At 24.8% G+C, this 1,153,433-nt stretch overlaps 27 protein-coding genes across 51 annotated transcripts; 18 read left to right on the top strand and 9 right to left on the bottom strand.

The window, feature by feature from the left end:
• The first annotated feature begins 66,713 nt into the window (after nucleotides 1–66,713).
• LOC122503799 (homeobox protein engrailed-2a-like) lies at nucleotides 66,714–72,055 on the top strand. Its single transcript, XM_043614497.1, has 2 exons — nucleotides 66,714–67,896; nucleotides 70,962–72,055. The coding sequence occupies exons 1-2, from the start codon at nucleotides 67,185–67,187 to the stop codon at nucleotides 71,330–71,332; spliced, it is 1,083 nt and encodes a 360-aa protein (XP_043470432.1). The 5' UTR covers nucleotides 66,714–67,184; the 3' UTR covers nucleotides 71,333–72,055.
• A 104,742-nt stretch (nucleotides 72,056–176,797) lies between these two features.
• On the bottom strand, nucleotides 176,798–323,621 carry LOC122503785 (muscle segmentation homeobox-like). The gene is made up of 3 exons (XM_043614474.1): nucleotides 321,444–323,621; nucleotides 197,598–197,603; nucleotides 176,798–178,718 (listed from the first exon to the last, which is right to left on the bottom strand). Exons 1-3 carry the CDS (start codon nucleotides 322,792–322,794, stop codon nucleotides 178,363–178,365), a joined length of 1,713 nt encoding a protein of 570 aa, XP_043470409.1. The 5' UTR covers nucleotides 322,795–323,621; the 3' UTR covers nucleotides 176,798–178,362.
• A 24,653-nt stretch (nucleotides 323,622–348,274) lies between these two features.
• On the bottom strand, nucleotides 348,275–686,501 carry LOC122503789. 4 transcript variants are annotated; one of them, XM_043614481.1, is made up of 13 exons: nucleotides 686,379–686,501; nucleotides 679,987–680,079; nucleotides 679,421–679,580; nucleotides 420,635–420,680; nucleotides 419,016–419,183; nucleotides 389,150–389,375; nucleotides 373,257–373,340; nucleotides 363,501–363,634; nucleotides 363,237–363,373; nucleotides 355,265–355,419; nucleotides 351,816–352,060; nucleotides 349,406–349,595; nucleotides 348,275–348,499 (listed from the first exon to the last, which is right to left on the bottom strand). In XM_043614481.1, exons 4-13 carry the CDS (start codon nucleotides 420,662–420,664, stop codon nucleotides 348,321–348,323), a joined length of 1,548 nt encoding a protein of 515 aa, XP_043470416.1. In that variant the 5' UTR covers nucleotides 420,665–420,680; nucleotides 679,421–679,580; nucleotides 679,987–680,079; nucleotides 686,379–686,501; the 3' UTR covers nucleotides 348,275–348,320. The 4 variants fall into 4 exon arrangements, with proteins under 4 accessions (XP_043470416.1, XP_043470417.1, XP_043470414.1 ...); XM_043614482.1 differs by lacking the exon at nucleotides 686,379–686,501 and adding an exon at nucleotides 680,536–680,622; XM_043614479.1 differs by lacking the exons at nucleotides 679,421–679,580; nucleotides 679,987–680,079; nucleotides 686,379–686,501 and adding an exon at nucleotides 563,093–563,557.
• On the top strand, nucleotides 502,865–506,264 carry LOC122503796. Of its 2 annotated transcripts, XM_043614492.1 has the most exons (11): nucleotides 502,865–503,028; nucleotides 503,097–503,253; nucleotides 503,498–503,518; nucleotides 503,644–503,664; nucleotides 503,890–503,913; nucleotides 504,110–504,130; nucleotides 504,264–504,284; nucleotides 504,565–504,585; nucleotides 505,706–505,726; nucleotides 505,809–505,829; nucleotides 506,108–506,264. In XM_043614492.1, the coding sequence occupies exons 2-11, from the start codon at nucleotides 503,170–503,172 to the stop codon at nucleotides 506,171–506,173; spliced, it is 321 nt and encodes a 106-aa protein (XP_043470427.1). In that variant the 5' UTR covers nucleotides 502,865–503,028; nucleotides 503,097–503,169; the 3' UTR covers nucleotides 506,174–506,264. The 2 variants fall into 2 exon arrangements, with proteins under 2 accessions (XP_043470427.1, XP_043470428.1); XM_043614493.1 differs by lacking the exon at nucleotides 504,565–504,585 and having other exon boundaries at nucleotides 502,877–503,028.
• Nucleotides 566,899–570,868, bottom strand: LOC122503784. Of its 3 annotated transcripts, XM_043614473.1 has the most exons (5): nucleotides 570,691–570,866; nucleotides 570,397–570,561; nucleotides 569,257–569,631; nucleotides 567,917–569,161; nucleotides 567,607–567,768 (listed from the first exon to the last, which is right to left on the bottom strand). In XM_043614473.1, the coding sequence occupies exons 2-5, from the start codon at nucleotides 570,556–570,558 to the stop codon at nucleotides 567,742–567,744; spliced, it is 1,809 nt and encodes a 602-aa protein (XP_043470408.1). In that variant the 5' UTR covers nucleotides 570,559–570,561; nucleotides 570,691–570,866; the 3' UTR covers nucleotides 567,607–567,741. The 3 variants fall into 3 exon arrangements, with proteins under 3 accessions (XP_043470407.1, XP_043470406.1, XP_043470408.1); XM_043614472.1 differs by having other exon boundaries at nucleotides 566,899–569,161; nucleotides 570,397–570,585; nucleotides 570,691–570,868; XM_043614471.1 differs by having other exon boundaries at nucleotides 566,902–569,161; nucleotides 570,691–570,868.
• LOC122503790 lies at nucleotides 570,876–573,829 on the top strand. Its single transcript, XM_043614483.1, has 8 exons — nucleotides 570,876–571,259; nucleotides 571,703–571,845; nucleotides 571,916–572,017; nucleotides 572,323–572,592; nucleotides 572,710–572,805; nucleotides 572,891–573,043; nucleotides 573,296–573,518; nucleotides 573,639–573,829. The coding sequence occupies exons 1-8, from the start codon at nucleotides 571,019–571,021 to the stop codon at nucleotides 573,740–573,742; spliced, it is 1,332 nt and encodes a 443-aa protein (XP_043470418.1). The 5' UTR covers nucleotides 570,876–571,018; the 3' UTR covers nucleotides 573,743–573,829.
• Nucleotides 596,675–621,999, top strand: LOC122503794. Of its 4 annotated transcripts, none has more exons than XM_043614489.1 (7): nucleotides 596,675–596,794; nucleotides 598,591–598,639; nucleotides 613,996–614,147; nucleotides 617,476–617,549; nucleotides 617,663–617,797; nucleotides 618,573–618,720; nucleotides 621,518–621,999. In XM_043614489.1, exons 2-7 carry the CDS (start codon nucleotides 598,592–598,594, stop codon nucleotides 621,624–621,626), a joined length of 666 nt encoding a protein of 221 aa, XP_043470424.1. In that variant the 5' UTR covers nucleotides 596,675–596,794; nucleotide 598,591; the 3' UTR covers nucleotides 621,627–621,999. The 4 variants fall into 4 exon arrangements, with proteins under 4 accessions (XP_043470424.1, XP_043470425.1, XP_043470422.1 ...); XM_043614490.1 differs by having other exon boundaries at nucleotides 596,680–596,808; XM_043614487.1 differs by having other exon boundaries at nucleotides 596,686–596,786.
• LOC122503787 (synaptic vesicle glycoprotein 2B-like) lies at nucleotides 656,138–668,331 on the bottom strand. 2 transcript variants are annotated; one of them, XM_043614476.1, is made up of 11 exons: nucleotides 668,046–668,331; nucleotides 667,729–667,932; nucleotides 667,376–667,538; nucleotides 665,015–665,136; nucleotides 664,126–664,370; nucleotides 663,760–663,989; nucleotides 662,688–662,829; nucleotides 662,274–662,388; nucleotides 661,677–661,836; nucleotides 657,700–657,827; nucleotides 656,138–657,586 (listed from the first exon to the last, which is right to left on the bottom strand). In XM_043614476.1, exons 1-11 carry the CDS (start codon nucleotides 668,095–668,097, stop codon nucleotides 657,534–657,536), a joined length of 1,614 nt encoding a protein of 537 aa, XP_043470411.1. In that variant the 5' UTR covers nucleotides 668,098–668,331; the 3' UTR covers nucleotides 656,138–657,533. The 2 variants fall into 2 exon arrangements, with proteins under 2 accessions (XP_043470411.1, XP_043470410.1); XM_043614475.1 differs by having other exon boundaries at nucleotides 662,655–662,829; nucleotides 668,046–668,329.
• LOC122503795 (translocon-associated protein subunit delta) lies at nucleotides 681,387–682,451 on the top strand. The gene is made up of 2 exons (XM_043614491.1): nucleotides 681,387–681,823; nucleotides 682,103–682,451. Exons 1-2 carry the CDS (start codon nucleotides 681,575–681,577, stop codon nucleotides 682,361–682,363), a joined length of 510 nt encoding a protein of 169 aa, XP_043470426.1. The 5' UTR covers nucleotides 681,387–681,574; the 3' UTR covers nucleotides 682,364–682,451.
• LOC122503793 (proteasome assembly chaperone 2) lies at nucleotides 683,981–685,389 on the bottom strand. The gene is made up of 2 exons (XM_043614486.1): nucleotides 684,921–685,389; nucleotides 683,981–684,457 (listed from the first exon to the last, which is right to left on the bottom strand). The coding sequence occupies exons 1-2, from the start codon at nucleotides 685,251–685,253 to the stop codon at nucleotides 684,032–684,034; spliced, it is 759 nt and encodes a 252-aa protein (XP_043470421.1). The 5' UTR covers nucleotides 685,254–685,389; the 3' UTR covers nucleotides 683,981–684,031.
• Nucleotides 685,544–686,604, top strand: LOC122503792 (anamorsin homolog). Its single transcript, XM_043614485.1, has one exon. It carries the CDS (start codon nucleotides 685,671–685,673, stop codon nucleotides 686,481–686,483), a length of 813 nt encoding a protein of 270 aa, XP_043470420.1. The 5' UTR covers nucleotides 685,544–685,670; the 3' UTR covers nucleotides 686,484–686,604.
• Nucleotides 686,605–687,040: 436 nt separating this feature from the next.
• LOC122503788 (mitochondrial ribonuclease P catalytic subunit) lies at nucleotides 687,041–690,043 on the top strand. Its single transcript, XM_043614477.1, has 5 exons — nucleotides 687,041–687,299; nucleotides 687,365–688,281; nucleotides 688,380–688,629; nucleotides 689,439–689,569; nucleotides 689,695–690,043. The coding sequence occupies exons 2-5, from the start codon at nucleotides 687,374–687,376 to the stop codon at nucleotides 690,011–690,013; spliced, it is 1,608 nt and encodes a 535-aa protein (XP_043470412.1). The 5' UTR covers nucleotides 687,041–687,299; nucleotides 687,365–687,373; the 3' UTR covers nucleotides 690,014–690,043.
• Nucleotides 690,044–690,329: 286 nt separating this feature from the next.
• Nucleotides 690,330–693,700, top strand: LOC122503791 (beta-lactamase-like protein 2 homolog). The gene is made up of 3 exons (XM_043614484.1): nucleotides 690,330–690,543; nucleotides 690,842–691,466; nucleotides 693,474–693,700. Exons 1-3 carry the CDS (start codon nucleotides 690,416–690,418, stop codon nucleotides 693,591–693,593), a joined length of 873 nt encoding a protein of 290 aa, XP_043470419.1. The 5' UTR covers nucleotides 690,330–690,415; the 3' UTR covers nucleotides 693,594–693,700.
• A 1,089-nt stretch (nucleotides 693,701–694,789) lies between these two features.
• On the bottom strand, nucleotides 694,790–753,479 carry LOC122503783 (nuclear factor of activated T-cells 5-like). 4 transcript variants are annotated; one of them, XM_043614467.1, is made up of 9 exons: nucleotides 729,665–730,613; nucleotides 717,898–718,187; nucleotides 714,859–715,162; nucleotides 710,973–711,491; nucleotides 707,265–707,714; nucleotides 705,842–706,416; nucleotides 702,123–702,872; nucleotides 698,293–699,288; nucleotides 694,790–695,769 (listed from the first exon to the last, which is right to left on the bottom strand). In XM_043614467.1, exons 1-8 carry the CDS (start codon nucleotides 729,801–729,803, stop codon nucleotides 698,326–698,328), a joined length of 3,990 nt encoding a protein of 1,329 aa, XP_043470402.1. In that variant the 5' UTR covers nucleotides 729,804–730,613; the 3' UTR covers nucleotides 694,790–695,769; nucleotides 698,293–698,325. The 4 variants fall into 4 exon arrangements, with proteins under 4 accessions (XP_043470402.1, XP_043470404.1, XP_043470403.1 ...); XM_043614469.1 differs by lacking the exon at nucleotides 694,790–695,769 and having other exon boundaries at nucleotides 697,897–699,288; nucleotides 714,886–715,162; nucleotides 729,665–730,611; XM_043614468.1 differs by lacking the exon at nucleotides 694,790–695,769 and having other exon boundaries at nucleotides 697,899–699,288; nucleotides 714,859–715,159; nucleotides 729,665–730,610.
• Nucleotides 753,480–753,784: 305 nt separating this feature from the next.
• On the top strand, nucleotides 753,785–1,036,444 carry LOC122503812. 3 transcript variants are annotated; one of them, XM_043614528.1, is made up of 5 exons: nucleotides 753,785–754,637; nucleotides 798,349–798,379; nucleotides 822,622–822,652; nucleotides 908,231–908,305; nucleotides 1,033,097–1,033,175. In XM_043614528.1, the coding sequence occupies exons 1-4, from the start codon at nucleotides 754,528–754,530 to the stop codon at nucleotides 908,260–908,262; spliced, it is 204 nt and encodes a 67-aa protein (XP_043470463.1). In that variant the 5' UTR covers nucleotides 753,785–754,527; the 3' UTR covers nucleotides 908,263–908,305; nucleotides 1,033,097–1,033,175. The 3 variants fall into 3 exon arrangements, with proteins under 3 accessions (XP_043470463.1, XP_043470462.1, XP_043470461.1); XM_043614527.1 differs by lacking the exon at nucleotides 1,033,097–1,033,175 and adding an exon at nucleotides 908,396–908,588; XM_043614526.1 differs by lacking the exons at nucleotides 753,785–754,637; nucleotides 798,349–798,379; nucleotides 822,622–822,652; nucleotides 908,231–908,305 and adding exons at nucleotides 1,032,832–1,032,966; nucleotides 1,033,518–1,033,606; nucleotides 1,036,004–1,036,106; nucleotides 1,036,258–1,036,444.
• Nucleotides 758,764–1,083,611, bottom strand: LOC122503810 (protein sprint). Of its 8 annotated transcripts, none has more exons than XM_043614518.1 (18): nucleotides 1,083,419–1,083,611; nucleotides 1,008,464–1,008,675; nucleotides 962,849–962,922; nucleotides 800,697–800,817; nucleotides 792,432–792,623; nucleotides 786,307–786,491; nucleotides 785,701–785,879; nucleotides 784,823–784,903; nucleotides 781,613–782,223; nucleotides 778,786–779,512; nucleotides 775,676–776,146; nucleotides 774,857–775,001; nucleotides 774,103–774,332; nucleotides 764,749–765,209; nucleotides 763,078–763,209; nucleotides 762,093–762,335; nucleotides 761,520–761,712; nucleotides 758,764–761,068 (listed from the first exon to the last, which is right to left on the bottom strand). In XM_043614518.1, exons 2-18 carry the CDS (start codon nucleotides 1,008,542–1,008,544, stop codon nucleotides 760,965–760,967), a joined length of 4,230 nt encoding a protein of 1,409 aa, XP_043470453.1. In that variant the 5' UTR covers nucleotides 1,008,545–1,008,675; nucleotides 1,083,419–1,083,611; the 3' UTR covers nucleotides 758,764–760,964. The 8 variants fall into 8 exon arrangements, with proteins under 8 accessions (XP_043470453.1, XP_043470455.1, XP_043470454.1 ...); XM_043614520.1 differs by having other exon boundaries at nucleotides 785,701–785,876; nucleotides 1,083,419–1,083,610; XM_043614519.1 differs by lacking the exon at nucleotides 1,083,419–1,083,611 and adding an exon at nucleotides 1,024,247–1,024,396.
• On the top strand, nucleotides 1,037,777–1,041,124 carry LOC122503814. The gene is made up of 6 exons (XM_043614531.1): nucleotides 1,037,777–1,037,934; nucleotides 1,038,257–1,038,335; nucleotides 1,038,733–1,038,824; nucleotides 1,040,258–1,040,369; nucleotides 1,040,487–1,040,554; nucleotides 1,041,023–1,041,124. Exons 1-6 carry the CDS (start codon nucleotides 1,037,866–1,037,868, stop codon nucleotides 1,041,038–1,041,040), a joined length of 438 nt encoding a protein of 145 aa, XP_043470466.1. The 5' UTR covers nucleotides 1,037,777–1,037,865; the 3' UTR covers nucleotides 1,041,041–1,041,124.
• Nucleotides 1,042,070–1,044,132, top strand: LOC122503816 (general odorant-binding protein 83a-like). The gene is made up of 6 exons (XM_043614534.1): nucleotides 1,042,070–1,042,297; nucleotides 1,042,614–1,042,692; nucleotides 1,043,330–1,043,418; nucleotides 1,043,555–1,043,669; nucleotides 1,043,856–1,043,920; nucleotides 1,044,001–1,044,132. The coding sequence occupies exons 1-6, from the start codon at nucleotides 1,042,235–1,042,237 to the stop codon at nucleotides 1,044,016–1,044,018; spliced, it is 429 nt and encodes a 142-aa protein (XP_043470469.1). The 5' UTR covers nucleotides 1,042,070–1,042,234; the 3' UTR covers nucleotides 1,044,019–1,044,132.
• Nucleotides 1,045,109–1,049,392, top strand: LOC122503815 (B2 protein-like). Of its 2 annotated transcripts, none has more exons than XM_043614532.1 (7): nucleotides 1,045,109–1,045,235; nucleotides 1,045,618–1,045,696; nucleotides 1,045,856–1,045,947; nucleotides 1,046,452–1,046,566; nucleotides 1,047,020–1,047,084; nucleotides 1,047,166–1,047,213; nucleotides 1,049,226–1,049,392. In XM_043614532.1, exons 1-6 carry the CDS (start codon nucleotides 1,045,173–1,045,175, stop codon nucleotides 1,047,181–1,047,183), a joined length of 432 nt encoding a protein of 143 aa, XP_043470467.1. In that variant the 5' UTR covers nucleotides 1,045,109–1,045,172; the 3' UTR covers nucleotides 1,047,184–1,047,213; nucleotides 1,049,226–1,049,392. The 2 variants fall into 2 exon arrangements, with proteins under 2 accessions (XP_043470467.1, XP_043470468.1); XM_043614533.1 differs by having other exon boundaries at nucleotides 1,045,145–1,045,235; nucleotides 1,045,622–1,045,696.
• Nucleotides 1,051,447–1,076,042, top strand: LOC122503727. Its single transcript, XM_043614387.1, has 20 exons — nucleotides 1,051,447–1,051,550; nucleotides 1,051,955–1,052,033; nucleotides 1,052,222–1,052,310; nucleotides 1,052,638–1,052,752; nucleotides 1,053,269–1,053,333; nucleotides 1,054,434–1,054,512; nucleotides 1,054,633–1,054,682; nucleotides 1,059,408–1,059,495; nucleotides 1,059,584–1,059,675; nucleotides 1,062,846–1,062,957; nucleotides 1,066,562–1,066,650; nucleotides 1,067,010–1,067,096; nucleotides 1,068,538–1,068,628; nucleotides 1,069,008–1,069,096; nucleotides 1,071,604–1,071,662; nucleotides 1,074,408–1,074,552; nucleotides 1,074,718–1,074,796; nucleotides 1,075,173–1,075,261; nucleotides 1,075,416–1,075,518; nucleotides 1,075,861–1,076,042. Exons 1-20 carry the CDS (start codon nucleotides 1,051,479–1,051,481, stop codon nucleotides 1,075,944–1,075,946), a joined length of 1,758 nt encoding a protein of 585 aa, XP_043470322.1. The 5' UTR covers nucleotides 1,051,447–1,051,478; the 3' UTR covers nucleotides 1,075,947–1,076,042.
• Nucleotides 1,056,553–1,057,919, top strand: LOC122503821. The gene is made up of 5 exons (XM_043614538.1): nucleotides 1,056,553–1,056,602; nucleotides 1,057,071–1,057,149; nucleotides 1,057,244–1,057,314; nucleotides 1,057,401–1,057,506; nucleotides 1,057,648–1,057,919. Exons 1-5 carry the CDS (start codon nucleotides 1,056,558–1,056,560, stop codon nucleotides 1,057,710–1,057,712), a joined length of 366 nt encoding a protein of 121 aa, XP_043470473.1. The 5' UTR covers nucleotides 1,056,553–1,056,557; the 3' UTR covers nucleotides 1,057,713–1,057,919.
• On the top strand, nucleotides 1,058,464–1,063,400 carry LOC122503818. Its single transcript, XM_043614535.1, has 5 exons — nucleotides 1,058,464–1,058,583; nucleotides 1,059,408–1,059,495; nucleotides 1,059,584–1,059,675; nucleotides 1,062,846–1,062,957; nucleotides 1,063,158–1,063,400. Exons 1-5 carry the CDS (start codon nucleotides 1,058,539–1,058,541, stop codon nucleotides 1,063,232–1,063,234), a joined length of 414 nt encoding a protein of 137 aa, XP_043470470.1. The 5' UTR covers nucleotides 1,058,464–1,058,538; the 3' UTR covers nucleotides 1,063,235–1,063,400.
• LOC122503820 lies at nucleotides 1,063,676–1,064,918 on the top strand. Its single transcript, XM_043614537.1, has 5 exons — nucleotides 1,063,676–1,063,742; nucleotides 1,063,952–1,064,024; nucleotides 1,064,098–1,064,174; nucleotides 1,064,280–1,064,397; nucleotides 1,064,715–1,064,918. Exons 1-5 carry the CDS (start codon nucleotides 1,063,698–1,063,700, stop codon nucleotides 1,064,810–1,064,812), a joined length of 411 nt encoding a protein of 136 aa, XP_043470472.1. The 5' UTR covers nucleotides 1,063,676–1,063,697; the 3' UTR covers nucleotides 1,064,813–1,064,918.
• Nucleotides 1,065,383–1,067,569, top strand: LOC122503819 (general odorant-binding protein 19d-like). Its single transcript, XM_043614536.1, has 5 exons — nucleotides 1,065,383–1,065,491; nucleotides 1,065,606–1,065,699; nucleotides 1,066,562–1,066,650; nucleotides 1,067,010–1,067,121; nucleotides 1,067,423–1,067,569. Exons 1-5 carry the CDS (start codon nucleotides 1,065,444–1,065,446, stop codon nucleotides 1,067,488–1,067,490), a joined length of 411 nt encoding a protein of 136 aa, XP_043470471.1. The 5' UTR covers nucleotides 1,065,383–1,065,443; the 3' UTR covers nucleotides 1,067,491–1,067,569.
• Nucleotides 1,068,131–1,071,890, top strand: LOC122503813 (general odorant-binding protein 19d-like). Its single transcript, XM_043614529.1, has 5 exons — nucleotides 1,068,131–1,068,265; nucleotides 1,068,538–1,068,628; nucleotides 1,069,008–1,069,096; nucleotides 1,070,992–1,071,100; nucleotides 1,071,604–1,071,890. Exons 1-5 carry the CDS (start codon nucleotides 1,068,221–1,068,223, stop codon nucleotides 1,071,708–1,071,710), a joined length of 441 nt encoding a protein of 146 aa, XP_043470464.1. The 5' UTR covers nucleotides 1,068,131–1,068,220; the 3' UTR covers nucleotides 1,071,711–1,071,890.
• A 3,399-nt stretch (nucleotides 1,083,612–1,087,010) lies between the features above and the next one.
• Nucleotides 1,087,011–1,112,442, bottom strand: LOC122503780 (breast cancer anti-estrogen resistance protein 3 homolog). 2 transcript variants are annotated; one of them, XM_043614462.1, is made up of 6 exons: nucleotides 1,112,181–1,112,442; nucleotides 1,107,911–1,108,124; nucleotides 1,094,895–1,095,036; nucleotides 1,091,506–1,091,745; nucleotides 1,089,702–1,091,313; nucleotides 1,087,011–1,088,122 (listed from the first exon to the last, which is right to left on the bottom strand). In XM_043614462.1, the coding sequence occupies exons 1-6, from the start codon at nucleotides 1,112,221–1,112,223 to the stop codon at nucleotides 1,087,791–1,087,793; spliced, it is 2,583 nt and encodes an 860-aa protein (XP_043470397.1). In that variant the 5' UTR covers nucleotides 1,112,224–1,112,442; the 3' UTR covers nucleotides 1,087,011–1,087,790. The 2 variants fall into 2 exon arrangements, with proteins under 2 accessions (XP_043470397.1, XP_043470398.1); XM_043614463.1 differs by lacking the exons at nucleotides 1,107,911–1,108,124; nucleotides 1,112,181–1,112,442 and adding an exon at nucleotides 1,095,660–1,095,903.
• A 6,527-nt stretch (nucleotides 1,112,443–1,118,969) lies between these two features.
• LOC122503822 lies at nucleotides 1,118,970–1,137,666 on the bottom strand (the record flags this gene model as incomplete). Its single annotated transcript, XM_043614539.1, has 13 exons — nucleotides 1,118,970–1,119,439; nucleotides 1,119,795–1,120,046; nucleotides 1,121,335–1,121,568; nucleotides 1,121,776–1,122,125; nucleotides 1,122,826–1,123,195; nucleotides 1,123,668–1,123,853; nucleotides 1,126,142–1,126,169; nucleotides 1,128,711–1,128,868; nucleotides 1,129,091–1,129,342; nucleotides 1,129,693–1,129,923; nucleotides 1,131,068–1,131,414; nucleotides 1,131,608–1,131,974; nucleotides 1,137,579–1,137,666. Coding segments are annotated over 13 exons (3,027 nt in total), but the record flags the coding sequence as incomplete, so codon positions are not given.
• Between the last annotated feature and the right edge of the window lie 15,767 nt (nucleotides 1,137,667–1,153,433).

Below are 1,153,433 nucleotides of genomic sequence, written 5' to 3'. Positions count from 1 at the left end.
AAATAAAAATTCCTTTTTAATTATGCGAATTTGAAAACTGTTTTTACTGAATATTTTGGGTATTATGAAAACTTTGAGATCAATAATTCGTAATAGTAATTGATTTTCGTTCTGTATTTTTGCTTCAAAAATAATACACATAACCTAAATTTTTTGGTTGCTTCTTTTTTGGGGGGCGTCAGATTTAATTATAAAAAATAACTTTTATCTAAATCAAGTAAATATTATTTGTTTTCAATACAAAAATTATTAGTTCGGATAAAGTTGATTTGATTTAAATAAAAATTATTTGTTCGAATTGATTATTTATTTGATAATTAGCAAGTAATATAATATATTGGATGCAAATAATTTGTTTAGTAGGTACTATAATTGAAACGTCGTAAAGAATAGAACTACTCTAAAATTAAATATAATAAAATATTTTTGTAATGAATCATATAATTAATAGACACTTCAAATGCAAAACATTTTTTATTAAGTAAAACTGATGGAAAGGTATTAAAATATTTTCTACTTTACTACTATATGAATAATTTCTCATTTTAAAATCAAATTTGAAAAATATTAGAAATCGTCATTCCTTTGGTTATCATTTCTCTCTAGCTTTCTATTCGAATTTCTATTTCGATGAATGTAAGAAACTTTATTTTGACATTAGCGAAGAAAAAATATTATTTCATTAGTTATTTAATAAATTTATTTGTTATCCTTAGGAAATAAATTATTTATATTTAAATTGAATTTAAATAAATTGGTTAAATTTTAATAAATTTGTTAAATTTAAATATGTTAGTTAAATTTAAATAAATCAATTGAATTCAAATAAATTAATTAAATTTAATCAAACTTATTAAGTTTAAATAAATTTATCGTTCATTTAAATTGAATTAAACATATTAATTATTTTTTCGCTTCAGTAAATCATTTCATGCTGAGTTTATAGTGCTACTGATTATTTTTTTGTAATTTTAAAGTAGAAGCAATTTGTTGGCCGTAAAATGATGATATAGAGAAAGAAAGTTTCTACATGTAGAACGTGTTAGATGCGCGCAGGATGGATGTAAAAGGTGTCGGGCCAATTAGTTGATGGAACGCGCTAACGATGCTATATATGGTATATATGTATATATAGGAAGTATTTGAAATCTTGCTGAATTAACTAGCTATATACATGTGCGCGAGTTCCTGATGAAATAGGAAGTGATTCTAGATTTAGATGAATATGTAGGTAACAAGTTCGTGAGCGGGGCATCTCCATGGGAACCAATATCGATTCACGAGAGGGTAAACTCCGTTTCAAAGTTCCGGAAAGCTTCGTCCAGCTTTATCCGTGCATAATAATTAGAGTGTGGTCCAATGAATGGAGAAATAAAACAATTATAACGTTTGGTTCATTTTTCCACGCTTTTGAAAAAAATGTGTTAGGATTATTTTGGATATTTTTTTGTATTTGGATTTAGTTTTTTCAGTAGTGTATTTTTTTCGAGTACTTTAATATTTTTTATCTTCATTTTTTCGTTAGTTTTTATTTTTCTTTCTTAATTAGCAGCTTTTTGTTATTAAAAGTTTTAGCTTTCTTGTCTAAAATTATTGAGTAGCTTTTCCTTTTTCTTCTTCATCTCTGGTTTTTCTGCATATTAATTATTTTATATTAGCTTCTTCTGTAACTTTTTTATTCTATATCAGCTTTTTTTGTTTTCTTCTTCCAGGCTTCGCACTCATCTAGTAAAACCTACTATTTACTACTTTTTTAAGTTATGCTTCTATTCGGGTACTATTTTTAGATTTCAGCTATATACTAAAAGCTAATATTTTTTTTCGTGAATTTCCACTACTTTAAATTCGCTAATACTGGAAATCAAAAAACTATTTTCAAAAATTATAATCAAATTCTTTAAAACGATTCAATTATTATCAAGAAATAATCGAAATTCAATTATTTGCATAAATAATAAAATTTATACTGGAATTCAATTAATTTACATTAGCATTTACAAAAAAATTTCAAAAAAATCAATTATTTAACAAAATTTTATTAAAATTCTTCACAATAATTCAATTAGTTTCTCTAATAATAACATTTTTCATAAAAATTCACTTATTTAAAAAAAGTTTTGATAAAATTCTAAGCAAGAATTCAATTATTTTTAATAAGTACTATTTTAAATTAATTAATCCCATCAATTAATTTAAAATAGTATTAAAAATAATTGAAATTCTTTGATGAGTTTTATTATTTATGAAAATAATTGAAATCTTGTTTAGAATTTCATCAAGTAATTGAATTTTTCGATTAAATCGAAAAATTCAATTATTTCCAAAAATAAAGTTTTCCACTATAGAATTCAATTATTTAAAATCAAATTTCCATAATATTTATTATATTTCGAAAAAATTAATTATTTATAAAATAATGTTTATAAAATTCTTATGAAGAATTCAATTATTTTCAAAGATAAAAAAATTTTCAGAGAAATTCAATTCTTTTTAAACATTTTAATAAAAATTTTGGCAATAATTCAATTATTTTCATAAATAATAAAATACATGTTAGGAATTCAATTATTTTCGAAAATATTTAATAAATTGCCACACATACATTCAATTATTGTCCAAAATTTTAATAGAATTCTTTGTATATTTAAATTATTTTTCGAAAACTTTTTGCAATTCAATGAAAAAGGCAGGTAAATAAAATAAGGAATGAAATTTTTGTCAGTTTTGTGAAGTATCTAAAACGAGTTTTTTTGGGCATCAATTTTAATTTTTCGATTGTTACTTTTTTCAGTTTGAAAACTACTTTTTACTACTTTTTTAAAAATAATTATCGAATGCGAAGTCTGTTCTTCTAATATTAGTTGATATTATTTATTATTATTTGTTATCGTCATTTGCTGTTTCTTCTTTGTATCTTCTCTTTACTTGCGATTCTAAATTCGTAGCTTAATCTTCCTTCTCATCATCATTTTCTTTTTGCCTTTTTTCGTTCTATTGTTCCTTCTTCTTCATTATTATCGCCACCTAAATTCTTCATTCTATGATCCTTTTCGTATCTTTAACGTTTGAATTTCAATACCTACCCTCGGAATGAAAATCGTATACGTGATATATATAATTAATCAACATAATGAAAAGAAAATAGAAGTGTTATACTTGAAACGAAATTTACGATGAGTCCAATATATAAATGAGGATAATTTTTTTTTTTGCGTGAAAGTATAATTATGTACTCGCAGAGTTTTTATTACTGTATTTCGTGGAAAAAAATGTTCTTCGTAAACAAAAAGAGCAAAGAAAAAAAAAGAAAAAGAAAAAAAAAGAGGGGGATTGGCTTTCGGGAAAGAGTGCAAACGCTGATTGTAGTAGAAGCTCTTAAAAACAAAAGTCCATCCCTGGATAAAGATGGAGGTATAACGAAAAGGGATAGGAGCGCACATTGAACGAGGTAGCAAAAGCAGAAAAAGCAAAGCGGAGCCGCGCAATGTGAGGTTAAGAGGGGGTAAAAGGGTTCAAGAGGGGGCAAAGAAGAAATCGAAGTGGAGGATGAGAGAGAGAACGAGAGGGCAAAGGCTTATTGATCTCGCGAGGTAGTACTGACTGTGAAAAAGGTGTGTGTTGGAGCGTATTCGTTCTTCGTTTCCAAATGAAGGTGTGGTAATAATACACACATTGAGAGAAGGAGAGAGAGAGAGAGAGACACACATGAACAAAAGGGAACGTGTGTCAGAGGTTACGCAAACAGAATGATTGATACATTAGCCTCGAGCCTGCCCTCTGCCTTATCTTTTATTCCAAGCGTTGAATTGATTTCTTTTAGGGAAGGGTGGCTTAAATTCTGTGACTATGGAGCGAGAACCGTCTGAATTCGGAAATACTCACTTTCTTCTCTTATTCTTCTTTCTCCACCTTTATCTCCTCTTCTTCTTCTTCTTTTTCATCTTCTTCTCCTTTTTCTTCTTTTTCCCCCTTTTTTAACTTAACACCCTTTTTCGATCCTCGGGATTTTTCGGACTGAAGAAAAATCGCTGGTGTGACTTGTATTGAATGAGCTTGGAATATATTTAAATAAGTCCGAATGTTTCTGTCACTGGATACATTTTTCATTAGAAGGGAATACGTATTTTGAAAGGATTGTGGAATTGAGAAAAAGTTTTTTTTTCAAGATATCATCTCTCTTCAATTGTTTTTTGTTTCAATAAGTAGCTTCATTTTAAATGAGGAGCAAGCGGCCAAAAGTTGATAAGTCCATTTTTTTTAATTTCAGTTTGTATTTTCTGCGTGAATGGTAATTAAATAAATTTCCAAAAAATCACTATTATTAAAAAAAATTGTTAATAAAGAATTTATGTTAATTTGAAAATATTTGGACTCTATTAACAAGATTTAAAATTTCAGTTTTTTTGACTAAACAAATGCCCAAAACTATAAAATTCATTATTTATATGATCCACTTTAATTAATAGTAAGACTTCTAAGCACAAAAAAGTATTCTGATATAAATAATATTCAGTCAAATTTATTTGACTATTGAATTAGTTGTTTCCTACTAATAATTAGTAATTTTTACTAATTGGAATAGGCCCTATTTGTTCACGGTTTTTCTATTAGTATAGTTTTTTCCTAATTCAGATTTAGAGAGAATGAAATGGTATTTGCTTCAAATACTAAAATTATAAATAAATAAATGTTTAAATATTTTATTTAAATAAAAATTATTTGATTCAAGTAAATATTTATAAATTTGCCAAAGACAAGGAATCGGTTCCTTGAGTCAAATAAATTTTTTTCAGAGCGTATTATTAATGCGGGGGATATTTACCATACCGTAAATGGTACTCACTAAAGGATGGAACTTTTTCACATAATTTTGATTTTGATCTCTTTTTTCATAATATGATGACTTTGAATTAAACGATCGTAAATACTTTTAATTATGACTACTGTAATTAAAATAAATTATGCAGAGGTGAAGTTTAAAATTGTTGGAATTTGCAATTGAAATGATAGACCACTATGTTGTAATTAGTAAATTATAATATAATTGTATGATGGTGAATTCGTCTTTGTTAGTTTACAAAACTGCGTGAGGTGAAGACTTGATGGTTTATAGAAATAATTAGAAGGTATGCTATTCGATGAATGAAGCGAGATTTTTATCGCTTCGAACGTGAGAATTATAAATGAAAAGAGTAGAATCTACGTTTGATAGAACATTTCATTACGTTTGTTTATATGCACATTTAATAATTATAATTCACATTCGTTTGCGATTATGTATAGCGATATCAAAGAGGGGTTTTTTGATTTTTAGAATGTGAAGTTTACGTATGAAGATTTATTTCTTTTTTGCTTATCGAGTAGTATAAAGTATTTTATTTATTTTTCTTTCCTTTCAATTTATTTCTACTCCTTTTTTTCATTTTACTTCTGCTTTTTTATAATTATATTTCTATTTCTTTTTTTATTCCATACTAAAAAGTAATTAAATTCTTTTACAGTTGCTAAAAGAATCCGTATTCTTTAATTAGTGAAAATTATTAATTTTGATTTAAATTTTAGACTCTTTCTTCGTTGATATTTTTTTCTAAATTTGAATTAATAAAATCGTTCACTAATTAGATTAGATTTATTTTTATACTTATTTTCAAATTCCTTTTTAAATACTTTTTAAAAAAAATTGTTTTACTAACTTACTAGTAAATTTTAGTAATAAATTTCACTAATAAATAATAAAAAAAATCATTTTACTAATTTATTGGTAAATTTTAACAATCAGGGCTCGAACCAGTGACAGTATTTAAAAATACCGACTTTACGGACCAAAAATGAAAAATTACGGACCATTTACGGACCAAATTAATGATAAAAATATAACCAGTCCAAGTCAAATAAGAGAACATTTTACTTAAATCTATAAATTAAATTTCTCATAACTATAAAACATGACCGAGTGATAAAATCATTTAGAATCCAATTATTACCTATTATTTACAAGAAATAAAAAAAAAATTTGAACTGAAATTAATTTTTAAATCAATTTTTATTAGAAAATTCTACTAGAATTCAATTATTTGAATACAAATGTAAATAATTTATTGAATAATTAAATGTTTCTTAAAATTTAATTCCCATAAAGAATTTTATCAGCAAATTTTTAAATAAATGAATTCTTTTGACGAATTTTAATAAAATTTTTAAGAATAATTACATTTTTGGAGAAATTTGATTAAAATTGTATTAAAAAGTATTGAAATTTTGCGATGAGTTTTATTATTTTTGAAAAAAATTGAATCCCTAAGAAGAATTTCATTACTTTTGAACGATATTTAATTTTTGCAAAGAATATTATTACTCTTGAAAATAATTGAATTTTTGCAATCATGTGTAATTTCTCTAAAGTTCTCCAAATCATATCGTACAATTTACGAACTTTTCGTTTTTTCTCAATCAAATTACGGACTTTACAGACCTTTTTTTAAAAAAAAACAGACTTTTACGGGATTTACGGACCTAGTTCAAGCCCTAAACTATTCAAGAGCGAAAAGTAAGTCACTAATAATAAAATTTTTTTTAATTTTGACTTAAAGAGAATATTTTACTGCAAAAAAGAATATTTTTCGTTAATGAAAATAAATTTTTAAGATTTCGGAGAAATTTCTAACTTTAACTATAAAAATTATAAAAATCTTTTCAAAAAAAAGTACAAATAATTTCTATTTTATACTTTTTATTACAATGTTTTAAAAGTTTGAAAACATTCGCAACACGTCGATTGAATCAAATTGAATAAAATATATATTTGTGACGACAATAGAAACGAATTCGCATTTGAAGTGAAATTTTTGCAATGATCATGAGTTCAACATCTCACACACACACAGAGAGAGAGAGAGAGAGAACAAAAGAATTGTCTTTTGTATACTATATCGTGATTTATTTTTTTTTGGTCTTTTTTTTATCAGCCTTTGCGATATCCGCGTTCGATCGAGTTCCAGTCGAGCGGCAAAGATCGGTGGGACGCGATGAATCTCGTTGCGCGGGTTCGCGATCCAATCTTCAGTATATATATTTTTTTTCCTAAAGCCCAAGTGAGCTCCATTCATTAACGGGTTAGCTTCCAGGTCTTATCGGATCTTTATCGGCAGTAAACCGCCATAGTATTGAGAGAGGAGGGGGGGACTTGCGCAGCTTAGAGGTGTTACGGTTCACGTTTAATTAGCGGTGGAATGAATAAGTTAATCAAATGTAAGTCGTTATATACGTTAGGAATAAAAAAAAGGAAGGGAAAAGAAACACGCGGCGGGGATATTAAGTAGATATATACCTTTATATATATAAATGAACCTGCGCGCGTGAGGGAAATGAGCAAATGTTCTGCATTGGCTTTTATTTTCCATGACGATCTCAACTTCTACTAATGGTAATTCCGGTAGGAGGCGTGCTTCCCGTCGTGAAAACGAATCGTTTCATGCCCTCTTCATTATCAACGTAAAGTCGACGAGAATCTTCAATTCCATCGACGTTCCAACGATTGCTGGTGTACTAAATTCATTTAATGCTCCTTTTCCCTTCTTTTCTTTCCTTTGGCTCTTTTTAATTCTCCGTTTCTTTTGTACTCAGCGAAAAGTTTTTACATCTTTTTTTCTTATTTCCATTTTCTGTTTCTTTTTTTTATTTTCTTTTTTCTATTCCCAGTAAATCGTGAGGTATTAAAAAGTGTTGCAGATTAAATTAACACCAAAAAAAGATTAAAATAATCAATTTTGGTGTTATTTTTTACAATGAATGAAATTTTAGTTCATTAAATTTTTGTATAACTATAAAATACGAAGATATCGATAACTCCGTGTCTTTGACTCGGAATCATCGATTTCTTCATATTTTATAATAATTAAAGATGACCAAGTAATAAAACCATTATTTTATATTATAAGAATATTATACTTCTTCAAAATTATTTTCATTATTTCAATTCAATTATTCTTTTCAAAAAATTTAATTATTTCAATACCAAAGTAAATTATTTATTGAATAATTGAATATTTCTCAAAATTCAATTCTCATAAAGAATTTTAGTAACAAATTTCTAAATAACTTGTATCAACATAATTACTTTTTACAATGAATTCAATTTTAATTGTATGAAAAATAATTTAAACGCTGCGAAGAGTTTTATGAAAATTTTCAAATTCATTCGTTTACAATTCAATTTTAAAAAATTTTAATTATTCGGAAATTCTGTAATTAAATATATATTGAAAAATAAAAACTTGAAATAATTTCAATAAAAATGCTATTAAACTTTTAAAGAGAATTAATTCTACAGAATTTTTTGTGAAAAATATGAAAATTTAAGAATTTTAATGATTTTAGTTTGAAAATTTTTCAAAATTTAATTATTTTTAAAAATCCACGTTATAATGCTTTTCATATTTAATTATAGTCTAAACTTTTAACTGAAATTCATTTTTAAAACCATTTGTATCAGTAAATTTTACGAGAATTCAATTATTTAAATACAAAAATAAATAATTTAATAATTTCATTTTTCTTGAAATTAAATTCTCATAAAAAATTTTATCCACAAATTTTTTAAATCATTAAATTCTTTGGACGAATTTTAATAAAATTTTTAATACCTAATAATTACATTTTTGAGGAATTCGATTAAAATTGCATTAAAAATAATTGAAATTCTGCAATGAGTTTTATTATTTATGAAAATAATTGAATTCCTAAAAGAATTTTATTATTTATAAAAATAATTAAATCCCTGTAAAAATGTTATTATTTGTGAAAATAATTGAATTATTGTGAAGAAATTTATAAAAAAAATTTGTAAATAATTGAATTCCTGTAAAAATTTTTATTATTTATGAAAATAATTGAATGTTTGCGTAGAATGTTATTCAAATTTTTTTTAATAATGTAATTCTTTTGGAAAATTTTATTGATATAGTAGATATTGAAAATTATTGAATTTTAGAAAACTTTTGAATATAATTAAAATTTTGCCAAGAATTTGATTAAAATTTTGTAAAATAATTGAATATCAAAGAAGAATTTTATTATTTATAAAGAGAATTGAAATTTTGTCAAGAATTTTTTTTAATTTTTGAACTCAATTGAATTTAGTAACTATGTTACTAAGTTAGTAAGTTAGTAACTAACTTACTATTCTCCCTAGAAAAGCTAAATTCGTTGAATTTTTACAAATCGTTGACTTTGGTGTTTTATTTAAAGTAAAATTTTATTCATAGTTAAAAATAACACCAATAAATAGATTATTTTAATCCTTTCTGGTGTTAATTTAATTCTTGAGGGATTAAACTGTTGCAGATTATTTTAATCCATTCTGGTGTTATTTTAACACTTCACGTTATACTGTGTTTTCTATTTTTATTTTTTCGGTTTAGTTTCTTCTCGTTTTTATTTTTTATATTTTTATTCTTCGTTTAAATTTGTTTATGTTACAAATTCATTGTTTTGTTTTTCGTTTGGAGAAAAAAATTTTATCTTTGTTTTCCTTATTTCTTTAGTTCATTTTTTTGGCTTTATTTCTTCTTCTTTTTCTACTTTGAACTTCCCCCTGCGGTTTTTAAAATTTAGTAAAAAATAAGAGAAAAATTCCTGTCAATTGGACTATGAAGTTGTGAAAAGTTATTCGGAATATTGTCGAGAGTTTCATTCAGTCGAGAAATAATCATTAAAGCACTCTAAAGTTTCAAGACCCTCTCGACATTTCAGAATTCAATTTTCAGCTTGATTTGTCAGTCATAGAGCCAAAGAAGTGTAAAGATCTCATTTCGCGCTTTTCAACCTGCTTGACAAACAGATTTTTTAAATTTATTTTTTATACTGTGAAAAAAATTGCAAAAAAATGTTCTATTATTTTCGTTAATTTCATTTTTATTTGATTTTATAAATTTTGTTTTCTAAAAATACAAACAAATATACGTAGCATGAGTGAATGTTTTGGAGTTATTCCTCTTTTTTTGTAAACTTTTTCAGCTTTGAAAATCGTGTCACGTTAGAGTGAGATTAATTCTAAAGCATTATGTTGCATAATGGAGCCTGAAATGTAGATCTAGGAACAATCATGTCAGTTGGGAGTTTTTGATGTGGAAACATTATACGTTCTTGCCGACAGAGGCCATGAAAACCATAATCGAGTCGACGACATGGCTTATCTCGCCAAACCTTCGCTCATGGTGTCGCACGCGACCCATAACGAATTTCCGCACGTGTTCGCAAATACTCGTACAATATCTCGTTGGTTTATAAATCGAGTATGAAAGGCATTTTTATAACGGTATATAAAATATCTCATTTTTAAATCGTTCAGAAAAAAAGAACAGGAAAGAAGGAAATTTACACGAATTTTTGTAAACGAATCTATTATTTAGAGTAATCTGAATATAAATTGTAAATAAATACAACCATTTCTAGTGGAAAATGTAGGTTTCATTCAGACTAAATAATTTTTGAGTCTTTTTTTTTTGCTATCAGTAGATAAAGTCAGTTTTAGTCAGACTTTGAAGTTTTCTTTTGTTAGAAGTAGGAAAAATACGTTTTAGTCAGAATTTCCAATTATTCTGATTTTCTGCAGTGATAGTAGACATTTACGGTCAGACAACGTTATTTTGAAAAGGGAAATTTAGGTTTCATTTAGACTAAATAATTTTTGAGTCTTTAATTTTTGCCATCAGTAGAGAAAGTCAAGTTTAGTCAGACTTTGAAGTTTTCCTTCGGTATAGAAGTAGAGAAATTCCGTTTTAGTCAGACTTACCACTTTTTTTAATTTTCTTCAGTAGGTACTAATAGACAGTTTCAGTCAGACAAAAATTTTGACATCAGTAGTAAAAGTAAATTTACACCAGACAGCTGAGTAGTTTTGATTTTAGTAATTTTTCTATGAGTAGTGAAAATATAATTTAGTCAGACTTTATTATTATAAAAATTTTTACGACAGTAGAAGAAGTAAATTTTAATCAGACAGCAGGATTTAAATTCTCGTATTTTATTAAGTATCAGTAACTAAATATTATTTACCACGGTGGTCTTAAAACAATTTAAAAATTTTTGACACATTCCGTTTCCAATTTTTGCATAAAACCTTTCCACACCACCTGCAGAATTGATTTTAACTTAAATCAAAATCGCGTATTGGGCCGATTTTTTTTAAACTTCCTTTAGGAGTTATGGAGGGGATGAAAAACTCATTTTTTTCGGAAAGTTCTTAACCGATTTAAATGAAATTTAAATATGTTATAAATATAGATAACACAATTTAAAAAAAAATTTTTTAAACTTTTTTCCAAAAAAAATGTCAAAGAAATTAATTTTGAAACTTAAAAAAATTTTTTTTGAATTTTTTTAATGATACACCTTTAATTTTATTTTTAAAAAATACCTTAGAGTTTCCTCTTTAATATACATTTTTTTAAGATGTAGTTTTTTCAAATGTAGTTTTTTCCAAAAACGATTTTTTTTGAAAAAAAAACCTCAAAAATTCATTTTTTTCGGAAACTACTTAACCGATTTAAACTGAATTTATATATGTTGTAAACATAAGTATGACAATAAATAATGTAATTTAACGATCACTCTGAGTAATAGATTCATCTCTAGTCCTATAAATAAGAAAATTTTGAAAAAATATTTCAAAATTTAAAAAAAATTCAAAAAAAATTAATTTGAAAATATTCAGAAAAATTTTTTTTTACCTTGCATTAAAGTTACACCTCCAATTTTTATTTTTAAAAATTCCTTAGAGTTTCCTCTTTAATATATATTTTTTGCAGGTTTCTGAAAAATGTAGTTCTTTCAAGAAACTACTTTTTTGAAAAAAAACCTAAAAAACTCATTTTTTTGGATACTACTTAACTGACAGTTTAAAAAAATATTTAAAAATTTTAAAAAATAATTCTAAATTAATTGATTTAAAATTTTCAAAAAAAAATTTTTCATTAATCATCATTAAAAAAACCAGACATTTTTTTGAAAATTTCAAAATTATTTTCTTTGAAATTTTTTTGGAAAAAAATTTTGAAAATTTTTTTTAAAATTGTCCTATCTATATTTATAACATATTTAAATTTCATTCAAATCGGCTAAGTACTTTCCGAAAAAAATGAGTTTCTTTATTATTTATATTCCCCTCTCCAAACCTCCTCCATAACTTTTTATTTTATTAAAATTTAAAATTTTTATAGAAGTGAATTCTAATTTATTATACTCATCAGAATTTAATTTCTCGTAATTTCTTTGTATTAATAATCAAAATGTAATTCAAAATTTTTATTTTCTTAAAAATTTTGACATGAGTAGTAGAAGTAAATTTACACCAGACAGCAAATTAGTTTTGATTTTAGTAATTTTTTTATGAGTAGTAAAAACATGATTTAGTCAGACTTCTTATTTTTTGAAAACTTTTATTTTTACAGTTGAAATAAATTTAAATCGTGCAGTAGGTTTTAAATTCTCTTTGTTTTTATGTTAGTAGTAAAAACATAATTAGTCAGATTTCTTATTTTCTGAAAATTTTATTTACTTTAGCAGTAGTGAATTTTAATTGTCCATCAAAGTTTAATTTCATGTAATTTCTTTGGATTAGTAGTAAAAATATAAATTAAACTATTTATTTTTTCGAAAATTTTGACATTAGTAGAAGATGTAGATTATTTTTTTATATTAGTAGTAAAAACATGATTCAGACAGACTTTTCATTTTTTTTTAAATTTTATTTTTTAGAAGAGAATTTTTATATAAATCAGGTTTTTAATTCTTGTAAAATTTTGATATTAGCAGTAAAAGTATAATTCAGTCAGACTTGTTATTTTCTTGAAAATTATCATACCAGTAGAGAAAGTTATTCTTAGTCAGTCAACGAATCAATGAATATTTCCAAGAATAAAATGCACTCGTGAAGGGAAAATTGAAGCATTATACATATATATGGGAAAAGATGATTAGGGAATTTGAGTCGCGTGCAAACTGTGAGACTCCACAAGGGAGATACACTTCTCTACTTTTTTTTTGCAATGAAAAATTAGTTGCTATACTATATAGAAAGAGAGAGAGAGAGAGAGAGAGAGAGAGAGAGAGAGAGAGAGAGAGAGAGAGAGAGAGAGAGAGAGAGAGAGAGAGAGAGAGAGAGAGAGAGAGAGAGAGAGAGAGAGAGAGAGACAGAGAGACAGAGAGAGAAGATGAGGCATACTTTTTTTTGCAAGTATTAATCCACAGTGAGTATGAGCAATTACTCCGTCGTGAGTAAATTACATATTGTTTTAAATAGCGTGGTATTGCGAGTTGCTTCTGGCATTGCCTTCTGATCCACCGGCAAAAACTGACTTCCTATTCTAATAGCGGCTCATTAGCTTCTTTTAATCACGGACATTACCGCAATCCGGATAATTACAAGGTTTACCGATCTCAAACTGCGACTATATACAGGCGCGTTTATTACAAATATAATGAGCCATGTAAGAGCTCCGGCTATTTCAAGCGCCGTTTGCGAATGATATATACTGGGAGAGGAGAAAATGAGTTGTTTGGAAAACCATATAGATATATATTCTAGCAGGATATTCACTTAATCAAAAACCTCTTTCGATTATCTGTAATTTATTTCTACAATTGCCTTTTTTTCGTTACGCTAAATTACTTGAGTTATTTTATCTGATTAATCGGGTTGTTGTTCCGCGGCCGGTAATAATAGTAATATAGGTATTAATCATTTTTTCGTGAGCTAAAATTCGTGATGGAGAATTTAAGCAAATTTTCGTTTCATGTTGAAAAATGTAGTAATATTTTTCAAGAGTAATTATTGTTTATATTCTTTCATTACATCTTCTATTACTTCCTCATAGAGGAAGTATTGTAATACCAAAATTTTTTGAGTTCGATTTTTTGACATATCTTTATGTTATTTGACCTCAGGAGTTCAAAAATGACATTTTTAAAAAATGTCATTCCGTATGTGTGTGTGTGTGTGTGTGTGTAAACATCACATTTTCATAAATATCTCGAAATCATGAAGATCTTTTGGGCTGAATTTTTTTTTAAATTGTAGATCTCACCTGCGGACAATAAAGTTTAACTAAATTTTTTTTTTATTTTTCATTTTGTAAAAAGACGTTTTTTGGCCATAACTTAAAAAAATGTTAGGACACCTATAAATGTTTTTCTTTAGTTTTGTAGAGTTTTTTCAGACGCATCTTTTGAGCCTTCATTGAACATGTTTCGTTTATATTAGCCAGAGATATTAAAGTTTTAAAAATCTAAATTTTTCGAAAATAACACTTTTTTGAAAATTTTGTTGAAAAATATAAAAGAAACTTTAAAAGTTTCATTACCAACTTGTAGAGCATTAAAAAACGCTTCGATTGACCTATTTTTGAACCTAATTCGATAATAAATTTCGTAATTATTGGTATTTTAAAAACCAAAAATTGTGAAAAATGACATTTTCTCAACTTTTTTGTTTGCAAATTTTTATTTAACTATTAAATTATTGTAACTATCTTGTAGTAGGGTATATTTAAAAATACATTGATTGACCCAAAATTCAATCACTTTTACCATATTTATAGAAAGTTATTCATATATTTCTATTATTTTTATCTCTATGAGGAAGTAAAGTGTTCATGAAATGAGCACCAAGATTATAAAAAAAATATACAACTTGGCAGCGGTTTTTTACTTTCTATTACTTTTTCTCTTTTCTGCTCTTATTACTTTTGTCTACTTCTCCTTCTCTTATTTCTTCATCTACTGAATCATTTACTATTATTTATTATTCTTCTTTTTTTGAATCAGAATATTTTTTGTGATTAAAATAAATTCTCTCTGAAAGTCAGGGATAGAAAATCAATGGAAAAAGAAAATGAAATTCTCGTGCGGTAATTCTGATTTTAATTCTCTTACTTCAACAAATGATTTACTCAATGCACATCGAAATAATTAGTCCTTTGGAAGTCTCGTTTCAAGTACATTTTTCACCTGAATTACCTCAGGTTAAGAACCCTATCGCGTGACTATGATATCAACTCTAACCGGCTCACTCTATTTATAAATATATTACAGAATCACGTTTTAATTTTATGAAGTCTCTCTTTCACTCACTCTCTCTCTGTAAATCGCTCACTATTATATATAAATTACCGAACAAATAAATCACCACAGAATCCCTATAGATAAATTATGCTAATAATAAAAATAATTATCAGAATCTTGCAGGGAAGTCATTATGTAAATCGCTGATATATATATAAATAATAGAACAAAATTAAAATCCTCTGTGGAAATTTATTTGTTTCTTTAGGAATGTAAATGTATACACATTGAGTGAAAATTTACTTTTTTTTAAAAAATTTGTATTTACTAGTTGATAATTTCAATTTTAAGTAGTAAATTAATATTTACAATTAAAAATTAAATCTATATGTTACATTCAGAGAAAAATTTTGTTTTGAAACAAACATAATTTATTTGAATTAAATATCGAATTATAATAACTTTTTATTTGTTTCGAATAAATTTCTTCGGTTTAAATAAATTTTATGGGGTTCAAGAAAATTTTTACTGTTACAATAAATTTTTTCGGTTTAAATAAACAGTTTCTTAGTACCGAATAAAATTTTAATTTCAAATAAATAAATAATTTAATTTGAATAATTCATTTTATTATTTTATTTTTAAGATAGTTAAATTTTAAAATATTAATTAAAAAATGTTGGAATATTTCAATTTTTTGTAAAATTTAATTGAAACTAATGGATTTTTCTAATGTATTTTATTACAATTTTTGAAAATCAAGTTTTAAAGAATTTTTAATATAAATTTGGAAAATATAATTGAATTTTCAAAAATTTTAATGAAATATCTTTTAGTGTAAATTCAAAAATGAAAATGAATCAAAATTAGCTTCTAAAAATTATATTAAAATATTTTTGAAAAAAGAAATTCTTAGAATTTTTTCATTTTAATTTTTTAAAACTCAATTCTTTACAATATTTTCAATTCCAATATTTCTGAAAATTCAAATACATACAAAAAATAATATTAAAATTTTTTAGAATTATTTTTAACGTTTTTAACAATCGTGTTTAAAAGTTTTAATTAAACTTCATCAGAAAATTAATTAGTTTTTTTAAATTATACAAAAATTCTTCAATATTATTTTCGAAAAATTGCATTAAAATATTTTTAAAAAACTAATTCTTAGATTTGTTTTATCATAACTTTTTAAGATTCAATCATCTTCGAACAAAGTAAATTAAATTTTTTTTAAATTTCCTTTTTTTATATTCTACAAAAATTCAATTATTTTTAAAGATTTTACCAAAATTCAATGTTAGGAAATTTTTCAATATTCAAAAACTATTATTTTTTAAAAATTATTTTAAAAATACTTAAAAAACATAAATTTTAAGAATTTTTTTATTACTTATAATTTTTTGAAAATATTATATCTTAAACTTTAAAAAAACATAGAAAGTTACAATTATTATAAAAAATTGAATTTTTGCATTTAAATAATTCAATTTTCGAAAAATAATTGATTTAGAGATGAACTTTAGTTGAAAATGGAAAGAATATTCAGGAAGGATTATAATTGTAATTTATCAAAATTATTAAATTTCGGCAGTTTTTAAATAGAAATTTTTTAAATTTTATTTCTCGTGGAAAAACAAATAAGAAGTATTTAAATATTTATTTAACAAAATTATTCAAATTTTGAATAATTGTATTCAGAAAGCAGTGAAAGGTCAGGGAAATACAACATAAAATTTTTGGAACAATACTGAATTAAATAAACGCCTTTTTCGACTCTTTTGTATTTTTAATCGACTATAAAGCTACTTTTTTTGACGTTTAAAGTCGATTAAAGTTTTTGTTTTGAAAGGCTTATTTTAATATCTCTGAGCCTACTAAATTATTTATTCGTTTTAAATAAAAATTTAATTCGGCACTAATAAAATTTTTATTTGAACCGGATAAAATTTCCTTTCTACGGAATAAAATTTATTTGAACCAATACAAATTTATTTGAATCAAATAAAAAATGTTATTTGTCAATAAAAATTAATTATACACTTTTTTTAGCATAAGTATAAAATTAATATTTACAATTGAAATTTGGTTGAAAAATTTGAGTCTATTCTTCCAGAAGGTGCGGAAATAAATTTAGTGCAGGGGATGTTTCTTTGTAGTGACAGGGCAGATATATTTTGCTTTGAGAAAAAGTTTATATAACGCATCCTGAAGGATGATAGGGGCATATACGTGAAACTAAAGAACACGTGAAGTGAATTTGTCCCAAGGGTCCTGGGGCAAATATTTTCCTCGTGTCGACACTACACATAGGCTTATAAGGCAAATGGGAGTTACTTAAGCATTTTACATAAGGGTGTGACCGACGAAGGGTCCTGGTATGTTAGGCACGCGTCGTGATTTGTTTTCCCTTTTCACTTTTCAACCCGTATATAAAACGCTCGGAAAATATTAACTCAACCCACACACAAACACTTAAACACACCCTTAAATAGCCTTCCAAATCTGTGACTTCGAGATATGTATACATTTCCCGAACCTTAACGTATCACTATATACAAATAATTTAATCTCCATTCATCACCATATCTATTCCTTTAATTTCATAACATAAATAAAATTTTGACAATTAACTCTTTCGATTTTATTTTTGTAAAACAAAAGGATATTTCGTTTGTATTTTCTCTTGATTAAGAATTTTCTAAAAGAAAGGTGTATTTTGTTAGATTTTTTGAAAACAAAGGAATATTTCGTTTGTGCTTTTGTTCTAAATTATTATGGAATGTTTGAAAAGAAAGGGATATTTGATTTGTATTTTTTATTAATTATAGAAAATGGTATGTAACAATGGGGTGTGGGTATATTTTTTAATATGTTTAATAAATTATAATCGGAAAAGTGGGAGCGCACGAAAATCAACTATTATTGATGGATATCTTTTGCGAATATCGGTAAATGCTTGTTCTTTTAGGTACAATATATATTTGACTCCCTGAAATTATATGAGAAAATGGGATATAATAGAACACATTGTTAGATAAATTGTAATGTTTGCGGACTAGGATTACGATGATGTTTTCCCAACACGGAATCATTATTTCTAACATTATAGAGAAGAGAGTATAATGGTAAAGGATCAATGTATTATGGGGTTGTTATGGGTTTATAACATATGGCGTAACATTCTATATCGAGATAACTTTTGTAATGAAACGTTACAGATTGCGTAAAGCCATATTGATTTTTTTCCTTTTTTAAACAGTACTCTTTCCTTACTTTTACAGAATATTGAGAAGAGATATAATAAGATACTTAAAATTATAATTTATTTTTGTGGTATTTCATTGATTAAGATGTAGAGAGTGCTAAATACAAATATGATTAACTTTTTTCTTTAATTGTAAATCACTAACTTACTTTTAATTATTTAATTAAATCTGCCATGGTAGATGCTAATTAATTAGCATTAAATCAGGGTTGCCACAGGTCAGGAAAATCAGGGGATTCAGGAAATTTTTTTAAAAAATTAAGGGAATTTTATTAAAAGTATTGGGAAAAAAATACATTTTTTAGAATTCATTACAAAGTTCTGAATTTTTGTGTATTTTTTGTTTGTTTTAAAACTTAGAAAATACCAAGAATTTTGATACAAAACCTTAAATTTTTTTCAAAAAATTATTAGTTACAAATTATTTAGTGAATAATTTTACTTAAAAATTTCAAAAATAATTGAATTTTGTGAGGAATGCGGTTACAATTTTTATAAATAATTGAATTTTTAAAGATATAAATTTGACATTTAAGAAAATTTGAATTTTTAATGAATTTAATTCGAGCACTTAATTAAAAACTTTAAAAAAAAATAATTGAATTTTGGAGAAGTTATAAATATACTTGCAATCTTTAGAAACCTAATTGAATTTTTAAGCGGTTTCAAATTAAAATCATTGAAAATTTAATTTTTAAATACTTTTAATTAACAATTCTGTTCTGATTCAGAGAAGAATTTTAGTTAAAAATTTTAAGAAATAATTTAATATTTTCGTCAAAATTTCAATTATTTTTAAAAATAATAAAATTCTTCTCAGAAATTCAATTATTTTCAAAATTTTTAATAAAATTCTTGGCAAAATTAGAAAATTGCAAATTCTAATATTTAATTTAAAAATTTAAAAATGTTTTCAATTTGAAAATTGAATTTTGTGAGAATTGCGTTTACAATTATTATAAATAATTAAATTTTTAAATATTTCAAATTGGCAATTTATAAAATTTGAATTTTCAAATTGTGTTCTAATTAGAAACTCAATTTTTTAAAATATTTTAATTAAAATTCTTTTGAAATTACTTGAATTTTCTAATATATATTTAATTATTAAAAATAATTGATTTAGAAAAAAACTTATATATAAAAATTCCAAAAAATAATTGAATTTTGTGAAAGTTACAAATACTTGAAATTTTTTTTGGAAATTTCTTCTCAATAATTCAATTACTTTCAAAAATAATAAACTTTTTTTTAGGAATTCAATTATTTTCATAAATAATAAAACTTATTGCAGAATTTCAATTATATTTTCAATAACATTTTAGTTTTTTAGTCGAATTTCTTGAAAATGTAATTATTCTTAAAAATTTTATTAAAATTTGTCGAACGAATTCAATATTTAAAAATTTTTTGATAAAATTCTTTATGAAAATTCAATTTTAAGAAACATTTAATTATTTAATAAATTATTTATTTTTGTATTTAAATAATTGAATTCTTGTAGAATTTTCTAATTAAAATTGGTTTTAAAATGAATTTCAGTTAAAAGTTTTGATAATAATTGAATATTAAAAGCATTGTAATGTGAATTTTTAGAAATAATTGAATTTTGGAAAATTTCAAGTTAAAATCTTTGAAAATCTGAATTATTCATAAGTAATAATTTTGTAGAATTAATTTCTTTGAAAAAGTTTAATTGAATTTTTTTTTAATTATTTGAAGTTTATATTTTCTAATATAAATTGAAAACTTTCCGAATAGTCGACATTTCGTGAAACTGAATTGTAAAATAATGGAGTCGAGAATTCTCAAAGAAATAATGAAAAATGAAATGATGAAAATAATTTTGAAGAAGTTATAGTCACAATATTTTTATAATATAAAAAAATGATTTTGTCACTCGTTCATCTTTAATTATAATAAAATATGAAAAAATTGAATACTTCGAGTCTAAGACTTTGAATAATATATTCTTATTAGTTGTTAAATTTCAAAAAGCTTTGAATTTGAAATTTTTGAAAATCTCAATTCTTATAGTAAATTGATAAGAATAAAATATTTACACTCTAAATATGAATCAGTGAAAATTACACTGATTTCAATTCGATGGACGAGTTTTCTTTTATGAATCAGTGAAATTTCACTGACAATCAGTTGTTTTTACTGATTCTCATTGAAATTCCACTGATGAATTACAAAAAACTCGTCCACTGAATTGAAATCAGTGAAATTTTCAATGATTCAGATTTAGAGTGTATTTTAAATAAAACTATTGATGTTTTCGAATAATTTTACGATTAAAGAAATTCGCAAACCTTTTTTAGAGTAAATCAAAATATCTTTTAGGGACAGGGAAAAAAAATAAAAATTCTGTCTGTAAATCAGGGAAAAGTCAGGAAAAGTAAAAACTAAATTTTTGTGGCAACTCTGTAAAATAAAATGAATTTACTTTCCTTTCTTTTCACTTTGAACTAAAATAAATTAATCACCTTGGGAATATCTAATAAGACCTCCCAAGTATTTTGACTTAGTTTTCTGTAATGATATTAACCTCTTTGACCGTATATATTTAAAATGATATTAAAAACAGCATTGTTGAAGGTTAAAAGGGGTGCTTGGCAATAATTTTTAGAAGATTGACGATAGCTTTATCGCACGAGCCCATTTTTGTTATACGATAATACGTGCTATTCTTGGGTCAATGGTTCGAGCTTATTATCCATCATAACCGAGAGGCGCGCACTCTATAGAGATAGAGGTTTGGCGGTAATAAATGACGCGTAGGTTGTCTATATAGCAAACTTTGTTCCATGGTTATTGGTACAATTATATATACACCATAGTATGTATACTATGGACGTTGATAGTACTCCGCGCGCGCCATTGAGTCACGCGAATTAACTGCAGATCCTTAATTTTGAATGAGCGATTCAGCCAAACGATCATTGTCATGATTATCGGGCAATAAATTCCAAACGATCTTTGAATATAATACTTTTTACAGGCCACGAAAGGTCACATACTTTCGATTAATTACACTTTATATATATATTTTATATACTTTTCGTTTATAAGGATATATTTAGTTGATTGTAATTCATATTTATTTTTTGCGGTAATAATCCTTTAAGCGCTGTCACCTTATAAAATTGTTTGAATCATTATTTTCGTTTGACGAAAATTAGTAAACATTTTTTACTAATTCATATTTAGAGCGTAATTCAGATTGAGAGAAAATTGAATTTATTACACAAAAGAACCTAATATTGAAATTTTGCAAACAATGGGAAATATTTCGAGGTCATCATTGTATAAGTTTAGTTTAATTGTGTGTCACATTTGAGAGTTTACATCTTGAATGTAAATGATATAGTTTTAGAGAGGGCATTTAAAACCCGGTGAGAATAACAAGAAGAGCATATCACACTCTCCTTAGCACTAATGAGGCTGCGACTTGTGCATTCCTCTTGGGCTGTTTTATAAAGCACATGCGCAACTCGCGACTCCTCGATTTCGTCGGCCCGCGAATCTATGCAAATGAGAGGCCAATTATGTTGCGAACCTGTAAAAACTGCACCTTGTTAGAGCGACGGAGAGCAGTATATAGCGTGACGCAATCCTTGCGGGATGAGCCCAGGAAAGGAGCACAAAGAGAACCTTTAGAGAGAATAAAAAAGAGGAAACCGAAAAATAACGAGGAGCAAGAAAAAAATATATAAATCGATTCGATTTTTATTGCTTCAAAAGAGGAGGAAAAAAAGAGAAAGAAATTTCAGATGAATGAGGAAGATAGTGAATATTTAGAGAAAATTATGGGGAAAAAATGATTTGATGTGTAATGTTGAAAAGAGAAAGGGTCAAAATAAGTGAAACCGGCCACTTGAAAAATTTTTGTCCCCGAATTTAAAGTTATCTATGGTTTTTGATAGATATATGAGTAAACTTTTACCCGCTAAAATATTTTTCAAAAATTTTATTTATTTTGAAAGTTATCAGGTGTTAAACTTTTAGGTTACTTTTTATTCTTTTCATTATTACTCCGAAACGAATGAAGATAATTTCAATTTTTTTTTGGAAATTAAAGCTAAAAGTCTGTAGCTTAAAGTGCAACTGAAAAAATTGCTGTATAATAAAAATTTCTAATTGTTATTAACAATTATTTTAAACAATTGCGATTTAAAGTATGTTCTCAATGTCGGAAAAAAATCAAACTATACTCATGTGATGCGCAAAACTCTAACGAGTAAATTAAAAAAAAAAAGTGAGTAACCTCTAAAATTACAGAAGTTATGCATATTTTTCTGACGACGCGCGGGAATTAACTGATTCGCAAACTCTCGAGCGCGCGGGAATACGCCCGCGCCCGCTCCCGCCGCACTGCTCACACTTGTGTTTTCAAACAATTTATGTTTACAGAGAAGGAGAAGTAATTAAAATATTATTTTCTTACTGAATAGTTTATTAATATTTTTACTTTTGGAGTAATTATATACATAAAAACCATTTTGTATGTACTCATAAACTGCTTTGCAGTTTTTATGCTTTGATAAAAAAGTTTTTTCGTGGGTCTGATTTTCTTGAATCGTACAAAAATCGAAATCGATATTGTTTGTGTAGAATTTCATCAAAAAATTTTTTAAATAATTGGATTTCTAAATAAAATAATTGAATCATTTGGCACTTCTCCAAAATTCAATTTTTATTAGTGTTTTAACTGAAATTTCTTCTATAAATTCGCTATTTTTAATAATTTATTATTTCTTAAAATTGTATTCCCATAAAGAATTTTATTAACAAATTTTTAAATAATTGAATTCTTTGAACGAGTTTTAATAAAATGTTTAAGAATAATTATTATTCTTAAACATTTTATTTATTTATTATTATTATTATTATTATTATTATTATTATTATTATTTATTATTATTATTTTTTATTTATTATTTTATTTATTTTTTATTTTTATTTTTTATTTTATTTTTTATTTTATTTTTTTTTAATAATTATTATTCTTAAACATTTTATTAAAACTCGTTCAAAGAATTCAATTATTTAAAAATTTGTTAATAAAATTCTTTATGGGAATACAATTTTAAGAAATAATAAATTATTAAAAATAGCGAATTTATAGAAGAAATTTCAGTTAAAACACTAATAAAAATTGAATTTTGGAGAAGTGCCAAATGATTCAATTATTTTATTTAGAAATCCAATTATTTAAAAAATTTTTTGATGAAATTCTACACAAACAATATCGATTTCGATTTTTGTACGATTCAAGAAAATCAGACCCACGAAAAAACTTTTTTATCAAAGCATAAAAACTGCAAAGCAGTTTATGAGTACATACAAAATGGTTTTTATGTATATAATTACTCCAAAAGTAAAAATATTAATAAACTATTCAGTAAGAAAATAATATTTTAATTACTTCTCCTTCTCTGTAAACATAAATTGTTTGAAAACACAAGTGTGAGCAGTGCGGCGGGAGCGGGCGCGGGCGTATTCCCGCGCGCTCGAGAGTTTGCGAATCAGTTAATTCCCGCGCGTCGTCAGAAAAATATGCATAACTTCTGTAATTTTAGAGGTTACTCACTTTTTTTTTTAATTTACTCGTTAGAGTTTTGCGCATCACATGAGTATAGTTTGATTTTTTTCCGACATTGAGAACATACTTTAAATCGCAATTGTTTAAAATAATTGTTAATAACAATTAGAAATTTTTATTATACAGCAATTTTTTCAGTTGCACTTTAAGCTACAGACTTTTAGCTTTAATTTCCAAAAAAAAATTGAAATTATCTTCATTCGTTTCGGAGTAATAATGAAAAGAATAAAAAGTAACCTAAAAGTTTAACACCTGATAACTTTCAAAATAAATAAAATTTTTGAAAAATATTTTAGCGGGTAAAAGTTTACTCATATATCTATCAAAAACCATAGATAACTTTAAATTCGGGGACAAAAATTTTTCAAGTGGCCGGTTTCACTTATTTTGACCCGAAAAGAAATATAATAATAAATAAATTTGAGATGAATGGGGAAAATAAGGGAAATTAGGAAAGAAATAATGAAATAAAAGGAGGAAATATGATTTTTTTTAGGAAAAAAGATAATGGAATAAAGAAATTATAAATGAAATAAGAAAAATGTCGGATGGATCCATTTTACTTCCTCATAGAGGAAGTACTGTAATACCAAAATTTTTCGAGTTCGATTTTTTGACATATCTTTATGTTATTTGACCTCAGGAGTTCAAAAATTACATTTTTAAAAAATGTCATTCCGTATATATGTGTGTGTGTGTGTGTAAACATCACATTTTCATAAATATCTCGAAATCATGAAGAGCTTTTGGGTTGAATTTTTTTTAAATTGTAGATGTCACCTGCGGACAATAAAGTTTAACTAAATTTTTTTTTTATTTTTAATTTTGCAAAAAAACGTTTTTTGCCCATAACTTTAAAAAAATGTTAGGACACCTATAAATGTTTAAAAATCAAAAATTTTGGAAAATAAGGCTTTTTTGAAAATATTGTTGAAAAACGTAGAAGTAACTTTAAAATTATCGTTATCAACTTGTAGAGCATTAAAAAACGCTTCGATTGACCTATTTTTTAACCTAATTCGATAATAAATTTCGAAATTATTGGTATTTTAAAAACCAAAAATTGTGAAAAATGACATTTTCTCAACTTTTTTGTTTGAAAATTTTTATTTAACTATTAAATTATTGTAACTATCTTGTAGGGTATTTAAAAATACATTGATTGACTCAAAATTCAACCACTTTTACCATATTTATAAAAAGTTATTCATATATTTTCCTATTACTATTATTATCTCTATGTGGAAGTAAAGTGTTCATAAAATGAGCACCAAAATTATAAAAAAAATATACAACTTGGCAGCGGTTTTTCTTCTTTTGTTCCTTTATTTTTTATCTTCATTTACCTTTACCATTTTTCTTCAACTTCACGGAGAAAAATTTATTCATAATGATTACAATAGTCTATATTACTATTCGGATATGTGACACTTTTTGTGATGATTACTATAATCGTTCCTACTCAATTCTTAACACATTACATAGTTTTCGTAATCATTCCAAAAAGTGGTCACATATCCGAGCTGTAATGTAGACTATTGTAATCATTAAAAAAGAATTTTTCCCCGTGTTCTTCTCTTTTCCTATTCATTTTCTTTAATTTTAGACTTTTAATTTACCTTCAATATTTTTCTTCATCTTCTTCACTTTTTCCACCACTTTTTCTTCTTTTCGACCTTTATGTATCTTCAATTTCTTCTCTTTTGTTTTCTTTCATTTTTGACCCATATTTTCTTTTAATTACTTTTTCCAGTTTCCTCTCCTTTCCCTCTTCTTTCTCTTTTTTTGATCCTTTAATTACCTTCAATATTTTTTTCTTCACTTTCACCTTTTTTTCTTTATCTTCTCTTCTAGTGAATCCTTAATTTAGACTTTTATTAATTTTCAATATTTTTTTTGCTTCTCTTTTCTTCCCCTTCATTTTTTGACCTTTATCTGCCTTCAATATTTTTCTTTAGCTTCTTCTATTCTTCCCTGTATTTTCTCTTCTTTTGAACACAAACCAAAAATGGAATATGGAAGAAAATGAGAAAATATATACAATGAAAAGGAAATATGTAATAAAAAAGAAATATGGAACAAGAAAGAAATTTGGAACAAGAAAGGAATATGAAACAAGAAATGAATATGGATCAAAAAGGGAATATATGGAACAAAAAACGGATATCGAACAAGATAGGAATATGGAACAAAAAAGGAATATGAAGCAAGAAAGGAATATGGAACAAAAAGGGCAATAAAGAGAAACATGAGGAATATGGTGAAGAAAGAAACTGCAAATAACGAAATGGGAAAATAAAATCGAAAAAGAAGATAATGAAGCAACGAGTAAAATATGTATAACAAGGAGAATGAAAGGAATATAAAAGAATTTAAAATGCGAGGAAAATAGAGAGAGAGAAATATGCTTGGAAATATATGTGGATCAATTGAATCGTTTTCTTCTTGCTGAGAAAAGTAATATACCATAAAAGTGTCTATACTTACTTCTCGTATTCTTTACGATTTTTCGCCTTTTTAACGTAACATGTTTTTTAAATGTGTGTACTCCCAAGTTGAAGCGGACCATCACAGCACCTGCAGGGGTACATACCTATATATATACGCTCATATCTGGTGTATATTTTCTATATGTATATATAACTGCATGTGTGTGTATATATTACTGTGCATATATGTATTTATGAAGAGTGGAGTGAGATAATCAATGGGTTGAAGCTGAAAACAGTGGCGATGGTTAACCGACTTCGATAAGAGGATTCGTGCGAACACCTTATTTTCATAAATGGTCTTATTAAGAAAATGTAAATTGTGCTAGCAGCGCGGTTATTTCAAATTTGACCCTTTACTTCATTCTTTGAATGACATTATCCGCGTTTATATATATATATAGTCGGCCGCAAGGAATCTTTTCTGAGAAAAGGGATGTTCTTGAAATTATTACAAAATTTACTTCGTTTCTTTGTATATTATATATTTTATTGGGATCTTTGAAAAATGAGGATAATTTTGTCTTGAAAGCTTTTTTTCGCAAACGAAAGACACGTAATTTGGGGAGATTATGTATTTATGTATTTCTTCAATGTCCGCGCGCTCAAATGTTCTTCAATGTTTTTCAGGATGATTTGGTGAAGAAAGGGTGAAAATTATTAAGGTTTTTTTCGATTTTGTTTTTTCTTGTTATCCTTACAAACTGATTTAATATTTGTTCTTTAAAATTTTGGTTTTTCTATTTCTTTTTTACTTCTCCAAATTTTAGATTTGGGTGTTGTATAACTTCTGTAACTTTTTGCTTTTGTACTACTGATATTGATACAAAACTTCTTTGAAAGCTTCTTCTTTTTCTAGACCTTGAACTTTAGGATCTTTAACATTTTTCAGTTATGAAACATCAGGATTTTTAATTGTCTAAATACCTTTAAACTTTAAACTTTTTTCCAGTTCTTGAACTTGAGGATCTATAAGTTCTTCTTCTAGTTTTTGAATTTCATAATTTATAATTCTTTCTCTTCTTTGAGTTCTTATTACGACTGAATCGAAGAACTTAAGGATCAATAATTTCCCGAGTCGAACTTTTAGACCTGCTTACCTCCTGGTAAGTATAATTTAACCCTAACCTGCACCTAACAAACCCTTGGTGTTTTTTTCCTCCTGCGTAAGTTCTATTTAACTCTGACAACTCCTTTTTAAGTCCTAATTGAACCTTAAACCCTGTATTGCTTCTACCACATTCTTACGCAATAGGAAATGTTACGCGCGGTACAAGATATTCAACTTATTATTCTTTTGCAAATTACAAAATTTTTTATTTTGAAAATTTCACGAAAGAATTCAATTATTTTCTAAAATTTTAATAAATCCTTCGAAAAAATTCAATTATTTTTATAAATAGTAAAATACTTCGCAAGAATTCAATTAATTTTATAAATAGTAAAATTCTTTGCAGGAATTCAATTATTTTCAAAACAATTTTAATTGAATTCCTTAGATGAATTCAAATATTTTAAAATATTTTCATAAATTGCAATTATTTTCTTAAACTTTAATAAATTCTTCGAAATAATTCAACTATTTTTATAAATACTAAAACTCTTTGCAAGAATTAAATAATTATTAACCCAATTAAAATAAAATTAAACGAAAGAATTTAATTATTTTCAAAAATTCCCATAAAATTTAGTTTCAACAAGAATTTAAAATTTTTGAAAAACAATTTAATTATTCTCAAAATATTTAAAAAAAATTCTATATAAGAATTAAATTACTAGCTCAATACAATTTTTGAATATATTCGTCAAAAGAATTGAAATAATTCTATTATTTTCGAAAAGTAATTAAAATTCTTATGATGAATTCAATTATTTTGAATATACTTAATTTTAATAAAATTCTTTAAAGAAATTCAATTATTTTCGAAACAACTTTAATTGAATTTTTCGAAAAAATTTCATGATTTTTAAATATTTCTATAAAATTCTTCATAAACAATTTAATTATTTCTTAAAATTTTAATAAATTCTTCGCAAGAAATCACTTATTTTCAATACAATTTTAATAAAATTCTTCTTCATAAAATTCAATTGCTTTCGAAATTTTCAATTAAAATTATTAAAGAAACTCCATTAGTTTAAAAAAAAATTTTAAAAGAAATTTTTCAAAAAAATTTAATTAGGATTTTTAAAAATATTAATAAAATTTTTTGCGAGAATTTAGTTATTTTTCTAAATAAAGAAATTCTTTGAAGGAATATTCTATTATTATCAAATTTTTTGATAAAATTCTTTGCAACAATTTGAAGATTTTCAATACATTAATTTTAAAATTGAAAATATTTGAAAAGAAAAATTAAAAAAAGATTAAGAAACCAAAATGTAAACAACAATTAACTTCAAACTGCGAATAGGTTACCGAAACATGTACTTTTTTATTATTAATTTATAAATATTATTTTTAACTGAAATGTTTTGACATTTTTTTTAAATAATAAAAATATTAATTTATGAATGTTTAATGGTTATTATTATTAAACAATTTATTTATTTGCTGTAGTGTATTAGGGGCCGTACACATAATACGTCACGCGATTTTTGACCATTTTTGACCCCTCCCTCCCCCTATGTCACACTTCGTCACAAACCTTGAACCCCTCCCTCCCCCTACGTCACGTCACACACGTAAATTTCACTGTAAATTTTATACATTGGACATTATATATTATATACAACACTCTAAATTATTGAATCAGTTAGAAATAACTTATTTAGAAGCAAGAAATCAGTCACTAATTCAAATAATTATATTTTTTTCTGACAATTAGTTAAAAATAACTGATGTTTCAATAAAATTTTTTTGGATTGATTCAATTATTAGTCACGTTTAACTACCTACATAGCACCGAAACTTTCCTAACAATTTATTGAAGGCAAGCTTCGAAATATTTAAATGCAATGTTTAGTGAAAATTGTATAAAGATTTAAATATCCCACTTCAATAATTGTTTAGCGCGAAACTTTCCTGAAAATTTAACTTAAATTTTCAGCAAAATTTTTACGAAAGTATAGTCAAAAGTGTAATTAAATGTTCAGGAAAGTTTCAAGCTATATTTTTAAGAAAATTTGACGATAAACATTTATTGGAGTGAGAAATTTAAATCTTTACACAATTTTAAATAAACTAATTGCTAGTAAACTTTTCGAAGTATGCAAGCAAATCTTTAATATACATATATTTAGAAAAGTTTCGGTGTTTTGTGGATAATTTTTCAGTTATTTTTAACTGATTCAGATACAAAAAGACAGTAACTGCTGATTGCCAGTTTAAACAATGATTTTTAACTGATTCAAATTAAGAGAATATATTACTTATCATATTATAAATAATATACCAATAGATGTTAAACAGGTACATATAATAGATATTAAATAGTTTAGAGCATTTTTAACTTGTTTTATTTAGAAAAAGTGCCATTGTCACATATAATTTCTTATAATCTTTGAATTTAAAAGATTGTGACGTAACACATGAGTTCACCCCCCCACCCCCATGTCACACTTAGTCACAATTCTCAGACCCCCTCCCTCCCCCTAGCCGCGTGACGTATTATGTGTACGGCCCCTTAGTGTCAATTAATGCTTTATTGAATCACTCAACAAGTCACTGAAAATAGAGCGTCTGTGTTCAGTTAGGTTCCGTAGCATAGTGGTTAGGGCGTTAGTTTCGTAGTCCGTAGGTCGTAGGTTCAAGTCTCGCGTGCGTTAGATTTTATTTATTTCGTAGGTTTGCGTTTATTCCGATTTTTCTGTATTGTATAGGTATAAGTATGCAATTTAATGATTATATACACCGTTAAATAATTTAATTAACAAATATTAAATTAAAAATTTTTTTTATATATAAATGGATATGTATTAATCCCCACATATATACTAACATTATTTATGAATTCGCTATTGGTCACGATTAAATTAAAAAAAAAAAGTAAAAATCATTAAATAATAATGCCATTTATTAATAATTAAAGTTATTATAAAAATTAGTTAAAAATGATCTCAAATATGCTATGAGCAGTTTTTCCAGGGTTTTTGGGGAGGAAAGAATTCTGTAAGTAAGGGTCAAGCAGTATTTAATAAGGTTCTAGGAACACCTGCTTTCCCCCTTTTACCATCTAAATTTGTCGCTAACCAGGGGTTTGCAGGAGGTAATCAGAGTTAACTTGCAATGCAAATAAACTCTGCTTTCATCCTATTACATCCTTACAAACCCTCAGTTTTAAGGAGGTAAGCAGGTCTAAAAGTTCGACTCGGGTTTTTTAATATCCTAAACCAGATGGTTTTTAACTTCTTTTTTTTTCAGTTCATGAGCAATAAGAGGGTCTATATAACTTCTTCTTTTAGTTTTTGAACAATGATCTACAATTTCTTCTTCTTCTTATGGAACTTGAGGATCTATAATTTCTTATAGTCATTGAACTTCAGTATCTGCATCTTCTATTATTATGGAACTTTATGATCTATAACTTCTTTTATAGTTCTTGAACTTAAGTATCTCCAACTTGATCAGCTTCTTCTTCTTGTGGAACTTGAGGATCTATAATTTCTTCTTTTAGTTCTTGAACTTGCATATTCTGTTACAACTTCAATGTTAAATTAAAAGTATCAAATTGCAACGAATTAATATCAAAAATCTGTAGCTGTGAATTCTCTTTGTGATTTATTTATATTTAAGGAAATATATATATATTTTTCCTTTTCATTTTACGATCTTTAGAATTTGGTAACTTTCTAACTGCCTTATTTTACACTTCTTTAACTTTAGAGGATTATGAAATAGAATTTATTTTACTTTTTCAACTTGAGGATCTATAAACATTCCTTTACTGATTAAACTTGAGAAACTGACTTTTTCTTCTTCTTCAAAATCTAATAATAAATTTATTTGCGGTTAACTGAAAAAATTCCATCATCATTATCAGCATTCTTTCTGTTCTTCATTGAAGAACTCCTTTTCTTTCTGTATCCTTAAAAGAAGAAGGAGGAGAAAGAGAAGAAGGAAAAGAAGAAGAAGAAGCTTTTGCATTGTCTAAAAGATTTCTTCTTTGTCTATAAAGGAAAAATGAAAAATAAAAGTAATTGTTCATAAATCGTTGAAAAAAATTCAATCATCATCATCATCATCAAACCTTTTTATAAAATGCAAATATCCAAGAAGTAGTGACATATTAAACTGAAAGGAGATTTGTCAAACAAAATGTGAAGCACATAAGAATGTTGATTATATAGTAGACTGCTTTTTTTGAAGTATCTCTCGTGATTGTCCGAAACTTTGTTTCTCTGTTTTTTTTTTATTCTTCATTTCTTGTACCCTTTTTATAACAGTCTTTTTCTCTTTCTCTCTCTGATTGTGTGCGCGCGGTAAAATGCCAGGGTGTTTTCGTTGGGCGCAAGAGTACACGCGTCGAGGTATACATATAAGAGAGCCGGGGACCTCGAATAATCGTGAAGAGGAACTTTATAACAGAGGGAGATCCGACTTGTTGTAAGTAAGCACCTGAGCGTACAAACGAAGCGAGGCTAACGAGCGAAAGAAGGATAGTATTAGTCGCTATATGGGTAATAAGCCGAAAAAACCAATGAGAGGACCAAAGAAGGCAATATATCGTGTTCAACTCGTGCGAAAAGGATGCTGATCATCATACAGTAAAAGAGAGAAAGAGAGAGAGGGGACTACTCCTAAAGTAGATTCGTGCCGAGCGCCGGAATATAATGACGTGCGAGGAGATGAAGCGAGAGGGAGCACAAAGTAAAGGAAGAAAGTCGATTCACGATTTTACATGAGAGAGAGAAGGAGACAAACAATGAAAGGCATGGCGAAATAAAACAAGAAGAAAATGCAACGAGGAAGAAAGAAGAAGAAGAAGAAGAAGGTGGAGGGCTAAAAGGGTGGAGTGGGGGGGAGAATCTTCGAGTGTCGGCACCTCGCCGCCAGAGCGGACCACACACGTCGACCGAGGGGTTCTCAACCCGCGGCTTTCTGCATCATAAGAGCAGTAATTTATCGCATTATCTCCCAATGATCTTTTGCTTCTTTTTAACCTTCGTCTTCGCTTTTTGGATTCAACGTCAATTCGCATTATCTTCTCTTCTTGATGCTAAAGCTCTGGGGCTAGAAACTCGAAAATACATACAACTATAACGAGAAGTGGTGTTTGTTTTAATGGGATATATATAAGGGGTTGCGGATCTATATGAGAGAAAGAAAGATAGTATTTAAAACCTTGGCTTTTTTTCTTCTTTCTCTCTCTCTTTCTCGAGAGCTTAATTATTTTCCAAGAATGGAGACTCGAATATCATCCTCCGCAGGCCATTTACAATGCATAAAGAAATTTGGATTGCGTCCGCAAACGAGGTGTCCGACAAGGTGTAATTTTCATTTTTATTACTCATTTAAATGATCCTGTATGTGCTTTATTGCGTGCGAGGAGGTGCAAAATTTCACACATACTTCGTATCGAATACGTGCGGTGTATATATGAGAGTAGAATTATTATTTATAAACGAATTTATCATATTTTAATTGTAAACTGAAAAAGAATTATTTCGCTCATAATGAATTATTTGATAATTATCCTAAGCATTTTTATTTTACTGAATTGAATATTTATTTGAACCAGACAAATATTTTTGGATCTGCAAATAAATATTGTATTAAAAATAATTTGTTTTGATTTATAGACACATTTTTCATGAGAAAAATTAATCGAAAAATTGATTAATTCAATCGTTTTTTAAGTTAATTTAAGCTGCAACGCTTTTTAATAACTTCTAGAGGGTTCGAATCAGTGAAAGTATTTAAAAATACGGACTTACGGACCAAAAATGAAAAATTACAGACCAATTGCTGACAAAAATATAACCAGTCCGAGTCGAATAAGAGAATATTTTACTTAAAACTATAAATTAAATTTTCCATAATTCTATAAAACATGAAGATATCAATAACTCCGAGTCTTCGACTTGGAGTGATCGATTTCTTCATGTTTTATAATAATTAAAGATAATCGAGTGATAAAATCATTATCAATTCAATTATTATTTTCAAGAATTTTTAACTAAAATTCTTCTTAAAATCGATTATTTTCAATAAGTTTCGAAAAAGTTCTTTAATAATTTTCAAATCCATTTGTTTACAATATTAAAATTGAAGGGCTTCATAAAATAAGGGGACGAACGCGAGGCTTGGAAGGGATACTACCAGTCGGGTAGCAGTGACAAGCCTTTGAGCCGCTCGCTGCTATACCTGACTGATATTATCCCTTTCAACCACGCGTTCGTCCCCTTATTTTATGTAGCCCTTCAATTTACGAAATTTCAATTAGTCGTAAAATCTTCAATTAAACATATATATTAGAAAATAAAAACTTCAAATAATATTAAAAAATCCGCAATTAAACTTTCTCAAAAAAAAATTAATTCCGCACTGTTATATGGGTGATTCTCCTGAAAGTGGGTAATTTCATGTCTTTCAATTATATCTTCTAAACATCTTAACATTTAAATATTAACATTGGCCAAAAATATTATTTAAACATCATTTATTATACCCTTTATGCAAAACGATAATTTTTTAACACAAATTGAGTGGAAAACAACATTTAACAGTTGGAAAACAGCAATTCAATATGTCCTTACCTCTGAGTACCAAACTTTAAAGTACTATTACTTATAAAAAAAGAACTATCTTCAATTATTCAATAAATATTGTGAAAGATTAACTCAAAAGGTTCAATTTTTATCGATGAAATTTTTTAATACATCAATATAGTTATTGATAATTATTAAAATATAAGTGTCTTTAAAAATCTCCATGCTGGCACGACAAAGGATAAACGTGTATAAATAAACTATAAGACGTGCACTTTTTATATCAAAATTAATTGGAAATTAAAGAAAAAACATGTCACTTTTCAAATCTCCAAGAGAAATTGGAAAATAAATTATATTTTTCATATTTTTAAGAAAAAACACTAGAAAAACACTGCGTATTTTTATTCATTCCTTTGTCGTGCGCTGTCATAACTTTAATATTTCAATATAAATATCAATAAAAAATGGATGAAAACTTACAGATTGGTATAGGACAAAAGTGTATACCTAGCCATTTTTTTATTTTATTTTGTTTAAAATATGTACGAATGGATTTTGTACGAATTTCCTTTGTCGTGGAGTCCTTTGTCGTGTCAAACCATTTGCACGTGGCAGGTGCGAAACAAGTAAAAAGTGTGCCCGTGCCTAAAAGTTTTTTTAAAATAGGTAATAAAGTTGAAATTTTTCTAATCTTTTTATATATTTTTAAATATAATTTTAAAAATGATAAAAATAAATCAGTTAATTCAATTAATAATATCTATATAGAAAAAATATGAGTTTCAGTGCCCCTTGATGATACGTCTCTGATGAGGTTAGTTTTCCTGTTTACTTATTTGACATCTCATTTCAATTACGCGAAAAGTGCTAATTACACGAAAACTAATGTTTATTAATAAATGTAATTTAAAATAAATATAGTTGATATGGATTGTCTAAAATAAAAGAATAATTAAACAAACAGAAAAAAGTAAATGTCGAAAAAGAGCGACGTGAAAAAAATTCGAAATGAGCCTGTAGAAATTTAAATAATTTTAATATTTTTAGTGTTTAAATAGTTTTGTAGCATAACTACTTTAAATATAGTTTATTTAAATGCCAATGAATAGTAATTAATAAAAGAAAATACAATTTTTAAAAATTTAAAAAAAAATTTCTATCAACTTAAAAGTGACCGCTTTTTGGAGAATCACCCATATAGTTAAAAATGTGAAAAAATCAAATTTTCAAAGATTTTAATCTAAAACCTTTTCAAAATTCAATTATTTTTATAAATTTACGCTCTAATGCTTTTAATATTCAATTATAATCTAAAATTTTAACTGAAATCCATTTTTAAATCAATTTTTATGAGAAAATTCTACTAGAATTCAATATTATTTAAATACAAAAAAACAATTTATTGAATAATTGCATGTTTCTTAAAATTCAATTCTTATAAAGAACTGCATCAATAAATTTTTAAATAATTGAATTCTTTTGACGAATTTTAATAAAATTTTTAAGAATATAATTAAATTTTTTCGAGGAATTAGATTAAAATTGTATTAAAAATAATTGGAATTCTGCAATGAACTTTATAATTTATCAAAATAATTGAATTACTAATAAGAATTTTATTATTTACCAAAATAATTGAATCCCTGTAAAAATTTTATTATTTATGAAAATAATTGAATGATTGCGAAGAAATTTATAAAAAAAAATTGTAAATAATGAAATTCCTGTGAAATTTTTATTATTTTTTGAAAATAATTAAAGGTTTGTGTAGAATTTTATTAAATTTTGTTTTAAATTTAAATAATTTATATCTTTTGGAAAATTTTATTAGAATAGTATAGATATTACCTATTAAATATTATTGAATTGAGGAAAATTTTGGAAAATAATTGAAATTTTGCCAAGAATTTTATTAAAATTTTTATATTTACGGATTTAGTTCGAACCCTGAACTTCTATGATCAGCTATTGAATCTAGAAAGTTTAACAATTAATATAAATTACGAACATAATATTGAGATTCCATATGGAGATGCTACTCTCCACCTGCGAACGCCAAGGTCACCACTAGATGGCAGTTCAGTTGATGAAATGAGATTCCTCGCCACCTAGTGACGATCTTGGCGTTCTCAAGTGGAGAAACTACATTACCATATTTTATCCCTAAAAAATTTTTTGTAATTAAAAAAATGTTTATTTTTTTTTATTTCTACATTCAGTTCGAGGACTTAATTTGTTCTTTAAATCCAAGAAATTTGTTATATTCGTATAGAGTCAAACAAATAACTCTTTAATTAAAACAGGAAAATGTCTTTGAATAAAAAAAAATTACTTTTCAATTGAAAACACAAGTCAAAGCAAATAATTTCTTTAAATAGTAATAAATTAATGTCTTCTGGACAAAAGTTGTAGTTCAAAATTTGAAAAACAGAAGAAGATAATTTTTTGACAAAAAGTCCCTTAGATAAATATCAATTTGAAACTTTTGGAATTGACACTTTTGTTTTGGAACTTTTGTCTCCCTATAAAATAAATATTTATACTCGATAATAGTCAAGTGAATTCAACTGTAACCCATTTATTCAATTTAATTCAATTGATCCAATTGAATTAAATAAACTGTCTGTGTATTTTCAACAACAAAATTTCTTCTCTCTTTTTTGTAAAGAAGTTATTTTTCATTGATATTTTGGTCACTAAGAGAAAACACCTATACATATATATTGTGAATGGAGAAGGAAAAAAAAAATGCAGTGTTTGGTATTTTGGTACTCTGTGGAATTATTTTTCTCTTGACCCAAAAATAAACTATTGTATATAAAATAGCGATTCACACAAGCGGCAAATGATGCGGAAAAATCGGGAAAACTTTTACAATAAAAAGACTAGGCGATGGGATTATTTTTCCGAAAAACAGAATTTAGTTTCACCTATTATTGAAAAATGTGATCTTTTTTTTTCTTCTTTGGAAAGGCAAAATATTGAAAAACTAGAGTCAAAGTTGATTTTCTACGCCATGTGTGATTTAAATTTTTCAATAAAAAGAAAAGTGAAAAGATGACCCTGACCTAATCGCTTGGTGTGCAGCAGCAGAAAATGGGTGAAATTCTTTCCTTGTTAAAATTGCTAAATCTCGTTTCCATGGCCTCGGGTTTCAGATCAAAATCTTTCGTCACGGTTACACTTGTTATATGTATATGTAGGTATAAGAGAGAGAGAGAGAGAAAGGGGCTCTTTGGAGAGTTTGTTTGTATTTTCCACGTCATGCCTCGACGCCCTTCTGACATCCGGCGTCAAAACAGATCACAAGTTTTGTTCCACTCACGGTTAGCAATCTTTTCGCACTTGGTTTATTCTTCCAACTATTGCTCGCGCCTGTGTGTGAGCCTATTAGGCATTTCCTTTTTCAATTCTTTTTGATGATATAAACAAGCGAACACGCTTTTTGCAATATACAGTGTACACAGTTCTCGACAATGTTGAAACGGAATTTCTTTACTCAACTTCATTTACATCGTAATTTAGTTAATTAATTAAGGGAGTAATTGACTTGACTTGGTGCAATTTAGATCGGAGTTTTATTTTTCTAATTCCATAGGTATATCAATTATATAAATCTTGCAATGTTTGTTAACACTGGAAAATTATGTGAGACATTAAAATAAGAATGTTTTTGTTTTAATAACAAATTTAATTATGCTTTGCATCTTATTTTAATTAATTCATAATTTTCATGTGAAATAAATGAAAATTTTAATTCGCAAATTGGATCATAACAGAAAAAAGATTTTTGACATAAATTAATATAGATTTTGAATTAGCGTTTTAATTATTTATTTGTTTTAAATAAATTTTATTTATGGCATAAATAAAACACTTCTCTGGATGTACGTTGCTAAAAAATTGTATTAAACATGCGAAAAATTTTCGGCAAATATTTTCTAGAGAAGAATAAATTTTTTTAAAAATATTTTTTCGAAAGTGTAAACATTTTTTGAAAGCGGACAATAAAGAGATATTTATTTATAAATATAAAAATATTCTATATTAGCTAATTTTATTAAAATTATAATAATGCAGGGAGGGAAAAATAAATAAACATTTAATTTAATATTTAATTAATTTTTTATTAAATTGTAATATTGATTTTATTATTTATAATTGACTATTTAGTTATAATGTGTTAATTAATAAAATTTTACTAAGTATATTGAAATAATTTAATTAAAAAAAAAATATTTATCAAATCATATTTAATTATTTTGTTGTTATATATATAATTCAATATTTACATTTTATTAAATAAATATTTATTTAAGTTTATATAAAAATGATATTTGTATGTATATTTCCTTCGGTGTATTATATTGGAATCAAGCACGCACCGGGGTTTTCCTAAAATGTGCGAAAAGCCGTAAGTCAAAATTTTAAGCCGATTTTGGAAAATTTTAAGACACCCGTATAACTCTCTGGTCCGTCAAGAAGTCACTGCGTTCTGTAAATAGAAATTTTTGACTTTTTGAGTAAGATTATCTTTTAGGTTGAGTATAAATTTTTAAAGCGTTGGAAAACTTTAACACCAACTCTCGATGCGATTATCGGCTAAAGTTGTCAAAAACCTGTAGATTTAAAAGATTATCGCCATAAGGATTCCCTATAATCTTCTGCGCGTGAAAAATACTTTTCCAAAATTTCTGAAAAGTCAAGTCTTGTATCCACATGTTTCTGATTCTGAATTATTTTCTTCTTCTTATTTTTAATTTTTCTTTCTCGTTATTATTTATACTAGTATTATTTATTATTATTTTTGGTTTTATTTTTATTTTTGATATTTTGTTTAGTTTTGTTACTATTTGTCATATTATTTCGAGTATTATTTATGAGGGATTTATTTGTTATTACTATTGTTTATTAATAAAATAAATATATTTCCTGACTCGGAATGATCGTTAAATTCAATGTTTTATTAAATAATATGTTTATTATTATTTATTATATTGTATAAAATTAATTTTTTTAATAATGTTATTAATTGTATTGCACTATTCATTTTTGTAATTCTTTGAATTAGTAAATTCTCTATATGTTTCAATAATTATAAAAAGTTAATGACTAATTTCAAACAATTTATTTTTTTTACTCTTATTTGTTTTATTTCTCTCTAAAATTGAATCAGTTTATAAAATAACTAATTTGATAGTAGAAATTAAGTCACTAATTTAAATAGTAATAGTTCTGCTAATTAAATAATTTAATAATGACTAATTGGCAAATTTGACTATTTCCGTAGTTATTTTCTACTAATGATTAGTCAATTTCTACTAATACTTAGTTATTTTCTATAAAAATTAATTATTTTTTACTAATAATAAGATATTTTTTAGTAATAATTAGTTATTTTTTACTAATAAGTTATATCTTCTAGAAATAATTAGTTATTTTCTACTGATAATTACTCATTTTCATAATAAATTGTTTTTTTTATAAATTTTTGAAAGAAAAAATCAACCAAAATTTTACTAACAATTAGTTATTTTCAACAAATTTAGATTTAGAAATCACTAAAACTTTATGTATACTAAAAATAATTATAGAACAGAACTGAATAATATAGATTTAGAGATAAAGTTTGATTCATCAAATGAAGTGTTGAGCGTTTTGATTAATTTTTAGCAAAAATTGAATTGTGTACAAAATTATTAAGGGGAGGCACCACCCCCAACTTTAACCCCTTTAAATTTTAATTATCAAAGAAGGTTATATTTTTTTCTTGCACTATTTTTAATCCAAAAATATAGGATGATAAAAAATTTGAAAATTTAATTTTTGAAGAGGTTAGAATTTTTATCTTTTAACTAGTTGCATATTTTTGCAAATCCATGCGAGAGGTTGTTTAAAATTATAAAATAAGTTTAGAAAAAAATTTTCGTTAAAAAATATTGAAAATTGTAAGAGAAGATTAATTTTGAATGTTTATATTTTTAAATTTTTGACATTTTTTCACTCATTTACAAGGTTAAAATTTTAATCTAGAAAATAAAATTAATATTAACAGCTTTTAAATTGTAACCTAGTAAATGAGTTATTCGACATGATTTTTGCATTCAGCGAATAAACTTTTATGAACAGTTATATTCTCAAAAAGATTATTGGTGTAGGACTTTGAAAAAATGTAAAAAATTTTTAAATATAAATATTCAAAATTAATCTTCTCTTACAATTTTCAATATTTTTTAACGAAAATTTTTTTCTAAGCTTATTTTATAAAAAAATTAAATTTTCAAATTTTTCACCATATTCTATATATTTTTGGGTTAAAAATGGTGCAAGAAAAAAATATAACTATTTTTAATAATTAAAATTTAAAGAGGTCAAAGTTGGGGGTGGTGCCTCGCCTTAATACTTACAATAATAAATGTTCTATTTTATTCTTATAAATTTATGACAAATTATTCTATAATTACTAAACTGTATTGAGTGAATTCACAGTTTTCATAGACGATTTTTCCTCTTTTTGATTAGTAGAATATTACTAATTTTTGGTGAAATTTTATTAATTTTTTAGTTAGTTTTAGTTTAATTTTACTTATTGTTAGTTATCTAATACACTTAATAAATTAGTGCAAATGTTTTATCGACTATTAACATATAATATTATTTCTACTAATTGTTAGTAATAATTATACTAAAAATTAGCAAAATTTCATGAATTGCTAGTAAAATTATTACTATAATTATTTGGGTGGATGACTTTTCATTATTTCATCCTAGTAATAACTTTTTACTTTCTAAATTTGAATCAGTTATTTTTAACTGATTCATAAGTACACTTTAGTACCAAATTATAGTTATGTTTAATTGTTTCGAATTTAGAGAAAGTAATGCTCAACTTTATTGTTCACTTCCAAAAGAAAAAGGGTTAAGAAAAGATTGGCATTGTATAGTAAAAAATTCATCGTTTTTGTCAGAAATAGTAAAATATTATACTATAACTTCCGCTTTTTTATTCTTCTATTATTATCTGTATTCTTCTTTTATTTTTTTCTATTTAAAAAGGGAAAAATATTTTCATCCTGTACATGTAAATGGATTGTAATCTTCTTTTTAGAAAAATGCAAAAGCGATTTCGATAGTCGCGCATGAAATTCCAGAACTAATGCTGAATGTATACTATATATATATATATATATATATATATATATATATATATATATATATATATATGTGCATAGTACTATATACAGGAAAAGTCAATTTTTTCTCCAACTTTTCACAGCATGGTAAATTTGTTGTTGGATATATCGTCTTTGGAGGCAGTAACAAGACAAACTGTCAAAGACAACTGGGTGAAGGAAGTTTTGACGTCTCAACTCAGTCACGGGAAATCAGATTATCTCCGCAGGATAAAGTCCCCGAGGTCTCGTCTTCTCGTAGTGCTTTCACAGTAAAATGAGACCATACTCACTGTCTACCTGTTTACCTGTTTACACATACACATAGTTTAGCTACCTGTCTCGCAGCATCCCTCTCTTTCTCGCTGCTGTTGCTGCTGCTGCTGTGTATTTACATTCCTAAGAGAAAAGTCACTCTCTTGCAGTATCGTTATTCTGCGATGAAAAAGAATAAGACTAGTTTATCTATGTATGTGTATAAAGCAGTAGTTCCATCTCAGTGGGCCTCTGGAGGCGTGCAATTGGTCACAGGACTGCGATTACAATGAGATCCCCCGTCAAGTTTCAGTATAAACAAACCCTTCTTCCTTGACCAGGATCCCGACTGATTTCAAATGGTGAGCAATGGTAACTGCTCACCGCAATGCACAATGAGACAGAGAGAATTGTCCCTTTGTGTCCTCGACCTTCAATTCCCTGCGCTGAAAGATTGACTGCTCTACTATACCTTGTAAAGGAAGCTGCAAACTTGTAATTGAAACCATGTTTGCTGATTTATTGCTTTTATTTTCCTATACTGTATATGTGTGCATCCTTTTTCGTTTTACCCCATTAGCTTTTGCTTTTTGAAGGCTGTTTTCTTTTTACATGAAAGTGTCAGGTGGCTCTTGTTTCGATAATTGCTAAAAAAGAGAGATAAATTCTTGTCTACGCTTTATTTATATTCACTCAATACTTGAAGGTCTTCATTTTCTCGAAACTTGTCCATTTTGTTTCAAGGATCTTTTACTAAATATTTCACGTACCTTTTTAGCTTTTTAATTCCATGTCCCATTTTGCTCTGCATGTATTTAGGGAAAAATTTTAATGATTTTAAATACAAAATTTATATTAGAGACATTTTTACACTGTAAAAAATTAAAGGAGCATATAGTAAAAAAAGAAGTTAAAATTTAACTCCCTGTTGGGAGTTAAATTTTAACTTCTTTTTTTTCTATAAAAGTCGCATGGTTTTGGAATAAAAAGGAAAAGAGTAAAATACTAGGAATTAAAATTTAACTCCACTGAGAGTTAATTTGAACAGTAAAATATGTCAGCCCGTTCATATTGGATTAATGTAAGTCGAAGGGGATTAAATTAACTCCCATTTTGGAGTAGATTTTTAACTCAACAATATTTACTCTTTACTCCAATTATTGTTTACTCTCTAAATTTTTTATAATGTAAATATCAACTGGATTAAGGAGTAAAAATTTTGGAGTTAAAAATCACTGAATTCGTGAACTTCTTAATTTTCTTGGTCGCCATTTTAGAGCCGCCATTTTGGATTTTTAAATTTCGACCAAAAATTCAGACTGACTTTTAACTATCAAATTAGTTATTTTTAATAACTAATTGAAATTTAGAAAGTGAAACATGCGGATAAGTTTAAGGTTATAGGGAATTTTCTTTTTCTTCGTAAATAATTCTCATATAATTGAGAGAAAGAGTGAGTGAGTGAATGGGGTGGGTGGGGGAGGCATTAGTACACTTTGCGTTGGAACAAGTAATAAAAAAATAAAGATCGAAAGAAACGATCTTGTTGTTTCGCGCGATCAGCATTGTTATAAAACCTTCACGCAAAGAGTGGAGTGGCAGCCATTATTAATTATCAGAGGAAACTTTTGCCGTCGGCGTATGAAATTCATGTTCCCTCCCTGATCTCATTAATCTCTCGAAGGTGGTACTGTGATATACGGATCTAATTCCCATGTAAAGATTTTTGCCCACAAGCAGCATACCGTGTATGTCTTGTCTTCAATTATGGAAGAAATAATCTCAACAATATGTATAGACAAATTTTGAACATCGAAAAAATTATGCGTATATATTATTGTATTGCGTATATATATATATATATTAGTGTTGATCGAATTTTATTCGTTTACTAGCAACAATTCTAACTTTTTAGGATATAATTTGCAATTTTTAAAAATAATAGAATTTAAAAATTTGTAATTCAAATTTTTGTTGAAAACACTAAAAAAATTTTTCAAAATTTAAAAAAAAATTCTCGTCAAAATCCCAATTATCTTTATAAATAACAAAATTTTTCCCCAAAGTTCAATTATTTACAAATTTTTTATAAAATCGAATTTTACACTGATTCCAAAGACCTTGACTTTGTCATTCATTTCTAATCTAAACTACTCTTTGACTTTGACTTTCTTTTTATAAAGTCAAAATCAAAGCCTACGTCAAAGTTGGAGTCAAAGTGAAAGTCAAAGTATAAAGTATTTTATGTTAAACTCAAAGACAAAGAGTAAGTTAGAGTGAAAATGAAAAAGTAAATCAAAGTGAATGTGAAAGTTAAAATCAAAATGAAAATCAAAGTCAATTAACAAAGTCGCATCCCAGTTCAGGTTTATTTACTTTGTAAATATAGTAAAAATGTTTTTTCTGTGCAAAAATTACCCGACAGTTTTTCTAAGGATATATCAAATTGAGACAAAAAACGTATGAAAAGTGTTGCGAAGCAACATTTTTACCTATACTTGAATTGTAGTACCAATTAGGATCTGGACCGCAATTAGGAAAACTGGTTCGGTCCTTGCCAGACCCTGTTTTAAAAAAATTTGAAAAAATATAACAAATTTTATAGAAGCTCATAAAAAAAATCCCGTTGGGAATTACTTGCTTGTTTATTTGTCCGCAATAATTCTTCTTCATCGAGAAGATGATTAAAGAACAAGAAGAATGAATTGAAATCCTCATCCCGAGACTTTGGGATTTAAAATAAGTGTCTCGTCTACATTTATTTATATTTATATATTTTCTCTGTCCCCAAATATTTTTCAACATATATCCAAATATTTTTTTTAACATTCTATTTATTTTTGGAGAAAACATTTGTGTCATCTGCGCGAACGGTACCTGCTCGCGCAGAGGGAAGTCGTCACTCTCTCTCGTTATGTGTTATAGAAAAAGAATCGGTTTTTCTTCAAGGGGTAAAAGTGTATATAACCGTAACGAAACATCGGCGCTTTTCAAAGTGCCCACCTTTCCGGTGATAACAATCCAAATGGAACGAATTGTGTTTTCGAAACTAACGCTTTTCCCAAATTGTGCGGGAATGCCTCTGTATATATATATGTTTATGTATATATGTGTATACTGTTCCTTCCAAATAAGAGACGCACCTGCGCCATCGAGCGAGGCGAATCGGTCGACTTCAAAAATGGGCCTTATATACGCACCCATTATATGGGTGTGTATGTGTACGAAACTGAGACTTTGAAAAAAAATGTATGTGTTACTATCTTGTTACGACGGCGCCGAACTGAACAAAAGATTTCCGAAGGTTATAAAGGCGCAGGATTATTGAGGAGGAGATTGTTTTTTCCACGTATATGGAACAATCTCGCAATTGATTCTTTAAAAATCGGGTTTATAACCTTTTTGTAATCTTTATTCAGTTGTAAATCGTAATTATTCTTTTTTCTTACTTTACGCTGGAACCTTGTTAATAGGAACATCAGTTTTTGTTCAGTTTTATTGCTTTCCATTCGAACCTCGTTAATAGGATCGTCAATTTTTACTATTCTATTTTAATAATAAAAATTTTATTTCTCTATATTTATATCGTCGATGTTCTATATTAGTTACAGTCTAATATCCGCAGTTTTCATATAGTTTTTTTTATTGATGATAATTAATTTAATAATTAAAAAAAAATTATTTATATACTTAGAAAACAATATGTTTGAATAAAGCATAATTATCTTTGATAGACAGTCAGCAAAAAATTATGTTGTGTTAAAATTTCAACTCCGAATGTCGTGATTCTATAAAAACTATTTTTTTACAGTAGATTTGTAACTCGAAAATGTTTACTCCCAATTTCATATTTTACTCCCTGAATTTTGTTCAGTGCAAGTTCAATTTAAGAAGTACCTACACCCAGAAAAAAGCTTCGTTGTTTTAAAGAAATTTTCATTGAATGAAAGAAATTTCTGCATTTGTTATCTAGGGTCAAAGAGAAATTTCTTTGCTTTAAAGAAATATTTTTTTGATTCAAAATAAAAACAAAAAATATTATAAAACAAATGATTTCTGAATTAGTAAAAAAAAAACAACTGCCAGTGAAACGGGAACCAAGTTGTAGCCCCTATTTCAATTAGTCGAAAATAACTAATTATTAGAAGGAAAAGGCTGACGTTTTGCTTTAGTAATAAGTAAAAAAATATTAATTACTAGAAAAAAGTAATTAGTTATTAGTTATTAGTAAATGAACTGCAAAAGTAGTTAAATAGTTGTCAAAAATTTTAGCTATTTTGACATAACCTAAAAGTGAATTTAACTAATAATTAGTCATTATTATTTAATGATTTAATTAATTAATAAAATATTACTATTTGAAAGTAACTATTTATTAACAGAAAGTAACTAATTATTAATAAATAAATAACTGCGGAAATAGTCAAATTTGACTAGAATTGGATTAGTTCCAAAAAAATTTTACCGTCGAACCTGTCGGAATGCAACTCTATTTTTAAAATATTTTTGTATTAAAAAATAAACAATTAAATTAAATTAAAAAAAAAATTAATAAAAAAAAAAAAAAAAAAATAATTACCAAGAAAACGAATAATTATTTTTTCAAAATGGCACAGAAAATTCAAAAATAAAAATTTGGTTTTATCAAACTATCAGATTTTAGTCCTTTGTATATGAAATCATGAGAAAAAAAGTTTGATGAAAATGGTACCTAAAAATAGGCATATTTCAGTGAGATTTTACAACTGCTCTTTCCCCCTCAAAAATAACTGATAATTCACTACATTTTTTTTAACTGATTCAATTAGTAAATTTTAACTAATTTTTCATTTATTTTTTTACTGATAATCATAATTTTTTAAATGATAATTATTGTTTGCTGATTGCAGAAGCAAAAAGTCAGTCACTGATTTTCAATTAAACAGTGATTTTTAACTGATTCAGATTTAGTAGGGAGTAGAGAGTAATTTTAATTTAAACATAATAAACATAAAATAACAAAATAGTGTAAATTTATTCTTTATATGAAAGAATTCATATATAGCGATATTGGCGACGAATCGAATTGCGTATGTAGAAATTTTGTGCGGAACAAATTGAGCAATTTAACATGAAATCAATAGAGACGAAGAATTTCGTAATTTAATAACTGAAATCCGTATATATAAATCCATGAGTATGTATAAATGTGTGATTAAAAGCGACAAATGAAGCACTATTTCAAATTTAGAATTTCCCTATATTCTCATATGATATATGTTGGTTGGATATTTTTTATTTAATTTAAAAAAAAAGAAAAGAGAATTATATCTAGATACAGTAAATCACGAGTATTACCCAGTTAATCATAATAATTCCGAGGAGCATTAAGACCTGACATTAACGATAGGTTTGCGGGTCTTATTCAGTGATAATCTATTCCTGCGCCTCGAAAATGAAGGTGATTTATATTACACGATTCGATATCAGGACTTGAGGAATTTCGAATCTGCTTTTATATGTATGTATATATATACTGTTTCTTAATCATAATTAGAGGCTGTTGGGAGAGAAATAACGAAACATATTCAAGGGTACAACCCGGCGGTTAGAGAAACGTTCTTTTTTTTCTCATTGAAAATTTTTAATATATGTTGAAGTATATTTAGTATTAGAAAGACTATGCGGAAATAAAAAAAATGACATGAAGCAGAAAAAGAAAAGAAAAGGATTGTGGAAAAAATGTAGGTTCTTGAATAATTCATTAGGATATGATAAACCATTTATGAATAACTCTCTTAGGAGGTATATATAGTTGATAATATAAAAATAACATTTTCCGAACTGCGTAACAAGACCATTAATTAGCGGCGGGCATACAAGTAAAACGTGTAGAATAACGAATAAGGGAACGCGCGACGACAGTTTATTCTTGCCGAGTTGTGATGCAGCATACACATGCAAATATAAAGTGTACGCTATATATATATATATGTTTGTACGGGGAGAAGTAGTACCCCGAAAGAGATGAACTCGCCTCGTTTATCACCTCCCCACCGATAAATCAGTACGGAATGCTTTGCGGTTCCCCATCGTGTTAGAACGGTTTATAAGCAGCAGCGGGTTCCCTGGGGTGCGGTTATCTTCGCGTGTACCGGGTGTACGTTATCTCAGTGCAGCTTGTAGACTAATAAATACGCGTATAAACCACGAACACGAGTCGACAGTGTATATGCCTTGGATACGAGATACACATTTGGGGGGTGAACAACCATCATCCTCTCTCTCTCTCTCTCACTCTCCTCTGTGACCGTCGTCGTTAGAGGTGGGTGTGGTCGTTGAGTGTTTATAAACTCGATTAGGGGAATCATCGCGGCTTATAAGAGAATAACATTGCTCTGGGGTGTGTCCCTTGTCCATTTTATTTCATTTCGTTAAGTTGCCATATAGTTAATCGAAAAGTTTTTCTTTAATTTGGTGAATGATATGTTGTTCAAGCAAACTATGAATTCTAATTTATAGTTTATGTTTATGCTTTTGGCCTATAATTTATTTAGTGTTTCTTGTGAGATTAATTTATTGACCGAATTGAAATTGAGGTATAGATGTATTTTTCATGTTCTTAAGAATTTGGTGGGGAAATAACATGACTTTATTTCTGTCTATTAGAATGGTTATTGTATTAAGGTCATGTAATACATGCTAATTTTTCCACTGGAGCTTTATTTCTGCTGTACGAGTTATTTTAACTATTATACTGACTTATAATTATTGTCAGTGGAACCCTCAACTATAGGAGTAAATTTTTTGACTATGCGTTTAAAAATTAGCACTTTTCCGAGATCTCGACGAAAGCTTAGGCAAAAGCGAACTAACTACCCAATTTGAGAAAATAGGGCCTGATTCTTTTCCCGAAGTACCGATACCAGAAAAAGGGGGGAGAAAAGCAATGTTTTTTTTTAAGATTTCATTTTCATGCTTTTAGAAAAGTCTTTTTAGTCAAAAATGATGAGATTCGCTAGCCAGGGTTGAGCGCAGGGAATGTCATAAAAAAGGGTGGACTCGACTCTGGCTAGCACATGCTAGCACATGTTTTGCAGTTTTCAATTGCTTTTGTGAGTAAGTTTATAAAAAAAAGTGAAAGTTGGAAAGAATTGAGAAAACCGTGAGAAAATAAGTTTTTACTTAAATTTTGAACTCATCTTTAAACTAATTCTTTTAAAGAATTTCATCTAAGTTTTTCAAAAATAATCAAGGGAAGTTGGTCACCGTAATTATAATTAAAATTTTTAAAAATTTCTTCGCAATATATTTAATTATTTTCATAAATAGTAAAACTCATTGTGGAATTTCAATTATTTTTAATACAATTTTAATCGAATTTCTCGAAAAATGTCATTATTCTTAAAAGTTTTATTTAAATTCGTCGAAAGAATTCAATTATTTCTAGAAACTGTAAAAAAATAAACAAGAATTCAATTATCTTTATAAATTTCCATAAAACTCTAAAAATCAATTTAATTCGTTTCAAAAGTAATAAAATTTTTAGCAGAAAATTTAATTATATGTTTAAAATTTTTTTCAAATTTCCTGAAAATTTCAATTATCTTTATAAATAATTAAATATTGTTCTTCACAATTCAATTATTTTCAAACATTTAATTATTTTCATAAATAATAACATTCTTTGGAAGGATTCCATTACTTTTATAAATATAGTAAAATTCTTTGCAGAAATTTAATTAGTTTCAATATATTTTAATAAAATTGAATTAATCAAATTTTCAATTATGATTATAAAAAGACATGATTATTTTAAAAAATTGAAGAAATTCTTTGTTTAATTCAATTATTTTCCAAATTTTTAATTAAAATTATTAAATAAACATTATTTTCAAAAAGTTTGTAGATTTATTTATGTTCGAAGTCAAATAAAAAATTTTGTGAGAAAAAAAACCGGAAAAAATTAGGACAAAGTCGGAAATTTTTTTGAACGAAAATAGTAGACACTCTGCTACAACAAACACTAAAATTCACAAACACAATGCACCAAGCGCTGACTGATCTAACAACGCGACATCCTAGACCAAATTTAGCCTTATTTGACTTAGAATTTTTCTAATAAGCCCATCTGTTAAGTCACTGATTCGGGAATTGATGGATCATCTTGATTAGACGGACTTGATGATTGCTAATCGGGAAATCATTGGACTCTAGACTGCCACAACATTTTTTCACACGGGGGCAACTGTGCAAGAGGTGATAATAATTATAGGATTATGCATAAGGTTTGCACCACTTGCGAAAAGTAGAATTTTTCGATGAGTTCGTAAGTTGCTGTTTGAGCGAAGCGAGAGCAGTAACTTACAAACTCATCAGAAAATTCTACTTTTTGCTATTAAAGCAAATTATCCAATAAATTATTTAGTGGGTGACGAAATCGAAAACTGTTGCAAATTAAAAAATATATTCGACTCAAAATTTTGAAATATTTGCGGAAAAATTGTTAGCTCCTTAGAGAAAGTTTCTAAAAGCATTTAGAAACATTTTTTTTGTATTAGGTTTATAGAAAACTAAGGACGCGTGTAGCTTTTCATAGCGCAGTTCAGAAAAGACATTATTGAAACAACATCCAAGCGTTGTGCAATTTAGAAAAGACGTCTCGGGCAATTATTCGGCTAATGAAGTTATTTATTTGTAAGTACCGTGCAGCTTGATTTGCAAGGACTCCATCACACAGGGCAATTTAGTCTTCAACTCTCTCTCTCTCTCTTTCGCTCTCTCACTCCCTTTCTCTCCGTCTCTCGAAAATGAAGAATGCCACAAATTTTCATGAGGCTACCTAGAGAGACAGAGTATATTAAGGACTTAAGGAGACATAGTCGCGTGAGGAAGCTGAAATAAAAAAAATTCCTTATTCTTTTTTTTTTTTTGCCTTTTGCTTTGAGAGAGTGTCCACTGCAGATTCAACTTATATGTCAGAAAGGAATAAGTCGCTCGCGCGACGAGAGAATCGTGGGCGGCTCAGGTTCCCCAGGACCGCCTTCGTTTCCCCTCGTCGGTGAATTTCAGTGGGGATAGAGTGATTTTCATTGGTATAGAAGGAGCGTGAGAGGGCTGTACTTCGCATTAATTATTCTAAATAAGTCGTCGCCCTGCGGCGGCTGATTATAAAGTTTGCAGAGTCCCATAAATAGAACCCGTTTACAAATCGCACGCTAGAATAATGATCGTGCTTCCTCTCCTGCTTCGATGTGTATATACAGGGCAAAATAAGACGGGGGGACGTACGGGAGAGGTGGTCTCCCCTGCTGACTTGATCTACTCATTTGGTCTCGATCCACGTTAAAAACGAAACGAATCAAAAGAAAATAGACAATTTAAATTCCATATTTTTTGAAAATTATTTTGAATTTATTTGAAATTCGTAGGGACCCCCCATTGTTTAAAAATAGTGGTTCTTGGTTTGGAAAAAGAAATATTTCTTTTGATATTGAATAAAAGATACGATACCTACTGTTTGTTTTATTTTTTATAATAAATATTTTTGAATAATTAATATTAAAATATTCATTCCAATATTAAAATTTATAGTATTTTTAATACCGACATAAATGGGGCAATTAGTAATAGTGGGGTAATAAGTAACACTAATTATTAAAATTATCTAAATTTAAAGATAACATTTTTACATCATCTGCATAAAGAAGGTTATGTTTAAAGATGCGAGTTCAAAAATTTAAGTTAAAACGTATTTTCTCACGGTTTTCTCAAATCGTTCAAACTTTCACTTTTTTTATAAACTTACTCACAAAAGCAATTGAAAACTGCAAAACATGTGCTGGCCAGAGTCGAGTCCACCCTTTTTCATGACATTCCCTGCGCTCAACCCTGGCTAGCGAATCTCATTATTTTTTGACTAAAAAGACTTTTCCAAAAACATGAAAAGTGAAATCTTAAAGAAAAACATTGCTTTTCTCCCCTCGTTTTCTAGTATCGGTACATCGGGTAAAGGATAAGTTACTCTCTCAAAAAAGGTGGATAACATTCTGGATAAGTCCTTATGTGAAAGTCTAGTATCAATGTTAATTCTCTCTCTTGCGGGGCCTTATAAGTTGAGTTATCCCTGCAAGCACAGAAAAAAATATGTGTTAAATTTGTTGCGTGTACTTTTCAAATGGTATTGTTTTAACACAATTTTTGTGTTATTTTAACCGCATTTAAAATGTATATTAACTTAACACCCTCTAGTGTTAATTTAACACACTCTAGTGCTATTTTAACACCAATGAAGTGTTAAAATCACAGTGTCGGTTAAAAATGTTGCGTGTTGTTTTAACACTACACTTTTAGTGTTAAAATAACACTTCTTTTTTCCTGCGAGGGACCCATTATCGACCTTCCAGGGTGTTATCATTCTCATAAAAGGTTAGCAATCTCTTAAAGTTATCATTTTCTTAAACTCGTGTCAAGTCTCTGAAAATTTATCACTCTCTTAAAAGTTATCAATATCTTAAAGTTATCATTCTCATATAAGTTTATTTTCCTTAAGATTATCACTCTATTAAAAAGTAAAGATCCATGATTGCATCCCTGATGGGGATCAGCAGACGATAAGGGAAAAAAAGTTTAGATTCAAATCCGCATTATATTTTGAATAAAATTAGGTCGATTAGATAAATAAGATTAATACTTTTATTTATTTCTTTTTCATTCTATTGACGTAATTTTGAAATATTGGGTAAATATAATATTTCTTTTGAATATAATTACTATATGTAAAGAATATTATTCAGAAGAAAAGGGAAATTTATTGACTCACCCGGTAGTGTATAGAATATGATGGTTTAAGTGCGCGTCTGTTGTGTTATCTTTGTGTATTCAAAAGTAATTTATCATAGTGATTACCATCTTTCAACACCTACGTCAATTATCGATCAAATCATATTTTGTGAGTCAATATGTTTATTTTTCCAAGAAGTATCCACCCACCTTGATAAGTAATAATTATTATGCGCCTTAAAGAAAGTTTACCATTTTTCCTGCCCGATATATATATATATTTATAATGCGCGCTGTTCATTATTATCGCAAAGATATAATATAAAATGTTCTCGATAAATCAAAATTAGTTTGACAACCTTGAAATTTCCAGATTTTCCCTCAATTCAATTGAAATGCATATAGCCCTATACTTGTCACCCTACTTGATTTTAATCTGCGTGATTGAAATTGGTCTGGTGGGAGATTTTTTTTCAATTTTTGTAAACTTATGTATGTTCCTTTTAATGTATATATTAAGTTAATGATCCTTTATTAATAATTAATAATTGCTAATTATATATTTAGGTATTAATTAAAAATTAATCACTAATAATATTAATTATTAATTATTAAATGCATAACAATTATAATAATATATTAATAATTAATGATTAATTAGTAATTAATAATGAATAATTAAGCATTAATAATTTAATTTAAAATATAAATTATTGTCTCATTATCTTTTTTGACACTCGCGCTAGTATTCCGAAAACAATATTAGCATTTTCTTATCTCACATTCGAAGTTATAATTTGACATAACTCCCGCGTTATCTGTATATATTTATTAGAGAAACGTTTTATATATAAATATAAATGTACATTAGACGTTTCTATTTGACGCTTAAAAAATCGAAAATTAATTATTCCGCGGTAAATCAATTATATATATGTATATATAGTTATGTGGACGTATCTACAGATAACATAAGTAATTAATATTCCTATAAAATCAAACGTTGAAAGTAAGTTTCATGTGCGTCTCTTAGATCGTTATGAGTGAATTTTATCACTTTTATACTATACGGATTTAATATTATTATGTATTATAACTAAATTTAATTTATAGGTTTTATAAACAAAATATTATTTTTTAATAAAACTTCAGAATTTTTACCCCAAAAATTATATTTATATAATGTAAAAAAGTAAAAATAAATATTTTTAATTTTTTAATGCAATGATTTAATTTAATGTTTATTTTCGGTTTTCAAGCAATATATTTTTTGTCTATTTTACACCTGAAAAAGAAATATATGGGCAATTCCACGTGAGATTTCAGTCGACCTCTTAAAATCGGCCAAAAATATTTTTTTTCTATTCTGTATTGAAAAAAAACAGATACGTATTTTTTTATTATTTTTTTGGAGGCCAAATTTTTGAGTTATGAATTTTCAAAATTTTCGCTTTTTAAATGTAGGTATATTTTTAATGTCAGATAACTCAAAAAATATTGCTTCTTTTCATTTTTTGACAAGAAAAAAAAAGTTTTGTTTTTCTCTCTACTTTTGAATAATCATAACAAAAATTTTTTTTTTCATTTTTTATTAAAAAAATAAAAAAATTTTATAAACAAATTAATTTTTTTTAACTTTGGGTATGATAAATTTTTAATTTTCTTTTTTTAAAACATACCTGGAAATGATAAGAAGGTTTTGCAAAAAGTTTCAGAGTGGGCCTGACAAGTTTGATGGGTCCAAAAAAATAATTAAGCTGTCCGTGCAGGTCGCACGCACGTGGCACAATGGGATTTTTTTACAATTTATTATTAAAAATTGTCTAGAGCCTACAAATTTTATCGGATTTTGATTATTATTGAATTTTTAGGCTCTAAACAATTTTTAATAATAAATTGTAAAAAAATCCCATTGTGCCACGTGCGTGAGACCTGCACGGAGAGCTTAATTATTTTTTTGGACCCATCAAACTTGTCAGGCCCACTCTGAAACTTTTTGCAAAACCTTCTTATCATTTCCAGGTATGTTTTAAAAAAAGAAAATTAAAAATTTATCATACCCAAAGTTAAAAAAAATTAATTTGTTTATAAAATTTTTTTATTTTTTTAATAAAAAATGAAAAAAAAATTTTTTTGTTATGATTATTCAAAAGTAGAGAGAAAAACAAAACTTTTTTTCTCTTGTCAAAAAATGAAAAGAAGCAATATTTTTTTAGTTATCTGACATTAAAAATATACCTACATTTAAAAAGCGAAAATTTTGAAAATTCATAACTCAAAAATTTGGCCTCCAAAAAAATAATAAAAAAATACGTATCTGTTTTTTTTCAATACAGAATAGAAAAAAAATATTTTTGGCCGATTTTAAGAGGTCGACTGAAATCTCACGTAGAATTGCCCATATATAGTTTACTCATGAGCCGACTAATCTTTTGTCTGTTAAATTAAATAAATAAAAAAGGAAATAAATTTTATTTGTGTCAAATGAGATTTTTATTTGTTTCAAATGAATAATTTAGTCGGCTTTGGGATAAATATATATTTTTATTTAACTCAAATTAAATTTGATTCAAATAAAATTTTTCTCCTCGAGTGTAAAATATAAAAAATAAAATTTTCAGTTTATATATATTTAAAAATATATAAATTTAAGTATATTTAATTTTATAGTATTTTTTCAGTAACTAAGATTTGTTGAAAAATCACTTCTCTTCTATAGGGATATTTAATTTATAATTTGCATACATTTCCCATAAAGAAGCTTCAATTAAACTCATTCGTACCGATCTGAGGATCACGATAAAGAAATATATATGTATATCCTTCTGCAGTTATATAGCTTTTGGTATATACCTTTATAATCTTCTTTTTTTAAAATGCTAAACCCGGCAATAAAATTCCCTATCACTAATTTATCAGAATCATTAAAGTCTGTAAATTTGTATGACAATCACTATTCCAAAAATGGTATTTACGATTCCTCATTTATATTTTTATAATGATCGCGCGTACAGTGTTGGAGCGATTTGTATATGTATATATATATATATCTGATGTTCAAGAACCGAAATTCTTTTTTCATGTAGCACTCTCGGACATGTGCGCGCATGAATGTGCTTTATTGCGCGGGATTTTATTACTTGTTCAACGGCAAGTATAGTTAAGTGCATACTCAAGTTTTAACGATCGTTAACAATGAGTTCTACATGAGATATAATAATGAGAGACGGGTTTTTATATATACATATATATGTTACATACAAAATAAGGAGGTGCTTTGAAGAAGCCATTCTGGTCCCTTATTAGATATTCTGTGTTTAAGCTGTCTAATAGAAGCTAACGAAACTATGATTATAATTAATATATCTATTATTCCTTTTAAGAACAAAGTATATTAAAAAACACGTAAAAATTAAAATACACTTAAAGATTGAAACACGCTTATAGAAATTGAAACAGATATATATATATATGATTTAAAAATTAAAACATAATACTTAAGAAATTTTAAAACGCTCGAAAATTAAAGTAACATCTTAATAAAGTACACCCAAAGAAAAATTTTATTTAAATTAAATAAAAATTTTTTGAAACAAGTAAAATGTCTAGTCGGTTCTGAGTCAAATATTATCTTTTCTCTATACTGGATGTAGAATTAAACCCTGTATAGTATTAAACCCCAATATATAATTTTATATACCATATGTGAATTCTTTTTATTATTCTGATCAATTTATTTGGTTTCGTTATATGTATATTTAAATCATTATAATTGTTTCGTTATTGTACAACATTTACGGTAAATTATTGCGTTTCTCATTTTGTGTTTAAATTAATATAATTAATCAAGTAACTATACAAAATAATCCAGGCGGTGTATTAGATGATAAAAAAGATAAGAAATTAGTTCGATCAAAATAGACGAGATATAAAGGTATAGAAGTTTCGATCCTATATATATGTATATATACGTTAAGTTGCATTCCAATGGGGAAATTTATTGTTATACTGTGAGAAAGGGTCTTTTTGCCCTCCAGGCGCAGTTCACTCTATATCGACGCGGATAGATACGTTATATTTATAGCGTCTATCTCTATTATTGTTTCATGTTGTATTCTTATACATGTACAAGACTCGACCCTTTCGTAACGTTTTCGCTTCGCTATTGTGTACGCCCCTTGCGGAAAATTTGAAATTTCGTCTCTCTTCCTGTGTTGATTTAGGCTGAAGTCCCATGGTAGCGTTTTGCGTTGCGTTTTGTAACTAGGCCATTAGTGCAAATATAGCAAACATATATCTCCATCTCTCTTACACTCATGGCCTAGTTACAAAACGCAACGCAAAACGCTGCCATGGGACTTCAGCCTTAGAACTTAGTCCGTATAAGCTCAATAGAAAAAATATACTATAGAGAGACGAAAAGTTACTATGAGGTGATAAAAAATTACTAGAGTGACACAAAGTTACCATGTGGTAGTAAAAATTGGTAGGTATGGTCACTTTTTCTAGAAAATATTTTCTAATACTTTTTGGCTTAAAAAAAGTTTTTCTATGACAAGTTTTGATTTCTAAAAAAAGTTTTTCTATGACAAGTTTTGATTTCTGAAAAAAGTTTTTCTAAAAAGTTATGATTTCTAATATTTAATTCCCTGCAATATTTGTGAAATTCTATAATTTTGATAAAAGTTATAAAATTGCTAAAAAATTAAGATTTGGAAATGGAAACTATATTTTGCATATTTTCTGTTTCTCAATCAGAATTCGGTTCACAAAATTATGAGTTTCTTTTAGAAAAAGAAAATAAAAATTTGCAAAATTTCTATTTCTAATCACAATTTTTTTAACAAAATTTTGTTCTTCTTTGAAAATAAATAGTAATTTTCATCATTTTTATATCAAAATTTTCAAAATTATTATATTTATAAAACATTTTTTTTAGAACATTTTAAACATATTTAGGTAAATTTCTATTTGTTAATTACGATTTTTAACTTGTTGATTTTAAAATTTTCTTTTAAATTTGAATAATTTCTATTTTTAATTATAGTTTTTTAATGAAATCTCCAGTATTTTTTTAAAGAATTAAAAAATTTTCATAAATTTTATTATTTAATCCTATACCTCTTTGATCGTCCTTACAAAAATTGAATATTATTGGAAACATATTTTTTTTAAATTACCTTTACTATAGAAAAAGAAATTTTTAGAAAATGACCTTTATTAGAAAAAAGAAAATTAGAAAATCACCTTCATTAGATAAAAGTTTTCTAGAAATTCACCTATATTAGAAAAAAAAGTTTTAGAAAATACGTCTTAATAGAAAAACTGTACCCCAACCGTAAAAATTATTAGAATTATGAAAAGTTGTACTATACACGGGAAAAAAAAGTCTGACTATAAATTAAAATTCAATTACATTTAGGCATCTTTTTATTAGTGTTTTGAACAATGTTTATAAATTCTTTTGATTTATTTTAACCAGAAATAAGGCAGATATGCTGTCGTAAACTGATGCTTTTCTCGACTTGCGTGACGTGTAGCAATTTTTATTTTTAACTAAAATTAAAAAAAAAAAATTTCTTACATTCTTAACTTATTTTCTAAGAATATGAACCTCAATTTAGGTAAAAATAATAAAAATTTTAAATTTTGAAGGTGTTTGAAATTTTTTCTTGAATTTTCACAATTTTTTTTACACTAATTACAAAAAAAAACACCCTTAAAATCGTGATATCACCATATAATAATATAATAACAGAAAAAATAATAAAAAATTTCTAAATATATATACTTTAAGAAAATGAAAAAAATAAATTTTTTGAAAGTTACAATTATAGGTTTCCCCCCTTAAATTCAGCCCATGTATTTCACATAAGTCTGTCCTTCTTTAACGGGGCTGACTCCGTTTACACATTAAATTCAGCCTCAAAAATAGGCTGAATGTAAGACTTTTTTTTTAGTGTGTACCTATAAGAAAAATTACTAGAGTGACAAAAACTTACTGTGACGTAATAAAAAATTGTTAGTGTGAAAAAATTTACTATGAGGTAGAAAAAAATTAATATAGTTACGAAATGCTGTACTATCTACAGTAGAATCTTCCACAAGTTATAAAATTACTAGAGTGAAGAAATATTATTACATAGTAATAAAATATAATATAGAGTGTCCAAAAAGTTACTATAACTAGTAAAATAAAATTACTAGAGTGTTGAAAAATTACTACTTAGTAATAAAATATTAATAGTGACATAAAAATTACTAATTAGAAAATTAAAATGATTATAGAGTGACAATAATTACTACATAGTAACTTTTTTGTCACTCTAGTAATATTTTAACACAATGTATATAGTAATTTTTCGTGATGAACACTGTTTGGTCATTAGTATAATTTTAGTTTACTAGTTTGTGACTTTTTTGTCAATCTCTACTATAGTAATGATTTATTAGTAAGAAGTAAATTAAAAGTACCAGAGTAACAATAAATTACTACATTAGTAATAAAATATTATTAGAGTGATAAAGAAGTTACTGACTAGTAAACCAAAATTACTAGAGTGACCAAAAAATTACTAACTAGTAAAATAAAATTACTAGAGTGACGAAATATTACTACAGTAATAAAAATATTACTAGTGTCCAAAAATTACTACACACGCAGTGATAAAATTACTATGTAGGTTGAGAAAACGTCCAAGTGTAAAGCTCTAATTTTCTCAAAATAATCATTCACATTATATATAATTTCAGGAGTGTGAAAAATTATACTACTATAAAGAAAAGTTACAAAAATACGTATAGAGTATAATAGATAATCTATCATCACCCGAAAAGATAAAATTCAATAAGTATGTTTTACTCCGTGTGATCACAAGGGGTAAAATCATTCAAGAAACATTATAGATCATTGAAAAGATACGCTTCAAAAAAAGAAAAGTTTATCTTTTATTGTAATCAGACATTAAAAGGAAATATTCATAAATATTTATATAAATACGACCAGAAAAAAAATCAATATGGAAAAAATAAAAATTTATATTATAGAAACGTCATTAGGATGACTATTTGATTAGATGATGTTCCGAAATGTTTATGTCGGTAAAATATATACATATAATAGTTGGGGAAGAGTGAAATGTTGTATAGAGGACCCCATGATACTGAACCAGTTGGTATACCTGGAGACCGATATTCTTGGTTGGAAGCGCCACGCCTCCTTTGTAATCCTGCTTTTTAGTCCCTCCTTCCCATCGAAGCCGGTTGGTGATCAGCTGATCAGCCTCTGGGCCCTAAATGCCAAGATCTTTGGAGTGAATCTCGATCAGCAGCTGCTGGAACAATTCTCCACGACGAATTCCTTGTTGAAATTGGCTCAATTTTATGGATTCTTGGCTAGCGCCTGGATAGTTCTCCTAGTTTGGATGTGAAATTTGTTTTCTTGATTTTCTTCATTTAAAATAGGGGTTTATCAGGGGCTAAACAAGTTTTCCTATTTTGCTATCGAATGCTATTTGAAATTGGGAAAAGTGGGTCAATTTAAGCACTAGGAAATGTAATCTATAGAAAAAAGTGACAAGGTCGGAAAATTGGTGTTTCGTTAAGCGTTACAAACTTTCCGGACACTAAACAGTTTCTATAGAGCCACACAAGTGGAGATAACTTTCATCAAAATCTTTTCTAAAGCGTAAAATTTAATTCACATTTTATTTTTTATACGTATATAAAATTATAAAAATACTACTTAACATTTTGAATGCTGAATCATAAATATTTTTCAAAATAGTTAACATCATCGTTTATTTGTGCGAATTACAAAAGTATGTAACACTTAAAATAACAAGATTTATTACACGATAATAACGTTTCATATTTATCATAAATACGACACTTAGATACTTCAATGTCAGATTGTATTAATTACATATTTTTTCGCAGGTCAAATACTTTCGTTACGAAAAAATGTTTGCATACATAAAACTGCTACGCGCGGAGTTTAGTGGGTTTCTTTGGAGGGGTTTTTTTTAAATATATACGTATACATAGTAGAAAAAAAACAGTTGGCGTGACGAAAGAATATTGAAAATGACGTTCTCATGGTAATGTATATCCCTTCTCGCAAGACAAAGCGGTCACGAATCGTCATAGCCAAGTGCAAATTTTAATTATGTCAATTTCGAGACGGTCTTTTTATACCGCAACTGCGAGCAGCGCGGTTGCATGTCTACAGAAGATCTTTCGTGCCAAAAACATATGAATTTCGTGAAAAACATTATTTCGAATGTAAGGAGGTGATTTTAATCGTTTGGACTACATCAGAGACAGTTTTATTTCAATACGACATTCATTCATAATTTTTGCAAAATCCTTGAGGAATTTTTACTGTTGAAGATATTTAGTAAAATTACTATATTCTTTTTTGTTCAAAATTTGTTATTTAAATCTAGATTGTACCTATATTTGGTATATTTTATCCTACAGTGGAACCTAACTAACTGGGACAGTTCAGAATAATGTTTATTCGTATCGAGAAATTCCAGTGAATCTACCAAACTATTTTAGTTTTATTTCACTTATATATTTTATTTTACCAAACTATTTTTATTACTAAACGTAACTTTTTTATTAGTTGTTTTAACTAATAAAAAAGTTTGTTGGTCTACCTTTCAGTTGATTAGTAAACTATCTCTGTTAGTAATTAGTAAGTTTTTAGTAATTTTATTAGTAACATTAGTAAACCTAACTATTTTATTATTAGTTGCATTACTAACTAAATAGATAGATAACTAAATAGTAATAGTAACTAATAAACTTTAGCAACTACCTTTTAACTAATATATAACATAAATAGCAGTCACAAACAATAATTTTTTTCTCAGTGAGTCATTTAAAAATTAATGACTGTAGATTTAATTAAATAAAAATAAATAAAAACTAAAAAAATATTGTACATATTTGAATATGATATAATTATACACTTAATTTCATTGCACTTGAACACATATTAGAAACTATTCCAAAAGTCCATAAAAATTACATTCAAGTTCCAACCGCAAGGAATAGAACAATAAATTTAAACTGAATTGAATACAACGCGTACTTTTTTTTAAATATCTATATATATAAATTATTTGCATTGGGATTGGAAGGAAAATTATGATGGGGGTATATATTTTATATAATATAAACTTATGGATACAGTTATGGACTTAGCATAAAGTTTCATTAACAAACTTTGTATCGTAATATATTATAGAGAGAGTTTTTTTTGCATGTGTGATTTATACCATATGGTGTTCTTATAATAATAAACAGAAAATATACGATAGGCCCTATGCGCTCGCATATATATATATGCGGCGTACACCACAGACTTACGTTAAATAAAACATATTCTTAATGTAGGTAACTTCTTCAGAATAAGCATAAATCAATAAATTTGTACGGACAAGCGTATAACAATACCATTAGTCTCTGTTGATGGAAATAAGAACACAAGGAGCGATAAATTATCGCAGGCAGACATTAAATCGTAGGCTACAATTAAATCAACATACCTACACTATGCGAAGGTAATTGTTTGATGCAGAAAATGGGCTTTCACTTACCAAATGAAATACACGATTCATATGTATATACATACCTATATATTTATTGTTTCAAACACAGGAAATTACAACTAAACTAAGTTAGTGACTTACAACAATCTTACAATCTTACACGCGCGGAGAATTTAAAAAAAACACATTTTATTTCTCTATTATTATTCAGTAATTGTTGATTACACTTTTATTTTTTCGATAAACAAATAATAATGAATAACATTTGCTTCTTGATAAAAAATTATTACTATTACAAAATAAGTAAATGAATAATAATTACAAATAATAAAATAATAAACAATTATAAATTATAATAATACAATCATTAAATTGCTTATAATAATAATAATAATGTGATATTAATTTTTTTATCAAAAAATTAGCATTAGATGCATTTTAAAATTATTGATGTTACTAAATTGTGAGTATTATAATTCTTTTTAAATTTAAGAGCTATAAATTGCATATAATATCCCATGTATATATATACAATATTACTTGAACAAAAAAGTTTTCCTGGCCGCAGAGATAGGGAAAAAAATTTAAATCGATTTGATGTATATATATATATATATATAAAAGAGAGAGAATTGAAAGTTTACCAAAGTGAATGCTTGTGGCTTATAAAGAACAGCACAAATTGACTTCAATTGCATTATATACACACAGTTTTATCAGTTAAACTACAAACGTCGAAACCGCGAGACTCGAATAAATGACTATATATGAAATCACAAAAAATTTTAGAGTTATATATAGGAGTCAAGGAAAAATCTTAATCAATTTCTTTTGGGTTATAAACATTGAAGTTTGAATTACATTTATGCACGCTGTAATATCAATGGCTTATAATGATATTATACTATTAATAATGTAAATAAAAAATAAAAAGTGTTATTTTAATACCGATTTTGGTGTTAAAGTAACAGGAACAAATTTTACCTTGTAGATGGCGCCACGTTCTATGTCGTTTAAAGCTATGTAGTGAAAGAACATTAAAACAGAAATAGAAGCAAAAAGGGAGAAAATGGAGGAGAAGAAGGATCAAAAGAAGGGGAAGAAAGAGAATATAAAGAAACGCAGTTGGAGAAAGAGATGCAAAATAAGAAGAAGAAGAAGAAAAATAAGGTCGAGGAGAATAAAAACGAGGTAAAGCAGAAAGAGAAGAAAATTAAGAGATAGATAAATTAATGATCTTAAAGAGATCAGAATGAACAGAAGAGAGTCGAAAAGGAAGAAATAAAACAAAGATTATAAAAAATAAGAGAAGAAAAATATTAAAATAAAGATAATAAAAATAAGAGATGACAAAAATTTGAAAAGAACATTTAACTCGCATATAGAATCAGATCTAAAACAAAAGACATATTTGATATTATATTATTATATGCTGTGCATAAAAGCGCAATATAAATTATATTATCTGGCGCAATTAATATCTGCTTCTTGCTTCTATTAATAATTGATAAATTCCGAAATACCGTGAAACTTTGATAGTTTTTTTAATATCGTGCTGGAAAATATATATGAAATGAGCGCGGTTTTACGTAATAGCATCCTCTACATTACAAACATATTCATATTATATGCATACACATAAATCTCCAAGTTAGATCGACTTTCTAACTGATCTCCAACTGAGTCATAAATTGTAACTTATATACCCCCAGTAGTAGTATGTATGTAGTTTGTAATTGCAAATTTTGCAGAAAAACTTTTGCGCCGACGAAATCTCAAGTGTGCGGTGACCAACGAAGTTATAATCTAATATTGCTAATAGCACATTTTTAAAGGTGCTGAACTGCATATTACGGGGGGTAATATTATTTCAATATTACAGAGTAGCATTAGTTTAATATTAGAGAGGGGTATAGCATTAGTTCATTATTACAGGGTAACATTATATAGTTTAATATTAGCTAAATATTTCAGGATTAGATTTTTTTAATATTATCTCAATATTATACAAAGGATGATATTATATTAGGGGCATTCCACGCCAAGCCGGAAATAATTTTGCTTTTGCATCTCAAATTTTTTTTAAACATTTTTTTCTTTTAGTACTCTTTGAAATGAGGTACCTTGATTTTTTTCAAATTTTTTCATAAACCGGTTCAGGAGATACAGGTTTTTGAAAAATTACGTTTTTTACTCTCTAAATTTGAATTAGTAAAAATGTTCACTAATTTGAATTAGTGACTGACTTTTTGCTTTTGAAATAGTAAACTTCACTAATAAAGAGTAACTTTTACTAATTTATTAGTAAAATTTACTAATTCAAAAGCAAAAAGTCAGTCACTAATCCAAATTAGTAAACATTTTTACTAATTCACATTTATAGAGAGTACGTAAATTTTTTTTTAAATGCTTATAACTCGGTCAAAAATTGATAAAATTGGACGTTTTTATAATAAAAAGTTTTGTTTTCACGCATAGTTTTTAATAAAAATATTTTTTAAAAATTTTTAAATAATTTACGATAAGATTTTAAAATTTTTAAAATAAAATTTCATTTTTAACAATGTATGTATCGATCAATTTTTTTCAAAATTTTTTGTAAAAAACTAACACTAAATAAACAATTTTTAAGCCTTGTTCGATCGTGGGCAAACGATGGGATCTATATTTATTTTGAAAATTTTAATTTTTATATACGCAGTGGTGGCCAAATGACTAACTTGCCATTTGACAAAATCACCCAAATTTTTCACAGCAAATGTGTTTTCAGACTGAGTCTCTCCAAACTTAACCTTCTTTCTGTGTAAAATTGTGATTTGGTCAATTGTCAAGTTAGGCCTACCGCTTTTCACATATAAAAATTAAAAATTTCAAAATAAATAGATCCCATCGTTTGCCCACGATTGGATAAGGCTTAAAAATTGTTAATTTAGTGTTAGTTTCTTACAAAAAATTTTGAAAAAAATTTACCGATACATACATTGTTAAAAATGAAATTTTATTTAAAAAATTTTTAAATCTTATCGTAAATTATTTTAAAATTTAATATTTTCTTTAAACATTATAATTATATTTTGTTTTAAAAATGTTTATATATTGCCTGAAACCAAGACTGGCCCTCCAAGGGCTAATGTTATATCTAAATATTACTTTAACATTTCAAAAAAAAATTATTAATGAAATTTTATTGTCTGAAGTCTTATTTTAAAATATACTTTGGCAGTCATTTTTAAGTTGTTTTCCGAAAAGTTATCAAAAGCATCTTAAATTACTGTTAACTTTAAATATTAATAATTACAGCGAATTGATACCAAAAATATGTATCAAATCAGAAGTTGATACAAATTTTTTGTTGGTATATCAATTTGATTTAATTATTCATTGTTAGCTTGAAATTATCAAATTCAACCAATTGATATACCAAAAATGTGAGTCAAAAGTCATAATTCGATCAAAATTTTTGGCATTAATTTGATCCAATTTGGTATTAATTTTATATTTTCAAATATTACGTCAACTTTTCCGCGCATATATTATTTATCTTATTATAAGCTGAAGATTTTAATTTTACCAAACATTATTTGAATCACAAATAAAATATTGAAATATTCAGGTAAAAATATACCTGCGCTGCTCAGATGATATACATTTTTTCGACTATTAATAATAAATAACAAGTTTTTGTGATATACGAAGAAAATACGAAAAGTTTTTGTTTAGCATCTATAATAGATACGGAACCGCAAAAAAAGTATCGAAATTATTCCGTAACTCTCGAATTAATCTATTTTCTTGCTCGCCATAACAAAGTCTATGCGTGACGCATTTCAGAAAAGATGTATGGCAATAATTTTCTTTTCAATGCGCGTCACTCATCCGCAACATCTCAGTTTTTCCTCATGAATCCTCCCCACCCTATGTTATATAAAATCTCGAAAAAATTGAGATGATTTAGCAATTTACAATAGCGTGTGATGGTCAAAAAATCCTTCACGCTTTTAAAATATTTATTTTTACGAATCCTTAATATGCGGAGCCAAAATCACTTCTTTTGCGATGCGACGGACGCGCACAGCTGCCCTCTCTTGTATATAATACGCATCACGAAAATCCTAATGCGGAGCCAAAATCACTTTATACTTGTGTAGAAAAAATATAAATTTCCCAAAGTAAGTGATCGTAGAATAAATTACGTTATTATGTATATGTATATACACATCTGCCATGGGCGGATAACACATTCGTTTATTTTGTTCCATGCCGTAAAAGTCGACACAAAAAAGGCAAAGTGAGAGAGAGAGAGAGAGGAATGGGGGGGCTTATATCAAAAAATGGAATGGGGGAGTGGACGTGTAAATTTGTGTATGAAGAGATTCTGCATGCTTGAACGATAAAATCCATATAGACGAGCGCCGAAGTGAATGTTTGTCGATCAGAAGAAACGAATTAGCCCTAAAAGTTGACTCGCCGCAGCGTTAAGGTGGTTTTTGAATATAAAAGGGGGGAAAGGGACACTGGTGAGGAGAGAGGGGGCAGAGAGAAATGGAAGGAGGCGGAGGAGCTTTTAGCGTCTGTCACTGGGGGCGTGAACAAGCGAAATAGGAGGGGCAAGATGGCGGGCGGGGTACCCCCACCACTTTATTCCCACTGGAAGGGGTATTCCTCTTCTTTTTTCTCTAAATCAAAAAAGAGACTTTCAAAATATCGAAAATTTTCAATTTTCTATTTAACAATACTGCTGCTAACGATTAGTTAATACTAGTGATGATTTTTCGTATATCGGAGACACCTATTGAGTGTATCGAGAGAGCGATAGTTCTCCAGAGCGAGCTCTAGAGTGTGAGAGGGGAATTGGAAAGCGGAGGGGGGATTGAGTGAAAGAGTGGGGAGGAGAAAGAAGTTGAAAGAGAAGGGATTTGAGAAATTCCTCACCGTGGAGACGTTCGACGATAGGCGGAGCATTCGGCCGGAGAGTTAATAGAGATACAATCGAGGGTGTCTAGTGCACTGCACTCAGCCTCGCGTAGGAGGAGTGAAGAGGGAAAGGGGGGAGCGGTAAGTAGGGACCTCAGGACCATAGTTTAGACATCACTGAGCGACGGATGGACAGCCAGTCAGACCCGTCACGGCAGTCGCTCGAGTACTCGGAAACCACGGGAAAAATCTTCCCAAACAGTTTGCGTTCTACTCGCACAGCATCCCTGGACCAGTGTACCAGTAAACTTTATTCTCTTTAAAGACTTGAACATTTTTTTATTTTCCGAAGTGTTTCGAAAATACATTAAAGTGATCTTGTTTAATACATGAAGTGCAACTGAAACGTGTATCGAATTTTGTACAATTTCGAACGATTTTAAAATGAGTGTTGCGTTAGTAAGCATGGAGTCGGCGTACGGTTTACGTTTGGGTGGTATCCCATCTCATCATCATCTTCACCATCCTCTTCTACATCATCATAGGCGTATGTGCTCGCCACCAATAGCCGAAAGTCATCATCATCATCAACTTTCGAGACGTGATGAACATTCCGACTCGGAATCAAATGCCTTGAGATTCAGTGTTGTTAATATATTACGACCCGAATTTGGAAGAGAGGCTATATTGACAACAAAGACGAGTACATCGCCAAAATCATCAGCAACAATTGTGAAGCCAATTGCGCACAGTCCAATTCCATTGCCGCGCGATTTGAGTCTCTCGTCGTCGAGATTGTCACCTCCTGAATCGCCGCCAGTATCGGTGTCGAGTCAAAGGGACCGCGACTCATCCTTCTCGTCCCATTGCGGCTTAACGTCACCACTCCAAAGGCATTCCGGACTCAGTAGGAGTGGAAGTCTTGAAAGTCTCGCGAGCAATAGGAGTTCTGTGACTGGCAGCTCAGTGACCGGCGCGCCGTCCTTGTGCTCGACCTCGTCGACCATCAGCGGGGAATCGTCCATTAGCTGTGAAAGTAACAGCGGAAATGCAGCATCCACCACTGGAAGTGGCTCAACGGCCAATGGAACGAATGGACAAAGCGTTTGGCCCGCTTGGATTTACTGCACGAGATATTCGGACAGACCCTCTTCCGGTAAGTTGAAAGTTCTTGTTTTCTTAGAAACTTTTCTTTATTTGTATTTAAAGTCATTTAATATCAGAGTTAATTAATTACTACTGTTAACTTAAGTTTCAAACTACTACGAATTGATACAAAAAATTTGATAAAATAAATTAGAAAAATCAAGAATCAAAAATCGAAGATTTTTGATTCTTGATTTTTCTAATTTATTTTACGATTTTGTTACTTTCTGAAATTAAAATTATAATTTTGGGAATATTTTCTACTCGAAATTTTTAATTCTCTTACTTATTTTTGCTTGGAAGAAATTTTTGAAATTCGCTTTCTTGAGAATTGTTGAATTTTGATTTGTCTTAGGATGAAAGTTTAGTTGTTGCTTATTTAGGATGATGACAATTTAATTGCTCCACTGTTAATTTAGTAGTAACAAATTTCAACGAATTGATACCAAAAATGTGGATTAAATAAAAAATTGATCCATTTTAGTATCAATTTGATAATTTAAAAAAACTGTGATCCTTGTTTAAGATGAACAACTTCTGAAAATTAATACAGTTTTAAAAATCGAAATTCCATAAATTTTTATCACGATGATAAAGAAAGTTGTTTAATTAGTTCGAATGGGAGGAATTCCAAATTTTTCAAATTTATGAGATGTTCCTAAAGTTCGTAAATATAAACGACGATATTTTTCTGTTTCTATCAATTTGTAATTTTCTTTTATTTAAAAAATTATTTTTTCTATTAAAGAGACAAATTCGGAAGTGAATATTAATTTACCTACATTATTTTTCATTTCATTTTAGTAATTTTGGAAAAGTTTGAAAGTTACTAAAATTTAAAAATATTCTAATTGAACATTTAGTTAAAATATTGTTTTGATGATATGATGAGATAATATAATAAAAATAATATAATAATGATATATAGTGTAAAATAATAAAAAAAGACACAAATATTTTTTAATTGTTAGAAAACAATACTTTGTAATAAAATTAAAAGAAATAATAAAAATATCGTCATTAATTTGAACGTGTGCAACTTTAAGGGGAAGGTACAGCCATATTTTTAACTGTATTAAAGAAGTAATTTAAATATTCAACAAAATTATTTTTAAATTAATTTTTTGTGAGGAATTTAATGGTCATAAAATATTTTGAATTTTTACTTTTTTTAAAAATTGGTAGATTTTAAAATCCATACGCAATTTTGTAGACAATATGTTTTTGAATCCAAAAAAAAAATTTCAAATAAATAAATTGATTTTCATAATTTTTATAGCATTTTTTTTAGAAAAAAATCTCTGTTTTTAGGCTGAAAATGCTAAAAAGTACAATTATTCTTCATTTTTTTAAATGAAAATTCATTTGTTTACTTTTGTAACTAATTTCAGATCATAATTTTTATATATAAAAAATAAAAATTCTAAAAAAAAATTAGGATAAAATTGTGATCTGAAATTGATAAGAAAAATAAACAAATGAATTTTCTTTAAAAAAAAAAATGAAAAATAATGGTATTTTATAGCATTTTTAGCCTAAAAACCGAGATTTAAAAAAAAAATGCTATAAAAATTATGAAAATCAATTTTTTGTGTACCTATTTAAAAACATATTTTCTACAAAATTACGTATGGATTTCAAAATTCACCAATTTTTAAGAAAAATAAAAATTCAAAAAAGGTAAAAATATTTTCTGATATTGTACGAAAATTGATTAAAAATTTTATCGTCTCGTCTCGTTTTAAATTCACAATGATTGTTATAAATTATAACCATACCGTCACGAACGTTGAGAAACATAATAATTGCCCACGCTATACATTTGTAGGGAAAATATAAAATATATGATGTAATTAACAACTATTTATCGCATCTTATAGACCTGACTTATTCTGTTGGGAAAAACTTATACTTAGTGCGGGAATAAATAAAGTTTTGTCCAGATATAGAATTTAATTGAATTTAGTTGCGCGAGGATGTATAATGACACATTTGGAGTATATATAAAAAATAGAATTTATTATTATATATATATGCACTTAGAGATAGAGAGAGAAAGAGCGAGAGAGGGAGAGAGATGTATATAGATATGGATATAATATGTTTAGCCACGTGTTGTGTACAATCGACTCTTGGAGGTTAATGGACGCTGAAATAAAGCAGCTGCTAACTTTCGCAGGGTTTAATTGTTTCACAGTTAGAAACCATGACCTACCCCTAACAATTAAATGCTTCTTCTTTTGTTGAAATCCCCAACGATAAGTCGAAACCATGGACGCTCGGTGCGGTTATAACAAGACATTGTACCCGGGTCTTTATGTACCTGGAAAACTACATATAGAGTTGTATGCATTTTTTATTAGGTGCACTTACACTGGAGCCGTGAATTATTAGCAAGAGAGATAGTTTCTTCTTTCATTGTAGAGTGTTTTATTTTTAAAATTGTAATAATTGAAATTAAATTGAGATTAGGTTTTTGATAACTTTGGAGAGATATTGTTTCAAATTCTCTTTTCTTTATTCTTTGCTATTTCATTTTTTTGGTATTTTATTCTTTGCTATTTTGTTTCTTTGGTAGTTTATTCGTTGACATTTCATTTCATTTGTACTTTATTCTCTGCTATTTTATTTCTTTGCTGTTTTTCGAAATTAGACTGAATTCTGGTACTGCTGAGAAACATTCCCACCGCTGTCACCATTTCTTTCTTTTGGGGACCTTCTCCTTTAGATTGAAACAGTTTGAATTCTCTTTGAAGCAAAATAACGTTCCGCTTTGGAGCAAAAACCGAAATTTAAATTGGAAATTTATTTCAAAGTAGTTTTCTAAAAAAAATCATTCTCTTGATTGTTATTCTACCTTTTGGTCAATTTTGTTTCTGAAATTCCCTTCCTTTTTTTTTAAGGAAAAAAACATTGCAACTAAAATCAGAAAGTAACAATAATCACTCGTTTGTTAGAAATTTTATGAATATTTTTCTTATTTGAAAATAAATTTTGCTAGAAGCTTTAATAGAAATTGTAAATTGTTTGTAATTGTTCGTATGCTGACCAGGTTGTTTATTAATTTTTTTGCAGGACCACGAACAAGAAGAGTGAAACGTCCGAGCGGTGACAAGATCAGCAACAGTAGTAGCACATTACCCGACGAGAAACGACCTAGAACGGCCTTCAGTGCAGAGCAGCTGGCGCGACTCAAGAGGGAATTCACCGAGAACAGATACTTGACTGAGAAACGAAGACAGCAACTCTCAAGAGACTTGGGCTTGAACGAGGCCCAAATCAAGATCTGGTTCCAGAACAAGAGGGCGAAGATCAAGAAATCCAACGGTCAAAAGAATCCACTCGCTCTTCAGTTGATGGCTCAGGGTCTCTACAATCACTCGACCGTTCCAGTCGATGAGGATGGCGAGGAGATCGACGACAGAGTTGAAAATCAACAGTCGTAAATCCCATGGGGAGTACATGAGAAAATCACGTGAAATCTTCGTTTTGCGATTTCTCTTTCGCGAAAGATAAAGACAGACAGAGAGAGAGAGAGAGAGAAAAGATGAACGATAACTCAACGGATGACGCGATTCAAGAAGATTCCCGCAGATGCTCGTGTACAAAAATGGAAGCAGAATTACCGAGGATTGGAATTACAAAGATTCACTCGTAAAGTATCGAAAAAAAATTGATTCACTGTCGCAGGACATTCGCAATTTTCTTCTTCTTTTTTCTTCTATTTTGAGAAAGAAATTGTGATTGACGCTCGATAGTGACTGTTTCTAATGGACTGATGCTTGTGGGGAAAAATGTCTGTAATTTTCCAGGCGGAAAAAAAGAAGAGAGAAGGAATGAAAGAGAGAATCTACTAGTGTGGATTTTCATCAAGCTTTATCATCATCTAGTACTGTAGAATCACTCCAGGGCGTTAATTTTATTCATCTTCGTAAAATTTTTTTCAAATTAAAAATTCAATAACGAGAGTTGAAAAGTCCTCAATAATTAATTATTAGCCTGATTAATTTTTTATTCTCTACGTAAAATTTTAATATTTTCGTGCAAGAGAACGTTTTTCCTAAAAACAGAGAAAAACAAAAAATTAAAAAAAATCAATTTCAATTTTTTTTTTTTTTTGAAAATTGCTAATTTGAAATAATTGCATCATGTAATTAATTTATAAATGACGTTTTTTCTATAAGCGAATTTTTGAAGAAGTTTCAAATAATTTTTAAAGAACTTTCAAAGAAATTTCAAGAAAAAATCAAATAATTTTCAAAGGATTTTCAAAGATCTTTAAAACAATTTCAAAGAACTTTAAAACAAGTTCAAAGATATTTCAATTTTTAAAAAAATAGAAATATGTTTCATTTGATAAATGAAAAAAATGGAAACAAAAATTAAAGATACTTTGAAATATTAAATTTTTTGGAAAATTAAAATTATGAATTTTTTGTTTATGGAAACAATTAGCCCTGTAAAAACAATTAGTCTGTAAAACTGAGATGTCGACTGTATTTATTGGCTGTATTTGTAGGTAGAGAGTTTTATATAAATAATAATGTGTAAGGGTCGATTGAGACGATGTCTTTAAAATATTTATTTAATTTTTTTGTAAATAGAATTTTGTAAATAGAAAAGATTGTAAGATAATGTGTTATATAAACAATTTTATCAAGAGAGATATATATTATATCTATAAATTTCCCCCCACCCCTCAATAAAATGTGTAAATAAATAATTCAGGATTTATATAAATATATTATAAAACGATCTCAATGACATTCGTCTGCGTTAAAGATATATTATAATGTACGTTAAATGTAGAATTTATATAAATGTATAGTAAAAGAAAACAGCGTCCCAGTGTCTCGTAATATGTACGCTTAATTATTAACTTGTAGCGACACATTTTTTTGTGTAATCAACGTACACGTAATCACATTGACCATGATTAAAAAATGAGAAGTACAATGAAAAATGATATTTTTATTTTTTAGACCTCTCCCCTTTTTTTAAATATTTCAACTGAAATATAAATATTAGTGATTATATTTTAAATAACGAAACAATAATGATTATGTTTATTTATTTGATATAAAAAAAATATTCTTTGAGGAAATATTTCTGAAAAAGGAATAAATATTAAAATACTTTTTTGAAAATTGTTTTATTCTTTATTGATGAAGTTTGAAAAAATTTAATTTCTCCCGTTGGCTGAAAATTTTTAAACAATTATAATAATAATTTAATTGAAAAAAATAAGAATATTCTTTGCTAGAATGTTTTAATATTGCGCCAATTTTTCTGAAAATCAAATATTAAAATATTTTCAAAACTTTCCCCCCTGGAATAATTTTTAATTATCACTGAAGATTATTCGCTGAATAATAAAAAAATATTTTAATTAATTTGTTTAATTGAAGAAATAAGAATTTTCTTTGTAGGAATATTTTAATATTGCGGGAATGTTTCTGAAAAATGTTCGAAATTCAAATTTTTGAATTTTTTTTTTTTTAAGAAAATGATGATTAATTTTTTTATCAATACAAAAATTAATTAATTATTCCACGCTATTTGAGTAATTATCGCGTTTTTTTTACTTGCAAGATATTATAATTACAAGAGTTTTCTAATTTTCCTTTCACGCACGTTCGATAATTAGAAAAGATTAAATTAACACCTGAAGAGAAATAACTGTGATTAAATGAGTGTAAGATAAAATTCTCGCTGACAATATAAAAGAATAAAAGAAAATGACACTATACGGATATAATAAGTGTGAACAAATGATTAATTAATGACGCATATTGCTTTTGAGAGGAAATATAAACATTTTTTTTTTCATTTGTTTTTTTACTTCATTTTGCTTTGCCTTAAAATAGTCGATTATTACGACATTGCACATAAGTTATTGCAAGTTATTAAAAGGTTATTACGTTATAAATCAATTCTGAGACAAGACATAGGACAAGAGAGACAAGTTGCCTTCGGGCACAATGTGTGTTAAGGGTGTGCAAGCAAAATAAATGCAGATCCTCCTCTCTTCCTGTATATGTGTACGACGCTTTTTGTGAATTATGTATTCGATTTACTGTATTATGGTGTATTCGCTTTGGTATCATTTTCAATTTAAATAACAGTTATTAATTCGTGTGGGGTTTAAAATTTTTTTTTATTTTTCTTATGTATTTACAGTATTCTCGAATTTCGTTAGGTATTTAACTTTTAATCAGTATGGGATTTAAAATTTTTTTTTTATATTCATAAGTATTTAAAATATTGGAAAGTATTTTGGAATATAGTTAGGGACTTAGAACTGTATTTTGAAGTATTTTTACTTAAGTATTCGAAGTATTTGAAGAATTTGAAGTATTTAGTATATTTAATCAGGACAATAATTATTTTTAAATAACTTAATTTTTGAAAGACTATCATAAAATTATTACTTATAAATTAATTAAAGAATAATTATACTTAAATATTTCAAAATTAATTGGATTTTAAAAGAGTTGCATTTAAAATTTTCATAAATAGATGAACTTCAAAAGGTTTTCATTTGAAATATTATAAGCTTTCAATTTTGAATTAATTTAATTAGAAATTCTAAAGAACTTAAATTTTTGCAAAAATTTTCAAAATTTAAATAATTCTGAAATTAGTTAAATTTTTTAATATATAATTTAATGAATTATTAAAAATAATGAATTTATAGAAGAATTTTAGTTTAAAACATAAAAAAAATTAATTTTTGGAAAAGTTACAAATGATTACAGAAATTAAATTATTTTCAAAAGTAATAAAATTCTTTACAGAAATTCAATTATCTTCAAAAATTTTTTAAAATTCTCGTCAAAATTTCAATTATTTTCAAAAGTAATAAAATTATTCTCCAAAACTCAATTATTTTCAAAAATTTTAATAAAATTCTTGGCAAAATTTCAATTATTTTCAAAAAATTTCCTGATTTTAATGATTTTCAATACATCTACTATTTAAATATAATTTCCAAAAGAATTCAATTATTAAAAAAAAAATGTTGATTAAATTCTACGCAAACATATAATTATTTTCATATATAATAAAAATTTCACAGGAATTTAATTATTTACAAATTTTTTTTATAAATTTCTTTGCAATAATTCCATTATTTTCAAAAAATTATAAAATTTTTTACAGAGATTCAATTATTTTCATAAATAATGAAATTCTTTTCAGAAATTCAATTATTTTCATAAATAAATAGAACTTATCGCAGAATTTCAATTATTTTATCAAATTTCGTCGAAAAAATTCCATTATTTATTTTTGTATTTAAATAATTGAATGCTCGTAGAATTTTCTAATGAAAATTGATTTCAAAATTACTTTTAGTTAATATTTTAGATAATAATTGAATATTAAAAGCATTATAAGATTATTAAAAAGGTTTCAAACTAAAATCTTTGAAAATATGAATTATTCATACTTTTAACTAACAATTCTGTAGAATTAACTTTTTTTTTAATAAGTTTAATTGTATTTTTTTATAAAATTATTTGGAGTTTATTTTCTTATATATTAATTGAAAATTTCCAAATAATCTAAATTTCGTAAAATTCAATTGTAAACCAATAGATTTGAAAATTTATTCTCAAAGCATTTTTTCGAAAACTATGTGAAAATAATTGATATGAAGAAGAATTTTGGTTTAAAATTCTAGAAAATAATAATTGAATTGAAATAATAATGAAAATAATTTTGAAGAAGGTACAGAGTAACAATATAAAATAATGATTTTATTACTCGGTAATCTTTAATTTTTATAAAACATGAAAAAATCGACCGTTTCGAGTCTTCGACTCGGAGTGATCGATATCTTCATGTTTTATAAAAAATATGCTTAGAAGTTATTGAATTTCAAAAGGTTTGAATTTGAAATTTTTGAAAATCTGATTTCTTATGGAAAAATAATAATGGTTAAATATTTATTTAAAAATGAAGTTATTGATGTTTTGATTTAAGAAATATATTCTATTAAATCAATCATTTTAGCATATGCTCCTTATATGATAATTCTATAGATTCTCTAACAGATTATTATCATTTTATTATTATTATTTTTATTGTTATTATTTTTATTACTACACTGAGAAAACATTATACTTAAATTGAAATAGAAAAATAATTTGAATTGATTTTGTTTAGTTGAAATTAGTTTGTAAGTTTAATCCCAATATTTAGAAAATATCTACTGCTTTGATTCACAAATATTATTTGTTTGAATAATTATGTTTAATTCAAACATATTTTCTGTTTTGATTTAAAGAAAAATTGTGTTTAAAAATTTTATGTTTGAATTAAATATAATATTTCTTTAAATAAACAAAAGAATATGTTTCAATTAAACTTAAATATGTTTGACTGTATAGCAAAAATATTTTAAGTTTGATTTAAACAAAATTTCTTCGAATCAAATAAATCGTTTTCTCAGCGTATTATTATTATTATTATTATTATTATTATTATTATTATTATTATTATTATTATCCTATTAGGTATATTAATTATCCTAATTATCTATTAGGATAATATTTTATTATCCTAATTAAATAATAGGATAATAATAATATTTTGCTAATTTTAAAAAACAAAACAAATAAATTAACATTCATATAAATACTGTCATCAGTGTAAGAGGAATGTTATCAGGAAATGCATATGTACATATGAAGGACCATTAAAAACGAAATGCTCGCAATTAATGGAAAGTGTGCTTATAGTTTATTCTCTTTTTTTCATCAGACAGCAAAACATTTATCTTAAATTAATTCCAGTAATGTGCTCGAGTATTTTAATTAGGGAGATGGAAATAAACACAGATCGGATCGTATATATGTATATGTATATAATATTAATGTTAAAACGTGAAAGTTTCCCGGAGATTGACGATAACCCTTCCATGAAAATCATCACCCGCATCTGTCAATGTTTGCCACGCAACTCGGTTCCCACATTTGAAGACGTATCATTATTGTCGGAGATAAAACAGACTCTTCACTTGTCATACTCACCTTGTTCATTATATGCACATACATAAAAATACTGTCAACGAAACACGAAAGAATATACATATACCTGATGGCTCGTTAATTTTAGATCAATTATTCTGTCGCCTCGTGAGACACAAAGCCAAAACTTTGCGAAAATGCGTAATTAACTAATTATACAATGAGACAAAGACACGCCTTCGCGCATGTTTATGTAATTCAATTTATTTGTAATTTTTAAAAATTAATTTTTAAAAGTTCCAAAAAGTGTTGTCTGATTATAAATGGTTCTTACTACTTATTTTTGAAATCACTCTGAATAAATAAAGTTTAGCCTGACACTAACTGCCTTCAACTACTAAATCTAATTTTTAAAAGTTTAAAAACGTGTTGTCCGACTAAAATTGACTCTTACTACTTATATAATATCTTACTACTTATTTATGAATTCTTGATAAGTAAATAATCTTTAATTTGACACTAGCTGCATTTTATTACTAAAATCTAATATTTATAATTTCCAGAAAGTGTTGTCTGACTATAATTGATTTGTATCACTTGTTTCTGATTTTTAAATAATAGGCGAAATTTTGTCTGACACAAACTATTGTTTACTATACTAAATTCTAATTTTCTAAACTCTTTTGCTAGCACAGTTTTTCTGAGGATATGAAATTGAAACAAATAACGTATCAAAAAAGTTGCATCACAGAGAAAATTAAAGACACTATTTTAACTTTTTTTCGTAACTAAATCTAAAATTAAAACTACCATAAAATTACCTATAAAACTGAAATTAAATTTCAAATTAGAAATGAAAAATTAACCAAAAAAATAATATACTTTTTTTGACTATAAAATATAAAGAGACTGAAAAAAATTTATTTGATTGAAATAACTAATTACTTGACCGTTATCGATTAAATATATTTACTTGAATCAAATAAATTTCTTTTCACAGTGCACTCAGAAGAAACAAAAAATCACGATAATAATGTGCGCCATTCCATATCAGAAAATTAACAGAGTGATTAAATGTGTAACATGATTTGAGAGCATTGTTGGAAGATAATTATTTCGGTTGGCCTGATGTTAAGGGTTGTATTTTCCTCATCTAGCTCGTGTTCGCGTTAACTATATAGCTATATATATTCCTGGTGACCAAACGGGGGATAAATTACAGAGTCGTTGTCCTCGCCATTGTATTTAACTACGGCAATGCGTAATTGCTAGAATGCAGCATCCTGCAAACGAGATCAAGTAGAGAGAAGACGAGAGAGAGAGAAAGAGAGAGAAACAACGAAAATGGGGTTGCCTCTGTGGTTGAACCAACAGCCATTGCGATGGCCATTAGGGGTCTCTAGTCTTCCGCCAGTGGCTCACTAAATTTCGCCTTCTTGCGCCACTATACACTTTGTAATGCCGCAAATTAATGGGCACAGGACATTGTTTATAGCAAAAACAACAATGCTCTTGCGTTACGCTTAAAACATTACACACACTTTCATTAATTTTACCTGCTAGAATTTTAACTTCAAAAAAAAAAAAAAAAAAGACGGAAAAAAATGTTTATTTCCATACTTATTACAGACGTGGAAAATAATATTCGAATAAATGAATTGTTAATAATTAAATTCTATTAAACTCTATCTTTTCTAAATTTTAAACTTAAATTTTTTTTTCTTCAGAATTTATTTTCTTTGGAATTTTTTTCTTTGAATTTTTCTCCCTAACTTGGAAATAAGGCACCAAAAAAAGGATATTTGTCTCTTACAGCAAAATAGAAGTTTATTTGTTACAAATAAATTTTATTTGGTTCAAACAAAAATTTATTTCCGCCACAAAAAAATGTATTTGATACAAAATAAAATTTATTTGGTATACGAAGAATTTCTTTCTGAATCAGGATGGTCACAAGTTTCATTTTATCAATTTCCCTGACATTTTTCTAACAATTTAGTGACATCAAAATTAGTTTCCCTGACAAAATTTTTTTACTGGAAAATAAATGAAAGTTTACGGAAAATGAGTAAAATTTATGAAATTTAAATACGAAAATTTAATTTTTTATAATAATTGAACTGTCCATGTTTTTTTCTTCAATTTATCAAGGTGTTGTTAAACAACACTTTTTACGAGTATAAAAAATTAGATTTTAGTGGTAAAATGCAGTAAGTGTCAGGCGACAGTTATTTATCTCATTAGTGGAAATTCCAAAATAATAAGAGTCAAATATTAAAAAGGTCATTTATTTTTAGTTAACAATTTCCACGTAGAGGAAAAATTATATTTTAGCAGTAAAATTCAGTTTAAGATAGATTGAGTTTTAATTACTTTCATGAAATCTGAAATAAGTATAGTAAGAGTCAATTACAGACAGACAACACTTTTTCAAAGTACACAAATTAAATTTTAGTTGAAAGGAGTGATTTTGTCATTAGACTTTGACTCTGACTTTGATTTTGACTTTGACTTTTATTTTCACTCTGACATTGACTTCTATTATGATTTTTATTTCCACTTTGACTTTCAATGTAATTGTTTAAATCAAAGTCAAAGTCAAAATTGAATCTAAAGTCAAAGTCAAGTTACAAAGAGTCACTCCAGGATAGTATTTGTTAAGCAATTTATTTCTGGTTCCCAAAGTATTAAAAAATTAAGAAGAAAGGAAAAAAAATGAAAAAAATTTCAGTCAGTAGTAAAATTCGTTTTCAGTCAGACGAAAATTTGTCTAATTTTTCTGTCAGTAGTAAAGAACTATGCAGTTAGACAAAGTTTTTTCGAAATAATTCTTCTGTTGGTATAGTAAAAAGACGTAAATTTGTAGTATTAGTGAAAAATCAGACAATTGTGAATTTTTATAGTTGAAAAATAGAAGTAAGCTACACGGAGAGACCCACATTTGTAAAAATTACTAAAAATGGTTGCAATGACCGGAAATAAGGGGACTTTTAGCATAATGTACTACAGAATTAGATAAATTTACAAAAGAAATAGATAAATTTGCTACATTAAAATAGCAAGTTTTAATATTTTGTGTAAGAGTTGTAAATGTAGCAAAAATTGATTATAGTTTTCTCTAATTTCACTAGACAAAATCTGACAAATGAAAACAATTTCCACTAAAACCTACTATCCACTGTAGTAATTTTTGGTGAGCAAGTGTGGCTAGCGAGTGCAGTCATATGGCGCCTGCATTTCTATTGGTTGCTAACTTCGTCAATCTCCGTAAATGAGCCGATGCCATCCGATCATTGACAGTGACTATGTTTCGCGTATGTAAAATAAATTTGGATATTATCTACAATAATTAAATATAAAGTGAATCGTAGGTCGTTCGTTATCTCAGAAATTGACCATTATAAATTAATAAACTTTGCATTTATTCCTGTCCCAAGAACTATGTCTTATAATAAGTTGTTAAAAGTAAACTGCTTTCTCGTAAGTGCTGTAAATTTTCATCATTCAATATATAAGGAAACAAAGATGTATACTTTCAGTGAAATTCGTTGTCGTGCGTGCAGTTGTGTGTTAGTGTACTAATTAATCGCGTCTATACATATAAGTGAAATAAACATGTGTGTGTCTTCAAATATTTATCCAACAAATATATAAGTGTGTGTGTGTCTGTGTATGTAAAAATCCTTCCAGTTTGTCTCCATTAGTCAAGAATTCACGGGAAACCGACGATAAAAATCCCTATTTTTTCTTTCACTCTTTCTTTCTGCATTTACAAACGACTATAGTAATTTTACTGACACAATATTTCTGAGTTTACTACAGTTGTTTGTAACTATTGGGCGAAATAGTAAGAAACTTTGCTAATTTGGTGAACATTTGTCGGATTAGTGACTTAGTGTAGAAAATAGTAAAAAATACAAAAAGTCCCCTTATTTCCGGTGGTTGCAATGTGAAAATAGTAAATTCTAGTGTGATTTTATACAAAAATTAGTAACCTCGGTCGCCTCGGTCTCTCCGTGTAGAGACATAGTCAGACCTGTTGAATACTATAGTAACTTTTTTTAGTAGTAGAACAAGTTTTAGTCAGACAAACTTTTTCGAATACTTCTAGATTATTCTCAGTAGTAACGTTCAGTTACAGTCAGACCAAAATATCAGTTAAACATATTTTGTTCGTAGCAAAACTTAGTTATAGTCAGATGAACATTTTCGAATTAAATTAATTTTTAATTAAGTAGTAAAAGAGAGATTCAGTCAGACAATCTGTTTCAAATGTCGATAACTTTTTTATCAGTAGAAAAGGATAGTTGTGAGTATACAACATTTGCTGAAATTAAAATAATTTTCACGTTAGTAGTAAAAGATGGTTTTAGTCAGACAAGTCTCTTTTGAATGTTCATGAATTTGTCATCAGTAAAACCAAATAGTTATGGCCAGACAATGTCAAATTAAATTTATTTTTCCGTTAGTAGTAGAAGACAGTTTTGGTCAGACAAATATATTTTGAATGTTCATGAATTTATCATCAGCAGTACAAAATAGTTGTGTCCACACAATCCCAAATTAAATTAATTTTTATGTTAATAGTAAAAGATAGTTTTGATCAGACAAATATCTCCTGAGTTTGGAAATAAATAAAATATTTGTTTACTACTTACGTCCAGCATTTGCTATACCGATGAAAGTCAAATAAGTAACTTTATGTTTTTCATAAAAAACCGAAATTAACAGGAAATTTCGCACATTTCTGATAACTTTTACTATTTTCAAAGTAAATTTCGCTAAGTTTGAAGAAAATTTTAGTAAAAATTAGTTTAAATAATTTGAAATAATTATTCAGTTAGTTTTACTTAATTTCAGTAAAATACAGTTCGATCGTATAGTAAAATTTACTCTAAAAACCATAAAAATTTCCAGAGTTGAGTATAAATTCCTCAAGACAGTTTAGTTTTAACTATACTTGTAAATAAAAAAAGTTACTCAACATTTTTTTTTTCACCTATAAAATGTACCTATAATCAGAGCAAAAGGGAAAAAAATCTCTCGAATAACACGTTAATTCCTTTAATTTACTATTTAGAATGAAATTCATCGCGCTTGTAACTATATATTTCAATATACAATGCTAGTAAATTTTTTTCCATTCCAAATCTGTCACTTTTAATTAAATCCCTCTGCGCTTAGTCAAGTGTGTGCTTTCCAATAAAACTCGAAAAGTACGTTCACTGAATTAATTCCAAGTGTGCGCGCGAATCGCGTGCTATGTTGTCTGTGCGTGTAATAAAAAAAAGGAAATAAAAAAAGCAACAACAACAAGTCTCTCGTTTTTCTGAAATCACTTTGAAAAGAAAAGTAAACCTCGAGACATTACAAGTCAGCGATTCGTTCAATTAACGGAGCAATTGCAGTTTATTCATTCGCCAATGGGTGCTCTTTTGTTGGTGGAATGTGTGTTTGGATAAATATATGTGTTTGCAATCCCCTTTTTTTGTCTCTTTGAATAAATAAAGTCACAGTTAAAATTTTACATAAAAATTTGAAAAAATTTACTCCAAACACGAAGAAAACTGGATATTCAAAAGTAGATATTGAAAAAATATATTAACCCTTAACATCAAAAATATTAAACTTTAATATCTAGATATTTACCTTAAATATCTAGATATTTACCTTAAATATCCATTTTTCTCCGTGAACGCAGTAAATTTTGTTATTAAACATCACAGAGAAAAGCGAGTGTTGTTTTTGATGCGGGTAAATTTTGGTAGGGTAATTTTAGTGAGGATAAATTTTCTATAATAGAAAATTTACCTTATTTTCAGTGTTAAAGTAACACTTCCGAGCTAAAGTTTGATGCAGACACTTTTAACACCGAATTCAGTGTTAAAATAACACTCACTTTTTTCTGTGATAATAATTTTATTATTATTACTTGTAAGATAAATTTTTCTAATATTAATAAAGAAATTTTCTTCGAAAATATTAATTATTATTTTGGAAGATAAATTGTAATAGTATAAATTTTACTATTTTTAGAGAAAATTTTACTAAGTCCGAGGTAAATGTTACTACTTTTACTGAAAGGGACTTCGGATTTCATACAATTTAAAACAATTTATACAGAATTTAATTTTATACAATTATATATCTAATCTATAAAATTGAATTAGTAAAAATGTTTATTTGAATTAGTCACTGACTTTTTGCTTTTGAATTAGTAAATTTTATCAGTAAATTAGTATAAATTACTATTTATTAGTTTAGTTTACTAACTCTAAAGCAAAAAATCAGTTACTAATTTAATTTGCTAAACATTTCTACTAATTCAAATTTAGAGAGTAATAGATATTATTATTTATCTTCATTTTCATTTACTTTTTATTAATAATAATTCTAATATAAAATATTTTCTTGTCTTTTTGTTTCAGGTGAGTTAAACAACATACTTCCTGTCGAGATTAGTTTGTAAGTAAATATAAATTGAAATATATATTTATATATTATAAGTAAATTATAATTATCAACTAAACTTGAATTCGTTAATATGTTTACTAATTTTAATTAATGACTGATTTTTTGCTTTTAAATCAGTAAACTTCACTAAAAAATATTAATTTCTACTAATTTATAAAATTGACTGATTTTTTGCTATTGAATAAGTAAATTTTACTAATAAATAGTAATAGATTGCGTCTATCTATTTAAAAATTAGATTTTAGTAGTAAAATCCAGATTAAGTCAGACTGAACTTTTTCTGATTTTCCAGGATTTAAAAATGAGTGGTAAGAGTCAAAGATACTCAACAGTCAGACAACACTTTCCAGGAGTGACTTTGATTTTTGTATTAATTTTGACGTAGACTTTCATTTTCATTGTTATTTTCAAAGTCAGTTACTGTTTGACTAAACTTTATTTACTTATCAAGAATTCATAAATAAATAGTAAGAGTCAACTATAGTCAGACAATACTTTTCTGATTTAAAGAAATTATATTTAGTAGTTGAAAGCAGTTAGTGTCAGACTAGATGTTACCTACTCAGCAAGAATTCAAAAATAAGTGGTAAGAGTCACTTATAGCCAGACAACACTTTTCTGATCTTTAAAAAATTAGATTTAGTAGTAGGAGTTAGTTAGTGCCAGACTAAACTTTACCTACTGAGAGAGATGTCAAAAATTAGTAGTAAGAGTCATTTATAGTCAGACAACACTTTTTGGAATTTTTAAAAATAAGATTTTAGTAGCAAAATGCAGTGAGTATTAGACTCTAAATTTGAATTAGTAAAAATGTTTACTTACTTGAATTAGTGACTGAATTTTTATTTATTTTTTATTTACTTAATTAGTAAATTTTACTAATGAATTAGTAGAAATTATTATTTATTAGTAAAATTTAATAATTTAAAAGCAAAAAGCCAGTCACTAATTCAATTTTCTAAACATTTTTACTAATTCAAATTAGTTAAATTTTCAAAAGCAGAAAATCCGTCACTATTTCAAATAAGTAAACACTTTTACTAGTTTAAATTTAGAGATAATAATTAAAAAATTGTTATTAGTTAATTTAACGAAAAATATCAGTTTCGCATTATTTTTATCAGGATGGACACTTGTCAGGGAAATGACTGTAAATTTTATCAAAATTGCTGGAAAAATAACAAATTCATATAATTTTTACAAAAATTCTGATTTTTGGTCTAACAAAATTTTTGAAATACTTAAAAACTTTGAATTGAAATCATTTAAATTATTCACACAGTAAGCTTACAATGAGTGGGGCATTTTAATCTTGCAGCAAGTTTGCAAAATTTTGAAGGTAATTTTGCTGCAAAATTGCTGATAGATTATGTATTATCTGGGTGTATTTGAAAAAAGTTCTAAAAATAATCGTTAAAGAAAATTTGTTCACCTGACACTTGAGTCTAAAAATTTTTATCCTTATGAAAATATTCTTTTTGACCTTCAAAATAGTCCTTATTGTTAATAAATTTCCTAATATTTAAAATAGAGGAAAGTAGGGCAATTACTTCACTAATTAAGCGCTTAATTGAGCCTCCCAATTCACGTATGGCCTATTTGCCCTCCTAATTAGAAACAAACCATTTATATATAAACACTACTCGAACATTATTTCCTTCGCCACCTAAAATTGCTCCCATTTTCATTCCTCTCATCACACAACCTCGAAACTAAAACAATCCAAGCGTATAACAAAATTCCAGCAATCGTCGCGACAAAATCCAATAAATATTTCACAAAACTCCATTTAATCAATCTAAAACGAAATAAATGTGTAATGATTCACAAACAATTTTCCATCCGTGTCTGCGAAATTTTTCACTCTCTTTGAAGTCTCTAAAGTTTACTCGACTTGAGAACCTACTTTTTAACCCTTTTTTCTGACTTTTTAACATTTTCGATTTTTTTTAACTGTTTTTAATTATAAATCTTTTCCTTTTCCTCCCATGTGTGAATAAAGGGTGGCACTTGAAAGAAAAGCACTACACTTTACAAGTGGTTCCCTTAACGAAGACTATAAGGCAAATTAAACGCGTGGGCGCAAAGCGACTGGGAAATTTATCGCTCACGATTTTTGGAAAAGAGAAAGTAGCAAAGGAAGTGTATGTTGGTGAAATATACGCGATAGGGAAATAGGAAGAAAAGGGAACGTGAGGAAAGAGAAATTGTGGTAAAAGGGCACGATGCTCGTACAATTAGCTGCCCGTAAATGTGTCGCTTATGATCTGGTGCAGATGTTCTAACCATAGATCACGCGAGTTGCAGTTGATGCACCTTGAATACGTAAGAGGTTTCGGTTGAATCTTAAAGAGGGCTTCTCTCTCTCACTCGCTCTCTTTTGCGATTGGCGAGAAGTGCGCTCCTTCTTTTCCCGTGTCTTGTTCTTATTCGCGTCGACGGCGGATCTTGCCGAAAGACGCGGTTCGCGATGGCCGTAACGCGTAATTGGCCAGGCTGTGAACGCGATATTAGATCCTCGTTATCCTAACGAGCTGAAATACCCAAGTTAAAAGCGGTACACGCTCGCGAAGCCGCTCTTCTCTCCTTCTCTCTCTCTCTCTCTCTTTCATCGGCGTGATGAAAATCTACCGACGGGGTAAACCATCGGCCGTGCGCGACCGTCACTCTCATGACTCTCTCTCTCTCTCACTCCTCTCTTTTATTTCTATTAAACTCGCCACCGAGAGTATTTACTAATGCCTACTCGTGTACACGTATACATATATATTTGTACAAATACGTATTTGCGCAAACACATATAGTTCAACAAACACGTATTTTAGAGATGACAGTATTCTCTAAATCTAAATTGGTAGTTTTCTACTAATGATATAGTGCGGATTCGTTTACCAATTGAATTAGTAACTGTTTCGACTAATTTTTAGTTAAAATACTACTACCCAATGGGAAATTTACAACTGGCGTAGTACTGCGCCAGCACTGGCGGCAAGGCTGAGAGCCAGCACTGCCATGGCACTGGGATGATAACGCTGTCTAACGCTGTCGAAGTACTGCCTGCCAGTGCTGTCAGACAGCGCTGGCGCAGCACTGGACCAGTGCTGGCTGAGAATATTGCCGCAATAAATGCCGTATTGTTATTAATTAGTCGTAAATTTATAATTATAAATAATTTAACAACAAAATGGTAAATAATATTAATAAATAGTTATTATTCATAAAATATTTCTCTTCTTAAAGAAATTGTATTAAAGATGGAGACTAACAATGGATATAGTAAATGAAGTGGAAAAAAATTGTTTATAACATTTAAAAATTAAATAATAAACAATTACAGTAAGTGTGCATTAGATTTTCATATTTTAGTACCTAACGATTGGAATCTAGAAATATCGCAAACCTATGAAAATAAACAAAATTGCTGACGAGGGGAATCGAACCTACGACCTACGGACTAACAGACTAACGCTCTAACCACTATGCTAACGACACATGTGTACAGTAAAGTATTAATATCTCAGTATCATTCAGACATACAATTATTGAGTCAAAGATGAGAAAAAACTAGGGATACGTTAGAAATAATAAATTGAAATAAAATAAATTGAACTAAATTTTTAATAATTAAATTACTTTACTTATTGCATTTAACATTTTACGTAATTCTTAAATTACGTGGTAATTTTTTAATAATTTTTTATTCATAGTAAGAAGTATAATAATATTTTAATAGGAACCAAATTATTATTGAGATTAAAGTTTAAATTTTGTTTATAATTTTAATTTGTTTAAATAATTTATTATTTACAAAATTAGACAATTGTGTTAAATTTGTATTATTAAATTTAATAAGAATCAAAAATGAACAACTGAAAAGTAAAATATTAATTTTTTTCAATAAATTTATATTTATAAACATTCATAAACTTTTATTTTTTATAATTTTTTTCAAGTTTATGTCAAAAAAGCAATGTTGGCAAAGAGCGTTGTGAACAATTTTTCTATACTCAGCCAGCACTTGCCGCCGTAGCTTGTCCAAGCTTTGGCGAAGCAAAAATTCTGTACTGCGCCAGCACTAATTGTCAAGGCTCGGCTAGACTACGCCGAACAATCGTCTGAGTACTAAGCCAGTGGTGAACATCGGCACTACACTGGCATTTCCCATTGGGTATTTGTTAGGAAACTCCTTATTCATTTTTTAAATAGGTTTACAGATTTGAAATAGTAAAAAATACGACTTACTAATGAATTAGTAGTTTTCTACTAGTAATTAGTAGACAAAACTGCTAAAAATTAGTCCAAACTGTTACTACAATTCAAATTAAAAAGCGAATCCGCACTATTTTATTAGTAGAAAACTACTAATTTACAGGGTTGCCACGCAATCTGAAAACCTGGAAATGTCAGCCCAGGCGCGAAAGACCAATGCTGACGATGGATTGAAGATTTATTGAGCCTTGAACGCCCAGCCTGGGTAACCCAGTGTTGAAGCAGTCTTTATACCACTGTCACTCAATGTTGATTCAGCATTGGACACCAATGTTCGTTCCATGCTCGATTCAAGACTCGGTCAATCTTCGTGAGTGAAGCTCGAACATCTGATCTTAATTCAAGCCTGAATCAATCTTGACAGTTTATTTATTGACGTGTGCACTTAAAAATATTAAATATAAATATTTATAATTTATAAATTAATTAATATTAAAATATTTTTTATGATAATTTTGTATACTATTTAAAAATTATTATTAATTATTATTATCAAGATATCAATTGGTAAATAAATATTAATATTTATTTAGTGTATAATATTTATATTAATTATTAATTTATTAATAATAATGATTATTATTATTATTATAAAAAAATATTAAATTAAAAATAAATATTAAATATTATTATTATTATTATAATAATTATTATTATTAATTATATAAGATTTATATAAATAAAGTTAAATTATACATTATTATTTTTTTCTTGCACAGTGTCAAATAATTGTATTCAAAGTTCAAGAGTTTCGTTTGTCTGAAAAATTTTTAGTGAAAAAAATGTTTATTAGGGTGTAATAAATATTTATGCCTAGTAGTTTTACACTAGGATTAACTGTTTAGTAAATATGTATTATCAAAAAACTATTTTTTGTCAAACGCGTGCGATTAAACACAAATAACCTTGAGACTTTAGCATTGCCAACTCAAGAGTTTAACGTATGTGTTGAGTTGGTAATGCTGGAGTTTCAAGGTTATTTGTGTTTAGTCGCGCGCGTTTGACAAAAAATAGTTTTTTGATAATATTTACTAAACAGTTAATCCTAGTGTAAAACTACTAAGCATAAATATTTATTACTACCTAATGAACATTTTTTTCACTAATAATTTTTCAGATAAACGAAACTCTTAAACTTTGAAAATAATAATTTGACACTGTACAAGAAAAAAAATAATATATATAATTTAACTTATAAAATTATCATAAAAAATATTTTAATAATAAATAATTTATAAATATTGATATTTAATATTGTTCAGTGCACACGGTAATAAAGAAAGTGAATATTGTATCAAGATTGACCGAGTCTTGAATCGAACATGGGACGAACATTGGTGTCCCATGCTGAACAAATATTGAGTGACGCGCCGTATATACAGAATATACGGCGCTGGCATTGAAATAGTAGATTAGGCGAGGTGCCTTCCAGCCTTCTGTGGCCGAGCGGTTTAAATGCGTGCGTTTAGGACTTCCGGTATGCGTTAGGGGCGGGGTGCGTGAGTTCGATCCCACATGCGAGCGAATATTTTTCATTCTTTGTTTTAAGCGTTATATCTAATAATAAAATTGTGTGTTGTGTTGTGAATAAAAAATGTGAATATGTTTGTAAATAATATTAAAAAGTCTGCTGAAAAATCGAGAAAAAAATGTACCGATTAACAGAAAAATTGTTTTCTCTTACTAAAATTATTTTTTTAATATTACTATTTCAAATGACATTTATTGTTAGTAATATAAATTATTTATATGATAATAATATAATTATTATAATAGTAACTTAATGCCATTAAATTAACAAACGCATATAATATGAATAAAAATAATAACAATAATATTCATTACTATTATAATTATAATTATTACTATTATTATTATTATATACAATTCATATATCCATATTATATTAAATGAGCGCGAGAGACGCGTAAATTTGGGAACAGTGGAAGCAGCCTTGTTTCAGTCCTGCATTATAGGGTTCCGCAGCATTGATTGAACATTGAACGCCAATCTACAACAAAGACTGGAGCGTCAGTCTTAAATAAGTGTTACATTATAGCTAGAAGCAACCTTCGTTCCGCCGTCCCACCAAGGCTTGATCAATGTTGACCAAGCCTCAACGAAGGTTCCGTAAAGCCTGAATCCAGCGTCAGTTCTCGCCTGGGAGGGAATTTTTAAAGACCTGGAAAAGTCAGGGAATTTTGATTGGAATCCTGGAAAATTATTGTTTTCTAAAGTTATTGTGTTTATTCTTGAAATCAAATTTTACTTAAATATTTCAAAATTAATTCAATTTTTAAAGAGTTGCCTTTACAATTTTTCTGTGCAATAATTCAATTATTTTCATAAATAATAAAAAAATTTATAGATTTACTAATCAATCTTTTACGTCCGAGAAATAGTAATTATAGTAAAGGAGAATGAAACGAAAACATTCGGACAAATAGTTTTTAAAAATTAGTTTACTCCAACGTTTCGAAATCTAAATGATTTCCTTAATTAATTAGTTAATTTCATTAACTTGATGTTAATGTTTATTTATTTATTTATTACAAGGTTTCAAATTTGAATTTTTCATATTTTTAACTTAAAATTGTGTAGATTTAATTTTTTTGTAAAAGTTCAGTTGAATTTTTTTTAAGTTATTTGAAGTTTTTATTTTCTAATGTATATTTGATTGAAGAATTTCCGAATAATCGATGAAATTTCGTAAAAATGAATTGTAAACAAAAGGATTTGAAAATGTTGAAAGAAATTTTTCAGAAATTATTAATAATAATTAATTTACACTTTATAAAGAAGAATTTAAGTTTAAAATTGTGGAAAACAATAATTGAATTAAAATAATGAAAGTAAATTTGAATAAGTTACAGTAACCACATTCTTATAATATAAAATGATGATTTTATCAGTCCAACATTTTTAATTATTATAAAACATGAAGATATCGATTGCTCCGAGTCGAAGACTCGGAGTGATCGATATTTTCATGTTTTATAACAATTTTTTATAAGATGTTTAATTTCAAAAAGGTTAGAATTAAAAATTTTGTAAAATATAAATGTAGTTTTAAAAACCTGGAAAAATTCCGTTTTTTAACCTGGAAAACCTGGAAAAGTCAGGAAATTTGAAATGAGCAAAAGCGTGGAAACCCTGCAAATTCAGATTTAAATAGTACATTTCTTCTTTAAAATATGTGAAAAGGTGAATTATATCAGGGTTGACACAAAATTTTAATTTTGTTTTTCCCTGATTTCCAGACAAAATCTTGGCTTCTTCCCAGACCCTAAAGAATATTCTAATTCACTCTAAAAATTATTAAATACTCAAAAAAATTTTCATTACATTTATTTACGAATTTCTTTTATTGTAAAATTATTCGAAAACATCAATAACTTTATTTTTAAATAAATATTTAATCATTATTATTATTTTTCTATAGGAATTAAGATTTTCAAAATATCAAATTCAAAACCTTTTTTATATTGAACAACCAATAAGAATACTATTATAAAGCATGAAGATATTGAACATGAAAAAAAATTACTGTCATCAATTCAATTCAATTACTATTTTTTGAAATTTTTAACTAAAGGGGTCGTTCACAAACTACGCCACACTCCTAGGGGTGGGGGGGGGATTAAATCTGCCCGTGCAGAAATCGCCACTTTTGTTCCCGATTACCGCCCTGGCCCCGGTCGGGATTTCATGATCTGGCCCCGACTTCGTGGCCCCGACCAGGACCAGACCGGGTTTGCCCAAGGATCTACAAACAGCGCACAATGGGATTTTTTTTACAATTTACTGTTCAAAACTGTCTACAGCCTACAATTCTTAACCGGTTTCAGTATTCTTTATTTTAAATTAAAGGCGAATAAATTCTTAAGACATCCCTTAAGGTCAATTTTTTAGTTCTTAATTGTTTATAATTTTTATTTTCAATCAAAGTTAACAAATTAATACAATTTTTCAAAAAAGGAGGCTTATTTTCTTATTCCGTTGCTGCATATGATCTGAATCAGTTCAAATTAATACAATATGACCACCATATAATTAATAAAACAGAAAGTAATTTATATCAATTGTTATAAACAATATTAATTAACAAATAGTTAACTTTGATTTCTTTCCACTAAAAAATGTTTTTTTTACCTTTTCTTTTTAATTTAAGTTCATTTAAAGAATATTTGCCCTTTTTGATTATAAAATAACTTATTTAAATTGTTATAAACAATATTAATTAACAAATAGTTAACATTGATTCCTATTCCACTAAAAATTTTTTTTTCACATTTTCTTTTTAATTTAAGTCTATTTAAAGAATATTTGTCCTTTTTGATTAAAAAATAACTTATTTAAATTGTTATAAACAATATATTAAATAACAAATAGTTATGTAACTTATGCTCCTGTCCACCAAAAAAATTTTTTTTCACGTCTACTTTTTAATTTAAGTTCATTTTAAAAATATGTGTCCTTTTTGTTTAAAAAATAACTTATTTAAATGGTTACAAATAATATTAATTAACAAATAGTTAATTTTTGTTCCTTTCCACCAAAAATTTTTTTTTCACGTTTACTTTTTTATTTAGATAATGTTAAAAGACCACGGATATATAATATTAAATATTTAAATAAGTTATATTATAAGCAAAAAAGACATATATTCTTTAAAAGAACCTAAGTAAAAAAGAAAATTTGCAACAAAAATTTTCTGTTGGACAGGATCATAAGTTAACTATTTGTTAATTAATGTTGTTTATGACAATTGAAATATATTACTTTATGGGTTTTTAATTGTCTGCTGGTAATATTGGATTAATTTGAACTGATTTAGAGCATGTGCAGTAACGGAATAAGAAAATAAACGTCCGTTTTTAAAAAATTGTGTTAATTTGTTAACTTTGATTGAAATTTGAAAATAAAAATTATAAACAATTAAAAACTCAAAAATTGTCCTCGAGGGATGTCTTAAGAATTTATTCTCCTTTAATTTAAAACAATAGGACAAACGCACCAATTGTCGAAGGTGAACCATTTGTCGATGTTATCATGGTGATAACCAAAAATATTGCCTAAAATGTTAAATTTTTTTGTGGTTATAATATTAACATATTATTTTTGACATTTATAACTCTTAAAAACTCTTAATTGTTTTTCACACTTAAATTGAAATTCCATGTTTAAGGCAAAAAAATAAATTATTATTAATTAATAATTTTTAGTATTATTGTGAATTATTAATAATGAAAAAATTTTTATTATTTTAAAAAATAGTTAAATTATAAATAATATAGAATAAATAATTAAATTAACAATTTTTACCATATTATTATGATAAACATATTAATTTATATATATATATATATATATATATATATATATATATATATATATATATATATATAACATACATTTTTAATAATTTTTCTATAAATAAATATGATACAGTCAATTTATTATGATAACACTGTATATAACGGTCCCATGATTCAAAAGGAAGTTTAAGCGAGGTCGCTTCCAAGCTTGCGTGGCTATGCGGTATGTGTATTCGACTTGCGTCCTCGAGGTCTAGGGTTCGGTCCCCCGTGCGTGCGATATTTTTCCGTCTTAGTTTTAAGTGTTTTGTGTATAATTCTTAATAATGTTACATAAAGTATAGGTTTAAATAATTATTAACAATAATAATAATTATAAATAATTATTAATTTAAATAAGATAGTCTGTCTAAATTAATGAAAGAAAATAAGAAAAATATTTTTTTAAAAACTTAGTCCAATAAAAGCAATTCTAATAACTATTTACATTTTTAATGACACTCATAAAAGTTTATTTACTACAAAAATATTAATAATAATCATTAATATTGAAGTAAATACTCCCCATTCTTTAATAATCAAATAACAAGCTTTAATATAATAAAATGCAGTCAGTATTGGAATTCTACCTGGGTAGCGAAAAGATCGGGGGAAATCCCATGGCCCCGACCGGGTCCCGACAGGGCGGCCAGATCGGGCAAAGTGCCATGGCCCCGGTCGGTTTTAGTGTTTCAACCAGGCCGGGGCCAGGTCGGGTTGCCAGATCGGGGCCCGGTTTGTCCCGATCTGGCCCCGACCTGGCCCCGGTCAAAATTTCTGCACGGGTGTGTGTGACGAAATGTGAAAAAAAATTTATTTTGTATGTAAAAAATGTGACGAAGGGAGGGGAGGAGGTAAAAATTAATCCGAAAAAGCGTAACGTAGTTTGTGAATGATCCCAAAATTCTTCTTTAATTCAATTATTTTTAATGTAATTTACAAAAAAGTTTTTTTGAGAATTTTCAAATCCATTTGGTTCGTTAACAATTCAATTTTACGAAATTCCGATTATCCGATAATTCTTCAATTAAATATATATATATTAGATAATAAAAACTTCAAACAATTTAAAAAAAAAATTCAATTTAACTTTTTCAAAAAAATTAATTTGAATTGTTAGTTAAATTGTTAATCTAAAATTTTAACTGAAATTCATTTTTAAAACACTTTCTATTAAACAGTTCTACGAGAATTGAATCATTTAAATACAAAAATTAATAATTTTGTGAATTATTCAATGTTTCGTTAAAATTGAATTTTGATAAAGAATTCTATCAACAAATTTTTAAACAATTGAATTCTTTAAAGAATTAAAAATTAAAAAAAAATTAAATTAAAATTTTAATTAAAATTAAATTATTAATTTAAAGAATTCGTCTAATTAGACGAATTTTAATAAAAAATTTAAAATTAATCACATTTTTCGAGGAGTTCGATTAAAATTGTATTAAAAATAATTGAAATTCTGCGAGGAGTTTTATTATTTTTGAAAATATTTGAATGTTTACGAAGGATTTTATCAACAATTTTTTTTTAACTAATTGAATTCTTTTGGAAAATTTTATTAAAATAGTAGATATTGACAATCATTGAATTGAAGGAAATTTTTGAAAATAATCCAAAAATTTTATTAAAATTTGTGAAAATAATTGAATTTTGGAGAAGAATTTTATTATTTATAAAGATAACTGAAATTTTGACAAGAATTTTTAAAAAAATTTTGTACGTACCCAATGGGAAATGCCAGTGTAGTGCCGATGTTCACCACTGGCTTAATACTCAGACGATTTTTCGGCGTATAGTCTAGCCGAGCCTCGACAATTAGTGCTGGCGCAGTACAGAATTTTTGTTTCGCCAAAGCTTGGACAAGCCACGGCGGCAAGTGCTGGCTGAGTATAGAAAAATTGTTCACAACGCTCTTTGCCAACACTGCTTTTTTGACATAAACTTGAAAAAAATTATAAAAAAAGTTTATGAATGTTTATAAATATAAATGTATTGAAAAAAATTAATATTTTACTTTTCAGTTGTTCATTTTTTATTCTTATTAAATTTAATAATAACAATTTAACAAAATTGTCTAATTTTGCAAATAATAAATTATTTAAACAAATTAAAATTATAAACAAAATTTAAACTTTAATCTCAATAATAATTTGGTTCCTATTAAAATACTATTATACTTCTTACTATGAATAAAAAATTATTAAAAAATTACCACGTAATTTAAGAATTACGTAAAATATTGTTAAATGCAATAAGTAAAGTAATTTAATTTAATTATTAAAAATTTAGTTTAATTTATTTTATTTCAATTTATTATTTCTAACGTATCCCTATTTTTTTCTCATCTTTGACTCAATAATTATATACTGAATGATACTGAGATATTAATACTTTACTGTACACATGTGTCGTTAGCATAGTGGTTAGAGCGTTAGTCTGTTAGTCCGTAGGTCGTAGGTTCGATTCCCCTCGTCAGCAATTTTGTTTATTTTCATAGGTTTGCGATATTTCTAGATTCCAATCGTTAGGTACTAAAATATGAAAATCTAATGCACACTTACTGTAATTGTTTATTATTTAATTTTTAAATGTTATAAACAATTTTTTTCTACTTCATTTACTATATCTATTGTTAGTCTCCATCTTTAATACAATTTCTTTAAGAAGAGAAATATTTTATGAATAATAACTATTTATTAATATTATTTACCATTTTGTTGTTAAATTATTTATAATTATGAATTTACGACTAATTAATAACAATACGGCATTTATTGCGGCAATATTCTCAGCCAGCACTGGTCCAGTGCTGCGCCAGCGCTGTCTGGCAGCACTGACAGACAGTACTTCGGCAGCGCCAGACGGCGTTATCATCCCAGTGCCATGCCAGTGCTGGCTCTCAGCCTTGCCGCCAGTGCTGGCGCAGTACTACGCCAGTTGTAAATTTCCCATTGGGTAATTGAATTTTTGCGAAAAATTTTATTACTTTTGAAAATAATTGAATTTCTGCAATCATTTGTAATTTCTCCAAAATTCAATTTTTTTAGTGTTTTTAACTAAAATTCTTGTATAAATCTATAATTTTTAATAATTAATTAAATATACAGGTACTAAAAAATTTTACTAATTGCAGAAGAATTTGAATTATTAAAATTTTTCAGTTCTTTAAAATTTCTAATTAAATTCGTTAAAAATTTTTTAAGAATATTTATATTTTTCGAGAAATTTGATTAAAATTTTATTTAAAATATTTTAAATTCTGCAATGAGTTTTGTTATTTATGAAAATAGTAGAATTCTTAAAAAGATAAATTCAACTAATATTACGTATGTATAGTTGAGTGTAAAGTAGTGAAATTTTTTACTTTCTTATTTATGCTAACAATTATTCTATAGTTGATTTTACAATCAAATATATTACAAAAAACAAATACAAAATATAATTGCTCCAACGATATTCTTAGTTCTTTTAAATACTTTTTGGTAGTCAATACAACTTTTTAAATACAGTTGAGGATTTATTGAATTATTAAGTGTAGTTGAAAAGTAATCAAATCTATTAGAAATTTTTTTGAGTGTATTAATTCTACTTAATTCAAATTTGAAGACTTTCTAAAAAACTTAGGCTTAAAGTAATTTAATAATGTTCTATTTATTTTTACAAAACTTGTCATACAAATTTTTTTTATTATGTTGTTTAAGTTTTTTTTAGATAGTAATATAAATTTATGAGTCTTAAAGTAAAATTTTAGATTCGCTGTAAGGAGACTTTGACTTTCATTTTCACTCTTACTTTGACTTTAACCTTTTACTTTCATTTTCATTGTTACTTTTAAAATTAAAGTCACATTCAAATTCAGAAAGTAAACGTCAAAGTCAGTGTGTAAATGAAAGTCAAAGTCAAAATTGAATTAAAAATAGAAATCAAATTACAAAACTCGCACTCAGACACAACTTTTTGCAAGAATTTTACCTACTCTTCAAAACTGAATCAGTAAAAAATGACTGATATTTCAGTAATTTTCAACTGATTTTCAGTGAAATTCCACTGATTTAAATCGCGAGAATGGAGTCACTGATTCTCAGTCAAATTTCACTGACTCAGATTTAGAGAGTACATAAAAAACAAAAAATTTGTATCCTCTTTTATATAAGATAAAGATTTCTTCTGAACTTTTACAATTAGTTTAAAAACCTGATTAATAATTTATCAAACCAAACAGGGTATTATAGCATTGTTATCTGCGCGCACTCAAGTTCTAAATATAACATTACGCAAGAAGATAAATGCGGAAATAGAGGCATATTGGAATTTGTAATTCTTGAAACATATTCCATCGTTGTTTACTTAGGGAAAGAGAGAAAGATAGAGAGAGAGAGAGAGAGAGAGAGAGAGAGAGAGAGAGAGAGAGAGAGAGAGAGAGAGAGAGAGAGAGAGAGGAGAGAGAGAGAGAGAGAGAGAGAGAGAGAGAGAGAGAGAGAGAGAGAGAGAGAGAGAGAGAGAGAGAGAGAGAGAGAGAGAGAGAGAGAGAGAGAGAGAGAGAGAGAGAGAGAGAGAGAGAGAGAGAGAGAGAGAGAGAGAGAGAGAGAGAGAGAGAGAGAGAGAGAGAGAGAGAGAGAGAGAGAGAGAGAGAGAGAGAGAGAGAGAGAGAGAGAGAGAGAGAGAGAGAGAGAGAGAGAGAGAGAGAGAGAGAGAGAGAGAGAGAGAGAGAGAGAGAGAGAGAGAGAGAGAGAGAGAGAGAGAGAGAGAGAGATTGTTAAAGGAGTCTGTGAACCTTTATCTCTCGAAGTATCCATCGAGGTATCGCAAACGTTACGATTGGACACGGTTTGGGTCTCGTCGATACAAGAACATTTACAAGCGGCCGTTTTCGCGAACAAGAGGCACATCGACCTTCCGCGGTGCAAAGCCAATCTCGCCAAGAAGCACTCTCTAATGAAACGATTGGATTCGGTAGCAAAGGTTCGTTCTTTGTATATATATATATATAGTATATACATACATTCCTTCCTTGAGGACGCCAAGAGGGTACGAAGGTTACGTGCCTAACTCCGTATAATATAAATATGAGTACATATATGAGTCATATATGAGAGATGTTCTGCAAGAAACCCCCCATCGCGGACTTGTGGTAGCGAGATGAGCGAAAGAATGAGAGACGTCTCTTTACTCTTACTATATATACCTCTAGCTTGTTCTCATCTTGTACAAATATTAATAAATCATTATCAAAAACAAAAAGAACAGGAAGGGAAAAAAGTTCCACGAACAGATTATCTTTCGAAACAAGTACAAATAATTCGCTTATGTATACATCATAAGAGATAGACGTAGACAACTCTGAGAATCAGGATGAAGACGAAAAGAGGAGACTTTTTTTGTTTTCATCGCAATAGCACGAAATTTCCTTTTTACATTCTTGTAACATTTGGTTGGAACATTGCAAATATTACATTGATAAATATATAAAAATATTTCATTCATACTTTTTTAACATTAAAATCTTCGAATAATATATGAATATTCCACTAAATTATTCTGGAAATATTATATTAGGAAATATTATATTAGGTAATCTGAATTAGTATAGAATTTTATTAATAAATAGTAAAATTTTACTAATTGTTGGTAGATTTTATGGCCGACTTTTCCCCTTTTCAATTAGTACAAAATGACTAATTGTTAGTAGAATTTTAATATTTTTTAAGTAGAATTTCATTAGGGGAGACCGGGGCGTAATGGCTAAGGGGCGTAATGAATAATTGTAATTTGTTTAAAAACCGTAAATTGTAATAATTTCGCACAATAGACAAGTTATTGTACTTGGTATACTGCAAGTTTGTCGGAAGTTTCATTAATATTTATTCATTATTGTAAGAAATATAGTAGAAAAACTATTTTTGACATACGAAAGTAACTTTTCAAAATTTTCGTTTTTTCGTTCTATTTTTTTCAATAATAGCTTTAAAAAAAAACTGAAATGAGGTTTCGATCTTAACACGTTTGTTTTTAAGGGACAATTCGAGATTTTTGATTCACACTTCCGGTATTGTTAAAAAAAAGCCAAATATTTGCCGAGTACCCCCGGGGCGTAATGGCTAGTTTTTCCCGGGGCGTGTTGGCTAATACAATACGCTATGTATAAAAAGCAACCTACCATATCGGCGAAGTGTAGGTTTGTTTTCGCGATTGCTTGTCACTTAGTTTAAGTATGTTTAGGTATTTTTAACAAAATTTTAAAGCTTTGGTCTAAAATTTACAAATAGTAGATTTCAAGCTACGATTTTAATGAGAAATTACAAAAAAAATTGAGAGAGTGCCAATATCACAGAATATTATTGAAAAAGCGATAGGAGAAGTATTGATGAATAAAAATAGCATTCACGGAATACCCAGGAACCTTAATTTACAATATGCAATAAGATTGGAAACTGTAGATAATAATTAGCAATCATTATTCATTACGCCCCGGGAGTTATCCATTACGCCCCGGCTCGGGCCGTATTTTGGAGCTCTGCATTGCTCCAGAAAAACTGTTGTAGAATAAAAAGTAAGAGTCATATCGGGACGTTTGTAGTCTTAAAAGAAAGCTGAGATACCAGAGTAACTTTTCTGGAAGATAAACATTCAATTAGAACAAAACTGTCCGAGTAAAACAACAAAGAGTGAAAAGTTAGCCATTACGCCCCGGTCTCCCCTAATTGCAAGTCACTTATTTCACAAATAAATTAATAAAACTGTTATATCGACTATTAATAAAACAGTCCTAATAATTGTTAGTAGAATTCTACTAAGCAATTAGTAAAATTCTACTAACAATTAGTAAAAATTCACTAATTCAGGGTTGGCACAGGTCAGGGAATTCAGGGAAAAGTCTATCTATTTTTGAAGAACTATCATTTATTATTTATAAATTATTTAATACTTAAGTTTTTTAAATTTTGCGAAATTAATTGAATTTTAAAAGAGGTTTACAATTTTCATAAATAGATGATCTTCAAAAAGTTTCAATTAGAAATTTTATAAAATTTAAATTTTCAATGAATTTAATTAGAAATTTTAAAGATCTTAGATTTTTCAAAAATTTTAATAATTTATATTCTTTTGAAATTTGTTAAATTTGTTAATATATGTTTAATTAATTATTAAAAATAATAGATTTATAGAAGAATTTTAGGTCAAATCACTAAAATAAATTAAATTTTGAAGAAGTTACAAATAATTGCAGTTTAATTATTTTCAAAAGTAGTAAAATTCTCCGCAGAAATTCAATTATGTTTAAAAATTTAAAACAAATTCTCGTAAAAATTTCAATTCTCTTTTATATTTTTTTAAAATAACTTTTATATAAAAAAATTTTTTTTTCTGTCCTTTAGTAGACTTATTACTAATTGTAAGACAAAATAGAAATGTTTTTTCAACATTTCGATTAAAAAAAGTACCTTTTATTTTTCGTTAAAATTTCTCGAATTCTGACCCTTAAATAACATTTTTCTCTGGGCGTAAGTCTTCAAGAACCATAATAAAATTATTACAAATGATTGCAGAAATTCAATTATTTTGAAAAGTATAATAAAATTCGTCGCAAAAATTCAATTATACAGTCAACTCTCGATAAGACAAACTCGTAGGAAGACCGTAAAAACTTTGAGTTATCGAAAAGTTTGAGTTATCAAATGTCAATAATGCTTATAAGGAATGAACGGGGCCCAAGAATTACTTCGACTTACCAAAAAATTTGAGTTATTGCGCTTTGTCTTATCGAGAGTTGACTGTATATTCAAAAATTTAAAAAAAATTTTCTTCAAAATTTCAATTATCTTTATAAATAAAAAAAAGCTTCTTCAAAATTCAATTACAGTCAACTCTCGATAAGACAAAGCGCGATAACTCAAATTTTTTGGTAAGTCGAAGTATAATTCTTGGGCCCCGTTTATTCCTTATAAGCATTATTGACATTTGATAACTCAAACTTTTCGATTACAAAGTCTTTTCGGTCTCCCTACGAGTTTGTCTTATCGAGAGTTGACTGTATTTTCAAAAATTTTAATACAATTCGTGGAAAAATTTTAATTATTTTCAAAAATTTTCCTCAATTCAATGATTTTTAGTATCTTGAAAAATCAAATTTAGTATCAAATTTAGTATCTATTTTGATCTACTATATCTGTCTATTTTAATCAAATTTTCCAAAAGAATTCAATTAAAAAATTTTGATAAAATTCTACGCAAATATTGAAATACTTTCATAAATATATAATAAAAATTTCACAGGAATACAATTATTATTTACCTACATATTTTTTAGAAATTTCTTCGTAGTAATTCAATTATTTTCATAAATCATAACTTTTTTAAAGGTATTCAATTATTTTTTTTAAATAATAAAATTCTTTTAAGAAAAGAAAAATGTAATTATTTTTAAACATTTTTTATTGAAATTCGTCAAAAGAATTCAATTTTTTAATTATTTAATTTTTAATTATTATTCATGATAATTATATTTTAAGAAACATTGAATTATTCAATAAATTATTTATTTTTGTATTTATTTTTGTAATTTAAATAATATTGAATTCCCGTAGAATTTTCTAATAAAAATTGATTTAAAAATGAATTTCAGTTTAAATATTAGATAACAATTGAATATTAAAATCATTATATAACGTGATTTTTTATAAATAACTGAATTTTTAAAAGGTTTAATCTTGGACAATTTGAATTTTTCATATTTTTAACTAACAATTTTGTAGAATTAATAATATTCTTCGAGTTTCAATGTAATTGAAATATTCCAGGAATGTGAGTAGAATATTAAAGTAAGAATGAAATACATAGTTTTGTTGAATAAAATTCAACTTTAAGTAGAAACAGCAGTTTTTGTCAGACAAATTTATTCCTAAGCAGAAAAAGTTTCACTCTAAATCTAAATCAGTGAAAATTTCACTGATTTCAATTCAGTGGCTCAGTTTTCTTTGATAAATCAGTGGGATTTCACTGATAATCAGTGATTTTTACTGATTCTCAGTGACATTCCACTGATGAATTAAAGAAAACTGGTCCACTGAATTGAAATCAGTGAAATATTCACTGATTCCGATTTAGAGTGTGCTCTCTAAATTCACTAGAAGGAATAAAGAAGAATTTTATTAATTAAAAAAAAAATTGCAAAGAAATTAAAAAGAAAAAATTGAAAATATAAAACGATCACTGACTGTTCTTGAAAAGAGAGAAAAAGCACATCGAAAATTGAGTTATTCGAACTGCCAACAGCGTAAATACCGCATGTAGTTATAATAAATTTTTCGTTCTCTCACATTGTGAGAATAATATCTAATTTTCTAATTCATACTTTCTGCATTACTCATTTCCCAATTATGTAATTAGTCTCCGGCAATAAAACCTGCGGCAAAAAAGGAGAAAATAAAAATCTTGGAAGTATATGTTCCAGGATGTCTGACAGGTGCGCGTTGATTATTCGAGAAATAAGAATCTTCATTCTTTATATATAGCTAACATGCAATTGAGAATCTATATAGAGAAATCCATTTTCTGCGATTGGAGTGTTGTGCGTGTATATATGTATATATATATATCGTGCGTAACTCGCGGTTTAAGGTATAAAAGCATAAAGATTGAGAATGTGTATATGGAGAAGAGAAGAGAAAAGTACAAGCGAACGAGTATATGGGACCAAGTCGAAGAGTGGTGAGACCACCCAACGCGATCGCGCGGGACTTCGGTATACAGAGAGTGAGAGGGAAAGAGAAGGAAAAAAGAGTTGTATGGCTGAATTAAAGGAAGAAAGGAGCGAGAAACAGTGATGGGGTGATTCTTCATTGGGGGAGAAGGGAACGACAAGGAAAGAGAGAAAGTGTGTGCAAGAGGCAAGGGTATAAACCGGGCATCTGGACAAGAATGCCTGTCGGGTCATTAATGCTCCACGCTATGCATATATACTCCTTATGGATCTTGACCAAATCAGTGACCGATTGCTCCCCTCCTTCTCTCTATCTCTCTCTCTCTCTCTTTCACCAAGAATTATCGATTCATCTTATTCGTAAAACACGTTTTTTCATTCCATCCACTCCTTCTCTCTAACCCTATCATTATTCGGTTTTTTCCAAATTGGATGTGCCTCTTTTTTGCTACCGCATTTTCCAAGCATAGAAATTTCTTTTTCTTTAGACAAATTTGTAATGTTTTTTTTTTAATTTTCGTTTTGTCTACAAATGAATAAAAATAAATAATAAAAAGAAAAATTAGGGTCAAGGGCATTTGAACCATTATGACGTCACATTTTTAAAACACATGCTCTGCACAAACCCACGTGAAACGATTCTACGGAAATTCCTTATGGAAATCTGTAAAAATTTCCGTACGGAAATTTTGCAAATATTCCACATTGTATATTTTTGCAGCGTTTTCGATAACTTTTAAAAACTGTTAAAATTGGATTTGGTAACAGTTTAACATTTGTTTATCAGCTAAGGATTTTTTTTCGTGTAAAATTAATAAAAAATAAATTAAAAATAAAAAAAAATGTAATAAGGAAATATTAAAAAGTATAAAAAAAACTGTTACCAACTCCAATTGGAGTTGGTACCACACCCAGAAGAAAATATTATTTAAAACAAATATATTTTATTTGACTTAAATAAAATTTTTATTCAATATAAATAAAACATATATTTGAGACAAATAAAATTCTATTTTAACCAAATAAAATTTATTTGAAACAAATAAAAAGTCTAGTTGATTCTGAGACAAATATACCATTTCTCTGGGTGCAGTTTAACAGTTTTTTAAAAGTTATCGAAAACTCTATAAAAATATACAATGTGGATTATTTGGAGAAATTCCATACGGGAATTTTTTGCGTAATTCTTTGCGGAATATCCGTAGAGCGGTTTCCGTTAAATCGTTAATTCTATTTTAAATCAAATATTATTAATAATTTCTGAAAAAGTTCTTTGAGAATTTCCGAATGCATTTGTTTACAATTCAATTTTACAAACTTCATGTAATTTAAAAAAAAAAAAAAATTCAATTCAACTTTTTTAAAAAAATTAATTCTACAGAATTTGTAAATAAAAGTATGAAAAATGATTTCAATTAGAAATCTTCTCAAAAATTCAAATATTATTTCTAAAAATTCAGGCTATAATGCTTTTAATATTCAATTATTATCTAAAATTTAACTACAATTCATTTTTAAATCAATTTTTATTCGAAAATTCTATTAGATAATTCAATTATTCAAATATACAAATAAATAATTTATTTATTAATTCAATGTTTCTGAATAAAGAATTTTATCAATTTTTTAAATAATTGACAAGTTTTGATATTTGACTAATTTTAATAAAAATTTTTTAAAATAATTAGGAATTATATTTTTTGAGGAATTCAATTAAAATTGTATTAAAAATAATTAAAATTGTGCGATGAGTTTTATTATTTATGAAAGTAATTAAATTCCTAAAAAGAATTTTAATATATTTATGAAAATAATTGAATTATTGAGAAGAAATTTATAAAAAAAAATTGTAAATAATTCAATTTTTGTGAAATTTTCATTATTTATGAAAAGAATTAAATATTTGCGTAGAAATTTATCGAAATTTTTTTTAAATAGTTGAATTCGTTTGGAAAATTTTATAAAAATAATAGATATTGAAAATCATTAAATTGGGGAAAATTTTTTAAAGTAATTAAAATTTTGACACAAATTTTATTAAAATTTTTGAAAATAATTGAATTTTGGAGAAGAATTTTTCTATTTATAAAGATAATTGAAGTTTTGAAGAAATTTTTTTTTAATTTTTGAATATAATTGAATTTTTGCGATGAATTTTATTACTTTTGAAAATAATTGAAATTGAAATAATTGAAATAATGGAAAACTTACGCCCAGAGAAAAATGTTATTTAAACCAAATATATTTTATTTGAGGTAAATTTAAACGTACATTTGTCTCAGAACCAACTAGTCTTTTTATTTGTTTCAAATAAAAATTTTATTTGACATAAATAAAACATATATTTGAGCCAAATAAAATTTTATTCAAAGAAAATAAAATTTACTTGAAAAAAATAAAATGTCTAGTTGATTCTGAGCCAAATAATATACCTTTTCTCTGCACTCTAAATCTGAATCAGTGAAAATTTCACTGATTTCAATTCAGTGGCCCAGTTTTCTTTAATTCATCAGTCGGATTTCACTGAGAATCAGTAAAAACCACTGATTGTCAGTAAAATTCCACTGATTCATCAAAGAAAACTGGGCCACTGAATTGAAATCAGTGAAATTTTCACTGATTCAGATTTAGAGTGTGGGAGTAATTTATTTAAAAATAAATTATTCTCAGAAATGGAAAAAATTAAAGGTTTTGTACTATAGAATTCGTGGTAATTTCCTAGTTTACGAGGTAAACAGAAAAGACACTAAAATTCAGAATTATGAATAAAATTTTGAATAAAAAAATTTAAAAAGAAAAAGATTCCTCCACCAAATCGCGAAGAAACTAAAAGTACCTAGAAATATTCCCTTTTCTTTTTTTGAAATACAGAATGAAAAAAATGAGATCCCTTGGGGTGTTGCATTGTCACGAAACAACACTTTATAGAGCTTAGCTTAAACTCGAGCCAAAGAGTAGGATGTTTATTTAACTCGAAGTAATTTGATCAAAAAATTTAATCAAGTCGGATTTTTGAACGGCGTTGGAAAGCGTATCGAATCGGTCACGCCACTGAGAGACAGGGACAGGGGGGTAATAAAACTCGAAAGAATTTTCTCTCACTCCGATTTTATATAAACGTGTCACACACACACCCCTCTCTTCATTGCATTACATTGTCGTTCTGCCCTAATATCATTCGACGGGATGAACGCGTCTCTCGCGTATCGAATCTTGAAAGGCGAGTGATAATTTAGATTTGTGAAATTCGCGACGTTTTTAAAATTGACTGAATCAATTTATTTCAAGGGTAAGAGGGAGAGAGGCAGAGAGGGGGGAATTATCTCAATGTGATGTTGATAATCAACAGTTTAGAGATAAAGGTTTCAGTACCTACAAAAAAGAGAAAAAAACTAACTTTTACCATCTCTGTAAATTTTAATGAGTAAAATTCCTTATTGAAATTATTGGCACTCATCTAATAAAACCTACTATTTACTACTTTTTTCAGTTATGCTACTATTTGGCTACTTTTTTTTAGATTTCAGCTACTACAAGCTACTATTTCTGTTTTTTTTCGTGAATTTCCACTACTTTAAAATCAAAAAACTATTTTCAAAAATTATAATCAAATTCTTTAAAACGATTCAATTATTATCAAAAAATAATCGAAATTTAACTATTTTCATGAATAATAAAATTTACACTGGAATCCAATTAATTTAGAACAGCATTTAAAAAAAATTTTTTTTAAAATCAATTATTTAACAAAATTTGTATACAATTCTTCACAATAATTCAATTACTTTCACTAATAATAACATTTTTCATGGAAATTCAATTATTTAAAAAAAATTTTGATAAAATTCTAAGCAAGAATCTAATTATTTTCATAAGCAATAAAACTCATCGAAGAATTTCAATTATTTTTAATACTATTTTAAATTAATTAATTGAAAAATATATTACTTTCACAAGTACAATTTTACACAAGGATTCAATTATTTAAAAAACAAGTTGTTCATTTCATGATCATTAAGCTTCCTCAATATAATATATACCAATTGTTTAATTTTTTATTTTAGAATAATTATTTTAAAGTGTTAAGATAAAATGTCAAAAAATACAAAATTTCAATTTTTTGTGAAAATTTAAAATATTTATTAATTCTATAAATTTTGATAAAATATATACTTTATATACATGCATCGATTCGTTTTTATGTCAGGAATGCAATTTTGACAAGAATTAATAAAAATTTTAATATAGAAAAAAGTTACTTCAAAAAATCCAAAAATTATTTTTTCAAAAATTAAAAAATTGTTGAAAAAATTTTTTTTTTAGATATTTTCGAAAATCCTTTTGTCTGATTTTTGGTATTCGTGACCGTAATACACCTACAAAAGGGTATAGCCGGATAAGTATGCAAAAAGTGCCCCCGCATGTATTTTATTCATAATTTATCCATACATTCCTACCCACTTAAAGATAACATTCTGAAAGTATGAACTCAAAATTCGCTTTTTTGGGGGAGTTATGGAGGGGGAAAGAAAAATCAAAAAATGCGTTTTTCTCGAAAACTACTAAACCGATTTTAATGAAATTTAAATATGTTATAAATGTCAACAAAACAGTTTTAAAAAAAATTTTTCAAATTTTTTTTTAAAAAAAATCCAAAAAAAATTTTTTTTTAAAAAAAATCCAAAAAAAATTTTTTTTTGAAATTTTCAAAAAAAATTTTTTTTCTTTTTTTAAGAGCGACACCTGCCATTTTTGTACTATTTACTCGTTAAAGTGTCTATTTTCAGAAAAAAATTTTCCTCAATTTTTTTTTGAGGTGCGTGATAGTGAAAAAATATAAAAACCACAAGTGGGTTATGGAGTTATAGAGGGGGAACGAAAAATCAAAAAACTTATTTTTCTCGAAAACTACTGAATCGATTTTAATGAAATTTTAAGAGGTTGTAAATATAGATAAGACGATTTTAGTAAAAAAAATCAAAATTTTTTTTTCAAAAAAAGTCAAAAAAATTTTCTTTTTGATATTTTCAAAATTTTTTTTCAGGGTTATTTTTTGAAGTAAACACTTTTTCTTTTATTGTAAAAAGTACCTTATAATGTCCCCTATAACATATTTTTATCAAATTTTTAAGAAATTTAGTTTTTGAGTAAAATGTCAAAAACCATGGTCATGCTATTTGTCACGTACGGTAATGCACATATATGCATATGGGCAATTTCATGTGATAGGGTATAGCCGGATAAGTATGGAAAAAGTGTCCCAAATATATTTTTCCTATTCATTCTACCCACAAAATAACTTTTTGAAATTTTTAACTCAAAATTTTGAGTTTTTTGAACTTATGGAGGGAAAAAATCAAAAAACGCATTTTTCTCTAAAACTATTGTATGCATTTTTATCAGCTTTGGATTTGTTGAAAAGACAATTAAAGAGATCAAAAAAAAAAAATTTCAAAATTTTTTTCAAAAAATTCTAAAAAACTGTTTTTTAAAAAATTAAAAAAAAATTTTTTTGGTTCTATTAAAGTGACATTTTTATGTATTTTCTCATTTCAGTCTCTTATGTGATCTACTTAATAAAAAAATTTTGCCTGACATGATTTCAGTGTGTGTCATGGTGAAAAACCACATAAAAATGTACCGGGTAGGGTTTTTGAGTTATTTACTGTGACACACACTGAAATCATGTCAGGCAAAATTTTTTCATTAAGTAGATCACATAAGAGACTGAAATGAGAAAATACATAAAAATGTCACTTTAATAGAACCAAAAAATTTTTTTTTAATTTTTTAAAAAACAGTTTTTTGGAATTTTTTGAAAAAAATTTTGAAATTTTTTTTTTGATCTCTTTAATTGTCTTTTCAACAAAGCCAAAGCTGATAATAATGCATACAATAGTTTTAGAGAAAAATGCGTTTTTTGATTTTTTCCCTTTATAAGTTCAAAAAACTCGAAATTTTGAGTTAAAAATTTCAAAAAGTTATTTTGTGGGTAGGAATGAATAGGAAAAATATATTTGGGTCACTTTTTCCATACTTATCTGGCTATACCCTATCACATGAAATTGCCCATATGCATATATGTGCATTACCGTACGTGACAAATAGCATGACCATGGTTTTTGCCATTTAATCAAAATCTGTATTTATTAAAAATTTGGAAAGAATATATGTTAAAGGGGACATTATAAGGTACTTTTTACAATAAAGGAGAAAGTGGTCACTTAAAAAAATAACCCTAAAAAAATTTTTTGAAAATTTCAAAAAATTTTTTAACCCTTTAACGCCCAGTGGTACATACGCTGTACCACAAATGCATTAAAGTCATCATAACTTTGAAACTAATACATATTACTAAAAATTTTAAATTCTTAGCTCTAGTAAAACTCTTCCAGCAGATAATTAAAAAAAACAAAAGTAAAAAAATAATAATAAATAAATAAAATAATAATAAATAAAAAAAGTGTCCAGATACATTTTCTCCTATGACGGACGAAAAAATTAAAAAAAAATTAATCAGATTCGCTTAAAACTTGTTACTCGGGGGTTTTTGGGGTCGCTGATTACGAATATGAAGTCAAAATTGCAAAATTCAAAATGGCGGATCCAATATGGCGGACGAAAAAATAAAAAATAATTGGATTTATATGAAACTAGTCACTCGGGGGTTCTTGGGGTCGCTGATTACGAATATGAAGTTTAAATTGCAAAATTCAAAATGGCGGATCCAATATGGCGGACGAAAAAATAAAAAATAATGGGATTTATATGAAACTTGTCACTCGGGGGTTCTTGGGGTCGCTGATTACGAATATGAAGTTAAAATTGTAAAATTCAAAATGGCGGATCCAATATGGCGGACGAAAAAATAAAAATTGATGGGATTTATAGAAACTTGTCACTCGGGGGTTCTTGGGGTCGCTGATTACGAATATGAAGTTTAAATTGCAAAATTCAAAATAGCGGATCCAATCTGGCGGACGAAAAAATAAAAAATAATGGGATTTATATGAAACTTGTCACTCGGGGGTTTTTGGGGTCGCTGATTACGATTATGAAGTCAAAATTGCAAAATTTAAAATGGCGGATCCAATATGGAGGATAAAAAAATAATAAATAATGGAATTTATATGAAACTTGTGACTTAGGTGTTTTTGGGGTCGCTGATTACGAATATGAAGTCAAAATTGCAAAATTCAAAATGGCGGATCCAATATGGAGAACAAAAAAATAAAAAATAATGGGAGATATATGAAACTTGTCACTCGGGGGTTTTTGGGGTCGCTGATTACGAATGTGAAGTCAAAATTGCAAAATTCAAAATGGCGGATACAATATGAAAGACAAAAAAATAACAAATTAATGGGATTGACATTAAATTTTATGCTTTGGGTTTTTGGGGTTTCTGAGGTTAAAATGTTAAGAATCATAATGGTAGATCTAATAGGGCGAATTATGTTTAATAAAAGTAAGAAATTTAATCCATTTGTGAAAGGAAACCTGTAACGCTTGACTCGAACGAAAAAGAACAAATGAAAATCAGCTGGCCAATCAATAAAAACAATTGACAACCCTGGAGCGCATGACTTGAATAAAAAAGAACAAATGATAGTCAGCTGGTAACAATATTCAAGTAAATCCTATTTAATTTTTAATTCTCGTCCGCCATATTGTATCCGTCATTTTGAATTTTGCAATTTTGACTTCATATTCGCAATCAGCGACCCCAAAAACCCTCGAGTAACAAGTTTCATATAAATCCCATTATTTTTTGTTTTTTTTATCCGCTGTATTGGATCCGCCATTTTAAATTTTGCAATTTTGACTTCATATTCGTAATCAGTGACCCCAAAAACCCCCGAGTGACAAGTTTCATATAAATCCCATTATTTTTTATTTTTTCGTCCGCCATATTGGATCCGCCATTTTGAATTTTGCAATTTTGACTTCAGATTCGTAATCAGCGACCCCAAAAACCATTATATACCAAGTGTGGCTGAAATCGAATCGGTGGAAATAATTCGGGCTTTAAAGGGTTAAGCTGTACATTGTACCCACTTGCGGTTTTTATTTTTTTTCACTATCACGCACCTCAAAAAAAAATTGGGAAAAATTTTTTTTAAAACTGTTTTGTTGTCATTTATAACATATTTAAATTTCATTAAAATCGGTTCAGTAGTTTTCGAGAAAAACGCATTTTTTGATTTTTCTTTCCCCCTCCATAACTCCCCCAAAAAAGCGAATTTTGAGTTCAAAATTTCAGAATGTTATCTTTAAGTGGGTAGGAATGTATGGATAAATTATGAATAAAATACATGCGGGGGCACTTTTTGCATACTTATCCGGGTATACCCTTTTATCAAAATCCGTCAAGACGTGTAAGAGAAAATTTGTCCACAAGAATCGGTGACATACACACACACACACACACACACACACATACATACACACATACATCCGGACATTTGTTCCTCTCGACGAATTATGTATACTACACTTTAAAATTTGTAAAAATAATTGGTTCTAAAAAATTCGGAAATCGACATCACTATAAGGCTTCCTTTATGAGGAAGCAAAATTGATAAAATTCATCCAAAATTAAATTATTTTCATAAATAATAAAATTTCCACAGGAATTCAATTAATTTACAATAATATTTTCAGAAAAATTTCGAAAAAATCAATTATTTAACCAAATTTTTTTACAATTCTTCATAATAATTCAATTACTCTCACTAATAAATAATAATAACATTTTTCATAAAAATTCACTTATTTAAAAAAAGTTTTGAAAAAACTTTAAGAAAGAATTCAATTATTTTCATAAATAATAAAACTCATCGAAGAATTTCAATTATTTTGAATACTATTTTAAATTAATTAATCCGATTATGTAATTTAAAATAGTATTAAATATAATTGAATTCTTGCTTAGAATTTTATTAAATAATTGAATTTTTCGATTAAATAGAAAAATTCAATTATTTTCAAAAATAAAGTTTTCCAGTAGAATTCAATTATTTAAAATAAAAATTTTCATAATATTTATTGTATTTCGAAAAAATTAATTACCTATTTAAAACAATGTTTATAAAATTCTTATGAAGAATTCAATTATTTTCAAAAATAAAATATTTTTTTACAGTAATTCAATTCTTTTTAAACATTTTGTTTAATAAAAATTTTCGCAATAATTCAATTATTTTCATAAATAATAAAATTGTTCCAGAAGAAACAATTATTTTAAATACAATTTCAATTAAATTTTTTGAAATAATTCAATTATTTTTTAAAATTTTAATAAAATTCTTCCCAAGAATTCAATTATTTCCATAAATAATTCTTCGGAAGAATACAGTTGTTTTGAGTCATTTCAATAAAATTCTTTGCGAAATTCAATTATTTTTAAAAGGAATAAATTTTTTTATGGAAATTCAATTATTTAAAATAATTCTAATAAAATCGTTTGCAAGATTTCAATAAATTTTATAAAGAATAAAATGCATTTTAGGAATTCAATTATTTTCGAAAATATTTAATAAATGGTCACACAGACATTCAAATCAATTATTGTCAAAAATTTTAATAGAATTCTTTGTATATTTAAATTGTTTTTGAAAACTTTTTGCAATTCAACGAAAAAGACAGAAAAATAAAATATAGAATGGGATTTTTGTCTGTTTTTTGTAGTATCTAAAACGAGTTTTTTTTATCATCAAGTTTAATTTTTTGATTGCTACTTTTTTTACTATTTTTTTCAGTTTAAAAGTTACTTTTTACTACTTTTTTAAAATTAATTATCGAGTGCGATGTCTGTAATTAGCAAATTTTACTAATAAATTAGTAGAAATTACTATATTTATTAGTAAAATTTACAAAGTCAAAAACAAATTTTATTTGTACTAAATATTTATTTTATATTTAGGAAAAGGGCCAATTTTTGAATATGGAACCTAAAAAGATGTTTCAATTTTCTTTTCTTAAAATAGGGTTTTAGAAAGGGCAAAAATAGTTTTCCCAGTTTCCGTTAAAGCCTCTATTAGAGTCCCATTTGAAATCGAAACATAGCGATGTATTTTCGCGAAGGTTAAAAAACTTTTTTAAAAATCGTTGATAATTCCAAAGAAAATTTTTGTTTTCCTTCTTCAAATAAGAATAAATCTACCGTTATATTCGAAAAGAGAAAAAAAATTGTCAAAATCCACTTATTTTTCACACACCATTGATATCAAAGCGTGCGAGAAGATGATAACAGGGAGGCGAGTCAACTCTCGAGGAGCTTTTCAATATAGAGAATGGTGGTGCGGGTTTCGAATGATAATTGTTCTCCAAACTATTTCAATCGTATTTTTCAAGAGAGGTGGGGGGGGGGCTAGGGGGAAGAGAAAGAAGACAAACCCAAGAGAACCTTCTGGGTTTGTAAAAACGACACGCTTTTAAACTCAACTCTCAAGAATGGAATGGCGAAAAAATTAGCATGCAATTCGAGCTCCAAAGAGAGAAAGAGAGAGAGAGAGAGAGAAACCCTCGAGAGATGGGTATACCTATCTATCTTCGCTGAAGAAATAAAGAAAGAGGTCCCAACGCAACGGTGAGATGGGATGAAGAGAGAGGAGGGGTGGGCGGGAGAAAAAGAGGGTGCTCGATTACGGACCATATTCTTTTAATTACCAGAGTCCTTTAGGCCTCGAAACGAAACGTTTCCCTTTTAATTGCAAGCCTCGTCCTCTGACATTCCGGAATTGTTCTCGCAAAGAATTTAATTACTGGTCGCTGTGTGTAGCTCTCAGTACAGCTTTACTGTCGTCCATTCTCTATGACACTGTACAATTGCCGTTCAACTTCTAAATACATGTCTGCTGCGTAAGGGTTTATTTGACACAATTAAAATTTTCTCTTTGGAGGAGAAAAAAATATTGTTTACAATTGGAGAGGAAATAAACGGGTTTTGTTGGTGCAAACTTTTTATTGGAAATTAGTTTTCTATATGAGAAATTGTGGGGGAAATTCAAATGTTTGGGAAATCCAAGGTGGATTAAATTTTGATCTGTTTGAGTCACGTTTTTAGTACGTGGTGTAGTTTTGTAAATGATTTTTACGTCAATTTTAACCCCTTTGAAGTGTCAACTTTTTTGGGTCACAAACAGGCCAAAAAGAGTTTCTAACAAATTTGATTTAGTCATATTTAAGATTCTTTAGGTCACTAAATCCGAATTTAATGTCAGATTGTTAAAATTCAAAATGTCGGATCCAATATGGCGACCAAAGATTAAAAAATTAACAGTATTTGTCTGAAAATTTTTACTTCGTGGTTTTTGGGGTCATTGAATCCCTGATTTCCTGAAAAAATTTTGACTTTTTTCCTGACCCTAAAGAATATTCTGATTCAATCTAAAAATTATTAAATAGTCAAAACAAAATGTTCTATAATGTTCTAACATAGTTCCTTTTTTCATCTAGTAACCACAAAAAAAATTTTCAGAAAAATTAAAAATTATGTTTTTGAGAAAATTGAGTTTTTTGATTTTTCGAAAAATATCCGCCAGTTTGTATATTTCAAAATTTTTCAAGTTTGCAACAAAAAAAGTATTAAAAACACTACTAAAATTAAGAAAAAAAATTGAAAAATATTTATTTTTGTAAAAACTAGATAGATTTGAAAATATAATTTGTCAGCTGTTTAGCTTTAAAATCGCGATATGTCCTAAAATTTTCAAAAACTCGTAACTCAGCGAAAAGAATTTTTTCGCCAAATAAAAAAATGCTTAAAAAACAAAGAAAATCACATTAAACTTGATTTAGAATTTTCAACCTATTCGCCCTGAATGAATTGAAATAGAAACAGCCTTATACATTTATTTACGAATTTCTTTAATTATTTTCAGTAAAAAATAATTGAAAAATTGTACAATTACAAATTACAATTACTTTCAACAATTTTGACATAATTCTTTACAAAAATTCAATTATTTTTTTTATTATAATTCCAATTGAATGAGTCGATTAATTTAATTATTTTCAGAAATTTAAAATGTTAAGTTTACCTACTTTCGATTCACAGTCATCGAAATGAGCAACTCAAAAATAAGGACAATTTCATTCAAGGCAACCATTTAAATTTCTATATCTCAATTTTTTTCATTCGATTTTTAATTTCTTTGGACTTTTTGACCAGGACAAATAATCCAAAAAATAAGTCCAAAGTGAAACTGTTCTTTTTTTTAACTTTTTTGCATTTCATTTACTTTGGTTTTTTTTGTTTGGACTTTTTGTTTTGGACTTCATGTCCGGATACCGTTAAAAAAAACTTTACTGAAACATTAGTTATTTTTAACTGACGATCAGTTATTTTTAACTAAATGTCAATAGAAATATTACTATTTGAATTAGTGACTGACTTTCTGCTTCTAAATCGGTTATTTTTGAAAATTGAATTGTCATAAAGTATTTTGTTAAGAAATTTTTAATTAATCAAATTCTTTCGACAAATTGGATTGAAATTGTATTAAAAATAATTGGAATTATGCAATAAGTTTTATTATTTATGAAAATAATCGAATTATCGTGAAAAAATTTATAAACAATTTGTAAGTAATTGAATTCCTGTGAAATTTTTATTACATATTTATGAAAGTATTTAAATGTTTGCGTAGAATTTTATTAAAATTTTTTAATTAAATTCTTTTGCAAAATTTGATTAAAATAGATATTAAAAATTAATGAATTGAGGAAAATTTTTGAAAATAATATAATTTCGGAGAAGAGTTTTATTAGTTATAAAGATAATTAAAATTGTGACGTGAATTTTTTAAAATGTTTAAACTTATAATTGAATGTCTGCATTTACACACAAAAAAAATATGGTAAATTTGACTACTTTTTTACTATTTCCTGTACACTGAGAAAAAAAACACGCCGTTTCAGCGGTAAAGTTCTGCAGTTTCTGCATGAGTGACACTGCAAACAGAAAACTGTTGTTTCTACGTTGGAACACTGCAGTTTTTGCATTGTGACACAGTGTTTGTGACAGTGTGTCGCAGAAACACAACGCGCACGGGAATTCACGGAACTTATATATATGACACGGTAGTAATAGCAGAAAACTCATGCAGAAACTGCAGTGTTCCCCACAGTCGTTACAGCGGTGTTAAGCAAAGCTGAATTTACATAAGTGGATGGCGCTATTTTGGCATCGTTTTTTTCTCAGTGTAGTTCCTATAGGCGCCCGTAACATTATTTAGTAAAATGAACTATGACAGAATAGTTAGTCTAACTGTAAAATGTGGTAATAAATACCATTTTTACAGTAAATTTAACTACTAAAACAGTTATCTTAACTATTTGTTGTTAGTCATACTAACTGCTTCATTTAGTTGTAGTAACTAAATTTTCATAGTTCCTATAGGCGTCCGTAACAAATTGTAGTTGTAACAACTGTAAAAAATAGTTAAATTAACTATTTAAAGTAGTAAAATGAAATTATTCATTTGTTTTTTATTATTATTGAGGTCCATTTTTTTATATTCTCTCTTACCTATTTTTGTTCATATATAATTTATATATTAAATTCTTATACACCTAACAGAGAAAAATCCCCAAACGCCGGGGATTGAACGCACGACCCTAACATTCGCAAACCGATAACCTAACCACCTAACCACGCTCGCACGCTACGATGACTGGCATTGTACTTGAGGACATTCTTCTTAGATTCAGTCATAATAACTACTCCGTTTAGTTGCAGTAACTAATTTTTTAAGCTCAAGGACTTAGTTGAAATGTAGCCAGCATATGATTTTAAATGACTCAACGATAGTGCAGTAGTTAAAAGTACTGTTGAAAATAGTTATTTTCAGAATTTCTGTAGTAAAATTATCCACTTTTTACTAGTTATAAAAAAATTAAACTTACTATTTTCATATAGTAAAAATAACATAAAAATTGTTACTTTTATGACTTTTGTAATTATAAAAATAAATTTTTCTTACCACCATAGAGATAAATTATTAAAAGCTAGTAAGAATTGGTTCTTTTAACTACATTAAACACAAAAATAACAAACTCCAGCGGTTGTTTTTACTCTTTGGAACAGTAAATTTTAATTTATTTTGCAAATAGCAAGAAATGGATATTTCTACTGCAGAAATTCCGAAAATAACTATTTTTAACAGTACTTTTAACTACTGCACTATTGTTGAGTTATTTACAATCATAACGTGTAGTAGTAATTTTAACTACATAAAACCTACTATTCAATTTTAGTTCCACTAACTATGGAAGTTTAGTTGAAATGCTGCTGAATATGGTAGTTTTAACTATTTTTTTTTAACTGCACATATGTGGATGCTTTTACCACTCACGTTTTTTCTCTGTAGAAAAAAATGATCTTTTCAACTGCATAAATAGTAAAAATAACTATTTTCAACAATTGATTTTACTATATGAAAACAGTAAATTTCTTTCTTTCTCTGCAACTAGTAAGAAATTGTTGTTTTAACTACATAAATCATAAAAGTAACAACTTTCAGAGGTTGTATATTTACTATATAAAAACAGTAAGTCTCTTTTTGTTTGCAACTAATACAAAATAGTTATTTTTGCTATCACAATAGTAAAATTAACTATTTTTAACAATAGTTTTTACTACTACACTATAGTTGAGCCATTTACAAGCATCTGTTAGTTATTTCAACTACGTAAAGTAGTTATTTTAACTACATAAAACCAACTACTTCATTTTGGTTCCACTAACTGAGGAAGTGTAGTTAAAATGCTGCTGAATATGGTAGTTTTAACTACTTTTTTTCTAACTACACAAATGTGGTTGTTTTTACCATTCGCATTTTTTTCTGTGTATAATTACTTTAAAATTCAATATTTTTAGTGTTTTAAACTAAAATTTTTCTATAAATCTATTATATTTAAAAATTAATTAAATATTTATTAAAAAATTTACCTTTTAAAAGGTTCAGAAGAATTTGAATTATTAAAATTTTCCCAAGAATCTAAGATCTTTAAAATTTCTAATTACATTAATTTAAAATTTCAATTTAAAACCTTTTAAAGTTCATCTATTTTTGAAAATTATAATAGCAATTCTTTTAAAATTGAATTAATTTAGAAATATTTAATTAAAATTATTCATTAAATAATTTTAAGTAAGAAGTTTATGATACTTCTTCAAGAATTAGGTTATTTAAAAAGAATTTATTGTCATAAATAGAAAAAAATTAAAGATTTTGTATTAGAATTCGTGGTAATTTCATAGTTTATGAAACAAACAAAAAAGACCAAAATTTAGAACTTTATTATGAATTCTAAAATTTTATTTTATTCCAGTACTTTTAATAAAAATCCCTGACTTTTCTTTGATTTTCCTGACCAATTCTACTTTCTTTGACTTATCACTGAATTCTATGACCTGTGGAAACCCTGTTTTAAAAATGTTAGTCGCCTTATTAATTCCGACATTTTTAATTTTAAAAATAAGACACTAAAAATTTATACACTGAAAACAATTTAGTCTAAAGATTCAACTAAAAATTATGTAATTAAAGGAAATGAATTTATCATTCGGTAATTAAATATTAAAGGTGAAAGAAGTTAACAATAAAAAAAAATTTTTAACTTCTTTCACCTTTAAAAATTATGTAGTTGAGTATAGAGTAGTTAAATTTATTAATTTTTTAATTATGCTAACAATGTTTGTGTAGTTGATTTTACTACATTTTTGATGTAGTTAAAAAGAATAGTTTAGTTGACTAAAAAAAGTAGTTGCGGACCTTATTAAGTTATTGAAAGTACTTAAAAAAAAAGTAAAAATCTACTAGAAAATTTTTTGATGTAAGAATTCTTTTAAAAAAATAAACTTCTCAATTTATACAGTAATGACTTACAATATCGTGTCTCCTTCCCCGGTTTTAAGAAAAATGGAGGGGTTCGAAAAAAAAACAAGTGGCATATTGTTTCTCACCCTGATGTTAGAGGAAATGTAATTCTTGTGAACGACAAATGGACGGAAAAGTAAGTGTTGTACAGTGATCTGACAATATCGCACTGGATTGTAGGGCTTTTATAGGCTTTTCCTCCTTCTCGACATAAACTACTGTTTGGTTCGAGAAGACAAGTGTCGACAAAATCATGAAGGGTGAAATAGGGATGGTGGAAGGGGGGGGGGGTTTGGAATTTTGTGGCTATGAGAGGAAGGGCTCGTATCCCCCCATAGAGAGAACAGTATCACACCAGCTGGAAGATGTTTGATTAAATAACCGCACCGATGAATTGAAAGTGGCGATAAAGTAGATGAGTTGTGTTTTCGCGGAAATTTTAGGGTGCATCTTAAATGAACTGTCTCCGTTTGATAAGTAAAGTGGCAAACAGTTACAAATCCCTCCTCCCTCACTCTTGTCATTAAGATCAATTCATTTCTTCCAATACATTATACAATCATTGGTTTTTTTTTCATTTCTGTGAAAAAAAAATCCAGTGTATAGTAATTTGTAAGAGTTTTTCTAAGGATATCAAATTGAGACAAAAAAAGAATTAAAAGTGTTGCGAAGCAACATTTTGATTCGTTTTTTGTCTCAATTTGATATCCTTAGAAAAACAATGAGGGTTAATTAATTTATTAATTTCATTTAATATTAAATAACTAAATAGATTTTTTTAGTTAAAAATTTAATTTTTTTAATATTTAATTAATTTTATCTTGAAAAATTAAAATAAATCCGATATATTTAATATCCATAAGAGATACGGCCCAGTTAAAATTTTATTATAATGAACCAGCATCTCTCATAGAAGTATTAGAAATTTTTAGTTCTATTTCTTCACATTGCTCGTAAACCTGAATTCAAAAAAAAGAAGATAATAACAAAACGTTTTTGGTGCATATGAAATGATTTTTGCTTACACGTATGCATATATATTTTTTATCTCTCTGTGTGTTCTCATTTGTAAATGATGCTGCGCAAACGAGGCAGACTTCCTCGTTAAGTGTGGTCCTCCACGTTGCTTTAGTAATAGCCAAATGTTGTCATCGCCGTCATTTGAGTTCAAAGAGTGTACTGACATCACTTTAAACTATCACTTTAGCGAAACGCAACTTGTGTCTGAAACCCATAATCCCGGCTGTTCTTTTGCGCACGTCAACAGTTCGTACATATTGCCCGTCAAAGAGAAAGCGTCAATGTGTTATATACGTACCATTTCGTGAACAAACATTTATTCATATATATATATGTATAAATATATTTAAGAGACGGATAATATAACTTCAATTTCATATGTTTCTGGGACATAAACATAATTCGCGTGAGCGCGAACGCGAACGCAAAAAAAATTTAAAAAAATGTTTTTAAAGACGTTGTAAAACTAACGGCAAAATGTTTGTATATATGTATACTAGTATCGATGTTATTGATGAAGTGGAAAAGTATATTTTTACTGTAAGATGTAATAATGCTTAAAACTTTGGACGCAAATATTATCATTAAACGACTGACAGCCACTTAAAAGTTCCTTTAACACCCGCCGACTTTTAAGAGAAATTATTCGTATTTCTTCTTTATTCTTCTTTTCTGCTTCGACAAAAGATTTTGCGAATGTGAAATAAAAGAAAAAAGAAGGTTTTTAATGTATTACTTTTACGAATAATAAAAATATGTATATTTTAAATATTTATAAGAAAAAAAAATGAAAGTGTAAACTAAGTATTCTAAGAAGAAATTTCTCAAAAAACAAAAGTTTTTGAGTTAAAATTTACAAATAGTATTTCTTTTTAGTTTTTTATTAATAGAAATCCCTTTTTGAATGTTTTTTGATAAGATTTAGCGAATTTAGTAGAAAATGTTGCGCGCGCATTGGGTGAAAAGTGGGGATCTCGAGTCGTTTCTCCCCTCTACTTTCAAAGTGCGTGCGCAACACTCTTATCATGAAACAATTCTTGTCTGGCAATAAATTTAAATTGTAATTTAATTTATAGTAATTATAATAAAAAGGCATTTTCATTAAAAGTACTGGAAAAAATTATATTTCTAGAATTCATAAGAAAATTCTCAATTTTGGTGCCTTTTTTGTTTGCCTCATAAAATATAAAATGCCATGAATTCTAATAAAAAAAACCTTCAATTTTTTCTACTTTTGACAATAATTTCTTTTTAAATAAATTCATTCTCGAAGAAATAATAATAATAATAATAATAATAATAATAATAATAATAATAATAATAATAATAATAAAAATAATAATAATAATAATAATAATAATAATAATAATAATAATAATAATAATAATAATAATAATAATAATAATAATAATAATAATAATAATAATAATCATAACATTATTACTTATACATTATTTCATATTTCAATATTCAAAAATTAATTGTATTTTAAAAGAGTTGCATTTACAATTTTCATAAATAGATGAACTTCAAAATGATTCGATTCAAAATTTTATAAAATTTCAATTTTTAATTAATTCAATGAGAAATTTTAAAGAACTTAGATTTTTGAAAAATTTTAAGAATTCTAATTCTTCTAAAATTAGTTAAATCTTTTATTATATTTAATTAATTATTAAAAATGATGGATTCACAGAACAATTTTAGTAAAAAAAAAGGATAATAAAATTCATTTCCGAAGTTCAATTATTTTCAAAAATTTTAATAAAATTCTTGTCAAAATTTTATTTATTTTCAAAAGTTTCTCTCAGTTTAATGATTTTCAATATCATCTACAATTTTAATAAAATTTTCCAAAAATTCACAAAAATTCAATTATCAACAAATCTTTATAAATTTCTTCGCAATAATTCAATTATGTTTATAAATAATAAAATTTATGACAGGGATTCAATTATTTTCATAAAATAATAAAATTCTTTGCAAAATTTCAATTATTTTCAAAAATTTTCCATAATTCAATGATTTTAAACATTTACTATTTTAATGAAATTTTCCAAAAAAATTCAATTATTTAAAAAATTTTTTTAATAAAATTTTATGTAATCTATTAATTATTTTCATAAATAAAAATAAATTTGACAGAAATTTAATATTTAATTATTTCAAAAATAATAAAATTTTCTACAGTTATTCAATTATTTTAATAAATAAATTCTTTTTAGAAATACAATTATTTTTATAAATAATAAAACTCATTGCAGAATGTCAACTATTTTTAATATAATTTCAATCAAATTCATCGAAAAATGTAATTATTCTTAAAAATTTTATTAACATTCGTTATGAGAATTCAATTTTAAGAAACATTCAATTATTCAATAAATTATTTATTTTGGTATTTAAGTAATTGAATTCTCGTAAAATTTTATAATAAAAATTGATTTAAAAATTAATTTCAGTTAAAATTTTACATAAGAATTGAATATTAAAAGCATTATAAAATGAATTTTTAGAAATGATACTTTCAACTAACAATTCTGTAGAATGAATGTTTTTTGAAAAAAGTGGAATTGAATTTTTAAAAAATATTATTTATCACCTGTTTATAATAAAATAAATAATGAATAAAATAAATAATAAATAAATAAAAATAATAATAATAAATGAAATGAAATGAAATCACTAGGTCATCTTAATTATTATAAGTTGTTGAATTTCAAAAGTTTTGAATTTAAAATATTTGAAAATCTTAATTCCTATGGAAAAATTGTAATGATGAAATATTTATTAAAAAAAAAGTTATTGATATTTTCGAATAATTTTACAAAAATTAAAGAAATTCGTAAATAAATGTAATGTGACATTTTTTTGAGTATCTAGTAATTTTTAGAATGAATCAGAATATTCTTTAGGATCAGGGAAAAAGTCAAAATTTTGTTTGGAATTCTGGAAAAAGTCAGGGAAATCAAAATTAAATTTTTGTGTAAACCCTGTAATGTTATTAAATTAATTCTGATATTATTAGATAATGTGGAATACGTATTATTAATAAAATAAGATTTTAGGCCATTTTTTAAGGCAAAAATGGCCTAAAATCTTATTTTGTTATTATATTAAATTTATTAATTTAATTAATTTATAATTACCCTGTAATTATTAAGTTAAATTATAATTTAAATGTATTGCAGAACTAGAATTGTTTCATGATCAAAGTGTTACGCGCGCACCTTAAAAGTAGAGGGGAGAAATGACTCCTGATTGGTATAATTTAATTTATTATAAATGTATAATACAATTGTAATAAAATTTACTATAATAAAATTATAATTCAATATATTATTAAAAAATTACATTTTAATTTTTTAGAATTACAAGTAAATAAATTAAATATTAATTAATAATTTATAATTACAATATTAAACATACATTAAGTTACAGATATAATTAATGTCTATAATTTCATTTTTATTCTAATTATCACAAAATTATATTGGAATTAAATTAAAAAGAAAATTTCCCTTGATAAAAAAACTCAAGGACATGAATTTCTGAGGGAGAATTTCTAGGACATTATTACACATACACAGAGAAGCGGGAAAGTAGCGCAGTAAAGTTTAGGAACTCAGAGAGGACTTTTTACGAGCGGTACGTGTCTATTAGCCTCATTACAGGTTTCGTGAGGGAGTGCGGGGTGGGGGGTGAAGAACGTCACCCGTTATATTATCCAGGGAAAACCTACCCTCTTTCTATCTGGATGAGAGTAAAGGACTCGAGCGTGCGCATCTCGACAAAATATTCTCTTGACTCCGTGGGACTTTATTCTCGGTCGCCATTAGTTTTACGATTAATTAAAGAATTCGTAGGATAGATCGCCCCACCCGCACGCCCGGGAAGACAGACGTAAAACCAGAAGTGAGAAAAAAAAATTACTTTAAGACGTATATTTAATTAATTAGTTGAATTTATTTATTTTTTAATTAATTAATTTACTAAATTATTGAATTTTCAATTTATAGAGTAAATTTTTCTATTTTAAATTAATTAATAATTGTTAAATAATTAATTATCTAATAGTTTATATTTTTAATTAATGAAATAGATATTTTTATTTCTTAATAATTAATTAACTTAAAATTGTTAATTTTAATTATTCAACTAAATTTTTTTTATTTTTATCTAACTAACGAGATATAAAATACTAATAATTTTTTAATAACTATAAAATAGTTGGTTATCTTAATTATTGATAAATAATAATTAAATAATATCCATAATTTTATTATGGATTAATAATTGATTAATAAAACTGCTTAATTATTTAATTAGATAAATTCATTTATTTCTAAATAAATAATAAACTAGAGAAATATTTGATTAGTTAAGTAATATTAACGAACACTTAAGATTGTAGAAAATCTTTTCGACATTATTTGTTATTATTATCATAAATTATGTGATATTATATAATTTATAAATTAACATATTCCAGTATATTATGTTGAGACATTCAACTATTTTACCGTATGTAGTAAAATAATTTAAAATTTCATTCCTTTGACATAATCTATTAATTATTTATCAGTAAAATGTCGAGGAAATGATTTTATCCCGCAGTAGATAAAGATGGTTTTCGTCAGACTGAACATGTAAGTAGAAAGTAGTACATGAAATCACACTTCCTGCTTCCCATGTGTATTATTAATAATTAATGTAAATATTTTTCCAAATGTCCAAGTGAAATGAAATTATTATTTTTGTTATTGGGTAGGTATATTAGTTACGCATTATCAGAGATAAGAATTTTTTTTCACTTTTCTTTTTCGCATTAAATAATAGTAAATATTTATTTGCAAATTCTCCATAAATGTACACGAGACTATTTTTCAATGATGATAAAATAATCTAATTAATTAAGGAATCAAATATTAGATTTTTGCTTTTAATGTTTATTCGCAACTAGATAATTTTCCATATCTCAGCATATTAAATTGTCTGACTAAAGTCTTTCATATCTACTGCACCTCGTAAAGAGAAGATCCTCTCACACGCGCTTGGCAATTACTTCAGGCGTATATTAAAAAGAAAAAAAAAATTCCTTTAATACTTGGAAAATATCTTTGCTTGCCGTATCTGTTATCTGGAAAAAAGATATACATACAGCTGAGCGTTAAATGCTTTAATTACAAAGTAGAAATATGATCTTAATTGTGCAATTTTTGTTTCTACATTAGAAGACAAAGTATAGAGCGATTATATTGTTAGTTGTTATATAATTATTATTGTTGTGCATTATTATAATCAATTATTATTGTTTATAATTTTTTCTTACTCCGGCAAATGTACTAAATGATGAACAAAAAAATTGTAAACGTTTTCTACACAACAACAATTTTTTTTAATTTTAAATATTTACTTTTTTCCTGACCCTACAGAATATTTTGATTCACTATAAGAATTATTAGATACTCAAAAAAATTTTCTATTACATTTATTTACAAATTTCTTTAATTGTAAAATTATTCGAAAACATCAAGTTTAATTCAAAATTTAAAATTCAAACCTTTTTGAAATTCAACAACTTATAATAATTAAAGGTGATTAATTAATTTTAATAATTTTTGCAAAAGTTCTTTGAGAATTTACAAATCCATTTGATTACAATTTAATTTTATGAAATTTCGATTATTCGGAAATTTTTCAATTTCTATTTTAATTTAAATTAATTTTTAAATCAACTTTTATTAGAAAATTTTACGAGAATTCAATTATTTACATATAAAAATAAACAATTTATTGAATAATTGAATGATTCTTGAATTTGAATTCTCATAAAGAATTTTATCAAGAAATTTTTTAATAATTGAAATCTTTCGACGAATTTTAATGACATTTTTAAGAATAATTATTAATTACATTTTTCGAGGAATTTGGTTGAAATTATGTTAAAAATAGTTGACATTCTGCGATGAGATTTATTATTTATGAAAATAATTGTATTCCTAAAAAGAATTTATTTATTTATTAAAATAATTGAATCACTGTAGAAAATTTTATTATTTTTGAAATAATTGAATTCCTGTGAAATTTTTATTGTTTATGAAAATAATTAAAACTTCACATAGAATTTTATTAAACATTTTTGTAAATATTTGAATTTCGGAGAATAATTTTATTACTTTTAAAAATAATTGAAATTTTTACAAGAATTTTTAAAATTTTTTTAACATTTTCGAATTTTTGCAAAGATTTTTATTACTTTTGAGAATAATTCAATTTCTGTAATCATTTCTAACTTGTCCAAAATTTTATTTTTTATTGTTTTTAACTTTTATTCTTCTATAAATCTATTTTATAAATAACTAATTAAATATATATATTTAAAAAATTAACTAATTTCCGAAGAGTTTAAATTATTGTTTTTCAAAAATCTATTTAAATTTTCTAATTAAATTCATTCAAAATTCAATCATTTTAAATTTTAATTATTTTTGAAAATGGTAAATGCAACTCTGTAAAATTCAATTATTTTTGAAATTTTTCTGCAAAATTATTTTATCAAATAATTTATTAATAATAATTTTAGAATAGTCTCTCACGAATTGTATTGTTTTAAATAAATTCAATTTCATATTCTGTAAAGTTTCAATATTGTCAGAAATAAAAAATTTAAGTTTTTTTGTCATTTTAAAGTTTTTAAGGCAAATTAAAAAAATTTGAGAAAAATTAATTCTTTTTAGTATTTTTATTAACCTTTGCGCTACTAAAGATTTTTGTATACGCGGACTACCGGACGGCCACTCGGGGTGGCTAAATGCTATTTTACTTTTATGTTCCCAAAACGATTAAAATTCATCAAACATTTTGTATATAATTATGTGTTAATACAAATACTGTATTTTAATAATGTTTTATGACATTTATGACATAAAACATTTATGTTTTATTATTAAAAAATTATTTAAACAAATTATTGTTATTATTTACCAACTTTTTCCAGAATACACCTAGAAAGTTGCAGTTTTTTCCTAATTTTGCAATTTACTAAATCTTATATGACTACAGATAAAGAATAAAAATTTGATTATTATTTAAACAATTTTTAAACAATTTTTTGTTGTTATTTACCAACTTTTCCCAGAACGCACCTAGAAAGTTGTAGTTTTTTTCCTAATTTTGCAATTTACTAAATCTTATATGATTACAGGTAAAGAATAAAAATTGAACTATTGTTTAAACAATTTTTAAACAAATTATTGATGTTATTTTCCAACTTTTCGCAGAATGCACCTAGAAAGTTGCAGTTTTTTCTTAATTTTGCAATTTACTAAATCTTATATGACTACAAATAAAGAATAAAAATGTGTAAATGTGTAAATTAGAAAAAAAATTCAACCTTGTAGGTTCATTCTGTAAAAAGTTGGTAAGTAACAACAATAATTTGTTTAAAAATTGTTTAAACAATAGTTAAATTTTCATTCTTTATCAGTAATTATATAAGATTTAGTTAATTGCAAAATTAGGAAAAAACTGCAACTTTCTAGGTGCATTCTGCGAAAAGTTGTTAAACAATAATTTGTTTAAAAATTGTTTAAACAATAGTTCAATTTTTATTCTTTATTTGTAGTCATATAAGATTTAGTAAATTGCAAAATTAGGAAAAAACTGCAACTTTCTAGGTGCATTCTGCGAAAAGTTGTTAAATAACATCAATAATTTGTTTAAAAATTGTTTAAACAATAGTTCAATTTTTATTAAACTTTTATTCTTTATCTGTAATCATATAAGATTTAGTAAATTGCAAAGTTAGGAAGAAACTGCAACTTTCTAGGTGCATTCTGGAAAAAGTTGGTAAATAACAACAATAATTTGTTTAAACAAATAAAAAATGTATTAATTTATAACATCATAATATATTTTATTTATTAATATAAAACAATTTTACTGTATAAGTTTAATGATTTTGTTTTTATTTTTTTGCCATATAAAAAAAACACCCGGTCAATTTTCAGTATTCTTGTACATACTTTTTTAATTGTTATAAATAAACAAGAAGAAATGTAAAAAAAAATTTATTTTTGTTTTTTTTGAAAGTAGATAAAATTTGGTTCAGTGAGTTAAAATGTCGATTCGATTGATACGAAATTCGAGCAGATAGACAACATTATGTATTAGTTGGCCACCCTGGGTGGACGTCCGGTAGCGCGAAGGTTAAAGCTTTCTACCCCCTTAAATTTTTTAAAATTTGATTTTGCTATTAAGGTCCCATCACTCAGATAATAATTTTTACTGTTGTACATTATCGTAAACAATTAGTATTGTTTATAATTCTTTCTTACTCAGGAACAATTAGTGAATGAGCAAAAAAATTATGGACTTTTCCTACAAAAAGTTTGTTGTTGTGATTTGTATTGTAAAAGAGAGAACAATCACTTTTTTGTCAATTCTTTAAAAAGTAAAAAAACGCAAAGAACAACCATTGATTGAAATTATCCACTCTAAATACTCCCCTCCTCGACCCTTTTATGTTTGTTACCTCACTATTGTCGGTATTTAAATTAAACTTTCTCTAATTGATCGATTTTCATTGCTCTCAGGGGTAACTTGAGAAGTTGAAACTAACACATAAACAGAAATACACAGAGTTCTAAGACATTCTTCAATGAAAAATATCTTTTCATGGAGTTTATCGTTTAATCGCGCGAACCAATGGGAAACGTACAGCTTTAAAAATTTATTTGTACAGGTATATATATGTTAAAGACTCTCAAAGTGTGTTGTATTTTAACGCACACGTGCGTGCGCTTAAAGAATGGCGAAACGAATCTGTCGGTGTATTAAATACACACGCATATTCAGCTACTAATTATAACCGCGACAGTGTAATCAGAAACAAAGAGCTTCTTGCGAGAGCTTATTCTCGTTGAGTGGTTCACAATTTCTTCTCTCTTTCTCTCTTGTGCACTGCGTGACTTACGTTTTACGAACTGCCTCGCGCCAATCCTAGTCTGTAATTTCCGAAACTGGTAATAAATCTGATTCATCGCGTATTTTTTTTCATTTTTTTTTCTCTGTTGAAAAAATCTCCCCTCTAGAGAATGTTATATAATAATTGCTGTAAATTATTATCAAACGGAATCGTGAAGCTTATCGCACAAATGGAAATTTCGTATCTTAAGAATAGGTGTGTATAAGTCTTTGGAGTTTTTCCGCACTGTACATTGAGAATATTTTCCTCTTTTCTGGTGTAAATTCGTGCAAAATTATAAGCTGTCAATTGTTAAATAATTGCACTTGTAAATGAATTATGTTTTTTACTCGGAATTTTATTTTTATTTTCCTATATTGATTATAGAAGCTAGAGTTCTTTCTCTGTGAAATTAAAATTGTTTAATGCATCATGAATCAACTTTTTATAAAATAAAAAATCACGTGTAAAATACGTGAAAGATATAAACAATCCCTCTTGAAATTAATTAAAATAAATTTTTGGATAAAATCAAAAAATTCGTTCCCTTCCACTTCCCCCCTCTTTATTTTTTTTTGTTTACAAATTTAGACCTAAAGTGTTGAAATTTTGTAGCAATTTTTATTTTAATCAGTAGTCGCCATATTGGATCCGTCATTTTGAATTTTTCAAATCTGCCATAAGATTCGGAATCAGCGACCCCAAAAACCCAAGAACACTTGCAGTGATATTTAAATCGAAGTACATTTAGTATTGTGTACGTCCATGCTCTTTAGAGTCAGTGAAAAATGTTTTTCTATTGTTAGCATATTTTTCTTTTTAAAATGTTTTTTTTTTCATTTTTCATTGCACACTTGTCTCAACACTTAATTATCGTGTTTACAAGATAAGTATTGCAAAAGAAGAAATTTTTTTCAAAGTACAAACCATTCAACAGTTTTAAAATAATGAAGGATCAAAATTAGCGAGTAACAAATGCCAGAACACGCGCTCAGTAAATATACCTATTTGAGAGTTAAGTGACTATTTCTTATCAGAGAAAGAACAGTCGGTACCAAGGGGACATAAAGCAAAGTCATTAATCATCAGCAGACATTTTCTCAGCTGGATATATAAATATTGAAATCGAAAAATTTACTTTGAAAACAATTCAATGCGGAGGAGTAAATAGATATTATAATTTTTTCTCTATTTGCCTGTTGATTCTTTAAAAATATTTTCTAGCAAAATAATTTATTGATTAAAATAGAAAAAGATAAAGATAAAGTAAAGATAAATATAATAAATTATATGCTTGATAAAAATGAAAATATGGAAAATTATTTTAAAAAAAAAGTGGAGCATTTTAATTGCAGATTATAATTACAATGTACGCGAGACTTGAGAGTATAATTAGTTGCAATTAAAAATATAACATTTTAAATTGGAAGTGAAGTCTCTATTTTACCATATTTAAAGGAACGAACGAATATAAATATTCAATTTCTCAACGAGGCATGATTTTTCTTTCGAAACAAATTGGCTATCAACGCCTTTGAGATGGAAATTTCCTTATTGTTCAAGATTGCTGATAAGAAAATGTTATCGTCTATATGGTACTTGACACTAGCTCAGGCCCTATGGGTGAAGAGTAAATGCCGCGTCACTTCAGGAAGACGAAGAAGAAGACGAAGAAGAAGAAGAAGAACTTGTTTGTCGGTGGAGCATGAAAATAGCTTCGAGGAAACAAGTGCGGAGAATAAGAGAATACGCCACAACGAGCAAAGGCAAAAAGAAGAAAAAAAGAGAGAGAGAGAGAAAAGAAAAAAAGAAGCTTGAAGCCTTCGATAAAAAGCTCACTTGACAATATCGTACACTGCATGTAACGAACGCAACCTCGTAATCGCACAACAACTTTTTCTTGTCATTCAGAACAAAAGTATCATTCGTTCTTTGGATGACACCAAAACGCTTTTATTACTCGTAATCGGCTTAATGCGGTGTCTTAAAAGAAATTCCATCCACCACTTTTCGAACAATTGTCAATTTTCCTCATTGCTGATAAGAAATTAATGCTCTGTTACTTTGTATCAAGTTTCTTTAAGGAAACGATTATACCTAAAGTTTGCCACAAAATTAATCACTTTTTGTTGTGAAGCAAAAATGTCTTTTTGTTCTAGAACAAATATTTTGTTTTTTACTTTGTTTATTGATCAATCTATAGTGATAAGTCATTATTTTGGTGCGGTTTGTTGTTGTAAAATAAGTATTTTTTGTTCTAAAACAAACGTATTTGCTGTAAAACAAAAATAATGGTTCTAAAATAACAATATTTGTTCTGAAATAAAATGTTTTTGGTCTAGAGCAAAATAATTTTTCTTGAATGAATTACTCTTTTTATCCGAAACAAAAAAATTTACCCTGAAATAAAATTATTGTTTTTTTCTTAAACAATTTTATTTGTGTAACAAAAAAAATTTTTTTTTGTTCCAAAACAAAATCAATAAAAAATATGTTTGTATAACTAAAATGAAGTATTTTTTTCAAAAAATAAAAATATTTTTTTATAGCAAAGTACTTTTTTCTTATACGCATTTTTTTGTTCTCAGACAAAATATTAAAAGAAAAAATAAAAAAATGTTCTTTTAAAAGAAAAATATTAGTTTTAAAACAAAGTATTTTCTTCTTAGACACATTTTTTTGTTTTCAAACACAAATATATTTTTTGTTCTAAGACAAAAATATTAGTTTTATAACAAAAGTATTCTTTCTAAAATTAAATATTTTTTGTTCTAAAACAAAACAATTTTTTTTTGAAAACAAAAGACTTTTTGGTTTCTAAACAAAAATAGTTATCCTGCAACAAAAGTACAGTTTTTTTAAACACATTATTTTTATAACGAAATATTTTTTTGTTCTTAAACAAAAATAATTGTTCTAAAATAAATCAAAAATATTTTTTATTATTCTTTTTGTTTTAAAACTACCTTTTTGAATCTAAAACAAAAAATATTTTCTACGAAAACGAAAATAGTTGTTCTAAAACAATATTTTTTTGTCAAATTAATAATTTTTTCTTTCATGAAAACATATTTTTTAAAACAAATATTATTGTTCTAAAACAAGTATAATTGTTCAAAAACGAATATATTTGTTCTTAAGCAAAAATATTTTCTCTGAAACGAATATATTTTTTTCTGTAACAAAAATATTTGTTTTGAAATGAAATAGTTTTTTGTTCTATAATACAAAAAAATTTTAATAAATTTAAATTTTAATTTGATGAAAATATTTGCTCTGAAACAAAATTATTATTTTTTAATTTTAATAACAATTTTTTTTTTTTTTTGAGAAAGAGAAGAAATAATTGAAAATAATTAATAATTAAAATTAAGTAATAAATAAATTAAATTGTTATTTAATTAATTAATTAATAATAGAACTAATTTCTGTTAAATAAAAATTTTTTTTTGTTAAAAGCGAAATATTTTTCTCTAAAGCAATAAGTTTTTTTTATCTAAAAGAAAATATTTTTTCTCAATCACACATTTGTTTAATCTAAAATAAAACTATTTGTTCTAAAACAAAAATATTTGTTTTAAAATGAAATATTTTTTTTATTCTAATATAAAATAATTTTTTGTTCCAAAACAAAAGTATTTGTCCTAAATTAAAAGTATTTTTTTCTAAACACACATTTTTTTATTCTACGACGAAATATTTTTTTTTATTATAAAACAAATATTTTTTTTGTTACAATATATATATGTAACAAAACAATTTTTTGGTTTGCTTTGAAACATTTTTTTTCAAAACAAGTATATTTTTTTATATCAAACGAAATAGTTATTTATGATACAAGTGCGTAAAATCGTTGATTATACGAGTGTGACGTTTGCAGCTCGAGCCGAAGGCGAGTGCTGCAAGTCACACAAGTATAATCTGATTTACGCACGAGTGTCATACAAAATTTTTTGCAACACTAAAACAACTAAACTTGCAGCAATATTGCCAATATTACTGAAAGTTTAGGTGTAGTGGGGGAACTGTTAAATGAAGTTTTCTAGAAGCTAAAATAAAAATGTGATTGTAAATTGTTGTTTAAAAGCTTTAATTCATGGTTTCTCATCAAACAGTCACAAGAATGCGTAAAGTAACCTTTTTACGCACTGAAAATCACTTTACACACTGGAATTCATTTTACACACTGCTAGCGGTGTGTAAAGTAACACTTTACACACCGCTATAAAATGGAGTACTTTACACACAGTTTTCTGTGTGTAAAATTCAATTTTACAGGTTAGTGTTGCAAAAAATATTTGTTCTAAAATAAAATAGCAAATTTTTTTTATTTAAATTTTTGTTTGCAACCATAAAATTTTGTTTTTATAATATTCGAAATTTTAAGTAATAAAACAAAAAAATTTTGATATATTAATTGAGTTTGTTAGGGTAGCTAAGAATTTTTTCTCCTCTTGAAAATAATTGGCAGATTAGAATCAGAAAATTTTCATAAATCCAGGGGTGTGATTTTGTAATTTGACTTTGACAATGACTTTGTCGTTGACTTTAAAAATCAAAGTCAAAGTCAAAATCGAAAGTCTAAGTCAAATTTCAGAATCACACGCTAGGGGTGCGATTTTTTAATTCGACTTTGTCTTTGACTTTAAAGACCTCGACTCTGGCTTTTATTTTCACTTCGACTTTTAATTTGAGTTTGAAAGTCAAAGTCAAAATCAAAGTCAGAGTGTAAATCGGAGTGAAAATGAAAGTCAAAGTCAAATTACAAAATCGCACCCTATAGAGCTGATTTTATAATTGTATACCCAAAATTTCAGTTTTAAAAATGAAAAAAAAAGTTATTTTACAAAATAACCCCTTGATTTAACTTAATATTTTTTTATACCTATAGTTTAAAAAGAATAAAAATTAGAAAATAAAATAGTAAAATATTGTTAATAAAAAATATTGTTAAAAAGAGATATTTGATTCTGGAGAAATATTCTCCTCTAGACATAGATTTTTGTAATATGAAAAAAATAACTAAATATTGCCCCCTACGTTCAGCAAATATGAAAAATATGCGTTAGAAAATTACAGATAAAATATTCCTCCCGTGGGAATAAGATCTCGTGGATTTTTCTTTTTTTTAAATAAATGGAACGCATGTTAAGAGTTGAATAAATGTATTTGTATATATATATATATATATATATATATATATAGATTTGAAAATAGGATGGCGTTTCGAGATAACGTCTACTCAATCGCGGATTTTACACTTTTGCCAATGGGCATTTGAGTCGAAGTCGTAATGGAATGACATTCCGCATGTAACAATATTTAATATGATCTTTTAAGCAAAGGGAGCCGAGAGGCTGAACATCATGAGATGGGTGTAGTGAACGCGTCAGCGGAATGGGACCACCCAACCAGACCCCGTGCCATAGTACATATAGACATATATATACACACAAAACACACATCAAGATATTTACACGGGGACTAACTCGCAGGAATCTTTGGGTATGAAACCAAAACATTTCTTTTTTTCCCCAATACAATGTCACTGTTGTCATTTTCGCAAGGTCGACATAACTGGATCACTGGGAATTTCTTTCTTTCGCCTCTTTTTCTCAGAAAAGAAAGTTTCTATAACTCATCAATACTGGAAAATAATAATTTATTATAATGTAATTAAATTAAAATTATAATATAATTTATTAAATTATACAAAAAAATTATTTATTTGATTCAAATATTATCGGTTGCTTGTCTATTATCAAATAAATATTTACCTACTTGAATCATATGTTGTAAATAAATAAATTTTTATTTAAATCAATTAAATAGTTCAATTATTATTCATATATTTTCTTCAAATACTGAAATTATTTATTCAAATACAATTTATGGGATTTGAATAATATTTCTTTGATTCAAGTAAATATTTATTTGATAGTAGACAAATATAACTATAATAATATTATTCTTTTTAGAAATAAAAAATTAATTGAAATATAGACATTTTATTTAGTTTTTGATTTAGTATTTAATTTAATTATATTTTTTTAAATTTATGTAAAAATTTTTTATAATTATTATTTTATTTATTGAGATCTAATCCAACAGTTATAAGACCAATAATTACAGGATAATAGTAGGAAGAACATAGTTTCAAATATTAATTATAATAGAAATAAAGTGATTATACAATGGAATCAATTAAAAAATACAAACTTAATTAAATTTAATTTTGAATTCTTAATTTGAATTTGTTACAAATTATTGCAGAAATTTAATTATTTTCAAAAGTAATAAAATTCTTCACAGAAACTCAATTATATTCAAAATTTTTTTTAAATTCTCGTAAAAAATTCAATTATTTTTATAAATAATAAAATTCTTCTGTGAAATTCAATTATTATTTTCAAAAATTTTAATAAAATTCTTGGCAAAATTTCAATTATTTTCAAAAATTTTCCTCAGTTGAATGATTTTTAATTTTTCAATATCTAGGTACTATTTTAATAAAGTTTTACAAAAGAATTCAATTATTTAAAAAAATTTTTAATTAAATTCTATGTTAAATTTTAATTATTTTCATAAATAGTTAAAATTTTACAGGAAATCAATTATTTACAATTTTTTTTTTTATAAATTTCTTCACAATAATTCAATTATTTTCAAAATAATAAAATTTTTTACAGGGACTCAATTATTTTCATAAATAATAAAACTCATCGCAGAATTTAAATTATTTTTAATACAATTTTAATCAAATTTATCGAAAAATGTAATTATGTTTAAAAATTTTATTAAAATTCGCCAAAAGAATTCAATTATTTAAAACTTTGTTGGTGAAATTATTTATGAGAATTCAATTTTATGAAACATTCAATTATTTAATAAATCATTTATTTTTGTATTTAGATAATTAAATTCTCGTAGAAGTTTCTTTAATAAAAATTTATTTAAAAATGAATTTTAGTTAAAATTTTAGAATCCAATTGAATTATAAAAGCATTATAGCGTGAATTTTGCGAAACAATTGAATTTTGAAAAGATTTCAAAGTTAAATGTTTGAAAATTGGAATTTTTCATACATTTAACTAAGAATTCTGTAGACTATAGTCTACAAAAAAAAACAAAAGAAATGTAGATTGAAAAAATGTGAAAAGGCAGAGAAAATAATGGAAAAATTAAAAATGATTATGAAAATTATACTTATGATAATGGTGTAGATGAAGAGATGATAATGATAAAGTGGATATAATAATGATAATGATGATCGGTACCCTCATCTTATTTTTTATCGCCTCTAACTTTATATTTTTTTATCATCATTAATGCCATCCCTTTTTTCCACTAATACTTTTTTTAATAAAATTCAATTATTTTTCATTGAAAGAATATTACTAAAAAATTATAGAGTCATTAATTTTTCGTAAATTGAAAGAAATTTGAAAACTTGTGAAAAAATTAACTTTCTTGACTAGAAAATAAATATTCTTTTGGTGAAAAAGTATTTTACTAACAAATTAAAATTATTCATAATTTTTTTAATCTGTAAAAAATTGTTAAATGTATTAAAAATTGTTTTTTTGGGTAATGAAACTAATTGTTCTTTTGGTGAAAGAAATAAATATATTTGTAAATTGAAAAAAATTGTAAATATATGTTAAATAGGTAAATAAAAAAATAAATAAAATAGAACTGTTGTCAAAAAAAAGTAATTTTTTTAAACTAAAAACCAATTATTTTTTTGTTGAAAAAGTATCAGGTTAATAAAAAATATTTCGAAGTTTAAAAATAGACTCTAAAATTAAAATAAATGAAAAGTTCTTCCTGGTTATTTAAAGATTCATTTAAATAAATTAATATTATAGTAGCATAATAGTTGCTGTAATGAAATAATAGTTGTCAAAGCATGCAATTGAATATTTTTGAATCGTCTCTTCATCGCTTAATTATTATGAGAACGTACATAGTATAATAGTAATGAGATATATATACTGTACCCGCATTTTGTTCTGACTCTTAAATTTATCACCACAATAATTGCCAATCGTTTACCTGCACGAGAACCAGTTCTTCGTGTGCGATATAAATATACTCACATAGGCGAATTGTGCGTATATATACGATTATCGATATATGTGAAAATTCCCCATCAATCGCCGTCATTAATTTTTGCCTCATTTACATTTTCAATTACGCCCTTGGTCCCTTTAAATTGCAAGATTATCTACTCTTTAAAAAAAACATCAATACTTTAATTTACCATTTGTTTGTGAATTTCTTTGCTAAATTGAAGAGTTCTCTCTCTCTCTCTCTCTCTCTCTCTCTCTCTCTCTCTCCGTATCGATACAGAAATAATCATCTCATATATGTATGAGGATAAGAAAATTGCTTAAACGTGTGTATGTACATGTCAAGTTTATTAATTGAGATCAAATTGAAACGATCGTTAATGGGGCAGATGTGCGGAAATATATTAAATCGGTCTTAATTAGTGTCCTATTGGTCGGAGTTCTCAAAGTGCTTTTCAAAACATGCCTGAAGGTAAATTTTTCTATTTTTAGCCGGTATAATATTTTTTTCACTATTTTTATTTTATTTTATTTCTATATTTTACTGTACGTTGAAAAAAATTTATTTGATTCAAATAACCCATTATTTGTCTATTATCAAATAAATATCGAATAATTTTTATTTACTTTAATTAAATTTGCTTCAAATACTCAAATTATGGGTTCAAGTTTTGTTTGATTTCAAATAAAAATAATTTGATTCAAGTAAATATTTATTTGACAGGAGACGAATTAAAATAAATAAAAAATAATTCGAATATTTTAATAGAATAAATTTTTTCTTAGCGTATTTTATTTTTAATTACCAAAATTCTTCTTTGAATGTAGGAGATTTTATTAAATTTCAACTAGTTTTCAATATTGTAAATATTCACAAACTAATTAATTAAATTAACTAATTTTGAAATATAGGTACAACCAAAGAAAGGAAAACAAATTTTTAATTTTATAAATTATAAAATAGTTTTTGAACGTTAGTTTTATAATATTTATACAGAGAAATATTTTACTTTAACTAAATATAATAATAGATTTGAATTAAATAAAAATATATTTATCGCAGAGCCTACTAAATTATTTATTTGTTAAAAAAAAAGTAAGTAGCACAAATAAAATTTTTAGTGAAACTAATAAATAATTTAGTAGGCTCTTAGTCAAAAGTATTTTTTTTTCTGCGTGTATAATAAATAATAATACATATAATAATTATAAAAATAAATTAAATTAAGCTATAATATTTAATGCGAATTATTTTTGTCGAGAAAATAAAAAATATTCATAAAGGATATGATAATAATAAATAAAAAAACAACTGAAAAACAAAGCGTAAAAGGAAACTGAAAATATGATAATAATGATGATCAAGAGTGACATGCAGATGACTTTTAATAAGGGGAAACATGTAATGGAAATGAAGGAAAGGAAATGGAAAAAAGAAAAAAAACTAAATAAATTGTTGAAGAATAAAAAATAATTTTTAATTAATAATTTACGTTTTTTGTTAAAAAAAAAAATATAATAAATATAAATAAATAGATAAGAATTATATAGAATTACTATTTTTTATTAAAAAAAAACTAAAAAAAAATATAAACAAATCGAAGAAGAATTAAAAGTAATAATTATGTAATAAATAAATAAATAACAAAAAGGTAAGAATTGAATTAGCAAATAAATAGGAGGAGAATTTAATTTATCATTACGATAAAGTTACAGATAGAAAAAGGAGAAAAAATATTGACGAAGAAATAAAATTGTATATAATAAAGCGAAGAAGAAAATTGTGAAGATTATAGAATTTACAATTGCAAAAAATATCGAAGAAACAAAGAAATTTGATCATAATCATTATACGATCGAGATGAAGGAGAAGAAGGAAGTGAAAGACGAGATAATAGTGATGATGTAAAATTTAGATAAATCTATTGCAATTCTATACTATTATATTTTTTTCTATCACCCAGATGGAAGATAATAAAGTGAAGTAAAAGACTTTTAAACAAATGGATTCAATGTGCTGGTAACAAAGGGTTACACCAAAGCTGATTGAATTGAAGCTGCAATTGCAACTTCACTTGATGATCAGCTTCGGCTGTAATAAAATGAGAAAAATAAATAAAATAATTAAATGTATAACTGTTATATTATAATAAATAATATATATATTTTTATTTATTTTATTTTTAATTTTTAGTAGTTTTCTTACTTATTTTGTACCCATTTGTTTTAATGTACAGTTATTTTTAAAAAAAATAAAAAAGTAACTTTTTTGAAACTAGGAAAACTATTTAGGCCCTAGTTAGCAATCAGTAATAATAGAAATTAATTAAAACGGAAAATAATTTTAATACAAAAATTGATGGTTGATATTATGAACCATAAGAAACAGTGTTCTAAGTAAGAGTTCTCCTGAATTTAGGAAAACTGCTTAGGCCTACATTAGGAACTTTGGTAAAGAAAAATGAATTTTTTTCTAAAACTAGGAAAGCTGTCCAGGAGTGAAATTTTGTAATTTGTCGCATTTTCATTTTCATTTTAATAAATTTTTATTTATACTTTTACTTTAACAACTTTTATATTTTTAATTTTTTTTTTGCAAAGTGGAAGTGAAGATAAAAATTTATCAAACTGAAAGTGAACATAAAAGGGGAACTGAAAACAAAAATCTTTCAAACTGCCAGTAAAAATAAAAATCTATCAAAGTGAAAATGTAAATGAAAGTGAAAGTTTAAAATTAAATTACAAAATCGATCCCTTGATCGAAATTTTTATAGTTAATTTAATAATAATTATACTGATAACAATTTTAGGATTAATACAAAAATTTAATTTTTTCCCTGACTTTTCTCTGATTTCCAGACAAAATTTGTACTTTTTTCATGATCCTAAAGAGTATTCTGATTCACTTAAAAATTATTAGATACACAAAAAAGTGATCTATTACATTTACTTTATTTTACTTTATTTACTTTCTTTAATTGTAAAATCATTTGAAAATATCACCCAGGCGCGAGCTGACAGTGAGTTCAGGCTTTACGAAGCTTGATTGAGACTTGGTCAGTATTGGTTGAAGATTGGTGGGACAGCGAAAGCAAGGCTACTTGAGTCCGGAATAGTAACATCGATGTAAACCTGACGCTCAGTCTTTGTTGAAGACTGGCGTTCAATCTTCAATCAATGCTGCGGAAGCCGAAAGCAGGACTGAACAAGACTGCTTCCACTGTTCCCAAATTTACACGCTTCTCACGCGTTCATTCAATATAACGTGAATATATTAATTATTATTATTAATAATAAACAGTATTGTTATTAATATATATGTATTTACATATTTAATGACAATAAGTTATTATTATAATAATTATATTATTTTCATATAAATATTATATGACTAACAATAAATGTCATTTAACATAATAATATTGAAAAATAATTTTAGCAAAAAAAACACAATTTGTGATAATTTGTACATTTTTTAACTTCATTTTTGACAGACTTTTAATATTATTCACAAACAAGTTCACAAGTTTTTATTCACAACACTTATTAATTATACAGATTAAATAGTAATTTTATTATTTTATGTAACCGCTTATAATGAAAAAATCCGCTCGCATGTGGGATCGAACTCACGTCCCCCCGCCCCAGACGCATTCCGGAAGTCCTAGACGCAACCACTTAATCCGCACGGCCACTGAGTCTCGATGAGACCTCGGGCTAATGTAATATATTAATGCCAGTGCCGTATACTTTGTTACTTATAAGGGCAAAGTGAAAACTATGACTAAAACATTTTACAATTAAAAATATTTAATGGATAATTTAATAAACATCGATAAATAATTGATATTTTTTATTATTCAGTAACAAAATTATTAACATTTATTATTAGATATATTAATAATATATTATGTAAATAAATATAATTTGGAATAATAATGGATAATAATGTTAAATATTATAATTATTATTAATTATAATAATATTTATTAATTGAATAATAATTATTAAAATTATAATAATTAATAAATAAATAAATAATAATTAATTAAATTAATATTAAAAGTTAACATAATTAATAAAATGATTAAATATGATGCAGTGTCAGGAATATTTATTGCACATTTTAATTATTATTTATTAATTATCTATAATAATTTTGAAAACATTTATAAAAAAAAATTTTCCATTTAACTTTCTTTAAATATGAATGTTACAATTAATAATATATTTATTTATCAATTGATAACTTAATGTTAATTATTATTATTATTATTTGAAACAATTATTATAATTATAATTATTATAATATTATTTAATTAAGTGAACACGGTAATAAATAAAGATAAACTGAATATTGAGTAAAGATTGATTCAAGCTTGAATCAAGATTAGATGTTCGAGCTTCACTCATAAAGACTGACCGAGTCTTGAATCGAGCATGGGACGAGCATTGGGTCCAATGTTGAACCAATATTGAACTAATATTGATTGACAGTGATGTAAAGACTGCTTCTACTGTGAGTTACCCACACTGAGCGTTCAAGACTCAATCAACCTTTAATCTATCGTCAGCATTGGTCTTTCGCGCCTGGGCAATAACTTTTTCTTTGAATAAATATTTAATCATTATTATTTTTCCATAAATTAACATTTTCAAAAATTTCAAATTCAAACTTTTTGAAATTCAATAACATATAATTATAAGAATATTATAAAACATGAAGATACCGATCACTCCGAGTATTCGACTCGGAGTGATCGATTTCTTCATGTTTTATAATGGAGCGATCATTATAAATTGCAGTAAAAATTCAATTCAACTTTTTGAAAAAAATTAATTCAACAGAATTGTTAGTTAAGAATTATTAAATGTTCAAATTTTCAAAGATTTCAATTTGAAGCATTTTAAAATTCAGTTATTTATAAAAATTCACACTATAATGATTTTAATATTCATCTAAAATTTTTACTGAAATTCATCTTTAAATAAATATTTATTCGAAAATTCTACGAGCATTCAATTATTTAAATAGAAAAAGTAAATAATTTATTGAATAATTGAATGTTTCTTAAAATTGAATTCTCATAATGAATTCTATCAACAAATTTTTAAATTACTACATTTTTTCGACGAATTTTATTGATACATTTTTTAAGATTAATTACATTTTTCGAGGAATTCAATTAAAATTTTATTAAAAATAATTTAAATTCTGCGATGAGTTTTATTATTTTATGAAAATAATTGAATTCCTAAAAAGAATTTTATTATTTTATGAAAATAATTGAATCCCTGTTAAAAATTTTATTATTTATGAAAATAATTGAATTATTGAGAAGAAATTTATAAAAAAAATTTATAAATAATTGAATTTCTGTGAAATTTTTATTACATATTTATGAAAATATTTGAATGTTTGCATAGAATTTTATCAAAATTTTGTTTTAACTAATTGAATTCTTTTGAAAAATTATATTAAAACATAGTAGATATTGAAAATTTAAAAATTTTTCTCAATTCAATAATTGAGGAAAATTTTTGAAAATAATTGAAATTTTGCCATTAATTTTAAAAAAATGTTTGAAAATAATTAAATTTCGGAGAAGAAATTTATTATTTATAAAGATAATTGAAATTTTGATTAGAATGTAAAAAGAATTGTGAATATAAATGAATTACTGCGAAGAATTTTATTACTTTTGAAAATAATTAAATTTCTGAAATTATTTGTAATTTCTCCAAAATTCAATTTTTTTAGTGTTTTTAACTAAAATTCTTCTATAAATCTATTATTTTTAATAATTAATTAAATATTGTTTAAAAATTTAACTAATTTCTGAAGAATTAAGTTATTTAAAAAGAAATTATTATTAGAAATAGAAAGAATTGAAGGTTTTGTATTATAATTCGTGATTATTTTATAGTTTATGAGGCAAACAAAAAAGATACCCAAATTCAGAATTTTCTTATGAATTCTAAAAATTATTATTTTTCCAAGTGCTTTTAATAAAAATTCCTGACTTTTCCTGACCAATTCTACTTTCCCTGAATTCCCTGACCTGTAGAAACTCTGAATTTAGTTAAAAGTTTTTCTTTATATTTTGATAATTTTAAATTAACTTTATAAGTGGAAAATTATTTCCAATTTAAAGTCGTTGAGAAGTTGTTTTAAGAAAGACAATGTTTACTCATCAAATTACCCAAAAGACTTTTTATCCATTTTAATTGTTTCTGGGAGTATTGGAAGTTCACTTTTACTTTGATTTTCATTTTCACTTTCATTTTCACTTTGACATGTTTTTTATTTTCGCTTTCCACTTGATAAATTGTTTTTCACTTTCAATTCGATAGAAACGTAAAAACAAAAATTCGTTAAAGTGAATGTTTCACTTCTATAAATTTTTTTTTTCACTTTGACCAATTTCTATTCTCTCTTTTATTTTGTTCTAGTCTTAATTTTACTTTCATTTTCACTTTGATAGATTTTTAATTGTTAATATTAATTTTCATTTTAATGGATTACAATTAAAAATCTATCAAAGTAGTTAAATGAAAGTGAAAATAAAAGTCTTTCAAAGTGAAAGTGAAAATGAAAGTCAAAGTTGAAATGAAATTACGTAATCGATCCCTGAATTTGAAATTTTTGTATCAATACTTTTTGCTAGCAATTTTATACTCTGAAGTTAGCTCTACACGCGGAAAAGAGTTTCTCACTTAAAACCACTACAAAACCAAATAAATCGTCGACGATTGGAAAAAGAAAAAAAAACCTCTTTCTCCTCCGATAAAAAATACTCATATCAAGTTCGCAAATTCGGGAAGCCGGTGGTTCTTAAGATAAAATAGTTAAATCTGGTTGTAGAATGCTTTTAACGCGGAAGCTCTTTTGGAGATTGACTTTTAGTACAGGTTGGAAAAAAAGAAGAGGAAAAAAGAAGAAAAGAGAAGAAGAGGAAGAAGAAGAAGATGAAGAAGACTTGATCCGCCCAATCGTGACACCTCCCGAAGATACTAATTCATCGAGTCTGATATCGGTTTTTGGCGAATGTCTTTGGGGTGGCTAGTACATTACGTGACGGGACAGGCCACCCATGTCGTCGTGGTTTGCTCGCATCTATCACGGAGCCACCTTTCCTCTGCTTAAGCCCCAATAAAAGCCCAAGGGTTAGGTCTGTGTCTCCGGATCGGGCAAAAAATTGGCCATTTCTGCACGAGGACCACTGTCAGTAAACTTTAGTAACATGCCTCGGATAAATGTGTGTAGAGTGTATATACGGAGATACACAAGAATCTCGCGGCAAATGTAGGCGTCGAAATAAACGTATGGGCAACGAAAGCGCATTTCAATTGCTAATTACTCAAGAAGCAATTACCTACCAGAATATCCAATGCCGCGATATTATACCAAATGACCGATAGCGTTTACAAAAATGGATAACGAACCTGAAACGAAAATACACATGAATAATTTCATTTTCTTTTAACTTTGCTTTAACCGCTTTTATACGTTATAACGTTACATTCTTTGGTCATTTTTCTTTTTTGCTTTTGATAGTTGTAGATCAATAATTACTATTATAGTAATTATGAATATAGCCACCCCTATCATTATAGGGTGCCTTACTTCAATTCTTACTAACCTAACAAGAATTAAAAGAATAATAAGAATTAAGATTAAATAAAAATTATACATCATTTAAAAAATAGTTTAAATAAAAACTTTAATTTCGGAGATTAAAAATATAATTTTTATTTTTTTGAAATAGCTAAAAAATTCTTAATTTAATTTTAATTTACAAAATTAAAGATTTACATAAACTACTTAACCCTAATGTCTTTAGAAATTATAATAATTTCCTCAATCTTAACTATATTTTATATTTTACTATTAATTAATTTTGAATACTTTATCATAATTATTATCCCTATTATTATTTGTGAAGGAATTTTAGGGTTAACAATTTTAATTATAATTATTCAATTTAAAGGAAAAGGAACTTTAAATTCAATAAATATAATAATTTAAATTACATGAAATTAATTTTTATCTTAACCTTTTGCCCTATCATTTTTTTCACTCCTTTAATATTTTTGTCATTATTAAATTGAACCCTTCTTTTATCTTTTTTATTTTTAGTAAATTTCACCCCTCTATATTCCTCAATAAAAATTATATGAATAATTTTTATTGACAAAAATTCATTTTATTTAACTTTATTAACTATTTGAATTTTTAGATTAATAATTTTAATTTGATCTAATGTAAATTTTAAAAAAATTTATTTAACTTTATTAATTACTTTAATAATTTCCTTAACCCTATCATTCTTATCTATAAGTTACTTTACTTTTTATATTTTCTTTGAAGCAAGAATAATCCTAACATTATTTTTAATTTTGGGGTGAGGAGCTCAATTTGAACGAATAACTAATTTTGAACTAATTTTATGAACATCATTTTATTAATAAATTTAAATTTTTTTAAAAATATTTATTTCTACCTATATATTATATTACTCCCATTTTTAGTTAAACTCACAATTTTTTTTACACCTTTGATTACCTAAAGCTCATGTAGAAGCCCCGGTAACAGGATCCATAATTTTAGCTGCCATTATATTAAAATTAGGAGGATACGGTATTTTACGAATAATATTTATTTCAGAATATTTAAATTCGATTTATAACTTCTTTGTTTCTACCCTAAGACTTTTAGGAGCATTATTAACCTCTTTAATTTGTATAAAACAAATTGATATAAAAAAATTAGTAGCCTATTCATCTGTAGTCCATATAAGCCTAATAGTTACTGGTTTAATTTCTATAAGATTAACAGGAATTCTAGGTAGTTCAATTATAATAATTAGTCATGGTTTATGTTCATCTGCTTTATTTTTTTTAGTAAATATCTCTTACAGACGTCTAAAATCACGAAGAATACTTCTAAATAAAGGTTTAATAAATATCACCCCTTCCTTAACTTTATTCTGATTTATCTTAAATATTTTTAATATAGGGGCCCACCCTTCTCTTAATTTAATTAGTGAAATTTTATTAATTAATAGGATCTTAAATTTAAGACTAAATTTAATTCCTTTAATTATAATTTTAAGATTCACAAGTGTTTTATACTCAATATATTTTTTTATAACAACACAACATGGAATTTTAAATAAAAACATTAACATATTTATTTCAGTCTCAATACAAAAATTCTTAGCTTTATTACTTCACCTAATTCCTTTATTTATTATAACAGTAGGGTAACACATACCCTAAAAATGCTGCACCCATAATTAACATCATGAATAATATGAATAATATATATTATTATAAATAATATAAAATTGACGAAATTTTAACGATTTATTAATTTTGATCATTTTTAAATTGGCGAAATTTTGATGACATAGATTTATGCCAGTTTTTAATCTTTTTTAAAATTGACTCAATTTTTACGATTTTACAATTTAATTTTATAGTAAAATTGTATTAATTCTTTTAATTTCAATTTATATTCAACTCATGGGTTGTGATAAATAAAAATCGTTCCAAAATATTATATCCATTGTAATAACATAAAAATTTCAACTTCGCCTTTGTTTTATTTTTGTTTATTATATTTTTTATTATTACTATTTAACCAGAATATTAATTTTTATTTTCTTATTTTCAAAGTACACATCTTGATATCAATGTTAATTTAACATCATTTTGACGTTATTTTGCCTTTTGTATATATGATTTTTAACTTCGTTTACAAAAATTTGTAAATATTTAGTGAAGGAGAATAAAACGAAAACATTGGGACAAATAGTTTTTAAAAATTAGTTTACTCCAACGTTTCAAAATCTAACTAATTTCCTCTTCAGGGAGTCTATAAAAATATAAAATAATATATAAAAAAATTTTAAATAATATACAAAACAAATATAAATAATATACAACAAAATATTAGTATTTAGTAAATATTTAGCTAATATTAGCAGTAAACAGTAATATTACACTGTAAAAAATTTAGGGAGTTAACGGACTCGGGAGTTGGGAGTGAAATTTTTCGAGTTAAAAATTAACTCCAAAAGAGAGTTAATTTACTAACTCCCTCTAACTCTCTTTATCAACACCCGCGCGAGTTATTTTTTTCATGGGGAGTTAGCATTTGGGTGTGAAATTTTAACTCTCTTTATTTAACTCCCCTGGCATTAACTCCCCAATGGGTGCGACTTTTATAGACCCCCCGGGGGAGTTAAAATTTAACTCCCTTTTTTTACAGTGTAGTTAGCAGATATATAGTTTTTACTAAAATTTCTAATCGTCAAAATTTCGTTAAAATTTTTTAAAATTTGATCATTGACAGAAATTGACGTCAAATTGACCTCATTTTGATTGACGATTTCTCACTGGGAACCTTCAAATTTTTCTATTTTCGACAATAATTTATTCTCAAGTAACTTAATTCTTGAAGAACTATCATAAAATTATTACTTAGAAATTATTTAATGAATAATTTTACTTGGATATTCCAAAATTAATTAGATTTTAAAACAGTTGCTTTTAAATTTTCGTAAATAGATGAACTTCAAAAGGTTTTAATTTAAAATTTAAAAAATTTTAATTTTGAATGAATTTAATTATAGGTAGATATTTTAAAGAAATTTAAAAAAAATTTTAATAATTCAAATTCTTTTGAGATTAGTTAAACTTTTAATAAATATTTAATTAATTATTAAAAATATAAGATTTATAGAAGAATTTTTGTTAAAAACATTAAAAAAAATTTTTAAACGAACTCAATTATTTAGATAAAATTTTAATAAAATCCTAAGCAAATATTACATTATTTCCATAAATAATAAAAATTTCACAGAAATTCAACTATTTACAAATTTTTTTATACATTTCTTCGCAATAATTCAATTACTTTTATAAATAATAAATTTTTTTAAAGAGATTTAATTATTTTCATGAATAATAAAACTCATCGCAGAATTTCAATTATTTTTAATACAATTTTAATCGAATTCCTCAAAAAATGTAACCTATTCTTGAAAATTTTATTAAAATTCGTTAAAAAAATTCAATTCTTCAATAAATTATTTATTATTTATTTTTTTATTTAAATAATTGAATTCTCGTAGAATTTTTTAATAGAAAATTAATTTAAAAATAAATTTTAGTTAAAATTTTGAATAATAAACAATAATAGAAAATTAAATGCATTGTAGCATGAATTTCTAGAAATAATTGAATTTTGAAATTGGTTTCAAATTAAAATCTTTCAAAATTTGAATTTTTCATACTTTTAACTAACATTTCTGTAGAATTAATTTTTTTGAAACAGAATAATTAAATTTTTTTAAAAATTATTTAAAATTTCTTTTTTTTAATAATATATTTAATTGAAGAATTTTCTAATAATCGAAATTTCATAAAATTGAATTCTAAACAAATGGATTTCAAAATTCTAAAGAAACTTTTACAATAATTATTAAAAATAATTGATAATTTATAATAATTCATTTCTTTTGAAGAATTTGAATAAATTTTTTTTAAATAATTACATTTTTCGAAGAATTTACTTAAAATTGTATTGAAAATAATTGAAATCCCATGAAAATTTTTATTATTTATAAAATTTATGAAAAGAATTTAAATCTAATACACAACAAATTTTATTACACTTTTTTTTAATAAATGAATTATTGCCAAGAAGTTTATTAGAATTTTTGTAAATTTTGTTTTTCTGAAAAATTTTATGGAAATTTAAATTATTATAAAATCTGAAGATACTGATTGCTCCGAGTCGAAGACTCGGAGTGATCGATATCTTCAGGTAGTTGTATATCTTCTTAGTAGTTGTTGAATTTCAAAAGGTTTGAATTTGAAATTTTTGAAAATCTTAATTCCTGTGGAAAAATAATAGATTAAATATTTATTTAAAAATTAAGTTATTGATGTTTTGGAATAACTTTACAATTAAAGAAATTCGTAAATAAATGTAATAGAACATATTTTTGAGTATCTAATCATTTTTAGAGTGAACCAGAATATTCTTTATGGTCAGGGAAAAAGTCCAGATTTTGTCTGGAAATTAGGAAAAACAAAATTAATTTTTTGTCGCACCCCTGAAAATATTTTAATTCTAATTTTTTTGTCATATTCACGCGCCACTATCAAAAGTATAGGATTAATTTTTTCTTCTTTTTTTGATTTTTGGAGTTTAACGTTGAAGATTATATATTGAAACACAAAACTTTTCCTGGGCGAGTGTAATCAAAAAACAGAAGGAGCGTTATCTTGTAAAAATGTCATTGAAAAGAATTAAGGGTCTCAGGGAAGCACTCAAGAGGACCTTGTTGTCGGACCTCACCTTAAGAAAAGAGCGATGTGGTCCGGTTACTTTATAGCTTCCGGGAATCGATCCCAAATGTGGTCCAGACCGTTCGACGCCAACTAAAGATACCCTTTAGAAATTGTTTCACTTTGTTTTGTAATAAATAATTAAATATCTCATTCCCAATCAAAATATTTGTGTCTAAAAGGTTGAAAATTCAAAACTAGAAGCTTATTATTGCCTTCAATTAGAATTTTAATGTGAATTTTTATTTAAATTTCTTGAATTTTAATTTTTTTAAACTCAATTTTAACTGAAAATGTTAAATTGATTTAAAATGTGTCAATTAAAAATTTTTTAGCACACATTTTATATATTTGGAATAATTTTGGTACTTTTGGTATACCACTAATTTGATACTCTTTGGTACTAGTTTAATACTTTTTGGTATTCATTAAATAGTTTTTGTCAGCAATCTGATACGATTTGGTACTAAATTGATAATCGTAGAATTTGGTTCTTTTTGGTACCAAGTTGATACTCTTTGGTACCAGTTTAAAACTTTTTGATATATTTCATACATTTTTTTTCATACATTTTTGATACCTACTTCATCCGTTTTGTGATTAAATTGATAATCATAGAATTTGGTTTCCTATGATTATTATTCTGATAATCATTGTTCCTATGATTATTCCTATGATATTAATACCAATACATTTTGGTATGATTTTGAATTTTTTATATTTTTGGTACAAAATTTTTACTCTTGTAATTTGACACTTAGGTAAAAATTTGATACATTTTGGTACCAATTTGATGTTTTGGAATAATTTTGATATTTTTTGGTATACCAAATTGATGCTCTTCAACTTTTTCCATTTCTGAACTTAGATTTTTTAGAAATTTTATTAATACAAAATTCTTCTGAAATTAGTTAAACTTTTTAATATATATTTAATTAATTATTAAAAATAATGGATTTATGGTTGCATTTTATTTAAAAACACTTAAAAAATACAATTTTTGAGAAGTTACAAATGATTGTATAAATTCAATTATTTAAAAAAAATTTTAATAAAATTCTACGTAAACATTTAATTATTTACAAATTTTTTTATAAATTTTTTCGCAATAATTCCATTATTATAATAAATAATAAATTTTTTTTACACAGATTCAATTATTTTTATAAATATAATAAAATTCTTCTTAGAAATACAATTATTTTCATAAATAATAATACTTATCGCAGAATTTCAATTATTTTTAATACAATAATTTTAATCGAATTCCTTGAAAAATGTATTATTCTTAAAAATTTTATTACAAATCGGTGAAAGAATTTAATTATTTAAAAATTTGTTTATAAAATTCTTTATGAGAATTCAATTTTAAGAAACATGCAATTCGTCAATAAATTATTAATTTTTGTATTTAAATATTTGAAATTTTTTAGAAAATTTTCTAATAAATAGTGATTTAAAAATTAACTTTAAGTTAAAATTTTACATAATAATTTAATATTAAAAGCAATGAAGCATGAATTTTTAGAAATAATTGAATTTTGAAAAGGTTTTAAATTAAAATCTTTGAAAAAGGTTTGAATTTGAAATTTTTGAAAAACTTAATTCCTATGGAAAAATAATAATGATTAAATATTTATTTTAAATAAAGATATTGATTTCTTCGAATAATTTCATAATTAAAGAAATTCTTACATAAATGTAATAGAATATTTTTTTCAGTATTTAATAATTTTTAGAGTGAATCAGAATATTCTTTAGGTCAAAAGTTTGTCTAGAAATCAGGGAAAGACAAAATTATATTTCTTATAAAAGAATAAGCTTTTGGATTTATTATATAATTTAGAAGATATTTTTGGCCAAATAATCCAAATGATATAAATTTTTTTTATATTATTATTTATTAAATAATTATTAATATTAATTATTTTTTAATAAATATAATTTATTAAAAATTATATTTTGTGGTAACCCTGAAAATGATCTTTAAAAGTTAAGCAAGTAATTAAAGATTAAAAAGAAAATCTAAAATCAATCAAAATTTTTGTACTGGTTTAAAAATTTTTGTATAATTTTAATATTTTTGGTTACTTTTTTATACTTTTTGGTATAATTTTCATATTTTTTGCCACCAAATTGATACTCTTGTTTGACACTTTGGTACCAATTTGAAATTATGAAATTAATTTTGGCAAATGGTAAAAAATTTACAATTTCATTTTGTTGAAAAATGGTCTTTAAAGACCAAATAAATTGTTGAATATTAGAAAAAAAATTTCAAATTAGTCGGAATTTTTGTACTGGTTTAAAACTTTTGGTATTTCTTTAGTGCTTTTTTGTACCAATTTGATATTTTTTTGGTAACAATCTGATACGTTTTAGTATAATTTTTAAACTTTTCGTACTCATTTTCTACACTTTTTGGTACCAATTTGATGTTTAAATATCTATTCGATACTTTAAAATTCAATTGCAACTCTGTAAAATTCAATTATTTTGGAAATTATGTAAATTAATTTACATAAAATTATTCTTTAAATAATTTATAAGAAATAATTTTACAATAGTTTTTCAAAAATTCAATTGTTTTAAATTTTATTGTTATTGTTCAAATGGAAATCAAACTTTCCGTTTCAAAAAATCAAATAAATAATCGAAAATAAATGAATAGTCGAAGTAACTGTTGAAGTGAAACTTAAAATCAAAGTTGAATTGAAAGTCAGAGTCAAATTACAAAATCGCACCCCAACTAAAGTCGGATTCAAAAGTGTTGGCCCGTCACTTTCAATGCTTATAGCTTGTCAAAAAAAAATCTTAGAATAAAGCAATAAAAAATTTCTGACAAATAAAGTATTCCTCATTTGAGTAATGTAAAATCTATTTTGCAAAAAAATTTTTTACAGACTCAGCAATCGAAAATGTTGCGAAAAACACGTATTTTCAAGGCATTTTTCACAAGGTCAACTTTGGTGGGCTACCAAATGAAATGTAACTTTTTGAAAAATGTGAAAAAATTCCAAAAAATACATTGAATTTTTTAGAATGTAATGGGTTTTACCGAGTACAGTAGCACATGTAGTCAATGAAAAGTGTTAAAAAAAAGACCCAAATTTTCAGTTACAACTATGTTACATATATTTATTCAAAAATTACATATAATTGAGCAATTTATAAATTGGCGAGTACAATATATAATTTTCGGTTTTTAAATCCTTGACATGTGCAGAGACGAAGGAACACCCAGAACATCCTTGGAAGGGAAAAAAAGAAAGAAAAAAAGAGGGAGGGAGATTCTAATTTTGTCACATCATTACCAAAACGCATCGCTCGCGGCTCTTGTCCATTTCAATAATACTCGACGAGGACTGATCCTAATGATCTCAAAGTGACTGCGAATCTTTCGTGCGATCCGAGATCAAGTATCATCCCATCCGTGAGATATACATCCGAGAGTGAAACGTGTACCCCGATGACATCTATCTTTAAAACACGATTTCTTATATATATAGAGAACGTGTATTATAAAGTCCTCTATATATACCTATACACACCGCACCGCACCGCTTCTTTGATCGATCGAAAATTTACGCTGCGCCTATAGACAAACATAAATTTCTATATGTGTATCGTTATGCAATGTCTCGAGAAAGATTATCGAGGGAACATTCTAATCGAACAGGTACATCGATATAAAGGTGCCGATTGAAATGCTTATATATCTGTTAATACAAGCGGGGTAATATCGATTCGATGCTCAACTATAATTCACGTTCGGATTCAATTTTTTATCGAAATCTTGCCTTAAGCGCAGATATATTGTAGAGGCGCACTCTCAACGTGTTATTTAATTAATTGCCAATAAATTCATATTAAAATCGAATTAAAGTGGTACAAAGGAAAGGAGTATGGAGAGATACAGAGAGAAAGAGGCGAGAATTGTTGTTAATGCTAGAAAGCATATCTTCTGTACAGACATTATCTTCGACCCACGTAATGTTTTGTTTATGAAGCGAACATGTACTTTTAATGCTGGTCGATGAAGAGCTTCATTAAGAAACATGCTAATTAGATTGTTCCCTTCGGTCTTGTCTCTTTTGTCATTAGAACATTGATGAGGGATTTTGATTCTTTTATTTCATTTCTTTTTCGTGTTTCACTCGAAACTATGTTTGTATAGGTATGGATGATTCTTCACTCAGTGGACAATTTTTTTTTCGCCACTGTTCCCTATTTAATAACTCTCAAAATTATTTTCAAATCTGGATCAAACTTTTACACAATTAATTATTCACTATGTTTTTTAGTATTATCATAAACGACGAAAATTTCTTCTTTTAAACAAAAGTTATGATTTAATTAGAAATGGCTCAAAATGCACTTTTCTCGATTCTCTACACAGAAATCATCAAGCTCAATACGGTTTATTTTACACAAAGATTATTTTAATCGTGTTTTTATTTATCCCATTCGAAAGTTTATACACAAAACTAAATTTTTTATGTTGTTTACCAATTTTCATTGCTAAATTTGTGTAACAGGGTTGCTACAAGTCAAGGAATTCAGGAAAACCCAGGGAACGTAGAATTGGTCAGGAAAAGTCAGGGATTTTTATTAAAAGCACTGGGAAAAAAATTAATTTTTAGAATTCATGAGAAAATTCTGAATTTTGGTGTCTTTTTTGTTTCCCTCATAAACTATTAAATTACCATAAATTCTAATGCAAAACCTTCAATTTTTTCTATTTCTAATAATAATTTATTTTTCAATAACTTAATTCTTGAAGAACTATTTGAAGAATTATTACTTATAAATTATTTAATTGTTGAAAATAATGGATTTATATAGAAGAATTTTAGTTAAAAACACTTAAAAAATTAAATTTTGGAGTAGTTGCAAATAATTCCAGAAATTCAATTATTTTCAAAAGTAATAAAATTTTTGTCAATAATTCAATTATGTTTAAAATTTTCCTAAATATTTCAATTATTTTCAAAAGTAATAATATTCTTCTCCGAAATTCAACTTATTTCAAAAATTTTAATAAAATTCTTGGCAAAATTTCAATTATTTTCAAAAATTTTCTTCAATTTAATGATTTTAATCATCTACTATATTAATAAAATTTTCTAAAAGAATTCAATTATTTAAAGAAAATTTTAATTAAATTCTACGCAAACATTTAAATATTTTCATAAAAATAAAAATTTTTTACACACATTCAATTTTTTTATACATAATGCAACTCATCGCATAATTTCAATTATTTTTAATAAAATTTTAATCGAATTCCTCGAAATATGTAATTATTCTTAATAAAAATTTATTAAAATTCGTCGAAAAAATTTAGTTATTTAAAAATTTGTTGATAGAATTCATTATGAAAATTCACTTTTAAGAAATATTCAATTATTCAATAAATTATTTATTTTTTTATTTAGGTAATTAATTGAATTCTCGTAGAATTTTCTAATAAAAATTGATTCAAAAATGAATTTCAGTTAAAATGTTAGATAATAATCGAATATTAAAAGCATTAAGCATGGATTTTTAGAAATAATTGAATTTGAAAAAAGTTTCAAATTAAAATCTTTAAAAATTTTTAAAAATTTTAATGACAATTTTGTGGAATTAATTTTTTTTAAAAGGAAATAATTGAAAAAGAAATAAAAAAAATAATTATGTTCCTTTCCTCACGACTGGTCACATATTTTATTAAGAATTATATTTTTATAGTTTATAGACAAATGAAAAATGAAAAACAAAGGTTATTAAAAATGAAAAAATATGAGACAAAAAAAAATAAATAGTGTTGTTTTAAAATATAAAAAATATAAAAAGTAAAACAAAATAAAAAAATTGACAAGAAGAAGAACCTACTGATAAATTACCAATACAATATCTGAAGGTTATGAAGAAACAAGCAGAAAATGAAGAAGTAAACAGTAAAGAAGAAACGCTATAAAAATAAAAATGTATGCAACTAAGACGAATGATAAAAAGTAAAAGAAGAAATGAAGAATAAGACAAGAAGAATAAGAAGCTGCTGAAAAATTACCAAAATAAGATATAAAGGTTATCAGAAAATATTCAAAAAAGAAGAAACAAGATTACTTTTCATTTCCATAAATAAAAAATATATGAAAATAAGAGGAATGAAGTAAAAAAAGAAGACAAAAAGAAGCTAAAATAAGGCAAAACGAAGCAGTAAAAAGTAAAGAAGAAATGTTATAAAAAACGAAAAAGTTTGAAAGTAAGAAAAGTGAAGAAAAGTAAAAGAAAACGAGAGAAAAAGAAAATAATAATAATTTTTAATATTTTAATCTCGTTTGAACCCGTGTAAGATCAAAAAAAGAAGAAATAAATTCACAAATTATTCCATCAAAACCGAACACAGTAAAAATCGAGCATCTGAATATAAGTACATATTATTAAAAAAAAAAAAAAACAAAAAGCGGAGACACAAAACAAAATAATAGAGAAGAAAAAGAGAAGACAAACATATTATGGCATATGTCGAAGAAGAGGTTATAAGAAAGAGGGCTACAGACGTAATGAAACGATTTGCATAAGAGTAAAAGAGAAGGAGAGCGAAAAAAAGGGGAAATCTCTGGCTTTAATTAGTTGAAACCGCCACATTCAACGATAGAAATCAAATGGAATTAATTATGTCGCAGATAAGGGAACCCCCCTCCCCCTTTGCGCACCCTTCCGCACGCCGCCTCACAAAAGTTAACATTATATACCTTTTGCTGGTCGTGGATGCCGAAAAATATACACCACATATATATAAAATATATGTATATCTGAAAAGTTCACAGGAGCTGCGGGAATATAGCGCAAAAGCAAATGTGCTTGCAGGATTCTTTGATCGTTAAACGTAGGTCGGCATCTTTGATATACGAATTGTTTCATTTCTTCGTTCAAAAAAAAAAAAAAAAGATGAAGAAGAAATGGGATAACGATCCCCGACGATTTCACATTATCCGTATCGATAAACTCATTTAGAGGACAGAATGGCTTAATAAGAGAATTCTGAAAGGCTCTACGCATACTAATGTGTGCCTTCTTTCATATACGCGCAATTAACCAATTATTTTACATATATAATTATAAATATGTGCTCCTTTCTTTTGTTTTCTTTTTCATGTAGAAAGTCTCTTTCTATTATATTGCAGATAAAAGCGTATATGTATGAGTAATGCTGTATTATTTCAGATTATATAAAAAATAAATTTAGTATTCATTGTAACGAGAAGAAGTAATAACTGTGTATAACAATGAAATAGAAATTTTTGAAAATTATACTGCGAATGGAACCAAAAAATAATAATTTTTTGATTTCACGCCATTACAAATTCATAAATTTCCGCCTATACGTGGCATAAAAACTAGCTATCGTAAATGAAATGAAATAATTGGAGTATAAATCGGTGATCTAGTCAGTTTTCTTCATTACTGACAAGACTTTATTTAATATTGTGTTTTTGAGTTTTAAAAAAGTAGAACAATTTTTGCACGACTATAGTTATAAAAGGATGTAAAAAATCCAAAGAAGGAGAAACAGAAAAAAATGCCAAGAAAATTAAAAAATGAATTAAAAATAGCAAAGGAAACAAAAGAAAATAACAAGAAAAAGAAAGATGAAATAATGAGAACCAAAGAACAAGTTGTTCATTTTATGACCATTAAGCTTCCTCAATATATAAAAATTGCGGTATTGCAAACTTTTGAAAAATTATGTACAAAAGGGTTCGTCCAGAAGATTGGTTAAAAATAAAATTATATAAATCATTTATAAGTTGTTGTATAAATATTTGGTGAAATTTACACTTTCATTTGCCAATTGCTTCTATTTTATGATAGAATAATCATTTCAAAATATTAATATTAATATTAAATTAATTATGAAAAAAATACCAAATTTGAATTTTTTGTGAAAAAGAAAAATATTTATTAATTTTATAAATTTTGATAAAATATATACTTTGTATACATCAATCGATTCGTTTTCTTGCCAGGAATGTAATTTTGAGAATAATTAATAAAAATATTAACAAATAAAAAAATTATTTCAGAAAATACAAAAAAAAAAATTTTCTGAATTTTAAAAAAATTGTATAAAAAAAAATTTTGGACATATTTTTGAAAATCCTTGTGTCAGATTTCAGGTATTAATGACTGCAATAAACCTGCAAAATTTCAGGACAATCCATCAAAATTTGTCTGAGATAATTTGTACACAATTTTTGTGACATACACACACACACACATACACACATACACACACACATACACACATACATACACACATACATCTGGACATTTGCTCATAATTGAATATACATATGTTCTAGATGAAAATGAGTCCATATAACCTTGTTTTGAAAAATTGAAAATCGTCACCAATGCAAAGCTTCCTCATGAGGAAGCAAAAAGAAGAAAAAAACTAAAAAAGTAAAAGAAGAAATAAAGAGAACTTAGAAAGAAGAAGAAAAATTAAAAAAGAACTAAAGTTGAAGAAGAAAAATAAAAACGAAAACAAATAAAGAAAAAATAAAAATGTACTAATTATGGGAAAAAAGGAAATGAATAAGAAAGAAAATTAAAAAAACTAAAAAGAAGAAATAAAAGAAGATATCAAGAAAAAGAACGAATAGAAAGAAGAAGAAAAATTGAAAAAGAACTAAAGTTGAAGAAGAAAAATAAAAGCGAAAATAAATAAAGAAAAAATAAAAATGTACTAATTATGGGAAAAAAGGAAATGAATAAGAAAGAAAATTAAAAAACTAAAAAGAAGAAATAAAAGAAGATATCAAGAAAAAGAACGAATAGAAAGAAGAAGAAAAATTGAAAAAGAACTAAAGTTGAAGAAGAAAAATAAAAGCGAAAATAAATAAGGAAGAAAATAAAAAATGTACCAATTATGAGAAAAAAGGAGAAGAAAGAAAATTAAAAAAATATAAAAGAAAATATCAAGAAAAAGAGCGAAAAAAGAAGAGTGAGAAAGAAATTTAAAAAAAGAGTTAAAGAAGAGGAAGAAGAAAAAAACTTAAAAAAGAACTAAAGAAGAAGTGACAAAATATATCAAGAGAAAGAACGAAAGTTGCAAAAGAAATAGAAAAGAAAATTGAGAAAATTAAAAAAGAATTAAAAATAATAAAAAAGAAAAACAAGAAAAAAGAAAAGAGAGTTTATAGCAAGGAAAAAACGAAACAAGAAGTTTATAAAAGAAAATAAAAAAATTAAAAATTACAAGGAAAATTTAAGAAAAAACTTAAGTATTAAAAAGGAAATTTTAAAAGAATTAAAATTTAATAATGACAATTAAGAAAAGACCTAAAAATCGAAAAGAAGAAGAAAAATTAAAACATAAATTTGAAATAAATTTAAAAAATCTTGAATTTTTATTTTTTAATTTCTTTTTAAATTTGGAAAATAAATAAAGAAAAAATAAAAGAATTTACCTAGTACAGAAGAAAAGAAGAAGAATATGAAAGAAAATTTTGAAAAACTATAAAGAAGAAACAAAAGAAAATATCAAGAAAAAGAACGAGAATAGAAGAGTAAGAAAGAAATTTAAAAAAAGAATTAAAAAAGAGGAAGAAGAAGATAACTTGAAAGAAGAACTAAAGAAGAGACGACAAAAAATAACAAGAAAAAGAACGAAAGATGAAAAATATAATAAAGAAAATTAAGAAAAGTAAAGAAAAAAAGTAGATAGCAAGGAAAAAATAAAAGAAGAAGTTTACAATAGAAAAAAAAATTATAAATTATAAAGAACATTTTAAAAAAACTAAAGAATTTAAAAGAAAATTTTTAAAAAATTAAATTTTAAGAATGACAATTAAAAAAAGACCTAAAAAATTGAAAAGAAGAAGAGAAATTAATAAAAGAACTGAAGTTGAAGAAGAAAAATAAAAGCGAAAACAAAAAAGAAAAAATAAAAGAATGACCAAGTATATACAAAAAAAGGAGAAGAATAAGAAGATAAATAAAAAAAAAGAAGAAACAAAAGAAAATATTAAGAAAAAGAACGAAGAAAGAAACTTAAAGAAAGATATAAAACAGAGGAAGAAGAAGAAGAAAACTTAAAATGATAACTAAAAAAGAAGTGACAAAAAAAATATCAAGAAAAAGAACGAAAGATGAAAAATAATAAAGAAATTGAAGAAACTAAAGAAGAAAAAAGAAAAGAATGTAGGTAGTAAGAAAAAAACGAAAGAAGAAGTTTATAAAGAAAATTTTTGTTAATAAAAATCACTGGATGTACGAATGTTTAAATTTAAAATAAAGAATTATAAGGGAAATTCAAGAAAACTGAAGGATTGAAAAGAAAATTTTAAAAGAATAAAATTTTAATAATGACAATTAAGAAAAGACCTAAAAATTGAAAAGAAGAAGAAAAATTAAAAAAAAACTAAATTTGAAAAATAAAAATGAAAACAGATAAAGAAATAATATAAAAATGTACCAAGTAGGTAAAAAAAAAAGGAAGAAAAGAAAGAAAATTAAAAAAACTAAAAAGAAGAAACAAAATAAAATATTAAGGGAAAGAGCTAAAGAAAAGAGTAAGAAAGGAATTTTAAAACAAAATTAAAGAAGAGAAAGAAAAATAAAATGACGAAAATAGCGAAAAGAATAATAAAAAATAGAATTTAAGAAGAAGAAGAAAGGTGCATACAACAAAAGGGGATAACAATAAAAGTAGAAAAAAATCAAATCTAGAAACTAAAGAAGAAAAGAAGAATTATACAGAAGTGCGGAAAATAAGGAAAGATAAATATACCGAAGCAGAAGATTGCAAAAAAATGCCGACCTAATTTTTTTGTTTTTTGTTAATGATGATTCGATTTCAATAATTGGTACGTGGCACAATTTTCTTTCTCCTTTTTGTGAAATTAATTCGCCTCGAATTGGTCATGGGATATTAAATTTTTGCAAAATAAGAAGCCCACGGTTGAGAGCCCCTGGGCCGTTTACAATTAAGCAATGTAACCGAGTCGCAGACGCGTGGAGCGTCGTGTGTGGTCCTGACTTCGAATCCCACCTCCTTTCCTCCCGAGTTCCATCGTTCAAGCGCATCGTCCCACCACTTAGAAAACCATCCCCACTACATTCAATTTTCAAAGACTGGCACTGCACTTTACTTTTCTCTCCTTCCTTCTTCTTCTTTATGCATTCTCTCAACCCGTTCTGTCTCAGTCTCCTTCTCTCTCTCTCTCTTTCTGCTCCATCTTTCTCCTCTTCTGGACCGGTGACTCATCGGATGCTGCATCCAGAGAGGCTCATCCGGGAATTCCTTGTCGCATCGTTCCTTTACTATATACACACAGTTCCTATTAGCAATATTGCAGTCTAATCAGCATGATTCTGATGATTTTTGGTACTGATGATAAAGACAATAGTGATGATGATAATAATAATGATTATGATGATAACGATGAAGTTTGATAATCTTGACGAGGATGATAAAAATTATGTTGAAAACTTTAAATAATGATAATGATTATGATGATAATAATATTCATGGTGATCAGCTTCATGATTTTTTAGTACTGATGATAAAGATGATAATGATGATGATAGTACTTACACAGCACCGAAAGTTTTCTATAAATTGAAATTAATTTGACTGGAACCTTCAGAATCTTTAGTTGCGAAGTTCATGAAATTTTGAAGTAAACGAAGTTAGCATTTATGGAATTGTCTTTAAATGTTAACTGTTTTTCAGTACTTGACGCAAAAGTTGACTGGACATTAAATGAAAGTTTGAAATTTCTTAATGTATCATTATTCAGTTCACTTTTACGTCAAACATGGAGAAAAAGCAGACATTCAAAGAACTACTTCAAGTTTCATGAGCTTTACAACTAATGATTCCGAAGGTTGCAGTCAAGTTAATCTTAGCTTTTAGGAAATTTCCAGTGGTGTGTGGGTAGAAATTTTAGTACACACTGTACTACTGTGTAGTGACTACAATAGTACCATAAAATAAACTGAGTTCTTTTTTCAATGTTGGTTAGCAGCTTCATGATTTTTGCTACTGATGATAAAGATGATCAGAGTTGCCACAGGTCAGGGAATTCGGGGAAAAATCAGGAATTTTTATCAAGGAGGCATATACAGTCATAATTTTGAAAAAAATTGATTTTCCAAATATATTTTTTTTTTTATTAATGTACGCCATTTCACAAATGTTCTTCCTAAGTTTTGAATTGATTTGACGAAAATTCTAAGAGATAGAACATTTTAAAGCGCCGCCTTTTTAATTTAGTGAAGTGTAAAAAGTTCAACGGTAGTGTTCCTTCGAAGGCAGCAGCAAAGTGAGATATTGGACTTTAGAGAGACTTTGGAGGATTTATATTATGGCCCTGGAATCGAAAATTTTGAGCAAGTTAAAAATAAGAAAATTATAAAAATTCTTATCCTTTTTGAAAACTTAAAACGCGTTTATTTCGAAACAGTATTTTTAAAGTCGGTGGTCATGATATATCAAAAAAATTGTGAACCGATCATTATAAAATTTTACAAACTTTTTTTAGACACGATTTACTCGAGAGTGGACAAATGGATTTTTTTTCAATGATTAGAACACATTTAACAACAAAAAAATGATCAATTTTTTTAACAAAAATTATTCATTTAACTTTAAACTTCTATAGAAAATCAAAATTTCAAGTTTTTTCAAAATCCTTCGTCCACTCCCGAAAGAAAGTATACTTTAATAACAAAATCTTTTTCGTTTTTTGATTTTGTAATAAAAAAATAAATGATTATTTTTAATAACATTACAAATAATGTGCAAAAATTTTGGAACAAAAATATTGAACCATTTCAAAGAAAATAAATAAAGAAAAAGCCCCTTTTTTAGCCTCATAACTGTATATGCCCCCTTAAAAGTACAAGGAAAAATTAAATTTTTTAAATTCATAAGAAAATTCTGAATTTTTTTTTTTTTTTGTTTGCATCATATATGAAATTACCACGAATTCTAATAAATAAATAATTTATATATTTATTATAAATAAATTTAATTAGAACTTTCAAAGAACTTAGATTTTTGAAAAATTTTAATTAATTAATTATTGAAAATAATGGATTTATAGAAGAATTTAATTAAAAATTATTTTCATAAATAATGAAACTCTATGCAGAATTTCAATTATTATTATTAAAATTATTAGTTGAAAAAATTCTTAAAACTTCTATTAAAGTCGTCAAAAGAATACAATTATTTAAAAATTTGTTAATAAATTGTAGCGTGAATCTTTAAAAATAATTGAATTTTGAAAAGATTTCAAATTAAAATCTTTGAAAATCTAAATTTTCATACTTTTAACTAAAAATTCTGAATAGAATTAATTTTTTTAAAAAGCTTAATAGAATTTTTTCAAAATTATTTGCTGTTTTTATTTTCTAATATATATATTTATTTGAAAATATATTTTCGTAAAATTCAATTGTAAACAAATGGCTTTGAAAATTCTCAAAGAACTTCTTCAAAAGTGATTAAAATCAATTGATTTAAAGGATAGTTTTAGTTGAAAATTCTAGAGGATTAAAATGATGAAAATAATATTGAAAAAGTTACAGTGACATTATTTTTATAATATAAAATAATGATTTTATCACTTGTCCATCTTGCATAATTACAAAACATGAAGAAATAGATTGCTCCGAGGCTTGGACTCGGAGTGATCGATATCTTCATGTTTTATATTAATATTCTTAAAAATTGAGTTTCAAAAGGTTTAAATTTGAAATTTTTGAAAATCTTTAATTTCTATGAATAAATAGTTCTTTAGGATCAGGAAAAAAGTCAAAATTTTGTCTGAAAATCAGGGAAAAACAAAATTAAATTTTTGTGTCAACCTTGATGCAAGCTTACATCATCCTTGCAGGAAGATTGTAGTAAGCAATATTGCAACAAAATTACCGTGGAATATTGCAGAAATTTTGGGGCAAACTTGCAAAACTTGGACAACTTCATAAATTTTGGTACAGATAATAAAGATGATAATATAGAGATGATGATAAAGATGAAGTTGATGATGTTGATAAGAATAACAATAATAATAATCATGAGGATGATAATAACAATAATAATAATCATGAGGATGATAATAATAATAACAATAATAATAATCATGAGGATGATGATGATGATAATAATAATAATAATAATAATAATGGTGATAGTGATCAGCTTCCATCTATATGGTTCGAAGCAATATTTTCTTTTTGTTTCATCCTTTATACTAAAAATGGTGATGTGTTGTTGGCACATTATTCACCAATCAACGTTCAAGGTTAGCAGTTTAATTGAATTGCTCGACCTAAAGGCGAAAAAAAAGTCTTATGAGTTGCTGTTCCTCCAAGACTGATCAGCGGGTATATCATTGCGGACATGTGCGGTTTACAAGCACTCTGCGATTTTTGATTATAACAATTTTACTGTCAAAATGATGATTGGAAGTGGATTGAAAGTATTATATATATACACAGAGGAAGGGGAATATAATTGGATATTTTGTATTTTTATCATGTTTCGAATTATCTCATTCTTGCTCGTTAGTTTTCAATTTTTCATGACAAAAAATCAATTACACTATTGGAAAATAATCAATTTTTATTCCTGAAAATAATTAGAGGGGGACATTTTTTCAAAATATAATTTTCAGTTTTCGTGAAAATTGAAAAAATAAAATTGTGGTTAAGGTGGAAAATATATTTGTTAGTCAGCAAGATTGGGAAAAGGGGGTAATTTTTTTCGAAAAATAGTGCTATGAATTTTTCATCACCTCTTATTAATTCTTTTGACATTTATGCTGAACAGTGTTTTGATTCTTTGGACAGAATTGAATGACAAATTCGCCTATTTTTTGCGGTTTAGTAAAAAATGGATTTGACACATCTGCGTATCGAATAACTTGATTATTGGAAGGTTTTTTTTTCTTTGTGAGCTGGTTATACATATATAGGAGGAGAAAAAAAATGATCGTCTTGTTGGTCCGTCAGATAGAGCTGTGAGTTGCAGGGAGGGAACTAACTAAGACGTGTTTAGAGTTCTGGACTTGTTAGGAGGCGCGGACGCGTAAGAATAGACATGACACTGAGAAACTAAATACCTGCGAGAGATGATCGCTCCAGAGAGCGATCATTCATCTGAAAACTGTCACAAATGGTCCAGTGAACCAGTCCTATCTTAATTCCCGCATTTCTCCTTCAAAACCAACAAAGAGGAATTTTGTGTTTAAATAAAATTTGTATGATTGAGAAGAAGAAAAATACCCCAAAAAAAGAGTCAATTTCTCCTTTTCATGGACGAAGTCAAGTTTGGAATTCAAGTCGACTTTGTTGAATTCCAGATAGTGAGGCTAAAATGAATATCAAAATATTCGGTTGAGGAATCATTGTCCCGACTGGTAATGCCTTGTTTGAAGATATATTTGGTTAATGAAGAGTTTGGTGAATAGCAGCTGACGTTGCATTCATGCATGAGAGTGTGGCCTGATCCTGATCATTTGTAGCTCAAGGCGTACTAAAAACTAAAGAGAGTTTTGTGCCATTGGTGCTCGGTAAGGCGCCTATACGTGTACCCTCTCTGAAATGCTGAGAATATATCTTTTGGGTCCAGTTCGTAGCCCACACATCGAGTTGTCGGAACTTGAGGATTGAGCCATTAAGTTTAAGAGCTCGTGATTCGAGGAAGGAATCAAGACGACAGTTCGCGACAATCCCCGAAAACTTCTCTTTAGATGTAAACAAGATTTACAGTCTTGCGAGTGAGAAAAATATAAGAGTTCCGGGGGTTGAGGAACAAGTGATGGAGGGAGAATAAGAATTGAAACAGACGATCAAGCAGAATTAGGATAAGAATAAAAATAAAAATAAAAATAAGAGCAAGAATAAGATAAAGATCAACAAGAAATTGTCTTAAAATGTACTTCAGCGAATACTTTTTTCTAGCATTCTCTTCTGTAAAATTAAAAAGAAAGAAAGCATACTTTCTTCGACTAATTTAACAAACTAAAAAGTGCCATCAATCAATTTTAGTCACAAAAATATCAGAATCCCGTTCTATCCACTAAAAAGATCCTTATCTCCCGTCTTCAGAAACACGCAACGATTGATTTTTCCCATTTAAAAATAGTAGTCCCCAGATAGACGATTAGAGACAAGAGGATGTCAAGTTGCGACCAATAATTTTTCCTCATGGAAAATTGAGCCTAATGTGAAGAATTTCCAAGGATGATGATCGTTATGTATATAAACGCGTGCATTATAGTTATACGGTAGCCGATGTCGATGAATGTGGTCGTCAGTGTATTGGACGTTGAGAGGAGCATCACCATAGGAAAGATCTGATGCTGACGGGTATTAAAATTAATGGTCAGCTGCGTACGCTGACGTGTCACCTTATACCTCCATGCGTCATTTTGATTGACCAATAAATTATCTATCTCTCTCTCTCTTTCTCTCTTTGGAAAGGAGACTCTCACTAAGCGTTTTCCCTCCTCCTGATTCATTAGCCAGCAAAAATTCTACCTCTAATAACACTAACCTTATAACGATGATGATGATCGTAAAACATGAGAAAATTGTCCCTATATTTCTTGTTGCTTTGAAAAGAATGAAAAACTCACAATCTTTGGAATGAATTTTAGATCTGTGATTAATAAAAATGTTCTTTAATTAGGAAAATATTTTTATTAATTGTAGATTAATGAGTAATTAAGTTGTATTTTTCTTCGTTAAGGTTCTTAGGTTTTGACAATCTGGATATTTTTAATTATTTTTCTTTTATTACTATCATTTGTAGTAATTTAGTTGAATTTTGATTAATATTATCATCTGCAGCAACTTTTATTGATCTTGGATCATTAGAAGCATTTTTTTTCTTGTTACTTAAGGAATATTATCATCAACAGCAATAACTTTAATTTTCGATCCTTTATCATTAGCAGCAAGTAGATAAAATTCTTGATCATTATTATCATCTGCGACGGCTTTTGTTGATCCTCGACAATTATTATCATTTACTGTAATTTTTATTGTTTCTTGATTAATATTATCATCAACAGCAACTTTTATGATTTTGGATCCTTTATCATCAGCAGCAAATTTAGTTGATTCTTCATTGCTATTATCATCTGTAGCAGCTTCTATTGATTCTTGATTTCTATTGTCATCTGCATCATCAGCTTTTGTTAATTCTTGATTGCTATTATTATCAGTAGCAAATTTAGGGTTAAATGAGTTGTACAAAGAAAATATATTTTGCAAATTAAAAAACCGTACCAATTTTCAAACTTGTTTTTCAATACTGAATACGACATTTCTAGACCTTCATTCAAATTCCAGAAAAAAGAAATCGAAATTCCAAACTTAGGAGCAAAATTAAAGAAATTTATTACACTTTGTTCGCCTAAACATGTAAAAAACGAGATGCGATCAAGCAAAAAGAACAAGAGAGGAAGCAGAAGAAGAAGAAAACGATTTCCAGTGAAGAAATGTAAAAAGAGATGGGAGTTACATCGAAATATATGGAAATCGCCAGTGGTCAGTGACTAATAATCGTTCATGGTGGCATGTCTGATTACCGAGAGGTTCCAGCACGACCGTCCAATACGTCGCTGTCAGATTAGGATCGCGGACTTGACAGACTCGCGCTTCTGTCTGTCAGTGAAGCCTCACGGGGTCAACCGCGAGATCCATACCTCCGATTGTTGCTCTTTGTCCTGGAATCTTTACAAATGATTCCACTGTTGAGAAATGCATGTGTATAGGTGAATGTGTGTGTAGAGTGCGAGAGAGAGAGAGAAAGAGAGGGAATAGATGTTAGACAAAAAGAAAAGAGGCAAACACGTTCGACATTCCTGAGCTCTCCGGTATATACAAGCGGGGTCAAGGCTCAAATTATGCATCCATCCAACCACCCTTCCTTGTGATTCATCCCGAGGGACTCTCCTTAGTCAACAGCACACCCTCCAACCAGAATACATCACCCCAAACAAATAAATAAAATTCAACTACACGATTCTAAGTAATGTTCGCTCTCCAAAACACATTATTGTCTAGAGGAATTCTTCAAAAAGACTCCACGGGGTTGTTGTTGTTGTTGTTTCTGTTGTTATTATTATTGATAAGCTTTCATTTTGAATACTGATGAGATGATTTTTTTTATACCCAGCATCGGCTAATAAGTCTTACTTCTTCTTTAGGGATGCCACAAGTCAGGAAACGTAGGGAAATGTCAGAGATTTTTATTAAAAGTATACTGGAAAAAATTAAATGTTTAGAATTAATTAGAAAATTCTCAATTTTTGCATCTTTTTGTTTGCCTCATAAACTATGAAATTACCACGAATTTTATTAATTTTTCAATTTTCAAAAATTTTGATGAAATTCATTGCAAAATCCAATTATTTTCATAAATAGCAGTATTCATCACAAAAATTCAATTATTTTCATAAATAACAATATTCATCACAAGAATTCCATTATTTTCAACATTAATAACATTATTTGCAAATATTCAATTATTTTCAAAAAATCTAAAAAAAATTATCAACATTTCAATTATCTTTATATTTAAATGAATAGCAAATGTCTTCGACAAAATAGAATTATTTTCAGGCATTTTAATAACATTCATTGCAAAATTCAATTATTTTCATAAATAACAAATTCATCACAAGAATTCAATTATTTTCATTAATAACAATATTCATCACATGAATTCAATTATTTTTAAAATTAATAACAGAATTCGAAGAAATTCAATTATTTTTAAAAATTCTAAAAAAAATTGTCAACATTTCAATTATCTTTATAAATGAATAGCAAAATTCTTTGACAAAATTCAATTATTTTCAGGAATTTTAATAAAATCCATGTCAAAACTTAATAATTTTCAAAAAATTTTTTTATTTCAATGATTTTTAATATTCTACTAGATTTTAATAAAATTTCTCAAAAGAATTCAATTATTAAACAAAAATTTTTATAAAATTCTACACAAACATTTAATTATTTTCAAAAATTTTTAAATTCCACAGAAATTCAATTATTTAAAATAGAATTTGCATAAATTTTTTCGAAAAAAATCAAATGTTTTAAAATTTGGCATTAAATTCTTCGCAATATTTCAATTATTTTTACAAATTTTAAAATTCCTTTCAGAGATTTAATTATTTTCATAAATAATTAAATCATTCGAAGGAAGTCAATTATTTTCATAAATAACAATATTCATCACAAGAATTCAATTATTTTCAAAAGTAATAAAATTCAATTATTGTCAAAAGTTTTAATGAAATTCATTGCAAAATTTCAATTGTTTTTAATTTTTTTTTAATTCAGTAATTTGTATATCAATTATTATAATAAAATTTCCCAAAAGAATTCAATTACTTAAAAACAATTTTGACAAAATTCAACACGAATATTCAATTATTAAAAATAAAATTTGCATACATTTTTTTTTTTTAAAGTCAATTATTTGAAACTTTTTTATAAAATTCTTTCCAATAATTCAATTATTTTCATAAATAATAAAATCATTCAAAGAAAGTCAATTATTTTCATAAATAATAATATTCATCACAAGAATTCAATTATTTTCAAAAGTAATAAAATTCAATTATTATCAAAAATTTTAATAAAATTCATTGCAAAATTTCAATTGCTTTCAAAAATTTTTTTAATTCAGTAATTTGTATATCAATTATTATAATAAAATTTCGCAAAAGAATTCAATTATTTAAAAACAATTTTGACAAATATTGAATTATTTTCAAAAATAATGACAATTCCACTGGAATTCAATTATTAAAAATAAAATTTGCATACATTTTTTTTAAAAAAGTCAATTATTTGAAACTTTTTTATAAAATTTTTTACAATAATTCAATTATTTTTATAAATAATAAAACTCATCGCAGAATTTCAATATTGTTTTTAATATAATTTTAATCAAATTCTTCGAAAAATGTAATTATTCTTAAAAATTTTATTAAAATTCTTCATGGGAATTCAATTTTAAGAAACATTCAATTATTCAGTAAATTATCTATGTTTCTATTTAAATAATTAAATTCTCGTAGAATTTTCTAATAAAAATTTATTTATAAAATAATGTCAATTAAAGTTTTAGATAATAACTAAATTTTGGAGAAGTTACTAATAATATTTGAAAATCTGAATTCTTATAATAAGTATAAAATAATGATTTTATTACTCGGTCATCTTATTATATTAATTTTTATAAAACATGAAGAAATCGAGTCGAAAACTCGGAGTTATCGATATCTTCATGTTTTATAATGAAAAATAATATTCTTCTAAGTTGTTGAATTTGAATGTTTTGAATAATTTTAATTCTTACAGAAAATTAATAATGATTAAATATTTTTTTAAAAAAGAAGTTATTGATATTCTTTAGGGCCAGGGAAAAAGTGAAAATTTTGTCTGGAAATCAGGGAAAAGTCAGGGAAAAACAAAATTAAATTTTTGTGGCAACCCTGTTCTTTTTCTACTAATTGCTTATTTTTAACTAATTTAGAATTTCTTATAAGAAAATGGTCAAATTTTATTAATAAAATTAGTTACAAAATTTTATTTATTTTGACTTAACCTAAAAGAAAATAAAAAAAGAAATTAAGATATAATGTTTTGCTGCTAGTGCTAATGATGCTTGTAACGATAATAATCCTAATAATGCTCATTAGTTTTCTTTTCCTTCTCCTTCTTCTTTTTTAAAATTTTTTTTCTTTTTCTTCTTTCATTTATTTTTATTCACCAGAAAAAAATTCCTCCTGAACCTAATCAACAGCCTCATTTTAATCCATTTTCATCTTAGTCTACTCTATTTCTTCATCGCCATCATAATCATCATTAACAACTACAACATCATTATCATTAACATCATTATTATCGTCCAACATTTAAAAAGTTCGTTGACGCTAAAAAATTTTTAATTCACAAAGCAAAAGTATAAGGAAATATATTGTAATCTCCTTAAAGAATCTTTGAGTTGAGTTATTCGGAAGGTGAGAAATGGCAGGTATGACAGAACATGGAACTTTGACGGGAAGAAATTCTTCAGATGTCGATAAAACAAAGTTGACCACTTTCGAGAAGAAACAATTTCCGTTTACCTTCTGATGGAGAATAACTTATCGTTGTTCTTATTCTTTTATATATATATATAGGTAGCAGATATCTATTTAGAATTGATGAATATTTCTCACATTTCTTTATTCCCCCCTCCTCCATTCTTGTCGCAAACAGACGAAAAATCAGCATTGTCCAATTTTCCAAGAAATTTCTTATTATCAGTTTTACATTTTTCAAAAGATTATCAATTTTTTTCTCGTCTTTTTTTGAGTGTTGTGATGACTTATATATATATAATGTAGGTAGTAGATTTAAAAATACAGGAACTATAATTCTACCGTTTTATGTTTTATTTTGTCACCCAATGTCTATTTTATGTTCCAACAGTGGTCCCATAAAGAGGTTTTTGAAATGAATGAGGGTCCCTTGGGTGCCATCACACAAATGCTTCCGCTCATTTTTCAAAGGAATGTCCACAGTTTTTCAAGTTGCCTAATATATGATTGTATATCTCAGGTTGCTTTGTATATTTAATCTCCAACAATATTTCATCGACTTGAATCATCAAAAAAATTGTTCATTTTTTATTCTCTTTCTTTTCAAAATGATGTTTTATGCAAAATATACGAAATATTTCACACCCAAGAAACAATTTATTTATTAATTTATCAAAACTTTATCATTAGATCGAAAGAGAATTGTCCTTTTATGTACTGAAATGCTAATTTGCAAATGCAAATTACTAATTTTGTAATTTTTAATTTTAAAAAGTTTTCTGAATGAAATATTAAATTTCTAATTCTAATTATAGTTTTTTTTAGTTTTAATTAATTCAATTCAATTTTTTCCTACAGTTTCTTTTTGTAAATTTTATAATAATTTTTATAGTGAATAATTTATTAATTTATTATTTATTTACCATTTTTTGCATAAATTTATTTTACATTAAATTTAATTATTTGTTATTAAAATTTTTTTCATTTCAAGTTTTGAATTCTAATTTTATTGAAAATTAATTCCTAAAATTCTGAACGTTTAAATGAACGAAATTAATTTTTTCTTCTTCAAATCAAATTCTTATTATGATAATTTTGCGTCACTGAAATAAATTATTCTATAAAATATTCAAATGTAAAATTTAAGATTTTATTTTTATTGCAATTTTTATCGAATTTTTGAAAATATTTTTAATAAAAAGTATTTTGTTCATTTGAACGTTCAAAACTTGTAGGTCATTAAAATCATTAAACTAAATTTATAAAAATCATCAAAATTAATTAAAATAATTTTAAAAAATAGAAATTTTAATGAACCTTAAATTAAAGTTTATTTTGATTAAATTATGATTTGATCTATATTTTTGATTTTTCAATTTGTTATTTATTTTAATACTCTAAACCTAACACTATTCAAAAATCTATTGTTTGAGTTTATTATTAAAATGAAAATCAAAAATATATTGAACATTCCAGATAGAAAATATCTAAACTGATAAAAATTTTAAACTATTATTTTTTATTATTTAACTAGCAAACGTTATTATGCAAATTAAAAAATTTGTTACTTTCAAATATGCGAATTTTTAAATAATTTCAGATTCAAACTATTTAAAAGAATTCAATTATGAACTAAGCTACTAATTAATTATTCTTGTTTATTAATTTCAAAACTTTTAATAAAATTCTTCGCAAGAATTCAATTATTTTCATAAATAATAACATTCTTCGAAAGAATTCAAATTATTTTTTATAAATAGTAAAAATTTTTGCAAAAATTCAATTATTTTTAAATAAAATTTTAATAAAATCCTTCGAAACAATTCAATTATTTTTTTAAATGTTTAACATTTTTTGAAAAAATTCAACTATTTTCAAAAATATTTCACGAAAGAATTCTATTTTTTTTAATTCGAAATAAAATATTTCAAAAGAATTTAATTATTTTCTTATTTCGATATAACATATTTCAAAAGAATTCAATTATATTTATAAATAGTAAAATTCTTTGAAAAAATTCAATTATATTCAAAACAATTTCACTATAGAATTTAATTTTTTTTTTTAATTTTTAATAATATTTTTTGAAAAAATTCAATTATTTTCTAAAATTTTAATAAAATCTTCGAAAAAATTCAATTATATTTGTAAATAGTAAAATTCTTTGCAAAAAGTCATTTATATTCAAAACAATTTCAAAAAAGAATTCAATTTTTTTCTTAATTCGTTATAAAAAATTTCAAAAGAATTTAATTATTTTCTAAAATTTTAATAAATTCTTCGAAATATTCAATTATTTTTGTAAATAGTAAAATTCTTTGTAAAATTCAATTATTTTCAAAAACTTGAAAGAAATTGTTCATAAAATTGAATTGTTTTACATTTTTTTTAAAAATTCAAAGAAATTCTTCAAAAAAAAACATTCAAAAATACATTAATTTTAAAATTGAAAATATTTGAAAAGAAAAATTGTAAAAAAGTTAAGAAACAAAAAAACAAACGAACGACTAACTTCAAACTGCGAACATAGATTACCGGAACATGTACTTTATTATTATTATTTTTCATTATTTTAATTTTAAATCAAATGAATAAATAATAAAGAAAATAGTAAATAAAACATAAAAAAACTAATAAGCAATAAAAAAATAAAAGAAATAAAGTGACTAAATAGTTTTGTAAATAAAAAATTGTATTTTACTTTTTATTTAAATGCAACATTTAATTGTTCAGAAGATTGAAAATTAAATTTTTTTACTCTTCCACCAAAAAGAATTTAAAAAATTTGTTTTCTTTTAAAATACGAAATGATGAAATTGGACTAACTTTTGTTCCGATTGTTTGTTTGATTCTTACTTAAAAATTTATTTATTTATTTATTTCACGAAAGAAATCAATTTTTTATTTTTTATTGATTGAAAATTAAATTTTTTACCCTTCCACCAAAAAGAATTGAAAAAATTTGTTCTTTTCTTTTAAAATACAAAATGATGATTTTCTTTCTCGAACGAAAGAAAAGAAGAACAAAAAAAAGAAAAAATTGCGTCTGAATATGGACGAAACGAAAAACCATATTAAAAAATAGCAAAACGCAAGTGTAAAGAGAGTAGAAAAAAAATTGAAGCAATCTAGGATTGAATTTCAAGCGTTATACAGAAAGGTTAGAAAAATCCGATTGAAGCAACGTAGAGGGCACTCGTCGGTCGTTTTATGTAGGAAGATTAAAGTTACGCTCTCGCGAGACCCGATGGTTATGGGTTAAATGAAGTGTGAGGTGCCCACGATCGTATCGCAATAAACGCAGAGCAGCAGGGTTGGTAATGTAGGCGTGGCTGCTTTTCGTATCAGCGATGGCCACCTTTCGACTGTAAATCAATTGATATCACGAGTAGAGAGAGAGAGAGAGAGAGGAAGAGTGAGTGAATAGGGAAGGGTGTTTTTCCATGGGGTTGCTCTGAGGGCATGCGCCAAAATGCATGAATACAGATCGACCCGCCCCAGAGCTTTTATCCCGGATAGTAGTAATGGTATCGTCCTCTTTCACCCTCTGTGTGCTTGCATTCCTTTTAACTCTCGCACACCCTCACCTCATCCATGAAATGGGGCGCGAAAAAACGTACATACGAATTGATTTTGCCAATTCTCCATTCTACTCGAATTCTACTCGAATATATATATAGCTATAGACAGCTGGAAAAATCGTGAACAATCTCATTTTACATGCACGTTCAATTTCCTTCTTCTTTTCAACGGGTGATCAATTTTATTTTTCATTTTTTCAAAAAATAGAGGAAAATTATCTTCTTGGCTTTTTTTCTGCTTAATCTAACTTTCAACTTTTTTTTATTATTCTCAGTGTATAATATTAGAAAAATATCTTTTAATTAATTTTAAATGTGACATCATTTGTGAAAACTCCCTTAACAATATTCATTTATAATTATATATATATATTAATAATTAATAATATGTGGCGCTTCACTATGGAAAAATTTATTGTTTTACATTGATTAATAAGCATATTTTATAATTTATAAAACCAAAAGTAATTTTTATTTAATATATTAGATGCAATGAAGATTTAAATGTTATTAGTTTGCTCTGAGAGTTAATTTTCTTTATGTATTGAATAATTTAATAATTCAATAAATTTCTTTCTAATTAAAGAAAATTTGATTCCATAAATACACTAAAAAAATTTATCCGATTCAAATAACTTGTCCATTATCAAATAAATATACACTTGAATCAAATAATTTTTATTCAAATCAATTAAATGGTATTTACTTCAAATAATTAAATTTAATTCAAGTACCTGAAGTACCTAATCAGTTAAAACGAAAACATTCGAACAATGATTGAAATATATTTACTCCAATATGTTTCGAAATCTAAATGATTTCCTCTTCAGACAGTCTATAAAAAAATATACAAAATTAAAAAATTATGAAGAACATAATTTTTTATATTTTATATCTTTGTATTTTCTTTTTTATTAAATTCTTTATCATTATAAATTATTTTATTAATATTACTTTTATAACAATTTATTAATTATATTTAAATAATAGGTAAAATAAATAACTATAGGTAATAATAGAAAAACCTACATAATCTCTATGTATCCGTTTATTGAATAAGGAAGTAAATGAATAAATAATAGTAATATTAATAATAATAAATTATTAAATGAAAAATAAGTTTTTTCTTTACTTTCAATAGAAGCAACATGTTTTACTTTTCAATTTTAGTAATTTGTATATAATTACACAGGTTTACAAATTTAGGTCAACTTTTGGACCCCAAAAGGCTATAACACTTTTTAACTTATTTTTCTTAACGCTAAATTCGAATCCGTTACTAGATTTTCACCTGCACATTACATTTTATAATGATGGATCTAAAATATCGGAAAAAATAAGAAATTTTATAGGATTTTCTGAAAACTTATTACTTAAAGTAAAAAAAAAAACAAAAAAATTTTTAAAAAAGTAAAAAATCACTCGGTTTTGGTTGAAACTTATTATTCGGGGGATATTGGGGTTATTTTGAAATATTAAAATCATATTCATAAACAGAAACTCTATAAAAATCACCAAGGAACAAGTTTCAAGCAAATCCGATCTATTTTTAACTCTTTTTTCAGACATATTGAATCCGCCATTTTGATTTTTAAAAATCTTACTTTATATTCGTAATGAGCGACCCCCGAAAAACCCACAGTAACAAGTTTCAAGCAAATCCGAAAAATTTTATCTCTTTCAGCCGCCATATTGGATCAGCCATTTTGAATTTTTAAAAATACATCGGATTCGTAATTAGCAACAACGAAAACACTTAATTTAGATCATGACGTTTATTCTAGGTAATATATTTTGATTTTCAGTAAAAATTGTTTAAAGAAATAAAAAAATAAAATTTGAATTCTCTCAATAATCTTACGTGTAGTAAAAAAACTGATTGTAAATTCGAATTTAGCGTTAAAATTTACCCTAGAAACAACTAGTTTTCTGTTGCTCGGGTCCAAAACCTTGTATTTCTGAATTGTAATTATTTTATTAATATTATTATTAAATAAAGATTATAAAAAATGTTATATTATTATTATTATTACTATTATTAATTTCGTATATTTTGAAATAAATATATTATTAATATTTTTATTATTATTCTTTTTTATTTTTATTAGTATTATTTTCTATTTTTCATATTATTCTTACATATTTCGTCTTATTAAAACAATAAAAAATACTAAATAACAAGTGATGTTTTTATTGGTAGGTGGTCAATTTTTCTAAAAAATATTTTCTAATCCTTTTTGTCTAAAAAAATAGATTTCTAATAAAATCTGATTTCTAAAAAAAGATTTTCTAAGAAGTTTGGATTTTTAAAAAAAGTTTTTCTAAAATGTTATGATTTCTAATATTTAATTTTCTGAAATTTGTGAAATTCTATATAATTTTGATAAAAGATAGAAAATTGTTAAAAAATTAAGATTTGAAAATATAAACTATTTTGCATATTTTCTGTTTCTCAATCACAATAAATTCTGTTCAAAAAATTATGCCTTTCTTTTTGAAAAAGAATAAAAAATATTACAAAATTTCTATTTCTAATCACAATTTTTGAACAAAATTTTATTCTTTTTTGAAAATAAGAAATAATAGTTTGCATAATTTTTATACCAAAAATTTCAAAATTAATAATATTTATAAACCATTTTTTTTAGAAAATTGTTTTATATCTTTAAGGAAAAAAATTCTTATAATTTTTTATTCGTTAATTACGATTATTAAAAAGGTTATTTAAAAATTTTGTTAAAAAATTTGGATAATTTCTATTTTTTATTACAGTTTTTTAATGAAATCTCCAAATAATTTTACTAAAGAATTAAAATATTTTCATAAATTTTATTTTTTAATAATATAACATTTTTTTTTTTGAAAATTTTATTAGAAAAAGGAATTTTTAGAAAATTACCTTTATAAAAAAAAAGAAAATTATAAAATCACTTTCATTAGAAAAAAGTATTTTAGAAATTCACCTTTATTAGAAAAAAAAGTTTTAAAAAATTAAAAATTAGAAAATACGTTTAAGAAAAATTGTACCCGAATCGTTTTTATTTATAGAAAAAAATAAAAAAAAAAAAAGGTGGTAAAACTATAAAAGAGTGAGAAAGGTGGCAGAAATAAAAGAATATTCGAGAGTTTGCTTGATAATAAGTGTATTTAATCGATTTTTAAATAATTTTACACGTACAGGATCACTGTGTTTTGTTTTCTTATCTTCACCAAGCATATATGCGGGTTTTTGTTTGTTTATTTTTTTTGTCATATGTACGTTATCTCTTTTGCTCTTAATACATAAGTAAATAAATAACTAAGTTACTTTAAACAGTCTATAAACGATGATACAAGCTACAAGTCGAATGTTATGTACACGTCGGGTTTTTTTTTCATCATTTTTTTTTATTCTCATTTATTTATTTATTAAAGATCACCTCTACTATAACAGCTTCACTATTATAACTTCTCTCTATTTATATGTATAAGAATCTATTGCACGTTGCAATTATTTTTTTTTTCTTGTCGCGATTCGGGAGTAAGTGGAGTGAAGGGTAAAAGGGGAACGGGGAATATTTTACATTTTTACATATATTATAAATTATATAGCGGAAATTGTTTCAACATTTTTTTTCTTTTTTTTTTCTTGATGCCAGAACTCTCGACAAATTTGAGAGAAAAAGGAAAATTTTTATTTCGTTTTTTGTACAGAAGAATAAAATGGAGAAATTAATTTTATAGAATTGTGGTCACCGTCGGCAACAAAATGGCACAATATAAGCATAATATTCGTCGTATTTATAATTTTTGTTTAAATTTGTGTTATAATTTTTTTTTTTTACTGTTTTTCCATTTTTTCGTCCGCCGCTTATTGAATATATAATTTTGAATTTTGGACACACGAGAAAAATTTACAATTTTACAATATATATATTTTTTTATAGCGATTACATAATATATGAAAATTCCGAATTTTTTATATTCAATCGTTTATTCAAGGTTTCATTGTTAATGAAATTAACTTGAAGAAAAAAAATGGTTTTAGAATTAATATTCTTTATTATTTATTTAATAACTTTTATTATTATTTTAATTTCACCCAGATAGAAGTTATATTTCACTTAGAGCCTACGAAATTATTTTTTTGTGCTAAATAAATTTTTCATTTGAAACAAATAATTTAGTAGGTTCTGTAACAAACTTCTATTTGACTCAAATTATATTTGTTTTAATTATAAAACATTTCTCTGGGTTTTGTTTATTTTTAAATTCAGATTAATTAAAAATGGTCGAAATTTTATACATTCTCGAAAAGAATTTTGCGAATAGTTTTTCTTTCCTTCTTTGTTTTATTTATTTACTATTTTTTTTTTTGATAAATAAAAGTCGAAAGTTGACTTTTTTTATAAGTGAAATTTAATGGAAGACTTTTTTTCAAACACCATCTCCCTTTTGATAGAATAAAGCAGAATATTTTTTTACACACAATTTTTTGCGACGTGACGAAATATTTCAGGCTGAAAAAATGTAATCCAAACTTTGGCAGTTTTAGTTCCGTTTTCTTTTTTTTTTATCTCCGATTATTCGTTCGTTATCAGTCTTTAATTCCGAGGCTTACAGACAATTATTCCTCTCCGTCGAAATAAATTAACGTTGGCCCAATTGACAATTTATTTATTTTTTTTTTTTGAGAATAATTTTGGGACTTATCATTTTGCTTGAAGTTCTGCAGCCTGTTCTTCTTCTTCTTTGGTCAACGGGACTGTTGAATGATTATAGAGACCCTGGGCCATTAATTGTAGTGCGAGAGGATTTTTTTGTCCCGAGGCCTTTTTTATTTTTGCCCTCTTATTTTGAAACCAAATTTTTATTTGGGCCTCATTCAAACCCAAATCGCGGGACAATTGTTGTCTTCTGCGTTCAGTTAAATATCGATTCTCGGCAAATTCTCTCTTTAACCTTGTCAACTGTTCACCGCTAAAATTCGTTCTCGGTCTCTTCTCTTCGGGTGTTGCTGGCGCAACCTTCCCCTCATTTGGCCGTTTAACCCTTCTCGTCCGTGGACCTGAAATCACAGACAAAAGTTGTCTCATTAGAATTTATTTCAAAAAAAAAATTTATTTCTTAAAAAATTAATCACTTTTTGATTGTAGTGAAAAATAAATAATTTAATTAATTATTTATCGAAAATGTATAAAAATATAAACAAATAGTAATTTAAAAAATTAAAATACAAAAAAGTGTCTGTGAAATGTCTCATAATTAATAACTTTAGAAAAAAAAATAATTAATAATAATTTATTTAATATAAACATTACCAACTTTTATTATTATTTCTTTTAAATAAATAAAGAAAATAAAAATCTATTAATAATTTGATAATTAAATAAAGTAATAAATAAATTAAATTAATAAATAAAGCAATTGGAATATTTTCTTCGACAATATAAATCATGATGAATTAAATTCCAATTTTCCCGAAACAATTTTCAATCATAAAAATATAAATTGCATTTAATTTCTATTTCAAAATACAAAAAAGAAAATTCATAAACATGGACTAACTTTTGATTTGACTGTCTGTCCAATTTTTTTTTCTCAAAATTAAAATTATTTCTATTCAAGATTTTAATCGAAAGCAATAAATTATTTCTGACATGTAGATAAATCAAAAGAAAAATAAAACATAAAATCACCAAATGGAATGCAATAAACGATTAATATTTCGTTTATTTCGAAAAAAATAATTTTCTTTTTTTTGTGTGTGTGTCAGAAAATTTTCAGCCATATTTTCTGCCACATCATTATATATACTGTTTTCTAACATAAAAATTTTATTTTACTAGTACTTTACCACACCATTTGCGTTTGGGCTTTAATATATTTAAACTATCGATCAATAAATCGTGTCTTGTTCGACAATCATTCATTTATTCTTGTTATTTGCTTCAAGATATCATATTTTGCTACATGTACAGTGTGAAAGATAAAGAAGTTAATTTGAATATATGGATTATTCGTCACTTTTATGACTTTTACCTTATATATTGAATAAGTGGATTTTAAAATGCGCGAGGTAAACCTCAAGCAATCATGATTAATTTTATTTCACAAAATCTCCTTATAGTGTAATTTAATTTCTTTTTTATGTTTCGTAAGAAGATCTTTTTTACGTCATTTTAAAATTGGAAATTTTTATGTTTAAAATTAAACATAGTTTCACTATTAAATTCCAAAATCGTCGATCAGGAAATAATAAAAATATATTAATAAAAAATTTTTTTCACTGGGAAAATTTTAATTGCATCGAAAAATAAAATGTTATTTTCAATGCGTTATTTAATACTTTTTAGTGAAGGTAACGAAATAAATCGTATTTCGATTATTTGTGGAAAATTTTTTTAATTTTTTTTTTTTTTTTTTTTGAGGAAAAAAAGGAAAAGTAACTTGACATCAAAGTCAATCAGTTATTTGAACTTGAAGTCGTAAGCTGGGATAATAAAAAAGAGAAAATTACGACTTCGTGTCTACACTTCAAGTAAGCAACAAACGCAAACTGACAATAATGACGATCATCCTTTAACTCTCAAGCAAAAAGCCTTCGGAACGTTCAAGAAATTATGCATAGTCAACAAAATGTTTATAGTGACTCTATGTGAAATATGTTGATTAATTTAAGTACTCATTTCCTGTGTTTAATTTTCTTGTTTAATTTCTTATTTTTCTGAAAATTCACATCAAACTACAGATTTATTTTTGTACATTTTTATTTAATTCTTTTCAACATTTATTTTTTATTCTGCATTAATTTATTTGTTTAAATTTAAAGTATCTAATTTTATTTTAATTTTATTTTACTTATTTTATCTAAAAGTGATTTGCACATTTAAAGTGAAAGAATATTTTGCTTTTTTTACTACATATGAAGTAATTATAATAAATTCTAATTACTTCGTATAAATATTAATTATTATAAATTTTAAATACATTATATAAAGTAATTAGTAATACTAACAATCATTTTATAATTAATAATTTATTTAGGATTAAAATAATCAAATTATCTATTAGAGGAATTATTTATAAATTAGTAAATTGTCAAATTAAAAAATTAATTAACTAATAACAATAACGATTTGTCATTTTATTTGCCATAAAATCCATGAAAGGCCTGATTACTATTTTCAAAAACTTTGCTTAAAATTGTTGTTTAAAATTTAGTTAAAATATATAATAAAAAATATTTTAAAAAACATAATAAAAAGAGAGGGGTGAGAATTATTTCTTCGATTCTAACCGGTTGAGTATAAATTGTTGATCGATCTTTTTCTGTTTTATCGGCAGATTTCACTTGCAAGTGATCACGTGGTAGAAGATGGGTTTGCAAACGCAGACACCACTTATAAGCGGGCAGCACGTTCCGATCTTGCTTTATCGTAAATCAAACACATTATTATTGCCTCCGCGGTGCGTTATACTGAATATCTGCTCCCTTCTCTCTATATAAGGTCCCTCTAAACGTTCACGTTTACACAGTAAATGCCCGAATGGTTCAAGCGTGAATATACATTACACCTCAAGTCCAGAGGCAAATTTCAATCTTCCATATAATATTGTATAAATCTAGCCAAATCTAACTTCTTATCTCAATCGCCAAAGACAAACTGTATTTAAAATTTTTCTTGTTTATTAAATTTTATTGCTTACTTATACCTATATACCGACACTCGATTCCTGTATATGCAGAATCTTGTATTAGTCAGAAAAATCTTGTACTCACTTTAAAAAATTGTGAATTTACTTTTTTTGATTTTTGTTAATTAAAAATTGTAATTAAATCCAATTTGATTTTACACAATTTTCAGTTTTTTGGGTAATTCTAAGTTTTTTCTTTTTTACTCTAGGTCTTCTTTTTGGTTCTTTTTTACAAAAATTAATAATTTTTTCCTCTAAAAAAACTTATTAGTGGAAAATTCCACCTCGATTCCATCGAATTTCCGATGGGATTTTGAAATTTGTTCTAATCCGAAATTTTCCGTTTATATTCCATTCGATTTCCGATGAAATTTTTAAACTGCGTTCTGATCGCAGTTGTATTTCCGTCGGGATTTTCATTCTAATCAAAATTTTATAGAAATTAAAACGGAAATTAATTTTAGAATTCCGATGCCTTTAAGAAAGTTTATATATCGGAATCTTGAAGAATATTTTCTGTTTGAATTTTATCAACTTTCGATAGAATTAAAAATTATGTTCCAATTTTACTTGTAGTCCCGTTAGGATTGCAATTCAATAGGAATGTTATGGAAAATTTATCGGTAATTTAATTAAATTGTTGTAGAATTCCAAATGGAAATTATTATCTTTCTATGAAAATCCACCACATTATCTGAATTCCAATTTTCTTTAGGGATTGAATCGTAACTCAGTAGAATAATTTCTATAGAAAACAAATTTGTTTGAATTTTATAAAATTTCAGATAGAATGCTCAATTGCAAATAATAGAATTTCAATACAATTTCGAAGGCAATTTTTATCGATATTTGGAAGAAAATCTCCATATGACACTTTCCAGAAAATTTTCCAAAGGAGGAACTGTAAAAATTTGGTGAGTTCTCTTTTTCTAAATTAATAAATTTTCTGCTTTTTTAAAAACCCAGGCTGTTAAAAAATTCAGCGCTCCTACAAATCAGGGAATTCAGGAAAAAGTCAGGGATAGTAGAATTGGCCAGGAAAATCAGAGAGAAGTCAGGGATTTTTAAAAAAGTACTGAAAAAAATTAAATTTGCAGGATTCATAATTAGTTTTATTTAGTTTCTTAATATATATTGAATTATTTATTAAAAATCATGGATTTATAGAAGAATTTTAGTTAAAAGCATTAAAAAAATTGAATTTTAGAGAAGTTACAAATGTTTGCAGAAATTCAATTATTATTATTATTATTCAATTATTTAATTATTATTATTATTATTATTATGTTCAAAAATTTTTTAAAATTCTCGTCAAAATTACAATTCTCTTCAAAAATAATAAAATTCTTCTCCGAAATTCAATGATTTTCATAAATAATAAAAATTTCCCAGGAATTCAACTATTGACAAATTTTTATAAATTTCTTCGCAATAATTCAATTATTTTCATGAATAATAAAACTCGTCATAGAATTTCAGTGATTTTTAATACCATTTATTTTAACCGTATTCTTGAAAAATGTAATTATTCTTCAAAATTCGTCGAAAATTCCTATTATTTAAAATTTTTTTTAATAACATTCTTTATGAAAATTCAATTTTAAGAAACATTCATTTATTTAATAATTCTTTCATTTTTGTATTTAAATAATTGATTTCTCGTAGAATTTTCTAATAAAAATTGTTTTAAAAATAAATTTCAGTTGAAATTTTAGATAATAATTGAATATTAAAAGCATTATAGCATGACTTTTTAGAAATAATTATATTTTGAAAAAGTGTAATTGAATTTTTTTTGAAATTATTTCAAAATTTCGTAAATAATTGAATTGTAAACAAATGGATTTCAAAATTTTCTAGGACTTCTGCAAAAATTATTAAAAATAATTGATAATTGTTCATTTATTTGTTTCGAAGAATTTTAATAAAATTTTGCAAATTAATTACATTTTTCAAAAAATTTACTCAAAATTGTATTAAAAATAATTCAAATCCTTTAAAGAATTTTATTATTTAGGAAAATAATTGAAGTCTTGTAACGAATTTTCATTATATTTTATTTTAATATTTAAAATCCTGTGAAGAATATTAATATTTATGAAAATAATTGAATTCTTGCAACGAATTTTCTTACATTTCTTTTAAATAATTAAAATCCTGTGAAGAATTTTATTATTTACTAAAATAATTGAATTCTTGCAGCGAATTTTATTATATTTTCTTAATAATGCAAATCCTGTGAAGAATATTAATATTTATGAATTTCAAAAAATTTTAATTCCTATGGAAAAATAATAATGATTAAATATTTATTTAAAAGTGAAGTACTTGATGTTTTTGAATAATTTTACAATTAAAGAAATGCGTAAATAAATGTAATAGAACATTTTTTGACTATCTAATAATTTTTAGATTTTATTTGAATATTGTTTATGGTCAAGGAAAAAAGTCAAAATTTTGTCTGGGAATCAGGGAAAAGTCAGGAAAAATGAAAATTAATTTTTGTGGCAACCCTGAAATTGTTGTTTGTTATTTTAGTTTTCTGTTAATTTAGTTAGTGGTTTTATTCTATAGTAGGAGAATCAGAAGAATAATTGCCATCCTTTCATGATTACAGTGAGTAATTTTTTTTTTTTTTTTTATTTTGGAAACGCCAAAGCAGAAACTACAAAGGAACTTATGGGTATATATATAAATAAATATATAGATATAGTAAATACACTAAAAGCCGAGATTTAGATTTAGAACTTCTTGTGGGTTCCCCGAGTGCGCGCTCGAGGCTGTTTTCCGAACATAGTTCATATTCGCTAATAATTCACGAAGTAAACACCATGTGAGTCTGTATATGAGCCATGGCGGTTTGCACACGGTTCTCACTCTATCTTTCTCTTTCTCTGCAACTGTAATTGCAAATAAATCAAATCATAACGATCAACACCAGCGCTATCACTCTGTCCGATCTTATATACACCCGCAGAGTCTCTGTGCGCGAGCGCGCGAGAGAAAGAAGCAGTATATAAACGACGCGCGGGAACTTTATGTCCGGTCCTGACAGCGCCGCATTTCGTGAACGCGAGAACGAATGACTCAAAAGATCATTGAATTATCAGCCAGTCTTGCTAACGATTTACTGCCCACAATGCCATTCGTCGATTCTTTTCTTTTTTTTCTCTCAAAAAGATGATGCGCGCTGCACTCACGATTATTTGTATTTTTTATCTCTCTCTGTGGTTGCGCACAACTTTGCCTTGTTTAAAATCAAATTTTCGTTTCTTTTATTGTGAATAAAAAAATAAGTAAATAAAAACCGAATGTAAAATGTTGAATGATAGGCGGAAAAGAGTTTTTAAAATAGAGCGAACTGGAAAAATAGGTAAAAAGTCATGTTTTTTCTGTGAGAAGGGAGGAATTTAAAGGTTGCGTGCGCAACAGGAGTGGGGATAGTGTGCGACGCCCACTGCGCGTTTGCTGCGCGCGCAGATTTCGACACTTACCAACTTGAAATTCGATTAAAATAATTTACAATAATTGTATAATAAATTTAATTAATTTATTATTATTTTATTTTTTTATTTAAATATTTTTGTAGAGCCTATTAAAGAAATAATAACTCTAACAAATTATAATAAATGTAATTAAAATAATTAAAAAGTTAGCGGAACAAATTATTTACTATTTCAGGGATTTAATTACTTTTCTTTTTCCCTGACTTTTCCCTGGTTTCCAGACAAAATTTTGACTTATTCCCTGACCCTAAAGAATATTCTGATTCACTCTCAAAATTACTAGATATTCTAAAAAAAATTTCTATTACAATTTATTTACCAATATCTCTAATTGTAAAATTAATCGAAAACAACGATAGTTTTATTAAAATAAATATTTAATCATTATTATTTTTCCATAGGAGCTAAAATTTAAAAAAAAATTTAAATTAAAACCTTTTGAAATTCAATAACTTTTAAGAATATTATTACAAAACGTAAAGATATCGAGCACTCCGAGTCTTCGACTTGTAGTAATCGCTGTCTTCGTGTTTTATAATAATTTAAACTTCAATAAAATTTTTCAAAAACAAATTAAATTATTTACAAATAAGTTTTAATAAAATCCTTCGAAAGAATTAAATTATTTTTATATAAGTAATACAATTTTTCACATCAATTCAACTATTTAAAAAATGGAATAAAATCTATTGTAAGAATTCAATTATTATCATATAAATAATAAAATTTTTCCTACGACTTAAATTATTTTTTAAACAATTTTAAATGAATTCCTCGAAAAATGTAGGTAATTTATTTTCAAACATTTTTTACATTACATTTCACAAATAATAAAATTTTTTGCTGAAATTAAAATATTTTCAAAATCTACTATTTGAATAAAATTTCTCAATAGAATTCAATTATTAAAAAAAATGTAATAAAATTCGTTACAAGAATTCAATTATTTTAGTAGATAATAATATTCTTCACAGGATTTCAATTATTTAAAAAAAAATTTTGATTTAAACCTTTTGAAATTCAATAACTTTTAAGAATATTATTATAAAACATGAAGATACCAAGTATCCCTATCTTCATGTTTTATAATAATTTAAACTTCCATAAAATTTTTTTAAAAAAAATTAAATTATTCACAAAAATTTCAACAAAATACTTCGGAAGAATTCAATTATTTTTATGAGTAATATAATTTTTAATACCAATTCAATTATTTTCAAAAATGTAATAAAATTTGATGTAAGAATTAAATTATTATTATCAAAAATTAAGAAAAATTTCATAGGATTTCAATTATTTTTAATACAATTTTAAATGAGTTCCTTTAAAAATGTAATTATTTCCAAACATTTTTTGCAAGAATTCAATTACATTTCACAAATAATGAAACTCTTCGCTGAAATTCAAATATTTTCAAAATCTACTATTTTCAATTATTAAAAAAAATGTAATAAAATTTCTCAAAAGAAATTCAATTATTTAAAAAAAAAATGTAATAAAATTCGTTGCAAGGATTCAATTATTTTAGTAAATTACAAAATTTTTTACAGGATTTCAATTATTTAAAAAGAAATGCAATAAAATTCGTTTCAAGAATTCAATTATTCTCATAAATATTATTATTCTTCACAGGATTAGTAAATAATAAAATTCTTCACAAGATTTCAATTATTTTAAAAAAATGTAATAAAATCCATTGTAAGAATTCAATTATTTTCATAAATAGTTATATTCTTCACAGGATTTCAATTATTAAAAAAAAAGAAATTATAATTCTTTGCAAGACTTCAATTATTGTCTTAAATAATAGAATTCTTTACCGGGTTTTAATTATTTTTAATAAAATTTTAAGTAAATTCTTCGAAAAATGGAATTTATTAAAACTTTTTTATTAAAATTCTTTAAAAAAATAAATTAACAATTATCAATTATTTTTAATAATATTTGCAAAAGTTTCTAGAAAAATTTCAAATCCATTTTTTTACAATTCAATTTTACAAAATTTTGATTAATCAAAAATTCTTCAAATTAAATATTTAGAAAAAAAACTTGAAAAAATTTCAAAAAAAATTTAATTAAACTTTTTCAAAATTCAATTATTTCTCAAAATTCATGCTATAGAGCTTTTAATATTCAATTGTTATCTATAATTTTAACTAAAATTCATTTTAAAATCAATTTTTTATTATAAAATTCTACGAGAATTCAATTATTTAAATACAAAAATGAAAAAATAATTGAATAAATGAATGTTTCTCAAAATTGAATTCTCATAAAGAATTTTATCAAAAAAATTTTTATTTTTATGGAAATAATTATTAATCAATCTTTTACGTCCGAGAATTAGTAATTATAGTGAAGGAGAATAAAACGAAAACATTCGGACAAATAGTTTTTAAAAATTAGTTTACTGGAAATAATTGAATCTGTGTAAAAAAATTTATTATTAATGAAAATAATTGAATTATTGCGAAGAAATTTATAAAAACTTTGTAAATATGTAGTTGAATTTCTGTGAAATTTTTATTAGTTATGAAAATAATTGAATTTTGAAGAAGAATTTTATTATTTTTAAAGATAATTGAAATTTTGACAAGAATTTTTAAAAATTTTTGAACATAATTGAATTTCTGCAAATATTTGTATAACTTCTGTAAGATTTATTTTTTGCTTCCTCATAAAGGAAGCCTTATAGTGATGTCGATTTCCGAATTTTTTAGAACCAATTATTTTTACAAATTTTCAAGTGTAGTATATATAATTCGTCGAGAGGAACAAATGTCCGGATGTATGTGTGTATGTATGTGTCTGTGTGTGTGTGTGTGTGTGTGTATGTCACCGATTCTTGTGGACAAATTTTCTCTTACACGTCTTGACGGATTTTGATAAAATTTTGTAGGTGTATTACGGTCATGAATACTAAAAATCAGACAGAAGGATTTTCAAAAATATCTAAAAAAAAAATTTTTTTCAACAATTTTTTAATTTTTGAAAAAATTAATTTTTGGATTTTTTAAAATAACTTTTTTCTATATTAAAATTTTCATTAATTCTTGTCAAAATTGCATTCCTGACATAAAAACGAATCGATTCATGTATATAAAGTATATATTTTATCAATATTTATAGAATTAATAAATATTTTAGATTTTCATAAAAAAATTGAAATTTTGTATTTTTGAAATTTTATCTTAATACTTTAAAACATTAATTTTTTTTTGATTTATTAAAAAGAAGATTTATTAATTATATTTAATAAACTATTATAATTATTTAACTTTTAAAATTATATATAATAATATATATTGAGGAAGCTTAATGGTCATGAAATGAACAACTTGTTTTTAGTGTTTTTATCTAAAATTCTTCTATAAATCTATGATTTTTAACAATTAATTAAATATGTAATAAAAATTTTAATATAACTAATTATGAATCCTGCAAATTAAATTTTTTCCAGTACTTCAATAAAAATCCCTGACTTTTTCCTGATTTCCCTCACCAACCCTGTATATCTTCTTATAGAAAGAGAAAATAATTAATTCTACATAAAAATAATTAACAGAAATTATATTATAGAAAATTTAGTTCTTAGTCTTGAGTTGCGTTGCTTCTTGTCTTGGAAAGTTTCTTGTTCTGAAGCAATTCGGGAATGACGGCGAGGTAACGAACAGCAGTCTAATTACTTAAGCGAAACCTCGTTCTCGGAGGAAGTGCGGCAACCGACCCTTCTTGACGCTGCTGGTGAAGTGTCGGTGGTAGGTGGGGAGTGGGGAGTGAAACCAATAACGCTAAGACGTCTCTCGCACTGAAAGCGAACCATCATCCCCCTTTCCTCCCCTCATCATTCCAAAAGTATCCCGGCATACCAACCGACGTGTGGCATTAGAACCACTAATTTCCATCGCCCCTTGAGTTAGACGTTAGCTCCGCTCATCCAGCATCACGTGCTTTAACTCGATATTCCAGATGAGTCGTTCTCGCATATACTCGACGACGCTGCTTCATTAACACTTAGCAGACAAGTCGCAAACAAATTGTCAGGAGAAAGTAATTTACACTTCCTAGTTTCTACAAATCCGAGAAGAGGTTATTTTCACTTTTATATTTTCTTTCAAATTTTTCTTTTTCTCTCAGTTTTTCTCGAGGTGAGTTATTTATCGTTTCGTGAAAGAATTTTGCCATTTTGTAAAAAGTATTTTTTTAGTTCATAAAACTGATCTATGTATCTTCGTATCGTTGTTCCAAGTAAATTTTTTTTTCTCGTCATATATAAAAAAGTTTATTTAGATTCTCTAGTAATAATTTTGCATAAAGGAGTAAAAAAAACTCAGTATAAATATTTAATAAATAAGTAATAAATATATATTATTAAATATAACACATATCTTGTTTTTTTTCAATAAACAAATCGATGATTTGTGAGAAAATGTCAGGAAGAATTTTTGTGTCACTGGAAAAGTGATAATTGTTTGGAAATAAAAATTTCAAGGAAATAGAAGTAATGCGTATAATGATTTTAAAATGTCCGCATGGGAATAAAACTGAGCTAAACGTGTTTTCTAGATGCGAGCGAATGTACATTGTATGGTCACTACATGCCAGCTGATAGAGATGATTTACTAGCAATAATTATTATCTTCCGCACGACACTCGTCGCAATTGAAATGACTTTAAATGTTATTGAGGAGGAAGATACCTTGTTAAGTCGTTAAGTCATTACGGTCTGGATGTTGTCACTGAGATACTTGACAGGCAACATTGTCGATTAAGTATACGCGAGGTCTTACTTTTTTCTAAATATATAAATCTTCTCTTCCTATGAATATCATGAATTTACAATTTTCTTTTGATTCTTGGAAATTTTCCCATTTTGAGATTAATTATAGTGATCAGTGTCAATTTTATCGGTATTAGTAGCAAGTTTTATTTAATTATTTCAATTTAATAATTTTAATTATTAACTATAATGATTTGAATGTTCTTTCATTCATTCACTTTTTCTGTTCGTCACACTCTGAAGTTGTCTTTTGTTTACACTTTTGTTTTTTGTTATCTTTAGATAAATTGTATATTATATTATTACTAGCAAATGCGTTACGCGCGGAACGTGATATTCAATTTATTATTGTTATGCAAATTACAAAATTTTTTATTTTCAAAAATATAATTTTTTTAAATAATTTCATAATCAAAATTTAAAAAATTTACTTATTAAGTACAAAATTAATTATAACTGTTCATATTTTCAAAATTTTTTTTTAAATTTCACGAAAGAATTCAATTATTTTCTAAAATTTGAATAAATCCTTCTAAACAATTCAATTATTTTTTTAAATAGTAAAATCTTTACAAAAATTCAATGATTTTCAAAATAATTTTAATTGAATTCCTGGGATGAATTCAAATATTTTTAAATATTTCCATAAATTTCAATTATTTCCTAAAATTTTAATAAATGCTTCGAAACAATTCAACTATTTTTATAAATACAAAAATTCTTTGCAGGAATTAAATAATTTTTAATAAAATTTAAATAAAATTTCATAAAAGAATTTAATTATTTTCAAAAATTTCCATAAAATGCAATTTCAACAAAAATTTAAAATTCTCTATTTTTAAAAAATTCTATATAAAAATTAAATTACTTTCAATGCAATTTTTAAATATATTCGTCAAAAAAATTTAAAGAATTCAATTATTTTAAAAAAATAATAAAATTCTTGTGATGAATTCAATTATTTTGAATATACTTAATTTGAATAAAATTCTTTAAAGAAACTCCATTATTTTCGAAACAACTTCAATTAAATTTCTCGAAAAAATTTCATTATTTTTAAATATTTCTATAAAATTTTTCATAACAATTTAATTATTTTTTAAAATGTTAATAAATTCTTCGAAACATTTTAATTATTCTTATAAATAGTAAAATCCTTGTAAACAATTCAATTATTCTTTTAAATAGTAAAATCTTTACAAAAATTCAATGATTTTTAAAACAATTTTAATTGAATTCCTCGGATGAATTCAAATATTTTTAAATATTTTCATAAATTTCAATTATGTCCTAAAATTTTTATAAATTCTTTGAAACAATTCAATTATTTTCAATTCACTTTTAATAAAATTCAATTGTTTTTAAAATTTTCAATAAAAATTATTAAAGAAACTTTATTAGTTTAAAAAAAATTCAAAGAAATTCTTCAAAAGAATTTAATTAGGATTTTTGAAAATTTTAATAAAATTCTTTGCGAGAATTCAGATATTTTCCTAAATAATAAAATTCTTTGAAGAAATTCTATTATCATCAAATTTTTTTAATAAAATTCTATGCAACAATTCGATAATTTTCAATACATCAATTTTGAAATTGAAAATATTTGAAAAGAAAAATTATAAAAAATTAAAGAAATAAAAAGTAAACAACATCTAACTTTAAACTGCGAACAGATTACCGGAACATGTACTTTATTATTAATTAATTAATGTTATAATTATTTTTATTTTATGATTAATTCAAAATTGTAATGACAAATAGAAATCATAAGAATTTTTTCACTTCTTTTCATTAAAAGACTAAAATTTGGTTAAATATTATGTTTTGTCAAATTGAAATTATGCAGAATTTTGTTCTTTACTTCTAAGGAAAATTAGAAAATTGCTAAACAACTGTGATTAAGAAATAGAGAATTTATTTATTTTGCATTATTTTTCTTTATGAATTAGGGTAGAGTGGGGTAAAAAAGCCATGGTGTAAAAAAGCCATTTGAGTTTTATTTAAAAACTATTAAGCCGATTTATCAGCTGTTTAGAATATAAATACTATTAGGTAATACGCAACTTTTGAATCTAATTTGAATGTTGTACCTAGATTAATATTGTTTTTATTGTAATTTTAAATTTTTGTTGCTTTTTTGAAAACATTTTGGTGAACTTTTCAAACATATTACAATCTGATTAAGTGAACGAATAGTAAAAGTAAATGTTTGTACATAAGGAGAAAAGTATACCGAAAACGTATACAATGTTAATTTTTAGAAATTGAACTGAATTAACAATTTATTTTTGCTTTTTTTAATAACTGGTCTTGGGTGTAAAAAAGCCAGGGCAAAAAATTCATTGAATATTTTGTGAAATTCACTTGTTTTCTATTTAAACTAACCTTCTTATTTTACAAAATTTCTCGTGTTTATTTAATAAAATAAATTAAACACGACGAAAAAGTAGTTCAAAGTGCATTTAAAAAATAAACAATGAATAAACGGTTGCAACGAAATATGTTATCTGTGGTAAAACTTAAAGAGAACTTCTAAAAAAGGTACGAAAAATTGGCAGTGAAAATCGAAAACAGGTAAATTTAATATAATTTTCAATTTTGCTTGCTAAAAACTCTTTCATAATTATTAGAATATTTTTCAAATAAGACTATTTGTCATATAAATAAAGGGAAACTATAAAAATACCTAAATTGATAACATGTTTTGCTAAAATCGTAGGGTGGCTTTTTCACCCCACCAGGTGGTGCAAAAAAGCCACTTGCAGTGCTTTCGTAAAACTCTTATAACTTAGTCCTTTCATGAGATAAAAAATATTTCCGTCAAGAATTTTCAAGCTTAATAACTAAACTTTCAATAACAATTGGAAATTTGAGAAAAAAATTTTAAATACAGATTTTACAGCATCAAAAGTAAAAATGTGGCTTTTTTACCCCACTCTACCCTACAATTTTTTTTAATTTTAATTTTTTTTTTTGATTCAATTATTATTTTCAAGAATTTTAAATTATTTTTTATGAAATAAATAAATAATTAATAAAATTAAAATAAAAATTAATAATTAAATAATTGAATTTCTGCGATTATTTGTAATTTCTCCAAAATTGCATTTTTTTAGTGTTTTCAACAAAAATTTAAATTAGAAAATTAAATTCCTATGAAATTTTTATTATTTATGAAAATAATTGAATACCTGTGAAATTTTTATTATTTATGAAAATAATTAAATGTTTGCATACAATTTTATTAAAATTTTTTTTAAATAATTGAATTCTTTATGGAAGATTTTATTAAAATAGTAGATATTGAAAATAATTGAAATTATAAAAATTTTTGAAAATAATTGAAAGTAGGACAAGAATTTTTTTGACATTTATGAAAATAATTGAACTTTGGAGAAGAATTTTGTTATTTATAAAGATAATTGGGATTTTTACGAGAATTTTTTAAAATTTTAAACATATTTAAAGTTTATAAGAAGAATTAAAAATTTTTTTTTTAAATAATTGAATTTCTGCGATTATTTGTAATTTCTCCAAAATTGCATTTTTTTAGTGTTGTCAACAAAAATTTAAATTAGAAAATTTTTAAATTCTATTATTTTTAAAATTGCTAATATCAGTTATAATATTAGTGCGTTAAAGGATATTTGAGAAAAGACTTTAAAATTCTTGTAAAACTTTAAGTAGTAATTTTTAGTCAGGCAAAAGCTTGAGTTAAATCCTATATGATTGCAAGTAGTAAAGGTCAATTTTAGACAGACAGAGATTATAAGCTTTGGATTATTTTGGAATCAGTGGTAAAAGTCAATTTTATTGCGACAGTAGTAAAAGTGGATTTCCGGCAGGCGGAACATTATCGAAGTTTGTAAAATATTTTTTTAGTAGGTAAAGATATTTACAGCCAGACATTACTTTCAAAAAATACTTAATTTTTGTTAATAGCGAAGGAATACATTTTCAGGCAGTCAATGTTCAAATGTCAGACGTAGAAATTTTGAATTAGTACCTAGTATAAGTCAGTTAATAATAGGAATTCTATTAGAATGAAAATTTTCCAGTTTTGTAAGTTTCTAACCAGTAATAGCTGTAAATTTTAGTGTTTTATAAAATTATTTTTTTTCTAGTAGAAAAGAATTTCTTTTTAGACTTTTAAATTACTGTAAATTTGTTATTAGTAACAAGTGTCAGTTTAATCAATAATTAGTCAGAAATGATTAGTCAGTCAGAAATTTTTAGTCATAGAGGGTCATGTAAATAATATATCAGTAGTAAAAGTCAGTTATTGTCAGACTCTGCATGTTTATTATACATTTACTATATTTATTATATATTTATATTAGTGGTGAAAAAAAAACAAAGTGTCAGTAGTAAAAGATAATTTTAATCAGACAAGTTTTATTTTATTAAATTATAGTATCAGTAGTAGAAGAAAATTTTAACCAGACAAGTTATATTTTATTAAACTATTAGTGTCAGCAGTAAATGGAAATTTTAATCAGATAAGTTTTATTTAAATAAATTATTAATATCTCAGTATCAGATGACATTTTTAAGCAGACACATTTTTTTGCAAAATTTGATATTAGTAGGGAAAGAGCTTTTAGATTTTAATCAGCCAATTAAAATTCTCGTAATTTTTGTCTATTAGTAGAAAAAGTAAATTCTATCCAGACAAAATTTGTCAAAGAAAACCAAAGAAAGTTAAAGCAAGTCAAAGTCTTAGTCAAAGTCTTAGTCAAAGCCTTAGTCAAAGTCAAAAACTTAATCATAGTCTTAATCAAAGTCTTAGTCAAAGTCTTAGTCAAAAACTTAATCAAAGTCTTAGTCAAAGCCTTAGTCAAAGTCAAAAACTTAATCATAGTCTTAGTCAAAGTCTTAGTCAAAGTCTTAGTCAAAGTCTTAGTCTAATACTCAGTTTAAGTCTTAGACTTAGTCTCTGACTATGACTTTGACTTAGTCTTTGACTAAGACTTTGACTAAGACTTTAAATACGACTTCGAATAAGACTTTGAATAAGACTTTGACTAAGAATTTGACTGAACTAAGACTTAGACTCACTTTCACTATAGTTAATGTTAGACTTAGATAATTATAATATAAAATCAGTAGAAAAAGATATTTATGGTGAGACGCATAATACATCCAATTTTGTCTTAAATTCATCCAGTCTTAAATTTTTTATCACTCAATTTTTCTCTTTTTGCTTTAGTACGCGATAAGATCGAAATAATATAAATTTTTTTCCAGCTGGAATATAATTAAGACGTCCATATACATACATACATAATGAATTAGAATCAGATTTCAGTGAATCAACCAAGAGTATAAAATAAAATGCGACACGACCATGGCACCATTAGGTTATATCCGATGTCATAACAAGGAATCGTCTGTCGCGTCTAATTCCCTGAAATTTATCGAACCGTTAATTCATACGATCATCAGGAATGGTTCATCATCGTCAAACGATTGAGAAAGATCACGATTCGGTTTAAAGATGCTGGCAAAAGAACGGATACTTGGCGAGAATCGATCCGGTTGTCATTTCCTTGAACGCCTATTGAGTGTTAGTAAATATATTGTATATATACTAACACCATACAAATATAGAAATATATATTTTTGTATCTCCGTCTGTGTTTCTGCTTCTGATGTTGGAAATTGCACGAGTTAAGTCGAAAGAGTCTTTGACTTATGATTGCGACCATTACTTGAACAAACGAGGCTAAAGCGTGTCGAGACATGAAACGTGAATTGTTCGCGTCCTTCGCGATGAATTGTTTTTCTATTATAAACCACTAGAATATTATACTAGAGAGCCAACTATATTCTGTGAGTAGTCGTCTTTTTGCCTCGCGATTATCACCTGTCAGTTTTAGGATCTACTCTTCGTTTATGTTATTATCGTCGTTATTCTTCATCTTTATAGGCTTTGTTCTTATTACTATATAACAATTTTCTTAAAGTTCAACTCTTCATATATATATGTATTTATGGATGAAAAAAAACTAAGCGCTTTTAAACTTTTCTCAGTTACTTTAGCTCTTATATACTTCCAACTGCTGTACGTTTGAATTATGTAAAGATAAAATTTGTTATGCAAAGTGTAGAATATTTTCTCGAAACTTAATTCAGTGACTTTTCTAACGAGTCGTAATCATAGCCTGCGGCTTACTCATTCAAAAATTGTTTATTATAGTTTTTTTTTTTTAATGATAATTATTATTATTTTTCTTGTTCGATTATCTTTGTTAAATATGTGGTGTAAAATTATTGTAAATTATACCTTTTAAATGTTATTTTTGCTTTTTATTTTTCTATTCACACTTGTTTTTATTCATGAATTATGATTATTATTTTTTTTTTTTGCTTTAAGTTTAAAATATAATCATTTTAAAACTGGTTGTTAGTGAATTAAAATTATTGTTATTTACATTTTTCAATTTGTTTTTAGGTACGTGCATTATAAAATTATGATAATGAGTGAAAAATTCTTTGCTAATTTGAATTTGTAGAGGTTTCTTTTTATTTAATAATTATGAGTGGAAAATAAAGTGAGAACGTGGATTGTAAAATTTAGAATTCAGATTGTAAACGATGCGCAATGTATTTTTAACGATTATAAGTGTTATAATTTAGATTGTCATGTTTACAATATACATATTGTGAGTAGTACAATTGAGATAGTAAAATTTACAATACTAATTGTAAGCAATACAATTTATATTGTAGTCTATGAAATACACATTTAAAATATTACAATTTATTTTGTGAACACTGCAATTTATATTGTAAACACTACAAATGAAATTGAGAACTTTATTTATCACATTGTAAATCCAGATTTTAAGGTCTACAATTATCACTGTAAATTTTACAATACAAACTAAGTATTACAAATTAGATTGCAATCTATATAATAAAAATAATAAGTACTACGATTCAAATTGTGCACTTTACAATTAATATTGTAAATTCTATAATCCAGATTTAAACTTTACAATTTGTATTATAAACTCTACAATACAGATGAGAACCTGTTCATTTTAAATTGTAAACTTTATATTACATTGCAAATATTAAAATTTACCAGCAAAAATTCGCGCGGCTAACTTCTTATATAATTTTTTACAAAAATTAGCAATTTTAAAAATAAAAGAATTTAGAAATTTTTAATTCAAAATTTTCTCATAAAAATAAAATATGAATTGGAATATAGTTTTAATACTATTACAACTATAATAATTATATATTCCGAGACAGGGAATTCAGGGAAAAGTCAGACATTTTTATTAAAAGTATTGGAAAAAATTTAATTTTTAGAATTCATAAGAAAATTTTGAAGTTTAGTGTCTTTTTTGTTTTACTCATAAACTATGAAATCATCACGAATTTCAATACAAAACCTTCAATTTTTTTTAAATTGTAAATACTACAATTTAAATTGCAAACTTTGCAATACAATTTAGATACAAAATACTATAATGTAAATTGTAAACTTTACAATACAATTTTGATTGTACAATTTTTATTGTAAATACGACATTTTAAATTGAAACTTTAAAATTTACATTGAAAACCCTACAATACAGATGGTAATCATTACGATTTAGTTTGTAAACTTTACAATACTTATTGTAAGTATTAAAATTTATATTGTAAATCTTACAATTTCATTCTATCAAGTGAATTAAAAAGATTGCAATTCAAACAGTAAATTTTATGATTTATTTTCTTATAACTTCAACTTATATGGTAAATTTTGTAATACAGTTTGTAAATTTTACAATCCAAAAAGGTAAAAAAAATACTAAATGGATTCTAATCATTACAAATCTATATTGAAAGCATTTTTATTAACTAAAGAATTTGTAAGGATGTAAAGTTCGTTCAAAAAGCTCACGTTATTTCAGTGTCAATTCGTCAACTCGTGCATAAATTTGTATACGGCCTGGTTACTTACTTCGTCCTGTGAACAAAAAAGAAAATACATTTATTAGAATAAAGATTAAAACAAAAAATTTATCATAGTTTTCAAACCAATTATTTTTATAATTATTATTTTAATTCTTAGAATAAATTTTAATTATAATGACACAGTTTTTCTGAAGATATCAAATTGAGACAAAAAACGAATCAAAATGTTGCTTCGCAACACTTTCGATTCGTTTTTGTCTCAATTTGATATTCTGAAAAAAACTGTGGACTAATTTCTTAGACATAAATGATAATAGTAATTATTAATAATAATAATAATAATAAAAATATTAACTAGTAATTACCTATATTATATTATTAGGAATTATAATATATTATTGCAAATTACATTTGCAATTGATAATTGTACTATATTATTACTAATTGTTTATATTGTTAGAAATAAATAATATTTATTAATAATTACAATTTAAAGATTGTAATTATAATAATTTTCTAATTAGGTACCATTTAACTTTTGGCTTTTCAAATTTAGTTTATAATTTTATGTTTTTAAGGGTTTTAGTTATATGACCCATATATGACAGAAATAAATAAATAATAATTTAATTATAATAATGTAATAAGGCGATAATACTTAATTATATAATAAGACTAATAAATTATTAGTTATTATTATACTGAATATAATCACAGTAAAATCTGTCATTATTAATGTCATTTTTTTATATTAAATTACAGAAATTAAAAATTGATTTTTAAAAAGGACAGAGTTAAAAATGGAAAATTAAAACTTGGAAAAGAATATTTTAAAAGTTAAAACTTGTTATTTTTTTTGCATAAAATATGAATTAGGTCAATAAAGAAAAGTTTAAGGGGATTTTTCTTTCGATTTAATTTATTGACAAGTGAAGTTTAAGGGGATTGATGTCAAGTTTTGGCGAAAGAAAAAAAAAAGGAATGTAACTGTAAGAGGCATATTTAAAGAGTCATTAAATCTGAAAATGGATTTTTCGAAATGACATGTGGCGCTTGTGCAAAATATTCTCTCGCCGGCATAGGTAGAAACTTGTGAGTAATGACCCTTGATTGGTCACTCGTCGATCGTTACTTGAGAGTACGTGACTGCACTTACGTTTCCACGGGTCGTTAACTCGTTTCCATTAAGGCGCGGCCTCAAATCCTTATCCCTCTATTTTTCCCTTTGTTTTCTTTTACTTTCTTTATAATACATCTTTAAATTTTCGCCTTTTAAATGCGAGAGAAAAACCCATCTTTTAAAACGAAAGTTTTCACTTGTCTGCGCATTAGCGTCCTTTTCTACTTTTCTTATTTTTTTTTTTACTTTTTTCCCTTTTTCTACTTTTCTAGTTTTTTCTATTTCTTTTTCTATTACGAAATTTTTACTTCATAGTATTTAGAATTATTTTTAATTTTCTTTTTCCTTTTCTTCTTCAAAATTAAAATATATAGAAGTTGTTAATTTAATTACAAGTTTGAAGAAAAAAATCATAATTGCAAAAGTTTTTTATGAAGAGCAATATAAATACTTCGATTTAGTCGCAAAATATATATTCTGATCTAGAGTCTGAATTTTGTTATTGGCTTTAAAGATTTTCACAATGTCTGACTATAAATGTCTGTCACCACTTTAAAAGTCAAGTTATTGTCATTTTAAAATGGTAATAAAAACTTTCGTCAGATATGAAATATATCCAAAGGTATTTTCGCAGAAAAATGTATTGTTTTTTTTCGTAAAATAAAAAAAAATTGCCGACATCTCTGACTATTAACGATCGTTTCCACTTATTTATTAATCTTATCACTATAAGTGGAACTATAATAAAATCGTAAATAAATTAAGCAGAAAATATTTCACAAAATTTTTAAATAACAAAATTAAAAAAAATACTACTATAATTTTAACAATAAAAAAATAATTAACAAAAATACTACAATAATTTTAACAATAAAATAATAATTAAAAAATACTTTTCCAGGTTAAATTTTTGAGTCAATTAAAAAAATTATAGATATACAATGTTATATACAAAAAAAAGGCAGAAAAAGAGAATTTCATACCGTACGTGAAATTTGAAATGGAATTATTTATACTTTAGAATGTAATTAATGGAAAACAACAACGTTAATTGGATTCTTTTTATGAACAGTAATAAATGCTCCGACTGATTGGTCGCTAAATATTTAAAACATTTTTATCGATCGTTTTTTCTTTTATATCCGGCAAAAGCCGAGAATCGAGTATGTGTATTGAACAGTATTTTAATTAAACGAAGGAATCAAGCAGGATTTCGGGACACGTATTTCGTTTAATTGCTTCTGCTGCTTTCGGCACGAGCTAATTTCGTGAATTTTCAAATAATTTTGCCTCGAAATTCTCAAATATATAATAATTATAATAATAATAATCCAGCCAGAGGCTATCGAAATGATACACGATTAATTCCACAATTACCACGATTTTATTAATGTGTGTGTATATTAAAACTAGGGATTATTAATACGTATATCGAGGAATTACGTTCTGTACACTAATTGCACAAATTAAACTATGGAGAAAAAATTAAAACTGCTTTTCAATCGAATTGGTAAAATTCTCGTTTGTACGAAATCTGTCAATCAAATATTTTTAATTCTATTTTAGAATATGGAATCGAAATTTTAATTAATTTATTTGCGGAACAAAAGAAGTGATACACAATTTGTTTAAATTTTTCCTCGTTTTTGTCTCCTTTTTCAGTTAAATAATAATTTTATCCAGTCACTGCCTTTAAAAGAAAAATATATTTCCTTAAAAAATATATTTTTAAAGTAAAAATAAATTATATAACAAAAAAAAAAATATAATCAACTTCTAATTACTTCAATTTTTTCCCTTTTCTTTTTCTTACCTTCTTATTTTACAACAATTTTCAAATAATAATTTTGTTTCTCTTTTTTTTTTTTGTAAAAAATGTCATAAAAATTTATTTTCAAAAACTATAGAATAATGGTTTATTTGTTATTAAAGTGGAAAATGAGTAAGATTGTTGAAAAAATGGACATTTATAGACAGTATTATTTGTGCACTATTATATTTAAAAGAAAAAAGGAAGAGTAATAAAAATCAAGACTAACGAGAAGAAATATATTTTTGATATTGCTAACAGTAAGGGAGGGAGAGAGAAAGAGTGACTAATTGCAGTAGCACACTGAGTCTACTTCAACAATATAGACGTACAATTAAGTCTCCTTAGTTATTACCAGCTGGACCAACAATCTTTAAAGATTTTATCTCCTTCCCACTAAAGGCTATATGTATAAGATTATAAACATTTACGAGCAAAAGAATTGGAGCAAATTTATTATTTGAGAGGAAATAAATGTTATAATATTACCGACATGTACACAACAACGATCTAATCAATTTCAAATTTTAATTGAGTCACGAGATTGGTACTTTATATTATTATTTTAATAATAACAATAACAAGAACCGTTATTGGTTTAATTCTGTATTAAATAAATAATAAAATTAAAATAATAATATTAATAATTGTGATAGTAACAATAAAGATAACAATAATAATAATAATAACAGTAATAACAAAAATATTAATGATAATAATATTAAAATTAAAAAAGAAAATAACGATAATGATAATAATTATTTTCTAAAAATTGACGTGGCAGAGTTAATCGCAATGTCTTGACCTGAACGCGCAACTTTCCCACGCTTACAAAATAAACATCGCGTTTTCAACGATATTAGGTGTTCACGCTAGAACGCACTATGTTTATTAGAGAGGAATCGTGATTTTAAAGAGAAGTTTTGTCAGAGATCACATATGTATACTATAAATATATATATACGTATATAAATAAATAATCTAGTAATCAGATCTATTCGTGAACGCACCAATAGTTACGATCACGTAAAGGCCTTTCAATTTCTTGTCTCCTATATAAATCCATAGAAAACTGTTTATGTATATATGATGTTGATCGATTTTTCGGATCAACTGGATTATCAAGTTCCTTTGGGATATTTTCATAGCGATAGATTTTCTTTGATTATATTTTTTTAATAGTAGCTTTGATTAAGTTACCGCAGAGGTAAACGTTTGATATTATGCAATATTTTAGGAGGGAGATAATAATTTTTTTTTGTATTGAAATTTAACTATTAACAATAATAATTTGAATGTTCCTTCATTCATTCACTTTTTCTGTCCCTCACACTCTGAAGTTGTCTTTTGTTTATACTCTTGTTTTTTGTTCTCTTTAGATAGATTGTATATCTTATTATTATGTTATAATTATTTTTATTTTATAATTAATTCAAAATTGTAATGACAAATAGAAATCATCAGAATTTTTTTTACATGTTTTCATTAAAAGACTAAAATTTTGTTAAATTTTATGTTTTGTCAAATTGAAATTATGCAGATTTTTGTTCTTTACTTCTAAACAAAATGAGAAAATTGTTAAACAACTGTGATTAAGAAATAGAAAATTTATTTATTTTGCATTATTTTTCTTTATGAATCACAATTTTTTTAACAAAATTATTATTTTGTTTTGGAAAAAGAAGAAAAATATTTATACAATTCCTATATTTAATCTTATTTTTGGAACAGGATTTTCCACAGGAATTAAGACATTCAAAAATTTCAAATTCAAAACTTTATTAAATTAAACAACTTATAAAAGTATTGTTATAAAACATGAAGATATTGATTGCTCCGAGTCGAAGACTCGGAGTGATCGATTTCTACATGTTTTATAATAATTAAAGATGACCGAGTGATAAAATCATTGTTTTATATTATAAAAATATTTTTACTGTAACTTCATCAAAATTATTTTCATCATTTTAATTCAATTATTATTTTCTAGAATTTTAAATTATTTTTTATGAAAATAATTGAATTCCCGTAAAATTTTTATTATTTATGAAAATAATTAAGTGTTTGCATACAATTTTATTAAAAATTTTTTTAAATAATTGAATTCTTTTTATGTGTATATTGGAAATCATTGAAATTATAAAAATTTTTGAAAATAATTGAAATTAGGACAAGAATTTTTTTGACATTTATGGAAATCATTGAACTTCAGAGAAGAATTTTGTAATTTATAAAGATAATTGGGATTTTTACGAGAATTTTTTTAAAATTTTGAACGTAGTTGAATTTTATAAGGAGAATTTTTTTTTTAAATAATTCAATTTATGCAATTATTTGTAATTTCTCCAAAATTTAATTTTTATATTCAATTATTATCTAAAATTTTAACTAAAATTCATTTTTAAATCGATTTTTATTAGAAAATTCTACGAAAATTAAATTATTTAAATACGAAAGTAAATTAGTTATTGAATAATTAAATGTTTCTTAAAATTTAATTCTTATAAAAAATTGTATTAGCAAATTTTTAAATAATTGAATTCTTTGACGAATTTTAATAAATTTTTTTTAAGATTAGTTACATTTTTCAAAGAAGAATATGGAGAAATTTAACTGATTTTAGAAGATTTTGAATTATTAAAATTTTTTAAAATTTTGAAATATTTAAGTAAAATTGTTGCTAGTTGTAATTAAACGCAAGAATTTTGAAAATATTCTCTATACATTAAAAATTTTTCATTTTTCTAAATGAAAATATTTGGTATGGGATTTTTTAGTCAATTTTTCTTGAGAATAAATAAATTTAGAACTTAGTTCGATGTAACAAATGCACACACTAAAAAAAAGTTTTACTTTCAGCCTCTTTTTGAGGCTGAATTTAAGGTGTAAACGGAGTCAGACTTTTTTTTCCCTGTGCAATTATATTTATTTAATAATATTAAGAACATAGAAAGGCGCCTGTAACAAATTAAACATAACAAAAAAGAAATAATAAATTGACTTTGGTTAACAATAACAAAAGAAACTAAAAAAAAAGTTTGAAACTTTACCTTTTTATCAATAGCGTAAAAGTTAGTATCAATAATGAAAATATTTACATTTATGTTTATAATGTGATTAAAATAATTATAATATTTACAAAAAAATATAATATAATTTGAATGATAATTATAATCTTAATCCTGATATACCTATTCAATAATTTGTTGTCGATATAAGGAGTAAAAAATCAAGAAGCGAAGAAACGTATTCCATTTATAAGGAATAAATTTCATAATAAAGGAACCTTGATTTAATTCTCTAATTTCTTTAGTATATAACTATAATGTTACTAATTCTGTAAGTACCTTACAGAGTGAACGAAATTCACAGGAATTATAAAAATGTATCATTTATTAATCCTAATTTCAAATCTTTTCTAGTATTAATATAATTTTAATACGTATTGTGCGTGTCCCTTAAATACAATAGAATACCTTAATCGAAAAGTATTATTTTCCGGAAAAGATTTTTCTTTCAAAAAAAAAAAATAATAATTAAAATAGGGAGAGAAATTGATCGACAAAATTAAAAATAGAACATTTTCAATTTATATAAATTTCTTAAATCAGGAAATAATTGGAAAGTTTCATTGTGAACTGAATTTTTGTTGTGGGGATAAAGATTTGATATATCAAAATAAAATTTAATTTAAATAAAAATTGTTACCTTAAATTAAATAAAATTTACTTGAAACAAACATTTATTTATCTTTGGGAAAAACGAATTTTCTTCTTTTTCCTTTTTTATTTGATCTCTCGTTTCTTTCAATATTTTCTTTATATTTTTATCTTTTTATTCCTTTTTTCTTCTTCGCCCTTTACTTCATTATTATTCTTCATTTTAATATTTTCTTCTTTCTTTACTTTTTTAACTAAAACTTCGTTTTTATTATTAAAATTTATTAGAATTTTTATTTTTTGATAATTATTATTAGCTAAATTATACAATTTTAATTAAATTAAGAATACAAAAATGTAATGATTAAAAATTAATAAAAATTGGTTGATAAAAAATTTATTAAAACAAAAATTAATTAATGAAAATAAAATAAATTAATATAAAAATATAAATATAAAAAAAGAAGAATAAAAATAAAATGAATAAAATATAAAGAGAAGAAAGTATAGAAATTAAAAAATAGCAAATAGTTAATTTTTGACCAAATTATCAGTTAAAATATAAATTATGCAACAAGTTTCTTTCTAGCTGATTCAAATTTAGATAGAAAAAAATATAAAACATTTTCCATGAACTGAGAACAGTACAAATTTTTTCTTTAATTTCAAAGAAATCATACAAATTACCTTTCAAAAAAGCAACTAACGAGCTCAGTGTAACAATATTTTCTCCCATTAAATATTAAAGTCATTTATGAGGTAAATTATCAGAAAAAAATGTTGAAATAATTAGACTCATATTATTTTTTTCCGTAATGATGAATATTTCAAAAATGATTTTTTTTTGTTCTTTTTCTTCTGCAATTTTACTTCTCGGTTACTCTGTAAATGCTCGGTGTATTAAGGGAAGAAAAGTTTTACGCAGAATATAAGTGCGCAGAAGAGTGAATAAAGGTTAATGTTGAGGCACATTAGCGTGTGTATTAATTTTTAAGAAAAACAGAAAAACAAACTCTCAACATGTAAGTAATAAAGTCATTATGATAATAACATGAGCATAAATTGATGCCAATTACGATTATGTTGAATTAGTATGGAAGTGCTGTGTGTGGCACAAAGCAAATTGCTCAATTACATAGTGTATATATATATGCGTATATATACATATCTCTCAATATAATGTTGGATGTATTATTTTACTTTTTGAATTATGTCTGATAATGACAACAACTATAATTCTATTAGTGCTCGCGCTATATTTATGAAAGTCTGTTAATATTTCTTTAATAGCTTTCTGATTGTTCTATTCATTAGCATATATGGTTTGCTTTGTTTTATTCATTTCAATATGTTCTTTATTTAGTGTATAATAGGAATATTTATTTTTAGAATTGGAAATGTGAAACTTTTTTTTAACGTATAAATGAAGAAGGTTTTTTTTCTATCGTTTTTGATATAATTGGTGCAAAGATTTAATGTTTATTATAATTTTTTATTTTCTATAGAAAATAAAAAATTCGAGAAAAAATAATACATAAAAAAATATTTTGTTTATTAATCTGAATATATAATAATAGATAAAGATAGAAAAAGAAATATTTTTTTCTAGGTTGAAAAAATCTCGTCGTCTATTATAAAAAAGAAAGAATAAAACAATTTTGTTTGAATTGCAAACTATATAATTTTCGGGAAAGTGAATTCGACGACACATTAATGACTTAAATTAATTATGTTTGAAGTGGAGGATCTTTGCAGCGACAATAAGACAGCTCATTAGTGTCTGGCTCGCTAATTTCTCTGTTTCGCGTGAGAGATGTCACGTTACGTCACAGTTGTGTCGCAAAACGTCGCATCACACCCAGAGAAATGGTATATTTGTCTCAGAACCAACTAGACATTTTATTTGTTTGAAATAAATTTTATTTGGTTTAAATAAAATTTTATTTATCTCAAATATATGTTTTATTTGTGTCGAATAAAATTTTTATTTAAAAGAAATAAAAAGTCTAGTTGGTTCTGAGACAAATATACGTTTATTTAACTCAAATAAAATATATTTGGTTTAAATAATATTATTCTCTGGGTGCACGTAGATTATCATCCTTTAAATTTCTCCCCCTCCCTTTCTCTTTTTCCTCTTCTTTAGCTTTTTTTACTTTTTCAATTTTTTCCTTTCTAATTTATTTCTTATTTCTTTTCATTTTCCACTCTTTTTTCTTTATTTTCTGGCATCTTTAATTTCTATCATTTTTTCCTCTTTCATTATTTATTTATCTCTTCTTTTTCTTTTAGTTGCTTTATATTTTTTCTCTTTTTTTATTCCTCGTTTTCTTTTCATTTTTCCCATTTTTGAATTTCTTTTTTATTCTATTCATCCTACTCTCTTTATATATCTTCTTTTATATTTATATTTCTCTTTATATTTTTATTTTTCCCTTTTTCATTTTTTCTTTATTTTTTTATAATATTTCTTTTTCTTCTACGTGTTTTATATTTTGTTTCTTCTCTTGTTTTTAATTTTTCTTTCTCGTATTTTTTCTCTATTTTTCCTTTCTTCTTTATTTTTTCTTCTTTTGATTATATTTCCTTTTATTTATTTATTTACGTTTATATTTTCAATTCCTTTTGTTTTATTTTTTGCAGTTTCATATTTTTCTATCTTTGTTCTCCTTTTTATTCCTAATTTTTATCTTTCAATTTTCCTCTCTTCTTTGTTTTTCTTTCATTTTCTTTTTTATTTTTTCGTTTCTTGATTAATTTTTCTTTCCATTCTTCTATCTTTTTTGTTATTTTTCCTTTTTTCTTTATTTCTTCAGTTTTCTTTCTTTTAATGATTATATTTTCTTGGTAATTTTCTATTTTTTTATTCTCTTTTCTTTTAATGTATTTTTCTTTCTATTCTTGTTTATTTATTATTTTTTATTAACATTATAAACTGGTTAACATAAATAAGTACCCCTTTTTATTATTAGTACTAAACATATAAAAGAAAAAGCAGTAAATATAAAATTATTATCCAACTTTTATTATTATATTAATTAAATAATTATAATTATTTACGCTTTGTTATTGTTTTTTTAACATTATTTTCCCCTTTTTTAACATTAATTTTTCTTTTCCTTTTTTTCTTTACTAAATTCATTTTTTCTTTCTTATTTGATTATTTTCTGCTTTTCTATCTCTTTTTACTTTTTTCCTTTTCCTCTTTTTCTTTCTTTATTATGATATTGTTTTTTCTCTCTTTTCCTCCTTTTTCCCGTCTTTTTCTTTTTCTCCCCTTTCTTCTTTATTTTCTATTATTTTCTTTTTCTTCTTTTATATTTGTTGACACTTTTCTTCTTTATTTTTTTTATTCTTTGAAACTCTTTCCTTTTCCCTCTTTTATTTCTTCTTCACACTTTTCTTCTTTATTTTTCGTTATTCTTTGCCTTTCTTTCTTCTTCTTTTATTTCTTTTTCGCTCTTTCCTTCTTTATTTTTACTTCCTCGCGAGGAAGCTTTTTCTTTATTATTAAAGAATAGTAAAGAAAGAAAGAAAATAGAAGAATAGTAAAAAAAATATTATTTATTTTATTAGAAAAAATGGAAGGAAGAGAGGAAAGAGAAGTAGGAGGAATAAAAAAATAGTATAAAATTCTAATAAAAAAAAGTCAAAGGACTTTCTTTCTTTTTCCTTCCTTTATTTTTTTCCTCTCTTTTCTAATTTTTGTCAAATCTTTCCTTTCCTCCTTCTTTTTTACTCATCCTACTTGTCTTTCCTCTCTTTCTCTGTCTCCCTCCTTTTTTTCTTTTTTTTCTCACACATGAATGAGAACAATGTACATCCTAAATCGCCCTTCCCCCCTTCCACTTGGCATCGCTCTTGAGAAAGATAAAAGAGAGAGGAGGCATAAATGAAGAAGTGTGTACACAGTAAAGGCACTTGTGAGAGAGACAAAGAAATAAAAGAAAGTCGCGAAATGTGCAAGAGTAAAAAGGAGATCTGCTTGCAAGACGGCAAGTGAAGGGGTGAGAGCGCGAGAAGGAGGGAAAACAGGAGAGAAGGAGCAGATAACCGCGGGGTCGAGCCGGGTGGTTGAAATTAATGTTGCCCGCTTAATTGGAGCCACCGAGTAGTGTGTGTGTGGCCAAAGCGGTGCTCAACTTTTCTCCATTAAACATATCACAACGCCTTCTGTATATTATATTTATACCCTGTCATTTGCGATCGATCATTGTCTCTTTGATTTTCAATTCACTTTATATAATCGAGAATATATTCAAATAGAGGACTTCTGTATTACTCATTCTATTTTTAGAATTTATTTTTTTTCCATATATTTATTTACAATTTCCTCTAATTACGTTTATATATAATAACTTATTGAATCTATTTTTATTTTTTTTATTACAATTTTTATTATGATTTTTATTACCCAAAAATTGTAATTGAAAATAAATCAAATGGAGACAATCAATTTTGTTATTTTAATTTTATTTATTTTCATTTCACTTATATTTATTTCATTCCTATTAATTCTTTTCTTATTGTCGTTATAAAAGAATAATAAATTGCAAATTCTATTTTTACAACCTGCAAATAAAATGCTCACTGTCACATGAAATTTGCAACGCGATACATAAGAACATGAAATCGAGGGGTCATATATATATATATATATGTCTATATATAGTAGCATAAAGAGAAAATGCACTCGACACATGCCCTTTGACTGAATTTCTACCCCTTTTCATATACATATATATAGTACCATTCAGGCATCATGATTCCTACCCCCCATGCGCAAATGTCGGGTATACACCCGCCCCTTGCTTATTGTTACTCACAGCTTTCTGTATAGGTTTCGGCACGCAACCAAAGCTTAATGTGTTAATATAATACATGGGAGTTTACTTGCTGCAGATTGTCCAGCTCGTTGAAAATGTACATTACGCATTTTTACGCACTAATATACGTGCGTGTCTTGCGATCAACTTCATACGATAACAAGACACACAATTATTCAACAGAATGAAGTGAATTTTCATTTTCTTTTTATTTTCAATTAATTATGGCTGTTTTTATTAATATTATTATGGTTATCATTATTTTTCTTCATTCTAGTATATTGAGAAAAATAAACTGTTGGTTCAATAACGCCAATGCTATAGAATTCTGTTTTTTAACCAATAATTTAAATAAAAGAAAAAAATAAACCTTTTTTCCCACTGAATATTCGCTATACGTACTTGAAATAGTACATTATGCAACTAGTGGTAAAAATGAGTGATTTTGCGCGGGTTGAAGTTTGCTGCTCTCGCGCAAAGCTCGAGCAGCTAACTTCACCCTCGCAAAATCACTCATTTTCACCATTTCTCAACACTGGAATCAAATATTTTTTTTCAGCGTAATGGCTAAAAAAATGGATATAAAAATCAGATTCTAAAACATTAGAATCTGATTCTCATGGTTCGTCTAATTCGCATCGCTTGTGAGCGAATTTTGTTGACACCTAACGGACAGTTGGTAAACTATTTCGGCGCCCCAAATTTAAATTAGTTTTAGATTTAATTATATTAAAACATTTTGCGTTATCTATATTAATTATCGATGTATTCCGTTAATATGTTCTCAGTTTGAAGTAAGTTGTTCGTTTGATTTTTTGTTTCTTAACTTTTTAATAATTTTTCTTTTTAAATATTTTTTATTTCAAAATTAATCTATTGAAAATCATCGAATTTTGTTAAAATTTTTAAAAATTGTAATTAAATTCTTTTTGAAGAATCTTTTTGAATTTTCTTTATAAATAATGGATATTTGAAAATAATTTTTATTAAAATTTTTGAAAATAATTGAATTTTATGAACAATTTCTTTCAATTTTTTTAAAATAATCGTGTTTGTTAATAATTGGAAATGAACACTTAGTTAATGAATTTTATTAAAATATTAGAAAATAATTGAATTCTTTTGAAAGATTTTATAACGAATTAAGAAAATAATTGATTTCTTTCGTGAAACTTTTTTGAATATAATTGAAATTTTGTAAAGAATTTTATTATTTATAAATAAAATTAAATTGTTTCGCAGGATTTATTAAAATTTTTAAAAATAATTGAATTTTGCCCTCAAATTTTATTAGAATTGTATTGAAAATAATTGGATTTTTGGAAAGAATTTTACTATTATAAATATAATTGAATGGTTTCGAAGGATTTATTAATTTTTTAGAAAATAATTGAATTCTTTTGAAAGATTTTATAACGAATTAAGAAACAAATAGATTTCTCTCGTGAAATTGTTTAATTGAATTTTTGCAAGAAATTTGATTATTTATAAATAAAATTGAATTGTTTCGAAGGATTTATTAAAATTTTAGAATATAAGTAATTGATTTTTTTCGAAATTTTTTATAACTAATTAAGAAAAAAATTGAATTTTTTCGTTGAATTTTTTTGAAAATAATTTAATTATTCCAAAGATTTTACTAATTTAAAAAAAATAATTTAATTTTTTCGAAGGATTTATTAAAATTTTAGAAAACAATTATATTCATTCGTGCAATTTTATTAAAATTTTATTTAAAAATAATTGAATTTTTTGCAAAAAATTTTACTATTTATAAAAATAATTGAATTCTTACGAAAATTAATTGAATTGAATTCTTGCGATAAATATTAAAATTTTTGAAATTAATAAACAAGAATAATTAATTAGTAAATTAGTTAATAATCGAATTTTTTTTAAGTATGAATCTGAAATTATTCAAAAATTCTTATTTAAAAATATAAAATTTTGTAATTTGCATAATAAAAAATTTTTTATTAAAAAAAAATTAAAAATTAAAATACATAAATTCGGGAAATCCAAAATTTTTGAAAGATTTTGTTGCTTGGCAACTGAAATGATGATTTCGTGTGACGTATACGATAAACACGAAAGAATTGTGTTAAGAGTGAAAAAGACTGTTTTTAACATAAATTTTGTATTAAAAGACTTAAAAAGAAGAAGTATGTGCGTGGGCCATGAAAATCTGTCTCTGTTTTTTTTGCTGTGACTCGAATTTTAAGTGACGAAAACGAAAGAGACACTCGACAGATTGGTTACGGAGGTCGAAGATAAAAGCGGATATAAAATTGAGTCTGAACACCAGGCGTAACGTCGTACGCGTCACTAACTTTCTCATCTCCCAAGTTGTTTTTCCAACACACAAACCCTCAAGTGTGAAATCTAACATTGAATTTATTGCCACACTTTTCTTCGGTCTTTACACAAAATTACCCTTTTTTCCCCTACTTCTTCTTTTTTTAAGAGAGAAAGATTAAATCTTACAAAAAGAACTCAAGTTTTTTCTTACTATCTCTTGACAAGGGAATTTTTTTCAATAAAACTCTTATTTCCTTTTTTTAAAATTAAGATTTTGAAAAATTTATTTCAACATTTTTTTGCAGATTGGAATTCTTTTTTCTCTCTCTTTTTCAACTGAAACCAGTTTCGATATATATGACTTCATCCAAAATTGGAATTTGAAATTCGAGTCGAAAATAAAAATATATATGTGAATCAGACAAATTTATTTTATTATTCCTTTCGTTGCGACAAAAGTGGAAAAATATTGTGTAGAAGAGAATAAAAAAAAAGAAATAAAAAAAATAGGCGTGAATTCCCGTTGTTTTGGCCTCGACGAGTATCAGGTGACAATGAGAAAGAGAGTGAGTGAGAGAGAGAGAGAGAGAGAGAGAGAGAGAGAGAGAGAGAGAAGATGAGAGCGTGTTCCCCGTGTAAATTTTTGACGGTTGACGTAACTTGGAAGGGAGGAGGGGGTAGGGGGCCCGCGGGCCCATTCAAATATTCCCGGGTGTATTGCGGGTGGGCTGCACTCTTGCGTAGGCGTCGCGGAACATGCAAATTACCCGCACCAGATTCGGCGATACATCTTAATTTCGTGCTCGGCCGAAAATACGCCACGCCAAACCACGACTCATGTAGTAAAGTGTCTTCTTGCGTGTGTCGTATGTTTATACGTGCCCCTAAAGATGAGGAGCAATCTTTCACCGACAGCCCCTTCTTTGATGGCCTTGTCTAAAACTACTGTGTTGTCTCAATTTCACCATCACTCTACTATATGTACTGTATTCAAATGAAACTCGCTTAATTAAATAATTTCCATCTAAATGGCCCTTTTGCACTCGACAAATTTACTCGCTTCTTGTATTTTCGTATTTGCAGTATTTTCCCACTATTGATTATTTATTTATTTTTTTAAATAAATAACTTTATTTTTATCGAAATTGTATATACAGTTAATTGTATTTTTTACCATTAAGTTGTTTATTAAATTGGATAATTAATCGAACACGAAATAATTTTTGAAAATGGTTTTATATTTTTGCGCCTTAGCCAAGTGGTTAGAACTTCCGTCTCATAACCAAAAATCCAGAGTTCGATTCTTCGTGAAGGTAAATTTTTTTACGAAACAAAACCTTTTCAAATTGGTTCAATTAAATAATTCACATTTAACTTCTCTTTTCGTAGTAGAATTTTCTTTTTTGAATTACTTTGCATCTGTGAAATCAAACACAAAATTACGTTTTATTGCATTTATACTTCTAAATTCTTTATTCAATTGAATAATCGCTGCAAAATAGAAAAATTATCATATAAAATAATTAAAATTTTCGCAGAGGTTAATTTTTGCTGACAAAAAACGTCTTAAATAAGAACTTTGTGTGTTAGCCGAGTGGTTTGAACTCCCGTCTCACAACCAAAAATCCAGAGTTCGATTCTTCACGAAGTTTTGCAATTTTTTTCATAGGAGAAATATTTCAAATTAAAATTCCATCAATGTTTATGTTTACATTACATAATAAAAAATTACATTCGAAAATTAATCAAATATTTCTTTTTAGTAAATAAAATTTAATTTAATTTGATTTAATTTATTGTAACTGAAATTTTAAATTAATTTATGTAAATTTTTTTAACAAAATTTTTAAATAATGCAAATTTCCAACTACAGAGTAGTCAGTAATTGCTCCAATTAAATTCCTCATTTATTTCCCTATATATGAAAAACCTCTTTTTTTCCCTCTTCAAGTGTAATTATTATCAATATAAAAAGATATTGTTTGCAATGAATTGAACACACAATTGATCGTTCATTATAATGCCGGGAATCACGATATTATACTAATTTGCATAATCAACACTGATGCCTGATAATATTTCATCTGAGGCGTGTAATTAAAGCCTGTAAAAGCGGGCAGATAATGTATTTTATAACGATTTTATTACAAGAAGCGATTCGTGTCCGATAAAGTTTTATTCATCATGCGGGTGAGAACTCCTGAGTACAAGGTTGATGTCTTCGTCGTTGGCGGGCGCGAGAATAACGACTTCCTGAAAGGTGGAAATTAAGCTATTAATTATTCGCGGTAGCCCCCGGGTTCCTTTTTCTTTCGTCCTTTTTATCTTTGTTTGTTTTTTTTTTAATTTTTGCTTGGTCTTTTTATTTTTTTGGTTTCTCTCAAGCGCAACCTACCCGTGTCCCTTTAATTTTCTCTCTTTTTCTTTAACTGCTCAAATCTCTTCCCCTAATAACCTACTAATTTCCAAAAATTACCGACTTTACTTATGTATTTTATGTTAAAAGAGAACTTTTTTTCTCCCTCCGTTTTTGTGTACTTTCTACCTGCGCTTTACTTTCGTGTTCTTTTTGTGTTCTTTTTTAGTTTTGTTGCTGCTTTTTTTGTGGTAATATTTCCACTGCATTCTCTTTTGTATTTTCAACACGAGAAGATTAAATTAAATTTAAATGATTATTGAATTAATAATGAATTAATGAAATAATAAATTAATAAAATAATAAATTGATATTCCTTATTTATTTACCTATTATTTTTTATTATTTATTTTCTATTTTGAGTTTCTTCCACCATGACTGCATTATTTATAATAATAATATTTTTATTGTGGCCTCTTCGCCTTATATTTTCAACATAAAAATTAATTAAAACTACAATGATAAATTAGCAATTTTTGTAAAAGAAGAAAATTCCCTCTGGAAAGAATCGAACCCAGGTCTTCCAGTTGCGAAGCGGTACCATCTACCACTAGACTATCTCACAACATAATTAAAAAAAGTAATTCGATTTTTCTCCTTTCTTTTTTTACATATAACTCGAATAATAATTAATACGTTTTACTTGATATTTTGCCAAAGACTAAAAATATTTTTGGTCACTATTTATTTCCTGTTTTATTAAATAATTAAACGAAATACAAAATTTAAGATTGTATTTTATAAATACAAAAAATCAACTTAAAATAATTTATGAATTTAATGCGAACAAGTATAATAATTCCTCCTCTGTAATAAATTCATTACTCTGAAATACAGATTGAAAAAAATTTTTCTCCTCAGTTAAGACGATAAAGAGTCATTTAGGCGAAGAAATTACGATTTCGTTGCAACAGAGTTAATTGTGAGTTGGATGCTGTATATTAAAAAAAAGAAGGAGCGATACACAGAGACAAAATTGAAACATTTTGAAGAACAGTTGGGAATTTTTAAGATTTTCAGTGTAAACGAGTAACGCTGAAAAAAAAGAGAAAGAGAGAGAGAGAGAAGCGCGCAATTATCATAACTGGCAACTTTTTCTCAAATTCTGAGAGTTACACGTGCGAACAACTTATCACGAGTTCGAGAGAAATTACGATCCCTGCGTTGCGACCCGAACCCAAACCACTTACGTGAACGCAAACGTTCTGTATATTCCAGTAGTAGACGTTGAAGTGCGTTCCTGGAACTCAATTTCCTGGAGAACACTCTCGAGATTCCGCACTCCATAGTATCCGTCGATCATTCCACATATCGCTCTCTTTCTCTCTCCCTTCTCTATATTTCTCTTGGACGGACAGTTTCAATGAAGGTCTTTCAACGTCCGAGCCAATTAATTTTCTCACTTGTGTGTGCCTCAAAAGAAGTAAATTGAGCCATTCATACAAAAATTTTTCTTCATGAAATATATGTAGAATTGAAAATATCAAGAATTTAACAAGATGGAAATATGTATAAAATTCGAGAATTTTATTTTTTTTTGCAATGGAAAAAGTGTCTCGTGTTTAAAAATGTAGGGAAAAAAAGTTTTGGTTATTTTGTTTTAAGGAAGTGATTTGCAATTTTTTTTTGAGTGAAGAAAATTGTTAATAATTTCCGTTTGCCATACTCGTGTTTCTTTAGTGTAAAATTGTGCATAAATATTTATGTAAATAAATTTAAATAAAGTGAATGCAGTGCTTGAGGCGTGAGAATAAGGTGAGTCGTCAGTGTATTTTTTATTCAGCGCAAATTGATACAGTTCTATCTGGTCTGACATGTGGAGTGAGTTTGATCTTAATCGTCAAACGTTAGCTGGCTATCCATTTCTGTGGTTATATTCATCATATTATGACACGTAGGAGAGAGAAAAATGTCAAAAGAGAGAGAAAGAGAGAAAAATGACAAAAGAGAGTGAAAGAGAGAATAAGAGTAAAATACAGGAAAAGGGTAAAAAAAAGTGGAAGAAAGTAAAAAAGCAAAAAAAGAGAAAAAATAGGAAAACAGTAAAAGAAAAGGATCAAAGAGAGGAAAAGCGCGAATGAGTGAAAATAGAGTGAAAAAGAAAAAAAAATAAAAGTGAGAAGAGAATGAAAGAGAGAAATAGTGAGACTGAGAGAGAGGGAAATAAAAGAGTCTTAGGCAAATGATTCGATCGTGGTGTGGCGGTGACCGCGCGCGATTAAGTTTAATTGGCTCGCAGTCTTGGTTGAATTGAGATTTATGAAGTAAATTTATTGTTTCGACTGGAGGCTGGCCTGGACCACCAACACTGTTGTTCGCTCTTCATTTCTCCCTTTCGTCTGTCTTTCGGCTATCAAATAATGTCCCCAGCAAAACTTGACAATCGAGCTTCTGTTGTGCCTGTGGTCAATCAATATAGACCCTAGGAATGGATCTGAGTGCCAAAGATCAGCTTCATATTACTGCAATTCACAAAAAAAGTCTTCATTTCTCCTTCGTTGGTTTGTTAAAGATAATTATTCCTCTCGAAGAGTTCGATAATTTAAATATGATGTACTCCTTTCAGAGCAGGCGTTGAAAGGAGTACTTTTCTTGTTAGAAAAGTGTGGCGAAAATAAAAATTCTCTTCACTCCTCTGAAGAGAGTGGCGAAAGTAAATCACAACATCACTCTTTTTTTCTACAATCCTCTTTCTGAATTTATCCAAAATAGAAGAAAAACGGAACACTCTGCTTGTCTATAAAATTCAAAATTGATTAAAAGGTATTTTTGAGGAAAAAAGAATTTAAATAACTATATTTTGGTTACTCTGAATGAAGTTTGTATGTTTGCTCTAAATGAAGGATCCACGCTCAGGCAGGAAATCGCTTAATTTCGTGGCTCATATGAAGCCACGGTGAATTTAATATTCGCAGAGCTCGACATAAGTTCTACGGACGGGTGAACGATAATGAGAGAGAGAGAAAGGGAGAAAATGAGAGAGATTAAGAAAGAGAAAGACAGAGAAAGAGAAAAAGAGAGAGTAAGGAGAAGAAACAGAGACCGTAGGACTGACTGATGACTGTTGAGAGGAAGACAGAAGAGGTCGAATGACACCGTTGAAATGATACACCGACTCCGCGTGCTACTGTCTGATAACGTTCGCATTATATACACAACTCAACGGAAGTAGGTTATATTCGGCACGGGACTCGAATTAGAGCAGCAGACGAGATAGGCATGAACGCATAAACGCACGGCGCCACACGCCGTTTCTATCTGCCACACACATTCAGTTTCCTTCTTTTTTCTTCTACTTCCATCTTACATTGTTACAAAAGCAGCACAAATAATTCTCTATTACCAAGATTCATCTACTTCAACTGCTTTTCACACTTTATTTATAGTCATAGAATGGCAATTTTCCCATTTGTCTGCCTTCTGCAAATGTAGCAGTGCCACATTATTGCAATATGTACATTTAATTATACATTTTCCAGCCTTAACCAATTTGTAGCACTTCCATTTTAAGTAACATTAGAAAAACAAATTATTTCAGTTTAAATAACGACATCTGGGGAACGGTTTACTGAAGTTTACAGATAGTGGAGATTTTAGTTCCAAGCGCGTCCCTCCAGGTGGCGACTTCTCTCACAAGTGATGTTTAACACCTTGTTATGTAAATAGGAAAAGAAATTCAAAATTCGTTTGTTTAGGAGAATTAAAATTTATGCGAGGTTCAGTCATTATTTATGAGTTGTACAGTTTAGGTTAGACTTCGTAACAGTTTTCTTTTTAGATAACTACTGGCAAGTTTTGGATTTTTGCGGGTAGAATTAGCGACATTTGAACGACTAGAGGGTTTTTAGTTCGCCGCGCGTCCCTCCAGGTGGCGACTTTTCTCACAAGGGATTCTAACACCTTGCTATATAAACAGAGAAAAGAATTAAAATTTCCTACGTTGAGTATTCAACGGTTGAACCGGAGACTTAATAAGATAAAACTCCTTATGAAAGAAAATATTTACTGCAGTTAAATTTAAAAAAAAAGTTAAAATGACATTTAGTACAAAAATGTGTAAATCATTAAAAAAATTCTCTTGCTCTTTATGACTTTATTCCACGTTTCTTGAATGACAGATTCGAGCAAAGAAGAGATATCTTCTTCTGTTGGTGGTCCCCGAGGAATTTTTTTTGTTACAAAGACCTGTTGTTTGACAATAGGAAGAAGCATTTTGGGAGCCGTCTATTAAAGCAAAAATCCCAAAGTTCGTTCAAAGCAGAAAATTGCTGTTATACACGTTGATCTTTTCGTTTTTTTTTCTCTTTGCCAAAACGAGATCCTCATAAACTTTCAACATGCTATACGATCGTTTTGTCGTGTGCTCGCGCGGCTAAAGAGAATAGAATGAACGTGCAATATATGAGAGATGAGTGAGGGAGGCAAACCGAAAGAATACACGAATACCTAACTCAATTCTTTTTTTTTTTTTTTACTTTGGGAGACGCTTATCGTCAACGGAAGCAATTTTATGGATATTGCATTCCAAGTCCTGTGCTGAAGATATTATTGAAAGGTCGAAAGGACTTTCCCCAAGATCTTCGTTTAGAATGTCAGGAGAGGAGGGAAACTATTGTACCGGACTCGGTTGTCCTGATTCATCTAGATGTCAATATTTTTTTTTTTTATGTTTTCGGGTATCGAAGACACCTCTGAAATTTGGGTGTGCCATGATCTACTGCGATCTCGATGACCTTTCTTTCTGATGATGTCGAGTTGTGAGAAAACAAGTTTATTTCGGGACTTCTTTTTTTGATAGTATATCTTTTCATGCGGGATTGAGTAGAGTATTGAAGTTGACTCCAGTAGTAAACTAAAGTGAACTAAAATAAATTAGACAACTTATTATATTTAGGTGTTTAAATATTTTTAGTTGTACACAAGTTAAAAGTATTACCATTTTTAACATAGTTGCCCTCCTTTTTTAAAAATCGAAAAAAGGTGCGAAAATTCCCGAAATGGCTTTTCATCATTAGAACCCTGTGGTTGGCGAATTCCAGAGAGTCTTGATTTTCACAAGGTTCCGAACATTCGAAAAAGCATCAAAAACGATGAAGGCCATTCGATTCGTGAAAACGATTTCGCAAACACTTGGACAGTATCGAGAGAAGAAACATTCCTGCGTGCTTTTGCTCCGTGCACAATCTTGGCAATCTCGCAGGCATCATCAGGAATTTTGAATCAGAGAGACGTAGTCGTTTTTTTGATAACAGTTAATCTGTGTATTGTCACTTGAAAAATTTTTTATCTCTATTGATTACAAACTAAAAGAAACTATCCATTCCTATCGAAATATTTATGAAACGAAATCTAGAAAAGTGGAATCTGAAGGCATTGAATAAATATTGCAAATATTTTTTTCTAATCTGTATTTCGAACGAATTTGAATTTCGCGCGGTTTATATGTTGCGGAATACAAGTGCGGAGTAGGAGTAATGCGTGTGAGAAAGAAACTACGGTTTTTCTCTCTCACGCTCATTGTCTTTCCCCACTCCTGCGCTTGCGCACAAGAACAGGAGTGGGAATAAAGAAAAATATTGGCGCGAAATTCAAATTGAAAATGTAACTTATCAGTTTATACAATTTAATCTTCTCAGAGTGCAAATAACTAAAAGAAACCATAATGTTTTTTTTAATTAAAACAATTTTTACTTAAATAATAATAATTACCTAAATGTATAAAATATATAATAGAAGATTTGTCAAAATAGAGAAAAATGGTTAATTTTTCGTAGACTATGAAGTATTTACCATCGGCGGCAGTATGTGGAGAGAAAAAGAGAGCTTCTCGGGTTTCAATACCTTCTCTCGTATACCATATACCACGGGAGAAAGACTACCATACAGACTTTGCAAAATTTATCACGTCGAGGTCGAGTATTGTGAACTTTCTACGCCTACGTTATAGTCTTTCTTTCCAGCGATGGGAAAGTGCCAAAAGCTGAGGTGCATAAAATTCAAAATTCCGCGTGAAATACGATACATATGTTGCAGAGGAATTGACCAATTTTCTTCCTCGTTATAATGCAACACAATAAAACAATAGGTTTATCGCTTCCTTATTTCCTCTTTTCATTAGCATTGACAATTCACTTTTTGAGGTTGATAAATAATATCGAATTTGATAGTGACATCAATTTGATATTGAAAATTATTTTCACTGGAAATTTATTTTTACGAAAAATAATAATTAATTACTAGCCAAATAATTATTTCTTAATTGACAATAAATAACTAAATAAGTGTTGTCACAAAAAATTTATTTTGTTTTTCCCTGACTTCTCCCTGTTTTACGGACAAAATTTTTACTTTTTCCCTGACCCTAAAGAATATTCTAATATTCTATAATTTCAAAAAAAAAAATTAAATTATTTACAAAAATTTTAATAAAATCCTTCGGAAGAATTCAATTATTTTTATGAGTAATATAATTTTTCACATCAATTCAATTATTTAAAAAAATGTAATAAAATTCGTTGTCAGAATTCAATTATTATCATAAATAATAAAATTTTTCCTACAACTTAAATTATTTTTAAAACAATTTTAAATGAATTCCTCGAAAAATTTAATTTATTTTCATACATTTTTGCAAGAATTCAATTATTTTAAAAAAATGTAATAAAATTCATTTGCAAGAATTCAATTATTTTCATAAATAATAATATTCAATTTCAATCATTTTCGAAAATTTTCCTCAGTTGAATGATTTTCAATATCTAGGTACTATTTTAATAAAATTTTCTAAAAGAATTCAATTATTTAAAAAATTTTAATTAAATTCTATGCTAAAATTTTTATTACTTTCATAAATAATAAAACTCATCGCAGAATTTAAATTATTTCCAAAACAATTGAAATCGAATTCCTTGAAAAATTTATTATTCTTAAAGATCTTATTAAAATTCGTCAAAAGAATTCAATTATTTAAAACTTTGTTGGTAAAATTATTTATGAAAATTCAATTTAATGAAACATTCAATTATTTAATGAATTATTTATTTTTGTATGTAAATAATTAAATTCTCGTAGAATTTTCTATAATAAAAATTGATTTAAAAATGAAGTTCAGTTAAAATATTAAAATCCAATTTATTTATTAAAAGCATTATAGTGTGAATTTTTAGAAATAATTGAATTTTGAAAAGATTTTAAATGAAAATCTTTGAAAATTTAAATTATTTTCTTAAATAATAAAATTCTTCACAGGATTTCAATTATTTTTAATAGAATTTTAAGTAAATTCTTCGAAAAATATAATTAATTATAAATTTAAAAAATTCTATTAAAATTCTTCGAAAGAAATAAATGAACAAATTATCAATTATTTTTAATAATTTTTGCAGAAGTCCTAGAAAATTTTCAAATCCATTTGTTTAGAATTTAATTTTTACGAAATTTTTATTATTCACAAATTCTTCAAATCAAATATTTAGAAAATAAAAACTTGAAATAATTTCAAAAAAAAAAAATTCAATTAAACTTTTTCAAAATACAATTATTTCTAAAAATGTATGCTATAATGCTTTTAATATTTAATTATTATCTAAAATTTTAACTGAAATTCATTTTTTAAACAATTATTATTAGAGAATTTTTGGAGAATTCAATTATTTTAATGCAAAAATGAAAAAATTAATTTAACAAATGAATATTTCTCAAAAATGAATTCTCATAAAGAATTTTGTCAAAAAAATTTTTAAATTATTGCAATTTTCAACAAATTTTAATACAATTTTCAAGAATAATTACATTTTTCAAGGAGTTCGGTTAAAATTGTATTAAAAAAAATTTGAAATTCTATGACGACTTTTATTATTCATGAAAATGATTGAATCTCTGTAAAAAAATGTATTATTTATGAAAATAATTGAATTATTGCGAAGAAATTTATAAAAAATTTTTAATTAGTTGAATTCCTGTGAAATTATTATTATTCATGAAAATAATTGAATTTTGGAGAAGAATTTTATTATTTTTTAAAATAATTGAAATTTTGTGGAGAATTTAAAAAAAATTTTTTAAACATAATTGAATTTCTGCAAACATTTGGAACTTCTCTAAAAATTTTTTTTTTTAGTTTTTTTACTAAAATTTTTCTATAAATCCATTATTTTTAATAAATAATTAAATACCTATATATAAAGGAATTACATAAAACTAATCCTGCAAATTTAATTTTTTTCAGTACTTTAATAAAAATCCCTGACTTTTTTCTGATTTTCCTGATTAATTCTACTTTCCCTGACTTATCCCTGACAACCCTGTAAATGTACACAAATAGATCATGGTTGCCACAGGTTAAGGTAAATTTTTTATTTTTCGGCGTGAATCAAATTTTTGTACCAAAATTTTTCCAGAAGAAAAAATTTAGATATTTATAATTAATAATTTTTTAGGATATTTTTTTCTCAGAAGAAGCAACATGTTCATCTTCTTTAAATGAGATCATACCTCTTTTCCTTTTTCTTTATCAATAGACAATGACAATTTACGCATCCGATTTCTCAGACAACGTCGAAGAATACGCTCTCGTATAATGTTTCAGTTCCCAGACAAGCAAGCAAAAGAGAGACACGAGAGAGGGGAGAGTCGACATTCTTTTTTAATAGTTTGGATTCATGTTGCACTTAAAATGTTAAGAATGTGGTTATAGTCTTTTGTATATAGAAAAAAAAATTGAGTGTATAAGGTCATTGTACGGTCGTTAGCTCTTTACGTAAAGGAGCATCGGCGTAAAATTGAAAATGTTCTATTATGAAATTAGTGTGATGATAGACCCGTCAATGAAAAGAAGGGGACCGTTCCGGCTCACTGCTTCGGCGGTCCACGCAGTCCATTCGAAGAACAGAAGAAACAAGACTGTTCGAGCGTTCTCTTTCGAGAAGAAAACGAAAAAGAAAAAGAAAAAGAGATAAGATGGTAGAGAAGAGAGAAAAAAAAGAAGAGAAAAAACGAAGAGTTGAGCCTGACCCATAAAAACGTCAAACTTCCCCTAACCTAGAGAAACGTCTTCATTACCAGACCTCCGCTTCCCATCATAATACTCTCCTTGGGGAATATGACGAGATCCATCTCTTTTTTTTCCCTCTCGTTTCTTATTCCGCCTCCTATACGTCTCGTATATTTCAGTTCAAATTCATAATTCTCGGTCAGTGTTTTGTTTCAATTGACGGGAATTATTTTAGGTTTTTTTTTTAATTTATTGGGTTCTTAATTTAATGAGAGTTTTAGAGAAATAGTACAAGTTATGGTTATATTCGCATTAACATTTTTTCTTAAAGGCTGACTACAATCAACGTTTACTACTCACTTGAAAATTACAAGTAATTTACAAGTCTGACTATAGTTTATTTCTACTACTTACTGATACTAAAACTAATAGAATTTCAAAACATTTGTCTGAACTAAGACCTTTTTTAAAAACTAATAAATTAAATCATATTATAGTAACTACTAAATAAAAAATTTCAAAGTAATAAAAAATTGTAAAAAATAATTAACGTTCAATTTAAAAATACTCTGTCTGACTATCAACACCTTTGACTACTGGTAGCAAAAAATCAAAAATTCGCAACTCCTGTCTGGCTATAACGATTTTAACTATACTAATTTTCAATTTTCCACAACCATTTAGTTTATAAATTAAAAGAAAAAGAGTAGAAATTAAAATGGTCTTCGACTATGATGGTTCTTTACTGTAGACAAAAATTTATCCTAAAATTTATTTTTGGCTAGAATAATTTTCGCTTAAAGTCGTATTAAAAAAAGAAGTCTTGATTGATTCAATCAAAAGAGAAAATAAAAACAAACAATGGTCCCGTCGAGCGCCAGTATTAAAACGTCGACTTCTTTATTAACATTCGACTTCTCTTCATCTTTCGCTCTCTCTTTCTCTCCCTTTTTTTTTATCACATATATATATATATTTTTTCGTGCGTGTGGCAAAGTCTTTTACAACGTTTTAAAATTGTTTCTCCTTATTCCGCTTGTATTTTATACTCTCCCTCCCTCTCTCTCTCTCTCTCTCTTTTTCTTTCTTTATTTCTCTTTCTCGTCGCAAGAGCGATAATCAGCACAGACTCTATTAAGGACAAACTCAATCGTTCATTTTTAATGAGAAAAAGTTCACAAATTTACTTTAATTATACCAAAAACTCCATAATTTTCAACTTCCAGTTTGTACATATAAATATATAAAAATATGAAAAAAAGAGAAGTCATTCTATATTTATATAGTGTTTTATTTCATCGAATTGAGTCAAGATTGCGTGAATCACTCAAATATATAGATATACATACATACATACATACAAAGATTCAGTCACAGCATCTCATTCACAAGGCAGACGACTTGCCATATAATGTCTGAGACCAGTGCATAATAAAATTTCCAAATCGTTTTATTCCATCAATTAATAATGTCTTTTTCGTTTCTGTTTTCTTCTTTCGCTCATATTCGTATTTAAATACAAAAGTAATGTGAAATGCCTCTTCACTTTTGACCCGAGGTTTTTTTTTTTTGAAATAATTTTAATTCCTCTCTTTATGATTCAAATTATCATTTATTGTTTTCATTTATAGTAGAATTAAGTTTTTCTATTTAAAAATAATCTTGATGAATATTAAGTACAAAAGTAGAAAAAAATGTTTTCACAATTAATTGTGGCATTATTTTGAGGCAATGTTGCAAATAAATCATTTAAATAATGTTAAAGCAATATTTTCTCAATATTATCTCAAGTAATATTTTCTCACTTTAACAAGTAATATTGCTTCAAGTTGCGAGTATTTTCAAGAAATATTCGAAATATTACCAAAAAATATTTGAAATATTAGTTAAAAACTAAAAAGTAATCAAAATATTATTGAAATATTATTAAGAAACTAGCAATAATTCGCGCGCTAAAAGCATGCGGCTATCTTTTTACTGCCTTTCGTAAATAAAATTAGCAATTTTAAAAATAATAGAATTTAAAAATGTTCTAATTTAAATTTTTGTTGAAAACACTAAAAAAATTCAATTTTGGAGAAATTACAAATAATTGCAGAAATTCAATTATTTAAAAAAAAAATTAAAATTCTTCTTATAAAATTCAACTATGTATAAAATTTTAAAAAATCCTCGTAAAAATCCCAATTATTTCTATAAATAACAAAATTCTTCTCCAAAGTTCAATTATTTTACATAAATGTCAAAAAAAAATTCTTGTCCTAATTTCAATTATTTTCAAAAATAAAATGCATTTTTCTAATTTCAATGATTTTTAATATCTACTATTTTAATAAAATTTCCCAAAAAGAATTCAATTATTTAAAAATTTTTTTAATAAAATTGTATGCAAACATTTTATTATTTTTATAAATAATAAAAATTTCACAAGAATTCAATTATTTTCAAGTAAATTAAAATTCTTCTTACAAAATTAAACTATGTTCAAAATTTGAAAAAAATTCTCGTCAAAATCCCAATTATCTTTATAAATAAAATTCTTCTCCAAAGTTCAATTATTTTTATAAATGTCAAAAAAATTCTTATCCTAATTTCAATTATTTTCAAAAATTTTTCTAATTTCAATAATTTTTAATATCTACTAATTTAATAAAATTTCCTAAAAAGAATTCAATTATTTAGAAAAAAAAATTGTATGCAAACATTTAATTATTTTCCTAAATAATAAAAATTTCACAGGAATTCAATTATTTTCATAAAAAATAATTTAAAATTCTAGAAAATAATAATTGAATTAAAATGATGAAAATAATTTTGATGAAATTACAGTAACAATATTCTTATAATATAAAATAATGATTTTACCTCTCGGTTATCTTTAATTATTATAAAACATGAAGAAATCGATTACTCCGAGTCTTCGACTCGGAGCAATCGATATTTTCATGTTTTATAACAAATAGTTTTATAACTTGTTTAATTTAAAAAAGGTTTGAATTTGAAATTTTTGAATGTCTTAATTCCTGTGGAAAATCCTGTTCAAAAAATAAGATTAAAAATAGAAATTGTGCAAATATTTTTCTTCTTTTTCTAAAACAAAATAATAATTTTGTTTAAGAAATTGTGATTCATAAACAAAAATAATGCAAAATATATAAATTTTCTATTCCTTATCACAGTTGTTTAACAATTTTCTAATTTTCTTTAGAAGTAAAGAAAAAAAATCTGCATAATTTCAATTTGACAAAACATAATATTTAACAAAATTTTAGTCTTTTAATGAAAAGAAGTGACAAAAAATTCTGATGATTTCTATTTGTCATTACAATTTTGAATTAATTATAAAATAAAAATAATTATAACATAATAATATTGAATCAATTTTGTAAAACAATATTACCTCAATATTTCCATAATTTCAAAAAGAAATATTTAAACAATTATCAAGAAAAATTAAAAATATTTCCAAGTTAAATTACCCCAATATTTGACAAACAATTTTCAAAATAATATCTTGAAATATTTGGTCAGACGAAACACGTGAATCAATTTATTTTCTATAATTCTCTTTTCAGTAGTGAATGATAGTTACAGTCAGACTTGATAATTTTTTGAAATTTTGAAACAGTCTTCCTACGTAAAAACTTTGATAAATTCTTAAAATTTTGCTAGCAGTAGTAAAGCCCAGTTTTAGTCAGACAGTCCTTTGAAATTGTCAAATTCTATCAACAGTAGTAAAAGTAATTTACAGTCAGACTTTCAAACTATTCGCAATTTTCTAGCAAAATTCCGTGACAGTAAGATATAAATTTTTGACGATTAATGCATTTTTTGTATCAGTAGAGAGGGACAATTTTAGTTGGACAGAATCGTCAAATTATATTATTAGTAGTAAGAGTAGTTTAAGTAGTTAAAGTAATTCCTAGTGAAACTTTCAGGTGCTTTGCATTTTGAATAGCAAATTTCCAAAACAGAAAAACAAAATTTCTATCTGTTTTTTTGTATTAGTAGTAAAGTACAGTTTTGGTCAGATAGAATATACCATAACACTATAGGGCATATTTAATAATTTATTATAAATTCCTTATCAGTAGTATAAGTCACTCTAAGTCAGACATTTCGTAGTCTTATAACTTTGTTAATCTAAACCATTAAAAAAAATTAACATTATCGTTTGCACAAAAATTACGAAATTACAACCTAAAAGTAACCAAATTACTATATAAAATATAATTTTCTGACTTTATCACTCGTTAGTCCTCGTTAAATAAAAATTGACCGTTTACTATTCGAATGCTTAAAAACTACCTACATTCCAATGTGAAAAAATGGTAAAAAATAATTCTTCTTGAAAATAATATTTGAAAAAAAGCGATACAAACAGACATGCAATAACTTGACTACACAAAGTTATTGCAGGTGATAAGAGCAGAATTTCTAAAATGTTATCTAACCATTAAGTTTAGTTAATACTTGCTTTTTTCCCTCTTTTTTCGCTAATTGTATGTAATTTACACGCACTTAAACAAATTGATACGTAATGAAGTAATTGAACATTCAATTTGTTTTAGTATTACGCTCATTGCAAATCTGATTTGATAATGCATATACGTCAATGAGAAACATAATTTAATTATATTATCACGATCAAGCAGCAAATAATATAAATTAATAAAATACATCGCCTTATGCAAATATAGGAAAAATAATAATTTATCGACAAAAATCCCGTTTAAAATAATTTCTCCTCTTACATAGTTGTTCCTAATAAAGTAATGGTATTAACACTAATTGATTGTAATTATAGAATTATAAGTAATTGTTATTGTAACATGATATTAAAATTTACCTTCTTGCTTTTGAATATCTCATTTTTTTTCTTTTAAACTTTCTTTTGAATAGCTCAATTTTTTTGTTTTAAATTACTGTTGTTACTGCTCAATTGAGACGATACTCGACTGACCACACACGTATTTGCTTCAAGTGGCCCGCCAACTTGAATGTATGTATAAATATATACATATAGGTAATACAGTAGGCAAGTTGGTATGTCTTCTCCATTGTCGGTAAAGTGAGGCCAAGGATCGTCGGTAATGTCGATAAGAACGGGTTTAACATACATACACGGGTATTGTCTTTATATTTTCTTTGCAAAATGGTTTGGCATGCATATTTGTGTGGCAATGTGTTTATGTGTGTGTGTGTGTGTTTGTATACCCAGAGCAATTTAGAGCGTCTCACAAGTAATCGCCAACTAACGCTAGTCTCTTCATTCATTCCAACGAGACGTACGTGACGCGCAAATCGCTTTCATCTTCAATGTATATTTTCATAACTTTTTCTCTCATCATTTCTCAAAAAAAAGAAAAAGAAAAAAAATATGAGCAATTCCACTTGTAACGATCAAGTAAAAATTTTAATTTTCTGGGAATGGCTTAAAATTCTGCTAAATTGTTGCTCTGTTTAAAAGTAATAAAATCCTAAAATTTAAGCGTTTATACATGAAAACAAATATTTTAGGATGTATGTATGTATATAATTTACACAATTAATTTTTATAAAAATTAATTGTGTAAATTATGGGGATTGCAGTTGTGCTATTTTCAACGAAATTGTTAATTTCAAATCAGTATAATTTCGACAAAATTTGACAAAAAAAATTTGAAAGCTGAGATTTTTTCCAATAAATTATGTAAATTTTAAAAATGGAACAACAATGTGTTTTCAAAAAAAGAAACAATTTTTCAAACACTTTTTGTTTATTTTATTAAAAACCTATTGTTGTCCCATTAATTAACTTTACATAATTTACTCGAAAAAATATTAGCTTTCCAATAAAAATGATAAAAAATAAAAAGAAGAGGTAGTTTCTGTAAAAATTAAAAAATAAGGTTTATTTTTCAAAAAAGAGTGTTTAAATAATTTGTTTTTTAAAAAAAGTTTTAGAATTGAAAAGTACACAATAGGTAAAAAAATTATTATATCTTCAACTTTTTGAACAAAGAATATAAATAATCATTTTTTTAGAGAATTTTCACTACTTTAAATTCGCTAATACTATAAATCAAAAAAATATTCTCAAGAATTATAATTAAATGCTTTAAAACAATTCAATTATTTTCAAAAAATATTCTAAATTCAATTATTTTCAATATCTAATATTTTCATGAAATTTCTCAAAAGAATTTAATTATTTAAAAAAATTTTTTAATAAAATTGTATGCAAATATTTAATTATTTTCATAAATAATAAAAATTTCACATATCTTTCGAACGGAAATAGTTAGAGCATTGCAATTTTAACTATAGAAGGGTGTTATCACTCTAAATAAATGTCCGGAGTTATGTGACATTCTGCTAATTTTTGTGGTGTCCATATTTAAATTTTTTTTTCACCCTAGTTTTGAAAATTTTTTTGTAAAAGAAAATATCAACTTTTAAGTATATTTTTTGCATTTATTCTCACCGCGATTTTTTTACTTCATTATTTGGGCCCCCTGAAGAGATACCTAAAGGTATTTCCTAAATATCTTTAGTCAGATTTTTTATATTTGTTGTTAAAGCCAAAAACGCACCCTGGGGCGAAAAGTTAAATGTATTTTTACATGTTGTTAAAATTTTTTTTTTATTTTTTGTTTTTTTGGGCTTATTTGTTTAAAAATGATTTATTTGACATTAGGGAAGTACTCTGTCAAAAAACAAGACCGTTTACGTGAAATAAACGAAAGAATTTTTTTTTTAAAAAAATTTTTTTTTTTAACTTTATAACTTTTCTAAAGCTTTTGTTCAATAAACACAGATCTTTTATTAACTAAATTACTTGTTTACGTATACTTTAACTTATCTACTACTTAACACCTATTAGAAAATAGTTTTAGTAGGCTAAAAATAGAATTTAACATTTTGCCCCAGCCATTTAACTTTTCGCCCCAGCCTGGGGCGAAAAGTTAAAAAAAACAAAATTTTCAAAAAAGGACAAAACATGTATTTTATGCGAAAATATCAGAAACTTTTTTATTAAAAGTTATAGGGGACAAGTTGCCCTGCAATATTGATATATAAATATTTGCATCTAAGCGGATTATTGTCTAAAAAAAATCATTTATGCAAAATTTAACTTTTCGCCCCAGTCTTCCCTATTTTAAATTAATTAATCGAAAAATTCAGTTATTTTCACAAATAAAGTTTTCTACAAGAATTCAATTATTTAAACTAATAATATTTTCATAATATTTATTATATTTCGAAAAAAATTAATTATTTAAAATAATGTTCATAAAATTTGTATGAACAAATTCAATTACTTTAAAAAATAACAAAATTTTTCACAGAAATTTAATTCTTTTTAAACATTTCAATAAACTTTTCCGAAATAATTCAATTTTTTTAAAGAATAATAAAATTCTTCGCAAGGAAGAAATTATTTTTATAAATATTATTTAAATTCTTTTATGAATAAAAAATTCGTTGCAGGAATTTAATTTATTAGTAGGATAAGAAAATATTTTTTATGAAGATTAGGAAAATAAAAAATAATGAATGGATTTTTTGTCAATTTTATAAAGTATCTAAAACGAGTTTTTTTGGCAGTCAAGTTTAATTTTTCAATAGCTACTTTTTGACTATTTTTTTTTTAGTTTGAAAGCTATACTTATTTCAAGTTTTTTCAAATTAATTATCAAGTGCGAATCAGATAGGTACCTAACAATTAAAAAGTTTGACATTAAAAAAAAAATTAAAAATGACAATAACCCACAAAATTTAATTTTCAAAACAAACATATGAATGCAGAGAATTTGCTAACGGAAAGGAAACTTACAATTATTATAAAGTATATATATATATTATTTTGTTATTAATATAATATAGTAGTAATAATATAATATTATTACTATAATATCTTTTTCTTTATTGCTATTATTTTATTATTACTAATAATATTATTAATAACAATATAGTTACTTGCCATATGTAACTAAAAATTAGAGCAAAATACAGCCTACTACTAATAGTTCGACTACTTCATCTCGTTTGTGGGCGAGTTTTATTGCCACCTAACGGAACATTGGTAAACTATTTTGGCGCGAAATTCAAATTGAACGAAACGAACCCATGTGAAAAGTTCCCCGAGAATGATACCGAGAAATTCCCGGGAATATTTCGCGAGTTTTTTTGGGCTCCTAACGGACAATTAGTAAATTATTTCTGTCGCGAATTTCAAATCGAACAAACAAAAACCAAGAAAAGGATAGACTTTTCTATTTTTTATAAAAAGATAGGATCTTCGTCTTTTTCTTACTAACGAGATTTTCTAGTTAGTCCACATATATGTTACTAGGACCCTTACCAGATCTAGTCAAATTATCCCAAATAAAACCAACTTTTGAGTTAATAATAATATTATAAACAAGACCTTTTCATTTTTCATGAGAATGTAATAAAATATTTAAAGAAAAAAAAATGAAAGTCTTGTTCTAAAAGTAAAATAATGACATAAAAATTTATACATGAGACTAATAAAGCTTGACGTAGTCCTTTATACGTACAAGAGACGACAGATATCAAATTTCCAGTATACATGTGTAGACTCTTTAACTTTGTCAGGGGTGAGCCATAAAATCCTGATCCGAATTATTTTGTTCTTGATCCGAAAGGGAGGGATGAAAAGTGATTCGCGATTTAAATACGTGTATTATACATATATATGTGTGTGTGGGGGTTACGCAAATGTTCACGGAAGCGCGTACAAAAGACGAACGCAGACATGAGAGCTTCTCAATCGGCTCTCTCTCTTGGTGGGTTATGGGACATGAGTTTCATGACAAGACGTTATGATGGGGGCAAAACGCAAGAAGCGTGTAGAGAGAGAGGGGGGAGCTTACGGAGCTTATAAAGTGTAATAGTGTATGTATATAGTGCACATAGCAGTGCCCATAGCGTATATATAGGGGAGTGCCTTGGCAAAGAGAGGACGTGGACCACCCACACGGTGCCGCGGGACCACCGTGCTAGCCCACTGGCATACATTAGGGCCCGTGGCTCCCCGAAAACTATACCGGCTCACTCGCTCTCTTTCTCTCTCCCTCTCTCTCTCTCTCTCTCTCTTTCTCTCGCTCTCGATCGCTCTTATACAGTCGCCGGCCGCGGCATATAGCCGTTAGGTATTTTGATACAGTCGACACCCGTTTAATTAGCATTCGATACGGACCCCGTGGGACTCCACGAGAAAGATCAGATCTCTTTCTGTCTTTGATCTCGTCACCATCATTATCGATATATTCTGATCATTTTCAAGGTCGTTCTCTTAATTCATCACTTCAATTGACTCGTCATTTTGTGTCTCTCATCCACTCTTCTTTCTTTCTTTTCTTTTCCTATTTTTCTTTAGCTTCCCTACTCCTTCATTTTATTCTTCTCTTTTCATTCTTCTTTCCTGTATACCTGCGTTTACTTCACCGTTGGGTAAAAATTGTATTTTTAAGAGTGGGCTTTTTAAAAATTTAATTCACATGCTCCTCTTCATGAAGAGATGCGATTTTTGATTGTAATTAATTTGCATTTTAATTCATTCACTTAGTATTCAATTAGTATTCGAAGAAATTAATTTATTAATTATTTTATATTAAATTATTTCGTTGATTAATTATTTTACATTAAATTAATTCGTTGATTAATTAATTTACAGTATAATAAATTCACTTGGCAATTATTTCAAATTATAATAAGGAAATTTATTAATTATTTTATATTATAGTAAATTGATTAATTACATAATCAACAATTAACTATATAATAATTTGAATGTTCTTTCATTCATTCACTTTTTCTGTCCCTCACACTCTGAAGTTGTCTTTTGTTTATACTTTTGTTTTTTGTTCACCTTAGATAGATTGTATATTATATTATCATGTTATAATTATTTTTATTTTATAATTAATTTAAAATTGTAATGACAAATAGAAATCATCAGAATTTTTTTCACTTCTTTTCATTAAAAGACTAAAATTTTGTTAAATATTAGGTTTTGTCAAATTGAAATTATGCAGATTTTTGTTCTTTACTTCTAAGGAAAATTAGAAAATTGTTAAACAACTGTGATTAAGAAATAGAAAATTTATTTATTTTGCAGTATTTTTCTTTATGAATTACAATTTTTTTTAACAAAATTATTATTTTGTTTTAGAAAAAGAAGAAAAATATTTGCAAAATTCCTATTTTTAATCTTATTTTTGGAACAGGATTTTCCACAGGAATTAAGACATTCAAAAATTTTAAATTCAAACCTTTTTGAAATTAAACAAATTATAAAAAATTGTTATAAAACAAGAAGATATCGATTGCTCCGAGTCGAAGACTCGGAGTGATCGATTTCTTCATGTTTTTTAATAATTAAAAATAACCGAGAGATAAAATCATTATTTTATATTATAAGAATATTGTTACTGTAACTTTATCAAAATTATTTTCATCATTTTAATTCAATTATTATTTTCTAGAATTTCAAATTATTTTTTATGAAAATAATAATTGAATTCCTTAAAGAAAATTTATTATTTATTAAAATAATTAAATGTTTGCGTACAATTTTATTAAAAAATTTTTTAAGTAATTGACTTCTTTTTAGGAAATTTTATTAAAATAGTAGATATTGAAAATCATTGAAATTAGAAAATTTTTTGAAAACAATTGAAATTAGGGCAAGAATTTTTTTGACATTTATGAAAATAATCAAACTTTGGAAAAGAATTTTGATATTTATAAAGATAATTGGAATGTTTACTAGAATTGTTTTCAAATTTTAAACATAGTTGAATTTTATAAGAAGAATTTTAATTTTTTGAAAATAATTGAATTATTGTGAAATTTTTATTATTTACGAAAATAATTAAATGTTTGCATACAATCTTATTAACATTTTTTTTTAAAATTAGGACAACATTTTTTTTTACATTTATTAAAATAATTTAACTTTGAAGAAAAATTTTGTTATTTGTAAAGATAATTGAGATTTTTACCAGAAGTTGTTGAATTTTGTAAGAAAAATATTATTTTTTTAATATAATTGAATTTCTGCAATCATTAGTAATTTTTTACAAATTGAATTTTTTTAGTTTTTTTAACAAAAATTTTATGTAGAATATTTTTAAATTTTATTAATTTTAAAATTGCTAATTTTATTTTCAAAAAAAGCAGTAAGAAGTTGGCCACGTGCTTTAGCCCGCGAATTGTTGCTAGTTTATTTATTAATGTTATAACTCACTGCTTAGTTAAAGTATTTTAAAATTTATTTAATAAATTGTTTATATTGCATTTAATTTATTTATTAATTTAAATTCTAATTGATTGATTAATGTAAATTATAACTGATTGATTAAGTAAAAATTTAATTGATTAATTAATTTAAATTGCAACTATTTGCTTAAAATAAATTGTAATTCAGTGAATCCAGTCGGAATGCAACTCGATTTTTTAGATTTTATTGTAGTAAAAAATCCTTAAAAAATTGTTTATTAATTTAATTTTGGAATATTTTTACAATATTCTGTAACTAAGTGAAAATAATTCTTGTTGGACATTTTTGAGTAAAAAAAATTTTTTAAATAGAATTACATTCCGAGAGGTTTGACTGTTGATTAACATTTTAAATAATAACTGATTAATCAATATAAATTGATTATTTAATTTCATTTGCTTTAGTAATTATTAATTAATAATTAACTTAATTGAAATAATTATTTTGTAATGAAATGTCATAAATACGCCAAGAAGCCAAATAGACAAATAGTCAAAGTATATACAAAACAATTAACAAGACGGTTGATTACTTTATTTAAATAATTTATAGGTTACAATTTAATTAATTCATCGATTTATTAATAAATTAGTTAAAATGAAAATAAGATGCTTCTAGATTTAAATTTACGAAGAAGGTTAAATTGAGACTTAATATTCAAAAGAAAATTGAGACACTTTTATTTCTTCCTACTAGTCATTTACTTTATTTACTTCTTCATTTTACGATTTCTACCTTTTGACTTGTCATTTTCTTTCCTTTTTTTAATAATAAAGAAATTCTCCTTTTTGTAAATTAATTTTTCATTGATTGCTCCTTTGATTTATTAAAACATTTTTTTCTACATTAGTTTTATTTTACTAAGACAGAATCATTTGAAATTGTCTAATTGTATTATCAGTAGTATAAGGTAATTATAGTCAGACTTTCAAATTGATTGCAATTTGAAATTGGTAGTAAATTAGCATAACACTGAGACAGGAATTTTTTGCAATTATTCTAATTTTGGTATGAATAGGAAAGACCAGTAGTTAGTCAGATAATGATTCGAAATTATTCATTAAAATTTGATTTAATAATTAAAATAAAATAAATTTTTTTCTTCTATTTTTCTCGTCACTGCAAAAAGAGGTGTCTTATTTTGAGACGTTTTTAGTGTCTTAGACACCAAAAACGTCTTAATTTAAGGGAGTAGTAGTCTTAAAACTGAAAGGGAGTAGAGAATAAAAATAAGACACCTCTTTTTATTCTCTACTCCTTTTCAGTTTTTTCATCAACATGTTTAATTTATTTTGATCAAAATTTTGTGAAAAAAAAATCAAACGAGTATAAAATTTAAAAATAATAGAAAAAAATATCTTTTTTTTAAAAAAAAGTGTTAAAACGTTTACATTAAAAAAAGTGAACTTTAGAAAAAAATACGAACTTTATAAAAAGAAAATTGTTATTAACTCTCTGTGAAGAGAATATAAACTTCATTTTAATGGAAAACGATAAAGTATAGAATAAATAAAACATGAACTTATTGCATAAAATCAATATTGCATAAAAGATTTAAACGAGTTTATATATTATACCGTCGTATTACATATGCAATAATATATTATATTTTTATGAATATTAATTAAAATTATAGCGAGTGGAGAAAAGAAGAAAAAACTACATTGCCTATAAAATAATTAGCATCAATTTTTAATGAGACAAATAAATCAAATATCTGTCATTATTCTATTATCACATGACTGACAGGTGAAATTTTCATTGAACTCAAATTCTATTATTATTTAAATGTACCATTATTTTCCATTTCTTTATTTTTATTGACTATTTTTGTATTATTATTTATTTCTTTATTACTTTTTTCATTTACTTTTATATTCCTTTTTATTTTTATTTTTTACTCGTTTTTCTTAATATACATATTAATATCATACACGTGGAATTTACTCTGCACACATTTATTTTCTAATCAACTTTCTAATGTGTATTTAATTTATATAAAATATATCGCGAATTAAAAGAAACTAGTGTCAGGGAAAGATGAAAATTAATTAATAATCCTCTCAACGTTTATTATTTTATATTATAAATTAGCGGCGCACGCGTTGACATGCTGTAAATATCATCAACAATATCATCCATCATAATTTAACTAACGTTTCATATACATGTATATATCTATACTTAAATGACAGTGCGCGCTCGCTCAAATATAAAGACTATTACTTCAATTACTCATTTGTCATAAACATATGAAATGGAAAATTAATTATATAAGAAACTCAATAATATATTGAAAAACGTTAATAGAAGAACATTGTTTACATATTTCTATCTAAATGAGAATCAGAAAATTAATTCATTGAGAACGATGCAAGAAGTGCGCCTTTTACCCCATTTATTGATTAATAAAAAAAATGGCGCAAAGGAAGTGGTTTCTTTATACAATAAATTTTCATCTCCTCTACTTTATTATTTTATTTTTCTTATTTTTTTTTACTATTCGTATTAGTATTATTATAATCGTTCATTTTTCTCTGTTGTTATTATTCTTATTTTCTATTTTTCCCTATTGTTATTTTCCTATTATGTTTTATACCTTATCCTTATTATTTTATTATTAGTATTTATTTTTTTCCATTTTTATTATTTTACTAATATTTTTTTTAATAACAATATAATTATTCGCTCAATGTAACTATGAGAGGAGAAGAAATAGACTCTGATACTTATAGTTCGTCCACTTTGTCTCGTTTGTGAGAGAGTTTTGCTGCCACCTAACGGACAGTTGGTAATTTATTTCGGCGCCAAATTCAAATCTTTTGAAACGAAATTATTAAATACTATTAATATTTGTTATATCTTTCGCTTTTATTATTTTACTTTCTTATTATTACTTTTATTTCTTTATTACAATTATTGTTTATTATTGTTTATTATTGTTGTTTATTTGTTTTATTGTTTTTTTTTTTTTTTTTTTTTTTATTGTTTTTATTAATATTGTTAATATTAACGCCTCCAAAATTTATTTTACCATTATTCGTGTATTTAAATTTCTACTTTCTACCTTCACGAATGACTAATAACAAGAGTACTTGAAACGGAAACAAAATTGAACAAATAAGTGAAGAGTGTTTTTTTTCAAAAAGAGCGAAAGTGTGAGAAAAGGGATTTATGTATTTAAGAAAATTCAATTAATGGAGAGTAAGAAGAAGCGTTTTGATTTGAAGATTATATATATACATTTCACATATATAAGCATTCAACCTTCCGTTGAATGTAAAGAGAACCCTTGTCAGTGGTTGACGTGACCCCAAATAAATTAATTATAAGGAGCACTGACGTTCACATAACTTCTGTTTTGCAAACATATGCTTCGACAACATCTTTTCTCTCATTGCTTTCGTTTACGTCTAAGAACGAGAGAAACAGACATTCAATCTTTCTCTCTCACTCCGCTCAATATACTTGCATATATATATATATATAAATATATCTGATCAAGATTTAGATCACACAACTAGATTATATATGTGTGTGTAAATATATATATATATGCCAATGCATATAAGTGGTATTGTGAAATACAGTAGCAAAAGATTGTAATCGACTTGTTGGCAAAAGTTATTGGATTTACCTACATTTTATTATTATTTGAAAAACTTGTTTGTTTACTTGAATTATACTGATTTAGTATGCGAGAAAGAAGAAGAGAGAGAGAGAGAAAATGATAAATTCAGCAAGAAAAAATTTTTTCTACTTCTCTCTCTCTCTCTCTCTCTTTCTCACTCTCCTTTACTAAAAAGATTGTTAATCCTTTTGAGGATGAAAGATTAAGAGATGTCGTAAATCAGTCGTGTTTCGAAATTTGAATGGAATTAAAAGAAATCATTATGTCTAGAAAAACTTTAGAGGCACACATCTTTTGTCAAGACTTCTAAATTTTTATCTACTATTCATAAATCATGACTTCATTCTCTATCGTGTGTGAATCATTCACTTTTTTTATTTAATATTTGCGCGCAAATTTTATTTTATAGAAATTACTAATATCATACCTCGAAGCGGTTATTTAACAATTGCATTTATTTTTAAATAATTTTTAAATAATTTTAATTTTTTTAATTAACAAAAGTATTTTTCAACAAAAAAAATAGAGAAATATATTGAAAAAAAATTTGTTGGACTGATTTACCGACTGTAGAGATTTTAGTTCTAAGAGCGTCCCTCGAGGTGGCGGCTTTTCTCACAAGGGAATTTTAACATCTTGCTATTTCAATACGAAGATGAATATTGTACTCATCAGAAGAGCTAGATTAATAAATATAATAAGAATAATAATAATATAGTAATATTAATAATAATAATAATAATAATAATAATAATATTTTTTGTCACTCTTTTTTTAAATAATATTAAAAAAACTTAACGCGGTTAACTTATTTTTTGTTTTGAAAAATAAAATAAGCAATATTCTTGTAATGTATAAAATAATGGTTTTATTACTCGTACATCTTAAATTATTATAAAACATGAAGAAATCGATCACTCCGAGTCTTCGACTCGGAGCAATCGATATCTTCATGTTTTATAATAATTCTTTTATAAGTTGTTTAATTTCAAAAATGTTTGAATTTTAAATTTTTGAAACTCTTAATTCCTGAGGGAAAAATTATAAGAATTAAATATTTATTTAAAAAAGAAGTTATTGATGTTTATTAAAAACATTAAAAAATTTGTAAATTAAAAAATTCTTAGATAAATGTAACAGAAAATTTTTTTAAGTAAAATTTTTTCCTTTATTTTCTAAAAATTTAAAATGTTTCAATTTTATTTTCAATTAAAATTTCTAATTGAGAAATACAATTTATAAACATGTTTTTTTTCTTTATTGTTAAAAAACTTTAAATTTTATTAAAGGAATTATAATTTTCATAATTTAGATCATAACGAAATTTGTTATAGAAAAAAGTATATAATAAACAAAATTTATTTGTTAATCATAATTTTTTTTAAATTTCCTAATTATTTCAAATATTATTTTATTATAAATTATGAAAAAATACCTGCATATTTTCAATTTGTCAAACAATATTTTTTAAAGGAAAAAAAACAAAAACTAACTTCAAAGTGTGGACAGGCAGAATTAATGAAAGAATGAAATACGAAGATTATTATAGTTAATTTCTTAGAAGTTTAAATTTTTGCGGGTAGATGTAGCGACATCTGCACGAAGTTTAGAGATTTTAGTTCGCGCGCGTCCCTCCAGGTGGCGACTTTTCTCAAAAGGGAATTTGAACACCTTATTTAATAAATAAGACAAGGAATTAAAATTTTCTACGTTGAAAGTTCTCATCAAGAGAATTAAATTTTCTATCAGAAAATAATATTGTTGAGAGTATGACAAAATATTAAGTTGTAATTCAAGTGGATCTTTCACTTTTCTATTTATATTCACGTTCAAATTTTATCATACATAAATTATTATCACATCTCCAACAAGTATAAAAAACTCTAAATTTATTTTTCAAACGAAAAGAAGAAAAAAAAACGAAAGAATATATTGAAAACAGTGGAATTTAACGAGTTTAACCATTTTTGTAATGCAATTGATCACTCTAAGTGATAAATTCCTAATTTGAAACTCAATGAATTCGACCTCGAGAGAGTAGCGTTGCGCTAATTGATTTCTCATCCAGGTATGGTAGTTGGGCGACTAGAATGTGGATCACTTGCAACAATTATGCGTCTAATCATTGTCCATAAGTGATGGAAGTCAAAAGAGTGACATCATCGTGTAACTTTTTTTTCTCTCTCTCTCTCCTCTTTTTTTTGACCCCTTTTTTTGAGGTCAGTAGTCCGCAAGCAATGAATTGACTCGTCAGTGAAGAAGATGAGTCTCGTGCCACTTTTATAATACACATAGTACATTTAGAATTCAGAGTGTGAGGAGAGTAATGGCATATATACATATATAGAAACATCAATGAAGTATTCAACATTATATGGTCAATATGTATAAAAGGCACAATTTAATACTGGGAATATTATGATTATGATGATGATGATGATGCTGATGATGATGATAATCAAGAGGACGTGAAATTTCCAACCGAGAGCAACACACATCGATCAAAATGATTATACCATGAATATGTTTCGTTATTCGTCATTTATATAGTTTAAAGGACTGACAACGATTAATGCCAAAAAACCTTCTCGAGTAATCAATCGAAACTGATTCACGAATACATGTCTGTATAAATAAGTATTGGAAATATTTGTACCTATATAAAAAATGACGACTTCATTTTAAAAAACGAAAATTCAGATTCAGACTAAAGAATAGATGATGTGTATAAACGAGGAGGTGGTTTGGTAATTTTTTTCTCAAATATTGCATGATAATGATTTCTAGGAAATCGAGAAACGCTTTTTACACTCGGTTGTATATTGAGATTAATTCTTGCGATTAAAGCAAATACGTTCGTCCAAAAATGGATCTCTTGAGAGTTTCTTGTTTCCTTTGATTTGCAGTGTAGACATTTTTACATAAATTATAGAGTTAGTGTCTTGATAAGAACTTTGGATTCTTATTTAATTGAGAGATGTGTCGAATTTTTGTTATCATTTATTAACTCTGAAAGAGGTACGACAAGGCGAATGCTAAACAGAATACTAACCAAGTCTGATACTATTTCTGGTAGTAATGGTATTAATTAATAATTATTTTTACTAATAAGGAAATAATGGTAGCTATAATGGTACTGTTATACTAAATTTTAATAATCATTGTCTGTTTCAGAGGAGTAAAAATAGACTCCTTTATTAATTATTTTTTAAGATATTCAGGGCTCGAAGTAGGTCCGTAAATCCCGTAAAAGTCCGTAACTTTGCTTGAAGTCCGTACAAGTCCGTTTTTTTGAAAAAAGGATGAAAAGTTCGTAAATTGTACGATATAATTTTGAGAATTTTAGAGAAATTACAAATGATTGCAGAAATTCAAATATTTTTAAAAATGTTATTAAAATTCATTACAAAATTTCAATTATTTTCATAATTAACAATATTTATCACACGAATTCAATTATTTTCTAAAGTAATAAAATTCAATTATTTTCAAAAAATTTTTAATAATTCTCGTCAAAATTCAATTTTTTTTAGAAATATTAAAATTCTTCTCAGAAATTCAATTATTTTCAAAAAATTTTAATAAAATCCATTGAAAAATTTCAATTATTTTCAAAAGTAATAATATTCTTCGCAAAAATTGAATATTGTTCAATATTTACTATTTTCATAAAATTTACCAAAAGAATTTAATTATTAAAAAAAAATTTAATAAAATTCTACAAAAACTTTTAATTATTATCAAAAAATAATAAAAATATCACAAGAATTTTATTAATATAAATTTTTTTATAAATTTCTTCGCAATCATTCAACTATTTTTATAAATAATAAAATTTTTACGGGGATTCAATTATTTTCAAAAGTAATAAAATAATTGAATTCTGATAGAATTTTCTCATAAATACCTATTGATTTAAAAATAGATTTCAGTTAAAATCTTAGATTATAGTAATTGAATTCTTTCGAAGAATTTCATTAAAATTTTAAAAATAATTGTTTTTATCGGGACATTTTTTTAAAAATTTCTCTTAGAAATAATTGAATCTCTACCAAAAAAAAAAAAACTTTTTAAAAAAAACTTTTTAAAATCTTTGAATTTCTGCTAAAATTCTGATATTTTTTAAAATAGTTGAATTTTTGCGAAGAATTTTATTAAGACTTTTGAAAATAATTGAATCTCTGCAAAGATTTTCATTATTTTAAGAAAATATTTAAATTCTTGAGAAAAATTTTATTAAAATTTCTGAATGTAATTGAAGATCTGCTAAGGATTTTGTTATTTTTAATTTATGCCAAGAATTTTATTAAAATTTTTAAAAATAATTGAATTCCTATTCATTTTTTACAAGAATTTAATTATTTTTTAAAATTTTAATAAAATTCTTCGCAAGAATTCAATTACTTTTCATAAATAATAAAATTCAATGTAGAATTTCAATTATTTTATTTATTTTTAATACAATTTTTTAATCGAATTTCTCGAAAAATGTAATTATTCTTAAAAATTTCATTAAACTTCGTTGATAGAATTTAATTATTTGAAAATTTTTTGATAACAATTTTTTATGGGAATTGAGTTTTAAGAAACGTTCAATTCTTCAATAAATTATTTATTTGCATTTTATTTTTATTTAAATAATTGAATTCTAGTAGAATTTTCTAATAAAAATTGATTCTCATTTCAGAAAAGTGAATTTCAGTTAAAATTTTTGATATTAATTGAATATTAAATGCAATAGAGGGTGAATTTTAAAAAATAATTGAATTTTGTAATTAATTCTTTTGAAAAAGTAACAGCATGTGATTGTTACAGAATTCAATGTTAATTTTTTCGACCACTTTTCTCTTAAAATATTAAATAAATTAAGCTAGTTTTTTGTGAATAACTCTAAAATATCATAAAGAAGGGCAGTGATGTGAAAAAGTTTTAATATTTTTAAAATTATTTATTAAAAAATAACTTTAAAATTATCAGTTCTCAAAATCACTTTTAATCAATTTCTCGTCTTTTCCGATTTCAAATTATTTTTTTATAATTTATTTTAGAATTATTAAAACTTTTGCACATCACTGCTCTTCTTTATTATATTTTAGAGTTATTCACAAAAAACTAGCTTAATTTATTTAATATTTTAAGAGAAAAGTGGTCGAAAAAATTAACATTGATTTCTGTAACAGTCACATGCTGTTTGATTTTTTTAAATATTATTTTTAGTTTCTATTTTCTAATATTTATTTAATTAAAGAATTTACGAATAATTGAAATTTCGTGAAATTGACTATTGTAAAGAAGTGAATTTGAAAATTGTCAAAGAACTTTTTCAAAAATTATTAAAAGTAATCGATATAAAAAAGAATTTTAGATATAAAAATTCTTAAAAATAATAATTGAATTGATAATGATTTTAATTATTATAAATTTTTTTTATCAATATAATTATTATTAATTATTATAAAAAAAAGGAAATCGATGACTTCGATTCAAAGACTCGGAGTTATTGATTTCTTCATGTTTTATAGTTATCAAAAATTGAATTTCTAGTTTTAAGTAAATTATTCTCTTATTTGATTCGGACTGATTCTATTTTTGTCAGTTGATCCGTAAATGGTCCGTAATTTTTAATTTTTGGTCCGTAAAGTCTGTATTTTTAAATACAGATAAAAAAAAAATTAAAAAATAAAAATATAAAAAAAAAAAAAAAAAATATATAAATAATAAATTTAACTTATTATCACTGCTTCGAGACCTGGATATTAAAAGAAATTAATACCTCTTATTATTATTCACCGAAAATTCATTTCCTCCTTTTGTTCGAAAATCAACTTTACGATTCATCGCTTTATGACATTTCTTATATGACAAATTCAGCGACTATTTTTATAAGAATTCGCACAACAAACGCGAGACAAATGTTATGACCCTATAAAAAATACAGCAGTATATAAAAAGAATTTTTTTTCCGTCTACCATATATAATATTCCATCAGGACTGACGAAGAAAAAGAAAAGAGAAGATGAAAAAGAAGAAGAAGAAGTAGAAGGAGGAGGAGGAGGACTTTGTACTTAAGAACAACACCATTTCATGTAACTTATCTGAAACGATAATTTAGAAATAAAAGTTTCTATAAAGAGGCTCGTCACGGTCGTTCGATTATTATTATTCCATTATATATGGGCAATTCTACGTGAGATTTCAGTCGACCTCTTAAAATCGGCCAAAAATATTTTTTTTCTATTCTGTATTGAAAAAAAACAGATACGTATTTTTTTATTATTTTTTTGGAGGCCAAATTTTTGAGTTATGAATTTTCAAAATTTTCGCTTTTTAAATGTAGCTATATTTTTAATGTCAGATAACTCAAAAAATATTGCTTCTTTTCATTTTTTGACAAGAAAAAAAAAGTTTTGTTTTTCTCTCTACTTTTGAATAATCAAAACAAAAAATTTTTTTTTTCATTTTTTATTAAAAAAATAAAAAAAATTTATAAACAAATTAATTTTTTTTAACTTTGGGTATGATAAATTTTTAATTTTCTTTTTCTAAAACATACCTGGAAATGATAAGAAGGTTTTGCAAAAAGTTTCAGAGTGGGCCTGACAAGTTTGATGGGTCCAAAAAAAAAATTAAGCTGTCCGTGCAGGTCGCACGCACGTGGCACAATGGGATTTTTTTACAATTTATTATTAAAAATTGTCTAGAGCCTACAAATTTTATCGAATTTTGATTATTATTGAATTTTTAGGCTCTAAACAATTTTTAATAATAAATTGTAAAAAAGTCCCATTGTGCCACGTGCGTGTGACCTGCACGGAGAGCTTAATTATTTTTTTGGACCCATCAAATTTGTCAGGCCCACTCTGAAACTTTTTGCAAAACCTTCTTATCATTTCCAGGTATGTTTTAGAAAAAGAAAATTAAAAATTTATCATACCCAAAGTTAAAAAAAATTAATTTGTTTATAAAATTTTTTTATTTTTTTAATAAAAAATGAAAAAAAAATTTTTTTGTTATGATTATTCAAAAGTAGAGAAAAAAACAAAACTTTTTTTCTCTTGTCAAAAAATGAAAAGAAGCAATATTTTTTGAGTTATCTGACATTAAAAATATATCTTCATTTAAAAAACGAAAATTTTGAAAATTCATAACTCAAAAATTTGGCCTCCAAAAAAATAATAAAAAAATACGTATCTGTTTTTTTTCAATACAGAATAGAAAAAAAATATTTTTGGCCGATTTTAAGAGGTCGACTGAAATCTCACGTGGAATTGCCCATATATAGTCTGGACTGCAATATATGTATAGAGTTTGCTCGAAGGTTTTTAGCCAACGCAGAAAATTCAATGTGTCCCGTTAAATACTGCTTGAGTGTGTAAGGGTTCGCCTAAAGGTCGGGATCACCATCAGAGTCGGCACATTATAAGAGGCAGGCCAACAATGTCCTTGCCAATGGCACACCCGACACACCAAAGGAGGTTAATCATCATTAGATGGAATCCAGCTTCCCGTGATGCTCGCACAGAATCCTGAATAACGATTGTGCGATTCTAAAACGAGAGATCGCGCGCTATTAAGATGATCCTCCATAAATATCAAATGAGGACGCATTTATACCCGATGATCCTATATTTGTGATCTTCTCAATGCTCTTTTATAGTTTAAGATTGGATATCTTTTCATTAAAATCCTTTCTTTTAACGTCATTCGCTGATGCTGCTGATGCAAATTAGTGCTTTCTTGCTAGTATTCATTCGAAACTAAAATTAATATTAATTTCGTATTAGTGTTAATATTCAAATTTATAGAAATCTAGGTTCAGCTCAAAAGCTGAACCTCGTGTTTAGCAGGAATATTTAACTAAATTGATTATAATAAACAGTTATACAATTTATTCAATAAATTGAAAAATCTTTTATTATACACTGAAGAAAATTGTTTTTGAATCAAAGAAAAATTATTTGATCAAATTATTTATTATTATTTGATTAAATGGTTTACTTGTCTACTATCTATTAAATATTTATTAGAACTAAGTAAATATTTATTGGACTTAAGAATTTTATTTTATCGTACCAGCAACAATTCGCGCGCCAAAGCGCGCAACTAACTTTTTAGGATAAAATTATCAATTTTAAAAATAATAGAATTTAAAAATTTGTAATTCTTTCTGTTGAAAATACTAAAAAAAATCCAATTTTGGAAAAATTACAAATAATTGCAGAAATCCGATTATTTTCAAGAGTGATAAAATTCTTCTCATAAAATTCAATTATCTTTCAAAATTTTTAAAAAATTCTCGTAAAAATCCCAATTATCTTTATGTAAATAACAATATTCTTCCCTAAAGTTCAATTATTTTCAAATCAATTTCAATTTCTCAAAAATAGTACGCAAACATTTAATTATTTTCATAAATAATTAAAATTTCTCAGGAATTCAATTTTTTACAAATTTTTTTATAAATTCCTTCGTAATAATTCAATTATTTTTATAAATAATAAATTTTTTTTAAGGAATTTAATTATTTTCATAAAAAATAATTAAAAATTGTAAAAATAATAATTGATTCGAAATGATAAAAAGAATTTTGAAAAAGTTATTATAATAATATTCTTATAATATAAAACAATGATTTTATCACTCGGTCATCTTTAATTATTATAAAACATGAAGAAATTGATTGCTCCGACTTTTATAAGTTGTTTAATTTAAAAAAGGTTTGAATTTGAAATTTTTTAATATTTTTATTCACGTGGAAAAATAATAATAATTAAATATTTATTTAAAAAAAGAAGTTTTTGATGTTTTCGAATAATTTTACAATGAAATAAATGTAACAGAACATTTTTTTAAGTAAAATTTTTTCCTTTATTTTCTAAAAATAAAAAAATTTTCTATTTCATTTTCAATGAGAATTTGTAATTGACAAATAGAATTTATAAACAATTTTTTCTTTTACTTTTTAATAACTTGGAATTTTATTAAAACAATAATTGTAATTAAGAAATAGAAATTATACTTGAGAAATGAAAATTAGGCATAAAATGGATATATTTTCTTTTTCTTCATCATAATTTTTTAACAATTAACAATTTTCTAATTTTTTTTAAATAAAAAGGAGAAAAATTTGCATAATTTAGATCAGTCAAACAAAATTTGTTATAGAAAAAAGCATATAATAGACAAAATTTATTTCTTAATTATAATTTTTAAAAAATTTTCTAATTTTCTTATTTTAAATATTATTTTATTATAAATCATGAAAAAATACCTGCCTTCGATTTGTCAAACAATATTTTTTAAAGAAAAAAAAAACAAAAGGATGTACACAAAAACTAACTTCAAAGTGTGGACAGACAGAATGAAAAAATGAAATACAAAGATTATTAATGTTAATTAAATAAATAGTTATTTGCGTTCAATAAAAATTATTTAAGGGAGTAGTTCGAATACATTTTTAAGTATATCAAGAAAAAAATGATTTAAATCTTTCATTGAATTATTTTCGTAATAGTAATTTTTTGAGAGAAATTCAATGGTCAGAAAATAAAATCATTTTTAACATATTTGGACCCTTTTTGAATTTTTATTTTTCTTAAAAATTGATAGATATTAAAATCCATCCGTAATTTTGTAAAAAATATGTTTTTGTATCTATAAAAAAATTTCTGAGTAAAAAAATTGATTTTTACTATTTTTGAATCATTTTTCTAAAAAAAACATTGTTTTTAGGTTGAAAATGCTAAAAAATACAGTTGTTATTAAATTTTTTTATATGGAAATTCATTTGTTTATTTTTCTATAACTAATTTCAAAAATCTTAATTTTTGAAAATAAAAATATGAAATATTAAAAAATTATGATAAAACTAATTTGAAATTAGTTGGAAAAATAAGCAAATGAATTTCCATATAAAAGAATGAATAACAATTGGTATATTTTTGTATTTTCAATCTAATAACAATGTTTAAAAAAAAATGCTTCAAAAATAGTAAAAATCCATTTTTTCATTCGGAAATTTCCTACAAAATTACGGATGAATTTAAAATCTATCAATTTTTAAGAAAATGAAAATTCAAAAGTGGTCAAAATATTTTCTGACCATTGAATTCCTTTGAAAAAAAATTACAATAAAAATAATTTTATGGAAGATTTAAATCATATTCTTGATATAGTTATAAATGTAGCCGAAACCTTCCCTTAAATCAAGTAAATGGAATATTTGGAACTAATGAATAATGGTTTAAAATTGTAAATCAATTATGAAATTTATTTAAATAAATTATCTGTAAGATCAAATATTTATTTGCACAAATATAATTTTTTTTTTCAAGAACTAAAAATTTATTTTCACCAATTATTTAATTATTCAATTCAATTACAAAATTTACTTGCATAAAAAAACATTGTTGGATTCAAATAAATCTAAATTTCGACTTAAATCAGAAATTGTTTAACAAACAAATAAATATATATTTATTTGAGTTAATTTTTTCATTTGTTTCAAAAAATAATAAGCTAGTATTGAAATCTTATTCTCTAAATCTGAATTAGTAGAATTCTACTAAAAAAAAAAGTAAAATTTCACTAATTGTTGGTAATTTTCATGGATGACTTTTCCTCTTTTTGATTAATAAAATATTACTATTTGTTAATAAAATTTTACTAATTTCTTTTATTAGTACAAATTTACTAATTATATCAGAAAACTAAATATTAGAGCGAATTAAATAAATATATACATAAATAACTCTATTTTCGTTTCAATAGATTGTTTACTTAATGAAAATAATTTTTTATTTTCTTTTATAAAATAATACATTAGCATTAAATAATACATTATTTGCATCAAATAATTTAGCATACTTGAATTGATAAAATAAATTAATTGTGCCAAGTAATTTATATTTGTATCAAAAACTTAAATTTGAATCAAATAAATAAATAATAAGTTTCTAGTAAGTTATTATTTGTGTTCAATAAATTCATTTATTAGATTCAATTAATTATTTACTTGATCCAAATAAAATTTATTTATTTTATTTGGTTCAAATCATTGTTATTGAAATAATTCAAGTTATTTGAATCAAATATATATTTTTTAGATCCAAATAAAAATTAGTTGAACCAAGTAAAGATTTTTAAAATTATTTTCAATTAATTGATTCAAATAAATTTCTTTTTAATATAAAATAAAATGAAAATTGTTTATTTCTAAAATATAAAAAAAGCAAGAAAAAAAAATAGAAGCAGTTGTATAGAAATTGTAAAATCAAGACGACGAGAGTATATACAATCGTTAATTGAGTGAAAGAAAATGTTAAGAGACTTGTGAATGAAGTTGAAGAAGTCTTGAAAGGCAGTAATTTTTCAATGGAAACTAATGTAGTGCAAGATATACTTTTCTATTTCTAATTGTGTACCTATTATATTGCAAGTTGTTTGTATGCGTTAACTCGTTTAGACCACACGCACATAAATAATCATCATGCTATATAACAGAATCTTCGAGAGAGCGAATAAGAGAGAGAAAGAGAGAGAAAGAGAGAGAAAGACATACTTGTGGAAAACGCTCATGAGAGTCTCAAGTTATGCGAGTCGCATAGTATGTCGGACCATAAATGAAGAGGCAATTGCCTTTTACACATCCTCGCTCTCATTTACCCCACGAACGGGTGCCATTACGTCTCCTAGGAATCGTTACGTGTTCCCTGTGCGCAAAATTGTTATGCGTTCTCGCAGGTTTTTCAAGTACACGCGGATACGCATTGCGTACGTGTATAGAGAGAATACACACAAGCACGACGACGTCTCGATTATTATACATTCGTGTTTCTTTTTTCATCAACACTAATTATACCCTTAATTACCTGACACTTTGCATAATTTTATAATTGAATTAAATTTTCTGATACTTATATTCCGAAATGGTGATGATGATTAGCACTTTTCTAACATTGTATATTTATTTTACACACGTTCATAATTTTTTTTTCTCTTATATCTCTTGAATAAAATCAAGTCTATATATATTGTTTTCTCTTATCGGTTTTCAACATTTAAATTCATCAAGTTTCCGTTTGCGGGTGAAATAAACTTTTTTTTGCTTTAAAGTGTTTATTTTTCACTTCCATTAAACGAATATATGAATAGATAAGATTTTTAAGGTTCTCTTTTATATTTACTTACGAATACAAAATGCTGCGTATACTTAATATGTGGACTCACCTGAAACAATAAAGGAAAAGACTAATTAGTTAATTTTTAATTAGAGTCGTTCTTTCATTTTTATTTTTATGTAGAAAAATTTGAGTTTTTTGGGGGGGTTTTTCAAATGTGGAGAAAAATTAAATTAGTGAATTCATAACTAATTGGACAGGGGAAATATTTTTATAATAACAAAATACTGCAACAAAAAACACTATATTAATAGTATAATTATAATTTAAACGAATAATATAATTATAATTTAAACTAATAATTAACTATAATAATTTAAATGTTCTTTCATTCATTCACTTTTTCTGTCCCTTACACTCTGAAGTTGTCTTTTGCTTATACTTTTGTTTTTTGTTAACTTTAGATAGATTGTTACTAGCAAATGTTACGCGCGGAACGTGATATTCAATTTATTATTGTTATGCAAATTACAAAATTTTTTATTTTTAAATATAAATTTTTTAAATAATTTTTATTTTTAAATATAAATTTTTTAAATAATTTCATAATCAAAATCTAAAAAATAAGTACAAAATTAATTATTACTATTCAAATTTTCAAAAATTTTAATAAAATTTCACGAAAGAATTCCATTATTTTCTAAAATTTTAATAAATCCTTTTAAACAATTCAATTATTTTTTTAAATAGTAAAATCTTTACAAAAATTCAATGATATTCAAAATAATTTTAATTGAATTCTTCGGAAAAATTCAATTTTTTTCTAAAATTTTAATAAATCCTTCAAAAAAATTCCATTATTTTTATAAATAGTAAAATTCTTCACAAGAATTCAATTATTTTTATAAATAGTAAAATTCTTTGCAGGAATTCAATTATTTTCAAAATAATTTTAATTGGATTTCTGTGATGAATTCAAATATTTTAAAATATTTCTATAAATTTCAATTATTTTCAAAAAATAATAAAATTCTTGGGATGAATTCAATTATTTTGAATATACTTAATTTTAATAAAATTCTTTAAAGAAATTCCATTATTTTCAAATATTTCTATAAAACTCTTCATAACAATTTAATTGTTTCTTAAAATTTTAATAAATTCTTCGAAACTATTCTTTTTATAAAATAATAGTAAAATCCTTTGCAGAAATTCAATTCTTTTCAAAACAATTTTAAAAGAATTCCTCGAAAGAATTAAAATTTTCAAATATTAACATAAAATTCATTTATTTTCTAAAATTTTAATGAATTCTTCGGAAGAATTCAAGGATACCCGAATTCAATTATTTTAATAAATAGTAAAATTCTTCGCAAGAATTCAATTATTTTCAATACAATCTTAATAAAATTCTTCTTCATAAAATTCAATTGCTTTCAAAATTTTCAATTAAAATTATTAAAGAAACTCCATTAGTTTTAAAAAAATTCAAAGAAATTCTTCAAAAGAATTTAATTAGAATTTTTTAAAATTTTAATAAAATTCTTCGCAAGGATTCAGTTATTTTCCTAAATAATAAAATTCTTTGAAGGAATTCTATTATTATTAAATTCTTTGATAAAATTCTTTGCAACAATTCGATGATTTTCAATACATTAATTTTAAAATTGAAAATATTCGAAAAAAAAAAATTTTTCAAAGTTAAGAAACAAAAAAGCAACTAACTTCAAACTGCGAACAGATTACCGAAACAAGTACTTTATTATTATTAATTAATGTTATAATTATTTTTATTCTATAATTAGTTCAAAATTGTAATGACAAATAGAAATCATCAGAATTTTTTTCACTTCTTTTCATTAAAAGACTAAAATTTTGTTAAATATTATGTTTTGTCAAATTGAAATTATGCAGATTTTTGTTCTTTACTTCTGAGCAAAATTAGAAAATTGTTAAACAACTGTGATTAAGAAATAGAAAATTTATTTATTTTGCAGTATTTTTCTTTATGAATCACAATTTTTTTAACAAAATTATCATTTTATTTTGGAAAAAGAAGAAAATAATTTGCACAATTCCTATTTTTAATCTTATTTTTGAAATAGGATTTTCCACAGAAATTAAGACATTCAAAAATTTCAAATTTAAACCTTTTTTAAATTAAACAACTTATAAAAGTATTGTTATAAAACATGAAGATATCGATTGCTCCGAGTTATATTTCTAAAGTTTCTAAAGTTATATTTCTTGGAATATTTCAAATATATTACTTAAAATATTCTAGTAGCAGTTTTTGGAATATTTTCCTTGGAATAGTTATATAATAATCCCTAAGGAATACGCACTAAAATTATTTCCTACAATAAATTAACAATATTCTAAACAAACAAAAAATTCTCAAAAATTCTTAAAAAAATGAGTCAAGTAATATTCCCAATCCAAGTAAAGAAATTATTCACAAGGAATGTTTTAAAAATAATAGATTCGTCTTTATTCCCAGCAAATATTAAAAATACATTTTCATTAAAAATGTAAAGAATATTCCAAAATAATATTCCCAATATTCCAATGAAATATTCCAAAAGAATACTCCAAATGTTCCAATGGAATATTCCAGAAGAATATTCCAATTTTTTCTGATCGAATATTCCAAAAGAGGAATCTCAATGTTCCAATGGAATATTTCAAGAATGTGAATGGAATATTCTCTGCTAATGGATGTTTCTTTTCGTAAAAAAATTTACATCTCCGTAAAATTGTTTTCTATTGAAGAAAATTGATAATAAATCAACAAAAAGTACAAATAAGTATAATAGTCATGTGCATGCTACACGTCTATATTGCTATATGTATACCCGAGAATATAAACGTACTTTCGAGGTTGCTGTCATACGTTAGAGTTAATTAAGTCCGTTTAATTAAAGTTGTTGTCCCTCTGTACCCCCACCTCCTCTTACAGTCCTCAAAGTATATATAGGAGTATGTGTATTCCTTCGGTAATTCCCATTTGCAATCAATACCCAGCTGTTCCTCTCCAAAGTATACTAATTATGGTTTTCGCTTCGATTCCAGCAATGCGGTAGGAATTTCTCTTAAACGGCATTCAATAGCTATTTACCAGTTCAAAATATAAAATATATAAGATAAACAGAATGGAATGACTGATTAATGCGAAAATAGACAGAGCCACTTTTCGCCAATATACTATAAAAAAAAATATATTATTTCCTAAAAGACGAGAAATTTTTTTCTCTTCATTTTATGCGAGATTCTACAATTCTCATTTATATGGTCAAAACGACTTTGCTTTCATTTTTTAATTTGTGAGAGTTTCAAACCTCTTATTTATATATAATAAATTACTATTTTTCTCCTGATGCTAAAAAGATAAATTTCAGTTTCACTTTTTAGGAATTTAGTTAATACTAAATTAGTATTATTGTTATTGTTTATTTTTTAATAATTTTTAAAATTTTAAATTGGTCAGGGAAAAGTCAGGGATTTTTATTTAAGTATGTAACTGGAAAAAATTTAATTTTGGAAAAGTTACAGATTTTTGCAGAAATTCAATTATTCTCAAAAGTAATAAAATTCTTCGAAGAAATTCAATTATGTTCAAAAATTTTAAAAAATTCTCATAAAAATTCAATTATCTTTAAAAATAATAAAATTTTTCTTCAAATTTCAATTATTTTCAAAAATTTTAATAAAATTCTTTGCAAAATTTCAATTATTTTCAAAAAAATTTTCTCAATTTAATGATTTTCAATGTCTACAGTTTTAATAAAATTTTTCATAAGAATTCAATTATTTAAAAAAAAAATGTTTGATAAAATTCTAAGCAAACTTCGCAATAATTCAATTATTTTCAAAAATAATAACATTTTTTACAAAAATTCAAATAGTTTCATTAATAATAAAATTCATCACAGAATTTCAATTATTTTTAATACAATTTTAATTGAATTCCTCAAAAAATTTAATTATTCTTGAAAACTTTAATAAAATTTCTCGAAAAAATTCAAATTTGTTGATAAAGTTCTTTATGATAATTTAGTTTCAAAAAACATTCATTTATTTAATAAATTATTTATTTTTGTATTTCAATAATTGAATTCTTGTGGAATTTTGCAATAAAAATTGATTTAGAAATTAATTTTAGTTACAATTTTAGATAATAATTGAATATTAAAAGCATTATAGTATGAATTTTTAAAAATACATAAATTGATAAAATACATAATTGAATTCTTTCGAATAATTTTAACAAAATTTTTGAAAATAGTCACATTTTTCGAACAATTTACTTAAAATTGTATTAAAAATAATTGAAATCCTGTGAAGAATTTTATTAATTTGTGAAAGTAATTGAATTCTTGCAATGAATTTTTTCAAATTTTTTTTAAAATTATTGAAATAATGTAAAGAATCTTATTATTTATGAAAATAATTGAATTCCTGCATCGAATTTTATAACATTTTTTCAAATAATTGAATTCTTTTGAGAACTTTTATTAAAAATGTAAATTGTGAAAATATTTGAATTTCAACGAAGAATTTCATTATATTCGTGAAATGTAATTAAATTCTTACAAAAAATTGAAGAGAATAATTCCATTTTTCTAGGAATTTACTTTAAATTGTATTATACATAATTGAAATCCTCAGAAAAAATTTATAATTTATGAAAATATTGGAATTTTTACAACGAATTTTATCAATTTTTTTTTAATAATTGAATTTTTTTTTGAAAAATTTTATGGAAATTAAAATTTTTATAAAACATGAAGATATCAATTACTCCGCGTCTTCGACTCGGAGTAATTGATATCTTTATGTTTTATAATAATATTCTTATAAGTTGTTTAATTTTAAAAATGTTTGAATTTGAATGTTTTGAAGAATTTTAATTCCTATGGAAAAATAATAATTAAATACTTATTTAAAAATTTAGTTATTGATGTTTGTGAATAATTTTACAATTTAAGAAATTCGTAAGTAAATGTAATAGAATGTTTTTTTTTTGAGTATCTAATAATTTTTAGAGTGAATCAGAATATTCTTTATGGTCAGGGAAAAAGTGAAAATTTTGTCTGGAAATCAAGGAAAAGTCAGGGAAAAATAAAATTAAATATTTGTGGCAACCCTGTATAAGTAGAATATTTCAGGAAATAAAACTTGGAAGCTTCACGGAATACTATAACTAGGGAATATTCTATCAAACTCCCAAAACATTTTCAACTTTTTAAATATATTCCAAGCAGTAAGATATTCCAAAGAATCCAAAAAAGAATATTCCCAAAGAAAAAACAGCTATTCCTATATTCTCAAAATTTCGACAATAAATTTATCTCCTATACCCAATGGGAAATGCCAGTGTAGTGCCGATGTTCACCACTGGCTTAGTACTCAGACGATTGTTCGGCGTAGTCTAGCCGAGCCTCGATAATTAGTGCTGGCACAGTACAGAATTTTTGTTTCGCCAAAGCTTGGACAAGCCACGGCGGCAAGTTCTGGCTGAGTATAGAAAAATTGTTCACAACGCTCTTTGCCAACATTGCTTTTTTGACATAAACTTGAAAAAAATTATAAAAAAAGTTTATGAATGTTTATAAATATAAATTTATTGAAAAAATTAATATTTTACTTTTCAGTTGTTCATTTCTTATTTTTATTAAATTTAATAATAATAATTTAACATAATTGTCTAATTTTGTAAATAATAAATTATTTAAACAAATTAAAATTACTACGTAATTTAAGAATTACGTAAAATGTTAAATGCAATAAGTAAAGTAATTTAATTTTTAAAAATTTAGTTTAATTTATTTTATTTCAATTTATTATTTCTACCGTATTCCTATTTTTTCTCATCTTTGACTCAATAATTGTATGTCTGAATGATACTGAGATATTAATACTTTACTGTACACATGTGTCGTTAGCACAGTGGTTAGAGCGTTAGTCTGTTAGTCCGTAGGTCGTCGGTTCGATTCCCCTCGTCAGCAATTTTGTTTATTTTCATAGGTTTGCGATATTTCTAGATTCCAATCGTTAGGTACTAAAATATGAAAATCTAATGCACACTTACTGTAATTGTTTATTATTTAATTTTTAAATGTTATAAACAATTTTTTCTACTTTCTTTACTATATCCGCATTGTTAGTCTCCATCTTTAATACAATTTCTTTAAGAAGAGAAATATTTTATGAATAATAACTATTTATTAATATTATTTACCATTTTGTTGTTAAATTATTTATAATTATGAATTTACGACTAATTAATAACAATACGGCATTTATTGCGGCAATATTCTCAGCCAGCACTGGTCCAGTGCTGCGCCAGCGCTGTCTGGCAGCACTGACAGACAGTACTTCGGCAGCGCCGGACGGCGTTATCATCCCAGTGCCATGCCAGTGCTGGCTCTCAGCCTTGCCGCCAGTGCTGGCGCAGTACTACGCCAGTTGTAAATTTCCCATTGGGTATAGTCGAATAATCATTTTGAAAAGTGAAAACATTCGGTTTTTTTTTGTCAAAATAAAGTTTATTCTTTTTTAGAGAAAGAGTGATTGAAGGGGGAAAGGAAAGTGTTGTTTCCGGTGCGAGGGAGTATAAGAGGGAGGTGTTTCTTTGTGGGTGATGACATATGGACGTGACTGTGTGTGTGTGTTTTATCTCGTCTCTTGTTTCCACACCGAGTTTGGTTCGTCTGTCTTTTACTTCTTCTTTTGTCATTCTCGTCGTAGTTGTTGTTGCTGTTGTTGTTGTTGGATCGTTTACTTGTCTTTAAGTTGGACGTCGTTCAAAGTTCAGCGCACGATGTATCGAACGCCACTCACAAGTGGACTATTATTATCTCTATATACCTAAAAGACTGTATAGGTAGTCCCTCGCAGGGAACAGGTGGTGGAATACCTTTTTCACTCGAGATAGGCTCCAGAAACCAGGTTCTGGAAATTTATGATCGAACGGTAGCTGCATCGGAACGATTACGGATAAAGGTTAAAAAGGAATTTCAAGTGGCGCTTGTGCTCTCTCTCTCTCTCTCTCTCTCTCTCTCTCTCTCTCTCTCTCTCTCTCTCTCTCTCTCTCTCTCTCTCTCTCTCTCTCTCTCTCTCTCTCTCTCTCTTCATACACATTCTTGGTAATTGCTTAAAAAAAAAAGAAAACAAAAATTCAGGAATATTTCGATTGTGGAATTGTGGAATATTGTAGAAACATTTCTTTGAAAAATAATTTGGAATGTAGGTGGAATATATTTTTTTTAATATTCCAGGAATATTGTGAATATTGTTAAACTATTTTTGCGAACTGCATAGGGGAAATAAAAGAATTTTCTTTTGGAATTTAGAAGGAATATTTCTTTTTTTCTTCTATGAAATTTTGTAGAATTATTTCTTTGGAGTACTCTTTGGAATGTAGGAGAAATATTCTTTCGAAATATTCCAAAAATTAACTATAATAATCTTCGTATTACATTCTTTCATTCTGTCTGTCCACACTTTGAAGTAAGTTTTTGTATATGTTTTTGTTTTTTTTCTCATTAAAAAATATTGTTTGACAGATCGAAAAAATGCTGGTATTTTTTCATGATTTATAATAAAAGAATAAAACAATATTTAAAATTAGAAAATATAAAAAAATTATGATTAACAAATATAAATTTTGTTTATTATATGATTTTTTCTAAAAAAAATTTCGTTTGACTTATCTAAATTATGCAAATTTTTCTCCTTTTTATTTTTAAAAATAATGAGAAAATTGTTAATTGTTAAAAAATTATAATTAAGAAACAGGAAATATATTAATTTTATGCGTAATTTATATTTTTCAATAAAAATATTGTTCTTTTTTTTGGAAAAGAAGCATTACATATTCTATTCTATTTGTCAATTACAAATTTTAATTGAAAATGAAATTGAAACTTTTTAAATTTTAGGAAAATAAAGGAAAAAATTTTACTCAAAAAAATGTTCTGTTACGAATTTATTTACGAATTTCTTTAATCGTAAAGTTATTCGAAAACTTCAATAATTTTTTTTAAATAAAATATTTATTCAAAATTATTTTTCCATAGGAATTAAGAATTCCAAAAATTTCAAATTCAAATCTTTTTAAATTAAACAACTTATAAAAGTATTGTTATAAAACATGAAGAAATTGATTGCTCCGAGTCAAAGACTCGGAGTGATCAATTTCTGTTGTTTTATATTATAAGAATATTATTACAGTAACCTTTTGAAAATTATTTTCATAATTTCAAATCAATTATTATTTTCTACAATTTTTAATTATTTTTTATGAAAATAATTGAATTCCTTAAAAAAAATTTATTATTTATAAAAATAATTGAATTATTGCGAAGGAATTTATAAAAAATTTGTAAATAATTGAATTCCTGAGAAATTTTTATTATTTATGAAAATAATTAAATGTTTGCGTACTATTTTTTAGAATTTAAAATTGATTTGAAAATAATTGAACTTTGGGAAAGAATTTTGTTATTTATAAAAATAATTCGGATTTTGACGAGAATTTTTTAAAATTTTCAAGATAATTGAATGTTATGAGAAGAATTATTTCACTCTTGAAAATAGTTGAATTTGTGCAATTATTTGTATTTTTACCAAAATTGGATTTTTTTAGTGTTATGAACAAAAATTCTGAAAAAGATTTTTCCTTTGAAATTTAAAAGGAATATTTCTTCTTTTCTTCTATGGAATTTTGTAAATATATTTCTTTGGAGTACACTTGGAATGTTGGAAGAATATTTGTTTGGAGATTTTCAGGAATATTGTGATGCTATTTTGCGAAGCGCATTATTGACGTATAGTGAAAAAAATTTCGTTTGAATTTTGAAGAAATAATTCAACTTTTATTCTGGAATATTCTAGAAATATTTATTTGGGACATAGAGTTGGAATATTGCTTTGGAATACCAAAAAAATTTCAAATATTTTTCTAAATCACAATTGCAATATTTCTCTATATTACAATTGGAATATTTTTTTGGAAAAAATTTGAGAAAAACTAAAAGTATTCTTGTGATTAAGTTTTTCTTTCTTTACACACATAGCGAAGAAATATTCTGTTAGAATTTTTGTTTAGTAATTATCTCTATTATTTCTAAAGGAATATTGTAAAAATATTTCCCTGTAATGCAATCGGAATACTTTCTGGAAAAAAAATTCTAGGGATATTAGATAAGTATTTTTGTTTTACAAAAGAAGAAATATTTCTTTTTGAATAGTATTCTTTTTTTGCAAGGCAACCGCAGGAATGTTCCTTTAGAGTTTGTAAAGATATCGTATAGGGATATTCCTTTAGAGTTTTCTACAATATTTCCAAGGAATATTGTATAAATATTCCCTAAATTGTATTTGGAATACTTTTTTAGAAAAAATTTTATACAAAATATTTTTTTTCCACAAAAATAGAAGAATTTTTTAAAACAATATTCTGATCTTTTTAAGGATGTTAAGGGAATATTTCTTTCGAGTATTTTAGAAACATTCCTTTCGAGTTTTTTGGAAAATATACTTCTCGATTTTTTTCTAGGAATATTCCCGTAATTACTGCGAAATATTGTAAAAATATTTCATCAATAACAAAATTGGAATATTTTTTGAAAAAAAATTCTTGAAATTGTAAAAGTATTCAACAAAAATAGATGATCATTTCAAATTTTCCATTCCTTTCTTCTGTAATATCGATGGAATATTTTTTATAATCACTTGGGATTTTCTTAATGAATAAAAACAGTGCAAAACCAATTTAAAAATTACTAACAAAATTACTAATATAATTGAAAGTGAAATTGAATAAAGTTACTAATAATTAAAATTAAAATTGAATAAAGTTTCTAATAACATTAAAATTGAATAAAAATAACATAAAAAATAAAAAAAATACGATTTCTTGGTGGCCGCGATTAAAAATGAATCAATAATTGGAACTGGCAGTTTTTGATGTACGAAAAGAAAAAAAAAGAAAAAGAAGTTGAAGAAGATGAAGGAAAAGGAAAAGAAGAAGTAGAAGAAGAAGAAGAAAGATTGTGAAATGGTTTTGAAGGGAGGAGAAAGAAGAGAAGAAGGAAGACGAAGAAGAGACAACTGAAAGAGTTTATAGAAGGAGGACGGGTCTCACTGTGGCTCGTCGTATTTCAAGTCTAGTTAAGGGAGCCATAATTCAGAGGATAGCACCAGGTCGTCGTTTACTTCAAACGGCCCATAAATTATGGGGTTTTAATTTCGCGATATTAACGGGACGATCGGACGAATGGTGAACCTAAGCGAGCACATATACGAGCAAAAGAAGCACCGTTCCTCTTATATTATATGCGCCTCATCCTTTGTAGCGATGAGGCCTCCTCACACACAACTTCCTCCTTCTCTTTCTCGTTAACCCTTTCATGAAGTGGCAAAAAATCATTGCAAAGTCCAACAAACCCCCCTTCCCTCCATACTCCTTTAATATAAAATAGGTGCGATTTATCTTTCTTATCGCAAAAAAGAAACAGAACTTTCAATCAGTCAATTGGAATTTTTTTTGTGCAAGAAAATTTATTTTAATAAAACTTTTCTTTAAGAAAAAAATTTTTAATAAAACTTTTCTTTATGAAAAAAATTTTTAATAAAAAAAGTCAATAATATATAAAAAAATATATTGAAAGAAGTTAACATTGCTATAATATACTAAAATTGAAACGTAGAGAGCGAAATAAAATAATTATCGTTGGTAAGTAAATATCTCAATTATTGTTGGTTAATTTGTTCTTTAATGCAAATTGTTAACTCAAAGTCTTTAACTTGCCCTTTCATATATATATTGACTAATATATGTGTCTATAATTCCATGTCTTTATATATCTTTTCAGTAGACTTGAATTCAATATTTTATTGAATATAAAATTCTCTCTGTCGCTCTAGTATTTCTCTATTTTTTTCCAAACTACTTACAACCTAGAAACAATGTTTTACAATGTATCCTCAATTCATCCAAAATTCATGTACATAGAATCGACCTCTTAATACTGACCGCATATATTGAGTGTTATAGTTTCTTACAAACTATACGTATATACACTTTATATAGCGAGAGGAAAAATAGTCTAAAAATATACAAGTTCGACACGTGAAACTCGAGCGAAACTTGTTAGATGTGAAATAATTCAATAGGTATATAGGAGTATGAAAGGCGTTTAAAAGTATTTTTCTTTTCTTTTTTTTTTTTTTTTTTTGAAATATTTATTTATTGAACTTTGTATTTATGTGATAATAATAACTTTATGGTGGTAATTAATAAGTAGTGAGGGAATAAATAATTAAATAATTTTAATGGAAAATTGTTTTCTCTAAGAAATAAGATTCTTTTGATAATAAATACTGGAATTTTTTTTTTTTTTTAATTGGAAAAAATATTTTTAAGAGGGAAATTTCAAAGTAATTTGCGAGAGGAATATTGGTCTTAATTTGGGATTTTTTTCCAGGTGAATTATTTATTCTGGCGAAAAGGAAAATAAAAGCAGGAATATGGGCATTTTTCATATTTGTGGATGCTTTCAAGAACATAAAATTCGCTTAGTTGAATATTTTAAATTCTACGTTAAATCTTTAAAAAAATATTCTAAATATTTCAATTAAACCAAATTTTGCAATTAAATATATTCTTAATCTTTTACTGAAACTAAATTTCTAGAGGAAATTTCCAAATATTTTCATGAAACTATATTTCCAGTGGAATATTTCAAATATTTCATTAAAACTAGAATTTTAATAAATTACTTTCCAAATATTTTATTGAAATTAAATTTCCATGTAAAATTCCAAATATTTCCATAAAACTAAATTTCCAGTGAAATATTCCAATTCTTTCAATGAAACTAAAATTGCAATAAAATATATTCTAAATTTTCTATTGAATCTAAACTTCCACTGAAAAATATTTAAAAATTTTCAGTGAAACTAAAATTGCAAAGAAATATTCTAATTGTTTAAGAAAAAAAACAAAATTCCAATAAAATGTATTTCAAATCTTCTGTTGAAATCAAATTTATACTGGAATATTCTATAAAACTAAAATTTCTAAGAAAAATTCTAAATATTTTTTAGAAAATGAAATTCGAAATATTCCATTGAAACTAAAATGTCAAAGAAATATTCCAATAATTTCATTAGAACTAAATTTTAATGAAATATATTCTAAATCTTTTATTAAAAATAAATTTTCACTAAATCATTCTAATTTTTTTCATGAGACTAAATTTATATTGGAACATTTCAATCCTTTCTATGGAATTTTGATTCAATGACAAACATTTCAATTGATTCTTTGAAACTAAAATTCCAATCAAATTTATTCCAAATCTTCCATTGAAATTAAAATTCCAAAGAAACAGTCCAAATATTTCATTGATATATTTTCATATATATTTCATTGACTAAAATTTTAAAGTAAAATTTCAATTTTCTGATTGCAACTAAAATTCTAATCAAACTATATTCCAAACCTTCTATCGAAACTAATTTTCCTGTGAAACATTCCAAATCTTGTAATGGAACTAAAATCCCCTCGAAATATTCAAAACAATTTATTGGAGAGGCATTTCACGCCAGAAATATCACGATTTGCAAAGGGTATGCCGATTTTCGCAAAACTTCGTGGGATTATAGTTCTATATAAGAGACTTCTTTCCCCCAAATTTTTTCAAAAAAAATTGAAAATTGTTGAAGATACGCCATTTTGAATTTTAATATTAATTTTATAAAATTTTGAATATCTCGGAATATTGTTTATGGATTTTTATGAAATTTACACATTTTTCAGGTAAAAGTATGTTCTTTAAAATGCAAATAAAGTTAATAAAAAAAATTAATTTTTAAATAGAAAAATTAAAAAAAAATTTTTAAAACAATTTTTTGTTTATTTACTCCTCTCTGAGAAAAATGTCATTAACATATTTGGATTCCTTATGAATTCACCTTTAATTTCATAGAAAAAAATTGATGGAGGCTCAACTGGTTCCGGAGATATTGAATTTTTTGTAAAAAAATAGTCATAGTTACAGCAGCAATGCACGACTGCGGTAACGTACTACGCGACTTGTGCAGTATGGTGTTATGGCGCGGCGACGCTTTTTTTACAAAAAATTCAATATCTCCGGAACCAGTTGAGCCTCCATCAATTTTTTTTTTATGAAATTAAAGGTGAATTCATAAGGAATCCAAATATGTTAATAACATTTTTCTCAGAGAGGAGTAAATAAACAAAAAATTGTTTAAAAAAATTTTTTTTAATTTTTTTATTTAAAAATTAATTTTTTTTTATTAACTTTATTTGCATTTTAAAGTACATATTTTTACCTAAAAAATGTGTAAATTTCATAAAAATCCATAAACAATATTCCGAGATATTCAAAATTTTATAAAATTAATATTAAAATTCAAAATGGCGCATCTTCAACAATTTTGAATTTTTTTTTTTAAATTTGGGGGAAAGAAGTCTCTTATATAGAACTATAATCCCACGAAGTTTTGCGAAAATCGGCATACCCTTTGCAAATCGTGATATTTCTGACGTGAAATGCCTCTGGAACTAAATTTTAATTCTAAAAAATCCAACTGAAATCCCAGTGGAATAATTCAAAACCCCTATGGAAAAATTCCAACTAAACCATATCTGCAAAAAATTCGAATAAGAGTCAAAATACAAAGAAAAAAAGCAGCAAAAAAAAAATAAAAATAAAACCGAAGCCAATTATTCCAGAAACATTTAATTGCTCTTGGAAAAAGACACATTTTTTCTCCAAGTATAAATAAAATTCAATGGAGTTGTAATTATAAATTAATGTGTGTGTATGTATCTATGGAAAAATTCCTCGCAAGTATGAAATTTTGCGAAATCGGAAAGGAGAGAAAATGCGAGCATTTAGAAATACATGCAAGTTTGGCAGTGAGAAGTATTTAGAGGTGGTCGAATGAAAATTAATGATCAATTTGACACGTGTGCAATCATTTTATAAAGTTGGGACAAAAAAAAATATTTTTCAACTCGCACATAAATGGAAAGAAAAGAGAAAGGAACTCGCTTCCAATGATATATATATATATGTTGGATGAGTAAAATTTTGTCGATATATCGCTATATGTGCTTGTAATTAGGAAACGGGTCTGTAACACGAGACGCATTTCAATTAGAACTGTTCTCATTTCGCGAAAACACATTCAAAAACCCAATTCCAGAAATATATTATACAACGTAAAGATTCAATGCACGATTACTGACAGTCCATTTGGTTTGATAATAAACACTATAATTCTTCTTTATTGCCTCTTTTCCTCTCTTTTTTCTCTTTTTTTTCTCCCTCTCTCTCTCACTCACTCTCTGTCTCTGGCCATCTTTTGCTCTATTCCCTTTCTTTCTCACTCCTTTTCTCTTTTTATCTCTTCTTATCGCAAAGCAGTTTTCTGCATCGTCAATTTTCCAAATTGGATTATATAAACAAAATCGAGTCACGGCGAAAGTTTTCAATATTATTTATCAAACATAAATGTCACAATTATTTCTTACTAGAATGTTTCTTTATTTTATATTTTTTTTTAATTTTATCTCTTATTTGTTCTCTAGTAACTAGTAAGTTACTCTTTAGCATAAAAAGTCGTCCACTAATTCTAATTAGTACTCTCTAAATTTAAATTAGCCAAAAAGTAGTAAAAATTTTCACTAATTTTTGAACGTTTCTAGTAAAAAATTTTAAGAAAACGATTTAAATCTTTCATAAAATTATTTTTATTGTAATTTTTTTTTGAGAGAAATTCAATATGATAAAAAAATATTAAGACCCTTTTTGAATTTTTATTTTACTTAAAAATTGAGAGATTTTAAGAAACATTGTTTTTAGATTAAAAATTCTAAAAAATACAGATCACGGAAAACAATTTTTATCTGGAACAGCTAAAAATTTCGCTGGAATGGCCAAATTTTTAGTTGTTTCAGAGAAACAAGAGAAACTTGTCGCTGTTCCAGGTAGATTTATTTGTAATTTTTAAATAAACATTTTAAAAATATAAGACTAAGTTAAAAAAATAGTAATAGTCTACTAAAATTTATAGTCAAATAGTCGTTCATTTTTAAATTATCCTAAACTAAAAATATGAGAGAACAATTTAAAAAAATTTCCAATACAGAATATTTGGGTCATGAAGTAATTTTTTCTATTTTTGGTGATAAAAATTGTAAAATACGCACTCTCTAATAGTAATTTGTTTATAAATCGTTTTAATAGAAATTTCAATGATTTTATATAAATATAAAGTCTGACAAGCAACAGATGGTGCGTTCTTAATCTGTTGCAGCAATTTAAATGCAGTTTCTGCCACTCAGCTGTTACAGCAAAGTGTTAGGTTGCAATTAAGTTGTAATGACTTTGTACGAACGGTAGATCATTTGAATAGCTCTAATAAAATGTATATTCATGTAATAATTAACCGCCGTCATTTGTCGAGTTTTTCGCTATTTATATAATAAGACACAAAATTTACTTCGATCATTTTTTATTCTCTTCTCCATTAACAATTACGCTCCAACATTTAAAATCTTCCAAAATATTATTACTTTATATTAAAGTATTATTAAAATATGATTTTTATTATTATTTTTATTAATAATATTAATATTAACAATATAATTAATACTACCTATTATTAAAATATTACTGGCAACAATTCGCGCGCTAAAGCGCGCGGCTAACTTTTTCCTGCCTTTTTTTTTAAATAAAATTAGCAATTTTAAAAATAATAGAATTTAAAAATTTTCTAATTAAAATTTTTGTTAAAAACACTAAAAAAATTCAATTTTCAAAAAATTACAAATAATTGCAGAACTTCAATTATTTAAAAAAAAAATTAAATTCTTCTTATAAAATTTAATTATCTTAAAAATTTAAAAAAAATTCTCGTAAAAATCCCAATTATCTTTATAAATAACAAAATTCTTCTCCAAAGTTCAATTATTTTCATAAATGTCAAAAAAATTCTTGTCCTAATTTTAATTATTTTCAAAAATGTTTCTAATTTCAATGATTTTTAATATCTACTATTTTAATAAAATTTTCCAAAAAGAATTCAATTATTTAAAAAAAAATTGTAATGAAATTGTATGCAAACATTTAATTATTTTTAGAAATAATAAAAATTTCACAAGAATTCAATTATTTTCATAAATAATAAAATTTTTTTAAGGAATTCAATTATTATTTTCATAAAAAGTAATTTGAAATTCTAGAAAATAATAATTGAATTAAAATGATAAAAATAAATTTGGTGAAGTTACAATAACAATATTCTTATAATGTAAAATAATGATTTTATTTCTCGGTCATATTTAATTATTATAAAAAATGAAGAAATCGATCACTCTGAGTCTTCGACTCGGAGTGCTCGATATCTTCATGTTTTATAACAAACTTTTATAAGTTGTTCAATTTAAAAATGGTTTGAATTTGAAATTTTTGAATTACTTAATTCCTGTGGAAAATCCTGTTCAAAAAATAAGATTAAAAATAGGAATTGTGCAAATATTTTTCTTCTTTTTCTGAAACAAAATAAATAATTTTGTTAAAAAAATTGTGATTCATAAACAAAAATAATGCAAAATAAATAAATTTTCTATTTCTTAATCACGGTTGTTTTAAAATTTTCTATAATTTTGTTTAGAAGTAAAGAACAAAAATCTACATAATTTCAATTTGACAAAATATAAAATTTAACAAAATTTTAGTCTTTTAATGAAAAGAAGTGAAAAAATTCTAATGATTTTTATTTCTTATTCAAATTTTGAATTAATTATAAAATAAAAATAATTATAACATAATAATAAGATATACAATCTAAGGTGAACAAAAAACAAAAGTATAAACAAAAGACAACTTCAGAGTGTGAGGGACAGAAAAAGTGAATGAATGAAAGAACATTCAAATTATTATAGTTAATTTTTAATATTATTATTAAAAAATTAATTGAAACTATAAAAAAATGGGGGACTACTCTCTTTCCTGTTCTATAACAAGTGCACAGAGTTTTTTCGTTTTATTTTTTTTTTATCTTTTGGCTCACGTGTAAATAAAAATATGTATGAGTATGTGTGTATTTAAATTTATATATGTTATTTATGTTGCCTATGATGTGTACATAATATGTATTTGTAAATAGTACAGGGTGACAATATGAATTTTGAATTGAATTTCCTATTATACAATTGTTACTATATATTTGATCAATTGACCGTTCAGTCTTTTTGGTAATTTATAGTTTGTTGTATAAATTTTGTTTTATTCGGTTTTTATATGCACAAGATTATACTATATTTATTATTGTATCCTTTATTATTATTATTATTATTATTATTATTATTATTATTATTATTATTATTATTATTATTATTATTATTATTATTATTATATGCTGCTTTGTAAGAATTGTTCTCATGGTTTTCTTGAACAAATAAAGAAATTCTAATTTATTTATTAATAATAATTAATAGATTAATATTAGTAATAACTAATAATAATAGAAACGTTTTTACATTTTACGCTATAAAATCGTAATTTAAAATGTTTATTTATTTACAGTTTAGACAAAATGTTATTGTTAAAATCGCAGGATTTTAATTATTTACATAAATAATAAAATTCTTTACAAAAATTCAATTATTTACATAAATAATTCAATTCTTCAGAAAAATTTAATTATTTTCCTAAATAAAAAAATTTTTAGAACAATTTCAATTATTCTATAAAATTTTTAAAACAATTATTATTATTGGATTTTTAATTTATTCTTTGGACTTTTTGACCAGGACAAAAAATCCAGAAAATAAGTCCAAAGTGCGAAACTATTTTTTTTTGTTTTTACTTTTTTTGGATTTGATTTACTTTGGATTTTTTGGTTTGAACTTTGAACTTCTTGTCCGGATACCGACTTTTAGTAATTACCACTTTTTTATCTGAGGAATATTTTTTTAAAATTCAAAATGTTTCCCATTAGATTCCGATTAAATAAATAAAAGTCCATATTTAATTTTTACACTCTACGTATTTATTGAATGCACGATTTGAAAAATTGAATTGGTCAATAAATTTCAATTATATTTTGTTTATCGCAATTAACTTTCAATCTTGACACTCAATAAATTTGAAATTTTTTGACACATGTTACAGACGCAGCTTCTCGCGCGCGGGAGAAGGAGCAGAGGAGATTTATCAGACGAATTGGAATTTTAGTTGGACTTGATCGTCTCGGTGAGTGTTTTTTTTTTCTCTCTCTTTTTTGCATGTAATACTAATTTGGTGAAGACATACGTATATAGAGGAAAGTTTTGCGCTAAACTCGAAACATAAATAAGTCAGCTCGCACTAATGACGGAAGAGCAAGTGATTCATGACACGTACACAATTTACTTGCGAAGGAATATATATATAGAGAGAGAGGAACGATTGCATTTCCGAGAGTAAAGAGAGCGAATGGAAATAGGTGAATCGTGTGTTGCGCGCTCGTTGATCGGAGTGACTAAGTCGCTAACGATATTAAGCGTCGAGCGCGAGATGGAAATATAAGAAATTTATAAAGAGCACGAAAGATTTTAACAGTTTGCCTCATTATTGCAATTAGAGAATTCTCTAATAGTAGGTCTGTCTTTAATGAATATGGAATAATGAATAGCGTCTACTCTGGGATTCCAATTGCATAGTTCGTAAATGACTATTAGATGCGCGTGTGTGTATGTTGAACGTTGGCAAAAGTCAGCTATATACATATATATGGCAGTCCGCTTAAAGCTTTACGGCTTCATCCAACTCGATTTTCCCTTCCTAAACGAATCAACCGAGAACCCTCCTTCTCTCAATTTCAAACCTTATCTTAAACACGCGAACAAATCATTAAAACATCGATAAATTTTGTTTCGTGAAATTTACACTTTCTTGGAGAAAAATTGCACGTATTTTATTTTTTAAAACTCATTTTTAGTTACATTGTTATGAAATCAAAAGTGTGTGGAATTTTTTCGAATTAACAATTTTGAAATTTTTTTTCAAGTAAAATTTATTAAGTAAATTTTTTTTTAAAACAGTTTTCTTGAAAGTATCAAATTGATACCAAAGTGGATCAAAATGATAACATAAATTTGATTCAATTTATAATTTGATCCAGAATTTTGGTATCAATTTGTTGCAATTTGATGTTTTTAAGTTAACAGTGTACAGAGAAGAAAGTAGCAAAAAATAATAAATAAGAAAATAACTATTTTCTGCAACAATGAAAAAGTAACATTAATATTAATATAAATATTAATAGTAATATTAATAGTAATATTAATAATAGTAATATTTTATATTCTTAGAAAGATTTTTATATAATTATACCAAAATTGTTAATATTTATTAGGACTGAAGTAAATTTTATTGCAATTGTAACTACAATTTATTCCGGAAATAGTAAAATTTACTTGGTAGTGAAATTAACTTTGTCCAATAGTAAACATTAAAAGAAGAATTAGTAAAATATATTTCGTAGACGGCAAAACTTGCTTTGTAATTGGTAATTAATTTTAATAAAATTTATTCGGATTTATTTTAGACGTTAAATATTTATTTAAAAAATAAATAAATAGTGAAAATTTTATAGTATGAAATAGTAAAATTTACTTTCGAAGTTAGTAATTTTCTCTAGAAAAGTAAAATAATTCATTTCAGTAAAAAATAGTAAAACCGTAAAATTGACTTTGGAGGTAGTAATTACTCTAGAAATAATAATTATAAGGTTATAGTAAAGCAGTAAAATTTATTTCAATTGTAGTATTTACTCTTGAAATAGTAAAAATTTGTAGTATTTTAGTATATGAACGTAATATTTGATTATTAGAAATAAGTAGTAAAATTTCCCAGTAAAATTTATTTCAAAAGTATAGTAAAATTTTTAATAAAAAAAGGAAGTAAAAATTTCAATAAAAACTGTAAAATTTACTTCGGAGAGAGTTTTACTCTAATACTAGTTATTCATTATAGTTAAAAATAGTAAAATTTTATTTCGTTCGTAGTATTTATTTATTTTATAAGTATAGTAAAAATGGTAACAATTATTCTCTCTGTAAATAATTATTTTTTAAAAAATATTAAAATTTATTTCAGTTATACAATTTTACTTTAAAAATAGTAAAATTTTTAGTAAAAATTAGTATTTATTTCAATATTTTAATATTCGGATGTAGTAATTTCTTAGAAAATATAGTAAAGTTTACTCTAAAAATATAGTAAAAATGTTAATAGATTAGCGAAATTTACTTTAAAAGCAGTGAAAAATGTAATACAAACTGGTAAAATTTACTGCGGAGTCAGTATTTACTCTAATAATAGTAATTAATTTTCGTAAAAAAATAATAAAATTTAATTCGTTCGTAGTATTTATTTTAAAAATAGTTAGTAGAAATTAGAAGAAATCTTGTATTTTAGACTATTTGGATGTAGTATTTTCTCAAAAATAGAAAATTTTTTTATTAAAAATAATCTGTAAGTAAATTTTAAAAAGTTTTAGTAAAAATTAGTAAAATTTATTTAGGAGGTACGAAAATTTGAAATAGTTAAAAATTTTTGTAAAATTAATTTAAAATATAGTAAAAATTACATTATTCGTTTTTTCCCTGTAAAAAATTGTATAATTTAAAATTACCTTGAAATTTATTTTATTTATCAACAATCATTAGATATACACTTTTATTATCATATTTTCATTTTGCAACAATTTAGAGAGAAAAAAAAGTATAGAATTATTACCGAATATCGTGAAGTTTGAAATTCAGTAAAAAAAATAATAAAGAAAAAAAAATCTGAGACGATTACAAAATTTTTAAATCTGAGAAAAAATTGAAATTTATTTGTTTTCGATCAATTCAGTTAAATTGTAAAAACAAAATTATTGTAATTAGCTTTTTTTGTTTTAAAATAATTTTTTTCTCTGGTAGTAATTTTTCTTTTTTTGCTAATTTTGATACTCTGAAACTTTTATAAATGATTGAAAATTATGTTTTTGTTTTAATTCTTGATTTATAATGAGTGCTGATTAATTATTTTTCTGAAATTAAGAATTGTTTTTTGAGAAAAAGAAGAAAAAACAACGGTCAAATGACAAATGATTGTAAAAACGAATGAACTTTACACATGACCTGCTTGCACGCGATGATTTGCTGATCTACAGATAATTGTTATTCGTTATTTACAAAAAAAGGTTTATAATCTAGTGCTTTAGTTGTGCGCATAAAATATTATAATTATTATTATTAATAATTGTGAAGCATTTTGCAAAAAGTAGAAAATACTGAAAATAAAAAAATAAAATAAAAATAAAGAAGAATAAATAAAAATAAAATTATAATCAACACGATAGATATGGAATAAAACTGAAATAATAATTAATTTACAGCTAATTATAAGGAAAGAATAAAGAAAGTACCATTAAACATTAAAATTAATAAAGAATGTCATTAAAGATTGGAATGAATGAGAAAACAATAAAAATATACTCTGTCTATATGGAAACACATATATATGGTTATTGAAAATATGCAACACGTTTAACAGGTGTTTCGCGATTTTATAACGTTTCAAGACCCGGTTACCTTGCCGGTAGTAACCCGTCGAGTTTACACAGTTGACCCTTGAACCCATCTTGGCTGTCTCTCGACGCCGGAGGTCGATGGAACCGCGTCGCCGAGAAAAAGATTCGTGAGATATTCTCTCATCCATCTCGATTCGTCTCGATCATTCACGGGGCCCCCCTTTCTTCCACCTTCTTCACTTTGAAACTTAATCATCATCAAAAACCCCACATAGTTTGTTCATTGATGTCATAATCATGTTTGTCTCACTTTCTCATTATCCCGACTCTTCTCAGTATATAAGACATGAAGAAGAAAAAAATTTTTTTTCTATAGTTATCAATCTATAGAAATGAAAAAAAATATTTACATATTTTTTTTCCTATAGTTATCGAAGTTTAGTAATAAAAAAAAATATTTAAATATTTAAAATAGGTATCAAACTATTTGAAGATGAAAATTAAGTTCGTTTGGATTATTACAGAATAAGGTTTAGAGAAAATTTATTTTTGGAATTTTTAGATGATTAGATGAAAGGATGTTTAACTGGAATTTGTTATGTAGATGATAAAAATTTAGAATAATATCATTAAGAAAGTAGTGAATAATTTGGTTACTGTTATTGAGGGTACCAGTATTTTGATCATAGAAATGATCATGCAATGTTACTGCAATTGCTGCTGTTTAGGAGACTATAGTGCCATTTAGGAGATCATTTTTAGAACAATAGTTATACTATTTCGATGTGATTATATAAGATATGATTTAGATAGACTTATCATTTAGCTTAACATTAGTTAGGACATCATCATTTAAGACATTGTTATTTAGGAAACCATCTTTTTGATTACCATTAGTTTGATTACTAATATTTATTACACAATCATTTAGATTACCATCATTTAGGGCATTAAAATTTAGTACATACCTGACAGTATGTGTTATTTATTTTATCCTGAATTTTAGCACAGTGTGTACTTTAAATTCTTGTCCAAGGAATTGAATTTGTTCAGATGTCAGCAATCAGTTTATCATGATTATGTTATTTTTATTTAGAACACTATTATTCGTATTATCACTTCGTATACCACATTTGGGATGTTACCGTTTAGAGCATCAGCATTCAGAATAGAATTATGCAGGACAAAAATTATTGTTACGGTCCCCTCATTTAGGGCATGAAAATTTAGAGCACCAACGTTTAGTGTTTATAGTTTTGGAATTTAATCATCATCATCATTGAGGGTTCTATTATCTAAGGAGCATTAAACATTATCTATTCAAAATTTTAGAAGTGTGTCACTTCTTTGGAATACCAAACATTTATAATACGATCTTTTGGGATTTCATCCTTTATAACATCATCAAATTGGACGAGAAATTCTTTTCAATGTAAGACTGTTATTCTTTATAAGAAACTAATGTTCTTTAAGATACTATTTGGGATACTGTTTAGGGTATTGTTGATGATACAATTGAGGTTACTCATGCAATAGTGCATTAGGCGCTCCAACTGTCTGTCCAAACAGCAATATCTACTTCGACTTACAGAGAGGAGAGTAGAATCTAGTCCCCTTATTGGTCAGACCTAGTACCAAAGAGAAAACCAAAGTAGATATTGCGGTTGGGACAGACAATCTGAGCGCCTAATGGACTATTGCATGGGTACAATTCTGAATATTGTTTAGGCTACTATTAATGATGTACTATTTAGCATTTTATTTAGGTTTCAATTTAGAATAATATTTGGAGATCTGTTTAGGTGACTATTGATGACACCATTCGGATTTAGGATGCTATTAGGAATACCATTTAGGATAGTATTCAGAATACAAGTTAGGATATAGTATTCAGGATACAATTTAGTATACCATTCAAAATACTATTCAGAACATCATTCAGAATACTATTTAGGACATTATTCAAAATACTATTTAGAACATCATTCATAATTTGGGGCATTATTCAAAATACTATTTAGGACACCAAACAGAATACTATTTAGAACCCCAAACTTCAGGACATAATTTCAAACTTTATGTATAGCATTCGCGCATCATCATTCCGAATTCAAAATTCCAGGATACCATCTGTTAAAATACACAAAACATTACTATATTCTAGTAATACTCTTTGTACAATATTCACCAAAAAAAAAAGAAAAAGTTTATAAGTTTTGAAGAATAACGAATGTGACAAATTATTTAAATTTACAATCATCATTATCAGCAAAAAAAAGGAGAACTTTAATTCCATCAGCTGCTCGAAATACATGTATATAATACGGCGCGGGAACTATGTAAATTTTTTTTTTTTGACAGATGATGAAAGAAAAGAAAACAACGCGAGCTAAGCGCCACATAGTTATTTCATATCTATCCCTTTCATTCATAAGATCCGTCTCGTCGATTCGGCGATTTCGCGGACGCGGGACTGCGGCTGCCGTCGCTTGAAAATGTTGAAGAGAGAAAGAGAAAGAAAGAAAGTGATGGAAGGAGAGAGAAAGAAGAGAGAAGGAAAAAGGGAGAAGAAAAGAGAAAGAGAGAGTGGGTGAACAGCGGCGCAGGTGTGTAGGTGCAGGAGCGAGTACGCGTGTAGGTGTAGGTGTAGGTATAGTCGGCACAAGCCGATCTACTTGGGTGGTCCGTTGAAGAAGGGACCGCACGCAGAGGCCGTCCCCCACCAGAAAAACTCTTTCCTCCCACCATTGCGGCCACCCGGCCCTCGTACACATCGACAACACGCTTATACGTTCACATTCGTCGACAGTATTCTCTCTCTCTCACTCACTCACTCTTGCACACACGAAACCACCAGCACCTATAACCATCTCTGGAATATCTCTCAATCTAGCCAGGCGAATTCCGGCCGGTGCTTATAGTCCAACTAGAATGAGCCAAGTCCAAGTTAACGCGCCCTCGCGCTTCATGTGACTCATTTGCTTCAATCCAGACAATCCTCCCCCTTCCCTTTTTCATCAACTGTATAAAAAAAATTTAAAAATTTCAACAATATTTCACTTCTAGGATTGCATTTTATTTCAACATCATAGATTTCGTTTCCGGAACATCTGGACGAACGAACGAACATCTCCTCCTGACGATCCAATGACCAATTTAGATGCTTGGATAAAGAAACTCTTCTGGGATTTTTGTTTGCTTGTTCGTTTTCTTTTTGCTGAAAAGAATTCTCCCAGACCATATGGAGTCCAAAAGGAGCAATTTGTGCAATGTGGTAAATATTTTACTTCGATTTGGTTGGACTTTTCAGAGTCTTTGCTTTTTGATTAGAAGTTTGATTTTTCGATTAGGAGTCTTAGTTTTTGATTAGTAGTTTTATTTTTTAATTAGGGGTCTAATTATTAACTTAATCCTACCTATAGTAGTCAAATTTCCATACTAATAGTCTATAGTTGTAATAGTCTAACTCCCAAACTATATAGTTGTTAAAAAAGTCTATAGTTGTAGTTGTCGAACTTCCAGACAAATATTCTATAGTTGTAGTAGTCCAACTTCCAGACCTGTTGAACCACAAATTGAACTAAAATTTATATCAAAAAGATTCGTATTAATTTTGCTACAAAAGCTAATCAGAATAAAGGGTGCAATAATCTCCGATAACTCTACTTGCGGAACTTTGTATACACTGAATGATAAAAAGCAACAAAAATATCTCGCATAATTGCGAGATAAAGAGGGTAAAACAGCGTGGGTCAGAGCATTTTTTTCTTTTCCTCTTTTTTCCCCCTTTTCTCTTTGGTGAGTGAATTGTGATGTTGAAAATGATTGCATAGAATGCGCAGTCGGCAGCAATTCTCAGGTCAAAGAAATCCACTGATTAAATGCTCTTCTGCATTGAGTATATAGTCTCTCGCAATACATACGTCCTGCCAGCTGTATTGCCGTATGGTTTTACTCATTCCCGCCGTATTCATGTTTACAAACACACACACACAGACACAAACAGTTTTATATAAGCAATACAGATAATATTGTCTATGTATGAATGTGAAAATTGCATCTTTGCTAATACCCATGAATGCTCAACATCACTCACTAAATCGATGGGTCTTTAATGCTTGTAATCAATTACTCACTGTATGTGTGTGTCATTTCTTTTTTGTTTCTATCCCTATTGTGTGGTCATTTCTGTCGTAATGCCTAGTGTCTATATTTGTACACAATTCACTATTTAGAATCGTTGACAAGAATTTCGTTAAATATCGACAGTGCAGGAGAATTTATCAGCGGAGAGAGCCTATTTATATATTTGTAAAGTCTATTTATATTGTGTGTGTTATTGGGTATTTTTTTTAGAATTTATGGAATTGAAATTAGAAGAAATTATTGAATCATTTAGGACATTATTATTTAGGATAATATCAGTTATGACATTATCATTTAGAATAGCATCAGTTAGGACATTATCATTTAGGATAGCATCAGTTAGGACATTATCATTTAGGATAGCATCACTTAGATCATCATAATTTCTAGGATAACATCATTGACTATCGTCAATGATGCTATCCTGGAAATTATGATGATCTAAGTGATTTGTTATTACATAAAAAAGAAATCTGTGATAAGTGAATTGGTGTTTTATTTATATGTGCCATAAATTCGAAATAAACAAGAGATATTTTGTAAAAAAAAATAGAGAAATTGGCCATCATTTAGGACAACATCGTTTAGAATATAGCATTAGTTAGGATACCATCATTTAGCATACCAACATTTAGGATACAAACATTTAGAATACCATTATTTTTGGTAGCATTAGTTAGGATACGATCATTTAGTTTGCAAGCATTTAGGATACCATCATTTTTGGTAACATTCGTTAGGATACTATCATTTAGCATTCGAGTATTTAAGATACCATCATTTAATACCCTCATAACATGCATCTGTTATGAAATGCTCACTTAAGTTAGCATAATTTAAAACAGTTTCAGTTAAAATATCATTATTTAGCATACGCACAATTAGGATGCCATCATCGAAGAAACTATTTAGGACACCATTATTTAGGAAAGCATCAGTAAGGATATCAACATTTAGCACATCAACAATTAGGATACCATCATCGACGATACCATTTAGTAAAACATTATTTAGGATAGCATGAATTAAGATACCTATCATTATTTAGGTTTGCATCATTTAGGATACTAGCATTTAGGATACTATCATTTAGGATATACTATTATTTAGAATACTATCATTTAGGCTACTATCATTCAGGACACTATCATTTATGATACCGACATTTAGGATACCATCATTTTGTTTATCATCATTTAGCATTAGCGTATCATATTCAAAACAAATGAGTGTTCATCATTATCCTAAACACTAATTTAGGACTCTAGAATTTCGTATGGATTCATTCCGCAAAATGGCTGAAGCATTGCATTACATTGGAACCAAAGTAAAAATATTAATTCCTACTTTTGTTCCAATAGAATCGAAACAGAAAATTTTGCGGATTTCCATCAAAATCACTCCACGGAGTTTCCTTAAACATTATTACCGTTAATCATTTCACGTGGGAAGTTTAAAAATTCTACATCATGGAAAAGCATTTAACATTAATTTATAGAATGCTCGCGCGCGCAATATTGTGAAATTGAAAAAGAAACAAACAGATCGTTAGCGTTTGGCAAGATCGAGAAAACGTCACAAGCGGGTATTTACGCGTGAGCAAGACAGGATTATATAGTGAACCGCAATAAAAATGACTCTCTCGCAGTGGAATAATATCGCCAAAGAAGGGATTAATCGTTCCTCGAATATCCTTGGTCTTTTATTTTTTCTTTTCTTTTTCTTCTCGTTCATCGCGGAACGAGAGATCGGCAATTTTCACTGATTCTGAGAAATCCCCCTTGGAAAAGCGAATATAGCCTCCTCCTTGAAGGCAATCCTTGGACCTCTATCTATATATATATATATACACACTATGCGAGGACTAATCGTCAGCTTGTAGTTGTATTACAGTCCGTTACTGCCAACGGTTACTTTGGTTAAGTACCGGGGTCATTGAGAAAATTGTGGGGTCTGTTTGCACTGTCAGCCGTGGACTGGTTTCAAAGTTGTTGGACAGCCTATACTTGAAGAGGAGTCCCGAACAAAATCGCTCTATCAAGGTTCGAGGAGTCACGGAATACCTATCTTCGATTTCTTGAGATGTGCGAGCGCGAATCCTGATAAATTCTCGCATTTTAAACATTCATTGCGTTTAGCATCATTCAGTTTTATTTGAAATAAGTTTAGTTTCAGATAAAGATGAGAGAACAAAAATGAATGCGATTGAGAATTCTACTTTTAAAATGAGAGTGATTGAGTGCCTTGCATTAATGTCCTTTCAGTGTGTCTGTGTGTGAGTGTGTGTCTTTATATTAAATGTTAGGCTCGTACATAATGCAACGACATATCGGACATTCGACGTCGATCATAAAGTTGGCTCTTGATGGCTTCTCGCGATCGGGGGTCGTAATGCTTGTATCTGTGCCAGGCGAGTATAGATTCAAGACGACAAGAATAGCGGGTTCGAGAGTTGGAAGAACAAAAAGCGATCGTCGACCCGAGCATACTCCTCCTCCCCTTCCTCCTGTCTCTATACTGATGCTATTCCTTTTAAAACTCACGTGTCGTTTTCCTTATTCAACGTCATCGCACACTCGTCTTAAATGGTCGTTCATTCTTCCTTTCAATTTTGGTTTATTTCTTTCTTTATTAGTTTTTGAGATATTTACATCATAATGTAGAATAAGAGATACATAATGAGAATTTAGTATCCATATAGTACAATATATGGTTACAGTATTCTTGGAATACTTTTGGAATATTCATTTCATAATTTTGAATATCATTTAAAGTAATATTACTGGGAATTTCCTTGGAAATATTGTAATAATTATTATTATAAATTCCTTACGAATTATTATAGAAAAATATTCAAGAACTTTTCCAGAGAATATTCAAGATTTATTCTAAAAAGTATTCAAGAACTATTCTATAAAATATTCAAGAATTATCTCGAGAATTATTTAAAAGAATACGAAAAGAAATATTCTATAGAACATTACTCCACGGACTATTCAATAATTAAGAATACTTTAATGAGAATATTCAAGAGTATGTTCCAGAAATTATTTAAGAAAATATTCTAGAAAATATACAAAACAATAATAATATTCTAGAAAACATCAAAAAAAAATATTCAAGAAAAAAATATTCTAAGAAATAGTCAAAAAAAATATTGTAGAGAATATTCAAAATTTTATTCCATAGAATATTCTAGAGAGTATTTAAAAAGTATTCCGGAGTATATTCAAAAAGTAATTCCAGAGAATTTAACAGAAAATACTCCAGAAAGTATTTGAGAAAATATTCCAGAGAATTTAACAGAAAATACTCCAGAAAGTATTTGAGAAAATATTCCGGAGAATTTTTAAAATTTTATTTCAAAGAGTATTTAAAAAATATTCCGGAGAATATTCATAAAATATTTCTGAGAGTATTCAAGAAAATATTCAGGACTATATTAAAAAACATATTCCAAAGAATATTCAAGAGAATATTCCAAAAGAATATTCAATAAAATATTTCAGAATACATTTGAAAAAATATTTTAGACAATATTCAATAAGCGAAATTCTACAGAATGTTTTGAAAACTGAATACTTTTGAAGAAAAAATTAAAAATGACCTTTTCAGAAATTATTTTTAAAATTTTTTTGTTAAAAGATAAAAAAAAATTTCCTCTACATGTACACACACTTTCTCCTGAAACATAAAAAAAAAAAAGGAATTGGTTTTTGTTATGGCGTTTTCACTCTGTACGTAGGTGCACATTTTTTTTTCTTCTCGAAATTCAATCATGAGAAATCCCTTTCTCTCGCGACTCGAAACCTGATATATTGCGATATTTAAATGTTTATGTGTTTTTTGATTTTTATGAACGATTTTTTCCTTACGTAATAATCTTGCTGAAACTTTGTGTTAGTTTTACGATTGGAATTCGCAATTGCAGAAATGTCAATACATGTAGAAAAAAAGGATGACAAAATGGAAATTCACTTTTAACTGTCACTCGAAATTAATGCAATAGAATACAAATCTTGTGGCTAGTGTCATCCAACAAATTTCTTTTTTTATTTTCTTATTTGCAACTTCAGATTTTGTGTACACAGTTTTATTTTATTACATTTCTATTTTAATTTTCATTTCTATTTTTACTTTGACAAATTTTTATTTTCATTTTTATTTAAACTTTTATAAATTTTTATTTTCACTTTCATTTTGATATATTTTTATTCCTACTTTCACATTAATTTTCACTCTCTTTCAAAATTAAGGAGAAACTTAAAGTGAAGGTGAAAATGAATGTGAAAGTGAAAATAAAAGTGGAAGTAAAAATATAAATCTATTAAAGTGACAGTGAAAATAAAAGTGAGAAAAAAATCTGTCAAAGTGAAAGTAAAAGTAAACAGGAAATTTTATAATCGATTTCCTGGGAGTCGATTACTTTTCTATTTCTACTTTTAATTTCACTTTCATTTTGATAGAATTCATATTCTTATGATATAAAATAATGATTGTCTCTCTCTCCGAGTCTTCGACTCGGAGCAATCGATGTCTTCATGTTTTATAAGAATAATTTTATAATTTGTTAATTTAAAAAAAGTTTGAAAAGAGGTTTACAAAAGTCCATCCTCTTGTTAAAAGTATATTGCAATGAATGATTAAAATTCAGCGCATGCTAGATTCAAGAACCTCTTTAACGAGATAAGTCTCCATTTTCGTGTAATTAGTTCTGGAGCAGCGGCTTGAAACAAGCTCCTCTTTTTGAGTCTTCAATACAAATTGAGAGGCGCGGTGTGTTTGCACCAGGTCCACTATTGGATAAGTTGGGGGGCCAGGGTCGAGCGAAGAGATGATCACCAAACGATAAGACCCACAACAGGGTGGGGGAGAGGTTAAAGAAAATTAAACGTGTACCGCGGTTACATTGAAGGGGCGTGACGCCATGCATCACCTGTCTCCTTACAACGGCACTAATTGTCGAACACGAATGATACTTCATTGTTTTCCCCCCTCCCCTAAAAAACATTCAAATATGACTTCAGAATTTTTTACAAACATTAAACGTTTATTTTTGTTTTATTTTCTAGCAACATTTCGTAATAAATAATTTTCTTTATTAGCATTTTCTAAACGAGAGAAATTTCTTTTAAGAACAATTTTATAACATTCGAATTTTTTTTTGGTACTTGACAGAAGTTTTTCAACTGCATTTCCGATATTGGAATTTTCGACTGTAAATAAATACTTATTTTCTTTATTATACAATTTTTGATGAAAAGAAAAAGAAAACTAGACAATAACTAATAGTTTAGTTTGAGATGTAACGAAAATATATAAATATATTGCCAAGATTAGTTCCGAACGAGTGGGAGCTTATGAATGAAATAGACCTTTCCGGTTCCACGCATCAGACACCTACACGTATTTAAAGAAGAAATAATTTATGTGCATTCGAAACAGGGACTCGCGAGGAATAAAGAAAAAGATTCTCCTAAGTCTCTCTTTGGACCTACAGGGAACCGTTTCGAGTAGCAATGACCTTGAGACTTTGTAACAAAACGAAGTTCAAGACAAGGAACAGGAAAAAAAAGAGGAAAGTTGGTATTTAAAGCAACATATCAGCATTCAGAGCATCGTGAAACTAAAATTTGGGAATCTAATTTTCCTTTATTTTTGCAGACGGTTCTGAGAAAACAACGGGTTAAATTCAATCAGTAGACGATCATGATTATCTTTGAGAAAAAGAAGAATCGTGATTATCTTAGAGAAAGATTGGATTTTTGAAATATTCCTTGAAATATTTTTGGAGTATTTTTTGCAATATTTTTGGAGGATTGCATAATATATTCTTGGAATATTTCTTGTCATACTTCTTGAAATATTTATAGATTATTTCTTAAAATACTTCTAGAAATTTTCCTAGAATACTTCTTGAAATATTCTAAGAATTCTTCTTGAAATATTCTTGAAATACTTCTTGCAATATTCTTGGAATATTTGTTGAAATATTTCTAGATATAAACCCTTGGAATTTCACATGAATCTTCCTCGCAGATAAATTTTTTAAATGTCCTGAGAAATATTTTATTAATATTCTATCAAACAGTTATTGAATATTTTTAAAATACTTTTGATATATTATTTCTATACTTTTTGAATATTATTTCCAGTAATATTCCAAGAAACATTATTCGACATAATATTTAAAAAGTATTAAAGTTAAAGAATGTTCTTCGAATACTTTCCGATTTTTATTTTTGTATTTTTTAAAGAATATTTAGAGTAATGTTTCTTGAAATATTGTTTAAACTGACACTTAAATATTCTCTACAATATTTTCTTGAATATTCTGGAAAATAATTCTTTAACATTATCTAGATAAATTTTTTAATTTTCTAGAAAAATTCATCAACATTCTAAAAAATAATTCTTAAATATTTTCTACAATTTTTGTAATGTAAAACAATTTTTGTATGTTCTTAGAATAATTTTTGAATATTTTTATAATATTTTTTAAGGGGAGACTTTTACTATATTTTTAACTAGATAAAACATTTTCAACTATGTCATTATCTAGTCGAAGTCTCCTCCCCTTTTATGATTTAAATTTTCCATAAAATTATTTTTATAGAAATTTTTTTGAAAGGAAATCACTGGTCAGAAAATATTCTGACCCTTTTTGAATTTTTTTTTCGAAATTGATAGACTCTGAAATCCATTCGAGATTTTGTGGAATATACGTTTTTGTATCTATAAAAGAATTATCGAATTAAAAAAATTGATTTTAATAATTTTTGAAGCATATTTCTGAAACAAAAACATTATTTTTAAGTTAAAAATGCTGAAAAATACTATATTGCTATTCAAAATTTTTATATGAAAATTTACTTCTTTATTTTTCTAATTAATTTCAAATCACAATTTTTTAAAATAAAAAATATAAAAAAGTCATGAAAAAATTATGATTTGAAATTTGTTATAAAAATAAACAAGTGAATTTCCATACAAAAGAATAGTACAACAATGGTATTTTTTAGCAATTTCAACCTAAAAACAATGTTTTTTTACTCTCTAAATTTGAATTAGTAAAAATGTTTACTAATTCAAATTAGTGACTGACTTTTTGCTTTTGAATTAGTAAACTTTACTAATAAATTAGTAGAAATTATTATTTATTAATAAAATTTACTAATTCAAAAGCAAAAAGTCAGTCACTAATTCAAATTAGTAAACATTTTTACTAATTCAAATTTAGAGAGTAATAAGAGTAAAAATCTATATTTTTATTCGGCAATTTTTTTGTAAATACAAAAACTTATTTTTTTCAAAATTACGGATAGATTTAAAAATCTATCAATTTTTGAGAAAAATAAAAATCCAAAAAGGGTAAGAATATTTTTTGACCGATTTTATTTTGTGACCACTGATTTTCTCTCAAACAATTACTATAAAAATAATTTTATTGAAGATTTATATTATTTTCTTGATATAGTTAACTATATAGTCGAAATCTCTCTTTAAGTAATCTAAGAATTACTTTTATAACATTCATTTCATATTTTAAAATATTGTTTGAAGTACCTAATATTATTAAAACTTTTATAGGAATATCCCTAATTTATTATAGATAATTAAAAAATTATTGAAATAAAAACATTCAAAGAAGTATTCTAAAGAATATTCAAGAAAATATTTTTGAGAATACTTTTAAGAAAATATTCTAGAGAATGCTCAAGAAAATATTTTAGAGAATACTCAAGAAAATATCTAGAAAATACCCAAGAAAATATTTTGGAAAGTACTCAAGAAAATATTGTAGAGAATACAGAAGAAGGTATTCTGGGATATGTTCCAGGAAAATTTTTAGAAAATATTCAATTAGCATACCAAAAAAAATATAATATTTTAAGAAAAATTACTACAAAAAAATGATGTTGAAAAAAGAATAATTAAAAGCATAGTTCTCTTAGAAATTATAAGAATAATCAAATTGTTTCTATCAACGTCAGCGCATTTACCATCAGTTTACAGTGATTTCTCTCCACCACAGTGTAGAATAAAACGAAGAATAATTCAAATTACTTAGACACGCAGTCTGCGTAATATTATCCACTTTTCCCTCTCTAAGTACTCGCGTCCTTCCTCTCACTCTGAGTGAAGTGACAAGCATAATTTTCACTGGGGTGCGTCTATGTCAGTCTACGAGATAATGCAGGATGAGTAAAAGTCTTCAAGTGCAAGAGGAGGAGGAGGAAGAGAGTGAAATACGAGAAAAAGAGATGGGCAAAAAAGTAAAAGAGAGAGAGAGAGAGAGATGGACTTGGGAGACACATCATACAAGAGAAAAAGAATGAAAAAGAAAAGAGATGCTGAGGAAGGCTGTAAGTGAAGAGGGAGAGGGAATAAGAGGGTCTGGCTTACTACAGTCTATGATTATGTTCTTGACTTTCGCGGTCAAGCTTCCTTTCAGCCTCTGCTGTTCAGTAAGTCGTGGCTTAATACCGCTTTGAATCCGTGCTGCTATTTATAGACGCTTATTACTTTATTGCACTCCAACTCAAAGGGAGTGCATTGCTGCGCTGCCCACGTTTATACATATCGAGAGAAGAGACCGGCAGCGTGCTTTTTCAACTGATTCGCGGATGCAGATTACTGATCCTGTGTCCCACCACGGAATCGTCGTCGCACTCGTCGCGCATTTTCCTTTCCAAATTCCCTCCTCGTGCTTTTAAAACGGATTGAAAATTTATTTTGAATTACTTTTTTTTATTTTTTATCATTTTTTGTTGTCTTTCTTCCTTTTATATGGGAATCAAAAAGTCTTAATAAGCAGTCAACTTCTTTTTCTTGATTTACGGACAATTATTTTTATTTGAACGATTATAAAATTCTCGACCGTTTTGATTGTTAATACATATAAGTAAATAAATCATCAATGCTGAAATACTTCAGAAGGAATGTAAGAATTTTCCGAGATGAATTATTATGAAACATATTCAAGAATTTGTTCTCGAGAGTATTCAAGAAATTATTCTAGGGATGATTCAAGAAAATATTCTAGAGAATATTTAACAGGCATTCCAAAGAATATTTTAAGATATACGTTACTCCAAATGTTCAAAAAAAAACATGAAAAGAATATTTAAAAAGTATTCAAGGAATATTCAAATATTATTCTAGAATATAATCTAAATTTCTTTCAAAGAATGATAAAGAATTAGTGTATAGAGAATATTTGTCTAATTATTCCACAGAACATTCAAGAAAATATTCAAGAGAATATTTAAGTGCGACATTCAATAATATTAAAAAAAAACATTAACAGAATATTTCAAAAGTATTCTAAGAATATTCGAGAATTATTTAAAAAAAATAGTAAAGAATTTGTTCTGGAGAATATTCAAGAAAGAATTCTAGAGAATGTTCAAGAAAATATTCTAGGGGTTATTCAGAAAAATATTTTGCACAATATTCAAGAAAATATTCTAGAGAATATTTAATGGGCATTCCAAAGAATATTTTAAGACACGTTACTTCAAATGATCAAAAAACATGAAAAGAAATTTCAAAAAGTATTCTAAGTATATTTATGTAATATTCTAGGAAATATTCTAAATATTTTTTAAAGAATGTTGAAGAATTATTGTATAGAGAATATTCGTCTAATTATTCCATAGAATATTCAAGAAAATATTCAAGAGAATATTTAAGGGCGACATTAAATAATATTAAAAAAAACATTAACAGAATATTTCAAAAGTATTCTGAAAATATTCGTTAATTTTATTTCAAGAAAATAGGAAAGAACTTTTTTTAGAGTATATTCCAGGAGATTATTTACGAATTACTCTACAAAATATTTATAAATTATTCCACAAGATAGTCAAAATAAAGAATGTTCACTAATATTACAGAATACTAAAGTAATATTTCTATAAATTATTGGAATATCATTTGAAAATATTTCTGTAAAATACTGCTAATAAAATTTAAGTTTACTAATGTATAGAATATTTCAAGGATTATTCTTACTATTAATCGAAAACATATGCCAAACAAATTCTAAAAAATATCCCAAGAAATATTTCAACAATCTTTGTTACTTATTTCTTAGTAGTTTGAGTAGAATAATAAAAATATTTATATAAACAAAAATTTATAATTATACTTATACAATTTGCGAATATTCAAAAATATTCCCGCCTTATTTAAAAACATTACATTATATCCTTCTTAAAATACTATTTCAAGATTATTCTGTCAAAAAATATTCTTGTACAAAAAAAGGAAAATATTAAATTAGCAAATAACAAAAACCACAGCGAGTACCTAACTATAAATTCAAAATATTTGAAGGAAGAATAAAACAGAAGATTTAAAGTAAATAAAAAAAGAGTTATTCTAAAGTAAGAAAGAAAGAAAGAAAGAAAGAAAGAAAGAAAGAAAGAAAAAGTGAGAGAGTGAGAGAGACTATTTGTTTTAAAGGCAGTAGCTAATAAGCACTCAAGACACTTAGAATTCATAACGAAGACACAAAGTGGTTTCTCAATAAAAGAAGGAGGCGAGATACCACCTTAAATATTGACTTTCCTTTTCAAAATTGAAATGTAAAAAACGAAGCTAGACATCTTAAACAGAGACATAACGATTAAAAGTCCGGCATTATAATTCAATTAAGAGACAAACGTCCGGCGGGGATTTAGATTAGTGATTCAGGAGTTTTGCTTTTGAGATGATGATTTCCCTCTCTCTCTCTCTCTCTCTCTCTCTCTCTCTCTGTTCTTTCTTTCTTTTATGGTCCAAAATCCGAGCATCGTATATTTGTAGAAATAATTTGAATAATTTAAAGATTCAAGTTTGACATTTTGCGTGCTGGCTTTTATTGTAATGTCGAGTCTTCTTCTTTCTTCTCTCTACTCTCTAAATCTTTATTAGTATCGAATTTTTACTAATTCAATCACACTCAGCTTTAACTAAAAATTCAGTTGTTTTTTGCAGTTTTATGAAAAAATTACTAATTCAATCTATACTAATCGACACAGAAAAAAATATGTTAAATTTGTTGCGTGCAGTTTTCAAGAACGTGTTATTTTAACACAATTCTGGTGTTATTTTAACGTCTATTAAAAATGCGTATTAATTTAACATACTTTAGTATTATGTTAACACACTCCAGTGTTATTTTAATACCAAATGAGGTGTTAAGATCACACAGAAAAAAGGCAACTAAGAAGTAAATCATTTTAAGGTTATGTTTGTTTATTTTAATTAAAACTTTCTGTTTAATTATTTAGAAACAAATTCAGTATTTATTAATTATTTCAGATGTAATGAAGACAAACGTCAGTGATTTATAAATTGAGAGTTGATCCCTTTTGTGTATATTCACTATAAAAAATACAAACATAACCTAAAATTGTTTGCTTCTTAGGTACCTTTCTTCGAAGCGCGTCACATTTAATGAATAAATCGGTATCATTAAATTTCTTAGTTTCAGATTCAAAGAGAAGATAATAAACAAATATAAGTTACAAGATTTTTAAAATTCAAAATGGCGGATCCAATATAGTAGACGATTTTTAAAAATTGACTCACGTTTTTCGTTGATTGTAAGGAGTAAATAATAATGAGACTCACCTGTAACAAAAAATAAAGAATCATTAGAATAATGTTTACATTGCATATTATCAAAAGTTAGTATTATTTACTTGGATAAAATTTATTCAAAAATTAGTAAGAGTGAAAAATAATAAATAAATGTAAACAATTCATATTGATTAAAGAATTTATGAATTTTATTTATCTTAAATTGAATAATATTAGAATAATTAATTAGAGTAGCAATTAAAAAAAAATTGTCTGACTTTTTGTTTAAGGAATTAGTAAAAAATAAGTAATTATTAGTAAATAAATAACTACAAAAATATTTCAAAATTAATTGAATTTCAAAACACTTGCGTTTACTAATTTTATATATAGATAAACTTTAAACTGTTTTATCAAAAATTTTATTTCTGAATGAATGTAATTAGAAATTTTAAAGAATTTACATTTTTGAAAAATTTTGATAATTCAATTCTTTTCAAAAGTAATAAAATTTTTCACTGAAATTTAATTACGTTTAAAAATTTTAAAAAAATTCTTATCATAATTTCAATTATTTTTAGAAATAATAAAATACTTCTCCAAAATTCAATTATTTTCAAAAATTTCAAAAAAATTCTTAGTAAAATTTCAATTATTTTCAAAGATTTTTCTCAATTCAATGTTTTTCAATATATCTACTATTTTAATAAAATTTTCCAAAAGAATTAAATTATTTAAAAACAATTTTAATAAAATTGTACGCAAACATTTAATTATTTTCATAAATAATAAAAATTTCACAGGTATTCAATGATTTGTTGGTATAATTTTTTATGAGAATTCAATTTTCAGAAACATTCGATTATTAAAAACATTATTTAATTTTTGTATTTAAATAATTGAATTCTCGCAGAATTTTCTAATAAAAATTCATTTAAAAATAAATTTTAGTTAAAATTTTAGATGCACGGAAAGAAAATTATATTAAATTTTGTAAAAGTATTTCCCAATTTGGGAGGAAAATGCGACAAAGTGAGATTTTTATATAAAAAATACTAAACAGGGAAAGGAATAATGTGAAATTTAGTATAATTATATTAAATATCAATTGAATTTTGAAAAGGTTTCAAATTAAAATCATAGAAAATTAAACAAATGGATTTGAACATTCTCAAAAAACTTTTTCAAAAATTATTAAAAATAATAGATTTAAGGGGAGGGAACGGTGAAATTTCAACCCTCCGATAATTACGTTGTTAAGTGACGCCAATTTTTTTTTCTAGCATTATTTAGAATCTAAATTTATTCTATATTGTTAAAATTGAAAAACAAAATTTTTTAACCATTTCGAAAATTTTATTTTTTGAAAAAATTAAAATTTTTCAAAATTCATATACGATAGATTATTCAGAATCGTAAAAAAGGCCTATAAAAAATTTGGCAACAAAAAATAATAAAAAATGTGGAAGTGGTTGAATTTTTTAAGAACTACTAGTAAAATTATTGAACATTTTTAGGGGTATCAAAATTATTTTTACACTTTTCCATTAGCTGAAATCATATTAATCTACAGAAAATTAATAAAAGTAATTTTTAACTGATTTACAATTTTTTTTATTTATCAAAAAAATTAAAATTTTTAAAAATTCATACGATTGATTGTTCAGAATCATGAAATAAGTGTATAAAAAAATCGTTAATGAAAATTAATAAAAATTACGAGAGTTAGTTGAAATTTTTATTTTTTGAAAATTTTGATGTTTATTTAAAAAAAATTTAACTAATTAAATTTTTTTTCAATTTTTCAAAGCATATTATAATTTTAAATACCAAAATTTGTTAGAAAAAACATTGACCACTCTTAAACAACAAAAATTTAAATGAGTTGAAATTTCACCGTTCCCTCCTCTTGAAGAAGAATTTTAGTTAAAAATTCTAGAAAATAATGATAAAATTGAAATGATGAAAATAATAGTGAAAAAGTTACAGTTTATATTCTTATAATATAAAATAATTGTTTTATCACTCGGTCATTTTTAATTAATATAAAACATGAAGAAATCGATCACTCCGAGTCTTCGACTCGGAGCAATCAATTTCTTCATGTTTTATAAAAATATTTTTATAAGTTATTGAATTTCAAAAGGTTTGAATTTAAAATTTTTGAAAATCAAGATTCGCGGAAACATCGACTCAATTCGTAAATCTAATTAGTAAAATTAATAAAATAAATCAATATAAAAAGTAAAAACTTTAGTTAGAAATTTTACTTGGTAAACTTTTATTTTCAGAAATTGTTTGGACAATTACAAAAACTTTTACTTGGCGGAATTTTTTGCATCAAAGATGTTTTTGTTGGGATCTTAATTTCTATGGAAAAATAATTCTTTAGGGTCAGGAAAAAAGTCAAAATTTTGTCGTGCTTTGTAGGTTGTAAAATTTTACTAAAATAATTAGTCGAATTTTACTAATTCAATTTTAGAGAGTATAACAAAAAGAGTGAAAGAGTAAAAAGGAGAAAACAAAACGACAGCAAACGTTTGAAAACGATAAACTATTTCGTCTCATCACCGCCTTGCTTTTCGGACTTGGAAATTTTTGACAATAAAGAAGAGAGAGAGAGGGAGAGAGAGAGAGAGCGCGCAGTTTATACGAGTTCATGTATTACCGGACGTTCGCAGTGTTTCTGCGCCATATCCGTCTTTAACGGAGTGAGATTAGTAAATCCACATTATTAGCTTTAATGAGCCAAGACGCCGGGGCCGCCTCTCTTGCCCCAGAGCGATCTTGACAAGGTGTGTGGCAAAACTCAGCTGCAGGGTGGCCTTATACATTCGCGTTTATATATATACATATACCCTCAAACGAATTAATCGACTGATGATTCGCCGAATGTTCGTGAAATTTTCACTCGTCTATACATATATATTTAAATACTCTCTCACGATTCTGATGAATATATAAACGAATCATTGGACGTTGCCAATCGATCTAATTTTATCGACGCAACCAATCGGAATTATATGTATATGAATATATGTCCTCTCGAACGATTGCGCTCCACATCAAATTTATAAAGTCTTGATTTCAGCTAATTGACGTATTATATAATTTATTAGATTTGACTTCGCTTAGATGGATTTAGCACCTTCTGGGAAATAAATTTTTTATGATGTCTTTTTAAAGTTATATGTGGGCACAATAAACGAATTAACTATATCTTCCTAGAGTCTCGATGATTCTCTTTTTAATTGCTGAGAAAAAGAAACTGTTCCGCTTTATCTTTTAGATCAAAAACTGCGCTTCAAAATTAATTCCTTCTGGCAGTTTTGAATGTTGGGTCTCTATTACTTTCGTGGGAGAAAAATAAATTTATTTCAATTTTTTTCGATCCTGGAGGGAAGGGAAAATCACTACAAATAATATTTCAAAAATTGCTGTAAAAATTTTCAAATATCCCCTAACAGTCTTCATTAATATTTATAATATCTCATCAATTTTAATTTTCCCTTATAATTTAATTCCATTCAACAAAAAATATCCACTTAATTAACTTATCACTTTTCAATATTCCTTTCGATTAGGTTTACATATATTGATATGAACAAAACAAACAGAAATGAGGAGAAAAAAAAAGTTTCGTTGAAAGGTATTAAAAGTCGTAAAGGATGTGGGAAGAAAATTCTTTGGGGGACGTGTCAACAAGTATTTGTAAGTCTCGAGCCTGAAAAGCAAGGGGATTACCCTCAGTCTATAAATTCATTAAAATAACCCTTCGCCACTGACCCTTATACAACGCGGGCAATTGAATTCCAGGCATAGTCCTTGAGATCAGAGGGTGGATGAAAGTTACTTTTTTTTACAAGCCAATGTCAAGGAGCACCCTAAAATGAATTGACACTTCTGAAAAGAAGCTTTTTTATTTGTGGGGGAAAAAAAATTCTTCCACTTGTTTTTGCTTTGCCATAAAAAAACTCATTTTTTAATGGTACATTTTTATGGTACATAATATTTATTTATTAACACTCAGAAAAAAATTAAGAATCAAATACTCCACTTTTTGTTGCATAAACCTTAATTATAACCTTAACCATAATTTTAAAGTCTTTGTAAATATTTCTTTAGACTAAATAAATATTTATTTGATTCAAATAAACATTTCATTCAGTTTAATAAATTCTGCCTTCGAAGAAAAAATTTGGTCATAAGTAATCGATTATGTAATTTTATTTTTACTTTGACTATTAATTTCACTTTGAAGATTTCGGCTTCTGTTCTTTTCTTTGAAAATTTTCACTACTTTAAATTTGCAAATACTAGAAATCAAAAATTATTCTTAAAAATTATAATCAAATTCTTTAAAACGATTCAATTATTTTCCAAAAATATTCGAAATTCAATTATTTTCAATACCTATCTAGTATTTTCATAAAATTTTGCAAAAGAATTCAATTATTTAAAAAAAATAATTAATAAAATTCATCCAAAGTTCACTGATTTTAATAAATAATAAAATTTCCACAGGAATTCAATTAATTTAGAATAGCATTTCAAAAAAATTTCGAAATTTCACAATCATTCAATTACTGTCACTAATAATAACATTTTTCATGGAAATTCAATTATTTAAAAACATTTTTGATAAAATTCTAAGCAAGAATTCAATTATTTTCATAAATAATAAAAAACTCATAGAAGAATTTTCAAATAATTAGAAAAATTCAATTATTTTCACAAATAAAATTTTCCACAAGAATTTATTTATTTAAAATAAAATTTTCATAATTTATATTTCGAAAAAAATTATTTATTTAAAATAATGTCTATAAAATTCTTATGAAGAATTCAATTATTTTCAAAAATAACACAATTTTTCACAGATATTTAATTCTTTTTAAATATTTTAATAAAATTTTTCACAATAGTTCAATTATTTTTATAAATAATAAAAAATTCTGTACAGGATTTCAATTATTTAAAAAAAATTAATAAAATTCATCGCAGGATTTCAATTATTTTTAATACAATTTTACAGGAATTGCTCGAAAAATGTAATTATTCCTAAAAATTTAATTTCCATTCCTCGTAAAAATAAATTATTTACAAAAATATTAGAATTTTTCGGAGAAATTCAATTATTTTCAAATATTTTAATAAAATTGTTCGAAAGAAATTAATTATTTTAAATACAATTTTAATTCAATTTTTTGAAATAATTCAATTAAATAGATTTATAGATTTTAATAAAATTCTTCACAAGAATTCAATTATGTCAATCAATAACAAAATTTTTCTCGAAAATTCAATTATTTTGAGGCATTTTAATAAAATTCTTTGCAAAATTTAATTATTTTCATAAATAATAAAATTCTTTATAGGCAAATTATTTTCAAAAAAATTTAATAAACTGCCATACAGAGATTCAATTATTCTTAAAAATTTTTAAAGAATTCTTTGCAAAATTTAAGTATTTTTTAAAACTTTTCGCAATTCAATGATTTTCAATATCTACTATTTTCATAAAATTTCAAAACAGAATTCAAGTATTTTTTTAATTTTTAAATTTTTTAAATTTTATTGAAAGTGAAATGGAATTATTGAAAGTGTAATTGGAATGTGGAATTGGAATATTAAAAGTGGAATCGGATTGTGGAATGTGGAATCGGAATATTAAAAGATGAATGATAATTATAAAAGTGGAATGAGAGTATTCAAAGTGAAATCGAAATATTGAAAGTGGAATCGGAATAGTAAAAGTGAAATCGGAATAGTAAAAGTGGAATCGGAATGAAAAATATGGATTCGGAATGTGGAATCGGAAAAAGTTACGTAATCGACCCCCAGGTCTTGACAATTTTTTTTAACAATTTTTGGAGTAGAATATATAATTTGGGCTTTATATTTTAATTGGGAGCTTTTTCATAAAAGAAGAGCTTCTTCCAAAACACGGAGGTACTTGGAAATTTCTTAAATTTTATTTTCGATTCGGAAAAAATTAATGTCTTGAAAAACGTCTCTGGTTTTGACAATTTTTTTTAACAATTTTTGGGGTCGAATATCAAATTGGAGCTTTTTCTATTATAGAAGAGCTTTTTTCGAAACACAAAGTTTCTCAGAACTTTCTTAGAATTTCGTTCCGATTCCGAAAAAATTTGTATCTTAAAAAACGACGTTGGTTTTGTAAATTTATTTTCACAATTTCTGAAGTCGAATATCAAATTTGGGCTTCTTTTCATCAAATTGGACCTATTTTTTTGTAAGGAGAAGAGCTTCTACCGAAACACGAAGGTTCGCAGAACTTTCTTAGAATTCATTTCCGATTCAGTTAAAATTTGTATCTTGAAAAACGACGCTGGTCTTGTAAATTTATTTTCACAATTTTTAAAGTCGAATATCCATCGTATTAGAACTTTTTTTAATAATGAAGAGCTTTTTCATAAACAAGGAGGAAATTCCAAGGAAATTCAGCAAGTTTTTTATTTTAATAATATTTTCACATTTCTATTATGAGTAGAGTCTAATAATAAATAAACTAAAACTATTCTAAAACTGACTAACCAAAAAAATTTTTTTCATTCCCATAATATTTATATTCTTTTTCTCTCAAATTATTTTAAAACAAATGTCGCAATTATTAAAATATAATTTCGTACAATTATAAAATTCAAAATTATCCCTCACCGACGAATTTTTGAGAGAAAAAAGAAATATTCCTTGTTTCTTGTCTCTCTATATAATTGCGACAATTCAAACTGACTGCGAGTAAGCGGAAAATTGGATTTTAAGTGCGACGTTTAAGAAGGGAAAAATATACTAGTATATAATGTACACCATAAAAGAAAGAATAAAAGACAAATAAAAAACCGTATCATTGAATGCAAGAAATTTTTCTTTTTTATGGTATACTTGTTTCTTAATTATGTTAACATGAGGGCATCTTATATATATACGTAACTCGTTGAAAAGTCAAATTAAAAAGAAATTAAGGTATACAGTGAAACTTGATGACATTGCATTGCACTACAGAAGGATCACTTAAAAAGTACTTTGTTATTCAATTCTCCATATGTGAATGTAATTACTTTCCTCATGTTATGTGTATATATAATTAGGTCGTAGGTACATTATTTATGCGTGCATCAGTACCTTGCAAAAAAAGTACTAAAACATTGGAAATGTTCCAATATTCTGCCGTTGGAATGTTTCCTTGGAATAATGTAGGAATATTCGCTGATTATGAATCTAAAGTCAGATTTTCAAATTTCAAAATAGTCGAAATTGTTTTTCAAAATTGATCAAATTCACTTGAAACTTGTTACTCCGGGTTGCCATTTTGAATTTTGAAAATCTGACTTCAGATTCGTAATCAGCGACCCCGAAAACCCCCAAGTAACAAGTTTCAAGCAAATTTTAGCAATTTTGAAAAAAATGTCCGCCATGTTGGATCCGACATTTTAAATTTTGAAATTGATATTTTTTATATTCCCATAGAATAGCTAAATGATTTTTCAATATTCTAATCGAATACCAAATATTTTTTTTTAATGTTTCTAATATTCATGAGGAATATCTAAATATTTCTGTAATTTTTTAAAAAATATTTTTGATACTCTCATTGAATACCTAAATATCCCTTCAATATTTTTTCCTAATATTCCTAATATTCTTTAGAATTATTTAAATATTTCTGTAATTTTTATATATATTAATATTTTTATTTCCATGGAATACCTAAATATTTCTTGTAATATTAAATATTATTTATTATTATGTTCCAAATATTCCTATTATCAAGAATACATAAATATTCCTTCAATATTTTTTCTTAATATTCCTAAAATTCTAGTCGAATAACTAAATATTTTTTCTTAATGTTTCTAATATTCTTGAAGAATATCTAAATATTTCTGTACTTTTTTAAAAATAATTTTAATATCTCCATGGAATACTTAAATATTTTTTCAATATTCTACCCGAATACCTCAATATTTTTTCTGTAATTTTTTTAAAAATATTTTTAATATTCCCTTAGAGTAGCTAAATATTCCTTGTAATATTTTTTATTACTGCTCTCAACATTCCTAATATCAAGAATACATGAATAATCCTTTACTATTTTTTTTTAATATTCCTAATGTTTTAGTGGAATACCTAATTTTTTTCTGTTTGTAATATTCTTGAGAAATATTTAAATATTTCTGTAATTTTTATATTAATATTTTTTTATATTCCCATGGAATACCTAAATATTCCTGTAATATTTCTTATTAATTTTTCTAGTATTCGTATAAAATGTAATTGGAATATTCCGAAAATAAATTGAAGTATTAATGAAAATGAAAATAAAAATAATAAAAAGAAAACAACAATAATAATAATAATAGTAATAACAATAATTTATAGCCATGTTTCGCAGTAAATACCGTGAAATAGACGAGTAAAGTTTGATAATTAATTTTCCCAAGTTCAATTTGTTAAAATGTCTATATAGACATGAGAAAGTTTCCAACGAGAGGAAAGAAGAGAGAGAGAGAGAGAGTGAGAGAGGGTTATTCGTTTTGTTTGAAGAGAGTTGTGCCCGCGTCCTCCCCCCCCCCCTCTTGTCTGAAGCATTTCGAGCAAATGAATAGGTCGAAAAATCTCGAGGAAATGAAATAAGACATTTTTGTTGGCAATAATTTTCGTGCGAGCCTAAACGTAGTCATTAGCCGGTAGTCAGGTGGAAATTCGCCTCGCGATCCATGCTATATATGCGAAGAGATCGACGGGCCACCCACGCCAAAGGGCCCAAAAAACCGGGGCCCATCTTCCTTCCGTACACCTATAAATTATCCCGGAATGACTGACTGGTCGTTACAAGAGCGATATAGGAAGATAGAAGTATATATAACTATAGTGTGTGCGCGTGCGAGTGCAAAAGCATCTTTCTCTTCCGCTGCCCACGGCGACAGAGTTCAATCTTTTCGTTTCATTTTCTTTTCAATTTTTTTTAATTTTACGAAAAACGAAAGAAAAGAAACGAACCGTGTATTCTTATGTATATTTCTGTGTTATGCATTCTCTTTTTCATCTTCATTTTCTCATATTTTTAATTTCACTTTATTTTCACTTTCATAGATTTTTTATTTGTAATATTTAAAATTATCATTTTAAATATTATAAATCAAAATATTAAATATTAGTTTCACGTTTTAATAGATTATAATGACAAATCTTTTAAAGTAAAAATAAAAATCTCAGACTTCGCACTCGATAATTAATTTTTAAAAGGTAGCAAAAAGTAGCTTTCAAACTGAAAAAAAGTAGCTAACGAAAAATTCAACTTGACTACCAAAAAAAAAAAACTCGTTTTAGACACTTCACAAAACTGACAAAAATTCGATTCTATATTCTATTCTCCTGACTGTTTCCTAATTATCATCAAAAATATTTACGTCTTTCTTGTCCTGCGAATAAATTATTGAACTAGCAGCAATTCGCGCGCTAAAGCGCGCGTCTACCTTCTTACTACCTTTTTTTAAAAATAAAATTAGCTATTTTAAAAATAATAGTATTTAAAAATTTTCTAATTAAAATTTTTGTTGAAAACACTAAAAAAAATTCAATTTTGAAGAAATTACAAATAATTGCAGAAATTCAATTATTTTCAAAAAAAATAAAATTCTTTTTATAAAATTCAACCATGTTCAAAATTTGAAAAAAATTCTCGTAAAAATACCAATTATCTTTATCAATAACAAAATTCTTCTCAAAAATTCAATTATTTTCATAAATGTCAAAAAAAATTCTTGTCCAAATTTCAATTATTTTCAAAAATTTTTCTAATTTCAATGATATTCAATATCTATGTTTTAATAAGATTTTAATAAAATTTCCTAAAAAGAATGCAATTATTTAAAAAAATTTTTAATAAAATTATTCAATTATTTTTATAAATAATAAATTTTTTTTAAGGAATTCAATTCTTTTCATAAAAAATAATTTAAAATTCTAGAAAATAATAATTAAATTAAAATGATGAAAATAATTTTGATAAAGTTACAGTAACAATATTCTTATAATATAAAATAATGATTTTATCTCTCGGTCACCTTTAATTATTAGAAAACATGAAGAAATCGATCTCTCGATATCTTCATGTTTTGTAACAATTTTTTATAAATTATTTAATTTCAAAAAGGTTTGAATTTGAAATTTTTGAATATCTTAATACCTGTGGAAAATCCTGTTCCAAAAATAAGATTAAAAATATAAATTGTGCAAATATTTTTCTTCTTTTGGGGCCGTTCAAAAAATACGTAACGCTTTTTGGGGGGTCGAGTTATTTGTTACGGTCAGCAGAAAAAATGGCGCTAATGTATACAACATTGCGTTACATGGGGGTGGGGGGGGGTCCAAATTTCCGAAAAATAGCGTTACGTATTTTTTGAACGGCCCCTTTCTAAAACAAAAAAATAATTTTGTTAAAAAAATTTTGATTCATAAACAAAAATAATGAAAAATAAATAAATTTTCTATTTCTTAATCACCAGTTGCTTAACAATTTTCTATTCTTTTCTTCTTGCGAAGAATTTTATAAAAAATGTTTAAATAATTGATTTCTTTCGACTAATTTTATGCAAATTCTAATTTAAATAATTTATTTTCTGAGAAATTATTATTATTCATGAAAATAATTGAATTCTTACGAAGATCTTTATAAAAAAAATTTTTTATTCCACTTTTATAATTATCATTTCACTTTTAATATTCCGATTCCACATTCCACAATCCGATTCCACTTTCAATATTTCGATTCCACATTCCAATTCCACTCAATATTCCGATTCCACATTCCGATTCCACTTTCAATATTTCAAGTCCACTTTTAATATTCCGATTGTGAAATCGGAATATTAAAAGTGGAATCGGAATGTGGGATGTGAAATCGGAATATTAAAAGTGGAATCAGAATATGAAATCGGAATATTGAAAGTGGAATCGTAATGTGGAATGTGGAATCGTAATATTGAAAGCGGAATCGGAATTTTGATAGTTGAATCGGAATATTGAAAGTAGAAGCGAAATGTGGAATCGGAATATTAAAAGTGGAATCGGAATGTGAAATCGGAATATTGAAAGTGGAATTGGAATTTGAAACACACAAATTCCATTAGGAATTTCTTCTTTAACCCTCACAGACTCGAGTTCGATTTTTGAAATGCGTGCCCCGGATGTTTCAATGCAATAAAAAATAAAATTTAATAGCAAAGTGCTTCATACTTTCCATATTTAATACAATTTTAATGATATAATTGAATAAAAAATTTTAAATATTAAAAAGTAATCAAGTTATAACTAAAATTCGTTTAATAAATTTAATGAGTCATTTTGAATAAATCGAACTACATACTTATTAAAGCAAGATTTTTTTAATTTGTATTTTTTGTTCTATTAAATTTACTGATGTATTAAGTATATGTTATCACTTATTATGCCAGTTATTGATAAAAATACCATAAATAAATCCAATATTGCATAAAAAAATGGAAATTTAAAAATTTTTTCATAGCCGGGTCTCTCGGACCCGGCTTGAGCCCTTACGTATGTTCGACTTTCAAGGTAATTTTACAAGAGTATTTAATAAATAAAAAATTGTTTATACTGGTGAAAAATGTGTGAAGCCTAATGTGAAGTTGTTTTTCCAATAATATTATCTTAACCGGAAGTAGATCAAAAAAACTTTCCTCCGGGTCCGAGGGACCCGGCTCGAGCCTGTGAGGGTTAAATATTTAACTTAAATATTTCGATGGTAATAATAATAATAAAAATCGTAATAATTTTTGTTTAACTCTAGAATAAATTTATATAACTTATTCAGTCACTTACAAACTTGCAATTACACGTGTAGAAGTCCATTATTTATATTATTTAGCTCTCAAGAGTAGAGAATAAATAAAAAAAAATTACACATGTATCTGCGACACGATTGCAAAAAGTATGTCACTTAATCCCAGAGTATACATATACCATTCGTTTTATACAATCATTATATAGAGTCTAGTCTTTAGACAGCGCGAGAGAAAGAGAGAGAGAGAGAGAGGAATAGAGATTACTATGAAATGAAACTGAATAGTTTTCCCTTTATATGGGAAAAGCGTAAAGCCATTTAATTTGGAAAGGTTAACAAGACAGTTGTTGACTTTCGCGGCGCCATCAGTTTATAAACATGAAATCGTATCCCATTCGAAGATCGCGTACATGCGATAATACGCGTCGTAATGGCTCACAATACAAGGGATTTAATACCCCGCCTCCCCACACTTTTAGAGGGAAACCTCCTTGTTAAAGGGGGTCTCCTTAGAGAGGAGGGGATTTAGTATTAAGTAGGATTTTAAATAAAGGGAGTGGTAAGTGTGAATTAGGATTTTAAGTAAGGGGGTGGGGGTTAAGTTAAACCCAAAAAGGAAGAGAGAGATTTCTTCTTGTCATAAGACGCATACTAAATATAAACGAGGGGTTGTTTTTCGGGTGCGTGGCTAAATATATGAACCCTCGAATTATCAACATCGCCTTTTGAGATTAGCGTGCAGGATTCGAATCATCAACAGGAGCAGAATCAGCAGCTCTCGGCTCTGAATATTAATTATCATTAGGGAAGTGAATATTAATTACTAATTTGAATCGATGAACCCGCCCTGGGTGTATAATGATGCTGGAGACCAGACACAAGTATTAAAGTGGAGGAACCTTTGTTTATGTGAGTATGTGATGCATGAACATGTATATCAATAATGTAAAGATATTGTATGTGTGTATGTGAAGCGACGAGGAAGCATTTAACAGAAAACTGACGAGTTCATTAATAACGCGCTCTCTTTCAGCATTAGCAATGGTAATTGATTCTCTTACGTAATTTCACTCGCGTCTGAAACACCTTTTAGACTTTAATATTATCACTTGAGATAAGAACCACTTTTTTTCGTCTTCTTGCGGTTTTGCAATGACGTATATATGTATATGGTTTCATTTTTATCGGAAAAAAATTGAATCTTTGATGACAATATTCATAATCACAAATATAAATAATTTTCTCTTTTTTTTAGGAAATACAGTTTTCGAATATTTTTCGTTTTTGTGGAATATTTTGGAATAATTCTCTTCTTGGGGGAATATTTTATTTCTCTTTTCTTTACAGAATATTTTAACTTTTTTTTTTTGTTTTTCGAAAACATTGGAATAATTCTCTTTTTTATAATTTTTTAAAAGTATTTCTCTTTTCTATAGGGAATATTTTTTAGTATTTCAATTTATTGAAGAATATTTTGAAATACTACTTTTTTGAGAAAATAATTTTGGAATGTTTTTCTTTTTTTTTTTTAGAAAATTTTTATAGAAATTCTATTCTCTGCAAAACTATATATTTTGAAATATTTTTTATTTACTGAAAAATTTTTTGAAGAATTTATTTTCTTAATACATTGCAATATTATTCATTTCTTTAGAAAATATTTTAAAACTATAGCAACAATTCACGCACTAAAGCGCGCGGCTAACTTCTTACTTTTTTAAATAAAATTAGCAACTTTAAAAATAATAGAATTTAACAAATTTTAATTCAAACTTTTGTTGAAAACACTAACAAAAATTTGAATTTTGCAGATATTCTAAATAATTGCAGAAATTCAATTATTTTCAAAAGTAATAAAATTGAATTGTGTTCAAAATTTTTAAAAAATTCTCGTAAAAATCCCAATTATCTTTATAAATAACAAAATTCTTCTCCAAAATTCAATTATTATCATAAATGTCAAAAAAATTCTTGTCCTAATTTCAATTATTTTCAAAAATAAAATGCATTTTTCTAATTTCAATTATTTTCAATATCTACTATTTTAATAAAATTTCCCAAAAAGAATTAAATTGTTTAAAAAAAATTTCATAAACTTGTACCCAAACATTTAATTATTTTCATAAATAATAAAAATTTCTCAGGAATTCAATTATTTACAAATTTTTTTTATAAATTTCTTTGCTATAATTAAATTATTTTCATAAATAATAAATTTTTTTTTAAAGAATTCAATTATTTTCATAAAAAATAATTAAAAATTCTAGAAAATAATAATTGAATTGAAATGATGAAAATAATTTTGAAGAAGTTACAGTCAACAATATTTTAATAATATAAAATAATGATTTTATCACTCGGTCATCTTCAATTATTAGAAAACATGAAGAAATCGATCACTCCGAGTCTTCGACTCGGAGCAATCGCTATCTTCATGTTTTATAAAAATATTCTTATAAGTTGTTTTATTTAAAAAATGTTTGATTTAGAAATTTTTGAATATTTTAATTTCTGTAGAAAAATAATAATAATTAAATATTTATTAAAAAAAAGAAGTTTTGCATAAAATGAGTATACTTCCTATTTCTTTATCATAATTTGTTAACAATTAACAATATTTTCTAATATTTTTTATAAATAAAAAGGAGAAAAATTTTCATAATTTAGATCAATCAAACGAAAGTTGTTATAGGAAAAAGCATATAATAAACAAAATTTATTTATTTTTATAATATTTTCTAATTTCAAATATTATTTTATTATAAATCATGAAAAAATACCTGCATTCGATTTGTCAAACAATATTTTTTAAAGAAAGAAAAATCAAAAGCATACACAAAAACTAACTTCAATGTGTGGACGGACCCCGTGTAGAAATTTCCCCATTTGTCCCTATCTCTAGTAGGGACCTCGCTAGATTCTGACTAGAATCTCTAGTCTAGAAAAACTAGTCGGGCTTCAATCAAATTCTAGTTAGATAATTCAGACTGGAAAAAACTCACTAGGACCTTATCGATTTCAAACTAGACAAACTAGTGTACAAGTATGACATACATAAATTATCTTTCTATAGATATAAATAATTCAGATTAATAGATAGAAAAACTTACTAGCATTATTTATTAAAAAATTTTGCATATTATTTAATTATTTAATTTTTTAACATTTTTTAAACAAAATTTTAAATATTGTAGAATATTTTTACAAAAAATTCCAATAAAGCAATTTTATTAAATAAAAATCTTTTATTTAATATGTAAATTAAAAGAATAAAACATAAATAAATATTAATTATGTGGGTATAACTAATTTTTATTACTAATAATTAGTAATAATAACTAATATTTATTCGTAAAAATAATTTTTTTTTAAAAAGATATGTATGTGCAATAAATTATACTTTAAAATGTTTTTCACAATTAATGCAAGTATTTAATAATAATTAAAAAGATGCTATAATATTATAATTACAATAAATAGTAAATATAAAAAGCACTGCAATTAGTAATGTTTAATTTTTCAATAATGTCATAATTAATTATTATTAACTATCATTAGGAATGCAGAGTTAAATAAGAGTGATGAATAATAACTCCCTAAAATTCAAAATATTATGAATTAATTATATCTATAACGTTATTGAAAAATTAAACATAACTAATTTATTACATTAATTTTTATATTTTTATATTTACTATAATTGTTTTAATAAATAATAATAATAATAATAAATAATATATTACAATATTTAGTTAATAAAAATTAATTATATCCACATAATTAATATTTATTTATGGTTTATTCTTTTTTAATTTACTTAATAAATAAAAGATTTTGTTTAAATAATTAAAAAATTAAGTAATCAAATAATATGCAAACTTTTTTAATAAATAATGCTTGTAAGAATCATCTAACTAGAATTAGATTGGAACCCGACTAGTTTTTCTCGACTAGAGATTCTAGTCAGAATCTAGCGAGAGCCCTACTAGAGATAGGGACAAATGGCGGAATTTCCAAACGGGATGTACTTTAAGCGGAAGTCCATCCAACCTATCATGGCCGAGAGGTATGTGTATCCGTCTGGTGTCCCCAAGGTCCAAGGTTCGAACCCTCATAGGCACGAGATTTTTCGTGTGCAACAATCATTAATAATGTTAATATGAATGGAGAATTCAATTATAAATAAGTTAAGTTGAAAAATAATAATTTTTAAAACCGGTAGAAGTGAACTAGAACTTCTAGTCGGGGCCCTATCAACTAGAGCGTGACAAAATCGACTAGAACCCCACCAGTTTCTCTAGTTGGAGCCCTTTTTCAAATGGGGTAAACTGGTGAGGTCCCCACTAGAACCCGACCACCATTTCTACACGGGACAGAATGAAAGAATGAAATACGAAGATTATTATAGTTAATATTTTCCCGAACATTTTAACGTATTTCTGTTTTTTTGAATACATTACAGTATTTCTTTTTTTTTAAATCTTTTAAAGTATTTCTCTTTTTCCTGGTCAATATTTAATATTTTTACTAATTTTTAATTATTATTTATTCTTATGGAATCTTTTGAAGTAATTATAAATTTTTCTTTTAAATACTTTGAAATATTTCTCTTTCCTGGAAATATGTTTGCAATATTTTTAATTTTTCTACGAATCTTCAGAGGAATATTTTTGAATTTTGTAATGCATTGTTATATTTTTCTTTACTTTAGGAATTATTTGGAATATCTTCAGAAATATTTTGACGCATTTCTGTTTTTTCGAAATGAATGGAATTCATTTTGTTTTTGTAATTCCTATATTAAATTTCTGTTTTCTAGTGTGGAATGTTAAGTAATTAATATTTTTCTCTTTTTTAGAATTTTTTTTTTACATTTTTTTCCCATTTCTGTTTTTTTCTTCTTAATAAATTGGATTTCTTTTTTTTTTTTTTATCTTTTGCAGTAATTTCTCCTTTCTTTGGGAAATATTTTTAAATTTTAATATTATTTGTTTTTGTTTAGAATATTTTGTAATACTTTTCTTTTCTGCAGAATATTTTTCGAATATTTCTCTTGTTTTAAAAAATCTTTTAAGATGATTTCTTTTACTTCATTTTTCAAATGTAATAAAATATTTATTTTTTCTGGAAAATTTTTAACATTATTTCTTTTTTCATTAAGGAATATTTTGGAATATTTTATTTTTGAACGTATTCTTTTGCAGTGTTAATATTTTTTTTCGGGAATACTTTGGAATATTTCTCATTTCTTTATTTCTATGAACATTTTGAAGTACTTCTTTTATCTTTTAGGGACTATTTTTGAATACTTCTATATCCGTTGGAGAATATTTAGGAATACTTTTCTATTATGTGAAATACTTGGAATATTTCTATTCATTTAGAATAGAAAATATAAATAAAATTTCTGTAACCTAGTAACAGTAACACATTTATTGATGGGAAAAATTCATCCTAAAGAAACTGTGAAATATTCTTTACTCCGTTTCAACCTTATTCTAATGGAATATTTTTTTAAATATCCTGAAGAAAAGATTAAATATTCTATATTTCATTTCAATATTTGTCCACTGGATACATATTTTTTTTATCCTAGGAATTCTGTGAAACATTCTCTTTTTCGTTTCAATCATATTCCAATGGAATATTTATATATACCCAATATCCAAATCCAATAATATCGAAATATCCTAAAAAACCGATGAATTATTTCCAAACCCCAACAATGTTTCTCGAATGATAATTTAATTTCACACGATTTCTAAATGCAGAACTAAGTTTATTTATTATGTGTATATATAGGTGTGTGTGTGTGTATGGTTTTCATCGTTATTTAAACGACCATAACGACTCGTGGTAATTTTATTGTTTTGTCAAGCTTGTTCAAACAAAGTTCTTTGGAAGAAGGAGAGAAAGAGTGATTCATTTACATCTCAGAAGAGATTATTATGCATCATTGTATGTATAGAGAAAGAAAGAGAGAGAGAGAGCAAGAGAGAATGAAAGAATAAAAAGAAGGAAGAGTGGGGGAGGGAAATAAGTTTAGCCCGGCCAAGTGTTACTTCCTGTGAGCACATATAGGAATAGGCACTTAAATCTTAACATGTGTTTACGATCTTCATTTGTCCTCGCAGGCAGTTTACATTCGAATTACTGGTACTTTGCAAAGAGAGTCCGTCGCACGAGCTTGACTGCCCACGTCTTCGAGCCCTTTTCATTTTTAAATCATATAATACACCTACATACATAATTCTCCCTCGTCATCAGAGAGAGATGAGAGAGTCCCAACACTCGTAAAATCATCCGTTCATCATGTTGCCATTTGATGACAGGTCCACTTCCGTCGTGAATTACTTACACGTGCCCTTTTTTTCTTTTGGGCTGAAAAAGAGAGGGGGGAGGATGAATTTCTCTGTAAAGGATCCAAAGGTTTTAAAATTGTAATGAGCAGCAGGAAGATCATCATGTTGATGGACTATACTCATTTACTTCCGGTCGTACATCAAAATGATTATTGTTCCTTCTAATATTTCTTCATCACTCTAACTGGCCTGATGATAAATAAATAAAATTTGCACTTGACCCGAAATTTGTGCTCGACAATCAAGGTACAACGACCCTGCTCTTTTTTTCGTAGTGTGGTTGTTGGTATTTTTATTCATGACACACTTAAATTGATCTAATGCAGTCTAAGCGCAGTAATTATCAATAAGAATTAAGATTATTTATTATTACTTATTTTTTGTCATTTATTTACTCTAATTTATTTATTGCAATTAATAAGATTACAATTAATAAGATGATCATAATTAGTTGATTGATCATTCGATTCAATTCTGTTTGTTGATCAACTGAACGTATTTGTTTTATTATTTCTGAAGAATATTGGATGATTACCTAATGGATTCGATTTTAATCATTGTAATTGTAATAATTAATAGTCTTTGCTATGATTATTTATTAACTTTAATTTATTTATTCTTATTTATGTATTGTAATTTTTTTATTCTTATTTATTTATTGTAATTTCTTTATTTATTCTAATTAATAAGATTGTATTGTAATTATTTGATTCAATTCAATTTGTTGATCAACTGATCGGATTTTTTTTCTTCCTGAAAAATATTGGATGATCGTCCAATAAATTCGATTATTGCAATAATTTGTTTTTTGTTGCAAAAAATAATCTTTGTTCGAATTATTTATGATTATTTATTTGTTGTAATTGATAAGACTGAATTGTAATTACTTGATTGATCAGTCGATTGCATTCTGCTTGGCGATCATTTATAACTGATAAAAATGCTCTGATTAATCTCGGAAAATATTGGATCATCACTAAATGAATTCAATTTTAATTATTGCGATCAGTGGATTACTCTCGATAATTTACTGTATAGAATTCAATTGGACGATCAAATAATGCATCATCGGAAGCAGCGAATAATCAATTAGAGGCCATACAACTGTTAATTACCAAAGAATTCAACTGAATTATCAATTAATAATGTTATAATCAATCAATTGGATTGAATTCGATGATCTAAATATTATACTCAATCATCTGGATTTGATTCGATGATCTCAGCTTTACATTCGATTATCTGAACTCAATTTTATGATCTGAATATTATACTCGATCATCTGAATTGAAATCGATGCTCTGAATTTTATATTCTATCATCTGGGTTGGATTCGATCAACTGGATTCCATATTCGATCATCTGGATTGAATTCAATGATCTGATTTTTATACTCGATCATTTGGATTCCATAATCGATCATCTAGATTCCATATCCCTATAAATCTAAATCTAAATCATGGAATTTAAATTCCATAATGCATCAACTAATTAATCCAATTTCGTAATAAACAATTTAAAACCAACTTAGATAATGATCCTTGGAAATCAATTAGCGGTGCAAACTAATGAAATCGATATAATGATTGATCACGCGATAGATTCAATTCGTAGATCAAAGTAGTATAATGAAATCAGCTAATTGATCAAGTGATAATATCAACTGATCACAATTAATTACTCGCAACTGATCCAGACAAAAAATATAGAAATTGGTCAATGAAATGATCGAATCAGTTGAGTTTATTCTTAATGCGCACTTCAGAATATATTGCTCCATTATCATTTCATCCTCACTCTGTAGATAAGCCATAAATTCATTTTTATTACACACATTACATTAAATTCCAGTCACGGGACACCCACGTGAGTAACACTGAGTTTCAAATTTTTCCGAAATACCGTATGAAACGGCATATTTGATATTTTATTATTTTTGTGTTTATTGGTATTTTTATTTTTGCCTATTTTTATTTTTGTTTGTATTTTCATTCGTATTTTCATTTATATTTTTATTTGAATTTTTATTTATACTCGTACCTATTTTCTTATTTTTGTTTAAATTTGTATTTGTATTTTTTTGTATCAATAACAATTTTTTTATTTTTTTTTTGTATTTTAATTTGTATTTGTATTTTTGATTTTTTGGTTGTATTCGCACCTATTTTTATTTATATTTGTATTTTCGTTAGTATTTCTATTTTTTTTTTGTATTAGTAACTATTTTTGATTTTTGTTTGTATTTTAATTTGTATTTGTATATTTATTTTTGTATTTGTATTTTCATCTGTGCTTTTATCTGTATTTTTTGTATCCGTTCCTATTTTTATTTTTTTTGTAATTGTATTTGTATTCTTGTTGATTTTTTGTTTGTATTTGTACCTATTTTTATCTGTATTTTGTTGTATTAGAAACTATTTTTTAATTTTCGTTTGTTCCTTGTTTGTATTTTAATTTGTATTTGTATATTTTTTATCATTATTTCCATCCTACCTATTTTTATTTTTGCTTAAATTTGTATTTGTATTTTTTTGTATTAATGATCATTTTTTTATTTTTGTTTATATTAGAATTTGTATTTTTGATTTTTTGGTTGTATTCGCACCTATTTTTATTAATATTTGTATTTTCGTTACTATTTCTATTTATTCTTTTGTATTAGTAACTATTTTTTATTTTTGTTTGTATTTTAATTTGTATTTGTGTATTTATTTTTGTATTTGTATTTTTATTTGTTTTGTTGCCTGTATTTTTTGTAATCGTACCTATTTATATTTTTGTTTGTATTTTTATTTGTAGTTTTTTTTTTTTTTTTTTATTTTTTATTTTTTTTTTTTTATTTTTTTGTAATTATATTTGTATTTGTATTTTTGTTTTTTTGTTTGTATTTGTACCTATTTTTATCTGTATTTGTATTTTTTAGTATTAGAAACTATTTTTTAATTCTTGTTTGTATTTTAATTTGTATTGGTACCTATATTTTTATTTTTATTTAAATTTGTATTTGTATTTTTATTTGTATTCGTACTTGGATTTTGTTGTATTAATAACAATTTTTTTAATTTTTGTTTGTATTTTAATTTGTATTTGTATGTTTTTCTTTGGTTTTTGTACTTATTTTTATTTGTATTCGAACCTATTTTTATTTTTGTATGTATTTTAATTTGTATTTGTATGTTTTTCTTTGGTGTTTGTACTTATTTTTATTTATATTCGTACCTATTTTTATTTTTGTTTGTATTTTTATTTGCAGTTTCGTTTCTTTCATTTTTTTGTAATTATATTTGTATTTGTATTTTTTGTTTCTTTGTTTTTATTTGTACCTATTTTATATGTATTTGTATTTTTTTTGTATTAGAAACTATTTTTTAATTTTTTTTTTGAATTTTAATTTGTATTTGTATATTTTTTATCTATATTATTTGCATTCGTATCTATTTTTATTTTCGTTTACATTTGTATTTGTATTTTTATTTGTTTTGTACTTGGATTTTGTTGTATTTGTGTTAATAACTATTTCTTCATTTTTGTTTGTTTTTTAATTTGTATTTGTATTTTTTTCTTTTGTTTTTGTACCTATGTTTATTTGTATTCGTACCTATTTTTACTTTTGGTTGTATTTTCATTTGTAGTTTTGTTTATTTAATTTTTATTTCTGTAATTATATTTGTCTTTTTGTTTCTTTATTTGTATTCAAATAAAATGTATATATATATATATATATATATATATATATATATATATATATATATATATATATATATATATATATATATATATATATATATATATTTTCTATTATAATTTGTATTTGTATTTTTTTCTACCAGAACCTATTTTTTTATTTTGGTTTGTATGTTAATTCGTATTCGTACTTGTATTTGTTCTTTTATCTGTATTTTTGTATTTTTGTTTGTATTATTTGTATTAATTCCTATTTTTTTGTATTTTTATTTTTATTTATATCTATTTTTCTTATTTGTAAATTTATTTATTTGTATTTTCATTTATTTTTATATTTTATTTTTATTGTTTATCATTTAATAGCGCAATAATAAGACCAACAATAATTCGAATAAATAAGTTCAGCTGGTATATTTATAACAAGCTTATAATATGCCTTTGGAAATGGCTTTCATCGTATATTCGCGGGGGTGTGGCGCATTTCGATACGATATACAGGTAATAACAGACTCTCCAATTTATACACATATCCAACATACATTATTGGTATGAGGCGAAACTGTATTATAATGGCTTTTTGCCACTGTGAGTCGAGTTCCAGAGTGCCATATGTATATATCGGCAAATCAAGCTTGAAGCGAAAGTCATACTTGCGAGACATTATCTTATTAACGAAAATAACCATGTGTACGTATCGAAATTCAAGTAATTCGCATGATATTATCGCTGCTACTGATCGCCCCGTGGTAATTATATGCAATTGCACTATATACATATATATATATGCTTCTGGATTCTTCCTATACTTTTCTCCTGATGCGCTCTCGTCAAGTTCGAAAGTCAAATTTAAAAGTAAGAAGGAAATTTTTTAAAAAAGTTCTCTCTTCGTAAAATATATATAAGTAGTGCGAGCACTTATGACACATAAGCTGTTGATTGCGTGTCGACGGAAATTGACTTTATTGCGTTGTAAACAATAATTTACCTCATTTTCTATCTACTTGGGAATTTCAAGACTAATTATATTTTTGGACACACACGGAATATATAGAGTTGAAAATTGGCCGGTATTCAATTTTCTCGATTCTAAAACGATCTCTCTCTCTCTCTCCTTATTATAAATGTAAAGTACTTTATGTTTACGATGCTATTCAATTTTATATTTCTGTTTATTGAATTCCGTTTTAAATTTTACATTATTTCTTGTCGACGGTTTGGAAATTTAAAAAAAAATAATTTGGAAAAGAACCAATAGAAATTTTACAATCAGAAAGTTAATTATTGAAAAAAATTAGTTTGAAAAACAAGCAATAAAAATTGTAAGATCGGAAAGTTAATTAGATTTTGAGTTGATTGGTGAATCAACTCAAAATCTAATTAACTTTCTGATGGAAAGATGGTAGAAGCAAGTAGCAGATAAGTAAGAAATTAATTGTTTCTTTTTTATCAAATAGGAATGGATTTTCCTAAATAGAATTAGACGAGGAATTCAGTAGATTGATCATTTGCTAAATCATCGCTATATAAAAAAAATCAGTTAGTTGATGAACTGATCCAATTATAATAATTGAATATTACATAGATTGATCAATATACTCAGAAACTGTTAATTTTCCAACTGGATGAATTAATTTCAGCCCAGACAGGGAATATAAGATTAGTGTGGAGAATCAAGTGATCAATCTAATGATCGAATTGATTGAACGATGGAATAACTTGGATGATCCACAAGTGAAGTCAACGACTTGATACTTAGCCACATTCATCAGTTCATTTCATCCATCACTAAATGGAATCGAACGATTAGCCTACAAAATCAGGCAGTTGATCAACTGGTGAAGAAGAATTCACTTCATAAATAATAGAATGACCTGGATGATCCAACAGATCAACACCTCGATCATCAAATATTCAAGAATCATCAGCTGATCAAATGTTGATTTCTACAGAATGTCATCATTTTATAGATCAAAGGGTAAATTCTGCAAATCGATCAGTCAACTGGTAAACAGAATAAATTACTTCTCTAAAAAAACGAATTCATCGAAAGAATTCATTGAATCAAGAATTAATAAAAAATTCTAACGATCAGAAATGAAAACAATAAAATTGCCTTATTTGTATTCAGCATTGTTCGAATTGTACTGAAATTGGAAAGAATTCATTATTGAAGCACTCATAAATCCAGGTGTGAAAAATGTTACGATCCGGAAAAAAAATGATCACTGAATAATGCAGAAGTGAGATTTCTGAATAAAATCATAAATCACATTCTTTTTAGCAATGTAATCCCCCCACCCCTGTTAGAAAATGTTGTCTGATTAAGATTCCAGAGTGGAAGGTCCCCCCCGCGTGTGACAAGAAACAGCAAATTATTCTCCTCGGAGTCGTTAGGAAATGAGTAAAATGAATTTAATCGATCAAGCTTTTGAAAAATTCTAGTAGCGTTTACCCACGCATCTATACAATATACTAGCTATATATATATATATAGTATATGTATACATAATATGTTGAAGTAACTTCCATGCCAGATCCATAAGTCAGTGACTTAGAGAATGAGAAGGGCAGTTCTGACTGGTAAGTGGATCCCCCGTGGTGCCATCCACGAGTTCCACTGCTTGTTAATCGTTCGTATATACTAACGGCGCGTCCATTTATACCATGAATGCAATCCTCTCCTCTCTTTCTGGGATTTTATATATGCGCACTTTGAAACGAGCAAGCACGTGTAAGCGACTGGTGTTAACCGAGATTTAAGTAGACGTACACATGCCGTCCCGGATTTCTTCTCAATGTTGAATCAAGATTGCATCGATCCGTCGCCAGCAACGCTTTTCGTATTCACGCAAAAAACATTTCCTTGATTGACTCCCTTCAAGTTGTTCCAACTTTTCTTGATTTACGGAATATTACCTGATGCTCAATACGATCGTTTCCTTTGATATCTTCCTTCCAAATGTTATACCTTTTCATTCCTCTTCATTCCTCTTCATTCCTTTTCATTTGGAAGTGAAATTTATCAGCGTTAATTACTGTTTTTTGCTTCATTTGCTGATTTAAAATGTGTTTCTCGATCTATAAATGATTTCTATAAGATTATGTTGATCAAACTGATCCAGTTGATCATCCAATATAATGCTTATTATCAGATTATCATTATTCTTTGATGTTATCAGAAGCTTAATGGTAGATGAGGATGATGATGATCAGATGGTGGTATTTTAATCCTCTGATTCTGATCGATTTGATGATTATTCTCTGAATACTGCGGATCATTCTCTGGTTATTGCAGATCATTCTTTGGTTATTGGAGATAAAGTGATCTATTGAAATTAATTAATGCTACCAGTAGGATAAGGAAGAAGTAATTGCCCCTAATGGAATCAGTTTACCAGCACACCAGATGGATTCGGTTTGTTTTAGAATCATCCATTTTTCAATTGGAATGAGTCATTTGAAGAAGATAGAAAGAGGCAAAATGAAAAGAAGATAAGCAAACAGAAAGAAAGACAGAAAAACCGTTTCCATCACCACGTAATCTAACGGTCCTTTTGGGGACCATTAGAAATTACGGACGGACACCAGAATCTCGCTATAAGATTTTCAGCCGTTGGACAGGAAACCCTAAAAAGACAGAAAAATGAAAGAAAGCCAGAAAGAAAGATAGAGAGAAAGACAGAAAAAAGAAAATTTCAGAAAAAGAGAAAAAAAGAAAAACAATAGGAAGAATGGAAAATAGAATCAACAAAGAATTGAAGAATTCGTGAATAGAATGCATTTCTTCACCTGATGGATTTGATTGATTGATATATGTACTCAACTACTTGATTATATGATGCATTGCTAAAGGAGAATTAGATGATCACTGTCAATTTAATAATCAATCATTCGATTGAATGATCAAGTAATAGATTCATATTCGAATGATCAGTTGATCGTCTTTAATTGATCGATGAGTACAACTGGATCCATTTGCGCAAACCATCAACTGATAGACTCCGTGGCATGAGCTGTTAATCATCAGTCAATCAACTGTTTGATTCAGGATCAACCGCTCCAGGATTATTAGTTGATCAACTGCTGCATTCTGGATGATGATCATTAATTGCAGATCGATAGCGTTAATTACCATAATTATTATTGATTGAATCAGATTGTATAGAATAATCAGTTGATTAACCAGTGGATTCTGAACAACCATCAGTTTATTAATTATCACTTGATCTACTGATTTTCTGGCGAGAAATCAATTAAACACTTGATGATTTTGGAAAATCAGTTCATTACTTGATCTACTGATTGTAGAATAATCTACTGATTGTAAAGTAATCTAATGATTGTAGAATAATCTACTGATTAGAGAATAATCAATTGAGTAACTGATGATTTCTTTGGAGCAATCAGTTTATCATTTGATCTACTGAATGATTATGGAGAACAGTTTATCAACTGAAGGATTCAGCAGAAATATTAGTTAACAACGAACCGATTAACTAACAGATTCCGTAGATTAATCAATTGATTGACAGATTTTTTCTTCAGGGCAATCATTTGATTATTCATCACTTGATTTTCCGATAGATTTTGTAGAACCTTTTGCTAGGTGAAGGATTCTTTAGGATTTTTAGTTATATACTCATTCATTACCTGATGTACTGATAGATTCTACTAAATAATCAGTTCACCAATTGATGAATTCTATAAGATCACCAGTTGATCATTCATAGCTTGATTAACTTGTAGCTCTAAAATAATAATTAGTTCACCAACTGATGAATTCAGTGATATTTGTTTAACGTACACAATCAGTTGATCAATTGATCATTTTTGCAGGGTAATTAGATGATTATTCATCACTTGATTTACTATTAGCTCTAGAAATATAATCAGTTGACCAATTAACCAATTCTGAAGCATAAGTTGACCATTCATCACCTGATTGATCATATGATCAACTAATCATTCTGCAGAATGTACAAAATAATTAACTAACTAATTTAAGTAATTATTCAACTGATTATTTAACTAACTATTCAAGTAATTATTCAACTGATTATTTAACTGATTATTTAATTGATTTTTTAACTGATTATTTAACCGATTATTCAACTGATTATTCATCTGGTTATTCTGGAGAATTTACCAGTTGATCAACAGAATAATCTAGTAGCTTCAAAATAAATTAGTTCATCAACTGATGGATTCTGTAGTTTATTTAATCTGCAAAATCAGTGATGTTGTAGGAAGAACATTTGATCACTTATTACTTGATTAACTGTAGGAGAACAAGTTTAGCAACTGATAGATTCTGTCGAATAACCAATTGACCATTTCCTGAATTCCGTGGAACCACCAGTTGATCATTAATCACTCAAATAAGTGGTCGCTTCGAAAAGATAATAAATTCACCAACTGATGAATTCTTTAGGACAGCCAGTTGATCATTAATCACTTGATTAACTGGTAGCTTCAAAATAATAATCAATTCACCAATTGATCAGTTGACAACTGTTAAATTCTTCAAAATAATCAAGTGAATAATCAGTTTTTCCTCTTTTAAATTCTACTAAATGATAAAGAGATCAACTGACGATTCCTTCAGATTAATGAGTTGATCAAATGCTGAATTTTGTCGAATGTGATCATTCTGTTGATCAGCTGGTAAATTCGGCTGAATAATCAGTTGAATAATCAATTGAATAATCAGTAGAATAATCAGTTGAGTAATCAGTTGATTGTCTTCTGAATTCTGCAAAATGATACTTAGATCAACTGATGATTCCCATAGATTAATCAGTTGATCAAATGAAGAATTTTGCAGAATGTGATCATTCTGTTGATCAACTGGTAAATTCTGCATAATAACCAATTAAATAATAATTTCAATTTTTCAATAATTTTTTTTTTTAATTTTCCCAAAATTTTTCAACGAAACAATTGTCAATAGTTTTAAATTGTCATAGTTTTAAATTTATTTTTCATTTCAATAATCAGTTGATTAACTTGTAAATTCTACAGAATGATTACCTGATCATCTGATCAATAATCAACAAGATCCACAAATGAATTGTACAAACAAATCACTTGATTTAGAAAAATTTTCCCTCTCTCACAGTGTACAATTTTCCGTACATGATATCTCTCTCTCTCTCTCTCCCCGAAACGGACCATCATCAACGTTGTTTGCATTTAATTGCCATTAATTACATTCATCTGTTCATAAAATAAAAGCCAAATGGAAACATCTTTCGAGCAATAAATTATTCTAACGTTTATTTAGCGCTGCTCATCGCTCTTTTTATTTCCTCAAGTTGAACGCGCGGGAAAATTAATCCTTAATTAATCTATTCTTGAAATCCTGTAGCGGTTAAAGATTTATGCAGATGCTTACAAAATTGCACGTTTTAACGGTTTTGTATTGCTGCAGGATATTAGTTACAGTCAGATTGAGAAAAATAATCTCGCTCCACCGGCACAGCATCACACTGATTAATTACGTTGTTCATGTAGCTTCCTCACAGCAATAGCACTAATTACTTGTGCGGATTAAAATCCACTTGTTGATGTAGATAAAAATTTCATTATTCCCAGACAATACGAGACAATAATTTCAAGTTATTCTTTTGTTTTAAATTATTTATCTGAATTTGGAAAATTTTTGTAAATTTTCCCAAATAGTTTTAAAAAAAAGGTATTTATTTTTTTCGGATTTTTTTTTTTTGCTTAAATACCTTCTAGTATCATATCGAGCTCTGACTCTTACCCACAGGAATTTCTAGGATAGGCATTTTAAACTCTCGCAACTTGGACTTGGCTGGTTTGTTATCGTGCTCAACCGCAAGGAACGAGCACCTTCAATTTAACCTTAATAAGATGGATGGATCCCGCGAGACTACCCGATATGGAAGGTAACCTCTTGTCCTCTGTATTAAGTGCAATCTAAATCCGCAAAACGAATTAATGTCTCTTTTATACTTCACCGCGAACATATATTTGAATTAATAAGTTGTCAGAAATTCCATTTCTGATTCTATTAGTCAAACATTCCGCTTTACATTCTTTCGATATTCATGGTGCAAGAAAGAAGTGAAAAAAATTAGTGCAAAGAAATGTACGGTGCAGAAAACGACAGTTTTCTGCATCGTACATTTTTTTGCACTCATTTTTTTCACACCGTTTTTTATGATTGGTTGATTAACTAAAAAACCGTCTGAAACGCTAAATCAATTAGTTGATAACTAATTTCATCAGCTGATCGCTTTATCAATTGATTGTTAACTAATTTTACCAGCTGATCGTTCAATCAATTGATTAATAACTAATTTCATCAGCTGATCTCTTCAATGATTATCAACTATAAGCTGATTAATTTTACTCCATTGCGTCATCATCTTGTTGATCCTGTTGATCATTTAGTCAAAATTGGAAATCACCTCATCAAACAGTAGATCATCAGATCAAGTACTATTGATCAACTATCTTCAAAGCAAACAATTTTTGCTTCATCATCCGTCGGTCTCGAAACATTTGTTCCAGAATCAACAAAGTGTCTGCATTAATTCACAGAGTTTCCAAGCATGAATCAAATAATCAAGAGAATAATTTTCAACTAATAAAAGAGCAAAATAAAAGATGCTGATAGAATCGAATTTACATATATCCTATATGTAGTTTTTCAAGAAAAAAATAAAACATAAGAGCAAAAAAGAAAATAATCCGTGTAAATGTTTACACGCTAAAGTGCCGGAAATATATTTTCGCACATATAGTAAAAGAGGAATCACGTTAAAACCATTGAAAGATGTGTGCTAGAGATTAGATTAGTTTTGACAATTATATATAGGAAATATAATCGAGCACCTTCATCGTCCGGCGGGACTCGCTCTCGTCGGCACCCATGACGGCAACACGAGTCGTCACTATATATATATATATAAAACTGGTCGCATAATCGTACAATCTCTTAGACTTGTTTCGTGTTCAGTTATACACGGTGAACGAAAGCCAACGAATGTTTTAGCAAACGCACGCCTCATTATGCATGTATATGCGCTGCATATGGTTCTCATAGCTAATTGCCTGTCCCGCGTGCTTCCATTCGGATAAATTATAACCTTTAGGCCTCTCTCACTCCCACCCTCTCTGAAGAATATTCCGATGAGCAAAACTCATCTTTTTTAAAATGAATAATCCCCATTTAGAAAAAAGAAGAAGAAGAAGAAGGAAAAAAAACTCTTCCTTCCTGAAAGAGATAGTTTAATGGTAATTTACACACTGACCCCATATATTTCTATAGAAAAGAATAATTTGTTTTAACTTTTCTTTCATTTTGTGCGGACAATAAAAAAAAGTATACTTGAGGAATTATAAGGATGATGATTACACTATACTGGCAACTACTGTCTTAATAATAATTGTCCGGTGACTTGACTGATGCAGGAATTAATCATTTTATTAGTAGTTAACAGATAACGATATTCAGACGCAGTGCATGTAATTAGAATTTGAAATGACTCTCGATCAAAATGAGGTTGTAATTTGTAGCGGAAATGGAATTCAAGCTTGGTATATATGGTTTTAATTTGCTTTATTCACGACATTTATATGTTTTTATTTAAATTGTCACTTTATTGCAAGAGTTGTTATCAAAAATAAGTTGTATAGTAAAAATCATTAAGAGAAAATTATTTAATAATTAACACTGACATTATTTTGAAATGTGATCAATCGGACTAGGAAATTTATAAGATTTTTCAATTATTGATTAAAATTTACTTTTTGCTATTTTATTTTATATTTCTATTTTATTTAATTTATTTTATTTTACTGATGATGAATGACTGATAGACGAATATGATTTAATCGAAGAATATTTTGTTGACAATCAGATAGAATATGATTGACCAATGAAAGAATCCACCTGATCAGTGGATGGAAGGAATCAGTCAACTGATTAAGTGATGGAATTCAATGATTGATTCAATAGACGAAACTAAGTTTTTGATTCAATCATTGAAACCAACTGATTGATTTAAAGGGTCAAAATAAGTTCTTGATTCAATTGATAAAAACCAATTGATGGAAGAATCCAACTTCTAGATTCAACCACCGGAATAAAGTTTTTAATTCAATAGTCAAAAACAAGTTTTTGATTATATCACTGGAATAAAGTTGATTAGTTCAACGGATGAAACTAAATTTTTTATTCAGTTATTAGAATCAAGTTATTGATTCAACGGCTCAAAAGAGATTGTTAATTCAATTAACAAACTCATGTGATCAACTTAATCAATGAAAACAATTAACTAATCAATTGATGGAATAAAGCGATTGATTTAATGGAGGAAACTAAGCTTTTGATTCAATCATTAGATCCAAGTGATTGATTCAACGGATCAAAATAAGTTCTCTGTTCAAAAGATGGAAACAAGTTTTTAATTCAGTCAATGGATCAGTTAACTGATCAAGTGATGGAATCTGGATATTAGTTTAATGAATAAAACAAAATTTTTTATTCAGTTATTGATTAAACGGATCAAACGAGGTTGTTGATTCTATTAATGGAATCATGTGACTGATTCAATCAATAGAATCAGTTAACTGATGATCAAGTAATGGAATCAACTAATTGATTCAAAGCATGGAATTTAATTCTTGATTCATTTATTGGAATCATGTTATTGACTCAACTGATCAAACCAAATTGTTGATTCAATCAAAGGGTTCAAGGGCTTCATTCAATCGATGGAATCAAATAATTGATTTAATTAAATTATTCAAGTAATCGATTCAAACGATGGAATCAAGGGATTAATTTAATTAATGTCTTTAAGTGGTCGATTCAAATGATTGAATCAAGTAATTGATTTAATGCATAAAGAAAAATTCTTGATTCAATCGCTGGAATCAAGTGATTGATTCAATTGATGTAATCAAGTTCTTGAATGGAATCAAATCAAACCTGATGAAATTAAAGGATTAATTCAACTAGTGAAATCATTTGATTGATGAAGTTGATGAAATTGATGAAATCAAGTGCTTCATTCAATTGATGGAAGCAGCTAATTGATTCTATTGATGAAATGAAATGATTGGTGTGATTCATGAAACTAATTGATTGATTGAACTGATGGAATAAATAATTTAATGGGTTATTGAAATATTTGGATGTTTCTCAAATAGAATTTATTAGTTGATCATTACTAAATGATTCATTTGCAGATTATCCGAAGAGTTCAGTTCTTTGATCAAATGATACAATTATTTATTAAATTAATTAATTTAATAGTAAATTGATTGACGAATATGCAATCGATTTAAAATTGATTAATTTGTTATTTATTCAATTAATTAACTTGCCATTGATTCAATCGATTACTTTATTAATTGATTAATTTAATTATCCAATCGATTAAATTCATTAAATTAATGAATCTTCCAATTGATTAAATTGATGAATCTTCCAGTTGATTCAAATGACTAGTCATTCAATTGATTCAAATAATTGATTAAATTGATAAATCTTCCAATTGATGGGAATGACTAGTCATCCAATTGATTCAATTGATTAATCATCCGAATGATTCAAATGATTAAATTAATGAATCTTCCAATTGATTCAATTGACTAGTCACCTAATTGATTCAACTGATTAATCATCAAATTAATTAAATTAATGAACCTTTCAATTGATTCAATATTGATTAATCATCAAGTTGTTTCACCAAGTTGATCAAAAAGAGAATAGTGTCCAACAGCTTACAATTGGTTGATCATCCGAACGAATCAATGAGCCAACAGACAATTATTTCAAAAATGGAGTTTTAGTGTAATTTAAATGAATAGTAGACAATTTATTCCTTTAAAATTAATTTAAAGTACAAGTCTACTTTTCGTGTTATAATAAAGTACTCGATTAATTGTCCGACGGAATTAGATTTTGATCAACAGTTTAAATCACTTTAGTTCCAAATACTAGAATGAATTACTTAATTATCTGGTAAAATCGATTAATTGATCATGTGTGGAACTTATTTGATGATCAACCAACAAACGATCATTGATCGAAATTATTATTGATAGTCAATAATATTTGATAATCAATTGTTTAAACAACCAATAGGTTTAATTTAATCAATAAATTTTGATAAAAAAGGCTTTTGACAGGAAGGCTATTTTTCACATTGATCACGATTTTAATCAATTATTATAAATAATTAAATTAAATTAGTTAATCAAACTTCATTAAGTTATATGTTTTCCAGACTGAAGTACTTGTACAATAGTCACTTCTTAGTACAAATTTAATAGTTTGTTTTTGTACAAAAAAATTATTTTAAATTATACATATTCAAAAAAATTGAAATTTTATTTAAAAGAATTAGAAACAAAAAGAAAAGAGGAAAAAAACAATTAAAGTAAGAAAACTTTCAATTGTGTTCGATCTTATCGACTTCGATAGTCTGTCCGACGGAATCAGTCATTTTAGCAAATATTAAAATTTCTTAAGTTTATCATTCAAGAGAATCAATTAAAATACTTTTAGTTTGTTGATAAATTATTTAAATCAATCAGCTGATCAACTTTTGGATTATTTAGTTGATTAGATTCTGGATTGTTCACTTGATAAACATGTGGATTATTTAGTTGAACTTGTGGATTCTTCAATTGTTAAACTTTTGGATTCTTTGCTTGATCAACTTTCAGATTACTTAGTTGATCAACTTTTAGTTTCTTTGGTTGATCAACTTTCGGATCACTTAGTTAATCAACTTTTGAATTATTTACTTGATCAACATATGAATTATTTAATTAAACCTATATGAGTTATTTAATTAAACCTATGAATTATTTAATTAAACTTGTGAATTATTCAATTTATCAACATTTGGACTATTTAGTTGATCAACTTGTGGATTATTTAATTAATAACATTTTGGATTCTTTAGTTGATCAACTAATAAATTATTTAATTTATCAACTTTAGGATCTATTTGTTAGACTCATTAACCAAAAGAATTGACTTCTTTTTGAACTATTTAATTTTTTTTCGTCTAGAATCTAAATATATTAATTAACGAATTAAATCCGCTATTGAATCAAACAAAGCAAATTGTATATTTTTGATAATAAAATAGAATCAATTCATTTGAGGATAAAATGAACCAGTTTAAATGGATCAGTTCGAAGATAGAATGAATTAGACAGAAGACAGAATGAAGCAGATAGAGGACGATTGATTTGACTAACTGATTATTCAGTTAGACATAATCAGAAAAATTGTCAATTAGGTAGCAGATAATGAATCAAATTAAGGATAGAATTTCTAGATGAAATTACTTATACTTAATCAGATGGAATCAATAATGAATCAATGATCATAAAAATCATGTTCCAATGGAACATGACAAGGAATGTAATAAACTTATAGTTAACAATTGGTAACAAATTAGATATTGCTTCTAATTAATTTTTCAATGCAGTGACAGCAAGAAATAATAGAAATAAAAGTATGAGACTCACCAGAAGAAGGTCTGTCGGAATATCTCGTGCAGTAAACCCAAGCGGGCCAAACCATTTTTCCAGGTTCTGATCCTTGAGTTGTTGTTGTTGTTGTAATACTAGTGGGCGTAGTACTCGTGGGAACTCCTGGCGATGTATTTGTCGTGGAGGCTTCCGAGCCACGTTCAGAACCCTCCGACGACGACTCAAGAAAATCCTTTGTCAAATCAATTGGTCTTGGTATCACCTTTTTAGGACGTGATTTCTTCAGTGAAATTGGATCCGTTATTCTCCTACCGAAATCAGCCTTTAGAATATTGTCTATACTGAACTTTAAACCCGCCTGATGTTGAAGATTATTATTATTATGATTGTCATTATTATTCATTGCATTCGCATTATTTTGATTGCCATTCGAGGAGTTGGTACCACTGCGTCCATTTCCATTCTCCTCTCTTGGCTTTGGTGAAACACTTTCATGATCACGTTGAAGTATTTTACTGACTGATAAACGATGCTGCTGATGAATTGCGCTTGCGGGTACGTGTTGTATTTGGGAATTTGGATGATGATGGTGATGGTGATGATGACCGTGGGAATTTGATAGTCCATGATGGATGCTGTGAGGGGGATGGGGCATCAGGGTTTCACGAGGATGTAAAACGGGCGTCGATGCCTGTAGGCCGGTGACCGTCATAGCGGATGGTGGCGATAGGGAGATTCTGGTCACTAAGGGAACGCTGATTGGCGTTCTATGCAACCTCTCCACCGATGGATAAATGATCTCATGAGTCAAACTGTGCGGTACTCGTGGTGGATAATCGGCAAGATCGGCTGAATCCCTGGCGAACCTCGAGAGTAAATGTTGATGAGCTGATTGATATCGGGAGAGTATCGTCTCCTGAGGAAGATCTGGTCGACCTGGAGAGGATGCAGTGGCACTCGAGGACGCCGGCGATCGTACGGATGATGCGGTGGGTGATGATGGCGGTTGACTGTAGGCAGGTGGACTTGGTGCCTGAATTGGATTATTCGATGAACGATTATTGTAATAGGGATCGTTGCAGCTGATTGAACTCGATGGCGATGGTGTGCACGATATCCTCGTGTTCTCCTCATCGTGGAATTCGGTACGACTAGTTTCTTCATATTTCGCGGAATTATTACAGTCACGGAATTCGGTGAGTGTGGGCGGCGGTTCACTGCCAACACTGAGAACCTCACTGGTATCACTCTCGCAATCGCTGTCGGCGTTTGTCGAACGACACTTTGTCTCCTTATCGTCGCGCAACACTGTCTTATTGTTGCTACCGGGGTGTCCTAATCCATCGAACCCTGATGCTGGTGATACCTCGGTTGAGCCGCTTGACATATTTGAGGTGTGTACAGTTCCACGAACTCTTGGCGGAGCTCGTGTGGTTTATAGTGCGAACCCTCTGTTCAGAGGCGACGCAATCGTGTTTTCATTCTGGATTTTTTTTTATTAGCTGATCCTCTTCCGTCGCCTCATTGAAGTACTCGAAAACATCCGATCGAGATTGATGGGGAATTTAAATTGTGAATAGCATCATGTCATCAGTTTGTAATTATTATAATTGCACTAATTATTCCGTGTCATTGGTATTTTATTCCGAATCATTGTTAATTTATTCCGAATATGGTTCTTGGATTTTTTTTTCATGGACTTGAAACTGTAAATGGAAATTGAAGAAAAACTGTTAGGGAACACTTTTAGTTATCACTGATATTGAACACTGATAACGTCAATTGAAAATGAACACCGCGATTCTCGATTTGGACCACGGGAAGAGCCGGTTAGACGCAGGATTTGACCTGCTGTGTTGGGGCCGGCTAAGTTGTCCAGTTGGTTGCCGCGACGCGTCTGCAGTGTAGAGACTGTAGAGGGCCGGCTAGGGGCGTTTCGAGGCGGTATCAAGGTCAGTCAAGCCCCAATTTGGCGGGGAGAAGATGTCGGTGGGTGCAACCGCTAGACATCTGGTGAGTGGCGAACGAATAATCACGAAAGACACGCCCCCAGTGCTCCCTGGGTTCCGGGGGTTAAGATATCCCCCAGTTCCACATGTCAGCGAGGCTGCAAAAAAAGGGCGGTTCCTTCTCTACCTTTACCTTCCTGCAAAACTGGATGGACTCCCCTCTGATCCCTTGCTCTCTTTCTCTATCCTTCTCTCTCCCTCGCTCACTCCCTTTCGCTCTCTCCATTCCCCCTTTTCTCCCTCTCTCCTTCTCGCTCGCAATTTCAATCTCTCCTCCCGCATCGATTAAGTCGCCTCCCTCTCCAATCCCCTCTTTCTACTTTCATTCCACGTAACGTCTAATCGTCAAGTCCCTCTTTTTCTCCACCCAAATTCCCCCTTATCGCTCTACCTTCTTCTTCTTCAGCTTCTCCACCTCCTCCCGCTCTGCACTGCAGGTATTCTCAGAGGCTTCTCTTCGTCTTTTGATGCTCCTTATGCTGTTCACTGCCTCTTTACTTTACGCAGTGTTAATGCATCCACACGTACGCAATCTAAAGTTTCATCCAAACGTTCGACGATTATAACTGGCTTATCGCGTCCGACACAACACGGGGGGGAATTCTTCCTGTGGTGATGGAGTCACATCCATAAGGCCTCTCTTACTCTCTTATATATATATACACACCTTGATTCAGTGGGAGATCAAATTAATATCCTGATGATGATGATCAAGATTGCGCTTTTGTTTTACGATTCAACGATATCGGCACAGACAGTTTGAGAGGGGAGGGAAAAATTAATAAGAAATCCTACTGATATATTTCTTCTTCTTCCTCTTTGATATATTTCTATTGTTGTTGATCTTGAGATGTGTTGTTCGCAGTTGATCAATTCTCGCGATCTGAAACTATGGTAGTGTGTTGTGAGCTTTTCTGCTAAGAGTTCTTCTTTTTCTGATTTGTGAATTTTTATGTTTTGAAGAATAAAGCAATTTTTATTCTGTATTGCTGATTTTAAAAACTGTTCTTCAATTATCAATTTCCCCTTATCTAAATCTTAATCTACTGATGATGACAAAAAAAGATCTTTTTGTGAAAGTTTTTTATGTTGCTGCTGTTTTCTGATCTGTTGATCATACTCTGCACTCGATTAGTGTTTATCCGTCAAATTTTTGTTCAATTGATTAAATCTCTCTCGATCCGAATAATTAGTTGGTGTCCTCTTTACATGCTTTGGTTAAACTTATTCTATTTCTGTTCATCTGGAAAAGTTTTTCAGTATAGCTTTTTATCTTTAAAATTTCTTCTGTGGATTACTTTTTTTGTTCTGCAATTTGTTAGTGTCTTCTTTATGCTATTAGTGAAAAGATCTTTTTGAAAAAGTTTTTAATATTGCTGCTGTCTTGTGAGCTGTCTTCTGCTGTCCCTTCTGATCCCGCACTCACTCTACTATATTTATTCTGTAGAAACCCAACATTATATTAATTCTGAAAATTGTTGATCAGTTGATTAATTCACAGTTGGTGTCCTTTTTCCACTTCTGATCGAATTCATTCTATTCCCGCATTGATCTCGAAAAATATTCTCCATAGTTGATGAATTCTCTTGATCTGTATCTGCGTCGCTTTGCAAAAAAAACTTCTTGACGCTGCCGATTTTGATCTTTTGATTATACTTTTCATTTTATATTATTGTTGATTTTGAAAAATGTTCTCCAATTGATCAATTCCTTTTATCTGTTGCTGTTGGTGTGCAAAAAAATTATTTTATAGTTGATGACTTTTGATTTTTTGGTTCTTTTTTATCTCTATTTATCTCTATTTCTCGTTCTTCTCATCATTATTTCATTTCCATTGTTCCGAACCTAGAGAATAAATGTTGTTTTTGTTATTTCGAAAAATTTTACTTGTTTTTTCTGTTGTCTTTGCTCTTATGATAACACTCTTTCCATCATTTTCGATTTAAAAAATTTTTCCTGTTCCCACTGTTATTGCTCACTCCATTCTTGTGGATCTTAAAAATAATTCTCCACTTGATCATTTATTTCCTTGATATTAAGCTCTTGGATAGCAGAAAAAACCATTTTTTTGATGCTGCTCTGTTTGATACTTTCAACATCTTCACTCTATTGTTACTTATCTTGAAAAATGTTGCTCTATTCTCATTATTTCCTTCGATCTATTATAATATCAAAATTATATTTCTCAGCTTCTTTTGTACATCAGAATAAATACCCTGAAGGACCACAGGGAATAAATAAATAAATATCAAGTATTCTATACTAATTTCGAATTAGACAGAATTTTAAAATTCGAGGGGATCGAAAATTCTCCGAAAGGAGCATTTTTACATATATATGATAATAAAAAAGCCTTGTGAATCTTAGGTGAATTGTATATATGTATACATATATATTTGCACACACATATATACATGATGTCCATATACACCAAAAAAAAGCGATGCATATATTCAAGCAAAATGCATTTGACAGCTTGCGGGCTAGCGTGCACAAGAGTCGTGCATCACTTATTCATTTTTCGCCAAAGGTTCAACGCGTCAACGCGTTTCGCCAAGACGATCGTTAAGACTCATTATACAGCAGTCTTAGCTTGGATAGTTGCGCTGCGAAAAAATATTATGAACTATAAATCTCCTTTGCTCGAGCATAAGCCATATTCCCTCCTCTCAATTTCAACGTGTCTTGTGTGTCTGCGCGAACATTTTTTTTTTTTCGTCTCAACCGCATAAAATATACTAATATTTCTCTATCGTCTTTATATATTGAACGTCCCGCTCTTATTGTTGCGTCTATATAAAACTCCCAACCATAATAACTTACATAGAAGAATATTTTCAAATCTCTATATTATAGAAAAAAAATTAATCTCATAATATGTTTTCAAGAAAAATATATTTTATATTTAGAAATTATTATCGATTTTATTCGGAAATTTATTTTTTCTCTCTGCATAGAAATTCTTTCAGCGAAACTTTCGCATCTCTTTCCGTCGGGAGTTTCGTTTCGAACATGTGCGAACGAATAAGTGAAATTATCAAATTCAATTCTTTGAATACTTTTCAAAGTACATTAGTGTTTTTTTCTCCCCCCCCCCTCCTTACCCCCTTAAAGCCTTACGTTATTGAAAATTCGGCCTTTTAATAAATTACTAATTACATGTTAATTAATATTAATTGATTGCTATTGAATTAATAAGTTATTGTCAATTTAAAAAATGTGTGTATTTGTTTCTGTTAAGTACGTTAAAAATACAATTGAATTGTGTTTAGAGTTTTTCTCACTAAATTTCAAGCTAATCTGAAGTCAATTTCTAAACTTTTAGTCGGCATATTGTTAATTTTAGTCTGCAATTTTGGATTTAAAAAATATCAGATTGGTAATCAGCGACTCTAAAAATCCCCATAAAGTTAAAAAGTTTTACAAAATTAGTTGAGTTTTTAAAAATTCATCCGTCATATTGGATCAGCCATTTTGAATTTTGCAAGTCGGACTTCAAGTATAGGTACATCACCTTTTTCAAAGAAAATCTAAAATATCACTCAAATATTACATGTTTGTAGTTATTTTATTTTCTATAACCTTAATTCTATGATTTGATAAAATTTTGTCAGCTCGTATAATTATTATAATAATATAATAAAAATAAAATGTATATATAAAATATATAATATAAACAAATATTATTAATATTAGTTGAATAAACAATTATTAATAGTTTGATAAATAATTATTATTGACAGTGAAATAAATTTGATATGTTGTGCTATTTGGAAAAATAATAATTATTAATAATAATAACAGTAATGATAATAGCAATTATTTTTAATTTCCCTCTTTATAATTTGATAAGTATCAATAATAAGGATATAATTTTACTATCATCTTAAGAATAAATCTTATACATTCTCTACATATATCTATGTGTCTAAAGAGATTATAAAAAAAATAATTACGTAAAATACAATTATATTGATTGATTGACAAGGTATTTCAAATGAAATTCACATCGCGGACAATTATATATGTGATATTTATTGACGGAAGTGTTTTATGAACGTTCTTCCGTAAATTTATAATATATATAATATTGAAAAGATATATATTGTTGTCATTCGGATTTTCCAAATGAAACGCGCATGTCATCGTATATGCGCTAATATATAAAAAGAAGATGAAAGGAAGAAAAGGAAAGAAGTGTGTGCGGTGTATAATACCCACGAGAGATGTTGTTGCAAAAGGGATATATATACATCTTTTTATCTCGAATCGATTTAACTACCACTTGTCAGTCGTCAGCTGTCGATATGGCAAGAATCGTCATTCTTCAATTGCCAACCCCCCCCCCCTCTCTCTCTCTCTGATCTACTCCATCAAAAGTGGTTTACAGGGGTGACGAAGTACTTTGAAACAGAAGACAACTGAATGGAGGAAACCACTTTTTTCCTGTTTTGACGACAAGAGAGGATGCAGGCAGTTAGCAATATACAGGATGAAGCTACTTCTTTTTATATATATACATATGTATAAATACCTATATATTTAATATATGTTTAACTGCCGCATGCACCGACACTCCTGTTATTACCAAATCTTAATAAATATTACACCGCATACATATATTTTATTATAATAAAGATCAAATGTCCCATTCATTTTCCCATTCACAATTCTTCGTGAACCTTATTATTTAACAATAGACTCGTTATTCAACTGACGATATTATTTCCATCTTCCAAGAAAGCCGTTTGCTTTATATTCGTTTTCTCTTCAGTAGCACTATAAGTATATAATATAAATGCGTGTGAATGTTTTCTTCAAACGAAAACAAGGTATATATATAAAATGCGGATGTCAATTTTTTTCTCCCAATGCTCGTTTATTTATTTCGCTCTCATATAATGTGCGACCATTATAAACTCTCTAAATCAGGAGTGAACGAAAATCTGAAAATTAAGCAATCTAATGCAAATTAATAAAAGTTTCTGTTGTAATTTTAGTTCATTTTTCGATTTATTTAATGTTACAATTTTCAAAAATAAAATTTTTTATTTTTTATTTATAAATCAAAATTTTTTACTACAAAAAGTTGTATATTGAATCCGCCATTTTGAATTTTTAAAATCTGACTTCATATTCGTAAACAGCGACCCCAAACCCCCCCCCCCCTGTGTGGAAATTGCCCGACTTCGCCTTATTTAAAGAAGGGCACTGATGAGGATTTAGTGAGGCCAACCACACTAATAATGTCTAGATAGGTGATAATAGGGCACTGACTAGAATGCCTTCTTTTTCCAAATAGGAAAATCTAGCTGGATCTATTTATGCCCTTATTAAATATTTCAATCAGGCTCTGACTAGAATGCCCTTTTTGTCTGAACAGGGAAATCTATCTGGTATCTATTTATGCCCCTATTAGGTATTTTAATTAATTTTCAGTTTCATTGACAAATCCCAATTTCTAAATAAGAAGCAACGAAATTATGAGAAAAATAGTTCTAAACGCATATTAAAATACTATTTAAAGTTTAAAAACTATTTGAGCAAAAATATTTACGATTTTAAAAATTCGAAATGTTGCACTTTTTCTCACAAGCGCTAAAGAAATGTTCTGTTTAGTATATAAGGACGATGAGAAAGTAGATTCATAGCGTGCGAGTTAGTGTTAGTTATGCGTTAGTGTTAGTGTTAAGTTAGTGATAGGTTGATTGGTCAAAACAGTATTGTTTACATGTGTGTTTGTTCAGTGACTTGTTCAGTATTACTGGCGCAATATTACGTCTGTCCAAAATTTTTGCTTATGTATTTAGAAAAACTAATGAGGCGCTAAAGAGGCCCTCTAGTTAAATCCCCACATTCTGCTTTTCTATTCAGGCAGTGACAAGGCAATCTAGTTAGAACCTCTCTATCCTTCCACATTATCACCTGATATTTCAAGCGTGACGAAATTAGACGGGTCCTGACTAATTTTCCTAGTTTGCGCCTCACTAAACGAAAGGGCGTCTATTCAGGGCCTTACGAAGTCCTATTTTCAATTTCTACACGGGCCGAGTAACAAGTTTCAAGCAAATCCGAATGATTTTATTTTTTTTAGCCGCCATTTTTAATCCGCCATTTTGAATTTTTAAAAACAAACATTGGATTCGTAACCAACAAAATCGAATAAATTTAACCTTCGCGCTCCGGAGCGGTCACTCGGGGTGACCAAGCAATGAACAATGTTGTAAATCTGCTCGACTTTTGCAGCAAATCGCGATTTTAAGTCAGTGAACAACATTTTATCTACTTTCGAAAAATAAAAATAATAACATTTTTTTTAACATTTCTTCTTGTTTATTTATAACAATTATTAAATTATGTACGAGACAACTAAAAATTGCCAGGGGGTTTATTTTGTATATTGCAAAAAAAGAAAAAGAAAATCATCAAAGTTTTATACAGTAAAATTGTTTTATGTCTATAAATACAATATATTTTGATGTTACAAGGAAATTTTTAATTTGTAAATAAATGATTGTTAAAATTATTTTTAAAATTATTTTTATTAAATTTAAATTTATTAAAAAATAATTTATTAAAATTTTTTTTATTTTTTTTTTAAATTATGATTTTTAAATAAATGATTGTTGTTATTTACCAACTTTTTACAGAATGTACCTAAAAAGTCGCAGTTTTTTTCCTATTTTTGCAATTTTACGAAACTCTATATAATTACAGATAAAGAATAAAAATTTATTTACTAAATCTTATGTGATTAAAATTTTTAAACAAATAATTAATTTGTTTGAAAATTGTTTAAATATTTAATTTAATTTTTATTCTTTATCTGTAATCATATAGAGTTTAATAAATTGCAAAATTAAGAAAAACTGCAACTTTCTAGGTGCATTCTGTAAAAAGTTGGTAAATAACAACAATCATTTGTTTAAATAATTACTTAATAATACTTATGACTAGTTTCAGTAAATATATTGTCTTTAATTTATTGATTTAATACTATAATAGTATTATATATACTTCGCACTTATAAGTAAAGATAAAAAATATTAAAAGTTGGCAAAAATTTGATAATCTCTCTGTTTATTTGAAAATTATATGATTTTGCAATAATAAATTGTTTAAACAAATGCAATATGCTTAAAAATATTTTTTTTTATGAATTTTAATCGTTTTGGGAACATAAAAATAAAAAAGCGTGGTGACCCCATCGTAGTCGCATATACAAAAATCGTTGGTAGCGCGAAGGTTAAAGCAATATTGTTTAACGTAATAGAAAATGAAAATTGCAATTATCTCAAAAACCTACATAACATGTAGAAAAACAGACGGTGGATCAGAATTTAGCGTAAAATTTTAAAATTTTTTATTTTTTTTTTTTTAGTACACAGCAATATTTTTGAAAAAGTCAAGAGACGAAATAAATAAAAAATTCTTTGAAGTTAGAAGCGCTAATTGCTCGCATCTGTCTTCATCAATGTTTCTAAAATATATGCCTCGAGTTTTTTCTTCCATTTTTTTCTTAATTATTTGAATCATTAGGAAGTAAATGATAATTGAGGATCGTTATATAGAGAATCATAAAAGGCGTGTGAATAAGTATCGCAGTTTTTTTTATTAATTCTTCCATTTAGTATAATTTTTTAATTACATATGATTTATATTCCTTTTCCTTTTTTTTAAATTCAATGAGATGTGGTTTTTAAGAAATTTTAATCGCACTTATGGTGATGATGAGAATCTAAATGTATATTAATTGAAACGAGATGATTGTAATTAATTTATAATGATTGTAATTAATATTCAAAAGTGTTGCTAAATACTGAGTGATTTAATTAATTATAGGATTTCGTTACGTTTATCTTTATATTTTTTAATTTAGTTTGTTGTTAATTTTATTTTTGTTAACTATTATTTTTATTTATTAATTTATTTTATTCTTATTTATAATTTATTTAAAATTTATTTTCATTTTATTTTTTGGAGTAGAAAGTTTAATGTCACAAATACCTTTTGTTTAATAAATATATTTATGGAATAAAAGGTATTTGTGGAAAAAAAGTATTTTTGATATAAAAGGTTTTAAATAAAAATTATTAAAACTAAATAAAACGTAAATACGTTTTATTTGGTTTTAATAATTTTTATACTGGTACTGATACTTTTTGTTTTATATAATCGCACCTTCCATTTGAATAAAAATAGTACAGAGTTAAAAAGTATTTTCACTATATGCGAATCAAGTAAAAAGTATTTATGCGGAATCAAGTAGAGCAAGTACAGGTACATGTACCATATTGGAAAATTTCTATCGAAATTATTCGACGATAATTAGGATTTGGTACATATGCCCGGGAATTGCACGTAGTATTTGATGACGTAAGATTGGCTTTGCTCGTTACTGTGAGTAGCTTCGTAAACTTTGTTAACGCTATTCTACTGTGCAACCTTTAACGAACGTCCACGCGCTCGTTAGTACGAACTCAAAGTTATATTATGCGGTATAGTATTATACCTGTGGTACCAATATAGGTACCAGAGAATAGGTCAAGTCTTGCCGTGTTCGCTAATTTGAAAGCGGCTCTTCTTATTCGTTCAAGCTATACATATATGTAGCGAAACCTGATTTGATTTCCTCTACGATGTGGAATATACATGAAAGCGCACACCCCGTTCAAAATTTTTCATGCTTTGAAAATATTCTTTTTTGTTTTTATTATTCGCTTGAAGCTTTATTATAATAAAAAGAAGAATAAAATTCTTCTCATAAAATTTAATTATGTTCAAAATTTAAAAAAAATTCTTGTAAAATTCCCAATTTTCTTTATAAATAAAAAAATTCTTTCCCCAAGTTCAATTATTTTCACAAATGTCAACAAAATTCTTGTCCTAATTTCAATTATTCATTATTTTCATGAATAATAAAAATTTCAAAGGAAATTCAATTATTCAATTATTTCAATTATTCAATTATTTACATATTTTTTATAAATTTCTTCGCAATAATTCAATTATTTTCTTAAATAATAAAAATTTGTTTAAGCAACTTTCATAAAAAAATAATTAAAAATTCTAGGAAATAATAATTGATTTGAAATGATGAAAATAATTTTGAAAAAGTTACAGTTAATGTAAAATAATGATTTTATCACTCGGTCATCTTTAATTATTATAAAACATGAAGAAATCGATCACTCCGAGTCTTCGACTCGGAGCAATCGCTATCTTCATGTTTTATAAAAATATTCTTATAAGTTATTGAATTTAAAAAAATTTAAATATGAAAATTTTTGAAATTCTTAATTCCTATGGGAGAAATAATATTGTTTAAATATTTATTTGAAAAAATAGTAATTGATGTTTTTGAATAATTTTACATTTAAAAAAATTCGTATAAATAAATGTAAAAAAACATTTTTTTGTGTAAATTTTTTTCCTCTATTTTCTTAAAATTTTAAGTTTCAATTTCATTTTCAATTAAAATTTGCAATTGCCAAATAGAATTTATAAACATTTTTTTCCTTTATGTTTAAAAAACATTAAATTTTATGAAAGCAACTAGCTGTCGTACCCGTCTTCGACGGGTTTTAGTTTCTACCAATACATTTAAGTTTCTACCAATCTGGAAAATCAGGAAATAGCTAGGGAATTTAATTTGACCGGAAAAAAATAATAATTAGTTACCATTATAGCTATTTTAGTAGGAAAATATTACTATTTGAATCAATGATTGACTTTTTGTTATCAAATTAGTTATTTTAACCAATTCAAATGCAGAGAACAATATTTATCAATTTGTAGTACTTTAATTAATGTATTAAAAAAATTAAATTTTCCATACAGTTTTTGGAGTTATAGTAGAGTCTAATTGGAACTAATTGTATCGCAAGTAGACCCTACGTTACGACTGCTAAAACCTAACATAAGACCTAAATTTTAGGCTGAAAGTAGGGCTTAAATTTTGACTCGGGTCTGTTTTCATAAATATTATACATCAATAAAAATTGAAGTAAAAAGCAATTTTTTAAAAGCGAATTAATATAATGAAACTTTTTCTTAATTTGATAGGAAAATTCCCGGTTCGGCATATTCCCAGCTTTTTACAGTTTTTCCCGTTTGGTAGATACCCAGTTAAATGTATTAGTATAAACAGAAAACTGTACGACAGCAAGTAATACAATCTATATTTATATGAACTTAAGAAACAGTATTTTCATAAAATAAGTAAATTTTTATAGCCATTTGTAGATTTATTTATGGATAAAATCAAGTAAATTTAAATTTGACAAAAAAGAGATAAACCGTGAAAAGTTTGGACAAAGCAGGGAATTTTGTTAAACAAAAATAGACACCGTGTTAACTTTTGTCTTTACATTGCTCAAAACATCTCTTAAAGTTAAATCTAGAGTTAAAATGAAAAAACGTTTTAACATGTAAGTTTTTGCCTAGTGGCATAATATGCTTGTATTGTATCACAGGTGACTTACAATTCTTGACATCCTGCGAAATCATTTTAATCATAAAAAATTTCCATTTTCAATATTTCTGAACTTCTTGAAAATATTAGATTGATTTGATAAATAATTTTGAATTGCACTATTTTGACATCAAAATATTAATCAGAGACTCCAAAAATACTACTGAATTATACTTCATATAGTAATTAGTATCGATTTTTTGATATATTGAAAATTTTTTTATATTTCTTGTAGGATAGTATTTTTTGCAAAATTATGATAAAATCTGACTAAATAACATATTATATTCATTTTTAGAAAGTTTAAAAGCTATCCATTAAAAATTTGGAAATTTGGAAATTTTCCATTTTTCAAGTTTTTGAAAATATTTTTATATTTACATCTTAGTTGTAGAATAGTATTTTTTGAAAAATTATGCTAAAATGTGACCAAATAACATGTAATACTCAAATATAGAAAGTTTGAAAGCAATCCATAAAAAAATGTAAAATTTTGATATTTTCGATTTTTTGAAAACATTTTTATACTTACATATTAGTTATAGGACTTTATTTTTTGCAAAGTTATGCTATAATGTGACTAAATAACATATAATACTCAAGTATATAAACTTCAAAAGCAATCCATGAAAAATAAAAAATTTTGAAATTTTCGATTTTTTGAATTTTTTGAAAAAATTGAATATCTCCCGTTCTAATTAATATTTTTTAAATCTGTAAATTTATAAACCTTCCTTGGGTCAATACCTAATAACCTACCAAGTTGGACTTAAATCGATTCACATGTTTTTGTGTGATTGGGGTACAAAGTTTTTGTGACAGACAAACATACATACATACATACATACATACATACATACATACATACATACATACATACATTAAATTTTTTAAGAACATTTTTGGAATCTCTGATGTCCATAATAACTAATCATGTTAACATTTTGAAGTTTTAAGCAATGTACAGACAGACATCTGATTTTATTAATAAGGATTGTAATTAAGAAATAGAAATGATGCAAATTATTTCCTTATGAAAATTGAGAATTTTCTACAAAAATATTAAGAAACGGGAATATGTAATGTTTTGTTTCCCAAAGAAAAGAATCACTTTGTGAACAGTATTGCTATAGAGAAATAAAAATCATGCATAAAATAGGTATACTTTCTATTTCTTAATCATAATTTGTTAACAATTAACAATATTTTTTAATATTTTTTATAAATAAAAAGGAAACAAATTTGTGTAATTTAGATTTGTCAAACGAAATTTGTTATAAAAAAACATATATTAAACATAATTTATTCGTTAATAATTTTTTAATTATAAACATTATTTTATTATAAATCATGAAAAAATACCTGCAAATTTTTTGTTTATCGACTTCTCCTACTATAGTTCTATTTTCTGCTATTACACTGAAAAAAAATTTATTTGATTCAAATAACCAATTAATTGACTATTATCAATTAAATATTTACTTGAATCAAATAATATTTACTGGAGTCAATTAAATGGTATTTGAACCAATAACACAGGCCTACAAATTTCAGACCCAGAAACGGGATAAGTCATTTCCGATGTAGTTTGTCACCCTGAATCCAAAACTGGCAGCGAAATTGCTCTATCACGTCAGGATTCTGAGATATTCTAACCTAAATGAGTAAAAAAGGCCATTTTTGGCAACATTCGACTCTCAATAAAATCTACAAAAATTTTTTTTTATCATTGGAACAAATTTTAAAAGAAAGTACAATTATTCACCTTTCAAAATATTCTACACCGGATCCGATCCGACTTTTTTTCACTAAGATACAACAATTTAAAGTTTAGGTTACACGACCTAAAAACTGAAAAAAGGAAGAAAAGAATAATTGGAAAGTACTTTAACTTAAGCATCTGATTCTTAATATTTTGAGATTGTTGATTAGAAAACCGATGTCGGATTTTCAAAATTCAAAATATCGGATCCAATATGGCGTATGTCAAAATAAAAAATTGATCGGATTCGCTTGAAACTTTTTACTCGGGGGTTTTTGAGGTCGCTAATTACGAATCCGATGTCAGATTTTCGAAATTCAAAATGGCGGATGTAATATGGCGACATATATTTAAAAAATTTAACGGATTCGCTTGAAACTCTTCACTCGGGTGTTTTTGAGGTCGCTTATTAAAAATCTGGTGTCACATTTTCGAAATTTAAAATTATTGTGGATCTAATATAGTATTATATGTTAGTAAAATCGAAAAACGTAAAATTCGAAGTCTTTTGAGTACTTGGAAAAAAGATTTCCACACCTATAGATATCTAAATTGAGAAAAGATGTATTTACAGGTCCAGATATAAGCAATGGAGTGATTCTGTATTATATTCTAAAAACAAAACCAACTATACGAAGATCCTTTGTAGAAAAATGTGTAAAGGTTCATAAAGAAAAATAAAACTTTTAATTTTCTTTACTAAAAGAGTGTATAAATTATGCCCTAAATGTTCGAATTTTACGTTTTTCGATTTTACTAACATATAATACCATAACAATAATTTTAAATTTCAAAAATGTGACACCAGATTCTTAATAACCGACCTCAAAAACACCCGAGTAAAGAGTTTCAAGCAAATCCGTTAAATTTTTTAAAAATATGTCGCCATATTACATCCGCTATTTTGAATTTCGAAAATCTGACATCGGATTCGTAATTAGCGACCTCAAAAACCCCCGAGTAAAAAGTTTCAAGCGAATCCGATCAATTTTTTATTTTGACAGCCGCCATATTGGATCCGCCATTTTGAATTTTGAAAATCCGACATCGGTTTTCTAATCAACGATCCCAAAATATTAAGGATCAGATGCTTAAGTTAATGCACTTTCCAATTATTCTTTTCTTCCTTTTTTCAGTTTTTAGGTCGTGTAACCTAAACTTTAAATTGTTGTATCTTAGTGAAAAAAAGTCGGATCGGATCGGATGTAGAATATTTTGAAAGGTGAATAATTATACTTTCTTTTAAAATTTGTTCCAATGATACAAAAAATTTTTTGTAGATTTTATGGAGAGTCGAATGTTGCCAAAAATGGCTTTTTTTACTCTTTTAGGTTAGAATATCTCAGAATCCTGACGTGATAGAGCAATTTCGCTGCCAGTTTTGGATTCAGGGTGACAAATTACATCGGAAATGACTTATCCCGTTTGTGGGTCTGACAAAATTCTAAATTTTGTAGGCCTGTGTAATTTCAGTATTTGAAGCAAATACCATTTAATTGACTCCAATAAATATTATTTGATTCAATTAAATATTTAATTGATATAATAGTCAATTAATCGGTTATTTGAAATAAATAAATTTTTTTTCAGTATATTACTCTACCTTTTTTTAATTCTCCTTATTTGTAAAGAGGAGTACGGAAGTCCTTTTATTTTTTTGAGCATAAAAGAAAAAAATGAGAAGAGAAAAAGAAAATATAGAAAATTTGAAGAAGCGAAACAAAAAAAAAGGAAAGTGCAAAAATAGGTCATAAATTATGAGAAGATAAGGGGAAGCAGGAGCAACAGAGGAGATAAGAGAAGATGAAAAGAAGAAGAAAATCAGAATTTTTTCCACTTCTTTTCATTATAAGACTAAAATTTTGTTAAATATTATATGTTTTCTCAAATTGAAATTATGCAGATTTTTGTTTTTTACTTCTAAACAAAATTAGAAAATTGTTAAACAACTGTGATTAAGAAATAGAAAATTTATTTATTTTGCATTATATTTGTTTATGAATCACAATTTTTTTTAACATAATTATTATTTTGTTTTAGAAAAAGAAAACAAAAAATTTGCACAATTCCTATTTTTAATCTTATTTTTGGAACAGGATTTTCTACTTCATCAAAATTATTTTTATCATTTTAATTCAATTATTATTTTCTAGAATTTTAAACTATTTTTTATAAAAATAATAATTGAATTCCTTAAAAAACTTTTATTATTTATGAAAATCATTGAATTCCTGGGAAATTTTTATTATTTATGAAAATAATTAAATGTTTGCATACAATTTTATTAATTTTTTTTAAAAATAATTGAATTCTCTGTGGGGAAATTTTATTAAAATAGTAGATATTGAAAATAATTGAAATTAGAAAATTTTTTGAAAATAATTGAAATTAGAACAAGAATTTTTTTGACATTTATGAAAATAATTCAACTTTGGAGAAGAATTTTTTTATTTATAAAGATAATTGGGATTTTTAAAAGAATTTTTTTCAAATTTTGAACATACCCAATGGGAAATTTACAACTGGCGTAGTACTGCGCCAGCACTGGCAGCACTGGCGGCAAGGCTGAGAGCCAGCACTGGCATGGCACTGGGATGATAACGCCGTCTGGCGCTGCCGAAGTACTGTCTGTCAGTGCTGCCAGACAGCGCTGGCGCAGCACTGGACCAGTGCTGGCTGAGAATATTGCCGCAATAAATGCCGTATTGCTATTAATTAGTCGTAAATTCATAATTATAAATAATTTAACAACAAAATGGTAAATAATATTAATAAATAGTTATTATTCATAAAATATTTCTCTTCTTAAAGAAATTGTATTAAAGATGGAGACTAACAATGGATATAGTAAATGAAGTAGAAAAAAATTGTTTATAACATTTAAAAATTAAATAATAAACAATTACAGTAAGTGTGCATTAGATTTTCATATTTTAGTACCTAACGATTGGAATCTAGAAATATCGCAAACCTATGAAAATAAACAAAATTGCTGACGAGGGGAATCGAACCTACGACCTACGGACTAACAGACTAACGCTCTAACCACTATGCTAACGACACATGTGTACAGTAAAGTATTAATATCTCAGTATCATTCAGACATACAATTATTGAGTCAAAGATGAGAAAAAACTAGGGATACGTTAGAAATAATAAATTGAAATAAAATAAATTGAACTAAATTTTTAATAATTAAATTACTTTACTTATTGCATTTAACATTTTACGTAATTCTTAAATTACGTGGTAATTTTTTAATAATTTTTTATTCATAGTAAGAAGTATAATAGTATTTTAATAGGAACCAAATTATTATTGAGATTAAAGTTTAAATTTTGTTTATAATTTTAATTTGTTTAAATAATTTATTATTTACAAAATTAGACAATTGTGTTAAATTGTTATTATTAAATTTAATAAGAATAAAAAATGAACAACCAAAAAGTAAAATATTAATTTTTTGAATAAATTTATATTTATAAACATTCATAAACTTTCTTTATAATTTTTTTCAAGTTTATGTCAAAAAAGCAATGTTGGCAAAGAGCGTCGTGAACAATTTTTCTATACTCAGCCAGCACTTGCCGCCGTGGCTTGTCCAAGCTTTGGCGAAACAAAAATTCTGTACTGCGCCAGCACTAATTGTCGAGGCTCGGCTATAATACGCCGAACAATCGTCTGAGTACTAAACCAGTGGTGAACATCGGCACTACACTGGCATTTCCCATTGGGATAGTTGAATTTTATTTTTTTTTTTTTTGAAAATAATTGACTCTCTGCAATTATTTGTAATTTCTCCAAAATTGAATTTTTTTTTAGTTTTTTCAACAAAAATTTTAATTAGAAAATTTTTAAATTCTATTATTTTTTAAAATTGCTAATTTTATTTTAAAAAAAAGGTATAGTAAGATAGTAAGTAAGATACAATAAAGAGTAAAGTCCAAATATAAAAAAAGAAAGGGTGAAGAGAGCAAGAAAAAAAAGAAGAAAAAGGTAGACCGGAAAAAGAGGAAAATATAAGAAACAAAAGAAGAAGAAAACAAAAAGTAGTATAAGAGGAAGAAGAAGTAGAAAGAGAAGAAAAAAGGAAAGTACAGAAGAAATGAAGAGGAAACAATAGATAAAGATGTATGAAATCCAAATACATAAGAAGCAGAGGTGAAGCTAAAAAGGGGAGAAAGACGCAGAATGAGAAAAAAATGAAGAAAAAGAAGTAGGAAAAATGGTATAAGAAGAAAAAGAAGAAGAAAAGTATAGGAAAATAACAAAATATAAGGAAGAAGAATAAGAATAAAGAAAAATGAAGAAAATGTGGAAGAAGAAGGAATAGAAAAAGAAGTAGAAGAAAAGAAGAAGAAGTAAAGAAAAGAAGAGAGTTAGAAAAAAGATAGGAAAATAGAGAAAATTATATATGAAAACAACAGAAGAGATGGAAAGTGGAAAAAGTAGAAAAACAAGAAATTTGATATCATTTCAAATATCATATTGTCGTTGATTAATACTCGCGTACAACCCATTCGTCTTAAATATATATATATATATATATAATATGAAGGATATTTCCGATGAGAGTGTATAAATATGCTATAGACGCACATATAAGAGAAGTGATCTTCTCGCACGATAAAGGCTGACAGGTGCCTTACTCGATGATATATTGAGGTACAATTAAGCAATTATGCACTGTACGCATCTATAAAGGAGAAGGTTGAATATACATATATACATGAATTGCGATTGGATGGTGAACGCGCGCACAAGAAGCGAACCGAGGAGCCGCGACTTACGATTTTATAATATACATACATATACGTATACCTGCTCCTTATGTTACATATATAAACCAAATAGAACTTCTCTCTCACAGGATTATACGCGCCAGGAAGCAAATTGTGCAATTGGCGCCTTTTATCTCCTAGCGAGAATTTCGCACATTGAATATAATAGAATCAAGAGTTAGTCGCGCAACTTTTGCTCGCTTAATAGACGCGGCGATATCGTGAAACATGTGCGTCTCTTGCGCTCGACCAAATTGGCGATATAATATATTTTAAGTAGTTTTGATTTGGAATGTTGATTATATATGCTCTTCTGGTTTTGAGTTTCTTTATTATTCCACCTCCTCTCGAATCACTTAATAAATTAATTTGCATATGTAAAGTATAAAACGAAAAATTTTAAACTGAAAATATTTTTCCTCTTTCATATCCTTTCGTTTCTTTTCAAAAAAAAAAAAAAAAATTTTCCAATTTGCAAAGTTTGCCAAGAAAGCCCACTATTTGTAATATACAAATTCGTTGCTCAAGGGATTTTCCTCAATATACAGTATAAAAGTATATAAAGAAGAATAAAGAAGAAAAAAGAAGAAATTTGTAAGGATAGTATTCGTGTATGCACTAAAACTTTAACAGTTTTGTTTAGTTTCGGTTTTTCTGATCGTTCCGTTACAATATATATGTGTGTGTATATATATAATATAAAAGTCAAATTACAAAAGATTAGCGTGACGAAATCGGCCTACCTGATGGTTAACAGGAGTCGTTTTTCCTGAAAAAAGATTCAAGAAACGACGCGCGCATTTATTATAATATGTCTAAATGAATGTGAACGGAACGAATCTTGTTTTTCCAAAATAAAATTCTTCACGCTGAAATAGAAAGGGAAAGCTTTAAATGAGATCCTTTTTAGTATATATGCGTATATGTATATATGTATATATATATACAAAAAGGACCTGGCAGAAAATCAGACTCAATATTTCATTCGAAAAGTAGCCTAATATATCCTCCCCAAGTATATTATTAAAAAAAACAAATAAATGTATGTACATCGTTTTCCTATAATGACCTATAATTTTCCAAAACAAAGTAACGTCTTGCATCGTTTAACAAAAGTAAAATGAAAATTGAAAATTTTACAAAGGTTTTAATGATTTTAAAATCGATTTTCACATTCACGGTCGGTGCGTCTTTTATACTTTAAAGCAGGAACCGCATTTTACCTGTAAAATTAATGCAACACTTAAAAAATTTTGTGAAAATAAATTGGTTACAAATCTTCGTGGAAAATATTCAAATTTTTTGTTCTCGAGATTAAAATTTTTTTTCCCAGTGTTTTCCTATATATAGGAAAAAATATATTTATAGGAAAGAGGAAGAAGAGAGGGAAAAAATATATAATACAAATTTTTATTCTTTTTCTGTATTTTCTCTAAGAGAAAGAAGAAAGAGACGAGAAAAAGGAAGATAAAAAGAAGACAAATATTGTTTCTTTTTCTTTTTGTAAAAGTATTTTTTCTTCTTTTTTCTTCCTCTATCTTCTTTCTTTTTTTTCTTATATATAAAGAAAAGGAAAAGAAGAAATATATCTAAGAAAAATCAACGAAAAGAAATAAGAAATAGTAACGAAAAAAGAAATAAAAAGAAAAGAAATATATTTAAAGAAAAGGGAACGAAAAATTGGAAAAATGCATCTATAAAGAAAATTAAAAGAAGAAAAATAAGAAGATATCTTAAGACTAATACATAAAAAGAAGAAGATTACAAAAATATTCAAAGAAAAGTGGACGAAAAAAGAACATTTGATATAGAAAACAAAAAACATAAAGAAATATGTAGCTAATGATAAGGGAAAGAATGAAAAGAAGAAAAAATATATTTACAGCACAAAGAAAGGGAAAAGGAAAAAATATATTTATAAAAAGAAATGAATGAAAAGAATAAAATAAAACAAGAAGAAATATATTTAAAAAAAAGATTGTAAAAAAGAATATTGCAATTAAAATACAATTAAAAAATAAGTGAAAAGTTAAAAGAAATAAAATAAAAGGAAATAAATATCTTACGAAATGAGAAAGAAGAGAAAGAGAAGAAAAATTATTTTAAAAAAGATAATTAAAGAATAAGAAAAGAAAATAGAAGACAATATATATTTAAAAGCAAAAAGAAAGAGGAAAAAGAAGATAAAATATATTAAATTATTATTAAATGAATAAAGAAAAAAGGGAAAGAAGAAAAAATTTATTTAAGGCAAAAAGAAAGGAAAAAGAAGATAAAATATGTAGTAAAAGAATATAGAAAGAAAAAAAAGAAATCTAATAAAAAGGGAAAGAAAAAAAGAAGAAAAAATTTATTTAAAGAAAAAAGAAAGGGGGGAGAAGAAAAAAAAGAAAAAAATTAATTTTGAAGAAATAATGAAGAATATTCTTCATTACGTAATATATTTCTTCTCTTTTTTCTGAAGTTATATAGTTTTTGTGTATGCTTTTGTTTTTTTTTTAAATATTGTTTGACAGGTCGAAAAATTCCGGTATTCTTTTATGATTTATAATAAAACAATATTTGAAATTAGACAATATAAAAAAATTATGATCAACAAATAAATTTTGTTTATTTTATGTTTTTTTCTATAACAAATTTCGTTTGACTGATCTAAATTATGCAAATTTTTCTCCTTTCTATTTATAAAAAATATGAGAAAATTGTTAATTGTTAAAAAATTATAATTAAGAAATAGGAAAATTACCTATTTTATGCATAATTTATATTTCTTAATAAAAATATTTAATTGAAAATGAAATTGAAACTTTTTAAATTTTTAGAAAATAAAAGAAAAAATTTTACTCAAAAAAATGTTTTGTTACATTTATTTACGAATTTCTTTAATATTGTAAAATTATTCGAAAACATCAATAACTTTTTTTAAATAAACATTTAATCAATATTATTTTTCCATAGAAATTAAGAATTTTAAAAATTTTCAAATTCAAATCTTTTTAAATTCAATAACTGATAAGAATGTTTTATAATAATTAACGATGACCGAGTGATAAAATCATTGTTTTATATTATAAGAATATTATTACAGTAACTTTTTCAAAATTATTTTCATCATTTCAAATCAATTATTATTTTCTACAATTTTTAATTATTTTTTATGAAAATAATTGAATTCCTTAAAAAAAATTTATTATTTATCAAAATAATTGAATTTTTGCAAAGGAATTTATAAAAAATTTGTAAATAATTGAATTCCTGCAAATTTTTTATTATTTCTGAAAATAATTAAATGTTTGCGTATACTATTTTTAGGAATTTGAAATTGATTTAATAATAATTGAACTTTGGGGAAGAATTTTGTTATTTATAAAAATAATTCGGATTTTAACGAGAATTTTTTTAAATTTGAAAGATAATTGAATTTTATGAGAAGAATTTTATCACTTCTGAAAATAATTGAATTTCTGCAATTATTTGTAATTTTTCCAAAATTGGATTTTTTTAGTGTTTTCAACAAAAATTTGAATTACAAATTTTTAAATTCTATTATTTTTAAAATTGCTAATTTTGTTCTAAAAAGTTAGCCCCGTGAAATTTAAAAATTATTGAATCTAAAGAGAATGAAGAACTAAAAGAATAAAAAAAATTCAAAAGAAAGAAATATACTTAAAAAAATGGAAAAAATAAGAATATTATCCAAATGAAGCAAAAAAGGAAATAAATACTTAAGGAGAGAAATAAATTCAAATCAATTATAATTTCTTCCTTATCATTGAACGGAACTTCGACTTTCTCCCTTCCCTCTCTTCTTGACCGTAATACGATAACACCTCGACCGTTGGTAACTAAACAAACCCTGCCTTACCGTTCAACAGTAAATCCTACTTTACCGACTTACACCTCTAATACCCACAAGAGATAAATATTCTCAAGCGCCAAACGAAGGTTTATTTGAATTTGAAAATAAATAAATTGGAACTTTCTGCTTTGTTTTTATTATCCGCTTTATTGAGTTATTAGAAAATGTCCTATACATTAAGTACTGATCAACTGAAGATATACGACAGAGTCGGTGGCACCACCAAAACTAATTCTAAAAAAAAGAAAAGATATTTCTCTCTGTCGATATCCACAATTACTAATAATTCGTATTCAGTCGTTTAACACTTCGCCACAGTGAGATATTGTATTTTGTTAATTGATTAAATTATACCAAAGAAGAAAGAAGAGAATAATAAATGTGACTATTATGCTTTCGGTTATTTTTTCTTGTTACTGCTAATACAAAACAAAATTGCACATTTTTTTTTTTATTATTCTTATTATAAATGTCGTAAATCGAAGAAATTATAAGTATTACTCCTATATTTTAACATTATTTATCGAAGTATGTAAATTTATCATTTAAAAAAAAAATATCGAAGTTACAATCCATAGAGGAAAATAGAAACGACAAGACATTTCCTTCAGAAACTATTTCTGTAATTTTTAGCATTCATTTTTTTTTTATTTTACTCTTTCAATTTTATTTCCTATTTGTTATTTACTTTTCATTTCTGATTTTCATTTCATTTTTATTTCATTGTTTATTTTTTTTTTATTTAATTTTTTTTTATAGTTTTTTGTTCATTTTTTTATTTAGTTTTCATTTCTTATTTTTTGTTTATTTTTTATTTATCATTTTTTATTTTCTAGAAAAATTGCGAAAAATTATATCTAAAACGATTTTTGTCTAATCATTGGAAAGCTGATTTTTTTCTTTTGCACAAACGTCAAAAAAGTCACGTAACAATTATAGTCAATTGCAAATTGAATCTTTAATTCACACATGTCACTTATTTGCTAAATTTGTAATATTATATAACTTAAAAATATATATATTTTTTTTAATAATATATATATTTTCTTCTTCCTCCTCTTGTCTTAAACATTATACAAAGGCTAATACACTGTATTTACAAGTTATTTATTAAACAGAGGGATACTGATACGGTGTAACCCGAAGAATATTAAATTAAATGTGTATATAGTTATACAAAATAATTCTCCCAAAACAATCAGGAAGGGAAATTAATATTTCGCTAAATTATATATGTTAAAAAAAATTAAAATATATAGTTAGATGAGAAATCGTATCCTAATGGCAAAAAAAAAATTATTCCATCTTCTATAGTGTTTATAATAATTGTGAGGCTTTATTACATTTGCACCACAAATTAAATATAATATTTAATATATTAATTAATCTTCGCTGATCGTTCGAGAGATTTTTTTAATTGAGATTGTTTTAATTAAGGCGCATTCTTTCGTTGCATATATACTTCTTATTGTCTATGTTTAATTTTATTGTTCTTTTAAATGCGGTGTCAGGAAAATTTTTTTTAGTAAATTTGAAGTCTTTCACTTTTTTGTTCTTTTTTTAGTTGGAACTTTTACTCGATTTTTCTTAATTTAGTTGACATTTTTTCTTTTTTTTTAGTTGCAATTATTTTTTTAATTAGTTTCAATTTTTAATAATTTTCTTCAATTAGTAACAATTACTTTTTCAATTAATTAAAATTTTTAATATTTTCTTTAGTTACAATTTTTAATATTTTCTGCAGTTACAATTTTTAATTTTTTTCTTTACATGATTACAATTATTTTTTTTTGATTAGTTACAATTATTTTTCTAAATAGTTTTAACTAGTTTTTTAATTAGTTTCAACTATTTCTTCTTCAATTAGTTCCAATTTTTATCTTCATTTAGTTGCAACATTTATTTTTTTCTATATTTGATCAAAACCTTTTTTCTTTATCATTTATTTGCAATTTTTAATTTTCTTTTTCATTTAGTTAGAAATTTTTTAATTTTCTTTATTTAGTTACAAGTTTAAAAAGTTTTTAAGTTTAAAAAATGTAATTTAATTTTCTTTATCTTAGAAATCTCTCTTAAAACTTTAACTCTGAAATGTACTCGTTTAAGAGTTAATTAATTTAATTATTAATTCGAATATAAAATTTAATAAATCAACTATTAAAATTGCATTCCTCTCTGATACTTGAAAATTAATTTACAGTTTCATTTCTCAAACATTTTTTTAGTTTTTCTTATTGTATAAAAATTCTTGTAACAAAATTTTTCCAAATTATTCTTTCAAGGCACTTTTTTCAAAAAATTTATATAATTTTCCAGTAGAAAATTGATTTAATTATTAATTTAGAATTTTTTCCTCATATAAATTGTTAAATACTATTAAAATTTGGATTGTTAATAAATATTTCGTTAATATTTTCAAAATTGTTAATATTTTTCTGAAAATTAATTTTTAGTTTCATTTCGTAAACTTTTATTTTTTCTTTACCTCTAAAAATGTTGTTATCAAAATTATTATTGAAATTATTATCAAAATTATTCCTTGAAGACATTTTTTTTTTAAATGTAGTAGAAAAATTTATTAGAATTTTTTAGTAGAATATTTACATAATTTACCATTTTTTCTCACTGCAAATTCATATTCTAGTTGATATTTTTATTTATTTATTAATAGACAGAATAAAAAAATAATTGAAAAATAATTTCGTTCTGTAAATTGTATTCGAAAAATAGTTTTTACATTTAAAAAAAATTAAATTAAATTTCTTCCACTTCCATCGTTAAATTGAATTTCTTGTTTCCTTTGACGGAAATGTTGATAGAATGTATAAAAAGTGAAATTCGAAAATTTGAAAGATAAACAAATAAACTTCTCAATATTTTTTTTTTTTGAAAACCGCATTTAAAATACACTTTTAGATATTCAGTTCCTACTAAAACTATAATGTTCATGTCACTTGAACAACGCAGAAATATTTGGAGCGTGACCAAGGTGCACACGAGATATGCACCACTACAATCGTTTCTGAACATGCAGAATAGTACTTTTTATTCTAATAAAAAAAAAATAGTTTTCTTATAAATAGAATCTCACAAGATGATGAGAATTCCCGTTAATTAGTATAAAATTCATTTCAAATTGAGATTTACAGTTTCATTGCAAAACGACGGAAAAATAGAATTGAGACAAAATAAACAATCACAAGGAATGTTATTTTACAAACAACAGACTCGAAAATACTCAACTATTTTATAAATAGTTGAGAATAAAAATTATTTTTCTAAACAGTCGAAAATAGTAACTATTTTCTAAATAGTATTTTAACTACTTTCAAATATTTTCAGCCAAATACTATTTAATTCGTAGTAAATTTGAACTCAATTTAATAATTATATTATCAATTTATTAATTTTATTGATGATATTATTTTTATTATGTAATTATATTATCAATTTATTTATTTTCTATTATTCAATTCAAATTAGTTTTGCAACTTAACTGTGTACAATTTTTTCGACCCTACACTTGAAACCACTAACATGAGTTTTGTCATCAAACTCATCGAATACAAAAAAAAACAGGAATAAATATTAATAAAGTTTGACACTAAATTGATTTGAAAAGAAAAGTTTGATATGTGTATTATAAATGTTCTCGAGAAGAGATTCTCGAAATTATTATTCAGTCCGGAGAGTCGATTTTTCGTCGAATGCCCCCACCGATTTTTTTTCTCTTTTTTTTTGCTTATATCCAGATTATCGAGATCCTAGAGTCTTATAATTAAGTATTTTTTTTTATTTTTTCTGTTTTCTTTTTTTTCTCTGCCATTTTGAAAAATATTTCATTTTTCAAGAAAAATGGTAGAAATAAAAAGAATGTTTTTTTTGACTCACGTTTCTTCGACTCTTTCAATATATAATAATAATGAATGCGCGATGAAAAAAAAATCGGCGAGAAGAAAAATGGCAGAAATTTATACCACTATATTGCTAAAGTGTTTTTTTTTTCGTTTCGTTTTTTTTTTGTTTTTTTAATTGATTCTACCCTTATGTGTCATATAACTTAAACTTTCAGTGAGAAATTTGTCACGTGCGACACGTCGCATTCGCGAACACATGGCCATTAGAGTTCCTGCCATTATGCAGAGCAAACCACATCCAAGACCCACCACTGTGCTAATTACACTCGGCCTTAAGCAGACTCTGTCACCTGTTGAATTTCAATTTCATTCAATTATAATTAAATACTAATTATGATTTTCTCTAATAATATACAGCATATATAAATTGATTTTATCTTATTTCCGTTTATAATTTTCGATCTCTATTAATTCCTCTCGGTATAATCAGAAAAATAATTTTAAAGTAATTTAAAAATAATATTTTAAAAAAATGTAACTTTTTATATTAAATAGAATTTTATTTATTTATAAATATATTTTATTATTATATGAATATATTTTATTACTTTATAATTTTTTAAAATATATTTTGTTGGCTGACCTCGGACTCACGCGAATAATATCAATTTATTTAGTAAAGAAATTAATTCCAAGAATTAAAAAAAATTGGAGACGATAAAAATATCGAAAAGGAAATTAAATTGAAAATTCAAATTCGTTTATATCAATTGTCAAACTCTCTAAATTTGATTATAAATAATTATAGAATTACGAATATTGACGAACATTTTGAGATTAAATATGGAGATGCTATTCTTCACTTGAGAACGCCAAGGTCACCACCAGATGTCAGTTTAGTTGGTGCAATCAGATTGCTCGCCACCTGGTGGCGATCTTGGCGTTCTCAAGTGGAGAAATCACATCTTTTAAATTTATTCCTCAAAAAAATTTTTTATAATAATAGTTATAATTAATAACAATTAATAATAATTCTAGGAAAATTCAAAAAGTATATTTATATTGTTTTCAGTATTGTTGTTTCGATAAATTTTTATTTCGAGATCATTTGTTTTTTAAACAATACTATGAAAATAAAAAAATAGAAATAAATTGAATAAAATAAATATTAAAATAATAAATGAAATAAGATAAATAATAAAATAATAAATGAAAAAAAAATTAAAAATAAAAATAAAAATGCATAATTGTTTTACCAGAACGAACGGTGGACGTCGAATTTTGGAAGAATTCAGTGTCAACTTCTCCTTCTTGTAAAACACGAAGAGACTGGAAGAGATTCACGTTTTCTGATAAGCTCGTTGCTGGTGTCGATGGACCACCAATCAGATCTGTCAGCGATCTTTTAGCAACATTCTTTGCGTTTCTCCAATGACACGGTTGGCTCTAAAAAAACATTCAATTATTGAATTATTATATTTACTTCAATGCCAGTTACTCAACATTAATAAAAAATTAAATAATTATTATTATCATTTACAATAATAATTTATACTAATAATTAAGTACAATTAATAATAATTATTATTTTGCAACAATAATTAATATTATTAATTGAATATAAAATATAATTAATGAACGAAATGATTGATTCAATTATTTATGATCAATCAATTACTATAATTACTATTTATATTTATAATAAAATTATTATTAACAAAATGAAAAGAATAAATAAAAAAATAATAATTTCAAAATAAATATAATTAAAATGCAAAAAACAAATTTTTCACATATTTATTTATATATTTCATTTAAAAATTGAAAATTTATTCCTAATTGAGGCTCCGGATCTTAAAAGGGCACTTTCACCATGTAAAGTCTATGCGGAAAGTGCCCTTTTAAGATCCGGAGCCTCAATTTCTATATGCTACTTTCTTGTACGAGTGTTGAAAAATTTCATAAATTTGTTGAAATTACTAAATAAAAAAATTGTTCTAAACATTATGAACATTTATTAATTAAAAAATTATTTGTTTGTTGGTAAACGAATTATTTACACCATATAGCAGTAAAGGGATATATTTGTTAATATAAAATTATGGTTGGTTTATTCATCGCACACTTCGTGTATTTATTTACAGAAGCAAAGAAAAAAAAATAAAAGAGCAAGTGTGTAATTAATCGTCGGTATTCATGTAAAAATAACACGAAAGTGAAGAATAGAGCACTTCCGTTTGCACCCATTTGACATTAGGGCCAATAAGGGCCTGCCTGATGACACCTGTGTAGAATGTCTCATTTACCTATTAATTTCAAAAATAAACTTCCGCCCGGTAAAAAGGAAATGATTTTATAAAACGGAAAACGAAAATCCCCCCTCGAATTTCTATATCAAAATACGTAATCTAACCCTGACCCTAATTAGAATTCCATTTACAAATATGATGATACTTTCAAAACGATAATATCATAATCAACACACTTTTGCTAAAAGGCTGAGATATAATTCCGATTTATTTTTATAACTTCCGATTTTATGAATAAAAATTGAATACAAATTGTGTGTATTTTAATTTTTTTAATTCTATATATAAAAATTTTTTATTAATTTTTTTTTGTTTTATATTTTAAATATTCTGTCTGAGTTTAAATTAGTAAAAATACTTACGAACTTGAATTAGTGACTGACTTTTTGCTTTTGAATTAGTAAATTTTACTAATAAATTACTAGAAGTTTCTATTTATTAGTAAAATTTAGAAATTCAAATTTAGAGAGCTTTATATAAATCTATATCACATACCTACATTTTTAATATTTAATATAATATTGATAATATATATACAAATTGTGATGGTGAACTTCTAAAAAATTTTTTTTCTAATGAAGGTCAATTTCTAATATTTTTTTCTAACAATACTCAATTTTTATTATAATAATAATTGTAATTTAATCAAATGAATTAATTGAAATTATAGAATTTGAATTATAGAATTATAAAATTATAAAATTATAGAAGTAGTTATTCATTATTCACAAGCAACTTCGGAGAAATACGAGAAACAACTGTCTAAACAGTTTGTTTTTGTAGAAAACTGTTAGAATTTCACAAATAAATTTTAGAAATCAAACTTGTTAGAAATAATGAAATAAATTTTAGAAATCCAAACTTGTTAAAAATAATGAAATAAATTTTAGTAATCAAAGCTTATCAGAAATTGTAAAATAAATTTTAGAAATCAAAACTTGTTAGCAAATTTTTTTAGAAATCAGAATTTGTTAGAAAAACACTTTTTAGAAACAGTGACCACCTACCAAATTATATGTTTATATAAAAATATAATATATACACATTATTTTTTAGTAGCAATGAACTCAAGTGTAATAAATTATATTTTTCTTGTAAATATTAATATTATTGCAAGTAACAATAGAAAATATTAATTTCATATGTAAAATCCCCATAAGGTGAGAAAATATAATAAATTATAAATAAATAAATAAATACGTATATTTACTTTTTTAGTAGCAATGAACTTAAGTGGATGAAGGAAATGTGTGTGTGTGTGTGTGTGTTTAAAAAAATCCAAGTGTCTCCAACAGTTTTTCTTTGGAATGAATGTTACGCAGAGGGAACTCTCGTCGAAGCATAAAACTTAACTCACCGGACATCGTCCGTGGCACATCCGCACATCACATTCAATGTAGAGGGCCGGAGAACCCGTGAACCTGAAGGTTTTCATATAGGCAAAAACTTGTGTCTCAAAAAGTCCACTCTCCGACCAGGAACCACGAAACCTGCTTATTAACTTGTCATCAACTGGACATCCGTATTGATCGATCAATTGAATTCTCTTGTTGCCGCCGTTGTGCGCGAAACAATCGTTGACAACAATGTCAAAACCATCTGCTGGCAAAGAAAATTATATAAATTATATTATAAATTATAATAAACTACATTTCTCTTTTTTTCCTCTTTTTCTTTTGATTCCTAACTTTTCCTTTCCTTTATTTTCTCATTTCTTTCATTTTTTCTATTAGTTTATTTTTCCTCTACTTTTGAAAAAAAGAAAGTTTACAAATTCCACTTGTAAATAAATTTAAATCATTATAGCTTAAGGAAAAAGTATTTAATAGAGAATAAAGTGAAAAAAGGAAATAATAATAAATAATAAAAAATGAAGAGAAAAGAGATAGAAAGAAATATAATTTTTGAAACTTTTTCTCCCTTCGTCTTCTTAAATTCGATAGAAATTTAAGTAAAAAAAAATTAAAAACAATTCTTTGGTTGAATAAAAAGCGAGTTAACAATTCTCAAATATTATTAAAAGTACAGCAATAATGCTCGTAAATCCACGTAATAACACCGTAAGTGTCAGAAATAAGAATAAAAGAGAATCGGTAGAGGGGCACTTAAATGGCGATGGTTTTCTTTTCTAAAATATACATTCTTTCGACTAAAGAAGTCGAACAAGAAGAGGCATCAAGCGAACGTTGGAATGTCCATAAGATCCTCTTCGAGGAAAACAAATTGTTCTATACTCCATAGGCATAAAAGACAACAATAGAATAAGAAATTAGATTTTCTTTCTCAAAAATCATCAATATTCTTCATCTATTTCTTTGAAAAGCAAAAATGAAAAAAAAATTTCCTTTCATCTTTTTTGCAATATGTAAGATACGAAAAAAAAATTATTCTCTCAAAAAGATAATATTTTAAAGCTGTTTTTATTTAAAAACATTATTTTTTAAAATTATTGAATTCTTTTGGAAAATTTTATGAAAATAGTAGATATTGAAAATTATTGAATTGAGAAACATTTTTAAAAATAATTTAAATTTTGATACGAATTTTATTAAAATTTTTGAAAATAATTGAATTTTGGAGAAGAATTTTATTATTTATAAAGATAATTGTAATTTTGACTAGAATTTTTACAAATTTTTGAACTGTGGTAACCTTGAGAAAAAAGGGGAAACAAAAAAAGGAAAAATAGAAAAAGGGAAATTATAAAGAAAGGGTAAAATAAAACCGAGAAGAAAATTAAAACAGCAAAAAAGGATTAAGAGAATAAATGAAGAAGAGGAAAAGAGAAAAAAAAGAAAGTAAAATAGAAGAAAAATGGAAAAAAGGAAAATAAAAAGGGGGGAAATAGAAGAAAAGGGAAAATAGACTTTTCTCTGATTTCCAGACAAAATTTTGACTTTTTCCCTGACCCTGAAGAATATTTTAATTCACTCCAAAAATTATTAGAAACTCAAAAAAATGTTCTATTACATTTATTTACGAATTTCTTTAATTGTAAAATTATTCGAAATATTATTTTTCTATAGAAATTAAGATTTTCAAATTCAAACCTTTTGAAATTAAATAACTTATGAGAATGTTTTATAATAAATTTAATATGAGAAAATAATTCAATTCTTACTACAAATTTTATTAAAAATTTGTTTAAAGAATTGAAATCCTATGAAAAAATTTATTTGTGAAAATAATTGAATTCTGGAGAAAAATATTATTATTTATGAAAATATTAATTAATTTCTTGTTATTTTATTCATATTTTTTTAAATAATTGAATTTCTCAGAATTTTTTAAAACTTTTTGAAAATAATTAAATTCCATCGAGAAATTTCATTAAAAAATTTAAAATAATTGAAATCTGACGACGAATTAAAAAAAATTTTTTTAAACAATTGAATTCCTTTGAAAATGTTCATTTTTGAAAAGAATTGAATTCTTGGGAAAAATTGTACTAAAATTTCCTAAATAATTGATTTACTTTGAAGAATTTTATTTTTTACGAAAATAATTGAATTATTTCGAAGATTTTTACAAATTTTTTTGACAATAGTTGTATTCTTATGAAGAATGTTATATTTTACAAAAATAATTGTATTCTATGATCAATTTTATTATAATTTTTCAAATTTATATACAGCATTTTATCAAAATTTTTTTAAATAATTGAATTCTCGAGAAAATTTTTATTATTTTTTTGAAAATAATTGATTTCTTGCGAAGAACTTTATTTTAATTTTTTAAAATAATTGAATTCTTAAGAAGAATTGTATTAAAAATAATTGAATTGTATAGGAAAATATTATCAAAATTGCAATTTTATTAACTAAATTTTGTAAAGAATTTTGTCAACATTTTTTTAAATAATAGAATTTTTAAAAGAATTTTATTTAAATTTTTCGAAATAATTGATTTTCTTAGAACTATTTTTTATCAATTCTCTGAATACATTTGAATTCTTTTGAGAAACTTCTTGAAAAAATTTAAAACAATTGAATTGGTTCAAAGACATTTTTGAAAAATCGGTAAGTAATTGAATTCCTGTGAAACTTTTATTAAAATTTTGTTTAAATAATTGAATTCTTTTGGAAAATTATATTTAAATATTAGATATTAAAAATAATTAAAATCAGGAAAATTTTTGAAAATAATTGAAATTTTAATAAAAGTTTTATTAAATTTTTTGAAAATAATTGAATTTTGGAGAAGAATTTTATTATTTATAAAGATAATTGAAATTTTGATGAGAATTTTTAAAAATTTTTTACTTGTGGTACTTGAGAAAAAAAGGGAAACAAAAAAAAAAGAAAAATAGAAAAAGGGAAATTATAAGAAAGGGTAAATATAAAAACAAGAGAAAATAGAAAAAATTGAAATTAGAAAAAGGAAAAATAAAGAAAGGAAAGATAGAAAAAGGGAAATTTTAAAGAAGGGAAAAATGAAAACAGCAGAAAAGAAATAATGATTCAGAGAATAAATGATGAAAAGGAAAAGAGAAGAAGAAAGAAAGTAAAAAAGAAGAAAATAGAAAAGGAAGAAAATATAAAAAAAAAGAAATATAAAAACAAGATGAAAAAGAAAAAAGTGAAATAGAAAAGAAGGAAAATTAAGAAAAAGGAAAAATAGAAAAGAGGAAAATATAAAAAAAGAGAAAAAGTAAAGAAGTCCTTTATGAAACCGTGTATAAAAATAAATAAAAGTAAAACAGAAAATAGAAAAAGCGAAATCAGAAAGAAAGGGAAAAATAAAAACGAAAAAAAGTAAGAAAAAAACAAGAAAAAAGTAGAGAAACATATGAAGATCTAAACATACCGTATTTGCTACGCATATAGATGATGAGAGTTAATGGATCTCCAACTCTAACTGGTCCAGCAACTCGCGTACCTGTTACTCCATATCCATATCTAATTTCCATGTAGCATTCAGGCGGCTGAAGAGTAAAGACTACAGGATTTCCCGTGGCAACTCTACGATAAAAAGAGAAGATCATTATATATTTTCTTCTATATAAAATGATTATCTCGTCTGGACAATTTAGTTTTAAATTCACTTAAAGCAATGCTCGCTATAAGGAAGAGATTTACCCCGCCATGCACCCAATAGTATATAAATCATAAAATAATGATCAAGTTCCTGCGTAGGGAAATTTTTTGGCACGACACAAAACATACGGGGCGTCAACTAAATATTTGTTACAAAAAAAAAACACGATTCCAGTTTAAAACAACAAAAAAATCCATCATGAATCATCATATATATATATATAGTAAAATTGCCTCATTAGTCGCCAGCACGTCATAAATTGAAAAAAGCAAAAATAAGAAAAAAAAACTATTTCACTATTTGGCCTATGATGAGAATAATGAGTGTAATGATTTCCCCCTTTCGCGCTGCTACTGGTCATGAAATCATTTAGCTACCGATGCTCATCATCATATATGTACATATATATATGGGAGAGTATGCACGCGAGTCTATATAATCACAGGCTGTGTACATTCGTCGAACTTCGTTATGCACGAAAGTCCATCGTAAGTGATGCTTACGACTTCTATATGGCTTTTGCTTTTTAAAGTGCTGCTGAGATGTAATAACAGGCCCCTTAACGATTTACTAAATGCCCACCCAGCTTTCATCTTCTAATTATAAAACAAATTCCAGGATTATTCCTGATTGTGACACTAAAATTATGGCTAATTTTTTATTTTTATAAATTTTTTTATGAATTTTGGTGATTTTATTGTTAGTAGTAGGAATTTTTGGTTCTGTTATTTTTATTAGAGAAAAGTAACTAATTAGATGATTTAACAATTTGTACACTGAAAAAAAAATTTTTTTAAACCAAAAATATGTAGCTAACACACAATTTTCTTGAAAGTTTCAAATTGATACCAAAGAGGATCAAAATCGATGCCAAAAATTTGGATCAATTTTTGGTTTGATCCACATTTTTTGTGTCAAATCATTGCAATTTGATATTTTTGAAAGTTAACAATACAAAAAATAAATGATTGAAGTTTTGAATTAAACATATTTTTTAATCGAATTAAACGTAATTTTTATTGAATCCAACTTATTAGGTATTGAATCAAAATTATTATGTTTAATTCAAAAATAATTTTTGGTTGAATGTATAACTAAGATAATTATGTTTGATTCAAATTTACTGTTTTCGCAGTGTAGTAATTCAGAAATTTAGCAATTTATAATGTAATTTTGTAATTTTGTAATTTGGTAATTTAGTAATTCAAGTAATTAAAAAATCAGTAGTCTGGTCGCGACTAATACTAGTAGACAAAATTTAAGAAAACTAATCTACTTGTCCGACTAAAAATATCTTTTACTGCAGTATTTTTTATTATTTTTCGCTGTCTTAGAGTGATTTGAACCATTGTCTGACTAACAACTAACTTTTACTACTGACATAAAAATAAACGGAATTCGAAATTATTAAATATTTTTATTAATGAAATTAAGTTCAGGTATACGTAAAATTTGAAGGAAACTGTAGGTACTTTTATATTTGTCTGACTAAAAATGTCTTTCACTACTTATATCAAAATTAATTAATAAATAAAATTCAGTTCAACTGTAATTTTAAAATATAAAAAAACTGTTGCCTAACTGCATTATTGTCTGACTAAAAACTAACTTTTACTACTTATACAAAAAAACCTGAATTAAAAATTCTTACTCCCTTAATTTGAATCAGTTAAAAATCATGGTTTTCATTGACAATCAGTGACTCACTTTTTGCTTCTGAATCAGTTAAAATTAATTGATTTTCAGTAAAAAATAACTGAAAAATTATTTAAACTTGACTAGTTGAATCAGTTAAAAAAATTGTACTGAAACATCAGTTATTATATATAATAATCGTCGTGATTCCAGATTTCCGGATCTCTGTCCACACTTGAAGTTAGTTATGGTTATTCTTTTGTTTTTTATACGTTTGTTTTGAAAATTAATTTTTGTGGGTTAAGTATTAGCATTTTTTATATTTTTAAATGTCAAATTTTTCAATGTTTATGTTATTATTGTACAGTGCTGCCAGATTGGAAGAAATATAGTAAAAACTTGAAGTTTGTTTGAAAATGTTGTGAAGGCTGTGTATATATCAAGTAATTATGAAAATATTTATAAACATTTAAATAATATAAATAAACCATTTTTTAAAGATAAATTATAATTTTTGTTCTTTACGTTTTTATGATTATAATAATAAATGTAATAATTATTAATTACTAAAGTAATTGTTACTGTTCCATTTATTATTTTGCAAATCAAAAAATATGTTATATTTTCAAATATAAACATTAATTTTTTAATTTCAGATTAACTACATAATTAACTATTCTTGTTTATTATTTTCAAAAATGTTAATAACAGTTTTCGAAAGAATTTAATTATTTAAAAAAAATTTTTTATAAAAATCAAATGACTAATTATTTCCAAATTTTTCAATAAAAACTTTGCAAGATTTTAGTCATTTTCAGTGCATTAATTTTTAAAATTAAAAACATTGAAAACTTTTACTTTCAAATTGCGAACAGATTCAAACACAGCAATATTAATTTATTTCTTTATAATTCTTTGTAAAATTTAATTTCATTTATCATATTCTAGAAAAAATTATAACCAAAATCTGAAGAAAGTTTTTTGACTAATTTAAAGATTTCTGAAGATAAATAAGAAAATTCTGAAGATTTGTCGTTTCAATCATCTGGCAGTACTGTTATAGTGTTTGATTCCATTTTTAGCTTTACAACTATCATTTACTCTAAAGGTAAATACTTTTCTATAATTTAATATTAACATTATTTCAATATATTGAAAAAAGTTATTTGATATAATTTACATTCAATTGAATTTTATTTTTATAAATTTCTTAATGCAGAATATTTAGTTTTTTAACTTTTTAATAAATTTTTAACTTGCAAAACTCTAAATAATGTAATTGTTAAAAATATAATATTTATTTTTCATAATTTAAAATTATTAATTATTGTCATAATAATTTAAAATAATTACTATATTATTAAAGACTACAACATAAATTTAAATTATCAAAGTATATTTTATAAAATAGTAATTTAATACAAGTTTTATATTTATATTTTTTATTACATAAAAATATTGTCTAATGTCATGTTTATTTTATGAACTTTTAACGTGTCTTAATTTTCATATGTTTTTAATTAATACGTGATTTATAGAATATTCAACAAATCAATGAAAATATATTGTCAATTTTTTCAATTAAAAATATATTACATCAAATATCTATTCCCAATATTTAAATAATGTTAACATTAAATTATGGACACATACCTGCCGAGTAAATAATAATTATAAAGTTAAAAATTCAATTAAACAACCAATATATAGAATTAAAATGTAGGGGCTATCATACGCCTAAAATTTATCTGAAATTTTTTTTTCTTTGTTTCTAAAAACGAATTTAGAATATTTTTTATGCTTCATTATAATATTATATTACATCTTGTAATTAAATAATTAATGCAAGTTATAGTTTGTATTTATACTATAGATATTTTGTTTTCCAAAGAAATTAGAATTAAAAGTTGTTAACTTTATTATTTTTCAATTAATTTAATTTTTTGCAGTTATGGTAGTTTCAAAAGATACGGAATTTTTTGTTTAAAAAGCTAAATGAATAATTATTTTTTTAATTTTTGGAATAATTAAAATTTTCGTAATCAAAATTATTTTGAAAATAAAAGTATAAAATATGTAACAATTTTTGCGAGATTCAATTTTCTTCGTACAACATGAAAGTTTAACAGCAGTAATAGTATTTTAACAAAATTTATAGGATTCACTTAAAATTCGTTTCTAATACGTTAAATATGACATTAAAATTTAGAAATTCAAAATAGAACTTCCATTTGTCTGACTTTCTTCTAATTTATCGGACTCAGTGATTTCTGGGGTGAATTTGGTAAAGTTCTAAAATGATTAATTTCTATGTTGAATTCGTTATTTTGAATTTAGAAAATCTGACGTTAATTTAATTATTTTTTCGTTATGCACGACAAAAAACATTTACCTGGATAAACTACAGATTTCACTTTATTAGCGAAATTTTTCAGTGCTTCAATTAATACTTTAAAAAGTACATTTAAATTAAAATGGCTTTATATTGTTTAAAATAAGCAATGTAAAAGATAAAATTTGCTCAAAAAATAATTTTTCACCTCCTGCTGGTTACCGGCTGTGGCTATTTTTTTATTAATTGTGAATTAAATTAATTTTTATGACCCAGATACTAATTGGAATTGTTCTAGCATGGTGGCCACTAAAAACAGTCAAAAAATTTCCCTGACTTTTTCCCGACTTTCCCTGACCAATATTCTGGGTGTTTTTAACTTGGTTTCTAATGAACAATAATTTAAATAAGAAATATATCTCTCAAATTATTATTAATAACTACTATTCATTTCAAACAGTTGAGAAGGATGTTTTAAGGATTTTTGAATCAATTTGTAGAAGTAGATAAAATTCTTTATTTTTAAAATTAAATCTTTAATCTTAAAGTAGCTGAGACTGCGGCTAAAACTTAAATTTTGAAATATTTTTTTTAGTCAATAAATCCGTTTAGATGCAAAAATATATAAATAGATCAATCTTGTATAGGCCAATTGTCCTCACCAACATTTCATAAAAAAGCTTCTAATATTTTAGCGTAAAATAAATGTTTTGCTCTTTTTTCAAAACTTTGATTTTGTAACATTTAACAATTATAAATTTAATAAACTAAAATTTATTTATAAATAAAAAACAAAATTATGGGTTTAATTGTCGTGGGCGATTTCGTTTTTCGGCCGTGTACTTGCCTAATGACATAAATACACTGAAAAAAATTATTTGATTCAATTAATTCGAATTATTTGCAAAAATTTTATTTGGATTTAATAAATATTTATTTGCTTCAAATAACTTGAATTATTTGAATCACATTTGTTTAACTCAAATAAATCTTAATTGGATCAATTAAATAATTAATTGATTCTAATAAACGAATTTATTTAATGCAAATAATTAGTTATTTGAAACAATTTATTTATTTATTTCACTCAATTAATTGGATATTTGATATAAATAAAAATTATTTGATATTTATATCTAACTATTTCCGTTAGAAAGATAATGCAATTTGACTGTTTTGGCTGTTTAATATTTAGCCCTAGTCTCCCTTATATAAATTTTTTTTTCTTTTTATAATCTTTACAATTTCCCTGACTAATTAAAAAATTCCCTGACTTTTCCCTGACCTATTTATTTTTCCCTGACTTTTCCCTGACCAGTGGCCACCATGTCTAGCCATAGTTCAGGTCCAGTAATGTAAATTCTATTTAAATTGAGACCATTAAGTGAAAGTATTTGAATTTAAAAAAAATTAGAAGTTCGAAGTTCTTAAATCTTTTTTGTAAACTTTAAAGTTTCAAAATAATATAAAATGAAAATTTAATTCTCTATAATTGTTAACTTTTTCCACTTTTAATTATTTCAAACTTTTTGTTAGGTAATAATAATTATTTCTTTAAACATTTTTTAAAATAAAATGGAGTTTAAATTGTTTAAAATAAGCAGTTTGACACAACATTCCCGCGCGCTTGCGCGCGGATAGTTTAGCTAGTTTTTAACTAATTGTCAATAGAAATATTACTATTTGAATTCGTGAATTAGTGACTGGCTTTTTTGCTTCTAAATGAGTTATTTTTAACTGATTCAAATTTAAAGAGTAAATTTTTACTGCAAGAGTTGAGATTACATAAAATTTTTGAAAACTTCTTTTCAGACAGTTGGGAGTACTATCAATTAGATACAGTTTAGATTTGTAAAATTTGAAGTGTAAAATTAATTAATATTTATTAATTATAAATAACAATAAATAATTAAATTAATTAAATTAAGATTTGTTATTGTTATTTCTCGCAGTTAAAATTTCGATAAAATTAAGATTTGTAAAATAAAAATAAAATACAATCTGTTTGTTCTTTTACTACTGCTATCAAAATTAATTGTATAAATAATTTAATTGATAGATATGAACTGTAATTATAAGACTTGAAGCAGTTTTTGATTCAAACATATTTTTTTCCCAGTGTAGTAATTAAAAAATCTATTAATTTATAAAGTAATTTTCTGATTTGGTGATTTAGTAATTCAAGAATCAGTAGTAAATGTCACATTTAGACAGACGTTTTAAAATTAAAAATTAATTAAAATAATTATTAATTAATTAATTAATTAATTTAAAAGAAGTAGTCATATAAATAAAAAAATTTGAGAATCAGTAGTAAAATCATTTATAGACAGACGTTCAAAATTTTAAAGTACAGTACCAAAATTTAGATGAAGTAGTCATATTCAGTTTTAGTCAGACTAAGAGATTTAAAATTTATTTATACTTTCTTAGTCAGTAGTCTTCCTTTTCTTATTATAAAACAAATTCTAATAATATTACTAATTGTCACTCTAAGACGATAATTAATTTCAGTTTTATTAATTTTTGTATTTTATTATTTTTACCAGGCAAAAGTAAACAATTAACAATTAAGTGATTTAGCAATTAAATACTTTAGAATTTTTGAAATTTAGCAATTTAATAATTTAGTAATTTAGTACTTCAGTAGTTCAGAACTTCAGTAATTTAATAGTTTAGTAATTTAGTAATTTAAAAATCAGTAGTAAAAGTCAGTTTTAGGCAGACGTTTTGAAATTTAAATTACAGTGAATTCAGAAAAAGTAGCATTATACAGTTTTATCAGATCAAGGGATTTTATTTATATAGTTAGTATCAAATGCCTTCCCAGTTTTCTTCTTGTAATTATAAAAAAAATTCCAGGTTTCTGTTTGTGACACAGAAATAATAATTAATTTCAGTTTTTGATAGACTCTTGAAACTTATTAATTTTATTAGACAGAAATAAATTATTACATTATTTAGCAATTGAATACTTTACTACTTTGGACTTTTAGCAATTTATTCAATTTAGTACTTTAGCAGTTTAGTTATTTAGTAATTTATTAATTTAGTTATTTAAATTATTAAATTACTATTTAATAATTTAGTAATTTAATAAATTAATAATTTAGTAAATTATTATTAAGTAACTTAGTAATTTAGTAATTTAATAATTTAGCAATTTATTAATTAAGTAATTTATTAATTTAGTGAATAAGTAATTTAAGAAATTAAGAATCAGTAGTAAAAGACAGATTTAGAAAGACGTTTCAAAATATTAAATTCTAAAGCAAATTTAGAAACAGTAGTAATGTACAGTTTTAGTCAGACCAAGCGTTAAAAAATTTTTAAAAGCGTTTAAAAGCCATTCACTTTTTTAGTGAGTAGTAAAAGTAATTTTAACGCGAAGAAAGTAAAGTATATACCTATTCTTGTAATTTTACTACGAACTGCAAAAAGTTTTATTGGTTTCAGTAGTTTCAAAATGAAAAAAAGGGAAAAAGTAATAAATGGAAAAACAAAATTAAAAAGGGAAAATATCAAATCGAATAATTAATAGTAAAAAATGAAAAAGGGGTAATAAAAATTGAAAAAGGGGTAAAAAATATTGAAAAAGGGATAATAAAAAATTGAAAAAGGGGTAATAAAAAATTAAAACAGAGGTAATAAAAAATTGAAAAAGAGGTAATAAAAATTTGAAAAAAAGGTAATAAAAAATTGAAAAAGGAAAAATAAAAATTTTAAAACGGGAAAATAAGAAATAAAAGAGAAAAATATAAATTTTCAACTCACTCGACATCGAGAAATGGAAACGTGACAGTTTTCCAGAAGTCGTAGCCGTATTCGCAGGTGACCTTGAAATGTTCATCGAACTCCTCTTCAATGAGTGGATTGTATTGTACAGTTACGGTATTCCACATTAAATTTTTCTGAAAATTACACGTATTATTAATTAAAGTCACGAACAGCTTTTTATCAAGTTAATTTCACGCGTGTTGTTGCACCTACTGACTTAATATTGCAAAGAATAAAGCAGTTATTACAAACTTCACATACCGTGGGATTTTTCCTACTGTCCTGATGATGTGTATTCTCACCGAGAGTGCCGCATCGATTTAGTTGAATGTAAAATTCGTAGTAATCACGACCAGTTCCGTTAACGTACATGCAGTCTGGATCATATGAATAACCTGAAAACAAAGATCATAATTGAATTGCATTTCACACTTGACTCTTGTATATTTTTTTATTTCCTTATCTTTAATTCTTTCAAATTTTCATTTTCTTAATTTTTCTTGTTTCTCGGTTTTTTTTTCTTTTTTTCTGGATTCTTTTCTTTGATTTTTTCTATTTCTTTGAATTCTTTTACTTTTGATTGACTTCTTCAATTTTTTTTTTATTTTTTTTTGGTAAATTTCGAATAAGTAGTATGTAGGATTCTAAACAAAAACTTTAGTTTATACTAGAGCCAATAGAAATTCGCCGAATAAAAAATTTCCTCTTTGCAAAAAACAAATAAACAAAGATCTAGAGAAAAAGAAAAATTGTTTCGGTCAAAAATTGTGACATGTAGAGTAATTTGAATCGAAAAAGTTTCCAAACAAGCTATCAAATTTGTATGGATATTGGATTAATTTCCTCTACTAAAATGTGAACGAAACTTTAGAAGGACGATTTTATTCTGAATATAAAAAGTTTTATGTCTTAAGTCTGTAATTGCCTTATATTTTGCACATTTTGTGAGTTATAAATCTGTCATTAAATATATTTTCTGAAAATCAATAAAGACTATCTTGATTATTTTGTGCAGCTTAAAATAATACTCTCTTCTTCTCTTAAAAAATATGATATTATTTCCATAGAGATTTATTCAAGTGGATACACAAAATTCTAGTACATTTTTAAACCAAAAATTCAAACAAAATTTTGTTAAACCGAAAAATAACTGTTTTTTAAATCCGGATGTTATTACTCCTTTTTATGTAACTATTAATTCAGAAAATTTTCCATTATTTATGAACAATTTACTGTAAACCTATTATTGACGATCGTGCCTTTCTTTACCTAGTAATGCCTTCGCTTAGACATTTACTGGAAACGAATGGTGGATCGATTTGAAGAAAATTTTTTCTTTACATTTGTTAATAAAGAAATTTCAAAATTAACAAATATATAATACTTTTATAACATCAGGTTTAATATTACTCATGATGATTTCAAAAATCAGTTTTCCAATGTTCCAATTTTTCTATGTTTGCATATTCAACAAATGGATTAATCTAAATATTAATTATTTTAGTAATTGTAGTGAAAATTTAAGCTGCATTTCCTTTTAAGGCCTCACACTGAGAATATGATGTACTTTGATTTCTTTGTATTACTGTTTTCAAAAATGTATTCTGTTTGAATGATTTTTCTTTTTATTCAGTCTAAAAATATGTTTAGGAATTATATGTTTAATGAGTTTTGAAAAAGTTGATAATGTATAACAATAAAAGAACCGCAATTTAGGTTTGAAGTAAAAATATTATTTCTTTAAATGAACTAAAAAATAAGATTGCATTCAATTGAAATATTAATTAACTGTAATGCAAACTTATTGTTTTAATTTAAACAGAATATGTTTGGATTCAAGTAAATATTTTTCTCAGTATGTCAAGGAACGGATTTAAAATCACTGTTCTTTAAATTTCACCTTCGAACTTATGGCGTAAATTTGAAAAAAGGTGATAATTTTCAGGCTATCTGAAATTTTTTTGTCATAAGTAAAAAGCAAAACCATGGAGAAAATGAATTTTGTATGGTCATAAAAAATGTTAAAAACTATACATAGAATTTAGAATAGAAATAATAGAATGTAAAATATGTAATCAGTTACGCTTTTATCAATAAACCATTGATTAACTTCAGCATAGAAGCTTTAGTTCATTGCGAATGACAGAACTTCTGTCTGAATATGTTTTCTGGCTATGCTTTCAAGAAAGAAGTTGAATTTCTACCTCCAAATGTTACAAACAAAAAAAATTGATTTTAATTTTATTTTATGTGACGATTGTTGGATACACTCTTGCTTTCATCGTATTTATATCAGAATTAGTGATTAATATCCAATGAAGCAAATTCTGCCTTTTTATAAAAAATTTTGGTATCATTACAAAAGAGAACCACAATATATTCGTATATTTCGGTTGCTAAATGAAGGATTCTTATAAACGAAAATTGTTCAAATTATAGGTATTTGGATCGTTAAAAGAAGAAGGCTCATTATTTGAAAACTGTTAAATTTTTTACGACAAGAAATTGCTGCAGGGAACTAACAATTTCATTATCTTGTTTTGTATCAATGCTCTCATTATTTTCAAAATAGAAAATCAGGTATTGCTATAACTAAAAGCATAACTTTTTCAACCTTCATGAGAGTGAATTCTTTCGGATCGTATTAATACTGTGACAGTTTTAAGTTTTTAAAGAAGAAACATCAGCCTTTTTTTTGAGAAAGGCACATTAAAATGAAGTTATTAAGAAGCATGTTTTGCATTGTGTTTTTTGGAGTCGTTCTACTTAAGGTACCAGTCAACAGCCGTTACACTCGAGGATTAATCAAGTATCTGAAAGAGGAATCAAAACTTTACCAGGTATTGTTTATAATTGATGATCAGTTACCTGTGAATTACGGTACGAAACCCAACAATCTAATTCAAGATGTTACTCGACACTTTCCATCGTTGAGTATTCGTTTAGATAAGGTAAAGCTTGATATTAAAAAATACGTTTCACTCAAACTTTCAGTTCCCAGGAGAACAACAATGTTTATTTTTTTGTTCAATGACAACCGAAAAGATCTGGGAGTTCAACTGCAAATGCTATTTGCAAGAATTGAAGAATCGTCCCTAGGACACTCGAAACCCAAATGCTTACTAAGTATTTTTAAAATACCAAAACATGCTTTTTACAAAAATTTCCTCGATTATTTGGCAAGAAAAAATTTTCTTGATCTTCACATCCTAGATCAAATTTCCGAAAACCAAACCTTATTATCACGCCAATCTTATGATCTTCCTATTGAGCATAACTACAATTTCTTTTCAAAAAAATATAATCACGCAAAAGTAAATTCTCAAACCAAATGGTTTCCAAACAAGCTATCAAATTTGTATGGATATTGGATTTACTTCCTCTACTCAAATCTAAACGATTCTTTAAAAGGTGAATTTTATTCAGAAATAGGAAAATTCACACATTTGTTTTCAGACACTATGAATTGCAAAATTCGACTTGTTGAAACTAAAGAAGAAGAAATAAAAATGTCAACTCTCTATAAAAATATGTCAGAAATGTTGGTTAATCCAATGATATTAAAACTGTACAATGAGGGGTTTAATGCTCCACGCATTCGCATTTTGTCGCTTAGTTCAACGAAGGCAGTTATTTTAAACAACCGAAGAGAAACTGAAAATGTTGAGATCTCTCAAGAATTAATTTGCATGATAGTTGCAACAACTGTTGTTATTGCTGCCATCAGAGTTACGGCCTTTTCTCTCAAATTTGACAGGGACATTTGGCAGACTTTCAGTATCGTTCAAATTATAATGGGATTGTCCGTCACCCAAGAGCCAAAGAAGACAGCAGAAAGATTAGTATTCGGAATTTTAATGTTAAATTGCATCATCTACTCAGGTTACATGTACTCTGTAATTTTAGACATCAGTTTCAGAGCAGAACCGCAAATTTCGACTCTTCAGGAGCTTGCAGACTCGTCTTTGACACCGATGATGGACCCCTTTATAAAGGAATCTTTGTTGAACACTTCTCGTCCGTACGTGCGAAAGCTTGCTAAAAATTCTGTCAAGATTCCACTATCTGGAAAACATTTCAGTTGTTTAAGGTACATGGCGAAGTTTCGAAATGTATCTTGCATTTTGGTAGACGCTGAATTTGCAGTAAATGAATTTAATGCTAGAAAAAAGAAATTAAACGTTAAAATTCTGCAGGAGCCTATAATGTATTACGTGAATGGTTGGCTTGTAAGGTACGATTCTCCTTATATTGACCGTTTTAACGAAATAATTCTGAAAGCTTCAGAAAGTGGATTGCTGAATATGTTTGTTGGCCATTATTTCAAGAAAAAAGTTGAAGTTCCACCTCCAGATGTGACAAACAAGAAGAAATTGATTTTAATTTTTTGTTCCGTCCTGATCGTGGGATACACTCTTGCTTTCATCGTTTTCATATCGGAATTAGTCATAAGTATCAAGTGGAGGAAATTGTGCCTGTTTTGTAAAAAACTCTATTAACACTAGCGACATATTGTGAGCAACACTGTTTGATGTGATCAATAAGAAAAAATTGCTTCTAATTGTTTTGCACTTGTTGACTTTTGGTGTCAGTTTCGCCTTCATTGTTTTACTATTAGAATTAATCATTAACACTAGGCCATAGTTTCACCGACACTGATTAAAAGTTAATTGGTGATTGAATCCTTAACCGACCAATCATGAGCGGTTAAGCTATGACATTAATCAATGATAAATTTTCAATCTGAGTTGGTGAAATTGTCCCTTAAATGGTACACAGAAAAAACGATAATCTTATTTTAAAAAGTTCCTACTTAAATAAAAGCCAAGAATATTCTTTACTTAAATTAATTAAGAGGGAAATATTCTTACAATAAGAATATCAATCTTATTGTAAGAATATTTTCCACTTAATTAAAGTGGAGAATATTCTTGGCTCCTATTTTATAGTAGGAGATTCTTAAAATTAGATTATCGCTTTTTCTTTGTACAAATTCAGATGTTATCTGTTAATGGCGTTTCATCTATTAAAAAATAGACATTCAAAGCGTTTTGTCTATGCACTAAAAAATTTCTTATAAATACATAAATAAGTAAATATGTTTGAATTAGGCAATCATTATAATTGAATTAAACGTAATTTTTATTGAACCAAACTTATTATGTAACGAATCAAATATATTATGCTAAATTCAAAAATAATTATTGGTTGTATGTGTAACAAAGATTTTTTATTTGATTTGATTATATCAAATGAATTCAAATATATTTTTTTCTCAGTGTATTCATGAGAAATTGCGATAAATTTTGCAACATTTTGTATCGTGTGAAAATAGATTCTTGACATATGTATTGGAAGAACACTTTATATTTTTCAAGGCCTTTACAAAGTTTTACGATAGAAAATTACTTGTACTTTATATTTCAACTATCTTTTTTCATCAAAGTATTGTTAATTACTGAGCTTAGGAGACATTGTTTTTTATTTTTAAAAAATTGTAAATAACAAGGACATGTTTTCTTCTATGTGAAGTATAAATTTTAAGCAGGATTATTTTTAAAGTAATTCAAAATTCTGCTGTCCAATGAAAAAACCTAGTTACAGCATTTTCCGTAAGGTTAAAGTTTACTTAGATTATAAATAAACCATACCTACGTCCTTATGGAAATTATTAAACTAATTAAATAATTTAAATTAAATTAATTGGTTCACAGTAAATCGTGAGGTATTAAAAAGTGTTGGAGATTAAATTAACACCAAAAAAGACTAAAATAATCAATTTTGGTGTTATTTTTTACAATGAATGAAATTTTAGTTCATTAAATTTTTCTATTACTACAAAACATGAAGATATCGATAACACCGAGTCTTCGACTCGGAGTAATCGATTTCTTCATATTTTATAATAATAATTAAAGATGACCAAGTAATAAAATCATTATTTTATATTAAAAAATATTATACTTCTTCAAAATTATTTTAATTATTTCAATTCAATTATTATTTTCAAAAATTGAAAACTACAATTTTACTTTATATCTATTATTTTTAATAATTTTCGAAAAAGTTTTTTGGCAATTTTCAAATCGATTTGTTTACAATATTCAATATCACAAAATTTCAATTATTCCTAAATTCTTTAATTAAATGCATATTAGAAAATAAAAACTTTAAATAATATAAAAGAAAATTCAATTAAACTTTTTCAAAAAAATTAATTTCAAAATTCAATTATTTCTCAAAATTCACGCTATATTGCTTTTAATATTCAATTATAATCTAAAATTTTAACTGAAATTCATTTTTATGAAATGAAAATCAATTTTTATTGGAAAATTCTACAAGAATTTAATTATTTAAATGCAAAAGTAAATAATTTATTGAATAATTGAATATGTTTCTTAAAATTTAATTCTCATAAAGAATTTTATTAACAAATTTTTAAATAATTGAATTCTCTTGTCGAATTTTATTAAAACTTGCATGAACATAATTACTTTTTTCAGGGAATTCAATTATAATTGTACGAAAAATAATTGAAACGCAACGATGAGTTTTATTATTAGTAAAAATATAATTGAATCCTTAAGAAGAATTTTATTACTCTTGAAAATAATTGAATTTCTGCAATAATTTGTAACTTCTCTAAAAATAATTTTTTTTCTAGTGTTTTTAACTAAAATTTTTCAATAAATCCATTATTTTTAATAATTTTTAAAAAAAGTTCTTTGAGAATTTTCAAATTCATTCGTTTACAATTCAATTTTACAAAATTTCAACTCTTCGGAAATTCTTTAATTAAATATTATATTGAAAAATAAAAACTTGAAATAATTTCAATAAAAATCCTATTAAACTTTTAAAAAGAATTAATTCTACAGAATGGTTTGTCAAAAATATGAAAAATTAAGAATTTCAATGATTTTAATTTGAAACTTTTTCAAAATTTAATTATTTCTAAAAATCCACGTTATAATGCTTTTAATATTTAATTATAATTGAAAATTTTAACTGAAATTCATTTTTAAAACCATTTTTATTAGTAAATTCTACGAGAATTCAATTATTTAAATACAAAAATAAATAATTTAGTAATTTCATTTTTCTTGAAATTAAATTCTCATAAAAAATGTTATCAACAAATTTTTTAAATCATTCAATTCTTTGGACGAATTTTAATAAAATTTTTAAGAATAATTACATTTTTCGAGGAATTCGATTAAAATTGCATTAAAAATAATTGAAATTCTGCAATTAGTTTTATTATTTATGAAAATAATTAAATTCTTAAAAGAATCTTATTATTTATAAAAATAATTGAATCCATGTAAAAATGTTATTATTTATGAAAATAATTGAAATATTGCGAAGAAATTTATAAAAAAAATTGGTAAATAATTGAATTTCTGTAAAAAATTTTATTATTTATGAAAATAATTGACGTTTAATTTTTACAAATCGTTGACTTTGGTGTTTTATTTAAAGTAATATTTTATTTATATAGTTAAAAATAACACCAAAATAGATTATTTTAATCCATTCTGGTGTTATTTTAACACCTCACGTTTTACTGTGAATTATTATTATTATTGCGGTTACTACGTTTTTACTTTAGAAAGCAGACTCGTTGATGTTAAATATTAAATTGATTTAAAAGGAAAATTTTTTTCTTAGTTTTAGCCAACATTTTTTTGGTTTATTTTGTAAATGTGAGTTTTCACTTATGTAAAATAAATGTAATATGTGAAATAAAATACTAAAAATATGTCCCATTGGAATTGTGAGTTTTAATTGTGAATATATATATATATATTAGCGAAAAGAGGAGGATAACAGATATGTTAAATAAAAAGAGACTAGTAAAAATAGGTACCGATGAGACGTTATTTAGAATAGTCTTATAAATTTTTAATTGTAATTTACAATTTATAATTGTAATTGTTAATTATCCAGAGTCATTATTTTGAATGTACAATAACATTAAGCTCTTGTGTGTTTTGTCAATAAATAAGTTTGAACTTACTAATTTGTTGCAAAAATAATTTTCTTGTACTTCTATTTCCTTATTGCTTTCCTTATAAAGTAGTTTTTATCCAATTTATTTAAAATCTAAATTTTCTTTTATTTCATAAGAAAAATTGAAGCGACTATTTTTATTTTATAATTAGAAAAATTTTAACTTTCCTTTCACTACAATTGTAACAAGTCTTTTAACCAATAAAAATTAATATTTTTAAATTTTAATAAATAAAATTTTGCGGTTAACGATCACTTCGAGTCAGAATTAATATTTTTTATTTACCTTCTTCATTTTACTTATATAATTTATTTTATCTTAATTTTTTTTATAAGTGGAAAAAGTGCCAAATTTGGAACTTATGATTTAATGAACAGTGAACCAATCGAAGTATGTCTGACCTACACGGCTTTATACTACTTATTCTCAACTTTTCTTTAACTAAAAGAAACTTTCAAGTTTCAAATAAAAATACAAAGGCAAGTAAGTAAACTTTAAATATTAAATTTCCTCTCCTGAATTCTTAAAGAGACTGAAAAAATGAAATTTTGTCAAAAGTTGGTCTGACTATACGACTGACATATGTTACTAATTTTTTTTTACTTTTTGAGTAAAATTTTTTCCTTTATTTTCTAAAAATATAAAAAGTTTTAATTTCATTTTGAATTAAAATTTGTAATTGAAATATAGAATAGAACATGAAATGTTTCTTTTCCAAAAGAAAAAAATGAGTTTCTGAACAATATATATATTTTTTTATATCTGTAGTAAAAGTTAGTATTTAATCAGTCATCGGTTCACTGAGATTAATAGCAAAAACTACTTACAGTTGAGCGAAACTCGTTCTTTTTTTTGTATTTACATTTATAGTCTATTAGTTCATTAGTTGATTAATTTTAAATCAGTAGTGCAGATCAATTTTAGTCAGCCAATACGTTTTCTCATTTTAATATTACTTACGATAGAACATATTTTTATTTCATTTTTAATTATTTTTTTACTTAAATTGAGTATCAGAATAAAATCGTACATTCAAATTTTAATGCAATTGAATATTTTTCCAAATGGAAATAAAGAGAAACTTGAATGAAATACAAATGTAAAATTACAAAAGAAATTAAATTTCCAAATCGTCTTTCGAAAGTACAAGTTTTATCACCGCATTTAATCAACGAAAAAGTAAAATTAATATCAAGAAAACTAATAAAATCGCACGATTCAAATAAAACTCGTACCGTTATGTAAAATCACAGACTTAACATAAATAAGTACAACTCGTTATCATAAAATCTCATAATCTATATATATGATTTCTGAAAAAGATTCGTTGGCATAGGATTGTTTCATAATTAATATATTAGAGGTAAATATGCGGGGAATAAATCGAATGAAATTCATGTCCGACCCGAGTCTGTTGCTTTCTTGCTAGCGCACATCCATATAATTTGCGATGATCACTGCAATGGGATTTCTTCGAAGGACTCGTAGGTAACTCGTGGGGACGTATAGAGAGTGTATAGAAAGATGCAGCGTTAGATATTTACGGACCACCTGAGAATCCATGTCTTCCTTTTCTTCGTCCCGTGTGCAATACACCGCGCCATGGAAAACACGCAGAATCGGAATAACGGAGATAGTACAATCTTATGCCGCGACGAAAAAAGCGTGCTCTCGACTAATCGTCCTGCCCGATCGATTTACGATAATTACTTTTCCATTATTAGCGCCATGTATACTCGTTATGTTCCCTTCGAAAGAGAGAGAGAGAAAGAAATAGAGAGAGAAAGGTATATATATATATTCCAATGGAACCTTTCTGCATGAGTAACTTTAAGATAATACATTTACGTAGAAAATTTTTTCCCCTCTCTTCTTTCTTTTCATTTTCTAAGAGCTCCAATTAAGTACTGCGTAACTATATGAAGTTATCTCTATATATAATATTCATGGATCATTGCGCGTAATAAGTCCAAATTATTATTACTGTAATAAATCTTTACCTGCAGAGTAGAGAAGTCCGGCGAACGAGCCATTAAAGCCAATTCGGATCTTCATGTAATCGTCTTGACATTCCGCCTCGATATCTGAAAATGTACATACGAATAGTTGAGAAAATTTTCCGCAATTATTATTATTGATAATATTAAATTACTATTATTATTATGTGTTTTTATTTTCATTATTAATATTATTTTATTATATTTTTATTATTAATATTATTTTATTGTATTTTTATTATTATTCCATTTTTTCGAAGCAATAATTTCTCAATTGAATTAAGTAAGTGAAATATTTAAAACGGTTAAAGAAGTAGGGTTGATACAATTTTAATAAAATATAATTAGTTATATAATTAGTTTGAAATAAGTGTTGCTATTATTTTACTAAATAAAATGTTGTTAAATTCATAAATAGTATTTACAGTTTGTATAAATGTGTATTTTAGAACTATGCATAGCTCCAAAAACAATTATAGTGTCAACTGTTATTTTACAAATTTTTCCTATTGAAATTTAAAATAAAATATTTTCAAACTAAAACAGTTACTACTAAAATAGAAATGTATACTACAACTAAATTGAATTATAATTTTAAAAATATTATTTTAGATAAAAAAACAAGAATAATAAACATCATTTAATTCAAAATTATAAATCACTGAAGTAAAAATTAATTTTAAATGTTATTTTATGATTGTTTCTAAAACTTGAAAAAAAAAAATAATTAACACTAAAGCCTAAAAATACTAAAACATAGTCATACTAAAATATAGTTTACTAAAACTCAGTAATCAATAAAATATTAAAATATATTTTAATTATTTAATATTTCTAAATACATTATTATTAATATTGAATATAATTGAAATTCATAAAATTCAATTTTCGATCAAAAAAAGAAATAATAATTTAAAGCAGAACTATAAATAGTTATTTCAAAAAAATCATTTCAAATGTTAATTTACAAGTAATAATTCTCACTACAATTTAAAAAATACCAAAAAAAGAAAATAATAACCAATAAATTGTAATTAATTTTCAAGCATGTTTTTAACCAAAATATTATTAAAATTTAATGCAACTAAAATTAAATTAATTTTTCTAAAACGTGATTTTAAGTAAAAAAAAAAATATTAAGGGCATTTGAACCTTGATGACGTTACAGTTTGTGCAAAGCATGTGTGACGTCTTCAAGGTTCAAATGCCCTTAATCAAAACTATAAATAATTTCAATAAAAAATGTCGTCAAAAATTATTTTATACATTATTTATGTTTAAATTTATTTTTTATTATTATTAAAACAATAAATATTAATAAAATTTTTAAAAATATGTGTAAACTAAAAAAGTAACTACTAAAACGAAAAATTACTAAAAGTCTGTTTAATTAATTATTTTAAGGGAATTTAAACCATTATGACTTCATAGCCTTAGAACAAATGCTTTGCACAAACTATGACTTCATAATGGTTCAAATACCCTTAAAAACGAGATTTTAGGTAAAAAAGAAAATAGTAATAATTTAAATTAAAATAAAATTAACAAAAGTAAAAATTCGTTTCAAGGGTAAATTTATAAATAATTATTACTGAATAAATACTGAATAACTGAATAAAACGAAATTGAATTACCTACTATTACTCTTAATAAGTGATTTTAGGTAAAAAAAATAAATATAATACAAACGAAATATTTTTAAGTAAAAAGGAAAAATAAAATAAATAAAAAATTAAGTATCTAATTAAAGTTAATTAAAAAGTAATTAAAATTAATTTTTTGTTAAAATAAAATTAAAATTGAAGTTTCTTCCCTTCTTTCTCTTCATTTTTTTCATTACATTTTTTTAATATTATTATGATTAAATAAATAAATAAATAAAACAATAATTCCTAACTATAATAATCTCCGTATTTCATTCTTTCATTCTGTCTGTCCACATTTGAAAGTTATAGTTTTTGTGTATGCTTTTGTTTTTTTTTTCTTTAAAAAATATTGTCTGACAGATCGAAAAAATGTAGGTATTTTTTCATGATTTATAATAAAACAATATTTGAAATTAGAAAATATAACAAAATTATGATTAACAAATAAATTTTGTTTATTATATATGATTTTTTCTATAACAAATTTCGTTTGACTGATCTAAATTATGCAAATTTTTCTCCTTTTTATTTATAAAAAATATGAGAAAATTGTTAATTGTTAAAAAGTTATAGTTCAGAAATAGGAAATAAACCCATTTTATGAATAATTCATATTTCTCAATAACAATGTTGTTCAGAAACTCATTTTTTTCTTTTGGAAAAGAAACATTACATATTCTATTCTATTTGACAATTACAAATTTTAATTGAAAATGAAATTAAAACTTTATATTTTTAGAAAATAAAGGAAAAAATTTTACTCAAAAAAATGTTCTGTTACATTTATTTACGAATTTCTATAATTGTAAAATTATTCGAAAAAATCAATAACTTTTTTTTTAAATAAAATATTAAATTAATATTATTTTTCCATAGGAATTAAGAATTTCAAAAATTTTAAATTCAAATCTTTTTAAATTCAATAATACTTATAAGAATATTTTTATAAAACATGAAGATAGCAATTGCTCCGAGTCGAAGACTTTATTATTTATAAAAATAATGTAATTATTGCGAAGGAATTTATAAATAATTTGTAAATAATTGAATTCCTGAGAAATTGTTATTATTTTATGAAAATAATTAAATGTTTGTGTACTATTTTTGGGAATTTGAAATTGATTTGAAAATAATTGAACTTTGGGGAAGAATTTTGTTATTTAGAAAGATAATTGGGATTTCGACGAGAATTTTTTTTTAAATTTGAAAGATAATTGAATTTTATGAGTAGAATTTTATCACTCTTGAAAATAATTGAATTTCTGCAGTTATTTGTAATTTTTCCAAAATTGGATTTTTTTACTGTTTTCAACAAAAATTTGAATTATGTACAAATTTTTAAATTATATTATTTTCAAAATTGCTAATGTTATTCTAGAAAATTAAATTGTTGCTCGTATTAATAATAATATAAAATAATAGTAAATTAAATAAACATGGTAATAAAATTGTAAATGTAAATTAGTGAATATGTAAAATGAAAATTAAAAGTTACAATATTAATAATATTCATTTCACCGATAAAAGTAAAAGTGGAGCAATCTGAATGAAACATTTCAACACAAAATCAAAATAAATGGAACAATACATTAAAAAAAATAGCGAAGAGAATAAAAAGAACAAATTTTAATATGTATTTAAAACCCAAAAAAATATGTAATTCTGAAAAAAGCGAAAAGAAAAAATGCAAAAATAAAAAAGCACGAAGATAAAAAAATGCAAAGAGAATAAAACGCAAAGAAAATGAAATGCAAGAGAAAGACAAAGAACAAAAAAATAAAATTTTCAATTTATAAATAAACAAATAATATCATTATAAATAATGAAGGATTTCAATATATCATTTATTATACAGAAAATTTCAAAATCTAATCGTAACAGGAAGGAAGCTGATTCTTATAATAACACAATAGATTAATTAGTCTTTCGAGTAACATGGAAATGGTCAGATAAGATTTTTCGTGTCGAAATTTCGTCGACATTATTATGGGGATGCGTTGAAGTGGATGCAAACGGAAATTCAGTCATCGATGACGAGAGTGAAAGTGGAATGGATCTTATAGGCGCTCTTCGTGGTAAAAAGAAGTTTCCATGTGACGACGTAACGTTTCACATGTATATAGATAGATAGATGTATATAAAAGAAGAAGAAGAAGAAAGAAAAAAAAAAGATGAAACGATAGTTACACTTGACGTAAGACCGATGATACAACTGTGTTTGTACTACTCTCTTGATTTAAAATCCAACGTTATATTCCTCGAGACGCTTAAGAGGCTTTGGATATGTTTTCAAGTACTCTACACCCATTTAGTATTTACTCCTCAATGCTTTCGTGTTCATTGTCCGGCAAAACGGCCGTGCATACACAATGAGATGTTGCACAAGTAGAAAAAAAATGTTTTTTTTCTCTATCTCTCTCTTTTCACACTTGTTATTTCGATGATTTTCATCTGTCGAAAAATTGTCGTCTGTTAATTTGCAAAATATTATTTATGGATCTCTTTATAGGTGTTTTTAATATTCTTTTAAAGAATAATTTTTTTAATTATTTCATGGAAAAATGTAGTCATTGTTACTTTATGGTAAGAAAAATCTAAAGCGTTTGGAATTTTTTGTCAATTTTTAATATTTTTGAAAATATTCAAAGCAAATTTTTACAACGTAAAGTGTTTGAAAACTTTTTTTAACTCTTACTAATTTTAGAATAAATTTCATCCAAAAATAAATACTAATTTTTGCAAATATGCAAAAATAGTTTAAACAATCCATATTTTAATGATTCTCTTTTTTTTTGTTACAGGTGAGTCTCATTATTATTTACTCTTTACAATCAACAAAAAACGTGAGTCAATTTTTGAAACAATACCCAATAATTTTTCATAAAATAGATAAATTTTTTCATATTTATAACAAATTAAATTTTTTTTTAAATAATTATGGATTTTTGAAATTTTTCGAATAGCAAATTTGGAGTGAATTACTCAGAAAACACCAGGAGCTAAGTTTCATTCGAATTTGATAAATTTTTAAAAATCGTCTGCCATATTGGATCAGCCATTTTGAATTTTAAAAATCTCGTATCTTTTATTTGTTTATTATCTTCATTTTGAATCTAAACCTGACAAATCTAATAATACCAATAGTTCATTTTCTTCTTTTTCAAATTTTGAATTTTAATAAATCGTTTTTTCTTTAAAAGAAATCTTTATCAAATTGAGCCCAGATCTATAGAATTTCACTAGAATCATTCTATAGAAATTCTAGTGATTTTTAATTAAACTTTGTGAAATAATATTTTTCAATTTTATATTATTGTGTATTTAAATTTTACATTTGATTTATATGACAAATTTTAGGCAAAAATTCTTTATATCATTTAAATAAATATAATTTATTTAACTGAGTAACAGGACTCGAATCAGTGAAAGTATTTAAAAATATAGATTTTACGGACCAAAAATGAAAAATTACGGACCAATTACTGACAAAAGTATAACCAATCCGAGTCAAATAAAAGAACATTTTACTTAAAAGTATAAATTAAATTTTTTCTTCATGTTTTATAATAATATTAAAAATGGCAAATTGATAAAATCATTATTTTATATTGTAATATTGTACTTCTTCAAAATTATTTCCATCATATTAATTCACTTATTATTTTTAAGAATTTTTCACTAAAATTTATCTTTAAATCAATTAATTTACAAAAAAGTTCTACAATTTTCAAAATTCATTTATTTACAATATTTAATTTTACAAATTTCAAATAATCGTAAATTCATATAAAAAAAATTAATTTCAAAATTTAATTATTTCTAAAAATTTACTCTATATTGCTTTTAATATTCAATTATCAACTAAGATATTGAGTGAAATTCATTTTTAAATCAACTTTTATTTAAAAATTTTACTAGAATTCAATTATTTAAATAAAAAAATTAATAGTTTATTTAATAATTGAATGTTTCTTAAAAATCAAAATTCTCATAAAGAACTTTACCAACATATTTTTAAATAATTGAAAATTTCGACGATTTTTAGTGACATTTATAAGAAAAAATAAATAATTAAATTTTCCGAGAAATTCGATTAAAATTGTATTAAAAATAATTGAAAATCTACGATGAGTTTTACTATTTATGAAAATAATTAAATTCATAAAAAGAATTTTATTATTTCGACAAATAATTGAATCCCTTTAAAAATGTTATTATACCTATAGAAAAATAATTAAATTATATTGCGAAAGAAATTTATAAAAAATTTATAGATAATTGAATTTCTGTGAAATTTTTATTATTTTTTGAAAATAATAGATATTGAAAATCATTAACTTGAGGAAAATTTTTGGAAATAATTGAAATTTTGACAAGAATTTTATTATTAAATTTTTGAAAATAATTAAATTTTTAAGAAGAATTTTATTATTTATAAAGATAATTGAAATTTTGACGAGAATTTTGTAAAAGTTTTTGAACAGAATTGAATTTCTGCTAAAAATTTTATTACTTTTGAAAATAATTAAATTTTGCAATCATTTGTAATTTCTCTTAAATTATCCAAATTACATCATCCAATTTACGAACTTTTTGTCCTTTTTAATTAAATTACGGGTCTTTTTTTAAAAAATCTGACTTTTACGGACTTGAATCAAATTAACGGACCTTTACGGTATTTACGGACCTAGTTCGAGCCCTGTGGTAATCATATAATAATATAATGTTAAAAAAATTATTTCACGAAATTTATTTTCTTTCTAATTAAAAATCATTAAAATTTAGTAGAATTCATGTAGAAATTCTATAGAATCGTTCTAGTGAAATTCTATAGAATATTAACTAGAATTCATATAGAATGATTCTAGTGAAATTCTATAGAACTTTTTCAGCTGGGAGGAAAGCTACGATTTTACTAAAGTTTCTTTTGAAAAAGCAAAAAAAAAAAAAAGGAAAAAAGATTGTGAAAAACCGCAACTAGACATAAAATTTGCTCCCTATACCGTTACGAACACGAATTAAAACGGTGTCGGAAATCTGACACCAAAGTTCAGCCTAATGCTGCTTATATCGCGATTATCGTCATCATTCTGAAAATTGTCATTATCATTATCATCATCATCATCATCGTCGTCGTCGTTGTAGTCATCAGTCTAACACACATGTTCGTATATATATAAATTCCAGGTATATATATGTATAATAAATACAAGAAGAGGTCAGAGCAAAGGAGGAAGATTAGAGGATACGGTGGAATGAAGAAAGGGTCAAAAGTGAAGATAAGTCGGTAGGACGAGAAGGGGGTCAGAAAACAAGGAAAAATTTCTGTTGAGTATCGGAGGACCTCGCTACCATGGGTTCAGGTTCAATGAAGTCGTAAAGCTGCGGGAACTTGAGCCCACCCGTGGAATCGTCGATTATTGCATGAGAGGAGGGCCATTAAGTTTAATGTATCCTCTTGGCAGTCGACTACCGATTTCCATAAGTCCACGATGTTAGATTCTCTTTGCTCCGTTAGTTAGTGTTTTCTCTATTTTTTTTCTTTGCTTTTTCTCTAATGTCTTTTCTTTCTTAATTTCTTAATTCTTAATTTTTCTTTAAATTTTAGCTCTTTCGATCCTTTTGCTTTTCTTTAAGTATAAATGTGAAGATTTTAAGAATTTGAAATTCAATAACTTTTAAGAATTTTATTAATAAACCATGAAGATGATTAAAGGAAACAAATTTTGCACGAGAAATATTTAACAGAAAAAAATTATTGAAGCAAAAAAAATTCTGAAAGAAACAAATTTTGCTGGAAGAAAATTTTACAAGGAAAATATACGAGTGAATAAATTTTACAAGAAACTTATTTTATAGGAAGAAAATTTTACAAGAAAAACATACAAGTGAACAAATTTTACACAATAAAAATTTTTCAAGAAAAAGTTGTACAATTGAAAAAATTTTAAAAGAAATAAAATTTTACAAGAAAAAATTAGGAGTCGACAACTGAAATATGAGGAATTTATCTCCTAAGACAACAATATAACAAGAATGTGCGTTCCTCTCGTGGAAAGCGAGGAAAAAAAAATGACTTCTATTATCAAGACTCGTGAATCTCTTCATCCAGTCATATTTGAAGTGTATGGAGAAATGAAAATAATAATCCTTTAGACGCGCTGGAAGCAGTAACTATATACTTAAATAAATCTCGAATCAGTCAATAAACTTGGGGGAAAAAATTGCAGAAAGATCCTGAGACAGTGGTTTGCCACTTTCTTTATCAAAAAAACCTTCTGGTCATTCTCTTATCAGAATCAAAAGAGAGAGAGAGAGAGAGAGAAAATAGAAAGAAAGAATAAACGAAATTACCACCTTATGAAAAAGAGATAAGCATCACTTCCCCAAGGAAGTGAATAAATTGCCGCTATGGAATCCAATTTTACGAGCATGTATTTACACATAATGTCTGCGCAAGAAAGATGCGTATATGAAATAAAACAAAAAGTGGATAAAAAAAAATTATTTTTTTGAAAAAATGAGAAAAATATCAAAAAGAGGGAAATATAAAGTGGAATTTAAAAAAGTTTCCACTTTTTTAAATTCCCCTTTATATTTCAGTTCCAGTTCAGTTTCAGTTCCAGTTTTTATTTTCCTGTTTTTATTTTTTAGTGAAACTGAAGAAGGTGAATAGGAAAATTACGGGAAAAATGCGAAAGTAAAAATAGAAAAGAGAAATTAAAGACGCAAAATTAGAAAATCAAAAAAAGAGAAATTATAAAAGGAAAAATAAGTATAAAATAGGAAAGGAAAAAGAACAAAAAAAATTTAAAAAGTAATGAATTGAAAATCAAAACTATACAAAAGGATAAAAAAAGTGAAAGAAAAAGAAAAAAAGACAAGACAGAAAAAATTAAGAAAGAAAAATTTAGAAGGCATAAAAATAGAAAAAATGAAACAAAAATAAGAATTGAAAATTGAAAGAAATTAAAAACGTGAAAATCAAAAACAAAATTAATAAACGGGAAATAGGAAAAAAAAGCAAAAAAAAAATTAAGTAACCAAAAATAAAAAAGCCAAATTTAGAAAGATAAACTAAAAATGCGTAAATAGGAAAACAAAAGAGCGAAATTATTACAAAGAAATCAAAAATTCAACAATAGAAACGCGAAATTATAGAATCAAAAATAAATATAGCAACAATAAAAAAATGTAAAACAAAAAAATCAAAATTAAAAAATTTGAAAAGAAAATTGAAAACGAAAATTTGAAAGAAACATAAAAAATAAAAACAGTAAAAGTAGAAAGCAAAAATGCAAAAAGGAAATAAAAAAAGAAATAAAAAATCACATGACAATAGAAATTAAAAGAAAAACCGCTGCCAAGTTAAAAGATGAATTCAGAATTTATTGTGTTCATTTTATAAACACTTTCCTTCCCCATGGAGATTTTCTTCGATTAATTTACTTTATTTTTTTTATTACATTCATTTTATAAAATATTCATTTTTGAATAAATTTTCCAAAGTTTTTGATTTTTAAAATAACAATAATTTCGTATTTCTGATCGAATCAGGTAAAAAAATAGTTGAATCAAAGCGATTTTTAAAGTTCTACAAGTTATTCATAAGTCTTTAAAAGTTTTTTTTACACTTTTAAAACCAAATTTCAAAAATAAGACTTTTTTTACAATTTTTGGTTTTTAAAATGCTAATAATTTCGTAATTTCTAATCGAATTCGTTTCAAGAATAAGTCAATCGAAGCGTTTTTTAATGCTCTACAAGTTGGTTATGCGACTTTTAAAGTTACTCCTACAGTTTTTAATAAAATTTAAAAAAAAGTCTTATTTTACAAAATTTTAGATTTTTAAAAGTTTAATATCTCCGGTTAATATGGACGAAAAAATGTTCAATAAAAAAACTCTACAAAATTAGAAAAAAAACATTTATAGGTGTGTGTCCTAACATTTTTTTTTAAGTTATGAGCAAAAAACGTTTTTTTTTTTGCAAAATTAAAAATCCAAAAAAAGTACACTGTGAAAACGATTTATTTGATTCAAACATATTTTGTTTAAATCAAACTTAAAATATCTTTGCAATACAGTAAAAAATATTTAAGTTTAATTGAAACATATTTGTTGGTACATTTAAAGAAATAATATATTCATTTCAAACATAAATTATGGTTGATTTTAAATTATTTATAATCAACTTTTAAGTTTGAATTAAAGATAAAATTTTTTAAACATATTTTTTGTTTAAATCAAAATAGAAAATATATTTAAATTAAACATAATTATTCAAACAAATAATATTTTTGAATCAAAGCTGTAGAAATTTTCTATATATTGGGATTGAGTTTACAAACTAATTTCAATTAAATAAAATCACTTAAAATTATTTTTCTATTTGAATTAAGTATTATGTTTTCTCAGTGTGTAGTTAAACTTTATTAATCTATTTCAAAGTACTCTCATTTTATGTCCGCATGTTATGTAATTTAAAAAAAATTCATCCCTAAAGCTCTTCATAATCTCGAAATATTTATGAAATGTCAAAAAATCGAATTTAAAAAATTTTGGTATTACAATACTTTCTCATGAGAAACAAAAATGGAAAAATAGGAAACGTAAAAATAAGAATTAAAAAATACAAGTTTTATGAAAAGTGAGATTCAGTTTTCCGTAAATAGAAGAAACGATTCGAATTATTCTTCAAAGCCGTAGAAGATCTAGTTCAAAATGTAGCAAAAAAGAAGGAAAAGAAAAGAAAAATAATGAGTACAAAGGTTCCGAAGGATTTAAAGTGTGATTGTTCTAAGTGTAAAATACTAATTTTACAGAGGAAAAAAAAACAAAGGAGTGAATAACACTTGACTGTAGGGAGGGGGGGGGGATTATCAGCATTATAATGGAAAGCTTAGGGGGAAATACACAGTAAATGTAAAATCTTAAGTTCCTCGAGATGTTTTACAGATATCTAAAGGACCTTGTAGAAACATATACAAAGCTAAACGACCTCTTATACGATTTTATTCTTCACTCCCAGGACTTTAAAATTCTCACTATAATTCTCAAAGGGAAGTTCTCATTTTTCTTGCGTCTCTTTTCTCCTTTACTCTCTCGAGACACTCAACGAAAATATCCTGCGAGAGTAAAGAGAAGAGAGAAAGAGGAATAACCAATAAGAAAACCGTGTCTAATATCCATTCCTCCGGAAAATAAGGAGATATTAATTTTTTTGCATTTAAGCAAATTGAATACGTTTAATGTTTCCACGTTGCAGTTTAGAATAACTCTGTTGAGCATTTCAGCGAGAATTTCCTCCGGCTACAATAGAGAAGAGGACAAGAAAGTCAGCATCATACATTATTTAACCTAAGTAATTACTTTCTTTAGACCATTACCTACCGCCCCGAGGTTGCCTCTAATAATGACTCATCGAAGGGCAGTTCCTTTTTGAGCAAAAAAGAACGAAAAAAGTATGAAAAAAACAACAAAAGGGAAAATACGAATATATATAGAGGGAAAAGAAGTCGGGGAGAAAACGGTGGATAGAAATGAATATACATAGAGGAAATAAAATTTTAGAGAAACAATGAGAAAAGAGAGAAAGAAAATGAAATAGGAGATGAAGAAAAAAGAAAGGACGACGAAATGAAACGGAAAAATTAAATAAAAAAAAATGCAAAAAGAATATAGAAGAAAACATTTTTATGTATTTTATTTATTTAGAATTAAACAGTTTAAAGTAAATCCAGACAATTTTTAATTTTTGTCTGCTATATTGAATTCATCATTTTAAATTTTCAAAAACTAATGCCAGATTCGTAGTCAGCGACCTCAAAAACTCCCAAATAACGAATTTCAATCCAATTCAATTTATTAATCCATTCGAAATTAATAATAGGTATAATTTTTTTAAGAGATTAAATTATTTTCAGAAATAATAAAATTCTTTATACTCTCTAAATCTGAATCAGTGAAATTCCACTGAAAATCAGTGAAATTTGACTGAGAATCAGTGACTCTATTCTCGCGATTTGAATCAGTGGAATTTCACTGAAAATCAGTTAAAAATAACTGAAATTTCAGTCATTTTCCACTGATTCGACAATTAAAAAACTACTGAACATTTCTGTCACACATATTGAAATTTTCAGTAGTTTTTTAATTGGCCAATCAGTGAAAAATGACTGAAATTTCAATCATTTTTAACTGATCTTCAGTGAAATTTCACTGATTCAAATCGCGAGAATAGAGTCACTGATTCTCAGTCAAATTTCACTGATTCAGTTTTAGAGAGTAGGAATCGAATTATTTTTATAAATAATAAAACTCATTGCAGAATTTCAATTATATTTTGTACAATTTTAATCGAATTCCTCAAAAAATATAATTATTCTTAAGAATTTTATTAAAATTCGTCAAAAAAATTCAATTATTTAAAAATTTGTTTATAAAACTCTTTATGAGAATTCAACTTTCAGAAAACATTTAATTAGTCCGTAAATTATTTATTTTCGTATTTGAATAATTTAATTTGCGTAGAATTTTTTGATAAAAATTTATTTAAGGAGTGTAACACCACTTTAGAGGCAGAATACGAGACAATATTTTTGATGATTTATTTTGAGAAAATGAAAAATGGAATAGGATTTCTTTTTAGAGGGTTTATTAAATACATACTGAAGTGTATAAAAAAAATTTTCTTTCTAAATTATATAACAAAATTTTTTAAATTATATAACAAAATGGCGGCGGTTAATTTCATATTCAAAACCGACTATTTTTTATAGCCGGAAAAGTTTTTTTAAAAGTTTAAGTTCTGGAACAAAAAACAAAGGAAATTTATAAACTATACACTATAAACTTTTGAAGTACACATGAATTTTTTAATTGGATGTAAACTTTATTTTTCATAATCAATTTACTGTTTGTTTTTTTTGCAAAAAATCGATTGTTTTACTCAAAAAGTGCACAATTTAAAAAAAAATTGATATAAAAAAATCCCATATATACTTCTAAAGTTTATATTATATAGATCATAAAATTTCTTTGTTTTCTGTTCCATGACTTGAAATTTCAAAAAAATTGTTCGGCCCTTTTGGTCATAAAAAAATAGTCGATTTTGAATATGAAATTTATAGCCGCAATTTTATTTGTTATAAAATTTTAAATAAAAAAATTTGTTTTTCTACACTTCAATATGTATTTAACAAACCCTCCAAAAAGAAATCCTATTACTTTTTTCATTTTCCCAAAACAAATCATCAAAAATTGATCTCTATTTCTGCCTCTAGAGTAGTGTTACACCTTAAAAATGAATTTTCAGTTAAAATTAAAAATATTATATGTTATGATTATTTTTATTTTACAATTAATTCAAAATTGTAATGACAGATAAAAATCATCAGAACTTTTTTTACTTCTTTTCATTAAAAGACTAAAATCTTGTTAAATATTATGTTCTGTCAAATTGAAATTATGCAGATTTCTATTCTTTACTTCTAAACAAAATTAGAAAATTGTTAAACAACTGTGATTAAGAAATAGAAAATTTATTTATTTTGCATTATTTTTGTTTCTGAATCACAATTTTTTCAACAAAATTATTATTTTGTTTTAGAAAAAGAAGAAAAATATTTGCACAATTTTTATTTTTAGTCTTATTTTTGGAACTGGATTTTCCACAGGAATTAAGACATTCAAAAATTTCAAATTCAAAACTTTTTTAAATTAAACAACTTATCAAAGTATTGTTATAAAACATGAAGATATCGATTGCTCCGAGTCGAAGACTCGGAGTGATTGATTTCTTCATGTTTTCAAATAATTAAAGATGACCAAGTAATAAAAATCATTATTTTATATTATAAGAATATTCTTACTGTAACTTCATCAAAATTATTTTCATCATTTTAATTCAATTATTGTTTTCTAGAATTTAAATTATTTTTTATGAAAATAATTGAATTCCTCAAAGAAATTTATTATTCATGAAAATAACTGAATTTCTGTGAAATTTTTATTATTTATGAAAATAATTAAATGTTTGCATAGAATTTTATTAAAGTTTTTTTTAAATAATTGGATTTTTTTGGGGAATAAAATAGTAGATAATAAAAATAATTGAAATTAGAAAATTTTTTGTAAATCATTGAAATTTTGCTAAGAATTTTATTAAAATTTTTAAAAATAATTGAATTTTGGAGGAGAATTTTATTATTTATAAAGACAATTGAAAATTTGTTTAGAAGTTTATTAAAATTTTTTTAAATAATTGTGTTTCGGAGAAGAATTTGATTATTTAAAAATAAGTAATTAAAATTCTTCTGCAAATTCATTATTTTTAATAATCAATTAAATTTATACCTATATTAAAAAATTTTACTAATTTCAGATGTATTTTAATTATGAAAATTTTTTATTATTTTATATCATAAGAATATTGTTACTGTAACTTAATCAAAATTATTTTCATCATTTTAATTAAATTATTATTTTCTAGAAATTTAAATTATTTTTTATGAAAATAATAGAATTCCTTAAAAAAAATTTATTATTCATGAAAATAACTGATTTCCTGTGAAATTTTTATTATTTATAAAAATAATTAAATGTTTGCATAGAATTTTAATATAGTTTTTTTAAATGATTGAATTCTTTTTAGGGTAATTTTATTAAAATAGTAGATATTGAAAATAATTGAAATTAGAAAAATTTTTGAAAAAATGAATTTTAGAGAAGAATTTTATTATTTATAAAAATAATTTTTATTTTGACGAGAATTTAAAAAAAAATTTCAACATAATTGAAATTTTGCCAACAATTTTATTAAAATTTTTGAATGTAATTGAATTTTGGATTATTTTTTTTCATTATTTTTAATAATCAATTAAATTTATACCTATATTTAAAAATTTAACTAATTTCAGATGAATTTTAATTATGAAAATTTTTCATTTTTTTATATCATGAAATTTTTATTATTTATGAAAATAATTAAATGTTTGCATAGAATTTTATTTTAGTTTTTTTTTAATAATGGAATTCTTTTTGGGAAATTTTATTAAAATAGTACCTAGATATTGAAAATAATTGAAATAAGAAAAATTTTTGAAAATAATTGAAATTAAGACAAGAATTTTTTTGGCATTTATATAAATAATTGAACTTTGATGAAGAATTTTGTTATTTATAAAGATAATTGGGATTTTTACGAGGTTTTTTTTTTAAAATTTTGAACATAGTTGAATTTTATTTTTCTTTGAAAATAATTGAATTTTTGCAATTATTTGTAATTTCTCCAAAATTGAATTTTTTTAGTGTTCTCAACAAAAATTTAAATTAGAAAATTTTTAAATTCCATTATTTTTAAAATTGCTAATTTTATTTTAAAAAAGGGCAAGAAGAAGTTAGCCGCGCGCTTCAGCGCACGAATTGTTCCTAGTTGACTATTAAAATCATTATAGCATGAATTTTTAGAAATAATTAAATTTTGAGAAGGTTTCAAATTAAAATCTTTGAAAATTCGAATTTTTCATTCTTTTAACTATAACAATTTTGTAGAATTAATTTTTTTTAAAAAGTTGAATTCAATTTTTCTTGAAATTATTCGAAATTTTTTTGTAATAATATTCTTATAAGTTGTTGAATTTCAAAAAAGTTTGAATTTGAAATTTTTGAAAACCTTAATTTGTATGGAAAAATAATGATTAAATATTTATTTAAAAATAGAAATTATTGATGTTTTGAATTTTGATGAATAATTTTAAAATTAATGAAATTTGTAAATAAAAATAACAGAAAATTTTCTATTATATTTTAAATGATAAATAATCATTTTTAGAGTGAATCAGAATATTCTTTAGGGTCGTGATTAAAATTTTATTCGGAAATCAGGGAAAAACAAAATTAAATTGTTTTGGCAATCCTGATATTCTTCTAAATTGAGAAGGAAAATACTTTTCCCTACGATAGAGTTGGTGAAATAATTACAAAAAAAGGGACTATAGGGGAGTAAAGAATGTCTTCCGGCGGAGGTTGGGCAGGCCAAGAAGCAGCAGCAGAAGAAGAAGAAGAAGAAGAAGAAGAGGAAAAAAAGGGATTGGAATTCAAGTTGGAGATTACTAATTAAATCGTGTTGTCTCTGCACGTTTCCTTCTTATACTGTAATGCTTTTGCAATATAGAGTCTTGCTATGCTCTATCAGGTTAATTCCGCTAGGGGATTAGAATCGAGAAGTAAAATGAAAGAAGAAAACTCACGTTGCACTCTGGTGGTATTAGGCCTATATCTTCTGTGTTCGCGATCCCAAGATTCCGGATGTCTTCTCCATTCCTCGTCGGATGCGAGTCCTGTTCCTCCGACGCCACCACCTGCGAGACCCTGGAGACCTTGTAGTGTTTGAAGAGCCTGTAAATTGGGGCTCAAAGGTCTGCTCTTCAATGAAGGCACTGGTACATATTGTGCCCCCTCACCGACATAAACCACCTGTAAAAGAAATAACATCTCACTTGATAAATTATATTCATGCAAATAACTATTGTTGTGCTAAATAATGCATATTCTCTTCCATACAAAAATTCGGAGAAGTTTTCTGTCAATTTGTAACTTTCAGTAAATTTACAATAATATTATTTATTGTAAATATTATTAATTAGGTATATACTAGCAATAATTTGATTTCTCGCTCACTTTTTTTTTAAAAATAAAATTAGCAATTTTAAAAATAATTGAACGTAAAAATGTTTAATTCAAAATTTTTTTTATAAAAATAAAATACGAATTGGAATATTAAGTTTTAATATTATTATAATTATAATAATCTTATATCAGAATATATGATTAAAGCGACATAGCGAATTCAGGGGAAAGTCAAGAATTTTTAATGGAAAAAATTAAATTCTTAAAAGTCATAAGAAAACTCTGAATTATTGTGTCTTTTTTGTTTGACTCATAAACTATAAAGTTACCACGAATTCTAATACAAAAACCTTCAATTTTTTCAATTTAAATTCAATTTAATAAATAATTTAAAATAAATATTTCAAAATTAATTCAATTTTATGAGAGTTGCCTTTACAATTTTCATAAGTAAATCAAGTTCGAACGGTTTCAATTTGAAATTTTATAAAATTTCAATGTTGAATGAATTTAATTAGAAATTTTAATGAACTTAGATTTTTGAAAAAATTTAATAATTCAAAATCTTCTAAAATTAGTTAAATTTGTCAATACATATTTAACCCGTTGACTGTCGCTGACGCATATATATATGCGCAAAACAAAACTGGCCAAAAGTGTTTCATGACGCATATATGCGCAACTTAAAAAAAGTGATTAAAAACTTCTTAAATGTTCCTGAAACCGTTTACTCGGGGGTTTTCGAGGTCGCTGATTACGAATATGACGTTCGTTTTCCAAAATTCAAAATGGCGGATCCAATATGGCGGACAACAAAATAAAAAATTGATCAGATTGACTTGAAACGTAGTACTCGTGGGTTTTTAGGGTCGCTGATTTCGAATCTGACATCAGTTTTTCGAAATTTAAAATGGCGGATCCAAGATGGCGGAATTTTTCCAAAATTCGTCGAATTTGCTTGAAACTTGTTACTCGGGGGTTTTAAGGGTCGCTGATTACGAATCTAATATTAGTTTTCCAAAATTCAAAATGGCGGATCCAATATGGCGGACAACGAGATAAAAAATTGATCACATTGGCTTGAAACTGAATACTCAGGGGTTATTAGGGTCGCTGATTACGAATCTGTCATTATTTTTCTAGGGTATTTATCGAAATTCGATTTCACCAAAAATTATCATACTGATGTCATATTAACCAGTTTTAAACAAATTCAATAAATTTTAAAAAATTTTCCGCCATATTGAACCAGATATTTTGAATTTTGAAAAACTGATTTCAGATTCGTAATCAGCGACCCTAAAAACCCCCGAATATTCAGTTTCAAGCTATTATAAATAATTTTTTATTTTGTCGTCCGCCATATTGGATCCGCCATTTTGAATTTTAGAAAACTAATGTTAGATTCGTAATCAGCGACCCTTAAAACCCCCGAGTAACAAGTTTCAAGCAAATTCGACGAATTTTGAAAAAATTTCCGCCATCTTGGATCCGCCATTTTGAATTTCTAAAAACTGATGTCAGATTCGTAATCAGCGACCCCAGAAACCTTAGGGTACCAAGTTTCATAAAAATCCATTAAAATTTTTTTCAACACACTTTTGGCCCAAACAGTGGAAATCTCGTTGACAGCCAAGGGGTTAATTAATTATTAAAAATAATTCATTTATAGAAGAATTTTAGTTAAAAACACTAAAAAATTTTGAATTTTAAAGAAGTTACATATGATTGCAGAAATTCAATTATTTTCAAAAGTAATACAATTTTTATCACAAAATTCAATTATGTTCAAAATTCACAAAAATATCTCCACAAAATACCAATTATAATAATCTCTTTAAATTAAAAACTTCTTTAGAATTCAATTAATTTTAAAAAATTTTAATAAAATTCGTGTCAAAATTTCAATTATTTTAAAGAATTTCCCTCATTTCAGTTCTTTTAATATCTACTATTTAATATAATTTTCCAAAAGAATTCAATTATTTAAACAAAATTGTAATAAAAGTTTTAATGAATAAAAGTTTTAAAGTCTTAAGGGGTTACACCACTTTGACCCGTTCAAAACATAAGCTTTTTCAACAATTTTTATTGAAGAATAGAAATTTTTTTAGGAAAATTAAATTACAGTAGGGTATTGTACTACTCTTGAACTACAAAAAAATATATATAAATTTTTTTTTTTTTTTTAAATTGTCGGTTTGACAGATGATATGTTAAAGTGCTTTAAAAATGTATCGCCATACGGTGGACACTATAACTCGGTCCAGAATTAAGCTAGACCAAAAAGTAAAAATGCTTTATTTTCTGTAGCTCAAAATCTAGCGAAATACGTATCCGTTTTAAAAAAAATTTATTTTTCGCAAAATGGCATCGATTTGAAGGAAAAAATCCGTATTTTTGCCTAAATTTCATAATTTAAAGTTGTCTAGAAAATTTAAATATTAATATTTCGAAAAATCCGTACGTATTTCGCTAGATAATTATATCACAAACAAAATAAAAAAAGAATTAAGAGAATCGATTGAAAATTGTGGCAGCTAGAGTGTCCACCGATTTTTAAAATACAGTTTTGAGAAAAACGAGTTTAAAGTTTTCATTACAATGTAAACGTTAGCGCGCGACCCTGCTTGAACAGTTCGAAAATTGTCTTTTTATTTAAGATATCGATATATAACTAATGACATATCATTTTGGTGTCCACAAAGAGTCTTTTAAGCAAAAAAAATTTTTTTCAATTTTTTGAAAATTTCAAAGTGGTGTAACCCCTTAAATGAAGTTTCTCAAAAGAATTTAAATATATTCAGAGAATTGAAAAAAATAGTTTTGATAAATTCAATTATTTCGAAAAATTAAAAAAAAATTCTTTGAAAAATTCTATTATATTTAAAAAAAATGTTGACAAAATTCTTTACAAGATTTAGTCAATAAAATTGCAATTTTAATCAAATTTTCCTATACAATTCAATTATTTTTAATACAATTCTTCTTAAGAATTCAATTATTTTAAAAAATTGAAATAAAGTTCTTCGCAAGAAATCAATTATTTTCATAAATAATAAAAATATTCTCGAGAATTCAATTATTTAAAAAAATGTTGATAAAATACTTTATATAAATTTGAAAAACTATAATAAAATTGATCATAGAATACAATTATTTTCGTAAAATATAACATTCTTCCTAGGAATACAATAACAAAAATCTTTGTAAAAATCTTCGAAACAATTCAATTAATTTCGTAAAAAAAAAAAATTCTTCGAAGAAAATCAATTAATTTTAAAAATTTTTAATAAAATTCTTCCCAAGAATTCAATTCTTTCAAAAAATTAATATTTTTTTTATTTAAAAAAATTTTTTTTAATTCTTCGTCAGATTTCAATTGTTTAATAATAATTTAATTTAATTAATTTAATAATAATTTAAATACGAAGATTATTATAGTTAATTATTATGTTTAATTAATAATAATTAATAGTTATACCTACATAATATAATTAAATAATAATTAATAATGGAATAAATTAATTAATAACAATTGCTTTATAATAAACAACAACATAGCAACCATTTCCTGGTATAAATTAAATAAGAAATTAAATAAGATAAATATAATTAAAAATAAAGTAAAAATATACTTAAATGAGAAATCCTGGAGAGAAATAAAAAATTTTCAAAGTCAAAATTTTAACAGAGTTGCATTAAGAATATCTGGAGGAGAAATTAATTGGAAGAAGAAAAAAATAAAGAATACTATTGTAAACGTATCTTGAGAACAAGGAGAGTAATGACTCCTCTCCGTGTATGTATACCGCCTTATGAGATATCATTTATCGTAGGATATGCAAGCCCATCCATAATTGCTCCTATTGATCCAATATCTGTATCTGTATCACACTGCAATTGTTACCGAGAGAGACAGAAAGAAAGAGAGAGGGACAGAGAGATAAACATCTAATAGCATCAATTGAAAGTTTCATAATTTCATTTCCGCAATTCTTTTTCTTTTTTTTTAGCACTGAAAGAATGCGATTATTTGACTTTTTCATTTCTGTTTCCTTTACTTGAGAAATATCTGGTCATTGAGAAAACGAATAAACTTTAAGTGAAAAAATCCATTTTTTATATGATAATAAGAAGTCTATTTTCATTTAAAACTATAAATTTAGAACTTAAAATCATACGTTGTGTTGGATACTAGTCAAGAAGTATAGGTGTCTCGTAGTATGAGAGATGAGTGTGTGTGTGTATTATTTGGGGAAAGATAAGACAGTCTCGTTATAGCTATGTAACTAAGAGCATCACATTTTATATTAAAATAAACTATTTAACTTTGCTAATGAAATCAACTAAAGTTGTCTTAATTTCACTTCATCAAGCATCCATGATGCAACACGTTGAAAATTGGAAATTTTTTTCAGCTTTGAAAAGCTGAAACTCAGTTAAAAATTATTCTAATATCGTAAATACGGTTTCAGTTGAAAGTGGGCTGAAAGTAATATTTATTTTTTACGCAGAAAAAAAATAATAGTTTTTTTAAAAAACTAAAGAATCGAAAAGGTGCGAAAAAGAATAATGATACAAAAACAATAAGAATAAATTTAGAAAATAGTAATAAATAGTACATTGTACAACTAGTGGCGAAAAATCATTCTTTCACCACGAGTTGTGCACTACGTTTTCTCCAACGCCTTGCGAGGAAAGGTTTCTTCGTGAGTTTCGTATAATTTTAATTTAACGTCTGCTTATGTTTAATATAATAAAAGGCGAATGTTTTGAGTGGGGAAGAAGTTAGATACAAAATAAATCTCGGTCAAAGAACAAGAAAAAAGAATAAATTCATGATTTACTTTCGCCACGCTCTTCAGAGCAGTTGAGAAAAGTTCTACTTTCGCCACAATTTTCTACCAAGAAAAGTACTCCTTTCAGAGCAAGTGTTGGAGAAATTATTTTTTATTAATATTGAGGGGGTTGGATGCTGTATAATAAAAAGTGGAGATTCGAAAAAATTGTAAAAACCCATGATGGGTGTGAAGTAAAATAGTAATGAGATAAAAATAGTTAATAATAATGATAATAACAATGGTAAAAATAAAAATCGGAGTAACATTGTAAAAGGCAGTTCATGAGCTTTGGCATTCGTGCGAATCGGAAGAGAAGAGGATGAGGTCGAAGTACCAGGCGAAGTAGCCTCTCATTTACTTTCTCAGACCCTGACCTCTCCCACGTTAACCACTCGGCCTAACCCAAGGCGGGCCGGATTGTCGAGCCGTTGCGTTTGCTTCGAGAGATGGAAAAGTTCATCAGCGCGGGAGAGTAGACGCACTAATGGAACAGTGAAAAGTGGCAAAGGAGGGGGGAGAATGTGTTTTACACAATTGGAACTTTTACACGCAATACTCGTCAATCTGCAGCTTTTTTTCATTTCATATTTTTTCTTCTTTTCTTTTCTATTTATTTTTCCTCTTCTTGTTGCTATTCTTCTTCTTTATTTTCTTGTTTTTATTGTGCTCTTATTATTGTTGTTTGTCTATTTCTTAATTATTTTCATCTTGTTGTTTATATTCTTTATTTTTTTCTTATTCTTTTTCTTCTTCTTCTTCTTTTACTAGTTGTTTTTCTTCTTTTTGCTCATATTGTTCTTTTTCTTGTTGTCTTTTTTCTTTGTTTTATTATTCTTCTCTTCGTTATTGTTTTTCTTCTTGTTGCCTATATTCTTCTTTTTCTTGTCATTATTCTCTTCCTTGTTGTTGGTCTTTTTGTTTTTCTTTATTTTTTCTTATTGTTATTGTTCTTATTTTTGTTGTTCTCTTCGTTGTTGTTTTTCTTCTTGTTGCCTATATTCTTCTTATGTTTGTTGTTACTTTTTTTTCATTTCTTCTTTATCTTCTTGTTGTTATTCTTCTTTTTCTTGTTGTTGGTCTTTTTTGTCTTTCTTATTTTTTGTTATTCTTCTCTTCGTTATTGTTTTTCTTCTTGTTGCCTATATTCTCCTTTTTCTTGTCACTATTCTTTTCCTTGTTGTTGGTCTTTTTGTGTTTCTGCATTTTTCCTTATTTTGTTTATTGCTCTTATTTTTGTTATTCTTCTCTTCATTATTGTTTTTCTTCTTTTTGTATATATTCTTCCTTTTCTCAACTATCTTCCTGTTATTGTTTTTATTCTTCATTTTCTTGTTCTTCTCTTCTTTAATGTTTTTCTTCTTGTTTCCAACATTCTTCTTTTTCTTGTTGTTAATCTTCTTTTTCTTATTGTTAGTCTGTTTGTTTTTCTTCTCTTCGTTATTGTTCTTCTTATTGTTGCCTATATTTTTTAATTAATTTCTAGTAAAATTTCTGTTGTTTATTCTTCGATTTATTAATTTTTCTTTTTCTTGTTAATAGTGTTAATAGTAAATATTCTTCTTTTTGCTTGATGTTTATTATTTTCTTGCTGTCCCTTTTAATATTCTTGTTCTTCTGGTTCTCCTTTTACTAGTTTCTTATTTTTTTTAAAGAGGGACCGCAAAAAGTGCCCGTTTTTTGTACATCGACAATTATCACAAAACGTAAGTAAAAAAATTCGGCCAAAAATCTTCTTAATCTGCGTGAAAATTGTAGTTGATCATAATTCTTGGTTTTTATTTAAGGGTAGCCAAACTCCTAATTCAACCCTCTAAATATTTACAAATTATGAAATTCATACCACCATAAATTCAACAAAAATAATTAATTATCAACGGTAAAACTGATAAATAACTAAAATAAAAAATCCATTTTATAAAAAAACAATCTCAATTACCTTAAGATCCTCAAAATGCTTTTCAACCCCCAAAAAACTACCCCTATTTGAAAAATTGACCAAAATAAACACAAAAAAAATTATTACTCTCCAAAATCTTCATCAAAATTATAAATAAAATTAATTAACTAGTGAGACTTAATTTCCTTGCTAATGTAGATTAATCCACCCTTCAAAAACTACCCCTAATTAAAAAAATTTACCACATTACACATTTAAAAAATTATTACTCCGCAAAATCTTCACGAAAATTATAAATAAAATCAACTAACTAGTCAGACTTTAATTCCAGGCTAGAGTTAATCAATCAACCCCAAAAAACTACCCCTTATTGAAAATTTTATTATATTCCACATTTAAAAAATTAATACTCCGCAAAATCTTGACGAAAATTATAAATAAAATCAACTGATCAGCCAGACTTTTATTCCATGGTAGAATTAATCAATCAACCCCCAAAAACTACCCCTAATTGAAATTTTACCATAATACACATTTAAAAAATTATTAATGCGCAAAATCTTGACGAAAATTAAGAATAAAATCAACTAACTAGCCAGAATTTAATTCCATGCTATAGAAGATTAATCAACCCCCCAAAAACTACCCCTAATTGAAATTTTATCATATAACACATTTAAAAAATTATTAATGCGCAAAATCTTCACTAAAATTATAAATAAAATCAACTGACAAGCCAGACTTTAATTCCATTGTAGAATTAAGCAATAAACCCCCAAAAACTACCCCTAATTGAAAATTTTACCATATTACACATTTAAAAAATTATTAATGCGCAAAATCTTCACGAAAATTAAGAATAGAATCAACTAACTAGCCAGACTTAATTTACTTGCTAAAGTATATTAATTAACCCCTTAAAAACTACCCTTAATTAAAAAATTTACCATATTACACATTTAAAAAAATTTTACTTCTCAAAATCTTCACAAAAATTATAAATAAAATCAACTGGAAAGCCAGACTTTAATTCTATGGTAGAATTAATCAATCATCCTCTAAAAACTACCCCTAATTGAAATTTAACCATTTTACACATTAAGAAAAATTTTACTCTTCAAAATCTTCACGAAAATTATAAATAAAATTAACTAACTAGCCAGACTTTAATTCCATGTTAGAGTTAATCAATCAACCCCAAAAAACTACCCCTTATTAAAAATTTTACCATATCACACATTTAAAAACTTTTTCCTCCGCAAAATGTTCACAAAAATTATGAATAAAATCAACTAACTAGCCTGACTTGATTTACTTGCTAAAGTAGATTAATCAGCCCCTCAAAAACTACCCCTAATTAAATAATTCACCATATTACACATTTAAAAAATTTCTTTTACACAAAATCTTCACGAAAATTATAAATAGAATCAAGTAACTAGCCAGACTTTAATTCCCTGCTAGAGTTAATCAATCAACCCCAAAAAACTACCCCTTATTAAAAATTCTACCATATTACACATTTAGAAACTTTTTACTCCGCAAAATCTTCACGAAAATTATGAATAAAATCAACTAACTAGCCTGACTTGATTTACTTGCTAAAGTGAATTAATCAACCCCCCAAAAACTACCCCTAATTGAAATTTTACCATATTACACATTTAAAAAATTTTACTCCGCAAAATCTTCACATTTAAAAAATAATTACTCTGAAAAATATTCACTAGTTAGTCGATAAAATTTATAATTTTTGTGAAAAGATTGATGAGTAATGATTTTTTAAATGTGTAATATGGTAAAATTTCAATTAGTGGTAGTTTTTGGAGGGTTGATTAATCTACTTTAGCAAGTAATTTAAGTCTGGCGAATTAGTTGATTTTCTTTATAATTCTCGTGAAGATTTTGCGGAGTAAAATTTTTTTAAATGTGTAATATGGTAAATTTTTTAATTAGGGGTAGTTTTTAAAGAGTTGCTTAATCTACTTTTCCAAGTTAATTAAGTATGGCTAGTTATAGATTTTATTTATGATATTCGTGAAGATTTAGCGGAATAAAGATTTTTATATGTGTAATATGGTAAAATTTTCAATTAGGGGTAGTTTCTGGGGGTTGATTGATTAACTGTAGCATGGAATTAAAGTCTGGCTAGTTAGTTGATTTTATTTATAATTTTGGTAAAGATTTTGCGGAGTAATAATTTTTTTAATATGTATTGTGGTATTTTTTTCAATTAGGGGTAGTTTTTAAGGGGTGGATTTATCTACTTTAGCAAGAAAATTAAGTCTCACTAGTTAATTGATTTTATTTATATTTTTGATGAAGATTTTGGAAAGTAATAATTTTTTTTTGTTTATTTTGGTCAATTTATCAATTAGGGGTAGTTTTTGGGGGTTGATTGATCTTCTATAGCATGGAATTAAATTCTGGCTAGTTAGTTGATTTTATTTATTATTTTTGTGAAGATTTTACGGAGTAAAATTTTTTTAAATGTGTAATATGGTAAAATTTTCAATTAGGGGTAGTTTTTGGATGTTGATTAATTAACTGTAGCATGGAATTAAAGTTTGGCTAGTTAGTTGATTTTATTCCTAATTTTCGTGAAGATCTTGCGCAGTAATAATTTTTAAAATGTGTAATATGGTAAAATTTCAATTAAGGGTAGTTTTTGGGGGTTGATTGATTAATTGTACCATGGAATTAAAGTCTGGCTGATCAGTTGATTTTATTTATAATTTTCGTCAAGATTTTGCGCAGTAATAGTTTTTTTAATGTGTTATATGGTAAAATTTCAATTAGGGGTAGTTTTTGGGGGTTGATTGATTAATTCTACCATGGAATAAAAGTCTGGCTAGTTAGTTGATTTTATTTATAATTTTTGTTAAGATTTTGCGAAGTAAAAATTTTTTAAATGTATAATATAGTAAAATTTTCAATTAGGGGTAGTTTTTGGGGGTTGATTGATTAATTCTACCATGGAATTAAAGTCTTGCTGGTTAGTTGATTTTATTTATAATTTTCGTCAAGATTTTGCGGAGTAATAATTTTTTAAATGTGGAATATAATAAAATTTTTAATAAGGGGTAGTTTTTTGGGGTTGATTGATTAACTCTAGCATGGAATTAAAGTCTGACTAGTTAGTTGATTTTATTTATAATTTTCGTGAAGATTTTGCGGAGTAATAATTTTTTTGTGTTTATTTTGGTCAATTTTTCAAATAGGGGTAGTTTTTTGGGGGTTGAAAAGCATTTTGAGGATGTTTAGGTAATTTAGAATGTTTTTTTATGAAATGGATTTTTTATTTTCGTTATTTATCAGTTTTACCGTTAATAATTAATTATTTTTGTTGAATTTATGGTGGTATGAATTTCATAATTTGTCAATTTTTAGAGGGTTGAATTACGAGTTTGGCTACCCTTAAATAAAAACCAAAAATTATGATCAACTACAATTTTCACGCAGATTAAGAAGATTTTTGGTCGAATTTTTTTACTTACGTTTTGTGATAATTGTCGATGTACAAAAAACGGGCAAAAAACAGGCATTTTTTGCGGTTCCTCTTTATTGTTCTTTTTGATTTATATTTAGTTTCTTCCCAGTGTCTATTGTTTCTTTTTGTTTTAATTTTACATTTCTTCTCGGTTTTTTTAAAATTTTGTTTGCTTGTTCAGTTGTATTTCTTGATATTCTTCTTATTGTTTTTTTCTTCATTTTTTTAATTATTTTCTAGTTCTCTTTCTTCCTCTTCTTCTGACGGTTTTGTTTCAACTCTTTTTGTTTATAATTTCATTTCTTTTTGTTTTATTCCTCTCTTACTTGTTCTTAATAATTTTTTTCGTAATATTCTATTTCCTTTTTTTGTTCCTTTTCATTACTGTCATCGTTACTATTCTTTTTTCAAGATTATCTTCTTTTTTTCATTTTTCTTCTTAAGATTCAGTTTATTCTTTTTGGTCTTCTTGCTTTTTTTTGTTTTTATTAATAATTGTTTCCTTTTTTCCTGTTGCCATTATTGTTTTTATTCTTGTTCTTTTTTTTCTCTTGTTATTGTTGCTCTTATTCTTGTTTCTGTTTATCTTTTTTTCTTTTTATTATTGTTTTCCAGTTTATTGTTTTTTTTCTTTTCATTGCTTTTTTTCTTATTTTTGTTCTTCTTTTTTATTCTTGTTTGTTTTTCTTCTGTTGTTAATGTTGTTCTTATCCTTGTTCCAGTTTTTCGCCTTATTATTGTTTCCTTTTTTCTTGTTTTCCTTTTTTCATCTTGTGATTCTAACTTTTGTTCCTGTTTTACCTTTTTTAAAAGAACAAGGACAGACTCCTTAATTTTAAAATCTGTCAATCTTCTTCTTTCTTGCTATTATTTTTCTTTTTATTTTTCTGTTCCTCCTCTTTCTTTTAGGAAAATAAAAGAAAATAAAGGAGAAGAAGAAAAACATTGTAATAACAAAAAAAAATGCCAAGAAAAGTGAAGACACTCTCACTGAAAGTGAAAAAGACATCAAGTAAAAGTGAAAAATACCCGAGACAAGCAAGCAAGCAAGCAAGGAAAAAAAATAATAAATAAATTCATCACAATTGACAAAAAAAGAAAACCAGTCTCATCCAACAAAATACACTTATGTATGTGGGAAGTTTTGAAGTTAAACAAAAAGAAAAACGTCCTCAGGAACATGGTTACACAGAGGAAGAGAAAAAAAAGCAAGTGCATGACTCGCACGAGACTAACGATTTACGAGTTCATTCTCTACTGAAGTCAATGAATAAATGGTCCAGGAGACGGAAGAGAATAGCGTACATTCGTCAACGTTATTCTCTTCGCAGAAGGAGAAATTCTCAGCACGTGGTTGTCAAGTTCAGGTGTCTATAAAAACCCGTGAACATACTCGACACACGCGCAATGAAGAAACATGTTTTTATCTTCTTTTTTCCCCCTCTACATATATGTATGTATGTGTCCGCATTTGCGTGCGTGCGTGTGTGTATGTGCCAAGAAACTCCCTTGGGGGTTGTTCTTTTCACTTTGATCCTCCACATGGATAAGAAGGGAAAAGTAATTCTCTAGAATATGGTTTTCAAAGTCTCTTCCGCATGCCAACTCCACCAAGAAGAAATCGCTTTCTTTCTCCTAATTCGCACATTAAAATGCCTGTGGGTGGTTCGTACATACACGCGTCGTTCTTGTTGTACACCCACTTGTTGAATTCATAGCAAAAAACCGGGATGAGAACTGTTAGATTTTCTATACTTTGTTGTGTGTAGGCCTCTCCCTTTTGCCACAGCTACAAACAGCTACCACTTTCTTAATCATGTAAATAGTAGCGGTAATATACAATGGCGCCCCTAGAAATGTGAGCGCACGGTTACAGTTGTTGCGAGCAGGAATATAAAGGATAAATCGAGGGGTGAGGGGGGGAGGATATATAGATGCTGAATGTTGATAATAATGAAACGGTGCGCACACGCTTTTCAAGTTTCTCTCTATATACATATATATGTATAGTCTCTCGTCTCTTGAACACGCGTCTAACAACATAGAACGACTATAATCTGCTCGCGGTTAGACATGATAAAATTCCTGATTCCTGCAATGATTACAATTCGTAAGATTCCATAGTACAAAACAGCATCTGTTCTCGGAAGCGGGCGCGCGCGCTCGAGCTAGCGCATCCTCCATATAGATGAAGAAAGATAGACAGTTCTTGACGCTTCGGGGAGAATATTAATTCTATTTTCTTCCACTTCAGGAGGCCATTTGTTCAACGAAAAGAAAATTCCCAACGCTTTTTTTTGAAAGAGAGAAGAGATAAATTTTAAATTAGCTTCACGGCACAGCGTGTACAAGAAATTTTATTCTATTTTTGAGAAAGTGAAGAATAATTATTATAATTATTTTATTTCTACAACTGAAGAAAAATTTTACAGGATTGACACAGGTCAGGCAATTCGGGGAAAAGTCAAAGAAAGTAGAATTTTTCAGGAAAAGTCAGGGATTTTTATTAAAATAAGTAATGGAAGAAATTAAATTTTTAGAATTTATAAGAAAATTCTAAATTTTTGGAGTCTTTTTTGTTTGCCTCATAAACTATGAAATTACCAAGAATTATAAATTATAATACAAAACCTACAATTTTTTGTATTTCTATAACAATAATTACTTTTTAAATAATTTAATTCTTGAAGAACTATCATGAAATTATTATTTATAAACTATTTAATGAATAATTTTACTTAAGAATTTCAAAAGAGTTGCGTTTACAATCTTCATAAATAACTGGACTTCAAAGGTTTCAATTTGAAATTTTAAGAACAACTGATTCCAGAAATTTAATTATTTTCAAAGATGATAAACTTCTTCGCATAAATTCAATTATGTTAAAAAATTTTTTTAAATTCTCGTCAAAACTTCAATTATATATTTATAAATAATAAAATTCTTATCCAAAATTCAATTATTTTCAAAAAATTTAAAATTCTTGTCAAAATTTCAATTATATTAAAAAATTTTCCTCATTTCAAATATTTCTAATATCTACTATTTTATTCTAATTTTCCAAAAGAATTCAATTATTTAAACAAAATTTTAATAAAAGTTTCATAGGAATTCAATTACTTACCAATATTTCATAAATTTCTTTGAACCAATTCAATTGTTTTTAATTTTTTAATGAAGTTTCTCAAAAGAATTCAAATATATTCAGAGAATTGAAAAAAATAGTTCTGATAAATTCAATTATTTCGAAAAATTTTAATAAAATTCTTTTAAAAATTCTATTATTTAAAAAAATGTTGACAAAATTCTTTACAAGATTTAGTTAATAAAATTGCAATTTTAATAAAATTTTCCTATACAATTTAAATTATTTTTATTGCAATTATTTTTAAGAATTCAATTATTTTAAAAAATTGAAATAAAGTTTTTCGCAAGAAATCAATTATTTTCATAAATAATAAAAATTTTCTCGAGAATTTAATTATTTTAAAAAATTGTGATAAAATGCTTTACCTAAATTTGAAAAATAAATATAATAAATAACTTCAAAACTTTTTAGTTTGAAATTTTATAAAATTTCAATTTTGAAATTCTTCTCCGAAATACAATTAGGTATTTTCAAAAATTTTAATAAAATTCTTAACAAATTTTCAATTGCCTTTATAAATAATAAAATTCTTCTCCGAAATTCAATTATTTTCAAAAATTTTAATAAAATTCTTGTCAAAATTTCAATTGTGTTGAAATTTTTTTTTTAAATTCTCGCCAAAATAAAAATTATTTTTATAAATATTAAAATTTTTCTCTAAAATTTATTCTTTTTCAAAAATTGTAATAAAATTCTTAGCAAAATTTCAATTATTTTCAAAAATTTTTCTCATTTCAATGATTTTCAATATCTACTATTTTCTCTCATAATTTAATTCAGTTAAAAATCGTAGTTTCAACTGACAATCAGTGACTGACTTTTTGCTTCTGAATCAGTTGAAAATAACTGATTTTCAGCGATAAAATAACTGAATCAGTCAAAAAAAAAAAAAAAAAAAATTTACTGAATCATTAGTTATTTTTAAGTGATTTAAATTTAAAGAGTTTATAATTATCCAAATCAATTTAATTATTTAAAAAAAATGTTAATAAAATTCTACGTAAACATTTAATTATTTTCATAAATAATAAAAAACTCTTTGCATAATTTCAATTATTTTTAATACACTTTTAATCGAATTCCTCGATAAATGTAATTATTCTTAAAAATTTTATTAAAATTCGTCAAATGAATTTATTTATTTAAAAATTTGTTGATAAAATGCTTTATGAGAATTAAATTTTTACGAAACATTCAATCATCCAATAAATTATTTATTTTTGTATTTAAGTAATTGAATTCTCGTAGAATTTTCTGATAAAAATTGTTTTAAAAATGAATTTCAGTTAAAATTTTAGAGAATAATTGAATATTAAAAGCATTATATCATGAATTTTAAGAAATAATTAAATTTTTTTAAGAAGGTTTCTAATTAAATTCTTTGAAAATCTGAATTTTTATACTTTTAACTAACAATTCTGTAGGTAAAATTAATTTTTTTGAAAAGTTTAGTGGAAATTTTATTAAAAATTATTTTATGTTTTTATTTTCTAATATATAAATTTAAGTGAAGAACTTCCAAATAATTGAAATTTCGTAAAATTAAATTGTATACAAATAAATTTGAAATTTCTTAAAGAACTTTTTCAAAAAATGTTAAAAATAATTAATTCAAAAAAGAATTTTAGTTTAAAATTCTGGAAAATCATTTTTAGAGTGAATCAGAATATTCTTTATGGTCAGTGTTAGAGCCGAATTTGAAAAATTAAATAAATTAATTTAATAATATCAAATTTTTAAAGAAACTTTAACTAAACGTGTCCTTCGGACAAAATAATTTGTAAAGGGTAGTGGATTCTTCCCTCTACTTGGTTATTGGTTCAACCAAGGGGTGAGAATCCTATCCCTTGAATTTGGAGAAGATAGGATAGTTTTAGGAATAATTAAATTATAAGCAAAAATAAGATTAAACAATATAAGATATATATTTTCCCAATGAGTCCCTAATACAAATAAAACTAATCTTTACGTGTGTAAAAAGTACGTGTGAATCTGTACGTGTGAATGAGATAATCGTGTGTGTCGTAAAATGTAAGATGTTTTTACTCACTACTTGGTATTCTGTACTTCGAAATTCGAATCCAATGACGAATCTTGTTTTTATCCTCTTTACTATGAACTTTAATATTCCTTAGATAATGCACAATGCTGAGACTTCAATTCTTTTACTCTTTAACATAATTTATGATTTCTTTAAATTTATTTTCATTTCTTTTATTTTAATATTTCTTTTCAATTCCCTATATTTAATTTTTATTAAGTAAATTCTCTCTATTTATTTTCTTTCACTATATTTCAATATTTTTCTTATATTTCTTTGATTCCTTTAATTACACAATTTAATTATTTATATTCAATATATATATTTTCAATTCAATCTTCTTTAACTTTTATTTATTTATATTATTCTCAATTGTATTCACTTTCTTTAAACAAACTTTTTATTCTACCGTTAGACTTTCGATACGATTAACACGGCTAAATGCCGGACTTAGAACTTCAGGCTACAATGGCCTGGACTAAAACTGCGGGCCTAAACTGCCCGGGCTAACTGCCGGCTACAACGGCCTGGCTTAAACTGCCTCGATTTCCCGGTGTCAATCAATTTTATTGAAAGACGATTTAGTGGGGAAATCGTATGTTAAGTTCATTGTACTTGACTGTTGTCAAGTCAATTTCTGCAACCTTGCAGATTTAGGCAGTGGTGTGATCCGAGTTCAGTGACTTGGATGCACCACTCCTTATATTGAGCAATTTAACTTTGATATTTTCTAACTAATTTTCAAAAGGGTCAATAAACTGTTTGTCCAAGAAAAGGAATTTATTAAGAAATACCGTGTTTTATTCTTAGGCTTTTCATTTCAAATTGTGAAACTTAAAGGAATGTTAAATCTATTGAAATATATATTATTTATATAAAGTTAGATCTTTTTCCAATTAAAATATTCTGGATTAAGATATTCAAAGAGAAGAATGTCCCTTTTGTGAAATTTGTTGTTGTTTTTGTGTAAATGTTTTGTGTTGTTTAACAAAATCTCATATTGCGTGTTATTGTTGCATGTAATTTTAGTTTAAGTATAATTAAAAAAAGGTATTAACAATATAAAAAGTTACGGAGTTCGGCCGTAACAGTCAGGGAAAAAGTCAAAATTTTGGCTGAAAATCAGGGAAAAGTCGAGGGAAATAAATTAATTGTTTGTGTGGCAGCCCTGTTTTATTTGAACCAAATATTATTTATTTGATTCAAATAATTACTCGTCGATTATCATATAAATATTCCCTTGAAAGAAATAATTTGTATTTAAATCCGAATTTAAAATCGAATTACATTTTAAATAAAGAAGCAGTTTGTAATTCAAATGCAATTTACTAGAAAGGAAAAAAGATTAAAGGAAAATAAATAAATAAAAATATTTAAATTTTTGAATATAATTAATATTTGCAACTGAAATAAAATAAAAAAAATGAAATTTGCAATTATTTTCCTTTATTATTTAAAATTATTATAAAAATTAATAATTTAATATCAGAATTAATCACTATAAATACGCATATAATCAGATAAATCTTATCAAAATTTAATTTAGAAAAAAATAATAATTCCGCACGATAGGCAAAAGAAGCAGGGAATTAAAAAAAATATGAACACTCTTGAGAGAATTTTGAACTTGAAATGTTATATATTATTGTGTGCAAAGTAGCTCCAAGTTTATTATAAAAGAATAGTTATGATGTCAATGAAGATTGTCGTATTATAATCATTATATAAATCACGTAATAATCATAAAGCTTTTGTTCTCGCTGAGAAGAATTGAACACTTCCACTTGGTAGTTTGCATTTAGATTGCATTAACATTTATAGGGACGAATATTAACTTTTATGGGAAAATGTAAATTTACTATTTATTGTTCAACATCTTTTTATCTTAATTAGAAATTATTATCTTCAGTCGCTTATTTCAGAAAAACGGTTATTTCCCTGATTCATGAAATATAGGAAAGTATTTTTTTTTAATAGTGTCGACATTTTTATTACTTTTTTAATAAAAATAATAATTATTAAATTATAATTATCGTTAATAATAGTAAGAATTGAAATTATTATAACTATTATTATTATTACCTCTCTTTCAAAATTAGTTAATCAAGAATTGTTATTATTTATGTTTTATTATCAACTTTAACAAATTTTGAAAAACCCTTTTTTAAAATTTTAAATAAAGCAAATATTATTAAAAAAAATATAATATAATTAAAAAAATTAATTTAATTCGAATTTAGTTCTTTTTGAGAGAAAAAATATTAAACTAGAACTATATGATTAATGGAGAAAAATTGATCGAAAGATAATTTGATTTTAAAATTGAAATTTTCAAGAGTTTTGCTCCTAAAAGAACCGCAAGGATTGAATTTAAAAAAAAAGGAAAACATTATTGTTGCTTCTGAGCCATGCCTCTAACTAAATGTTACCTGGGTTCTAATGCGGGGATTAACATTACGGAACTTTGCGGTTTTAAAATAATCTCATACCTATTGATATACAAGATATTTTGCGGTGATTTCGCCTACGTAAATTGTAACATTGTATACAAATTTTTTTTCAACTTGACAACATGGATTGCTCTCTCAACAATTTTACTAATTAAGTTAAACTTAAGCACAATTTTGCAATGTGTGTAGATATAATAAATAGAAAAAGAAGACAAATTTTCCTCTATAATAGAACTGAGGAAGTTGTAAACATATAAAACCATTATTCCTTCAATGTATATACAGGCAAGAATGAATTTCAATTAACATTTACAATATTGACAATTTATTGTTTAGCAACTGTTTCTTTTATGGCGGAAAAAGAATTTTTTTTGCAAGGACGGGAAAATTAATTAATTAATTTTTTATTATTAATAAATTCTGAAAATTTTAGAATTATTAAAATTCTTTTTGTTATTTGGATTTTAGAAATGGAGATTTTTGTTGATATTCTTATTTTTGTCTTTTTTCTCTATGTTGTTCTTCTTGATTTTCTTATTCTTCTTCTTTATCTTTTTTCAATTTCTTTTTTAACAATTTATCTTTTTCTTGTTCTACTTATTGTAATTTTTTCTATTTTTATTTTCTTTTTTTTCGCACTTAATTTTTGTTTATTTTCTGAATTTTTCCTTAACATCTGTTCATGTTAATCTCCTTCTTCTTCTGTTGCCCTTTATGCATTTTCCATTTTTTCTTTTTTTCTTGTTCTGCTTGCTATTGTTCTTGTTGATTTTGATTTTCTTTATCTTGTTCATTTCTTTATTATTTTTTGTTTTTTCTTTATTTCTTGTTCTGTTTGTTATAGTTCTTGTTGATTGGCATATTCTTCTTCTTATTCTATTTCTTCTTTATTTTTTGTTTTTTTATTTCTTGTTCTACTTGTTATTATTCTTGTTCTATTTTTTCTTTATTTTTCGTTTTTTAAAATTTTTTGTTGTGTTTCATGTTGTTCTTGTTGATTTTAATTTTCTTGTCTTTTTTTGACAATGTTCTCATTCTTTTTGTTTTTCTTAATTTTTTATTTTTCCTTGTGTTCTTTCATTTTTTTCTTTTTGTTTTAATTTTCTTTTTCTAGTTCTCATTCTTTCCTTTTCTAATGATTTATTCTTTTTGTTATTTTTCATATTGTTTACATTGTTATCTTTGATTATTATTTTATTCTTCTCGTTCCTTTTCTTGTCAATATTCATATTTTTCTTGACCTTCTTTTTTTATCGTTTTCAAACTTCTTTTTGGTGATTTTATTTTCTTTTTGTCATTTTTCTTCCATTTTCTTGTTTTTCTTCATGTGCTTATTTTTTATTTATGATCTTTTTTTTAGTAATTCTCAGTATTCTTTTTTAAATATTTCTTAAAATTTGTATTTTCTTTTTGATTTTCCTTTTTTTTCTTAAAATTTTGTTTCTTATTGTTGTTGTTTTTGTTCTGTTTGTTTATGTTTCGATTCTCCTTCTTCTTGCCAATGTTGTGCTTCTCCATCATATTCTTTTTGTTCATGTTCTTATTATTTCTCTTCTTCTTATTAATATTTTGTTTTTTCTCACTGTTGTTTCTGCTTTTATATTCTTATTGCTTCTCTTCTTCTTCTTCTTCTTCTTCTTAATTTTTTTTCTTCATATTTTTGTTTCTGCTTTTTTGTTTCCTTTTGTTTTTCTTCTATTTTTCTTATTGTCTCTCTTCTTCTGGTTGATATTTTCTTTAATCTTTTTGTTGATTTTGTTTTTATTGCTTTTTTTCTTATTGCTCTCATTGTTTCTCTTCTTTTTGTCAATAGTTTATTTCTTTTAATTGTTGTTTCTGTTTTTTTTTCGTTCTTATTGTTTGTCTTTGTCTTGTTACGGTTTAGTTTGTTCCTATTTTATTTTTGTTATTATTCTTATTACTTTCCTTCTTCTTATTAATTTCTTGTTTCTTTTTATTGTTCTTTGTTTTTCTTGTTCATAATGTTTCTCTTCTTCTCGTTATAATTCTATTTTTTCTTATTGTTATTTCTGTTTTTTTTGTTTATATCCTTTTTGCTTTTTCTGTATTATTGTTCTTGTTTTACTAATTCTTGATATTTTGGATTTTCTTCTTGCCTTTCTTCTTCTTGTCCTTTTTGTTCCTCTTTTGACTATTAATACTTTTAGTATCTTTCTTTTTTTTAATATTCTGCTTCTTTTCTTTCTTATTGCTTCTGTTCTTTTTTATAATAATCTTTCTGTTCTTCTTATTCTTCCTAACAAATTGTTCTTGTCGTACTAAGTCTTTGTACTTTTGTTCTTCTTCTTAACTTTCTCTTTCTTGTTCTTTAAGCTTCAAGTTAATGTTTTGTATTTTCTTCTTGGAGCTTTTGTTTCTCTCTTTGTTCTTTTTCTTTTAGTTCCTCTCTTTCTTCTTTTCCTTTTATTTCTTCTGTTCCCTCATCTTCTTCTGCTTCTTTGAGGAAAACCCTTAAAATTCAACTAATTAAGTAAAATTATCTCTCAACTTTACAAAGTAGAAAAAAGCTTTCAACATTTCCTCTTCTCCAATTTAATTACAAATATCACATAACAATAATTACGCAGAATTTTAAGTAGTGTGATAATTTTAAGTAATTAATCACATTACTTAAAATTCTGCGTTTGTACATCACAAACCAAATCCGGAAGAAAAAACAATTTCCGCATAGGACAAACTGTTAAAAATCTCACGACCTTTGCATTATTCTGACGTCATATAAACACACACTCATATACGAAAGGAAGAATGAAAGATCCGCGAGATTACGTATCAACAAAACAAAAAAGAAAAAAAAAGAATTAAAAATGAAGAAACTTGTCGAGGAATTTTATTAGATAAGTCGAAGGTCAATGAACTGAATGTAAGTGCTTGTCCGGAAGAATATTTGCTTCCTTGGCCGAGTCACCGTATTATTGCATAAGAATCTGTTTTTTTTTCATTGTTTCTTTCTTTTTCTCGGCTTTTTTTTTTTTGGTGTTGTTATGCTTCTCAAGTTCAAGTTTGCATCGGTCGTCGTTGTCGTCATCATCGTCGTTCATGCGATGATTAACGGTCGCGCGGTTGTGGTGTCGTAAGTCATTAAAGTTGAACCATAAGCGGGGCGGATAGGGCAAGTGAGCGCACCTATAAACAGGCATCTCTGTTGAGGCGAAATGCACTCATCCAGATGACGGTTAACAGACTGCGCACTCCAACCACATGAGATAAACATCGATTCGCGATCTGTAAATGGATAAAGACGTGCCTTGGCTTTTCAACACTCTTTTAACTCTTTTTACTTTATTTCCAACTTGCCAACCTGCATCTCAATTTGAGAGAGGAGCATTACTCGAGTCAGCATGAGTTTGTTTCTCCTTTAGGGACACGGAAAAATTTTCTAAATTTACATTCAAACTGACGTGGAAACTTTCAGTGATGATGACTCTTCCTGTTTCTTATCAACTCTCCTTTACCCTCTCTCTCTCTATCTCTCTCTCTCTCTCTCTCTCCTTATTTCTCCCTTTTTCTCCTTCCTACTCTTTCTCTCTTCTCTCACGTTTTAATTTTTCTCTTCCTTCTTTTTTTCTTTTGGAAGAGAATTTTTTTTCTCGTAACAATTTCGTTTTCGTATTCATTTTTTTTCTTTCTGAAAGTTTCACTTTCATATACATTTTTCTCTTTTTCTGTTGGATCAAAAACAAAATCATTTTAACTGAAACAAATTTTTTCCACTGACCCGAATTTATTTGAATTTTGAAGCGAATAAAATGAATTTTTTTTTCAACTAAAGAATATCTAAATTTTTCGAAACTAGCTAAATTTATTTATAACAAACACAAAATTATTTAACCTAGGTGAAATTTTATTATTTGACTTTTGATTCTAGTTTGAGTTTAACATTGACTTTTTAACTTTCACTAAGTAACTTTGACTTTAAGTTTGACTCTGATTTTCATTTTTACGTATAAAGTGAAATTCATCATAAAATTCAAAATGAAAATTTAAGTCAAATTTAATGTTAAAGTCAAAGTTAAAGAGAAAAGGCAATGTCAAAGTTAAAGTAAAAGTCAAAATTAAAGTGAAAGTTAAAATTTAAGTTAAAGCCAAAGCTTAAGAAAAAAAGTTCATTTCAAAGTCGTGTTAAAATAAAAGTCAGAGTGAAAGTCAAAGTTAAAGAAAAAAATTACATTTCAAGGTCAAAGTTAAATTTAACATTGGAGTAAAAGTTAAAATTAAAGTTAAAGTCAATGTCAAAGTTAAAGTCAAGGTTAAAGACAAAAAACAATGTCAAAGTCAAAGTAAAAGTCAAAATTGAAGTGAAAGTTAAGATTTAAGTTATTAAAGTCAAAATTACAGTGAAAAATAAAATTTAAGTTAAAGCCAAAGTTTAAAAAAAAGTTAATTTCCAAGTCGTGTTAAAATAAAAATCAGAGTGAAAGTCAAAGTTAAAAACAAAATTTAATATCAACGTCAAATTTAAAGTCAAAGTCAAAATTTAAGTGAAAGTTAAAATTAAAGTTTAAGTCAAAGTTATAGAAAAAAAGTCAATATCAAAGTTAAAGTCAAAATTAAAGTAAAAGTAAAAATGGAAGTGAAAATTAAAATTTAAGTTAAAGCCAAAGTTTAAGAAAAAAAGTTAATTTCAAAGTAGTGTTAAAATAAAAATTAGAGTGAAAGTCAAAGTTAAAGAAAAATATTACATTTCAAGGTCAAAGTTAAATTCAATATTGGAGTGAAAGTTAAAATTAAAGTTAAAGTCATAGTTAAAGAAAAAAAGTCTATGTCAAAGTTAAAGTGAAGGTTAAAGACAAAAAGACAATGTCAAAGTTAAAGATAAAAATTCAATATCATCGTCAAAGGTAAAGTCAACATTGGAGTAAATGTTAAAATTAAAGTGAAAGTGAAAAAAAGTCCATATCAAAGTCAAAATCAAAGTTAAAGTCAAAGTTAAAGTCAAAGTTAAAGTATAAATATTATTAGTTTAAATTTATTTAAATTTATTAAATTATTTATTCAATGAAATCATTCTTTTATAAAAGTTGGCTTGATTAGTCGAAGCCATAATTAAAAGAAGAATAAGAAGAAATCATTTTTCTCTTTTTCTGTCGGACGTGAAAAATTTTTTTTTTAATTATTATTTTTCCTTTGCAAAAGATTTCGTATACCTGTATATCCTTCACAGACTTGTCTTATTTCGTTCGTCATTTGTAAGACGAAACTTGAAGTTTATATTATATTTATATACAGTGTATATAGAAAAAGAGACAAGCGATGATTGATGTTGGAATAAAATCATGTTGTTGTGTGTATATCGCGAGGATATTACCTTCCCTTGTCGGAATTATCGTGAGAGCAAATGAATTGTTCTCTCTGAATATAATAATATGAAGATTAAGCAAGTACTGAATGGAAGTTTGCTGGAAGCGTCAGAGGTCACTTACACCGTAAGGTCAGGCCAAGTCATCCTATTAAAGGAATTAGCTCACATTATAAACGGGATCTTTTTCCAACTCTCAGGAAAGTTGTCTAGGAGTTTTGTAAAAAAAAAAAGAAGAAGAAGAAAAAGAAGTGGCCCTACGGTGGTCACTTCGAACTTTTGTGTTCATGTCTTTCACGGACAAGGCGAAAATGTCAGTATTATTAAAGTAACAAAGAGTTGATATTTAGAAAAACTTTTTTTCTATTTTGTATTTTTTCTATCGTTTTTCTCTTGTTGTATTTTTTTATTGCTTTTCTCTTAATCCTTTTTCCTATTGTTCTTTTTCGATTCTTTTCTTGCTCTCCATTTTCTCCTATTTTTTTAATATTCCTTTTTCTTTTACTATTTTTTCTTATTGTTTTCCTTTTTTTCCCTATTTAAAAACATTTTTAATAATTTGTTTCTATTTTTTTTTAAAAATTTTTTGCTGTGATTTAGTTTTTGTTACATTTGTTGAATAATTAGATTACCAAGATATTTAGTCCACTTTTTCTTTATTATATTCAAAATTGACGGTAAATTTACAATTGCTCTGGCTTACTGTCCTAGAAATTCCCACACATCACGTGTCTTCATAGCAGCAAATTAGAATTTTTATTCGTCTAACGTAATTTACAGTATTACTGAAAACTATTTTCTTTAGTACGAGACGAAATTGGCTCATAATGTGTGGAATTGAATAATCTTTATTACAGTCATCATTCCTCTTTTTCCAAAAAGGAGGTGAAAAGGTGAATTTATTCCCAAACCAGACGCAAAATAAAAATAATATAATGAATAAAAAAGAAAAAGTAATGAAAATTAAAATTAAAAACTAAAAATAGAAGAAAAAATAAATAAAATCGAGATTTCGTAATAAATGAACAGTAAACGAATGAAAATGTCCGAATTATGAATTTTATTTCCTGACGAGTTTAATTTATGTATATGGATGTAATGCGGGAATAATTCTGAAACATTTGAATGCGTAAAACGGTGTTAAAAGTTTGTTAACTCTCTAATGCGAGTTGTGATACTCTTTTAGAATGTGAATATCCTTATAAATATAAAACTGGACTTAACGGGTTTGATGTTAGCGGGACACTTAAGCAGTTTTGCTCTTGAAAAAATACATAAACGGAAGATTTTTTGATGAGAGATTACGGAAAAGGAACTGTGACATCGTCTCGTCGTCTATAAAGATAAGAGAACAAAATTGTTGAAAATTATAACAAACATTGTCAACGAAATGACTCGTGTAGTCATAAAAAGAAGATGAAGACAAAAAAAAAATAAATTGCATCATGTCAACGAAATCAGATTTTTCTAATTGCGTACATTCTGCTTTTTTGATTTTATTAATACTGTAATATTTCATCCCTTTTTCTTTGCAGCATTTCGCAATATTTCTTCAGTTTTGGTTTCATTTTTTCCGAATGATTTTTTAATTTTACTAAAGAATTTTTTTGTGTGACACGTTAAATAAAAATAGGAAATACGTGAATAATAAATAAATAGGAAATAAATAATAAATAGATAACGAATTTAAAATAAGTACACACAGAGAAAGAGGAAATAAAAAGATAAAATGGAAAAGTGGATAAAAAGTTGTTCGACAAATGATGAAAATTAAGAAATTGGTTTCTCAGCAATGAAATCTGAACTCGAGGGTTAATCTAAATTAGCTTGGATGAAGAACATCCATGAAGCACTAGGCAGCTTCCGTATGAGTTTATAATTTCCTTCTCTCGGCAGAATTTTTCGAGTTTAGCTCTCCTCCTTTTTTTTCCTTTTTAAACCGTACTTGGCAATTTTTTATTTGCATTCGAAGATAATTAAGACATCAAAGAGGGGTTATCTCTGACGTAAATAATATACTCGCAGAAGAAGAAAAGGAAAAAGAAGAAGAAGAAGAAGAAGCATGCGCAGATGAAAAATCTCACATTACAGAATTAATTACTAATTGCAGTAGCTTTTATCAAGAATGCAGCTTGTCAGCAGGAAGTTCAGTCAAAGATGAGAGAATTAAAGAGAGGAACAGATACAGAGAGAGAATGAGAGGATCCTTGTAAATGAAGAAGTATGAGCAGGATATGCTCATTCCCTACAACTTTTTCTCCTCCGGATTTATCTTCTTCGTGATACAGAAAATCCCAGTGTTCCAGGCACTCATTAGTCACTTTAATTTTACTGATTCGGCTCTTGAGTGAAATTTACGTATTTATAATAATATTTAATTGAAAATTTATGTTTTTTTAAACCTATTTTTTTTGTAACACATATAATTGATTCTACTATAGTTAAACAGGTCGAATACTAAAGGCTAATTAACTTCTCAAGAAAGGGTTCGTTAAATTTTCATTTATAGTTTTTTCAATTCTCTTTTGAACTGAAATCAACTTTTTTTAATTCAAGTACTTTATCTTTCTCTTCTTTACCTTTTTTTACTTTTTTTCATTTTTATTCTCCCTTTACTTTTTTTCTTTTTTTTGTCTTCTAATTATTTTTCAGTAAAAATTTCGTTTTCATATCCTTCAGAGAGACTTTTTTCAACAAATATTTAATGTACTCGATTTAATATAATCGAGAACCTTCAAGGTTTGCCTCTAAGCATATTTTATCTCTTTTTCAGTAAAAATAAAAAATATTAAATTTCAATTAATATAAATTTTTTGAACCTAATTAAATTGATTTGGATTAAATCAAACTTATTTGAATTAAATTAAATTTTTTTTAATCAAAGCTAAATTTACTTAAGACGAATAAAATTAATTTTTTTTATTTTAACTAAGGAATACCAAATTTATTTTAACCAAACTGAATTAATTTAAAACGAATAAAACATATTTGAAGTAAACCAAATTTATTTATAACAAAATCAAATTTCTTTGAATTAAATCAAATTTATTTAGATTCAAACGAATTAAAAATTGAAACAAATAAAATTGATTTGAAATAAAACCAAATTTGATTTGCAACAAAAACAAATTTATTCCAACTCGATCGAACTTGTTTGGATTAAAATGAACTAAATAAAAACAACTAAAATTTATAAAAACCACAGTAGACTTATTTAAATAAAAATTAAATTTTTATGAAAGAAATTGAATTTTTTTGAGACAAATAAAATTTATCTTTTTAATTTTTTTTTATTTTCATAAAAAATTACCAAATTTTTTTGATTAAAATTTTTATTGTACCAATTAAAATTTATTTATACCAAATTATCATTATTTAAAGCGAAAGCAAATTTTCTGTAACAAAACGAAATTTATCTGAGCCGAAAAAAATTTTATTCCAGCAAATTAAATTTAATAAGACAAACTAATTTGAAAGGAATAAAAATTATTTAAAACAAACTAAATTTATTTATAAAAAAATCAAATATATTTTGAGCAAAAAGAACATAATTATAATTATATCATTTTTTTATTCGAAACAAAGTTGCCAAATTTATTTAAATCTAATAAAACTTATATGAACCAAAAGTAAATTTTATTTGAACCAAACCAAATTTATTTGAGACTAATAAAATTTATTTTCTACATTTTGAAATATTAAAATCATATTCATGACCAGAAACTATAAAAAAATCACCAAGTGGCGAGTTTCAAGTAAGTCTGATTGATTTTTAATTTTTTTTCTATCAGCCATATTGATTCCGACATTTTGAATTTTAAAAATCTGACTTCATATTCGTAATCTTGTCCTAATTTTAATTATTTTAAAAAATTTTTCTAATTTCAATGATTTTCAATATCTACTATTTTAATAAAATTTCCCAAAAAGAATTCAATTATTTAAAAATTTTTTAATAAAATTGTATGCAAACATTTAATTATTTTCATAAATAATAAAAATTTCCCAGGAATTCAATTATTTTCAAAAATAATTTTTTTTTTTAAGAATTCAATTATTATCTTCATAAAAAATAATTTAAAATTCTAGAAAATAATAATTGAATTCAAATGATGAAAATAATTTTGATGAAGTTACAGTAACAATATTCTTATAATATAAAATAATGATTTTATCTCTCGGTCATCTTTAATTATTAGAAAACATGAAGAAATCGATCACTCCGAGTCTTCGACTCGGAGCAAAGAGCAATCGATATCTACATATTTTTTCAATAGAAATTGTGCAAATATTTTTCTTCTTTTTCTAAAACAAAATAATAATTTTGTTAAAAAAATTATGATTGAAAAAAAATTATGCAAAATAAATAAATTTTCTATTTCTTAATCACAGTTGTTTAACAATTTTCTCATTTTGTTTAGAAGTAAAGAACAAAAATCTGCTTAATTTCAATTTGACAAAACCTAATATTTAACAAAATTTTAGTCTTTTAACCCCTTAACTGTTTGAGGAATATACAACATGATTGTCCCAAACTGCCCAGCGGAATCTGATACTTTTTCAAATAGCATAATATATTTAAATTATAACTAATTATTCAATTATTTTCTAAAATATCATTAATGACCCTTATAATTTCTTATAATTTTGATATAAAGAAAAATATCTATCAATTTATATACAAATTATATTTATTTTGAGTGATAGTGAACACGACCCACGGGTGGGTCGGAAACAGTTATGGCCATACTTTTTCACGACCCACCCGTGGGTCGGAAACAGGCAACGGGTTAATGAAAAGAAGTGAAAAAAATTCTGATGATTTCTATTTGTCATTACAATTTTGAATTAATTATAAAATAAAAATAATTGTAACATGATAATATAATATACAATTTATCTAAAGATAATAAAAAACAAAAGTATAAAAAAAAGACAACTTCGCAGTGTGAGGGACAGAAAAAGTGAATGAATGAAAGAACATTTAAATTTTCATTCTTGTTAAAAATTCACATTTGTAATTTACTTCAAATGATAAAATTACTTTTACATTTTTATTCTTTCTTCTCTTTTAAATTCTTTTTATAACGAAAAAGTTGATTTTTCTCGTTCCAGAAATAGAAAAATAATTTTACATTCCTTGTGAATTTTCCAAGTAGCCAGAATAATAAATGCAAACTCGAGAAGAAATCATAGCGCTAAAATAAACCTCGTGCTATCGTGCTATCCCTTTCGCGGAGGTCTCATTGATAATTAACCCTCGCGTAGTAAGTCATGAGAAACAAATACTATCATCATCAAAATGCGCAAGTCCTTCAATATTCTTCTTTTTCTCGAAACGCAAGCGGATGAGGGATTTTACTTTTTTCTTCTCCCCCCCCCCCTCTCTCTCTCTTTCAATCTTTCTTTCTCTATTTCTCAACTTGATACACTTTTGTTTCATTTTCTTGAATATTTTTTTTTTATTCTTCTCCTCGTTTGAAATTTCTTTCTGATCTTCCTGGCTTTGAAATGCCTTGAGGCGTGTGCAAAGACTTCTTCCTGTTTGATCCGTTTCAAATCTGGTTTCGAGGGAACCGTTCACCCATTAATGTCGTAAGTATATAACAGGATATAAGTATTATACAAGTTGTTATTCCTTGCACGTGCAAATCTTCTTCTTCTTCTTTATCATTCTTTCTTCTTCATTTTTCTTTCCCTCTTCTTCATTTCGTTCTCACTTTCTTCTTTTATAATATAACCCGCATCGATCTCGTTTTTGTTTTGTTTTATTCGAATTCTCGTGTAACAGCGCGCCGACAAGATGAATCTCTCTCTCTCTCTCTCTTTTGCTGCACGCTGCGCTTTTCTTGAGGAAGTCAAAGTAAAATGCTTTTGCTAAAACTACGCCAGTGTTTTATATAGATATTCTTTCCATGGAAACGATTCGCACTTACGCAACTTAACAGCCTTCGAAACCCTTTTGCCTTTTAAAGTTAACGCAGCATCAAACAACATTCTTACACTTCTCACGCCTAGTTTCTCTCGGCGAAAAATTTTTTTTTTTTCCCTTTCTGCATATAAATTATAACTCACTGACTTAAACGAGGGAATGTTTATCAATTTTTTTGTTGCAAATCGAGAAAGTACTAATTGCTTTTTTATTATCTATATATACTTTTTTTTGTACATTATATCCGCTCTTGGGGTTTTTATTTTTTTTGGAGGGGGGCGTTTTTTTGAATTTTTCGAATATTTAACTCGAGTGGAGGAAATTACACTTTTTTTTGTTTTTAAGGGAAAATAGTTTTTACTTACAGCATCGTGATCGCTCGCCTCGTGTGTTAACGCTTCTCTCGATTCGTTTCGATGCGTTTCTTCTTCTTCTGGACCCGCTCCACTTCCGGCCCAGTAATCTTCCGTCGCATCATCTACTGCCGCCTCGTCTCCTGCTGCCTCGAGTTCTGAATTGTCGTGACCCGCCGCCTATTAAATATTGAAAGTAGAAAAATATTTTTCCAAACAATCAAAAACTAAAGGAAAATTTTAAAAACAAATTATTTATTTTCATTTATTTTCATTTATTGATTGATTATTTTCTGCATTATATTTAAATGCAAAATCCAAAGAAATTGAAGAAATTTAAATAAATTTTAAATTAAATTTAATTTATTTAATTTGAATTTTTTAAATGTTAGATTATTAACAATAGCGAAAAGTAAAAAAAAAAAATAAAAATTACAAAAGAGAAAATTAAAGAAAATAAAAATAACAGGAGCAAAAACTAAAAAAAAATTAAAATTACAAAAGAAAAGACTAAAGAAAACAAGAAATATCAAAGGCAGAAGCTAAAAGAAACAAAAAATTAAAGAAAACAAAAAACTAAAAGAACAAAAAATAAGGGAAACAAAATAAAAGATAATATATATTTTATTGATATTTAGGGAGAAAATAAACATTTGTCTGTGAAAAAGCTGCCAAAAGAAAAAATAATAATAGGAAATAGTAAAAAGACAGAAAAAACCAAAAGTAAAAATGAAAAAAAACAAAAGACAAAACTGAAGGAAAAATTAAAGAAAAAAAATAACAAAGTCAAATACTAAAGAAAGCAAAAAACAATTAAAGAAAACAAAAAATAACAAAGTCAAAAACTAGGAAACAAAAAATAACAATTATTATTTATCCACTCAATTTATTCATTTACTGAAGAATTGAATGGGTTTTTACTTCATTTACTGCATTATTTAAATACAAAATCCAAAATAAAATTGAAAAAAAAAATAATTTAAAGAATTTTTTATTAACAATAGCAAATTGTAATAAAACAAAAACCAAAAATAGAGAAAATAAAAATTACAAAAGAAAAGACTAAAGAAAACAAGAAATAACAAAAGCAAAAACTAAGCGAAACAAAAAATAATGGAAAACAATATAAAAGATATCAAATATTGTAATGATAATTTGGAAAAAATAAACAGTTGACTGAGAAAAAGCTGCCAAAAGAAAAAATAACAATAGCAAATATTAAAAAAACAGAAAAAAATAAAAGTAAAAATGATAAAGACAAAAGACAAAACTGAATGGGAAATTAAAGAGAAGGAAAAATAGCAAAATCAAATACTCAAGAATACAAAAAATAACTAAAGAAAAAACTATTAGAAATCAAAAAATATAAAATAACAAAAGCAAATACTAAAGAAAGAAAAAAATAACTAAAGAAAAAACTAAAGAAAATAAAAAATAACAAAAGGAAAAAGTGAAGAAAACACACAGTAACGAAAGCGAAAACTAAAAAAAATAAAATAATAGATAATTAATATTTCAACAATATTTGATTATAAATTAAATAACAAAGGCAAAAAATAACAAAAAACAGAAGTAACAGTAAAAAAAGTATAATATAAAAAAAATATGTAGAAGAATTGAAGAAAACTTACCCTGCACCTCGCAATTACTACTGCTAGCATCCACACGATAAAATATCTGTAACAAAAAAGAAAAATTTATAATAATAAAGTCATAGTACAAAAAATTATAATAACGTGAATAAAAATAAGTTTAACAATATTAATATTAACAATAAATATATAAATACAAAAGAAGATTAAAAAAAGAACAGCAATAAAAAGAAGTACAAAAACGACAATATACTAACAAATATAAAAGTATTTTTTTACAAAAAAATAACAATAAAAAAAGTTAATAAACAATACTAATAAATACAAGAATATATACAAAGAGTAGTTACAAGAAAAGTAAACATAATGACAAGTTAATTTATAAAAAACATTTTTTTTTGTATCTACTTCTGTATTTGTTATTTTTTTTTTTTGTTTAAGTTGTTATTATGTTTTCTATTTTTGTACCTGCTTTTGTATTATTTTAATAAGAGTTGTTGTACTATAGTAAAAATAAAATTATTATTAATTAATTACTATTTATAATTAATTAAAATAAAAATATATTAAATATAAATAATCAAAAATATATATTTTTGTATCTACTTCTGTAATTGTTATTATTTTTGTTGTTGAACTTGTTTTTATTTTTTTCTATTTTTATACCTACTTTTTATTATTTTAATTAGTGTTGTTGTTTAACTAGTAAAAATTAAAGTATTATTAATTAATTAATAATTAATTATACCTTATTAATTACTGTAAAAATTATTATTAAAATTAATTATAAATATTTAATTTTATATTACAAAATTAGTAAAATTTATAAGTACTAAAAATTGAACAAAGTAGTTAAAAGTACAAAGTTAAAAGAACAAAGTAATTAAAATTAACTTATAAAAAACGCAAATAATAACAGAATAATCAGAACAACAATAATATTAACAATTATTAAACCATAGTCAGTAACAAGCAGAAGTGAAAAAATAAAAAAATACAAATGTAGGTTAAAAAGGAATAGTAAAAATAAGAACAATTTAAACAACGAAAATAGAAAAAAAATACAAAGTAAGATATCAAAAAGTAGCAGTAACAACAGGAGTAATAATAAAAACCAAAAAACTACAAAAATACTAGAAAAGAAAAAAAGAAAATGTAGAAAAGAACACAAATTCGAAGAACCAAATTCGAAAAATATTAAAAAACGACAAAAGAAATTTGTAAATAATTCTCGCTATTTCTTTCTTGTAATTATCAAGAGAAGCAAATTTCCATTTCTATACCAATGAGAGGAAGTGTCAAAATTCGCATGTCAATTTACTTTTTTTGCAAAGAAAACATAATTGTTTGTAAAAGAAACGGATTTACAAAACAAGTAATTCATTTCCTTTTTACTTAGTTTTTTTTGCCAACATATTTCGATTGAAATAAAAGATATGCGAGTTAAAGTAATGATAAACATCGCGAATATGGCGTAAGATGGAAGTGCACGCGAAAAGAAAAATAGGATAATTTCTCCTGGTAGCTTGTTTGTATCCTACGTTTTTTTTCTTAACGAAAAGCCCTCACTGTGTTGTTGTGTTGATTACTGCAAGTATATCACAACACAACACAACACGCGGATCGAAAATAGCGATAAATTTTCTCTACTTTGCTCGTGCCACACGATATTATCCATTATTAGCAGTCACTAATTACAAACGATCATCGCATTGACCTGCTAAACTCTTGGCTAGTAAGACGTATGTAATCAACTGCAATCACGATGTAAAAGACTTTCGGATAAGACTTAATCAACTCGTGCATCATTTGCTCTATTAAAGTTTATAAAATCATTCCACGGAAGTTTCTATATATATAGCTATAAATATAGATTTGTTAGGCAGGTTAAAAAAGGAGAAAAAATGGACAAAATCTGTTCAAAATTATACAGAGAGTTTTAGATGAACTATTATTTTAATTATTGTATTAAAAAGTTATGATGGTAATAGTGTTATTAATTTTATTATTATTATTATAATTATTAACTATTAGGTAATTTTAATAATAATAATATTATTTTCTTGTAAAAAGTGAGGAGAACATTTTTTCAATGAAATAAAACCTTTTTAAAAAGAAAAACCAAATGAAATTTTTCTTTGAACCGAAGTAAATTTATTGAACCGTTCCGAATTAATTTAAAAATGAAAAAATAACATTTGAAACAAACCAAATTTATTGTAAACAAATACAAATTTCTTTAAAATAAACCGAATTTTACTGAGGAAATTTTTTTCTTACTTATTTTTTCAGATTATTTCCAATCAAAGAATAACAAATTTTTAAATCTAAATGAAACTTATTTGAACTAGTATCAAATTTTTTTGTACCACATCAAATATATTTGAGTCAAAATAAATTTATTTAAAAATTATTTTCTTTATTTCTTCTTTTTAACAAAATGAAACCAAAACAAATTTATTTGAATCAAATCGAATTTATTTGAACCAAATAGAATTTATTTGAACCAAATCCAATTTATTTAAACCAATATTTGAAACAAAAAAATTTATTTTTATGAAACCAAATTTATTTAAAGCAAATGAAAAAAATGTTGAATGAAAAGCAACTTTTTTTAATTAAACTGAATTAATTAAATATAATTTTTTTTTGTTTCAACTAAACAATATTAAATTTTTTTGAACCAACTCGAACATTATTTAGAAACGCAGAAAATTTATTTGAAACAAACAAAATAATTTAAACCAAAGCAACATTTTTTTAAATAAATTTTTATTTTAATTAAATCAATCTTATTTGATAGAAAAACAATTTTTTTCAATCAGTCCTAATTTATTTGAGACGAAAAATTTATTTTTATCATTTTTATCATTTTTATAATAAAATATGAAATTTATTTGAGAAAAACTGAAGACAAAACCAAAAGGCAAGTTTTTTTTCAAACAAAAACAGAGACAAATAAAATTTTTGAGTTTTGTATTTCCACTAAATAACGCCAAATTTATTTTTGAATCAAGCAGAATTAATTTGAAACGAATCGAATTTTTTTGAAACAAATTAAACTTATTGAATTTATTTAAATCAATCCGAATATTATTTAGAATAATGAATTATTTATATGAAAACAAAAATAATTTAGTACAAATCAATTCAAGTCGATCGTATTTGAAACAAAAACAAAGTTTTTTAAACTATACTGAATCTATTTGAGAGGATAAAAATTAAGTTTTTAAATTTTCTTTTATTTGAACTAAATGAAACTTCTTTGAAACAAATAAAATTTTTTGATTCGAATCAAACTTTTTTGAATTAAATAAAACATATTTGAACCAAAAGCAAATTTTTTGAATTGAATCAAATTTATTTGAACCAAAGTCCAATTCTTTTAAATTTCCTAATTTATTTGCAACGGAATAAATTTTTCTTTTGTTATTTCTTTCCATTTGAATTAAAACGAATTTATTTGAACTAAATACAATTTTATTTTTTAATCAAAGCAAATTTGTTTGAACCGAAATCAAATTCTTTTGAATTTCCTAATTTATTTGAGACGAAATAATTATTATTATTCTCTTTTAATTAAAACTAAATTAAACTTCTTTGAAACAAATTAAATTTTTTGATTCGAATCAAACTTTTTTGAATTAAATAAAACATATTTGAACCAAAAACAAATTTTTTGAATTGAATCACACGGAGAAAAATAGATTATATGTGATATAATCCAGATTATACTTTTTATGATATTTTTACATTGTATATAGGACAGTTAACTGGGATTATAAAATTGAATATCTAAGTATTACCACTTTCAAATTATTGATCATATTAATTTGGATTATAAAACTTGCATCAATATAATTATATTAGTCTTTAGGTTATTTTAAATAAATAAAATTTTGACAAATCAGAACTAACCCATAAATTTAAAATAATTTATTTAATATTTAATTGCCTAATAATAAAATTAAAAAAAATAAAAATTTTGAATTTGTTGTTGCTAATAATTTATAAATTAAATTGATTGATCAATTATTATCAATCAATCAATTTATTTTTTTAACCTATAAATTTATTTGTAAATTTCTTGTAATTTCATTTTTATAAATCTACAAAACTATTAAAACTATTAAAAAAACTATAATTAAAACTTTTATCAATTAAATAATAATTAATCAATTAATTGTAAATAAATTTACAAACAAATAAATTCTTACTAGACACAAAATTTATGCTTTGTAAGTAATAAAAATACTTTTAAGAAAAGGTTAAAAATAATATTCCCTTGTAACATTTAAAATAAAAAATGATTATAATCAATAATAAGCTAATGGAAAATATATGCATAATGCTGTAATAGTTTTTAGATTTATAAAAATAAAATTATCAGAAATTTACAAACCTGGAAAATTAAAATAGCAGCACATGTAAAAAAGTTCGAACACAAAAAATTTTCAAAACAACATTAACCTCATAAATGACAATTTGAAAAAAACATGTTGCTAAAGTAATAATCTAGAATTATAATTTGATTCAATTTTGGAATATAAAATTTATAATCTATTGTGAATACCAGAAATAATTCTAAAACATTAAAAGGTTGTAAATGGATTATAAAGTGTATTAATCAGATTATATTCAGTATGATCTTATTGTTTATATTCCTAATTGTATAATCCATTTTTCTCCGTGCAAATTTATATTTGAACTAAAATCAAATTCTTTTGAATTTACTAATTTATTTGCAACGAAATACATTTTTCTTAATTTGTAATTTTTTCCCTTTGAATTAAAACGAATTTATCTGAACTAAATAAAATTTTATAGTCTAATAAAAGCAAATTTGTTTGAACCAAAATCAAATTCTTTCGAATTTCCTAATTTATTTACAACGGAATAAATTTTTCTTTTGTAATTTCTTTCCCTTTGAATCAAAGAATATCAAATTTTTTTGAACCAAAACGAATTGATTTGTACCAAATACAATTTTTTTTAATCAAAGAAAATTTACTTAAACCAAATCAAACTTATTTTTACCAAACTACAATTTCTTTTGCAACCAAAATCCAATTTTTTGGAGAAAAATAAAATTAATTTTTATAATTTTTTTATGTCAAATTACCAAATTACCTACAATTTAAAAATTTTTTCTCCTTCAAGCAAAGAATACAAAAATTTATTTGAACTAATCTAAATTAATTTGATACGAATAAAATTTGTTCGAGCCAAATCAATTTTATTTTGAATCAAATAAATATTGTTTGGCTCTGTGCGATGTGTATTTAGTATTTACACCTTTTTTGTAAAATAAAAAATAAAAAACTAATCCGAAAAAAGAAAGAATGAGAATGATATAATAAAATCTATTGTAAATTAGAAGACAATATTAAAATTTCAAAAGTTAATTAACGGATTTCTTCGAAGAAATCAAAGAGAAATGTATGAAAAATTCACAAAAAAAGGAAGTAAGCAATTTTTCCTACACTAAAAACAATAATTAACCAGTTATAGATCGATATTTCCGTACACTCATCTCATTAAATAATAAGAAATAAACAAGCAAAAAATAGCAACATTAGAAACAAACGGAAAAAGAGCTAACAACCCATTATTGAAAAATACAAACACGGATATTCTCTCTCTTTTTTTTCTATATACATATATATACGCAACTTTAAATTGAAGCTATCAAATCAGTTAACGGTCTTAGTTTCTGCAAATGCACCTATTAAAATATTCCCCATGAAAAATAAAAGCGCGTTTATTTCAATTTTCCGTTTCTAATTATATTCGACATTTTACTGTATACATTATAGTCTAGTAATAAATTATTCCACCATTTTTTTTTTACATTTTGACGTTAAAGTGAGAAAATAAAATTACAAAAGAGAAATATTGTAATCTATTATTTTCACAACTATGTTAACAGTCATCCGTCAAAGAAACCATATTATTAAAGTTTCAATTTTTTTTTGTGCAAAATATTTCTTTCGTGTAAAAAAAAAACAGTGGGCAGTAATTTCTACGTGTACATCGTTATATACTTGAGCTTTTATAAATCATAAATACAATAAATCATCATCGTCATCATCAATTCGATAAATCAAGAAATAATTGAATCAACAAGTGATTATATCTGTACCATATTTTGTATTTGATAAATAATAAAGCGTAGGTGATGGTCTTTACATTCACCACATTGAAATTCGATCCATAAGGGAGAGAGAGAGAAATTACCCAAAAAAAAAAAAAAAAAATTGAGACTTATACATATGAATCTATATGGATAGTTGGATACCATTATTATTTTCCATCAATTTGGAAGTGATATAATCTTTTGCATCTCTAAAAGCATTCAATTACGTTGACCAAAGGCGCGCATAAAATACAAACTAAAGAAAAGTGCAACTTTCTAAAGTATGTCTCTAACGGAACGCAAAATTACAGACAGAATCTTCAACACTGTAATTTTCGTTTTGAATGGTCGTTTACGTTGAGATCCTCTTTTAAATAAAAAAAAAAAAGAAAGAAAAGAAAAAAACAATCAAAAATAAATGTCTACTTATAAATATAGTTTAGAAATTGTTATTATATATTAATTCCCCCCCCCCTCCCTTAAAAAGGGGGCAGGGGAATAGAAGGAACAGACCATAGATTCAGTCTCTGTCTATAATAAAAAAATTGACTTTGTATTTCAATGTCAAGTTTAAATATTATGATAATATGTATAACGTTACTTTTCAATCTCTATCGCGTGATTTGATATTAAAGAGAGAGAAAAAAATAAATATATTGGCTAATTTTCACACCCAAAGAATATCTTTCTCTTTGGTTGTTGTATAGGTCAGTCACATATGTGTGGGGCGTTGAAGAAGAAAAGGAAGAAAAAGAAGGAGAAGGAGGAGAAGAAGAAGAAAGAAGAAAGAAGAAGAAGAAGAAGAAGAAGAAGGTAATAACAGAAGATAACCGCGTGCATAGTCACGTGCAGGAAATGGAACTTTTATATAGAAACTATGTTGCATATATAGTAATATACGATGTTCTATTATATGTATGTGCCTATACATATATATTGCAAGGTGATATAACTTTCATGCATCAATTTTATATTTCAATTGCAGTTATTGTTATTACATTGCTGTTATTTTATTTATTACTTCCACCATTTTACATGTATATCTGTTTCTAAGAGTTTCGAGTATTACTATTATTATTATTATTATTATTATTATTATTATTATTTATTGTTTATTTTTTTCATTTATTAGGTACTATTATTCAAGGGAGGGTGCACCGACAATTTTTAATTATATTCAGAAAATAATTTAAATGTTCAACAAAATTTTGTTTAAGGTAATTTTCTATGGGGAATTCAAAGGTCAAAAAATAAAATCGCACAAAAAATATGTTGATCCTTTTTGAATTTTTATTTTACTTAAAAATTGGTAGATTTTGAAATCCATATATGCGTAATTTTGTTAAATATATGTTTTTGAATCGAGAAAAAATTGAAAAATGAAAAAATTGATTGTCATATTTTTTAAGCTTTTTTGAAATAAAAATCTTTGTTTTTAGGCTGAAAATGCTAAAAAAAATACCATTATTAATACATTCTTGGTAAGTTATAGGTTATGTTATAGGTTATGTTCTTCCAGATATTTTTCGATATACTTCTTTCACTAATAATTGTATGTAATTTCAGTTTAAAATTATCTGAGGATGCCTGTCGTCGACGGGCGAAAGCTAATAAACAATTACAAAATTATATGAATGGATTTTTTCAAAAAACAAAATAAGATCTCACTAAAATTACAAATCCAAACAAAATAACATCGCAATAAATACCATTATTATTCAATTTTTTATAGGAAAATTCATTTGTTTATTTTTCTATCTAATTTCAGATCATAATTTTATCAAATTTTTTATTTTTTATATAGGGTAAGGGGCCCCAAGGTGGCCACCCTGAGGAAATTCTTGTTTAAAAATTCTAAACTTTGTGCTAATTTTGTTTACATAGAATACAATAATATTATAAATGAATATCGATAAAATTGTGTGTTATACAATTTTTTGATAAATTTTTGAAAAATTCCGTCCTGGCCCTAAGGTTGCCACCATGCATTTTTATGTAAAATCACTTTTAAATTTTTTTACAATGTAATATTTATCAAAATATATTATGGAAAATGTAAATTTTATCGATTTGGAAAGTTTTATAATGAACAATAAAATAATTTAGTTTTTAATGTATGAAAGAGGATAAATAATTAACAATAATTATTTTAAAATGGCTTCTTATAAGTAAAAAAACAGAGTTTGCAACTATTGATTCTGTGATTATAAGCCAAAAACAATACATTTCAAATAAAATTACCTTAAATTGATTTCTGCAACTATTTTTTTAATTTTTCATTGGATTTTTGAATGGTGACCACCTTGGAGACCCTTTTTTTTAAAGCAAAATTTTAGCTGTTTTTCCAAAGTCGTCTAAGTTACTTACCCTATATAAAAATTATGATCTGAAATTAGTTTAGAAAAATAAAAAAATTAATTTTCATATAAAAAAATGTAATAAAAGTAGCATGTTTTAGCATTTTTAGCCTAAAAACAAAGATTTCTGTTTTGAAAAATTCAAATGTCAGATCCAACATGGCGGCTGAAAAAAGATAAAAACCACTTGTATTTGCTTGAAACTTGTCACTTGGTGATTCTTTAGAGTTTCTGGTTACAAATATGATTTTAATATTTCAAAATGACTTGATAGGTTTTATATAAGCAAAACCTATCAAATTTTTTATTTTTCCCCAATTTTTGGATCCGATATTTTTAAATTTACAAACGATCTACGGAAAATCTATCAACAAAACCTAATTCAGCTTAAAAAATACGTTAAAATAAGCGATCTTGCTTTTTTGAATTTAAAAGTTTACCTCAATTTGTTATTATTAATATTTTCTCTTGGTTAACTTTTTTTTTTTTTTTTGATAGGACAATATTTTTTTGGTTAATATTCTATTCGTGTCAATAAATCCCTTTTGATTAGAAATAATTTTTTTAAAAAAATTTTAATAATCTCAAATAATTTTAGTTTGGTTCAAAAAAATTTGCTTTTGGTTCGTATAAGTTTGATTAGATGCAAATAAATTTATTAAATTTTGATAGGGTTTCTGGTAGACAGGTGATAAAGTTTTGTAATTTTTATTTCAGTACTAAAAGTCAGTTTTATTTTAACCTTATATTTTTGTAAAAAATTTTAGATTTAAAGGAATTAACTATCTTTTCTAAATACTTTTTTTACTTTTTTTTAAATAAAAAATTTTATAGTAGAAGTAAATTCAATTATTAGTAGTAAAAGTTAGTATTAGTCAGACCAAAATATTAGACATCTTTTAAAGATAACATGCACGGAGAAAAAGGAATTGTTAAATCTACTAACGGATTGTTAATATAGAACTAGCAAATCTGATTTGTTGTTGAAACAGTTTTTTGGTTCTCCTGACAACTCGAGATTGTTGTGATAACAATTAATTTGTTTAAAGAACAAAAATAATTGTTGCAACAACAAATCAAATTTGCTAGTTCTATATTAACAATCCGCTAGTAGATTTACCAATTCCTTTTTCTCTGTGTGTTACTGTCAGTAATAAACAAAAGTACCAGGCAGCCAAGTGCCAGTTGTGTATTTTTTCAATTTTCACTAGAAATAGCAAATTTTAGTCAATAGTAAAAATAAGAAACAGTCAGCTGAATGTTTCTCTTTTGTAAATGTAATCACGTCAGTAGAAAAAGTGTTTTATTAAATTATTTATATTTATTATTAACAATAGACTGATAAACAAAATAAATAATAATGAACAATCAGTAGTAATAAGTAGTATGAGTAAGCCGATTAAGGAAATATTCAAATTTCCCGATTTACTTCAATTTTCAGTAGTAGTGGTAAATTTTAGTCAGACAGTAAAAATCAGTTTTTCTGTCAACAGTCGAATGATTTACTGTCTTACAATTTAGTAGTAAAAGAAAGTTAGTGCTAGACAATTTATTCAAATTTTTTAAAACTCAATTACCAGTAGTAAAAGTAAGTGTTAGTCATTAAAACTATACCCCTTCATAATATAATTATTTAATAGTAAAATTAAGTTAAAGTCAACGCAATTTTTTATTATTTAATTATTAGTAGTAAAAGTATGTTGTAACCAGACAAAAAAAGCGTTTTATATATTTAGTATTCAGTATTAAAAGTAGAAATCAGCAAGCCAAATCTTTTAATTTCGTTATAAGTAATGAATCCATATTTTAATGCGACCCAAATAATGAAATTGAATAAAATAAGTAGTATAAATAAATTTTAGTCAGCCAAAGAAATTAAAATTATTCTTTAGTTACATTTAGTGACATAAGTGTCTGTTTCAGTCAGAGTTTGGGGATTAATTAACAATAATGTATTAATTATTGTTGTAAAACAATATATTAATCAATCAATACAGTAATTATAAAATAATAATAATAATAATAATAATAAAATAGTAATAATAAAAAAATAGTAATAAAATACTAAAAATAGTTATAATAACAATAAAAATGAATAAATTTAGTTTAATAATTGTCATTTAATAATTAATTTTTTGTTTGGACAAATGGTTAAATAATATAGGTAAGAATAATACGTAAATACTGTAATAATATAATTTAAAATAAGCAACTAATTTAAGAATAATATTAACAATAGTAGATAATAATGATATTATTATTAGTGAAACAATAATATTAATAAAAATGTTAACAGTAATTGTAACAGCGATAGAGGAGATATGAACCGGATTATGAGAATGAGAATTATGATGAATGCAAAGTGAGGACCAATAACGATAACTTCAATAGACTCGTTTGAATTGAAAAGGAAGGTACAAACCGGAGGAGTCTCGCCGAGAGAGACAAGTATATAAAGCGGTGTACGTGACCGGTTTTGTAAGAACGGCCTTGAGATTTCTCGCAAAACGGGGTGGGGGAGGGGGAAGGAAATCGAGTGGATGAGAGGAATGGAGCTTATGCGCTTACATTGATCCTGATGTGTCATCGAGACAATTTGCAGAGACCTGTGTGATCGTCAATTTACAAGTGGTTGGAGAAAAAAAGCCGATAACCATTCTCTTCGAAAGGGAGTTGAGAAGAAAATTTATCGACCACAACATATAATATATATAGGTAGAAGAAGAAGAAGAAACTTTTTAATGAGCTTTTATTGCACACGGAGCGCATCGTGCGAAATAAGGACGCAATGCAAAATTGCGATCTGTGTCAGCATCGCCAAGTGCCAATATCTTCTTTTAGATCTCTTTTCTTATCGCTTCTATCTCTTCTACCACTTCTTTATCTTTTTCTCTGTTTGTTTCTTTCTTGTTTTCTTTCTTTTCTTCGTTTCATTTTTTTAATGAGTTAATTATTTTCTCTTCTCTTTGTAACTTTCTTTATTTTTTTTTCTTCATATTTTGTTGAATTTATTTTTGTCTTCGTCTTTTCTATTTTTCTTTATTGTTTTTTTTTGGCTTTATTTGTTTCTTTGGTACTTTTTTCTTATTCACCGTTTTATTTTTCTTTATGCGTTAATTTTTTCTTTATTTTTTTTATTTGGCTTTTTGTTACTTTTTTTCTTCAAAATTTTATTTTTCCTTTTTGTGTTTATCATTTTCTCTATTCTTTATTTTTGTCTTTTTTTATTTTTTCATTATTTTATTTTTTCGTTTATTTATTTTTTCCATTTCTTTCTTTGGTATTTTCTTTTCACAGTTTATCTAAGGATATCAAATTGAGACAAAAAACGAATCAAAACGTTGCTTCGCAACTCTTTTGATTCATTTTTTGTCTCAATTTGATATCCTTAGAAAAATTTTGTTCATTTTCGTTTTACTTTTTCTTTCTGCCTTTGTTTTTTCTACACTTTTTGAAGATTTCAGATTTTTATATTTTTATTCATTCCTTTTTCTAAATCTTTTGCTTTTTCTCTGCTTATCTTTTGGTTGATTTCTTTCTTTTTTTTATCTAGTTATTTTTACTCTTCTTTTCTCTATTTTTTGTCGCTTTCTTGATATTCTTCTTTTCTTTGTTTTTCTGCTTTCTCTCTATCTCTGCTTAATTCTTGGTGTCTTTCTTTAATAATTTTGCTTTCTTTCTTTCTTCTTTTCTTCAAAATTTATTTCATCGTTGATGAATTTTTGATTGGGGTACAAAAGTTCCAAAACGGAAGTTCCAATCGAAAAATTCCAAGAAAAAAGTTTCAAAATGAAAAGATCCAAAATTTATATTTCCACAGTACAAAAGTTCCAAAGCCCAAAATGTCCAAAATATACATTTTCCAAAGTGCGAAATTTCCAAAAAAAATTTCCAAAATAAAAAGTGTTGAATTGTTAAATAAGTTAAAAGTACTGAATTTGTTTGAAAAAATAAAGCATCTCCAATATTTCAAATTATTCTTTCCATCTGAATGCTTGTAATACAGAAATCCTTCGATATGTAAATAATTTTTTTCCGACTTGTATTAATTCTGCCATAATTAAAATTTACAATTTTATATAATTTCACTGGCATGCCAATTTCACTGTTCACTATTTTATAGTATAAATAAAATTTTTAATTTCACTAATTTATAATTTAATATAATTTCACTTTTTACTATTTTTTAATTTGAAAAAATTTTTTAATTTCACAACATAATTTTGGAATGAGCACACGTTGAATAACAGTTTATGAAAATAACAACGATAATAACAACTGAAAGTTTGCTGACTTGAAGTTGCACTTTGAAATTAGAAAAATAAAAAAAAACAATGTTTGGAAAAAACGACTATTGGAAAAATAATACTTTGGTAAAAATGACCTTTGGAAAAATAATATTTTGGAAAGAATGTCATTTGGGAAAATAATAATTTGGGTCCTTCGGAATCGGAACTTCTGTTTTGGAACTTTTGACTCCATACCGAATTTTTTTCTTCTTTTATTTCATTTTTTGTCTATAAATATTTGTTTTTTCTTGTTGTTTCCTTGTTTTTTTTCTTAGTTTCTTTTTTTCTATTTTCCTTTCTTTTTTCTTTGTGTTTTAATGCTTTTTCTTTTTTCTTTCTTTTTTTCTTTCTTTCTTCTTTACTTTTTGCTTTCTTCCATTTTTTCTCGATTTATTTTGTTGTTGCATTCTATTTTTTTTTATATTTTTCTTTTTTAGTTTGTTTCTTTCTTTGTTCATTTTTGTTCATTTTTTCCCCTTTTTCCCCCTCTTTTCTTCTGTTTTATTTTTGTATTCTTGTTTCCTTTTTTTCTTTGCATTTTCAATCTTTTTTCCCTTTTTTCCTGTTACTTTCCTTTTCGTTTTCTTATTACCGACTTTTCTTTCTTCTTTGCAAAATTTTCTTCTTGTTTCTCTATTTATTTCCATAATCCTTTGTTTTTTGTTTTTTTCTTTATTTATTTCTTTGTTTTCTATTTCCTATTTCTGTTTTTTCTTTTTTGTTTTTTCTTGATTTCTTTCTTTTCTTCTGTTTCTTTTTTTTTTGTTTTTTCTATCTTCAATTTTTTCTTTTTATTTTATTTCTACATTTTCTTTTCCTATTTTTTTGTATTTTTTTTCTTTGTTGCTTTCTTTTTTATCACTTTTTTCCATTTTTCTCTTCATTTATTCGTAGGTTTTTACAACTTCTTCGTTTTTGCTTTTTTCTGGTCTTTATATCTTTGGTTGTCTGTTTGCATTTGTGTGGTTTTCAATTTCTTCTTTTTGTATTGTTTCATATTTTCTTTCTTTTCTTTCTTTTCTTGTTTTCTATTTTCTCTGGTTTTTCTCTTTTTCTGTCTTTCATTTTTTTATTCATTTAATTTATTTTAGTGTTGCTTTCTTTCTGTAATTTCTTCTTTTGTTTTCTTTCACCCTTTTTTGGTTTTTCCATTTGTTACTTTGTTGCTTTCTTTTCTTTATTCTTTTTTCTTTACTTTTTTTTCGATTTTTCTTTTTTCTTCATAAGTTTTCTTTTTTCACTATTTATTTCATTGTTGCTTTCTTTTTTCTTTTCTTTCTTGTTTTTCTATTTTCATTATTTGTTGCTCTCTCTTTTATTATATCTTTCTGCTTTTCTTTTATTTCTTCTGTTTTTTTTCGTTTCTTTCAATTTACTCTTCCTTTGTCTTTTTATTTATTTTTTTTTCTTCTATCAGGTTTTCGTTCTTCTTTTCTCCCTACTTTTTTTCTTCTTTTTTTATTTTCCATGACAATTTCCAAATATTCAGTATATCAATTTCTGTTAGTTGTTCTTCCTCTCTTTTCTCTTCATGTATTTTTTATTTTCTTGTTTCTTTTTTTATTCTTTTCTTTTTCTTCTTTTATCGTTAATCTCTTTCTTTACTTTTTCGTTCTTTTCTTTCTTTTGCTTCTATTCTTTCTTCTTTTTCATTTTTTTCTTCTCTTTCCTTTCTTTCTTTTGTTTCTATACTCTTTCTTCTTTTTCATTTCTTTCTTCTCTTTCGTTTCTTACTTTTATTTATTTTCCTTTTTTTGTTTACATTCTTCCACGTTTTTCTCTAATTGAACATCAGTCACCTTACTGTCTGTTAATTGTTGCAAAGCAGTTAATTAACTGCCTCATACCTGTTTCAATAAACAAACTAAAAAAGAAAAAGAAAAAAATTTCCAAACTTTTATTTTCAACTAACCCAAAAATGAATTTGATTTACAAATTACAATAAAAAAAATGTAAATTTCTCCCTCTATCCCTCTTGATTATTATCATGATTCTCGCACGTTGAGCGCCTCTCTCCGTCACTCTCCGTATAGCTCTCGTTCTCATTCCCCCACGTATTACATTTTCCTTTCCCCCATATAAGAGGGTCTTCCGTCTCCCACTTTTGCGAACACCTTGAGAGACCTCCCCCACTCCTGGGCCAGCAACCGACCTCGCTCGTCCTTGTCGCTGGTTGCATGCAACCGTTAAAGTGCAAGAAAAGACGATACATCTTTTACTACCCACCTTATAGGTAGACATAACTACTCTCAACAGTATTTACTTCGCTTTGTTGCATGCCATCTCATAAAACATTGGTATGTAGATATTCCAGCAAATTATGCACGTATCTCTGAATACATGACTGGCTGTATACATATATGCTTCCAGTCATTGGAAATTAAAGAGAAGCAAGAAACTAATAATTAAGTGTGAGCATTATTAATACTCTCTCTCTCTCTCTCTCTCTCTCTCTCATTTTATTACTTTGTCTTATTTTTCAATCCCATTTATGCCGTTTGTAACGACCCATTGTCGAGTCAACATTCACTTAATGTGCTTTTCAATTATTATTTTCACCACCTGCCTTTCATAGTGTGCGTGTGCAAATGGCTTCTTACGCATGTATAATTTTACAATGGCGACTAGACATCGATGAACTAGATGTGTTTTTCTCTTCTTTTCTCTTCTTTTCTCTTCTTTTTACACTATACAAAACTGTTCTATATAGTCGCCTACAAGAAACAGAATTTCCGAGAAGGGTAAACGGTATTTTCCCTCGTTGTGTATGTAATGCTGGAGGAAAAAAAATGTATCAGCATTGAATATAAATTGCAAAAATCCCGAGACATCTGGAATTCGTGTTTTAACTTGTAACGTTTATAATTTATTTAGAGCGTCATTTTAATTAACTTTAACGCAATACGTATACGCAACTATGTAATACGAATATTGCGCCGTTTTCTTTACTTGTCTGACCAAATTTACAGTCATACTACTTAAACGTTGGAATATTTTTTCCTAAAGCAGTTTAAATTGTTTTAATTAGAATTTTCTTTGGTTAAACTTTCAAACTTGTTCATTTGAACTTTAAAATTTGTTCTTTTAATAGAAAGGGTAAAAATCAACATTTATTTTCTATTAAGTTTTTTTAATTCTTAACTAAAATTTTTGTTTTCAAAAATTTTAATATTTTAAATTATAATTTTTTAAATTATAATTTTTTAAATTTAAACTTTATTATTTGTTTATTTATTATAGAGGTATGTTAATTATACTTAATTATTATTTAATTTATTTCTATAATCTACAAACTTTATTTATTGTAAATATTGTAAATATAAATTATAAAATACTGCAAAAATTAAGTTTTTTTAAAGTAATTAAAATTTTGGTTTTCAAAACTTTTAGTGTTTTAAATTATAATAATAATGTTTTGAAATTTAAACTTTTATAGATAAAAATGAATAAAGTAACTTAATTATTTCAAATTAAAAGCCTGTAAGTCTGGAATTTATACAAATTTTTTATTCCAACTTTCTCTATTTTCAAAGTTATTTTGTTAACGTTCAGAGTAATTTTTAATCCTAAGAGTGTTAAAAATAATTTAGTTTATTACAAATTTTTAGTTTCATTTATATTTTTATTATTATCTTTTATTATTACCTATATATTCTGTTATATTTTATTATCTTTTATACTATGATATTATTACTTCCTCATAGAGGAAGTATTGTAATACCGAAATTTTTTGAGTTCGATTTTTTGACATATCTTTATGTTATTTGACCTCAGAAGTTCAAAAATGACATTTTTATAAAATGTCATTCCGTATGTGTGTGTGTGTGTGTGTGTGTGTAAACATCACATTTTCATAAATATCTCGAAATCATGAAGAGCTTTTGGGCTGGATTTTTTTTTAAATTGTAGATCTCATCTGCGGACATAAAGCGAGAGTACTTTCTGATATATTAATAAAGTTTAACTAAATTTTTTTTTGATTTTTAATTTTCCAAAAAAACGTTTTTTGCCCATAACTTTAAAAAAATGTTAGGACACCTATAAATGTTTTTTCATAATTTTGTAGAGTTTTTTTAAACGCATCTTTTGAGCCCTAATTGAAAATTTTTCGTCCATATTAACCGGAGTTATTAAACTTTTAAAAATCAAAAATTTTGGAAAATAAGACTTTTTTGAAAATTTTGTTGAAAAACATTGAAGTAACTTTAAAATTATCATTATCAACTTGTAGAGCATTAAAAAACGCTTCGATTGACCTATTTTTGAACCTAATTCGATAATAAACTTCTAAATTATTGGTATTTTAAAATCCAAAAATTGTGGAAAATGACATTTTCTCAACTTTTTTGTTTGAAAATTTTTGTTTAACTATTAAATTATTGTAACTATCTTGTAGGGTATTTAAAAATAAATTGATTGACCCAAAATTCAATCACTTTTACCATATTTATAAAAAGTTATTTGTATATTTCTATTATTTTTATCTCTATGAGGATGTAAAGTGTTCATGAAATGAGCACCAAAATTATACAAAAAAAAATGCAACTTGGCAGCGGTTTTTTATTATATTTTTAATTTCAATTTAATTTTTAAAATATACTTTTAAAATATAATTCTCAAATTTTTTTCATTCCTATTCTAAAAGTTTTGCTTTTTGAAATCTAAACTTAAAATTTTATTTTTTGAAATTTAGGTTTTATTAATTAATTAAATAATAATAATAATAATAACTGGAAATTTTTACGTAGTTTGATTTTTATTATCTTATCACTTGTCTGATTAATTAGGTTTTTTAACTAGTAAATATTTCTTTTTTCTCTTCATTTAACAGTTAAAGTGCAATTTAAAGTTGATTTCCGGACATTTCGATTGAAAACTATTAAATTAAGAGACTTGTATAAATTTACGATGGTAATTATTACATAACTGGATAAATGTTGTATATCTATTTTATTTTTATCCTAATTGAACATCGCAACTATAAAGTCAAATCTTCTGGTTTCCAATTGAGATTTTATTTGTGAAAAGAAGAAAAAAATATTAGTTTACATATAATTTTAATTTTCAATTAACAATATTTTTCGCATATAATAGAGTTTAAGTAAAAAAATTGTGCTTAAAAAATGAAGTAAAATATAAATAAAAATTAAAAAAAAGTATTGTAATTAAGAAATAAGAGTTTCAAATCTTAGGGAATTTAGTAAAATTTGATTAAAAGCAAGATAATCTTTTTCAAATATTAGATTAATTTTGCTAAACTTTAATTGAAATTTGTGCATATTTTCGTACAATATTTGAAAATAATTGAACTTTTTCCTACAAAAGTTTTGCTTCTTATTATCAGTGTCTCTAAATTGTAGAATAATTTTATAAAATTTGATAAATAATTTCTAAAATATTTCTTAAATATTTTAAATTAGTTGCTGACTTTTTTCTTTCAAATTAGTTAAATTTTACTATAAATAGCAAAACAAAATATTTTCTACGAATTTATTAGTAAATTTTACTATTTTTTGCTTTTGAATTAGTTTCAATTTACTAAAAACTTAGTAAAAAATATTTTTTTAAACTATTTTCTAGTAAAATTAGTAACTAATTGGAGACGATTTGTCCCGTTTATTTTCAATAAATAAATAAAAAGTCAGTCACTAATTTTAATTAGTAAAAAATGTTTAATAATTAAAAAAATTTTTATTTTTACTAATTTTTACTAAAATTTAGAGTGCAAATACATTTAAATTAATATTTTACTTAATTATATTTATTTTAAAAATAATTAAATTATTTAATTGTCAAATAAGTTTTATTTAAATTTGTTAATTATTATTTAGTTAAGTTATTTCAATTTTAATTGAATACTTGAATATTAAATTAATAAAATTTGAATTTGTTATAAAGTTATTTAAAATGAAATGAATTAGAAAGAACTGATTTTGGTTTTAAATTTTTTAAATTCTTATAAAGAATCGCTTCTTAGGTACCTTTCTTTGAAGCGCGTCACATTTAATGTTTTATTATTTTAATTTTTAATTTCAAAACAGTAAATTTTAAACTCTATGAAGAATTTAATTTTAAATTTAAGAACATTTAAGTTTTATATTCTAAAAAACTTATTCGAATTTTTTCGCAATCTGAACATTGAATGTAAATATAGACGAAAGAAGTGAAAAATAGATAGAAGAGAAAGATATCTATACGTATGTTCGAAAACGTAAATAATAATTGACAGCTAGATAAACACAATAATTTTTCAAATCGAAAATTACAGATTCATTATGCATTTGAAATGACAGAAATTATATACATTTCCCCCGCAACTGTTGTGCATTTTACAAATGATTACAATTTACATAATTAGAGAGAATAAGGCGAAACCAACAATTTCACATGATTCATATCTATATATATGCGAAAGTTTGAAAAATAAAAGCAAAAAGAAATTTCAAAACAAAACAAAAAACAAAAACTAGAAAAAATTACACTAGAAAGCTTGACTCGGAAATAAAATCTCACTTTGAATTTATATATTTCTTGCCTATGGACATATATACATGTAATTGTTGATTATTCATCATCAGTAATCAACTCAACACACCTGAGTGTTTATGCTTCTGTACTTTGCGTGTGCTAACATGATTACTATGTAATTTAAAAATTCTATTTTTCTTTTTCTTCTATCCTTTTATATTATGTAAGGAATCTATCATGCCAAAGGGTTTTTAATAATTCGTCTCGGTTTCAAAACGTTGCGTTGATACAATATAATTGACGCGTCAATATTATATGTATGCTTATAATCCAAACAGCTACTGTACAAGGGTTTTGGATCTGCGCCCGCACTCAACTCTTTTTTTTTCTTTTTCTTTTTTTTTTTAATAATAATATACGAGGAGGCATCTAATTTTGTTTGCATTAGAGTTCGTAGTCGAGATTATATATTTAATGTTTAAAACTCGCGTGTCTCTTTCCGCACTTTAATTAGATTCATGCCAATCATTGTGAATAGTGCGAATGAAATTGGCTGCGGAAAGATCATGTTACTGGGAATCATTTGTAATATTATTTAAAAGAAAAACAAAAAGAAAAAAGGCAAAATTTCTTATGATATTCTGCCCCCTAGGTCCATTCATCTCATTTGCATAATTCAGTTACACTCTGGAATGTGAATCTCATTAAAATATTCTATATGCATTTGGTTTTTTTTTCGGTAGATAGTGAAGGAATTTTGAGAAAAATTTTAATTGTTAAATTTACTTTCGATTTACTCTTCGATTCGAATCACTGCCATGATTCAGAGAAGTCTTAACTTTATTTAAATTCCGACTGTAATGAAAAGAATTTTTTATTCAAACTTTATTATTTTTGTTACTTTAGTATTTATCACATTTTTACTTCATTAGAGCTTTCGAAAACTTCTTATAAACTTTACAAAACTTCTGAAGTATTCGGAAAGTTTGTAAATACTTTACAAAACTCTTTCAAATTTAGAAATGTTTCAAAAAAGTTTTAAAAACTTTTAAAATATGTTTCAGCTATTAAAAATTTTTAAAAAAAGATTCAAAACTTTTTAAAAACTTTATAAAATTATTTGAACTTTCAAAATATTAAAGAGAAAGCTTTCAAAACTTTAAATTTTTAAAAAATAATATAAAAAGCTCTGAAAAATTGTTTGGGCTTAAAGAAATTGTTTTAAAACTTCGAAAATCTGAGTCAGCTTTAAAATTTTTTTTTAAACATTTGCAAAAAGCTTTTCGAAACTGCTTCGATTTTCAAAATGTTCCGAGAAAGCTTTTAAATCTTAAAAATAATATATAAACTTTTAAAAAAATTAAAGCTCCAGAAACTTTATAAAAACTTTACAAAATGATTTCAGCTTTCAAAATATTTAAGTAAAAGCTTCCAATATTTTGAAAGTTGAAAAATTGAATAATTATGTAAATAAATATTTTGAATTTTTAAAAATAATCTTAAAAGCTCTGAAAAATTGTCACACCTTAAAAAACTTTTTTAAAAACTACAAAAAACTGAGAAACCTTTCGAAAACTTTGTTTAAGAACTTCAAAAAACCTTTCAGCGTTTAAAATGTTTTTAAAAATGTTCTCAAGACTTTAAAATACTTTTTAAATTTTCACAATATTTTTTTAAAGAACTGTTTTGTTTATCAAAATAATTTTAAAAGCTTTAAAAAATTGTATAGCTTTGCAAATTCTTTTAAAATCTTCAAAAAACTGTTTCAGCTTTCGGAAACTTTTTAAAAAATTTTCAAAACTGTTTCTGCCTTCAAAATTTTTTAAAAAAGCTTCGAAAACTTAAAGAAACTGTTATAGTTTTCAAAATTGTTTATAATCCCTAAAAAAGTGTTTTAGCTTTTGAAACTTTTTAAAAATTTTACCACAAACAAATTTCAGCATAAAAAATGTTTTAAAAATATTTTCAAAACTTTTAAACACTTTGTCATTTTCAAAATTTTTTTTAACTTTTAGAAAAACTGTTTTAACTTTCGAAAACTTTTAAAAAACTTTAAAAAACTATGTAAGTTTTCAAACTGTTACAAAAAAGCTTCCAAAGCATACAAATTATGTTGAAACTTCTTAAAAAATTGGCAAATCTGTTTTAGCTTTTAGAATGTTTCAAAAAAGTTTCTAAAACTTAAAAAATATGTTTCAGCTTTTATAAAATTGTAAAAAACCTTTTGAAACTTCAGCAAACTTTTTAAATATTAAAAATTTTTTAAGAAATTCATCAGCAGGTTCTAAAAAGTTTCAAAAAGACTTTCAAAACTTTAAAAGAAACTGTTTTCGTTATCAAAATATTTTTAAAAGCTCTAAAAAAATGTGTGAGTTTTCAAAAATTTTTGTCAAACTTTAAAATATTGTTAAAGTTTCTGCAAACTTTTTCAAACTTTATAAAATTGATTCAGGTTTCAATATGTTTCAAAAAAGCTTCAAAACCTAAAAAAATTTTTGCTTTTAAACATTTTCTATAAAAACTTTCCAATATTTTCAAAAAAAAAGATCAAAAAAAAATTTTGTTTAAAAAAAAAAAATGAATAAATTATAATTTTAAATCTGTCTGAATTTTCAAAAAACTCTTCATTAAATACCGCAATATGACCGGAAAAAAATTCCACCGTGTCTAAGAAACATAAAACACAAAATTGATGAAGCGCTTTCTATGATATAAAAGCAGTGCGATAAATTCTAATAATGCTTTCGGACAAATTATATTAAATGCGAAAATAGCTCCAAGCTGATCTTTAAATTATCCTCCATACATATACATAAACTTATTTACACCACGGTGTAAAGTAAAATTAAAGTAAACCAGGTTGCCAACACTCTGAGTTATACTGTATAACTGTAATTTTAAATTATTAAAAATCATCAAATTTTCCACCGCAGAATAAGATAATTTCTAATTTCTAAAAAAAAAGAATTAAAATTTTTGCAAATTAACTTTTGACAAAATTTTATAATTACAAATTTTTTGCATTAAAGTTTTAATAAAGTTTCCTATCATTATAAATCTTAATTCAATGTTTAGCAAACTGTTCTATCAATGTAAATCATAATAAAATTTTTTCCAAATTCTTAGCAAATTTTTCCATCTATTTAAATTATAATAAAATTTTTAGCAAACTATTTTATCAATATAAATCATAATAAGATATTTAGCAAAATTTTTTTTATCAATATAGATTCTAACAAAATTTTAAGCAAAACCAGAAAAAGTTTCCTAAGATAATTTTCTTTTCTTTTCTATTAAAACAATAACAAAAAATATTTTTGCAATATAAATTTTTCCACTAAAATCGTGAACAAAGTTTTCTGTCAATGTAAATTTTTATCAAAATCTTCAGCACCAAAATATTATAGTAAAATTTTTTATTTACATAAACTTTTAGCAACATTTTCTAGCAACTGAAAATTTGCAGAAAAATTTTTTCGGAACTCAAACTATTAGCAACATTTTTTAGCAGCATAAATTTTGTAGCAATATTTGGTAGCAAGATTAATTTTGTACCAACATTTTTTAGCAAAATAAATTTTATAGAAAAAAATATCAATCAAAATTTTCAACAGTAATAATTTTGATTTAAAAAAATCAAATTTATCTCTTGATGACGGAACAATTTTTGTTTTCCAATAAAGAAGTAAAGATCAAAAATTTTGTTCCCCATCTAATCGAAAATTTCTTTAAAGAAGACTCGCGAAAACAATAGTATAAGAGAATTTCGTTATCGGAAAAGTAATTCCAAAGCCCAGGAGAGTTGTTTACAGTCAGTAATAATCTGGACGTTTTGTGCGATCATATCTTTACGAAATAGCTTATATAAATATAAACATACATCTATATGTGTGTGTACGAAACATTTAATGCGATACGTCGAATCTGATACCGTTACTGAAAAAGGTTCAGTGCAAAACTCTGTTTAAGAATCAAAGAAACGGTTTGTAAAGGAAAAAAACACAAAAAAAAGCGAAAAACAAAAAAAAACCGGAAATTTTTTTTAAGGGACTAGTCAGAGATACATATACTAACGCCACGACTTTGACCTGCAAGCTCTTGGAATTTGCATAAATTTTAAATCCATGATAGTATCTCGCCCCCCGAAAGAAGTTGGTGTACGTATCTCTTGACCCGCGAACTTTCGGTCACGATATCGACAATCGCCATCGTCTCCTTTGCTTTATTTCCCGAAAGGTTTTTAGCGCTCAAACAATATTCGTGCATCGTTCATCTTTATTTTTGCCCACCTCATGTATATCTATATATATGTTTATATATAAACCTGATATGAAACTTATTCAAAATACAAGTTACGGGTAACTTGGGTCGTCACCTTTTCCTCACCTTCTTCCTACATCTAATTTTCATTTTATCACCTTCCACTGACTTGTACTTTTCAGAAATCTTATCTCTTATACCAGTTTTTTTCATTTATTTTTTTTATCCAAAAGAGTAAACATTAAAAAAAATTTCTTTTCGACAAATATTTTAGAAATTTTTTTCAGAACTTTTTTTTTAAATTTGCATATTTTTTCTTTTAGTTGCATATTTTTTTAATATTATAATTTTGAACAAGTAAATATTTATTTGATAAAAGAATAAGTGTAATTGGTTATTTTAATCAATTAAATTTTTTTGTTCAGTAAATTGTAACGAATTAAAATAAAAATATTTTTTTTAATAAAAAAAAAAATAAAAAAAATAAGAATAAAAGAATAGAAAAAATAAAAATAGAAAAAATTGAGAAGAATATATCAAGCTGACGATTGTAAATAAATTTTTGTTTAATTAATAAAATTAAATAAAAAAAAATTATTAAATACAAAAAATATTTTACAATCAAAAAAATAATATACTTGAAGAGAAAAGAATTAAGTTAAATTAAAATGCATTATTAACGAAGGAAAAAGAGTGGAGCCCGGTACCGGAATAATTTCAGGTTTTGAAGAATGCAATTCAAGTTCCTCGCGAGTGTATATATATATACACACAGTAAGACGAGAAAATTGAGGCACTGCGGTTTTGTAGGAAGTAGAAATTAAACTCAAATTAACCTTGGTAACATTGGAGGACAAGAGATCATAGAGACTTCCCAGCTTTTATAATGAACTTTGTTTAGACTAACTATTAACTTGAAAAAATTGAAAAATGACAGCTTTCGTGTTCTAATTGAGATTTTTGAAAAAGGAAAAAGAGAAAGGAGAAAGAAAAAAAGAAGAAATAGAGGAAAGGAAGAAGGAAAAAAAAGTAAAAAAAGAAAAATGAAAAAATAAGAAGAGGCAGGAGAGAGGGAAAATAATAAAGAAGAGAGAACAAAAAATACAAAAAATAAAAAAAGAATGAAGATAAAGGAAATTAAAAAGAGAGGAGAAAGTAAAAGAGAAAAAAAGGAAAAAGATAATAGAAGACAGATAAATGGAAAAAAGAAGAAAATAAAAGAAAAAAGGAAGTAAAAAGAGAAAAAACAAAAATAGAAAAAGATAAATGATAAAAGAAGGAGCAGAATAAAAGAAAGAAATAATAAGAGAAGAAGGGTACAAGAAAAAAAGGAAATAAAAAAGAAAAGAAGAAAAGAAAAAAATACGAGAAAAATGAAAAGAATAAATGAAAAAATAAAAGAAAAAATGAAAACGAACAAAGAAGAGAATGAAAGAAAAAATAAGAAAAGAGAGAAGGAAAAATAAGATAATCAAAGAAAAATCGGAACAGAAAAAATTGAAAGGAAAAAAAGGAAGAGAAGATAAGAGAACATGTAGAAAAGAAAGGAGAGAAAAGACAAATGAAGAAGGGAAAAAACAAAGAAAGGAGAAGGAAAAACAATTGATGAGATTTTTTCTCATCTTTATTTTTTAAAAAAAAAGAATGAAAGAAAGAAATAAGAAGAGAAAAAAAACGAGAAAGAAGAGAGAAGAAAAAATGAACAGAATAAAAAAAGTAAGAGAATGAAAGAAAAAATTAGTAAAGAAAAAAAGAAGGAAGAAAAAAGAGAAAAAATGTATAAAGGAAAGAAGAGAACAAAAAAAGGAGAAAAAGTAAAGAGGATGAGAAAAAATAAGAAGAAGAAGAGAAAAAGAAAGAAAGAAATAGGAAGAGGAAAAGTAAACAAGAAAAAAATGAATTAAAAAAGAGAAGAATAAAAGAAAAAATAAGAGAAAAATAATAAGAATGAATGAAGAAATAAAGGAAAAAGTGAAAAGGAACAAAGAAGAGAACGAAAGAAAAAATAAGAAAATAGAAAAGGAAAAAAGAAGTTAATAAAAGAAAAAACAGAATTAAAAAAATTGAAAAGAAAAATAGAAGGAAAGAAAGAAATAAGGAGAAAAAAAAACAAAAAAGAAGAGAGAAGAAAAAAGAACAGAATAAAAAAAATAAGAGAATAAAAGAAATAATTAGTAAAGAAAAAAAGAAGGAAAGAGAAAAAAAAGAGAAAATAGAAAAAATGTGTAGAAGAAAGAAGAGAAAAGGAAAATGAAGAAGGGGAAAAAACAAAGAATGCAGAAGGAAAAAAGAATAAAAATGAAGAAGAGAAAAAGAACAAAAAACGGAGAAAAAGAAAGGTGGATGAGAAAAAAGAAGAAGAAGAAGTGAAAAGGAAAAATGAAGAGAATTAAAAGAAGGAAGAAAGAAAAGAAAAAAGCAAAAAAAGAGAGAAGTAAATAGAGAACAATTTCAGAACTTGCAAATATATAACTGTAACGCAAACTCAAGAACTGAAATTAAAATCTTTGAACTTGATGAACAAGGCGGAGAAGGAAGAAGAAGAGACAGAAGGCAAAGTGCATTATTGAGGAAAGTGATTAATGACCTGAACAATTTCTCTTCAAGGTCCTGCAGCAATCTCTGTTCTTTAATTTCACTTGACTTCTGACTAATCACTTAATTGCTCCGCAAAAGTTTCGTATACGGCAACTGCAATTACTTAATACCGTATTTTATTATTATATTACTATTATTATTATCATTATTGTCATTATTTTACGTAATCCATGACTTTCAGTAAAGTGTGTATTGTTGTATATTGTAAATATAACCTTGAGAAAGTTTCTTTTATCGTTTTTTTTCCTTCTCTTCCGGTTCAATGACTTTTAGTTTCAGTTCTGATTTTATTTCTCATCTTTTCTTTTTTCATTCTTTTATATCATCATTTCCTCAAATATTGCTCATCTCGGGAAGGGAGAACAGTGGAATACTAAACAAAAAAGATATTTTCGAATAAAGAAGAGAATCTAGAACTAAAAACAGGTATATTTTAAAATAAAGACACATCTTGAAAGTTGTTTTGTTCGTTATCAATTTGATTCACTTTGGTATATCAATTATTTAGACTTTTAATTTTAAAAAAATGTTCTGGATCAAAGACGAGGAACCAGAAGTAAAAAAAAAATTTTTTTTTGATTAAAGAAAAGAAATCACAAGTAAAAACAATTTTGAACTGAAGAAGAGAAACTATAAATGAAAAAATATTTTTGACTAAAAAAGAGTATAACTACAAGTAATAAACTATTTTGTAATGAAGAAAACGAAGAACATCTTGAAAATATTCTTTAAAATGAAAATGATTTAAAGTAAATAATCTACTTGTTACTTTTATTTTTCTTCCATTTATAATAGGAACAAAATAAAAAATAAACAAAAATATTTATTTTAGATCAAAGAAAGCGAAGTTCAATTAAAAATAGTATTTTAAAACGAAGATGAATGTAATAACTAATAAAGAAGCTAAACTTCAAATTAAAAAATTCATTTTCAAATAAAGATGCTAAGCTCTAATTAAGCTTTCATTTCGGAAAAAATTAACTAAAAGAAAAAATGCAATTTTAAAGTGAAGATATTTTAAAATCAAAGAAAATAGTCATGGATGGACTTTAGTCAAGGTAAGACCACCGCCATTTTTTAACCCTCCGTCACACACCTAGGGAGGGATTCCCTCTACGGTTTCAGTATTTTTTAAATAACTTTTGTTTTCCTCATTGCAAAATATAATCAGTTTCTATACCTTTCGACAATTTACTCGTTAACACATTTCTAAAAAAACATTTAGTTTAAACATAATTAATATTTAATTATGAAGCTTCAAAGCCAGAAAAAACTCGAAAAAGTGAGGTTATGTTAAATAAAAGAATCAAGTTTTCAAAACATTTTTTGTTCCACTGTTGGTTAATGACAAAATTATATTATAAATATAATTAAAATGAATTGTTTAATGATTTTTTTGCTTATTGGTTAATGTTACATTATATTTTTACATGTCAAGTGGAATTCCTTCGAAGATGTGCATTCGTGTAATTAATTTTTATTTTTGAGACCAAAAATTAATTTTATTAATTTTATAATTTAGAATAATTTACTACATATTTGTAAGTTTGTGTTAAAACTAAATTTTTGTTGATTTCTTTGTTTATGTTGTAATGTTGCTTATTTTACAATGTGGTGAGGGATTCCCTCTAAACGTGTGTAAAGTCGTAATTTTTTCCCATGTGTGTGACGGAGGGTTAAGTGGGAACACTTGCCTAAATTTATTTTTAAAAAAAATATAAACAAAGTTCAAAAGGTGGTCCAACCTTGACTATGTTCCCCTATCATTAAACCAAACGAATCAAATGAAAAAAATTTTTTTTCTAAGTTTGTACAAAACTTAATTAACTACTGAAAAAAATTTGTCTTCAAATTTAGAAAAATTCTTCTTAATTTTAAAACTTAACTCCTCTTAATTCTCTTTCGTTCTTCTTATGATGAACCAAAGAGAAAAATATCTTCACATTTCTGATGAGAATGTACAATGAAAAAAAAGAAAAGAAATTTGCGAATAAATCGAAGTCAATCTTATTTGCTAAAAAAGCGAAAGTTACCAACACCATTAAAGTGAAATACTGTTATCCATTTGATTTGTAAAATTCACTCTATTGTTATACACGCTTTAGCATATTTTACAGTACGACACAATTCCCAGTCTCATGAATTTAACAACAACCGAAAGGAATGAAGTTGTACCGTTGAGTGAATTGAAAAGAAATGAAACGTAAATTTCCATGGTATACATATACACGATATTATCGACGATCGATCGCGTGTTATTAATAATGATTTATTTGCTATAATTTCAAATCCAGTTCCTTATATTATATGTAACATAAATGCGAATATACCCTTCGGTCAACTCATCAAAAGACGGAAAGTTAATTAGATTTAATCGGTTTCATCTTGCACCTACTCTAACATTAATACGATCTTACATGTGATTCTCATCAACACTTATATCCTGTTTATTTTATAAAATATTTATATTTATATTTATATATACACACATATATATATATTTATATATATTTCCGTAATGTACATCTTTGTATAATTATTTTCATATTACCAAGAAACTAATTATTTCAAGATTGCCTCATTTTAATTGAAACTATAAATAAGCTTTTCATTTTTTTTCCTTCCTCCCTTTTGCGCTAAATAACACGTTGAAAATTATAAATTTAATTATCATTTAAATATATATACTTAAAATTGTTTAAATATATGGTGTAAATTTTTCTTTTCTCTTTTTCTTAATAAACATATGGTAATAGATTAAAAGCGTACGCGGTTAATAAAGTGTATCAACATTTGATGGTAAATTATGTAATTATGTGTATAGTAATAATTAATAAAATATATAATTACAAAGCAATAAATTAGATAAATATGTCACAGTGTAACAAATTCCAGATAGTGTAAAAATTAATCGTATTTTTTTATTTTATTACTCTAGCGTAGAACGTGATAATTTATTTGAATAAACTTGTGTTTATAATATTATGAGAATTTTATTAAATTAACTACTTAGTAGGTACACTGGTTTAATTTTTGTATTTTTGTTTACTCTTTTATTTATTTGTTCTTTTCAAATTTCAATATTTATTTTATTCACTTTTAATAATAGAACATTAGGTACCTAGTCGAACGTTTATTTTTCCCAAATTTTTAAAAACTGACATGAATAAAAATAAAAAATAAACGGATGTTAAACTCACCAAACAAAAATAAAAAAATTTCCATCATTACGAGAAGAATGAGAAATTTGTTCCCCAACTAATATGAATTCAGATTTTGCGTGTATATATTATATGGAATATATCAAAAGATCGAAGAAATTCAGTGAAGCAAGAAAAATCTTTTGTTGTGTCAGTCTTCATCGTTTTCTTTTGTTATTTCATCGTTTTCTTCCTTTCTCTCATTTTTTGTTTTTCCTTGTTTTATAGTCAGTGAGCTGCCTTGAATCATCAGCTTATCAAGTTTTCCGTTATCCTATCATTGGTCCGAGAGAAAAAGGAAAGGAAGAGAGAATGGAAGAAGAAGAGAGAAAGATGTATTTTTTCCGGTAAATCTCTCACTTGGGACGAAATGCGAGGGAAGCAGTCATAAGTCACTATAGTAAATTGTTGGGCTTACTCGGTTACTCGCATAAACTTCATGGTTCGACATCGTTAAGGACCGACGATTAAACTTCACTGCGCAATTGCTCGCGACCCAAGAGAAGGAGATGATGATGACTGTGAGAATTTCCTCGATATTTTACAATTGTTCAATTTAGATGGAAAATGCAAAAAAAAAAATCATTCTATTCCGTTAAATTAGATGGAAAAAAATTATAAACAGATTATGAAGAAATTAGTGTTTTTAATTATTGCTTTCCGAGAAGAATAATGCAGCTTAATTGCTGGATATTTTATCCAGCAATTATTATATTTAAAAGTTTGTTAAAAAAACTATTTCTATTACTATTTACTTAATTACTATTTACCATTGCTAATGTTATTGCTATTTTTGTTACTATTTACTATTGTTATTGTTGCCATGACCGAGTTTTAGATTCAATCGGTTACCATGGTGTCGATTGGTTTTCAATAGCAACGTTTTCAGTAGCAATTTATAACCTAATAACAGTTTTTCAATAGAAACGTTATTCAATAGCAATGATAACTCTGTTAATGATTTTTAATGGCATGTTTTTTAGTAGCGAAGTTTTAGATAGAAATTTTTTCAAAATCAATGGTGTTATTAGCAATTTTTTTCTAGCAATAATTTTAATTTCTACGTTTTCAATAGCAACGCTTTCTATAACAACGGTTACTCCGGAAACGTTTTCAATAGGCATGAGTCTATATAAGCATTTTTTATCGCAATGTTTTTAATATCAAAGGTTTAAATAGCAAAGTTTTACAAAAACAACATTTTCAATAGCAACGTTTAAAATAATAAACAATTCTTTGTACTTGTCAAAAGCAAAAATTTTCAAAATCAACGTATTCAATGATAATTTTTTTTTGTATCGTTTTTAAAGCAACGTTTGCACTAGTATTGTTTTCGATAATAAATGCTTTATTGTATCTCTGTCAATAGAAAAATTATGAAAAGCAACGTCTTTAATAATCACCACTTTTTGTAGCGTTTTTGTATTTTTTCAAAGCAACGTTTTCACTATCATTGTTTTCCATCATAAACGTTTCAGTTTGTACCGTTTTTCATAATAAAACGTTCAAAAACAACGTTTTCAATAAAAAATTTTTTAACGTATTGAATAGAAAATTTTTCAATAGCACCGTTTTTAAAAATAATTTTTTCAGCGTTAATTTCAATAGCAACGTTTTAAATAATAACAACTTTTTGTATCGTTATAAATAGCAAAATCAAAATCATCGTCTCCAATAGCACCGTTTTTAAAAACAATTTTTTTCATCGTTTTCAATAGCAACGTTTTAAATAGTAACTTTTTGTATCGTTATAAATAGCAACATCAAAAGCATCGTTTCAAATAGCATCGTTTTTTATATTAATCATTTTTATTGTTTTTAATTACAATATTTTTCATGAGGAACGTTTTTAATGGCAGCGTTTTCGATAATAAACATTTTATTGTATTGTTTTCTATAGTAAAATGTTCAAAAGGAACGTTTTCAATAATACATTTTTTTGTTAAAGTTTTCAATAGAAAAATGTTTAAAAGCACCTTTTTTCATAATAAATGTTTTATTCTATTGTTTTTTATTTAAAAAATGTTGAAAAACAACGTTTCTAATAATAAACATTTTTTGTTAAAACTTTTAATAGAAAAATTTTCAATAGAGCCGTTTTTAATAATCAAACTTTTTGTATTTTTTTAAAAGCAATGTTTTAGATAATAAAATTTTGGTTAACATTCCAAATAGAAAAATTTCCAATAGCACCATTTTCAATAAAATACATTTTTGTATATTTTGCAATAGCAACGTTTTAAATAATAAAAGAATTTTCGTATTGTTAACAATAGCAAATTCATCAAAAGCAACGTTTCTAATAATAAAAACTTTTTGTATCGTTATAAACAGAAAATTTTTCAAAAGAAACGTTTTTCAATAGCAATATATTTAATAATTAACATTTTTATTGCTTTTAATAGCATCATTTTTCAAAAAGAACATTTTCAATAATAATAAGTATTTCATTGTTTTGTTTTTTATAGTAAAGTGTTCGAAAGCAATAGCATTAATAAACATTATTTGTTAAAGTTCTTATTAGAAAATTTTCAATAGCACTGTTCTCAATACCACTAATTTTTGTATTGTTGCAATAGCATTGTTTTTAATAGTAAACGTTGTATTGAATCGTTTCCGTTAGTAGAATTCTCAAAAGCAACGTTTTCAATAATAAGCCGTTCTATTGTTTTTAATAGCAACATTTTTTAGAAGCAACGTTTTCAATATAGTAACCTTTTCAATAATTATTAATTTTTGTAAAGTTTTAAACAGCAAATTTTTCAAAAGCAACGTTTTCTGGAAATTTTTTTACTGGAAATTCCAGTATGAAAATAAATTTCCCCTTCTCCTATACAAAAATAAAAAGAGTGGGGGGAATTTTTACAAAATTTCCAATAAACTGATTAAATGTAAATTTGCCGAAAAAGTGGGTCACGTTATAGGCTCTCTCTAATTAATGTCTGAAATCGAAAATAAACGATTATAAAGCGAGCGGATTATGTACCCCGTGGGGGTTTTTGCACGCCTCCCTCTCATGCATATATGGTTCATAAACGCACGAACGATCATAATCGCGAAACGGAGCAAGATCGTGATTTCTTGCGAGAGCGAAACACTTTGTATTTATGTGTTTGTGTATGTGTGATCGAGAAGAATTTTGCTTAGAGCATTATTACTTCTCCTCCGACTGGGTCATAGTCACTGCAATGAACGAGATGAGGAAGCCAAGGAGCACTCATTTTATATACGCAACTTAATGCTCCACTATAACTCCAATTACACAGAAAATCTATTTTTCTCTTTCTCTCTCTATCTTTTATTATTAATTTATTACTACTCTCAATTCTTATTAAAATAAATATCAAATCAAATTTACGCCTGGGAGAAATATTTAAAACAACATTCTCTTTGGCTCTTTGCAATTAAAACGTAATTTTTAATATTTATCTCGAAATACTACTTTCTTATTTTACTTTTAATATTTATCGAAATATTTCTCTTTTTATTTAAATATTTATCGAAATATTATGCTTTTATTTTTGACACTTTCCGAAGAACGGTACCTAAGAAGCAAAAAATTTGAGGTTATGTTTGTAAGTTTTGGAATAAAAATACGCTAAGGAGGTGAGTTCTAAATATAAACTAATGATGCTTAAGTCTTCGTTGCATCTTAAATAATTCATAAAAACTGATTTTTGTTTAAAATTAAGCACAGAAACTTTTAATTAAAGTAAAAATGACACAAACGTTAACTTAAAATAATTTTCTTTTTAGGTACCTTTCTTCGGAGCGGGTAACATTTAAATATTTTATGTTTAATATTATTTTTATCGAATATTTTCTTTTTATTAATTGTTTTGACAATTGAGAAGAGAATTTTTTCTGCCGCGTAATTCTGGTATATGATCGTTTATAGAATAGAAGACGTAGGTAATTATTGCGATGATGCGCGTGCGATAATGAAGCGTTGATTATGGTTTTTCTTAGAGACTGTGTCTTGTACTTTTTTTTTTTTTTAAAGCGCAGTTAGTTCCTCTCTGTCTCTATATATTATAAGTAATTCATAAGAATTCACACGGACAAATTTGCATCTACCTGCAATTAAGAATTCTTGCGCGCGCGTCTTTATAACATTAAGAAACTAGATCCGTATTCACGCATTATAAACGTTGATTGTTTTATCCTCAATTGTATATAACTATGAAAAGATTCGTCAACAATAGAGATGAGGATATATAGTGTACGGGTAATTATTTTTATACAAGAGAAGTAGAACTCTGCTTTTTTCAATATGATGATGAATTGTACGTTTATTTTTAGGTAACAAAAAAAAATGCATACACGTAAACCGTTATGCATTTATAAAATTTATTATTTTTACAGCTGAGTAACATAATTTGCATAAAATGAACATTTTCACGCGTTTTGACAAAGGGGGAGGGGGAGGGGAATGAGAGAAAATAAATGGAAAAGAAAGAAAAATAAAGAAATAGGACTTTGAGAAAATTTGTATTTTTAAATGAAAGCTATTTCAGACCGAAGTTACACTAGAACCTCCAACGATTGCAGCGTGACCTTCTTGTGTGCAATAGATGGAGGTTTTCACCTTGGCGCCATCTTTCCATAAAAGTGTCAACACTCAGGGCCGTACACTCTCACATATTTTGTATTGGCGTAAAATGTCATTTTTATCCTCGCCATTTTTTATTTTTTTTAAAATATTATGTTTAGTTTCAATGCCTAAGTGCGTTCTTTTACGTTTTTGACCTTTTTCAGTCTCATGTTGAAATATGAAAATACAACTTTAAAAAACGGGGCGCAAAAGAACACTAAACTTAGTACAATACTGCCTTCGCATTAATATGGCGGTGTCCTCCCCTCTCACCCCCCTAGCGGATGACCACCAAACTTTCGTAAACAACTGCAATAGATAGAGATGCAATCGTTGGAGGTTCTAGTGTAGTTTAGAATAATGAAGGAAAATTATTAGTAAAAAAAAATATTTCAGAATAAGAAAAAAACTACGACTTAAAAAAATTTTAAGTACGGAAGACAAACTAAAAGAACGAAAATATATTTAAAAATGAGGAATATTGGAATATAGAAAATAAATTACAGTTAAAGAAAATATTTTGGAATAAAAAAGAGAAAGAAGCGGTAAAAACGTATTTTTTAGTTAAGAAGAAAAACTGCATTAAAAAAAAATTTTCGATTAAAGAAAATGAACCAAAAGTACACAAAATATTTTGGAAGAAGGAATGAAGAAAGTATTTTTAATAAAAAAGAAAAACTAAGAATAAAAAAAGTAATTTTTAATAAAAAGGAGAAACAGCAAGTAAATAAAGTATTCTTTAATGAAGAACTGAAACTACAAGTAAAGAAAAGTATTGTTAAATAAAAAAAGAAACTGCAAATGAAAAATAATATTTTAGAATAAATAAGAAAAAAATACAAGTAAAGAAAGAAATTTTGTAATGAATAAGAGAAACAAGAAGTAATAAAAAGTATTTTTGAATAAAGTAGAAAAACTATAATTTTAGAAAAAGCATTTCGAATTAAGTAAGAGAAACTACATATAAACAAAAATTTTTTAGAATAGTGAAAAGAAAATACTAGTGAAAAAAATATTTTAGAATGAAAAGAGAAACTTTCATTAAAAAAAAATATATTTGAAAACAAAAGTGAAACTACAAGTATAGAAAAAGTATTTTGAAATACAGTAAGAAACTACAAGTGAAAAAGAATATTTTAGAATAAAAAAGAAAAAATACAAATATGGAAAAGTATTTTTGAATCAATAAGTGAAACTCGAAGTAAGAGAATTATTTTTGAATGAAGAAAAAAACTTCAAATTAAAAAAAAAATGAAACTACTTATAAGCAAAATTATTTTAAAATATTGTACCGAAACTACTGGTAAAAAAGAGTAGTTTAGAATAAAAGAGAGAAAGTACAATTAAAATAGTGTGTTTGAATATTGAATTGAAACTACAATTAAGGAAAAGTATTTTTTATAAAAGAAAAAAAACTACAATTGAAAAAAAGTAATTTGAATTAAATTTTTGATTAAAATAGAGGAAATATCAGTAATAAGGGATTTTTATAATAAAAAAGAAGCTACAAATAAAAAAATTTATTTAATGAGTAAAAAGGAAAAACTACAAGTAAAAAAATTTTTCTTGAATGAAGAAATGAAACTACAAATAAAGAAAAGTATTTAATAATAATGTAGATAAATTACAAATGAAAGGAGTATTTTAAAATAATAAAGAAAAAATAAAAGTAAAAAAAGTATTTTTAAATAAACAAGAGAACCTACAGTAAAACCTGTCGGAATGCAACTCGATTTTTAAAATTTTATTACAGTAAGAAACTACAGCAATCTACATATAAAAGAGTATTTTTTTAATAAAGAAAGCAAAGCACAATTTAAAAAAAGTATTTTGAATTAACAAAGAGAAACTGCATGAAAAAAAGTATTTTTTTAATAAAGAAGAAAAACTACAATTTGAAAAAAAAATTTTAATTATGTAAGAGAAACTACACATAAAGAAAAGATTTTAGAGTATTAAAATAAGAAAACTACTAGTGAAAAAAGTGTTTTAGAATAAAAAAGAAAATCTACAATTAAAAAAAGTATTTTTGATTATAAAAGTGAAACTACAAGTATAGAAAAGTATTTATGAGTAAAGTAAAGAAACTACAAGTGAAAAAGAGTATTTTAGATTAAAGAAAAAAAAATACAAGTGAAAAAAAGTATTTTAGAATAAAAAAGAGAATCTACAATTAGAAAAAGTATTTTTGAGTATAAAAGTGAAACTACAAATATAGAAAAGTATTTATGAGTAAAGTTAAGAAACTACAAGTGAAAAAGAGAATTTTAGATTGAAGAAGAAAAAATACAAGTGAAAAAAAATATTTTAGAATAAAAAAGAGAATATACAATTAAAAAAAGTATTTTTGAGTATAAGAATGAAACTACATAGTATAGAAAAGTATTTTTGAATAAAAACGAGAATATATATGTAGAAAACAGTATTTATTAATAAAAAAGAAAATCTACATGTAAAATAAGTAGTTTTTAATGAACGAGGAAAACTACAGTTACAAAAAAAGTATTTTAAATTAAATAATAGAAACTGTTAGTAAAAAAAGTATTTTTGAAGAAAGTAGAGATCTTTCTTCGGTAAAAAGAAGTATTTTCGAATAGAATTCAGAAACTATCAGTAAAAATATTTTTTAAATAAGAAGGTGAAATTACATCTATAAAAAGTATTTTTTAGTAAAGAAAAATAAGAATCAAAATAATTTTAAAAAAGTATTTTTTATTGAATAAGTGAAACTTCAAGTAAACAGAATATTTTAGAACAAAATAAATAAACTACAAGTGTAAAATACTATTTTAGAATTGTAAGAGAAACGGCAAGTAAAAAGATGTTTTGAAAGAAAAGTAAGTTCCAGTAATAATTATTTTTGAATAAAAAACCGAAAATAAAATTAGAAAAATTTATTTAGAAACGAAAATTAAAAAAGAATAACAATAAGAATTAGTGAATAATCTTACAGAAAATGTGAAAAAGAAATAAAGAAAAGAATTAAAAAAGAATTAGACTAAAATACTCCTTTCGGAATAAAGAAAACAAACTAGAACTAGAAGATTTTTTTAAAACGAAAAAAAATTTGTCTCGAAATAAAAATTTAGAATAATAATAAAAATAATTATAATAATTAAATAATATTTTATAATAATTAATTATCATTGTAAAAACAATATTTAAATATTTTTTCTTTTTTAAGGAAAGGAGGTGAAAAGTCAATAGCAATTTACATTGCGTTGAGAGAATGAGGGTAACATCTCTATTCTCCATTGTATTTTGACGTTAAAATGTTATTTTAATCAGATTTATTAATTTAATAGCAAAATTGTAATTATTAATATTTATCAAAGTGGGATCGGGCATTATGCAAAATAGAAACCTGAGTCACTATGAAGCTGTTATGCAAAGCAGCCTCGGGAATTGCATGATTAGGTTACATTGAGAGGAAGAGTCATGATCGTGATCAACATTGTATTACATCGCCCACAATCTTGTATTGTCTCAGATAAACGACCAGATGTAATAGTTTCACTGAAGAGCACACGAGTACTCAACTTTTTTTTCCACCCCTTTACTAAATTTGTTGAAAATTTTCGAGAAAAAAATTCCAAATCTATTTTAATAATAATATTATTGAATTAATACCAGAAAGACGGTTTTATTTTTTTTTTTGTTATTAAAATTGTTCCTTTTAACAAATTCGCATTGAGGGAAAATTTTTTTTTGTAAAAATGATGCACTGTAAATAAAAAAAAAATGTGCAATAAAAATTTGCAATACAAATTTAGATTTTAAATTTTGAAAAAAAATTTGGGTTGAATTTTTCGAACTTATTGAAAAATACAATTTCAATGTCTATTCATAATCGGATATTTTTAAGTCATAATTATTATTCACCGTTACGTCTTCAAGCTCGAATGCAAACTCCTAGACTAGATTGGCTCGTTTTAATGCTTAGAGACATGATGATGAATGATAATTAAGATTTGCAAATCACAATATATCTTTAGGAAGCCAAGTAACTGTTCTCGCTTGATTTTCACTCGTTCTATATTGTTTTTGGGAGTAAAGGCCACAATGATATAAATTTTAAATGCTCCTTTATTAATGGAATGACTATCGATAAAATTCACATTGTCAGTTGAACTCTACGAGACTCTCAACCAGTATTCAACTAGCGCAAATCGTCACTGTCATGATTCTAAATTATCGAATTGGAAGAAAATATTTTTCAAACTAATGTTTCCCTTTGGCAGTTTCTTTGATGTTTTCTTTTGAATACTTTTCTCTGACATTTTACGGTTTTCCTTCACAAAAAAACGTAAAATTTATTTTAGGAAAAATAATTTATTGAATAATTTATTGTGTAAAATATACCTAGATATAAAATAATTTATAAACAACATTTTTTAAGGATATCAAATTGAGTCAAAAAACGAATCAAAAAGTTTCGCAACACTTTTGATTCGTTTTTTGTCTCAATTTGATATCTTTTAAAAAAAAAATTGTGAAAACAAAAAGAATTTTAGGCTTATTGCATTTTTCTGTACTTTTCAATTCAAAAACTTTAAAAAAAAAAAAATTATTTAACCTTTCGGAAAAATAAATCTTAATTTTAAATTTTTACAGAAACTAATTTTTTTTTGTCATTTTTATTGGAAAGCTGAGATTTTTTCGAGTAAAAATTATGTAAAGTTAAAAAATGGATTTTCAAGGAAATAAAAAAACAACTTTCTAAACACTTTTTATTTATTTTATTAAAAATCCATTGTTGTCCCATTTTTTAACTTTACATAATTTACTGGAAAACATCTCAGTTTTCCAATAAAAATGATAAAAAATTAAAAAAAGGGTTAGTTTTTGTACAAATTGTACAATGTCCCTTAAAGTATGATTTTATCATTGGATCAGTTCACGTGGAATTTCTCTATAAATAAATTAGGAAAATAACTGAAAATGGGGGTTTCCCTAAATATCTAATTGAAAAATTAACATTTTTTGTAGTTAAGGTTTTATTTTTTTATAATTTTATCAGTTTATTGAAAAAAAAGAAATAAAATTTTATTTGTTGTATTTTCCAAGTTTAAAATTAATTAATAGTCATCAAAAAAGTAGGGGTTGCACAATTACCGCCGGTAGTGTAAGAAAATGTGGTTTAAAAAAATTGTTGGTTGGGAAAATTATTTCAAAAATCTTTAATTAATTAAATAAAATTTTGTTTAAATGTATTAGGTACTTTAATTACATGGATCACAATTAGTCCCATTTTTTCCTCTTTTCCAATTTTTTAACCCTCTTAAATGAATAAAATTTCCTAAAACGTTATTCTGGAAATAACAATTTTTAATAATATTAAGTTTTACTAACTTTGAAGGAAATTTTTCCAGTTCCTAAGTTAATTTTACTAATTCGTATATCTTAAAATTCATGTAATTTTAAAACAAAAGTAGCGTTGTAAATTTGTAATACAAATTTTGATTAATAAATTAAACAAAGTTATATGCACTACGATAAAAGATAAAAAAATATCAATAATTAACAGAAAAAGTTTAAGAAAAAAATAATTTAATTGTTGTTCTTTTTTTTATAAATTGTACTTAGAGCTAGAAATTACTAGTTTCTTCTGAATTGTGCAATTTTTCATGAGTAAAATATCATGATAAAAAATTAGAAATTATTTACTTAAAAATTGTTTAAACAATTAATTGTTATTATTTTTGTCATAAACTGTTCTCAGGGCTAAAAATTTATAGTTCTTTCTGTATTGTGCATTTTTTAGTAACTAACACTAAACATATAAAAGAAAAACTAAAAATTAATTATTTACACATTCTTTAAACAATTAATTTGTTTGAACAATTTAATAATTAAATTATTTTTTATCATTAGTAGATGTTGTACTCTTGAAAAATTGCACAATTGAGAAAAAACTAGAAATTCCTAGCCCTAAGTACAGTTTGTGAAAAAAATAACAACAATTAATTGTTCAAACAATTTAATAAATTGTAAAACTTTTTTTCAAACATCAAAACACTCAAACATTATATTAATAGCGTTTTTGATTAATTTTCTTAATTAAAGAAGCTAAAAAAATATTGTTTTACCATTTTATGATTTTTTATTTTTAGTGTTATTAAAAAAAAATGTTTAAAAACAAAAATTCAAAAATCGGGCTCGAAAGTACGATAGACAATTTAATTACGAAGATTTAGAAAAAAAGAAAAATTGTTTCTGTCAAAAATTGTGACCTGTAGAGTGATTTGAAACGAAAAAGTATTTGTGGAGCGCTTGCACGTCGCTCTTTAAAATTGTGTCATTTTCTCAATTTTTAAAGGTACCTACTCAAATTTTTTTTTTGTAAATTAAAGTGTAGAAAAAATAGATTTCAGTAGCTTTTGAATTTTTCTTGTAACTAGTCCAGAAGTCACTTAAAACTTTAATTGTTTAAATAATTAACAATTTATTTTGCATAAATAATCATGAATTTTTTTAATTCTTGTTGTTATTAATAGAGGCATTATTTTTTTATATCTCTACCAAATATTATTAAATTTGATCAAAAAAAAAAGAAAGAAATTGTGAATTTTCTAAAATACTACTTTAAAGTTTAATTGTTTATAACTAATTGAAGAATTAAAATTTTTGAAAACGCATTCCGGGAATGTTTTTCTACCACCTGTCTGTAACAAATTATGTATTAGACATAATGCAAATTTAAAAAGTTTGATTCAGTTGGCCCAGTTTAGAAATTTTGACTCTAATACAATAATTTTTACTTAATTAAAAAATTTCCTTTTTTTTCAATGAATTCACTTTTTTATCCAATATTACATGAAAAAATCACTGTTATCCCAGTAATTACCATCATATTTTCCTCAGCCTTGAAGAATTAATCTAATAATAATAAGTTTCGCAGGAAAATAGAGAAATTCTCTTAACAGTACGAGAATTTTTTTTTGTCTACCTATGCAATAATTACTATGTTTCATAAATCGATGGAAATCGCATCGGATAATTGATGTTTCTTTTTCAATATCGTCTTTTTAATTAACTGATTTTTTTTCTTTTGATAAAATTTTTTCAACTTGGATAAATTATATATATATATATATATATATATATATATATATATATATATATATATATATATATATATATATATATAGCTTCATAGTGTGCTTATTTTACTTTTCAAAGAGGAACTCTTTGATTAGGTTCATTTCCTCGCGAGGAATCCGTCTAATGAAGCTGAACCATTAATTGATCTGGATTATAGGCTTGGAATGATGGTAGATTGACGTTGTTAACACCATTATTTATCGACAGCAGGATAACATTGTGCTCAATTTGATAAAGGAGCAATGAAAAATGCAAAGGGGAAAGGAGGGACAAAGAGGGAGAGAGAGAGAGAGAGAGAGAGAATGAGAGGGACTGTGAGATAAGTTAACGGGTTCAACCCCGTAAATCAAAACTTCAATGTAAATTCAACTTCCCCTGGCTACTGTTTCAAGTGCCCGGCAACCACGCGTGACCGAACATTCTCTTCCGTGCACTTCTTTCGCCTTTTCCTCTCACGAAAGCGTCTTCTTCGGATATATCTATATGTATATTTATATACACACATATATACACACAATATATATATATGTATAAATGTTAATGCGCCTTAAGCAACAGTCTGACATTTTACGAGAAAATTCGAGATTTTTGAGTAGTATTTATCGTTTGAGGTTCAATGAACCGGATGGTCGGTTGGTTTTGTCGCGGATTCTTCAACGATTGGCGGGGGAGGTGAAGTATAAAAGAAGAAGGAGTAGAAGGAAAGATCCGATCGCAAAAGGATAACGTTAAACGTAACGGATATCTAAGCTGTTTCTGATGGAGTTGTATAGTGCGCGGTGTGCACGGGGGTCGGATTTACGTACGATTTAACCCTGCCGGGAAGTCGATTTAAGACGATTCATACGATAGAGGTCGTATTATATGCATAGAGGGAGAAGCCCGAAGATATTTTGTAAAACCAACGGTTTTTCAACGAATGCGGGTCCCCCTACTGTAAATAAACGATAGTTATCGACAAATATCGGAAACAAGCAGTAGCCACGACTACTGACACTCTCTTAGCATTATATTGATATCAAAAGAATCATTTTCTCAGAATTCAAACGGGGGAAATCTCATTTTGAGATAAGGGTGCTGAAAAATTTTTCCTAATCTTTAAGGAGTGAATTTCATCTTCTGCAGATAATGGGTATTTATTTACAACACTGTATGATGATGAAAAAACTCTAAATGTAAATAGAAACTACACTCGACAGTGACTTTTTTACTATGATAATTGATGCCAAATGAAAATTGAAACCACATTTGTGGTTACAATGTTGGTAACAATTGTAATATTTTTTGTACCATTTTTGACACCAACTGTTGTTTGTAATCTCAACAAATCGTAACAAGATTAGTTGCTACTAACTGGAGTTCGATGGTAGAATGCTACTGTAGTATCAATTATTAGAAAATAAAAATAAAACCAAATGTGATAGAAGGAACAAAAAAATTATATTTTATAGAAAAAGGACATACGACATAATTAAATTACATTGGGGCACAGGACATTGTCCTACATTTGTTGCGCGAGTGACAGAAACAGCCCTACCCACGCATGGGGAATTTACGAGCTGAACGGTGCGCGGCATCCACTTGGAACATCATTTGCGATCAATGTTACGCTTAGATGCTTTTTCTTTTTCGCCAAACACTTTTTCATTCATGTTTAATTCTAGGAAGAAAATTATCACGTAATCAAGAAACGACGTTAATTGGCCCAGATTACCGTAGCCACTCATGTTCAATATAATGTTGACTATATAAAATCTGTGTGTGTGGCGAAACGCTACATTGGTTCTTTTTAATACATTTCAATATGTCTTTAATTATACGAGAGAGAATTTTATTCGTTTTCGTATCAGTTCATACATTTTATTATTATTCCTGATATGATGTGGCAGTTATAATTAATTTCAAATTGATTTAACAGCATGTGATTGTTACAGAATTCAATGTTAATTTTTTCGACCACTTTTCTCTTAAAATATTAAATAAATTAAGCTAGTTTTTTGTGAATAACTCTAAAATATCATAAAGAAGGGCAGTGATGTGAAAAAGTTTTAATATTTTTTAAATTATTTATTAAAAAATAACTTTAAAATTATCAGTTCTCAAAATCACTTTTAATCAATTTCTCGTCTTTTCCGATTTCAAAGTATTTTTTATAATTTATTTTAGAATTATTAAAACTTTTGCACATCACTGCTCTTCTTTATTATATTTTAGAGTTATTCACAAAAAACTAGCTTAATTTATTTAATATTTTAAGAGAAAAGTGGTCGAGAAAATTAACATTGATTTCTGTAACAGTCACATGCTGTTAATGGAATTAATCTTTCATAATAGTTGACCATAGATTTCATCAAAAATAATTTTTGTTGACAGCTGTTTCAGTCCACACTAATAAATGTAGTTGTAACTGTACCAATAGTTGTTTACTAACAGCACTCTTGTCATTAATATTCGATTTTGATGCTACTATTAGTACAAACATTGCTACCAATTGTTTTTAGTATTTCATTACAACAATCTGGTAGTACCAACTGTATTTTATTACCACAAATGTTGGTACCAACTGTTTTTTTACTGTAAATAATAATATCAAGTGTATTTTATTACTACAGACACTGGTACCATTGACTATTTTAATAAAATACACTTAGTACCAATAATTATTTTACAGAAAACGATTGGTACCAATGATTGTTGGTACTAAGTGTATTTTATAACAACAAACACTGGTACCAAGAATAATTGTAACAAACCAACACTTGACGTCAATATTTTTTGTCATAGAAGACTATTAATTAGTACCATTCAATATTTGAATAAAATACACTTGGTGCCAATAATTTTTGGCATAGAAAACTATTGGTACCAAGTATATTTTATTACTATAAGCACTGGTACCAATGATTTTGGTAGAAAAATACATTTGGTACCAAATATTTTTTCCACAGAAGACTATTGGTACCACTGATTATTTGAATAAAATACAAATGGTATCAATGATTTTTGTAATTGACAACTATTGTTATCAATGATTGATGGTACCAAGTGTATTTCATTACTACAAACACTGGTACCAATGATTATTGTAGCAAAATACATTTGGTACCAAACATTTTTGTCATAGAAGAGTATTGGTACCACTGATTATTTGAATAAAATTCAAATGGTGCCAATGATTTTTGTCATAGATAACTATTTGTATCAATGATTGATGGTACCAAGACTATTTTATAACTACAACCGCTGGTACCAATGACTTTTATGATAAATACACTTGGTACCAATCATTTTTGACATAGAAAGCGATTGGTACCAATGATTGTTGGTACCAAGTGTATTTCATTAGTACAACCATTGGTACCAGTCGTTTTTGATGTCTACAACCAGTAGTACCAACTGAATTTCATTAAACGTTGGTACCAGTTATTATTATTACAACAATCTGTTGGTACTGTATTTCATTATTACAAACATTGGTACCAACTGTTTTTTTACAGCAAACAATAGTATCAAGTGTATTTAATTACTACAAGCATTGGTACCAGTGGTTTTCATTACAACAACTAGTGGTACCAACTGTATTTCATTAAACATTGGTACCAGTTGTTATTGTTGTTATTGTAATCTGTTGGTACCAACTCTATTTCATGATACATTGGTACCAGTTCTTTTTATTATTACAGTCGATAAAATTTTCTATCAATGGTAATTATCGTCTCGACTAAAATTCGAACTAAGGAAATTTTTTTCCACAGCATCACTTAAACTTTATTCCATTTATTGTTCAAAACATAAAGGAATTCAAAATATTTGACGTTCAATATTGAATAATGGAATATGATGAAAAAGAAAGAAATCGTCGATTATATTTTATAATAATAAAACGAGTCTTTAAATTCATAACGGTCCATTCTCATCGCTTATATTGATAGTTGCAAAGTTATATTGTTTTATAGCAACAGTGATCCTCTCACAATTGAGTAGCGAAACGTTGGACTAAAACTTATATTCTCATCGTCAATAAAGTAAGTAGACCGTTATTTGACTGCATAGTGTCATTTTATTATTTAATATTATATCTTTTGTCATCGTCATCGGCGTCATTGTTGTCTTTTGGCGTCACATAAAATTTTACCATGCACACCGTTTATAATACACCGTAACGAAAAAAAAATTGTTTTTTCATTCGCGAAATAAAGTACATTCCCCATTTCATTTTTCCTTTTTCTTCTGTCATGAAAATACAGTAATTTCTCTTGTCCACTGTCATCACTCGCAGGTAAAATTTTTATGTAATGTAATACTAGGTGAAGAGCAGGAACAATAAACTTTATTTCATTTATTACAAGTTATATTTTTCGGGTTTTTTTTTTTATTTTTCTTTCAATGCTGACGATAAACATCTTTGCTATTTCGATAATTTCAAATTTTAATGAATCTTCATTTGAATTAATTGAAGTACTTGATGATTAAATTTGTAATCGATTGAAATTGAAATTGACTCTAATTTTAATTTTGATAAATGAATTATTAAAATCGAATATACTGAAGACTTACAGGACGAGTTAATTCAAAGGGTGAATAATGAATCAAATGGATAAGTATAATTTTATACCCTTCATTTATTTTTCTTTTTTTTTGCATCCTTGAAAAACAGAAAAATGAAATTAGAGGAAGATTATTTTATGAATGATGTAGACAGTGAAAATGTGGACAAGGTATACTTTAAGGGAATAATTGATTCATCAGGAAGCGCGTCTTGTAATAAAGTGAAAACAACTTTGAAATCAAGCACTTAATTAGAATTTGTTATAAAACCGCATTACACTCTTTAGTTTTGATAGCTTTTCTAACGAAAATAACATCATGGTGCTATTATATACGCACTAAACGGTTATGGCATTGCGAACATTTACTATAAAAGCATCATGAGAGCGGTACTTCCATCCTACGTAAATATTACTTCAGCAATCACACTTTATCGTTTCAAATGACCATATAATTTTTCCCGTTATATAATTTTATTTTATCTTTATATGTTATATAATATTCTAATTTTTGCCCCATAAAAAAAAAATTTTCCTCTCTTAGCTTGTCCCACGCCGACGAAAAATTATATCCTTTACTTCCCGTTTCGATTTAAAAGAAAGAGGAACTAAAAAAATCAATTAAATAAAATTTATTATCGACAATTAAAAATATTGTAGAGTAATGACTTATTTCTACAAAACATTTACGACTTTTGGAGAGCAAATTAATTTTATTCGTTGCTCTCAAACTTTGTAATTGAAAGAAAAAACAGATTTAATAAACTTTTTATTTAGCCTTTGCTTTAAGTTTTCTATTCGAAAAAGAATATTCCAAAAAATATATTAGTGAAGGAATTTTTATTTATTTTTGATTTGATAATTTAAAGAAAATTATTCGTGAACTTTGAGGAAGAAAAAAAATATTGGAGAGAATGAAAAGAAATATAATCGTGACAGTACAGTAGGAAATTCCGTAGATTCTGAATCAATCATGAAGTGAAGTTAACTTCACGCCGGTGTTATTATCTCTGCGAAAGGTTTTACGAGAATTCTCGTGAAACGAAGGGAGATTTGCAACGTTTAAAGAGTGAGACGAGAAAATTCCACAGTGTGATATGTTGAAGAAGATGCAAGAAGGTGACATGAAGGCGACACTTTAATAGATACCTTGACTGGTGTAGTCGTATGCGGCAAACATCACAGTAATTCTCGAAGACAGAAAATTTCGTTACGGTTCACCTTTTCCACTTCAGTTCTTGAATTAATTTCATTCTTAAACCACTGATTTCATTTTGAAAATGCGACTTTTATTGCTGTGTAGAATCACAACGATAATAAGTGATTCTCATGAGTGTTTGTGAGGAGTTGCTCTTAATTCAAACGAATTATATGCTACATAATGCAATATTGATGTTTAGTAGAAAAACAAAAAGATTATGGAAAACAAAAAATAAGATCGATGCAAATACCACAAATTGTAAATTCGATCATTGGAACCGAAGTTTATAATCGAAAATATTCCTAAAAATTGTAGATTCTAAATAATTGTATTTTTGGACCAACTGTTGTTTATTGATAACATTATTGGTTCTAATGTAGTTTTTTGGTACCACTCTCTGCACTAACAACATCTTAGTATCAACAACTACCATTAGTAGGTACCAATCGTCGTTTGCTCAAATAACACTTGGTACCAAAAAAAGTTTATAGTCAAAATCTTTGGTACTGTTTTTTACTGCTACAAAACAAAGGTATCAACTGAAATTTATGATTACAAACAGTAGTACCAGTTGTTTTTATGTCAACAACCTTGTTACAACAAACAATAATATCAATTGCAAAATAATTATTGTATCAATTTCTCTGTTTTATAATAATTGATACCAATTGTTTTTATTACAACAACTACTGGTACCAACGACATTTTATTACTACAAATTATAGTACCATTGGTTACTGCAATAAGAAACAACTAGTACCAAAGTTTTTAGTCATAAAATAAAATTGGCACCAAAGTTTCTAACAAAAAATAGTTGGTACCATTAGGACCAACTGTTTTTTAATTCTAGAAACATTGATACCACTGATTGTTGTATTAAGAAGCAATTGGCACCAATGCTTGTAATATTAAGTAATTAATACCAGTGTTTACTAAAAACTCTGGTAGTGATGATTGCTGTAAAAAAATACGCTTAGTATCAACCTAGTGTATTTTATCACTACAAACACTGGTACCATTGATTATTTTAATAACAAATTCTTGGTGCCATTAATTTTTATCATAGAAAAATATTGGTTCTCTATGATATAAAATATTATATTGGTAATAATGATTATTAGTACTAAGTGTATTTCAGTACTGCAAACACTGATACCATTGATTATTTGAATAAAATATACTTGATACCAATGATTTTTGTCAGAGAAAATTGTTGGTACGAATGATTATTAGAACCAACTGAATTGCATTACTAGAAACACTGGTACCAAAGATAATTGTAACAAAATACGCTTGACACCAATAATTTTTGTCATAGAAGACTATTGGTACCACTAATTATTTAAATAAAATACACTTGGTACCAATGATTTTTGTCATAGAAGACTATTGTTACCATTGATTGTTGGTCCCAAGAGTATTTTATAAGTACAAAGACTGGTACCATTGACTTTTATAATAAAATAAACTTGGTACCAATAATTTGTTCCATAGAAAACTATTGTTATTAATGATTGTTGTTACTAAATTTATTTAATTGCTACAAACATTGATTCCAATGATTGTTGTATTAAGAATTAATTTACACCAATGCCTATAATAAGAATGATTGTCAAAACAATAACTGGTAGCAAGTGTTTTGTTTGATTACAAACATTGGTACTAAATGTATTTTATTACTAACTGTAAATTGGTGGTACCACTATTAGTTACAACTGCAATTTATTCGTAGTAACTTGGATTTCAACTGTAGTTTGTTTGTAGCTTCTTTGCTTTATTTACTTTATTGGTACCACCATTATGTTGTGTCAGTAGTAAATATCATTGTTTGTAACTGTTGTTAATTGTAAAAACTTAATAGTAAATAATAAACAGTATATACTGAATAGTAAATACAAAATAGAAATTAAAATGCTACATAATAAATGCTAAATAGCAAATACATTACTACATAGTAATTGCTAAATAGTAAATAGCACATACTAGATAGTAAAGTCGAAGATTTAAATTTAAAAATAGTTTAAAAAATTTTTCCTCCAGTACAACCAAAAATAGTTGCAATTAAACAATGATAACAACAATCATCAGTATTTAAAACCACTTTTTTTGTCACTGTTCCCAGCAGTAGTATACACATCTAACAGGAGAACATCAATCGATTTGTCGATCCTCTTTAGCAGAAGATGTAACACTTTATTTAATTACAGAAATAAATCGAAAGCGACGCTTTCGCTGTGTGAAGAATTTTCTCGGAAGAATTCACTTTTTTTCTCCTCCTCCAGCAGCAGTAGTACTACAGTAGCGCAAAGAGGCAGAAGCATTTTGTTAGACGATTAATGAAAATTCCTCTGTACGTGTATATAATGAGTAACATTCACTTAGTACATATAGGGATATGCTCAGTACATATAGATTGCCTTTTACGTTCTATGAATTAGGTATCACACAATTAGGTGCTTTTCTATATAGTGCTCTTTCCTATGCAGTTCACTGTACAAGCGATTACATAATACCGAAACAGTGAATTTAATTGGTTCTTGCGCCTCAAGTCATATTTTTGCCAATGAAAAAAGAAAAGAGATGAGTAGTTCACTCTCGCTCCAATTTCAGTCATGACCTTCCGTTTCTTGGATCACTGTTATTTTCCTTCAAGTTCATGAAGTAACGGACTCTCTCGCGGGAAGGACGCAATTTTTGTGCCCTTGGTATTATAACCAGAATCGTGCTTTGGGCGCCGAACACGAATACTCTTCCGCATATTCTGGAACTATATACTAATACAAGTGAATCGAACGAGAAACCAACAGAAGCACCAGCACGTGATCCAATGTTACTATAAGATTTAAATTATGGACACGATTTTGCATTTAACGAGCAGTACAGGTGCGCCGATCTGCTTCTAACGGTATAGCGACGCTTCATCGATTTGTCCAAGAGATCTCTTACTTTTGCGTATAGATGCAACAACCTTGCCGTGATCTTCCACTTCTTCTTCATCTTCTTTTTCTATTATTTTTTTTTTTTTACTTCTTTTGCCTATCTCTCTTCAGGCGTGAAACACTAACTCTACTTTGATCCGACCATTCGGAAAATAGACCTGTTGATGCGTTAATATAAAAAAAATTTACTTGAAAATTTTATAATCAAATCGCTTGTCATTAAGGTAATATTCATGAGAATTCCACACTGAGAAAAATGTTTAGTTCTCCCAATTGTTTGGAGGATGAAATTGATTAACAGAACGGTATTGTTATCAGCGTTAAATCTTTCTTTGCAGTGTATTACTTTTTAAATGGAATAAAAGAATAATTTTTGTGAAAATCATTTTTGAAACCAAGTATCACTAATTGTTGGTATCATGTGTATTTCATCACTACAAATACTGGTACCATTGATTATTTTAGTAAAATACACTTGGTACCAATGAATTTTGTCATAAAAGACTATTGGTACCAATGATTGTTGGTGGTACCAAGTGTATCTTATAACTACAAACACTGGTACCAATGACTTTTTAAATGAAATTCACTTGGTACCAATGATTTTTGTAATAAAATACTGTTAGTGCTACTGATTGTTGGTATCAAGTGTATTTCATTATTACAAGCATTGGTACCAATGATTTCTGTTATAAAAAACTATTGGTACCAATAATTGTTGGTTCCAAGTGTATTTTATAACTACAAACACTGGTACCAATGACATTTTTAATGAAAAACACTTGGTACCAATGATTTCTATCAAAAATTTATTGGTACCAATTATTTGTATCAAAAATTTATTGGTACCAATTATTTTTGTCATTGCAAACTGTTGGTACCAGTGTTTGTAGTTGTAAAATACATTTGGTACTAATAGTTTTCTATGACAAAAATCATTGGTACCAAGTGTGTTTCATTACAGTAATCAATTCTGTCAGTGTTTGTAGTGATTAAAAACCCTTAGGACCAACAATTATTGGTTTTGCTATAGAAAACTGGTGCCAACAATTGTTGAAGCCAAGTGTATTTTATAAGTATAATCACTGGTACCAATGACTTTTAAAATAAAATTCACTCGTTACCAATGATTCTTGGTGCCTCGTGTATTTTATAGCAATAAATACTGGTGCCAATGAGTATTGTAATAAATTACACGTGGTACCAATAATTTTTATTATAGAAAACAATTGGTACCAATATTAATAGTAATAAATACAGTCGATGACAGTATTTGTACCAATAAAATACAGTTGGTACCAAATATTTGGTTGGTATACCTAAATAATTTTGTTTCAGTCAATTTTAATTTGCTTGAAAAAAATAAAAATTCCATAAAAAAACGATATTGTTGCAAGGACAAAATCTTTATTCCCTTCAGTAAACTAAGTTTTTGATTCTTAATTTTCTTCCTAGTACAATTTTTTAAGGATATCAAATTGAGACAGAAAACGAATCAAAAGTGTTGCGAAGCAACGTTTTGATTCGTTTTTCTGTCTCAATTTGCTATTCTTAGAAAAACTGTGAGGAGAAAAATTCTCGGTACTTTTGAAATTATTACAATTGTGAATTTATGGTTTGAATATTATTAAATATATTTCACGATCAACTGTATATAATTTGACGATGGTATCATATTTTATACATCATTATGTCGTAATATATTGTACGTATTAAATTACAGTCATGAGACTGAAGAATGGTAGCTGTCAATTCTAACAACCTTGGCTCCAACCATCAACCGTTATTTATGAATTTCATAACCGTTGACTGGTATGTTTGCTAATCATTAAAGGCATGAAGGGTTCGGACAAATAACCTTTCATGTCATGCTACCAGATACTATATAACTATACAACTTCTATTCTCGTACTCACTTTTTTCCCAAGTTTAATTTTTCAGCAAAAAAAGGAAGAAGAAAAAAAGAGTAAAAATAAAATAAAATTAGACGAAATTAAAAAGAGAAATAAAATTTTAAAAAAGAAATGGAATAGAAGTAGAATTCGAGGAGAAATAAAATTTAAAAAAGGAAATAAAGTAAGAACAAGGTTAAAATTTGTTCGCGAAATGTTTCTTAATTTTCATAAATAACTCATTTCAATTATTATTGTATTCTTAAGCTACCTCTCACTCATTTCCTTAAACTGAAACTACATACTAATTTGATTTTTATTTCCTTATAATTTTTAATCTAATTTCTGAATCAATATTCCAAAGTCTCTCTAATTCTCATAATTAGGGAGTAATGCTTTTTTACTTCATTATTATAAGAATAATGGGTTTCGTGTGAAATTCTCAAGACACTTAGCCATGCATAATTCTTACAGCGGAAGCAAGAAAAGCGCATTCTCTTCTGGTTCGACCTATAAGCTCGTGAACGCATCATATAGAAAGAGAGAGAATCGCCAAAGACTTTTAAAGGTCGAGGGCACTTGTCCTCAAGGAACGATGCAAAAGCCACCGTGTGAACGAGGGTTGCACTCGAGAAACAAAAAAAGAAGAAAACAGAAAAAAGAAATTACAAGATGATGACGAAAAAAATGCACCGAGAAAATAGTTAATCAATTGGCAAATTGTAATCCGTTAATCTAGTAACCTCGTCGAATTGATTTCTCTCGAATTGATGCTTTTAAAAGGAATTCCCTGGACCGTCCAGGGAATTCACTTCTCATGATCCTTAGAACGAATTATGTAAGAATTTTTTTTCTCAACAGTTCGCAAGAAATTTACATTTTCGAGTGAATTGTGATTGAAATGTAAATGGAGATGATTTTTTCAGTGCTGTTTTTTTTCAATGGTAATTTTAGCAAATGGTTGTTAGTACCAAGTTTATTTTGTAACTACAAACAATGGTACCAATGACTTTTATAGCAAAATACACTTGGTACCAATGATTTGTGTCGCAGACAAATATTGGTACGAATGATTTTCTCCATAGAAACCTATTGGTACTAATGATTGTTGTCACCAAGTGTATTTCATTACTACAAACATTGGTACCAGTGGTTGTTCATTACAAGAACCAGTGGTACCAACTGTATTTCAATAAATATTGGTACCATTTGCTTTTATTACTACACTCTGGTGGTACCAACTATATTGCATTACTACAAACATTGGTACCATTGATTATTTGAATAAAATTAATTTGGTACCAATGATTATGCTATAGAAAAATATTGGTACCAATGATTGTTGGTACCAAGTGTATTTCATTACTACAAACATTGGTACCATTGATTATTTGAATAAAATTAATTTGGTACCAATGATTATGTTACAGAAAATTGTTGGTACCAAGTGTATTTTATCACTACAAACACTGGTACCATTGATTATTGTAATAAAAAACACTTGATACCAGTAATTTTTGTCATAGAAAACTTTTAGTACAAATAATAATTGTTGGTACTAATCTAAATGTGAATACTAAACAAGAAAAAGACAATTATTGAAACTACTTCGTATTGAATTGTTATTTAACATTCAACCAGCAATTAAAAATTAAAATAAATATTAAACGTAAAATAAATATTAAAGTTAAATATCTATTGAATTTAAATAATTATTCGACTAAAATAATTATGCAAATTAATAACCCATTCAATATAAGTAATTATTCAAGTTAATAATTAATTCAATTTGAATAATTATTTAAACCAAGTAATTATTCAATCTAAACAATTTTTGAAATTAACCAATTAAATAATAACTTAATCGGATATGATTATCTAGAAAAAAAACCAACAGAATTTATCTCTGACAAAAGCTGAGCTTTATTAAAATGTTAATAAAAAAACAGAATTCCGTTAGAAAACTGTATTAACACTCGTGCTGTTGAAATAAACAGAAAAATTTTACTTTACATAATTTTTCTTTTCTTTATACTTGTTTTTTTCTCTTTCCTTTATCAAAAATTCGATCATAATATTATGTAATATGAAAAAGTTTTATGTATATCGTGCTGTAGCCCCCTATAGACAAGAGAACTCGGTAGTTGGATTCTTGTCGCAATTAGTCATCGAAGGCTTCCAGAGTCGTGACTCTATGATAGCCTCGAGGCCAGGCACCCCTTCATCATCGTCGCGTCATTAACCGAGAGTCTTGAAACTCGCATTAAAGTCACGATCAATGTCATGATTCATATTGCGAATCGCGTTCAAGATGAAGACTTTCTCGTATTCACTTTTGTCACACAGTACAATGTATATTAGCAAACGATAAGCATCTTTAGAAAAATGCACATAGAATAACGAAGAATTATGTACTTTTGTTTTTCTCATGATTATCATTATGATCATCATCATCATCATTATTTTTATTGATGCTGTTAATATTATTATTATAATTATACTTTTTATAATTCAATTATTTATTTATATAATAATTATTTTAACTATTCAATGATAATATTATTTTTTAATTATTCTTAATTGAAACTTTTCAAATTTCTGGTCGAAAACAATCGAAAGCGGAAGACAATTATGATTTACATAATTAGATGTTTATTTTTTAAAATTCAAGATGGCGGCAAAAACATCAAAATCAGTCGGATTTGCTTTAAACTTGTTATACAAAGGTTTTTTGGGTCGCTGATTAAGAATATGAAGGCAGATTTTTAAAATTGAAAATGATAGATTCAATATGACGACGGAAAAGTTAAAATCAATCGGATTTGCTTGAATCTTGTTACTTGAGAATTTTTTAGGGTTTCTAGTTACACAGTAAACCAAAAAGGTATTAAAAAGAATATTGTAGCTTAAATTAATACCAAAAAAGATTAAATTAATTCATTTTTAGATTAATTTTTTCCATGATAAAAATGTGTCTAATAATTTAAAATCAAAATCAGCTTTAAAACATTTTGAAAAAATAATCCATGATGGATTAAAGTGTTGCAGATTATTTTAATCCATTTTTGTGTTCAAATAATATAATAATAATAATAATAATAATAATAATAATAATATATAGGTAGTAATATAATATTTCTTTCGGACATATTGGATCCGCCATTTTAAAATTTAATATGCTAGTGAAAATCTAGCAACGAATTCGAATTCAGCGTTAAAGAAATACGTTAAAAGACAGTCTTACTTTTTTGGTTCCAAAAGTTGATCCAATTTTTAAACCTGTGTAGTTATATTTTACTTTATAATAATTATAAATACTTCAATAATTATCAGGTTTGCCATAGGTAAGGAACTTCAGAGAATTCAAAGAAAAGTCAGGGAAAGTGAACTTGGTCAGGAAAATCAGGGAAAAGTCAGGAAAATTTTAAGAACTATCACATTAGAACGAAGGTACTCAGAACATTTTTAGAATTTATTTCCGATTCAGAAAAAATGTGTGTCTTGAAAAACGACGCTTGTCTTGACAATTTTTTTAAAAAAAATTTTGGAGGCGATTTTCAATTTTCAAATTGAAATTTGAAATAATTTTAAAGATTACCTATATTAAAAATTCTGAAAGTGACTTTCTTTCTTTTCTTGTGAACAATTAATGTCTCAAAATTAGAAATTTTCTAAATTAATTGATTTAGAAAAGAGTTTTAGTTGAAAATTATAGAAAATAATTGAATCGAAAGCTTGAAAATAATTTGTGAGAATTTTTTGTAGTAAAATTCTAATAAACTAATGAATTTCAAAAGGTCAGGGAAAAACAAAATCAAATTTTTTAGCAAGCCTGATATATATTTACTTACGAAAACAACTCGATAGGAAACATATGTTGTTTAACTCACCTGAAACAGAAAGAAAAGAAAATACTTAATATCGGAATTATTATCACATACATTTTTATAAGTTAGAATTTATCAATTGTATAATTATAAAATTATTTATAACTAATAATTTATAAATTAGAATTATTATGACATTGCTTTTATAATCTTTGTTGACATAATTTGTTGTATTACTTTTTTGATTATCGTCGCTTTCTTTTCTTAATTTTTGTTGTTTGTTGTTTGTTTCTACAATTTTTTTCTTACCATTGTAACTATATATTTTTACTTTCCTCTTGTATTAATTATAATTTGAACAAAAAATCTTTGTAACGAGTATGAGAAAAATTAATTAAATAAATAAAGTGAATGTGAAAATATTGAATAAAATATATTAAACAAAAGAATGAAATGCGAAACGTTTAGAGAAAATACAAGAGACGTATTAATACTGTTTCACTTTTATTCAAGATCAAGAGTTGCATAATTTAGTAACTGTTCATGTACTTTCAATATATTTACGAAGAGTATATATAAAAGCAGGTTTCCCATAATTTCTTTCAATGTCAGAAGTGGATTCACTTGACGTTAAGTGAAAACCACCGCGCGAGTTTGTTGTGCAAACAACCTATGTATGTAATATTATATGCGAGTCATGACTCTCCGCTCGTCTGGAGCATATACATTTATATAAGGAAACTTTTCTCTTTCTCTCTCTCTCTCTCTGTCTCTGTCTCTCTGTCTCTCATAACTCGCTATTAAGATGTACATTTTCCCGCGAGATATTTTGCTTCAATAACTATTTATATACATACAGACAAATACTAAATTAAATTTTCAATTCAAAATCATAGACTACAAAATATTCGATTTGTTCTGCACAGAAACAATACCGTTCGACAAAATTATAATTTTTCGTTGAATCGAAAAGAAACTATTTTCTAATTAAATTATTTCTCGTTTACTAATTCAAATGATCCTTGAACTAAAAATAAATAAAGTCAATTAAATAATTAATTCAACAACCAGCAATTTTAACAATTATTATCGATTGATAAATTGAAGTAAATAATTACCATACGAATTTTCTCCATTCAGATTAGATATTCCAGTATTATATCGAAGTGAAAAAAAAATGTGAAATAATATTGCGAAATTTTTCACAAAGCCAAAGTGGAATAATAAAGTTATCCCATAAACTGAAAACGGAATAATAAAGATATTCCATAAAGTCAAAATGAACGATAAGTGATTCAACGAATTCGAAAGAAAAATGATAAAAGTAATGGTGAAAAAATGAGAACACCCATATTGAAGAGTAAGAGAGCAAGAGAGAGAGAGAGAAGACTGACAGCAATCAAGAAAAATGTTAATTTACAAAATAGATTCAACAACCGTTGTTATTCGTTTTGGTTTAAACATTGGACGATAAACCGTTAGTCCATTTTTAATTCAAGATTCGCTATCTCCATATAACGGTCAACATTTTAGAGCAATTGAACATTATAGGGATTCAATTTCCATGGCATAAGACTTGAGTTTTCACGGCGAATTAAATCCGCATCTAATGTACAATCTTTTTTTTTTATACGAATGCAATTGAAGAATTTCAACGAGAATATCATAAGAATAAGAAGAAAATAATCAACAAGTATCGACTAAAAATATAAAATGGATAACAAATGTTCTTCACTTATGGAGAAATGAATATATTTAGAACGAAGAAAGATTTAGTAGTTTGTCTAAATATTGGCTCAAGATTTTAGAAGAAAATTAAGCTTCAAGGCTGAATTGGGACCATTATCAGAATACAAGACTTACTATTTAACATAGACAAGCATTGATGAATATTAGTAAAAAAAAAAGTTGGCTTCATATTTAGCCAATCATCAGCTATGAAGCTTAATTTTTTCCTTCAAGTTTGGACCAATATTTATCCAATATTCAATCATAAAAGTTATTTTTCTCAATGGAATCTTGGGATAATATTTAGTCAATATTCAATCACGAAAGTTATTTTTCTTACTGGAATCTTGGGACAATATTTAGCCAATATTCAGTCACGAATTTTTTTTATTGGAATCTTAGGACAATATTTAGCCAAGAGACATAATTTTTACTTGAATCTTGGGCCAATATTAATACAGTATTTACATTCGAGGTTTGAATTTTAACACAGTATTGTACACTATTTAGAATCGAAAACGATCTTATAGCCAATTATCGAATCTGAAATTTATTATTTTATTCTTGGCCTAATATTTGTCCAAGATTAAAAATCAAGTATCGACATTGAAAATGGGCTACTATAGAGCTTTTTTTGTCAACAATAACTGGTCCAATATTTAGCCAATCTCGAATCGTGGTCATTTTTTTTAAATTAGAAGCTTGGCAAAATATTGGCCAAGTTAAATTGGTCCACTATTTACATTAAGCCAATTTTTAACCATGGAAATTAATTTTTTTTTAATTGGAATCTTGAATATATTTTCGGCCTTAAATCTTAATTTTTTACTGAAATTTTGAGCCAGTATTTAGTCAATCATCAATTACGAGAGTTATTAATTTTACTGGAACCTTGGGCCAATATTTGTACAATATTTATTGTCAAGTCTTAGCTCTAAATATGACATTTTTGGTTTATATTAACAATAAAAAGTGGCCCAACATTTAGCCAGTATTCGGCTTTCACACTTAAGTTTTTACTGGAATCTTAGGTCAGTATTGCTCTAGTATTTAAAATTTTAAATTCGAGTCTTGTTTTGTTAAAAATTTAGCCAATTTTAGCCACTGAGACTTAATTTTTTTCTCGAATCTTGGCCAGACATCAGTTTAGTATTTAAATTCAAAGCTTGACATTGAACATAGGGCCGATATTGGCCAATATTTATAATACAAATTGGTCTAATTTTTAGCCAAATTTCGGCATTGAAACTTAATTTTTTTCTCGAAATTCGGCTAAATATTGGTCCAGTATTCAAATTCAAAGCCTGGCATTAAACATTGGGCCAATATTTATAATAGACATTGGTCTAATTTTTAGCCAAATTTCCCCATTGAAACTTAATTTTTTGCTCGAACTTCTGCTAAATATTGGTCTAATATTTAAATTCAAAGCTAGGCATTAAACACGGGGCCAATATTGGCCAATATTTACAATTAAAGTTGGTCTAATATTTAGCTAAATTTTGACATTGAAACTTAATTTATTATTCGAGTCTTGCCAAAATATTGGCCCAGTATTTAAATTTAAAGCTTGGCATTAAACATATGGCCAATATAGGTCAATATTTGGTGTTTACAATTTACAATAAAAATTGGTCCAATATTTAGCTAAAATTCGCAATTGAAACTTAATTTATTACTTTTGACCAAATATTGGTCTAGTGTTTAAATTCAAATCTTGGCATTGAATATAGAGCCAATATTAGCCAATAGTGACCAATATTAGCCAATATTAGCCCATAAAAATTGGTCTAATATTTATCCACTTTTCGTTGTTGAAACTTATTTTTTTACTCGCGTTTTACCTAAATACTGTAATTCAAGACTCAGTTTTTAACCCATTTAACCTTTTCCAAAGGGAAAAGAAATTGGACCAATCTTGGTCAAATGCTGGCCCAATTTCATTTCCCTTTGGAAATAAAAAAAAACATTTATTTCTTTCTGTCAGAAAATTTTTTTCATTTCCTCATACAAAAAAATTACAAATTCTTAACATTCTTCAATTTCTTTTCCTTCTTTTTTGCTTCTCTTCTCTTTTCATTTCATTTCCTTTAAAGAAACTCTATTAATTTTATCATAATCCTAGAAACTGTAACTCAATCCAATATTCTTTTGTTGTTCTCTATATTATAAAATAGAATCGCTTGGCAATTTTTCTTTTTTTTTTCTCCGCAAATACAACCACGGTGTGGCATCGCAAAGTCAGATCGCACGGTCGAACGAACTGGTCTCTGGTCGAATATGATCCCAGTAACCGCGGTAATGATAACTAGGTAACGGAGAGCAAACATTAAATGCAGTTACGGGGGTCCCCCCCTCCCTACTCCATTTTATATAGTGTCCTATCCTATCCAGATCTGGTGATGAGTACACAACTCACTGTGGCGATGATTAGTCGAGTGTATAAGCATAACGGACGAAACTTGATCGGAGACTACATTTTTTTTATTATTATTATTATTATTTTCTATACTTTTTAACAAACAACTATTTCCTTAATAGCAAACATTCCTCAAGGGTAGAAAACTTATTTTTTTCGATAAAAAAAAGAAAAAGAAATGGGTGCTTGAAAATATAGAATTTTTTTTAAAGATACTAATCAAGGATGTATGAATTTGATTTATTCTTCGATTTATTTATCCGATAGACTTGAAGCGGTACACTGTCACTGGGAAACATAATTTTCCTCGCCATGTCAATTTTATGAGACTAATTTCCTTGCGCTTGGATTTGTTTTTTACAATTATTGTGGATTTTTTATTCTCGTTTTAGTGTAAAGCAATTTATTTTGTTTGACAATTTTTGTTTTATTTCAATTTTTTTAAATTTTCAATTTGTAGCGGATTTTTGTTTAAATTTTCAATTTAAATTCTTATTAAATTTCAATTTTTATTAAGTCATAATTTTTATTCAACTTCCGTTTTTAATAACTTTGAGGGTTTGAATGGTGGCAAAGTTAAATTTTATATCAGTATTAAAAATTAATACTGAGATAAATAAAATAAGTAAAATAAAAATATACAAAACAAAATAAAAAATTAAATGAAGAAGAATAGCAAATTTTACGAAAATTAAAAGTAAAAAAGAATAAACACAAAAATAAAAAATTAAACAAATATTTACATGATCGTTTAGATATTATTTACTTGAACCTATTAAACAATGTAAGAAACTGTTTCTCCTTAATTATTTGTGTCATAAAGTAGACAAAAGGATGTATAATAAAAAAAGGAAAAAATAATAGAATAAAAGTGTATAGTGCCTGAAGCCTTATAACCGGAGGCAATACGCGAACTGTAAAGCAAAATAAACATAGGCACCCGATTCGCCTGGTCTCCTGAATCTTGAGACTTCTGACACTACATTGAGAATAGTCGAGTATAACGGGTAATGGTAAATATCAAATTTCCGTTTTGCTTGTTGTATGCAACGATGCCAAGGGCACTGCTGAGATTATGTGCCATAAAACGGAAGACGCATGCTTTTATCAATGCCTGCATTTTATTCCTGAATCTCATTTACATTCAACTCGCACGTAACAAATTCGATCTTCAATCATTTATTAATCCCTAATAGTACAAGAAAAAATTTCTCCTATTATGCAAAAAAAAAAAAAAAATTCTCTCTATTTCCTCTTTATTCCCTTCTGTATTTTCTCAAATCAAATTCGACTCTAATTCAATAATTAATGTCCTGATGATTATAAAGGATTAAAAATTTATTATATAAAATTGAAAGTAAATTATATAAAATTAATGAAAAATTAGTTAAATATTACAATAAATTACAGTTAATTAACAAAAATTAATAATAAATTTGAATTATTCATAATAAATTAATAACAAATAAAAATAAGGATATTTTTATAAAACATGAAGATAGCGATTGCTCCGAGTCGAAGACTCGGAGTGATCGATTTCTTCATGTTTTATAATAATTAAAGATGACCGAGTGATAAAATCATTGTTCTATATTATAAGAATATTATTTCAGTAACTTTTTCAAAATTATTTTCATCATTTCAAATCAATTATTATTTTTTACAATTTTTAATTAGTTTCTATAAAAATAATTGAATTCCTTAAAAAAAACTTTATTATTTATCAAAATAATTGAATTATTGCAAAGGAATTTATAAGAAATTTGTAAATAATTGAATTTCTGAGAAATTTTTATTATTTATGAAAATATTTAAATGCTTGCGTACTATTTTTGGGAATTTGAAATTGATTTGAAAATAATTGAACTTTGGGGAAGAATTTCGTTATTTATTAAGATAATTGGGATTTTGACGAGAATTTTTTTTTTGAATTTGAAAGATAATTGAATTTTATGAAAAGAATTTTATCACTCTTGAAAATAATTGAATTTCTGCAATTATTTGTAATTTTTCCAAAATTTGACTTTCTTTTAGTGTTTTCAACAAAAATTTGAATTACAAATTTTTAAATTCTATTATTTTTAAAATTGATAATCTTATCCTAAAAAGTTAGCCGCGTGCTTTAGCGGGCGAATTGTTACTACTTATTAATAAAGTAGAATTAATTACAACAAATTAATAACAAATTATAATTAATTATAATAAATATATAATAAATTATAGTTAATTGTAAAAAATTGTGATTATAATTAAATAATAAATTGTTATTAATTAAAATGGTTGAATAATAAATAATTGCAATTAATTATAATGAGTTGATGATAAATTTTGATTAATTATAATAGATCAAAAATACACTACAATTAGTTACAATAAATTAATATTTAAATTGTTAGGACTAATTATAATAAATTAATAATAAATTATAGTAAATTAATAGTTCATATTAGTAATAATATTAATAAAGTAAAATATTAATAAAAAATTATAATTAATCAATATTATATTAATAGTTTATTAAAATTAAAACAATTATATAATTATATTCAATTAACATAATCAATTATTCCTGAAAAATAATTATGTTAATTAATTACAAAATTCAATTTTTTATCACTCAATCAATAGATTGTTATTTATAACATTTTGCCAAAGGATCTCAACCCAAATTAAAAGGAAAAAGAAAATAAGTGAAAGGTTAAGAAGAATATGTATTGAAGAAAAAAATTTCTTCGCGAATGTCCTTTAATAGAGAATGAGCCAACAGTTGTTTTGTTAGCGATGCAGACATTATTGAGCTGTGAAGAATAGTCTGTTACCATCGTCCACTCGTCTAATCGTCTGACAATCAGAACAAGAGTTACATTCTCGCTTTGTCATCGATTCTACAAAAAAAAAAAAATAAATAAATAGATACAAGAAAATAAAACAAAACAACTAAAATGTAATAAAAAAGAAAAAAGCAGAAATACATCAGAATAAAATCGACACCTGCCGTGCCTCGTAGGTGGGCCCTGAGAGAGAGAACCTCTCTCGATCCTATTGTACAACTAGAACATGCATCTTGTCACGAATTTTTTATCCAACTGGATTTCAATACTTGAAGACTATAACAGTGGCGTAAGCGAAAATTTACTACCGAGATTCTAGAGAAATTTCATTTCTAGATAATAATTTCGCTGAATTTTAATTACTATCGTATAGTAGTGACTTCAACATTGCAATTTTAACATAGTAGAGTTTTAATATATTAGAGTTTAGCCATAGAAGATTTTTAACGAAGAAAATTTTTACCATGGTAGAATTTTACCATAGAATATTTTTACCACATTAAAGTAATTTCTTACCATACTAGTTTTCTACCCTCAATTTTACCATAGTATATAGTTTTACCACAACAATTTATTTAATAGAACTAAACAGTAAAAATTTCAAATACAAGAAAAGGAAAAAAAAAACTAAACCATACAAAAAAACTAGTTCACTAATTAACTAATCGGTTTATTACAGCATTAATAAATTTTATAATTAAGCACACAGCCTATTGACCACATAACTGTATAATTTTTTTCTTCCATATACAACTGTTACTGTAACAGTAATAAGCAAAAGTAATAAACATAGTATTAAATGTCGCAAAAGTGAAGAAAAAAAAATAATATGAGGTAATATTATTAATCGGATTCATTGGTTCGTTGATTTTCCGTATAGAGTGTTTATGATATTTTTATTATTAGAGGGAGGGAGAAGAAGAAGAAAAAATACACACATATATGTGGAGCAACAGTTATTAATCCCGTAGCGAGTGTCGATTACGCCACTGATGTACATAAGCTGGGTTAAGGGGGATGTCGAGATGAGACTGCAGAAAACCGCGTTATGTTAACACGTTTTCTTTATACATATATATATATATATATAGAGAGAGAGAGAGAGAGACGAATAGACCGTTATCGCGGGTGCGAATTTATCCTGCGGTTAATTCGCGGATATGTATCGTGTGCATATGTGTATACATATTTTTCACTTAAAAACTGGGCCCTTTTTGCCAAGAGGGAATAATCATCACTGTATGGTGGTGGTTAAAATATTTTCACACTGTATTAACTCTTTTTCTTGCCATTTCGAATGAATAATAGTATACCATAGTTTATTTTATTATTCAAAACGTACAATTTTCTCGCGATGGTTAAGGTCTTTCACTTCTTGGAAATTCGGAGGGAGGGAGATGGTGAAAATTATGGAAGAAAAGCGCGAAGGAAGAACACGTAGGGATTGAGAAGGAGAAAAATGAAAGAACGGAGAAATTTCGAAGAAGCGAAGAAAAGACGGAGTGATGTAGAAAGAAAAAAAGAAGAAAGAAATGTCTTTTGAAAAATGAATAAATGTTTATTTATTTATGCACTATTTTTAAGAAATAAAGAAATATTTATTAGTGTTTTACGAAAATTTAGTTGATTTAACTTAGTCGAGTAGGCAAACATTTTTTTCTCTTATAATCTGAATTGTATAAGAACGATTAGTTGAGAATTTTGTCCCTAAGGTTCAAAGTCTAGTAATTAACGTTCTCAGCTCATGCTACGAGTATCCAGGGTTCGAATCCCCGCACTGTTAAATTTTATATCAGCAACAAAAATGAGTTAAATTAAATTTAGTTCTAAAAATATAAAAATTTAAGAGAAATAGTAATAGATAAATAGTAATAAGCAAATAATAATAAACAAATTTAAATAAATAAATAAATAGTAATAAACAAATAGCAGTAAACAAATAGTAATAAATAAATAGTAATAAATAATAATATAATAAATATAAATAACAAAATAAACATATAATAAATATTCATCTTAAAAATAAATAATAAATATTTAAGTAAATGAAGTTGGTGGAACAAATACAAATTTGAGGAAAACAATAAGCGAACAGCAAAAAGAAATAAAAAACTTTGATAATAGGAAGAAAGCAAAAACCGGCAAAAACAGTTGTAGAAAATTAAATAAATAAAAATAAACAGAAAACAATAATAGAAGATAAAAATACGGATTAAATAAATCAGAAAAATATAAATCTTTAACAAAATGTAACGAAAAAGAAAAAAACGAAGTTAAGAAAGGAAGCAGAAACTAAATACAAGAAAAAAAAGTTCAATATAAAATTAAAAGAAAAAGTCTGGAAAAAAGTAAAGAAGGAGTGGAAACAAAAAAAAATTAAAAACGGAAAAGTAAATAGAAGAAAAAAACCGAGAAGAGAAAAATAAAGAAGAAGTATTAACAAAAGGAGAAAAATGCAAAGAAGAAACAAGAAGAAAAAACGGAAAAGTAAATAGAAGAGAAAACCGAGAAGAGAAAAATAAAGAAGAAGAATTAACAAAAGAAGAAACAAGAAGAAAAAATGGAAAAGTAAATAGAAGAAAAAAACTGAGAAGAGAAAAATAAAGAAAAAGAATTAAGAAAAGAAGAAACAAGAAGAAAAAAACAGAAAAGTAAATAGAAGAAAAGAGTAAAAAAAAGAAAAAAACCGAGAAGAGAAAAATAAAGAAGAAGAATTAATAGAAGGAAAAAAATGGAAAAAAGAAACAAGATGAAGAAACGGAAAAGTAAATAGAAGAAAAAAACCGAGAAGAGAAAAATAAAGAAGAAAAATTAACAAAAGAAGAGAAATGCAAAGAAGAAACAACAGTAGAGAAAAAATAAGCATAAAAAGAAAAAACCAAAAAATAAGAAATAACAGAAGAAAAAATTGCAAACAGGAATAAAACAGGAGAGGAAAAATCATAAAATAGAAAAAAGAAGAAAGAATATAAGAAAAAAAGAGAAAAATAAATAATAGATGAAGAAAAATGCAGAGACGAAATAACAGAAGTATAAAAATGCATGTAAGAAAAAAATAGGAAATGAAAAAATAATAAAATGAAAAAAACAGAAAAGAAGGAAAATAAGGAAAAGGAAGAAAACATGAAATAAAAATATATAAAATATAAAGACGTAAAACACAAAGAAGAAGAAGAAAACAGAAGAACAAATAGCAGAGAAAAAATTACAAAGAAGAGGAATCAAAAAACCAAAAATCATGAAAGGAAAAAAAAGAAAAAATAAGAGAAAAAGAGAAGAAATAGAAAAAACAAAAAAAGAGAAATACAGAAAAGAAAAAGGAAAAACATTTACTCCAAAAATACTATTATTTTTGTTGTAAATTTTTTCCTTTTTCTGCTTTTTATTTTCCGAAGAAGCAGCAAAAGGTAAGAAAAAAAGAGACGAAGAATTAGAAAGCAGAAAAGAAGAAAAAATAAAAATCAACACACAACAGAAAGAGAAGGAAACAATAAAAATAATAACAATGAAAAATAAAGAACAAACCAAGAAAAATTAAAGACGAAAAAGGAAAAAGAGTACAGAAAAATTCAATACTCTCCAACTTGCATTTCAACTCCTGTTTCCACTTAAAACCAAAAAAAAAGAATAAAGAAAAAAGAAAAAAGATGAGAAAATAAAGACTAAAACCAAAGAATATCGCACACTTGCGAGAGAAAAGATAAGCATCTGCACCAGATTCCAAGATCCAATAATCGATAAGTAATAGAATTCGTACGATCACTTTTCCTCTTGAATGTGCTGCGAAACTATAAAGAATCCCATAAAACGTCCCGATCGAGAATGCATTCAACTCTGCAAACTAACTTGTTACGTACTAAAATCATGGGGCTTTGATATAATCGATACCTACCTCTCACACATGTGCATTAAAGAATCTCTCTCTCTCTCTCTCTCTTTCTCTCTCTTTCTCTCCTTCTTCTCTCTTCAAAAGAAATAAATACCTTAACTGTTTTTCCGATTTTCAAGCATTTATTCCCCCCCTTCATCCCCTCGATAAATTCAATTATAATTGCAAATATCAAAGGAGCGAAATTTAATTTACCGATGATTCTATTTAAAGTGAGAGATGTGAGATTTTTTTTTCTTTATTACTGCGAATTCTCAATATAAGTAATGTCTAACATATACTATATACGTATATATATATATACTAGTTGTAAAATTGACATTATGCAAAGTAAATTCGTAAAATTAATAAAATGCATCTTTTGCATCTAACGTTATCATATTGATGAGCATCTTACGGTATTTTCCTCCCGTTTTGCAAAACATTATATGCACTCACGATGACACCCGGCTTCCTACACGTATATATTTCTGCTTTATGAGATTGCCAACAGTGAGTGATAAATTGCAGAGCGTTATTTCCTATCTTGCGCCCTCAATTTATTAAAATATTCTTCTTCCCCTCTCCCCGCCTCTTTTTATTACACTAACGAGAAAGACTCAACGCTCGAAAATCTTTTTTCTCCTGACCATCTTCATTAAAACGTTTAGATTAACTGCTAATTACATCTATTAGATTCTTTTTCTGACAACTTCAATTAACCCTTTGAGTTTTGATTATTCCATTTCCATGACGGGGTCACTGTGAAATTTATGCACAGCTTTTTTTCTTCTTTTAATTTCATTTTTTTTTCTTTAGTATTGAAATATTCATTTTTCCATTAGTATTATAAAGTAGTCATTTTTCTTTAGTATTGAAATATTTATTTTTGTGCCTATTCAAAAAGGAGAATGGAATTTTTATTTAATGAAATTAAATATTTATGTTTATGGTATAATTTAAATTAATGGCATTTATTTAATTATTTAATTTAGAAATTAATAATAAATAATAATGAAAATAATAAAAAATTTCAAATCAAATTATTATATTGAATGGAAACATTAATTTTTCTCTAGTATTGAAAGAAGCAAATTAAATTTTTATTATATATAATTGATTAACGTGTTTTTAATTTTAATGGAGTTTATTAATTTAATATTTAACTTAAAAAATCTTAAAGAAAATTATTAGCATTATTGAATTGAAGTATTTTTTTCTTCAAAATTGAAAAAAAAACTTTTATTTAATAAAATTAATATTTAACGTAATTTAAAGGAACAAAATTTATTCATTTCTTTAATTTACAAAATCTTAAAGAAACTTATTATTATTTATTCAAAACAATTCATAATTTGATAAATAGAAACTCAACTAACAGATTTTTTTAGTTAATTCGAATATTTATTGAATTTTAGTTAGGTTCAATAGATTTTTATTTAATCTAAACGATTTTTGATTAATAAATAAAAATTTTGTTTTTACAAAAATCAAAATAAAGTTATAATTATAAATAATAATTTATTTTATTTATTTATTCTTTATTAAAATTACAATTTTGTCGCAAAAAGTTTCGCCATTAAGGTTCCTGAAGTTAGCGTCGAAGCTCAGAGTTGAAAAGCGTTTTTTTTCGAAAAATAAAAAGTATAAACAAATTCTTAAATGTTTTTGTTTATAAAAAATGTCCTGAACTATTTTTACTTACGAGAGGTGAATGAAAGTGAAATTAACGAAATTTTCATCTCTGAAAATCCAAAAAAATTATTTTCGGCGCGCAGAGTCGACGCTAACTTTAGGGACATCGCCATTATAATTAAAGTATAAAATTTTAATTATAAATTATAAATAGTAAAAAAAAACAAATAAATAATTCCATCGTTAAATTAATAAATAAGAAATAATAGTAATATAAAGGAAATAAAAAAACATATTCTGAAAATTTGACAAGTATTATTATATCAAGTGGAGTAGCTTAGTGGTTTCACTACTTGGTTCGTAATAGCAAGGTCTGTGGTTCGGTTCTTCACAACTTTAGATTTTTTTTTATCAAATTAACTCGAACTTATGAATTTTGCAAAATACGCAGAATATTTTCGAATGTATAATAATAAAAAATTAGTAAATAATATCGAATAGATAATAAGGGGTCGTCCATATACCACGTGGGTAGTTTCGGAGGGGAGGGGGGGGGGGGGGTTCGTAAAATATTCACGATATTAATTTATTTACTATCATAGAATAAGAAACCTTTTTTATAGTTATAAGTTCTTATATCCTACCAAAAAAATTAATTTCTCATTAAACATGTCCACGTGAACAATTATGGGAGAGGGGGGTGGGGGGTGTCAAAAGTCCACGATGGGGGGAGGGGGTCAAAAAGTGGTAAAGATATTAATTAATATTATTAATGAATTGTTCTGGTAAACAATAAATTAATAAATAATATATTATTAACACTGTTAAATGCTAATTAATTGTTCTTAATAGTAAACATAATAAATCAACATAAAATTGAAATTTCACTTTCACAGATAATATATATGTAAATATATAATTGTCGAGTGTTAAAGTGTAATAAAATTATATTCAAGAGAAAAAAATAAAAAAAAATGCTAGTGATAGATATAAGTTTTCTATTGCGAGTCGCCAGTACGTATAAGAGATATGAAGAATAGACCTGTACACTCGGGACTCGTATGTCGGGTGCATTATTTATTGACTGTATCGCGTGGAATGAAGTAATTGCTAATTAGAAGCATTTCCATTGCAGTTAAACGTTCGTGTTCGGTCATTTCTAATATCGTCGATAAACCTTTTGGCGTATATTGCAAATAAAGCAAACAACACACTCACGGTGTAAAATAACACACTCGTGCCACGCATGAATGCTTATTTCGCACATATAGCAGCTGTCGCATGCCAATAACACTTTGCAAAATACTTTTCTATGACTATAGCGGTCACATATTATTCATTATCATTATCATCAAGAAAACACGTATCTCGTTACACTGATGCTTTTACAACCCCAATATTATCGCGTTTGTCGATTCTCAGTTTTCTTTTGCTCCTTCTTTTCTTTACTAACTCCTGTTCTTTTAATTATACTCATTTATTTATTCAATATACTTGATATTTTTTAATTTTACTTTTTTGGGGAATTTATTATCATTTTTGTCTCTTAATTTTTTTTTCATTCTGTTTATTACATTTTTGGTTTATTGATCTTTTTCTTTATTAGCTTTTTGGTTTTCTAATTTTTTTTGTTTATTACCTATTTGGTTTATTATATTTTTTTTCATTAATTTGTTTTTATTTCTCTTTTTGTAAATTATTCATTTTATTTACTACTTTTTTGTTTATTATTCTTTTTGATTATTACTTCTTTTGTTTAATTCTTTTTTTGTTTAATATTTTTTTCGGTTAATATTATTTAACCAATTATTTATTTTATTTATTTTTTCATTATTTATGCTTTTTTATTTATTCATTTGTTATTATTAGTTTTCATTGAGGTTTTTTTATTCATTCCTTTTATTTTTTTATTTATTTATTATCTATTGCTAGTTTTTCATTCAAATTTCCATTTATTTATTCTTTGTTGTTTTCTTCTTAATTTGTTTTTTATTCCTAATTGTAGATTGTTAGGTTTCTTATTTATTCTTTATTTTTTTTAAATACTACTATATTTTTTTATTATTTTTTTAATTGAAACCTTTTTATTATTCTTTTGAATTCAATCCTTTTTATTTATTACTTTTATTTATCATTTTTTATTTATGTTTTATTTATTTTATATTTATTTCTTATTTATTTATTTATTTATTTATTTAATTTTTTTATCTATTAGTTTTTTATTATTTACTGTCTATTCGAATATTTTATAAACAAATTCAACTCAATTTTTCTGACGTAAAAAATCGTTACCGAAGGGACTCGAAACCAAGGTCTTTGTAACGAAAGCCAAGAACGCTAACCACGGGGCTACAACACTTACTTTAATGTTTATTGTATTTCCCCCACAAAAACAAAAAAAATCTCCCATTTTACAGAGAAAGAAAATATAATAAATAATTTTATTATAATTCTAACGAACGTTACAAATAATTTGAATTCATCTTATCGTTTCAAATAACGATAATACTCGCAAAATTACATGAAATTTACTGTGTGTGTATATAAATAAATTTACTCGAAGGACTTTAGTGACGAACATAAAACAAGAAATATTCGGAAAAATGCAAAATAAATTGAATGTAAAAATCACTTCAATTTAAAGTCATGAACAATTTGAGATTGATGGTTGTCGTAAATCTGTAAAGTATATCGTAAAACACGATTGAGAAACTCAATTTTTTAACACTTTGTATTTGAATACTGTTAGACTGTTAAGCAAAAGAATCAAAACCAGTACAATTTACTGAACAACCGTTCAAGAAAGTGAAAAATAAAAAAAAATTACCAAATATTGAAAGATTTATTTTTAAAAAATTAAGAATAAATTTTTTTCGGGGTATTTTTTTGGGTCTTTTTTGCAAAAATCAAGAGGTCCAGTTGTGAAATTGTAGGGTCGTTTCTGTAACATTAGCCATTATAACAACTCACGATAATAAGAGAATACTGATGACATTTACTCAGGGCGCCACATGGAACGGACCGTTACTCGTTGACTTGTCGTTGTAAACTTACTGCTGACACTGGAACGCGATCTCTTTGAAAACAACCGTATTTTACTCCCAGAATTATGTCACTGAGAATTTCAGAAATACATGCAAATTTTTCTTTTCCGCTTTTCCATTATTGTATCTCTCTCTTTCTCTCTCTTTCTCTATGTATTGAAAACCGCAATATTATTATGAAATTCTTGAGACAGTTTCAATGATGCGCGGATAAGAGGATAAAATTTTGTTACACAATATACAATTTCAAAGAAAACGGTAAATAAGAGGGAACAAAAAATTTACAGAAAAATATTTCTACTGTTTTTTTTTTTTTTTGTAAAAGAAGAAATTGTATAATAAAAAGAAGTAGAAAAAGATGAAATAGTATTATTTTAAATAATATATTAAAAATTAACTGACGTGGAACGGTGGAAAAAGATTTAAAAGAAGGGAGGCAAAAAAAGTGTTAAGAAAATTTGAATGACACTGGGAATAATTTTTTTGTTTTACTATAAATAAATAAAAATCAAATCTAAGAATAAGATATCATAAGAAAATGTTGACAATAAGAAGGGGAGAAAAAATAGGACGAGAGTAAGAGTCTATGCAAATGAGAAAAGTTAGAAAAGAATAAATATAAAGCAGATAGAATAGAAAGACAAAAGAATGTTGCGAATTAAAATAATTTATTATTAATAATGATAATAGTAATAATTAAATAATAAACTTAATTCAACTTCAATTATAGGAAATTTTTATTTAGCTGAATTTTTAGTACTTAAAAAAATATATCAATAAATAGTTAAATATTAATTTTTTTCGGAGTAAAAGAAGGTAAATCAAATTATTAATATTAATTTTAATAATAAATACTTGAACTGTCATTTAATTTATTTTTCATTTACGAAAAATTTATTTTACTAACTTTATAGTTATCCAAAAAATTTGCTATAAACTGTAAAATTTAGTTGAATAGAAATTTTTATAAACAAAATGCAAAACTAAAAATTAAATGTAAAATTGAAAAATTTTAAGAAATAAACTTGAAAAGAAAATACGAAAAATAAAAATGAGAAGTAAAATTAAAAAATAAAATTGAAAAGGAAAATTAAAATGTAAAGTTAAGAAATAAACTTGAAAAGAAAAGAAGAAAAATAAATTTTTGAAGTTAAATTAAAAAAGAAAATTGAAAAAAATTCAAATGTAAAATTGAACAGAAAAATTAAAAAATAAAATTTTAAAGTAAAGTAAAATTAAAACATAACATTGAAAATCAAAATTGAAATGTAGAATTGAAAAGTAAAGTTAAAAAATAAAATTTAAAAGAAAAATTTAAATTAAAAATTTTAAATTAAAATTGAAATGTAAAATTGAAGAGTAAAATTAAAATCTAAAACTGAAAAATAAAGTTAAAAAATAATATTGAAAAGTGAAATTGAAACATAACATTGAAAGTCAAAATTGGAATGTAGAATTGAAAAGTAAAGTTAAAAAATAAAATTAAAACGTAAAATTAAAATGTAAAATTGAAAAATAATGTTAAAAAACAAAATATAAAAGGAAAATTGAAATGTAAAATTGAAAAGTAGAGTTAATAAATAAAATTGAAAAATGAAATTGAAACATAACATTGAAAATCAAAATTAAAATGTAGAATTGAAAAGTAAATTTAAAAAATAAAATTATAACGTAAAATTAAATTGTAAAATTGAAAAATAAATTTAAGAAGTAAACTTGAAAAGGAATGATAAAAAATAAAATTGAGATGTAAAGTTAAAGAATAAAATTGAAAAGGAAAATTGAAATGTAAAATTAAGATGTAAAATTGAAATATAGAATTAAAAAGTAAAGTTAAAAGATGAAATTGAAGAGTCTAATTAAAATGTAAAGTTGAAAAGTAAAATTGAAATGTAGAATTAAAAAATAAAGTTCAAAAATAAAATTAAAATTAAAAGTAAGATTAATAATAAAATCAAAAAGGAAAATTAAAAAGGAAAATAATTAAGAATCGTAAGTAACAATAAATAATGGTAATTTGCTAATAAGACTTTCGATCTCATAAACTCTTTTATTCTGTAAGTAAATATTTTTTTATAAATTTCGAAATAAATAAGGCTAGAAGAAATTAATTTTCCCATCGATTTTTTTCATTTCCGCAAAATTAGTCAAAGAAACATTAAGGGAAAAAAAGTAAATAAAATTCCTCAACATAAAAGCAAATGTCAGTAACTGAATAAAATTATCATAAACGAATTCCACGCACAATAGAATAATGAATCGGCACCGCGCGTTAATTAAACTAGAAAAACTCCTTAATTGCTAATGAATGAAAAGATAATAAATAATTACTCGAGAATTCCCGTCAAACACTATACATTGTAAAACCAGTAAATTTTCAATTTTACCACCAACGAAATGAACTTTTATCACTCGCAACTTATACCACCCACGATTAAAATTTATGATAAACGTCTTTGAAAGGTGCATTCATAATTACATAATTGTTTAAACAGAAGTTGAAGATAATAATCGTCATGGCATTACGCATATAATTCGTGAGAAGAATACAATATTCTTTTTTACTTCTTCTTTTTGAGACAATTTTTTTTTTTTAAATGTTCTGCTCGGTCATTTCAAGTTCCGGATTCTCGCTCGGGTACACGTTTAAAATCATCTTTTTTTCTGTCTCTTTTCTTTTTATTTAATTGTTAAAAAGCCGTTATAAACATGCGCGATTTTGAAAAGAGAACTCGATCTCTCCATCGACAAATGGGAAAAAATTATTAAATTTCATTACCACTCAACTAATTAATAATGAATCAATGTTGACTTATAATACAACAATAAATTATGTTTATTAGTGTAAGTGCGTGTCTGTGCTGATTGAAAGCAGTTCTCATCTAAATATTCCAAACGGTAATAAACTTCACGGTGTGTAAAAATTTTTCTTTATGTATATATAATAAATATATTGCAGTTAAATATCCTGTATAAAAGATGCATTATATCTAATTACTGTTTTTCTGAATTTTTATATAGTTTTAAATACAGGAATGTTGATTATTAATAGTATATTATTAGTATTTAGTATAATTATTAATATTTAGGTCCCTAATAATATGAGTATTGACTCATAAATATTTTAATTTTTTCTTGAATTAGTCTAATTTTCCATCCATATTGCTAGTTTGGTTTCACTTTATTATGCGTAATCTATACACTAAGGAAACGTTCGTATTAACTATAATGTATAGGAATGTTCCTTTTATGCATGAAAAAATTAAAAAATAGTTTTAAATTCTCTATGTATACAATTCACGAGTCTTTAATTTAGACTCGGGTATATCATTTTTTTTCCTAATATGTATTCTAAAATGGTTATTGTTTCGGAAAAACTAATAAAGACAACACGAAATGATTTACTTTATGCGCGAATTCAAAACGGTAAATGAAAATAAAATTCGTTTAGTAGATTTTAGGAGAATTTTTGCATACTTGTAATTATTTAATTCCCCGGTAGACGTTGCGGTAATTAAACTAATTTTTACTTCTATTCTAGACTAATGGAAATATTTTCCTAAAAATTTTTCCCCTTTAATCATAATAACAATAAGGCAAAAAATTTCCTTTTTGTCACAAAAATTTAATTTTTTTTTCCTAGAGAAAACTTTCACTTTTCATCTCATTGCGATAACTTTAATTCTAACTCTTGGTAAAATTCAATTATTTTCAGAAAAAAAAGTCTCCAAAAACTCGAAAACTGTAAAAAATAATTTTAATTCAATTTTTTATACGTAATTGAAATAATAAACTCTCTTTAATTAAATTTTACGTGAAATTTCAATTAATCAAACATTTTTCAATTATAATTATTTACGAGAATTTAATTACAGTCAACTGTAACTGCCTTCAGTTTCGACTTGACTAGAGTTGACTGTATCTTCAAAGAAATAAAATTAAAAATCAACTGGTTTTTTCTTCTACAGTTAATAATAATAATTAATAATAATTTATACATTTTTTACGTAGAAATTTTTCAAAAAATTGATTATTTTTGACGTGTTTAATGAAATTCTTTAAAAAATTCAATTAGTTTTAATTAATCGAGAATTTTGAAATTACAGAAAAGTACTGAAAAAAATTATTTTTACAGATTTGAATTAAAATTATTTACAACTTTATTAAATTTTAAAAATAATTTATAAATTTTAAAAATAATTTATAAATTTATAAAAATACATTTATACAGATTTGAATTAAAATTATTACAACTTTATTAAATTTTAAAAATAATTTGTTAATTGTTTTTTTCATAGGTAGTAATTTAATTTTTAAAAAATTTTAATTTACTACTTTCTGCAATTTAATTTTTAAATTAGAAAATTTCAATTCTGTTCTGAAATTCAATTCTTTTTATTATTTTTGAGAAAAATTCTCCTTGCTATAAATTAATGATTTTTGAAAAATTGTAGCAATTTTCGTCGAAAATTCAATAATTAGAAAAATTTAATTGCAATGCGCGTCAAAAATTCAATTGATTCTAGAATTTGTTAGTAAAAGTATTGGCTAACTTAATTATTTAAAAAGTTTTAGTTCATCTTAGCAAATTTCTTCAAAAATTTAATTATTAAAAAATGTAATTAATATTCTCTTAATAAAGTAGTCTAAGAGTTTTTGACTACAATTCTTTACTAAATCCATTTTCTTTTAAAGTTTCAACAAATTTTTTGGGAGTTCAAATATTTAAAAAATTTCAATTAAAATACAGCTGAAATTCAATTATTCTAAAAATTCTTAAATAAAATTTTTTTCTGAAACAATTATTTTTATTAATTTTATTAGTATTAACTATTCAAGAATTGAATTATAAAAAAAATTTAATAAAAATAGGTTTAAAATTTAAATACTTTTGGAATTTTTAAATAAAAATCTTCGATAAATTAATTATTTTAATTAATTTTTATATTAGACTAAAGTTTACAACGTCAAACCTGATGAATTTTAAAATTGTTTCTTGAAAAATCGTCAGATTAAACGTTGTAAACTTCAATTCAATAATTTTTATCACTTTCATCAAAAATTCAATTATTAAAAAAATCAATTAAAATTCGACTAAAATTCAATTATTTCTAGAATTTGTAACTGAATTTCTTCGCTGATTCAATTATATTTTTTTATAAATTTAAGAAAATTCTTGAGAGAATCAAATTTATTTGAGAAAAACTTCATTTAAAAATTAAAATTTAAAAATACCTGTCTAAAATTCAATTATCTTCATCAGAAATAAAAAATTTGATTTTGGATTTTAAAATTCATGATTATTTCAAAGTTTCAACACATGAAAAAAATTCTCTATTTTTTCCTTGATTCCCCTAACCAATTTTTTCCTTTCCTAACTATTTTCTTTAATTTTTCCGACCTACGATACTTTTGAAATTGTTTTGAAAAGTTATTTTATTTATTTATTATAATTTATTACATTTCAAGTATCAAGTTAAATTGAATTTACCACTTCAAGAAAATTAATTCGCTAAGTAATAAAAATTGATTACATAGAAAAGCGAAACATCAACATGAATGATGATTATCGATCAAGATCAATAATTATGGACGATAATTATAATAAAAAAAATTATTAAACAGATTAAAAGTGCGATTATTAATTTTTCAAATTATAATGAAGGATGGATATATGTGAGATGAAAAAATGTCACGAGAAATGAAAAGGAGAAAAAAATTTTTTATGCTCCACTGAAATACCGTAAAATATGCATTAAGATGCAGTGGCAATTATTTAAAGACTGATTAACGACCTATCGATAGATATAATGAGATTCCTGCGACCTGAATGGGTCACCCACTAGTTATATTGTCAATGGCTTCTCGGTAACACTTATAGATTGAGATCAAAGTAATGCATGTTAACTGGCTAACGATCGGCAACCGGGCTCTAGCCAACTTTATAATGTCTTGAACTAGGAAACTTTTGCAGTTGTCTTTTCCGTTTCCTCTCTCTCTCTCTCTCTCTCTCTCTCTCTCTCTCTGTTTTATTTTTTTTTTCTTTTTGACTCTTTTTTGTATCTTTTTTATTTTTAACTCTTTCTTTTTTTTCTCTTTTCCTTTTTTATCTTTTTTATTCTTTCCCTCTGTTTTAGTCGTTCTTTTCTTCTATTTCTTTCTTCTTGTTTTCTTTCTATTTCATTCCCTCTGTTTGATTGCATAATTTTTTTCTCTTCTCTCTTAATTTCTTTTCTTTTTTCTCAATAGATTTTTTCTTTTTGTTCTTTCCCGATCTTCTTTCATTTCCTTTGTTTCTTTCTCCCTTTTTTCTTCCTTTTGTTTTTTTCTCTACGCTTTTCTCTTCATGTCTTTTCTTTTTCATTTTTTTCCTTTTATTTCTTTCTCTTTCTCTTCATTCCTTTTATTTCCTATTTTCCTTTCCTCTGTTTCTTTCTCTTTATTTTCCCTCCTTTTTTTATTCTGTTTCCTTCCTCTTTTTCTATCCTTCTGTTTTTTTTTCTCTCTCATTTCTTTCCATCTGTTTCTTTCTTTCTCCCTCTCTTTTCCTTTTTTTCTTCTTTCTATTTCTCTCTATTTCTTACTGTTTCTTTTTCTCTTTTTGTTCTATTTTTCTCTTTCTCTCTCTATTCTTCCTTGTCTCTCTTTTTTCCTTTCCCTCATTTTTTCCTCTTTCCTTATTCGTTCCCTTCATTCTCCTTCTCTCTTTTCTTTCTGTTTATCCCTTCTTCTTTCTACGCCTCTCTTTCTCCCTGTCTACTATTCATTTTGTTCTTCGTAAATTTTTTTTTTTTTATTTGCAATAGAAACTTACAAACCTGAGCAATTTGTAGTAACTACACCTGCGGTAATCGTCAAGCCGGGAATACCAGGAACGCGGAACAATGCGCACACGCGTTACACCTGCACTTGAATCGTCCTCGTCACTTAATTACAATTGTTTCCAGGCCTAATGGAATAATTCCATTAGTGACACGTAAAACAACAAAAAATAAACAAAATTCTTAACATTGTTTTTCCAAATAATATTGTTACGATTTTTAATTAAATTTAGAAATCTTAATTCCAATAATTTTTTTTAAATAAATATTTAAATACCTGCTTATTTTTCCACAGCAATTAAGATATTTTAAATGATCTGAATATAAAGCCTTTTTTAAATTAAACCATATTTCTAAAAATTACAACTGTAATTCTTCAAAAATTGAATCTTTTTTTTGGTTGAAATTTTTTAAATAAAATTATTCAAAACTTCAATCATTTTATTTTTAAAAAAAATGTAATATTATTAGTTTTATAACAATTAAAATTTTCAAAGATTACAATATAAAAATCTTTTGAAATTTAATTATTTCTATAGTAATTCACACCATAACGCTTCTATAATATAAAATATTAAATTACTATCTGAAATTTTAACTGAAATTCAATTTTAAATCAATTCTTATTAGAAAGTTCTACAAGAATTCAATTGTTTAAATGCAAAAATAAATAAATAATTGAATAATTGAATATTTCTTAAAATTGAATTCTTATAAAGAGCTTTATTAAAACTTTTTAAAATAACTGAATTATTACGAAGACTTTCATTAAAATTTTTGAAAATAATTAAATTGTTTCAAGAAATTTAATTAAAAATGTATTGAAAACAACTATTGAATTTTAATAAACAAATTATAGGATTGAAACTTGTTTAAATAATTGAATTCTTTTGAGGAATTTTTTATACAATTTTTAAGAATGAGTTTTTTTATTTACCAAATAATTTAATTTTTGCAACGAATTTTATTAAAATTTTAAAAAATAATTCAATTCCTAAGAATTTTATTATTTATAAAAATAATTGAATTCTTGCAAAGAACTTTACTAAATTTTTTTGTAAATACACAGTTTTTGTAAAGTTATCAAATTGAGACAAAAAGCATATCAAAATATTGCTTTGCAGTTGCAAAGCACTGCAAAGCAAAATTTTGATACGTTTTTTGTCTCAATTTTGATATCTGAAGAAAAACCGTAATAAATGAATTCTTAAGAAATATTTTATAAAAATCCTTTTAAATAATTGATTTTTTTGAAAAATTTTGAGAAAATGATATTTTACAATAATAATAAATCACTGTGAAAATGTTATTATATTTATGAAAATAATTGAAAGCTTGCAAAGAATTTCATTTAAGAATTTTTTTTACAAAAATTGCATTCTCTTACGAAATTTGTTGAATTGTCTATAAATTTTATTAAAATTTGTTAAATTGTCTCTAAAAATTTTATTGAAATTTTTAAGAATAAATCTAAAAAGAAGTATATCGAAAATAGTAGCAAATCGTAAAAAATTAAAAAAAATACTGAATAGTAGGTTTTAGTAGCTTACAAAATTTTTCCTTAATAAAATTAGGTGCAAATATTTATTACAAAATTGTTCCTTAAAAATCAAGATTTGTTACAAAATTTTTCCTCAATAAAAATTAAGTAAAAAAAAATTTGTCACCTAAAAATTGCGCCTTCTAAATATTGTGAGAGAGAACAATACAAATCTAACTTAAATGTTTTTTAATTCTCAAACAATAAATAACAAATTCCTACTAGTCATATATTCCCCCTATAAAAAGAAAAGAGAAAAAATTCTTATAGAACAATTTCTCATCATGTAATTCCTCTGTTGTGACTTATTTCACTATTTCTGCTTGATACTGTCTTCGATCTTGTTATATATTGAAAACGTGTTTTCTATGGTGTGAAATGCGTACATATAAAAGTAACTTATATATATAAATTGCCTTCTGAGTCAATTGATTCAGACACGTATACATATATATACATATACACGTACAGAGGAGAGGAAGTATTTTCTTCTCTCACACGTGAATTTATAAATATATACGTATCCACTATATAGTAAATGAGTATGTAATCACGTGAGCACAGACTCCAGATTTAACTTCGATACCGGAACGTCACAGAGCGGAAATTAATCGTTCTGTAACATCCTGACTGCATCGTGTGAGATCTGATGGTAATGAGATAAAATAAGTTTTCTACATGTGCGAAGGAGGCTCGAGGAACATCACTGTAAAGTTGTTTAAATGTCATGCTCGAACTAGGAAGATACGCTTCTCCTTCAAACTGTTATGTAAGAATGTCATCATGAATAGCGCGCCAATAAAATGTTCAACGCACAATTCAAAAAGAAAAAGCCAAAAAAAATTCCTTCACTCAATAATGAATTGAATTTCAATTTTTTCAACAATTACAATTTCAATACCTATTTATAGAAAATTATTTACTTCCTATTTTATCAATATTAGATTCTTATTTTATATATCTAATGTTTTTATATTTTATTTTTTATTAATACATTCGTGTTTTGCATTTTTGTACTTTTATATTTTATATCTTTATTATTTGTATTTGTAAATTGCAATGAACCATTTTTATTTACGCATTTTTGTATTAAATTGTATTTATAATTTTATATATTTAATTCTATTTAATATTTAATACTTCATTTAAAAACTTGATCGAATTTTTAATTATTATGGTACTAATCATTTTAATTTAATTTATTAATTCAATTAATTTTACGTAATTAAGTACCAATTTAATTAATTCTTAATTGACTTAATTACCAATTTAATTACCTATTTAGTAAATTGTCAATTTAGCCAATGATAAATTTATAAATAATTTAATTATTTACCATTTTAGTTAATTACCGAAATTTAATTGACAGTAATTATTAAATAAAATATATTTATAAGCTTTACATCTATTTTTAAAAAATACATTTATTTTGACAGATTTTATTGAATAAATAAATGAATAAATTTTTTCTGAAATTTCCTGTGACGAGTGTAATAAATTAAAATTTTGACCATGTTTTTAAAAATTGATCACTTTTATTGTTATTCTTATTATTATTCTTTTATATAAAATAAACAGTTATAAAACTTAGAATTGATTAAAAGACGTTTTTAAAATTCTAAAACCAGAAGCCCTGAAGCGTATGTGAGCGTCTCTCCTGGGAAAATGAATATCGACTGGAAAAAATTTTGCCCCTGGCTTTGCAATATTCAAATATATTCGATTATTTGCAATCTTAAATTCGACTCATGTTTCATAAACGATCATTAACACGCCTTCTTGATTTGTGGGGGGCATAAATTAAATTTAGTGTAAATTCTCTATGCGAAAGACGATTTTCTATAAATACAGGAAAACCCAAAGGCTACATCAGTTTATAATTTCATGTGATGGCAATAATTCGTAATCAATTTTGTAAAATTTCCAAACCTAACTGAAAATATATAGCTGAAAAAAGTATTTTTTTCGAATTTTTATTCTACTCATCGTATTACAAAAAAAAAAATTACTAAACTGTTCCCCTTAAAAAAAACCGGATATTTTTAACAAATTTTAAAAGATGGACTATCTTTAAAAAATTTATTCTCTTTCAAGCAAAATTTTGAAACAAATATCACACAACACTCACATAATATACTTATCTACAAAAAGTACATTTTAATATAAAAAAATCGAATTTGCTATCTTTTATTTTTCAAAAACAATTTTCGTTTAAAAAAAAAAATTTTGAAGTAGCATAATATTTTTTTAATTTTCTAAAAAGATTTTAAGAAACATGATAAATTTTTCTCATTCTGTACTTATAATTTGTTGTGCACAACAATTTTGTTGTTGTTGTGTACAATTTTCTACATTTTTAACCCTTAATCAATGACGAATTTTAAATCCTTTATTAATTAGAATAATCACAGTTTACTTATATTACATTTAAATTTTTATGATACATATATTTCACTTTTTTATAGATAATGCAGAATAATGGAATTATTATCAAATTGTTATATTTTATGACATGTTTGTAAAATCATTCTTTGTCATTGCTGAATAACCTTGTAAAATTAAAAAATGACATGTATTATTTTTAATTAACCTAAATCTTTGATTACTATAGTGTATTATACTTAAAAAAATAACAACAAAAAATAAACAATAACATTTTTTGTGAAATACTTTTTCAAATAAAATAGTTGTAAAGTGCACGTGTACAATTTTCTATATTTTTAACAGAAAATAATTTTGAATTTAAAGCAAGATAAAGTTTAATATTAAGAAAAATTTTGTAAATTAGTCATAACCTAGAAGGATGTCAGGAAACTTGTGATTACAATACAATTTTTATTTAAAAATAGTCTGTAACTGTCACGAAATATTTATCTAGTAAAATAAATATTATAAAATATTTTTAAAGTGGAATTCCACGTGAAATCGATTCATTATAAACTATTTAAATAACAAAATAAATATTTATTACCTTTAGTTCAATCAATAATGAAATAAAACAAACTGCACATCTCACAGTGTACTGAGAAAAATGTTAGAAATTAATAAAAATAAATTGTTTAAACAAATAAAGAGTGCAACGTAATATTAGTAAAATTTTTTACATAGAAAAAAAATAAAGTGAAGAATACAAATGTAAATATATAATATCATTACATATCATTACTCACGATTGACAAACATTAAAACATTATTTTTTATAGCTCAGTGGTATATATACAGAGGAAAAATTTTCTGAATTTCCCTATTGAAACTTGATTCAAAATAAAAACTAAAATGAATAATTTTCGTAGTGTTTTTATTCTACTTGTTATTAGCATTACTGCTGGGGTAAATTGTCTACCGACCCATGTACAAGAAGTAATATTTAACGTTATTTTATTTGTAGAGAATTTTGTCGATTTAATTAAATGCAAATTTCTAGTAGCTAATACTTATTTTTATACATAATTTTAATAATTAAAAAAGTTAATTGTCGAATTAAATGAACAATATTTTAAAAATATTTTATCATATAATTGACAAAATTTTATTAACATTTATAATCATAAATCTAAAATTTATCATTTAATTTTAAGTTTTTATATTGTTCTTTCTTTCTCAGGATATTCAAAGACAAATCGATGTAAGTAACATATAATAACAAAATAAATATTTTTTATTAATTTAAAAGTTATTTGAAATTGACAATTATCATTTTGTGTATTTTCCAAAAATGCTTGCATTTCGATATTGTTCCTTTCCTTTCAGTCATTACGAGATGATTATGAGGTAAGTGTAACATCATAAGAAAATATTTTCCAAAATAATTTGTAAATAATTTATAACTTTGTTCGCACTTTTCTCTGTTTATTGAGGGTAGTATTTTTAACAAGTACAAAGCTAAACAAATTAATTACAGTGTATTTTGTCATGTAATTACAATGTGTAACAACTTTTCAAGAATCTGACCCCAATATTTAACAAACGTTTTTGTAATTTTTTTTCTCTTTTTAGAAAAGAACGCAAAAATTTGAGAATGTAAGTCCAATATAATAAAAAAAATATTTTTAATAATAATTGTTCATATGCAAAAATGCGATTATTGAATTTTACACAATAGTAATGGAAAATGTATTTGGAATTTTACTTTAAAACTATAATAATAGTTTTAAGGTTGCGTATTTTATTGTAACATTTATATTTTTTCTATTTAACTTTGTCTTTTCTTTTTCAGTTAGTATTGAGACATTATAACGTAAGTTTAACATAATAACAAATTGAATACAGTTAAACCATTGATGAATGCCGGATTTTAAATCTCTTAGAATAATCATAGTTAACTAATTTTACATTTAATTTTTTTTGTTACAAATATTTTACGTTTTTAGATTAAAAAACAACAATTTGAGGTAATTTTAATATAATTACAATATAAATATTTTTAAATAAATTTGAATTATTTAAACTTTTCTTCTTCGTTATTTACAAATAATTACCAAAAACATAAATAGTTTTAAAACAAAATTTTAATTCTAATTGTAATGAAAATTATATAATGAAATTATTAAGTATATTTCGAGTTCAATAATCAATATTGTTATTTCTTGGAGTTAATGTATTTTAAGAAAAATCATTATTCTCAACATTTGCATTTGGGATGAGCATTTTTGTTTTTTTTCTTTTTATTAGAGAGAGGCAGAAAAATTTGAGGTAAATGTAATGTATGTGTTATAGTTAAAGTCCGAAATTCAGGTAATGTGCACATTAACTAGTTAATCTGCGGATTACCTGATCAAATCCGTTAAAGTTCGAAAGAAAATTTTTTTTTCGAACATTAACTAGTTAATGTCCAGATTAACTAGTTAATGCGAACATTACCGAGTTTACTTTCGTTGAAGTGCGAAAAAATGATTTAACTGAAATAAAACATGAATTATTATTATTGCTTCAGAGTAAAATTACTTTATTGAATAACAAGTGTACAATATTAGAACTTTTTTAAAAATAAACTTATTACTTATATATTAAATAATTAATATTAATTATTATTATATCATTATATTAATTATAATTAATATAATAATTGATATCATTATTCAAATTGTTATTCAATTTTATTACTTTTTTTAAAAATAAACTTATTACTTATATTATTGCAAGATAAAGACTGGTGGCATTTGGAGTTACAAAAATTAAAAAAAAATTATATAATAATTATTAATATAATTATTATTAATTATACTGTTTTAACATAATAAATTATTTATTTAATTAATTTAAAATTAAAAAAATATATGTATATATAATAATTATTTTTTAAATTAATTATTTAAAAAATATCAGGCAGAGAAATATTTACTTTTGGCCTCTAAAAACCAATGTGCCTATTTTTTACTTGTAAAGTTTGCATATTATTTTTAAACATATTGCAGTGAGTTCGTACATAAAAACTAAACATTTTTCTCTTTGGAACCCCATCTCTATAAATAATTGTTTCTGAGATATTCCATTTGTAACAACTGCACACTGTAACAACCGCACCTAGTCTCCCCTACTTACTTTGTCTCTTTCTAAATTGATAGACAGAGTCTCGAATTTCACGAAATCGAGATCTTTTCGCACTTTAACGGTTTGATTCTCGTTAATGTTAGCATTACCTAGTTAATGTCCGAATTTCTCACTTTAACTGTGAATCTTAGGGAATCCGCAGATTAACTAGTTAATCTCTACATTAACGGATTTCGGTCTTTAACTATAACATATGCATTATGAAAATAAAGGTTTCCAATTTATTTCGAATGAGCATTTATTTTTTTTTTTCATTTTTAAGATCGAAACAGCAAAATTTGAGGTAAGTATAATATATAATATAAGAATAAATGTTTTCAATTTATTTGGGATGAGCATTTGTTTTGTTTTTTTCTTTATTATAGAGAAAAAAGGCAGTATTTGAGGTAAATGTTCAACAATATCAAAATAAATGTTTTCATTTAATGTTTAAGTAATATTGTAATTTTCTATTTTATAAAGTTTCACTTTTTTAGTCACAAACCTTAATCATGATTTAATTTTTTTTTTTTTTAACAGAACATTTTTTTAAAAAACAGTTTCTATTTTTAAGAGTAGTTTAAAATTTATTTCCTCCAGTTTAGAGTTGCTGCATTAATCCAAATATTAGGCAGTACACATACATCTAAGAAATGTTTGCTTTATTCTAAAAATGTGATTCCAGGAAGGAAATGCGGAGATCATGAGTCTAATTCATGATTTGGAGCAAAGAATAAATAATGCAGAATAATGGAATTATTATCAAATTGTTATATTTTATGACATGTTTGTAAAATAATTCTTTGTCAATGCTGAATAAACCTGGTAAAATTAAAAAACGACGCGTAGTCTTTTTGCTTAAAACCTCATTGGTTTCTGTATAGTTATATTTTGTTTACTGTTATTCTTACGGAATTAATTAGAAACTAATTTTAATTATTATTATTCGACAGTGACTATAACCTTGATGTTCATTTTTTAAGTCAAAATAAGATTAAAAAATCGCACTCCTTTAGTTAATTTTTACCAATTTTTATGATTAAATAAAAAAATTTCCTTTTTTACCTGACAAAAAAAAAATGTCAAATAATTTTGCTTAATTAGTTTTTAAAACGCTCATAAATTTTTGCGAACACAGAGAGACAGAGAGAATATGTGAATATAAGAAAACGCAATATTACACACATATTATAATTACTAAAATGCATCCTAGTAATTATTTGCAAATAATTTATATTCGAGAGAACAATAATTAGTTTTCAACTTTTTTTCCCAATTCGATTTGTGTCTTTTCCTTTGCGCGTATAAATTGGGTTAATGACGGAAATGCTGCAGCATCAAAGAATAAACTGAGAAAAAGAGAGAGAAAAAAAGCATTACACGTCAAGGACACGGGAATTTCTTGTATATTTTAAACGAGCCTCCATTTACAGAAGCTGTAACTAAAATCCATCGAGTCGAATTGAAGTGTATAAAATGAAAATAGTGAGTGAGGCACAAAGCCAAGAGGGCAAATAGCACACACACACACGTTAAAGAAAAGAGAGCGAATATACATAAACGAGCGTAAATAACGACCTTGCGATGTCTCTTCTGGTAAAATGGAATTTGCGGGTGATTCGAGACAGTTTGAGTCGATCTAACGGCCAAAGTATAACTACAAGTTGAAGAAGACGAAGAAAAAGAAGAAGAAGAAGAAGGAGATTTTCATTCTTTTGAAAAAAGAGAAGCGCGCCTAATTGTTTCTCCGGAGCTATTCAAATATAAAAATTTAACAGAAGGCGAGAGAGAGAGAGGAGCAACATCAGCAAACAGCAAAGCAATCTCATTGCTTCCGACGAGATTGAGGAGAAAGATTCCGTTATGCCATGACACGTTGTTACCGTGGCGTCTGCTTATATACTCTGTTATTGGCCCGTAAAACGACCTAATGAATGCATCGCCCATGGCAACACTCGGTCAGTAAAACAATTTCAAGATAACTTGCGTGCATTATCTACACACCCTGAGAGTAGGTCGGTTTCGACGCACACACACACACGTTTTGAAATTAACTGCAAAATAGAAACGGTAGGCTAATATAAAATTGCGGATGTTGATACTGTTACTGAAGAATATTATTCCTCTCTTACATTGAGAAAATTATTTAGTCCAAGGAACCAAAATTTTCCTCTCCCAACCAAATATATTTCTATTCAAATTAAATATATCAATACAATACATTATAATAGTCGTAAGTTTCCCTTTCCGTTAGCAAATTATCTGCATTCATTTATTTGTTTTGAAAATTAATTTTTGCGGGTTATTGTCATTTTTTTTTTTTTTTTTTTATATGTCAAACTTTTCAACGGTTGGGTTTATAAAATTTAGGAGCGCATGATTTCACTCAAATTAAAATATTTATAATTGTCATATAAGTATCGGAATTTTAGATTTAATAATCATCATTTACTCGAAAGGTATGTGTCTATAATTTAATGTTAACACTATTATAATATTGAGAATAATAGTTAATTTCTTAAAAATAGTTAAATTCTTTTAAAGAATTTCTTTCAATTTTTTTTAAATAATAAAGTTTCTTTAATAATTTTAATTAAAAATTTTGAAAATAATCGAATTTTATGAAAAATTTCTTTCAAGTTTTCAAAAAAATCGTGTTTGTTAATAATTGAAATTAAACCTTTAATTACATAACGAATTTTATTAAAAATTTTAAAAGATAATTGAATTCTGTTGACTTATTTTATAACCAATTAAGAAAAAATTGAATTCTTCCGTAAAAATTTTTTGAAACTAATTTTTGGCAAGGAATTTATTATTTATAAATATAATTAAATCGATTCAAAGGATTTTTTTAAATTTTAGAAAAAAATTGAATTTTCTCGAAGAATTTATTAAAATTTTAGAAAATAATTGAATTCTATTGAAATTTTTTATAAAGATAAGAAAAAATTAAATACTTTCATGACATTTTTTTAAAAGTAATTGAATTTTTGTAACAAATTTTAAAAAATTGAATTCTTTCATGAAATTTTTTTGATAATAATTGCATTTTCACAAAGAATTTTATTATTTATAAATATAATTGAATTGTTTCAAAGGATTTATTAAAATTTTAGAAAATAATTGAATTGTATCATGAAATTTTTTTGAAAGTAATTAAATTTTTGTAACGAATTTTAAAAAATTTGAATTCTTTGGTGAAATTTTTTTAAAAGTAATTGAATTTTTGCAAAATATGTTACTGTTTTTAAAAACAATATTGAATCCTTACAATGAATGTTATTATTTATGAAAATAATTGAATACTTGCAAAGAATTTTATTAAAATTTTTAAAATTAATAAACAAGAATAATTGATGACCTAATAATTGAATTTTTTTAAAGTTTGAATCTGAAATTATTCAAAAATTCATATTTGAAAATAAAAAGTTTTGTAATTTTTATAATAATAATAAATGGAATTTAATATACTTTAAACTTTTGAAATAATATACATTGAAAATTTAATTCTAATTAGTTTCTCAGTTATGTATGATAATAATTATTTCTTTAAAAATTTCTTAAATTAAAATGACTGTCCACACTTTAAAGTTAGTTTTTGTGTATGCTTTTTTTTTGTTTTTTTTTTTTTTTTAAATATTGTTTGACAGATTGAAAATATGCAGGTATTTCTTCATGATTTATAATAAAACAATATTTGAAATTAGAAAATATAAAAAAAATTATGATTAACAAATAAATTTTGTTTATTATATGCTTTTTCTATAACAAATTTCGTTTGACTGATCTAAATTATGCAAATTTTTCTTCTTTTTATTTATAAAAAATATGAGAAATTTATTAATTGTTAAAAAATTATAATTAAGAAATAGGAAATATACCCATTTTATGCATAATTTATATTTCTCAATAAAAATATTGTTCAGAGACTCATTCTTTTCTTTTGAAAAAGAAACATTACATATTCTATTCTATTTGTCAATTACAAATTTTAATTGAAAATGAAATTAAAAACTTTTAAATTTTTAGAAAATAATGAAAAAATTTTACTCAAAAAAATGTTCTGTTACACTTATTTACGAATTTCTTTAATTGTAAAATTATTCCAAAACATCAATAACTTTTCTTTTAAATAAATATTTAATTAATATTATTTTTCCATATAGCAATTAAGAATTTCAAAACTTTTAAATTCAAATCTTTTTAAATTCAATAACTTATAATAATTAAAGATGACCGAGAGGTAAAATCATTGTTTTATATTATAAGAATAGTATTACAGTAACTTTTTTTCAAAATTATTTTCATCATTTCAAATCAATTATTATTTTCTACAATTTTTCATTATTTTTTATGAAAATAATTGAATTATTGCGAAGGAATTTATAAAAAATTTGTAAATAATTGAATTCCTGAGAAATTTTTATTATTTTATGAAAATAATTAAATGTTTGCGTACTATTTTTGGAAATTTGTAATTGATTCGAAAATAATTGAACTTTGAACTTTGGGGAAGAATTTTGTTATTTATAAAGATAATTTGGGATTTTGACGAGAATTTTTTTTTAATTTGAAAGATAATTGAATTTTATGAGAAGAATTTTATCACTCTTGAAAATAATTGAATTTCTGCAATTATTTGTAATTTTTCCAAAATTTGATTTTTTAAAATGTTTTCAACAAAAATTTGAATTAAAAATTTTGAAATTCTATTATTTTTAAAATTGGTAATTTTATCCTAAAAAGTTAGTAAATTGTTGCTAGTGGTATTAATAATAATATATACTTATAATTTCGTTAAATGTTACGAAAAAGAAAAATGTATTTTTTAACTCTTTTTCCAATGTGTAAATTTTCGACAAATTCCATATGGTTATTGGAGATGAGATGGAATAAAAATTATGCCATATGTTCTCCAGGGAGATTAGATATCTTTGTTCTCTCTCTCTCATCGTATATATATGTATATGTATATGTATATATATATAAAGGGGGAGATTGCAGGATGAATAACGTCCTTGATCTGCGAGCTACGGACCTAATTAGCCATGAAAGAAGTAATGAGCTTGTGTAACAAGGCTCGCGAGTTACTTCCCGAGATGCATTCGAGCTGCGTTAATTTTGATAAAGCAGCGTAATTTAAATGCTTGTACGGAATCTTCTATCAATCTTGGTCAGAGGTGTATATAGTATATACACATGTATAAATGAAGGAGATGAATAACGAAGAAATAAAGGGAGAATGAGACGTCATTTGCGAGGGATTTTCAAGTTTATAATTACACCCTCTGACATTACACGGAGAAAAATTATTTTTAATGATTACAATAGTCTACATTACAGCTCGGATATGTGACCACTTTTTGGAATGATTACGAAGACTATGTAATGTGTTAAGAATTTAGTAGGAACGATTACTATAGCTGTTGTAAGGGATACCTTAATGTTTGTACTCCTTACAACAGCTATAGTAATCATAACAAAAAGTGGTCACATATCCGAGCAGTAATATAGACTATTGTAATCAGTACGAATAAATTTTTCTCCGTGTAACAACAATAAAGCTCATCGTCAATTCTTATCATCAAGTTTTTGTCTATTTTTTTTATCTTCATTTGCAACAAGATTTTTACAGAAAATTACTACAACTACTGCAACCAGTGACTGTTGAACATCAAAAACCATTTGATGTAACTATTAATGGATTAAAATACTCCTAATTTTTATTTATTTAATTCTATACATGTGTTCATCAAGGAAATCCTTTCCTACATAAGTACTGATATAGAATATTGTATACTCAAAAAAGAAAAGCATTTGACTAAAATGTAAACGGTTTGAGTTATGGTTTTTTCTGTACAGTTATTTCCTATTAATTCAAATGTAGAACATGGTTAATAATTTAATAATAATAAACATAGTTTGAACAATTAATCAGAAATGATAATCGAACGCTCCTGAAGTGTTTCTGTTCCCTTTTATCCGCAATGTTTGCAAAATATCTTCAATACGTTTGCACAATTGAAATGAAAAATACACTATTTTTGTTTCCTGCTTTTTTGATTAGAGAAAAACTTTGTATACAACTATTATTCTTTTTTTCTTTTTTTTTCGTTTCTTTTTTTCAAATAATATCAAGTCGGAGAAAACGTAATCAGGTAGCGATATTACATCGTACAAGAAGGCTGATTCTAACATTATTCACGGAGGTTAAGTATCCTCACATTCAACCGCAATAATTTTCGTTTGGGTGCATAATGCAAGTGGTACTATTTTGTGGTTGTTCCCTTGGTCAATATCTTTTAAACTTACAAGGTCTTATTATACTCTACCACAGATCGCAATAGTAGATATAAGCCATTTTTTTTTCTTTTTTCTTTTTTCTTTTTTTGAGTTGTTTATGCGTGCGGCTTATAAGAGATAAAGTTTGCATAAAAATTATCCTTATTTGAAGAATCAATCTGTGCAGCAATACTTTTGCTTGCTCAGCATTATTGAGTTCAATCTCGTATCCTTTAATCTTAATTTAACCGAAAATTGAGTTGTTCTGTGGGGGAAAAAAATAAGAAAAGAATTCGTGAGAGTTTTTCTATAAAGAGATGTAAAAAATATTTTTTAATTCCGATTCAGGGAAAATAAATTTCTATTTTATTATAATAGTGAATGTTTTTAGTTATTTTTTAAAACATTTTTGAACTATAAATTTTACTAGGAGTAAATTCTACTGTACAGGGCTCGAACCAGTGAAAGTATTTAAAAGTACGGACTCTACGGACCAAAAATGAAAAATTACGGACCATTTACTGACAAAAATATTATCAGTCCAATTAAATTATTATTTACAAGAATTTTTAACTAAAATTCTTCTTTAAATCGATTCTGTTTAATAATTTTCGAAAAAGTTTTTTGACAATTTTCAAATTCGTTTCTTTACAATATTCAATTTTACGAAATTTCAATTATTCATAAATTCTTCAATTAAATAAATATTACAAAATAAAAACTTCCAATAATATAAAAAAAATCCACAATTAAACTTTCTCAAAAAAATTAATTTCAAAATTCAATTATTTCTAAAAATTCACGCTATATTGCTTTTAATATTCAATTATAATCTTAAATTTTAACTGAAATTCATTTTTTTTATGAAATGAAAACCAATTTTTATTTGAAAATTCTACTAGAATTCAATTATTTAAATACAAAAATAAATAATTTATTGAATAATTTAATTTTATTTAAAATTCAATTCCCATAAAAAATCATTATCAACAAATTTTTTAAATAATTGAATTCTATCAACGACTTTTAATAAAATTTTTCGAAAAATTCGATTAAAATTGTATTAAAAGTAATTGAAATTCTGCAATGACTTTTATTATTTGTGAAAATATTGCAATTTCTAAGAAGAATTTTATATAGTTTTGCAATAATTTGTAACTTTTACAAAATTGAATTTTTTTTTCTTGTTTTTTACTAAACATCTTCTATGAATCCATAATTTTTAATAATTTTTGAAAAAGTTTTTTAACGATTTTCAAATTTATTTGTTTAAAAAAATTTCAATTATTCGTAAATTCTTCAATTAAATATATATTAAAAAATAAAAACTTTAAATAATTTTTTTTTTTTAATTCTCAATTAAACTTTCTCAAAAAAAAATTAATTCCACAAAATTTGTTAGTCAAAAATATGAAAAATTCAAATTTTCAAAGATTTTAATCTGAAACGTTTTCAAAATTCAATTATTTCTAAAAATTTACGCTCTGATGCTTTTAAAATTCAATTATAATCTACAATTTTAACTGAAATCCATTTTTAAATCAATGTTTATGAGAAAATTCTACTAGAATTCAATTAATTAAATACAAAAATAACAATTTATTGAATAATTCCGTTTCTTAAAATTAAATGTTCATAAAGAATTTTATCTATAAATTTTTAAATAACTGAATTTTTAATTCTTTTCACGAATTTTAATAAAATTTCTAAGAATTTTTTCTAGGAATTTGATTCAAAATAATTGAATTAAATTTTATTATTAAAAAAATTAAGTAAGTATTAAAAATAATTGAAATTCTGCAATGAGTTTTATCATTTATGAAAATAATTGAATTCCTAAAAAGAATTTTATTATTTACGAAAATTATTAAATCATCGTAAAATTTTTATTATTTATAAAAATACCCAATTGAATGATTGCGAAGAAATTTATAAGAAAAAATTGTAAATAATGAAATTCCTGTGAAATTTTTATTATTTTTTGAAAATAATTAAAAGTTTGTTTAGAATTTTATTAAAATTTTTGAAAATAATTGAATTTAGGAAAAGAATTAATTATTTCTAAAGATAATTGAAATTTTGATGATAATTTTTAAAAAATTTTGAACATAATTGAAAAAACGGACTTTTACGGGATTTACGGACCTAGTTCGAGCCCTGACTGTATACGAAGAAATAAATAATATAAAAAGTAATAAAATCTTAATTTTAATAATTTCAGTCATAATTTTAAATATTTAAATCTACAAAAAACGTCAATAATGAAGTTGACAACGTTTACTGTGCAAAATACAAAAAAGTAATTAAAAGATTCCTCTTTGTGATTACCCGAACGAGTGAATGGAACGAATTTTTTTCTTCCTATTGTCTAAATTTGCTCTGATTAAGGTATCAAAAGAACGGTACAGAAAAATGAGTTTTCGCAAAAGAAAAAAAAAATGAGAAAAAAAGTGGCAGGGCATGTATGCACGAAAGTGAGAGGGGTCCATCGACATAAAATGAGAGAGCGAGAGTGTTGTTATACGCGCTCTAGCGAGAAACCGTGGGTGGCGAGGCTTGTCTTGAACCGTTAAGGTCAACGTACAAACGTAACTCGTATTTATATATATACAGTATACATGTGAATATATACGAATCACAGATAAATGCAACGTATATTTTGCAACGCACGAGGTCGCTTTTACCCTCGGGCTCCATGCGAATCAAGTGGCACGCGCTCTGCGTGCACGCATTTACGTTAAACGTTCCAATTAGATGAACATCTTAATCAAAATACGAGAAATTCATTTTCCTTCTATTTCAATAATTTCACTGCAATGAAGCTGTATTAGTGAATATTTAGAAAATATTTAAAAAATCACCATTCTGACGGGATTTTACAAAATGTCCACTAGAGATATAACCTGATTTCCAGACAGAATTTTGACTTTTTCCCTGACCCTAAAGAATATTCCTTGATTCATTCTAAAAATTATTACATACTCAAAAAAATGTTCTATTTTATTTACGAATTTTTTTAATTGTAAAATTTATTCGAAAACATCAATAACGCTTCTTTTTTAAATAATTATATTTAATCATTATTATATTTCTGCAGGAATTAAAATTCTTCAAAACATTCAAATTCAAACCTTTTTCAAATTCAACAACTTAGAAGAAAATATATTATTATAAAACATGAAGATGTCGATCTCTCGATTTCTTCATGTTTTTATAATAACTAGCAACAATTCGCGCGGCTAACTTCTTGCTGCCTTTTTTAAATAAAATTAGCAATTTTAAAAATAATAGAATTTAAAAATTTTCTAATTTAAATTTTTGTTGAAAACACTATAACAATTCAATTTTGGAAAAATTACAAACAATTGCATAAATTCAATTATTTTCAACAAAAAAATAAAATTCTTCTTATAAAATTCAACTATGTTCAAAATTTAAAAAAATTCTCGTAAGAATCCCAATTATCTTTATAAATAACAAAATTCTTCTCCAAAGTTCAATATTATTTTCATAAATGTCAACAAAATTCTTGTCGTTATTTCAATTATTTTCAAAAAATTTTATAATTTCAATTATTTTCAATATCTACTATTTTAATAAAATTTCTCAAAAAGAATTCAATTATTTAAAAAAAATTTTAATAAAATTATATACAAACATTTAATTATTTTCATAAATAATAAAAATTTCACAGCAATACAATTATTTTTATAAATAATAAAATTCTTTTAAGCAATTCAATTATTTTCATAAAAAATAATTTAAATTCTAGAAAACAATAATTGAATTAAAATGATAAAAATTATTTTTGATAAAGTTACAGTAACAATATTTTTATAATATAAAATAATGATTTTATCTTTCGGTCATCTTTAATTATTAGAAAACATGAAGAAATCAATCACTCCGAGTCTTCGACTCGGAGCAATCGATATCTTCATGTTTTATAAAAATATTCTTATAAGTTATTGAATTTAAAAAAGGTTTGAATCTGAATTTGAAATTTTTGAAATTCTTAATTCCTGTGGAAAATCCTGTTTCAAATATAAGATTAAAAATAGAAGTTGTGCAAACATTTTTCTTCTTTTTCTAAAACAAAATAATAATTTTCTTAAAAAAATTGTGATTCATAAACAAAAATAATGCAAAATAAGAAAATTTTCTATTTCTTAATCACAGTTGTTTAACAATTTTCTAATTTTGTTCAGAAGTAAAGAACAAAACTCTGCATAATTTCAATTTGACAAAACATAATATTTTTAACAAAATTTTAGTCATTTAATGAAAAGAAGAAAAAAAAATGCTGATGATTTCTATTTGACATTACAATTTTGAATGGATTATAAAATAAAAATAATTATAACACAATAATATAATAATATGCAATCTATCTAAAGTTAATAAAATTCTTTATTTAAATAAATATTAGAAAATAAAAACTTCTAATAATTTTAAAAAAAAATTCAAATAAAATTTTTCGAAAAAATCAGTTTTACAGAATTTTTATTTTAAAAAAAGTATGAAAAATTCAGATTTTCAAAGAATTTAATTTAAAACCATTTAAAAATTCAATTATTTCTAAAAATTCAAGCTATAATACTTTTAATATATTTAATTATTATCTAAAATTTTAACCGAAATTCATTTTGAAATATATTTTTATTAGAAAATTCTACGAGAATTCAATTATTTAAATAGGTACAAAAAGAAATTATTTATTGAATAATTGAATATTTCTTAAAATTGAATTTTTAGTGAAGAATTTTATTAACAACTTTTGACAATACTTAATTTCTTCTAAGGAATTCATTTCAAATTTTACAGAAATTTATTGAATTAAAGAATTTTCTCACAATTTTTGAAAATAATTGAAAACTTTTGAAGAGTTTTATTAATATTTTTAAAAACAATTGAATTCATGAAAGGAATTTAAATAATAAGTTATGAAAATAATTGCATTCTTGCGAAAAATTTTATTCAATTTTGTTTAAGTAATTAAAATTTTTGAAAATAATTGACTTTTTGAGACGAATTTCGCTAGCTATTTATAAAAATAATTTAATTCTTGACGAGAATTTTTTAAAAATTTTGAAAATAATTTAATTTCTTCAAAGTATTTTATAAATTTTCAAAAGAATTGAATTCTTGTGATGAATTTTGAAATTTATCAAAATAATTGAATTTTGGAAAAAATTTTTATTAAAATTCTATAAAATAATTGATTTTTATGAGAAGAATTTGGTTGTTTATCAAGATAATTAAATTATTTTGCAGAATTAGGTACATAAAATTTTTTAAAAATAATTAATTTTCTGCGACAAATTAAAAGTTATTTATTAAATTAATTGAATTATTGCAACAAATTTTTTTCAAAATTATTGAATTCTTTCGTCGAGTTTTAATAAATTTTTTAAGAATAATTGCATTATTCAAGGAATTTATTTAAAATTATATTAAAAATATTTGAAATTCTTCGATGAAAATATTTGAATTCCTAAAAAAAATTTTATTATTTATGAAAATAATTGAATGTTTTCATAAAATTTTATCAAAAATTTTTTCAATAATTAAATTTTTTTGATAAATTTTATGAAAATAGTAAATATTAAAAATCACTAAATTGCGAAAAAATTTTCGAAATTATTTAAATTTTTTGAAAATAATTAAATTTTTTGTGAAAAATTTTGCTATTTATAAAGAAAATTGAATTCTTGACGAGATATTCGTTAAAATTATTAATAATAATTGAATTTTTATGATGAATATTGTCATTTATGAAAAATTGAAAATAATTGAATTTTGCAAAAACATTTATTAAAATTCCTCAAAATAATTTAATTTCAGTGAAGAATTTTGTTATTTATAAAGATAATTGCGTTAAAACAATTTTAAAACATTTTAATGTTTTTTTAAAACATTTTTTAATAAAAAAATTCATTCTTGTCAAAAATATCAAATAAATGAATTTTTTGTATTAGAATTCGTGTTAACTTCATAATTTATGAGAGAAACAAAAAAGATACAAAAATTTAGAATTTTTTTATGAATTCTAGAAATTAAATTTTTTCCAGTATTTTTAATAAAATTCCCTGTCTTTTCCCTGACAATTCCTTGATTTCCCTGACCTGTGGCAACCCTGAATAAGTTAAAAATATAAAACATTGATAGAGAGAAATACAAAAAATTCAAAAATAATTGTTTATTACTGCACATTTCTTTTATTCATTTAGCGTGATAATTATTATATTGCATTATTCACAAACTAAATTTCCATTTTGTAATATAATTTCTACAATCGGATATAAAATTCTCATTTGACAAATGAATTTGAAAAAGAAGAATTTCAATTTACTTTCTTCTTTTCAATGAAGGGGCCTACACACTCGCTTATGTCTCCATCTGCTTTTACTGCGTATACGAGGAAAAAAAAGATGCAAATAAGTAGTTCGTTTCTCTCGTCGCAACGTGTGAATCACCGGTAATGCGAATTTTGCGTGAGAAAATGCAAAGGGATTTAACCTCAAAGGATTCTCATAGTTAAGGGCAGTGCAATTTATCCAGATTTGAAATGCTCGTATATAACAGAGAAAAATGAATATAAAATTTTCCGAGTCTAATAAAGCATCATCTAAAATGATTACGTTTGTAAAGGAAAATTGTATACATTGAAATTCTTTATATACAATATACACTAACAACTTAATCTAACGAATATAAAATCATCATTCTTTCTCTCTCTCTCTCTCTCTCTCTCTCTGGTAAAGTGGTCACAAAATAATTCCTATAAGAGTCTTATATATAATCATAAGAATTCCCTTAAGAGGGCAATTCGAAAATTATACGACCAGAGTATATATTAAAACGTTATTCAAGACATTACCAGTGACATTCCTGAGGGATATTGCCTGAGACAACATGGTTATCTCACTGGATAATAGGATAACAAATCAAGGTAAATAATTACTCTCGTAGATTAACGTAAACGTTCTAATAAAATCCAGTGGTGTAGAGACAAAAATTTGCAAATACCAGAAGAGCTATTTTTTTCCAAAAGGTAGAAGAAGAGAAAAAAAATTACTGAATTCAAATGAAAAATTTATATTTTGTGCACTGATTGAATTATTCTTTTTTTGAAGTTCGCGACAACAATTACAGAGTACATACATCATGGTGGCGATATACAATTTTTTCGTTTCAGTTATAAAACGAATTACAAGTTATAAATATTATAAATTACAAGAATAAATAAATTGTAAATAATTATATTATATAATAATAATTATTGTGATATTCTGTCCTCACGTGAATTTAGGGCTTTTTCATTACAAAATTGTTTTACAGCTCGAATTGTTATGACAAATATTTGACAGTCTTAATTTGTAAATAGCGAAATTATTTGTTTGTTATTTTCCTAAAAAAATTATTAACGTTTTGAATTTTATTTAATTTTACTTATTTATTTTATTTTATTTAAAAATTCCAAAAACTAATTGGATTTTTATAAATTATTAAATTTTAAAAGGTTTAACATAGAAAGTATTTTGAAATTTTAATTTGAGTGGGCAAATAAATATAACAATAAATATTTAAATATGTATTTTTTTTTTATTAAATATTTAAATATTTAATTAACAAAAATTAGTTAAATTTGAATAATTTTAATTCAGAAATCTTGAAAAAGCGAAAATAAGTTTAAAAAATTGAAACAATTTGAAATTTTGTCAAATTTTATTCAAATAAATTTTTTTAAAATTTCATTTTTTCAGTTTTAAAAATTATTTTTAAATATAACTGTTATTTTCCTAAAGAAATTATTAAAGTTTTGAATTTTATTTAAAAATTACAAAAACTAATTGAATTTTGCAAAAATTGCAATTATGGTTTTTAGAAATTATAAAATTTTAAATTGTTTTACATTTAAAGTGTTTTAAAATTTTAATTCCTATGGATAAATAAACAATAATAAGTATTTAAAAAAATAAACGTTGAAACGTTAAAACAACCTTTTTGTTGTTTTATTTACACATTTAATGACTCGGAATGATGGTTAAATTCAATATTTTATTAAATAGGTATTTAAAACAACCGAGTGATAAAATCAAATATTTTTTTTAAATAAGTATTTAATTATTTATTTAACAAAAATTATTTATAATTTAAAACTACTGAGTGCTGAAGTCAGCAAGTTAGATAAAAATTATTTAAATTTGAAAAATTTACTTTGGAAATCATAAAAAAGAAAAATAATTTTAAGAAATTAAAACAATTGGAAATTTTGTCGAATTTCATTAATATAAATTTTAAATTTTAAAGAATTTTATTTATTCACTTTTAAAAATTATTTTTAAATATATTTTTGAAGAATTGTAACTAAACATTTATAAAATAATTAAATTTTACAAAAGGTATTGTATTTAAAATTTTAAATGATTCAATTTTCGTAGTTGAATTCTGGAAAGAATTATTTAAAATAATAATAATATGACAAATAAAACGAAAACATTCGGAAAATGAATAAAAATATTTATTGATATTATACTTATTATATTATTTTTTATTATTATTTTAATTTTGTTTATATTTTATTAATTAATTAATTAATTATATTTTATTAATTCTTCTAAGTTAGATTTAAATATTAATTTGATAAAAAATATGCAAGTTTTGAATAATTTAATTTCGAAATTCTGAAGAAATTGTTTTTTAAAAATTGTACTTAAAATAAAATAAAATATTTTTGGTTTATTTTTTCTAAATTTCTTTTTTTTATTTTTATTTATTTTTAGACATAATTTATTGTTCTTGAAATACAACAGTCTTATCAAAACCTGAATTATCAGAAAAGAACTTTATAATTATCAATTTTGTTAATGAAACAAATTCTCAAAAATTCAAGATGTCGGTTTCAATATGACGAATGAAAAATTTGAAACTTATAGAATTGACTAAAATTTTCTACTCTGGGATTTTTAGGATCGCTGATTACGAATTTGAAGTAAATAATCAAGAATTCAAAATGGTGGTGTTAACATGGAGGACGAAAAAATTAAAAATTATTAGATTCGCCTGAAACTTGTTAATCATAGTTTTTGGACTCAATTGATTATGAATAAATTATGAATTATTATAATAATTATTATAATAATTAATTATAAATAATAATTATGATTAATAAATTATGTATATCAAGTTTAATTTAATTTTTTCGTCCTCCATATTGAATTTTTGTAAAAACGAAATTCGGATTCATAATCAGCGATTAAAAAATCTCCGCAGAGTAACAAATTACTGGTAAACCTAATGCTCTTAATTTTTTGTGCCCGCCATATTGGATCCGCCATTTTGAATTTTTAAAAACTGACATCGAAATCAGTAACGCCGAGAATAAATTTGTTATTAATGTTAATATTAATGAAAAATTCCAAAAAGGGTACAATTATAATCTAAAGAAAAAAATCCAAATTTATTGAATTTAAATAAATTGAATTGAAATAAATATTATTGAATTGAAATAAATAATTTGCCTGGATATTGTAATTCAAATGGAAGTGTAGTAACCGCGCCAATGTTAATTGGTAGCCCGCATTTCATTTACAACATTACAACACACTGAAAATATAAGATTGAGAAAAATTTCTCTCGTCTTTGGTGTTTTTAACGATCTTTCGTCCATGTACGTCTTTCGACTAGGTATGAACCATAAAAGGGTCTTCTCGATGTTCGTCCAGGGTTGTTTCCACCGGTCGCAAAGGGTCATTAAAGTCCTTCACACTTTTAACGAGCGATCAACCGTGGCAAACATCCATTCGCGAGAGAATGAAACCACAAAAGGAAAGTTATTATATTCCCTCATGTTGCGCACATCCCTACATCCTCTATATCTATATATACATTTTCTAAAAGTTGTTCTACATTGCAGGAACATCAGGAGTCATCATGATGATAAGTATCAGGGAATAAGCACCTTCTTAGAAGGATCGATTTATTCACGTGATTTGTAATGGAGGGGAAAAGGAAAAGATACATCGTATATACACGAGAGTGCGGCGGGGATTTGCTTCACTGAACATAGGGAGCTTCTCTCTCACTTAAATAAATGTTAGCGCCTCTTATTTAACAGCGATGAGGAAAAGCTTTAAAATGATTCGTGTTCGTATTTATGCCCCCTCGCTCAAAGTGTGTTTCAGAAAATTATCCTACATTTGGAATAGGCAAAATTATGCATCTTATTATTCTACTGCCACTGCTGCTGCTACCAGTATATATAGTGTGCATTGTATTGTAAATTTTACGGAAATGAGAAACACGACCGAGTGACTAGGAAGTCATCTTTTCATGGACCGATCAGTGCCAGTAGGGTTCGAATTCCTTTTCCAACTTTTTATGTTCAAATTCCTTTTCCTTTTTGAAGAGCCTGTAAACACTATTATTTCAAATATTCATGAACTGGAAAATCTCTTTTTACCCTTTAATGGATGTATATTCTTTTCGCTTTCTATTTTCTACGAAGTATACCGCGCAACAAACTCCCTTTTGCAAAATTACAAAGGATAGAAGAGTTCTTATTAAAAAGCAAAAGTTTTAGTAACTTATTGCCATACATTGGCTGTTACCTCTTTTGTATTTAAATAAGGCGCGGTAGAAAAAATAAAAATCTAAACAAAGTTTTTGAAAAATCGCCTTTCTACAAATTTTTCCATTGCAATATATTCCATGAATTCCAGGTGATAAATGATTATTATATTTCCATAATATAGACGAATTTTTAAATGAGAAAATTTTCATATTTTCTATTTCCCTGACCTCTCACTGATTTCTAAATTCAATTACTTAAAACTTTAATACTTTTGTGAAATAAATATTTAAATACTTGTTACACTGGAACAAAAATTTATTTGACTCAAGTAACCAATTTCTTGTCTATTATTAAATAAATATTTTTTTTTTTTAATTCAATAATTTTAATTTAAATCAAATAAATTTTATTTGAAGCAAATAACATTTAAATGATTTAACTGAAACTGATTTGACTCTAAAAAAATATTTATTAGATAATAGACAAGTAATCGTTTATTAGAATCAAATAAATTTTTTAGATGTATTTATTTTCCGTCAGAATTTCAGATTTAAAAAATTTAAAACCTGAAATTTAATTGTTTTCTATCATTTTTAATTAAACTTTTTCTCCAAAACCACTAAGTATTTCTTACAATTTTCAGTAAATTCTGCGAGAAATCAATAATTTAAATCAAGTAATACAAAAATTCAATTCTTTTTAATAACTCTAACTGCAACTCTACAGATTTTTAATAAAAAAGTTTAGCTGAATTACTAAAAATATGTAACGGAAAATATTTAAAATATTTTAAACTATTGAATTATAAAAATTGTAATATAAAAATTCTTAAAATTAGTTTTTTAATATTTTTTTAAACAGTTTTTAAAAGATAATAGATTTTTTAATAAAAAGTAATTGCAAAGTTTCCAAATAATAAATTGGGAATAGTTTTTTTATAATTTCAATTTTTTAAAAGAATTTTCGAACAATTTAAAAACTAATCAATTATTTTAAAGTATTTTAATTGAAATTTTCCAGAATTTTTCACAAAACAATTGTCGATTGTCATAGTTTTAAATTTATTTACAATGAAAATTTTTTAAAATTCCTGATTTCTACAAGGTTTTAATAAGAATTTAGAAAAAATATATTTAAAAAAATTTAATGTAAATTATTGGGCTTAGATCATTTTAATTTTTAAAAATTTGTACTTGCGAATATTAAAAATAATTGAATTTCGAAACAATACAAATAGACAAAATTCAGAATTATTTTTTTTAAAAATATTTTAATGTAAATTTTGGAAGCTAATTTTCATTAATTTTCATTTTTAAATTTTCATTCGAAGATGTTTCAGTAAAATTATTATTATTAAATTTTGGAAGATAATTTTCATTAATTTTCATTTTTAAATTTTCATTCGAAGATTTTACAGTAAAATTATTATTATTTAATTTTGGAAGGCAATTTTCATTAATTTTAATTTTTAAATTTTCATTCGAAGGTTTTTCAGTAAAATTATTATAAAATAATTATAATTATAATTATATAAAATTGTTGAGAATTTATTAATTTTTAAAATCTAAAATTAAAACACGTTAAAATTTAATTTCCAAAAGTTTTAATGAACTAAAATTTTCTCGATAGCATTTGAATAGTTAAGTTTACAATTTGCACCAAAAAATTGCTATCGAATATTTATTTCGGATAAATACCTAATAATTTTGACAAATAAAAATTTGTCACTTCAAGAATTCTTTTTAAGAGTAATAAATCACGTTTATTGAAAATTCAATTAAAAATTATTTTTTAAAATGAAAATACAACTAAATAAAAATTCTATTTAATAGAAATTCTGTTAAATGTCAATTTAAGAAAGAATCTGATGTACAGTCAAAACAAAAGTTAGACTAATGTTATAATTTTGTAATTTAAAAGAAAAAGACAAATTAAATTTTAAATTTCAACATTTAAAACGATTGGAAGTTGCATTTGAATAAAAATTACAAATTTTCTGCCAATAAAAAACATTTGTTAAATTTTAGGTTATGTTACTTAAATCATTTATTATTGCCAAAAAAATATAATTTGTATTCAAATATAACTTTAAATTATTCAAAATGTAGAAAATTAATTTCCTTACGCTTCTAGCGAAAGGAATTTAAAATTTAATGTGACCTTTTCTTTAAAAATATGAAATTATGACATTGGACTAACTTTTGTTCCGATTGTTTGACGGATTCTTTCTTAATGGAAATTCGCTGTATTCTAAGTCAAAGTTAATAATATTTTTTAAATAAATTAAGTCAAATTTCCGTTAATAAAATATTCGATTAAGTAAAAAATTTATTACAATTTTAAATAAATATAAATTCCTGTTAATTAAAAATTCTGCTAAATAAAAATTATACTAAGTAAAGATTTGGTAAACATGATAATCTGCTGTAAAAAGGTTCGCCAAAACATAAATTCTGTTAAAAAAGAAATCAATTTGAGTAAATATTGTTCCAAATTAAATTCCGTTAAACAGAAATTAAAATTAATAATTCTCGAATAGAAGTTCCATGTCTCATCCATGAGATTTCCATGATTCCAAGAAATAAAATAAAATTTCATGACAATTCCATAATTTCACAGATTTTCCACCATTTAAAGAAACCTTAAAAAATAAAGATCAGATTTTAAATTCTCCATATAAGAAGGAAATGAAAAAAAAAGAATCGTTCAAATTAAAATTGATAACAGCACTTAAAAATTGAAAATTATTACCTACACAAAAATGTTAAATAGTTTCAATAAAAGAAACACTGAAAACTATTATATTGGAAATTAAAGAAAATAAGAGGAAACGGGGCAAATTTGTGTTAATAATATTTAGAGAACAATCTCATAATAACATTAAAAAACGATCCAAGCTATTGACCTAGTTGAATTTCTTGAAAATTGGTTCATAAAAAGAAGATGATTATAGAAGCGATGCCATGCAAATAAATGTCCATTTAAATGTAAGGCACTTTTAACGGTTTGTTGGAACATGAAAAAAAAATTACCTAACGGAAAACATCAAATAAATGCGAAAAAGAACGAATGCTCAACGTCGCGCGCAGACTTGAATAGAGAGACAGAAATAGAAACAGAAATAGAGACGAAAATAAAGACTGAGAGAGAGAGAGAGAGAAAGAAAAATAGAAACAGAAAGAGGGACAGAAAGAGGGACAGAAAGAGAAAGAAAGAAGGAATGAAAGAAAATGCGAGAAAAAAGGAAGGGCGAACAACAGTCTAAAAATTGTCACTCGCCAAAGAGTAAATAACTCGCTTAGAGTCGTCACTTGTTCTCCTATTATTTTACAGCGGTAATTACAAAGCCGTTCGCTTTCTCGCGAAAATATCCTCGTAAACTGAAATCCTTGAGAAAACGTTCTCTTTGAGCGCCGTTCGTTCATCGGCGGATATTCATCGTGGATGATTCTTCTCCTATTCATAATTGCATGGTGCACTTCCCACCGGTTAAATTTTGCCCTCCCCCCTTCCATCAATTCTCGCAGTCGCAAAAGGAATCTTTATCGGTCTCCAACATTTTTATTGAGGACGAAGAAAATTATTTCCTCAAGTGAAATATTATAAATGCTCGCGATTATTCCATGTATTTTTTTTAATATCATTTTTCTTGCAATTTTTATTTTAAATATTTGATTTGAGAAAAAAAATTAAAATTATTAAATATTTACTGGAATTTAATAATTTTTTCAAATTAAATTAATTGTTGTACCAAAAACGTAAGGATAAAATTTTAATTTACAAATAAAAATGAAACATTATTCTTATTCACCAAGTGCCGGGAATCGAACTCAAGACCCTAAGATTGGCAACCAATTGGCCTAACCACCTAACCAAGGATGCATTCTTAAAGTCTACTTAATGCAAGAGAATTATTTTTTTATAGAGGAAAATATTCTCTAACTTTTTTTTTCCTCTCTAAACCGCAAAGTTTATCCTCTTTCCGTACAGAGTATGGAAATTACCAACTATATAAAAAAGTGAGTGGACTTTCAATAACGAACCGGAACATGAAAAAGGTCACTTTCAGAAAGGGGAATCGACCATACAGGAAGTGGATTATAGGTCAATAAATACGAGAATGGATATCCTTATGGTTAAAGATTCCTCGATGCAGAAGGCGAGAGTAAAGTAGAAAAATTCTTGATGGCAAATTCCTTGATGAAGTATGCATACATATATACACGAACCATTATGACGCGGAATGTGTTTACAAATTTGCTCTAAGAATACTTCATTTAAGAAAATTGATAGTTAAAAATGACTGAATTTTCTACTTGAATTAAAAATAAAGTTTATCTGCAACAAATATTATCTATTTGACGGCAAATTTATATTTATGCCTCTCCTCTGAGTGTACATTTGAAAAAGTTCCATCAGGACGAGGAAAAATTCCAAATTTTCTCCCAAAAGCAAAAAAAAAAAACAATTTATATTTTCGTTTCTACTTTCATGTTCATCAGAAAGAACAAAATTGAAATTTTCTAACGAACCTGTCATTGCTCGTCCTTTAAACGATTTCAAAACATATATGAAAATGAAATGCAAACATAATAAATATAATATATTCTCATGAGGAAATGCAAAATTATTCATTTTAACATATTCACAGGATGTTAAATATTCTCACACTATTTTAACATATTTAACCTTCTTCAACATGCGTATTTCAAACTTATTCTAAATTCACTTTTAACAAAAGATATTAAATTCACTCCTGTATGTAGATCCTAATTGTTGCATTTACATGCGAGATTATTAGGAAAACTCCTCGAGAATATATATATATATATATATATATATATATATATATATATATATATATATATATATAAAATAATAATAATAATAATAATAATAATAATAATAGTAATAAAAGCAGACATTTGCCAGTACATTGTTTAAAATTTATTTTTCTTAGCATTATTTATCGTTTTTAACAACGGATGATCAGGAAATGAAAATAAAGAAAAATTGTCTGATACAATAATATCCGAAGCTAACATTATGAGAAAAATATAACCCATTTTCGGAATAAAATTTACAAAAAGAATAAATTCGAATTTATTTCTAGATTTTAATTGTTAGTACCAGAACTTGAAACTTACTTTAAATGCCTAATATTTAAATTATATTACAAGGATCACAGTTAGTCCCCTTTTTCCTCTTTTCCCCTTTTTTATCACCTTAAATTAATCAAATCACCTAAAATACTTAAAATCATAAATTTTCTCCCCTTTTTCCCTTATTTTTAAAAAAAACTTGTAAAAATTGGCATTTTTTGTAAGTTAGAAAAATTTTTATAGTCATGCTTAAGGAAACAATTTTTACTGTTCGACAAATTTGGAAAAATTTTGAAACATACACGGAGAAAAATATAAAGTAACTTTTACTACTTTTTTAGTAAAAAATTTTCGGTAAAGCATTTCTGGTCATTTTTACTACTTTTGGAGTAAATTTTGCTACGTTCAAAGTAAATTTTACTAATTTTTACAAATATGTGCTTCGAACGTAGCAAAATTTACTCCAAAAGTAGTAAAAATTACCAGAAATGCCTTACCGGAAATTTTTTACTATAAAAGTAGTAAAAGTTACTTTATATTTTTCTCCGTGTAAAATCTTTTTATGTTATTTCTCAGTTTTTAAATTTAGAAATTTTTTCATAAATAACTTTTACTTCAAAGAAAAATTCAAATTATTTGGAATTTTGACAAAATTGTATTAATTTCAGAATAAATTTTACTAAATTCAAAGTATATTTGACTAATTTTCAATAAAATTTACTACGGATATTATAAAATTTACTCTGGAAATAACGATTCTTAATATCAAAATTTACTATTTTCAATGCCATTTTTTTATAAAAAATTATTCAAATTTTCCTCGAACATTACAATAAGCTATTAAATATTCTTATTTTTAGAGTAAATTTTACTATTTTCGAAATATATTTTTCTAATGTTTATAAAAAAAATTGTCTTTGAAAATAATAAAAGTTATTCTAGAAATAACAATTTTTAATATTAAGTTTGACTAATTTTGAAGGAAATTTTACCATGCCAAGTCAATTTTACTAATTTTTTCTTAAATTTACTGCGTATATCGTAAAATTCATGTAATTTTAAAACAAAAATAGCGTTGTAACAAAAATTTTGATTAAAAATTTAAAGAAAGTTGCGGGCTAAGGAAAAATATAAAAAAATATCACTAATTAACAGAAAAAGTTTAACAAAAAGAATAATTTGATTTAAAAAAGCTGAATTTAAAGAAAAAGTAAAAAAAATCTTTAAAATAAATTTTATGCGCTAAATTATATAATAAAATAAATTTTTATACTCCTAATTTTCAAGTCGTTCTGTAGACGCAAAAAAAATATAAGAATTTAGTATAGGAAAATTTCCACAGGGATATTTGTAACGCTAGTATTAAGGCAAAAGACGAGTGCATAAATAAATATAAATAATTTTTAACTCAATTTAAAAATTTCATTTTTTATCACTAATATTCGTAATTCTCTTTCTTCTTAAAAATTTTAAATTTTTGGAGTTAGGAATAAAACTAGGTTTGAGTTAGTAAGCAATTTTTCCGAAATTTTGACATTACTTTATTATTGAAATTCGTGGTAAAAAATATGTATTCAGTCATTCAGTAAGTAATTACAATTCATTGTCTGTCAGTAGTAAAAGAACATCACAGTCAGACGTTTAGAATTTTTTATAAGTGTTGTACTAGCATACGTACATTTTCGAACAGAAAATTGTAAAAATTCAATAATTTTGAAAATGGTTTTTTTTATAGAAACTACGTAAAGAGAGATACAGTCAGACTTGTTACACTTTTGGAATTTTAGTACAGTATAGTAGAAAAGTTTTAAACATCACGTCTCGTTCTTTTGGAGTTAGTAGTAAAGCTCATTTTTAGTCAGACAATAAGTTTAATTTTCTTTTTAATGTAAAGTTGCTATTAAAAGTCAGTTACAACTTTTTTTTTCTCATTGTGATAAATTTAGTAAATAATAATTTCAAAAGGACTTTCTTTTCTTTTTTTCAATCAGTAGTAGAGATCGATTGCAGTCAGACACAAACTTTAATTTCAATCAATTTTAAAAGAAGTAGTTAAAGAGAGTTAGAAGTATATTTACCACAATTTAAAAAATGTTTGTGGATGTTGTAAATCGAAAATAGTTTTTGATTTTATACTGATCCTTCTTTTTAAAATAGTTAGTAGTAAAAGACGGTTATACCCAGATCGTATATTTTAATTTGAACTAGTTTTGAGCTAATTTGCAACATCATTAGTAAAAGTGCCTTTTTAATTTTGGTTCAGTAATGAACTTGTGTGGATTTGTTTTTAAAGTTATTTAATTTTTCGAATTTACAATTATTAGTGTTTCAGTTTCGTAATTAGTAGTAAACATACTCGTTAATCAGACTCGGTGTAATAAAAACGGTAATTTTATTATTAGTGATAAAAGTAAATCACACTGAAATACTCGCTTTATCTTTGACGGTGGTTTCAATAGCAAAAGAAAGTTTGATCAAGACTTGAAAATTGATCCTCTTTTGGAACAAGTAGTAAAAGACGATTCTCAGACAAAATAATAGAATTTTTCGTAGATTTAGTGCTATAGTAGTGATATTTAATTCTAATCAAACTTACGTTACTGTTAAAAGTGTAGTTTTAGAAACTTTGGGGACAATTTCAGGAATAGTTGAAAAATCTAATTTTGGAATCAGTAGTACAAGTTGATTTCTGTCAGACAGAAAGTTTAATGTTTTGAAATGTTAGTTCAAATAAAAAAGCGGTTAGATTTTTCGTATCTTTAGGGATACTGATTTAATCCCTTTTTCTTAAACTGAATCCCCTATTTGATAAATATTTTTGAAAAATATGTAGCCTAATCAATTTTTCGAAACGGATAATAAATAGTAACAATAATGATATTAATAATAATGCCTAATAATAATTATAATAACAATAATAAAGTTTGTCGAAAGTGAAGGGCATTTGGAGTCAAATATGGTCTTCGCCGGTCTCGGTTTGAGAGCGCTTGGATGATACGCTGTCAGCTTGGAGGTGTCCGTTTATGGTCTCGGTTTTACGCCTTGTACCCGTAAATCGTGAAGCGATCTATGATTGGCGAGTGAGTGAGAGAGAGAGAAGGATAGCGTAAGTTGCGGTGGGGCACCGGAAGCGGAAGGCAATATGCTACCAGCTACCGAAGAATACAAGACCAGTTATATATACCTCCTATACCGGGAGATGGTTTATGCCCCGGCATTTTATATCTATATGTATAGCACAGGGGAGCCGATAGTTTCCATGCAACGAGGGGTCCATTTTACCCATTATATTGCCCACCTTCGATTCCAAGTACTCGCACCTCTCTCTCTCTGCTGTATACCTATATTCTGCAATTTTGAAATTACCGTAGTAACCCTTATAACGCTCTTTTGCCGACACTTCCGGATGTTGAATTCAGAGAGTTTATATACTGATTCTTGAAACTGATCGATTAAAGTTCTCTTATAGCCTTTGGAGATGAATATCTCTGCTCGGCCACGTGCATCTCTCTCTCTCCTTCCCCCCACCCACCCATCCACAGTAGAAATCGAAGTGAATTAGAGGTCGGAACCTACGCGTTAGAAGGCTGATTGATATTCGATAGCTACAATTCGATGGATGCAAAACGCAATTTTCCAAGCATTGCATACCGAGAAATATTTACTTAGTACGATTCACCGTTTCAAAGAATATCTTTTTCCCAATTGATTTAACGGGTTTACTCTCATCTTTTCGCTCCGAAGCTGCATCGAAATGTATATATATAAGTAATCGATAGAGGAAAAAAAAATTTTTTTGTTAACAATTTTTGATTTTCTTTCATAACCAGAGAAATAATTTGTTGGAATTTAGTAGCTTTTTATTTGAATTAAATAAAAATGATTTGCCTCTTAGCTGCATTTTGGTCACAGCAACTAAATTTATTGCTACATTCAAAGAAATAATTTATCTGAAATTCTGAATTAAATAAATTTTTTTTTTACTACTCTTAGGGGAAACATTTGATAGGCTCTGAAGTACACTTTTATTTAATTCAAATAAATTACAATCTATTTAAAATTCATATATAAATGTTTTCTCCTGGTGCACAAAAAAAAACCCAAACTACAAATAATTATTGAAACCACTAATTTTCACAGTTAACGAAAACAATTGGATTGAACTGATCACTTTCAATATAAGAGACAAGAGTTTATTGACCGGAAAAATAATTTAGAATCTCATTTATTAGCGTGTGAATTGAAGGGAAAAACACTATTGGGACAATAGCTATTAGGACAATAAAAAAAAGTGATCACACGGACTGAATTGGTCAATTATCGATTTCTTCAGTTCTCGAGGACGTCATTTTCAAGGTTGCCTCATCATTTGTCACACTATAAAAACATATTTCACGAGATAGATATCAGTATACTTGATCTTGAAATGGGCAAAATGCATAATTGAAGATGTGGGAAGCTGCACTGGATCTCATCACTCGTCATCCTCCAACGGGCGCAGATTGATCTCTTTTTACTGATTCCTCTCGAGCAAGACGAGAGGAATCGAGAGAGAAAAGAGAGAAAAATAGATAGAAATAGAAGAAGAGAGAAAACTGTGGAAAAAGGGAGAAAGAAAGAAAGAGAGAAAAACAGAAGTGAAGAGAGAGAAAGAAAACTTCGAGAGTTATAACATTGCAGCCTCCAGGGCAAGGGGGCAGGATCTTTGTTTATAACTGTAAGTGAGCAATTTGTAGGTAAAACTTCAACTGAAGCTTGTTATAAAGTGATTACATTTGATGGTGATTTGATTATGTCATGTATTTAAATATACACTGCGAGAAAAGTGTTTGGTACCAGCAGCAAAAATTTTCTTCTCCATACTAAGTACTTCATTTACGAAAACAGGATTTTTTCTTTTAAAAAAATTTCTTTATTCTACTTTTATTTTTGACGCATTTCTAAAGATAGGGACCTATAAAAAGGCTAATATTTCAGGTTATGTTTTTAATTTCTGAAATGAAAATGTAAAAAGTAATTCTCAATATAAACCATTAATATTTAACATTTAAGTCTTCATTGCATACAAAATATATAATTAAAACTGATTTTACTGTTACACAATTAAGAGGAAACTTATAATCAATGTATAACTGACACAAACATAAAAATGATTTACACGTCACAATTTTGTTTATTCAAAAAAAATTATTTTTAAGATTTTCTAACTTAAGATGATAATAAAATTATTATTTTATTTACAGGAATCACAGTGGTTTTTTCTTGTTATATAAGGTAAAAAAGGGGATTTTATTTTTCGAAAAGCGGATACAGTTTAAAAAAAGGAAAATTTTTAAATCAACTCTACAATAAAAAGAATATTAAACTTATTGGCTGTCTAAAAATGACCTTGACTACTAATTTCAAAAGAACGAGACGTGATGTTTAAAACTTTTCTGCTACTCTATACTAAAATTCCAAAAGTTTAACAAGTTTGACTGTATCTCTCTTCACGTGCTTTCTATAAAATTAATTAAAACTAAACTTTCCGTCTGACTTAAATCGACCTCTACTACTAATTTAAAAAAGACTAAAATTTCAAACCATTTTCAAAATTAATGGACTTTTCAACTGTTTTAATTTTTAAATTAAGTGAAAATTATTGTAATAGTTATATATAGTGCATAAAATTAATTTTAAAGATTTTTTTACTTTTTCCTTTTAACTTCAGCTTTTTTAAATCAAATTATTTTTTTTGTTAAATTTTTCTGTTAATTATTCGTATTTTTTTTTATCCTTTTCCGTTGTTTGTAACTTTCTTTAAATTTTCAATAAAAATTTTTATTACAACACTACTTTTCTTTTCAAATAACTGTTACTGTTTTCAAAGACAATTTTTTTTATAAACATAAGACAAATTTATTTCAAAAGTAGTAAAATATACTCAAAAAATAAGAATATTTAATAGCTATAATTGTAATTATGTTCGAGAAAAATTTGAATAAATTTTATAAAAAAAATTGAAATTGAAACTAGTAAACTTTGCTATTAAAAATCGTCATTTTCAGAGTAAATTTTATAATATCGATAATGAATATTATTAAAAATTAGTAAAATATACTTTGTATTTAGTGAAATTTATCCTGAAATTAATACAATAATTTGTCAAAAATGCCAAACAATTTGGATTTTTCTTAGAAGTAAAAATTATTGTATATTTGTTACCTTTTATGAAGAAATTTCTTAGTTTAAAGACTGAGAAATAATATAAAAAGATTTTTAATTTTCAAAATACTAAAATTTTTCCAAAGTTTGCAAAAAGTAAAAATTACTTTTCAAACGTAACTGAAAAATTTTCTAACTTACAAAAAATGACAATTTTTACAAGATTTTCTTAAAAATAAGGGAAAAAGGGGAGAAAATTTATGATTTTAGATTGAACTGAAATTTACGACGTCAAATCTGACGATTTTTTAAGTAACAATATTGAAAATAGTCAACTTTGTCATTGTAAACTTTAGTTCAATGATTTTAGGTGTTTTAGGTGATTTTATTAATTTAAGGGGATAAAAAAATTGGAAAAGAAGAAAAAAGTGGACTGTGATCCTTGGATTTCTGTGTGAAGAATATAGAAAGTGAATTTTTAAGCTATTTTTAATTAAATCATAACTTTTATTTAAAAGAAGAAATTCTTTTCGATTACGATATTACTAAAAACCATATAGTGAAGATTAATTGTGCAGTTAATTTAAATCTGTTTGATGTAGATTCAAAAAATAATTTTGAAAGTTATTAAATATGGAACAGTAGGGAATCAAAGGTAGGTAACCACTTAGTGAAGAGTTACCCATATATTTTATATACTACTGTTATTTTCTTTATTTACCAATAGACAAGCAATCCTTTATATAAATCTAATAAATTTTTTTCAGTTTGTACTATTTGGATTATTTTTTTATTGCTTCAACTAAAAGTGCCTAATAAAATTAATTTCTGTAATTATTTTTTCCACTATAAAGAAAATCAAGAGGAAATTGATGTAAACGAACGAAAATTCCGTAATTACGATGTTACAGCATATCCGAAGCACATATAAGGAGCAAAGAGAGAAAGAGAGAGAGAGAGAGAGAGAGAGAGAGTGGCATATCTCTTTTACCAGTTTCGCGTCCTGTTGATTCAATGTCGGAACCTGTAACGATGATACCTTTCGTAATCTGATAAACGTCTTGAAGAGCTTTAATTGCGATATGTATATCCGCGCACCGAGCGGTCGCGTGACCGTAAGACGAATTTCTCAATCTGCATTATATTGCATTTTCCTTTAAAGTCAGTAGGGAAGTCGTTTATCATTTTCTCTTTCTCGCATAAATAATATATATACATACAATATTTATCTCAATTGTCCAATTAAACGTTAACTTTCCGATTCAATCTCCCTTTGACTTCTTTTTATCTCCTTCAATGATGATTTATTATTCATTACTTATTATTCATCATTTTACCATTACCATCATTATTTTACTATTATTTATTCTTCACAGTATTCATTATTTCATTTTTTTAAATTTATTAAAAATTTTTATCATATTGCTTTTTATTATTCTATATTAATTATAATCAATTAATTAAAATTAAATTAATTTTATATTAATTATTATTATTTCTATTTTTATAAGTTACTTGAGCTTTAAAGATAATTATAAATTTCATTCTGAATAATAAAAGTGTAGCCAATTTTTTCTTACGTGGAAAATATCTTCTCATTAGTTTTCTACAATTAATTTTACATGGAATATCAATTACGTTTGAAGTGAATCAAGTATTGCAGGACAAAGAAGATTTTTCTCTCTCTCTCTCTTTCTTTCTCTCTCTACTAACAGCATAACTTGTAATTTACGTATTTAAAATCTGTTACGTATTTTTTTCTGCTTTTGTACTCGAAAGATAAGAATAATAATATATGTGCCATGAACCTGAACAGCTTGAGATTCATAAACAACGTGAAAATTTTTTGGAGTGAAACAAATAAAAAAAAGAAGAGAGCGGGGTGGGGAAAAGAGACAAAGAGACAACAATGAAAAATATATTTTAGCAATTACGACAGTCGCTAATTGACGTGACGTGAGAATTTCACACAAATTTGTCATGCGATGTCATAAAACTCTGCATATGGTCAACGAACAACGAATAATCAAATGGTTATTAAACTTGAAATTGAAGACCAACCATAATCATATACGCTGAATGTAAATGAAAGTGTATACACACCCAGAGAAATATAAACTTATTTATATAAATATATTAACATCATTAAAATAATAATATAACAAATTTTAATTTATTTCAAAGGACCTTAATTGAATAAATAATAATAATAAAAAAATAAATAATAAAAAATATTGAAAGCTAAGAATCAATTTTTTCTTTTGCAAACTAATAATCGAAATTCATCATAAAGTGAAGCAATAGAAAAGAATTTCAATTTTCTTCGCTCATATTAAATATAAATTAAGTGTACAGTTAATAAACAATAATCACATTTAATAAACGAAATTTACAGTTAATAAACTGTGCTTTTATTAAATAATAATCATCAATGTTTATGTAGAAAAATAATTGTCACGTCATCAAGAAAATACTTGTCTTAGACGGATATATATATAAGAAATGTGCGATATACAAGTAATAACAGATGAGACACTAATCATTGAATTCAAAAGTTGTAATTCATCAATGTCAAAGTGTTCAGCAGTCAATTTGAAAATTTGTCACCTCCTTTTTGCAGTTAACGGAACATCTATAAGGGGGACTTGGCTAGTTGAACACAGTAATCGTCTTACGTGCGTAATTTTGTGACTCAAAACACTTAAAAAAAAAAGAAGAGAGAGAGAGAGGGAGAGAAAAAATTGTTTTGTACAAAATTTTTCGCTAAACGAGTTTAAAGGAGTGCTTGTTGTAAATGTCTTGTAACTATACAGTATATGTATATGTATAATAGCAAGGAGCATGGACCTCATTACAATTAACTTGGAATTTACTGATAATAAGAAGAACAATAGGTTTTCACGTCAATGCTTATTCCCAACTCTATTCTTTTATTATATACAATGTAGTAATTGCAGTTCTTTTTTCAATTTCACACTTCACTCAGAGAATTATACTCAAGAGGTTATTTTTTTCCCGTGAGTATTAGATGGATAAGAATTTAAACAGTTTAAAAAACTGTTTTTCTTTTAAAGTGTTTCCGAAAATAAAATTTTCGAAATAGGAAAATTGATTTTATAGTGAAATAAAAAAAAATTGAAAAGAAATACTAATTTGATAAATTTTTACTTTTGAATCGCATTTTTTATTCGATAAGCATTTATTGAATAGTTCTGTAACTTTTATCGAATTTTTCACAAACTGCAGTTCATTAAATGCGGTCATTTAATAATTACTTCAAAGTCATTCAATGTTTTCGGAACTATTCAGCATGTTTTTGATGAAATCAGTAAAAATTTACAGAACCGTTCATTAAATATTTATCAAACCAACCAATCAATTGGAAAATAATGAACTGTTCAGAAAATTTTGATACAAATGCAAAAAAAAATTAAAAACAGCATAAAAAATTTACTGAAACTTTTTAAAAATTACAGAACTTTTACTGAAATTTTAACGAACTTTTATTTTCCGGAAAAATTTCTTCGAGTTATAAATAAAATTTGTAAAATGGGTCAAAACTAACTTCCTTTTCAATAAAAAAAAATGTAAATATACAGAATAATTGGGAGAAAATATTTTCTCTCAATTGTTTTTCTTTTGTAAAATTTATTTTCTCAACTAAGACATTCTACGGAACGATCATTATTAGTTGCACAAATTTGAACTAAATTATCCCTAAAGGAAAAAAAAATAATTTGAAGACGAAATTGCGACAATGATTTATTGTTCTCAGGAAGACTCGCGTAAATCTCTCGAGGGTGTGGAAATAAAAAAATCTCAGAGGAAGACAAAGCATGAGAGTAGAATTTGCATAAGGCCTACTAATTTTTTTCCCTCTCAAGACATCATGCACTCTTCAGTAACGTAACGATTCCACCTTCGTAGATGGAAAATATATCTAAAGATTAACGAGAACGCCGAGATGCAAAATTAGTGATGGTAAATCGTTTTGCAACTAAGGGAGAGAAAGAGAGAGAAACAGAAAGAAAGAAAAAGAGTTTCTCTATTTTTCTTTCTTTCTGTTTTTTCAAGAAAAAAAGAACTAAAAAAGAACAAGAAAAAAAAGATTTTTTCTCTTTCTTTTTGTTTTTCGAAAGAAACAAAAAAGTAAAAAAGAGAAAGAAAGAAAAAAAGGAAAAGAGAGAAAGACAAAATGAGAGAAAAATAGAAGAGAAAAAGACAGAAATACAGAAGAAAAGAAGAGAAAAGGGCAGAAAGAGAAAAGAAAAAAAGAGGAGAGAAAAGGACAAAAAGAAAAAAGAAGAGAAAAGTGAGAAAAACAGAAAGAGAGAAAAAGAACAAGGGATAGAAAAAGTCAGAAAGAAAGAAGAAGAGAAAAGAGAGAAAAACAGAAAGAGAAAAGAAGATAAAAGAGGGGGAAAAAGACAGAGAAAAAGAAGAAAAGAAAACTCGAAAAAGAGAATGAGAAAAAATTCAGAAATAAAGCAAAAGAGAATAAAGAAAAAAAGGAAAGAAGAAAAAAATGGAGAGAAAAAGACAGGAAGAAAGAAGAAGAGAAAGGAGAGAAAAACAGAAAGAGAGAAAAAATATAAAAAAGGCAAAGAGAAAAAGACAGAAAGAAACAAAAAGACAGAGAGAAAGAAAAGACAGAAAGAGAGAAAAAACAGAAAGAGAGAAAAAACGGAAAGAAAGAGAAAGACAGAAAGAAGAAAAACACAGAAAAAGAGAAAATATAGAAAGGGAAATACGAGAAGAAGAGAAAAACAGAAGGAAAGAAAAAGCCAGAAAGAGAAAAATGTCAAAAAGAGAGAAAAAGACAGAAAGAGAGAAAAATAGAAAGAGAGGAAGGACAGAAAGAGAGAAAGCAAAAAGAGAGAGAGAAAGACGGAAAGAGAGAAAAAAACAGAAAAAGAGAAAAGACAGAAAGGGAAAATAGAGAAGAAGAGAAAAAGCCAGAAAGAGAAAAATGTCAAAAAGAGAGAAAAAGACAGAAAGAGAGAAAAAACAGAAAGAGAGAAAAGATAGAAAGAGAGAGAAAAAACAAAAAGAGAGAAGAGATAAGGAGGGATAAAGAGAGATGAAGAAAGATGAGATTGCAATATAAATTGGCAGTTTAACAATGACTTTTGAGACCTTAACGAGGAGATGAGCGAAACGTGTTACTTGAATGAGGGCGCCCACAATTTCAGGAAATCGTGGTTTCCTGTGTGTAGCATAATCGTTTCACATGCACCTCATCATCTCGTTTCTCAAAAGTGTTTGAGTCGATTAGTTATTGCTGGTTGAGGTTAAACTTTGAGCACCACGTGTGTGAGGCTGCGCGCGTAGCCCCTCATTTCTCTCGTAAAGAACATAAGTTCTTCTTACGAGCTGGCGCAACACTTCAACATCAACGGTAAGTTGTAATATTAAAGTAGCGGTACGACTCCAGCAACCTACTAACTGACATATAATTTCTTTTCTGGCAGTTATGGAATTTAATATATATCCAACATACCTTTCGCTAAACTCACTCGTTCCTAAGTTCAACGAATTCACACATATAATTTCCTTCGATGCGGGATTTTCTTTTTCATTTCGAGATGAAATTTCAATTATTTATTCGAAATCTTTGACTTCTGTAGTTTTTTATCTTTCTTTTTTATCAATTATACTGGCTGAGGAAATTGTTTCTCTGAATTAAATATTATTTATTTCATTGAATAAAATTTTTTTCAATTAAAAAAATTTGTTGGAATTAAATAAAAATTTTTTGATTTGAGTAAAAACTGTTTGAATTGAATAAAAAATTTTTTTTTTATTAAGAACAATTTTTTTTAATTAAAAAAAGTTTTTAAATTGAATATTTTTTATTTGAAACAAACAAAGTTTGTTTGAATCAAATAAAATTTATTTAAATTAGGGAAAATTTATTTGAATTTACTAAAATTTACTTGAATCGAAAAAAATTTATTGAATTGAATTAAAGAAATTTTTTCAAAATAAATAAAATTTACTAGGATCGAATAAACTTTGTTTGATTTAAAAACATATTTTAATTAAATTTCGAGTTTCCATGAATCAAATAAAATTTATTTCAATTAAGTAAAATGAAATTAAATTGAAAAATGTTTTTGGATTTAATAAAATTTACTTGAATCAAATAAAATTTGATTGAATCGAATGAAATTGATTTGAATTAAGTAAAACTTATTTGAATAAAAAAATGTTATTAAATAAAATAAAATTTACTTTAATCGAATAAAATTTGTTTGAATTCAATAAAAATTTATTTAAATTAAGTAAAATTCGTTTGAATTAAATTAAATTAAATTTACTAAAAAAATTAATTTTAATTCAAAAAAATTAACTTGAATCGAATTAAATTTATTTGAAATAAATAATTTTTTCAGGAATTGTATAAAATTTATTCAAATGAAGTAAAATTTATTTGAATTAAAAAAATGATTTTGAATTAGATAAAATTTACTTGAATCAAATAAAATGTGTTTGAATGGATTAAAATTGATTTGATTTAAGTAAAATTTATTTCAATGAAAAATTTTTTTTGAATTAAATAAAATTTACTTCAATCGGATAAAATTTGTTTGAATTCAATAAAAATTTATTTGAATTAAGTAAAATTTGTTTGAATTAATGGAATAAAATGGAATAAAATTTGTTTGAATCGAATAAAATTGATTTGAATTGAGTAAAATTCGTTTGAATGAAATAAAATTTACTTAAATTTAATCAAACTTACTTGAATCAAATAATTTTTTTTTGAATAAAGTAGAATTCTTTTGAATGAGATAAAATTCACTGAAATCGAATAAAATTTGTTTGAATCGAATAAAATTGACTTAACCTAAGAAAAATTTACTTGAATTAAATAAAATATATTTTAATTGATTTAAGAAAGGATATTTATCTGAAAGGCAAATAGAAGAAGAATAAATAATAAATTTTTTTTAAAAATTGTAAATCGTTGATGCCAAAAAAATGTCTGCATTTGTAAATTGAATCACATCACTAATTACCTAATTAAAATGCAATTTTCTTACATTCTAACGAATACAGTTTCGCTCTATTTGTTGAGGTCGATTATACAATTTTTTCGGATTTTTATTTATTTATTTTTATTTTTCTTAACTTATTAATATATATATATATTTTATCAGAAGGGAAAGAGCGACGTGTTGGCAAACTGTGAAAGTATAAGAGTTCTCGTTCGCACGAGCATGTCAGTATAACGGTATGTGATGGTGCTTCAATAAAAAAAAAGAAAATAATAATAATAAAAAGAATCTAATAAGAAGCGTTGGCTAATTGTGAAATATAAGCAATAAGGCAATATTCAATGTCAGTTATATCTCTTGATACAAGAAGAGTTCAATGTTTTTCTCCGACTATTCATCTAAAATTTAGTCCAAAAAGGAAAAATTTAAGAAAAATTGTTAAAAAGATTTTCTTAATAAAAAATTTATTTATTAAAAAAATTCAAAAATTATAAAAATAATAATTTTCCTTCAATCTGTGGTAAAATTGTCTACATAAAAGTGACACAGTGCCCTTCACTTTCTTCAAGACATTATCAATTAATTCCTTCCAGCCTCCTTGCAATATTCTCTATAAAGTATAAACCGCAAAAAGTTTTAGATAACTAATTGTAATCAATAACTCAATTGTAATTAATAATTAATTAATAACTAATAATTAATAAAATAATTAAGTAATTACAATTAATAAAATAATTAAGTAATTGTAATTAATAAAATAATTAATAACCTTAATAATTAATTAAATATTCGTTAATAATTTAAAAAGTTAATTAGATAAAATAATTGCTAAAAAGAATAAACAAAAAATCTAAATTAGAAAAATTCTAAATGTAATTTAGAAAATTAACTGTATTTGCAATCGCATGTAAATTTATTTAATTTATATAATAAATAACGAAACAAAAAAACAGAAAATATAAATTAGAAAAATTCGAAATGTAATAGTAATTTAGAAAATTGTAAATTTTGAAATTGTATTTCCCTCCTATCAGAGTTTTAAATGATAAAATAACGTTACCTTCCAAGGCGATTTAAATAACGAATTGCACAGAAGCTCATCGCTATTGCAAAATAAATGGAATCGTATTAAGAGACCTGTTTGAACAAAGTATAATACTAGACTTTGCATAATAATGTAAAACCATATCTTTCACTGGAAAAGTTAAAAGCATCAAGATTTTATACACCTGACCATTAAAGGATTATACATAACGTTTAGAATCTTTAGAAAAATTCTAATTTTATTTTTTTCCTCTCTATGCACTCTTTCCGGGAACATAAATTTTCAAATGGTATATGCTCTATATAAGGATATTGTATAGAATTATTTATTTATTTTATTTTTTTCTGCTCTTTTGAATACCCCTTTATTTGACTCGCTAGTGAGAACAATTAATTGTATTTGCGATTGCATATAAATAATATAAGCAAAAACCCCTACTAGCGTTTTTAATCGCTTTTATGTTTCCTCATCTCTCTCTTTCTCTCACGTTTTGTTCCTCTCTCTTTTTCTCTCTCTCTCTCTCTCTCTCTCTGTTTTTTCCTTTATCTCCCGTGGCGAGTGAAAAGTCGAACCTCTCCCGTATGATATTAAGAATATCGTAAAGACAACGAGATAAAGGAATATCCTACCAGTCACGTTTTATAATAATTCATTGAACCGTAGTTAGGGAAGTACGCTCATAAACGTCCTAATTAGACACGCGGAATGCATTTAAGTTTAAAACCAACAGAACATTTTTCATCTGGGTGAGTTTCTCCCCTCCTGTGTGTGATGGCCACTTTTCAATATATTAATCGATCATCTCAATCAATTTCTTGGCATTTTTTATCGAATCGACACTTTATCAAAGTGTCCCCCCCTTCGACAAATCGATTCTGAAAATCGCTTTATGCTAAGTAATATATTCGATGAATGGAAAAAAAATGTTTTTGAGTTACTGCCTTCTGTCAAATGAATAAAGTTTTTTTTAAATTGTAGTTGCAATATTTCATTGTTTCACAAGTCTTTCAATTTTTTTTATGTTTTATTTATTGTTCATTAGATTTATTATTTTTATTTATTATCATTCATTATATTATGTGATGCGCTCTGAAGAAAGATGCATAAGAAGCAATTCATTTAAAATTTTCAAGGTTATGTTTGTGTTATTTTTAATTAAAAATATCTGGTTAATTTTGTGAAATTAAAATCAGTTTTTAGTAACTATTTTACGTGTAATAATTAATAAATAATTACGTGTAATAAAGCATCAGTGATTTATATTGAAAGTTGATCCTCTTTGAAAATTTTTTGCTACGTAGATACCTTTCTTTGGAGTGGTATCACATTATTTAAAAATATTTTCCTATTTATTGTATTTATTAATATTTTTTACTATGTTATTTTAATAACATTGTATTAATAACATTGTTTTTTATAATAATTTATTGCATTTATGATTATTATTATTTATTTATTTATTACTATTTATTCTATTTACAATTATTATTTTTTATTAATATTCACAACATTAATAAGTAATTAGATTTTTTTGTATAGACCCTAAAGTTTAAAGAATTTTTTTTCTAAGTTTAAAAAAAGTACCTGAAAAAAAATAATTAAATGAAACTTTACCTCTGAGATATTTTTTCAAATAACAATATTATTTCGAAAATTAATTTTCAAGCATGAAAATGACTTATTTTTTGTTGTCAATTGCCAGGAAGAGACTTGGAGTGTTTGCTTTCCACGCTCTGATGCTTTTCCACTGTTAGTCGCGTTAAATTTCAAAATAATCTTCTTTTTTAAATCACACTTCTATCATTACTTTTGTCGTACGTATCAAATTTATCTACAGTTCCAAAAAAAAATTAATAAATAGCTTAAAAAATTAATTATAAAATGAATTGATAAACAAATTACTAAATGTATCAGGAAATAAATCAATTAATTAACTGATTAGTTAACAAATAAATAACAAATAAATATATTATTTAATTAACTAATAAGTTAATAAATAAATTAATTAATTAACTAATTATAATTAATAATTAAATTATCAAAAAATCAATAAATAAATAGATTACCAAATGAATCAAGAAATAAATTAATAAATAAGCAATCAAGAGAATCAATAGCAAATTAATAAACGAATTACCGAATAAATTAATAAATATATTACCAGATGAATTAATAAATGATCTAATAAATAAATTAATTTTTCCATGTAATATTAGATAAAAAAGGGGTTTTAATTTTGAAAAAGGGATCAGTTTTAAAAAAAGGGGAATTTTTAAAATATAAGTAAAAATATTTGTTTCGACTTGTGATAAATATAATTAAAAGATGCTCAGGACTTGAAATGATAAATGTTCCTGAACATTTTTTCATTAAGTAAAAATTATTTTATTATAGCGCATAAAATTTATAACTATTATAGATTTTTTTACTTCCTCTTAAGAAAGTAAATTTTAAAAAAAAATTAGTAAAATTAAATTGGGAATTGTAAAAGTTTCCTGCAAAAATAGTAAAATTTAATATTAAAAATTGTTAATTCCAAAATAACTTTTACTATTTTGAAAGAAATTTTTGTTATAAAAATTAGAAAAATTTATTTCAAAAATAGTAAAATTTACTCTAAAAATAAGAATATTTAATAGCTAATTGTAATGTTCTAGAAAAATTTGAATAATTTTTATAAAAAAAATTGCCATTGAAAATAGTAAATTTTGCTATCAAAAATTGTTATTTCCAGAGTAAATTTTATAATGTCCGTAGGAAATTTTATTGGAAATTATTGTAATATATACTTTGAATTTAATAAAATTTATTCTGAAATTATTACAATTTGTTAAAAATTCCAAACAATTTGGATATTTCTTATAACTTATAAGTAAAAGTTATTTTATATTTGTTACATATTTTATTTTTATTTTAAAATTACCTACATAGATTTTACGATATACGAAGTAAATTTCAGAAAAAATTTGTAAAATTAATTTGGAACTTGGAAAAATTCCCTTCAAAAATAGTGAAATTTAATATTAAAAATTGTTATTTTCAGAATAACTTTTTCTTTGAAAAAATATTTTCAAAGACAATATTTTTTATAAAAATTAGAAAAATTTCTTTCAAAAATAGTAAAATTTACTCTAAAAATAAAAATATTTAATAGCTAATTGTAATGTTCTAGAAAAATTTGAATAATTTTTATAAAAAAAAATTGCCATTGAAAATAGTAAATTTTGCTATCAAAAATTGTTATTTCCAGAGTAAATTTTATAATGTCCGTAGGAAATTTTATTGCAAATTAGTGAAATATGCTTTAAATTTAGTCAAATTTATTTTGCGTTTAATACAATTTATCAAAAATTCCAAATTTGAATTTTTCTTAGAAGTAAAAGTTATTTTATATTTGTTGCCTTTTATGAAAAAATTTATAAGTTTAAACACTGAGAAATAATATAAAAAGATTTTTAATTTTTAAAATACTAAAATTTTTTTAAAGTTTGCAAAAAGTAAAAATTTTTTCTTCAATCATGACTAAAAAAATTTCTAACCTAAAAAAAATGACAATTTTTGTATTTTTTATTTTTTTGTAAGTTTCTCTTAAAAATAAGGGGCAAAGGGGAGAAAATTTATGATTTTAGGTGTTTTAGGGTATTTTATTAATTTAAGGGGATAAAAAAGGGAAAAAGGGGATTAGGAAAAAACTTGTGATACCAAAATTACCAAATGAATTAACTATTATTAAATAATTTAACAAAGTAATACTAATAAATAGATTAACAAAATTCAATTGAAAGAAAAAAATACTTATATCTTAGGTAATAAGAAATAATAAAAAATTAGAGAGAAGAAAAATGAAAATTAATTATGAAATTAAGTTAAAGTTAATTAAAGAAAAATTAGTAACAAGAAACCGACCCTATTGCTACAAATTGAAAATTGTCGGAAGGTTAAAATTTAACAATAAGCACTTAAGCTCGGCAATTAGAACTACAAGTGCCCACAATAAACTAAAACCAGAATTTGAACATATAAAATAATGTTGATGAGAAATTTTTTTTTTTGCAAGGTTTCTTTCTAAATTCAAAGTGGAAAAATGATTATTAAAGGAGAGTGCAGTTATTATGAGAAATGGTTGTCCACAGTTAGAAGATATTAAATATTGTCTCTTCTTGGTAATAGTGAATGGAGATAGTTCCAGAAACTTGTTTGGATCACACAGAGAAAGCTTTTCTGCTGCTGCTGCTGATAATGATGATGATGATGATGATGACGATGATGATGATGATGATGATGAAAGACCGAGGCAAAAGACGAAGCCAACACCTTTTCCTGAGCTATAGTTTTATGTGTTCCATCTTTATAACAAAAGCGCGACGAAGACTATGCCAATATAAATGTACGTTTCGACCGACACTTAGAGGATTCCTTTTGTATTCTACTTCGCTTCAAGGATCAAAGAGAAACGACGAGGAGAGTGTCCGTTAGAGAAATTTATTTTTATACTCTACTCTATATTGCATAAATCGATTACATCTTTCTCTCTTCTGAAATTCTCTCTCTCTCTCTCTTTTTCGCCTTCTTCGAAAATTCAATATAAATAACATTCAATTATCAATTTTGTTTAATTTAATTTATTCAATTTATCTTCTTTAACCTTTCATTGACACACTGGATCATTTTGATCCAAATAAAGAATTAATTCCCTTCATATAAATTTAAGGAATAAACAAAGTTTAAATTTAATTTTTTTCCTTATTTTCAAAAATTTTCTCGAAAAATGTAGTAAAATTTAAAAAGAAACCAAATATAAAAGTAGTCTATATTTTTGCAGCAAAGAAAATTAAAAATCTATTTTTCTGAATGAAGAAAAAAAGAGAATACCTATTTTCTCAATTACATAGAGCAATTTATATATTCTAACGATAAGAAAAATATTTATTGTTGAAAATGAGATGTAATAAAATCCACAATATCGATTCTTTCCAATAGAATTCACAAAATAGTATATTTCGCAATAAGTTTTTCTAAATAAGAAGAAAAATATGACCTACATAATAATCGTGAATATACAGAACAGAAAAGTGTGGAAAAAAAAGAGAATAAAGTAGACTCATAAAAATTATTATCATTCCTAAAGAAATGTTATTTGGAAAATTGCTATAATTCGGAAAATTGGAAAATTGATTGTTTCCCGAATTTATCTGCAAAAATTCCACTGAGGCAAAGTATATATATTTTACTCCAATGTTAGTTGGAAGTAAATTTCCAAGAGGGAATATATGGAGAGAGGAAAAAAGGGGTAAGAAGAGAGAATGAGAAAGAGAGAAAAGGACAAAAAGAAAAAAAAGAGGGAGAGAGAGAGAGAGAGAGAGACTATAGAAGGTTGTACCACGAAGGATGTATGTATAGTTCGATCGGCATGTATAACCTTCGAGTGCGGAAGGAATCAGAAAAGGGGAGATACAACAATCCGCGGCAGAAGCGACATCGCCTTTACGTCTCTCTTCCTGGAGCAAGCCATACCACTGAAGTGGCCGTTTGCGGCGCTAACTATGCACTAATTTGACGCAAATCGCTTCTCAGAGAGCAATGCCTCTCCTAAACCATCCTCTTTGACTAGGCGCATTCAAGCCATGGATAATATTTTGCGGTATTAATGTGCGGCTACTCCTTCCTCTTTTTGTCAGAGTTTTTTATGCCCCCCAAAGAATCGCAAGTGAGGCCTCCTTTTATATTAACAAAAATTTATTGCCCGTAACGCTCGCAAAAGAAAATCGGGACATGCGCTGATTTTCATTTCCTCATGATTCACACGGAAAAAAAAAGTTCGAAGATTATTCGGGAACTTCGTTCTTAACTCTTGGATACGGCGGGTAGTTCACAGAGAACTAAAGGTTGCCTCGTTTAAATATGTCATTTACTATTTCTCTACAAATTATAACTATTTCACCACTTCTCGGCAAACTGTTCTTGAAAAAGTCGGGAACTGTTCAAGAAAATCGAAAAGTTAGGCGAATGCAAGAAAAAATGGATTCTGCTTCCCCCCTCCCACTTCCCCTCCTTGACACGTCCGCACACACACACACACACACACATTTATCCTTGAAGATCACATACAATTTTTATTTTTTATTAAGTTTCTGAAATAGAAAAAACCATATGAGAGAAAAATCGACGGCGGCTGGAACAGAACTCGCGTACCCGAGGAATAGAAATCCGGCGTCTTATCCAGCTGAGCTAAACAGGCGAGTTAAATACCTCAGCATAAAATAAATATATAAGGCACGCAAGTCTTACTGACGTTGAGACTTGTTGAGACTGGTGCGCACAGTTTCTGCGCACCAAGATTCCTTGACGAGTTCCCGAAAATTTCAGAAACAGTTGCGGCCAGTGCCATGGACTTTACATGAGAAAGAAATGAAAAAAAGACTATTGGACTATTTACAGCGTTTTCTAATACAGTTCCCGAATTTCTTTCAAACATTCATTGATTACCATTGAATGTTCGACGCTAGTTCAGAGCTGTTACCACGTATCCAAGAGTTAGGAAATAATTCCTGAAATATCTGGGAACTTTTTTTTTCCGTGCATAATCCGCAAATATAAAAATCCATATGATATAAACTGGGTTGCCATTTTAATTTTCTTTTTCTCTGATTTCCAGACAAATTTTTGCCTTTTTTTCTATAACCCTAAAGAATATTCTGATTCACTCTAAAAATATTTTGAAAACAGAAAGAAATCGATCACTCCGAGTCGAAAAAAAAAATTTTCTTTAAATCAATTATTTTTAATAATTTCTGAAAATATTCTTTGAGAATTTTTAAATTTATTTGTTGGCAATTTAATTTTACAAAATCTACTCTTTAATAATAATTATTAATTTTCATTTAACATTTTTAAGAATTAATTTTTGCGCAACTCAAAAATTTTACTCTTGAGTATGATATAAAGTAGTTTCAATATAGAAAAAACAATGTAGGTAATTTCAAAAAAAAAAAAATTAATTGAAAAATTAAAGTTCAAAAGTTGCACTTTCAAAAAAATCACTCATATTAAAAAATAAAAACTTCAAATAATAAAATAAAATTGAATTAAATTTATAAAAAAAATTAATTCTATACAGAATATTGTTAGTTAAAACGTTAAAAGTATGAAAAATTCAGATTTTCAAAGATTTTAATTTAAAACCTTTTCAAAATACAATTATTTCTAAAAATTAACAGCATGTGACTGTTACAGAAATCAATGTTAATTTTTTCGACCACTTTTCTCTTAAAATATTAAATAAATTAAGCTAGTTTTTTGTGAATAACTCTAAAATATAATAAAGAAGAGCAGTAATGTGCAAAAGTTTTAATAATTCTAAAATAAATTATAAAAAAATACTTTGAAATCGGAAAAGACGAGAAATTGATTAAAAGTGATTTTGAGAACTGATAATTTTAAAGTTATTTTTTAATAAATAATTTTAAAAATATTAAAACTTTTGCACATCACTGCCCTTCTTTATGATATTTTAGAGTTATTCACAAAAAACTAGCTTAATTTATTTAATATTTTAAGAGAAAAGTGGTCGAAAAAATTAACATTGAATTCTGTAACAATCACATGCTGTTACTTTATTTAATATTTTAAGAGAAAAGTGGTCGAAAAAATTAACATTGATTTCTGTAACAGTCACATGCTGTTATGCTGTTAATATGAATATATTAAAAGCATTAAAGCGTAAATTTTTAGAAATAATTGACACTTAACGCTGTTCCAAGTGAAATATTTTTTTCGTGATTTATTATCTATTATTTTAACTAAAATTCATTTTTAAATCAATTTTTATTTAAAAATAATTGAATTTTATGAGAATTAGTTTATAAAAAATAAAAATTTTTTTGAATAATTGAATTTTTCTTAAAATTTAATTCTCATAAAAAATTTTATCAACAAATTTTTAAATAATTGAATTCTTTCGACGAATTTTAATAAAACTTTTAAGAATAATTACATTTTTCGAGGAATTCAATTAAAATTCTTAAATAAATAAAAAAAATTTTATTAAAAATAATTGAAGTTCCGCAATGAGTTTCATTATTTATGAAAATAATGTAATTATTGGGAAGAAATTTATAAAAAGAATTTAAATTAAATTACAGTGAAATTTTTATTATTTATGAAAATAATTAAATGTTTGCGTAGAATTTTATTAAAATTTTTTTTAAATAATTGAATTCTTTTAGAAAATTTTATTGAAATAGGTATAGTAGATTTTGAAAATATAACGATTTCAATTTAACAGCTTAGAAAAAATTTTTTAAATATGTAATTGAAATTTTCCCATAAATTTTATTATTTATATAAAGATAATTGAAATTTTAAGCAAAATTTAAAAAACAAATTTTAAATAATTGAATTTTGGAGAAGAATTTTATTATTTATAAAAATAATTGAAATTTTGGCGAAATTTTTTTTATTGAATTTCTGCAATAAACAATAATTTCTAACTTCTCCAAAATTCCCCAGTGAGAAATTTCTCACCGGTCCAATATCGGTCCAATATTGGGAGCCAAGAGACCGATCATCGGTCCAATAAAGGCTCCCAATATTGGACCAATATGGGCTGATGCTTGGGATGTAACGGCATCGCCAATCATCGGTTGTCAATATTGGTCCAATATTGGCCGAATATTGGCAACCAAGAGAAAAAAATTTTTTTAAATAAATTTTTTTTAATTAAATAATAATAATAAAAAATTAATGTTTATAATTTTTGTTTAATATATTTATTTGTTTAATTATTTATCTTTAATAATTCATGTAAATAATTTATTATTTATAAATTATAATTATTTAAAAATGCAGCAGCTATTAGAAAATAGCATTCTGCAAAAAAATTCTATCATTGAAAAATCAATGATAGGTGAGAGAAATCCGCGTCTTTAAATAGATTCGCAGATGATAGACAAGAGATATCCGCGTCATTAAACGGATTCGCAGATATACTCTGGTCTCGCGACGAATCTCTCGATACTTATATACACTGGAGTCGCCGTGTCAGTTGCGAGAACGGTTACAGCGTCCCTCTTGCGGCAGAGATAAGAATTGTCACGTAAACTGCGGGTATAATAAGGCGGTCGGTAAAGCGATTTAGCAGTTTACGTGACAATTCTTATCTCTGCCGCAAGAGGGACGCTGTAACCGTTCTCGCAACTGACACGGCGACTCCAGTGTATATAAGTATCGAGAGATTCGTCGCGAGACCAGAGTATATCTGCGAATCCGTTTAATGACGCGGATATCTCTTGTCTATCATCTGCGAATCTATTTAAAGACGCGGATTTCTCTCGCCTATCATTGATTTTTCAATGATAGAATTTTTTTGCAGAATGCTATTTTCTAATAGCTGCTGCATTTTTAAATAATTATAATTTATAAATAATAAATTATTTATTATTTACATGAATTATTAAAAATAAATAATTAAACAAATAAATATATTAAACAAAAATTATAAACATTAATTTTTTATTATTATTATTTAATTAAAAAAAATTTATTTAAAAAAATTTTTTTCTCTTGGTTGCCAATATTCGGCCAATATTGGACCAATATTGACAACCGATGATTGGCGATGCCGTTACATCCCAAGCATAAGCCCATATTGGTCCAATATTGGGAGTCAATCGGCGCCCAGCACGGCAACCAATATTGGACCGATATTGGACCGATTAAAGTCTATTGGCAATTTCTCACTGGGTCAATTCTTTTTAGTGTTTTTACCTAAAATTCTTCTATAAATTTATTATTATTAATAATTAGGTAATTAAATATATTATTATATTAAAAAGTTTAACTAATTTCAGAAGAATTTGAATTATTAAAATTTTTCAAAAATCTAAGTTCTTTAAAATTTCTAATAAAATTCATTCAAAATTGAAATTATATAAAATTGATAAGAATATTTCGATGAATTTTAGAAAAATTCAGTTGAATATCAATAATATTCAATTCAATGTAATAAATGTGTTTAAAATTCAATTAAATGTTGAGAAAATTAAGTTAATTATTATTAATTAGGCCACCAATTATTATATTAGAAATATTCGTTGTAAATTCCGGAAATAATCCGATGAATACTGGTGAAATTTAGTTAAATATTGAATATAAACAATTAAATATAATGAATATTCAGATAAATATTAAGAAAATTCTACTGAAAATTAGAAAAATTCAGTTAAATATTAAGGGGTATTCGGCTAAATATTTAAAAAATTTGGTTAAATACTCAGAATATTGGATTGAATACCAGCAATATTCCACTAAGTATTTCTATTATTTAACTCAATTTTACGAATTATCAGCACAATTCGTATTCCTATAATTATTCAATCGAATATTACGAATATTTAACTTTTTGGTAAAATTGAGTTAAATATTAGTCATTTATTAATATTATGCAGCCAAATATAAAAAAATATTTTGCTAATTATTACAAAATTATCGATTAGTATGTTGAAACAAAATTCAACAAAAAATATTAAATCCAAATTCATGAAAAATATTCCTTAATTCGATAATTTTTAAAACATATTCCTTGTAGTATTTAAACAATCGTTTTAAATTTGAATGCTATTAATTAATATTAGTGTTTTTTAATTAATTTATTAATTAATATATTAATTAATAATAAAAAATAAAATTATTATTACTATTAAAAATTTTGTTATTATCATTATTATTGCAAAGTACGAGCATTGTGGAGATTTAATTATCCTCTAATTAATTCTTTCTATTAGCTTTGGGTAAACAAAAAGGAGAAAAAAATAATTTTTCATTTCTAAACGATAACAGTTATTAGTAGAATTGAAAGGTGAATTACTTGTGCGAGCTTATAAAGTGGAAGTTGATCTATTTTTATTCAACTATCAGTTGCGTCTAGATTTTTTTCTTTCTATCTTTCATGCGGCAGTTAAGCGCTTTCGCTTGAGCCCTTCATTTAATTTTTCCTCAGGATTTCCTTCGCAGTTTTCATATATAGGGGGGCGTTACCGGTAAATGATGCCCATTTGCCAGTTAATAAGGAAATAAGAATTTATAAATTACATCACCTTTTATCTATGGAATTTCTAACCCAAGCTCAATTATGCAATTACAGTGCATAAAATAAATTACTATTGGTAAAGTTCTTATCCTCCAATATAATAATTTCATTGTATATATATATATATATATATATATATATATATATATATATATATACATATATATATATTTATAAATATATTTGTTTATAAAGGTATAAATTTTGTAAACACTTTTTTTTCACTGAACAATAAGAGACACTTTTTTGTAAACTTACTTTTCATTTAATACTTCAACATTTAATACTTTTCATAAAAATTTTACGAATACAAGTGGCAAAAGGGGAAAAAATTGGTTGAAAGCAAAAGGAGCATAAATATTTTATGTTCTGAATTTCCGTGAAGATACCAACCCTAGTGTTGCAATTTTTTTCTTCTTCTTCTTCTATTTCTTTTCTAAAGTGTAAAATGATTATTTGAAGAAACAGAGTCGTGAATCAGAAAGAGATTCTTTTGAAAGGGCTCAAAGACAACGGTCATTTCCGACATGGAAATTGCGAAATTTACTGAAGCATAGAAGATTGCAGTAGCTGCGAGAGAGTCTCGAGAATAATCAACCCCTCCTATACTTCTTTTTTCTATATTTTAATCTGTGAAATTGAAAACAATATACAATAGACGCGATTTGTTGTTCTGTCACACGAGAATATAAAAAAAAAAGTTTTATAGCTCTCTCTCCTTTTTTTTACGAATAAAAATAAAAATAAGTTATCGTGAAAATTTTACGAGTAGAAAATAAAATTTTTTTTCCTCAAATTTTACTTAACTAGAAGATTTTCCACAAAGAGAGAAGAAAAAAATATTGCTCTGTGGTTAAAAAAAATATTTCACTCATAAGAAAAGGAATAAAAAAATGAATAAAGGCGGAATAAATATTGAGGAAAAACTTGAGAAAACATTAAGAAAGAAATATGGAGGAAAGAAAGAGAAAGAAAAAGAAGTTAAAAAATTAAAATACGAGAAGAATTTAAGGAAAAAAGAAATAAAAATTCGATCGGGAAAAAAATTGTAAACGAGAAATTACTAAAAAGGAAAATATTTCGTGCAGTGGAATAAGTTTTAAATAGTCAGACACATTAAAGAATACTTCACTCGGTTTTAAACGTCTCCTTTCACTACACGTCGTCTGACCAAACACGACTTCTTCTCCTGTGCGAAATTTCCATTTAAGCGAAATTTACTTTTATTCTTTAAATTCATTTATTTCTTTTATTTTAATTTTTTTTATTTTTATTTACTTTATCTATTTTTATTTTCTTTATTTTTAAATATGGACAATTGCATTTGAGAATCTAAATAATTTTTCAATAAAAACAAAATCCAATTGGAATTTATAATCCGCGCACTGTAAAAAGAATAATTTTCAAATTACAATAATTGGTATATTTATTTTTTAATTTAATTAATTTTTAATATCAACCAATTTTCGGTACTGAACCTTTATGTGTTTTACTATTTAATACCTAAACACGATTTTCATTCGAAACTCCTTTGTTCTTATTTTTGAGAACCATTTTTTCAAAGTGTGAAATATATTTAAATTTTTAATAAAACAAATATCGCGTTTGCATGAAATTTTAATAAATAAATTACTTTTATAGTTTTATAGCTGAAATGAATAATTAAATGAGTAATTAAAGAACGTCAACTGTAAAACTCAACAATGCCGTTCGTTTGAACCGCAACACTTTTTTTTCGACATTGATGAAACGAAGCATTCATTTCCTAAGTCATTTAGTTTAGCTATCTCATTTACTCGAACGAAGCAAATCACTCCTCCCCAGCATAATGTAATCTAAACTGCGGTTACTTACTCTAAATCTAAATTAACCAAGACAGTTTATTCAAATCAGCTTATAAACTCTAACGAATCATTAAATTCCACTGCGCGATGTCTTAACTAAATGGCCACGCTATTTTTTTTCAACATGATTCGTGAAAAGCCTTTTTATTCTTTTTATATTTAAATATTTTTTTCCTTAAAGACAAGTATAAACTACAGAAGGCGGTAAAATTGATTATTTATTAAATTCTTTGAATTTTTATTAATTAAAACTTTTTTAAAATTTTACTTCTTTATTCAATTTTAATTTTATTCCTTTTTTTTATAACTATTATTTAGTATATTTACTAATTTATTGTTTTATCAATTATTAATTATAAATTTTTTCAATGTAAATTTGTGTAAAATTAACTAAAATGAAGTATTATTAATGTAATTAGTTTAGTTAATAATTTTGGTTAATAATTAGATTATAGAAGTCTATTGACTGAATTCTCAATTTCCAAATTAAATACACATTTAAATTGTAGTTACTTTAACTAAATTTACATTAATTTATTTCAATAATAAGTATAATAAGTATCTAAGCTACCTATTAATTTGTTAATTAATAATTAACAATAATTTATTATTAATTATAACTTACAACTAATTTTGTTATACAATTTTTATTATTTTAAGTTAAAATTAATTCTGATTCTATATTTATTTTTAAAATATCCATATACTTATTATTATTTCATTGTATTTATTACTGTCCGAATAATTTTTATTTTATTTAAAGTTTAATTAGCTTACGATTTTTTTTGAAATGGTAATTCCTTAAAATTATAACTGAACAAAATTAATCAAAATCTTACATTTATAAAATTATCTTTAAATTTTTAATTTAGTTTTAATCTTTAAATTGTACGTTAATTCTTATTTTATTGCTTCATTATTTATTCTTCATTATAATGTTAGTCAACTATTTTATTATTTTCTTAATTATTAAAATTTTAAATAAATTTTATAAATTTGAATTAATGAAAAATAAACGTAATGAAGTAGTATTAATGATTTTTAGTCAATCTTAGTGAATGATTAAAATTATTAAAGTTAATAATAAAGACATTTATTTTATTTTTTAGTAAATAAATATGTTATTTTAATTTAAAATGTATAAAAATTTACTTATTGTTTACTAAAAAATTCTATTCAATGCAATTTTTCAATTAAATTAATTGACTAATGGCAAATAAATATTTACTTGCAAATAAATTATATTAATTTTATACAATAATAAATGAGCTTAAATATTTAAGCTAATTATTAATTTATTATTAGTTATAAATATTTTTTTCAACTTTTTTTTATTTTTAGTAAATTTTACGCAATTATAATTAATTATTAATTAACTACACTGACAAAAATGATTTTATTCATTTAATTGACTATTATAAAATAAATATTTATTAGCAAATGGATTTAATTTTAATACGCTTAAAAAATGATTTTATTCAATTAATTGACAATTTTAAAATAACTATTTACTGTCGAATAGTTTTAATAAAAGTGTAATTACTTTACAATTTTCAATTTAAATATTAATTACATCAATTGTAACTGAACTTGTACTCTTTACATTTGAAGCTAATATTATTGATTCAATTGAAAATTACTTACTTTATTTAAATATTTATTTTATAATAGTCAAATAATTTTTTTATTGCGCACTTCAAAGAAAGGTGCCTAAGAAGCAAAAAATTTTAGGTTAAATGCTTTTAATTTTTTGAATAAAAATAAACAAAAAGGATCATCTTTCAATAAAAACCACTAACGTTTAAGTCTCCATTACATTTAAAATAATTAATAAAAATTGATTTTAGTTTTAAATTAAACGCAGAAATTTTAAATTAACGTAAAAATTGCATAAACATAATCTCAAAATTATTTGCTTCTTAGCTACCTTCCTTCGAAGCGCGTCACATTTATAATTAACTTAAATCGAATTAAAAGCAAATATTAAGGGGGCAGTCTGGGTCTTTTGCACGTGTTTTGAATAATTTTTTTTTTTCATAGTGAAATTTTAAAATGTTTAAATTAATTTCACTATGAAAAAAAAATTCTTCGAAATACGTGCAAAAGACCCAGACTGCCCCTTTAAATCAAAATCGAAGAAAAAACTAAAATTGTTAAGAATATAAAATTGAATAAAGAATTAAAATTGAAAATAAATTAAAATTTAATATAAAATTGAAATTGAAAAGAGAATAAAATTGAAAAGAAATAAAAATTGAACAGGAAACTAAAGTTGAAAAGAAATTAAAATTTAGAAGACACTAAAATTGCAAAGAAATTAAAATTGAGTAAAAAATTACAAAGTCGAAAGAAATTAAAATTGAATAAAAAAATAAAGTTGAAAAAAATTAAATTTGAATAAAAAATTAAAATAATTTTCCTAAATCGTAATTTTTCGACTTTAAACTAAGTAGACAATCTGAACATATAATAATAAAATGTAAATAACTCGATGAGAAAAAAGGAAAAAACATCGATTTAAACACAGTATTTAACGAAAAATTGTCCCTCTCGTATAAAGACTATTATCTAAAACATATAATAAACAATATGACAGGGGAAAAAATAAATATGACACTGAACTATGTTATAGGACTAGCTGTAAATTAACCACATCAAGTTTCGTCCCAGTTTGTATCTCTACTATGTTAAATGTATTTTGTGTGTGATACACACAGCATCAGCTCTACATGTATGCAAAGGCATACGATCCCCAGTTACAACTAGATCGCTTGAGATCGTTTCCTCTCTCGCGGTATAAAAGCATGCAAACCAGTGCACGATTCTTCCGAAGACTGTGGTTAATGTCCCGTTTGATTGGTCGCCTAGGCGGTATAAGCGAACTTAAGAATCGAATCGAACCGTTCTATAGTTCTTGCAAACCTCTAGACCATCGATCCGTCTCCTCTCCTCTCCTCTCCTCGATTCTCTTTCTTTTCTCTTCCTTCTTTTTTCTTCTTTTTCTTCTTTTTTTATTCCTTTCTTTCCCAGGTGGGAACCACCTTTTTATTACCGTAATCTCAATTTTCTAAAATAACTTGTTCCGTACCTGTTTACACTTTTCATGACAAATGACGAACGAATCAATCTTTATATATTTTCTAATAGCATTTTCGCTACGTTTTTTATTTCTTTTACTACGACGCTGTTTTTAGAAAAAATATGTTTCACTTAACTTTTGCGTAGAATACAAAATTGTACAAAATAGAAAACAATTTTACACTTGGAGAAAAAATGTATTGAAACAAAATATAATTTATTTGAGTGAAATAAAAGTATATTTGTCTCAGAGCCATTATTTGCTTTAAATAAAAGTTTTATTTATGGAAAAAAAATAAATAAAATAATAAATAAAACCAAATAAAATTTATTTTGAAACAAATAAAAAGTCTAGTTGTCTCTGAGTCAAATATATATTTTTTCAGAGTGTTGTTTTTTAAGAGAAAAGAAAGAAGAAATTGTTATTTTTATTTGTCTTTTGAATTATAGTTCCTTATGTTCTGAACTTTCAAATGAAACTTATTTATTTCTTCTTAAAATATTAAAATTTTACTTACAATAAATTTGTGTCACGAATCAAGAAAATTATCTAATTATAAAGTTTCTAAATGTTAAATTCAAGTTTTTAATTTTTATTGCAATTATAGTAATTTGTACCTAGAAATATTTGTTAAAAAAAATATTTTTTTCACGTTAATAGTTCACGATGATAAAGTTCACAACATTGGTCAGCCAAAAAAAATCTTTTTTTTTTTTTGTTAAAACTTAAATAAAAATCTTCTTTATTATACAGTTTTATGTCAATATTGTTGCGTTACCTTTGAGTAATATATACTTATTGAAAACTATTTTTCGTCGTTCAACGTTATGGACTTCAAATTTATGAATGTTTAAAACTTATGGGTCATTTTGAATTGTTAAATTTCCAATTATTTATACTAATACTTTTTAAGTACCTATTCCTTTTTTGCTTTTTAAATAGTTTTGACATTATTTATTAGAAAAGAGTTTTTGAATATCGGTTTTATTGGAATATTTTTTTAATTTCTACACGAAAATAAAAATTAAGTCACTTTTACTATTATTTGCAAAGTAAAATCTATAGAAACTCTGAAATTTTATAAAGCATTTCTCGCAATTTTTACTATTTTCACTGGATTTTACTATTTATTTTCATTTCACGTAAATAAAACAATAAATAAAAAGTAAATCTAGAAAGTAAATTTATTTTTACTATAATTAGTAAATTTTATTATTATTGATAAATAGTAAAAGTAAATTTCATTAAAAATTAGTAAAATTTTTCCTATAAAAATTTTTAATTTTTTCTAAATAATTTTTTTAATTTTTGGACCTATAGTAAAATTTACTTTGAAATTAGTTAAAATTGGTAAAACTTTATAGAACTTGCAGACAATTTAAATATTACTATAAAATTTTACTACAAATTTAGAATTTAATTTAGATTTTACTATAAAAATACTAAAAGTGACTATATTCACTTCTCTTGCATTTTTTAAAATTAAACAAATTGGTTAGAATCAAAAACCGTTTCTTATTTTCAAAAAAAGTTTTCCAACCCACTTTGAAAAAATATAAAGTATTGTTTATTATTTAAAAAGTGAAATTTAAACTGTCAAACATTTTTCTACTAAATTTCTTTCAATTTTTACTATTTACGAAGTAAATTTTAGAAAAAAATAATAAAATTTACTTCTATCGTACTAAAATTTGTATACTAAAAATAGTAAAAAAAATGAACATGAATTCGTAAAAGTTGCAGACAATGTAGATTTTACACCGAAAAAAGTAAAAGTGACTTTAGTTTATTCTCTTTAAGCTTTGAAGTAAATTTCGACTAGCAATTTGTACTATTTATAGAGTAAACTTTACTATCTTTCCGAAATAAATTTTGTTAAAAATTAATGAAATTTACATCGGACGTAGTCAAAATATTTCCTCCATGAGGAAGCAATACTCTGAAAGTAGTAAAAATCGACTAAACACAGTAAAATTTGCATTTAATTTGAAAGAAAAAATTGGATTAGATAATTTTGGATAAAAGATAATTATTTAATTTGATTAACAGATTTTTGAACTAAAATCGCATGGAAGAAATATAAAGTAACGTTTATTGTATTTACAAAGTAAAATCTTAACTTAGAACTTCTCCGCGAATTTCGTTTGGCATTTTTTTGCTATTTTTTCGGAGTAAATTTTACTATTTCCCATATTATGTAAATAGTAAAAATTAGTAAAATTTATATTAATTGTACTAAAATTTACTCTGGAAATAGTAAAAATTGACATAAAAATGCTTAGAAATTGAAGAAAATTTCAATTTTTCCATTTAAATAGTAAAAGTTATTTTATTAATGTTTTCCATGCACATTCAAATTTTAAAGAAAAAAATTGTAAAATTTAAAACAAATAAAATTCACTTCCACTAAAATAAGGAGTTCAGGTATTAAAAATGTTTGTCATATTGAAAAAAAATAAGAATTTTACTTAATTATAATTTTCTTAACTAATAGTAAGTAAACGTTACTTTATATTTTTTCCATGCATTTTTAATTTAAAAATCTGTTTATAAAATTAAATAATTATCCTTTATATAAAATTGTTTAATCTAAATTATTTTTATCCAAACTATTATCAAATAAATATTTACTTGAAACAAATAATAGTTTTTTATTTTCTTTAATGAATTTTTTATTCACTGAAAAAAGAATTATTTGAATCAAATATTTTCAGGAATCAAATAATTTTTATTGGAGTGAATTAAATGCTATTAGCTTCAAAAACTGAAATTTTTGGTTCAAATTCAAATACCACTTAATCGACTCAAAAATTATTTGATTCAAGTAAATATTTCATCGATAAATAATAGTCAAGTAATTGGTTATTTAAATTTTAAATCAAATAAATTTTGTTCAGTGTCACTTTTGTCGAGTAATTAATTATTAGGTAAAATTTTGTTTCTTTCGGTGTCACGATCGGCGGAGAAAACATTGTTTTCTTTTTCAAATTAGCTCACTATGTCAGGAATTCACTTCCTCTTAATTTGCCTGTGAAAAATGCACTTTTAGGACAATCTCTCGGATTAAAGTGATATTAATATACTCTTTCCCTCCGTTCACACTCTCTACATCTAAATTAGTGAAATATCACTGATTAACAGTGCCAAGTCGTTTAGTGCAATGTTTAGTTTGAAAAAAAAAACAGATTTCATTTGCAATTTCCGTGCAGTTTTCACCTGCACTTTATCATCGTCATAATCTTATTGCCACAGAAATAAAGAACTAATTTTTTTCTTTAATCGTATAAAATAGAAAGTGCCATTTTTTATTTGCGAAAAAGTAAATTTTTACTTTTCAATTTACTAAACTACGGACACAAGTTCTGATAAACTGTAGTTTATCTTTTTATAGCTTATTGTTAGTTTCGAATTTTAGCTGTAGTTTTAGTTGTTTTTTTCAGATAGTACGAGAAATAAGTTGCAAAGGAGTTCATCGTGAAAAGAATGTAATATTGAAAAGACGAGATTCAATCAGCAAGTATCGCGTCTGACCAATTGAGTCTTATTCTACTGCGCGAAATCTCATTTACTCTTTCCACTGAATCAACTATGATTGGAAAATCGAAATTTGCAATTTCACTTTTTTTTAAATTTATATCAGAATATATTAAATTGCAAATTTAGATCAGAATTTTTCGAAAATTGCTATTCACTTCTACTGCTAATAGATATACGTATGATTATAAAAAATTATAGTTATAAATTTTATTATAATGTTTTGGGTAAAATTCGAAAAGGAAAAATTCTGAAAATTTATTCTTGAAATTTTTTTAAATCAACTAATTAAATTCAGCTAATTTAATAATTAATTGTGAAAATTATTAATTACGGGGAAATAATGAATTATTAATTAATTATTAATTTGACACGTGCGGTAAAAATATACACTTAACCAAATTCAGTTCAAAAATGACACCAATTTTGTGAACCTTTTACACTCAACAGGAAAACAATAATTAGGGTCAACACTGTGAGGTTCATGGGCACAAGCGATTATTTTAACCTTTAATATACATTTGTCGTTTATGTAATTATTATATCCGGTAAAACTATTTCCCCAAAAATATTCTATTTTAAATAATACCGCATAAAATGCTTTTCTTTCAAGGTACTTCCCTTCAATATAAAAATCTCTTTTTTTTTTACTTTTTCCTACCCAATGATTTTACAATCGGAAATTTCTATCTTTCAAAGATCTTTAGTTTTTATAACTCGAATAAAAAAATAAATAATTTTTAAAATTTTAATTAATCCGCAAATTATTCAATTTTCATTAATTTGTAAAATTAAAAATTTATACCTAATATTTCCATTTTTGTTAATTCACAAATTTTTTCAAATTTTTTTAAACTAATTTGTAATTTTGTAATTTTTATTAATTTGTAGGTATATCATTTTATTTATAATTTTTTCCTATTTTATTTAATTTTTAAACTTTTTAATTTTAATTAATTTCTAATCTTTTAATTTTAATTAACTTGTAAATTTTTTAATTAATAATTTTTGTAATTTTACTTGTAAATTTTTTAATTTATAATTTTCGTGACTTTACTAAATTGCAGATTCTTTTCATTTATTCATAATTTTTTTAATTTTAATTAACTTGTAAATTTTTTAATTAATAATTTATTGTAACTTTTTCAAAGATTACTCATTTAATAATTTTATAAATTAGAAAATTTTCTCAATTTCAAATAATTTGTAATTTTCTAATTTTTCATAATTTACACATTTGAAAAAAAAGAAAATTAAAATAATTAGGTTTTTGCTTGTTAAGATTACACGAAATTGTTAATCAAGTCAATTGATGTTTATAAAATAAAAAATTTAAACTATTAAGAAAAATTAACTCCTGAAATTCCAAATTCGGTCAATCAATATTTGGAAGTCCATTTAAAATTAGTTTTTAATTTGCTCCGTTTTGAAGTACCTTGTAAGTAAAATATTCTATCCGATAGTAATTTAAGAAAAAACAGATTTTAATTATTAACAATTTTTTTCATTTACAGCAAAAAAAAATTTACTTCTATTCTTGAAAAAATTGTCAATTGGTAAAATTAATATTTATTTAAAATAAATATTACATTTGACTCAATTACATTGACAGAAGTAATTCTTTTCCATGTAAGTTGCTTCTTGACATTGAAAATAGCAAAAATTGGAGAATTTTCAATTGCAAAAGATTTTAATAATTTGGCTAATAATTTTAGTTGTAATCAAATATCTTGAAACTAAAATGATGAAAATACCAAATTTTATGAAGTAAATAAAATTTTTTTTTGCAGAATAAAATTCCAAAACTGATCGATTAATTTCCCAACAGATTTAGACGAAACAAAAATAGAGTCAAAATTAATTGACTTAAAAATCCTCGAAATATTATTGAAAATTTTCAGAACCACTTGTTGCACACATATTTCTCGTACATATCATCAGCACAAAATTTATCAACAAATCACAATCACTTACGATTTTAACACACGAATTTTCCTCAATCCTTCCATGATTATTATTTTCTTGTTAGTCACCTCGAGAGTAAAAAGTTCTCTTTCTTCCAAGCACCAAACAACAAATTAAGAAAAATTAAATCCAAAAACACAGCACTCTGTTCGTCAGAAAAAAAAACTAATTTCCGCACTTGTTTCAATAAAAAAAAATTCAAAACATCAGTTAATTATAATCCTTATTACTGATTTCACAGAAATTATAAAAGATCGAAAAAAAAGGTAAGGATGAGAAGAAAATAAAATAAGACTTAATATTTTCTATATAAATATATTCGACTCGAGTATAACGCAACGCGAAATTGTTTTTGTTAACTCGAAATGAGCGTTAAGGAAGATCCTCTCATCTGGCGTTAGAGGAAAAGTGGGAGGAAAAGAGGTGGAGGTCCCGTGAGAGGATGCTCGCAGAGTCGAGCACTGCGCCGTAATGACATGGTCTAGGAGATGCCAGTCAGTTTTGTAATAACGCCGGTAAAAAGTGAATTTCCCGAGGTGGGGAAACGTGCCTAGGGCCAATCGGAGGGCTTCACTCGCGCTGTATATCCAATCAGAGCGCGACATTCCAAAGTTCTTCTACTATCAAACCAAATGGGTCCTATCCTGGTTGCACATAATCCTTTCTTGACCCAGCATCATAGATATTACATTATTCCCCTATATATATATATATATGTATAAGTATCGTACACGAGTCTCAGGTGATGTAATGCAGACTCCTTCATTTGAATCTCTCGTGGAGGATCGAATTTAAGGTCAAATGTCGAATTATAAAAGGAATCCGGAATTTTAGCCATCACAACTTCATCGAAAGATTTAGTGGTAACAAAATTTTATAACAGCATTCTATATCTTCAAGGGAATAATAATTGTCCTGGAGAAATATTTTCTTCCGGAAGTGCTTTATAATTTGTTGCTTTTGAAATGTAGTTGCAATCTATAGGTATAATAGTAGTAGAAGAGATATTTTTTTAAATCTGATGTTAGTTTAATTTATTTCTAGGTTTATTTCTAGGAAATAATTTTGAAAATTCGCCTTTTGAAAACAATCACAAATCTGAATTAAAGTGGAAATTAATCTACTAAAATTAACATTTGGGCAATTCTAGGTGAAACGATCAAGTGAAGATTTTAATTGTCTGGGAAGGGCTTAAAAATCTGGTAAAATGTTGTTCTGCATAAAAATAACAAAATCCTCAAATATTATCTTTTTAAATTTTGATTGTGCAGATTATGAGGATTACAGTTATGTTTGTTTTCAGCGAAATAATTGTTAATTTCAAATCAATATAATTTCGATAAAACTTCACAGTTTTCAATTTTTTTATGGTAAATTGTAAAGCATTCACTGAAAAAAATATTGTTTTAATTCAAAAATAAGTAGCCAAACAAAAAACAACATGTTTTAATTAAACGTATTTTATAATTGAATTAAATGTCATTTTTATTCAATCAAACTTATTATGTATTGAATAAAAATTATTATGTTTAATTCAAAGATAATTTTTGTTTGACTGTATATCAAAGATAATTATGTTCGATTCAAATGTATTAATTTCTCAGTGTTCTTTGTGAACTTTTTAATTCGAAAACTCTTTTTTTCAAAAATAAACCTTATTTTTTAATTCTCACAAAAACTACGACTTATTAGTTTTTTATCATTTTCATTCGAAAGCTGATATTTTTTCCAATAAATTTTGTAAATTTAAAAAATGGGACAACAATGGGTTTTTAAGAAAATAAAAAAAACCAACTTTTTAAACACTTTTTGGTTATTTTATTAAAAACACACTGTTATCCCCTTTTCTTACTTTACATAATTTACTAAAAAAAATTTCAGTTTTCTAATAAAAATAATATAAAAATAAAAAAAGATGTAGTTTCTCTAAAAATTGAAAAATAAGGTTTAATTTTTTAAAAAAGAGAGGGGTTCAATAACTTTTTTTTTTGGAGAAAAGAATTTTGGAATTGAAAGGTAAACAAAAAATGCTTTAAAATTCCCTATAAAAAATTTAAATCGCTTAAGTTTTCTAGAAGTTATATCAATTTGAATAAAACAAGCTCCTTTATAATCTAATTTTTTTATTGAATCAGTTCACGTGAAATTGCTCAATTGTAATCATTTCTTGCTAATTTTTACTAAAATTTTACTGTATTTTATTTAATAGTTTAAATCTTTTATATTGAAGTTTAACAGGGTTGCTACAAAAATTTAATTTTGCATTTCCCTAACTTTTCCCTGATTTCCAGACAAAATTTTTTCTTTTTCCTTGACCATAAAGAATATTCTGATTTACTCTAAAACTGATTAGATACTCAAAAAAAATGTTGTATTACATTTAATTACGAATTTCTCTAATTGTAAAATTATTCAAAAATAACAATAACTTCTTTTTTAAATAAATATTTAACCATTATATCAATAAATTTTTAAATAATTAAATTCTTTCGACAAATTTTAATAAAAGTTTTAAGAATAAATTACATTTTTTCGAACAATTCGATTAAAATTAAATTAAAAATAATTGAAATTATGCTATAAGTTTTCTATTTATGAAAATAATTGAATTCCTAAAAAAAAATTTATTATTTACGAAAATAATTAAATCTCTGTAAAAAAATTGTATAGTTTATGAAAATAATGGAATTATTACAAAGAAATTTCTAACAAATTTGAAAATAATTGAATTCTTCGTTAATAATTGAGTTTCTATGAGATTTTTATTATTTATGAAAATAATTAAATATTTTCGTAGAATTTTATCAAAATTTGTTTCAAATGATTTAAATCTTTTGGAAAATTTTAATAAAATAGTCGATATTGAAAATCATTGAATTGAGAAAATTTTTGAAAATAATTAAAATTTTGCTAAGAAATTTATTAAATCTTTTGAAAATAATTGAATTTTGGAGAAGAATTTTATTATTTATAAAAATAATTGAAATTTTGACGAGAACTTTTTAAAATTTTTGAATATAATTGAATTTTTGCCATCATTTGTAACTTCTCCAAAATGCAAATTTTTTTTAGCATTTTTAACTAAAATTCTTCTGTAAATCCATTATTTTTAACAATTAATTAGATATACATATAATTTTAGGAGAATTTCAAATATTACAATTTTTCAAAAATCTAGTTTTTTAAAGTTTCTAATTTTCGTAAACCCTGTTTAAAGAATAAACTATTAAAAATCAGTAGCAATTTTTATTAACTAAATTTAACCAAATTCTCACTAAATCAAATTTAGAAAATTCAGTTTAGTGAATTAAAAATTATTTTTCTTAAATTTTAGTTAAAAGTTACTTAATGGACGACCTTTCTCTAATTAGGATTTAGAGAGAGTAGATTTTACAAAATAAATTTGTCGGAATTAGCAGAATTTTCTATTTGTTTGAAAAATATTTGATAGTTTAAAATTTTATTGCTTGAAAAATTAGTGTAAAAATTATTAAGAATTACGAGCAATTTTTACCAATTATTTATGGTTTACCATTATTATTCTCTGAATTAGTAAAAATTCATTCACCAATTATATCTATAAAAAAAAATTTTGCTAAATGAAGTTTTGCAAAATTTCTTCACTGAAGATTCTTTTTGATTTGAAAATTCCCTTATGAAAAAAGAGTACTGGAATGAGTATTGGAAAGAGTACTGGAATGAGTATTGGGAAAAGTACTGGAATGAGTACTGGTTTGAGTATTGGTTCGAGTATTGGAAATCCAGTACTTTTTTCGCCTTTATAACACATAATCTGTAAATTCAGATTTCTTATTCTTATTTTCACACAAGCTGAGCTTAAATTAAGACTGGCATTAACAATATCGTTCGTTAATCTTGTATAATTATATTTTTATTTCAATCGGTTTCAATGTGGTTTACAAGTGGTACGATGCTACTCATGGTTTCGGTCATTTGTACATTTACACATTTTTTTTTAATTGATGAAAGAGAACAGGAAATGATATTATTTGTTTTTTTTACAATATACGAAAAGTCATTGGAAGAAAAGTTTCCATTGAAGCACAAAATTCTATTTTCTTTTTGTAATTCGTTTCCCAAAAGAATATGTCTATTTTCCCCATTTCGAGCGAGTTTTACTATGAGAAGGTGAGAAATAATCATAAATCGTCCATCGTCTGTTTCAATTGTCCCATTATTTCTTTTAATTACTCTACGACTATTGAAAGAATGATATAACACATGTTTAAAAATAAAACGTTCAAATGATTGAGCTTTTACTTCAATTGTTTCTTGAAGAGTTTCTTCAATAACGATTTTTTCAATTAAAGTTAAACTTAAATCTTTTGAAGCACCAAATATTCTTAAGAAATCATCGTATTGAATACACCTCTTAACGCCACACTCTTTCATCAATGAACGAAATAACTTTTTGCCTCTCTTGTTACAATCTTCTCTAGAAAAAATGTCTGATGATGAGTTTATGAAGGAGAGTCTTGTATAGAACTTACAAATTTGTTCCGGAATGTACTGAGTACCATGAAATAATTTTTTCAAAACTCCGTTATAATGTTCAAAAGGGAATGTTGACCACGCCCAAAGAGCACCAAAACTCCGTACAGCTGGTGGAATATGCAGTAAAATATGAACGTTGAATTTCATATATTCTTTCCCGTACAGATTCTCTATTTCCAAAACAAATTTTTTGAGTGCTTCACTAGCTTTTGTATATTCAATTTCATTTATTTCTTGTTTGGAAAAAATTGTAATTGAATAAACAAAAAGAAACCAATGTTTTAAATACTTAGCAGGTAAATAATTCTCAAAACATACCAATGAGTAATATAAAAGGAAACTTTTCCATTCCGAACCTTTCCATTTGTCAAGGTGATTTAAGGAACGTGGTGTTCTTGTAATCTCAGATGGAGGCTTTGTGTTAGTTAATTTATCATCAATGTCTTTAATTTTTTTGCCCAAATACCATTCCTCCTTAAAATTCGCAGAATTAAATAGAGTGCTTACAATTAATTTGGTAACTCCTTCTAATACAGAATGTAGATATTCTGGTGGAAAACATTTAACAACGTTAAACAAAGGTATAAGGCTAACAACACAGTACCCTTTTACACCTCGAACTGGCACCTTCCCATCTGCTTTTTTAGCATCTTTATTGTGTTGGGCTAATGTTCGCAATTTTTCAATACATCCGCAAAAAACACGTGCATATCCAGCTCCTACAGGTATTCTTTCACCCTTCTTAAGACAATAAGGGCAGCCGAACTCTCCATTATATTGCATGTAATTTAGTATTTTTGAGCGCGCGCTTGAATCTACTGGAGAAAGAAGAGTATGCACTTTTATTACTACAGGATCTTTACAAACAAATGTCGTCGATTTAAAACCATTATCATGCAATTCAATAAGCTCATCTACAAATGGTCGGAGAAAAAGGTTCATTTGCGGTTTTGTGCCAAACCATAATCCGCACAGAAGCATATTATTTTTTCGCAATCGGTAAGGCAATTCATTGACCATAACCAAAATTGGCCAAATAGATTTGATCGAAGATTTAGAGACACTTACTCCATCACTATTCCATTGAATAGTTATATCATTTTCAGAAATAACGTTTTTTTCAACTAATCGACGATATTCTTTACCTTTTATAACATCACTTTCGTTGCACTCTTTTCGAAAATTTAGAAAATGCTTGCTATTAAGTAAACGCTTTAACTGCGGCTCCAAAGGTAAGTAAAAAAAATAATTCATATCTTTTTTTAAAGTTGACTTATTGTGCTGTACTCCGCATCCATCGCATTCTGCTCGATTTATATTTTCAAAATTAATAGTGATTGAACATTGTGGACAATAATAGTATGTAATCACGTTTGGCTCAGGACAAGATTTCAAAAAATTGTACTTGCTGCGATGTACGGCGTATGGTAGGTGACAATCTACTAGGTTAATAGAACTTTCTAAAGCAACATCCGATAAATTATTACGAAGAGCTTGTGCCAAAATTAATAGATGAGATTCTTCATATGTGAGGTCGCAGTTATCATGAATCACATTTCTTTCCTATAAAAAAATACATTATATATTATTTTAAAACCTGAATATTCTTTCAAGTGTATATAAGAAAGTTGACAATTTTACATATATTTTTAGCATACCTGGACATCTATATTAAGACTTCCTTCCGAGTCGTTAAAATCATTCTCACTATTATACACAGAAAACATTTCATCATCTTCAGAATCAGAGATATCGCTCTCCATTTCTTCTGTAAATGAACTTTCGGAACCACCAGATTCACTATCTTTTGATTCATTATCAGCTTGCAGATCTTCTGTTTCTAATTCATCACGTTCTTCAGAAACGTTAGAAATATTTTTATTTTCGTCTGAAGATTCTTCCTCCATTCGTTGTTCAATGCTGCTATTTTCCTCTTCCATTTGTTCTGGAAAATTAATATCCTCTTCCATTGCATGCAAATAGCTTTCATTTTTTTCCAAATGTGAAAAGTCACCATTATTACTGCTCTCCTCCTGTTGAAAGTATTAAATTTTAAACAAAGAAATAAATAATATCCAGATAAGATGAGAGTGCATTTGTAGCTCTAGTTCATAATAAAAAAATGGTATAAACATTCAGTACTCAAAAAATATTTTTTTAGAAGACATTAAAAGTTCAGATTATAAAATAATTATATAAATATTTTTCTTGTTAAAATATGAAAAATTATCACACAACTTAAAAGACATATTTTTTAAGGTCCCCGATCGAAAAACCGGCTATAATTCTTTCACGATAGAATTAGTTTGCCTCTGGGTTGAAAAAATTCTTTTCTTTAATTTCAATTTTTTAAAAAGCATATTTCCATAGAATATTTAATTATGCATCTTTTTTCTCTTTGAGAAAAATTGTTTCATTTGTGGTAAAAATTTTTCAGATAAATGAAGCGATGGAAGTTTGGAAGTCAATCATTTTGTATCAGTTTAGAAAATAATTAATAACTTTTTCAATTTTTATTATAATTCATTTTCGTTTGCCTTATCAATCGAACATTGAAAAAAAGTTTTCGACTCAATGGCCAACTAATTGTAACGTCAAATAATTATAACCGGTGCTTTGATCGAGACCCTCAAAAATGCTCAAGTTCTGCATATTATTTATATTTAAAAAATGTCTCATTATCACAGTAAATTTTTTTCGATGTGCATTTTTAAAATTTTAATAATTATTATAATAAAAAAATTTAATATATTCATGTAATAATAAATATATTACCTCATATATATTAAATACATTACCTCACTTTCACTAGAATTGCTTGATATTTCTTGATAATTAGCTTGCAAAGTACGTGTGTGCTCTGCACGTGCAACCAAAATTTTTTCTCTCGAACGTTGTGTTGATTTTGGTATTGTCCCCGTGTCTTCACGTAAATATCGTTTATATCCATCTTCATCCATTCTCTGTTAACCATTTCATTGGAATTACTATATTATTGAAATATAACTATTATTATAGTTATACGAATTGCATGCATGAAGTGAGGTTAGGAATCCCAGGTGGATTATTAAAAATAGAAATAAATTACTTACTGTTTTATATAGAAAAGTTCTAATGTGTTGACAACATCAAAAAATTAAATGAATTTTATAATTTGTGACTTGATAACTTTTTTCACTAAATCACATTTCAATATTTTCAAAAATATTCGACTGCTAATTATAACAGTCATTAGCCAGGTAAAAACATTCGGCGCGCGCATACAAACTGTGTCAGTGTTTAATACTAACACAATAATAACTAACATACGCATTAATGCGCACTGCGCAGAGAGATACAACGCATGTGCAGTCATAAATGTGAAAATTTGAAATCAAACGCACGTGGTGTACATGCAGTGTATGGCAATAGTGTAATACGATGGATGATTCAAAGTGTTTGTTGTTAGAGTTCGTGAATGAAAATTGTTCAATCGCAGTTGGTTTTCAAGAATGGATTCTTATTCCACTAAGTGAGCAGAAATTGTCACATGCAATTGAAATGGGAATTGATACCTTAATTAAATGGCCTGATTGTGATATTGAGCCAGCGTCTAAAATGAAGAAAAAAGTTGAATCGTGTAATTGGAAAAAATGTGTTGCTATAATTCTTGCTGCGGGCAGTAAGTAAAAATATTTTAACTAAATAGTAGTAAAAATGACTTTTCTTTTTGAAATTTAATAAGTATTTCAGACAACAAAACATTTTTTTTATATATACGCTGTAGAAGAGAGGTATTGAATTTTGCAGTTGAAATTGTAAAATTACACGGTTCTGTAATGAAATTTTTTAAATAATTATGTAATTTTACTGCATTCAGTAAGATAATAATTATTTTGAGGTTAGAAATACACAATCGTGTAAATTTACAGAACTGAAAATGATATTTCATAACATAGTTCTTTTTAAAAATATCTAAATAAGTAATGATTATATTAATATTCTTGTAGAAATGACTATTTTGATAATATTTAATAGTATCTTAGAACTTGAATAAAAATAACCCTGTAAACATGAGAATGAAATATTTTTCTTTTTGTAATACATTTTTATTTCAAATTTTAGGTTGGACTGAAATGTGCGAGAAAGCAAAAACGCTCGTAGACTTGAATGTTCTCGATTCAACAAAAAGCACAAGAAAACTTCTAAAAAACAGAAATGTACACAGTGGTAAAAAAAATGAACAAGGAATGAAAAGAAATAAAGAGGTTTGTAAAATATAAATTTTCCACTAGAAATTCAAATATTGATCAAATTAACATATTTAATTAATTTTAGATTTCAAAAAAGGGAAAAAAAGTCAATTTGAAAAAAGTTACTAATATCAGAAAGGATGATTTTATTAAGAAATTGGAAGTCGCTAAATCAAGAGGAACAACAGTGAGTTATCAGTTTTGCATAGTTTATTTAGTGAAAATTATTTTAAAGAGCTAAATTATTCAATTTGTGCTGTTTTCAATCTTAGAACACATTTTGGAAAATGTAATTTGATTTACTAGTTTTTGATTTCCTGTAAAATATATAAAAGTTATACAATCTTAATTCAGTTGGAGTAGTCAAAATTGGATATATAGTTTTCATTTTTTTCTTTAACTTTTCTTGTTAGATGAATTTTCCAATTTTCCGCATATTTTGAAAAGATCTACCAAAATGTAATTCGAATAAAATTTTTTTTTCCTTGACAGATAAGTGATGACGAACTGTCCTCCGATTCGGATAAGTCGACTTCTAGTGAATCTTCTGACAATAGCGTAGAATTGTTAAGAAAAAAATTTAAACTTATAGAGGAAGAAAATTCAAAACTCAAGAGCCTAATACCACAAGCGTCAACATCTTCCGTCATTTATCACCAAGACACGGAACTAATAGCACAAGAAGCAACATCCTCCGACCTTGGTCATTATGACACGGTACTAATAAATTCATCGGTGGATCTTACTAATTTGAATAATGAGGTGTGTTGCTATTATGTACATTAAAAAGCTATACTCTTATTTCTTCGAAGCAGTTTCAATTCTATTTGATAGTAAATAAACTACTTTCAATACTAACAGCGGTATTAAAATTATTAGTTTCAGTTAAAAACACAAGCGACAACATCCACAGAGCTTTCAGGTGATAAAATGTTTCCTAATGGTAATGATCAAAGACGTGATTCAAATAAAAAGGTATGTCATCGCAGTCGAGTTCAATTTTTTATATATATTTTATTTGTACAGTAACAGTCCTAATAATATTATATTTATATTATAGTCGGAAATCCTGCCTACTGAAGTATTATTTGATGGTGTCTTACAAGTTATACCTAAAATTCCTGATGCAAAGGAGCAACAGCTGTCTAAAGAATCGTTGGCTGTAAATGAGCCAAAGATATTAAAAGCTCAAAAATCGTCACTAAAGCACAAAGTAAGTTTTAGTCATATTTTATAATAAAATTTATCTGTTGCAAAATTATGTAATATTGTTTATTCTTTTAACAGAAAAATTCTGTGCATTTTTGGCAATTTTTATTATAAAAGTGCGTAGAAGTTTCAGTCAGTTTTGGTTTTATATTGTAAATGGTAAAAGTTACTTTTTACTTTATAACACTTTTTTATTATTAAAATTTTTTAATTTTTTAAATAAAAATATTTCTAATAATTTACTGAATTTTTGTAGGATAAAGTTATTAATATTGGTGGAAGAGAGTGTAGTTACAACAGATTGGCATGTTGTAATAGAGCGAGTGTATCAAAATTTACGTCGGAAATATGCAATGTAGTGTTCGATAAAGAAGAACTTAAAGAGAGTAGTTTGACTGGAACAGTTTCAAACTTTCAGAAGAAAACGGATGCTGTACCAAAAAAACAACTTTGTCCAATTCGTGTTAAGGGCATGTTAGGTAAGAATGTAATATTACAATACTTCCACCATAAGGCGAAAAATTTAAGATTACTGTGATATCACTTTAAAATAACGTTCTGTTTGGGAAATATTTGCTAATTATGGTTTTTATTTACAGATTATGTCCTTTCAATATTTGGTGACACGCATGATAACCACATTTTATTTCACTCAGCGCTACGTAAAAAATTAAATAATGCTTCTTCAAGAAAAAGAAAGTAAAATTTATAAATGAAAACAGTTTATATGTACTTTCGTCAAATATTATTTTCATTTTAATTAATAATAAATTATATTAATTACTTCACATCAATTTATTTCATTGCATAAACCGCAAAAAAGTTCAATATAATGTTTTTACCAAATTTCTGAAATTTTTTTTATTAGTGTACGGAGAGAAATCTGTTAGAGTTAATGCTCAAAACTTTTCACGTATTTTCCAAAGATTCTTTAATGCTAAAATTTTAACAATGGGTCACAATATCTGCTACATATGTTATTCGTAACAGATTTTCCATAAGGCGAAAAAAGTACTGGATTTCCAATACTCGAACCAATACTCAAACCACTACTCATTCCAGTACTTTTCCCAATACTCATTCCAGTACTCTTTCCAATACTCATTCCAGTACTCTTTTTTCATAAGGGTTATTTAATAGATAAAGATATAGACAAATTCACTGTCGCTTTCATTTTCACTTTCACATTTACTTTCACTTTCATATTCACATTAAATTTCATACTCATTCTTATTTTCTCAAGTATAAGTGAATATTCATTTTTTTAATAAAAATGAAAGTTTAAATTATAATGAAAAGTGAAATGAAAGAAAAAGTGCAAATGAAAATCAAAGTAAAAATAAAAGTAAATTAAGGTCACATTAACTTTTTGAACTAAAAAAAATCTAAATGTCGTTTAGTAATTCAAATTATTCAGGTACTAACTTTTTTTAAAATTATTTAGTGAAAAATCTATCAAAATTAGTAAAAATTTAAACTAATCTCAATTACTAAACGACTTTCCACTTTCTCATTATTTAGAGTCTGGTTAATACAAAATAATTTTTGGAAAATAAATTTTGAATATAATTTCCCTTTGGGGCCGTACACATAATACGTCACGCGGCTAGGGGGAGGGAGGGGGTCTGAGAATTGTGACTAAGTGTGACATGGGGGGGGGGGTGAACTCATGTGTTACGTCACAATCTTTTAAATTCAAAGATTATAAGAAATTATATGTGACAATGTCACTTTTTCTAAATAAAACAAGTTAAAAATGCTTTAAACTATTTAATATCTATTATGTACCTGTTTAACATCTATTGGTATATTATTTATAATATGATAAATAATATATTCTCTTAATTTGAATCAGTTAAAAATCATGGTTTTAACTGACAATCAGCAGTGACTGACTTTTTGCTTCTGAATCAGTTAAAAATAACTGAAAAATTATCCACAAAACACCGAAATTTTTCTAAATATTGTATATTAACGATTTGCTTGCATAATTCGAAAAATTTACTTGCAAAGTTTATTTTAAAATTGTGTAAAGATTTAAATTTCTCACTCCAATAAATGTCTATCGTCAAATTTTCTTAAAAATATAGCATAAAACTTTCCTGAACATTTGAATTGCATTTTCGACTATACTTTCGTGAAAATTTTCCTGAAAATTTAACTTAAATTTTCAGGAAAGTTTCGCGCTAAATATTTATTGAAGTGGGATATTTATATCTTTCCACAATTTTCACTAAACTTTGCATTTAAATATTTCGAAGCTTGCGAGTAAATCTTTAGTAACTTTTTAGGAAAGTTTCGGTGCTATGTAGGTAGTTAAACGTGACTAATTGAATCAATCAAAAACAATTGTATTGAAACATCAGTTATTTTCAACTAATTGTCAGAAAAAAATATTACTATTTGAATTAGTGACTGATTTTTTGCTTCTAAATCAGATATTCTTAACTGATTCAATAATTTAGAGTGTAAGATATAATATACATATATATTGTCCAATGTATAAAATTTACAGTGAAATTTACGTGTGTGACGTGACGTAGGGGGGAGGGGGGGTTCAAGATTTGTGAAGAAGTGTGACATAGGGGGAGGGAGGGGTTAAAAATGGTCAAAAATCGCGTGACGTATTATGTGTACGGCCCCTTTTATAAAAAATATTTCTCTTGAAAACAGAGACCAGGGTCTAAAAAATTATCCAATATTGAAAGAAAGAGAAATGGTAAATTGTTATTACTAATTTTTTTCTTTTAGAATAATTTTTCCTAATAAAACTCCCTAAAGTTCCGAACGCCCAAAAAATACGCTTCATACTTTTTGCAGAGAAAAACGCTTTGCCTTACAATTTTTCATCCAAGGACACAACTTGCATTATGAAACGAGTCGTCATTTAATTTAAAATTTTTTTTTAATTCAAAAATATAGAAGACTTTATCATTAAATCAAAAAATTAAAAATCCCGAATGTGTGTAAATACATCTCCTAGATCAACTTCGCATTTCCTTAATTAATATATTTTTCGAGAATTAAATTATAATTGATGAGTAGAGATCGATAGTTTTAGATAAGAGTAGTATAGAGATTAATTAAAAATGATCAAGCGCGATAAATCTAACATTGAAAGATAAAAGAAGAAAACAAAAACCGCAAAGAGGACGAATATCCAATTCTTTTTTTTTAATAATCCACATCCTAATGCTGATTAAAATGCAGACCTTCTGCTTTATTATTTAAGTCTCTCAACTACATTTACTGTGGATACGTCTTGAAAGCAATAGAGCCTGTAGCGTTTAAATTTTTTAATGTCCAAGTTAGCTCACTCTCGGGGAACTTGTATATAATAGCAAAAAAGTTATACATTTGCCAAGCTGATGTTTTCGCTATATAGAAAAGATATTCCTCAACTTCCTTCAGGAATGGTAATTTGAAATTCCACATCTTGTTTGTTTAATATTTTTTTCTCCCTCATAGACGTGGCAAAAGTTTGTTTATATATTTGTTTGCGATGTTCGCGATGAAAAAATTGACGGAAATAGTTTACATTTTTTTCCCTCATCTAATAATAATAATAATAATAATAATAATAATAATAACAATAATAATAATGGTGATTCTATTTGAAGCATCTTTAGATTAAGAATAAAAAGGACATTAATCATTTTGTTTCACTCGACTCGCGCAAACACTTATCAGGGTCACTATTATATGTATATTAATCATTTCTTTTTTCACATTATGTGTATAGTTGTTTGAGGAAGATTCTTAAATGTTTTCATGCAGTCATTATAACCGCACACAACTATCAGAGCTCCATAATTGATTACGATTGCATCATAACTGTTTAATTTCTTCGCGAATTTCTAATAATTAGATATTCAATCTGTTATAGTTTTTCTGAATTATTTTACAGCATGGGATTTTCTTATGAAAATTAAAATATTATTTCATCATTTCCTTTTTCTTTTTATATTCGCAATTATCGATTGAATAAAATAAATTAATAAAATTATCAAACTATTAAGTAAAAAAAAAAAATTCTTTATGCATTTGAATTAATGAAAAATTGTTCGCAACTATAAATAATTAGTAAAAATTGCTCCTAATTCTTAATAATTTTTACAGTAATTTTGAAGTAAAAAAATTTTAAACTATCAAATATTTTTTAAACAAGTAGAAAATTCTGCTAATTCTGCTGAATTCATTTTACCAAATTTACTTTCTCTAAATTATAATTAGTGAAAAGTCATTAAGTAAAATTAGTATAGTATTAATTAGTAATAATTTCTACTAATTCTTAGTAACTTTTAACTAACATTTAAGTAAAACATTTTTAAATATTACTAAACTGAATTTTCTAAATCTGTTTAGTGGGAATTTTGCTGATGACTTAAATTTATCCAATATTTAATTACTTTTAGTAGAATAGTACTATTTAATTAAAGCTTTACAGTTTTTTTTTTTGCTTAAAATTTAGTAAAAAAAATGTGCTAACTAATAAATATTTTCAAACAAATAAAAATACTGCTACTTATTCTGTGTATCAAAGTTTTGCGTAATCTTGTCTTTAAGTTAAAATTACTGAAAATTTACAGCTTATTAAATTTTTAGTGAAAAATTTTACTAATTCTCAGTAATTTCTAATTTTCCACTAAAAATTTAGAATAAAAATTTTAATCTTTTAAATAAAACAGTAAATTGTACTTTTAAAGTAATTAACATTTTTATAAAATTTAATTTATTAATTAGTAAAAATTGATACTGATTCCAAATAGTTTTCCCCTTGAACTTCAGTATAGAAAATTAAAACTACGAAATAAAATACAGTAAAATTTTACTAAAAATTAGTAAAAAATTAATTACAAATGTAAATTAGTAGACAAATTTTCACTTTAATTCTGATTTGTCATTGTTTTCAAAAGTCAAAATTTGAGAATTATTTTCTGAATTAAGTCTGGAAAAAATCCTAGAAATAAAAAAAAAGCCTAAGATCAGTAATCTTAAAAAAAATACAGGCATCACAGTTAGCCCATTCCCCCCCCCCTTTTTTATCCCCTTAAATTAATTAAAACCCCTAAAACAGAAAAAATCATAAATTTTCTCTCCTTTTCCCCTTATTTTTAAGAAAAACTTGTAAAAACTGCCATTTTTTGTTAGTTAGGAAAACTTTTAGTTTGTCTTAAGAAAAAATTTTTGCTTTTCGACAACTTTGAAAAAATTTTAGTATTTTGAAACTTAAAAATTTTTTTATATTATTTATCAGTTTTTAAACTTAGAAATTTTTTCACAAAAACAAATATAAAGTAACTTTAACTTTTAAGAAAAATTAAAATTGTTTAAAATTTTTGACAAATTGTTTTAATTTCAGAATAAATTTTACTAAATTCAAAGAATATTTTACTAATTTTCAATAAAATTTACTACGGATATTAAAAAATTTCCTCTGGAAATAACAATTTTTGATAGCAAAATTTACTATTTTCAATGTCAATTTTTTAATAAAAATTATTTAAATTTTCCTCAAACATTACAATTAGCTATTAAATATTCATATTTTTAGAGTAAATTTTACTATTTTTGGTATAAATTTTTTTAATTTTTATAAAAAAAAATTGTTTTCGAAAATACAAAATAGTAAAAGTTATTCTGAGAATAACAATTTTTAATATTAAATTTTAATATTTTTAAAGGACATTTATTCAAGTCCCAAGTTAATTTTACTAATTTTTTCTGAAATTTATTTCGTATATCGTTAAATTCATTTAATTTTAAAACAAAAGTAGCGTTATAATAAAAATTTTGATTAAAAATTTAAAAAAAGGTACAAACTACGGAAAAAGATAAAAAAGATTATCAATAATCAACAGGAAAAGTTTAACAAAAAAATAATTTGATTTAAAAAAAATTGAAGTTAAAAGAAAAAGTTAAAAAATCTTTAAAATATTAAAATAAATTTTTTGGCCTGTAATTCAATAATTTTTACTTACTTAATTTATAAACTCCCCTTTTTTTAAACTGAATCCCTGGAAATCTAGTCTATAAGTTCAAATTGCTGAGAGATCGTCGGCTAATTGTAAATAATTTATAAAAATAGTTACAAATTTTCAATAATTTTTCAGCTAAAACTTAACTACAATTTTGTCTTCGGATTTATTTTCCGAGCCCATTAAAAAAAATACTGACAAAATTCTTAAGAACCATTTTTTTTATTCTTGAAAATAAGTTTACTTTTACATTGTTACTCTCATTTGTTTCACTTCCTCCGTTCCTCTCGTGAGCACGCGAGATTATAAGTATAAAATCTTTGAGTTTGTAATCATTGCTCATGAGTAATTATTATATCTAAACATATTTAATTGTTTTCATCTTTTACCGTTCGACAAACGTCATTTCGATATTCTTCCATAGAAGTTGAACTGCATGGTTGGCTATTGAAGAAAGAAATAAAGAAGTCACCGGAAGTGAAGTTTATGAAGGTAACTGCTCGTATAAACATAAAATGCATCCGTAATAATAAGGCTATTAAAGAGAGTGCAATAAATTCGTCGTTGCGTGACTTTCAATTTGAGTGCAAATACGTCGCCGTTCTTTTTAAACGCCAATCAAGAAAATTTCATTCAAAAAAAGAAGAGAAAAAAGGGAAAAAACAAAAAATAAGAAAAAAGAGCAAAAAGTAGGAAAAAAATAAGAATAATTTTCTCATAAGATCTCGAAAACACTTTGTTTCTCTATTTGTGACTCGCGGGAATTAATTTCCTCTCCATCTATTGATACAAAATTCGTTAAAATAATTAATAATAATTTTTACTAATTCTTAGGAACTTTTAACTACAATTTCAGTAAAAAATATTTTACATTACTTAACAAAATTTTCTAAATTTTTTTTCAGTGAAAATTGAACTCCTGATTTCAGTACTAACTTTTAGTAAAGTATTGCTATTTTCTCTAGGATTTACAATTTTTTTTACTAAAATTTTTATAACAAATAACTAGAAATTAATAACAATTGTTACTAAAGGCAATAAGTTGCATAATTTTCACCAATTAATATGTAGATATAAATAAATTTAAAAATAGGATTTTGAAAATATTTCACAATTTTCGAGAATCAATGTCGATTAATACAAAATTGGTTTTACTAAATTTATAATAAAAAAATTCTATTCATTCTGCTAAATTCAATTCAGGAAATCATGTCTTTGAATATCTATCAAAATAAAAGTAAAAAATGAAAGTGGAAATTAAATGTATCAAAGTGAAAAAGAGAAAAAAAAATTTTTAAATAAAAATAAGATGAAACTAAAGTTACCAACGTTGATTCAACGAAAAAATATTTAAATAAATTTTCTCTAAAAAGTTAAGGATATAAATTTTTCTTGTTTATTTTTAATCCAAGTTAAAAGTTTACTAGCAACAATTCGCGCGCTAAAGAGCGCGGTTAACTTCTTACTGCCTTTTTTAAAAATAAAATTAGCAATTTAAAAAAAATAGAATTTAAAAATTTTCTAATTTAAATTTTTGTTAAAAACACTAAATGAAATTCAATTTTGGAGAAATTAAATTATTTTCAAAAAAAAATAAATAAATAAAATTGAGGGGCTGGATGCTATAACTTCTCCAAAGTTTAGTTATTTTCATAAATATCAATTAAATTCTTGTTCTAATTTCAATTATTTTCAAAAATTTTTCTAAAATTTTCAATATCTAAGATTTTAATAATATTTCCCAAAACGAATTCAATTATTTAAAAAAAATTTTAATAAAATTGTATGTAAACATTTAATTATTTTCATAAATAATAAAAAATTTCACAGAAATTAAATTATTTTCATAAATAATAAATTTTTTTTAAAGAATTTAATTATTATTTTCATAAAAAATAATTTGAAATTCTAGAGAATAATAATTTGAATTAAAATGATGAAATTAATTTTGATGAAGTTACAGTAACAATATTCTTATAATATGAAATAATGATTTTATCTCTCGGTCATCTTTAATTATTAGAAAACATGAAGAAATCGATCACTCCGAGTCGAAGACTCGGAGCAATCGATATCTTCATGTTTTATAACAATACCTACCTTTATAAGTTGTTTAATTTTAAAAAGGTTTGAATTTTTTAATTCCTGTGAAAAATCCTGTTCCAAAAATAAGATTAAAAATAGGAATTGTGCAAATATTTTTCTTCTTTTTCTGAAGCAAAATAATAATTTTGTTAAAAAAATTGTGATTCATAAACAAAAATAATGCAAAATAAATACATTTTCTATTCCTTAATCACAGTTGTTTAACAATTTTCTAATTTTGTTTAGAAGTAAAGAACAAAAATTTCCATAATTTCAATTTGACAAAGGGTCAAAATTCGTGAAATTTTCACAGAAAATAAAAAGTATTTTTTTTAAATCGAAATGTTGAAAAAACATTTCTATTTGGCCTTAAGAATGTGTCCACCAAAAAACAGAAAAAAAATTATTTTTTACAAACGTTATTGCAAAATTAATTTTTTTGCAACTTTTTAAACAAAATTTGATTTCCCCTAAATGAATGAACCGATTTAAATGAACCAAGCGGGAATATAAAGGGGATAAAATATTATTTCGTTTAGAATTAGAAATTTTTTCAAAGTTTATTTTTTAATAATTATTTAATACATTTTTTATCAACAATTAATTTTTTTTAATGTTCTGCGCTTTTTAAAAATTTAAAAAAATATTAACATACACTTAAAACTATCAGAAATCAAAATCCGTTGAGAAAATTTAGGAGCGACAATTATTTTAAAAGTCATAATGAAAATTATATTGGCGCGGTGTAGTGCATCAACGCTGAACTTAGTTTTCGATCATTTTTATCAATTTTTATGGTTATATAATTGAATAAAAATATTAATTTGACAGTGTTTTGTTTATTTCGTAGTTAAAAATAATGTTTTAATTCTAAAAATCATCAAAATCGCATCTCCGTTCAATATAATTTTCATTATAAATTTTCATTAAAAAAATTAATTATTTATAAAAACTTTATTAAATAATTATTAAAAAATAAACTTTTTAAAAATTTTCTAATTCTAAACAAAAGTATATTTTATCCCCTTTATATTCCCGCTTGGTTCATTTAAATCGGTTCATTCATTTAGGAGAAATAAAATTTTGTTTAAAAAGTTTGAAAAAAATTAATTTTGCAATAACTTTTATAAAAAATAATTTTTTTTTCTGTTTTTTGGTAGACACATTCTTAAGGCCAAATAGAAATGTTTTTTCAACATTTCGATTTAAAAAAAATACTTTTTATTTTCTGTGAAAATTTCACGAATTATATACAATAATTATAGTATACCTAATACCTAATAATATAATAAGTATACAATCTATCTAAAGTTAACAAATAACAAAAGTATAAACAAAAGACAACTTCAGAATGTGATGGACAGAAAAAGTGAATGAATGAAAGAACATTCAAATAAAACGTTTCTCTAGTTCTGAATTAATCCAAAATCCCTCGCGCTTTCAATTTCATGATAAAATTCCAGCAAAAATACTATCCCGAACGGAAACAATTAGAAAAAGAAAATAAAAATCAAGAGAAAGAAAAATTGTACACTTCTCAACGTGGCAATAATATCAGGTACGTCAATTTGCGGTGACTGGACCGAAAGCTTTTTAAAAGCGACCAATGCCAATAAGACCCTGCAACGTAATACACTCAAGAAGTGACATTCCTTGGCGTTTCTGTGTCTTTTTTTCTTTTACATTATATTCGATACCCACAGGAAAATATACAATGTTTGCGCATTTTAAAACCGCCATTGCGGCCATATTGACCCTTGGCCGACGCGAATTGAACCGGACAATAATAATTTATTGCTACCAGTTCGTGGGGATATTGCGAGAGAGAGAAAGAGGAAGAAAGAGAGACAGAATACAAACATCATTGGGAAAAGGTTTGGTATTCCTCCAACTCTCATCTAGATCTGAGAAGGTGGAAGCGCCATGTACTATATATATATACAAAAGAGAGAAAGAGAGAGAGAGAGAGCACACAGCCTGGGAATCGAACCCGGAACCGGTCCTTTTTGCTTCATCCTCTGAAACTCCGAAGATCGCGGGCAGAAGACTTGTTGCAAATTTGTAGCGGTTTCAATCCGTTAGGCGCGTGCAATAGAAAATTTTTTCCCTCCTTCTCTTTTCAATTTTAAATCCATTTCACTCTACTTTGGTGAAGCGGGACCAGAAATGAGAGAACTTTGCGTGGCTTGTTTGGAGTTCCTTGGGGCGCGTACCCACGCCCGCCAAAGCTCCTCTCGGACCCCCCCTCTCTCGTTTCTTGACACACGGTTAATGCTTGTCAGTCGAAATCCAATAAGACCAGACACTCAGGGAATTGAACCAAATGAACGAGACATGAAGTGCCTTGGGCGCACGGCGCTTCTTCTTCTTCTTCGCCTTCTTCTTCTACTTCGTCTTCTACTTCTTGTTCTTATCCGATAGGCGCCCTATCTTTCGAGCTAGAAATTGGATTCGACATATACGCCGTCTATATAAACCTTCGTACCGTTAGACTATTCTTACGTTCGTTATTCGTTTTAACAATGAATATCCTCTCGACCATCTGCGGGGATGAGTGGCGCGCACTGTTTTTTATGAGCGCTTTGTTTCAGGAACAGGTGTTTGCTGCTTATATATGTGTATATGTGCTCTCTGTATATTTCTAAATTTGCTTCCGTTTTTTCTTTCGATTTTTACATTTATTTGGAATCTTACAGTTTTTATGTAGAATTTAAATCTTACTTGGAATTTAAGGGGAGAACCCACCTTTATTTTCACCCCTTTAAAATAAAATTATTAAACGAGGTAATATTTTTTTTCTTACATTATTTGTAACCTGAAAACATAAGATGGTCAAAAATACTTCATTTCAATTTTTGAAGAGGTTAGAATTTTTTTCTTTTCACCTACTACATATTATTGCAAATCCATGCGAGAAGTTGTTTAGAATTGTAAAATATGCATGGAAAAAAATTGGCGTTGAAAAATATTTAAAACTGTCACAGAAGATCGATTTTTAATATTCAAATCTTTAAGTTTTGCCGAAATTTCGAAAGCCTTAAAACTGAAGTCACAAAAAAATTTTTAAAAACACAAGAATAACCCCTTAAAATGTTTGAGAATAATTTTTTTTTCAAACATAGAAAAAAGTAGCTTGTAGTGTCACAAATTTAAAAAAGTATCCAAATAGTAGCAAATCAGAAGAAAGATAGTAAATAGTAGGTTTTAGTATATAAGTACGAAGCCTGCTAATACTAATACAAATTAGAAAAATTTGTATCTACCTAGAATATTATTTCTCATGAATAAAAAAAAGAACAGAAATTTAAAAGATTGTCTGACCGAAATCGAATTTTACTACTGATATACAAGAACGCTTAAGTCTTGCTATAAATTTCTTCTTCTACTTATTGTATTAGTAGTAGCTATCATCTATCAATCCCTAAAGATACAAACAATCTAACATTTATTTTATTTGACTATTGAAACTAAAATTTCAAAAAATTAAACTTTCTGTCTGACAGATGTCAACTTGTACTACTGATTCCAAAATGAGATTTTTCAACTATTCCTGAAATTGTCCTAAAGTTTCTAAATCTACACTTTTAACAGTGGAGTAAGTTTGATTAGAACTAAATATCACTACTATAACACTAAATCTACGAAAAATTCTATTATTTTGTCTGAGAATCGTCTTTTACAACTTCTTCCAAAAGAGGATCAATTTTCAAGTCTTGATCAAACTATCTTTTGCTACTGAAACCACCGTCAAAGATAAAGCGAGTATTTCACTGTGATTTACTTTTATCACTAACAATAAAATTACCGTTTTTATTACACCAAGTCTGATTAACGAGTATGTTTACTACTAATTCCAAAATTGAAACACAACTAATTGTATAAATTCAAAAAATTAAACAACTTTAAAAACAAAATTACACAAGTTTATTACTGAACCAAAATTAAAAAGGCACTTTTACTAATGATGTTGCAAATTAGCTCAAAACTAGTTCGAATTAAAATATACGGTCTGGGTATAACCGTCTTTTACTACTACTTTAAAAAAGATAGATCAGTATAAAATCAAAAACTATTTTCGATTTACAACATCCACAAAAATTTTTTAAATTGTGGTAAATATACTTCTAACTCTCTTTAACAACTTCTTTTAAAATTGATTGGAATTAAAGTTTGTGTCTGACTGCAATCGATCTCTACTACTGATTGCAAAAAAGAAAAAACAGTCCTTTTAAAATTATTATTTACTAAATTTATAACAATGAGAAAAAAAAACTTAGGTAACTGCAAGAGAATATAATGGGGAGTTCTAAAAAAAGGTTTTTTTAATGTAATAATTTTAGAAAAAATGAATAATATAATATTATAAAATTATAATAAAATTAAAAAATAAATAAAATAACAACAAGAGAAAACCCTGCGCAATATAATATAAAAATGTTAATATTTCTTGAAGCCGTATTTTAATAATTATTTACATAAATATACAACTTCCTTATATTAAATTTTGTTATAACATATAAATGACTAATTATTCATTAATAATCAAAAACTATTAATTATTAATTAATAACTATTAATAACTATTAATTTAATTTAAAATTAAAATATACAGAAAATAATTTTTTTTAAATCCAACTACTTTGGGTAGTAAAGTGAATACTAAGAAGTAGTTTAAATACATTGAAAAAAAATTTATTTGATTTAATCAAATAATAAAATAATGTCAAAAAGTTCGGAAAATTTACTTACTAACTCAAATTTAGGTTGACTATCAATTCCAAAAATACAAAATTTTTAAAAAGAAAGAGAATTACGAAAATCGAGGATAAACTTTTTAAAAGTTTTTCTCAAAAATAAGAGGAAGAGGAAAGGAAATTCATGATTTTATGTGTTTTAAAGGATTTTATTAATTTCAGGGGATAATAGTGAAAATTACTTTTGACTAATACCGAAAAAGGTTTTTAATACTAATTCTAAAAATACTATAATTTTGAACAACGAAAATACAGTAAAATACAGTATACGGCGCTTTTACTACTGATGCTAAAATTCACTAAAATTAAAAATATTTCGTCTGACTGTAACTATTATTTAACAGAAATACCAAAATGTACAATAATTTTTAAAGTCTGTCTAAAACTGCCTTTTACTACTAATACCAAAAGTACAGAAATATTGAAGGGTGACTGAACTCTCCTTTTCTACTAACACTAAAATTAATTAAAATTAAATTGTCTGACTAAATCTATACGATTACTACCAATTCAAAGATAAAATAAAAACATTTAACTAACACAAAAAATATCTTTTACTGTAAATTAAAAAAATTTAAAATGCCTTCTGTCAGACAATAATTTACTTTTACTACTAAAATATTGAAATTACGTAAAATTAAAAATTCCTCCCTAAACTTTAATTGACATTTAATACTTATGCCAAATTCAAAATGATTTTTTGTCTGTATGAAACTGCCTTTTACTACTGACACCAAAAGTATAAAATTTGGAGAGGCTGACTGTAACTCTCCTTTTCTACTGATACCAAAATTATATTGAATTGAATTTTCTTTTTGACTATAAATGATTTTTACTTCAAGTTTCAAATTGGAGAGGCTGACTATAATTTTCCTTTTCTACTGATACCAAAATTATAATATAATTGAATTTTAATATTATAAAATTTAATTTTCTGTCTGACTAAAAATGATTTTTACTCCTAATTTCAAAAATAAAAGATATTAAAAGTCTGGCTAAATTTAACTCCTACCACTAGGATTAAAATTACCTAGGTTGTCATTAGAATCAATTCTTTCTAATTCGGAAAAACGAAACTTAAATTATTCTAACACTGTATTTTACTGCTAACTCAAAAATTACGAATTTCGAAGAAGTCCAACCATGAATCACTTTTACCACAGACAGAAAAATTACAAAAAATTTTAATCGCATTTAAAATTTTCTCTAATATAAAAAATAAATAAATGTAAAAAAAAATAGAAGCAAAATGAAGAAATGAAAAAAAGAAATAAAATTGGAACAAAATAAAAAAAAAGAAAAAAAAAGAAAAAAATAAGAAAAGAACTAAAAAAGAAACTAAGCAAAAAATAGAAACAAAATTTAAAAAACTAAAATAACAGATTCCAAAAAAACTTCGTCTCTAAATAACAGACTTTATCCAGTAAAATTATACAAAACACGAACATTTTTTTCCTAAAAATAGAAATAAAAAATAACCTCAGAATATTTTCTGCCACGATATAAATAACGTTTAAGATAAGATTATTCGTTTCATTAAAAAAAATATACACCTGAACTGAAGCAAATAATTTTATCTGAGTCATTAGGGGGGAAAAAGAACTCTTATAACTAATACGTGCTATTTCCTCAATATCAATATACATATAAAATTTCCGATCCACTAAAATTATGAATTTTATTTGATAAAATACAGGAACTGAGTAAGTGCTATATATAAATATACCTATAATACTCATCTCCAGCATGAAAATTATGTAAACAGAATGTAAACAGATCAAGGGGTCAATCGTTCTAGATCTAACTGTGGATCGTAATCGAGGACTTGGTCTATTGCACATTTTTCCTTTAAGCGAATAAAATTTACTACGGCGATTATTAGGCAAATATACCGAAACATAAAAGTAAATACCGTGAATACCGTAAGAGCAAATGCAAGTATAAAATGCCATACGAAATGCCTTCAAATCACGCCGGTTCTCAAAGTGTGTGGTGAGCGCGCACACAAATTTTATAATTAAACTAATTCGGGATGAAAGTACCGTTCTCGTAAAAAAAACATGTATATATTTGTTTCTTTTTTTCTTATTTAGAGGATAAAAAAAAGAGGTATACTCTCATGAGGTAATGCACTGTAACTATAACATTACGTAATCAATTTTTTCTTAACCCTCCATTGACCTCTCTGTTTATATGAGTTGTGCATGGGAATGCATCGGCGCTCAACAATATTTTATTTCTATTTCATAAACAGCTTCTTATTTTCCTTCATTTTCTCCTTCTTCTTCTGCTTCTTTTCAGAGATAATATTCACCTTGAAACGAATGTCATTGAATAAATTTAAATTCATTATTGGCAACTTTTTTATTTTCCTACTTATTTATCTTTTTTTTTTAATTTTATTTATTTATTTTATTTTTGTTTACTTATTTTTATTTATTCTTTTTTTTGACAGAGCAATTATTTTCAGAAATACAGCTTCACATACAAAGAGAAAAATTTTGTTTGAATTTGATATAATTTATATGACTTAAATATATTTAACTCGGAGTTGTCTAAATTATTTGTTTTTAATTTTATTTTATTATAATTAAAAAAATTATGTTTAAGCAAGTAAGAAAAGTAATTTATGTCAAATTCTACTAAATTGTTTCTAAAATTAAATAAATAAAGAAACAGAAAATTTAAACTTTGAAATGAATGAATTTAAGATTGATTAAGATTATAATTTGATAATTATATTGTTTGAAATTTTGATAAATTGAAATTTAGATCAACTGAATTTGTGTCCAATTAAAAATAGAATAAATTAGGATTCCAAAGATTTATTAAAATATAAATATTTTGCCCATGTAAGTAAATTAATAAATTAATTAAATTAGTTGATTTAAATATATTACAAAATGAACTTTTGATTTCAATGAATTAAACTCAGAGTCAACTAAGATTTCAAACCATAAAAGTTTCAAAATATTAAAATTTAAAATTGAAATTTATTAAAATATAAAAGTTTTACAGGTGCAAATAAATAAATTAATTAATTACAAACTTTAAGAAATTAAACTTTTGATTTTGACGAAACAAATTCAGAGTCAGCAAAGATTTTAATCGATAAAAGTATTAGAAAATTAAAATTTATTAAAGTATAAAATTTCCAAAGGTGTAAATAAATAAATAAGAAAAATTAATTAATTAATTAGAAACTTTTAGGAACTAAACTTTTGATTTTGACGAATGAAATTCAGAGTCAAGAAAGATTTTATTTTTAACCGATAAAACTTTCAAAAATTAAAATTAAAATTTATTGAAATATAATTGTTCTACAGGTATAAATAAATTAATAAATTAATTACTATAACTTCCAGAAACTAAATGTACTTTTGATTTTGACAAATTAAATTCAGAATCAACTATGATTACAATCGATATAATTTAAAAAATCTAAATTATTTAAAAGATTTTAGAATCTAAACATTTGATTAAAAGCAATATAAATAAATTTTATTATTCACGAAATAATTTAAATATTTATAAAAATAATTTCATTTTTGCGAAGAATTTTATAAAATTTTTTAAATAATTGATTTCTTTCGACTAATTTTATGCAAATTCTAATTTAAATAATTGAATTCTTTAAAAATGTTTATTATTCATGAAAAGAATTGATTTCTTACGAAGATTTTTACAAAACATTTTTAAATAATGGAATTCTGTTTGGAAATTTTATGAAAATGGTAGATATTAAAAATTGATGAATTCCTAAAAGTTTTTAAAAAAAATTAAATTTTACAAATAACTCAATTAAAATTTTTGACAATAATTGAATTCTTGCGAACGATTCTTTTAGAACTTTTGAAAATAATTGAATTTCCAAGAAGAAATTTATTACTTTTAAAAATAATTGAATTCTTGTGATGAATATTGTTATTTATGAAAATAATTGAATTTTGCAAAGAATTTTATTCAAATGCCTCAAAATAATGGAATTTTCGGAAATAATTTTCTTATTTATCAACATAATTGAATTCTTGGGAGGAATTTTATTAAAATCTAAATTGTATTTAAAATAATTAATTTTCATCGAACAATTTTATTAAAATATTTTAAAATAATTGAATTCGTATGAAAAATTCTAATATTTTAAAATAACTTAATTCTTCCGAAGAATTTAAAAAAACATTTTATTAAATAATTGATTTTTTCGAGGAATAAAATTAAATTTTTAAGAATAATTATATTTTTTAAACAATTTATTCCTGTAAAATTGTAATAAAAATAATTGAAATCCTGTGATGAATTTTATTATTTATGAAGATAATTGAATAGTTGCTAAGAATTTTATTATTTATGAAAATAATTGAATTATTGCGAAAAATTTTATTAAAATGTTTAAAAGGAATTGAATTTTAGTGAAAAATTTAGTTATTTTTGAAAATAATTGAATTCTTCATAAGAATTATAAATGTTGTTTTATAATAATTGAATTATAATAATTATAATTATAATAATTTATAATAATTGAATTATAATAATTGAATTTATTTTATGAACATTTTATATTTTAAATAATATTGAATTCTTATGAAAAACTCTATTTGTATAAAAATATTTAAATTTTTCGATTAATTAATTTAAAATAGTATCAAAAATAATTGAAATTCTTCGATAAGTTTTATTATTTATGAAAGTATTTGAATTCTTGTTTAGAATTTTATCAAAAATTTTTTTTTAATTGAATTTTTTGAAAAATTTTATTATTAGTGATAGTATTTGAATTTTTGTGAAGAATTGTATAAAAATTTTGCTAAATAATTGATTTGTTCCAAATTTTTTTTTGGAAATTCTATTCTAAATTAATTAAATTCCTGTGGAAACTTTATTATTTTTGAAAATAATTTAATTTTGGATGAATTTCATCAATTTTTTTTTAAATAATTGAATTCTTTTGCGAAATTTGATGAAAATACTAAATATTAAAAATAATTGAATTTCGAATATTTTTTGAAAATAATTGAATCGTTTTAAATAATTTGATAATAATTTTTTAGAATGGTTTTTTTATTTCTAGTACTAGTATTAGAGAATTTAAAGTAGTGGTAATTCTAAAAAAACAGTAATAGAATCTAAAAAAGTACCCAAATAGTAGCATAACGTAAAAAAAGTACCTATTAAATAGTAGCTTTTAGTAGATGAGTGCGAAGCCTGGAGTCTAATAATAAGCTTTGTTGCAAGTTATTTGCAAAATTTGATTGAAGTACGCATTTTGCAAAAAAATTGCAAGAAAGCTCATTATTAGACTCTAATCATAATAGAAATGTTAAAATATCATTAAAATAAAAAACTTGCATAATTTCCATGGAATCTCTACGGAAATTCCATGGAGAAGTTTTATGGGATTTCCAGGGGGTACTTCCATGGAATTTTTCGACGTTGGATAAGTGAAGCGTTGTTAAGTCTGAAAAATTTTTTAACCAGAAATCGGAAAAACAGTTAAATCAAAAGTTACTCAAACTCCAGTCCAAACTGTTCCAAATAAATAACAGACTGTAGAGCTTAAAAATAAATTTAAAGAAAACTGTAGAGAATAAAAATAAATTTAAAAAATTGAACAATTTAACGGCTAATTAATTATTAATGAGAATATAATGGTCAAGGGGCGAAATAAAAAAAAAATAATAGAAAAACAGTAAGAAAAGATGTGTATATGATATATTCGTGGGACCGATTAGAACTCGCGATACAATGTCTCCCTTGCAGGAAAAATAAGTTAAGAAAAATAACAGTACGGTTGTAAAAGCATTGTTTTAACTTTGGGAAGTTTACTATATTTGGCTCACACACTTGGATAGCCATCTTTCTCTGCAGATTGGCACTTTGCACATCTACTAACAGGGGCCAAGTTCATTGAAAATTATTCGGGATATAACTGTTCCGCCTTGTTCCATTTTTATTCAACCGCTTACATAACGAAACATTGTTAATGTTCACACAGTTATAGTTCACTTTTTGTTTTTGCCCTTCTTCATATTTTACTCTCTCAACTATACACAATTGTCACTCTCACACAACTATATACAAGAGAAAAAAAAATCTCACAATGCAAAAAGAAAAAAAAATATATATAGCCATCAGTGAACTTCCTCATTAGAAATTACATTTTCAAGAATCACTTCCTTATACTTTGTAAAGTGTATTATTGTAATAATTACGATGAATATTAACATTTTTTTTTTCGTTTGCTAGATACAAACATTTGACTATATTATAGTATTGAAAGATGGACAGATGTTTAAATGAGATTGTTGAGCTCGTGGGAAAAATTAATCAAGAAAGTTTAATGACTTTCAAGGCTCGACATGAATTTGCAGATTAGATATATAGATTGCAACTGTTTACTTTTTTTCCTGAATGCAGAAGTTGTTGCGTAATGAGGCGCCGGATAGAAGAGGATTATGATTTTTATGATGATTAAAAAGTCCGTTGGGATTTTAAATTTTTCTCGAATTAAAGAAACGATGAAATTAATTAATTACTTACACCCACAGAGAGAAGTTAATGATTTTTAATATTGAAACATTTTTATTCGTTATACAAATTAATTTTTTATTTTAATGAATATAACTAATGAGATTATAATATTTTTTTATTTTATTTTTATTATCCTGATAAATTCGAACGACATACCTCAAATTATTTAGGCGTTAGACGACACAAGGGAAACCATAACCATTATAGAAAAATAAATTCTTTATACATTTTTTATTGTTTTAATTTACTATAATTTTTTAATAAAAAAAAACAATTCGTTCATTTTAACTAGACTGCCCCCTTTATTTAAAATCGAATACCGGTGGAGTAGTTTTTTGTTTTTGTAAATTACATACTTTCAAAAAGAAAAAAATTGATTGGAAAACGTTCTCTTCGGAAAAAGTGAGAAAATAAAAAAAAAACAGTGAATTTATATTTCTGGAGAGGCAAAAAAAAAAGTTTGTGGAAGAGTGGAAGGTCGGAAAACCGCGCACTTCTCTAGAAAAGGATGCTGTTCGTTTATGGTGAGGTCAACTAATGGTGAACGTGGTTAATGAGCTGTTAAGAGATAGGTGGACGTTGGAGCAAACGCTCGAGATGCTGGAAGCTTTAAGAGCGCCGATGCAAGTTATTTCGTGGTTAAACGGCAGGAGATCCCTCACTGATTCTAAGGAATTTATGCTACTTTTCAGACCCTCACCACTATATGGAATACTATTACACTATACGCTTGAGCACTTTCCACCAGAGCATCTTTTCCCTCTTTTTTCTCTCCCCCCTCGTCCCACCCTTTTTTCAAACTTCTTCCTAATTTCCATACTTAAGAATATTATATTTCCCTTCATGACAACTGGGGCAATAGGCACTTCTTCTGGAATTTACATTTTTGTCCAGTAGATATTATTTTCACTTTAGAGCTAACCTATTATTTACATCATAATAATGATCATTAGCATAATATCCCTTTCTTTTCGATCCAAACGAAAATAATTAAAACTAGTTCGAATTAATAATAATTTAACTAAACAATTTTATTCACCAATTTAACTTGATGATTAAAAGTCACTTTTTAAACTCACCATTTTATGGTTATGACTTTGTAAACAAACAAGAGTTGGGAAACAATAATTATAAATAATTATAATAAAAAGTCACGTAAAGCAGAACATTTTTAATAAAAAAATTTATTTTATTGAAGTAAATAAAGTTAAATAGGGCACTGAACATGAAGCATTTAGTAAATTCTTTTTTATTTGAATAAACCTTGGTATTTTATCAAAATTTATGGTAGACAAATAAACATTCAACTAATTTATTTAAAAACAAAAAAACTAAGATAACTTTTATTTACAGTGCCACTCAATAACTTTTGCCCACCCGATAGCGATTAAACACTTTACAAAGTTTTGTATTTTGTTTATTATTACCTAAAGTTAAAAAACTCAAGAAGGTCTCTTTTTAAAGCTCTTTTCCTGAGCTTTAACACTTTATAAAACAGAAATTAAAAAATAATTTTGCTAATGTTTAAAAAATGTTATTACAACATAAAATTTTTCAATACTTTTTTTTGTTCTTTTAAAGCGATACAGTTTTTTAGAAAATCATCGCATGTGAATCACACTTTTATCATTTAAAAGCTGGTTTTATCACCTTTAAAACGCATTTTTTAAAATTTTTTAACAATAATTTTTAAGAATAATATGATCATTTTTTAAAAAATTAGCCATTTTTTCAATTGTTGATAACTCAAAAACGGTTCGTTTAAACAACATTTTTTAACAAACATAAATTGTTCCTTTTTAAATATAGAATCAGAAAAAAATATAAAACATTTTTTTTAGAAAAACATTTTTTTAACATATTTTATTTTAAAAATTTTTTTTCATTTTTTATATTTTTAAATTTTAATCGTAGAAATTCGCAACTTTTACTCACCACAACAAACAAATAAATTTATTATCGTATTTATTTAAATATTTTTAATAATTGTAACTCAGCAATCATTTAAATAACTTTAGATAATATTATAATTAAGTTTAATGTTTGTAAACTGATCAAATTTTATTTAAATTATTGCTTTGTTGAAAATAATTACATAAATACAATAATAAATGTATTTTTTGTTGTGGTGAGTAAAAGTTACAAATTTCTACGATAAAAACTTAAAAATATAAAAAATGCAAAAAATTTTGTTTTCAAAAAATATGTTAAAAAAATTTTATGCTAAAAAAAATTCTGTATATTTTTTTCTGATTCTACATGTAAAAATAAAAAATTTATGTTTGTTTAAAAAAATTTTGTTTAAACGAACCGTCTTTGAGTTATCAACAATTGAAAAAAATGGCAAATTTTTTTAAGAAATGATCATAATTATTATTCTTAAAAATTATCGTAAAAAAATGTTTAAAAATGCGTTTTAAAAGTGATAAAACCAGCTTTCAAATGATATAAGTGTGATTCACATGCGATATTTTTTTAAAAAACTGTACTGCTTTAAAAAAAAATTGAAAAATTTTATGTTGCAATAACATTTTTTAAAACATTAACAAATTTATTTTTTTAATTTCTGTTTTATAGTGTTAAAGCTCAGGAAAAGAGCTTTACAAAGAGACCTTTTTGAGCTTTCTAACTTTAATAATAAACAAAATACAATTTATTTAAAAATATTATAATGACGTAAATTATTAAAAAAATATTTTTTTTAATTGAAAACAAGAATATTTTAAACAAATACGATTAATATATTTTAATACGTTTATAATTTTTATAAATTGATACTTCAAAAGGCTTTAATTTAAAATTTTATGAAATTTCAATTTTTAATAAATTTACTTAGAAATTTCAATTTTTGCAAAATGTTAATAATTTAAATTCTTCTCGAAATTAGTTAAATTTGTCAATATGTATTTAATTAATTATTAAAAATAATGGATTTATAAAAAAAGTTAGTTAAAAACATTTTAAAGAATAAAATTTTGGAGAAGTTACCAATGATTGCAGAAATTCAATTATTTCCAAAAGTAATAAAATTCTTCTTACAAAAGTTCAATTATATTTAAAGTTTAAAAACATCGTCAAAATCACAATTATCTTTATAAGTAACAAAATTCTTTTCCAAATTTAAATTATTTTTAAAAATTTTCCTGATTTCAATGATTTGCAATATCTACAAGGTATTTTAATAAATTTTCTAAAAGAATTCAATTTTTTAATAAAATTATAGGTACTCAAAAATTTACAAATTAGTTTCATAAATAATAAAGCTCATCCCAGAATTTTAATTAGTTTTCGTACAGTTTTAATCAAATTCCTCAAAAAATGTAATTATTCTTAAGAATTTGATTAAAATTCGTCAAAAGAATTCAATTATCTAAAAATTTGTTCATAAAATTCTTTATAAGAATTAAATGTAAAAAAACATTCAATTCTTCAATAAATTATTTTATATTTGAATAATTAAATCATTTTCAAAAGGTTTCAAATTTAAATATTTGAAAATTTGAATTTTATATACTTGTTAGTAAATGAGAATGCCCTTTTTTTGTTTTTGAGTTATTAAATTTCAAAGAATAAATTGCGTCGCGGTCGAATATTTTTAAAATTAATTATTACAAATCACTTTAAAATTATCAGTTGTCAGTCACTTCTAATCAATTTCTCGTCTTTACCGATTTCAAAGTGTTTTATTATAATTTTTTTTTGAATTATTAAAACTTTTGTATACATCACTGCCCTTCTTTATTGTATTTTAGAGTTTCGTGCAAAATTTCAGCTAAATTTATTAAATATTTAAAGAGAAAAGTGGTAGAAAAAATTACCATTGAGAAGACAATCAAATGCTGTTTATGTGCATGTTGTGTTCCTTTATGTACTTTATTTTTATGTATAAAAAAAAGAAATAAAGAAATTTCTTTGTTTCACATGTTCATCATTATTTCACACTAAAATGAAAATCTTAATTACATCACGAAATTAAATTTCGTGTAATAATAATTTAACTTTGAATTAATCCAAGATTAAGTTGATTTATTCAATTATATTTCTGGATTATATAAAACTAAAGAAAAATAATATTTCCTTCTATTTTAGTCTCTGTCCTTGTAGGTAGCATAAATTTTTATACTCTGTTGCAGACAACAATAAAACTTATCAGTACTCTTTCTAATAATAAATATCGTTACTCACGATTGACAAATGTTACAACTTTGCTTTTTATGACAATATTAAAAAAGAACATAAAACTCCCAGGTATAAATGAAGAAGAAATTTTTTAAGCTTTTTACAGTGTAAAAAATATTAAATCTTGTTTCAAAATCAAAATGATTAATTTTCGTTTAATTTGTATTGTAATTGCCTTTTTCGCTATTATTGCAGTGTTCGAAAAAGTTTTATCAACTTTAATGTACATATGTATGAAGCAAATAGTACAAAAAAAAGTTATTGTATTTTAATATACATTATATGTACTTAAATTTGAGATACATGTATATTAAATTTAAAAATGTGGAAATATGAAAAATTTTTGTCAATCGGGATTCGAACACTATAATCAAGATTAAACTTGGTGCCTTGGACCTCATGATCAAATGATCACACTGAGATCTTAGGGTTATGGAAAAATTATTCCATTTAATATACATGAGTATTAAATTTCAGTGCTTAGTGTATATCAGTGAGTAAGATTAACGAGACTGAACTAATGCAATGGGGAGTGAAACTATTCGTCGCAGAGAAACTCTAAAGTAATGACCCACATAGCACATAACCTTGCAATAAATTTGTGGTAAGGTTACCGGAAGGTTGCGAGGTAATCTTGCTCGATAAGCTTGCCACAAGATTAATGCAATATATTGTAAAATATTCTTTTAAACAAAATTTTTTTCAAAGTTTTTTCTATTTTTTTTTAAATTTTATTAAATTTTAATAAATAATAGTACCTAAATAAATTATACTGAAGTACAAAAAAAAATTTTTGAAAACTTACAGTATGGTAAAGTTTGTCATTCTGCGAGTATAGTTCTTCTGCAGAAAAAGGTTTCATTTCTGCTAAACGTCACATAGTCAGTCCAGTCTCCTTAGTCTAACTCCCTCGATGCCTCCCGTTCATAATATTCTATCTTAAAGGGCAATGCAAAACAATTCTATTTGCAAAAGAAGTGCAATATGAAGTTAACAAAAAAATTGTGCAAGATTCTATTTCAAATTCTGTGCAAGACAATTCTATCTCAAAGTTAAGTGCAAAATATTACCATGTTTACAAAAAAATGCTAACAAAAGTTTTAATGCAAAGATATAATAAACTTTAATACTAGTTAAACCAATTTTGAGGTTCAATGTGTATTTTTTATTTCATCCAAGATGAAGAATTATTTTTTATTAAAACTTTGAGATAGAATTGTCTTGCACGGAAATTAAAATAGTATTTTAATAAAAATTTTTAATAATTTTTAATAATTTTAATAAAAAATACTTGTTAAGAATTGCAAAGACTTTAGCAAAGACATTAATTTTCAGTTATTAATTTTTATTATAATTAATTTCATTATTACGTTTTACTTTTAAGAAACTTTTTACTATTTGATGTTTGATTCTTTATATACGCAATCTAAGTTTATGTATTCTGATTCTATCTAAATAATCTGTTTTTAAAGTATCGTGCTTCGTTCTTCGAAATTAGTATGTGACGATTTTGTTTAAAGTTTATTTTCTTAGAAGACTGATAATGAATCCTCACTTTTGATAGAACAAAGAATCATCGATTCTCCAATAGAATTTTGTTTATTTTATCCCTTCTGCGACGAAAACTCCTCCTTAAGTGGAGCTCTTGAAGCACAAAGGTTTTCTACATATTCATTAGCTAAAAAACTGTATTACTATTCGCACGTAATTCTATAATCTTTCCCAAAAATCATTTTTGTCATAACTTTTATGTATAATTAAAAAATGTAAAATTTTTATGTGAACAATAAATAACACGATTATAAATTAAATATACGAAATTACTTTCTTATTGGAGTAAAATTCAATAAGAAGACACTTTATAGTGTCACTTTAAAACAATACTTATTGCACAATTCTTTTGTTAACTTCATATTGCACTTATTTTGCAAATACATAGAATTATTTTGCATTGAAGTTTAAGATAGAATTTTATGAACGGGAGGAGTCGCCCTGATGTATATTAACATTACGAACTTTTTTAACAGTATGGTTATTTTTGTCCATCTTCTTCAGGAATTAAAAAGACAAAATAATGTAAGTGTAACATAATTAAAAAATAAGTGTTTCTAAATAATTTAAAGCATTCTTCTTACTTAATTCTTTTTATAGAGGGTAGTATTTCTAATAAATACAAACCTAAATGACAAATTGATCATTCGGTAAAAAATTGATCAAATTGGACGTTTTTATAATGAAAATTTTTGTTTTCACACGTAGTTTTTAATAAAAATATTTTTAAAAAATTTTTAAATAATTTACGATGGGAAATATTTATTTCCATTTATTTCCATTTTTTCCCATTAACGATGGGATATATTTATTTTGAAAATTTTTACAGGAATTCAATTATTTACAAATTTTTTTTATAAATTTCTTCGCAATAATTCAATTATTTTCATATAAATAATAACATTTTTACAGGGATTCAATTATTTTTATAAATAATAAAATTCTTTTAGGAATTTAATTATTTTCATAAATAATAAAACTCATTGCAGAATTTCAATTATTTTTCATGCAATTTTAATCGAATTTCTCGAAAAATGTAATTATTCTTAAAAATTTTATTAAAATTCTTCTAAAGAATTTAATGATTTAAAAAATTTCTTGATAACATTTTTTATGAGAATTTAATTTCAAGAAACATGAAATTAATAAATTATTTATTTTTGTATTCAAATAATTGAATTCTCGTAGAATTTACTAATAAAAATGGTTTTAAAAATGAATTTCAGTTAAAATTTTAGATTATAATTAAATATTAAAAGCATTATAAAGTGGATTTTTAGAAATAATTAAATTTTAAAAAAGTTTTAAATTAAAATCAGGGAGCGTTCACAAATTACGTCACGCTTTTGGGGGTAGGGGGGGGCCTCTACTAAACGTGACACAATGTATTTTTCTCATGTGAAATTGCAAAAATTGCGTGACAGGGGGTGGGGGTCGAAAATCTCCAAAAATTGCGAGACATCATTTGTGAACGCTCCCTCATTGAAATTCTTAATTTTTCATATTTTTGACAAACCATTCTATGTAGAATTAATTCTTTTTAATAGTTTAATAGGATTTTTATTGAGATTATTTCAAGTTTTTATTTTTCAAATATATTTAATTGCAGAATTTCTGAATAATTGAAATTTTGTAAAATTTAATTGTAAACGAATGAATTTGAAAATTCTCAAAGAACTTTTTTAAAAACTATTAAAAATAATGTATTTATTGAAGAATTTTAGTTAAAAACAGTAGAAAAAAATTTAATTTTAGAAAAGTTACAAATTATTGCAGAAACACAATTATTTTTAAGAGTAATAAAATTCTTCTTAAGGATTCAATTATTTTTACTAATAATAAAACTGATCGCAGCGTTTCAATTATTTTTCATACAATTATAATTGAATTCCTTGAAAAAAGTAATTATGTTCATGCAAGTTTTAATAAAATTCGACAAAAAATTCAATTATTTAAAAATTTGTTAGTAAAATTCTTTATGAGAATTGAATTTTGAGAAACATTCAATTATTCAATAAATTATTTACTTTTGCATTTAAATATAATTGAATTCTCGTAGAATTTTCTAATAAAAATTGATTTTTATTTCATAAAAATGAATTTCAGTTAAAATTTAAGATTATAATTGAATATTAAAAGCAATCTACCGTGAATTTTTAGAAATAATTGAATTTTGAAATTAATTTTTTTGAAAAAGTTTAATTGAATTTTTTTTGTATTATTTGAAGTTTTTATTTTCTAATATGAATTTAATTAAAGAATTTAGGAATAATTGAAATTTCGTGAAATTGAATATTGTAAACAAATGGATTTGAAAATTGCCAAAGAACTGTTACGAAAATTATTACAAATAATAGATATAAAGTAAAATTGTAGTTAAAAATTTTTGAAAATAGTAATTGAATTGAAGTAATTAAAATAATTTGGAAAAAGTATAATATTCTTATAATATAAAATAATGATTTTATTACTTGGTCATCTTTAATTATTACAAAATATGAAGAAATCAATGACTTCGAGTCGAAGACTCGGAGTTATCGATTTCTTCATGTTTTATAGTTATAAAAAAATTTAATGAACTAAAATTTCATTCATTGTAAAAATAACACCAAAATTGATTATTTTAATCTTTTTTTATGTTAATTTAATATTTTAATCTGCAACACTTTTTAATACTTTACGATTTACTGTGTAATCATTCATATAAATGAAGGTGATTGTTGAACTTAAAACTAAGATAATAATCGTTTTAAGGTTCTCACTATTCGCTAATCCACACAATTTCATTAGTAGAAAACTACTGATTTAGATTTAAAGAGTAAATAGTAGCTATTACTAAATGAGTGTGATGCCTGTAAAGACATTGAAACGAAATGATGACATAAAGCGACAAGAAGGGAAAAGAATGAAATAATATGTGACGCGACACGAGAAAAGGGACCTATCGCCGCAAAAGAGAATTTTACAGGGTGAGCGTTTAAAACGACGCCATGCGCAGAAAACCCGTGTATTTACGCGTACATCCCGTGTGGAAATTTGTCACGTATCTGTACCGTAATGATATAGTTTCACTAGTTCCTATCTAGTTGCGATACCGTGAAATGTTGTAGTAACTATCTTGAAATGTAACACTATGGACATCAAGTTTCTAGATAGTTTTACTATATCAGAACAATATAGTGAAATATTATAAAGCCATAACACGGGCTCTAGTATAAATTTCATTTTTAGAAACTTGTTTAATACTTCTATATTGATTTACGGTAAATATATTTGTAAAAATTAATAATAATAATAATTAATAACATATGTACAATATAATTATATAACAATATTAACAAAGTTTATAATTTTAATATATAAACTATTGTTAATTTTTAACAATATTAAAGATTTTAAAAGGTGCAACAATTTCATTGAATTTAAAAAATAATTTCGATTATTCGCTTTCTTCTTTTATACCATATTTTATTTTTAACAAGTCCAGTTATTTATTTGTTATTATTTTAAATTCTAATTAAGAATTTCAACCTATACTACACTTCACATTATTAACATAAATCACTTAAATTAAGACGGAAAAATATCGCACGCACGGGGGTTCGAACCCTAGACCTTTGGGACGCAATACAAATACACATACCACACAGCCACGCTGACTTGGAAGATGTGTTGCTTAAAATACCTTTTCAGTTTCGAGACTGCAATTTTTGCCTTTATTTATAATAAATTGTTTGTAAATGGTATATTTAAATCTATATATGAAGGGTGGCATGACAAAAGGGGTCAAGCAACAATTTTTCGAAATTGAGATTTTTTCATAAAAAAATCAAGTAAATTCATTTGCACAGTTCTGTAAAAGTATTTTTTTTGTAAATTGTTTTTTAAACTCGTTTTTAATAAAAATAAGAATAAAAAATAGCCTAAATTTTTACTTGCAATGCAATTCGGTTAAAAACAAAAGAAATGAATATTATTATGAATAGGTTAATATGGTTAAAAATATTGCTTTCTTTTTGATATAATTTAATATATATTAAATTTCGCTGAATTTTTTTTTGTCTATTTAGAAATAGTTTTATTCTTTACCTAATTTTCAATAATTTAAATATTATTCTTCTGTTAATTTTTAAATATTCCTGTTTGTAGTTTGCTTTTGAAAATTTATGTACTGTTTACTTTCAAAAGTTAACATTTAATTAACAATTTTCTTGAAAACAAACAGTTTTTTTGAAGCAAACTTTTTTGCATTCAATTCGTTAATTCAATATTAAAAAACTAATTTTTCAGTTTTTCTTTAAACTGTATATTTTTTTAACAATTAATTTTATAAGAAAATATGCACATTTGACGTAACCCCAAAATGGTCCACTTTTACTTATTTTTCTCTCTAATATGTAGGTTTATCTTCATAAATTGTATTTCTACTGGTAAAGCGAAATAATATCTCTAAACTGTTTTTTTAGATCTTTCTTTAATGATCAGAAAAATTTTTAAATGTGTTATTTTCGATTCCTGTAAAAACATGAAATTGTTGCTTGACCCCTTTTGTCATGCCACCCTTCATATACTTAATAACATTATTAATTACAATATGTAAATAATAATAATAATATTATAAACATAAAGAAATTACTTGCAGATTATGATTGTGAAGTTTCACTAGGCAGAATTGATCTAGATCGACAATATGAAGTAGTTAATGTAGTGAAACTATACAAATTCTAGACCGTATCCTAATGTAAAGCAGTTGTAGTGAAACTATACAGATTCTAGAACGTATTCCAATGTAAAGCAGTTAATGTAGTGGAACTATACAGAATCTAGACCATTTCGGTATAGTTTTACGTGACTAGCTTTACGAGATGTTTGCGGTACAGTTTCTATCTCGTATATAGTTTCACCAGACACTTTTCTGCACGGGATATGCTTAACTTTCGGGCTTTATATTATTAACACTATTGAAGTTTTTTAACTTTTGATTTTTTCACGTGAAAGAGCAAAGAATAATCTGTCGAATAGCACCATAATCTCAAAATCGATTTTTTTAACGATAGGTCCCTTTTCTCGTGTCGCGTCACATATAATTGCGGAATTGGCATGTGTGACGGAAGCCAATAGCATTGGCTATTTGTAGCCCGAATAGGAGCATGCAATCGGAATCACGATCGCAGTGATTCCTGCGAAGAATGATCGCCGCAGTGAGAGCATGCAGGATCGCGTGATCGTTTCTTCCTCGTCCATTAGGTTGTCCTTATCCCTCACTATATGCAAAAAGAAAAAGAGAGAGAGAGAGCCCTTTGCGCGATTCTCTCGTTTGGTTATAATGCATTCCAGACTGACCCTAATCTATGTAGTACCAGTGCAAAAGACCATTGGTACAGGTCCCCGGATATGATCGTTAAATTGCAGAATCGTGATCGTATTAATGTCACGAGCGAATCCATTTGCAGGTAATATTAAGGCAGAATTCCAATGTCCTTATTGTCTGTTAAATGAGCAAATTTTTTTTCTCTTCATTCCATGAAGGGAAAACCTATTAAAAAACAATTCAATCTTCAGCTTGGGAATATAAGGGACAAGTACTAAACGGAAGTGTTTTTCAAAATTTTTTTCGATTTCTACTTATTCCAAAAGGGATTCTTTATATTTTTCACGTATGTTACACGTAATGATACATTTTTGTACCAAATTTCAACCCTCTAGGTCAAAATGGTCAATTTTGGGAGGGACGGCAACCGCAATTATATTTACAAATAAACCCATGAGATCTTCATTTGCGATCACTTGGTGAACGGAATTACGGAACCTTAAGAAATAACGAAACTTACACTAAATAATTGATTAATCGATTAATTATTTAATTAATTGATTAATTATTAGGAAAATATAATTGGTACCTGGTCTTCCTCTCGACGCCTACGATCGCATTATCTAAGTACGAATGACAATGCACATATATTGTAAAGAAAGAACAAGTCCTATTTCCTTAAAAACGGTATACACTCGCTAATCATAAAATCATCTTCAGTATTCAGTTATTCAAAAACTATCCAATTCTATTCAAATCTAATTAAATAATATAAGAGTGGCGCATTGATTGTTATGAAATGTAAATATTATTGAATTATTTCTTCCACGTGAGTGTATATCGTTTTGTGACCGAGAGTAGTTTACACACCGTATCAAAAAGAGAATAATAATAACAACCGTAATTGCCACAAGTTACTAGGTCACTACCCTGTTGCATTGCAAGGAAGAGTTCACCGTGAGTGAATGCAGTTCGCATAACCCGAAGAAAGTACCTCTGCAGGTGATCGACCTGCCAAGTCCTTCAATCTAATACCAACGCAGAGAATTGAATGAAGCATCTTAGAAAAAAAAATCTATATTTCTAATTGATAATTTTTCCAAAACTATTTATTTTTAATGTTCTTCCTTCTTTTTAAACACTACATTTTCTCTTAACACATCTAAACAGAATTCTTTGAATCTGAATTAGTTACTTATTGGACTAATTTAGCAGGAGCGAATATTAAATAAATGTTTCACAGTTTTTGTTGATTTTTAGACAAGAATTGATTTTAGCTACCAATCATGTTTAGTAAAATATTGCTAACTTTTTAGGATAAAATTAGCAATTTTAAAAATCATAGAATTTAAAAATTTGTAATTCAAATTTTTGCTGAAAACACTAAAAAAAAATCCAATTTCGGAAAAATTACAAATAATTGCAGAAATTCAATTATTGTCAAGAGTGATAAAATTCTTCTCCTAAAATTCAATTATCTTTCAAATTAAAAAAAAATTTTTGTCAAAATCCAAATGATCTTTATAAATAACAAAATTCTTCCCCAAAGTTCAATTATTATTAAATCAATTTCAAATTCTTAAAAATAGTATACGCAAACATTTAACTATTTTCATAAATAATAAAAATTTCTCAGGAATTCAATTATTTGCAAATTTTTTATAAATTCCTTCGCAATAATTCAATTATTTTGATAAACAATACAATTTTTTTAAGGAATTCAATTATTTTCATAAAAAATAATTAAAAATTGTAGAAAATAATAATTGATTTGAAATGATGAAAATAATTTTGAAAAAGCTACTGTAATAATATTCTTATAATATAAAACAATAATTTTATCACTCGGTCATCTTTAATTATTATAAAACATGATGGGTATATTTCCTATTTCTTAATTATAATTTTTTAACAATTAACAATTTTCTCATATTTTTTATAAATAAAAAGGAGAAAAATTTGCATAATTTAGATCAGTCAAACGAAATTTTACCTGTTTTTTTATTGCTTTCTCATAAAGGAAGCTTTGTATTTTTTTATTTGATTAAAATTACGAAAGTTATGATTTTTTGAAATTTAACGTCTTCAGAAGCAGAGAACTTTTGAAACGCTTTTTTCTGTTATACCAAAAGATAAAAAATAATATTGTTTTAAATTAAAGGATCTACGCTGTTGATAGTTTTAAGAAGTTAATTGTAAAAAAAAATCCCACTGTGATGCTTGCAAGTGATCTTTGAAAATGTTTTAAACTCATTTAACACATCAGGCCCATTTCGGGACTTTTTGGAAAATCTTCTCTATATTATAAAGTATATATAAATTTTTAAAAAATATAAAAAAATCCGGCCCAAAGTTAAAAAGAATTAATTTGTTTATAAAAAAAAAATTTTTTAAAAAAAAAATTTAAAAAAAATTTTTTTGTTTACATTTCTTAAAAGTTACAAGAAAACTAAAACTTTCATTCTTTGAAAACTTTTTCCAAAACTCAATATTTTCAGACTTATAAGCTACTGAATATAAGTCTATAATTAAAAGTCCAAAATTTCGAAAATTCATAACTCGAAAATTTGGACAATTAAACAAACATAAAAAAAATACGTATCTGTTTTTTTTTTCGATACAGAATAGAAAAAAAATATTTTTGGCCAATTTTAAGAGATCGACTAAAATCTCACGTGGAATTGCCCATATGATTAGTAGAAAGGAAATAACTAATTTAATTAGAAAATTTAACAAATTGAAAAAGTAGTGTCACAAAACGAATAAGCATTTTTTTATCAACCAATTTGTAATTTTTTTAATAAGAATTTCATTGATTTGACATAATGCAAAGTCATTTACTTATTATAATTAGAAACCATTTTTACAATTTATAACAAAAATTTTGCTATTCAGCTGTAAGAATTTCTTTTAATTCATTTTAAAATTTTTACTCCTTCGATTGATATTGAAAATTTTTACTAGTTTTTAGCAACAATTTTAGGTACTATGTATATTCTTTACTGGTAAGATTATTTACTTGTAGCAATAATTTTATTAATTGGTTAGAAAAATTTTTATTATTTCATAGCAAAAAATTTATTATTTTCTTTAATGTTAAATCTTTTTTTTTATTTGTAGAAATAACTTTATTTGCTTTAAGAATTTTTAATAATTTTTAGCAAAAGTTTCACTATCATGTTAGAAAAACTTTTTACTAATTTTTAACAACAATTTTACTTTAGTGATAAAACTTTTTACTAATTTTTAACAACAATTTTTCTTTAGTGATAAGAATTTTTATTTGTAGCAATAATTTTACTCTATGGTTGTAAGAATTTTTACTATTTCGTTAAGAAGTGCTATAGCACATAAAATTTATTGAGAAGATTTTTTTACAATAATTTTTTCTTTATTTAAAAATTATTCTTCTTTAAAACTGAATCCCCTTTTTGAAAAATAAAATCGAGAAAAGGCTTTTTTAATAATTCTAAAGATAATATTGTAAAAGTTATTTTTAATAGATTCTATCAATACAGATTAAATAGATCATCGTAAGAAATCAACATCTCTTTAAAATTCCTACACCCAATGATGATGAGTCGCATGAATAGACGAGACTTATACAATACACGTACATATAAGAATTGAACATTTTCTGGCGTGTCATTTAGTGCAGAGTGTTACAAGTGATTGACCACGAAGTGCCGGAGCGTGAGATGACATCGGGATATATCCCCTCCCCTCCCCCTCCTACTTTCTATAAGAAATACAATAACAAAGATGCACCGACACTCCGATTGACCCGTGCTCACTGAGGAGATCTTAAAACTCGAACCGCAATGACCCTGACGGTCAGGGTCTCGCGAATGGATCAACGAACGCCAGCAGCAGACTCCTTGTTGTTGTCGCTTCCTTTGATTGGTTTCCGTTTTTTTCCTCCCCATCTCTTTCTCTCCATTTTTTTCTACCTTTTTTTATTTGTAATTCGCGTACCTCTTAATTCTCGTCTGATCGCGATCACGAACCGTGTCAATCAATATCGAGATTTAATTCTTATTCACAGAAATAAGACCTCCATCATTCAATTCAATGATCAATTTTTTCGACAAGTAATTATCTCTCCAACAGGAGCAAAAATTGAGGAAACGATTTCTTTTCGGTTTCTAATTCTAATTTATGAATTTAATCGATTTTTTTTACATGTCATTATTTCTTAACAGGGGTGTAATTTTGTAATTTGGGTTTGACTTTCAATTCACTTTAAGTTTAATTTTAAAATTAATTTTTCGAAATTCACTTTAATTTTTAATTTGACTATCACTTTGATTTTGACACTGACATTAAACTTTAATTTTGAATCTCAATTCCACCAATCACTAAAATTTTAGTGGAAGAAAGAAAATAAAACCACTAAATAGGGTCGAAAAATTATTACTAACAAATTGATAAAAATTCTTGAAAAGAATAGTAAAATTTTTGCTAATTAGTAAAAATTTTTACCGACAAATAAAATAGTCAAATTTTTGCTACCAATAATGAAATATTCTTACAATCAAATAATAAAATTATTGCTACAAATTAATAAAAATTCTTACAACAAAATAATAAAATTATTAATACAAAATTACAAATTAATAAAATTTTTCCCTACAAAACAAAATAGTAAATTTTTTTCTGCGAATTAGTAAAAATTCTTACAATTATACAGTAAATTTATTTCTACAAATAAAAATTCTTATCACTTAAAAAAAATTGTAAAATTTTTGCTAAAAATTAGAAAAAATTTTTTCTATTTCAATTTTTAAATAAGATAGTAGAATTATTCCTATGAATTAGTAAAAATCCTTACAACCAATTAATACAATTATTGATACAAATTAGTAAAATTTCTTATTACTAAACCAATTAGTACAAATTTTGATTCGAATTAGTAAAAATTCTTACATCTGTATAGTGAAATTTTTGCTATAATTTTGTATGCAATTTTACGAAATTTCAATTATTCGTAAATTCTTTAATTAAATAAATATTAGAAAATCGAAACTAAAAATAATATTAAAAAAACTTAATTAAACTTTTTCAGAAAAATTAATTACAAAATTCAATTATTTTTTAAAATTCACGCTATATTGCTTTTAATATTCAATTATTATCTAAAATTTTAACTGAAATTCATTTTTTAACCAATTTTTATTTGAAAATTCTACTGGAATTCAATTATTTAAATACAAATAAAATGCAAATAAATAATTTATTGAATAATTGAACGTTTCTTAAAATTCAATTCCCATAAAAAATTGTTATCAACAAAATAAATAATTTATTGAATAATTGAACTTTTCGTAAAATTCAATTCCCATAAAAAATCGTTATCAACAAATTTTCAAATAATTGAATTCCATCAACGAATTTTAATAAAATTTTAAAGAATAATTACATTCTTCGAGAAATTCGATTAAAATTGTATTAAAAATAATTGAAATTCTGCATTAAATTTTATTATTTATGAAAATAATTGAATTCTTGCGAAGAATTTTATTAAAATTTTCAAAAATAGTTAGATTCTTGTACAAATTTAACAGAAATTCAATTATTTTAAAAAATTTTAATAAAATTATTGGCATAAATTAAAAAGAACAAAATTCTTAGCAGATCTTCAATTACTTTCTGAAATTTTAATAAAATTTTTCGCAAGAATTTAAATATTTTCGTAAAATAATAAAAAGAGATTCAAGAGAATCAAGAGATTCAATTATTTTCAAAAGTTTTAATAATATTCTTCGCAAGAATTCCATTATTTTCAAAATTATCAGAATTTTAGCAGAAATTCAAACATTTTAAAAAGTTTTGATAAAACTTTTTTTTTTGTAGAAATTTAATTATTTTTAAAACAATTTTTAAAAAAATGTCTCGATAAAATTCAATTATTTTTAAAATTTTAATGAAATTATTCCCAAGAATTCAATTATTATAATCTAAGATTTTAACTGAAATCTATTTTTAAATCAATATTTATGAGAAAATTCTATTAGAATTCAATTATTTAAATACAAAAATAAATAATTTATTGATGAATTGAATAATGTTTCTTGAAATTCAATTCCTCTTACAAATTTTATCAACAAATTTTTAAATAATTAAATTCTTTGGACGAATTTTAATAAAAATTTTAAGAATTTTTTCGAGGAATTCGATTAAAATTCTATTGAAAATAATTAAATTCTCCTAAAAAGAATTTTATTACTTTTGAAAATAATTAAAATTTTGCAATGGATTTTATTCAAATTTTTGAAAATAATTGAATATTATTACTTTAAAAAATAATTGAATTCGTGTGATAAATATTGTTAATTATGAAAATAATTAAAATTTTTTAATGAATTTTATTAAAATTTTTGAAAATAATTTAATTTTGTCGAAGAATTTTGCTATTTATTTATAAAGATAATTGAAATGTTGACAATGTTTTTAAGATTTTTTGAAAATAATTGAATTTCTGAGAAGAATTTTAATATTTCTAAAGATAATTGAAATTTTGACGAGAATTTAGGAAACAAAATTTTTGAACATAATTGAATTTTTTAAAAAAAAAACGGACTTTTACGGACTTGAAGCAAAGTTACGGACTTTTTCAAGATTTACGGACCTACTTCGAGCCCTGTTGGTAAAAATAATTAAAGTTAATTATTACTTTAATTATTTAATGTAATTAATTATAATTAGTAAACTGGTTGAAATTTATAATAATTTATAACAATAATTTTGCTAACTAATTTTCCTAATAATTTTACTATTTCATGGCCGAAATTTTACTATGTTGTTTGATAGTAAGAATTTTTACTAACTGTTAGCAAAAATTGCACTATTTTCTTTACATTGATAAAAATTTTTATATAACTAACCCAAATTCTTACCACTACACAAGATAGTAAAACAAAATAGTAAAATCTTTTCTAACAGTATGTTAATAAAAATTCTTACTATCAAAGGTAGTAAGTACTCTCTAAATTTAAATCAGTTAAAAATAACTGATTGTAATAATTATAATTACAATTGTGAATTAATTAGTTTAATGAGCCTATTATTTCAATTAGTTAATTTTTTAAATTCAATTAAATATAATTCTTTATTTCCCAGTAGTTTCTTTACTACTATAGTCATTGTATGTTTGTCCCATGCGAAAATTACAATGAATTTGGAATTAAAAAACAATAAAAAAATTCAATTGTTTCGCTAAAAAATAAATATTTTACACAAAAAATAATAAAAACGTTGTGTATTACAAATCAGAACCTATAAGAAATATCCAAGTATCGAAGGAATATAGAAGGAATAAAGTTTAAAAAAACGAAGGAAAAAACAACCAATGAAAATAATTTGTCCTTGAATACGAAAAAAAAATTGATGTAAAAAATTGTTTGATTTCAAGGATATATTTGATATTTGAAGAAAAGGATTTCTGTTCGTGGCCAATTGCTTGTAACAATGTTAAAAGAGACGCCACAAAGTCCATCTCCGACCACTCATGCGGCTCATCTTCGGCTACTCAATTTAACTGCTGTTTCCTGTGTCCGATCTTGAAGAAGTTCTGATGATGGGAAACTGCAATCCGTGGGATATAGATTGCATGATCCATCTAACTACCATTATTTTCGAATCAATGTTATAACATTAATAACGATATCTTTAAATAGAAAAGCCACGAACTGGAGAAAAAATAGCGGAACATTTTTATCTATACACAGGAAACTATCTTTATTTCGAAAATCTTCAATTCAAAACGAAAAAAATTTTTTTGATACAATTAACTTGGATGAAATTTTGAAACTTTTAGAAAATCAACGTTGTACACAAAATTTATATATTCTTCATAAACAAAACAATACAAATTTGTGTCTGCAATTTTTTTTAGATTAAAGATTATTGATCATGAAACTAAAAAATAATTTTAAAATGAAAATTGTCGGCAAAATATATTTTCTCTCTATTATAAACAATTAAGAAATAAAAACAATTTTAAAGCAGAAGGCAACAAAAAACTATTTTAAAAAATTTTCCTACATTCAAAATTGTTAATTAAGAAACAAAAGAAATTTTTGACATAAAAATTTACTTTAGAAAATATTTTCTCTTTCAATTTGTCCATAATCAACCACTGGGGGAAAATATTTTTCTTCAAGCAGACAACGAGAAAAGTTTTTTGCTTAAAAATTTTTCCTAAATAAAATTTGTTGATCAAGAATTTTTTGTTTTCAATTAAAAAATATTGATCAAGAAATTTAAAAAGAAAAAGTTATTTAAACCAAAATTTTTCCGATACCCAAAAAATGTTTCATTGACTTTCTATTAAAAATTATTGATCATGAAAATAAAACAAGTTAGTAATGGAAAAGCGCAGAAAGCAAATGCAATATTTTTAGTTGGTAAATTTTTTCAGTTTTCTTAGACCAAACAAAAAATAAGTTCTAATTCTATTAAAAAATATTGAACAAAAAACTTGAAAAAAAATTGTTCTGAACAAAATTTCGCAGAAAAAAATATTATTTACAATCAACGGTGAAAAAAATATATTTTTTTTTCTCAGATAACAAAAAAAGGTTTTATTTATTTTCTACCAAAAATTATAGATCACGAAACCAAAAACACATTTCGAGATAAAAATTTGCATCAGAAAACATGTTTTCCTTCAAATTATTGATCAAAAACGTCGCAAATTTCATAAACGTTAATTTAGAAGAAAGAATATCAATCCAAAAAGGATTGGAAACAATAGAAAACAATTTTAATTTGCAGTAGAAAAAACTAACTTCAGATGACTCAATACACAATTTGACAGGTATCTCGTGATAAAAAGTAAAGTTGAAGATTGGAAAAATTTGCAAGTTAGTAGTTGAAACAAAGAAGAAGAAGATGAAGAAGAGTCTAAGGGAGAATTAAATCGAGCGTGTTTGCGTGGTAAACGCTTTCGATTCGATGCGCAAAATCGTTTTCTGGTCCCCTGAAGATCAGGTAATGACATTCCGGGGGTCATTTCAGGTCGAAAAAAGGTACGTTCTTCAATTAACCCCTTCCGTTTTATCGACAGGGTTAAGTAATCTATTTATAAAGTACCTTCCTTCTAGAGGAAGGAAAGAATCAATCAAATTTTTTCTTTCAATTTTATCAATTAATTTGTAAAATTTAAGAAAACGTTTTAACACAATTTTCTGCATAATTTTCATTTGTTGCTGTAATTGTTTACTAATGTAAATTAGTAAATTGAAAAAAAATAATGAAAAATAATTATTTACCAATGTAATTATATACTTTTGTAATTATTTACTAATGTAATTATTTAGTAACGTAATTATTTACTGGTGTAAATTAGTAAATTACAAAAAACAACTCACAAAATAATTATTTGATAATGTAATTATTTTCTTTTGTAATTTTTTTCTAATGTAATTAATTATTTATTTATGGAAATAATTAAATGATTACGCAAAATTTTATTAATTTTTTTTTTTTAAATAATTGAATTCTTTTGGTTTTTGAAAAATTTTATTAAAATAGTATAGATATTGAAAATCATTGAACTGAAGAAAATTTTTGAAAATAATTAAAATTTTACGAAGAATTTTATTAAAGTTTTTGAAAATAATTGAATTTGCAAGAAGAATTTTATTATTTATATAGATTATTGAAATTTTGACGAGAATTTTAAAAAAATTTTGAACATAATTTAATTTCTGAGAAAAATTTTATTATATTTATAAAGATAATTAAAATTTTAACGAGAACTTTTTTAAAGGTTTTTGAAAATAATTGAATTTTTGAGAAGAATTTCATTATTTGTAAAGATAATTGAAATTTTTACGAGAATCTTTTTAAATTTCTAAACATAATTGAATTTCTGTGAAGAATTTTGTTACTTTTGAAAATAATTGAATTTCTCCAATTTATTTTTAATAATTAATTAAATGTATATTGAAAAATATAACTTATTTCAAAAGAATTTGAATTATTAAAATTTTACAAAAGTATGCATTTTTTTAAATTTCTAACTAAATTCATTGAAAATTGAAATTTTGTAAAATTTTAAATTGAGACCTTTTGAAGTTGATTAATTTATGAAAATTGTTAGTGCAACTCTTTTAAAATTGAATTAATTTTGAAATATTTAATCAAATTATTCATTAAATAATTTCTAAGTACCGAATAATTTTATGGTAGTCCTTCAAGAATTAAGTTCCTTAAAAAGAAATCATTTTCAAAAATAGAAAAAATTGAAGGTTTTGTATTAGAATTCGTGGTAATTTCATACATAGTTTATGAGACAACCAAAAAAACACTAAAATCCGAATTTTTTTATAAATTCTAAAAATTTAATTTTTTCCAGTACTTTTAATAAAAATCCCTAACTTTTCCCCGATTTTTCTGACCAATTCTACTTTCCCTGACTTCCCTAACCAATTACAACCCTGAAAAAGCCCAAATTTTACTGAAAATTAGTTATTTTTAACTAATTCAGATTTAGAGAAAAAGTAATTATTTGCTAATTACATTGTACACATGGAGCTGTTTATTTTTAATTACCAACTCATTTCAGGTGGCTCCTGTGAACAGACTGCATTTCCTGTCCAACACCCACGGTGGTCCGTGTGCCAAGGTGCCGATTATGTCTCTGAGAGATTCTCGTCGTGCAACTCAAGCTGAGGAAACAGATGATGTTTTTCCAGTCCGAGACATTGAAACAAATAGGTATGTATACTCACACGGTTAAGCATGTTCATTTCAAACTTTGATGAAGTTTTCTTCATCGTGCCACCTTTTTGAAATTAGTCACATTCAAAATTGGCTGCATTCCAATTTCCTCAGCTATTTCATTTTGCCGACGAGTTTTCTTTTAATTGTTTTAATAAATTATATATCAATCACGGCAAAATGGTAAAAATTAAAGTCGACTAGAAAAAAAAAATGAAATTTTATGCGGAAATCAGTTTTTTTAATGAAACAATATTCTTTCAACTTGAAGATAAATTACACATTTAAAAAAATACCTTTTTAAAAACTATTTTCTTAGAAATACTAGAAAAAAATCGAAAAATGTAAAAATGCTGACTGTGACTATCTTTAACTACTTTCTCCAAAATCAATCAAATTGAACTTTATGTCTGACTGTAATCTGTCTATACTACTGATTCATACAATTAGAAGAAATATAAATTATTTTTAAAATTCAAACTTGATGATTACCTACTTCTAAAAAATTTCCAAAAGAATAAAAAATATGACTAAAACTTTGTGTTCCTACTTTCTCCAAAATTAATTGAAATTCAACCTTCTGTCTGTCTGTCTGTCTGTCTGTCTGTCATCGACCATTACTACTGATTAAAAAAAAGAGTTAAACTATTGTCAAAATTGTCAGATTTGATAATTGTTTGTTAGAAACTGTCTGCCTATTGACAACACAATTACAAAAGTTTTAAATGTCTGACTACGATTTCCTTTCATTACTGACATTAAAACTACATGAAATTAAGAACTGTCTCAGTGAATCGAATTGTCCAGAATTTTTGAAAAGAAAATAAAAGAAGTCTGTACTTAAAAGACTTTTACTACTAACACAAAAATTACCCAGTAGAAAACTATTTTGTCTGACACTAACGGATATTTACTACTAATACTAATAAAAATGGTTTTTATTAAAAATTTTACAAAACTGACAAAAATTCGATTCTATATTTTATTTTCCTGACTTTTTCCTAATTATAATAAAAAATATTTACTTCTTTCTTATCCTGCGAATAAATTGAATTCCTGCAACAAAATTTATTATTCATGAAAGAGTTTAAATATTTATAAACATAATTTAATTCTTGCGAAGAGTTTTATAAAAAATTTTTAAATAATTCATTTCATTCGACTAATTTTATGCAAATTCTAATTTAACAACATGTGATTGTTACAGAATTCAATGTTAATTTTTTCGACCACTTTTCTCTTAAAATATTAAAAAAATTAAGCTAGTTTTTTGTGAATAACTCTAAAATATCATAAAGAAGGGCAGTGATGTAAAAAAGTTTTAATATTTTTAAAATTATTTATTAAAAAATAACTTTAAAATTATCAGTTCTCAAAATCACTTTTAATCAATTTCTCGTCTTTTACGATTTCAAAGTATTTTTTATAATTTATTTTAGAATTATTAAAACTTTTGCACATCACTGCTCTTTTTTATTATATTTTTGAGTTATTCACAAAAAACTAGCTTAATTTATTTAATATTTTGAGAGAAAAGTGGTCGAAAAAATTAACATTGATTTCTGTAACAGTCACATGCTGTTAAATAATTGAATTTCTGAGAAATTTTTATTATTCATGAAAAGAATTAAATTCTTAGGAAGATTTTTACAAAAAATTTTTTAAATAATTGAATTCAGTTTGAAAATTTTATGAAAATATTCATATATTGAAAATCATTGAATTGGAAAAAGTTTTTAAAAATTAAGTTTTCAAAAATTTTGCAAAGAATTCTATTAAAATTTTTAAGAATAATTGAATGTCTGTGTGGCATTTTATTAAATTTTTTTCAAAGTAATTGCCTAAAAAGCATTTTATTATTTATGAAAATAATTTAATTCTTGCGAACGATTTTATTAAAATTTTTTAAAATAATTTAAAAACAATTAAATTCTTATGATGAAAATTATTATTTATGGAAATAATTGATCTTTGCAAAGAATTTTATTAAAATACCTCAAAATAATTGAATTTTCGAGAAAAATTTTGTTATTGATCGACATAAGTAAATTCTTTCGAAGAATTATTTATGTAAATAATTAAATTCTTGGAAAGAATTTTATTAAAATCTAAACGAATAATAGAATTATTTCAAAAAAATTGAATTAAAATTGTATTTAAAATAATTAATTTCTTTCGAACAATTTTATTAAAATATTTGAAAATAATTGAATTCCTGTGAAAAATTCTAATATTTTTGTAAATAATTGATTTTTACGAGGAATTGAAATTAAATTTTTAGGAATAATTATATTTTTCGAGCAATTCCTGTAAAATTTGTATTAAAAAGTAATTGAAAACCTGAGATGAATTTTATTATTTATGAAAATAATTGAATTCTTGTAACGAATTTTATTAATTTTTTTTTTTTTTAATTAAAATTCTGTAAAGAGTTTTACTATTTATGAAAAGAATTGAATTATTGCGAAAAATGATATTAAAATGTTTAAAAGAAATTGAATTTCTGGGAAAAAATTTGTTATTTTTAAAAATAATTGAATTCTTCATAAGAATTTTATAAACATTGTCTTAAATAATTAATTTTTTGGAAATATATAAATTGTGAAAATTTTATTTCAAATAATTAAATTCTTGTGGAAAATTTTATTTGTGTAAATAATTGAATTTTTCTATTAATTAATTTAAAATAGAATTCAAAATAATTAAAATTCTTCGATGAGTTTTATTATTTATGAAAATAATTGAATTCTTGCTTAGAATTTTATGAAAAATGTTTTTAAATAATTGAATTTCCATGAAAAATGATGTTATTAGTGATAGTAATTAAATCATTGTGAAATTTCGAAATTTGCTTGAAATGCTATCCTAAATTAATTGAATTCTATTCTATTGAGGAAAACAATTATGAAAAACTAGTGTCTGTCTGTTACTTACTTTTACTACTGACACTAAAATTAATTTAATTAAAAACATTCTCCGAATGGATTCTATTTTTTAAGGCTTTATAATTTTTTTCCACTGTTTGATAGATTACCAAAAATTAGTAAATATGTACACACGATGAGTAACAAAATTAATTTCAAACTAATGCGCAACAAAAAATTTTAAACTAATTGAAATATAAATATTTACCTCTCTTTACCTAAACCAAATTTTCTAATTAAAAAATACACTAATTTCAAACTTGTCAGATTTAAATTGTATGAAAATGGTAAAGAATCCGTTCGCTGAATAATTTAGATGAAGAATAAAAATCAAATTCATCAGAATTCATTAAAACTAAAATTTCAAATTAATTGTAAAAAGAACATTTTCTTCTTTTCAGTTCGAATGCTTACATACTACCGAGCAAATTACAGTTACTAAGAATAAATAACAAGCCTGGGAAAAATGACACCTGTAAGTATAGTGAAAAAAAAGCTGAAAAATTCCCTTTTTTCAAACTACAGTTACAATTTTTTTTTCCAGAAAAATAATTTTCATTAACATAAATTATAATTGTTTCAATCTAGATTTAGATTTTGAAGAAATGAGTATTCCTGAGATGAGTAGAAAATTGTATGACTTAATTTGCATATGGTACAAAGAAGCTTGTTATGAAGCCAATTATGTTATTCATGATGTAAAGAAATCCTGGATTGCAACAAGTAAACGAATTTCCTTTTGATATTTTTACAGAAACTTTTCTTATTTTCTATTTTTCGTTTCTCGAAAATAAATTAGCTCTACAATCTATGATAATTTTGATTTTCTATAAAAATTTCTCTTTTCATCGTTAACTAATCAAAATAACTAACTCGTTAAATGAATTATATACTTATAACTAATTCTAAAATGAAAATAATAAATAATAATAACATGATAATAATAATTGCTATTTAATTTTTATCGAAACCGGCCTTTTATTACAAAATAATAATAATTGCTATTATTTTTAAATTTATATTTAAACCAAATATAATTTGTTTGAAAGAACTAAATAAATAATTTAGTCGGCTCTAAGTCAGATATAATTTTTCTGAGTGTAAATAAAAATTTCAGTTAAAAAAAATATGACTTGAATGAAATTTGAGCAAATAAAAATTAGAATTTAATAAAGTTTAAGTTATAAAAAAATTTAAGTTAATAAAAATTCGAGTTAATTAAAATTTGTTTTAAAATATATTTCAGTTCAATAAAATTTACGTTAATAAAAATTTCAATTAATAAAATATACTATTTTTATATTACATATGATTATTAATATTGATAATAATTAATAATAACAATAATATTAATAATAATAAAGAATATAAATGCTAATTGAACAAAAGAATTATAAATAAATTGATATATAAATAAAAAATAAAAAATACCGAATAAGTTAAATAAAAATTACACAATACAACCATCTTTTACGAACATATTTTCTAAAAAAAACAGCCGGAAATTATACTAAGAAAACTCAAGTAATTAGCAGATTACTCATGTTCTATTCGATAATTTTGGCCCTTTATGTAATTAAATCTTGCCTATGGATTAATCAAACATTACTTCAAGGATTATATATCACACTAATAAAATCTAAAAAGTAAGAACCATTTTTAAATATTTTACCCATTATCCATTAAAATTAAAATAGCATAAAAATTTTAATATCTTTTACTTTTCTTCTCCCGAACAATTAAACCCACCCAACGGGAAGTTGCCAATGTTAACGATTGGTTCAATAATGGGCCATGCTTGGTACCCAATGGTTTTTTCTTGGCAAAACAATTGGCAACCATCATTGGACCACCAATGGTTTAAACTTGGGATGATCACGCTACTGCCAATGATCGGTAGCCAAGCATCGGGCCAATATTAGTTGCCAAGGAATTGCCAAGGAAACAAAATCGATTTTCAAAAGCTTGATTTTTTATTGGCAGCCAACAAAAAACCAAGGTTTTGAAAATTGATTTTTTTTAATTATTAATTAAAATTTATTTTTAAAAAATATATTTTTCAAAAATTTATTTAAAAAAAATATATATTTTTTTAAATTAATAGAACATATTAATTTAATTTGTCACCTCTGGTAAAACAAAGATGAAAGACTGATAAATTCCCTCACTTTATATTTTACAGTGGAGGGATGACTGTGAATGTCTTTGCGAGAGAGAAGCAGGTACTTATATAGAGCCAGTGAGAAAGGTCACAAGCGAGAAGAAATCACTAGCATGCACTCTGGCGGCGCTTGTCGGAAGTGGCGCAACGTTGGTTGCCAAGCGCTGTGTCGATAATGTCAGGATATGCATGCGCGCCAGAAAACAGTTCCGACAAGCGCCGCCAGAGTGCATGCTAGTGATTCCTTCTCGCTTGTGACCTGTTTCACTGGCTCTATATAAGTACCTGCTCCTCTCTCGCAAAGACATTCACAGTTATCCCTCCACTGTAAAATATAAAGTGAGGGAATTTATCAGTCTTTCATCTTTGTTTTACCAGAGGTGACAAATTAAATTAATATGTTCTATTAATTTAAAAAAATATATATTTTTAAAAAATATGTTTTTTTTAAATAAATTTTTGAAAAATATATTTTTTAAAAATAAATTTTAATTAATAATTAAGAAAAATCAATTTTCAAAACCTTGGTTTTTTGTTGGCTGCCAATAAAAAATCAAGCTTTTGAAAATCGATTTTGTATCCTTGGCAATTCCTTGGCAACTAATAATGGCCCGATGCTTGGCTACCGATCATTGGCAGTAGCGTGATCATCCCAAGTTTAAACCATTGGTGGTCCAATGATGGTTGCCATTAATGTTCCAATAATGGAACGGAGTTCGCCAAGCATGGCCCATTATTGAACCAATCGTTTACTTCCCATTGGGCAGAGAAAAATTTTATGTTAACCAAATATAATTTATTTGACTTAAATAAAAGTATACTTGTCTCAGTTGCATATATAAAATTGAATAAAATTAGTAAAATTTCAGGGATCACAGTGATTTTATCTATGTAATATTATAGATAAAAAAGGGGATTTTATTTTTCAAAAAGGGAGTTCAGTTTAAAATAAAGAGAATTTTATTTTATTTATTTTATTTTTTCTTTGTTAAACTTTTTTTGATAATTATTGGTATTATTTTATATTTTTCCATAGTCCGTAACTTTCTTTAAATTTCTAATCAAAATTTTTATTCTAACGTTACTTTTGTTTTAAAATTACATGAATTTTACGATACCTATACGAAGTAAATTTCAGAAAAAAATTAGTAAAATTAACTTTAGACTTGGAAAAATTTTCTTCAAAAGTAGTAAAATTTAATATTAAAAATTGTTATTTCCAGAATAACTTTTTTACTATTTTCGGTATTTTCAAAGACAATTTTTTTTATAAAAATTAGAAAATTATTTCAAAAATGGTAAAATTTTCTCTAAAAATAAAAATAATTAATAGCTCATTGTAATGTTCGAGGAAAATTTGAATAATTTTTATAAAAAAATTGACATTGAAAATACATAGTAAATTTCGCTGTTAAAAATCGTTAATTCAAGAGTAAATTTTATAATATCCGTAGGAAATTTTATTGAAAATTAGTAAAACATAATTTGAATTTAGTAAAATTTATTCAGAAATTAATACAAGTTGTTAAAAATTCCAATCAATTTGGAGTTTTCTTAGAAGTAAAAGTTATTTTATATTTGTTACCTTTTATGAAAAAATTTCTAAGTTTAAAGACTGAGAAATAATATAAAATAAAGGCTTTTAAGTTTCAAAATAATAAAATTTTTCCAAAGTTTGCGAAAAGTAAGAATTTTTCTTCAAACATAACTAAAAAATTTTCTAACTTATAAAGAATGACAATTTTGACAAGTTTTTCTTAAAACTAAGCGGAAAAGGGAAGAAAATTTTTGATTTTAGGTGATTTTATTGTTTTAAGGGCAAAAAAGAGGAGAAAAGAGGAAAAAAAGGGAATTAATTGTGATCCCTAAAAATTTATTTGAAATAAATAAAAAATCCAGCAGATGTCATCTGAGTCAAATATATATTTTTTTTAGTGTATAACCCTAAAAATTTCGAAAAGTTCCATTCAACTACATTTAAAATTAATTCTTTTTCCTCTCATAAATATTTCGATAACAAATTTAAAAAAATACGCGAATCAAGAAGAAATAAAGTCGTTCCTACAATTCCCGTAAGAAAAAAACATGTTGAAGGAAATAAATTTCATTCGCGCGCGGGAGAGATGGGAGCACAATAATTCAAGCATGAAATAGTTAATCAGAGAGTGAGTGAGAAAGAGAGAGAGAGAGAGAGAGAGAGAAAGCCGATTTTGACCTTTGAACCCCAGCATCCTGAGCTTATCAGTCGCATAATTTAGCACTGTGCATTATTATATTCGCAGGAACACGCAAATGCTGATCGGATTGGGAATCGTGTTTTCGCTGATAGTCATGGCGTACGTAATTGGTGCACCTTACTGCCCGGAACTTGCGACAAGTACCGACCCATGATCAGTGCAACCCACTGTTGAACTTAAAGAAGACTCAATAAATCTGTCTCGACACGATGCGATATCGCTCTTATTTATTGTTCGGTAAATGTTGAAATCCAATATATATATTTTCATGGCTATGGCCACGAAAATAAATCGCGAAAACGTGCGCTTCCCTTTCCACACTAACTCGATCCCCTCCCCATTCTCGTCTTTCTTTTTTTCTTCAAAACTAATATTTTACCACTCCATATATTTATCGAGAAGGTGAGAAAGAAAATGATTGAGAAATAATTTTTCTTTTTATTTTCAATTATTATTTTAAAAGATTTTTTAGATTACAAGATTACTATACCGAAAATAAAGAAAATGTTTATAATTCAAGTAGACAATTACCTGACTGTCATCAAAATAAATATTTATTTTCAGTAAATAATTTTCTCAGCAAAATAAACTGTATTAAAAACGATGATCTTTTTTATTTCGAACAAATATCATTTAATTGACAAAAATAATAATTGTTGCAAATAAATAAATATTCGTAAGAAATAAATAATTATTTGCTTGAGAAAAATTATTATTTGTTACTATTTGTTTGTGAAAAAAAATAAATAATCATTTGCATTTTGTTACAATCAAATATTTGTAAAAGATAAAAATTCTTCTCCGAAGTTCAATTATTTTCATAAATGTCAAAAAAATTCTTGTCCTAATTTCAATTATTTCAAAAAATTTTCTAATTTCAATGATTTTCAATATCTAATATTTTAATAAAATTTCCCAAAAAGAATTCAATCATTTAAAAAATATTATTATAATAATTTATTAATTTATTAATATTATTAATTATAATATTCTCACATTAAAATCCTGTTTCAAAAATAAGATCAAAAATAAGAATTGTGCAAATATTTTTCTTCTTTTTCTAAAACAAAATAATAATTTTGTTAAAAAAATTGTGGTTCATAAACAAAAGTAATGCAAAATAAATAAATTTTCTATTTCTTAATTACAGTTGTTTAACAATTTTCTAATTTTGTTTAGAAGTAAAGAACAAAAATCTGCATAATTTCAATTTGAAAAGAGATAATATTCAACAAAATTTTATTCTTTTAATGAAAAGAAGTGAAAAAATTTTTAATGATTTCTATTTGTCATTACAATTTTGAATTAATTATAAAATAAAAATAATTATTTAAAAAATTATTTTAAAAAAAATTATTTGCAAATAAACAATTATTTGCATAAGAAAATTATTTGTAAAATTATTCACACTAAAAAACAATTTATAATCAAAAGGGTTAAATTCTAACATTTCTAATAAAGAATTATGAAAGAGTTTCACGCTACTTTTATTTAAATGATTTTGTAATTACATTTTTATCTCTCACAATCCTTTCAGAAGTCCATTTGAAACAAATGGTAATTAGAAGCTAACTTTCTTTTTTATGCAATTTCGATTAATATCAGTGGGCACGTTTTTAGAAATTTTAATTAATTAAATATACAATTGACACAATAGAAATTTAAAAACTGATCGAATTTAAAATTTAAAACTTCATCAAATTTATAAAATTTTTCCTTTACACATAATTTCTATTTTCTATTAAAGCCGTGACGAAGTTATTTCTATTCTGCTGTTTCGACAATAAAAAAATGTGAACATTAAACAAAAATTATTTTAATCAACTAAATTTATTATCAAATGATAATTGTTTCTATTGTTTTTTTTATTTATTATTATTATTATTTGTTAATTTATTTCTATTATCAAATAAATATTTACATGAAATATATTATTATTCATTAGATTTAATAAATTTTTTCAAAAACAATATTCTCTAAATTTAAATTAGTAAAAATTGATTTTTAATAACTTTCCAATAAAACTAGTAAAAAATTTAAAATTACTAAATAAATTAGTAAAATATTAGAAAAATGAATAAAAATTTTTACTAATTTGAATTAGTGACTGACAAGCAAAAAGCTTTTGAATTAGTAAATTTAACTAATAAATAGTAATTGCTACTAATTTAGTAGTAAAATTTAATAGTAGAAATTACTATTTATTAGTATAAATTTTACTAATAATAAAAATTACTAATAAATAGAAATTTCTACTAATTTAGTAGTAAAATTTACTAATTCGAAAGCAATAAATCAGTCACTAATTCAAATTAGTAAACATTTTAACTAATTCAAATTTAGAGAAAATATAACTCAATTGCCTAAATTTATTTTTTTTTTAAGTTCAAAGTTTAAAAGGTGGTCCTACCCTGACTATGTTTAATTTTATAAAAAAAAATTTACAAAAACAAAAATCTCAGTCATTAATCTATAAAATAGGTATATAATTAAATTAATAAAAATAAAAGACACCAAAAAAGAGAATTACAATTACTTTTTGCCATTAATCACTTTTACATTCGACTTTTTATAGCTCGCGTAAAAAGAAAATTGCCTCTGAAAACGTCTTTTTTCATGGAAGCAACGGTGTTTGATAACCTTGAACTAATTACTTTGTATACCAAACGAATTATTTCGCAAGGTAATCAACGGCTATTTTGCATATGTCGTCATTATACTATTTTCTCTTCGGATGTGCGAGAGCTTGCTACTCAACGCTAGTGCACCTCTCGCGAGAGATAATCCGATAACGTATATATATATATAAGAAGCCTTTCCTCTTCCCCCCTCCCTTTCCCCCGCTCGCCAATCATTGTATGTGTTAATTAAGGACTTGAAACAATGTTTACGAGAAATTTATCTTAAACATCGTGTGACCCCTAATTACTCGAATAATGCATTCCTTTTATCATTCTCTTGTCACGCACACATCTCACTCACTGCGTTTACTTAATTGATTTGTATAATATTATTTTCTTTTGTTCAAGTGGTGTAATTAATTGCGAGAAATTTTAATTATAAACGCTACTTGAAAAGTCATTAATCGAAGAATCACTTCATAATTCAATTTTTATACCTTTTTTGTTATATAATATTTATTTTTTTCTTGAACTGCACTTAGGAAAATATTTCATTTAAAGCAAATATAATTTACTTGAGTCAATATAAATAAAACATTTTTTTATCACAAATAATACTAAATTGTTTACTTTGTTATAAATAAAAATTTTATTTAGGACAAAATAATATCTTTATTTCAACCAGATAAAATTTTTATTTGAGTTCAATGAAAATTTGAGTTTAATAGAAATTTGAGTTCCAAAAAATATGAGCTAATAAAAATTGAAGTTGAATAGAATATTCAAGTTAATAAAAATTTGACTTAACAAAAAAATTTTTCAGTTCAACAAATTTAGAAGTTTTTTTGAAATAAAAATTTATGTTCAATAAAAATTTAAGTTCTATAAAATTTGTGCTAATAAAAATTTAAGTTTAGTAGAATTCCAGTCAATAAAAATTTCGCTTAACAAAAATTACAGTTCAATAAAACTAGAAGTTTTTGTGAAATAAAAATTTGAGTTCAATAAAATGTACGTTAATAGAAATTCAAAAGTTAATATAAAGTTGAGTTTACAAAAAATTTAAGTTAATAAAAATTTGAGTTAGTTATACATTTAATTTAATAAAGTTATAAGTTAAAAAATAATTTAAGAAAATAAATGTTGAGTTTATAAAAATTCCACTTCAGTAAAACTTTGAGTTTTTTGTTAAAAAAAACATTTTCAAACAAATTTAAGTTAATAGGAATTTGAGTTAATAATCCTTTGAGTTCAATAAACTTTGAGCTAATAAAAATTTGAATTCCAAGAAGCTTAAATTCAATAGAATTCAAATTAAGAAAAATTTAATACAGAAAAATTTGAGTACAATAATATTTAAGTAAATAAAAATGCAAGTTTATTAAAACTTGAATTTATAATAAAATTTAAAATTAATTAAAATTTGAGTTAATAAAAATTAGAATTTAATAAATTTTGAGTTCAATAAACATTCAGCGAATAAAAATTTGAATTACAAACAGTATAAGTTCAATAGAATTCAAATTAAGAAAAATTTGAGTAAACAAAATTTGATTACAATAATATTTTAGTAAATAAAAATGCAAGTTTATAAAAAATTGAATTTAATAAAATTTAGGATAATTAAAATTTGAGTTAATAAAACTTTAAATTTAATCAATTTTGAGTTGAATAAACATTTGTTTCAATTAAGTAAACATATTTTGTTCCCTACGAAAGCGTATTAAACTTTCAATGAAAAAAAAATTATTTGATTCAAATAACAATTAGTTGTCTATTAAAATTTATCAAATAAATATGTATTTGTATCAAATAATTATTATTTAAGTAAATTAAATGGTATTTCCTTCAAATACTAAAATTTTTTGTACAAAAACAGAATTTTTTAGTTCTATTACAATTTAATTAATTTAAATAAAAACTATCTGATTCAAGTGAATATTAATTCGATAAAAGACACTTGTCTTGATCATTTGAATGAAATAAATTTGGTTTCTGTCTTTTAATTGTTTTAAACAAATTTCATTTACTGGAAGTAAAATAATTGGGAGAAATTTTTCGGAGCAAATAAAATTTTTATTTAAATTGAATAAAATTCAATCTGAAAAATAAAAAAATATTGTAGGTTCCGAGATAAATATAATATTTTCTCAATTTTATTATGTTAATTATATTTATCATTTGAAACCAACACCTCATAAATTTACATTTTTATTTTACACGTGTTTCTTATCTTGTATTTATAATTAAACGGTTTGAGTGAAAGTTCTTTCTAATCTGGCTTAAGTCATTGTAATAATTTCTGATGTAATGATAGGTACCAACAATATTGTAATTATAATATAAATGAATTAAAATTTAAATCAATGAATTCTACTTTTGTTCTAATTTCAATTTTCAAGGGGACTTCCGGTTTGATGGCGGATGCGTTTAGTCGTATGAAAGTAATTCTGATTTATAAAAAAAAGAATTTTTTGACTCAAAATCTACTAATTCATTTATTTGATTCAATTAAATTTTATTCGTTTTTAAATAAAAATTATACTTAGCGAAAATAAAATATTATTTTTTTAAAATAAATATCTGTGATAAATACACTTTCATTTGACTCAAATAAATTATATTCGCTTCAAATGAACCATTTCTCTGGGGAGATTTAGTAAAATCTTTTTGAAATTGATTTTTTGAAAAATATTAAAAAATAATCAAATTTTGGAAGAATTTTAATTATAAATATGAATATTATTATTCTCAAAAACTGTAATAAGTTTGAAAAAGTAAATTTAAAAAAAATTTTAATTTACTTTGTTCGAAAATAATTGAATCTTAAAAAATTATGATAAAACAATTCTAACAACTAATTTTCTAAAAATATTTAATTCTTTTTATGAATTAAAATTCTTCAGAAGTTGTTTTTCCAAAATTCTAAACAAAACAATTATTTTCAATTGAATTTTACAAAATTTCAATTATTCAAAATCATTTATATTGTTATATTTACGAAAATTTAATTAAAAAAAATTATTCAAAAATTAATTTTTGAAAGATTTGTCTGTAAAGTTATTTTTACACTATAAAAATTGGAGTAATTTTCATTTTATACCAAAAAAGTAATATTTTGTTACATGTCGGAAAAGTCACAATTTTTGAAAATAAGTCGAAAAAGTCATATAATATCCTAGGCATGTACCAGAAAATAAATTCTTGATTCACTAATTCAAAAAAAGACTTAAATTTTTCCTCAAGATTCTAATCAATCGATATGAACCACTAACCGGAAAATTATTGGAACAATGAGCAAATAACAATGAAAGTTGACACAAACCGGGACTCGGGAGCATTTTAACGGTGTCTCCATCAATTAACTAAATTGCGGCAGCATATCTTTGCGTGCTCTTTGGATTTATCAATTATATTACGAGTGCGGAGAATAACGTTTATACGATTAGTCGTCTTTAAATTAGCAAAAGGAACGGTAGTGAAACATTACTCCTTCTCATTTCAACTTTCATATTTCGTGTAAGAGGCGTCTATACTCATTTTCTTTTTTTTCATCTTTTCCGTCGTGATATTTACTATTATTCCCTCAATTACCGCGTGGGGAAAAGCAGAAACGTTATGTTTTATGCGAGTATCTCGAAATTCATTTCGATATACACAAGAATTTTTATCTACCCAACAAAATCTTCCAACTAATATTTTGTCTTTTGTTCTGCTCAATATTTCTTCCTTCTCCACTATATCTAATTTTCCGACTGGGAAATATTTAAAAATTTTCACGCTTTAAATTATTTTGCATTTTTAATTCAATTTTCTTCTTTTTAATTTTGTTTTCACAGTTTTTCTAAGGATATCAAATTGAGACAAAAAACGAATTTGATATCCTTAGAAAAACTTTATTTTCATATACAGACTTTGTATTTAGTTCGGTTTCAATTGAGCGGATAATTTCCTTTTTATTTACGAATAGAATTTTTCTTGCCGAGGGTTGTTGATGAGAACAAAAAGAAGAAGAAGAAGAAGAGAAGGAATTTAAATGATTTTTTTGAAAAACCTAATTTTACTTCTATGACGAGTGCATGTAATTATTGTACATCGCTTCTGCAATGCGCTTCGGGATTCAAGTCAAGGAGATGTAAATACACGTGTTCCATGGAGGGGAACGATTAATTAGTGAGATCTCGGAAACGTCCATTTACACCTTTCAAACATCTTAAATTAAGTTATCAAACTCGACATTCTTCACCTTCAATATTCATCTTCATTTCATTTTAATAAATAAAAATTGCCAATCATAATACAAATCTTAAACTTCTAGAATCTGATTTATTTGTTAACAGCATGGGACTTTTATGTCACGTGACCTGACGACACATCCGGAGAAATAATTTATTTGAATTAAATAAAATTTCTTTATATCAAATAAAAACAATAGACATTTGTTTGTTTCAAATAAACTTTTTTTTATTCAATCGTCTTTGTTTAAATACAATTATTTATTTTTATTAATAAATTATTTGATGTAAATAAAATTTATTTGAATCAAACTGGAAAAGGACATTTGCCTCAGAGCCATTTTGTCTCAAATAAAATTTATTTGCATCATTTAACTGTATATAAATAAATGAAAATCATAAAATAGTAACAAAATAAGAAGTAAAATGAAATAATAAAAAAATTTATATTGAGAGCCAAATAGTAATTTATTTGTCTCAAATAAATTTTTATTAGGTATTATTATAATTTAATTATTTTTTATTTTTATTCAAGAAAAATAAATTATTTCTTCAAATATATTTTATATTGATAGGAAATAAAATAAATTTTTTATTTTAATAAATAATCGTCCTGGAATTGAAAATTATCGTAAAATAATAGTTTTGTAAAATTTTGTAAAAACAATTTTTAATTAACAATGTCGACTAGTGGCGTGATCTAAAAGCCACATAATATTAAAAATTAAATAAATTTGTAAGAAAAATATTTGTAAAAAAAATTCTTAACAAAACGATTTACTAAAAAGTAAATATTTAACAAAGATATTTGCTAAAAAGCAAAGATTTAAGAAAAATATTTGCCAAAAGTAAATATTCAACAAAAATATTCGTTAAAAAAATAAATATTCCATAACAAAAATATTTTATTGAAAAATTTTATTTAAAATCTGTTCCAGAATCTCAAAAAAAGCTTTATAAATTCATCTCTCTAAATATGAATTAGTTAAAAACTGATTAAAATCAGTCACACAATTTACAGTTAAATTCCTAAGTCCTAACTAATCCACATTTATGGAGAGTACGCACTTAACTGTGTAAACTTGCATATTAAAATTAACAGCTAGTAAGATTTATCGTATAATATAAATAAATAAATAAATAAATATTGCAATTAAAAATTTCAAGTTTTTGTTTATTATAAAAATTAATCATCGCGGGTGATTGACCGATGAGGAAACGATATAATAATCACATTGGAATTTCAATGACACAGAGATGCAGATTTCAGGTAAAATTTTTGTCTTCTTTATTTGCCTTTGCGGTTGGCTCATTCCTTCCCACGAATAATCTGATTGACTACGCTTGTCACTCTCATTACATTATAAAGTTGGCAGTGGTAACTCAACGAAAAATTCACGAGCAAAAATTCCACTCCGGTATTGTCCGTCTACGATTAGATAATCCCTTTTTTTCCATTACGATCAATTCAGATGCGGAAATAGAATATTTTTTACCAAGTAAGTTACTAAATTTTATCAATAAATTTTTTTCTTTTATTTTTTTAAATGAATCACTACTTGAATTACTCTATCAAGAGAAAAGAAGAATAGCAAGTGCTGAAAGTCAAATTGAGACTTTGTTCTATTCTAAAAAATAATCTTTAATCTTTATTTTCATTTTTTTAATGAAATTACTTTTCTAAAAGAAAATTTTCTAATAATTTTTAATGTATAAATGCCATGAATGAATTTTATAAAAATGTAATCAAATTATTAATTTAAAAAAATTTTCTTATACAAAGAAATCCTGCACTTGACTCAGTCAAGAATTCTGTGAATCTTATAATTAAATGTATGAAAGTCAAAGAAAGGGAATTTTTAAAAACAATAAATTTAAATTTTTGTTGCAGAAACTTAATTATTTTCAAAAAAAAAATAAAAATTTTCTTATAAAATTCAACTAAGTTCAAAATTTGAAAAAAAATTTCATAAAAATCCCAATTATCTTTATAAATAACAAAATTCTTCTCTGAAGTTCAATTATTTTCATAAATGTCAAAAAAATTCTTGTCCTAATTTCAATTATTTCAAAAAATTTTCTAATTTCAATGATTTTCAATATCTAATATTTTAATAAAATTTCCCAAAAAGAATTCAATCATTAAAAATATTATTATAATAATTTATTAATTTATTAATATTATTAATTATAATATTCTCATATTAAAATCCTGTTCCAAAAATAAGATCAAAAATAAGAATTGTGCAAATATTTTTCTTCTTTTTCTAAAACAAAATAATAATTTTGTTAAAAAAATTGTGATTCACGAACAAAAATAATGCAAAATAAATAAATTTTCTATTTCTTAATCACAGTTGTTTAACAATTTTCTAATTTTGTTTAGAAGTAAAAACAAAAATCTGCATAATTTTAATTTGACAAAACATAATATTTAACAAAATTTTAGTCTTTTAATGAAAAGAAGTGAAAAAAATTCTAATGATTTATATTTGTCATTACAATTTTTAATTAATTATAAAATAAAAATAATTATAACATTAATTAATTATTAATAATAAAGTACGTATTCCGGTAATCTGTTCGCAGTTTGAAGTTGTTGTTTGCTTTTTTATTTTTTAACTTTTTTATAATTTTTCTTTTCAAATATTTTCAATTTTAAAATTAATGTATTGAAAATCATCGAATTATTGCAAAGAATTTTATCAAAAAATTTGATAATAATAGAATTCCATCAAAGAATTTTACTATTTAGAAAAAAAACTGAATTCTCACAAAGAATTTTAATAAAATTTTTAAAAATCCTAATTAAATTCTTTTGAAGAATTTTTTTGAATTTTTTTAAAACTAATGGAGTTTCTTAAATCATTTTAATTGAAAATTTTGAAAGCAATTGAATTTTATGAAGAAGAATTTTATTAAGAGTGAATTGAAAATAATTGACATCTTGCGAAGAATTTTAGTATTTATAAAAATAGTTGAATTGTTTCGAAGAATTTATTAAAATTTTTGGACATAATTGAAATTTATGGAAATATTTAAAAATATTTGAATTCATCCAAGGAATTCAATTAAAATTGTTTTAAAAATAAATGAGTTCCTCCAAAGAATTTTACTATTTATAAAAATAATTGAATTGCGAAGAATTTTACTATTTTTAAAAATAATTGAAATGTTTCGAAGAATTTATTGAAATTTTAAGAAATAATTGAATTGTTATGAAGAATTTTATAGAAATATTTGAAAATAATGAAATTTTTTCGAGAAATTCAATTAAAGTTGTTTCGAAAATAATAGAATTTCTTGAAAGAATTTTATTAAAATTAAGTAGGTATATATTCAAAATAATTGAATTCATCACAAGAATTTTATTATTTTTTGAAAATAATTGAATTCTTTCAATTTTTTGACGAATATATTTAAAAATTGCATTGAAAGTACTTCAATTTTTATATAGAATTTTTTAAAAATATTTTGAGAATAATTGAATTATTTTTAGAGAATTTTAAATTCTTGTTGAAATTGAATTTTATGGAAATTCTTGAAAACAAGTAAATTCTTTCATGTAATTTTATTTAAATATGATTAAAAATAATTTAATTCCTGCAAAGAATTTGAGTATTTAATTTATAAAAATGGTTAAATTGTTTCGAAGAATTTATTAATATTTTAGGAAATAATTGAAATTTATGGAAATATATTTTAAAATATTTGAATTCATCAGAGGGTATTCAATTAAAATTGTTTTGAAAATCATTGAATTTTGGTAAAGATTTTACTATTTAAAAGAATAATTGAATTGTTTAGAAGGATTTATTAAAATTTTAGAAAATAATTGAATTCTTTCGTAAAATTTTATTATACTTTTTGAAAATATGAACTGTAATAATTAATTTTGTACTTAATAAGTGAATTTTTAAAATTTTGATTATGAAATTATTTAAAAAATTTATATTTCAAAATAAAAAATTTTGTAAGTTGCATAACAATAATAAGTTGAATATCACATTCCGCGCTTAACATTTGCTATAGTAATAATATAATATAAAATTTATCTAAAGATAACAAAAAACAAAAGTATAAGCAAAAGACAACTTCAGAGTGTGAGGGACAGAAAAAGTGAATGAATGAAAGAACATTCAAATTATTATAGTTAATAATTGCAATTAACCATTAAAAAACAATTAAAATTTATACCAATTTCTGCATCGAGTTCCCGTATTAAGAAATCACAGCCTATTGTTTCACGAGCAACGAACAAAACCCAAATAATTATCATATAATTATTCTCCATCAACAAGGCTCTATTTTACCACACAAAATAAAAAAATACATTTTTTTATACTTCTTTCACTAAATCTTATAAAGTAATAAGAATGGTTCAATTAATTTTTTTTCCATGAAGCAATTGATCTGAAATGAATAAATTTTGAAATAAATGGAAGTGGCTGTAGAGCATGATTCCTGAAGAAGATGTGCGGAAATAGATGATTTATCGAGAGTTCGAGTAATTTTGAAGGACGAGTTCACGTTCCGTGATACAGATTACATTCGAGATTGTGCAATGCCCTTATGCTTGAAAGAGTTGGGATTGTTACACTCATTGCAAATCATGAACTTGAGAGAGAATATTTTCTGTCTCTCTATATACATATATATATAATACACGAAGAAAGAGGGACTTCAAAAGCAAGGCCACATGATGAGAAAGCAATCGAAACTATAAATAAATTTATATTCCCATATAAAATAAATGTAATAGTGAAATTCAGAAATCTAGGCCCATTTCTCTACAATTTTCTAAATTATTTATCTCTCTCGATAAAATTGATATCGAAAATGAAACCAAGAAATCGAAATTTATAGAGTTAGAGAATGAGAGAGAAAAAAAGGAAACGAAAGTATTTACTGGGAGGAATGAACAAAAATAATGTTGTCGCAAACTAAATCAAATTTTTTTTTCTTCCAATTCCTGCGTAAAAAATGTGATTGCCAATTATTGGCAACAGTCAAAGATGAGAGTAAAAATATGGGAATTGTTTTGAAAAAGCAAGAATAAAAAAATCTGGGGGGGGGGAGAAAACGACAAAACCTTGTAGGATTTTTTATTAATTTTTTTTCAGTGCAAATGAGTAAAAATTATCTAAAATAAATTATCGGCTTTACTTTATACTGCATTTGTTTTTGGGACAAAATACTCTAATTAAAATTTAGAAAGAAGAAGTCAATTTAATTTTCACCAGTAGTAAATAGAAAAAAAACGTTTCTTCAATTCAAAATTGAAATGAAAACAATTTTATTCTAATACAAATAACTCTATAATATATAAAGATTGAAATATTCCAACTTTCTTTTATCTCGCGGGCAAATTTTTTTCCAGATTCCTCACATTCTTGTAACAAGAAACTGATTGTGAATTATATTTTCGCGAAGTGAAATGACTTCCAAAAACAGATTTTGTTCGAGTATATAAAATGTTCTGCTCGAAGGAGAGGAATTCCTGTTGGGTCGTTACTTGTAAAGTAGTAGAAAGGAAACCATGGAAGAATATAAAGAAAATAAGGTTTATTTTTCATGGGAAGAATGGAAAAAGAGGAGTTGAGCCAGAAAAACCTTGATAGCTCATTTCAAAAGCGAGGCGCTCAATTTTCAATTTCGCTGACTCCTACGGAAGTTCTTTATATACATATATATATATATATTCATATAAACCTTCTCCGTGTTGAATTGAAACGTCATCTCATCTCAGAGTCACAAGGTACTTAGGGATTAAAACATTGGTCACTCGAACAAACTTGACTCAGCTTTTTGAAAGTGAATCGTCACTTTTCATTATACACTTTTTTATTTTGCTTTTTGCTTCTGTTTTTTTAATAAACGCATCCGAGAAAGTAAAATGCTCTCGAGTGGAAAATAAAAATTGGATGGGAATTTTATAACCTAATATATTTCCAGACAAAATTTTGACTTTTTCCCTAAACCTAAAGAATATTTTGATTCACTCCAAAAATTATTAGATATACTCAAAAAAATAGTCTATTACATTTAATTACGAATTTCTTTAATTGCAAAATTATTCGAAAATATCAAAAATTTTATTTTAAATAAATATTCAATCACTATTATTTTTCCATAAGAATATAGATTTTTAAAGAAATTAAATTCCATAACTTATAAGAATATTTTTATAAAACATGAAGATATCGATCGGTTTCTTCATGTTTTATAATAATTAAAGATGCCCAAGTAATAAAATCATTATTTTATATTATAAGAATATTGTTACTATAACTTCTTCAAAATTACTTTCATCATTTCAATTCAATTATTATTTTCTAGAATTTTTAACTAAAACTCTTCTTTATATATAAATTATTATTAATAATTTTTGAAAATGTTCTTTGAGAATTTTCAAATCCGTTTACAATTCATTTTTACGAAATTTCGATTATTTGGAAAATCTTCAATTAAATATATATATATATGTTAGGCTCAAAAGCCGAAAACGGCCAATGGCCGGAAAAAACAGCCAAACCTAGTTTTGGCAAGTGCAGTTTTGCCAAAACTAGGTTTGGACGTTTCACTTCGGCTATTGGCCGTTTTAAATTGACAAATCTAGTTTTGGCAAATCGACATTTGCCAAAACTAGTTTTGGCAATTTAAATTTGTCCAAAACTAGTTTTGTCAATTTAAATTTTGCCAAAACTAGTTTTGTCAATTTGTCATTTGCCAAAACTGGTTTTGTCAATTTGACATTTGGCAAAACTAGGTGAGGCATTTCAAATAGTGAGAAATTGAAAGAAAGAAAGAATAGAAAAAGAAAGACCGCCGTATTAATAGGAAATTTGTTTAGAATTAGCATGTACTTATTGTTGCTATTTTGAAAACTTAGATTATTTTTTCTATGTTTGGGGAGTTTGTTATTAATTTATATAAACAATTATTAAAAAATGTTTGTCATTACTTGTATGTTTTTTATTTTGATACTGTAATCCACGGTAAAGAAAATAAGCCTAACTTGATAAAAAAATATTAATATTAAAAAAAGTTACAAGGGTTTTTCTAAGTTAAACTTTAACTGCTGTTTTCTCGAAAACTTGTTTTCGCACGTAAGGTCCCTTTTCATAGACCAGGTCACATATTGTTTCTGTATTGAATAATTGTGTGTATGAAATAAGAAATCGTCAACAAGGTAAATTAGCCTGTGTAAAGATAAATTAGTCTGTGTAAAAATAAATAAGTGTTAAAAAAGTTTTTTTAATTAACTTTTATGTGCAAAATATCAATGGATTTTTGTTAGAGAAATTTCATCTTATTGTAAATAGTATTAATCAATGACACATTTTTAAATAAATATATTCCTATTGTATAACGAAGCGGTCTTTCCCACAATTTGAAATGCCTCACCTAGTTTTGTCAAATGTCAAATTGACAAAACTAGTTTTGGCAAAAGTCAAATTGCCAAAACTAGTTTTGTCAATTTAAAACAGCCAATGGCCGAAATGAAACGTCCAAACCTAGTTTTGGCAAATGTCGATTTGCCAAAACTATTTTTGTCAATTTAAAACGGCCAATGGCCGAAGTGAAACGTCCAAACCTAGTTTTGGCAAAATTGCACTTGCCAAAACTAGGTTTGGCTGTTTTTTCCGGCCATTGGCCGTTTTCGGCTTTTGAGCCTAACATATATATATAAGAAAATAAATACTTAAAATAATCTCAAAAAAAATTCAATTCAGCTTTTCCAAAAAAATTATTTCTACAGAATTGTTAATATTAAAAGTATGAAAAATTCTGATTTTAAAGATTTTAATTTGAAACCTTTTCAAAATTCAATTATTTTTTCAAAATCAAGCTAAAATGTTTTTAATATTCAATTATTATCTAAAATTGTAACTGAAATTCATTTTTAAATAAATTTTTATTAGAAAATTATGCGAAAATTCAATTATTTACATACAAAAATAAATAATTTCTTAAATAATTGATTGTTTCTTAAATTTGAATTGTCATACAGAATGTTATCAACAAATTTTTAAATATGTACCTAATTAAATTTTTTCAACGAATATTAAAAAAAATTTTAAGAAATTAAATTTTTTGAGGAATTCAATATTATAATTATAAAAATAATTTAAAAATGATTGAAATTCTGCGATAAATTTTATTAAATAAATTTTATTATTTACGAAAAAATGGAATTTTTGCAAAGAAATTTATAAAAAATTTGTAAATAATTAAATTCCTGTGAAATTGTTATTATTTATGAAAATAAAAATTGTTGCGTAGAATTTTATCAACATTTTTTTTTTATTAATTGAATTTTTTTGGAAAATTTTATTAAAATAGGTAGTAGATTTTAAAAGTCATAGAATTGAAAATTTTTTTTTAAAATAATTGAAATTTTGCCACGAATTTTATTAAAATTTTTTAAAATAACTGAATTTAGGAGAAGAATTTTAATATTTATAAAAATAATTGAAATTTTGATAAGATTTTAAAAAATTTTTAAACATAATTGAATTTTGGAGAAGAATTTTATTATTTATAAAGATAATTGAACTTTAATGGAAATTTAAAAAAATTTTTGAACCTAATTGAATTTTGGAAAAGAATTTTATTATTTAGAAAGATAATTGAAATATTGATGAGAATTTTTAAAAATTTTTAAATATAACTGAATTTCTGCGATAAATTTTATTAACATTTTGAGAATAATTGAATTTCTGTAATCATTTATAACTTCTCCAAAATTAAATTTTTTTAGTGTTCTTAACTAAAAATTCTTCTATAAATTCTTAAAAATTCAAAATCGCGGCTTCAAAATGAAGATCAAAAAAATTACAAAGTTTACGAATTTTAAATTTTTTCGTTCGCCAGTTTGGAGCATTTTCAGCCAAATTCATAAACTTTAAAGAATTTTGGTCGCCATTTTGAAGCCGCCATTTTGAATTTTTTAATTCTGATCAAAGATTCGGATTCAGCGACCCCAAAAACTTTAGAATATTCATTGATATTCATATTTCATTCATTACAGAGATTTTCCTTTTAAATGCCGCTATAGCTGTCATACACATTGGTGGCACGAATTATTTTTGCCTCTATAGACGTCATACACTGTGAAGGGGTTAATAATTAATTAAATGTATATTAAAAAATGTAACTAATTTCAGAAGAATTTGAATTATTAAAATTATTCAAAAATCTAAGTTCTTTAAAATTTTTTATTAAATCCATTCAAAATTGAAATTTTATAAAATTTCAAATAATAATTTTATGATAGTTGTTTAAGAATGAAGTTATTTAAAAAGAAATTATTGTCAGAAATAGAAAAAATTGAAGGCTTTGTATTATAATTCGTGGTGATTTCATAGAGACAAACAAAAAAGACACCAAAAAAATTATTAAATACTGAAGTAAAAGAAAAATTCTAATTTAGACTCAACGAGCCACTGAGCTTTACAATCCATTTACATTATCTCGTTTATAAGCCAACTTTCTTGCCATCCAATGAAATATTTTGGCGCGAAATTGAAATATTAATTTTAAAATTCCTAAGTCTAAAAATAATTCTTGGGCTAATATGGATCAATATTGTCTTTTTTATAGTAAAAATTTTAGTGAAAATTGAATAAAAGTTCTGCCAAGTCTGGTCAAATCATTCTTGAATCGATATTTCTCTTATTTTCTACTCTTCCTACTTCTTTACAATTTTCTCCCACACGGTAAAAATTCCCCAACCTAAAGAGGTTAATAAACAAACTAATAGCATAAAATCCCAAGAAATATAAATCCTAAATTCTCAATTCATTATAAAACTCAAGTCCGAATGAAAATTCGAATAAATCACGAAAATGTACGATTTGCTAGAGGGGGGAAATAACAGTAAATACAAGATGTTTATTATGAATTAAGATCTGTAACAGTAATTATAACTCGTGACGGCATTTATAAGTGAAGCCAAGAGGTTGAGTAGGGAATGAGTGGTGTGTGCAGCAAGCTAAATCTCCACCATAACAACAACTATATACACACATATACATATATATAAACGACGACCTAGCAAGGTGAATGGAAAACCAATACATATACGCAACGCAAGAGTTGAACATAAGCAAACTTGTAATTTGAACCCCGAGAATTCGAGCGGACCCCAAAGAAAGAATTCATTGGCAAAGATCGCTTTTCCTACAAGGAAGACGATCGCTCATCGAACAGTACTTTGCGTGGATAAAGCCGCGTGACACGCGATCTTCCTACTCCCGCAATCGAAAGGAGAAGAAGAAGAAGAACCAAGGAAGGAAGGAGCCCCTGGAGCAGAAGGAAAAAAAATAATACGACCAACAACAACAACAACAACACTGGAAATAATGCTGAGAGAAAAAGATGGATAAAATGGTATCGGTGAATGTATAGGAAAGAAGAAAAGAGATGAATGTTAAATGGAAGGCAGAATAGAATGAGCAGCTCACACGGTTCGCGCCATGGGCATAGCGGTCCTCTAGCGGTAAGATATTCACTATTTGCATTGATTCATACTTTAAGATAATCTCCAGGGTTAATGTAAAGCACAATATGCATTTTCTATTTTCCTGCCTCCATCATCTAACTTCATTGTCTCCACAAGCTAATTTCAAATCTCGGTCATTTCAAATTTTCACATAATTTCATTATATTCAGAAACTATATTGAATTTACAATTAGGAGCAGTTGAAACTACAATTTGTAAATTGAAGACACCTACAGACATAACGACGCCTCCCGTTCATATAATGCTTATTGAAAAACAAATGCAAGATCATTCTTATTCAGTTTTTAGTGCAAGACAATTCTTATTCGATTTTCCGTGCAATAAAATGCTTATTCAAAATTCTATGCTAAAAAGTACAATCTGAAATTAGCTTACACTATGAGTTTTATAAAATTTTCAATTGAATATAATTTTTAATTACAATTGCTTAAACAATATTTCTTAATACGTAAGAGATAATCAAGTATTAAATTTTCTAATAACAATAGATACGCACTGAAATTCTCAGATATTTAATTGCAATTTAATATTAAAAAGATGATTTAGGGTTACATTTATTGTTCTGTCAGTGGCAATTGTTTTGCACACAATTTTGAATAAGCATTTTATTGCACGGAAAATCGAATAAGAATTGTCTTGCACTAAAAACTGAATAAGAATGATCTTGCATTTGTTTTTCTATAAGCATTATATGAACGGGAGGCGTCGATAAGGTCAATTGAAAACTGGCATAATTTATCTAAAACTTCCATCAACGCTACAAATTATTAATTAATTAACTATATAACAATTTGAATGTTCTTTCATTCATCCACTTTTTCTGTCCCTTCAAACTCTGAAATTGTCTTTTGTTTTTTATTATAACTTCAGACAGATTGTATTATATTATGTTACTAGCAACAATTCGCGCGATAAAGCGCGCGGCTAACTTTTTAGGATAAAATTAGAAATTTAAAAAAAAATAGAATTGAAAAATTTGTAATTCAAATTTTTGTTGAAAACATTAAGAAAATCCAATTTTGGAAAAATTACAAATAATTGCAGAAATTCAATTATTTTCAAAAGTAATAAAATTCTTCTCACAAAATTCAATTATCTTTCAAATTTAAAAAAAATTCTCGTCAAAATCACAATTATCTTTATAAATAACAAAATTCTTCCCCAAAGTTCAATTATTTTCAAATCAATATCAAATTCTCAAAAATAGTACGCAAACATTTAATTATTAAAAATATTAAAAATATTTGAATTTGAAATTCTTCATTCCTATGAAAAAATGATATTGATTAAATATTTATTTAAAAAAAAGTTATTAATGTTTTCGAATAATTTTACAATTAAATAAATTCGTAAATAAATGTAACAGAACATTTTTGGTGCCGTGAAGCTAGCCGCCCGCCAAACACCTGACAAATCCATATAGGTGTCGCAACTGAATAATACGACATGATCCATTCGTCATTCTTTCATTTTCGTGATAAATTCTTTTACTATAGAGTTGAATATAAATATTCTGCGAACAAAATTTAACATAAAAATCGATTGTTTAATAACAATTAAATATTTTAAAAGCTCTTAGCTTCGTAAAACTCGAAAATTCGATTGTCTGCTAATTGGCGGATGGAGTATTTTGACTAGTAATTTTGACAAAATTATTTTACAAAAGTAAATTCTTGTCAATAAACATCTAATGAACAATAGACAACATAAAAATTAATTGTTTAAAAACAATTGAATTTTTTAAAGCTATTAACTTTGTAAAACTCGATAATTCGATTGTCTGCTAATTGGCGGATAGAGATTCCTGACTAATATTCTTTCCAAAATTATTTTAATGAAATAAATTCTTGTAAATAAACATCCAATAAACAATAGAAAACATAGAAATCAATTGTTTCTTAACAATTGAATTTTTTAAAGCTACTACCTTCGTAAAACTAAAAAATTTGATTGTCTGCTGATTGGCAGATGGAGTGTCCTGACTAGTAATTTTGCCAAAATTAATCTACTAAAGTAAATTCTTGTAAATAAACATCCAATAAACAATAGACAACATAAAAATTAATTGTTTATAAACAATTAAATTTTTTAAAGCTATTAACTTTATAAAACTCGATAATTCGATTGTCTGCTAATAATTGGCAGACTAGCTTTAGGTTTATTTACTAGGTTTATTTACTAGAATTTATTTTGGTATAATAATTTTGGCAAAATTACTAGTCAGGAAACTCCATCCGCCAAGGGGCCGTCCATATATTACGTAACGCTAATTTTTAAAAAATTTGACCCCCCCCTCCCCCATGTAACACACTGTTACATACATTAGCGCCATTTTTTTGGCTTATCGTAACAAATAGCTTGACCCCCCCTCCCCCCAAAAAGTGTTACGTAATATATGGACGATCCCCAAACAGCAGACAATCGAATTTTTTTATTATTTTTAAAGATAATTGAAATGTTCACAATAATTTTAAAAAATTTTTGAACATAAATGAATTTCTGAGAAGAATTTTATTACTTTTGAAAATAATTAAATTTCTACAATCATTTGTAACTTCTCAAAAATTCAATTTTTTCCAGTACTGTAATAAAAATCCCTGTCTTTTCCCTGATTTCCCTGACTTGTGGCAACTATGAAAATCTTATAGGTTATATTTGTTGCGTTTTAAATGAAAATGCCTAAAGTGGGTAAACTTTCAATTCAAATTTATTATGTTTGTTCAACATTTGTTTGGTTCAAATAAAAATTTGCTTCAGATAATCAAATCTTTTCTTCGATTTTTTAAATTAAATTAAATTTATTAAATCAAATTTAAATTAAATTAAATTGAAGAAATTTTTAATTAATTAATTAATTATTATTATTAATTAAATTAAATTAAATTTAATTAATTAATTAATTTTAAATTTTAATTAAGGTTAAATTAAATTTATCTAAATAACAAATTTATTTAAACTTGCTTGTCTGCCAAATTGACATTAAAGAAATGTTTAATGTTCTAGAAACATTTTCAAAATGTTAATTTGGCAGACATGAAACGTTTCAGGAACGTTCCGCGAACTTGAATGTATTTTGTGTCCACTGGGTAGAAATTTGACCCAAATTTTTTGTATCAATTTGATTCAATATAGTGTTAATATAGTGCAATAATCACTAGCAAAGTTTTTCAAAGAATATCAAATTGAGACAAAAAACGAATCAAAAGTGTGCAACACTTTTTTGCTCGACCAAATAATTTTTTTATCTGAAGCAAATTTCTAGTTGAAAAAAAAAATTTTAAACCAAAGCAATGTTTGTTTAACAGCATAACAATGCCTTTATTTGCTTTATTCAACCAAAATCAACGATATTTTGGAAATCTTTTCAATAAAAATTCACGTTAATCCCCTTCAACATCGAACAGATGTTCCAATCGCTTCCGCACAATAAAATAGTTGTAATCCTTCCAGGAAATAGAAAACATAATTTCTTAAATGCATGCTATCCTTTTTTCCAAGAAGGTCGTTGTACGATTTCCACAAACAGTGTTTCTAACAGCTCAAAGTAAGTGATCCTAATTGAGGTTTCGCCAGAAAAATTCAAAAGATTCTTTCCCAAGCTGTTAATCAAATATCAAAAAATCCAAGAACCAATTAGAAAAGTTAATTTAATGCTCAATAGTAGTAAATCATTTTCGTTTAAAAGTGATGATCTTCATTGAGAAAAAAAGAGAACCCTCTCGATGTATTATATATATAGTTTCGTTTCTTTTTTCATACCAATGTAAAGAAAAAATTCACTTATTTTTTCAACTTTTATCTAAAAAAAATTCAATTTTTTCTTCATAAATATTAAAATTTTGTCATTGAACGAAAAAACTAACTTTTTCTTTAAAATTTCCAAACAATTGTTTCAAAAAAAGGAGAGAATAAAAAAATCAAAGAAAGGTGTAAAAAAATGACTTGCGTTATTTGATTGTATTGATGTAACTTTTGTTGCAGACGTGTTTTTCATCGACGCCTGCAAGGTCGCACCTGTTCAAGAAGACACTGTGTCCAATAGACAGCGAACAGAACTTGAAATGACTCAGCATTTGCAAAACCAATTCGTACTCTTTATTTCTTTATCGATATCGCTGTCGAAAAAAAAATCAACGTATCGCGAAAGGAAAAAAAAATTATTAATTATAAAATAAAATATAAAAATTACAAATAAATGATTAATTACACAGAGATACTCTAGCGACAAAACCTATATTTCTAAGATAAATTTTAACACTGAATTCGAATCCACAGTCAGATTTTTAAGATAATTGCAATATTATTTATTTTTTTTTACTTTAAACAATTGTTACTGCAAATAAAAATATATTACTTAGAAAAAAAGGCAAAATCTACTTTGAATGTTTTCTGTGTGTCTGATTACGAATCAGGTGTTTGTTTTTAAAAATTCAAAATGGCGGATCCAACATGGCGGCTAAAAAAGGTAAAATCACTCGGACTTGCTTGAAACTTGTCACTCAGAGGTTTTTGAGTCGCTGATTACGAACATGAAGTCAAATTTTTAAAATATATACTACTTTATAATAATCGTAAGTTTCTTTTCCGTTAGCAAATACTCTACATTCATTTTTTTGTTTTGAAAATTAATTTTTGTGGGCTATTATCATTTTTTTTAATGTCAAAAAAAACCAAAAAAAAACTCGTTTTATTCACTTCACAAAATTGACAAAAATTCCATTCCATATTTTTTATTTTCCTGACTTTTTCCTAATTTTCATCAAAAATATTTACTTTTTTCTTATCCTGCTAATAAATTGAATTCCTGCTGCGAATTTTATTATTCATGAAAGAATTAGAAATATAATTTATAAAAAATAATTTAATTCTTGCGAAGAATTTTATAAAAATTTTTAAATAATTCATTTCTTTCGAATAATTTTATGCAAATTCTAAATTAAATAATTGAATTCTGTTTGGAAATTTTATGAAAATAGATATTGAAAATCATTGAATTGCGAAAAGTTTTTAAAGATAATTAAATTTTACAAAGAATTCTATTCAAAAATTTGTCAATAATTGAATGTCTGTGGGAAATTTGATTAAATTTTTCTGAAAATAATTGAATTCCTAAAAAACATTTTATTATTATTGAAAATAATTGAATTCTGGCGAACGATTTATTAGAATTTTTCTAAAATAATGGAATTTCTAAGAAGAAATTTATTACCTACTTTTATAAATAATTGAATTATTGTAATGAATATTGTTATTTATGAAAATAATTGAATTTTGCAAAGAATTTTATTATAATGCCTCAAAATAATTGAATTTTCGGGAGTAATTTTCTTATTTATCAACATAATTGAATTTTTTCGAAAAATTATTTGTGTAAATAATTGAATTCTTAAAAAAAAATGTATTAAAATTTAAAAAAATAATTGAATTATTTTTAAAAAATTTAATTAAAATTGTATTTGAAACAATTAATTTCTTTCGAATAATTTTATTAAATTTTTGAAAATAATAATTATTCAATCCTTCCAAAAAATATTTAAAAAAACATTTTTTTAAATAATTGATTTTTTTGAGGAATTGAAATTAAGTTTTTAAGAATAATTACATTTTTGAGCAATTCCTGTAAAATTGTATTAAAAATAATTGCAATCCTGCTATGAATTTTATTATTTATGAAAATAATTGAATAGTTGCTAGGAATTTTATTATAATTCTCAAAAATAATTGAATTACAGAGAAGAATTTTATTATTTTTGAAAATAATTGAATTATTGAGGAAAAGTTTATTAAAATGTTTAAAAAGAATTGAATTTCTGTGAAAAGTTGTATTATTTTTAAAAGTAATTTAATTCTTCATAGGAATTTTATGAACATTGTTTTAAATAATTAATTTTTTCGAAGTATGATAAATATTATGAAATTTTTATTAGTTTAAATAATTCAATTCTTGTGGAAAACTTTATTTGTGAAATTAACTGAAATTTTCGATTATTAATTTAAAATAGTACTTAATAAAAATAATTGAAATTCTTCGATGAGTTTTATTATTTATGAAAATAATTAAATTCATGCTTAGAATTTAATCAAAAATTTTTTTAAAAAATTGAATTTTCATGAAAAATTTTATTATTAGTGAAAGTAATAGAATTATTGTGAAAAATAAATTTATTATATTTCATAAAATTTTGTTAAATAATTGATTTTTTTGAAAATTAGCGAATTAAAAGTAGTGGAAATTCTCCTTAAAAAAATATTATTTCTATTCTTTGTTCAGAAAGTTGAATATATAATAATTTTTTTACCTTCTCTATTCTTCAGAATAATTAAAATTTTCGTAATGAAGATTATTTTTTAATTCAGGTATCAGACAACAATTTTTGCGAAATTCAATTTTCCTCGTACAAGAAAGTTTAATTATTTTCAATTTTGAAAATCTGATGTCAAATTTGAAATTAGTATGAAAATTTGTTAAAGTTTTTTTATATACTTTAAAGTTAAAATTACTTGAAATTGTTTACAAGAAACAGTCCAGTTCGGCTAAGTTCAAAATAAACTTAATATTGCTAACAAAAGAGTTAAAAATCAAACGAATTTTGCTTGAAATTTGTTACTTTGTGATTTTTTAGAGTTTCTGGTTACGAACATGATTTTAATATTTAACTTGATTGAACCAAATTTTTATTATTAACAACAATTTTTTTTCTCAGCGTATATACAATTAAATTTAGAACCCAGTAATAAATTAAAATCTGATAAGCATGAAGTCCTAAAGAAGACATCATACAAGTAAGCAAAATGCAATTTTCTTCCTCAGCGTCTAATATCTTTTTATATCAGATTTCTCAAGTTTTACCGCATTACCTCCACCATCTCTTTCTCTCTCTCTCTCTCTCTCTCTCTCACCTCCCACGTTCACCAATGTTTCTTTTTTTCTTTTGCCATCACATTTTACTCAACATTTTTTTTTCCTCCTCAACAATCTACAAAAGAGCTCACAAGTTAATTTGTCGAGAAAATAAAAATCGATTTCGATCCTCAGCGCGAACAAATGAGCAAAAAGCTAATGGCATTATATTTCATGTAGTGTATATATGTATATATATATATATATAGAATAAATGTAAGAGAATAGAACATTACTAAAGGGGGGGAGGGGGTTTTGAAGATTTATTTTCATTCGTTGTTGTCCACCACCCGACTGAATAAATGAACACACGAAGAGTTCGCGAGATTAGAGAACTAACAAAAATATTCCTCCGGAACACATATTATCATTTGACATGACAATAACAGTATATGTATATAGGTATACCAACAGTTACTATTAATTACAAGACTAAAGTGCCGTCTTTTAATACCAATGACCAATCGTATGATGCTCGACTCTTTTGCGCGACCTGTTATCATCATAGCGTGAATTTATATATATGAATGCTGTGCGCGAAGGTGAAATGATTCTCTCCAAGCTTTTATGGATAATTGCCATTGTACTCTGGTGTGTTCCCTTTCGAGGATCATCATCTCAGAGGACATTACTATACAGTATATAAGACGTCTTACTTGACATCCATGTAAATTCTCTCTGAATGCTTATACATATGTACTTTTAGATTTGATTAACGATCATTTTCTCAGATAATAAACTTTTGAAACTACGATTTATTAAGTGTTGTTGTTTTTTTTCTTTTTTGCAAATATGTAGATAAAAATTGAAAAGAAATTTCATCTTCAAATGGAACGTACACTGAGGAAACCATTTATTTCATTCAAACAAATTTTGTTTTAAGGAGAAATCTGACAAACAAATTAGCTCACAGTTTTTCAGGGAATATCAAATTGAGACAAAAAACGAATCAAAAGTGTTGCAGCAACACTTTTGATTCGCTTTTTGTCTCAATTTGATATTTTTTGAAAAACTCTGCTAATGATTATGGCATTATATTAACACTGGATTGAATCAAATTGATACCAAAAATTTGTGTCAAAATATGATTCTATTCCGCTTTTTGATATTAATGCATTGCAATTTAATACTTTCTACTCAGTGAAATTATGTTCAAAAATTTTTTTAAATTATAATCAAAATTTCAATTATCTTTAAAAATAATAAAATTCTACTCCAAAATCCAATTATTTTCAAAAATTTTAATAACTTAGAATGTTTTCAGGTCAAAGATTTTAAGAAGTTGTTAAATATTCAGTACTTATTTCTTTATTAATTTCATAGAATGCATTTTCACTGTGAACACAGCTCATCAGGACTACAGAAAATTATAAAAAAAAAAAAAAATTCTAAAATTTTAATGAAATTCTTGGCAAAATTTCAATTATTTTCAAAAATTTTCCTTAATTCAATGATATTTAACATCTACTATTTTAATAAAATTTTACAAAAGAATTCAATTATTTAAAAAAAAATGTTGATAAAATTCTAAGCAAATATTCAATAATACAAATTTCAAGGAATTTAACTATTTACATATTTTTTTATGAATTTCTTCGCAATAATTTAATTATTATCATAAATAATAAAATTTTTTACAGAGGTTAAATTATTATTATTTTTATTATTATTTCAATTATTTTGAATACAATTTTAATCATCCTCGGAAAAAATAATTATTCTTGAAAATTTTATTGAAATTCCTCGAAATAATTCAAATATTTAAAAATTTATTGATAAAATTCTTTATGACAATTTAATTTTAAGAAACAATTATTATTGAAAAAATTATTTATTTTTCTATGTAAATAATTGAATTTTTGTATCATTTTTTAATAAAAATTTATTTAAATTAATTTCAGTTAAAATTTTAGATAATTGAATTTTGAAAAGGTTTTTGAAATTAAAATCTTTAAAAATCCTAATTTTTTATATTTTTAACTAATAGTTTGGTAGAATTAATTTTTTTGAAAAGGTTTAATTGAATTTTTTTTTATTTCAAGTTTTTATTTTCTAAATAAATTATAAAGAAATGGAATTGAAAATTCTCAAGGAACTTTTGCGAAAATTATTAAAAATAATTGATAATTATTCCCAAAAATTTTATTAAAACCCTTTGTTTTAATAAAATTTTTGGGAATAATTACATTTTTCGAAGAATTTACTTTAAATTGTATTAAGAATATTTTCCTAAATCAACTTTCAGATTCGTAATCAACAAACCCAAAAAATTCATGAGTAACAATTTCAGGGATCACGATGATTTTTTCATATAATTTTAGTTAAAAAAGGGGGATTTCTTTTTCAAAAAGGAGATTCAGTTTAAAAAAAGGGGAATTTTTAAATTAAGTAAAAAAATTATTGTATTATAGCGCATAAAATTTATTTTAAAGATTTTTGTACTTCTTCTTTTAACTTTAGCTTTTTTTAAATCAAATTATTTTTTTCGTTAAACTTTTTCTGCTAATTATTGATACTTTTTTATCTTTTTCCGTAGTCCGTAACTTTCTTAAAATTTTTATTACAAAACTACTTTTGTTTTAAAATTATATGAATTTTACGATATACGAAGTAAATTTCAGAAAAAAATTAGTAAAATTAACCTGGGAATAGGAAAAATTTCCTTTAAAAATTGTAAAATTTAATTTTAAATAACTTTTATTTTTAAAGGCAATTTTTTTATAAAAATTAGAAATATTTATTTCAAAAATAGTATAATTTACTCTAAAAATAAGAATAATTTTTTTGTTTTAAATTGACATTGAAAATAGAAAATTTTCCTATTAAAAATCGTTATTTCCAGAATAAATTTTATAATATCCGTAGTAAATTTTATTGCAAATTAATAAAATATACTTTAAATTTAGTAAAATTTCCTCTGAAATTATTACAATTTGTCAAAAATTCCATACAATTTGGATTTTTCTTTGAAGTAAAAGTTATTATATATTTTTTACCTTTTATGAAAAATGTCTAAGATTAAAGACTGAGAAATAATATAAAAAGATTTTTTAAGTTTCAAAATTCTAAAATTTTTCCAATGATTGCGAAAAATAAAAAGTTTTTCTTTAAGCATAACTACAAATTTTTCTAGCTTGCAAAAAAATGACAATTTTTACAAGTTTTTCTAAAAAATAAGGGGAAAAGGGAAGAAAATTTATGATTTTAGGTGTTTCAGAGGATTTTATTAATTTAGGGAGATAAAAAAAGGGGAAACGAGAAAAAAAGGGGACTAACTATGACCCTTACAATTTTCATTCGAATCGATTTTTAAAAACCCCCGCCATATTGAATCCACCATTTTGAATTCCTAAAATTCATCATCAATCTCATATAACAAAACACTTTTTCCTTCCACGACTCACAAAAAAAAAGAATTTCCTTTCTGATTGAATAAAATTCCTTAACAATTATAAAGCAACAATCAGAATAAAGAAATACTTTCATTGATTTTTACGATAATACACGAGACGCTGCATAAAAAACAATAAACTCACAGGTACCATAAAACTAATTATTATTTAAAAGCTACTTTAATTTTCAAATTATTCCCATACTTGGAAATTCAATACTTAAATAATAAATGAGAAAAATGTTAAAACGTAAAAATATAAATAAATCTCATCTATAATTACGAGTTTTATTAGTAATTTTCTTTTAAAAATGAGAATGTAATATTTCCACATAAAAAAAAGAGGAGAGAAGAATGAAATGGAGAAAAGTTCAATTAGTAATTTTCTTTTTCTTTTTTCCACTTCCCCATTGTTGTTACTTTTTAAAACAAAATCAGAAGAATATAATGGTTTAGGCGCGCACGATGAAATAAATTTCAAGTTCATTGGCCTCTTAAAAACCCTTAAGAAGATAATGACCTCATAAGGTCGCGTGGCAGGAAGTTTTATAAAAAGAAATATACTGCAATTTTCGATAGACAAAGTAGGAAGCTCGGAAACAGTATAAAACTGGAAATAAGCCGTTTGCTATATGTATAGACATAACCGACCATTATAAGAATAACCACTATGGAAGATCAATAGCAAATATATATTTAACTTTAATATTTAACTGTAAATATTCTATTTCCCCTTTGTAGATTCCTTCGACTTTTTTTTTAGGGGATAGAAGGGAGGAAAAATTTTACTTTACTAAACTCGGCGTGCGTAGGTATTTATTATTATTATTATTATAAAACTTGCACGAATCTTTCTAAAAGTCAATATATAGAGAATATTACCCTCTCAGAACACGCGCATTAAAATATATGTAATAACTTAAAATTTAATGCACGTTTAAAGGAAGAAAGAATATTTTTTTTAAAGAGAAAACTCCTTTTTGGTTGACTCTCGACATTCCTCGATTACAAAGGTTAAAAGTAATTCCTGGTGAAATTGTTACTGGAGGGGTGTCTCTCTCTCTCTTTTTAAATTTAGAAATCGAATTCTTTTAGCAAAAATTCAATTATCTTGAAACAATAGAATTGAAAAATTTCAAAAATTTTATTTTTCAGAATTTTCAAAAAAACTTTGCGAAAATTCAATTTTATTAAAAAATTTTAAGTGTGTATTCTTTCAAATTAACTAATGAAAATTTTAATTATTAATCTTCGCACTAAAAAACATGAAAAAATTAGAATGAGACTCTTTATAAAATTCAATTATTTATCAATTATTATAAATTAAAATAGTTTGAAAATTCGATTTGTTAAAATTTTTAATGAAATTCATTAACAAATTTAATTATTTTCAGTTGAATTTCACAAAATTTCTATTCATTACATACTATATTTGAATCAGTGACTGATTTTTTACAATTAAATTAATTATTTTTAACTAATTAAAATTTAGAGAACAGTATAAATATCTATAAATATTGAAATAAAAAGCGATTCTTTAAAAACAAATTAAAATAATAAAACTTTTTTTAATTTAGTGAAAAAATTCCCGGTTTGACATAAAATTCCTTGCTTATTCCCGGCTATTTCCCGGTTAGTAGACACCCTGTATAAATAATTAAAAATGACAGACTGATAAAATCATTATTTTATATTACCTATAAGAATATTGTTACTGTAACTTAATCAAAATTACTTTCACCACTTCAATTCAATTATTGTTTTCCAGAATTCTTATCTAAAATTCTTCTTTAAATTAATTATTTTTAATAATTTTTGAAAAATTTCTTTGAAAATTTTTAAATCCTTTTGTTTACAATTATTTTTAAAGTGATTTTTTGTGAGGAATTCAATGGTCATAAAATAAAATCGGTCAGAAAATATTTTGACCCATTTTGAATTTTTTATTTTTCTTAAAATTTGGTGGATTTTGAAATCCATACGTAATTTTGTAGAAAATATGTTTTTGAATTCATAAAAAAATTTCCAAAGAAAAAAATTGATTTTCATAATTTTTATAGCATTTTTCTTTTTAAATCTCTTTTTTTAGGCTGAAAATGCTAAAAAATACAAATAGTTTTCATTTTTTTAAAATGAAAATTCATTTGTTTATTTTTCTAACTAAATAATTTTTATATATAAAAAATAAAAATACAAAAAAATTAAGGATAAAATTGTACTAATTTGAAATTAAAAAGAAGATTTTTTAAAAAAATATGCAAAAATTATATTTTTTAGCATTTTTAGCCTAAAAACAAAGTTTTTTTTCAAAAAAATGCTATAAAAATTATGAAAATCCATTTTTTTATTTGGAAATTTTTTTGTGGATTCAAAAACATATTTTCTACAAAATTAGGTATAGATTTCAAAATCAACCAATTTTTTAGAAAAATAAAAATTCAAAAAGGTCAAAATATTTTCTGACCGATTTTATTTTATGACCATTGAACTCCTCACAAAAAATTACTTTAAAAATAATTTTCTTGAATATTTAAATTATTTCTTCAATATAGTTAAAAATATAGGTGAACACTCCCCTTAAAATTGTATTAAAAATAATTGAATCCCTGTAAAAAAATTTTGATTGAATTAAGAAAAGTTTTTGAAAATAATTGAAATTTTGCCAAGAATTGTATTCAAATTTTTGAAAATTATTGAATTTTGGAGAAAAATTTTATTATTTATGAAGGTAATTGAAATTTTGACGATAATTTTTAAACTTTAGACCATAATTGAATTTCTGCGAAGAATTTTATTACTTTTGAAAATAATTGATTTCTTAAGACGAATTTTAATAATATTAATTTTTATATAATTGAATTCTTTTGCGAAATTTTATTGAAATATTATATATTAAAAATAATTGAATTTTGAAAAATTATTGAAATTAATTAAATTTCTACGAAGAATTTTATTAAAATTATTTTGAAAAAAAATTGAATCGTTAAGGGCATTTGAACCATGATGACGTCACAGATTTAAAACTAATGCTTTGCACAAACTGTGACGTCATCAAGGTTCAAATCCCCTTAAAAAGAATTTTATTAAAATTTTTGAAAATAATTTAATTCTTTCAAGAAATTTAATTAAAAATGTACTGACAATGATACTTAAATTCTAATAAATAAATTATAGGAAGTCTTTTTTAAAATAATTGAATTTCTTTGATAAATTTTAATATAATTTTTAAGAATAATTCTATTTTTCGAGAAATTTTATTAAAATTGTATTAAAAATAATTGAAATTCTGCGATGAATTTTATTATTTATGAAAATAATTGAAAACCTATAAAGTTTTTTATTATCGATGAAAATAATATTGAAACTCTATAAAAAATTTGATTATTTATGAAAAAAATTTAAAATTCAATTCACTTTGAAATATTTAAGTAAAATTAGATTTCAAGAATAAACACAATAACTTTAAAAACAATAATTTTCCAGGATACCGATAAAAATTCCCTGACTTTTCCAGGTTTTTTCAAGGTTTAGAAAATTCCCTGACATTTCCAAGTTTTGTGGCAACCCTGATTCAGCTTTAAATAGAAATAGAATTAAAAAAATGTTTTCCATTAAAAAAAATGCAAAAACTTTCTCTGGTAAAATTTCTTTTTCATCTCCAACAACAATAATAGAAAATTTTGAATAATCACAATTGCTGCGTCTGCAAACGACTGAGTGTCTAGAAGCCAAAGTTCAATGATCCGCAAAGCATTGTTAGTGGCCAATAAAAAGAAAGAAATTGAGAAAACTCTAAAGGCGAGATTGAATTGTAAACCTAATAATAATCAATTACGTAGGCGTTCATGTCTAGAAACATTGACGAGACGAAAATTTAGACAACTAACGTAATTGAAATAAAAACATTGCTAAACTATTTGAATACATTGACCAGATGTTACATGCTATTGTATTTATAAAAAGAAAATAAAAATTTCGTGAGAGCTATTTCGTAGTACAGTTCCGTCGAACGTTTTCGATCGCTAATAATTTTGCGGAGGTGGAGGCGTGCACGATCGTTTACCTCTCGAGGAGGAAGTCGAACATATACTACAACCTCGTGGGTAAGACTATGCGAAGATAGTCGCATCGGAATCGCATCGAGAAAGATACTGTTAGAACCACGTGAAGATACCTACCGACCGACACTTCCGACGGAATCCGTTGTTATTGCGTTACGATTTAGAATCATGTTCAACCTTCAGATTCAAATATATACGTGAAGTAGATCTTGAAACAGACAAGCAATTCAACGCTGGGGGAAAAAAAGAAGAAGCAGCAGAAGAAGAACCTTGCAAATTTAAGTCCATACCAACAAAGATCTTGTTTTGACCTTCTGAACCTTTTTGTATATAGATTTTTATCCTACGAAATGAACGACTGTATTTTTATTTTAGAAAAATTTCTAAAAAGTAAATTTTCTATCTTTCCAATTTAACGGATTAAATCTTAGCTATCTTTAACATTAAAAGCATCGTGCATTTATTCCTAAACTTCAGAGTGTTTGAATGCACAAAATTTATTCACTTCTGGTTTGAATTAAAATTTTATTGCAATACTGCTGCAACACGTGATCGAAACAGAGTAAAAAAATTGGTAATAATTATTTCTAGGTAAATTAACAATATTTATTCATAACTTGAAATTTTAATTTTGTTTGAATTAGAACAAAAAATAAATGAAGAAATATTCAAAAATCCGTCTCTCACCTGAGTTGCAACACTTTCTCCACAAGAGCGCTAGTGTCGCTAATACTAAAAAAAATGCTTTATCAAAACGATGCTCGCGCAACAATTTTCTGTTTGTTAATTATTAAAGAAATTATAATTTAGTTGTTAATTAATACTAATTTGTTTGTTTGTTAATTAAGTCCTTAATCTATTAGCACTTAGCAACTTCTTATTACTTTTTTTAAATAAAATTAGAAATTTTAAAAATAATAGAATTTAAAAATTTTCCAATTTAAATTATTGTTAAAAACACTAAAAAAATCAATTTTAGAGAAATTACAAATAAATGGAGAAATTCAATTATTTCAAAAAAAAATAAAATTCAACTATGTTAAAAATTTGAAAACAATTCTAGTAAAAAATCCCAATTATCTTTATAAATAACAAAATTCTTCTCCAAAGTTAAATTATTTTCATAAATGTCAAAAAAATTCTTGTCCTAATTTCAATTATTTTCAAAAATTTTTCTAATTTCAATGATTTTCAATATATACTATTTTAATAAAATTTCCCAGAAAGAATTCAATTATTTAAAAAAAAATTTAATTAAATTGTGAACAAACATTTAATTATTTTGATAAATAATAAAAATTTCACAGGTATTCAATTATTATTTTCATAAACAATAATTTAAAATTCTAGAAAATAATAATTGAGTTAAAATGATGAAAATAATTTTGATGAAATTACAATAAGATATTCTTATAATATAAAATAATGATTTTATCTCTCGGTCATCTTTAATTATTAGAAAACATGAAGAAATCGATCACTCCGAGTCTTCGACTACTTTTATAAGTTGTTTAATTTAAAAAAGGTTTGAATTTGAAATTTTTGAATGTGTTAATTCCTGTGGAAAATCCTCTTACAAAAATAAGATTAAAAATAGGAATGGTGCAAATATTTTTCTTCTTTTTCTAAAACAAAATAATAATTTTGTTAAAAAAATTGTGATTCGTAGCTGTGATATAGCAAACCCAAAGTTTATTTTCTCTCTAACTTTTGAAGCAACTTTTGAACATTAATTACATTAATATTTTCTGATTTGTTGAATAATTATAAGTAAAATGATGTAAATAATGCATGAGTGCTCACAAATTAAAAAAATTTCCTTTTTTTTTGTCGAAGTGAGCATGTTTTTTAGATTTGCCCATATATTAGAAAATAAAAACATCAAATAATTTTAAAAAAATTCAATTCCTAAACTTTTTCGAAAATGTTAATTTTACAAAATTGTTAGTTAAAAGTATGAAAAATTCAGATTTTCAAAGATTTTAATTTGAAACCTTTTCAAAATTCAATTATTTCTAAAAATTCAAGCAATAATGCTTTTAATATTCAATTAGATTATCTACAATTTTAAATAAAATTCATTTTTAAATTAATTTTTATTAGAAAATTTTACGAATTTTTAAGAATAATTTCATTTTTTGAGGAATACGATTAAAATTGTATTAAAAATAATTGAAATGCTGGGATAAGTTTTATTATTTATGAAAAAAATTGAATTATTGATAAGAAATTTATTAAAAACTTATATATAATTGAATTTCTGGAAAATTTTTATTATTTATGAAAATTTTAAACGTTTGCGTAGATTTTTATCAAAATTTCTTTTAAATAATTTAATTCTTATAAAATATTTTATTAAAATACCTTGTAGAATTGTAGATATTGGAAATTATTGAATTTGAGGAAAATTTTTGAAAATAATTGAAATTTCGACTAGAATTTCATTAAAATTTTTGAAAATAATTGAATTTCAGAAAAGAATTTATTATTTATAAAGATAATTGACATTTTGACGAGAATTTTTTTTAAATTTTTGAACATATTTGAATTTCTACGAAGAATTTAATTACTTTCGAAAATAATTGAATTTCTCCAATTATTTGTTATTGTTATTAAGTTATTGAAAAATAAATTATTGTCAGAAATAGAAAAAATTGAAGGTTTTGCATTAAAATTCGTGATAATTCCATAGTTTATGTCGCTAATACTAACGAAATGCTTTATCAAACAATCCCCTCGCAATAATTACCTGTTTGTTAATTAATTACTTAATTAATTTCTTCATTAATTGTTAATGAATATTAATTTTTCTATTTGTTAAATTATTTCTCAATTAATTATCATTCACTTGTTCAATTATCATTTAATAATTAGGATTATTTCTTAAAGGTTTCACAAAAAAAATCTATCGAAACAATACTTTGGTACTAGAGTGTAAAAACATTTATTCACTGGAAGAAAATATCCTAAAGAACTTACAGCATTAGCACACATGTTCTCTTAAAAACAGCCTATTTTTGCACTTAAAACTAAAGTAAGTCAATTTAGCTCTTAGAACTAGTTTTGAAATCTTAAATTATGTCAATATTTGGACTAACATAGATTATTATTTTAGCCGAATTAAATTTAAACAATGTATCTTTTTTTTCTTTTTCCTCTTCAAGTTTTCGATGTATACAAGTAATTTGAATTTTTTAAAGTTTCTTCTTCGTTATTAATCCCATACTGTAGGATAGTCATTTCTTAAAGTACAAATTATGAAAGAGTAAAAATCTCCCATTGTATTCCCTTAAACTTCTATCATCACTATTTACAAAAAGCAATCATTATTTATATTGTCATTTAATTCTTTTCCCTACTTCATAAAATTGATAAATTCATAAATTGTCATAAAAATTATCTAAAATGTAAGTACTGCTATTAAAGTTCTTAAGTTAACAGTTGCCGACGATGAAAACAACATTAACAAGAGGGTAAAAAAATTGGTTAAAGACTAAATGCAGATCCAGCGGAAACGAAACAAAAAAATCTAGTTTATATCTAATTATACATTAAATTGTGTAACATTAGAATATTACACATTTCGTATCAGACCGAATAGTGGAAATACTGAATTCATATAAATTAGGAAAAGTAAAAGTACCTAAACACACATATCTTGATCTACAAAAAAATTCAACGTACACAATTCTGGAGCGAGTTTGGAAAGAAAAATTTGCCTAAAATAAAACTTTTCCTAATCGAACCCACTGAATAATAATCTTTAGATCGACGTGCTCGCGGAACGTGTCGAGATCTTACGAGCATGTGGGTGAAGGCTGCAGGAGATGTCGAAAGTGAAACTCAAGGCTCTGACTTAGCGCTTCATAGTAGCCATTGTCCATTTCTTTCTTTCCTCTTTTTTTCTCTTTTTTTCTCATTTTTATTCTCCAACAACTTCCCATCGAATTTTCAATATTGCCATTGCTAGTATCAATATTGATCAGTCTCTTACTGTCATCAAACACGGGAAAAGGATTGACATTGACAATTGTTGACAATTGACATTTGACCATTGTTGAAATAAAAAACCATTGTGAATCCAACTTCCTGTTTATATCCCAACTCGATCTCAATTTAAACCCAGCATCTCATCCTCCCTTGCTTAAAAGAAGATATATTCCCTTTCGGTGTGGGTGATAATTGCTATCTATCAAGTAACACGACTAAGAGTTTGCGATGTTACCGCAGATGAATCCACTTGTAGAAAGAGAGATACATAAGAAAAAAAGGATGTAATAATGATCCTTTGGTGATTCGTAATATATTATATTCTATGGATAAGTTACTTCAAGTTCTTATTGGGTTTCGGGATGAAAAAGGTCAGCACGATGCAAACTGAACAGAAAAAATATTAATGTTGCGCTTTTACCAATCTGGCATTGAGGAATACATACACACACACACACACAATTTCAACTCATACATATATTGTATATGTAAACACTCACGTAAAATGAAAAAAGCCAGGGCGATGATTGGGACGAAACAGCCGTACTCGAGCAAAACAGGAAACATGATGTTCCCTAAGAGAGCGCCTATGCGTCCAGTCATCATGATCAAACTCACAGCCATTGTTCTACGAATCAAAACAGAAGTTATCCCACGTCTCTCCATTCTCCATTCCTACAGATTGATCTTTTACATAAATCGTTCTTCGGGAGATTGTAATATACCTATTTTATGTACTTCGCCTTAAATCTATAGGGGATATATTCTTATTCTTTTAAAAGTCCTATGCTCAACGCACGTGCAAAAGTTTCACACGTTTATAATCATTCTTCCTTTTACCCTCAGAAACCCCTTTTCTTCTTTTACAAAAGAAAAAGGAAAAATTTTAACAGTTTGGAATGTTAAATAAAAATATTCATTTAAAAATAGTTTTCCTTCGACGACGACGAGAGTATTTTATTCAAATTCCAGAAAATTCTCTCCTATCTAATATCTTCTCTGTATACACTCAGGGAAAAAGTTTTTATTCTACCAAACTGTTGAATTCATCTATTTTATTTAACAATGGAAAGTTTAAAAAATTTATCGAAATTTAGTTTATTCATTTACTGTACTCTCTAAATCTGAATTAGTAAAAATTCTCTAATAAAATAAAGCGAAGTCGTTTAGCAAATGGTTTTATAATAAAAATATACTATACACATAAAAAACTGAGTGTTGTTTTTAATATTTTGGTTGGGTAATCTTATTGAGGGTAAATATTCATAATAGAAAATTTACCCTATTTTCGATGTTAAAATGACACTTCCGAGCTAAAATTTGTTGCGGATACTTTTAACACTGATTTCAGTGTTAAAATAACATTCAGTTTTCTCTGTGTTATAGCAATCAGCGAAACTTTATTAATTGTTAGCAGAATTTCACTAACAATTAGTAGACCTGTTTTATTAAAAGTTACATAAGTTCCTGAATAAAGTCGACGCTCAACGAAGAAAAATGCTTTTTCCTCAAAAATAAAAATAATAAAACAATTTTTTAAGGTTTTAGGTGAAAAAAGTGCTCTAAACTTATTTTTACTCCAAAAGTGAACACTAAAAGTAAAATTAGTGACATTTTTAAAGCTAAAATCCTTTAAAAAAATCATAACTTCAGGGACATAAAAGTTAATAAAATAATTCCACTAATTCATTTAGTGAATCCGATGATTCACTAGGAATCAGTGAAATTCTACTAAAGAATTAATAAATATTTACTAACAATTAGTGAAATTTCACCATTTGTTAGAAGCATTCCACTGATTCTGATTAGTATGAATAATTATTAACTTCACTGAAAAAAAAGTTCTGGTTAGGGTGTATTTAACACGATATTCTAGTTAAAACAACCAGAATTCTGGTTAAATTAACTAGAATTCTGGTTAACCTAACCAGAAAAAATCTAGTTAGGGCATATTTAACACGAAATTCTAGTTAAAAACAGGTTTTCTGGTAATTCCAACCAAAACTTTTTTTCAGTGTTTCCCAGTAAAAAAAAACTAATTCAAATGAATTGAAACGAATTAACATTTTTGGTAGGCTCCAATTCGTATTTGTCACAAAGCGGGATTCACTCAAGCTCTTTGTATATTCAATTGAATTTAATTCAATATGTACCAATTTGTCCAAACGAATTCGCATTCGAAAGAAATGGCCAAGGAATGCATTGAATTCGTGCTAACGAATTGAAAAAAATTAAAGGCTCAAAACTTGTCCAGTGAATTGGTACGGATAGAAGGTTCGGAAGTTCAATACAGTTTCACGAATTCAGGAAAATTGCATCATGGCTCCAATTCGTATTTGTCACAAAGCGGGATTCACGAAAGCTCTTTGTGAATTCTTTTTAATTCATTTCAATTAGTTTTCGTTTACTGGGTTTAGTAAAATATTACTATTTTGTTCAGTAGTTTTAATTTTTAATACAAATTTTGAAAATGTTATGTTTTTATGAATTGAATTGGCGTTTAATTAAAATTAAAATGATTTGTCATTCAGACAATTAGTAAAATCTCACTATTAGTAAAAATATTGACTAATTTTTAGTAAAATGTTACTATTTTGTTTCACAGTTATAATTTCTTTTACTAAACTTTTAATTAAAAATGATTGAAAGTTAGTAAAAATTGTTACTGTTGTAACTTAGTAGCTCAATTTTCACTAATTCAAGTTTATAAAAAGTAAATTTTTAATGAATTGAACATTACATATTTAATTAGATTTAGAAATTTTATAATTTTGATACTTTTAGTGAAAAGTTTCCAGAAAGAATCGTTAACTTGACCATTGCTAATTTTACTTCATTGAAAATAAAATTTATTTGATTCCTATAAACGATTATTTTTCTATTCGTAAATAAATATTTATTTGTAAAAAATAATTTTTACTTGCATCAATTACATAACATTTGCTTCAAATTCTAAAACTATTGGTTCAAATACAATTTTTTTGATTCAAATCAAAAATATTTAATTCAATTAAATATTTATTTGATAGTAGATAAGTAATCCATTATTTGAATCAAATAATTTTTTTTCAGTGTTGTTACAATAAAACAGTTTTGCTTATTGAAATAAAAATTGCGTTTTTTAAGGAGAATAGTGACTATAATATAATTCCGGAACAAAAAAATAATTTTTAACACAAATAGAAGTACACTGCAAGCCCGATCAGCGGTCACCCGATCAGTGGTCACTTGTTTACGTCGTTTGTAGATGGTGCGAGCGAGGGGCAAAGAGGGAGTCGAAAAGTTGTGGCAGTAGCGTATACATTAAAGACGCTCTGGCCCCTTAAAAAAAATTCAGTAGTCAAGTAATGGTAACCCATCACAAAACAGTTCGTACGGTCCTATATGTTTACGCCCGATCAGCGGTCAAGCACTCCCGGAGCTGACCGCTGATCGGGCTTGCAGTGTATAATAAACATTAAACTTCAACAATTTTGTAATTAACTTAACTAATTAATTATAGTTATTAGAAAAATTAACTAATTCTAATAGTTCAAAAAAAAAACTTGAATCAAAATCTTTTATCAAATAATAATTTTTTTAAATAAAATAAAATGTTAAAAAATAAATATTTTACGTTAGATTTTGACTGAACATAATTTTTTTCTAGAAAGTGTATAACTAGATGATCTTCCAAAATTATTTCAAATTAATTTTTATCTTTTTTCATTTGCGATAAAAATTTCTTATTTAAAAATAATAATTTATAATTAGTAAAAATTTCTACTAATGCAAAGTAATTTTCTATTAAATCTTCAGTAAAATATTAAAAACTACTAGTTTTGAATGAAAAAGTGTATTTCATTCAAGTTAATAATGAAATATTAAATTTTTAAAATAGAAAAAGATAAAAAATTAAATTTCAAATAATTGAAATTGAAATTAAGAAGTTACTAATGAAAAATTTATTACTGTGTAATCCAAGCAATTAGCACTTTACTACGAACTGGTAAAAAATCTTAATAATTTAAATTACAGTAAACAACTTCCCATTTCTTCAGATATACAGACAGTAAAATTTGAAATAAAATACTTAGACTTATAAATTATAATCGATTAATTGAAAGAACGATCTATTAAAAGAAACCTATAAAATTGCCTGTAAAACTACCCAAATGGCAACATAAAAATTAAAAAACAAAAGATATCAATACCCAATAATTATTGTATCCGATTCGAACCGTTTATAAATGACTCGTGACTCATTGATAAAATTGAATTCATGTGACTAAATATATGCGACCCGATTTATTAAATCGCAGATGCAATAATGTCTTCTTAAAAAGAGTTTAATCGGATCAATTGTTTCAATTGAAATTTAGCGCTCACTTTAATCTAAAAATACTTTATCTGTACTTAAAAATATTAGACGTTCACCTATAATTTTTCCTTATTCTTAATTAGAAAAATTGTTTTCAGATTAACGAATTATTCTCACCTCAATGTTGTCGGAAATAAATCGACAGTAATACTGATACTTAAATTGACACAAGCACTTTGAACTCCAGAATAAATACAGGTGATAATAAGAGTTATCAGTGTATTCGGAGACCACTGCATTGTTACAATCGAAATAAACGAGATGAAAAGTGAAATAACTAAAAAGATAAAAGTACAATTTCACAGATATTATTAACTGTAAACTAAATTCTCTCTAAATACAAATATTTTTTGCGCAAATTGAGCCTTTAATTAGTAAACTAAGCCCAAAATTCGGTCGATTATGCTTCATTTCTACTTTGACTTTCATTTTCCCTTTCATAGATTTTTTTTACTTTCTAAGTGGAAATAATATTGAAAGTGAAATGAATAATTTATTAAAGTGAAAATAAATGTAAAAATAAAATTTGTTTAAGTGATAATACAAGTAAAAATTAAATTGATAATAAAAATCTATTAATATGAAAGTAAAAATCAAAAGTATAGTTAAAAAAGTATTTTTTGTGTTAACTAATGGCTCAATTTTTACAAATACAAACTCAGAGAGAATTTAAATAAAATCTCAGAGATTATCCCAATATGCAATAAAACTTACGCAAAAGTATTTTATTCCGAAGAACACTCACTAATAAGGCAGCCAAAAATACAAAACTAGTAGTCACACTAGAAACAATCATGGCAAAATAGTAAACGGAAGAATCAACAGGAATCTACAAAAAATAGTCATTAAATTTCCTGAATATCAAAAAAATTCGAAAGCAAATTCTTTCTAAATGATAGAAATAAATTCCTTCTCTTGTGTCTATTTCAATGATGATAATAATTATTATTATTATTATTCTAAGTGGAGATTCTAAAAAGTAAAACCCCCAAAAAAACAAATGAGAACAATAATAAAAAAGTAAATAATTATTATTAATATCTAATTATCTAATTAAGTGCTAATGATGTTTAAAAAATAGAGCAATATTCATACTTCTTTGCAATGTTCAGATCCTTCTATACTAACAATTGTCTGATTGGCCATAACAGACTTTGAATTGTCAAGAATTTCACAAAAAGACAATTCTTCTGGTCCTTTATTTGGTAAATTATCAAAATACGTCAATATTGTAAAAATCTGCGGTTGCCATAAGCGAATAGTATTTAATCTGTAAGTGCAGAAGAAAAGTTAACATAGATATGTCTCTATTTGACACACAAATATTTTTACTTGTTACAAATACTCTCTAAATACGAATCAAATCAAAATTCACTCGAAATCAAAATTTCACTTTTTAAAAATTTTTGAAAAAATGCGTTAATCTCTACATAATCTAAAATGCAATCAATGTTGCAATTAAAAAATTGCTGCAATATTGACAACATTACTTCAATGTTGACATTAATTCTTTATATTTTCATCTTCATTTTCACTTTGATTATTTTTACTTTTATTTTCACTGTCACTTTTGATAGATTTCTCTTTCTACTTTCACTTTTATTTCCACTTTCGGCTTGATAAATTTTTATTTTCACTTTCCCTTTGATAGAAACTGAAAATAAATAGTTGTCAATAAGTGAAAGTAAAAATAAAAATCTATCGAAGTGAAAATGAACGCAAAAATGAAATAGAAAATAGCAATTTGTCAAAGTGAAAATGAAAATAAAAGTGAAAATAAAAATCTATCAATGTGAAAGTAAAAATTACAGTAAAAATAAAAATGTATAAAAGTGAAAATAAAAATCTATCAATGTGAAAGGGAAAATTACAGTAAAAATAAAAATGTATAAAAGTGAAAATGAAAGTGAAAATAATTAAATCTTTCAAAATGAAGAGAAGCAACATTTTTTTCCATTTATCTAAAATTAACTCAAAATTGAAACTGAAAACAAATTTTGTATTGATTGATGTAGTACAACACTGAATCTAAAACAGTCAAGTAATCATTCCCATAAAATACCATCCAATCAAAAACAATTTAGTAATAAATCTCAAACTACAGGAATAATTCTAAATGTTTAGTATAAACTCAGTACTATTTTTTCAGTTTCGATTTTTCTCCATCAAGAATTAAAAAATCAATTTAAAAAGCCCTTACGTCATAAGAATTCCAAAATTGAGAGTAACCACCAACAGCAATCGAAAACCTAAAGGCGCCACAAACAATGGTTTCATCTGACGCATTCCATGCATTAAAACACTTTTGAATGGTCTCTTATGACATTTGTTGGATTCTAAATTCGAAAATTCACCATCTCTCTCAATTGAAATGATATTCACTCCATTTTTTACCGTCGTATCAACCACTTCGGACTCCAACTCGCGAATCTGATGAAGAAATAGTAACATAACAAAATTTTTGAATCAACTCTCGCCTATTTAATCGAGCTGTGATATTATTATTTTTTTTTTTTTGTGCAGTTGATCAAGTTGAGATCATCCGATCTGACGGATTTTCTAGTACCGGATAACTGTCTGGTGATTGACCAGAATTCATCGCGTAGATCTTCCTAAACACCTGTAGAGCTTCATCATTACGACCTTGACTCATGAGAAATTTTGGACTCTCGGGAAAGAATAGAAAGCACGCCGCTCCAATAATTATTGGTAGACCACAAAATGACATGTATAAACGCCAGGAATTGTAGACAAAATTTCCATTAAATAAAATTATAGACCATTTGTGTGGTATTATCAGCCAGGCCATTGCTGTTGATATTAAAAAAATATATATTTTGTGTTAAAATTCATTCTTTCAATTGTCACTATAATAAAATAATGTCGTAACGTTTACTCCTTTTTACATCATTTTACTAAATATTTGATCAAGAATTACAAATTTGAAAAATAAGATAAAACTGATTACCACAGAGTCAAAATATTTTTTTATAGCAAAAAACATTCTTCTTCTAGAAAATATTTTATCTTTTATTAAAAAGTAGTAAAAATTAAAAAATTTAATTCAAATCATTAAAAAAAATTTGTCCTTTACATATAATTTTTGCACTGAAAAATTTGTTTTGAAATATTTTATCGTCTATTTAAAAATAGTAATCTAGAAATATTTTTCTTCCTTTATATATGTATAATTTTTGCAGGGAAAAAATTCTTATAAACTTTAGAGGAAATGGAAAAGAAAATAATTTCCTGTTGCTTTGCAATGAATTGAATATTTCATTCACAATATATATTGTATATAAAAATGAAATAATACGTTACAATAATATGTATATTATGTGAATGTGAAAAATAATGAATAAAATATGCCTTTTAAAAATGAGAGTTAATTCAAATATTTCGCAATTACTGACAAATTATTATTATTATACAAAGGAAGCGAATTTTTTTTCTACCTGCATTGAGAATTGCTCCTGAATTGTTGAACATTCCGATTAATAAAACAAGTCTTGGCCTGTCATTCAACGCGTGAAATTCAGAACAATAAGTCACTAGACTTGCATAAGGTCCGCTAACACTATAAAAAAAATTCAACAATTTTTAACTGAAGCGAAAAAGCATTGCTAATAAATTATGAAAATTACTCAAATTATAAAATTATAAAAATTATAAATTATTACTAGTTGAAACAATAAAAATTAGTAATTATTAATTAGAAATTAACAATTACCAATTATTAACTATTAAGGGGACATTCCAGTTCAAAATGTAAAAAAAATCTATTTTTTTTTGTTTTTATTTTCGGATTTCTTATAGTGTCAAGAATAATCTCCTAAAATATTATTGCAAAATTCGAAGTAAAACAAAAGTTATACATCCTTATTCTTCGCCATGTCAAAGATGTTTTTGTATGCGGATAAGCAATCGAATGATTTAAATGTTTTTTCATTTGCATTTTTTAAAAAAGACCAACAAAAATGAATTTGGTGTTGCTGATCACAAATTAGATATCAAATTTTCAAAATTCAAAATGGTGGATCCAATATGGCGGAAAACACAATTTTTTAATTTTAATTTTTTTTCGTCCACTATATTGCATCCGCCATTTTTAATTTTGAAAAAATGATATCATATTCGTAATCAGCGACCCCAAAAACCCCCCCGTAACGATTTTCAAGCAAATCCAATGATTTTGAAAAAAAATGTCCGCCATATTGGATCCGCCATTTTGAATTTTAAAAATCTGATTCCATATTCGTAATTAGCGACCTAAAAACCCCCAAGTAAAGATTTTCAAGCAAATCCGATGATTTTTTTTAAAAAAATTCAAAACTTATGAACAAAAACTTTAAATGCGTTTTTCTCAAAATGTCCTTTTTTGATCTGGTAAGAGTGATATCTCGAGTTCTTCTGAAGCGATTTTAAAAAATCAAACGGCTTTTGATTCAGCGTCATCATGCCTATAAGTGAAACCTCAGAAACTGGAAAATTTCCAACTCCCCTTTTTTTATAAGAGAAATTCTGAATAAAAACACCTTTTTTTTGCATATTTTGGGGAAAAAGTACTCTAAAAAAAAGGGGGGGGGAAGAAAATTCCACTTTTTTGAGGTTCCACACCTAAAGAATTATCTAACGAAGAGAATGTCATTTCGTTTTTGGTTTTATCTGTTTTAGAAAGTTTGGAATCGATCTTACCACCAAAAATGGGCATTTTCGAAAATGGCGTATATCGCCGCCATTTTGAAAAAAAAATGAAAAAAATTTTTTTTTACAAATTCTTAAATAAATTATTTATTACATGTAAAAGAAATTTTTTAAATAAATGTCATAGTTATTTTAATAATATATACTAAAAAAGCCTTCTTTTTGCCTGTTTTGAACTGGAATGTCCCCTTAATTACTAATTATATAGTATTAGTAATTATTATTTAACAGTTATTACACATTGATTAGTTAGAAAAAATGAAAATTATTTTTAAAAAAACTAAAAAATCCAACAAAAATGAATTATTAATTAGCAATTAGTAATTAGTAATGATTAATTGCTAATTAATAATTACTATTTTTTGTAGGGTAAGTAATTAGTAATTATTATTTAACAGTTATTACGACTATAATTAATAATTAGTTAAAAAAAATAAAAAGTAAATTAAAAATGATCAAAAAAACTAAAAACCCTACAGAAAATAGTAATTATTAATAATTAGCAATTAGTAATTACTAATTAGTAAGTAGTAATTATTTTTTAACAGTTATTAATAACTAATCAGTAATTAGCAGTTATTAACAGAGTGTTTAGCAAGAAGTAAGAAAAAAATTCCCAACATGTTTGCTTTAATGGGAAATATGGTTATTGTTACTGACATGACATAATTAACAATTAATTAATTTCTAATGATAGTGACAGACGATAATAAATAATTTAACTCTTGTTAGATTAAAATATTTTTAAATTAATAAAAAAATTTAATTTCTGTTTAATTTAAAAGATGTTTTCCCTGACTTTAAAAAAAGGTTTCCTGACTTTTTTCTGACTAAAAAATTCCTCGACTTCCCTGATCATTAAACATACTAATTAATTATACTTTTAATTATTAATTGCCAATTATTTTTTACAAAATATTAGTTACCAACTATTAATTAATAATTATTAATTGTCGCAATTTACTAATTATTACCTACTAATTATTAATTACTAATTGTTATTTACTGATTATTTTTTTATACTATTTACTAAATCTTTTTCTTACATAAACGCTCAGAACAGAATTATATTTTCGCCTTAGAATAGAAGAAATATTTAGTTGAAAACTTACACGAAGCCAGACATGAATTTGAAGAATACGAGAACCCAAAAAGTTTGTGACGTTCCAGTCATAAAATTGAGAACACCATCGACAAATAAACAGTATATTAAAATTTTTTTTCTACCCAGTACATCTCCTAAAAAGCCCCATAAGAAAGCACTGGAGACCATTCCTGAAATTATTTTTTTTAATCCTCTCATTCAATTCCATAAACTAGAGAAACTATAGAAAATAATTCCTTTATTGAAAAAAACTTTATTACTAAATTAAAATTTATCAATAATTATCTGTTATAATTAATAACTATCTATTGTAATTAATAATTACGTATTTTTCTGATAAAGTACAAGATATCTTCAAACCTGAATAAACGGCAGCATTGAGAAGGCCTTTGTAAAGGGGCGTCAATCCCAAATCGCATTGCACCGAAGGAAGAATCATTGAAGTATTCGAAGTATCAAAAATCGACGCCCAAGTGGCGGGAATCATAACCAAATACAAAATATAGTGAAATTTACCATAACCACAGGCAGTAACTGCCGTTTCAAAATTACTCCCCTTAGCATCTATCAAACAAAAACATTAAAATTTGAAAAATAATTAACAGTATAATTTTAATAATTATTAAAAATTCTTTTCTGCCCCCAAAAACGAAAAATGATTTATTCTCTGAACCTACTTGAATTTTGAAATCCATGATCCTTTTTATCAAACGTTTTTGAATTCGACATCCTAAAGCTCACCAAGTTTTCCACTCAACTGATCGTCATATGATTTCTTCACTCTGATGTGGTATCCCGAAACGAAGACCTCTGGACTTTCTTATTAAAGTGACTGGCATTTAATACAGCCTATTCCGAGCAAACACTTTTATCATTAACTACTTTGCAGTTGATGTACAGAAGATACATCATTGCGTAAGATCGACTAACACAAATCGTTTTAAACAAGTTTTCACTATTTTTTGACGAGCGACACACACACGATTACGTATATTTGTACATTTATTGGAGAAGTATTTCCAACTATATATATATATATATATATATATATATATACTTGATATCAAAACAAATAACATTCGAAATTTCTGTTTGTACTATCTCAATTTTTCTAGTTTTCACTGCATTCAAATTATAGTAAATAGTAAAATACAAGATAACTTGAAAATTCTTCTAGGGGGGATACAGAAAACACATTTACTTTTTGAGGTGTCATCGAACCTGATTATCGAACACTAAGCAACTATTTTAAAACATCGGTACAGCTTTTTGTGGAAATTGTTATAATCTGCATTTATTCTTTGAATTTGATGAATAATATTCATGAATTTAATAAAAAAATTTAAAAAAGCAGAGAAAAACAAAAATAACAGATGACACTAAACATCACAGATTTTTGCATAAACAAACTGTTTTAATCGTTATATACTTCTACTAAAATTTCACCAACACTGTAAGACTCGCTGTTAATAGTAAATATTCTTTTAATTTTAAATTTTAAGTCCTAAAATTAACCTAATCTACTTTTAAGCTTAAAAATAGGTTACTTTTCAATAATTTCGGTTTTAAGATGCAAACGATTTCAGACTTTGTTTCTTCTGTAAAAGAATGATTAAATCTAAGTACAAAATTTAATTACATAAATATTCTTAATTATATCCACTTTAAAAATATGTATTGTTTTCAGTTTAATTTCGGCTAAAATAACTGATACTAGTCCAAATATTGGCGTAATTTCATATTAAGAAACTAATTCTAAGAACAAAAAGTGTCTTCTTAAATTTTAAGTAAAAATATCAACAAATAAAGTAAACTTAAAAAAAACTTCAGTTTCAAAAGAATTTATTTTTGGACTGTAGAAGAACCCTATAATTTCAAGGACGAAAACGAGTTTTATTTTAATTAAAAATATTTTTTATTGTTGCCTTTATTGTTCTTTGGAGAAAATTTTAATAAATTTTGTAATAAATAACTCAAAATTTGTAATATTTATTGACAATACATTTACGTACTGAATTGAAAACAATTGTCTACTAAAACCATAAGCTTTATGTTGAATTTTATACATTGCCTTATAAATTAAGACAAATCTAGTTCTAAGTAAATAATAAACAAGAAACTTAGATCTATTAATACTTTATTTCCTGAGATGTTCAAGTTTAAATTATGATAAAATTTAATTTTAAATTTCAAATAATTGAAATCTTATTTAAAAATAAAATTTTCTGTTTAATAAGAAAAAAAAAATTTTTACTCCTTAAAATTGAAAAACTAATGTTCGTCCTACATTAAACTTAAAAGAATAGAAAATACATTTTCGAGAAACCAGAAAAAATCCAAAATAAAAAAATTGCAAGAAAAGCAAAAGAGAAACCAAGAGCATCAAAAGAAAATCGTCAAAGAAAATGAAAAATCAAAATAGAATCAGTAGAGTATCAAAGGAATAAAAAAATGTCAAAAGAAAATCAACAGATTATCAAAAGAATAAAAAGATGCACCCGCAGCTCCTAAAGTGTTATAAAAAATTTAAAAAAAAACGACAAAATACCAAAAAAAATTTAAAACCAACTGATTACCAAAAGAGGATTGTGGTACATTTTTCCCAAAATACGATTCCCCAGAGGATATTTTTTCCAAAATCATGTTTCCCAAACAATAGTGGTTTCTAAAGGACATTTTTCTCAAATTACCAACATATTTGTGCAAGAATTTTTCAATTATTTTTGTAAATTATAAAATTCTGCTTGAGAATTGAATTATTTTCATAAATAAGAAAACTCATCGCAGAATATAAATTATTTTTAATACAATTTTAATTCAATTGCCTGAAAAATGTAATCATTCTTAAAAATTTTATTAATATTCGTCGAAAGAATTCAATTATTTGAAAATTTGTTGGTAAAATTCTTTATAAGAATTCAATTTTAAGAAAAATTCAATTCTTCAATAAATTATTTAATCTTGAATTTAAATAATTGAATTCTAGTAGAATTCCCTAATAAAAAATGATTTAAAAATTAATTTCAGTTAAAATTTTAGATAATAATTGAATATTAGAAGCTTTATAGAGAATGAATTTTTAAAAATAATTGAATTTTGAAAATATTAATTTTAAAAAACAATTCTGTACAACTCATTTTTTTGACAAAATTTGATGGAAATTTTTTTTGAAATTATTTCTAGTTTTTAGTTTCTAATAAATTTAATTGAAAAATTTCCCAATAATCGAAATTACGTAAAATTAAAATGTGTACAAATAGATTTGAAAATTCTCAAAGAACTTTTTCAAAAGTTATTAAAAATAATTTATTTAAAGAAGAATATTGTTCTGATGAACAATTTTATTTTGGGAAAATATGAGTTTGGAAAAAAAATTTTTTTGGGAAAAAAGTACTTTGGGAGACTCTTCCTTGGGAATACGATTTTTTGTGAAAAATGGCCGTTGGGAAAATGGGTTTGGAAAAAGTGACCCCCTACCCAAAAGAGTGCAAGAGTGACTTAAAAATGTACAACAAAAAATAAAAAAGATCCAATGAACTACAAAAAGAAATAAAAAAAGAACCAAAATAATACCAAAACAATAAAAACAAAACAACAAAATACTAAATATATAAAAAAAGAACTAAGAGATTATCACAAAAATAAAAATAAAAAAGAACCAAAAACATAAAAACAGAAGCAACAAAATACCACAAACATAAAGAAAGAACCAAGAGAGTAACACAAAAATAAAAGTAAGAGAAAAGTAAAAGAGTACCAAAAAAAAACAGAACCAAAACTAACAAAATACAAAATGAAAAAACCAAGAGAGTACAAAAAAACTAGAACTAAGTTAATATACAAAATAAATAAATAAAGAACTAAAACTTTACCAAAAAATAAAGACAGAACCAATGAACAAAAAAAGAAACCAACAGAATCAAAATCAATTTAAAATTTCCTCATAATTTACAGAAGTCAAGGACTGATATAAAGGAACCATCAGCAACATTATGTCATTGCAAAAAAAGAATACATATATATTTGCATTAAGCCTAATTTAAGTTGATACTATGCACACATTAACAGCCCAAATATTGACATAGAATTAAGATAAAGAACAATAATTGTAAAATCTAAAATTAGCTCACGTTTAATTCGCAAAAAATACCGAAAAAGAATGAAATTCTATTTGCAACATTAAAATCTAAGTGGATGAATATTATTAAAACAAATTTCCAATTTTATCAAAACATATTAAAAGTAATATCCACTAAAATCATCTCTCCAAGAATTTGATACGATAATTATATATGATAATATTCATTTAAATTTGATTTTAATATTTCTCGAAATATGAATAAATTCTTTCAAAGAAAAAAAAAATGGGAAAAAAGGAAATATTCTCAATATCCCAATGGACGACAAGCAGTAAAATTTTATTTGTTTTCAAATAACCTTTATCTTCATAAGCGCATAAACTTTATCTACATAAACTTAATTATCATAAAATTTATTACGGTTATCCATATATAAGGATGTCTTATCTCAAAATCCCCATTCATCCCATAATTAAATTAGTTTTTCTCTCTTTTACACAATCAAATCTAAAGTAAATTTCAAAGTAAACTTTCACCATCATATTTGTGTACCTACAATTATACTGTAAAAATATTTCGAAATGCATCAAGAAAAATTATCAGAATCGTTGCAACGAACTTGTATGCTAATTTCGCAAAAATACCTCATACATTCAAACATTGAAAATGACAATGTATAAATTGTATAAATTTTCTCTTGAAAATTAAATTACGATTAAAAATTTCCATCCGCGAATTGGCCTAATTGTATAAGGCTGAGAACAAAATATCTCATCGTCATTCGCACATCAAATGCGAAAATAAACATTAGCTTTTCTTCGCAATATTTATGACATACTTTTTAATTTGAAAACAAAAGTATATAAATAGGAAAAAAAAGTTTTTTCTTTCTACTTATTATTAACATTGTAAGTTAAATTTCTTCTCGCGTGCAATTGTATAGTCTTGATTAATCAAACGAAATTTACTCCTTATTTACATTTATATTATAATTTGAGTACCTATACATATTTTTTTTGCATTGAGTTTATTTCTATGTCGCAAGAGTAATAAAAGATAAGATACTCAACAAAGAGTAAAAACTTGCTATCTCTTTTTTGGTTTTCTCATTTTATGAACATCAGCGGGTTTCTCGATAAAAGCATTTTTATTTTTAATGGAATTTTTACTACAACCTAGAAAACAGTTTAGTGTAAAGTGCAAACAAATTTTGCGCCTATTACAATTTAAATTTGATTAAATTTTATGGTCAGACCAGACAAAACTTTTTCTAAATCCAAAGTGTTTACAATTGTAAATTAGTAATATTATAATAATATATATAACAATAAACACCTAATAATAGTAATTAGTAATTAATTCATAGTTTACAACTAGAAAAAAGATATATATTTATGATTCAATGTGGCGGACGAAAAAGTTAAAAACCATCACTCGGATTTGTTTGAAACTTATTATTCTGGGGCTTTTGGGGTAATTTTGAATTATTAAAACCATATTCGTAACCAGAAACCTTAAAAAATTCCCAAGTGACAGGTTTTAAGCAAATCCGATTGATTTTTAACTCTTTTGTCAGCCATATTGAATCCGCCATTTTGATTTTTAAAAATCCGATTTTATATTCGTAATCAGCGACCCTAAAACACCCGAGTAACAAGTATCAAGCAAGTCAGAGTGATTTTATCTTTCTCAGCCGCCATGTTGGATCCGACATTTTGAATTTTTAAAAACAAACACTGGATTCGTAATCAGCAACACCGAAAACATTTAAAGTATATTATGACTTTCTTTTCTAAGTAATATACTTTTATTTGCAGTAACAATTATTTAAAGTAATAAAAAAAAAATAAAATTGAAATTATCTCAAAAACCTGACGCGTAGAAAATTTATTATTTATTCTTTATTATTATTATATTATTATTGTATTGTTTGTAAATATATAATATGTAATTAAAATTAATATCCATTAGTTAAAAATAAGAAGCAAACAATATAAATTCCAAGAAGTCATTCATAAATATACCGACGATAAAATTATATTTCTTGTTGTGAAAAAGTAATTTTATCAAAGAAATATAATGAACAATTGAGATTTCTTCGAAACTTTGTGTACCTTTTCTTTAAATTGAAAAAAATTTTCTGTTTTATCAATAATTTATCTTTGAAAAATACTTAATTCATGTATGAATGAAATTTTTTACTAATTTTACTTTTACTATCATTTTTACGCAGTGCCTCGTAACTGTTTAGAAAACTTACATAATAATAATGCATGATATAAAGGATTTAGAATTTCTTCCCCTCAGTAAGGAAATGAATACTTGATTTTTAGATAAAAAGCATATATGAATTTATGCGTGGTCGTAGATAAAACTGAAAATCTCTTTGTGTTTTCACCTTGAGTTTCAACCTACGTACATAAACCTATATTGTACGATTGTTTGATACTATAAACATGCACACATTTTTTCCTTTTTTTTTGGGTATAAGGGTCAAGGATGACTTTTGAGTTTAATGTTTCCTTTTTCCTGCGATTGATTTTTTTTATATCATAATAATGTTACGTAAGTTTTTCAAAAAAAAGAGTAAATTTTTTTAAAGAAATAGAAATTTACTTTGTTCTAATAAAGTTTCCTGTTAATTTATTTATTTTTCTTCATTAATTTACATTAAGGGATGTAGTGAAAGAAAAAATTGCTTAATCCAAATAAATTGTCAAAAAAGAAACAAAAATTTTATCTGCACTCTAAATCTAAATTACAAAGAGAAAAAAGAATTGAAAAAAGAACTAACAAATTCATTTGTTGTTCTTACAAAATTTTTTATTACCTCAACAGATTTATTGTTATTAGAAAAAATTTGAATTGTTAGGACAACAAAATAAATTTATTAGTTCTATATTAACAATCTATTTGTCAACATAACAATCCTTTTTCTCCATGTAGTTAAAAATAAATTATTATGCAGTAGAATCTAGACATTATTTTTTGCTTTGTATAGTTAGTAACAAGAATTAAGTATTATTAAAATATAACTAATGAATACATTTTTTTACTAATTTTATTTTTACTACCATTTAATAGTTAAAAATCTAATAAAATAATTAAATACTTTAATATAATTTTAGAATTCATAATAATTATGATTTATTGTAATTTAAATTAAACACAACTTATTTTATCAAAAATTATCTACCAACAATTTTATAATTATTTTGACATAATCGAAAAGTGTCACATTTCAATTAGCAAGAAGTCGTCTACTAATTTAAAGAATTATTTTAAAAAATTACAATAATTCTTAAAAATTTCTTATCAAAACTTTCTCTCAAATCTTGAATTATTTTTTAAATCTGAATTATATAGTTAAAAACAACTAATTATTAGTAAAATCCTAGCTAACTACTTGCTTTAGTAATTAGGAAAAAGAAACTAATTATTAGTAGGCAGTTACTAATTATTAGTAAATAAATTACTACAAAAACAGTCAAATTTCACTCATTAAATTCGTTACCAAAATTTTTAGTTACTTTGAACTAACCTAAAAGTAAATTTAACTAATAATTAGTTATTGTTAACTAATTCAAATTTAGAGAGTACAGAGTTAAAAATGACTAATTTGATAGTAAAAAGTCAGACACTGATTCACATATATACATATTACTAATAAAATAATTTAATAACTAATTTAGTCATTTTCCACTAAAACTTAAGTAAAAAAAATATTTTAACTACACCGAAAAAAAATTCTATTTGAATCAAATAACCGATTACTTGACTATTATCAATTAAATATTTACTGGAAACAAATAATTTTTATTTGAGTCAATTAAATGGTATTTGCTTCAAATACTGAAATTATTGTTTCAAATACCATTTAATTGACTCCAATAAATATTATTTGATTCAAGTAAATATTTAATTGATAATAGTCAATTAATCAGTTATTTCAATTAATTAATTAATTAATTATTATTAACTAACTATTTTTAAGAAATTCAAATTTAAAGAATAATTATAAAATTATTTTCCATATAAATTAAATATAAAAAACGTTTAAAAACAAAATATCTATTTCAAGTATAAACAAACAACTAAGTAGAAAATAATAATTACTTTCACATGAAAATAATTATACTATTTTTATAAAAAAAAAGTCAATGGAACAATCGACTAATATTAATCTCAGAAAAAATACGAATTCCTAAACAATTATTTTTGTAAGCAAAGACGAATTGAACAACAATGGACTAATTAATTTTTTTAACATTAAAAAAAATGAATATATAAACCACAAATTATTACGCAAAACCTGTATTAAAATATTATACATTATATGTATATAAAAAAACTATGCATATTTATAATCGAGAGTTTTAATAATAAAGCGGAAATGAATTAACCGAAATTAGGAAAAAATTTTGAATTTCAACAATTGAAATCACTCACATGCTAATTAATAAGGTTATTATGTCAGTATAACTATTTCGAAATCCTCGACCATGAAAGTCTCCCTCCTGGCCCTTTACAGCGATGAAAAAGAATATAATTCCTCTCTTACAAACAAAACCATTATGCCCATTTGCATAACAATATAAATTTAAAACGAAATTATTTTATTATTATGAATTATCGACTTAGTTTTCTTGTGAATTTTTAATTTCAATATTTATAAAAGATTGACTTTTTCCTTGTTTTTTAAAGCAATAAAAGGATATTTTAAGAACGAGAATTTTTAAATTAAGAAAATTGAAACCAGCAATGAATTCAAATTTTATAACTTTAATTTAATTTCGGATATTAATACTCTAATAAATATTAATAACTCTAATAAAGAAATAGGTATACTTTAAAGGGGAATCTTTCAAATAAGAATATAGTTGATTTAAAAAATGACGAGTAGAAAATATTTAAGTTAATATAATATAAAAGACGAATTAACGAAATTTTATGGTACAGTAAAACCACAAATGCCTATTACCTTGCAGTTGCTTCTAAACAATAAAATTATTGTTGACTCCATTGTTTTGGAGCAACTTCAAGTACAAGGCAATTGTAGGTTTACTGTAATTTACAAATAGTACAAATAACAATAGTTTTATTGTCAACTTTTAGTGTGGTTATTTATTGTTTATTTATTATTGTAGTTTACTTTTATTGTAGTTTTACTTATTTATTTTTATTGTTAACGTTTTTGTCCGTTAACCTTCCCTAAGAATAAATAGGACACTCTTTCGAATTAGTAGATGTCTACAAATTAAAATGTGCAGATTCGTTTACCAATTCAATAATTAATTACTTAAATTAAGTAGGAATCACATAGTAATTTCTTTATGCAATATTAGGTAAAAAAGGGGATTCAGTTTTAAAAAAAGGGAAATTTTTAAATTAAGTAAAAATTATTGTATTTAAGAGCATAACATTTATTTTAAAGATTTTTTTTACTTTTTCTTTTAATTTCAGCTTTTTTAAATGAAATTATTTTTTTTTGTTAAACTTTTTATGTTACTTATTTATATTTTTTATCTTTTTCAGTACATTGTAACTTTCTTTAATATTTTTTACAAACCTACTTTTATTTTAAAATTACATGAATTTTACGATGTGCGATGTAAATTTCAGAAAAAAATTAGTAAAATTAACTTGGGACTTGGAAAAATTTTCTTCAAAAATAGTAAAATTTAATATTAAAAATTGTTATTTCCAAAATAACTTTTACTATTTTCAAAGACAATTTTTTTAAAAAAATTTAAAAAATTCATTTCAAAAGCAGTAAAATTTACTCAAAAAATAAGAATATTTAATAGCTAATTGTAATGTTCGAGGAAAATTTGAATAATTTTTATAAATCAATTTAACATTATAAATAGTAAATTTTGCTATTGAAAATCGTTATTTCCAGAGTAAATTTTATAATGTCCGTAGTAAATTTTATTGAAAATTAGTAAAATATACTTTGAATCTAGTAAAATTTATTCTGAAATTAATACAATTTGTCAAAAATTCCAAACAATTTGGATTTTTCTTGGAAGTAAAAGTAATTTTATATTTGTTACCTGTATTAAAAATTTTGTAAGTTAAAGACTGAGAATTATTAGTTAAAAAGACCTATTATTTTAAAGACTAATAGGTATAAAAAGATTTTTAACTTCTGAGCTTTAAAAATTAATAATTAATTAATAAATAATTCAAGCATATTTTTGCACTAATCAATTGATCAGGTAAATAAGTTATTATTAAATTATTAATTTAATTATTTTATTTGTTTAATTATTATTCATCATTATTATTAAACATTTACTTTAATTGATTAATATTAATTTACATATATTATAAATTATTAAAGTATTCATTGATTATTATTATTCATAATTTAAGAGAAGTTATCGCGAAGTTATTATTATTATTATTATTATATATTATTAAAATTAATGTTGTGTTTTAAGAAAACGTAAAGAGGTAAAATAAGAAAATTTTCAGTTGATGTTCAGATAAACGAGGTTCGACTGTAGAACACTAATTACATTGATAAATGCTTTCAAAAATTTGTGAACAACATAGTGACCAAAAGATATAAAAAATATTTTATAGTAATAAATATATATTTATATAGATGCTCTGGATCTCCAGATATTATGACACAAACATAACGAAACTATAGTTCGTTTCAGTGCCGGCTTTTGAGGTAAAATGCGGTCTCACGGGGCATCTTATTACGTTAAAAGACGCCAGAATTTTCAATAGCTGTGAGAAAACATTTTTTCTCTATTTTTAAGGTCGGTTGTCATTGTAATTTTCGCACACATCGCAAAAGCGTCTAAAGTCGATATTTCCTTATTTCCCTACCTACCCCTGCAACTATCTCTAAACGCAAAATTTCTCACACAGTCAGACTTATAAAAAAGTTACCCCCCCCCATTCCTGAAAATTCATAAATTTTATTAAAAAATTCTTGTTTATTATTTAATACATTCACTCCACGATCCTCTCTCATACCGCCAAGGTGCAAACAGCCTACACTAGGGATAAAGGGGCACGTTAGGCTCACCCATACGTCCCGGGACGCATCCGTCACCTTAGCTCAAAAACACTCAAAAAAAGAAAAACAAAATTCCTGAAAATAAAAAACTTTATTATATTTTCCAATGCCATTTTCCAAAAATTTAACTTTTAACTAATAATTGAATAAAAAATTAAGTAATTTGATAAAACGTTACTTAATTGAATATAACATTAAATAATTAAATAAACCTTTAAAAAATTTAACAATAATATAATATACTGAACTAGAAAAATTTATACTGCAAAAAATTTTGAAATTAATAAAATAGTTTTTAAGAATATGTCCCTAAAGTTCTAAATTTTCGAATGAACAAAATTTGTTTATTTTCAATGCAGTCAGTACTTTTTGAAAATATTTATAATAGAAAAATATTTTCTCGATTTGAACGTTAAGAAATTGAATTTACCTTCTTAAGATATAAAAGTACAAATTAAAAACTACTACAGTTCTGCTTTTAATTAATACTAATCATAAATGACCAAAAGTTACTTTGAATAATATGAAAAATGGCAAAACATTGAACATTAAACAATTGAAATGATATATACATGCAAACAATAAAAATCATTGATAAAAATATTAATTTTCATAGTCTTAATAAAATATACTAAAAATTAATATATTATACCAATGGTGTCACTATGTTGTTCTTCTTCCTTCCCTGTTTTGAAATATTTGCCATTAATTTCAAATCATGTGGTATATTTCTTTTATAAGAAAATAAAACAAAATAATAATTGAAAAATTTAATCAATTAAGTCAATTTTTAATTTTGCAAAAAGTTAATTATTAAATAAATTAATAATTAATTTTGAATTAATTATTTTTGGCAAAGCGACTCAAGCACTCGGGAAAACAGGGAAGGGGTTACTTAAAAACTTTTAATAAACAGTACCAGACTTTAAAAAACCTTTTTTAATGGCGATTTCCACATTGGACGTTGGACATTATGTCAATTTGCACTTCAAAAATTGAGAAACTGGAGGGGAATTACTTCTGAAGAACGCTACTCTGATCCACAACTTTATATTCTTCATGGTTTTCTGAACCCTTCCTTCTTTGGGAATTACCTGAAAATGTATAGAAATTATTCATGAAATTACATAATTAAAGTATAAAGTTCATTATCTGAAAGTATGTACTTCAGGAAAATAAATAAATAAAGAATATTTTAAAAATAAGCAAAAAGTGTTAACTTTTCCATATAATAAATATCAATGAAATTGACTGAATCACAGCTAGATAGTAATTATTATTTTTTAAGTTTGAAAATATATAGGAAATAAATACAAAAAACATTAAAGAACTTCAGCAGAAGTATTAATCGTTCCAAAATAAATATCAACAAAATTTACTAAGTAGCAATTAGTAAATTATTATTTCTTTAGGTTTGAAAATAAGTTTACTTGTTTTAAAAACAATAAATTATGGTAAAAAAAGTAATAAATTTATTCTGAAGATAAAAAAAATTCTTACCAAACTTTCCTCACAGAGTTGATTGAACTCTGGAAATTTTTGCAAATTTTTAATTATAGACATCCTTCCAGAGAACTTTGAAAAGGGAAATAGCTGAAAAATAAAAAGTTTTATCTGTTAGTTCAAAAAAATATAAAAATGTAATTAATTGTTCATTTTAAAAGTCTTTATTAAAAACAACTTTATTGCAAAAAAGAACAAGAAGATATTAAATACAAAAAATTTTTCAATAATATACGAGAACTGTTATTTCACCTGCTGTACACACAATTCTGCGTATAAAACTGAAATGGAGACAATTTAAAACGCTAATTGTTGTCAAATTAAAAAAATAATCGAGCATCGATATTTATATGAATAGTAAACAGAAAATAAGTGGAAAAAGTTGAAAACAATTAACAAAAACGTACATAAATATTCAAACAACATTTTCAAATTTTCAGTCATGCGCAGTTGACGAAAAAAAAATTAATAAATAAAAACTAAATTTCACAAAACAATTTGTCGACTATAATAAAACTAAAAATTGATGAAGAAAAAATACTCTACCTCAGAAACATTGAATAAATTAACAACATTTTACGTCGATAATAATAAATCTTCGAAAACGATGTGGAAAACAATAACACAACAATAGCCGATCTTTTATACAGCATCATTGGTAATTTAGATAATTTCTACTTGAAATATTTATAAATACTACGTAATGACTTTATTCTGAATATTTTGTGCAATTATTTTTAATTTTTAACTTGTTTTTCACAATATTTATGCTTTTTTGTCAAGTTAGTCGACCGACATGAATGTGTCCACTCTTCAACAGGGTGTGGAAGCTAAATGTAACGTTTATCGTCGCACTCAGCGTTGGGTCGCTACGTTTATGGCACATTAAGGGTGGAGTCCCATGGCACCGTTTTGCGTTGCGTTTTGTAACTAGGCCATGAGTGCAAGTACAGCGAACGTATATTTCCATCTCTCTCATTCACATGGACTAGTTACAAAACGCAACGCAAAACGCTGCCATTAGTCAAATAAAGGTCGTTCACACTACTCAATTGAGAGAATGTGTCGCAAATCAGATGTTTAACACCTCTGCGCATCACTAGCGACAACTATGTTTATTTTACGCAACTATAATGATTTTTGACATTACATTACTGTTTATTATTATTTAATAAAAACATTGTAATTAATTGAATAAATAGTGCCTAAGGATCATTCATACAGATTTAAATATATAAATAACATTTAACAAAGATTTAAAACTGTAAAACTAATCTTTTCCTTTTAACCAATGAAACAGAAAGAGACAGAATGTCCCACACTCTCTATCTCACTCTTTAAATACCTACTTTCATTCTTACTCTACACGACTCCTTTCTATGTTCAAAGTAATCAATGAACGAACAACGTGGTCCACGTCGTCTACGTGGACCGGGGTTATGTAGCTTTCTGTTTTCCAAATAATTTATCCGTCATCAGTTGACAGAAATCTTTACTCCCGGCAGAAAGCTAGCAAAGTTGTTAGCATTTTTTATTTTATTAACAAATTAACATTAGTGACTTAAAAGTTTAATTATTATTAGTCATGAAGTCATTTTTAGTTCTGTTTTTCACTCTTTACACTGTTTCAGTAGTATTTGCTGAAACTTGTCAAAAACCAGAGGTTGTTGCCTCAGCTTATGTTACAGAAGATGCTACAGTTTTGACTAAAGTCGCATTTACGACACAATTCACATTAAAATGCAGTAATGGAGTTAAAGGAATTTCCCTTTACGCCGAAGTTAATGGCAAGGCATTGCCAGCTGTAAAATTGAGTGCAGATAATAAATATCAGGTACATATGTTTCTATTACAATTCTATTTTCCCTAACGATTTTCTAAATTAAATAATTCGATATGTTAAATAAATTTATAATAGACAAAAAATTCGGAATCATTAAAATTAAAAAATGGAAAAATTTTAACATCAATCTTTTTAACTTAAACCTCATTATAAAATAAAGGAAAGGTGAATGAAAAATGCTTCTAAACAAACTAGAAAATCTATTAATAATTAAGAATAGTTTTAAATTAATCTTTTGGGAATTAACTAACTCTGCAACTGAAATTTCAGGTATCCTGGACGGAAGACATTAAGAAAGTTCACTCAGGAGATTACGATGTCAAATTGTACGACGAGGAAGGCTACTCGGCTATTCGTAAAGCTTACAGAAATGCAGAAGATCCAAGCAGTGTAAAACCATTGGCAGTAGTTGTTGTCAACAATCCAGGAGTTTACCAAGGACCCTGGATAAATTCCGAATTACTTGCTGTCATTTTAGCAGCTCTCGTTTCGTACGCAGCATTTTCCGCAAAATCTAAACTTCTAGCGTAAAAATTATTTTTTGTTTAAGTAATTTATAAAAACTGTAATATAAGTTTCTTTTTTAAAAATAAATTTACGTCTTTTTGTGAAAAAAAAATGTTGAAAATTCAATGCAGTTTCCAATTTAGAAAAAAATCAGGTCAAGTTTTAATTGAAGAAACAAAAAATTCTGAGTTGCCAAAAATATTTAATTGTTTTTCCATGGGAACTAAGATTTTAAAAATTTCTAATTCAAACCTTTTCAAATTCAATAACTGATAATAATTGAAGGTGACCAAGTGGTAAAACCATTACTGTAACTTCTTCAAAATTATTTTCATCACTTCAATTCAATTATTATTCCAAAGTAAATGAAATCAAAAAAAGTAAAAAAAAAAAAGTTTCACTTTAGACTCATTTTTTGGATATTTTGTCCTGGTCAAAAAGTCCAAAGAAATTAAAAATCCAATGATTGTTTCCAATTAAAATTGAATTCTTGTAAAGAATTTTATCAACAAATTTTTAAATGATAATAATTTAATTGTTTCGACTAATTTTAATCACATTTTCCAAGGAATTCGAATAAAAATTGTATTAAAAATAATTTAAATTCTGCAATGAGTTTTATTATTTATGAAAATAATTTAATTATTGCGAAGAATTTTATAAAAAAGTTTCAAACAATTGATTTTTTTCGAAGAAATTTATGCCAATTCTATTTTTAATAATAGAATTCCCTTGAAATTTTCATTATTTTAGAAAATAATTAAATATTCGTGTAGAACTTTGTCAAAATTATTTTTAAATAATTAAATATTTCTGGGAAATTTTATTAAAATATTTAATAGATATACAAATTATTGAATTAAGAAAAATATTTTAAAATAATTGAATTAAGTCATGAATTGAATCTTGTCATGAATATTGTTATTTATGAAAATAATTTACTTTCTCCGAATGTTTTTATTATTTATGAATATAATTAAATCCCTGTAAAGAATTTTAGAATTTATGAAAATAATTGAATTACTGCGAAGAATTTAATGCCAAATTTTAAAACATTTGACTTTTTCGGAAAGATTTATGCCAATTCTATTTTAAATAATTGAATTCCTGTGAAACTGTTATCTTTTTGGAAAATAATTGAATTCTTGTGAGGAATTTGGTTATTTATGAAAATAATTGGATTTTACCATGAATTTTATAAAATTTCCTGAATATAATTGAATTTCGGCGAAGAATTTTGCTATTTATAAAGATAATTAAAATTTTTATGAGAATTTTTTTTCTTTAAATGATTTATAAGTAATAACTTTATGGCAGTTCTTCAATTTAATTAAGTTATTTAAAATAAAATATTGTCAGAAATAGTTTATGAAGCAAACAAAAAGATATAAAATTCAGAATTTTCTTCTAAATTCTAAACATTTAACTTTTTCCCTGACTTTTCCGTGAATTATCTGATTTTCCTGACCTGTGGCAACCCTGAAATTGTAATAAAATTGTAACCTTTCTAGAATCAATTTTAATCAACCAATTGAAATAAATATCCAATAAAAATTGATTTAAAATTAAGAAAGAAACCTAATTAAAGAAAACATGAAAAAACTATAATAATTTTAGAAATTAAACTAGTTTGCAGAAGAGTGAGAACAAAACTATTTAGATATATTTATAAAAAATATAACATATATTTTTTTAATATATTTCCGATGGTGGAGAATTGCCGAACAAAAATTTCCACGACGAGGGATATTTAATAGCTAATGAATTGTCGTCATTATTAGAAAGAATTAACAACCATTGATTTAAATAATTCAGCAAATCAATTGCATCGGGTATGTTATCACCTTCGGAACAAAATTTCAGTAGGACAGCACAAGGAATTTCATCTTTCTCTAAAGCTTGAAAAATACATTTTGCAAAGCCACCGCCAGGAATTTGTAGAACGCCTTCAGTATCGACGTAATCAACAACTTTCGGTTCTAATTGGATCCAATTTAAATTGTTGAATTCAGTTGTATTCTCAGCAGGTAAATTTGTTGATGCAATGTAACGCAATCGAACTGTTTTCAATTGAACATCTCTAATCTCGTGACTATAACTACTTGTCAAAAGGACAACCTGTAAACAATTGATAGTAAGCAAATTTTTTCTCAACGAGATAAAAATTTTAATTAAAAAGTGCTTGTGTTTGCCATTTCTCTTCAATATTTTAAATCTATACAAATTTCAGCAGATGAAAGAAGAAAATAAATATTTTTATCAAGCTTTTTGAGTCGTTTTTGAAGAAATTGAAATTTTGTTATTACTGCAATGTATAGAAATATAATCATTTGTACAAAATGTACAAAATCATTTAATGGTCGTTTTTGTTTACAACTTAAAAGACCAAAGTCGCATTTGATGTACATAACCTCAAATGGATTGAATATAATTAAACAATTGTTATTTATTCACAGTTTTTTGTATGTTTAAAACATGAAAGCTACATAACCTCAAATTTATCAAACAAACATGCAATTAAATATTTCATGACTGTAAAATACAATAAACATACTTACAATAAAAAATAAATAAAATTTACCTTTGATATTTGATGGTACTTAATAAAATTCTTTAATTCATTGTAAAACTGGGATAATTTTCGAATGACAGGTGATCGAATTTGTAATACGACTACTTTCTTGTCAGAGCTGTGATATAAATCAGCAGAGGTGCAAATTTCTTGAGAATTTTCATCGTACGGATCAGTGCCTACTACCGGAATAAAGGAAGAATTCGAAAAGAGGCCAATTCTTCGTAATTGCAAACTAGAAATTATTAAATCAACTGTTAATTGACCAACATTTCCAACGGCCACTGCCGGAAGAATTAGAGTATGATTCTTCAAATCCACTTCTTCTTTGAAAGTTATCATCTTTCGGTTCTATTTAAATAATAAGTAAACACTGATAACTTCTTTACTTTACAGGTAAATAGATTTAAACAATTTCGACAATGACTTTACAGTGCGGTTGTTTTTATTTTTATGATTTGCAAAATGACAAGCAGGGCTGAGTAGTTACGGAAAATTGCAAGGTGCGGTAGCCATGTGAATCGCAAAAAGAAAAATTATCCAATATTAACCAATCAGAAAGCAGAATTCCATTAATGTGATACTTAATGTTTACTTTTTCGAATTATTAAGTTTCTCATCTAGTTCAATATTTTCAGTTTTCAAATCTCAAAATCAAATCTGTCGATGACAAACGAGAATCAAAAGGATCAAAAGTTTTTCACGTTTTTCAACAGTAAATTATAATTTATATAAAATTTTAATATTCACACCTGAAAAATGTATGAATTTGTGAAAGAAACCGATAAAGTATTAATTTTCACCAGCAATTCATCATATTTTCAAGATATTGAAGACGAAATTAAAAAATCAGAAGGAAAGAAACCAGAAGTTTTACATGAAGATCTCGAAGTATTATTAAAAACAAATCCAACTTTATCATCAATAGACATAATTCTCGTCGCATTTGAACAATCGTTTTCCTCCAATAATGCGGTACTAAAAAAATTATTACAATTTCTAAAGCCGAATGGGAGAATTATTTTCCGTGGATCTGTTGAGCAATTAGAAAAGTTGGAAGAAAGTTTTGTTTCAAGACTGAAATTAAATGGATTTCTTTTTGAATTGTCAAAAACTGTATTAAGAAAAAAATCAGTTGATGAAGAGGAAATAATTTTCCGTGAAATTTATGCAAAGAAACCGTCCTACGAGGCTGGTTCCAGTGTGGCACTTTCATTTGCCAAAGAACCTGTTAGTATGTGGAAATTAGATGAAGATGATGATAACGATAATGATGATAATTTAATTGACGAAAGCGATCTCTTGGACGAAAGTGAAAAAGCAAAACCAACGGAATCATCGTTAAGAGTTTGTAGTACAACTGGAAAACGTAAGGCATGCAAAGATTGTACCTGTGGTCTTAGTGAGGAATTAAATGGCAAAACTGATGAGGAGCAGGGTGTTAAGTCTTCATGTGGAAATTGTTACCTTGGTGATGCTTTTCGATGTGCCAGTTGTCCTTACTTGGGAATGGCTGCCTTCAAACCAGGAGAGAAAATCATTCTCGACGATTCCCAATTAGTCAATATTTAACAATTCCTTCTAATTTTTCTGAAAAAATTATGTTACAAATTCATTAAATTGGCATTTTCAAATCATTGTAATAATTGTAGAAAATATTGAAAAAATTAATAAAAATTGTTTCGCAAATTTATAGGTTATGTTTTTTATTCTCGTCATTACAGTTTCAAAAGTTTACCTACTTTCATAATTTTTTCCTCTTTATAAATTTTCAAACAGTATATTTCAGAAAATGATAAATTTCTTATTTTTAGAATTAACGTTTTTTAAAAAAAAAAGGATAATCACATTCGCACATTGCATTGTTTTTAATTTTACATTCTGCAATTTGAAATTTAATTTAAGGTTGGGAAGTCAAGGAATCATACTTTCGTACATTATTTACGTAACAGTAATATTAAATCATATTTTTATTATCAAAATTCATTTAAAATGGATATAAAGATGAAAAAACTGTATAATAATACTTAAATTACTTATTGTGCAAAGTGGTGAGTAAATAATAATAAAAAATTATTGTATGAAAAATATTTTACACCTACCCAACCTTGGGAGTAATCTCCACTCACGTGTTGAAATTGTTTTGTTTTGATTTATTGTTGATTTTTAAAGACTAACTTGTCTTAATTGTTAATTAATAAAAGTTATTTTTAATCCAAAAGGAATTATTGATGATTGTAAATTAAGTTTTTACATTGATGAAATATAATTTTGTATTTTGTACAAATGCACTGATGCAAACAATAAGTGAAATGCATAACCTATAAATTGAACGAATTAACAATTGTGAACGATTTATTGAAATAATTTTGATTTTGTTATTATAAAGTAAGTTAATTTATGTTCTTTTTAAGAGATGGAATCATTTAAAATATTTAAATTAATTTTTACAGGTTTTAGAAATGTCTTTTCTAACAAGTCGACTTATTCACAATGTTAAACAATCACCGGCTTTAAAAAATATGAGTACAGTTTACACGAATTTTAGAATAAAAAAACGTCCAGCAACAGTACTAATTGACGATCACGAAGTAAAACTTAATAAAAAAACAGCATTTTTACGAGATGTATTGGAAAAAGATTTAAATGTGACAAAACTTATAAAATCAAAAGTTGCTTTAACATCAAATGATTGGCTAAAAGCACGCGACGAACTAATGTCAATTACATTTATTAATGAAAAAAACATTGACGCTATAGTTTCAAATATTTGTTTTTCTTTTGACAATGACAATGCCTTTAGATCCTACGTGGATTATTTAAAAACTAATAATTATGAACTTAATCTTTATATCATGGGAACATATGCATCTAATTTGGCATTTAAGGGAAATTTAACAAAAGAAGAGATGCAGGAAATTTACAATTTATATGATACATTGCGTCAAAAATATTCAATTTTAGATGGAAATACGTGTGATTGTTTTGTTAATGCACTTTGCGCAACTGACAGATGGGAAGAGTCTATTGAATTATTAGAAATGATTTATTATACAAATAAAATACCAGCCAAAACGACAAGTACTATAATCAAGACAGCATTTCAAAACAATAAGCCAGAAATTGGCTGGAAGTATCTTGAGCAATCTGCAGACAATAAGTTTTACATATTTCCAGAAGTCTATGCAAGTTATTTAGAATATTGTCTAAAAACGTTTCAAGACAAAGAATTACTTGAAAAAAATCTTCTCAAAATTTTACAATTTTGCCACGATAAAGAGACGAAATTGCATAAATTGGAATTAGATAATTATTTGACAATTTTCCAAAGTCTAGGGTATACATATTATGATACAATAATAAATGTCCAGTAAGTTTTTTTTACAGTTTATACAATATAGAAATTTCAGTATAAATTGACAATTTTTTTCTATATTTATATATGAAAAAAATATTTTATTTTTTCAGCGGAACATGTATGCATTGTTCACATAAATTGCCTTCGGCAGTGATAAACCAAGAAGAATTCAAGCAAATGTCGGGATTATTTATGAAAAATGTTGTTATCGGTGACAATGTTTATGAAAAAACAACACCTGCAGAATTTAAAAGTTTTCTACTATTTTTAAAAAATTCATTACCATATGATATTGTAATTGATGGATTAAATATCGCTTTGTCTACACCAAACAGAGAGAATAAGATGAAAGCAGAAGCGGTAAGATTTTTTTCCAGTAATTTTCTGGGTTGCTATAAGTTTTTTTTTCACTGGAATTAAGATTTTAAAAAATTTCATAATTTTCTTTGACATTCAATAATTTATAAGAATTTCTACTGTAACTTATGCAAAAATATTTTCAAGATTTAAATTTAATTATTTTCTAGAATTTTAATTGAAATTCTTCTCTTGTTCAATTATTATTTTCAATAATTTTTAAAAAAGTTTATAAAGAATTCAATTATAGGGCTCGAACTAGGTCCGTAAAGTTCGTAATTTGATTGAAGAAGAATGAAAAGTTCGTAAATTGTTCGATATAATTTGAATAATTTTAGAGAAATTGCAAATGATTGCAGAAATTCAATTATTTTCAAAAGTAATAAAATTCTTAGCAGAAATTCAATTATGTTCAAAGATTTTTTAAAAATATTCATTTATTTCAAAAAATCTATCTAAGTTCAAAATTATTTTTAGAGTAAACTAAAATATTTTTAGGGTTTGGGAAAAAGTCAAAGTTTTGTCTAAAAATCAGGAAATTCTTCCAATCTTTCATGGAATAATTTATTTTCAGAGTTATTATTTATGACCGGGAGAAATAATTCATGACCGGGAAATGACCGTGAATTTTTTTTTACAAAAAAAGTGGCCACCCTGGAATTCTAAAAATTAAATTTTTTTGCAGTACTTTTGATAAAATTTCTCTACTTTTCCCTGTTTTTCCTCATCTCTGGCAACTCTAATTTTACATTTATTTCAGTAATTTAATATTTTTCAATTATTAATGTTTATTTTTTTCCTTTAATTTTCAGATATCAAACGCTGTCCAGTATTTTGTCAATAAAGATAAAAAAGTTGTTCTTCTTGGACGAAAGCATATGCTAAGGTGGAGTAATATGAACTACATTAAACGTAATGCAAAAATATTTCTAATGGATAACAGGTAAATTAAACATAATTACTAGAATGAATATGAAATTTAAAAAACTATTTACTTTTAATAAAATATCAAATATATTATTAAGTAAATATTAAATTTGATTTTCCATAAGAAATGTTAAATTTTAGCTCACACGATGATCCACATTTAATATACGCTACTTTATACGGCGGTATGAATACTTGCTTCCTGTCAGGCGATTTAATGCGTCAACATAAAACACTATTGCCAAAGAATATGCAAAAATTATTTAAACTCTGGCAATTGTCACATCAATATTTAAAAGCACCTTATTCAACTAATATTAGTTATCCAGTCAAGTATGAAGCAATTGCACATGAAGATGAAAATGGCTGGCACGTTCCTTATTTTCTAGGCGATTCGATAATTCCAAAAGACTCGTACAATGCAACAATTAATTGGATATGTTTGAAAAAGAAAGTGTAAATAAAAAATCACAATTTATATTATTGCATATTTTTGGTATTACATTTTCTAACAATTTTGCAATGATACTATTTTTCTAAATAATTTTCTAAAAATTTAAAACAATGGGCAATTTTCTTTTTAAAACATTTTAAAAATGGTATTTCCAGACTAAAATTCTTAGAGAAAAAGTTTAAAATCAAGTTTAAAAAAGCATTTTTTTTTAAATAAAAAGAAAATATTTGTAATAGGTATTGCAAATTTTGTATTTTCATTTTATCAATGAATTGCAATTTATAAGAGATCAAAGTTCAACAAGGTAGATTAGATCCCTACAACGTGGAAATTATCAGTAGAGTAGAGTCTAAAGTTTATCAGTTTATTTTCAGTTTATTGTATAGAAATATGTAAACTTGTCAAAAAATGACATCCTTGACAGCTATTCCTCTAATATCCAGACTGTCAAATAATGTCATTCGGATCCTTGGATGCAATCCTGGACCAATGACTCTTCAGGGAACGAATACATACCTCGTTGGCAGTGGATCAAGGTAAATCATGCTTTCAACAAATCTATAACCTCACATTTAGCGAATAATAAACAATGGCCAAAACTACGAAAATTTAACAAACAAAAAATTAGAAAATCAATTGTTCTTTTTCTTTAATTTATAATTTTCAAATTATTTCTTTTTACTTCGATGTTAATGACTAATGAGTATTAATACTACTATTATTATTACTATTATTTTTTATTATTATTGTTATTATTACTACTGTTATTATAAAAATGTATTTAGTTCCTATTTTTATACTTTTCTTAAAGAATAAATTTTTTCTAATTTTCAGGCGAATTTTGATTGACACGGGTGATGTGGACACGGCGCCAAAATACGTGAAATTATTGAGTCAAGTTTTGGATGATGAAGGAGCTTCAATAGAGCACATGTTAATTACTCATTGGCATCACGATCACATTGGAGGAGTACCGGCAATTCAAAATTGTTTAAAAACAAAGAATCTAAAGTCAGTGACTGTTTGGAAATTGCCAAGATCATCGACAGACACTGCTATTACAAACGGGGAGAAATTTGAATGGAATTCATTGAATTGCGATCAAATGATAGAAGTTGAAGGCGCTAAATTACAAATAAAACCAACACCAGGTCACACAACCGATCACTATTGTCTATATATGGAACAGGAAAATATTCTCTTCAGTGGAGATTGTATTCTAGGTGAAGGTACAGCAGTTTTTGAGGATCTACACGATTACATGATATCATTGAAAGATATATTGAAATTATCACCGTCGCTGATTTATCCAGGACATGGTCCTGTTATTAACGATCCTGTGCCTCGTATTCAATATTACATTCAGCATCGTCAGCAGCGAGAGGATGAAATTCTCAAGTGCTTGCAGAATGCAACTGAACCCATTTCTGTGATGGAAATTGTACAAATTGTTTATAAGGTAAACTTCGAAATTTAAGTTTACTAGGGTTACCACAAGTCAGGGAAAAATTAGGGAAATGTCAGGAAATTTTATCAAAAGTAATGGAAAAATATCAAATTTCTGGAATTTATTACAAAAATCCTGGTTTTTGGCGTCCAAAAACATGTTTGAAAACATTAAAAAACTTGAATTCTATTCCATCTCAAGAACATTTAAATCACAATGAACTTTAAAGCAATGCTTTATTTTTCTTTATTTAAATCAATAATTAAATGTTAAATTAAATTTCTTCGAGTTTATAATTATGTATAATCATGTATAATTTACTTAGAAAAGATTTCAATTACAAATAGTTGCAATTTTCAGAACAAATTGAATTTCAAAAGGTTTTATACTAAAATTTTTTCGAATACTTTATTTCTTTTGAAAAAATTAATAATAATTACTTATTTATTTGAAAACATATTTTTAAATTTTATATAATTTTACTTAAAATTCCCAAATAAATTAAGTTTCTAAGAAATAATTTTAATTCATTTTTTTCAAAATATTTGAATTAAAAAAAAGATAATAAAGAATTATCAAATGAATTGAAATTTTGTGAAATTTAATTAAAAATAATTAAATTTTTTAAAGAATATTATTGGAGATTTTTTAAAAAATCTAATTTTCAATCAATTTCAATTTAATTAGTTATTAATAAATAAATTTTACAAAGATTTAGAAGTGAATGTAAAGAGTTTGATAAACAATTATCAAATTAATTGAAATTTTGTAAAAATAAATTGAAAATAATTAAATTTGTGAAATGATAAAAGATTTTTTAAAAAGTCTAATTTTCAATCAATTTAAACTTAATTGGTCATTAATAAATAAATTGTATAAAGATTAACTTGTATTAATTGTAATATATTTGTTAGTGTCCAAAAGGGGCAAAATTGTATCTAAAATAATTTAATTTCTAATGAATTAGAATTACAAATTTTTTTAATTAGTCAATTCTAAAAAGATTTAAACTTCAAATTTTTTCTATAAAATTAAAGTTTCAAAAAGTTTTATTTAAAATTCTGAAAAATTAGGTTTTTGAAAATTTCAATTGTTTTAAGTAAATTAAAATTAATTAATTATTTATTTAAAAAGCTATTTAAGTTTTAATTAATATTATTTGAAATTCTGAAAAGAATAGATGTCTGAGAAATTTTAATTCATTTTTTTTTAAATTATCGCAATTTTTAAAATCATTTTATTGAAAAATTATAAAATTAATTGAATTTTGTGAAATTGAATTGGAAATAAGTTAAATTTTGTTAAAGAATTATATTTGAGATTTAAAAGAAAATCGAATTTTCGAAGAATTTTAATTTAATAATTAGTAAATAATTGAATTATAAAAAAATTCATAATTGACTGTATTTATATGTTTGTTAGTGCAAAAGCAGCATTAAAGGGCCCAAATTGCATCTAAGATAATTTAATTCTGGAAAAATTGTAATTAAAAGTTTCATTAATTAGTTAACTTTAAAAGGATTTAAATATTTTTCTTAAAATTGAAGTTTCGAAAAGTTTTATTTAAAATTTTGAAAAATTAGTTTTTCAATTTTCAAAATATTTATATTCCATTGCTTAAATATAATTGAATTTTTATAAGCAAATAATTGACATTTTATAAATAATTGAAATTTTATATGAAAAATAATTGATTTCTTTTTAAAGAATATTTTTAAAATTTTCGCAAATAATCGAGGGAAAGTAGCCACAATAATTAATTTTATTTTCAAAAACAGTTGGACACACTTAAAGTTTAAAATCAAATTTTTGCTTCTAAAAATTATCATTTTTTATAATTAAACTTGCCTTGAATTTTCTTTTTATAACAGGAATCAGAGAAAAAGTTAATTTTCTGTCTGAAAATGAGGAGAAATATCAAATTTTTGCAAAAATTCGTAAAATTAGTAAAAGTAAATAAGATCTACAATTTAATAAACTCTAAATAAACTAATTAAACCAAAATTTATCCATTTTCAGACAACACCAAAAGATCTTTGGCCAGCAGCTTCAATAAACGTTAACCACCATCTTGAGAAATTAAACAAAGAAGGTAAAGTGATAGGACAGAAAAATAATTGGTTACTAAACAAACTTTGAATGGTATGTGATCTTAAATTCTAAACTAAAACTTTGTAAATAGAACTTTATATATATAATTTGTAAAATTTTATACAAATAAAAGTTGTAAATCTCACCAAAAAAAACTCTGAGTATATAATAATAGTAATTGTAATTAAAATAATATTAGTAAATAATAATTTAACAATAATCGTCGAAATTTAGTGGACAATTTTTGTTTATCTTTTCGAAACATTTATTAAAATTATTATTATCGATGATACATGTTGATGGGTTCTCGTTTTTTCCAAAAAAAAAAGTAAAACTTTGCGATTATTGATGTATAGAGCATAGATTAACAGACATAGCATTCATTTCATACCAAGAATATTTTAACAACACTAATTAAGAATATTTTTACTTCACATATGGGGGCGTGCGCGTACACTCAAGATTATGATTATTACATTGAGTAAATTTACTACTCTTTTCGTGACATAAAAAATATATATATATATATTAGATAGATGCACCAATTATATTCAGCGTCTTATATAAAATATAATTTTTTTTTTTTTTAATTTTTTCTCCATTCTTTTTTGTTTCAATTTAAATGACGCTGACTATTTTTCTTTTGTATAAGCGTCTGAAATAGAAAGTAATTTTCATAATGAAAATACTTGTATATAGTTTATATATATATATATATATATATATGCAAAAAATGGACCTCATTAAATCTTTGATAAGCTCACTTTTATGTTAACATGAATGTTTTTTTTCTCTCTTTGGGTAGGCGTACAAAATATATTTATAATTATATATATAACTATTTATATATTTATATATTTCTGTTTTTTTTGTAATATATAATTTCATTAACCATTCTTTCACAATTACATGCAATATAATCTCTGTTATATTTCTTTGCTAATCGTTGATTACATCAACATAATCACATAGTTGGCTCAGTGCTAATTAATAACAAAATATTTCAATAATTCTTAACACAATTGAATGTAGAAACGAATATAGAAATAATTTTATTTTTATCACATTTTTACTGTATTTTTTATTTTCCAATTTCTTAAAATCTATAATAATTGTTATATTTTAATTTTCTAAATAATAATTAAACAGATATAATCGTAAAACGATTTGAAAAAGAAACAAAAATATAAATTTTTTTCACAATAAAATATATTTATCTGATTTTTTTCTAAACGAATCAGTAACTATTTTTAAATGCATTTTTAAATTAATTTTCTAAAAGAGAATAATTACTTTTTTTCGAAACGAAGAATAAAGTATTTATTTTTATTTTTTGATTATAAAGATTTCATTTTTTCGCTTTTACATCCAATCAATTTGTAAGTATCGTACGCAAATGAAAAAAAGGCACAACACTATGACTAAGCTCGTCCTGAGGACGATTATCATAATAAAATAATAAAAAACAACAAAATGATCCATTATATAAGTAATGAAATCAAGTCAAAGAAGCGTTCAATAATTCACAGAATTACTTCCTTAATCAAGATACGGTTTATCGTAAATTGGCTTCACTCAATTTTTTTTAGCTGCTCTGTACAAACTTTTCTCTCCATTGAGTGGGGTCAGTAAGGATATCAATTATTAATTTATATTAACAGTTTCTTTGACTTAAAAACTTAATATCCATAAGCGAAAAAAAACAGACATTTCGCTTCAAAAAAAAAAAAAAAAAGGCACCTTGTTGTTCTGGCACGAAGAAATTTAAATTAATTAACGTAACATTTTCAAAAATTAGTAGAAGAAAAAAAAACTGTCGCGCACTTATGCGCCCGTCTTACTTAAGAATATTACAATTCTTCACGAATAGTCAAAGTGAAATCTCGTTGGAACATTCGTCAAAAAAAAGCAAAAAAAAAAAAAAAGATGTGACGATAAATTTTATCATTTGAGAAATATAGAATGCAAACATCGTAATATAGAAATGAACGAAAATTTTTTGATTATTTTGCGAAAAAAATGTCTCTGAAATAATTATATGTTCAGAGATTCTTTTCTTTTTTTTAATGAAACAAAAGAAAAGTACTCCTTCTTCACTTCTACATCTCAACTCAAAACGCTATTATTTTACAATATCAATCTTAACATATTTATAACTAGTTTAACAGAGTTCAGAGGCCATTAATTTTCGAAAATCCTGTTTTCTTTTTGGAAATCATGTTCCCTAAATTGTAAACAAAAAAAAGAGAAATTTGGTATCGAACTCTTTTTCTTTTCGACACATATTTATGTAAAACAATTTTTTATATTGAACAATAAATTAAAATAAATAGCAATAATGCTAATGAAAATTTAGCAAAAATAATTTAATGCTTTTCAATATAATTTTTATAGTAGAAAAAATATTCGCATATGAGACATTAGATCCTATTGAGAAAATTCAATAAATTAAAAATCAAAAGTACTTCAAAACTTCTTAAAAATTGCCATTTAATTAGTTTTGTAATATTTTAGAACATCGTTTGGTTATAAAAATTTTTTTTTGTAGATATATCTAAATTTATTTTTTGCAAGAGCAAAAAAGGCCATAACAAAATATATCGATATAGCAAAAGGATTTTAAAAAGAGCAAAAAAAATTTCAAATGTTTAACTTAAACTAATTTAATATTCATAAATTAGTCATTTTAAATTGAAACTGATTTTTATAGATATTTTCATACTGATTTAAATTTGTTTTAATTCTGATTATTGCATTGAATTGAAATTTTCCACAAATAAATTCATTTTAAATTTAATGTATATAAATAAGTTTAAAAAAGTTTTTTTTAATTTTTTAAAAATTTATTCTAAAAAAAATTGAATTTAAAAAATGATCAAATTTGAGATTTAATTAAAGACGATTGCGGACCTTAAAAAAGAATCAATTAATACTTAAAAAATAAAAATTTTACTCTTTTTTTGGAAAAACATATCAATTTTCAAAAAACAAAATTTATCTTCAACATTTATTTGTTTTTAAACAAACACACTGTTTTGAAAATAAATTTATTTGTTTAAAAATACTCAACATCTTCTTTTAAATAAATAAGCATATTTTCAATTTCCCTAAAATTTTCCAAGTCCAAATGAAAGAAATACTTTCTTTTGTTTAAATATTTTTAAAAATTATTATACTGAAATGAAACATAATATAAATTAAACATTACTTGGTTAAAAATTAATTTTTTAAAATATTAAAGCAATATTTTGTAATAAAATTGAAATTGAATAAAGTAATAAAAATTATTGTTGTTCATTTTAAAGTTGAAATGTTTAGTTTTTTCAAAACAGCGTGTCTGTTTAAATTTTTTACAGTAAAATTGTGGAGAATCATATTTTAAAGAAAATAAACCAATGATTAAAATCTAATCACTTTTAAAAAAATTCTCAAGAAACTAAATTACAGAAAATTTAATGTAAACTGTATAAACAAATAAATTTTTCTATTCTAAATTGTTTCTTGAAAACTGATTATTTTTGTTCTTCTATAAATTACTAATTTTAATTATTTAAATGTTAAATATTTTTCTAGAGGTCTGCATTATCCTAGACGAACCATACGTGAATATTTATAAAATAGTTGAAATATTAAAATTATGAAATAGTTAATTTTATAACTAAATAGAACTGATTTTCACTGAAGTTTTTATACCTACATATTTAAATTTATTTGAATCCTGATTAATAAATTTAATTAAAATTCAATTTAAGGGGAGACTTCGAGTACATTTTTAACTATATCCTAGAAAATGATTTAAATCACTTCCATAAAATTATATTTGTAGTAATTTTTTGAGAGGAATTCAATGGTCAGAATATAAAAACAAAATATCTTCTGATCGAATTCTGTTTAGATTTTTATTTTCTTTAAGAATTCATAGATTTTAAAATCCGTCCGTAATTTTGTAGAAAATATGTTTTTGGCTCTCCAAAAAAATTGACGAATGGAAAAATTTATGTTTACAATTTTTGAAGCATTTTTTTGAAAAAAAACATTGTGTTTAGGTTAAAAATACTAAAAAATACCATTTTATTCAATTTTTTAAATATTTTTTATATTTTATATTTTTTATATTTTATATTTTTCATATTTTATATTTTTTATATTTTTTTAATAAGAAAATTCACTTGTTCATTTTTTAAAATAAACAAGTGAATTTTTATATAAAAAAATTGAATCACAATTGTAAAAAACAATTTTTTCATTCAGCAATTTTTTGTGGATATAGAAAAAACATATTTTCTACAAAATTACGGATGGATTTTAAAATCTATCAATTTTTAAGAAAAATAAAAATCCAAAAATGGTCAGAATATTTTCTGACCTTGATTTACTCTTAAAAAATTACTATAAAAATTATTTTACGGAAGATTTAAATCATTTTCTTGATATAGATCAAAATGAAGTCGAAGTCTCCTCTTAAATAAATTACATAATTTGAAATTTAATTCAAATAAATTGATTTGAAATTTAATTTCAATAATTTGATTTGCAATTGAATTTACATAAATTATCTTGAAATTTAATAATAAATTTTATAATTAATTATGTTTACTCTTTTTTCTAAAGAGAAAAAATCAAACAATTTATGTAATAACTACTTGTAAATAATTTGTAATCAGAATTGTTGACTCTACTCTTTAAGCTCATTTGTAATTTTTTGTTCTCCTTTTGTAATAAATTGGTCCAAATTCTAATATCATACCTTACAATTTAAGGACACAGTTCCAGTGACATTTTACATGAGAAATCCTCCCTGAGGATCGAAACAGCTGGGATTTATGTAACTCAAAAGATCGTGCTCTGACATTGAAGTTAATTCCTGAGACAGTAAGCCAGAATCTTCGGACTTTCTAACATTATTAGGATTATTTGTAGCTGCCGTGGCATTTTGCATGTTTGGATTAACATTCTGTCGATTGGCCGTCACTGGCGGTGATTTATTTGAAGTTTGATCAACAATATTGCCCTGACTTGATGGCGATTTTGGAAGTATACCCTCCATGGCGCTGTTCATTAATTGAGCGCTTTGCGTTGCGACACTGTTCAAAATATTCTTGGTTGCAATTATTGCGTGCGCTGTGGTTGTTGTTATTGGTTTATTGTTGATAATATCTTGAGTGGCGTTGGTGATGACGTTGTTGATTGCCTGTTCGGCTGCGGTGGTGAGCCGCTGTTGCGACGGTTCCTGAGCGGCACCGCTCGCAAGCGCTGAACTTGCCTCGGCAACAAAACCGGCCGGTTGATTAAGCATTGAGCCGATGTCTTGTTGGACGGCTTGTTGCATTGCTTGGGCGGCTTGCGCTTGCTGCACGGCCTGCTGAACGGCTTGCACTTGCTGAACGACTTCTTGAGTTGCTTGTTGAACGGCTTGTTGTACAACTTCTTGGGACGCTTGTTGAACAGCCTGCTGAAAAGCGGGTACGGCTTGTACTTGTTGTACAGCTTGAACCTGCTGTACGGCTTGCTGTACAACTTGAGCGTGTTGAAAGACTTGTTGCACCACTTGCTGTTGGGCTTGTTGCACTGCTTGGACTGCTTGTTGTTGGGCTTGAGCGACGACCTGCTCGACTTGTTGCTGGGCTTGGGCAACAACTTGCTCGACCTGTTGAACTTGACGTTGCATTGTCACGACACTTTGTTGCGATAAACTTTGCAGTTGCAGGTGATCAGTCGTTCTGGGCATGACTTCACTTGAGACCTGAAAAAATCCAATCTATATGGTTTCCTGATGTTTTTATAATTTTTCTTTTTAAATTTTTTGAATTTTAAAATTGATGAAAGTCTATTTTAAAGCTTTGAAGAACTAGGAACTTTTTCTAATTAAATAAATAAATACCTGAATGCTTATAAGATAGCAAAAATTAATTAAACAAAATTGCATTGAATTAAAAATAATAATTTAATTTGTAAATTTAATTTAACATTCTAAAATATAAAAATACTTACTTATAAATAATTGCAGAGAAACTTATTTTTATTACTGCAAAATACAGTATTTATTTTATTAAGAAAAGGGATTTTATTTATATTTATGTCTTGCTCTATGTAAATTTTAAAAATTTCATACTACTTAACTTCTAATAAGTTTAATTTCTTACTAATTCAGATTTATTATTTACTTATTTAGAAAATAATTTTTTTATAAAACATTTCCGCATGAAAAATTTAGAAATAATATTATTTTCAATCATTTTGTATTAGTAAACGCATATATTTTTTTAATTTTAAAATGATGAAATTTTTGATAAAAAGATTTTATCCTAATTTTCTCAACTGTTATAATTTCAAATCTTCTATAATTTAAATCTTGCCCGGAATTTTATTAGAATTTATGAAAATAATTAAATTGTTTCAAAGAATTTTAATAAAATTGAAATCTTGTAAAAATATATGTATAAATCTTTTCAAGAATTTAATAAAAATTATACTGAAATTAATTGAAATCTTCTAAAAAATCTTATCAAAATTTTTAAAAATAATTGAATTCTTTCAAGGAAGTTTATTAAAATTTTTAAAAATAATTGGATTTCTTTGAAGTATTTTATAACTTATGAAAATAATTTAATTCTAGAGAGGAATTTTATTTAAAAAATTTGAAAATCCTCAAATTTTTTCAATAAATTTTATTAAAATTATAAGAATTGAAAATAATTAATAAAGTACTAATATAAAAAAAATAATAGAAATTGTAAAAATACAAATTCAATTATTTCGATGAAAATTTAAATTCTTTTGAGCAAATTAATTAAAATTGCACTGAAATTAATTAAATTCTTCAAAAAAAAAATTTGAAAACAATTGAATTTTTTTAAAAGTTTTATAACAATTTTTAAATGTAATTAACTTCTTTCCAGAAATATTATTAAATTGGTATTGAAAATAATTGAATTCTTTCAAGGAATTGAATAAAAATAGTACTGATATTAATTAAATTTTTCTAGGGAATTTCATTAACATTTTCGAAAATAATTGAACCTTTTTAACAAATTTTAGAAAAATTTATAAGAATAATGAAATTCTCTCAAGAAATTTAATTTAAATTGTATTGGAAATAATGAAGTTCCTTCGAAAAATTATTTTATTAAGGAAAATAATTGAATTCTTGGGAAGAATTTTATTATTTATAAAAATTATAAAATAAAAAGAATAAAATTTGTAAAAATGCAATTACAAAATTTAAATGCATTTTCTTCTTTCGAAGAAAATTGTAATTCTTTTTAGGAATTTAATTCAAATTGTACCGAAAATAATCGAATTCTTCTGAATAATCTTATCACAATTTTTGAAAATAATCGAATTCTTATTAGGGAGTTTTATTAAAATTTTTACTGTGTAATTGAATTCTATCTAGAAGTTTCATTGAAGTTGTATTGAAAATAATTGAATTCTTGACTAGAATTTTATTAAAATTCTTATTTCGAGAAATTGAAACAAATTAATTTTTTCACATATAACCACTAAAGTTAATTTTAAAATACAAAATTTGTCATAATTTATCTCTATAACCATGTTTTTTATTTAAGACATTGTTTTTATAATTAAACTTTACCATAATCAAGTAATTTAAAGGATTTGATAATTTTTTCTAATAAAAAACATAAAAATTATTAGTCAACTTGGTTATGTTAAAAAAGTTTTTAAATTGAAAATTCTTGATAATAAATTTTTCTTTTTAAATTTAACAGTAACAGGTCGATTTGTGAGGTGTTTAAAATATTAAATTTATGTTTATCTCGATTCTTTTTTGAAAAATAGATTTATAAGCTTTTGAAAACTTGCTTAATTCATTTTAGAAATATACGAAGACATTAACTTAAAAAACCACCAAAACAGTTCTTATAGTAATTTTTCGCAAGGAATTCAATGGTCATAAAATAAAATGTCAAAAAATTTTTATTTTTCGTCAAAAGTTAAATATTTTAAAACCAATCCGTAAATTTGTAAAAAGTATGTTTGAGTAGCATTTATTTAAAATATTTTTTTTTAAATGTAAATAAAACAGTGAATTATCTTATTACATAAAACTTCTATATTTCATGAAGAATATAAATATTCCTTAAATTTAAAAAATTACTTTACAAATTTAAATGATTTTTATTACATAAATTTACAATTTTAATTACAAAAATTACCTTTTATTCGATATAAATGAATTTTTTTCCGAAAAAAAATGCTTCAAAAATAGTAAATAATATTAAAATTTTGAGGTGTACATTTTTTGTTTAGATAAATAAACATATTTTCTACAAATTTACTTTACTTTATTTTAAAATATTTAATTTTTTACAAAAAATAAAAATTTTTTAAAATAAAATTTGTTGACCTAATTTATTTTACGACCATTGAATTCCTCGCGAAAAATTACTATAAGATCTGTTTTAAGTTTTTTTAATTTAATGTCTTCGTATAGCTGAAAATTGCGTCGCACTCTCCCCTTAACTATTTAATTCTCCTGGTTCGATTTTTAACAATTGAGAGAAGTTAAATTAATCAAATTAAAGTTAAATTGAAATATGGTTTTAAATGCCATACCTGTAAAGGAATTTGAGAAGGAACGCTGACAGTGCCATTAGAAGAATTTGAAGCGGAGACAATCGGCGCCTCCTGAATTGGTGGTAACATAGCAGCGTTAATCGTCGTAAGTAAATTGTCCTCGGGAGTTGGTTCGGAAACGACATTATTCGAGGCCGTGACGACACTGTTCGTAGGCACTGAAAGAGGCTGTTGGTTTGGAAGAAGAGCCTCGAGCAACATTGTCTTGACGGGCACCGCCACCGGGGGACTTGGCCTCGTTGACTGCTGTGGACTTGACAGCGCCTCGCCATGATCGACGACCGGAGGAACGTGACCCATTATGGTGAGAGGACTGGTATTAACGGACCTAAGAGGCGAAACGATTTGATGCGTATCTCCATTGGCAGTAACGAGCGAGTCCTTCGACGTCTGCTGTTGCATTTGTTGACGACCAGTGGCAATTATCGAAGCTCGCTGCTGTATCGTGCCAACGAAACTCGTATCCTGTGACTCCTGCTCCTTCGGCGACGGCACCAGTGGTCGAGCTGCTTCCAACTGGTTCAAATAATTCTCCACACTGTGTCCACTCTGTGTGGGCAATGGTTGACCGGCGGGTGTGTAATTACTCAGAGCTTCGTACTCCGACTGATGATGTTTCATTCGCAGATCAACAACACCCGCACCTTGAATATTTCCATTCGAATTCGCCTCATTCTGGAGAATTGGACTCGAATCCTGTTTCATGTGATGTGGACTAAGCACTTTTACCTAAAACGAAATTGTTTTTTAATACAATAAAAAAGCAAACAATAACTATTTTTATTTAAATAACAAACAGGGCTCGAACTAGTGATAGTATTTAAAAATACGGACTTTAGGGACCAAAAATGAAAAACGGACCAATTACTGACAAAAATATAACCAGTCCGAGTCAAATAAGAGATCATTTTACTTTAAACTATAAATTAAATTTTTTCATAACTACAAAACATGAAGATATCGATAACTCCGAGTCGAAAACTCGGAGTGATCGATTTCTTTATGTTTTATATAATATAATTAAAGATGGCCCCATGATAAAATTATTATTTTATATTATAAGAATATTGTACTTCTTCAAAATTATTTTCATCACTTCAATTCAAATATTTTCAAAAATTTTAAACTAAAATTCTACTTTAGATCAATTATTTTTAATAATTTTCGAAAACGTTCTTTGGCAATTTTCAAATCCATTTGTTAACAATATTCAATTTCACGAAATTTCAATTATTCCTAAATTCTTCAATTAAATGCATATTTGAAAATAAAAACTTCAAATGACATAAAAAAAATCAATTAAACTTTTTCAAAAAAATTAATTTCAAAATTCAATTATTTCTAAAAATTCACGCTATATTGCTTTTAATATTCAATTATAATCTAAAATTTTAACTAAAATCCATTTTTAAATCAATTTTTATTAGAAAATTCCACGAGAATTCAATTATTTAAATACAAAAGTAGGGGAATGTAGTCAAGGTTGGTCTACTGTCTAGGTAGGCCATCGCGATTTTTTGGACAAGTTCACTAGCGCCACCTACGCGCATGCTTGTCGAAGCTTGTCTTAGTGAAACCTAACTTTTTGTTCAATTACATTTTCGGAGGATCGAAAATTGTGTTTTCTGTGACGTCGGTACAAAAAAAGCTGAAAAAAAGTTTTGTGCATAATGTGAAAAACCATTAATAAAAGATAAAAAACAAATTGAATCGTCAAGGCAAGTATGCAGAAAATTTGTGGGACTCATGGTTGAAAGGAAAACAAAGTAAAAAATCGAATCCCGTAACGTATTTCTTTATGGTTACAACAATTCGGTAATGTTACTTACTGTCAAGGTCGGCCACTATGTGTTTAAAATGCGCAAAGATGAGGACTAGCTACTTCATTTGCAAAAACTGCAATTCTGTATAACTCATAATATAATTGATCATCTTATTAATATTTTTATTTAATTTTATTAATATTTTAGTGCAAAATTTTTTTTTACTTATATTTATTTTTTTATATTGTTTATTGTTATTATTTTGTTATTTCATTAAGTTACAAACTGTAAACAATAAAGAATCAATTTTCCGTAACTCCAAACATGTTATTTTATTTTTTAACGATTAATGCTCTTTGAATTTTAAACATGGCCGACCTTGACTGTAATGGCCAACCTCGACTACAATTTTTTTTTTTTTTTAATCTTTATAACTTTTTCATTTTAAAACCAATCAATTTACTTTGTACAGAAAAGATGTTCCTATTAAACAGGACTTTCCAACCATATACTTCAATTGTCCAAATTCATTTTTAAAAAAAAGTTATAAACAAAAGTCAAAAAGGTGGCCGACCTAGACTATGTTCCCCTAAATAATTTAATGATTAATTAAATGCTTCTCAAAATTGAATTCTTATAAAGAATTTTATCACCAAATTTTTAAATAATTGAATTCTTTTGTCGAATTTTATTAAAACTTGCAAGAAAATAATTAATTTTTTCAAGGAATTCAATAAAAATTTTATGAAAAATAATTGAAATTCTGTGATGAGTTTTATTATTAGTAAAAATAATTGAATCCTTAAGAAGAATTTTATTACTTTTGAAAATAATTGAATTTCTGCAATAATTTCTAGCTTCTCGAAAATTAAATTTTTTTCTAGTGTTTTTAATTTAAAATTCTTCGATAAATCCATTATTTTTAATAATTTTTGAAAAAGTTCTCTGAGAATTTTCAAATTTATTTGTTTTACAATATTCAATTTTATAAAATTTCAATTATTCGGAAATTCTTCAATTATTTAAATACAAAAATAAATAATTTATTGAATAATTGAATGTTTGTTAAAATTGAATTCTCATAAAAAATTCTATCAACAAATTTCTAAATAATTAAATTCTTTAGACGAATTTTAATAAAATTTTTAAGAATAATTTCATTTTTCGAGGAATTCGATTAAAATTGCATTAAAAATAATTAAAATTCTGCGATGAGTTTTATTATTAGTAAAAATAATTGAATTCCTGTAAAATTTATTATTATTTATTTTGATTTAGATTTATAATCGTTTTTTTTTGTATTAAGGGCCTGGCCCGTGTAAGAATCTTAAATAAATAAAAATAATTGAATGTTTGCGTAGAATTTTATTCAAATTTTTTTTAATAATGGAATTCTTTTGGAAAATTTTATTAAAATAGTAGGTATTGAAAATCATTGAATTTGAGAAATTTTTGAAATTAATTGAAAGTTTGCCAAAAATGTAATTAACATTTTTTTAATAATTGAATTTCAGAGAAGAATTTTGTTATTTATAAAGATAATAATTGAAATTTTGACGAGAAGTTTTAAAAAAATTGAAAAAAATTGAAAAAAAATTGAATGTCTGCGAAGGATTTTATTACTTTTAAAAATAATTGAATTTTTCTGTAATCATTGGTAATTTCTCTAAAATTCTTCAAATTATATCGAGCAATTTACGAACTTTTTTTAATTAAATTACGGACTTTACGGACCATTTTTGAAAAAAACTGACTTTTACAGACTTGAAGCAAATTTACGGATCTTTACGGGATTTACGAACCTAGTTCGAGCCCTGAACAAAGTAGAAAAATAAATGATAAAGTCATGGCTACTGGAGGCCAAAAACAAAATCAACCAACCAATAATAAATGATTGTAAGTAAATTACCAGAAAAGGGGATAAAATGCACTTACCTGAGAAGACTCATGTATTCCGGTGAACGATGACGGATGCTGGGGCGGAAGAGAAAGAGAATGCTGATTTCTAATGAGATCGACAACTCCCAACAGAGCGTCCTGCACTGGGGAGTCATTCTGAACGTTTCTAATGAGACTGGACTGGGAAGCGTCCCGTGAATTCTCATTGACAATTTGTTGCAAGGGACTTGTTCCAGTTCCATTGTGTGTTGGTGTCGAGACATTGACACTGTTTATACTATTATCGCTCAGCATTCCACTGTTGCTGTTCTCGTCGAGTATCTCCGTCTTAAGGTTGTCGGGCAGGATTAGCTGTAGATTTGAGGATGACCGTCTGTTCATTAACTGATTGGCAACGAGAGGCGGTGGCATCATCACATCAACAGCCGAATTCTGACAATTTGTTCCCTGAGATGTCCACATCATAACGGGCGTGACTTGAGACTGTGCAGGCGGTGAACTGGGATTATTTTTAAGAATTTCCGTTTGCGCTTGTTGCGACGTTTGTTGTTGCTGCTGCTGTTGTTGGGTTAAAAAACCAGAAGCTCCGGCGGCAGCTTGGGTCATTAGAGCTACAATTAATAGTATTTTACGATACTAGGCCAGAAAGTTGGATGTCCTGGCCGGCGTGATATATAAGGCCGAGGCGAAGCCGAGGCTTTATATATCACGCTCGCCAGGGTATCCAAATTTCTGGCCGTGTGTCGTATACAATTTTTCTGTATCCCCAGCCGAAAGTACGTTAAATAATTATTGTTTGAATAATAAAATAGCTCAATAAGCTGCCCGCCCGACTTTTGCAAAGTCGAGGCGAAGCCGAGACTTAGCTAGCTGGTCGGGGCGGGCATGAAAAAAAATTATGAGTAAAAAATAATTGGAAGTAAAATTTAAAAAATAGTAAACAAGAAATTTTCTTTTACAAATGAATATTTAATAATAGTAATATACCTACTTTACGATCATCGGTTCGAAATATTCATCTATTGAGAGTAGTAACCTACTTTAAAAAAGTGACATCTATAAAATGTCGTTCAAACTCAAAATTTTTAATATGATAATTCTTCCTATTTAAATTATAATATAGCCACAAAAGTCGCTATTCCCGGAGCCAAATCAGACCGGGAAGACAGTACTTTCGGCAAAGGGATACATGAAAAGATTTTTTTCAATCTGTTGAAAGCTCCATTACAAGATCTGTGTGTTTTTTTTTGTTACAGTCAACTCTACCAATAGTGCCACTTCTCCTCTTTCTCGCTCGAGCTCTATCCTCACTTTAGCGACTCTAGCACGGCTTCTGAATTTCGAGTTTCCCCTAAGAGAGAAATATACAAACAGTGGGGGTACTACAGTTCCCAGAAAAGTCGTAAACGCTGTGCAATTTTGCGGCACTATTGATAGAGTTGACTGTATTAAGACTCACTGTTTGTGGGGACACTTGAGACAGTCGATGAACTCGATAAGCCATTGTCGTTGCCTTGGATTAGTGGCGAATTTGATATTTCCACTTTACCCACTGAAGGCTCGGGAGGAGTTGAACATGATGTGTAGAGGAAATTGTGCGGTTCGCTTGTTTTCCCGGAAGACACGGCATAGAGTCTCACACTAATTGTCTCTGTGGGCGAAAGATCTTGACGCCTGTAGGCAGGAACAACGCAAACCAAATGTGTCTGCTGGAGGAATTCCTTGTCCGGAAGAACAGCACATTCCCAGTGCGGTTCCAAACTAGTAGAAGGATCATCGCTGTCCAATTGAAAGACAACGCGTGTATCTTTCAGAAAATTTTTACCAAGAATGAATAATTCTAGGCCGCCGGTCGCTGGGCATGACGTCAGAGATTTCTTGCAGATTTCAGGAATACCTGGCGGTTGTGCTGAGAAGAAAAGAAAATATAATTTTATAAGAAATAAATATCGCTATACTTTTTGTAACAGTGAAATAAGTCACCAAGTCATATTCTAATTTAATTTTTTACAACAATGACTGCATTATACTTTAAAAATATCTTTTTCATTTTTTTTATAGTTTGCAGTTAAACAAAAAATTTTAATTCTTATTTAATTTATATCTATAAAATTAGACTTCTATCTAATTGCACAAAACTTGTAGAAATCACAGTGATTGCTTTAAGTAATATTAGGTAAAAAAGGGATTTTATTTTTCAAAAAAGAGATTCAGTTTAAAAAAAGGGAAATTTTAAATTAAGTAAAAATTATTGTATTATAGATTACTTTATATAATATTAGGTAAAAAAGGGATTTTATTTTTTAAAAAAGAAATTCGGTTTAAAAAAAGGGGAATTTTTAAATTAAGCAAAAATTATTGTATTATAGCGCTTACAATTTTTTTAAAACATTTTTTTTGTACTTTTTGTTTTAACTTCAGCTTTTTTAAATCAAATTATTTTTTTTTTGTTAAACTTTTTCTGTTAATTATTCATATTTTTAAATCTCTTTCCGTAGTTAAATTCCATTCGATCATTTTGAGAATTCCAAATATTTGCAAGTATATATATTAACAGGGATGACACAAAAATTAAATTTTGTTTTTCGCTGACTTTTCCCTGATTTTCAGACAAAATCTTGACTTTTTCCCAGATCCTAAAAATATTCTGATTTACTCTAAAAATTATTATATACTCAAAAAATATTCTATTTCATTTATTTACGAATTCCTTTAAATGTAAAATTATTCGAAAACATCAATAAATTCTTTTTTACATAAATATTTAATTATCTTTATTTTTTCATAGGAATTAAGATTTTGAAAAATTTCAATTTTCGATCACTCCGAGTCTTCGACTCGGAGTGTTTGATTTCTTCACGTTTTATAAAAATTACAGATGACCGAGTGATAAAATTATTATTTTATATTATAAGAATATTGTTACTGTAACTTCTTCAAAATTATTATCATCATTTCAATTCAATATTAATATTATATTATAATTATAATAAATATTAATTATTAGGTAATTATTAATTATTATAAATATTATATTATAAATATTATAATTATTATATTATATTTTTTAGAATTTTTAACTAAAATTCTTCTTTAAATCATTGAACTTTTTCAAAAAAAATTAATTCTACAGAATTGTTAGTTAAAAATACGAAAAATTCAAATTTTCAAAGATTTTAATTTGAAGCCTTTTAAAAATTCAATTTTTTCTAAAAATTCATGCTATAATGCTTTTAATATTCAATTATTATTTAAAGTTTTAACTGAAATTCACTTTAAATCAATTTTTATTAGAAAATTCTATGAAAATTCAATTATTTTAATACAAAAATGAATCATTTATTCAATAATTGAAAATAATATAATTTTTTTAAGTTATATAAAAATTACAATTATAATTGAATTCATTCAAGAAATTGAATAAAAATAGTACTGAAATTAATTTAAATTTTTCTAAGGAATTTTATCAACATTTTTGAAAATAATTGAATTGTTTCAAAGAATTTTATTAAAAAATTTTAAAATATATACTTAATTGAATTCTGCAAAAATAAATATTATTAAGATTGTATTGAAAATGTTTAAAGTGTAATTGAATTCTATCGACAAGTTTTATTAAAATATATTAAAATCAATTGAATTCCTTTGAAGAATTTTATTATTTATGAAAATAATTGAATTCTTGGCTAGAATTTTATTAAAATTTTTGAAAAAAATTTAATTGTTTCAATGAAAATTGAAATTCTTTCTAGTAATTTTTAGTTAAAATTATATTGAAATTAATTGAATTATTTCAAGGAATTTCATTAAAATTTTTTAAAGTAATTTATTGTTTTCGACTAATTTTATAATAATTTGTAAAAATAATGGAATTCTTTCGAGGAATTTCATTTAAATTGTTGTAAAACATGATCGAGTGATAAAATCAATATTTTATATTTATTTTAATTGTAATGATAATAATTAAATCTTTGCGAAGAATTTTGTTATTTTTGAAAATAATTAAATGTTTGCGTAGAATTTTATAAAAAAATTTTTTTTTTAAGTAATTAAATTCTTTTGGGGAATTTTATTAAAATAGTAGATATTGAAAATCTTCGAATTGAGGGAAATTTTTAGAAATAATTGAAATTTTGCTAAGAATTTTATTAAAATTTTTGAAAATAATAATTGAATTCCAGAGAAGAATTTCCCTCAATTCAAAGATAATTGAAATTTTGAACAGTATTTTTAAAAAAATTTTAACATAATTGAATTTTTGCGAAGAATTTTATTACTTTTGAAAATAATTGAATTTCTGCAATCATTTGTAACTTCTTCAAAATTCAATTTTTTTAGTGCTTTTAACTAAAATTCTTTTATAAATCCATTATTTTTAATAAATAATTAAATATACAAATTACGGACGTTTTTTTTAAATACTAACTTTTACGGACATCAAACAAATTTATGGACATTTACGGGCCTAGTTCGAGCTCTGTTCAATAGAAAAAGAACATTTAATAACTTAAAAAATAAATACTTAATAATATTATTTTATATTTATAAAAAATATTTGGATAACTTTAAAAAGTAGTTTACCTTTGAAAATAATCATAAGATTCTGTCAAATTCCTTTAATCAACTTGCAAAAGTGGCATATTTTTGCGAAAAATTATCTCTTTATAATAACTTAACGATTTGAATAAAATGAAAATTTACTTTTAAAATAAGTAAAAAACGATTCCAGATCAAATTCCCGAATCCAAAATTTGAGGAAAATTGTATATTCGAGAAATTTAGATTTTGGGAATTTGGCTTCGGGAATTTGACCGAAAATGAAATTATTTCAGAAATTATGTTAATTTTGAATAAACCAAGACAAGCTTAAGAACTTGGTTGATGTTTCTTGAAAATTAATAAACTTGTTTTGTTTGAGGCTTAGTTTTCAAAAAATTATAATAGATTACAGTGGCTTAGAGAGAATCTGTGAATTAACACCTTTTAAAAAATAAACAATTCTTCATAGCATTAAAGAAGTTGCATTTATATAATTTTTGTAGATAGTGTAAGTTTAATTGAAATTAGTCAGACTATAATACAGTTTTTAGAAATTTAAAAAATCTGAATATTATACTCGTCGAAGACAGTGAGTTGTAAATAAAAATAGATAAATTTTGTCACTCACTGCAGACAATTGGCTGTGAACAGACTTGTAATGTTTCTGAGGAACCATCGGGATGAGTGATTGTTGTACGGAAGACCATACGACAACGTGTTGATTTCTTCTTGCTACGACCTTGTAAAACGCCAGCTTCCTGGGGAAACCTGTGTTCAACATCGACATTTCTCTCTTTAAGAATACCAACACAATCACAAGTAACAATCATATCTTTAGCGGGATCCATGTCCACTTCAATCACTATTGTTCCATCAAGTTTACGTTCAACACATGGTGTTGAATTTTTCCCACTCACGCGACATGCTTGATAAAACATATGTGGCGCAACGCGTCCAAGATCAGTACCAATGAAAACTTGAAGTGTCGCCGGCTTTTCATAACCCACCAAGCGAACAATTGGAAATCCATTTCCAGTACGATCCTTCACTGCTCCACGTGAGCCCTCAGTTTGATAACGTGCTCTGTGCTGTTGCTCCGGCTGACAAATTATTTGCAATTGTGTCTTTCCATCTCTAGATATACTGCCTGTAAATGAAACATTTTAATCATTAAATTTTCAATTTTAAACTGTTCACATTAATGAAACAAAGAGAGCCATAAGGAAATAAAAAGTTTTCATGAAAAATGTTTCGCTTCCAGAAGAAGTTATGGGCATCAGATTGCAATAAGAATTTTCCAATTGTGCAAAATTATCAATTGATTAATTATTGATGGAATAATTTAAAAATTAATAATTAAATTGTTAGCATTATTAATATATATTATTTGTATGAAAATTATTTTTGTAGTTCTTTTTTTTCTTTAAATTATAAATAAGGTTGAAACTATTCAAAGCAGCAAGAGTCCTATGCATTCTATTTAAGAATAAATTAATCACAATTTCGATAATCTTAACTTTCTGACTTTTATTTTCGTTGCAATTTGTTTTTATATTAGAACATAGTTGAGTAATTTTAAGAACCATGACTTACTGCTTGAAGTTTAATAATGCATTTGAATTTTCTTGATTCACACTCTCATGCTGAAGTACAACATCTATACTGAAAAATATTTCTTATATTCTTTCTCGACTTTTTTGGGACTTTGCTGTTTATTTCGTTTTAAGAAATAAGCTCTTTAAACTTCGTTTTAAGCTCTTTAGTCTACATTCTTTATTAAATTTTCCATGAAATATTTTTAAAGCATATATAAAAATTTTTCTTCAAGCAAAATAATAAAATTAGTCTATTAAAAGCAGAAATGATCTAATAATAGTAGATTTACAATAAGAAGATGTTTATTTAGAAATGTAATTCTTCTATCAATCTACAAAATGATTTATTATAAATCGAAATTAATTTCCAACAGTGGTTTAATTCAAAAGAGAGTGATTTCATACCGTCTAGAGTGATTTTTTCGATAGAAGATAATTCTACTGAAAATAATTAAATAATAGTAATAATAAAAATAAAAATTGAAGTTAAAAATGCAAATAGAGAAAATAAATTACACCTAAATGAGAAAAATGATGAAAATGGTTGCTTTACAAGTGTTAATAGAAACATTCAAGAGACACCGACTAATCTAACAAGAATTAAAAATATTAAGTATGTATTTCTATAAATTACCAATTTAAAGTGTTTGTTTACGAGAATCCTTTTCGAGAATCTTTTTTACCGCTCTTAATGAAAATATTAACAAGTTTGCTTCCAACAAGTTAATAAAAGTTATTGAAAAATTTGTGTTAGAAAATCTAGAATGCGGGAAATTTTCCTGCTTAGTAAAAATCTATTTTTTTCCAAGCAAATTTCATTTATTGGAATATTTCAATTACAGTTTTGCCACAAAAATTTGATTTTGTTTTTCCCTGATTTCGACTTTTCTTCTAATTCCTATAAAAGAACATCCAAGGGGAGTTCAATTATAAAAAAAAAGATAATATTTAGAATCAAATATTTAATTTAAAATTACTATGACGAACTTTCATCGATTATTTTTAAATTTTTCTTTAAAAAATTCAATTATTTTTAACAGAATTTGAGGAAATTTCAATTATTTCAAAAAATCCCACTTACTTTTTTATATTAAAATTCAATTATCTTTTAAAAAGATAAATAAAAAAGATAATATTTAGAAGCAAATATTTAATTTTAAATTATTGTGACGAACTTTCCTCGATTATTTTCAAATTTTTCTTTAAAAAATTCAATAATTTTTAACAGAATTTTAGGAAATTTCAATTATTTCAAAAAAATCCCACTTACTTTTTTTTATTAAAATTCAATTATCTTTAAGAAATAGAACTAAAATTTTTAAGAAAAATTAATTTTTCATAATTTTAAATAAAATTTGTCGAAACTTTAATTTTTAGAGAAAATTAAATATTTAAATCTTTTAGAATTAACTAATTAATAAAAATTGTAACTCTTTCGAAATAGTTTTACATAAAATTTGGACCTTTTAATGCTGCTTTCTTACATTCTCATCACATGAGAAGGCATTTTTTAATAAACATAAAATAAAACATTCAATTCTAAGTCTTTGCAAAATTCAAACTATTAGCAATTACTAAACAGAAATTCCTGGAATATTCCTTTTTCCTTTAAATATCTAATGCAATTTTTTTTACAAATTGAATTATTTTCATTACATTTTACAAAATAAAAATAAATTTTATTAAATTAAACAATTAAATAGCTAATAAAATTAAATTTGTTTAATAAATAATTTTTAAAAATTCGAGTATTTTTAAAAAATTGATTTAAAATGTCTCAAGAAACCTAATTTTTGGCAGAATTTTAAATAAAATTATTTAAAATATAAATAATATTTTAAACAATTATTAAATTATTATTTTCTTCACAAAAATTCAAATTTTCAAAAATTTTGTTTATAATTTTCTGAAATTCAAATGATTCTACAGTTCTGAACGTTTAAATGAACGAAATTTATTTATTTCTTCTTCAAATTAAATTTCAATTACTATAATTTTGCGGCACTGTAAAAAAAATTAATTTTAAAGTTTCTAAAAGTTAAATTTCAGTTTATAATTTGAATTGCAATTAGTAATTTATAAAAATATTTATAATAAAAAATGTTCGTTCATTTGAACGATCAAAACTTCTGAATTATAAATTCGATTATTACTGGAAATTGGAATTGATTTTAAGTACAGTTTTTTTAACTTGATTATAATAATGACTTGGACAAATTTTTGGCAGAATTTAATTATTTACTGGAATAAGAAAAAATCGAGATATTGTCTCAAAATTAATTATGATTATGAAAAATAATTGTGAACGTTTAAAGGAAAGAAATTTATTTATTTCTTTTTCAAGATAAATTTTCATTACAATTATTTTGCGGCGCTATTAAAAAAATTAATTATAAAGTTTCTAAATGTTAAATTTAAGTTTTTAATTTTCATTTGCAATGAATAATTTGTGAAAATATTTTTAAAACAAAAAATTTCGTTCATTTGAACGTTCAAAGTTTGTGAATCATTAAAAAATGTTTTTAAAGTGAAAAAAAAGTTCAGAAAGAATTCAAGGTTTTTGAATTTTTCAAAAATCGTTTTCAATAACAAAAGCTAAATTTTTGAACAAATTCTATAAAAATGATTCTTCTTCCAGTATTTTTGATAAAATCCCCCCCTGTGACAACCTTGAATTAATTAAATTCCATTCGATCATTTCGTGAATTCCAAATATTTTCGAATATACGTTAAAATGTATTTTAATATCAATGATTAGTTTTGTTTTCTTCTAGAAAAATAGAAAACAATAGTATAAAATTAATTGTACACTATTGTATACTATTTTGTTAAAGAAAAAAAAATTTAACAATTGTTTTCAGCAAACTTGTAAGTATCCAGAGTTGTAAAGAAATGAATGTGAACTACAAAAATACATACAAAGCTGAGAAGTGAGGGTGACAGGACCTTGGTGATTGATGGGTGGCCTTTTTGTAAGGACACCAATTGCCGGACGTGGTCTTGTGATTCCAACAATTCTGCCAATGGTCCCGGCTGCGCCATTTCCCGTACGTGTGATTGCATTGCCAATGCCATTTATACCGTTTCTCGTCGCTGAAATTTTTGTCTCCTGCGCTGAACCCGGTGCAACTTCAGGAAAGGCAAAATTCGCGTCCTCTGACTCGAGTTTAATGTCCATTTTCCTCCTCTTTGAATCCTCTTCACCGACACCGTTCCAAACCTGCTACAGGCAATTAATTCAAATTAATTCTCAAAAAAGAAGAAGAAGTGAAAAAAGCAAAAAGAAAAAAATATTTTTTCGTATGTACTTGTGTTTTTGTCTTATTTATAAATAGCATTTAATCAAACTCATTTGCCCAACTACCTATATTATATGAGGCATATCGTTTGAGTTCAACTACCGTTGAACCAGCGCGGCAGTCCTCAAAGTCCTACATATGTAGAATCACTTGCGAAATCGCTTGCAACTACGCATATAGATAAGAGCATGTATGTCGGGAATCACTGATTGTACATTTTTAAAGACGTCTACGTAAAGCTTCATTTATAACATGAGTGTTCAATACTGAAAATAGTTTCATTGTAAATCATTTTGTTACAAAGACAAAAATTTATTTTTTCTTCTCTCGCAGAATTTTTTTTTTTTTTTTTTGCATCTCAATTAATAATTTTAGTCTCGTTATAGGCTAAAAACAAATTGACGCCGAAAAAAAATTAATGACAAACAAAACGATTGCTTCAACATTTTCGTAATTTACAACATTAAAAGAGTTCATAAAAAAGACATAAAAAGAAGAAAGAAAATTTAGAAAACTTAAAAAAGTAATTTACAAAAAATTGCCCCGAATAATTTATTTAAAAACAATGTTCATTTTTTTATTCATTATTTTATTTATTTAATTATGTAGCAGATAATACTCAATAAGTAAAAGTATTTTTTATCTAGATTTCAGATTTTTCTTTTTCTCACTGTGAAATTAATTATGCTTTCATTAGCATTATCAGTAATTGTAAGCCAAGATAAGAAAGAAAGATGGAAATCGAAGTATTAAAAAAATATTAGAAACTACTTGCCGGGTGATTTAAAAATACTTGAAAATTTGGGAAAAGAAATTTTAAATTTGTATTTACGAATAATAATTACTTTACAAATAGAACAAACGAATAAAAAAATTTTTTTAAATGAATAAATAAATAAATGAATAAGTAAATAAATAAATTTATAATTAAGTGAATTCTTTTAAAAAATTTTATCAAAATTTTGGAAAATAATTGAGTTCTCATGAAGAGTTTTATTAAAATTTTTATTGAAAGTAATTAAATTCTTTCAAGAAACTTTAGTAAAATTGTATTCCAAATAATTATATTCCCAGGAATTCAGTTAAAATTGTATTGATACTAATAAAATTCCTACCAAAATTTATTTTAAAATAATTGAATTCTTTCGAATATTTATTACTTATTTATGAAAATAATAAAATTTGTAAAAATACAAATTTAATTGTTTCGATGAAAATTTAAATTCTTTCGAGCAATTTAATAAAAATTGTACGGAAAATAATAAAATTCTTCTAAAGAATTGTGTCAACATTTTTTTAAATAAATAAATTCTGTCGACAAATTAAAAAAATTTTTTTTGAAAATACTGCAATTCTTTCGAGAATTCGTAGTTATATTCATTTCATTTAAATTGTATTAAACATCATTAAATTCCTATGAAAAATTATTTTAAAATAATTGAATTCATGAAAAGAATTTCACTATTTATGAAAATAATTCAATTTTCGCCAAGAATTTTAATAAAATTTTTGAAAACAATTTAATTGTTCAATCAATATTTCAATCAGTATTTTGAAAAATTGTAAGTAATAATAATTAATTAGCTAAAAAATGAATTTTTTTAATATTGAATCTTTAACATCTGCGTGTAATATTTGCATAGTGAGTAAATAAATAAAAAAATAATAGAATGAACAAACAAATAAATAAGTAAATAAATAAATTTGCAATTAAGTGAAGACATGAATAAATAAATGAATAAATAAATAAACAAATAACTTAAATACATGAGCAATCCCTTTAAAGTTTAAACATTTAAATAAAGAAACATAAAAAGATTATTCATCGGGAAAATTATAATTAGAAAATCTAAAGAATAATATGAATGAAAATCGAAGCTTTTAGAGACGGAGACAATGATATTCTATTATCTTAAACTTTGACCTCATTAGGCAAACTGTATTTAATTATAGTAGCGAGTTTTGCAAATATCCGGTTATATGTATTTTCATCTGATTATTTTCGGATTGAGTAAAATCTAATTCAAATTGCAATTAATTGAATTCTTAAGAAATGTTTAATAGAGTCTTGTAAATGTATTCCTTTCTTTCTTTCTTTCTTTTTTTGAGGGATGATAAAAAGTTTGATATCATCATCATCTTCAATTTTTTTTGTGTAAACAAAGAACGAGATTTGTTGAGCGCCACTGTGATAATTATGATAAGAAAAATACATATCGTCATTTTGTTGAGAGATAATCTTTGATAAAGAGAAAGACTTCTCCTTGGTATTGTAATCATACAACTGATAACCTGCGATTATTTTGCAGTTAATAATCTTTCTTTTCAGCTTAGATAATTTTAATGATTACTCTCTCTCTCAAAAAAAAAATTGTTTTAGCTAATTATTTCAAGCCGAATTCATTTTCGAGAATTCTTGAAAATCGTGTTTTTTTATCTGCATTATCGATTTTTTGGCAATTTCCTCTATATAATTTTTCTCATGGCTAAAGATTTCCGTTTAGGACTGATTTTCGAGAAATATTTTTTTTTCTCTTTCGAGTAATTCGAAGAATAAAAGTATTTAAATTAAAAAATTCTTGTTTGATTTAAATTTGATAAAGGGGGAAATTTAATTTACTGATAAGAATTCAGTTTTTACGTGGTAATCCGAACTTACAGAAACTTTATTCAGCAATTGCTGTCGTTCCTCGAATCCGAGGCCAGAATCATTTGAATTGTCACAAATGTCCTGTGTTGAATTAGTCCTAATGGCCAGATCATCCGAATTTCTGGTGATAAGGCCGTTGAATGATGTCAACGGAACAGACGATTGTTGCTGCTGTTGTTGAGTATGTTGATGACGCTGATGACTTGTCCTTCGACTAGAGTGAGTTCGATTATTCGAAGTCACTGAACTTCTTGTTATTGTTCCCGTCACCGTAGACGATACGCCACCTGCGTTATTTCCTGCAAACAAAGAAAATTATTTCAATATACAATCAAGAATTGTCAAATATTTTTTCTTCATTTTTTTTTTTTTTAAATAAAGTACAAAAAAAATCTTTTTTCCAATTTACAGAATTTATAAAAAAAAATCTACAGAATTTATAGAAAATCGAGAAAATCTATAGAATTTATAGGAAATTTTACAGAAGAAAAATATTTTTCGTAAATTAACGTTCGGATTAAACTAAAGAACGAAAAGAAATTCAGTGCCTTTTTGAAATTAAAGAAAGAATTCAAGTCTGATTAGATCGTTGATTTCATTTTTTAATCAAATCATTTATATTCATATTTTATTGCATAAAAGACAAAGCAAGGTAACATCGTCCACTTGTAAAAGCATTCTTCGACTTATAAGTTGATTTCTAAATATAAACATCTGTCTTATCTGAGCTGGTATTTTGCAGTTTATCAATCATTCTTTTTTTTCTTCTAGATTGGTTCGTATCAGCCAGAAACTTGCAATTTCCAAAGTGTAATGAAAACCTCTATCTGCTTCTCCTTGTATGAGACAATTTATTTTCAGAGATGAAAAAAAATTTTCAACTAAAAAAAGTTTTCTTATTTTTTTTTCTCTTTTTTTAAAGAATTAAAAATTATTGAAAAAAGAAAAATATTGTCAATTTGATATAATTTTCTTCAATTCAAAGACGAAAAAAATTATATACTTTTTAGTCTATCGTTATTTTGACTGAAAAACATTGAGAGGAACTGACCAAAAGAGTCATTATGAACTGACCACGACTTCACTGACGTCAGTGGTTCAAGGTCTACAAGGAGGTCGTCAAAAGCATTTGTCCAGCACCTTTTCCTTGAAAAAATTTTTTTTTCAAGCTCTTTTAACAAGATCGAAATTAATTTTTGTTTTCAATATTTAATATTTATTTTGCAATTCTATCAAGAAAGTATAAATTGATTATTAAATTGATTTGAGAAGAAAAAAGTATTATACAATAATAAATAGTCTCTTGTTGTTTCTTTTCCTTTTGAGAGCTCATTAAAATTACATAATTTACAGTTAGATCTGTAAGAAATGTTTTTTTTTGCATAAATTCACTGACATTTGTTTAAAGAAAATTACAAAAAGCGAAAAATAAATTTTCCGACTTTATTAAATTAAAAGTAGATAATAAACAAAACAATTACTTTTACTATTCAAATTTTTATTTCATTATTAATAACTTAAGAATTAAGTTTTTTGCATTTCAAATATAATATTATTTTTCATTCTTTAGGCCAAAATCTAAAAATTTAGTATTTTAACAGTTACTTATTAATAATTGTAGAAAAACTAATTTTTATAACCGCAAAATACGGTATTTATTTTATAAAAAAAACACTAAATTTTATTTATTTTTATGTTTTATTCTATGTAAAATTAAAAAATTAATTTTCAGAAATTTCATATCGCTTTCGTTCTAATAAACTAAAATTTTTACTAATTCAGATTTATTATTTGCTTATTTATATTGTAAAAAAAAATTTACATGAAAAATTTAGAAATTATATTATTTTCCATAATTTTGTGATCATAAAAGTGGATTTAAAAAAATTTCATCCTAATTTATTTAAATTATAAATTCAAATCTAAAATAATTTAATTCTCGCGTATTTATTAAAATAAATAATAATATTTTTAATAAAATTTTATTAAAATGTTTGAAAATGATTGAATTGCTTCGGAGAATTTTATTAAAAACTTTTCAAAATATTTAAATTCTTCCAAGCAATAAAATAAAAATTGTTCTAAAATTAACAGAATTCTTCTAAAGAATTTCATTAAAATTTTTGAAAATAATTGAATTTCTTCAAAGGAATTTTATTAAAACTTTTTGTAAATAATTGAATAATTGAATAAATGAAAATAATTTTGAAAATAAAAAATAGCAATTAATTAGTTAATAAATAATAGAAAACTATATATTACTTTGGTAAAAAATATTTTTAACTGGGTATTAACAAATTAAACTTTTGAATTATAAATTTATAATTGAAAGTTTCAATCTTGGATTTAAATAATTCGAGACAAAATAGATTTTCACTGATAATTCCTAATTATATAAAATGGTAACTTCGATTATTTAAAAAAATAATAATCTTTAATTTAAATCACTGATTATTCGATGAAATTAAATTCGAAAATTGCTAAATCGGAAATGAAATCTGTAAAATAATTGAGACATGATAATTAAAATGTCTATATTTAAAATTGTAAATTCGTAATTCATTTTCGACTGATGAATCAGAAAATTCTTATAGTATACAAAAAAAACTTTTTTCTACAAAACAAAAACATATTTTGAAAATTTTTTCCAAATTAATCGATTTTAGACTTTTAGAGAAAATAGACAATTAGCTAATGACAGATAATTATAATCCAATAATATGAAAAAGAATTTTCATTTTTTTAGGGAAAATAGTCAAAATTAAAATTTTTTTTTTTTTTTGATAAAACTAAAAAATACTGAGGAAGTTTGTTTTGAAGTTCATTGTTTAAAGAGTGAAGAAAGCGTTTTTGTTTTTAAAAAAATTGTATATGCAGAATAAAAGTAATAATATTTTGAATTTTCCCGGAATTATTCACGAATAAATAAATAAATACTTTGTTATTTAAATAAATAAATAAATCTGATAATATTGTATTGTGGATTAAAAAAAATGTTTTTGTGGATTACACGTATAATGGTAACACGGTATAAAATTGTAATTTATACAAATACACAGACCTCTGTGAATACACCAACTTCATGAATTTATATTGTTCTATTGAGACAACCAGTTTTTTGTGCATCTATTTTTAATATTTTAAACAATGATAAACTCTCGTACGATTATAGTTGAATTTTCTGGAAAGTCTAAACTAAAACTTACAAGTTTATTATTAATGAATCAATAAAGAAGTAGAAAAAAAATTATATAGCACCTGCATATTGAATATATGCATTTATTAATTCGCAGACGTAAAGATGTGAAAACGAGATATTATCAGAGTATCATAAAAGAATCAAAAAAATGATTTATTCTCTTGATTTTTCACTTGGAAAAATATTTTAATCGTGGTATAACAAAATATTATTCTTACTTGTGCAAACAGGCAAGAAATTCAATTATTATTTTTTTTTTTTTTTAAATGTAATTCAAAAATTGTCTATAGAGTCAGATTTTGTTTCTGTTTTTAGTAATTTGAAAATTTCAACAGAGTTTTTGGAATGAACAAAATAAAGTGAGTAAATTTTAATATTTATAAACCAAAAGCTAAATTGGCTGAAATTTTTGTGTATTTTTTACTACTTGTGAAGTAAGTTTTAGTAAATTTTTAATAACAAATTTCTGCGCCTTTCCGAGTCAACTATTACCAAAGTAAATTTTACTTTTGTTTTAAAATTACATGAAATACAAGAAAAAAAGTAAAATTTAATATTAAAAATTGTTATATCCAGAATAAATTTTACTATTTTCAAAGGCAATTTTTTTTTATAAAAATTAGAAAAATATATTTCAAAAATAGTAAAATTTACTCTAGAAATAAGTATATTTAATAGCTAATTGTAATGTTCTAGGAAAATTTGAATAATTTTTATAAAACAAAAAAAATTGATATTGAAAATAGTAAATTTTGGTATTAAAAATCATTATTCCCAGAGTAAATTTGATTGAAAATTAATAAAATTATTTATGAATAATTTTTACAATTTTAATAAATACTAGATTGATAGAAGAATTTTTAGTTAAAAGTACTAAAAAAATTGAAGTTTGCAAAGGTTGCAAATGATTCCACAAAATTCAATTATTTTCAAAAGTTATAGAAATTCTTCGCAGAATTTCAATTATCTTTATAAATAATAAAATTCTTCTTCGAAATTCAATTATTTTAAAAAATTTTAATAAAATTCTTGGCAAAATTTCACAGGAATTCAATTATTTACAAAATTTTAAATAAATTTCTTTGAAATAATTCAATTATTTTCATAAGTAATAAAATTTTCACAGGAATTCAATTATTTAAAATATAAAATTTCATAAAATTTTTTGAAAAATATCATTTATTTAAAAAGATTTTTATTAAATTCGTTGGGAGTGTTAATCGGGAGTGTTAATATGAATAATTAGGGTATAGATTGAAAGATTGATATGTTATGAATAATATTTAGACCCTAAAATGGTTATTTTTCATGAAATAAAAATAATATTAATTAAATTATGAAACTCTGCACTGCACTAATTATGGGACTATGATTTCTGTATGTACGGGTGTCCCATAATGAATGTTCCTATTATGAGACATTTATTTAATTCAATAAGTAATTAGAATTCTATTGACTTATCCTAATAATTTGAATATTAATTATAAAGAATAAAATACAATAAACAAATTCTGGTTTAAAAAATAATTATAAAACTAATTTTTCTGGTAGAAAATTAATGCGAAAAAACTGAAAATATTTGAGGTTATGTTTGCTGTATATTTCCTGTGTGTCTCATAATAGGGATAGCAAATAATAAGTGCACCTAATGTGGGACGGTAGTCTGACGAAAAACTTGGCTTACCTTAATTTAAAAGCTAAAATGCAAATAAACATTTCTTATTAAATTAAATGCTATACACAAATAATTATTCTTTTAACGTGTAAAATTTTTTGAAATAAGTAGAAATTTCTTATGACCAATTTTAATTGCATTTATTTTATTTTTTGTAATACTGTCTCATAATAGGGACAAAATTGTAAATTGTCCCATAATTGGGACCTTTACCTTATTTTTATAAACTTGATATTGAATAAAATTCGTTGCAAGAATTCAATTATTTATATAAATAATAAAATTCTTCGCTGAAATTCAATTGTGTTTAAAAATTTTTTAAAAATTATTATCAAAATTTCAAGTATCTTTATAAATAATAAAATTCTTTTCCGAAATTCAATTATTTTAGAAAAATAAATTTTTATTTATTTATTTATTTGATGTGTATACGGGTAAATTTTAATAAAATTCTTGGGAAAATTTGAATTATTTTCATAAATAATAAAAGTCATTGCAGAATTTTAATTATTTTTTATACAATTTTAATCAATTTCTTCGAAAAATGAAATTATTCGTAAAATTTTGATTAAAATTTGTCAAAAGAATTTATAAGATTTTTGGAAATAATTAACTTTTTTTTGAAAAATTTTATGGTAATTTAAATTATTACAAGTTGTTGAATTTCAAAAAGATTTGAATTTAAATGTTTTGAAGAATTTTAATTCCTGCTGAAAAATAATAATGATTAAATATTTATTTAAAAAAGAAGTTATTGATGTTTTTGAATAATTTTACAATTAAAGAAATTTGTAAATAAATGTAATAGAAATTTTTTTTGAGTATCTAATAATTTTTAGAGTCAATCAGAATATTCTTTAGGGTCAGGGAAAAAGAGAAAATTTTGTCTGGAAATCAGGGAAAAATAAAATTAATTTTATAAATTTAATTTTTAAATATTGCAACTAGACAGTAATTTTAAAAAAAGTGCCAAAAAGTATCAATAGTCTCCTGAGGCTTGAAATTTTAAAAAAATTCAATAAAATTGCTTCTTAGGTACTTTTCTTGGGAATGTATCATAATAAGTAAAAATTACTCTACACTTTTGGAGTAATTAGACTGCTATAGAAGAAATTATTTGATTAAAATTACCGATTACTTGACTATTATCAATTAAATATTTACTTGAATCAAATAATTTTTATTTGAGTAATTTAAATAGTTCAATTCATATTAGCTTCAAATTCTGAAATTATTGGTTCAAATACCATTTAATTGACTCAAAAATTATTTGATTTAAGTAAATATTTAATTGATGATAATCAAGTAATTGATTATTTGATTAAAATAATTTTTTTTTCACTGTGAAAGTAAAACACTAAAGTATTTACTTTACAGTTACACACTATTAGAAAAATAGGCTCTTTGTGCAGTTTTCCGAGTGTAAAATTAACCTTTAGGAATCAATACCATAAAAACTATTTTTATTGCCTAAAAATGCCACTTTCGACACTGTTTTTTTATCCACACGGTTCTTTTATCAAAACACGTTTGTGTCAAAAACAGAAATTCAAATTTGACAATAATTCAAAAATTAAAAAAAATGCTTCGATTATTTAAAGTTTAGCGTTAAAAAAAATTTTCCTCGCCTCATTCGGTATGACCTAACTCGAATAAAAATCCAAAAATCACGACTAAAAAATTTCTAGAAATTTTAGAAATATTCCACTTAAAACATTTTCTCTGTTTCATTTTTTTTTGTTCTTTTTTTTTGAAAGCAGTGTTGGAAAAGCAGTTTGAGTTCATTGAGATAATTGCGTGGAGGGTGAAGTTGCAATCGTCTTGAATGGTATATCGGAGACGACGCAACTGGTGGTGGTAGTGGTGGTGAGTTTGCCTTAATTTAAAGACATAGGGTGAGTACGACGTAATGGTCATCACATGAACACGTGCAGGTGCATTTGTGTACGTGTTTGTCTGTGACGAGTTAAAGGAAAATCACAGAACGATGTCAACGACCTAGGAATCATATGCAAAATTCCTCTGGGATCTAGGACACGTTTTTATATATAACCATACCACACATGCATAATACTCTTTATAAATCAATACGAGATTTTTTCCTTTCCATCCCATATCAATTTTACCATACTATTATGTATTTTTTCATTAAAATTAAAAAACATCAGATTCAATTCTCAAGCTGAGAAAATATTTTACCCTCTTTAAATAAAAAAAAAAAACAAAGGAAACCACAGCGATTATATTTGAAACGTATTTTGCATCAATGATACGTCAACTTAAACTTATAATCCGAGACAATCGATGCCAGCTATTGCTTCGATCGAGCCTTCAAATTGAGCCTGGAAAATTTTCATTCGATTCTACTGGAAAAATTTCTTTATTCAAAGTATAATATTTCGACCATTTCGATTGATTATATTTTTTTTTCACAGTTATCAATCAATTTTCATAAATAAATGCAGTTAAATTAATTTAGAATGGGGTGGAATTTTTCTTTCTCTTTGGAAATTTCGCTAAAACTAAAAGCAAATATTATAGGAAATTATTCTCAGATTCGAAAATTTCTCTAATTTTTGAAAAAAGGATATTTTATTTGGCAAAGATGTCCTTAAATTTTCGAACATTGAAATGAACGAAATTATATTTATTTCTTCTCCAAATTCCAATTATGTATTAAAAATAGCATTAAAAAAATTAACAAAGTTTCAAATTATTTAAATTACATTTATAATTTTATTAAAGTCAGTAATTTTTAAAGATAATTGAGCTACAGGATAAAAAAAAACTCGATTTGCCGCTCGGACGGTTTAAATTATCTAAAATATTCAGATTCAAAAATATACTTTTAAGGAAAAAGAGTTGCGCATTTTGATTATCTACAAGAATACGTATTTGAAATTTTTTTTACAATCTATTTACCTTTATTTTTTCATGGGGGCCTGACTGACGTGAAAATTCCCTGTTTTTTAAATTTCGCCAAAACTGGAAGCAATATTTTATGAAATTATTCTGCAATTCTATATATAAAATTTCTCTAATTTTGAAGAAAGAATATTTTTTTCCCAGAGAAAAATTTTAGCAAATTGGATTCACATCAAGATGAATATTAATAGAGTGGATTAATTCTTCTGTTAATAAATAATGTCGGGCCTCGGATCGACTTTAAGGTGCAAAAAAGTCGCTTTAGCCGATTAAAGATACAAAAAAAATTTTTTTAAAGTCGTTTATTTTATTCAGTGTTGTCACGAAACTTCTATTTTGTATTTTCCTGACCATTCACTGACTTCTAAATTAAATTATTAAAAACTTTAAAGATTTGGTAAAATAAATATCTAAATCCTCTTTCGTTTAAATAATGGAAAAATTTATTTTTCCACAGAACCACAATTCTTTAAATTTCAATCCTCGTAAAATTTAAATATTTCTAAGAAATAAAATTGTGACCTCTTCATGAAAAATATAATAATAATAATAATAATAATAATATTTTAATTTTAACAAAAGTCTTAAAAAATAGATTTTTTAAAAATTTGAATTTAATTTCTTTAAAATTTGAATATAATTGAATTTTAAAAAATTTTGATGAAAAAATTCTAAGAATAATTTTTTTTGAAACACTGTAATGTAAATATTTTCAAAAATAATTGAATTTCTTAAAAGCAATTAAAAATAATCAATTTAAAAAAAATTTTTTTTTTGCCTGTTAAATAAATAAAATAAAATAAAAATAAAAATTTTTTGAAAAATTTATTCAAAAATATTGAAAACGATCATTTTTTCAAAAATTTTAACAATTATTAATATTAAAATATTATTAAATATTAATAATTAAAAAATGTTAACATTAATTATGGTTTGTAGTCATTTGTATTTTCGGAAGTATGTAATTGAAAGAATTGAAAATAATTAGGTATATTTAAAGAATTTATAAGAAAAAAAAAAAATTTTAAGAATTACTTTTGCAAAAAATATTTTAATATAATTTTTTCAAAATAACTTTCATTAATTTTCATTTTCAAATTTCCATTCAAAGATTTTTTATTAAAATTATATTTTCCTAAAGTTTGGAATGTTAAAATGAATGTAATTTCTTTTTATTTAAATATTTTTCAAAACTACTACCTATAAGAAATGAAAAAATTGAAATTAAATATTTACTTATATTTAACAAACAATTTATTATTATATAAAATAATTTTCTGTATAAAGAAACAAATTAAAAGCAGAAAAAATACAATTTTTCGTTTGAACGTTAAAAACTTTAGGAATATAAAATTTTTGAGAATTGAATTATTTTCAAAGTGTGTAATTAAAATTCTTTAAAATTAAATTTTCAAAAATTTTAATGAAATGCTTTAAAAATTTAATTATTTTTAATGAAATATTAAAATGTTCCAATTGTTTAATTATCTATTTCAAAACATTAATTATCTTAAAAAATGTATTCAAAAATAATTTTTGAAGTATTTTACTGATTTTTTTTCATACTATCAAAATCGAAATATGCTAAATTTTGTACCAAAAGAATAATATTTGGTTGCAATATTTGGTAGAAAAGTCTCATTTATTTTTAAAAATAAGTCGAAAAAGTCCTAAAAGTCATACTATTCGAGGCCTGTAATTTTAATAATTAATAATTAAAATACAGCATTTTATTCATATTGATGTATAAATTTTTTATAATATAATATATTGTAATAAATAATAGTTAATAACTAAATTATATAAAAAATTTATGCAGCAATATAAATAAAATGATGCATTTTTAATGTAAACAAACAACTTTCATTCTGAACTGTTGAGGATCATCATCGTCATCATCATGATCGAAAGTTGTCGAAGTATCAGGCAACAACTTACGGTTTGGATTTCTAGAGAGAGATGTTTGCGTTTTATTCATATCTAGGAAAACTGATGGCAATTCGACGTAGCCTCGATAACAGGATCGATAAACATCGTTATATACTACTAGATTATGAACAGAATAATCGCACTAACCACAGTGTTCTCGAGTCTCAAGGCTGAGGTAAGTGTACCCTAAGCATCAAAGCCAAATGCATCTTTAAAAAGGTATTCATTAACGAAATTTTTCACAAACTAATCAAAAATTCAAAAGATTTCATGTTTTTTACTATTTAAAAACACACGAGAATTCACAAATTCTAGAATATATTCTTACAGACTATAATAATAAAAAGATATAATATTTCTGTAAAATTCACTTTTTTTTTAAATTTTAAATATTTTTTTCCTCCGAAATAATGTCAAAGAAAAAAATTTTCTTCAAAAATCGTTAAAAATTCATTTTTGAATATGAAATATTCATCGATTTCAAGAATGGTTTCTTCAAGTGAAAAAAAAAATGTTCTTTAAATAAAAGAAAATCACGAATAGATCTGTTCTTATGGCTTTTATATAGATAATTCAAACGATATTCGATCTTTCCTCTCCAAAAGGAGATGCGATTAAATTCACTGATATAGTTAAAGAAGAAAAAAAAGAAACATTTGTATTTTTACATTTCAGAAGCAGAATAATAATTCAGTTTGATTTCAATATTTTTAAATAATACAAATGCTCCGGTGAAAAATGCTTTCGACTTTCTTTCGAAAGAAAATTTGAATTTATATAAAAAATTTTGATTTAATAATAAATGCTAAATATTTATAGTATTTTTATATAAAAGTACAGATTGATTTTCTAATTGCTATTCAAAAATTAAAACTAAAAAATTAAGAAGATTTTTTTTCTTAATTTAAGATGCTATATTTTTAAGACAGCCTTATCCAGCAAAACATTTCTAAAATTTTCTTTTTACAGCAATAAAATTGGATATGAAAGACATTTAATTTTTAAAAAACTTGTTTTTAATTTTTTCAGGAGAAAAATAGAGAGAGAAATAAAAAAGAAGGTAGTTGTAATCATTATCAGTATATTCCAATTCAAATTAAGTACAAGGTGGAAGACATATTCATAAAGGCACAATTTCGCAAAATATATTCCAAAGAGAGAGCAATAATTCAATGTTAAGAAAGAATTTTTGAATGTAAATTGAAGCAACAATATATAGTCAAATAGCATAATTTGGATGAAAGCATAATTTGTTTGGACAAAAAAAAAACCAACTCGAAATATTCAAGAAAAGATTTATAATACAAAATGTTTTCCATGCACGTTTCGAAATAAATGATTCTCATGCGACAAGAACAATATAATAAAACATCTCCTAAACATACATAATGCAATTTTAAGGAAAACGACAAGACTCTTTTTTACATTATGATAAATGAGTAACAATAACATGACATTAAAGTAAACTTTAATTGACTTTTATGTAAACATATGTATATACACACAAGTCTGGAAGGAAGAGTAAATTGCTTCTCCTTGAATGAAATGCTTACATAAATGCTTGATTAATTCCAGTTTGAAATTCCTAAGAGAGAAACGCCTGCAAAAAACCTGTCCCACAACAACTAGAACATCAACATTTAGTAGAACATCTACCATCATCAACAAGCATCAAAAAGCGAATCTATAGCTGTCCTCAATGTATTCAAAATTAACACTCATTTATGGAAGAATTTGAGAAAAAAAGGATAATCTTAACGAAACAAGAAGACATTAAATGATGAGAAATTAAACACCGAAAAAGAATTTCTGTTGTGGTTTATTTCTATCGAATGCTTAAATTTGAACCAACAGTTTTTACATTCAATTATGATGCTATTTACGGATTTATAAAATTATAAACTAAAAATTTCAGCCATGGACAGTGTACTGGTCTAGTCGAGCATTATTGAAACGACAATAGACATTAGAAAAAGTACTTTTTTTTTAACACTATTCAGCACTAAAGATTGACGAAAGTTATAAAAAAAAAGCAATCGCGTGATTACCGTGACGATAAAAATCCGTCAAGGAGCTTCCCTTGCACCTTAGAAAAAGCATCCCTTCAGCACCGTTAAGAAGAGGAATTTCAGAATCAGAGCCCTTTGTCCTCCTCGTTTCCCTCCTCTTTTCAAAATCAGGGGCCATTCAAGAAGCGTTTCGCTATTCTTCTCCCGATTGCTTTTCACTAATATATGAACATAAATGCACTTTATCGTTTTATAAAAAGATTACAATAACTATTACCGTAGTGACTATTATCACTGATAGACACGGAACACACACAAAACAATGAATGCTTTTTGTGACACAAGTTCACTTCATTACACATTCGGCGTTTTCTAGTCAATGCCAAGCGTCCCTCTTCTTCTTCTTCCTCTTCCTTAACCTCGTCATCAAAGTTCCAAGACAGTTGGTCCATTACGATTTTTGAATCATGATTTTAAGCAAATTATGTAACATTAATGCCTCTTATTCGAGCATACATATAAACTTGTTAATATAAATATATGTGTATATGAACTTGTTGACAAGTATATCTCAAAAAAGTGACGCACAGTTACTAATGATAATTAAACACGATCGTACATCGATGAAAGTCAAATGCAAACTAGTGGTTGTCTTGTCGCTTTTTGCTTTTTCGAACGCATATAGTTTGTGCTTGTGGTTATGTCTGTCAAGCTGACACAGTGAATAGCAAGTAAACAGCCCCTTCTCCAAAAGACCAATGTGTGCCCCCTCCTTTTTTTTTATCTTTAGCCGCACAATCCCCTCCTTGTCATGATATCAGAAGCCACCAACACCAAGCGAATCGAAAACCGCCTCCTCCTACACCACGTTTTGATCACGTTCTAGTGCTGTTTGATTCTCTTCTTATCCCCACCGACATCGTCGCCAACCATCTTGGACACCCGCGACGAAGGTGACCAATCAGTAGACGATAATTACAGCCACTTGTGTATATATCATCATCATCATCATCATCATCATCATCTTGCACGTTAGTATTGTTAGTTGGTACTCTTCTTTTTCAAGAATGAGCATCGTCAGAAAATATTTCTCATCAGATAGTTAGGTGATGAACAAGACGCTGAAGAAGATGATGATAATGATGATGTAGACAAAAATGGTGATGCTGATAATGATGCAGATGATAATGAAGTAGAACCTCGAGTATCCAAATTAATTCGAGCAGGACCTGGTCCATAATCGAAAGTTTAAATAAAAGAAACAATTGCAAATATTTTCGTTTATAATTCCGGATAAATTGTTCTCTTGAAGTTATTTTACCCTATTGCACGGCATTTATATCTTTCTTTCATGTATTTACATCAAAATCAGATAAAATTTCTTGAGAAAGATGTTTGTACCGATGGATGTAAAAAACGAAATTTCGGGTTGAAGATGAGAAAAAAAGTTCGGATAAAATGATTTGCCGTTCGGATAACAGAGGATCGGATATAATCGAGGTTCCATTTTTATAAAAATGGTATGATCATGATTATAATGACAAATAAAAGAATCATCAAAATTATCTAAGCAATTAAACGCTGAATCAACAACATTCAAGTAATACTTCAGAAAAACAAATGTCACCAAAAACAAACAAAATCCACATTTTGTCTGATTTACAGAATAAAATGAGTAAATTTATAAACCTATTTCGTATTTTTAGACATTACCTACTGTACCAAAGTAAAAACCTAGTAATTCGTATTTGCAGTAATGTCGAAAGGCGCGTAAACGCTAAGCGATTTTCAACCTAACAGTAAATGCTCAGAACTAACAAGGTTTTTTACTTTGGACAGCAGAAACCGTGTTTAATAAAAATTGTGACTATAGAAATAGCAGAAACAAAATTATTATTTATTATTTCCCTTAAACTACTTTTTAAACACTTAAAAGCTCCTAAGCCGTAAAAGAATATCTATTGTTTCTTTGTAACTAATTTCTACAAGCGCTTTAGTTGATTCAAGAACAAGAGTCGAATCAAAAAATTTTTTAACTGTTGGAAGAATAAAAAAATGAGACTAGAAATTAAAAGTCGGAAGTTCCAAACTCCAAAGAGAATTTAAGTGTTTGTACTTCATCTAAATCGGTGTATTATAATCTGTTATTTAATTCAAACCAAACAGGAAACAAGTCATTTGCTATGTATATGTAGAAACATACGTGAGAAATAAATTCTTATGATGTTTTAATCACTTTTTCAGATAAAATTTTTGCGATAAATATTTTGTCACACTGTGTGTAATAGTAAAATTAATTCTTTTTCCAAAGAGTTTCCGCAAATTTAATAACAATTGCATAGTGTTAAGTAATACAATACTGCACATCAGCAGTTGAATTAATTTTTTTGTTTTTTTCCGGAATTCTTAACAAAAAAATTGATATACACTTTTAGAAATTCTATTGGCAGCATAAAATATTCTTCTTTAAGAGGTATATAAAACATTTTAAGAAGTACAAAATAGAAGTTATTTTATCAGCATAAAATATACTTCTTTATGAAATATATTTAATTTTATATTTTAAGAAAGTAAAAAATATTGAAAAAAGTAATATAAAATACTTTTGGAAAGTCCCTAAAGTTCTGAACGTTCAAAACGAACAAAATTTATTTATTTTTTCATCGAATTAAAATTTTTATTGCGATAATATTGCATTACGTATTAAGAAACTAAATTATAAAGATTTTGAATATTCAATTTTGCTACTGCTTTGCATGACAGTCATCTATTTTTGAAAATATTTATATTGGCAAAAAATTTCGATCAACTGAAAGTTAAGAAATTGTGGATCATCTTTAAGAAGTAAAAATACTGATAAAATGGTTTAGAAAAAATAAAATACAGACAAAATTTTAACTTTTTCCCTGACCCTGAATATTATTCACTCCAAAAATTAATAGATACTCAAAAAAATGCTCTATTACATTTATTTACGAATTTCCTTAATTGTAAAATTATTTGAAAACATCAATAACTTCTTTTTTAAATAAATATTTAATCGTTATTATTTTTCTATAGTAATTAAGATTTTCAAATTCAAACTTTCTGAAATTCAATAACTTACGAGAATATTATTATAAAACATAATATAAATCATTATTTTATATCATATGAATATTGTAACTATAAATTTAAATTTTCAAAGATTTTAATTTGAACCCTATTCAAAATCCAATTATTTCTAAAAAATTCACGTTATAATACAAAAATAAATAATTAATTAAATAATTGAAAATTTCTTAAAATTGAATTTTTATGAAGAATTTTATCAAAATTTTTAAAAATAATTGAATTCTTTCGGTGAATTTAAAAAAAATTTAAGAATAAATGCAACTTTCTATCATTTTATTTAAAATTGTATAAAAAATCTTTGAAATTCTGCGATTTCTCAGAATTTTTAAAAACTTTTTAAAAATAATTAAATTCCGTCGAGAAATTTCATTAAAAAATGGAAAATAATTTAAATCTGACGAAGAATTTTATTAAATTTCTTTTTAAATAATTGAATTCCTGTGAAAATTTTTATTTTTGAAGAGAATTGAATTCTTGGAAAGAATTTTATTTTTGAAAAGAATTAAATTCCTGACAAGAATTTTATTAAAATTTCTTAAATAATTGAATTGCTTCGAAGAATTTTATTTTTTACGAAAATAATTGAATTGTTTCGAAGATTTTTACAAACATTTTTGACTATAATAATTGTATTCTTAGGAAGAATGTTATATTTTACTAAAGTAATTGTATTCAATTTTATTCAAATTTTTCAAATTTATACAGCATTTTATGAATTTTTTTAAAAATAATAAATTGATTTCTTGCGAAGAATTTTATTCAAATTTTTTTTTTAAATATAATTGAATTCTTAAGAAGAATTGTATTGAAAATAATTAAATTGTATAGGAAAATATTAATAAAATTGTAATTTTTATTAACTAAATCTTTTAAAGAATTTTGTACAAAATTTTTTTAAACAATATAATTTTTAAAAGAATTTTATTTAAATTTTTCGAAATAATTAAATTTCTCAGAACTATGTTTTTCAATTCTTTGAATATATTTGAATTCTTTTGAGAAACTTGATAAAAAAAATTAAAAATAATTGAATTGGTGCGAAGAAATTTATAAAAAATTGATAAGTAATTGAATTGCTGTGAAATTTTTATTAAAATTTTGTTTAAATAATTGAATTCTTTCGGAAAATTTTATAAAAATAGTAGATATTAAAAATAATTGAAATGAGGAAAATTTTTGAAAATGATTGAATTTTTGCCAAGAATTTTATTAAATTTTTTGAAAATAATTGAATTTTGGAGAAGAATTTTATTATTTATAAAGATAATTGAAATTTTGAGGAGAATTTTTTTTAATTTTTGAACATATTTGAATTTATGCGATGAAGTTTATCACTTTTGAAAATCATTGAATTTCAGTAATCAGAATTTTTTTATAAATTCTAAAAATTTAATTTTTTTCAAAATTTTTAATAAAAATTCCTGATTTTTCCCTGGTTGCCCTGACTTTTTCCTGAATTCCCTGACCTGTGGCAACCCTGTTTAAGATAAAATACTTCAAAGAGAATAAAAAAATACTTCTTCTGAAAGTGTAAAGAAACGTCGGTAATAATTATAAACTATTAAAAGATCCTACTAAAGAAAAAATTTACAATTATGCCATCAAAGAAGAAAAAAAATGGAACAATTAAAGATCTATAAGTTTTTAGGCGTTCCCTCCCCGTAATTGCAAAATATATATTTGTAAACATTGGTCAATGGCCCCAAAGCGATTAGAGTGGGACTGAGTTCTATTAATAACCAACATTCAAGAAAGCTCTTCGATTTTGAAATAAAGTGGCACCACACATTCAAATGCGTTAACCTACACAATCACCTGAGCTAACTAGATAATATATAATTGAACAATTCTTGGTGAATGGAATAAAAAAATTCCTCATTTGCAAAAAAAGAAAGAAACTTCAATGAAATAATGTCAAACCTTTTCTTTAATTTTCTAACCACTTAAATTAATCAAAAGAACAATAAACAAATTTTAAGCAAGTAATCCTACAACTTTAATGTAGAAACTAAAATTTCTCCCACAAACAAGAAACAAAATATTTTTAAACAAAGGATTTTGCTCTTCTATTATTTATATAATCTGTATTCATTTTTTCGCAAAAATTTTCATAATGTGAAATAGACGAATTTTTTTCTAATACTCACGAACAAAATAAAAGTCAATATCAAACATTATGAGCGAACTTTTAATTTAATATAATAATAACGATCATGAACTCTTTAATGAATAAATAATGTCCATACTGACAAGATAATTTTATACTAATACCCGAGACGAATCTGATCTTCCTGACCTCAAATTAAAGCAAATGTACTTCTTAAGTTTCTTTGCATTTAAATATATATGACACATTTGCCATCTTTAATATGTACATTTTATTAAATTTTTCAAATACTATCATTTAAATTTATTTTTCACTTGTATTTCTTCGAGAACTAATCTAATATGTATTTGAAATATTTACTTACAACTTCTTTAAAGAAATAATGTGCCCAAAAATTGTTAAATCACGAGATTTTTTTGATTTTATTTTTCATATAATAAAAATGAATAAAGACACAAATAAACAATAGACTGTGTGGTAGAAATGCTTAGATTGATATTGAATAAACGAATCGGAATATATTCGACTGTTTCGTAAATATAATCATTGCTTCAACCCCGCTGTTGTTATACTCTGTGTGTGAGATTCAAGTCTTCAGCGAATGTTCGACTGATGTTCGATTTGCAATATCAGCAAAAGAATGCTTTTTCTTTTTTCTTTTTTTATTGGTGATTGAATGACTATACAAGCTCAACAAGCAGATAAATACCGAGGACGTTGTCCGTACAATTCGTTATTGATTTTCAAATAGCAAAAAGACTATGTACGCTTTCTGAATTTGGATCAATAGTTTAGAAAATATCTTGAATTATTTTTATTTTTTTAAACGAAAAGAAGCTTTGGAAGATTTTAGAACTTTTCGCAGCCAAAAAAGTTCTATGGAATTTTACTAGAATGATGCTATTCTGCACTAGATTTTCTATTCTGAATGAAATCTAGTGAATATTCTGTAGAACTTCTCTAGAACAATTCAATTATTTCTATTTGAATTCTGATAAATATTAGGTAGAAATTTGCACAATTTTCTTAAAAATAATTATTACATTATTAATAATATTACAAATTAAATTTTTCTCTTTTTGAATTTCGCGCCAAAACAGTTTCTTAAATTGCCGCCTAGAGGGCATGAAAATTCGCTCACAAACGCAATGAAACGAATTATAAATTACAATAATCAGGCATCACAGTACCTACCTTTCTTTTCAAAAAAGGTGAAAAGAGGAATTTTTTTCCTCAAAAAGGGGATAATAAAAATTTAAAAATAAAAAATTTGTTAAAATTAATTCCAGTGATCGTCAATTTGACGAAAAATTGACTATCACTATCGTTATTCTTTTGTTAATTCCTGCAATCAATTTGACGAAAAATTGGCGATCACTGTCGTTATTCTTTTTTTATTATGATATAATAAGGTTAGTTTTTCTACTGTTCGCTTCGTTATAAAACCATTTTGAATCAGCGACCCCAAAAACCCCTAAGAAATGAATTTCAGGCAAATTTAAATAATTTTAAAATTGTTATCCGCCATATTGGATCGGCCATTTTGAGTTTTGAAAATCTGATGTCAGATTCGTAATCAGCGACCCCAAAAACCCTCGAGTAACAAGTTTCAAGCAAATCTGATCACTTTTTATACATTTCTTTTGTGCTGATGTTTTTCTACGTTTTTTTAGCCAATTGCGTCCATCTTTGAAGCGCAATTGTAAAAAAACTAATAAAGCTAGAGGTGTGGGCTTTATTGCGTTGAAAAGAGCAGATCATTTTCTATAAGAATCATGAACAAAAAGTTTTGAACGTTCAAATGAACGAAATATTTTTTGTTAAAAATAGTTTCATAGATTATTGATTACAATTCAAATTAAAAACTCAAATTTTACATTTAGAAACATTATAATTAATTTGCTTAATAGTGACGCAAAATTATAGTAATAAAAATTTAATTTGAAGAAGAAATAAATAAATTTCGTTCATTTGAACGTTCAAAACTTTAACCTCCTTAAGAATCACTAAAAAACTGAAAATAGATTTTTTTGACCTAAGGTCCCTTTTAACATTCCAGGTCACAACTTCTTTTTTAAATAAATATTTAATCATTATTATTTTTCCATAGGAATAAGGATTTTCATCATTTCAATTCAATTATTATTTCCTAGAATTTTTAACTAAAATTCTTCTTTAAATCAATTATTTAGGTACAATAATTTTTTAAAAATTCTGAGAATTTTCAAATGTATTTGTTTACAATTCAATTTTACGAAATTTCATCGATTATTTTGAAAAAATGTAATTCTACAGAATTTTTAGTTAAAAATATAAAAAATTCAGATTTTCAAAGATTTTAATTTGAAACTTTTTTAAAATTCAATTATGTCTAAAAATTCACGCTATAATGCTTTTAATATTTGATTATTATGTAAAATTTTAACTGAAATTTACTTAAATCAATTTATATTAGAAAATTCTACGAGAATTCAATTGTTTACATAGAAAAATAAATAATTTATATGGAATAATTGAATGTTTCTTAATATTGAATTCTCATAAAGAATTTTATCAACAAATTTTTAAATAATTAAATTCTTTCCACGAATTTTAATAAAATTTTTTTAAATAATTACATTTTTCGAGAAATTCGATTTAAAAATAATTGAAATTCTGCAATGTGTTTGATTATTTATGAAAATAATGAAATTATTGCGAAGAAATTCATAAAAAAAATTTAAATAATAGAATTCTTGTAAAATTATTTTATTATTTATGAAAATAATTAGACGTTGACGTAGAATTTTAATAAAATTTTTTTTAAATAATTGAATTCTTTTAAAAAATTTTTTTAAATTGAATTTGGGAAAATTTTTGCAAATAATTGAAATTTTGCCAAGAATTTTATTAAAATTTTTGAAAATAATTAAATTTCAATGAAGAATTTTGTTATTTATAAAGAAGAATTGATATTTTGACGAGAATTTCTTTAAATTTTGGAATATAATTGAATTTCTGCGAAGAATTTTATTATTTTTGAAAATAATTGAATTTTTGCAATTATTTGAAACTTCTCCAAAATTCAAAATTTTTTTTTGTGTTTCTAACTACAATTCCTTGATAAATTCATTATTTTTAATAATTAATAAAATTATATATTAAAAAATTTAACTAATTTCAGAATTATTTAAATTTTGAAAATTTTTGCAAAAATTTAAGTTCTTTAGAATTTCTAATGAAATTCATTCAAAATTGAAATTTTATAAAATATAAAATTAAAAATTTAATTAATTTTGAAATGTATAAATAAAATTATTTATTAAATAATTTATAAGTTATAATTTTATGATAGTTCTTCAAGAATTAAGTTATTTAAAAAAAATTATTGTCAGAAATGGCAAAAATTGAAGGTTTTGTATTAGAATTTTTGTTTTTTTTTTAGAAATACTATTAATAATAATATTTTAATTATTTGAATGTTAATTAATTATTTTTTTAGAGGTCTACATTCTGTTAAATGAACCACATTATAATTTATAAAATTCTTTACGATTTTTTTATTATTTAAATCATTATCGTAAAAAAATATATTTATATTATGTTGTGGTGTTGATAATCTAAGTCAGAAATAAAACGCACTGAATTCTATAACATTGAGTCTAAATTTTATGATTACACTTTAAAAAAGATTTCAAAAAAAGAAAAACTTGTTTATTTTTGGTTAGAAAAAGGTGAAAAAGGGGACAAATCAGCAAAAAAGAGGAGAAAGGTGATAAAATTGAAATAAGGGGACAAAAGAGGACCAACTGTGATGCCTGAATAATAAATAAATTAAAAATAACTTTTATTAATGGATAAAATTAGAGAAAGCAAAGTGGGTGAAAAATAGATTATTTTAATTATTTTTTTTCTATAATAATCAATTTTCTTTAGTTTTATTTATTTATAGACATTATTTATTGGTTTTATAATTATTATTTTGCTTATATTTATCTTGTATCGTTTATTTGTTTCTAAATTACTTATCTCTCTCTTTTTTGCTTCCTCGTGAGGAAGCTTTGTAGTCGTTTAATTTACAAAATTTTTAAAAATCCTTTTAACAAATTTTCTTCTATATATATATGAACACGATAACTCGAAGAGGTTTTAACGAATTTGGCTAAAATTTACCAGGTATATTTATCATAAAAATATCTCGAAATGGATTAATAGACTTTAAAAAATTCTCAGAAAAAAAATTTTTTTTTACTTTTTTCTAAAAATTTTTTTTTTTTTAATTTTTTTAAGTTGGTTCTTGAAGTTAATAGATAATAAAATCTTATTCTTTGCATCAAGACGAATCGATTGGTATATAAAAAGTATAAATTGTATGAGAATTTACAGAGTTAATCACAATTAAAGCTGAAAAATTCTCATTTTTATCAAAAAATGAGTTCTTTCCGCAAAATTATGTTGCCGTATAAGGAAATCTTACTCATTTATTTCTAAAATCTTATTTCTTGCACCAAGACGGATCGATTGGTATATATAAAGTATATATTGTATTTAAATTTATAGAATTAAAACCAATTATAGACAAAAAATTTGCACTATTAATAAAAATTCATTTTTTCTTAAAAATCATGTTGCTGTACAATAAAATGTTATTATTTATTGAAAAATAAATCAAAAATCTTATTCTTTGCATTAAGACGAATCGATTGATGTATATAAAGTATATATTCTATTGAAAATTATAGAATTAATTACAATTAAAGTTGAAAAATTCACTTTTTAACTAAAAATTTTTTTGTTTATTTAGATTCATATTACTGTATAAGAAAATTTTATTCTTTCTATTAAGACGAATGAACTTTATTTTATAAATGTTAAATTGTATAAAAATGATTTAAAAATGAAATATATTTATCGTTAATGCGTCCTCCACGAGGAAGCAAATTTTTTTTGCTGATCGTAAAGAGGAAGCAAAATGTTCATGTAATGAACATCTGGATTTACAACTTGTTTACAAAATTATATTTTTTCATTGATATTAAATTATTGTTATTTTTTTTAAATAACTGTAAATATATGTGACGCGTAGATAAAAAGTGAAGTAATTCATTTAGTAACCGAAATGAACGATAAGATAAATAAAAGTAAAAGTATGTATAAATAAATAAAAGTAAAAAAAGTAGATTAATATTTAATATTCCAAAAGTTTTGAACGTCCAAATGAACAACAATATTTCTTTATTACTTCTTGCAATTTAAATTTTATTCTTAAAAGTTAAAATAATTCTATTTAAAATTTAAAAAATTACTTCTTATAAACGTTTAATTTAATTTATTATTTAACCTTGACGTATAATAATTTTTAGAAATATTTGAACAGAAAAAAATATTTCGTTGCAAAATTTAGAAAAGTTAATTGTTGTTTTTTTTAAATTAAATTAATTAAATTCAACAGTAAAGATTTTGTTAAACGAATTTTTTTTCAATCTTAAAATAATAAAAAAAAAAAAGAAAATCTGAATAATTCTTTCACCTTTGCTTCGAAGGACATAATTAAGAAAAAATCCCAAACAATTTTCACGATAACTTTTTGGGTGTTCGAATAGAAAGGAGGAAAGTTTTGAGTGATTGTATAAAAAGGTAGAAAGCAAGAAAGTCACCTAATTGATTACGCAAAATCGAGAATGTTTTAAATATTACAGAAAAAGAAGAAAATAATAATAATAATTTGCTACAATATTTACCTTAGTCGTTTAATCAGAATTTATATTTATTTATGTAAAATTATCGACAATATGAAAAAATATTTTTTATACACTCTGAGTGTATATACGCATGAAATAAATAAAATATTTTCTTTTTCAATATTGTACACCTGAGTATTTGTACATCATTCTTTCTTCTCTTTTTTATTATTTCATTACATCAAATATATTAACATTAAAGTATTAGAAAAATATTAGCAATATATTAGCAATCAGCAAAAATGATTAATAAAATTTTTAATTCTAATTTTTTTCTAAATATTTTCCTAATCCAAAAACATGGCAATTAGTAAAATATATTTGCAATATATAATCAATTATCAATATACTAGTAACTAAATATATTACTAATTAGCAAAATTCATTAACAAAATTATTCTTCATAATTTTTTTCGAAATATTTTTCAAATCCAAAAATATATTAGTAATTAGCAATATATTAGTAATTATCAGTGTATTAGCAATTAGCAATATCTTAGTAGCTAGAAATATATTTGCGATTAGCAATATATTAGTAATCAACAACAGTACATTAACAAAATTATTCTTTATATTTTTTTTCGAGAAATATTTTTCTAATCCAAAAACTCGATGATGCGCATCAAAATGACAAACTGGAATTTAATTTATAAATCATGACTTTGTGAGCACCTCATATGCAAGTCAAATAATTCTTTTTCAATTATACAATTTTTTTCCTCTTTTTTTTTACTAAAACTGTTTAGTATCAGTTCTTTTTCCTCAACGTTTATTTAAAACTAGTTGCTGTAGGTCGTGGATGTTAGAAAATGACATTTAAAAAAAAAAACAGAAAACGAAACAGGAAAACATCAATTACCGTTGTTATATAATCAGAGCAAAGCGGGAAAATTAACAGAAATTCTATATTTCTCAAAATTTATAAACAATTTTTAATTTTTAATTGAATAAATAAAATTTTCATTTTTTATTTTCATTTCATGAAGAGGGAGAAACATTGAAAGTTTTTTTTTTATTTCTGTTTTCAAAAAATGTAAAAGTATGTACATAAAATGTTGGAGGAAAAAAAACAAAACTAAAAACCCTTTTCACCTGTCGTCGTCGCAAAAATTGATGGCACGAGTAAACCATTGACGTCATAACCGGCCTCATTAAAATGAAAAGTGAACGCATTTCTTTTGCATCAGGTTTGTTAAAAATTTTTGTACATTTTTGCTCTCGTCCTTCTCTCTTTTTCTCATTGAAAAAGGCTATTCGATCTCTTTAGAGAAAGGACACACAACTTGTGCTAATTTCTTCTTCAATTTCTGGGCTCCACCCAAATCGTATATCGTTTTACGATTTGCGTCATCATTTATAATGACTTCGATATCAAACTTTTCTCTCTCTATATATATATTGTGTCTCGGAGGTAGAAAACAAAAAAATAAGAATAACTAAATAACAAATTTATGCCAATTTCTTTTTGCAGTGAATTCAAAAAGGGAAAAATATATTTTTGACGATTTTTGATACCTTATAAATGAAAATCGCCACTACGTCTATGACTCAGCAATCTATTCTAATGTTCAAGACGTTCGATAAATGCAGGAGCGTAATTACACACGTTGTCCGACCCGTTTTTTTCTGACGCATTTTGTATAAAAAAAAAAAGAATCGATCTCAAATAATAGTCTCTGAATTAGTAAAAAAGTTTACTAATTTCAATTAGTGAGTTGACTTTTTGCTTTTGAAATAGTAAATTTTACTAATAAATAGAAGTACTAAATTTTACTAATTTATTAGTAAAATTAATTTTTTTAAATTTTTTGTTAGTAAAGTTTAGAGGGAATATAAAATTTCGAAAAAATTAAAGTTTCATTGTATATTAAAGGCAAAATTGTTTTTCTACGCGATACAAAAGATTTAATAATCGATGTGCGTAATATCTAATAAACATTTTTTTTTCAATCATTCATTATCGCAAATAACAAGTGATTCCAGTTTTCTAGAGTTTGAAAGAAAAATTAATCAAGTCACTAGGTACATAGAAAAAATTTTTTTTCACTGAAACCAATTACATCTCGGTAATTTAAGTATTCGTTTCGCTTTACTTCTTTAAATAAGGTATTAAAAAAAAGCTGATGAAACTGCTATTAACTAGTTAATCATTCAGATCTGTTTAAAAATATCAAAACAATTTTTATCAAAATTCAAAAATAAAATTTAAGAAACAAAGTTTTTTTCAAATTATAACTGATGTAAATTCTTTTTTTACATGGGAAAGAATTTTTTCATTTTAAACTAATTATTATTGTATTTTATTTTCAATAGATTTAATAAAATTCTGCGAAATAATTCAATTATTTTCAAAAAATTTAATAAAATTCATCGTAGGAATTGAATTATTTTTAAAGATTTTAATAAAATTCATCGTAGGAATTGAATTACTTTTAAAAATTTTATTTCAATTCTTCCAAAGCATAAAATTATTTGAAATAATTTTGATAAAGTTATTTAAAAGAATTCAATTACTTTCAATATAATTTTAATTAAATTATTTAACAGAATTTAATTATTTTCAAGAATTTCGATATAATTCTTCGCAGAAACTTAATTATTTTCAAAAATTTTAATAAAATCCCTCCCAAGAATTCAATTATCCTCATTTAATTTTTTTCATAAATAATAAAATTTTTCGCAGAAATTCAATTATTTAAAAAAATATTAATAAAAATTCTTCACAACAATTCAATTATTTTAAGAATTCAACAGAAATAATAAAATTGATCTATAGAAATTTAATTATTTTCATAAATAAATAAAATTCTTCGCAGAAATTCAATTATTTAAAAAAGTTAATGAAACTTCGCTATAAAATTCAATTATTTTCACAAATAAATAAAATTCTTCGTAGAAATTCAATTCTTTAATAAATGTTAACAAAATTTTTTAAAAGAATTCAATTATTTTAACAATTATGTATAATAAAATTTATTGCAAGAATTCAATTATTTTCAATACAAATAATAAAATTGACCAATAGAAATTTAATTATTTTCATAAATAAATAAAATTCTCTAAAAAATTCAATTATTTTCACAAATAAATAAAATTCTTCGTAGAAATTCAATTATTTAAAAAAATGTTAATAAAATTCTTCATAAGAATTCAATTATTTTAACAATTATGTATAATAAACTTTTTTCGCAAGAATTCAATTATTTTCAATACAAATAATGAAATTGATCTATAGAAATTTAATTATTTTCATAAATAAATAAAATTCTTCGCAGAAATTCGATTATTTAAAAAAAGTTAATGAAATTTCTCTATAAAATTAAATTATTTATATATAAATAAATAAAATTCTCGCAGAAATTTAATTATTTTTAGTACAATTTAAATGAAATTTCTCTAAAAAATTAAATTATTTTTATAAATAAATACAATTTTTCGCAGAAATTCAATTATTTTTAAAATGTTAATAAAATTCTTCACAAGAACTCAATTATTTTCAAAAATTTTAATAAAATTCTTAATAAGAATTCAATTATTATTAACATCAGGAATAATAAAATTCTTTGCAAAAATTCAATTATTTTACACACAATTTTAATGAAATTTCTCTAATAAATTCAAGTATTTTCAATATAATTGTACTGAAAATTGTGTAAAAAATGTAATTATTTTCAATACGATTTTAATTAAATTCTTCGAAAGAATTGAATTATCAAAAATTTTAATTAAATTGTAAGCAATCTTTAAATTATTTTATCTCCAAAATTTTAAAAGCAACAAAAATTACGTTCAAGTGAATGAAATTTTTTTTTACTATAAATATTTTTAAAAAATTACTTATTAAAATAAATTAAGCAAAAATCTTTTTAAAACAATTCGTTTAACAATTTTATATATAAAAATAATAAAATAATAAAAACTATATAATAAAATAAAATGTCCCTAAAATTTTGAGTATTCAAATGAACGACGACATTTTTTTCTAATTTAGACAGTTTCAATTCTATTACAAAATATTATTTCTTATATTTAAGAAATAAATTTTAAAGTAAATAAATGTTAAATTTACATTATATACGTATATCATTTCAGTGTAATAATTTTTGAAAAATATGTAAAAAGAAAAAATTATTCCGTTCATTTGAATTTTCAAAACTTTAGGGAAACAAAATAAAATAATGTATAGAAAATAATAAAATAAAATAATCATAATTAAAAAATAATTTTATATTAAATTCAGTTATGAAAAAATTGTGTTATTATCATGTTTTGTTGAATTTCCATTTAAAAGTCAAATTTCAAGTTGATTCTTATCAGCAAAAAAAAAAAAAAAATGATTCTAATTATATAAAGACAAAAAAAGTTTGGCATAAATTTCCTAATGATTAGAAATAAATTAAATTTAGATAATATGTTCACAATGTATATTATATATAGAATGCTTGTGAATAAATAAAACGAATACAAGTACAAAGTATATACCGCTCGATTAAAGTAAATCTCATCTTCAACTGGACAATGACCTATCAAGCATTGTACTTATCATTAGACCACATACATTAGAAAGTGTTAAAACTCTTGTTAACAAATTTTATAATATGTATCACGCATCAAGATTAATTTCCAAACAGTTTATCAAAAACAAAAAACTTTGGTTAGAACAAAAAATTGTTATAAAATTTTTTTTTTAATAAGAATGTTCAATTATCATTACAAAAAATAATATTAACTAACAATTGGAATGTTTCTAAAGTTTTGAACGAACTAAATATTGTTATAATTATAATAATATTGAAAATAAAAATTTTGATGTTAAAAAATGTTTAATTTGCGTTTCTGACTTTTAATATATCAATTTTTCTAATTTAGTTTTGAAAATATTTATATCGAAAAAATATTTCGTTTATTAGAAAATTCTGAACTTTTGGAACTTCCATTTAAAAAATTTATAGGAAAAAATTGTTTGCAATATTTGAGCTAAAAAATTATTAAGAAACTTTTCTTTTTTCAATTTCTATATAAAAATTAAGAGCAATAAAAATGTTAACTAAAAAAATTTTAATGTTGTAAATTATTATATATTTTATTTATTTTAATCTGTTGCTTTTGTTCTTTCAATTTAGTACTTCAGAATAAAAGGAAAATTTTCTTTTCTTTGTAAGCCCGTTTATACGTTCAAAGAAAATAAATTATATTAATTATTATTATATAATAAAAAACAATTACAATTATAATAAAATAGAGATTAAATATAGTAAATTCGAGAAAAAAAATTACGAAAATAAAAAATAGGACAAAAAGATTAATACTAATAGTACAATAAATTAAAAGACAGTAGAGAAAAAAAATTTGGAATTATTTGAAATCAAGCTAAAAAAATTATTTATTGTTCATATTAGATATAAATATGTGAGTAGATGACGAAGTGTGTAATAAATATTTTTATCATAATACTTGTGTGTGAGATATCTTTAAAAAATTGAAGGATAAACTTAACCCGGTTTACTGGGGTAAAAATTATCTACAACAGAAAATTATCTTTTACAGTGGCGCCACAATATTAACTTTGATATGAAAAGGCATTTTTTATAATAATTCTCTTCTTATACCTGACGCATATTATAAATCTCAATTCCAAAGAGTGCATTATTTTTCCTTTCCATTGAAATAATAAAAAGAAAAAAACAATTTTTCATTTTCATAGAAATTAATTATATAAATCCCGAGTTAATTTTACGATGCCAAAAGTAAATTAAATCGCTCTTTGCTAAAATTGAGCAAATTTTAGTAAAAAATATTTAAATTTATCGCGGACGTATTAAAATTTAATTCGGAGGTAATTTCACTACGTAGAAAGTAAATTTAATCATTTTTTAATCAAATTTACTGTTTTTGATAAATTTTACGTCGTCAAAAGTAAATATAACCATTTTTTGCTAAAATTTTCTACTTTGGAAGTAATAAAATTTACTTTGAATTAAATTTGACTTTGGTCGATGCAATTTTATTTAGAAAACAATTTTTATATTTTATTATTTATTTTTGTTTTAATAAGTCAAAAGTAAATTTCATAGTTATTTGCTAAAATTTAGCTAATTTCAACATAAAATTTAATCCATAGAAAATTTTACTATGTTGAAAGTAGTAAATTTTAACAGAAAATAATTAAATTTACTTTGGACGTTGTAAAATTTATCATGAACAGTAAATTTTAGTAGAAAATTGCTAAATTTACTGTTTTTGAACAATTTTTAATTTTAACAGATTTAATTTTAAATTGAAAATTGAAATAAAAATTTTAAATAAATTTTAGCAGAAATTTGATAAATTTACTGTTTTTGGTAAATTTTTAATTTTAGCAGATTTAATTTTAAATTGAAAATTAAAATTAAAATTTGAAATAAATTTTAGCAGAAATTTGATAAATTTACTGTTTTTGATAAATTTTTAATTTTAGCAGATTTAATTTTAAATTGAAAATTAAAATTAAAATAAATTTTAGCATAATAAATTGCTAAATTTACTGTTTTTGATAAATTTTACAACGTCCAAAGTAAATTTAATTATTTTCTGTTAAAATTTACTACTTTCAACATAGTAAAATTTTCTCTGGATTTAATTTTACTACGGTCGATGAAAACTGTAGCAAAAATGGTTAATATTTATTTTTTTTTTTTTATTATTTATTATTTTATTTAATTACTCTTGTTATTAACACTATTACGTGATTACAAGGGAGTTTACGCAGATTATAAAATTATACATACAAAATCAACGAAAGTAACAAAATTTCGAATTATGAGTTAAGGCCGGGAAGACAAAATTGTAATAAGCATATTTACAAATTGCTTAATTAACGACCGATCACAGCTCGATGTCAATAGAAAATGTAACCAATTTTTGCCAAAATTTACTACTTTGAACGAAGAAAAATTTACTCTGGAATAAATTTTACTTCGGACGATGTAAATTTTTGCAAAATATATGTTATTTCTAATGTTTCGAACGTTCAAACAAAACGACGATAATTTTGTTTCTTTTTTTTATTTTGTTTATTCAATAAAATTATTTTCTGAAAACAAAAAATTACAGCCGCAGTTAATAAATTTTACTACGTAAGTAATAAAAGTTCCTTTATTTATTTTTTCCGCACATAATCAAACTCCCCAAAAAAATATTATTCACTCTAAATTGAAAATGAAATACATTTTTACAGAAATCCATAAAAATCTCAGTCAATTTTCAGCCAAAGAGTCAAAAGAAAACATTTTCCTTTTTCCTTAATGAAGTATAAAAATACCACATTTCCAAACGTGGACAAAAATAAAGAAAACGCAATTAATGGTTAACGGAATACGAAAACTTAAGAATGGTTTATTTTTCCTACTAACAACACATAAAATAAACCATAAATGTTTATTCATTTAAGTTTTAAGACGCATCGTTATATCAAGGTCACTAATCTATTTATGCGCCCACTACGACTTGGTTATTACAGCTTCCTGGAGGTAAAAGAATCTTTAAAATCCACCAATTCTCCGCGCACATTTAAATTAATATACAAAAAAAAAGTGAGAAATATTTTTTGCCAAATATTTTCTCTTGAGTTTTGTTACGAAATTATTTGACAACTGTCTCTCGGTAATATTTTTTTTCATGTGAAATGGTTGATGTAAATTGAATTTAAAATTTTTTTAAATTACCTACCAAAAAAGAAAGAAGAAAAAAAGGAGCAAAAGAAAAAAGAAAACGAATGATTTCATGAAACTAAAATATAAATACTTATAAAAAAATTTTATACTACAATATTTTGAAACAGAAAATAAAAATTGTGACAAATGCAGCTATTTGTTCGACTATATTCTTCTCTTTTTGCAGATAATAAAATCGCGTGAGATTTTATCAGAGTTCATGGCCGTATAAATCGAAGTCTCAAAGGAGACTGTAAAAAAATACTTAAAGTATTATTAATTGACACATATTTTCTAATACCTATATTCTTCACTTCACAGTAATTAAAAATTTTCTCTATAATTATAATTTTTTTTTTATTTTTTCTTCATCTTTATATGTAATTTTACTTAACGTCTATTCAAAAACATATTCTTTATTATATACCCTCAATCTCAAGATTAATCTTTTATTTAAACAATTTTCATCATCCAATTAGCGACATTTCAAAATTCTACAATAATTTTTAGTTCTCATAAAAAAGGGGATTTTTTGAAATAATTATTGATGAAAGTGTTAAGAAATAAAAAGAAAAAAAGGAAAGGAAAATTGGGGCAATTGTCTAAAAAAAAGTGAAACATATCACAATTAAGAGTACGTCTTTCTATTGTATACTGTGACAAATACTCATGTGATGTTGATTGCAATAAAACAAAATCAAGTACGTGGCAGATAGATAACGAAATTACAGAGATAGCGCAGGTATAAAATATCCTATAATATATAAATCAGAGACTTCTTTTTTTTATATGGCGTATTTTTAAATTAGTTTGCGCCAAATATTTTTACATTTTTATTATTTCCGAAAAAAAGAGAATTTGAAATGGCACAAAAACTGATTAAAAAAAATTTTTTTTTTTATTTGAACACTAAATTTGCGCAATCATTGAAAATAGAATTAATATCACACACTATTATTGTCTGCAGCTGTTTTTTATTGGTACAATATTTTAAGAACACAATGATATCGTCTTTTTATAGTCAATATAATTCAATTTAATTATTAAATCAAATTTCATATAAAGAAAAAAAAATTTTTTTTTAAACATTTAAACTTTACCTTGAGCAAAAAAAAAAAGAAATTTCAAATAATTTTCTCTTAAATTGATAAATTTTCGTTTTGGTAAAATTCAGAGATTTATATATTATAATTTTATCAAAAAAAAAGAAGAGAAGGAAGGAAAATTTGTTCCAAAGTGGAAAAAAAATATGAGAGAGTGTAAACAAGAACCTTTTTTGAGATTCAGTTTCCCTTTGTTTTAATACAATCATTATGGAATTTATATTAAACTGGAAAGCGGAAAATTTCAACGGGGGCATTGCTTCACTAATTGGCGCGATAGTTTGTACAATAATTAATTTGCCGAGAGCCAGACGGCAGAGGAATGAACTTTGAACTATAAAGCATTCGAGAAACTTACGGGATAGAGAATAAGAAACGCGGGCAGATCAATACCATAAACAATCTAACAAAAAGAATCGTAAATTTATAACTCCACTCGCCTCAAAAAACAAACGAGAAGAAATTTATATATTTCTCGACCCATCGATTTTAACACAAAAGGACCTCCAATTATTTTTTCTTCAAAATAATATATAAACTAATACAAAAAAATAATAATAATAGTAATAATACTGTTACGAAATAATAATTAAAAAAAAAATAATGCAAATACGAAAAAATGTTATAACTAATATATTTTTATTTAAAAAAAAATTTGTTTAAATAATTTTGAAACTTACACATTGAATAAAAAAAATTGTCATATTATAAAGATATTTTTTGAATTATTTTCATATTTCGATATTTAATATTCAATGAATAAACAATCAATTCAATAAATGAGGCTCCGGATCTTAAAAGGGCACTTTCAGCATTGATTTTAAATGGTAAAAGTGCCCTTTTAAGATCCGGAGCCTCAAATATCAATTATTGAAATATAAATTTAATATTCAATAAAATATCCAATAACATTCAATAAATTAATAATTTAATGTTCAATAAATAAATTCAACAAATTCTAATTCAATTTCAATAAAAATTCAATAAATTTTAATGCAAATTTTTTTCATTTTTATTCTATAAAAAACCTTATTTGACAGATTTTTTTCATTATTTATAAAAAATGTTAGAAAATTGTTGAAAAATATTATTAACAAGAAATGGAGAATATATTTTGCATATTTTCTGTTTCTCAATAACAATAAATATTGTTCACAAAATTATAAGTTTCATTTAAGAGAAAAAATTAATTAAAGAATTTAAAAAGTTTTTTTTTAAATTAGAAAATTTCTTTTTAGAAATTAATAAAAAAAATTTGCATAATTTCTATTTCTTTATTCTTCAAATTTTTTGTTTATTTTTGCAGAAAATAATAATTTGCACCCATTCTATTTCTCAATTAAACATTTCTTAGCAAAATTTCAAGTTTTTTCAGAAATAAAGAAAAAAAATATTTATAAATTCGATTCGCTAAACAAAATTTTTAATAAATTGAAAATAAAACTGAAAATTTTTAAAAGATTTTTGTAAAATTTGCACCATAACTACGTTTTAATTAAACATTTTTTAACAAAATTTCAAGTTTTTTTTCGAAAAAAAAGAATATTTATAAATTTGATTTGTCAATCAAAATTTTTAATTAAAAATAAAACTGAGAATTTCTAAAATATTTTTATAAAATAATAGAAAAAAATTCTATTCGTCAATGACAGTTTTTAACAACATTTTTTTTTTGCTTTTTTTGTAAAAAAAATTGCCATTTCTATTTTTTAATCTCAATTTTTAAAGAAATAATTTTTTTTTTTAAATTAATGAAAAAAATGTACCTAAATTAAGTTTTAAGTGAAATAAATGGAAAAAGTTATTATAATTTCTACTTTATAATCACAAATTTTATAAAAAATTGTTTTTTTTTGGGGGGGGGGGAGGATTTTAGCTAGTTAATAAATAATATAATATTCAATAATTTTAATAATAAATTTCTTTAGTAATCAATTTATTGTTAATAAATTCATCTCCATATTTGCTTTTGTAGTATTTTACATTAATTTTGCAAGAGAATTTAAAATAAATTTTCTGCTTGTAACAAAATTGAATAACAACTATATATTTTGTATATATTCAGTAAAATGAAGAAAAAAAAATTAACTCAAAGTTTCGTTTACTATTTATTTGACATTTGAATATTCCGATTTTTTTTCAATGTCGACGACAAAAAAAAGCGAAATGAGGCATGAAATTTATTGACTAATTATAAAAACAATTTTGCTAAATTGAAGGTGACAAAAAAATATGGAATTAGTATTAAAAAATCTTGAACTTAACGGATTATGTAAATTCTTCTCTTACACAGTCAAGAGAATTAATTAATTTAAAACTTTGATCAATGTCTGTAAAAATAATTTCACAGCTTAATAAATAAATTATCGTCTCTCTCTCTCTCTCTCTCTGATTATAATTTGATAAAAACTAAACTATATATAAAATTAATAAACAACGAATAAAGAAACTTATGACAATTATTTTTTTTTTCGATAAATTAATTGTACTAAATGAAAAAATTTTATCGTGTCTAATTATGATAATAGTAATAATAATTAATAAAAATAAAGATAAAAAATAATAATAATAACAAAATAATAATAATAATAATAATAATAATAATAATAATTATTATTATTATTTATGATAAATAAGTATTACTAAAAGTTAAAAAATTAAGTCTTTTAAATTATCCAAAAATTGATATTTTTGATCTAAAATTATATTACATTGTAAAAATCTAAAATGTAATTGTAAATTGTAACTGGAGAGAAAAAAGAGGAAGTTGGTAGAAAAAGAGTGCAAAGGGTAAAAATTGTTTTTCAAGAAATATTTACCATATGAAAAGATGTGAGAAAATGGAATAATTTTTCCCATATCGACTTTACAAATCTTACATCACTGTTCCAATTAGATAACTTGTATTTAATCAGCTACTTAACAATTGAGTAAACAATCACTCGACTTAAATTAATTAATATCATCTAGACACGAAAAATAAGTGATTATATGCGAATATGTTTTAAGAATTCCCATCAGCATATTAAAAGGTACAGTGACCGGGCACTATCGTAGATAAGTGTATTTCGTAATAAGAACACTGATGCATTAAACCCGATGTTAAGATACTGATTATGACGTCATATTTTTGACTTCAGATACTTTACAGATAGAGACTTTGATTTTATGCAATTTTACGCACTAGCAGAAAATATAACAAAGAATAACAAATTATTCAAACATAACCTCAAACAGAAACTTTCTTTTACTTCAAAAATACACGCACAATCATTTTCAAGACACTCTCATTTATCACGTGATTCTCTTATGTTACAACTGTTTTTTTCCCTTTTTGTTTTAATTATTTAATTTGACTAAATTTTCAAATAGTTGTAAAATTGTTAAGATTAGTAAAATTAAAAAACTACATAATTCGCTCAATAGTACGAAAGGCAAGCAGAATAAATCCCAGTACAACGAAACAAATTCAAAAAACAAAAAGTTTTTGACTTTTTTTGAATTCATTTATATTTATAGTGTCAGCCATATTGTGTTGATATTTGCGGTATCGAAAAAATTTGCAAAATTTGAAACAAACGGCAAGATTTACAGAATAATTGTCACTGTTTATCAACTAAAGATGATAATTAATGAAAAATAAACTTACCGGTAGAAAGTTTAGTGTTTTTTCCATAATATCTCCGATTCCTTTTCTCTGACTTGTTGCTCTTCAACAACATTTTACACGTCTTTTAACCACGTTTCCAACACACACCACCTACGCATCATACGTTAGCCATTTGTTTTTACCAAAAGTACACTTGTAAAAGCAGATCCAGTCAGACCAGTTTATGCAAGTTCCTCAGTTCGATGTTTCATGTTCTTGCTGCTTTCCATGTTTCTTTGGCTTGGAGCCATTATGATTGACGCAGCATAATTAGACGTCACACACGCAGATTAAATACATGTATTTTTGTTTAATTCTCGATTTTGCGCATTACATAACAATGTTAATTGATATAATGAAATTGAAATTCGTTTAGATATTTAGCACTGTTTTCATTTCTTTAATAGTAAATATAGGAACCGGTGTTTTTAACATGGTTTAAAGATGAATAAATAAATGCCCTTGATCAAAATATGTGAATTTACAAATTACCGAAATTATACGTAATTTACTTTATTTATATTTATTTTTACGTAAAATGAGATAAAATTTGTATTGTAATGTAAGTGCGATAGAAACGTAAGGTCGGTAAGGTAGTATTCACATGTACGGGGCTTAAAATTTCCACCAATCAGAATCATTCATTGTTGCTGCCATCTTGAAGTGATGAAAGGAACTTTCAGTTCTGTCCAGATTGTTCTGACGTCAACACGTTTCCACTGATTTTGAAATTAAACAAGTTAAACTTATTGTATTGTTTGAAAATTATTGTTTTAACGCAGTGATTACTTAAAGTAATTAAAGAATTGGATGCCGTATAATTTTTATTCGATACAAGTGGGGAATTTGATTATTTGTTTCTACAGTGTTGGCAACAGTAGTCGGCGGCCATTTTAGTACAATGTCGACGACAGAAGGTGAAAAAGTGCCAATTCGGAAAACTTTATAAATCCTTGAAGACCTGGTAAATCTAAATGTTAATTAACAATATTTTGCAATATTCAAGTTTTTCTTTGCTCGAATAATTATTAAATCGTAAAAGTTTTTTGAAAAAGAATAAGAAAAGACAATATTTGTCAATTTATAAATGGCGTATAGAATTGACAATGTATCGCGTTTTTGTCAAACATCTATTATTGTTAACTGTCAAAACTGTTTCCCAAGATTATTTTCACCTAACTAGTTAACAATTTTGGAAAAAATAATGGATAAATTAAATATTTTGTTAAATTTTTGTCATTGCAAACTTAACATCATTTTGCTAAACAAGATATCGTAGATATCTAGTGGTAAAAACGTAAACTACTCAAACTTGCAATGTTGCAATTCATATTAGTTCAGCTAGATGGCTTTTTATTTATAAAACTTAAAACACCGAAGAAGAATAAAATGTTTTTAAAATTTAATATCGAATAAAAAAGAAAAATAAATATTATTGTCCATGGGGTGATGTATTAAATCGCTTGGGGTAATAATCAAGAGAGTTAAAGGATTTTCGGAAAATATGTTTGGATCAGAATGGAGTTTAATGATTTACGTATCCACGCATTTCCTTTTGTGTTATTCGGAAGAAAGAAACAGAATTGCGGAAGAAGAAAAGTAAACCAATTTATGGAATTCATCGAAAAGTGAGTCGTTTTTTATTTAATTTTGCCTTCCATCTATTATACTTAAAATGATGTTTTAAGATTTGATGTTATTTGTTCTTTCATATAAATTAAAATTACAATTTTCGATCAACAAAAATTAATTGTCAAATTTCAGGTTAATTGTTAATTCGCGAATATATATATCATTTGTATACTTTTGTTTGATAAATTACAATAAATTTAATTTCAAAATTTCACTCATATAGATAAAATGAAATATAGAAAGAATACTTAATTAGCAATAAAAATATATTTTTTTATATCAAATAAAGCACTTAATCAAAAATTGCAACCAAAATATTTATTTTACGTGTACAATATATTTTCGGAAACAACTTTTTACATACGTATATAACATTTTAAACATCATTTTACAATTTCTAAAATTTTAAAACAATTTTTTTACTATCTCAAGAACTTTTCCTGAATAAGAAAAAAAATATAAACAATTATTATTGTTTATAGAAATGTACATCAATTGACATTATTTTCGGAAAAAATGTGTTCATGTAGAAAAGTTGAATTTACAAAGAAATTTACATAGAATTATTACTTATAAATTGTTTAATGAATAATTTTGCTTAAACATTTCAAAATGAATTGAATTTTAAATGATTTGCGTTTACAATTTTTATAAATAGATGAACTTCAAAAAATTTTAATTTTATATTTTATAAAATTTCAATTTGGAATGAATTTAATTAGAAAATTTAAAAAACATAGAATCTTGAAGAATCTTAATAATTCAAATTCTTCTGAGATTAGTTAAGTTTTTTAATATATTATATTTAATTAATTATTAAAAATAATGCATTTATAGAAAAATTTTAGTTAAAGACACTAAAAAAAATTGAATTTTGGAGAAGTTATAAATAATTGCAGAAATTCAATTATTATATTCAAAAATTTAAAAAAAAATCTCGTTAACATTTGAATTATTTTTGTAAATAATAAAATTCTTCTCTGAAATTCAATTATTTTAAAACATTTTAATAAAATTCATGGCAAAGTTTCAATTCTTTTCAAAAATTTTTCTCAATTCAGTGATTTTGAATATTCTTCACCTATTTAATAAAATTTTTCGAAAAAATTCAATTATTTAAAAAAAATTTTAATAAAATTCTACGCAAACGTTTCATTATTTTCATAAATAATAAAAATGTCACAGGAATTTAATTGTATTTACAATTATTTATAAATTTCTTCTCAATAATTCAATTATTTTCATAAATAAAATTTTTTACATGGATTCAATTATTTTCATAAATAATAAAACTCATCGCAGAATTTCAATTATTTTTCATACAATTTTAATTTTAATTCTGTTGAAATTATTTGGTTGAATTCTTTAATTATGTATTTAATACTATTTCCAAAATTCTAACACAATTCTTAGAAAGAAATTAATTATCTTCATAAATATCAAAATTCTTCCCAGAAATTTAATTGCTTTCAAGAATTTAAATAAAATTCTTTGCAAAATTCAATTATATTCATAAATAACAATATTAGTCACGAGAATAAAATTATTTTCAAGAGTAATAAAATTCTTTTCAGAAATTCAATTATTTTTAAAAAATAAAAAAATTCTTGTCATGATTTTAATTATCTTTATAAAAAGCCAAATTTTTAGCTAAAATTCAATTCAATTATTTAAAAAAATTTTAATAAAATTCTACGCAAACATTTAATTATTTTTATAAATAATTACATTTTCCCAGGATTTCAATTATAAATTTATAATTTTTATTATAAATTATTAAATTATTTTATAATTTTATAAATGTTTTCACAATAATTCAATTATGTTTATAAATAATAAAACTGTTCTCAGGAATTTAATTATTTTGATAAATAATAAAACTCATCGCAAGGATTTTAATTAGTTTTTATACAATTTTAATGAATTTCCTCGAAAAATGTAATTATTCTTTTAAAGTTTTATTAAAATTTGTCAAAAGAATTCAATTATTTTAAAATTTGTTGTTAAAATTCTTTATGAGAATTCAATTTTAACAAACATTCAATTATTCAATAAATTATTTATTTTTGTATTTAAATAATTAAATTTTTTTAGAATTTTCTAATCAAAATTGATTTATAAATTATTAAATTATTTTTATTATTATTTAATTATTCATAATTGAATTGAATTTTAGCTAAAAATTTAAAACTGAATTTTCCGAATATGTAATCGATTTATTATTTATGATAAAGTAATCAGGGTGTCCAGCTACCTTAAAAACCTTAAAAACCTTAAAAACCTTGAAAAGTACTTGAATTTTTTTTCTTCTTGAAAACCTTTAAAACACCTTGAATTTTATGACAAAACCTTGAAAAATTAAAATTCTTAAAAATGCGATTTATTTTCTTGATGTTTTAAGTTGAATTCTCTTCAACATTTCAATTATCTTTATAAATATAAAATATCTTCGCCGAAATTACAATTATTTTCATAAATAACAATATTCACCACAAGAATTCAATTATTCTTTTTCGCAAAAATTCAATTATTTTCAAAAAATTTAAAAAATTGTGGTCAAACAATTAAATTATCTTTAGAAATAAATAACCATAATCTTCGACAAAGTTCCAATTATTTTGAGGAATTTAAAAAAAAATTCATTGCAAAATTCAATTATTTTTGTAAATAATAGTATTCATCACAAGAATCCAAATATTTTCAAAAATTTTAATAAAAATCATGGCAAAATTTCAATTATTTTCAAAAAATTTTCTTACTCCGATGGTTTTCAATATTCTACTATTTTAATAAAATTTCCCGAAAGAATTTAATAATTACCTAAAGAAAAGTTTTTAAAAAATTCTACACAAACTTTCAATTATTTAAAAAAAAAAATTGACATTTATTCAATTATTTAAAAAAAAATTTACATTTATTCAATTATTTAAAATAGAATTTTCATAATTTTTTTTTGCAAAAATCAATTATTTTAAAATTTGCCATTAAATTCTTCGCAGTAATTCAATTATTTTCAAAAGTAATAAAATTCAATTATTTTCAAATAATAAAATTCATTGCAAAATTTCAATTATTTTCAAAAATGTTTCTTAATTCAATAATTTGTATATCAATTATTTTATAGAAATTCTCAAAAGAATTTAATTATTTAAAAATAATTTTGACTGATGTTTCTTAAATCGATGTTCTTTATATTTCTGATTTTTTATTAATAAATTGTATTTAAAGTTATTTATGAATAACGGTTGTATGTAGAAATTATAAAATTGTTTATAAGTTAAGTACTCTCTAAATTTGAATTAGTAAAAATGTTTACTAATTTGAATTAGCGACTGAGTTTTTGCTTTTTAATTATAGTAAATTTCACTTAAAAAAATTAGTAGAAATGATTATTTATTAGTAAAATTTACTAATTCAAAAGCAAAAAGTCATTCACTAAATAAAATTAGTAATAATTTTTACTACATAATTCAAATTTAGACAGTAAGTAAAAATTTACTTGAAATACACTATTATACTTGATTATAAATAACAAATATTTTGAAAATTAGTATCCTAAAAATGGACCTTGAAAAAAATTATTTTGGACCTTGAAAACCCTTGAAAATCTTTGAATTTTTTTTGAAGAATCGCTGGACACCCTGGTAATTGAATTCTTGCAACGAATTGTATTAATTTTTTTTAAATATATATAATAATAATATAATATATATAATATATATAATAATAATTGAATTCTTTTGAGAAATTTTATTACTTGTAAAAATAATTTAATTCTGGTGAAGGATTTTATTAAGATTTTTGTAAATAACTAAATTTAAAAAAAAAATTTGACGGTGCTAATTTAAATTATTATAAAACATGAAGAAATCGATCACTCCGAGTCGAAGACTCGGAGTAACCGATATCTTCATGGTTTACAATAAAATTTTGATAAGTTGTTAAGTTTGAATTTGAAAATCGGAAAAATAATAATAATTAAATATTTTAAATTTGAAAATTATTATTTAATTAAATATTTATTTTGAATAAAACTATTGATGTTTTTGAGTAATTGTAAGTTTTTTCTCGTATTTTAAAGAATGTGAATGGATTAAGGGTGAAACTAAATTTTTATTCGAATTATAGAAAATTGTTTATTGAGCATAGAATTACATGTTTTTTTTAATTGTAATAATGATAAAAATGTTGATGATACTAATGATAATTAACGACATATGGTTTTATAACAGATAAAACTATTGCCGAACTTACGCTTAAACAGTACATTCGATTGACTTGACTAGCATATTAGAAGCAATAACATTTTTTCAATTGTATTAATTGAAGAGAAAATAAAGCATGTATATATCTCGAGGAATCCGATGAAAATCATCACATAAAAAATGAACAATAATAAAAAACTTTTTTTTTAATAAATTAGCTACAAAAAAAATATACAATTAAAAATTAAAATACATAATTTTTTTTACAAGCATTCAAAGAAGAATTATTAAACAATGATAAATAATTCCTCATTAAAAATCATTTTTTCGTCATCGAGATGTTAACTCGATTTTTACATTATAAAAACAAATGGCTGACTTGCATAATATTATTTTTATGTTTATATATAAAATCTTTAAGTAAATCGAAACAATTAAAATAATAAACATCATCTCTACATTTTAGTTTAACGACAGTCTCTAAATTGAAAATATATTTTCGATTACTTCTGTGTGTGGGGGCCAAATCAGCCATGGCCTGGTCCAATTTAAAGAGGTGTTATTTCTTTTTTCCATATATATAATATATATATATATATATATATAAAATTGTTTAGTGAGTTTTTCTTTTAAATGTATACAATTTCCATTAAATATGATTCTTTCGTGTAAAATACAATATTTTTTGACACGAATTTCTATAGTTCGTCACTTCTCCACAGACAGTACTTAAAATAGATTCCTAAACTAGTCTTCCGAATTTTTTTTTTTCTATATATTTCTACAAATTTTTTCATTTATCCAAAAATTTGTTTATTTTCGAGACTATTTTTTTTTTAATTTAATTTTTATCAAGATTTTTAAATTTTCATTTCACATATACATATATAAATCGTTGATTCACAATTTTTCTCACGAAGAACAAAAAATTCTTAACATTACATATTAGGTTTTATCGAACACGAGTATAATTTAATTATCTCAAGTTCAAAATTTCTCATCAAATTAGAATACTGATTGAGTGAGCAGATTTCTCAAATACTTGATATTCTCTATTATTTATGATTTTTAAACAAATCTTGTTACAATTTTTCAACTGCTACTTTTTTAAAATATAATTTTTTCTTGGAATTTTATCGAAGAAACTTAATTGCACAATATTCGTCAAGAGTTTTGTGCTTTTCTGATTGATTCATTTTTAAAAAATGTATTTTTATTTATTTTTCTTTTTTTGTGTAAAATGCAATTTTTACTATAAATACCGATAAAGGTATTAAAAATATATTTAAAAAATTACCTTTTTTTCATTGTAATCGTAAAATTAAATATCGTGACATTGAATTTAATCGCAGTGTAAATATATTAATCGCGTACTTATAAAAGTTTTCCACAAAAAAAAAGAAAAGAAAACAAGATTTATGATCGCTCGTATCATGGATTTTTTCTTTCTTTTTTATTAAATCGATAGGTAATCGTGAAAAGAAATATTATATTATCTCTTGAGTAATGATATCATGTAGAGAAATATATATTATCTTCTTTTTAAGTATTGATATTAATAGTTGGATCAATTACTTATCGATAAAATAGATTTCCTTGTAGTTTGCGATACAACTATTCATATTCACATATTAGATTATTAATTACTTCCGGAAGATTGCGTTCAAACGTTAATATATAAGTTTAAATACAATGTAGGTTGATGAACTCCGATAATAAAATTCACAATTCGTTTCTGATTATAATTATTATTTTTAAGAGAAAAAAGAAAAAAAAAATGTTCTCAAGTTTTTTCTGAAAAATATTTCTTTGTAATTTTTATTTATTAAATAAATTTAAAAAAAAAATATTTTTCGAGGCACCAAATTTTTTTGAGATTTTCTTTTTATTTTAATCTTTATTATCATAAACGATGAGAATTTTATTATTGGACTGAACTCACAGATATAAAATGGAAATTTCTTTGACACTCGTTTTTCTATTGTTGTTGTATTAAATAATCATTGAAAGTTTGAAATTCAATTTTTAGATGTGTAATTATTTTTCTTTTTTCGTAACAATGCCGCAACCCTGAGCTAAAGCTTATAAAAAGAAGTACTGAGAACGGTTTTTAATTGTTCATGAATTGGTTTTTGGCCAAGCAATCTTTGCGTCTATTCGCTTGAATGCAAATAAACAATGAGAGAGTTCTTGAGGTGATTCTTGATCGCCGAGTAAAGTTTCTGAAAATTAAAAAATTATTAATTATTAATTATTATTATTAAAAACGAAAACTATAATTTTTTAAAATTAATTATAAATTATGCTAAGTAGTATATTTTATTTGAAAATATTTATAATTTATAAAACCTAAATATAATTTTTTTTAAATAATTATCTTATATTAAAATTTTAAATATTAATTACTGTTATTAAAATATCTTATAAAAATTTACGATCGAATTATTATTATATTATTATTGTTATTTAATTATTTGTTTATTGTTATTATTTTTTGTTTCTGAAATTCTATTTATTTGATTTTATTGTTCCTAAAGTGTGATAGCTAATTTATTATTAAAATATTATTATTAAATATTATTAAAATGTTGTTTTTAATTACTAAACGTTTTCATATATAAGTAGTGATATAGAGACAATTTTGAAAATATTATTAGGAAAATAATATGTCACCTTCTCCTTGAACAAGTTTAAAGAGGCCATAATCCTGGGGATTTGTACATCTTATTTTATGCGCGAGTATGCGACAAACGTCTCGTGTGCTCATATTTGGTCGAACGGGAAGTGTTTTTGTATTTAAAGAACCGTGAAGTTCGTCTGGAACTAGGATTCGTAAAACTGATGAACAGTCTGGCGATCCGCAACCCTGTGAAAAATTGGTTTCAATCGCATTAAAAAACTTTCGTTAATTTTTAATTTCTCAGGGTATTTTTCTTTCTTTTGAATTATTCCCTTCTTTTTACTTTTTAGGGAAGATTTTCCTTATATCCAATATTCCAATCGAGTTCGAAAAAATTTTTTTAATTAAATTGGCTAAAATTAACAAATTTTTTAAATCCGTTTACCCTTGAGGAAATTGAGATATTCTTTTTCAATAAAGTTTAGTTTGATTTTTCGAAATTTTAACTGTAATCCGATGCAAAGTTCAGAAGGAAATCAAAGTACTAATAAAACTTAAAAGGTTTTCAAAAGATTTTCTCGTATAGTGTTTTTTTTTTGGAAAATTTGAAAAATACTTTTACTTACATTTAATGTGGACATAGTTCCCTGACTAGACTTGAATGTTTTGAGAACGTGCACAGCGCTTGAGAGAGTTGTTAAATAATATCCACCTTCCCCGGTGAGGAGAGATGGATGCAAAAGGCCCCACATATATTCGGCCTCAATTTCAGCGTCAATTACTCTTCCTTGAACCAAAACCCAAACGAGAAGGGGAAGCAAATCGTCTGCTCCCAAGGTGACATGTCTACCAGAATTCGATTGCTTTACCTATTTTCAAAAATTTTCGTTATAATTTTTCCTTATTTTGTCTCGAATAGTTCGAATTACTTTCGTTACTTTTTAAATCTGAATTAGTTAAAAGAATAAATAATTGCAAATAATTAGTTATTCTTTCAACTAATTTAGATTCAGATTCAAATTTTGTCTGACTTTTTGTTTTATAGATAAAGATAACCAATATATTTGTAGGGAATAACTAATAGTAAAATCTTGGCTGACTTTTTCCTTCAGTACTTAGTTAGTAATAACAAATTATTAGCAAAAAATACCTTATTAGTAGGAAATAACTAATTATTAGTAGGAAATAATTAATTACTATTAGTAGAAAACAACTAGTTATTAGTAGAAAGTCATTAATTATTAGTAGAGAATAACTAATTATTAGATAGAAAATAACTAATTATTGGTAGAAAATAACTAATTATTAGTAAAAAATAACTAATTATCAGTAAAAATGGGAATAATTTTTTGCTTCAGCAATTAGTAAAACATTTCTAATTATTAGTAAAAAATCACTAATTAATTACTATAGTAATTTTACTATTCATAACTAATTATTAGATAAAAAATAACTAATTATTGGTAGGAAATAACTAATTTCACTATTTACATCAGTGACTGTCAGTTTACTATCAGATTAGTTATTTTTATTTAATTTAAATTTAGAAAGTTCTATTTTTGGTTTCTTAGAATTGAAAAAAAATTGTTTTCTTCAATGAAATTAACTTACGGAATTGAAAATTGCGGAAATGCCCGAAAGAAGATTTTCTAATTTGTCCAGAGGTGAATCAACTTTTTGCAGACGTTCAATGTATTTTAGAATTCGTTCCAAATTTGCCTCCGATGGTGGAATGATCTTCGGCTGTAAGAAAAATTACAAATCATTTTTCGAATTCTTAGCAATTAATGTTTATACTTTTGTTTTTTGTTATCTTTAGATAGATTGTATATTATATTATTATGTTATAATTATTTTTATTTTATAATTAATTCAAAATTTAAATGACAAATGGAAATCATCAGAATTTTATTCACTTCTTTTCATTAAAAGACTAAAATTTTGTTAAATATTATGTTTTGTCAAATTGAAATTATGCAGATTTTTGCTCTTTACTTCTAAACAAAATTAGAAAATTGTTAAACAACTGTGATTAAGAAATAGAAAATTTATTTATTTTGCATTATTTTTGTTTATGAATCACAATGTTTTTAACAAAATTATTATTTTGCTATAGAAAAAAAAACTATTTGCAAAATTACTATTTTTAATCTTATTTTCGGAACAGGATTTTCCACAGGAATTAAGACATTCAAAAATTTCAAATTCAAACCTTTTTTAAATTAAACTTCTTATAAAAGTATTGTTATAAGACATGAAGATATCGATTGCTCCGAGTCGAAGACTCGGAGTGATCGATTTCTTCATGTTTTATAATAATTAAAGATGACCGAGAGATAAAATCATTATTTTATATTATAAGAATATTACCTTGTAACTTCATCAAAATTATTTTAATCATTTTAATTCAATTATTATTTTTTAGAATTTAAAATTATTTTTTATGAAAATAATAATCGAATTCCTGTGAAATTTTTATTATTTATGAAAATAATCGAATGTTTGCATACAATTTTATTAAAATTTTTTTTAAATAATTGAATTCTTTTTGGGAAATTTTATTAAAATAGTAGATATTGAAAATCATTGAAATTAGAAAAATTTTTGAAAATAATTGAAATTAGGACGCAAGAATTTTTTTGACGTTTATGAAAATAATGGAACTTTGGAGAAGAATTTTGTTATTTCTAAAGATAATTGGGATTTTTACGAGAATTTTTTTCAAATTTTGAACATAGTTGAATTTTATAAGAAGAATTTTATTTTATTTTTTTTTAAATAATTGAATTTCTGCAATTATTTGTAATTTCTCCAAAATTGAATTTTTTTAGTGTTTTCAACAAAAATTTAAATTAGAAAATTTTTAAATTCTATTATTTTTAAAATTGCTAATTTTATTTTTTAAAAAGTAGTAAGAAGTTAGAAGTCTTGCTAGTATTATTTATAATTCAAAACATAATTAGTTGTTAGTAAAATTTACAATTTCAAAAACGAACAGTGAGTCGATAATTAAAGTTAGTAAATATTTTCATGCTAATTCAAATTTAGAGAAAATATTATTTAATAATTGTAAATATAATTAATAATTACAAAAATATGGTTTCGAATTAATTGGTAATTTTGTAATTTCACAGTGTTTCTAAGGATATCAAAAATTGAGATAAACTGTGATTGAGTTTGTTTTAATTGATTATGATTTTGCATAATGCTTTTGTAGTTTGATTTTACTTTTTGCCATTGATTTTGCAATATTTTCCAATGAAAATATAGTAAATTTCTCACCCGCACTCCAAGATCCTGAATGTGCTTCGCTTGGGCGAATTGAATACTCTCAGCAAGTGTGTTAAGGGATTCATTCGCTGCATAATGATCGACAAATAATCGATAGACATGCTCACGAAGTGGACGCACAACAAGACTCATCATTACTTCCTCTAAAATTGCATCCAAATTGAGAAATTCATTGGCCTTTAGTTTAAGTCTCTCCTTCTCGACTTCCTTCTCAAATTCTCTCTCGCCATGTTTCACTAAATAATTCTTCATTCCCGACATAAATTGTCTTATATTCCTCATGACAACATGAGGACTCGCCTCCTTTCCCTCCTTGGTGCATTGAATGAAATTTTCAATATTCTGCGAGAATGTTGTACTTTTATCCAAAGCAAGTTGAAGGGCGTATGTTCTTATTGATGATCCTGTGCCACCAGCGTCTCGATTCCTCAACGATTGCAATCTTGGAGGTGCTGAAAATAAAATTGTTCATTTAGAATATTTTTCTTTTTTATAGGTTTTTACAGTATTTTACTGTTCTTTTTACTATCTTTTACTGTATTTTACAGTTTTAGTAAAAACTTTTACTGTTTGTTACTGTTTTTCTACAGCTTTTTACAAGTCACTCTATAGTTTTCGATATTTTCTGCAATATTTTTTTTAAACCAGGAGAGAAGGAGATAAAATTTTGTTGACTGTATTTTAACATTCAAATTGCTATATTTATCATGTTTTATCGTGTTAGCATAACGATATGCTAAATCACGGAACTGATAACTAAAATAAAAATGACTTTTCATTTTTCTTTACCGAAATATGAAAAAGTTGTTGAAAAAATTTGATAACTAAAATAAAAATGCCTTTTTTAGTTTTGTTTGTGTCCCCAAAGTTCTGAACATATTCAAATAAACGAAATTTATTAACTTCCTCTTTAAATTTAAATTTTACCCCAATACTATTGTGTCACGTGTTAAATTTTTAAATATTTATAATTGGAAAATATTCTTTCACTTGAACGTTCAGAAAATTTGGAATGTTTCTTTTTCTTCGTCTAAGTTTGAAATTTTTATTTTCAAATTTAGGCGAAGAATAAAAAGCATTTTAAATTTCCAGAACATTCAAATGAACAAAATATTTTCGAAAATATAAAATATAAAATTTAAAAATAAACAAATCTGAATTTATAAGCCAAAACCAAATTGTTGGTTTGAAATTTTTTTTCAATTTTTTGGTCGGTTAAATATTGTTTAATTCTTTAATGAAGTTCATGTACTATAATTTTTTTTGGCTTCAATTTTTAAATTATTATCATTAAATCTATTTTATTGACAACTTAGAAAATAGTATAAATAAATTTTAAAAAAGAAATACAATTTTTCTGTGAAAGAAATCTAATAAATGAATTAAAATTTGTTAAAAAATTATTCTACAATAAAACCATCATATTTATATTTAAAAATGAAATCATAAAAATTGTTGAATTTTCATTGTTTTGTTAAAATTAATATAATTCTTAAAATAATTGAAATATTTTAATGTTCTTTTCGTTTTACTATTAGAAAGATATCACATTCAAAAATTATGTTAATTTTAATAAAACAGGGCAAACTCAAAAACTTTTTTAATGTTTCTCGAAAATTAATTAAATTTTTTTGTTTGAGGTTTAATTATAAAAAATTTTAATTGATTTTAGTGCTTAGGGAGAAAAAATGTTGATTAATACATTTTAGAAAATAAAATTCTTTATAGAATTGAAAAAGAAAAGAAGTATTTGTATTTTGGTATATTTGGGTGTAATATAAAGTTCAACATTTTAAAAATCTTTCAATATTATACTCGTCAAAGTCGGGTACGGCGCTTATAAATATTTTCAAAAACCAAAAAGTAAATAAAACATTTTCAAACTTTCTAAACTAATTTTTAACACTTGACATAATATAGTTATTGTGACAAAATTTAAATTCAAAGAGAAAACTATTAAACTTTGTTCATTCATTCTTTTTACTTTATTTTATATATTCTATTTTTTTAATTCTCTTAATTTTTGTACGGAAGAAATTTAGAAAAGAACTGAATTTCTTACTTTTTAGCGACTCCATAGAACGTTGCAATTTAAGTCGAAGATTCTGAAACCACTTTCCGATTTTCTGCAAAAGGTGACACGTTTTAAAGGAAAACTTTTTATTGTCGACTTTTATTTCAACGGAGCAATTAAGCATCGTCATTTTTGCAAGATAAAATAAAAAATTTCTTTGGAGATTTTCGTTTCAAAATAAATATTTCTTTTCTAGCGATAATCCAAAATTTTACGTTGTTCCTCAATAATTTTCAATAATTCTCTCAATAATGAAAATTCTTCTTCGAAAAATTTTCTTTCTACTTTAAATTTTCAAAAACTAAAAAGACGATTTTTAAAATCGTATACGAATGAAATATCTAATACGAATGTACTTTTTAAGGGAAAAGTTCTATGAATAATTTTTCCTCATAATTCGAAGTGAAATAATTCGCCCTCATTTGCTTTAATTAATGAACTAAAGCATTAGGCATGAGATGAATAATAATAATAATTCTATACGATAAGAATAAAGTGAATTTGATGAAAGCACAGCCATGAAAAATTGGAAAAATATTGCTCTCTTTGAGACTAGTTTATTGCAAATTTTGCTCGTGAGCAGAAAGTGCGTTTGCTTAACAATCGACTGAATCTAACTTCTTCTTCTGTGAGATAATCGAGAGTGGTTCTTGCCCTTGTAAAAGGCAGAGACTCCGGAAAGTCATAAATAGTATTCATAAGTGTCTCTTGATAAATACAAATTGGAAAAAATAGTTAAAAAAAGAATAAATGTTTTTTTTTCTTTTTGTGAAAATTGACCTCCAATTTTTCTTTTCTTTTCTCGATAACACGCGCACTGATTTTCTTTTTGTTTTGGAAGAAGATTATAATTTTCGAAGACACACAAACACACGCGATGTTAATGAGGAAAATTCTTTCCGCAAAGCTATACTAACCAGTGTTGATTTTGAACTGACTTTATACCTCTTGTTGAAGCTCTTCAGAGGTACGTGGAGAGACGGATGGGGAACAATAAACACTTAAGCCGGAATGACTTTATCGCAATTGTACTTTAGATTCTGTTAAAGCCTGTCTGTCACATATAGTTCAAGTTGAATGACGAATATCTTTATTCTACTTGTTTCTTCAGTCTGCATAAACTTTTTTCAAGCTATTGATAGTATATTGCTGGAAAACGTGAGATTTTACATCAGAAAATTGATAAAACATTTTTCCCTTTTTCTTGTTTTAAAAAAGAAAATCTTTTCACTGCAAAAATAAACAAAAATAATATTATATTGAAATTCAAATGTGACAATAATAATTTTTCAATGTTATCGTATTTTAGAGATATGCAAATGAAATAGATTCGAGCGAGAGATGCAAAATATTTGTCTATTTGAGCTGTTCTGTGAAGCGAAGATAAATTTCATCAGATTTTGATCTCTTTTTTGGAAAAGTATTGTAAAGTTTGTTGATTTTTCGTCAACTTGAAATTTCCAAATTGATATTTTGATGTTTGTGGAAAATAATGAGTCATCTTTTCGCTTAAACAGATTGCTTTCGTTTTTAAATTTTATTTTCTTTTGCAAATTTTGAATCGAATTTTTTTTTTTTTTTTTTTTGCAGAAGAAGAGTATTTTTTATATTTTCCTTTTATCTATAATGTAGAATAAACTAAATTACAATTAACCATTAGTGAATTTATTTCCTTAAAATTTTGAACGTTTAAGTGAACGACGATATTTTTCTCATTTACATATTCTTGCCATTGGGAAAAATTGTTTTAAAAAAAAATCATCAATAATTCCGTTTAATTTGGAATTTAGACGAATTATAAAATTTCAATTGGATCAGCTGTTTTATTTGTCCTCTGCCATTTTATTTCTCGTAATTCTTAGAAGTAACAGAATACAACATAAAAAAGTTTCTAAATTTCTAAATTAAAAACAAACTTTTAATCAATATAAATCTAACACAAACATATCCTATTATAATAAAAATTAAAAATATTTTTAAAAAATAAATATTTAGTTTATTTAAACGTTCAAATCTTTAGAGAAATTAATTTATTTAAAAAACAATTTAAGAGATAAATAAATAAAAAATAAATGAATAAAAATTACATTAAATTTATTTTTTATTTATTTAATTATATTTCAAATTGTTCTTTAAATGACTCCGCTAACGATAAATTTAAATTTTTTTTTTTTTATAGATTATTTAATTATTACTGAACTAATTATAGGAGGAAACTCTATTTATAGCAGAGTTTATAGTTTATATAGAGAAGCAAATCTTCATTGTACTAACTTTTTTTCAATTCCTCATTAAGTACTTTTACTTTTATTTTGCGATCACTAATTTTAGACACTAATAAATCTGCTACCTAGTTTATGTTTGTTATTTTAGACTTTAGTCTAACTAGCATCATATTAAATAAGTCAATAAATTTGTATTTAATTTAAAAATTATATTTTACAAGTGAAAAATACTTTTCTAACAGATTTGAATTATTTTAATTTACGTAATTTATTATTTAAATGAATATTTAATTATTAAATTAATAATAATAGTAAATATATATATATTTATAAATAAATAGTTTCTCCTAATAAGAGAAGAGGATCTAAATTTTTTTTTCTAGTAAAAGTTACTAATTCAGACGCGAAAAATAGTAATTTCTACTAATTTATTAGTTTACTAATTCAAATTTAGAGAGAATCATTATCGTTTTTCTTCAATTAAATTACTAATTAATTTAATTACTAATTACTAATTACTAATTTGAAAAATTAAAAAAAAATTTTAAGTGAAATTAAAATAGTGTAAATAAAATTACTAATTATTAATTTCACTAAATTAAATTATAAAAAATATAATCATAATAAGAAAAAATTTAAATTCTTCGAAATTTTTATTAAATAAAAAATCAATTAAGAATGAATAATTATTACAATTGCTATCTGAATGATGTTAATAAATTGAAAAAAGACGATGAGTAAGGGTAACATTCTTTTACTGAAAGATATACAATATAATACTTTCGCGTAATTAAAAATGATTTGATAATTATATACATATATGTATGACAAAAAATTTATCAGTTTCTACACGAGTCTTCTATCGTCAATTGAATTAATTTTTAATTCAAAAAGAAAAGAAAAATATCGTATAGTTATAAAAGACAATCTAAATTGAGTAAATGTTTTGAAAACTAATCAAACGCATTTGATAATATCCCGGAACAAATAATTGTTCATTTTTCAATTTAGAATAATCGATTTCCTAACTTCTTTATTTGACGTATTACTAACAGATAATAAACAAACATTATAAATTATATTATATTATTTACTGTAGTGAAAAATGAAGTTTGAATATTTTTCAAAAATAATGTCAAATGGAAGTAATAATTAAAAAATTATAATAGTATTAGTAATAAAAATAAAAATATTAATAAAAAATAATAAAAATAATAATATTCATAATAAAAAAAAAATAAAAAAAAATAATAATAATAATAGCAGTAGAAATAGTAATAGTATTAGTAATAATAATATTAAAAAAATAACAAAAATATTATTTAATAATAATATTTATAAAAAGAATTATTGTATTAAATTTTTCTTATTGATATTATCATATAATTGCATATTTCAGTCATTATAATCAATACTACTACTACTACTACTACTATTAATGGTAAAAATAAGATACCACTTTTGGCGTAAAAGTAACAAAATGTGTAAATTTTCGAAACGAAGGGTAACAATTAGCTTAATTAGCTTAGTTAGGTTTTAATAGGTTTTTCTAGTTAACGCTTACATGTATTTCCTCTCAAAATGGCTAATGACTTAATACTTGACTTTCACTATTAAACATCAATTATATGAACTAATTAGTATTCTATTTTATCAAATGTGAAAATTCAGTGCAAAAATTGTTTTTATTTTTCTCGAATCTATTTCTAAAAAACATGATTCCTTTTTATTAACTTTTCGAGTAGCAACTAAATATTTAAAGATAAAGACGATAAGATAAAATTCATTTTGGAATTTAATATACTTTATTTTATAATTATAATCTCTTTTTTTAATTGTACTTTGTCTGTTGAATTTTAAGAAATAAATTTTTTAACAAAATTCCAATAAGATAATAGAAATATTTTTAAAAAAATTCGATACTTCAGTTTTTGAAAAGTTATTCATGTTTGATTGGCAAGTTCTGGAAATTTTTTCGAAATTTTCTAATTCTGGAGTGCAATAATAAATTGTATAATTTTAATTTTACTTTTTCTTTGAATTATTAGACTTACAATTTGACTGCGACTGACTTTGTTAATCAAGCTAAAATTAAATTAATCAAAATGAAACCAAATAAAATAAAATCTTGAACGCAGTTACGATTTTTCAAGAATGTAAATAAAAATAATTACAAAATAATAACAATAACAATAATAGTAGTAATAATTCTAGTTAAGAAAAAGTAACAAATTGTTAGAAAAAATAATTAAATATTAAAATAATATTGTTGATTGAATTAAACTTTTTTTTTACTAGAATTAAATTTTAGAAAAACATTTTTTCTGGACTAAAATTAAATTTTAGAAAAATATTTTTTGAGGCTTAAGTTTTTAAAAGTTGATGTTAAATCGGGGTAAATTGTTATTTCTAGAAATTTTAATAAATACCATTTTTTATAGATATAATTAACTGTTAATTGAAATTAATTTTAATCATTTTAAGTCAAAAGTAATTGTAATAAATTATTTATATTCAAATGTTTTTTGGATTGAAGATGCTTTGTTTTTTAATTAAAGTTTATTATAATTAGGGGATTTAAAGGTGTTTGGTAATTTTTTCAAGCAAAAAAAAAAATGACAATTATAATAAATCATCTTGGTTAAGTACAGATGTTTTTAAATTGAAAATTCTTTGTTAATAAAATTCTTTTTCTTGAATTCAACAATGATAGATCGATTTATAAAGTCCTATGGATTTAATTAATTTTTTAGTTAATTTTACTAGTTGTCGATTAATTATTTAATTAATTACTATTTGTTGTTAATTAATTATATTATTAATTAATTACTACTCGTTATTAATTATATTATTAATTAATTACTATTCATTATTAATTAATTACTTAATGAAGTAATAATTGTTTAATTATTACTATTTAATTAATAACTTGTTTGATGATTGCTGCTTAATTAATAATTAAATCTGCTCTTATCTCCACTCTTTTGGAAAATAAATTTATCAACTTTTGAAAATTTTCTTCTTATTCTCTCCTATAAATCATTGTTTATAAACATTTATAAACTTTTTGCTAGCGTCTATTTGAGTCGCTAACTGATTTCCTCACCCAGAAAGAAGATATAGTTTACTCAGAGTCAACGAGACTTTTTTTTTTGTTTTAAAGAAATTTTATTTATGTCGAATACAATTTTTATTTAAAAGAAATAAATAATTTAGTATTCTCTGAGGCAAATGTACTTTTATTCAACCTAAATAAATTATATTTAGTTTAAATAAAACTTTTCTCTGTGTGTTGATCAAAATTTATTTATTTTTATAACTAATTTTGAACTTTTGAAAAAACTTTTTGAAACTTTTTTTAATTTTGAAATTTTTTTATAATTTCCTACATTAATTTTGAACATTTACAAAATTTTAAAATACTGTATTTTATTTTTATTTAAAAAGAACAAGAAAATTGTGACAAATGTACAACCAGAAGAAAGATATATTTGACTCAAAGCTAACTAAACTTTTTATTTGGTTCAAATAAAGGTTTTATTTATGTGAAATAAAATTTTTAATTAAAACAAATAAAATTTGGCTCTGAGAAAAATATACGTTTATTTAACTCAAATAAATTATATTTGGTTTAAATAAAATTTTTCTCTGGGTGTGCAGAGGAAAAAAACTCATTATTATCTCAGCTTCAAAAGATAAAATTTCTATATTGATTAAAATCTGAAATAGATTTAAATTTCAAATAGTTATATATATGTGTGTATATTATAGTGAAAAAGCAAATGCAAATCAGAACGTCGACTCTTTTGCGTTGCAAACGACAACTGTGATTGGAAGAGATCAATGCACGAGTGAACTGTGTGTAAAATAATTTACATTTACATATTTTCTGTATATACATACAACACAGAAATACATATTGTTATATCTCGATTAAGCAATTTTATTACTGCACGCATGCCAAAGAGAAAACGGCCAGGGGCATTAGTTCAAAAATTTCTCGATCTACCATTATTATTGACCTTATTTACATTTATCAGTGTTTTCATAATAATAATATATTCTTTTCATGATTAATACTTCCTAATCAGGTTTCCCATCGTGATTTTTTCACTTATATCTTAAATTTTTCCCTTTTTTAATAGGAAGTGCTAATGAAGATTATTATGCTGAAAAAAAGGGAGATTTTTTTTTTATTCATTTTGTCTTTTTTAATTATTATGTTCTTGTTCGATTAGAAAGTAGATCAAATTAAACGCGCCAGAGAGATTAATCATCACACGCTTCCTTTGTCGGTTTATAAGTCTTTAATTATTGCTTCTGCTTCTCTTTGTTGATTCTTCTACGCTCTCTTTAAACACGTGTTAAACATGAGTGCTTTATTGACACTGATGTTGAATTTTTTTTTTCTTCAACCTTCCGAGGTGCGTGATTTTGCAGTCTTTTTTATCCTTTAAAGAGATAATAAAGATATCGCCAAGCTAATTCAGTTTGATTTTTTATCATTTGTTTGTTCCTTTTGATGGACGGTAAATATTCAATTTAGACGGTATTTGATAATGAAAATAAAAAAAGTAGGGAAAAAAAAATTATTTACCACGAGCAATTGTTACGCAATTGATATAATAGTCTATTTTTTTAACCTTCTTTTTTAATTTTCATTTATTGAAGATATTTTTTTAATCTATTGAAAATAAATTGAAAATATTTTTAGTAAATTAATTTCTAATAAATAAAATGAATTTTAAAGTAATAAATAATTAAATATTAAAGTAAAAATTATGTTTAAATAAGAAAAATGATTTGATTTTAGAAATTTCTAATTCTTTCCTTTTTAATCTAAATCTAGATTGAATTTTTCTTTTATTGATTGAATTATATTTGACATTGAAGTAAATTTTGATTGGAATGATAAAGCAAAATATGAAAATTTTGTCGATTAATTTCCTGGTTGAAAATTATCTGCTTTTTATTGAGTGATAAATTTTTATTTTCTTTTCTTTTTTTTCCAATGAAAAGAAGGTACTAGAAAAATTGTTGACTTACATAAAAGGGGATCCAAACGTTCTTTGAAACTTTTATTTCTTTTGATTCTTTCCACATCACTCTCGTCTGTGTCCAACAATGTTTCCCACTCGGAAGGATCGTAAATGTGATCCCTTTTCGATTCGATTGTACCGTTCTTCTCATTTCTTTTCTCAACATTGTCGTAAGATGAATTCCTATCACTGTAAACAGATTCCGTTGTATCCGGTGGTTTCATCAATTCAGGGTACCTGCAAAATTGGAATTTCATTGTTGTTAGTTTTTTTATACTCGAGATTACTCTCTCTGTGTTGATTTTACTAACTCAAAAAATATTAGAAAGGCAGGAGAGATTGATTTAATCGGATTATTTTTTAGTTAATTAATTTTTTTAATTTTTGGTGTCTGGATTTTTATTTTATTTGTTTACCATTTTTTTCTTTTTTTTATTTGTTTTTTAACTAAATATATTAATTAAATATCAAATTAATTCAAATGAATAATTAATTGAAAAACAAATTCATATCATTATAAACAGGAAATTCTCTTGTTTTTCCATTTGGGATCTAGTTACTTCGCTCGGTCTATAAACCGAGTGGATAATTGGAATTTAATTGTTTTGTGTGTGGGATATTAAAAAATTTATATATGTATCAAATAAAAAAATATCTGCAGATTTCTCTGAAGTGATAGGAAATTGATTTTTTTTCTTTTTTTTTTTAAGAAAAGTATAAAAAGATAATAAATTGGTTTGCAAACATTTCTTGATACCTACCGCTGAAGAATGATACTCTGAACAGTTAAGGTGTTGCCAACGACACATTTATCACTTTCTTCATCCGGGAACTTTCCTGCCACGTTCTCAACACAGTAATTCGCATCACAATCGTAATCAGGTTCATGTTCCTCCGCATCGTTTCCTGCAATCACAGTACAAGAAAAATTTATTCCAATTTACGTGAAATTTTTTATTGTCTTCCAAGAGATGTAATTTTTTTAATTTAGTATTTTTCAGTGATAGATTTTGCGAAATTTGAATATGTATTAACAATTTTAATTACTAAAAATACTAAATATTCAAAATACAGACCATGGACATCGAATTTAAAATTTTAAATATATTCATTTTGGATAAAAACTTTTCACATAGGAAATAAAAAAGCTGCTCTTTTGACACTTTTTTCAAAACGAAACATTTTTTTTTTACTAAACAAAATTTAATTTCTCCACTTGAGAACGCCGAGATCGCCACTAGGTGGCGAGGAAGATGATTTTAACAACTGAACTGCTATCTAGCGGTGACCTTGGCGTTCGCAGGAATATTGAAAATTCCAATTATTAAAAATTCTAATTATCGAAAATACTAAATATTCAAAATACTGAATATTAAAAATACTAAAAATTAAAAATTTCGAATATTGAAAATACTAAATATTGAAAATTTTAAATAGTAAAAATAATAAATGTTATAGAAATTCTATAGATTTTAGAAGTTCTAAAAATAAAATTGTAAAAATTGGATTATTGTTAGAAATTTGTAAAATATGTTTTTCTTATACGAATATTCAAGAATATTAAGACACTTTTTTATTACCAATAAATTCCCAACTGGAATCCACGGTCCACGATGTGTCGGTAAAAAGTTTGGTCTTAATTTTCGGCGGCTGAACGGGTTTTGCCGTGGGCAATTTTTTTATTTCCCTCGTTCCCAAACGTTTTGCGAGATTATCGACTGAGGATGATATAAGTGGCGTTTTGTCTTCTGTTTCTTCATTCTCCTCCCAATCGATTGGATGCAGTTGATTCGCATTAATTCCCAATGGTGTTTGCAGCCATCCCGGTTCACTGTGGCGAAATTTGTTCGTTGCAGGATTATTTTTTGCACGCCTCCTCGGCACGATAATTACATTTTGCGTTATGGCATCGGCTGGCTCAGCGTAAAATGGACTGCCGTGTTTTGATTCCGGTGTCAAGGGACTATTGCTCTCTGATTTTGCCAAAACCAAACCTAATTTATTCCTCGGCGGTGTTATTGAATTTGGACTATTGAGCGAATTTGCGCTACCTGCAAAATAATTGTTTCAAAAGTTAGAAGGAATTAAAATTTTTTATGAGCTGCTTCTTTCAGCGGCGGATGAATGTTAAAAATTAGTTGCGGTTTTTTGTTTGATAGAATTTTTCCCAACATTTTGCTTGAAAAAGAATTATTTTTAGATCAGTTTTTTTCTGCTAATTTTTGGAATCTTTTCTTGATTTATTTTTATAAAATGCGACTTTTTCCACACTTCTTCCCGCACATATTGCAACAAAATACCACTTTTCTGGTGTAAAAAAGTGCGACTTCTATTTAGATTCTCTGTTTTTTTAGCTCATAAAACAGAATTTTGTTGCAGAATGTGAGATTACAATTCGTTAAATTAAATTTTTTGAATTTAGTTTTAATATGATTTTAAAAAATTTAATTTTGAGTTACATTTTTTAAAAAAACTTTATGTATTTTGTTATATGGGTTTTTTTAATTCACAACTTTCATTATTTTCTTAGACCCACAAATTTTTTTTGAATTTTTATTTTCCTTTTATAAAATTTTATTTTTACTTTCATTTTCACTTTGACAAGATTTAATTTTTCTTTTTATTTTCATTTTTATAGATTCTTATTTTCACTTTCATTTCCACTTTGATAGATTTTTAATTACACTTTTACTTTGAAAGATAATTATCAACTCTCACTCTCAAAGTGAAAGTGAAAATTAAAATTTATCAAGCTGAAAGTGAAAATGAAAGTGAAAGAAAAAATAATAATCTATGAAAGTGACAGTGAAAATAAAAAACTATGCAAGTGAAAATGAAGGTGAAAAAAATCAATTAAAGTGGAAGTGAAAATGGAATTGATAATGAAAGTCAAAGTAAAAGAATTATTTAAAAATTAAATTAAAAATTTCAATTCAATTTAGTTGAAAAGTTTTGCCTTCAATTTACTTTTCATTTAATGGATAAAAAAATTTCATTCGTTTCAGTATTTTTTAATTAACTAAATTTGTTTTATTTATTGGATAAAAAAATTTCGTTTGTTTCAGTATTTTTTAATTAACTAAATTTAATAACAAATGTAGGAAAACTTTTTTTATTTAAATATATCTAGAAATAAATTAAATATTTTCTTAGTTAAAGATTAATTTTTTAATATTAAAAGTTTAATTAAGAAACGAAAACATTTTTCATAATAAAATTAAAATCTGAACGAAATATAAAAAGGGACATTAAATTTTTAAATTCGAAAACTAATCAACTAAGTTTGAATTATGTCCATAAATTTCTGAACGTTCAAATAAACGAAATTTTATTATTTCTTCTTAAAAATTAAATTTTATTACAATAATTAAGTTGCATATTTAAAAAGTTATTTATAAAGTTTTTAAATGTTTAATTTTATTATTACGTCTTTAAAAATTTTGAACAAAATTTATTAGTTTTTAATATTTATTTAATTAGATTTCATTCAAATTCTATTATTTATTTATTTTTTCTTATAATAATATTATTGCATCACGTATTTCAAAATATTTTTTGAAAATATTTATAAAAAAATTGTTTCTAAAAAAATCGAGAATTTTTGAAAGTATTTATATCGTATAAATATTTCGTTCATTTGAACATTCAAAATTTTTAGAACATTTTTATTTTTGCTTTTTATTGCAATCGATAATTTTTGAAAATATTTATATCAATAAAAAATAATGTTTCTAAAGTTTCAAACGTTGAAATAAGCGGAGATATTCTTTTACTTCTTTTAATTTGTATTTTTTTATTCAAAAATTATTATGTAGGTATATAAAAAATTAGGTAATTAATTATTAATTATTAATTATAAATTAAACACTAAGTAAGAACTTGAATATTTAATGTTAACTTTAATTATTATTCTTTTCTGTATATAAATTTAAAAAAAAAATTTTTTTTTTAAATTTCTTTCATTTGAAATAATTGATTTCTTAGTTAATAATTAATTTTTCTAATTTACAGAATAATTTTTGTAATAAAATACAAATTAAATAAAATAAAACTATTTTTGTTCATTTGAATGTCAATTAGGATTTGAACATTCAAATGAAGGACATTTTTTTTTGTATTTAAAACCAAAACTGAATTTTATTAGAAAAAAAAATATATTTGCTAATTTAGAAATTGTCAATGAAGTTAGCGTTGTCACTCAGCGTTAAAAACTATTATTTGGGGTTTTTAGTGATAATAATGTCACTAATTTCACTTCTTTCATTCAATTTGAGATTTAAAAACCACCAAGACACTTTTTTAACCAAAAACCTTCGAAACAATTGTTTTATTTTTTTTCGATTTCGTGGAAAAAATTTGTTTTCGAACCTAAGCGTCGACGCTAACTTCAGGGACCTAACTAATTCCTCTTTGTAAGTGTTTAAGTTATTTTATTTTTGATTTTATTGTATAGTAATTTTTGTAAATATTTAAATGTAGCTGAAAAATATTCGCTCATTTAAACATTAAAAACTTTGGAAAAATTCATTTTAATTTTTTTAGACTTTAGGAGTATTAGTACTTATGCGGATGATTTCGAATTGTGGGAAAATTGATTCGTGTAGTCAAGTGCATTTTTTTATTTTTTCTTGTTGCAATAATCTCGTGTAAAAAGTGTAAAATCCCCCGTACTTTATATGAATACACTTACAAACTCTCGAAAGAAGATCTGGTTTCTTTCCAATTACCGCCTCCTCCAATGATCCACTGTCTGGACTCTTGGCTTCTAAAATTGGTTTGAAACTAGTAAACTCGGGACTAGTAACTTCCTTATAACTCAGCTTTTCATTTCCCACGGATTTATCATTACGAATCACAAGCCTTTCATTTCGTGGTAGAAGCTGATCATTATTAACCGGTGCTAGTCTTTCATTACAACATTTCTCCCCAGGTGTAATGACTCTCTCGTTTGTTGTTACTAAGCGATCATTCGAATTCTTGAGACGATCAATTTGAGAGTCAACGATTCTCGTGGAGGAAACTAGTGATTGTTGTGGTTGTGGTACAATTAGTCTTTCATTGGGACACCATGTGGAATGATTCGATTGATCTGTCGTATTCCAAATGTCCTCATAGTCGGATATTTTGTCGCCCGGTGAACTTCTGTAATATGATTCGAGAATATCCGATTCCTGATAGTGTTGAGAATTTTTTCTCGCGTCACGATCCCTTCGTCGTTTCGATTTATTTGTACCCGAGGGTGTTGTTGGCGACAGGATGCTTGGCGCTTTCGATGAGACTAGTTTTGATGCGGGTGATAGAACTGGTGTTGTTGGTGATAATGCAGATTTTGATGAGAGATTCGATGATAGGGATTTTGTCGATGTTCCACTTTGTGGTGACAGTAGAGATGAATTTGGATCCGATGGTGTGTTTTGCTGTTTGAAGAAACGAAAGAAATTAGTTACTTATTTATTTACGAATTTTGTTTAGTTATCATTAAATTAATTAATTAGCAATTAATTTTTTTTTTTAATTTTTCAAATAAATAATGTTGGAAAATTATTCAAAGTTTTTAGCAATTACAGGCCTCAAAGTTACGCGATTATTGATAACTTTTTGACACTTTTTTCACCTCGTACAACTATTTAACTATTATTTTTATAAATTTGTTACTACTGACACTTATTTCGTTAAAAAAAACCACTAAAAACTATTTCTTAAACTGAGATTTTAAATATCAATTATTTATTTAGCGAAGAAATTAATTCTAAGACTCTAAAAAACTGGAAGAGGATAAAAATATCGAAAAGGAAAGTTAATAAAAAATTGAAATCCGTTTATAGTATTTGTCAAACTTTCTATATTAGATTATAAATAATTATAGAATTACGAATATTGACGAACATTTTGAGATTCAATATGGAGATGTTACTCTCCACCTGCGAACGCCAAAGTCACCGCTAGATGTCAGTTCAGTTGATAAAATCAGCTTCCTCGCCATCTAGTGGCGATCTTGGCATTATCAAGTGGAGAAAATTAATTTTTTTTGTGAAAAATAACATGACTATTTTTTAAACTGAGATCATATAAATGTCGGTTTATTTATCAAATAAATTAATTTCAACACATATCCTCAAAGTTTCGAACGTTCAAATGAACGACGATATTTTTATCCAAAATAAATATAATATTTAAAATTTTTAATTCGCTGTTGTAAACAAAATATGTTTATTGCACTGAAAAAAAAAATTATTTGATTCAAATCACTGTTTACTTGACTATTATGAGATACAATTTATTTGATTTAAATAAAAATTATTTGATTCAAGTAAATATTTATTTGAAAATTGAGAAGTAATTGGTTATTCGAATGAAATAAAATTTTTTTCACTAATATAAATAGTAAATATTTATTTTATCTTGTGTAATTTTTTACATAGTGCTAAATAACAATATATTAAAATTAAATTGAAGTAGACGCAAAATCAATAAATTTTCATCATTTATAAGAATTTTTTTTCTGAATCTGCTAAACTGTAATAAAAATACTTATGCCAAATTTATTAATTCGTATTTTTTTATATTTATTCTTGTAAAAAAAATTTCATACATAAAGAAGTCGTAAATGTTGCAAAATCCTCTGGAAAAAAATGTTGTTGAAAATATTATGAAACTTTTGATACAAGAAAAGTATGTTTTATTTTTTTTTTAAATAAAATAAAATATTTAGAAAATATTATACACAATTTAATTGAATTATTTAGTTAAATGAAAATTTTTTAAAAATATTTATTTCGAGGAAGAAAAAAGAAATTTATTTTGAGGAAGAAATTACATAAATATAAAATTTTGATATTTGTTTTGTAGCTGATGATAAGATTTTTTTAATTTATTTAATTAGGTATTTATTTAATTATTTATTATTTTTTGGTAAATAAATAATTATAAATTCTTGATTGTTTTCTTCAGTGAATGTAGAGAATGAAAAATGTCAAATATGACAAGATTTATGCACATTCTATTTTATTATTGTTATTTAGCGTTCTATAAAAAATTAGAGAGGTAAAAAATATTCAAATTGTAAAATAATAAAACAAATAACATTGTGACAAGTGGCTTTTAGTAAACTTTTTGAAAACTAAATTATTTAATTTTTGGGGAGTTTTTAAAAATAATGCAATAAACAACATGACTAAACAAAAAAAATAAATAAATAAAAAACTATACATAAAAAATAAATAAATTTAAAATAAAAATTAAAAATAGAGTTTATATATTATTTTTTCGAAAATAAATTTTAGAAGAAGAGAGAGAAAAAAGCCAATTTATTCAAGTGACTAGCTTCAACTTGAAGAAATCAACCAATTATTTCTATTCTATTTCTATTCTATTTTTTTTCGATTCGAAATTAGGCAATTTATTTCGAAGAAATTATTCAATTAAAATTTATTTTCTTTAAAAAAAAATGACTATTTTTTTCTCTCTTCCATATACTTTAGAATTTTTATTATATTTTATTGATAGTGAAAAATTACCTGCGATGAGGAGACATCATTATTCTGATTGACGTTGAAGGTCACTGTTGTCGTGACCGTGAAATTACCTTGACTTTGACTGATCCCTGGCTTCGCCCATCTTGGCGGTGGTGGTGGTGGCGATTTAATAATCTGTGTCGAACTCTGATTGTTGTCCATTAAATTTTTATTCATTTCCGGTAGGATGGGCGAATTTGTTGTACTCGAGAGATTATTGAAATTCGCTAAATTCTGATGGAAATTTGACGATGCTGAATTAATGGAGAATTTATTGATTCTCGTGAATTCGGAATTTATTGTTTTACACGTTTGTATTTCGACGCTTTTTGTTTTTCCATTAAGTGTACTCGATTCCATGGGACTAAGAACATTATTCTCTACGTTATGAATCACAGGCGAGGGGCAGCGTACACTTTGAACCAAATTGGGCGAAATAAGCTTTTGAGATAGCTTTTCACTTGGGGAAAGTTTCTCGAGCCTATCTTTTTTGGTATCGAATGGTTCATTAAAGGTCGTTAGGTTTAAAGTGTTTGGCGGTGTTGGCCTCGGTTGACGTGGCGGTGATGAGGCGAATGTTGACGTTGTCACTGTACTCGTTGGTGATGAGCCTCCTGAAATAAGAAATTAGAATCAAATTTTGCAATTTTTAAGAATATTTTTGATATCTTCGCTCTAAATCTGAAGCAGTGAAAAAACGCCCACAAATTTAAATTAATGGAAATTTTTACTGGAACTTAAGAACAAATTATAACATTTTTAAATAGTATAGTAAAATTTTAGTGAAAATTAAAGGAAATTTTCACTAATTTCAATAAGTGGACGACTTTTCACAAATTCAAATTTAAAGAGTTGAAAATTATTAATTAATTCAAGCAACTTTTAAATTAAAAAAAAGTTTCCTTAAATTCGACTTTTTTTAACTTTGAACTGATCATGGTTAATTTTACAGGCTTCGCACTCGATAATAAATTTTAAAAAAAGTAACTTGAAGACTGAAAAAAGTAATAAAAAAGTACACTGTTAGAAAATTCTGTTGTGATTTTACAGCAAAAGTACAAGAAACAATTATCCATCAAAATAATATTGTAATTTTACTTCACTAAAGTGCTGTAAATTTACAGTATACCATGTATTTCGAAAATATTCCCTACTATTAATTCGGAAATTCTATCATTTGAATATTTACATAAAAAATCAAAACTGTTTATATTGTTTTCTGATATGTTATAATAAAAGTAAATTAACTAAAAAAAAAGTTTTATTAGCATTTTATTATCATTATTACGGAAATGCGACGCCACGATTGGAACCCTTAGTCGTATATAGTGTTGTCTATCTTGTATGGAGCCATCAACCTTGGGAGCTGCGCCTAGACGCGCTCGACCAAGGGAGGCTATGAAAGTCTCTTGCAAAGTATTATGTATATATTGTCCCGACGCGAAATAGTCATTATAATAATCAAATTATTTATTATATGAATGTTGAATGACTTTTCTTCGATCGACAGTTAAAAATGAATTAATTTAATGTAATAATCGCAAATTAATAAGAAATAAAATATTATCTTTTTGTCAAATTATAAAAATTAATGTTATATTTATTAAAATTATACATCTCCGAACTAAAGTAAAGTTAAATTAAAATTTTGCATAAGACAAAAAATAAAAATAAACTAAATTTGTTACAGTATCAAATATAAGAAACATGTGTACCATACTCTATTCTTCTTTTCAGTCCAAAATTATTCACTAATACTAAAATGCAATATAATTAAAAAATAGTTTTTATTGAAACTATTTTTAAGCTTAAAAAATGATTCAGCTATACTTTTAGGACTTAAAATCATATTCTTAAGGTTAAAATTCAGTCAATGCTATAGTTATAATGTAAAAAACCTCAGCTAAAATCACAAAATGAATATCTGTAAAATTCTTTGAGTTTTATACTGTGATTTCGCAAACAATTTACTGTAAATAAAAAGTACAATTTTTTTTGCTGTGAATTATTCAAATACAATGAAATTTTGCTGTATTTGTAAGGTTTTACTGTAAAAATTACAACATTTTTGTGAATTTACTACATTTATGTGTTATTACAGCAAAAACTGTAAATTCACAATATGTTTGTACTGTAAAGTTGCTGTAAAATTACAGAAATTTCTAACAGTGTATCTATCGAAAAATTAAATTTGGCGACGAAAAACTCGTTTTAGTTAATTTACGAAAATCATAAAAATTTTAGTCTATATTTTCCTGATTCTCATGAAAAATATTTCTTTTTTCTTATTCATGTAGTAACTTCAATTATAAATTTATAAATTTTTGTAAATTTCAATTTTTTTCCAAATTTTTGGATAGAATTCTTCAAAAATACGATTGAATTTAAAAATAATATTTAATTTAATTACTTCCAAAAATTCAAGGTGCCTATAATATAAATTTTTAATACTTCAATATTTATTTTTAATATTTAATTATTGTATAAAATTTTAATTAAAATTAATTTTTAAATCAATTTTTCATTTCATTTCATTTCATTTATTATAAACGGGTCTTATAATTTTCTTATTAAAAAGTTCATACGAGAATTCAATTATTTATTTTTTAAAATTGAATTCTTAAAAAATAATTTTACCAAACTTTTTGAAAATAATTGAATTCTTTCGAAGAATTTTAATAACATTTTTAAATAATTGGATTTTTTGAGAAATTCATTTAAAATTGTATCTATTAAAAATAATTCAAATCTTGTGAAGAATTTTATTACTTATGAAAATAATTCAATTTATCCAACGAATTTTATAAGAATTTTTTTGAATAACTGAATTTATTTGAACAATTTTATTTTTTGTAGGTAAAAAAATTCAATTTCTGGGAAGAATTTTATTAAAATTTTCGAGAATAATTTATTTGTTTAATTATTATTTAACAATTTTAACGGAATTTGAACTTTTTGAAGAATTTTTATCAAATTTTTAAGAATAATTGCAACAAAAATCAGAAAATAATTGTATTTATTGAGAAATTCATTTAAAATTGTATTAAAATAATTGAAATTCTTTCGAAGAATTTTATTAAAAATTTTAAATCGTAAATATTAGGTTTTAGTACTTAGATGAGTGCGAAACCTGATTTTAATGAATTATTTAATTATGATAAATTTTTATTAACTTAATGTAAACGATTTTTATAAGTTTTGATTTATAATCACCTGTATCGTGAGAAGAAATAGGAGCTAAATTGAGTATAATACTTTCAGACGTGGGAGTTGAGATAATGTTGTTATTGTTGCCTAAAAATATTAGTCAATGGTTAAAACTTGTATAATGAATATAATAAATTTTGTAATAAATAATGTAATATAATTTCTAAATTTAAAGTAGTTAAAAATATTTTAGTTAAATCTCAGCTAACTTTTTGTTTTATTAATTACTAAAAAAACTAATTATTAGTAAAAGAAATTAATTGTTAATAAATAATTAACTGTAAAGAAAATTATTTTTCAGTACAAAAGTAAAATATATTAGTAAAATTGTAACTGAGTACAGAAAATTAATCATTAGTACAAAAATAAATATTAGTGAAGTAACTAAGTAAAGAAAATTATTAGGTATTAGTACAAAAATAGTTTTTAGTAAAAATACTTAAGCTGAGAAAATTAATTATTAGCTATCTAAATCTAAATTAGTGAAAATTAAAGCACTAATTAGCAGTAGTAAGAAAATTCACTAATTTTTAGTAAAATAATATTTTATTTTACTGTTCTAATTTTTTTTCTAAATTTTTAGTGAGAGAAATTACTAAAAATTAATAAAAATTCTGATTATATTGTTAATTAGTGATTCAATTTTCACTAATTTAAATTTAGAGGAAGAAAAATATAATTTTCAATATAAAACAAAAAATTAATAAACTGAATTGAAATTTTACAATTTGTGTTGTTGTTGTTTTGTGTGTTGATCAATAGTAATATAAATAAATTATAAAATGAAAAGTCAAATTTCACTAACTTAATATTAATGCAATTAGTATTTCAATTGACGCAATTTTTCATTTTATAATGAATAATTATGAAAAATTGAAACATACCGCAATGAAAACTGCTCAAACTCGAAGTATTACTGCTTCCACTTTCTGGAGGTTTTGGATTTGCCATTGGATACCTCCAAAATTCCTGTCCTAATAAAGCAAGTGACGAGAGTTGTTGTCGATTTTTTGCCTCCCTCATTGCTCTTGGAAGTGTCAATTGAACTGGTAATTCGTCACTGCTTACCAAACAATTCAAATTAGAATCATTCATTGAAATTATTATTTCTATTTAAATTCTGTTAATTCTATTTAAATCAATTTAAATTGTTAGCCTCAAAATTTTTAATTAGCCACAATTGGTGCTGATTTGATGTATAGTGATTGCTTTTTTGTTTTTTAATCAGTTCAATTTAGTAATAAATAAAAAGAAATAAAATAAATAAAAATAATTATTTTCTAGATATTAATTTATTGGTGAATTTTAACTATAATTTAGAAACAAAGTCAGTCATTAGTTTTTAGTTAAAATTTTAAAAAATTTTAACTTTTTTAAGTATATTTTATATTTTAAATATTAAAAAAATATTTTGAATTATTTTTTATTAAAAAGTAGTATAAAAAGAAAAGTAGTTTTCTCTTTTTCATATATAGAAAAATATGACTCACCAACATTGAGAGTAGTGAGCGATGAGAGAAGGGATATTGTCGAATCTGTTTTCACTTGTTTCTAAACTGAGTTTTCCTTTGTTAGATTGAATGAGGTAATGCTCGATATAAGGTCCCTTTCCAGGTGGAAGTCTGACGGAAAGTGCCATTGTGTCGCTTTGACTGGATTGTCGAACGACGAAATTCTGTAAAGAAAATGGAAAAAATTTTCAAACCAAAATTACATTTTTTCAAATTTAAATTCAGATTTATATTTCATATTATTTATCTACAGTTTCTTGTTAGCAATTTTAAATATTTAAAAATGTAATTATTATTAATTTAAAAATAAAATAAATAATATAGGTAAATTAATTATTGATAATATCAATGATTATTAGTAATCATAATTTTAAACAATAATAACTTATTGCTAATTTTTTGTACAAAAATTTTAATATTTTTTACTAATATTATTATTTTTTAAAAATTCTTGTATAAAATATTTATACTCTTAGAAAATAGTTTAATTCAAGCATAAATAGTCTATTAAAAATAGTCGTGATTTTTTCAGTTCAATAATAATTACCAAAAAAATTATTGAAAATGAACAATAATAATTAATAATAATAAAGTACATGTTCCGATAATCTGTTAGCAGTTTGAAGTTAGTTGTTGTTTGTTTTTTTGTTTCTTAACTTTTTTATTATAATTTTTCTTTTCAAATATTTTCAATTTTAAAATTAATGTATTGAAATTTGAAAATAATCGAATTGTTGCAAAGAATTTTATTATTTAGAAAAATAACTGAATTCTCACGAAGAATTTTATTAAAATTTTAAAAAATCTTAATTAAATTCTTTTGAAGAATTTTTTTGAATCTTTTTTAAACTAATGGAGTTTCTTTAATAATTTTAATTTAAAATTTTGAAAGCAATTGAATTTTATGAAGAAGAATTTTATTAAAATTCTATTGAAAATAATTGAATTCTTGCGAAGAATTTTACTATTTATAAAAATAATTGAATTGTTCCGAGAGTTTATTAAAATTTCAGAAAATAAATGAATTTTATATTAATATTTGAAAATTTTAATTCTTTCAAGGAATTCTATCAAAATTGTTTTGAAAATAATTGAATTCATGCAAAGAATTTTACTATTTATAAAATTAATTGAATTTTTGTGAAGATTTTACTATTTAAAAAAATAATTGAATTCTTTCATGAAATTTTATTAAAATTTTTGAAAATATGAAGAGTAATAACTGCAAACAACATTCAAGTAAATATTTAATTGATAATAGTCAAGTAATCGGTTGTTTGAATTAAATTAATTTTTTTCAGTGTATTATTATTATTATTATTATTATTATTATTATTATTATTATTATTATTATTATTATTATTATTATTATTATTATTATTATAGGCCAATTTTTATAAAAATGTAGATTTTTATTTGAGTATTAAATGGTATTTGATTCAAATACTGTAATTATTAGTTTAAATAATATTTGATTGACTCGAATAAAAATTATTTGATTCAAGTAAATATTTAATAGATAGTAATCAAGTAATCAGTTATTTGAAACAAATAAATTTTTTTTTCAGTTTAATAATGAAAATAAGAGTAACTTTTTAATTACTTTGAATAATATTTGTTTAAGAAAAATAACTACCGATTGACTTTTGTTAATTACTTTCAACTTTCAAATTGATTCTGTGTGTTTAATTAAATAAGTACCCCATCAGAAACTTTGCTCGAGATCTTTTTGCATTGTGAATGAAATTTTTCCCTGATAAATTGAACTTTTGCTGCGAAGATTCAAAGTGTTTTTGTATAAACAATATTGTTTCGATATATAGTGGAGTTCATTTGTTTTTCGCGTTTGTTTGTTTGTTTGTTTTTTTAAATAAACTTGGCCCAAACTCTTTTTTTCTGGGTGGTGGTGGTGGTCTCATTTCTTGATTGGAAAGAGTAATTACGAAAAGCATTGTTTTTTGACTGTGGAGCATTTCTCTCTTTCTCTCTCTTGCTTGGGGATTATAACAATTGTCGAAGCCGGAAAACAATGAATACAGGGAACAATACACCGACAATGCCTCACCTCATCCGTAGGCATTTCTGCGCTGATTACGATGGCTTTTTGTGCTTACTTAGTGGAAAAATGTGTGTATATATATGCAAAAAAAAATACACTGTATGCACACACTTTATATGTACACGAGTTTTCACTTTTAAAATTAGAATTCTGGTTGGAAAAAGAAATATGTTGAAAAAAACGTATTGTTGAAAAAATGTAGGTTTATAAAAGTGTACAGTGAAGAAAAATTTATTTGATGCAAGTAATTGATTATTTTCTAATTGATTATTACATAAAAAATGTAGGTTTATAAAAGTGTACAGTGAAGAAAAATTTATTTGATGCAAGTAATTGATTATTTTTTTATTATATCCAAATAATCCAAATTCAAAAAATTAAATTTTGTCAACAAAAAATATTGTTTTCTGAGTGAAAAATATTTTTTTCTTACAATCGTTGAATCATAAACGTTGTGAACTTGACCGACGTTAATTCTTTAAAATGTTGAAAACTAAATTCTTTTCTTTTCTTTCAAAATACAAAATTGTGACTTTTGTTTTGACTGTCCATCATATTTTTCCTTAATAAATGACTCAATATTATTGTAAAAAAAATTTTTTACTTGAAGAAGAAACAATTTTAATTTCCGTTAAAATAAATTATGATTCACCAGTTTTTAACGTTCAAATGAAGGAAATATTTTGCTAATATAAATGTTTTCAAAAATTACTGCCTCCAATAAAAATAAAAAATCAAATTTTGAAATTTTATAATAAATTTTTTTGATAGTGACACAAATTTATTTTAATAAAAATTTAATTTGAAGAAGAAATAAATAAGTTTCGTTCATTTGAACATTCAGAAATTTTGGATAATAAATTCAAACGTTCATATGAACCAAATATTTTTTCAATATAAATATTTTCAACTTTCAAAAATTACTCACTGAAATAAAAATCAGAAATCTTTAAAAAAAATTCGCTTAACAATTTTATATAAAAATAATAAAGATTAATAAAATAAATTATTCCTATGATTTGTTGAATTCTCCCTTCTCTCTAAATTTGAATTAGTAAAAATGTTTACTAATTGGAATTAGTAACTGACTTCTTGCTTTTAAATTAGTAAATTATATTAATAAATTAGTAGGTAGAAATTACTATTTATTAGTAAAATTTACTAATTTTAAATTTTAAAAACAAAAAGTTAGTCACAAATTCAAATTTTAGTAAATATTTTTACGAATTCAAATTTAGAGAGTTAAATAAAATAAATTGTAGGATTTGAACCAATTTTGAAGCCTTGACTTAAATTAGTAATAAACTCGACATAAAAATTATTTGATACCAGTAAATATTTATTTGACACAGACTAATAATCGTTTATTAGTAGTAAATACATTTTTTTCAGTGCATTTTGAAGAAAAAATGTATTCAAAAAAATATATGTTTGTTTTGAAAGAAATTGATCTTGAAAAAAGTATCATGAAAAAGAAAAAGTTAAACTTAAGAATAATAACAGAAAGGAAACGGAAATAAATTAAGAAATTTCTGGTAACTAATTTAAAGTGGAATAAATTTTAAATAATGTGGGCATATTAGATGTTTCGAAAAAAAGAAAAGTAAAATTGAAAGTGAATGAGGAGGAGTTGTGTTGACACTATAATGCAGTCGGGTGCAAAACAAAGAAACAATAATAATAGAAGGGTTTTATATAAATTCTCCTGGATTTTTTTTTCTCATTCCCTTGACAATCAGTTTACGTAATATTATCCTCGCGTAAGTGATTTCCCACAATAAGAAGCATTGTTTTATAAAGAAACAAGTTCTTTCGCACTCTCTGTCAAGTTAATAGGCATTGACATACATTTTCAACCCGCATGATCGTTATTTTTTTTTCTTCTTTTCATTGAGCGAAACTTGGTTATTAAGACAAATAATTGAACTGAATTCCAAGTAATTGAAATACTGAGAAATTATCTAAAATGCGAGAGAGATATTTTTTTTTTAATTGTTGAAGTTTTATTTATAATCTCTCAATCTGAATTAGTACAAATTTTACGTAATTTTAATTAATTCAAACTAGTGACTGATTGATAGCTTTAGAATTAGTTCAAAATTTATTGAATTTAATGAATTAGTTGTTTATTTATTGCAAAATATATTTATTCAGAAAATTTGTACTCAAATTAGTAGATATTTCTTTTTTTTGGGGGGGAGAGATTCTTAAGTTATATTTATAATCTCTCAATAAGAATTAGAACAAATTTCTTTTGACTAATTGAAACTAATAACTGACTGCCTGTTATTGAATTGATTAAAATTTACTCATAAATTAGTAGACATTTTTTTTTAAATTAAAATTTTTCATTTTATTTTTATATTTTTTTTATATTTTAACACTCGAAAAATTTGTTTTGTTAATTGTTAATTGTTAATTGAAAATGTCCTTAAAGTTTTGAACATTTAAATTAACATAAAATATTTTTATTACCTACTTCTTTTAATTTTCTTCGCAAAATATTATTTTTTACAGTTAAAAATAAATTGTAACCACTAGAAAAATAGAAATATTCTACTAAAAATTGGTAAAAATTCTTACAATTGTGAATTAGTGACTCATAAGTGTCATTTATTTAAATTTAGTGGGAGTAAAAAAATAAATTTTAGTAGTAGTAAAATAAATTTACTTCTAATACGATTTTTAATAAAATTATTAAAAAATACAATTCTAATTTTCAGATTAAATAACATTATCGAAAATAAAAATTTATTTGATTTAAATAATTGAAATTTAACAAACTCAAAAGCAAAAAGGCACTAAGGCAGTCACTTGATTCAAATTAGTAAAAAGGTTCTACTAATTTTAAATTTAGAGTAAGTAGAAATAAAATTACTAATAAAAATACTTTATTTAAAAATACGAAAATAATTTTCTCTGACAAGATGCGCTTGAATTTTTAACAGATTGAATTTGAATAGAGTCGCAGGAGTCTCATTGTCAGAGAGAGAGAGAGAGAGAGAGAGAGAGAGAGAGAGAGAGAGAGAGAGAGAGAGAGAGAGAGAGAGAGAGAGAGAGAGAGAGAGAGAGAGAGAGAGAGAGAGAATTGTCGTAATTTCGGGTGCTTGGATTTTTGCCAAAAATTAAATACCCAGTATTTTAGTTCTTACGATTGTTCCTGTATCTTTATGGCATATTAAAGCAAGGTGGAACGTTTGCCAAATTGCTGAACATTTTATAGAAAATGTCTCAAGGTGCAGTGTAGTTACTTGTTCCAAAATGCTTTGTGTGCGGGTGGAATTGAACTTTTTAACATCATAAATCGTCTCTCCTTTATCGCTACTTATTCTATTAAGTTTACAATCCCACAAATTCAATTTAAATCTTAATCCCGTCAAACTGAATACTGTTTGACGGTGTAATTTCATTTTCATTCTATAAAGGAATATATATAGAATTATCTCGTTTGCTGTAATCTCAATATTCACGTCTCTTGTATATTTCTTGAAATTAGTTGAAAAATTAGTTGGAATGAAAGTTTATTCAATTATGACATTTTTTATTATTTTATTTTAAATATATTTATTTTTATTTTATTTTATATATTTTTTTATAAAAAGTAAAAAGAATATATGAAATTTGTTTATTGAAATAATTTGTAATAAATGTATTGATTTGGAATAAATGTAAATGAAATTAGTAAAATAAACATAAATAAAACTAGTAAAATAAATATAAAAAAAAATAAATATAGAAATAATAAATAAAATTAGGAAAATAAGTGCAAATGAAATTAGTAAAATAAATATAAAGAGAACTAGTAAAATAAATACAAATAAAATTAGTAAAGTAAATATAAAGGAAAATAGTAGAACAAATCGAAATAATATAAGAAGAAAAAAGTCGCTTCATAAAAATTGTCCGTCAATTTTTGCTAGAATATTGTCTACCAGACGAATTTCTTTTTCCATATAGTAAAAATAAATACTAATTTTTTTTTTTTTGAGAATAGAGAAAATCATGAACAAAAAATTTCGTTTTTTCTGTGAAAATAAACACTGACCCCTTCTTCCTTTCCCTGCAACAAGTGGAAGGCACCGGCTCTTTGAATTCCTGGGAGAAACCAGATGGGATGAGATCGAATGAGTCTTTCAATAAGAGTAATGTTGCAGGCCACTTCGCTTCCCGAATCTTCCGACGAAGCCGAAGATACATGCGAGGTTGCAGAACCTTCTGACGATAAAGATTCTTCGCTCTGAAATTGAAAAAGAAAACAAATTTTACAACATTTGAATTAAGAAATTATTGGGAGGGGGGGAAGGAATTTTACATTCATTTGATGAACAATCGAAATAATTAACAACTTACGTGAACTTTTCTATTATTACAGGTTTCTATTTGATCTTTTAGAAGAAAAAAATTTTTTTTTATATTTTCATCTGTGTTTTCAATGAATTTTCATCTCAGATGCATTCCAAGGTGTCCCTTTTAGCCAAGCTGGTCAATAAAGTGACCATTATTGCCCTAGGGCAATAATGGGAACTTTATTGACCAGCTTGGCATAGAAAAGTAAAAATTTTTTCTTCAAGCAAAACTAGAATTAATATTTATTTTTACAAAAATTTTATTCGTTTTAAAAGAATTTTATTCGTTCCAAAATAATTTTTATTTGCTTCAAATAAAGTTTATTCGTTTCAAATACATATTATTTGTTACAAATAAATTTTCTTCATTTTAAATAAATTTTCTTTCTTTGAAATAAACTTTCCTTTTTTTAAATAAAAATTCTAAAATACATCTGAATTTTTTGTCAGAGAATGTTAAGTGATATTTTTCTTTTTTTTGGATAAGGAATTGTCAAATAAATAATGGGGAAAAAAATTGCGAGTCCATAACTGAAAGGTCGATTAAATATGTACATTCAGTAAACTATCAGTTATAAATGTCATTTTGCACTTTTAGGTTTAATAGCGCATATATACATTTACGCGCATATGAATGCGTATAAAAGAGAGTCGATACTGATAAGTTTTTATTTCCACTAAAATACAAAAAATAATTCTCTTTTCGTTCAAATCGTGTTAGGCGCGTGAAAGGAAAAAAAAAGAATATGAGAGAAAAGAATTTCGAGTTTCCCATACTCTTTTTCCCATTGGTCGTCTAGACGAGAAACATAAAGGGCAGATAAGAATGGCAATTTCCGCGAAATGGTCTTTTTACCATCTTTTATACTTACATCTCGACAACCATTGAGAAAAAAAGAGAGAGAAAGAGAGCGAGAGAGAGAGAGAGACTGTGATTGCATCTTCAGGTGCGAAAACTGGAAAGTATCGTATCATCGCTAAAAATCCTTTATAAGGTTTCAAATGAACTCCTTAAACCTGATTTTTGCGGATTATTAACAGTTTCGGTGGAAATTCGTTTGATTTATGAAAGTCGTAAGGACAATATTACAAGTTAAAACAAGTTTAAGTTGAGAGAGAGAGAAAGATTTATTGAGATGCGTTTACATTATTTTTTATTATTATATTATTATTATTATTATTATTATTATTATTATTATTATTATTATTATTATTATTATTATTATTATTATTATTATTATTATTTATTATAAGGATCACAGTTAGTCCCCTTTTTTACGTAATCCTCTTTTTAATACACTTTTTTTAATCCTCTTTTTATACACCCTTAAATTAATAAAATCTCCTAAGACACCTAAATAATCATGTACTTATTTTCGCCCCTTTTTACTTTTTCTTAAATTTACTAAAATTATTATAATTTATACTCAGAATTTAAATTTTTGTAAGTTAAAAATTATTTAGTTTTTTAAAAAAATTCCACCTTTTGCAAACATTAGAAAATTTTTTTTTTTTTTGAAACTTAAAAATTTTTATATTATTTTTTCAGAGTTTTTACACTTAGAATTTTTTTTAAACAAGGTAATACTTAAATATAAAATAATTTTCACTACTTAGAAAGAAAGACCCAAACTATTTGAAATTTTTGTCAACTTCTACTATTTCTAGAATAAAGTTTACTAAGTTGAAAGTATATTTTACTATTTTTTAATTACATTTTATTTCGGATGATATAAAATTTACTCTGGGAATAAAGATTTTAAAAAAAAATTTTACTGGTATCTAGACAAGAAGTAAAAAAAAATCCAAATCAAAAAATCCAAAGTAAATAAACTCCAAATAAGTAAAAAAAATAGTTTCACTTTGGATTTATTTTTTTAGATTTTACGTCCTGGTCAAAACGTAAGTACAAAAAAATTAAAAATCCAATGAAAAAAATTGAGATATAAAAATTTAAATGGTTACCTTAAATGAAATTGTATTTTTTTTAAACATTTTATATAGAATAATTAAAATTCTTCTAGAAATTTTTTTATTTATGAAAATAATTAAAATTTTGTGAAGAATTTTTTTATTTTTGAAAATAATTGAATTGTTGTAAAGAATTTCATCAAAATTGTTGACAATAATTGTATTTCATGGACTAATTGTTTTAAAAATTTTATAGAATAATTGAAATTCTTCTAGATTTTTTTATTTATAAAAATAATTGAAATTTTATAAAGAATTTTTTTATTTTTGAAAATAATTGAATTTTTGTAAAGAATTTTATCAAAATTGTTGAAAATAATTGTAATTTTTGGAATAATTGTATAAAAAAATTTATAGAATAAATTACATTCTTCTAGAAATTTTTTTATTCATGAAAATAATTGAATTTTTGTGAAGAATTTTTTTATTTTTCAAAATAATTGAATTTTTGTAAAGAATTTTATCAAAATTGTTGAGAATAATTCCGATTTTATAGCGCAAAAGTAAAAATGTGGCTTTGTCACATGTTTCATGATTTAATTTGAACGTTTTTATTTATTTTTGATTTTTTGACTTTGGACAATTTTATTTTGGATTTTTTGTACTTTGAACTTTTTTTCTTGAACTTTCCGGTCTGGATTTATTGAATTTGATTTTTTGTCCTGTAATCAATTTTACTCTTTCCAAAGTTAATTTTTATATACAAATTTTTCAAATTTTCTTCCAGTAATTTGTTATTAAAAATTATTATTTGCAGAGTAAATTTTACTATTTGTGAAGTAAATTTTTCTAAATTTTTTGAAGAACTTTTCCTTCTGAAATAGTAAAAGTTATTCTATAGAAATAACAATTTTTAAAAGTAAATTTTACTCATTTTGAAGGAAATTTTACTGTATCCGAAGTGAAGTTTACTAATTTTTTACTGAAACTTATATACTTGGAATATAGTAAAATTAATTAATTTTAATTTGAATCCTCTTTTAAAAATATTAAATACTTTAATTTTTAAAATCTTTTAAAATTTAAACAATTTTTATCCTGGTTGCATATAAAAAATCTTACAAGAATTTAATAGAATTTCTATTGTGTATAATTTTTATTGTCGATTTAGAATTTAATAATAATTGTCATAGGCAAGGAAAAATCAAATATCCATGCAAATTTTTCTGAACAATTGTAATTTAATAGTGACGTGTAGTAGACCATTAATTCTCATGATTACGTGGAAGATTCAGCATGTGTGCGGGAAAAATCATTTCTATGCTAATGAACTTGAGTGAGGATGAAACGCATAGAAATTTAAAGCGTTGTTTGATGATTCATCGATCAATGGGAATTTTAGCAATTCTGATTGACAACGCACTTGAGGAGAATTGGAAAAAAGATGAATTAAATAAAAAAAATGGTTAAAAATTAAAATTATATGTAAATTAATAAAAATGAGAATTACTAACCCAAAAATAAAGAAAAAAAGAAAATAAGAATTATTGTTTAGAAAAAATTGTACAGAATGATAATTGTGTAATTGTAAATAATAATTCATATTCTATAAATTTGTGGTAAATAACAATTTTTATTAATTTTTTTTGTGTATTCAGTGAAATATACTTTTTTTTTTTGTTTGCGGAGATAAATCTTCCAAGATTCAGCATCTTAATCTTGATAAATCGTTTTTAAAAAGGAAGAATTAAAAAACTTGACCGACGATCAAGACTTATTTATATAAAATGTTTCGATCAATCACTATCTATCAAAATGAATTCGCCGAATCGTTTTGGCTGCCGAGGCGAAAGGAAAATCTTGGAGCAAGATGTTAATTTGTAACGACTTTGCGACTTTGAATGGATATTTTTTTCTTTTTGAAATTCGGCAGATTAAATTGAAATTTATTATTTTTCGGGGCTTTCTTGGGATCGTTGATTACGAACGTTGCACTTAAAAATGTTTCCTGGGACATCAAAAATTATTTTTTTTTATTTGAATTTGTAACAAGTTTTAAGAGAATCTGATATATTTTTAAGAAATTTGTCTTCCGGTTTGAATCTAACATTTTGAATTTCAAAATTCTGTTGTCGAATATGTAATTTTTTACGCGGATAACATGTGAGTTAGTTTAGAATTAGTTTCAAGAAAATCTGATAAATTTAAAAAAAAATCTGCAATATTGAATTTTCGCTGCATTAAATGAGTTTTTAAGCCAATCTAATCAATTTTTAAGAATTTTGGATCCGACATTGTGAATTTTGAAAATTTAACATTGTTTTCGTAATCAATGGTCTTGAAAACTAATTATGAAAATAATATGAGTTTTAAGCGAATCCGATCTTTTTTCAAGAAATTTTTGCACCATTCTCGAATTTTGATGTTTGAAAATCTGTTTTCGAATTTGAAATTAGAGATCCTGAGAATCTCTGAATAATTAGTTTCTATCTTTAATAAATTTTTGAAAAAATTGTACAATACAGAATTCGTTATATTGAATTAATTTTAAAAATTTGTTATCAGATTCGCAATTAGCGATTTAAAAAATTTCTGAGTAATGAATTTTGAAGCGAATCTGATCTATTTTTTTTAAGATTTCAAAAACCTTTAAGGAATAAGTACTGATTTTTAAATGAATCCGTTTACTTTTAAAGAATTTATCCGCCATTTTGGATACACCATTTTGAATTTCAAAACTCTGTTGTCTATTTCACCATTATCGACCTAGAAACTTCTGAGTAACTTTTGAGTACAGATTTTTAAAATCATCGTTTCCAAAAAATCCACAGAGTAGCGATTTGAAAGTAACAGCGACCCGCAAACAAATTAACTTTTCGTACGAGGAATCCTTTTTAACTTGCGTCCAAGGCACAGACTATATTTTTTTTAAAATCGAAGTTCAATACTGGACACTCGGACATAATCCTACCGGTAAACTGTAATCCACTTTCTTTGTTGCGTGAAAATCGAATAATTCATGGTCCAGTGAATCGGAATGGGACGAAAATACACGCAGAAAAAAAAGAAGGAAATCAAGTAAAGCAAATTTCGAAGCTGCGCGCGGATTCTCTCTTCCTCTCTCTCTCTCTATATATATATACAGTGCAGGTAACTACCATTAAAACTAAATCAAGAATTTCGCATGGACTGCAAATTGAGATAACCCCCCAGTGGTCCAATCGTAAAACCCTACGGGGAATATAATGCGGTATTAGAGTGTATTGTCACCGAGTATCCCTGAGGGAGGATTTACACCCCTTGAATTGAGGATTAAGGGCTGGAATTTCCATATTTACTTGCTTCACGATTCACACGACTTTGACTTTCGACAAACGTTTCTGTTCTGTTTCTATATACTATACAACTGTGCTTCTACTGTTTGTGTTGCATCTTGTTTCTGGATTACAAACTTTTATGCTTGTTTTATATCTGACTGGAAAAAAACGTGGGCATTTCGAATTTTAATAAAGCTGCGAAATGTGCTTCTCGCGATATAAAACAAACAATCCTTTATTTTTCTTTCTCCTTTTTGTATAGATATATATGTGGAGGTAGAGAAGAAACAAATTTATCAAGATTGGATAAAAATGTTTTTATTTGAAAATAAAATTTTTCATTTTTGATGTTCATTAATTTACTAATTTTAATAAAATTTTGTTTCAGATGTCATCTTTGCAGTCTTATTAGCAGCGGGGTAAGTCCTTTTTATCAGCAACATAGTGTTGCAAAAAATTTTTTTTTTCAAATTTTTTTTTAAAACTTTTTAACCTGTAAAATTAAAAGCTTTTCCTGAATTCGAATAATGTCTAATTTGGTTCTCAAATTGCTTAATTTTAAAACCGTAACAATTAGAATTTTTATTATTATTATTTTTTGTCAAAAATGTACCTATCGAAACATTTTTTTTTTTTCACAAAAAATGGTCTTACCATATTTGTATATTTTTGGGGTAGCTGATTCCGAATTTGTAGGCAAAATTAAAAAATTCAAAATGGTGGATTCAAAATGCCGACCGAAAAGTTTTTAATTCACTCAGATTATTTGAATTTACAATATTTAAGATCGCCATTTTGAATTGTTAAATTTTGACTACAGATTCGTATTCAGCGACCTCAAAAAATTTCAAAAGCGCCCCCTCCAATAAAATAATAAATTAAACCCTTAAAACCCCCAAATTAGTTAAATTAAAAATTTTTCGATCGTAATTTTGAAGCTGCCTATTTGAATTTTTAAATTTTGATTTCTTTAAAAACGAAGGGGTTAATTAGCTAATTTTTAAATATTTCAGTTTTATTTTTTTGAAGATAATTGCATTGCTAAAGTCAAGTAGATAACTGAAAAATTTTAAAACATTTGAAATTTCATGTTCCTAAAATTCTTAACGTTGAAGTGAACTAAATTTATTACTGTCCTCTTTAAAATTTAATTTTATTACAATTTATTTAATTCGGAAAATTTTAAAAAATAATTTTATTATACTTTTAATAATAATTTTAATTATACTAATTAATTTTATAATTAAAATTTCAAAATATTTTTATAAATGTTAAAACGTTTTATGGTGTTAAAAATTAATTTATAAAGTTTCAAAATATTTTATTCACTTTATTTTTATTGCAGTCAGCCATTTTTGAAAATATTAATTAAATATAATAAGAAAATATTTGTTAATATGAATGTTCAGAAGTTTTAAAATAGGAAATTTTCAACAAATTCTTTTAAAAATAATTGAATTTTGACAAAATTTTATTAAAATTTTTAAAAGAATATAATCGAGGAAACTAAGCAACAGTAACTAATTTGAAATTTGCGATACCAAAAATTCTCGTGTAGTGCGTCTGAAGTGAGATTGATTGTTTTTAAAAATGTCTTCATATTCAAGTCGACAATTTGAATTTTCATAATTTGATTTCAATATCAAATTTCATAAAAATTGATGCAGCGGAATACAGGGATTTTTTTTTTTTACAAAAATTGATAAAAAATTTGTATAAAATTTCTTCAGTAAAAAATTAGAGAAATTTGTTTAGAAAAATAGTTTTTCTTCTAATTCGTTCATTAGAAAAGTTGTAAATTTCATTAATATGCAGAAATACTTTTTTTTAAATCGAACACGATTTCAGCAAAAGGAAAATTTTGTTAACAATAAACAATTAACAATTTATTTTTCAATTTCAATTTTATTTTCAATTTATTTTTGTTTCAATTTCACAATAGGTACTTTTTCCCGTTGAAATTAATTTTAACACAAATTAAAATCAAAACAGTATACAGTGTCGAGAGAATTTATTTAAAATGATCAAAAATTTCCTCTGTTTCGTTACAATTGTGAATAAAGTGGGTAAACTTTTGATGACAAGTAATCATGGGATTCGCAATTAGCAGAACGTACTCAGTGTTCATCTCACGTCCACATTTAATCCCTTTAGTCCAAACTGCCCCTGTATCAGTCTGCATTTCAAATTACATTTCACTCGAAACAAGATACAAGTTTTACAGTCGAAAAAAAAAGAATTTCCTTTTGCTGGATCATTTTCACGAGCGTAGTTCAAAGTGAAACAGTAAAAAAAAAGAAGAAGGAAATATTGTTTTGTTACAAGAAGAGAAAGAAACAAATTTTTTCCATTAGACAACAAAGGGATTTTCAAATAATAATCTAGCAGACGAAAGTAAATTATAAAAACATGAACGAATGGAGGATTATGATTTTTGAAAAGGACCATTTTAAAATAGCGGACCTGTAATACCATATTTTGCGTGCTTCCTAATATAATGTATGCAAGTAAAAGTACTGCCCACATGAGTCATATATAATTCCAGCGTGGGTTGGTAGGCACATACAGTACCAGATTGCAACTCATACATGATAAAATGGTACGTTATATCGCGGAAATGAAGTATATAAATAATAAATATTTAAATGGGGGATAATTTTAATGGATTCTCTTTGACTTTTTTTTTAATGAAAAAGAGAGAGAGAGAGAGAGAATATTTTTAAAATCAATATATACCTGTACATGATGTAGCTGCGTAAGCTGATGTTGTAGTGGATTTGGTGGCGGTGTACTTGGAGACCCAACGACCTGAACAGTTCCGTGTTGCTGTAAATACGGTTCCAAGAAGACGTCATTCCTGAAGCAGAAAAAATAATTGGAACACATTAATTCTCAACGCTCGAGAAACATCATTTTTGTTCTACTATAACAATGTCCTACTTGTTTACCATTCTAATTAATAATCTAAACAAAAACATTTGTGAATCAACTCCGAAAGAAATTTCTAGGGTAATTTTAATATCAAAATTAGTCTGAAAGAGAACCGTCAGTTTTTTTTAGGTAAAAATGCGGTAACTTTTTTGTCTTTGAAAATTTAAAGAGAAAGAAATCCCTAAAGTAAATACTTTGCTTTTTTTATCTTTAAATTTTGTTACAATAATATTGTGTCAAATGTTAAAAATTAGTTAATTTGAAAAAAGATACACATACTTACAATTTTTTATTAAAATTAAATTTTCGCAAAGTTTTTTTGAAAATTCTGAAAAATAAGTTAAACTTTTTCAATTCTATTGTTTCAAGATAATTGAATTTTTATAAACAAATAATTGAAATTTCTTTACATACTATTAAAAATAATTGAATTCTTTTAAAGAATTTTATTTAAATTTTTCGAAAATAATCAAGGGAAGTTAGTTACCGTAATTATAATTTTATTTTTAAAAAATTGCTTCGCAATATATTCAAATTATTTTCATAAATAGTAAAACTCATTGCATAATTTCACTTATAATCGAATTCCTCGTAAAATGTAATTATTCTTAAAAATTTTATTAAAATTCGTCGAAAGAATTCAATTATTTCTAGAAACTGTAAAAAAATTCTTCTCAAAAATTCAATTATTTCCATAAATAGCAAAATTCTTCAGATTTACTAAATTCTTTTGAATATTATTTAAAAAAAAAAATTCTTGACAAGAATTCAATTATTTTCATAAATTTTTATAAAATTCTTCGCAGGAATTCAATTACGTTTAATAAATTTTTTAAATTCTCCTCAAAATATCAATTATCTTTATAAATAATTAAATTTTTCTCCACAATTCAATTTAATTATTTCTTTTATAATAATAGTAAAATTCTTTGCAGAAATTCAATTAGTTTCAATATATTTTAATAAAATTGAATTAATCAAATTTTCAATTATAATTATGAACAGACAAGATTATTTTAAAAAATTGAAAAAATTCTTTGTTTAATTAAATTATTTTCCAAATTTTTAATTAAAATTATTAAAAAAAACATTATTTTCAAAATATTTAAAGAAACTCGTCAAAAGAATTCAATTAGTCATAAAAACTCTAATAAAAATTTTGGTAGCCATTTATAAATTTATTTATGTTTGAAATCAAATAACTGTAAATTTGATGAGAAAAAAAAACCGGGAAAAATTAGGACAAAGCCGGGAAAAAATAGGGAAATAACCGGGAATTTTGTTGAACGAAAATTGTAGACACCCTGTTAATAGTTTTTCTACTATGAAATTAGAAATTTTCTACTAAATTTAATTGTTTAAATTATTTAAATTTGAATAAGTGAAAATTGAGTAACAAATTCGCAATAATAGTAAGAATTTTTATGAATTATTATTTGTTTTTCACTAAAAAGTCAGTAGAAAAATTAGTACTAAACAAAATAGTAATATTACACTAAAAATTAGTAAATATCGTTACTCAAAATAAAAATGTTCTAAAATAAGTAACAAAATATAAAGATATTGAAAAAAATAGTAAATATTTACACAGTATTCTTTACTATGTAAATTAGTGGCTCAATTTACACCAAACTCCAATTTAGAGACTACTCTATAACTGGTAGCAAACTATGCTAATTCAGATTTAGAGTAAAGCTCTAAAAGTTTAAATGAACGAAATTTAATTATGTCGTCTCTAAATTCGAATTTTATTACAATTATATTAAGTCCTGTATTTAAAAAATTATAGTTACAATAGAGTAAAGTTCTGAAAGTTCAAATGATCGATATTTAATTACTTCTTCTCCAAATTCAAATTTTATTATAGGTACAATTATATTAAGTCATACGCATGTTAAAAAAATGTTGAGGACAATTTTTTAACTTAAAAGCTTCAAAAGAATCGTTTGATTCTTTTCAATTTGTTGAGAAAAAATTATTTTGACGCTTAGCGTCGACGCTAACTTCAGAGAACTTAAAAAATTAATCACAAAATATTTGAATGTTTAATTTTATTCACACTTTTTATTGCAATCAGTAATTTTTGAACATATTAACTTCAATAAAAAATTTAGTTCGTCTTAATGTTCAGAATTTATGAATGTTAAGTTTTTTTGTATTTTTCAAAGCTTTTGTAAGAAATATCCTAAAAATTGAATGCAGAAGTATTTTTGGTTAAGAAATTTGGGGAAAAGTACTGAATAATTTTTATACATTTTTTATACATGAATCTTGAAGTCTGGATTCTGATCTACAAAAGTTTTACTAGCTTTTAATCTTACAATTGTAATTTAAAAAAGAAAATGAAACATTCCCGCTATTAAATCAATATCATGGATAAATCAAAACGAAACCACGGAAATTATTATTACACCGCATAAAAATAAATCTAGGTCACATTGTATACGCTTGGTTAATTAAATGAAGAAATAAGTAAAATAAACTAGCCTTGAAATTGCGTTTTGCGTTACTTCTATACGGATCAATTATTTCTGCATTGAAGTAAATTATTTATTTTATTCACCAAAGAAGCATTTCAATTGATATGGAATGTTATAAAAGAGCTTTGTAAATGAATTATTACGGGTTTTAATTTGTAACTTGAGAGTATAACTCTTTATATGGATTGGTATTTAAATGAAATGATTGTAGTTGGAGAAAATGTTGTTTTTCTTTATACTACATATTTTATGAGAGTGTAATATTGTTCTCTCGAGTACTATATGTACAACCCATGTATATAAAGGACTTAAAGGCTACCCTTATCGCTTAACGGGTCCGTGTAAGGAATATTCTAAAACTCGCGCTATATAATGCGAAACACTTCTCTCTTTCGTGCAAGAAATTCTCTTAAACGAAACACTAAATCTATCTTGAGAAAATCCTTGCACTTTCAAAGTGTACCACCAGACGGGAAACTTAAAGAGATATGGTGTGCGTTTAATATAATGAATTGTATACGCGCTAGGATAATAAAATTGTCGTAAACTAGGGAAACCAGTATCTGATTATTTATTACGTTTAGCTTTATTTTTGTCTTTTATGTCTATAAAAGAGCCAAATTGATAATTTAATCGAGAGACAATTTTTTTCTTTATTTTCAGACAAATTCTATTCCTCTCGAATCTATTTAATTCTTTCAAATTTTAGTAGCATAAAACAGCAGCTGCTGTTTCTTTTTGCAGTAAATAGATTTCTATTTAATTTTGAGAGAAATAGAATTTTTATAGAGAGGTAATCTTGATTGTTGTCAATAACAGGTTGAAAATGCAATAATTTTTGAAGGTCTTAAATCTGTTCTATGGAATAAATGCAGAATAAGGCAAATTTTCGTGAGTTCGTGCTTGACATTCGGTCTTCAGATGATGCTGGAATGGAATCGTGCAGAGAAAGTTCGATGATGTCTGCAGAATTACGACCCTTATTTGTTCGTATTTTACTTGCCAACTTTTCTGAAGAAGGAAAGATCTGAAGTTGCGATTTCCCGAGGATTTAAAAGAAGCAATAAAAGATTTATATCTGGAAATATGATTTTAGTGTACTTCTTTATCATGGAAATGGAAACGGAAGTAGATTTTTCGTTTTGGCAACAATTACAGGAAGCAGTAGTAAAAAGTGAAGAAGTTACTGTTTTACGAAAATCTGTACACGAAAAATAGCTTCTTATTTTTGATGAAAATGTAAAAATGAAACGTCAGCATTAATAAGATGGTTGCAGAGGAACTTATTTTGGACATCTTGCTAAAAGAAATTAAAGGAGTAACGAACCACTGATTTTGGTGTTAAATTAATACAAATTTTAGCTCAATTTTGTAACCAGTGTCACAAAATAAAATCTATTACTTTTTACAAAAATAGTCATAAAAAATGAAACAACCTTTTTGGAATCTTTGTTACTGAAAAGTTTGCCAGATGAGTACCAACTTAAAGGATGAAATAACTAGCATTTTTGATGATTTATATTGTAAATTTTATAACAATATTTTAATCATCAGTAGCACAAAACATAAACTGTTGCTTTTTTATTACAAAATTTTTTATGGGAATGCAACAATGAAACGGTAGCATTAATAAGATACAGCAGAAGAACTAAATTTTTGGCGAACCTTCGCTACTTAAAAATGTGAAAAATCTGTACCTACTTAGAGGATTATAGAATCAATACTTTTGATGATAAATTTGGCAAAATTTTGGTCAATGCTTGATGCAGTAGCAACAAAATAACAAAAGTGTTATACAAAAATCCGTATAAACAATACATTATAATTTTTTCGAGAATGTGAAAATGAATGCTATAGAAATTAAATGAAACAAGAAAAAGAAAAAAGAAATGAAAGAAAGAGAAGTGAAATGAAGAAGAGATGAAATAAAACGATAGCATTAATGAGATGCTGCAGAAGAACTAAATTTTTGGATCTTTCGCTACTGAAAAGTGCAAAATTTATATCTACTTGGAGGTTTAAAGAATCAGTACTTTTGATGATAAATTTAAAGTATACTCTGATTGGTTCAGTACTATGGCGAAAAGTACTTATGGTACTAGCACTTTTGGTATTAAAGTTAAATTCTGCAAATTTTACGCCAATGTTTCATCATTTAGTTGCTGATTACTATAATGTAAAAATCAGCAGCACTTCTGTAATTTCAATCAAAAAGGAGCGCGCAAAACTCATCAAGACAACTTCCTCTATGGCAATTTCGAAGAAGGTAATAAAGAGAAAGAAATAAAAAACAGAAACTGCAAGAAAAAACCATAAAGAAACAAGTTTTAACAAGCCTCCCTTTTATTTACAAAAGAATGAACAAAAACAATTTATTCTTTTCCGTGATTCAGAGCATAGAGTTCTTTTTGACAAGAGCCGCTTATGAGACATTTTATTTTTTTCCTTCTAAAAGGTACGCCCCACATAATAGCTAATGGCTTTTAACTCCGCCGAATTCGTCACAAACGAACCGTCAATTTTGATCGTCCCCTCTCTTGAAAAATCACTCGAGTTACTTTTTTTTTTTGGTTTGAAAAAGAACACCCCGCTAATCATGGTTTTCAACTCATGGACACGAAGTCGAATCTCCGATATAGTTTTTCACTGGGATGACTTCTGTCTCAACCCTTGAGTTTCTTTTGAAACTTTCTCCCTTTCTCGGATGGATTTTTGCCTACTCTATCTCTCTTCTTTTTTTTTTTTTGCTAAAAGGGGTTAGAGGACAAGGTGACACGAACGTCAGCAATGCCACCCTCGTGCGAACGCGCATAATGCGCCTTCCGGAAGGTACACATTGGAGCACGAGGGCTCGTTAATACGTAAAACTGTACTTTCGGTGCCGGTACCACGTGTTGAGAACCTGCAGTTGTCATGGAAACCCCCATCTGATCTCACAGACGAGACCCCGGTGCGGCGTCGTCGGCGTCCCGACGCGATACACAGATTGGAGTTTCCCTCTGTGTTTCTATGCATGGACATATATATGTGGTTGTGTGAGGAGACATTTCCTTTATGTACACCTTGTAGCAAATGCAGTTTACATATGTGTTCTGCTCAGTTACCTCGAATGTGAGTGGGAGGTCCGTCAGGAGCAACTGTCAACTGCACAAGACAATGTATAGTGTATAGAGGTGTAGATGCAACTTTCTCTTGAAATTTGGTGATACTATCCACTTGTATGTTTGTGTTTGTCTACATATACATAACATATGTACGACGACGGTGATTTAGATGAAAACTCTATATAGAGTTTCAGACATTATTATTCCATGGGGTCAAAGGGTATAAAAATAGTTTTGTTGGGATCATTAATCTTTCTCGCATGAAGTGCAATTTTATTCTTGAGATGATGGTGGTTTTTTTTAGGAAAGGGTAAATGGTTCTGCTTCACGGTACTTAATGGGTTAGGAGAAAAAAAACTGTTTTGCAATTAGGGGATTATTTAATAAGTAATTGTATAGTTTTAGTGCTCAAATTTTTGTTTCTTGATGGTTTGGATTATTAACTTAGGACATTTATTATTTGTAGGTCAAACTGGAACAATTTCAATAATTTTGGTTTTTTATTTTATTCTCTGCTTTTGTATGCAGCAAATTTTCAAAGTAAGTGCACAGAAGTATAATTTTCTGTTTTGTATGCAACAAAGTTTTCAAAACAATGCCGAAAATTATTACTTTCTGCTTAGAATGGGAAAAAGTTTTCCAAACAGTGCAGAAAATTATTACCTTCTGCTTAGTATGGGAAACAAATTTCCAAACAGTGTAGAAATATTATACATTATGTACCAAGAGCGGAAAGTAGAATTTTCCGATGAGTTTGTAAATTCTACTTTTCGTACTTTGTGTATTACATGTTTGACAAAAAAATGATTAAATGTAATGTTGTGTTGATTACTTATTGCAGGCTTCGTACTCATCTACTAAAACCTACTATTTACTACTTTTTTTACGATTTGCTACTACAGTCGAACCTGAATAAGCGAGAGTTCAAGGGACCGGCAATTTTCTCTCGCTTATAGAGGTTTCTCGCTTATCCAGTTTCTTAACTACAGAAGTCTAAGTCACGGGACCAGCAAATAACTCTCGCTTATAGAGGTTTCTCGCTTATCCAGTTCTCTCTTATCCAGGTTCGACTGTATTTGGATACATTTTAATTTTTTTTTAAGATTCGTGATACTAAAAGCTACTTTTTTCTGTGTTTGACGATATTTGCACTACTTTAAATTCTCTAATAGTTAAAATAAAAAAATTCTTCTCAAAAATTTTAATAAAATTCTTAGAAACAATTGAACAAATTTTAATGTTATTCTTTCAAACGATTCAATTATTTTCAAAAACTTTACGAAATTCAATTATTTTCAATATCTATTATTTTAATAAAAAATTTCCTTAAATAATTCAATTACTTAAAACACAATTTTCATAACATTTTTTGAAACAAAATCAATTATTTAAAAAGACTTTTATAAAATTCTCCTCTGGAATTCAATTTTTTGTATAAATAATATAATTCTTTTCTATAATTCAATTATTTTTAAACATTTTTATAAAATTGATTACAAGAATTCAATTATTTTCATAAACAATAAAATTTACATAGGAATTCAATTATTTAAAACACAATTTTGATAAATTTTTTCGAAAAAATCAATGATTTAAAAAGATTTTCATAAAATTCTTCGTAAGAATTTAATTATTTTTATAAATAATCAAATTCTTCTCTGGAATTCAATTATTTTTATAAATAATAAAATTTTTTTCTGGAATTCAATTATTTTAAAATTTTTTTATAAAATTGATTCCAAGAATTCAATTATTTTACTAAACAATAAAAATATTTGCAGGATTTCAATTATTTTTCAATTATTTTAAAAAATGCTTCGTAAGAACATTTAATTAATTTCAAAAATTTTTTGAAATTCAATTTTTTTCAATATTTACTTTTTAAATAAAAGTTGCCGAATGAATTAAGTTATTAAAAAAAAAAAAATTTTTTAATAAAATTCATCGCAAGAAATTTAATATTTTCATAAGTCATAAATTTTTTCCGAAAAATTCTATTATTTTCAAAAACTTTGATAAAATTATTCGAAAAAAATTAAACTATTTTCAAGACAATTTGAATAAAATTCCTTGATAGAATTTATTTATTTTTAAAAAATTTAATAAAATTTGGTGACAGAATTCACTTATTATTAAAATTTTTGATAAATTCTAGAATTCAATTATTTTCAGTACAATTTTAATTAAAATTCTCGTACGAACTTAAATTTTCTCCGAAACAATTGCATTTGTATTTTTACAAGAATTCAATTATTTAATTAACTTAATTTAATGTAATTTCAATTATTTTTAATAAATTCTTCAAAAAATGCAATTTTTCTGGAAAATCGTATTAAAATCCCACGAAAGAATTCAATTATTTAAAAAAATTTTGATAAACTTCTTTATGAGAATTGAATTTTAAGAAATATTCAATTGTTTCTGCATTGTATGTGGCAAAGTATTTATTACAGTGCCGAAAAGTATATTTTTTTTGCACAATATGCGACAAAAATTTTATTTTGCAGCAAATTTTATTAATCTTTACTCAAAATTTGGAATAGTAAAATTTACTCTTGAAATATTAAGAAATGAAGTGGAAATGAGCAGAAACTCGGAGAAACTTCGGTTTTTACTCATTGTCAGTAAAAGTATGGTAAATGTTACCTAACTAACTTGAAGTTAGTTTTCAAAAATTAAAAATGGCGGATTTAATATGGCGACTGAATTTTGCAAATTTTATTTGATCTACTTGAAATTCATTACTCGGGGTTTTTCGGTAATGCTAATGCTGATAACTAATTTCAAATCAGTTTTCAAACAGTAAATTAAGTTTTAGTAAACTGAAAAAAAAATTTTATTTGATTCAATTAAACAATTATTACTTTGTCTATTATGAAATAAAATATTTATTTTCGTTAAATAAGTATCATGTGAGCCAATTTTATTTTATTTGAGTTAATTAAATAGTATTTACTTCAATACTAAAATTATTGTTTTGAATAACTTAAAATTAATTTAAATAAAAATTATTCTATTCAGGTAAGCATTTATTTGATAATCGACAAGTGATCAATTTATTTGAATTAAAAAAGTTTTTTAAATGTAATTATCAACTAACTTATTACAGTGATTGTATATTATTACAATTTCTTCACAATTTAAAAAAAATACAATTTGAATAAAATATTGTTGATTCAAGTAAATATTTGATAATAAACAAATAGGAATCAGTTATTTCAATCAAATTAATTTTTGTCCGCACTGAGAAAATAATATGTTTAAATCAAACATAATTGTTTTAGATTTATTTTGTTTTCCTATCAATTCAGATTTGTTGCGATAACAATAAAAAAAATAAATTGCAATATAAAATGAAGGAGAATAAATAATATGAACAAAAAAATGTGTTTCAACAACAGACAAAATTTGTTAGTTCTATTTTAAAAATTCTGTTTTCCCTGTTTCTTCTCTTTTTTGGTCGCAACTTTGAGAAAATTAAAAATACATCTTTTATTATCTTTCTATATCTAATGAGAAATTCTCCTTTGAAGTAGGCACTTAAAATTTGCTCTCATCGTGGTTTCCCCCTCTAAAATTAAAAGCTATATTAGCATAAGAAATTTCATATACATATTATAAATACACATTTTTCGAGCATCCTCCCTATGTCTGTAGATTATTAAAAAAAAAAATCTCTTCCCTAAGGATTGAAAATTGCGTTTTGTGAAATTATTCAAATTATAATAGTTGTATCAGCAATATAAGTGATGAAGTATCGCGCAAAGAATTTCATCAAGTATTTCAATATTACCTATCGTCCTTATGTTATATATAACCCTCTTCAGGAAATTTCGTTAGTTTCGTTGAATTGCTCGCTGAAGGGTGAGGAGATTAAAGTGATCGGAAGTTCTTGGTGTTTTGGACACTCGAACCGGATATTGGAAGCCGTTCTATTGAATGAGGACGCAGGACAATTAATTAGCCTTGATAATATGGTCCTGAACTTGTAGTCATATCATATGACGACCCAAGGTTTTTCCACAAAGATATATGTCTTTGTTTACCATTCGATAAAATAAGAATTCTTTTCTCTCTCCTAATGACAAGAGTTTTGAAAGTGATTTTGTTTTCTGGACAATCACTCTTTCTCTCTCCACAGGTCAGGGGAAATTGGAAAAGTTTTATTTATTCAACCGGGAAAAAAATTCTTCAATTTCTTCTATTTTTTTGGATATTTTTTGTAGGAGAATTAATTTTGTTTTTCAGTATAGTATTTCTATTCATAAACACCTAAAAGTAAATACAGCTTTTGATCTCTAAAATTGTATTATTGTTCTGGAGAGAAATCAGAGAAAAAACTTTTTTTTTTCTCTACTTGATGTATTAAATGAAACAATATCGATGACTAATGTGTATGATATATTTTTTTGGGGAGGATGGGGAAAAGAGGAAAAGTTTTCCGAAAAGCCCTTTTGTCAACTTGAATAAACACTCGGAGGAAATGAAGATTTGTTCCGTAATTTTCTCTCCTTTTTGGTTGAGAGTTTATTCTTCATGAATTTTTATGAAGCAAATTTTCCTGATTTGAAACAGGAGATTATATTTTTAAATTACAATTGAAGTAGGTATAATTTAAACCAATTCTGTGTAACATAAAACGATATTAAATATTCTACGTTTTGAATTTTTAGAGAATTAAATTAGTAACTTAAAAAGTTAAATTTTATCTTTTAAGTATTCAAAGTATTCTATTTATATTCTACTATATTAGTAATAATTAATATGCTATTCAAAATATTACTTTTTTAATTTTAAAACATTGATTTTTTACAGAGTATTAAATATTTGAGAAAAGAGAATATTTTAATTTGTTGATTTAAAATAAAAGGGAAATTGTTGTATTTAGTTTTATTAGCAAGTATATATTGTAGTCTGTTATTTAAAAGAATTTAAGAAAACAATCTCTCCGTAATTATTGATAATTTAAAAGTTATGAAATATTTGAGTTTCTTTAAAATCATAAATTATGCTTTAGAAATTTTCCAACAATGGGAAAGTTGATTGACAGTTATAACGATTGTCGTAACTTGAGAATATAAACATTTTTGACTCATTTTTTGCATAATTGACATTATTAGTAAAAGTAAAGTCGTTTTTATCCAATTTCAAGCTTTGCTGGTTTATTTTCCTTTTTTAAATAGTTATTTATTTTATTTTATAGTAACTATTAATTTTTTTTTTGAAGAAATTATTATCAATTTTTAGTAAAGTAATTATTAGTTATTTAAAAAATTATTTTTTTAAACTTTCGGTTTCTGGAAAAAATAATTTTTGGAACTTCTTGATTGGAAAATAAAATCCCTTAGGAATTTTTGTCTACCAACCTAATTTATTCATTATTATAAAGTAGTTACTAATTATTTTAAAGTTATCAATATTCTTTAAACGACTTATTTCATATTTTTAAGTAATTATTAATATTTCTAAGTAATCATTAATATTTTTAAGAAATTATTAATTTTTTAAAGGTAATTAATAATTTTTTCCTAAAGTGCATAAAGAAATTATTTCCGTTATTCAAGTTCTGCTGTAACAATTCCTTGTTTACAAAATATGCAAATATAATTTGACACATTTTTTGTGGATTATAAACGATCTTTGAAGGATGAAAATGAAGTGCAAATGGTGTAAAATTATGAAAGTTTATTCTGTTTAAAGTTATGTAACCTCATTGTAAACACATCACAACTTTATAATAAGTTTCTTCTCGAGTTCCTTAAAGTTGCTTCTTGAAAGTGAAATCTATTGCAGTGCGGTGCGAAATGTCGTGAACTGTTATGCAGTCGTTTAACCCATTCTTGTTGCAGATTCTGGTAAACAAGTTGCATTTCAAGTTTTATATACTTGAATATATATAATATATTAATATAGTTGTCGAAAAATATTTTGCGATTTATTATTTATAGTACTTATTACTTGTAACTTTTTTTTACAACTTTACTTATTACTTATAACTTAAAACTTTTTTTGTAACCTTACATATTATTTGCAACTTATTTTTTGTAATTTTTTTATTATTCGTTACTTATTATTCTCTCTGAATTTGAATTAGTAAAATTGTTTTCTAATTTGATTTAGTTGCTGACTTTTTGCTTTTCAATTAGTAAATTTTACTAATTTTACTATTTTAGTAGTAATTTCTACTAATTTGTTAGTCACATTAACAAAGAGCAAAAAGTCAGTCCCTAATTCAAATTAGTAAACATTTTTACTAAATCAAATTTAGAGAGTTTATATTTATTTTTTATAACTACAAAGATGAATTAATTTCTTATCAATATTTTTCTAAGAAAGAAAATTTCTAAAACGGAAAAAATGAATTTCATTGTAAGAACTTGCACTATTTAATTAACTTAGTTTTTAATTTATAAAAACTGACAGTCATTCTGATTTTAATTGTACTTTGTTCTATTTTGGATATTTTTGTTCATAATGAATTAATTATGAATACTATTTTTAATTATATTATCGATTTTTATTGCTTTTATATTTTCTGTTTATTATTGTTCTATTTTTTATATTTGTTATGTTTATAATTATTAGATTTATGATCAATTATTTTCAATCAAGTGCCTTTGAAGCTGGCGTCGACGCAAAGTATGAAAAATTGATACATTTTTTCTAAAAGTTTAAAGCAAAATAATAATAATTATTATAATTATTTAATTGATGAAATAAAAAAAAAATTTTCTGGATGTTATTTTCACTGTTTGATTATATAATCAGTATATAAGATCTAAAAGTTGACGCAGATTTCGCTATAAAATATCTTCTATTTTCTTCATAGAAATCATTTTAGTCATCACAATTTTCGAATTTCTAGAAAATAAATTATCTTGAAGGAGCACATCATAGATTTTAATCAAGTTTCGTGGGTTTATTACTGTCATCAATATCACTGAAATCAAGTCTCAGTGTTCCTAGAAGTATCTAATTAATTTTTTTATAGACTATATTTAAAAGAATACATATATTTTTTACAAGGACTTGTGACTTTTAGGTCTAAAGTTTAAATTTTTATGCCATTTTAACGATTTTTAGAGCTATAGAAAACTGATTCTTTTTTTAAAGATAATGACAATTGAAGTAAATTAAAAATTGACATCCGTTTATATTAATTGCCAAACTCTCTCAATTTGATTATAAATAATTATAGAATTACGAAAATTGACAAATATCTTGAGATTCAATATGGAGGTGCTATTTTCCACCTGCGAACGCCAAGGTCACTGCTAGATGGCAGTTCGGTTGATAAAATAAGATTTTATGCCACCTAGTGGCTATCTTGGCGTTCTCAAGTGGAGAAATTAAACCACCATTTTATCCCTCGAAAAATTTTTTATAATTAAGCAAACTTTTTTTTAAAGAATTTAGTGTTTTTATTTCACATTTTTGACGCTTTATATTTAAAGACAAAACACATTATTATTTATCAATAAATAATCTGCAACTATTTGAAATATTTTTCAACACTTTTGATACTATTTTTTAATTCTAAAGTCAGTCCGCGGCCTTTAATATTAATGTAATTAATTATAATTATAAAATTTAAATTATATTGTAAATTATATAACGTTGTATTAAAATATTTACCTAATTATAAATAATTAATTCTTTTAATAGACAATTAGCTTTTGATTAATTTTCTAATATTCAAAATTGTGTCACTTTGTATTTTTTTATAAATTATTTTCTAATTTTCCAATTAGTGATGTTAGCGATGAATTTCTAAGCAGTTTCATCATTTTCATATCATCATGTTTGTATTTTTAATTCCTGCATTCTGTAATTATAGTCATTATGAGGACACAATAATAATTAGCAGTTATTACCGGAGAGCAATTAATGTAAATAAATGTATAATTAAAGAAAGAATAATTTTCTTTTTTTGAAGGAGGAGAGAGAAATTTTTGTTGATGGAAAAAAAAATTGAAATGACTTGGGGAAATGTGTCTAAGGGGAAACAGAGCGAAAATCTACTTAGTGCGTAAAGTGTCGCGTGTTACCTCGAGTAACCGAATCTCACTTTACTCCTCTTCTCGCTGGTCCTACACGTTTGAAATCCAAGATGTATTCCATGGTTTCAGTTTCACTCAATAGGAAACTTTTGCACGAGCACCTATATTGAAACCGGATATGTCCTTGCTTAGAAGTCACCTACGCTTTTTGATCTACGTTCAGTTTTTTTTTTTTTTTTTGTTAAAATTAACCGAAAGGGAAATTAAAAATTATATTTAAATTTTTATAGAATTTTTTCTTTTCTCCTAGAGAATTTCTTTTTTTGCCCTTTTTCTTTGATATCTTATGTAACTGTTCTGAGTTTCTTTACCTCAAGAAAGAAAGAAAAAAAAATAGAGAGAAAAAAAACTCGTAAGGGTTCTGAGTCTCGACTACTAATTACACGGCGGGGATTTCGCCGAGTGCCATGTCCCGTTGCACTAACACACACATTTGCTAAGAAGTCTGTAACTTTGAATGACGCAAAGGGAACACAGGAAGTTCCAATGTGACACATCATGAAGTTAACGAGGTATTTCAATTATTGTATGAAAATTCTTTTATCTCTGGATTTATATATCTTCTTGGGATCTTGGTAGATTCATCGTTTCTTTTTGATAAATTACCACTTTTTCTTCTTTTATATTCTTTTTTTTTTGTAAAATTGAAGGACCGAGGGATCAAATTATATATATGTATGATCATGTTTTCTCCTTTTTTTCTTTAATAAGTTTGTGGAGGAATTTTTTCTTTGAGTAATTTATTTCAAGCGTCTTGTAATATATTTTTGTTTTATTAATTTTTTGTAGGGAACATTAATTTTTTATTAAACGAAATTTCTAATATATTTTTGTTTTATTAATTTTTTTGACAGATTTTTTTGTAGGGAATATTAATTTTTTATTGAACCAAGTTTTTTTTAAACCTATAATTTAGTTTTTTGTAAAATTTGTTTTGAAAGATTTATTTTTTGTAAAATGTATTTTATAAAATTTACTTTTCACAAAGTGTATATTTTCTTAAAAAAAATGTTTTTGTAAAATGTATTTTTCATCCAAAGTATTTTTTTTTAATTTTATTTTTCGTAAATTATATTATTCGTGAAATATGTATTTTTTGTGAAATTCATTTTTCTTAAAATATATTTTCTCTAAAATGTTTTGTCCCTAAAAAATGTCTTTTCTATAAAATCTATTTTTCCTGAAATTTATTTCTCGCAAAATGTATTTACTCAAAAACGTACATGTTTGTAAAATTCATCTTTCGTGAAATGTATTTTCTGTACAATTTATTCTTTACAAAAAATACTTATTGTAAAATGTATTTTTCAGAAAAATGAATTTTTCTAAAGAGTATTTTACAAAAATCTATTTTTTCTAAAATGTGCTTTTTTAAAATTTATCTTTCGTAAAATGTATTTTTTGTAAAATCCATTTTATAAATATTATAAATCCCTTAATAAATAATTTTCAATTAATCTAATTATTTACAATAACAAATACAATTTTTATTTTTATCATATACCCAGAGAAAAATTTTATTTAAACCAAGTATAATTTATTTGAGTTAAATAAAAGTATATTTGTTTCAGAGCTAATTAGGTTATTTATTTGTTTGAAATAAAAATTTTATTTGAACTAAATAAAATTTATTTAAAATAAATAAAAATTCTAATTGGCTCTGAGTCAAATATATCTTTTTTCTGGTTTTATAAATAAAAATTGTCCTTATTACGAAAAAATAATAATTAATTAATAACTATTAAATATACAATTATTTATTTATTTTGTTATTTATATTCTCGAGAATAAAATTCTGTGTTTCTACCTTTTCTTACCAAAGAATTTTGCTATACAAATTGACTTTAACGTGAAACAGAAATAGGAGAAGAGAAAATGGAGAGAGGGAACAGGATGTGAGAAAACTTAATTAAAAATATTGAATTTCTCGATTCTTTTTCATTAAGTGGTGCAAAAAAAATATAATATCAATTTAATGATTTTCTTTTGCCTCGAGAGAAATCTGTCAGGCATTAATAAGGTATATAGGAAAATTGTTTTTCTCTCACAAGCAGAAGTCGGACAAATCAAATAAAAGAAGATTGGTCTAAATAATTAACGACGTGCTATTAATCAGTATTGCTTCATTAATATTTTTCCCTTTCAAAAACTGAAATAACTCAGTGATTGATATTTGAAATATTAGTGAGGATTATCTGCCGCCTTGACTTTTTGTTTATAAAAATTTTCGTTTACGAGGTTATCAATATGTCTGCTTTGTATATACAATTTTTGTACATACAACTTGCCACAATATGTTGAATAATATTGTTAATTAATATTGTTTTCTTTTCAATTTTTTGCATTTTCGAAATTTTTTTTTATTTTCTTTTATATTTTTAATTTTGTTCTGTTCTTTATTTTTTTGTAGCGAGTAGATAAGAAAGAGGAACCGCAAAAAATGCCTGTTTTTTGCCCGTTTTTTGTACATCGACAATTATCACAAAACGTAAGTAAAAAAATTCGACCAAAAATCTTCTTAATCTGCGTGAAAATTGTAGTTGATCATAATTTTTGGTTTTTATTTAAGGGTAGCCAAACTCGTAATTCAACCCTCTAAAAATTGACAAATTATGAAATTCATACCACCATAAATTCAACAAAAATAATTAATTATTAACGGTAAAACTGATAAATAACGAAAATAAAAAATCCATTTCATAAAAAAACATTCTAAATTACCTAAACATCCTCAAAATGCTTTTCAACCCCCAAAAAACTACCCCTATTTGAAAAATTGACCAAAATAAACACAAAAAAATTATTACTCCGCAAAATCTTCACGAAAATTATAAATAAAATCAACTAACTAGTCAGACTTTAATTCCATGCTAGAGTTAATCAATCAACCCCAAAAAACTACCCCTTATTAAAAATTTTATTATATTCCACATTTAAAAAATTATTACTCCGCAAAATCTTGACGAAAATTATAAATAAAATCAACTAACCAGCAAGACTTTAATTCCATGGTAGAATTAATCAATCAACCCCCAAAAACTACCCCTAATTGAAAATTTTACTATATTATACATTTAAAAAATTTTTACTTCGCAAAATCTTAACAAAAATTATAAATAAAATCAACTAACTAGCCAGACTTTTATTCCATGGTAGAATTAATCAATCAACCCCCAAAAACTACCCCTAATTGAAATTTTACCATATAACACATTAAAAAAATTATTACTGCGCAAAATCTTGACGAAAATTATAAATAAAATCAACTGATCAGCCAGACTTTAATTCCATGGTACAATTAATCAATCAACCCCCAAAAACTACCCTTAATTGAAATTTTACCATATTACACATTTTAAAAATTATTACTGCGCAAGATCTTCACGAAAATTAGGAATAAAATCAACTAACTAGCCAAACTTTAATTCCATGCTACAGTTAATTAATCAACATCCAAAAACTACCCCTAATTGAAAATTTTACCATATTACACATTTAAAAAAATTTTACTCCGTAAAATCTTCACAAAAATAATAAATAAAATCAACTAACTAGCCAGAATTTAATTCCATGCTATAGAAGATCAATCAACCCCCAAAAACTACCCCTAATTGATAAATTGACCAAAATAAACAAAAAAAAATTATTACTTTCCAAAATCTTCATCAAAAATATAAATAAAATCAATTAACTAGTGAGACTTAATTTTCTTGCTAAAGTAGATAAATCCACCCCTTAAAAACTACCCCTAATTGAAAAAAATACCACAATACATATTAAAAAAATTATTACTCCGCAAAATCTTTACCAAAATTATAAATAAAATCAACTAACTAGCCAGACTTTAATTCCATGCTACAGTTAATCAATCAACCCCCAGAAACTACCCCTAATTGAAAATTTTACCATATTACACATATAAAAATCTTTATTCCGCTAAATCTTCACGAATATCATAAATAAAATCTATAACTAGCCATACTTAATTAACTTGGAAAAGTAGATTAAGCAACTCTTTAAAAACTACCCCTAATTAAAAAATTTACCATATTACACATTTAAAAAAATTTTACTCCGCAAAATCTTCACGAGAATTATAAAGAAAATCAACTAATTCGCCAGACTTAAATTACTTGCTAAAGTAGATTAATCAACCCTCCAAAAACTACCACTAATTGAAATTTTACCATATTACACATTTAAAAAATCATTACTCATCAATCTTTTCACAAAAATTATAAATTTTATCGACTAACTAGTGAATATTTTTCAGAGTAATTATTTTTTAAATGTGAAGATTTTGCGGAGTAAAATTTTTTAAATGTGTAATATGGTAAAATTTCAATTAGGGGTAGTTTTTGGGGGGTTGATTAATTCACTTTAGCAAGTAAATCAAGTCAGGCTAGTTAGTTGATTTTATTCATAATTTTCGTGAAGATTTTGCGGAGTAAAAAGTTTCTAAATGTGTAATATGGTAGAATTTTTAATAAGGGGTAGTTTTTTGGGGTTGATTGATTAACTCTAGCAGGGAATTAAAGTCTGGCTAGTTACTTGATTCTATTTATAATTTTCGTGAAGATTTTGTGTAAAAGAAATTTTTTAAATGTGTAATATGGTGAATTATTTAATTAGGGGTAGTTTTTGAGGGGCTGATTAATCTACTTTAGCAAGTAAATCAAGTCAGGCTAGTTAGTTGATTTTATTCATAATTTTTGTGAACATTTTGCGGAGGAAAAAGTTTTTAAATGTGTGATATGGTAAAATTTTTAATAAGGGGTAGTTTTTTGGGGTTGATTGATTAACTCTAACATGGAATTAAAGTCTGGCTAGTTAGTTAATTTTATTTATAATTTTCGTGAAGATTTTGAAGAGTAAAATTTTTCTTAATGTGTAAAATGGTTAAATTTCAATTAGGGGTAGTTTTTAGAGGATGATTGATTAATTCTACCATAGAATTAAAGTCTGGCTTTCCAGTTGATTTTATTTATAATTTTTGTGAAGATTTTGAGAAGTAAAATTTTTTTAAATGTGTAATATGGTAAATTTTTTAATTAAGGGTAGTTTTTAAGGGGTTAATTAATATACTTTAGCAAGTAAATTAAGTCTGGCTAGTTAGTTGATTCTATTCTTAATTTTCGTGAAGATTTTGCGCATTAATAATTTTTTAAATGTGTAATATGGTAAAATTTTCAATTAGGGGTAGTTTTTGGGGGTTTATTGCTTAATTCTACAATGGAATTAAAGTCTGGCTTGTCAGTTGATTTTATTTATAATTTTAGTGAAGATTTTGCGCATTAATAATTTTTTAAATGTGTTATATGATAAAATTTCAATTAGGGGTAGTTTTTGGGGGGTTGATTAATCTTCTATAGCATGGAATTAAATTCTGGCTAGTTAGTTGATTTTATTCTTAATTTTCGTCAAGATTTTGCGCATTAATAATTTTTTAAATGTGTATTATGGTAAAATTTCAATTAGGGGTAGTTTTTGGGGGTTGATTGATTAATTCTACCATGGAATAAAAGTCTGGCTGATCAGTTGATTTTATTTATAATTTTCGTCAAGATTTTGCGGAGTATTAATTTTTTAAATGTGGAATATAATAAAATTTTCAATAAGGGGTAGTTTTTTGGGGTTGATTGATTAACTCTAGCCTGGAATTAAAGTCTGACTAGTTAGTTGATTTTATTTATAATTTTCGTGAAGATTTTGCGGAGTAATAATTTTTTAAATGTGTAATGTGGTAAATTTTTTTAATTAGGGGTAGTTTTTGAAGGGTGGATTAATCTACATTAGCAAGGAAATTAAGTCTCACTAGTTAATTAATTTTATTTATAATTTTGATGAAGATTTTGGAGAGTAATAATTTTTTTTGTGTTTATTTTGGTCAATTTTTCAAATAGGGGTAGTTTTTTGGGGGTTGAAAAGCATTTTGAGGATCTTAAGGTAATTGAGATTGTTTTTTTATAAAATGGATTTTTTATTTTAGTTATTTATCAGTTTTACCGTTGATAATTAATTATTTTTGTTGAATTTATGGTGGTATGAATTTCATAATTTGTAAATATTTAGAGGGTTGAATTAGGAGTTTGGCTACCCTTAAATAAAAACCAAGAATTATGATCAACTACAATTTTCACGCAGATTAAGAAGATTTTTGGCCGAATTTTTTTACTTACGTTTTGTGATAATTGTCGATGTACAAAAAACGGGCACTTTTTGCGGTCCCTCTTTTTTGGTTTCAGTAACAAAATAAATATTATTACAAATTGCAATAATAATTTCGCCGTTTGTCTTGTAATTTAAAAAAGGGAAAAACTAAATGGTAAATAATTTTTATTAATAGATAAAATTAGAGAAAGTAAATTGGGGAAAAATTTTGTTTTGCTTTTATGTATTTGTAGACAAAATTTATTGTTTAATTGCATTAATTTTTTTCTGCATTATTTAATTTTTCTCTCCTTTGGATTCTTTATATAATTTGGATTTTTATATTTTTGTTTAATCTTCTGAGAGAATATTCTTTTCGATGTTACGTAATTCAGTGCTTTACTTTTTCTTTTTTTTTTTGTATCAATGGGAATTCTTTATAATTGAGGTTTAAGTGTAGGTTAAGGTAAATTGGGATTTATTTCAAAATAGAAAGAAGTCGAGTGATTATCTTTTTAAGTTCATTGGTCTTCTTTACACTGGTTTTTTTTTGTTCTTTTCCTCCTTCATGATGATGATTCTAACCAGTCTTTTATTTGAAAAACCTGTTCGTCACGTTCTCGTTTCTTGAGGAGGTTCTACTTTACAACAAAATGTTTTACTGATCGGTTTTCAATGTATCTGTCTATTTAAACGACTTGTAGGAGCAAGGGAAGTTATCGCGTTTGATAAATTCTTTTCAAGTACATTTAACACTCGATCAACTCAAATTACAAATTACTCACGACAATTTTATCTATATATACACCTTCATTATATATACATGTATATATACGGCAGTATTTTAACACTTATTCCCATTATCATATAATGAAGGGAAATCAATATATAAGTGTCTTGAAATTAATTATTGATACATTATTAACGCTAGCGTTAACATGATGTGACTGGTTGATTATACTTGATCAATATAACTCCTCCTTGCATGATCAATTTAATTATCGTCGTGAGAAAACTATCATTATTGCGAGAAAAAAATGTTTCAATTGGAAATTGGACTAAATTAAAGTAGATAAAATTAGTTTACTTTCTAACTCTGAATTAGTCAATTTTGACTTTAGTAAATTGGACCGATTTGTTCATATTAAATGAATTCGTGAACTTTTTGAGTAATTCTTAGTTGAAAACTATACTAATTATTAGTAGAAAACTAATAATTCATTTTTTGAGGCTACTAATTGATTCAGTGAACGTTACTAATCTATAATAATTAATTATCTCATTATTTTGTAAACTTTACAAATTGATAATTATTAATTATGTTATTATTTAGTAAAAGTTTCCAAATTAATTAATAGTCTTAACAAATTAATAAACAGTTTTCACAAAAACACTTCTTTAATAATTATGGTGGTTAAATTTTTCCACTTGGGAACGCCAAGATCACCAGCAGGTGGCGAGGAATCTGATTTTATCAACCGAACTGCCATCTAGCGGTGATCTTGGCGTTCTCAGGTGGAACAAATCATCTCCATATCGAATCTCAAGATGTTCGTCAATATTCGTAATTCTATAAATATTTATAATCAAATTTAGAAAGTTAGACAATTAATATAAACGGATTTTAATTTTTAATTTACTTTATTTTTCGATACTTTTATCCCTTTCAATTTTTTTTAAGTCTTAGAATTAATTTCTTCACTAAATAAAATGATATTTTGAATCTCGGTTTAAGAAATAGTACCATTAGTTTCTTTTTTTAATTAATAAGTGTCATTCGTAAGGTTTTTTATAAAAAAAAAATAGCTAAATAGTTATATATGAGAAGAAAAAATTGTCAAAGATTATCAATTATCGCGTGAGTCCGAGACTTGATATATTTATGGAAATTTGAGAATTGAAAAATAAACTAATTTTTTAAAAAATTTTGTTTCAGATGTCAACTTTGCAGTCTTATCAGAAATGGGGTAAGTCATTTATCAGCAACATAGCGTCACAAAATTTGTTTTTTATTTCATGTTGTCATGCACACCGGTCTCGGATTATAGGATTTTTTCGACTTTCTTTATTTTATCAGAAGGAAAAAATTTTCTTTTTGAAACCTTTTGGCGTGTAAAATCAAAAGCTTTGTCTGATTTAAAAAAAATTGAGAAAAATCAGTTCAGGGTGTTTTTTAAGTAAATTTAAAAAAATACAATTGATTATCATTTATTTAATTATAAATCTAAATCTGGTTAAAAATTTTTTCATTTGTATTTAAATCTAAAAAATTTGTCTCAGTTTTATTTTGAAAATTTATTTGAACAAATTTTCTTTACAGTATTCACTGATTTTCTTAAAGAATTTATAAAATTTATTTAACAATAAATAATAACTGTAATTATGAAAAAAATATTACTAATTAATATTAATATTATTAACTATAAAGTAAATGATTTTTTCGATTCTTTTTTATACTCTAAATTGATTTTCTTTTGCTATTTTAAGTCGACCCGAGGCATGTGCATAAAATATTTTATCAGGATTGTCACAGGTCAGGAAAAGTTATATTATTCGAGAAAAGCAGGGAATATTCAGGGAAATTTATCGAAAGTACGTTCTGGAAAAATATCAAATTTTTATAATTGATGAAAAATGTAGTTTTTGTTTTTTTAAAATATTGAAAACATTTCATTCTTCTTGAATTTCTTTATTCATATTAAAAAGTTGAATTTAAAATAAAATATTGAATTTCATTTTACTTTGAAAATAATTAAACTCTAGAAACATGCAATTGAATTTAATTTAAAAATACTTTAATTTTTTAGGAACTTTTTTAAATTCATAATTTATCTAACTAATAATTTTAATTAAAACCACTAGAAATAATTGAATTTGAGAAGATTTGTAGATGCAATTTTTATAAATAATTAAACTTCAGAAGATTTTTTCCCGAAATATTTTGAAAAATTTGAATTTAAAAATTAAAACCAATAATACAGTTCAAAAAGTAGCTAATAATGATTAAATATTTATTTAAAATATAATTTTTATTTTTCAAATAATTTGACAGTCGAGGATATTTACAAATATTTATTTACCACGCTTATTAATCCACCGTGGTAGTTGTCCTGAAGAAAAGGTTGAAGATTCAACAGACTGAAAATTCAACGGAATGAAAATTTTATCAGAATAGGTCATATTTTTAAATTGCACACTTAAATGGTACCTCGGGCACTTAATTAAGGAGAAGCGGAGTGTAAAACGGTGTGGGTGCAATGAGAGTAAAAGAGAAATTCTTGTCGTTCTCTTTTCCTCTCATTGTTCCCACTGTGGCGCTCGTTTCGCTTTTTCTTAGTTAAGTAAATCTTTTCGTACTACTGAAATAGGCGATGTAAAATTTAAATTATTCTACCGCGGTACTTACATCTAAAGTGAGTGAAATAAAAATTTTTCTCATTCATAATCGAATGAATAATGAATAAATAAATTATAAAAAATAATAAATTAATGAAGTAATCGTATGAATAATAATTAAAAAAGTAATAAATAATTATAATTGTTGCACTGCACTGCATAATTAAGATATCTTAAAAGTGACTACAAAGTTACTTTTAAAATCCTTTTTTTTGCAATGTGTTGAGTATAAATAATAATTAGTACAATAAGTATAAATAAATATTAACAATTGTTAATAAATTAATAAATTTATAATTATTTTGTTAACATTATTTTATTATTATTTTATTATTTTTTATTATTATTATTTTTTTAAAACTGTTCATTAAAGCAAGCGCCCAGAAAAACTCGTTCATTGAAACAACGAGTTTTTTTATGACAATTATCAGACAGTTAAGTACATAGTTTTTTATTTTATAAAGTAATATTTAAGTTTTTGTATATGAATGTAAAAAGTAGTTGAAGTTATTTTTCTTTATTGTGACTTGTGACGCTCTGTTCTTATTTTTTGATATGGATGTTTAAATATAGTACTAAGTATTTTTGCATTAACTACTGCAAGTTAAATCGGCCCTATTTCCAGGCCTCTGAAAAAATATAATTAAAATAAAATAAATAAAAAATTGAAATCCATTTATATTAATTGTTAAACTCTCTGCACTCAATGCCTGATTGTAAATAATTATTATTGAATTACGAAAATCTTGAGATTCAATATAGAGAAGCTATTCTCCACTTGCGAACGCCAAGGTCACCGTTAGATGGCAGTTCAGTTGATAAAATCAAGTTCCTCGCCACCTAGTGGCGATCTTAGCGTTCTCAAGTGGAGGAATTATTTTATTCCTCGAAAATTTTATTATAATTAATAAAAAATGCAAAAAAAATGTTATTGTGAGAATAATTTAAATTGTGTTTTTGGTGTACATTAATAACGCTTTTTATTTAAACAGAAAATATATTCATTATTTGGAAATAAAAAATGTGCCACTATTTGCAACTATTACGAATAATTTATGACACGAAACTATTTTTTTATTTCCGAATTCAGTTCGAGGCCTGTTCAAAAAGTTAAAATTGATATTAATTGTTAAAAAGAGAAATTAAATTTTGAACCAGAAACTAAATGAGAACTTTTTTCTCCGCAATTTTCAATATACTGCGAATTTTACCTAGATATGAGAAAAGGTCAGTCCTCAAGAGGATTTGGGTCTGGCTTTCGTGCGCAGTGGCCTTAGGAGGATAATATCATATAGACGTTATAGACTGATAAGAAGGGATAAGAAGGAATTTTGAAAGGAAATAAAAGGAGAGAGAGAGAGAAAACAAGACGGAAATATAGAAATAAGGAGAATAGTATAGATAGGAGTGAAAAGATATATATAGATAAAGTAAGGTCCTCTGGAGAATCACTCGATATCGGTGGGGAGGGAGGGTGGGTAAGGAAGGTTCTCGCATTGATTTCACGCTCTTCCCTTAGGGCTTCGTCGTCTGGTCTGCATTTTTTCTCGCAGTTCAATTTTGCGTTTTCTTTGTCACGCCAGTATTTTATCCTCGAGGTTATTACGTCCCCATTGAAATCAATGATTTTCCACTGTATACTGTTTCGAGGGGACAAAAGAGTAATGCCTATCGGCTCTCTGTAACTGATTTTTCATATTGGAAATTCTAAATAAAAAGTATTCATTCAAGTATTCCTCCAATATTGGAAAATTCGTGAAAATTAAAGTGCAAAAATAAAGATATTTAAATTTAGTAAAATTAGTCCAATATGTTATAATTTAGTATATTTTAAAAGAAAAAGGGAAATTAAATTTTAAATTCGTTTTGGTTTGAAGGGTTAGGAATTTAATTCTCAACATTTTAAAGAATTTAAAGTTGCATTTGAATAAAAATTGTAGGTACAATTTTCTGTAAATAAGAAATGATTTAGCTAGTAACATAAAATTTAACCTGTCGTTGCAAGGTTGCCAAAAAATTTAATTTTTCAATTCAATTATTATTTTCTAGAATTTTTAACTAAATTTTTTTTAATAATTTTTGAAAAAGTTCTTTGAGAATTTTCAAATCTATTTGTTTATAATTCAAAAAAAAAATTCAATTAAACTGTTTCAAGAAAACTAATTCTACAGAATTGTTAGTTAAATAGTATGAAAAATTAAGATTCTCCAAGATTTTAATTTGAAACTGTTTCAAAATTAAATTATTTCTTAAAATTCATATACTATAAATTCATATATAATTGAATTCCAAGGGAATTCAATTTTATAAATACAAAAATAAATAATTCACCATGAACAATTCGCGCGCTGAAGCGCACGGCTAACTTTTTAGGAAAAATTAACAATTTTAAAAATAATAGAATTTAAAAATTTGTAATTCAAATTTTTGTTCAAAACACTTAAAAAAATAAAATTTTGGTAAAATTACAAATAATTGCAGAAATTTAATTATTTTCAAGAGAGATAAAATTCTTCTCATAAAATTCAATTATCTTTCAAATTTAAAAAAAAATTTCGTCAAAATCCCAATTATCTTTTTAAATAACAAAATTCTTCCCCAAAGTTCAATTATTTCCAAATCAATTTCAAATTCCCAAAAATAGCAAACATTTAATTATTTTCATAAATAATAAAAATTTCTCAGGAATTCAATTATTTACAATTTTTTTATAAATTCCTTCGCAATAATTCAATTATTTTTATAAATAATAAATTTTTTTTTAATGAATTTAAGTATTTTCATAAAAAATAATCAAAAATTGTAGAAAATAATAATTTATTTGAAATGATGAAAATAATTTTGAAAAAGTTACTGTAATAATATTCTTATAATATAAAACAATGCGTTTATATCACTCGGTTATCTTAAATTATTATAAAACATAAAGAAATCGATCACTTCGAGTCGTCGACTAGGAGCAATCGCTATCTTCATGTTTTATAAAAATATTCTTATAAGTTATTGAATTTAAAAAGATTTGAATTTGAAATTTTTGAAATTCTTAATTCCTATGGAAAAATAATATTGATTAAATATTTATTTAAAAAAAAAGTTATGGATGTTTTTGAATAAAGAATGAAATACGAAGGTTATTATAGTTAATTGAATAATTCATAATGTTTCTCAAAATTGAATTCTCAATGAAAATTGTATTAACAAATTTTCAAATAATTCAATTCTTTTGATAAGTTTTAATAAGATTTTAAGTATTTTTCGAGGAATTCAATTAAAATTGTATTAAAAATAATTCAAATTCTGCGATGAGTTTTATTATTTATAAAAATAATGGAATTATTGAGAAGAAATTTAAAAAAAAAATTTGTTAAATAATTGAATTCCCGTGAAATATCTGTTCATGAAAATAATTAAATGTTTGAGTAGAATTTCATCAAATTTTTCTTAAATAATTGAATTCTTTTGGAAAACGTTAAAAAAATAGTAGATATTGAAAATCATTGAGTTGAGAAAAATTTTTGAAAATAATTGAAATATTGACAAGAATTTTATTAAAATTTTTGAAAATAGTTGAATTTTGGAGAAGAATTTTATTATATTATTTATATAGATAATTGAAATTTTGACGAGAATTTTTAAACATTTTTTTAAGGTAATTAAATTTCTGCGAAGAATTTTATTAGTTTTGAAAATAATTGGATTTCTGCAATCATTTGTAACTTTTACAAAACTGAATTTTTTTTGCGTTAATTGAATTAATTAAACTTTTTCAATAAAATTAATTCTACATAATTGTTAATTAAAAGTATTAAAAATTAAGCTTTTCAAAGATTTTAATTTAAAACCTTTTCAAAATTAAATTATTTCTAAAAATTTACGCTATAATGCTTTTAATATAATTTATTGAATAATTGAATATTTCTTAAAACTCAATTCTTTTAAAGAAGTTTATCAAAATTTTTTTAAATAATTGAATTCTTTCGAAGAATTTCAATAAAATTTTTAAGAATAATGCCATTTTTAGAAAAATTCGATTAAAATTGTATTAAAAATAATTGAAATTCTGCGATGAGTTTTATTATTTATGACAGTAATTGTATTCCTAATAAGAATTTTATTATTTGACAGTAATTGAATTCCTAAAAAGAATTTTATTATTTATGAAAATAATTGAATATCTGTAATAAATTTTATTATTTATGAAAATAATTGAGTTATTGCGAGGAAATTTATAAAAAAAATTGTAAATATTACATTTTTAAAAATAATTTATTAATAATTTTTTTTAAAATAATTAATTAATAATTTTTTGTAAAAAAATATTTAGAACAAGCACTGTTTATGTGGACAATAAAAAAAACCGGTAAAATTTTGTGTACATAGATTTGATGTATATATATGCACTTTAAGCGAGTACATTGTTAAACACATAATACATCTGAGAATACAATGTACATACGTCTTCATTATGACTGCATACAGCGATTTGTGAGCGCATAATCGTTTGCGTGCACGTGTCAAAGGTACATGAACGCGTGCCTGTTGGCACTCGCAGTAACATTTGGTTTTCAAAGGTTTCGAGAAGGGGGATTTCTAAAATGACACGTAAAGCTCTCGTTTGCCCTTAATATAAACCCATAGGTGTTTTGATCCCAAATTATGATTATTATTATTACCATTGTCGTACTAACAGAAAATTGTCTCTCGTTTTATTACGAAATTCAATTTTATTGTATTTTTAATACACGCAGTGCAAATTTAATTACTAAGAAAATCTTCCTTTCGTTAAAATTTAACTTTTCGTTATTTAACTACTTTTAAATTAGTATTAAACTAATTTTTTACTATTTACACTGAGAGAAATGGATAGTCAGATTTTGATGTTAAAAAGATGATGTTACACGATACTATCATTATGCTACTGCCAACCATCACAGATGCTAAAAAAAATATAGTTATGCTACCCCGTACTACCAAGATGTTACTCCTGATGATATTGATGGTAACGGTGACTATCTAGATAGCTGTCTGTATATGTAGCATTAAAGATGGTCACCCTAACCACAATTATGTTACCCACTACTATAAATTTCTCTCCGTGTAACTAATTTTGAGTTAAATTTAACTAATTCTTTGTTATTTAACTAACTTTTGGTTTTTCAACTAATTTTAAGTCGATATGGAATCAATTTTTGCCTATTTAACTAATTTTGAGTCAATGTTCAAGCAGTTTTTGGTTATTTAACAAAATTTTTGTTATTCAACCAATTTTAACTCAGTTTTCAATTTTGAACCAGTTTTCGATTATTTAACTAATTTTGAGTCAATGTTAAGCTAGTTTTTGGTCATTAAACTAATTTAAAAAAAGAACTGTTTTTTTTTGTTATGGCACTAATTTTGAGTTAACGTTAAATAAATAACGGATTATTTAAATAATTTCAGTTATGAACTAATTTTTGTTATTTAAGAAGTAATAGTCATAAATATAATAGAATATAGGAAAAATTTTACTGTAAATTTAATTAGGAACTTTAATATAAAACTTTCTATTAAAATTTTTAAATTCATAAGTATTCAAAAAGTATATTTTTATTTAGTGTCTAAATAACTTTTCTAAAACAAAACTTATTATATTATAAAAAATTATGAATTCTAATATAAAAGATTAAATTAAATTCTATTAAAAAAACCCCTGGAAAATATCTTAAAGAACTTCTAAACTTTTCGAAAGTTTGGAATATTAAAAAAGTTGTTTCATTTTTATGAGTTTTTTACAGCAAAAAAAAAAAAAAAAAAGTGAAATTATTCCTTGGATAATAAAAATAATACAATTTTGTATTCAACTCTGGTATACTCTCGACTTCTCAACTAATATCTGTTCAATTTTTGAAATCAATTTTAAAAATATTTGTTCTCGAAATTTAATTTCCTCTCTAGTGTATAATATTATAATATTGAAACGAGTTTATGAAAAATGATGAAAATTAATTATTAACGAAATGAAATATAGAGAAGTGAAGTTTTGAGTGAAGAACAAAATGAGCATTTTGTTGAGCTACAAGTTCATTTATAATGGTACACAGATGTGCTTGAGGGCAGAGTATTACGTCATGATGTATAACACACACATATATATTCCTCCTTTCTCACTCACGCGCAAGTAGTGTGAGTAGGCGAAAACAAAGAGCCGGTTAATCATTAAAGCAGAAGGCGACAAGCAGAAAGCACAATTTAGGGTCCTCGAGAATAAAATAAAAAAAAGAAGATGAAGAAGTATTAAAGAATTTCATTTGCAGACTCTATTTGCTTTGAGAGAAACGATAAGAAGCTTTCTGTTAAGCGGCTTTACTTTATATAGAAATGGACCAGATAGGGAAGGGCTTCTTACACGCGTTCGACTCTCGACCACTTTACTATCATATTTCACATCCAATGCCAATTCAATAACTTCATTTTATTTCTACAAATTCAATTTGTGTGGTCTTATTCATCTTATGTTTCCACTTAGTGAAATATTTTCGCATTCGATGCATGATTAAAATTTCTTCATTTCAACCATTTTTATCATTTTTCTTTTTTTATTTCTTCTTTTTTTTACGGATATTGAATTGAGACAAAAAAACGAATCAAAAATGTTGCTTCGTAACACTTTTGATTCGTTTTTTTGTCTCAATTTGATATGTTTTAGAAAACAGGTTTATTAGAAATCATGATTCTTTTTTAATAGAAACACAAAACATTTGTTTGTTGAACAGGGTTGCCACAAAAACTTAACTTTATGTTTTTCCCTGATTTCCAGACAGAATTTTGACTTTTTTCCTGCCCCTAAAGAATATTCTGATTCAATAACTTCATTTAAAAATAAATATTTAATCATTATTATTTTTCCATAGGAATTAAGATTTTCAAAAATTTCAAATTCAAATCTTTTCAGATTCAATAAGAATATTTTGTATAAAGCATGAAGATATTGAACACTCATTTCTTCATGTTTTTATAATAATTAAAAATAACCCAGTGATAAAATTATTATTTTATATAAAAATATTGTTACTCTAACTTCATCGAAATTATTTTCTTCATTTTTAAATTCAATTATTACTATTTTCTAGAATTGTTAACTAAAATTCTCCCTTACATCAATTATTTTTAATAATTTTTGAAAATGTCCCTTAATTTTCAAATTCATTTATTTACAATTAAATTTTACGAAATTTGGATTATTCGGAGATTCTTTAATTAAAAAAATATATTAGAAAATAAAAACTTCCATATAATTTTTAAAAATTCAATTAAACTTTTTCAATAAACTTAAATCTACAGAATTGTTAGTCAAAACGATGAGAAATTCAAATTTTCAAAGATTTTAATTTAAAACCTTTCTACGAGAGTTCAATTATTTAAATGCGGGTACAAAAATAAATAACTATTTGAAGAATTGAATGTTTCTTAAAATTGAATTTTCATAAAGAATTTAAATCAACAAATTGTTAAATAAATAATTTCTTTTAAGGAATTTAACTAACATTTTACTGAAATTTATTGAAGACAGAAATTTTATCACAATTTTTGAAAATAATAATTGAAAACTTTTAAAAAATTTTATTAAAAATTTTTTAAAATAATTGAATTTATGACAAAAATTTAAATAATAATTGATTGTTTCTTAAAATTGAATTTTCATAAAGAATTTTATCAACAAATTGTTAAATAAATAATTTCTTTTAAGGAATTTAACTAACATTTTACTGAAATTTATTTAAGACAATTTTTGAAAATAATTCAAAACTTTTCCAAGAATTTTATTAAAATTCCTTAAAATAATTAATTTTATGGAAAGAATTTTGTTGTTCACCAAGATAATTGAATTCTTTTGCAGAATTACTTAAACATTTTTGAAAATAATTGATTTTCTGCGACGAATTAAAAGTTATTTATGAAAATAATTTAATTATTGCAACGAATTTTATTATTTTACTTGAAGAATTGAATTTTTTTTAAAAATTGAATTCTTTTGTCAAGTTTTAATAAAATTTTTAAAAATAATTGCATTTTTGAAGCAAATTATTTAAAATTGTATTAAAAATATTTGAAATTCTGCGATAAAAATAATTGAATTCTTATGTGATGAATATTGTTATTTATGAAAATAATTGAATTTCTGCAAATTATTTTATTACTTTTCAAAAGAATTGAATTATTTTCATATATTTTGATATTTATCAAAATAATTGATTTTATGGGAAGAATTTTGTTGTTCACCAGGATAATTATTGAATTCTTTTCCAGAATTACTCAAAAAATTTTTGAAAATAATTCACTTTCTGCGACGAATTAAAAGTTACTTATGAAAATAACTGAATTATTGCAACGAATTTTATTATTTTATTTGAATAATTGAATGTTTCTTAAAATTTAATTCTTTCGTCGAGTTTTAATAAAATTTTTAAGTATAATTGCATTATTTTTTAAGGAATTTATTTAAAATTGTATTAAAAATATTTGAAATTCTGCGATGAAAATAATTTAATTTTTATGTGATGAATATTGTTATTTATGAAAATAATTGAATTTCTGCAAATTATTTTATTACTTTCTAAAAGAATTGAATTCTTCTAACAAATTTTGATGTTTATCAAAATAATTGAATTCTTTTGAAGAATTACTTAAAATTTTTTGAAAATAATTGATTTTCTGCAACGAATTAAAAGTTATTATGAAAATAACTGAATTTTTGCAACGAATTTGATTATTTTATTGAATAATTGAATGTTTTCTAAAATTGAATTCTTTTGTCGAGTTTTAATAAAATTGTTAAGAATAATTGCATTTTTCAAGGAATTTATTTAAAATTTTATTGAAAATATTTGAAATTCTGCGATAAAAATAATTGAATTCTTGTGATAAATATTGTTATTTTGGGAAATATTTCAATTTTTCAAAGAATTTTATTCAAATTTCTGAAAATAATTAAATTTCAATGAAGAATTTTGTTATTTATGAAGATAATAATTGTGTTAAAACTTTTGAAATAATTAAATAATATTAAAAAATTCATTCTTGTCATAAATAAAAGAAGATTGAAGGTTTTGTATTAGAATTCGTGGTAACTTCATAGTTTATGTTGCTAACACAAAAGACACCAAAATTCAGAATTTTCTTATGAATTTTAAAAATTTAATTTTTTCCAGTACTTTTAATAAAAATCCTTGATTTTTTCCTGAAATCCCTGACCTGTGGCAATCCTGTTAAATAATTATAATCAAACGAAGGTAAATTACAACTGATTCAGAAGCAAAAAGTCAATCACAACGATTTAAATATAAATTAAAATTCTAACTGATTCATAAATCTGTAGAAAATTCATTACTCGCAATCGAGTCGGAGTGAGCGGAAATATAAAAGCAATTTCCCCAAAATGGAAATTTGAAAACTAAATGTTTTCTTCATCAAGTATTTCCTCAATAACGTTCGCAATCTTAATTTTCAATTCATTCGGATCATATTATTAATTTATTATCGACATGCTGATGAAGAATTCTCGGAATATTCTTCTTGTTCGTGCATCATTAATTAATTACAAGTCTCTAATTACAGTTGGGGATTTGTTCAAGTACAGAAGAGGGAGAGAACTCTTAATGAAGTTTTCAATATTATGAGGTAGAACCGCACAAATTCTCTTGAGTAAACGAAAAAGTTAGTTGTGCAAATAATTTTTTCGTGAAAATTTGTCGATTATGATGAGAGAATTTTTTTTTAGGTGAAATTTGAAGGGAAAAAATTTACTCTTCTACTTATGCGTTCTCTCAGAGTGCGTAATTTAATTTCTTTTTTTACCTTTTAACTCCAATTTCTGCATAACGACCTCTTGAGACGCGATTTGTGTTTCCATTTCTTCCATTATTTCCAGGGTTCGTGTAAAGAGTCAGTATATTACTATTGATGTTGTTTATTATCGGTGGTAACATAATCACAATTTAAACGAAATAAATCACTCCCGATAGTATCGAAATTCTTATCTTGTTAGTTTCTCCGGAGTGTTGCTCATTCATTGCCAAATTTCGAAAGTTTTTTTCATATTTTCATTTTTGTTCATATTTCATTTCTTGCGGATGGTTTTTTTTTTTAATTTTATCTTGCAGCTGAAAAGCGAGAGGAAAAAATTAATTTTTTAGTGTGGAAATTTTTGAAAAGGTAGAAAAGAATTCTCTGAAATATTGCAATATTTTGAAATTAAAGTATGAATTGAAAATTGAAATCTGCTATATTAATTGTTTAAATTCTCTATGTTCAATGTCTGATTATAAATAATTATTATTGAATTACGAACATTTTGAGATTCAATATGGAGATGATTTTTTCCACCTGAGAACGCCAAGGTCACCGCCAGATGGCAGTTGAGTCGATAAAATCAGATTCTACGCCACCTAGTGATGATTTTAACGTTCTCAAGTGGAGACACCACCATTTTATCCCTCAAAAAGTTTTGTTTCATTAAAAAATGTTATAGTTAGAATAGTTTAATTTTTATTTCAGTAAAAACTTTGATGGGATTTCTAATTTTCTATGTTCAAATAAAAAGAATTTGTTCAATAGTTAAAATTTTCTTCTACGAAAGTTTTAGTGAGAAGTTAATAAAAATTAGTAAAAATTCCCACCAAAGTAAATTTACCAATTTAGATTTGGAAAGAATATTGAAGAATATTAAATTTTCTCCAAATAGTAGAAGGAAATTTTAAAATTACAATCAAATGAAGTAAAACCAAGAAAGTAGAATTAAAAAATAAAAATAGAAAACAAGTTTTCTGAAATAAAAATAATGCCAATAGAAATAAAATTGTCATATTTAAAAATAAATGAAATAAAATTTCACAAATAACAGTTATAAAATTATTAAAGAAGTCTGGTGTGAATTTTTTTTGTCAACTTTTCGATGACAGAAGGTTGGTAAAAAATGAAAAATCTCGCTTTGAAACTGTATAGGCGCCGCGTGTACGTGGGAATGTGAGAAAGAAATTTTGCAGATTCAGGGGGGGCGATAAATAAAGAAGAAAAAAATAAAAAGAAATTTAAAAAAAGAAGCTAAAAGGAGGAAACCGGTTGAAAAAAAATTTCATTGCAGTTCGAGATTTGTGGTGGTGTCAGTGGTAATTTTTCAAAACATATGTTGCTGAACGACGTATGTTTGAGAATAATCGTTGGTTTTGCGGTTCCCAACACCACCAACCCTCATGAATTAACAAGTAACGTGACGATTTAATTGACAACATGTCCATTCCTCCTTTCCTGCCAATTGCGTAATTCTGATGTATATTCGTGCGGGAATTAAAAAATTTGCGTCTACTTCTACTTTCAAATTAATTGTTTCGGAGCTAAGTTATAATTATTAAAACAAAAGCAATTTTTATTTAGTTTTTGTAGTGAAATTGTTAAATTTTTTGCTAAAATTCTGTATATACAAAAAATTTAGAGAAAGTTAGAGATACTGAATGAAGTTTAGTAAAATTCTACTGATTCATTTTTTTATAATTTTCTGTGCAGCAAATTTAGTAACAGAAAAGTTGGAAAAATGGATTTGAATAAAATTTTACTAAATAACTTTTAATAATTTTCTGTACTGAAAATTTAGTAAGTGAAGAGTTAGAAAAATGTACTGTAGTAAAATTTTACTAATTATTTTTTAATAATATTCTCCAATGATAATTTAGTAAATGAAAAGTTAGAAAAATGTACTTTAGAAGAATTTTACTAATTGATTTTATTAATTTTCGTTACTGAAAATTTAATAACAGAAAAATTAGAAATAAACAGATTCAGAAGTAGATAAAATTTAAAAAAAAAATTTTATGCTTATAGTTATTGTAATAGAATTATTTATTCTTATAGTCATAACTTTTTTTAATAATAATTTTCCTAACATGATTATTATACTATCTTCAATATTTCATTCCTCTATACTATAAAAGGTTATTGTATAAATTATGCCGCTTATGAAATTATTATTTCATTTAACAGCATGATTTATTATACAAGAAAGTAACGGATTGAAAATGTTCTACTTCCTTTCTTCTCTTTCAAATTCGAGTTCAACTTTCTTCTAAAGAATGACCCTGGTAATCTCGGAAAAAATATCTTCATATATAAAACTGCTCCTCAAAGGAAATAAAAATAACGATGATGATATGAACATCCCAATTGAATGACTAAATTTGAAAAAAAGAATAGATAGAAAAAAGTCTCGTTTATTTTATTGTTTTTTGCGGAACTCTCGACCTTGTCGCAAATCCATTTTTCGGATGACGAGATTTTCGTCGGGTACAAAAATCTAGCACAAAAAGAGTGCAAAAAAAGGAACACGTGTTAAATTTCGTCAGGAAAAAAAGAACATGTGACAAATATGTATATATGCTGCGGAAATATGGTTACAAGAAAGATCCGTAAGTTCTGGACGTTCGAATGAACGAAATCTTTTATAGTATTCGAGTAATTTGAATAATCTGAAGAAAAAAAAGTCAAATTAAACGTTTAACTTTAATTAAACATTCACGATTATAAACAGAATTTAAACATTTACTTAATTAGGAAGTAATTTTTTAAATATAAAAAACAATATTTTATAATCAGATTTATATTGAAGTATAAATAGTTAAAATACTGTTGTTTACTTGAACGTTTGAAAATTTAGTCAAAAAATTATAAACATTCAAATTATCTGATTTTATTTTTCTCTAATTTTTCAATTCAAATATTTTCTAGAATTTTCAACTAAAAGGTTTTTCTAAATCAATTATTTTTAATTATATATTTTAGAAAGTTATTTGAGAATTCAATTATTTAAAGAGAGAATGAAAGTTGACCAAAAATAATTCTGAAAACCACTTTGTTTACCTACAATTTAATTTTACGAAATTTCGTTTATAGGTGCGAAAATTTTCTAATTAAATATGTATTCTAAAATTCAACTAATTTGAAAAACAAAAAATTTAAATAGAAAAATTTCAAAAACTCACTTTTTTAGAATTTTTAATTAAAATTATAAGAAATTCAAATTTTCTAAAATTTTAATTTGCAACTTTTTGAAATTCAATTATTTATATAATTGTAAACGCAACTTTTCTAAAATTCAATTATTTTGGAAAGTTTGAAATAAAATTTTCCATTAAATCATTTATATCTAATAATTTTATGATATAAAAATTAAACGGTTTTTTTTATTTTTTATTTTCAAAAACTTTTTAAAACCATGAAGAGTTACAGTTAAAATGTTTATATAAAATTGAATTTTTGTATTTCCACAATTGAATTCTCCAAAAACTTTCTGAAAATTAATCAAAATAGTTGATTTAGAAAAAAATTTTAATTAAAAATAAAAATTCTGTAAATTGAACTTTTGAAGAGTTGTAGAAGAATAATTTCTGGTGACAATTAATTTTGATTAATTAAATTCTCAATGAATTTTTCAAACATTATGAAACATAATTGATTCAGAAAAGAATTTTAGGAAAAAATTCTATAGAAAATAATTGAATTTTGAAGAAATTACAAGTTCTTACTTTTCAAATTGTTATTTAAATTTTTTAAAAATTAGTAGTTTCTTTGTAATTTTTTAGAATTTTTAACATATTTTCAAATAAAAAAATTGCATTATAGATTTATTTTAAGTGAACTTTTTTTTCACTCCGAGTCAAGGTATTTTTTTTTGTTTAATTGATTTCTCAAAGAATTTTTAGAAAATTATTAAAAATAATTGATTTTGCAAAGAATTTTAATGTGAAATTCTAGAAAATAATTGAATTTTGTATTGAAGTTGCAGTTGCAAATTTTAGAAATAATTAAATTTCAAAGGATTTAAACAAATTGTGGATAATTTTAATTAAAAATTCTAAAAGAACTTGTAATGTTACTTTGCAAAATCTTTACTTAATTTTTTTTTAAAATGAGTTGTTTGTTAGTAATTAGAATTTTTAACATATTTTCAATTCAATGCAACTGGATTTTAGATTTATTTTAAGTGAACTTTTTTTGTATAATTGATTTCTAACTTTGTCAAATTTATTAATAATAATTGATTTTGAAAAGAATTTTAGTGTAAAATTTTAGAAAATAATTTCAGAAGGTTTGAATTTAAAGATATTTTAAATTTCAATTGATATAGAAGTTTAATTATATTTAAATATGCATTTGAAAAAGTATTAAATTTTTGAGTAATTTTAGTTAAAAATTCTGGTATTAAAATTCAGGGTAATTTCAAAGTCATTAGACAAGTAAAAAAATATTTAAAAATAAAAAGAATTTAATATTTTTAATTTTTTCAAATATTGTTGCACTAAAAACAGAATTTGATAATCTGAAGCAAATGTATCAGACTCATTAATATTTTCTTGTACCCCATAACATTTTTCTATGAAAATGAAGTTAGAAGTTCATGCAAAAGAATTCCATTAGTTTTACCGTTTAACGAAAAAAACTTAGGTTTTTGATGAAAAATAAATATTCTGTTTACATTTACCCAAAATGACACAATTTACATTCATAATTAATTTTCTTACTAGGACAAGAGTTTATACCAATTGCTGTACATGCTCCAGTTACTGCGCTTTTTTGAAAACACTTTAAGGACATTTTTTCATTTCATATTACACAGTATTAGAAAAATAAAATTTAAAGAGGAAATTTAAATAAATTTTATTTATTTGAATGCGTTCAGAACTTTAAGGACATTTAAAAGAGTACATGTTTCTTGAGAGGTCAAAACAAAACTCTGTGGGAGACGATGATGAGGATGATGATGATCAAAATGGTAAATGCATGTTTATACATACAAGTCGAATGATGTGTGCTTCCTTGTATGCATACATGAAAGACAGTGTTATATTCACGAAACTGACTATAGAGAGATACGAACTCTGTGCTGCAAAATTAGATCTCTCTAGAATTTCGCTTCTATTTTCGAATAGCGTCCGCGGATCGTATGCTCCATTAAGTGGGATTGCTACTTATAGATGTGGACGTCGAAGACATAATTTTCATATATACTTGAATTTCATATGGCTTGGCAATAAGTGAGAGTTTTCGACCTTAAAAAGTAAAGTTACTCAAGAGGAAGTCCTCTTACGAAGCTATACCTGCTTTATTATTATGTATAGGCTCATGGCGCAAAAGAAATAAGAAAGCCAAAAAAAAGAATTTACCGAGATGCTTCAGGCGGAAAAAAGAGGAAATACATTCTCATTCAATTCAAATTAGATATTCTTTCTCGTTTCTTCTATATATGTAAATCATCGATTCTTTTCTTCTTTTTCAAGCAAAATATTCTTGTGGCGATGATAATAATTATAGACCAAGTTTTGCGTAAAATGCATAGATTAGAATAATTTTTTACATTATTTGAAAAATTTGTTTATTTTTTGTTTATTTTTCTTTATCCTCTTGTTTATTGTTGGATAGTTTTAAAAAAATAAGGGAAAAAAAGAAATGAACGATGAGAAAATATTTATGCTCGGGAAAGATTTATTTCATCTCAATAATATACGTAACGAAATAAATCTCTTTCCCAATTAAATTCTCTCGTTTGAAAGTTACTTTTTACTCTATACTTAATAATTTCTCTATATATAGATATATTCAAGTTTTGTTTTGGCTGTAAATTATTTAAAATATTTAATGAAATATTTATCGCGTGAATAAATAATTGTTTATTATTTGTTTGTTGAAGTAATTTAGAGGTGAATAAGTGGTTGTAATATTTTAGTTTTGAATTAAATGATAGCTTTATTAAATATACTTTATGCTGAAATAAGAACAAGATACTTTTTAGATTTGATTATTATTTATCGAGTCTCATTATTATTCAGTTTAAGTTGGATTTGAATTTTGTGAATAAATATATTTAAGAGTTACAGTGATTGACTTTTTATTTTCAAATTATAGTTATTCTTAATTAGTACAGAATTACAGATTTATATAGTCAAATTTTACTTATTTTTGGTTGAATAATTAATTTTTAGTTAAAATTCAACTAATTCTTATTTATTTGTCTAATTTTTTGTTAGTTAACTAATTTTAAGTAATTATGGAACAAATTTTTTATTATTTAAAAAATTTTCAATCAATATTTTACTTATTTCAGATATTTAACTAATTTAAGTGAATATTTCACTAATTTTTATTTAATGAACTATTTTTTATTTTTTTAACAAATTTAAAATTAATATTCTACTAATTTTTTTGTTTTTTGACTGATTTTTGGTTATTGAACTTATTTTCATTTATTTAAATAATTTTTAGTAATTATTGAACTAATTTTTGGTTATTCAACTAATTTTTGTTTAATTAAATAATTTTCAGTCGATATTTTACTAATTTTCAGTTATTTAACTAACTTTAAGTTAATATTTTACTAATTTTCACTTACTTAACTAATTTTGAGTAATTTTTTAACTATCTTTTTATTTAACTAATTTTGAATTGTTTAACAAATTTTAAATTAATATTCCATTAATTCTTTGTTATTAAACAAATTTTCATTTATTTAAATAATTTTAATTCAATATTTTATTAACTTTCAGTTATTTAACTAATGTTTGGTTCTTAGAGTAATTTGTGATATTTAACTAATTTTGAGTAATAATTGAACAAATTTTTATTCATTTAATTAATTTTGTTTCAATATTTTACTAATTTTCAATTATTTAATTAATTTTGAGTAAATGTTAAACTACTGTTTGGTTATTTAACTAATTTTAAATTATTGAACTAGTTTTCAGTTATATAATTAATTTCCAATTATTGAACTAATTTTTTGTTAGGTATCCAATTTTGAATTGATGTTTTATTAATTTTCTAGTTACAAATTTTGAATTAACTAATTTTGAGTAATTATTGAACTAATTTTTTGTTATTTAACTAAATTTTGAGTAGTTTAACATATTTTAAATTAATATTCTAATAATTTTTGGTTTTTTGGACGATTTTTAGTTATTTAACTAATTTTCATTTATCTAACTAATTTTGATTAATTATCGAATTAATTTTTTTGTTATTTAACTAATTTTGAGCTAGTTTTTATTTATTTAACTAACTTTCAATTATTGAACTATTTTTTTTTGTTAGTAAAGTAATTTTGAGTAAATATTTGAACTAATTTGTAGTTACTTAACTAATTTTAAATAAATATTGAACTAATTTGCCGTTACTTGATTAATTTTGAATTAATACTGAACTAATTTCTGATTGTTTAACTAAATTTGAGTTAATGTTTATTTAATTTGTAATTGAATTAAAAATGTAATAAACATTTAATCCATAATTGTTATTAAACAAAATATTTCAATTAAAATTGTCCCTAAGGTTCTCAATATTCAAATAAACAAAATTATTTTTTATCAAAATTGTTCCTCATTCAAATTATAATTTTATTATAATGTTATAATATTTTTTCACGCATTAAAAAATAATTTATAAAGTTTTAAATTTTTTATTTTCCTTTTTTTAATTTTTAAAGACAATTTTGATTTTTATTGCAGTAAGTTATTTTTGAATTTAATAGTGAAAATAATAATAATAAAATAAAGAGGGAAAATTTTAAACCTGTAAAGTGCAAGGAATTCGCTTAAGTTTCAGAAAATTTAAATCCGAAGAATGTTATATATATAGACTCGACTGTGTCATAGTATGGTTTGAAATAAAAGAAGATTAAAAATTGTCTTTCTTGAGGGAAGAAATTTTAATTACGGAAGAGATTAATCAATTCGTGAGGCTTCAGCGTTTCTCACAATCTTTCAAATAGCAGAGACATTTATAGGGCTACGTGAGTTCCTTTTACAACAATACGGCGCCTCCGGGGTTTTCGAATTGATAATTCAATTATTGGTTTCAATAGGATTACGAAATCGAATGACCGCTTCTGGTTTTTTCCAAACGCGATGATATTTGCGTTTTAACGATTTTCAATAACTTATAATCACAAACAATCCGCCGCGGCGTCCGCACAAGGGTTGACGTGAAATTGGTCAGAAAAACGTGATTCTCTGGATAATAAAACTTTCTCCGCGATTGAAAAAAAAAAATAAAAAAAAAAAAGATGAGAGAATGAAAAAAAATTGAAATCTCTCCTATAATAAAACCGATCCCACCAGCTGACATCTTTGTGACATTTCAATTTCCTGTTTTTCATATACATGAAACTTGATGTTCTATTTTTATAAAAAGACAATCTTCACTTGCTACCTGTAATATGATATCATGTTTTACGGAACGATAATTATTAGTTTATCCTGGTGTATATAATAATTTGCATGTTATCATTAAGTCTCTTTAATGTTTGTCACTTTTTTTAGCTCCGAAATGGATTTTTAGGTCTTGTAATTGGAAAATTATATTTGATTCTATTAATTAAAATTTTATTCTTATTTTTATTAATTAATTATTTTATGTGCAATCTACATTTCCAAAAATTATGTTACTAAAGTTTTCAAACATTAAAATAAACGAAAGTTTTTTTTAACTTAAATATTATTTAAATAATAAACAATTAAACATTGTTATAATAATATTGTGTCAATTTTCAAAAAATAAGTTTTTAAGTTTCATAATGTTTAATTTACCTTTTAGATTTATAATTAATAAATTTTTCTAAATAATTGTTGAAAATATTTATATCGAAAACATATTTTGTTTCTTTGAATGTTCATAATATTTGGAACTTTAAAAATCGAAAATAATTTTTCACTAATAAAATATTATTACGAGTAATAAATAACGAGTAAGAAAACGAGTAAAAAATAATACTTTATAAATTTGAATTACTGAAGGGTTGTCCACTAATTTAAATTAGTAAAAAATTTTACTAATTCTTAATAACTTTCTACTAAAACTTCAATAAAGAATCTAAAATTAGTTTCAGAGAATATAAATACTAATTAAACAAATAACAATTAATAATTGATAATTAAATAAATAAATAATACTAAAAATAGTGAAATTTTATCAAGAATTAGTAGAAATTTTTCCTGGATTAGTAAATGACAATTCACTAATTCGAATTAGTAAACGTTAACTACTATTTTTTAGTAAAATTTTACTATTTTGTTTAGTTAATTAAAAATTCTTTAAATCCAGTTTTAGTGAAAAATTACTAAAAATTAATAAATAATTTTACTTATTCGAATTAGAGAATGACTGTTCACTAATTTACATTTTAGAGAGTAAGAAAAAACATTGATAATTATATTAATTCACAAATGTTTCGAACGTTTAAATAAACGACAATTCGTCATTTCTTTTAGTTTAAATTTTAAAGTATTAAATTTTATTGTTAAAATATTTTTCTCTATAGTTGAAAAACTAATTTTTTAATAAACGTTTAACTTAATTACATTTCTTTACAGTATAGTAATTTTTAGTTAATTTTTTTTTGATAAAGTACTATTTTTTGTATTTAAAAATTTAATTCTTAAGTAAACCTTTTATTAATTAGTATTTTATTACAAATTAAATTCAATTAAATTTTTCATATTAAATGTTTATTACAATAATTTTGCGACCCCATAAAAAATTTACTTCTAGTTTCTAAATCTAAAATTTAAGTTTCTAATTTTTATTGCAATCAGTAATTTTTAAAAAAAAATTTTTTTATTAAAAATGTTTTGTTCATTTGAACGTTTAAAACTTGTAGATTGTAAAAAATAACTAATAAAAATTAGCAATCTTTTTTGATAACTAAATATTATAGTCACAAACAATTATTTCTCTCAGTGGATTTTAACACTAAATAATTAATTAATAGCTTAATATTGTATTTGATTATGAGATAATAATTATTATAAATAATACGAAAATTTTTATGAAAACATCTATTGTTATTTTTACATTTTGTGTTACTTTATTGAAACAAATATGGAGCATAGTTTTTGTTTCAAATTTCACGACCTCATTTTTATACTATTGTTGAATAGAAAAGATAACTATAAAATAAAATTATTATTCCTTTCTGCAGGAAACTGCATCACGATTGTACAAATTGTGAGGATTTTCGCGAAATTGTTGCAAAACAACTTCGTAATATTGCTCTTTAACTATTGTTAAAGTGTAAAATAAAGTTTTATTCTTCAATAACGATTGTTAAAATATAAAACATTGTTTTATTCTTTAGTAATTTATGTATTTATTTTTTTATTCTTTAGACATTTTTTTTTATTTATTGTTTATTCTTTAGCAATTATTTTTATTTATCATTTATTTTTAGTAATTGTTTACTTATTGTTTATTCTTTAGTAATTTTTTATTTATTGTTCATTCATTTGTAATTTTTATTTATTGTTAATTCTTTAATAATAATTTATCGTTCATTTATTGGTAATTTTTATCTATTGTTTGTAATTTAGTAATTTTTTATTTATTGTTAATTCTTTAGTAATTATTTATTTTTTAGTAATTTTTAAATTATTTTTCCGTAATTTTTTATTTATTACCTATTTTTTAGTAATTGATTATTATTTATCACTTATTCTTTAGTAATTTTTTGTTTATAGTTATTTTTTTAGTAACCATTTAACTATTCTTCACCAATTTTTTATTTATTGTTTATTTGTTAGTGAATATTTAATTTACTTTTTATTTTTTTACTAATATTCAAAAATTTCTGAATGTTAAAACAAACGAAATGTATTTTAATTGAGAATATTTTTAAAAATTACTGACTGCATTAAAAATGAAAAAATAGAACACTTTGATACTTTATAAATTAATTTTAAATTCGTGATACAATATTATTGTATAGTAAAATTTAAAATTAAAGAGGAAATTAACTTGAAAGTTGACAACTTTAGAGAAAACTTTAGTATTTTTTCTTCTTTTTTTTTTTTTTTTATATGGAATGTTTAAAAAAATGAATTTTTATCCTTTTGAATATAAAATGTAAAAGGGAAATAAATAAATAATAAAATAAAATGAATAAATAAGAAAGAAAAATATATAAAAGAGTTTTATGTATGCAGTGGGAATTTATGAAAATAATTTCCAATAATAAGAGATATGTATAAGAGTTAAATTCATTTTGCACTTGTATTGCTTTAATTAAAATCTTTCACTAATGTGAGTATGTGTGTGTGTGTGTGTGTAATAGTGCAATAATTCCAATCGACCTGCGAGAAATAATTTCATTAAATAAATTGAACAACGATTTGCAATAATAGGAGATAAATTATTAAAGAGATTCCTTTTCTACGGCTCATAAATCAAAATACTTTTACTTCATGTTAGTACCTACAACTTTCACACTTATTGGATATAAATTGATCTTTTTACAAGCAAGAATAGATTTCCATTCCAAATCAGGCAATCTCGGTTGTTTATTAATAAAAAAAGAAAATGGAAAAATCAAGTCGAACGTTAGAGAATTTTTAACAGAAAGTTAAATTTCAAATTTATAATAAAATAACTTGTTCCACTTGTAGTAAAATATCGTTTTGTATTTAGAGAATTATATCCACAGTTTATCGATTTTGTTGTTGGATTTTAACTTTTTTTTTGTAATCAATAATTAGTAGAAAATATAGACAAATTACTCGCACTACCTTTCGGATATTTTTTAATATACTTTTTTTTAAATTAAAAATTTTTTGGATCCAAGCACTAAATTTTATTATTATTATTATTGGTGAGAAATAACTTTATATTGTTTACTTGGGGATAACACGTGATTGTATTTTAAAAAAGGGAGGGGGGAGAAAAATTTGTTGTTTTTTTTTGTAAAAACGCGGAAAACCGGAAATCCGGTATTCTAGCGACGTCGCACTGGCGTCGCGACGACGTCGACATAACTGGAGCCTCCGGATCTCCTGAAGTCTGTTGAAGCCACTGTTGTTTGGCTGGTGGGGAACGCAGGCGCACTGACTCTTGTCACTATTCATTCTAGATTTTCTACCGGTTGCATCGCATATATATCTGACCAGGTTGGTTACCTGTGCGCCGCCAGACAAACGTATACACATACACCTGTTTGTTTCAGTAACTCACGTGGAAATAGTCGCGAGGAGATATGAAAACACTTGGGAGCATATTGTGTGTGTACACTGGAAAAGATGTTTAAGCGTATAGAGAGAAATTTCTTTATAAGTGGATCAAAAATTTTTTAAATCTCAATTTTTTCGCAAATTGTTCGAATTTTTTTTTTATTTTCTTTTGGCAAATTTATTGCATTTTTTGGAATTTTCTTTAATCAAATTTTTTTCTATTTTATTCTATTTTCTTTTGACAAGCTTTTCGCATTTTTTTTTCTATTTTCTTCTGTCAATTTTTTTAGAATATTTTTGGACCCCTTTTGTAAATTTTGCGCACTTTTTTGTATTTTCTTTTGTCAAATTTTTTCGTATTTTGTTCTATTTTCTTTTGGCAATTTTTTAGCAGTTTTTTTATTTTCTCTTTTTAAATTTTTTTGCATTTTGTTTAATTTTCTTCTGGCAATTTAATAGCAATTTTCTTATTTTCTTTTGTAAGTTTTTTTCGCATTTTGTTCTATTTTCTTTTTGCAATTTTATCGGAATTTTCTTATTTTGTTTTGTCAAACTTTTTCGCATTTGTTTGTATTTTCTTTTGACCATTTTTGTCACATATTTTTTGGTCGTTTCTTTTGTCAAATTTTTTGCATTTTGTTCCATCTTGTTTTTGTCAATTTTTTCGCAATTTTGTTGCATTTTCTTTTGTAAATTTTTTTTGCATTTTGTTATTTTTTCTTTTGGTAATTTTATCGCAATTTTTTTTTATTCTGTTTTGTCCATTTTTCACATTTTGTTTTGTTTTCTTTAGGCAATTTTTTGGCATTATTTTGTATTTTATATTGTCTATTTTTTCCCATATTTTTTGTCCATTTTTTCGTAGATTTTATATTTTCTTTCTTTTGTTTTAGTTTTAAAAACAGTTTTATCGAGACTTTAAAATTCTTGTATTTTTAGTGCTAGTAGTAAATATCTGTTAAAGTCAGACACAACGAAGTGAATCAGTTAATTTTATTTTTAGTAGTAAAAGACACTTATAGACAGACTTTTTATACATTTTTGTAATTTTGTTCTCAAAATAGTTGTAATTTGAAAATTGTTTTTGGTATTAGTAGTAAATATCTGTTAGTGTCAGACAGAACAGTTTTTTACTTGTTAATTTTAGTGTCAATAGAAAAAGTCGTTCAAATACAGACTTTCTACAACTTTTGTCATTTTCTTTCAAAATTACTGCGAATTTTTGGAGTTAATAGTAAAAGTCATTCAAATGCAGACTTCCTACATTTTTTTCATTTTCTTTCAAAATTACTGAATTTTTGGAATTAGTAGTAAAACTTACTTCCAGTCAGACAGTAAATTTCAAATACAACTGTCTAATCTAATAATTTTGACAATAGTTCAAAATTCCTTCTTTTTTAAAAATAAGTAGTAAAGGTTGATGTCAGTCAGACAGAAATATTTTTTTCAATTGATGTTAGAAAATTAGGTAAAAGAAACTTACAGTCAACTTGTCTTACTTTTAAATTTTATAGCAGTGAAAGAAAAAAGCTTTAGACATTACTTTTTTTTAGAATTAGTAGTAAACGACATTTTTAGTCAGGCAAGAAGTCTAATTTAATGTAATTTTACAGTTAGTAGTAAAAAATTTTAGTTAATTTAGTTGTAATTTTTATCAAAATAGTAAAGGACAGTTTTAGCAAGACAAAATCGTCAGTTTTTAAAGCAGTAGTAAAAGTTGATTACAGCCAGACGGAGCAGTTTAAAAGGAAAATATAGTCAGACAGTAAATTTACTGTTTTTGAAATTGTACTATTGTAATTAGTAGTAGAAATTTCGATCAAATTACTGTCTAATCTGATAAGATTGACATTAGTTATTCAGTAGTATTTTTTATTCAGTAGTACAGGACAATGGCAGTCAGACTGAAAAATTGATTTTAATTAACGTTAGAGAAAGTAGGTAAAAAAATTTAGTCAAATCTGTACTTTTCGAAATTTTATAGTAGCAGCAGAAAATAGCTTTAGCGATTACTTTTTCTTTTTTTTGAAATTAGTAGTAAACGTCATTTTTAGTCAGACAAAAAGTCAACATTTTTACATATTTATAATTTTTATTGTTATTTTTTTAAGAATTTTTGCCAAAGTAGAAAAGGAGTTTTTCAACAAGACAAAATGTTTAGTTTTTGAAGTAGGTAGTAGAAAAAGTTAATTATAGTCAGACATCACAGTTTAACACTGGGTAATTTTGTTTTTAGTAGTAATAGTGCTTTGTAGACAGACATTTAATACATTTTTGTAATTTTGTCTAAAAAATAATTCTAATTTGAAATTAGTAGTAAAAATCATTTTTTGGTATTAGTAATTAACATCTGCTGGTGTCAGACAGAATATTTTTTTATAAGGTCAGTCTTTTTTTATAATGTCAGTAGTAAAAGTCTTTCAAACACAGATATTTTAATTTTTTGTAGTTTTTCTTTAAAATTACAAAATTTCTGGAATTAATAGGAAAACTTAATTTCAGTAAATTTACTGTTTGGAATTGTTCTATTGAAATTAGTAAAAAACATTGAATTTAGTTAGACAGTTGTTAATTACATTTAATTTTAATGTCAGTACTTTTTTTAAAATTTAACTCAACGAAAATTTGTTTAATTATAGAGATATTATTAAATTAAATTCTATTAAAGAAAAGCTGCTTTAAATAAATTGCAAATTTGGTACAAAACCTTTCATTACCTATCGATTTTTAAACATAAATTGAAAATAACCTGCCTCGGTATATTTAAACAGTTATTCTGAAATTTTCAATTCTAATGTCAAATTCTTAATCGGTGACTTCAAATATACTTGAGAGTAACGAGTTCCCAGCCATTCCAATCAATTGCCTTGAGGAATTTATGAGGAAGAAAATTTTACCTTCTGTGAAAACGATTTAAAAAGCAAATGTCACAAGAGGCAGAGTTTATAGATTTTCTACTCAAACTTGGTAATTGTTAATTAAATAATATTCCAAAGACAATTTTATTTTAATTAATCGAAAGATGATTACAAAGAAAGTAATTCAACCATAATAGCTTTACTTTCAGTGTCTTTATTGGTTTTTTAAATTTATTTTTCATTTAATTTATATAATTAGTAGTAGTAGTACTTTTAGTAGTACCTATTATTACAATTAATTATATTAATAATATAATATGATGACATTAATATATTATAGTAGACAAAAATAATAATAATAATAATAGCAAAATTTAATAATAGTTGATCATATTATAGTAATTATTAAATGATAATAAAAATTAAATTAATTAATAAAAACTAATTAAAACTTAATTTCTTGAAAAAATCCACGATAATAAATAGTTTTGAATGTCGAATTACCTTCAAGCAATAAAAATTCTTTTACAGTAAAATCAATACTGAATTTACGTTCAAATTTTCCATTTTATAGTTTTTAATTTCTTTCAATAAAGGAAAGTTAAATCGTTTCGTTTTATTATTTCAAGGCTATTTTAAAAAGAAGGTTACAATATCAAAAAATCATTCTTTCATAGATTTTAATAGATTTCAATATTAAAGTTGAATAAATTTTTATTGAGAAATACTTTAGGGTCAGATCTTTTTTTAAAATAATAGTTAGAATTAAAAAGAAGATTCGACTTTAATTTTTTATTTTTGAAGGTTTTCTTATCTGATGTGTATTTTTATTCGACTTTGTCTTTTTCAATTTTCAATGGAATTTACTAGATGAATTTTAATAGGAGTGATATCATACTTCTGAAGAAAAAAGTTTGAAATTAAAATATTCATGAAATATATCCAGCAAAAGATTCATAAACGGGCACATTAGTCATTTGTACATGGATGCATTCCTTTGTAACGTATCTACATACCGCAGATAAATAAATTTTCTAGGGAAATTTATGTTTATTTTGATAACAAAATATCGTCAAGCTGATTAATTAACTTTTTTTTATTCTTTTACCAAAATATTATTTCACCATTGTTTGCGAAATTATCATTGAGTTGATAATATTCGGGTTTTCTTTTGGAGATTAATTTCGAGAATATTTTTAAGACAAATATTTAAAAATTATATTTTTTTAGATAGTGTAAAATAAATGTTTCATAGATTTTCACTTTCATTTTCACTTTCACTTCGATGGATTAATTTTTGCTTTTATTTTTATTTTCACTTTTATTTTTACTTTTATTTCGACAGACTTTTATTGTTAGCAGAGTTTTTCTGCAGATAGCAAATTGAGACAAAAAACGTATCAAAATGTTGCTTCGCAACACTTTTGTCAGTTAATTATTTTCTCTTTGAATAATTTTTAATCTTATTTTTATTTTTGCTTTTGATAGATTTTCATTTTTACTTTCATTTTCATTTTAATGGATTTTTGCTTTCACTTTGAAAATAAAAGTTTATCAAAGTGGAAGTTGAAATAAAAAATAAAAATCAATCATTCTATTTATCCATCATTTACTTTCATTTTCACTTTGACAGATTTTTCTTTCAATTAAAACCAGAAATCTATTAAAGTGGAAGTTGAAATGAAAGTGAAAAAAAATTTAGGATTATGCAAATTAAAGTGAGAATGAAAACGTATCAAATGAAAAGGATAGTGAAAATAAAAATCAAAGTGAAAGTAAAAATAAAAGACAATTATTAATATTTACTAATTTGTTAATTAGTAACAATTTATTAACTAATAACAATTTATTAATTAATAATTTATTATCTATTAATTAATTAGCTATTGTTGGCAATAATTTCTAATAATTGCTAATAATTTTCAAAAATTGCTGATAGTCACTTTAATAATTGAACACATGTAATTAAATTTTCAACAATATCATCTTCATTATTAATTTATTTTTAATTTCCATTAATTCAGACTCAAGTTGTTTCACAAGTGAAAAAAGAAAATTGGAATGCAACTGGGTATTAAAGGGGTTGAACAAAAAAAAACCGGTTAATGTATGTATGAAGCGGATAAGAACAAACGAGAACAAATATATTAAAGAAGAAAAAAAACGTTTCTTATTTATTTTCCTTCTGAGAGAAAATTCTTGTGTAAATCAAAAAGAGTGATATTTAAAGTATATACAAATATCATAGCTCATCTCAGTGTAAAATGTAATGTATGTTGATAGGAAACCGGTAGCAATGTCGACACGCGCTGATAAACTTGATCGCATTTTCTCTTTAACGCCAGGTCGAATATAGACCTATAGTGTTCGTGTATGTGTTTGTATATATATAGTAACAATAAAGGCGCAGGAAACTAACGTCGCAAAACTCCTCCTTGCATTGGACCAAAGGTGCAATCACGTGCCTGATAAAACAAGACTCTTACTACTGCCGCGTCTTGCGCAGGAGGCAATAAACCTTTTTCCACTTGGAACGATTGAAGTTTCTTTTCTTCTTCAACATCCACCTTTGCCGATAATCTCAGTCTCTTTCCACTTTTCTTATCTCTATAAACCCTTTTTCTCTCTCCTTTCTTATCTGCTTTTCGTTCTCTCTCTCTCTTTCGTTTTTTTATCTTCTTTTTTTGTCCCAATAAAATCGAACGGATCGCTCTGGTATTCCGTAGTAAATAAAATTTATACAATACTTTTTTTTTTGCTTCGTCAAAGTCAGTGTATTTTATAAATCACGTGTTTAGCTTTCTTTTAATCGGAATTTTTTGATTTTTTATGAAATTTCACTTTTTGGTGGAAAACAAGTTTTTGGTCAATTTTGACACGATTGGGACAATATTGATTCGGATTTATAAATGTAAATTATTGTTCAGCCTCGAATTTAAAGTAAAATTTTAACGCTGAATTCGAATCGACAGTCGTAGTTTTTTTACTTCACGTCAGGTTTTTGAGATAATTGCAATTTTATTTTTTTATTACTTTTAACAATTGCTACAGTGAAAATAAAAATATATTACTTAGAAAAAAGTCATAATTTATTTTAAATGTTTTCGGTGTGAATGATTACGAATCCGATGTGTGTTTTTAAAAATTCAAAATGGCGGATCCAACATGGCGAGTGAAAAAGATCAAAATCACTCTGATTTCCTTGAAACTTGTTACTTGGGGCTTTTTGAGGTAGCAATTACTGTTATTAAGTAACTGAAACTAAAATAATATTTTTAGAAATTTTTTTAGAAAATAATATTTTAAGATATTAAGTATTTATTACTAATAAGTAATAAATACATTGAAAACAGAATGTAATAGGAAAGTTTTCATTTTTTTTATTTATAGTACTATAACTACTTACTGTGCAATTGTAAATAAAATAACAAATAATAAATATAACTAAACAATAGTACAATAGAATAATTTTTATTCTTCTCATTTACAATGTAATTATTTACTTTGTAACAATTGAATTGCAACTGGAATGGAAAATAAGTAATAAAGTAAAATAAAATAAGTAATACAAAGAAATAATAATAATTTAATGATTTTTAATATATTTATTTGCAATATAGTTGTTTACTATATAATTAAAAATAGAACAACAAATATATAATACAATTATAATACCTATTCAATGTAATATTTGAAAAATAATTAACATTTTTTAACTTCAATTTGAATTTTATATTTCCAGAGAATTGGGTTTAAAAAAGTAACAAACATAATTAAGAAATAATAATAATAATAATAATAGTAATAAAAAAATTATAAGTTCAGAAACTGAACTCAAGAATCTCAACGAGCTGCGCTGACTTTTATAAATCGACAACTACATCTCGTTTACGAGCAAGCAGTTTTTTGCCATCTGGGGAAAAATTGCAGGTTTATTATGGCGCGAAATTCAAATTGATTTATTTTTACTTGCTTCAATTTTTTGTTTCATTAAATTAAAATTTTTCGCTATTATTACCGTGTAATTTTCCTCCAGCTGGCAAAAAACTCGTTCATTAAACTCGAGATGAAGTGGAAGGGGTTTAAAAATTATTGGCTTCTCGAGAGTCTACAATTCGATTGTGAAGCTTAAAATCTTTGTTTGCTATTTGATTATTTATTTAAATTAATTTTTCTACTTGTTAAGGGAAATTAATAATAATAATAAAAATAAGAATAAAAATCAATCAAATAATTTACTGGTTATGTTTGCATTATTTTTACTTGAATTAAAAGTTTCTGTTTGATTTTGTAAAACTAAAATCAATTTTCATTAATTATTTTAAATGTAATAAAGACTTGAACATCAGGGATGAATGTTGAGAGTGGATGATTTTTTGTATTTTCATTTCAAAAATTACAAACATGACTTAAAATTGTTGGCTTCTTATGTAGCTTCTTTGGAGCGCGTAACAAATAATGATAATAATAATAAAGAAAAAAATAAAATGGAAACAATAAACAAAAGTAAACTAATTCATTTCGAAAAGCTTATTTATTCATTCTTAGTAATTGGTAATTTCAATTATTATTTTATTAACAGTTTTCGTAATTATTCCGTTATTATTATTAATATTAAAATAAATTTTTTTTCAAAATTACTTTTGAAATCTGGTGTCGATATTAATTTGAAGTTAAAAATTATAGAGGCATGGTACCAGTGTGGTCTAATATTTAGTCTTAAATATACCTTTGAAATTTCTCACTTAATTTTTTGTTGTTTTTTTTGTGGGAGGGGGGCAATTAACGGTAGCTGACATTGAACAAATTCCACGTGTACCGTAAAATAAATTTTTGTCGGAAGAAGAGAGCGATGTGATGCGTTTTTTTTTGGGCAAGATTGCAATTCTGCAAGGTGTGCAAAACCGTTTATAGCGAATTGGAATGACTTTACTGCGAAGACAAAAACAAGTGCTGAGATGAAATTTACTCTGCAAGTTGAGAATTTGGAACATTTCCTTGTTATGTCTCTTTTCCTGAACGCCTCGAGTTCCGAGATGGAATTGCCACTAATTTTGTGCGTTTTTATAAATTCCCGTAACAAGTTTCACTTATTTATTTATTTTATCTCTAAAAATAAATTTTTTTTCTAATTTAAATGAAAGTCCCTTTTAATTGCATACATCGAGATATATTTTCGAAATAAATGAAGATCTCGAGAATAGTTTCTTTTGATTTTAATTCAATGGAAGCCAAACGTTGTTTTCATATATGACCTCCCTCACTATCCATTGTCAGCAACATTTTATTCTTCGTACCCTTCGGAAGTACTTTTAAGACTTCACCATCATTATCGTTTAGTACAAGAAAAATAACGGTCTCCACTTTAGAGGACAGAAAGAGAGAGACAGAGAGTATACAATAACTTAAAAAAAAAGTTTCCTTCAAGACTTTTCCTCTGGGATATGGTCGCGAGGTACGACAGGGGAGGACTTCATAAGAGTATAAATTTTCCGGATTACTCTGTAGACGCTACCGGAGCTTTTAAATAAATACGAGGTAGTATTTCGTTTCTTCTCAGGGTCAAAGAGCTACAAACGTAAAGAGAGAAAGAAGGAGAGAAAGAGAGAGAAGGAGAAAATTTATCCCGACTGAAACTCGCCATCGTCGAGTCGCTTATAAGTTTTAGAATTCATTCTGTCCCTTGCAGACCTTTCACATTTTCGTATATTTTCAAAAAAGCCTTTGAGCGACTTTCCTTTCTCTCGTTTTCCTATTTTCCATGAACTCTAAGCGCGCGAAATAGAATTGTCGCCAATCGTTCCTCAAATTCTTGTGGCAAAAACTTTTTCCATTTAATATTTAGAAAAAAAAGACTTTACAAAAGAGGGACTCTTTTTTAATTTGAGTTGCTATACATAAATTAAAGTTGATATTAAAAACAATGAAATAAATAACAAATAATAAAAAATAAATGATAAAAAAAATAATAAAAAACTAAATAATAAAAGTAAAGTAAATAATCAATAGTAGAAAAAGTGAATAATAATTAATAATAAAAGAGAGTCAATAAACAACAATAAAAAGATGATTTTACTTACAGTTGATCAACTTGAGTAGGTAAAAAGTTGACTTACCTGAAACAAAAATTAAATAATTTGTGAAAAATGTAATTAGTTGATTAAAGATATATTATAGTTAAATTATTATTACTATACACAGGGAAAAAACAATTGAATTAAAATTACTTTGAAAATAATTCTAAGACTAAAGAATTGGTGACCATAAAAATATCGTAATTTAAAGAAAATTAAAAATTGAAATCCGTTTATATTAATTGACAAACTCTCTAAATTTGATAATAAATAATTATAGAATTACGAATATTGACAAATATCTTGAGATTCAATATGAAGTCTGCTATTTTCCACCTACGAACGCCAAGGTCATCGCTAGATGGCAGTTCGGTTGATAAAATCAGATTCCTCGCCACCTGGTGGCGATCTTTGCGTTCTCAAGTGGAAAAATTTAACCATCACTTTAAAAACTATTTTATAATTAAAGAGATATTTTTGTGAGAATAATTTAAATTTTGTTTTTAGCGCTTTATTATTAACATTTATTTTTTATAGATATTAGTTAATTGCTTATTATTAGTATTGTTAATTAAATATTAATTATTTTGGTTTCGATCCTCATTTGAGTAAGTCCTCCATTTTTTCATAGTTTTAATTTTTCAATTCTTATTAATTATAAAATTAATTACATAATTATTATATTAATTAAATATTAAAATATTAATTTAATTTTTCTTCTTTTCGAATTTCGCGCCATTACAGTTCATTAAATTACCGCCTAGATAGCATGAAAATTCGCTCACAAGCAAAATGAATCAAATTCAGTACATAAATCATAGTGAAGATTTTAAAATAATTCAACAACCATCACAGGAAATTTATTTATACAATCGATAAATTCCTTTTTTTTTGCGGACAGAAATTTTTTGTGAAATGGTGACAAATAAAACAATTTGTTTCCCTTTTAACAGCGGTTGGCTATTATACCGCAAAAAGGGAGAAAAGATTACAAAAAAAATTTGTAGTCTACGAGGTTTTGAGAGATTCCCACGAAAAGAGCTATCTTACGAGCCATTTGTTGGCTGTCTTGTAGGTCATTTTGTGCCGTATGTCTTATCAGTCATTTTCTAAGACATCGACCTTCGTCCATGTCATGATATGACAGTCGCGTGTTTCGCGCGACGCGACGGGAAACAGAGAACGAAAAAGAGGAAATTCGATCTGCAGTGAAAATCATATCACGTTCTGAATTACCATTCTCCTCTGTTTCCGCGCCTATTTTAATTTTATCATCACTTTCACAAAAAAATCCCCCTTTTTTTCTCTCGAAATACTTTTCTTTAAAAAAAAAAAAAAAAAAAAAATGAAGAATTCGTGAATCTTATCACGAATCTGTTTTGAAATAGAAAAAATGAAACGCTTATGAAAAATCATTATTTATTATTACTTAAAATTGAGAATTAGTTTTTTGATTTATGTCAATGTGTTTATAATAAATAATATCATTAATAGAATAATAATGGGGATCCTCACAGCCAAACTTGACCAGTAGAGTGCAGCACTACTATAAGATTTTATGGCGCAAAATTTTAAATGTGATTTGTTGCATAATATTAATTAAACAATATAAATGGTTTTTGTTCATGTAAATGAAGAATAAAATCATTAGATCAGAAATATTGTTTATAATGAAGTACGGAAAACTATTTAAAGATGTTGGGAGATTCAAAATTAAAATGTGTTTACAATATTTTTAATAACAGGCAACATAACCTCAATTTTTTTTATCTATACTTTTACGATACTGTGACTTGCAAAACCGTCTTTTTTCCTGTGACACAAATTCCTCACCCAAGTAATTCAATTTTTAACTTTTCACAATTCCAAAAAAAGTATTTATTTACTTCCCCCATTTGTTTGTAAAACAAATATGACTTTTCGCGAAATCAAAAATTAAGCGCTAGACAAATCTTGCTATGGTGCTGCCATCTGAGATTAGCTTTACATATAATGATCCCCATTGAAATAAATATTTATTGGATAATAGACAATTAAACCATTTAATTGAGTCAATTAATTTTTATTTGATTCAATTATTTTTTTTCGGTGTGAGAGCAAAAAAATGTAAATTATTTCGCATTTCATTGTGACGTTAATTGTATAATTAGTAAAATGGCAAAGAGTCCTTGAAAGAGAGTCAGAGTGGATGGTATACATAAATATGAAAATTGAAGGTGAGCCTCTATAATAATTTTGGTAACTAACATTTTGGCGATTGCCCTCCCGTTAGTTGAGTTGATGTTCTTCTCTCGAGTCCCCTCGACTGTGGGTGGCATGTGACTTTGAGAGGGGATTCTTTATATATCTAACTAGATATTTCGTGTGTCTTGGGCCAGAATGTGTACGTGTATTTTGAAAGTAAGTAGTGGTGCTCGTCGGTGTGTATGCCACATTACATGTTTCTGCTCTCAACAGTAGCGTTTCGGAATAATTTAATTAGCAAGTGGTATGAAGTGAAGTGCCAGGTCTTGTCCCTTGGGTTTAATAGTGAGCCCTCTGACTATGTCTAACTTGCCAGCCCTAGGGAAACGGTGGGTCGAGCTTGTAACTATTTACTTCATGCGCATCAACAAATTATATGTTTTACTATTTAACTCGTCAATACATTTCGTTCATCACCCTAAATCCTAATACAGTCGTAAACTGCAATATCTTGAATAAATATTTTCCCTCCTCAAAAGAATTATTTTATTGAAAATAATGGTGAAAGAGAGCGAGATGGTGTTAAATTAGAACTGTAATTTTTTAGAATTAGTATAAATTATACAGGTGGAGAAAACTGTTTGGATCTGATGAAGAATAACTTTGTTGTCCTGACTAAATTGTCCATTTTTAATTAAATTTATTTGAAACTAAAAAATGGACAACAAAACTGTTTGTTGGTAGAACATAAAAGTTCTACCAACAAACAGTTTTGTTGTCCATTTTTTAGCTTCAAATAAATTTTTTTGCTAGTGGCAAGAAAATGTTTTAGGGACTTTCTTTAATTGAGACAACAAGCAGCAAAGCTTTACTGCTTTATTACAGTAACAAATAAAATTTACTGACATACTGCAAAGTACCAGAAACTGACAAAAACACTGCCAACTTCGGAAAATTCAATTTTTAATAGAGGAATTCAGGCTTCGCACTCATTTACTAAAACCTACTATTTACTATACTTTTTTTTACGATTAGCTACTATTTGGATACTTTTTTTTAAGTTTGTGACACTAAAAGCTACTTTTCCCTATTTTTGAGAATTTTCACGAGTTTAAATTCACTAATAGTTGGAAAAAAGAAATTATTCTTGAAAATTTTGATTAAATTCTTCTTAGAAACAATTAAAAAGTTCTTTGTGAAATTCTTTGACATAATTCAATTATTTCAAAAAATTTTCGAAAATCTTTTGCGAGAATTCAGTTATTTTCACAAATAATGAAATTCAAATATTTTTAATACATCTATTATTTTATTCATTTATTTAGATATTCAAATTTATATATTTTAATAAAATTTCTGGAAAGAACTTAATTATTCATAAATTTATAAAAAATTTAATAAAATTCAAAGCAAAAATTCAAATAATATGAATAATACAATTTTCACAGTAATTCAATTATGTTAAATAAATTACAAGAATTTTTTTTGAAAGAAATCAATTATTTAAATATTTTAATTAAATTCTTTAAAAAGAAATTAATTGTTTTCTAAAAATTTGTTTATAGGAATTAAATTATTTTCATAAATTGAATAAAATTCAAAATTATATCATAAATATAATTAAATTATCAAAGTAATTCAATTTTGTGAAATACAATTTTCAAGAAATTTTTTTGAAAGAAATCAATTATTTAAATATTTTAATAAAATTCTTTGTAAATAATTAATTATTTATTATTAATTAATTATTATTAATTATTATTATTATTTTCATAAATAATAAAATTCATCGCAAAAATTCAATTATTTTTAATTCAATTTTAATTTTGTTACTAAAAATATTTGAATTATTCTTTTCAATTTTTATAATTATAAAATAAAAAAAAGGATTCCATTATTTTTATAAAGTATTAAATTTTTCCCAGGAATTCAATTATTTAAAAAAAATTTAATAAAATTCGTTACAAGAATTCAATTATTTCTATAAATTATAAAATTCATCGCAATAAGAATTCAATTATTTTTAATATAGAATTTTAATAAAATTTCTCAAAAGAATTCAATTAATTTTAATAAATAGTAAAATTTTTCAGAGGAATTCAATTATTTTCAATTTTTAATACAATTTTAATTCAATTCTTTGAAATTTTTTAATTATTTTCGAAAATTTCCACAAAACTTTTCAAATAAATTTTCTTATTTTCATAAATTGAATAAAATTCAAAGCGAAAATTCAAAATTATATCATGAATGTAATTAAATTTTCAAAGTAATTCAATTGTGTGAAATACAATTTTCAAGAAATTTTTTTGAAAGAAATCAATTATTTAAATATTTAATAATAAACTTCTTTGTAAAAAATTAATTATTTTCTAAAATTTTGAAAAAATTTGTTTATAATAGGTAATTAAATTATTATTTTTTTTTATAAATAATAAAATTCATCGCAAAAATTCAATTATTTTTAAAATTTTAATATAATTTGAATTAAGTTATTCAAAATATTTCAATTTTTATAATTATAAAATGAAAAAAGGATTCCATTATTTTTACAAATTACAAAAATTTTCTCAGGAATTTAATTATTTAAAAAGAATTTAATAAAATTCGTTACGAGATTTCAATTATTTTCATAAATAATAAAATTCGTTGCAGAGGAACTCAATTATTTTTATAAATAATCAAATTCGTTGCTAGAATTCAATTAAATTGCTACAAATTTTAATTCCTGTGGAAAAATAAATTTACAAAAATTTGAAAATTTGAATAATTTAATTTAATAATTTACACAAAAAAAATTTTTCTTTTGAAAAATTTTAAATAAAATTTTAAAAAATTAAAAATACTTATTTAAATTTCCGATTATGGGAAAATTTTGTCAAATTTAATTGAAATAAATTTTATGTTTGAAAAAAATAAATTTTCTTACTCTTAAAAATTATTTTGAAATATAATCGAATTTTGGAACAATTCTAAAATTTCTAAAATTTCTAACTAAAAGTTTAGAAAATAATTGAAGTCTAGAAGAATTTAGAATTGAAGTTATTACCTGGAAAAAAACATTTTTGATGGAAATCAGAAAAATATCAGAGAAATAAAGAATGAAATTTTTATGAATTTTATGAATCGGCTAAAATAAGTTTTTTAGTCGCCAAATTTAATTTTTTGATAGTAGCTACTTCAGTCTTAATGCTGGATACTTTCTACTTTCTGATACTTTTTTTCAGTCTTAAAGCTACTTTTTGCTACTTTTTAAAAACAAATTATTGAGTGCGAAGCCTGGGAATCCTGCTGTCAAAATTTTTGAGTTAAATGAAAGTTGTTGTAGCAAAAACGAAAAAAAATATAAAATTATTGTCATTAATGTTACTGATATCTATGTTAGAACCAACAAGCATTTTTTTTTCTGCTTGAGACAACAAGAGTAATATTTGTTTAACTAAAATGTGCAACAAAATTATTTATTTGCTTCATTTTTTATTTTTTCATGTGTATTCGTTTCATTTTTGCTATACATTTGCTATATTTTTCATTCTGAATTTTTAGTAATCTCCCATCTTGTTTGTACATATATTCGTTTTATTTTTTCACTTTTCTGTATTTACTCACATAATTTGTTTCGTACTATTTTGTTGTTGCTCTGACAAATAAAGTGGTGTGCTGTCAACAAAATAAAAATAATTTCTCATTAAATAACAAATGAGAAAAGACAATGATATTCATGGTGCAGAAACATTTTTTTTGTGACCTTCAGTTGTGCTTTTTAACTTTTTAGGATATCCCTTGTGTCGCGTTTATTCATAGATAGTGAATTTCGAGGAAAGTCCGCTGGGTGAATCATGAAAGGTAAAAGTTTTAATTAAAAAGTAAGCGTGGCCGAGGCCTCTGGCAATTTGTTCAACACACACATAGAAAAAAGTTCTTTTAGAGACTGTTTTGAAACTGAAAAGACCAACCGAAGGGATGCTCATTGCATTCTTGTGTGCGAGGGCAAAACATAAAGTATAGAAATAGGTATTCGTGAGAAGACAATGTCTTAGACATGGTGCGGGCAAATTTCGTATCCTTGTTCATGGGCGCGTATTTTTGTATATATAGTAAGTTTCGTACAACTTAAATTATTCCTGAGGAAAAATCCAGCCTCGCCAAAAAAAAGGGAACAGGAACTAAAATCTCCAAAAATTATTCATCTGGGAAATCAAGATACACGCGTAAGAACTTTCACTTTTCTAGTGTATCAAATTTTTCGGAATGTTTTCTTTAAACTGCAAAATCTCATTTTGCGCTGATTATTTTTCCTTGTGATTTTATATTTAAATTTTAAAGATCTAAAATCTCATTCTAGGGTGATTTTTAGGAAGTTAGTTTTAAAATTCAAAAAGATCGTGTTTTGCGCTTATTACTTTTCTGCAGATTGAATGTTATTATAATTATTTTTATTTATTAGGTTATTTTTAGTTTAGATTTATTTATTTGTTTCTATTTCTTTATTATATGCTCACGCTTATTTTTATGCTTCTAAAAAATAATTAAGCTTTTGGATTATTTCTTCAAAATGATTTTTCATTTTGAGAATAATTTATGTACACATGTCAGTAAATTGGGTTGATGAAATTTTGACAGTGACGATGGAGGTCATATGTTTTACGACAGTGGTTGCTTGAAAAATTTAAGACTCTCGTTGATGACACTTCTTTTTCAACGCAAAGTGTGCTTTAAATGTAGTTTATGCTTGTGTTTGTTTTCAAGGCTCGAATCGTAACTGTTCGTTCGCCCAAAAATAAAATCACGGTCTTGATGCGTGTAAATTTTTCAAGAAGAGCAACGACAGGAGTTAAAATTCTTCCGACTAGACATTTTCTCCTTTCTTTTGTTGATTTTATTTCATTTCGTTTTGTAATTATTGTTTACAAAAGGAAAATTGATTTTATTTCTTTGACATTCTGTTTTTCTCTTTCTCTGTTTTGATATTTTTTCTTCTTCTTTTTGATATTTCTTTTTCTTCTTTTTAATATTTCTTTTGCTTCTTTTTGTTATTTCTCTTTCTTCTTTGTCAGTTCTCTTTCCTTCTTGTCATTTCTCTTTCTTTCCTTGTCATTTTTCTTTCTTGTAATTTTTTACGCAAGAAAAATTAATGACATGCTGCATTTAAAAATGAAAAATATTTATTTAAAGACCAAGAGTAAAATGTAATTATAGAGCTATAAAATGAGGGAATTGCGTACAGTTGGCAATTAGCAACTAATCATGCATATTATTATTTGGAGTGAGATTGTTCCGCGAGGTATTTATGATCTCATTAGACGACGTAAAATTTAAATTAGCATTATCTTACAATTTGAAGGAGCAGATCGTTTACAAATGAGTACAAATGATATACTGGTAAGTGAGTTCTGTTGAGGATTGATGGTGATTCTATGAGGAACATTAAGTAGAAGAAATCGCAATATAAATGCACAGTTACAAGTGATGAAAAATTTAGAGACTTTTTGTCTATTTTCTACCGAAAAATCAATTCTATAAGAATTTTCAAAAATAATCTATTAAATTGATGCTATTTTTATCGAATTAGAAAAAATTTAGCTCGGTTGTGTCTGTATTTAAAATACATTCTGTAAAAAGTTAAAAACAAATATCTCAATAGAGTAATCTCCAAATTTTGTTAAATTAAGTATTAATAATTATCACAAGTAACATAAAAATTACTTAAGAATGACCATTTGCTTACAGGAAATCTTAAAGTTTAAAGTTAAATGAAAATTTATTTTGCTATCTTACAATTAAGTACTAGAAAATAATTGAGCATCACACTTTTAACTTTGGATTATGAAATTTCGTAAAAATAGAAATTATCTAGAAGAACTTGAAAAGATTTTGAATTGAAAATAGAAATATTTAATTTAATTTAGAAATAATGATAATTTATCAGCACTTAACAGATGACAACAACTAAGGAACATAGAAACATTCAGAAAATATAGTGATACAGATTCTGTACAACGTTAACAGATACCTTTTTGTAGAGAAACAAAAAGATTAATTTGAATATGATCCCCTTACATTTAATTCAATGAAAGATGATTCCGCCATTGAAACTTTGTTACACTGTTGTAGAATAACATTATATAGAGATCCATTCTTCCTGGATCCTCTTTAGACCCCTTTCAGATAAAACAGTACTGCAAGTGGCATTCCTCCTTCTTTTAAAGAATACATTCAATTAAATACAATCCGAGCAAAAATAAGGGTCTCCATTTCAGTTCAAAGAGCACAGCACTCGAAAATATGTATCAAGTGGGTGCCGAAAGAAATTTGAATTTTGTTTATTCAGTATCTAAAGTGAAACTGTAAATGCTTATTGTTACAATTTTTCATAACATTATTTAATAGGGGAATGTAGTCAAGGTTGGCCTACTGTCTAGGTAGGCCACTCGCGTTTTTTTGTCAAGTTCACTAGCGCCACCTACGCGCATTTTTGTCGAAGCTTGTCTTAGTGAAACCTAACTTTTTGTTCAATTACATTTTCGGAAAATCGAAAATTGTGTTTTCTGTGACGTCGGTACAAAAAAAGCTCAAAAAAAGTTTTGTGCATAATGTGAAAAACCATTAATAAAAGATAAAAAACAAATTGAATCGTCAAGGCAAGTATGCAGAAAATTTGTGGGACTCATGGTTGAAAGGAAAACAAAGTAAAAAATCGAATCCCGAAACGTATTTCTTTATGGTTACAACAATTCGGTAATGTTACTTACTGTCAAGGTCGGCCACTATGTGTTTAAAATGCGCAAAGTTGAGGACGAGCTACTTCATTTGCAAAAACTGCAATTCTGTATAACTCATAATATAATTGATCATCTTATTAATATTTTTATTTAATTTTATTAATATTTTAGTGCAAAACTTTTTTTTATTTATATTTATTTTTGTATATTGTTTATTGTTATTATTTTGTTATTTCATTAAGTTACAAACTGTAAACAATAAAGAATCAATTTTCCGTAACTCCAAACATGTTATTTTATTTTTTAAAGATTAATGCCCTTTGAATTTTAAACATGGCCGACCTTGACTGTAATGGCCAACCTGGACTACAAATTTTTTTTTTTTTAAATCTTTATAACTTTTTCATTTTTAAACCTGTCAATTTACTTTGTACAGAAAAAATGTTCCTATTAAACAGGACTTTCCAACCATATACTTCAATTGTCCAAATTCATTTTTAAAAAAAAGTTATAAACAAAAGTCAAAAAGGTGGCCGACCTAGACTATGTTCCCCTACCTATTAAAATTTTGGGAGACTCAAAAATCTCGACCTCCAAATTTAAAAAAGAAAATATTTAGAATTTCAATTTCTTGTAATCATTTCGTATTTTAGAATTCGCACTCGATAATAAATTTTAAAAAGTAGCAAAAAGTAGCTTTCAAACTAAAAAAAATTAGTAAAAAAGTAAAGTAACTATTGAAAAATTAAACTTGACGATCAAAAAAACTCGTTCTAGACACTTCAAAAAACTGACAAAAATCCCATTCTATATTTAATTTTCCCGACTTTTTCCTAATTTCCATCAAAATTTATTTAATTTATTTATTTTTTATTCTGCTAATAAGTTAAATTCCTGCAACGAATTTTATTATTCATGAAACAATTTAAATATTTATAAAAATAATTTAATTCTTGCGAAGAGTTTTTTAAAAATTTTTAAATAATTGATTTTTTTCGACTATTTTACTCAAATTATAATTTAAATAATTGAATTCCTGAGAAATTTTTATTATTCATGAAAATAATTGAATTTTTACAAAGATTTTTACTAAAAATTTTTTAAATAATTGAATTCTGTTCAAAAATTTTATGAAAATAGTAAATATTAAAAATCATATTGAATTGCGAAAAGTTTTTAAAAATAATTAACTTTCCGTTGGATCAAATTTTTCAATAATTTTACAAATAGATTTTATTAGAATTTTTAAAAATAATTGAATTTCCAAGAAGAAATTTATTACTTTTAAAAATAATTGAATTCTTGTGTTAAATATTGTTATTTATAAAAATAATTGAATTTTGCAAAGGATTTTATTAAAATGTCTTTAGGGTCATTCTCACAATCGGGACACATGACACGTACATTAGATTTTTAAAAATAAATAATAATAATTTTTCAAAATCTTTACGTCCTAATAATAACATTCATCATGATTTAATCGGATCCTATGAAAAATAAATCGAAAATTTGAAATATTTAAAGATACACGTGTTTATATAGCATAAAAACTCCCCTCCGTTACCGTTCATGAAGTAAGTTTCATTTATAGAAAAGGTATTATATTAATTCTGTAATACAAAAAAATCTTTTGCCCGGTAATATCTACTTATTATTTTATTTCTAATTCAATCATGAAAAAGAAAGTAAAATATTTGTTAGTTATTTTTACCTAGAATTAAATTAGTTTTGTGCAGAAATAAAACTCCCCTCCGTTACCCCTCACAAATATAATTATAAAATATAAACAAAAACGATAAAATAGAAATAAATACATCAAAACTCTTTGTAGTGTCAGTATAGTTATGGTTATTGCATAAAATGATGAAACAAAATGAAAACAATTAGTTTTAAAAGAATCTTTAGTTTGTCAGTGTTCATCGACACAATAAAAACTCCCCTCCGTTACCGCAGTAAATTTAGTTTTTAGGACGTAAATAATAATAATTTTTAATAATCTTTAAAACATTGTTTTATTTAAAAACAAAGAAAACAAATGCTGTCATTAATTTATTTATAATATTTATTTTTTTATATTAGAATCAGAACATTTTGAAGCTGTATAATGGAAGAAAACTCCCCTCCGTTACCCATGGTATATTTCCATTACACAGCACGTAAATTACAGACTTTATTAATCATCGGATTCGCCTGAAAATCGTTACTCGGGGGTTTTTAGAGTTGCTGATTACGAATATGATAATAATTTTTGAAAATTCAAAATGGCGGATCCAACATGGCGGACAATTTTTTAAAACATTCATCGGATTTGCTTGAAACTCGTTACTCGGGGGTTTTCGGGGTTGCTGATTACGAATCTCATGTCAGTTTTTGAAAATTCAAAATGGCGGATCCAATATGGCCGACATTTTTTTCAAAACTGCTCAGATTTGCATAAAATTTGTTACTTGGTGGTTTTCGGGGTCGCTGATTACGAATCTGTTATTAGTTTTTAAAAATTCAAAATGGCAGATCCAACATGGCGGACACTTTTTGAAAAATTCATCGGATTTGCTTGAAACTTGTTATTAGGGGGTTTTCGGGGTCGCTGATTACGAATTTTGGGTCAGTTTTAAAGAATTTTAAATGTCGGATCCAATATGGCGGATAATTTGAAGATTGATGCTATTAGATAGAAATTCGTTCCTCAGGGGTTTTTGGGGTCGCTGAATTCGAATTTGATGTTTGTTTTTGAAAATTGCAAATGGCTGATCTAGTATGAATAATTAATAAGATTGGCTTAAAACTTGTCGCTCTGGGGATTTCGGGATTTTGAATTTTCAAAAACTGACATCGGATTCGTAATCAGCAACCCCGAAAACTCCCGAATAACGAGTTTCAAGCATACCCGAAGAATTTTTGAAAAAAGTGTCCACCATATTGGATCCGCCATTTTCAATTTTCAAAAACTATCTTGAAATTCATAATCAGCGACCCTGAAAACTCCCGAGTAACGAGTTTCAAGCAAATCCGTTAAATTTTTGAAGAAAGTGTCTGCCATATTGGATCCACCATTTTGGATTTTGAGAAACTGACATCGGATTCGTAATCAGCGACCCCTAAAACCCCTGAGTAACGAGTTTTAATTAATTTTCATCAATTTTGAAACCCATTTAGCTGCGAGAAATTTTCAACAAAAATTCTGATTAAAAAACATTAATTTTTAATAATAATGTTGATAAAGATTGTAACCACGTATTTTATAGGCTTATTAGGATCCCCCTTTTGCCAAAGGACTAATAATAAAAGTGAATTTTCAACTTTTTTTAAAATGAAATTTCAATTCTGAATTTGTTCATTTCTAGAGATTGACCCCTAAATATAATTGAATTTTCGAGAATAATTTTGTTATTTATCGACATAATTAAATTCTTTCGAAGAATTATTTATGTAAATAATTGAATTCTTTGCCTTTGGGAAGAATTTTATTAAAATCAAAAAGAATAATTAAATTATTTCAAAAAAATTTAATTAAAATTGTATTTAAAATAATTGATTTCTTTCGAAAAATGTTATTAAAATATTTGAAAATAATTGATATCCTGTGAAAAATTCTAATATTTTTGTAAATAATTGAATTCTTGTAAAGAATTTTAAAAAAACATTTTTTTAAATAATTGGTTTATTCGAGGGGCTAAAATTAAATTTTTAAGAATAATTACATTTTTCGAACAATTCCTGTAAAATTGAATTAAAAATAATTGAAATCCTGCGATAAATTTTATGATTTTTGAAAATAATTGAATAGTTGCTAAGCATTTTATTATAATTTTCAAAAATAATTGAATCCCTGAGAAGAATTTTATTATTTATGAAAACTGAATTATTGAGAAAAATTTTATTAAAATGTTTAAAAAGAATTGAATTTCTGTGAAATTTTTTTTTTATTTTTGAAAATAATTGAATTTTTTGATTTATTAATTCAAAATAGTTTTAAAAATAATTGAAATTCTTCGATGAGTTTTATTTTTTTTTCTGAAAATAATTGAATTCTTGCTTAGAATATTATCAAAAATTTTTTTTTTAAATAATTGAATCTCCATGAAAAATGTTATTATTAATGAAAGCAATTGAATTATTCTGAAGAATTGTATAAAAATTTTGTTAAATAATTTATTTTTTCGAAATTTTTTTGAAAATGCAATTTTAAACTAATTGAATTCCTGTGGAAATTTTATTATTTCTGTAAATAATTGAATTTTGGATGAATTTTATCAATTTTTTTTTTAAATAATTGAATTCTTTTGCGAAATTTTATGAAAATACTAGATATTGAAATTAATTGAATTTCGAATATTTTTTGAAAATAATTAAAAAAGAATTTAGATTATAATTTTGGAGAATAGTTTTATATATATGTATATGGGTGATTCTCCTGAAAGTGGGTAATTTCATGTCTTTCAATTATATCTTCTAAACATCTTAACATTTAAATATTAACATTGGCCAAAAATATTATTTAAACATCATTTATTATACCCTTTATGCAAAACGATAATTTTTTAACACAAATTGAGTGGAAAACAACATTTAACAGTTGGAAAACAGCAATTCAATATGTCCTTACCTCTGAGTACCAAACTTTAAAGTACTATTACTTATAAAAAAAGAACTATCTTCAATTATTCAATAAATATTGTGAAAGATTAACTCAAAAGGTTCAATTTTTATCGATGAAATTTTTTAATACATCAATATAGTTATTGATAATTATTAAAATATAAGTGTCTTTAAAAATCTCCATGCTGGCACGACAAAGGATAAACGTGTATAAATAAACTATAAGACGTGCACTTTTTATATCAAAATTAATTGGAAATTAAAGAAAAAACATGTCACTTTTCAAATCTCCAAGAGAAATTGGAAAATAAATTATATTTTTCATATTTTTAAGAAAAAACACTAGAAAAACACTGCGTATTTTTATTCATTCCTTTGTCGTGCGCTGTCATAACTTTAATATTTCAATATAAATATCAATAAAAAATGGATGAAAACTTACAGATTGGTAGGACAAAAGTGTATACCTAGCCATTTTTTTATTTTATTTTGTTTAAAATATGTACGAATGGATTTTGTACGAATTTCCTTTGTCGTGGAGTCCTTTGTCGTGTCAAACCATTTGCACGTGGCAGGTGCGAAACAAGTAAAAAGTGTGCCCGTGCCTAAAAGTTTTTTTAAAATAGGTAATAAAGTTGAAATTTTTCTAATCTTTTTATATATTTTTAAATATAATTTTAAAAATGATAAAAATAAATCAGTTAATTCAATTAATAATATCTATATAGAAAAAATATGAGTTTCAGTGCCCCTTGATGATACGTCTCTGATGAGGTTAGTTTTCCTGTTTACTTTTGACATCTCATTTCAATTACGCGAAAAGTGCTAATTACACGAAAACTAATGTTTATTAATAAATGTAATTTAAAATAAATATAGTTGATATGGATTGTCTAAAATAAAAGAATAATTAAACAAACAGAAAAAAGTAAATGTCGAAAAAGAGCGACGTGAAAAAAATTCGAAATGAGCCTGTAGAAATTTAAATAATTTTAATATTTTTAGTGTTTAAATAGTTTTGTAGCATAACTACTTTAAATATAGTTTATTTAAATGCCAATGAATAGTAATTAATAAAAGAAAATTCAATTTTTAAAAATTTAAAAAAAAATTTCTATCAACTTAAAAGTGACCGCTTTTTGGAGAATCACCCATATGTATCAATGATACGAGATTAAGTCCAAACAGCGACGAGGTTAAATTATTTTGTGCATTATAATTTATATAGGTATCTAACATAAGTTTTTATAAATATTTTTCTAACGTCAACATTAGACATTTTAGAACGCAATTTTATTTCGAGAATTATTTAAAGAAAGATGATAATTATAAAGTGTGTGTTTATTCGTTCAGGGAAGCGAGGATAACAAGATGCGGTCATCTAAAAATTATTGATCGATATTAAGTAGGTTTATGTATAGGATAAGGGGTCCAGAAGCGCGTCCATCAATGGTGCCTGCGGGGTTCGGTTGGCTCCTGTTACAGAAACCTTTCTGCCTAATTAAGCGAGATGATATCGAGTTGTCCTTATCCTCAGAGATTCGACGTGGAAAACTAATAATCTGGATAAATTATTTTCCCTTTCTCTCTCTATCTTTTTCTATTTCCATGCCATAACTCATGTATGCAGATTACAACTTACAACCTCTCTAAACTTAACCATCACTCCTTTTGGCTTATTATCTCAAGAACAAAAAAGTTTTACGCTTTTGCCAAAAAAGTTTTTGCAAGTCAATTTTAGTTGTAGATTGTTATTTTCTTGAGTTCTCATCCTTCATTTACAAGCTCATTGGTTGGTAAATAGTCCGTAAAGTACTTTCGTCAGTTTTCCAAAGTTTATGAAATTCAGTTTTCTTGACGTATGCATCTCTGGGGATTGTGCTTTTACTGGTGCAATTTTTTTTTATTTTTCTTTTAATATTAGACTGGATATAATTTATTTTTGAATTTGGTATTAGTGAAATATATTTATTATTTATCATCTTTGATTAAAATATAATTAATATTAATATATTTTTTATTATTTTCTCATATCAATATTTCAGGGTTGCCACAGGTCAGGGAAAAGTTAGGGAAATTAGAATTGGTCAGGGAAATCAGGGAAAAGTTAGGGATTTTTATTAAAAGTACTGAAAAAAATTTAATTTTTAAAAATTATAAGAAAATTCTGAATTTTTGTGTCTTTTTTTAATGCCTCATAAAGTATGAAATTGACAAGAATTATAATATAAAACCTTCAATTTTTTCTATTTCTATGACAATAATTTCTTTTTAAATAACTTAATTAAATATTAAAATTAAATAAATTAATTCTTGAAGAACTATCATAAACTTATTATTTATAAATTATTTAATGAATAATTTTACTTAAAAATTTCAAAATTAATTGGATTTCAAAAGAGTTGCGTTTACAATTTTCATAAATAGATGAACTTCAAAAGGTTTCAATTTGAAATTTTAAGAACAACTGATTCCAGAAATTTAATTATTTTCAAAAGTGATAAACTTTTTCGCATAAATTCAATTATGTTAAAAAATTTTTTTAAATTCTTGTCAAAATTTCAATTATCTTTATAAATAATAAATTTTTTTTTTTTGAAATTCAATTATTTTCAAAAAATTTAATAAAATTCTTGGCAAAGTTTCAATTATTAAAAAAAAATTTCCTCATTTAAATTATTTTTAATATCTAGTATTTTAATATAATTTTCCAAAAGAATTCAATTATTTCAACAAAATTTTAATAAAAGTTTCACACGAATTCAATTACTTACCAATTTCAATTACTTCAATTTCAATTTCAAAAGCCATTTTTAATTTCAATTAACAAATTCAATTATTTTTAATTTTCTAATGAAGTTTCTCGAAAGAATTCAAATATATTCAGAGAATTGAAAAAAAATAGATCTGAGAAATTCAATTATTTCGAAAAATTGAAATAAAATTCTTTTAAAAATTCTATTATTTAAAAAAAAGTTGACAAAATTCTTTACAAGTTAATAGAATTTTCTTAAACAATTGAATATTTTTAATACAATTCTTCTTAAGAATACAATTATTTAAAAAAATTGGAATAAAGTTCTTCGCAAAAAATCAGTTATTTTCATAAATTATAATAAAATTTTTCTCGAGAATTCAATTATTTAAAAAAATGTTGATAAAATGCTTTATATAAATTTAAAAAACTATAATAAAATTGATCATATAGAATACAATTATTTTCATAAAATATAACATTCTTCCCAGAAATACAATTATTGTCAAAAACGTTTGTAAAAATCTTCAAAACAATTCAATTATTTTCGTAAAATATAACATTCTTCGTAAGAATTCAATTATTATCAAAAGTTTTTGTAAAAATCTTCGAAACAATTCAATTATTTGCGTAAAAAATAAAATTCTTCGTAGCAAATCAATTATTTAAGAAATTTTAATAAAATTCTTCTCAAAATTTCAATTCTTTTTTAAAATAAACATCCTCAAAGGAATTCAATTTAAAAAAAAAATTTTTTTCAATTCTTCGTCAGATTTCTATTATTTTTAATTTTTTAATGAAATTTCTCAATAGAATTTAATTATTTTCAAAAAGTTTTTAAAAATTCTGAGAAATTCAATTATTTTAAAAAATTTGAATAAAATTCTTCACAAGAAATTAATTATTTTCATAAATAATAATATTTTTCTCCAGAATTCAATTATTTTCACAAATAAATTTTTTCATAAGAATTCAATTTTTTAAGAAAATTTTTAATAAAATTTGTTGCAAGAATTCAATTCTTTTCCTAAAATATAACATTCTTCTTAGGAATACAATTATTGTCAAAAATTTTTGGAAAAATATTTGAAACAATTCAATTATTTTCGTAAAAAATAAAATTCTTCTTAGCAAAGAAATTTCAATAAAATTCTACCCAAAATTTCAATTCTTTTTAAAAATAAGCATCTTCAAAGGAATTCAATTATTAAAAAAAAATTTTTTCAATTCTTCGTCAGATTTCAATTATTTTCAATTTTTTAATGAAATTTCTCAATAGAATTTAATTATTTTCAAAAAGTTTTTAAAAAATTCTGAGAAATTCAATTATTTTAAAAAATTTGAATAAAATTCTTCACAAGAAATAATTATCTGCATAAATAATAATATTTTCCTCCAGAATTCAATTATTTTCACAAATAAATTTTTGCATAGGAATTAAATTCTTTAAGAAAATTTTTAGTAAAATTTGTTGCAAGAATTCAATTATTTTCTCATCTGAAATTTATTATAAAACATAAGTTATTGAATTTCAAAAGGTTTGAATTTGAAAATCCTAATTCCTGTAGAAAAATAATATTGATTAGATATTTATTTAAAAAAGAAGTTATTAATCTTTTTAAATAATTTTACAATTAAAGAAATTCGTAATTAAATGTAATAGAACATTTTTTTGAGTATCTAATTATTTTTGGAGTGAATTAGAATATTCTTCAGGGTCATAGGGAAAAAGTCAAAATTTTGGTCTGAAAATCAGAGAAAAGTCAGGGAAAAACAAAATGAAATTTTTATGGCAACCTGTATTTGTAATTGATAATAAAAATGAGCTTTCTTTATCATTAATAGTAATTGGAAAAGTTGCGAGAGACTAATAAAAATCTGTATTGGCTCTAATTTTTTTCTTTAGCTTTTCCCCGCCTTTCACATCTTTATTTTCCTTTCTTGATGCTATTGAACAAAAAAAAAAATATATATATATATAAATGTGTTGGTCTGAACATCTTTCTGAACGTATTAGACGATCTATCAAGGGTTTGGTCCTGTAAGACAATTTATACTGCCGATAAATTCCTTTTCGCTTTCATTAGTGGCCTTGTCCAGTTTTCGAAGAAAGAGAGAGGGGCCTGAAAAGAACAAGAAGTGCCAGAGTCTTGATAAGAAAAAAAGTAAAAAAAAAAGAAAAAGAAGGGAGAGCAAAGATTTACAACGGCACGCGCTTTCTCTGCAAAATATATATATGTGTGTATACGTTCGCAAGATTTTTTCGATTGCTCTTAATTGAACGGATTAAAATGATCACACATGTGCCTTCATCTCACAAAGTCTCCCACATCGTTTTATGAAAAACTTTACTTTCTTTCGCACATCTAAAGCAATTTTTTATTTGTGCTAAATATAATATTTTTCTATTTATTCATACATTTGGACGCTAGCCTTTTTATTTCTTTTAAATAAAAATTTTATTTGGTAGAACACGGTTGCCACAAGTCAGGGAAGTCAGGAAATTCAGGGAAAAGTCAGGGAATTTTATTAAAAGTACTGGAAAAAATTAAATTTTTATAAATCATAAGAAAATTCTGAATTTTGGTGTCTTTTTTGTTTACCTCATAGACTATGAAATTGACAAGAACTCTAATACAAACCCTTAAATTTTTTCTATTTCTGACAATAATTTCTTTTTAAATAACTTAATTCTTGAAGAACTATCATAAAATTATTACTTATAAATTATTTAATGAATAATTTTACTTAAAAATTTCAAAATTAATTGGATTTCAAAAGAGTTGCATTTACAATTTTCATAAATAGATGAACTTCAAAGTTTTCAATTTGAACGTTTCCTCGTCAAAATTTCAATTTCCTTTATAAATAATATAAAATTCTTCTCCGAAATTCAATTATTTTGAAAAATTTTAATAAAATAAAATAAAATTTTTTAATAAAGATTCTCCAAAGAATTCAAATATATTCAGAGTATTGAAAAAAAATTGTTCTGAGAGATTCAATTATTACGAAAAATTTAAATAAAATTATTTTAAAAGTTCTATTATATTAAAAAATTTTGACAAAATTCTTTATAAGATTTAGTTAATAAAATTGCAATTTTAATAAAATTTTCCTATACAATTCAATTATTTTTAATACAATTCTTCTTAAGAATTCAATTATTTTCACAGATAATACATTTTTTATGGGAATTCAATTATTTAAAAAAATTTCAATAAAATTCCTCGCTAGAAATAAATTATTTTCATAAATAATAAAATTTTTCTTGAGAATTCAATTATTTTAAAAAATATTGATAAAATGATTTATAAATTTGAAAAATTTTAATAAAATTGGTCGTAGAATACAATTATTTTTGTAAAATGCAACATTCTTTCTAGGAATACAATTATTGGCAAAAATGTTTGTAAAAATTTTCGAAAAAATTCAATTACTTTCATAAAAAATAAAAATTCTTTGAAGCAATTCAATTATTTAAGAAATTTTAATAAAATTCTTTCCAAGAATTCAATTCTTTTGAAAAATAAACATTTTTACAGGAATCCAATTATTAAAAAAATTTTTTTTTTTAAATTTCTTTATCAGATTTCAATTATTTTCAATTTTTTAATGAAATTTCTAGATGTAATTGAATTATTTATAAAAGTTTTAAAAAATTTTGAAAACTTCAATTATTAAAAAAAAATTTGAATAAAATTTTTCATAAGAAATTAATTATTTTCATAAATAATACCTAATATTTTTCTCCGGAATTCAATTATTTTAACAAATAAAATTCTTCACAGGAATTTAATTCTTTAAAAAAAATTTTATTAAAATTCATTGCAAGAATTCAATTATTTTCATAAATAACAAAATTTAACGCAGAATTTAAATTATTTTTTATAAAATTTTTTTAAAAATCGCCGAAATAATTCAATTATTATGAATTCTTTATAATAAAAATTAATTTGAAAATTAGTTTTAGTTAAAATTTTAAATTATAATTGTATATTAAGCATTATAGCCTGAATTTTTAGAAATAATTGAATTTTGAAAAGAGTTAAAATTAAAATCTTTGAATGTTTAAAATTTATAGTTACAATATTCTTATGATATGAAATAATGATTTGAGATTCTTAATTCCTATAGAGAAATAATATTGATTAAATATTTATTAAAAAAAGAAATTAATTGATGTTCTTCAGGGTCAGGGAAAAAGTGAAAATTTCGTCTGGAAATCAGGGAAAAGTCAGGGAAAAACAAAATTAAAATTTTGTGGCAACCCTGTACAAATAAATTATTTTTGGTAGAAATACAATGTCTACCAATTTTTAATTGAATTAAACTAATTTTGTCACGAATAAATTATTTTTGTCCAAAGATAAAAATTTATTTGAGGCAAATAAAAAAAATTTCCCTTAATTTAAAAAACAAAATAAAAAAATAATTTCCCTTTCGTAAAATAAAAATACAAAAATATTCGATTGTTATGAATAAAAACGATTGGAGCTTTGAAAAATACTGAAAATTTGAATATATCTGTATGTGAAATGAAAGAATTTGCATAGAAAAAAAAAATGTGAGAATTGTCGCACGTCGAAAAATCAAGAGGGGTGAAATATTTCCGGTGTCTTCTCGTTGATGTGCAATATTCGAGGCGAGTTCTTCTTTTGAAAGAGGAAAAAAACGAGAGAGAGAGAGAAAAAGTGAGAAAGAAGAGAAAACCGCATAAAAAGGCTGAGTTGCCAGGATTTTTCTTTGCCTTACAGAATGCAAATTTGAAAATACCAACTCCCGCAATTCGGCAAATCTATATAAGAGGAAAAGAAGTGCCTCGAACTGAACCTTATCGAATTTATTCAAAGTCACGAATGCACATGTTCCCTTCAAGAAAACGAACAACGGATTCTTACCCCTATTCTCGTTCCCCTTCTCCTTCCTTTCATTCCGTTAAAATTTTCAAGACGAATTTAATAAAGTTAAAAGGAAAGTGAAAATTTCCCCCCTTATTTCTTCTTTTCTTAACTATATACATACACGCGTATATAAATGTATACATAAAGTTTTAAGGGCGAGGACAATTGCAACTTATCAAAAGGCACGAAAATGAATCACAAGGAACAATGGTAATAAATTATTATTGTATAGAACAAAAATGATAAATTAATGAATAAGAAAAATATAAATTTTTTTGTTGAGGGGGGGAATGAAAAAGAAATGCATGAATGGAACGTGACTTTCAAAATAGTGAAACTAATTATTATTGTAATTAAGTTTCCCTGTCAGTTATAAGAGTTTTGAGACCGATTAAGCTTGTGTATAATTAATGATAAAGACGAGACTGTAGTGAAACGTTAGATATCGTGTCATGTTTCTGCCGTGTATGGATGATTGGAATAGTTCAAATTGACTGCTTAAGAAAAATAAATTTGTGATAAAAATTATAATTTAAAATTTTAATTATTTAATTAAATTTATTAATTTAATTTAAATTTGATTTAATATTAGTTTATTAACTCCAAATATATTAAAATTTCTTAGAAATAGTAATTTTTTCAAGTATTTAAACTGAAAAAACTTACATAAAAATAAAATTAAAACTTAAATACAAATTACAAATTTTAATTTTAATTATAAGGTTAATTTATAAATTTTAAATTTAATTTATTAGGGGAACAGAGTCAGGGTTTGACCTTTGTCCAAATAGTTTAAATTAGTCCCCTAGTTTAATTTAAATTTAATTATAATTTTATTTCGATCGAAATAAATTTTACTACATATTTTTTTATAAAAACTTACCACGGATGCAGTAAAAAATATTTGAAACAGCTATTTTTAAATATTTCTAGCAACTTTGCTATATTAATTATAATTTTAAATTGAAATTTAATTTAAATATTTAAATTGAAATTAATTTATATAATTTAAAAAATTAAGTTTTATTATTTAATCTCAATTTGATAAAAACATTAAATTTTGCGCTTAAGAGATTGATATCTTCATGTTTTATAATAATTAAAGATTATTGAGTGACAAAATCATTATTTTATAATTTATATTATAAGAATATTATTACTCTGACTGCTTTAAAATTATTTTCATTATTTCAATTCAATTATTAGTTTTTAGAAGATTTATCTAAAATTCTTCTTTAAATAAATTATTTTTAATAATTTTTGTAAAAGTTCTTTGAAAATGTTCAAATCCATTTGTTTACAATTCAATTTTTACGAAATTCTAACTATTTGGAAATTTTTAAATTAAATACTACATATTAGGAAATAAAAACTTCAAAAATTCAGTTAAACTTTTTCAAAAAAAAATTAATTCTACATAATTGTTAATTAAAAGTATGAAAAATTCATATTTTCAAAGATTATAATTTGAAACCTATTCAAAATTCTATTATTTCTAAAAATTCACGCTATATGCTTTTAATATTCAACTATTATCTAAAATTTTAAGTGAACTTCAATTTTAAATCAATTCTTATTAGAAAATTCTAAGAGAATACAATTATTTCAATACAAAAATAAATAATTTATTGAATAATTGAATGTTTCTTAAAATTGAATTCTCACAAAGAATTTTATCAACAAATTTTTAAATAATTGAATTTTTTTACGAATTTAATTATTATTAAATTTAATAAAATTTTTAACAAAAATTATACATTTTTCGAGAATTTTCATTAAAATTGTATTAAAAATAATTGAAATTCTGCGATGACTTTTATTATTTATGAAAATAATTGAATTCCTGTAATAATTTTTATTATTTATACACAATTGAATTATTGTGATAAAATTTATAAAAAATTTGTAAATAATTGAATTCCTGTGAAATTTTCATTATTTATGAACATTTTTGAAAATAATTGAAATTTTGTTAAGAATTTTATTAAAATTTTTTAAAATATTTGAATCTTCGAGAAGAATTTTATTATTTATAAAAATAATTGAAATTTTGATGAGAATTTTTTTAAATTTTTGAACAAAATTGAATTTTTGCGAAGAATTTTATTACTTTTTAAAAGGATTGAATTTCTGCAATCAATTGTAACTTCTCCAAAATTCAATTTTTTTAGTGTTTTTTAACTAAAATTCTTCTATAAATCCATTATTTTTAATAATATTAATTAATTAAATGTATATATTAAAAAATTTAATTAATTTCAGAAGAATTCGAATTATAAAAATTTTTCAAGAATCTCAGTTCTTTAAAATTTCTAATTATAATTCATCCAAAATTGAAATTTTATAAAATTTCATTAATTTTGAAATATTTAAGTAAAATTATTCATTAAATAATTTATAAATAATAATTTAATAATATAGTTTTTAAAGAATTAAGTTATTTAAAGAGAAATTTTTGTCAGAACAAGAAAAAATTGAAAGTTTTATATTAGAATTCGCGGTAGTTTCATAAATTATAAGGCAAACAAAAAAGACACCAAAATTTAGAATTTTCTTATCAATTCTAAAAATTAAATTTTTTGCAGTACTTTTAATAAAAATTCCTTACCTTTCCCTGATTTCCCTGGCCAATTCTACATTCTCCAACTTTTCCCTGACCTGTGTCAACTCTGAACTAATATTCATAGAACATGAAATTAGGAAGTGAATATTTTGATTTGAAAAAACATTTTTGATTTCCTACGATTCCAATTCAAATTCTCTCTAAATCTCCTCAAAAATCTGATAGAATTCTATTTGATTATAAAATGGAATTTTTCAAAATTCCGAGGGATTTATTATTGCGGATACTTTTCGAGAAATATTTTCAAGCAGAAACGAGAAAAGAAGATATTTGAAGAAAAGAATCGAAAAAAGGAATCAGAATGAATGGAAATAAATAACAGAAAATAAATAAAGAAAAGAAAAAAAATGTGAATCAGAGAATAAAAAAAAAAAAATCGAAAAAGAAAAATAAAGAATCGAAAATAAGAATAAAAAAGAATCCAAAAAATTTGAAAGAGCAATTTAATCCCAAATATAGAGATTCACAACTCACCGGATAATGTGTTGATTGGTCGACTGCAGCAAGATAGTGGTGTATTTAGTGATCAGCATTTTTTCTCTTATCTCTCCTCTTTTTCCTTTTTTATTTTATTTTATTTTTTGACGTTCAGAATTTTCAAAAGACGCAAACACGATAAGTTTTGTCGACGCAATCACTCTTCTATACGGTGCACTCACCCTTTTGCGTTTATTTATCAGCGGAAAGTACTTAATACTTAATTACATGGCAGTCAGCACGAAGACGAGAGCAGTGGTGAATACACAGTATTCGTGTAATGCGACACGGTCACAAAAACTTGTTGTGCCTTTTTTATTTGCCGTTATATACACATATATACATCTATACAATACAAACTCTTCGTCTACTCGGTTTATTTCAGAGTTCTCGTTTTACGCAAATTCGGGATTCCATTGGTGAAAATTGCGTGCATCAGTGTTGAAAAGTACCAAGGCGACAGGGAGGCTGTAACCGCCTGTACCACGAAAATTCTTAAAGCTAAATTTAGAGCTCATATTTTGTATTTTGGACGGGAGAAAGCGATATTCACGTTGCTTGCAACTGCGATACTCCTGATGTCGCGATATGAATTCGAGAGCGGGTGAGAGAGACAGAGAGAGAGAGAGAGAGTGTGTTTGCTTGCACGCACGGATTATCTTATTATCCTCAAGCAGAGTTGATATAAACGCCACGCCAACAAGCCACAATCGTGATCAATCCCGTTTGAGTGTGTCTCAACCTCGCACTCCAACAGATACGATAGGCCAAGGAACTTGAGAGTGCATCTGTGTTCTTGACCTTTTCCACTTTCCTTTTCACTTTTCTTTTATCCTTTATCTCGTTCGAGCTTTATTGACTGGGTCAAGTGTGCCATTGCTTCTCTGTTGAAAATTAATTATACCAATGATTTGCATTTTTTCTTTCTCTTCTCTTCTTTTTTTTATTTTATTTTATTTTTTTTTTATTGTGAGAGGTTTCGTTTAAATTTTGCCTCAAGACATTTGTACGCGAAAAAAGAAATGCAGAAAAGAATAAAGAGATGAATTTATTAATTACAAAGGCGAGTAAAGAAATAAATCTGCTAATTGCAAAAGAATAAAGAAATTAACTCTCTAAATCTGAATCAGTGAATTTCCACTGAAGATCAGTGAAATTTGACTGAGAATCAGTAGTGACTCTATTCTCGCGATTTGAATCAGTTGAATTTCACTGAAAATCAGTTAAAAACAATTGAAATTTTAGTTATTTTCCACTGATTTGCCAATTAAAAAACTACTGAAAATTTCTGTCACACATATTGAAAATTTCAATTATTTTTTAATTGGCCAATCAGTGAAAAATGACTGAAATTTCAATCATTTTTAACTGATCTTCAGTGAAATTTCACTGATTCAAATCGCGAGAATAGAGTCACTGATTCAGTTTTAGAGAGAATTATTTTTAATACACTGCAAAAATAAGTGTCTTATTTGATATCTTAAAATAAGATGTAAGATGGAAAAATGGTACCTTACATCTTAAAATAAGATGTTTTCTAAAGTATCTTACTGATTTTTAAGATGTTTTATACGTCTTAGATATTTCTTCTGTCTTAAAAAAGTAAGATACTTCTGTAAGTTTTTTAAAGTATCTTAAATTAAGATGTTTCTGTCTCAACAAGATGTTTAGCGATAAGATACTTGTGAATTGTAAGATGCGAAAAAAATTTAAGTTACTAAAAACTAAGATGCATAAAATGTCTTACATATAAGCCCATAGTTAACCTCAAAACTTTTTTCCCGAAAAATATGCTGAAAATATGTACGAAGATGCTTTTAGTATCTTAAATTAAGATATTTGAAATGACTAAAAAGTGACTACAATAACATCTTAGAAATGACTACCAAAACATCTTAAATAAGATACTTCTTTTTGCAGTGTAATCTTCGTATTTCATTCTTTCATTCTGTCTGGTCACACTTTGAAGTTACCCAGTGAGAAATTTCTCACCGGTCCAATATCGGTCCAATATTGGGAGCCAAGAGACCGATCATCGGTCCAATAAAGGCTCCCAATATTGGACCAATATGGGCTGATGCTTGGGATGTAACGGCATCGCCAATCATCGGTTGTCAATATTGGTCCAATATTGGCCGAATATTGGCAACCAAGAGAAAAAAATTTTTTTAAATAAATTTTTTTTAATTAAATAATAATAATAAAAAATTATTGTTTATAATTTTTGTTTAATATATTTATTTGTTTAATTATTTATTTTTAATAATTCATGTAAATAATAAATAATTTATTATTTATAAATTATAATTATTTAAAAATGCAGCAGCTATTAGAAAATAGCATTCTGCAAAAAAATTCTATCATTGAAAAATCAATGATAGGCGAGAGAAATCCGCGTCTTTAAATAGATTCGCAGATGATAGACAAGAGATATCCGCGTCATTAAACGGATTCGCAGATATACTCTGGTCTCGCGACGAATCTCTCGATACTTATATACACTGGAGTCGCCGTGTCAGTTGCGAGAACGGTTACAGCGTCCCTCTTGCGGCAGAGATAAGAATTGTCACGTAAACTGCTAAATCGCTTTACCGACCGCCTTATTATACCCGCAGTTTACGTGACAATTCTTATCTCTGCCGCAAGAGGGACGCTGTAACCGTTCTCGCAACTGACACGGCGACTCCAGTGTATATAAGTATCGAGAGATTCGTCGCGAGACCAGAGTATATCTGCGAATCCGTTTAATGACGCGGATATCTCTTGTCTATCATCTGCGAATCTATTTAAAGACGCGGATTTCTCTCGCCTATCATTGATTTTTCAATGATAGAATTTTTTTGCAGAATGCTATTTCGATTATTTCCTAATAGTTGCTGCATTTTTAAATAATTATAATTTATAAATAATAAATTATTTATTATTTACATGAATTATTAAAAATAAATAATTAAACAAATAAATATATTAAACAAAAATTATAAACAATAATTTTTTATTATTATTATTTAATTAAAAAAAATTTATTTAAAAAAATTTTTTTCTCTTGGTTGCCAATATTTGGCCAATATTGGACCAATATTGACAACCGATGATTGGCGATGCCGTTACATCCCAAGCATCAGCCCATATTGGTCCAATATTGGGAGTCAATCGGCGCCCAGCACGGCAACCAATATTGGACCGATATTGGACCGATTAAAGTCTATTGGCAATTTCTCACTGGGTAGTTTTTGTGAATGCTTTTTGTTTTTTTTGTTTTTTTCTGCTTTAAAAAATATTGTTTGACAGATCGAAAAATTCCGGTATTTTTTCATGATTTATAATAAACCAATATTTGAAATAAAAAAATAAAAAATTATGTTTAACAAATAAATTTTGTTTATTATATGCTTTTTTCTATAACAAATTTCGTTTGACTGATCTAAATTATGCAAATTTTTCTCCTTTTTATTTATAAACAATATGAGAAAATTGTTAATTGCGTTAAAAAATTATAATTAAGAAATAGGAAATATAATTTATATTATTCTCAATAACAATGTTGTTCGGAAACTCATTCTTTTCTTTTGGAAAAGAAACATTACATATACTATTCTATTTGTCAATTACAAATTTTAATTCAAAATGAAATGTTCTGTTACATTTACTTACGAATTTTTTTAATTGTAAAATTATTCGAAAAGATCAATAACTTTTTTTTTTAATAAATATTTAAACAATATTATTTTTCCATAGGAATTAAGAATTTTAAATATTTCAAATTCAAATCTTTTTAAATTCAATAATTCATAAGAATATTGTTATAAAACATGAACATATTGATTGCTCCGAGTCGAAGACTCGGAGTGATTGATTTCTTCATGTTTTATAATAATTAAAGATGATCAAGTAATAAAATCATTATTTTATATTATAAAAATATTGTTACTGTAATTTCATCAAAACTATTTTCTTCATTTCAATTCAATTATTATTTTCTAGAATTTTAAATTATTTTTATGAAAATAATTGAATTCCTTAAAAAAATTGTATTGTTTATAAAAATAATTGAATTATTGCGAAGGAATTTATAAAAAATTTGTAAATAATTGAATTGCTGAGAAATTTTTATTATTTATGAAAATAATTAAATGTTTGCGTACTATTTTTGGGAATTTGAAATTGATTTGAGAATAATTGAACTTTGGGAAAGAAATTTGTTATTTATAAAGTTAATTGGGATTTTGACGAGATTTTTTTTTTATTTGAAAGATAATTGAATTTTATGAGAAGAATTTTATCACTCTTGAAAAGAATTGAATTTCTGCAATTATTTGTAATTTTCCAAAATTGGATTTTTTTTAGTGTTTTGAACAAAAACCCAGGCGCGAGCTGACAGTGAGTTCAGGCTTTACGAAACTTGATTGAGACTTGGTCAGTATTGGTTGAAGATTGGTGGGACAGCGAAAGCAAGGCTACTTGAGTCCGGAATAGTAACATCGATGTAAACCTGACGCTCAGTCTTTGTTGAAGACTGGCGTTCAATCTTCAATCAATGCTGCGGAAACCGAAAGCAGGACTGAACAAGACTGCTTCCACTGTTCCCAAATTTACACGCTTCTCACGCGTTCATTCAATATAACGTGAATATATTAATTATTATTATTAATAATAAACAGTATTGTTATTAATATATATGTATTTACATATTTAATGACAATAAGTTATTATTATAATAATTATATTATTTTCATATAAATATTATATGACTAACAATAAATGTCATTTAACATAATAATATTGAAAAATAATTTTAGCAAAAAAAAAACACAATTTGTGATAATTTGTACATTTTTTAACTTCATTTTTGACAGACTTTTAATATTATTTACAAACAAGTTCACAAGTTTTTATTCACAACACTTATTAATTATACAGATTAAATAGTAATTTTATTATTTTATGTAACCGCTTATAATGAAAAAATCCGCTCGCATGTGGGATCGAACTCACGTCCCCCCGCCCCAAACGCATTCCGGAAGTCCTAGACGCAACCACTTAATCCGCACGGCCACTGAGTCTCGATGAGACCTCGGGCTAATGTAATATATTAATGCCAGTGCCGTATACTTTGTTACTTATAAGGGCAAAGTGAAAACTATGACTAAAAATTTTACACATACTAATCCTGAATTATTTTAATTATTAAAAATGAATAATAAATAATTCATAATAAAATTGTAATCATTACAAAATTCAACTTTTAAAACATTTTACAATTAAAAATATTTAATGGATAATTTAATAAACATCGATAAATAATTGATATTTTTTATTATTCAGTAACAAAATTATTAACATTTATTATTAGATATATTAATAATATATTATGTAAATAAATATAATTTGGAATAATAATGAATTATAATGTTAAATATTATAATTATTATTAATTATAATAATATTTATTAATTGAATAATAATTATTAAAATTATAATAATTAATAAATAAATAAATAATAATTAATTAAATTAATATTAAAAGTTAACATAATTAATAAAATGATTAAATATGATGCAGTGTCAGGAATATTTATTGCACATTTTAATTATTATTTATTAATTATCTATAATAATTTTGAAAACATTTATAAAAAAAAAATTTCCATTTAACTTTCTTTAAATATGAATGTTACAATTAATAATATATTTATTTATCAATTGATAACTTAATGTTAATTATTATTATTATTATTTGAAACAATTATTATAATTATAATTATTATAATATTATTTAATTAAGTGAACACGGTAATAAATAAAGATAAACTGAATATTGAGTAAAGATTGATTCAAGCTTGAATCAAGATTAGATGTTCGAGCTTCACTCATAAAGATTGACCGAGTCTTGAATCGAGCATGGGACGAGCATTGGGTCCAATGTTGAACCAATATTGAACTAATATTGATTGACAGTGATGTAAAGACTGCTTCTACTGTGAGTTACCCACACTGAGCGTTCAAGACTCAATCAACCTTTAATCTATCGTCAGCATTGGTCTTTCGCGCCTGGGAATGTGAATTACAAATTTTTAACTTCTATTATTATTAAAATTTCTGATTTTACCCTAAAAAGATTGCCGCGCGAATTTTTGCTAGTAAGTATATTAATTACAAAAGAATAAAAACATTAATCTTTTAATGAAAAAAGAATAAAAAAAAGATTTTTTCATCTTTAAAACTTTTCTTTTACAATTTTTAAACAATATCTGAAATATTAAGAAAGATTATATATTTTATAAATAAATAGAAAAACTATAATTAAAATTAAAATTAAAAAATTAAAACATTAATCTTTTAATGAAAAAAGAATAAAAAAAAGATTTTTTCATCTTTAAAACTTTTCTTTTACAATTTTTAAACAATATCTGAAATATTAAGAAAGATTATATATTTTATAAATAAATAGAAAAACTATAATTAAAATTAAAATTAAAAAATTAAAACATTAATCTTTTAATGAAAAAAGAATAAAAAAAAGATTTTTTCATCTTTAAAACTTTTCTTTTACAATTTTTAAACAATATCTGAAATATTAAGAAAGATTATATATTTTATAAATAAATAGAAAAACTTTCTTTTAAAGTAATTAATTTTAATTAACTTAGAAATTAATTTCAATTAGAAAAATTTCAATTTTCAGAAATCATTTGAATTTCAGAAATTTATTTATTTTTCAATTATTTTTTATTTCTTTTTACTCTTATTTTGTTTTGTTTTATTGTATTATAACATATATAATAGATAAATAATATTTAATTGATTGAATATCATAAAGAAATAATAAATATCGTTTAAACAATTAAAAATTAAATTACTTAAAAAATTATTAAAGTATTAAATAATGGTATTTATAATTCTGAAAAATTTAAGTTTTTGAGAAATTTTTATTCAATTTTTAAAAAATATTTGCATTTTTAAAAAATTCGTTAATAAAGAATTATAAAATTAATTGAAATTTTGTGAAATTATATTGAAAATAATTTAATTTATTAAACAGTGTCATTAGCGATTTTAAAAAAAATGGAATTTTCAATCAATTTTAATTTAATACCTGACAAATAATTAGGTACTTTTTACAAAGATACAAAATTGAATGTATTCATATGTGCATAAGCACTATTAAAGAGACTAAATTGCATCTAAAATAATTTTAATTTCGAAAGGGTTACAATTAAAATTTGAAATTCAAGAAACTAGATTTTTAAAATATTTCAATTCCATTTTTTTTTAAAATAATTGAATATTTATAGACAAGTAATTGAAAATTTTTTGAAATAATTGAATTTTTTTGAAATTCTACTAAAAATAAAGAAATTCAAAGAATTTTAATGGAATTTTTGAAAATAATCGAAAGAAGTTTGTTTATATTTAAACGTACACAACTTTTCGTTAATAAGTTATATTAATTAATATAGTTCAATTAGTTAATACAGTTTTATTAATTAATACAGTTCAATTAATTAACATAGTTTAATTGCACATTAATTATGACTTAATTAATTAATATAATGTATTCACCTAATCAATATGAATGAATTAATCAACAAAGTTTAATTAGTTAAATAATTAACAAAAATTTTAAATTAATCTTAAAGTATTTATGAAATCAGTTTAAACAAATTTTAATTTCGTCAAAAAAAATTACGATTTTAAAAAAGAAAATAGTGTTCATGAACAGAGAAAAGACGACTAAAAATAGAGACAACGTGAAATATTTGAGAATTTGAAATTCTTCCTTTTTCGAACTATATTTTACGTGTGGAATGTCTAAGAAGAGAACGATTCGTCGTTGAACGTCACAACAACCTTGCATTGATTGTCAGCGAGGATAATTGTTATTAAACTCCAAAGAATTGATGCTGTTTTTAATGTAAAAAAAAGAAATGAACGACAAAAAAACATTGATCGCAAAAGAGAAGATGACCTCGGAAATTCTTGGAGTCTTCAGACCCCTCAAGGTACAAGGAAATACAAATAAAAAAATTAAAGTGAGAGAGAGAATCATCCCAGAAACTTACAGAATAGTCGAGGCTATATAAGCAACAAGTCAAGAGAGTTGAAATCAAATCTTAATCGAGATCAAGACCTATATTGATTGCTCAAACCTTGATCAAATCAAAATCACATTTTAAATTATTGTTTCACAACTGTTATTCGAAATAGATTCTGATTCTTTCTGATGAACTGATTTTTTTCGCAGTTGAGTCTTTCTTTCAATGTTTTTCATATTTGAAAAATTCAGATAACATTTTTAGTCACAAAGAAATGATTTTTCCACCTGCCTGCAAAACATAAAGAAATAAATTTAACTTATAGAAGAAAAATTTATTTCTTTACCTTATTATTAGTAATAATAATATTAATTAAATATTCTGATAAATTAATTTATACTAATAAAAATAATTAATAATCTTAATTTTTGTACATTATTTAGAAATTTGAAATCACTTGGAAAAAGTTTATAAAAAGAAACTCTCCTAATAAGAATGTGGAAGTTATTTAAAAAAATTTATAAGTTTATTAACAAAAAGTGTTTGGCGTCACACACAGTTTATTCAATAAAAACAGCATTTCATTGTTAAAATTGACTCAACACAAGGAGCTTTTAAATTAATTTCGACCGTCAAACTTATTTTATCCATGCGTGGGCTTTCATATCACGATTGTCTCATCTCCCAATTTAAAAAATTATAACGAATCTTTATATAAACACGCAAATTTTCAAGGTTCCTTATAAGCTCCACTGACAATATTATTCTAATCCATTATTCATAAATAACTCGAATTTCAAAATTATTTTTTCCAAAAACATTTATAAAAATACACGTTTCGGAAAATTAATGATCAGCGATTTTTTAATTCCTAAAAGAGAAGAAATTATTCTAATAACGATAGTATAATAAAAATTTATGAGAATTGTATCAATAATTATAATTTCTGATAATAAAAATAATAATATTATTTGCTTTTTGTATTTAGACTTTTTTAGCATCAAATTAATAATTACAATACTAATAATAATCAAAATATTACAAATTGAAGTGAATTCAAAATTTAAATCAATTTATAATTTATATTAACCCTTTGAGGACCAGTGTTGCTTTCAGGCAACATGAACATTTTTTTATTAACTCGTGCATAAATTTCCTAATTTTCAAAACTGAATATTGAAACAATAATTTTCACATAGTCCGAAAAATTGCGTATGACAGACACTTGTCTTCAAATAAAAAACTTCAATAACTGTTCCTGAAAAGTTTGCTTAAAAATCAAAAATCGCGATTTTTTAAGAAAAAATTTGGTCCTCAAAGGGTTAATCACCGTTTTATTTCTCAAAAAATTTGTGTAATTAAAAAAAAAAATAATTTGTATATTTTTATATTTATTTTTGTCAAAAATTTTAAATAATAAGAAAGTCGTGAATTAAGCAAAAATGCTGTGCCAAAAATTATGTTTGAAATCTTATATGAAATTTTTGATTCAATAAAAGTATTCACAAAATTAATTTTTTAATTAATTTTCTCTAAATTAAATTTTAGTGTACATTTATAACGGTTATTATTGAAACATATTAATCATTATTTATAAATATTGTTTGACAAATCGAAAATATGCAGGTTTTTTTATGATTTATAATAAAATAATATTAGAAATTAGAAAATTTAAAAAATGATGATTAACAAATAAAAAAAATATATATCCATTTTGTTTATTATATGCTTTTTTTATAAAAAATTTCGTTTGACAAAATTATGCAAATTTTTCTCATTTTTATTTATAAAAAATAGAAAATTGTTAAATTATGATTAAGAAATAGGAAATAAATATCCATTTTTTGTATAATTTTTATTTCTCAATAACAATATTGTTCACAAACTCATTCTATTATTTTGGGAAAAAAACATTACATATTCCCGTTTCTTAATATTATTGTAGAAAAATTTTCAATTTTCAAAAGGAAATAATTTACATAATTTCTATTTTTTTAATTACAATTATTTTAATCAAATTCAAAGTTTTTTAAAAAATAAAGGAAAAAAAGGTTTATAAATTCTATTTGTCAATTACTTGAAAATGAAAATTTTTGAATTTTTAGAAAATAAAGGAATAAATTTTACTCACAAAAATGTTCTGTAACATTTATTATATACGAATTTCTTTAATTGCAAAATTATTCAAAAACATCAGTAACTTGTTTTTTAAATAAATATTTAAATATTATTATTTTTTCATAGGAATTAAAATTTTCAAAAATTTCAAACCTTTTTGAAATTAAACAACTTATAAAAGCATTGTTATAAAACATGAAGATATTAATATTTTATAATAAATAGAAATTTTATAATAATTAAAAATTTATAAAAATAATTGAATTATTGCGAAGAAATTTATTTCAAAAATTGTAAATAATTGAATTCCTGTGGAATTTTTATTGAAAATAATTAAAATGTTTGTGTACAATTTTATTAAATGTTTTTTTTAGATAATTGAATTCTTTTCGGAAAATTTTATTAAAATAGTAGATATTGAAAATAATTGAAATTAGGACCAGAATTTTATTGTCATTTTTGAAAATAATTTGAACTTTGGGGAAAAGTTTTGTTATTCACAAAGATAATTGGGATTTTGGCGCGAATTTTTTTTTTAATTTTGAACATAATTGAATTTTATGAAAAGAATTTTATTACTTTTGAAAATAATTGATTTTCTGCAATTATTTGTAATTTCTCCAAAATTGGATTTTTTTTAGTGTTTTCATAATTAATTTTCCAAGAAAAATATTTTTTCTTCTAAATTATTAATTATTAAACGTCGTTAACTTCACCAAAGTTATTACTATTTTTATTATTATTATTTCTTTTTTTTATTATTTCCATTATTTTATGTAATAAAATTATAATATTAATATTAATATTATTATTATTATTATTATTATTATTATTATTATTATTATTATTATGTAATTATATTATAATAAAAAAGAAATTGTGCGGTCAATGCTGAGGTTTTTTTCTCCTTAAATTTCCTAATAATTTACATCCTTTTGAAAAGATCGATTTGTCCTGGGCTATTAGTTGATGTTTTATCCTGGCACAGGATGTGGCTTGTGATTCGCTTGATGAACACTTGTTTATATGCGCTCCTATTATAACCGATTCAAAATTGATTTTACACTCGATCGATCTTGACACTGGGTCAACCGTGAAATCTTTATAAAACATTTTTCGCGCCCTTAGAGCAAAAAAAAAAAAGAATTTCTTCAAGAGGGGAAAGGCGTTTTTTCTGTGAAGGAATATTTGCGGTACACCGAACCGGTTATCGATGGATATTTTATCGTGCAATCATAAAAACGGTCGTGAAGAAAATGAAGAAAAAAAATAAAGGAAAGAAAGAAAAGAAAAAATTGTCTGTGAGTAAAAATTATGAACCGTGGCGTTGAAAAATTTTAATTCCACATTTTATCATCTGTCAAAAGCTTCTGAACGGGAGAAACTTTGGATATATAAATTCTTTTTTATTATATTTAACCCCGTAATATATGAGTTTTGTTCTGTTTTTTTTTTTGAAATTTTAAATTGATTTTTGCAAAAAGGTTTTTGGTTTATTTGAAAATTTGTGATGAAATTTGCTTTTTTTTTAATGGAGAAGGCTCATTTTTAGAGAGGAAATTTTGTTTCTTAATTTAAAATTAATTGGTTTAAAAAAAAATTTTTTTTTAAATAAATTTCTTTTAATTTTTGTGAAATTTAATTATTTTACAAATTTTTAGTTATAATTCAAGAAAATACGATTATATTTAAAAATAATTTTTCAAAGTAAACAAATAAAATTTTTTAAGGGGACTTGAGTGATTATGACGTCACAGTTTTATACTATATGATTCGCACAAACTCTGACGTCATAATGGTTCAAATGTCCTTAAAATAAAAAATTTATTTTAATAAAATTTTTGACAAAATTTCCAATTGCTTTAATTTTTGATTGTAAATTTTTAAAAAAGTAATTTTTTCAGAAATTCTACATTCAATTATTATTTTACGGTTCAACAATTTTGTTAAGCAGCTATTTAAATACTTATTGTCTTTTTTCCCAAAAATTACAATTGAAATTTTTGCAAAATTCAGTTATTTTTTTTTTTAATAAAATTAGTCAAAACTTTAATAATTTTTTAGAAAAAAAAATAAATTAATAATTTTTTAAAATAGATATTTAAATATTATTATACTTTAAAAGCAATTAAAATTTTTGGAAATATTTAAAGAATTCAGTTTCAAAACATTTTCGAAATTTAATTATTTCGAAAAATTCTCACTTTTTGAGATATTCAATTTTTCAATTTTTGATATTTAATTATTTTTTGAAAATTGAACTGAAATTCTTTTTCAATTCAAGAAAAATGGACAATACGTTTCTTTTTAATTTTAAAATTAATAATTTTAAAAACACTTTTTTTCAAGTAAAAAATAAAATGAAAAGACAAAAAAGTAGAAGAAAAAATAACATAGAGACAGCAAAAAGGGACAATGTACTTGAACTCTGATTGTCTCATTTGATTGAATAATTTTCCCCTTCTAAGAATTTAGAGAGAGAGAGAGAGAAACTTCGAAAAGATGTCAATCAAGTTGAGAAAGAAAGAGACAAAGAAATAAATAAAAGAAAAAATATTTTTTTTTATAAAAATTTATTTTTTCCCTCTCAATATTGAGTCAAGTAGAGGAATATATATGAGTGACTTGTCTGGTTTTCTGCGCGGAAAATGACAGCAGACCTGTTTTAATCACTTTGTGTCTGTCTACTGTAAAAATGAGGAGAAAAAAAATTTACCATTGCATGAAAAACTCAATGAAACACTATGTAGAGGCGCATATATACAATCAACGTATTAATGTCGTATTATCACTTCCGGCGAAGATAAAAGCCGGGAACTGGATTCTTCTATGTATAAAGAAGAACGTCAACCCTCTTTTTCATATGTTGATATCACGATTTTCCACTTTCATCAGAAAAAAAAATATCCTCTGTTCATGATTTCACAATTTTTTCTTCTTCTCCCGTCACTAGTTTACTGCAAATATATTCAATCCAATTAACTATTATTATAATAACTGAATTATAAATTCAGTTATAAAATTTCAATTATTATCTTCTCTCTAAATTTGAATTATTGAAAATGTATACTAAATTTGAAGTGACTAACTTTTTGCTTTTGAATTAGTTTACTAATAAAGTATAATAAATGAATAAAGTTTACTAAAATAAATTAGTAGAAATTACTATTTATTGGTCAAATTAACTAATTCAAAAGCAAAAAGTGAGTTACTAATTCTAATTAGTAAACATTTTTATTTTTTACTAATTAAAGTTTAGAGAATGAATACTAATAAATAATTAATAAAATTAATTAATAAATAATTAATTAAATAAGAATAATACGAAGAGAATGAATTCAGTTAAAATTTCAATTATTTCTATAATAATTTTATCATAAGTTCGATTAAAATTTAAATTATTATTTTATAACAATTTTAACATAAATTAGATTAAAATTCCAATTATGATTTTATAAAAATGTTATTATAAATTCGATTAAAATTTCAATTGTTACGTGCTTTGAAGAAAGGTAGCTAAGAAGCAACAGATTTCAGGTTATGTTTGTAATTTTTTGAATGAAGATACACAAAGGGGATTAACTCTCAATATAAACCACTGAAGTCTTCATTACTTGTGAAGTAATTAATAAAATCTGCTTTTAGTTGTTAATTTATAAAAAATTTGTAATTAAGGCAAAACTAATACAAACATAACGTCTTTTTCTTTTACTTTCTTTCGAGTGCGTCACAATTATTGGTTTATTATAAATTCAATTAAAGTACCAACTATTATTTTATAATACTAGCTCCTCCGACGGCCGCAAGCGGCCGTCTACGGTGCTAGTTTTTATATGTCCATTGTCCAAGTCCATTATTTTATTAATAATAATATTCAAATTTTTTCAGTTAATAATTTGCTTATTTATATTTGAAATGTTGACGTTTTTTTTGACAATGCAAAATAAGATTTATTATGAGTACTTTCTCTTAACAAAAATAAAATTTATATATTCGCGCTCTTTTTAAATAACATACGACTGCAGCGCCACCTTCACATGTACAAACAATTTTAAAAACACCCTTCTATTAAGATTTTACATTCTCATTGCCCATTCTTTACTTCGATACTTTTCGATACATTCGACCTTTCCACTCCATGTCTTTTTTAAGAAAGGACTGCCTTACTAGGAAAAAACAGACGCAAGTGTCATTTTTGCTTAGGTCGAAATTCCCGTAGTATAAACATGCAAAAATCAACCGTAGTTCTAATGTAACTCACGTGTTTTTCCCATGTAGGTCCGAATAAATATTAACATAAATAATTAACTGATTTTACTTTAGAAATCTAATTTTCAAAAGCCGTTTTTGAACCCATTCGAGCTAAAATAGATTTTTGATGGGAAATCTTATTTGCATCGAAAAGTGAAACCAAAAATCGATAAATTTTTGAAGCATTTAAAATTGGATCGGAATTTTAATGGACCATTTTGTTTCGTTTCAAATAGGGATTGTTTTGAGAAAAAGGATGCTAGAAGGTAGAAGGAGAAAAAATAATAGTTGAGAGCCCACCTCCTGGAAAGGATGTCAAGGGCAACCTTCACTATTCGATCCTGGAATAATAAGGACGAGGGAGAACTCGAGTTCGATTTTGTTTCGATTGGTGCAAAAGTAAGAAACTAAAAAATCAAAAAAAAAAAGAGCGCGAATACATTCGCAAGCGCAATCCGTGGGATCGGTAAATTATTTATAGAAGGCGTGTGCCAGACAAAGATCCGAATGTCTTGCCTGGCTGGCGGTCGCGAATGGACTGGCTCCTTAGTGTTTAAAACACTATAGTTCCTTCATCTGGAGACTCTAGATACGGGGCACCTTAAGAGCTTATGTATACACACGGGGTGTCCTGAAATTCTTGTTAAATAAATTATCGTTCATTTTTTTCTGATTCGAGATTCAAATCCTTATGACGAATGTAGATTTTCAAAAAAAATTAGTTGTATGTAGCTGTTTTTCAAAGAGATTTTCCAAATTCGAGTTATGTTTTAGATCTGAAAAGGAGGAGATATTTATCTTGTGGCAGTCGGTTAGGGGATAGTGAATGAACAGATTTATTTCATGCATTATAAACTAGTTTATTTTTAATTGGATTTACAGGCACTTCATACACGGAGGTTTTTATTTTTAGACATGATGATGGTTGTTGTGTATTTGCAGAATTGAGAGTATTTAGTATTACTTTTTACAATATTGGAAATATTCTCTTTAAAATATTAGGAATATTTTGTAAATTTGTCTTACTATTACATTCTTTTCTTTTCGCTGTGACATTTTACTAGTGACTCTATTAATGTTTTGTTACTAACATCGAATAGCCCAAGTTTAATAAAATTTAATAATCTTTTTGTCAAATTTTGGTGCAAAATTTCTTTTCGTGCATACTCAACCTTTGCACTGTAATATCTCGATAAAATTCTTGAAAATTCAACATGTCGCTACATCAACTACTTTTGTAAAAAGCAAATTTAACACAAATTTATTAAAAATAGATACCTAGTTCTGATTTCAAGACATTTTCTGACAAGAGACATTTAATTACTTCAAGTTTTTTGAACAGGGTTGCCATAGCTCAGAGAATTCAGGGAAAAGTATTAAAAGTAATGGAAAAAATTAAATTTATAAATTTGAATTTTGGTGTGCTTTTTGTTTGCCTCATAATTTATTAAACTTCCACGAATTCTAATACTAACCTTCAACTTTTTCTATCACTGACAATAATTTCTTTTGAAATAACTTAATTTTTGAAGAACTATCATAAAATGACTTATAATTTATTTAATGAATAATTTTACTTAAATATTTCAGAATTAATTGCATTTTAAAAAAGTTTACAATTGCGTTTACAATTTTCATAAAAAAATAAACTTCAAAATGTTTCCATTTTTTTTATAAAATTTCAAAATCTAATGAATTTAATTAGAAATTTCGAAGAGCCTAGATTTTTGAAAAATTTCACAAACGATTGCAGAAATTATCTTTATAAATAATCAAATTCTTCTTTAAAATTCAATTATTTTCGAAAATTTTAATAAAATTCTAGGCAAAATTTCAATTATTTTTAAAAATTTCCCTGAATATAATGATTTTTATAAATGCACTAATTTAATAAAACTTTCCAAAAGAATTCAATTATTTAAAACACATTTTGATAAAATTCTACGCAAACATTTAATTATTTTCATAAATAAAAAAAATTTCACAGGAATTTCTATTATTTATAAATTTTTTTAATAAATTTCTTCGCAATAATTCCATTTATTTTCAATAAAAATTTAAATTTGAAAATTTTTAAATTCTATTATTTTTAAAATTGTTAATTTTTTTTTTAAAAGGCAGTTTCTAATTATTTAATTATTTTTAGTGTGAATCAGAATATTCTTTAGGATCAGGGAAAAAGTCAAAATTTTGTCTGGAAATCAGGGAAAAGTAAGGAAAAAACAAAACTAAATTTTTGTGTCAACCCTGTTGAACATTGAAACTAAAGATTCCGAAGGTGGCAGTCAAGTTATTTTCATCTTTCAGGAAATTATTTAAAGTCCCAAAGGTATATTTATTCCAAAAAAAATTTTAAAGACGATCCAAACAGCACAAAAATGATAAAAATGCAAAATGTGGACAATGGACATAGATTTACATACATATATATGGATTTAGCAAATATTCACGAATATGAATACAAAATGAAACCTAATTTATATTTTTCGATGATATTATACAGAAAAAGTTATTCAAAAACGGAAATTTATCCGACACGAGGTAAAATTTCGATTTCTTGTTAAAATTTAATAAAGATCCTGTGACTTTATCTCACCCTGTACAATTTAACCCCATTGTGTGTATCTGGTAAGTTTGCAGTCCATGTATGTGCAACGCATCGTGGTCCTGTTTTTCTTCTTTTTTGTTTGTGTCTTTGACGCCCACACGTGTGTACGATATAAGCACAAGGTAATTCACGTACGTGTCGATGCGTGTAGGCATTTGGACCATGCTCGCAAAAGTAAAATATCGCTTACGAGCGTGAAACAGTGAGAGAATATTTATTATATTCCTATAAAGTTTTACGCCTACTGACGAGCGCGTGAAATTGTATACGATTGGGCGCGCGAATACAATTTTTGAGACCATCATCATAACTTGTTTTTCTTCGAGATCGCACAAATTTTTACAGGTACATTACAATATAATCAAATTCTTATTCTAATAAAATACAATTAACTTAATTCAACAGTTATTCTTGAATCGTCAAACATTATTTCATTACATTTTGCTTGTAATTAATTAAAGCCAAATATATCGCTTTAAACTGTAACAAACTTAATTTTCTTAATTGTTTTATTATTATTTTATCTCATACACTCAAGATAAGTATCAAATTAATATCCAAATCTAAACCTTCGATAAAAATTTTGCGTTTTCTTTCTCAATTTTGCTGCAAATATTTCAAGTAGAAATACAATTAGAGAAAGAGAATATCCAATGCCTAATACATGAGATAGTATAAAGAAAAGTTTTTTACTACTAATTTCTTCCGGTGGCGAAATATTCTGAGGCACAACATTAGATGTAAAATATTCCTTAAGCAATCCAGACTCAGTGGCTCTTAAAATTATTTCACTGTAACGATCATGGAAAGGTGAGTTATCTCTTCCCGCCAAGCTAGTAGAATAATAGGCAACAACTTCGGGCATTATTTTTACATTTAATTCCAATGCATCTGAATATGTATTAACGTAATATTCAGCATTAGGAAGAATGCAGCTGATATTTTTATGAGCAGCTAAATATTCTAAGCAATCATACGGAGTACGCAGAAATGAATATTTAAAGCTATTGTTGGTTAGTTTACTAACAATAGGATTAGAATTTAATCTTAAATTTACATTATGCACATTTCCTAACACTGGCGTCAAAGTCGAATTTACGAGTTGCTCCAAAGTTGAAATCTCAGGTTCTGATTGTAGACTGATGTCCAAAATGACAGAATAAAAGTATCCAGTGTAAACAATGCATGTAATTAACAGAGAGCCAAAAACAATTCTTTCTATCAATTTATTTGGTTCGTGATTTGCAGGCAATCCCATTATGATTTGACTGATGTTCAAAGATTGCCAAGTAACCCTTCTGAACTTCATAAGGATAGCTAGGAGTCGAATAATGACAATCATACTAACTGTTCCTAAGATCACGTGAAAATGTTCTGATGAAAACTCTAATCCTTTTCCGTATTTATTTAGCTTTGGAATTACAGCTTTAAAACTGTCAATTTTTAGATATCGTATTGTTTCGGAATTAGCGAAAATAGGAAGTTTAAATCCAAAACATTCTTCAACTTTAAGAACTAATTCTAATCTACTGAAATATATAATTTGATGTATAAGTTCAGAATTCATAGTTTGAGCAATAATTTCTGTAATTTTTTTGCCCATCTTCTTTTGCCGGTTATCATCAGTATCCAATATACAATTAAAAGTAAAGTTCATTCTGTGTCCATTTAGATTGACTATTTTATTTGGAAACCATTCTATATCAGATGATACCCTTTGTACAGTATTTTTTTTAGTAAATCCGTTCATCTGATTCAAGAAAGGAGTCATTTTGCGTTTAGTATTGTAGGTCATAATAGTAAAATCCAAATATTTTCGATTCCAGAAATAGTTTAAAGTATCCTTGATAAACGCAGTACTAAAGTTAAAGGAATTCATGACCAAACATCTCGGTAGTGATAATTGGGTCCTTACATTTATGATGCGTAGATTTTTATAAATTGTTTCGTTTGAAAAATAATTCGTTAATTGAAAAACAAACAAAGTTGTTCTTCTAAGCTGTTTCTGGTATTCGAAGTTATTTCTAGAAAATAATTAAGGGGAAATAATCATCCGCTTTTTGTATGGTATTTTAAATAAGGCAATTATTACTTGTTTGTAATTGTAATAACTGCGTCTATTTCTTTGGTGATTCTTGACGTAAAAGTATAATTAGATTGTTAATTATGTTTACAAGAATTAATTATCAACATTTGTGGACAATGCAAAATTTTATTTATATCAAATTAGAGCAGATGTAAATTATTCAAACTGAATTTATTTTCTGATGAAATACTTTTACTTCAAAACTCGCATCATATAATTTTTGTTGAGCGTACCTTTCCATCCAAAATGCTACTTCATTACTACTGAATGTGAATGAAGGAAAATTTTTATTGACTTCTTCAATCAGTGATTTCATCATTGGGTCTATATTGTCGTAATCATCTTCAAGAATAAACACAACCTGATGCAGTTTAGATTCGTTTTGTAGATACTTCACAAGCCCATCAAAGTAATTTGTTGATCCAGGTTTATCTAGGCTAATTTTTGAACGTATAGTAAGAATTTCCTTCCACAAAACACAACTAACAAAATATATTCCAACAAATTTCATTTTTAACAACCAGCTTGTTCGACTGACATGAAGTTTCTGACAATATGGAAATCTAGCAGTATTTATTAGTGATGGTTGTTTGTACTCAACTTTAACATTTTAGGGACAATTATTTGTGTTATGAAGGACATGAAGTATTTCAAGAAGTCGTTTTTTTATTTAATTTATTTGTATGTAATTTTCTTTATTGTTATTGGAATTGTTGGGATAGAAACCAAATTTAATATTTGTCGAAACATACTTCTCTACATATTTTGTAACTGTTATAATTGTATTGAACTATACTTGAAGAAGTCGTTTTATTTTATTTAATTCAAGTAGCAAGTAATTTTCTTTATTGTTGATGGAATTGTTGGCATGGCGACCAAATTTAATATTTGTCAAAACACTCACAACATACTTCTCTACATATTTTGAAAGTGTTTTAATAAATAGGATATAAAATAGTAATAATACTTATTATTAATTCTAATAATAAATTAAAAATTGAATAATTGTTTCTTTCAGTAAAATTTTAATTTAAAAAATTTGGATATTTTTTTCCAAACTTTGAAAAATCGTGAAGAAACTTTGAATTTTTTTCTTTTCTCTTTTTAATTGTTCCCTTCAAGAAATTTCTGACCTTATTAACATTTTCGTAATGTAAATAACAAGTTGGTGTAGAAATAAGAGATTGATCTGGTTATTTGGCTGGAAGGTGTCTCGCGTTTCAAATAAATTAGGCAAGTGATACTTTTAAGTTATATAAGGGAAAAGAGTATAACTATAATAGAAAGTTGGAGATTTTTTTATCGTGAGGAAAACGTTTTCAATTTTTTTGCATTCTATGTACTCAATTTGAATAAATGGAGGTGTATTGTGAGACAGCTGAAAGTCTTCTTGAAATTTATTGACAAACTCGTGTGAATAGGTCAATTTACATTTCACCTTTTACTGTAAAACTGTCTTTATTCAAGTAAATATCTCATGATTCATTGCCTAAGTTGAGACACAAGTTTTTCTTGAGCAGGAATTTATTCTTCTCATTATGATTTAAAATTTATTTCGATTTTATTATTGTTGTTATTTTATTTGTTTATTTTATTTACTTTATTTTTAGTTATTATTGTTTGTTTTTATTTTTTTATTATTTATTTATCGCTAAAAAATGATTTTTATCATTTAGTACATTAATGATTGACAAATTTGATTATTTCCTATTTTGATTTTTTTGCTATTATATTATTTCACTCCTGACGATTGATTTTTTTTATTTGGTTCATTATTTATTAATAAACTTTATTATCTATTGATTTAGTTTTATTATTTATTAATGTGTTTAATTTTAATATTATGTTTTAAGTATCAAAATTTTTCCAAAGGACCCTAAATCAACTTCATTTTGTGGAGAAATTAATTTTATGTAAAGTTTAATTATCGAGGGATGACTGTATTAATTACTAATAAATGTAGTTAAGGTTTAATAATTTTAATAATTTATTTCAATTTCATTTTTTTTTGTTTTTATTCTATTTATTTACCTAATTTCATTGGTTAATAATTTATTAATTGAATAATTAATTTTTGTTTTACTTCTGAAAGTAATAAATAAAAGGAAATTTATTAAAAATCGAAATATAAAGGTTTAGTTAAATAATTATTATAAATGATTTGCAATTTTGAACTCAACCGATTATAATTTGAAAATTGATTGATTTGATTATTGATGTTTATTAGTTAAATAAAATATTCTCTTTGGATGGAAAGTATTTATTAAAGACAACTTCATAAAGTTTACATTAAATTATTACAAGACGTCTAGTTTACATTGCACCAAATTTCCAATATTTAACCGGTTTAATTGCCTTTTTAGCCTTTTCGAAAAGTCAGCAAGCATCGGTAGCATAAATAAATTACAGTAGAGTGTAATTAAAGCAGTCAAGTATTCTGGTCACAATTAATAGACTAGAAATTCTTGTAAAATATAAATAAATAAATAAATTAATATATGTATATATATATATAACTATTTCTGAAATATTTGCGTAAATTGTCATGTTATGTCATTGCGTATCTATTAAATATATTTTAAACTCTCAGTAAATTTTAATTAGAGAAAGTATTAAAAGTCAGATGTGCATCAGTATATACAGCGAATGAACCGTTATTTTATCTTTTTTCATTTTGTTTTTTAATTTTTTTTCCATTATCTTTTTTTCCTTTAAATTAGAAATTTGTCTTTTATTTTCAATGTTGTAAATTAAAATGTTTACATTTATTAAATTTTCTTTTTTATTTTCTTCCATTTTGTTATTAATTAAAAAAAATGTGCAAAATAGAAATTTTTACTCTATTCTCAATATTTGAATTGAATAAAAAAGGAAAAAAATTACAAGTAGTTTTCTGTAATTGTCTCTCTTTATTTTTCTAAATTTGTATAGAAAATGTGGGTTTAAAAAAAAGCGTGAGGGTTCTATTTTGAGAAAGAGTGAATGTATGTAATAGCAAACTAGGAAACTTGCTTTATCAGAGCCGCTTGATTCAGGGGAAAAAAAGGAGCAAAGACTTGGGATCAGTAGGACTCGTTTGTGCGATCAAGTGAAGGACAAGAAAATGAATCTGCCAAGAATCCGAACCGGATTTTCCAGTATTTTCGATACGATGTGTTACTGGATTCATCGCTCGTTTATTCATTTCTAAATTTTTTTTTCTCTTCTTCTCTGATATGACAGATTTTTAGTTTTGTAATTAAGTAAAAAAACAGCCTAGTAGCTCCATTTTTTAAATTCTTTCCTTTTCTTTTTGAATCAAAAACTTCTGTTTGGTAACAGATACTTTACCCCATGAAATAAGTGCATATTATAGTATCCACAAATATGGTAATTGGAAAATTGTGTTTTAATTTCCTTTTTTTTTTTTTTTGGTCGATCTCTCGAGAATATTTTAATTTATTTTTCTAAAACAATAAAAAAAAGGGGATAAAAATGCAAAAAATTTGCATGAATTGAAGTTGCAGGACTAGGTTTTGCCATAATATGCAAATGTTCCCTTTGTATATATAAATTGAACTTGGGAAAAATGGGGTTTGACTGCGCGTGGAATGAACTCAACGCAAATGTCGACAAGAAACAGGAGCTGCTTCTCTTCTTCGAGTTTGTATTATAAAAGAAGTCTTGCAAAAGTGAAGGTCATATCAGCGTCCAGTCCCTGGCGATTAGTCGAGGTCCACAAATAGCAAACTATGCCTTCTTTGTTCCATTATATAAAATCGTCCCAAGTGAGCAATTAGAAACTTCACATATTTAACACCATTGCACTTATTTTTCTTATTTTTACATTTATTAAGGGACAATGAACTTTTACACTTTTTCTTTTATCGTTCATCGTACATTTTTGATCGATTTTTTTTACCCTTTGGTAGATTTATTTATTAATTTTCTTTAGATAGAAAATTTTATTAAATAAACTGTTAGAATTGTGAGAAATAATAGACTTTAGATACATTTTAGATCAATTTTTTTACTAGAAACTTTAAGTACACAGGTTCGTGTCAAATTTTGGGCCCAAAAAGGCAAGAACGCTTTTTAACGTATTTTTTTGCGCTGAATTCGAATCCATTCACACTAAAAAAAAAGTTTTACTTTTAGCCTGATTTCGAGGCTGAATTTAAGGTGTGAATGGAGTCAGACTTTTTTTCCTGTGTTGATAAATTTTCTCTAAAACGACAAATTTAAAAATGGCGGATCCAAAATGTCGGAAATCATAAAAAATTTGATAAGATTTGCTTGAAGCTTGTTACTCAGAGATTTTCGAGGTCACTGATTACAAATATGAAGTTCATTTTAAAAAATTAAAAATGGCGGATCCAATATGGCTGACGAAAAAGTTAAAAATTACTTGGATTTGTTTGAAACTTAGTACTCGGCGGTTTTTGAAGTCATATTGAAAGTTATAAAATTTTATTCGTAACCAGAAACACTAAAAATCCCCAAGTAACAAGTTTCAAGCAATTCCGATTATTTTTAACTTTTTCGTCAGCCATATTGAATCCGCCATTTTGAATTTTAAAAATCTGACTTTATATTCGTAATCAGTGACCCCGAAAACCCCCGAGTAGCAAGTTTCAAGCAAATCCGAGTGATTTTATCTTTCTCAGCCGCCATGTTGGATCCGACATTTTGAATTTTTAAAAACAAACATCGGATTTGTAATGAGAAATACCAAAAACATTTTAAGTAAAGTATGACTTTTATTGTAAGTAATATATTTTGATTTTCAGTAACAATTGTTTAAAGGAATAAAAAAATAAAATAGCAATTATCTCAAAATCTTGAAGTGTAGAAAGAAAACTAACTGTGGATTCAAATTCAGCGTTAAAATTTAATTATTAAAAATTTCAAATTTTACTTTGCAGTGGTTTTTCAATACTTATTTACTTACGAAATAAATTGGACAAGAAGCATTTATTTAACTCACCTGAAACAAAAAGAAAATATTTTTTATTAGAATTATTATTAAAAAAAATTAAAAATGATGCCAAATAAAAATTTCTATTACATTATTTCTATTAATTATTCTTAAATAATAATTTATAAAACTATAATTCTACAGGTTTTTTGCTTTTTCTGAAAATTTTAATTAAATTAAACTTAACTATAATAATTTGAATGTTCCTTCATTAATTCACTTTTTCTGTCCCTCACACTCTGAAGTTGTCTTTTGTTTATACTTTTGTTTTTTGTTATCTTTAGATAGATTGTATATTATATTATTATGTTATAATTATTTGTATTTTATAATTAATTCAAAATTGTAATGACAAATAGAAATCATCAGAATTTTTTCACTTTTTTTATTAAAGAACTAAAATTTTGTTAAATATTATGTTTTTTTAAATTGAAATTATGCAGTTTTTTATTCTTTACTTTTAAACAAAATTAGAAAATTGTTAAACAACTGTGATTAAGAAAAAGAAAATTTATTTATTTTGCATTATTTTTGTTTATGAATCACAATTTTTTTAACAAAATTATTATTCTGTTTTAGAAAAGAAGAAAAATATTTGCACAATTTCTATTTTTAATCTTATTTTTGGAACAGGATTTTCCACAGGAATTAAGACATTCAAAAATTTGAAATTCGAACCTTTTTTAAATTAAACAATTTATAAAAGTATTGTTATAAAACATGAAGATATCGATTGCTCCGAGTCTAAGACTCGGAGTGATCGATTTCTTCATGTTTTCTGATAATTAAAGATGACCGAGAGATAAAATCATTATTTTATATCATAAGAATATTGTTACTATAACTTTATTAAAATTATTTTCATTAATTTAATTCAATTATTATTTTCTAGAATTTAAAATTATTTTTTATGAAATTAATAATTGAATTCCTAAAAAAAATTTATTATTTATGAAAATTAATAGAATTTCTGTGAAATGTGTATTATTTATGAGAATAATTAAATGTTTGCATACAATTTTATTAAAAATTTTTTTAAATAATTGAATTCTTTTTGGGAAATTTTATTAAAATAGTAGATATTGAAAATCATTGAAATTAGAAACATTTTTGAAAATAATTGAAATTAGGACAAGAATTTTTTTGCCATTTTTGAAAATAATTTAACTTTGGAGAAGAATTTTGTTATTTATAAAGATAATTGGGATTTTTACGAGAATTTTTTTCAAATTTTGAACATAGTTGAATTTTATAAGAAGAATTTTATTTTTTTTTGAAAATAATTGAATTTCTGCAATTATTTGTAATTTCTTCAAAATTGAATTTTTTTAGTGTTTTCAACAAAAATTTTAATTAGAAAATTTTTAAATTCTATTATTTTTAAAATTGCTGATTTTATTTAAAAAAGGCAGCAAGAAGTTAGCCGCACGCTTTATAGCGCGCGAATTATTTCTAGTTACCATTTAATTAGAATAAATTTTTGAGGTACAATTTGAGCAATTTTACTTTCGACATTTTGAATCATCGAAACGTAAAATTGAATGAAGGGAAAAAAATTCGAAGATTAAGAAATAATTTTCTTCTTCGATATGGTATTTATCAATTTGAAGAAAAGACGTTCTAATCTTTTTGTATATAGAAAACGAACGTGATTCCTTGTCAAGAACACCAATTGGCGCTGAAGTTCGAATTAGCGAGACTTTAACGCTAATTGCTTTCAATTTCAAGTTTCGCCGTTGGACCCTCGTGATTTTCTGTCTCTTCCAAGGTTCAAGCCTCCTCTTTACTGGGCATGATTTACTAAGACGATTTTGCTCAATTAAGAGGAATCGAATTTAGTTGAGAAATTGCACTCAAGCTGGTAAATCAAATTCGGTAGCTTGCAAATTCTAATTTAATTATAATATTCCCGGTACATTTTACAATTTTTTTCCTCATCTTGAACTTATAAAAAGAAAGACACTTTTTTTTGAAAAATGTTTCCTCCCTTAAATACTCACTTCCCTTGAATCACAATTTCTCAAATAAAAAAAAATTGTTAATAGCACAAATTCGAATCAAAATCTTAATTTCACAATTTTCTTGAAAGGATCAAATTGATGTCAAAAATTTAAATCAATTTTTGGATTTGATCCACATTTTTGGTATTATTTCGTTGCAACTTGATACTATGAAGTTAACGCAGTGTTTCAGTAAGTTTGATCTCTTCAATTTCCAATATTTTTATTTATTTAAATTTTTTCGTTTTAAATTTATATTTAGATTCAATATACAGATATATTTCAGAAAGGGTGTGGAAAAAAATAATTGTACTTTCTCCTTTTGTTTGAAAATGATTGTTTGAAAACATTTTTACACTCTTGATACACAGTGGGCACTTTATCAAGTGAAAATTTTCACCGCCTTTGGTTAGAAACTCTCCTTGTGGGAAACTGGCAACTGCCACATGGAGTGCGAAAAAGTTTTCATCGTTCCCTGTGAAACAAATAGATCTTGCTTCCCTAAAATATGATATAGTGTCGAGTCGTAAATCGACTCCGAGTATACAACATTTGAAAATCTCCCAAGAATGGCTTATCTTTCATAATCCAGAATGTAAGACACTGGGCGGAAATTTTCTTAACTATCTTACACGCGCCATTTATTCCCTCTCTTTAATGCCGGTGGGTCGCGCAGTATTTTCTCTTTTTATCTGAAAAACATTTTTTTTAAATTCTACCAGAAGATTTGAAAAAGATTTTTTAAATTTTTTTATTTTTAAATATTCAATATTAATTAAAATTCTAAAGATAATAAAAATTTGTTCATCTGGGTTGTAACAGGTCACGGAAAGTAGAATTTGTCAGGGAAATCAGTGAAAAGTTCGGGATTATTATTAAAAGTACTGAAAAAAATTAAATTAAAAAAATTAAACACTATGAATTTTGGTGTCTTTTTTAATTGATTCATAAACTATGAAATTACCATGAATTCTAATACGAAACCTTCAATTTTTTCTATTTCTAACTCTGATTTCTTTATAAATATAACTTAATTCTTGAAGAACTGTCAAATAATTATTACCTTTAAATTATTTAACGAATAATTTTACTTAAATATTTCAAAATTAATTGAATTTTAAAAGAGTTGCGTTTACAATTTTCTTAAATAGATGAACTTCAAAAGGTTTTAATTTGAAATTTTAGAATATTTCAATCTTGAATTCATTTCATTAGAAATTTTAAAGACCTTAGATTTTTGAAAAATTTAAATAATTCAAATTCCTTCAATTTGTTAATTTCAATTTAAGTTCAATTTTTTAATATTACATCTAATTGATTATTAAAAATTATTGATTCATAGAAGAATTTTAGTTCAAAATACTAAAAAAAAATTAAATTTTGGAGAAAGTTACAAATTTAATTATTTTAAAAATTACCAAATTTCTTCGCCGAAATTCAATTATGTTTAAAAATTTTTTAAATAATTCTCGTCAAAATTTCAATTATCTTTATGAATAATAATATTTTTCTCCGTTTAATTATTTTTAAAAATTTTAATAAAATTTTCCAAAAGCATTCAATTATTTAAAAAAAATTTTGATAAAATTCCATAAAAACATATAATTATTTTCATTAATAATACTAATTTCTCTAAAATATTCAATTATTTTAAAAGTTTTTCGAAAGAATACAATTATTTTCAAAAATTCTACTAAAATTCTTCTCAGGAATTCAATTATTTTTAGTACAATTTTTATAAAATTTTTCAAAATAATTAAATTCTTTTTAGGAATTCTATTATTTTCATAAATAATAAAACTCATCGCAGAATTTTAATTACTTTTAATACAATTTTAATCGGATTCCTCGAAAAATGTAATTATTCTTAAAAATTTTATTAAAATTCGTCGCAAAAATTCAATTATTTAAAAATTCTTTATGAGAATTCAATTTTAAGTAACATTCAATTGTTTAATAAATACAAATAAATATTTTTGTATTTAAATAATTGAATTCTTGTAGATATTTCTTATAAAAATTGAATTTCAGTTAAAATTTTAGATAATAATTGAATAAAAACACATTCTAGCCTGAAATTTAGAAATAATTAAATTTTTAAAAGATTTCAAATGAAAAGCTTTGAAAACCTGAATTTTTCATACTTTTTCCTAACGCAATTCTGTATAACTGATTTTTTTGAAAAAATTTAATTGAATTTTTTTTAAACGATTTGAAGTTTTTTTAAAAATAATTTTCTAATATTTCTAATTTTCTAATACATATTTAATCGAAGCAAATGGATTTGAAAATTCTCAAAGAACTTTTTTAAAAATTATTAAAAATAATTGATTTGAAGAAGAATTTAAGTTAAAAATTCTAGAAAATAATAATTGAATTGAAGTGATGAAAATAATTTTGAAGAAGTTACAGTAGAAATATTCTTATACCTAATATAAAATAATGATTTTATCACTCGGTCATCTTTAATTTTATTACAAGCTATTGAATTTGAACTTTTTGAAAATCTAAATTCCTATGTAAAAATAATAATGAATAAATAATTATTTAAAAATGAAGTTATTGATGTTTTCGATTCATTAAACAATTAAAGAAATTCGTAATAAACGTAATAGAACATTTTTTTGGTCTAATAATTTTGAGAGTGAATCAAAATATTTTTTAGGATCAAGGAAAAAGACAAAATTTTGTCTGGAAATCAGAGAAAAGTCAGGGAAAAAAAAGATTAAATTTTTGTATCCATTCCTGTTAATTAAATTATCTTTATCTTTATCTTAATCTTGATAATAAATATTTATTCGTGTATTTAAAGTACCATGGTAGTAAATATTTGTTTATTTATTAATTTCAATTTCTTGATAATAAATATTGGCTTTTCTGATTTCAGGTAAGCATTGTACAATGTGTGCATGTCATTGATTTCTACTTAGATAGTGCGATCGTAGGCGTCAAGGAGGACCAGGTACCAATTATATTTTCCTAATTATTAATCAATTAATTAAATAATTAATCGATTAATCAACTATTTAATGTAAGTTTTACTACTTCTTAGGGTTCCGTTCACCAAGCGATCGCAAATGAAAACCTTATGGTTTTACTCGCAAATAATTACTCGCCTTCCAAAATTAGCCATTTTGACCTAGATGGTGGAAATTTGGTATAAAAATGTATCATCACGTGTAACATACCTAAAAAATATAAAGAATCCCTTTTGAAATAAACTGAAATAAATTTTAGGATAAAGTTGAAAAATTCAGATAAAAGCATTTCCCTTATTTATTTTTTTTACCAATTCTGACCTGAAGTGTTGAAATTTGGTAGCAACTTTTATTTTAGCCAGTAGATTTTGGGAAAAATATAACGAACTTGATTAGAATTTGTTTAAATAATCTTTTTTCAGGAAAAAACCGAAAGAAATTTAGAACAGCGCTTCCCTTATCCCTATTTTTACATTTTTTTGTGTACAGGACTGAAACTTGGTACAAATTTATATTTACACTTATAGATAACGCGAAAAATTCAGCAAACTCGTTATGGAATTAATTGAATAATTTTTTTAAAAGAAATAACGGAAAATTAGAAAAAATGCTTGTAGCCAACTTCTCTTCTAATTTTGACCTAGTGTGTTGAAATTTGGTAGAAATATGCATTTAACGTGATGTAGATATCGCGACAAATATGTCGCACTCGATTGAAATTGAATTTGAAATTATTATTTAAAGACAAAAAACGTAAAACATATTGCACTTTCCATTTAAATTTAAATGGACCTGAACGGAACCTTAATTATTTTATAAATTTATTAATAATTGTCCTTCTTTATGATTTTTAGTATGTTTATTATTACTGAAACTATTAATTTTTATATTTTTATCGAAATTTAGTTTAAGTTAATTAAAATAAAATTTAAGTTAATTGAAGTTTTCTTTAATTTCTTAAAGAATGTGTGACAATTTTAGAAAGCGTGATGTAAAATTTTTAAGGGGCGAATAAATGGAAGAAAATAGGGACAAAAAATTTCTTTTTTACCTTTTACATTACCTCTAAGTGTACACATTAAGAAAATCACTATCTTTCATTTTTCACTTCATAACACGAGGACAATAACGAAATAGACCCTTTGCCATTGTTGCCTCTTGTGCAAGGCATCGACTATATCTCTCTTGACGCCCTTGTCGATAATTTTTTTTCCCTTCATTCCAACATTGAAAGACATTTTCATCCCCCTACTCGACAGTATATACACAAAAACCTTAAGGCGACACTTTTTACAAAAAATTGTCCTTTCTCTCCACAATTAAAATTTGTCAAATTTACAACGATTCGAAAGAAAGTAAAATTTGAACATAATTAAATAAATCTACGATTTGTATTTAGGTTTTTAAAATTAAATTGTTTCAAACTTTTTAAGAGAATTTGTTTCTTTTCTATTTCTATTCGTTCTATTCTATTTATTAAATAATTTCCAAATAGATTCAAATTTTCTATAAATTAACTTTTTTCCTTCGATTACATTGATTTAATGATTGATTATAATTTTCTATTTTTCTAACACTTTTTTTTCATTTTTTACGAGATTAAATTAGCTGTAAAGTTTATAGAAAATTTTGTCGTTATTGTTTCTTATGATTATGCGAAACGACGTTAAGAGATTGTTTACAACGGAGAAATTCAATAAGAAACCCCATATATTTCTTTGCTTCGCATTTATATGATAATGAAGAAAATTTATCATGGAATATAAGAATCCTCATTGACACATATATTTTAAAGTAGGAGAAAAAAAAATTACATTCTTCACTGAATTGAAATAAATTCCTTTCATAGATCGTAAATTTTGCCTATAGTTCATTCTAATTAGTTATCGATTGTATTTTTATATATAAAAATTATATAAAATAATATAATAATATCTTTATTGAATTCATACACAAAAGAATAATGTTGAATAGATTATATAAATAAATATGAAAGAATATTTATTAAATGTTATAAAATCAAGAAAAAAATGGTGAATATTTATATAAGTAAAGAGAACTTTGAGAAATATTTATTTTCCTTCTCTTTTTCACTTTTATAAATTTGTATTTTTGATTTTATTTTCACTTTGATAAATGTTTGTCACTTTCAATTTCATTTAAACTCTGTATCAAAGTGAAAACGAAAGTAAATGTGAAAATAAAAATAATCGAGTTGAAAGTTGAAATAAGATAAGTTAAAAATACAAAAGTGGTAGAAATAAATAGAAAAATAGAAAAAATAAAAATACTTACAAAAGAAGTAAAAATAAATACAAGAATAATAGAAATAAATAAAGAAAAAAGTAAAAATAATTTGAAAAATATTTCAATATACAAAGTAAGTAAAAAGAGAAAAAAACACTACTGTCGGAAAAGATTAAAATTTCCTGACCTAATCTAAAAAAAATCGTTGGCAGTATGACAATGAATACTATACCCCCAATGCTCCTATTGTGAATTCTGACAAAGATGCGGAGGCGCACACTTCATATTCCGCTTGATGCTGGGATGAGGCAAAAAAAAAGAAAGAATAAAAAAAGCAGGAATAAAAAAAGCGAAGGGAAGTAGAGAAGGAAAAAGAGAGCTAGAGAAATAGAATCGGCAAACGAAAGAAAGAAGAGAGAAAATCTTCTCCCTATGGCAGAGCCTTTCATTGTAACATGAAAATCGATTCTTGGATGCAAAAGCTCTTGGTGTGGGACAAGCGTTTTGTAGATGGTGTAAATCTGCCTTTTTCAACTTAATGCATTTTGCGCTGAAAGAATGAGGAATTAATGGACCATAATAGTTGAGAAGGAACTTCATACTTATGCAGCACCTTTTGCAGTGAACACTTTGTTTTTGAATTGCGCATATGTATACTCACGCATGTTCTGTTCAAATTTAAATGAAACCGATTTTTATGGGTGAATTTACTTCTTACTGAATTCAATTAAAAATTAATTTTAAAATTTTAATTATCAACAATTGGCGCTCTTAACTTCTTACTTACTTTTTCTTAAATAAAATTAACAATTTTAAAATTAATAGAATTTTGAAAATTTTTAATTCAAATTTTTGTTGAAAATACTAAAAAAAATTCAATTTTAGAGAATTTACAAATAAATTGCAGAAATTCTATTTTTTTTTGAAAAGTAATATAATTCTTCTCATAAAATTCAAGATTACAGGACAAAAAATACAATCCAAAAAATCCAGACCGAAAAATCCAAGAATTTAAAAAGTCCAAAGTACAAAAAATTCAAAATAAAAATATCCAAAGTAAAAAAAATCCAAAATAAATAAAAACGTCCAAAATAAATAATGAAACATGTGAAAAAGCCACGTTTTTACTTTTTACGCTATAAAATTAGAATTTAAAATGTTAATATTAAAATCAAAGGATTTTCAATATTTACATAAATAATAAAATTCTTCACAAAAATTGTATTATTTACATAAATAATAAAATTCTTCACAAAAATTGTATTATTTACATAAATAATAAAAATACAAAAAAATTCACAAAAATTCAATTATTTTCAACAATTTTGATGAAATTCTTAACAAAAGATTCAATTATTTTTTCAATATAATTCCAATTTGATTGCTCAATTAATTTAATTATTTTCAGAAATTTTAAATGTTCAATCTATCTACTTTTTAATTCACAGTCATCGAAATGAGCAATTTAAAAAAAAGGATAATTTCATTCAAGGGTCAACCATTTAAATTTTTTTATCTAAATTTTTTTCATTAAATTTTTAATATTTTTGGATTTTTTGTACCAGGACAAAAAATCCAAAAAATAAAATTCTAAAGTCAAACTATTTTTTTTTTTTTTACTATTTTAGATTTTATTTACTTTGGATTTTTTAGTTTGGACTTCTTGTCCGTATACCAAAATTCAATTATGTTCAAAACTTAAAAAAAAATTCTCTTTAAAGTCTTAAAAATCTTTATAAATAACAAAATTCTTCCCTAAAGTTAAATTATTTTCAAAAATGTCAATAAAATTCTTGTTTTAATTTCATATTATTTTAAAAATTTTTTCTCATTTCAATGATTTTCAATATCTACTATATTTTAATAAAATTCCCTAAAAAGAATCACTCTGAAGTTGTCTTTTGTTTATACTTTTGTATTTTGTTAACTTTAGATAGATTGCATATTTTATTATTATCTTATAATTATTTTTATTTTATAATTAATTCAAAATTGTAATGACAAATAGAAATCATCAGAATTTTTTTCACTTCTTTTCATTAAAAGACTAAAATTTTGTTAAATATTATGTTTTGTCAAATTGAAATTATGCAGATTTTTGTTGTTTACTTCTAAACAAAATTAGGAAATTGTTAAACAATTATGATTAAAAATAGAAAATTTATTTATTTTGCATTATTTTTATTATGAATCACAATTTTTTAAACAAAATTATTATTTTGTTTTAGAAAAAGAAGAAAAATATTTGCACAATTTCTATTTTTAATATTATTTTTGGAACAGTAATTAAGACATTACAAAATTCCAAATTAAAAACTTTTTGAAATTAAAAAACTTATAAAAGTATTGTTATAAAACATGAACATATTGATTGCTCCGAGTCGAAGACTCGGAGTGATCGATTTCTTCATGTTTTATAATAATTAAAGATGACCAAGTAATAAGATCATTATTTTATATTATAAAAATATTGTTACTGTAATTTCATCAAAACTATTTTCTTCATTTTAATTCAATTATTATTTTCTAGAATTTTAAATTATTTTTATGAAAATAATTAAATTCCTTAAAAAAATTTATTATTTATAAAAATAATTGAATTTCTGTGAAATTTTTATTATTTATGAAAATAATTAAATGTTTGCATAAAATTTTATTAAAAAATTTTGTAAATAATTGAATTCTTTTTGGGAAATTTTATTAGAATAGTAGACATTGGAAATCATTGAAATTAGAAAAATTTTTGAAAATTATTGAAATTAGTTCAAGAATTTTGTTGACATTTATGAAAATAATTGAACTTTGGAGAAGAATTTTGTTATTTATAAAGATAATTGGGATTTTTACGAGAATTTTTTTCAAATTTTGAACATAGTTAAGTTTTATGAACAGAATTTTATTTTTTTTGAAAATAATTGAATTTCTGCATTGTAATTTCTTCAAAATTGAATTATTTTTAGTGTTTTCTACAAAAATTTAAATAAGAAAATTTTTAAATTTTATTATTTTTAAAGTTGCTAATTTTATTTAAAAAAGGCAGTAATAAGTTAGTTAGAATTGTTGCTAGTTAAATATTTATTTAAAAAAGAAGTTATTGATTTTTATTAATGAATGCTTAAATATTAATTAATTAATACATTAATTAATAATTTACAAAGTAATACAATATTTTAGACCAAATAAAAAATTTCTTGATTCTTCTTGATAATTTCCATAAAAAAACTACCGATGAACCTTTTTAGAATTGTAAAATTTCCTTTTTTAAATTAGAAAAATCACTTTTGTTTCCAACTTCCTTTCGCGATAAAATTTACCTACAAAAATTCACCACATCCGCGTAGTTTTACTAGAAAAAAATTTTTTCCAATTTCACGCAATTTTCTAACTTCTCCATCAGTTATTATCGCATTATCGTCTCTTGGCATTTTTTTTTACTTCACGATTTATAAACACCAATCTTTCTGCTATTTCATCAAGTTTTCTGTTCCCTTTATACAAAATGTTTCCTCTGATTTTACTTCTCTCAACTTTTTTTTCTCCTTTTACTTCCTTTCGAAGAAAACTTTCAGTGGATCTCGTCTCGCGGAGATAGAAAAAGAAAGAAAACGAGAAGAAGAAAAAAGAATAAAAATCAGTTTGCCGGGTAATAATAGCGGAGCGCAGTTATAGAACTTGCAACTATGTCCAGCAAAAGTACACTTTGAGGCATCCGCGACAGTAACCATAACTGAGATCATAACCGATCATAATATATATAAATGGGAAAGGGTATTTCTAGAAGACGTCTACCAGAGTATTTATATGCATATATACATCGCAATTCTTCTATATATGTGAGTTGCATGCACATATTAGTAGAGCAGTTCAATAACTATATGGTCGTTCATAATTCATATTCAGTGGCTATCGTGTCTATTCAAAAGCAAAATGATGTAGCAACAAGCTTGCGCGAGTCATTTTTATTAAGCTATTTATGTGTCGTAAAACTTTTTGACCTCCCAGGGACGATAAATAATTTTTGTCTATGTATTTACCTAGCGCAGGCTTGTATATATACATAGTAGAGACTTATACATGTGTATATGCATAATAAATAAGCAACTTATTTGTAAGAAAAAAAAATTTTATCGATCACTGTAATCAATATTGTTGTACATTTTTGATCAACATTGTATTCTTGTGGAGGATATTTTTAGTTTTACGTTGAGAAAGCAGAGATAAATTTAATGATCACTTTAGTTTAGATATATGAGTGCAGCACGCTCTCGAACAGATCGCAGTATAAAATTTACCAGGAAGTAACAAAAATATTAGAAAATATTTAAGGAAAAAATAATGTAGAGTAATTTTTACTATACTAAATCTTAATTGTAAGGAATTTTTAACCATTTTTGTACTGGAAATTTTTTATACTTCCAGAAGATAAGAATTTTATAATAAGTTCATTTATTTCTGAATACATTTTATAAATTTTCAATATAAATTTGACCAAGTTTCTTATTTAAATAAATATTTAATCATTATTATTTTTCCGGAAGAATTAAAATTATCAAAAATTTCAAATTTAATAACTTATAAGAATATTCTTATAAAACATGACCAAGTGGAAAAATTATTATTTTATTTTATAAGAATATTGTACTTGTTCAAAATTATTTTCATCAATTCAAATATTATTTTCTAGAATTTGTAACCCCTTCACAGTCCAGTGAAAATAAACTTTTTGTGCCATAAATAAAATCTGAAGCTGAATAAAAATCTGTAGTCAAAGATTCAAAATTCAAAATGTCGGCTTTAAAATGTCGACCAAAAGAAATTTTAAAGTGAACGAATTCGTTAACTTTAAAATGTTTTTGGTCGCCATTTTGAAGCCGCCATTTTGAATTTTGATATTTTGACAACGACATTTTTGTGCTGCTATAGAGGTCAGTGACAGTGAAGGGGTTAACTAAAATTTTTCTTTAAATTTAAAAAATTCAATTAAACTTTAAAAAAAAAATTAATTGTACGGAATTGTTAGTTAAAACTATGAAAACTTTAGGATTTCAATTTCAATTTTACGAAATTTCGATTATTCGGAAATTCTTGAATTAAATATACATTAGAAAATAAAAACTTCAATTAATTTAAAAAAAAATTTAATTGAACTTTTTAAAAAAAAAAAATTAATTCTACAGAATTGTTAGTTAAAAGAATGAAAAATTCCGATTTTCACAAGATTTTAATTTAAAACCTTTTCAAAATTTAAATTATTTCTAAAAATTTATGCTATAATGCTCTTAATATTCGATTATCTAAAATTTTAACTGGAATTTATTTTTAAATCAATTTTTATTAGAAAATTCTAAGAGAATTCAATTATTTAAATACAAAAATAAATACTTTAATGAAATTCAACGCAAACATTTCATTAGTTTCATAAATAATAAAAATTTTATAGAAATTTAATTATTTACAAATTTTTTGTAAAATTCTTCGCAGAAATCCAATTACGTTCAAAAGTTTAAAAAAATTCTTTTAAAAAATTTTAATCATCTTTATAAATAATGAAATTCTTCTTCGAAATTCAATTATTTTCAAAAATATTTATAAAATACTTGGCAAAATTTAAATTATTTCCAAAAATTTCTCTCAATTCAATGATTTTGAATATCAACTATTTTAATAACTTTTTTCAAAAATTCATTTATTGAGAAAAATTTTATTAAAATTCAACGCAAACATTTCATTAGTTTCATAAATAATAAAAATTTCATAAAAATTTAATAATTTACAAATTTTTTATAAATATCTTTGCAGTAACTCAATTATTTTCGTAAGTAATAAATTTTTTTAAAGGACTTAAATTATTTTCATAAATAATAAAATTCTTTTTGGGAATTCAATTATTTTCATAAATAATGAAACTCATCGCAGAATTTAAATTATTTTTAAAACAATTGTAATCGAATTCGTTAAAAAAATTCAATTTTTTAAATATTTGTTGAGAAAATTCTTTATAAAAATTCAAATATTCAATAAATTATTTTTTTTAAATAGTTTAATTCTTTTAAAAAAATTTATTAAAATAGTAGATTTTGAAAACCATTAAGTTAAGGAAAAATTTTGAAAATAATTAAAATTTTGCCAAGAATTTCAAATTTAAAACTAATTCAATTTCAGAGAAGAATTTTATTATTTATAAAGATAATTGAAGTTTTGACAACAATGTTTAAAAAAATTTTTGAACGTAATTGGATTTGTGCCATCATATACGTAACTTCTCCAAAGTTCAATTTTTTTAAATGTTTTTAACTGAAATTCTTCTATAAATCCATTATTTTTAATAATTATTTAAATATATACCAAAAAACTTAATTAAGTTCCTAAGAATTTTAATTATTAAAATTTTTCAAAAATCTATGTTCTTCAAAATTTTTAATTAAATGGATTCAAAATTGAGAAATTTTATAAAATTTAAAATTAACACCTTTTGAAGTTGATCTATTTACGAAAATTGTAAACGCAACTGTTTTAAAATTCAATTAATTTTGAAATATTTAAGTAAAATTATTCATTAAATAATTTATATGTAATAATTTTATGATAGTTCTTCAAGAGTTAAGTTATTTGAAAAGAAATTATTGTCAGAAATAGAAAAAATTTAAGGTTTTGTATGAGAATTTTTGATAATTTCATAGTTTATGAGACAAACAAAAAAGACCTTAAAATTCAGAGTCTTTTTATGAATTCTATAAATTTAATTTTTTTCATTACGTTTAATAAAAATCTCTGACTTTTTTTCATGAATAATTCTACTTTCCCTGGATTTTCCTAGAATCTCCTGACCTGTGTCAACCCTGTAATATTTACCGAACTGTGTGGGCTCTATAATAATGTCCATAATTGAATTAAAAAATGTAATTAATTATTATGTTTATTATTATTATACAATAATTACTGTAAATATTTGGTAAAAATCTAGTCGCTTTTGCTTAAATAATTACTAAATATTTAGTAAATTTGTAGTAATTATTCGTTAAATAGATAATTTTTAAAGATAAATTATTGAATTGATAATTAATAATTATTATAAAATTGGTAAATATTTAGTAATTTTTTATTCTAACTACACAAAAATTGTTGGCATAACTAAAACTTTAATTTATTTAACTGCATAATGTTAGTTGAATTTTTTTCTACTTTTTTTCAGTGTGGTAATAAATAAATATTAAGTAAATAGTTACCAAATATTTACTAAAGAATTAATAAATAATACAGGTAAACAAATTTAGGTCAATTTTTGAGAGCTAAAAAAGGCAAGAACGCTTTTTATCGTAATTTTTTAAGTTGAATTCGAATCCGCTGCTAGATTTCACCTAGCATGTCAAATTTCAAAATGGCGGATCCAAAATGGTGGAAAAAATTAAAAATCGTTGAGATTTGGCTGAAATACCTACTAACTACTAGAAATACCCACTGAATAATAAAAATACTAAGTAGGTACTAGAATTAAATAATTATAAGAAATATAAAGAAATATTAATGAACTAATTACGAGAAATAATAATTACTAAAAATCTTAAATGCCAAAAATACTGTAAATACTAAAAACCAGAAATACTTTTGACTAAAATAGTAAAATTTTCTACTGTTGATAATGTTCCTTACCTCTTTCGTTTCGTATCAACGAGTTGTAAAATAACGTTGCAAAATACAAGAAGCATAGTTAGACTTTACACAGACATAAAGAATTGAAATATATATCTATAAAAATGAATATACACACGCGAGATTTAATGATTTGCATCTGACAATGCAGGCGCGCGAGTACAGTGCACTCGAGTTTTGCCGCTCGCACTGCCGGTGCCGGCGCTAACATTAGACAAAGGCAGAAAATAGAATATATGATTTGTAAATAGTAGTGGAAATGTGTTTGACTGAGAGGGAAAGTTTTATCGGCTAAATGAGAGGAGAGAAGGAGCGAGAGAGACGGCGAGATGAAAAGTAGACGTGGGAGCCAATGAGACTAAATGAAAGCTTGAACTTTAGTTGGCGCATTGCCAAAAGGGTCTCTTATGTTAAGACATAAACGACCAGACACACCTCTCTCTAAGACGGACATTGACTTCTAATCAGCCGTCTCATCGAACATGACAAGATGATGATGATGTTGATGATAAAAAAAAGCTTTCGGGAAACTTTCATTATAAGTCAATAACGAACTTTATCTGATTTTTAAATTTCTTCTCGTCGAGAGAAGCGCAAAGTTTTAAACTGATTATTAATATTTTATAATAATAATTAATTAAATACTAATTATTATTTTATACAATTTTTAAATAAAATTATTAACTATAATAATTTTAATGTTCTTTCATTCATTCACTTTTTCTGTCCCTCACACTCTAAAGTTGTCTTTTGTTTATACTTTTGTTTTTTGTTAACTTTAGATAGATTATATATTACATTATTATGTTATTATTTTTATTTTATAATTAATTCAAAATTGTAATGAGAAATAGAAATCATTAGAATTTTTTTCACTTCTTTTCATAAAAGAACTAAAAGTCTTTTTTTTAAAAGTCTTTTCATCAAAGACTAAAATTTTGTTAAATATTATGTTTTGTCAAATTGAAATTATACAGATTTTTGTTCTTTACTTCTAAACAAAATTAGAAAATTGTTAAACAACTGTGATTAAGAAATAGAAAATTTATTTATTTTGCATTATTTTTGTTTATGAATCACAATTTTTCTAACAATATTATTATTTTGTTTTAGAAAAAGAAGAATTGTCACATTTTAAGGTACAATAATCCCCCTTTAATTTGTGACAAGGAAATAAAAATTTGGTCTAAAATTGTTCGAGTTATGAATTTTTTTTCGATTTTTTTTCCAATTTTCGTTTTTCTGATACGGGCGGGTGGGAACGCTGGCTATCAAAAATTTATTTAAAAAAATTTTCAATTGTCACATTTTAAGGAGCAAAAATCCCGCTTTAATTTGTGACCAAGAAATAAAAATTTTGTCTAAAATTGTTCGAGTTATGAATTTTTTTCAATTTTTTTTCCAATTTTCGTTTCATAACTCGAACAATTTTAGACAAAATTTTTATTTCTTGGTCACAAATTAATAGGGGATTATTGCTCCTTAAAATGTGACAATTGAAAATTTTTTAAATAAATTTTTGATAGACAGCGTTCCCACCCGCCCGTATCAGAAAAACGAAAATTGGAAAATAAATCGAAAAAAAATTCATAACTCGAACAATTTTAGACCAAATTTTTATTACTTGGTCACAAATTAAAGGTGGATTATTGCTCCTTAAAATGTGATAATTGAAAATTTTTTAAATTAATTTTTGATAGACAGCGTATCAATTTTTATTAGAAAATTCTACGAGAATTCTATTATTTAAATACAGAAATAAATATTTTATTGAATAATTGAATTCTCATAAAGAATTTTATTAACAAATTTTTAAATAATTGAATTATTTCGACGAATTTTAATAAAAAAATTTTTAAAATAATTACATTTTTCGAGAAATTCGATTAAAATTGTATTAAAAATAATTATAATTCTGCAATGAATTTTATTATTTATGAAAATAATTGAATGCCTGTAAAAAATTTTATTATTTATCAAAATAATTGAATTATTGCGAAGAACTTTATAAGAAACTTGCAATTAATTGAATTCCTGTGAAATTTTTATTATTTATGAAAATAATAATTTAATGTTAGCGTAGAATTTTATTAAAATTTTTCCTAATAAATGAATTTTTAAAAATTTTATTAAAAGAGTAGATATTCAAATAAATAATTGAATAATAATTGAATAGAAAATAATTTAATTTCGAAGAAGAATTTTATTACTTTTGAAAATAATTGCAGTTTTGACAAGAATTTTTTTAAACTTTTGAACGTAATTGAATTTCTGCGAAAAATTTTATTACTTTTGAAAATAATTGAATTGCTGCAATCATTTATAAGTTCTCCAAAATTCAATTATTTTAGTGGTTTTAACTAAAATTCTTATATAAATCAATTATTTTTATTATTATTTAATGAAATGTATATTAGAAAATTTAACTAATTGCAGAAGAATTTAAATTATTAAAATTTTTCAAAAATCTTAGTGCTTTAAAATTTCTAATTAAATTCATCCAAAATTTAAATTTTACAGGGTTTCAAATTAAAACCTTTTTAAATTCAATTACTTTTAAAAATTGTAAACGCTACTGTTTTAAAATTCAATTAATTTTGAAATATTTAAGTAAAATTATTAATTAAATAATTTCTAAATAATAATTTTATGATATTTCTTAAAGAATTAAGTTATTTAAAAAAAATGTAGTCAGAAATAGAAAAAATTTAAGGTTTTGTATTAAAATTCGTTGTAATTTCATAATTTATAAGGCAAACAAAAAGAACACAAAAATTCAGAATTTTTTTATGAATTCTAAAAATTTAATTTTTTCCAGTAGTTTTTATAAATATCCCTGACTTTTCTCTGAATTCCCTTACCTGTTCCAACCCTGAATTTGATCTTCATTGTATAATTTACTGACGTTCGTACTTTTTCAAACAAATTACGAACTTTACTAACTTTTTTGAAAAAACTGACTTTTACGGACTTCAAGCAAATTTACGGACCTTTAGGGGATTTATGGACGATTATTAATTTTAAAAAAAAATTAAAATTGAATTCCTGAATTAACTCAGCTTCAATTTTTCACAGCGCCGTAGCACTTCAGGAGAACTAAAAAAGGGATTTGCAGATTGAAATAACTTCATTCGCACAGATTGAGATGAAAATTTTGCGCGAATATGATTGATGTGAATGAAAATCGGCGTAATTGAAATGTGTTTCAACTGTTGTTCGCGAATCAGGTCGATTTTTTTTAAAGCGCCAAAGCACTCGAAGGGAAATATGAAAGGAGTGCCATGAACCGCAACGAAAAGCGAATTTCTTCCAGTCCAGGATTCTGTCCGGGGACCCTCCGTTAAGGATCCCCTCTCGTCCCATGATCATCCGTGCGGACGACTGACTTTTCATTTAACTCGATATTCCGTTTTGATTTACACTGAAAATTTTTTATCTCTCTTTCAATTTTCCAAGATTGTTCCTGTCCATAGAGAAAAGAAATTTCCAAAAAAAAAGAATCCAAGAAAACATTAAGAAAAATTGACACTAGTTGGTGAACATAGTCAAGGTTGGACCACCGTTTGAACTAGTGTTCCTACTTAAAAACTGTTTTTTTTGCACCCTGTATCTCCTACCCTGACTACGGTCCAATGACAATCTAAGGTTCCAATCCTGACAATGTTCCACTATTATCAGGAAAATCAAAAAAACAATCAAAAGAGGAATATTATTTTCAATTTTTTTTTCTCAAACAGAAAACTGAAATACATAATTAATAAGTCTTGTTAATGCTTGTTACCAATCAGAAATTTACAATTAGGCAAAATGGATGAGGGTGAGGGGAAAAAATAAAATAGAAACGACACGTGCAGGGAAGCTGAGCGCAAATTAGTATTCATTTGCGTACGTGCCGTCAAAAGCACGAGCGAGACATATTTGCACGCAACCCCAACTGACAATACTCTGTGTTCAACGAGCAAACTCGTCACAGTGACCACTTGGTTGTGAATACGATGGACACACGTTCATCTTTCTCACACGCGCTCGTGCAAATTCGTGTCCATTTCGGTTCTATACTTCGAATTCGCTACAAGGGAAATGCCATTCATTTATTTACGTATAAACGCTTGATTCATTCATGTGAACTGATAAAATCTCATGTTTTTGTTCTTCTTTGAAGAGTTTGCAATTAAAGGAAAAAAAGGGTAAACAAAAAATGCCATTTTCCGCTTGTATGCGAAAGAAGGATTTCAGATTTCTAATTTTGTACTCTTAATTCTTTTATTCTAAGAGGACGTACAGAATTCGATAAGAATTAAATAATTAATTAAAATAAATAAGTTTGCCGAATCTGACTTGGTAAATTGACAAACTTCTCGGAAAAACCCTTGCGATAGACTTGCTTTAGGATTGTTCTCTGTTCTCTGCTGATTATCTGCTCCGCGCTAGGCTTTTATATGCTGAGAAAAGGGGCGGGGCCTCCCTTCCTAGTTGACCGATCGCTGGTGGGGGGCGCATGCGCTGTAATTGTGATGGTATCGATTGTACGTCAGGGCTGTATGAAAGCATCGCGGAACCCAATTTTTAATTTGCGTTGCATTAGAAATAAGAATTAATTAGCAGGAATTTTTTAACAATATATTTTGCTATTTTGTCTATTTCAATATGGAGAGCTGATTTTTATATGAAAATTGTCAATTAAAATATTTGACAAAAATTTTTATATGGAAATTGTCAATTAAAATATCTGACAAAAATTGTCTTAATAGCAAAAATTAACTACCTAATCAACCGACCCAAGTTTTCTTGAACTGTTTCGTTACATAAGCAGAAAATTTTGTTTAATTAAAAAATGCAAATAATTTTTTTGGTATTTAGATAAAAATAAAAATTTAGTTAAAAAATAGTTTAATCCACTCAATTAAAAAATTTCTCATGTAAATTTAATTTATTTTACTAAAATAATTCCATTCTCAGTAAAAAAAAATATTTTTCCCATCTTCTTCTCAATTGGAATTTATTAAATTTAATTTACAATTCAAAATCGTATTTTTTAAAAAAACAAAATCTAACTGTATATTGAGGCTTTTATCATCAATACGAAGATAGGGGAGGAATGTTTTCAATTGGTTCCGCCTATAGAATCTAATTTGTAATTCGGTAATTCAGAAAATCGTGAACACTCTATAAACCACCTGGTGCTATATAGAATTGCTAAATTTTTCCTCTAAAGTGGGGAAAAAAATCACTTGCCTCCAAAAGAGGGAGAGGGACATGAAAAGCTTTCCGATTTAACGGCAGGAAAAGGTCGTCTCACTCGATTTTATATGTTGAAAGACTGACTTTGTCTGTAGTTCTGACCCTATTTTTATGTGGTGATATCCAATAAAATTGGAAGATTTTCGCTTAAAAAATTTCCAAGTACTTCTTCAAATATCAGCAAAAAAACAATTTATTTACTCTCTCAAAGTTCTGATGTCAGTTTTTCTCGAGGACAATTTTTTGAGATAAAGCAAATCCTTTAGGTTGACACTTAATGTAAACTTAAGGTAAACCAGAAAGTGAATTTCCCTTTCAGTAATTTTGTCTTTGGATAATTTATCCTTAAGTTAATTACCCCTTTCGGTAATTTACCCATAGGGTAATTTTTCCTTTCGGTAATTTACTCTTAAGGTAAATTTTCCTTGAAATAAACTTAGTAAACTTCCCTTATAGTGAAATTTTATAATGTCAAGAAAAGCAAACTTTCCTTAAGGTAAATTGCTCTTAACCTTAACTTTCCTTGATGTGAACCTTCCTTTGAGGTAAACTTCTCTTAAGGAAAATATTCCTAGGGTAAACTACGATAAATATAAATTTCCCTTGAGGTAATCTTCCTCGGAGACAAATTTTTCTTAAAATAAATTTCCTTTACTGTAAACTTCCCTTAAGGTAAATTTTCATTGTGGTAAGCATCTCTGGAGGTAAATTCTTTAATGCAAATTTCCCATAAGGTAAAATTTTCTCTAAGGAAAAATTCTGTTAGAGTAAATTTTCCTTAGAGTAAAATTTCCTTACCGTAAATATTCACTACGGTAAACTAATAAAATTTACCTTCAATGTAAACTTATCTTGAGCCCTCAAGTTTACTTGAAGGAAAGCCCCTTCCAATAAACTAACCTTAGAGTAGTCTGTAACAAATGAAAATTTCCTCTTTGGTAATCTTCTCCGAGAAACATTTTTTTCAAAGTAAAATTTCCTTCTGTAAACTACCCTTAAGTTAAATTTCTTTTCTGGTAAACTTTCATAGAGGTAAACTCCTATTAAGACAGACTTTCTTTAAGGTAAATTTTTTCCTTACGAAAAACGACCTTTAATTTAAATTTCTATTAAGGTGTTTACCTTAAGGTAAACTTTCTCTAAGGTAAAATTTTTTAGAGTAAACTTCCCTTTGAGTAAAATTTATCAACGAAAAACTAACTTCCCTTAAGGTAAAATTTTTTTTTGGTAAACTTCCCATAAGGTAAATTTTTTTTTTTGGTAAACTTCCCATAAGGTAAATTTTTTTTTTTGGTAAACTTCCCTTAAGGTAAACCTGTTTGTGTCAAACTTTCTTTAAGATTAATTTCCCATAAGGTAAATTTTTCTGGACGTAAACTCCTTTAAAATAAACTACTCTTCAGGTAAGCTTTTTCTTATGGTAAATTTTCCTCTTGGTAAACTCCCCTGAAAATAAATCTCTTTTAAGGTAAACTGTCCTTTAGGTAAATTGACTTTTAGATAGATTTCTGTGAAAAGAAATTTTCTCTAAGGTAAACTTTCCTTAAGGTAAACTTCCAGTACAGAAAATTTTCCTTACAGTAAACTATCGTTAATGTAAATTCGTTAAAGGTAAACCCTTGTCTATGTAAATTTTCCTCGGCTAGGTAAACTTTTCTTAATTTAAAGTTTCCTTGAGGTAAATTTTCTCTTAAGTAAATTTTCTTTTATGTCAATTTTCTTTAATGTAAACTTTCCTTAATTTCAATTTTCCTTAACCCCTTCATTGATTACTCGGGGGTTTTCGGGTTTGCTGAATCCAAATCCGTTGTCGAAAATTCAAAATTCAAAATGGCGACCAAAAAAAATTTTTAAGATAACGAAACTGCCTAAAAAACTCGGGGGTTTTCAGGGTCGCTGAATACAAATCTGTGTAGTCGAAAATTCAAAATTCAAAATGGCGGCTTCTATATAGCAATTAAAAAAATTTTAAAGTTAAGGAATTCGTTAACTTTAAAATTTTTTTGATCGCCATTTTGAAGCCGCCATTTTGAATTTTTAAGTTCTGACCATGGATTTTGATTCAGTGACCCCAAAAACATACAATACGACAATGTCATGTTTTTTAAAAAAATTTTTTTTTTTTGAACATTTATGGCACAAAAACTTCATTTTCACTGGACTGTGAAGGGGTTAAGATGGATTTTTCCTGAAGTAATAACTTTTCAGGGTAAATTCCACTTGAGGTAAATTTTCCCCACTTAAGATAATATTTCCTTTAACTTTTAAAATTTTCTGTGGAAAGAGGAAATAATATTCCCAATTTTGAGGATTATTTTAATGAAAATTATTGATGCTGCATTTTCATTAGCAGCATATGTGATAAAATTGAAGTTTAATGCAATTTTTGAGAGATAAAAGCCGGCAGTCCACTCTCCTTTTTTTATGGAGCTTAGAAGAGAGGACCCCCCTATTTGATATAGGTGGAATCTGATTGTTTGGTTCGTTAGATCCTTTGGTCTCGGGATCTTGCGAATTCAATTTACTTTCGGTGAATTTAATTTCTGGTTATAACGCCCTCTTGTGCGGATCAATCATAAGATCTCACCCTGCTCTTTCTTTCCTCCGATATTTTTGCATGTGGGATGAGGTGAGTCATTTCATTCTATGCTCCTTTTTACAATATATAACCCACTTCCGTCTCTTCCGTTGGTTTGAAACGAGATTTCTTTCTTTTTTTTTTTTTTTTGCTGGAGATCAAAGTTTTATATACTGTATGACTGCATGTAATATGCAGGAATACAAATCGATTCACTGGAGTCGGTTCGTATATGAGTGTGTTATTCCTAAGTTCAAAGAGATTCCATTTAGTGCCTAGTGCATTTGTGGTAGTTTTGACATGGTGCTATAGTATCAGCATCAGTTGAAGTGTTATCGGCTGGCGAACAAGTAGCTACATGGAATTTCAATGTCAGTTGCAGATTCTAAACTGTTTTGTGTTTATACCTGTTGCGAAATTTCCTTTTCTGTCTTTTGTATGTGTTGAAATTTTATGATTTCTGTGGGGGAAAATTATTGTTTGCAAAATCATCAAAGAATAAATAATGGTTTTTATTTCTGAAAATGGAAAATTTAAGATTGTTAATATTAAAATTTCGGTAGAAAGAAAAGTTTAGTCTAGCTAGTAGAAAAAAACCTTTATAGTCGGACATAATTGTTAGCATCAACTGAGAATTGAAATAAAATTATATTTACTCTGACTAAATTAGGATTTTTTCTCTTATGATGATAAAATTTTGAGAAAATATATTCAGTTATCGCGTTTAGGTGAATTAATTCTTTGGTATCAAAGAAATGTCTGACTTTTATTTTCAGTCTGACTAAAAAGGTAAGATTCTACTTGGACACACTACTTTAAAGATTTTAGACAGTTTTATTAATTCGCAACTAGAACATTTTTTTGTAATTTTTATTTTTATTTTATCTTTTCAATTTCACATTCAGTTTGATTGATTTGTTCATAGTGATAGTGAACTCTCGAAATTTGAATTAGTAAAAATATTTACTAATTAGAATTATTAGTAATTGACTTTTTGCTTTTCAATTAGTATATTTTACTAAAAAATTAACTATTTATTAAATAAATAGAAATAACTATTTATTAGTAAAAGTTTCTAATTCAAAAGCAAAAAGTCAGTCACTAATTCAAATTAGTAAAGATTTTTACTAATTCCAATTTAGAGAGAAAGTTAAAATCTATCAAAGTGAAAACAAAAGTGAATACAAAAGTTTAGAAAAGGGGAATTGAAAGGTAAAATAATTATTTTTTAAAGTGAAAGTGCAAATGAAAGTCAAAGTAAAAATGAAATTACATAATCGATACCCTGGTCTGACTAAAAATTTTACTTTTCTACTTAAATTAATTGAAAAATTATAATTAATTAAATTGAAAAATTGTGTATAATTAACTTATTTACAAAAGAATTAATTAGGTGATTTTTAAATCTAGTCTGACTAAAAACGTCTTCTATTACTAAAAAGTAATTAAAAGATTTTAGTGAATTATTGAATACGCAAGTTAATTAATTCCAGTTTTATTAAGAATGTACTCTTCTACTTGCATATGTTCGATTTTTAATTAGCTAACTCGCAAGTATGATAAAATAATTTTATTTTTTGTCTGACTAAAAATTGCTTCCTCTACTTAAAACTAATTATAAGCTTTTAGTAAAAAAAAAAAAAATTTATTTAATTTTTAATTTTTGTAGTCTGACTAAAAATATCCCAATCTCCTTACAAATATTTAAAATATTTTTTATTTATCTAACTCTAAATTCATCTAAATGAGACTTACTATTTAGTCTGATTAAAGATGTGCTTTTCTACTTATAAAACTAATCAACTGTTTTTAGCAAATAAACTAGAGTCGTAATTTACTCAATGTAAACCTTATTTTTGGTCTGACTAAAAATATTTTTTCTACTTGAAAACCTGTAAACCTGTAATCAATTATTTTTAGTTAATAAATTGATTTTTCACTCAATAAATTGTCATATATTTTAGTCTGACTAAAAATGTCCCTTTCTACTCATAACTAATCAAACTAGGGGAGACTGGGGCGAAAAGTTAAATTTTGCATAAATGATTTTTTTTTGGTAATATAAGCCGCTTAGATGCAAATATTTGTATATCAATATTGTAGGGTAACTTGTCCTCAACAACTTTCAATAAAAAAGTTCCTTATATTTTCGCAAAAAATACATGTTTTGTCCTTTTTTGAAAATTTTGTTTTTTTAACTTTTCGCCCCATGCTGGGGCGAAAAGTTAAATGGCTGGGGCAAAAAGTTAAATTCTATTTTTAGCCTGCTAAAACTATTTTCTGATAGGTGTTAAGTAGTAGATAAGTTAAAGTATACGTAAACAAGTAATTTAGTAAATAAAAGATCTTTGTTTATTTGACAAAAGCTTTAGAATAGTTGTAAAGTTAAAAAATTAAAATTTCAAAAAAAAAATTTTTTTTGGTTTATTTCACGTTAACCAGCTTATTTTTTGACAGAGTACTTGCCCAATGTCAAATAAATAATTTTTAAACAAATAAACCCAAAAAAACGAAAAATAAAAAAAAATTTTTTAACAACACGTAAAAATACATTTAACTTTTCGCCCCAGGGTGCGTTTTTGGCTTTAACAACAAATATAAAAAATCTGACTAAAGACATTTAGCAAATAGCTTTAGGTATCTCTTCAGGGGACCCAAATAAGGATCTAAAAAAATCGCGATGAGAATAAATTCAAAAAATATACTTAAAAGTTGATATTTTCTTTTTCGAACAAATTTTCAAAAGTAGGTTGAAAAAAAACTTTTAATATTGACACCACAAAAATAAACAGAATTGCACACAACTCCGGACATTTATTTAGAGTGATAACACCCTTCTATAAATAAAATTGCAATGCTCTAACTATTTTCGTTCGAAAGATAATGAATTGTAACGGTTTTGGCAGTTTAACTTTTCGCTCCAGTCTCCCCTACTAAAAATATAATTTTCTACTTGAAACTAATGGAAAAATTTTAAGAAATTAGTTTACAGCTTACTGAAAATACTTTTCAAGTTAATCAATTCAGTAATTGGTATTTTTTGTCTGACTAAAAATATCCTTTTCTACTTGTTATAACTGATCAATTGTTTTTAGTGAATAAATAAATTGTTTTATAACTCAATGAATTGTAATTTTTATTAGTCTGACTAAAAAGTCCTTTTTCTATTTACTAATTGAAAGTTTTTAGTGACTAAATTGATTTACTTCTAAATTAATTCAATAATTATTATTTCACGTCTGGCTATAAGTGACTCTTTTTTCTTATAATTATTCGAAAGACTCTAGTTGATTAATTAATTAAGAACACTATTAATGCATTTATTTTTATTTCTAGTCTGTCTGAAAATATTCTTTTTTACTTAAAAGCTAGTTGAAGAATTTTATTAAATTAACCGATTCGAAAGTCAATTACAAAACTAATTTGTATTCTCAATTCTGACTAATAAAACATCTTTTTGACAAGAAACTTAATCAAAAAAAGTCAATTACAAAAACTCGCAACGAACAATATAAATAAAGCAAAATAAGAAAGAATGGACACACTTTTTTTTAAAGAATTCCAACAGGATATTGATCATAAAAATTCAATATACGAGGTTGTAATATTCCCTGTTCTCCTTGAATATCAAAAGGCAGCGAAGCGCTGATTCAATAACATTCAAATTTAATAATACGAATATCTCAGATAAGTTGAACAATATCTTTTTATGTCTCCTCAAGAATGTCAGAATTACATGGAATGAAAAAAAAATTCAGAGAAAAAAAAAGAAGAAAAATGAGAAGAAATGGGTAAATGAAAATTCTCCGAGAATCAGACTGTGCATAATTTAAGTACTTGGAAGTCGTTTTATGGTGTGATTTCTTTTCACACTTCGTTTTTTGTTACTTTTTTTTGGCATACACGTATGTATATAGGACCAGGAAAAGTCGAACATATTTATTTTCTCCAACATTGAGTTTAAGTGTGCAATGGGTATCGTATAAATTTTCGCCGGACAAAACGCGACCACAATGGAATTTTTACACTCTTTTGTGTGAACCACAATAGTTTCACTTGAAAGAATAATGTTTTCTGGTCTTATACAGGTATTTAAGTGTTTTTACAAACAATTTACTGCAATTTTATTGCATTTCCGAAAAGATTCTAGGGGATTCCAATTCAAAGTTGAAAATTCTGATGAACTTAAAATTTTTAATTTTAATTAATTTTTTTATTATCTTATTTATTTTTATTTATATTTATTTTTAATTTTAATTTCAATTTTTATATAAAATTAACATTTTTTTGGATTTTAAATGCCAAGGACACGAAAATTTATTTTACTTCATAAAAAAAATCCATAGTAAAAAAAAATTTATAAATATTTTCTTATTATAACAAAATAAACAAAAGAAACCAAAAACCCTCAAGTGGAATAAAAAATCATTCACTAGATTTAGCAACAATTTTATTATATAATTTATTAGAATCTTACTGAAATTGCTAAAAGAATGTCATTAACAATTGGTAGATTTATTTTATCAGAGTTGCCACAAAAATTTTATTTTATTTTTCCCTGATTTCCAAATAAAATTTTAACTTTTTCCCTGACCCTGAAAAATATTCTGATTCACTCCAAAAATTATTAGCTATTAAAAAAAATATTCTATAACATTAATTTACGAATTTCTTTACCCAAAAACATAAATAAATTCTTTTTTAAATAAATATTTAATCATTATTATTTTTGTATAGAAATTAAGATTTTCAAATTCAAACCTTTGAAATTCAATGACTTATAAGAATATTATTATAAAATATGAAGAAATCGATCTCTCCGAGTCTTCGACTTGGAGTAATCAATTTCTTCATATTTTATAATAAATTTAAAATGACTTGAGTGATAAAATCATTATTTTATATCATAAGAATATTGTAACTATAAATTCAAATTTTCAAAGATTTTAATTTGAACCCTATTTAAAATTCAATTATTTCTAAAATTTCACGCTCTAATGCTTTTAATATTCAATTATAATTAAAAATTTCAAGTAAAATTCATTTTTTAAACAATTTTTATTAAAAAATTTCTCGAGATTTCAATTATTTAAATACAAAAATAAATAATTTATTAAATAATTGAATATTTCTGAAAATTGAATTTTTATCAAGAATTTTACTAAAATTTTTAAAAATAATGGAATTTTTTCGGTGAATTTAAAAAAAGTTTTTTAATAAATGCAATTTTCTATCATTTTATTTAAAATTGTATAAAAAAATAATTGAAATTCTGCGATAAATTTTGTTATTTTTGAAAATAATTGAATTCTTAAAACGAATTTTATTTAAAAAAGTTTTTAAAGAATTGAATTCCTGTGAAAAATTTTATTTGTGAAAATAATTTTATTCTGGAGATAAATATTATTATTTATGAAAATAATTAATTTCTTGTGGAAAATTTTATTCAAATTTTTTTAAATAAATGAATTTTTCAGAATTTTTTAAAAATTTTTTGAAAATAATTCAATTCCATCGAGAAATTTCATTAAAAAATTGAAAATAATTGGAAACTGACGAGGGATTTTATTAAATTTTTTTTAAATAATTGAATTTCTGTGAAAAATTTTATTTTTGAAAAGAATTGAATTCTCGAAAAAAGTTCTATTATTTATAAAAGTAATTGATTTTTTGCGAAGAAGTTTATTCAAATTTTTTTAAATAATTGAATTTCCATAAAAAAATGTATTATTTTTGAAAATAATTGAATTCTTAAAAAGAATTTTATTAAAAAAAAATTTAAAGAATTGAATTCCTGTGAAAAATGGTATTTGTGAAAGTAATTTAATTCCGGGGACAAATATTATTTATGAAAATATTTAATTTCTTGAGAAGAATTTTATTCAAATTTTTTTAAATAAATGAGTTTCTCAGAATTTTTTAAAACTTTTTGAAGATAATTCAATTCCATCGAGAAATTTGATTAAAAAATTGAAAACAATATTGAAATCTGACAAAGAATTTTATTAAATTTTTTTTTAATAATCGAATTTCTGTGAAAAAATTTATTTTTGAAAAAAATTAAATTCTTCGAGAAAAGTTTTATTATTTATGAAAATAATTGATTTCTTAAGAAGAATTTTTTTCAATTTTTTTCAAATAATTGAATTTACATTAAAAAAATGTATTATTTGTGAAAATAATTAAATTCTTAAGAAGAATTGTATTGAAAATAATTGAATTGTATCTAATAGGAAAATTTTATTAAAATTGCAATTTTATTAACTAAATCTTTGTATAGAATTTTGTCAAAATTTCTTTAAAATTATTGTTTAAAAAAAATTTTGACAAAATTCAGAAAATAAATAATAAAATTCAGAGAATTAAAAAAAATAGTTCTGAGAAATTCAATTATTTCGAAAAATTTAAATGAAATAATTGAATTTCTCAGAACTATTTTTTTTAATTCTCTGAATTTATATGAATTCTTTCGGGAAACTTTATTAAACAATTTAAAATAATTGAATTGGTGCGATGAAATTTAATAAAAAAAATTGGTAAGTAATTGAATTCCTGTGAAATTTTTATTAAAATTTTGTTTAAATAATTGAATTCTTTTGGAAAATTTGATTAAAATAGTAGATATTAAAAATAATCAAAATGAGGGGAATTTTTGAAAATAATTGAAATTTTGCCAAGAATTATATTGAATTTTTTGAAAATAATTGAATTTCAGAGAAAAATTTTATTATTTATAAATATAATTAAAATTTTGACCAGAATTTTAAAAAAATTTTGAACATAATTGAATTTCTGCGAAGAAGTTTATCACTTTTGAATATAATTAAATTTCTGTAATCAGTTTGTCTTAAAATTTGTATTTAAATTCATTAAAGATTGATATTAGAATTCTTGTCAATTTCATAGTTTATGAGGCAAACAAAAAAGACACCAAAATTCAGAATTTTCTTATAAATTCTAAAAATTTAATTTTTGCCAGTACTTTTAATAAAAATCCTTGACTTTTCCCTGATTTCCCTAACTAATTCTAAATTCCCTGACTTCCCTAACCTGTGGCAACCCTGTTTATTAAAAGCCAATAGAACAGTTTGACTATTAATTTAATAAATTAAAATTTTTTTTTTTTTAAATTTAAATTTTTTATTTTTTTTTTAAATTTATTTGGTGAATCAGATAGACTTGGTAATTAGTAATATTCTACTAAAGTAATTGTGAATTTTGAAAAGAGCAAAATTCTGAAAATCGCAAGTCATTTTCACTAACAATTGTTATGTAAAAATGACTTTTACGATTTTCAGAGTTGAGCCCTTTTTAAAATTCACGATTTAATTGTAATAAGCTTAAAGAGAAATACTTTTAGTGAAACATTTTATCTAAACCAAATATAATCCATTTTAGTGAAATAAAAGTGAATTTGTAGATTTAGAGAAATTCGCAAAACTCTTAGTAAACATGAAATTGGAATTTCCTTATAACTTGTGGTAGTTTCTGGGGTAAGAATTCCCAATGGGGTGGATACAGCACCGCCCTATTTCATCTTTTCATAAATAGAAAGAGAGAGAGAGAGACAGAGAGAGAATAGTCATGTGTGTCGTCACATTCATAAAGTCGTGCGTTGGGGAGACTTCGCAGCGTCACTGACAGAAGTTCTGCGACTCCTTTATATATTATAAGTTGCACAATGACATCACCGACACACAATCTAAAGTACGATAAATGCTCAAGGCGTGGTATACGGGCCACCCTGTTCACTACCCACGTTTGTACCACTTCCACGCATTATATTGTCTGCATCATGCTTCCTCAGCATCCAATATATATGATGCACCAGCTCTCCTCACGAGATTGTTTATATACGATAATGAACCACACGAAGATGCAACCACTGATTTCGCGAAACACACATTTTTATCATTTACAAACAATTATTTACCAGTATCGTTAAATCTACATTTACTAAATGAATATAATTTCGCCACATTTGTCTCAGTTTTCCCTTCAGGCATTTTTATCTCTTTTTTTTAAATAAACTTGCACCTAAAATTTTAAGTCTTTAAATGAAGGTTATAGTTTCAAAATTTTGATTTTACGCTTTTGTTTTCTAATAGTTTTCTAATTAATTTTTTAAAAATATTTATATCGAAAAAATAGTTTTTTCATTTGAGCAAGTTCAGAATTTTTTTTTCTTAAATAAACAGAAATAAACCTATTTTCATGTTTTTATAAACTAAAAATTAAAACTCACTAGCAAAAATACGCGCTCGGTTAACTTCTTACTTATACTTATTTTTAAATAAAATTAGCAATTTTAAAAGTAATAGAATTTAAAATTTTTATTTCTAATTTTTTTTCATAAAAATAAAATATGAATTCGAATACAGTTTTAATACTATTACAACTATAATAATCATACATTCTAGGACACGGAAACATCTGGAATTTGTATTAAAAGTATTGAAAAAAATTAAATTTTTAGAATTCATAAAAACATTCTGAATGTTGGTGTCTTTTTTATTTGCCTCATAAACTATGAAATCGACACGAATTCTATTTCTAATACAAAACCTTCAAATTTTTCTATTTCTGATAATAATTTCTTTTCAAATAATTTAATTCTTGAAGAACTATCATAAAATTATTACTTAGAAATTAATTAATTAAAAATTTTACTTGAATATTTCCCATTTAATTGAATTTTAAAACAGTTGCGTTTACAATTTTCATAAATAAATGAACTTCAAAAGGTTTGAATTTGAAATTTTATAAAATTTCAATTTTGAATAAATTTAATTAGAAATTGTAATAAACTGAGATTTTTGAAAAATTTTAATAATTTAAATTTTTTGGAAATTAGTTAAATTTGTCAATATTTAATTAATTAGGTATTAAAAAGATTTGATTTATAGAAGAATTTTAGTTAAAAACACTAAAAAAATTTGAATGATTGCAGAAATTCAATTATTTTCAGAAGTAATAAAATTCTTCTCACAAAATTCAATTATGTTCAAAAATTTTAAATAATTTTTGTCAAAATCACAATTATCTTTATAAATAACAAAATTCTTCTCCAAAATTCAATTATTTTCAAAAATGTCAATAAAATTCTTGTCAAAATTTCAATTATTTTCAAAATTTTCAATATCTACTATTTTAATAAAATTTCCCAAAAGAATACAATTGTTTACAAAAATTTTAATAAAATTGTAAGCGAACATTTAATTATTTTTAAAAAAAATAAAAATTCCACAGGAATTCAATTATTTACAAATTTTTTATAAATTTCTTCGCAATAATTCAATCATTTTCATAAATAATAAATTTTTTTTATGAAAATTCAATTATTTTAAAAAATTTGAATAAAATTCTTCGCAAGAAATCAATTATTTTCATAAATAATAAACCTTTTCTTCAGAATTCAATTCTTTTCAAAAATAAAATTTTTCACAAAAATTTAATTATTTAAAAAAAATTTAATAAAATTCTTCATCCGATTTCAATTATTTTCAATTTTTTAATGAAATTTCTCTATAAAATTTAATTATTTTCAAAAATTTTTTTTAAATTCTGAGAAATTTATTTATTTAAAAAAATTTAAATAAAATTCTTCACAAGAAATTAATTATTTTTATAAATAATAATATTTGTCTCCGAAATTAAATTATTTTCACAAATAAAATTTTTCACAGGAATTCAATTCTTTAAAAAATTTTTTTAATAAAATTGGTTTGAAGAATTAAACTATTTTCAAAAATAACAAAATTTATCGCAGAATTTCAATTATTTTTTATACAATTTTAAATAAAATGATGGAAAATTGCATTTATTAAAAAATTTTTTTTTTTAAATTCACCGAAAAGATTCAATTATTTTTAAAAATATTTATAAAATTCTTGATAAAAATTAAATTTTTAGAAATATTCAATTATTTAATAAATTATTTATTTTAATTGCATTTAAATTTTAAATAATTGAATTTCGAGAAATTTTTTAATAAAAAGTGATTAAAAAATGAATTTTACTTAAAATTTTGAATTATAATTGAATATTAAAGGCATTAGAGCGTGAATTTTTAGAAATAATTGAATTTTGAAAAGGGTTCAAATTAAAATCTTTGGAAATTTGAATTTCTAGTTATAATATTAATATTAAAATTCTTATGTTGTAAAATAATGATTTTATCACTCGATCATTTTTAATTATTATAAAACATGAAGAAATAGATTACGCCGAGTCTTCGACTCGGAGCAATCGTTTTCTTCGTGGTTTATAACAATATATTTTTTAAATTGTATAATTTGAAAAAGGTTTGAATTTAAAATTTTTTAAAATCTTAATTGTTATGGAAAAATAATAATAATTAAATATTATTTATTTGAAAAAGAAGTTATTGATGTTTACAGAACATTTTTTTTAAGTAAAATTTTTTCCTTTATTTTCTAAAAATTCAAAAATTTTCAATTTCATTTGCAATTAAAATTTGTAATTGACAAATAGAATTTATAAACATTTTTTTCCTGTAATTTTAAAAAACTTTGAATTTTATTGACATAATATTGCAAAATTATTTCCTTATGAAAATTGAGAAATTTTTGACAAAAATCATGAAAAAATACCTGCATATTTTCGATTTGGCAAACAATATTTTTTAAAGAACAAAAAACAAAAGAATACTCAAAAACTAACTTCAAAGAGTGGACAGAAAGAAAAAGTGAAAAAATACAAAGATCATTATAGTTAATTTCTGGAATCAGAGAATTGCGTTGAATTAATGAATTATCAAGTTAGACATTTTTTTTTTTTTGCTTTTTTATTTACACTGGGAAATGAGTTTCAAGGCGTGTAGTGTAGTAATCAGCACGAAACGATTTTACAAGTATACAGTATGGCTCTATATAAATTCCTAGCGGAGCGCAAAACTGGAACTTGGAATATCTCTCTTGATGGCAGCACAGCGGCAGCAGCAGGTCGATTAACCTCACTTTCAAACTTATTTTCATTTCTCGATATCGTCGTCTTTTTCAGAACGATCTTTATATGACTCGAAGACACGCGCTAATAAAAAATAGATCGTTCGCGTGTTCCTTATCCCCCCCGATTCTTTTTTCTTCTTTTTTCCTTTATTTTCCCACACAAAAACCATAAAGGACGAACGAGAGACGAATATTGCAGACGCGGGTGAAAGATGAGTTATCTCTACATGCAGACACGTTATCTCCACGTTTTCCGAATCACTTCTCCTCTCCATTGTGTAAACCTTGAACCCCTTTTGTGTGGTCAATAAATTCAATCTCAGTCCTAATATTGTAATAATTGAAAATTCCTTCTCATCTCAATTTGCCCGCATATCGTATAGATACGGAATGAAGAAATTTATCTTATTCAAGTGATCCGTTATTTGTCTGTATTCAGTTGAAATGAATAAAATAAGTAATTGATTCTAAATTAGCTGCACAGTGTTTACTTAAACGCCTCTGGGATTTTTTTATACTAATTTATTTATTTTACTGATGAATTTAAATGGAAATAGTTTAAATTCCTAGAATTCTTATGAAATGAATTCGACCAACAAAAACATCTTTGATGCAAAAAGTTCCGCCAAGTAAAAATTGTCGTATTTTGTCAATAAAATTATTGAAATAAAAGTTTACCAAGTAAAATTTATAAATAAAGTTTTTATATTGATTATGATTTTATTAATATTACTAATTAAATGTGCGAATTGAGTCAGTATTTCACTTCTATTTTGAATAGTAACAAATATGAAATTTAATTTTATGATTAACATGAGCAAAAAATGAAATCTAATTATTCGTCTTAATAAAAAATTTCTATTCAAGGCAATTTGAAAATCTTGGCGTCAATACTTTCATTGACTATAAGTTAAAAAAAATAAAAAAAAATAATAGATAGAGAGCCTTGAATAGAAATTTTTTATTAAGACGAATAATTAGATTTCATTTTTTGCTTATGTTAATCATGAAATTAAATTTTAGTTAAAAACGCTAAAAAATTGTATTTTAGAGAAGCTACAAATGTTTGCAAAAATTCAATTTTGTTTAAAAATTTTAAAAAATTCTTGTCAAAATTCAATTATTTTTATAAATAATAAACATTTCACAGGAATTGAACTACTTACAAATTTTTTACAATTTTTTTTCGCAATAATTCAATTATTTTCAAAATTAATAGAAATTTTTTGCTAATATTCAATTATTCTCATAAATAATAAAACTCATCATAAAATTTCAATTATTTTTAATACAATTTTAACCGAATTCCTCGAAAAATGTAATTCTTCTTGAAAATTTTATTAAAATTCGATTATTTAAAAATTTGTTGATAAAATTCTTTATGAGAATTCAATTTTGAAAAAAATTCATTTATTCAATAATTTTTTCATTTTTGTATTTAAATAATTGAATTCTCATAGAATTTCCTAATAAAAATTGTTTTAAAAATGAATTTTAGAAAAAAAAAAAATTTTAATATTTGACAATTGTTAATTTATTTCTTTCGAAGAATGTTAATAAAATTTTTTAAATTACATTTTTCGAAGAATTTTCTTGAAATTGTATTAAAAATAATAAAAATCCTGAAAAGAATTTTATTATTTAGGAAAATAATTGAAATCCTGTGAAGAATTTTAGTATTTAAGAATACAATTGAATTCTTGCAAAGAATTTTAAAAAAATTTTGTAAATAATTAAATTTTTTTTTTAAATTTTATACAAAATTTAAATTATTATAAAACAGGAAAATATCGATCACTCCGAGTCTTCGTCTCGGAGCAATCGATATCTTCATGTTTTATAACAATACTTTTATAAGTTGTTTAATTTTTAAGAAACGTTTGAATTTGAAATTTTTAAATGTCTTCATTCCTGTGGAAAATCCTGTTCCAAAAATAAGATTAAAAATAGGAATTGTACAAATATTTTTTTTCTTTTTCTAAAACAAAATAATAATTTTGTTAAAAAAATTGTGATTCATAAACAAAAATAATGCAAAATAAATAAATTTTCTATTTTTTAATCACAGTTGTTTAACTATTTCTTATTTTGCTTAGAAGTAAAGAACAAAAATCTGCATAATTTCAATTTGACAAAACATAATATTTAACACTATTTTAGTCTTTTATTGAAAAGAAGTGAAAAAAATTCATTACAAAAAGTAATTACAATTTTTAATGAATTATATAATAAAAATAATTATAACGATAATAAAATATACCATTGAGAACCTAACAATCATATGCTTTAAAAGTATTAAAAATTTATTAAATTTTCAAAGATTTAATTTAAACATTTTCAAAATTCAATTATTTATAAAAATTCATGCTATAATGCATTTAATATTCAATTATTATCAAAAATGTTTAACTATAATATTCACTTTTAAATCAATTTTTATTAGAAAATTCTACGAGAATTCAATTATTAAAATACAAAAATAAATAATTTATTAAATAATTGAATGTTTCTTAAAATTGCATTCTCATAAAGAATTGTATCAAAAAATTTTTAAGTAATTGAATTCTTCTGAGGAATTTTAAATTTTTGATAACATTTTTAAGAATAATTACATTTTTCGAGGAATTCAATTAAAATTATATTAAAAATAATTGAAATTATGCGATGAGTTTCATTATTTATGCAAAATAAAAAAGAATTTTAATAAAAATTTTTAAATTACATTTTTTGAAGAATTTTCTTAAAAGTGTATTAAAAATAATTAAAATCTTGAAAATAATTTTATTATTTAGGAAAATAATTGAAATACTGTGAATTTTAGTATTTAAGAAAACAATATTGAAATCTTGGAAAGAATTTTATTACATTTCTTTTTAATAATTGAAATTCTGTGAAGAATTTTATTATTTAGGAAAACAATTGAATTCTTGCAACGATATTTATTACATTTCTTTTAAATAATTGAAATTCTGTGTAGAATTTTATAATTGAATTCTTTTGAGAAATTTTATTAAAATCGTAGATTTTGAAAATATTTAAATTTTAGCGAAAAATTTCATTATTTGTGAAATGTCATTGAATTCTTGCAAAAAATGTTTGAAAATAATTACATTTTTCGAGGAATTCATATAAAATTTTATTGTATTGCAAAAAATTTAAAATCAGAAGAAAAATTTTATTATTTCTGATAATAATTGAATGCTTACAACAAATTTTGTTACATTTTTCTAAATAATTGAATTGATGTGAAAAATTGTATTACTTATAAAAATAGGTAATTGAATTCTTGCGAAAGATTTTTTTTAAATTTTTGTAAATAAATAAAGTTTTTTTTTTAAATTTTATACAAATTTAAATTATTATAAAACAGGAAAATATCGATCACTCCGAGTCTTCGACTCGGAGTGCTCAATATCTTTATGGTAAAAAAAAATAAATAAAAAAAAAAATTGTATACAAATTTAAATTATTATAAAACATGAAGATAGCGATCACTCCAAGTCGAAGATTCGGAGTGCTCGATATCTTTATGTTTTATAATAATATTCTTAAAAGTTATTGAATTTCAAAAGGTTTAAATTTGAGAATCAGAATATTCTTTTGGGTCAGGGAAAAAGTCAAATTTTTGTCTGGAAATCAGGGAAAAGTCGGGGAAAAAGAAAATTAATTTTTTGTAGCAACCCTGAATAATATTCAATATTTCGTAATTTATATATTATGAATGTTTATAAATTAAACTTTTTTTTTATTTTAGACCAATCAATTTACGATGTTTAGCAAAAGTGTTTCTCTTCCGTACATTTTTCTTGACTCAATTATCTAAATTTTATTTTTTAAAAGAGATTTATAAAGAAAGTTTAAAAGGTGGTTCAACCCTGACTATAGTCCCCTACTATTTCACCCCTTGGGCAATAAAACGTACCACAAAGATCCCAAAATCGCATATATATAAACCTATCGTGATAATATTTACGGAATTGCAGATGATTGCAGATCGTAATTATTGCAGAGTGATTATCTTTCGGCCAACAAGAGGCTATTTGATCAAGCAAAGCTATCGTCAGTCGAGGGTCTCTGCATGAGTCGTTAATTTTACAATCGAGTATTTATCGTTATCAATGCCTAAAGGACAATAAAGACTAGATTTTCCAATCTATTGTATTATTGGCAGAATTAGTATACGTATCTATATGTATATATGTAGGAGAAGGAGGGTGGTGGTGGTGGTGGTGGTGGTAACTCTAGGCACGTAGCCAGCGGCGAATACAGACATCTCTTTTGTCTATCTATATATAACGATGAGGCTTTTGGGGTTGACACAAAGTACGACAGTATTTTGGTCTGGAAAGGCATTACCGAATCGACCCCTTCGCAAATATCAGAGACTCGGCGTTAGTCGAGTTGTGAATCAGGGAATATCCGGTGGCAGCCGGAGAAACCAGCATCAGCCCTCGAGAATCCCTCGATGCGTTAAGCCACTGCTATATCCAGTTTCTGTCGGATAATTCGATCTTCAATGCACGCACATCGAAACTCGCGTGTTGGTTATAGACACGCAAGAGAGAGAAAGAAAATTTCCGCATTGAGTCATGAAGCAAATGGTCATAGACTTAATGTCAAAGTTTCGTCCTCGGATTCGTCACACGAAGTGATATTGGAATATTGTCGATAACGAAATGGAAAAAAAAATTCCCATCCCTTCCGGGTATTAATAGAGGATTTTGAAATATCGTGCTATGGATTTCTATTACTTTGCACATATTCAACTATCGGCTTTTTTATTTTTGTTTTCAAACTTTTTGTACCGGAAGATTTTTCATTTGTGTTAATTAGTGATTGATAGACGAAGAACTATTGAAAATGAGTTCAACCTTTTTTTTATGAACCAAGCACAGAAAAAAAGAGTAAATAACTTTTAGAGTACAATTTACAGACTCTATAATTTCTGCTTTGAATTTTTTTTTGCGACTTTTATCATTTCCAGAGGAATTTTATGAGTGAAGTAGATCGTCTGGTTTCCTACAGCTCAACAAATTCAGGAAAAGGTGAGGGAAAATAAAATTGGTCGCAGAAGAGTTAGAAAAGTCAGGGAATTTTATCAAAAGTACTGTCAAAAACATTAAATTTCTAGGAATGATAAAAATAATTCTGAATTTTACAAGAAAAAAAAAATTGACTAGAAAAACGAAGTTTTTTTTATAGAATTATAAAAGTAATAATAATTGAAATAATTAAAATATTTGTTGTAATTTGTAGCTTAATTGTAGTTGTAGGTAAGTCTAGAATCTTTGAAAATATTAAAATCACTTAATTCTTCTTGGATTTTTTACTCGCATCTTGTAAACTTTGTAATTGTCATTAATTTTAACTATAGCAACAATTCGTGCGAGGCTAACTTCTTACTTACTACTCTAAATAAAATAAACAATTTTAAAAATAATAGAATTTACAAATTTTTAATTCAAATTTTTTTCCATAAAAATAAAATATGAATTGGAAAATTAAATTTTTACATTTCATAAGAAAATTCTAAATTGTGTCTTTTTTGTTTGCCTCATAAACTAAGAGATTACCACGAATTCTAATCAAAAACTATCAAATTCTTTTATTTCTGACAATAATTTCTTTTCAAATAACTTAATTCTTAAAGAACTATCATAAAATTATTACTTAGAATAATTATTTAATAAATAATTTTACTTAAATATTTCAAAATTAATTTAATTTTAATTTTTAAAAGACTTGTGCTTACAATTTTCATAAATAAATAAACTTTAAAAGATTTTAATTTGAAATTTTATAAAATTTTAATTTTGAAAGTTGAAAAATTTTAATAATTCAAATTCTTCTAAAATTAGTTAAATTTGTCAAAATTTAATTAAATATTTAAAATATTTGATTTATAGAAGAATTTCAGTTAAAAACACTAAACAAATTAAATTTTTAAAAAAATTACAAATGATTGCAGACAAACAATTATTTTCAAAAGTAATAGAATTCTTCACAGAAATTCAATTATGTTCAAAAATTTTTAAAAAATCTCGTCAATATTTCAATTTCCTTTATAAATAATAAAATTCTTCTCTGAAATTCAATTAATTTCACAAAATTTTGATAAAATTCTTTGCAAAATTTTAATTATTTTCAAAAATTTTTCTTAATTTAATGATTTTTAGTATGGCTATTATTTTATTAAAATTTTCCAAAAGAATTTAATTATTTAAAAAAAATGTTGATAAAATTCTAAGCAAAAATTTAATTATTTGCAAAAATTATAAAAATTCTACTGGAATTCAATTAACAAATTTTTTATGAATTTCTTGTTCTTCTCAATAATTCATCTATTTTCATGAATAATAAATCTTTTTACAGAAATTCAAGTATTTTCATAATAATAGTAAAATTTTTAATTTTTTAAATTTCAATTATTTTTAATACAATTTTAATTGAATTCCTTGAAAAATGTAGGTAATTATTCATAAAAATTTTATTTAAATTTTTCAAAAGAATTTAATTATTCAATTATTTTTTTGATACAATTCTTTATGAGAATTAAATTTTAAGTAACATTCAATTATTCAAAAAATGATTTATTTTGTATTTGAATAATTGAATTCTCGTAAAATTTTGTAATAAAAATGTATTTAACCCTCACAGGCTCGAGTTCGATTTTTGAAATGCGCGCACAAGGTGGGTCCGAGGGACCCGGATGTTTCAATGCAATAAAAAATAAAATTTAAAAGCAAAGTGCTTCATATTTTCCATATTTAATACAATTTTAATGATTTAATTGCATACAAAATTTTAAATATTAAAAAGTAATCAAGTTATAACTAAAATTTGTTTAATAAAATTAAATTGAATGAGTCATTTTGAATAAATCGAACTACATAGTTATTAAACAAGATTTTTTTAATTTGTATTTTTTGTTCTATTAAATTTATCGATATATTAAGCATATGTTATCACTTATTATGGCAGTTATTGATAAAAATACCATAAATAAATGCAATATTGCATAAAAATTGCAAATTTTAAAATATTTTTTTATAGCCCGGGTCCCTCGGACCCGACTTGTGCTTTTACGAAAGTTCGACTTAAAAGGTATTTTACCAGAATATTTTATAAATAAAAAATTGTTTATATTGATGAAAAATGTGTGTTTTTACGTCCCCAAGCCTAATGTGAAGTTGATTTTCCAATAATATTTTCTTAACCGGAAGTAGATCAAAAAAACTTTCCTCCGGGTCCGAGGGACCGGCTCGAGCCCGTGAAGGTTAAAAATCAATTTTAGTTAACATTTTTTGATAATAATTGAATATTAAATGCATATTATAGCATGAGTTTTTATTAATAATTGAATTTTGAAAATGTTTAAATTAAATCTTTGAAAATTAAAAATTTTTCATACTTTTAAAGCATGTGATTGTTAGGTTCTCAATGGTAAATTTTATTATTGTTATAATTATTTGTGTATAATTAATTCAAAATTGTAATGACTTTTTGTAATGAATTTTTTTCACTTTTTTTCATTATAAGACTAAAATTTTGTTAAATATTATGTTCTGTCAAATTAAAATTATGCAGATTTTTGTTCTTTACTTCTAAACAAAATTAGAAAATTGAATTGAATTCCTGTGATTAAGAAATAGAAAATTTATTTATTTTCCATTGTTCTTGTTTATGAATCACAATTTTTTTAACAAAATTATTATTTTGTTTTAGAAAAAGAAGAAAAATATTTGCACAATTCCTACTTTTAATCTTATTTTTGGAACAGGATTTTCTACAGGAATTAAGACATTGAAAAATATAAAATTCAAACCTTTTTTAAATTAAACAATTTATAAAAGTATTGTTATAAAACATGAAAATATCGATTGCTCCGAGTCAAAGACTCGGATTATTTGAATTCAATTATTATTTTCTCGAATTTTAAATTATTTTTTATGAAAATAATTGAATTTATTAACAAAATTTTATTATTTATGAAAATAATTGAATTCCTGTGAAATTTTTATTATTTATGAAAATAATTAAATGTTTGCATACAATTATATTAAAATTTTTTTTAAATTAATTGAATTTTTTTTGGAAAATTTTATTAAAATAGTAGATATTGAAAATCATTGAAATTAGAAATTTTTTTTTAAATAATTGAAATTAGGACAAGAATTTTTTTGACATTTATGAAAATAATTGAACTTTGGAGAAAAATTTTGTTATTTATAAAGATAATTGGGATTTTTACGAGAATTTTTTTTCAAATTTTGAACACAGTTGAATTTTATAAGAAGAATTTTATTTTTTTTTTAATAATTGAACTTCTGGAATTATTTGTAATTTCTTCAAAATTGAATTTTTTTAGTGTTTTCAACAAAAATTTAAATTAGAAAATTTTTAAATTCTATTATTTTAAAAATTGCTAATTTTATTTAAAAAAAGGTAGTCCATTTTCTCCAAGATTTCTTAGAATTTATTTTTCAAATATTGAATTAACGCAAATAATATTGTGGGAGGGGTTTTGTTTTTTTTCAAATGAGTCAGCAAATCATCTCGAAAAATGAAGAGTAAACACGTAATATTATTTTTGCAAGAATGAAACTTCCCTTGTAATGTCTCTGATGGCTTTTACCGAATTCATCTCTCACTCTCCTTTGGCAAATTTCGTCTACACTAAAGCGATTCTAATGTCGTTCGAGGGTCTTTTTTACCGCTTCTGAAAATCACATTCGAAGAAAGAGAGAGAAAGAAAGAGAAAATTCTTTTTTTTCTCTGATCTATTTTTTCCTTTTTTTAAATCCCTAGAAACATTGCCAGGAGAAACATAGTACATCTGCGGGTAGTCTGCGTATGTGAATTAAAATCGCATTTACCGCCCCAAGGATCTTGGTGAAAAATCCGTTTTGGTCAAAGGAATTTCAATCTGCATTTAATGTTCCTTTGTTTTGTGGTCAGTGCTTGAACAAGTGCTTGCAAGTGAAAAAAATGGATTTTTCAAATAAAGACGTGGGCACTTTTTTTACTGGGAGAATATAATTTTCATCATCATCATCATCATCATAAAAGGATATGTCGACATTTTTTTTAGGAAATGTAATTTTGCTTTTGCAAATGGAAATGCTTTTGAACTGGAAGCTTTTTAATTAAAAAACGTTTCACTCTAAATTCTCTTTGTGTCATTTCTTTTACAAAGGAAATAGAAAGAACTAGAAAGAAAAAGTACTGCTCATGATAAATTTTTGTTTTTGATCTTCAATTTTTTTCGAACAGAAAGATTTTTCTATTATTAAAGAGAAAATTTTCTTTTTAGTATTTTGAGCAGAGAAGAATTTTTTGTACACGGAAAAAAATAGTCGCAGAAATTTTCAGCGACTAATCGAAGACTCTCGGATATGAACGAATCTTTTATAGACTTTTAGAAATGTTCTACGATTTTAGCAGAAATTCTCCAAAAAAAGTCGAGGACTTTCTAGAAACCTAGTAGCGGAAAACAGTCTCGGAATTATTCTAACACTTCATAGAAGGTTTCGTCGACGAGTCGCGGAAAATGGTGCGCACAAAAGTTGCGCGCATTAAAACCAATAAACACTGTTTTTTTAACATTTTTTTTTAACAATTTATGACAATTGATTGTCAAGATTATTATTATTTTTATTATTCAATGTGTCGATATAAATATATACATTAAAAAATTCTAAATAATTTCCGCGACTGTCAATTAAAAATTAGAACGCTGTAGAGTAAATTCAGGTTTGTAATTTTCCGCGACTGTGGCGGAATCGGTTACATGCGCGTGGAGTCTTCATTTTCTTCGACAGTCGCGGAAAGTTTCTTCAAATGTAGTCTATTTCTTCAAAAACTGTGAATATGATTTTTAAAACACTTTCCACTAAATCCGAGAGTCTTCAACAAAGTCGAGGAAAATTTCCGCGACTTTTTTTATTTCGTGTATATAGAAAATAGTAGCGTTTAAGAAAAGGAAACATTAGAGGAACAGTTATAAATTCTAATTTCTAAAATAGTGTTGAGAAGAAATTGAATATTATTTTGTATATCCATATTTATAATGTGAGTGGAAAATAATAAATGTGTGAGATGAAATTGGATTTTAAGTATATAGTGAGAGAAAATAAATGATATTTTGTGTGTGTAAAATTAGCGGCGCGGCATAATATATTATTTGCGGGAAAATGCGGTGTAAAAGAGAATTGATCATTATATGTTATTGGTTTGTAATGATTAGGATAATTGTCCATGTCGAACAACACTCAAGCTCCTGCGCTGCAGCTTATATAGTAGTAGCAGTGAGAGTGTGTAATTGATGGTGCTCCATAAATTGGAAGCCCCTGAAATCACCGGGGGCAGATTTCCCTGTTCTCCTTCGGACGTGATCGCATTCGAATATCCACTCGTTCTTCAATCTGTCGCTTACCATAGGTTACTGTCAAGGTGGCATACTACCCGTCAGAAAACATTTCGATCAACTTCTTCAGAGCAAAACACAAGTCAAGGGAAATCACATTTACATGCAAATTTCATTCATATCTATATATATATACACATTTATTGATCCTTGAATTTTTCATTTAATATTTAGTATTTACTTTTTTAAATTTACCAATTTTTATCATTATTTTACAAGTAATATATTAAAAATTAGAAAATTAAAAAAAATTATGATTAACAAATAAAAAATTTACCCATCTTGTTTATTATATGCTTTTATCTATAACAAATTTCTCCTTTCTATTTATAAAAAATAGAAAATTGTTAATTGTTAAAAATGATGATTAAGAAATAGGAAATATACTCATTTTATGCATACTTTTTATTTCTCTCAATTTGAAATTCAACAACTTATAAGAATTTTATAAAACATGGAGATATCGATCGCTTTCTTATTCATGTTTTATAATAATGAAAGGTTTTTATATTTTTTGTATATTATAATTTAAAAATATTGTTACTGTAACTTCTTCAATATTTCCATTATTTTAAATTAATTATTATTTTCTATAATTTTAAACTAAGATTCTTCTTTAACAGCATGTGACTGTTACAGAAATCAATGTTAATTTTTTCGACCACTTTTCTCTTAAAATATTAAATAAATTAAGCTAGTTTTTTGTGAATAACTCTAAAATATCATAAAGAAGGGCAGTGATGTGAAAAAGTTTTAATAATTCTAAAATAAATTATAAAAAATACTTTGAAATCGGAAAAGACGAGAAAGATATTTTTTAATAAATAATTTTAAAAATATTAAAACTTTTTCACATCACTGCCCTTCTTTATGATATTTTAGAGTTATTCACAAAAAACTAGCTTAATTTATTTAATATTTTAAGAGAAAAGTGGTCGAAAAAATTAACATTGATTTCTGTAACAGTCACTTGCTGTTAAACCAATTATTTTTTAATAATTTTTGAAAAAGTTCTTTGAGAATTTTCAAATTCATTTGTTTACAATTCAATTTTACGAAATTTTGATTATTCGGAAATTCTTTAATTAAATATTTATTAGAAAATAAGAACTTTAAATAATTTCACAGCATGTGACCGTTAAAAATTCAATGATAATTTTTTCGACCACTTTTCTCTTTAAATATTTAATAAATTGAGCTGAAATTTTGTAAGAAAGTCTAAAATATAATAAAGAAGAGCAGTAATGTGCAAAAGTTTAAATAATTCAAAAATAAATTATAATAAAACACTTTGCAATCGGTAAAGACGAAAAATTGATTAGAAGTAATCGTGACAACTGATAATTTTAAAGTAATTTGTAATAATTAATTTTAAAAATATTAAAACTTTTGCACATCACTGCCCTTCTTTATTGTATTTCGTACAAAATTTGAACTGAAATTGATTTTTAAATACATTTTTATTAGAAAATTCTACGAGAATTCAATTATTAAAATACAAAAATAAACAATTTATTGAATAATTAAATGTTTTTTAAAATTGAATTCTCATACAAAATTGTATCAATAAATTTTTAAATAATTGAAATCTCTTGACAAATTTTAATAAAATTTTTAAGAATAATTACATTTTTCGAGAAATTTGATTAAAATTGTATTAAAAATAATTGAAATTCGCTGCTATGAGTTTTATTATTTACGAAAATAATTATTCAAGTAATTGAATCCCTGTAGAAAATTTTATTATTTATAAAAATAATTGAATTATTGCGAAGAAAATAAAAAGTTTGTAAATAATTGAATTCGTGTTAAATTTTTATTATTTATGAAAATAATTAAATGTTTGCGTAGAATTATAACAAAATTTTTTTTAAATAATTTAATTCTTTTTGGAAAATTTTTATGAAAATAATAGATATTGAAAATCATTAAATTGAGGAAAAATTTGGAAAATAATTGAAATTTGGTGAAAATTTAAAAAAAATTTTGAACATAATTGAATTTCTGTTAACAATTTTATTACTTTTAAAAATAATTGAATTTCTGCAATCATTTCTGACTGCTTAAAAATTTATTTTTTCAGTGTTTTTAGAGAAAGTATCATTTAGACACAAAAAAAAATAAAATAACTAAAATTTTTTCTTTAAGTTTATTATTTTTAATAATTAATTAAATATAAATATTAAACAATTTAACTAATTTCAGAAGAATTTGAAATATTAAAATTTTTCAAATATCTAAGTTTTTTTAAATTTTTAATTAAATTCATTCAAAATTGAAATTTCATAAAATTTTAAATTAAAAACTTTTGTTCATCTATTTAAAGAAATTGTCCTTAAAAATTAAGTTACTTGAAAAGAAATTATTAGAAATAGAAAAATTTGAAGGTTTTGTATTTGAATTAGTGGTAATTTCATAATTTACGAGGCAAACAAAAAACACTCAAAAACTCAGAATCTTCTTATGATCTCTGACTTTTCCCTGACTCAATACATATAATTTTTATAGTTTTAATATTAAAACTATATTCTAATTCATATTTTATTTTTATGAAAAAAAAAATTTGAATTAAAAATTTGTAAAGTCTATTATTTTGAAAATTGTTAAGCTTATTAAAAAAAAGTAAGTACGAAGTTAGCTGTGCGCTAATTGTTGCTATTTGATAATTAAATTTTCTCTTTTTATTTACATTGTACATTTTGAAATTTTATATTTAATTTTTTATTATAGTGACGCAAAATTATTATAATAAAAATTTCATTTGAAGCAGAAATAATTTTTCGTTCATTTAAAATGAACGATGAGAACTTTAGAATCATTATTTCTAAAGAAAATATTTTTTAAACTTATTAAAAATCTTTAAAAGATCATTTTATTTTTCATATAAAATTATCAGAAATTCCGAACGAGATCTAAATTTGGAATTCTCACTTTTTTTCACGATATATTTTATGATTCACAGAAACACCGATAAATTTCATTCTGACATTGAGGTAAAAATTATTTTCAAGAAAACTTTTTTCCTCACGTTATAAATAATATAACAATTTTCCGGGTGATAATTTCACTTCAAATTATGACGTAAAAATTTCTCTCTATATTTCAACCATATATGAGTAAATCTTTTTTCTGTAAAAATTTATTTATCTAGATATTTCCATTTTCCTTCTAATTTATAAAATATTTTTTATTTCGGGCTTTTTTTCGCACTTGGAGGTGTCCAGTGTGAAAAAAAAGTACTGGTTCTATTTTAGGGCGATGTCTCTATGGAGATTATAATTCAACCGCATTATAGTCTGATAGGGTGTAAAGGGGTGGTATGATAGAAGGGAGGGTATGAGAGGGGGTGGAATTTCATTTTAATTCCGAGTTTTCACCCCTTGTGAAATCCAGTTGAGGGGGTGTTGTAAGTGACAGTGGCGTGGAAACGGGGGAAAAACTCAATCTGACAAAGACGAAGGACTTCCGAAAAATGAATCGACAGGTACTACACATTTCCTTAAAAGTTTTTCTTATTTTTCCTCCTGAAAAATTGTCTCCGATATTTTATTTTTGTAATTTTAGGAAGGTGAAGAGTTTTTTTTTTAAGGAAAGCTTTATGGCGAAAATTGTTTTTAAATAGAACTCAATTTTTTGTGGGTATATACTTAAGAATAAAATTATAAAAAAAATAATTAAAATTAATAATTTTATTATTTATAATTGAATATTAAGTACACGGAATTTTTTTTTACTTAGTACAAATTTTATTATACTATAGCTACAATTCTTAATTGTTAATTTTTTACTTACTTTTTGAAATAAAATAAGCAACTTTAAAAATAATAGAATTTAGAAATTTTTTATTCAAATTTTTGTTGAAAACACTAAAAAAATTGAATTTTGAAGAAATTACAAATAATTGCAGAAATTTAATTATTTTTAAAAGTAATAAAATTCTTCTCATAAAATTCAATTGTGTTAAAAATTTTTTTTAAATTCTCGTCAAAATCCCAATTATCTTTATAAATAACAATATTCTTCACCAAAGTTCAATTATTTTCAAAAATGTCAATAAAATTCTTGTCCTAATTTCAATTATTTTAAAAAAATTTTCTCATTTAAATGATTTTAAATATTTACTATTTTAATAAAATTTCCCAAAAATAATTCAATTAATTTAAAAAATTTTTTTTTAAATTGTACGCAAACATTTAATTACTTTCATAAATAATTATAAATAATTATTCTTCTCAATAATTCAATTATTTTCATAAATAATAAAAATTAGGGCAAAATTTCAATTATTTTTAATTCTTAAAAAATTAAAATTAAAATTTTTATTAAAATTCGACAAAAGAATTCAATTATTTAAAAATTTGTTAATAAAATTCTTTAAAAGAATTAAATTTGAAGAAAGATTCAATTATTCAATAAATAATTTTCTTTTGTATTTAAATAATTGAATTCTTGTAGAATTTTCTAATAAATATCGATTTAAAAATTAATTATATTATTTATTATAAAGCATGAAGAAATCGATCACTCCGAGTCTACAACTCGGAGCAATCGATATCTTCATGTTTTATAACAATATATTTTTTAAATTGTTTAAATTTAAAAAATTTAAATTTATTAAATTGTTGGAATGTGAAATTTTTGAAAATCTTAATGCCTATGGAAAAATAATAATAATTAAATATTTATTTAAAAATGAAATAAGTGATGTTTTCGAATAATTTTCAATTAAAATTTATAATTAACAAATGGAAGTTATAAACATTTATTTTTTTTATTTTTAAAAAACTTTGAATATTATTAAAAAAATACCTAGTAATTGAGAAATAGAAATGATGCAAATAATTTCCTTATGAAAATTGAGAATTTTGTACAAAAATATTAAGAAACGGGAATATGCAACGTTTTTTTCCAAAAAGAAAAGAATAAATTTGTTATTAAGAAATAAAAATTATGCATAAAATGTTAAAACGAAATTTGTTATAGAAAAAAGCATATAATAAACAAAATTTATTTGTTAATCATAATTTTTTTTTAAATTTTCTAATTTCAAATATTATTTCATTATAAATCATGAAAAAATACCTGCATATTTTCGACTTGTCAAAAAAATATTTTTTATAGGAAAAGAAAAACAAAAGCATACACAAAAACTAACTTCAAAGTGTGGACAAACTTTTATTTTCTTTTAAAATTTTTTCCCTACTCTAGAAAAACTTATCTCTGTTCCAAGTAAAGCGTTTTCCTTATAAAATGTAATTATAGAATCAAAATTATTTGCAATTCAAATATTGAAAATAAAAATTAGAATTTAGAAAAAGAAAAATAGTAGGAAAAGTTGAAAATGTAACGAATTGTAAATCTGGGGAGCATTCATAACTTTCACTTTCACTAAAAACATTTTCACTTTCGAATCCACTTAAAAAATTTTCAATTTTATCAAAAAAAATTTCACTTTCACGCAAAAATTTTCACTTTCACTCATAAAATTTTCACTTTAACGCAAAAAATTTTCACCTCCACCTCCACTCAAAAAGTCCTCACTTTCAATCAAAACATTTTCAATTTCATCCAAAATATTTTTACTTTCATCAAAAAATTTTTACTTTTACTGTCAATTAAAAAATGTTCACTGTCAATTTCATCCAAAATACTTTCACTTTCTATAAAAAAATTTCCACATAGAATTTCACTCAAAAAATTTTCACTACTAAAAGATTCTTATTTTCAATTTTGCCAACAAATTTTCATTTTCAATTTCACCCAAAATATTTTAACTTCCAATTTCACAAAAAATATTTTCACATTTACTCAAAAAGTTTTTTCACTTTAAATTTAACTCAAAATATTTTCACTTTAACTCAAAATATTTTAACTTTCACTTTCAATAAAAACAATTCCACTTACAATTTCAAAGAAATTTTTTTATTGAAAGTGAAATGTTTTTTTGGCGAAATTGAAAATGAGAATTTTTTTAGTGTGTATGAAAATTTTTTGTTCGAAAGTGAAAATATTTTAGGTGTAGGTAATTTACAGTGAAAGTTTTTTTCGCGAAAGTGAAAATTGTTTTTGGTGAAATTGAAAATAAAAATTTTTGTTGGTTGAGTTGAGAGTGAACATTTTTTGAGTGAAAGTGAAAGTTACTTGAACGCACCCTGATGCAGAAAATTATTTTAAAATAAAGAATTAATTTTAGTTAATAACAAATATTAAAAAAAATATATATTTAAAATTGAAAGTAATAATTACTTTGACTTTCATTTTCACTTTCTTTTTGCTAGATTTCTATTTTCACTTTTATTTTCACTGTCACTGTGATAGATTTTTATTTTTTCCTTCACTTTCATTTTCACTTTCACATTCATTTGAAATTTCATTTTGATAAAAAATGAAAATAAACTGTCAAAGTGAAAGCGTAATTTAAAGTGAAAATTTAAGTTTATCAAAGTGAAAATTAAAGTTAATATAAAAATCTATCAAAATAAAGGTGAAAATGGAAGTTAAAATTCAGAAATTCAAAAATACAATGAAAAATGAAAAAAACATGTTCGGGATTACAAAAAAAAATATTAAAAAATCCAAAAATGTTGAAAGAATAAAGAAAATAGTGAAGTATAAAATAGAAGGCGATGATCTTATCCTCAATCTAAATCACGTTCAATTATTAAAATTTTCTCAGATATGAATTTGACAATATGAAAAAGAAGATTATAATATCACTGGATAAACAACGTTCGGAATTTAATTACATTCTCAAACTAAATTAACTAAAAAGATAAAAAAATAATGAAATTACAAATATTGCAGTATAAAGAAATTTTGTTAATTTTGTTGAACAAAAATTTTTCCCAGACTCTTCAAAGTGAGTCGATAAGTTATGAATATTAACGAGGGTAGTGAAAAAAACTATTAAAATAAAGTTGACGCCCGCTTTTATCGCTCAGTGTCGTTTATTTTCCAGCAGAAGCGCTGGCAACAAAATGTTGCATATATGCGAGCGCGCTCATCTCGCGAGAGAAAGAAGGAGAATTTACCATAACGAACGACATGTTAGATTATAAGGGAGACATAAATGAAATTTACTTTTTTTTTCTCTTCTCTGGATATCAATCCTGACGTTGTATGTACATATACAAACCCCTTTAAAATGAGAGGTGGAACGAAAAAATCCGGAAATGACATACCCTCGATATTTCGTCGCTCTCTTTTTTTTGTGTCGTTCTTGTCTTTGATACTTTTTTATATTTTTTCTTTTTTTTTTTTTTTTTTGTTACTGTTTATGAAAATGCAAAGCGCGTCGCTTAAGGGTGCTTCTCTCTATGTATGTATATATCTGCGCACGCGGTGCTTTTTGACACAGACGAGACACTACATTTAATACCGCCTTTCGTCGCCATTTTCCGGTAAGCGTTATATGGAAAAGCGTAAAATAGAATTACAGCAGATGGAGCATGGCAAAGGGAAAACGTCTCACCTCAAGTATTCAAGTTAGATCAAGACACAATGAGGAGGGAAATTCTATACTAAAGTGTATATATATTCACAAAGTGCAAATTTACATTTTTGATTTTTCTTGAAAGTTCCTCCTGAGGAACTGATGGGAAAATGTCGTTAAGCTCATATTCCCTTTGACATAATTTTATTCAATTAGGAGTGTTCGTACTGTTTTTCCCAGAAAAAAGGCTGATCGTTCAATTTTATTGCTTGTTTATAGTTTAATAATAAAAATGGCAATAGAAAAAAAATTAATTACTATTTTAATTGTTAATAATTAAATTTTTAATTAATAATTAATTTTTTTCCTATTTGAATAACTTAATAATTAAACTATGACTAGGGTCTAAGGCAGGGTGGCCACTTTTTTAAAAAAATATTTTTACTTTTTACAGGAAAATATAAATGTTTACAGAAAATGAGTAAAATTTATGAATTTTAATAATTTCTAAAAATTACAATTATAACCCTTCGTGAATTCAATTATTATTTACAATTTTCAACTAAACTTCATCTCTGAATCAATTAATTTAAATAATTTTCCAAAAGTTGTTCTAGAATTTAATTATTTAAATACAAAACCTCAATTTTTTATAATAATTGTAACTGTAACTGTCCATATTTTTTGTAAAAAGTTATTAAGGTATAATATATTCAAAAAATTAAAATAAAGAAATTTTTACAACTTATTTTTTAAAAATATTTTAAAATAATTTATGAACGATAATAGTTTTTCAATTTTGAAAAATTTCCAAACAATAAAAATTTGGTAAAATCTATTAAAAATAATTGGATTTTTGAAAAGTATAAATAAAAATTATCAAATTTATGAAGAATTTTAATTCTAAACAGGACCATGATTTCTCAAAAATTTTAATAAGTCCAAAAAGTAAATTTTCATAAATTTTTATTTACTTTGTTCAAAGTTAATTGAATCTTAAAAAATTATGATAAAACAATTCTAAGAATTAGTTTTTACAATATTTAAATGTAATTTTTCGAAAATAATTGAATTTCTTAATAGAATTTTTCTATAATTTAAAAAGACTTATTAATTTTATTTTGAATTTAAATTAAAAATTTTGAACATGATTGTTTTTTCCAAAATGTTAAAAATAATTATAAAATGTTATTATTTTTGTATGTATTTGAATTTTTGAAAATATGTAATTGAAAATACTGAAAATATTGAATTTAAAAAAATTAAAAGATAATTTTCATTAATTTTCATTTTTAAATTTACCTTCAAAGATTTTTTATTAAAATTTTTGAGAATTCATTTACTTTCAAAATTGGTAATTAAAATTCTTTAAAAGTTGATTTTCAAAAATTGCAATAAAATATTTGAAGTAAATTAATTATTTTCAATTAAATTTTACAAAATTTTAAATATTCAAAGATTTTTATTATAGATATATTTGAAAAATTTAATTATGTTAAAAAACGATTGAAGAACAATTTTTAAATGATTTGTTTATAGTTATTTTTCGCATTATAAAAATCAAAATAAGTTGAACTTTTTTACTAAAAATTGTGGTATTTTGTTGCAATGTTTGGAAGAAAAAGTCGAAAAAGTCGTAATTTTTGAAAATAAGTCGAAAAGAGTCTCAATTTTCTTAATTTCCCTGACAAAAAATTTTTTTCCTGACATTTCCCTGACTTTATTGACTTTACTGAAAGAATTTGCATCATTTCTATTTCTGAATTACAATTGCTTTAATAAAATTCAAAGTTTTTTAAAAATAAAGGAAAAAATATTTTTATAAATTCTATTTGTCAATTACAAATTTTAATTGAAAATGAAATTGAAAATTTTTCAATTTTTAGAAAATAGAGGTAAATATTTTACTCGAAAAAATGTTCTATTACATTTATTTACGAATTTCTTTAATTGTAAAATTATTTGAAAACATCAATAAATTTTTTGTTTAATTAATATTTAATCAATATTATTTTTCCATAGGAATTAAGACATTCAAAAATTTCAAATTCAAACCTTTCTGAAATTAAACAACTTATAAAAATATTGTTATAAAACACGAAGATATCGATTACTCCGAGTCGAAGACTCGGAGTGATCGATTTCTTCATGTTTTATAATAAAAAAAAAATAATCTTTCTTCAAATTTAATTCTTTTAAAGAATTTTATTAACAAATTTTTAAATAATTAAATTCTTTTAACCAATTTTAATAAAAATTTAGAGAATAATTACATTCTTCAAGGAGTTCAATTAAAATTGTATTAAAAACAATTAAAATTCTGAGATGAGTTTTATTATTTATGAAAATAATTGAATTATTGAGAATAAATTTATAAAAAATTAGTTAATTAAATTTAAGTGAGATTTTTATTATTTTTGAAAATAATTAAATGTTTGCGTAGAATTTTATCAACAGTTTTTTAAAATAATTGAATTCTTTTGGGTAATTTTATTAAAGTAGTAGATATTAAAAATCATTGAAATGAAGAAAATTTTTGAAAATAATTGCAATTTAATTGAATTTTGAAGAAGAATTTTATTATTTATGATAGTTTTTTAAGATTTAAGTTATTTAAAAAGAAATTATTGTCAGAAATTAAAAAAATTGAAGGTTTCTGTATTAGAATTCGTGGTAATTTCCTAGTTTATGAGACAAACAAAAAAGACACAAAAATTCAGAATTTGTTTATGAATTCTAAAAATTTAATTTTTTCCGTACTTTTAATGAAAATCCCTGACTTTTCCCTGAATTCCCTGTGTCAGAATATATGAATATTATAGTTATAATAATATTAAAACTATGTTCCAATTCATTTTTATTTTTATAAAATAAAATTGAATTCAAAATTTGTATATTCTATTATTTATTATTATTATTTTTAAAATTGATAATTTTATTTAAGAAAGGGTGGTATAAAAGTAAATTTTTATTTTTCCTTCGAAAAAATTCGAAGGACAATCCAAAATTCAAAAATAAAAAATTAAATTTAAAAAATATTAACAAAATAATATGAATTCTTTGATAAAAACAGTGACTAAATAAAACATAGTGCATCGATTTGAATATGAAATTCGAATTTCGCGCCCAAGTAATTTTATAACATTCGACAGATGGCAGGGAAACTTCTCGCTCGTAAATAGAGTCCATAACACTAAATTGTTTACGAGCGAGAAATAAATATCAAGTCCCTCATTTTGGAGGAAGTTATAAAAATGGGAATTAAATGAAAAGTCCAAAGAAATAAAATAAACATGAATAAAATATTATAACTCCGTGAAAAAATAAAATGTTTAAAAATCATTAAAAAAATAATTTTTACTCTTCGATGAAAATTATAAATATAGAATGTTAAAAAATATAAAGTAAATTATAAAAAATATAAATGTATATAAAAGTAGAATTCTATTTCTATCAGTAAATTGTAAATAGAAATTAATATACTGGAAAATTTCAATTAATCTGCAAATATTCGACTGTAAATGAAAGCACTCGGTACGAAATAATTGACAAATAAATGGGGTTAAAACAAATACCTACGTGTTAAATTAGGAATTCTCGCAGCTATAAACTAATTCAGAGTTCAAGGCATGTGCTCGATATTAGTAACATAAAATTATGCATAATCGGTGTTCGCCAACAGCTGCTGGCGATTTCTTGTCTCTAATAGAGCTATCGTCTCCCATCGACAAGAACAATGTATCCTGGGAGTATATATGTATATACATGTAGTTATGTTATAGTAATATATATATATAGTAGTGTATATAGTAATATATATAGTTATATAGATATAGTAAAGATGACGATTATGTAGATAAGCCTGAGACTGGCACTCCCCTTTTTAGATAATAACTATCATTTGAAAATTACTCTTCGTGTTTTAATTATTTTTAAACAAAAAGAAAAGTAAAAGACCTGCCATCTAATTAAAATTTCCTGCATAAATTATAAAAACACGTTCACGAAATGGTTTCATTTTTATTATTAATGAAATTTACCTTTTTTTGCAAATTATTATTCTTTTCCTTTTAAATTAATATTTCCTATATTTCTTATTTTATATTTCATATTTATTTACTAAATTCTTTATTTGCTTTAAATAAAACTTTTATTTTGACCAAATAAAATATATTTCAAATTATTTATTAATTTTATTAATTGAAAATTTAAACAAACATAATATATTTGACTTAAATAAAAGTGCCTATAATATTCCCAGAGTTCACTAAATTATTCATTTCTTTTAAATACATTTAGCACAAAAAAAATTATTTTAATATAAAATTTATTTGAAACAAATAAATAATCTATGAGTATGCTCTGAGTCAAGTATAATATCTTTTTTCTGCTTGTTGTTTTCATATTTTCTAAAAGAGGTAAATAAACTTTTTTATATTTTATTCTTTACACAAGACACACATTATTCTAAGAATCCATTTTCCAAATAAGAATTTTTGATTTACCGTGTCAAGAAATTATATTGACAGAGAGAAGGGAGAGTGAATGTTTGTGTGTATGTGTGTGAATATGTAAACAAGAAAATAAATAAGAGGCAATTTTTTTCGATGATGATTGAAAATTTGTTGGAAGAATTTTTAATATATATTTGCGCAGTGATTTCTTGAAAGGTTTTTAACCCGCGATTCATGTATTCAAAGATTTGGAAAGAAAGAGAGATGGAGAGAAGAGAGAGGGAGTTCGATTTAGAGAAATTCCTTAAACCTAAGCCATTCTACGATTTACCATTGAAATTCAGAGTCCCTTTCAGGAAGACGTCGTTCATCTTTCTCCCCTTGAATAAAGCTGGTCCAGAACGTTAAATCTTGCGCCTTAACCCTACTATTATTGTATATATATAGTCATACTACCAGAATGACTACGTTTATATTATACATAGTACTCTCTTAATGCACAGGGTGCAAAAACGAAGAATCTTCATAGTTAAGAATTAAGAATCGAAGGTACTTTTGTAGAATTTTTACTTTTCTTCTTTTTACTTTGAAAAAAGTAAAAAATACATTTTTTTGTATACTTTGTAATTTTACTTTATTTAATAAGTAATTTTAATTAATCAGGGTTGCTACGCTTTTGTTCTTTTCAAATTCCCTGACTTTTCCAGGTTTTCCAGGTTAAAAACCGGAATTTTTCCGAGTTTTTAAACGAAAATTGTTCGAAAATATCAATAACTTCATTTTTAAATAAATATTTAATCATTATTTTTTTTGTAGAAATTAAGATATTCAAAAATTTTTAATTTAATAACATATAGGTAAGAATATTATTATAAAACTTGCTAGTTGCTACTTTGTTACTGTAACTTCTTCAAAAATTATTTTCATCATTACGATTATTCATTTCTAGAATTTTCAACTAAAATTCTACTTTAAGTCAATTTTTAAAAAAATAATTGTTGAAAAAGTTCTTTGTGAATTTTCAAATTCTTTTGTTTACAATTTAATTTTTACGAAATTTCGATTATTCTGACATTATTCAATTAAATGAAATTAGAAATTAAAAACTTCAAAAAAATTTTAAAAAATTCAATTAAACTTGTTGAGAAAAATTAATTCTATATATATATAGAATTCTTAATTAAAAGTGTAAAAAGTTCCAATTTTCAAAGATTTTATTTTGAAATTCATTTTTAAATCAATATTTATTAGAAAATTCTACGAGAATTCAATTATTTAACTATCAAAATAAATATTTTATTAAACAATTGAATGTTTGTTAAAATTGAATTTTCATAAAGAATTTTATCAACAAATTTTTAAATAATTGAATTCTCTTGACAAATTTTAATAAAATTTCTAAGAATAATTGCATTTTTCGAGAAATTTGATAAAAATTGTAATAAAAATAATTGAAATTCTGCCATTTTAAATTTAAAGTTTTGAAAATAATTGAATTTCGGAGAAAAATGTTATAAAGATAATAAATATATAGGTATAAACTATAAAGATAATTAAAATTTTGACGAGAGTTTTTGTAAATTTTTTAACATAATTGGATTTCTGCGAAGAATTTTATTAAAATAATTTTTAGAAAAATTGAATTGTTACGAATAAAGAATTTCATTACAATTTTTGAAAATAATTTTATTCTTTAATGAAATTCAATTAAAAATGTATTAAAAATAATACTTAAATTCTAATAAATAAATTGTAGCAAAAGTTATTCAAATAATGAAATTTCTTTGATAAATTTTTATAAAATTTTTAAGAATAATAACTTCTTTCGAGGAATTCCATTAAAATTGTATTAAAAATAATTGAAATTCAGCATTGAATTTTATTATTTATGAAAATAATTGAATAATATATAAAAATAGTTTGTAAATAATTGAATTCCTGGGAAATTTTTATTATTTATGAAAATAATTAAATGTTTGCGTAGAATTTTATTAAAATTTTTTTTATCTAATTGATTTTTTTTAGGAATTTTTATTAAAGTAGTAGATATTGAATTGATAGATATTGAATCAATCATTGAATTGAGGAAAGTTTTTGAAAATAATTAAAATTTTGCCAAGAGTTTTATTGAAATTTTTGAAAATAATAGAATTTCTGAGAAGAAATTTACTACTTTTGAAAATAATTGAATTTCTGCAATCATTTGTAACTGCTTTAAAATTCAATTTTTTTAGTGTTTTTAACTAAAATTCTTCTATAAATCCATTATTTTTAATAATCAATTAAATATATATATTAAAAAATTTAACTAATTTCAGAACAATTTTAGTTTTTAAAATTGTTTTTAAATCTAAGTTTTTTTATATTTCGAATTAAATTTATTTAAAATTGAAATTTTACCAAATTTTAAATCAAAATCTTTTGAAAAGTTCATCTACTTATGAAAATAGTAAACGAAATTCTTTTAAAATTGAATTAATTTTGAAATATTTAAGTGAAATTAGATTTCAAGAATAAACAGAATAACTTTAGAAAACAAAAATTTTCCAGGATTTCGATAAAAACTTCCTGAATTTTCCAGAGTTTTTCAAGGTTTATAAAATTATAAAATTTAGTAAAGTAGTAAAAAATTTTGTAAAAAAGTTGTTATAAAAAGAATGAATAAAAAGATTGTAGTTAAAAATGTATTAAAAAAATTATAGTAAAAGAAAAAAAATGCTAATAAAAATTTTGTATTGTTGAAAAAATCTGAGTAATAAAATTATATTGAAATTTTCTTTGAACTTGGTAAAATTTACTCCTGAAATAATTACCATCGGAGAAATTCCAGTCTGTTTAGTTCTTACTTCATAAATAGTAAAAATTACTTTATATCTTCAAAGATTTTTTTTTCAACCCTACAATTAATTTATAACCCTCTGTTGATAATCTTATTTTTTTTTGTCACGCCATTGACACACTGGGTCATTTTGACCGAAACTTTATCATCACGCCATTATTAATAAAATGAAAATTTGAAATATTGTTTTTCCTCCCCATTCGAGTATTAATGACAGTAAGAAATGAAATAATTTTCGAAATTTACATGAAAGACGTGTATCAACTTTTACAATAATATATGAGATCGTTTTTGCTTTATCTCTCGGTGCTTATCATATTGTTCTTTTTTTGTCACCCGTTATATATCATGCCTACGCATTTAACTTCGAAGACTTCTCTATAGATCAAAGGGAGGGTCTTTACGATATGGAAATCATTCTTCGCGTGTAAAGCGAACATTTTGGGGTGTCAAGAAGATTTTCGGGCAATAAATTATCAAAATTAACAATTTAACTCACGAATTTCCTTTGATTCGTGCGATATATACAAAGTACGAGTATAATACTATATATAAGAATGAAGTATATGAGTATCACTAATTAAACTGATAATCTTATACATTTATATCTTATAATAATTAATCACTCGAATAAATTGCTTTTTGAAAATTTTACTATAAAACAAAAAAAAAAATTTTTCGGGAACTCACCGTTGATAGGAATCAGACGTTGCACAAAGCTCGTTCAGCATACAGTCCAAGTCGTTTGCCAATGAATTCAGAAGCTGTTAATAAAACAGAAAGAGAGATAAAAATTAATTATTTATTAAAAATTGAGTTTGATTTTTAATTTCTAATTCAAATTTTTTTCTAAATTTTTTAATCCGTTGATTCGAAAGTTTATTGTTTGCTCAAAAATACGAAGGAGAAGAAATTAATTGTTAATTTTGTTAAATAATTGTTATAACTCTAATTAAATTTTTCTTTTGTTTCGGTATAATGTCTGTTTTTAATTATTTGATTTTCAAAATGGTAAAAACATATTCAAACATTTTTTTATTTAGTGTCTGTACGTGGATTAAATTATAATGAATGGGGGGAAAAATGAGACTCTTCAAATATATATATATATTTTCGAAGCAGAAAGAGAGTAAAATATTAAATGGAAATACGTGACGCTTTTCCCTTTGAGATTCTCTGATTAAATAGACAATGCTTGCGGTTGGATGAGACTCGATGATTAATATTTGCCAACGGTAGGTGTATGTGGTTTTACACATTTGACATTTTTTTAACAGATATTTTTCTCCCGTGAACATTTTTTAAATTATTCAAATTGTGAGATATTGAATTTTAAAATTTATAACATTTTTCCTATAGGTATTATATTTAAAATTAAATTCAACGTTATCGTAAATTATTCGCACTTGTTCAGTTGTTCTACGTATATTATTTGAAATATAAAATGGAATTTTTACAAAAACTATGTTTCAAGAAAAATGTTTTCTTTTATAATTTTTTTTTTGAGAAAATTATTTCTCTTGTGTTACATATTTGAGTCGATATAGGAGAAAAAAATAATGAAAGATAATTCATTGCATATTTCAGAAAATTGCTGCGATATTATAGTATCTCTCTGTATATACATAAGAAAGTTGATAAAAACCAGTCGTTACATTCACCAATTCTTAACTCGAAAATAATCTCTTAAAGTATACTTGTAAGATTTGTTGTCTTGAATATATTATGTGCACTGATTTTAACATTACAATCGTTACCTCATGAATTCTATTTTTGTTTCCTGAATTTGAATTATTAAATTACTTTTCTTGCATTTGTAATGTGATTATTTGAAGGAAAAATAATGTATTTCCTTTTCCTTATTTATTTTTTTGTTGGGTTTTATATATTTTCTTATTACTTATGTTCTTCAAGTTTCGAACTTTCAAAGGAACGATTCAAATGACGATAATTTTGTTTTAATCTTTTTCTTAAAACTTTTTTTTGTAACTTTCTAATTTTTTTTTTTTAAAGAAATTATTTTATAAATTAAAGAAATTAATTAATTTACTAACAACAATTTGCGAGATAAAGCACACGGCTAACTTCTGCCTTATTTTTTTAAATAAAAATAGCAATTTTAAAAATAATAAAATTTAAAAATTTTTAATTCAAATTTTTTTTGAAAACACTGAAAGAATTCAATTTTGGAAAAATTACTTAAATAAATGCAGAAGTTTAATTATTTTCAAAAGTATTAAAATTCTTCTTATAAAATTCAATTATGTTCAAAATTTTAAAAAAATAACAAAATTTTTCCCAAAAGTTATATTATTTTCAAAAATGTAAATTAAATTATTGTCCTAAATTCAATTATTTCCAAAAATTTTTCTCACTTTCAATGATTTTCCATAGCTACTACTTTAATAAAAATTCCTAAAAGAATTCAAATAGTTAAACAATTTTTTAATAAAATTCTACGCAAACATTTCATTCTTTTCATAAATAATAAAAATTTCACAGGAATTCTATTATTTACAAATTTGTTATAAATTTCTTCACAATAATTCAATTGTTTCTAAAAATAATAACTTTTTTTTTAAGGAATTCAATTATTTCCATAAAAAAATAATTAAAAATTCTAGGAAATAATTTTTAAGAAGTTACAGTAATATAAAATATAATATAATATAAAATAATAATTTTATAACTCGATCATCTTTAATTATTATAAGTTATTGAATTTAAAATTCTTAATTCCTATGGAAAAATAATACAGATTAAATATTAATTAAAAAAAAATTTATTCATGTTTCCGAATAATGTTACAATTAAAGAAATTCGTAAATAAATGTAACAGAACATTTTTTTGAGTAAAATTTTTTCCTTAATTTTCTAAAACTTCAAAAAGTTTCAATTTTATTTTCAATTAAAATTTGTAATTCACAAATAGAATTTATAAATATTTGTTCCATTTATTTAAAAAAAAAAACTTTGAATTTTATTAATGCAATTGTAATTAAGAAATAGAAATTATTTCCTTATGGAAACGAAATTTGGGGTATAAAAGTTCCAAAACGAAAGTTCCAATCGAAAAGTTCCAAGAAAAAAGTTTTTAAAATCAAATGATCTAAAATTATTTTTTCCTGAATTTCCACAGTACAAAAATTCCAAAGCCCAAAATGTCCAAAATATAAATTTACCAAAGTATGTCATTTCCAAAATAAAAAGTGTTGAATTATTGTAAAAGAAGAGAAAAGTATTGGAGTTGTTTGAAAAAATAAGATTAAAAATGTAAGTTGTATCCAATATGGCTTTTAGGTATCCAAGAATGTTATTATTATCTACATAATTATCAATTATCAATTTTTTGATTTAAACAAAAGTTTTAATTTCACTGATTTACAATTTAATATAATTTTACTGTTAACAAATTTTTAATTTAAATAAAATTTTTAATTTCACTACATAAAAAAACAGAAGCATACACAAAAACTAATTTCAAAGTGTGGACAAACAGAATTAATGAAAGAATGAAATACGAAGATTATTATTGTTAATTTTATTCATTAATGTAAAAAATATAAATTAATTTATTCATAGTTAAGTTATTAATGATTAATGTATTAATAATTAATCTGTTTATAGTAACAGTTGAAAATGTAATACAGTTAAAAATTATTACTAAAAAAATAAATTTAAAGAACTTAATAAAATAAATAATTTGAATTTCCTCTAAACCAACAAAGTTGACTTGTCAATCAATCAATGCCGAAATTTCTTGGATTTAAATAAAATTCTTCTTCTTCTTCAGTCAACGATCTTTCTCGAAAGAAGACGTTATTGATACAATGATAGTTCCATCATCTTTTCTCTATGTGTATCGGTGTATTTGTATTACATCACCAGGGACTGAAATCTGGAAAATTAGAAGGCTTCACCCCCACGGCACTTTCCCAGAGTCAATATTGAACTGGCTATATACGTAGATAATCTCGATAAAGTTTCATCTCGTATATTATAGTTTATACAGTTTTTGCTTGTGTTGAACTATATCCTGTCGTATGCGATGTAGTACAATTGAAAAAAATTCGAAACTCTTGTAACATCGCGAGTCTGATTGTGTGTGAGTGTGAGCATATGTATTAAGTGAATAAAAAATTTCGAAATATAATTGACCACACTGATCGATAGAAATTGGTCAATGCCTCATTGAAATATGATATTGGCGCGCTCTATACAATTTTTGTACGTATGTATTTTGCAAAGACATGGTCGATAAAAATGCCTATTGTATTCTTGTACAAGGCAGTCGTTATAAGAATTTCTATCTCTACTTTTCTCGAAGGGAACCAATTTTATAACTTTGTGTAGATTATAGACGTCTTATTTCGAAAGAAAAAGATTTTATTTGAATTTAATTATTTAATATTATTATTAATTTAATATTATTATTATTATTATTATTATTATTATTATTATTATTATTATTATTATTATTATTATTATTATTATTATTATTATTATTATTATTATTATTATTATTATTATTATTATTATTATTATTATTATTATTATTATTATTATTATTATTATTATTATTATTATTATTATTATTATTATTATTATTATTATTATTATTATTATTATTATTATTATTATTATTTTTATTATTATTTTTATTAACATTATTTAATTGTTCGTATTAAATAAAATTTATTTGAATAAAATAAAACAGGAAATAAATAGAAATAAAAAATGTCTCAGAGCGTACTAAATTTATTTATTTGCTTTGAGTAAAAAATTCTATTCGACATACTAAATAAAATGTTTATCTGAACCAAGTAAAATTTATTTGAAACAAATAAGTAATAGGCTCTGAGTCAAATATATCTTTTTTCTGGGTGCGTACGTTTATAATATATTGTACTGAATGAAAATTAGATTTTATTCAAATAACCTACTACTTGTTTATTATCAAATAAATATTTACTTGAATCTAATAAATTTTATTTAAATCAAATAAATTGTATTTGAAACAATAATATTAGTTTTAGAATCAAATTCTATTTAATTAATTCCCCAGTGCCCAAAGGGTTAAATAACAATTATTTGATTGAAGTAAATATTTATTTTAAAATAGACAAGCAATCAGTTATTTTAAATTTTTTTTCAGTGTAAAAAATTAATGAAAAAAATATTCATATAATGAATAAAATCAAAAAAATAAAAATAATTATATGTTAAAAATTCAACTCGGAAAAAAATTTGATTAGATCAATTAATAAATTTTGTTTGTAACTATATCAAATTCCGTTTAAAACAAACAATATTTAAAGCAACATAATTGAAGTGGATTTTGTATTGCAAAATGATATAAGAGAAATAAAAAAATGATAATACTTGCGGAAAATTATATAAAATGCTTTAAACTTAAAATATTCATATATGAAAAGATATGGGTGTTCATAATTCATTTTAAAATTTATTTATATAATACCTGTCGTGGGACCACCTTTCCCTGGTTTTATCAATGCTTTTGAAATTTAAAGAAATCATGGCTTTAGATTCCAATGGTGGACTTAAGATTAAAGGCATAAAGAGGCCTTTGGCTTTAGTAAATTTTATATTGAAAAGAACTGGTGCATTAAAATTTCTTTCATTCGCAAAGGATGAAAAAATGTGCAATTCTTTACGAGAAATATAATTTTAATGCATATTTTTGAACTTTGAAAAATCCTTTCAAATTTTCCCAGAATTATTGAATTTTTTATTTTCAATTTTCAAAATTGCAAAAATTATTTGTCAATTATCAATTATCAGTTAATAATTATCAATTAAAAATTATCAATAAACACTTATTAAGCAAATATCTTTTAAAGTATATTAGCAACACTAAAAAAATTCAATTTTGAAGAAATTGCAAATAATTGCAGAAATTCAATTATTTTCAAAAAAAATAAAATTCTTCTTATAAAATTCAACTATGTTCAAAATTTGAAAAAAATCCCAATTATTTTTATAAATAACAAAATTCTTCTCCAAAGTTCAATTATTTTCATAAATGTCAAAAAATTATTGTCCTAATTTCAATTATTTTCAAAAATTTTTTCTAATTTCAATGATTTTCAATATCTACTATTTTAATAAAATTTCCCAAAAAAAATTCAATTATTTAAAAAGAAATTTTAATAAAATTGTATGCAAACATTTAATTATTTTCAGAAATAATAAAAATTTCACAGGAATTCAATGATTTTCATAAATAATAAATTTTTTTAAGGAATTCAATTATTATTTTCATAAAAAATAATTTAAAATTCTAGAAAATAATAATTCAATTAAAATGATGAAAATAATTTTGATGAAGTTACAGAAACAATATTCTTATGATATAAAATAATGATTTTATCTCTCGGTCATCTTTAATTATTAGAAAACATGAAGAAATCGATCACTCCGAGTCTTCGACTCGGAGCAATCAATATGTTCATGTTTTATAACAATACTTTTATTAATTGTTTAATTTAAAAAAGGTTTGAATTTTATATTTTTCATAATTCCTGTGGAAAATCCTGTTCCAAAAATAAAATTAAAAATAGAAATTGTGCAAATATTTTTCTTCTTTTTCTAAAATAAAATAATAATTTTGTTAAAAAAATTGTGATTTATAAAGAAAAATAATGCAAAATAAATAAATTTTCTATTTCTTAATCACAATTGTTTAACAATTTTCTAATTTTGTTTAGAAGTAAAGAAGAGAAATCTGCATAATTTCAATTTGACAGAACATAATATTTAACAAAATTTTAGTCTTTTAATGAAAAGAAGTGACAAAAAATTCTGATGATTTCTATTTGTCATCACAATTTCGAATTAATTATAAAATAAAAATAATTATAAGATTATAACATAGTAATAAAATATACAATCTATCTAAAGTTAACAAAAAACAAAAGTATAAACAAAAGACAACTTCAGAGTGTGAGGGACTAAAGTGAATGAATGACAGAACATTTAAATTATTATAGTTAATAATTTGCTTAATTTCAAACAAAAATTAATTTATAATTAATTTATAAAGTAATCGATTATTTGAATTAAATAAATATTGTTTTCAGTGTAATGACTACAAATTAAAAAGAGGAATATATTTAAAAAATGTAAGTGACACTCAGGGAATAATTGTATTCAAACTAAATATAATTTATAAATATCTTATTTTGTTTGAATTAGAAAAATAATGAATGAAAACAATTTTTCTAAATTCGTAGTTTATGGATTTTTCTCAAACAAAATAAAAAACTATAAGTTGTTTTGAATTAAATAAAAGAATATTTATCTCAAAAGCTGCTAAATTATGTATTTAAACCAAATAAAATTTATTTTCATAAAATACGATTTATTTTGAGTTAAATAAACAGAGTATTTTTCTCAGCATCTACTAAATTTTTTAGTTGGACCAAATAAAATTTATTTGACATAAATAAAATGTCAAGTAAGCTCTGAGTCAAATATATTTATTTCCTGAAAGCTAATTTTAAAAGATTTCCCAGAGCCAATATTAATAATATCAATAACAGGCTTTGTTGATATTTTATTAATTCAATTTTCTTACATAATAAATAATTTCACTTCTTATTAACAATACTAAAAATTATATATTATCACCTCTAATATATATTATATATCATGAAAAATGGTAGTTAATTCTGAAAGGAAAATATTTTAACCAACAGGTTCATTAAAAAAAAATCTATTTTTAACATTTATTCAAAATATCCTAATAATAATAATATAATCGTATGAAAATATTTACAAATCACATGAAAGGTGGATAATTGCTTGAAAAATGATGAATAGTGAAAAGTTGAAAGGAACTGGATGGGTTTAGCTTATAGAAAGGAAAAAAAAATCCCTCCTTTCTCGTCGTTAGGTCAGGTCAAACTCTAGATTGTGGAGGCATCAAAATGTGTAGGCGTGTTATAACTGCTTTGCTTTTATATATATGTATATGAACAAAATTTCTCGTGGTGTCTGTTTATCAAGTACTTATTGGGCATTCGTCTATGTACTTTGCTATATATCATATGGACTTATGCGGTGGGGGAGGGGCAAGGGGGGTTATTGATGTACGCTCGTGGGGTGTAGCCATGGTAATTTTAATATACGGAAGGGTACAACGTTTCAAAGATGCTGCACATGCTAAAAAAATGTTCCTATGCAAATTTTCATAAATATTACAAAATTATGCCTCAAGCCATTTGTTTCTAATTAGAAAAAAGTTGGATAATCCTAAGGTGTATTTATTTTTTTTTTGTAAATAGAGAAAAGGAGTTAGAAATGTTTTTCCTATTACAGCAAAACCCAATGCGATGGTTAGTGAATCGTTATTTTAAAACAAAAAAAAAAAAAAAAAATTTCAAAGTAAACAATGTGTAAAAATTTTTTTGTACACTGTAAAAAATTTAGGGAGTTAACGGACTCGGAAGTTGGGAGTGAAATTTTTCGAGTTAAAAATCAACTCCAAAAGAGAGTTAATTTCTAACTCCCTTCATTCAACACCCGCGCGAGTTATTTTTTCCATGGGGAGTTAGCATTTGGGTGTTAAATTTTAACTCTCTTTATTTAACTCCCCTGGCATTAACTCTTCAATGGGTGCGACTTTTATAGACTCCCCTGGGGAGTTAAAATTTAACTCCCTTTTTTTACAGTGTATAATTAAATATAAATACTTTTTGTTAAATTCAAAGAATATTTTTACAATATTCAGGGGTAATATTATGTAGTCTGCCTTTGACTTTTGATTCGATTCAAATTTTAAATAGGAATAAAAAATTTCCCTTCATTTCAATTTCAATTATATTACAATAGTCGACATAATCTGTCCTCACCTGAAGTTGGTGTTGTTTTATTCAAATTTTTTGTTTTATAGTTCAAATTGTTATGTCAAAACTCAAAAGTTTGACGGTTAATTTGTAAATAATAAAATATTGGCAGTAAGAAAATTTAACCCCAAATTCAAGAAATCAATAAAAAGGTAGAGTTGCAATTTTTTAAAATAATTAATTATTTATTTTTTTATTCATCTAATTGAATTCTGATAAGAATTGATTTAAAAAATAATTTCAGTTAAAACTTTAGAAAATAATTAGAAGTGTTGAAGTAGAATTCTTTAGAAATAATTAAATTTCAAAAAGGTTTTAAATTTCAATCTTTGAAATTCTAATTGCTGTCAAAGTATCATAATATTTAAATATATAAAAAATTATTAATTTGTTAGATTTCTTAAAAATTAAAAGTTTTGAATAATATTATTCAAAAATTCTAAAGAAATAATTTAATTTTTCAAGACTTGCAGTTAAAATTTTAATCAAAAATTTTTCCAGTGGTTTTACATTGAAATTATTTCGAAATTTTAAGCAAGTAAAGAACAATAAGTATTTAAATATTTTTATTTTACAAAAATGATTGAAATTTGAAAGATGTAATTTGGAAATTTTGAAAAAATTAGGTTGTTGAAAAATAGTAATTACCATTTTTTGAAGATATACCTACTTAAAATCCTGAAAATAATTTAAAAAATTTGAAACTATTGAAAATTTTGTAAAATTTTATATTTAAAAAATTTTTTTTCATTTTTAAAAATAATCTGTAAATATAATTGTATTTTTGAAAATATATTATTTTATGAATTTACAAAAATTATTCTATTTAAATAATTCAAAACTCGTAGGTGAATTCTGCTGGGAATTGATTTAAAAATTAGAGTTGAAATTTTAAAAAATAATTGAATATTTAAACCGTTAGAACAGAAATTTCAGGAGTTAATTAAATTTAAAAAAGTTTTTAAATTAAAATCTTTGAAAATGTATGGAAAGCAAAAGTATAAAAATATTTAAATTTTTGTTTTAAAAAATTATTAATTACATTAATTTTCTTTAAAATTCTTAAAGATTTTCAATAATTTTATTCAAAAATTCTAAAAAAAAAAAATAAAATTTTGGAATAATTACAGTTGCAATTTTTAGAAATAATTAAATTTCATAAGGTTTTTCATTGAAATTATTTGAAATTTTAATTCCTGTGGAAAAATAAATAACAATAAGTTTTTAATTTTTTGTTTAACAAAAAGTATTGAAGTTTTGAATAATTTAATTCAGAAATTCCGAAAAATTGTTTCTTGAAAAAATGTAATTAAAATTTTCTAAAAATAATTGTATTTCCGAAAATAATTTTAAAAAATTGAAACAATTGAAAATTTTGTTAAATTTCATTGAAATAAATTTTACATTTTAATGAATTTTATTTTTTTACTTTTAAAAATTATTTTGAAATATAATTGTATTTTTGAAGAATTCTAATTAAAAATGTGTAAAATAATTGAATTTAAAAAAAATTTAGAATAAACTTATTACTAGGATAGTTCCAGGGGTACTCGAGTAACACTGAAAAGTTCAATTATTTAATAAAAAATATTCAAGTTGCTGTTAGAAATATCTTCAATAATGAAATTTAAAGAAAAACTGTTAGAAAAATTATATTGACATAAAAAGGTTTGATTACATTTACCAAATTGTAGGAAATTTCTCTTTTACCGAGATAAGAATAATTTGAAAAATATTCGCTTCCTTAGAAATGGAATTTAAAAATTTGTCAATAGTTAGCGATTTTTTGCGTTTTTTTTTGTAGCGTCATAAAACACTAGGGTCTATAAAAGCTCCCTGAAACTCTGATCTCGTTGCTATGGTCGTAAAGGCATCATCCTGGCAATATATAGTAATCATAAAATGAACCTAGGGGAAAATTGCGTTTAGTTTGCTGTAAAGTTATCAAAGGGCACTTACGTTTATTGTTATTATTCATCCTATTGTTCGCAAATTAATTAATCACAAATTGTTTATAATATATTTTAGTCAACTGAAAATAATTTTTTTTGTTCCTTAATTTATTAAAATAATAATTGTTATTATTATTCAAAATTATAAAAATTATTATAATAATTGTCGTTACTATTACCATGCAAATTTTTTAAAAATTATTTTAGTAAAATACTGAAAATATTCTTTATAGAAAATAAAAATAATTCCATATATAACATTTTTGAGGGGAATATTGGTGAAAGTTATTTTATTTGTTTTTGTTATAAAGTGAGAAAGGGTTCGGATTAATTTAGTGTGTATATCAATTTTACACACGTGTTTTTAGCAGCAGGTATTTCCCTCTTGACATGAGTCATACGATCAGTGAAGCATAAAGTACATATGGACTCGAATCGACCAGGCATTATTTTATACCTGTCCTACAATTAATAGATTTATATATTTGAGATTTTGTTTTAAAACAAATTTACGGTATTATTTTCTCTTGTAAAATAATATTTCCGTTGAAGGATAAATTTGTCTTTAATTGAAGATATTTTTCTCAAAAGACAATAAAAAAACAATACAGTGAAAGCTTGTCTAAAAATTTAGAATTTTCAGCCATTTTTTTAATCGCAATTTAAAATAATAAATAAATAAACCAGAAACTTGCAAAATTGTTAATTGTTCGCATTTTTTATTTTGTAGCAAAATTGTTAATGATTGATTATTATTAATTAATAAATTTTAATAATTTAATATTAATAATGTAACATGTTATTTAAACGAAAATTGTTTGTGAATTTATTATATTATGCTTCAGTAAAGTTAAATATATGAGGTAAAAAATAAAATTAAAATTGGTACTAAATTTGATTTTTTTAAGAAATCGAGAAAATCAGTTTTGTTATTTTAAAAAATTTGGAAGTAGTTTGTTATTAGTTGATATATTTTTTGTCATTTGAAATTACATATTTGATACTTTCACTGATCTTAGGGAAGTAAATATACGAAGTAAAAATTATTATCTCCTGATAAGGATAGCAATGATATTATTAACACTTTCACAATTTCTTAGAAGTTATTCTTAGATATTACGAAACTGTATACATTAATATTAAGTAATAACAATATTGCTCTTATTGTAATAAATTCCATTTACTTTTTATACGATAATTTATAAAATAAACGAACAAAATAGTTTAATGAATAGTTTAATAAATGTTTAACAATAATATAGTGAACACAATAATAATAAAAAAATAAATAGTAGATAATAATAATAATTTTAAATGTTTATTTTGTTAATTCATGGAAAAGAATCTTCCCCTGTAAAATCTGTAAATGTCACTTTATTAACGAAATCTTTAATTGTTTCAGCAATTCTAGAGAAATTTATTACTGATTTTTTTCGTCTTATTTAATTATATTAATAATAAATATACATCGGTATATTTATTTATATTTAATTTATTTTTATTGAATTACATTTTTAATTAAATAAAATATTAATTGTAAGCAAGTAATTGTTAGGAAATATACAAAACATTTTCCCCAAGGGGTCGAAATCGATTTGAAATGACATCATTGAAAGTGAAAGTATATTTTGGAAACAAAATTTAAGCAGCCAGTGGGGAAAAAACTTTTTTTAGTTCTAAAAAAGTTGACAGTGGTTTTACTGTTTTTTGTCTTTTTTTAGTGAAGGGAAAAAAAGTTGAAAGTAAAGTTCCCTTTTGAGAAACAATATTTTTCTGTGACTTTGAGTTGAACAAGACGAAAATAAAAGTTTCGATTGGTCGTAAAGTCTTTCTCTTATAGTGAAACGACGATCAATGGACGAGGGATTGAAGTACAAGCACAGGGCACTTGAGACGTGAAGTTAAGGAGACCACTTCATGAGAAACGATGAACGACGCCGAACGAACTCAAATTAAAATGGTCCACTGAAACTCATTCCCCGAATTAAATGGATTAGACCCAATCAGCTCTTGCCGCTTTTTCAGTCGTTATTGTTACACCCAGCTTCACTAACTATAGTGCACAATATATATGTACACGTAGACATTATTGTATATCGTCAATAATCTCGACTAAAGTCTGTACATATCGAATATTGAAAAAAATATAATTCTTTTCAATTTTCATGTTTTTGTATTTTTTTCTATTTCACTATAGTCTCTCAATTTTTATGTAATCTCTAAATCTGAATTAGTAGTTTTCTATAATAATTAGAATTTTTGTTAGTTGGATTTGTTTACCAATTCAATTGTAAAGATTTTGCTAATTTTTAGTAAACAATAAATTCTAGATGATGTTTTGATTTTTCGACACATTTTTCGTTAATTTTGATTTTTTTGACGAGAAAATAGGACAAAAATGTGTGAAATTAATGACAAAATTTTATTTTCAAGAGAAGGAAATATCAATTTTGAAAAAAGAATTTCTAAATTCAAGTTAAAGTAGAAAATGAAAGTTTATTCACGGTACCGCATAACAAAATTTATCTTTTTTCTGTCTCTCAAAGTTTTTATGTTTGGGGGCTACACGATATTAAAATTAGCATAGAAACGTTCATGTCTGACTGAAACTGACTTTTACTACTGGTATTGAAAATTAGGAGAATTAGTTAAAGTTTTTTTTTAAATGAAAACGCTAAATTGAAATTATTCTGGTCACAATTTCTGGACAAAAATAATAATACAAAACTTTTAAAGTTCAGGTCAAAATCCACGGTTTAAACATCAAAGTTTATGATTTTTTTGTTAAAAAATGAACGTAAAATAAACATTTAGGTCAAAATTTCTAAATTAAGTGACAAAGTAACTTCAGTATTAAGATTAAGAATCGAAGGTCAAGGGACTGACAAACGCTTTATTAAAATTTCCAGAGATTACTCTCATGTCTGACTGAAACTGACTTTTACTACTGATTTCGAAAATTACAAGGATTCGTTAAAATTTTTTGTTTATTTTACAATAAAATTTTATGGTAATTAAAAACGATGAAAAGCTCTTAAATTTTGGTCAAATTCACAAGTCAAATAGTCAACGTAACCTTAATAAATAAATTAAGATAAAAAATTAGGTAATTATGTAAAAACAAAATGACAACACTCAATTAGATAAAAATAATAAAAAGCTTTTAGAGTTGGGGTAATTTATTGAAAATGTAAAAAACAAAGAGAACTACAAACGTAAATTTTTATTTCAGGTCAACATTTACAAGTCAATAGACGAATATAACTACAAATAGGTCAGAAATCAAGAGAAAAACATGACTGAAAAATTTATGTAGAAATATAATTTTTTGATTAATTTTTCCTTTTTGTGAATTATACAAGAAAGGATTACAGGACAAAAAATCCATTCCAAAAAATCCGGACCGAAAAATCTAAGAAAAAAAGTTCAAAGTTCAAAAAATCCAAAATAAAAATATCCAAAGTCAAAAAATCAAAAATAAATCAAATCTTCCAAAATAAATAATGAAACATGTGAAAAAGCCACGTTTTTACTTTTCAAGCTATAAAATCGTAATTTAAAATGTTAATTTTAAAATCGCAGGATTTTTATTATTTACATAAATAATAAAATTCTTCACAAAAATCCAATTATTAACATAAATAATAAAATTCTTCACGAAAATTTAATTATTAACATAAATAATAAAATTCTTTACAAAAATTCAATTATTTTCGTAAATAAAAAAATTTCTAGAAAAATTTCAATTATTCTATAAAATTTTTAAAACAATTATTCCAAGAAATATACAATTATTTTCAACAATTTTGAAAAAATTATTTACAAAAATTCAATAATTTTTTTCAATATAACTCCAATTTAATTGCTCGATTAATTTAATTATTTTCAGTAATTTAAAATGTTATGTTTTTTATGGACTTTTTGACAAAAAAATAAATTCAAAGTTAAACTATTTTTTTTTTATTTTTTTGGATTTCATTTAATTTGTATTTTTTTGCTTGGACTTTTTGTTTTAGACTTCTTGTCCGGATACCACAAAAAAGGAATCTTAATAAAAAAAATTTCTTTCACTATCTAATCAAGAGAAGACAAAAGGGAAAATGTTCGAAATTTTCTTCTCTCTAAACAATTTTTCTAAAAGAAACGATATATACGCTCAATTTAATTCTCATTCGAGGATGAAAATCATCCAATCGACCGTGCTCTCTAATCATGTTCAATTTGTACTTTTCTCCCACTGGTTTATTTCTTTCTCACGAAGAAATAATTTCTTTCAAGACGCACGACCGCTATTAATATTGAACTTTTTGGACCTTCAGTGACCTCTTATTTATAAAAACAAAATTTCAGATTTTTTTCACACGGCGAATTAATTTTGAAAAAAATTATTGAAATCTTCATCCAAAGAACTATTTTACTTGAACTGGATATAAATGAAAAATTTTAGTAAAACTGTTCCTTAAACAAAAACAATTGTAATATTATTTTTTTTAATTATTATTTTTCTTTATTCGTTTCCAAGAAAAATTGTATTCCAAACCGAGTTCGATACAAATAATTGAATTTCCTGCAGATGAAAGAAAATTCTTACCTGGTACAAATAATATTTTCCAACAGAAATATAATTTTTAATCGACCCAAATAAAAAAAAATTTATTTGAAATAAATAAATTTCTATCTATCTGACAAGAAAGATAAATATACCTTTTCCTTGGATGTAATATATATATATATATATATTTGGTATATACTATCGAAAAGAATAGAAAAAAAGTAAAAATAAATTGTGTTAATCTTTTTTATATTTCCGGTTGCGAAACATCTGCTCACGTTCAATAATATTATAGGAGTTATTTAATTGTTCTTTAGTTCGTTTATTTAATATTTGTATTTCTCGTGCGGTTATGACCAGAAATAATAATTACACACGCTTTAAAATAACAATTAACTGCTCGTACAATATCTACAGCTGGTCCCACACGCCTGTTATAGTTATGGTCACTGAACAAGTACGAACTTGTACAAACGCGTTTACAATTGCTAGTGAAAATAATTGATATATATGTGTGTGTGAACTCAGCTTACTCCAGATGGGTGCGTACAATATGTATTTTAGGATGCTTAAGAAATTATTCTTCTATTTTTCTTTAGTACTTTCTTTTTCAAAATGAAAATTTAACTTTACGAATATAATTTTATGATTTATATATCATATTTATGTTATAAATTTTTATAATTTACAAAATTTATTTATGTTTGTATTTATTTACTTTAAAGCATTATTATTATTATTAATAGCATTATAAATATTATTATTATAAAAATAAATAATAAAAATTGTAATAATAAGTAGAATATTAAAAGAATTAATAATAATAATAATAATAATAATAATAATAATAATAAATAAAATTTATAATTAAGGATTCGGATCTTTAAAATTACAGAAAAAAACTATTGTTACATTGACAATATGATTGTTATAATAAAGAACTAAAAAGTTTTTTTTGCTGTCACAGTTTTTCTAAGAATATCAAATTGAAACAAAAAATGTATCAAAACGTTGTATCTCAACAATTTTGATACGTTTTTTGTCTCAATTTGAGACCCTTAGAAAAACTGTGGTCTTAACAATTCATTCTTTTTACAACAATACATTTGTTTAGGTAACAAAAAATTTTGTAAAAATAAATAATAACAATAATAATATACAAATGATAACAACAATAATAATAATAATAATAATAATAATAATAATAATAATAATAATAATAATATTAAATAAAAATTAATTAATATTAGTAACATAATTTGTTAATTCTATTTTAACAATTTATTTCTCTCTGTGCAAATATTTGTTTTTCAAAAATTGTGAAAGTTCAAGTGAAAGAAATATTTTTTCACTAAACAAATATTTTGTAAAAATTATAGACTGTAATAAAAATTGTTTATGTTTGCGAGTTCATTGATAAGCTACCGTGTGCTGTGATATAAAAGACACAAAAGTCTCCAGTCATAAGCGACATCTGCATCAACTGGCATGCGACAGAAGAATATTGTATCCGTCCAGTGTCTTGGGACTAATAGATGTAGAGGGAAGCTCACTACTGATTAAATCATGTTGAGCAAAGTTATTTCACTGTTTCTTGAAAATAAAATTCCAAACGAGAAATAAAACTCTGTAATAGATGTAAAGATAGTACCAAAGTGTAATTTACCGTTTTTTTTTTCTATTTCAATTTTATCCTTTTGATTATTATTCCATCATTAGTTGTTTTTTAATTCAGAAGTGATTCGAATTTGAAATTTTATTTATTTAGAAAAATTACACGGAAAAAACGAATTGTTACTTTTGACAATCGGAAGTGACAAATTACATATTATTACTTTGACTTATATTTTTGTTTATGATTATTTACACAGTGAAACATTTTAATTTACTTTTATTTTTACTTTCGAAAAGAAAATTAATCTGAATAAAATTATTAAATTGAAAATGAAAATTTTTCAAAGTTTTAATTTGAAATTTTATAAAATTTCAATTTTGAATGAATTTAATTAGAAATTTTAAAGAATTCAGATTTTAGAAAAATTTTAATAATTAAAGTTCTTCTGAAATTAGTTAATTTTTTTAATGTATATTTAATTAATTATTAAAAATACTGGATTTATAGAAGAATTTTAGTTAAAAATACTAAAAAAATATTGAAATTTAGAGAAGTTACAAATTATTGCAGATATTCAATTATTTTCAACAATTTTTATAAAATTCTTGTCAAAATTTCAATTGTTTTCAAAAATTTTCCTCAATTCAATAATTTTCAGTAGCTAGTTCAAAAAATTTAAGAAATTCTATACAAAATTTCAATTATTCTTGTAAATAATAAAATTCTTCTCTGAAATTCAATTATTTTCAAAATTTTTAATAAAATTCTTGTCAAAATTTCAATTATTTTAAATACAATTTTAATCAAATTCCACGAAAAATGTGGATTTTTTAAAAATTTTATTGGAAATCGTCGAAAGAATTCAATTATTTAAAAATTTATTGACAAATTTTTCTATGAGAATTCAATTTTAAGAAACACTCAATTATTCAATAAATTATTTATTTTTGTATTGTATTTAAATAATTAAATTCTCGTAGAATTTTCTACTAAGAATTGATTTAAAAATGAATTTTAGTTTAAATTTTAGATAATAATTGAATATTAAATGTATGAAAATCTGAATTTTTCATACTATTAACTGACAATTCTGTAGAGATAATTTTTTTAAAAAAAAGTTTGATTGTTTTTTTTAAATTATTTCAAGTTTTTATTTTCTAATAATATATTTAATTGAAGAATTTCCGAATAATCGAAATTTCGTAAAGTGGAATAATAAACAAATGAAGTTGAAAATTCTCAAAGGATCTCATCAAAAATTATTAAAAATAATCGATTTAAAGAAGAATTTTATTAAAAAATTTTAGAAAATAATAATTGAATTAAAATGATGAAAATAATTTTGAAAAAATTACTGTAAAAATATTCTAATAATATAGAATGATTTTAACACTCAGTCATCCTTAATTATTATAAGTTGTTTAATTTCAAAAAGGTTTGAATTGACAAATAGAAATTATATCAACATTTTTTTTACAAAAAGGGTACATTTTTTATTTGTTAATCATAGTTTTTTCAAACTTTTCTAATTTTTTAATTTCTTGTATTATTTTATTATAAATCATAAAAAAATACCTGCATATTTTCGATTTGTCAAATAGTCAGAATTCGTGAAATTTTCACAAAAAATAAAATGTATTTTTTTTAAAATCGAAATGTTGAAAAAATATTTCTATTTCGCCTTAGGAACATGTAACAACCAAAGAACAAAAAAAAAATTTTTTTCATAAAAGTTATTGCAAAATGAATTTGTTTGCAAATTGTTTAAACAAAATTTTATTTCTCCTAAATGAATGAACCGATTTAAATGAACGAAACTGGAATATAAAGGGTTAAAATATACTTTCGCTTAGAATTCAAAAATTTTTTAAAAATGTATTTTTTAATAATTAGGTATTTAATCAATTTTTTATAAACAATTTATTTTTTTTAATGTTCTGCACCTTTTAAAAATTTGAAAAAAATCTCAACATACAATTAAAACTATAAGGAATTAAAATCAGTTGAGAAAATTTTGGAGCGACAATTATTTTAAAAGTTATAATGAAAATTATATTGCTCGGAGATGCGATTTTGATGCTTTTCAGAATTAAAAAATTATTTTGAACTACGAAATGAACAGAACACTGTCGAATTAACATTTGCATTCAATTATTATATAACCATAAAAATGATCAAAAACTAAGTATAGCGTTGGTGCACTACACCGCGCCAATTTAATTTTCATTATAACTTTTAAAATAATTGTCGCTCCAAAATTTTCTCAACGGATTTTGATTCCTTATCGTTTTAATTGTATGATGAGATTTTTTTCAAATTTTTTAAAGGCGCGGAACATTAAAAAATATAAATTGTTTATAAAAAATTTATCATATAATTATTAAAAAATAAACTTTTTAAATATTTTCTAATTCTAAACGAAAGTATATTTTATCCGCTTTATATTCCCGCTTGGTTTATTCAATTTTGATTTAAAAAAAATACTTTTTATTTTTTGTGAAAATTTTACGAATTCTGACCCCAATTCTTTTTTTTAAAGAACAAATTAATTAATTAATGGCAGAATTATGTCTGTGTCGAATTATTTCAAATTCTAGAGTGTATCGAATTCATTAGCTTGCCTTGTATAAGCTTGCTGAAATATTGAGGTAAAACTGCCGCAAGTTATTTAAAGAATGAGTTTATTTATTTTTATTATATTATTTGTTATTTAGAAAATTTGAATGAATTTAAGATTGTAATTCAAAATTTTTATAGAAAAACTCAAAAAATAAAAAATTAAATAACCCATGAAAAAAATTGTGTAACACTCTTGATATTTTCGTGAGCATATGAGCGAAGAAAACTGCTAATAAATATCGTCAATAACCGATGGCAGTAATAATTTTTCTTCACTCCATTTCACTTGGAGAAAATTTGAAAGCACACATAAATTAAGCATAAAGTGTCTCGCGACAATATGTGTATGGCAAAAGAGCCAACATGCTTATAGGTATATAGTAGATAGTTGCTCGAGTATTATACAGAGACCACTTATTTTCAAATATTCATTGAGCACCTGCGCTTCAAAATGTCGTGCCTCATTTTGAAAAGCCACTGCGCGATATATATGTTATAATAGGAAGGCACCAGCTGTTCGGCTTAGTTGACGCGTAATATCGGGAAAAGTGTAAAGTGTTGTACGCAAGTTTATGCACCGGAGTTATTATAATATCTTTATAAACATGTGAAGGCAAGCGAGCATACGAGATAAGAAAAACGTGCGTCAGATAAGCGAGACTATCGCTGTCGGGGTTCTTCGACCGCGCGACTTTATTGTATATATACACGTATATATATATGGAGGAAATACGATTTGCGTAAGATTGGAGCAATGCTACCAAGATTGGGTCAACGATTTTCTTTCTCTTTTAAATACAAAAGTCTGCACTTTCTTTTATGCTCATCTCTCTTAAAACAATTTTTAAACTTTCTTTAAAATATTAATTAAATCTTTTTCAGAAATTTATTGAAATAGTTTTTAATTATTCTTAATTAAATAAATTAAATATTCAAAAAGATTTTTTATTTAAGTCCGTTACTAAACTCAGTTTACTTTTTTTGATTTTTAGCTAATTACGGATCATATTAGGAGTGAGAAACTTTAAATAATTCAGGTAGTTACTTAGCCATTTGGCTTACAAACATTGACCTAAATTTTGATGTTACGCTCGCTCTTGTCCAGGAAATTATAAACAAAATTTTTAAATTAATTTTACTTCATAATTAAAAATTTTGTTACGAATATAATTTTGTTTGAATGTCTAAGTCTTTGACCTTAATTCTAGTGTCAAGTTTACTATTGAACTAGCAACAATTCGCGCGCTAAAACACGCGGCGAACTTCTTCCTTACTTTTTTAAATAAAATTAGCAATATTAAAAATAATAGAATTTTTAAAATTTTTTGTTGAAAACACATTATGTTCAAAATTTAAAAAAAATTCTATTTTATTTAAATAGTAGACTATTTAAATTCAATTTTCCAAAAAGAATTTAATGACTTAAAAAAAATTTTAATAAAATTATACCTACACAAATATTTAATTATTTTCATAAATAATAAAAATTTCTCAGAAATTCAATTATTTACAACAATTTTTTACAAATTCCTTCGCAATAATTCAATTATTTTCATAAATAACGAATTTTTTTTAAGGGATTCATTTATTTTCATAAAAAATAATAAAAATTGGATAAATTTATTTATTTCATAAATAATAAAAATTGTTTAACTTTTGGCATTTTTTTAGGGCAAGAAAATGTATATAACATTTAATTAATTGAATTAAAATTCACAGAATAGATAGTACTTAAATATTGAAAACAAAAATTATAATTTTCTTTCTAAAAAACTTAAAGTTAACAAATTAAAAACAAGTATAGGTACAAATTAATAAATTAAGAATAAGTGTATTATTTTATAGTTTAAATAAATTCTGATGAGGATACCGGTACCGGTTTTAAAACGTTAATTAAATGTTATATATACATTTTCTTTTCCTAAAGAAAATGACAAAAATTAAACAATACCTATCATAATTTTTTTTTAAATTTTCTAATTTCAAATACTTATTATATTTTATTATAAATCATTGAAAAAATACTTGCATATTTTCGATTTGTCAAACAATATTTTTTAAAGAAAAAAAAACAAAAGCATACACAAAAATTTTGGTTATTTTGTTTTTTACCTAATTACCTAATTTTTTACCTTACTTTACTTAGTTAGGTTATACGGTTGCCATTTGACATGAGAATTTGACCAAAATTTAAGAGCTTTTCATAGTTTTTAATTACTGTTGTAGAATTATATTGTAAAATAAACAAAAAATTTGAAGGAATTCTTGTAATTTTCTAAATCAGTAGTAAAAGTCAATTCCAGTCAGACATGAAAGTAATCTCTGGTTATTTTCATAAAGCGTTGTCATCAAACCTTTAACTTTGAAAATCAAAGGAAAAAGGTAAATTTTGTTATACCTAAATTTTGATTTTCATTTTTGACCAGAAAATAATAAACTAAATTTTAAAATTGATTTTACTTCTAAACTAAAAATTTATGTCTTTTTCCTAAATTCAAGAGTCAATTTTCTTTTATGTTTAAACCGTGCATTTTGAGCTAAACTTTAAAAGACTTTTATTATTCTTGCCTAGAAATTATGAACAGAATAATTTTAATTTGGTGTTTTAATAAAGTAAAAACAGCTTTAACTGATTCTCATAATTTTCAGTATCAGTAGTAAAAGTCAGTTTCAGTCAGACATAAAAGTAATCTATGCTAATTTTAATACCGTGTAGCCCCCCAAACATTAAAACTTTGAGAGCTGGGAAAAAGGTAAATTTTGTTATGTTGTATAAAAACCGTGAATAAGCTTTGATTTTATACTTTAACTTGAATTTGAAATTATTTATTTTCAACGTTAACATTTCTTTTTATTAAAAATAAAAGTAATTTCTAGTAATTTTAATATTGCCATCAAAGCTTGTTTACTTTGAAAACTGGAGAAAATAGTTGAATTTTGTAAAAGCTATGCTATACATAATTTTATCAAATAACAATTTCTTAGAAAATTAATAAAACTAAATAGTAGTTTTTGAACAAAAGGTCTCAAGCCTAAGTCAATTTAACCAAATTATTTTTGTATTAACTTAATGTAAAAAAAAAATTTTTTTAATGTCTTGAACTTTTTTCAAAAACCTTTAAAAATCGGGAAAATAACATCGAATTTTTGTTTTAAAATTTATCGACCACCGTGTATGGGTAAAATAAAGTAACCATTGATAAAAAGTAGCCTTATAGTTAAAGGATGGTGTAAATTTCCGAAACACTACTTCTATCTTATCAGAAATCAATCAATACTCGAATCGTGAACTACTATATCTAAAAATATATCCCCCCTATTGATAAAACAACAATTGTTTCTATTATTTTTAAAATAAAATAAATATTCAAAATCTCGACAGGTCTTTTTTCTTAATTTTATGTTTTTCGTAAATACGTTCATGAAAATCGAATTTTTAGACTGAAAAAATTTAGCCAAAAAATTCATCTACCATTAGATAGTTGATTGGAAACTAACCTAATTAATTACTTTTATTGTTAATCTAATTCTGTTCGTAATTTTATTTTACTATTTTACTATTTTTTGTACTATTTTTACTTTTTTATTTTCATGTAGTTAAAAAATAGACTAGTTGACTTAAATATTCACAAACTGAGAAAAAAATTTTTTTAATTTAAAAATAAGTAGCTAATCAATAAAATATGTTTGAATTAAACATTTATTTTATAATTGAATTAAAAGTAGTTTTTACTGAATCAAACTTATCTATTGAATCAAAATTATTATGTTTAATTCAAAAATAATTTTTGGTTGACTTTATAAGAAAGATAATTATGTTTGATTCAAATATATCGTTTTTTCAGTGTGTAATCAACTAAATTATTATATTAATATTAAATACTAGCTGTCGTACCCGTCTTCGACGGGTTGTAGTTTCTGATAATGCACTTAACAGTGTATCTACCAACCTAGAAAACCGAAAAATAGCCGGGAATTTGATTTGACAGGGAAAGAATAATAATTAGTTACTATTGTCTATTTCATTAGGAAAATAATACCATTTGAAACAGTGACCGACTTTTTATTATCAAATTAGTTATTTTTAACTAATTCAAATGCAGAAAACAATATTTCTCAATTTGTAGTACTTCAATCAATATAATGTATTAAAATCAATCTAAAATTTCCTCCAGTTTTTTGAGTTCTAGTACAGTCTAATTTGAACTAATTGTATAGCAAGTAGATCCAGTTTTTCTCGGTTACATTAAATTCCCTGATATTTTACGTCTTTTCTGGTTGGTAGACACCCTGTTAAATGTATTATTAAAAAACACCCGTCGAATAAACCAGGAAAAATTTGGACAAAGCCGGAAAATGTTTTAAACCAAAATAAACACCGTGTTTAACTTTTGTCTTTACATTGATCAAGATATCTCTAAAAGTTAAATCAGAGAGCCCACAAATACTATTGAATTAAGCTTCATAGCAATTGGTATCAAGATAATTTTTTCAATTTTTTGATATTCAAAACATTTTTATACTTACATCTTCGTTATAAGAAAGTATTTTTGAAAAATTATGCTAAAATGTGACTAAATAACATGTAATATTCAATTATATAAAGTTTAAAAGCTATCCATTAAAAAATGTAAAATTTAGAAATTTTCGATTTTTTAAAAATATTTTTATATTTCCATTTTAGTTACAAAGTATTATTTTTTGCAAAATTATGCTAAAATGTTAATAAATAACATGTAATACTTAACTATAGAAAGTTTAGAAGCAATCCATAAAAAAATATAAAATTTAGAAATAATTTGTGTTAAATAAATTCATTTATTAGAGTCAAGTATTTATTTAATTAATCCAATTAAGATTTATTTGATTTAACTAAATAAAATTATTTAAACGAAATAAATTTTTATTAGATCGAAATAAAAACTTTTAAATAAAATATTATATTACTATTAGGTATTAACGTAACTTACAATCATAGCCTTATCCGATTAAAAAATATTAACTTGAACGAAAGTTATGACATTTTTCCAAAAAATTCGAAAAATCAAAAAAATGCAAATTTTTTATCTTTTGTAAAATAAATGCAAAACTATCATTAGCTAACTTTTTCAGATAAATAAAACCCATTTCTACAATAAAATTTTTAAAAAAGACGTATTTTGAAATTTTTTTTCGTTTTTTTAGATCAACTTTTTTCTAAGAAAATAGTGATTTTTAATCTTTAAGCAAGCTTTTCAGGAAAAGTTATTAAAGTTTTTTATTTAAAGATCAGTATGTAAAGTAAGAAATTTGCTACATTAAACAAAAATAATTAAGCTAAATGCCATAAAAAAGAAGGAAAAATGTTGAATTTTAAGAAATTCGGTTTTTTGAATTTTTGCTAATTTTCCATAATTTTAGATTTTTTACCGAAGGGTGGAGACTATTGAATAAGTAAAGTATTTTTTAAGAGCACAAAAATAATAAAGCTAAATGCCATAAAAAGAAGGAAAAATGTTGAATTTTAAGAAATTCATTTTTTGCATTTTTGCTATTTTTCCATAATTTTAGATTTTTTACCAAAGGGTGGAGATAACAAATTAGGTTAAGTATTTTTGAAGAGCCCAAAAATAACGAAGCCAAAAGCCATAAAAGAGAAGAAAAAATGTTGAATTTTAAGAAATTCCGTTTTTTGAATTTTTGCTAATTTTCCATAATTTTAGATTTTTTACCAAAGGGTGGAGACTATTAAATATAAGTAAAGTATTTTTGAAGAGTACAAAAATAATGAAGCTTAATGATATAAAAGAGAAGAAAAAAATGTTAAATTTTAAGAAATTCGGTTTCTCGAATTTTTGATAATTTTTGATTTTTTGCTAAAGGGTGGAGACTATTCAAATAGTATAATTATACTACCGAAATAGCTAATGGTTACTAATTATTAATTTTCCGGTGAAATTAAATTCCCGGGTATTTTTGATTTTCCAGATTGGTAGAAACATTGTTAAATGTATTGGTAGAAACTAAAACCCGTCGAAGACGGGTACGACAGCTAGTGCTATATATTATCAAAATTTTTAAAATTCAAAATTAATCTTTTGAAATAATTATTGTCATCAATTTTACTTAAATTTGATACAGGGTTAATTTTAGTATTTTTTATTACAATTTAGTCATCAGAATGAAATTTGAGTTTTTCATTTTTTGATCATTAATTAATATAATATAATAGCAATTTTGAATTCTGTGCAATATACTGACAAAAGTCTCATATTAATTATATGGATATTGTTAATATTCTGACCTAATAGAATTTTTTTAAGAAAGTAAACTTATGATTTCAACAACAAATTTTTATTGTTGACCTAAGAAATACAACCGTATAAAAATTAATTACAAAAAAATTTCAATTTTTTAATTTTTCAATATTTAAATCTAACACTTTTTATTTGTTATTCAAAATTTTATTATTCTGACGATTAAATCTTAATAAGAAACACTAAAATTAACCCTGTACCAAGTTTAAGTACAATTCACTAAAGTATATGAAAAAACTAAAAATTTCGAATTTTCGAATTTTTGAAAAAATGGCATAACTTTCGTCCATATTAATATTTTTTAATCTACTATCGCTAGGATTTTAAGTTAGGCTAATGCCTAAAAGACTGCCAAGTTTCACTTCAAACGATCGAACCGTTTTTCCGTGATACGCGGTCGAAAATTTGCGGACATACATACACACATACACACATACACACATACACACATATACACATACACACATAATTTTCTTAATAGTATTTTCGCATTCCTTAGAGTGTAAAAAGAAGGAATATAATAGAAATTTTGAATTCTATGCAATGTACAGACAAAAGTCTGATTTTATTAATAAGGATGAATGAATTTATAATTATAATAAGAATTAAATAAATGAATAAATTTAAAATAAAAATAAAAATTAAATAAGTAAATAAATTAAAAAAATTTTAAAGTGTTATAAAAACTCAATTACAATTTAAAATAATTATTTTTCCACTCGAAAGAAAAATTCTTGTTTTAAACAATAAACTATAGAACACACGCACGTGTATGTTAAAAAGTTCGAGACTACATATACACAAGTGCAACAAATTTATTATACATGCCAAAAAAAAAAAAAAAATGGAGAACAATTTCAAACAATGAAATTACGTACCAAAAATATCACAGTAAAACAGAAGAGTAATGGGAGGAGGAAAAAAAAGTAGAACTCTCACTTAAAATTCCAGAAAGAAAACAACAACGAAATGACTAGCGGTAAAATTGAATATAACAGGAGTGAACGGTTTAAACTTCCGGTTCCTGTTAGAATATTACTGAGTCGGATATTGTATAGCCTTCACTGGCTTTAACGCCTATATAACTAAGGCACACTGTAAATCGAGTAGAAACATGCGAAACAACCATTGAGAGGGAGAAATAGCCGCACGATTATAAACGATGAGGACTAACTTGCCTGCAGTCAATTCGTCGTTGAGGAACCTACAATTCGCTGAGAATCAATAATACCTGCGTACCTATGGGCCACTGAGTCCTATATTGCTATAGCAACTTGTAATCAAAACACAATATCCTGGAAAAACTCCCGGAATTTAGGAATGAGAGACGAAAAAAAAGAAATTAAACAAGAAAGGGAAGGAGAGAGTGAGGGAGAGAAGAATTACATTTATAGTACATTGTGCGGAATTGTAGAATATTTTTTTTTTTTTTTTTTTTTTGACCGAGAATGCGAAAAGGAAGTCATTCGTATAAAGTGAGTTTAAAAGGATCTGATTCAATCTACCTGCTCACTCGTGTACAAAGTAGCTTGTTAAAATACTTTTTGAACTGAGGAGCTGTTTTATTGGTTTTCTCCTTTACTGCTCCTTGTGTGGCTTGTTATCTCGCTGATAGGAATTGTGTGTGTATAAGTTGTAGCAGATTTTAGAATAACATTCCATCAATTTTTGAATATATTGATGCTCTAGAGGATTTTTTAATTTTAAGCAAATATTATACTTGGGGAAAAATAAACCGAGCCGCAAAAGTTTTATAAAATTTTACTCGAGTCATTCTGTGGAATAATTCTTTAAAAATTCTAGTAAATATTCTGTAGAATTCTACTAGAGTTAATTTTACTATACTAATTACTAATTTACTACTAATTTTACTGGAATTTTTACTCGAATTCTAGTAAACAATTTTTAAAAAAAAGTTAAATAATTTAAAAACAACAATAAACGGTGAGATACATATAAGTAAAACAATAAATATACAAAAAATTATGGTTATAAATTAATAAATTTTTTCCCCGTTTCTATCCGCTTAATTTCGTTTGTGAGCGAATTTCTATGCCATCATAGACGGCAATTTAATGAACTATATTGGTGAGAAATTCAAAAAAGAAAAATATAATTAATAATAAATGCTCAGTAAACTACGAGGTATTAACAAACATTGCAGCTTAAATTTACTCCTGAAATGATTAAAATAATCCATTTTTGTATTCATATTTTTACGACATTTTAAAAATACAATTCGATGTTTTAAACATTACACATTATATTTTTATCCATTTCTATTTTACTAGCAACAATTCGCGTGCTAAAGCGCGCGGCTGACTTCATACTACCTTTTTTTAAATAAAATTAGCAATTTTAAAAATAATAGAATTTAAAAATTTTCTAATTTAAATTTTTGTTGAAAACACTAAAAAAAATTAATTTTGAAAAAATTACAAATAATTGCAGAAATTCAATTATTTCAAAAAAAAATAAAATTCTTCTTATAAAATTTCAACTATGTTAAAAATTTGAAAAAAATTCTCGAAAAAATTCCAATTATCTTTATAAATAATAAAATTCTTCTTCAAAGTTCAATTATTTTCATAAATGTCAAAAGAATTCTTGTCCTAATTTTAATTATTTTCAAAAATGTTTTTAATTTCAATGATTTTCAATATCTATTTTAATAAAATTTCCCAAAAAGAATTTTAATTTTTTTTAAAAAATTTTAATAAAATTGTATGCAAACATTTAATTATTATCATAAATAATCAAAATTTCGCAGGAATTCAATTATTTTCATAAATAATGAAATTTTTTAAGGAATTTGTCTTGTCAAAAACGTCTACAATTCACCTATTTTTAAAAAAAAATTATTCAAAATTATGAAATAGACAATTTATTAGTCAAAAATTAAAAAAATTTCTGGCCTTAGAACACAACTTTGGCTCTTAAAACTTTTTTTTAATTTCCAAATACCAAATATTTAATCCAAATACCAGAAACTTAATAATTAATAATTACGAGCCAAAATTTTTTCTTTTGTAAAGATCTTTATATAAGTTGCGATAAAATCATTTTTTAATTTTAAATTAAAATGTTGTTAAAAATCTTCAATAAAAGGCAAAATTACAAAATTTTTTTAAAATTCTATATTATTTTCAAGTTTTCTATACCCTTTTCTAAATTCCATTCCTTTTTCAGTTTTTCCAGGCTCTGTGGCAACCATAAATAAAATTTATTCTGCAAAGAACGATTTTTAATAGGAAAATTTTCTATTTTCAATGTCAATTTCTTTTTTAAAATTATTCAAATTTTCCTCGAACATTAGAATTAGCTATTAAATATTCTTATTTTTAGAGAAACTTTTACTATTTTTGAAATAAATTTTTCTAAGTTTCATTAAAAACAATTTGCCCTTGAAAATAGTCAAAGTTGTTCTGGAAATAATAATTTTGAATATTAAATTCTTCTATTTTTATAGGACGTTTTTCCAAGTCCCTTTATGAAAAATAAAATCCCCTATTTTACCTCAAATTACATGAAAAAATTACTGTGATCCCTGAAATCATTGGATGAATTGAACAATGAATACATTGTATTTAAATGTTCAAATTTCAATACAAACTTAAATATCATTCTTAAGTACCAAAAGTCGTAAATTCTAAATATGCGAAATTTCGCTATGAAATACCTACACACATAATGCTAAAGTCGCATGTCAATCAAATTGAAAATTAAATTCCCTCAAATATTGTGTGATGCAGAATTACAAGCACATTTGATGCATTTGTATGCATTGTTATTTAGGTACCTTTCTATGATTCTGCGTCGGGGAGAGAAAGAGAAAAGTCCTGAAAGTGAAATCAGAAAATCAATCTCAACTGCACGTGAGAGTTGAATTATGTGGTAATATTATTTATGTAAAGGGTATATATTTGCTGACAGATATCTATCAGAGACAGCTTTCAGGAAGATCGAAATGACTACAATTCCACAGAGACAGAATGGAATGGGAGGGAGAGAAGAGAAGAGAGGATAGAGTTTACTTCCGTCAGAAAATTCCTTTCAACAACTAAGATGATCGAGACAAAGATGCGATCATTTCCGCTCGAATAGAGGATACTCCTCAGACGTTCACACTTTGCTAAAATAAACCACTCAATATGTTACAAATGTTTCTTATATCCTCAAAGTCAAAATAACTCGAGAAGAATAATAACTTCATTTACTTTTATTTCTACCTTTCTATACCCTCGAATTTTAGAATTCGAAATTTGTTTTCATTAAACTTTTCCCTAGGATTTATTTTTCTTTTCTTTATTAATTAATATTGCAAATTTTTTTATCTATTCTACCTATGGATTATTTCGACTCGGAGTCATCGATTTCTTCATATTTTATAATAATTAAAGATGACCAAGTAATAAAATGAGCCGCCGGATCGTAGAAGGGCACGTAAATTTTTCTCGGCCGATTTCTAAGTCCCCTGAACACTCAAAATTCAACTTCTGAATTTCAATATTTTAAATACACATCCTTATAGAAAATTTCATTCCGCATCTTTTTTTCTTATGAAATTTTTTTCTATCTATTTCCGTTTTCGAAATATTTGGGAAAAACTGTTTTTTTGAAAACTGTAAATTTAATGACATTTTTCACTTCAACTCGCGATATTTTAGACAATTTAAAACATTTTTTAATGAAACAAAAAAGAAAATACGTCTTAAGGTATTCTACGAATAATAAAAAAAGAAAAAAGTGGTTTTCTTTATAAACAAAATTGTTATTAATTTTTTTCTTTATTAATGTAAAAATCACGAACTACAATCTTCACGGCTCTCGTTTAACGGGCGAATTTTGAGTAACAGAGAACTTTGAGTGAGAAAGTTGTTCATTATGATCCAAAAAAGTTTTCTGGAAAATCACAGGGCTAATAATTAATTAGTGTTGAAATGGTAAATGTTTAAAGTTGCTAGCAGCCAAACGTGTAGCACGCGCCACTGGCCATAACCTATGAAACAACACTCCCATGCAACCGTGGCGAGTGACGCGTTCTATACGTTTGCTGCTAGCAACTTTAAACATTTACCATTTCAACACTAATTAATTATTAGCCCTGTGATTTTCCAGAAAACTTTTTTGGATCATAATGAACAACTTTCTCACTCAAAGTTCTCTGTTACTCAAAATTCGCCCGTTAAACGAGAGCCGTGAAGATTGTAGTTCGTGATTTTTACATTAATAAAGAAAAAAATTAATAACAATTTTGTTTATAAAGAAAACCACTTTTTTCTTTTTTTATTATTCGTAGAATACCTTAAGACGTATTTTCTTTTTTGTTTCATTAAAAAATGTTTTAAATTGTCTAAAATATCGCGAGTTGAAGTGAAAAATGTCATTAAATTTACAGTTTTCAAAAAAACAGTTTTTCCCAAATATTTCGAAAACGGAAATAGATAGAAAAAAATTTCATAAGAAAAAAAGATGCGGAATGAAATTTTCTATAAGGATGTGTATTTAAAATATTGAAATTCAGAAGTTGAATTTTGAGTGTTCAGGGGACTTAGAAATCGGCCGAGAAAAATTTACGTGCCCTTCTACGATCCGGCGGCTCAAATCATTATTTTATATTATAAGAATATTATACTTCTTCAAAATTATTTTTATTATTTCAATACAATTATTATTTTCAAAAATTTTTAACTACAATTTTACTTTATATCTATTATTTTTAATAATTTTCGAAAAAGTTCTTTGTCAATTTTTAAATTCATTTGTTTACAATATTCAATTTCACGAAATTTCAATTATTCCTAAATTCTTTATTATTATTAGAAAATAAAAATTTCAAATAATATAAAAGAAAATTCAATAAAACTTTTTCAAACAAATTAATTTCAAAATTCAATTGTTTCTAAAAATTCTCGCTATATTGCTTTTAATATTCAATTATAATCTAAAATTTTAACTAAAATTCATTTTTATGAAATAAAAATAAATTTTTATTAGAAAATTCTACAAGAATTTAATTATTTAAATGCAAAAGTAAATAATTTATTGAATAATTGAATGTTTCTCAAAATTCAATTCTCATAAAGAATTTTATTAACAAATTTTTAAATAATTGAATTCTTTTTGTCGAATTTTATTAAAACTTGCATGGAAATAATTACTTTTTTCAAGGAATTCAATTATAATTGTATGAAAAATAATTGAAACGCAGCGATCAGTTTTATTATTAGTAAAAATAATTGAATCCTTAAGAAGAATTTTATTACTCTTGAAAATAATTGAATTTCTGCAATAATTTGTAACTTCTCCAAAATTAAATTTTTTTCTAGTGTTCTTAACTAAAATTCTTCTATAAATCCATTTTTTTAATAATTTTTAAATAAGTTCTTTGAGAATTTTCAAATTCATTCGTTTACAATTCAATTCTACAAAATTTCAATTATTCGGAAATTCTGCAATTAAATATAAATTGAAAAATATAAACTTGAAATAATTTTAATAAAAGTCCTATTAAACTTTTAAAAAGAATTAATTCTACAGAATTGTTTGTCAAAAATATAAAAAATTAAGAATTTCAATGATTTTAATTTGAAACTTTTTCAAAATTTAATTATTTCTAAAAATTCACGTTATAATGCTTTTAATATTTAATTATAATCTAAAATTTTAACTGAATGTCATTTTTAAAACCATTTTTATTATTAAATTCTACGAGAATTCAATTATTTAAATACAAAAATAAATCATTTATTAATTTCATGTTTCTTGAAATTAAATCCTCATAAAAAATGTTATCAACAAATTTTTTAAATCATTAAATTCTTTGGACGAATTTTAATAAAATTTTTAAGAATAATTACATTTTTCGAGGAATTCAATTAAAATTGCATTAAAAATAATTGAAATTCTGCAATGAGTTTTATTATTTATGAAAATAATTATATTCCTAAAAGATTTTTATTATTTATAAAAATAATTGAATCCCTGCAAAAATTTTATTATTTATGAAAATAATTGAATTATTGCGAAGAAATTCATAAAAAAATTTGTAAATAATTGAATTTCTGTAAAAAATTTTATTATTTATGAAAATAATTGAATGTTTGCGTAGAATTTCATTAAAATTTTTTTTAATAATGGAATTCTTTTGGAAAATTTTATTGAAATAGTAGATATTGAAAATCATTAATTTTTAAAAAATTTTGAAAATAATTGAAATTTTGCCAAGAATTTGATTAAAATTTTGTAAAATAATTGAATATCAGAGAAGAATTTTATTATTTATAAAGAGAATTGAAATTTTGACGAGAATTTTTAAAAATTTTTGAACACAATTGAATTTAGTAACTATGTTATTAAGTTAGTTAGTAAGTTAGTAAATAAGTTAGTAACTAACTTATACTAACTTACTATTCTCCGTGGAGAAGCTAAATTCGTTGAATTTTTATAAATCGTTGACTTTGGTGTTTTATTTAAAGTAAAATTTTATTCATAGTTAAAAATAACACCAAAATAAATTATTTTAATCCTTTCTGGTGTTAATTTAATCCTAAAGGGATTAAACTGTTGCAGATTATTTTAATCCATTCTGGTGTTACTCTAACATCTCACGTTTTACTGTGTAAAACATAAATCACATTTTTTACCTTTAAAAAAGTAAATTATATTTTTTACTCATTGGGAAAACCTAAAATAATATTTTACTTTCAGAAGATGTAACAATCTTTTTATCTTTAAAAAAAATAAATTGTGCTTCTTACTTTTAGAAAATTAAATAAAATTCTTTACTTTTGAGAATCATAAATTTTATTATTTACTTTTAGAAAACATAAATTGTATTATTTACTTTCAAAAAGAAAAATTCTATTGTTTGCTTTCAGAAAATCAGAAACAGAATCCTTTGATTTTATACGTCGCTGAGAAACAATAAATTGAGACCTTACGTTGAAAAGTTGGAGACCAATAAATATTGAATGAAAAATAAAAGTTTTCGATATTGCTGCATTAAGCTTATAAAAAAGAAAGAAAAAAAGTACTCTCTATACACATAAGAAGGTGAAATAATCCTCAATAAAGTGTACATAAAATGTAGAACGGATTTGCAGCAAAACATAAATCCTTCGTCCAATCAACCTAAAACGATACTAAATTATTAGTATCGTGGTCCGGGGAACCTGAGTGCTCCTTCTCTCTCTCTCGAACTCCCTAGATTTCAGAAGTAGGGAAAAGCCTACGTTACGAGACGGCGTGTTGGCTTAAATTTATTCCTACTAGCTTTTTCCTGACTTTTTATCTCTATAGCTCTTACTTGAAATGCAAACTCGAGAAGAAAAGTGTAAAATATCCTCTAAAATACACATTCACATTTTTAATCTTTAAAAAATCATTATTTTTCGCCGATACTGCTATTTTTGGTATTTTTATTTACTTTATTTATTTATTTTTATAATATTTTTATTATTTCTGTTTTTCTAATTTTAAATTACAAAACTAAAGGACGAAAATACAATTTTTTTAATTTGGTAAATGGTAATTTAAACTAAATATGAATACTCTAAAAATTTGAATTAGTAAAATGTTTACTAGTATTAATTAGTGACTGACTTTTTGCTTTTGAATTATTAAATTTTACTAATGAATTAGTAGAAATTACTATTTATTAGCATATTTTTTACTTATTCATTATAGTAGAATTTACTAATTCAAAAGCAAAAAGTCATTCACTAATTCAAATTAGTAAGAATTTTTACAAATTCAAATTTTTAGAGTAAATTAATAATAAATAATTTTTTTTCTATTTTGGTTTTTTTCAGATTTGAAAAGATTTGAAATTATCGTCAAGACGAGAGAGGAAATAATTGAGAGATATGCGTAACAATTGGTTCGAGAAGTTCATCAGTATAGAATTTTTGACGTACAATAATAATTAGCGTGACTGACAGACGGATTGTATAACCACATGGTACCATTAACTTAATTTAACCGGAAGGGACATGTACGCAAAATTGTGTTTAAAGCCCCGCATTCAACTGCATATGGCACTTCAATTACGACTTTAAAGTAAAACGACAAAATTTGCATAATAGAATCAAGTAAAATGCTATTAAAATATCGCGGAATTTCTTACATCGTCAGCTTGTCATTGAAACTCGCATTTTCAGGGTTAATAACACCTCTCTTCGCTCTTACTTATTTCTTCTTTTTACTCTATATATTATTAAAAATCCTTGCGTCAAATTATACAAATAGTGGTAAATTTCACAAATTAAATAAAAACAAAAATAAAAATAAACAAAGTTTATACAAAAAATAATAAAATAAATTTTACACAAAATTACAGAAACAAATCTCGTAAAAAAATAATGGAAAAAGTAACCGAAGAGGAATTGTAATAAAATATAAGAAAAAAAATAAAAATAAAATAAAGAAAACAGTAAAGGCAAACAAAATTAAAATAAATATGAAAAAAATAATGAAACAAAGTAAATATAAAATAGAAAACAAATCAAGTAGAAATAAATAGTAACTTTAATAGTTACTATTAAAGTTGGTAAACTTTAATAGTTACTATTAAAGTTGGTAGTTTAACTAATAGTTAATTTGTTAACTAATAAAGAAAAATAAAACAAAATTTTTAACAAAATAAAAAAACAAAATAAACAAATTAAAAAGAATCAATGTAAAAATAAAAATAATATAGAAAAAATAAAGAAAAAAAATTAAAACAAAATAAAGAACAAAGTTAACACAAAATAAAAAAAATAAAGCAAAATTGAGAAAATAGTTTAACAAATAATAATAAATAATAAAGAAAAAAAAACAAAACAATATTAATCAAAAACAATAAAATAGAGTACAAAGAAAATATATAAAAATATTACAGAATACAGTAGACTAAACAGAATATAAAAAAATAATGAACAAAAACGTAGAAGTACCCAAGAGTCCATAAACGAATGATATAATTTTAAACAATGAATAATTAAAGAAAATTAAATGACACAGTAAAATGCAGTGGATAAAATAAAATTTAATGCAATTCAACATAAAGTGAAAGTGCCGTATAAAATGATATACCTAACTTTTTAACGGTAAATGATTAAATGGCATACTTAATATGAAAAATAATAAATAAAATTTGTATACAATTTCAAATGACTGTAATTAGATTATTTGTACTGCAATAATGACTAACACATTAATATTGAACATATATATATATATATACAGAGAGTAAATTAGTTTCTCTCTCCTTTATAACGAACGATGAAATCCTTCATCTCTAGAAATTAATGGGGTTGCTATGGGGGTTTTATGTGTGTATATATGTATATATACGAGATATAAGCGAGATCATTCATGTACAAAAGATTAGCACGATTAAGGATTATACACGCACTGTAAAGAAAATCAATGGATCAAGAACTAAGCAACAAGAATTATTAGAAAATTATTCAAAATTCGTTTCGTACGTTTCAATACTCTAATATAATTTAAAATCTCATGGAATAATGTTCAACTTAAGTTAACACATATACTCATTGCGCTGTATCGATTTATGTATTTTGTTCCTTGGAAGGGCTTATTAGCCCCAGGAACTTATTTTTTCTTAAATAAATAAATAAATAAAAACCTCTGCCAAGTTGTATGTTTTTTTTATAATTTTGGTGCTCATTTCATGAACACTTTACTTCCACATAGAGATAATAATAGTAATAGGAAAATATATGAATAACTTTTTATAAATATGGTAAAGTGATTGAATTTCGGGCCAATCAATGTATTTTTAAATACCCTACAAGATAGTTACAAATAGTTGAGAAAATGTCATTTTTAACAATTTTTGGTTTTTAAAATACCAATAATTTCGAAATTTATTATCGAATTAGGTTCAAAAATAAGTCAATCGAAGATTTTTTTAATGCTCTACAAGTTGATAATGATAATTTTAAAGTTACTTCTACGTTTTTCAACAAAATTTTCAAAAAAGTCTTATTTTCCAAAATTTTTGATTTTTAAAAGTTAAAACCAGAGTTAATATGTGACTGTCCACGAGAAAACAGGGCTTAGGCCCAAAAAATAAATTTTGAGTTTTTTATGGTAATCGACAGATTTTATGTTGCTTTTTCAGATGCAAAAGTCGAAAGTTAAAAATATGAATTATTTTCGACAATATATCGTTTTAAAGATGGGTATTTCAAGCGTAGTTAACTTCAATTGTAGTACTTCAATCGCTCGCCCTGTGAAATTCACGTTTGGGAGCTAAGCCCTGTTTTCTCGTGGATAGTCACATATGGACGAAAAATGTTCAATTAGGGCTCAAAAGATGCGTCTAAAAAAACTCTGCAAAATTATGGAAAAACATTTATAGGTGTCCTAACATTTTTTCAAAGTTATGGGCAAAAAACGTTTTTTTGCAAAATTAAAAATAAAAAAAAATTTAATTAAACTTTATTAATATATCAGAAAGTACTCTCGCTTTATGTCCGCAGGTGAGATCTACAATTTAAAAAAAAATTCAACCCAAAAGCTCTTCATGATTTCGAGATATTTATGAAAATGTGATGTTTACACACACACACACAGACACACACATATATATATACGGAATGACATTTTTTAAAAATGTAATTTTTGAACTCCTGAGGTCAAATAACATAAAGATATGTCAAAAAATCGAACTCGAAAAATTTTGGTATTACAATACTTCCTCTATGAGGAAGTAATAATATAATTTAATCAATAAGAGAGAGGGTTAAGAAAATTTACTGTTTCACTAAAAGTTAACATAAAATTATTATTATTATTATTATTATTATTATTATTATTATTATTATTATTATTATTATTATTATTATTATTATTATTATTATTATTATTATTGGATGCTGATTCTTCGAAAATTACGAATGGAACTCTAAACAGTCTTGACGAGACTTTTATTCTTCTACCCCCTCCATTTTATAATTTATATTCGTTCATGAAACAGAATCTTTACCGATACATGTCGGGTATTTATGGAATTATTTAACCGCGACATTCAAATTAGAAATTACTTAAAACCGGAAAATTAAAGGCTAACGCATTTTGACTGAAACGAGCGTTTTTAAATAAATTGACCCTTAGATAACAAAGAATTTGTTCAAAAACAACAAATCAAACCTTTAGAAAATAAGGAATTTTTTTAAAAAAAAGTTTAAGAAAGGTCGTAAATAATTGTTTTACATTGTCAAATATTTCACTTGAAACTTGTTAACTAGAAGGTTACTGATTTCTGATTGCTGCTGATTACGAATTTTTAGCCAGATTTAAAAATCCAAAATGGATCCATATCCAATATGGAGGACAAAATTTTTTAACATAAATGAATTTGCTTGAAAATTGTTATAACATGGATTTTTAGGGTCACTGATTACGAATTTTTGGTCAAATTGGATCCGCTATTTTGAAACATTAACATTGAGATTCGTGATTAAAAATATTAATTTTATTTTCTTGAGAAAAAAGTATTGCAGTAGTATTTTAAAATATTAAAAGATAAATAAATAATAACCAGGTTAATAAATTAATATATGGGTTAAATAATCAAAAATTCACAGGAATTCAATTATTTTCATAAATAATAAAAATTTTTTAAGGAATTTATTATTATTATTATTTATTATTTTCATAAAAAATAATTTAAAATTCTAGAAAATAATAATTGAATTAAAATGATGAAAATAATTTTGATGAAGTTACAGTAACAATATTTTTATAATATAAAATAATGATTTTATTACTTGATCATCTTTAATTAAACATGAAAACAATAAAACATGAAGAAATCGATCATTGATCGATTAATGGTTCTTCACGAAGCATAAATTGTTTTTTAATCATAAATAAACTGTATCACAATTAACTGCAATAATAATTTGAATGTTCTTTCATTCATTTATTTTTTCTGTCCCTCACACTCTGAAGTTGTATTTTGTTTATACTTTTGTTTTTTGTTATGTTTTAAATACATTGTATATTATATTATAATGTTACAATTATTTTTATTTTATAATTAATTCAAAATTGTAATGACAAACAGAAATCATCAGAATTTTTTCACTTCTTTTCATTAAAAGACTAAAATTTTGATAAATATTATGTTTTGTCAAATTGAAATTCTTTTTGGGAAATTTTATTAAAACAGTAGATATTGAAAATCATTAAAGTTAGAAACATTTTTGAAAATAAATGAAATTAGGACAAGAATTTTTTTGACATTTTGAACATAGTTGAATTTTATAAGAAGAATTTTATTTATTTATTTTTAAATAATTGCATTTTTGCAATTATTTGTAATTTCACCAAAAATGAATTTTTTTAGTGTTTTGAACAAAAATTTAAATTAGAAAATTTTTAAATTCTATTATTTTTAAAATTGCTAATTTTATTTTTAAAAAAAGGCAGCAAGAAGTTTGCCGCGCGCTTTAGCGCGCGTATTGTTGCTAGTTTTTAGTTTAAAGATTAAATAATAAGATTAAAAAAGTTAAGTTTTGTTCATTAATAATATAAATAGTATAAAAAAAACAATTGTTTTAAATAAAATATATTCTGAGGAAGCTTATTAAATGACAATTAATAATCAGATTTGAATATAATTTTAAAATTTCTTAAATAGGGAACAGTGGGAAATCAAAAGTGACCACCATTGAGTAAAGTATTAACCCATATAAATATATATATATATATATATATATATATATATATATATATATATATATATATATTCATGTATTCAATAATCAAAAGTGCACTTTAATGAAGTGTGCACAGAATATTGAGTGACTATATATCGCGACTAAGATAAATTCACTTTTCGTTTCTCACTGGTATATACCATATACATATTATAAGAAGATATATATAATCGCGAGTGACTGGTATGCAAATTGGTCTTTAAGGGGTTACCCCCACTTGCAACTTTGAAAAAATCGATTTTTCTTTTATTGCATTTTTTTGAAGCATAAGTAACTGAAAGTATGTCCTGAAAATTTCAAGTCAATTCCAACAAAATTGACTGAGATATGAGCTTTGAAAGAGACGAAAGAGACTGATATATACTGATTTGTATATACATATATGCATCGATAAAATGAATATCTTTTTTTTAATTACCACCATGACTTTTCAGCCTACTTCTGGAAACCAAACTATTACGTACTCCCACTTACCGGAGTTGATTCTATGTAACTTTACAAAAAAATTATTTTCTTCGTGGAAACTGAAATTGAAACTTTAAACGCGTTTTTCTCGAAATGGCATTTCTGAAGTCGGTGACCAAGATTACTCAAACACTAATAAACCGATCTTCTTGAAATTTTGCAGGCTTATTTAATACATAAAAATGTAGTCTTTAATCGTTCGATTTTCTTTTTCGAAAAAAAATGTCCGTTTTATAGCCAAAAAACGGACGTTTTTTTTCGTTAAAATCGAACTTTTAACTTAGACTGTCAGCCATTTTGTGAAAAATAAATATTTTTTTAAATCCTTCGATTAAAGACTAGTTTATACTCATATGACTAAATTTATCCACATTTTTTGATTCCGATGATTCACTTCGCCGCAATGTTGGTCACCGCAAACCGTATAAATAAAAATATTATTTCGTTGACGGCAGTTTGACACTTAACTATGTAATATTTTTTAACAAAAAAATTACTAAAAGTTCTTCAATATGTGTTCTTTAAGATGATATAGTTATAGATTAAAAAGGTTTTGTAGTTTTCTTTAAAAAAATTCATAAAAAAGGCTTATTTTTTTGCGCTACAAGTGGGGGTAACCCCTTAAAGATCAACTCGACCATTCATTCCCTGTTACAAATTTTGATCGATCACCAATGCCTATAATTAATATTATATCAATCGTCGTCTGGCGCTCTGATTATTTCTGGATGCGACAATGATCGGCTTCTAGGTCACACCATTTAATTATAACGAGTCGGCTTAATCAAACTGAAAATTGATGATCGAGAAGATTGATCTGCCATCACAATATTCCAACGTCTCTTTAAATCCAGATTAGATCTTATATTTTTATATCGCAGTAAATATGAAAAAATGATTCATCTAAAATTATTAATTTCTTTCATTACTCAAGAGATGAACTTTATTTCTATTTTATTAGGTTTCATAAGTTTTTTGTAATTTTAAAAATTAAATTAAAATTATACAAAAACTTGAATCAATATTAAATTAAAATCAATTAGAATTACATTGAAATTAAATTGAAATTAAATTGGAATTAAATTAATATAAAATTATAATTAAATCAGAAGTTTATTAATTATAATTAACGAATTAAATTGCCTAAGTATTATTTTAAATTTAGATACTACGTTTAAAGTGAGTAAATAAAAATAGTAAATTAAAAACTATGAAGTGGGCGCGAACTCGATACCTCGCGAACTAAAATGCTGGCGCTTAACGCCCACGGCTATTCCACAGTCTGAGTAACAATTGAATAATTAATTGAATGATAAATTAACAATTAAGTTTAACAAACGAATAACAAAATTACTTGGTTTGAAACTTTTTCCCCTTTTATTCGCTGCTTTGAAAGTTTATTGTTACTAATAATATTTATTACATATCGTTACTGAATAATTTTCAACACACATTGCATTCTTCACCCCTCGGGGAGGCACACGGAATGATGATAAATAAAATTCCATTCTTTCTTTTCGTTTTTTTCTCTCTTTTTTTTCTGAAGAGGGACTGTAAAACGGTTTTCGATTTTTTTCCCTCTGTGATTCGCAATGCACACACGATCTTGCAAGCAATAGAATAATAAAAGTAAGAGATGAGAGAAAAGGCAGAGAGAAAAATTCTGACAATCGCGCGCAGTCGAGTTGAGGTTCTGGGCAATGAAACAATTTGAATTCCACGCTGGTATAAGACATCTGACGATTCTCGCGTGGTGGATAAAAAAAAGAAGAAGGGAAAAAAATTGAAGATGAGGAAGAAAAGTCCAATGCATGCTGAGATTGCTTATTACGTCTGTAAACGAACAAAAGGCCACAGAAAATGAGACAAAATAAAATGTAATTGCAAAATTACAGTCTCTTATATTCAAGTGTGCGTCCGCTTCAAAAATTTATTCGAAATTAATTAATTTTTCTTTCCTTTCGCTTCTATTTTTGTTTTCGTTTATAATTTTAATATTGTAATTAGTTTTCCTTGTCATTTTTTGAATTTTAATTAATTTTAGTTGTAGTATTCTAATAATAATAATAATGTTCCAGGAACATCAAATTGCAGGTCAATATCAAAATTCAGGTCAATATTTCTTTAAGAAGGGAACAAAAAGTTCAGGTCTAAATTCAATAAGTCCAATGAGAAATCATAAGTTTAAAATTTATGCGACAGTTATAGGTCAAGAGGCAAATTAGAATTCAGCAAACTAACTGAACTTTACGTAGGGTAATAATTTCGAAAGAAATTTTAATTTGAAGCTCAAATGTCGGACATGAACTCAGAGTTTCGGTCAAGTTTTACAAGTAAACAATTTTTTTTTTTGTTTTTGAATTTTCCTTCAAGTTTAACAAAGAATAAAATTTAATTTAAAGAATAAAATTTAAATTTACAGAAATAAACATAAACCCAAAATAGGTAAAAAAATTTTGGTTTTGAATTTGCGAAATTTAAATCTGAAAAAAAGGAAGCAAACATTAAATAGATAAAAATAAATAATTTTTGGTCTTGTGTTGATAAAATTGCAAAATGAAAATGAACCTGGAAATGTCGGGGAATTTTATAAACCTTGAAAAAACCTGGAAAAGTCAAAGAATTTTGATCGAAATCCTGGAAAATTGTTGTTTTCTAAAGTTATTGTGTTTATTCTTGAAATCTAATTTTACTTCAATACTTTAAAATTAATTTAATTTTAAAGGAGTTGCGTTTACAATTTTCATAAGTAGATGAACTTCAAAAGATTTTTATTTGAAATTTTGGAAAATTTCAATTTTAAATAAATTTAATTAGAAATTTAAAAAAACCTAGATTTTTAAAAGAAATTTTAATAACTAAGTTTCTTCTGAAATTAGTTGAATTTTTTAATATATATATTTAATTGATTATTAAAAATAAAGGATTTATAGAAGAAATTTAATTAAAAACCCTAAAACAAATTGAATTTCGAAAATTTTAATAAAATTCTTAGCAAAATTTCAATTATTTTCAAAAGTTTTTTCAAATTCAATGATTTTCAATATCTACTATTTTAATAAAATTTTCCAAAAGAATTACATTATTAAGAAAAATTTTAATAAAATTCTACGCAAGCATTTAATTATTTTCATAAATAATAAAACTCATTGTAGAATTTCAATTATTTTTTATGCAATTTTAATCGAATTCCTCGAAAAATGTAATTATTCTTAAAAATTTTATTAAAATTTATCAAAGAAATTCAATTATCTTAAAAACTTTTGCTACAATTTATTTATTACAATGTAAGTATTATTTTTAATAAATTTTTAATTAAATTTCTTGAAAGAATTAAATTATTTTCAAAAATTTTAATGAAATTCTTTGTAACAATTCAATTATTATCAAAAATTTTAAAGTTTGTAAATTTTCATAAATAGACGAACTTCAAGAGATTTTAATTTGAAATTTTAGAAAAATTCAATTTTGAATGAATTTCATTAGAAATTTTAAAAAACTTATTGTTAGCTTTTTGAAAAATGTTGAAAATTCAAATTTTTCTAATATTTGGTTAAATTTTTAATACATTTAATTAATTATTAAAAATAATGAATTTATAGAATAATTATAGTTAAAAACCACTAATTCAATCCTATGTTCAAAGATTTTAAAAAATTCTCGTCAAAATTTCAATTAAGTTTAAAAATTCTTCTCTGAAATTCAATTATTTTCAAAAATTTTAATAAAATTCTTGGCAGAATTTCAATGATTATTTTTAATATATCTACAATTTTTATCAAATTTCTCGAAAAATGAAATTATTTAAAAAAATTTTATTAAAATTTGTCAAGAGAATTCAATTATTTAAAAATTTGTTGATAAAATTCTTTATGGGAATAAAATTTTAAGAAACTTTGAAGTATTCAATGAATTATTTATTTTTGTAGTTAAATAACTGAATTGTAGTAGAATCTTTTAATAAAAATTGATTTAAAAATGAATTTCAATTAAAATTAAAGATTATAATTGAACATTGAAAGCATTATAGATAGATTTTTAGAAATATTTGAATATTCAAAAGGTTTCAAATTAAAATCTTTGAAAATTTTGAACTTTTTATAAATTTTATAAATTTTTATACTTTTAGTTAAGAATTTTGCAGAATTAATTTTTTTTGAAAAAGTTTAATTGAATTTTTTTTTAATTATTTAAAGTTTTTAATTTCTAATATATTTAATTGAAACATGTAAGAATAATCGAAATTTCGCAGATAGAATTAAATTGTAAAGAAAAGAATTTGAAAATTCTCAAGGAACTTTTTCAAAAATTATTTTTAAAAAATTGACTTAAAGAAGATCTTTAGTTGAAAATTCTAGAAATAAATAATCGTAATGAGGAAAATAATTTTTGAAGAAGTTACAGTAACAAAATAAAAAATTTCAATTGTTATAAAACATGAAGAAATCGATCACTCCGAGTCGAAGACTCGGAGTGATCGATGTCTTCATGTTTTATAATAATATTCTTCTATGTTACTGAATTTGAAATTTTTGAAATATTTTTGAAATATGAAAAAATAATAATGATTAAATATTTATTTAAAAATGAAGTTATTGATTTTTTCGAATAATTTTCGTTTTAAAAACATGGAAAAATTCCGTTTTTCAACCTGGAAAACCTGAAAAAGTCAGGGAATTTAAAAAGAGCAAAAGCGTTAACCCTGCTTTGGAAGTGAATAAAAATAAAAACTGAAAAATTAGGTCAATATTTACAAATAAAAACCGCTTGGAAAAATTTAGGTCAATCGATATAGTGAATAAAATATTAGAATTTGGTTTAGAAATAAATTTTTGGGGAAAAGGAGGAAACGAGAGAGAGAGAGAGAGAGCAGAGGGATATTAATATACAAAAAATACACATTTCTCCTTAGCAGAACATTTGTACATTTTTTTCCATTGGAAAAATGGTTCATATGGGAAAAAAGGTCTCGAATATAATATCGCCTCGAAAGTGGAGAAGGTGATGATAATAACGAAATGGAATGCAATATCTTTGAGCAAAATAGAGGGTCTTGGAAACTTTTTCAACTTTGTATCAAAAGAGAATGTGTGCTATACTCGCAAAAGTCTCTCTTTTTCTCTCTTTCTCTTTCTACAATCATTTATACGTTGACAAATGTCGTCTTATCGCGGAAGTGTGCTCTATACTTTTTGTTATGTGTGCCTCACACAATTTCAGTTCCTCACCCATTTATATATATATTTATAATAATATATTGTATGGTGTGGAAGGATCTCAATTTTTCCATCAAAGAAAAATTTCTTTTCCCTATAGTTAATATTTATACAAGGACAAATGTGATGTGGCACCTAATTAATATTACGCAACTTTTGATGCAATTTTATTGCGGATTCGCCAAATGCATATACGGTTTTTGTAGAATCTTGCACGCAATCTTGTTTCATCGTCGACAGGAAGCGATTAAAGTTCCTTATTGTTCGTTATCTTTATATATTTATATTTGTCAGTTTGCAAATATATTCTCTCACGATTCTAATATATATGTTTACGCATATATATATATATATATAATAATCATGAATGAGAATTAAAATTCTAATATATTCATATTTTTAAAAGTTCATAGCTGTTTTACAATTGAAAAACGTGTGCGCTTTATACATTGTTAACATTCTTTTATTGTTTTCCCTTACATAAGATCATGTAATTATAATTACTTAATTAATTATGGCAAAATTTAATTCTTCCATTGCGAATATTCTCAGCCACTAATTGTTTCTATTTGGTTGCTAAATTTATTGTTTAAATGTAGTATTTAAATTTAATCTTTAATTTTAATATCTTGACCTAATATTTAAACTTAATGTTTTTGATTTAATATTTATAATATTTAAACTATTTTGGATTTAATATTTAGACAAAATATTTAAATTAAATAATTGACTCTCTTTCTTGTACTTTTACTCTCGAAAATTATAAACAACCTAAAATTGTTTGCTTCTTAGGGGCGCGTCACATATTTAAATTTAATACTTGTATTCAATTTTTCGATTTATTAATTTTTTAATTCAATATTTTCAATGATAAATTTTTCTCATTAAAAGTAGAAATAAATTTCGCAAATTATATTATTTTAAATTAAATTTTCTTAAATACTTAACATTTTTCATTAAATAATTTAGAAAAATTTGATTACTCACCACTATGTAACTTGACGCATTGCTGTCAGTGGAATCTCTTTTCCTATAAGACCCAGGGTCCCTTGAAATAATTGACGACATTTTTTCATATTAATTTTAATAACACTCCACTAAGCACTTCTCGATTTTTTTTTCTCAAAATACTTGAAATTTTCACTTAATTCACTTCAAAAATTATTTACCAATCGTAGTACACGTCATGATGCCTAAATCTGTAACCAAAAATAAATTCACATCATTATTTAAACGTTGTATTATATTTATTAATAAATATTAATTTTATTTATTATTATTATTATTATTCTTTATATTCAGTAATAAATTAAATAAATAATAACTAAAATAGAAAAGTATTGCCATATTTAGGTGTAAATAATATATCATAACAATTATAATTATAACAGGACTTTAATTGAAAGTATGAAAGAAAAATTTGAAATTATTGTTTTGTAAGAAATTACAAGAGTAACAGTATCGTTGATCTTTAAAGTGGTATATATTTATATATAGAGACATGTAAAAGTAAGCAGCAACCTAATGGTTTTAAGAGGCAACAAATCATTGTCGGCTTAAGTTGAATATATACGACGGCAAGTCGCGAACAACCATTGCGCTTATTGGTATCGATTAAAATCGAATTGCGAAATGGTCCGAGCGCTCTTTGAAGATGACGTCATGTCACGATTCTGTAGATCGAGTAAAGCTGCTGAAAGATCAAATGGAATCAGCACTAATATACATTTTACATTTTCCCTTTGATCATATCTAACGAAATTTTAATTAGCCACAGTGTTATATTTGATACTGAATTATTTAAACTCAAATAAAAATCATTTTTTATCACTAATTTTAAGTAAATGTATAAATAAATACATTCAACATTATATTAATATTTAAAAATAATAAATTAATTTCTATATTGATTTAATATATAAATGGGACATACCCTTTCGTACGTTAGTACTTATAAAACTTAATTCATTTACAAAAATAATAAAGAAATATAATAAAAATATTTATTATTATTTAATTATAAAATATTAATTTCCAATATAGTATTTTAATTTCCTTCTTTTCGATTCAATAGAAGTTTAGAAGAATATAAATATGAGAAACTTTTCTCCCGTAAACTCCAATTTACACTACTCTCAGAATTTAATTTTCCAAGAAATATTTCACATACCTACATTTATAGTGAATAGTAATAAAAGATTGTGGAAAATGACAATTGTCATTAGTTTCAATAATTACTTGAACTTGATGGCAAAACAAGTGTGAATTAGTACATTTTAGAAGTGCTTTAATTATTTACCTTTGAGAGAAGAGAAGTTTATTCGTATTATGATAGATGTGTCACACAAGATATGGGCAAAAAGAATAAAAAAAAAGTAGGAAAAAAAAACTTTACCTTATAAACAAGTGTACATATTTAATATAACTGCATTAACCGAGAAATTATTCCTTGAAATTATTTAAAATTCATAACGTTTTAAATTTCCTTTTAGAAAACATAAAACAAAGACGAAAGAATGTTTTCCCAGATCTTAAATATAGAAGGTCGTGCAAGAACTTCTATATAAATTCCCGTAGATAGCGTATTTTACTGTTAAGATCAAGTAAAGTTGGATTTTCTTTTCTGATAAAAGCAAGAGACTACTTTATATATGTTTAAAGATATGATCCTCGGAAATCAAATAGCCATATACATACACAAACATGAAGAATTTACTTCCTGTTCTTGAAATTCTGATTTCATTTGTGTACAAATTCAAGTTTTTCAGAGATCCGTTAAATGAAAGAATGTACGAATTTATTCCATTCATTTTGTTCTTCACTTTAGAATTTATTTTAAGAATATTGTACTAATTTTTTATTTTCACCAATATTAGTAATTAATTATTTGCTTTGATTTTTGAAAATTGAAAGTGAGTATTTTTTTCATTCTCCTGCATGTCTTCCAAAAATCGAAAAAATAATTAATTACTAAATTAGAAATCATTTATACAAATATTTATTTATTAAAATTTAAAACATTAACAGATAGTGTCTTTTCTTTAAAAAAAATCCAGATTATGATTTTATTTTATTATTTTTTTTAACTAGAAATTTTTTACTTTCTGTTTTGTATTTTTTCCGAAAGAGATTATTTACTTTCTTTTTACCTATAAATTTAAATATAAACAAATTTAAGTAAATACTAATAAATGTAAATAAATTTATGCAAATAAATTTATGCAAATATAAAAATAATATCAAAATTATAAGCAATAAATAAATGATAAAAATGAACGTGCTTATATTTGTTTTTCAAAAATTTTATAAATTGAATAATAGTGAAAAAAAATAGTGAAACTTAAAAGTTGTATTTTGTAGAATTCAAAAAATAAGCGCGAAACTGTAGGGCGAACTCAGCGCACGCGCCGCTAATGAGACGCGCGGACGGAGTAGGGAGTTCCCCTACTCCAGCGACACGACGGATATATAAGCAGAGCGTGCATTGAGGACCAGTCATTTTCGAAGCCGTATCATCACAAAGCGGATCTAACCCAAAAAATAATTTTGTTACAATACAATAATTTTACATAAAGATTTTACACTTCATTTTTCATTTTTGTTATTCTTTTATCTTCATTTATTCATGTTTATAAAATTATTGAATTAAATCAAAGTAAATAAATTAAATTCAAATCGAATTTTAATTGACATTCGGTCGAAAAGTCAATAGACTATTAGTAGGATTAAAACGAAAATTTAATAAAATATTCCAACCAGAGAAAAAAATATTTTACTACTTGGATTTTCTATGAAAAAATTGTACCTACTATTTTGGTTACTACAGAAAAATTTATACAAAAAGAATTGTATAATATTCATAAATAAAAATAAAGAGAATGTGTAAAACATCGAAAGAGCAGTTTTTCTGTAAATATATATGTTTATGTTTTTAACTAGGCCATTGTTTTCATCGCCTACTTTAATTAGTCCATTGTTCTTTTATGAGACAATAAGCTTTTCATAACTTTTAACACTCGTAAACACAATGGACGTTAGTAAACATTGTGTCAGGACTGGTTAATAACCATATATTTATTTATTGTTTATGCATATAATACTTTTCTTATGTACCTGCAAGAGTAGTCACATAAATAATCATCTCAGTTGTAATCAATCTTACTGAAAACCATTCCCACTTTTCTAGACGCAATGTCTTAATTATCCTCGAATATTAATTAGCGACTTTTCTTAATTAATGTCGTGCAAAGAGAAAACGAATTCTAGATTATATCTATATTTTATCAATTTTTGTTATACTCTATAGAAAACTTTGTACCTTTTTGCACTTTTTTCTCAAGGAGATAATTCATTTTCTTTTTTTTATTTCAAATTCCATTGAAAAAAATTTTTAATTCGACTCACGACTTTGCAAAATCGGTGAATTTTCTTTCTATAAAAGACAAGTATAATTTTTTATTAATTAATTTCCCTACCATTTTTTTTTTTGCTGTAGATTTTTATTTTAATTGAAAACGTTTGAAAAGATTTTTCTTTTTTTTTTGCCCTTTCGCCAAAGCATATTATAGGAAATTGTCTGATAATATGCATTCGTATTAAAAGCTATATTACTCGCGTATTTGAAAGGAAATTGAACATTTATAATATATATCCAGACGCGGTGTTATGAATATCGTGCGTTAAGTGTGTAACATAAATTTTCTCTAACAGAGAGAATATCGCGCAGTGGCATCGGAAGACTCTCGCGTTTACCGGGGTGACAAGACATGAAATTAATATCTCGGTGAACATGAGAATCCTGAGGGAGAGAATCCTGTGGTTTCACGAGTTTAATTGATGCGTTCAAATCAGTACGGTTATCACCTCTCTGCCGATCGTTAAATGTAATTTTGAAAATTGATAGGATACAGGCCTCGGATTTCCCATCATAAATGAGTCCTGGATTACTCTTCACGAATATCCCCATGAAGTTCATTTCACTAAATTAATTTAACCATTCGTTTGTGTTTCGAGAGAGAAATTGTAAAATAGGAGAGCAAAATTTTAATTATATTTACTAGGTATATTAATTGCACTCATAATTAATTATTCGTAAGCTACGAATCCGGAAACCCTAGAATAATTATTTGTAGTTAGAATCATTTCTCGAATTCTGCTATACTACATTTTCCTTTAACTCTTTAACCCAAAATTTAAGAAATTCAAAATGGCGGATCCAATATGGCGGACATTTTTTCAAAATTGACCAAATTTACATAAAACTTGTTACTCGAGGGTTTTTGGGGTCGCTGATTACGAATCTGAAGTCAAATTTAAAAAATTCAAAATGTTGACCCTGAAAATCCCGAATAACAAGTTTCAAGCGAATTTGAGCGGATTTGAAAAATGGCCACCATTTTGAATTTTGAAAATTTTTGAATTCTTACTTTAGATTCGTAATCAGCTACCCCGAAAACCCCTGAGTAAGAAGTTTTAAGCAAATTTGAGAAAATTTTGAAAAATGGAGGGGAAAAAATAATCAAAAAACTCATTTTTTTCGGAAACTACTTAATCTACTTGAATGGAATTTAAATATGTTATAAATATTCAAAGCACAATTCAACAAAAGATTTTCAAAATTTTTTTAAAAAAAAATTACCAAAAAATTAATTTTGAAATTTTTAAAAACATTTTTTAATTTTTTTTTAAAGATAAACCTTCAATTTTTCTTTCAAAAAAAACCTTAGACTGTCCGCTTTAATACATATTTTTTCCAGATTTTTTAAAAATGTAGTTTAGACAGTTGAAACAAATATTTCAAAATTAAAAAAAAATCTAAAGTAATTAATTTTTAAATTTTCAAAAAGATAATTGTTTTAAGTACCTAGTTTCCAAAACAAATGATTTGTGTTTTTTTCAAAAAAAAAATTTTACAAAAATATAGAAAAAATATATATAATTATTTATTTATTTAATATACATTCGCAGTCAATATTAAAGAGGGAACTCAAAGGAATTTTTAAAAATAAAAATTTGATGTGTATCTTTAAAAAAAATCAAAAACATTTTTTTGGAATTTTTATTTTTTTAATTTTGAAATATTTTTTTAAACTGTCTTATTTATGTTTATAGCATACCTAAATTTCATTGAAATCGGTTTACTAGTTTCCGAAAAAAATGGGTTTTTTGGGTTTTTTTTCAAAATTTGTAAAGTTGAACTATTTATTTTATCCATTGATAAGAAACATTAAACATGACAAAATTTTCTTTTACTAAAAAAAATATTTCTGTATTTTGTCCATTTTAGGCATCACATTAAATTTTGCAACTAATACAATAATTGACATTTTTTCTGGAGTAACATAAATTTTTAGCGCGAATTATAAAGAAATTTACTTTTATTCCTTCACTGAGAAAAAAATATATTTGAATCAAACATAATTATACCTAAAATAAACATAAACATAAACAGTCAACTAAAAATTATTTTTGAATTAAACAATAATTTTCACTCAATACATAATAATTTGGATTCAATAAAAATTAGGTTTAATTCAATTATAAAATATGTTTGATTCAAAAAAATTTTTTTGGTTGGCAAGTAGCAAATAAGTAATTTTTGAATTAAAAAAAAAATTTTTTTAAGTGTTAAGGAAAATATTCAATAATAAAAATTGAGCAAGTTTGGAAATAAATTTAATGAGATGAAAATTTATTTTCACTTCATAGGGGAACGACAATATAAATATATATATATATATATATATATATATATATATATATATATATACATTTTTAAAATTACAGTAATTCTCATTGCCTCGTTGAACAACATGCCGCGGACTTTATTTTCACTCCCTGTCGGATACCTGGAATGTTCGTTAATTGAAACTCACCCTCGGGAGCAATTCTGGAGGACCACCCCCGGGTGAATTGAAAGGGTGGAATATGTATATATAAAGCATGCGCTAAAATATTTTTTTGTCCTTTATAATAAATTCTATATTAACTATATTTAACAAATATTATTAATCAGAAAAAAAAGAATAATTTTTGTATTTTTTGAAATTCCTCTCATCGAAATATATTTAATTATAAATTTAAAGAACTCCCGATAAGAAATATGCTATCGAGGGGAAAATAAAATTTTGATGTTGAATCAATTGACAATTTTTAATCGACAAAAGCTAAGAAGGGTCTTTATTAGTTCCCTATCAAGTAAGGGCACTTGTATACGGTAAATTTAATTTAGAGAGTTCGAATAATGGCCCTTAGGGCAGATTTCGTCTTGTGCTATTAAACGCGCATAGTTAGGTGCACAGTGTTCCGTTTTGTGCTTTCTTTCACCCCTGCTTATATAATATATATATACGTGTGTGTACCTATATATATAGACTTTACGTTAAATCTACATAAGACTTATCGAGAAATTCACCCTCGAAATTTCGAGATTCTATATTTAACGAGAATGAAATTGAAATCACGATTTGTCTGCATTGTACGCACGTTTTCCTCGTCAATTATCATTATTGTTATTATTATTATCATTATTATCATCAGAGCAGTCGAATGCAAGAGACACCTACGTGAGTTTCATGTAATGAAACATTTATAAGATGGTAAACGTTCAAGAGATCTTTGATCTCCAACTATTACTCTCTAAACCCTTTAATATTAGTGAAGAATTTTTTTTTACTTTTAAAAAACATTGGTTTTTGATTTTCACCTTTTTCTAATAAAAAAATAAACAAGTTTTTCTTTTTTTGAAATCTTTTTCAAACTGTAATCATAAAATTTAGACTCAATGTTATAGAATACATTGCGTTTTATTTTTGATTTAGATTATTAACACCACAACATAATATAAACATGTTTTTTATGTTAATAATTTAAATAATATAGATAACGTAAAGAATTTTATAAATTATAAGGTGGTTCATTCAAAAGAATGCAGACCTCTAGAAAAATAATTAATTAACATTCAAATAATTAAAATATTATTATTAATAATTTTTTCTAGAAAAAAAAACAAAAATTCTAAAACAAAACCTTCAATTTTTTCCATTTCTGACAATAATTTCATTTTAAATAACTTAATACTTGAAAAGCTATCATTAAATTATTAGGGGAACATAGTCTAGGTCGGCCACCTTTTTGACTTTTGTTTATAACTTTTTTTTAAAAATGAATTTGGACAATTGAAGTATATGGTTGGAAAGTCCTGTTTAATAGGAACATTTTTTCTGTACAAAGTAAATTGACAGGTTTAAAAATGAAAAAGTTATAAAGATTTAAAAAAAAAAAATTTGTAGTCCAGGTTGGCCATTACAGTCAAGGTCGGCCATGTTTAAAATTCAAAGGGCATTAATCGTTAAAAAATAAAATAACATGTTTGGAGTTACGGAAAATTGATTCTTTATTGTTTACAGTTTGTAACTTAATGAAATAACAAAATAATAACAATAAACAATATAAAAAAATAAATATAAATAAAAAAAAGTTTTGCATTAAAATATTAATAAAATTAAATAAAAATATTAATAAGATGATCAATTATATTATGAGTTATACAGAATTGCAGTTTTTGCAAATGAAGTAGCTCGTCCTCATCTTTGCGCATTTTAAACACATAGTGGCCGACCTTGACAGTAAGTAACATTACCGAATTGTTGTAACCATAAAGAAATGCGTTTCGGGATTCGATTTTTTACTTTGTTTTCCTTTCAACCATGAGTCCCACAAATTTTCTGCATACTTGCCTTGACGATTCAATTTGTTTTTTATCTTTTATTAATGGTTTTTCACATTATGCACAAAACTTTTTTTCAGCTTTTTTTGTACCGACGTCACAGAAAACACAATTTTTGATTTTCCGAAAATGTAATTGAACAAAAAGTTAGGTTTCACTAAGACAAGCCTCGACAAATATTCGCGTAGGTGGCGCTAGTGAACTTGACAAAAAAACGCGAGTGGCCTACCTAGACAGTAGACCAACCTTGACTACATTCCCCTACTTATATAAATTATTTAGTGAATAATTTCACTTAAATATTTAAAAATTAATTGAATTTTAAAAGAGTTGCATTTACAATTTTTATAAATAGAATAACTTCAAAAGATTTTAATTTCAAATATTTAATAAAATTTCAAATCTTAAAGAATTTCATTAGAAATTCTAAAAAACTTAAATTTTTGCAAAAATTTAAAGAAATTCTCGTGAAAATTTTAATTCTCTTTATAAATAATAAAATTCTTCTTCAAAATTCAATTATTTTCAAAAATTTTAATGAAATTCTTGGCAGAATTTCAATTAATTGCAAAAATTTTTCTAAATTCAGTGATTTTCAATATACTATTTTAGTAAAATTTTCCAAAATAATTCAATTATTTAAAAAAAAATGATATTAAAATTCTACGCAAAAGTTTAATTATTATCATAAATAATAAAAATTTTACAATCATAGATTATTTACAATTTTTTTTTATAAATTTCTTTGCAATAATTCCATTATTTTCATGAATAATAAACAAACTCCTCGCAGAGTTTCAATTAATTTTACTATAATTTTAATCAAATACCTCGAAAAATGTAATTATTTTTAAAAATTTTATTAAAATTCCTCGAAAGAATTTAATTATTTCAAAATTTGTTGATATAATTTTTTATGAAAATTCAATATTTTTGTATTTAAATAATTGAATTCTCGTAGAATTTTCTAATAGAAATTTATTTGAAATTTAATTTTAGTTAAAATTTTACATAGTGATTAAATATTAAACGCACTATAGCGTGAATTTTTAGAAATAATTGAATTTTGAAAAAGTTTCAAATTGAAATCTTTGAAAATCTGAATTTTTCATATTATTAACAAACAATTCTGTATAATTTTTATTTTTGAAGAATTTCCAAATAATCGATGAAATTTCGTAAAATTGAATTATAAACAAAAACATTTGGAAATTCTCAGAATTTTTAAAAAAATTATTGTAAATAATTGATTTAAAGAAGAATTTTAGTTAAAAATTGTAGAAAATAATAATTGAATTGAAATGATGAAAATAATTTCGAAGAAGTTACAGTAAAAATATTTTTTATAGTACAAAATAATGATCTTATCACTTGGTCATCTTTAATTATTATAAATTGTTGAATTTCAAAATGATTTGAATTTGAATGTTTTGAAAATCTTAATTCCTATGAAAAAATAATAATGATTAAATATTTTTTTAAAAAAGAAGTTATTGTTTTGGGCAAAAAGTCAAAATTTTGTTTGGAAATCAGTGAAAAGTCAGGGAAAAACAAAATAACATTTTTGTGGCAACTCTGATTAAAATCGAATCATTTTAAAAAAATTTTATAGAAGCTATATGATAAAAAATTATTTTTTTCAATATTTAAAATTTTAAATATTAAGTTTACCTACTTTTGATTCACAGTCATCGAAATGAGCAACTCAAAAAAAGAACAATTTCATTTAAGCCAACCATTTAAATTTTTATATCTTAATTATTTTCATTGGATTTTTAATTTTTTTTTACTTTTTGACCAGGACAAAAAATCCAAAAATATGTTTAAAGTGGAATTATTTTTTTTTTTTACTTTTTTGGATTTCATTTACTTTAGATTTTTTGGTATTATTAAAAAAAAAATATGTTCATCTATAATTTTTTTCCTCTCTCAGTCTCAATGTTATTTTATAACACTTGACAAAGAATTTTGTGACATGGTGTATTAACGTTAAAAGAAGAAAAAAAAATGATGGGAATTCAGAGCTTACTTTTTCGCATGTGATATTCTATGGTAAGTGACACTCTCTTTGTGCCGACCCTCGTCAGGATAAATGGAGCAAGTATCTCTCTGAATTGTCGAGGGTCTACACAGGGCAATTTTCAAAAGGTATGTCCTATCATCGTTCAGTGACACTAGCCACCATCAAAAAAGAGAAGTTACTTCCACAGTATAAACAATCAAATTCCCTTCACTGATGACCCTTTATCGTCATTATCGCACACAATCAAAATGCGGGAAAATTTACTTCACAAGTAACAGCAATGGAAAAAAAAACGAAACAAATAACCAACCCCTAATAACTATTAATTACTATTTTCGATAATTAAATATTGTTTTCAATTATAATGAACTCTCTAAATTTTTTTTTATTTTCTCTGATTTTATTCATTAATTAATGAATAATTAAATTAATAATAATTAATAATTAAATTAATTCATAAATTATTTTTTTCGATTTTTGAAAGAAGTATAGAAGATAAAAGAAAAACAATTTTTTTACTTTTTTATAAAATAGACGACGTTTCGGTGCGGTGGTCTGGTTCGCCACCATCATCAGGTCACTTTAATAAAAAAAATTATTTTCAAATAAATACAACACAATTTTTAAAAACTAAAAAATTAAACAAAAAATTAAAACCAATTTTTATCTAGTTAAAATCATTAAAATAAACATCACGTTAATAAATAAATAAAATACCAACAAAAAAATAAAATATTTAAATTTGCAAATCACAAACATATTAAAACGAGTGATTAGTCAGGGAAATAAGAATTTGTCAGGAAAATCAGGAAAAAGTCAGGGATTTTGATTAAAAGTACTGGAAAAAATTTAATTTTTAGAATTTATAAGAAAATTCGGAATTTTGGTGTTTTTTTGTTTTCCTTATAAACTATGAAATTGACAAGAATTCTAATACAAACCCTTCAATTTTTTCTATTTCTGACAATAATTTTTTTTTAAATAACTTAATTCTTGAAAAACTATATCATAAAATTATTACTTACAAATTATTTAATGAATAATTTTACTTAAAAATTTCCAAATTAATTGGATTTCTGGCAAAATTTCAAGTATTTTCAAAAAATTTCCTCATTTCAATTATTTTTAATATTTACCATTTTAATAAAATTTAACAAAAGAATTCTATAATTTAAAAAATTTTTGTTCAAATTCTTTACAAGATTTAGTTAATGAACTTGCAATTTTAATAAAATTTTCCTATACAATTCAATTATTTTCAATAAAATTCTTCTTGAGAATTCAATTATTTCCACAAATAATACATTTTTTTAAGTGAATTTAATTATTTAGAAAAAAATTTAATAAAATTCTTCGCTAGAAATCAATTATTTTTATAAATAATAAATTTTTCTTGAGAATTCAATTATTAAAAAAAATTTTGATAAAATGCTTAATAAATTTGAAAAATTATAATAAAATTGGTCGTAGAATAAAATTATTTTCGTAAAATATAACATTCTTCCTGGGAATACAATTATTTATTATTGTCAAAAATGTTTGTGAGAATCTTCGAAAGAATTTAATTATTTTCGTAAAAAATAAAATTTTTCAAAGCAATTCAATTATTTATGAAATTTTAATAAAATTCTTCCCAAGAATTCAATTTTTTTAAAAATAAACATTTTCACAGGAATTCAATTATTTAAAATGAATTTTTTTTAAATTCTTTGTCAGATTTCAATTATTTTCAATTTTTTAATGAAATTTTTCGATAGAATTTAATTATTTTCATAAAGTTTTAAAAAATTCTAAGAAATTTAATTATTTAAAAAATTTGAATAAAATTCTTCACACGAAATTAATTATTTTCATGAATAATAATATTTTTCTCCGGAATTCAATTATTTTCACAAATAAAATTTTTCACGGGAATTCAATTCTTTAAAAAATTTATTAATAAAATTCGTTTTAAGAATTCAATTATTTTCAAAAATAACAAAACTTATAGCAGAATTTCAATTATTTTTTATACAATTTTAAATATGATAAAAAATTGCTTTTATTCTTAAAATTTTTTTTTGAAATTCACCGAAAGAATTCAATTATTTTAAAAAATTTTTATAAAATTCTTCATAAAAATTCAATTTTAAGAAATATTCACTTATTGAATAAATTTATTTATTTTTGTATGTAAATTGAATTCTAGAAAAATTTTCTGATAAAAATTTATTAAAAAATGAATTTTATGTAAAATTTTAGGTAATAATTGAATATTAGAAGAGTTATCGTGTGAATTTTTAGAAATAATTGAATTTTGAAAAGGGTTGAAATTAAAATCTTTGAAAATTTAAATTTATAGTTACAATATTCTTATGATATAAAATAATTATTTTATCACTCTGTCATCTTAAATTTATAATAATAATATTCCCATAAGTTATTGAATTTGAGAATCAGGGAGAAAGTGAAAATTTTGTCTGGAAATAAGGGAAAAGTCAAGGAAAAACAAAATTAAAGTTTTCTGGCAATCCTGTAAAAGCTTCCAATGGTGAATCATTTGAAGCTTTTAGATAGCTTCAAATTTTGGAATTTATTGAATAATTGAATTTTCTTAAAATTGAATTTTTAATTTAATTCAAAATAATTAATTATTATTAACTATAATGAAATTAATTAATGAGAATTAAGATCTTATTATATTTCTCATATTATTTCTCAAGCCATTTTAAAAACATAATTTAATCAATATGATTTAAAAGTCTGTTTGACAAACTCTTATAATGATTAAAAGGGGGAGATTTTTTATTTTTTCATCTTACTCCCGAGGAAATGTCTTTTCATTCATAATTAATTGAATGGTAGGCCAAACAGTTAAGTCAATTTTAAAGTTACAACAACTTCCATTAAAGTTTTAGTTGAAACTGTGTTTCTCCTTTCAGTATTTAACTGGTTATATTCAGAAACACAAGAAACTTGAAAATTTCCCTTTTTGAAGTTGAATATTCCAAGATGAACTTTAAGAATTTCCGGTGGTGAATCCTCTCCTCGAGGGAGAAGGAAAGTTTAATGCATCCTCATTTTCGAAAGGGGGAGTGAATAAGTAGGAAGGGGGAGGAGGAGGAATGGTAAATAGGTGCAATATTTTTGCAAGTGGAAAAAGTAGACGAGAGTAATCTTCAAGGTGACAGAAATATTTTACAGCATTTCGCGTGTTAATTTTTATTTCCTTTTTTCTTTGGGTTGGGGGAAAAAAACGTTACATTTTCAAATCGTAAATTTTTTATTTGATAATTTAATTTATCTAATCGTACAATTTTGCAATTAATATTTTTTTAAGAAATTTCGTTTGGATTAAAATTTTTTTTTTTTAATGTATTTTATTTTTTAATCTTTATTTGGAAATTTTTCTCAAGTATTATTATTTATGTGAGATAAACGACTTAACTCCGAGTTATTCGAAATTTGTCGTGAGCATTGAATTGAAATTGGGTGAAATTGACAACGATTGGCTCGAGTGCCTAAACCCGCATAATATATTCTTAAGTGTGTGCCTCGATGCAAACGAACCTTGACACGCGTTTGAATTCCCGCCACTCGAGCGAGAAGTTCCACACACTTTTATTTCATTTCTTTTGTTTACATATTTTCCTTTATATTTTCTTTTTGTTATTATTTTATCCTTGTATTAGTTAATATTTTTTCCTGTACTTTTTCAAGTTGGCAATTTAAAAAAAAAAATTTATTAATCACTTTCAAAGTAAAAAAAAAAAATTTAATATGAGACGGCCGAGAGGTTAACCGACTTGATTTGTAACATTAAAGGCCAGGGTTCGATTCTTGCCAACTGAGAAATTGAAAAGAATTAATTTTATTTGAATAATGGACTATTTTACAACAAATGTTTATTTGATTGTAAATATTTATTTGATATCAGTTAAGCGAGCAGTTAAGTAATCAATTATTTGATTAAGATAAATTAATTAATTTATTATTATTATTATTATTATTATTATTATTATTATTATTATTATTATTATTATTATTATTATTATTATTATTATTATTATTATTATTATTATTATTATTATTATTATTATTATTATTATTATTATTATTATTATTATTATTATTATTATTATTATTATTATTATTATTATTATTATTATTATTATTATTATTATTATTATTATTATTATTATTATCATTATTATTATCATTATTATTATTTTCTACTTATTATGAATATTATAATATTTTATTAATTTAATTTTCAAAGTGCGATTTACATATTTTTGTCCATTAATTATTTATTTAATTAATTTTCACAATATTACAAGAACTCTTCACGTTCTGGGAATAAAATCTCTTTTTTTCTCTTCCAAGCGCAATTATTGAATTTCCAATTGGCATTCTAATGAGTAGTACACGTGTTACACGATCGTTTATTGTCTGCAAGTTAGTTTTATCGACTAATTACTAAAGAAACAGAAAAAGCGTATACCTATACTAATCGATAAATTGTTTTAATCGTTCCATTCTTGTCTTTAAAGAGTAAATTAACAACTGTAAGAAAATAAATTGAAATAATTTGTTCTGTTAATCACCGTTTATTACTTTATTTATTATTACAATTGTTATCACAATAAGAAAGTGTTTTTTAATATTTTCTTTTCAAATACTACTTTTCCTCAAAGCAATTTAAATAATTTTTCAATAATTCCAATTCGTCAACAAAAAAAAAAAAAAAGAATTATTTTGCGAAATAAAAATATTGAAAAATTTAGAAATTATTTACAACGAGAAAAAAAATAATATTTAAGATATTTGAAGTATGCTCGTTGTAAACATTTCAATACTCACGCGAGTGATAATTTTGTTTAATAACTTCCAACAATTTCCTATGGGAATATATTGGGGCGCAGAAAATTACAGTGAAAAGTAATTGCAATCCAAACAGAGAAAGTTAAATTTTTATCCCGACTGGAAAACACTTTTGAATGGATATAATTATGTACGTGAAATCAGTATGTCTTTCTGTCTATATGGTTTGCTGTGAGGATAATTTCAAAAAGTTATTTTAAAAGACAATATTAATTATAGACTGTTGAGGATATTTTTAATTATTTTCCTAGATAATTAAACTTTTTACTTTCTTTAAATTAAAGAAACAACATTTTTTAATCATTTCTATATTTATTTAATTATTTGTTTGTTTACTTAACATATTTATTCATTTGTTTATTTATTTATATAGTTATTGTTATATATTTATTTATTTGTATATTTATTTATTTTTATATTTATTTATAACAAATTTATTTATTTATTTATTTAATTACTATAATCGTACTTTTTCTGTATCCAATACCCGAACTATTTTTAATAATAAAACTTAGTTAAAAAATATTTTCCAACTCAAAAAAATTCTCCCATGTTAAAATAATTTTTATCCAATACAAAAAAGAGACGGAAAAAAAATTTAATTTCCTTCAATTGTAAATCAAAAAATTTTTTCTATTATCCTATAACTATTTGGAAAAAGATATCTATCAAGTGGGAGGGGGTGAGAGTAGCGAGGGGTATTTTTACTAACTTTGCGAATTGAAGCGTTCGGAAAGTAGTAAATCGCAAAATCTCGACATTTATAGCGAATGGGTCGGTGAGGAATGCCGAAAAGTCCTATCGTTCGATAAAATAGGAAGACATATTCCGTGAAAGCGACCACCACAGTTCCTGCTCATCATTTCCTTTTTAAGCGATTCAAGGCGAGAAAGATACTCAAAATTGAATAAATAATTTAAATCTCAAAACGTTAAAAAAATTTTTAAAAAAACTTTTAAAGAAAAATATTCCTATTTCGGTTATTGTATTTGTATAAATTATAATTTATTGAAGTAAAAAACGGATGAAAAATTTTATTTTTAATTTATTTATATTTATTTAATTTATTATATTATTAATGAAATATTCTTTTGCAGAGGGTAAAAAAGTATTAAAATTATATTTTTAACGCACAGGAAATAAAAAAATAACTCACCCCGAAATTTGTTTTCACATAAAAGGCACAAATTCACTGATTTGCATAGCACTTAATTAAAAAACCTCTCCTCTAATCATTTGTCACAGGCGCAAAATGATGAATCACATTGAATCACAAACAAAGGAAATAGATAAGAATTTTTTCTCTCCTTCTTCATGAAATTAAAAAAAAAAATTACAAACCACAAAGAATATTATTTAGAAGGAAAAAAATTTTTTTTTAAATAATTGAATTAGAGAAAAAGATGAAAGAATGAAAAGCTTGCACATGGGACATTAACGACATCGAGTCTCGAGGTTCACTAATGGCGAAAGCAACTGGTAACAGCAGCAACATATTAACATCATCATCTCCACCACCATGATTCTCACAGCATGAGAGACAAGGCTTATAACATACAAACGTATGCGTTAAACTGTATTCATTGCGGGATATAAAGATGAAGGAACTATTGGTGGTTCGAATCCATCAGTGAATCACACTGTCAAAATATACGAAATATGCAGGTCGACGTCTTTTCCCCCTGATGTGAACGCACTCAGAGATTAAAAAAAAGAGAATCATTTTTTTGTATGTTTCCTGCGCGGTGACTTTTCTTTTGACATTCCTCGAATGTATATAAATTTTTTTGATGTTAAAATTAGAGGGATTATTATTATTAGTATTATTTATTTTAATTAATGTTATGTAATAAATTTCTTAATTTTCTACTATATTACTTGTGAAAATGATTTTCAAATATTTGTAAATGCATTTCTTTGTTTGGATTTTTAATACTTTTTTGTCATTGTTTGCAACAATACTTTTTTCTTATCATTTCTAGGAATAATTTTTTTTTTTGCATATTGTTTCTAACAATGAATTTTTGGCATCTTTTGTAAAAATACGTTTCGTCACCATTTCTAACAAATTTTGTGACCTTATTTGTAAAAATATTTTTTTGTCATTATTTGTAACAATCTTGTTTTGTAATCAATTATAACAATACTTTTTTGTTGTAATTTGTAAGAATAATTTTGTGGTATCATTTTCATAAAAATTTTTGGTATCATTTTTTTAATCATTTTTGGTATCATTAACAAAAAATATACGTAAAAATGCCAATAATTTGCAAAAGTGACAACTTTTAAAAATATCAGTTCAGACAAATGAAAATTTCAGGCTTCGCAGCGCAAAATAAGTTCAAAAAAGGGGAATAGGGAAAATTTTTATTCAAAAAAGGGGAAAATGTAAACATATTGTTTTAATTAAATCTGGACTCTTATTTTATAAAACTGCTTTACAAATTGCTATAATTTAAAGTTTATGTAGTTTAGAACATTTATTAAACATTAATTTTAAAACTTTTATCTTTTATCACATGATATCAGTCGTAAATTGTGCAATACTTTTATTTTGTCTTCTACATTAAAAAAATTTTAAGTAAAAAGAAAAGAAACATTATTTTATTCATTTCTTTTGATTTCTTCGATTCTACAACTGACTCCACAACCTTGAATTTTCGTTTTAAAATATTTTTTTAATTACTTTTACAGCCAATCCAAATATTTTAATCTCTAATGTCAAAATTACCAAAAATTATTTTCCCGAATATGTACTGTTTTACCGAATGCACTTCTCCATAATCCATTTCCCGGAAAAAAAAATTTTTAGCCATGTCTCTAAATAAATTTTTCCAAAACAAGTTTTTTGAAAGTCTTTTTTTGAAAATGTATTTTCGTTGTTCCTTAACAATGATTATAAATATAAATAAAGTGTCAGATATGTAAAATAAATATTTTCAATTTCAAAATTTTCGAGTTTAAATTATACAAATGTTTTGGTTGCGAACAAAATTTTAAGACAAAAATTAATTAAAAGGCAAATTTCTAATCTCTAATTTTTTCTTTTGTATTACTGACACTTTTTAATTTTTATACACAATTTTCAATCTTTTAACATTAATTTTATGCTGTTTTGATGTTGTACGTTCGGTTAAAAATCAAAATGCATTCGATAAAATTGTCATTCGGAATTTTGATCAATCGGTGAAAAATACGTTCGGGTAAATTCATTCTGGAGAATAATCGGTTACCATTTTGAGAAATGTAAAATTTTGTGATGGCTTAATTTAATTATTATTAATCAATTTATAAATTTATCAATTATCGAAATTGAAAATATCAATATTAAAAATAGAAATATTATAACATCTTGTATTTTTCAAAACAAATAAATAACCCAGTTTGTTCTGAGACAAATAGGGTAAATGCACTAGTAGTCGGACACTTAAGGATACAATCTTAAATTATGCTTTTTTTCTTGAAATAGCAAATATCTACTGTGTTTATAAGCACATTATTAATTAAAGGAGTTCTTCAGGATTAAAAATCATATAAATTTGTTACAAATAGTTGAGTATTTAATAAAATATAAACATTTTAATAAAAAATTACGAATGCTTTAGTAGTCGGACACTTTTTCCCCTTGTTTCTATAGTCGGACATCTGTCAGATATTTTGCATTTATAAAGTAAAACAGATAATTTTTTAATTGCTATCTGCTGGAAAATGGAATTAAAGCAAATTAGAAGTTATTAATATAATATTTAAACCCTATAAGTTTTAATATTTATGATTAATTATCAACAAAACTTTGTGCCACTCATCGCGTTACTCAAAAATGGTTGTATCTATAGTCGGACACCATGATTTTTAAAACATTAAATAAAATATTTCTTGTTTAATTATTTTCGAAAATAACACTATTTTAATAAAATATAAACTTCACACATTCGTCTAGTATACTTTTTAAAGTAATTATCACAATGCATTATTATTTATTTGACAAAAAACACGAAAGTGTCCGACTACTAGTACTGTCCGACTATACCCGCACTTACCCTATACGTTTATTTAACTCAAATAAAATATATTATATTTAAATACCATTTTTTTCTGTTAAATAAAATTTTTCTCTGGGTGCACCCAGAGAAAAATTATTTATTAAATAAATTATTTATTAATTATTTATTAAAAATTATTTATTTTAAATGTACATGTACAACACAAAATAGGGAAAAGGAGATAAAAAAAAGGGGAAATATTTATAAGAAAAGTGGAAAAAAGGGTAAATTTTTTAAAATAGAGGAAAAAAGGGAAATAAGAGAAACACTGTGAAGCCTGCAAGTTGCAACAATATCGATCAGTATATATATATATATATATTTAGACTCTATTGTTGTTTATGGAAAAAATAAAAGCATTATACTGATTCTCGAAAAATTAATTAAAAAAACCTACGTATATTAAAAACGAGATGTGAGATAGGAAGATTATTATTTTGAAGAAAACGTATGGTAAATACTTCCTTTATATATTTCTTGGTCTCACGTCCTTGGTGTAAAAATATTTTTTTATTTTTTTTATCGATTCCCATGAAGACATCATGTCTGCGAATAAATTCATTATGGAATCATTATTACTATTCTCATTTCTAAAAGGAAACTAGTTGAAATATATACTCTTTTATCTCAAGGAAGACAACAATTGATTAGCGGTCTCTATTAAGCACACAGACACTGTTCAATAATTAAAGAATGTTAGGCAATTGTTTTTTTAATTACTTAATGCAATATTCTCTGTAATTATTTATTATTAATTATTTACTTATTTAAGTATTATTATTTATACTGAACAAATTTTTACGTCCGAGTTGATTTTATTGGAATAGTAGGTAAAAAATTTTTTACACGAATACATTCGGACAATAAATTGGTTTTTTAATACAAAAATTACTCCAACGTTTCGAAATCAATATGATTTTCTCTTCAGAGAGTTTACAAAATAATACGGAGAATAAAATTTTTTTATTTTTTAATTCTATTTTATTATTTTTTAATTTAATTTTATTAATTAACTTGATTTTTTTATCTTCACTAACACATTTTAGTAATTGAGTATTTTAATATTTCAGTTACTACCACCAAATGTTACATTGCAATTTTTAGATAAATTTTAATTTCTTCGACATATAATGTAAAACTTTTTTATTTATCCGTAAGATATATTTTATTGTTTCTTTTTCTTCGTTCTTTTTTATGTTTGTTTTCATTTTTATATTCATTTAATTTTAATATTGTATTAAGTTAATTATGTTTTTTATTATTATTTCTGTATTTTTATTTACATTATTATTTTATGTTTTTTTTTAAATTATATTATTTAAAGTCGTCGTGTATTCTCATTATTGTTTTCTGTATTATTATTATTTTATTTATTATTTAATATTTCTAAATTATTATTTAATGTTTTCTTGTTTTTTATTTTTGTTTTCTGTATTATTTTGTAGACTCCCTGAAGAGGATGATCCTAAAGTTCTGCACGTTTAAATGAACGAAATCGATGTATTTCTTCTTCAAATTCAATTTTTATGACAATAATTTTGAGTCACTATCAAAAAAATTAATTTTTAAAGTTTTTAAACGTAGAATCTAAGTTTTAAATTTTTATTCGAATCAGTAATTTATGAAAATATTTTTAATACAAAATATTTCGTTCATTTGAACGTTCAAAACTTGTAGATCATTGAAGAGGAAATTGTATTGATTTCGAAACGTTGGAGTAATTATTGTTTTAAAAGACCACTTGTCCGAATGTATTCGTATAACAAATTTTTTATCTACTATTCCAATTATTATTTAATTCTCTAAATCTGAATTAGTAAAATTTTACATAAGGAATAATTTGACGATTTTTGACGATAACGGTCGTTAGCAACATTAGAGGGTTAATTAGTAAAACAATTGTTGATTAATTGTTAGTGGATTTAATAACAGTTTGTTATTTTTTACTATATAATTCCTGAAGCAAACATTTTACTGACAATTACATTATTTTTGACTAATTCGGATTTAAAGAGAGATTTAGAAAGATTAGTTAATATTCATTAGTTAGTAAGTCAGTTAGTCAGTCAGGTAGTTAGTTTATTTAATTAGTTAGTTAGTTATCAACTAAAGAATTCTTTCAGCCAAAGATGTAAAAATAATTCTAACTCAATTCAACCATTTTCTTGTTAAGCAAAAAGATGTTTTGAATTAAGAAATAAGATTTGTCTTGAAAAAATTCACAGGAGTGTTTAAATTGAGAAAAGAAAATATAAGGAGGAGAATAATGGTGTAAGAATTGAAAGGAGAATAAGTCTTGCGAGAGATGAAATTGAAGGTGTGTGTGTGTGTGTATGTGTGTGAGAAAAGAGAAGAGTAGCCGGCAATCATGGCAGCTTCCGATTGCTTTAGGACTGTGTAGTTACATGTACATCGAAATGGTTCAGAAAATCCACAGTTAGTTGCGGAGGCAGTCTGACTCACTCCAAAGTTGGGCTTACGGCTTTAATTGAAAGCTAATTAGCATTACAAAGGGTGGGGCTTTCCGCCACTAAGGGCTCTCTCTCTCTCTCTCTCCATCTCGCTCACTCCATTAATTCACTGCCTTTTCAGGCCTTTCACTCCATATATAAAAGTACCTCCGAACGTATGTTAGCACGAAATAAATTTAACTAAATACTAATTCATCAATTTTCCATTACTCTTACATTCCATTATATACTTCCATCCTCTTCACGTTTAACGTTCATTCATGCGCATTTTTTCGCGCTTCTACAATTTATTACAGACACTTTTTTTCCTATTGAATGGAATTTAAAGTAGCTGAATGCGAATGTTTTTTTAGGTAGTTCACTATTAAGCAGTTATTTAGAAATGCCTTTAATGAAAATAAATTTTTATTTGATTCAAGCTTGCAATAAAAATTTAATTTTGTTTCCCAGACTTTTCCCTTATTTTTGCAGACGAAATTTTGACTCTTTCCCTGACCCTAATATTCTGATTCAATATCAATTGTTATATTTAAAATAAATATTCAATCGATATTATTTTTCAATAGGAATTAAGATTTTCAAAAATTTCGAATTCAAACCTTGTAGAAATTCAACAACTTACAAGAATATTATTATAAAACATGAAGAAATCGATTACTCCGAGTCTTCGACTCAGAGTGATTGATTTCTTCATGTTTTGTAATAATTAAAGATTCGACCGAATGATAAAATCATTATTTTATATTATAAGAATATTGTTACTGAAACATTTTCAAAATTATTGTCATCATTTCAATTCGATTATTATTTTCTAGAATTTTCAACTAAAATTCTATTTTAAATCAAATATTTTGAATAATTGTTGAAAAAGTTTTTTCAGAATTTTCAAATTCATTTATTTACAATTGAATTTTACGAAATTTTGATTATTCGGAAATTCTTCAATTAAATATTTATTAGAAAATAAAAACTTCAAATAATTTCAACAATTTAATCAAACTTTTTAAAAAAATTAATTCTACGGAGTTGTTAGTTAAAAATGTGAGAAATTCAAGTTTTCATAGATTTTAATTTGAAACCTTCTCAGAATTCAAATATTTCTAAAAATTCGCTATAACGCATTTAATATTCAATTATAATCTAAAATTTTAAGTGAAATTAATTCTTAAATCAAATTGAAATCTATAAAGAATTTGTAAATAATTGAACTTCTGGGATATTTTTATTATTTGTGAAAATAAATAAATGTTTGCGTAGAATTTTATTAAACATTTTTTTAAATAATTGAATCCGTTTGAAAAATTTGATTAAAATTGTAGATATTGAAAATCATTGATTTATTAAAAGTTTTTGAGAAGAATTGAATTTTTGACAAGAATTTTATTCAAATTTTTGAAAATAATTGAATTTTGGAGAAGAATTTTATTACTTTTGAAAATAATTGAATTTCTATAATCATTTGTAACTTCTTCAAAATTCAATTCTTTTTTAGTGTTTTTATCTAAAATTCTCCTACAAATCCATTATTTTTAATAATTAATTAAATATGTATAATAAAAAATGTAACTAATTTCATAAAATTTTGAATTATTAAAATTTTTCAAAAATCAAAGTTCTTTAAAATTTCTAATGAAATTCATTAAAAATTGAAATTTTATAAAATTTAAAATTAAAACCTTTTGAAAGTTCATCTATTTACAAAAATTGTAAACGCAACTCTTTTAAAATTCAATTAACTTTGAAATATTTAAAGTAAAATTATTCATTAAATAATTTATGAGTAATAATTTGATGATAGTTCTTCAAGAATTAGGTTATTTAAAAAAGAAATTATTGTCAGGAATAGAAAAATTTAAGGTTTTGTATTAGAATTCGTGGTAATTTCTAGTTTATGAGGAAAACTAAAAAGATACCAAAATTCAGAATTTTGTTATGAATTCTAAAAATTTAATTTTTTCCAGTACTTTTCATAAATAAGCACTAAATAATTATTTTACTCTAATTATTACCGACTACTTGTCTATCGTTAAATAAATATTTACTAGAATTTAATAATTTTTCGTTTCCTCTCAGTGGTAAAATGAATAATATTATAAATTAAAGCAATAAATAAATTGTAAACAATTCTTATGTTATTAAATAAAATAAGAAAAAATATTTTTCACTGAAAATTAATTTTAAAAAATTGCCTTATCAGTCAGCCAAATTAAAAATTAATTACAAATCTTTTTAATAATTCAAATTGAAAATTTGTAGTTATTTTTTTAATTTTGCTAATCAGTGAAGAATTAAATTTGACCAATCAGCGAACAATAAAGAAATATCTGAAAATTTTTAGTAATTCCTATTGGAAATTTGCAGTTATTTTTTATTTTTAATTTGAAAAATCAGTCAAAAATGATTGACAACCGAATTTTTTTAAACTGATTTTCATTAAAATTTATATAATTAATTAAAATCGCAATAACAGTCACTGTAATTCAGTCAACTTTTACTAATTCATTATTAGAGATTATTTTTCCCCCTAAAACTATTTTGAAAAAAAAAAATAAAATGATTCTTCAATATTATTTAATTTCGAATAAACTGCAAATATTGCATTATAGAAAAAGGAAATTTTTATCTAAGAAGAAATAAGATAAAATTAATTGAACAAAGAAACAGTTCAATTATCGATCATCGCGAGAAAAGCACTCCGATTAATGGTCCAAATGACTGCCGAGGGTGTGCGCGGATTCTGACCAGATGGCACGAATAAAATTTTCTGTATACAAGATTTCAACATTAGATAAAAGGAATCTTGAAGACAAAGGAATCAATTTAGTAATTAATTTTAACGCCTCACAATTAATTTATTATATTGCAGTAAACACAAAAAATTACTTATTATTAAGTTAATGACAAAATAATGAATATCGTCAAAAATTATAATTATAAAAATATATTAATGTTTTATTATATATTATTATTATTATTATTCAAATTCAAATATTATTATAATTTAATTACAAAAATTTAATAACCTACATGTATAATTGAAAATGTGACATTAATTTACTCTCATTAAAAAAGTGTTTATATAGTAATTTTTTTCTCATAAAAGTACAATTAATATTTTAGGAAGTATTGGGCAAACATAATTTTTCACGAAGTTTATAAATAGGAGAAGCACACGTTAAGAGTAAATTATTTTGGTTTGTTACTTTGTTTGTTAGTTTCTTATTTTCAGTTACATATGTTTAAAAAACAGTTATATTATACAATTGAAATTAAAAATAGTGAAAAATTGTTTAAGAATGAATATTTCTTCGACAATTTTAATAATTTTGATAGGATCATTCTTTAATGAGAGAAATAAACGTGTTAGTAGAATGTTTTTTGTTTTGAAATAAATAATATTTATGCATTTGATAAAATAATTTTTGTGTGTGTTCTTTTTTTCTTAATTCATTGAAATAGAAATTTATTTTAATAGGAAATAATTTATTTTAGGGACTTTCTGATAATATAATAAGAAGTTTATATGCAAGTCTGAAGAAAACGTGTCAATTGCAATTAGGCATTGATCCAGGTAAGTAACATAATTTTTTGAACAATTTTATTTTATTTTTCAACAAAAAAATTTAATTAATTTTTTTTTCTCTTACTGTAATAAATTAAATTAAATTAAATTATTTAAAGTAAAAACAAATAAATAAAAAATATTAAAGTCCTGTGAATCAGTTGGTAAATTTTAATGTAAACTATACATTTTACTAAAATTAGCAAAGGTTAATATTAAGATTAATTAAGTCGACAATTAATTTAGTAAAATTTACTATAAAGAAATTTGTAATGTTCGTCATCACTTTCTGAATTTTTAAAAAGTTACGTTAATTTGTATTATTAATTATTTGAAATTTTATTTCAACAGAATTGTTGGCATTGTTGAGAAAAGAAGGGATTGTTTGCAAAGCAAGAATGAAAACAGGTGTTAAATATATTCACAAATTTTATTACAGAGTAAGTATAGTAATTAATTTCGTTTTTTTTTTATAAAAAATTTTAGTAAAAATTTAATGAAGTCTATTTTTTGTGGGTAAAATTCGATAAATTTTTTTCAGATAAAACTTATTTACTTATTTATTTTTTAAATTGATAAAATTAAATAGTGTAAAGTAAAGGATTTAGTAAAATAGTAAAAGTTGGTAAAAGTTTAGTAAAATAGTTTAGAAGATTATTAAAAATTGCAAATGAACTAATTAGATGTTTTTTTTTTCTTTTATTAACAGATTTGTTCCTACTTTGGCAAACGCATCTTCAAGTAACAATATTACAATCTAAGTAAAATTTTGTATTCCAGCAAATATTAATAGGTAATAATCATTAATTTCTTAAATATATTGTTATTTATTCGTTTATTTATTTAATTATTGTAAACAGTGAAAAAAAGATGTATTTGACTCAGAGCGTACTAAACCAATTATATTTGTTTCTAATAAATATTTTTTTTTTTAAATAAATTTTATTTGGTTCAAAAGACATGTTATGAAGTGCTAAATAAAATTTCTATTTAAAACAAATAAATAATTTAGTAGGTTCTGTGAAAAATATACTTTTATTTGATTCAGATAAATTATATTTGATTTAAATAAAATATTTCTTTTGATGAAACAATATTTTACTTTGTTATTTATTATTTTATTATTTATTATTTTGTAAACATAATCAAATGTCAACATTCAAATAATTATGTACTTTGTTTATAATAATATAAACAAAGTTCAGAATTATTTGAATGTAAAAAAATTTTTATTGCAAAGAAAATTTTATTTATTTAGTACATAAATTTTATTAAAGAAAAATGTTACACATTTAGTACAATAATTTTATTTATTTTGTTCAAAAAATTATTAAGCAATGTCTACTTAAAAAAAATTTTTTTTTTTAATTTAAATCAAATTAAAATTAATAGCGTAATAAAATATTTAAATAATCAAATCAAAATTTGAATAATAAAGCAAGAAAATAATTTTCGGAAAAAAAAATTTAGGAAAAACGAAAAGTAGCGAATAAAGTTTCAAAAAGTAATGAAGTTCAATCATAAATACAGTCTTTTTAATTTCATTAAATTTTTATTAATATTTTTACGTTCCTAATCTAATTAGTATTAATCTTTATTTTTTAAAATAATTTTCATTAATCTTTGTTAATTATTAATGTTTATCAGTTTTTATTTACACTGAAAAACTGTTATTTGATTCAAAATTTCAAATAATAATTATTCAATAATAATTTTGTCTTCTCATCAAATATATATTTATTTGAGTGAAATAATTTTTATTTGTGTCTATTAAATCGTATTTGCTCCAAATACTGAAATTATTAATTTATTTGAGTGAAATACTTGAATCAAATAATTTTTTTTCAGTGTATATTAAATAAACTTAAATTTTTATTATTCATTTAACAAAAATTGTCATTTTATTACTATTATATTAAACAAATTTTATTGTTATTATTATTATTAGCTATTATACAGTTATTAACAGATGAGTAAAATATTGAAACTAATGATTATAAAGTCATTTAATTATTTAATATGATCTACTTTTTTTTATCATTCATTGTAATTATGAACGTACTACATTATGATTTTTGTTAATACTTATACATGAACTACTTGAAATTATCATGTCAAGCGGATGAAAAGATCTGATGACAGTGGTCTTGAAATAATGACTGTCTGCTTTAATATGGCTCAAGTCATTAGGAACTAACAAGCTTATGATTTTTCATAGGATCCTCAGAGGACAATTGTCTTCTGTTGATTCAGTATCATAGTAAAAATAGAAGAACAAATTTTTTTTAAATTTTCAAAAATTTATATCTATTGCTTAATTATTCTAATTAACTGAATCAATAAATACAAAAATTTTGTTTAAAAATTGTAAAATTCATTTCATTATTTTACATACATATTTCATTTATTATTATTATTTGTAATTTAATCTTACAATTAAAATTAAAAACCAAATATTTAAAAAATAAAAAATATTACATATAATATTAAATAAAGTGAAAACTTAATTAAAAAAAATAAAGTAAAATAGAAAACAAATTGAAAAAATAATCTACGAATTGAAATAAAATTGAAATCTAAAGGTCAAACAGTAAAGCGATAATGGCATTTAAAGACGTAAGTGTTAATTGGTTAATAACAGTGGAAATAGTGAAGTGTTTTTTTATTTATAATCTAGAGTAATTTTAAATCTGGTAAAAGAACAATTTTTAATTTACGTTTACATTATTTCGAGTGGAATAATTAATTATTGTAATTAATAATTGAATTAATTTTTAATAATTTTTTTCCCATTAGATTTTAGTAATATTTTTATAATAGAAATTTTTAATTTTCAGAACGAAAATGGAGAATTGGATTTAAGTTTGGTTGAATCGCTCTTTGATTTATTTCCCGAATTGAAAACAACTTATTCTGTCATTACGCGATGTGTTGCAATGAGTGAGTTTTTTCTCAAATTAAAAAGTACAATTTCATAAATATTGAATAAAATTTAATAAGAATTAAATTGAATAAAAATTTTATCACAATTCAGTAAAGTTTAATGAAAATTTTTAAAAAATTAATAATTTACAAGTTTATTTAATTTAAGGTGAAGACTATTACAGTGCTGCTACGAATTTTATAAAAAATATCTACGATGAAGATACGGATGTTTTGTACAAAATGTTGGATACATTTTTCAGTTTCATGAGTGATTTCAATTCAATTTTCACCAAAACTTATCTAAATACGAAGTGAACAATTTTTTGTTTAATATTAACGCACTGAAGATAAAATATTTATTGAAAAAAATAAAAAAAATAAATTTTTTTGTATTTATTTTGACTGCATAGTATATTTTTTTAATTTATTATAAAATATTTATTTCAAAGGTTGGCATTTTTTCGTGACAAAATAGAAGTATATATATATATAATTCTAAGTAATAGTCCAAGTGAATAATTTTTTATGTAATTTTTTTATAATCGTTTATTTTCGTAACAATTTTTGGTTTCGAAAATTGCCAATTGCCAAAGAATTGTGTCTTATAATTTTGTCTTTAAAATTACTGTCTGTAATTACTGTCTGTGTCTTATTACGTTTTCAACAAAACTGTGAAATTACTACAAAATGTATAAAAAATAATTGTTTTTAAATTGTAGACTACAGTGATCAATTTTTGAATTAATAATCAATGAATTAATTTATTAATAATATTAATACTACAAAAAACACGTCAAATTAATAATGAATTAAATGTTGAAAAATTTTCTAAAAAAATGATAGTTAAAACAGGCTTTCTTCAACGAATATACGATTATGGAATAATAACGTATTTATTATTGGACTATAATAGATACTATTTTTCTTCAATTGTAAAAGAATTTTATGTGTGTCTCATACGTTTATGGGAAAATAACATCTATCATAATTGTATGATATTGAAAAGATTTTTTCGCAATTGTCAAAAAATTCGATCTTAAAATTTTGTCTGAAAAATTACTGTAAACTGTGACTGAGATTACTATATAACAAATAATTTACTACAAAATGTTTAGAATAAAAAAAAATGTATAAAATTGTAAACTGCGACAATCATCTTTTTAATTAAGGATGTAATGTAATACACTGAATGAAGTATTTAGTAATATTAATAATATTACTAATATTAATAAATTAATTATTAAATAAAATTAATATTAATTATTATTATTAATAATTATAAGAAACGATTTTTCTAAAAGTTATTGATTATAAAATAATTTATTATTATACATTTTTTACTATTTAGGAAATAATAAAAACGAAATAGTTTATAATGAAAATAAATTAATTAAAAGATATAAATAAAAATAAATGGCTTAAAATAATAAAATTGTATCTAAAAATATGAGTTTTTTGCGAATAAAAAATGAATTCTTTAGACGAATAAACGTTTATGAAAAAATAAAATTTTCTGGTGTTGCGCGTATCGCGTGACTACTTACAGAAATTACCTACCCACCGCTATTTCATTTAATTCCTTAATTATCCTTTAATCAATCCATTCATAATTTCATATTTCAGTTGATAGCTTTATTTTCCTGCACATGTATAAAAGCGTTTGGCACCAATTTTTTTCCTCGCAATACAATAGAAATCCGCAAATTGTTTGTCAAGTAAAAAATTCGTAAAAATTTTTAAAAAATTTTTTTTAAATTTAAACAAAAAATAAAAAATGAAAATTATGTTAATTAGCAGAACGTTAATTATTATACTAGTGATATGTTTCCAAAACATAGAAGGAGTATGATATTTTTTCTATTCTAAATTAATGTTAAATTTTAAATAAAAAATAGTAATTCTAAAAATTAAAAATAAAATAAAAATATTATTACAATAAAGTGATTTAAAAAAAAACGTTAGAATAAAGTTTTTAAAATGATAAAATTTGTAGAAAAATTTGAGTTTTTATTTTTTCTGTTAAATATAATTGTATGTGTTCGAGTTACGAAAACGTAGAAAAGAAAAAAAGTAGTAAATTAGTTGGTAAATTTAAATTATTTTTCATTCATTAAATTACGGTTTATAATAATATTGTGTTCAATTTTCATGTAATGGAATAAAAGAAAATGAATTTCGAGCAATTAGTAAAAGCTGGAAAACCAGTAGGAAAAACGTGTCAAAGACAAACTGGTTGTCCTATTGGTATGTAATAAAAAAGTTCCTTTTTCACATATTTCTAAAATTAAAGTAAATTTAATTCCATAAATTTATCTTTTAAAAAGTAAAGGACAATTTTTCTGTATTTATGTTTAAAAAATTTTTTTAAATATGTGACCCTCCTCGAGAAAAGGGACCTTATTTACTCTTGTCATAAGGTCCCTTTTCTCGTGGAGCGTCACATATATGTAATAAACTTATATACCTAATAATAATCATTATGAAAAAACATTAGAAGGATCATTACAATTCTGTATTATTAGAATAACACCGAGTGATGCATTTAAATATTATTATTAATTATAATAATGATCATTAATAATAAAAATAATAGTAATAATAATAATAATAATAATAATATGTTAAATTTAAATTATAATAGAGCTGATCCAAAATGCAAAAACTAAAGGAGAATTTCCACCGGTTCCGGAACTGCAGTGTTATTTCAAATGTCTATTCATTGCAATGGGTATTGTAAGTGAAAAATTATTTTTTGTTTAAATAGTTTTTGAGGCGAAGATGGAAAAAATTAATTTATACATTCTTTAGTATATAAATAAAATAACAGTAGTAAATCAATAATATACAAGGTTGTCACAGGTCAGAAAAGTCGGAGAGAAGTCAGGGACTTTTATTAAAAGTTCTGGAAAAAAATTAATTTTTTAAATTTATAAGAAAATTCTGAATTTTTGTGTCTTTTCTTTTTTGTTTTTCTCATAAACTATCAAATTACTACGAATTCTAATACAAAACCTTCAATTTTTTTCTATTTCTGGACAATAATTTTTTTTCAAATAACTTCATTCTTGAACAACTATAATAAAATTATTACTTATAAATTATAATTTACTATGAATAATTTTACTTAAATATTTCAAAATTAATTGAATTTTTGAAGAGTTACGTTTACAATTTTCATAAATAGATCAACTTCAAAAGGTTTTAATTTGAAATTTTATAAAATTTCAATTTTTAATGAATTTCATGAGAAATTTTTAAAAAACTGAGATTCTTGAAAAATTTTAATAATTCAAATTCATCTAAATTTAGTTAAATTTATTAATATATAATTAATTAATTAACATAATTGATTTATTGAAGAATTTTAGTTAAAAACACTAAAAAAATAGAATTTTTGAGAAGTTACAAATGATTGCAGAAATTCAATTATTTTCAAAATTAAAAAAAAATTCTTCACAGAAATTCAATTATTTATCATTTTCAAAAATTTTCCTCAATTCAATAATTTTCTATATCTACTATTTTAATAAAATTGTTTAAAAGAATTCAATTATTTAAAAAAAAATGTTGTTAAAATTCTATGCAAACATTTAATTACTTTCATAAATAATAGAAATTTTTCAAGAATTCAAATATTTACAAATTTTTCATAAATTTCTTAGCACTACCTAATATTTAATTTTTTTAAACAATAAAATTTTCTACAGAGAGTCAATTATTTTTATAAATAATAAAAATTTTTTTAGGAATTCAATAATTTTGATAAATATTAAAACTTATCGCAGAATTTCAATTATTTTTAAATACAATTTTAATAAAATTACTCGAAAAATGTAATTATTCTTAAAAATTTTATTAAAATTTATCAAAAGAATTCAATTACTTAAAAATTTCTTGACAAAATTCTTCGTGAGAATTCAATTTTGAGAAACATTTAATTATTCAATAAATTATTTATTTTTGTATTTAAATAATTGAATTTTCGTAGAATTTTCTAATAAAAATATATTTAGAGATTAGATTATTATAAGAATATTAATTATATAATTAATAATTTATAATGTGTATTGTATTAAACTTTTATTATATATTAAATATTTCTCCTTCCACAAACTTTTAAATTTTTTTAGATGATTTGAAAAAAGTATTAATAACACTTTTTACAGATTAAAAACGACAAAATTTCTGAGGATGCCTTGAATGCTCAAATGGCAATAATGCTTACTGAAGATTTAGCTGAAAGATTGAAAGGCATGGCTTCTGTTTGTATACCTGAGGGTGAGTTAGAAAAATAAAGGAAAAATAAACTTATAATTATAATTCAATTAAACAAATAATTAACAAAAAAAAAAAAAATGAAAACAGTATTTTTATTCGTATAATGTTTTTTTCTAGCAACAAGTCCAAATATTTGTGAAGCTGCTTATCAATATACTACTTGTGGTTACAAATACGACTCTTCGGTTCGTTAATTTTTACAATTTAATTACTAAAAATTATTTATAGTTGAAACTTGTTCTACTTTTCGTTTTTTCGAATATTTATTTAAAAACTTTTACTATTTTTATACTGTAAAAACTAAATGGTTAGAAATCTTTGTTACTTTTTGCTATTTCCAGAGTAAAGCTTAGTATTTCTGTATAGTAAATTTTTTTATTTTCGTTTTAAACTTTACTCTATTTTCTTTATTATTTTTTATTACCTAAAACTAATTTTTACCAAAATTTGATACTAAAATTCCAAATTACTTTCGAAATAATAGAATTTATTCCGGAAATATAGTAAAATTTGAGATAGAAAATTCCAAACAGTTTATTTTTTAATATAAAAGTACAGTAAAAATTACGTTATTGATTTTTTTTTTAATGTAATATATAAAAAAATTAATATTCTTTGAAAATAAAAACTAAATTATCTCTTTAATTTTACAGCTCTACTTTTTCCCGTGAGCAATGAAGAAATTATGTAAATGGATTCAGTAATATTGTACATATAGAAGTAATAAATAAAAGGCTGCAGAAGACAAATAAAAATTAACGTCTTGAGAGTGTAATACATTTTTATGATTTTGTAATGTAAACTATTTTGTTTAAACTTTATTTATCTTAGACAATTCGCTTTTTATTAATATTAATAAATTTGTTTAGTATTCATTACAATCAAGTTTTTGAGCTTAGTGCATGAACTTGTTCCCCCACTCCTGCGCAGAAAAGTCTCGCAGTCCCTAACCAATGGCAAGCGTGAGTTGTGGGGCAGCATTAAAAACTCGTCTTTCTATTTGATAACTAATTTTGCTTTTTTTTTTGTTTTTTTTTTGTTTTACTAATAATTGTTAATGAAATTAATATACTAATATTTTAATTATTTAATAATTATAATTTTAATATTAATGATAATGAAATTATTATATTTTTTATTATTAATTATTACTAAGAAATAATAACAATAAAACAATTAGTAATGGATCATTACTAAAATGTATTTGTATCACTAATATAACGTATAGATGCAAATAAATATATTTATTAATAAATAATAATAATATCACTGCTCGTGAAATCGTCATAAATAATAAATTTTATTTTATATATTTTTTAATATATAGAAAAGTACAACACTCTCTAAATCCAAATTAATAAAAAATCATTCATTAACTTAAATAAACAAGCTTTTTTTACTAATTTTCACTAAACTATTTATATCTTATTCAAAATGTCAAATTTTTTTTACAAAGATTTTTAACAAATTATTATTAATAAAATAAATAGCAATTAAAATTAATTTAAATAAAGAGGATTTTTAATTACTGAAGATTTAGAATAGATTAAAAGACACTAAAAAATTCGAATAAAAAGTTGAAAAAAGATATGAAAATGTAGTTTAAAAATGTACAATGTATTAATGTTGGGTTTTATTCATACCTCTCTTATAACATATTATTTGCAAAATTAGATCTGCAAAAATTCCCTCCACAATTTGAATATTATTCTTTTTTTTTAAACCTCCTTTAAACTGTAACCGGAAATTTCTAATTTCAATTACTGCCAATGCAAGATGATATAAAAGAAGTTAATGCCGTCTTATCCAATAGTTTATTAGATGAAGTTCAAAAGTGTTAAAGCAACAAAATTAATTTTTCAAAAATGAAACTACACATTTTTATTGGATCAGTTTTTTTAATAGTTTTAATAAATAATGTTGATGGGGTAATTAATTTGATTATCAATAAAAATAAGTCAAATATTTCTCTTAAATAAGAGGAAAATATATTTAAAATTTTTTTATTAAATTAGAATATTTATTCTTTTTTTCTTAAAGTAGTTAGCAGCAATCTTGAAAATAAATTTATTTATATTTGTTTTTGTCTGAAATTGATTATTTATTTATTTCTCTAAATAAATGAAAACTTGCAACAATATTGTGATATTTTACAATTGAAACATTTTTGTAAAATTTTATAATTTCACGACCCTTGTTTTATTAAATAATATAAACAATTTTATTTTTGTAAATTCATAAAAGAAATTCAATGTGGAAGGATTGAAAAAAATGACAAAACCTCTAAGGGAACCGTGCATTCAACAATCGGGTGTTTCTCCAGGTATGTAACCCTCGTACATTTATAAATATATATTTTTATATTCAAAATAATTAGGTATAATATAAATTATATTTTTTTTTGGAAATTATAAAAATGTATTTTATTATTTTATAAAAGAATGAGTTTTTGGATTTATTATTTAATTTAGAAGATATTTTTGGTCAAATAATCCAAATGATGTAAATTTTCAATTATTATTTATTAAAACTCGACATTTCGATGACAGTCGTCATCCTTTTCAAGAGATTAACATAAAATATGTAAATAAATAAATTTGTTTTTCTTAAAAAAAAACCCCTTTAGTGAAAGTTAATTATTTTTAAATAATATAATAGAAAAATATTTTATTATTTATATTAATTTCTATTTACAAAAATCTAATATGAGAAAAGGATCCAAAATGACGCAACATAGGCAACAAAAAAATATTGCCTTAATTTTCAGAGGCAATAGTTGTCAAATTATTTTAATATTGCAGTGAAATATTTCAAATCTTGCAATGAAATAAAAAATTGTAAATTTATAATACATAAAAATATTTCCTACTGACTTAGTAGAAATTTAACTGGAAATTTTTCCTAAAAAAGCATAAATAATTATTTGCATAATGGTATAATTTTCGTTCTCCATTATTTAGAATTGGTTGATGAGGCAAGAAATGGAAATTTCGCAGACGATATGGAACTAAAGTGTTACTATATGTGTCTTATGCAAAAGCTTAAAGTTGTGAGTAATAAATTCAGAGAAAGTAACAAACTAAATTAAGAAATAATAAATGAACATAAAGTAAAATAATTTTAAAAAAATGTTTTAATTAAAAAATTATTTAAAATTTTTATTTCTTTTTTATAAATTATTTTAGATTAAAGGTGGAAAACTTACTGTGTCTTCTATAAAGGCACAAGCTGCAGCTTTAATGGAAGACAGTCTCGCTGCTCGAGTAATTGAATTGATAGATGCTTGTGAAGAATCAGCTGGTAAGAAGGTTTTTTTTTAATTTTCAAAAAGAATTTACGTTTAGAATTTTTTTCTGTTACAATAAAGAAAAAATTGGTTTAATTGTTTCAACAAAATTTGTTTTTTCTATCTTTACATATTTAGAGATAATAAAAAAATTTTTGGTACTACAAGAAAATACGAATTTCTAAAAATTTTTTTTTCAGTTCATGACGATTTATGTGAAGCATCATTTAGATATGTGAAATGTGCTATTGATTTTGACAGCACTGTAAGTAAAATTTCCAATATCATTTACAACAAATGCATAAGCAATATATTTCTAATTTACGGATTTATTTTATTTTCCAGTTAAATTTCTTCCCGTAATTCAAAAAGGAATATAACGTGACGAGAAAATATGTGTGTAAAGAACTATTATTTTCAATTTTCTAAAAAAATAAATTATTATTCTAATGTAATAAAAGCAAGTTGTTCATTTTATGACCAATTTGTTTCTTCTTTTAAAAAAAGCAAAAAATGTTCATGTTTTTAATATAATTTTTAAATTGTTTTACGAATTTTTTGGTGAAATTCAAACTTAATGCTAATCGCTTTATTTTTTATTGTAGAATTATTATTTTAAAGAGTAAAAATAATTTTTGAAAAAGTACAAAATTTGATTTCTTTAATTAAAAAAATGATTCATCAAACAATGGAAAATTTTTTTTAAAAAAATAGAGAGTGAAAATGTTTTTCTCATGAGCAAGAAAAATAAAATAGTTTCTTTAAAATTTCTATACCAATTTTAGTAAACATTCTGTAAAAAAGAGACAGTAATAAAAAAAAAAGCAAATTAATATGAGTAAAATAACCTATTTTTTCTCCCACTTTATTTGTAATATATTTTCTTCATTTCGTTTATGAGCGAATTTTTATCCAACCGGTAATTTCAAGAACTGCATTGGTGCGAAATTCAAAAAAGAAAAAATTAATTAGTAATATATTTATTAATTTGTAATATATAATTAATTAATAAATATCCATAAAAATAATTGTATAAATTTCTACTTTATTATTTACTAGAATTCACGTACAAATTCTATTCCATTATTAATGTAGAAAATATTCACAAGATTTTATATAAAATCGTTCCATATGAATATTCGAGTAAAATTAAATGAAATTTTTTTATGACATGGAAATTTTAAGAAGTTTATATTAAGTACACTTGACAAATACATCGTATACTTATCGGACCATATTATTTAAGAACGACAATTTTGTCGAAGGCACTGAATATTCTTTTACTCTAAAATTAAAATTGACTAGTAAACGTCTCTTACAACATATTTAAATTTGTAATTTTGTAGTGAACACATAATTGCAGAAATTAAATAAATTTTTCAAAATGTCTTTTGTGTTTATAATCGGAAGTGGCTAATTTCAGGTTTAAGGCAAGGTGAAATGATATAAAAGATCGTCTCATGAAATAGATTATTAGTTGAAGTTTCAAAGTGATAAAACAAAGACAAATAGAAAAGATGAAAATTAACATTATTTTTGGATTGATTTTTACAATGTTTTTAATAAATAATGTTCATGGGGTGAATAACTTGATAAGATCCTAAATTTCATTTCATAAAAGTGCAATTAAAAATAACTAATTATTTATATAATTATAAGAATTTTATTTCTAGTTAATTTAAAATTACTGTTACGCAAAAATTTTTTTTTTATTTTCTTATATTAAAAAGTTGTTTTCCGATTTAATAAATATTTCGTAAAGGATATCTTTACAAATTATTTGATAAAAAATTAAAGATCATAATTTGAATTATTTACACTTTTATTATAATTACAATAATGTATAATTATTTATAAACATGATATTGTGAATTATAAATAATAAATAAAAAATTATAATTATAATTTTATAAACAACTCCAAAAATTAATAGACTTTACTATTTTTGTAATTTCATGAAAGAAAGTTAGTATGGAAGGATTGAGAAAAATGGTAAAATCCTTTAAAGCACCTTGCATTGAGCAATCAGGAGTTTCTCCAGGTATTTTTGTTAATTAAAAATTCTAACATTTTCAATCGATTTTATTATTTTTAAAATTTAATGATAATAAAAAGTTTGAATTCTTTTTTTCTAAATTAAAAGAAAGAAATGTCAAATGCAAAAAAGATGTATAAAAAATTTCTTCTCGGTAATATTTAGATTTAATTGTCGAAGCACATATTGGTGGAAATTTCGTAGATGATCCACAATTCAAGTGTTATTTAATGTGTCTTTTCAAAAAATTTAAAACAGTAAGTGAAAAATTAAAAAATAGTGATTAAAATAGTGATTTAAAAATCCTACAACCTATACAGTTATATATAATTAAATGATTATTTTAATTCCAAGAGAATTTATTATACTGAAAAAAAATTTAATTGATTCAAATAAATATTTACATTAATAAAATAGTTTTTATTTAAGTCAAACCAATTGAGGCCTTGTATCCAATAACTCGCCCGACGCTCGGAGGAACGCGCAACTGCCAGTCAGTGAGCAGTGAGCGCCTCTGGGCCACTCACTGCTACCTGACTGGTATTAGCGCGTGCCTTCGAGCGTCGGGCGAGTTATTGGATCCAAGGCCTCAATTGAATTTGAACCTTTCAATGTCAGCAAATACTATTTAATTGTCTTAATAAAAAATTATTTGATATAAAAATTATTTGATATAAAGAAATATTTATTTGACAATAGAAAAGTAACCGTTATAATTTGAATAAAAATAAATATTTTTAGTGTATAAAAAATTGTTTTAGATTAAAGATGGAAAACTTTCAACATCTACTATGAAATCACAAATTCAATCTTTAGTCGAAGAAAATACTGCTAGTCGAATAATTCAATTGTTGGAAGCTTGTGATCATTTAACCGGTAAGAAATTAATAATTTTTCTAGAAAACATACAGAATTATTATAATTTTTTTTTATAATAATAATAATAATAATAATAATAATAATATAAAAAATTATAAAAAATAAAGGCATTATATAATTCCTTTATAATTAAATTTCAAATTATTAGGTATACTTTATTTTAGTTATTATTTTGAATTAATTTAGAAAAATATAATACAAACAAACTTTTTATTTAATTAAAGCAGATGTATTAAAATTTACTCTGTAAAAATAATCAAAACTTGACAGTTTATCAGATTTTAGGCAATTTTTTAATTAATCAATTTTAATATTTACAAAACTATTTTTTAAATAATATTGTAAAATTATAAAAATTACATTTCTTTTAATTATAAATATTAAAATTTGTTATTATTATAAAAATATTTATATATTTTATCAAAATTTTTATAAATATTGTTTTTCCAGTTCATGAAGACCTTTGTGAAGCTTCATTTGCATATTGCAAATGCTATTATGAGATTGACAGTAGTGTGAGTACAAATTACGTATTAAAGAATATCAATTTTCTAAGTAGTAACGTTTATAATTCTCATAATGTCTTTTATTTTCAGTTTTATATTTTCCCATAAAGATAAATGAACAACGATGAGAACACATATGTACGTAAAAATTTCAATTATTTGATAATTGTTGCAACTTTTCTCAGAACATAATTTTTTTTCCATAAACGGAATAAAAATAATAAAAATAATAAAAATAATAAAAATAATAATAATTATTATTATTATTATCCGTTGTTTGATTTTCCCTAGCGCACGTCAAGTTTCAAAATGTCTAATTCAAAATGGTGGAAAAAATTAAAAATAGATAAAATTTACTTGAAACTTGTTTGTTTAAAAATTTTTTGTTTTAGTCCACTTTTTGATGATGAAAGATCAATAGAATATTTTTTTTGATAGAAATAAAGTTGAGAAGTGATTGGTTAGATCATAATTTTCAATGTATCATATTGTATATATGCATGTAGAGGAAAATGGATAGGGGTGACGCTGGAAAAAAAGTGAAAACTGCCAACCCCTATGTTTGTGGTTAATACGTATTCGCGGAACGTCCACGAGGACCATAAGCGTTATATATTGGCACACCAGGCGAGGCCCGAATTCCTGGTTACTACGTGAAATTAACATTGTTAGGATTCCGCACGACCGTAGTAAATCATGAAACGGCCTGACCAAAGAGCCCTAAACTATCTCACATCTAGTCAAATAAAAGGCTCTTTTGCTTACGCATATAAATGCATAATAAATAATCGAAATTTTCAAATTTATCGACTAAAGAGGAGAATTTTATATACTTTCGTAATGATAAACAGAAATTTTCAAATTGAGCTGATTAAACAATGAAAATAGATTAAAAATAATTATAATTCACTATCACTCATTTTAATTATTAATTATTATTTATTTATTTATTAATTTCAAGGGAGTCGAATAAATTTTGTTTATACATTGGTAAATGTAGACGTAATTATAAATAACGGTGTATTATTTCGATTTTTGATCGAAATGCAATTCAACCCCTAAAATGTATACAATTGTAGTTGATCGCGATATTAGCGATGAAACATAATAATAACAAAAGAGGATTAAAACAGTAAGCCAACAAATTCGAAAATTATGCTAAGCCATGCGAAATGGTGATAATTGCACTGGCATTTATCTATCAAATATGAAATTTCACGGTTAAAGAAACTTACACGAAAAAAATGTTTAGTAGAATAATTTATTTTTTATGTACACAAAAAGGAAACTGTTTGTTTATTTAATAAAAATTGGGATTATGTTGAATTTCTTTTATAGACGAAATTTTCAACTTTCTTTTATGTGTGAATTTTTTTAAATAAATAAATGTCGACACATTTGTTTATTTAAAAAAAATTCTGGAGAAAGTTACCTAGAAAGTAAAAAAAATTTTTGGTTATATTTATAATTTTTGAAATAAAAACACAAAGAAAATTAAATCTAGATATAATTCACTGATGCTTTTAAGTCTTTATTACATTTAAAATAAATACTAAAAATTAATTTTAGTGTTACGCAATTAGACAGAAATTGTGACGCGCTCCTATAAGAAGCATGTAATTTAAGGTTATCTTTGTCATATTTTAACCTTAATTAAAAGTTTCTGTTTAATTCTGTAAAACTAAAATCAGTTTTTTTATTAATTATTTTATATGCAAAGAAGATTATATTCAGAATTAATCTACTCCGAGTATGTTTATTCTAAAAATTACAAAAATAACCTAAAATTTTTTGCTTCTTAGGTACTTTTCTTCGGAACGCGTCACAAATAAATATTAAATTAAAAAATAAAAATAGAATTAAATACAATAAATTTTTTTTGTGTAATTAAAAATATTTTTAATTCTTCATAACGCAATTAATTAGTGTTAATTTCTATTTTTTAATATTCGAATTAAAAAAATATCAGTCAGTAATTATTATTTTTTTATATCAATACAAATTTTATATTGTAATAATATTTTTAATAATATAATTATCCGTCTCATTGTTTAGTGTAATAACGCAAGAAAAATAAATATAAATAAATAAATAAAATTAAAATAAATAAATTTTCATTTTGCGCTAATCAGATAAAAACTGTCCGACAGATGGCGGGGAAATGCTGCTTATGAACGAGTTGGAGTGGTAGGGATTTGAGAACCAATGGCTCGTCGAGATTCTTTAATTAGATTTTCCACTCCTAATTTTATTTTCTCCTGCTGTTTATTAATTACCAATGAATTTTTTATAATCCTATTATATATTATATTTATAATAAAAAATGTGAAAAATGTAATAAGAATAAAAAGAATGTTTAATAATTTTGAAATATTCGCTTTTGTTTAAAACGTTTTTTATTTATTTTGTAATAAAAAGAAACGAAAATAAATTTTTATTTCAATGTGTTTTTTTTTGCGAAAGCAAGTAAATAATTGCGGAAAATAAATGAATTTTTTAAGCGTCCTTTGAGTCGTAATCGGAAGTTCTTAATTTTAGGCTTAAGACAAATTCTGGATGATATAAAGGAAGATTATCTCTTCTCTTCAAAAAGATTATTAAATAGAGTTAAATTATTTTTAGTCCAGAAAAAAATTGTAAAATTCGTTATTTTTCTAGTTTATAAAGATTTACAATTTAATTCAGTTAAAAGTTGAAACAAAACAAAAATAGTAAATGAAAATATTTTTCACGTAAGTAAGAAAATTGTGATAACCAAGTCGAAAATTATATTGAATTTAATTAAAATTTACTAGAATGTATATTTTTCCATAGCAATAGCAGAATAATTCTACATAGAAATCCTAGTTAATATTATGAACAATTTCACTATAGAGTAATTTCTATAAAATTTCTATACCAATTTTAATAAACATGCTGTAAAAGAAGAGAGAGTAAACAAAAACAAAAGTAAACTTTCCTCATTTCGTTTATGAGCGAATTTTCATGCCATCTAGGCGGTAATTTCAAGAACTGAATTGGTGCGAAATTTAAAACAGAAAAATTTAATTAGTAGAATATTAATTAATTTATAATATATAACACAGGTTTTTTTTAAAATCGAAAAAACTACCCTTAAATGTATTTAAATTCAAAGTTTAAAATAAAAAAAAAAAAAATGAAAAAACCGATTGTTTCTAAAACTGAACAATAAATTTATGTACTTCTATTACAACAATTTAAAAACACCCCAATTTTTTGTTTATATTAAAGAAAACTACCCTTAAGAGGATAAATTCAAACTTTACTGGAAAAAAATAAAAAAAAAGATTAACTTTTTAAAGGGAAACATACGTTTCTGTATTTTTATTTTAACAACTGAAAACATCATAAAAATTGCTCCATCACCCTTAAATTTTTTATATAAAAAAACTACCCTTAAAAGGAAAAACCCAGAGTTTACTAGAAAATAATGAAAAAAAATTAATTTTTTAAACAGAAGCATACGTTTCTGTATTTTTGCTCTCACAACTAAAAAGCAGCGACATCAGAATTAAATCACCTCCCTCCAATTTTTCTTAAATTGAAAAAACTACCCTTATATGGATAAACTCAGACTTTGAAGGGAAAAGTGATGTTTTAATTCTGACATTGCTTTTGGGTTGTTGAAAGAGAAGTATATAAATTTATTGTTCTGTTTTGCAACGCAATCTGTTATTTAATTTATTTTTTACTTCAAACTTTGAATTTGAACATTTAAGTGTAGTTTTTTCGATTTAAAAAAAATAGAGAGTGATGGAGTAATTCTGACTTCATATTCGTTTTCAGCAGGCAAAAATACTATAAAACATGTAGGTCTGATTCAATAAACAGACCACTTTTATTTTTTTTGTGTGCCTGTGTAATTAATTAATATCAATAAAAATATTTGTATAAATTTCTACCTAATATTTACTAGAATTCACGTAGATATTCTATTCAATTAATTTACTAAAATTCTATAGAATATTCACTTGATTTTATGTAAAATCCTTCTATATAAATATTCAAGTAAAATTAAATATAATTTTTTTGCTTTTTGGCAGGGAAATTTCAAGAAGTTTACATTAAATACACTTGACATTTATACATCGTATACTTGTCGGACCATATTATTTAACTTTGTCGAAGGTACTGCGAATATTCTTTTACTCTGAAATTAAAATTCACTAGTAAACGTCTCTTACAACATATTTATATTTGCAATTTTGTAGTGAACACATAATTTCAGAAATTAAATGAATTTCATAAAATGTCTTTTCAGTTTATAATCGGAAGTGGTTGATTTCAGGTTTAAGGCAAGGTGAGATGATATAAAAGATCGTCTCATGAAATAGATTACTAGATGAAGTTTAAGAGTGATAAGACGAAGACAAATAGGAAAAATGAAATTTAACATTATTTTTGGATCGATTTTATTTATTTTTACAATATTTTTAATAAATAATGTTCATGGGGTGAATAATTTGATAAGATCTCAAATTTCATAAAAGTGCAATTAAAAATAACTAATTACTGATAAAATTATAAGAAATTTATTTTTAGTTAATTTAAAATTTCTGTTTCTTAAAAATATTTTTTTATTTTCTTTTATATTAAAAAGTTTTTTTTCTTATTTAATAAATATTTCGTAAAGGATATTTTTACCAATTATTTGATGAAAAATTAAAGATCATAATTTGAAGCATTAACACTTTTATAAATATCTATAAATATGATATTGTGAATTATAAATGATAAAATATAAGTAAAAAATTATAATTATAAATAGATGATTTCTTTCTTGCTTCTTGAAAATTATAATTTTTCTAGACAACTCTAAAAATTAATATACTTTACTATTTTTGTAATTTCATAAAAGAAATTTAATTTGGATGGATTGAAAAAAATGGTAAAACCCTTTAAAGCACCTTGCATTGAGCAATCAGGAGTTTCGCCAGGTATTTTTGTTAATTAAAAATAATTCTAACATTTAAAATCGATTTTACTTTTTATTTTAATTATAATAAAAAGTTAAAAATCCTTTTTTTCTAAATTAAAAAAATAAATGTCAAATGCAAAAAAGATATTTAACATTTTTAAAAATTGTTACTATGATAAATTATTTTTTATTCTCCGTTATATTTAGATTTAATTGACGAAGTAAATAAAGGAAATTTCGTAGACGACCCACAACTCAAGTGTTATTTAATGTGTCTTTTTCAAAAACTAAAAACTGTAAGTGAAAAATTTTAAAAAAGTGATTTAAAAATCTTATAACATTAGTTTTAAATAATGAAATGATTATTTTAATTCCAAGAGAATTTATATTGGAAAAAAATTTCATTGATTCAAATAAATATTTACTTGAATTAAGTAATTGTTATTTAAATAAAATAAATTGAATTTGAACCCTTCAGTATTTGAAGCAAATACTATTTAATTGTCTTTAATAAAAATTATTATTTGATACAAAGAAATATTTATTTGATAATAAAAAAGTAACCGTTTATTTAAAGCAAATAATATGTAAATTTTTTTAATGAATGTAAAAAATTGTTTTAGATTAAAGGCGGAAAAATTGTAACATCTTCCATGAAATCACAAATTCAAGCTTTAGTCGAAGACAATCTTGCTAGTCGAATGCTTCAATTGATAGAAGCTTGTGAACATTTTACTAGTAAGAGATTAAAAAATTTTTCTAGAAAACATACAGAATTATTATAATTTTTTAATAATATTAACAATAATAATAAAAATATTTATAAAATTGCGAGCAAAATTTACTTAGTTTGTCTATATTAAATAAATCAAATAGAAAAATAAAACAATTTAAAAAATTATAAAAAATAAAAACATTATATAATTGCTTTAATTAAATTTTAATTATTAGATATATACTTTCCTATTTATTATTTTAAATTAATTTAGAAAAACATAATACAAACAAAGTTTTTATTTAAACAAAGCACATGTATTAAAATTTACTCCGTAAAAATAGTAAAAGTTAACAGTTTATCTGATTTTAGGCAATTTTTTAATTAATTAATTTTAATATTAAGAAAACTTTTTTTTTTAAATAATGTTGTAAAATTATAAAAATTGCAGTTCTTTTAATTATAAATATTAAAATTTGTTATTATTATAGAAATATTTATATATTTTATAAAAATTTTTATAAATATTGTTTTTCCAGTTCATGAAGACCTTTGTGAAGCTTCATTTGCATATTGCAAATGCTCTTATCAGTTTGATAGTAGTGTGAGTACAAATTTCATATAAAAAATACCAATTTTCTAAATGGTAACGTTCATAATTCTCATAATGTGTTTTATTTTCAGTTAAATTTTTTCCCATAGAGATAAATAAATAACGATGAGAACACATATGTATGTAAAAATTTTAATTCTTTGATAATTGTTTCAAATTTTTTCATAACTTTTTTTTTTTTTTTTATCATAGACGGAAGAAAATTAATAATTAATATTATATTTCTAATAAAAATTATGAAAAATGTAATAAAAATAAAAATATTTCAAATTATTTTGTAATAATCGCCTTTGTTAAAAATTAATTAATTAAAAAATTAAATTAAATTAATTAAAAATTAATTAATCGCCTTTGTTTTTTTATTTATTTTGTAATAAAAAGCAAGAATTTGAAACCAAAATAATATAAGGCCTTTTTACAATTATTATTATTACAGTTTACAAATTTATTTACTATAATTAAATCATTTTAAAATTACAAATTTGTCCCATTTTTTTCCCTAATTTTTTTTCCCTGTATAGGAATTGCAGTGCAACAATTTTTATCAGCAAATTAAAAATTTTTTTTTGCCTATGCACACTGACTATGGAATTTCCAAGAAAATTATGGTATGAATGAAAGTTTTTATTTTTAATTTGTGAATTAGCTTTCTGCACTGCTTTTTCATGAAAGTGCCTTTGTTTACAAAGAATATATGATTCAAGATTACAATCCAGTTTCCGGTGTTGTGTTTCGAATCATTGTTTTAATTTATAGAGGAACAGGGCATATGTGAATACATATATAAACGATAGGAAATATTTTTAAAACTTCAGTATCGACTCGACGCTATACATTTTTCATTTTTAAAAATAAGTTAAATATTGAGTGAAAAATAATGAAGGTATTTTTAGTTATTTTTTTATTTATTTTCACAATTATGGTAAGTTGAAATGGAAAATAATATGTGAAACAAATTTAGAAAATTTTTCCGACTAATAAAGTAGTTTATTAATATTAATAATTATAAAATAACAAATAATAATAATCGGTGAATTTTGTGTATAATTAAAGATATTAATTTACGTACACATTGAATTACGATATTTCAGAAGGAAATAAATTGTCAAGATAATGAGGAAAAAATGGATGGAGCTTTTGATCAGTGTTTGAAAGAATACGATCTTACAGGTTATAAATTTTACAAAATTTGAAAAAAAAATTTCTGACAAGTAATATATTTTGATTTTACGACTGACAAGTAATGTATTTTCAATTTAATGTTTCTAGTGAATGAAATTTATTCAACAGATGTGAATTTAACTTGTTTCAATTCTTGTATAGCTGTGAAAGCAGGAATAGTGAGTAACACAAAAAATCACGAAGAAAAAATACTGTTTTTAAAAATTTATCATAAAATTTCCGTTTTTCTTTTTTGTAGATTAAAGACAAAAAATTTAATTTGGAGAAATATTCAAAATATTTGCTTGATGTTGAGGATTCAAAAACAGTTGCTGACGAATTGAAAGCATATGAGATTTGTGGTGACAGTTGTAAGTATTGTGTGCTTTTAAAAAATTTTTTTCTTCTGAATATTAGAATAAAAATATAATTATAACAATAATCAAAATAAAAGTGAAATTAAATAAAACATATTAACGCGAATTTTTTATAAACCTAGAGAAAATGAAATTAATGTAAAATTATTTTAATTGTTTAGTGCCCGATACGACAGACGAATGTGAACAATATTTACACTTGCAGAAATGTGTTGACCAACAATTATTTCCTAAAGGAAGTAAAAATTAAGATTTAGAATAAACAATTATTTTTTATACCCAGAGCACGTAAAAAATAAATAACGTAAATAACTCACGTTATTATTATTGAATAATATTGTAATAATAATAAAGCAAAAAGTACTTTAATTCTAAAATGTTAATTTTTGAAATTTTTCAACTAAATATTTTAAAAACTCTAAAATTTATGTAGTACTACTTATAACATTATATGAAGGATTTTTTATGAATATTTATTTAATATAATTTAATATAATTTAATATAATATAATTATTTCAATCGGTTTGAAATTTACGTTTTTAAAATATTTTTTTGCGATAAATATTAGTAATATATTTTATTATATATTGATGAAATTATATACTTTATAAAATCTTAATAAAATTATATATTTAATAAATAAATATTTATTTCTAATAAATTTTAGAAATACTGTATGAAATGTGTTTAGAATAAAAATTAATAACATTGACGTTAAAATCTTTTTCACATTTTCTCATCTAGTTTTTAATTTAATTGACAAAATTGTCACTTCTTAAATATGTAATTTTTATGTTCAAATATTTTATCAAAATTAATTTAATACAAAAGGATTAAAATTGACTCACTAGTTAATGATTATAGGCAGAAAGCTATGAATCCTGGAAACATACCTAAAAACAGAAAGTTACATATAATTAGTAAATGGATTTAATTCGATTTTTCATTAGGTTAATTAAAAATTTAATTGAATTCGATTAACTAAAAATTCAATTCACTTCGACTAATTCAAAATTTAATACAATTCGATTCATTCGACATTTAATTCAATTAGATTAATTAAAAATTCAATTCAATTGGATTAATTAGAAATTCAATATAAGTTGATGAATTAAGAATTCAATTCAATTTAGAATAAATAAAAATTCAATTAATTAAAAGTTTAATTACCAAGATTAATTGAAAATTAATTTTAATTATATTAATTAAAAATTCAATTTAAAATTAATTAAACATTTAATTATAGAATAACTGAAAGTTTAATTTGAAATAAATAAAAATTAAATTATTAGAATTTTAGATTATCAATAAAATTAACTTTATATAAGAACTATATACAATAGATAATAATATAATTATATTATTTCAAGATTAACAGATATAAAGGTTAATAATTACTAATAACACGAAGTCATATAATTGATAATTTTGATAATGAACTGCATATTTTTGAATTAAAAAAAGGAAACTTATCAAAAACCTTGTTTTTCATCACTTATGGTATAAATAAATAGTAAATTATTATTATCCAGTTTCCTGTCATTATTTCAAATCTTTCAAATCACTGACATTTGTGATGAACATATATAAAAGAATGCTCATATGTAACTAACTTTAGTATCGAGAAAAAAAATATATAACATTCAGAAATACGAGGGAAAGAAATATTTTCTAAAATGATTGTAAATTTTCTCTTTTTATTTGTATTTTGTTCATTATTGGTGAGTATTTAGAGAGTATCTATGTGATAATAATTTTTTTATCAAACGAAATGTATAAAATAAAATAAATTAAATATGTAATTCAATTTTTTTAGTTTTCAAATTAAAAATTAAAATTTTTGTTTTTCAATTTAAATTAAGAAATTAACATTAAAAAAATTTATAAATTTTGAGTGTAATCTAATTTTTACTTGTCTAGTAATTCAGTAATTTTCAGTAGCGTTCAGTTGCGCTAGAGTGGGGAGAGACTAGATAAGAGTGGGGTCGAGCTGTATAGAGTGGGGTCAATGAGAGTGAGAGAGGAAAACTGAAATTTCTCTCTCAGACTCATTGTCCCTACTCTCTGACACTTTCGCCGCACTTCTACTTCACTACCTTACGTATAAGTTTAATTTCTAATTATACAACGTAAGCAAACAATAAAAATATTTAGAAATAATTAAACTATGCAATTAATTTGTTTAACAGTTAAAGGGAACATTAACACTCTCTGATAATGAAATCGAACATGCTTATGATGACTGTTTAAAAGAATTCAATATTGCAGGTGAAAAGTTTTTTATTTTCTTTTCCACTCATTTATAACAAATTTTTCTTGTTATTATTAAAAATTATTAATTACTTTTCTAAACATTTTTCAGTTGATGAAATTGATTCAAGTGAAATTGATGTAATTTGTTTTCACACGTGTGTTGCTAAAAAAATTGGCATTGTAAGAAGATATAAAAAAATATTTTAATTACACAAAAGGGCGAAGTAAATAAATTCTCTATATTCGTAATAAATTATTTGTTACAGATTGAAAATGGAAAAATCAATGAAAAAGAACTTTTTGAATATTATTTCCAATCGTCAGTTGATTCACAGGAGACAAAAGAAATAATCGAGAGCTGCATTAAAGAAAGTAAATAATTTATAAGTATTTTATAAACTTAAAAAAAATTTCAAATAGATTGAAAATAGTTACTAAAGATTAAAAATTGTTTATTTAAAAAATTATTACCAAATTAGTTTTGTTGATTATGAAAATTAATTTTTTTTTCAGTACCATTTATTCAGGACGATTGTGAATTGTTTAATGAATTAAGAAACTGCATTTTAAATGAATAAAATTACTATTCTTAATGAAGGATAAAAATGAATAAAAAATTGGAAATGTAAAAATCTCCATCAGGATTCGAACCCAGACTAAATGGTTATTAATCAGTTACTTTAATACCGGGACTATTCATAACAACTTGCAAAAATATATTCAAAATTGTAATTTAAAAGTGAAAAAATGTTTAGTTTTCTGATTTTTAAAATAAAAATTTACAATAAGCAATAAAGTGTTTAAAGTAGGTAATAATTATTTTTCCCAAAAAAAACCTATAATTGTTTTATTTTTCATAAAAATCAACTTACTTTCAAGTACACAATTTTTTTTCCTCCGAACATTTCCTGTATATTTCTGCTTGAATAAACGCAAAAATACTAACCAATATTGAGAAAAGATTTACATCTTCAAAATACAAGTATACATTCAACGTCTTTATATGCGTGTAACATCTCGAATTATTACTCCAATTAAAGGTTATTTAAAGATTTTTAATTATTCCTGTTTTCTGAGAAACTTCATAAACCATGGTGTAATAAAAAGATCTTAACAATCGAGTAAAGCGATTCGTGTACGGTAATTTTGATTGGTAATTAAATGTACTTACGTAAAAAAAAGGAAAAAAAAAATTGTAGATTAGCTCCATTATCTCACAATTCTCGTGCACTTTTTGAATGTGTTTCAAATCTGACACCTTGAATTGTCTACATCTAATGAATAATGCATTTATCTACAGGTTGATATAAATATGACAGGAACTTTTGAAAACTTGTCAGTATTAAAAACAATATTGTGTCTGCTACTTAAATTATTATTGATAAAAATAACATTTTTTAAACAATGAAAAATTTTACAATTTTTCTTGGTGTACTGCTTCTTGCAGTGGTAAATTCAAACTATTTTTTTATTAATTAATCAACCAATTAATTAATCTATTTATTGATTTTTTCATATATTGATTTGTTAATTTATTATTTATTTAACAATAAAACTTTATTTTACTCAATTTTAAAATTCTTTATTAATTAATAATTTTCTCGTCTTTATTAATTAAATGAAAAATTAATTTCTTTATATTCTTTGAAATATAATTGAAAATCGATGAATAAATGGAATTAATTAATTTTCAATTGTTAATTGTTTTCAGTACATTATTTTATTTATTTATTTCATAAACAATTTAAAAATTTTAATTAACACATTTTATTTATCTTCTAGTGGAAAAATTTAAAAAAAAACTGTATTTCGGAATTTTCCAAACAGTATTTGTTGAAATAAATAAAAAGTTTTTAATAATAAAAAGATGAAATAATTCATAAATTATAACTAAATAAAAAAATTAATAGAGTTATTTCCAACATTACTATACATTTTTTCTTTAAATAGTTTTCAAATTTTTTCAACATTCGTTTGTTTAATAATAATAAATTTATTATATGCATAAATAAGTAAGAATGTTATAAATAATTGTTTTCATATTTTAAGTTTATATGTAATTTAAAATATGAAAACTATTTTTATTTCTTTATTCCTTATATTAATAGTGAACATTCTTTATAACGAAATTCACTATTAATCTATGAATAATAATAAATTTAGAATTATATTATTAAAATTAATAATTCAATATAAATAAATAATGAAAAATAATTGAATAATTAAAAATAAACAAATAATTATTTTAATATTTACAATTAAATAATAAATAGGCAGGAGTGAATTGTCAAATGGATGATATGCCTGAAAGCATGAAAGCTGTTATGGACAGTTGTTTAAACAAATTCGACGTCTCTAAAGGTAAGAATTTTTGTAAATGTTTTTAATTTAAAGAGAAGAATTTTTAATACGAAATTAGACTACAAAGAAAATGAAACATATTTTACAGATGAATACATAACGGCTGTTAAAAATAATGATTACAGTATAAATGCAAAAAATCGTTGTCTGCGAGAATGTTTCATGTCAGAAAGTGGAGTAGTAAGTTTCTGAAAAGAAAAAATTTAATATTTTAATATTTTTAAATTTTAATTTTGTATTAGGGTAAGACTCCGTCAGAAAAATTACAATTTGCATGGGGTCTTCGGATTATTCTGTAATTTGGTGAAGTTTTTATATTTGATAACAAAAATAAGTGTACCAAGGATTTTTAAAAATTTTCAAAATTGTAAAAGTTACGCCATTTTGAATTTTTTTATAAGATTTTTTTAAAATGTGAATATTTCCGAAACAATTTAACGAATTTTAATGAAATTTAAATATGTTAAACTTAAAATCATATCCTTTCAAAATTTTTCAAAAGAAAAAAAAAATTTTTGTTTTTTTCAAAAAAAAAGTAGAAAATTTTTTTTTGAATCGATTTCTTAAGCACGGTACCGATTTTTGAGTATTTTTCGACATATAATAAAATATTCCTTATAATTTCACCTTTCATTTAAAAAAAAGAAAACGATGGAGACTTGAATAGTATTCGAGATATTGCAATTTTTGTGTAAGCGCGACCACGTTTCAGTGCCAGCGCAGTATCTTTTACCCGGGACGCCTCACAGTGGGTTTTGTTTACACTTTACTCTTCAAAATTGTCTAGAGCCTACAAATTTTATTGGATTTTGATGTTTTTGGTCTTAAATGAAAGGGGATAAAATTTCTAAGAGACCTCTTTAAACCGATTTTTGAATTTTTAATTGTTTATTTATTTTTTTGTTACTCAAAGTTAACAATTTATAATATTTTTGTAAAAAATACTGTTTATTTTTTAATTTTCCATTGCACAAGATCGAAATCAATTTAAATTAGTCTAGTCTGACCACCTGGCAAATAATAATGCATAATACAGTGTATTTAAATTGTTAAAAAAAAACAATTTAAATTAACAAATAGACAACTTTTGTCTTTTTTTAAAAAAACTTGTTCTTTTTAGACAAATTTATGTTTATTTAAGTAATGTATGTCTATTTTGTAAAAAAATGATTTTAAAGTTAACAATTATCATTGTTATTAATAATTATATAACCAATAATCTATTTTCTTTTGCATTTATAAACATTTTCGTTATTTTTTAAACTTTAAATATTTATATCATATGTATATTCTTTCAAAAACTTAAAAAATGTATTAGCTTAAACAATTACATTTGTTATAAAGAAATTATTAACTTTAAAATCATTTTTTTACAACGTAGACATGAATTACTTAAATAAACATAAATTTGTCTAAAAAAAACAATTTTTTTTAAAAAGACTAATGTTATCAATTTGTTAATTAAAATTGTTTTAAAATCAATAAGTAATTTTTTTAACTTTTTGAAAGAATGTACATATGATATAAACATTTTAAGTTTAAAAAATGCTGGAAATGTTTATAAATGCAAAAGAAAATAGATTATTGGTTATATAATTATTAATAACAATAATAATTGTTAACTTTAAAATCATTTTTTTACAAAATAGACATACATTACTTAAATAAACATAAATTTGTCTACAAAAAAAAACAATTTTCAAAAAAAAGACCAAAGTTATCTATTTGTTTATTTTAATTGTTTTTTTTAACAATTTAAATAAACTGTATTATGCATTATTATTTGTCAGGTGGTCAGACTAGACTAATTTAAATTGATTTCGATCTTGTGCAATGGAAAAATAAAAAATAAACAGTATTTTTTTACAAAAATATTGTAAATTGTTTGCTTGAGCTTAACAGCATGTGACTGTTACAGAAATCAATGTTAATTTTTTCGACCACTTTTCTCTTAAAATATTAAATAAATTAAGCTAGTTTTTTGTGAATAACTCTAAAATATAATAAAGAAGAGCAGTGATGTGCAAAAGTTTTAATAATTCTAAAATAAATTATGAAAAAATACTTTGAAATCGGAAAAGACGAGAAATTGATTAAAAGTGATTTTGAGAACTGATAATTTTAAAGTTATTTTTTAATAAATAGTTTTAAAAATATTAAAACTTTTTCACATCACTGCCCTTCTTTATGATATTTTAGAGTTATTCACAAAAAACTAGCTTAATTTATTTAATATTTTAAGAGAAAATTGGTCGAAAAAATTAACATTGAATTCTGTAACAATCACATGCTGTTAATAAATCGATTCAAAAAATTTTTTTTACTTTTTTTTTAAAAAAAACAAAAAATTTTTTTTTTCTTTTGAAAAATTCTGAAAGGATATGATTTTAAGTATAACATATTTAAATTTCATTAAAATCCGTTAAATTGTTTCGGAAATATTCACATTTTAAAAAAATCTTATAAAAAAATTCAAAATGGCGTAACTTTTACAATTTTGAAAATTTTTAAAAATTCTTTGGTACAATTATTTTTGTTATCAAATATAACAACTTCACCAAATTACAGAATAATCCGAAGACTCCATGCAAATTGTAATTTTTCTGACGGAGTCTTACCCATTATTTACTTATTTTTTGTTTTTACTTATTATATTATTATTTCTTAATATTAACAATTATTTTTTATATAGTTTACAACCAAACTAAAATTAAAAACTAAATAATTAAAAAAGTGAAACTAAAAATAACTAAAAGTAAAATTGAGTGTTCCGATCGAAAAAGCGGTTATAATTTTTAAACTCAAAATTCTCCCCTCCTAAATTAAAAAAGGATTCAAAATTTCGATTTCTTGCAAGCATTTCGTATTTGTATAAAGATTACGAAAAAGTTCCTCCAAAAATTATGATTTAAAACTATTTAATTTTTATTTGACGATGATTTGTAGCTTAAAAAAATTAACAGGGGTTCTTCGATCGGGACCCTCAATTATTAATTTAATTAACTTTGTAATCTTGCATTTAATTTTCAATTTAACGTCTGTCACTAACTCAAATATTAGTCATAATTTTACAAATTATTATTTTTCTCAAAGTAACTAATTAGTTAAATTTATTTTTATTCTTTTGTTTCTTTTCCTTGTATAACTGAAATCAAGTTTTTTACTAATTCATAAAAAAGGCGAATTTAATTTGACTAGCAATCAGTTACTTTCAACTATTTAAAATTTTTAAAAGTATTTAATTAACTCTTCATTATTTTCAAATTTTCTTAAATTTACTAAAAAAAAATAATGAAGTACATTTAAAAAAATTGAAATTTTGTTAAGAAATATTGGTCTACAATTTTTAGATGAAAGATGGAGAAATTAAAGTCGACAAACTTAAGGAATTAATGGTTGGTTATAATCCAAGTGTAACTGAAGCTGATATTGAAAGTACTCACGTTAAATGTCTAGCGCAAGGTAAAATATAATTCAATTAAATATAAAAAAAATTGATTAAATCTAAATTAATGAATTAAATTTAATTAAATATTAAAAATATTTTATTTAAAATAAAATCTTAAATTTAGTTAGTTACATTTTTCGAATTTTATTTAAATGGAAAAATTTCAATAAAATAACTATTTTAAAAGAAAAACAAATCAATTTTACTGTTACAGCTCAACAAAAGACAGAAAAATGCGATTTTGCAAATGAATATGGAAAATGCGCCGATTCAGTCTTCATGAAAGCATAATGCTTTATATTTATACAATATAATCTAAAATAAAAACATTTTTTCAATGAATTTTCCAAAATTGAAAGAATTTGAAAGAGAAAAGTAATAAAAATACAATTGTAATCCTTATCTACTGTTGATGTAAAATTATATTGTTGACAAATAAAAGGAAAGAAAAAACAAATTTTTATTTTATTAGAATTTATTTTAAATTTTCCTCACAATATTTTTTATGTATATTTTAAAGTAACGAATTGAAAAAGTATTTGCTTTTTTGATAAATTTAATTTTATGTTTCACGGAGAGCAATTATTTAAAAAAAAATTTAGTGTAAAACAAAATAATAAACTTCCTGTCTTTTGAATGGAAATATTTGCAAAAAATTTGTACGTTTATTATTTCGAGGAGTATAAATACAAGAGAAGAAGAATTTATTTTATTTTACATGTAAAGTAAGAAAGTAAAGTTAAATAAGTGAAGAATGAAGTGTATATTAATTTTATTTGGAATTACTTTTTTCCAAATCGTGAGTCTCTGATTCTTTACTATAAATTAAAAGTCTGAAAAAATAAACTTTATAGAAGTTGACATAAATTATTTATTGTCAATATTATTAATCACATTATTTTTTTAATTATTAATGAATTACTAATATAATAAATTATATTTCATTATTATAATAATTATTATATAATTATAATTAATATTAATAGTAATATCTAATTTTTTTCTCAGGGTTATATTAAATGTGTTGATGATACAATAGATAAAATTGCACAATGTTCTGCAGATCTTTTAATTCCTTACTGTAAGATTAATAATAAAAATAAAAATTTATATACAAATGATAAGAATTTGCCAATTTACCATACAGTTTTTAGTCAGGTTAGAAGCCGTGAAAAACTCATCAATGGATGGTTATTGTCGTACCGCAAAATATTATAAAAAAATTGATGTAGTAAGTAACAAATAAAAATAAAGCAACACGAAATAAATAAAATACAAAATGTATACGCATTTTTAACATAAAAATATATAATAAAAAAATACGCATATTTTATAGATTGATGACAATTTAAAAGTAAATGAAGAAAATTTAAAGGCATATTTAGAAAAAAATTTAAAAGACAAAGACAAATTGGAAATAGCATTAAAGAGAAGAATGGAATGTATCCCTAAAGGTATTTAAAAATTATATAATCAACATTATTATTTAATATCCGATCAAAAATGTTTGACGAAATTGTCATTTTTTTAATTAAAAAATAAGTATCATTTTTTAATAAATTAATATTAAATTAAAATTTAATTTTAAAATAATTTTTTCACATTCGTAGAATATTTTATGGAAGTATAGTATGCATATTAATGTTATTATTTAAAAAAAGTTAAATATATTCTCTACATCTAGATATTTTAATAAATTAAATAAATTTCACTTATTTAGATTTAGAGAGTAAGTAATAACTAACAAAAAATAAAAAATTTTCATTGACAGATATAAAAGAAAAATGCGAATTTGTTGGAGTTTGGATTTTGTGTACAAATTCCATTATAAGGAAATCTAAAAATGAAAAAAAGCAGCGAAGAAAATAATTAAAATATGATTGTTGAGAAAAATACAAATTTTAATCGAAAAATGATTTATCTATACAATCGTCATTTTGCGAAATGTATAAACTTATACAAAAAAGATAATTAAATATTGACCAATTTCAAAATTTTTGCATTCTAATTTATAATTTAATTGTATTTAATTATAATAATGTAATGTAATAAAATTGATTATACTATAATATTATTTAAAATAATTGTATTTGTTCGTCAATAAAAAAAAGTAATGTCTTTCAATTGTCTCAATTTGGCTGTCATTTTATATTTTTCTTCCATAAAAATATTTAAAAATTACTTCTGTATAATTAACATTGAAATTTCAAGAATAAAATGAACAGAATAAATATTTATCTGAAGGTTATTTAATCCTTGGTTTTTTTTTTTTTTTTTAAAAGTGTACAAAAAAAACAATACTATGTATATATAGACACTTGGCTATAAAAATTAACGGTAAAATAACAAATAAAATAAAATTTAAACTATATTGAAAATTATGTAAGTGTTTGAACAGGTACAAATAAAAGAAGAAATACATAATATTCTTAGTTGTTAAATTACTTCAGCCTTGTAAACACTTAAAAAATATACCAAAAAAAATTATTTTACGAGAATCATGAAGTCGACTATATTTTTTATTTCAATCTATTTCATCTTAATAATGGTAAATATAAAATGAATTAAATACCAATTTTTATTGTAATTTTGTTATTTTTCAATTGTATACGTTTTTTAATATATATATTTTTAATAAATTTGTTCTTTTAATTAAATATAGACGTTTGTAAATTGTGAAGATGAAATTACGAAATTAAGACGAAAAATGATTATGCACGCATCTGAATGTTACAATCAAATGAATATAACAAAAGGTAAGAATTCCTTTTTTTAATAACATTAGATTCTTTTTTAAGAGTTTTCTACAGAATTATTATTATTTATTTAATATCAAAAAATATTTATTTAGTTACTTTTTTTAATGATATAAAGAATTGTTTATTTTCTCAAGTGTATCAACATTTTTTCCCTCTAAGACACTAAATTCTATTAAAATTTATTTGAAAATTAACTCTCAACCAGAAAAAGTTAATTAATTTTAAGAAACATATATAAAAAAATGTTATACAAATAGTTTTTATAAATACAGTATAATAATATTATAAGTAATTAATTTTTAAAATTTGTTAGATGATGTTTTCTCATTAAGAATTTTTTAATTGTTCCTTTTAAAAACTTAAACATTTATTACTTATTCAAGAATCGAAAATTAATATCAGATTTAAAAAATTCAAAATGGCAAATCTAATATGGCGACCAAAAATTTTTAAAATCAAGATATTTGTCTAAAAATGTTTATACTCGTGAGTTTCTGGGATCATTGAATGTAAATTTAATGTCAAATTTTAAAAATTTAAAATGGCGGATTCAATATGTTAGCCAAAATTTTTCAATTCAGTAACTGTCAGCATTTTTGATTGCCATATGGGATCCGTTACTTTGAATTTTTTTAACGTAATTTATTATATTCGGATTTATAAACTCCAAGAATCCTCTGAGTAAATATTTTTTGACACATAAAAATTACAATTATTATTATTCAATATATATACATATATCACTGGATGTACGAATGTTTAAAATTATTATTATTATTTAAATTTAAATAAAACGAACTAAAATTGAAAAAATTAATGAAAATTTACTTTCAATTGAAAATTTTTGAATATTTAACAGAAGAGGGACAAAAGATGAGGGCAGATCATGATTTTGCTAAGAAAAGATTACGTTGCTATTCTGCATGTTTCATGAAAAAAACGAATGAGGTAGGAAATGAAAATATTTTTTATTCTTGGAAGCAAAGAAAAATTTTTGCAACTATAAAATATTTACTATAGAAATTGGTGAAAAGGAGGAGAAAAAAGGAAAAAAATTATTAAATAAAAATAATTATTGGCTACTAAAGAAATACGCTGGAAAAAAATTTTAATGTTATTGTGTTATGCAACAAAAACAATCTTTTAAATATTTTTTCTAAATAACAATTTAGTAACAAGTAAAAGTAAAATTTAAATTTTAATTTATTAAAATTAATTTTTAATAAAAATTTTTTAATTTTTTTTCAAATTAATTTTTATTTTAAATTAAAAAATTTTTTTTTTTGTTAAATTTTTTTTTATTTTAGATGAACGAGAATAATCAGCTGAATATGAATACAATATCGAGTATTGAACATACATTATATCCTGAAAAAGCCGATGAAATGATGAAAGTACTAACAAGTTGTAGTGAAAAAGGTAATGCAATTTTGAAATATAATAATTACACGGAAAAAAAATCCTTACCTGGAACAACTAAAAATTTCACTGCATTAGGGAAATTTTTAGTTGCATCAATAAATACTTTCGCTATTTTAGAGAAACTTATCGCTGTTCCAGGAGAATTCTTTTCTTTTCCGTGTACTCTCTATTCGAAATAATTTTATATTACTATTTATTATAAAAGTGATAATATAAGTATTATCACTTGTCATATAATTTTTTTAATACAATTATTTGACTATAATTAAAAAAAAAATTGTTTTCGTTAAATTTTCAGTCAAAGGTATTGCAGATATGTGCGATTTGGCAAATGCTTACGAAGAATGTTCGCACCAAAAAATCTAGTAAAAAGAACTGTATCAATGAGTGGAATTTTTGAAGTTTTAAATATATAATTTATACATTTTTACTACTATAAGAGTAATAATAAAAATTATTAATTATTATTATTACTATTTTTATTATTTTAGTATTAAAATTATCCAAATAGGTATTTTATTATTATTATATTGCTGTTATTATTATTATAATTATAATATTGATTAATTATTATTTATTCTGTTATTAATAATCATTTTTTGGGAAACGTATTTATATATTAAATTAAAACTAAATTCTATTTTTAATTATTTTATTACAAAAAGCGATTAATAAATATATATTATTATAAATTTCATTATATCTAAATAAGTGTAAATAAAAATCCTTCTGCAATTTACTTTTTTTTTCTTCGACCTTGTTCTTTTTTTCTATAAATTTCAAGGTTTTGAAACATATTAGAGGCGATAAAGTTTTAATTATTTTGTCGTTACATAAAATAAGATTTGAGACAATTAAATCGGAAGCACACATCCTGTAATAGTAGAATTAAACATAATTTTTAGTGTCAGTGTTATAAAAGAATCATATAAAAATTCATTTTGATTTTAACTACTATATAATTATTAGACGTATATATAAAAGGAGAACGTTCAATAGTTTGTCAGTCAGTGTGTGAAGAGACTTCTTTTTAGTTTTTTAAAACGCGTGTTCGAAAAGAGAGAAACAAAACTCAAAAGGAAAGAGATAAATAAAAATGAAGTGTTTAGTATTATTTACCGTAGTTACAGTCATTTCAGTGGTAAGAAATATTTTTTTTTAATTTGCCTATAGGGAAAAAAAACTTTTCCTGGAAGAGCAATAAATTTCTCTAGAATAGCGAAAGTCTTAAAGTGAAGGAACTAAAACTTTCGTAAATATAGTAAAATTTATTGCTGCTCTAGGTGAAGCTTTTTTTGTGTAGATATTTGTATAAAGAAACAATTTTTTAATTTTGTTCAAATATATTTTTATTGAGTTTTTCCGTAATATTTTTTTACGATAAATGTTTTTTCAATTTTTCAAAATAAATAGGTAAATTGTATACCACATCCACCCCCGCCTATGACAGAGGAAATGAAGAAAAATATGGATGAATGTCGTACAGAACTTGGAATTTCAATGGGTAAATAAATTTAGTTAAAATATTTTTCTCATTATAATATTAATGTTAAAATATTGTAATTAAATTATTATAACATTTTACTAATATTATAACTACATTATAATATAATATTTTACTAATATTATAACTATAATATAATATAATATTTTACTAATATTATGACAATTAATATTATAAATTTAAACTAATATTATAATTAACTGTTCAAAATGATGAATTTGATTATAATGAAACAATTAAACTTTCTTTTTATTTATCAGTTTAAGTTAAGTTGATTAATGTTTGCTTTATTTGTTATTTTAATTAATTAGGTAAATTAAGTAAAAACTTGCCACCCCCCATTTTTTGGTCAATAAAAGATTTCTTCATCTGCTTTCAGAGGAAGAACGAGAGCTCCATAGGAATCATGATTTTAAAAATGAAAAATTGCGATGTATGCCAGCTTGTTTAATGAAGAAGGATGGGGTCGTAAGTTACTGTCAATTTTTTATTTCTAATTTCTAAATCCTAGTTTATTTAAGGAAAAAGGGCGAGGGAGAAAGCTAATTTGTCAGTACGTCTAATTCTTTCAAAGAATATTAAATATTTAGGTATGGCTAAAAATTTCTGAAGCGTGCCACTAATTTTTCGATGGAGATATTTTTATGTTTCATATTAATAATTTTATAGTATTTTCGTACCAAAATATGACCCCAAAGTTGATTTTGCAAAATTTTAATTTTTTTAAGAGATATTGTTTAAACAATTTTTACACATCAAATTATTAAAAAAATTTTTCCTACCATTCTATTTGATGGATTTTAATAAAATTTGGTATGAGTAACATACAATAATCATACCTTCAAACAAAAAATAATTTTTAAATTTTATTCATAATTTGTTTAAAATAGCAAAAATTATTCTAAACAAATAGAAATAAAATAAATTTCTCCGCCTAATTTCGCATTTTTTCTGGTCAATTACGATTCCCTGTTTTATCACGAGTATTTATAGAAAAAAAAACACTTTAGGCGCAGTTATGACTAAAAGAAATTGTTTTTTTTTAGAAATTTACTGCAGCTTATTGCAATTTAACTTTTTTCTTAATGAAACTGATGTTTTGCGATAATTTTTCTTAATTATTTAAACAATCTTAATAATCAATAGCATTTCAGAGGCTTTTTTGAACAGAAATAAATCGAATTTTTACAATTAAGTTTCCATTTAAGCTGCCCAGGGATTATTATCGAAAATAAATTATTTTTTGAATAACTTTATCATTTTTATAAACAAATTGAATAAACAATTATATTCATCAAACATTTTTGGTCAAAAATTAATAGTGTGTTTTATAAATTAATATTAAATTATATAGTTAATTTCTTCTAATGAAAACGAAGTTTTGCTTCGATTTCTCTTATTTTTACAAATAAATAGCATTAACAATTAAATTTGATGAAAATAACTTTGCCTAAAGTGCCTAAAGTGTAATTATTTATAAAAATTATAAAGTTATTTACAAAATAACTTTTTCATAAGAATAATTTCTAGGCGATTAAGGAGAAACATTAATTGTAAAAAATTTTATTCATTTGTGCACAAAAATGTCCTTTTAGTGCAATTGTTTGTTAAAAATTGTTTAAATTAATTAAGAAAAATTATTGCAAAACATAAATTTCATGAAAAGAAAGTTCAATCTCAATTAGCTGAAGTAAATTTATAAAACAAACAAATTATTTTTAGTCATATCTTTGCCTAGAGTGTAATTGTTTATATAATTTGTTTATAACAATTTTTAATCTTAGAAACAATTTTTTTAATACTTACACACCTCCAGACATAAAATGTTTGCAATATTGAGTACGTAAAAAAATTTTTGTTTAAAATATATTGAAAAGTTTAAAAAATCATTTTTTGCACTCTTTACATTAACATTAAAAGTTTATAAAACAAAATTTCAAAAATTGACTTTCACAGATATTTTTAGAATTTAGTTCTGAGTTAGAGGGAAAAAAAAATTTTAATTTGGTTAAAAATTGTGGTCTAAAAGTTAAATCGAACCAAATTTTGTCTTATTATCTCACTGTGGAGCGCAGCGAGCGCGATCACGAAAATATTAATAACTTTTTAATTTAAACATTACATTGTAATAATTAATTAATAATCAGTAATTAATTAAATAGTATAGCATTAATAATTAAATAATGTTTAACTTAATTCTTAAATATTGTTAATATTTATTAAAAATTTTTAAATTGGAAGAAAATTTTTATTCAATATTCAATATTAACAAATGAATAGAAAAGTCTTGTTTTATTATTCATAATTTTTTGTTTATCAAATTTGAGAGTTTAGAGTACAATTACATTTAATTATTTTTTTAGCTTCAAGAAAATAAAGAAATTAACTTGGATAAACTTTATGAAAAAGCACAAAGATTCGGAGCTGTCACTGATGACGTGAAGAAATCAATTCAAGAATGTTCCGAACAAGGTAATCAGAGCAATATTTTCTTTTAAATCTCAGGGAGTGAAAATAATTTTATTGAATTAAAAATAAAATTTCGCCACAGTAAGAGAAATGTTATTTTAAAATTTTCTGAAAATTGATGCAGTGAAAGAAAATTTATTTGATTAAAAAAATCAATTACCTGACTATTTTAACAAACAAATATTTACTTGAGTCAAATAATTTTTATTTAAATCTATTGAATGGTATTTTCTTCAAGTAAATATTTATTTGGTAATATATATCTAGGCAAGAAATTGGTTATTTAAATCAAATAATTTTTTTTCATTTTATCTTAATTACCTACTTAATTTCAGAAAATTTTATTATATAATATGTATATCATATATATTTTATATTATATATTATACTACAAAAAATATTATATTAAAACATTATTTTTTATTTACTGGAACGAAATTTTATCTGTTACTATAATAAAATTATTCGACTTTATATTATAAATTTTAATTTTTTTTTAATTTCAGCGAAAAGCAAGGCGGATGATTGTGAATTGGCTCACACTTTCATGCATTGTACCCACAAGGCAATGGGACATGGTCCAGGACCAAAGAGTGGAGAAGAACCAAACTAATTTCACTGAAACTGCTGCTTATTATATACTTTTCCTACATTTTGTATATTATTTTTTTTTAAACTAAAATTCTCCTTAAAAGAAATTTATAAAGAAATGAGATTACATTTTATATTTCTTACTGTATAAAAATTGTTATTAACGAAGAATACGATTGTTTACATAAAATTTCTTGTTAAAGCAATAATGCCTTATTTCCTAAATTATTTTGCTATTATTTTATCCTCTTCCTTTTTTCAATGGTGCTTAAAAATTTTTTCAAAAAAATGTCGAAAATATTTTTAATTTTCAAAAAAGAAATAAAATTTTGAATTTTTTCAATCATTTCTTGCTTTATTTGCGAAAGAGCAAATTTTTTAAATAAAATTTCATAATACTTGGTGGTTAAAGTAATTATTGATACTATTAAAATTTATGCAAATATTATCCCAATTTGAAAACTTTTACTTTTGAAATTGATACACTTGAGAAATCTTGTTCCATACCCTATTGGCACTAATAAAAATTCTGTATACTACATAAAAACATTATTTTCACAAGGTGTTAAAAGCAAAGGATATATGCAAATATAGGGACTTTGTAAGATACAAGTACAAGTTGTCTAGAAGACAATAAAGCTTGATAACATAGAAACTTGTAGCTTGAAATAGAAACTAGCAAGTTGTGGTCGTCCGTCTGACCCCAGGTGATGTTTATGTATAAAGCTCTTGTACAAGTAGAGTTGATACATAATGAATTTCACACTTATACATACATACAGTTGCTCCCAGTTTGGTACTTTAAATAAAACCAATTAAATTTAAATTAAATACTTTTTTTTATAAATTAATATTTGCTTTCTGATAAAGTTTCGAATTGTTAAATAAATAATTTAACTTCTAAAAATTAAGAAACGAAAAATTAAATGAATTGTATCTAAGGTATAAAAAATTTCTTCTAACCAATATTTTTAAACGATAGAATTAAAAAATTATTCAATTATACTATATTAAAGTTTTTTTAAAATTTTATTTATTTAACATAAATTTTATTTTACATAAACTTATACTGACATAAATTTCATTTGACGTAAAATTCGTTAAACAGAAATGCCATTTAACATCAAAATCATTTAATATAAATTTCATTTAACATAAACTTCATTTGACATAAAAGTCATTTAACATATTTATTAATTGACATAAAATTCACTTGTCCTAAATTTCATTTGACATAAGGATCATTTGATATAAATAATATAAGAGCAAATTTTTAAATTCGCCCATCTTAATTTGCTTGACGATATCTGATTTCCATGTCAAGTGAATTTTATATCAAATGAATATTATGTCAAATGAATGTTATGCCATAGACTAAAATATATGTTAAATAAATTTTATGTCAAATGAATTATATTTGAAAATAAAATTTATAAAGATTCTAACAAATTTTATGTCAAATGACATTTATGTTAAATGAACTTTATGTCAAATGACATTTATGTTAAACGAATTTTAAGTCAAATCAGTTTTACATCAAATAAAATTTGTCATGTAATTTTAATGTTAAATGAAATTTCTATTAAGTGATTTTAATGTCAAATGAATTTTATTTTAAGTAATTTTCATGTCAAATGAATTTTTTGTCAAGTGAATTTTATGTCAAATGAGAATTATGTTAATTGACTTTTATATTAGATCAGATGAATTTTATTTCAAATGAATATTATGTCTACAAAAATATGTTAAATAAATTTGATGTCAAATCAGTTTAACGTCAAATAAAATTTGTCATTTGATTTTTATGTTAAATAAAATTTCTATCAAGTGATTTTAATGTCAAATGAGAAGTATGCTAAATGAATTTTATGTCAAATAAAATTTTTATCAAATGATTTTAATATCAAATGGGAAGCATGAGTATACATGAGTTTTATCCCAAATGAAATTTATGTTAAATGAATTTTATGTCAAATGACATTTATGCTAATTTAATTTTATGCTCAATGAAAATATCAAATGAATTTCATTTCAAATGAAATTTATGTTCAATGGTTTTATGTCAAATGAGATTTTGGGAATATTTTTCAGTCCCAACTCTTTGAATCTATAAGTAAAAATTCACTTAGAGTAAATGTCTTCTACATTTAAAGAATATTTGTATATATATTTGTTAATTCAAAGTGTTTCTTTAAAACTAAATTTAAATACCCTTAATAATATCGATCAATTAAAGAAAATTAAAGTTCGAAGCATTTAAACTATCTCAGGATATTAATTATTATTAGGTCCAGTTATGTCACATATTCAAGAACCTATTCTTAAAGTCAGTATATCTCTTACATAAATGAACTTTACGTAATCAATAATGGGTTAAACAATATGTAAACATAATTAAGTGATAGGCATAATTTTTTTTTATATGTAATTTTTAATCCAGAAAATGAAAATATTTTGCTCTTCATAAGCATTCATCATTAAAATTTAATTTAAAAACAATTAATATTAAAAGCGAAAAATTAAATTCTACTAGAATTAGTTTAAGCAAAAAGGAAAAAGAAAACAAACAAAAATTTATACGTTGAACATGTAATTTTGCCTAATTGTCAATGTCAAATTACTGACAATTTCTGATGAATAGTTAGCAACTAGAATACACATGATTTGATCATCTACAACCTACGTGTATAGATATACATACAAATAAGCATATATAAAGTGCACTAAGAATGCAAAAGACTAAAGTCAAGATTCATATTTCGTTAGGAAGTTTCATATCAAGGAGGACGTTCTTCATGATGAATTCTCAATTATTTATGCTTATTGCATTTATCGGCTTTTGTGGTTTTAAAAATGTCCAATCCGTTAGTACATCTTTTATTGAAAATTTGTTTTATTTATTATTTACATTTGAATTAAATTTATTATTATTTATTTTAAATTAAATTTCAAATTAATTTTCTCTTGTCAATTTTTTGCAATATGGTGAGGCATAAATTTTACAGTGTTCATTTTAAATCTACTTTTAGGGAATGACAATGGATCAAGTAGAAAATATGGCAAAGGGAATGAGAAAATCTTGTTTATCGAAAGTTCCAATTGATACACGTAAGCAAAAAAAAAAAATGAAAACTATTAAATTCTGTTTTTAAAAAATATGTTAACTTTCATTATTTCGAAATATTATTATTATTACTATTATTACCAATTAATATTTATAAACTATAATTAAGTTATTTGTATTTGTAATATTTTTTTAAATATTCTTTTATTTAATATTTTATTTAATATTGTTTAAATATTTTAATTAATTTACTATATTTATTATTAGAAATTTATTATTAATTTTATTTTTGTTGTCAAAAAATGTAAATTAATAAAATGAATAAATTTAAATAATAAATAAATAATTAATAATAAATTAATATAAAAATATGAATGCAAATTCAATTTGCGAATAATTTTTATAATTTCTATTAAACAGAGGTAGCATTAAATGTAAGAAAAGGAGAATTTCCGGATGATCCAACTTTTAAATGTTATTTGAGATGCATAGCAAAAATGTCAAAAGCGGTAAGAATTAAATATGTAATAATTGTGTATTAAAAATTATGTAGCTTTGTGTTTTTAACAATTTTTTGAAGAAATCAACAATTTGTTGTGTTTTCTCTTGTAGATTATTTTTCAATTTTACTTTTGTTTATTTATTTATTTATTTATTTAATAGATTAAAGGCGGTAAAATTGATGAAGCAGTTATATTGGCTTCAGTAGCGTTAATGCCTGTAAATGCTGAAAGAGCCCTGATTGCAGCAAAAAAATGCACATCGAGTAAGTATTCCTTATTTTAATCGGTAAATAATAAAACAAATTAATTATTTACTTAATAAAATTAATTTCACTCATTTTAATTACAATTTCACATCTTTCCATTCAAATCAAATTATACCTATTTTTAACTGTTTTACTAATTTAATTAACAAGAATTTTTTTAAATTTATTTTATTTATTAATTTAATATTTATTACACAGATTAACAAAATTAATAATTTATTTATTTACATTTTTTACTATAACATTTTCTGATTAATAGTTAAAATTTTAATTTATTAAATGTTTTGCGAAATAAATTTTAATATTTATATAAATTTATCGTTATGACAATTTTTTCAGTAACTGCGGACGATGAATGTGAACTTGCTTATCAATATGTGAAATGTAATTACGAGGCGGATCCAGAAATATTTTTCTTCCCTTAAGTCGAGAATATTGTTAAAATTCACATTTAGTTTAATGTGAATAAAGAATAAAATCTGGTCGGTATAATAAATAATAAGTAAAATTTCGTTATCAATTAATACATAAATAATAATTGAAGATTACTTATAGAAAATTGGAAAAGTAATTGATTTAACAAAATTTAATAAAATCATTTTAGAAAAATGTTTTTATAAAAGTACATATTTCCAAAAAATTTTTCATAAAATGAACATTTTTAAAATTATTTCATAAAAATATATACAAAAATTATATTTAGAAACGAACTTCACAAAAATGGATTTATCAGTTATTTTTTAATTACTCGTTAAATGAAAATAAATTTGTAAATTGCGTTTAAATTAATGTCTTTACAATGACTGATTTATCTAAGTAAGCAACAATTCCTTAAATTTGTCCAATCATTAAAACATTAAAAGGTTTTAATGCCAAAATCAAAAAGAAAAATCGGCGAAGAAAATGAGAAAAATTGTAAAATACTATATTATAATATTCAATCAATTATAACATTTTTATAATATAAAATAATTATAACATTCTTATAATATAAAATAATTATAATATTTTTATATTGTAATAAATATTATAATATAAAATACAATTGTAAAATATTTTAATCGACAAAATATTCTCTAGAGTTTAATCATCGTGAGAGGAGGTAATTTTTAAGCACAAAATACATTTCATGTTTTAATTTAAAAACGAATGTGTTTTACAATTATTATTTTATAAAATGAAACAATTTTTAATAATAAGTGTTTTTTTATTTTAAAAAATCTACTTTAATGAAAATATTTTAGTATAAATTATTTTTTTAAGGTTTTATAAATTTATAATATTTTAAAATATAATAAATATTAATTATTATAATATTATAATTACTACATTAACGTGTAATATTATTAAAACATTAATATAATAATATATAATTATAAAAAAACAAACAAAAAAACAAAAATCACAAATATAATAATATATTAATAAATAAATTAATTAATATACTTAATTAACAGTGGTTTGCATATTTAATTTATTTATAACATATTTAATTTTACTTAATGATAATTATTTATACAAAATATATGTATATATATATTTGTCTGTGTACATTGTGAAAGTTGGCAAACTTAAGTTCTCTCGCACTCTGAAACGACAGCTAATAAACCTAACTGCCATAAAGTGCGCGGGATAATTTTCAAACTCGAGCGACATTCGCACCCGCCGCACAATTTTAGCTATAATAATTTGTGAGAGCGAAACGATTACGGCTGACCATAAAATTAAGAGGGTGTTTAAGGCATCCCCCCGCTGCTTGCCTCCCAAAGAAGGATACCGAAACCCCCTACGAATTTCGGATCGTCGTGAAAGTCTGTTATGGACATACCTATTATTTACCGCCCTTCATGAAAAAGCCCTTTCCTTTTGTCGTTGAATTCACTCGAGGAAAATTATTATTTCTTTGAATTTACTCTTCTTTTCAAAGGTTACAGAAAATTATTTTATGAAAAAATAATTATTTTCTCTGAAGAAATTTTTTCACAAACTTAACAAAATTATTTGAAAATTTTATTTTTACTGTATTAAAATTAAATGAAACTAAATTACATTGACTTATACAAAATTAAAGTGATTTAAATTAAATTGGATAATTTCTTTTTAATTTTTTAGATTAAAAAAAATGTTAAATTGTCTTTAGTGAGTAGAAATTATTTATATTGAAAATTATACTTGCATAACATGTACATTGCATTGAAAAGTAATTCTTTTTTTTAATGAAAAGTATGACTATAATATTTATATTATATATTTAATGTTAGACTAAGAGGAAATGGAGCGCAAGCGCCGCGCTGGAGTGGGGACAATGAGAGTGAGAGAGAAGTCTCCGTTTTTCTCTCTTTCTCTCATTATCCCCGCTTTCGCGCTTGCGCTCCGCTACTCCTCAGTCAAATACTTTACGTATCTTTACAATTTGCGATGTAAATTTAGTCTTTTTGAAGACAATTTTTTTTTAATTACTTTATTATTTTAATTTATTTAATTACTTTACTGTTTCAATAAATTTTTTTTGTTTTAATTTATTCATTTTATTAGTTTTCTACCGTTGCCAATAAATTTTCTCTGTTTTACGAAAGCTTCAGGGTAACTTTTTCTCACGATCTTTGTTCTATGGACTTTTGAAAATTGGCAAGAAAATAATAACTAAATATAATATTAATAATAAATTTAATTTAATGATTATATTTAATATAAAATCAAGTAAAAAATTAAATATAATGAATAAATAAAATAAATTTTTTACATATATGTGAAACGTAAATGAATATAAATAAAAATGAAAATAAAGTATAAATAAAAATAAAATTAATATTATTTTATTATATGGTTTAATAGTGTTTTGGGATTTTTCACTCACGAATGGAAGCTAGCAAGAATGTAGTATATTTATAAAGGTTCATGCCCTGTCTGTGTCTCTTTCAATCGATTTTAGGCGCATGGACCACTAGAGTCACGGACTTTGCCGAGCAGAATTATTAAGCCAAACAGAAATAAAAAGTATACTTTGATTTCTGAAATTCAATCTCAAGTTGAATAAGATGAAATATATTCAAGTCCAACTAGATTATATTTTTTTTATAATAAATTGAATAAAGTTACCCAAGAGCAACAATGTTTGCTCAACATTACAAAACTTGATGGAACATTACAAGGCAATATTGCGGAACCTAATGTTGAAGAATTTCTCCTCCGAGAATTCAGTTTTATAAAAATTTATTCATTAAGAATATAAAAATCATTGAAAGCATTCGATTTCTTCAAAAAAATAAAAATTACGCTCGTAAAATATTTTCAAGTTTTATAGCTGCAATATTTTTATACATTTTTTTGTCCTTATGTATTTATTTATAGCAGAAAAGTAATTCACTTTATTGAGACTATATATATATATATATTGAGGGGATGAAAACAAAGATTTACTGTATATTTGATTCAAGTATACTGTTTTAAAATTGCCATTTACTTTGACCACTTAGTTTTATTAGCGCAGTCACTTCTTAACGTTTTATTGCATTCTATACCATTTTAAGCGATTACATCTTTTTCAAAATTTTAATGTAAAATAACAAGTATATCAAATAGTGATATCGTGTTAACATTTTGAGGCAAGTCATTAAACTCAATTTAATGAATATACTTCATTTTGTGTAAAAAAAAAGAGAAAGGAAAAAATAATCTTTTAATGACGTTGCATCGCGAAAGATGATTCTTGATTTTTAATTACACATATCAAGGATAAAACGTTGAGTGATATTATACATATAAGAAGAATATTATACTTAGAAGAAAATTATTCTTCAGTCGTTGAAAGAAAAAAATAAAAATTTCTTTCTCTTTAGCGAATTTTCAATTTTTGATTTTATTTATAATTGTTAATTTTTATATTTTTATGTTCAACATTAAAATTTTTTAATTGTTCTACATTTTTTTTCATGAAACAAAATTGTTGTGATTATATTTTTATTTTCCTTATTTTCATTTTATTTTTTATTATTTCATTATATTAAATATTTCATTTATATTATTTTAATAATTATTTCTAAAAACTAAATATTTACACAGTTTGATTATAATTTCGCTGAAATTAATTTTGTTTTTTCATTTTTATTAAAAATGAAATTATTTATTTCATATAAAAATATTGCGTTACATTTAATTTAAGAGCAAAAAAAAATGTCTCTCTCTTGAAGTGACGGATATAATTTTTATTCTATACATATATATTCTCCACCCTCAACTGTCTGCCTTCTGAAAAAAAAGTCGTTGTTTCTTTTAGTATAAAATTATTGTTCTCTCGCGGCGTCCCTATGTTTTGTCTCGATTGTGACGGAAAAGTTTGAAAAACGAATATCTTTCATAGTCCCTTTGGAATTAACGTAAGAAGACTTGACTGTTTTATTCAGTTTGTAAACTCTTTCCTTTCAGAAACACAAGTTCCTTAAAATCAGATAATAATGTTCTTTCCAGTTTCGTGATACACAAAGTAATACTGAAAAATATAGATAAAGAATTTTGTTTGTTTAATAAAAATTTGCCATTTCTGAATTATGTTACTTTATTAAAATTAAATTAAACTGAAAGTAAATTTAACTGAACTAAATTAAACTAAATTAAAAAATGTATTTATTTGCATAACTCTACATTGTATTGAAAAATATTTTTTTTTTTTAATGAAAAGTATGACTATATTTATATTATATATTTAATGTTAGACAAAGAAGAAATAAAGCGCAAGCGCCGCGCAGGAGTGGGGACAATGAGAGTGACAGAGAAGTCTCCGTTTTTCTCCCTTACTCTCATTATCCCCACTCCCGCGCTTGCGCTCCGCAACTCCTCAGTCAAATGCTTTATTTATCTTTACAATTTGCGATGTAAATGTAGTCACTCTGAAGAGAAATTTATTTAATTAAATTATTATTTATTTGTTTACCATTCCTGAATGATAAAATGGTATTTGAATAGTTAAAATGAAATTGTAATAAAAATAAATTGAAAATTTACAAAGTAAATTAAATTATAAATAATCAAAAATATCATTAAATAAAATTATAAATTAGAATTCAATTTTGAATAATACAATATTAAAATATTATAATATTAATTAGGTATATTAATTTTATTATTATATTATTATTTATTAACTATTATTTAATTAACATAATTTCTCTTAATTGAAACATTTTCTAGTAAAAATTTTGTTTTGTCTTTGGCCTTTGAAAAATTTTCTTTCATTGCAATTTTTCACAAAATTGAAAAAATTAATAAGCAATTTAAGGAAACTGTGAACAAAATTGTGACGTTTAACTTAAAGTAGCGTGAGTTCATTCATCGCGCACCAAATATGTGAAATGTGCGTAGGTTCCTTTTTTCCCCGGCACCCACACACTGTGACATGAAAACAGGTTTTACAAATATATATATATATCCATATACATATACCTAAATTTCTATATATGTTCACTATATAAGAATTTTATAGTCCCTTCACTCTACTATGTTAATAGTGCGGATTTTTGCATTCAATTGGTGTGATTTTGAATTTTTTGGCATGTTTATGCCAAAATGTAAATGCCAAAATGTAATTAACAAATTCTATTTTTTAAATACATTGCATTTTTTTAATTAATTTTATTTCTGTAATATAATTAATTATTTATTATAATTATTGGTTATGTATTCTAAAATTATATTAAATATCTTCTTTCGTTTAAAGTGAATATTGGCTAGTATGTAAATGCCGATAATTAAAAAAAAGAGACGTGATCGAATTCAATAATGAGAAATTTTTTAACTATTCATTCATCGATATAAAAGAGGGAGCTGAATTTTTTATAAATACACAAGTTTCATATACACGCAGAATATTTATTTCTTTATAAGCAAATATTTCCAATCTTAAATGCAGGAATCATTTAAAGAATTTAATAAAAATTCAAGGTTTGGGAATTATTTTAATTTATTTCCTTTCAATGCATACGTATAATTTAGTTTCTATAAATAAATTTTTATCTTTTTTTTTATAAATAAAGAAATTTATTTATTTTGGTTCCGAACTAAATACAAATAGAATTAGAAATTAAATCAATTTTTATTATAATTATTATCAATTTTCTACTTAATTAAATATATGTAATATATCATTTTTACGATTCATTTTCAGGAAAGTTTACAAATTATTTACTAAGTTTTCAAAATGAATTAAATAACAATTCTTATAGGGTGCATTTTCTTTTTTAGGAAAAGTCATCAATTATTTACTTTCCATAAGAGAATTATAATTATTTTTTTATTATAATATATAATTATTTTACATCTTCATTGTTGAGGCTATTATATATAGTACCTATTGTTAAATTCACGCCGTCCTTAATGATAATTTCAATTCTTCTTCTGTTTACTATTCGTCAGTCAATGTGTAAACGAAGAATTCTTCTCATTTTTTTATTATAATGATAACGAATGGAAATATATTTAAAATATTCCATATATACTCAATAATATTTGATCAAGTATAACAGATAGTAAATGAGAATAAAAATAAAATTAATTTTTGTATATTAAATATTAATATATAACAACAATAAAGGGACAAAAAATATTTAAAATTTTTCTCTTACATATTTATGAGAATGTAAGAAGAAAATTATTGATAATTTTTAATTTATTACTCAGTGACTAACAATACTAACAAAAACAATAAAAAAAAAATAAATAAAAACATTGACAAACGTGATATAACATGAATATAGTAAGTTCAACAAAAAGCGAATGTAACAAATACAAAAATATTAATACTTATAGTATAATTACTATTATTACTATAAATATGAAAATAATAATAATAATTATTATTATTATACTCATTATTCTTATGTTATAATATTAATAATTTATTACTCGGTGGTATAAATTAAATAGCTTAATTATTATTATTATTTTATTAAATTTAATGATTTTTCCCGCCTATATTATTATTATTTTTATTGTTATTATTATTATTTCAGATTTAATTTATGGGGAACCTGTCGTTAAAAAAAATTTTTTCCAAAATATGATTGAAATAGTTTTGAGAAAGGTATTCATTCAATAAGGATACTTAAACGCACTTCGATAACAAAGGCTTTTCATATATAAGATTTCGAGGAACTTGCACCATACGAGAGTGACTCAATTCCACGAATTCCATCTGACGTTGAATGTATTTTAATTCAAACACGATCCTGCACTTTACCATGCTTGTTGCAGTTTAAACTCCGACCATGACATTTTCTTTACTCGCGGATTTACAACTTGCATTGCGTACACATAATTATTTTATAAATAAAATACACGAAATGCACTTTTCTCCTTTTTCCCCTTCAACTTTTAAATTTACCGCAATTTTTTCGCTTTTAATTTTTTTATATAGTTAAATGATGAAAAAAAGGGTAAAACATTTCTTTATCACTATTATTTATTAACATAAGTTTAATAAAAATTCTATATAATATAATATAATATAATATAATATAATATAATATAATATAATATAATATAATATAATATAATATAATATAATATAATATAATATAATATAATATAATACACATGTAAAGTTTACATTTAATTATAACAATATATATGTGACAATTAAATAACTTTAACTTTTAATTATTTAATTTCAATTTTATTATTATTAATTGTTTAATTATCGAATTTTTTAAAAACACATAATTAAAATTAAATAAAAGCACTTAAAATCTCGTTTGGCCTAATGGTATAATATTTTTATTTTAGCCATATTAGGCGAAGCAGTATTTTAAGATCTTTTATTTAGTTATTAATTTTTGAAGTATACTTCCCTTGTTTTTATTTAAAAAAGGAAATAAAGAAATGTTGAAACAAAAGAATGTCTTACCTTGAGAGTGATTTATAATTTTGTTTTATAAACTACTTTCCCGCACTTTCAATTGAACTCAAACTGGCAAAATCACTAAAAATTCACTAAAATATTTTGCAAAAGAAAAATAATTATGAGAGAAATTTTCAAAAAATGAAAAAAAACATGATTCATCACCTGTTGCGCGTGAAATACACCACGAGATCGCGAGGGAAACTGAAAACATATCATGCATATCACTAAGGCACTGGCGACATCTCTTTCCTCGAACTATTTGATACTTTCTAGAAATTTGTCGGTAATATTTTTAATTTATTAAATTTACTTTTATTAGAATTGAAAATTTAATTTGTTTGAGTTTTTTAAATTTAAATTTAAAATATTACTTTGTTAAAGTGAAAGTTTTTTTGTTTTTCATTTGAAGGTAATTTATCAACTGTTAAAGCAGTTTCAGAGATCTATTCTACCAACAAGAGTTAAACAAAAAATTATTGATAAAATAAAATAAAGTTTCGTTTCTTAGTAAATATTTATTTATCCTATAAACAATGTAAAAATAATATTTTCTGGAACTGAATAAATTTATTTTTATAGAAATTAATAATTTTTTTATAATTAAATTATACATTTATTTTATAAAAATTGTAAATTATATATTAATTACTTATATTACCAATTAAAATAAGTACCTATATTATTTTGATATTAATTACACAGGCCGACAAAATTTCATCAATTGCATGTTGCCTAAAATGTTATTGCCGATTCTTATAGGATTTTGTCCGTAGAATCCAAATTTGACCTTGAAAATATTGGATTGGCTCTAGTTTTTTATCAACTTACGTTTCAATACGCAAAATACGCATTTTTGGCATTTTTTGAATGAATGTAAAACCAAATACTGAAACAGTAAATTTGTCCGCATAGGACCAAATTAAAGCTTAAATACTGCTCTTTAATATCCAAAAACAAAAAATTTAATTTATTTACAATTTAACCTTTAATGTCCAATGGGACATACGCTGTTCCATAAACGTATTGAAAATAACATTACTTTTGACCAGGTAAGGCAATTTAAGTAAAAATTAGTCTCTCTGAAGGTTTTTGTGGTCGCTGCTTATAAATCTGCTATGAAATATAAAAATTAAAAATTTCGGACTAATTTTTAAAAATAGTTTACACCTTTATGATAAAAATGCCAAATAAAAAAAAAATTCGCCATATTAAATCCGACATTTTGAATATTAAAATCTGAATACGGATTTCTAAGCAGCGACTACAAATACCCCCAGAGAGACAAATTTTTACTTAAATTGTCTTACCTGGTCAAAAGTAATGTTATTTTCAATACGTTTATGAAACAGCGTATGTTCCATTGGACATTAAAGGTTAAAGTGTATATAAATTAAATTTTTTGTTTTTGGATATTAAAGAGCAGTATTTAAGCTGTAATTTGGCCCTATGCAGACAGATTTACTGTTTCGGTATTTGGTTTTACATTCATTCAAAAAATGCCAAAAATGCGTATTTTGCGTATTGAAACGTAAATTGTTTGAAAACTAGAGCCAATCCAATATTTTCAAGGTCAAATTCGGCTTCTACGGACAAAATCCTATAAGAATTGGCTTCCATTGGTTGGGCAACAAAATTTTGTTGGCCTGTGTTATATTTACATTAAATTATTTATTTATATTAAATATCCTACTATTGTAATTTTATAAATTATATTAAAAATTAATTATATAATAAATAGTTAAAATTTAACAATAAGGACGTCTAGAAATTGTAAACTGAAGGAGAAAGTCAACAATATTGCTTTAATAAAATTTAAAGTCTTTAAAAAATGAAGAAAAAATTTTTATAAATTCTATTTGTCAATTGCAAATTTTAATTCAATTATTATTTTCTAGAATTTTTAACTAAAATTCTTCTCTAAATCAACTATTTTTAATAATTTTTAAAAAAGTTCTTTGAGAATTTTCAAATACATTTTTTTTGTTCAATTTTACGAAATTTCGATTATTCGGAAATTCTTTAAATAAATAATTAGAAAATAAAAACTTCAAATTATTTTAAAAAAATTAAATTCAACTTTTTCAAAAACATTAATTCTTTAGAATTTTTAGTTAAACGTGTGATAAATTATAATTTTACAAAATTTAATTTTGAAACCTTTTCAAAATTATTCAATTTATTATTTAAATACAAAAGTAAATAACTTATTGAATCATTGAATGTTTTTTAAAATTTAATTCTTATAAAGAATTTTATCAACAAATTTTTAAATAATTCAATTCTTTTGACGAATTTTAATCAAATTTTTAAGAATAATTACATTTTTCGATGAATTCGATTAAAATTGTACTAGGTATAAAAATAATTAAAATTTTACGAGCTTCAGGTATTATATTTTTGAAAATAATTAAATTCCTAAAACAAATTTATTATTTATAAAAATAATTGGATTCATAAAAAAAATTTATTATTTATGAAATTAATTGAATTATTGCGTAGAAATTTATAAAAGATTGGTTAATAATAGAATTCCTGCAAAACTTTTATTATTTATGAAAATAATTAAATGTTTGAGTACAATTTTATTAAATAATTGAATTCTTTTGGGAAATTTATTAAAATAGTATAGATATTAAAAATCATTGAAATGAGGAAATTTTTTGAAAATAATTGAATGTCCGCAATTATTAAAAACTTCTTCAAAATTCAATTTTTTAAATTGTTTTTAACTAAAATTTTTCTATTAATCCATTATTTTTAATAAAATTAATTAAATATATATTGACAAATTTATCTAATTTCAAGAAGAATTTTCGTTAGGTACTAACTTTTGCAAAAATCTAAATCTTTTAAAATTTCTAATTAAATTCATTAAAAATTGAAATTTTATAAAATTTTAAATTATAACCTTTTGAAGTTTATCTATTTATGAAAATTGTAAACGCAACTGTTTTAAAATTGAATTAATTTTGAAATATTTAAGTAATATCATTAACTATAAATAATTTATATAATAATTTTATGATAGTTCTTCAAGAATTAAGTTATTTAAAAAGATATTATTGTCAGAAATTGAAAAAATTGACACAAAAATAAAGAATTTTCTTATGAATATTCTAAAAATTAAATTTTTTTCAGAACTTTGAATAAAAATGTCTGACTTTCACTTGAATCATCTGTCTCAGAATATATGATTATTGTGAATATAATAGTAATAATCTATATTCTAATTCATATTTTAATTTTATAAAAAAAAATTTGAAATTAAAATTTTTAAATTCTATTTTTTTTAAATTAATAATTTTACTTAAAAAAGTACGTAAGAAGTTAGCCGCGCGCTTTAGTACCTAATTTAACAATAATAACTATATAGATAGTAAATAAATAATTAATATTAATTTAATGATAATAACAATAATGGTAAATAAATAATTAATAATTTAATAATAACAATAATAGTACAAAATAAATTATTTTCAATAATAAATTTAAAAACAAATTCTTTGCTCATAAACGAGATGAAATGGAAGACATAAGATTAAAATATGAATTATTAAAAAAAATTCGCTGGTAGAATAAAAAAATAGGAAAACACTTTTGTTTTAGTATTATTTTGACTTTATAAGTATAAACAAACATAAACAACATTTACAATATAATATATATAATATACAGTGAATTATTTTAAGTACACAATATTCCTGGTAACTTATTTGGTTGACACAATGCTCTCTCTTCTTTGGACGCGTTAACTTCGTATTGTCAGAGAGTTGTTGGTGTTGAGAGCATGACATTTAATAAACTGCACCTTACTTTCAATAAAATTGTATACATTTTTTTTTCTCTACAGTACAGTAAATCTCAATGCTATAATTTTTTTTTTGTTATTTATACATAAAAATCCTAAAAAAACAAAATGTTATACAAAATGCAATTAGGCTTTATGAAAGTCGTTTGACATTTTTTTTTTCAATCCCACAATTTTTCTTTTTGTTCTTATCAAAAATCTCTTGTATAATAATCGAAATTTTTCTTTTTTTTTTTTTTTGCTTTACAAAAGTGGGACATTTGTATATAGTTTTTTTTCGCTTAAAGTTTCACGTATTATAGTGTAAGAAACACATTGTTTGCTTGTGCAAATAATGTAAGTACCGTTTCCCAGAGAATATTTTCAGTCATTTTTTTTTTAAATTATCTTTTTGAAGACAATTTGTGCGTTAAAAATTCCGTTTGATCTTTTTTTTTTTTATTTAGTCTTTTTTTTTGAAAAAACATCTTTTCTTGAAAAAAATCTTTTTTTTGAAAAAACATCTTTTTTATTGAAAAAAATCTTTTTTGAAAAAATTTTTTTCTTTGTGCAAAAAAAAAAGAAAATTTACGCTGATATTTCAGTAGCAGCGCATTTTTCGAACATTGCATCGAGAACTTGGGAGAATTTGAGGTATCTCTCTTCTGGACCCACTGTAGCCCCCCTACTGCCCCATAAAAATTTTATATGAAATTCTGTACGAAAGGCATCAGCGAGTAATTCATCGCTTCGACAACCCTCTAAGGCTATTTCGGCATTTCTTCGAAAAAGGGGAAGGTTTTCGGTTAATTTCCGTGATGCCTCAAGATGAGCCCAAACAATTGAGAGGCCACAATCTGAAGCTGAATGTTCCCAGGGCGAAAGAATTGCCGCTGCTAGACCCGATGGCGATACTGTTCCTGTAAATTTTATTCATTTATTTTCATTTTTTTTAGAAAAGAAAATACTTTTTTTGATTTTTCATTAAAATTTCTTTTTTTACACTGAGAAAAATATTATTTCATTTAAATAAACGATTACTTTTCTATTATTAAATAAATATTAACGTAGGGCTCGAACCAGTGAAAGTATTTAAAAATAATGAAATTCCTGTGTAATTTTTATTTTTTTTAAAATTAATTAAAGGTTAAATGGTTAAAATTAATTAATAAAGTAAATAATTACATAATAATTAATTGATCAATGACAATATTGTTATTAAATGAAAACGGATGTCATTTAATGGAAGTTTGTTATTTAACAATGAATTGAGTAAATCTTGATTGAAAGTAAAATATTTTCTAGCTCATTGAAAGATGCTTGTAGCATTAAGACATAAAGCATTTGGCACCAGCAACTTTGAAATCAACAAAAATGTGTAGTCCATAAATAACTGCAAATACAGGTTTCAACAGCCTGCTTTCTTATCAGATATTATGCTTTCTGGGCAAAAGAAACGCAGCGTTTAATATAAATTACAAATTCCATTTTTTAACCAACACGAAAATATATGTTTAATCTTTATAATACTGAATCCAATTATCTTACTTATTTATTCTCATTATGATTGAAAACTTATATTTAGACTGTAGATTGTTATAATTAAAGGAAACAAAGTTTAATTAAAATTCACATAGATTTTTATTTTAATGTTTCTAATTTTTATCTTTAGTTTTTAAATTATGTTTTTCAATTAAAATTCACGCTTTTAATCTTAAAAGAATAGAGAATGTTGCAGGATTGACACAGGCCAGGGAAATGTCTAAATTTTTAAAAATATTTCAATCTTAAAGTTAAAAAAATGTTGAGGTTTTAAAAAGTTTTTCTAAAATTTTGAAGTATTAGGTTTTTAAAATATTTTAATTATACCTATTATTTGAAGATAATTGACTTTTTATACACAAGTAATTGAAATTTCCTAAAATTCTATTTAAAATAATTGAATTTTATAAAAAAAAATTTTGTAATTAATCAAGGGAAGTTTGTCACAGTAATTAATTTTTCCTTTTAAAATAAAGTTTTAAATAAAATTTTTGTTTAGGATTAACCTTCTCTTTAACTTTTTTCTTTATAGGGATCAGGAAAAGAGTCAAAATTATATCAGAAAATCAGGGAGAAACAAAATCAAATGTGTGGGAGACCTGACTGTTGAAAACTTTCAATTCTAAGCGTGGAATGTCTAGAAGCTGTGACGTAAATTGCAAATGGCGGAGTTTACCGTTCGTGCCTATTCGGGCATGCTCGTATCAGGCCGATGTTTCACGAGTCTGCACGAGCAGGTACGAACTACACAACTTCCCTATTTGCAATGCGACAGACAAAGATACAGATATATTTGTATTCTTTAATCTTTTCTATCTCATACTCTGCGTTTCTAAACAATTCCACGTTCGTTGTCCACAAATTATATCCGCAGGTTTAATATTTGAATATCAATGATCAATTTGAAAAAAACTCTAACAAAAATTATCAATTGTATATTCTAAATCATCTAATTACCTAAAACATCCTCGAGTCCTCGTTCACCCAACAGTGCAATAGGCAGTAAATGTGGAAGTGTTGTATTCGGTGCCTGGGGATTATTGCATTCGTTCATTGCCCTCAATGTAGGCCTTAATTTCGCCTCAAAACTAAAAGCCTCATCTGTATACTTTTGACGAAGTAAATGCCAAGTATTGGCTAATTTTTGAATTTGTGGTAAACAAAGACCCAGCATAATACTACAAAAACCATAGAGATTGCCGAGCGCTGTTTTTGTATCAATGGCAACTCTAATCCATTTACTGATTGTTGTTGCACGTTCAATTGCATTAGCCCCAGCCAATACTGTCACAGCCACTAATAATTTCATACACTCTGATCTTTCAATGAGATCTAATCTTGCCTGTCGTCCATGTGGCAATGTTGCTAATTCAAGTCCACTTAATCCACCGCGACTTCCCATTACAGTGTTTAAAGCAATCTCAAGGTCAATTCTGGTGAGGTGCGATGCAAGTACCCTCGGCGCCGAGTCATGCAACATTCCAGAAACGCCTCTCAGCGCCGTCGGGTCCAGAGGTCGATGCTCACCAGCCGGGAGCAACAGTGTCGTGAAACCCTCGAGGTCAAGAGCAGTTGCTATTTCCAGAGTCGGTGCCGCAACAACGAGTTGCTCTTCAGTTGAGAGTTCATACTCGCTTGTATTACCGTTAGCGCCTTCATTCACATTATAATGACTTCGTATGACAACGCCTTTTATTGGCGCCGATGATGTATTACTGCCGGAATTATTTTCGAATTCACTGTCACCGGAACCGTTACCACTGTCGCTGCCTGACGCCTGATAACCATGATGGTGATGATGATGATAGTGATGTAGATTGGGATGATGATGATGATGATTCGGTGTGTACGGTATACGAGGTGGCTTTGGCGGTGGGGTGGGTACTTTTTGATTTTGCTGATTCAATTGCTGCTGTTTCTGCTGGTTATGTTGCTGTAATTGCTGATTTTGTTGTTGTAACTGCTGATTTTGCTGTAACTGATGATTCTGCTGTAACTGATGATTCTGCTGCAACTGCTGATGATGATGATGATGATGATTCAATTGCTGATGGATCGACTGCTGTGATTGATGATTTGATTGCGACTGATTTGATTGTTGATGAATAAATTGTTGTGGATGTTGAATTGTTGGATCAGAAATGACCCTGGTGATTTTTTGTCGTCCCAATGATAGTGAACAGGAGGGTGATTGATTTTGTATCTGGGGTATTCGAGGTAAGGTGCTCGATTGTGTTGGTGTATTTTGAGTGTTTGAGAGTTTAGGATGATCGAGTGAGTGCTGTTGGGGTGTTAGGGAATGGCTTCGTTGTTGTTTTCTGGGTAGTCGTGGCGGAGAACTTGTCGAGAGGGAGGAGGAAGAGGAGGGACTAGAACAATGATTTCCAGGAGGAACACAAATTATAGGAACGGATCTTGGTCTTGGATTTATAATTCTTGCACCACTTGCTTGACTTATTGGCCTACCACTACCAACATAGAACGTTATCAAATCAGCCACGGTGTCGAAGGCTTCATCCTCGAATTGATACTGCGCTCTCTCGTAAACTGTTTCCGGCTGGAGGACAACCTTTAAAGGAGAGAAAATTATTAATCGGAATTGATCGTAGTTGGAAAATTAATTTCAGTATGTGAACACTGAATGATTACATCTAATCATTAGACATAATTGGTATTGGTAGTTTTTAGAATTCTCGGAAATAGTGTAATTCAGGGAATTTGAAGAGAAGTAATTTACGGATGGCTGAGGAAAAGTTCTTACTCTGTTGATAACGAAATGAAGAGCTTGTCCCTTGCAGCGAACAGTGAGAACGTAGTTGCCGGGTTGGGATGCACAGTCTCGAACTAGAAAGTCACCCTCGTTTGGTACTTCAGCTTCAGCCCCTTTGCGACCTCCACGAAGTGTGCTGCCATGGTACCAGGCATGAGAGCGCAAATCTCGAGGATCCAATAGCCGAAGTTCCCTTTCCAAGAGTTTACGCAATGTTTCTTCAGACTGATCCTGAAATAAAAATTTTTTATCTAGTTCGTCTTTTGTTATCTAGTTTCTCGAATTTTCATCATCATCATCCTCCACAGCATCTAAACTTGCAGTAACATTTGCAACATTGTTGCAAGCTTCAAAATATTATGACAATTTTGTTAATATTGCTGCAACTTTAGATGCTCTGGGAGATCCAATGCTGAAGATTCAAAAGAATATTCATCTAATAATAAAGATTCAAAACAATATTTATCAAATGGTAAAGATTCAAAACAACATTTATCAAAGAGTGATTAGAAATTGCACGAATAGAGAACATTTACATTTTTCCACGATTAGTTCAACCAAAACTTAAATTCCACAAAATAAAATTTGTTTTTTTTGAGTCGATCAAATTCAAAAATAAAGTTTAATTCCCTAAAAATAATGTCCCTCTAATAACAGACATTTTTTTCCTCCTAATAAATGCAGTGCATTAAATCACTCATGAAGAAGAATGTAAATAATTATTAAAGGAGTTGACGTGCATAAGACACTCGATTCGTAATTATATCAATCAGTAGTAGAGAGGGAGAGAGAGAGAGAGAGTAGAAGAGAAAGAGAGCATGTGTTCATCGGTTCAATGAATGCAACCTTGACTAAAGATACATATGAATCCCAATGCTTCCGACGTTCTTATAATCCAACAAACCGTGGAATGTTATTCTGCCTTGAGAGTGCGTGAGCTCATATTGTACAAAATGACAGTGGTTTATATTCAGGTTTTGGGGAAAGAGGGACTTTCAGCGAGCGACAAACCCACTTTTGTCATGAGTCACGTGCTTCACTTGTGCTTTTCATACAACTCACAAATGGAACGAATTCCTCTTTTTTTCCATTAAAAAAAGACGAAAATTAGGTGTTAAATTGTTAAAATACAAAGAACTATTAGGTGATAAATCTAAAATGATGATGATAACAATAAAAGTAGTAGCAATAGCGGTAGGAGTAATATTTGTTGTAGTAGTAACAATAGTAGTAGAAATAATAACAAAAATAACAGTAAAAGTAGTAAAAATAATTAAAAAAATAATATTAACAATAGTAGTAAAAAAAATAATAATAACAGTAGTAGTATTAGTAATGCTAGTAATACAACTAGTACAGTACTAGTAGTGAAAGAATTAAAACAGTTTTACAGTAAAATAATGCTTCAAAAGATCATTTTGAATTTCGAATGAAAAATTTTAAAATTTGATCATATAGATTTCTTTTGTTTCGATACAGTAGAAAATTTTCTATCTCCATACCGTTTTAAAGACCCGGGAGTGATTTGGGTTTAATTATGAATCCATAAAGAAAACTGGTTTAAAATTCTCAGTTCCCTGAGGTTTTTGAGTAATTGATTGAAGAGAGCTACCTCTACGCCCACTGTGAGACTCCTTTTCGTCTCTCTTTCCATCTCTCGATTTCTTCGTCTATAAAGTATAATTATCGCAAAGTTTATTTTCTCCCATTTCCTGTATCGGAGACTGGATCAATTAAGAAACTCTAAGATCCTCTCGACTTGTTAGAAAAAAAGTTCAAAAAAAAACATAACAAAGATTACATGGTTATTTTACACCTTATATTTCGAATAATGTCTGAAATATTCATTGATCATTGACCCCTTGTTTTTCCTTTGTTCATTCCGAAGGATTACAACTTTCACCACCTATGATAGGATGATTCCATTTGTAATTGTATTATTAATTTTGATTCTTAAAATATTATTATTCTAGCATATATTGGAGCATGTAACTATAAAGAAGAATAATATTTGCACTATTGTGGTATTGTTATCCGTATAGCATTTGAACTTAAGGTAATATTGTCACAATATAGTCACAAGTAATGTTGCCACAGTATTCTAATAATGCAGGAATATTGTATATGATAAAATGTATGCAATGTTTAATAGATTGAAGAAGCAATTTTATTTATATTGATGTAGGTTCAGGTGCGCTAGGGGTATATTGCTGTAACTGTACTTCGATTTAATACTATTATATTAATGCTACTAATATTAGAACAAAACAATTTCGATATTGAACTGTAGTATTATACCACAAGTACCAACGAGCACCAAAAATGAAAGCAATAATGTTCACAAAAAATTATTTATGCAATATTACTGCAGCATTAGTGGTATAATATTATTAATGCTGTAAGTCTAGGAGTTTTTTGGCAGTACTGAATTCAATGTTGCTGCAGCTTTTCTCTAAAATTGAGATTATTTCTCCAATGTTGCTGCAATATTAATATATTTAAGCATTGTTGTTAATTTTGCTGTAGCCCTTCCTCAATTTTGACAATATTTTCGCAATATTGCTGCAGTATTAGAATATTTAAGCATTGTTGTTAATTTTCCTGTAGCTTTTCCCCAATTTTTGCAATTATTTCTCCAATGCTGCAGCAGTATTAGAATACTGAAGCATTATTGTCGATTTTGGTACAACTTTCCTCCAAATTTTTCTTTGGAATTTTATTTAATCTAATTCTAATTTACAAAAGATAAATATTACTCTCGACCAGCAACATCATCATAATCTAAAATTGCATCAATATTTTCGACTGTACCAGAAATGTTATCATTATTTCTGTAAAATTGCTTCAGCACCAGAATATCGATAACAAATGTTACCAAAATTGCTGCACGTTTAAGTGCCATGCAGAATAATATAATGTAATATGCAGCATATTATCTAAAATTCAGTTCATATTAAATTTACCATTTCACATATTGAATTTACCATTGCAGATATTAAATTTAATATTTCATATATTAAATTACTATCCAATGTCAAATGCATAGTACAACGCATAATATTACAATGCACCTTTACAATACAACAATGTATAATCACTAAAGAAGTCACGAATGATTATTCGATTCAACTATGTGAGAATATCAACACCTAAGGATGATGAGTAACTTTTAAATCGACAAGAGATGATGAAGATTTTTAAATGCTTCTTTAACCTATATACAGATTTTGATCACTAATGCATAACAAGCAAAATATAATAACTAAGATGTATAGAATAAAATACAGTTTATACAATCTAATACAATATAATGCAATGCAGTGCCAATGAAAAAAAGGAAATAAGGACAATAAAGATTAAAATGTAACAATAAGAATTACCATTTTTGAGTTGTTTTCCTCAGGCCTTTTTGGCAAGGGTCTCGATCGAAAAAGACATGCGTCGTGCCCCTCTCTTTTTTCTTGTTCCTTCACCTTTTGGTCCTTTTCCTCCTCCTCCTCCTTGTTCTCCGCCCCGGTGATTCTACGAGTATAAAATAGTATCACCGGTACCACACTGCACACTCATCACGACAAATTAAAAAAGTAATGTCTCGATTTTTAATATGTCACCAATCAAGGAAAATTGAATAAAATCAACTAATATCATGGATGAATTTTAAATGAAACGAGGGGTGGGGTTTTTCTTTTTTTGAACTCTCACGCCCTGTCAAGAAAACAACAACAACAAACAAGAGGATAGGGTTTGACCACGGCTCTCGCCGAGCGCGCGCGCCCTACTGAACCATGTTCATATTCCACGAGCCCTCGCGACTATCAGGAACGTAATATTCTCAGGCGCGAGAGACATTCACCGCATTCGTTGCACGATTCAAGATGCATCAATTTTCTTTAATTTTACAAAAAAAACACTGATTAATTAATAAACGAATTTCAAATGTCTTTCGTAATTCAAAAATATTCTACAAAATTATTTCTTTAAATTTTCATTTTTTTTCAAAAAAAATTGGATAATTGAAGAAATTTTTCCTTTTTTTTAATTCGATTTTCTTTTTTTCTACACGGGGAGGGAAAATTGAAAATTTTTTCCAAATTTCGATGTAGGATATACTTCACTGAATTTAGGAGAGTCCTTTTGTTATTCACCGTATACGCTTGCGTCAAGTTTGCCGGTTCTATTATATATTCTCTTCTTCTTTTTTTTTAGGGACTTTTAAAATGATCACTCATCGTGCGGTGAACTCGATATGTATTTAGTCACGGTGAGAAATTCCTTTTTTAAAACACGTCTTCTTCGATTCGACAAGTTGAATATACCCTTCATTCTTGACACTTTAAACAGTGATTCACGACGTGCGGTGTATGTGGAAAGAAAGTTATTGATCTCAAAATTGTGTAGAGAGTAGGGAATATATATATTTATGGTGTGGGAGCGAGGGGTTGATGCGCTTGCGTATCGTGAAACTACTGTTCGATAAGGGAGAGTAAGATGCACGCGCGTGCACGTGCATTTTTTTTATTTCATTTTGCCGGCCGGTTCTGTCAGAGCGAGAGCAAGAGAGAGAAAGAATGAGATAGAGGGAGAGAGAGAGACCCTTTAGACTTGAATGAAAGACTTATACATTTCAGTGCCTATTCATGTGGGTGATATTGCTAGTTATGAAGCAACACCACAAGGGGGTTACCCGCGAAAAGTTATATACGCTTCATGTTGAAAGGTTGCTATTTTTAACATTTAAAAAAAGAGAGAAAATGCCCTAGACATTTTTCAAGTGGTTTTTTCTCCTTTTTTTTGTACACAGAGTAAAGATGTGTGCCTCTTGATAAGAATATGAAAATGAGTATATGAATGGAAGTTTAATTATTTTTGTTTTCTCTGGCAAAAATATTATTTTTTCCTTATTATTATTATTATTTTTTTAAGCTTGTCTTTTAAGGGTTGATGAAATTTATAATTATACGAATAAAGTATTAAATTTTGGAAATTTAGTATACTTATTACGAGTGTAGTATAAACTTTTAATTTAGTGTTATCCACTAAATATCCAATCAAATATAGACCTCTAGAAAAAATATTAATTAACTTTTAAATAATTAAAATATTCTTATAAATATAGATAATATTTTCTGAAAAAACAAAAGTATCATAGTAAGTTGTTTAACGTCTGAGTGGTTTTTATAATAAGACAGAAAAAACGAAGACATTCAGTCAAAATAATGTCAAAATAATGAAATAATAAAAAAAATAATGAATGTCTTCGTTTTTTCTGTCTTATTACAAAAGTATCAATTTTCAAGAAAAAATATTGTCAATCAAAAAACTTTTTTATTTAAACAATATCAGGGTTGACATAAGTCAAGAAAAGTAGAATTGGTCACGAAAATCAGGGAAAAGTCAGGGATTTTTATTAAAAGTACTGAAAAAAATTAAATTTTTAGAATTCATAAGAAAATTGTGAATTGTTGTGTCGTGTTTGTTTGCCTCATATAAACTAATAATTGAATTTTAAAAGAGATGCTTTTACAATTTTATAAAATTTCAAATTTTTAATTTCAATTTCTAATTTAATATTAAAAATTTTAATGAACTTAGATTTTAGAAAAATTTTAATAAATTCAAATTCTTTTAAAATTAGTTAAATTTTTCAATAATATATATTTAATTAATTAATAAAAATAATGAATTTACAGAAGAATTTCAGTTAAAAACACGAACAAAAATTGAATTTTGGAAAAGTTAGAAATAATTGGAAAAATCCAGTTATTTTTCAAAAGCAATAAAAATCTACGCAGAAATTCAATTATGTTGAAAAATTAAAAAAAAATTCTTGTCAAAAATACTATTAGCTTTATAAATAACAAAACTCTTCTCCAAAGTTCAATTATTTTCAAAAATTTTATAAAAATTTTTGGCAAAATTTCAATTATTTTTAATAAATTCTCTCAATTCAATGATTTTCAATATACAAATGAATTCAATTACCTGATTAAAAAATTTTTGATAAAATTTTACGCAAACTTTTGATTATTTTCACAAATAATAAAAATTCTGACAGGAATTCAATTATTTACAAATTTTTATAAATTTCTTCACAATAATTCAATTATTTTCATAAATTATAAAACTCGTCGCAAAATTTCAATAATTTTTTTATTCAATTTTAATTGAATTCTTCAAAACATGTAATTATTCTTGAAAATTTTATTAAAATTCGTCGAAAGAAACCATTATTTTATAGAAACATTCAATTATTCAATAAATAAATGATTTTTGTATTTAAATAATTGGATTCTTGTAAAATTTAATAAAAATACTCGAGGCAAAATTTACTAGAGAATTGTGTCATTTTCTAAATTTTTACTCGATATATTGGATTCGCAAATTTTTATTTTTAAAATCCGATGATGTTAACTTTGTAATTGATGACCTTAAAAACCACTGACAGTAACAAATTTCAAGCAAATTTAATGAATTCAAATATTTTAGCAGCCCTGTTAGATACACCATTTTGAATTTTAAAAATCCGATGTTAAATTTGTAATTAGTGACCTTAAAAATCCCTAAATAACAATTTTCAAGCGAATCAAAAAGATTTACAATAAGTTGGCTGCCATATTGTTTCCGCCATTTTGTAATTTGAAAATTTGATAATATATTCATAATTAGCGCTCCCAAGGAACCCTGAGTAACGAGTTTCAAAACAAATTTAATTAAATTAAAATATTTTAGTAGCCATAGTGGATCCCCCATTTTGAGTTTTTTCATTCTAAGTAGCCATATTGGAACCGCCATTTTGAATTTTTTAAATCTTCTCAATTTTCTTGGAAATTTTTACTCGGACGTTTTTTTGCTCGCTGATTATAAATCTGAGATCAGAAGTTAAAAAAACCAAAATTTGCTGTTCCAAAATGTCGGAAGAAGTAAAAACAGTAGTCGCGATTAGATTTGCTTAAATATTTTTGCTAGGAAAGTCTTATTGTTTCTAGTTTAAAAAATCGATTAGATTCGTTTAAAATTTCTTATTTGGAAATTTTTTTGCTCGCTGGTTACCAATGTTGTATTATAATATATAAATTCAAAATGGCAGGTGCAATATGGCTGACAAATTTTAAAAAACCAACTGAATTCGCTAGAAAATGAATTAAAGTATATAATCTGCAACGCTTTAATCCATCGAAGGATTATTTTTTCAAAATGTTTTAAAAATGATTTTGCTTTGATTTAGAAAAATTTTTTTCATGGTAAAAATTAATCCAAAAATTGATTAATTTATTATTTCTTGGTGTTAATTTAAGCTGCAACGCTTATTTTTAAATTTTTAATACCTCACATAATTTACTGTGATTTTATTAAAAAATTTTTACTGTTTCTGATTTAAAAATTGAGTTTTTTTTTAATTTATAATTCGAATTTTTTTTCGCTCGTTGTTTATAAATCTAAGATTAGAACGAAAAAATTCAAAATTGCTGACAAATTTTTAAAACAATTTAAAAAATTTTAATTTGCTTGGAAATTTTCTCATGGTTATTTTCTATAGGTCGCTGATTACAAATCTGATGTTAGAATTTAAATCTCACGAAGCCATTACAGTTCAATTTTATTTAACTTTTCTGAAATATGTAATTTTCTTCTCTTATAAAGAATATATTTTTGTTTTAATTCAATACAATAATAATTGAATTACAATGCAATTTAAAATTCAACCAAAAAATACCAATTAAAAAAAAAAGTAATATAAAAATAAAAAAATACCAAGTAAAGAAAAATAATTAAAATCCAATAAATTAATTTCACGAAAATCTTTTGTAATAACTTATCGATTAACTAAATATAACAATGTATATAATAAAAAATTAAGAGAAATTCAATCGAAAATATAATTTCCACAGAATAAATGTGTAGTAATACGGTGGCTAAAATCAAAGGAGGTCGCCTCATCAGCTGAAATAAATGTCCGCTTTACTATGGCTTTTATAGCTTCGTAAAGGCGTATACGATGGCAAATTTAACGCGTTGCAATTGCACTATAACCGAGACATATAAATGTGTATATGAAAATTTTTCAAATGTATACGTATATATGCACATTGTGCATATAGTTACGCACATCCTAGAAGTATCTCCAATGATTGTACATCTCGCTTGTTCGCGTTTGTGGTATGCGCCTTGGGCAGCGTAACGGAGCATGGAATGCCGCGGGTGCATTTTCTTGGAAACAAGAGATTTTATATATATATATATATATATATATATATATATATATATATATATATATATATATATATATATATATATATATATATATATATATATATATCTTGATCGACAATTTATCACGACTATAAGCAGCAGTAATCTTCGAGTAAAGTTAAAGAGAAAAACATCCTTTTTTTATTATTTGCAAAAGTCATATTTTACATTACGAAAAGTATCTAGATATAGTGTATATAATTTATGCCCCTTATTAAAAAGTAGAAAAATTCCTCCATATTGTAAATAGTGAGAAATTTATAATTGGTCCTAAAGTCATTGAGAAAGGAATGTTTTTTTTTTAGAAAAGTATTAAGAAAAACGTATATATATTGACTTCGTGTGTAGGAAGAGAGAATGAGTTGCAGAGTAAATTTGAAATTTTCTTCTTCTGCTTTTTTTATGGATTCTCCTCTTAAGGACTCTCACATTTTTTCAACCATGAGAACTGGAATCTGGTATTAAATAGAGTGAAAGATAGATGTGGGTAGCTGATATTCAATTTGGGTTTTATATATATACACTGTATAATCGGACGATGCCTTCAATTCTATTTTATTAGAGCGATTGAATCAGTGTAATCACAAATGATTCGTATCTTTATTTTGCCCCCTTTTTCTCGCAAGACTTCAATTTCAGTTCCTGGAAAAATTGTGGAATCAATTTGAAATGTCTAATTCATCTTCATTATGAAAAAAATTAAAATTATATTATGTAACAATAATTGATTCTATCAAAATGTTTTTTCCCTTGGACAATAGTCTGTGTGTTAATAAATTTAGGTCATTTATTAGATTTTTTCTAATTTTTCTATTTATTTTCAAGTTTAAAAATTTTCTTCGAATTTTATTGTTTATAAAGAAATAGAAATAAAAAAGAAATATTAATATGTATTATTTTTTCTGCTTGAACAAAGGTATTTATTTTAGTTGATTTGTTTTTTAAACTAATTAATTTTTTTTAAACAAATCTATTTAGCATCAAAAATATTAATTAACAAATGTTCTGCAAATATAGAAAAGAAATATGTTTGAAAATTAGAAGAGTAATAAATATTAAGTATTTTATTATTTAAATTTAGTAATTACCATTAAATAATACAGATATATAATAAAAATAATAATTGTTAAATAATAACAAAAATAAAATAAATATTAATAATAATATTAACAAATAAATTATAGCCGAAACGTTAAATATGTAAATATGTATAATATATAAATATGTTGTGCAATAAATGACCAAAGGAAAAAATGAAACCAATAACTAAAAACCTCTAATATATAATAATATTAACATTAATAATACTGTTAGCAATAATAAATAAAATAGTATTAACTATAATAATCGTCTTATTCATTCTTTCATTCTGTCCACACCTGAAGTTAGTTTTTCTGTTTTCTTTTGTTTTTTTCTTTAAAAAAAAAGTTGTTTTGAAAAATCGAAAATATGCAGGTATTTTTTCATGATTAAAATACTATTAGAAATTAGAAAATTTAAAAAAAAATGATGATTAACAAATGGAAAATTTACCCATTTTGTTTATTATATTAAATTAAAATTCTTTCAAAACACAATTTTTAGGAAAATCCTTAAAAAATTCAATTATTTTTCAATTTATTAAATTAAAATTCTTTAAAAAATCGATTTCATATAAAGTTGTTTATAAAATTCAATTTTTTTCAATTACTAAATTAAAATGCTTTCAAAAGTCGATTTTATTGAACATTTTTTTCTAAAATTGAATTATTTTTCAATTATTAACCCCTTGGCTGTCAACGAGATTTCCACTGTTTGGGCCAAAAGTGTGTTGAAAAATTTTTTAATGGATTTTTATGAAACTTGGTACCCTAAGGTTTCTGGGGTCGCTGATTACGAATCTGACATCAGTTTTTAGAAATTCAAAATGGCGGATCCAAGATGGCGGAATTTTTTAAAAATTCGTCGAATTTGCTTGAAACTTGTTACTCGGGGGTTTTAAGGGTCGCTGATTACGAATCTGAAATCATTTTTTCAAAATTTAAAATATCTGGTTCAATATGGCGGAAAATTTTTTTAAATTTATTGAATTTGTTTGAAACTGGTTAATCTGAAATCAGTATGATAATTGTTGGTGAAATCAAATTTCGATAAATACCCTGAAAAACTAATGTCAGATTCGTAATCAGCGACCCTAAAAACCCCCGAGTATTCAGTTTCAAGCCAATCTGATCAATTTTTTATTTCGTTGTCCGCCATATTATATTGGATCCGCCATTTTGAATTTTGGAAAACTAATGTTAGATTCGTAATCAGCGACCCTTAAAACCCTCGAGTAACAAGTTTCAAGCAAATTCGACGAATTTTGAAAAAATTTCCGCCAATTAGAATAAATAAATCTTGGATCAGCCATTTTGAATTTCTAAAAACTGATGTCAGATTCGTAATCAGCGACCCCAAAAACCCCCAAGTACTACGTTTCAAGTCATTCTGATCAATTTTTTATTTTGTTGTCCGCCATATTGGATCCGCCATTTTGAATTTTGGAAAACGAATGTCATATTCGTAATCAGCGACCTCGAAAACCCCCGAGTAAACGGTTTCAGGAACATTTAAGAAGTTTTTAATCACTTTTTTTAAGTTGCGCATATATGCGTCATGAATCACTTTTGGCCAGTTTAGTTTTGCGCATATATGCGTCAGCGACAGTCAACGGGTTAAATTAAAATTCATTGAAAAATCAATTGTTCAGAAAAAATTTTTGGAAAATTTAAATTTTTTCTTGAATATTTAATTAAAGTACTTTGGAAATTCAATTTTTTGTTAAATTGTATGTAAAATGAAATTATTTTTCAATTATGAAATTAAAATAAATTCTTTCAAAACTCAACTTTTTGGAAAATTTTTTTAAAAATTCAATTTCTTTTCAATTTATAAAATTAAAATTCTATAAAAAATCGATTTCATGTAAAATTGTTTGTAAAATTAAATTTTCTTTCAATTATTAAATTAAAATTCTTTCAAATATCGATTTTATTGAAAATGAAAATTTTTGAATTTTTAGAAAATAAAGGAAAAAAATTTACTCAAAAAAATGTTCCGTTAAATTTTTACGAATTTCTTTAATCGTAAAATTATGCAAAAACATCAATAATTTCTTTTTTAAATAAATATTTAAATATTATTTTTCCACAGGAATTAAGACATTAAAAAATTTCAAATTCAAACCTTTTTGAAATTAAACAACTTACAAAAGTATTTTGCTATAAAACATGAAGATATTGATTGCTCCGAGTCGAAGACTCGGAGTGATCGATTCCTTTATGTTTTATAATAATTTATAATAATTAAAAATTTTTGAAAATAATTGAACTTTGGGGAAAAATTTTGTTATTTACAAAGATAATTGTAATTTTGACGAGAATTTTTTTTTAATTTTAAACATAATTGAATTTTATAAAAAGAATTTTATTACTTTTGAAAAGAATTGAATTTCTGCAATAAATTATTTGCATTTTCTCCAAAATTGAATTATTTTTGTGTTTTCAACAAAAATTTTAATTTAAAATTTTTAAATTCTATTATTTTTAAAATTGAGAATTTTATTTTATATTTAAAAAATGAAGTAGAAAGTTAGCAGCGCGCGAATTGTTGCTAGTTAATAATAATGTAATTAATAACAATTATGAATTAATTGAATCTCAATTTCAATGATTATTTAAATAATAACAAATTTTAATAAATCTATCCCTATTAATATAAAATCATATCGCCGCCGCCGCTGTTTCAGAAAGTTTTAAGGGACCCTTATAGAAAGGGGGAACATAGTCAAGGTTGGCCCACTGTCAAGGTAGGTCCATCGTCAGAAACAAGTTATATTTGACCTAAATTCAGGTCAATTTAAGGGCAGTTTTAACCTACAGGTCAAAATCACTCAAAATTTAGGTCAATTTTAAGGGCAGATTCAACCTACAGGTAAAAAACTAACAAACTAACCCCTCTGCCCTCAAAATTTAAGTCAATTTTAAGAGTAGTTATGACTTAAAGTTAAAAATTGACAAACTTATCGCTCTGCTTTCAAAATTTAGTTTCATTTTAAGAGCAGTTTTGACCTAAGCGTTAAAAATTGCGTTTTACTCTGCCCGTAAAATTTATGTCAATTTTAAGGGCAGATTTAACCTACAGGTAAAAAATTGACAAACAATTCCCTCTGGCCTCAAAATGTAGGTCAATTTTAAGGGCAGTTTTGACCTAAACGTCAAAAATTCACAAATAATTCCCTCTGACCTCAAAATGTAGGTCAATTTTAAGGGCAGTTTTAATCTACAGGTCAAAAATTAACAAAAAATTCCCTCTGCTCTCAAAATTTAGGTTAATTTGAAGGGCAGTTTTAACCTACAGGTAAAAAATTGACAAACAATTCCCTTTACCTTCAAAATGTAGGTCAATTTTAAGGGCAGTTTTGATCTTAACGGAAAAAATTGACGAACAATTCCCCCTGCCCTCAAAAATTAGGTCAATTTCAAGGTCAGTTTTCATCTACACCGCAAAAATTGTCGAAAAAACTTCATCTGACCTGACCTTTCCTTAAAATTTAGGTCAAATTTGACATATTTTTTAGCCTATACATGAAAAAAGCAAATTAATTAAGATTTTTTAAAAAGTCGTACCCTTATATTAAAGTTTGACGGAATTTTCGACCTATTGGTTAAAAGAAGTTTGACCTAAATTTCAATATTAAGTTTCAATTAATAAAAGATGTTATAAATTGACATTTTTTTTTTTAAATTCTATTAAAATTATTTTTCTGTCCTCAAAATGTACTTTAATTTTAATGGCAGTTTTTTCCTACACTAAAAGAATTTTGGGCAGGCTGCAGGCTAAAGCCTGCATGTAAAGCCTCATGTAAACATGAGTGCCGCTAGAGCTCGCTGCCTCAAGCTCGCAGTTAACCTCAAAAAGGCGAGAATCTACTCCCGAAAGGTAAGCAGCAACTCCTCAGGGGCAGCTGCTCACCTTTCTGGAGTAGATTCTCGCTTTTTTGAGGTGAGCTGCGAGCCCTGCGCAAGGGGCACTAATTTCGGACATGAAAAGCCAGCAGCCTGCCTAAAATTCTTTCAGTGTACAAGTTAAAATTTGACCAGAAATCTCCCTCTGATCTGATATTTTCTTAAAATTTAGGTCAATTTTAAGGTCAGTTTTGACCTACACGTCAAAAATTGACAACAAAATTCCTTCTGACCTACTGTTTCCTCAAAATTTAGGTCAATTTTAAGGTCAGTTTTGACCTACTGGTAAAAATGAAGCCCTCAAACGTCTATTATTTTACGTCGAAATCTTTAGTCCGTCCATAAATTACGTAAGACATTTAGGGGGACGGGGGTCAGCAAGATCTTGCGAACAATAGGAAAAATGGCGCTAATGTATGTAAAATATCTTACGAGGGAGGAAGGGGGTCAAATTTACCCAAAAAATGACTTACGTAATTTATGGACAGCCCCTAATGGCCCTTACATTACGTCAACATTTATGTCAACTGCAGGTAAAAAGGGGCCCAATAATACATTTGACACTGAGAAAAAAGAATTATCAAATTTACTATGAGGAGTGTCAAACTTGAAAAAGTTGACACTATAATCACTTCCGTAAAGTAGAATTCTCTATTAGTTATCTTTTTTAATATCTCCTGTTATAATTTACTCTAACTCATTACTATGCCATCATATTAAGATAACATGATTTTAAAAATGAAAATAAATATTAAAAATAGGGGGTTGGCGCGCGAAGCGCGCAGGGGGGCGAAGCCCCCCTAGTATATTTATATATAATATGATATTAAAAAAATAAATGACGTAAAGTTGACGTAATTTTTTTCACCCCAAAGAAAAAACAGCAATTATATGAAAAAAAAATTTCTTCACTTGAAAGAAACGTACAAAGGGAAAATTCATTCTTTTGATCTATGAAAAAATTGTTATCCCGTTGTTTTATTTTCCTCAAGTTTTTTCCAAAGTGACATAATTAATAGAAAAGTGTGTTTGAACAGTAACTGCTTTTAAAGTACATTGCCTACCCTTTCTTTTTTTTTTTTTTTTTTTTTTTTTTTGCTACTCTCAATGAACCCCTTTTATTCTTGTGGAGAATCTCGAAATCATAGACTCTTGTTCATATGTATGAACGAGTGAAGTCAACTTTTTTGATGGTAAAGATCAAGAGAAACCGGTTCGTACTATATATATAGTGAGCGCGCATTTTCATTATACTCTCGCTCTGTATAGTTTTAAGGACGTGAGTTATAAAGTGACGTCACAACCTTTACACCTATGTATTTACATTTCACTATCTGGTTTCTGAATTTTTCTATAAATGGAAATAATGATACGAAATTTTTATTTTAAAATTATTGTAAATCCTACACTTTTTTTCACACTCCTTTTTTGGCACTTTCTCTTTTTTTTTGTTTCATTTTATCACATATTCTCAGATTTTTAGATTTTTTTAGATTTTTTTGACTATTTTTCTTCTCTTTTTTGACTTTCATTTAGTACAATTTATTTATAACAATATTATTTATTACTATTATTTTTTTTCTTTTAGCTGTTTTTTACTACTAATTTTCTTTTTATTTATAAATCCGCAAGAACTTGGAAAAAAATTATTTGATGAATTTTCTAAATTTGAATGAGTCAAAAATAACTAATTTATTCAGTTTATTTACTAATACTTAATTATTTTTTTTACTAAGAATTAGTTATTCTCTACTAATGATCATTTTTTTTTACTAAATAATTATTTATTCTTTACCGATAAAAGGTTATTTCGTACTAATAATTAGTTATTTTGTACTAATAATTAATTATTTTCTACTAATTATTAGTCATTCTCTACTGATTTACTTACTTGTTACTATAGTAACTAGTTATTTTCTACTAAAATTTTAATGAGTTAAAAATTACTAATTTATTTAGTTTATTTACTAATATTTAGTTATATTCTACTAATAAGTAGTTATATTCTACTGAAATTTTGATGAGTAAAAAATAACTAATTTATTTATAGTTTATTTACTAATATTTAGTTATTTCCTACTAAAAATTAGTTATTTTTTACTGACAATTAGTTTCTTTCTACTAAATAATTATTCATTATCTACTGTCAAAAGGTTATTTCCTACTAATATTTAGTTATATTCTACTAATAATTAGTTATTTTCTCCTAATAATAATTAGTTATTTTCTACTAATAAGAAGTGACTTTCAACTGATAATTAGTTACTTTCTGTACTTATAGTTATCTTCTATTTATAGTAAGTTACTTTCTACTAATAATTAGATATAATTTACTAACTGTTAATGAAAAAAGTGAATCTATATTTTATTGACAATCAGTTATTTTCAATTAATTCAGATTTAGAGAGACGCTTCTTTTATTTTCTACAAATTTGCGAATGAATTTATTTTATTACAGGAGCAGGTCAATAATCTCATTTGGAAATTGTAAAGCAGGATTTCTAATTAACAGACATTTCTCTCTAAAAATACTCACTTACTTTCATTCGTAAATGACTTTTATTTTACCGCAACTTTCCTAATTGAACGTTCAATTTTAATTACACGCAATGTATGTAGAATTTTTCAATTTAGTTTTAACTATGGGTACCGAAAGTGTGCGTTGATGATAGCGAATGAAAGTTTTTAATTTAAACCGTAAATTTAATTTACCTCAGCTCAACTTTTATTTTTAAATGAAGCTAATTTAATTTGAAAATTACATTTAGTACGAAAGGGCGTTTTTCTATTGTTTAAACGCTCATCTATATTTGTAAATAAATAAATAGAAAGTAAATAAATATTGATAATAATTATTTTCAAAAATTTATTCCCAATAGTTTATTACAAACTGAAATTTTCTGCGTGCATTTTTTTTTTTAATTTAGGATTTGCTTTTGTAATTTTTGTTAATTTTGTAAATAATAAATAAAAAAAATATTTGTAATTTTTTATTATAATTTAATTAATTAATTAATTAATTAGTTAATATTACTTTCGAAAATTTTGTTTACTTTTTTTTGTATTATTTCATTTTCATCGAATACAAATTTAATGGATAATATTATTTTTAAAATAGTAATTATTTTATTTCTTTAGTAATTTATCAATCAACTCACCGTTCATTGAATTTAAATCCATTTTCATTGTAGGGAGGTGTGATAATTAGTTCAGATTTAACAACGTCCGATTGTAAATGAACTGTGTGCCTATTTTGGCGTATATCTTTACAATTGAGGGTAACGGAGAGATCATCTCGTTTCCGCTTTCGATTACTAGTCCCCAAATTCTGAAGAGCGCCCATTGAAGGAAACCGGAAACTCCATGCAATACCTGTAATGATTCATGAAAAAATCATTTCCGTATTAAAAATATTTGTTCACAAATTTGTCCTTCATTTTTTTTTCTCTATATATGCGGAAATTTTCCCTTTTTATGAATCATCAATTTTTTTTTTTTCATTTTTAGTAGAAATATATACTTTATTTATATTTATAAACGTTTATTCATTTATAAACATTTTTTAATTATAAAAGTTATTTTTTATTTATTTCTTTGTGAACTGTATTTATTCATAAACATCTTTTTAAATTATAAATTTTATTTTTGTGTTTATTTATTTATAAACGTTGTTTATTCAATTATAAAAATTATTCTTTTATTTATAAATAATATTTATTTATTGTATCACTCACTTAACCCATAAAAGGTTATATACAGGGAGAGTCTCCAAATATAAAAATTATTTATAAATATTATTTATTTATTTTTATATTTTTTTATTTTTATTACAAATTACTATATTTGCTTAGTTTTAGTTATTTTTACATTTTACAAATTTTACTATTTTTATTAAATAACGCGAGTTTAAATTTTTTTATTCCAAAACACCGCAAATGGTTAATTCAATAAATAATTAATTTTTCTTGACAATTGTAATTATTATATTTTATTGAAATTTTCTATTACTTTTTGTCATAACTTTTATTTGTTAAACTAAATTTTATAATTAAACTTTTTAAAAAAATAAAACACCCTTTTTTCTCTTTTCCCTTTGTAAACCCACATGTAAAATAAATAAACAATAAATAAATAATAAATATTAAAGAAGTAATAATAAATATATGAATGTAAAATTTTAAACGTGCTATTTTTAAATTTTCCTTTTACGACATTTTTCCTGGGTTTTTTACAATTTAAAATTCAAGAAATGCGTGAGTTACAAAGCCCTTTTTATCGACATGAATTCGTTATCTCGAACCGATATCGACCATCTGCTATACAGTTATTGAAAAAAAGTGTTTATCATACAATTAATTTTTTATAATTAGTTCCATTTTCCATATGCTCAAATTTAAAAAAAAATATTAAATTTTCTTTTGATTTTATAATTTTAGGAAAAATTTTTAAAAAAAATTCAATTTACAACTTTATCAGAATAAAGCAAATTTTCTCTATCCACGTGTTTCAACAATTGATTGATAAGCTACAAAATACTCAAGAAAATTTATTTTCAAATATTTCCAATATAGTTTTTTTTTCTCTGGAATAAATTTACTCCTTTATCTATTTCTCTATTGTTATTATTTTCTAAACATAAATAATAAATATTTTCGTTTTTTTTATAACAATTGATCGAGTCTTTTCTTTATTTTCTATACTTTTTCTTTGCTGCTCAATTCATTTTTATTAATAATTATTATCACTTCTAATAAAGGAAAAAAGAAGACAAAGAAAAATAAGCGAAGAAGAACAAAAAGAAAACGTTAAAATAAATTTAGTGATTTTTCGAGGAGACAGTACATGTTTTCTTTTTGTACGTCAAAAATAAATACGCCAATAAGTATCATAAGAAAATAATTCAGGTAAGTATGCTATTTCTTCGAAATACAGTTAACATAATATCTGTCGGTGCTGATAAGGTCGACATTGTGCTGAGATAACTTTGTATGTACAGTAATGTATCAAATACCAAAATCTCCCCACGATATTGATAAAATTTGCAAATTAACAGAACTGATATTTTTCTACATGTGTTCGAATGAATTTATTAAAAATATAAACAGGCGGATTGAAGTTTCATTTTAAGATATTAATAATAAAAATAATATTAAAAATAAAATAATAAAAATAATAGTAGTAATAATAAAATAATAATAATAGTAATAATAGCAATAATAATAATAATTATAATAATAATCATTTTATAATAAAAAGGTTTAAATGCGGTCCTTATAATAATAGTGACAATTATAATAATATTGAAATAAAAAGGTTTAAATACGACCTAAATAATAATACTAATAGTTAATAATAAAACTTTTATATTATATTGCGAAATAGTCGTAGTCGTTAAGGCGCATGTAAACTTAGGGTCAGAGGTTCGATTCCTCCGCCAGGAATTTTATTTTCAGTTCATTTTATTCTCAATAAAAAATAATAGTAAAATATATGTCAATACAAATAATTATTATAATTATAATAAAACGGAAGAGTAATATTAACAATAATAACAAAAATAACAAAAATAACAAAAACAATAATAATAATAAATAAATATTAATAAATATTAAAAATTAGGTATAAATAAAATACCAAATAATAATAAAAAGAACAGTAAGTTCTCAGTGAAAGAAACAATAATATAAATTATAAAATAATATAAGATAATATCTATAGAAATGACAATGGGAATTGTCACAAATGCACCCAGATAAAATAACCGGTTTATTTTACTTAATTCCGTATATAACAATTTAAATAAATTTACAATTCGAAATACTATTGCCTTTAAAAGAACTATCGTTTCTTATTCGGAATCATAGGTATATAAACTATAAAAATTTGTATATACATATATGCAAAAGTAGAGAATTTTACACTCGAAAAGACATGTATTTTCTTCAGTGCACAATTTATTTAAACATTTATAAAGAAAGGAATTGAAAAATTTCTTTAATTTTCTTTCATGACGCATTTCACGGGTACTAAAATCGTGAGTAGAATAACAATACAATTATGTATAAAACCAACGTTACACGAAGGCCTCCAAACAAACAAGATCGCGAAACATTTTTTTGTTTTGTTTTAAAAAAAATTCTAAAACGAAAAAGAATGTTTATTATCTCAAAGCAGATAGTGATAAACAAAACTTTTGTTTTAATGCGCTTAAAAATCCTTGAAAATAGTTTATTACATTGTTGTTGCAACTCGAAAATGTGTAGGCAATATTCTAATAAAGAAATAAGTAGAGTAATAAATAAATAACTATATGTTATTATATATTTTCACAAGATTTATATATATTATATATTGATTATTATTATTGTAATAATTTTTTTTTGTAATTGTTTCAATAAAGAATAGTCATATATACTATTGTTTTAAATTTATTTACATTATACAATTATTTTTTATTATTATTACTATGAAAAAATGTGGGACTAACTCTGATGGGACTCGAAACCCAGGAAAATTCTGGGAAAATTCAAATTATTATTATTCATTATTTTATTGTTATAAAATATAATACGTTATATTTAAGTACAAATATAATTATTTAGATTTTTAACTATTTAGTTATTTTATTACTTTTTTATTTCTTTACAGACAAATTTATTTATTGATTTAATTTTTTTATTACTTATAATGTTATTATTTATCACTATTATTATTTAGTAATTTTATAATTATAAACTTATAATTGTTCACTTTCGAGAAATAGTTCATTTTTTTATCTCTTGTAATTGCCAAATAATTAGAAAAGAGATTTTAAAGAACAAAGTTTGTAAAAGAAATAAAAAAAATCTAGTTCGCAAAATAAAAGGAATTTAAAAACTGACGTTATTAACAGAATTTTTAAAAATAAAATTTAGGTAAAACAAAATAATATTTAAATAATGGAATTGCAGAAAAAAGTTTTTAAGTGTGAAGTTATTTAATTATACGACGCACTTTTTTTGTAATCTACTTTTACCTTCACTTTTATCACAAAAATTTGCATGAACTATTTTCTTTTTTGAAAATTTAAAAAAAATGTCACTTAAAAACTTTAAAAATCACTTTTCAATCACATTTTTAAAACACATTGATTTGTAAAGATAGTAGTAAAATTAAATGTATAATTAGAAAAAAGTGTGCAAGATTAATTTTGACATCTGGCGCGGGAAATATATGCGTGAATGTAAATTCGCAGTAATTGCAAATTAACAAGAATCACTTATTGCACACATTACTGGAAATCAATTTTTTATAAATCTTTTTTCAATTTTTTTTTCCAAAGTTCGTTTTTTCTTTTCAATTTTTTTTGTACTTTTATTTTTTTAAATTTATTTTCAAATTTTTTTTAATTTCAAATTCTTTCTTAGATTCGAAAAATAATTTACTAACTTTGACTTCGTTTTGACTTGAGTTTACTGGAGGCTTTTCCCATTTTTTTTGTTTTTTTTTTTTTTTGTTATTTGGAGAGACACATTCGAGTTTAAAGCATTCTATATACAATAAAAATACAAAGTGAAGCGAAAAAGTGGTTTCTGCTCTTAACGGAGCAGATGACTTGACGGCGTGGCTCGGGGACACACTCGTGTTCCACAGAACTGTGACCGTAGCATAATGCGACACCGAACGAACTGCCTCGTTAAGATACGAAAGGACAGACAGCGACCACCAGTGGATATAATACTTCCAGGAGTGGAAGGAATGCCTTTTAACCTATAGGAGGACACACAAAGTTGTGCCGCACACGTGGGTTTTTTTTTCTTCCCTATACTTTCACAGATATATATAATATCTAAGAAAATCTGCTGAAAAATGGGGCGACTTTTCAAGACTGTTGATCGTCAAGAGATCACGAGAAGGGATCGAGGGGAGAAAAAATTAACAATAGATGTTACAATATGGCAAGTGTTCAACATTTGTGCGGAAAAGAATTTTTTTTTCTTCTTTGACAATACAAAACATTTCCGCTTAATGTTTGTGCAACCGAATTTTTTCTTTCTTTAATGATTTAAAAAATTCCAGTTGGGTCAATAATGGATTTTTTTTTTTTTTTTGAAAAAAGAAATTAATGATTTACGTCATTAATGTTTTTTTTAAAAGAAATTAATATAATTAGTAAATAAATTAATAAATTAAATAAATAATAACGATAAAAAATATTTTATTATTAATAATATTTAGGTAATAAATATTTAATATTAATATTATTTATATTTTATTATTTACATATAAGAATTATGTAATAAGTTAACTAATTATGTGATTAGTTATATTATTAGTTGACTAACTAAATTAGTTATGTAATTAACAAACAACGTGACTGGGAAACCAGGAAATGACAGGGAATTTTTTTCTTGACCGGGAATTTTGCATTTTTTTTATTAAAAAGTGCTTTTTTAAAAAAAAACACTGAATATTTTGTGAGAAAAAATATAAATATTATAATAATTATTGTAATTAATTAAAAAAAAATTAAAATTTTGAGAATAATGTTAAAATTAAAAAAATAATTGAATTTTGTAAAAGTTGCGCTTTTAATTTTCATAGATAATAATATATAAGTAATAAGTAGCAAAACTTGCTATTTAATAAATTACAAAACTCTTTATTTTCAAAAATCATCTTCTATTTTTTAATAGAATTTTAGATACAAAATTTAAAATAAAAAAAATTTAACTTTAAGGGCATTTAAACCATTATGACATCACATTTTATGCAAAGCATGTATTCTAAGGCTGCGGGACGTCATAATGGTTTAAATGCCCTTAATAAAATTCTTTAAAACAATGGAAATATTTTTATAAAATTTAATAAAATTCTTCTCACGAGATTCAATTATTTCTAAAACAATTTTAATTAAATTTGTTGAAAAAATTTGCAAAAATTAAATTATTTCCACACGCACTTAATAAAATTCTTCACAGGAATTCAATTATTCTCAAAATAATTTTAATAAAATTTCTGGAAAGAATTCCATTCTAATATAAGAATTTAAATTATTTTCACAAAATTCTCCAAAACAATTAAATTATTTTCAAAAATTTCAATAAAATTCTAAGCACAAAATAAAATTATTTTCAAAAATTTTAATAAAATTCTAAGCACAAAATAAAATTATTTTCAAAAATTTTAATAAAATTCTAACCAAAAATTAAATTATTTCAGATTAAAAATTATAAAAAATTACAAAAATTATAAAAAATAGTATAAAATGTTATTAGAAATGTTATATTTTAAAATAGAAAAAAATTTCGATCAGAGGACAAAAAAGTACAAAAAATCCAAAATAAAAATGTCCAAAGTAAAAAAATCCAAAATAAATAAAAAACATCCTAAATAAATAATGAAACAATATGTGAAAAAGACACGTTTTTACATTTTACGCTATAAAATCGAAATTTAAAATGTTAATGTTAAAATTTCAGGATTTTAATTATTTACATAAACAATAAAATTCTACACAAAAATTCAATTATTTTCCTAAATTAAAAAAATTCTTCTCAAAAATTCAATTATTTTCATAAATAAAAAAATTTTAATTATTCTACAAAATTTTTAAAACAATTATTCCAAGAAATACAATTATTTTCAACAATTTAGATAAAATTCTTTACAAAAATTCAATTATTTTTTTCCATATAACTCTAATTAAATTACTCGATTAATTTAATTATTTTTAGAAATTTAAAATGTTAAAAGTTTACCTACTTTCGATTCACATAGTCATCGAAATAATGAGCAACGCAAAAAAGGACAATTTTATTCAAGGCAACCATTTAAATTTTTATATCTCATTTTTTGTCATTGGATTTTTAATTATTCTTTAGCCTAAAAATATGTCCAAAGTGAAACAATTTTTTTTTTACTTTTTTGGATTTCATTTAATTTGGATTTTTTTATTTGGACTTTTTGTTTTGGACTTCTTGTCCGGATACCAAAAATTACACACATAAAATAGTAAAAAATAAATTAATTTATAAACTTTTTTGCAATAATACTATCACAAAACTTATTCTCTTTTGAATTAGTAAATATTTGAACTAATTAAAACAAAAGTGATAACGAAATTTCTAAAAATTAATTTTTTAATTCTAAAGAGAACGATTTTCTTTAGAAAATAAATTTTTAGGAAACTGTATTTTGCATTAATATTATTAATTAGTTTTTCTACAATCATTTATAATGTAACTATTTTTATATTTTAGAATGTTAAATTAATATTACTAATATTATTAATATAGATTGAATTTCAAAATGTTTCAAATTAAAGTTTTAGAAAAGTTGAATTTAAAAAATTTTTAATTAAAAATTAAGGAATTTTCTCTAAAAGTGTTAATAATAATTGAATTAGGGAAGAGTTTCAGTTAAAATTTCTAGAAAATAATTATTTACATAATTAGTTATATTATTAATTAATAACCTTCATAACTAGTTATTTAATTATTAATATAATTCATGAACTAACTATTTAATTACTTATATAATTATTCATATAATTCATTAACAAAATATTTAATTATATTATATAATTAATTTAATAATTAATTTAATTATTATTATATAATAATTGAAACAACTGTTTAATTAACCACATAATTAGGGTTTGTTTAAAAAGAGCGTCACGTATTTTTTGAACGACCCGTTAGTTATATTATTATTTAACGAATGATGAATGAGCTATATTACAAGTTAAACAATTAATTATTTATTTTTTCAGTTAACTATAATTTAAATTAAGTAATTACTAATTTTAATTACATATATAAGAAAACATAATTATATAATTTAGTTACATAAATTGTTAACAAATGTTAAAAATCAATTACAATTTTCTTTAACATTATAGCTTCGAGGTAAAGATAGTGAGTTTGTATACAGATGGTAAGGGTTCGATTCCCTGCGGAATATCTCAACTTTTTTTTGTTTTTAATTATTTCTCATGATAATTAATAAAGAAAAGATTGTTTAAATTACAAAATACAAAAATTTTTCAACTTTAAAATTTAAATATTATTTTAACTAAAAAAATTTTCAATATTTTTATAAATTTTTTGTAGTTGAAATAAGGTTTTAATAACTTACCTTATATCCAGACCATAAAAAATGGTCGCAATTACTAAAATTTATTTTTAGACAAAAAAAAATGAAAAACTTTGATTAGATATAGATAGAAATCGAATATTTTGCTAATTCTTTGAAAAAATAGAAGGAAATAATTTTCATTAACACACACATTGGGCCCGTGTGACATATCAGTACGAGACTGTTTTGTGATGTCATTGAAAGCCGGAGCTGCTTCAATGCTCACACGAGTTCTTTATAAACGCTAAACGATTTTGCTTACGCAATCATTGCAACAATATGCACCTTAGTCTCTCTTTCTCTCTCACACACTCCTTTATTGTACAATTTCGCGATCCGGTTACACTGTATGGAAGCAATTATCCATATGCTTGTTTTCGAAAATAACAGAGAGAGTTGCCTTTCAATAATTGTAGTCTATTAGTGCTGGACATTGAGGTCTTGATTGAAAATTAAGTCGTTTCATTTTATTTCCATTTTCTAGATGTATATCAAAGAAAACAGATGTTCTAATTATAAACTATCTGGATTATTTTTATCGCTTGTGTTTGATGTTATTTCACAATTTTCTCAATAAAGCTGCGACAATTTGAGGATGAAAATTGCGGACGAAATCTTTTTTGTCGCACTATTCTGAAAATATTGTCGCAAAATTTTAACGGTAATTTTGACAGAGAATTTGTCAGAAAATTTTGGATCAAGTTATTAGCATATTATTTGGTCAATATATTGTTCGGAATTCAATCGTGAATATTGACCAAAGTTCTGTCAGAATATTGAACCAATTATTAGACAATTATTTAGTTATAATATTGGTTCAAAGTTGGACTGATTCTAGTCGTCAATTTTCTTCGCAATATTCGTTTTAGATTTGGCAGAATGTTGGTCAATTATTATTTTTGCCAATATTCCTGATACAATAATTAAATTTTTGACTTAAAATATTGGTTCCATAGTCAATTAGTGACTCTGGACAATCAAACTAATTGCATTAATTAAAAAACAATAATAATTATTAAACAATAATTTATGAAAATTTTAGTTTTCAAAACTTAATATGTATAATTATTAATTAACAAAACCATAATTATTTACTACTTTTATTTGATAAATAGAATTCTAAATGGAAAATTGCGAAAAACCGTAGGTTGTGGTTAACATATATTTAGAAAAATTCTATGAAGGAAAAGGAAGAAAAAATACGGAATTGTAATGAACTAGTTCGACCACTATTGTCTTATATAAGAAAGTAAACAACTGGTCGCATATTAACATTGTTTAAAAACGGTGACCGGACGATTAAATCAGAATTGTCACAACTCTGAATCAATCAAGAAACAACTGTTACTTGACAGTCTCTGTTAACCCTTTAACTGTTTGAGGAAAATACAACATGATTGTCCCAAAATGCCCAGCGGAATCTGATAATTTTTCAAATAGTATAATATATTTAAATTATAACTAATTATTTAATTATTTTCTAAAATATCATTAATGACCCTTATAATTTCTTATAATATTGATATAAAGAAAAATATCTATCAATTTATATACAAATTATATTTATTTTGAGTGATAGTGAACACGACCCACGGGTGGGTCGGAAACAGTTATGGCCATACTTTTTCACGACCCACCCGTGGGTCGGAAACAGGGAACGGGTTAAAAGTGATTTCTAATCAATTTGAATTATTTTTTTTTTAATTTTATGTAATCAAAGTTTAACGGGAATTTTTAAATTTAATTTTCAATTTTATATATAGGTAATAAGAATTATTTTATAAAACTTATTTTGTATGGAGTTTAGAAATTTGATGTAAATTAATTTTTAATGAAATTTTTCATAAAATTTTTAATTTTAATTATCTCAATTTCAATATGGAAAAATGTACCTAAAATATGTAAAAATACATTTTAAATATAAAATAGGTATCTGAATGTTATTAGATTAAAAATACTTAGAGAGAAAAATAGAAAAAAAACTAAATAGAAATAGTATTTTAAATATAAAAAGTATATTATTTCAAATAGAAAATATTTTAATATTTTAAAATACAAAATATCGAAATTGTTTTTCTATAAGAAAATATTAAATATTTCAATGTCTTTTGAAGACAAAAAATTGGCAATTATTTCCAAATAGAAGTTAAACGTGCTTTTTGAATTAGAAATGTTCAACTAAAATTAAATTTATAGTAGTATCAACATTAAACTTTTATTGCTCACTACTCTTGAAAATCAAAACTTCTTTACGAGCTCAGATAACATAGTTTGAGTCGTTTGAGTAATTTTGTAAGAAGTGATATCATAAATTCTAAACTATAAAGAATAAAAGTCTGATAATATATTCTTCTTATCAAAAAAAATTAAAAAATTATTAATATGTCTATATTTTGAATGTCACACAATCTCTACGCTAATTATATTAATTATATTTTTTATTACATTCAAATCCTTCAAAAAAAAAAAAAAAAAATTGTCATTTAGAAAAATGATGATTTGACTCAGAGCCCACCAAACGTTTTATTTGTTTCAAATAAATTTTATTTGGTGCAGATAAATTTTATTTGCTGCAAATAAAAATTTTCTGTGTATCGAATAAACTTTTTATTTAAAACAAATAAATATATTTAGTAGGCTCTGAGATAAATATACTTTTGTATATATTCAATATAAAAATATATAAAATAGATTCAATATTTATTCAAATAAATAAATAATGTTAAATAAATTTTATTTGGTTTAAATAAAATTTTTCTCTGGATAATATACGGAGACATGATAAAGGCGCCTGTTTAACGTTTTCGTGCTGTACAGATCAAACACTGTGGTAGCTTCAGTTAGGCTCTAAGCGGATAATAAAGAGTATAATCATGAATTTTAAAGTTTTTCTTTTATTTGTTATTTTTGCAGATTTTTATATTTCCTTATTATTTACTAATTTTTATTTTTTGTATTATTCATCATTTCTATTATCAATTATTATTATGTTATATAAAAATAGTATTATTATTTAGAGAGTAACAATAATAATTAATAATACCTATTTATTAATAAAAATATTATTAATTAATAATATAATATAAATAATTTATTATTATATTAACATTTTTATTTATTTAATCTCTTACTGGAAAAGTCGCAGAATTCGAAGACCTCAAACAAAAGCTTTATAAACTAGATTAAAACTAAACATATTTTATCTTTTGCAATCATAATAATGTTATCATTATTTTTTTATTCTCTGAGAGAGAAAATATATATTGAAAAAAATAAAAATGTGTCCGAAATTTTAAATATAAGAAAATATCAATTAATTACGATATATACATTTTTTTGTTGAAACTTCAAATAAATCTCCTTTGGCAAATTCTTATTAAGTATTTTTTTCAGAATATTGTATTTTTACAATTCTTCAATTTTCAAATAGAGACCATTTTCTGGGGCCAAAGTGAACGTTCGTGAATTATGTTTTATTGGAATTTCAGTTTTCTCACAAGTTGAAATCTTATAATGCAACAATAGTTGAATCAGCATAACTTTTGTTTGAATTAACGCAAATCGTTTACCTGAAAATAAAATTATATTTAAATTTTGATGAAAACATATTATTATAATAATAATCAAATCAAAAATCGATGGAAAAAATATTGTTTTTCAAAAGTAATTATTTGTTTACTTAAAATTTAATAGTTTACTGAAAATAATTATTTTAATTAGAATTAATTAGTTTACTGAAAAATGATTAATTAATGTATTTAAACTTAATTAATTTGTTTAATCTCTGTAAATAATTTTTCAAATATTCATGTAACAACTAGTCAAATTTCAAAAATAATGAGGTGAGAAAAAATTAATAACTATTTAAACATGTTAATAATAGCAAATGTAAATTTGGTTCATTAAATAAAAATAATTTCATACCAATGCAAATTCTAGGACCTTCACCAAATCCTAGGAACGCTAGAGAATGCCTTTGGGCAATATTTTCATTATTAAATCGTTCAGGATCAAATTTCTCTGGATTCGGATATATATCCGAGTCATTATGAATTGCCAAAACTGGAATAGTAATTCTCGTTCCCTTTGGAATGATAAAATCACTGTTTGGTATTTTGTAATCCTTGAGACAAACGCGCGACAAAAGTGGCACTGGAGGATACATTCTAATTGTTTCTAAAATAAAAATATAAATTAAATTAATTTCATTAGTTATAGAATAATTAATTATTTGTATTTAAATTATGTTGAATTTTGGAAAATTTTAGTTTCCAGTAGTAAAGGTGAGTTAGAGTCAGACTTTTTGTTTATTTTGTTTATTTTGATTGGTTTACAATTATAATAATTTTAGAAAAATAATTAATTTTTCTTTGACAAAGGAATCATTAAAAATTGTTACAGAGGAGTGAATATTTTTTTTATTGTTTTAACTAGAGTACTAGTGGTAAAGAACAATTTTTATTAGAAAAAATACCTTTCATTTTCTTCATTTTTGTATTGGGAAAAAAATTTTATTTAGTAAAACAGCATGTTAAAAATTCATTTAAATAAATGAGACGAAAAAAAACATAAGTTGGGTAAAAAATTTTGAGTAGTAATTTTACTGTTAGTAGTAGAAACAAATTTTAGTCAGACTTGCAATTCCGCTGAAAAAAAAAGTTTATGTAGTAATTTTAGTGTTAGTAGTGAAAACCACTTTTAGTCGTACCTGCAATTCTTGACAATGAAATAATTTTAAATAGGAACTATATAGTCAGTAGTAAAAACAAATTTTAGTCAGACTTGCAATTCTGGGCAAAGAAAAACCTTTAGTAGTGATTTTACTGGCTTTTATTTTTACTGGATTTTATTGTCAGTAGTAAAAAATACGTTTTAGTCAGACTTGCAATTCTGGACAAAGAAATTTTAGTAGTGATCGATTTTACTGGCTTTTATTTTTACTGGATTTTATTGTCAGTAGTAAAAATACATTTTAGTCAGACATGCAATTCTAGACAAAGAAATACTTTCAGTAGTTATTTTACTGTTAGTAGTAAAAGAAAATTTTACTCAGACTGCAATTCTGGACAAAGAAATAATTTTAAGTAGGAATTTTACTGCTAGTAGTAGAAATAAATTTCTGTCAGACTTGCAGTTTTAAGCAAAAAAATAATTTTCGTAGTAGTTTTACTGACGGTAGTAAAAATAAATGTTCTTCTGACCATTTTTCTAGACAAAAATAACATTTTGAGTAGTAGTTTAACTATTAGTAGTAAAAGAATATTTCTGTCAAACAAAACATTAGGGAAACATTTTCTAGTAAGAAAATTAGTTTCGGTCACATAAAACACATCAAAAATTTGTTTATAAATTAGTAAATCAGTAGTAAGTGAAAGCTTCTGTCAGACGAAATAGTAAAATAGAATAAGTGGAAAAAATAAATTAAAGTCAGACAATAACAATAAATTATATAAAAAATATTTACCAAAAAGAACTTTGTGTAAGTAGCTCATTTCTGCAATATTGTCGTAATTTAACTCATCATAATTAGAAATAACACTCTTAATTTCCAAACGTACTTTCTCTTGAATTTCCGGATTAAGAGCTAGTTGATATAGACAATACGTTATCGTCGAAGATGACGTTTCGTATCCAGCGGCAAAAAATACAAATGCCTGAGCAGCAGCAAATTCAATATTCACATTTTCAATAACTTTCTCTGAAATCACAAAATTATTAATTCGGTATTTATTAAAAATATTAAAATATTTTTCTTTAAAAGTATTAATTCAAATTTGGATCTGCTTTTCTTTAAAAATATTTTTAAATTTGAAACTAGGATTTTTAATTTAAAATTAAATTTCTTTAGAAATATTTTCAAATTTGGAAATATTTTTCTGCAAAAATTAAAAAAAAACAACAATACCTTCGGATTCTTTTTCGACACCCTCTTCTTGACTCGACTGTTGTTCCTTAATGTAACCATAGTTCATCAATTCGATGAGTAAATCGACAAAATCATTTTCGACAACATTATTTTTTCGTCGATATGCAACAACATCGTTGAAAATTTTATTAAAATACACATTAACATCTGGTGCCACGGGACTCAATCGTGTTATCCTAAGAATAATTGGAGCAAAGAAGCAAAGTAAAATTTTCACTGGATTCACGTCGAATATTTTTCTACCATAAAAACGAAATTCATCATTTGGATTTTCCAGACTGTTGCATTTACATCCGTAGGCAATTGATGCTATTATGTCAGTCGTGAACCTTTAAAAAAATAGAATGCCAAAAAAAAAAATAAATAAATATAAAACAGTAAAAAATAAAATCGTAAAAATTATAATAAAAAATAAAAAAAGGACACGTAAAATAGTATGAAAATAGTAAGAACGAAAATAGTAAAAAAAATTAAATAATAAAATTTTACAATTAATGATTTAAAACAATAAAAATTAAATAGTAAAAATAAAGTGAAAACCTAAATAGTAAAAAAAACTGTAAAGAATGATTTACAACATTACTTTTACTGTTTTATTTATGACTATTTTAGTTCAGAACTAAAAATGTCATAAAACCGGTTTTATAAATAATAAAATAGTGAAGAACAAATTAGTATAAAAAATTAAAAACGAAAATAATAAAATTATATAAAAATTAAAAATAAAAAAGTAAAAAAGCAGGAAAAATTAAAAGAGTTAAAATTAAAACATTAAAAATTAAAAAATTAAAAAAATAGTATAATATAAAAATAAAACAGTAAATAATAAAATATAATAAAATAAAATAGTCAAAAATAAAATATTTAAAAAACAATTAAATGTAAAGAAAATAATAATTTGATGGGGGATTCGAACCCGAGATACAAAATTACGAAGTAAATAATACACCCACTAAGCCAATTGACAACGCAAACAATGATAATAATAATTTAATATAATATAACAAATAATTGAAAGAAAATTATTACCTCGCTGCTAAATCCTTGAAATCAAGTACCTCGTTATATTTGGCAGGTGATGTACAACAATTTCTCAAGTTTTTCCCAACATTTTTAATATGATGAAACATTTCTTTTATCCTTCTTGATGTGAATGCGGGCGAAATTTTATTTCTATTGCTACGCCATTTTTTATTTCTCTCAAAGAATAAATTTCTCAATAACGGCTCAAATTCAATATGATCGTCTGGCATACGATTTTGAAAATATTGAAAATCTTTTATTGTTATTAAATTAATGAGATCAAGATTTGAGACTATTAAATTGGGCTCATGAAAAGAGTAGACTCCATGATAGGGGAATTTTTTGAATTTATCGTAGCTATGCTGCATTAATTCGCCTGTAGAATAAAATTAATTTATTATTTTATTTACTTTTTACTATTATTTATTTATTTTTATACATTATTAGTTAATATTAATTGATTGATAATAATTTGTTTATTAATTATTTTCATTATTTTCATTAATAAATATCAATAAGTAATAAAATAAATAGAATACGTATTTCTATTTCTTTTATTCATTATATTTTCAACAGGAAAATCAAAAAATTGATATGATTAATAATTATGTGGGATGGCCAAGCGGCATCCTTGCCGATCTCACAGCAACGAGAGTCGGAGTTCGATTCTCAGTGGCTGTGAATTTTTGATCGATTCGAAATTTCATGGGAAGTACATTTTTTAGTGTATATATAATTATATTATTAGTGTTAACATGTTGAATTATTAAATGTAGGCATGTAAATAAATAAATATTAGTTAATATAATTATGTAATTTTAATTATTGTAATATTGTTAATTTGTTACCCATTGACACTTGATTGGTAATATATTGCCAAGTATTTCCGAAGGGTACGATTGGCTTCTCGTGGGGAACATTTTTTCTTTTCCAGTAGGTAAATGTCACAAACTTTAAGTATAAATAAAACGAAACAATCAAAACAGCAAACCACTGGAATATCCAATAAGCGTACGAAATGGACATTTTTATTTCTGTAGGATAAAAGATCATATTTATTAATTTAAAAAAATTTCAATTCAATGAAATTAGTTTCTGTAATTTTCTGACCTTTAAATTTATAAAATTAGTTTATATTTATTTCAGGGACTTTCACAAAACATTCACATCGTGTCAATGTCGGTCCCTTATTTATATAAATAGGTTTCTATTTATTTAAATATTTTTCTTTTTACAGAAAAAATTATTATTTATTGAAATAAATTTAAATTTTGATTTTAATTAAATTAGTTTCTACTTATTTAATTAATTTTTGATTGAAATAAATTTATTTCTATTTAAATAAATTAGTTTCTAATTATCCTATAAATAAGTTTCCATTTATTTAAAGGAGTTTTTATTTATTTAAATCAGTTTGTATTAATATAAATAATATTTTTTTATTTATGCAAAGATTTTATTTATTTACATAACTTTCTCTTTATTTAAACAATTTTCTATTTATAGAAAGAAGGTTTTATTTATTTAAATAAACATTGAAAAATTAGTTTCTATTTATTTAAATAATTTTCTAATTTATAAAGAAGCTTTTATTTATTTAAATAAATTTTATTTTTAATTAAACTAGTATTCATATTCATTAGAAGAAGTTTTTATTCATTCAAATGAGTTTTTACTTATCTAATAATTTCCTATTTATAAAACAATACTTTTATTCATCCATATGAGTTTCTATTTATTTAAATAATAATTTTTTATTTATAGAAAAAAGCTTTTATTTATTTAAATAAATTTTTATTTATTCATAATAGTTTTTATTTATATAAATAAATAAAAAAATAAATTTTTATTGATTCTAAACAACTACTGATTCTATTAAAAAAAATTAATTCAAATCAGAAAAAAGCTATTAATTCTTTAACAAAATGCATAGAAAATTGTTCTCGAATACATTTATAAATAGACTCTACATCAGAAACTAGAATTGCAAACGCAGGTCAATGTTCTCTATACTTTGTAAACTGCAAGAAAAAATTTTTATTCAAATTAAATATTGCGAATTGTGTTTCAATTTTTTTTTGAAAAATTTACAAATTATCTAATTAAAGTACATACCTTTTTTTATATTATTACAGCAGACATAAACTAATTACTATTGTCTATTATAATAATAGAATCTATATATTAATTTCCACTTTATCACAATTTTTCCTTCAACAAATTTTATTACAACTGTCAATGGAAAAAAAATACAATCACTCAACACACAATCTCTTCCACTTCACCAGGAATATGAAAATTAACTGAAGTCTGAATTTGTTGGTTTCAAGTTTGAGTCCTATAAAATGGTCCTTGACAGAAAACCGGTTGGATGTTACGGGTGACGTAAATTCGTTACAAAAACTACACACAATTTTTATTTTGTAATCAGAATTTTTAATAAATCATTTAATAAATCATTCACAGTGACAAAAGCAGAATTTTTTTTTGAGCAATCGTATAATCGATAGATAATTAATAATAAAAATTTTACTACTTCATTTTAATGTTTGTTAATCCGCAGAAAAATCGATGACAGTTTTGGTAAAATAAAAAATAAATTTTGTAGTTTGCCAAAAATTTATAATTTATTTATTTATAATTATTATGAGATGAAAAAATTAAAGGAATGTAAGATTTAAAAATTAAATTGTTTTAACGACACCAAAAATTGTTGATAATTTTAAAAATTTCAAAGAAAATAAAATTTAAAGTTTGAAAAAATTTATTTGGCAAATTATTTATTTATAATTTATTATACTAATAAATGAATGAATTTAAAATTTATAAATTAAATCGTCTGACGTCACAATACTATTAAGTATTTAAATATAATATAGAATAGAGAATAATTTCTACTATTCTATTTTTAGAGAAAAAGAATAATAATTAAAAAGGAAATTGTCCCTTGTTTTTTAAATAAAGATAACTAATAAACTTAAAAATTTGTTCAAAAACCAGAATTACTTTATGCATGTCTTCATTAAACGAGAGCAAACGAGTAACTAACGTCTTAGCTACTCGGACCTTATCGTTTTTGTAAATAATATAAACAATTCTGAGAAGTCATGCATTAAATACAGTAATAAACTAAATTATAAGTAGTAGAAATGAATCACTTCTTAAAAGAGAAAATTCAATAGAAAAATTTTCTATTACTATTATTTATTAACTAATGATAATGAAAATAATAATATATTATATTTATTATTATACAAAACTTAACATAATATTTATAAGGTCGAAAAAATTGCTGACGAAAATGAAGTTTAGTTTTTCTCACTTTTTATAGAATCAATAATGCCTGCATTCTGTTAAGGACACCAAAAACGTATGTGTATAACAAAAGAGATAGAAAGTAAGTGAAGGTTACAGGTTAAAAGGTAAACGATTGAGAATATAAAATTTCTGAATGTTAAAAAAATTATAAGAGATAAGAAATGAAACGATGTAACTTTAATGTGCTCTTGCAGACTAAATACATATTCAAGCAAAATGTCGACTGTGACATTGTAAACAGATTCGTATCAGTTTTTCCGCATCATTGAACAATTTTTGTTTATTTTTGGTAATAAATGGAGAGAAAAGTGGGTGCATTATTAAGGTCATACTGCATTAAAGAAATTTTATTTTTGTTTATATGATATTTCTTTTTTTATACTGGAGCAAAAATAAAATTTTTCTATTTTTTATTTATAGTTTTGCTAAAAATGAAATATAAATTTTTGCTGAAAATAAATCTTATATTTTTACTAAAAATGAATCTTAAATTTTTACTAAAAATAAATCTTTCATTTTTGCTAAAAATGAATCTTTGTATTTTGGTTAAAAAGGAATCTGCATTTTTGCTAAAAATAAATCTTTGTATTTTTTACTAAAAATGAATTTCACATTTTTGCTAAAAATTACAAAATTACTGCTCTAAATCTGATAAGTGAAAAGTTGTCTATAAATTTAAATTAGTGAAAAATTCCAACAATATCTTAGTAAATTTATACTAAAACTTGAGACAGAAATTTTATAATTACTAATTTAAAATTTTTGAGAAATTTAAATAATTCTTAATAGAATTATTAAAGCTCTGAAGTTTAAGAAAAACAAATATTTTACTAGTAATAATATATTATAAGAATATTGTTACTGTGAGTTCTTCTAAATTATTTTCATCATTTAAATTCAATTATTATTTTCTAGAATTTTTAACTAAAATTCTGCTTTAAATCAATTATTTTTAATAATTTTTGAAAAAGTTCTTTGAGAATTTTCAAATTTATTTACTTACAATTCAATTTTACGAAATTTCAATTATTCAAAAATTCTTTAATTGAATATTATATTAGAAAATAAAAACTGCAAATAATTTCAAAAAAAAATTCAATTAAACTTTTTCAAAAAAATTAATTTTACAGAATTGTTAGTTAAAATCGTGAAAAATTTAAATTTTCAAAGATTTTAAATAGAAAATTTTTCAAAATTTAATTATTTCTCAAAATTAAAGCTATAATGCTTTTAATATTCAATTATTATTTAAAATTATAACTGAAATTCATTTTTTAATTAATTTTTTTTAGAAAATTCTATTAATTTAATTATTAATAAACAAAAATAAATAATCTATTGAATAATTTAATGTTTCTTAAAATTGAATTCTTTCGACGAATTTTAATAAAAAATTTTAAGAATCATTGCATTTTTCGAGAAATTTGATTAAAATTGTAATAAAAATAATTAAAATTCTGCGATGAGTGTCAGTATTTATCAAAATAAATTATTTTCCAAGAAGAATTTTATTGTTTATGAAAATAATTGAATCCATGTAAAAAATTTTATTATTTATGAAAATAATTGAATTATTGCGAAGAAATGTATAAGAAATTTTGAAAATAATTGAATAATTTGTAATATTTCATTAAATATATACTAAAAAATTTAACTAATTTCAGTAGAATTTGAATTATTAAAATTTTTCAAAAATCTAAATTCATTAAAATTTCCAATTTAATTCATTCAAAATAGAAATTTTATATAATTTAAAATTGAGACATTTTGAAGTTCATCTATTTATGAAAATTGTAAACTCAACTCTTTTAAAATGCAATCAATGTTTTGAAATATTTAAGTAAAATTATTCATTAAATAATTTATGAATATTAATTTTATGATAGTGCTTCAAGAATTAAGTTATTTAAAAATAAATTATTATCAGAAATAGAAAAAATTGAAGGTTTTTTATTAGAATTCGTAGTAATTTCATAGTTTATGAGGAAAACAAAAAAGACACCAAAGTTGAAAATTTTCTTATGAATTCTAAAAGTTTAATTTTTTCCAGTACTTTTAATAAAAATCCCTGACTTTTCCCAGATTTCTCTGACGAATTCTACTTTCCCTGATCTGTGGCAACATTGTTATACTAATTTATAATAATTTTTCACTAAAATTTTGGAGAGAATTTTAAAATTAGTAAAATAGGAAAAAAAATTTAATAATTCCTCATAATTCTTGACTAAAACTGGAGTAAAATAGTTTTAATTATTAAAAAAAATACTATTAATTCTTAATAATTCTTTACTAAAACTTGTTAAAAAAAATTGAAAATAAAAAATAAAAAATAAAAAATTCTTCTAATTTTTCACCAAAATCATTTGTTTACTAAAACTTGGGTAAAAAATTTAAAACTTGTAAATTGTAAATTTTTACTAATTAAAAGTACTTTCTAAGAGATAAAATTTATAACTTCTAAATAAACTTAGTAAGATTTTAGTAAAAATTACTGGTTTAACAATTTTGATACTCCTTTTTGATGCGATTCAGAAAATATTTAATGACAAAATGCTACCATTTGTCCTTTATGCGTTTTCAATTCTTAAATAAACACCTTTCTCGGGTGTAAGTACAAATGTTCGTGTACTGTGTTTCGTTGGAATTTCAGTTTTTTCACATACTGAAAATTTATAATTCATTAGCATTTTAATCAGCACAATTTTTGTTTGTATTAATCCCAATCTTTTGCCTGTAATGAAAAATTTATTTATTTTTAAATTTACACTTTACTGACATTTACTAACAGTATAATTATTTAATAACTTTTTAATAATATTAAAAAAAATTTAAACTAAATTAAAATTTAAATTTAAATTTAAAAATTTAAATTTTTAAACTAAAAATTTAAACTGTTAATCTTTTAAAATATAAAATAAATTTTATAAAGAATAATGTAAAATAAATAATATACCAATGCACATTCTGGGACCTTCACCAAATGGCATATAAGAAAGTGGATTTCTTTTTGTAATATTTTTTGAATTAAATCGTTCTGGATCGAATTTTTTCGGTTCTGGATAAATATCCGAATTGAAATGTATACCCAAGATGGGAATAATTATTTTCATTCCCTTTTGAATGGAAAAATTTGTTCCTGGTACTTTGTAATTTCGAACGCAACTTCGTGATAGTAATGGAACTGCCGGGTACATTCTCAGGGTCTCTAAAAAAATTATTTTTGTAAATAAGAACAAAAATAAAAATAAAATGAAAAATTATGTTTTATCTTAACTTTCTCTAACAGTTGATAGTGAATTTAAAAAAATGTTTAAAATTTTAATTGAACTGCAAAAATTTACATATTTTTAATTAGTAATAAATTTTTAATTAACAGATTAATAAATTTTGTATTAACATATTAATAAATTTTTTTCTTCAACATTTTTTTGTACATTAAAATATTATAACTATTAATTGATAAAATGATAGAATTATAAAAAAGTGTTTTTGGTAGAATAAAATATTTTTCTAATTTTTAATTTTGAAATTTGACTGTTATTTTCTCAATCTTACCGGATAGAACTTTGTCCAAATAGACCATTTCCCCAATACTGTCGTATGTCAATAATTGATTAGAAAGTACATTCTTTATTTCTGATCTCAGTTTTTCTTGAATTTCGATATTGAGTGCCAATTCGTATAAACAATACGTTATTGTTGAGGATGAAGTTTCAAAACCAGCGGCAAAAAATACGAAACTTTGTCCAGACGCCTCATTTAATGTCATTTTACGAACATTTGCCACTATAAGTAATTAAAATTATTATTACCGTCACTAATAAGGGATGTGGAACAAATTTTTTAATACCTACTCAACTTTTGCATCAATAAAAATTTGCCTTACTTTTGAAAAATAAAAAAAATGTTATTTCTTTTTGTTTATTTATAACTTTTATCAATACTTACGACTACCGACAATTGCTCGTGCAAATTAAATATTTTTTTTCACAATATAAAAAATAAAACTATTTTTTATATTACGAAAAAAAAATTAGAATTATAAAAATTTTTCACTAAAAAATGTTTTTCAACAACAAATAATATTTTTTAATAAAGGATGGAATGTTTTTCTAATTTTACAATTTTTTACCAAACTTTATGTAAATACCGATTCAGATAAAAAATAAAATTATTATTTGAACAATATTGTGAAAAGTTATCAATTAACAATAATAATTTGCTTAAAAATTGTTTAAGCAATAGTTTTATTTTGAATCTAAATCGATATTTACAAAAAGTAAGGTAGATTGCATATTTGGGAAAAAGCTAAAACTTTTTAGGTAAATAGCAAAATTAAGAAAAACCACTGCACTAAATTTTCACTTTCATATAATTTTATTTTTACTTTAATTGTTACATTGATGAAATTTTATTTTTCCCCTTTTTTGTAGCCACTTTTACTTATCAGTATTATTTTCAATTATATTTTCACTTTCACTTTAATAGAATTTTATTTTCACTCTCATTTTCATAATGTTATATTTTTATTTTCACTTTCATTTCCACTTTGACAGATTTTTATTTTCACTTTCTATTAAAGTAAAAGTGAAAGTGAGAATAAAAATCTATCAAAATCAAAGAGAAAATCAAAGTGCAAATGAGAGTGAAATTGGTGGTGTGAATAAAATTTTTGAAAGTGAAAGTGAATGTGAAAATGAATATTTATCAAAGTGAAAGTGAAAGTAGAAATAAAATTACGTAATCGATCTCAACTCATAAATATTTTCTTATAGTAAAATTTAAAGTAACACGAAAACGAAAAAAATTCTTAGTAATAATTAATTTCATTGAAAATTAAAATCCTGACGAAAATTAAATTATAAAAAACTAATTGTTATAGGAAATAGTTCATAATAATATATTAATAAATAAAAGTAATTCAAAAAACCTGTTACAAGTGTATCCGAAGATTTTTTCCCCTCCTCATTGTCCTCAATAAAACCATTATCCATTAATTCCATGAGTAAGTTAACAAAATCCTTTCTCGTCACATTATTTTCTCTTCGATAAATGACAACTTCCTTGAAAATTCTCGTAAAATAATCACCGACTTTCTTCTTGATAAATCTCATTTGCAATAATTTAAGAATAATTGGAGCGAAAAAGACGAGTAGAACTTTAATTGGATGACCATCGAATATCTCCTTACCATAGAGACGAAATTCTGCATTTGGATTTTCAATACTATTACTCATACAACCGTACGCTAGAGTTGCAATCGTATCAGTCGTAAATCTAAAATTTTAATGAAACAAAATTTAATTTTAAATACTATTTAATGCATTATCTTCGTAAATTTTTAATTTATTGTATTATTGATTTAGGTATTTCTCAATTTAGGTAATTCTTAATAATTTAAGTTATAGAATGAATTCGTAGAGATTTTTTGTTACTATCACGAATTATTTAAAATTAGAGAAAAATATACCGTGATGCCAAATCTTTTAATTCAATAATTTCACTGTTATTTGACAGTGATTGACAATGTTTCTTGAGATTTTCACCAATTTCATCAAGAAGATGAAACATTTCTTTTAATTTTCTCGCAGTAAATGCTGGTGACAGTTTTATTCTATTATTCCTCCATTTTTTACCACGTTCGCAAAATAAATGTTCAAGCATTGGATCAAAATCTAAATCGTCAGAGAAGCGATCGAGAAAATGGTGGAAATCTTTAATCAACACTGAACCAATTAATTTTAAATCATTAATAACGACAATTGGTTCGAAGAATATGTAAAATCCGTGTATTGGATATTTTTTGAATTTCTCGTAACTTTTCTCAAGTGTTACACCTTAAAATGAAATAGTAAATTAATTATTTTATTTATTTGTTTATTCATTTATTTATTTACTTATTCGTCTATTTATTGATTTATTTATTTATTCATTTATAACGTAGAGTGTTTTCAGGACCTTAATTTTTGTCAAATAAAATTGTTTATAATAATAATTGTTTATAATTGTTTATGTTTGGACCCAAGGCCACAATATAAACAATTTTATTTTTTTTTTTTTTTTTTTTTTTTTATTCATTTATGAACTATTTTATTAAAAATAGAAATTAAGATTTTTATAAAATTTTTCCCAGATGAAATTTAAATAATAAATTGTTATTAATTCTTATTTTGTGTAAAGAAATTTACAATTATAATTAATAAAGATTGTACTGCAAAAAAATAATTTTATGTAAAATTTATTACATTATAGCACTACTTGTTTAGTAAATTAATTATTGATTGATTTTTTATTAAATTATAGATTATTTATTGGATTACAGATTTTTTGTTTAATTATTTTTTTTATATTTAATTATTGCTTGTATATTTGTAATTACACTTTTTTTAAATACATTTTTATTTAACTACATTTTTTATATAATTACATTTTTTGTTTAATTATTAATTGATTGTTTATAATAATTATAATTTATTGTTCAACAATTTACCTAATGACTTTTGACCTGTAATAAATTCCAGAGCATTTCCAATAAGAAGCATTGGTTTTTCATGCGGTATTTTTTTTCTTGAAAAATAATTGAAAACTATAAATTTTAAATAAACATAAACCACAATGATAAATGTTGAGATCCAAAATACTTTTGAGCACACAACGTATTCGATCAAATTCTTCATTTTCTTCTAAAACAATCAGAACAAATATTTATTTTGAAAGAGAAACATTTATCTATATTATTATAATAATAATAATAATAATAATAATAATAATAATAATAATAATAATAATAATAATAATAATAATAATAATAATAATAATAATAATAATAATAATAATAATAATAATAATAATAATAATAATAATAATAATAATAATAATAATAATAATAATAATAATTTTTTTCGAGGAATGAATAATAGTAACAATAATTTTATTTTTGGGAGGAAGAAGGAATAATAATAATTTTTGTATTTCATTAAAAAAAATAAGCAAAAAATTCCATAAAAAACATTCCATCAACGAATTTGAATTTAAAAATAAAAAATTGCATATTTAAGGAAATTATTTCTAGACAATATAATGAATATAAAATTTTAGTTAATTTTTTTTTCTCGCTTCTTTTATGTGCGATTTTTTAGAGAAAACAAGTCTTTCTTGCTTAAATATTAAATTTCTGGTATTTCACAGATCATTATTATAATAATATTTTAAACTTGTTCTTGTTCTCTATAAATTTCAGCTTAATTAATCAAGTATTTTACGAGAAAACTTGTAGTGAATATTTTACGTGCTTATGTAAAAGACGAAATAAAAAATATTGAATAAATTATAAATAATAGTAAATAATTAAAAATACAATAATTAAGACAAAAAAAAAACATCAAAATTGTTGCAAGGAAAGTTTTGATACCTAGATTTTTTGGCATAATTTCATATCCTTAAAAAGTGTGCTTAATATATAATAAAAAAAAAATAATAAACTATTAATTTATTAATAAACATAATAAAAAATAGTAAATAATAATAAATAAATAAAATTCTATGTAAAAAACAATAAGAAATAATTTTCTTATTTATTACTATTTTACATTGAATGACAAATTCAAAAATATACTCAGAAAAAATTTATACTTTTTCTTTGCGAGAATGGAGCAAACTTTATTTTGTTCAATAAATCAAACTAAAAATGTAGAATAGTTATAATAATAATCAAAAGCATTTTATAAAATAAAAAGTATTCTAAAATAGACATTTTTTTTTAAATCTAAAAGAAGTTTATTTTATTTTTCGTCAAAATTTTGTCTACTTTGCTTTTTAGAAAATAAATTTTATAATTTCCAAAACCGGTTACTCACAGTCTCGAACAAACTTCAATCACTATCTGTTCGATATAAAATCAAGACTCACAACTAAAAATGCGAAATTTATCTTTATAGGAGTTCTCTATAATTATATGTATATTATGTGTAAAGAAAAAATTATTTATAATCAATAAAAATTCAAATTCTAATGTTCGTCGATAAGGCAGAAAACAGAAATGAATTATACTCACTATCCATGAACCAAATTTATTATACAATGTGAAATAAAAAGAAAATTTTAATTTTTAACAATTTTGATGAATTTCTACTTCAGTTTAGACTGACGATTTTTTTATTTACCTATTTTTTAGTATTTTTCTTTTACATTAGGAATATTAAAATTCGAATTAAAATAGTAAACGTTAACATTATCTACCGTTGTGCAAGTGAAGAAATTTCAGAACTATGTTTGATTATCGGAGAAAGTGGGACAGCATAAGAAACTTGGAAACAGTGCATCGAGGTGGCGGCACTTTATCTTTTACCAGAGTTTATCAATACTTAAATTTAAATATTTGACTTGATAATATAAAAAAAAATTATGTGAAAAAAATTATAATTGCAAAAAAAAAAGATTTATATTTATGAAAATTTATGACGCAACAGCTTTGGTAGGCAAAAATTTAATTGAGTAAAAATAGTTATTCAAATATTGAATTTTTTTTAAAAACTAAATTTTTGCTGTCCCAGGTAATTTTACCAGAACGAATCAATTTTTCAATTGTTCCTATCAAAATTGGTTGTTATCATCAAATTTTAGACTGACTAATTAATTTTCTTTGGTTAATGTAACCAACGTTTGCTTGTATTGAACAAGATTTTGTATTTGTTCAATTTTATTTGATTTAGTCAATTTACATGGTTGTCCCAACAAAATTCTTTTGTCCCATATACATTTTTCTTAATTCAACGAATATTTTTCGTAGTTCTAAATCAAGTTTGGTTGTGTCAATCAAATTTTATTTAAACCAATTAATAATTTTGGTTGTCCCAACAATATTCTTTTGTCCCATATAAATTTTTCTTAATTCAAGGAATATTTTTCATAGTTCTAAGTCAAGTTTGGTTGTCTTTATAAAATTTTACTTAAATCAATTAATAATTTTGGTTGTCCCAACAAAATTCCTTTGTCCCATATAAATTTTTCTTAATTCAACGAATATTTTTCGTAGTTCCAAATCAAGTTTGGTTGTATCAATCAAATTTTATTTAAACCAATTAATAATTTTGGTTGTCCCATTCAAATTCGATTGTTCCTGTCATCAAATTTTACACAATCCCAGTTCAATTTTATTTGATTTTATAAATTAAAATGGTTGTCATATAAAAAAATTTGGTTTTCCCAAAAAATTTGGTAGTCCCATTTTAATTTTGATTAATCTTACTAATATGTTTAGTAGTTATAAATAAAATTTGGTTTTCATAAATTTTTTACTCAATACAAACAATAATTTTGGTTGACCAATGAAATCTTACTTGAGACAACTAGAACTTTTGATTGGCCCAAACGAAATTTGTTCGTCCCATTAAAATTTGATTGATCCTGTAAAATTTGCTTGTTATCATTAAATTTTACACTATCCAAATAATTTCCTTTGGTCAACGCAACTAAAGTTTACTTGCCTCGTATAAAATGTTGTGTTTGTTCAATTTAATTTGATTTAATCAACTTATATGGTTGTTCCAAAAAAATTTATTTGTCACATTTCAATTTTTCTTAATCCAATCAATATTCTTTGTAGTACCATTTAAATTTTGGTTGTCTCAATAAAATTTTACTAAATCCAAACAATAATTTTGGTAGTCCCAATGAAATCTTATTTGAAGCAACCAATATTTTTAATTGTCCCAAACAAAATTTGTCTTTGTAAATTGTGTAAAAAAGGGAAAAAATTGTTTCTTACTAACAAAATTATTTAATTGTTATTCTGTCCAAAAAACATACAATTACAATTTTCTTAGAAGCAATTCGATCTTCATTTAAGTTTGATTCATGATCATAAAATTATTTTGTGCGACGTTAGCAAAAAAAAATTGGTATAAATGCAATAATTTAATTAAAAATTTTTGAAATTTGAAACTGAAATAAATTCAGTCCAGCTGAAACTTTAAAAGGAAATTATAATTTTGTAAAGAATTGTTATTTATGTTTTGTTTTTATTATTTTTATTGTTATTGTTTTATTTATTTAAGACATATATTTATATATATATATTAATTATTTTCTATTTATGTATGATTGTTATCTATTACAAAAAGGATGCATTCCATCAATATCTTATTTGTTTATTTTTAAAAAAAATTGGTTCATAAAGTAAATTTCGTAAAGTAAAAATTAAATCATTTTGTTGTTATCGACAATATTCAATATATAATAATCACTGTTTGGCTTCACGACATAAGAGATAATTTTATTTTCAACTTCAGTTAGCTTTCGAAAAAAATAGTAATATAATAAATAGAAAATGCAATAAATAGAAAATTATTACCATAATTCTTTTAATTTTTCATTTATTACTTTATTTCTTTTCCTGCTTTATTTTAGGCGCATAATGCAATTTAAGATCTGTAAATAAGATCTGACAATAAGCTTTTTGAGATTATTTGACGAAAGTGAATACTCGACGTTCTAGGTTGAGCGTAAAAGCCGCACATGAAGGATGCACAGTTGTTAGAAAAGTTTTGTCGCTCTCAGTAACGCTTGATAGGAACTACAAAATGGAGAAGGAGAGTTTTTGAAGAGCTAAGGATAAAAAGAGAGTATATGGAGAAAGAAATCTCCCAAAGCAATTTGGCGAACGTAGAAGGCAGATTAACATCCGTCGTATCTATAATGACTTTAATGGTCCATAAAACTTTTGGCAGACATGCTACCATCGATAATGAGGCTTACGTTTTCAATATTTTTCAAAATATTATTATCTCCTTTCAATAATTTTCAATAGCATTTTTCCATTTTATTTATTCTTTTCATTTTTAGTTCCGTGTAGAATTTAAATAAATAATAAATTTACATGGCGAATCGCCAAATATTTGGACTTTTGTTTTCATAAACGTTTTCCTTTTTGTGGAGATACTTTATTTTTATACTTTTATTTATTAATTTGATTAATAAACTTAAACAGCAATGGAAATAAAAAAAAAATTAATCAGTAGCAAATTTTCTTTACTAAAAGAAAACTGTATTTTTTCTAAATTTATATTATGTTTAACTAACAAGAATTTAAAGAATTCATTTGAAAGTAGATTTCTCGCGTTGACTTGTTAAAAGGAATTTGGAAAAAGCGAGAAACCGGATATATTTGTCCAAACGATTTTTGAGTATAAATAAATTCTTTTTTTTTTTTTTTTTTTTTGGTCGATTTAGAATTGAAAATCAAACGTGAAATTTTAAAAGAGGTTTTTTCATGTGCGAGATATCAATGTGAACATCAAAAGCAAAGTATGGCACAATAGCTCATTGGGATCAACATAGTCGTCGGTGGGATTTTATTATTTGCTCGTCTCTCGAGAGGAATGGTGGGGTAAAAAGGATTCGAAAAGGAAGAGGGGTAAAAGGGGTAAATTTGTATTCAGTACCTGTCGACAACAATCTCAAGCTGAGCTGCATTTCCCTTTGATCGAAAATCCGAGACATGTACAGTTCATTCGTCTCAAGTTGACCCCTCTGAAAAATCGATTTAAATGCTAAAATTCATACATCATTTCATTTATAATATGTAAATAGTATTTTTTTTCTCCTGCTCTCTGACTGTCTTTCTTTTTTTTAAGGGGAGGGCGTGGAATGAGAAAATATTACAGGACAGTAGAAAATATTACAACTGACATTTCTTGATCATGTAAAAGATGGATTTTTTTTTTAAATTTTGTAAATGTTTGAAAATATTTCAATATTTTCTAGTTTTGTAAAATTTGAATCTAAGTTTGGAATAGATATTTTATATTTTTGTGGAATATTTTTGTTTTATTTTTAATAAAAAAAAGAAGTATTTTTGTTGTATAAAAATCAAATTTCGGTAAATTTGAATTTCACGCAATTTTAATTGTGTAGTTGCCCGCCTAGATTAAATTATTTTTAAAAGTAATAAATTTCTTCTTGGAAATTCCGTTATTTTAAAAAATTCTAATAAATCGTTCGCAAGAATTCAATTATTTTCATAAATAATAAAATGTTTTTTAGGAATTCAATAGAGCTGTGCAAATTTTAACAATTCGATTCTCTCCATAAGAATTAACATGGGTTCGATTCGGTTCGAATTTCGAACCCATGTAAAATTCGAATTTTCGCACTCCTCTAGAATTCAATTATTTTAAAAAAAATTTAATAAAATTTCCCACAGACATTCAATTATTGCCAAATTTTTTAATAGAATTCTTTGTAAAATTTAATTATCTTTAAAAAGTTTTCGTAATTCAATGATTTTCAATATCTATTTTCATAAAATTTCTAAACCGAATTCAATTATTTAAAAAATGGTTTGTACAAATTTTCGCAAGAATTCAATTCTTTTCATGAATAATAAAAATTTTCATCAATTCAATTATTTAAATTAGAATTTGCATAAAATTATTCGAAAGAAATGAATTATTTAAAAATTTTTATAAAATTCTTCGCAAGAACTAAATTATTTTTTATATATATTTTATATTCTTTCATGAATAATAAAATTCGTAGCAGGAATTCAATTTATTATCAGGATAAGAAAAAAGTCAATATTTTTGATGAAAATTAGAAAAAAGTCAGGAAAATAAAAAATATGGAATGGAATTTTTGTCAATTTTGTGAAGTGAATAAAACGAGTTTTTTTTGGTTTTTTTGACATTAAAAAAATTACAATAACCCACAAAAATTAATTTTCAAAAGAAACAAATGAATGCAGAGAATTTGCTAACGGAAAGGAATCTTACGATTATTATAAAGTATTTTTTAATTTAATAATATTATCTTTATTTTTCAAATAATTCAATAATATTATTATTAATCTAAAAAAACTATTAATGTTAATATTCATTATTTCTTTGTTTCTAAAAAAATTAGCATTTGTAACAAACGTTTTAGGTAATTAACAAATATAAATCCTGCAAATTATTATCCTTTTGTTAATATGAAAAACTTAATTGTTTGACAAATTGAAATTATGCAGCTATTTTTTCCTTTTTTCTAAAAAAAAAATTTTTTAATTGTTGGAAAATTAAAATTAGAAAGTAGAAAATATTTTGCACATTTTCTGCTTCTCAATTACAATTCATAAACAAAGTACAAGTTTTAAGTAAATAAAAATCTTGTAAATCAAATTTTGTTTAAGAAATTTTAAATTTATTTTGGAAAAAATATTTACAAAATTTCTATTTGTTAAAAACGATTGTAAAATTATTCGAAAACATCAATAACTTCTTTTCTAAATAAACATTTAATCATTATTATTTTTCTACAGGAATCAAGATTTTCAAAAATTTCAAATGCAAACCTTTTTGAAATTTAACAACTTAAATTTATTATAAAATATTTATTTTATTATAAAATATTTATTATAAAACATGAAGATAGCGATTGCTCCGAGTTTTCGACTCGAAGTGATCAGTTTCTTCATTTTTTATAATAAATTAAAGATAACCGAGTGATAAGATCATTATTTTATATAATAAGAATATTTTTACAGTAATTTTTTCAAAATTATTTTCATCATTTTAATTCAATTATTATTTTCTAGAATTTTTAAATAAAATTCTTCTTTAAATCAATTATCTTTAATAATTTTTGAGAAAGTTCTTTGGGAATTTTCAAATCCATTCGTTTACAATTCAATTTTACGAAATTTCAATTATTCAGAAATTCTTCAATTGAATATGTATTAAAAAATAAAAACTTCAAATAATTTCAGAAGAAAATTGAATTAAACATTTTCAAAATAATTAATTCTACAGAATTGTTGGCTATAAGTATGAAAAATTAGAATTTTTAAATAATTTAATTTGAAACCTTTTCAAAATTCAATTATTTCTTAAAATTCAAGCTATAATGCTTTTAATATTCAAAAAATATTATTTAAATATTTTAATAATTTGAATAATAAATATTCAAATCTAAAATTTTAACTGAAATTAATTTTTAAATCAATTTTTATTACAAAATTCTACGAGAATTCAATTATATTTAAATGCAAAAATAAATAATTTATTGAATAATTAAATATTTCTTAAAATTGAATTCTCATAAAGAATTTTATCAATACATTTTTAAATAATTGATTCCGTGCCATTTGAAGGAATATTGAGAGTTAGAATAATAGAGTCTTTAGAAATGTTTAAGTATAATAATTGCGGACAGCAGTTCGAGAATGACAATTATTTTTCATTCACATTAATTTGCGGATGTTGGTACCAAGCATGGCAGCAGACGTCTGATAGGAATCTATTTTCTATATGAAAATTGGGGTAAGGTCTTCGTGTTAACGCTGATATACAGACGCAGTAGTTTAAATGATGCTTTAATAGCCGCAGGGCATCGCAAGGTCTTCTTGGCACGCGAGTTTTCACTGCTGAGGAAACGAATCCACCAAGAGATTTACTACTGAGATTATTTTCAACCAGTTATTATTATTATTATACCTATTTGATGTGTCGACAAGTTCAAATATCGAGGGAAGGAAAAAATTCGCAAAACTAATGGAAAACACATGTTGTATAAACGTGCAATATTCACTTCGAAATATTTCCTGGAATTTTGATAATTATTATAATTACATTATAATTAAATTATATTTAAATTATAACTAAATTATAATTAGATAATAATCATATTATAATTAGATAATAATCAGATTATAATTAGATAATAATCAGATCATAATTAGATTATAATTAAGTTACAATTATACTGTAATTTTTTTTTCAAATGCAGCGATAGAAATATTTAAGTAAAATCCCAAGGGAAAAATGTCCCTTATTCCTAAAGGGGAAAAATAAGAAATAAATTTACAAATTTCTATTTTTGAAAATTTGGAAAAAGATGAAAAGAATTTATTGAGGAAAACACAATTCAAGTGGATGCGAAAATCCGAAAAAATCCCTAAGGGAAAAAATGACAATAAACTTGTAAATTCGCTTTTTTGAAAAATTGAAAAAAAGATCAAAAGAATTTTATTTGAAAAAAATCCAACTCAAGTAGAAGAAAGAAAATTCAAAAATATCCTTATATAGAAGAAACAAAGACATGAAAAATTGTAAATTTATATTTTTGAAAATTTTTAAAAAAATCAAAAAGAAATTTATTTCTTGTGGAAAATACGATTCAAGTAAAGGGAGAAAAAAATATGAAAAAAATAATCCTAAGGGGTTAAAAAGAGGACAACAAGGGGAGTATGTTTCAGCTTATAACTTCACCTAGGTTCAACCTCATCCACAAATTTATTGTACGTGCACTAACATCCTTGGTATTTGAAAGCTTGGCACGTTGCCCTTGGTCACGAAGCTTGTATGAAAGTAAAGCTCAGCCGCAATGTCGCGGCTTTCAAAACATAAGAAACTTTACCAAGCCTAGATTGCCAGATTGATTTGCAACGGTAAACAATATTTTTCTTCTTTTCTTTGTTTGAAAAAAATCCTATTTTGCCAAGTAAAGAAACAAAAAATTTCTTTACAATTTATTTGAAAATATGAATTTTTAAATTTTAAGTGACAAAACAAAAAAATATCTGAAAATCAAAGCGCATTTATTAGTAAAAAGTAAAACAACAATTATACGTTACTAAAAATATTTTTTCATTTTTAAGATCCCTGAATATCTTCTCCAAAATTATAATTAAATTAATTTTGTTTTCATTACTTTTTATTTTGAATTTATTGAATAAAATTCATTAATGTTTAATTATACTCTTTTTATATAAGGATTATTTTTATATAACTAATTAATTAGTTTTTGTAATTTTTTTTTTATTCTTTTATGTTTGCTGCTGCAAAAATTTAAAGTGAATTTTGAATATTTCTCTCATTTTGTTTATAAATTAAGTTGGTACAAGCGCAAGATCTGCATTTTTATTGCAACTAAATTGTGAAACGGATATCACTTGGCAAAGTGGACACTACAAAATTTATGGCAGTCGTTTTGTACCTTGAACATGTCGTTGCTCACAAGTTAAAAGATAATGAAGAACAAACACTGAAAAATTGTGTTCATACAAGTGACACGCATGTCAGTACAAATTAACCTTTATATTGGAGAAACTTTCTTTTCTAAAGAGTAAAATATTCAATTTTTATAAAAAAAAATATTGAAAATAACGTATGAAAAATTGTTAAGTAAAAAATAATTGAATGAAACTAGAATTGGAACTAATTTTATTGATTTAATACTATAATTATTGGGTTTAATTTATTTACTTAACATTTATGATTATAATTATAGTGTAATTAATTGTATTATAATTAAGTATATTGTATTTAAGTTGTCTTAATAAATGTTTAAATTAAAAATTAAAACAAAGGTGAAAAAATTTTAATTCAAGGTGAGAGCAAGAAAAAGTGAACTTTAAGGGCATTTGTTCTTCTATATAATTTTCAAACGTTCTTTTATGCAAATAAGTACATTTCAAGTTGACCATGATCTACTCGTGAAAAAAAAAATTGCAATTTTTTTTATCAAGATTTGTAAAAAAAAATTTCTTTATCTTTTATTTATTTGCAAAAAATCACATCGATTGAGCTTGAAATTGCGAAAAGAAAAATTTACAAAAAGTAAGGAAGGTATAATAAATGAAATGACAGATTCGCGTGCTTTTAAAACATCATTCACTTTGTCACCAATTATATAGGCGACAGGTTTCACGACTTTTACTTTTTTTGCCCCTCTTGACAATTTTCGAGATACAATATGTATATAAACAAAAATTGAATTACCTCGCTTGTTAATTAAAAAACAGCGTGTCAGTCACACAATCTAATATTAAAGTTACACTATACAGCCACAGTAAAACGTGAAATGTTAAAATAACACAAGAATGGATTAAAATAATTTGCAACAATTTAATCCCTCTAGGATTAAATTAACACCAGAAAGGATTAAAATAATCCATTTATGTTATTATTATTTATTATCATTTTTGTGTTATTTTTTATACTATGAATAAAATTTTACTATAAATCAAACATCAAGTCAATGATTTGTCAAAATTTGACGAATTTAGCTTCACCAGGGACAATAGTTAGTTAGCAACTAAGGGAGCGTTCACAAATGATGTGACGTTTTTGGGGAAGGGGGGAGTGTCTCTACTAAACGTGACACAATGTATTTTTACATGTGAAATTGAATGAAATTGCGTGACAGGGGAAAGAGGGGGGGTCTAAAATCCCGAAAAATTGCCTAACGAGCTTACTACCTTTCTAGATTACGAACTAAGTAACTAACTAACTTCTTAACTAACTTACAAACTAAATATATTACTATTGAACTAACTTACTAACTAAGTAGTTTACTAATTTATTAACTTACAAATGAACTAATGTACTAACTTAATAACTACCTTACAAACTAACTTACTAACGATTACTAACAATTAACTAACAAACTCACAAATTAACTTAGTTACAAACTAACTAGCTAGTTTATTTAATTAACATCTAACTTATTAAGTAACTGACCAGTAAGTTAATAAGTTAGTAAATTAGTAACTAAGTTACATAAAGAGTTAGTTAGCAAGGTAGTTAGAAAGTTAGTAAGTTAGTTACATATTAAGGAGGGAAACCTAATTGTAACTTTCAAAAAATTTATTTTTTATTTTTTTCATCTTCTTAAAGTATATATATTTAGAAATTTTTTATTATTTTTTCTATTATTATATGACTCTTTGTGACTTTAAAAAAAATTTCTGCTAAACAAAAAAAAATAAATTAAAACTTTAAATGCGTTTTTCTCAAAATCACATTTTTATGATTGCGTGCAGTCTAACTTAAACAAATATTTAACGATTATAATGAGAATTTGAAGTTTTATTCTTTATAAAATTACAAAGAATATGAACCACCATTTAAGGTGATATCACGATTTTAAGGATGTTTTTTTTGTGTAATTACCCAATGGGAAATTTACAACTGGCGGAGTACTGCGCCAGCACTGGCAGTACTGGCAGCTACGCTGACAGACAGCACTGGCATAACTCTGGGATGATAACGCTGTCTAACGCTGGCGAAGTACTGCCTGCCAGTGCTGCCAGACAGCGCTGGCGCAGCACTGGACCAGTGCTGACTGAGAATATTGCCGCAATAAATACCGTATTGTTATTAATTAGTCGTAAATTAATAATTATAAATAATTCAACAACAAAATGGTAAATAATATTAATAAATAGTTATTATTCATGAAATATTTCTCTTCTTAAAGAAATTGTATTAAAGATGGAGACTAACAATATGGATATAGTAAATGAAGTAGAAAAAAATTGTTTATAACATTTAAAAATTAAATAATAAACAATTACAGTAAGTGTGCATTAGATTTTCATATTTTAGTACCTAACGATTGGAATCTAGAAATATCGCAAACCTATGAAAATAAACAAAATTGCTGACGAGGGGAATCGAACCTACGACCTACGGACTAACAGATTAACGCTCTAACCACTATGCTAACGACACATGTGTAGAGTAAAGTATTAACATCTCAGTATCATTCAGATATACAATTATTGAGTCAAAGATGAGAAAAAAATATAGGGATACGTTAAAAATAATAAATTGAAATAAAATAAATTAAACTAAATTTTTAATAATTAAATTACTTTACTTATTGCATTTAACATTTTACGTAATTCTTAAATTACGTCGTAATTTTTTAATAATTTTTTATTCATAGTAAGAAGTATAATAGTATTTTAATAGGAACCAAATTATTATTGAGATTAAAGTTTAAATTTTGTTTATAATTTTAATTTGTTTAAATAATTTATTATTTACAAAATTAGACAATTATGTTAAATTGTTATTATTAAATTTAATAAAAATAAAAAATGAACAACTGAAAAGTAAAATATTAATTTTTTTCAATAAATTTATATTTATAAACATTCATAAACTTTTTTTATAATTTTTTTTAAGTTTATGTCAAAAAAGCAATGTTGGCAAAGAGCGTTGTGAACAATTTTTCTATACTCAGCCAACACTTGCCGCCGTGGCTTGTCCAAGCTTTGGCGAAACAAAAATTCTGTACTGCGCCAGCACTAATTGTCGAGGCTCGGCTAGACTACGCCGAACAATCGTCTGAGTACTAAGCCAGTGGTAATCATCGGCACTACACTGGCATTTCCCATTGGGTAGTGTAAAAAAAATTGTGAAAATTCAAGAAAAAATTTAAAACACCTTCAAAATTAAAAATTTTTATTATTTTTACCTAAAATGAGGTGAAAATTCTGTTAACCAATTTTTTATGGATTTTTTTTGCAAAATATGCCAAAAATTGGCGTTTTTTCAACCCTTAAATTTTGGGTTCTTTCAAAACCTTTTTTTGACACATCGCCATTTTAAAATTGCTATAACTTTTTTTCTAATCATCTGTTTTGACTCAGTCTACGTTTTTCTGACTCGTTAGGAGTTTCTGCAAAGAACCCTCTTTGTGCGAATAAAGAAAAAATATTTTTTTGCCTTTTTTTTTGCAAAACGTGACAAAAATAGTCTGAAAAATTTGTGGTTTTTGAAGGGTTTTCGCCAACTTTAAAATGCTCTAACTTTGTCCCTAATTATCCGTTTTGACTCAGACTACGTTCGCCAGTCTCGTTAGGACTTTTTGTAATGAACCCTCTTTGTGCGAATTCTGTAAAACAAATTTTTATTTCTTTTTTTTGCAAAAAACATTTTTAAAAATCGGTGTTTTTTCAATAGTCAAAATTTAAATTGCTCTTACTTTGTCCCTAATTATCCCACGTGGCCCATTTTTTGGATTTACACTCCAGAAGAGTATATAAACTTAGGCCTATAAGGGCGTCACGAAGAAAAATTTTTTTGCATTTTTTTTCATGCTAGATTTGCACACATATTTTTTCTTTTTAATAAATTTTTTGGATTTTTTGCTCTAACTTTGTCCCTAATTATCCCATTTGGCTCATTTTTTGCACGTACACTTTTGGTTTGTTTAGAAAGACAAATTTCTCTCGGCAACGTGAAAAAAAATTTTCTTCTCAATTATTTTCAACTTTGAAAAAAATTTTTCAAAAATTTTTTTTTGATACTAAAATTACATCTGGTGAGCCCCAGAGATGCTCCAGTTCAAAGGATTTAAAAAAAAAAAATTTAGGTAAAAAAAAAAAAATTTCGAAAAAATTTCGAAAAATGACGTCACAACCAGCAAAATCGACAAGAAATGCCTAGAAATGGGTGCTAGATCAGGCCATTTTTGAAATGCAAAAATACACTTAACGTATACCCATCTTTAAATTGCTATAACTTTTTTTCTAATTTTCCGATTCGGCTGAGCCTACATTTTTCTGACTCGTTAGGCTTTTCTACAAAAAATCTCTTTTGGTGAAAATTCTGTAAACCAATTTTTTATGGATTTTTTTTGCAAAATATGCCAAAAATTGGCGTTTTTTCAACCCTTAAATTTTGGCTTCTTTCAAAACCTTTTTTTGACACATCGCCATTTTAAAATTGCTATAACTTTTTTTCTAATCATCTGTTTTGACTCAGTCTACGTTTTTCTGACTCGTTAGGAGTTTCTGCAAAGAACCCTCTTTGTGCGAATAAAGAAAAAATATTTTTTTGCCTTTTTTTTTGCAAAACGTGACAAAAATAGTCTGAAAAATTTGTGGTTTTTGAAGGGTTTTCGCCAACTTTAAAATGCTCTAACTTTGTCCCTAATTATCCGTTTTGACTCAGACTACGTTCGCCAGTCTCGTTAGGACTTTTTGTAATGAACCCTCTTTGTGCGAATTCTGTAAAACAAATTTTTATTTCTTTTTTTTGCAAAAAACATTTTTAAAAATCGGTGTTTTTTCAATAGTCAAAATTTAAATTGCTCTTACTTTGTCCCTAATTATCCCACGTGGCCCATTTTTTGGATTTACACTCCAGAAGAGTATATAAACTTAGGCCTATAAGGGCGTCACGAAGAAAAATTTTTTTGCATTTTTTTTCATGCTAGATTTGCACACATATTTTTTCTTTTTAATAAATTTTTTGGATTTTTTGCTCTAACTTTGTCCCTAATTATCCCATTTGGCTCATTTTTTGCACGTACACTTTTGGTTTGTTTAGAAAGACAAATTTCTCTCGGCAACGTGAAAAAAAATTTTCTTCTCAATTATTTTCAACTTTGAAAAAAATTTTTCAAAAATTTTTTTTTGATACTAAAATTACATCTGGTGAGCCCCAGAGATGCTCCAGTTCAAAGGATTTAAAAAAAAAAAATTTAGGTAAAAAAAAAAAAATTTCGAAAAAATTTCGAAAAATGACGTCACAACCAGCAAAATCGACAAGAAATGCCTAGAAATGGGTGCTAGATCAGGCCATTTTTGAAATGCAAAAATACACTTAACGTATACCCATCTTTAAATTGCTATAACTTTTTTTCTAATTTTCCGATTCGGCTGAGCCTACATTTTTCTGACTCGTTAGGCTTTTCTACAAAAAATCTCTTTTGGTGAAAATTCTGTAAACCAATTTTTTATGGATTTTTTTTTGCAAAATATGCCAAAAATTGGCGTTTTTTCAACCCTTAAATTTTGGCTTCTTTCAAAACCTTTTTTTGACACATCGCCATTTTAAAATTGCTATAACTTTTTTTCTAATCATCTGTTTTGACTCAGTCTACGTTTTTCTGACTCGTTAGGAGTTTCTGCAAAGAACCCTCTTTGTGCGAATAAAGAAAAAATATTTTTTTGCCTTTTTTTTTGCAAAACGTGACAAAAATAGTCTGAAAAATTTGTGGTTTTTGAAGGGTTTTCGCCAACTTTAAAATGCTCTAACTTTGTCCCTAATTATCCGTTTTGACTCAGACTACGTTCGCCAGTCTCGTTAGGACTTTTTGTAATGAACCCTCTTTGTGCGAATTCTGTAAAACAAATTTTTATTTCTTTTTTTTGCAAAAAACATTTTTAAAAATCGGTGTTTTTTCAATAGTCAAAATTTAAATTGCTCTTACTTTGTCCCTAATTATCCCACGTGGCCCATTTTTTGGATTTACACTCCAGAAGAGTATATAAACTTAGGCCTATAAGGGCGTCACGAAGAAAAATTTTTTTGCATTTTTTTTCATGCTAGATTTGCACACATATTTTTTCTTTTTAATAAATTTTTTGGATTTTTTGCTCTAACTTTGTCCCTAATTATCCCATTTGGCTCATTTTTTGCACGTACACTTTTGGTTTGTTTAGAAAGACAAATTTCTCTCGGCAACGTGAAAAAAAATTTTCTTCTCAATTATTTTCAACTTTGAAAAAAATTTTTCAAAAATTTTTTTTTGATACTAAAATTACATCTGGTGAGCCCCAGAGATGCTCCAGTTCAAAGGATTTAAAAAAAAAAAATTTAGGTAAAAAAAAAAAAATTTCGAAAAAATTTCGAAAAATGACGTCACAACCAGCAAAATCGACAAGAAATGCCTAGAAATGGGTGCTAGATCAGGCCATTTTTGAAATGCAAAAATACACTTAACGTATACCCATCTTTAAATTGCTATAACTTTTTTTCTAATTTTCCGATTCGGCTGAGCCTACATTTTTCTGACTCGTTAGGCTTTTCTACAAAAAATCTCTTTTGGTGAAAATTCTGTAAACCAATTTTTTATGGATTTTTTTTGCAAAATATGCCAAAAATTGGCGTTTTTTCAACCCTTAAATTTTGGCTTCTTTCAAAACCTTTTTTTGACACATCGCCATTTTAAAATTGCTATAACTTTTTTTCTAATCATCTGTTTTGACTCAGTCTACGTTTTTCTGACTCGTTAGGAGTTTCTGCAAAGAACCCTCTTTGTGCGAATAAAGAAAAAATATTTTTTTGCCTTTTTTTTTGCAAAACGTGACAAAAATAGTCTGAAAAATTTGTGGTTTTTGAAGGGTTTTCGCCAACTTTAAAATGCTCTAACTTTGTCCCTAATTATCCGTTTTGACTCAGACTACGTTCGCCAGTCTCGTTAGGACTTTTTGTAATGAACCCTCTTTGTGCGAATTCTGTAAAACAAATTTTTATTTCTTTTTTTTGCAAAAAACATTTTTAAAAATCGGTGTTTTTTCAATAGTCAAAATTTAAATTGCTCTTACTTTGTCCCTAATTATCCCACGTGGCCCATTTTTTGGATTTACACTCCAGAAGAGTATATAAACTTAGGCCTATAAGGGCGTCACGAAGAAAAATTTTTTTGCATTTTTTTTCATGCTAGATTTGCACACATATTTTTTCTTTTTAATAAATTTTTTGGATTTTTTGCTCTAACTTTGTCCCTAATTATCCCATTTGGCTCATTTTTTGCACGTACACTTTTGGTTTGTTTAGAAAGACAAATTTCTCTCGGCAACGTGAAAAAAAATTTTCTTCTCAATTATTTTCAACTTTGAAAAAAATTTTTCAAAAATTTTTTTTTGATACTAAAATTACATCTGGTGAGCCCCAGAGATGCTCCAGTTCAAAGGATTTAAAAAAAAAAAATTTAGGTAAAAAAAAAAAAATTTCGAAAAAATTTCGAAAAATGACGTCACAACCAGCAAAATCGACAAGAAATGCCTAGAAATGGGTGCTAGATCAGGCCATTTTTGAAATGCAAAAATACACTTAACGTATACCCATCTTTAAATTGCTATAACTTTTTTTCTAATTTTCCGATTCGGCTGAGCCTACATTTTTCTGACTCGTTAGGCTTTTCTACAAAAAATCTCTTTTGGTGAAAATTCTGTAAACCAATTTTTTATGGATTTTTTTTGCAAAATATGCCAAAAATTGGCGTTTTTTCAACCCTTAAATTTTGGCTTCTTTCAAAACCTTTTTTTGACACATCGCCATTTTAAAATTGCTATAACTTTTTTTCTAATCATCTGTTTTGACTCAGTCTACGTTTTTCTGACTCGTTAGGAGTTTCTGCAAAGAACCCTCTTTGTGCGAATAAAGAAAAAATATTTTTTTGCCTTTTTTTTTGCAAAACGTGACAAAAATAGTCTGAAAAATTTGTGGTTTTTGAAGGGTTTTCGCCAACTTTAAAATGCTCTAACTTTGTCCCTAATTATCCGTTTTGACTCAGACTACGTTCGCCAGTCTCGTTAGGACTTTTTGTAATGAACCCTCTTTGTGCGAATTCTGTAAAACAAATTTTTATTTCTTTTTTTTGCAAAAAACATTTTTAAAAATCGGTGTTTTTTCAATAGTCAAAATTTAAATTGCTCTTACTTTGTCCCTAATTATCCCACGTGGCCCATTTTTTGGATTTACACTCCAGAAGAGTATATAAACTTAGGCCTATAAGGGCGTCACGAAGAAAAATTTTTTTGCATTTTTTTTCATGCTAGATTTGCACACATATTTTTTCTTTTTAATAAATTTTTTGGATTTTTTGCTCTAACTTTGTCCCTAATTATCCCATTTGGCTCATTTTTTGCACGTACACTTTTGGTTTGTTTAGAAAGACAAATTTCTCTCGGCAACGTGAAAAAAAATTTTCTTCTCAATTATTTTCAACTTTGAAAAAAATTTTTCAAAAATTTTTTTTTGATACTAAAATTACATCTGGTGAGCCCCAGAGATGCTCCAGTTCAAAGGATTTAAAAAAAAAAAATTTAGGTAAAAAAAAAAAAATTTCGAAAAAATTTCGAAAAATGACGTCACAACCAGCAAAATCGACAAGAAATGCCTAGAAATGGGTGCTAGATCAGGCCATTTTTGAAATGCAAAAATACACTTAACGTATACCCATCTTTAAATTGCTATAACTTTTTTTCTAATTTTCCGATTCGGCTGAGCCTACATTTTTCTGACTCGTTAGGCTTTTCTACAAAAAATCTCTTTTGGTGAAAATTCTGTAAACCAATTTTTTATGGATTTTTTTTGCAAAATATGCCAAAAATTGGCGTTTTTTCAACCCTTAAATTTTGGCTTCTTTCAAAACCTTTTTTTGACACATCGCCATTTTAAAATTGCTATAACTTTTTTTCTAATCATCTGTTTTGACTCAGTCTACGTTTTTCTGACTCGTTAGGAGTTTCTGCAAAGAACCCTCTTTGTGCGAATAAAGAAAAAATATTTTTTTGCCTTTTTTTTTGCAAAACGTGACAAAAATAGTCTGAAAAATTTGTGGTTTTTGAAGGGTTTTCGCCAACTTTAAAATGCTCTAACTTTGTCCCTAATTATCCGTTTTGACTCAGACTACGTTCGCCAGTCTCGTTAGGACTTTTTGTAATGAACCCTCTTTGTGCGAATTCTGTAAAACAAATTTTTATTTCTTTTTTTTGCAAAAAACATTTTTAAAAATCGGTGTTTTTTCAATAGTCAAAATTTAAATTGCTCTTACTTTGTCCCTAATTATCCCACGTGGCCCATTTTTTGGATTTACACTCCAGAAGAGTATATAAACTTAGGCCTATAAGGGCGTCACGAAGAAAAATTTTTTTGCATTTTTTTTCATGCTAGATTTGCACACATATTTTTTCTTTTTAATAAATTTTTTGGATTTTTTGCTCTAACTTTGTCCCTAATTATCCCATTTGGCTCATTTTTTGCACGTACACTTTTGGTTTGTTTAGAAAGACAAATTTCTCTCGGCAACGTGAAAAAAAATTTTCTTCTCAATTATTTTCAACTTTGAAAAAAATTTTTCAAAAATTTTTTTTTGATACTAAAATTACATCTGGTGAGCCCCAGAGATGCTCCAGTTCAAAGGATTTAAAAAAAAAAAATTTAGGTAAAAAAAAAAAAATTTCGAAAAAATTTCGAAAAATGACGTCACAACCAGCAAAATCGACAAGAAATGCCTAGAAATGGGTGCTAGATCAGGCCATTTTTGAAATGCAAAAATACACTTAACGTATACCCATCTTTAAATTGCTATAACTTTTTTTCTAATTTTCCGATTCGGCTGAGCCTACATTTTTCTGACTCGTTAGGCTTTTCTACAAAAAATCTCTTTTGGTGAAAATTCTGTAAACCAATTTTTTATGGATTTTTTTTGCAAAATATGCCAAAAATTGGCGTTTTTTCAACCCTTAAATTTTGGCTTCTTTCAAAACCTTTTTTTGACACATCGCCATTTTAAAATTGCTATAACTTTTTTTCTAATCATCTGTTTTGACTCAGTCTACGTTTTTCTGACTCGTTAGGAGTTTCTGCAAAGAACCCTCTTTGTGCGAATAAAGAAAAAATATTTTTTTGCCTTTTTTTTTGCAAAACGTGACAAAAATAGTCTGAAAAATTTGTGGTTTTTGAAGGGTTTTCGCCAACTTTAAAATGCTCTAACTTTGTCCCTAATTATCCGTTTTGACTCAGACTACGTTCGCCAGTCTCGTTAGGACTTTTTGTAATGAACCCTCTTTGTGCGAATTCTGTAAAACAAATTTTTATTTCTTTTTTTTGCAAAAAACATTTTTAAAAATCGGTGTTTTTTCAATAGTCAAAATTTAAATTGCTCTTACTTTGTCCCTAATTATCCCACGTGGCCCATTTTTTGGATTTACACTCCAGAAGAGTATATAAACTTAGGCCTATAAGGGCGTCACGAAGAAAAATTTTTTTGCATTTTTTTTCATGCTAGATTTGCACACATATTTTTTCTTTTTAATAAATTTTTTGGATTTTTTGCTCTAACTTTGTCCCTAATTATCCCATTTGGCTCATTTTTTGCACGTACACTTTTGGTTTGTTTAGAAAGACAAATTTCTCTCGGCAACGTGAAAAAAAATTTTCTTCTCAATTATTTTCAACTTTGAAAAAAATTTTTCAAAAATTTTTTTTTGATACTAAAATTACATCTGGTGAGCCCCAGAGATGCTCCAGTTCAAAGGATTTAAAAAAAAAAAATTTAGGTAAAAAAAAAAAAATTTCGAAAAAATTTCGAAAAATGACGTCACAACCAGCAAAATCGACAAGAAATGCCTAGAAATGGGTGCTAGATCAGGCCATTTTTGAAATGCAAAAATACACTTAACGTATACCCATCTTTAAATTGCTATAACTTTTTTTCTAATTTTCCGATTCGGCTGAGCCTACATTTTTCTGACTCGTTAGGCTTTTCTACAAAAAATCTCTTTTGGTGAAAATTCTGTAAACCAATTTTTTATGGATTTTTTTTGCAAAATATGCCAAAAATTGGCGTTTTTTCAACCCTTAAATTTTGGCTTCTTTCAAAACCTTTTTTTGACACATCGCCATTTTAAAATTGCTATAACTTTTTTTCTAATCATCTGTTTTGACTCAGTCTACGTTTTTCTGACTCGTTAGGAGTTTCTGCAAAGAACCCTCTTTGTGCGAATAAAG

This window comes from Leptopilina heterotoma, unplaced genomic scaffold, assembly GCF_015476425.1.
Source record: "Leptopilina heterotoma isolate Lh14 unplaced genomic scaffold, ASM1547642v1 Lhet_27, whole genome shotgun sequence".
Classification (NCBI taxonomy): Eukaryota; Metazoa; Arthropoda; class Insecta; order Hymenoptera; family Figitidae; genus Leptopilina; species Leptopilina heterotoma.
The sequence above is the reverse complement of the archived record's forward strand: the minus strand, read 5'-3'. Positions and strand labels throughout refer to the sequence as shown.

What these genes read in the sequence shown, in the direction of transcription:
- LOC122503813 (XM_043614529.1), top strand. Translation starts at nt 1,068,221, where the DNA reads ATGAAGTGTTTAGTATTATTTACCGTAGTTACAGTCATTTCAGTG. An exon ending in TAGTTACAGTCATTTCAGTG is followed by an intron (nt 1,068,266 to 1,068,537) that starts GTAAGAAATATT and finishes CAAAATAAATAG; the next exon opens with GTAAATTGTATACCACATCC. An exon ending in AGAACTTGGAATTTCAATGG is followed by an intron (nt 1,068,629 to 1,069,007) that starts GTAAATAAATTT and finishes ATCTGCTTTCAG; the next exon opens with AGGAAGAACGAGAGCTCCAT.
- LOC122503727 (XM_043614387.1), top strand. Translation starts at nt 1,051,479, where the DNA reads ATGAAATTTAACATTATTTTTGGATCGATTTTATTTATTTTTACAATA. An exon ending in TCATGAAAAAAACGAATGAG is followed by an intron (nt 1,066,651 to 1,067,009) that starts GTAGGAAATGAA and finishes TTTTTATTTTAG; the next exon opens with ATGAACGAGAATAATCAGCT. An exon ending in TAATGAAGAAGGATGGGGTC is followed by an intron (nt 1,069,097 to 1,071,603) that starts GTAAGTTACTGT and finishes TTTTAATTTCAG; the next exon opens with CGAAAAGCAAGGCGGATGAT.
- LOC122503821 (XM_043614538.1), top strand. Translation starts at nt 1,056,558, where the DNA reads ATGATTGTAAATTTTCTCTTTTTATTTGTATTTTGTTCATTATTG. An exon ending in TTGTATTTTGTTCATTATTG is followed by an intron (nt 1,056,603 to 1,057,070) that starts GTGAGTATTTAG and finishes TTTGTTTAACAG; the next exon opens with TTAAAGGGAACATTAACACT. An exon ending in CGAGAGCTGCATTAAAGAAA is followed by an intron (nt 1,057,507 to 1,057,647) that starts GTAAATAATTTA and finishes TTTTTTTTTCAG; the next exon opens with TACCATTTATTCAGGACGAT.
- LOC122503814 (XM_043614531.1), top strand. Translation starts at nt 1,037,866, where the DNA reads ATGAAAATTATGTTAATTAGCAGAACGTTAATTATTATACTAGTGATA. An exon ending in TATTCATTGCAATGGGTATT is followed by an intron (nt 1,038,825 to 1,040,257) that starts GTAAGTGAAAAA and finishes CACTTTTTACAG; the next exon opens with ATTAAAAACGACAAAATTTC. An exon ending in TTCTGTTTGTATACCTGAGG is followed by an intron (nt 1,040,370 to 1,040,486) that starts GTGAGTTAGAAA and finishes GTTTTTTTCTAG; the next exon opens with CAACAAGTCCAAATATTTGT.
- LOC122503794 (XM_043614487.1), top strand. Translation starts at nt 596,704, where the DNA reads ATGATTAATTTTCGTTTAATTTGTATTGTAATTGCCTTTTTCGCTATT. An exon ending in AAAGTTTTATCAACTTTAAT is followed by an intron (nt 596,787 to 598,590) that starts GTACATATGTAT and finishes CTTTTTTAACAG; the next exon opens with TATGGTTATTTTTGTCCATC. An exon ending in GAAATCCTGGATTGCAACAA is followed by an intron (nt 617,798 to 618,572) that starts GTAAACGAATTT and finishes TAAAAAAAACAG; the next exon opens with CCGGAAATTATACTAAGAAA.
- LOC122503789 (XM_043614479.1), bottom strand. Translation starts at nt 563,127, where the DNA reads ATGGAAGGATTGAGGAAAATTCGTGTGTTAAAATC. An exon ending in AGGCGAGCGATCACGATGCT is followed by an intron (nt 389,376 to 419,015) that starts GTAAGTAAAAAC and finishes TTTCTTTTACAG; the next exon opens with GTGGTTTATGTCGGTGAGGG. An exon ending in CTATATGCGTAGCAAATACG is followed by an intron (nt 352,061 to 355,264) that starts GTATGTTTAGAT and finishes TTTCTTTGCCAG; the next exon opens with CAGATGGTTTTGACATTGTT.
- LOC122503787 (XM_043614475.1), bottom strand. Translation starts at nt 668,097, where the DNA reads ATGTCGAATTCAAAAACGTTTGATAAAAAGGATCATGGATTTCAAAAT. An exon ending in AATTTTGGAATTCTTATGAC is followed by an intron (nt 662,830 to 663,759) that starts GTAAGGGCTTTT and finishes CTGCACTTACAG; the next exon opens with ATTAAATACTATTCGCTTAT. An exon ending in CCTGGCTTTTTTCATTTTAC is followed by an intron (nt 657,587 to 657,699) that starts GTGAGTGTTTAC and finishes TTTTCTGTTCAG; the next exon opens with TTTGCATCGTGCTGACCTTT.
- LOC122503793 (XM_043614486.1), bottom strand. Translation starts at nt 685,253, where the DNA reads ATGATAACTTTCAAAGAAGAAGTGGATTTGAAGAATCATACTCTAATT. An exon ending in AGTACCATCAAATATCAAAG is followed by an intron (nt 684,458 to 684,920) that starts GTAAATTTTATT and finishes AATTGTTTACAG; the next exon opens with GTTGTCCTTTTGACAAGTAG.
- LOC122503788 (XM_043614477.1), top strand. Translation starts at nt 687,374, where the DNA reads ATGTCTTTTCTAACAAGTCGACTTATTCACAATGTTAAACAATCACCG. An exon ending in GATACAATAATAAATGTCCA is followed by an intron (nt 688,282 to 688,379) that starts GTAAGTTTTTTT and finishes TTATTTTTTCAG; the next exon opens with CGGAACATGTATGCATTGTT. An exon ending in ATAAGATGAAAGCAGAAGCG is followed by an intron (nt 688,630 to 689,438) that starts GTAAGATTTTTT and finishes TTTAATTTTCAG; the next exon opens with ATATCAAACGCTGTCCAGTA.
- LOC122503820 (XM_043614537.1), top strand. Translation starts at nt 1,063,698, where the DNA reads ATGAAGTGTATATTAATTTTATTTGGAATTACTTTTTTCCAAATC. An exon ending in GAATTACTTTTTTCCAAATC is followed by an intron (nt 1,063,743 to 1,063,951) that starts GTGAGTCTCTGA and finishes TTTTTTTCTCAG; the next exon opens with GGTTATATTAAATGTGTTGA. An exon ending in ATTATAAAAAAATTGATGTA is followed by an intron (nt 1,064,175 to 1,064,279) that starts GTAAGTAACAAA and finishes CATATTTTATAG; the next exon opens with ATTGATGACAATTTAAAAGT.
- LOC122503790 (XM_043614483.1), top strand. Translation starts at nt 571,019, where the DNA reads ATGGATGATTCAAAGTGTTTGTTGTTAGAGTTCGTGAATGAAAATTGT. An exon ending in GAATGAAAAGAAATAAAGAG is followed by an intron (nt 571,846 to 571,915) that starts GTTTGTAAAATA and finishes AATTAATTTTAG; the next exon opens with ATTTCAAAAAAGGGAAAAAA. An exon ending in CTAAATCAAGAGGAACAACA is followed by an intron (nt 572,018 to 572,322) that starts GTGAGTTATCAG and finishes TTTCCTTGACAG; the next exon opens with ATAAGTGATGACGAACTGTC.
- LOC122503799 (XM_043614497.1), top strand. Translation starts at nt 67,185, where the DNA reads ATGAGTGTTGCGTTAGTAAGCATGGAGTCGGCGTACGGTTTACGTTTG. An exon ending in TTCGGACAGACCCTCTTCCG is followed by an intron (nt 67,897 to 70,961) that starts GTAAGTTGAAAG and finishes ATTTTTTTGCAG; the next exon opens with GACCACGAACAAGAAGAGTG.
- LOC122503783 (XM_043614467.1), bottom strand. Translation starts at nt 729,803, where the DNA reads ATGGCCCCTGATTTTGAAAAGAGGAGGGAAACGAGGAGGACAAAGGGC. An exon ending in TTCACAGCCAATTGTCTGCA is followed by an intron (nt 707,715 to 710,972) that starts GTGAGTGACAAA and finishes TTTTCTTCTCAG; the next exon opens with CACAACCGCCAGGTATTCCT. An exon ending in GAATACATGAGTCTTCTCAG is followed by an intron (nt 702,873 to 705,841) that starts GTAAGTGCATTT and finishes ATTTCGTTTTAG; the next exon opens with GTAAAAGTGCTTAGTCCACA.
- LOC122503784 (XM_043614472.1), bottom strand. Translation starts at nt 570,558, where the DNA reads ATGGATGAAGATGGATATAAACGATATTTACGTGAAGACACGGGGACA. An exon ending in GCAATTCTAGTGAAAGTGAG is followed by an intron (nt 569,632 to 570,396) that starts GTAATGTATTTA and finishes TACTTTCAACAG; the next exon opens with GAGGAGAGCAGTAATAATGG. An exon ending in GTCTTAATATAGATGTCCAG is followed by an intron (nt 569,162 to 569,256) that starts GTATGCTAAAAA and finishes ATTTTTTTATAG; the next exon opens with GAAAGAAATGTGATTCATGA.
- LOC122503815 (XM_043614532.1), top strand. Translation starts at nt 1,045,173, where the DNA reads ATGAAAATTAACATTATTTTTGGATTGATTTTTACAATGTTTTTAATA. An exon ending in GCAATCAGGAGTTTCTCCAG is followed by an intron (nt 1,045,697 to 1,045,855) that starts GTATTTTTGTTA and finishes GGTAATATTTAG; the next exon opens with ATTTAATTGTCGAAGCACAT. An exon ending in AGCTTGTGATCATTTAACCG is followed by an intron (nt 1,046,567 to 1,047,019) that starts GTAAGAAATTAA and finishes TTGTTTTTCCAG; the next exon opens with TTCATGAAGACCTTTGTGAA.
- LOC122503796 (XM_043614492.1), top strand. Translation starts at nt 503,170, where the DNA reads ATGAATAATTTTCGTAGTGTTTTTATTCTACTTGTTATTAGCATTACT. An exon ending in GAGAGGCAGAAAAATTTGAG is followed by an intron (nt 504,586 to 505,705) that starts GTAAATGTAATG and finishes TTCATTTTTAAG; the next exon opens with ATCGAAACAGCAAAATTTGA. An exon ending in GAAAAAAGGCAGTATTTGAG is followed by an intron (nt 505,830 to 506,107) that starts GTAAATGTTCAA and finishes ATGTGATTCCAG; the next exon opens with GAAGGAAATGCGGAGATCAT.
- LOC122503785 (XM_043614474.1), bottom strand. Translation starts at nt 322,794, where the DNA reads ATGTCAAGCGGCTCAACCGAGGTATCACCAGCATCAGGGTTCGATGGA.
- LOC122503818 (XM_043614535.1), top strand. Translation starts at nt 1,058,539, where the DNA reads ATGAAAAATTTTACAATTTTTCTTGGTGTACTGCTTCTTGCAGTG. An exon ending in GTGTACTGCTTCTTGCAGTG is followed by an intron (nt 1,058,584 to 1,059,407) that starts GTAAATTCAAAC and finishes AATAATAAATAG; the next exon opens with GCAGGAGTGAATTGTCAAAT. An exon ending in CAAATTCGACGTCTCTAAAG is followed by an intron (nt 1,059,496 to 1,059,583) that starts GTAAGAATTTTT and finishes CATATTTTACAG; the next exon opens with ATGAATACATAACGGCTGTT.
- LOC122503810 (XM_043614518.1), bottom strand. Translation starts at nt 1,008,544, where the DNA reads ATGTCGTCAATTATTTCAAGGGACCCTGGGTCTTATAGGAAAAGAGAT. An exon ending in GCTCACTACTCTCAATGTTG is followed by an intron (nt 785,880 to 786,306) that starts GTGAGTCATATT and finishes TTGTTTGGTAAG; the next exon opens with CAGTGACGAATTACCAGTTC. An exon ending in TTCAGGATCTTGGAGTGCGG is followed by an intron (nt 763,210 to 764,748) that starts GTGAGAAATTTA and finishes TTTTTCTTACAG; the next exon opens with CCGAAGATCATTCCACCATC.
- LOC122503791 (XM_043614484.1), top strand. Translation starts at nt 690,416, where the DNA reads ATGACATCCTTGACAGCTATTCCTCTAATATCCAGACTGTCAAATAAT. An exon ending in CTCGTTGGCAGTGGATCAAG is followed by an intron (nt 690,544 to 690,841) that starts GTAAATCATGCT and finishes TCTAATTTTCAG; the next exon opens with GCGAATTTTGATTGACACGG. An exon ending in TTGTACAAATTGTTTATAAG is followed by an intron (nt 691,467 to 693,473) that starts GTAAACTTCGAA and finishes ATCCATTTTCAG; the next exon opens with ACAACACCAAAAGATCTTTG.
- LOC122503792 (XM_043614485.1), top strand. Translation starts at nt 685,671, where the DNA reads ATGTATGAATTTGTGAAAGAAACCGATAAAGTATTAATTTTCACCAGC.
- LOC122503819 (XM_043614536.1), top strand. Translation starts at nt 1,065,444, where the DNA reads ATGAAGTCGACTATATTTTTTATTTCAATCTATTTCATCTTAATAATG. An exon ending in TCAAATGAATATAACAAAAG is followed by an intron (nt 1,065,700 to 1,066,561) that starts GTAAGAATTCCT and finishes AATATTTAACAG; the next exon opens with AAGAGGGACAAAAGATGAGG. An exon ending in AACAAGTTGTAGTGAAAAAG is followed by an intron (nt 1,067,122 to 1,067,422) that starts GTAATGCAATTT and finishes TTAAATTTTCAG; the next exon opens with TCAAAGGTATTGCAGATATG.
- LOC122503816 (XM_043614534.1), top strand. Translation starts at nt 1,042,235, where the DNA reads ATGAAACTACACATTTTTATTGGATCAGTTTTTTTAATAGTTTTAATA. An exon ending in TTATGCAAAAGCTTAAAGTT is followed by an intron (nt 1,043,419 to 1,043,554) that starts GTGAGTAATAAA and finishes AAATTATTTTAG; the next exon opens with ATTAAAGGTGGAAAACTTAC. An exon ending in TGCTTGTGAAGAATCAGCTG is followed by an intron (nt 1,043,670 to 1,043,855) that starts GTAAGAAGGTTT and finishes TTTTTTTTTCAG; the next exon opens with TTCATGACGATTTATGTGAA.
- LOC122503795 (XM_043614491.1), top strand. Translation starts at nt 681,575, where the DNA reads ATGAAGTCATTTTTAGTTCTGTTTTTCACTCTTTACACTGTTTCAGTA. An exon ending in GTGCAGATAATAAATATCAG is followed by an intron (nt 681,824 to 682,102) that starts GTACATATGTTT and finishes CTGAAATTTCAG; the next exon opens with GTATCCTGGACGGAAGACAT.
- LOC122503812 (XM_043614526.1), top strand. Translation starts at nt 1,032,901, where the DNA reads ATGAATATTTCTTCGACAATTTTAATAATTTTGATAGGATCATTCTTT. An exon ending in GCAATTAGGCATTGATCCAG is followed by an intron (nt 1,033,176 to 1,033,517) that starts GTAAGTAACATA and finishes TTATTTCAACAG; the next exon opens with AATTGTTGGCATTGTTGAGA. An exon ending in TACGCGATGTGTTGCAATGA is followed by an intron (nt 1,036,107 to 1,036,257) that starts GTGAGTTTTTTC and finishes ATTTAATTTAAG; the next exon opens with GTGAAGACTATTACAGTGCT.
- LOC122503780 (XM_043614462.1), bottom strand. Translation starts at nt 1,112,223, where the DNA reads ATGGGAAAAGCCTCCAGTAAACTCAAGTCAAAACGAAGTCAAA. An exon ending in TTCATTTCGTTATCAACAGA is followed by an intron (nt 1,091,314 to 1,091,505) that starts GTAAGAACTTTT and finishes TCTCCTTTAAAG; the next exon opens with GTTGTCCTCCAGCCGGAAAC. An exon ending in AGGACTCGAGGATGTTTTAG is followed by an intron (nt 1,088,123 to 1,089,701) that starts GTAATTAGATGA and finishes TAAAATTTACAG; the next exon opens with GAACAGTATCGCCATCGGGT.